At 42.3% G+C, this 1,153,433-nt stretch overlaps 6 protein-coding genes and 2 long non-coding RNA genes across 34 annotated transcripts; 3 read left to right on the top strand and 5 right to left on the bottom strand.

Annotated features, from left to right (window-relative positions):
- Positions 1-42,642: 42,642 nt before the first annotated feature.
- On the bottom strand, positions 42,643-122,715 carry EPSTI1 (epithelial stromal interaction 1). Its single transcript, XM_084625872.1, has 12 exons — positions 122,450-122,715; positions 112,780-112,838; positions 109,190-109,273; positions 102,541-102,614; positions 100,738-100,821; positions 88,671-88,744; positions 71,814-71,907; positions 67,300-67,383; positions 57,796-57,869; positions 53,078-53,183; positions 45,347-45,390; positions 42,643-43,179 (listed from the first exon to the last, which is right to left on the bottom strand). Exons 1-11 carry the CDS (start codon positions 122,638-122,640, stop codon positions 45,370-45,372), a joined length of 945 nt encoding a protein of 314 aa, XP_084481998.1. The 5' UTR covers positions 122,641-122,715; the 3' UTR covers positions 42,643-43,179; positions 45,347-45,369.
- A 28,041-nt stretch (positions 122,716-150,756) lies between these two features.
- DNAJC15 (DnaJ heat shock protein family (Hsp40) member C15) lies at positions 150,757-197,725 on the top strand. 5 transcript variants are annotated; one of them, XM_084639477.1, is made up of 6 exons: positions 150,757-150,958; positions 161,336-161,387; positions 165,869-165,942; positions 184,603-184,679; positions 191,707-191,777; positions 197,486-197,725. In XM_084639477.1, the coding sequence occupies exons 1-6, from the start codon at positions 150,857-150,859 to the stop codon at positions 197,554-197,556; spliced, it is 447 nt and encodes a 148-aa protein (XP_084495603.1). In that variant the 5' UTR covers positions 150,757-150,856; the 3' UTR covers positions 197,557-197,725. The 5 variants fall into 5 exon arrangements, with proteins under 5 accessions (XP_084495603.1, XP_084495604.1, XP_084495605.1 ...); XM_084639478.1 differs by lacking the exon at positions 197,486-197,725 and adding an exon at positions 195,037-196,733; XM_084639479.1 differs by having other exon boundaries at positions 150,832-150,932.
- A 48,634-nt stretch (positions 197,726-246,359) lies between these two features.
- Positions 246,360-756,081, bottom strand: ENOX1 (ecto-NOX disulfide-thiol exchanger 1). Of its 15 annotated transcripts, XM_084617816.1 has the most exons (18): positions 755,062-755,271; positions 668,184-668,257; positions 665,728-665,794; positions 610,690-610,767; positions 436,186-436,326; positions 435,559-435,696; positions 387,527-387,700; positions 385,142-385,348; positions 376,860-377,093; positions 361,409-361,621; positions 338,063-338,169; positions 333,234-333,351; positions 295,460-295,644; positions 282,357-282,464; positions 277,930-277,986; positions 256,204-256,306; positions 253,415-253,500; positions 246,361-247,200 (listed from the first exon to the last, which is right to left on the bottom strand). In XM_084617816.1, exons 5-18 carry the CDS (start codon positions 436,193-436,195, stop codon positions 247,069-247,071), a joined length of 1,872 nt encoding a protein of 623 aa, XP_084473942.1. In that variant the 5' UTR covers positions 436,196-436,326; positions 610,690-610,767; positions 665,728-665,794; positions 668,184-668,257; positions 755,062-755,271; the 3' UTR covers positions 246,361-247,068. The 15 variants fall into 15 exon arrangements, with proteins under 15 accessions (XP_084473937.1, XP_084473936.1, XP_084473938.1 ...); XM_084617811.1 differs by lacking the exon at positions 436,186-436,326 and having other exon boundaries at positions 246,360-247,200; positions 755,062-755,272; XM_084617817.1 differs by lacking the exons at positions 665,728-665,794; positions 755,062-755,271 and adding an exon at positions 755,838-755,854.
- A 34,419-nt stretch (positions 756,082-790,500) lies between these two features.
- On the bottom strand, positions 790,501-801,740 carry CCDC122 (coiled-coil domain containing 122; the record flags this gene model as incomplete). The annotated part of the gene is made up of 4 exons (XM_084621801.1): positions 790,501-790,650; positions 792,589-792,705; positions 795,973-796,371; positions 801,627-801,740. The coding sequence occupies 4 exons, from the start codon at positions 801,738-801,740 to the stop codon at positions 790,501-790,503; spliced, it is 780 nt and encodes a 259-aa protein (XP_084477927.1).
- A 3,884-nt stretch (positions 801,741-805,624) lies between these two features.
- LACC1 (laccase domain containing 1) lies at positions 805,625-860,665 on the top strand. 8 transcript variants are annotated; one of them, XM_084617831.1, is made up of 8 exons: positions 810,388-810,775; positions 814,090-814,714; positions 817,271-817,452; positions 818,032-818,197; positions 820,464-820,689; positions 821,339-821,514; positions 822,432-822,473; positions 824,563-827,898. In XM_084617831.1, the coding sequence occupies exons 2-6, from the start codon at positions 814,141-814,143 to the stop codon at positions 821,511-821,513; spliced, it is 1,323 nt and encodes a 440-aa protein (XP_084473957.1). In that variant the 5' UTR covers positions 810,388-810,775; positions 814,090-814,140; the 3' UTR covers position 821,514; positions 822,432-822,473; positions 824,563-827,898. The 8 variants fall into 8 exon arrangements, with proteins under 8 accessions (XP_084473953.1, XP_084473954.1, XP_084473955.1 ...); XM_084617827.1 differs by lacking the exons at positions 810,388-810,775; positions 822,432-822,473; positions 824,563-827,898 and adding exons at positions 805,625-805,797; positions 808,515-808,621 and having other exon boundaries at positions 821,339-822,155; XM_084617832.1 differs by lacking the exons at positions 822,432-822,473; positions 824,563-827,898 and adding an exon at positions 860,203-860,665.
- Positions 852,906-859,641, bottom strand: LOC311515018. 2 transcript variants are annotated; one of them, XR_014710022.1, is made up of 3 exons: positions 859,357-859,641; positions 858,882-859,011; positions 852,906-853,308 (listed from the first exon to the last, which is right to left on the bottom strand). It is a non-coding gene; the product is annotated as an uncharacterized lncRNA (long non-coding RNA). The 2 variants fall into 2 exon arrangements; XR_014710023.1 differs by lacking the exon at positions 852,906-853,308 and adding an exon at positions 856,428-856,815.
- Positions 860,666-873,880: 13,215 nt separating the features above from the next.
- On the bottom strand, positions 873,881-879,924 carry LOC311514498. Its single transcript, XR_014709889.1, has 3 exons — positions 879,787-879,924; positions 874,776-875,607; positions 873,881-874,477 (listed from the first exon to the last, which is right to left on the bottom strand). It is a non-coding gene; the product is annotated as an uncharacterized lncRNA (long non-coding RNA).
- A 242,535-nt stretch (positions 879,925-1,122,459) lies between these two features.
- Positions 1,122,460-1,135,411, top strand: SERP2 (stress associated endoplasmic reticulum protein family member 2). Its single transcript, XM_084617614.1, has 3 exons — positions 1,122,460-1,122,934; positions 1,127,214-1,127,286; positions 1,135,055-1,135,411. Exons 1-3 carry the CDS (start codon positions 1,122,851-1,122,853, stop codon positions 1,135,093-1,135,095), a joined length of 198 nt encoding a protein of 65 aa, XP_084473740.1. The 5' UTR covers positions 1,122,460-1,122,850; the 3' UTR covers positions 1,135,096-1,135,411.
- Positions 1,135,412-1,153,433: the final 18,022 nt, after the last annotated feature.

The raw sequence follows: 1,153,433 nt of genomic DNA, 5'->3' as shown, positions 1-1,153,433 counted from the left end.
TTTGGATTTATTTCTTAATATGCTACAGCCAGTAAATCCAAATGAGAGAGACTGCAATGGGGCAACAGTTTAGTTTTCATAGTGGAGACCATTCGTAGAAGCTGGGGATTTCTGTGATCCCTGAAGCATTTCCCTGAAGTGGAGACATCCCTTACCTGTGCATCTTGGCTCCAGTGCTTAGATTGCTTTTAGCCCTAACAACATTAAAATTAGATGTCAGAACCTGAAATCAAACTTTTGTTTTTATTGAAGTTGTACATTTTTAAACACTTACCTAAGGACTTATTTTAAGAGGTCTGTGGTTGAAAACCCAGCAGAAACACTTAACAAAACAGCAAACCAGCTTTATTTATTCATAGGGAAGATCTTTACTGTACCAAAGCAACTTCAGCAAGTAAATTTAAATGCTCAAAGATACAGTGCCACCTGTTGGACAAACTAGTGACCTGCTAGGTCAGGCATAAAGTTACAGACAGTATAACTAATAACCGGTTTCAGAGTAGCAGCCGTGTTAGTCTGTATCCACAAAAAGAAAAGGAGGACTTGTGGCACCTTAGAGACCAACCAATTTATTTGAGCATAAGCTTTCGTGAGCTACAGCTCACTTCATCTGTAGCTCACGAAAGCTCATGCTCAAATAAATTGGTTGGTCTCTAAGGTGCCACAAGTCCTCCTTTTCTTATAACTAAATAGCAACTGGGATTAGCAATGTAGCCAGTCTCCCTAGCAATCATAGAATCATAGAAGATTAGGGTTGGAAGAGACCTCAGGTGGTCATCTAGTCCAACCCCCTGCTCAATGATCAGCTGAAAGTGTGCAGAAGAAATGTGCGTCTTCATGAATATCTAATTAATTTATCTCAAGTCTATTTTGAAAGGCATCTGTAAATATGTAAGATCAATTAAATCTTTAACTGAAAAAGAAGTGTGCAGCAGCTTTATAGTCCTGTGTTGTAGAAGTGGACACAGGAGGAAGGGCCTTGTCTACTGTAAGTTTAGATAAGTATCAACAATTTCTCCAGTGACTACACATCTACAGTACACGTTCTTTGTAATTTAAAGAAGAGGATTCAAATAAATATCCATGCTATAGTGTATATCCAAAGGGACCATCCATCCAATCTTCAAAATTTAGAAGGCTGACAGCACAGAAATGATGTGTAGTCCAGTAGAGGGATTGTTTAAATAATGTATCACTCAGCTCCAGTTAACTGTAAAGTCTGCATACTACATTGAGTGGTCAAAGCAGTAGCTAACAAGACAGTAGCTAACCATATGAACAGGTTCTCTGTATATCCCAGAAATCATGCTTCTTCCATGCTATTGTCATACTTTATACCTAGTAGGAAATCTCCAGAAATAAACTGTAAGATCAAGATCAGAAATAAGGATATTAGAAACTGAGCCCAGCAACCAACCACTTTCATTAGCATGTATTCAGTTTTGATGACTTTCATAGTACAGATATATTATTAGAGTGGAAGATCAAGGAATTCTGAAGAGTGTGTACCAAGTAATGCTGCTACACAGCTGGTGATCACTTGGGCACCAAAAAACTTCAGCTGCCTGGTAGTTCCCAGTGATGAACATAAAGTGAATATACAGCTAGACCACCTTATGCACTTTGCCAGAGATGGATCCAGCTGGTGGTTGATTTGCAAGGAGGCCATATCCCTTGGGGATTTGCCATGATGATGAAGGATAAACTGTTTTTTGGAGAAACTCGAAGGACAACCTATAATAATGGACCCTACACAGAGGCACAGGGAGGGATCCAAAGGGTCAAATTCATCCCTAATGAAAGTCCACAGGCTTACCCCAGAGATGAATCTGACCCAAGGAGTCCAGACTTAGTCACATCCTTGCAGTTTCTTCTCCCTGCACCATCACAACAGAGCAACTGCAGTCATTTTTTGGCACTGTACAGAGAGAAGAACTCATTTGAACTGCCAGTGGTCTGTCACACAATAACATCTAACATCAGATCAATTAATGGGGTGTCACTGTGCTTTCCTACCACCCCAGCAGCAATGAAATGTGCTACTCAGGGTAGTATATTTTGCTGTTCCTAGCACAATTTTTCCTGCCAGGGCTGAAACAATTAAGCAACTGAGACAAAATGTAGAATTAACACATTTTTTCCCTCCCTCACAATTTTCAGTTTTTGAAACAAATGTCTCCCCAGGTGAAGGCCCTGAGCATCTCCAGCTCAGAGGAGAACTGGTCCTCCTCCATCAGCCTTCTTAGACTCTAGTTAACACAGACTCTATTCAGAGATTGGAGCTTGATTATTCCTCTTATTTGGCCAGAAGAATTATTGTTGGGTTACTTGTGATTCTGGGGCCTACCAGGGATTAAATGGGAGTCTCTACCATGACAGTGTAGAGAGAAAATGTAGTACCTTTAAAAAGGGGTTGGGACAAGAAGATCTGAGGAATTATATACCAATAAGCCTATCTCGGATTCCTGGAAAGATACGGGAACAAATTATTAAACAAACAATTTGTAAGCACCTAGAGTATATAATATGACTATTAGTAGCAGCCAGCATGAATTTGTCAAGAACAAATCATGCCAGACCAACCTAATTTCCTTCTTTGATAGAGTTACATGTATAAGGGGGAACAGGGAGATATGATTTATTTGATTTTTAATAAGGCTTTTGACACAGTCACACATGACTTTCTCATAAGCAAATGAGGGAAATGTGGTCTAGAGGAAATTATTATAAAGTGGGTGACCAACTGGTTGAAAAACCATATTCAAAGAGTAGTTATTTAGGTACACTGTCAAACTGTAAGGACAAATCAAGTGGTGTCCCACAGCAGTTAGTCCTGTGTCCTGTACTACTCAATAATTTCATTAATGACTTGGATAATGGAGTGGAGTGTATGCTTCTAAAATTTACGGATGACAGCAAGTTGGAAAGGTTTACAAGCACTTTTGGAGGAGAGGAGGGCAATTCAAAAGCACCTTGATAAATTGGAGAACTGGTCTGAAATCAACACGATGAAATTCTATAAGACAAGTGCAAAGTGCTACTCTTAGGAAGGAAAAATCAAGTGCACAAATAAAAAATGCATTATAACTGGGTAGGTGGTAGAACTGCAGAAAGAGATTTGGGGGTTATAGTGGATCTCAAATTGAATAGGAGACAACAATGTGATGCAATTGGAAAAAAGGCTAATATTATTCCATGGTCTATTAAAAGGAGTGTTGTATGTAAGACACAGGAGGAAACTGTCCCACTCTACTTGGCACGGATGAGGCCTCTGCTGGAGTCCTGGGTCTAATTCTAGGTGCCACAGTTTAGGAAAGATGTGGATAAATTGGAGAGAGTCCAGAAGAGAGCAACAAAAATGATAAAAAGGTTTAGAAAACCTGACTTATGAGGAAAGGTTAACAAACTATATATTTTTAATCTTGAGAAGAGAAGACTTAGGGGGGACCTGATAACAGTCTTCAAATATGTTACAGGCTGTTATAATGGACTGTGATCAGTTGTTCTACAAGACAAGAAGCAATTGGATTAATCTGCAGTAAGGAGGATTAAGGTTAGATATTAGGGGAAACTTTCTAACTGTACGGATAGTTGAGCATTGGAATAGGCTTCCAAGGGAGGGTGTAGAATAGCCATCAATAGCGGTTTTTAAGATCATGTTGGACAAGCCTGTCAGGGCTGGTCTAAGTTTAGCTGGTCCTGCCTCAAGGCGGGGGGCTGGACTTGTGGCCCTCTCAAGGTCCCTTTCAGCCTAACATTTCTGATTCTATTAGAGCTCTGGAATTGGCTTCCAAGAGAGGTTGTGGAATCCCTGTCTTGGAAGTTTTTAAGACTAGGCTAGACAAAAATCTGTCAGTGATTGTCTAGATATGCTTGGTCCTGCCTCAGCATGGGGAGCTGGACTAGATGACTGCTCGAGATCCCTTCCAGTCCTTCATTTCTATGATTATATGATGATGATCATCATTATTAGGCCACTGGGCCGGCCAGCCCAACATATTCTTCTTCTTCCCTCTCACAATTTTCATTACAGATCTATCCTCCATTTGGGAAGGTAGGGTTAGACAGCATACAGAATACACAGACTTTACTCCCTAATAAGCCAGAATGGCCTTTAAGATCATTCTTCCGACAACTTACCTGAGCTAACTCTGCTATCTTCTCAGCACCATTGTATTTGCCAGCCTCAAGGGATCTGTAAAGCAAACTATTTCTCCCACCCCTTTGCAAAACAGAGTGGTTGAAATAAAGGTCAACATCCCCAGGTTCAAAGATGTTAAACTAAGGAAGTATTTTGTGGCGATGTGTCAAAAAACACCAAACCTGAGAAAGAGACTGATATCCTTATGGAACACAGCATCTGTGAGTCCACTTTGTCCACAAATCACTTTTGTGTGTGCCTCCATCCTCATCTCTTTTTGCCACAGGCACGTGCCCGCAGTTTGCAAGCCATCATTTATGGTCTCCTTTCTTTATACTTGTCTCTCTTGTTCCACATTGCAATGCATTGTGTTGCAATTTAATATAACATGCCGTATTGCTGGGATGTAATGCAACATGACAGGCCAGTTGAAATGGAAGAGAAATAATATGCTATATAATATTGAGTATACACTGTAGCTGTCAACATTCTGTTTGAAAAAGATGGGTGGGGAGTGTTAGGAGCATGAATAATTCCATTACACCAGCTTTATGCAGGCTTCACTGAAGTTGGAGTTATGTTAGTATAAACCCAGTGTAGTAGAGTGGAGAATTAGGCCCATTATCTTCCTTGGTATGTGTAATCAAATTTCTAGTGTGAATAGAAGCAGGTTCTACTTTTACCTTTCCAGGGTATTCAAATTTGGTAGAATATGGAAGCAATTTTAAAAAATGTAATAAAAAGGAAAAAGGGAATCAGCACTGCTCAAAGTGGGCAGGCTTGCAAGGTGTCACAAACCTGGCAAAATATATTTGATTGAGCCAGATGGCTGACGTGTGCACTTTAATCACTGTCTTGCCAAGTGCATGAACGTTTATTCTGGCTGGGATTAAGCTATGACATCCCCCCCTGCTTTTTTTTCCAGACCCTTTTGAGAACTAGGGATTGGCAATCCTCTGAGCTGAAGGGGAAATGGCAGACATTTCAGAACTGCGGTTTCTTAGGTTGAAAGAGACCAAAGGCAAGACAAAGCAAGAGAGGCTGCTATACTGGAATAAAGCTCCTTTGGACTGATCCCTGCGTTCACATCAGAAGTTGTACTGGTATAATTATTTTGGTAAAAAGCCATCATATTACCATGGTTGTACTGGTTCAAAACCTGCATACACCTGGCTTTTATAAATGGGGTTTTAGTTTTTTTTATCCTTGCAACTGAACCCACTTTTTAAGACCTCTTTGCACTGTCATGGCAACGTAAAATGACCTTATTGTAAATTAAAATCAGGCCCATTGAGACAAATTTAGTCCTGGTGTAAGTGAGTGACATTTCTTTGATGTTAATGGATCTGTACTCACTTGTATCAGGGCTGAATTTGACCTGTTCTTTGTGATTTTAATTCTGTATATTTTTATGATTCCACAATACAACAGATTTCACAGAGTCTCTTTACCAACAAAGTCCACTAGATAACATTTAGAAAAATGCTTTGAAGGTTGTTGTAAAACTCATGGAAGCAGACTGCTAAAATCTCCCTTTCTTGTCCTTTATGGTCAATTTGTTTAAATACTAGGAAATGACTGGATGGGGGCAGTGGTAGCAACAGCTCAGCATTGAACACCCTCAGCCAAAATTTCATAAAGGGCAACCTGAGGTCTGCGTGCTTTGTGCATGTGCAAAGGCATCAATTTTATGCGTAAGTTTGTTGCACGCAAAAGACATGTTTACACTTGGCAGTGACCCAGGTTTAGCAATCAGTGGCCAACACTTGATACAGGTGTATCTTTGGAAGTGAATTAAATTAAACTGAATTAACAATGTTTTTATTCTGAATAGGAGTGTCTAGCCAGGGTTTAATACACTTTAACTAAATCAAATTTAAAAGTTAATTCAGATTAACTTTCCTGAACGTCCCCATGTGGGCAAGCCCTGAGAGTTTGCGGTCAGCTGCTGAATTGGGGCTATTCCCTGGGTGAAGACAAGTCTTGAGGCACTTCAATGCCCATTAACATATACAAATACTTACTTTGTATGCACAATTGTGGTATTTGTGTATGCAAATGTAGGCATGAACATTTACATGGCTCTTGGTCCTCTCTTTGGCCCAATCCTTTGAGCCTTAAGTGGGAGATTTGCCTGCATACATGAGTCAATAGAAGTTCTACATGCAATAGGCTGACTAGAGAGAGTCCTTTATGAAAATCTAGCTCAAGATACTCAGAATAGCCTAGATCTGATGCACCACCAGAATTGAAGTTATTAGATGCAGGAGGTGATTTCCCCATCTAAATCTCTTCTGTATTATTTTACAATTCCTCTGCAGATTTCGAGGGTGGAAGTCTTGAGAATAAGTGTGTTCATGGTATTATGCAGTATTTATGAGGCAAAAGAGACTGTATTTTGGCAATGCCCAGGTCTTCTATAATTGGGAAGACTGCAAAAGTACATACTTGAGTGAACTCCTGAGTAGCACACAGTCAATGAGTGAGCAGCAGATGGGGCTTGAGATTCAAAAATGGAGAGCACAGGATGACTTCATCTCCTAAATCCATTATTGATTAAACCATGAGCAGTCACGACTCTCATTTTATTGATATTTAGTACAGCTGCAGAGCTTAAGGAGGGCACAGCCTAGAAGGAATTAGAGAAGGGGCTGGATAACAGAGTTTATGCAGGTGAATAGTAATCAGATCTTATTGTTATTAATGATCATTTCTTCATTGCTGAATCTGCTCCTACCAGATTACAACCAGAGATGGAGAAGAAATCTTTCGCTGTACATCGGGGCAGTAAAGAATGACTAATTGGGGTTGGCACATTTGCAAAACATTTATGAGAACAGAATATGTGAATTCCCATTTCTAACAGCAGCCTGCTTTGCTCCCCATTAATACTTTCTCTTCCGTATCTCTTTCCAGTCCCTGTCTATAGTCCATATATCTAAACATAACTATCAGTAATCCAGTCTCTAGAGAAAACTACTCTTGCTCTCAATCCCCTTCTCGCTCTTAGCACGTGGTTTTGTCTTCTAGATTTTGCTCCCTACATTGCTGCTTTGACTCTGGTGCTTTCCCTACATCTGCCTCTTTCTTAAATACCCTCGCCTTGATCCTGAGTCTCTTCAAGACTCCATCTTTGTCCTTCCTGGTCTCAACTATGCAGTCAGTGACATAGTATTCGCTCCTTTCTCCAGCCACTCCAACCAACAAAATCTTTGACCGTTTTCCAACTTAGTTTTGTTCTGGCAATAGTACAGAAACCACTTGTCTCCATATAGTTATCAGCCTCTTTCTTTTGGTCCTTTTACAGTATGGACCACTTCAGTCCTCCTGGAATGCCTCCATTCCCTACAATCATCTTTGATTCCTTCTGTCCCTGTTTGTGCCAGCCACTCAATGTTTACAGACAGTATGTCAGTGCTGTAATTCTCATTCTTCCTAACGTCCTGTTTATATCAGCCCAATGGCCCATGAGCATTCCCTACACTTTCTCCACCCCTTCCCTCATGACTATTAGTAATATCTAGTAGATATTTGAATTACAAAATGTACAGCCCAGTCTGGGCTGCCTCTGGGCAAGAGCTGCTGCTACCTAGAATCCCTATAGCATTACATGCAATAGGCCTAGCCCTAACACACCCCCTAGACCAGGGATTGTGAGGGAGCCTGTGCAGGGCAGCCGATGGTTGTCTTATGCAATGCTTGGGCCACAGGAATTTTATCCTGGCTGGCGAGAAGACATTTATGGCCCCTCTACATGAACATGAAGGACTCATAGAAGGGTGAAAATTTCACCTGCTGTGGTCAGAGCTAGGAGAAAAAAATATGTGTGCGTGAAATCATGTTGCCACCCAGTGGCTGACTCCTTCGGAGGTCTGACAACTCATGCGCTTAAAGCTACACACAGGCTTCAGTACTTTGCTGGATCAGGACTTCAGGGCATTCTCTTTTAACTCAAGTAGGAGAGGCTGGTGCTTAGAACTGCTGGACCACAGTCCTTGTCCCAGACTCCCAGGGCGTGTGTTTGTTTTATCTAGTAACTGCATCTGCTGGCTGTAGCACATGGATTCATTACAGCTGACTCTCTCCAAGCTTTTAATGTTGTGATTTTAAGGGGATGGTTATGGCCCTTCTGACCATCGAACAGCATTTACCCCCCATACAGCATGACCTGATAAGCCTACTAACTGCTGTATTCATACTTTGTGTTCAGCTAAGTCTCAGGGGGGGCTGCATCCTGTTTCCTGCTAGATACACCTACCCACATTTGATTCTGTTCCAGTTCTTAAGAAGTCAGATCTTTAGGGGAGTAACGAGATTTGCTGGCAGTGGCAGGTAATTTGGAGAATTGTTCTATATCCTGTAGGCTTAGGATCCCATGCACTTGTCCAGAAACTCCTGGGATGGATAACTGAGTTAGCTTGGTTTTTGTTCTTGGCTCCTTTTTCCCCTAAGTTTATTAACATGATTTTCAATTATTTTTAAGAACCCTGCGAGCAATTTAGTTTTAATGATCTACACTGTGTAGCTGTAAGTTATTAAATACGCAGGTCAATTTAAGGTCTCCCTCTGACAATGGGTTATGCAGCCATGAAAATGTTTCCATCCTGTTCTATCATAGTTAATACTTATAATTAAAATAATACTTAGTACTTATCTAGCAAATTCATGTCCAAACAATAACCGATTAATTTTCACACCATCACTTGTAAGGTGGGTAGGAAATTACATTTATCTTCAGTGCAATAGTCTATATCCTAGGGCAGTGGTTCCCAAACTTGTTCTGCCGCTTGTGCAGGGAAAGCCCCTGGCGGGCCGGGCCGGTTTATTTACCTGCCGTGTCTGCAGGTTCGGCCAATCGCAGCTCCCAGTGACCGCGGTTTGCTGCTCCAGGCCAATGGGAGCTGCTGGAAGCGGCACGGGCCGAGGGACGTACTGGCTGCTGCTTCCCACAGCTCCCATTGGCCTGGAGCAGTGAACCGGGGCCACTTGGAGTCACAATCAGCCGAACCTGCGGATGCGGCAGGGGCTTTCCCTGCACAAACAGCGGAACAAGTTTGGGAACCACTGCCCTGGGGTGAGAAGACGAAAAAGGCATATAATACTGCATGAGTGAGTGTTATGAGTAGCATGGTTTTACTACAATGGCATTAGTTTTCTCAGGTAGCTACAATGACATAACAGATACTGGGGTGTGGTCCTTTAAGGATGTCCCAGCAGGCTCTAGGAAGGAAAATCTCAGCAGCAGCAGCTGCCGCCACCACCACCACCCCAGGGAGGGGCCTACCCAAATCCTCCTTGTTCCTTTCCTTAAGGGAGCCAGGACTGTGGGGACACATGGAACCTCCCCCCCCACCCCCACACACACACTCCCTCAGAATACCATATGGACTGGAGCCTTCAACAGAATTTCCCATAGGAGGTGACTGTTTAAGTTATATAAACCCTCATGGTTCCAGACCTAAGGCAGTCACTAACTGACAGGGATTAGGAAGAAAGTTCCTTATGGACAGATTTACTCCATAATTGCTCATTATGGTTTTATTGCATCTTCTACCAACTACAGTCAGTCAGGATGCTGGAATAGATGCACCACTGGCCTGATCTGGTACAGTAGACACTTGTTTGCAACCACAGGCGCCGACTTCATGGGTACTCTGTAGCTGGAGCACCCACATGGAAAAATTAGTGGGTGCTCTGCACCCACTGGCAGCCAAGCTCTCACACAGGTACGTTAGTGCAATCTCTTTATCATGAAAGTGCAACTTATAGATGTACATTTTTTTTGTTACATAACTGCATTCAAAAACAAAACAGTGTAAAACTTTAGAGCCTACAAATCCACTCAGTCCTAATTCTTGTTCAGCCAATCGCTAAGACAAACAAGTTTGTTTACAATTACGGGAGATAATGTTGCTTGCTTCTTGTTTACAAAGTCACCAGAAAGCGAGAACAGGCATTCACATCGGACTTTTGTAGCCAGCATTACAAGGTATTTACGTGCCAGATATGCTAAACATTCATATGCCCCTTCATGCTTCGGCCACCTTTCCAGAGGACATGCTTCCATGCTAATGATGCTCGTTTAAAAAAACAAAGTGTTAATTAAATTTGTGACTGAACTCGTTGGGAGAGAACTGAATGTCTCCAGCTCTATTTTACCTGCATTCTGCCATATATTTCATGTTATAGCAGTCTCGGATGACTCAGCACATGTTGTTCATTTTAAGAACATTTTCGCTGCAGATTTGACAAAAGGTAAAGAGGTACCAGAGTGAAATTTCTAAAGATAACTACAGCACTCGACCCAAGATTTAAGAATATGAAGTGGCTTCCAAAATCTGATCAGGACAGGATGTGGAGCATGCTTTCAGAAGTCTTAAAAGAGCAAAACTCTGATGCAAAAACTACAGAACCCGAACTACCAAAAAAGAAAATCAACCTTCTGCTGGTGGCATCTGACTCAGATTATGAAAATGAGCATGTGTCGGTCCGTTTTGCTTTGGATTGTTATCGAGCAGAACCCGTCATTAGCATGGACGCATCTCCTCTGGAATGGTGGCTGAAGCATGAAAGGACATACAATTCTTTAGGGAATCTGGCATGTAAATATCTTGCGATTCCGGCTACAACACCTGTTCTCACTTTCAGATGACATTGTAAACAAGAAGTGGGCAGCATTATTACCTGCAAATGTAAACAAACTTGTTTGAGCAATTGGCAGAACAAGAAATAGGACTAAGGGGACTTGTAGGCTCTAAACTTTTACATTGTTTTATTTTTGAATGCATTTATTTTTTGTACATAATTCTACATTTGAAAGTTCAATTTCATGATAAAGAGATTGCACTACAGTACAGTATGTCTAGTTGGCAGCCAGTATCAAGTGGATTGCCCCAAGGGTCGGTCCTGGGGCTGGTTTTGTTCAATATCTTCATTAATGATCTGGAGGATGGCATGGACTGCACCCTCAGCAAGTTTGCAGATGACACTAAACTGGGAGGAGTGGTAGATACGCTGGAGGGTAGGGATAGGATACAGAGGGACTTATACAAATTAGAGGATTGGGCCAAAAGAAATCTGATGAGGTTCAATAAGGACAAGTGCAGAGTTCTGCACTTAGGACGGAAGAACCCTATGCACTGCTACAGACTAGGGACCAAATGGCTAGACAGCAGTTCTGCAGAAAAGGACTTAGGGGTTACAGTGGACAAGAAGCTGGATATGAGTCAACAGTGTGCCCTTGTTGCCAAGAAGGCTAACGGCATTTTGGGCTGTATAAGTAGGGGCATTGCCAGCATATGGAGGGATGTGATCGTTCCCCTCTATTCGATATTGGTGAGACCTCATCTGGAGTACTGTGTCCAGTTTTGGGCCCCACACTACAAGAAGGATGTGGAAAAATTGGAAAGAGTCCAGCGGAGGGCAACAAAAATGATTAGGGGGCTGGAGCACATGACTTACCAGGAGAGGCTGAGGGAACTGGGATTGTTTAGTCTGCAGAAGAGAAGAATGAGGGGGGGATTTGATAGCTGCTTTCAACTACCTGAAAGGGGGTTCCAAAGAGGATGAATCTAGACTGTTCTCAGTAGTGGCAGATGACAGAACAAGGAGTAATGGTCTCAAGTTGCAGTGGGGGAGGTTTAGGTTGGATGTTAGGAAAAACTTTTTCACTAGGAGGGTGGTGAAGCACTGGAATGGGTTACCTAGGGAGGTGGTGGAATCCCTTTCCTTAGAGGTTTTCAAGGTCCAGCTTGACAAAGCCCTGGCTGGGCTGATTTAGTTGGGAATTGGTCCTGCTTTGAGCAGGGGGTTGGACTAGATGACCTCCTGAGGTTCCTTCCAACCCTGATATTCTATGATTTTATGATACTTGTATGAGGTGAATTGAAAAATACTATTTCTTTTTTTTTTTACCGTGCAAATATTTGTAATAAAAATAAATATAAAGTGAGCACTGTATACTTTGTATTCTATGTTGTAATTGAAATCAATATATTTGAAAATGTAGTAAACATCCAAAAATATTGAAATAAATGGTATTATTGTTTAACAATGTGATTAATTATTTTTAATCGCTTGACAATGCTAGTTGCTACTAACAAGTGTCTACTACTGTATAGTAGTTCTAGTGTTCCTGTGCAGTTACATATTCCTATGTAAAGTGGGTGTTAAATGCTGCTATTCTGATTTTGTGCAAGACCTTCTACACTTTCCACAGTATGCATCCGATGAAGTGAGCTGTAGCTCACGAAAGCTTATGCTCAAATAAATTGGTTAAACTCTGGAGAATGAGGCTCACAGTACAGACACCAGGCTATCTGGGCTGGTTGAGACAATTCTGCCACAGATAGAGTCTGATTCTGGAAGACTCCTGGTGAAACTATCTCCTGGAGGCTACTGAAGCCAAACTGGGAGATTTTAGGCTGCTGAAAGTCCGGTAGTGCAGCAGGACTAAGGGAGGCTCCCTACCTGCACTGGCCCTGCACCACTCCCAGAAGTGGCCGGTGTGTCCAGTCCCTGGGGGGAGAGGGATCAGGATGGCTCCACTTGCTGCCCCTGCCCCAAGCACTGTGCAGGAGCCTGCCTTAGCCCACTGAACCACTGATCGAGAGCTGCCCGAGTAAGTGCCACCCAGCCAGAGCCCACATCCTTCACCCCCTCCCGCACCCCAATCCCCTGCCTCAGCCCAGAGCCCCCTCCTGCACCCCGCACTCCCTCCCACACCTCAACCCCCAGCCCGGTAAAAGTGAGTGAGGGTTGGGAAGAGCGAATGATGGTGGGAGGAGGGGATGGAGTGAGTGGTGCAGGTCCTTGGAGAAGGGGCGGGGCCTCAGGGAAGGGGCAGGGCGAGGTTGTTTGGGTTTGTATGATTAGACAGTTGGTAACCCTAACCATAGCCACCCAGCAGTGCAGGTAACCCAAGCAAGTGTCATGTTTACTGCTCATACTCCAGTGCCATACAGCAAGAAGTACGATCCACTGGCAGAGTTCCCAAGTGTTAATCTCGGCCTCTGGGGAACCAGCATGACTTCTATTTGATCACAGTCCTGGCTTGAATACAATGTAGATTCCCATGCTTCCTATTTAACAGAAGGCCTCCAACAACTACCCTCTAACTCCACACACACACAGTTTCTGAACACATTAGTTTTCCCCCTTCCTCTATATTTCCCATGAAACTGAACATCCCGGCATGAATGGCCTATGCTTTTGCAGTTAGGTGATAGTGAAAGCCACACACTGAATCTTCAAAAAGAAAAGGAGTACTTGTGGCACCTTAGAGACTATCAAATTTATTTGAGCATAAGCTTTTGTGAGCTACAGCTCACTTCATTGGATGCATGCAGTGGAAAATACAGTGGGGAGATTTTATATACACAGAGAACATGAAACAATGGGTGTTACCATACACACTGTAATGAGAGTGATCAGGTAAGGTGAGTTATTACCTACATGCCTCCAGCTTTCATCCAGACTACACCACACGATCCATTGTCTACAGCCAAGCTCTGCGATACAACCACATTGTCTCTGTCTGAGGGGTTGGAGCAAAACACCTACAAGATCTCTATCAAGCATTCTTACAACTACAGTACCCAGCTGCTGAAGTGAAGAAACAGATTGACAGAGCCAGAAGAGTAGCCAGAAGTCACCTACTACAGGACGGGCCCCAACAAAGAAAATAACAGAACGCCACTAGCCGTCACCTTCAGCCCCCAACTAAAACCTCTCCAGCACATCATCAAGGATCTACAACCTATTGTGAAAGATGACCCATCACTCTCCCAGATCTTGGGAGACAGGCCAGTCCTTGCTTACGGACAGCCCCCCAACCTGAAGCAAATACTCACCAGCAACCACACAACAAAAAACACTAACCCAGGAACCTATCCTTGCAACAAAGCCCGTTGCCAACTGTGTCCACATATCTATTGAGGGGACACCATCATAAGGCCTAATCACATCAGCCACACTAGCAGAGGCTCGTTCACCTGCACATCTACCAATGTGATATATGCCATCATGTGCCAGCAATGCCCCTCTGCCAGGTACATTGGCCAAACCGGACAGTCTCTACGTAAAAGAATAAATGGACACAAATCAGATGTCAAGAGTTATAACATTCAAAAACCAGTCGGAGAACACTTCAATCTCTCTGGTCACTCAATTACAGACCTAAAAGTCGCAATATTACAACAAAAAAATTCAAAAACAGACTCCAGCGAGAGACTGCTGAATTGGTGTCCACTTTGCAAATTAATTCCATTAAATTAGGCTTGAATAAAGACTGGGAGTAGATGCGTCATTACACAAAGTAAAACTATTTCCCCATGTTTATTTCCCCCCCCTACTGTTCCTCAGATGTTCTTGTCAACTGCTGGAAATGGCCCACCTTGATCATCACTACAAAAGGTTTTTTTTCCTCTCCTTCTGGTAATAGCTCACCTTACCTGATCACTCTCGTTACAGTGTGCATGGTATCATAGAATCATAGAATATCAGGGTTGGAAGGGACCTCAGGAGGTCATCTAGTCCAACCCCCTGCTCAAAGCAGGACCAATCCCCAATTAAATCATCCCAGCCATTGTTAACATTGGTAACACCCATTGTTTCATGTTTTCTGTGTATAGAAAATCTCCCTACTGTATTTTCCACTGCATGCATCCGATGAAGTGAGCTGTAGCTCACAAAAGCTTATGCTCAAATAAATTTGTTAGTCTCTAAGGTGCCACAAGTATTCCTTTTCTTTTTGTGGATACAGACTAACATGGCGGCTACTTTGAAACACTGAATCTTGAAGACACTGGCCACAAAGGTGTCAATTTGCAGAGGCTCCTTGATTATCCTGAGACAGCCCACATAACAGACAGAATGATAGCCTTCCACTCCCCCTCCCATGAAAATGGTGCTGTAGAGAAGATCTAATAGAGTGTTATTGTTGCCACTGAAGAGAGAGCATGATGCCCCAATGCTATTAGCCTTCATTGCTACAGAGCACAAAAGACCTGTATAGCCCCACTGGGCTAGCGGCCATAGAAACTAGAGTCTGCTGGGGAAAAAAAGACTATTGTGTTTTTTATTTTTTAAGAATAGATTTGTTTGCCAAATATGCCAGTCCTACTATATCCTCCATGCAAGGTTTAACACACAGCTAAACCACCACATTATCTCTCATCAAAACCACAGGCTCCCGTCGCAGGCTCAGTGTATGCCCAGCCTGTGTTAGTGGTCCTGATTTCCATTTTACTCACAGTTTAGCAAAATCAGTGTGACATGGGAAAAAAAGAATGCTTGATAGTTTCCTGTCTAGTGAATAACTGAACCCTGAAACTTAATACTTCAATCTCATAGAAAAATCTTAGAAATTGTCCTCCTCTTTGTGAACTGCAGAAACAGGCTTGCCCACCAGTGTATTTGCAGACAAATAGTCATGACAATAGCTCAGTATAACTATCAGTTTATCATGCAGCTTGGACTGAAGGAGTCACTTGATTGGCTAACAATGCTTCCATCATATCAGTACCACAAAAATCAATACAAAACAGCAACAATAATTACACCATTTAAAGCAAACAATGGACTAAGTTTACACAAGATGTCATAGGGAGGCATATAACATTTCCTGCACTAGCTGATTCATCTCATTCCAGGTCAAAAATATTGAAAGTTTTTCAGGAAATTAAAAGGCTAATTTTTCAACTAAAAAAAAATACCGCAAAAAATTTGATCACCACTTGTGAAGAGCAAGAATGTTAAAGAAATCACCTTAAAGACCACTGGTGGTTAGCATTTAATAAAATCTGACGTTTTCCCCCATAGGCAGGTTCCCACCCTCCAGCAGTGCTGTTGACTTCATTAGATGAATGAACATCAGGACATCTTATTTAGGCTCCAAGTCAATATTCATGGAAGATAACGGACAGATTCCTAATGACTTCAGTGGTCATTTGACCTGGCCCCCAAACAGGATATCTAGCAACAGGCCAGAAACTTTATGACTTTTTCTCCTTTAGTAGGTCTATTTATGGGGGAGAGAATACTGAAATACCTGCTAGTGATCCATATGTTCACACTGAGCCTTACTATGTAAAGTGGAGACATTTACTATTTCACCTTTAAGACCCAATGTATAATACAATTCTTTAAACATGGCAGCTGTGCACCATATCTAAATTTACAGCTAAATGTAAGGGAACCCCTGCTGCCATCCCAGTGGCCATGAAAAGAAAATGTTCTCTCTCAGTACGGAAAAAGCAAAGGTGAATGTAAAAGAATAAATGAACTGCTGATCAAACTGCATTTTATATTTTGTGGAGTATTTTAAGTAATTTATTTTCTTTCTGCAGTCTAATTGGTTGCTCTGGTACCAAATGGGAAAATTAAGAAAAAGAAATTAAGTGGTGGTTATAGAATAGATTTTATATTTCATTGGAGGGTCCTGCTGAGGTTAGTTAGCCACCTGCTAAAACTGCATTAAGGGCCGAACACTTCAAAGAGCCTCACATGGAAGGAGAGCCTTCAATACCAGTTTTTAAGTGATATGGTTACACATTGTTGGCCATTTGAAATTCAGACAGTCCTGAGAGGAAAGATAAGAGGGACACGTTGTAGACAGCTGTCATCTATGTAACAAAAGACACACTGAAGCTGTTCAAGCAGCCAGGGGCCAGGTCTTCGTAACATTTCAGTGAAATTTTTTTTAAAATGAAAACCATGAAATAGCAAGGCTGCATGAGGACTGCCATATGTGACATTTCATTTCATTTCAGGATACCTGGGGAGATGAATGTACTAGACCCTTGCCTGTGCATTTCTGTTCCCATTTATCCAAAATGGAAGCGTCATGTACAGCAACTTATTCTTTATGGCTTAATTTCCTTGTGTCCAACCAGCCAATCAGAATCGTAAAAAAAGAACAAGGGTTGTTCTAGAACCACACTATACTTGTATTATATGACACTCATATTATTCTGAACTTTTGCCCTATTTTTGACTGAAGATCAATGAATACTTGAAACAAAGTACTTCTTTGGCTTCTTAAGTAAACATGATCACCTGATCGAATAGTAAAAATTGATAGGAAAGTTCCTGTGAATATGGTACACTGTATTACTGCAACTGTGTAAGTAATAAACATCTCAAGATAAACCTTTTACAGCCTAAAACAACTGATGTTACAACCCATTTTGGCATTTTTGCAATACAACAGTGCAATATTGTTTATCTCATAGAATAAAAGAATTGTATAACTGAAGCTACATTTAAACACTATTCTTTGAGCAACACATGAAGGTCATAGTTACTTGCATTTTCCAAAGAGCAAATGAGAGCCTTTTGTAACTCCAGAAAGACTTGGACAGGGGACTCCTTATAAATACAGTAGAACCCTTTTTTCTCCAAAGGCCTTGAGTGATACTCAAAAGCTTCAGCTCATCAGTGTAACTAGCAAATGGCCAATTGCCATAATTTTATAAGATACTGACCAGCTGAAAGAGGATATTTTCCAATAACCCCATAAAGCTAGATAGTCTGAAAGCTGAATAAATGGCATGTGTTTTCACTCTGCAGCAGGAACCTGGAGTGAAATCTTGACCCTCTTGAAGTCAGTAGGAATCTTGCTACTGACTTCCATGGGCTAGGACTTTATCCCTGGAGTGCAGCCTGCTTCTGTAGTTCTGTTGGGCCTTGGGGAAGCTTACGGACACCATCCTGTTGAGTAGGTTGCCAAAGAAAGTCTCCTCACTGTTCTCTGCATTTGGGAACCCAGCGCGGAGCAAAGAGGAAAGCCCAGCTCATAAGGATATAATTTACGTATGTCGCTCTGAAACTGTGATGCATTTTGTTGACTGGATGTTTCACCAGTAATTTTCTGAGAACTCTCCCTAAGTGCAGTTTTCTGCAGCCATTTTGTTCTCAGGGACTGTAGCATGTTACAAACGAACATTCACACAAACACACTGTGCTCTCTTCTGGGGAGTTTGCTTTCCTTGTTTTTTGTTGCTTCTTTAGCCTGAAAAGGAATTTTTGACTGAAAGTACATTCTCCTGTGTGTTTATAGAGAGTTTCAGTTGGATGGGGTTCACTATAGGATTATACTATACATTAAAAAAATCAAGAGGAGACACAGCTGTAATATGAAAGTAAATTGATTTTCAAGAACAGAAAAGTATACTAAGGATATTTTAAGCCACCTCCAGGTAGTGCTTTAATGGAGTGTCCCATATATTCTCAGTAAAGTTTAAGTAGCAAGTAGCTTGGAGAAAAGGCACTTTTGCTAATATCACAAGCACGTACCCAGAGACTGTTCAGGCTGTGGGAACCAGCTAGCCCATACTAGGCTTAACACAAATGAGCATAGTCACTTGTGCCATGCTAACATTCCATCATCTGAGTTGCATAATCACTCATATACTACCCTATTGTCCCTACATGTCCCTGTTCTTTCTAGCTACTTGAATTCTTTTATGACAACACCAACCTTTGATATATAACAGACTATACAAGTGGTGAATAGATTCTGTGTAGTTCTCAAAGTGTATATCAGCCCTGGATGTATCTGTCTGGTTTTCTCAGGACACCACTCACAGAATACAACTCACTCCGGGCTGATTATGTTGCAGCTTTAGACAGTTGCTACTTGGACTCAATGACATTTACAGTGCCCATGTCTGTAATGACTCTGCGCTAGGTGCCTTGATGTTGCAGGTGTCTGCAATGATCCCACTGGCACTGATGCAGATCCAGGCACCCTCCCATCTGTTCATTGAGAAAGCAAGCTTTCACCTTTTTCTCCTGCATTAACAAGTGTCTGGGATGTCATGGGTATTTCAAGTAAATCTCGGTGATTTTTCAAGTACCTTAGACTGTACATTTCCTTTATATGATTGTGGCCCTGATGTATCGCAAACAACATTTTCTGGCTCTCAGCTGATATCCCTGCTTCTTAGATGGACTGGTTGCCTGTCAATCTGGAGAGTCGTTATATTTGTCTCCCACAGTAGAATATTTAATTTTCATTTCCTCCCCTTCCCACCTCCCCCAAAAGAGTGGCATTTTCTAAAGTTTAAATAGCTAGGATCTTGGGGGAAGATCTTGAAATGTTTCAAATGTGAGGAAACTGAATGTCTCACATTTCCTTACAAAAAATCCAGTTGAAGTCTGTGTTAATTGCATCAGATCTGGAAATGAATTAATTATAATATTTAGCCGTTATACAGTGCTTTACCACTTCAGAGCATTGCACAAACATTAATGAATTAAGGCCAGTTTGCAACTAATTTAGAGCAGGTGAATAAAGAGCCCGGGTAAGGATTGCGTGTCTATAACTTTGCCTGCCCTATACACGGTCTCATTTTGTAGTTCTCGTCCACAGTGGGTGCAGCAACACTGGTGCAGACAATAGCTTATCACCTCGCATGATTAGGGCACTATCTTCTTTAGGACCATGTCAAGAACATTTGCTCTGAGCAGGTTTCCTTGACATCATGCTGAATAAAATTGAGCCCCCATCTCTGCTATTAGTTCAGCAAATGTCTCCACTGGTTCAGTTACACCCACTTATGAAGAAAACAAACAAGCCCACACAACCAAAGAATAGGTGCAGAATATACCAGTGTAGACAAGGGTAATTTAGAAGTTAAATGTATTCAGCCTTAAGCAATGGTTCACAGCCAGTGAGATAAACTACCTTCTTCCTTGGTGAGGGTTTTTTATTTGATGGCAAGGTTACAGTGAAACACAGAAATCCAATAGCCTTTCTATAAAACACAGGAGGAAAAATATTATATGGACAAAAATTATGACTTAATATCAAATTTGGGGTGTCCTTTGCTGGAATTGGTGGGCTATGTTTCAGTGCTTCATAATTGATATTGTTCATAAACACAAGGGAAAAAGAGGAAGAGGGCAGGCTATAAAGTGAAAAATCAGAGCTGCAAGACAAGCATATTGAAAAGTGACAGTAGGGAGTCAGGTGATTAAAGGGATCACTAGATGGCAGCTCTACTGCATGGACAACACAGGAGGGAAGGGAGACAGGACAGAAAAACAACAAGGAGGAAAGCAGGCGCAATGTCATGAAAGATTGATATTTTTTTTAATCAAATTGTATTCACCTTACTTACTCTAGCAATCCAAGTACAGACAATTTAGTCATGTTTAACCCAAGGCAAGAATGTGTATCATTGGGGTTACTCGTGTAGGTAAAGCTGGTACAATTGGTCCCCTAGTGTGCAAATTAAAGAAAAAAAGGAACAGAAGAATTAAGCTAAAAATGTCATAGGGTAATTGTCCTGCCAAGAATTTCAGCGTCACACTGTAGTGGTCCATAACCCAGTGGCTAGGGTACTCCCCTGCAATGTGGGACACTGCCTTCAAATCCCTTCATCACATTAGGTAGAGGGTAGGATTGAACTCATGGGTCTGACATCCTAGGTATATGCCCTAACCACTGGCTACAAGTTAGAAGGATTTTGTCAATCTAGCCCTTGACAAAATACCCCGAACAGATTTTTTCAATTAATTTTTTTTTCAATTTCCAGTTTGTTTGATCTGACTAGAATTTTTTTCTCCAATTTTTCAAAACAACTAGTGAACTAAAACAAAAAACAACAACAGTTATTCGACCAGCTCTAATACTAACACATTTTAAAGAGACAGTCCCTGTCCCAAAGAGTTTACTATTTAAATGTCTTTGCCTTTTTATGATATTTGGCATTGTGACATTTCTTGATTAAACTGTTAATTGTTGTCTCTGAGCTCATTATTTTAACAGGACATATATGCGCTATTTAAACTCCAACTCACAGTAACCATTAATGAAACATTTCACTGTCAGTGAAGATTAATTTGAGTGTACTAAGTTATATGGTTTCCATTAAATGTTCCTAAAATGGCACACTTGCACATAAGGAATAAAATCAATTTTGTGACCTCTCTTAGCTCTGGTCCAGTCCCATTAGCCATTATTTCCCCTCACCAATTAATATCTAATTTCATTGTCAGTTCAGAGCAGACAGTACTGAAACATTCATTTTAAATTACAGCACAATAAAAAGTCCCTATGTGATATTTACCAGTGAAATACTTGAGGTATTTTAAATATATTCTGTGTATAGCACGCTGCTTTCCCAACAGCAGAAGATTTAAGCTGTTCATGTATCTTGTACATTTACCACCTTTTTAACACTTAACACAGAGTGGAATTTATGCCCTTTGATGACTCACCAGTCCCCACTGCCCAGCTGTAATCATCACTCAGAGAGGAATGGAAGAACTGAGAGAACACAACTAATGCTGCCGTGCAAATCTGACAGGCAGAACAGAGCAAAGTGGGTTAAACAAGTCAATATGCTGTAGTCTTGTAGAAAGGTGTGGGCATCACACATCACATCGGATCTGATCCTTCAACATGCAAGGTCAAATAATATAAAATTGAAATTCACTGCTGTGCAGAAGCCTGTTTTGAAGTCTTATGCTGGCCCTCTGCATAGAGGTGAATCTCACCCGAGTGAATAAGTTGTTTACCATATGAAAGGGGAGCGTGGAAATTGGTGAACAAAAAATTCACATCATTTTGACAATTTAATACACTGGGCCATATTTTGCTCTCAGCTATAGTCATGTGACCCCATTGACTTCAGACATAGCTAAGAGCAGAGGCTGGCCCAGTGTTTGTACTAGTGTATATTTGTACCATTGTAGGATATTCATATTACATTTTGAAGTGCCAAAATTCACTGGAGCAATGCCAATTTAGGCTAGCTGATGATCTGTCCCTATATATTTATATCTCATTTAAAGGTAGCTTAGACCCCTGCAAGGTCTATATTCCCTCTCTGTATAAAACTATGTATCATGTGCCATTAATTACATACTACATGGAATGGTTACTATTATCACCTGCTCCAAAACAGGGCCGGCTCTAGGTTTTTTGCTGCCCTAAGATCCGAGCGCGCAACTGCCCAAGCCAAAAAAAAAAAAAAGGAGGGCCGGAATGCCCCCTTGAAATGTGCCGCCCCAAGCACATGCTTGGTTTGCTGGTGCCTAGAGCCAGCCCTGCTCCAGATAATGTCTGGTAAATGCAAACAGTATCAAACATGATCACCCAAAGGATAAGAAGAATTCCTAGGTAAATCATATCAAATTTTCATGATGGCCTCCGTCCTGCTCTGAGATCCGATAGCATGGACCTCCACTCCAATGTGGAATCCTGTTGATGGTAGAAGCAGACTCAGCAGGCGCAGCATTTGCAGGGTGGTGAGGGAGGGGACAGGGGAAGAAAGAAGTGGCCTAGTTTGAGGCTACCCCTCCCACCTAGCATAGCGAGAGCCAGAACTGTGCAGGGGTGGTTCTCCCCTTGTCCTTCCACATGGTGGTATTAGGACTCATGAGGAGCTTCTTCTTCCCCAAGCCATGTGGGCTTGATGAAGAGGGATTCCAAGGAGAAGCCAGCTTCCTGGGGCCAGAAAAATTCTCAGGGCACTGGAGTAGGGAAGAAGCGACCTTGCCTGGTTTTGCAGCAGGCAGTGATGGGAACTGCCATCAGACTGTCTTCAAACCGTTTTCATTCCAGACATTCTCTCTCCTGTACTGACTGGCTGTCTGTTCCAACCCCCTCCTTCACATCAACCTCCAGGCTCCCCTCTTCTGCCTCACTCTATTCCCCCCTTCCCTCCTTTCTGGAGCCCTTACAGATGACGACACAACTGATTTGCCACATTTACAATGTTTACTATGAATAATCACTTATAGGTTCTTTCCCAAAACAGGCTACATATGATTTTTCTTTAGAAACTCCTCTCTAGGATTGACATGACTCATGGTATAACAACATAGATTTAACTATAACCTTACAAAGAAACCAAATAGTTGTACTACCTATAATAATTAAACAGCATAAACCTATCCAAACAGTACAAACCCTGTGCACCCAATAGGGCCATGATAATAAATGCATTCCATACTTGTACTCTAAAAGATAAGGAAAATACAGGGATGAAAAATAAGCAAGTGGAGAGCCTCAGAAGGTCTTGGATCCAGTTGATACCAGTTCAGAGCCCGAGAGAACCTGAGAAAAGGGACTAGACATGGTGTCTTATACCCCACATGACACAGCAGTCATTGATATATTTCCATATTTGTTCTGGTATCCCAGTTATCACAAGGCCAAGGCTTGCCCTTATTCCATCTGTAGCATTCTGGGTTCCATATTTAACCATAATCATTAATAATAACCATTTGCATCAATCCTTTCCTAATAATTTCTAAGCATTAATACAGTCTGACTACATACCCATTCCCTAGCAACCTAACTATAAACCACCCGAGCCCACATTTGCTCATTAACCCCGTGTTGTCCAGTATGGGGTTTGTACCCCATCACAAAATGTAACTGCAGCTGGTTGCGGGTCAGCGAGTGGTTGTATTAGCAGACCCCAATTCAGGATTAAGGCCCATATTTTAAAATTTGATACATATTTTCCTTTTTAAAAATGATTTGTGAATTAAATCCAGCAGTTCTAAAGAAAACGCAGTATGGACCAAATGTGTGCAGCACATCAAGCTAATGAGCAATTCTGTGCTCATATAAGAAAGTAGTTCAGAAAATTTCTATGTTAAATTTTTCCTGTAAACAACTTGAATTGGCTATAAAAACCACTTTAGAAAGAGTTTACTACAAATACCTTCATTCTTCTTTGTACCTAAGTCACTTGGCACAGACACTCCTGCAAATATAGGATGTCTTGGTTCTTGAGAACATATTCAAGTAACCATATACTAAATGTTTTAGAATATTTTAAAAAAAATTCAGTTTCTGTAAATTAACTATGTTCATTTTCCCCCCCCAAAGACTTTGTTATAAACTGAACAGGTCTGATACATAACCTGTAGTATATGGAGTATGCCTGTGCACCTTATTCAACCCACAATAGCTACAGATATCACTATAGCCTCTGGTTAAACTGAAAAGAGAAAGGGTGGGAAAGATGTCCAATAGAGGCAGTGTATTTTACAAGATATTCCACAAAACTGGTATATATACACGTGTGTGTGTGTGCGCGTGCAAAATAATGGCCAGCATTTTAGAACATAAGAATGGCAATCCTGGATCAGACCAAACGTCCATCTAGCCCACTATTCTGTCTTCCAACCGTGGCCAATGCCAGGGGCTCCAGAGGGAATGAACAGAACAGGCAATCATCAGGTGATCCATCCCCTGTCGCTCATTCCCAGCTTCTGGCAAACAGAGGCTAAGGACACCATCCCTACCCATCCTGGCTAATAGCCACAGATGGATCTATCCTCCATGAATTTATCTAGTTCTTTTTTGAACCCTGTTATAGTCTTGGTCCTCACAACATCCTCTGGCAAAGAGTTCCATAGGCTAACTTTTTATTGTGTGAAAAAACACTTTGTTTGTTTTAAACCTGCTGCCTACTAATTTCATTTGGTGACCCCCTAGTTCTTGTGTTATGAGAAGGAGTAAATAACACTTCCTTATTTACTTTCTCCACATCAGTCATGATTTTATAGACCTCTATCATATCCCCCCTTAGTCATCTCTTTTCCAAGCTGAAAAGTCCTAGTCTTATCAACCTCTCCTCGTATTGCAGTCTTTTCATTCCCCTAATCATTTTGTTGCCTTTTTCTGAACCTTTTCCAATTCCAATATATCTTTTTTTGAGATGGAGCGACCATATCTGCACACAGTATTCAAGACATGGGCATACCATGGATTTTATAGAGGAAAAAGGATATTTTCTGTCTTATTATCTATCCCTTTCTTAATGATTCCCAACATCCTGTTCATTATTTTGACTGCTGATGCACACTGAGTGGATGTTCAGAGAACTATCCATAATGACTCCAAGATCTCTTTGAGTAGTAACAGCTAATTTAGACCGCATCATTTTATATGTATAGTTGGGATTATGTTTTCCGATGTGCATTACTTTGCATTTATCCACATTGAATGTTACCTGCCATTTTGTTGCCTAGTCACCCAGTTTTGTGAGATCCTTTTGTAGCTCTTTGCAGTCTGCTTGGGACTTAACTATCTTGAGTAGTTTTATATCATCTGCAAATTTTGCCACCTCACTGTTCACCCCTTTTTCCAGATCATTTATGAATATACTGAATAGGACTTGTCCCACAACGGACCTCATGGGGACACCACTATTTACCTTTCTCCATTCTGAAAAATCGACCATTTATTCCTACCCTTTGTTTCCTATATTTTAACCAGTTACTGATCCATGAGAGGACTTTCCCTCTTATCCCGTGACAGCTTACTTTGCTTAAGAGCCTTTGGTGAGGGACCTTGTCAAAGGCTTTCTGAAAACCTAAGTACACTGTATCCACCGGATCTGCCTTGTCCACATGCTTGTTGACCCTCTCAAACAATTCTAGTAGAGTGGTGAGCCGTGATTTCTCTTTACAAAAACTATGTTGACTTTTCCCCAACAAATTATTTCATCTATGTGTCTGACAATTTAGTTATTTACTATAGTTTCAACCAGTTTGCCCAGTACTGAAGTCAGGCGTACCAGCCTGTAATTGCTGGGATCACTTCTGGAGCACTTTTCAAAAATTGGCATTAAATTAGCTATCCTCCAGTCATTTGGTACAGAAGCTGATTTAAATGGTGGGTTACAAACTAGAGTTAGTAGTCCTGCAATTTCACATTTGAGTTCCTTCAGAACTCTTGGGTGAATACCATCTGGTCCTGGTGACTTAACACTGTTTAGTTTAACAATTGTTCCAAATCCTCCTCTAATGACACCTCAATCTGGGACAGTTCCTCAGATTTTCCACCTAAAAAGAATGGCAGGTTTGGGAATCCCCTCACATCGTCAACCATGAAGACCGATGTAAAGAATTCATTTAGTTTCTCTGCAATGGACTTATCGTCCTTGAGTGCTCCTTTAGCATCTCAATCATCCAGTGGCCCCATCAGTTATTTAGCAGGTATTCTTAAAAAGTAATAGCTATTTTTTCTTAAAGTCTTTGGCTAGTTGCTCTTCAAGTTCTTTTTTGGCCTTCCTAATTATATTTTTACACTTAATTTGCCAGAGTTTATCCTCCTTTCTATTTTCCTCATTAGGATTTAACTTCCACTTTTTAAAGGATGCCTTTTTGTCTCTCACTGCTTCTTTTACTTTGTTGTTTAGCCACTGTGGCACTTTCTGGGTTCTCTATATTTAATTTGGGATATACATTTAAGTTTGAGCCTCTATTATGGTGTCTTTAAAAAGTTTCCCTGGAGCTTGCAGGGATTTCACTTTTGGCGCTGCACTTTTTAATTTTTGTTTAACTAACTTCCTCATTTTTGTGTAGTCCCCCTTTCTGAAATGAAATGCTACAGTGTTGGGCTGCTGTGGTGTTTTCCCCACCACAGGGATGTTAAATTTAACTATATTATGGTCACTATTACCAACCAGTCCAGTTGTATTCACCTCTTGGACCTGTGCTCCACTTAGGACTAAATCAAGAATTGCCCCTCCTCTTGTGGGTTCCAGGGCTAGCTGCTGCAAGAAGCAGTCATTTAAGGTGTCAAGAAACGCTCTCTCTCTCCATGACATCCTGAGGTGATATGTACCCAGTCAATATGGTGATAGCTGAAATCCCCCATTATTATTGAGTTTTTTATTTTTATAGCCTCTCTAATGTCCCTGAGCATTTCACAGTCACTATCACCATCTTGGTTAGGTGGTCGGTAATGTATCCCTACTGCCATATTCTTATTATTAGAGCATGGAATTGCTATCCATAGAGATGCTATGGTACATTTAAGATTTTTACTTCATTTGATTGTACACTTTTTTTCACATAGAGTGCCACTCCCCCACCAGCACGACCTGTTCTGTTCTTCCAGTATATTTTGTACTCTGGTATTACGGTGTCCCATTGATTATCCTCATTCCACCAAGTTTCTTTGATGCCTATTATATCAATATCCTTGTTTAATATGAGGCACTCTAGTTCACCCATCTTATTATTTAGATTTCTAGTATTGGTATATAAGCACTTTAAAAATTTGTCACTTTTTAGCTGTCTGCCATTACATGATGTAATTGAATGGGACTCTTTCATTTGACTGTTTCTCATCAGATCCTACCCATACTTTGAAAAGCAGTCTCTGGCCCAGTTCATGACAATGTAGGCCTGATTTTCAGCTGAACCAGTGACAACTCCAGCTAAAGTCAATAGGAGCTGTGGTTATAGAGAACCTCTGGAGATCAAGCCCACATTGCTCTTTCTGGGCATCCAAAAGCTGAGGCACCTAAAAGTCAGGGGTCACTTTTGAAAATGTTGGTCTTTATGGTTGTGGCAGGTTAAATGAACTGGAAACTATTTCAATTCCAATCTCTCCACTTGCTTCCTGCCTGGAGACCGTTGCCAAGGCACAAAGAGCATAGGAAACATGTTCTAAGATTAAACACTTAAAACACAATGAATCACTATTTTACACATTCTTTTCTAAAGTGGATCCAGGTGAGGCATTGATTTAAAAAAAGAAAAAAGTATTTGGCATTTGGAGAGTTCTGGTCTCACATACAGAAACATAAAAGTCCAAGAGAACAAAGAATTCATCAGGTTTAAGTCAATGTGACAGGGTACCACAGAATATCTGAAAAGGAAAGTGAAATAAAGGATATACCAAAAATAAAATAAAATAAATCCCTCCTGTCAACCTTTCACTTTTTCTCTGAAGGAACATGGTGGGGAAAATCCCCAAAACCCAAAGCCTTTTGTTTGGCCATCTTGGATGGTGTGAAGAGATGAGTTGGGTCTTGAGTGAAGTTTACCCGAGATACTGCCTCTCTCATGTAGGATAGCTCAGCAGTTATAATCAGCTGAGGCACTTGACCTAACCCCTATTTAACAGCGCAGTCCGATTCCCCATTGAAGTCAGTGGGAGTCTTTCCATTGATATCAATAGAACCAGGTCAGATGTTTCAATACAAATGATGCTACAGAGGATTTCCAGTGAAAGCTTCCAGTACTGAAGACTCTATTCCCTGCCAGAGTCCACAGTTCATGATCTTCAGGATATGCTACAAAATATATTTTCACAGACAGCCCACACAGTAACAAGCAGAATAAAGATGTATGCAAAGAGAAGATGGAGAATGGGGGAAGGTTTTATATTAATGGACATTTTACAACAAGCATGCACTTATAATAATGCACATTACCTAGAGTTTTGATAGCTTATTTCTATTTGATAAAGTGCCTAGCAGACCAAAATAGACTAGGGATAATAAAAATATCAATAATGATGCAGAATAAGAAGAGGTGTTCAATACATATTTCTGTTCTATGTTCAGGAGGAAGATGGATGATATTCACAATTTACAGTAATAATGAACTACTTTTTATTACAAGTCACTAGGCAGGATGCTACAGTTAAACTATATATGAAGTAATAGGATATGGTATTAGTGAAATTTGTTGGGATACGTCACGTGAGTGGAACACTAAAATTGATGGCTAAAACTTGTTCTATAAGGATATAATGGGGAAAAAGAGATGGCGCTTTACATCAAAGACACCATTACCTGTTAGAGTGAGAGACCATTCAGAGTCCCAGGACCTCAAAGGCTTATGGATTAAGGTTTTTACTAATGAAACTAAAGATGGGGAACCGGTGGGCATCAGAAACCACCAAGACTGCTCTGGAAGCATCTGTCCATCAGGCACAGGAGAAAAAAAAACCCCAACAACTTATCATGGATAACTTCAAACTGGGGGACTGTGACAGAGCACTGGGCAACAGCAGCTGTACCAGCACCTGATCAGTGGCTCATCAATTAAAATTGCCCTGGAGTAAACATGAGGGGCAAAGCTATGGCTAATTGATAGTTTGGGAATGGGCTGGAAAGAGCTACAAGGCTAATTAACCAATTATGCCAGAGAATAGACAGACATAATAAGAAAGTGTTCAAGGGGAGGAGAGAGACTGGTAGACTTGACAGTCAGAGCTAGGAGAAGGAGAAAGATACCTCTGTCTCTCCTTTCCTTGGCTGAGTGAGTGTATGCTATTGTAAATATAGAGCTGCACAAGTTCGTAAGGGCAATGGTGGGGAGAGTGCTGTAATAAATTGCACACCGTGTTTGACCAGAAGAACGTCTCTGAGCAGTTTGTGGCTTGACGAGAGGGATGATACCCTGTCAAAGGGACATTTGCTGGATGCTTTCTGTGGCCAGGAACAAAACTTCCTAGAGAAGTTTCTAAAACAAGACGATGACATTGCCCAGTGGGCCCTGCAGGAGAATCAAGCCCCCATTTGTTCTCTGTTGTTGTTCTCGGTCTTCATGGACCTTTTCTCACTCAGTCTACCCAAAGCTACTGATGGAGAATCTCGGTGCTGCACTTGCTGCTATTCCTGAGCTTGGCTCCTTTGCTCACAGGGCAGGCCACAGGCTTCAAGGACTATTGAGGGCTCTACCATGCTGTGCTCTAATTGCCCGAGGTAGGCCCTGCTGGTGCTCTCCAGGAGGTACTGTACCAGAGCAGTTAGAGCACTACATGTTAGAGTGCTCTACAATTCCCATATCCAGCACTTCCCACCCCCTGAAATTGCTGCAGCACACGCCTCACTCAGACCTTATACATCATTGCCGCACATGTGCCACAGGGGCAGTGGAGAAGATGGCCCCCCTGTCTGCTATAGATTTGCTGTGTTCATGTTGGGCTTGTGAGTGATACACACACACACACACTTATGAAATGTGTGCGTGCTTGCTACTTTGGTATGGGGCATTGCCCCAGCATCTATACAAGAGCTGTCAGAGATGTTGCCCCATTTTGACCTGAGCAACTAGTGAAAATCTAGGGGCCTGGGAACCATCCAGTTGGGAGTAGAAATTGACAGAGTCTGGTATTTTCTTTGGTGCAATCTTGTTTATTTACAAGGAATGTACAAAGTCCTGCTTCTCTGACCATAGGAAAAATCAAAAACAGGAATTAGCTTCTTTGTGTAGAGCCTCAAACCTCTCTAGTCAGCACCAGACTCAAAATCCTCCTCTCTAGGCTTCTCCTATGGTCACACCATGCTCACAGGCTGCTGCTTTGCCTCAATTACTCTCAGTTTCTTGTCTGCACCCCAGGTTGTTTTTTCCCACTCCCACAGACCTCCCCCCCACCTGGTAATAGCAATGCCCAGTGGAACACATGGTGCCAGGGTACAGGCAGACTTTGTTTTGCCTTGATTTAGGTCTGGCCCCTTAACTCTTTTTTACGATTATCTTAAGTGGACAGCATGTTCACACATCAGTTTCAAATGAGGTTCTAACTGAACCCAGGAGGTTTATGTCAGCTCACAACAATAATTTTTTTTAAACACAGAAAGTCCTTCATCCGACACATACTTCATCAATAGTACGTCTCATTCTGATGGAGAGAAAAGAGTTAATTGCTGACCTAAAAGTTAGCAGTAGCCTAGGTACCAGTGATCATGATCTGGTTACACCTACTTTGTGCAAACAGAACATGGCTCAAACCAGTATTTAAAAGGGGCATTTTCCTAAAGCTTAAAGCAATTGTTGTTATAACTGACTGGGAACATAAATTTAAGTAGGAAGTGTTAATGAAAACTAGGAGTTGTTCAAGAACATTCAACTGGATGCCTCAACATTCTAAATAGGAAATAAAAAGTGATGCCGGTCAAAAAGCCATCCTGGTTAAAAGGAGATGCAAAAGCAGTGATAAACCAAAACAAAAAAATTAATATATAAAGAATTCAAAAAAGGGGAAGTTAATGACAATGAATACAAGTTATACATTAAAAATGTAGGTGACTGGTAAGGGAAGCTAACGGGATCAATGAATTATCAATGGTCAATAGGGTTAAAGGCAAGAAGGCGGCATTTCTAACATATTAGGAATAAAAGAAGAATCCTAGGTCAGGCATAAGCCCATTGCTAGATGCAGACACTAAAATCATAAATAGGGATGCAGAAAAGAAAGAAGTATTCAATGGTTATTTCCGTTCTATATTTGGAATGAAGCAGGAGGATATATTCATCCCATATGATGATGTGGATGGAGCAGATAATTTATCATCGGTAACAAAGGAGGATGTGAAGCAGCAGCACCTGATAAATTTAAACATTTTCAGATCAGACCTGGACACACTAAAACGTCTTAAAGGAATGACCTGAAGAGCCTTCTGAACTACTAATATTAATTTTTAACAAATCTTGGAAAATTCCAAAGCATTAGAAGACAGTCAATGTAATTCCAATATTTAACAGTAGTAAAAGGGATGACCCAGAAAAATGACTAGTGAGCTTGAAGTCAATACCAGGCAAAATAATGAAATGGCTAATTTGAGATTCTATCAACAAAGAACTAGAGGCTAAAATATAATTAATGCCAGAGAGCATGATTTCCTGGAAAATGGGGATAGTGGGGGAGAGGGGACAGTTTGGGACAAAATTACAGGCCTGGTTGATAAAGACACCTGCACTGATATAATCTACTTGCATTTCTCCAAGCATTTTGACTAGTATCACATATCTTGATTTTAAAAAAAAACACTTGCGTTATATGGAATTAACAGGGCACACATTAGATGGCCTAAAAGCTGGCTCACTGACAGATCTCAAAATTAGTTAATCGGAAGATATCAGTGGGTGGAGGCAGTACCAGCAGCGTCCCTCAGGGATCAATTATTGGGCTAATGGTATTCAATTTTACTGGTCAATGATCTAGACAGCATACATTTTTTACTTATAAGGTTTGAAGAGAACACAAAGATTGATGGGATAGTAAATAATGAAGACAGGTGGCTGTGACGAAGGGCTCTAAATCACTTGGTTCAATTGTCACAATCCAACCAAATGTGTTTTAATGAAGCCATATGCAAGGTAGTACACCTAGGAAAAAAGAATGCAGGCTATACCTACAGAATGGGAGCTCTGTCTTGTAAAGTAGCATCTCAGAAAAGGACTTTGAGGTCATCGTAGATAACCCCCTCAACCTGAGTGCTCTGCAGTGCTGTGGGTAAAAGGGCCAATGTGATCCTTGGATGTATAAAAAGGGGAACCTCAAGTGGAAGTAGGGAAATGATCTTGCCTCTGTAGGCAGCATTGGTAAGACTACCACTAGAATATTGTGCCCAGTGCTGGTGTCCACATTTCAAGAAGGATATGGAAAAGTAGGAGAGAGTTCAAAGAAGAGCTTTGACGCTCTCCTCAGGACACTCAGACCCATAAGCCACTGTGTTACCCCTCTGCCTTAGTAAGAATGAGCTCTGCTGAGGATTAGTGTGTGTGTCAGCTCCCTGCCAAACCAGCCTCTCTTCCTCACCAGCAAACTCCGCGAGACTCTACCAGTCTTTATCTTGCCTCGCAGGTAACACTCAGTAAGCCCCAGTTCCCAAACTCTCCAGAGACATTTATCTACAGTCTCCAGTCCCTCTCACTGGATACTCAAAGAAATTATCAGGTTCGCTGCCTCCAAAGCCACCGGACATGCCATCCTGCTAGGTTAGCTGAGGACTTACTCTATACTTCAGCAGGACAGCACTGAGAGGATATACAGTAAAACTAAGAGCAAGTTTATTAATAAAGAACAGATTTAAATGATGCTAAGCAAGAGTAAAAGACATATGGTTACAAATAATACAAAGATAACATGTTTTCTAGGGACTAAACCCTAAAATGTTAGCAAGTTACAGCCTTTGCCTAAGCATTCTTCTCACTTGCATCAAGTTACCAGCATTGCCAACCATCCAAGCCACAGGATCCAACATTCACAGAATTAGAGGGTGCTGTCCCGCATCTTCCCTAAGTGAGAGATAAATAAAGGGTTCTCTCCCCTTCTTTTTATAGTCCAGTAAACCTTTGAAATATAAACCCAGACACAGTTCCACAGTCCTTGTTGGTGTATAGTTGCTATGCTCTGGTCAATTTGCTTTTTTGATTGTCTTAATCACTTTGTTTTCCTTAGATGTAAATGTACTTCCATTGTCTCTGGCCTCACCTTGCTCAGTTTAAGTTGGAGACATGGGCAAACAGGTGAAACAATATTCCTTTGTCTATGCCAAACCAGTTTATTCACTTTACTCAGATTGGTTGGTCTGAACATATTTCTATCACACCCACAATTCTTTACATGCTAACTATAGTGACAAAGTTCCTCCTCTACCTTGGTAGGTCCTGTGCTTTTTGGCAGATTTGCTCACCTCAGAGGTTCACGGCAGCCCTCAGTTTGGCCGCTTCTGCTAGAGGCTCAAACCTGCCATTTACTCAGCTGGGCAACATGGGGGAAACTGAGAACAATCTCTGCAGTCTCTGTTGTCGCACCTAGTGGGTCGGGGACAGGCCAGATCCCTTTCCAAATTAGACCTTCCCTTCTGGTGTTGCTCACAGACCAGGTCAACTTCTCCTGTGTCCAATCAGGAGTTGCGGGGGGGAAGGGAGGAACCCAGGCCCACCCTCTACACCGGGTTCCAGCCCAGGGCCCTGTGGATAGCTGCTGTCTACAATGTCTCCTGTATCATAGAATATCAGGGTTGGAAGGGTCCTCAGGAGGTCATCTACTCCAACCCCCTGCTCAAAGCAGGACCAATCCCCAACTAAATCATCCCATCCCAGTATAGGTTGCATGACAGCTACAACACTGTGGGCTACTTCCCCATGGCCTCCCCTCAGCACCTTCTTTGTCCTCACTGCAGGATCTTCCTCCTGAAGCCTGATCATGCTTGTATTCCTCAGTCTTCCTCACTCCCTGCTCCTTGCACACCCCCCACTAACTGATGGGAGGTCCTTTTTAAACCAGGTGTCCTGATTAGTCTGCCTGCCATAATTGATTCTAGTATGTTCTTAATTGGCTCCAGAGGTCTTAATTAGCTTGCCTGTCTTAATTGGTTCTAGCAGGTTCATGATTGCTATAGCACAGCCCCTGCTCTGGTCACTCAGGGAACAGAAAACTATTCGTCCAGTGGCCAGTATATTTGATTTCTACCAAACTCCTGTACCCCACTTGTCTGGGTCTATCACACTATACATACATCATGCAATAATATTAGTAACCAGCATGTCACCAGTTTTTAACATGATACCTTACAAAATACTATTTGGCTAAATATTCTGAGAACAGTACATTGGGTGCACCCTTTGCCAATTGTGACTGAATGCACCCCTGTATTCACACCTTACACGCTTTTTTAATAATCTTTGTATAAGGTAGGCCTTGTGAGGTATCATTTGAAAACTCAAAACTTGATCAGTAATAGCATGGTAAAATTCATGTAGCAACATTATGTGTAAATTTATGAATGTAAACTGAAATCATGACTTAAGTGTGTTTCCTAGATAAGTCTGGGGAGTGGCTAATCCAGTTTCTAAAAGACAAAGGGCAAGATGATGCCCAAGGCAGGTGTCAACTAAGCTGATGGGCCATCACAAATCAAGCAGCCATCCTTTGGCAAGAAAGTGGGGCAGGGACAAAGATCTGCATCTTAGCAAAGAAACATCATGAGATCTCCTTACACTCATAGACTCTAGGGTCAGAAGGGACCATCATGCTCACCTAGTCTAACCTCCTGTCTCTTGGTTCTCAGCTAGAAATGTTTTTCAAACAGGGACGGAAACTATAAAAAGGAGGGGAAAACACTCCAAGAGACCTTTCCTCTCTCTCTCTCTCTCTCTCTCTGCCTATCTCATTCTCCACACCTGAGAAGACAAAGGAAACAGCCACTGGACTCTGGGGGAGGGGTCCTGACCTGACAGTTTGGTCAGTGATGCTTTTGGAAGCATGTGGGGAGAAAGTTTGCTTTGAATCTTGTATAGTTGGTTAAGCTAAGCATTAGAAAGCATTTTTTATCTTTATTTTCTTGTAATTCTGACTTTTATGCCTCATTGCTTGTACGCACTTAAAATCTCCCCCTTTTTAGTTGTTAAACTTGTTTTATCTAATCCAGTGAGTTTAACTTTAAAGTATCTGGATAACTATTTAAGATAATAAGCTAGTGTATATTATTCCCTTAAAGGAATGATGGATTTAATATATTTGAACCATCCAGAAGAGGGCTGGACAGTACAGGACATACATTTGGGGTGGGGGTGGGGAAGAATCCAGGACTTGGAGCATGTTGGGGTCACCCTATAGTACTGTATAACCAAGGCTGGTAAAAGCTGGACTGTAACCCACATGTGGCTGGCAGCAGGGGTACTGGGACACGGGGAGTCTGGGGGCCATAGCTATGCCCTCCCACTTTTTACTGGCCATAAGGGCAAGCGACAGGGGGAGGGGGCAGAGAGGAATAGGTGTGGATGGGGTCTCAAGAGGAAGGGATGGCATAAGGGCAGGGGATCAGGTGGCAAGGAGGCGCAAGGGTGGGTGCTGGGGGAGACAGGGGGGCAGGGCCACCGTTTGGGCACCGGTAGCACCCCCACTTTTTAGGAGCTTCCGTCACTCCTGACTGGAAGGTCACAGTCACACACAGACACTCGTGTTGGGACTTGCATTCAGATGGCTGTTTGTGAATGACCTAGGTGGGTGCTACTGTAGCAAGGTATTGTAAGGCACCTAAGGTTGCAGGGGTAACAGCGCCTCATTGGTCTAGACTGAACCTTTGGTATATCACAGACTCTTGGGGCTGCAATAGTGATCCTGAGGTTGGAAAACAAGCCTTACAATGGGAGGCTTAAGTACCTCAGTTTATCGAAGAGAAGGTTGAGAGATTACTCAGTCACTGTGTGCAAGTAAATATTGTCACTGTCTCAGGGTTAACTACACTGTATTCCTTTTCCAGAGCTGCTCAAGGGCACTCACATAAGGTTTCTGGCTACCAACCCTCTCCCCACCCTCTTGACTGGGGATTTAAGGCTGCACAGCTCCCTAACTTACACTGCAATATCCCCAGCAAGCTAGTCTGCCTCAGGGCCAGTGCCTGTATGTTGCTCTCTCTCCAAGGGCTACAAACAGGGTATTGCCAGCAGTTACAAGTTACCACACAGCTCCTTCTTAGCAAGCACTTTTATTCTTAAGGTTCAAGCATTACAGAGAAAATATATAAAAACAAAAGCTTCTATATCTATGCTGAAAGCTTATCAGAAGTTACCCATCAGTCTTTGGTCTACTAGTACCCCAGTCTTTCCAACCCTTCTGCAAGGAAGGGCTGGGTCTATCCTTGGACAGAAGATCATGTCCCTTTTCTGAAAGAAAAAGCCTGAGTCAGTTTAAACACAGCCTTCTTATATGAAAAGCCCTTTCTTTGTGTGATGATCACTGGAGAACCCTGTTTGAACCAATATTGTGAGAGAACTGGATTTGACATAATCCGTAGCCATCTTGTGCACTTAACAGCCCCCGCCCCTGAAGCTGGAAGTGAGGACACCGCAGAGTCAGGAGAAAAAATCTGGCCTTGCTTAGGTAGACAAAAAACAGCTGCAATTTCACTGACTGGGATAGATAAAGTGAAGGACAGATTTATGCGGGGGAGGGGAAGATGTGGAAAACTTACTTTGATTGTGGTTGTTTGTGTTTGTAAGTTTTTTTTGCTGAAGTGGCTTTGCTGATAAGGAGAATAATCAATTGTTATTGGCTGTTGCTAGGGAAATTGTTAGCCTATTAGGGGCTATTAGGAGTTATGTCCTTTGTCCAGAGAAAATCTAGAAAGGGTGCTTTGGAGCAGTCCAAGGAAGTTTTTCTTCAGGCAAGGGGCGGACACCTAAACTCCCCATCAGCCGGACAGAAGGGGTCCCTGAAAGCCTGACTGCTGATCACTTGAAACCCTTTCAAACTTTAGGTAATAGGATTTGAGGTTTTTTGAACCTACTGCTATAGCACATGTGTGTGTGTGTGCTTGAGACCTAATAAAAAAGGTAGTCTTAGTTAAAAGCATTCTGGTTTGTATCAATCATTTAGCAGACAGAGGAACTGTGTCCCCATTGATTTATTCCTGACATCAGCTGGAGAGAAACAGTTAAGTTACCACTACTTTGGATTCTGAAAACCCTGGGTAACATAACTGGCGAGCCAGCCAGGAGTGGTAGAGAAGAGGGGACAATTGGTACAAACCCTGAGTAATAGTATATTCAAGTCTCAGTTGGGATCTGACTCCGGATGTTTCCAACTTGAGTTTTTCACCTTAATCATCCCTTTGTCCCCCACCACTGTTTTTAGTTCCTGGAGGAGCTGTGGCAACCCTTTTCCCCTGCAATTATATACAATACCTGGCCCACAGTGAGACATGAATCATTCACATATTCAACACAATATATTCCCCCAGAGATACTGCACGTGGTTGTAATATCCATCACACATACTTACGAAAACAAGTAGTGTGGGGAGCTTTTCAAACTTGCAGACAAAGGCATGCTTTACTCCACTTTCTGAGAAAAAGTTCTTTTAACATATCCATACAGACATACTCAAATACAATGACAAAGAAAACACGGCAAGAGTATAGACATAATAAACAACACAGTATGAAATAGTCATAAATATTCCTGAGCATTATAAAACAAATAATTCCCTAACTCCTCACTCTCCCCACTCCCTCCTGCACAAATAGAAACATCAGAAGCCCAATATACCTGGAGCTGGTTTGTAATTAGGGCGACCATATTTCCAAAAAGGAAAGCAGGACACTGTGTAGGGCTGGCCTGAGACCTTCCATGAGGTTGTCCTGAGCCCCCGCCATCCCTGCATACACAGGGCTGGCCCAAGCATAGGAGGCGGGTAGGGGAGACTGGGGGTGGCTGCACCTCCTCAAACACCCAGGCATGGCCCCACCCAGACTCCACCCCTAGGGCCCCGCTTTGGGGGTACCACTGGGATCCAGGGGCTGGAGCCACGCTGCCTGCCTTCCTGTGGCTACGGGGACTGCAACAGTGCCACTGTGCACTCTCTATCCCAGTGCACTCCAGGGCTGGGGCGGGGCGGGGGGAGGGAAGCACTGCAGCAGTGTGTGCTCTCCTTCCCGGTGCTCTGGGGGCTGCAGGCCCTAGTTAGCCTGGGCCGGTGGCTGTGATATGGGGACTTTGGGTTCCAGGACCCATGGAAGGGGCAGGGCTGGGGGCTAGCTTCCACCAGACAGCAGTTCAGAAGCCACCCATGGGCCCGAGCCACTCACCCAAGCCCCCCTACCCATGTGAGGGACAGGTGAGCAGTGACGCACATACTAGATAGAGTGACCATATTTCCCAAAGGCTGGGACTGGCATTGCTATTTGCCCAATCCCTGTCTGCCCCCCATTGGAGTTCTGCCAGCTCCCCCAGCTCAGGGATGGCATTTCCACTCGCCCCCATGCACGTTCTGGTGCACCCCAGTTTTTTCTTTTTCTTTTTTAAAAAAAAAAACAAAAATGGACATTTGTCCCATTTGCTCTTGTCAACTCATCAAGTTGGCAAGAGTAAACAGGACAAATACTCACTTTTGCCAAAACAGTCTGGGCAGTGGGGATAAAGCTTAAAAAGGGGGACTGGCCAAAAGGGGATGTATGGTCACACTCTTTCTAATGTTCTCATGAAAGACCAGGTGTCTTCATAGTTAGATCTGGGGCCTCTATAGATTGTTGACAGTTTGTCCAGGAGGGCAGTGTTTGTTAAGTGAGTTAGCCAATCAAAGAATGCGGGGGAGGAGATAGCAGATTTCCATTTTCTTAAAATGACTCATTTGACCATTATAAGTGAGGCAGCAATCCATTTCCTGACATTACTCAAACAGGGTAGAGTTTCTAGAATGCCCAAAACACAGAGGCTCAGGGTAGGAGTTTTTCCTACATCAGTCACCTTAAACAGAGTGCCACACACTTGTTTCCTGGTGTGAATATATTTTGACATTCAAAGACTACATGAGACAGTTTTGCATTAGAGCTGTCACATCAACTTTTAGTATGTGGGGGAAGTCCAGCTTCATGCAATCATGTAGGGGTCCAATAATATCTATTTAGAATTTTGTTCTGAAAAATGCAAAAACAGAGAACTGGATGTTCTGCATATATTATGCCAGATAGTATCACACTTGCCGGAGGAAATGGAGATGTTTAGGTCCTTCTCCCATTTTTCTTTTAGGGTACAGTCATAAGATACATCAAGGCGTTCAGCCATTCGTATGCATAGCTAAAAACATTTGGTCAGTAAACACTTTTTAAGGTGCACTTCCCGTGGAATGTTATTTATGGCCTGCCAGCAATTCCCCAGCTCTTCTATAATCTCAAATGAAAGTTTATTGTAGAAAGGACCTTGCTCTGCTGGTAGCTGGTATTTATCACAAAGATGTGAAGTAGGCTACAGTTGTCCATTCAATAATCTCTTTTATGGTTAACATGCTTTTGCTTAGCCAAATTAATTTGAGTTTTGATCTATTAGCAAATTTAAATTGGGGATTATTCCAGATTGGCATGGAAGGTGAGATTAGAAGAGGTAATGGACTTGATTTTCTGAAGAACACTCCAAGAGGAGATAACTATATTTTGCCTTAAAGATGCAGGCAACAATTTTAAAAATGGAAATGCAGAGAGCCAAAGATGTTAACTACTTTTTCTTCAATCTCTAAGCACAAAGGTTCTTGGGAAGAATTGGTGGGACAGAACCATTTTATTAGAAATTTTAATAAAGCCAGATGATATTAATACAAATCAGATAAGAAATCATGGCCAAAGTGGGGGGCGAGGTTAAGTATTTTATGGGATATCCATAACGTCTTCATATTCCAAAAGAAAAGTTGTGCAACTCTTGTTCTTGTGAAAGTTGAAGCAGGAAATTGAAGGAATTAAGCTAAACCTAATACATTAATCTTGGTCTTAAATTCATTTTTAATAGCTTCTACCTTTCCCCATAAAGATATTGGTGGTGAATGCCACTTCATGTCTTTTATCACTTTGAGTCTGACATCTGTGTTTGCAGACACAATCTTTGATAAATCAGAGCATATCCTGATTCCTAAATAGGTTCTCTCTTTGCATCAATGAAAGGAGAATGATTGTATTTGAGATGGATTTGGTCCACATGAAATATCAATCACTTGGAGACTTATTACAGTTCATCCAAAATCCCAATATATCATGAAAACAGTTTACTGCAGATAGTAGTGGTAGAATTGAAGAGGAGGGATTCTTGAAAGTGAGCAAAATATTATCCATGTACAGACTAAGCTTGTATTCTTTATCTCAGCTTGCAATTCCTTCAATGGAGAATGTCTGATATGTGCTGCTAGAGGTTCCATGGCAATCTCAAATAGTAGAGGTGACAGAGGGCATCCCTGATCCATTCCTTAATTTAACTGAAAAGTAGAGGAGACAACACCATTTGCCAGAACAGAGGCAAGGGATGATTTGTGAATAATATCACTCCAGGTCAGAAATTTAAATCCAAATCTTAATTTTCTCAGGATTGCTTGTAGGTATGGCTATTCCACTCAATTCCACTCAATTGTTTTTCTGGGAGCTCCAGAAGCTGGTAGGTCTGTCTTGTCAGAATGTTTTTCATTGGTCAAAAGCAGAGAGAAATCACCCAAGAGCTTTTGAGTGCCTTTAAGCCAGTGGTGGGCAACCTGCGGGCCATCAGGGTAATCTGATTGCAGGCCGTGAGACATTTTTCTGATGTTGACTGTCTGCAGGTACGGCCCTCCACGGCTCCCAGTGGACGCGGTACGCTGTTCTCAGATAATGGGAGCTGCAGGAAGTGGCAGCCAGCACAACGGAGACAGCATGGCATTCGTATAAGATAAGATATTACATTACAGAAAAACCTGGGTGTCATATACAAGGGACCCATGATCTTGAAATGAAGGGTTGGAGTTTCAGCTCAACTGTGCATCTGTGAAAAGACAGGCACAAGGCATTTTCCCCACATCTTGTATTCCTGCATAGCCAGGCACAACACTGTAGGAGACTTCAGACATTGCTCCTTGGTAATGCCATCACCACAGCTAGTTATATACCCGGTAAAGGTAGTGTGCACAATACAGCCCTTTGAAAATAAGATCTAGCTTGTCACTGCAGGACGAGCTCAGGAAGAAGCTGTAGCTGAGATAGCAAGAATTCCTTCGGGTGATTTTGCTGCATTATGGCCCCTTCTCATCATGTCCGTTGCAGGCCATGACTTAAGTGACAGACTGGCCCTCTGTTTGTATACACCATTTATTTTGTAACTTTTATATTACATATAATCAGAAAGGAAAGAAATAAGTGGGACGATTTAGATGTGCACAGTAATGATTCTGGAAAGGTAGTGCAGAAATCAGTTATCGGTTTCAGAATACTTTCAAAATGAACGAGATTGAGAAAGGGAAGTACTTTGAAGAACAAGTGCCTCTTTCACCACTGAGCAGATCCACCTTCTGGTGGTCAAGATGGTGCACAGTCCTATTGGACTCAGCACTGTTCCGGGATGTAAAAATAGCAACAGTAACTATAGACACATCCTTTCCACTTAGGATGAAGGGACACAGTCGCCTAACTAAGTTGGATTTGGATTTAGACAGGGATCACTGTCTAATTACCTTCAGAATGCCTCTTTCTGCACACCCTGCCACATCAGTCACGCTCAGCAGGAACACTTCAGCTGGCACGTGAGGTATGAATTCATGGGGTTGAGAGGCAGGACATTCCTAGTGAAGGGTCTCACTACACTACTAATAATCCAGGCTGAGTGTGAGACTCACCATGTAGAGAGTATAATGCAAGAGCTAACACAGGCATTTCCTAAATCACCACCACTTTATCACATATCATATGACAACCAAGTGCCAGGATCTGACCACTATAAAAAGAAGGTGGAGAGCGGAGCTCTTCCTTATAGAAGCACTCAGAATACAGTGATGAATGCTTGCATTACAGAGTCATTTTACGGAGATGCAGAGCTCTTTTGCTGAATCTCTTTGATGTCAGATGCTTAATCCCTGCATAGAGATGCAGAGGTATTTACGCTGAGTCACTCTAAGGTTAGGTCGGGGTGTACAATTAACTCCAATCTAGTAGTATATGAGATGGTGAGTGATTCTCTGAAACAGACTTAATTATGGGCATTGCAAAGAGAATCCTGCAGGGCAAAAAATGTTGGTGCATCCAAGCTTTGGAATAAAGCTGTGGCTGAAGCTTATGATCTCTTATATACATTCCATATTATAATGGGGATGCAAAATATCATGGCATATTATGCACTGAGAAAACTGTTTGGGAAACCTTCACCATTACATAAGACACACACCTTTAAATGTGGAATATTTCGTATCTGCATGGTTTACCTACCAGGCACTGTAAGCATCTATTTTACATTAGGCAGAGATTTAGCTTGTGCCTCGGACTTTGTGGAAAGCATTAGCACGTTGTGCCTTACCGAAATAGTGATATTACAACAGGTCAGTTCCATTAGAATGGGAGGGAGAAAGAAAGAAAGAAGTTGGATTGCTTCATTAACTTCTAACATGCAATTTTTTCCCACTGAAGTTAGAGAAAATTGAAGCAAAAAAAAGCACAGTGAAAAGTCAGTGTATTATAGCACAGAAAACTCCCCATAAATTAAAATCACATTGAAAATATTTTTCAAAAGTTTTATTATCATACATTTTATACTCGTTTAAAAACATTTAAAAAGTAAAATATTCAGTTTAGTGCACACAGTAGTATTTCAATTTTTTTTCTTTGAACCTCAGCAGATAAGCACCTAGTAAAAATGAACACAATGCCCCTCTCCTTTCCCCCACCACAAGCCTCTGCAAGCGGTCAGATTTTTTGGCTAATTCTAGAGGAGAGAGCAGGTTATTCCTGCAGTTTCCATAGTCATGGAAGCTATAAGCATGCTGAAAAATAAATTACGAAAAAAATATAATGAAACCTTTCACTGTCATTAAAGATTAAATATGACTTTGATAATCAACTGCTTCAAAGATGCGTGAACAATGACAGAAAGAAACCGGTCACTGAAGATTGCTCACTGAAGTGGGTGTGAAGTTGAAGTCAGGGTGAAATCACAGTGTGGCTCAACAAGATAACATTATGAAAAAAAAGCATCCCTAGAGCTTTTTCAAGGTCAGTCGGTCAAGGCCAGATAAAAGTACATATTCCACAAACATCCTGTAACAAGGGAAAACAGAATACAAGTCATCTTACGCAGCAAAACAAAAATAAAAAACAAATCATACAGCTACAGGATTGAGTCCATTGGAAACCAGTGTTTCCCTTTGCCTCTGACATGTTTTATTTTGTAATTTAAAAGGATTTCATTTTTTTATCTTATTATAAATTTGACTTACAAAATGTTCTAGTTATCTGCAGACACATTAATAGCTCTTTGAACAATATATTAATGTAGCAGTCTGGGACGTGATCTCAGATCAACAGTAAAATAAGCCTTACAAGAGAGTATGCCAGGATCATGGTGATGTACATTATATACCAGATATTGTAGGGATTGTGAAAAAAAGAGAGAGTTACAATTAACTCAGCTCATTTAGCTACATAGTTTTTTTTTTTAAAAAAAACCCTTAAGTATTGTTATCTGAAAAGTGACGGTAAAATGGAACTTTCTTCCATAGACATACTGCAGGTGTCCATTTACCGCCATATATGCCTACTTCAACTTGAGCAAGGTTTTACTGCAATTTACTCCTCTTAGCCAACGCAGAGCCAATACAACAGAGGGAGTCTATTTTAGAGTGGCTCATGTATCAGCGATAGAATTGGCCAAAAGGGTAGACGTGGCAATGTGTGAACCACAAAGAACTCAGGTTGGCTTTCAGATGCCAGGTTATGTTTGCTGAGCTGGCATTTGCCTGCCTCGCCACCCCCGACAGAGAGACACACACACACACACACACACACACGCGCGCGCCTTGTCAGCTGAGCAGACTTGAGCTGGAATTCATTAAAAGATAATATAGAGCACTCTTCAGAATACATCCATGTTAAAAAAAAAATCATTCCAAAGATAACTGTTTAAATTAATGAAAAAATATAAAGAACCACTAGGAGGTTTTGTCCCATAGGGGACACAGGGCAATGAAAGGGAACATTTAAAAACAAAGTAATCCCACAGAATTTAAAACAAAACAGGGTTGGTTTTTTTAAGTCTCTCCACACACATTCTATCACTTGAAGAGATGATATTCTGAGCCCTATTCCAAGGCCAGAGCTATGAAAGACATCAATACTGGGGCATCAGACACCCCAGACCTCATATTTTAAGATTCCAGGAGTCCTAGTTCTGCTAAACTTTCAATTCTCTTCCTTGGGGATTGTGAATTAGCAGGGAAGAAAATCTAAAGAAAATCCTTTCCTTTCTAAAATACGGCAGTTTATTTCTATGTTGCATCCTTCAAACAGTATCACAGAGAGAGGTATAATAGAGACTAACACTTTACAGATTTAAGGATTTGCAGAACGGAGTGTGGCAATTTGTACAGGCAGGGGGAAAAAGCAATAGACTGAGATGAAGAGAAGATAAATGTAGACACAATAAAGAAGAAAATTCCACTTTAAAACAAAGGGCCTGATTCCCACATCACCTCCACCAGTTTTAAGAAAGTGAACTCCACTGACTTCTGTGGTGTCCCTTTTAATTTACACTTGTGTATGTGGAAGGAGGATTAGGGCCACAACATTTTAGAAACTTTATCCATAAATGGAAGAATAGGTAGCATACATTAGATGCACAGCTAGCATTTCATTTATGGTACTCCACCACCCCATGTTCTCAGAAACCTACCCTGGCCAATGTCCATGACTGTGTAACAGAAGACAGGTTTTCCGAAGTGAGAACTGGTCTATATTGGTCAATGGTGTAGTTGCACTGATGTAGCTATACTGATGCTAGTGTAGATGTGATGCTCCAATTTAAACTCTTACTTGCAGTGGTGCAGCTTACCTTGGGTTGAAGTAGTATACATAACACAATGATACAAGTTCTGCAGTCGGTTACAGCCAGCTGGTCTCATATACTTCAGTGGGGTTGTATAGATCGGATTTGGCCCTCAATTATACATGTACAACTCCACTATGAGAATGAGATCACATGGCTATAGCTGAATTGTATGTGTCTTTGTTTTATATACAATATAAATCATAGCTATATTATGTAACTGTGTAGACTAAAGTTAACAATCATTTACATGTTTAACACAAATCACCTCTTGTTGTGACATTTAATTACAAGTGGTAATAATTTAGTTTCCAGTTTAAAAGATAATTAACTTTGACAGCTGCATAACACTTGAAGTCAACTAATATAGTTTATTATTCTTACCTTTTTTTGCTTGTATTATTCTTTTACTCAAAATACCTTGAGCGCTAGACAAGAAGGAAAGGTACCTGTGTTAATACAGTATAAATACATATGCACAGAAATATTTACTAAAGGAAGTATTGTTAAATATATAATTAGGGAGAAAATTTCAAAGGCACATATGAGATTGGGTAATAAAATTACAGTAAAAATATTAAGCAAATATTGACTCTTTAATATGAATAGAAGGATGTATTTACCCACGAGACAAAATATTTTCTGCATGGGTTCACTAAATGAGGTCAACATAGGTATTGTTCTGAATGTTTGAGATATCTGGAACTCTCACCACTACAATGTTGCACTTCAAAAGTGTTTTTTCTTGATGTGATGCTGACAGTCCTGGGGCCAGCTCATGCAAAGGCCCCAAGGCCTTAACTGAACACTGACAAAATGCATAGCTAGAAACTAGTCTGGCTCACCTGTGTGTTGGTATTGTTAAAACAGGTATTGGAGTTATAAAAATGTGTTCAATGCTTAGATTTTATGAAATGCTTGTAGGATGATGCATGCAATAATCTCATTTATAAAATCTGTACTCCACGTTATAAAGTTATATTGAGTGCTTGCATTGTAAGCCTCTGTCATAAATTTAAAGGGAAGGGTAAACACCTTTAAATCCCTCCTGGCCAGGGGAAAAACCCTTTCACCAGTAAAGGGTTAAGAAGCTAAGACAACCTCCCTGGCACCTGACCAAAATGACCAATGAGGAGACAAGATACTTTCAAAGCTGGAGGGGGGGGGGGAACAAAGGGTTCTCTCTGTCTGTGTGTTGTTTTTGCCGGGACCAAAGCAGGAATGCAGGTCAGAACTCCTGTAAAAAGTCAGTAAGCAATCTAGTTAGATATGCGTTAGATTCGGTTTTGTTTAAATGGCTGATAAAAGAAGTTGTGCTGAATGGGATCAATCATAGAATATCAGGGTTGGAAGGGACCCCTGAAGGTCATCTAGTCCAACCCCCTGCTCGAAGCAGGACCAATTCCCAGTTAAATCATCCCAGCCAGGGCTTTGTCAAGCCTGACCTTAAAAACCTCTAAGGAAGAGATTCTACCACCTCCCTAGGTAACGCATTCCAGTGTTTCACCACCCTCTTAGTGAAAAAGTTTTTCCTAATATCCAATCTAAACCTCCCCCACTGCAACTTGAGACCATTACTCCTCGTTCGGTCATCTGCTACCATTGAGAACAGTCTAGAGCCATCCTCTTTGGAACCCCCTTTCAGGTAGTTGAAAGCAGCTATCAAATCCCCCCTCATTCTTCTCTTCTGCAGACTAAACAATCCCAGCTCCCTCAGCCTCTCCTCATAACTCATGTGTTCCAGACCCCTGATCATTTTTGTTGCCCTTCGCTGGACTCTCTCCAATTTATCCACATCCTTCTTGTAGTGTGGGGCCCAAAACTGGACACAGTACTCCAGATGAGGCCTCACCAATGTTGAATAGAGGGGAACGATCACGTCCCTCGATCTGCTCGCTATGCCCCTACTTATACATCCCAAAATGCCATTGGCCTTCTTGGCAACAAGGGCACACTGCTGACTCATATCCAGCTTCTCGTCCACTGTCACCCCAAGGTCCTTTTCTGCAGAACTGCTGCCTAGCCATTCGGTCCCTAGTCTGTAGCGGTGCATTGGATTCTTCCATCCTAAGTGCAGGACCCTGCACTTATCCTTATTGAACCTCATCAGATTTCTTTTGGCCCAATCCTCCAATTTGTCTAGGTCCTTCTGTATCCTATCCCTCCCCTCCAGCGTATCTACCACTCCTCCCAGTTTAGTATCATCCGCAAATTTGCTGAGAGTGCAATCCACACCATCCTCCAGATCATTTATGAAGATATTGAACAAAACCGGCCCCAGGACCGACCCCTCAGGCACTCCACTTGATACCGGCTGCCAACTAGACATGGAGCCATTGATCACTAACAATGATCAATGTTAGTGATGTATATTCCTGTTTTTGTGTCTTTTTGTAACTTAAGGTTTAGCCTAGAGGGATTCTCTAAAGTTTTGAATCTGATTACCCTGTAAGGTATTTACCATCCTGATTTTACAGAGGTGATTCTTTTACTTTTTCTTCTATTAAAATTCTTCTTTTAAGAACCTGATTGCTTTTTCATTGTTCTTAAGATCCAAGAGTTTGGGTCTGTGTTCACCTATGCAAACTGGTGAGGATTTTTATCAAGCTTTCCCCAGGAAAGGGGGTGTCGGGCTTGGGGGGATTTTGTGGGGAAAGACGTTTCCAAATGGGCTCTTTCCTGGTTATATTTATTTGTTAGATGCTTGGTGGTGGCAGCAATAAAGTCCAGGGACAAAAGGTAAAATAGTTCATACCTTGGGGAACTTTTAACCTAAGCTGGTAAAAATAAGCTTAGGGGGTTTTTCATGCAGGTCCCCACATCTGTACCCTAGAGTTCAGAGTGGGGAAGGAACCTTGACAACCTCTATAACTGTAACTCAAAGAGGAAAGATGCATGACCTAATATAAAATGCTGGCTTCCTACCGAAGGTATTAGATCTTGCCCAGGAGATCCTTTGCAACCAGATGAGCCATTGTGAAACAAAGGACAAAGACTTTGTTAATTGTATTCCTATACCCAACCCCACATGAAGAGGAGACCTATGCATGAATTTATCCCATCATCTTGAACTCAGTCTGAGAGGAAGTGAATAAAAATTCTTGACAAGAAGAAACTGGGTCTCTATGCTGCTTGACATTGGAGCGTGAAAGATTTCTAAGCATAAGCAAGGGATCCCCAGCAGCTGGGCTGGTCCTAGTCTGGGCTGGCCCTAGTGGACACAAAGCTTGCATATTACAGCAGCTTCTATTGCCTTTTGGAATCAAAGACTATAACTGTGTGTGTGTGTGGTTACTTGCTTTAACCTTGTAAATAACTCACTTTTTCTTATTTAATAAATCTTTCATTATTTTATTATAGGATTGGCTACAAGTGTTATCTTTCCTGTAAGAGCTAAAGTGCAATTGACCTGGGATAAGTGACCAGTCCTTTGGAATTGGGAGTAGCCAGAATACTGTTGTGATTTTTGGTGTAAGTGACCATCTATCAACAAGGCAAGCTTGCTTGAGTGGCAAGATAGATTGGAGTACCCAAGGGAATGATCTATGGCTCCATGTTAAGGCAGTTGTAGTGCCCAAGGAGTTAACACTTGAGGCTTAGTTGTTGAAATCTAAGTACAGAACTCTTCAACCAATTCTGGGTGTGTGCCCTGCTTAAACAGTCTACCCTGAAGGTGGTACTCATGCCCTTGAACCACTCCAGACAGCATGACACAGGAGCGCCAACTTTTCCCTTTGAAAATAACATTCAAGATAATTTTTTTTACCTCAGATCAGATAGCACATATTTGCATATGCTATTTGATCAGCTCTTCAGATAAATAATCATTAAACTCAGCTGCAACCACTCAGGATGCACTCAATAAGCCCCCTATCTATACCTCTGTTTCTGCTGTAAAAGTGGTTTTAAACATCCATTTCTTTCATAGTTCTTCCTAAAGGGTTCAACATTAAAAACACATCTTAATTAACTAAATTGTGCCCCAACTAATGAATACCAGCCAGGCAAAACCATTAGCAGTAACCAATTTTTTTCAACATACGAATTTCCATACTGGATTGGACTCCTAGTCCTGCCAGTCCAGTATCCGGTCTCCAATCTCCCCTTGGTAGGAAAGCAAAATTGGTTTGGTTTCCCAACAAGGGTGAAACAATAATGTTCATGAGTGTTACATGTGCAATAAAAATGCCAGTGTAAATGTAGCTTTACACATGTGATTAGGCTGTTCAATATTGGACCACAGATTTGTCAGGTGACTCTACATTCCTTAACCAGGACTATATGCAACAATAAGCTTTATGGCATGTTGCATCCCTTGAAAAATTAGCAGGAGAAAACAGCACACAATAAGACTCCAGAAGAATCATTCCAATACAACATGCTACAAAATTACACTGACATTGTCAGTCTCATTCATTTAGAGACAGTTGCTTTTCCAGTAGATTCTTGTTCTACATATTGGAGCAGTACAGAATGTGGTCTATTATCTCAGTGCACCTATGCCTTCAGTGTATTAGCTTTCTGCTCCCTATAAGAATTCATACTTAATTGTGCTTCACCAAAAGGAGCAGAGTCAGCATCCAAAAAGCATTCCTCATTCTTATGCATGACACAGTGTAATGGAGACATGAAATGAGATAGTAATATAACCCAAGTTGCTTTCTAGGTCCCAAGTTTACCATAGCTCTGTAAGGTTTTAACATGACAGCTTATATTTTGTTAAAGAAGACTACATAGATTTCAGCAGTTTACCATGTGTTATCGCTCTATGAATGGGATAAAGGAAAGGCCCATGGAGGGCCCTTGATTTTCACACAAAAATAAGAGCTCCATTAAGGTACTTGCAATGTATTAATACTTGGCCTCTATAAATCCCTCAGTTCTTTAAGTATGGGTAAAAATTCAGCTGAACTGAATATAAAGACGTGCAAAATATTTGAAGTTGTTATTTTCATAAAAAAAGAAGAAAACTGTATTTGAATTAAGCCAGGTATACCATTTAGATCAATTATTAGTGCCAAAATAGTTGAGATAATTTGTCCGCAATTTAAACCTTGGGCTTTAATACTTTGTGAAATTATAAATCATACTGAGCTGACAGCTGTTGCTGTTTTCCAAAAAGAATGGTTTACAATGGTTGTCAATGTATTAACTGGAGCCTTCTTCAAGATCTTCCCTTTTAGCCTGTGATGAACCCTACATCCCAAGGGAGCATCAGCTTGCAGAGAGCAGTGGGGTATTAATTTGTTTTACATTTTTAAAAAATCCACAACATTTGTCTCCCACAACCAAGAAAGGAGGTAAAAGCACTTGGTCAACGAGCTGATACGAAGCTGCATTTTGCTGGAAAGATTTATACTTTGTTCTTTAAAAGTGCACTGAGTTTCCATGATTCCATGATTTTTTTCTTCAAAGAAGCCAAGCAGAAGGTTTCATATTTTAAATTGGATACCCTGTGTCTTTCTTGTCACAATTTTATGGGGAAAAATGAACAGCTGTATCTTTGATGTGCTATTTTTTCCCTTCAAGAATGTATTAAACTGAGTATATGGTTGGCATAACAAAATGTTCAATTTAGATCATTTGAAGATAAGTGGATTATGGTGGATGAAAACCTTAGATGGGGGTATCCTTTGACAGGGATTTTAGTGTTTTTATCTATCTATCTGCTACTTCATGGAATCTGATCTGTTCCAAAAGCAAGTATTTGCTCTCCAGAACTATGCTGAGAACTACATTACTGGCAGGTAGCTGTATCCAGAAAAGGGATGAACTCCCAGATTCAGGAAATCATCCCATCTGTCCCTTCAATTTGATGGTAGAATATCATGGAACATTTGACAGCTCCCTCCTTCTGGAGGAGTCACTGAAGATTTTTTTCTCTATACTTAATTTAAACCAATTTTGAGTTCTAGAGATTTGCATAAACCATGATTTGACCCAATTTGTTTCATTGCTGCTTTGCCTCCCCACATCACATCAAACTCTGAACCAAATAACCTTTAAAATAAAGTGGTCACCCTTTAATACTGGAGTGCAGACTATGTACTCCATTCTCTTCAAAAATGGATAGCAGGATCCAAACCCTCCAATGGAGGAGTTTACAATCTCAGACCCTGATCCTGAAAAGATTTTTGCATGTGCTTGACTGTATGCACTTTATGTAGTAATGCAATTGGCTTTAATGGGACAACTCATATATGCTTAAATTTAAGCACATATTTAAGTCTTTGTAAGATCAGAGTCTAAAGTTTCAATCCTGCAAGTGGAGTCCTCTCCCAATCCTGATTTGTGCTTGTAGGATTCCGGGCTCCCCTCCCTGCTGATTTTTTTTTAAGTGGTCACTTTAAATTCCTTCCCATGATGCATCATTGCATTTTTTACTCATCCTTGTTTTATTTGCTCTTCTCTTCTCTCTAATTTCTAGTTGGAAACAGAAAGCCATTCTTTGTCATTTTTAGACAGTAGAAGGCAGGCTATTGTAGCTTGGGGTTTTATTTACATGATAGCCTCTAAAGTAGTAAGGTTTCAGAGTAGCAGCTGTGTTAGTCTGTATCCGCAAAAAGAAAAAGGAGGACCTGTGGCACCTTAGAGACTAACACATTTATTTGAGCATAAGCTTTTGTGAGCTACAGTATTGTGGCTTTGTTTAGCTGATTCTTATAAAAAGAAGCAAGGATAAACACAATAGCACAGATTGCTGCATACAGCCATAATAGAATATGAAGTGATCTATACGTAGATTCAAACTACTTATGTTTTGTAACAGAAGCATGTATTGTGTAGGGTACTACATTATGGTGGATTGGCTCTGATGGCAAAGTTCTACTCCCACTGAAGTCATTGTCAAAATTTTCAGCAATTGGGCAGACAGACGTTCTTGTAGTTAGGACCCTGGACTAGAAGTCAGAAGACCTGGGTTCAGGTCCTTGCTTGGCCACAGGTTTCCTGTAGCATCTTGAAATATACATTTAGTCTGTGCCTCTGTTCCCCCATCTGCAAAGTGGGGGTTGTAATACTTCCTCTCTCCACCCTTTGTCAATCTTACCTCCTGAGACCCTCCCCAAAGAGCTAAACATCTGTCTCTTTCTATGTCGTTGGTGGGCTCAGTTGGCTTGGGATTTCTTAGCACAACTGTGACATGGATAGTTTCAATGGGGATGGCCCTTATATTGCCAAGGCTTCTATCCATGGTTAACCAGGATTGCTCACATGTATAAATGTTAAACATGTATTCAAGTCTGTAGGATTGGGCTATATGTGCTGGAAACAGACATCAGAAGACAATCACCATGGTTACTCAAAGTTGCTATTTATCATTTAAGCTAGCATCGGTTTTCGCTACATTTGCCAGTTCACTTAACCCTATGTGCCTTTCTGCAATGTTTAATCCCTTTGCAGGATTTCCTTTTCAGCAAATTATCCTTTTAACAATTGCACTGGCCCTTAATGGGCAATTTCTGCTGTGGTTCATTTAAATATAAGGGACTAGTACAAATATTTTTGGACCACTCAGTGATACCATTATGCAGAACTGTAGTCACATTCATTTTTTATTAATGCGTGAATACAGTTTGGTACCTAATATTGAATATTTAATGGATTACAGCAAAATTCCATGATTTTTTTCTTCAAAGAAGCCAAGCAGAAGGTTTCATATTTTAAATTGGATACACTGTCTTTCTTGTCACAATTTTATGGGGAAAAATGAACAGCTGTATCTTTGATGTGCTATTTTTTCCCTTCAAGAATGTATTAAAAATGTTTACAACATTTCCAAACATCTTTCATTTAGAGTCTTTTGAAAATCTCTTTAAACCTTCATTTATTTTGTTCTAAACTTAGGGAAGCAGTGAAAAAGTCTTGCATTCAAGGCAATCTAGTTCTGCAGTAAAGGCAGCTGTCATTTTTTATTTTGATAAGACTGCTTATATCAGGATTTTTTTCTCAAAAGCTATTGTAGAACTTATAGTAATCATCCTGGCAGACTGCCCATCAGACTAAACAGAACACTAAAAGAATAATATCTGGGGAGTAGACAGCTACATTAAAAACAAAACAAAAAACTTTATTGATTTAAACTGTGGGATTTTGAAAGATGCTTTTGCTACTCACCCAGCTGTCACCACCAAAACGATCCATATTTTCAAAATGTCCAGATTGGTGAATGCCGCTTGGTTGACTTTTGCTTTGTAGTCTATCCAGAAAAGCATTATTTACCCTTAAAAACAAGGGGGAAATGAACATTAATAATAGCAGCTTGTTAAGAGGTTGACAGACTTTGAAATTCAATATTATATAAATTCTGTGAATGACTTTTGGTGCTTAAAAGTCATCTGTGAACCCCTTTGCTTAGTTAAAACTAGGACTGCCAATTGCAGTTAACTCATGTGATTAACTAAAAAAAATTAATCGCAATTAAACAAATTAATCACAATCACACTGTTAAACAATAGAATACCAATTGAAATTTTATTAAATATTTTGGATGTTTTTCTACATTTTCAAATATATCGATTTCAGTTACAACACAGAATACAAAGTGTACAGTGCTCACTTTATATTATTTTTGATTACAAATACTTGCACTGTAAAAATAATAAAAAGAAATTGTACTTTTCATTTCACTTCATACAAGTACTGCAGTGCAATCTCTTTGTGATGAAAGTTGTTTTATTTTATACATAATTCTACATTTGTAAGTTCAATGTAAAACTTTAGAAACTACAAGTCCAATCAGTCCTACTTCCTTTTCAGGCAATCGCTCAGACGAACAAGTTTGTTTACATTTGCAGAAGATAAAGCTGCCCACTTCTTGTTCACAATGTCACCTGAAAATGAGAACACGTGTTCTCATGGCACTGTTGTAGCCAGCATCGCAAGATATTTACATGTCAGATGCGCTAAAGATTCATATGTCCCTTCGTGCTTCTAGCACCATTTCAGAGGACATGCGTCCATACTGATGACGGGTTCTGCTCGATAATGGTCCAAGCAGTGCAGTCCGATGCATGTTCATTTTCATCATCTGGTCAGATGCCACCAGCAGAAGGTTGATTTACTTTTTTGGTGGTTCGGGTTCTGTAGTTTCCACATCAGAGCATTGCTCTTTTCAGACTTCTGAAAGCATGTTCCACACCTAATCCCTCTCAGATTTTGGAAGGCACTTCAGATTCTTAAATCTTGGGTCAAGGGACGTATCTATCTTTAGAAATTTCACATTGGTACCTTTGCATTTTGTCAAATCAGCTGTGAAAGTGTTCTTAAAATGAACAACGTGTGCTGGGTCATCGGCCGAGACTGCTATAACATGAAATATATGGCAGAATGCAGGTAAAACCGAGCAGATGTACAATTCTTCCCCAAGTTCAGTCACAAATTTAGTTAACGCGTTCTTTTAACGAGCGTCATCAGCATGGATGCATGTCCTCTGGAATGGTGGTAGAAGCACGAAGGGACATATGAATCTTTAGCGCATCTGACACGTAAATGTCTTGCGATGCCGGCTACAACAGTGTCATCTGAACGCCTGTTCTCACTTTCAAGTGACATTGTAATTAAGAAGTGGGCAGCATTATCTCGTGTAAATGTAAACAAATTTGTTTCTCTTAGTGATTGGCTGAACAAGAAGTAGGACCAAGTGGGCTTGTAGGTTCTAAAGTTTTGCATTGTTTTGGTTTTGAGTGCAGTTCTGTAACAAAAAGGTAAATTTATAACTTGCACTTTCATAATAAAGAGATTGCACTACAGTACTTGTATGAAGTGAATTAAAAATACAATTTCTATCACTTTTACAGTGCAAGTATTTGTAATAAAAAATAAATATAAAGTGAGCACTGTACACTTTGTATTCCGTGTCGTAATTGAAATCAATATATTTGAAAATGTACACACTTCACCAGTCATAAGAATGGCCATACTGGGTCAGACCAAAGATCCATCCAGCCCAGTATCCTGTCTGCAGACAGTGGCCTATGCCAGATGCCCCAGAGGGAGTGAACCTAACAGGAAATGATCAAGTGATCTCTCTCCTGCCATCCATCTCCACCCTCTGACAAACAGGCTAGGGGACACCATGCCTTACGCATCCTGGCTAATAGCCATTAATGGACCTAACCTCCATGAATTTATCTAGTTCTCTTTTAAACCCTGTTATAGTTCTAGCCTTCAAAACCTCCAGATGAAGCCTCACCAATGTCAAATAGAGGGGAACAGTCACATCTCTCGATCTGCTGGCAAAGCCCCTACTTATACATCCCAAAATGCCATTGGCCTTCTTGGCAAAAATGGCACACTGCTGACTCATATCCAGCTTCTCGTCCACTGTCACCCCTAGGTCCTTTTCCGCAGAACTGCTGCCTAGCCATTCGGTCCCTAGTCTGTAGCTGTGCATTGGGTTCTTCCGTCCTAAGTGCAGGACCCTGCACTTATCCTTATTGAACCTCATCAGATTTCTTTTGGCCCAATCCTCCAATTTGTCTAGGTCCCTCTGTATCCTATCCCTGCCCTCCAGTGTATCTACCACTCCTCCTAGTTTAGTATCATCCGCAAATTTGCTGAGAGTGCAATCCACACCATCCTCCAGATCATTTATGAAGATATTGAACAAAACCGGCCCCAGGACCGACCCCTCAGGCACTCCACTTGACACCGGCTGCCAACTAGACATGGAGCCATTGATCACTACCCGTTGAACCTGACAATCTAGCCAGCTTTCTACCCACCTTATAGTCCATTCATCCAGCCCATACTTCTTTAACTTGCTGACAAGAATACTGTGGGAGACCGTGTCAAAAGGTTTGCTAAAGTCAAGAAACAATACATCCACTGCTTTCCCTTCATCCACAGAACCAGTAATCTCATCATAGAAGGCGATTAGATTAGTCAGGCATGACCTTCCCTTGGTGAATCCATGCTGACTGTTCCTGATCACTTTCCTCTCATGTAAGTGCTTCAGCACTGATTCTTTAAGGACCTGCTCCATGATTTTTCCAGGGACTGAGGTGAGGCTGACTGGTAAATAAAAGTAAATAACTTTTCCTTATTCACTTCATCCACACCACTCATGATTTTATATACCTCTATCATATCCCCCACTAGGTCTCCTTTTTTCAAAGCTGAAAAGTCCTAGCTTCTTTAATCTCTCCTTATATGGGACCCGTTCCAAATCCCTAATCATTTTAGTTGCCCTTTTCTGAACCTTTTCTAATGCCAGTATATCTTTTTTGAGATGAGGGGACCACATCTGTATGCAGTATTCAAGATGTGGGCGTACCATAGATTTATATAAGGGCAATAAGATATTCTCCCTCTTATTCTCTATCCCTTTTTTTAATGATTCCTAACATCCTGTTTGCTTTTTTGACTGCCGCTGCACATTGCATGGATGTCTTCAGAGAACTATCCATGATGACTCCAAGATCTCTTTCCTGATTAGTTGTAGATAAATTAGCCCCCCCATCATATTGTCTGTATAGTTGGGGTTATTTTTCCAATGTGCATTACTTTACATTTATCCACATTAAAATTTCATTTGTCATTTTGTTGCCCAATCACTTCGTTTTGTGAGATCTTTTTGAAGTTCTTCACAGTCTGCTTTGGTCTTAACTATCTTGAGCAGTTTAGTATCGTCTGCAAACTTTGCCACCTCACTGGTTTACCCCTTCCTCCAGATCATTTATAAATAAGTTGAATAGGATTGGTCCTAAGACTGACCCTTTGGGAACACTAGTTACTCCTCTCCATTCTGAAAATTTACCATTTATTCCTACCCTTTGTTCCCTGTCTTTTAACCAGTTCTCAATCCATGAAAGGATCTTCTTTCTTATCCCATGACAACTTAATTTACATAAGAGCCTTTGGTGAAGGACCTTGTCAAAGGCTTTCTGGAAATCTAAATACACTATGTCTACTGGTTCCCCCTTGTCCACATGTTTTTGACCCCTTCAAAGAACTCTAATAGATTAGTAAGACATGATTTCCCTTTACAGAAACCATGTTGACTTTTGCCCAACAATTTATGTTCTTCTATGTGTAGGACAATTTTATTCTTTACTATTGTTTCAACTAATTTGCCCGGTACTGACGTTAGACTTACCGGTCTGTAATTGCCGAGATCACCTCTAGAGCCCTTTTTAAATATTGGCGTTACATTAGCTATTTTCCAGTCACTGGGTACAGAAGCTGATTTAAAGGACAAGTTACAAACTACAATTAATAGTTCCGCAATTTCACATTTGGAATTTTTTCAAAACTCTTGTGTGAATGCCATCTGGTCCCGGTGACTTGTTACTGTTAAGTTTATCAATTAATTCCAAAACCTCCTCTAGTGACACTTCAATCTGTGACAATTCCGCAGATTTGTCACCTACAAAGGACGGCTCAGGTTTGGGAATCTCCCTAACAGTCTCAGCCGTGAAGACTGAAGCAAAGAATTCATGCTAAGGCATTTACCATGACTGAGAAGATAAGGTAGGCATAGTGACATGCACAGTTCTCTGAAATTCTGGGCTTTAGGATATAATAATCAGATTGCCCTCCAAATGCATTCCAAAAGATCCATTGTGACTTCACACAAATAGGTAAGTAACAAAACCCATTTTTGAAAAAAAGTTACTGCACTCGTGCACAACTGTGTAGAAATGGATTATAAAGGAGTTGTGACAATGGGTGTCAATGGCTTGTCCGAGTGCAAGGTTGATGCTGAAGATGTTACTTGGAGCAATCTCATTGCAATGGTTCCCTAAAGCACAAGATAGCAGTTTCGTGAAGCCGTCTACACAGGAATTCAATGTAAGCCATTTCTTCTGTTTTTTTTCCCCCATCAATTATACCTCCTCTGTTCATTCTGATGCACTTTTGTTCTTTCTTGCTCTTCTTGCTCTCGTCTCAGTTCCAATAATTCACCCTGGGAACAATAAAAGAGAAACCCAAAAACTATTTTTAAAAAAATTAACAGTTATTCAGAAGATAAACCCAATTAATTACACAATATATTCACCTTAACTAGTGCACTATTTAATTTGCCAAACGTTTACTTAAATTTTAGTTCCTCTGGGAAGTAAGTTTTATTTACAATACCCAATTGCATCCAAAAAAGGTACTACATTTCCTCTTCAGCCTTCCACTGGACAGAAGCGCGTGCACCCTCTTGCAAAAGAAGCTGGGGGTTCTGACAGCTAAACTCAGATCTAGGTGGATCTGCCAGAGGCAGGTGTCATCCAGATGGAAGGTCTTTACCTCCACCCTTTGTGGTGGTTCCAAAGACCACTGCTGCCTCCTGATGCAAGTCTGCAGTGATATGTGACACTATGCCATGAAGGAGGAAACAAGCTTTGGAGGGCCCTGCAGCCCTGCCTCAGCCCCACCCTCTCCCACTGAATGGCTCTGCCTTCCCGCTGACCTACTGTGGAGGAGCTTCCAAATGGTTTATCAGCCATGGGAGGGTGCCATAGAGCATGCTCTCCTCCCTTCTGTCCCTCCCTTTGCCCTGATCCACAGGTTTTGCTTCTCTTCTGCTTGCAGAAGTGGAGGGGAGAACAGGACCCTTTACAACATAGCTCTAAGTTTTGAAACTACCTCTGTCCAGTGTTACTGGGACAGAGTTTGGGGGAATTTTATTTATGTACATTTCTTTGTTACTTAATTGCACACTATTATTTTTGGAGCCACATTTATGCTGTTTTCCATAGAAGTGGCCTTGCTGAGCCTTTCTGAAGTCAGGCCTCTTGTTATTAAGAATACCTGGCTTTAAGAGAATCCATAGTGACTGCTTTACACTATGTAAATATGCTCATTCAGTTTATTTTTATCTTGCTGTATTGTCTGTGGATACTTGTTTATATCAAATTGAATATCGTTCTAGAGCTGGATCCTGCTACCCTTAAAAGTAATCCTAAATTATGCAAACTACTGCCAGTTATGTCATAGGGGCTGTTCCCATGAGTATGGCTTACTCAGAAAAGGGTTGCATAATTGATTTTTTTTTAAATGTAGCATTTAAAGTGTTACTCAAACACATGTGAGGAAATTCCGACCAAGACAGCATTAAATTTATGCAGAACTGGTGATGCAGGATGGTTTGAACAGTCTGAAGATGTTCTGGGAGTTCCAGATCCTTTCAGGACCTATGCGGTCGTATATTTTGGTGCCCACGTAGCTAGAATAGAAAAGGGATGCAGTACAGCCATAGTAAGATGATGTGTAGACTCACTATCTTCCCTTCCAGCATCACACTGTGGTGCTGTACTGGGCCCCAAGGTTTCCTGACAGCTATCCCTATATCTCCTTGTCACCTAAGTATCCCCTTTGGTGTTTATCAGCTCCTGGAACATGGGACTGAGCCTCTGGAGACCTACCATATGGACTAAAACAACAACCACTGCAGAGCCTCCAGATACCACTTCCCAGTCTGCTTAGAGTTCGGAGTGGGGGCGGAATAGACTGGAAATGCCTGCAAATGCCAACTGGGAGCTTCTGACAGGGTGATTTATCGACAGTTTGCTGGGCCAATGAGAAGCCAGGACAGCCCAGTTGCTTCAATTGGAAGGGACAGACTGACTCAGAGACAGACTAGTGTCTCCAGAGGACAAGGAATTTTCACTTTTGGAGCCTTTGAGTTTGGAGCCGAGAGATAAAATAGCCTAGGGAGTCACGGCTCATCTCCCAGTCCCCACAAAGGGAGACATTGAACTTCTGCAGGATCTAACGTGCACTGGGCAGTTCCAACATTGCTGAGGTGAGTGTCCAGGAAGAGAACCAACCCAGCTCCATCTACTAAGAACCATCGAAGACCTCCACAGGATGCTAGCCAGGGGGCCAGCTGAGGACCCTTTCCCAATCAGCAGTGAAAATACTGTAGGAGAACCCCTTTTGTTTTCTTTAAGCTAACCAACATTTGAAGCACTGCTACACCCAGCTCTGGACTCACACTCTTTCCACCTAGCTGGAAAGGTGCCAGGGAAGGAGCTGGGGGTGTGGTACAGTTGTGAATGGTTGTATTAATGTTTTAGCATTTATTGGTTAACCTTATCACTTTCTTTCTTTAGAGCTTCTGTTTCCTGTCCCCAATAAAGCCCCCCTTTATTATACTGTTATTTTGGGATGTAGCATTTCATTTGTTGGCGTTTGTATTATTGTCATTGTTTCTTGTGCACTGGGTCATACTCCTTATTAAGGAGTAGTTGTATTAGTTATTTTCCCAAGGGACAGCACCCTAGTGTCCTGAGCACATAAGAGTCACCTTGGGTGGAGGCACCAGGCATTGCAACAGAGAACCCAGGACCCAACCCATATGACGACTGGGGAGAAGCCACTACGACTAGCTAATACCAGCTGCAGTTGTTGGAAGGAAGCACACAATGGGTGACCATTGTTGTTCCTACTTCCTTGCATTTTACACCTTTTAAGGTTACAATGGTGTGGCCCCATGGTTTTGTTTATAAATCAGCGTAGTGAGCTGGGCCATGCCATGCATGTTTAATCGTTTAGCTCTGATTCATGCAACACCAAGTATCAGCCAGGTGTCCTGGTGATTGCTAATGCTAACCAAAGGAACATCAGTTCCATGTAACTTGTTCTGAAGTGGCTGGGTCAGTACCTTTCCATGTTATGCAACATGCCATCTCTGCCAGCTGAATTACTGATAAGCTAGGGATCTCACGCCATTACAGGTACAGTCAACAGGAACTGAAACTACCAACTTTTGCCACTGAAAGGGGTCCCAAGGGAAAATGGACCTATCCTGCATATTTGCCATAGTAATGGAACACCAATAAAGGTGGAATGTGAATTAAAATGATGAATTTTATAGAAAGGTTCAGTAACTAAAAATGAACTACAGAATTAAATAAATACCAATTTAAGTTGAACATTAATAAAAGCTTTGCAGTAAATATAATCAAATCAATAACTGGATAATGTGTTGTGTATCACTGTTTGTCTAGCCCTAAAAGAAAATCAAGATTAAGAAATAAAAAAGCCAAGCTTCATTTTCACTTTTAAAATAACTGTTCAACCTGAAAATTAAAATCCAGTATCTGATTTTCTAATGTTTGACTTTTAATGGCATTCATTAGATTTCTGCAATAGCTGTACCTTCTGAAATATACTGCAAGTACGTAATACTGTGTTCAAAGTGCCCTAGAAAACATTTTAAATCTAGCAATATATATTAAAACCTATTTCCCCCAAAAAATTAACTGACAAAAACCTATAAATTTAATAGCTATATTGCACTAGAAGGTGCACACAAAAACAGAATTTACAATTACATTAATAAAATATTAGCTTGAAGTGGAAGTGAGTTAACATAAATCTGAGGGACAATTATTAGAGCTTTTAAAATATGTACACTTTAGAGTAGGTTTACAAATACCTACTGGACAGATTAATGTACTAATAGCAGCTATTGAGGCAAGGAGTACTTTGGTACTATGTATTAAAACAAACATTTTGCACTCAGCCCATACTCACTCTCTCTGTGTGTGAGTGTGTGTGAGTGAGAGAGAACAGTAAAAAGCATAAAAATCAGAAATTTAGTTAAAGAGAGATTTACCTTAGATGTGACTGTGGCCCCAACTCTACAATGACCTCCACACCGGGATGCCCTGGGCCAAGCTCTATGAAGGGTTGGGGCCTATGCTAGTTTTAAATGAAAAACTATTTCTTTATGGCACAGTGTACAATGCCATAGTTATTTATAACATACATACACATAGCATTTGAAATTTCATAACGGTTTTATTTAGGAGAAAAAATATTTGTTGGTAACTGGACATAAGAGAAAAGGTGCATGCTATGATGGGAAACAAAAGCTACATACATTTCTTTTATTAAATGAAGGCATATTTCTTGAAGGACCCGTATGTCCAATTACTGTAACAGAAGGAGTGTGTATAAGAGGTAGTGATAGGATTTAATGTTTAGAGAAGAAACTGGAAGTCAGTAGACCAGTGGTTCCCAAACTCGTTCCACGGCTTGTGCAGGGAAAGCCCCTGGCGGGCCGGGCCAGTTTGCTTACCTACTGCGTCCACAGGTTTGGCCGATCACAGCTTCCAGTGGCCGTGGTTCATTGCTCCAGGCCACTGGGAGCTGCTGGAAGTGGCAGCCGCTACGTCCCTCGGCCCGCGCCGCTTCCAGTGGCTCCCATTCTAAGCCTACATTTCCATCATTCTATGATTTTAAGACTTGGTTCTAAACACAACTGAGGGGAGACTGTGTGTGAAGAATTAGTTCTCTATTCAGAATCGCCTTCAGAATGGCCCCATGTTAGTGAGAACTTCTGTGTAAAGGAGAGGGAAAAAAATTATTATAACCTTTCATAACTGTTGTTCCTCGAGATGCGTTGCACATGTCCATTCCAGTCTTGGTGTGCATGCACCCCATTTACACAGTCACCATAAATTCTCCTCTCAGTAGTTCCCGCTGGGGTAGCTTGAGCACCCTCTGCTGCCGCATGCTGGCAGTGCCAATACAAAGGGCCCAATTGACGCCAAGTCCCCTCAGTTCCTTCTTTCCAGAAAGCTCCAATGTACAGGGGTAGGCGGGCGGGTCATGGAATGGACGTGTGCAACACATCTCGAAGAACAACTATTATGGAAGGTTAGTAACCATTTTTTCTTCAAGTGATTGCACATGTGCATTCCACTCGTGGTGACTCCAAGACGGTAATATAGGTGGACGGATCGGCACTCAGATAATGGCCTCATTGAGAGGTAGGACCACTCTGGAAGGACCTACTGGGGTGTATGGATTCTTTTACTTCCTCCACCTGTATGCCCAGGCTTCAGGCAACCCTCTAACATTTCGTGGAGTCATAAGGGAGAGGCAAAACACACAATGCTGAGACTGCCTCATCAGGGGAAGGGGGGTCCTGCTGAGCCAGGTCTTGATATCAGTACCAGAGTCAGAAACCTGTGCTTCCTGGTGGGTAGGTGCTGCACATCTCTCTGAGGCCACTGAATAGGAGTGCCCAGAATATGGGGGAAAACCCCCACTAATTCCAAAAAGGCCACTGCACAGGCATAGGCCCCCAGTGAGCTCCGTGGCCAACCACTTGATGGTACTTCTGTGGTAGGGTAATGGTATCTCGAGGAGGGGTGGCTCCAAGAGCAGATGTAGTAGGACCCAATCTCTGATTTGGAGGAAGTCTACCCTCCTTCCCCTGATCATGGAGGTGCAGTTCCAGACAGTGCCAGTGACCAGTGCAGAGGTGAAGAGTTGTGCAGAGTTGTGCAAAGCATTGCAGGTTTTCCCTTTGATGGTACCAAAGGAAGAGCCATCAGAGGTGCATTTTTAATAAATACTATTTGGAATTGTATGATCATGGGAGACTAGCTTCCCATATATAGATTGGAGAACAAGTGCTACTAAAAATGGTAGGGCCCAGATTTTCCTGGATAACAGATTCCTTCACCAAACAGTCACCAAGAACCAAGAAGAAGTGATGCCATTTTAGATTTAGGATTGGTGAGTAGTGAGGACTTCACATAAGAACTGGTTGTAGGGGACAACCTTGGTTTAAATAATCATAAGCTAACTCAGTTTAAAAAAACAGATCTGCAACTTGATTCCTTGATTTCAAAAGGGAAAACTAAAAAATAGGGAATTAGTTAGGGAAGTGGACTGGACTGAAGAATTCAAGGATCTGAATGTGGAGGCAACTTGGAATTACTTCAAGTCAAAGTTGCAGAAGCTATCTGAACCCTGCATCCCAAACAAGGAGGAAAAATTCATAGGGAAGTGTTGCAGACCAAACTGGATGAACAAGCATCTCAAACAGATTATTAAGAGAAAGCAGAATGCCTACAAGGAATTGAAGATGGGATGGATCAGCAAGGAAAGCTACCTCTTAGCGGTCAGAAAGTGTCGGGATAAAGTGAGAACTGCCAAAAGCCAAGCAGAGCTGGACCTTGCAAAGGAAATTAAAACCCGTAGCAAAAGGTACTGTAGCCATAGATATAAAAAGAAAAGCAGGAAAGAAACAGTTAAGCTAAACACTGAAGATGGGGTAGAGATCAAGGATAATCTAGGCATGGCCCAACACCTAAACAAATACTTTGTTTTTAATAAGGGTAATGAGGAGATTAGGGGAGTGGCAGGGTGGTTAATGGAAATGAGGATATGGAAGTAGGAATTATCATACAGGAGGCAGAAGTCGAACTCCAATAGCTTAATGGTACCAAATTTTATAGGGCCGGATAATCTCCATCCCGGAATATTAAAGGCACTGGCATATGGAATTGCAAGACCAATAGCAAGAATTTTCAATGAACATCTAAACTCTGAGATCATACCCTATGCCTGCAGAATTGCTAATATACTACCTATTTTTAAGAAAAATAAAAAAAAGTGACCCGGGAAACTACAGGCCTGTTAGTTTGACCTCAATTGTATGCAAGGTCTCGGAACAAATTTTGAAAGAGAAAGTAGTTAAGGACAGAGGTAAATGGCAATTGGGACAAAATAGAAAAGTTTTACAAAAGGTAGATCGTGCCAGACCAACCTGATCATTTTTCTTGAGAAGGTAACTGATTTATTAGACAAAGGAAACACAGTAGATCTAATCTACCTGGATTTCAGTAAGGCACTGGATAAAGTTCGAAATGGGAAATTATTAGTTAAAGTGGAAAAGATGGGGATTAATATGAGAATTGAAAGGTGGATAAGGAACTGGTTCAAGAGGAGACTACAACGGGTCATACTGAAAGGTTAACTGTCAGACTGCAGGGAGCTTACTAGTGGAGTTCCTCAGGGACTGGTCCCTCTTGGGACCAATCTTAAATAAGATTTTCAATGACCTTGGCATAAAGTGGGAATGTACTAATAAAATTTGTGGATGACACAAAGTTGGGAGGTATTGCCAATATGGAGGAGGATCAGAATATTATATGAGAAGATTTCAACGACCTCAAAAACTGGAGTAATAAGGAAATGGGATGAAATTTAATAGAGCAAGAATTTTTGCTATGAGGATTTATCAGTTGGAAATGAGAGGAGGAGAAAGACCTGGATGTATTGATTAATCACAAGATGACTATGAGCCACCAATGTGATGTGACTGTGAAAAAGGCTAATGCAGTCCTAGGATGCAGCAGGTGAGGTATTTCCAGGAGAGACAGGGAAGCATTAGTACCATTATACAAGGCACTAGTAAGACCTCATCTGGAATATTGCGTGCAATTCTGGTCTCCCATGTTTAAGAAAGATGAATTCAAACTGGGACAGGTGCAGAGAACAGCTACTAAAACGATCCAAGGAATGAGTCTCCTCTCATAAGGTAGGTTTTCCAAAGAGCTTGGCTTGTTTAGCCCTACCAAACGAAGGCTGAGGGGAGACATGGTTGCTCTCTATAAATACAGCAGAGGGATAAATATCAGGCAGGGAGAGGAGTTATTTAAGTTAAGAGCTAATGTGGACACAAGAACAAATGGATATAAACTGGCCATCAACAAGTTTAGGCTTAAAATTAGACAAAGGTTTCTAACCATCAGAGGAGTGAGGTTCTGGCACAGCCTTCAAAGGGGAGCAGTTGGGGGAAAAAACCTAACTGGCTTCAAGACTGAGCTTAAGTTTATGGAGGGGATGGTATGATAGAAGGCCTACAATGGCATTTGGCCCATGTGAGGCTGCTAGTAGCAAATATCTCCAACAGCAGAAGACGGGACACTAGATCCGAGTTACTTCAGATAATTCTTTTCCAGGTGTCTGGCTGGTGGGTCTTGCCCACATGCTCAGGGTCCAACTGATCGCCATATTTGGAGTCAGGAAGGAGTTTTCCCCTGGGTCACACTGGCAAAGACTCTGGGTCAGGGTGGGAGGTGTTCACTTTTCTCTGCAGCATGGTGCACAGGTCACTTGCAAGTTTAAATTAGAGTAAATGGTGGACTGTCTATAACTTGAAGTCTTTTAACCATGATTTGAGGACTTTAGTAACTCAGCCAGAGGTTAGGGGTCTATTACAGGAGTGGGGGTGGGGGAAGGTATTGTGGCCTGCAACATGCAGAAAGTCAGACTAGATGATCACAATGGTCCCTTCTGGCCTTAAAGTCTATAAGTCTACATGGGACTCGCGCAGTGCTGAGCACTGTGGCGATCCTGCTGGCTCCCCTATGTCTGCGAGCACCGATAGGACTGACTCTTGAAATGCTGGCGATACCGGCTCTGTCAGGGTTAGAAGCTCCCTGACAGCCACAAATGCCTCTGGCATGGTCGGTACCAAGACAGTGTTGGTACAGAGTGGTACCACAGATGTGGAAGGTGCTCCTTCTGGTTCCGGACTTGACAGTTCCAAAGTCTACGGGTCTGGCTTTTGCGGTGCTGAAGCAAAGGAATGCTTGGGCTTAGACCGCACTCGACTCTGATCCACGTGCCTAACAGACTTCGATGCCGAGGAATCACCCCCTTTTAGCTGTCTGCTTCTTATGTTTTTTCTTAGGTACTGGGGATGGTGAGCAGTACAACAGGAGGCACAAAATCCAAATGTAACAGCTCTGAGGCACTTGGTCCGGACTCAGAGTCTGACTGACCTGGCTCAGATGGAAGTCTCAAGGCCACCTCCATGAGTAGAAACTTTAGTCTGGTGATAATCTTTGTGCGTGCAAGGCTTAAGGTCTCTGAAAATTTGGCGATGCTCCCCGTATGAGCTTCCACCAAACACTTTAAGCAACTTGAGAGTGAGTGGCTCAGGGTCATAACCTTATTGCAGGCAATGTATAGCTTGACCAAGGCATCCCTCGGCACCAGGAACTGACCAAAACCCTCAGGTGGGGTGAAACCTACCCGACTGTACTAAAACACTAATAACCAGAATAATGCTAAACTATTTACAATAGAGTACAAAAGTACACAGTCCACTGAGAACACTTTCAAAAGCAAGATGAGCCATTCCAGTGACCATTACGGGCAATAAGAAGAAACTGAGGGGGCTCAGGGTTACCTAGGCCCTTTATACAGCAGCAGAAGGCGCTCAAGCCACCCTAACGGGTACCACTGAGGGGGAAATTTCTAGCAACTGTGTGCACACCAAGAGCGGAATGCAAATTAGGCTCCTTAGAATACTAAACTGGGCACCATCAGCTAAAAGGTGTTATGCAGTTTAAATGCAGGGAAAAAGCTAACTAATAGTTCAGAGCCAACTAGCTGTAAGCTTTGTAGATGCTTCAAACCATATCTGAACTTTGCAGCTTTGCCTATTTGACTGCCTCAAATTGGGCTGAAGTACTTTTCCTGAGGAGAGCCGGTGCTCATATGCCACAGTAATGAGTATGTTTTTTTAAACTGGTTACACAGCACAGTACATAAACATTATACACAAACTGTTAACATATTATAATTACCTTCCTCCGTTGTTCTGCCTTCATTTCCTGTAGTCTTCTGTTTTCATCCTCCTGGAGGCTTTGCTTATAAGTGTGGCTTCTAGTCTATTGCACAACAGAGCATAAAAACAATATATTGACAGAAGATCCCACTCTCAATCTTTATAAAATCAAACATAAAACTAGTTGGAGATTTCTGATTACTTAGGGATAGATTCATCTAAGTTTAAAAACCAGACATGAGGCTCTTTTGTGAAAAATCCACCATTTCCAAGTTAGTTTATATACACCTTTCTTAATACAACTGCTAGGGTGGTTTGTTCTCCAGAGAGACCCTGCCTGCAGTGTTCTATGGTTCAGACACCTCTGGGGGATTTGTTTGAATGGGAAAAGTCTATGAACTAGATCTGAAATCATTAACAAGTGGCCTGATTCTGCAACCCTTACTTATGAGTAAGGATGCATGTTTGCTTGTCATTTGCAGTTATTGGGGGGTGTCAAATATAAAGGGAAGGGAAAACACCTTTAAAAACCTTCCTGGCCAGAGAAAAAACCCTTTCACCTGTAAAGGGTTAAGAAGCTAGGATAACCTCGCTGGCACCTGACCAAAATGACCAATGAGGAGACAAGATACTTTCAAAAGCTGGGGGGGAGGGAGAAACCAAGCCTCTCTCTCTCTGTCTGTGTGATGCTTTTGCCGGGGACAGAACAGGAATGGAGTCTTCGAACTTAGTAAGTAATCTAGCTAGATATGCATTAGATTCTGATTCCTTTAAATGGCTGAGAAAGTAAGCTGTGCTGAATGGAATGTAGATTCCTGGTTTTGTGTCTTTTTGGAACTTAAGGTTTTGCCTAGAGGGATTCTCTATGTTTTGAATCTGATTACCCTGTAAGGTATTTACCATCCTGATTTTACAGAGGTGATTCTTTTTACTTTTTCTTCTATTAAAATTCTTCTTTTAAGAATCTGAATGCTTTTTTCATTGTTCTTAAGATCCAAGGGTTTGGGTCTGTGTTCACCTATGCAAATTGGTGAGGATTTTTATCAAACCTTCCCCAGAAAAGGGGGTGTAACGTTTGGGAGGATTTTGGGGGGAAAAGACATTTCCAAACGGGCTCTTTCCCAATTATATCCCTGTTAGACATTTGGTGGTGGCAGCAAAAGTCCAAGAGCAAAAAGGTAAAATAGTTTGTACCTTGGGGAAGTTTTAACCTAAGCTGGTAAAAGTAAGCTTAGGAGGTTTTCATGCAGGTCCCCACATCTGTACCTGAGAGTTCAGAGTGGAGAAGGAACCTTGATGGGGCAGGATGTACTACTCTTACCTTGAGAAAGGACTGTACCTTCCTTTGTGCGTATATCATACTTAGCACATTAATAACGTTAAAACTCACTCAGTTTAGTACAAAAAGTTGTGGTGGCCATCATGGAACTTTACTTCAATAAAGGCTTTGATATAATTCTACACAAGATTCTTAAAGAAATTTGATAAATGTGAACCAAATGAAGCTACTGAATGATGGGTACATAGTTTGCTATAAAGGCTGAATGGAGACAGCAATTATTAATGGTTCAGTCTCAAGCTGGAGGAGCTGTTAGATGTGTCCAGGGAGATTCATTCTAGGTCCAATATTATTTATTACTTTCAGTAATGACTTGAGCAGTTGTGTGGAGAATATATTAATCAAGTTGGAGAACAATAAAAATCTAGACAGGATTGTTAACACTTTGGAAGACTGGATTAAAATGGATTATGATCTTAATTGATTAAATGTGAGGGGGGAGGAAGAGAAGCCACCAATAAAAAGAGGACAGTCCCTAAAAAGAAACTGAATTTGTCTACTTCCAGTAGGAAGGGATAAATATACACAAATATCACTGGGTACACTAGATAGTAGCACCACAGAAAGGCTCTGGGGAATTTAAACTGTTTTTAGTAAGAACTGCATGTCCTTTGCTAGTACATGCAACCACTGAGAATCTTAACTTAATGTTAAAAATTAGAATTTAGAGTGACAAATTTTACCTAACCCTTTTCCCAGAAAAAAAATATACAAATTTGGCAACATGGAAACATTTGGGGAATTTGTGTCAGTTTTGCTGAATTGTTCTTGTAACAAATTCCAAAAAGGTCAAAATGTTTTGATTCTAAAGGACTTCTTGTTTTGAAATTTTTCAAATTTCATTTAAAAGAATGTTAATCACTCAAAAATTACATCCACATTGAATGAAACATTTCATTTGACCTGAAATGAATATTTTTCATATTTGGAATGGCTAGTGAACTGAAGGTCAGTTATTTTGTCCATTTGTAAAAAACGTGACTTTAATAGATTTCTTATATTTTAGAAGACAGACAGAACCACAATTTTTGGCAGGTGAAACAGACTAGTTCAAAACACCACATCAAATTAGCACAATTCAAGTATAACATTTCCCCTTTGCTATTATCTCTTAGTGCTCAAGTGGTTTTATACCAAGTGATACTCCATTGCTTATGTGTTAGAGCCCCCTTAATGGGACACTACAGGTGCTAGTTTACCTGTAGAGTGGTTCCACTACCCTGAGCAGACCTTTTACAAATACAAGGCCATAGAATCATCCTAGCAAAAATAACATATGCTATACTGGCTTGTGTTAATAAGAGTATCACATGCACAAACAGCAAGGTAATTCATCTTCTTTACTTGGGCACTGATTAAGCCAGAGTTGAGAGGCAACACACACATTTCTTGCACTATATGTTTAAATCCCCCCCCCCCAACAAATTGCAGTGAGTAACAGACATAAAACAGATTGGAATATAAGGCATAAAACTGAAACAGCTTTAGAGTGAGGGGCTCCAGCCATGGATCTGTACCTACTCCACCTCTCCCTAGCCTAGGGCCATCACACTACACTAATGTTTCTGAAATCAGTACCAGTCCTGGGGATGTTTTCAGCTTGAGTACATCCCACTGAAATTTGTAGGACTAGTTCTGCCTCAGATAAATCCACTAGGCCCAGGTCTCATTGTTCAGCTCTCGTGTGGTGACAGGTGGGGAGGCGAGCATGGCTTTACTTCATCTTTCTGCCTCTCATAGTCTTTGCCATTTCAGTGGCCTGCTTGGCCCCTAACGTAAGTTAGGGCAGCCCTGAAGGTGGCCTTCCAAAGGATGCTACATCAGCTGAGAACAGCCAGAGCATACTGTACTCCAGCCACATCCCTCCCTTTACCTGCACACCTTGTGTGTTGGTGGCTGCACAAGGGGCACTAGAAACTCATTCCTCCAGCTCTGTGCCAAGGAGGGAACCTCCCCTACAGCTGAAACCCTAAAGGCTGTTTCCACCCATTCTAAGACTCTTATGCTTATGTTGAAGGTAAAGGAAGCCACTGGAAACTGGTCCCAAAGACTCAAAAAAAAAAAACAAAAAAAACCCCTAAACTAAAAGTAATACACCCACACCACCCTCTCTGTTCATGGCGTTAAGGGACAGGGAAAGAGACTGAAGCAAGGCCTATGAGAAAATGCTGAGGTCTGAACATATTCTCTCTACATCAAGGTTTCTCAACCTGTGAGGCTCCAGTGTATTTCCAGAAAGGCTGAAGCAAGACTAAAGCCAAAAGGGAGAGGAATTCTTTTTTTCTTCTTAGTAGCTGACACTTAAGATTCAGCAGACACTAAAGCCTCTATGGCATATGAGCTAGTCAATAAAGGTTTCCAAGCTTTGCTGACTCCAGGGTATGTAGCAACCAGCTGTAATTTCTTTCTGCACACAGTAGCTGATCTGTTGCTCGTCGCCCCACCTGTAGTCTGGGCATGGCTCTACAACCATTGGCATGACGACTCCCCACAGCACATGCTTCCTGAAGCAGGGCAGCCCAAAGAGCTGAGTACACTTCAGGAATTATTGATTAGACAAACAATGAGGTGGTTTTTCCCTTAAGAATGTAGAAAAAAAAAACAACCCTCAGGAAAGATGTAAAGAGCAGTTATTCTGATTAGTTACTGGTGGCTGATTAGTGTAGTGATATTATGAGATAAGATATCAGATCAGTTCAGAAATGGGACAACCCACCCAAGTTAGTTTTAGAATAATTTTTCTAGGAGATACTGGAGAGTAGACTTTACTCCTATGGCTGGATTTTTAAAATAACTCCGCACCCAGCAGCTTCCATTCATGTATCTAAATGAAATAGCAAGGTTTTCAAAAGGGCTTAGCAACCAGAAGGGTTAGTTGCTCTCAATGGGAACTGCTGGGTGCTGCGCACTTCAGTTAAGGTCAACTTTTTAGGAGATACTGAGCATTTGGGAAAATCTGGCTCTTGAATGATCAGGGATGGATTTATGAATAACGAGGCCAGTCTGCGCAATGCAGGGGAAGGGTTTATGAGGCTGTAGCCATCCTTCCAAAACAAACAATTCCATGATATGCATTGCATTGAGTCTGTGCAGTATGTTAAACTAAATGAAACATTAACATTGTACTGCTGGTAGCACCTCTAGCATTGGTAGAACATTACAGAGGAGGTTTCATATTCCACAGAAGGACTTACCCATGCTGTAGATTCTGGGCTAGGATTAGCCATTTGATAGGAGTTTCTCTTTGGCAAACCCAAGTCCAATCTGTCCAATAGTTCAGTAGTTTTGCTGCAGAGAAACCCAAACAGAATTGTTAGTGCTTTCTTGAAATATAAATAAAGCCTACGATTGCATCCCTAGATTCTAACCTAGATTTATTGTGCAAGAACAGAAAAGCACCATAGCTGGAACAAAAGGTTTGAGAGCTAGAAAGAATGAAGTGGAACGTGAAGTGATATGGTGGATAAAGCATTTGTTGGGAGTGATTTGTTTGAAAGAGAAAAAGGACCTATTTCTGTGTTAAAGGGGCCTCTCTCTCTCTCTACCATTTTCAATTCTTATTCTGATACACATTCTATCAGATTTCACCATCAGCAGCATATATTGCTTACCTGAATCCTTCGTTCTAAACCCTCCCACCAGCATCTTAAATGACAAGATTATTTTAAAGTATTTTTCTTCATGCTTAGTACAATGCACCGTTACATCAGATTCTTTTGTCTCTCTACTGGATTAAATAAAATCCAATTTATTAGAAGTTATTCTGGTCTTGAATTGCAGTAAAGCTGTACATCGTCTCTGTGGATAGGTCCGTTGGTCAAACGGATGAATTTATCAACACACGAACCCTGGACCTGATTTTCAAAACATGTAACTATGTGCTTAATTTCATTCCATTAGGCAAATAGTTGATTCACATGCTCAGTCATGGTAGCCACGCACAGGCAATATAAAAATGAAGCCAGATTTTGCCGAGGAAAGATCTTCATCGAGGCATTTCCAGACCTCCACCACAAGTTGCCTGGCATACCTGTTATTCAAGTCTCTGCATGCAGGTGTGATTGGGTGCTGAGAACATGTGTGATGATTTGTGGCAATCTATTGAGTTTAACCTTGTGCTGCACTATGATTTTTTTCATAGCTGTGCCTAGACACATTTATAAGCGTATTTTTTTAAAAAAAAAAAACCTGAAAAAACAAACAGATATGGATTTGGGATACACTGTGGCAGATTATAGTTTCATAAAGAAATATGTGGCAACTTACAGTACAGCCTGCTCTCATAGGTTTTATAGTGTTTAGAAGGAGACCATATGCAAAAGAAGCCCTTCCTCCCACACACAAATTTAAAGAGATAATATGCACTTCTTAGCTTAACTAAGCTTAGAAATGCATACGAAAACTCCACTGGCATCTGTACATTTTCTGGCTTTTGTGCCCAAACATCTGTGCCCAAACGCAACAGACTAGAAATAGTGTAGCTAATATGCAAGACAACTGCAGCATTTTGTGGCCTATTGCATATGGATTCTGGCAGCTGCATGCTAGATGGACCACTCAGCCACTTTGTTCCTTACAGACTGAGCCACTTACGCGTTTTTTTAAAAAAAAAAATTCAAAGAATAGTGCTTATTACTGAGTCCTGCTAATGATAAACAGCACCAGTCACAGCAGTAAGGTCAGGATCTTGCTCTATACTCGTCTGATTCTTCCCTCCACTCCACCCCCCAGATTTGTTTTTCCATCTTTAAATGCTGCTGATTTTTTTGTATTACTCTGAAGAGCACACTAGCTTATTTTGACACTGTGTTGAATTACTGGTGTAGTCATTTCAAACCCAAGATGAACTTCAAAGTAGTCAAGAGGATTTTAACATAGTAAAGAGGAAAGAGAACCTGGAGAGGCCAAGCAGCATCCAAATAGTGTCATAGCAGGTTTGTTTTTTCTATACTGGTAGTTTCCTATTTTTATTAGTAATTAAAGCTGTGAGCTGAGCTCTCTACTGGTGTAGCTCTTTGGCTTAATTTCAGTTACACCAGCAGAGAATTTGGCCCTGTTTCTCTAGAGTGTTTTACAACTTTAAGAGGGACACTGTAACATCAAAATAATATACACTATTTTAACAAACCCAACCTGTGAGGTTATCTGATTAAATATGACCATGTAGATCATTGTTGCTACCACTGTTATTTAATTGCAAAAAATCTTGTACAAATTATGTCAAGTAAGGTGTCTATGGAAAGGTTATGACTTCCTGAATAGGATTAGGCTATTTGTATGCATGTATCATTTTTGTATTTGAAGTTATGAGTATTGGCTCTGTATCTATATTTCAAATATGTTTGCTCCTGCGGTAACACCCACAAGGTAGTTAGCCTACACAACTTGAATAGCCCCTTCAAGATAAGTGGCCCATCAAGGGACACTTAACTCACAATGGACTATGGAAGACGCCCATCTATGCCTGATGGACTTTCATGTGAACAAGTGGTAATGGCCTCTGGTGACTAAGCGAAATCATGCACGGACATGTGACTTGTCCATGTGACTCCAAACACCTTCTTTCTACTTGTAATTTTCCCACTAGCTGTGCTGAGAGCTTTGTTTGAAACAATAGGTTTCCCTCCACATGGCAGAAGCTATAAAAGGCCCTGAAAACACCTCCATTTTGCCTCTTTCCTGCTCAAACCTCTGGACTATGAACTTACACTAATGGGAGCATTCTAACCAAGGGATCGAAAACCTTCCAATGATTTAGAAGCAACCAGAGACTTGACTTAAACCAGCAGTTTATTCCATCACTGCTACGAGCCTGAACCAACAACTTTGCAATTGTTGTATGCATTTGATTCCTTTAACCAATTTTAACTCTCACCTTTCTTTCTTTTTATAAATAAACCTTTAGATTTTAGATAAAGGATTGGCAACAGCGTGATGCCTGGGTAAGATCTGAGTTGTATATTGGCCTGGGTATGTGGCTAGTCCTTTGGGATCAGAAGAACATTTTATTTGATAAAATTGGTTTTAAATAACCATTCATCTTTAAGTCTAGTGTTTTTGGTGGTTATACAAGGACTGGAATGTCTAGAGGAAACTGCTTTTCTGACTTCTTGTTAGCCAGTGTGATGAAACAGAAGTTTACCTTTGTTGCTGGTTTGGTATATCTTATGGGAGAATAACCACCAGTTTGGGGAGGGGGGTCTGCCCTATTTCTCAGGGGTTTGTCCTGAATTTGATATTCTCAGTTGTGACCCATGGAGGCATGGTGACAACCAACCAACCAAAAAAAATGAAAATTCCCCACAAAATTTTTATATTGTTAACAAGCAACACTTTGAAATCTCTTACATCGAATAATCTATAGACAGCAAGAGTGAATTTGACTTACGAATTTGATTACTTCATTTTTACTTCTCAAGCTGGGAGAAATGCCAAAGCTTATCTGATCAACCTCCCTTCATATTTCTAATCAATTTTACTTTCACGATCCCATGCACTTACAGAACACTGCATTTTGGGGTGTTGCTGATATCACGGGAAGAGTGAGTTGTTTTTTAAAAACTGTTTCCACTGGAATAATTTAAAAATTCCTAGAAACTCTTATTGGTTTCAGTCTTTGAAAAGCTTATTTCTACAAAATCTAATAAGTGCTGGTCCCAAGACAGTCCCTTTGGGTGCAATGAAGGAGCTAATGTCAGCTGAAGGAGAGTGTGTCCAGAGCTCATAGTAAATAGATACAAAAGGAAACCATTGTTTAGAGGCTCCTAGTGGGGGGGAAAACCAAAATTAAAAAGACCCATTAGTACAACAATACAGTTGAGATTTAAAGTCACACAAATGCCATGGCAACTTCAACTGTGTCACAGTAACCTTAGCTGTATGTGCATTACTGTGTGAGCCTATCCTATATGTAGAGTTATGCTACACAATACACAGGGAACCAAGGTGTGCAGAGACCTGAATGGGACCTCCTTTATGCATAGTTCAGCATCTCAGGAGGCATTAATCTCCCTGCAGAAATGGCACAGACCCAGAGCCAGCCTCCCACGCGTGCAACCATTATAGTGGTGGCAGTCCAAGAGCTCCCACTGAGATGGTACACTTCCATACTAGTAGCTTCTAACCCAAGGCTGTGGCTTTAAGCCACAGTCAAGGTCACAATCCTCAGCATAAGTGTATAGAAAATAAAATACCTTTTAAAAGAAACTCAGCTGAGCTGCTTTTAAATAAGTAAGTGTTAGAAAGAAATTCAAGATCACATGCAGCAACACAGAATTCTGTGTAACTGTAAATCAAGTCACAGAAGTGCAATGCCTTTGTATTTGCACAGTATATGCTATCATATTACCCAGTGCTGTGTGCTCAAAATGAAAGTTCCTACTGCAAGACACAACACAAGCATGCATGCTTGCTGCAGGCCCTAACTGTCAGATTCCTCATCTTCAAACTGTACAAAGAGTAATTTTAAATATTCTATGTAATTTTTAAAAACTAATAAAAACCCCTAGATTTCTAGTCAGGGGAGGGATTATAGAAAGCAGCGTAATAAAGTCCATTGAATTTTCAGCATACTATTGGTACTCCCAACAAAATCATGATCTACAAGAGATTTAGGCCCCAGTCTTACAACTGGATCAACACTGGCAGACCTCTAAACTCTGATCTGACTGCAGTATCACCTAAAATTTCTAATAATCATTGTAATGGAATGTTAAACTGTATTACATTGTTCAGACACTGGGTGGTAGTGTGTAAAAATACCTTATTTAAGCTTACCTCAGCCATACCTTGCAGAACATTAAAGGATCTTATGATAAACATATCTGGTGTGTACAAGCAAGCTCTGTAGCCAGTCCATATCTGGTACAGAAGCACATGACATGGTGTCAGGAGTAAACTAAGAACAGAAACAAAAGAAAAATAGCAACAATGCAGAGGTAGCAGAGATGTAGGATCTCATTAACATGCCACTCTTCAGTGCTCCAGACAACTTCAACTTTGACAAACCCCAGAATGGACAGACTGGAAACATTTTTCAAGATTTTACATTGCTACCAAGTCTCACAAAGAAACTAGAAATATACAGATATCTTCTTTAATCTATATTATGGGGAAGCTGGCAGACCAGATCTTTAATTCCTTTGACTTTAATGAAGACCGCCACAAAGATGACTAGGAAAGAGTTCTGGCTATTTCTGGTGCATATTTTATACCTCAGAAATGTGGTTTATGAAGGACCATGTTTTTGCCTCAGAATTCAAGAACCAGGGGGAAATGTTGAATGTTTTATAAGAACTCTGCATACACTGCCTGAAAACTGATTTTGGAAATGCAAACCATGAAAATATAAGACTTGATGGTTACTGGGTTTACAGATAAAAACCTTTCACAACAGCTACAATTGAAGAGAGATACGACCTTACTACCGGCTATACAGATAGCAAAGCACTCAGAATTAATCAAGCAACAGAACAAAAGGCAGGATGCAACTTGAAAAACCTGATACTGACTTAGAAGTTATAAACAGACACTTGCATGTGAAAAGTTACTGTAATAAAACCTCTGAGGCAAGGAGAGAACTCCCAGACTAAGAGGGACAAATTCCAGTCTAAGTGCAAAAGGTATGGAAAAAGTCATATCCCAAAAGAGGACGCATGTCCAACTAGAGGCGCATGATATAATACATGGAAAAAATGTCCATATTTCGTGCCTTTGTTTGCCTCACCATAATGGTCAGGAAGTTGACTCATATTACAAACAATCAAGAGCCACTGTTTCTGGGATCAATCACATATGACGACAGAGCTTGCCTGGAGAGTGAAATTGAATATTCATAGCAAGACTGTTGACTCTAAAAGTGACAGGGGAGCTGGTGTCACAGTCATCTCAGAAGGGACGTACAGTCACTTTCAAGCCCTCCCAGAGCTTCAGTCACATGACAAAGCTCTAGCTGGTCCTGGAGCTATTCCGAACTGCATGGGCCAGTTCACCACAGAAAACTTACAAAAGACAAAAAGCTATGCATTCAGAGTGCATGTAATCAAAGGCCAATAACCGCCTCAGCTGGAGTGTAGCAGCCATGATGAGACTAGTAACAAAGAAGAAAGAACTCTGTGGAGGATTTGATGATACTGGACTTTTGAAAGGAGATCCAATGAAAAATCAACTTAAGTGACAATTCTGGATCAGTCAGTGTACACATACTTCTACCAGAGAGATCTTGGAAGAGACTAAATGCAGATTTATGCAAATTCAAAAGACTGGTTGACCTAGTCATTGCGGACTATTTTTCCAGTTATAAAGAAATGAATGTATTCGAAAGACCGAACAGCTCAGTGTTATTGAGAAACTGCAGTGCACTTTTGCTCACTTCAGTATTCCAGAACAACTCACGATGGACAGACAATGGATCACAATTCACTGTGGCAGAATTTAAGTCATTCTGAATGAAATGTGATTTTATTCATATTACTAACAGTCCACATTGCCCACAAGTGAATGGAGAAGCTGAGAGAGCTTGTATAGACAGCCAAGAAAACCTTGCAGCAGGAAGATCCATTCCTTGCTTTTCTGAATTGCACATCAACACCAATATCAGCTATTGGATACAGTCCAGCACAACTCTCAGTGGGAAGACAATTCAGAACTACTGTTCTTTTCCAAAGCTAGAATCTGTCTCAAAAGGAAAAAAAAGAGTCTATGAACACTTTTACAAGCAAACAGTCAACACTTAAAGAGCGGCCAGGTCTAGAACCTAGTGATCAAGATCACGTCAGGTTGGATGGAGAAATAGGATGGCCAAATCCAGCTGTCGTAAAGAAAAAATAATTCAGCGCCCATATTGTATGAGAATGAGACCGAGTGGAGCAGTCAACAGAAACCACTAACATCTACAGTTTGTTCCTCAGAAAGAACAATCAGAGCAAACCCTACAGACAGCAGATGCAGAACAAGATGATGAAGTCTCAAGGATTCCAAACTGACCTCAGCCAGTCATCGCAACTAATGGACAGCCAGAGGACCAAGTTGTTATGCGTTTGGGTCATGTAATTAGAAAACCAGTAAGATTCAGACACACTTAACAGACTGTTCCATACTGAACTTCAAAGACAACATGATAGTGTAAATGGTAGGAATGTAGAAATTAAAGGGGATGAAATGGAATGCTAAACTATATTATTCAGCCATTAGGTGGTGCTGTGTGTAAAAATACCTTATTTAAAAGAACCACAGCCATACCAGGCAGAGCATTCAAAGATCATATGATGACCACAGCTGGGGCGTGGGTGTGTGCGCACACACACACAAGCTCTATAGCCAGTCAATATCTGGTACAGGAACATGACAATCACAGAGTTCAGTTCTTGCCAATTCCTTTTATTTTATTGTGATTAATCACTTAAATGTCATTGTAGATCCAACAGTTAAAGAGGTGACAACAAAAGACCCAATCTTGAAAAGCCTGTAAGTGCATATTTAACGATTCAGTGTATGAGAAAAGGATGCTGAATTGGGCACCTTGTCTGGTGATAAACTGCCCTGAAAAGCAGTCACAATATTTTTCAGCCTGGGCACAAATTTCCTTACCTGCCCTTTACAAAGATTTTTTTTTTTTTTTAATATATAAAGTGGGATATTTTACATGCCTATGAAAAAACCTCCATGGACAACACTTTCCAGAGCTATGTTAAAATATTAAAAAACAACCACCCTTCTATTCTATTTTTAATTGTTACTTCTGAATGAAACTAATGGCTATTAATATTGTTTCTTTAATCAGTGGAGAGTAAGCTACCACTATTTATTTTTTAAAAGTTGGTATATTTGTTCTCCACAGTACCTTCACATCCATCACAAATCTGATGCTAGGATTTATTTCTCCCTATGATTTTCAGTAATCTCTACCTTCATTTTTTAAAATCATACCTTTTTATTAACAAAATAAAACAACTTCTGAACTCATTGCCTGCTTAGACTGTGGGATCGCCAGCAATGCAGCTTTATTCCATTATTCTAACAGCACCCCATGGTGTGCTAGATATCTCCCAGAACAGATAAAATACATGATCCCTGACCAGAGAAGCCTGCATGCCAATTGGAGACATAAAATAACAATGGGGTACCAAGACAGTAGGAATGTCTGGGGAAGAAGAACAAGGGGAACAGCTATCAGATAACATGCCTGCTCTGTCATTTTACAATGCTCACCCTAATCATTCTACAATTTCTCTTCTGGCCCAACTGGAGAGTAGTTAAAGTCCCCCATGAACAGTGTTCTAGATATTTTTTCCTGGCCTGCATGCACATTTCTTATCTGGCCTTTACCATGTAATAATGGGACTTCTTGTAATCACATATTTACGTTTCATTCCAGATACCACTACTATACTGCTAAATTCATATATATATATATATATATATATATATATACACACACAGTTTCCTGCATTGCCCCATCAGAATCAACATGCTTAGTCTGGTTCCCTTAGAGGCTTTATTCATGGCTGGTGAAACCCAAGTTGTGGTCTCAAGCAACAGAAAACCCACCAGGAATGAGAGCTCAGCCATGGATGCTGCCTGCACATCCTGCCCCAGAGGGGGCAGCTGGAATTAGCTCCTGCTGCAGCCCTGAATGGGGCTGAGCCAAGCCCAGAGAGTAGAACCAGGCCAGATGGGAGTTGTATTGATTCACTGACTCTCCCAGGGAGCCTACTTTAAGAGACATGGGGAAAGAGGCCTCCAATGGAGCCATAGCTCAATTTTAAGGTTGGGGTTTTCATGAATGATCAGAGTTGCTCTAACTCCACTCCAGCTGAAGCCACTGAGTGCTTGAGTAGTTACAAGTTTTTTCAGCTAACCAAGCTTTCTGCCAATTTGTGGCTTTTGAACAGTTTTCTAATTCTTCCTCCCCCTACTTTTCTGTGTAGGTCTCTCACGCAGCAAACTGACTAACTACAATATAGACAAATTGACAGAGGAGAATATTGCCCTCCCCCAATTTCTTTTAATGCCCAGTAATCTTGGATGAAGTAATGAGACCCAGTAGTGTGGTATTAGTTTGGCACGTCCCCTTAGAACGTGTCCCTCAGCAGTGCCACTACAGGAGGCGGGACTGCGATATCCATCTTCTCCCACCATGGGAGGCAGGAGACTACCATCACTGCCTTCCATGGCAGTGGATCTGCCCTCAGGTGAAGCTGCTCCTATAGGCCCAGAACATGCAGTTGCGTCCCCTACACTCTACTCCTGCTACAAAAGTGAATTTATCCCATAGACTTTGTGCTGGTTTTAACAACAAATTGGGAATGCTGCAAGCATGCTGTTATGACCTGATGCATGTGCCTGCAATCATCTTTTGTTGGAAAGCTATTAGGTGAAGTGGACATGACCAAAACACCCACTCAGTCCTGCAAGGTGCTGAAAGTACTCTCTGTGCCCTTTAATGGAAGGAGAGGGTGCTCACCACCTCACTGAAAAATCTTGTCACCAACCCCTTTTTCCAATAACTGCATGCCAAAAATCTGACCCCAAATTCACAACGCTCCCATTGACTTCTTTGGCAATTATACAGACATCTAAAGGCAAAATAGGGCCTGTTACTGTAATCTGAACAGCAGAATTGAGGTATCTTCAGATGGAATAATATTCCTAAATGTAGCCATTGTACATTGACAGTTTAAATTCTAAACACCACGTCTATCAACAATATGGTACTCTCACTTTTAGCGTCAGGCTAGCAAAGTATAGAATTAAAAAGGTAAATATAATAAAATAGCACCCCCCCCGCCAATTCTCTTTTCCACCAACTTATTTTTTTTAAAATAGTCAACCCTTGAATTAATGTAATGGTTTAGCGTCCATTCGCCACAGTGGGCTGAAATGGAGGGAGAAGGGAAGGGGGCAGCAAAACTAATATAGGGAAAGTTATTTCCAGATATGAAGTTTCATTTATTATTTGTAAGAGTCACCATAAATCCAATTTTCAAGGAAAGGACAATTTGGAAAAGTTTATTGCCAAGGTCTTTCCATACAAACCATTGCGTGTGATCCATCTGCACATACAATCTGCTTCTATATTTTCAGCCAGCTTGCACGGGCAGATTAATGTGTACAATTAGAAAGCAACCTCACAGGCGTTCAATAAACCGCCTTCATTATTACACTCAGGAGAGTCCCTTTGGATGTCTATAAAAGCCTAGTTTTCTGCCTGTTAGCTAAATAATTGACAATGATTAAAATAATCAGGAGCAAATGAACAAAGTGGAGAAGACTGGTGAAAGAGAGCAAACAAAAGATTCTCAAGGCTGAAAGCAGTTTTGGAGTGCTTGTGACTCTCTCTTTAGCAGTCTTTATTTACAGTCTGGTCAAGTTTGGGTTTGCACTTGTGAGGAAAATTTGTTACTGGCCTGCTGTTTGAATTACATATCACAGAGCCCTGAGAACCGGCAAGGACACTAGGAGTGGTCTTGTACAATAAAATAAATAAATCCTATTTGGGTTCATATTTTATTTTCTTTGTTTTATGACTTTTGAATAGACCGTTTTGGCAGGCTAGTGAATAGAGCTTCTGTTGGTGAAATTCAGGCACTATATTTGGAATATTCACCTTATGGTATTCGGACAAACTCTGCATTTGAAGCTCTAAATTCTTAATACAATACTGTATCTTGGGCGTACATGTATGCCACGGTTATACTGTGGCATCTATAAATAAGAAAAGCCTTCAAAATAATCTACATTTCCTTCACCAGTTTTTTCAAGCTCTGTATTATTGAGTAGTTATTGGATGTGTACCTGGCTATGTAAGAGAGCTGCTCTCTTTCGGTCTGTTTTATATTTCTGCCTATTTATACTCAGATCAGCCTATCCATCCACTTTCCAAAGCACCCAACACTGAGGTATCAGGAAACCATACAAAAGAGTGAATGAAAACAAGACATTGTCAGAGAGAAGACTTGGGCTTAATTTTGTGAGAAGGTGGTATTACATTGTACCATATTATTCAGGCTCAGATATATCCAGAGTGACCTTGAAGATTGCACCTGGCATTGCAAGTCACCATGGGAGGCAGCCTCTAAGGTGATTGTCACCCATTATGAATTGAAGGATATTCTTGTAGTCCGGAAATGGGGCTTTAATTCCTGGCTCTGCCATAAACTCCTTGTGTGACCCTGGGCACTTCACTTTGAAGATCTTGACCTAAGATATTTAGGTTCCAAACTTCCATTGAAATGAATGGAAGTTAGGAGCATAAATACCCTTGAGGATCTGGACCTTACTCTCTACTTCTTACAATTATAGAGTTAGAAGGGACCACAAGGGTCATTTAGTCCAGAGGTGGGCAAACCACAGCCCACGGGCAGTATTATCACGGGCAAAAAACGTGATATCACGGGCAAAAAACCTAAATGGCTTTTTTGCCGTGATTATCACGGGCAAAAAATCTAAATGGCTTCAAGATTGAGCTTGATAAATTTATGGAGTGGATGGTATGATGAAATTGCCTACAATGGCAGGTGGCCCATCGGCAAGTGCCAGTAGCAAAAATCTCCAGTGGTTGGAGATGGGACACTAGATGTGATGGGCTCTGAGTTACTACAGAGAATTGTTTCCCAGGTATCTGCCTTGTGGATCTTGCCCACATGCTCAGGGTCTAACTGATCATCATATTTGGGGTAGGGAAGTAATTTTGCCCCTGGTCAGATTGGCAGAGACCCTGGGGGATTTTTGCCTTCTTCTACGGCACAGGTCACTTGCAGGTTTAAACTACTGTAAATGGTAACTTGAAGTTTTTAAACCATGATTTGAGGACTTCAGTAACTCAGCCAGAGGTTAGGGGTCTATTTCAGGAGTGGGTGGTTGAGTTCTGTGGCCTTTAATGTGCAGGAGGTCAGACTAGATGATTATGATGGTCCCTTCTGACCTTAAAGTCTATGCGTCTATGAGTACATGGTGATGGATGATAAACTATTGTAACCTCATGGTTAGCAGCAAATAAGGTGTTAACATTCTGACCTCCCATTTTGTATAAAAATATAGGCAGGATCAGGCCCAAGAATTATAATATTCTGTACTTTATATGTAGCACTTCCTCCAAGCCTATCTCAAATGGGTTTACAAAAGGTGATACAGTAACCTGAGTTAATGTCATAACAAGATGAGATGTCACACGTATCTTCACATTACTCAGTAAAGTTAATGTGCAATACAGCACAGCACAAAAAGTATCCTGAAAGCATTGTCACTACATTATTCAATGATTCATTTATTATTTTCCCAGGTTCCTTATATTCTGTATGGTAGAAGATTCTTTTAACTAGTACCGTATATATTTGTTCATAAGCCAAATTTTTTTTAGTAAAAAAGGGAAGTATCAGAGAAGGGGGTCAGCTTATGAACAGGTATAGAGAGGGGAGAGGTGGGACACAGCCTCGCCCCCAACAGAGGGGGCAAGGAGAGGCAGCACAGCCAGCAAAGCCAGAAGAGTAAAGGCAGGGCCAGAGTCTCTCAGCTTCTGGCCACATCGCAGCTCTGGGGCTGGCAGGCTGCCGCCGCGCCACGCCGCACCACCCAGCCCCGCCTGCCAGAGTGCGCTGCAGCCATGCCGCCCAGGCTGCCAGAGAGGCTCCGGCCAGGTCAGAGACATCCTCTCCTAGCCTGCCCTAGCTAAGGTGGAAAGGGATAGAATGGGAAGTGGGGGGGGGTCACTTCCCTGACCCCCAGCATCTCCCCCCCACAAAAAAAATTCCCCACCAGGTGCTGTCCCGGCCCATCAGTATAAGCAGCTGGTGGGCCAGGACACTTCGTTTACTTAGGTTTACCTCCGTGCCTGCAGACACTAGAGATACACAAACCATCTCGGCCTGCCAGCAGCATATCCTGATGGGCTGGAAGTCAAAGTTTGCTGACCCTGGAATTATAGGGTTGGCTTATGAATTTTCCTTATTTATTCATTCATCTGGGGGGGGGGGGTCAGCTTATAAACTAACCAGCTTATAATCGAGTATATACGTATGTGTTTGGGAAGACACCATTGTCTCACACGATGCAATAAATTTTGCTTAAGTATGTAGAATCCTATTAATTTAATTTTCTGTCCAACTTTCCCCAGGTTTGACATTCAGTAGAACTTCACAGTATATACTTAGTTTATTCTCTGCACTACCTTCTACCAGGTTCATTCTTTTGACAGTTACATGCAGTCTCTGCTGAAACAGAGCTTGACAGTGTCTGAAAGTTAGTCTTTAACTTCAGTTACATCCAAGTTGGTTCAGTTTATTAAGGAGATAGCTGAAAGCATTCAACTATGTCTGAGTCAGAGGGACCAACATGCACATTGAATCTACTTTTCAGCAGACAGCAAGGGCTCAATTAAGGCCCTGGCAGTACATAGTGAGTTGCTGTGCCGGAGTTGGGACAAATAGCTGTTACACCTGTATAAAAGACTAGAGCAGACCTACTGCATCCAGGAGTGCTGGAGAGAACAATAAGAAAAGGAGTACTTGTGGCACCTTAGAGACTAACCAATTTATTTGAGCATGAGCTTTCGTGAGCTACAGCTCACTTCATCGGATGCATGCCGTGGAAACTGTAGCAGACTTTATATACACACAGAGAATATGAAAAAATACCTCCTCCCACCCCACTGTCCAGCTGGTAATAGCTTATCTAAAGTGATCATCAGGTGGGCCATTTCCAGCACAAATCCAGGTTTTCTCACCCTCCACCCCCCCACACAAATTCACTCTCCTGCTGGTGGAGGGTGAGAAAACCTGGATTTGTGCTGGAAATGGCCCACCTGATGATCACTTTAGATAAGCTACTACCAGCTGGACAGTGGGGTGGGAGGAGGTATTTTTTCATATTCTCTGTGTATATATAAAGTCTGCTACAGTTTCCACGGCATGCATCCGATGAAGTGAGCTGTAGCTCACGAAAGCTCATGCTCAAATAAATTGGTTAGTCTCTAAGGTGCCACAAGTACTCCTTTTCTTTTTGCGAATACAGACTAACACGGCTGTTACTCTGAAACCGGAGAGAACAATGTTACTAGAAGTTTTTGCTTCATCTTTAGCAAAAGGTGCTAAACCTCCACTGGATGACAGATTCCCTTTCCCTAGAAGTTTCCAGGATCTGTGGGACTGGGTGGCCATATTCCTCTTTCCTCAGTGGCTCCTTCACACTTCCCTTAGAAAAGTATTTGAAGTAAACTCCAACTTTACTGTGTTTCTTATACCCATCCCAGGGCTATTTCTATGAGAGTGCAATATCTGGCCCTGTATCTGAAAACAGAAATATATTCATACAAGACAAGTTACTATTTAGGAATACCTTTGCACCAAGTATGAAATCTTAAAACAAACCCATTAGCTGCCCAAAGAGGTGATACTGGGATTTTTAAAGCTTCTCTCCCATTTCTGCATAATAAAGAATAGTTGGAATTTGTTCAAACTTTCAGAAACACACACTAAGCAGTTTTGGGTTGCAACCCAACTTGAGAAATGTCTGACAAAAGAGGCTTTGAGAAAGTCGTAAGCAAGTGAGAATTAGGGTTCAGAGTAAAATTTAACTTGTAACTATGTTTTTACTGCTGCACTGCTATACCAGTACATTTTCCATTTAACAATAAGGATATGGAGGCAGATATTACCATGTCTGAGGTAGAAGTGAAACTTGAACAGCTTAATGGGACTAAATCAGGGGGCCCAGATAATCTTCATCCAAGAATATTAAAGGAATTGGCACATGAAGTTGCAAGCCCATTAGCAAGAATTTTTAATGAATCTGTAAACTCAGAGGTTGTACCGTATGATTGGAGAATTGCTAACATAGTTCCTATTTTTAGAAAGAAAAAAGTGACCTGGGTAACTACAGGCCTGTTAGTTTGACATCTATAATATGCAAGGTCTTGGAAAAAAATGTGAAGGAGAAAGTAGTTAAGGACATTGAGGTCAATGGTAAATGGGACAAAATACAACATGGTTTTACAAAAGATAGATCTTGCCAAACCAACCTGATCTCCTCCTTTGAGAAAAATAACAGATTTTTTAGACAAAGGAAATGCAGTGGATCTAATTTACCCGATTTCAGTAAGGCGTTCGATACCGTGCCACATGGGGAATTATTAGTTAAATTGGAAAATATGGGGATGAATATGAAAATTGAAAGGTGGGTAAGGAATTGGTTAACAGTGGATCCTACTGAAAGGTGAACTGTCAGGCTGGAGGGAGGTTGCCAGTGGAGTTCCTCAGGAATCAGTTTTGGGACCAATCGTTTTATTACTGACCTCGGCACCAAAAGTGGGAGTGTGCTAATAAAGTTTGCGGATGATACAAAGCTGGGAGGTATTGCCAATTTAGAGAGAGACTGGGATATCATACAGGAAGATTTGGATGACCTTGTAAACTGGAGTAATAGTAATAGGATGAAATTTAATAGTGAGAAGTGTAAGGTTATGCATTTAGGGATTAACAAGAATTTTAGTTATAAGCTGAGGACGCATCAATTAGAAGTAATGGAGGAGGAAAAGGACCTTGGAGTCTTGGTTGATCATAGGATGACTATGAGCCGCCAATGTCATATAGCCGTGAAAAAAGCTAATGTGGTCTTGGGATGCATCAGGCGAGATATTTCCAGTAGAGAAAAGGAGGTTTTAGTACCATTATACAAGGCACTGGTGAGACCTCACCTGGAATACTGTGTGCAGTTCTGATCTCCCATGTTTAAGAAGGATGAATTCAAACTGGAACAGGTACAGAGAAGGGCTACTAGGATGATCTGAGAAATGGAAAACCTGTCTTATGAAAGGATACTCAAGGAGCTTGGCTTGTTTAGCCTAACTAAAAGAAGGCTGAGGAGAGATATGATTGCTCTCTACAAATATATCAGAGGGATAAATACCGGAGAGGGAGAGGAATTATTTAAGCTCAGTACCAATATGGACACAAGAACAAATGGATATAAACTAGTCATTGGGAAGTTTAGACTTGAAATTAGACTAAGGTTTCTAACCATCAGAGGAGTGCTGTTTTGGAATAGCCTTCCAAGGGAAGCTGTGGGGCAAAAGATCTATCTGGCTTTAAGATTAGACTCGATAAGTTTATGGAGGAGATGGTATGATGGGATAACATGATTTTGGCAATTAATTGATCTTTAAATATTCATGGTAAATAGGCCCAATAGCCCATGATGGGATGCTAGATGGGGTGGGATCTGAGTTACTACAGAGAATTCTTTCCTGGGTATCTGGCTGGTGAATCTTGCCCACATGCTCAGGGTTCAGCTGATTGCCATATTTGGGGTCGGGAAGGAATTTTCCTCCAGGGCAGATTGGAAGAGGCCCTGGAGGTTTTTCGCCTTCCTCTGTAGCATGGGGCACGGGACACTTGCTGGAGGATTCTCTGCTCCTTGAAGTCTTTAAACCACGATTTGAGGACTTCAATAGCTCAGACATAGGTGAGAGGTTTTTCGCAGGAGTGGGTGGGTGAGATTCTGTGGCCTGCGTTGTGCAGGGAGTCAAACTAGATGATCATAATGGTCCTTTCTGACCTTAATATCAATATCTCTGAATGCATTTGTAAAAGCACCCATTACCATGGTATCTCGGTACTTTTTCAGTAGATTTTATTCACAGCAACAATTAGGTTACAGATCCTCTTTCACTGAATTACCCAACAGCCTTTTTTTCTTGGATTTTTTAAGATAAATATTCTGTACTGACAATGATCTAAGAAAAACAAATCTCTAGCTTAGGAATACTCTATGCAAAAACCATTCTCCAACGGTTCAAACACTGGAAATTCTGGAGAATACAGATAAACCAGAGGAACACATTTGAGGAAGAAAAGGACATATCCTAGCCACTGAAGCCTAGCCACAGGACAGGCAGACAGACAGTCAGCTTCAGAACAGCCTGGATCCCAGAGGCCAGATGCCATGGCTGGAAGAATTACTTCATCTGCTTGTCATCTGGAATCTGTTTACCAGCTATGCCTACAAAGTGACTGTGACCTCTTTCAGATTTAGGTAGTCAGATTTAACATTTTACTTACAGATAGTGATCTTCGTTAAACATTTCTCTTCTTTGCTTTTCTTGTTGCCTTCTTTTTTCTTCCAGTTTATCAGCCTGCAAAATTGAAGGAGATTAAGAATTAAGTGAGAAATGAATGATTTCACTACTTTTTTGTTTCAATAGCCCATTAGATTTCACACCCAAGCATACAACAGCCCAAAACACAGGGAAACTATTTTAAAGAGGCTTCAGCCTAGACTGTACTCTTAAAAACAGACCAGTAGTCAAATACCTCCTGGCAGCAGGGTCAAAAGACTAATTTAACATGTACAAAAAAATTCAGTATAATAGACCAGATTTCCTCCTGGCAAAGATTTGCTTGTTGTGGGAGTGAAGCCATCATCAGAGACCCAGTTACACTTCCTAATTCTCCAGCCACTAAATCAGGTTACCACTACAATAAATTAATTGGTGTAGGTTTCCTTGCGGCTGCTTTGAGAACGTGCTCCATCCTTCGAGATGTGGGGGTGGTGGTTGATTTAGGTACATATATGCCCCCCTTTCCATATGGTTTATCCTCAACATCACTGAAGTATGGAAGTGCTAATATCCCTATGATATGGATGGGGAATAGAGACAGAGAGACTAAGTGTCTTGCACAAGATCCCAGAGGAAGCATGTAGCAAGGCATTGAACCAGGGCCCTCTGAGTCTAGTTCCCTAATCCCTGGACTATCCTTCCTCTCTAGGAACTAGCACTGCTGGCTTATAGCAGCTGACAATGCATGCCAACCAGAGGAATTCTCAGCTGACAGCTGCAGCTAGATTCTGGCAGTGCAAATGAGTCACAGCCAACAAATCTGGCCCAAATGGCCTAATTAATCCCTGGTGTTCAGAAAGCACATCAGAAACTGTGTGTGCAAGTTATCACCCAAGTACACAAGCATTTGCTGGTACAAAACCAATTTCAATGCAAATCACTGCAAAAGTGAGTTCATAGAAGATCTGAAATGCAAATTTTTGCACATACATATAGATATCAGATTTTTGGCTTTTTAAGGCCAAATTCTGGCTGAAGTTGAACCTACGCAGATAATGGGGTGGGGGAAAGACATGTGCACACACACACACACTCACTCTTACTGCAACACTGAGGACTCACCTACATGGGGAAATGGACTGGAATAGCGATTGCTGAATAAGCTATTCCATAATAGCTCCCCAGGTTAGCAGCATTCTTGAATTAAAAACTTTATTTTATTCCAGAATAATTACTCTGCTTTGGAATTGCATTAATTGTTCCCAAAAAAAACCCCAAAAAAAACCAACTTATTCCAGAATAGAAGCATCCCCATAGGGAGTGGCTCTGCAACAGTTTATTCTGCGATAGCTACTCTAGTCAATTTCCTCATATAGACAAATCCTTAAACACTATGCCCAATGAGAGAGTCAACTGAAATGCTGACGCCAAGAAAATCCATAGTACATTCAGTACCGCAAATACTACAATATAAGATCTCCAATCTAAAACCGCATAGAACATTTAGAAGTCAGTACCATAAAGCTGGTCTGTGGAGGGCTTTAAAAGTAAGCAATATAAAATTTTGAAGTAAAAACTAATAGAGAACTTTGCAGCAGCACAGAGGAAATAGAGAGTTTAAATTAATTCCAGTGAAAAAGGTAAGTAGCCAAGTTTTGTGCATCACGTGGCCTCTGGATGACCAGTTAAGACACTTCACTATATTTCAAGCACAAATCAAGAGTTCCAAATCTTCATTTCAATCCTGCTATATTTTTAAATTCTAAAATGCCTGTTTGGTGAAACATTAAGTTTTCACACCACAGGCACGGATGTTACAGCATACCAGACAACTATCCCTAATTTTTAAAATGATGGAAAAAGTATTGGACAAACAGGTACTGAGATCTGATCAGACAGTTAATTACTTTGCCTTAGCTGAATTCAGGTCCCTCCCCTTCCCCTTCTTTAATAGATATGGCTAATGAAAGACTGGAGGAGGAGGCTTGTGAAACAAATCACTACAGTAGGTAAATCAGTCTTCAGCTTGCACTGAGTAAAGCCATATCATGTCTTGCACCATATTTTGTAAGTGGCTCAATAATTAAACGAGTAAGTACAACAGTGATGTGGGCATAACTCGGGGACTGATTCTGAAGGGGAAAAAAATCAAATCCTCTTTCAATAGGCTACCCCTTAGCTCATATAAACATATCAGAATGAGACACTATAAAGGAGAAGTACTGAAATACTGGCACATACAGAATTAAAGAATGCAAAGCAATTAAAATAAATATCTTGATACAGGTTTCAAAAGCAAACAAGAAGCCAGAGTCTACATTGACATTTACAAAAATGCAGCCACCCAATGCTCCGATGGGGAAAAGGGTATGTACAGCTTTAGGTTGTGGTTTGTGAAATGTGTTTATAAAACTTGTATCCACCTCTGCAACTCAAAACAGCTTCCCTCAACAGGCCTCAGTCAGCATGGGCTCTCTCCCCCTACAAAAGCCAAGACACCAAACAGATCTTGTTGCAAGACCTGTAGGTCAGTAAACGTGGGCTCTGAAGAATTCTACTGACGGGGAAGTTAGATGCACAGTTGAGGATACCCTAAAAACATCTTGTGTTTCCAGCACCTCATGATTAAAATCAAGAGACTGAGCTCTGGTGTCTCTGTTAATAACAGCAGTATGACAGTGAACCTGAGGTGGTCTATGAAGTAAAGCCAAGACTCAATATATTTAAGGTTTTTATGGTAGGTTAAAACCAATACCCATTCATTTTTGGGTGCATTTAAAAGAAGCCTGTGCAAATTGCTTGGCACAGAAGTAATGTGCTCCATGTAAGCAGAGCCCCTTACGCAGGCAGATACATTTTGCGCAACCTAGAACTTTTTTTTTTTAAATCCCTGCAGGAATCCACAGTTGTATCTCAATATCAAATGTATCAGAGCAGCTGACAGATGTAGAAAAATCAGCAGGGACACACACCTTTTATCCCTCATCAACAAAGTATCCGTACTTAAAACGAGACTGATCAATGTCAGAGGAAATCTGAGCACACCAGCTATTGCCAGAGTGGCTTCAAACACCACCTTCCTCAAGGGTGACAATTAGGGGGATTTTTAGTATTACAGGCAGGCTTCCATGAATAAGGACATAATGCTTCTTAAAGGGAAGTTGGCACACTGACCTCCCAAAGGGACACATGGACAGTTCACTTCAACACATCCACTGTCTCAAGAATTTAACCACCAGATGGTCGTGAATCCATCTTACTGGTGGTGCTGGAAGTCTCCCCAGCATGATGGAAAACTCCTTAACATTGCAGGACTCAAGAGGGTACTATTGGCTGTAACACCAGCCACATTTGTCTCCTCCAGACACATTTTTGTTCATACAGAAAAGCAGGGATTTGTCACATGAGAGTGATTTAGTGTATGAAATACAAACTGTAGGAAATATCGGACTACAATGGATAAAGGCAGCAAGGATTCACCAATAACAACCATGCAGAATAGGGCTTGAACTAATTGGCCACTGGCTACTGCACTAGCCTTTCACCTATCAGTTTAGCTTGAAATCCTTGCTTAGGTCATAAAAGAAAGTGTGATCTCAAACATCATAAAAGCACTTCACAACTGGCACTCTCTCTTCAAAGAGGGCCAGGGCTGGAACAGCTGTCCTGCAGAAGTAAAGAAACAGATTGATAGAGCCAGAAGAGTTCCCAGAAGTTACCTACTACAGGACAGGCCTAACAAAGAAAATAACAGAACGCCACTAGCCGTCACCTTCAGCCCCCAACTAAAACCCCTCCAATGCATTATTAAGGATCTACAACCTATCCTAAAGGATGACCCAACACTCTCACAAATCTTGGGAGACAGGCCAGTCCTTGCCTACAGACAGCCCCGCAACCTGAAGCAAATACTCACCAACAACCACATACCACACAACAGAACCACTAACCCAGGAACTTATCCTTGCAACAAAGCCCGTTGCCAATTGTGCCCACATATCTATTCAGGGGACACCATCACAGGGCCTAATAACATCAGCCACACTATCAGAGGCTCGTTCACCTGCACATCCACCAATGTGATATGTGCCAGCAATGCCCCTCTGCCATGTACATTGGTCAAACTGGACAGTCTCTACGTAAAAGAATAAATGGACACAAATCAGATGTCAAGAATTATAACATTCATAAACCAGTCGGAGAACACTTCAATCTCTCTGGTCACACAATCACAGACATGAAGGTCGCTATCTTAAAACAAAAAAACTTCAAATCCAGACTCCAGCGAGAAACTGCTGAATTGGAATTCATTTGCAAATTGGATACTATTAATTTAGGCTTAAATAGAGACTTGGAGTGGCTAAGTCATTATGCAAGGTAGCCTGTTTCCTCTTGTTTTTTCCTACCCCTTCCCCCAGATGTTCTGGTTTAACTTGGATTTAAACTTGAAGAGTGGTCAGTTTGGATGAGCTATTACCAGCAGGAGAGTGAGTTTGTGTGTGTATGGGGGTGGGGGGGATGTGAGAGAACCTGGATTTGTGCAGGAAATAGCCCAACTTGATTGTCATGCACATTGTGTAAAGAGTTGTCACTTTGGATGGGCTATCACCAGCAGGAGAGTGAATTTGTGTGGGGGGGTGGAGGGTGAGAAAACCTGGATTTGTGCTGGAAATGGCCCACCTGATGATCACTTTAGATAAGCTATTACCAGCAGGAGAGTGGGGTGGGAGGAGGTATTGGTTCATATTCTCTGTGTATATATAAAGTCTGCTGCAGTTTCCACGATATGCATCTGATGAAGTGAGCTGTAGCTCACGAAAGCTTATGCTCTAATAAATTGGTTAGTCTCCAAGGTGCCACAAGTACTCCTTTTCTTTTTGCGAATACAGACTAACACGGCTGTTACTCTGAAATCTGCTAGTACAGTTACTCGTTACCAAAATACAGAGCACATTGATAAGACAAGATTTATTCCATATTGTTTTCTTTATTTTAAACGGAGAGAACTGCCATTTATGAAGACCCTGAGAGAGATACACAGCAGCAAAAAGTTAGTTACATGCAATAGCATTCTCACTTTAGTTAATTTAACACCATTTAACTATGTAACTTTAGAATATATGTGCAGGAAATGCTAATGGAATAACAAGCTTATAGACCAGAACATGCCAGACAGAGAAAACAGATCTGACTCAATCATATGGTGTTTGATCTCAGGAAATTGCTGTTGCAGAAATAGATGCTTTCAGAAGTTTTTGAGCTATGCGTGGGGATATCTTGTTCAGGGTTTTACACCTGTACCATTTACACTGAAGGCATGAGTTCAACTTTATCTACCTCTCCCCATCCCCAGATGCTTTTGCAGGATTTTCATTCTAAAGACACTACAATAAAGTTCAAGTTAACTTAAGGTTCTATCAGGAGGACATTCTCATTCTGGGTGGGCTTCTGAGACTTCAAGTCTATAAAGCTCAGCATTATCTGGGATTGTAAGAGAGTCTCCTTAAAAGGTACCAGGAATGCTGCCTCTGGTCATCTGTTCCCTCCATTCTTACAGATTAGGTACATCCACATCTATCCCAATGCCATACTGGAAAATGGACATCTTCTTTAGTGGTCTCCACTAAAGTTTCTCAGCGAGTGCTCCAGCATCATCACCTAGATGATTTGGGGGGCAGAGACGGGATGAGGGGAAATTGAGGAGAAGGGCTTGTGGGATTTACATAGCTCAGTGGTACTTGATCAACAGTCTTGAAGATTCCAAATAGAATCTCAGTGAGTCTGCAGAGCTGATCTATGCTCCTCACATTAGCCTGGATTACAGGTACAACGAGCGAGATTGATGATCATTCTTAGCCGAGGCTGATAGACACAAGACAACAAGGAGAACACCAGGCAAACAAATCAATTCTGTTGAAAACATGGAGATCCACCCTTCTCCTATCCACCCTATTGTGCCTCCCAGTAGCAAGGATAAGAGAATGTATGATTCTATTTTTCCCTCCCCAGAACAAGAATTATTCTTCACAGCAGGAGAAGGTAGGCGATGACATTGAGCAATATCACATACAGAGGTTGTATCTATACGTAGTAGCATTGACTTATGATGCAACATCCTTACACAAACGCCTCTATTATTTGAGGATCTCAGCACAATATCTAACCATCACACATTTTGTAGCTCTTTCCCAACAAACATGAATGTCAAAGTAGTTCTCCAGCTGTGAAAGTTCCAATGCTCCTGCTGACATAGCTAGCTAGCCAGCCATGATCATCTTTCAAAACAGTCATGCAATTTATTTTTTATTAAATGAATAGTGGCTTTCCCTGAGAAATCACAAACCCTCCCCCTGCTTCATATCCTACAGAAGTCCTCCTTTTGATCAAAGACATGAATGTCGTTGATGCTCTGCAGGTGCAGCTAGCAATTCTTCTAGTTTTCAGATAGATTAGTTATTATTTGCAAAAGCAAACCAAACCAAACCGTTCCATGGATAACCAGGGCCAAACACTGTCTTATTCAGCAGGGCCAAAGTTCTGCAGAATTGGGAAGCTTATTCCCTCCATTTTTACTCTCTTGCCTTCCCACTCCCCATTTCTTCTTCATATCATAAGTGATGTGTCTGCAACCGAGCTGAGATTGTTGAGGGCAAAAGCCAAATCAGCACCCTTTGGTGGCTTTTTAGTGCACTGCAGATCTTTTCTACGAAACAGGGTGGATTATTCGGCATGTTAATATATTTCAGTCAAAAACCCCACCAGTCCCCAGGTTGCTACAAAAAACATCTTCAGACTAGTTGATTTTTAAAGTTCCCTTTGATACCTATTTATTTATTTGGTTTGCAAGATTCCCCAACTTGCTTTAAAAATATTAATTTAATTCTAGGAAATAAACAGTTTGTATGGTAGAGGTATTTGCTATGATATTGCACTTTTAAACGAAATCACTATTTAGAATTTTACTACCTACAAGACCTATAAACATTTTACATTCTGTGGATGTGAATGCCAGGAAACTGTAAAAGTAGGAAAACAAAACTGCTACATCAATACTTTTTCCAGGTATAACTGTAGTTACAGCAGACTTGAAACTTGTCCAGTTGTCATGGGCAATAAATCAATATATAAAATGGATGAATAAAGTTTGTTTCCCTTTCCCCCTCCCTCGTCATAAATGCTCATAGAAAAGCCTGGAGAAGGGGGATTTTTGTGCATGGGTTTGTAAATATTCATGACAGCTTTACAAGGTTCCAGGAGTAGCCATTTAACGCCCCGAAACTGCAAGTTAACGGTGTGTGGGTAAACCACAGGAAGCCCCATTAGTCTCAATGGCCATTCTGTGCAGGGGGGAGCCTGCAAGAGTAAGTGCATGATCAAAATACAATATAGGAACAAATTATCAAACTATCAATTTGTAAACACCTGGAGAATAACAGAGTTCAGGAATAGCCAGCGTGGATTTGTCAAGAACAAATCATGCCAAACCAACCTAATTTCCTGCTTTGATGAGGTTACTAGCCTAAGGCATGGAGGGTGGGGGAGGGGAGAAGGGAGCTGCAGGCATGACATATCTTGATTTTAGTAAGGCTTTTGACAACTCCACATGACATTCTCATAAGCAAACTAGGGAAATGAGGTTGAGACAAAATTACTCAAGGTGGATTCATAACTGGCTGAAAGACCACCCTCAAACACAGTAGTTATTAATAGTTCACTGTCAAACACAAGAACATAAGAACGACCATACTGGGTCAGACCAAAGATGCATCCAGCCCAGTATCCTGTCTGCTGACAGCGGCCAATGCCAGCTGACCCAGAGGGAGTGAACCTAACAGGTAATGATCAAGTGATCTCTCTCCTGCCATCCATCTTCACCCTCTGACAAATAGAGGCTAGGGACACCATTCCTTACCCATCCTGGCTAATAGCCATTAATGAACTTAACCTCCATGAATTTATCCACTTCTCTTTTAAACACTGTTATAGTCCTAGCCTTCATAACCTCCTCAGACAAGGAGTTCCACAGGTTGACTGTGCGCTGAGTGAAGAAGAACTTCCTTTTAAACCTGCTGCCCATTAATTTCATTTGGTGGCCCCTAATTCTTATATTATGGGAACAAGTAAATAACTTTTCCTTATTCACTTTCTCCACACCACTCATGATTTTATATACCTCTATCATATCCCCCCTTAGTGTTCTCTTTTCCAAGCTGAAAAGTCTTAGTCTCTTTAATCTCTCTTCATATGGGAGCCATTCCAAAACCCTAATCATTTTAGTTGCCCTTTTCTGAACCTTTTCAAATGCCAGTATATCTCTTGAGATGAGGGGACCACATCTGTATGCAGTATTCAAGATGTGAGCGTACCATGGGTTTATATAAGGGCAATAAGATATTCTCCCTCTTATTCTCTGTCCCTTTAATGGTTCCTAACATCCGGTTTGCTTTTTTGACTGCTGCTGCGCACTGCATGGATGTCTTCAGAGAACTATCCGTGAGGACTCCAAGATCTTTCTCCTGATTAGTTGTAGCTAAATTAGCCCCCCCCCATCATATTGTCTGTATAGTTGGGGTTATTTTTTTCCAATGTGCATTACTTTACATTTATCCACATTAAAATTTCATTTGCCATTTTGTTGCCCAATCACTTAGTTTTGTGAGATCTTTTTGAAGTTCTTCACAGTCTGCTTTGGTCTTAACTATCTTGAGCAGTTTAGTATCGTCTGCAAACTTTGCTACCTCACGGTTTACCCCTTTCTCCAGATCATTTATAAATAAGTTGAATAGGATTGGTCCTAGGACTGACCCTGGGGAACACCATTTATTACTGTTCATTCCTACTCTGTTTCCAGTCTTTTAACCAGTTCTCAATCCATGAAAGGATCTTCCCTCTTATCCCATGACAACTTACATATGAGCCTTTGGTGAGGGACCTTGTCAAAGGCTTTCTGGAAATCTAAGTACACACTGGTTCCCCCTTGTCCACATGTTTTTGACCCCTTCAGAAAACTCTAATAGATTAGAAAGACATAATTTCCCTTTACAGAAACTATGATGACAATTTATGTTCTTCTATGTGTCTGACAATTTTATTCTTTACTATTGTTTCAACCAATTTGCCTGGTACCGACATTAGACTTACCGGACTGTAACTGCTGGGATCATCTCTAGAGCCATTTTAAAATATTGGTGTTACATGAGCTATCTTCCAGTCCAAATTCTGGCCTCCTCCTCTGACCACTTTACATAGCTCCAGAAGACTAAGGAGGCATTCCTCCTGCACAGGGGCAGTGTATAAACTGCCCCCCCACCATCACAGTCCCTAGTACAGGAGTGAGAGCATGTTGCAATCTGGAAATTTTTCCTGGGGCTCAGCTGGGAGAGTTTTGGGGGAGAGGGCTGTTATAACTTATGCTAAAGGCCACATTAGCCCCCAGAGGGACCTAAACTCTTGGAAGTGCAGCATAGAATCTGCCCCAGGACTTTGAAGGTCCAACAGCCAAGAGATCACTACTATGTGACAAAGTAAGCCATGCAATTATTTTAGACTGAAAGTTGGGGGGGATAGCTTGAAGGGATGGTTTTGTTTCCCCCAAACAGGTCCATTTAATCTTTTACAATGTTTTTATTATGTATTGGCTTCTGTAAACTGTCAATACATACCAATTTGGGGTTCTAAATTGAAGTCTCCTGTAATCTGCATTATAGTGGTTCTAGTTAGTCTCCCAAGGGTTTCTTACAGACACCGTATCCCTGTCCTCTGGGGAGAAGCAGAGACCGTGGGTTGGGGCTGTGAAGTTCTGTCAGCATACAGAACATTCTCTGTCCCAAACAGCATCAGGAATGGGGAAAAAAATTAAGCAATTACTGCTTTCTTAAAGATTGGGTCCAATGTCTTGGGGGTTGTTGGGGACCCTTATACCCCATAACAAATGATGTCCCTGGCAGAGAGAGGCAAAGGTTGAAGCCTACATAGTGGAAAAGGGAATGTGAGAAAGCTGCAGTCTGCCTTCCAGAGCAGAGCCACAGAAGAACCTATGGAGATCATTATGGGCACAAGGCAATCTCACAGGCAGCCTTTGGAATCCCTAATGTATCCAGAAGGATGGAGGTTGGTGTCATTGAGTAGATAGACAACTTCACATCCCCACACAACGGGGATTTGGGGTGGAGGCAAACAGCGGCCCAGAGAATGTTTTCCCAGAAAATGTTTCCAATTTTTGATGAAAAACAATGCCACATGGTTTAATCCAGCCATGTTGGAAAATCTAATTATATCTTGGGCCATTTCCCGTATGTTTACAGTGTCTTGAAAAAACATTTTGGTCCAAGGCTCATATACAGATGGGACATTCAAGCTGGTCAGCCAGCACAACTTGGTAAGGTGATGGACAAATAGGAACTCTGATACTGCAGTGATGGCATTATCACTGATGCAGGACTGCAGACAGAAAGAGAGCAATAGGAGGTAAGGCCTAGTGCATGTCAGTGAGCATTACCAGGCACACTATCAGTGACAGTCTGGCTGATAGGTCAGTTATGTGCAGACGGGGTGCCACAATACATGGGCTCTTAGAGACTGTGACCACATAGCATTAAGAACTGGACTCTCAGGCTTCAATAGGGCCTGGGATTTCATCCTGAGCTTCCACAACTTCTTTTGAAGTGCACCTGAGACTGGGGTAAATACCTCCCAGCAAAATCATGTCTGCACTTGCATTTTAGAAGAATGGACAGGCTTAACGGTTTGCAGTTTCACCATGACCTCAGTGTATGAAGGCATTTCCATCTGAATTTGCAGATTTAGATCTGAAAGTGCAGCATTAGAGAAGTTCACCATAGACATTACCGATTCTCAAACTGTGGGTTGGGACCCCAAAGTGGGTCACAACCCCATTTTAATGGGGTCACTAGGGCTGACTTAGACTTACTGGGGCCCGGGGCCAAAGCCTGAGCTCCACCGCTTAAGGGCTTCATCCCTGGGTGCAGGTTACAGGCCCCCTGTCTGGGTCTGAAGCCCTTGGGCTTTGGCCCTCTGCCCAGGGTGGAGGGGCTGGGGCAGGCTCAGGCTTTGGTCCTGTCTTGGGGCCATGTAATAATTTTTGCTGTCAGAAGGGGGTCGTGGTGCAAGAAAGTTTGAGAACCCCTGCATTAGAGCATTGTTCTGTGGCTTCTTACCCTTAATTCTGTTCTTACAGTGGACACTGAAGACATTATGGCTTCATCTACATCAATGGGACAACCCTTTTCAACATCAGTTGAGGAGGGTCTAGGGTAGCCATCTTCATTTCATAAATTCAGACATTACATCATGCTACACAGGTAAAACAGGGTATTTCTGTACAGCTGCCAATGCAGAGCTTTCTATTTAATATATAGAACATCTGTCCATCGGCCTTTCAAACTTTTGACGAGATGGTGTAATTCTCTAGATACATTCCCTGAATCAGAGCAGAGTTATCCTTACTGTTCTCAACCCAAACAAAAATCAGCCAAAACAAAAGACTATTACAGTGCACCCTCCACCTCCAGAACTGGTTTGTTTACATTTTGGGCCTCCAATATACCTTGTTTTAAAGCTAGCATGATGGAGTATACTCCCAGGCCAGTAGGTGATCAATGGTCCTATAGGCACATCACTCTGGTCTGGTGACTGTCAGTCATAACGTACTTCTGGCAGATTTAACAGGTTCCTCTCTTAGAGAGATGAGCCACAGGGGTTCCAGCTCTGCACATCTTCTTGGAGGAACAGTTATTTCTAATCATTAGGTATAGAACTCAAATAACCTAGAAGTTAAAGCTGCAGGAACAACTTATATGGCACCCAGAACAACCTTCTTCCCTACTAGAGCCACAGAAATCAAAGTGAGTTTGTGAGCACAGCACAACGTCAGCTCAGATTTCATCTAAGGGGATATGCAAAATTTCAGATGAAGGACCAGCTCCTCAGCTGGTGTAAATCAGTATAGCCAATTTACATGAGCCAAGGATCCATCCCATAGGATTCATCCAGATAAAGCACTGCTCCAGTGAGATATTCTGGCCATTGCAGACTCAAACAAGTCTTACCTTTTCTCTTTGAATCATTTTCATTGTCAGGATTTCAGCTTCTTCAGCCTCCTTCTTGATTCTTGCATATTCTTCTCTCTTTAGCTATATGGTATTGGGGGAAGAACACATACACAGACAATGCAGTTTGGCTTTTGTATTGCACCTCTTCCAACCCTAAATTTTTATTCTGATGAAGTTACAAAGAAAAAGGAAAAAAATCAAACATGTGTGCCCCCTCACTGTAATTAGAGAACAAAGACATGAACTGTACAATAGCTCCTCCATGATGTTAGTTTTGAACAATCTGTTATCAGTAGGTAGTTATGCAAGCATCCATACTGGGTCCCCAGGGGTCTGTACTGGGTCCAGTCCTATTCAACATATTCATAAATGATCTGGAAAAAGAGGTAAATAGTGAGGTGGCAAAATTTGCAGATGACACAAAACTACTCAAGATAGTTAAGTCCCAGGCAGACTGCGAAGAGCTACAAAAGGATCTCAGAACTGGGTGACTGGGCAACAAAATGTTAGATGAAATTCAATGTTGATAAATGCAAAGTAATGCACATTGGAAAACAATCCCAGCTATACATATAAAATGATGGGGTCTAAATTAGCTGAGACTACTCAAGAAAGATCTTGGAATCATCGTGGATAGTTCTCTGAAGACGTCCACGCAGTGTGCAGCGGCAGTCAAAAAAGCAAACAGGATGTTAGGAATCATTAAAAAGGGGATAGAGAATAAGAGGGAGAATATCTTATTGCCCTTATATAAATCCATGGTATGTTCACATCTTGAATACTGCATGCAGATGTGGTCACCCCATCTCAAAAAAAGATATATTGGAATTGGAAAAGGTTCAAGAAAGGGCAACAAAAATGATTAGGGGTATGGAACAGCTTCCGTAGGAAGAAAGACTGGGACTTTTCAGCTTGGAAAAGAGATGACTAAGGGGGATAGGATAGAGGTCTATAAAGTCATGGTTGGTGTGGAGAGAGTAAACAAGGAAGTGTTATTTACTCCTCATAACACAAGAAGTAGGGGCCACCAAATGAAATAGGCAGCAGGTTTAAAATAAACAAGTATTTTTTCATACAACGTACAGTCAACCTTTGGAACTCCTTGCCAGAGGATGTTGTGAGGGCCAAGACTATAACAGGGTTCAAAAAAGAACTAGATAAATTCATGGAGGATAGGTCCATCGATGGCTATTATCCAAGATGGGCAGGGAGGGTGTGTTGAGCCTCTGTTTGCCAGAAGCTGGGAACGTGTGACAGCGGATGGATCACTTGATGATGATGTGTTCTGTTCATTCCCTCTGGGGCATCTGGAATTGGCCACTGTCAGAAGACAGGATACTTGGTGAGATGGACCTTTGGTCTGACCCAGTATTGCCGTCCTTATGACTGACCTTTACAAGCGTGTATGCTCTTAATAATGAGGATAATACTTACAGCCCTCAGAGGTGGGTTGGTGTGTTGATTGACTAGTTACTGTTTATGTAGCATGTTGAAAATATGAAGGGCAACTTCGGTGGCATTATCATTAACTTCATTATTTTAAAGGTGATCTGCAACATTGTTTACACACACTTATATAGCAGTCTTCTCATTTCCTACATTACAGAGAAGTCTTTCAACTCCACCTTTTCTTTGTCTCTTTTGAAGTCTCATGACTTCTATTTCTTTTGTCAAATAACTGGGAGTTCATTTTACAGCCACATGGAATGGTGGGCCTCAGAGGGGGAAAAGAAAAAAAAAAAACAACAAAAACAGTATTTCGTAAATTAAACTAAAAAAATCACATGTATTCCTCCTGACCTTTTGCTGATATTTAGATTGCAAGAGTCTGATGTGTTGTCTTTGCCTAGCTTCAGCCTCGGATTCTGTTCCACCTAGAAAATACAAATTGCATTCTGCATGTTAGAAAATGTTATGCCCAAGTTGTCAGCAACAAGAGATACTAATATAATAAATACATTAGGCATACATGAGAATATTTTCATAATCATGCTGATAAAAATGAGAGATTGAAGAGGCCTATTTTAACTTTTTGCCCATCTCTTTTTCTAATATCAGTTTTTCTCCAGCACAGGATTGTTATTTGCAGAATATTCTTCATTGTATTGTCCTTTTTACTGGTAAATGACTGAAGTTACGAGGGTTCATCATTTTACTTGAGAGACTATTTCATGGTTTAACAGTGTCTTACTTTCTAGATTAATTTCCTGATGGTCATCCTAAATTTTCTTTTGCTCAGTTTATTCAAAAAATTGTATGTTGGTGCTAGATTTGGTCCAAAAAAAAAAAAGTATTTCACAAAAATACTTTTCCAAAATTGATAGAAAATTTTATTGAGGTTTCTAATTGGATGGCCCCTAACCATCAAAGCACCTAACATCAGTGAAAACACAGAATTTGCTCTTTATTAGCAAGGGGGAAAACAACACTCAATTTTTAAAGCAATCAAAAACCTGATTGAAAACACAAGCCTCACCTGCATCTTAGCCTTACAAACCAAGGTTCAAATAGTAGGAAGTATAGTTTTCCGAGGCATGGGTCCTCCATTGAGAGCACCCAGCCTCTAGCCATGAATCTGTAAACTCTAGAACAGGACAGCAAGAGGGACCCAATAGATCTTCACTCTCATGGCAGGGCATGGAGAAAGAAGTGAATTGATTTAAATCTCATTATTCTCAGTTCTTGTGCTAGGCTACTCTGAACAATTCCTCTTTTCCATGATGTTCCCTCCATTTATAGAAGGCAATCGGGTCTCCCTTTGTTGTTTGGACAAGCTAATTCCTTTAATTGCAGCTCCATAATTATTTCTGACAGGTTTCAGAGTAGCAGCCGTGTTAGTCTGTATTCGCAAAAAGAAAAGGAGGACTAGTGGCACCTTAGAGACTAACACATTTATTTGAGCATAAGCTTTTGTGAGCTACAGCTCACTTCATCGGATGCACTCCCCATTGTATTTTCCACTGAATGCATCCGATGAAGTGAGCTGTAGCTCACAAAAGCTTATGCTCAAATAAATGTGTTACTCTCTAAGGTGCCACAAGTCTTCCTTTTTGCATAATTATTTCTATTTTTCTTCTCTGCATTCCTTCCTGTTGGTCAACATCTTTGTCATTACAGAGGTACCCAAAACTACAAAAGCTAGTTGCATGAGTGCTACATACAGAACTATTACCTTCCTAGTCTGTGCGGACACCCTGAGGCTTAACTTTACACACCTGTGTAGTCCCCCTAGGAATCAATGGGACTATGTAGTATGCAAGACAATATACCTACTATTGGCACTATAATCAGCACACAGTCGGTACTATAAATAATTTTTCCAGGTTGAGCATTTTTGTGTTACTTCCTGAACCCTTTTCTAGCCTCTCTGGAGCCCTGTGTATTATTTCCCCCCCCCCTCCCTGGTATTGCCAACACTTTGCCTTTTAGTGTCATCTGCAAATTTAACATCAGCTCCAGCTCCTGATGTTAATTAAATCCATGTGCATAATCAATCTCCAACGGAGGCACACCACTGGACATCAGCCACTACTCAATATATTGCAGTTCATCATTACCCTTTGCTTACAGCCTGCCAGCCAGTTTTCAATCCATTCAACAGGGCTCATATCCAAGACAACTTTAATTAATTTTTTAAATAAGATTTTTTGAAGCAGTATATCAAATGTTTTAGTCAAATCAAAAATGTGTTACATTTTATATTCACTTTATATATATATAAAAAAACAACAATGACGGTTGTCAGGCAGGATTTGTTCTTTATAAACTTACGCTAATTTATTGCTTAGAGTTCTATTATCTCAGGGAAAGTATGGAACTCAAGTTTATTTGTTTGTTCTCTATGGTACCTGAAATTATGTAGTCCCAGAAAGGCTGGATGTCTGCCAGTCACAGAAATAGTGCAGATTTGGAATTCTTACAGTATTTAATCAAGGTAGCCAAGCAATTGTAGAACTTCAGTTTGAGGAAATCTGAGGATTTGGACACTAAAAATACAGTCTCTCTAAAAAGAGTCACTCTCAGAGAAGAGGCATTAAAAGAATTTGCGATCTAATAAGCCTATTTAATTGTACCATTAAAAATGCCATTGGGAATCTTTCTTCAAGCCTCTGCTGGCCCTCTTAAGCCCACATGAGCCAGTATAGAGCTAAAGTTCTTAATGCCAGATATTGAATATAGTGGACATTTCTCACCGGTCATCCATATGTATTTGCTTCAATTTGGAAAGTACCAGCACTAACTGTTGATGTAGCCTCCTCAAATGCTGAAGTTTCTACATGTCAGAAGCCTGTTATTTCTTTTCACTGTAGATACATATCAGATGTGAAGTCCCCAATGAAGTGAATCTGCCTTTTAATCTGTGTTAATTACTGTGCATTTCCCACAATTCTGATTCCTCTGACGGAAGCTCTGAGGCTCCCTCTTAGTCATTCCACTCACTTTATGGAGTTGAGAACACACACCAACAGCTCTTTAGTTTCATTCACATTAGTGATCAATGGCTCCAGGTCTAGTTGGCAGCTGGTATCAAGCAGAATACCCCAGGGGTCGGTCCTCAGGCGGTTTTGTTCAATATCTTCATTAATGATCTGGAGGATGGTGTGGATTGCACCCTCAGCAAGTTTGCAAATGACACTAAACTGGGAGGAGAGGTAGATACGCTGGAGGGTAGGGATAGGATACAGAGGGACCTAGACAAATTAGAGGGTTGGGCCAAAAGAAATCTGATGAGGTTCAACAAGGACAAGTGCAGAGGCCTGCACTTAGGACGGAAGAATCCCATGCACCACTACAGACTAGGGACTGAATGGCTAGGCAGCAGTTCTGCAGAAAAGGACCTAGGGGTGACAGTGGACAAGAAGCTGGAGATGAGTCAACAGTGTGCCATTTTTGCCAAGAAGACCAATGGCATTTTGGGATGTATAAGTAGGGGCTTTGCCAGCAGATCGAGAGATGTGACTGTTCCCCTCTATTTGACATTGGTGAGGCCTCATCTGGAGTACTGTGTCCAGTTTTGGGCCCCACACTACAAGAAGAATGTGGAAAAAATTGGAAAATGTCCAGCGGAGGGCAACAAAAATGATTAGGGGACTGGAACACATGACTTATGAGGAGAGGCTGAGGGAACTGGGATTGTTTAGTCTGCAGAAGAGAAGAATGAGGGGGGATTTGATAGCTGCTTTCAACCACCTGAAAGGGGGTTCCAAAGAAGATGGATCTAGACTGTTCAGTGGTAGCAGATGACAGAACGAGGAGTAATGGTCTCAAGTTGCAGTGGGGGAGGTTTAGGTTGGATATTAGGAAAAACTTTTTCACTAGGAGGGTGGTGAAACACTGGAATGTGTTACCTAGGGAGGTGGTAGAATCTTCTTCCTTAGACGTTTTTAAGGTCAGGCTTGACAAAGCCCTGGCTGGGATGATTTAATTGGGGATTGGTCCTGCTTTGAGCAAGGGGTTGGACTAGATGACCTCCTGAGGTCTCTTCCAACCGTGATATTCTAGGATTCCTTTTTCTCCTGCCGTAAGCTCTGAAGTTCTTGCTCTTTTCCAAGGGTGTAACTTGAGCCATTTCAAGAAAATGCACATGAAGGCAACATTAGTATTAACAGATGTGAGCTAATAAGGGGGCAGAATGCAAAGTTCACCAGAACTTGAAGGAAAAAAAAACAAAAACAATTTGCCTCCTAACCACTGGGAAGTTTTCCATGGCAGAGATATGCATCTCAGGAGGATTAAGTCATCTATTTCTGTAGAACTGTCACCATATACCCTTTGAACCAAGTTCTTATCCGTGGTCATTAGGTATCTCCATGCACAAGGAAGCACATAGCCCTGACTAAAACGTGCCTTGATTAAAAGGACCCCCGAGTCCATGTCCTTCTGGATGATAAAGAAGGTGGAGGCTTCCCCAGTCAGAATTAACACCTTGCTAGCCTTGTCTACACTACCAAAGTTGCCCACTGGCAATAGGAGCTGCTGAAACAGGGAGGAACATGGTTTGACAGGAATTATCAACAAGGACAAGCCACATTCAGAATCATTTCAGATAGGCTAGTGAAAGCCTGTTGCTGATTGTTTATCCAGAGGGGAGGAGGACTCTCCCACACAGATGTTAGGAGAGAGGCAGAGTGGAGGAGAACTCTCTCTGTTCAGCAGCTAGGATGCAGACAGTGAACCCTTCCCCCACAACACACCAAGCCAGGACAAGAGAGCGACAGTTCCTTTTCCTTTCCAGCAGCTGGGAAATGCACTTTCAAAGTTAAACACCCACTAGCTAGTGGTTGATATGGAAGCGGGTGCCTTAGGACAGGAAGCCCAGCACCTTCCTCCCCAGAAGATGGGGGAGGGGTGGGCTTTTCACTTCTGCAACATTCCACCGCCACTCTTCCATCGAAAGCAGAGGAGGGCAAACTACAGCCCGCAGGCCACATCTGGTCCATGGGACCCTCCTGCCCAGCCCCTGAGCTCCCGGCCCAGGAGGCTAGTCCCCAGACTCTTCCCCCCCGCAGCCTCAGCGCGCTGCCGGCGCAACGCTCTGGGCAGCCGGGTAGCACAGTTGCAGAGCTGCAGCCTGACCCGGTGCTCTGGGCAGTGCAGTAAGGGGGCAGGGAGCAGGAGGGGTTGGATAGAGGGCAGAGGAGTTGGGGGTGGTGGTCAGAGGGCAGGGATGTGGATAGGGGCAGGGCAGTCAGGAAGGAGGAGGTGGGGTTAGATGGGGCGGCAGGGGACAGGGGGTGGTGGATGGGGTAGGAGTCCCGGGGGTGCTGTCGTCAGATAGGAGGCAGGGGCCAGGCCACGCCTGGCTGTTTGGGGAGACACAGCCTCCCCTTAACTGGCCCTCCATACAATTTGGAAACACATGTGGCCCTCAGGCCAAAAAGTTTGCCCGCCCCTGATCTAAAGCATTCATTCAGTCTTGAGCTAACAAGTTTAGACCTTCAGTTCCTAAATATCTTGTAAGTTTTTCAAACCCTGCAGTTCACTTTTGCCTTCCATATACCTCCTTAGCCCTGTATTCTACCCCTTTCAAGATTGCTTGAAAGAAAGATTTCACTCCAGTTGCATGTACTGTTTTTCAGTTATACTGTTCTTATTTAAAAACAAAGCACAACTACAAAGGCTGGTTTGTGAATGAGGTTTCAACTTCATCAATACAGTCTGTCTATGCATGAGGGTAGGCAAAAAGCCACCTTAACTCTTTGCCTACCTTCGTACATAGACAGCAAAATTGCAGCAACGTGGATCCCAAATTTTATAGAAATGTAGAACTGGAAGGAACCTCAAGCAATGATCAAGTCCAGCCCCCTGTGCTGAGGTAGGACCAAGTAAACCTACACCATGTCTGACAGGTTTTTGTCAAACTAGTTCTTAAGAACTTCCAAGGATGGGGATTCCCTTGGAAACTTATTCCAGAGCTTAACTACCCTTATTGTTAGAATGTTTCCTGTAATTCCTTTGGAAAGTACCAAAGTACTTACCAAAGTACCAAAGAAATTCCAAACCTTCAGAGGCCTTCAGAGGACAACAAGAACAATTGATCATCATCCTTTTTATATCTAACGTATCTGAAGACTTATCAGGTCCCCTCCTGCCCAGTCTTCTCTTCAAGACTAAACACGCCCAGTTTCTTTAACATTTCCTCATAGGTCACTTTTCCTAAACCTTTTGATCATCTTTCACAAAAATGTGGCTGCTCTGAATGATTTTTGGTAGCCAAAATGAATCATTTACAAAATACTTTATGTTCCTTCCTTGAGCAAAAGTTGATATGATCTGCAGTTTAGAAATTACAACCCACACTCACAGTTTGATTCATTGACCTATTGGCCATCCGCCCCGAAACTTGAAAAAAGTGATCTCCCACTTTAGTTTCATTGTAAACACCAGTGATTAGGGCACCACATAATGTACTTTAGGAAGAGGATGCAAGTAGTTTCATGCCCTCTTCTGAAAGTCCAGTCTGGGGTGCAACCAGCTGAGTAGAGCCAGAAGAGTTTAGAAAAACAGCAAGTCAGACATACTGGTTAACCATTTCCCCCATCCCCTTATTGTTAGAATTCACCTTAAAAAAAGGAAGCCATTTTTAAATTCCGGCCTAATGCTGCACTTACTTTTATATTTGTGTCTATTTTTGTGGTTATAATTTTCATGTTACAGTTTCCAGTGCTCTCAGCCAAGTCACTCACTGTGTTTTCTTCAAGTTGTTCTTCCATTGCCTAAATAACTATTCAAAATATGTAAGTGATAATGTTTTACAGGGTTTTCTGCACCAGTCAGATGAAATTTCATGAAGGCGAAAGCTATGTATTTATGTTTTAGGAACTTCTTCATAGTCAAGTTCATTAAAATCCCACCAAGAGTAGCTATTATCGCTAACATTTTAACCATTATTTGGTTTTTGTTTTTTTTTTTTATAATCCACCGAGTCAGCTCACTTCTATTTCCTTACCCAGTTTCTGTGGTTTCAGGTTAATTGGTCCCGGCCGGTGCTGTTCCTTCCACCTCTCCAAGTTCTCCAGTTCTTTGTTGGCAACTAAATCAAAAAGAAAACAATCAGCATACAGAAATAAGAGCCACTACTGTAAGGAACTTATACTACTGTTAAATTACATCACATTAAAAACTATGTGCACTCAGGGGCAGGTCGACTCTATTCTCCACAAACATAGTTCAAGCTACACTAATGGCTGGTCCATATGAAAGATTAATGAGCCTATGGCGCCAGCTACTAGCTAGGGGACTGCTTTCATCTCTGAAAGCCTTGAGTTCAAATCCTATTATTGTTGTCTTAAGCAGGGCTGGCTACTATAGATATATAGACTATAGTCATGGTAGTTCCTGGCTGGTAGCTCTCCCCGATAATACCAGCAAGTTACCTATTTAAAATTATATAAATAAATGCATAGAACTCCCAAGACACGTGCCAACTGTTACTGCTCACTCATGCTGCTTTTTGTTCTTTCCCTTCCCTGCATTCATCTCTTCTCTATGGATATTATAGGCTGTGGGACCATCAAGAAAGTTAATCTCTTCGCTGCAGCCATTTTTGGTCTATGGAAACTAGCTGCACTGCCCTCCTATTAGTTCCCCAGCCCAGCAGACCTTCCTGTGACGTGCAGAGTTATGGCACCCCTACCGAGCAGGGCAGGGCAGGAGCAGGCTAGAGAAGATGGGGTGGGGATTGTGGCAGTTCTGCATCTTGGCAATTCTCCTCTGCATGGGGACTATGGCAACAGGGGACACAATCTAGGGTGGTACTTGGGCTGTTCTAACCTGCTCCAGGGGCCAGTCTGACTCTTGCCAGCTTTAGTAAAGGGAAAATAAAACCTCCACTCTCAGACTGCCTACACAGTAGGGTGAAATGTGTTCTGCTGAACATATGTTCAGACCTACCTTCTTCTCTAGTGACAACAAGGCCTTAGTCACCCATGCCACTCTCCACTAGCACTGGGAAGAATTCCCCCGCTTGTCATTTTCCTTGTCTGTAAACCATCTTGGCCCCAATCCAGCAAGGCGCTTGCAGAGCTTTAAGCATGTGCATTGCACTCAAAAGTTTTCTGCTGGACTGGGGCCCTAGCGTTTTGTTGTCACAACACAAACACAACTACCACCATGACAGCAGCATTGTGTCTGCCTGGGCTGATTCTCGCTCCTCTGAATTGTTTCCCTCCTGGACCTAAGGATGGTAATGGAACAGATGCCAGGATTCACTTTCTTTCTAGAGGAGAACACCACAGGCCCACACCAGCTTACTCCAGGAGTGAGGTAAAGTGAGCCCTGGATCAACCACAGAGTCTTAAATTTAAGAAATTAAAATTAACCACTCTCCAAAGGGTTTCAAACCACACAGTGCTGACCCACTGCTCCTACCCGGCCCTGGTAGTTGTCTGACATTATGAAAGATATTGGTGAAGAGTTACAGTGCAGAGTTACTCCCAAATATAAGAACAAAAATTATGAAAAATCTTCCAGTTCCTGCCAAATAAAACTCCTTAATTTACTCCTAATCTTTTCTGTCCAGAATGCGTATTCATTATTTACTAGCAGTGGCTAAACAAAAATATTTAAGCCAGCCAATATGAACTTTTACAATGAAAGAATACTTTAGATTGCCATCTAAAAGAATGTTTACTGTATACCCTGTAAACATTTTGAGGCTTGTGTGCATTTATAAAATTATGTAAATCACTTGCATCTCTGAGCTTGTTACCAAGGAATTTATGTACACAGTTCTTTTGATTCCTGGATTTTGTGGTGTTCTCTTTTTTTTAAAATGTATATGATTTTATTTTATATGCCAAATTTTCAGTAAAATGGGCTACTGCAATTTTTTTAAGGGCTTGGTGCATTTCACTGCATCCTTCAACATGGAGGGAAACTTTAGATATTAGACCTGATTTGGGGAGGCAGCAAATGTCTACAAGAACCTATTGAAGCTCAAGGGGTTTAGTATCTGTTAGTAAATATTAAACCTTTTAGTTCTTTCTGTATATTTGAGTCATTTATATATTAACTATTCCTTAGAATCTATATTCAACAAAGAGAATGTCTGAATCTAAGGCCAAGAACACTGGTCCTTCACCGATAAGGAACGCTAATCGGGAATTGTGTGTGTTAGGCTGTATTTAGTAATTTGTAGTGCCTTCATGTCTATAAAACTCCAGATATTCTTGGAAACCCCCTCTTTAATATACACATATTTATAAACTTATGCACATATAGCTTACATAAGCACATATAAGCTTGGGAAACTAGTGAGGGATGATTGTTACTGTAGATCTTCCCTGTTGATTCCCCAACAGAAAACAACGATTGTGGGGTCAGAAGGACTCACTGAAAGACATTATCTTGAAGAATTATTGCTCCTTTCAGCTGTAAATAATCATGCCTTCACACATAAGTCAGGTAAACTGAGAATGCATAGCAGTGATATCAGAACATCTGTTTATTTTGGCAAAGAGGGTTTCTTTGCCTAAAACCCTATATGACAACACTGGTAAGGGAACATAGTTGGGGAATGAGAACTGCACCTCTCTCCAGATACAGTAAAGGAGAGACACAGAGCCACTTCTTGGTCTGACAACACAGGCGTGGTAATGTATCTATTTCTTTCTGCATAATGTTGTACTAATCTCTCATTAAATAATTCCAATTGAGCCGGTTGTTCTCCAATTGTTGCATGTCTGAGTTAGAGTTGAGATTGTTGATGTAGATATTCTGTGCTGTTCAAATATCAAGCCATTGGAGGTAAGATGCCTTGCATTGTGTAGTTGTACTTAGAGAATTTGTTAAGCACATTCTATAAATGGACATTTTCTCCCTGAAAAACAGTACACGTGACCAGTTTAACCATATAAACATGCAATAGGTATACTATGCCAATATTGGCATTAGAGAAAGATTAACTTGACCATGGATAGCTAAACAATACTCAAAATTTGATCTTCAAACCTAAACTCGACACCTGGGGGTGGGGGGAAGGGAAAAGAGGAGGAGGGTTATGAACTTTAGGAGGGGCATCAAGTTAATTCTGAATGTGTCTTGTAGAACTTTGTTTGAACGGCTATGACACCACCTTTCTAATGGGAACATTTTTTACAGATATCCCATCTTTCTATGGTTGAACTATTAGTTTCCTAATTTGGCTTTTCTACCCATGCAAAATATTTTAGAACAGATACAAGAAGAGTCTGCATGGTGATGGAGTTCACCTTTACTAGGTGATCACAATCGGTGCTTAATTTTTGCTGGGTCTTGCCAGGGCTGAGCCCCGGCACCTCTAGGTTTGCCATATCAGTTATGAAAGTAAAAGAACTGTTTGGTCCTAGCACCTCATTACAAATTAAGCACGGATCACAATGATCCATTCTGGCCGTGGAGTCTATGTTGTGGTAGCTTTATTATCACAGCTGCACACATAAAACCAATGTAAAGGCGGAGATAAAACTGCAAGGGTCATAAAGCACAAACACAAAAGCTGCATTTTGTAAAAACAAAAACACAAAAATTCATCTTGAGAGTGTTAGAGAATGCACTTACTTTTCTGTATCTTGTTCCTTCTGGTTTCATTTGGAGGTATCAAGACATATGCGCTTGTACTGGAACGGAAAGAACGTTGTTAATTACTGTCATATGAGCCGATGAATTCATTACTATCCTCTATTTCAGTGTTTCCCCAAACTTGGGACGCCACTTGTTCAGGGAAAGCCCCTGGCGGGCCAGGCTGGTTTGTTTACCTGCTGCGTCCGCAGGCTCGCCGCTGCAGGCCAATGGGGGCTGCACTGGCCATGGTTCACCGCGGCAGGCCAGTGGGGGCTGCAGGAAGCAGTGCAGGCCGAGGGATGTACCAGCCACCACTTCCCGCAGCCCCCATTGGCCTGGAGTGGCAAACCGTGGCCAGTGGGAGCCACAATCAGCCGAACCTGTGGACGCGACAGGTAAACAAACTGGCCGAGCCTGCCAGGGGCTTTCCCTGAACAAGCGGCGTCCCAAGCGTGGGAGACACTGCTCTACTTCAATATGGACCTTTAGAATTTCTGTAAGAATAGCTACAAGGTTTAGAACAAAACTGGATGTATGATTTCTGCAGTAGGTATATACACAGGGATGTTTTCAATCACAAGCCATGCTGTATGTCATGTGTGTCAAGAATAAGATTTTCAGAAATATGCAGCATTGGACCAACTCTGCTTACGAAAGTCCCACCCTTACTGCTGATATAACGTCTCCTTCATTTCAAGATGTAGGAGACTATGTCCATAGATTTGCTACAAAATGCTATACAGTACATTCTGTCCATGAACATCAGTCAAACGTTTGTCTAATGGGGAAGGCGGGGGAAGTAGCAATTCTGGGTTCTATTCCTCTTCCCAGGCTCCATCCTACAAGGTGCCTAGTGCTCTCAAGCACCTATTGATGTCCATCTTTGGCCCGTGCCTCAGTTTCTTCATCTATAAAATGGGGATAGTACATCACTGTGGTGTCATGAAGCTTAATGCTTATGAAGGACTTTAAATTTTCTGGGCATATTTATTACTTTGCAGTAGTGCCTGAACCCCCCCCCCCCCCCGCAATCCAGAATGGGTCCCAGTTGTGCTAGGGGATTAAAGAGACATTAAAGGAATGGGGTGAGGACAGAGGAGCACTGAGGGCAAGAAGGGCAAGAAGAACAAGGCTGGCAGTAGGAGAACTATGAAGGAGAGAGGCAAGAGGTGCTTAAGGAAAGCAACTGAAAAGGGGACAGGGGAAAAAAAAAAATCACACAGAGCTTCGACTGCAAAAAGCAGCCTGCTGCTATATCACTGAGATCCAGGGCTGGGAAGGAAAGTATTTATATCTGTTTAATTACTGATTTCTCTTTGAACGCTTATTCTAGGAAGTGGATTCATTTAAAAAAATTAAACTATGGAGCTGCTTCCATTAATGGAGCCAGCTAATACAATCCTTTCTTATCTTATTATTGTGATAGCCACTGAACATTTTCCATGCAGCCAAATATCCTTAACAACTGGAGTGCTGCAAACTCAGTGGAAGCAGTATGTACTGCACCATCACAAATCTGTCTAACATGATGTGTTATAAGGTTGTGCAGACAAAAGTTCACACCACAAGGGTTCAAAAAAAGAACTAAAGTTCATGGAAGATAGGTTCATCAATGGTTATTAGCCAGGATGGGCAGGGACAGTGTCCCTAGCCTCTGTTTGCCAGAAGCTGGGAATGGGCAACAGAGGATGGATCATTTGATGATCTCCTGTTCTGTTCATTCCCTCTGGGGCACCTGGCATTGGCCATTGTCAGAAGACAGGATACTGGGCTAGATGGACCTTTGATCTGACCCAGTATGGCCGTTATGTTCAAGTATTGCACTTAAGTTAATGATCAATTTAAGGCAAGTTAACAAAGCTTATCCTTGTTTATTTAACACAACAACTTGTTATTCTTGATCATATTACTGTATGCTTCTCCCTTATTTGGCTGGATTAAAAAATGTTTAGACTTCCTACCCCCAACTAAGCTTGAATGTCATCTGCTCTTTGACTTTTTTTTTTACTAGCCAGATTTCAGACTACTTCTTCTCTTGAGATGTTATTCATGAGTTTGTCAACTTCTTCAGCAGTCTTCTTGTTTCCTGTATTGTCTCTCCAAACTTTGCCAAAGAAAATTATGTATAGTTTTGTTTTTCAGAAAGAAAGGGACTATGGTGATGAGCCCTATAAAAGGTTACGGATACAGATAGAGATAGGAATTAGCCTTTAAATGTACTCTCATATGGTAAGGCTCTGAAATTTCACAGTATTATGGTTCATCTCCTTTAGATCCCCAGTTTTTTTTTTAAACCTATATTAAAAAGTATCTATGGAAAGAATGGTCAACAAATCCAAAACATACATAATCTCCATAAAGATGATCATTTCCTTAGTCTGACATTCCTACTGGCTCAAATATATGTATCAGCAACAAATGCATCAGGGCAAGGTAAAAGAAGTAAACAGCACCATAAAAGCCTGTGCAGTTAAAAAGGAGACTGTTAAAAGCTGAATGGGTTTTCATATCATTGAAGTTTATTTGGAAACCAGATGAAAGCTTCAAAATAAGGAGAAGAGAGGCAGACGCAGAGCAGGAAAGGGACAAAACCAGCTTTGGTTTCCTTCAAGTCTATCATATAGTGCTTTGATTATTTTAAACTATCAAAATAGGGGGGAGGTAAACACCCTTTTGGTCTCCCTTTACTGAAGTCCCTATGCATGTACCTACTCTACGTATGCAGGCTACATTAGGAGCGTAGGGTTGGAAGGTCATTGATGAGGAAATTCCAGGTGTGCACCATTGCGAGTTGGAAAATGCCTTGTTTAACATTAGAGAAGACCCAGCTGAACAGCCAAAGTGTGGCTTTGGACACCCAAGGCTTACTGGAAATCAGTCAGTGTGGAAACTCAGGACCAAAGACTAAGTCCCCAGTCCTGCAGTTACCACAGGTGTTCTTTAATGAGGTTCTGTACAGGCCCTGCAATCAACTCACAGACTGTAAATTGCAGGATCGGGGCTTAAATCCATACTCTAATTTGTTTTTCCTTTTCCTTGAGACCTTTGCATTAACTGTTACTTTTGCCTCTCTATGAAAGGAATTCTTTCACTCTGTTTGAGCCAGTTTGCAATACCACGTGTCAGACATATCCTCTCACAGACACTCTGATCCTGCAAAGCCTTCAGAACCCTAGTTACAAGAGAGCAATTTAACATTCTAGTCAGTTTTCTGTTTAAGCAGAATCTGAGCTACTGCAGTAACTGCATTTGGAAATGAATTATCCTAATTGCCTTGCTGGAAATTAATGAAATGTCCTAATTTTGAAGATTTCAAATTATCAATAGTGCACACAATGTGAAGTACAAAGAGTATGAAAAAAATGGCATGGAACAAAAAGGAAATATGTTTTCTACTACTCAGGCTCCAAAATAAACAATTAAAAAAAAGTATTTTGTGCTTAATGAAAAATCTATTGTTTTATTTTTTTTTTAAACTTTTCCTTGTAATGTCTCTTTAGAGTTATAGAGGATGTGTTTCTCCTCCACCTCCCCCGATAGAGATCCCATTAATAAGCTCTGAAAATCCTTGATGGATTTTCTGAGATTTTTCCCCACAGAAACAGAGAAAATACATTTTGGCTTACTACTACTTTTGAGCAAACATTGACTTCTTTGATATTGGTCTGAGTATGGTGCCTGAAACCAAAACGCATTTTCTTTTTAAATAAAGAAACAACTTATGAGTTTGTGAAGACAAATTCCACATATTCTGGGGGAGGGGGAGTGGAGTATTTGACTGTGTGGGTGGGAGTGGGGACACTTTCAAATAGAGAAGAAATGAAGTAAAGAAGGAAAACACTAGCAATGTTCGGTTTGATTTGCACCAAGTGTACATACTCTTATGTATGTATTTTATTCATGCAATAGTCCTGATGAAGTTGTACTTTAAATGCTTGCAGGACCTGGACCTTCATAAACTTCACACTGCTTCCTTGTGCATAGTTTTTGATTAAATTACACAACATAAGACTGTTTTGGTTGCACATGTCCTATTTTGCCAGATGACGCCCATTGATAATTTTGCATGTTATTTTTGCCATTTGGCTGGGAAATTCTTACATTACCAGGCAAGAGGCAATGCGAGCAGCAGCATGAGCACTCTGTCGCTACCTTTATGGAGCCATGCTAATGAAATTGGAACTGTTACTTTTGCATCTCTTTAAAATGTTATCAGTTATTTCAAGAGCAAGTATGTCCAGTTCTACAGTATATGCACCAATACAAAATGGCTGCAAGCTAATTATTCCACTCTCTATGGCACTAGATGATCTCATCTGATGTTCAGTTTGCAGTAAGAGATAGAAACATGAGCATCCAAGGGAGAGCATCACAAATGATTAAAGGCCTGGAAAAAGAAGAGGAGATGTGGGCAGGTTCAGTCTACAGAACCTGATTTAATTGGGGACTGGTCCTGATTTAGTTGGGGACTGGTCCTGATTTGAGCAATAACCTCCTGAGGTCCCTTCCAACCCTGATATTCTATGATTCTATCACGGAGACATTATAACCATCAACAGCTATGGAAAAGGAATACTATAAAGAGGACAAGAACGATTTATTCTCATTAGTCAGCGGAAAGAAGCAGAAAAATGGGCTTAAGCTGCAGCAGAGAAAGTTTACATGAAATACTGCATGAAGGAAAACGAAGGCTAGTTGACTTAAAGGATCACACTGTCAAGGAGAGTTGTATCATCAACTTCAAGGATACTCACAGATGGACTTAGCATTCAATTGTCAGGCACTGTTTAAGAATATCCCACTTCCTAAGGCACATATACATGGCTGCATTGGTGGACACCAGCCACACATGAAGCTGTCACCAACCTGCCAAATCAGACATTTTTCCAAAGTGGGTCCATGCTAGCAGTAAACAACTGCCCGGTAGCTGTTTCCCATTAAATGGAGCTAGTTGCAATGGATAACTGAAAATTACAGTGCTAGGTCCAAATCCTTACAACAGATATGTGTACACAGACACACTGATGTTAACAAGGCTCTGTGTGGGTGCAAGTGTCCAGCAGCATAGATCCATTTACAGGTTTGGGTCTCATCAATTTCTCCCGTCATCATTGGACAAATCCTGCAGTCTTAATTTATTTCAATGGGAGTTTTCACTAAGAGGGTTGTTTGCTGAGGCACAGATTTCCCAGCCCCAAAATAAAAAAAAAAGACAGACAGTCACTCACTGTCTCTTCTCCAGGAACCCCTTTATGGGAACATCTAGAGCAGGGGTGGCCAGACTGCGGCTCGTGAGCCACATGCTGCTCTTTTACAGTTAAACTCCCCCCCCGTCCCATTTTCCACCTACCACACTATGTGGGAGCTTGGGTCTTCTACCTTAGCCCCACTGGGGACACCTGCCAGGGCTCAGAACTTCAGCCCCACTGAAGGTGCCTGCTGGAGCTCAGCTGCACTCTTAATGAAGCTCCGAGCCTCAGCAGGAGCCTCGCATGGGGCTGAAGCCCTTAGCCCCACCACCATGCCATAGGGCAGAAGCACTGAGCCCTGGCAGGTGTGCCCAGCTCTTGAACTTCTGAAGATTGTCGTATGTGACTCGGAGGATCAGTAAGTTTGGCCACCCCTGTTCTAGAGTTTCCAAACAGAACAAAACAGCAGTAGCAAAATAAAGGTGGCAACTACAAATAATCTCCACAGTCATACAAACCAGTGGGCAGGGCTCCAACTCACACCCAGCTGTCTCATTAGTCATTAGCTCTTTATATTTCCCCTGCTCCCTCTAGTACGACAGGGTTAATTAGCTCCTGCATGAACTTTTTAGGATTTGGGGTAGGCAGTGCCCTTGTACCAAGTCACTAGGGTGTCTTGCCTGAGTGAGGCCTAAGAAAGAACTACAGGATTCAGCCCTGAGTGGAGAAGCCTTTTACATAGGAAAAGAGATCAGGTGGTGAGGAAACAGAGGAGAGGAGAAAAAAAGCATGAGGGGCAGCAACAAGAGTTGTGGTCTTAACATTGGCACGGAATACACTTTTCAGCTGTATAACTCTCTGACTCACAGCTATGTTCACACTATACAAACAGAGAAGTGAGGTCATCTAAAATACACTTACTGGAAGGTTGCAACTTAACACACAAGAACCAAAGGGGGAGGAATGAACAACGAAGCAAGCTGGATCCTAAGGCAGAGATGCACAACTCCCCAACCTTGCTTTTGGCTGACTCTTTGCACCTTGACTGTAGAAAGACCGAGATTGCATGCTTGCTTACGGAAACCTCTAGCCTGCAAGCAGGGCCAGGAAAAACCCTGAGAATCTAAAGTGATAACTTCTAATTTTAAGACATTTTTCAATACACCACAGTCACTAAAGTTTAGAGGGGAGCTGCCAAATTTGGAGATTATGGTCCAAGCCATAAACCTGGGATCCAGAATTGAACTTTTGGGCGTGTCGAGGGGCGCTTAGATCCCAAGGTTTGGTTCAGGACCATCTTTGGACAAACCATGCTTGGTGGTCCACTGGACCAGTGGTTCTCAAACTAGAGCCGCTGCTTGTTCAGGGAAAGCCCCTGGTGGGCTGGGCTGGTTTGTTTACCTGCTGCGTCCACAGGTTTAGCCAATCGCAGCTCCCACTAGCCGCAGTTCGCCGCTCCAGGCCAATGGGAGCTGTGGGAAGCAGCGTGGGCCAAGGGATGTGCTGGCTGCTGTTCCTGCAGCCCCCATTGGCCTGCAGTGGGGGACCGCGGCCAGTGGGAGCCACAATCGGCCGAACCTGTGGATGCAGCAGGTAAACAAACCAGCCTGACCCACACCCACACAAACTCACTCTCCTGCTGGAGAGAGTGGTCACTTTGGATGGGCTATTACCAGCAGGACAGTGAGTTTGTGTGTGGGGGGGGGGGGGGGGCAGAGGGTGAGAAAACCTGGATTTGTGCTGGAAATGGCCCAACTTGATTATCATATACATTGTAAGGAGAGTGATCACTTTAGATAAGCTATTACCAGCAGGAGAGTGGGGTGGGAGGAGGTATTGTTTCATGGTCTCTGTGTATATAATGTCTTCTGCAGTTTCCACAGTATGCATCCGATGAAGTGAGCTGTAACTCACAAAAGCTTATGCTCAAATAAATTGGTTAGTCTCTAAGGTGCCACAAGTACTCCTTTTCTTCTTGTGAATAGAGTAGAGAATTAGGCCCTAAACAACCTGTGTAATTCAGAGGATTCTGGAACTCACTGAATACCATCTTGCAATTACAGAGGACAGTTGTCTACAGGAATGTTTTGAAGAGCCTCTTGCCTCCAGTTTAATGGACTCATTTTCAGGCCTTTAAAATCTGATTGCACAAAGACTGCAGTTTTATTTTCCATTTGTCTAAGTAGATTTCTATTGGTAACAGATTGTATGGATTTTTTTTTAATTGAGCATAAAGACTGAAAAAAACTAGATTTTTTTAAACTGTAAATGCAAAGTATAAGTGTTCTGTAAACAAGTGTTCCACTGTGTCCTTTCTCTTTTCATCCTGCATGGCAAGGGATGTTTGTTTTCATTTGTACAATGTCATCTCCTTGGATTTTATGATAGCAGGTTTGTTTTTTAGGAAGGTGGATTTTATTGGAAACTATTTTTACACAAGGTCCGATATAAAAAAAAAAAAGAGTCAAGGCTGGTTGCTGAACAAGAGGGGCCATTGCAACCTTTTTCTTTCTTAGTCGCTTGACTACACTTTCATTTTCTACCTTTTGCAGATTTATTTTTTCAGGATAAGCTTTTTTTTCAGGTTTGTTCTGAACACATGCAATTTGGAAATCAACTTTTACAAGTAAATGTAACCTCACAGCATGTTACAGACTTGAAGTCAAGCAACCCAATAAGCACAAACTGACTGTAGCAAGTAGTAGGTGTTTTCAAGCTCTTGTCACCCTGTTGATTAATTGTTTCCCTATTTTGGCTTTCAAAGATATTCTATAGGGTTTTGTCCAGGCATTTGAGTTTCATTTCCAAATTGAATTTGAACAGATGCTATTGCTGGCTAAGTTCCTGACAGATGATTCCCTCTCATTGTCAGGCATCCTGATGGAACAGAAACAGTTTGAAAGAGTTTCAGATTTTACTTTGGTCTGATTGTTCTTCAAATTCCTTAATAGTACAGAGCTAGAAAGACAGTCAGAAGATTTCCCAACGTTCCAGGTGTAAGGAGTGTTCCTGTCATGCAAAGAAAAGGAGGTGGCCAGAATGCCTCTGCATTCTAGCTATTCCCAGCTGCCAGAAAAATCCCCTGAGCTCATAGTTATCTGTGTGTTAATTAGAGCAGCCTTGGGGCTATTCTAATTTATGCTAGAGGCTGAATTGATCCCTGGATAGCCCCAGAATAGAGAGAGAATAAAAAAGGTGGCACAAACTGTCTTTGTCTTGCCTGTTTCTAATTTTGGAAGAGGCAGGAAGTTAATCAGATTCATGACTGCATGATTATCTTCCCAAACAGAAGAAAACTTATGTGAAGTTATCCAGAACTAAATAGCCCATACATACGAAGAGTAGATCATTTTACAACTTGTTAGATGTTCAAGCATTCAACACTAGAGAATTAAATTAATATAAAAAGTGAAACTTCCAACTAGTGTTTATGATCTTTTGTCCCACAGTTGTCCCATGTTAGCTCCACCCTTTTCCCTCCTTGAGTTTCAGTAAAAGAAAGAAAGGAAACTGAAACAGTTTCTAGTGAGCAGGACTAATTTAAACGAGCTGCACTTTGAAAGAAAAGAAAAACAGCAAGATCAACAGAATAGTTAACATTATCATTAACAGTGTTCAGTGTAGAAATAACTTGGAAACAAAAAATAATTAAATTTGGGTGAAAAAAAAGTAAGTAATTAATAGTTTTGCCCAGCTAAGCATACATATAGGAGGTGCATATGCATACACAGAGCATACAGCCTGCAGAATATCTAGTTACAATAACTAAAAGTTAAAATTAGAGATGGCTGGAACCCAGTTAGTTTTAAACTACAGCTCAGGGTTAAGGCTTTGGCTTTACATTTGTCAGGGTTAAGCATTTACAAACTAGTCTTCAATTCCTGCCATCATGGGTTGCATCCAAACTGCATAAGGAAATCAGTTCTAGCTCAGAACCAAAGTTGATTTTTTGGATCTGGCAGTTTTTAATCCATCTCCTGTGATTAAATTTAGGTGAAAAAGATTATCAGAATTGGCTTTGACATTCCGGTTCAAGACCTTCTCTAATTAAGAGTCCATACACGTATTCACAATGTACGTAATACCATCTGCTTAGAAACAGATGGTAATAGAGATACACACCAAATTCTGTAAGCCCACTGCACCTAATGCACGCACACAAAGCCTATGTTTTTTACATGAACATATTAAGTACATGTGCATGGTCACACAGCAATATTATCTCTGAATCATATCTCCAGAGTCTTCATAAGAGCTCAGCTCTCATTTAGGCACAAATAAGTGGTCAGATTCTCAGAAAAAAGTTAAGGGCCAAGCATTTTGAAAGTCTGACCCTAAACTCTTTAAAAAAAATTTTCCTCTGTACTCACATCCTTTATATAAATACACACACTGAGTCTGGTGAAACACTGGCACTTAATACTCACAATATTATTTTGTAAATACATATAAACTTGGCTAGACTGGTTGCTACTTACTGCTGCTCCTGTTGCAAGGTTGGTTTTTGGCACCCCAATTTTTCTGCAGAAGTCAGGTCCCCCCTAGGATTTCCAGCTCCCTCTGTCAGCCCAGAGTTCTCCCACTCCTGATAACCCCTAGAATAGGAGGTGGTGGAGGTAGCAGCCACCCTGTGCCTGCTGTCTTTTTCCAATCTTGTTGCCCCATACATAGTCTCGAAGGGTGTCCTGTCTTGTCAAAGAAGGCTGTAAATCCCGCCTAGCCAGGGACTTTTGACAAGGAACCAGGAAATGAAAGAAAAAACTGCTGAGTTACAGTCAGTTGGTTTCAATTTCTTATAAGACCACCCCAAATCAGCTCCTCCCTGCTCTGACAGGTGCAGGAGCACTTCCCCTTCTCATTCACCCAATCACCTCTACTCCATCTGGAGTTCAAGCTGATCACTTGAGTGACAAGGGCACAAAAGGTAACTGGGAACTGGCGTTTTTTTTTTGAAACAGATAGAAAGCTTTTCTGCTCTCATTCTAATGGCCCAGCTGGGTGACAGTTTGTGCAGCCTCAGCTCTCTTTGAATTAACATATCTGAAATATCTAAAGTAGGGGTTGGGTAAAATCTAGATCCCTTTCACTTGTTGACCCCAATGCCGCAAATTACACTACCTAACTGGAGAACACGTCTAACTTTTCCTACTGCATCAAAAAAACCTGGCCCCTGACAAATTGTGGCTCAACAGTGTTGCAGTACCCGAGATCCAATACCTGGGTCCTGATAGATCCAGCAGATGTTTGGCTCCAACCCTCCTAATTTTACTGCCTGAAGAAAGAACAAATGTAGACACTCTTCTTAAACAAAATAGAAAACAAAACCAATAAAATCTGGATCCTATGCACCTTGCACAACAGCACTTCAAATATTCAGGTCTGGCATCAGAAATGTGCTGGATCCAGAACATTTTGGGAACCTGCTTCACAAATTTCACTGCTTTAGTAGAGAACAAGTTTAGCTGCTCCTATTCTAACAAAAAAATCTGGATTCCAATACATCCCAGTGCAACAGAGCTGGAAAAACCTAGATCCAACACACAAATTCTGCCAGATTCCTGCAAGTTGGAACCAGTCTCCCAAATGCCACTGGCTAAATAAAGAACAAGATAGCTGCTCAGATTGCACCAAAGAAACCTGGATGCTAATTCATTCAATAAAACAGTGTCAAAAAAATCCAGTGCTAACATGTGGATTCTCCTATATTCAGCCAGGTTTTGGTCCTAACAGCCCACATTTTATTGCCTAAACAGAGAACATATTTAGCTGCTACTGCACCTTAAAAATCCAGACCCCAGTGTAATAGTACCACAGAAACTCAGATCCAGCATCTGAATCCTGCTGGATCTTACCAGTTTTGGGTCACAAAACACAGAAATTGTATAACCAAAATAAAAGGAGGAATTGTGGCACCTTAGAGACTAACCAATTTATTAGAGCATAAGCTTTCGTGAGCTCACGAAAGCTTATGCTCTAATAAATTGGTTAGTCTCTAAGGTGCCACAAGTCCTCCTTTTCTTTTTGCGAATACAGACTAACACGGCTGCTACTCTGAAACCTGTCATAACCAAAATAGAGAGCCAGTGTTGCTTCTACTATACTGGGGGAAAAAATTGGGAAAAAAATGTGAACACCATCATATCTGGTACAAAAACCAAACAAACAAAACAAAACAGCCACAAGTCTAATTTGACACCTTTATTCGGATAGATCCCGCAACTATTTTGCTGCAGGCCCATCATTTCTACTATCTATACTTATATACATATTCAGCTTTCTCCTAGCACCCCAGACTAATCGAGATTCCTAACTGGGACACATAGCCATGTAGTAGTAACATGTTGTGGGGAGAGGAGGTTTGTTTGTTTCTGCAGTGTAAAGGGATCCTACAAGGAATACAGAGCAGGACAGAAGGAATATTCTTTCTCGGTTCTTTCTTTCTACCACCCTATGCATCCTGTCTAACAGGAGTTAGTGGCCATATAGGCTCTTATGGACAAACAAACAACAGGGAGTTACTGGGCCTTCAGAAATCCAGCGGCAGTAAGGCACTTTCAGCCTGCTGCAGCATCAGGACCATTTTTACCCTTCCTGGGCAGCAGTAGCAGCAACACCAGCCCGTTATAGGGAAGCAATTACGGGGAATCCTTACGACGCTTTTCAATTGACAGCCTGTTTCGCCCTTAAGATGAAAGCGGGCAGGGAGAACAGCACACATCACATGCTGAGCCACATCAATCACTGATTTCTCTGGTCAAGCTTTCTGATTGGCCGAGCCCGGGGCTGGGAGCCAATCAACAACAAGCGGCAAGGCGCCCCGGCAACAAGCTACCCCGGCTGTGGAAACCAATCAGATAAGCATCTGCGAGGGCCCCAGCCCTCGGGGAAGCCCCAAAAAATTCTGGAAATGGAAAGTCAAAGCATATGTGATTTTATATGTTTATTTGAATGCTATTTACCAAATAAATAAATTGATGTTGCTACATTCGTCATCTATAATTCAGTTAGTACAAAAATCTGGGTTACTGTGGTGAAAATACTGTATCAAGCCTTGGTTCAGGAACCAATCCCCCCCCCTTTATACCATTGATTCCTACTGGAAAAGTGGTTTCGACGTACAACATTTTGATTTACCGTGCAGTTCTGAGGAACGAATTGTGTCGTAAGTCTGAGGATCCCAACATTGTCATTTGAATTTCTGGCAACAGCTTTCTTCTGGTCTGATGACTCCTAGCTGCCTCCAACTGCCACATATTTCTAGAACTGGTGATTCCTTTCCTAGGGGCCTGTGACATTTCTCCCTGATTGCCACATTAGTGTTGACATGGTTCATATGGTGATGGTTCATGTAAGCGCTAAAGACACTGTATCACGGGATATCTCACAGATAATAGATGACTCCAGGGAACTCAGAAGCATGCCGAAAACAAAGAATGTCCAAGCAATGTTCTCTGAGATCCTTCCTGTCCCACGAGGGAAGGATGGCAGAGGGCAGAAGATTCTGGAAGTGAACTGCTGGAAGTGAACCTCCAGGTAAATGACATAGGGTGTAGGGTTTAGGTTTTGTGGAATATTGGTCCACATTCTGTGGGGAGAGCAGGCTTTATAATTTGGATGGCCTCCACCTCATTAGAAGTGGAACCAATATTCTCAGGAACAGGCTTGCTAGAACAGCGAGGAGGGCGTAAAACTAATAGCAATAGGGAAGGGTAAAAAGAGGGAAGAGCTGAACACTTGGCACAAAATCGAGATTTTGAGAACAAAATTAATCGAGGAACCAAACGATGTGCAGAGAAGAAGTGTTATTATACCAGAGGATTTCTATATGATTTTTAATTGTATATAGTTTAAAGATCCCAAACTAATGTTAATTAGAAGGCCAAACTGCTCAGCACATCTGGGACAGAGAGTCTGTTCTCAGAAGAGATAAGACTTTTCAAAAACAACTGTTCCTCAGAACAGCACACAGAGACTCCCACCCTTCTCACGTTCTTTATCCTGCTTGTTATGTATGTTATATGGTAAGGGGGTTAAGCAGTTTCATTACATTCTAGGAGTTGTTAAAGTCAGAAGAGATATATGTTGAAATAAAGCTCGAGAATGCATGTGAATGGATGTTGTGTGAGAAGATGCATGGTTAGGAGTACCAGCCTAAGAGTTACCACTTCAGTATCGATCGGCCGAAGAATGCACTAAGTGGAGATAAGCGGATGGCCCCCGGAGTGCAGACTGGAATCCACACAACAGCCTCAAGAATGGGAGAACCGAATAACAAGATAACATCTGGCAGCACGGAGCCGTCAAGGATGTGCCATGTGCTGACTGATTCAGCAACAGCATGATAAAGCCACCTCCATAGACTGGCATAGGAATAAAACTCCTATAAAAACAGACCCTAAAGACTAAGGACTTTGAGTCTGGCTCTGCAACCACCCTCCAGGAGCATCGGATGCGCATCTGACAAAGACTCAGCTCCACCGTCATGGCCAAGTTACCTGGCCAGTAACTTGGCATGAGCAACCTCTAGGCTGGTAACTATAATAACTTTGCAGAACTTCGCAAAAAGAAAAGGAGTACTTGTGGCACCTTAGAGACTAACCAATTTATTTGAGCATGAGCTTTCGTGAGCTACAGCTCACTTCATCGGATGCATACTGCGGAAACTGCAGAAGACATTATATACACACAGAGACCATGAAACAATACCTCCTCCCACCCCACTTCAGCTCACTTCATCGGTCTGATGAAGGTCCGATGAAGTGAGCTATAGCTCACGAAAGCTCATGCTCAAATAAATTGGTTAGTCTCTAAGTTGCCACAAGTACTCCTTTTCTCTTCACAATGTGTATGATAATCAAGGTGGGCCATTTCCAGCACAAATCCAGGTTCTCTCACTCCCTCACCCCCCTCCAAAAACCACACACACAAACTCACTCTCCTGCTGGTAATAGCTTATCCAAAGTGACCACTCTCCCTACAATGTGCATGATAATCAAGGTGGGCCATTTCCAGCACAAATCCAGGTTTTCTCACCCCCCCTCCCACCCCCATACACACACAAGGAGAGTTAATTTGTGGGGGTGGGAGGGTGAGAAAACTTGGATTTGTGCTGGAAATGGCCCAACTTGATGATCACTTTAGATAAGCTATTACCAGCAGGAGAGTGAGTTTGTGTGTGTATGGGGGTGGGAGGGTGAGAAAACCTGGATTTGTGCTGGAAATGGCCCACCTTGATTATCATGCACATTGTAGGGAGAGTGGTCGCTTTGGATAAGCTATTACCAGCAGGAGAGTGAGTTTGTGTGTGTGGTTTTTGCAGGGGGGTGAGGGAGTGAGAGAACCTGGATTTGTGCTGGAAATGGCCCACCTTGATTATCATACACATTGTGAAGAGAGTGGTCACTTTGGATGGGCTATTACCAGCAGGAGAGTGAGTTTGTGTTGGGGGGGGGGAGGGTGAGAAAACCTGGATTTGTGCTGGAAATGGCCCAACTTGATGATCACTTTAGATAAACTATTACCAGCAGGACAGTGGGGTGGGAGGAGGTATTGTTTCATGGTCTCTGTGTATATAATGTCTTCTGCAGTTTCCACAGTATGCATCCGATGAAGTGAGCTGTAGCTCACGAAAGCTCATGCTCAAATAAATTGGTTAGTCTCTAAGGTGCCACAAGTACTCCTTTTCTTTTTGCGAAGACAGACTAACACGGCTGTTACTCTGAAATTTGCAGAACTTGTATGTGTATGCGTGTGGGAATGAATGGGATGTAGTAAATATGACTGTTTACTTGGTTTGCCTCTTTTGGTATTTTGTGTGAGTACATGGGATAGAATGTTTATGATTACTTGTTTACTGTGCCTCATTTTGTATTCACAATAAACACGGCATTTTGTCTTACCCCCTTTTATAAGATCCTGTTGGGTTTTATTTTATTGGTATAACAGAAGTTCTTTAATTGCCTATACACCAATGCTAGGACCCTGGGTAACAAACAAGAGCAATTGGAATTGCTCATTTATGAGCAGAAATTTGATCTCGTTGGTATTATTGAATCCTGGTAGGATTAATCACATGATATGAATATTAAAACCAATGGTTATACCTTATTTAGGAAGAATGGAGATGGCAAAAGGGGAGGGGAAATGGCACTTTATGTCAAAAATGACATTACCTGTTGCCAAATCACTGAGAACTCAGAAAAAAAAATCTCAAATGCTTATGCATCAATGTTCTAACAGATAAAGCACAAGATGGGATATTAATTGGTGTCTGCTACAGATCACCAAATCACATTAGGGAATAGGATGACCAGCTCCCTACACACCTATCTATAATGTATAGAAAAAAAAGCTGCACAATCATGGGGACCTCAGTTTGAATGACGTATGCTGGGAGTCTTATGCTGTCATTACTAAAACTTCCTTGGAATTTCTAAGTATGATAGATGCCAATTTCCTAACCCAAAAAGTGTTGCAGCCAACATGGGGGAATTCTATATTAGGCTGCATCTTGACAAATAAAGAGGAACTGATCAAAGAACTAAAAATTAAGAGTCATTAGGTACAAGTGATCATTACTTGATCCCATTTATTATGTGAAAACAATAAAATCCAGATATAGATCTATCTATCTATCTACCTATCTATATTGGTGCTTTACAATCATAGTATCACAAAGCTTAAAACAATTATAAGCCAAATCAGCTGGGAGAAAGAATTTAATCAGAAAAACGTGAATGATATGTATGAATTGTTTAAGAACATTTTATTAGATGCCCTGTAGCAAAGAGGTGTGCCTTCCCTCTGTGATTGACAGCAAGGGAGGTCCAGACACCCACTGGTGGGCAGAACCAGGAAGTCCATGCCCATCACGCCGGAAGTAGAGGGGCGCAACAGGAACTGGAAGTATAAGAGGCGGGCCCTGCAACTCAATTGGGCTGGAGCCACCAAGGGAGACAGATGCATCCAGCCTGCAGCTGGAACCAGAACCCCGCAGGAGACTTCTGTTGTCCCGAGAATGCTCCCAAGCTACCAGAACTGCCAGACACACCTGATGCTGAGGAGCTGCTGGGATTGCCCCTGGCAGTGTACCCTGGGGAGATGGAAGACAAACCTAGGACCCATGTACACCCTAAGCGGAGGGGAGGAAGTAGCCCAGGGCCAGTTGACTACAATCCGGCTGGGTTGCTGGCTGACTCCAAGTCAGTGTGTTGTGGCTGGATCTCCACTCTGCCACTGTTAGGGCCCTGGGCTGGGATGCGGTGGAGTTGGGTGGGTCTGTGTCCCCCTGCCACCCAACTCATGGAGTAGCAGCCTCCTCTCCTTAGTCCAGGAGGCCTGTCTTAATCTACTGTCCTCTGAGATAAGATGCTAGACTGTGTTTGGGGCTCACCACTGCCTAAAGGCCAGGCTCCTAGACTCTTACCTGCTCCACCTGGCTTGAGGGCTGGAGCTCTAGACTGCTTGGTGCCCTGCCCTGCCTAAGGGCCTGGGCCCCTGAACTTTTCCCTGTTTGACCCTGCCTGAGGGAGGGAACCCTAGACTGCTTGGGGCCCTGTCGTGCCTGAGCCTCTGGACTATTCACTACTCTAGCCTGCCTAAGGGTTTGAGCCCTAGAGACTATTAATTTTCCCCCTTTGTTAGACTGCTATTCCAGAGGTGTGACAGCAAAAAGGTGTTGCCTCCCTCAGAGATTGACAGCGAGGGAGGGCCACACCCCCTACATACCTACTGATTGAAAGAGTGGCCTGATTTAGACGGGGAAGTGAAGGCTGCTATAAATAAATAAACAAACAAATAAATATTTAATGGACCAATAGCTTTGTTAGGATTCTTTTTGTTCCTAATATACTTTTATTTTTATTTATTTATTTATAGCTGCCTTCACTTCCCGGTCTAAATCAGGCCACTTTTTAATATTTATTAATTTTTAATATTTATTTATTTATTTACTTACTTATAGCTGCCTTCTCTTCCCTGTCTATATATATATAAATGGAAGAAAAGGGATGTTGATAGTAGTGAATTTAAATTAGAAGCCAGGAATTATAGAAAGTTGATAAGGGAAGCAAACCTATGGCCAGCAGTATAAAAAAACCTCCTTCTTATTCTCCTTAAAAGTATATTAGGAACAAAAAGAATCCTAACAATGCTATTGGTCCATTACTAGATCGAAATGATAGAATTATCAATAATAATGCAGAAAAGGCAGAAGTTTTCAATAAATATTTCTGTTCTGTATTTGGGGGAAAAATCATCATATCATATGATGGTGATAATACTTTTTCCATTCCACTAATATATCAAGGGAATGTTAAACAACAGCTACTAAAGTCAGATGTTTTAAAATCAGCACGTCCAAATAACTTGCACCCAAGTGTTTTCAAAGACTTGACTGAGGAGCTCCCTGGGCCATTAATGTTGATTGTCAATTAGTATTGGAACACTGGAAAAAGTTCAAGAAGACTAGAAGAAAGCTAATGTTGTGCCAGTACCTAAAAAGGGTAAACAGGATGACTCAGGCAATTATAGGCCTGTCAGTCTGACATCAATCCTGGGCAAGATAAGAGAGCAGCTGATACAGAAGTCAATTAATAAAGAATTAAAGGAGGATAATATAATTAATGCCAGCCAACATGGGTTTATGGAATATAGATCCTGTCAAACTACCTGGATTACAAGTTTAGTTGGTAAAGGTAACAGTATTTATGTGATATACTTACACTTCTGCAAGTTGTTTGAATTGGTAACACATGACATTTTGATTAGAAAACTAGAATGATATAAAATTAACATGGGACACAGAGGCGAACTGATAGGTCTCAAAATGTAATTGTAAATGGGGAATCATCATCAAGCAGGTCTGTTTTTAGTGGGGCTTCACAGGAATTGATTCTTTGACTGGCGTTATTTATGATTTTATCAATGGCCTGGAAGAAAACATAAAATCATCACTGATAATATATGCAGATGACACAAAAATTGGGGCAATGGTCAATAATGAAGACAATAGGTTACTGATAAAGACAGGGCCGGCTCCAGGCACCAGCGTTCCAAGCAGGTGCTTGGGGCGGCAGTTAGAAAGGGGTGGGAGTTCCTCCGGCCATGGCGGCAATTCAGCGGCAGCTTCTGCCCTTTGCTGGCCGCAGTGGCAAATCGGCGGCAACTTCTTCCTTTTGCCATCCGCGGTGGCAGTTTTTTTTCACTGCTTGGGGTGGCAAAAACTGTAGAGCCGGCCCTGGATACAGAGTCTTCTCCTTGAGCTGCCACCTTGACATGTTGGAGAAGCTTGTGTATACTTAAGGCCCTACGAGCGATGCCATCTGGAGTCTTGTACTCCTGGTAGGATCACCCATCGAAGTCAAGGTACCACATAAAGTGCAGCCCACCACAGCACAACCTAGTATAAAATCTCAATGGCAGAACAGGCAGATGAAGCAGGACATTTATGGAGGCAGAAGAAGGCTGCAACGGAGCCAGACGAAGGCTGCAACAGAGGAGAAACTCCCGGTCATCTTAGACCTTGCCACCAGACACAGGTGCCTCTTCTGCCAAGATTTGTGTGGCTGCTGGTGTGCATCAGCTCCCCCACATTAAACTACTCACACGCAGGCTTCTTTCAGAGGAAGAACTTTTCCCCCACCGCTACCCATAAAAGTCCTGCGGCAATGGGCGAGTGACTACGGGGATAGGTGAAGTGATCACCAGGAGTCACTAGTCACAGACCCACACACAGGTGGTGATTGCAAGATGGTCGTCATGTGCCCCTGGACTGGGATAGGGGGCATTTTTGGCAGCAGTGGTCATGACTGAGCAGGCCTTTTTAGGAACCCTTCTGCTCACCCCATATGGGAAAGAGGCTATAAAAGGTGCCCCAATCATAGACTATCCGACCATACCTGACTGGATAACCGTGTCCAGAGGGATCACTCCCAATGCAGTCGAAAAACAAAAATGTTTCTTGCAACTTGGAATGTCCATACCCTACTAGACGAATCAAAAAGTGAAAGACTCAAACACAGAATAGCAATTGTTGCCCGAGAACTCTCGAGGTACAACATCAACATCGCTGCTCTCAGCAAAACAAGACATGCAGATGAAGGCCACTTGAGGGAAGAGGAAACCAGCAAGCGATCCACGAATACACCGTGTTGGCTTTGCAATCAAAAACCTCCTAGTCAACCGCCAGACTGAACTCCCCGTTGGCATCAACAAGCGCCGTATGATCCTCCGCATCATATTGGTCAATAAGTCATTTGCCACTATTAGTACATGTGCATATGCACCAACTCTTGATGGTGAAGAAGAACAGAAAGAATCCTTTTACACTGACCTTGATAAAACTTTGCCATCCATTCCAAAAACAGATAAGATAATCCTCCTAGGGGACTTTAACGCAAGAGTTGGCTGAGATTCTAACATATGGAGTAGTGCCATTGCGAAAGAAGGAGTGGGAAAGACCAATTCCAATGGCATCCTTCTACTCAGCAAATGTATGGAGCATGACCTTGTGATCACAAACACAGTCTTCAGACAAAGAAACAAGTACAAAACAACTTGGCAACACCCCCGCTCAAAACAGTGGCACCTCCTAGACTATATCACTGTAAGAACATAGGATCTAAGAGATGTCCAAATCACCCGCATCAGGAGAGAAGCCGATGGTTGCTGGACTGACCACTGTCTGGTGACGTCAGTCATGTCCATCAGGATTACACCAAAACATAAAAAGCAATCCAAATCACACAGACAGCAATACAACGTCCAAAGACTTCAAACCTCAGTGCACTAGGAGAACTTCCAAACACTCCTCAGTGAAAAACTGGCCATGTGCACACCAGAAAATGACAACACAAGTGTCGAAAGACTGGGAAGCCCTAAAACAGACCATCCATGAGGTTTGCAAGGAATCCATTGGCCTTGCTACTCGCTGCCATCAGGACTGGTTTGATGACGACAACGTTGAGATTACATGATGGTGATAACACTTTTCCATCCCACTAATATATCACAGGAAATATCCTTTTGGATCAGAAGAGAAAAGCTTTCTGCGACTCGCAAAACCGACTACTATCCAGTCAGAGGCAGAGCTCTTTCCATCAGCTCAAAGCTGAAGTTCAAAGGAGGATCTGAGAAATCAAAAACAATTGGTAGGAGGACAAAGCAAAAGAAATCCAAACATTCGCTGATAGACATAATATGTGGAGCTTCTTTGTGAGACAAAGACCAAGCTCATGTAGCCTCACACCTCTGAGATCCGAAGATGGTTGTACCCTTCTTAAAGATAACAAATCCATCAAATAGCACTAGAAGGAACACTACAAAAAGCTTCTAAATTGAGAATAGACTGTGATTGATGACACCGTTGACTCCATCCCTCAGCACTCAATCTGGGAAACTCTTGCCAACCCACCAACACCCAAGGAAGTCTGCAAAGCAATTAAACAAATGAAAAACAATAAAGCACCAGGTCCTGATGGCATACCAGCTGAAGTACTGAAAGTGGAGGGATAAACACTGACTACCAAGCTTCACTTGCTGCTCCTCAAAATCTGGCACACCGAAGAAATCACTGCTGATTTACATAATGCTAACATCTTCACCATTTTCAAAAAGGGAGACCGGGCTGACTGTGGCAACTATCGAGGCATTGCCCTCCTCTCCATCACTGGGAAGATTCTTGCTAGAATCTTACTGAATCGCCTACTCCCTCTTGCAGAGGAAGTACTTCCAGGGTCTCAGTGCAGCTTCAGACCATCATGAGGCACAACTGACATGATTTTTGCAGCCAGGCAGATCCAGGAAAAATGCCAAGAACAACACCAGGAGCTGTATGTGGTCTTTATCGATCTGACCAAAGCCTTAGTCTATCAACTATGAGGCTCTGTGGAAAGTTTGGCTGCCCAAGCAAATTTATCCCCATTGTAAGACTCCTCCATGACCAGATGATTGCCTCCATCCTGTGCATACCTCTGAGCCCTTTGTCATCCAAAGTGGCGTAAAACAAGATTGTGTACTGGCACCCACCCTTTTCTCCATTTTCTTAATAGCTATGAAAACGCTAACCCAAGACCGTCTACCATAGGGCATTGGCATCCAGTGCCGGATTGACAACAACCTCTACAATCTTTCTCGTCTCCGTGCCGGAACTAAAGTAATATCTGCAACAATAACTGAACTCCAGTATGCAGATGATTGTGCTGTAGTTGCATACTCAAAGGAGGATCTTCAAACAGCAGTCGATTGCTTCTCTGAAGCTTACAAAAGCCTAGGGCTAGCTCTGAACATTGGCAAAACAAGAGTTCTCCACCAGCCAGTCCCCGGTCAATCATCAGACCCAGCAAGGAAGATCTATATCGACAAAGAAGAACTGGAAAATGTAGAATACTTTGCCTATCTTGGCAGCCATCTCTTACAGAGGGCAGACATAGATGTCGAGATTCAGTACAGAATTTGCTGTCTCGCTGGGTGTTCAAGAATCACAACAAAAACTGAACACATACTAAACTTTTACTTTACAAAGCGGTGGTAATCCCAATTTACTTCTCTATGGCTGTGAGACTTGGGTGACCTACAGAAAACACCTGAAAAACCTGGAACGCCAGCACCAGCACTTTCTTCAGAAGATCCTCAACATAAAGTAGGAGGATCATTGCACTAATGTCAGTGTCCTCAGAGGCCAACATCTTCAGTGTTGAGGCCCTGATTATCCAGCACTAGCTGAGGTGGAGTAGGCACTTGTGCACATGCCTGATGTACGCTTACCAAAACAACTGCTGTACACCTAACTACCAAAGGAGAAAGGAAATGAGGAGGCCAAAAGAAATGTTTTAAAGACACCCTCAAGATAAACCTCAAGAGATGTGGCATCGACACTGCACACCAGGAGACAGCAGCCCAGGATAGGGATAACTGGAGAAGACTTGTCAGAGAGAGAACATCCACTTTTGAGGAAAATCGCCTTGCCCAGGTCGCAGAAAAATGCCAGAAAAGAAAGGAAAGACAACAGTCATGCAGCCATCGCAGCCCATCCCTGTCTTCCAACACCACCTGCAATGTCTGCCAAGGAGCCTGTGGCTTAAGAATCGGACTATTCAGTCACCAAAGGACCCATGAAAAATAATACCTGTGAAAGAGATCATCCTCAACCTCAGGGGATTGCTGACGATACAGAGTGATCTGGATTGCTTGGTAAACTGGATGTAAGCAAACAATATGAATTTTAATATTGCTAAATGTAAATATATACATCTAGGAACAAAAAAAAGTAGGCCATACTTACATGATGGGGAACTCTATTCTGGGACATAAGGACTCTGAAAAGATTTGGGGGGGGGGTGTCATGTGGATAATCAGCTGAACATAAAGTCCCAGTGTAATGCTGTGGCCAAAAGGGCTAATGCAATCCTTGGCTGCATAACCACGGGAATCTCAAGTAGGAGGAGAGAGGCTATGTTATTTCTGTGTTTGGCACTGATATGACTACTGGTGGAATACTGTGTCCAGTTCTGGTGCCCACAATTCAAGAAATGATGATGAAAAATTGGAGATGGTTCAGAGAGGAACCACAAGGATGATTAAAGAATTAGAAAACATGCCTTATAGTGATAGACTCCAAGAGCTCAATCCATTTAGTTTAACAAAGAGAAGGTGAAAGCATGATTTGATTAGCCTATAATTACCTACATAGGGAACAAATATCTAGCAGAGAAAGGTATAATATGATCCAGTGGCTGGAAGGTAGAGAAATTCAGACTAGAAGTAAGGCATTTTTAACAGTGAGAGTAATGAACCATTGGAACAATTTACCAAGGGTTGTGGTGAATTCTCCATCACTGACAATTTTAAAATCAAGATTGGATGTTTTCCTAAAAGAGATGCTCTAGGAATTGTTTTGGGGAAGGTCTATGGTCTGTGTTATATGGGCCGGGCTGGTTTGTTTACCTGCTGCGTCTGCAGATTCGGCCGATCACAGTTCCCACTGGCTGCCGTTCGCTGCTCCAGGCCAATGGGGGCTGCGGGAAGTGGTGGCCAGCACATCCCTTGGCTCACGCCACTTCCTGCAGCCCCCATTGGCCTGGAGCAGTGAACCACGGTCAGTGGGAGCTGCAATCAGCAGAACCTGCAGATGCGGCAGGTAAACAAACTGGCTTGGCCCACCAGGGGGCTTACCAGGTGGGCTGCATGCCAAAGGTTGCCAATCCCTGGACTAGATGATCACAGTGGTCCCTTCTGGCCTTGGAATCTCTGAATCTGTGAATCATCTGAGAGAACATTCTTTCTTTTCCTTGCTCAACAATGTGGTGTCCAGTGCCTTACAAGAAAATGACAGGTAATTTACTACAAAGTGTTTCTCTCTCCTTCCATCTGAAGGCTGAGAGAGGCATTTTTGCATTAGTTATTGGCTGTGGGGTTGAAGTTTTTAAAATTATTTTGGTCTTGTTCTTTATTAGTGTGACAGGCTAAGGCACTGAGGTTAATCTTCCTATATAACTCGAAAACAGTGAGGTCCAAAATTATTTCAATCTCAGAAGGGCCAAGGTTTGGCCACCAAGCAAGTTCTGTTGCTGAATCTCTCAAGTTTTACATGTGTTATGGACATCTGGTCATCCTAATTTCTGCCCGGCTATAGTTTCTATGTGTCACTGCTGGGATACAGGGTGTATCACATATAACATATTCTGTATAGTACACCTCTTATGGTTGCCTCTCAGCTGGGAATAGAAATTAGGTCTGTTGCCCATTAACAACTGAGAGGCACAAATAGGAGAGTACATTTCAGCCATAATCAACGAGGATATTAGGATAAATTGAGGCCCTTCTGCAAGAAGGACCTTCAGGCCAGTCAAGGCACACTGCTGGAAGGACTGGGTGTATTGGAGGGAGGAGAAAAGAGGATTTAAAAAAACTGGGGCAGTAGGATTGAATGGAAGTGCTTGATAGGAAGGGTGTGGAACCAATTCATGCATACTTTTCTGCATCTTGTCACACTGGACAAGGTTGGAGGGGAAGAAAAAAAGAAATAGAGGAAGCAAATGAACAAAGATAAGGAGGACAGATTATACAGACAAAGGAGAGGTGTGACAAATAAGGCAGGGTTTGAAATGGAGCTGGGGAGAGAAAGAACAAAAAAGAAGTGAGTTCTGAGAGAATGGGGTTAAAAATTAACGTAGAACTGAGAGACTGAGAAAATAGAAATGGGGACGTGGAGGAATAAATATACTCGAATCAATGTATCCAGGTTTTATTTTGAAAATATCCTTCCTTACTCATCTGGACCAGAAGCCATGGAGCATGTGATTAGCTACAGCAGCAAGTAAACGATTACATTTAATTCAATGGAGATGTCTGTTCAGGACCTTTTAATTTGGACTGGGTTAAGATAGTGTGTACACTCACTGGTGAATTTGTTTTACAAGTTCCCTTCTGTGCCAATCCACAGAAGATATGAGCTATTACAGACAGCGGGTGCAGAAACTTGGCTCTTTAGCTCAAGCTATTGCAGCTCATGCTTTTAACTCTGAAGGTCTCTGCTTCAAACTCTAACATGTTGGCCAAGATGGCAGGCATCTCGCAAGTAGTAAATTCTTCTTCTTACTTTCTTTGTCCTCCCACGCCCTTGGGTGCATAAGATACCCACCGTTTTCTACAATCTATACTTTTCAACACTGATGGCTTTCCTCTGTCTCATGAAATTCCATCCAGATTTATCTGAGTTGTAAAGTGTTAAAAATCACCATTTTCTTTTCTTACTTGTGTTCCTCAGGAGAATTCTGGCAGGCTGACAAAATAGTGACTGACATGAACATTCTAAGGCTGGGCCCTTGCCACGAAAGCAGTAGCAGCAGCAACAGCATGCCCTAAGTGGAATGCCTGGGAGCTGCCAGAGCAGCTGAAGCAGTGGGCTACAGCGGGGAGGAGGGAAGCTGGGCAAGGCTGGACTGGGCTTCCTTCTCCCCAGCTATCCAGACCCAAAATATACCCCCAGCATCCCATACTGTCCCCACTTCTGGGGACACCACATGGGGAAAGAAGCTTCCACATCTGAGCAGAGGAGGACAGAGAAGACTGCACAACCCATGTTCAAAAGTCATGAATTAGATGCTCCAAAAAATCATGACATTGCTTGCAAATGATGTATTTTTCAAAAGATAACACAATTTTAAAATCTGGTTTCTAAGCCTTTAAGTTTATATTTTCAATTTTTTCCCCCACAACCATAAAGACTAGAAACTTGTTTTTAAATGAAAATCATATTCTCATGTAATCCAGTTGGAAAGATGTACAATTAACCATGAAGTAAAAGCCTGAAATTAAAAAATGCAGAAATATTTAACCATGTTTTTAAAATACTTAATCCAAAGCATACATTATGGCTAGTGCAACATTTAAGCTCACAGAAATCTAATAGACCAATAACACATAACATATTATGACTCAATGCTACATTTGTCTGGTTCTTCTTGTTGTCAACTTTGTGCAGTTCACATAAAATGTTCCATTATGAATTACCAGAATGTTCTGAAGGGTTGATAGCATTAATTTTAAGAGCTTGTGATGCTGAAGAGGAGAAATTTCACTGCTCCCTGGAGAGCTGGTCCTAGAAGAAGGGTGAAATGTTACATTCGGCCAAGATTTATTCTTGTTTAGATTCAGGACAGGAATTTATCAGACTCAGCAGGAAGAATGTCATTAGCTTTGACAAGTGTGTGTGTTTATGGTGGGTAATCTATTTAGGAGATGAGAAATGGTGCACACACTTTCCATTTTGTTACAAAAGCTGAAACTGACAGTATCTGTCAAAAATTATCATCCTACACTCTTTCAAAGAAATTGAACCCTACTTTCTCTGCAATATGCCTCAGTATTACAGCATGGTCTTCTCTGCTTAGCTGTTACATTTCAGTTAAAGGGGCCAGAGATTGAAAATTACATTGTTCTGATGTTCAGGACTTGCTACATTCAGTCCTGAACTAGTTCTGAAAAGCATTGCTATATTCAGGGAGCAATGTATTCTTATGTCTATAAAGTGCCATACATACCCACAGTGCTATATAAATAATAATAATTAATAATATAATAGAACAGGCCTGTTTTTAAAGGTCTATGTTTTGGGAACCATTAGTACTGGAAATGAATGTTTTATGCCATTAGAAAACTCTTGAGAGAGATTTGCTGAGAAAGGCTGTTGCAAAGGTAATTGGCAAACTGTATAAATGCTTTCAAGAGCAATAAACTTATTCCACCACTACTCTTGGAGCAGTGGTCAGAAAGAAAAAGGCCCTGAGGAGGCTGTCAACATTAAAATAATACCTTTCAATAGAAATTTTATTTATCTTTGTTACTAAGAAACTTTGTCTTTTGAAACCAAAGTTTTCACATTGAATTTGTTTTTCTCCAGACTTGGAATGTCTTTTTTCAAGCAGTTTTGATGCTGGAGGAGGTTTGTTTTGTACATGCATTCTGTTATATGCTAAAACAACAAGAAGTCCTTGTGGCACCTTACAGACGAATAACTTTATTTGAGAATAAGCTCTTGTGGGCTATAACCCACTTCATCAGATGCAAGGAGTGAAAAATACAATAGGCAGCTATAAATATACAGCACATGAAAAGATGGGAGTTGCCTTACCGAGTGGCGGGGTCAGTGCTAACAAGACCAATTCAATCAGGGTGAATTGGCCCATTCCCAACAGTTGACAAGAAGGGGTGAGTATCAGCAGAGGGAACATTACTTTTTGGAGTGACCCAGCCTCTCCCAGTCTTTATTCAGGCCTAATTTGATGGTGTCAAGTTTGCAAATTAATTCCAGCTCTGCAGTTTCTCACTGAAGTCTGTTTTTGAACGTTTTTTTGTTAGTGTTAGTGGACACACAACACAACAGAAACACTAACCCAGAAACCAATCCCTGCAATAAACCCCATTGCCAACTCTCCGCATATGTATTCAAGGGACACCATCATAGCACCTAACCACATCAGCTACACCATCAGGGGCTCGTTCACCTGCACATCTACCAATGTGATATATGCCATCATGTGCCAGCCGTGTCCCTCTGCCATGTACATTGGCCAAACTGGACAGTCTCTACGCAAAAGAATAAATGGACACAAATCAGACATCAAGAACTGTAACATTCAAAAACCAGTAGGAGAGCACTTCAGACTCCCTGGACACTCAATAACAAAGTTAAAAGTGGCCATTCTTCAACAAAAAAACTTCAAAAACAGACTACAATGAGAAACTGCAGAGCTGGAATTAATTTGCAAACTTGACACCATCAAATTAGGCCTGAATAAAGACTGGGAGTGGCTGGGTCACCCCAAAAAATAATATTCCCTCTGTTGATGCTCACCCCTTCTTGTCAACTATTGGGAATGGGCCACATCCAACCTGATGGAATTGGTCCTGTTAGCACTGACCCCGCCACTCAGTAAGGCAACTCCCATCTTTTCATGTGCTGTATATTTATACCTGACTACTGTATTTTTCACTCCATGCATCTGATGAAGTGGGTTATAGCCCACTAAAGCTTATGCCCAAATAGATTTGTTAGTCTCTAAGGTGCCACAAAGACTCTTCGTTGTTTTTGCTGATACAGACTAACATGGCTACCCTCTGAAACCTGTTATATGCTAGTTCATTTGCACAAAAAAGGTGATATCTCATGCTTATGCACTTACACACCCTTGTTTCCCCTTCTACTCCTTAAATGAATAAATGGACCACTGTAATTCTTGAGGGCTATGGTTAACTCTGTCTGTCTGTTTTAGGGTTTTGTATAGTGCTCATTGCTGTAGTCTAATCTAATCTATCCAAGGTTTTGGTCATGCCAATGAAGTGAGCTGTAGCCCATGAAAGCTTATGTTCAAATAAATTTGTTAGTCTCTAAGGTGCCACAAGCACTCCTGTTCTTTTTGCAGTTATTAAGGTAAGTATCTAGGACGCACCTTTATGGATTATTTATTGTTATGAAATGTACTAGTTCTTAAATGAATTATTACTGTACACAGGGTCTGAATGAATGCTTCCCTGATAGCTAACTGGGAGGGAAGAGACTATGGGTGTGTTTATGTAAATACAGTTTGCTCTTGCTCTGTTTACATATTTATCATTTACAGCTGTGTCAAAGGATCTACTTTAGCTGGTGTTTGGTACAAATGACCTTAGTACTGAATGCATGGGTAGTGAAATATGGTTACCAATGTTGTAATTATTGTAGGAATACAGGAAAGCAGGACTGTGCTTAACCTGTCCCAACTGAGGGGGAGCACCCCCACCCCCCTTGAAAGAACCTCATTAAGCAAGGGCTCGAAAGTCAGAGCCCTGTGAAAGTAAGGGGGTGGGGACAGGAGTCCTGATCAGGAGGCTGTAAAAAACCCCTGCCCCCGGCCTGGGGTCCTCGCTAGATTGGCTTAACCTGTTCTTCCCCACTGTTCAAAGAATAGAACTAAATAGAAAAGGAGTACTTGTGGCACCTTAGAGACTAACCAATTTATTTGAGCATGAGCTTTTGTGAGCTACAGCTCACTTCATCGGCATCCGATGAAGTGAGCTGTAGCTCACAAAAGCTCATGCTCAAATAAATTGGTTAGTCTCTAAGGTGCCACAAGTCCTCCTTTTCTTTTTGCGAATACAGACTGACACGGCTGTTACTCTGAGAACTAAATAGGCTTCATTAGGAGCCTCTTTTGTTATTTTAATTGCTCAATCAGAGTTGAAACCAATTGTGGTGGGACTGTGTTTCTACACTGCCTGCTAAGAACTAAAATCACTGAGAGCTGAAATCACTTGAGATGGGGCAATGTTTCTTCCCAGCCTGCAAAAGAGCTGAAAATCACAGAGGTCACAGCAGAGAGGCAGAAGGTGACTGACAGGCAGCTGGCGAATGAGTGACCGTCATGGTGGTGGCAAAGAAGCATGATGAGCGGCCAGCACAGTGGCAGCAGAGAGGTGTGATGAGTGGCCAGCAGGGTGGTGACAGAGAGGTGCAATGAGCAGCCAGCGGGGTGGCTGGTGGAGGAACATGGTGAGAGCAGTGAGCAGTTGGCCAGTGAGCGGCCAGCAGAATGAATGAGATGCCTCTTTAAGCCCCCCACTCCCGCACCCAGGGTGGGAGGTGAACTCTGCTGACGCACCTCTGAACTCTGCACTGACCAAGGACAGCAACTGTGAATGGGGTGCAGAGAAGGGTTGAGTATGTGAAAGGGACTTTTGGGTTGCTAGACTTAAGAACCTGAAGGGAAAAGGGCACTGCCCAACCTACTTGGAGGTAGGTCTTTTACTCATGGTTTATGAACCCTGTTTGCAGTGTTCTCCCAAATTATCACCGAGTTATTTCCCTCCTTTTATTAAAAGTTTCTTTTCTACACTTGACTCTGTGCTTGCAAGTGGGGAAATATTGCCTCTCAGAGGCGCCCAGGGTGGTGTGTAATTTTCCCAGGTTACTGGGTGGGGGCTTGAGCCGGTTCTGCATTGTATCGATAGAAAGGAACCCCTAGATATTGAACCTGGCCCTGGTTGCTGCTGGCTCCACCTGGAAGAAGGGTTACATTGCAGTCCAAAGTATATGTTCTTGTGTTTTTTTATCATGGTTCATTTGTATGCATACTACAGATCAGCAAGGCTCAAATTCTGACGGCCAAGTTTACTAAATTGCTTATATTCCCTTTTCTCTCTGATCTCAGAAACTTCAGATTTCCATCATCAAATTCCAGTCACTGACATCTTAGATTCCCCTGCCCTGGTACTATTGTGATGGGTGCTTTAGAAATGATTACTGGCAGATAGCAATTCCCAGTGGCTTTACTCCCTGCCATCAGGTGATTCTCAATTTCCTAAGTCTAGATTCCCCAGCACCTCCCAAATTCCCCTGACATCTAGGCTCTCCTCCTTCCCCATCAGAGCCCTCTTTGAACACAGTTCCCACCTCCATCTTGGAATGCTGTGTACTACTATGTGTATGCAGTGTTGGTCCCAGGATTTTAGAGAGTGAAGGTTGATGAGGTGATATAAATAAAATACATCACCTCACTCACCTCATCTTTGTACTACTCTGTGTATGGCCGATGGTTCATTAAAGTTATGTATGTAACCCTTCTGCCCATCAGAGTTGGCAGCAACAAGGGCCGGGTTCAATATCTAGGGGATCCATTCCAATAACACAATGCAAACCGGCTCGAGCCCCCACCCAGTGACCTGGGACAAATATATACCACCCCCGCTGGGTGCCTCCAAGAGGCAATACTTCCCCTCTCGCAAGCACATAGTCTGAGTGTAGCAAAAGCCTTTTAATAACAGAGAGAAACAATGTGGCATTATGTTGGGGAAACACCACCAACAGGATTCATAACACAACCCATGAGCAAAAAAAACCCACCCCAAGCAAATTGGGGCATGCCCTTTTCCCTTTGGTTCTTGAGTCCAGCAACCCCAAATCACCCAAAGTCCCAAAAGTTCAATGCCCCAAAAAGTCTCTGTCCCTGGTCAGGGCAGCCCCAGAGTTCGAAAGTTTATCTGCGGAGCTTTACCTCCCAACCTGGGTGGAAATGGGACGGGGGTAAGAGGCACCTTACATGATCTGAAGCTGACCGCCCCATAGCGGCGCTCCGCTCTGCCAGCCACCCCACGAACTCCGTCGCTCAGCTGCGCTCCGCTCTGCCAGCTGCCCCACGAACTCCTTCGCTCAGCTCCGCTCCGCCAGCTGCCCCACGAACTCCTTCGCTCAGCTGCGCTCCGCCAGCCGCCCCACGAACTCCTTCGCTCAGCTCCACGGCCCACAAGCAGCTCCTGCCATCCACAAACTGCTCTGCGTCGAACTGCTTCACCAGCCAGTCTGCAGGGCACTCCAGCCGTCCCGCAAACTGCTCCACAATATATCTTCAGACTCCCCCACTACTTAACACAACACTCAGTGATTTCAGCTCTTAGGTAAATTCAGCTTGTAGTAGGGGAGCCCCAGTGCTGGTGCACTGTCAGCCCAAAGTGAGCTCAGCAGCCTATAACTAGACTTCAATGAAATCAAAATTAGCTCTGATATTCCACAGTGGAAAGAGGAGGAAGTGCAATTAGCATGTAAGGCCCACACGAAGGGGCCCATGCCACCAAGTATTAATACTTGTCCCCAGCCTCTCTCTCTTCACACAGTTTTGGAACCCATGACCCTTGCCTAGCGAGTGCTACTTAGTTGATGGTGAATCCCTCCACCATAACAAAAGGCCACGTACAGTTCCAAGCACAGTTCCCATAATCAGGGTAATAACAATTTATTCTTCCTGCCCCAATAACAGAGACACTGGGGATCCCACAGCAGCCAAAGTGACCATTTGGGCAGCTATGGTCTCATTCTAGGCGTGGTGGGTGTGCCTATGCAAATGAGATCGGCCCCTGAAGTTCTTTTCCACAACTTGCCACACCTCACCACCAGGTGTCAGGGTGGAGCTCATCCTGACACTGCTTACATGTATATGAAAAGTACACAGAAAACTGTACTTAATGGACACACTACAGGCAAATTATATCAAGACAAACTGTCAATGAAAATGTCCTGCCTTCTTTAGCTGTTTAGAATTAAATTAAAACATTAAGAGCTAGATTGTGTCTGTGGGCACAGTCCTACATAAGGCTTGGTATGTAGCTGTGGCACCACAAGAGGAGTTTGGGGACAGAACTATATGTCCAAAGAGTCACAGTTCCTTCCATACTTCAGCACCTTTCTCCCAAGAGAAGTAATTTGCTTCTTTCCCTTAACAGTAACAGATATCTTAGCTATGATGGCTGGCAGTCTAGGGAGGAAGATTCGAGGTTCTGGCCATTCTCCATCACTTTTCACCCACTTTCCACCCACCTGCATGGCTAGAGAGGGGAATTAGCAGTGATCTGAAGAGCACACTCAGGGGGATGTGTGTGGGAAATCTTATTCCCCGTTATACATTGGTCTAGCCGTACACAGCCAGGCAAAAGTTTGGTCATATATCTTTCAATATCAGATCCTGCCATCCTTATTCACACTGAATAGTACATTATGCCACAACCAGGCCTGCTGAATCAATGAGGCTATTTACTTCCACCGATTTTGGATCAGGCTCAGTGGGGCACTTCCTCAGCTGGAGTTTCTAACTTTATTGGCTTTAGCTGAGGAGCTAAATGTGAGTAAGTATGTTGGAATCTGGCCCCAAACTATTAAAATGCACATCTTAGAGAGAAGAGGAACTATAATATAAAAAGTTTAAGTCAATAAATATCTACTGGAATATTACAACAATGAAGTGTCTCTGGTAGATGTTTCTCTAGGTGACTCTTAGACTAATGTGTGTGATGGACAATACCCCTTTTCTAGAACCAGATGTTAGATACATATACAGAGGGGCATTTTGCTGTCTCTCACATAGCCTGATGTTGGTTTTTCAAGTGCTGTTTGCAGCCAAATAACTGAAAACATATTTTGAAGTCAAAAGTAAAGACATTCTTATTTGGCTTGGTTTTCCTTTACACAGTCCCAGGCTGCTTCCTTAGCTTCATTTCTCTGTTTTTTGCTTCTTCTGGTAAGACTCTTCAGTCACAATTTGTTGTCTGTAGGCAGTTCTGATATAAACAATAAAGTTAAGCAGGTGGATTTCCAAATTTTCTTAGGACTTCTCAATTTGAAAGCTGTGAAAAAGCACCAGAGAAAAATAGATAAAAACAATCACTGAAAAAATGTAAGAAGGATAAATGTTTTTCCTGTGTGTTGTGCATAAGCTAGCATAAATGTATCTAGTTTAATGAGGAAAAATATACCTACTGTACAGGCAGAAATGAAGACTTTGCTCCTATGAAATAAATAAATTAGTGATAAGCACACCTTAAAGGTTAACCCCCAAAAAACTCCTTGGGTTAGAAATTGGACTGGAAAATCTCACTCTATCATGCTTTCTCACAAGACTTATAATCTTTTAAGGTTTCCTTCAGGACATAAATACTGTGAGAATAGCCTTTTCTTTGGTACTTCTGCTTCCTCTCCTCCCGTCCACCCACGTGTTCTTGTTTGTATGAAGAAAAGGAGTACTTATGGCACCTTAGAGACTAACAAATTTATTAGAGCATGAGCTTTCGTGAGCTACAGCTCACTTCATCGGATGCATACAGTGGTAAATATAGTGGGGAGATTTTATATACATAGAGGACATGAAACAATGTGTGTTACCATACAGACTAACAAGAGTGATCAGGAAAGGTGAGCTATTACCAGCAGGAGAGCAGTGGGGGAGGGGGTGGGGGGGGAACCTTTTGTAGTGATAATCAAGGTGGGCCATTTCCAGCAGTTTACAAGAACAGTAAGAGGGGAAATAAACAAGGGGAAATAGTTTTACTTTGTGTAATGACACATCCACTCCCAGTCTTTATTCAAGCCTAAATTAATTGTATCCAGTTTGCAAATTAATTCCAATTCAGCAGTCTCTGGTTGGAGTCTGTTTCTGAAGTTTTTTTGTTGAAGAATTGCCACTTTTAGGTCTGTAATTGAGTGACCAAAGAGATAGAAGTGTTCTCCGACTGGTTTTTGAATGTTATAATTCTTGACGTCTGATTTGTGTCCATTTATTCTTTTACGTAGAGACTGTCCAGTTTGGCCAATGTACATGGCAGAGGGGCATTGCTGGCACATGATGGCATATATCACATTGGTAGATTTTGTATGAGTGACAGTGTTAACTTCAGTGTCCTGGACAAGCTTAGGTACTTGTTCTGTCTACGTGGACTTTCTCTGCATTTTCAGTGGGAGAAAAATATTTTTCTTCATTTCCAGTCCTAAATTGTTGTAATTTAGCATTACTGAACAGCTGATATACTTTGTTCCAGTGGTGAATGCATTTCAATTGTGGACAAAGAGATTGCTTTGGCTCCTTTATCTAATGTATTTCACAAGTATATTGTAGTGCTTAATTAGATAATGTTTGTAAACTTCTTTTGTATCCCTGAATGCTTGGATGAATCCATATAAATTGCTTTGGTATCTTTGGTGGTGCAGAAGTGCAAAGCATTATTAAAATGTATTATTATTGATGTACTCAGAGCATTGATTTTTGTTTGCTGGGCCTTACTAATACTATAAAGGAATCCAGCTGCTTTTGTTCAGAAGTATCCGCAAAATTTTAAAGTTAGCTTTTTTTTTTTTTAAAGTTTAAGAGAGAAAAAAATCTTTGAACATTAAGAGACCAATTCTATAACCCATCTTTATGCTGAGTAGTACTTACATATATGAATAGTCATACTCAGCTCAGTGGGACTAACTTGTGTGAGTAAATACTTCTAGTGAGCAAAGACTGCAGAATCTGGCCGTAAACTGGAAAAATCAGCCCTCCCCTTCTGTATAGTTCCTCCCATCACTGATTTGAGTCATTTCTTGTACTCCTCCAACCTTGTTAGTTTGTTTTTTTTCACTTCCCCACGATCTCAGTTGTTTCTCGAAAAAGAAATACATACAACCCCATCTTCTCCTACTGTCCCTTCCCTTTTGACAAAGTGTATCAGTAATAGCCTCAATAAATGCTCAAATTTCCTGAACAAGTTGTAGGAAAAGGCAAGAGGTTTAAGTTATTCTACACATTTTTAAAGATCCCAGTACTTCTAGTTTATTTGAGGTTTACTTGTATTTACTAATTGAAAGAATAGGTAAGCAATGTGCCATTCTTCCTTACTTTTACTTAAATCAATGAACAGAGAAAGGATTAGAGTAAGAGTAAGGACACTATTACTGATTTTAAAATAGGTTTTATGATTACAAGAAATGCAGTTCCACTGAAGGTTAAAAATTAATCACATACGTTCAAAGAGAGTAAATTATGACAGTAGCGCAAGTAGAGTAGGGGCATTAGGGGACGAGAGCTGAGGAAGCGTTGTTCTAAGTCAGCCATAAAAATGTTGGCATACTGTGGGGCCATGCAGGTACCCATAGCAGTGCTGCTGATTTGAAGGTACACATTATCCCCAAATGTGAAATAGTTATTGGTGAGGACAAAGTCACAAAGTTCAGCCACCAGGTTTGCCATGACATTAGCGGGGATACTGTTCCTGACTGTTCCATCTTTGTGTGGAATGTTGGTGTACAGGGCTTCTACATCCATAATGGCTAGGATGGTGTTTTCAGGAAGATCACTGGTGGATTGTAGTTTCCTCAGGAAGTCAGTGGTGTCTCATCATGAATAGGTCGGAATATGAACAAGAGGCTGCTAGGCAGCTCTCCATCACCATTTTCTACAAGCCATTACCCTCTGATTCCACTGAGGGTTACCAAAAGAAACTACACCATCTGCTCAAGAAACTCCCTGAAAAAGCACAAGAACAAATCCGCACAGACATACCCCTAGAACTCCAACCAGGAGTATTCTATCTGCTACCCAAGATTCATAAACCTGGAAATCCTGGACGCCCCATCATCTCGGGCATTGGCAACCTGACAGCAGGATTGTCTGGCTATGTAGACTCCCTCCTCAGGCCCTATGCTACCAGCACTCCCAGCTGTCTTAGAGACACCACTGGAAATGGCCCACCTTGATTATCACAAAAGGTCGTGTCGCCCCCCACCGCTCTCCTGCTGGTAATAGCTCACCTTACCTGATCACTCTTCTTACAGTGTGTATGGTAACACCCATTGTTTCATGTTCTCTGTGTATATAAAATCTCCCCACTGTATTTTCCACTATATGCATCCGATGAAGTGAGCTGTAGCTCATGAAACCTTATGCTCAAATAAATTTGTTAGTCTCTAAGGTGCCACAAGTACTCCTTTTCTTTTTGTGGATACAGACTAACATGGCTGCCACTCTGAAACGTCTGAGATGTAATTTATTACACCTTTCTTGGGGGTTATTTTCAGGTTATACAATGGTTTGATTTTATTTTTCATTTAATGCAATAAAATCATAAGCAATAGGCCCTGAGTATATTTCACAGCATTGTAGGTGTTCATTGAACAGGGGCACTTGAGGTGTGAAAAATGTTTCTCTGAAGTCTGGACCTTGACTATATCTTGGCCAAGAAATTTGGACCTTGACAAAAAATAATTAACTAACCCTGGTCTAGATTTACAGGAGACTTGTGAAACTTAAGTATAAAAGTGTGCTAAAATACATCATATTTCACTAACTTGAAAGAAACAGTTATGCATTTTTAGTCTCTTTCATTGTCTATGTTTTCCCCCAGACCAGTTTTTCTTGAATTTTTCATATTTATAAAAGTTTTCTCTTTTTCTTCCTCTGAAATCTTCTATTTAGGCCAAGATTTTTTTTTTTCCTGTTTGGCCTTTCTCTCCATATCTCTTTACTTTCAGTGTTCTCTCTCCTCTTTTTCCCTCTCTGTTCCAGTTTCTACCTACTATTATCTCTCATCCCTTCATTTCTTCCTCTTGATCGCTCCTTCCCCTCAATTGTCTTGGGATTTGGGAAAGTGAGCAGGTGATGTTGTGTGAGTGAATTAAGGAAATTTGAATGTCATCTTCCAAATACAGGTTAAATAGCATAAGAACACAAGAATGGCCATACTGGGTCAGACCAAAAGTCCATCCAGCCCAGTATCCTGTCTACCTCCAGAGGCCAATGCCAGGTGTCCCAGAGGGAGTGAACCTAACAGGTAATGATCTAGTGATCTCTCTCCTGCCATCCATCTCCACCCTCTGACAAACAGAGGCTAGGGACACCATTCCTTGCCCATCCTGGCTAATAGCCATTAATGGACTTAACCTCCATGAATTTATCCAGTTCTCTTTTAAACCCTGTTATAGTCCTAGCCCTCACAACCTCCTCAGGCAAGGAGTTCCACAGGTTGACTGTACGCTGAGTGAAGAATAACTTCCTTTTATTTTTTTTAAACCTGCTACCCATTAATTTAATGTGGTGGCCCCTAGTTCTTATATTATGGGAACAAGTGAATAACTTTTACAAATTGCCATCCAGGACACAAACTGCAAAATCCTCCCTGGCCTCAGGAGGGAATTACACCAAACCCTTAAAATCCACTGAGCGAGTCTTCCTGTCCGCATCCCCCACAAATTAGTGGGGAGTTAGATAAGGGTCTGGTAAAGGGAAGACAGTTCCTAGATTTGTGCACATGGGAACCAGGTGTATTTAGTGGGGGGCCTTTGGCTCAGGAATTTGCTTTCTGCTCTTGTGTGACATATCCTGAACCCGTTGCCCTTCAGGGTGCAATGAGAGGCCTTCTTTTGGGGGTTGAGGGGTGGACAGGTGGTAAGGTGATGCGTTTTATCATGTGGGCATGGGAGTTTTAGTGGTGACAGCACTTCATGATGAGCCATGTGTACTATTTTACATTTTTTTAAACATAATAATGTGAAAGATTGGGGGACAGGGAGATTCTGTAGGGCCAACCAGCTTGGGAGGGGGCAATATCTGACTCTCGAAGGAACTAAATCCCCCAAGGGTCTGTGTTCACAGGCCCTGTCTACACTATCAGCCTTTCTCTGTCTCCACGCCATCCACCACTGATGGGGTCAGCGTGGGTCCTATGAATGCCCCCTTCGGGTGCCCTCCTCCCCCAGCACGTTGTGGTGTGTGGGAAGGGGAGCCAGCGCTGAGAAGCTGCCAGCGTTACTAGCTTGCGAGGCGGAAGGGAGCGGGCTACGCTGAACGCTTTCGGGCACGGCAGCGTTGCGCGGCTAGGACACCCCCGCCCGGCCGGCTCACGCGCACACGACGCTCCAGCCCTCGGACCCCGGCGGGGAGGTGCTGGCACAGGCGGCGGACGCCCGCACTTGGCCCCGCCCCTCACGGGAAGGGCGAGTGGGGGGAGGGGCTGGCAGGGCGCGGATCGCGCTTGTTTAGTTGTCTCCGCCCTCGGCGCTCGCTTGTCCCTAGCGCGGCCCCGTACGGCGCCCTCAACTCTTTCGGCCTGTCATGGAAGGTGCCGGGGCCCCCTCGGAGACCCTGCGCTACGTTGAGTACGCGAGGGTCCCTGGCGGCGGCAGGCAGGGTGAGCCCGACACGGACAGGGGGCTGGTGAGTGCGGGGCAGGGAGCCTGCGGCTGTCGCGCTCCTTCCCCTTCCCGCCCCGCCCCTAGGATGGCGGTTACCCCTCCGCGCCCCCACCCGCGTCTCTGCGTGACGGGGGCGGAGAGCTGCGCGTGAGGGGCCCGCGCTGCGCCCCTCTCGCCTCAGTCCGGCCCTTCGGTGCTCCGCCGCTTTGTCCCCCCCCAGTTACCCGCGGGGAAAGGGGCCCCGAGTGGGACTCGCCGCCCGAGGTCAGACGCGCCTCAGCCGTTAGGGATAAATTCCGGGGGATGGGGGGGGGGAAAGGCTTCTGGAGCCTGCTGGCGAGGAAGGAGCCTGTCTGGTTCCCGGTGCCCGGCACTGGGCACTGCAGGAAATCACGCGTGTGCGTGGCGGGGCAACGCCGGCGCCAGGGGGTGGGAAGGAAACGACACCTGAGAGGGTAAATGGGTTAGTGACCGTCACTCCAGCACGTGTTCTTCTGTGCCACCGCCACGGACAGTTATCCCACCACTGCTAACACACGACAGCGCCACCGGTGGGAGCCAGATCGGGAGCCCTGCCCTAGAAGGCTGCCACCGCCCAGATTTTAAGCGCCATGTTGGTTGAGACCTCAGTGCTGACCTGGCCCTTAAAAGGGGTGACTTGACTTGATTATGGTCTGTGAGTATCTGCAAATATTTAAAGATAGGCCGTTCAGTCTAGCACAAAGTAACACGATCCAACAGCAGGAAGCTGAAGCAAAACAAAGTTAGATTAGAATTAAGGGGTAATTTCTTTGTAACAGTGAGCGTTATTAACCATTGGACCAGTTTATGAAACGTCATGGTGGATTTCCCATCACTGAAAATTTTTAAATCAAGATTGGGTGTTTGTCTAAAAGATCTGCTGTAGAAATTGTTTAGGGGAAGTTCTAGGGCCTCTGTTAGATCAGACTAGATGATCACAACGGTCCCTTCTGGCTTTGGATTCTAGGGGGAAAAAGCTTGTTTCAACAGCATTGTGCCTGTGTACATAGGAGTTCCCCCCCTTCCTATTCCCTAGTACAGACAGGGCCCAGGATTATTTTATTTGCATACCATAAAAAGGCATTATCTGTAAAATTCTCATCTGATTTAGTTCTGTTACTTCTAAATTTAAATTATTTTCTAGGCTCTGAGAGTTACACTTAGGAAATTTTATTCTCATCAGACAGTATAACTGGTGGGAGAGCCAATGAGGCACTGAGTAAATTGTGTAGGTAAAATGCCTGCTGAATTTTAGGTAATATCATGATCTAGTGAAAAGATTTTGTACCTTTATCTGGTGTCTGTTTATGTTTGTTCTGGTGATCAGTTTATGGAACGGTGACAAATAAAATTGAGGCAACTCCACGGATCAGTTCTTAAAACATTGGCCACAGTTGGCATTATTGAAAGTAAACATGCTTCTAGTGCAATGGGGAAACTTTCAGCATTTAAAATCTGCCTTGTGTTATGTTTTGCTTATGTCATTATTTGTGTTGTTGTAGTGCAAAGAATTTTTCTACTATGAAGGGACACTATCAGTTTTTTAAAAATCGCTTCTGTATGAATTTTTCATTCACCGTTGTTACAAGTTAAGATTTCTATAACTTTAGAGCTTTTTTCCCTCCTCTACTCTCTTCATTTCTTCAGTAGATTCATTTTGTGTGCTTTTGACAGCACTTCATGTATAGTTGGTTTCACTGTTTTTTTTAATGACAGGTTTCAGAGTAGCAGCCGTGTTAGTCTGTATTCGCAAAAAGAAAAGGAGTACTTGTGGCACCTTAGAGACTAACCAATTCACTGAATGCATCTGATGAAGTGAGCTGTAGCTCACGAAAGCTTATGCTCAAATAAATTTGTTAGTCTCTAAGAGACATTAACTTTTAATATGGTGCCACAAGTACTCCTTTTCCTTTTACTGTTTTCTTTGTAGTCTATCTTATGGTTTTACAACACTGCCATCCATCATTGTAGTAGCTGAGTGCCTTCCACGTGAAGTGAACATCAATAGTAAAACTCCTCATGGACTTGGGAGTCTCTGGTTCTTTTTCTCTTTTTGGAGAGGAGACCAAACTCCACTTGGGGTATTGTGTGTTGTGCTTGTGTTGGTTGTTTCATTTATTTTATTCTATTGTATTTTATTTTTTTTAGAGAGGAGATATGTTTTTCTTTCTATGGTAAAAAGGGTCAGACTCAGGATTCACCTAATCCCCTTTAGAAGTTCATTTCATAGAGTCTATGCCATAGACGGTTCCCCTCCCTTTTTTCCCACCTCTCATGTACTTCATCCTGGGTTTTGTGATCTGCCTGTCCTTGCACTGCTTTCACAGTGGTTCATAGAAATTCAGTTAACGTAGCTGGGAATGATGCATTAATTGCTTTGAAGGTTAGCATCAGAGCCTTAAAGTGGCACCTGAAGCTGAGTAGGCACGAGTTTGGGGATTTGAATGCAGGCCTTACGGGCTCATGGTGATCCAGAACCTGGACAAAGCGGGCAGCCATTTTTTGTACTATTTGAAGCCAATCCATTGTCTTCACATTCAGCCATAAGTGCTGAAACTAAAAAGAAAAGGAGTACTTGTGGCACCTTAGAGACTAACCAATTTATTTGAGCATAAGCTTTCGTGAGCTACAGCTCACTTCATCGGCTGCATCATGAGCTGTAGCTCACGAAAGCTTATGCTCAAATAAATTGGTTAGTCTCTAAGGTGCCACAAGTACTCCTTTTCTTTTTGCGAATACAGACTAACACGGCTGAATGCTGAATGCTGAAACTAAGAGTGCTAGGGGGTGCTGCTGTACCTCCTGTCTTGAAGTAGTAATAACCGAAATAGAAGGTTTCAGTCTTCAGTATCCACACTATAAAAATTATTCTAGCATCACTGCATTCCGTTTCAGTGAATGGCAGTAATCCAGCCTAGAGATGAAAAATGAATGGATCAATGTGGCCAGGTCCTTGTTGGAAAGGAGGGGTGGAAGTTTCCTAGAATGCCTAGAGTGCTGAAAGAGGTGAAAGAAGGCATTTTTATTCACTGATGATACCTGATCATCTAAGCTTTGTGAGAAGTCAAATTTTAGAAGGAGACTTTGCACTGATTCAATGAATAGGGGTTGTATGCCTTCAATGGATGGTGGCAACTGTACCTCAGCTAGTTCTTCAAAAAGTTTCATCATTTTCAGTCTTGCTTGGCATCACTTTGAGTCAACTACACTTTGTCCAAGAGCTGATGTTCTGTAGGCTTTCTGATATTTTAGTGAGGATGGTTGCATTATCAGTGGTGAAAAATCTTGTAGAGTGTCATCAGTAGGGCCCTACCAAATTCACAGTCCATTTTGGTCAATTTCATGGCCGGGGATTTTAAAATTAGTCATTTTCTGTTTACATTTGAAATTTCACAGTGTTGTAACCATGGGAGTCCAAACCCAAGAGGCCGGTTGGGGGGGAATCACAAGATTATTGTAGGGGGGTAATGGATTGCCAACCTTACTTCTGCCTTTCTGCCTTCAGAGCTGGGCAGCCAGAGAGGAAGGCTGCTGGCTGGGCATCCAACTCTAAAGCCAGTGCCGCCAGCAGCAGCAGCGCAGAAGTGTGGGTCACAGGGTAGGAGGGTGGGTTACCGTATGTCCGGTTTTCCCGGCAGTCTCCCATTCCAGTGTGTCTTGTGGGGTGACAGCTGGAGACACAGCCTCCCCGTGTGGGGAAGAAGGGGAGAGATGACAGCTGGAGATGCGGAGATTCCTGCAGCCAGGGGAGGTTCCCGGTAGTGGGTCTGACCCGCCCTGGGAGCAGCCCCTCCAGGGGAAGAGAAAGTCTTGTCTCTCCTCATCCCCAGCTGGGACTACTAGCGGGAACCCTGCACAGGGTAGGAGCCCCCGACTGGGCACCAGACTTCCTGGAGAAAATCAAATTCATGGTTCATGAGGAATTTTTCACAGCCATTAATTTGGTAGTCATCAGCATATTATTGGCAGCTGAACCCATAGTATGTCACTGTTTCTCCCAGTAATTTCGTATGTATTGAAAAGCAGATGGGGTGATCTGAATCTCTGTGGGATTCAGCAGGTGAGGGCCTATGGAAAGAAGGAGTAATTACACATCACTATTCTGAGGTCTGTTGGAGAGGAATGATTGGAGTGACTAGTGCTGTACCATCTACTCCTGTTATGTCAGGTAGGCAGGTTAGCACTACCTTGTGGTCTGCTGTTTAGCAGAAAACCCCAGCAATATGAACACGGGCAATGTGCTTGTGTACATACTATGCCCATCTTTTAGGGCCACTAGGATTGTTCCTATGCCCTAGTTTGAATCCAGGATTCTGGCTGTCACTTTTATGTAGGAGCTTGATGGTTACTACTTTCTCAATTATTTTGCCCAGGAATGGGATTTTGGAGACAGGATGAGGTCAAGTGTTAACTTCTTGTGGATTGAGCTAACTATTCATTGTTCAAAGAGTTTGACTGATATTGCTTTCTAAAGGAGGTATAAACAGAATACATTGGTCAGCTTTCCCTGTTTCAGCATGAAAGACCCACACAAATGTGTGAGAAATATCTTTCTAAAAATAGGAAAATGTGATTGTAGAATTACAGAAATCAGCATGGGTACCTGAAACTACTTCTCATTCACTTTTTGAAACTGATTAGATTTCAAGTTTTTCTTTTACAGTTAATTCAAAATCAAATTAAGGGACACGCCTAAATCAACTTTGACTTCAAAGGGACTACTTATATATTAAAAGTTAAGCACATGCTTAAGTACCTTGATGAATGGGGTACTAAGTTAATATCAATAGCCAAATCTCATCAGTTCTGTTGAGCTATATAAGTGCTTTCTCTTTCCCTGTCCTCCACAATATACTTTAGCCACTTAAATGCCTAAAAAATATATCTAGGCCTTGCAGTGAGCTATGAAGGCTATAGACATGTAAGCAATGGCATGTTTTCAATTCCATCAGGAAAGTGCTGTCCACATCATGCTAATATAAGGCCATATGAAATCTGTTTTACTATACTGGATTTTTTATATAGTAAATGTTTTACTTTTTCTTTCCTCTAATTCCTTCATTGAATGGAACATCACATAATTATGGAATACAGAAATTTTACATTTTTAGATATTTCTTCAATAGTTCTCCATGTCCACTGAGGGGAGGACAAGAAGTAATCTGTTTTAATATGCATCAAGGGAGATTTAGGTTAGATATTAGATATTCTAATTACAAGGATAGTTAAGTACTGGAATAGGTTACCAAGGGAGGATGTGGAATTCCTGTCATTGGAGGTATAGAAGAACAGGTTTGAGAAACATCTGTCACCGTAAGTGCCGACTCCGTGGGTGCTGCAGGGCTGGACGGGAAAAAAAAGTGGGTGCTCAGCACCCATCGGCAGCTCTGTCAGCGCCTGCCCCCCCCAGCGCCTCCCCCTCACTGGCAGCCCACCGATTAACGCCTCCCCCTGCCTCCTGCCTGCCGTGGATCAGCTGTTCTGTGGTTTGCATGAGGGACTGGGGGAGGGAGATGGAGGAGTGCGGGGAGGGGCGGAAAGAGGGGCTGGGCTGTAGCCACAGGTGGACCTGGGTGGGCCACAGGCTACCCACTTAACATCCAACCATGCCCACCCAAATCTGGGCCAAAGTCCCTCGAATCCACAGGCTGGGACTCCCGACCCTGGCTTGGTGTCTGTTGGCCTGGCTGCGACCCTGTCCTGCTAGTGCCAAGTGCTGCTGCCCTGGTCTCCGGCTCCTGCGTCTGGAGTGTGCCTTGTTGGGGTGGGTCTGGGCGGGGCTAGTGCTGAGAATGGAGCAGAAGCAGCGCATGTCGCCGGAAGGAGAGGGATGTGGCTGGCCAGGCAGATGGACACCAAGCCGGGGTTGGGAGGGGCGGGTGTAGCTTGAGCCCCAGCGGTGCCCCCCTGTGCCCCATGGGCGTGCCCCGCAGCCTGTGTGCCCCTGGCAGCCTCATCTTCGGGTGCCTGCTGAGCAGTAAGGGCTGGTTGGAGGGAAACGGATGCCCCCTCCCTGCTGCCTCCCATCATTGCCCACTCACCCAGTTTTCCTGTCTGAGGTATTCTGGGGCAGGGTAGGGGCTTGAAGGAATGGAGTGGGGGCTGGGCCTGGGCCTGGGGCAGAGCAGGGGTCGAGCACCCCTTGGCAACTAGGTAAGTCAGTGCCTATGTCTGTCACATCTGGTCTAGGTATAGTTGGCCCTGCCTCATACAGTGAGATGGACTTCACTAGATCACCTCTTGACCTCCCTTGCAGCCTTTTGTTTCTGTGATTTGTTAATGCAACACAGTAGATTGAGAATCTGTGGAGAGAGGAATTAAATCATTGCATCTTTTTGTTGTTATGTTATAGAATAAAAGCTGTTGAATAATACATCTTTAAAGGGTCATGAGTTGGCCTCTGTACACTTACAGTATATGAAGTTATTTCAATTTATATAATAGAAATAACATTTATTTGAGGGTAAACATTTTTTTCATCCTTTATTTATCTAACAGTGTGGTCTGTCATGTCTGAAGCAGCCTTTCTAATCTCTCTTCTGCTCTGCATTTCTTAAAAAAAAAAAAAAAAATCTAGCCTTTGCTGATTCAGCAACACTTTCCTTGCTGTTGTCTGAATCCAAAAAGCTTTGTTATTGTAAATTGAACTAAATAGTAAGAATAAAAATACTGAGATCAGCACAATAGGATATACCAATGATTAACCCAGGAGAGCTGATGCACTAAAAAAGAAAAGTGTTTGTGGGTCAGCTGCTTTTGTCTTCTGTTCCATTACAGCTTCATACATCCTTGACATTAATTTGTTTCTTGGCTGTTAAGGGAATACTTTAAATGTAGCTACATCTAAAGCCTGTATTTTACAAATTCCTCAACAGTACACTCTCCAAAATGTAAACCTTAAGTAAGCACACTGTTGAAAGTTAATGGCCCTTTATTCAGTTTCTGCTATGCTGCATGTATAACTTATTTTCAGACAATGAGAGGAAGAAGTAGTTTGGTGGTACTAGTCTCATATAACACAAATCTCTTTGTACCCTCGAGAATGCTAGTAAATTGCCTTTTAACATCAACAAAAAATCTGAGTTTAATTCAAGTTTTGTGCTTTTGACATCAGTAATACTGAGCACGTTACGGTTTCAAAGCAGTGTACAAACTGATTATTCTTTAAAATATCCAGCTGAGATAAGTGGGTACAGATGGGGACACAAACAGAGGGCTAAACGATTTACTCCAGGGCTCTCATTGAGTCATTAGTGGTACTTGGAGTTGCTGTTCATTCTACTGGACCTCATGATCTGTCATTTAGTGACGCAGCATTTTTATGTATTGATTTAAATTAATCTTGGGTCATGTGGAAGAATAGAGAGTATCAATTTAGATTTTTAGTGGATTTCTCTACAATAGAAGCTTCAGTTTAGCACTAAAAATACTGAAATAACAGTTGAATCCTTGATTAGTGTATGGAAGATTTCAATAATATACTTCCATAGTGTGCCTAAACAAATTCAACTGAATGACACTCTAATTTTTATTTACTAAATTATTTAAGAAATCTGTACCCATTTTTATCCAGCAAACAAAAAAATTACACCATGAGCTATTTATCAGATTTTTTTTTCAAGATTCAGTTAACATGGATACTTCTGAACCTCCATTCACAACTTTCTGAAAAATTGCATCAATTGTAACATTCCACATAAGGACTGGTGGTGTTTTATCGGTTATCTGGAAAAGTGAACTGTAAAGTGGCAGTTTTACAGATGAAAAAATATTTTGCTTATTCAAGAATAAATAAAACTGAGAAATTTCAGAAGGACTTAACAAAGTTAGGCCAGTGTCCAGCGCAATGGCAGGTGAAATTTCATTTTGACAAATACAGGATAATAAACATTGGATGGAATAGAGAGAACTACTCTTAACACATTGTTGGGCTCTTAACTTAGAAAAAAGATGTAGCTGTTACTTGGACACGTCAGTGAAAGTCTTTACTTAGTACACACCAAAACAAACCAAACAAAAAGTATAATGAAAATAGCATAATGCAATTATGTATCAATATGATGCCATCCCCTGAAATACTGTGTCAAGTTCTGGTCGCCTATCTCAAAAGAGATAGCAGAAATAGAAGAGGTTCAAAAACAGGCGTCAAATGATTAAAGGCCTGACAAGACTTCCCTGTGACGCAAGGTTGAAAAGATTGTGGCTATTAAATTTAGAGAGGAGATAAATAAGAGGAATGTAAAAATAATAAATGGTATGATGAAGGTAAATTGGGTGCTCCTGTTTACCCTTCTCCATAGTGCAGGAGCAATGGGAAGTTTCATGACACTAAATGGCAACAACTGTAAAGCTGATATAAACTTTTTTTTTTACATAATTAACATGTGAAACTTTATGCTAACATTGAGACCAAGAACCTAGTTACATTCAAAGTAGGATTAGATATTTATATTGATAATGATACTGTTGACAGTTACAGAAAAACTAAATAAAACAGGAAGAAAACCTCTTTTAGGACGGATATAAACCCCATGCTTCAAGCAGAATCCAATGACTAATTGACAGACGTTAGGAAGAAGCCTCCCTTGTTGGCAGTTATTGAATATTTGTCTACTATGAAGTTTAATATACCTTTCTCTGATGCATCCATTACTGGCCATTGTCAAAGACAGGATACTGTAATAGATGGACCACTGATTTGGTATAGGTTTCAGAGTAACAGCCGTGTTAGTCTGTATTCGCAAAAAGAAAAGGAGTACTTGTGGCACCTTAGAGACTAACCAATTTATTAGAGCATAAGCTTTCGTGAGCTACAGCTCACTTCATAGCTCACGAAAGCTTATGCTCTAATAAATTGGTTAGTCTCTAAGGTGCCACAAGTACTCCTTTTCTGATTTGGTATAGCAGTTTCTGTGATTTTCCTTTTTCCCCCGTCCCACCAATTCTGACTTTTCAACAGGGAAAAAAAAATTCCATCTGGCTCCAAAAGTTTCAGATCTCTAATGACTTGCTTGGGGAGTTACAAGGAATGGAATCTCAAGGTATGAAACAAAACAAAGACTGCAGGCTGATGCTTGCTTGGAGGAATAGGAGCCAGAAGGACAAGTCAAGGGCTTCCTTTGAAGAAGGAAAACAAAGGTGGCTGCTTTGGGGAAGAACATCAGAGTTTCAGAAATACACCCCCACCAGCTTCCTCTCAGCTGCTGTGCCCAATGTGGAGGTAGTCAGAAAGCAAGAGGTTCTAGAACTTTTTCTCTTGATGAGGCCTGTCTGAGTTTGAGGGACAGAGGACTTAGAAGGCCCTAAGGCAGTATTATACTCCCAGCTGCATTGTAGATCTCCCAGGCTGGATAGACTGACACAGAGTAGCTCTGTTCAAGCTAGCATGCTAAAATGAGCAGTTTGGATGTGGCGGCATGGGCTAGCCACCAAAGTACAGACAAGGGTGGTTGGACCAGCCTTGTACTTGAGAAGCTAGGTCATGCCATCTCCCATGCTACAACATTCATGTTGCTATTTTGAATCTGCTAGCCGAAGCACAGATAACGTGTTTGTTCAGGCTGGGAGGCTCCCAGCTGCAGTGTAGACTTATCCCTGCAGATCCTATTTTACCCCTGTGACCTCAGCTGTAGCTCATGCTGATTGCATTGGGGAAGGAGTACCAAAGGCTGGGAGTTCTCCCAATTATTACTGTGTAAGTCTAGGGACTGTGCCTGAGTTAATACTCCCTTTTCTAATCCCAGAAATTCTGTCATGATGAGATTGCTGTGCAAAGCCCTAATGAAAACTTTTTTCCATTCATAATCCCAATCCAACCACCTGGATTTTCTAGTTAATATTATGGAGTTTTCTGTTATCTGTGTCCTTTTAAACTAAACTTGAGTTTTACTGTGTGAATTATTTCAAGTAACCCTAGCAGAATGGTTTTGCATGTCATTTTATATGATCTCCTGTGAAAACGTTTTAGCAAATCACATAATTGTGAAACACTAGCAAGAGTCCGTTTCAAACTAAACATGAGGTTTTGTCAGAGGTTAAGTAATGCCACGGAACAAGGAAAGCTATTTAATTTTCCAGTGTTTTCTGAGTTTCTAATTTCATGCATTAAAAGGTATCCAAGAATTTATTCCTTTTTTACACACTGAAAGTATTGGTACATTCCAAAGTTAAAATACACAGAGAAAAGGTTGTAATTTCCTTTTATAAGAAGGAAATAAAATATTAAACCTTATTAGGGGAAGATTCGCTAAAGGGTTTACAGAGGTGGACCATATGGTATCCACATTCAGACTTCAGAAATGCTCACTGTTGCAATAGAATGTCAATTTACTTAAAATCAGAGCTTAAATTTTATACTGACTCAGTTTTTCTGTTATAGGCCAGAACTATGATGGCAGTTGGCCTGGGTGTTGCAGCTGTTGCATTTGCAGGTAACTGACCAGCCATCTGAACATGCGGTCCCAGTGTGATGCTGTGCCCAAAAAGGCTAATGTAATATATAAGCAGGAGCATAAGAAGTTGGAGTAGGGAGGTTCCATTTGTCACTGGTGAGACCATTACTGGAATATTGTGTCCAGTCTTAGTGTCCACCCTTGAAAAGGAATGTTGAAAATTTGGAAAGGTTCCAAAAAAGAGCTACGAGAATGGCTTGATGTCTGGAAAACCTGACCTAATGAAGTTGAATGTGTTTAGCTATCACAGATAATAAGAGGTGACTTCATCACAGTCTACAAGTACCTACACAGAAGGAATCATAGAATCATAGAATATCAGGGTTGGAAGGGACCTCAGGAGGTCATCTAGTCCAACCCCCTGCTCAAAGCAGGACCAATCCCCAATTAAATCATCCCAGCCAGGGTTTTGTCAAGCCTGACCTTAAAAACTTCTAAGGAAAGAGATTCTACCACCTCCCTAGGTAACGCATTCCAGTGTTTCACCACCCTCCTAGTGAAAAAGTTTTTCCTAATATCCAACCTAAACCTCCCCCACTGCAACTTGAGACCATTACTCCTTGTTCTGTCATCTGCCACTACTGAGAACAGTCTAGAACCATCCTCTTTGGAACCACCTCTCAGGTAGTTGAAAGCAGCTATCGAATCCCCCCTCATTCTTCTCTTCAGCAGACTAAACAATCCCAGTTCCCTCAGCCTCTCCTCATAAGTCATGTGTTCCAGACCCCTAATCATTTTTGTTGCCCTTCGCTGGACTCTCTCCAATTTATCCACATCCTTCTTGTAGTGTGGGGCCCAAAACTGGACACAGTACTCGAGATGGGGCCTCACCAATGTCGAATAGAGGGGAATGATCACGTCCCTCGATCTGCTGGCTATGCCCCTACTTATACATCCCAAAATGCCATTGGCCTTCTTGGCAACAAGGGCACACTGTTGACTCATATCCAGCTTCTCGTCCACTGTAACCCCTAGGTCCTTTTCCGCAGAACTGCTGCCTAGCCATTCGGTCCCTAGTCTGTAGCGGTGCATTGGATTCTTCCGTCCTAAGTGCAGGACCCTGCACTTATCCTTGTTGAACCTCATCAGATTTCTTTTGGCCCAATTGTCCAATTTGTCTAGGTCCCTCTGTATCCTATCCCTACCTGCCACCGTATCTACCACTCCTCCTAGTTTAGTATCATCCGCAAATTTGCTGAGAGTGCAATCCACACCATCCTCCAGATCATTTATGAAGATATTGAACAAAACCGGCCCCAGGACCGACCCCTCAGGCACTCCACTTGATACCAGCTGCCAACTAGACATGGAGCCATTGATCACTACCCATTGAGCCTGACAATCTAGCCAACTTTCTACCCACCTTATAGTGCATTCATCCAGCCCATACTTCTTTAACTTGCTGACAAGAATACTGTGGGAGACCGTGTCAAAAGCTTTGCTAAAGTCAAGAAACAATACATCCACTGCTTTCCTTTCATCCACAGAACCAGTAATCTCATCATAGAAGGCAATTAGATTAGTCAGGCATGACCTTCCCTTGGTGAATCCATGCTGACTGTTCCTGATCACTTTCCTCTCGTGTAAGTGCTTCAGGATAGATTCCCTGAGGACCTGCTCCATGATTTTTCCAGGGACTGAGGTGAGGCTGACTGGCCTGTAGTTCCCTGGATCCTCCTTCTTCCCTTTTTTAAAGATTGGCACTACATTAGCCTTTTTCCAGTCATCCGGGACTTCCCCCGTTTGCCACGAGTTTTCAAAGATAATAGCCAATGGCTCTGCAATCACAGCCGCCAATTCCTTTAGCACTCTCGGATGCAACGCATCTGGCCCCATGGACTTGTGCACGTCCAGCTTTTCTAAATAGTCCCTAACCACCTCTTTTTCCACAGGGGGCTGGCCACCTACTCCCCATGCTGGGTTGCCCAGCACAGCAGTCTGTGAGCTGACCTTGTTCGTGAAGACAGAGGCAAAGAAAGCATTGAGTACGTTAGCTTTTTCCACATCCTCTGTCACTAGGTTGCCTCCCTCATTCAGTAAGGGGCCCACACTTTCCTTGGCTTTCTTCTTGTTGCCAACATACCTGATGAAACCCTTCTTGTTACTCTTAATATCTCTTGCTAGCTGCAGCTCCAGGTGTGATTTGGCCCTCCTGATTTCATTCCTACATGCCCGAGCAATATTTTTATACTCTTCCCTGGTCATTTGTCCAATCTTCCACTTCTTGTAAGCTTCTTTTTTATGTTTAAGATCTGCAAGGATTTCACCATTAAGCCAAGCTGGTCGCCTGCCATGTTTACTATTCTTTTGACACATTGGGATGGTTTGTCCCTGTAACTTCAATAGGGATTCCTTGAAATACAGCCAGCTCTCCTGGAAGATATGGGATAATAGAGTACTCTTTAATCTAGTTTACAAGGGCATAAAAAGATGCAGTGGCAGAGAGTTGATGCGCCTTTTTCCCAGTTTGAATTTGTCTAGCAAGTTTTAGCAGTGAAGGTAATTAACCGTAGGAACAACCAGTTCTAATTTTTTATGTCCATGTGCGGAATGAATTTTGTTATGTGCACCAATATGGAGGTGATGTGTGACACATCACCTCCATATTGGTGCACATAACAAAATTAATGTAGTGGGGATGGGGCCGAGGGGTTTGGAGTGCGGGAGGGGGCTCAGGGCTGGAGCAGAAGGTTGGGGTGCAGGGGGGAGTGAGGGCTCTGGCTGGGAGTGTGAGCTCTGGGGTGGAGCGGGGGATGAGGAGTTTGGGGTGTGGGAGGGGGCTCAGGACTGGGGTAGAGGATTGGGTGCAGGGGGTGAGGGCTTCGGCTAGGGTTGAAGGCTCTGGGGGTGGGGCTGGGGAAGGGGGTTGGGGTGTGCGGGCTTTGGGGTGGGGCCAGGGTTGTGGGGTTTGGGGTGCAGGCTGTCCCAGGGCTGCAGTGGGGAGAGAGGACTCCCCCCAGCACTCTTTCACTGCAGCAGCTTGGGGCCGGGGGAGAGGCGTGTCTCCCTGGTCGCGCAGCTCTGGTGGGGCTGGGCTAGGCCTGGGGAGGGGCTGCTCTCCCCCGGCTGCTGCAAGTCCAGGGCAGGTTCGCACTGGAGCCGGCGGGGAGAGGGCTTCTCTCCCCACCGGGGCAGATCCGTATTGGGGGAGACACATCTCTCCCTGTCGCAGCCCTGAGCCCCTGCGCGAGGCTTAAGAGGCAGTGGTGCAGTTTACAGGCAATTTAGGGAACAATTTACCAGGGGAAGTGGTAGATTCTCCATCTCTCTAAATCTTTAAATCAAGATGCAATGTTAATTTGAAAGATAGATTCTCGTTCAACCTTAAATTATTGGGTTTAATTCAGGAATTACAGGTTGAAATTCTATGGCCCATGTTGCATGGGAGGATCAGGGGTTCCTTCTGGCCTTGAAATCTACAAATTGATTTCTGTTCACTTCAGGTAATGAAATCACACCATATTAACTTGATTTCTTCATAAACCTAAGCACACGCTGTCATGATTGAAATGACCTATGTAGACATCTTGATCATTAAGAATGAAAACAAAATGCTATCTGGCTAAAGCATTATCTTATTTTAAAAAATAATTAAAATGGCATAATGGTGACTAAATTTTCTAGTATATAGTAAGCAAAAAACAACCCAACCAAACAAAAAAATGATCATTCCTACGATGGCTCTGATGCAAATTCTGATACTGAACTTGGTAGACCTACTCAATTCTTTCCCAAAATGGTATAGAATTTACTGACTGCTAAATAGAGCTCCATCCAGTCTGTTTTGTATTTAGAGAGGGTCATGGCTAAGTTGGGTCTTTAATGGTGCTGGATCCAAAAAGACTCAGTTTTTCACTAAATAAATAAGAATGCAAAGAATTACTCACTCTGTGTGATATTGGTGCAAAGTTGTATGAACACTAAGGAAATAAATTTGGAAACAACTTTGAGCTGTACTTATTTTGGTGAATTACATTACAAATGCCAGCTATAATTGCTAATTGCAATATTTCCTACAATTTACAAGGCACATATCTCAGTTTATCCTATCCAAACATATTGGAATATATTGGCCTTGGGAACAAACATTGTGAATCTTGCAATTTATTACTTTCTTTTCCAAACTTATTACCAGACTTTTCCCCTCTTCTTAATATAAAGATTGAAAAATGCAACCGATTGCAAACTCATCAGAGAACTGTTCTGGGCCTGACTACAAAACTGACAGCTCAGGGAACATCTTGAAAAGCAGTAAAGTGCAACAGTGCTTGCCAGCAAACAAATTACATGAAGAGATTAAAAATGGAGATGGCTTTGATTTTTAGACCAAAAATCCTACACTGGTATTATACTTGCAAAATAAGTGTTTGCACAGGTAAACCTCTGTAAAGGTTTCTTTTTTAAGTGAAGTTTGATTTTTTTATCATTATTATTATTATTATTATTAAATTGTTTTTCAGGTCGCTATGCTTTCCAGGTCTGGAAACCACTGGAACAAGTATTCACAGAAACAGCAAAGAAGATTTCAACCTCTGTAAGTTTAGAGATTATTTTACCATAAACAATTTAAAATTATATTTAAAATCACAAACATGATTTAAAATTGAAGAGAAACATTTTAGGATATCTAGTTAGGTTTTCCATTGCAAGATTATTCTCAACGCTACATGCTCCAGTGCTTTGTTCGGTGTAGTTTTAAATGCTTTCAGATGAATTTTTCTCAAAAGATGTTGGTGAGATCCAAGGTATGAGTTTAGTTCCCTAATATGACTTTCCTAGTCTCAAAATTGTTTGCCAGAGAGTGTATAAGGAATGTAATCATGGCCCCTTTAGCTATGGCAAACTTCTAGAAGGATCCAAATGACTACCTGTGACCTAAGATATCACTTTAAATGGTGGAAAATAAAAATCTCTAGTCACTTTTCTTTCAGACATGGCTTATAAAAATGTAAACAAATTGCTGAGGAGGTTTGTCGTGGTAACATGAAAAAGAATTGAAGCCTGTCTTCTCTCCGACACATCAGTTGTGCTTTTATCCAGTGTGTTCCAGCTAAGAGGTGCCTGAATTTTTACCCAGATTACCTGTTTGTGGTATCTTTTCCTTCATTCTGTTATGTGCGTCAGTGGAATCTTTGCTGTGCACTCTCCTTAATATCTAATCTTGGCTTCGGTGACTGTGTCCTCTCCTGGAATCTGAGCTAACAAAGGTTTCTCCCATTCCTCTCTGTGGAAGCAAAGTCCCACTAAGGGGGATATTTGTTTGTTTCAATGGATCCCTTCAGAGGCCTCAGGATATGGACACTTCCGTATTCTTCGCAGTCTGGAATGCTCTCTCTGCAGGGGGCATGTTGACGTTTAATATTCAGCGCAAAGCATATTGGATATTCAAGTAAAAGCAAATCTTAGTCAGCACCACTTCCCCTTTGTGATGAGATCAAGGGCAGCAAGGTCTCTTCACCCTCCCATGCAGAGCTGTAGAATTTAAATAAACACAAAAGCAAACAGCAGGTCATAGATTTTTCTCACAGTGCTATAATGGCACTTCTGTACCAATGTGGATGGGGAGCAAAGGTGGGTAAGTCATGGAGCTTAGGAGAAAGAAACAAAATTGTGGAATCTAACTTTTGTGGGTACCATTATAAAATAAATTCTTACTGTTCAGGGACTGGGATTTAGGATGCGCTGCAAGTGTATAAGTTCACATTCACTTACACACATACAAAGGATAGGGCTGACATCAGAATCCATACACTGTCTGAGTCAAGCTGACGGGTGGACTCTTTCTTGCTCTGTAGGTCTAAAAGATGCACTCAAGTCAAAGTCCCCCTCTCCCCGAGCTTAGACTACTCTTCTGCCTAGAATAATGTCCTCTTCTTCTTCGAGTGCTTGTTCACGTTGATTCCAATCAGGCGTGCGTGCACTGCGTGCACAGTTGCTGGAAACTTTTCCGGCAGCTCCCATTGGGTCGGCTGTGGAGCCTCCTGGAGTGATGCCTTCATGGCGCTCAATATATGACCCTGCTGACCTGCCCCCTCTTCAGGTCCATCTTACTGCCTGTGACAGTTGTCGGAAGTGCAAGTGGCTTGCTTGCAAGTTCTCCTCGCTTCCCCTAGCTTTCTAGTATAATTTATCTCAGTAGTTTATAGTTGTTCTAGTTTGATTAGTTAGTAGTAGTTTCCATTGGAAGTGTGGGGGGGATTCCCCCTCCATCCCAACCTTTCCCCCTGGGGACCTCAGGACATGCCTCGATCCCTGGAGTTCAAACCCTTCAACAAGCCTGTGCCAACTGGTGACACTTGTTTAAAGTGTATGGGGGAGGCTCACCAAGCCGATAAGTACAGGATTTGCAAGGGTTTTCGACACAGGACCAAAAAGTAGTGGGATTTCAGGTTGAAGGCGACTCTTAAACTACAGTCCACCTCAGCACAGCAGGACCCGGCATGGAGCTCCTCGGTGCGGAGCACGCCGGCGTCGGTGGCAGAATCGGCACAGTGGAAGATCTCTGAGCACAGAGACTCGCGGCACTGCCGATCCCTCAGGCTTAAGATTGTGGGAACTGCCCAGCACCGGTCCCACTCTCTGGCGCCACAGAAGAGGCACGCCATGCAGGGTAGAGGCGGATCTCCTGTGAGACCCTCCCCGGCAGTCTAGGTCAATGGGGCACATCCCAGAGGGGGAGACCTGGCCCAAAGACCCTTGGAGTTGGCACCGGGAACTTCAGACCCTTGAGCCTGGGGCCATTCGACTCCCCAAACCATATAGTGGAGAAGGTGAGGCTACCATTCACTCCGGACACCTTTGAGGCTGCATAGGACCTCATTGCCATGACTGTACTGCAGTCCCCCAACTCTCCACAGCCAGCCCCCGGGACTGCCAAGGCTGCTACTGTCACATGGTAAGCTAGTAATGATGTGCCTGCCCGTGTTGCCAGGTCATCGATCCCTGGCACTGGAAAGGGGGTGCCGCTCTCGCTCGCGGCACTGGTCAAACTTGCGGCACCAGTCCTTGGATCGTCAGCAGTCCCACTCCCAGCACCAATCATCATCGCGTCCCCGATCCTCTCGGTACAGATGGAGGTCTTGGCACTGCTCCCTTTCCTGGCAGCACCACTAACCCAGCCAGCTCTGATCAGCACCACCATGGCCCTCTAGATCCTGGCCTCCATCCCCCTGGTGGCCAAGGGGGTAGCACACACATACTTTGTTCCCTCCAAGCGTTACAAATATCTATACTTCCACCCTCAGCCCTGCTCCCTGGTGGTGTCTGCCGTTAATGAACTTGAAAGACAAAGGCAGCAGGGACCCACACATAAGTCCAAGGACTCTAAAAAAACTCGACCTTTTTGGTAGAAAGGTCTACTCCACAGGGGGCCTACAGCTCAGGATTGCTAATCAGCTGGTAGTCCTGAGCAGATATAATTTGAACTCATGGAACTCCATGCTCAAATTTAAGGAGCTAATACCATCAGAGTCCAGGAATGAGTTTGGGGCCATTGTGGAGGAGGGCAAGACAGTGGCATGGACCTCTTTACAGGCCTCACTGGACGCTGCTGACTTAGCAGTGCATGCCTTATCCTCTGGCATAGCCCTGAGGAGGACCTCATGGCTTCAAGTTTTGGGCCTACCCCCCACCAGATCCGACAGACTCTGCAGGACCTGCCCTTTGAAGGAACAGGATTATTCGTGGAGCAAACAGACCCCAGGCTACACAGCCTAAAGGATTCAAGGGCGATGATGAAGTTGCTGGAGATGCATACCCCAGCTTCTCAGCGAAAACACTTTAAGCCTCAAACCCCCTCAATATCCTTATCAACCTCACCCTAGGCAAGACTTTTCTAGACGACAAGGTAGGAACAGCAGGCATAAGCCATCTCCGCCCTCGTCATCACAGTGCCAAGCGTGCACCCCCTTGGCCTCCAAGTAGGTCTTTTGAAGATGCACGCGGGGACGACGTGCTAGACTGTATAGCGGATCCTCAACCCTGTTTTCAGAATAGTCTATCCCACTTCTATCCTGCATGGTCCCAAATAACATCGGACCGCTGGATTCCCCACACTATAGAAGTGGGATATTCTGTCCAGTTCTGCTCCTCCTCCCGTCTCATTCCTGTCCCTCTTCAGAGACCCTTCTCACGAGCAACTCCTTATCCAGGAGGTGCAATCGCTTCTTGCCATAGGGGCAGTGGAGGAGATTTCTCAGAAGCTAAAGAGCAAAGGGTTCTACTCCTGCTATTTCCTAATCCCCAAGGCAAAGTGGGGGTCTCAGATCCATTCTAGACCTGCAAGGACTCAACAGGTTCATGGTGAAGTTGAAGTTCCACATGGTCTTCCTCAGCACTATCATCCCTTCCCTGGATCTGGGAGACTGGTATGCTGCCCTTGACATGAAGGACACGAACTTTGATGTAGCTATTCGGCCAGTGCACAGATGATTTCTGTGCTTTGTAGCTAGCTATAAACACTCTCAATTCACGGTCTTCCCCTTCAGTCTGTTGATAGCCCCCTGAATGTTCACCAAGTGTATGTCGGTTGTAGCAGCATTCCTCTGCAGGAGACAGGTGCAGGTGTATTCCTACCTCAATGACTGGCTACTCAGGATGCGTACCAGGGAGCAGGTGGAGTCTCAAGTCCAACTAGTCAGAGCTACTTTTGAGAGGCTGGGACTCCTCAGCGTGAACAAGTCAACTTAGTCACTGACTCAAAGATTAGAATTAATCGGTGCAATGCTGGACTTGGTGCAGGCAAGGGCGGTCCTGCCAGAGACCCAATTTCAGACCATGACAGACATTATCCAAAACCTCAGGAGGTACCCGACCACTACTGCGAGGGGATGCCTGAGTCTCCTCGGCCACATGGCAGCCTGTACTTATGTGGTCTGGCATGCCAAACTGAAGACTCAGACCACTTCAAGCTTGACTCGCGTCTGTATGCCGCCTAGGGCTCGACGGTCTGGCACCATGACCACAGATTCCAGGCTAAGTACTTGAGTCCCTCCAATGAGTCCCCTTCAACAGCCCCCAGCTGCTCTTGTCCCTAGTAATGGACACATCAGTTCTGGGTTGGGGGGCGCATCTGGGAGAGCTCCAGACACAAGGATTATGGTCGCAGGACGTGCTCTCCCTGCATATCAATATCAGAGAGCTCAGAACAGTCTAGCTAGGATGCCAAACTTTGCTATCCCGGCTCTAATTCCAGGGTGTGGCAGTAATGACGGGCAACACCTTGGCCATGTTTTACGTCAACAAGCAAGGTGGAGCCCGCTCTTCCCCCCCCCATGTCAGGAAGCCCTCAGCTATGGGAGTTCTGCATAGAATGCTTCCAGGTGAATGGAGTGGGCTATCTCCCAGATGTGCAGAACAAACTAGCGGACAATCACGAGTGGGCCATGCGTCCGGATGTCATATATTCCATTCCAAAGGTGAGGGTTTCCCCAAATCGATCTGTTTGCTACCAGGAGCAATAGGAGGTGCCCAATGTTTTGTTCCTTTCAGAATCACTGCCTGGGTTTGATCTTGGATGCGTTCTTGCTTCCATGGGGAGACTGTCTCATGTATGCCTTTCCACCATTCTCACTCATGCCCAGAGTACTGCTGAAAATCTGCAGAGACAGAGCTGTAGTAATTCTGCTGGCTCTAGCATGGCCCTGTCAACACTGGTACACCACGCTTCTGGAGCTGTCAGTGGACACTCCTCTCATGTTACTACTCTTCCTCGATCTGATCACGCAGGATCACGGTCACTTTCACCATGCGGACCTTCAGGCCTGCCATCTCATGGCTTGGAAGCTTCATGGCTAAACCCAATGAGCTGTGTTCGGAACCAGTAAGAAAGGTCCTGCTTGGCAGCAGAAAACCATCCACCAGGTGAATCATCCACTTATCTAGCCAAGTGGAAGCGGTTCACTTGCTGGTGTACCCAACATCACACTCCTCCACTCCTGGCATCTATACCACTCATCCTGGAGTACCTTCTGCACCTCAACCAACAAGGCCTGGCAGTGTCATCCATCAAGGTTGCTGCTGTCTCGGCCTTCCATCCAGGCATGTCTGGACATTCCATATTTGCTGACCCTGTGGTACGGTGTTTCCTTAAGGGCCTGGAACGGCTATATTCTCGGGTTAGACAGCCTCTTCTGGCATGGGACCTTAACCTGGTCCTCTCTAGATTAATGGAACCCCCATTCAAACCACTGGCATCTTGCACCCTTCTCTACCTGTCATAGAAGGTAGCCTTCCTGGTCACCATCACATCAGCCAGGAGGGTGTCGGAGTTAAAGGCCCTTGCTTCCGATTCACCCTACCTGGTCTTCCACAAGGACAAGGTGCAACTCAAACCTCACCTGGCTTTTCTCTCTAAGGTAGTGTCACAATTCCATACTAGCCAAGACATTTTTCTACCTGTCTTCAATCCCAAGCCCCACAACAGTACCCAAGAGCAAAGGCTGCACTCATTGGATGTTTGGCAGGTATTAGCATTCTACATCGAGCGCACAAAGCCATTCAGGAGGTCGAACCAGCTGTTCGTGGCAGTGGCAGACCACATGAAAGGACTCCCGGTCTCTTTCAAAGGTTATCTTCCTGGATCCCAGCCTGTATCTGCACACATTATGAGCTGGCCAACGTCCCAGCCCCACCTTAAGGCTGACTCCACAAGGGCAGAGGCTTCGGCAGCTGCATTCCTGGCCCAGGTCCCGATACAAGAAATCTGCAGGAGAGCTGCTTGGTCCTTGGCGCATACGTTCACCTCTGACTGTGCTATCACGCAACACTAAAGATGATGAAGCTTTCAGCAGAGCAATGCTCTAATCTGCGATTCCTTAACTCCGACCCGACCTCTGGGATGGAGCTTGGAAGTCACCCGATTGGAATCGACATGAACAAGCACTTGAAGAAAAAATGGTTACTCACCTTAACTGTTGTTCTTTGAGATGTGGTGTTCACGTCCATTCCAATACCCACCCTCCTACCCCTGTCAGAATAGCCAGCAAGAAGGAACTGGGGAGAGGCCGGGTCAGCAGAGTCATATATTGAGCACCATGAAGGCACCACTCCAGGGGGCTCCACAGCCAACCCGACAGGAGCTGCTGGGGGAAAAATTTTCGACAACTATGCACACGGCGCATGCACACCTGATTGGAATGGACATGAAAGGTTTTTTTTTCCTCCCTTCAAATTCTTTCTTTAAATCTTTCTTTTGGCTAGCTTTGCAAGGATGATCTTCAGTCAGTGCAGTTTCTTTCTTCTGACTTGTCGTCCTCTATTTGCAAACTTAAAAATTTCAAGCATCATACTCAGCATCTCTCACATGTTAAGTGTTTGTTTGTTATAACCTTCATCCCTCTGTTCTTTTTCTTGTTCGCCATTATTTCCTCTGTGTGTCTTATTTAGATTAATTTTGCCAGGGCAGGAACAATAGCTTTTGTTTTTCTCTAAAGTGCGTTATAAATTTATGGTCCAGTGTGTGCATTTAAAAAATGTCTAACAGTCAACCAACATTTTCTGGCATTTCTGTTTTACAAGTATCTTCTTTCTCTTGAGTATCTGTGTTGGGATATGTTTTCCCAGAATGTATCAATTTAATTATTTTCTGCCTGTGACTCAGAAGATGTGGGTAAAGCAGAACAAAACTGATTTTTCCATCTTCCAACTATGAAAGGAGAGAGCATATAGGGTACTTTTTCCCTAGGATCCTGCAGAAGCCCCTGCTGCCCAAATTCCTTTGTGCTCTATCTGTATGGTTTTTGTGAAGAAGGATTCAAAGCTAGAGAACATAATAAGGTAGTTCCTTCTAGTCCCCTCTGCCTACAACATATTGCTTTCTGGACAGTGTTGACTACTGAACTAGTAGCTATCACAGCAATAATTACTGCTGCTCTTGCTGCTGGAGAATACATTTAATAGTTGCATAGTTGTCTATGGTTAACGTTATAGGAGAGACTAGCAGAGCACATGGAAACTTTGGGACCCTTGGGTATGGGCTGTAGTTCCCTGTGGTTCACCTCCGGCTCTGTATAATCAGAGATCTCACCCTAATCCTAATTTTATTTTTGTAACAATTCCCAGTTAATTACATTCACAGATAAGAGTAAACAACATATTGATTTTCTTCCTGTTCACTAACTGAACCCATGCTGAGTGATTATTAAATGGTCATTTAAAATGCCTGTATCTTGCGTCTCTTACCTATTTTTTATGTAAGCAAAAAGCATGTATAGTCAACAATTCTGGTAATCTTTTAATTAAGATTAGTAACTGAAATCTATTGAAATTTACTTTGAATCACTACTTTCCATTTAACTATAACTTACTGCAGTTAAGTATATATACATAAGTAAAAACACTACCGTAGTCCAGCCTTCAAGTTTCTACTGTAATATGTTATTTCAGTGAAAGGATTAGAGGAATTTTGGGGGGAGGGTTGTTAAGTGTTTACCTCACCTACCATCTCCTGTAATGCGGCTTTTCCAGAGAAACACTTTTTTTCCAATTAACTTAGCTTTTCAAAGTGTCATTTGCCACTGATGTCACTAGTGCGGCTTACACTGTTCTGCTAATTCTGTGGTGACATGAGCCTGTTGTCATCAAAAAGAGTGAAACATTAATTAATCATTGGTTTGCATTACTGAGGCAGATATTACCATTATTATAACTTCAGTCACTTTTAAAATAAGACATAGATAAAGAGGTATTTCAATGGCACTACCTTGTTGAATTGTTGATGCATATGAAGACTGAGCTATAACCATATTAATTCTAAGGCAAAATGAATGTCCATGGCCCTCAGTATGCACAGTCATGGAAATTCCCTCTTTCACAATGAATATATCCCCTCTTTAGCAAACATGGAGTACTACAATAATTAGTTTGCAGTTCTCTCCTTTCCGGTCGGAGTTTGGGATTCTGCTCAGTCAGGCTATCATGTGACTGTCAGAGTCTAGGAATGAGATTGGGGGATCACATCTTCTGTGATTCATATAACTCAAGTCAGCTGTTCTAACACAATGTGTAAAGTAAAGATGTTGAAAAGTCTGGGAAGAGGAAATGAATCTTGGGATTTGCAACATATGCAGTATTACAGTGGTAACAGAGTGCCACAATAGGTTGTATCATGACATCTTTTTAAAGGGTGATCTTTCTAAGTTCTCTAAAATTGACTTGCTTAGTTGGATTTCTTTGAAATTTGGCATACTTCAGGAGGATGCATGGTAGAGTTAGTGAGCCAAATTTTGAGTCATTTGAGCATGGGATTTCAGAGAGAGAAGCCCTGAAAAATGCTGAATGTTTGTTTTGTTTTCTCAGCACTAGAGATCAAACTTTTGATGATGTGATGTGGGTCAAAATAGTTTCAAGCTGTCAAGATTTACCAAAGCTAGTGCATGGCACCCACTAAATCATTTTTACACTGTGAATGTGCCAATACAGAAAAACAGCTAGTGGGTTTCCATTCCTGCCATTTTGCCCGCTTTAAAGCTTAATTCTTATAAGTGCTGTGAAGTCTGAACGGTGAATTGGATTGCTTTGAAATTCGGTGTGCCTTGTGAGGGTGCCGGGGTAGGGTTAGTGATCCAAACTTGGAGTCATTTGACCCACAGGTTCCTGAGTTACAGTCCCTGCCAAAAAATAGTTTCCTTCTGCTGCCTTGTTCTGTTTCACTGAAAATTACTGGTGACTAGATGAATCACAGACCTCCTTATGGTTGTGAATTCACCCATCCGTTAATGTAACTAAGGTTAAGTTCCTCATTTCTCTCCCCCTGTTGTCCCACCCCCCTACAGTGACAAAAGGAGTTTTGGACAGAGTGGCTGGAGGTTGGGTACAATTTGAGTCATGGGTAGTAATTTCATTTTGGGGGGTGAGGTGTGTAATCAAAGAATTCAAGGAAAGAAAATTGGATATGTGAATGCTTTCTGGGAGAGGAGGTGCATTGAAGGGTGGAGGAGTGGGGGAATATGATGAGAGGGGTTGGGGCTGCAGTGAAGAGAACAGGGTTATTGGAAGGGGCATGAGTGGGGATGGGTGGTAGAGGAGGGGAAAAGGTTGGGAGCTCAAGTGAGGGAAGTGTGGCGCTCCACAGCTCTGCCAATGCTCCCTCACCCCAGTGCATGCCACAGCTTTGCCATTGCCCCCGAACCACCCTGCACCTCCCAAAGCCTTTGGGGAAAATTTAGAGATGTGAATTCTTCCTGAGAGGGATGGGGTAATTAGGGGGAAGAGAAGTGGGGGAAAGGGGTTTGGAGCTACAATGAGGGGAAGGGAACGGGGGTAGGAGATGAATGGAGGTGGGTGTTAGGGGAGGGAGGCTTGGGGATTAAGGTAGGAGTAGTGGGAAGGGGGACAGTGGGTTGAGAGGCAGGGGGACTGGAGGAGAATAGAGGCAGGGATTCTTCCTTCCCATGTATGTGCCCAGATATGGGGGGGGCTTTTTCCCCTTTAGGGGGTCCTGAGCCTGCCCTCCTCATATGAGCCAGGGTCTAAGGCCTTGTCCCTTTGGGCGTGTCTGAGCCCTTCTGGCTTCCCCAGCCAGGATCTGTGGAGTATGTGCCCATCTACAGGGGTTGGACCCCCTCTTCCCCACCGTTGCCCCCATGTGAGCCAGGATCTGGAGGAGTATTCTCCCTTTGGGTGGGGAGCTGAAAACAGGCATGCTTCATGCATATCAGAGGCTCTCCCATACTCAGGAGGGCGATATAACACCTATTGAGAAGAATGGAGCAATTCACGTGTCTCAGAGCTATTGTTTCAGGTTGTATTAATCTCCATGAGGTGTTCTCATTCAGCTGAAAACACCTTATTGAGATGAATTGGTCACTTCACACATTTCAGAGCCTCCTGTGCTGCAGATGGACGGGCACAGGAGCCTTTTCCGTCCATTGTCCATCCATCTTTCCTGTTTAGAGGAGAATGTTTCTAAGCGCTCTAAAATCTTTGTGCTTGTATGGAAATTTGCTATGCTTTGTGGGTGTGCGGAGTAGGGTTAGTGACACTTCCCCCACCCTTGGGGTGGTTTGAACTGGGGTTCCAGATATATAAGCTCTGAAACAACAACATTGTTTTTCTAATGGCTTCTAATGGGGTTTGCACAGAACTAGTGAGCAATCTATTGCTGTGTCATGGGTCAGATTGATCTCTGTTGGTCAGTTTTACCCAGGTAGTGCATGGCAGCCACTAAGTCTTTGGGAGACCCAAATTGTGAATTTAAGTTCACTTTTTCACTTGCATAGATGGTGGATAGTACTCTGAACACATTTGCACAAAATAGGAAAGGGATAGAAAATATGATAATCCCCCTGTGTAAATCCATGGTACGCCCACACCTTGAATACTGCTTGCAGTTCTGGAAACCTCATCTCAAAAAAAATATATTAGAAGTGGAAAAGGTACAGAGAAGGGCAATGTAAATAATTAGGCTTATGGAACAGCTTTCATATGAGGAGAGATTAAAAAGAGTGGGACTGTTCATCTTGGAAAAGAGATGATGAGTGAGGGGGGGAGATTAGAGGTCCATAAAATCATGAATGGTGTGGGAAAAGTAAATAGAGAAGTGCTATTCTACATAACACGCAACTGGGAGATCGCCCACTGAAATTAATAGCAACAGGTTTAAAACAAACATAAGGAAGTTCTTCACATAATGCAAGTTAACCTGTGGAACTTGTTGCTAGGGAATGATGTAAAGGCCAAAAGTATAAATGAGTTCAATAAAACAGATAAATTGGCTGTGGTTGTGATACGAGGAGATCTGTGTTTTGCACCCTCTGAAACGTGTGAGGAAAGGGAAGACCTGCATGTGTACCTCCAGGATGCATCACTTTTATGTAGAATGGTGTAGGTTATGTCAGTAGCAAGGTATAGGGCTTTTATTAAATGGCAATTGTCAGTAGTGAGGTGGAATAGGAGAGGATTCTAATGCTTTAATGATGGTTACATGAAAGTGTAGGTTGAGATGGTATCCTCTGAGTAAGTGTAAGGGAGTTGTAAAAGGCCGAGAAGTGATTCTTAAATTGTACACATGTGGTATTCTTTCTGGGAAGTTGGCTGTATGAGTGAGTGTACACTAGGATCTGGAACCTCCTGAATGTTATAGTGCCAGGAGCCAGTGTGAGCATGTGCATATGGATACATTGCTTGAAGAGGGCAGGTGGTGCAGGCAACTCCCCCCCCCCATTTCCCCTTATTTTAGCCTTTAATACTGTTAGATGGAATCCTGTGGCTGAGTGTGAATGGGTGGTTAAAAGAAGGTGAAGAGCTTGTATATTTCAGCAACTGTGGGGTTGGCAGAATTAAAGTGTGTGTGCTAATGGAGTGGAGGGTGTTGAGGCATTTCCTGGTTTTCAGAAATGTGAGTTTTGTTCAACTCAGGATACTGCAAGGGGACAGCATACCATCAAGCAACCGTAAATCTGTATTAACATAGTTTTTTCCCCCATTAAATATTCTTAATATCTAGCAGAATATATATAGTGGCTCTTTTATTTTGTGGAGTTATGTATTGTCTCTTCAGTGAGAGATTGTGGTGACTTGGGGATACTGAAACACCTACACATTTTATAAAAACCATAGCTTCTATACAGATGGGGTGTGGTGATTAGTCTAAAACATAAGGACACTGGAATATCTCTTATTGGTGCAGAAATTGTAACAGAAAGGTGGGTTACGCGAGTCGGGGAAGGTCTTTAAAGATGTCACAGCCCAAATAAATTTGGCTTCCCTATCTGACAGCCTTTTTTTGGAGATTGTTGAGGGAAACCATACACTTAGAGTGGGCCTAAAGCTATTTACCATTTTCTTTTCACCTTTTAATAGAGTTCATGCAAGAAACTGAATTAACTCTCATGGGCTGTATAGGGCACAACATGTAAGGAAGACATGCCTAGAAAATTAAATGGTGCCCAGAATATCAGAAGTAATCAGGAAGTGGAGAGCTCACTTGTGTGATCTTTCCAGCCCAGCAAGGATTGCAGATGTGGTAGGCTGATTTTAATATTGTAAGGTGCCTGAAATGTCCTTCCGTTATCACTTTGAGGAGTTTTCCTAACAGGGAAATACCAAAAGTAGCACTGCTTCATGAAAACACTTCACTATTTTAGTCCAAGTAGCACGTGTAAGTGAGATGGGTAGTCAAACCTCTCTCTTCTTTGGTAGCTAGAAAACTGCCTTTCTACCTCTTTTTTAGGAATGTTCTGTCCCCACTTGCCCATGCCTCTAACCTAGACAAAGATGACTTTTAGTCTGATTTCTTTTGCTTTAAAAAGGAAACTTCAAATCTCTTTAGGACTGGGACTTTCATTAAAAAAGGGGCTGTTTGTGCCATAAGCATCCCCTGAGAAGGAAACCATTATCCTTAATGACCTAGCTGTGATTTTAAAGGTCCAAGCCAGCCTGAGTGTCTTCCTCTCAAAAGAACAGGGCAAACACTTGTTTAATGCCTTTTGGAAACTATAAAGATCGGGGCTCCCTGAAGTAAGCAGTCTAAGCAGGGACTGTCTTTTGTGTATAATACCTAGTGCAGTGGGGTCCTGGTCCATGACTAGGGCTCCTAGGCGCGAATAAGAAGAATGTTTACAATTATAAAAAGGAGTTTGTATTTTGTCTTGCAGCCATACTTCTCAGGCCAGTGATGGGCAGCCTGCGGGCCACATGCGGCCCGTTGGGGTAATTCACTGGAGGGCCGCAAGACAGGTTGTTTACAATGACCGTCTGCAGGCACGGCCGTCTGCAGGCACGGCCACCCGCAGCTCCCATTGGCTGGGAATGGCGAACCGCGGCCACTGGGAGCTGCAGGCGGCCGTACCTGCAGACTGTTGATGTAAACGAACGGTCTTGCAGCCCACCAGTGGATTACCCTGATGGGCTGCAGGTTGCCCACCACTGACTTAGGTTGTGATCTCAAGTTAATGAGCACTGGTCAGTACCTCAAATGGAGCCTATTAAAGGCAGGGGTAGGGTTCTGTGGGAGAAGGTGGAGATAATTCGGGACATAGCAGACTTTTCTCCATCAGCACTGAATCAGTATCCCATTGTCACATTAGAGAGCTATGCTAGAGATGATGTGTAACATTTTCAAAAGCACCTAAGTACCAAAGTCTCTTTTGAAAATGGGACTTAGTCTCCTAGATGCTTTGGAAAATAAGTCACTTAAGTCCCTCTTTCAAAGAAGACTTAAGTGCTTTGGAAAATGTTACCTGTGATCTTTTACTACTTCTCCCCCCAGTTATTAGGTATCATTGCCAAGTTTCTCTTTAGATGGTAATGTTCTACTCTCTCTCAGGGTCTGATCCAGTAGTTCTCAACCTGTTTACCATTGTGGGCTGCATATACAGCTCTTTGTGTTATGTGGGCCACATCCACGCAATATATATGCCACCCTACCTGCTGTGGCTGCCCAATTGGGCACATTTTCCTCGACACCTGCTCCCAGACAGTAAGGGGCATAGAATCATAGAATATCAGGGTTGGAAGGGACCCCTGAAGGTCATCTAGTCCAACCCCCTGCTCAAAGCAGGACCTATTCCCAGTTAAATCATCCCAGCCAGGGCTTTGTCAAGCCTGACCTTAAAAACCTCTAAGGAAGGAGATTCTACCACCTCCCTAGGTAACGCATTCCAGTGTTTCACCACCCTCTTAGTGAAAAAGTTTTTCCTAATATCCAATCTAAACCTCCCCCACTGCAACTTGAGACCATTACTCCTCGTTCTGTCATCTGCTACCATTGAGAACAGTCTAGAGCCATCCTCTTTGGAACCCCCTTTCAGATAGTTGAAAGCAGCTATCAAATCCCCCCTCATTCTTCTCTTCTGCAGGCTAAACAATCCCAGCTCCCTCAGCCTCTCCTCATAAGTCATGTGTTCCAGACCCCTAATAATTTTTGTTGCCCTTCGCTGGACTCTCTCCAATTTATCCACATCCTTCTTGTAGTGTGGAGCCCAAAACTGGACACAGTACTCCAGATGAGGCCTCACCAATGTCGAATAGAGGGGAACGATCACGTCCCTCGATCTGCTCGCTATGCCCCTACTTATACATCCCAAAATGCCATTGGCCTTCTTGGCAACAAGGGCACACTGCTGACTCATATCCAGCTTCTCGTCCACTGTCACCCCTAGGTCCTTTTCCGCAGAACTGCTGCCTAGCCATTCGGTCCCTAGTCTGTAGCGGTGCATTGGATTCTTCCATCCTAAGTGCAGGACCCTGCACTTATCCTTATTGAACCTCATCAGATTTCTTTTGGCCCAATCCTCCAATTTGTCTAGGTCCTTCTGTATCCTATCCCTCCCCTCCAGCGTATCTACCACTCCTCCCAGTTTAGTATCATCCGCAAATTTGCTGAGAGTGCAATCCACACCATCCTCCAGATCATTTATGAAGATATTGAACAAAACCGGCCCCAGGACCGACCCTTGGGGCACTCCACTTGATACCGGCTGCCAACTAGACATGGAGCCATTGATCACTATGCAGTGTTAATCCCACCCACCGAGCCATGGGGGATCATAGCTGGAAGCCACAATGGGACAAATTTCCACCCCGCACCAGCTCTCCCACCGGAGACAGGACCTGCAGGGCAGCCTCCAGCTCTGGCTGTGAGCTCTGGGTCTGGACATGGCCAGCAGGGGCTGGGCAGGTGGGCACTGTCTGCTGCAGGCAGTCCAGGGTGCACTGCAGCCTGGAACATGCTCATCCTGCCCCCAGAGGTGACACACAGCTGTGGCTAGTGTGGGGGCACTTGCCACCCCCCCATTTCTATGGATGCCTTTGGCACGGATGCCCAGAAGCGAGGAGACAGCTCTCTCACTGGCAGTGGCGCTCAGTCATCCCCTTTTCTTCTCTCTGCCCCATCCTCGTATCCCCTTCCTCTTCCCACCCCACCCACCTTTCTCTCCCCATTGTCCCTTTCCCCCTGTCCCACTCTCCAATCCCCATCTCTTTCTTTTCCCCTTGCCCCATCCCCTCTCCTTTCCTCTCCCCCCTGTCCCACTCTTCCATCGCCTATCCCCTTCTCTTCCCCCTGCCCCATCTGGCTGTATTTCAAGGAATCCCTGTTGAGGTTACAGGGACAAACCATCCTGATGTGTGGAAAGAATAGTAAATATGGCAGGCGACCAGCTTGGCTTAACGGTGAAATCCTAGCGGATCTTAAAATAAAAAAGCTTACAAGAAGTGGAAGATTGGACATATGACCAGGGAAGAGTATAAAAATATTGCTCGGGCATGTAGGAATGAAATCAGGAGGGCCAAATCGCACCTGGAGCTGCAGCTAGCAAGAGATGTCAAGAGTAACAAGAAGGGTTTCTTCAGGTATGTTGGCAACAAGAAGGAAACCAAGGAAAGTGTGGGCCCCTTAATGAATGAGGGAGGCAACCTAGTGACAGAGGATGTGGGAAAAGCTAATGTACTCAATGCTTTTTTTGCCTCTGTCTTCACGAACAAGGTCAGCTCACAGACTGCTGCGCTGGGCATCACAACATGGGGAATAGATGGCCAGCCCTCTGTGGAGAAAGCGGTGGTTAGGGACTATTTAGAAAAGCTGGACGTGCACAAGTCCATGGGGCTGGACGAGTTGCATCCGAGAGTGCTAAAGGAATTGGTGGCTGTGATTGCAGAGCCATTGGCCATTATCTTTGAAAACTCGTGGCGAACCGGGGAAGTCCCGGATGACTGGAAAAAGGCTAATGTAGTGCCAATCTTTAAAAAAGGGAAGGAGGAGGATCCTGGGAACTACAGGCCAGTCAGCCTCACCTCAGTCCCCGGAAAAATCATGGAGCAGGTCCTCAAAGAATCAATCCTGAAGCACTTAGGTTGGATATTAGGAAAAACTTTTTCACTAGGAGGGTGGTGAAACACTGGAATGCGTTACCTAGGGAGGTGGTAGAATCTCCTTCCTTAGAAGTTTTTAAGGTCAGGCTTGACAAAGCCCTGGCTGGGATGATTTAATTGGGGATTGGTCCTGCTTTGAGCAGGGGGTTGGACTAGATGACCTCCTGAGGTCCCTTCCAACCCTAATATTCTATGATTCTATGATCTCCTTCTTTTCTCCCTGCCCCATCCCCTCTCTCTTCCTCTCCCCACTGTCCCACTCTTCCATCACCTATCCCCTTCTCTTCCCCCTGCCCCATCCCCTTCCTCTTCCCTCCCCATTCTCTTTCCTTTCCCCTCTGTCCCCTGCCCTGTCCCACTCCCCCATCCCTTTCTTTTCCCTCTGCCCCATACTGTCCCCTGCCCCTGTCCCACTCCCTCCTGCCCCATTCCCTTCTCTTCCCCCTGCCCTATCCCATCCTTCTTCCTTCCCCACTACCTTGCCCTGACCCCGCATAGGCACTCACTATTGTACAGAAACGGGACCCGGCACACGTAGAAGAGGACAATGACAGGCACCAGGACGCAGGAGGCAGCATCCCAGAGCTGCCAGCCTCCACCAGGGAGAGGCGCAGAGTGAGCTGGCACAGTGTGGGAAGGACAGAACCTGTGCCTCTTACCGCCCACCCCGACAGGCTGAGCAGAGCAAGTCCTGCTCAGCACCCCCTATTTCTGCGAGAGGTGGTGGGGGCAGTGCCCCCCTAAACTACGCCTATGGCTGGCATGGGATGATGGCCCAGTGCCTTCCCCCACACGTGGTAACTGGGCACCTGGCAACCCTACCATTTGTCCTGGGGAGGGAAGAAGCATCAGGCTGCCACCAGAGCTGCTCCCCTGCCATAGAGAGCTGCTTTGCCTTCCCTGATGGCATTAGCGCTCCAGCAGGGCTCCATGATGCCATCTACCCCTCAGCTGGCCCTGCCCTCTGCTGGGACCGGCAAACTTTGAATTTTTTTTTTACCACACAGCTGGGTCTGGGCTGCAAGTGGCCCGTGAGTTGAGAACCACTGGTCTGATCCAATGGCCGTTGAAGTGATTGGGAGGATTTCCATTGACTACAGTGGGCACTAGCAGGCCCTGTGTGCTCTCTGAAATTTTATTTGATACTAAATTCTCTGCCTTTCTAAAGCCGTAATATTGCAGTGTATTAGCTCAGAGGTGGCTGCTTTTTGGTAATAGGTGAAGCGTCCCTCTTGTGTAAGCAGTATGGTTTGGGAGACTATCTGCTCCTAATCTTAACTATGAAGTTTCCTTAGATACCGTAATAGGTGCCTTATAAGTGCATGTAATTTAAATGAGTGTTTGTAAATTCATTTGGGATGAGGTGCTGTATAAATATGACACATTTTATTATTGGTAATTACTAGGTATATTTAGTAGCTAACTGAAAACGTGTTTCATTAAGTGCCAGGCATATTTTAATTGTGGATAAAAAGCCCAGTTCTGAAGCCAGACTTCACTTTGATGATAAAAGGATGAAACTTACTTTTTGTAAAGCTTACTTGTTGATAAATTTGGCAGTTAACAAAACTTCAGTCTTCTTAACTGACTTCTGGGTTCCAGCGCCCAATAGTCAGGCTGTCTTGGAACTACATCTGTTGTCTCTGAGGCTCGTTTGACTTAAGAGGGTTGCGGCTGTGCAATGCTGGACTAGTCCCTAATTCTTTTTATTTAAAAAAAACAAAACAAAACAAAAAAAACCCACTGATATCTTTAGTTATGCTATGGTATTTCAGTAATTTATTTTAACACACTTACGGTTGATAGGCATCAGTTTTATCCTCACTCCATTCCCTGGACAACTACAGGTTTTGCTTTAAAAAAATTTACCACACCTCACTCTCCAAAACACGTTTTCTCTTTCCGTTGTTTTAAACACTGGTTAAAATCTCAGTTTCTGATCTGGGAAAAAAACAGCAAATAATCCCAAATGGCAGGGGAAGTTAAGCTGGCATGAATTTATGTGCACATGAAGCCCAGGGCTGTGCTCATGTGCAATTTCATTCTACCCAGCATTTAGACAATTAGGGTTCCCCTGCCAAGGGGCAGGGAGACTCTCAACCCTACAAATCAATGGTTGCAACAATTAATGTCTTTCATTATCAGTGGGACACTGTAAAAACACAAACTGTAACTTTTAAGAGGTCAGATTTTCAGTGTTTGACAGAGTTCCTTTTAAACCATATTTGTTTTGCAGTAGTTTCATCACTTGAAGTGAAATCTAATCAAATGCTAATCAACCTTGTTAAGGTAATAGAATAGCATTGAGATCATGACACCTATGTACGTGGAACTAATTATTTTCCTCTCTCTCTTCCCTCCTCCTCCTTCCATTCCCCCATAGAGTTTCTCATCATACTATAAAGGAGGATTTGAACAGAAAATGAGTAGACGAGAAGCTAGTCTTATTTTAGGCATAAGGTAGGTGTGCTGCATTAATACTGTTTTTGTTTTATCACCAAACTGAATGAAGAAATGTAAGGTGAAAGAATAGGGCTATATGGTGCTCACAGTTGTAACTTGTTAACAAAAATTGTGTTCCATATGCCATTCTAAGGTTGTATTTTGGTTGGGAAAAAAAACATACAATAAAATGGGCAGCCACGCAACTTTTGTCATACCTTCAGGCCACTTACAGCAGTAGAGGACAAATGCTGTAAATATAAATCAAAACAACACATACTATGCTGATCAACATGATCATCTACTCTGATCTCACTAAAAATCAAGATTTACAATACTGTGGATTGTATTAATGCATCAGTAATGCAGAAAGCAATTCCATTGAGTCTGTCATTTCAAATGTATGTGTAATCTCTCTTCACATCTTTTTTATTGTGGTTAAAGGAATTGAGGATGCTATACAACGTATTAGGATGAATTTAAGGGTGAGCGTAGGCATGTGTAACTTAAGGATAAAACACATTACAGGGATATTGTGATTATCCCCAATACCAAGCATTACAAACCCAGGCAATTAAGAGTTAAGGTTACACTTAAACATGTTTGGATTTCTTTTAACATATGGAAATGGATAACTGAGGCACCCAAACCACCTTTATTCTTCCCTATAGCAACTCCAGGAAGGCAGGAAAGGGTAGGGCGAGTCCTGAAAGTCTTTAAAAACAGTTTAGCATTTGTGGCCCCAGATAAGATTAGATTAAAATGTTTTAATCATAATTGCATGATTATTGCAGGAAGTCTCTATAGGCCAGAGTTAAGATTGTTTGGTTGCCTTAACTGTGCAGTTCAAACATGTTAACATGTCTGGATTTTTGTTTGTGTAACCTTAACATTAATTAGACTTTAATTACAGGAATGTTGTAACGATGCCATATCTAACCCTTATTAATCCAGGCGATTGAGAGTTAAGGTTACATTTAAAGTTAATTACAACATTCCCGTGTCTTTAACTGATATGTCCCAAAATTATGTCCTCCTTGATATATTTTTTGTCTTGCAATTTCCTTAGGTTTTGAAAATATATATTTCATACATGCACACTAAACAAGAAATCCAAAGAGAATGGTACCACATGGTATTTTGGATAACTTAAAGATATGCGTTAGCAACCTTAAATCACTTATTAAAATTAAACTTATGTGTAGATTCACTGGTACACCAGAGTAGTGCATTGCAGTTAGAGCTTACTGGTCCATTTAGATGGCTTTAAAGTTGGTTTGCTTTGACAGAACAGTTCATAGCAGTCGATGTACTGGTGATTCTGGACCTTAATTCGCAGTTGAATTATTGTTTCAGAGGTCTGTGTTAGAGAACTGGTGCTATGTAAAGGAGGGATGGGAGATCCCAACCCCATAATTCCAATGTCCATGCACTTTAAAGGTATCCCTTATGCTCTGTTTCAGTTTCCCCAGTTAGTACTATCTTAGTGTGCAGTGGAGAAAAGGCAAGAATGCCATCCCGTGGGGAGCCTTTTAAAGTACTGATGCCCCAGCCAGTATGTGGTCAGAGAACCTTTACTTGCCCCAATTGTCACTTTTCTCCTTAATCTGCCGACAAGAATTTTGAATTAAGGCTGTCAATGAATTGCAGTTAATTCTCGCGATTAACTAAAAAAAAATTAATCACAGTTTTAATCGCACTGTTAAACAGTAGAATACCAATTGAAATTTATCACCTTTTTTTATGTTGTTCTACATTTTTAAATATATTGATTTCATTTACAATACAGTATACAAAGTAGACAGTGCTCACTTTATATTTTTTTATCACAAATATTTGGCACTGTAAAAATGGCAAACAAAAGAAATAGTATTTTTCAGTTCACCTCATACAAGTACTGTAGTGCAATCTCTTTATGGTGAATGTGCAACTTACAAATGTAGATATTTTTGTTATGTAACTGCACTCAAAAACAAAACTATGTAAAAGTGATAACAGGCGTTTGCATGGCACTATTGTAGCCAGTATTGCAAGGTGTTTACGTGCAATATGCTAAACATTCATATGTCCCTTCATGCTTCGGCCACCATTCCAGAGGACGTACTTCCATGCTGATGATGCTCATTAAAAAAAGAATGCATGAATTAAATTTGTGGTTGAACTCCTTTGGGGAGAATCATATGTCTCCTACTCTGCGATATATTCCATGTTATAATGGTCTTGGATGATGACCCAGCACATGTTGTTCCTTTTAAGAATACTTTCACTGCAGATTTGACAAAACACAAAGAAGGTACCAATGTGAGATTTCTAAAGATAGCTACGTCACTCGACCCAAGGTATAAGAATCTGAAGTGCATTCCAAAATCTGAGAGGGATGAGGTCTTCAGAAGTCTTAAAAGAGCAACACTCCAATGCAGAAACTACAGAACCTGAACCACCAAAAAGAAAATCAACCTTCTGCTGATGGCATCTAACTCAGATGATGAAAATGAATATGCGTTGGTCCGCACTGCTTTGGATAGTTATTGAGCAGAACCCATCATCAGCATGGATGCATATCCTCTGGAATGGTGGTTGAAGCAAGAAGGGACATATTACTCCTGCGGGAATTCTGCGCCAATTCATATCATCTGCAGATTTCTTTGCTTCCCCACAGATAAATGACTTTCCGACAGGGAAGCTGCAAGAGCAGTCATGCACCACACTCTAGCAGCACAGGTACATTGTTTCAGGCACCCAGAGCAGCCAGCAGAGAGGTTAATCACCACGGGGTTGGGGACACCCCAGCCAGTGGCTCCTACCTGAGCCGGGATCAGCTACTAGTCCTGTCTGGGCGGGAGGCAGGAGAGGATAGGACTTCCTCTTCCCCTGCAAGGAGTGGGTGGGGCTGTGTCAGACCCATGCTCAGAAACCTCACCTAGCTGCATGAAGCTCAGCATCCTCCCCTGCTTCCTACCCTCATCCCTCCCCATACAAGGGGAGGGGTCATTGTACAGGGAGCTGCTCCCCCTATCCACTCAACCCCCGTGCTTCCAGACCTCCTATACCCAGACACCCCCGCTTAGCCTCGCCCTCCATACCCAAAAAACCCATTGAACCTCAACCACTGTACCCGGAGCCCCCCTGCACCCAGACCCCCCGCCTCCAGACCCTCACCCCTGCACCCAGGCCAGTCCCCACTGAGCTCCCTGCACTCAAACCCCCACCTTGATGCATCACCCTGAGCCCCCACATCCAGACCCCCACATCCAGACTGACAGATGCTGAATTTCTTAGAGGCTAATTTTAATGAATTTTTAACTCACACTAATTACTGGACTTGTAAATTCTCAGAAAATCCATTCTGTGCCCCCGAAATAAACAACAATTTTGTGGAGGCTGTGTACATAAAACAGAGGATTAATTTGTACTTTAAATGCAAAATGGAACTCGGCATTAACTATGGAGCAGTAACTGGTGTCTCCATAAGGGAAGAAAAATGGTCTTGTGCTTGGGTCTTGTGATTCCCTATTCTGTGCCATAAAATTCCTGTGGCTTTTGGCAAATTGTTTTAATCGCTGTCCCTCATTTTTGTCATCTGTAAAAAGGAAATCCTTAGTTTGTAACGGTTCTGGGGCTTAATTCAATTTTGAGATTTATGGGGAAGGCATTATAAGTGAAGTATTATGATGTCTGCCTGCTGCAGCCAGTGGAGTTGAGAGCTTTTCAAAGAGAAGTACACAAGAACCTTTTATAACGGAAAATGTTAGGGAATCTAAATATAGGAGATGTTACTAGCTTCCCTGTTTTAAGCAAACATCCTGAACTTTCCAGATTTACAGAATAAGTCCAATGAGAATTGTAAGTTAGCTAGTTCTAGATGAGAGAAACTCAAAATGTACATATTGTTGTCTTAACAGACAGCTTACAAGATAAAATAAAGATTTTTTTTTCCAAAGGAAATCTTTATACTGTTTCAATATATGGTATGTAAGTGGTGGCAAAAGTATTGATATGTTAGCTAGAAAAATTACATAGTGTATAAATCAGAGGTGGGCCACATCCGGCCTGCTGGCCACATCCGGCCTGGCTCCTGGCCCCTCCCCTGCTGTTCCCCCTTCCCCGCAGCCTCAGTTTACTGTGCTGCCGGTGCAATGCTCTGGGTGGTGGGGCTGCAAGCTTCTGGGGCGGCACGGCTGCAGAACCATGGCCTGACCTGGTGCTCTGTGCTGCGTGGCTGCCTGTCTGTCCTGATGCAGCCGTGCCACCAGCCACTGGTGCCCCAGGCAGCGCGGTAAGGGGGCAGGGAGCAGGGTGGGATTGGATAGAGGGCAGGGGAGTTTGGGGGTGGTCGGGGCCAGGGGTGTGGATTGGGTTGGGGCAGTCGGAGGGTGGGGAACAGGGGGATTGAATGGGGGCAGGGGTCCCGGGGGGGGGAGGGCGGGCAGTCAGGAAGGAGAGGAGGGGTTGGATGGGGCAATGGAGGGCAGTTACAGGCGGGGCTTCCAGGGGCAGTCAGGGAGCGGGGGGGGGGCAGTCAGGAGGGAGAGGGAGGTTGGATGGGGGGGGCAGTTAGGGCAGGGGGGTCCAGAGGCGGTCAGGACAGAGAGCAGGGGGGTTGGATGGGGCAGGGGTCCCTGGGGGCCGTCGGGGAACTGGGGGGTTGAATGGGGCAGGAGTCCCGGGGGAACCATCGGGGGCAAGAATCGGGGGAGTCGAATAGGGGGCAGGGGCTGGGCCATGCCTGGCTGTTGCGGGAGGCACAGCAATTTCAGAAACGCGATGCGGCCCTCAGGCCAAACAGTTTGCCCGCCCCTGGTATAAATCAATAAAAATAAGTATGAAATAATAAAAAGATAGCAAGAATATACAATAGAATCTAAGACTGTAGAAAAATCATAAGTTATTGCATTTCAGAAGTAGTACAGTAGATTGTATAATCAATGCATACACACGGGGCAACGTTGAGATCATGTATTCAACCTTAAAGTGTGATTATACTCTGAAAAATGACTGGAGAATAGCATCACGTTACTCCATAGATCTGTTCCTATATATATCCAGAGGCATATGGCTGACCAAATGTACAAAGCCAATCAATTACCCCTGTGTAACCTTCCTGAAGGTAATGAGTAAGGTTGCACTAATGAAACTGAGGCTTGTCAGTGTAACTTGCAATGACTGGTGGTGATTCACCTTTATGACTGGTGATGTTTAAGAAAGTGTTTTGAGTTTGCAGGATTAGTGACATCTGGTAAATTAAGCAAATTTGATGTTACATGCCATTTTATCAGTCATTTTTCAGAGCAGAACTGCACTACTTTACTGCAATTTTGCCATAACCTGACTATTGAGCATTAAAATTTCTAACCTTAACAATACATTAATACTCATTTTTGGATTCTAATAGTACTTTGCACTTAGTGCCCTTTAGCAGTGTAGGTCTGAAATCCCCTGACTAAGGAGGGCAAACATTATTGTCCCTATGAGAACTACGCCTGTGGGGTAACTGAAGTATATAGATTTTCTTGTCCCAGGTCACACAGTGAGTTGCAGAACTGAGAACAGAACTCAGCTAAACTTGGTTCTAATTGTGTGGTCAATCCACTAGATTACAGCAGCCTATTTATTAACAGCTTTATAGGTTGAAATAATGGGAAATTGTGCTCTTTAAGAGTTTGATATAAAAATTATTTGAAATATAAATAATCTTATTTCTCAATTATTATGTAATTTTCAGGGCCTCTGACTGCCTAATTTTTATTCCCATCGCTTTTTCTTCTCTAGTGCAGTTCTGTGCACCACTTCTGCAACATATGTAGGCTTTGATTTTTCCGTGATTGAAGAGTAAAAATTACAATATTTAGGGGAGTCCCCCCACAAGACTATAGTTAGGCTGAGACCTGGCATTCCTGCACAGATAGTGGAGTTAGGTTCTTGGAGCCTTCGGCTAAAAAGGAGGCAATGGGGTGGAAGTATGTATTAGCCTCTGCTCTTGGAGACTTAGGCTAAAAAGAAAAGGCGGGGGCAGTATGTATTTGCCTTCTCTGCTGAAATTTTGTACCACTAAACAGTGTTACCCTATAGCGTTCTTTAGTGGAGTGACAAAAAGCTGCCTTCTTCTGTCTTCTCTTGAAGTGGTAAATGTTGCTGCAAATGGTGGCTACATTTTCCACGTCAACGAATTTTAAAAAAGCTAAACCATACAGCTTCAAATACAAATGTTCCTCTTCAAACCAGAAGGAACTCTGCTACTGTGCTGGCACAATGCTTCCATAAGTGGCTATTTGCTGGTAAGGTACACACTTAATTTAGTTGAAGTACATATTTTATCTTCCTGTCATTGAAAGGAGCAGCTTTATGTAGCATTTGTAAATTGACATGTCCCTGAGTATAACACATTGAACAGCTTTGGAAAAACAAAAAATGCAGAGTTTTTGGATCTCACCAGAATGAGGAATTATTTTAATAATACTCTGTATAGATTCATAGTTACAACAAATATTATATATTTTGTCATTGGTCGTAAATAACCATTTTCCGGGAATCATTTTTCCCTGTTCACTGGTGGAAAACCAGTTAAATGTGTGTAAGGCTTTGTCTATAATGAAAAGTTATATTAGCATAGCTACATCAATTAGAGGTGTGAGGGAAGAGGGCTTCCGTTGACCTAGCTAATGCCATTCGGAGAGGTGATATTCCTACGCTGACAGAAAACCCCTTCTGTCAGGGTAGTGCTGGCATAGCTACGCTGACATAACTGTGCTGATACAGTCTCTGTAGTGTATATGGCAGGAACTGCTGAGTTTTGGAACAGACAAAAACTGTCAGTATTCCTTCACTGTACTGGCTGCGCTTTTTTTTTTTTTTAATACAAAAGAGGTGTACTTCCTTAAATGTCTTAAAAGGCTTATTAAAATGTTACATCCCAAAAGGTGCAATTGTGTGTTGTGTCCACAAGATGGTGAAAACCTCTAGTTTTAAATTGTCTGAAGTCAGTGCAAACTGATCATTTACAATCTGAATTTGACACTATGGTAAGCACTTTAATTTATTTCTACAGTCCATCTGCTGACAAGGCCAAGATTAGAACAGCTCATAGGAGAATCATGATTTTGAATCACCCTGATAAAGGTACACTGTTTTCATTAATATTGGGTGGAAAGAACATACTACGAGCTCCTTTCAGTTTACTTAAACTGGTTGTAGCTAGCCATTTATGTAATTCATGAAATTATGTGCTGTATATTTAGTAGTGAGACTTACAGGTAAGCTTTTATATGTTGTTGTTTTCTCTAATAAATAAAGCAGACCGATATCCAAGCTCCATATGCCATAGTAGCACTAGGTTACTCTGCTGCCTTCTGAGCTCATTTTCTAGTTCAGCACTTCACTAGTTAGTTTTTCAGGAGCTCTGAAGAAGGCAAAACACTAGCCATGAAGTTCCCACTTACATTACACAAAAATGCTTGAACTGGGTTTTTTCTGGCCATAAATATATGAGCACACAAGTCTCTGAGGGACAAGTGCTATAATCATTAAATATATCAGATTCTGGGTTTCTTAAACCCATCCTGGAAAACTGTAAAGCTGGGCACAGTTGCTTTAATTGGCCAGGTTTTTAATGTAAATTTATCTTACAGAAAGGCTTATTATAACTTTAACTACACTACAGCTGCTTGAGAAAGAGAGCGCCCATATGTTCATTCCTGTTTCTACTTTTCAATAACAGATGGTAGAATTGCACTGTATTTCAAAAGTCAAAAGGGGGAAGTGAAGTTTTTTATTTCTTGTTGACAGATTCACAGGATTTTGTTCCTAACAATCATAATAAAAAGATAACTGACCGCTGGCAATATAAGGTGTTGAGTAAGCACTTTTCTTTCAGCTGCCTTATCTCCTTAGATTGCTAACGGCTAAACAGTCTTGCTTAGATGTTGTCTGTCATTCTGCTTTTTAATTTGTTTTTCTGTAAAGTAGGTATACTGAAAATAGGAAAGGAATTCTCTGTTATATTTGTAATATATTATGATGGTCAGAGCTACAGTTTAGAGTACAGTATGTTAAAAGTTTTGATTAATAAACATTATCCTTTGTATTGCAGTGGCACCCAGAGATCCCCATCAGGATCTTGGTTCCTTTGGGCTGGGTGCTGTACCAACATGTTAAGACAATCGCTGTTCTGAAGATGATATACACTAAAGTCTCCCACTCCCACAATTGATAGCATCTGAGCTGACAGTTGCACTTGCCTGGGGCTCTGTAGACTTCAACAGGGCATCGTGTAGACTCAGCAACCCACCTGTGCGCTACCAATTGCAGAATTGGGGCCATAGTTCCTAATCCTGCATCTGCACAGGCAGGCCCATATACCCACTTAGAACTCCTTTGACTTCATTAGTGGCAGGGTTGAAGCCAAAGATAATACACAACTGTAGCAGATAAATGGAGTTAGTGGAAAAGGACAACAATGGAAACTGATTAAAACTACAGTTATATAGGCTAGTTATGAGAGAACTATGGGATCCGAAGACACAATTTTAAATAAATAAATCAAAATCAAATGTTTTTAGAGAAATAATATGCACAGCGAAAGCCACAAAAATTGTTGCACGGAGTATCCAAACTAAAATTACAAATTGAATTGCATGATACAAGTTTCTCTCTCATTGGAAGGCAATGAAATAGGTTGTGCACTTGATGTAAATGTAGCAAAAAAACGCTTTTAGCAAATTTGACTTTATTTTGAGAGAATTCACTTTTGGCATTTAAACAGTGCATAGTTAGTATTTCTCTAGCTTGTATTGCTTTTTGCAGTTATTTTATTTTTCATGCCTCTGCTCTCAAAGGGGAATAGACAAGCTATATTCAGTTCAGTAATCCCCACTCCTTACTGAAACCCAATTTATCAGAAAAACTTTACATATGTATTGGTAAGCATTCTCCCCCCTCTGCCCCTCCCAACCCCCCCCCCCCCCCCAAACACACAAACACAACACAGCACACACTTAAAAAATATGGACTTCACTCAGTTGTTTCTGTATTAAATCTGGGAATAGGGTTGCCAACTGTCTAATCACACAAATCCAAATGCCTTGCTCTGCACCTTCTCCGATGCCCCGCCCTGCTCACTCCATCCTCACTCCCTTCGTCGATCGCTCTCCCCCACCCTCACTCACTTTCAGTGGGCTGGGGCAGCAGGTTGGGGTGCAGGAGGGGGTATGGGCTCTGTGGGGTGGGGCCAAGGGGTTCAGAGTGTGGGAGGGAGCTCTGAGCTGAGCCTGGGGTGGAGGGCTGAGGTAGGGGGTTGGAGTGCAGGAGGTAGTGTGGGGTGTAGGCTCCAGCCGGGAGGCGCTTACCTCGGGCAGCTACCGGTCGGCGGCGCAGCTGGGCTAAGAGGGCCACAGGGACATGTCAGCCACTTTAGGGAGCGTTGCAGTCTTAGCCCCGCTGCCGCCACCAGACTTTCAGCACCTAAAATCTCCCAGTTCGGCTTTGGTAGCCTCCGGGAGATAGGGCATGATTCCGGGAGACTCCCAGTAGTTGGCAACCCTATCTGGGAATGAGTTTGTAGTGGTTTAGACTCCTGATCTAAAAGTCACAGTGAAGTTCTCCAGTCTTCGAAGGCCCACCTCCTTCTGTTGCCAGGCGTCTAGAACTGATACTTGTCCTTTCTGTATCCTTAAATGTTGTTCATAATTTTTCATTCATAAGAACAGATGCTTAGGAAAAGGTTGTTCAGGGCACAGTGATGTTTAAACCACATTTTAGTGTACAAAGATAGAGGTTTCAGAGTAGCAGCCATGTTAGTCTGTATCCACAAAAAGAAAAGGAGGACTTGTGGCACCTTAGAGACTAACCAATTTATTTGAGCATAAGCTTTTGTGAGCTACAGCTCACTTCATCAGATGCATACTGTGGAAAATACAGTGGGGAGATTTATATACACAGAGAACATGAAACAATGGGTGTTACTGTACAGACTGTAACAAGAGTGATCAGGTAAGGTGAGCTATTACCAGCAGGAGAGCGGGGGGGGGAAATCTTTTGTAGTGATAATCAAGGTGGGCGGGCCATTTCCAGCAGTTGACAAAAACGTCTGAGGAACAGTGGGGGGAGAGGGTAGGATAAACATGGGGAAATAGTTTTATTTTGTGTAATGACACATCCACTCCCAGTCTTTATTCAAGTCTAAGTTAATTGTATCCAGTTCGCAAATTAATTCCAATTCAGCAGTCTCTTGTTGGAGTCTGTTTTTGAAGTTTTTTTGTTGAAGAATTGCCACTTTTAGGTCTGTAATCGAGTGATCAAAGAGATTGAAGTGTTCTCCGACTGGTTTTTGAACGTTATAATTCTTAACGTCTGATTTGTGTCCATTTATTCTTTTACGTAGAGACTGTCCAGTTTGGCCAACATACGCCATCCTTGCCACTGTGGATGTAGAAGCCCCCTACACCAACATTCCACACAAAGATGGACTACAAGCCATCAGGAACAGCATCCCCGATAATGTCCCAGCAAACCTTGTGGCTGAACTTCATGACTTTGTCCTCACCCATAACTATTTCACGTTAGGGGACAATGTATACCTTCAAATCAGCGGCATTGCTATGGGTACCCGCATGGCCCCAGAGTATGCCAACATTTTTATGGCTGACTTAGAACAACGCTTCCTCAGCTCTCGTCCCCTAATGCCCCTATTCTACTTGCGCTACATTGATGACATCTTCATCATCTGGACCCATGGAAAAGAAGCCATTGAGGAATTCCAGCATGATTTCAACAATTTCCATCCCACCATCAACCTGAGCCTGGATCAGTCCACACAAGAGATCCACTTCCTGGACACTACAGTGCTAATAAGCGATGGTCACATAAACACCACCCTATACCGGAAACCTACTGACCGCTATGCCTACCTACATGCCTCCAGCTTTCATCCAGACCACACCATACAATCCATTGTCTACAGCCAAGCTCTGCGATACAACCACATTTGCTCCAACCCCTCAGACAGAGACAAACACCTACAAGATCTCTATCAAGCATTCTTACAACTACAGTACCCACCTGCTGAAGTGAAGAAACAGATTGACAGAGCCAGAAGAGTACCCAGAAGTTACCTACTACAGGACAGTCCTAACAAAGAAAATAACAGAACACCACTAGCCATCACCTTCAGCCCCCAGCTAAAACCTCTCCAACGCATCATCAAGGATCTACAACCTATCCTGAAGGACGAGCCATCACTCTCACAGATCTTGGGAGACAGACCAGTCCTTGCTTACAGACGGCCCCCCAACCTGAAGCAAATGCTCACCAGCAGCCACACAACAGAACCACTAACCCAGGAACCTATCCTTGCAACAAAGCCTGTTGCCAACTATGTCCACATATCTATTCAGGGGACACCATTATAGGGCCTAATCACATCAGCCACACTATCAGAGGCTCGTTCACCTGCACATCTACCAATACGATATATGCCATCATGTGCCAGCAATGCCCCTCTGCCATGTACATTGGCCAAACTGGACAGTCTCTACATAAAAGAATAAATGGACACAAATCAGACGTCGAGAATTATAACGTTCAAAAACCAGTCAGAGAACACTTCAATCTCTTTGGTCACTCAATTACAGACCTAAAAGTGGCAATTCTTCAATAAAAAAACTTCAAAACAGACTCCAACAAGAGACTGCTGAATTGGAATTAATTTGCAAACTGGATACAATTAACTTAGGCTTGAATAAAGACTGGGAGTGGATGTGTCATTGCACAAAATAAAACTATTTCCCCATGTTTATCCTACACCCCCCCACCCCCACTGTTCCTCAGACGTTTTTGTTAACTGCTGGAAATGGCCCACCCACCTTGATTATCACTACAAAAGATTTTTTCCCCTCCGCTTTCCTGCTGGTAATAGCTCACCTTACCTGATCACTCTTGTTACAGTCTGTATAGTAACGCCCATTGTTTCATCTTCTCTGTGTATATAAATCTCCCCACTGTATTTTCCACTGCATGCATCCAATGAAGTGAGCTGTAGCTCACAAAAGCTTATGCTCAAATAAATTGGTTAGTCTCTAAGGTGCCACAAGTCCTACTTTTCTTTTTAAAGATAGAGCTGTGTTCTAGTGAGTGATGATACTGATACAGACCTTATAATGTTGTTTTTGGTGACTGTAGGCAGATGGTTGACACTCAAGGGGAGAGTAAAAAAACAAACACAAGGACCACTGAACTGTAATCAGATTGTTAGATGGAGCATAAAGCAATGACACTGTTCAGGACCAGAAGTTAGAAGGAGTACTGTGTTTAAATAGCTTTAATGTGACATCTTTTGGCTGGTATTTCTCTGTCTCTGAATCTAGAATGGAATAGGCTTGGTGTATGTTCTTAATGATTCTATATCAAAAATTGGCTTATAACATTTTTGCCTCTGATGATTTCCTGGGGGGAAAAGATCCTAGCTGTTCTCATTAGATGATCTGTTCAGGGTAGCTGACCTTGCTTAACAGGTGCAGGAACAATGCATTCAGTCTAAATACTAAGATGATTTGAGAGAATAATTTTAGACTGTTCATGACGACTTCACTTTGATAGGAGAGTGCTGCTCTGCATTATTTTTCACAGTGATTAAGATTTTATTGCATGTTTGTTCTGTTTACTTACCCACTAGTTTAATTTATCTCTGACATTTTCACGTAAGCTTATGAATGATTTTTTTGGAGAGGGAGGAAACTAATAAAACACATCACCAATAATTTAAGGGATGCTCTAAGTTAAATGGTTTTTGTATTTCATACTGATATAAATCTATTTTTCTCCCTTTTTTTCAGGTGGATCTCCATACTTAGCAACAAAAATAAATGAAGCAAAAGATTTGTTAGAATCCAGCACCAAAAATTAATGTCCAAGAACTTCTGTGATAGAACTTTTTATATATTCCTTTCTACTGGAAATCCTGTAGATATATTGTGCAATAGCTGCGTGCTGCTCTATATAGTTGCATAACACTGGATCAAATATTCAGTTATCTATCTTCATTATTAAAGATCTAAGACTATTTAAAAAGCAAACTGATACATTTTACAATAAGTCTCATTTCTAGTATTTTTTTCCCCCTCAATCTGTTTTGACTCTTTGGAAGCATTGAAGCTGGTTCTTCATTGACTGTTCTTTAAAAATGGTTTGTTACAGGTTTGTGCAATAGGGCTGGACTTCTGGAACTTATTTTTTTAAAATGGAAACATTTGTCTGTATTATAATATAGGCTTTATTTATATATTTATTTATTGATAATGGTGATACTGTATAGCGCTGTCACTTGAAGTGGCTCTAGAAGGTAAAACTGAAAGGCTTGCCACATGTTGGATTCCTTTCTTTTGATGTGCAGCATAGATGCCATTTCAAAGTTGCTGGTTGGGACGAAATGACTTGAAGATTACGCCAAAATGCTGGTTTCCTTATCTCTGTATTTGAGGGACGTAGAAGTGTAAAGGAGAATATCGGCCTGATTTTTTAAATTTTTTTTTTAAGGTGCTTAGACCTTTTCCATGTTAAGACCGCTTTGAGAAAGATAGCTTTCCTTAAACTCACTGTCTGTTTATGCCTCACTGCACTGCTGGCCTTTGGGAAAACCAGTGCCACAACTCCCTTTGTGAGGACTCGAGATCAGTTTACAAATATATGGGGCAGTGGCATTCAAGATTCATTCATGGTACTAGTGTGACTGTAGGTTCCCCCTCAATCAGCTGCCTGCAACCGAGCTAACTCCTCTGAGTAGCCCGCGTTACCTCTTCCCACAAGGAAGAGCAACAGAATTCCATGAGACGTCATCCTAGAAGATTAAGAACAGGAGATTCCTGTTTTCTAATTCAGCACTGACTAGCATCCCTTTTGTGACCATGGTCAACTTATTTAATTGTTATGCCTTAGTTTCTCTATAAAATACTAGCCAGAGGGAAGAGAGTTGGGACAGTTACTATTGGTAACATGTAATGTGGTAACATTCAGTAGAATACAGAGTGCCTAATGGCCCCTAGGTATCCATCTTACTTGGACAGTTTGTTCCTGGGAGAACTCTTGGTTTTTGTTTTTGTTTTTTTTTTAAATATTGGCAGCTAGCCACAACCCTCCACAGCTGGGCTCCACTTCTGTAACTAGAGGCTCTGGGGTGTCTTGTCTTCCCATTCTTACCTAGATACACACACTTTGTGTTAAAATGTGTCAATTAAGCAGAACACAGCCCCATTATACTAATCTTCCTCAAAATCCTTAGATTAGTCCTCTATGTAGCACAGTGATCATGGTTAATAGGAGTCTGATGATGGGGAAGAGTGTGAAACTGTTTTGCCAGCCCACCCAAAAAAATGCTAAGGCCAGCTTTGAAAGAAACCTTGAAGTTAGGTCATCTAGTCATGCTTCCTGCCAGTCACAGATGCAGGATGTGTACGAGACTGCATGGATTAACTTAGATCAATGTGATGAAAATCATGATTTAAATCACCAAGTCAAAAGCCTCAATTTAAATAATCTATTTTAATAATTTTTCCATTTCTACTTGTTTTCTAAAGAGAGGTGCATTTTTATTGGTTGGTATAACGATTAAAACATGTTGATTTACAAATTAATGGAACCTTTATACTAAATTTGGTGCATCTTCTTCTACGTGCAAACACAGTGTAACAATGTACATTTATTTAAGCAATTATATAGCTTAATATTTGCAGTTTCTTATTAACTTCATTTTTAGTATGTCAGAAAATGGTGAATGATATGATATATTGCTTTTGTACGAGATAATTAACTTTTGGTCATTTTGGGTCGAGCTGAATTAGGACGGTAACTGAAATTTAATTAAACACAAAATAGCTATAACATTTATTTTTATTAAACAAAACAACCTTAAATGTTTTGGCTCCATAAACTTCTCTTATCAAAACATATTTCACATTTACAGCTAAATTATAGTAAGTTTAGGCCCTAACATATTTTGTATTGCATTCAGATTTCATTTTAAACAGGCTTATTTTTTTAAACATTAAATAACTAAAAAATCCAATTAAATCAAAATATTTTTTTTATTTTTATCCACATTTCTGTGAGATTGTGGGTCACATGATACATTTAAAATTAGAATAGATAAAGCACTGAAGATCATATTGAAGGGGAGACTCCTGATCTGGCGTGGACATAGACTATATAACTAATAGGCTTCTGCCATCTAACTGGTTTTCTAATGCAAGATGAAAGCAGACCAGGAAATCTATTACATTTTTAAAGCAACGTGCCTGTACTTCAGTGAGTCCTTAAGTGTCACTTTTGAAAAAGAATAGTAGCAATTTCAAATAGACTTAAGATTAGCTGTACCTTTCACTGATCTAGTGTGCATTAGGAAAAAAAATGGTCAAAGTTTTCTGTCCCTGATTTTTATAGATCGAATCTGTAATTGATCCGGACCATCGCCCAAAAGCAAAACTGCTCTGCATGGTAGACAGCAAAAGTATTCCCTCTAATGATTTTATGAGCTGACTAGCTATTGTTCCCACATGAGAGCTTTTTTTCTTGTTGCTGAGCGAAAATTTTTATAAAAAACTCACATTTTAAAAATATCAATTGAAACAAATATAATAACTGTTAATTTTGCTCTGTTCTTAATTAACTTCTCAGGGCTTTCCAAGAAATAAGTTTTTTTTTTTTTCTCCCAGATTATAGTTGTTTATTTTATTTCAAGTGACTTGAATCTTTCCTACCAGATCCGCTGCCTGTACCAAATTGCTTTCCAGGCAGCATGTGTGTCATGTCATATTGATTTTTTTTTCTCTCCACATTTTCTTCTTCTTAGTTCAGTTGTTCTGTTTTCTTTGAAATAGCTCCCACCTGTCCCATTTGAGACTTGTCTCCCCAACCCATTCAGCCAGGCATAAGTCTGACGGTCACTGGGGTCTCACTGAAATCTGATGGGTCCAATGAAATGTGGGACTTGACAGATATAGAGTAGCATGAGCATCATCATTGTGTGCTCTGGCGCATGTGTAGCAGCACAAGCTGGTCAATAACTCTGCACATGTGGGTGAGCAGTAGAAGAAAACTAGAGCTGATATTTTGTCTATTAAATCATATTTGGAAGTAAAAAAGCAGGGGAGTGAAATGAAATAACAATTGAGTCTGTCAGACTTAGCTCGTGATTTCCTAGCTTTGATCAGTGCATTAAGACATGTAGGTATTTTTTCCTTAAAATTAAACACGTACAAACAAACTTTCAAAAAACGAGTGAAATCATGTAAAATTATCTTGAATTCTAAAGGAACCATCTGGTCTATCAAGCAGATGTTATATATACTGTCTAACCTAACAGTAAGCGCATGGGAAATAGTATTGGCTTAACTTTTCTGTATATGTGTATGTCATCCCAAGTTTTGAGCTCTCTGGGGCCTGGAAGGTCTTTGTAGTGTGCTTGTACAGCTCCTAATATGCTGAAGCTTGTTTGGGGTCCTTAGGCTCTGTTGAAACAGAAATAAGTAGATACATTGTTTTACAATACATGCCCTTCAAATTACTATTTTATAATAGTGGAACTATGTACTCTCAAAGGGCCATATCCTGCCATGAGCAAAACTCACTAGCAAGAAAAATGTATGAAGAGCCTCCTCCATTAAAGCACTGAGCCCCCATTTATTTAATAGAATATGACTTGCCAGTCTCTGCACTTGCTTGTCTGCCTGGTCTTCGCTACAATTCCCAGGACACTCTTCTGGAACTTGGCAATCTTCTTAGCAATTGGTTCTGCTGACTTAGTACATTTCAGGAACGGATTCTGAGTGTCTCCTGGGAGATCCTGAACATTTGCAGGTCTTCCTAAGCTCAGTGGGATTTGAGAATGGTGACCACCTCACACAGTTGGAGTCCTTAGGGAGAAAAAAGTGCGTATCTGAATTGGTTATTTGGTTTGTTTTTGCCTAACTTGGTGTCTTTATGTATATTTGAGGGCAACTAGAGGATTAACAAATCCTCAGTCTCTTAAGTGTTCATCTTTTGATTACCGTAACCAAATTGCTTACGAAGAAGTTTATGATCAAGTGCTTGGTAATAACTTAAACTTCTCATAATTGTATTCATAATACACTCTTTAGGATGATGACCACTTTTATCAGATTTTTTGGTGTGTGCAGTAGCTTTTTTCTCCTTGTGTCTTCAGTATATGCACAAAGGTGTTTTTTTTTCCTCTTTTTGTTGGCAAGCAGCAGAATAGACTGGCACCCGTTTTGCCCACTGCAGCCTCCAGAACTTCCAGTTTGAATAGAGATTAAATTAACATTGCTGTTTTTGGCTTCACAACAAAAGCATTGGCTTGTATAGTGCTGAGATGTCTTTGTTTGTGAATCGGCATAATCAATGATGTCAGTACAACCATGAGACTTGTGTTTTCTTGTTTAACTGTTGCAGTCAACCAACAAAATACATAAGCACATGACTTCTTAGGATCCCATAAAGAGTTTGTTTGGTTTGTAACATTTGTTATATAGTACTGGAATTCATAAAACAAAAACCCAACAGAAATTTAGAATCCAAATAGGCTTTCTAAAGCAGATAATTACAGTTTAAAAGGAAGTAAAACTTCCACTTTGAAATGTGTGCTTGCAGTTTCACAAACACCTCCCCTTGTGCCCTTGCCAAAAAATAAACAAAATCCTAGTTAAAAGTTCCACTTTAATTATTTTCATTTAAACTTAAACTGAGAAGTCATTTGGAGATTACTGGAATTCAATTTTTTTCTTAAATAATTTAATGCTCTTGGACCAATATCTTTAAACCAAGTTACTGTTCAAAACAAATGTTTACAGGATAGTTAAAAGCACACTCTATATTTAAATTGATTAATAAGCATTGCAGTATTACTACTTCCTTCAATTTGGGGCAATACATACCAATGTTTTAGAATGAGAAAATACTGTTTTGATATTAGTATTATCAAATATACTGAGCATTATGTATGGTACAGATAGTAGTTGGTGTATAACCTCCTATGACAGTAAATTATCGTTATTGTACTATTATATTTCCTGATTCCTATTTATACTAATTCATACAAGGAGGGGATTGTGTTTTTTTAAAAATATTGCATGTAAAACTCTTTTAACCGGTGTCAAAGCATCTCTCACAGGATAGTTTTGTGGTGTTAAAATATTGTATAAAGCCTGGCTTTGGAAGTACGGACTTCCACCAGTTCATGGAATTTTATTCATGAGCCTTCAGTGTTATGTATGTATCTGCAATTGTGCAAATAGCAACTTACTGTGAAAAATATGAGTCTACACAGTATTACAATGACTATAATCAGAAATATAAAGGGAAATCCAATGTTAAAAATAGATGGCTGGCATAAAAACAGCAGAACATGCTTTCCTGGGAAAACAATCTGTAGAGTATGTGTGGGGAGGGTGGTTTATTATTATTTATTATTTTAAGTCATACGCTGTAATGTTCAAGGCTACAGTTGAATATGAAATCCTGTTCTAAATAGCCTTGACTATTCAAAGAAAAGCACAGTAGCTAAGATTTGGTGGACTGGTGCAATAATACATTAATGTATTAGAACCAGTGCTCCAGAGGATTCTGAGTCAAGCCTTGGAGTCAGTGGTCAGGTCAATACTTTGTTCTCAGTGTTGAGTCGTGAGGGGTTTTTCTTGGCTCAGGTTGTACCAAGAAGAGGAAAATCTGGCTTGTAAAGCTGCCCTTGACCTAAAATAAACAGAAATCTCTGTTGGAACCATGAGCACCTAGTTAGTGGAGTTCAGCAGCAGGCCAGCCAGTAATTGTTTAGTGCTTCCCTCACTGGCATCAATGAGAATTACTGTAGTATAAATTGCTTTAGGGGACAAATTGATCAACTAAGGGAGGTTTAAAGATTTGAGTGTTTTAGGTTACTGACAGCAATTCAGGTTTCGGAATTAAGTGATTGAATACAATGGTCATAGTTAGATTTTCTTTAGCCACAATAGGGGGAGAAACAATGGGATTTCCCATTTTATCAGGCTTTAAAATGAAAGCTTTCAAGTGTTTGTACTGATCTCAATATATTATTTAACCCCCAATTGACATTGTTCTCCACAGCACATAAATACCATTTCAACAGGGGCCTTAAAAATATGTGAGAGCCCAGTTGCTAAATGCCGGCATAACATCTACACCTTGCTTACGTGCTCAGTTGGACTCTTCGTACATTTATTTTACACAATTAAGTTTTCCCCTGTACAGTAAGTCACTTTAGGTCTTGCACTCCACCTACTTCATTAAGAACACAATCCTGCAGATGTTACTGGGACTCCTGCCTTCACTTCAAGCTATATTCTCACATACAGTATTAATGTGCTTCATGTCCAAGATCTCTCAGTGCAGCTGATATACTTATAATCTTATGAGACACCTTCTGTTTCAGAAAATGCACCAAAATGGTTTTAGCTACCCCAACTTTTTTGGACAGAATAATAAAAATGATTGTTATTGCAACTACAGCAGAAATGGTTGTATGTAGGTCTGTTCATTAATGAAAACTCAAATATAACATTATGAAGTTTTTCACTAAAAGTACACTATTATGTATTAAAGCGTGGTTCTATTTATGAAAAATTACTATGTAAATGAGCATTTGTTATATATTTTTGTTAAGTTTTTCTATTTTATTCCTGTTAACTGTTCGTGCTGCAGATTTAACACTGAATAAGTTGAATTCTCTTCCTTCCCCTATACTGTTGCCTCACCCCATTCCCACCCGCCACTCCTGCCAGGGAGTGGGGTCAAGGTGTGGGGGCTTCCCATGCTCCACCTGCCAAAACCCTGCACCCTGACCCCACTCCTTTGCAGGAGCACTGGGCAGAGCAGGTCAGGGTGCAGGGGCTCCCAATTAGCTGGAGCCCCTGGGCACAGACCCTGTTGGCCAAGTGGCTAATCTGCCATTGATAGTAGGGAGGTTCAGAAGCCAGTAAGTTGAGTGGGGAGCCACCTAAACTAACTAGAGAGAAATGCAAAGAAATGCAAAGAAAAGGGGTGGGATTTGGGCCCAAGTCCTCATTAGTATTTTTGTGCCTGATAGATGGGCCAAAAATAGGTCCCTCCCTACACTCAGGATCCTCAGCAGTGAACCCTCTCCAGATCAACCCTTTTGGGGGTGGATGAGAGGAGGAAAGAGAGAGATGCTTCAGAAAATAGCCAGTAGCACAGTGATTAGGGTTACTCCCCTGAGATGTGGGAGTTCAGGATTCAAATTCTAGCACTACCTGATTTGGAGCAGGAACTTGCACTTGGGTCTCCCACATTCCACATAGGATATTCTGGGGTGGGTATCTCAGTGTCTCATGTTGGAGTTGTTCCACTTTGTATAACTCTTCATTGGGCCAGAGAGAGACCAATTCTCCAACCCAGTGGTGAGGGCACTCACCTGGGATGTAGGAGGGTCAGGTTCAAGTCTCACACTGAATACTTTGGAGCGAAGTGGCACCTAAGTACGTTTTTGGGCCTGCTCTTAAGTTTCTGTTACGGCTATAAAGAAAACCGTTAAAATGTGACACTAGAGAAATCAATGTGGCAGTGGCTGCTGGAGTTGGTAGAGTTTGAGACAATAGCTCAGAGATGTGAAACTCATTATTCAATTCAACGGTTGTTAATTCAGATGATATTTTAAATGTCAGCATTGTTAGCTTTTCTTAACTATTTCTTCAAAGTCTGTAAAAAAGGAGAATAAGTATCATAATATGAAGACATTTTGGTTAGGGTCACTGGGGCAACACTCTACTCTTCGGAAAATGCCATGAGAGACATATAGTGGAGGTTTGTCCCAGGTGGACCTGGCTGAAATTTTAGGAACTCAGAAGTTTGTCTTAGCTCTTGTCTACACTGGAGGTGCGGGGGGAGGGATCTACTCTACATGGTGTCTTCAATACGGTGAGTCGACTGCTGCCACTCCCTGGTTGACTCTGCCTGCACCTCTCACGGCGCTGGAGTACAGGAGTCAACGGGAGAGTGATCGGGGGTTGATTTATCGCATCTAGTCTAGATGTGATAGATTGACCCCCACTGGATTGATTGCCTGCCGATCCGGTGGGTAGTGTAGACATACCCTTAACGCTGGAGAGTTTTAGTGACCCTACAGAATGTAAAATTGGTGTATGCTGCAAAAGTACCTTTATTGGTGGCTGCTTGGTGCCCAACACTTTTGAAAGTCAGGCCACTTGTTTAGGTGATAGATTTAGGAGCCTAACTTTAGGTGCCTCCCCCTTTTTATTTTTTAAAGTCATGGCTTATGTAGGTAGGTTCTTATTTCAAAGACTCATCCACAGTAAATTGCGCAAGACAGCCTCAGAAGAATGGAGGATTGAGCTGACCTTCTGAACTTAGGGATCTGAACTTGTGGTTCCAGGAAGTCTACACAGAGAAACCTGAAGGTTAACTCACTAGCAAGTAGTGTAATGGCTTTGGAATACTGGATACAATAAGAACTGTCTAGTGCACAGCTGCTGTTATCAACAATCCCTAATGCATGACTATTAGCCCTTTTAAATTCTACTTATTTTAAATATGAAACAGAATGATACAAAAGCCACTAATGATAGCAATCGGCAGAGGACCTAGTTGCACAGTAGAGAAGACAAAAATTATAGTTACAGAAGCTATGGTCAGTGTATGCCCAAAAAGAAGGGAGAAGAACAAGATCATTAATTTGCAAAAATACCTTAATTGTTCCCTTGACAAACACATGAAGAAAACTGCTATCAAACCTTATAGTGATCTAGTATAAAGAATAAACAGCAACAGTATGAAGGGGCAAAATGACAGAACAAAAGGAAAAAATAATAATTTAAATTAAAGAACTAGTCTGTACCAGGAGGTGCTAATCTGACTCACATTTTCACCAAATTTATAATCCAGTTTATGTCAGCTTTAGTGGAGGTGGCTAATGATTCTACTCATACATGAACTAATTTTCCTTTAACAAACATAGGTAGATGGAAGAAGCTATAGTCCTATAGTGAATTACCCATCCCTTTGCCCCCGATTTTATAGAGTATTGCTTGTGTCATGAATATAAAGGGAAGGGTAAACACCTTTAAAATCCCTCCTGGCTAGAGGAAAAACCCTTCCTCCTGTAAAGGATTAAGAAGCTAGGATAACCTTGCTGGCACCTGACCAAAATGACCAATGAGGAGACGAGATACTTTCAAAGCTGGAGGGAGGCAGGGGGAGAAACAAAGGTTCTCTCTGTCTGTGTGATGCTTTTGCCGGGAACAGAACACGAATGGAGTCTTAGAACTTACTTAGTAAGTAATCTAGCTAGATATGCGTTAGATTCTGTTTTGTTTAAATGGCTGAGAAAATAAGCTGTGCTGAATGGAATGTAGATTCCTGTTTTTGTGTCTTTTTGTAACTTAAGGTTTTGCCTAGAGGGATTCTCTATGTTTTGAATCTGATTACCCCGTAAGGTATTTACCATCCTGATTTTACAGAGGTGATTCTTTTACTTTTTCTTCAGTTAAAATTCTTGTTTTAAGAACCTGATTGCTTTTTCATTTTTCTTAAGACCCAAGGGTTTGGGTCTGTGTTCACCTATGCAAATTGGTGAGGATTTTTATCAAGCCTTCCCCTGGAAAGGGGGTGTAGGGTTTTGGGAGGATTTTAGGGTGAAAGACATTTCCAAGCAGGCTCTTTCCCTGTTATATATCTGTTAGATGCTTGGTGGTGGCAGCGATAAAGTCCAAGGGAAAAAGGGAAATAGTTTGTACCTTGGGGAAGTTTTAACCTAAGCTGGTAAAAATAAGCTTAGGGGGTTTTCATGCAGGTCCCCACACCTGTACCCTAGAGTTCAGAGTGGGAAGGAACCTTGATATGGTGGCAGAGCGGTGGGATTAACTTGAAATCATTTTGAGATCAATTTGAGATTTTTTTGAACCAGAAGCACAGATTTTAAAAGGAATTTTTTTTTTTCCTTTGGGCTGCTGGAAAGCAGGTTTTTGGCTGATAGCAGTTAGACGTTTTTTTGTCTCTGCTTGGGGGCCAGAGCAGAGACAAAAGGGAATTGTCTTTTCTGAGCTGGAGTTTTCTCTACCTAAAGGCAGGGTAGTTAACCTCCTGCAGGGAAATTCATGCCTTCACAGACCTGAAGAAGTTGTTTTTTTTTCCCTGAGAGGAACTAGAGGGGTTTTCTGTCTATTTGCCTGGGGACAAAGGTGTGAGGGTTTTTTTTTTTTTAAGGATTTTTCTGTAGGCTGATAATCACTATCAGAGAATATAGGTATCATATTACAGCACAGCAAAATTTTACAAGCCAAGTTTTTTGTTTATTTCTAACTCTTGGGTGTAAAGTTAGTTAAAAACAGAGAGGCAAAGATGACAGAAACCAAGACAGAACACATATTGGAGTTAATCAGACTGGAGGCAGCGAAAGAGGCAGAAAAAGCCCTAGAAGCTGCCCACAGGAGAGCTATGGAGGCAAAGGACAAAGAAATGGAGGCAGCGAAAGAGGCAGGAAAAAAACCCAAGAGGCTGCCCACAGGAGAGCTATGGAGGCAAGGGACAAAGAACTGGAGGAGAAGGAAAAAGAGGAAGCATGCACTGGAGATGGAGAAGGCAAAGGCTCAGCAGAATATACCAACAAACCCTAGCAATCCTTCTCCATGTACCACTTCCCATCCCAGAAAGTTCCCCACCTACAAGGCAGGCGATGATACCGAGGCCTTCTTAGAAAACTTTGAAAGGGCCTGCCTTGGGTACAGCATCTCTACAGACCAATACATGGTAAAGCTGAGGCCGCAGCTCAGTGGACCCTTAGCTGAGGTGGCGGCTGTAATGCCTAAAGAACACTTGAACAAGTATGAACTGTTTAAAACCAAGGCAAGAGTCAGAATGGTGCTAACACCCGAGCATTCCCGTCGGCAGTTCAGAGCCCTAAGGTGGAAACCAGACGTGTCATTTACCCGACATGCCTACCACATTGCAAAACATTGGGATGCCTGGATATCGGGAGCAAGTGTTAAATCTCCAGAAGATTTGCCCTTCCTAATGCAAATGGAGCAGTTCTTAGAGGGTGTTCCTGAGGAAATAGAAGGATACATCCTAGATGGGAAGCCCAAAACTGTAATCGAGGTGGGGGAGATTGGAGCCAAATGGGTGGAGGTGGCAGAAAAGAAAAAAACTGGTCGCAGTTGCAGCAGATACCAGAAGGGACAACCTCAGACCACACCCTACTATGGGGGGCAGCCCAAAGCCCCAACTACCCCCCAAGGAACCCTCCAGACATCTTATCGTCCTGCCACTCCATTCTCCAGCAACCCACCTCGCCCCAGTGACCCGTCAGCTGGACAATGTTTTAAATGTAATGAGCCAGGGCATGTAAAGGCCAACTGCCCCAGGAACCCCAACAGATTACAGTTCATTGCACCGGAATCACACCAGAGGTCCGCAGGCCCAGATACCTCCCAGATACCCTCGGAGCGGAGGGAAACTGTGAGTGTGGGCAGGAAGAAGGTCACCACGTGGAGGGACACCAGAGCACAAGTGTCAGCTATCCATGCTTCCTTAGTGGACCCCAATTTAATTGACCCAGAGATTCAAGTGACAATTTAACCCTTCAAGTCCAACTCTTTCAATTTGCCTACAGCCAAGTTGCCTGTCCAGTACAAGGGCTGGTCAGGAACGTGGACTTTTGCAGTCTATGATAATTATCCCATCCCAGTGCTGTTGGGGGAAGACTTGACCAATCATGTGAAGCTAGCAAAGAGGGCGGGAATGGTAACCTGCAGCCAGGCTAAACAAGCTGTCACACCCAGCTCTGTTCTGGAAACTTCTACCGGGACCCAGTCAAAGGTGATGGACCCACACTCCAGGCCAATGTTTGCAACAGCAGTAGTGGATCCAGTCCCAGAGACCCGGACAGAGACAGTCCCTGAACCGGAACTGGCGAAACAACTAGCACCAGACCCATTGCCAGCACTGAATCCAGTACTTGCAACCCCAACACCAGAGGACCCCACCGAACCTGAAATGGCAGCAGCCAATAACCCTACACAAGAGGCTCAGCCGGAACCTGAACCCCAACATAGTGCACCTGTGGAGAGCAGTTCACAGTCAACGGAAACAGCTCCATCCCCTACATTGCTTCCAGAGGGACCAAGCATAGGTCCACAATCCAAGGAGGAACTGATGTCTCCAGCATCAAGGGAACAATTCCAGACCAAACAGGAAGCAGATGAAAGCCTCCAGAGTTTTTGGACGGCGGCACGGAGCAACCCACCGCCTCTCAGCTCTTCTAATCGATCCAGATTTGTTGTAGAAAGAGGACTTTTATACAAGGAAATGCTTTCTAGTGGACACAAGGAAGATTGGCATCCTCAGAGACAGTTGATAGTTCCAACTAAGTACTGGGTCAAGCTCTTGAGCTTAGCCCATGATCATCCTAGTGGCCATGCTGGGGTGAACAGGATCAAAGCCCGTTTGGGGAGGTCATTCCATTGGGAGGGAATGGGCAAGGATGTTTCTACCTATGTCCAGTCTTGTGAGGTATGCCAAAAAGTGGGAAAACCCCAAGACCAGGTCAAAGCCCCTCTCCAGCCACTCCCCATCATTGAAGTTCCATTTCAGCGAGTAGCTGTGGATATTCTGGGTCCTTTTCCGAAAAAGACACCCAGAGGAAAGCAGTACATACTGACTTTAATGGATTTTGCCACCCGATGGCCGGAAGCAGTAGCTCTAAGCAACACCAGGGCTAAAAGTGTGTGCCAGGCACTAGCAGACATTTTTGCCAGGGTAGGTTGGCCCTCCGACATCCTCACAGATGCAAGAACTAATGTCCTGGCAGGAACTATGAAAAACCTTTGGAAAGCTCATGGGGTAAATCACTTGGTTGCCACTCCTTACCACCATCAAACAAATGCATGGTGGAGAAGTTTAATGGAACTTTGGGGGCCATGATACGTAAATTCGTAAATGAGCACTCCAATGATTGGGACCTAGTGTTGCAGCAGTTGCTCTTTGCCTACAGAGCTGTACCACGTCCCAGTTTAGGGTTTTCACCATTTGAACTTGTATATGGCCGTGAGGTTAAGGGGCCATTACAGTTGGTGAAACAGCAATGGGAGGGGTTTACACCTTCTCCAGGAACTAATATTCTGGACTTCGTAACCAACCTACAAAACACCCTCCAAACCTCTTTGGCCCTTGCTAAAGAAAACCTCAAAATGCTCAAAAAGAGCAAAAAGCCTGGTATAATAAACATGCCAGAGAGTGTTCCTTCAAAGTAGGGGACCAGGTCATGGTCTTAAAGGCGCTCCAGGCCCATAAAATGGAAGCGTCGTGGGAAGAGCCATTCACGGTCCAGGAGCACCTGGGAGCTGTTAATTATCTCATAGCATTCTCCACCTCCAGCCGAAAGCCTAAGGTGTACCATATTAATTCTCTAAAGCCCTTTTATTCCAGAGAATTAAAGGTTTGTCAGTTTACAGCCCAGGGAGGAGATGATGCTGAGTGGCCTGAAGGTGTCTACTACAAAGGGAAAAGTGCTGGTGGCGTGGAAGAGGTGAACCTCTCCATGACCCTTGGGCGTATGCAGCGACAGCAGATCAAGGAGCTGTGCACTAGCTATGCGCCTACATCCTCAGCCACCCCGGGACTGACTGAACCGGCATACCACTCCATTGACACAGGTAATGCTCACCCAATTAGAGCCCAATCTTAATGGGTGTCTCCTCAAGCTAAAACTGCTGTAGAGTGGGAGACCCAGGATATGTTACAGATGGGTGTAATCTGCCCCCTGGCACTGCATGGGCATCTCCAGTGATTCTAGTTCCCAAAACAGATAGGGAGATACGTTTTTGTGTGGACTACTGTAAAATAAATGCTGTAACTTGCCCAGACAACTATCCAATGTCATGCACAGATGACCTATTAGAGAAACTGGGATGGGCCCAGTTCGTCTCTACCTTGGACTTAACCAAGAGGTACTGGCAGGTACTGCTAGATGAATCCACCAAGGAAAGCCTTCACCACCCATGTTGGGCTGTATGAATTTAATGTACTCCTTTTCGGGCTGAGGAATGCACCCGCCACCTTCCAAAGACTTGTAGATGGTCTCCTAGCGGGATTAGGAGAATATGCAGTCGCCTACCTTGACGATGGGGCCATATTTTCGGATTCCTGGGCAGAACACCTGGAACATCTACAAAAAGTCTTCGAGTGCATAAGGGAGGCAGGACTAACTGTTAAGACTAAGAAGTGTCAAATAAGCCTAAACAGAGTGACTTACCTTGAACATCAGGTGGGTCAAGGAACTATCAACCCCCTACAAGCCAAAGTGGATGCTATCCAAAAGTGGTCTGTCCCAAAGACAAAGAAACAGGTTCAATCCTTTTTAGGTTTGGCTGTTTATTACAGGCGATTTGTACTGCAATACAGCCAAATCACTGCCCCACTGACAGACCTAACCAAAAAGAAATATCCAAATGCCGTTCAGTGGACTGAAGAGTGCCAGAAGGCCTTTAACCAGCTTAAAGCAACACTCATGTCTGACCCTGTACTAAGGGCCCCAGATTTTGACAAACCATTCCTAGTAACCACAGATGCGTCCAAGTATGGTGTGGGAGCAGTTTTAATACAGAAAGGACTGGATCAAGAATTCCACCCTGTAGTGTTTCTCAGCAAGAAGCTGTCTGAGAGGGAAAGCAACTGGTCAGTCAGTGAAAAAGAATGTTACGCCATTGTCTACGCTCTGGAAAAGCTACGGCCATATATTTGGGGATGGCGTTTCCACCGGCAAACTGACCATGCTGCGATACAATGGCTTCATACTGCCACGGGAAATAACAAACTTATTTGGTGGGGTTTAGCTCTCCAAGATTTTGATTTTGACATACAACACATCTCAGGAGCTTCTAATAAAGTGGCAGATGCACTCTCCCGTGAAAGTTTCCCAGAATCAACTGGTTAAAATCGTCCTTGAGATGTGGAAAATATTGTTGGTCTTTATATACTTGGTAGTATATTTAGAGGTGCATGTGTCTTATTTACTCTGTTTTCTCCTAGAGCTCCAGGAAGAAATCTCAGCCAGCGTTTCACCCTATCTGTGATTTGGGGGGCGGGGGCGTGGGGGGGCGTGCCATAAATGCAAAGGGAAAGGTAAACACCTTTAAAATCCCTCCTGGCTAGAGGAAAAACCCTTTCACCTGTAAAGGGTTAAGAAGCTAGGATAACCTTGCTGGCACCTGACCAAAATGACCAATGAGGAGACGAGATACTTTCAAAGCTGGATGGGGGGGAGAAACAAAGGTTCTCTCTGTCTGTGTGATGCTTTTGCCGGGAACAGAACACGAATGGAGTCTTAGAACTTAGTGAGTAATCTAGCTAAATGTGTGTTAGATTCTGTTTTGTTTAAATGGCTGAGAAAATAAGCTGTGCTTAATGGCATGTAGATTCCTGTTTTTGTGTCTTTTTGTAACTTAAGGTTTTGCCTAGAGGGATTCTCTATGTTTTGAATCTGATTACCCCGTAAGGTATTTACCATCCTGATTTTACAGAGATGATTCTTTTACTTTTTCTTCAGTTAAAATTCTTGTTTTAAGAACCTGATTGCTTTTTCATTGTTCTTAAGATCCAAGGATTTGGGTCTGTGTTCACCTATGCAAATTGGTGAGGATTTTTATCAAGCCTTCCCCTGGAAAGGGGGTGTAGGGTTTGGGAAGGATTTTGGGAGGAAAGACATTTCCAAGCGGGTTCTTTCCCTGTTATATATCTGTTAGACACTTGGTGATGGCAGCAATAAAGTCCAAGGGAAAAAGGAAAATAGTTTGTACCTTGGGGAAGTTTTAACCTAAGCTGGTAAAAATAAGCTTAGGAGGTTTTCATGCAGGTCCCCACACCTGTACCCTAGAGTTCAGAGTGGGGAAGGAACCTTGACAGCTTGCATTCTTGAAGAGGCACTAATAGGCCTAAATACTTATCCACTTCCAGTTCCCTAATAGCTCTGCACAAGAGAAGTCAATTTCTTTTCACTTCTTTATGAAATAGTCTGCTTTCCTTTTTAGTTCTTAAGGGCCATTGAATTACTAGCACCTAGTGACTGGCAGTCAGAATTACCTGATACTAATTGCTGAAGCTCTACTGTCTATGCCAAGACATAAAGAGAATTCTCAGCAGTGTTACTGACAGTAATGGCTTGAATATTGTGTTTTTTTCCCATAGGACTTAGGAAATATATGTTTGTTTTTCTCCTAGCTCTTTTTTTCCCTGTAGAATAATTCACCCTTCTCTGATACAGTGTGACAAGGCGAGAATATTGTTCCAGTTGGTATGTCTATTCTGTTTTTCTTTTTTCATGAGTTTACCACCTGTTCCTTGTCATGCGCCCATACAAAGTTTGGTGAACCTCTGCCTTCAATTAAGTAGGAAAGCAACAGCCAAACACTTCTGACAATTCTAATAACCCACTAAGAATTACATAAGGCAAGATCCTCAACATTTATCTGAAAATTAAAGCTGTGGCATCATTCATATTTTCTATCATTTAAATATAAATAGTGAAAAACTGTAATCATTATTCTCATCTGAATGAGAAGCATGTATATGGAAGCTCTTAAATAAGAAATATATGGCCAAAATTAACTTTGCCATAACTCCTTTGAATTCAGTGAAGTTATAGCAGGGATAAATTTGACACATAATATTTGAAGACTTAAGGGGGAAATGAGTTAGAGCTTTGTACCAGAAATTCCAAATGGCTCTAAAGACAAGAGTTGGGTGAATAAAACAAAAATATTCTGCTACTGGTTTCCCAGTTTTTTAAATGAATGTATTTCATTTACACTTGTTTTCCCCTTTTTATTCATTTTCCATTAACAGCTGAGAGCAAATTTTACTGGTCTGAATGTTCTTGGAAAGTGAATTTTGCAGTCACATTCTTGAGTAGTAGTGGAAACTGTTTTTTTTTTTTTTTTTTTATTCACACGTGAGCATTTGTATCAGATGTGTTTAGGAGTTTGTTAGACAATCCAGGAAGTTTTTGGAAAGTGTAGGGGACAATTTCCTGGTGCAAGTGCTGGAGGAACCAACTAGGGGCAGAGCTCTTCTTGACCTGCTGCTCACAAACCAGAAAGAATTAGTAGGGGAAGCCAAAGTGGGAGGCAGTGACCATGAGATGGTCGAGTTCAGGATCCTGACACAGGGAAGAAAGGAGAGCAGCAGAATACGGACCCTGGACTTCAGAAATGCAGACTTTGACTCCCTCAGGGACCTGATGGGCAGGATCCCCTGGGAGAATAACATGAGGGGGAAAGGAGTCCAGGAGAGCTGGCTGTATTTTAAAGAATCCTTATTGAGGTTACAGGGACAAACCATCCCAGTGTGTAGAAAGAATAGTAAATATGGCAGGCTACCAGCTTGGCTTAACAGTGAAATCCTTGCTGATCTTAAATACAAAAAAGAAGCTTGCAAGAAGAGGAAGATTGGACAACTGACCAGGGAAGAGTATAAAAATATTGTTCAGGCATGCAGGAGTGAAATCAGGAAGGCCAAATCACACCTGGAGTGGCAGCTAGCAAGAGATGTTAAGAGTAACAAGAAGGGTTTCTTCAGGTATGTTAGTAAAAAGAAGAAAGTCAAGGAAAGTGTGGGCCCCTTACTGAATGAGGGAGGCAACCTAGTGACAAAGGATGTGGAAAAAGCTAATGTACTCAATGCTTTTTTTTGCCTCTGTCTTCACGAACAAGGTCAGCTCCCAGACTACTGCACTGGGCAGCACAGCATGGGGAGGAGGTGACCAGCCCTCTGTGGAGAAAGAAGTGGTTCGGGACTATTTAGAAAAGCTGGATGAGCACAAGTCCATGGGGCTGGATGCAGTGCTTCCAAGGGTGCTAAAGGAGTTGGCGGATATGATTGCAGAGCCATTGGCCATTATCTTTGAAAACTCATGGCGATCGGGGGAGGTACCGGAAGACTGGAAAAAGGCTAATGTAGTGCCCATCTTTAAAAGAGGGAAGAAGGAAGATCCAGGGAACTACAGGCCAGTCATCCTCACCTCAGTCCCTGGAAAAATCATGGAGCAGGTCCTCAAGGAATCAATTCTGAAGCACTTAGAGGAGAGGAAAGTGATCAGGAACAGTCAGCATGGATTCACCAATGGCAAGTCATGCCTGACTAATCTAATTGCCTTCTATGATAAGATAACTGGCTCTGTGGATGAGGGGAAAGCAGTGGACGTGTTGATCCTTGACTTTAGCAAAGCTTTTGACATGGTCTCCCACAGTATTCTTGCCAGCAAGTTAAAGAAGTATGGATTGGATGAATGGACTATAAGGTGGATAGAAAGCTGGCTAGATTGTCCAGCTCAATGGGTAGTTGGCTCCATGTCTAGTTGGCTGCCGGTATCAAGTGGAGGGCCCCAAGGGTCAGTCCTGGGGCTGGTTTTGTTCAATATTTTCATTAATGATCTGGAGGATGGTGTGGATTGCACCCTCAGCAACTTTGCAGATGACACTAAACTAGGAGGAGAGGTAGATACGCCGGAGGGTAGGGATAGGATACAGAGGGACCTAGACAAATTAGAGGATCAGGCCAAAAGAAATCTGATGAGGTTCAACAAGGACAAGTGCAGAGTCCTGCACTTAGGACGGAAGAATCCAATGCACCGCTACAGACTAGGGACGGAATGGCTAGGCAGCAGTTCTGCAGAAGAGGATGTAGGGGTTCCAGCTTCTCGTCCATTGTATATGTGTCAACAGTGTGCCCTTGTTGCCAAGAAGGCCAATGGCATTTTGGGCTGTGTAAGTAGGGCCATTGCCAGCAGATCAAGGGACGTGATCGTTCCCCTCTATTCAACATTGATGAGGCCTCATCTGGAGCATTGTGTCCAGTTTTGGGCCCCATACTACAAGAAGGATGTGGAAAAATTGGAAAACGTCTGGCGGAGGACAACAAAAATGATTAGGGGACTGGAACATATGACTTATGAGGAGAGGCTGAGGGAACTGGGATTGTTTAGTCTGCGGAAGAGAAGAATGAGGGGGGATTTGATAGCTGCTTTCAACTGCCTGAAAGGGGGTTCCAAAAAGGATGGATCTAGACTGTTCTCAGTGGTGATAGATGACAGCACAAGGAGTAGTGGTCTCAAGTTGCAGTGGGGGAGGTTTAAGTTGGGTATTAGGAAAAACTTTTTCACTAGGAGGGTGGTGAAGCACTGGAATGCATTACCTAGGGAGGTGGTGGAATCTCCTTCCTTTGAAGTTTTTAAGGTCAGGTTTGACAAAGCCCTGGCTGGGATGATTTAGTTGGGAATTGGTCCTGCTTTGAGCAGGGGGTTGGACTAGATGACCTCCTGAGGTCCCTTCCAACCCTGATTTTCTATGGTTCTATGATTCTATTCATTCAGGGAACACAATACCATATGGATTTTATCTAACCAATCACAGCTAGAGTACAGCTCAAATATCCAGTACTGATTATTTACACATTATCCATTAAATGAATTGAGTAAAATAATAACAATTGAACAACAAATACAGCTGAGGATACTGCAGTCTGCTTGCAGATATATTCTGTGAGCAGGAAAAAAGATTAATATCAGATAAATTATTCATTTGTGAATTATTCATTTAATTCTATTGAACACTTATGCCAAGGCAACATGAAGTATGTATATAATGTGATACAGCACAGATGTGCTTTTATTTGAAGTTTTATGCCAACTGGGCTTGAAGTGTTTTGGAATATCTAACGTTTTGCTAAAGATGTAGATCAATAGTTTTGTGGCCCAGTAGCATAAGGAAGAAATAGGAAACCCTGATGACTGAGCTATTTGTGAGTCGAGTGCAATAAATTATTCATTGAATCAGTTGCAACATCTACAAAGGCACCAAGCCCTAGTTCCTGGCCTGATGCTGTGATAAAACGCAATCTTCTGCATTGTCCGTCTCCTACAGATTCCTTTTTTCATACCCATAATTGAAAAAAAATGACTGAGAATTGCATCAGCATTCTCTTTCTGGGATTGGCTTTTAACCAATCTGTGGAATAATTTACCCTGAAGTGAAGTGAGTGGGTTCTGTAAATACATTTGACCTTTAAGGTGCAATAACTCCATACATAATCGTCAATGCAAATGTTTATACTGGCTAAACAATTTTCCCGTGCAGCGGGCCATTGTTAGCTCTTGGAAAAACTAGAAGTGATAGAAATGGTTGATATGGTTTACAATGGCAATAAATTTCTCAGAACTGGTTGTTACCAAAATAAACTGCCACTCTGTTAAATGTTAAATAAATAACAAGTCATGAACTACTGAAAACAACCAATTTCTTGTGGAATATTGCCTGAATAAATGTCAGTAGGAAGTGCAGATCATTAAGCTCTGAACAAAGATCTGGCCTAATGAAATTACATATATATTTTAAAAAAAGCTTAATCTCCAGTATATGAACCTAACAGTAAGATACATTTTATAAATGTGATTGCGGGGGGTTTATTTATTTAAAGACTGTTGTTTCCCAATACAAGCTACTGTTGCTTTTCCACTATTTCTTCAGCTGTGAAGAAATTTGCAATACTGTTAAATGGACCCATTTGAAAAAAGTGGAAACTAGTCTATCCAGATTCAAAACACACAAATGAAAGACCTTCAATGAAACGTACAAGTCAGTGTCTGCATTAGAATAATTACTATGGCTAATCACAATGGCAAAAATATAGTCAAGCAATTCATGACACAGGCACCATCTTCCCTGTAGTGAGTGACAGAAAACTTCCTCACCATAGCAACCACTGATATCTCCTAAGAATAACATTAGCCTCTGTTACCAGTTTTACATTCTTAACTATAAAAGACAGTTGCAAGGCATTTGCCTTGATTGTATATTTTCACTATTGAAAATGTAGTGAGCACTTACTAACCTAAATAAAACTAAAAGACATTAATAGAATCTGAGGTAATGGAAGATCTAGAAAACACAAGCATTAAAAATCCAGGCCTGGAAGCAGGATCATTAATGGGCAGAAAAAGATCTTTCTTTCTCACGAAAATTAGATATCCCCGCAGAGAGCTCTGTTTAAAGCTACTGCCTTTAAAATGGACCTTTACATTGATTTTTAAAGTCAGTGTATAGAAGGGGGGAAATGTGGCTGTTTCTTCCCCCCTCCCTTTCACCCCATCACCACCATCACAGGCACAAATCTGAAATCCGGGAATTTGCACCAAATATTTAGGGGTTTTAAATTAAAGAATTATGTATTTTTAGACTATTACCGAAGCTTTTCAAGTAAGTGATGATAGAAAAATCTTCATCACAGCCCCATAGGATATGATGATATTCTGAGAGTGTCCTGAAGATGCCATTAAAAGACATTTCATCCTTGCCTTCAAAGACTCTACACTTATCTGTTTTGACTTAAAACGCTTTCCCCCGTCTCTGCAAGAGACGAACATGACACAGAAGTTGTATCGAGTGAACTCAGACCAGGGAAGACAGATTGTACAGATGCTAAATCATGTTCTCTTGCTTGATCTCTTATCAGACAACTTTTATCCAAAAGGGTATTGGGGAAGTTAATTGCAACTGTTAAGATGAATCTTTAGGAAATATCACTCTTGAGAGCTGGGGTTTTTTCTGCTCACTGCATTTTTGTATTGTTTTTTGTTTTTGAGATTCAAGGTGTGAAACACTTATTGCTAGAATTTTAGACTATTGATCCTCTCCCAGAGAATGGAAAGAAAACTACAGCTTCTCATATTAAAGAATTATGAATCTGGAGAACTAGAGGCACTAGTAAAAAGGACAATATGTATGGATAGGCAGATATTTATGATATAAATTACCTGTTACTCAGAGAAATCCCTTGGGATATGATGTAGCATGACTTTCAGAGTTAATCTTGCAGAGATGATTTCATTTTTTGAAAGGAAGTTGAGATAACTAGAATGAGCATGGGGCTGAAAGCTACTAGCTCCAGAGTGCTGGTAATGGCTCTGACAAAGAGACCTTCCATGGCTTTGGGAAAGTCACTTAATGCCTGTATTTGCAATAATACTTAAGAAGGAAGTTTGTGAAAATAAGGTAACGTTTGTTTGTACACAGCTTTGGACAGGTAAAGGGCTAAGAATGACTGTTCTTAAAAGAACACTGGGACACCTGGTGACTCTCTTAAAGTAGGTACTGTACAAACCTTAACATGAAAATATCTACTTTAGCCTTAGCCAGTGGGTATCCACATATCCTCAGGCCATTATACATTACCTATTATTCACTAGTTATTAAGACCACCAGTGTCTGGTGACATCTGAAAGTGTGCAGGCAAAACTGAAATGTATAACTGTTGGTAAAGATCAGGCTGTATCATATTGGAGAGAGACAGTGTAATTCCTAAACTAAAGAGATTCAAGACTGAAATTCCTATGGTATGTGGCCAGCCACATGGGGTTTTCAGTATGAGCTATGGAGCCTATGATAGCTACAGTATCACTGGCTTTGAATGTGACCCAGGTTACTAGAGAAAAGGAAACACATCAATCTGAAGTCTAATCCTTGACCTATTAGCAGTGAATTGACCTTTGTCCAGTTTCTGATGGACAAGTGGCTCCACCACTAAAGACACCACTGTAATTGCAATACCACTTCTGAAATTTTAGGCATTTAAAATCAAGTATATTTGCACCTTGCTGGAAGTTTCAGCAGAGATACAGAATCTGAATTTATTTGTTAGCTTTGTATCCAATTCATTCACTTTTTTGCATTGGCTGAGAAATAGACAAGATAATGGGTTCTTAAACTTGGGATATATAGTTGCGTGGAGAACAGTCATGAACACCCTCTTGTTCTTTATGAATAGATAGGAAAAGTGGAGAGTTGAAGATTTTTCTGTGCTGTAATATGGGTATGGGATGAAAATGTTGAGAAAGGAACACTGGACTAGATGGTCTAATTTTTTTCCCTCCGTCTCTGGTCTCCGACATAACTACATGCCTATAGTTATGCAGATAAACATCACAGTTGGCTATACACAAGCGGTTAACTACCTTTATATCTGTATAAACAAATATGCAATTTCCATGCATAGTTGTGATCATCATGAGCACAAACAATGTAACTGAATTAATTTGTTGTTCAGAAGCACAGATATATTAAGTGACTTGCCAATGGTCACACAGCACAGTAGTGGCTGAATCAGGGTTAGAATGTAGGAAATTCCAGTTTCTTTTCCCATCACCAATCCACTGGACCATGATGCTTCCATTTCCTTTAAGATGTGTCATTTTACTTTGATTATCAATTTTCATTAATCAAAACTTACCCAGCTGATGAGGCATTACACAGAATATTATTTCTACAATGTCACTGGTGTGCATGGCAGTGTTAGACAAGTAAAAAGAGAGGAAGTGCTTGCTTACAATCCAAATAAGAGGGATAACCTTACCAAAAAAACAAACAAACAAAAAAACAGGCTAAGGTGGGTGGGAGGGTAAGGAAATTGAGGGTGTAAAAATAAACAATGGGAAGGGAATAATGTTTGTTAGGGAGTGTATTTTTAAGGGAAGATTTATAAACTTCATTTCACATTGTTCTTGTTTGCTTTTTCTTTTATGGGTGATGTAGAGAATGGCAGAGTAGAGATTAATGATGGAAAGCTAGCCAGAAATAAGTGGGTTTTGATTAAAGGATTCTCCAATACACACTCGGTTTTGTTTGTTCTTAGTCTCAAGAGCTGTTCTAGGACTAGGTTAACGGGTCAGCATAAATCCAGGCTCTGTTTGTTTTGAAAATACTTCTCTGTGTATATATTGTATAATTTTTACTGACAGTTTCTTTACACAATATTAGTAGTTTTGCTTTTATTTTTGATGTACATGTGTAGCTAAGATGAATCCAATATAAACAAAATTACAACCCCCCGCCCCCCCCCAACTCTCACCCATGCTTTTACACAGCTATATTTTCATTTCATTGCTGCTTGAGAGGTTTTTTAAAGTAAAACATGCAGATATGTGCAGTAACAAGATAAAATTTTTCAGCCATCTTTCTGACTATTAACACCTTATGCAGTGCTGGGAAACCATTAAAACTTTGGGTGTTGTGGGAATTGCTTTTACTTCTATTTTCATAAATGAAAAGTAAAACTGTAGCTTTTGTTTCACCTGACCCCAGGGTGTGGCAACAGGACCTTTTACAGTGCTCCTGGACATTTTATACCTTCTTTAAGGCTAATCCTGTCTTTTCAAATATGTACAGGAGCCACCAAGTTTACCATATGGCTTATCTAATTGGAATCTCCCACCCTCAATGTAATATGAATGTTCTCATTATCCCTATTTGAACGTCCAGTGCTAATACTCCACTGAATTTCAGAATGTGGAAAGAGAAGTGTTTTAGCTAGTCCTACCTGCCTCTGGACAGAGGCAGAAAGATGAATATGAGATCTCTGATTAGATCACTTACAATATTAACATTTTGTAAAGCACTCAAGGACCACAGCAATGGGCCCAGCTAAAAAGAAGGCTCTTTGAATAATTATTTGCCAGTTTGTTTTATGACTTTTAATTACTGTCCCTCAGTTACTGATCTTATGACTGAATGTTTTAATTTTTTTTACTGTGCAGTGTCTTTCCACAGCTGTTTTCCTTAAGTTATACCATAGGAAGCCTAGTAATGGTTACTAGTGTGAATTGCTTTGGGATATAGCTAGTAAGGAAAAAACAGTCTCTAGAAATATTCTGTGCATCTTCCTGCAGATGGAGGTGAATGAGTGAGAGGGAAAGTGGGGGCTTTAAGATATTTTATGAACAAAAATGTTTGTAGTCTATGCCATGTGGAGATTGTTTAGTTAAGAGTCACAATTTCCCTCCATGCAATGTTTGATATGCTCTGTCCTGTTGTTGCTTATAACTGTTTGTCTTTTGTTAAAAACATCTCCCTTTAGCTCTCCAAAATAAGGTTTGTATCAGCAGCAACTTCACTATAGCCATGTTATTTACATCTGAATATTTTTAATGATTTTAGCTGATTTTGGGGGGGGGAAGAAGGGGGGAATCTGAAGTTGTAGCTCTTACTCCCGTTAGAGGATGTACAGAAAGGAAGGCAAGGTCAAATGAACTCAGTTAGAAGCAATTGCCGGAGACAGGTATTTTATTCAAATTAACATGTGTCTTGGGTTGGAGAAAGGTGGTGCCATTTTGATGAGAAAGAATGTTCTCATTATGAGTCTAATCATTCAAGACACAGAGTGCCTTCAGCTGCTGTTCATGCCAATAGGGGCTGAGAGTGCTCAAAGCACCTGGCAGGGGCACTTAGCACCTGGTAGGATCGGGCCTGATGTTGGTGCCTACTTTTTTTGTTGTAAGTCACTTCACATAATGGCGAACATGGGTGAAGGCTATGGAACAGGAAACTCAAGAGTTTTCTCTTAAGCCAGTCTGCATATCCCTAGAAAAATCAATGGGCCAGATGTTTTCCATTCCTAGAAAAAAAATCTACGGCGAGAGGGGGATTAAATTCAGGAAACCCTGCTCGATTCTTCCAGTGTTTAATCCCTAGAGTGGGGAGGGCTTGTGGGGCTGAATACCACAATGATCTGTGGCGAAAACAGAGGACAACTGCGTGGTCCAGGGAACTGTGCTAGTTGGTGAAGTTGCCTTCCTTCTTCCATGATAGTGTGACTCCTTAGGGATCCCCTCGAGCTCTGAATAGACCTTTTCACAGGAAGAGGAAGCAAAGCTATAACTACTGTCAACATCTTCATCATATTAATTTTAAAATTCATAAGACCCAGGAAATTCACCTTGTTAGCAATAGACCCGATAATGTTTGATAACTCTTCCTCTCTAGCTAAGGTGTACACGTGCTGATCAGTATAATTCATGAAATGTAAATGGGCTGCTTATGAGGTAGATTATTTTCCAAAAGCACAGGCAAAAAATATTGTAATTACCTTACCTCACGCTACACTATCTATATTCCCAAGAAATTTTAAATCTTCTTACAGACAATACATAAATATTTACTGAAGGGATCAGAACATCTCAGTAAAGCTTCTATTCCATGGAAGCCACATTCCTGCCAAAATAGAAAACGTTCCTCAGCAGCACGAGGTTTTTCATTTAAGGGGGCGTACTTTCTCGGGGGAAAGCTTTTGCAAGGGGATCACTAGATAGTAACCTGCTAGGTTCAGAACCATTCCCTCTTTGATGCACCCTCTAGGGGGGCAGGAATTTTCCTATGCCTTCTTACTTTGGCAATTGAATGCCTGGCCTAATAGTTGACAGGATGATATAATTACAGAAGTATTTCCTAGGAATAATCAATATGGAGCAGGACCCACCTTAATGTAGATAAGTCTGTGATTACTCTTTGTAAAGCCACAGCATTCTTTCCCAAGAAGCCTCCCATACGTACAAACATTTGTTTTATATTTTATGATACACAGAAAACAAATGAAAAGGAGTACTTGTGGCACCTTAGAGACTAACCAATTTATTTGGGCATGAGCTTTCGTGAGCTACAGCTCACTTCATCAGATGCATGCCGTGGAAACTGCAGCAGACTTTATATATACACAGAGAATATGAAAAAATACCTCCTCCCACCCCATTGTCCAGCTGGTAATAGCTTATCTAAAGTGATCATCAGGTGGGCCATTTCCAGCACAAAATGGCCCCCCTGATGATCACTTTAGATAAGCTATTACCAGCTGGACAATGGGGTGGGAGGAGGTATTTTTTCATATTCTCTGTGTATATATAAAGTCTGCTGCAGTTTCCACGGCATGCATCTGATGAAGTGAGCTGTAGCTCACGAAAGCTCATGCCCAAATAAATTGGTTAGTCTCTAAGGTGCCACAAGTACTCCTTTTCTTTTTGCGAATACAGACTAACACGGCTGTTACTCTGAAACCTGTCAGAAAACAAATGGTCACGATTGCCTTTAAAGTAAATCAATTACATCTGCAAGGGTGGTTCAGCTGATCTTCTGGAGTCCGAAATGACCATGCTGTGTAGATCATAGGATAATTATAACACTAAGCATGTTTATAGCATCTCACATCTCAGGATCACTGAGCGCTCTACAAACGAATAATGATTAAGCCTCTCAGCACCCCTGTTATGCAAGTGCTTTTATCCCTGTTTTAATTAACTTTTTATTCAAATATGTAAAATATGTCTATCCCATGCTCTAGCAACAACATTTTATCTATCTTAGGTACCCATACAGCCCCATTACTGCAGTATCTGAGTGCTTCACAATATTTAGTGTATTTGTGCTCACAGCACCCCAGTGAGGGAGGGAAATGCCATTATCCCCATTTTACAGATGGGGAACTGAAGGAGAGAGAGAATATGTGACTTACTCATGGTCACACAGGAAAGTCAGTGAGAGCAGCTGTGAACTGTGAACCCAGTCTCAGACTAGCACCATAGCCACTGGGCCATTCCTCCTTGCCTCCATTTTACAATTCAGGAAAACAAGTTATACTTCATGTAGCAAGCCAAAGGTGGAGCCAGGAATCAAGCTCACCTCCAATTCCCATTTCTGTGCTTTACCCCCAAACTATCTCTCCTTCACCAAAGTGGCCACGTGTGCTGTAACAAAAGACTGGATGCGCAAGAGGGCTTGGGTGTTGGGATGCTGAGCATTGCAATGCCTCCCTTTTAGGCATCTAGATAATCATGGGAACATCGTGATCCACAAAGCCTTAGTTAGATGCTTGTGCTCCCTATATAATGAGTGGGAGGAGATTAGGGCCTTAGAATGCCATCCATGAACGTCAGCATGCTAGGTGGGGACCCACCTGAACTAGCCAGTGAAAATTGCTGACACGAAAATTGTGTCCTAAGCCTCGCCCTGCTCATGGAGCTAGGCACCAAAGTCTGGGCTGCAGGGAGGTGCCTATCTCTGCAAGCAATTCACAAGCAGGAACCCCTCTCCTGGAATCAGGGAGTTTAGGAGCCTAAGTTATTTCTCGTGAGGAATCTTGGGCTGGCCTGACTCCACCAAAAGTGGGGGAAAGAGGTGGAGGGGTGGTGGTGAAGGGAAAACTAAAAACTTTTAGTCCAGGTGAGAGCACTTACCTGGGATGCAGAAGACCCAGCTTCAATTCTTCCCTCTGCTGATGGAGAAAGGATTTGAACAGGAGGTCTCCTACCTCTCAAAGTGCACTAACTGCTGAGCTAGGGATGTTTTGGTGTGAGTTTCCTCAATCCCTCCTGTAGCAGCTGTTCCTTTGTGTATAAATAGTTAGTCACTGAAGCACTGGACCCTGGGTCTCCCATGTGGGTGCCCTAACCACTGGACTATACAGTCTTTCATTCATCCACTCTTTCTCTCCCTTCCTCCCGAAGTGGAACAATAGGAGGGGAGCTCCACATCTGAAGATCCCATAGCTCAGTAGTTAGAGCACTTTCCTGAGAGGTGTGGGAGGATTTGAACAGGGGTCTTTCTCTCAGGCAGAGAAGGTGGGGTCTCACCCTGGGGCTCCCACATCCCAGGTGAGTGCTCTAACCACTTGCCTAAAAGTTATAAGGTAGATGGCAGCACCACCTCCTCCGGTCAGGTTCTGAAAGGGACTCAATCCAGTAGGTGGACACCTAAGGGCAGCAGCGGTGAACATGCCCTCAGGCAGAAACTTTGGCATATAGGGAACTTTTGCGGCAAAAATTGTAGGTGCTGAATGAGTCCAGCTGCCTGCAGAGTAAGACGGAAGCTGAGTGAGTGTTTCATGGATCATGGTGGTGCGTCAAACTGGACTTATGCATCTGTGGATCTGGGACAAAGAGGGTAACACGTGGGTTCTAAGCAGAAAAACAGACACCTGTTCCTTTGACCACTATGCTGCCCAAAATAATCGTTTTGGTGCAGGAGGCAATCACTCCAGTCTAAGGCCTAAATTTAGCAGTGTGTTGTGTGAGGTGGGGTAAGTCATATATCTGTAAATGGACATAAGGAGTTATTTCTTGGTGCATTTTACATAGGACGGGTCCAGAAGACCATCATTCAGCATCATGGCCACTTGCTGAACAGGCTCTTTGGAAAAGCAGCAGCTGGAAGTGCTGATAACAGCATCAGATGTGTGTACCAGCCTTCCCCCCTCTAGCGAGTGGTCTGCTAGTGGATAACAGATGACTACTCTAGTCTGCTGGAAGAGTTATTCTTTAGCTTAAATGAAAAAAAATCTGCGCTGAGAAGCCTGAGGTCTAGCATTTGAGCTCTGTTGGCTACCCAGTGGTCATTACAGTAGCAGCAAGCTACAGTGCTTGAATTCCTGGAAGGATTCAAATGAATCTGCTTATGATACGGCAGGAGTACGACATACTGGTCGCTTTATAATGAATTACACATTATCCTGAACAGAGAGAGAGAGAGAGAGTGTGTGTGAGAAGCATGCGTGTGAGCTCTTTAACATTCATATTATTTGGTGATTTTCACATGATTACGAGAATCTGAGCATTCATTAAAGAAGAGCACATTTCTAGCTCTCGGTTGCAGAGAGAAGCTTGAAAAAGTGACCCAAGTGCACCCTAAAGGCTCAAAAGCCGGAAGACACACAAAAATAATCCTACCATTTATTATTTTTAAAAAAATCTCATGACTTTTTGGCAGCTGGGGGTGGGCACTGGTGATACAAGTTTTATAACCTAGTATGACTGGCACGTATACGGGAGCACATTAATTCTGGCCAATCAAAGGTAGGACCCCCAGAGGAATGACATATCCCGCAGCAATTTAGAGGAAAAGAATAAAGAATAAGACATGGTTAACACTACTGAGTGCTTAATTTGACTGTATTTCCTTCTCCTTTGCAATGTTTCACTAGCTTAATTGTTAAGCTGTCAGAAACTTTATTGGCTTTAATTCACAATATATAGCAGTCAAGTGGACTAATCTCTGTAGTATAATTAACAGTCCATTCCATACTCTACGCCAGCATGTTGCAAAGATCTTCTGTGATGATAGTCAGTTGTGTTAGTCTGGGGGCTAGAAAGCCAGACAGAACTACTAGATACTGTCACTGTCCAATAGCTTCTGTAGATAATTCCCTTCACATTAATTAAAAAGTCCTCTCTCTTCTCTACCATGGTCACTGTCACAGGACTACAGCAAGAATTCAGAGACCAAAAAAAAATACCTGGGAGGACAGATCCTGTCTGTCTGGGTCCTGCCTAGATTAAGAACATGAAATGGACTTAGCAAATCTGTTATCTGTCTTAATTAACATGTTAAACACCACTGAGCTTCTATAGCAGGGGTGGGCAAAATTTTTGACCCAAGGGCCACATCTGGGTATGGAAATTGTATGGCGGGCCATGAATGCTCACGAAATTGGGGGTGCGCAAGCGCGTGAGGGCTCCGGCTGGGGGCTCTGAGGTGGTGTCAGCGTGCGGAGATCCCTGGCTGTCCCTACGTGTAGGAGCTGGAGGAGGGACGTGTCGCTGCTTCCGGGAGTCGTGTAGAGCAAGCCCCTGACCCTGCTCCCAGCAGGAGCTTGAGGCCTGGATTAAAATCTTGAAGTGTAGGATGCAGCCCCCAGGCTGTAGTTTGCCCACCCCTGTTCTACAGAGTAGAGAGAGACTGTTTTTTAAAAAAATGTGTTCGCAGGACATGGGGGGAAGAGAAACCCGGGGTTTGACCAGGACCAGCCAATACATTTTTAAACACCAGTGTACACTAGCTGCTAAGTGTTTAAAATGTATTAATACATGTTTGCTCAACACACCTAATTTCCCTAGCCTAGACAAGGCTAATACAAGGGCTGCATCTAGGGTTCACTTAAGGCCCAACATTCCTTGATATTGTCCCTTTAAAATTATCTTGGGAAGGGAAATTGAATGCGATCCTGTGATCTGAGCTAGGCTCACTCTGACCTTATGGGGCACTATCAAATTATCAGAGATGACTACAGATACTCTTTCCTATTATGGTCTTCCTGAGGCTAGGAACCTGTAGGATTGGCTGTTCAAATGGAATTCTATTTTTAGAATTTTTACTGGCCAGAGAAGAAACTGAAGACTTAGTTCTCAATAATTTTTTATAGAGTATAGCATAGCTTTCATTTTGCCATTCATGATTGGTTTCTATCCTTTTAAGCTTTTGAGCCTCAAATTACTGTTTACAGCAGATATGCAGAAAAATATCATTTTCCATAAGTCAAACTTCTCTTCTCCCAAGCCCTATATAATTGTTTTCCTCTGTTGAAAGGTCTGTGTGTCTGTGAACTAACACATACTGTACATGTGAGATGCTAAATCAGTTCAAGGCATGAGGTCACACACTGCCAGCAGCTCTCTGGAATAATGAAATTAAAGATGAAATGAAATCCTTTAAAGTAAGCATTCAAAATAGCCTGTTTGAGATGCCAAATCATTAAGAAACATATGTCAAATCACATTTACAAACAAATACATTTTAAAGATGGACTGTAAAGCTTTTTATGTGTTGGAACCCAGGATCTTTATATCTGCAGCACAGACCTCCACCAGGTGATTTAAAGAAGCAATTGAAAGCAGTATAAGCCTTGTGGACCAGTCGCTAAAAGGAGATATGACATATTTTTGCTGGTGACTTACACATCTATTTTGCTAGACATCAGAAGAAAATTGGGACTCAGGAATCTTGGACTCCTGGCTCTGCAGGAGGTGTAGGTCGTTACAAACACCATAGCCAGCTGTAGAGATTTAGCACATTGATTCTGAAAGGCAGTGTGACAAAGTGGATGAGACTTGGGTCTGCCATATGCTACTATGGCTATAACAGCATACAGGGACTGTGAACAGGAGATAGTGGATCCTGAGGGCGTTCTCCCAGAACAGGAGCAAGGGAGGGTAGATATATGGCCTTAAACTACACCAGTGTGGCAAAGTGGCAGTTCTGGACTGCAGAGAAGCACATAAAGCACCCAGCTCAGGCTACTTGAATAAGGCTACTCTAATTTAATGTCTCCTTTCTCCCACCTGAAGAGCAGCCCAGAGTCTGGGAGGTGAAAAGGAAGCTTAACCCCCTTTGCCCCATCTCAGTGCCTCCCTGGGGCTGCACCTTTTGTGCTGCATCTCCTGGGAGGAGCAGAATCTTGGCCTGGGTTCCATTCCCAGTTCTTCAGAAGTGGCCTTGTACAGCCTCAGTCACCTCATCTATAAAATGGGGGGAATGACACTTGCCTGTCTCCTCAGGTAGACGTCTGAGGTGTTGTTCAAACATAAAGGCTGCGAAGTACGCAGAATTATTAATTCAGACATCTATAACAACAGTTAGTAGGAGAGCTCAGACTAGCTTGTGGATGGGTTCCTGGCACCCTGCACAACTTCCTTCTCATAGACCAAAGGGGCAGCTGCAGATGCTACTGCAGGGGCCGAATCGTTCCCTCCACCACCCTCTGTCTGGAGCACTAGCACTGTGTCTTTGGAGCAGAAGCATAATCAATGCATTTTTCATGCCGGGAGCTCTGTAGGGCTGAAGGCTGCTCAGTAGTTATGGAATGTTCAGAGATTTTAGCAGCAAGATTATAACCAATTGTAATGGGCATTAGCATATAATGATTTTCAGAGGTTTCCCACACCACCACATCCAGCTGGCTTTTCATGGGGACAACAAAAAGTCTATGGCCGTGACCGTTTTCCAAAGTGATCAGCAACAGAAAACACAGGGGCTTACAAGAAAGTCCTCACTCAACTCTTCCTGTAATTTATAAACTGCTAGGCCCTGAGATAATCCAATGAAGAGGTGGCAGCCAGGTTGTAGTTTCCTGTAGTTGACGGTACATATCTACAATTGATCAATTCACAGCTTGTTTACACTGCTGCAGTGCAGACTATGGGAGTGTGAACTGCAGAGTTTACCAAAGAATTGTGCTTTAACTGCCCCATGTGGACGGTGCTGGCGTGAACTAAAACGGGCCTGTTTGAAAAAGGACTATGTTAATGCAAACGAGATACCTTTTAGTTCACGCCTGCAGCATCTATACAGGGCAGTTAGAGCTTGACTCTGGTGAGCTCTGCAATTCACACTGACATAGTCTGCACTACAGCGCTGTGTAGGCATGGCCTGAGTCTCTAGTCTGTAGTCTGAGTTCTCCTAGATTCCCTGCGGATACTAAATTCTAACACAGAAAACATTTATGGACATAGGCTGCTATGATCTCTGGGTGGATAGGAGATGTTTCATCCTGGCAGATGTTTACCTGGCTTTGGCTATATATGTCTTTGACACGTCTGCTGATATATCTGGTCATGAGGCCATCAGCTCTTAGGAAATTGCAGGAGCCCAGAATGTTATAGCATATCTCCTCAGCAACACAGGCTATTGTGAGCACATCAGAGCTGTCCTCCACTCTCTACCCTGGTTTCCCATAGAATATCCAATCAAGTTCAAGGTATCTGTCCCAGTTGTCAAGACACTCAATGGCCTGGGCCCAGGCTCTGTGAAGACTGCCTAAAGTTCTGGAATGTGGACCTTGGTTGACAACTCTGCTCCTCAGGCACACTGGATCTTTCTACCACAGGGATAAAGCTAGTCTGTACAGGTTATAGCACTGTCTCAGGAGTCAAGAACCACTGCAAACTTCACCACCAAGACACACTTCTTTGACCTTGTTATAGCAGTGCGCACACATTAAAAAAGACAACCCAAAACCAAAACAAAATACTATAATGTGTACACAGTTCTCCCTCTGAAGAGAGGAGGAGAGACCAAACCATGCGACAGAGAGTAGTCACTGTTTAATATGCTACTGGAAGGCAATCAGATGTTATGGTGAAGAGGGCAGTGTAAGACATAGAATAGAATAGAATAGAATAGAATAGAATAGAGGTGCTCATCCTTCATGTGGACGATGAAGAGCAACTTGAGGGAATGGGAAATCCTACCTAGCATCCCAACCTCAAGGGACATGAAGCGCAGCACTAATTTATGTAGTACACAGAGCTCCACATATGCCAGCTTTGCAGTTTTCCAACATAACTCTGTACCCCAGACTCACCTATGCCTATCAGCATCATCTTTCTTGCTTGGGTTCAGCCAGCTGTTCTTCATCCACAAGCTGATCTCATTCAAGCACTGGGCCATCTTGGCATTGCGGTGTGGGTGTATGTGGTGAAGAATAGGTAGAGCTAAGTATCTTCCTCATTTTGCTGGTACTTTCGTCCACGTTGTCTGACCAGTTCACTTAGCGGCTGAAAGTAGATGCTGAATAGGACCGGAGAGAGAATTGAACCTTGTGGAACTTTACAAATGAAGAGTTGAGTGGTGGAGGTGCACTTTTCCTTCTCTAATCTTTGGGTGCATCCTTTTAGGAAGAATTAAAACCATTTCAGCATATTCTCAGCATTTGCACTGAAAGCTCTCCAGCTTTCCATGGTTGCTCTTTAGCCTGCTGTATATACTTGAGCATAAAATCACTCCACTTTTAGATGGGTCATTCATTTAAAAAAAAATTAAATGTAAAGCTGTGGAGAGTTGAGAAGGGCTTGGTTTGTACACATGTGTATATATAATAACTAAATAATTATTTTGTTCTAAAATATATTTATAATGGCAGCATTTACGCATCTATTTCAGTTTAGAATCTAGGACTATAAACAGCTTTAAAAAAGCAGTTCATTTTCAAAAACCCATCAGCTTGCTCTGATTTGTGAGAGACAGGGAATTAAACACTGAGGAAATGATCCTTAATGGTCAGCTGTTTTGTTTTTTTTTTAGTTTATTCCCTATTGTAAAATTCTGGAAACCTCAGAAAAATATTTTTTTCCTCTCCCTCAGATGTCTTTAGATTATATTGACTTATTTGGGAAATTAGATTTGTCAGCTTTATTTCTGGTTGCTGTCTACATTAATTTTATAATTAAAAACCAAAGATGTGTGTCTAATATGTATGAGTCTATGAGAAGCATGAAGAGAACGTATGTTTGAGCTGTACAAAAGAAACAGTTTGATGAGTGTCAGCGTCACATTTCAGTGCAACAGTGGAAATGTATTTGGCAAAGCACTTGGAAAATGTTTAGGCCATCCGAGCATAAGCTCATGAATCTTAAAATTACCCTGAGAAGTTTATGTAGTTGCAATCGTTTTTTCTAAAGCGTTCAAATATAAATCTAAATTACTGTGTCTTAGTCATGTGCCAAAGTGCTTTGCTCATTGTTGCATCTTATATTCAGTGATTTATTTTTATGGCTGGGCAGAAGTCAGGAAAATTCCTGCCCACCTACATCCTGTAATCTATATTTTCCCTGGCTCTTAGTGTTCAATAAATTTCAAGCCAGAGAAAATATGCATTGCACACCCCCTTTCCCTATATTCTACAATGTCTTGCATTACCATTTGCTAAATATATTCCAGCATGCTAGTTCGCTCATCTGCAGCTCCAAGAGTTGTGTGTTTTGCCTCCTCTGGAAGTGTCACAAATAAATCATTGCCTATAGATAAGGCTGCGAGTTTGTCACGGAAGTCATGGATTCCGTGACCTCTGTGACTTCTGCAGCAGCCGGTGCGCCTGGCTCAGGGGCAGCTCAGGCAGCCCTTGTGCCAGCCGCACTGGCTGCTGCTGGGGCAGTCTCGGGCCACCGCACCCTCTCAAACCAGCAGCACCAGAGTTTGGGTGTGGGAGGGGGTTGGGGCATGGGTCGGGGTGAGGTGGGCTCTGGGCAATGCTCACCTGGGGCATTCCCTGGAAATGGCAACATCCCCCTCATTCACCTGCTAGGCAGAGGGATGGCCAGGCAGCTCTGTGCTCTGCCTCCCTGCAGAGCGCCAGCTTCGCAGCTCCCATTGGCCGGGAACCTCAGCGAATGGGAGCTGCGGGGGCAGTGCCTGCAGGCGGATGTCACCACTTCCGGGGAGCACCCCCGGGTAAGCACCACCCAGAGCCTGCCTCACCCCATCCCATGCCCCAACCCCTTCCACACCCAAACTCTGCTGCTGCTGCTGCTGGGTGGGGGGCGGGGAGCGGGGGGCGGGGAGGTGTGGAACCAGGTAGGCAGCCTTCCGGCCCCTCCAACACCCCTTTTCCCCCGTCCCAGGCCTTGCACCACCATCCGCACCCTCCCCAGCACCCACCCAAAGTTTTAGTCACAGGTATTTTTAGTAAAAGTCATGAACAAGTCACAGGCTGCGAATTTTTGTTTACTGCCCCTGACCTGTCCACGACTTTTCCTAAAAATACCCATGACTGAAACATAGCCTTACCTATAGGCCTCAGCTGGGGCACTGTTCGCTGCTGACCACTACCTTTAAGGATCAGGGCTGGTTTTAAGGGCAAGCAGCAGGGAGGAGGTTTGCAGATTTAGGAGGATCCTTGTTACGGGAAAACCTGTTTAAAATGACAACATTTGCCAGATGTTCCCCTGTTTTACCGAATTCAGTCGGAAAGCTGAGGGGATACAGTGTAACACTCCAGTGGGCTGCAACTAAAGGGCTTCCACAAATCCAGGGCCCACTTGAAATAGTGCACAAGGCCTGTAGGTAGTTCAGGCACCTCACAACTGAACACTGGCTTTGATTGGGAGAGTTCAAAACAGAAGGATAAAATAAGCCACTGATATATGTATTGTTCACTCATGCTCCAGAGCTCTCCGTTAGGGATGTCAGATTACAGTCCTCAACAACTGGCTGTTGTGACCGGGCGTTTTCTAGTGGCCACATGTGTGAGAGGCCAAATTCTCTTCTGTTGCTCTGGCTTCACTTCAGTAACTGCCCTGGTGTATATCTGGCCCATGACACCAAAGACAACTGATCCATTCTTCCTGAAGAAAAGTTATGCTCCTGTTTCAGCTTGTCTGAATTCGGAATGAGAACTAGCCCCATATAAAATGCACATGGCAACCATTGTTCAAACAGGAGTAATCTGAACAAAGATTTAAATAGCTGTGAGCCAGTAGACTTTCATCTAGTGGGGCTAAATAACTGAGCAATTAGCCTTTCATCTTTCAGAACTAATTACTGGTGTGCATTTATATAAATCTTTATGGGTTCTCATTGTAATTGCTGGCTTCTTACTTCCTTGTAAACTGGATGGATTGCCATTTATATGTAAATTTTCCCTATGCATGAGACTGTTATGTGGATTGACAGATATTTTTCCTTTGCAATTCCCTCTAAGACTGCCAGTAAAATAAACAGAAATTACATAATGAAAAAAATGAAAGGCACAATGTGTTGATGGGCTGGGCTGGCTCTAGGTTTTTTGCCGCCCCAAGCAAAAAAAAAAATGGGCCAGAGAGCTGCCCCTTGAAAAATGCTACCCCAAGCACGTGCTTGGTTTGCTGGTGCCTAGAGCTGGCTCTGTATGATGGGATAAGAACCCAAAGACCAGCTGGATGGTCTTGTCTGCAAACAAGACTGGATTGAGAGGGCTGGATTAGAAACTCACCTCTAGGGACTGCTTTAAAAGGCTCTAATTAAGCAATATTTTGTTTCGGAGTCTTATGTTTGTGTCACACCAACAGAGCCCGATCGTCAGCAGGCGGGATTGAACCTGGGCCTGCTGGAGCTAAATGTATGAGCCTCTACTGCATGAGCTAAAAGCCATAGGTCTGTTAGCTAAGAGTGTAGAGCAGACTCATTAATCTTGCTCTAAGTGGTCTCGGTGCCACTAGATGGGACAGGACACCACACCCAGGATACATTTGGATGCCTGAAATTCATAGTTCAGTGCTTGAAATGCAAAAAAAAAATACCAGTATTATGAAACTGTAAATTCTTCATTCCCAAGGGCCAAATCCTGACCTCAGCTGCACAAGCGCAAGTCCCATTGACATCAACAGCATAGTATTGAAAAAACTCAATGACATTTTTCATTGATTCGTAACTGAGTAAATAATTCAAAATAAAGCTTTTAATGCAATCCTGAAGTAATAAAATTATGTGATGCAGCACAGTTGCCCAATATGCAGATGGCTAACTGAAACTGAGGGGTTTTAAAATTATTACTACTAATTCCTCTAATTGTAGCTATCGACAAAGTCAAAATAAAGACTTCATGTTCAATTTTGGATGGCGGGAGAATTCCACAATTATGACACTTCCCAATTAATATCTACTCCTCCAAAACCTAATATTATCTTGGTGGAGCAAATGTTACGAATACAGGGGCTGTGGGCCCTATCCTGAAGTGTTTAGTCAGGGCTAAATCTACAAAATCTAGATTTGCTAAGGGTTGCAACATGTAACCTTTAGGTGTCCTGCAGCCAAGTGGAACCCACAGTGGGTGAGTTAGGTGTCCGGGTTCCTCAGTGCATGGGGAGAGTTAGGCACCTGAGAAAGGGAATCACAGAAGCAAACAAGCTGAGCGGGAAGGGGGGGATGTGGCACCTAAAGTAGTCAGTAGAAAATGCCAAATGTAATTAGGCGCCTAACTCTGGGCTGGTGAGATGTGCCTATCTCCACTTGAGATTCACAACTATGACCGCCTCCACCGCGGAGTTAGGCTGCTAAGCCAGGTCAGCCCTTTCTCATGAAAAAACAGAGAAAACAAGAGCACCTCCCCTCCCCCACATGATAGAGGACTTTATCAGCAGAAATGTAGGCAGGATTAGGTAGAAGATGAGCAGGGGTTGTGAGGACCTCTCTGGCACCTAAATATTAGGCTTAAATGCCTAAGTCCCTTTGCAGGTCTACCCTTCAGCCCCTATTCAGATTAAATTCCGGTTATTGGTGGTTTAGGTGAAAGTTTGGCTGAGTAAGGACTTTAGGCTCAGGCATTTAATAGGCTATATGCATCATGCTGCTCCTGATTGGAGCCCTGATTTGTTCCTTTCAGTCACTGGTTCTCTTGCTTTTACACTTTTCTTTTCTCAGACATCAATGTGCTCAAAACTTAGAGGACTGTGGCTTAGACAGACCTGTATGTTGTCATGTAATAAAACTGATTACTAAAGAGTTATTACTAAGGCTAAGATTTCATCATGGATATTTTTAGTAAAAGTCACGGACAGGTGACAGGCACTAAAGAAAAATTCACGGACTTCCATGATCTATCCCTGACTTTTACTAAAAATTGCTGGGACAAACAGGGAAGCTGTGGAATCCCCACACCATGGCAGCTGGGCAGCTGCGCGGGCCCAAGCTCAGAGCTCCTGGGCCCCCATTGCCAGTGGGGGCCTAGAACTCCAGGGTCCCCCATTGCCCGCAGCTCAGAGCTGCAAGGTCCTCCTGTCACCTACGACTTGGAGCTGCGGGATCTCCCTGCAACACAGCAGCTGGGAGCTGTGGAAGGGGCCCATGGTGGCCAGGAGCTGCAGGGTACCCCCACCGCCTGCAGTGGCTTGACGTTCCCAGGGCCCCCAATGCTGTAGACTGAAGTCACGGAGGTCTCTGGAAGTCATAGATTCCAAGACTTCTGCGACCTCCGTGAAAAAATCATAGCCTTAGTTATTACTACTAAATTATTTTCTTCAGACTTGGTACAAAGTAGCAGTTTCCAAACATTCTTAAGAAAAAGGTCTTGGAGCATTGTGCTGGTGTTGGCTCCTGCTTAGCAGCAAGACAGAGTTAGCACATCAACAGTTACTTTCTTTGTTATATAGCTCTTGGCAGTATACCATTTGGCTCGGTTCTTCTGGGCTTTTGTTTCATTTTTTTGACAAACATAGTTAGCAATTCGTATACTGTTTGTTTCCCAATGCATCAAATAAGGAGAGGTAATGAAAACCTTATTTCAAGTTGGTTACACAGAAAAACAGTAGCCTTGATCCTTCCAGTCTCCCAGCAAGGGACTCTTTTGCAACCTTCCAAAAGCTGTGACTTACTTAGAGTCAGGAACTTAATTTTCTTCTGAATAATATGCCCTATGTCCCGTTTAGACTTGGAGACTACAAGAAGCTTGATCCAAAAGGGTAAATGCCTTGATTGTCATTTAGGGTACATCTACACCCCAACAAAAGACCTGTACTGCAACACGCTGGGTCAGCTGACTTGGGCTGGTGGGGCTCAGGTTCCCAGGCCTAAAACGTCCAGTGTAAATGTTCAGATGTGGGCTGGCGTCTGGGCTCTGAAACCCTGTGAGGGGGGGTGGATCTCAGGGCTCCATCCCAAGCCTGAATGTTTATACCACTATTTTTAACCCCAGGAGGCCAACTCAAATGACCTGGGCCCTGAGACTTGGTGCCATGAGTTTTTTTATTGCAGTTTAGTCAAACCCAGAAAGTCAGGTTTAATTATCTATGGAATCGTCAAAAAATATATTTGGTTCTCCAATTACATCTAAAGCTGACTATCAAACTTGTTTTAAAATTTTCAGTAGACAATATTATGAGGTCCAAATTCTCCCCTTAGTAAGGCCTGATCTAAAGTCTATTGAAGTCAATGTGCAAAGCCTTCTACTGGCAATTTAGATAGGCCCTGATTCAAATCCTAGTGAAGCCAATGGAAGGCTTTCTCATCAATTCAATCCTTCTTGATGCCAATGAGGGTTCCACAGGTGTATAACCAAGGGAAAAAATTGGCCCCTATCCAAATGTGTTTGTCCAACTAAATATGACAGTGCGAGTGTGCTATTCATATAAATGATAGTAGGGACCCTCACTTCCTAACAAGCATGGCCAAGAATATTTCAGTGATCATCTGACCAATTGCCATGACACTGTAGTCATGGTTTCCTTTCACAAATGGATCCTAAATAGAGCTGTAGAAAATTTGGCTGTTCCATTTTGCATGAACCATCATCCAGTTCTGGTTCACCTGGGTTGATACTCCTGAGTTTTGCTTTGAATTTTCGATTTAATGGACCCCCAAAACTCAAAGTGCAAGCCAAAAATGCCAAATGGTGCCTAGTCTTTCTTGATATGATGCCAGGCCATGGAGTATGCCTTCCCAAAACTCTAGAGCTTGACTGGCAACTCAAACCAAGTTCTCCAAAAATATTTGCAAATGACTGTGAACCGTAAGTTGATTTTGAAAGAAATTTAAAAAACGTTTATCTCCATGGGGTTTTCACCCTCCCCATACATACATGGGATCACATCCCCATCTTTGCTGTCATGTAGCCAAGTTGTACATATTTAACTTTTTTCTAAGGTCAGTCAAGGGGAAGGAGTGAGCTGCAAGAAAAGACATAATTACAATTTTGGATTGCCCTTCTAGTTCTCTGTGCAAGCTTGTGTTTTAGGAATGCCTCTGAAGGTTGTGAACTAGAGAGGTTTTTCTTTAGACTATAGAAATGCTGTCAAAAATAGTGTTATTGTGGGGAACTCTCTTTTTCCCTTCTTTTAATGGAGTGGGGCTTTTTTTCCCCCAAACAAAATTTCTCCAAAACATTTAAGGTCATTTCTGAGGAGCACCAGTAAATTTGCCTCTTCACCTGGTATTCTTGTGTTTGAACGAAAACCGCTGCTGGATGGCTCAGGAGACTGATAATAGCCTAATGAGTGATACATTTGTAGGTTGCTGGTTCAAATCTAGCCCTGATTGATTGTGACTAAGAGTTATAACTCACAAATGTTATATGGCATCAAAGCAGTGCAAAGTGAATACAAATGGCTCCCTGGTCTGTAATTTGCACAAATTGGGCAAAGATTTAATGGGCCTAGAAAGAAGATGACTGTCTCATCACTACAAGTGATTGCTGCATGTCTTGGATGGGGCAGTGTTAGAATCTTGAACTGCTGTTGCCTACCCTATTTTGTGGGTAAACACTAACTGGGTGGGTAACAGGACCATCAATCCGGCATCTGTCAGAGGCAGTAAATTCACTTTAGAAAAATCCCCGCTGCTGAGCCACCATCTGGCTTCATTTTTATCAGTGTGTTTTACTGTCTTTAATAGACTTTGCTAAATCTCCTCATTAAACAATTCCTGCCTTGTTCTTTGGATAAGCAATTCCGATAAACAATTCAACAGTGGGCAAGTGGGTCTAGGACTACTGATTTGGTACAATAATCCACTAGTCATTTGTCGCCGGAGACCAGAGTTCAAATGCTGATCTGATCACAGATGAGTTTATTGTCTCCACCCAACCACATTTATGTGCATGAGAACATGACCACTTTCAGAGAGTGTGGTTAAGAGAGGCCCAGGAACAGCAACTCATAAAGGATGAGCACTGGAAAAGCTGTGAGATACTTGTACAAGCCCTGACTGAATGTCTGGCTACTAGTCACCTCTTAGGTGAGCAATTTATTCATTTACTAACCTTTGCAAAAGAAATTTTTTTAGTATGTTAACAAAGTATCACTTGAACCTAGCAAAGAACTATAGAATCTTTGGGTTTTCTTACAACAGCAGCTGCCTGCGTATTGGAAGCTATGCAGATCCGTTCATCTCTGGGATGGGGCTAACTCTGGAAAGGTTTTGGAATGTTCACATTTGGGAGGAATCATAGAAAGGCCAGAGGCCCAGACCCTCAGTGGCATTTAGGCAACAAACTCCCATTGATTACAATGGAGTTAGGTGCCTAAATACCGTTGAGGAACTAAGCCAGTTACTGAATTAAACTAAATTTATAAATAGTACCCAGTGCACACATATGGAGAGAAACACACACAAATTCAGTCAATACAGATATACTTTGTAAGAAATGTTATCAAGGGAAAAAGTCTACTCTCCTGGCCCCTTTTAGTTCATTGTAGACTTCAGAGTTGACCTCATTTGGCTGTAGTTTTTGTTTTCTTTTTGGACAGAGTGCCAGGATTTTGACAGATTCCCTCTGGTCTCTATTTTTAATCCCATTTTCTGGTGTTTCACTGCTGTGCTTCCTTTCCTCTTACACCGACTGTTCTACGTTTTCTCTTGTGGCAAGCGAATAGGCTTTTAACATCAGCAATCAGCACTATAGAGTGTAGGAGTTCTCCTTCCTTCGCCCCAAATAGGAAAGAAAATCAAACATACTCACCAGGGAATAAGAAGTAAACCACTCGTGGGACCAATCTGTAAAATCTTCAGCATAAGATTTCTCACACTAGAATGGGTTTTCAGTGGAACAGCCTAGCAGACCTGGCTAACTATATAATGCTCTATCGGATGTGTGTGTGGCTTTGTCCAGACTAGTATTTCAAGGGGTGCTAGCTGAAATTTGTTAGGGTTTGTCTACATGGGGAAACTGACCAGCACAACTATTCCAGAGTAACTATTCTACCATGGACCTTCTGGAAGAGCTCCCCATGCAGACACTCTTATTTTCAGACAGCTATAGTACTTTAAATTCAAACTCTACCCCATTTCAGAATAACTTCCTTTTATAAACAATCTCTTCGCTAACTTGTTCTAAAGAACACATTTTGAAACGCTAATGTAGACAAGGCAGTCTAGACTTTAACACCCTAGGGCTTAACACAATCCACTTAGCATGAGTTAAAGGTAGTGTGCCTTGTTTACATAAGACTTTTAAAAGGCATTAATTGGAATGCATTAGCTGACATGTGCTAACAACAAGCATTTTAATCCTAGCCTAGATAAGGCTTGTGCTATTTCATTCCTAGAAGTACCTGAGATGACCAACTAATATTCTCTGATGCTCAAGATTCAATTACCCCTTTCTTGGCATATGTAACTGAAAATACCATGCCATTATCTAGCCCTTTTAATAGAGTACAAATCCTGAAGGCCATTCTTAGCCCTTACACAGGCAAAACTAACGTTGGCTTCAGGAGAAATTCAGTCTACACATGCATATTGTTCAGGGGAATAATGTATGCTCAGTCAAATACGCGAGATGACCTAATAGCTATTTCTTTGAATTACACTATTGACATTTGTGAAAAGATGCTAGTTTCTTAAGAATAAGAGACAGAAGAGTAGTAGGAGTAAGGAGATGAGTTTTTACCTCTGTAACGCATTGGTGAAATACTGAGTACAGTTCTGGTGTCCATATTTTTAAAATGATGTTGAAAAATTGGAGAGGGGCCAGAAAAGAGCCACAAAAATGATTTGAGGGCTGGAGAAAATGCATTACAGTGAAAGACTGAAAGAGCTCAATTTATTTAATCAAAAAGAAGAGTGAGAGGTGACTTGATTAGAGTGTGTAAGTAAAGGGCTCTTTAATCTAGCAGAGAAAGGCATAAGGGGAACAAGTGGCTGGAAACTGAAGCCAGACAAATTCCAATTAGAAATTAGACATACTTTTTTTACGGTGAGGTTGATTATCTGCTGGAACAGCCTACCAAGGGGAGTGGTGGATTCTCCAGCGTTTGATGGCTTCTGGAATATATGCTTTAGCCAAACTCTCGCCCATCCACCCTGTGAGGAGCTGGCTTTCACTCTCAGGCTGTGGAGAAATTCAGCCCAAATCTACCCACTGTGGTATCTCCATTTCCCCCATCATCACACAGCCATGAATGGATTTAGTCTAGGAGGCAGGGTCAGCATTAGCCCCATTTGGCATGTGGGATCGAGGGCACACAGAGGTGAAGTGACTTTCCCAAGGCTAAGCAGGGAGTCTGTGGCAAAGCAGACAATCAAACCCAGAACACCTGAGCCCGAGGCCTGTGCCTTAACCACTAGGCAACCTTCCCACACAAGGAGGGGGAACCTCCTCTGCCACTTTGAGTGTGTGGGTGGGAGCAGGCACTGGACAGAGCCACCAGGAGATGGGGAGCAGAGAGAGATGGGAAAAAGGACATGGGTGGGAAGCAAGAAGAGGGGAACATCAGGAAGGGGAGCAAGGACTTAGGGAAGAAACAAGAGAAAGGAAAAGGGGCAGGGAGAGCGAAAGGAAGGGAGAGGAGAAAGGGGCAGGGAGAGGGGAAAGATGCTCCACTGCTTGTCCCTCCCATCCACCTTCTTCCCACAGCCATCAGTGGCCCTCAGCTCCCAAACAGGGCCTAAGCAGCTGTGAAGCCCAGAGCAAACATAATGTCTTCAAACTGGGATGTTAGTGAAGACAGCTTGTAGCTGAGTGTAATGATTTTACTATACATTCATGATAATGTAATGATATATTTCATTACTATTTTAATAATGATTACATTGTTACAATGCCAATGATAGACACACATTCAATACCAGAATATGAAAGATGTGTATAAATATGCTGAAAATTGCCAGTTTTGGGGGGAGGCTGAGCTCCCCCCCCAAACACACACACCTCGCCTTCAAGACAGGCGAGGCAGAAAGGAGTGAGCAGTGGGCAGGAGATGCTCAGGGGAAAGGACGTAAGGGGAGGGGGCAGAGCGGGGGCAGGAAGAGGTGGAGTGGGGCAGAGTGAGGGCAGGGCCTTGGGGAAGGGGGCGGAGCCGGGATGGGGCACCCACTGGCAAAAACCAATGTGTGTAGTTGGGATTATTTTTTCTTTGCACTTATCAATGCTGAATTTCATCTGCCATTTTCTTGTCCAGTCACCCAGTTTAGTGAGATGCCTATCTTTGCAGTCAGCTTTGGATTTAACTATTGCATAATTTTGTATCCGCTGCAAACTTTGCCACATTACCTTTCACTCTCTTTGCAGATCATTGCTGAATACACTGAACAGCACAGGTCCCAGTACAGATCTTGTGGGGCCTCTCTCCATTGTGAAAACTGACCATTTATTCCTACCCTTTGGTTCTTATCTTTTAACCAGATATTGATTCAGGCGAGGACCTTATCCCATGACTGCTTACTTTGCTTAAGAGCATTTGGTGAGGGACCGTGTGAAAAATCCAAGTGCACTATGGGTATGACTACAATGCAGCTAAACACCTGCGGCTGGCCCATGCCAGCTGACACAGGCTCACAGGGCTTGGACTCAGGGGCTGTTTAATTGCAGTGTAGACATTCGGGCTCAGGCTGCAGCCTGGGCTTTAGGACCCTGCGAGGTGGGAAGGTCCCAGAGCCCGGGCTGCAGCCCAAGACTGAACATCTACACTGCACTTAAACAGCCCCCTAAGCTTGAGTCCTATAGGCCAATCAGGCAGAGTGGTATTTGAACCTATGTCTCCCACATCCCAGTGAGTACTCAAACTATTAGGTATAAATTGTGTGGGGGAGGAGAGTCACCACCACTGTGACCCAAGTACATCTTAATGCCAACTGGCAAGGGGTTAACAGGAATGGCCTGATTCTGGTATGAATATTCTGGTTGACTAAAGAATATCATGTGAGGTCTTAAATAGAAGCTGGGTGGGGGGTTGTCTCATTGCTAACATTGTGAAATGTATGTACAGATACTATGGAAGGAGTTAGGTGTATATATACTGCAAATATGTTTGAGGGTCTGTATCAAGGCACAGGTGAAAAACAGGTTGCCCTCCGGGAAGGAGATAAGATAGGTATAGCTCTCTGGTGGGATGTAAATGAAGCTTTGCAAGCTAACACAATGGATGTCCATTTACATACAAAGTCAGATGTTAACAAAGAGCTCTGAAATTAACGGGGAAACAGCACATATGGAAAACAAACCATGGAGGTTATCCTGTCTCTGAGTACAGACAACAAACTTCAGGAGTATATGTAGCCAGCCCATCCCGCCGCCCATCCAGCACTTAGGAAGTAGATGGGTAGTGCATTTACATTAATAAAAATGGGCTCTCGGCCAATCTTGATTGAAAATATTGCAATGTTTGGATGAGCTAATCGTCTTTAGGGCATTAACTGGCTTAGTCTCTAGAAAAGTGCGTTATGATGTTTGATATGTAACCATTTGGTTTCAATATCCTTCCTATCTCCTGACTCTCAAGACTTTGATAATAAACTTGTTCTTGTTTGCACTATAACTATATCTCAGTGCTGTGGTGTTAAGCAAAGTGCTAGTCCTGAGCTGAATCTTACAAGCTGGTGTGTATACTGGTCCTTTAGGAACAGGAAGCTTGTTAGTTCTGTCAGCAGCCAAAGCCAGGGGCTGGTTATCACAGGGGAATGCTTCAAAGGGACTCAGGGGTTGGAGGACACCTATTGATAGCCTGCAAGACAAAGTGAGGGTTGGTGAAGCCCAGAAGAGAGTGCTTGAGGTGCTAGCGGGGGGAGAGGGGGGAGGGAGGCGGGTGTCACAGTGTGACTCACAGTTCTGGGTACCACAAGAGACATCACAATCACTTTCCTCCATGCTTTTTTATGAGAAAGGACTGACCTGGCCTAGCTGCCAAAGTCTAGGAGAGCGAGTTCATGGCTGAGAATCCCAAATGGAAGAAGTGCTCCAGCCTGCAGTTAGGCACCCTAACTCCATTTGAGGAACATGGCATTTCCTATTGGCTAGCTTAGATGGCATCCTGCTCAGCTTGCTGGTGTCTGTGAATCCAATTTTTAGGTGCTTAACTCTGCCCATGCATTGTACAGGAGCCTGGCTGCTTAGCTCAGGGCTGTGAATGCCACTATGTGGCAGGGTGCCTAATATTTAGGCATTGCAATGCCAAGGTCCCCTTTGTGAAGCTAGCCTTTGGGGGACAAAATTAGGGCAATATCGGTAGGCATCCCCACACTGTTGTGCACAATGGAAGAGGAAAAAAGCAGATATTATGCCACTGCATAGAAAATAGCTGGTAAAAGCCACATACGCAACAAGCTATCAAACAACTAGATGCATCTGTGACACTCCCATTTCAGGCATGAGAAGGGTAGCATATGATAAATAAGAGCCAGTCATACAGCTGACTAGGGATACTAATGGAAGTGCAAAAAAGATCAGCACAGGACATTTTTTTACTATAGAAATCTTTATGCTCAAAACTATTATTGATTAAAAAGGGGAAAAATTACATGACTACAATTTTGAGTTAGTTAAACAATCTCAAATGCTTTTGCATAAGTGTTTTCAGCTTTAGACTGCATAATATTTACTGTACATGAAAACCAAATGTAGTGTGGCTTTGTATGGGATGTTCACTAAATCTGAGCCTAGCTATTCCTAAGTGAGTATGATGGCATGGGAGTTGAGAACATGAAAGTTAAGTCTGAGATACACATTTCATTAAACAATTGGGTTTCACTATGCAACAGCGCATGAGTTCACATTAGAAAAACACAGTGTGGCAGGGGATAATACAGTTTTCAGTAAACAAGCTCATGCTCAAATAAATTGGTTAGTCTCTAAGGTGCCACAAGTACTCCTTTTCTTTTTTCGAATACAGACTAACACGGCTGTTACTCTGAAACAAATACTTTGTTAGTGTAAAATGCACTTCATTTTCAAGTGGGCACTTTGTACTCTGCCTCAAGCACCAAGGTTGCATCGTAGCTGCACAACAAAACACTGCAAAATGTGAAATGTATGGCTTTGTTTTTGCAAAAAGAACAGGAGGACTTGTGGCACCTTAGAGACTAACCAATTTATTTGAGCATAAGCTTTCGTGAGCTACAGCTCACTTCATCGGATGCATCTGCTGTAGCTCACGAAAGCTTATGCTCAAATAAATTGGTTAGTCGCTAAGGTGCCACAAGTCCTCCTTTTCTTTTTGCGAATACAGACTAACACGGCTGTTATTCTGAAACCTGGCTTTGTTTTTGTTTGTTTAAATACCTTGCTGCTTGGCTAGATATGTTTAAAACAAAATGAAATCTGTTCAGTTTGTAAAAGCACAATCTTCACCTTGGAGCTTCCTTTGGTGCTAATTTTAATTCCTTTGATTTAATCTAATATTACAGTCTCTTCTTTGATTCAGTACTCAACACATTTCATCGGGAGGTTTGCAATAGCTGGCTTTGGTGGAAGGAGGGCAAACAGTGACGGACACCTTTTGGATTTGTAACAATTCAGAAACATCAGAAGAACAACTTGTAAAAATAATCTGGTAGAAGTCAAATTTATTGAAAAAAAATTAATATATTTGCTATAAAATCCTTAACAGTAATGAACTGAATATTTATTTTGATGCATAAACCTGAATGTTACATACCAAATACAATACAGTAACACTGGTTTCTTTTTTATTTACACATTTATGAAAATTGATATGCAACCCATGTTAAAGGAACTTATAATGAGGAATAGTTACATTAGAAAAATAATATTCTTGATAAAGCATTCTCGAGGAGTCCAATCACATTTTCAGGCCTCTTTCAATAAGGCAAAAATCCCTGGAACAGCATAAAACGTAATTTACAAAAGACAATAACTGTTCAGACACATCTTCAAGTTTTCTTTTGGGATAATTTTTCTCACTGTACAATTACTTACTTAATGGAAAGACTTTCAGGAACATAACGTAATGATTTCTGCTATATATTACATATACATTGCTGTAGCTTAGCAACCATAACTAGGCAATCTTTTCCCTTATCCATTTGCTCAGTGAGCTATTCTTAGATGTAGCATGTTAATATCTTGACATCGTTATGACTGTCTTCAGTGGTATCTTCAGTTTTCATAGGTCACATTTTAAAATATTTTATATTTTTATTTTTAGGAACTGGTGCACAACCACATTTCCACTCACAAGAGAACGTCACAAATGTAACTAAAATTAGGCTTGGATAACTCTGAAAATGTACGTCCGTGTGCCAAAACCAAATTTCATACTTTAATACTTTGTAACCCTGCCATGCTTTAGGAATTCTTCTTCTGCATACCTCTTTACTATTCACAGTCAGGTAGTTTTAATTCCTTCAAAGGCACAAAACTTCCACCTCTTTTCCAATGTTGCTCCTACACCAGTGAACTCTTGTTTAAACATGCGTGGCAATCTCATCAAAAGCATTTCTATTTCATTTGCAGAGATCTGTGAAAGAGAGGGAAAAGCAAAAATACAGTGAGAAACAATTGGGTTATATTTAAGAAATAGGAAATTTAGAGAATACACGTAGAAGAAACATTTTCTAGGTCAACTAAAAATCCCAGCATTTCTTTTTGAGAGTTTATAACATTTTATGCCATCTACAGATAGATCCATATTCCCACTATGGTATAGAATCATTGAAATGTAGGGCTGGAAGGGACCTCAGGAGGTCATCAAGTCCAGCTCCCTGCGCTGAGGCAGGACCAAGGAAACCTAGACCATCCCAGAACCTGTTCTTCAACTTCTTATCCAACCTGTTCTTCAACTTCCAGTGAGGGGATTCCAGCAGCCTATTCCAGAGCGTAACTACCCTTGTAGTTAGAAAGTTTTTCCTAATATCCAAATCTCCCTTGCTGCAGATTAAGCCCATTGCTTCTTGTCCTAGTTCAGTGGCCTCCTACTCAGTTTAGACATTTCTCAGAAATTCAGTTCTGGAAGAAATATTACTTGGGGTAGGGTCAGGGAAGGATAGGTTGTGCCTGCCCTTTGTACCATTGGGCCTGGAAGAGGAAGCATGAAGGGGACTTGCATAGTCACCAGAGCTCCTCGAAGAGAATCCCACACAGTACAGACGAGTATAGCAGCTAGCCTGCCCTTAAAGACAATGCAGTCTACTGAACTTCCACCATTGTTCCTCCTCCCATCACATAATCCCTCCTCCTACTCCTAAATGGCCTATCTTCGCCAATGGGGTTCTGGACAGCACCTTGTTCATGGCCACAAGCTAGTAGAAAGCGCATGGAATGCTCCCTATATTGCATGTGGAGAATCGTCCACACCCTCTGGTATTACCCAAAATCTATGCCATGGTAAGCTATGACATCCAGACACTGAATCTGATTCTGAGCTCATTCACCCTATTTATACATCACTATCTGCAGTTATTTCTGATGTGCACAGGTGGAAGTGAGAACAAACTCAACCATATTATCAGCTTGTTTGCAGAAATGCTCTAAGATGCAGTAGATACATGCTAATCAGGCAGCGTTGCCCTCTCTATTATGGGACTGTCCTATAAATAAACCCTGCAGCTTTGTACTAAATTAATGGTATGCTAGTGGTCAGCCCTTTTGTTAACATTAACTCCATACATCTGAATCTCCTGACTCTAACACAAATGTAAATTCCCTGCAGCATGGGTCTTGCTTTTTGTACCTGGACTGGCATTATAAAAGAACAACAATATATAACCGGAAGAGATACCACTGCTAGGCTGTTATCATTGCATAACATTTACTTTAGTCTCTCTAAGAAGTGTATATACTTTAACTGGTCTTGAGGTTCAGCACTCTAATTTTCTTCAAAAAAACATAAAATATTAATTTTACTTTTTGGTTTCCACATTTTTGATTAAATAAGCCTTCCTTGGTAAAGGTTTGGTTGGTCACTTTCAGCTAAGCTAAAATGTAGAAGCAGTATTTAAAATAGTTTACTTCATAAACTATGGTTAAATTTAACAGGTAACCATTAAGGGCCAGATTGCACTGAACCCTGTGTGGGCATGCAAGTGGTGTGCGAGGACAGGGCCACAGTCCTGGTCCCTGAGCTCTCTTGAGCACAAGGACTCTACAGGGCTAATGGTCACAGTGGGCCAGGGCCTTCTCCACACAGAGCTGGTGTGATCCTGTATGATTGAAATATTACCATTTATGTCATTAATATTGCCACTGTTAGACAATTACACCAAACTGTATACAAAGTATGTCATGTAAGGTATCAATGGAAAAGTTACAATTTATCAAATATGATTATCCTGTTTGTATGCATGTATCATCTGTGTGTCTAAAGTTATGAATATTGACTATGTACCAGTATTTCAAATGTGTTTGCTCCTATAGTAACACCGAGAAGGAAGGTTAATCCAGTCTAGCCAGCACATTGTGAATAGCCCATTCAAGTTGATGGCCCATTAAAGAACACGTAACTCTCACAATGGGCCATAGAAGCACCCGGTGAGCCTTCCTGTGGATGCTTTAACCAGAATATGGGTAATGGTTGCTCCTATCAAAGCATGCAAGTGCATGTGACTTGCTCATATGACCCTGGACTCCATCTTGTGCCTGTTATTTTCCACAAACTAAGACTCAGAGCAGTCCCTCCACATGGGAGAGGGTATAAAGGACCCTGAAAGCATCACCATTTTGTCTCTTTCCTGCTCTGATCTTTGGACTATGGATTTACACTAAAAGGAGCATATTGACTATAGACTGAGGACCTTCCAATCTTTTGGAAGTTCCAAGAGACTTTGCAAGCCATAAATCTGTAACATCACTGTTACAAACCTGATCCAAGAACTTTGCAATGATTGTATGTATATGATTTCTTTGACCATTTTAACTCTCTCCTCTTTCTTTTCTCTTATAAATAAGCCATTAGATATTAGATACTAAAGGATTGGCAACAGCATGATTATTGGGTAAGATCTGAGTTATATACTGACCTGGCTATGTGGCTGATCTCTTGGGATTAGAGGACCCTATATGTGATGAAATTGGTTTTCAGTAACCACTCATCATAGAGTCCAGTGTCTGGGTGGTGAAACAAGGGCTGGAATGCCTAAGGAGACTGCATTTCTGACTTCTTGTTAACCAGTGTGGTGAGACAGAAGTTTACTTTTGTTACTGGCTTGGTATAATTTAATAATGGAATAACCACCAGTTTGGGGTGAGTCTGCCCTATTTCTCAGCTGTTTGTCATGAACCTGGCATTCTCAGCTGTGACCCACTGAGGCACAGTGACAGCTGGTCCCCTGCAGGTTAAGAGCTCTATGGTACACTGCCTGAGATTTGGCAGCAGTCCCAGAGCTCTAGGAGGCATTGTTTCTGCCTCCATGTCACTCAAAATCTTTGTACATTTGGTGAGCTATGTGAGCAGGTCACCTCAGTCAAGTTTCTAGTAGGAAAGATGTGCCCATCATCACCCAAAAAACAAAAATCACCACGACAGTGGTTCCCTTACAGAATCAGCGAAGAGGCCAAAAACAGAATGACCATGGAAACTGTTCCATCTTGGTCCTCCAGGTGTCTATTCTGGGTCAGTGGTAAGGCACATGGTATGGGAGAAAATAAAATCTGAATAGACAAGAATAATTAATAAGGTAAAATATGTATTTTAAAAAATGAAAATGGGCAAAAATAAATTAAAATTACATTAGAATAGTGAAGTGCAGTATAAATTCAGCTTCTTTCCCTCAGATACCACCAATAAAATAGACGCCATAAGAACAGCCGTACTGGGTCAGACCAATGGTCCATCTAGCCCAGTATCCTGTCTTCTGACAGTGGCCAATGCCAGGTGCTTCATAGGGAATGAACAGAACATGGCAATTTATTGGGTGATCCATCCCATCGTCCAGTCCCACTTCTGGGCACTCAAAAAACTGGGGCTCTCAAAACCTGCTGTCCCCCCTGATCACTCTGCTTGTATTCTGTCCCACTTCTTCCCACCATTGGTCTTTGTCTTTTTAGACTGTAAACTCCTTGTGTAGAGTGGTTGTGTCTTCCTGTGTGTTTGTACAGCATTTAGCCCAAAGGAGCTTGAATACTGATGGGGGCCTCTGGGCACGATCATAATACAAAAAATAATGGGAAAATGTGTACTGCTGCTGCTTCCTGCGCAATAGATTTGTTATTCACAGCAGTATCCTCCAGTTCTGTGGACAACAGGTTTATTACAAATCTATTTACTAACACTCCTAGCACACGACTATGGGAGTATTGTTCATTTTCAAAGCACTTTACCAACAGGAAGTACACAAATTAAGCCTCACCACACCACCCCAGCAAGATAAGAAAATATTAGCCATAACCCTTTATTTTTCCAAAGGGGAGACTGAGGCAGAGTTTAAGTGATTTGCAGAAAAGTGCCAGAGAGAGTCAGTGTAAGGGCCAATCAATCTACAGCCAAAACGAAATTTGCTACATATTTTTCTTACTTCTCATCAGAGTAATTGATAACAAGTTACTTTTGGGTAACGTGTGAATTGCACAGTGAGGCTGCAGCCAACCTGGGTACTATGACATGATCATTCCTGCTTAGGTTAGTAATGACAAGGTATCCATGGAAAGTAAATGAAATTAATCTTTGAGATTACATCTCAGGATCACGTTATTAAAAAGTAATTGGTTACTACTGTCAGTCACTTCAGAAGTAAGCTCATCCGGCCAAATCCTGCAGTCCACATTTATTATCTAGCACTGATGTAGCCCTGCAAATTTAAACAGCCCTTTACAGAAAGGGAGAGAGATGAAGGTCCATTCCATGAGGAGTTTACAACCTAAGTGTCTGACCCTGCCACCCTTACTCGTGTGAATGCTCCCAGTGAAGTCCATGAGACAATTTGTGTGAGCAAAGGTTGCAGCACTTGGCCTGAATTAAACACAGGAAATGATTCCAACCGGCAAGTGAGAGACGGAAAAGAGGCATAAGGGGTACAACAAATACCAGTCTGAACTGTGGTATGGGGCACACAGAGCCTGTATTTTAAATATTGATAATTAAGCAGGAGTGGCCAACCCTGGGAGAGAACAGCAGTTGAAACCTAATCAAAAGCAGTGGGTATTACAAAGGGATTTGAAAGATGCGTGAGGACGCTCGGCTGACTGGCAGAGCGAGTATGTGCCAGAGATTTGGAACAGCGTGAAAAGAGGCACAAAAGCGTGACTGCGAGAAGATATGGAGCATCCGAGCACAGCATTAGGTGAGGAGTGTGGGGGAGAGAAGGGGCTGAGATCTAAGTGCCTTGGAAGTCAGGACCAGGAATTTGAACTCGATACAGAAAGAAATACGTCATCACTCGGATTTGTACAACCCTGAAATGAAAACACAGCCATCCAGTTACCCAGCCCTACCCTGCACCCATCTCCTTCAGGACAAGAGAAAAATGATGGCCTGTGATGCGCTGACAAACAGGCTGTTATGGCAGGAAGCGAGTTGCAAAGGCTCAGGGCCCTGCCAGCTCCCCCTTCTCTCTCACACTAATGGGGCTCTTGCTAAGGCATCTCCACTACTCTCTACCTTGCACTATTTTGCATGGAGACCACGAAAGGGTTCTAGGGAGGGGTGGCATAGTCAGAGCAGAAGGAAAGGAACGTTAGCTGGGCTACAGTCCGAATGTTAGATAGATTGAAGAGGGGAGAGTCCAGGAGGACAGGAAGTGGGAGGTTATTGCAGTCAGTTGAAGTCAATAGTATAAGGGGTGCAGGATTTGACCCATAGTATGTAACTAGTTACTTGTATCTCAACAACCACATATGCAAATCATTGTTAAGTGCCTAATGTCTGCTTGTATTTTATAGCCACACCATGGCCAGTATTTAACTCCTTACTTCAGAATGAAAGGGTTTATTTAGAACCAAGTTATACTGACCAGAGGAAGAGATAATAGGAATATGAATTTTATTTATGTAATCAGACTTTTGTTGCATTGACACAGGCATCACCACATTTAGCCAGTGAGCAAAGAATATTTTTCATAAGCACAGTGTCGATTATGTGGATAGGATGAAGTGAAAAGAGAGACAGTGTATTATCTATCTTACTGTAGTCTCTTCCCCTGGTCCATCTGCATGCTATAGCCTGAGGTGGTGACCACTTCTGTGGCTCCTCTGATAGGGTCTGCAGCCCTATCAGTCCTTTATACTCCACTCTCCATTTGTACTGCATAATTCATGCTCCAAAGTGCACAGAGGGCTCACTGATCCAAGTATCAAGAGCATTCTCAGCTCTGAGGGGCAGCATCAGGGTAAGGTGAGGGACGCATTGCAGGGTACAAGGCTCTCTAAGAGGCACAGTCCCAAGAAAAGGTCTCTGTCTGGCCATCCTCTCTCCTTTTGGTGGCCAGAGCTAAACCTACATCTTAATTTATTTCCTACATATTACATGAAGTAAATAAGAATCATGTTTCCTAGAATCAGCGTGGTAGTCTTTGCCATTTAATACAACAGCCTTCGTTGCCACAAAAGCACAGCAAAGTAATGAAAGGCAAAAGACCTCAGGTACATGTGTGCAACGTAATTTGCGAATGAATGAAGACTGCGAACCCGCAAGCCCCACATCCCATTACCTCTCTAATGGACACTCACGCCGAGTTTAACATGCAGTAAAGAACAAAACAAAAGTTCTATAAAGAAACCAGACTTTGATTAACATTGTTTACCCTAGAGTCCAGTTGCTGCATGTAAGACCAAAGGTATTCTATATTGGCGCCGAAAGGATGGACATGAAGAAATGTGGATATGATACCTGTATTAAAACAAACACACCAGGTATTGAAATTACCTGAGGCAATATATCGTATGTCTAAACACAGTAGTTCTGAATAAGTCATTGCAAGTTTTCAGTCTGCATTACGATTCTTATATTTCTTACACAGTTCAACAAACAAAAGAGAACAGTACATTTTTAACACAGCCATAGTAACATGATAAACACAATCGCTCATCTTCAGAAATGACAGCAGTTAGCAAGTAAGTGGCCAAGGTAATATACAGATGAATAAAGGGATTTCTAAACAAAGACTTGCTGGAAACATTTCAATTACCTATTTTATGCTTGATTTACCAATATATAATAGTAGATATTGGAATGGAAAAATTATTGCCTTTTCCCTTTCAGTGGAAGCTCTGTTGTGGAAACGTTTCATATAAACTGTGTCAGAAACTGCATTGCCTTGAATTTTTCTAATAATTACGCTGTTGCTAGTTATGATAAGTGTTTAATCCACATTACCCCAAAGTGCTGCTGAGAGAAGAACAAATCCTTCTTGACATATTTACTTATTTTTTTTCCTTAAAAGGGAGCAAGCTCTGTCTTTCTTCATTGCAATTTACAAGATCATGTTAAAAGGTCTGGGAATAAAGGGCTGAGGAGGAGTCAGATTCTAAATCTAGAGTTTTTTTTCCTGCAGTGGAAATCAAGTGTCAGCATAATAGTGACGAATCGAGAAAGCAGGATGTTGGATGTCAGCATTGCTATTAAAAGCATTATCCCATTTCTCCTTCTCTACATGAACAGTGGGTATATGGAATGGTCATCAGCATGCATGTCACTAACTATTTGCTGAGAGTTGAATAGCAAGATTCAAAGATATTTTCAGCTCCCTTTGGTCGAGTTTCTTAACTAATAAACCTTAAGGGGGTGGTTCTTTATTTTTAAGGCATAAACAGAGCAAGATCAAAATGGTTACAAATTACAAAAATGGGTCACTGTGTCTTGTGAACTGCAGGCCACTCTGCTGATACTGACTGAAATAGAATCACCGTTAGGTTTCAGCGTTTCCCAAACACTGGCAACACTAGAAAAAGATAAGTAAAGCTTAACTCATTTTACATCTTTCCTTTTCCTCTTTCAGATTTTCAGTTATGTTTGCAAATTCTAGTCCTGATCCTGCAAAAACTTACTTACATAGTGGGTCATCCCATGGAAATCAATGGAAATAGCCGTCCACAGTGTACAAACATAAGCACACGTGTAAATCTTTGCAGGATCAAGGTCTCTGCCAATAATTGCAGAGATGGGCCCAAACTAAATACCACTAAACTTTGACTGGATCTGTTGGAAATCCAAACCTGTATTCAGTCTTCAATTTGCTAATGTTATAGATTGAACCAAAACTTCATACCCAAACACTTCCGTTTTGGGGCATTCAAAATCCAGATCTGATTTCTGTACCTATGGCCCATTTTTAATTAATGTAAATGAAATAAAAGGCTACTTAAAAATATGCTTGTAATTATTGACTAGAGATGCATGATACCAACTTAGTAACTCAGCTTTTCTTAAGTGAATTTTAGTGCTTGTGAAATATTGACAATTCTAGAGAATGGGCAGATATAGGGCAAAGTCTCCGCCCACCAATCACCAATGTGCCTCATCCCTGATCTTGAAGGGAAAGAGTAATGTTGGGTTTCCGTGCCCATGCAGTCCTTGGCTCCCATTAAGACCACCAGTTCTGCTGATGGTTGTCTGATGTGGACATCTGACCATTAGGACCAGGACTGAGACCACATGCTCACTTCAAATGAGCCATAGGACAGCCATAAAGTGGTAACTACTTTAGATAATTACCAAAGTGGGCTGGATTCAAATAACTGGTCACTTAGCGGTGAAAAGCTCTACATAAAATTCCCAATATACCAAGTCATCTACCTCAATTTATCTATGAATAAATCAAAGGCATTCATTTATAGTTACAGTTAAAAGGAAGCCAAATGCTGGGACCGAAATTATGTATGGAATGTCTGATCCAAAATTAAAAAGAACCCAAACTAACAACCTTATATATCACAATCCATCCCCACTGTATCATGTCATGCCAGTCATAGTTCATTTCCTGGAATGGACCAATGCCCGTTACCTATAATTTCCCTTTAAAGTTTTTCATTAGGTATGCTAAAGTATTAACTGTCCTTGAGGTATTTCCCATACCTATTCTTGTCAGTAAACTGTCACCTAATGTAAAAAAAAAAAAAGGAAACTGTTAAGGGCATCCTTATTTTGTTCAATATTGTTTCTGTTCCTTTCTCTTACACCCATTTTGTTAGTGCAATGGGAAGATCACCATTCACACTGTTCTATTCCATGAGACCCTGGAACAAGTAAATTCAGTCTCTATCTATTGTCACCTTACAAGCATAGAGGCAGATTCTGCAACTTGTCCTGCATAAGAAATGTTTATGTTAAAATTAGTAGGTCTTCATAGGTGAGTAAGGCTTAGTCATGCGAGTGAGCCTTGTCGAACTGGTCCTGTATCCCTTATGATCAAAACGTTTCTATTGATTCCATGTGGCTGTTCTGACTGTAACCCGTGTGAACACATGGGAATGATAAGCAGCACAGTCTTTAGGTTCTAATTCCATTAAGTCAAACGTTCAAGGTTGCTTATTCCACAATAATTTTTTCCTAGTTGTTATATGCAGTGATGAACTGAGTACTGAGTTGTCTTACCTATTAACAGCGCCTCTTTCTCTGATCTTAGACCTTGGCTTCGTTTCTCAGAATTTTTCTCTCTCTCTTGGTTGACCAATGCTACTGTCAACACATTGATTTCCTACGAAGTTTAAAAACAAAACAGGTGTTTATGTAGATTTCATTCATTTCAAGAAAAAACCTGCCTACTGCTTTTTAACTCTCTCTATAAAAGATCATTACTTTAATTTACAGCTAAGGACAAAACAATTATAAATAATTGAGTTGTTTGCAGAATATTAAAGGCCTTTTTGAAGCACTGTTTCCCCAACTGCTGCAAGCAGAGCGATTTCCTGCATATAGTAGGTGCCAACTTTGTCACAGCTGCCTCTTTATTAGGCATGACAGACGGTACACACTAGAGAGGTTTAGAAAATTCCACTTTTACAGCAAGCAGAATGGGGACCTTATAACCTCCTAAGAAAATCTCAGAACAAAGACAACAACTAGGCAATATGGTTGGACTGTTATATTTACATGGCTTTTTGGCACTGAAGGAGGGATTTGACAGGCTGTGAATATTCCACATTTTTTAAATAAAAATCATTGTGACAAACTTTCTGCTCTGGTAATTGACTTACATTTTTAAAATTACCAGCATGACAAAAAGAGTTTGAAATGTGTGTGTGTGTTGGGGGGGCACTGTTGGTTCCAAGAAGCAGCAATTACGGTAAAATCTTGATGGACAGTCACCTAAGTAGCTGTGTTTGGTCCAGCTGCTTCTCGGTAGGGTTGAGCACAAAATTGTTTTCCTGTCCTGTGAAATTTTTTAAAAAATTCCTATCCCAAATTAGGACAGTCACAATTTTAGAAACCTTTGTGTCCCACAAATCCAATATTTTTTTATTTGGGTTAATTGAAAAATTTGGTTTTGATAATTTTGAAGTGATTTGTTTCAATTTTAGTCATTTTTTATTTAAATGTTTTTTACAAATTTTGAAACAAAAAGTGGATTGGAACTAGAAAAAACTGAATTTTTCATTTAGAAAATGACAATTTCAAAATGATGTCTCAACAATTTTCATTTACAAAAAAAATTAGAGTTGAGAAATTCCTGCAAAAAAAATTCTGTTTCAACTAATTGGCATTTTTTCGCAGGATTGTCAACCAGCTCTACTTCTTAGACAAGAAAGTCATCTTGGCATTTACTAACTTGTAGTACTGTCATGCAAATAATAAATGATAACATCATCATCATCATCATCCCTGGGATGGATAACACTAATGACACTGCTCCAGATACAACCCACAGCTGAAGTAAGTACTAATCTGCTGCAGACTTGGGGCAACAAAAAGGAGAGGAGGAAGAATACTAATGAAAGCCTGTAAATGTATCTATCTATGGATTCTGCAGTGGGAGAGAAGGCCCGCTGAGCAGAATAATTGGGCTAGGAGGAAGATGAAGGAGAATACAGCATGAAGCTAGAGCAATGCAAGTCAGTAGAGACCGTATACATTAAGATATAATTTTTGTCTCCAAGGATATAAAAGCATTCTAAAAAGGGTAATTATGGATAGGGAAGAGAGAGACCAACAAGATGGGCACTTGATAAAACAATCCCCCAAAACACCTGACTATCTTTTTTGGAAAGTTAGAAAGTTTTGTAGAGTGGTGATACAGGGAAAGAAACTCTACTCCCTTTGGCATTAGACAGCAGATGGTGTCTCATCTAATGGGCAGGTTTGAGGATGTGCAAAACCCTCAATAGGATTTATGGAGCAGTGTTAATGGAGACTAGAGGAAGTCACAGGAAGTTGTTCTTGCTTGGATGGATGGTGGGGGGAGAAAGCAGGGAAACACTGGTAATCTTGCTAGTGACACAGAGGATGCTTAAAAAGCAGGTTGCACGCACTTGAGCCATTAAGAGTGAATGGGTTTACAGGAAATAAAATTCTTCTGTGCAAGACTTGCTGTCCCAGAGAAGATGATAAAATGGATGAACGGAGCCATTTGTATGCATTTGATGGCCAATATGGCTAAGTCTGGCTTAGGGATTCATGCCATAGCAAAAAGAGGGCAGCTAAGAACTGTCAAAGGAGGCAATAGCAACATTGGTAGGAACCAGGAGTTGAAGGAAAAGGAAATGGCCCTGTTCATATTTTAAAAAATAAATTCACCTACAACTCATCCAACATTTGCACTTGCAATTATAATATGAGTGAAAATCTTACTAATTACGTGTCTAACTACTGTATATGCTTCAGACGCAAATTTGGTAGTTGGGTCTGAAGCCACTAAGATTTGCATCCACACAGGTCACTTGTGGGCAGGAGAAAAAATGGTGCATTTTTTGCAGGGACAAATTGTGTCTGCAAACAGGAAAATTACATGTCAGCCTGGCTGGACATTTACTCGAAGAGTGCTAGACCAGGCTACAACTAACTGGAAGGATCACGGGTTACAGAGTGACGGATGTTTCACCCCTGTGACATAAGCAGCTGCTGCCAGCAACCTGCAGTCTCTGTAGCACTGTTGGAGAAACACTGCACTAGAGTATCTCCATTTTCCAGTACAACTTTGTTCCACCCTTAGTTCAGAGGCCATTTCTACTTGGCAGATGTTAGTTTCTGGGCCTTTATGCAGTCCCCTTTACCAGGTTTCATTATAACAGAAATAGTTTGCAACCATCTGTCTGTTACTGCAATAAAGGTGAAGAGTGTGGCTGAGCATGGAGAAATTAGTATTCATTAGAAGTGAAATGACCTTGGAAGGACTAAATGGAATATGTGGCTGTCATAAGCCAGGTTAAATAGCACTTGGAAGCCATTAGGGACATGGCCCCAGGAGTATTCATGAGTCACAAATTTCATCAGGTAATTGTAGAACATGGATGCATGACTAGAGTGCTACAGTTAAGGACAGACTACACACAAGGCAAACCTTTCTGCTCAGCGTGGATGGAGTCATTCCTTATGGTGCTAGCACAATTACCAAAAAAAGGGGCCTTTTGGTGTAAGTGGGGCCAGAGTATCACTTTAATTTTTTCTCAAGCAGATGATGAAAGGATTTGAATTCCCCTGCCCCACTTTGGTCCAAATGTTGTTAGCGAGCTGGGCCTGGGCTGAGGGGGCACGATTTCTCCGAGTCTGCAGATGCTTCACTTTTGGGGCTCCATGGTTTTGGATCAGATCAGTGGAGAGTCACTCTCGGTTGCAAGTCTGCAGGGATATTTCTAGGTAAAGTAATGCTGACATTCAATCATTATCTCACACAGGGTCCCACTCCACACACACAGGCTTTGGGCCCATCTACAGGCAGAGAACTAATAAGAGCCTGGCTCCTAAGGGAGCTGTGCTGCCAAAGGGAATACAGGGCCACTAAGGAGTAGTGGGGCGATGTTGGGTCTCCATGCAGATTTCTTGTGGGTACCCTGAGAATCACGGGATTTCTCTGCAGCTCATGAAATTTCAGCAGGGTAGATCTCTGTCCCCTGCCCACTCTGTGTGACAAAACTCTCCTTCCCCTCTGCAGCATGATTTTGAAGAAGCTTGTGGAGTTTCCCAATTCTCCCATAGTTTTTTTTTCCCCCCACAGGAAAGCATGACATCACCCTTGGCATTAAATTGCCAGACAGCATATCACTTATATGATCAGACTATGGCCATTCCCTGCACTAATGCAAAGGGGTGAGATGGATGTAAAGAGACTTCCTCCTCACACACACACCAGCGTACCCTCTTCCCTTGGGCTTAGCAAATACAGAAGCCCATGCATTTCCATGCATGCAAGGACATCCCTGTGCATGTTAACCACTCCAAAGAAGTCGGGAGTAGGTAGGGACATGGCACGTGTCCTCCCCTGGTACTCTTCCTTGCACACACTAGTCTACAGAGCTTTCTAAGGCTGGAACAGTAGCTCAGTTCCCCTCTACTTTACCCCTTACTCAGGGCTGTGCTTGACAGATAACATTTGGACCTTAACGTCTGTGACTTCCATATACTGTTTGGAATATGGATTGGTTGTGTGATCAGTCTGCAAAATTCAAATATCCAGAGAGTTTAAAAAGCCTCTGACTTATTTGGGTAATCCAAAGTTTTGAAAATTGTCTGAAAACCTGGGGGGAAACTATTGCTTATGGAGCACCTGGAAAATGCCTGTTCCCTGTGGCGTGGAGTGGGGGGATTCTGCTGGATTTTGTGGGGCATGGAGAATATTACGCTTTGTGAAGCACCCAGTAAAAGGTACACTTTGTGTGAGGTCACAGCACGTTTTGACATTTATACTGATGATACAAAGCCCAATTAACAGCTGTTTTGTGCAATTATGCCAACAGTAGCAGGAGAAGGGGAAGCAGAGAAGGACATTACGAGGTGTCTGGCAGTGCGGGGCACACAGGGAGCAACTGCAGAGGGCTGGCTGTGCATAAGCAGTTGCTACCCTTTCTTACCAGCCCCAAGCTTTCTCTGAAGACAGATGAGGAGGAGGGAAAAAGCTGTGTATCTGAAACAAAAGCAAGAGGCACGCAGGCCATCCAGAGTAGGGTGGAGATATGGTTAGGCATGTGAAGAAAAGGCAATTTATATTTTTGAAGGTGAAAAAAACACAAAGAGCCAAATTCTGCTGTCCTCAGTTGAGCAAAACTGTTACCGATGCCAATAGAAGTTTTGCTTGGTTAAGGACTGCAGAATTCAGCCTCAGATTTTAAACATATGGGTGAAATTCTGCTCATTTATACCCATACAATCCTAGTCATCTCATTGTAACAATGATTAGAATTTGGCCTACAGTGGGAAGATCACCTGTTTTCTACAGTATATTTCTTCTTATGTGGGGAAGAGACCTCAATATTAATGCAGACATAGATTAATATGATTATAACTTAATTTCAAACTTGTTTTCACCTTTCCTAAATATTAAGATATAGCAACAAGAATGTTATAGCCAGGATGCTTGGAAATACAACAATACATATATTTAGCTATTTATGTTACTAAGTGTTAGAGCTAATCAAAGAAATTCCAGAAGGTTTCTGCTTTTATCTCTCAAGGACAAGCCAACATTACAAAGACAGACCATTCATGTTTTAAGTAGAGAAAAAAGGAACGTAGGGTGTGTTATCAGAGCCATAAATATAATTGTAAAGTGAGCCTACACCAACTCCTTCTTTTCTTTTCAAAGGAAAACTTGAGTTTAAACCTACACAAAGAATTCCAGAAATATCCTTATTGAAACTGATTTATTTTGTAAACACCCTAAAGTCTTTTTTCTTTGAACTTGGGGAACATTTATGGTGGGAAATGTTTTGCCGAAGATATTGGTTACTTCCAACTCACGTTTCCACTTATAGATGAAAACCTTTGCTGTTTCTCAAATGTTTAAGATGGCATAAGCTTTCAAAATGTATATTGGCAAATATGTTATATCTAAATGTAAACCTTCATATAATAACTGCCTGACAGCATTGTTGTATGAATAAAAAGATGTTGTATGTATAAATATAGCAAGCTCATTTGATGCAAAACTAATTACTAATGTAAGAGGCCATTTAAGTGCAAAATATTTATATTAATGGAGAATGAATTAGTTACAGGCAGTGCACAAGCAAACCCTCACCAACTCAGGAAGACAAGAAAATTGGTGTTCCAGAAATTGTTCTGCAGAGTCAACAACTATTAAATATTTAAACTAAAGTCTTTGTAAGAGTTATTTAATTTAAAAAGTCTCTTCTGGGAGCTAAAAACTTGTGTATAAAGGACAGGAATGTTTGGACTGTTTGAAAAGAATTTCATTTCCTCTCAAATGCTAATAAAATCAAGTCTCAAAAATGGACTGAATACAAAGAAAGAATTAAAACAAACTTTAAAAGTTATCTGGATCTTTCTTGCTGGGAAAAGAACAAAGGCAATTAAATAAATGTTGCATATTCATTAAACGGACTGCATATTCAGGAGCTGAAAGTGTCAGCTAAGCCAACCCTGAAGGCATGATGCCAATGAAAGTGACAACAACCAACTTGAATTTAAACAAGCCTGAGAGAGGGGTGTTTTCCTATCATTTCATGAAAATAGGAAGGAGAAGAGTATAAAGACTCAGAAGTGAGCATCCTACACACCGCCCCTCTGCTACTCCGCCTAGACAGCAAGCACTCACAGACAGAGAAGACTCAGGAAGAAACCAACCCAAGGAAAACCTCCCCAAGACCTCAACATGGATTGATGAGAGAAAGTTAACTAAGACTGCCAATGGATTAGATTTAAAACTCTTGTAATGATTTATGGGGCTATGCAAATTCTGTTGTAACTTAAATTACTATGTCAGGTTTCAGTGTAGCAGCCGTGTTAGTCTTTAGTTTCAAAAAGAAAAGGAGGACTTGTGGCACCTTAGAGACTAACAAATTTATTTGAGCATAAGCTTTCGTGAAGTGAGCCACAAAAGCTTATGCTCAAATAAATTTGTTAGTCTCTAAGGTGCCACAAGTACTCCTGTTCTTTTTAAATTACTATCAGTTTCTCCTGTTTAATCGCCTGGAGCAGAGATAGGGGCTAGACATTGGTAAACAGCAAAATAGTGGGATAAAGCTGGATTGAAGATTCTTAATATTTGTAATTGGCCTGGCTTAGGACAGATCCTTAAATGGCTTCTTCAAAGTAATTAATTTAAAAATCTTCTTTGAATTTCATAGTTAAGATTGCTTACTTTGTCCAGCTATAAACTGTTTAGGTTATTATTAATAACTAGACAGATTTCATTTGCCCCTAAACAAATTATTTTTATCATACGTAAACAGTTTTAACCATCTAATAAGATACTAAAACTGAATTCACAGTAATTGTGGACAACAATATACTTTGGTCTTCACTTACGAAGAGAAAAGAGCCCCTCAGATGCGGTCCACTCTCAAAGGTGTAATTTCTGTTAAACGCTCTCCGCAGAGAGACATACACAAGAGTTTGTAACAGAAGTAACCAGTTTATTATTTGTGTTTTGTGTAATGTTTCTTTTCCTGTCTTTAATAATAAAATAGCTATGGTTAATAATTGTGCTTATTTTGCTTGATCATGGATGTCCCCTAAAGCATGGAAAAAAGCTGGTGTGACTAAATAATGGGAGACATGTCCCTGAGTTGGCAGTAAGAGAAACAATTAATAGAGCTGGCCTACCATTTCTTATTTCTCTAAACTAACCATTTTTAGAATAAAATTACTTGGGATCCAACAGTTTTAAAACTACCTCTTTCTACACCACACTTACATACAGTTTTTTGTTTTGTTTTTTTAACCCTCGTACAACCTCTTTTGGCTGCCCCAACCTTTAAGTGCTGCAACTCAGTTTTCATTTCTTTCAACAATTGGTTACATATGTCTCCATAGCCACACAGAGTAATAATTTAATCCTGGTGTGCAGCTTCTATTGGGTCTAGTTCAATGTCCACTGAAGTCAGTGGGAGCTTTTCCACTGACTTCAGTGCTCATCGGGTCGGGTCCATTCTTAGCTTTCAGGGGACACACAGATTAAGTTGCAGTCCCAAACAATAGGAAAGAGGATGATATTTACACACCTCTGCTTTTCAACATGTTCTCTCATGATGGCCATCCTGGATTCTTTACCAGTTATTTGATTGAAAGTATTCTGACAATTAGAAAGTCTCTAATATTTGAGTGATATAATTATCTTGCTGTTGAGATGGAATCTAGAAAAACATTGGTTTTGCTTTAGCAGAAGAACTATTAGCAGAGGGCCGCTGCAAGGCACACAATGCTGGTTCACTCCAGTTTAAGGGTCTGTTTACACAAGAGATTTAATGTGAAGGTTTTTGATGAGTATCTGGTAATCTGCAGTATGCAAGTCTCACCAAAAGCATGCACATGGGATGCCTGTCCAATTAGCGTCATGTGAACGCACAGTGGCAGTTTGCTGAGAAGTGAGGGAGTAGCATTCTTGGGGTCTATCCCATGGTTCTTTGCTTCACAGCCAAGCAGTGTGCATTGTGGATTTGTTTTCACTGTGAATTGTAGTATGCAAAGCAGAAGCCAGGCAGGTTGAAATAAAAAATCCCAAAATCATGTTTCCACTGTCTCTGCCCTATTCTTCCTTTCTGGGAGGGCTAGCATCATTTTCAAATTGTTGTCGGCCAGCAAGGACCCAGAAATGCACCATGCTGCTATGGCAGCAAGTGTGAATATGCAGAGGCTGCTGGGGCTGTATTACAGCATTCAAACCCGGGCACATTCTGCATTGGCCTCTGTCCACTGCACCACCGAGCAGATGGTGCAGGTGTGGGTGCAGGAGAATGTTCAGTGGCAGAATCAGTGGCTCCTCCAGGTAGCAGGAGAATACCGTGAAGCTTCTTGCAGCAGGATGAGGATGCTGAGCTGTTGGAACTAGAGGACCACTTCCTGGATCAGCTACACAGCATTCAGTGCCATTTCTGGGACCGGCAAACCAGCATAGATTGATGGGAGAGAATCATTCTGCAGACCTCGGATCACGAGCAGTGGTGCGAGAACTTTGGGATGGGGAGGGCTACCTTGATTGAGATCTGTGCAGAGCTGTAGTGACAGTGTACCAAAATGCAGTGCCCCATACCAGTAGGGAGGCAAGTCATCATTACCATCTGGAAGCTGGCCACCCCAGAGTGTAACTGGTCTGTAGCCAACCAGTTCGGCTTGGAGAGATGAACTGTTGGGACCAGTCTCATGCAGGTCTGCTATGCCATTAAAGTACTAGCTAGCTGGGTTATAATGCTCAGGAGATTAGTGATGGCTTTGCACACATGGGGTTCCCAAACTGTATTAGGACAGCTAATGGAACCAATATGCCTATCATTTGCCCCACTGCCCGGGTGCAGAATTTATAAACAGAAAGGGGTATTTATTCACAGTGGTTGACCACTGCAGCAGGTATACAGACAGAAATGCACGGTGTTCTGAGAGGGTCTAGGATGAGAAGATCTTTCAGAACTCAGTTCTATTTAAATTAAGGGAGAAAGGGGTGTTTGCCCCCAGGACCACTATGGACATTAGTCATGTGGAGACCATTCTCCAGGGAGAGATCTCATCCTCCTGAGATCCCTTCTGCCTCAGCTCTGCTAGCCTTTCCCCTTTGTGTTTCCTTCCTGTGCTTTTTTAACTACCCCTCCCAGCTGACAGGACAATTAGCTCCTTAAGGCTCCCAGGCCCAAGTCTGATTAGGTAAGTACTTCATTCCTCAGTCAATTCTTCTTTAGGGGGAAGTAATCAGAGCTTAAGTGATCGGAGTGTTGGGACAGCTGTTAGCTCTCAGCACTCTGTCACAGAATCATTTGGAAGCAGCAGAAAAAAAATGTCCTGACCATTATAGCTTTGTGCTGTGCTCTGCTCAATATTTGTGAGACTAAAAGGGAAAGCCTCAATGATCGGTGGGAGGCTGAAGTACTGATCTTGCTTGGTGGTTTAAACAGCTAGCACGGCATCCCATAGAGGATGCTAACACCAGGGAGAATATTGTCAGGGATGCCTATTATTCATATTTTGAGTCTTATGGTTGAACATGTGTAGCTGTGCATTCAGCTGCTAATCCATGGGGGGTGAAATAGACTGTGAGCAGTCCAGTATTGCTTGTGGGTGGTAGAAGTGGGACATTGCCTATATACTTTGGTGAAGCCGTATGGATTATTTTAGCTTCATTTAAAGGATTTTGTGTGTTACATGCAGTGATGAGTCATAATGGATCAAAATGGATTTTAAAAGGTTTTTATTATGAAGGAACAGTAACAAGGTCAAAGTTTAATTGAACCGAAGGATAAATAACAATAGTTTTTTATTTGAAAATACATTTACGAGAACAATCTACTCACTGACTAACAAAAAACAAATCTTTAAACAAAGCATCAGTGCAAGCCAAACTGAAAATGCAACAATGCAAACAGTGCAAAACTAACAAGTAGCTTAAAGTTACAGGCACATATAGGTCTTCCTTCTGCCTTTTCTTGTATGTGGGGGTTCTGGGGTTGAGTACCACAGCTCAAAATTTGCAGGTGCATTGCATGGGTCAAAAGTGCTGGGCTTCCAGAAGCCAGTCTTCTTGGTGGGCAGATGATGGATCTGACAGGAGAATGGTCTCTAGGATAAGTGCTGAATGGGTAAAGAGGGGAGGAATTGTTGATGGTCCCAGTAGCCACTATTGTCTAGGGACTGAAGGATGTGGCTAAGTCCTGGTTTACAGGACTGAAGGGACCACTGGCCTGGCAGTAGCATGTTTTGGAGGAGAGCATGCTGGCTCCAGATAGCATCCATAAGTTGCCTTGCAACTCCCTGTCTTTCTCCATGCTGTCCTGGGCCATGGTGATGCTGTCCTTGGCCTCTGTAACACTGTTCTTGGCCACTGCCATGATCTCTTGGGAGAGCTTCATTTCCTTCTCTGTCTGGATCACCATGTACTGCCTGCACTTCTTAGCTAGTGTGGTCTTCCCCTGGGACTCTATCATAAGTTCTGCAAACCTCTTGAGCTGAGTCTTCCTTTCCCATCCCCTCAGGATGGCTTGCCTGTTAGCAGTAGATAAAGGCATGGTCCTTGATGGTTTGGTTGTTGTAAGTGCCATGGAAATATGGGGGGAAAAAATCATTTATTGTTCACATCCCATACAGGCCATGATAGCATTTTTTTAGTATGCATACATAACTTTACCTCCCTTAGGATCTTCCCAGCCTTGGGGGAACCTCAGAGATGGGCTCTGGGGGAGGGAGTGCGGGTGTCTGGGCCACAGGGACCCTGTGCAGCCCCCTGCTGTGCCCCCAAATACCCCCCTCTCAGTACACACACACACACCTCCAGTACCCTCCAAATATCACCTCCAGCACCCCCAAATACCCCCTCAAACACCCTCTAAATACTCCCTCTCGGTACATACACCTACTCCTCCAGCACCCCAAAATATCACCACTGGCACCCCCCAAATACCTCCTCAGAGTACACATACCCACCCCTTCAGCACCCCCACATCTGTACCCACCCACATCAGTTCTCCCTCCCCCCCTTCCTGTGGCAGTACCCTCTATTTGGCAACTTAAAAAATTGTAACCCTATTGGGCAGGGCAAAAAACCAAGAATCCACTAAAAGACTGGAGGGGCAGAGTTTTCCCCCAAGATGTGCCCAACTGGCATGTGTGACACTCCCAGACTGAGGTGGCGACAAAACATAACAGAGAAACAGGAGCTAGGTTGTCGTAGGGGTTTCTTTAACTTTCTACTCCTGGGAGAATCTTTTTTTGTTGTCTGTATTGCTACAGACATAGTTGCTGACAGGTATTTTGAAATAAATTACCAAAATAATTGAAATTGGTGTGATTATATTGTGTTATTTTGACAACTAAAATATGTAGTATTTTGCAGAATTTTAAAATACTGTGCGCAGAATTTTTAGGCGGAGAATTCCTCCGGGAGTATGAATTGCCCAGGCGAAGCATGTTTGGAAACATGTACAGTGGGGCCGAACGGGCAGTGTGAGTTTACAGAGGGAGGCGAGGGCTGGATTCTCAGAACAGCTCCTAGCTCTCATCCGTCTAAAATGGCTGTGACCATGAAGTACCCGGAGCAGAAGACAGAACGGCTGTATAGCACAATAATAATAAATAATAAATTGAAATGATAGGTACTTACAGGACAAAGTTCCCTCCAGGAGTTCTGCCTTTTTCAGTCCTGGTCTGGGTTTCTGGCTAGAACCTGGGATTGGTTGATGCCTGGCAGGAATTGGGGTACATTGCAGCAGGGCGTGACTCCTGCTGGCTTTCCAGCTGGGTGATGTCAGGGTTCTGGGTCTCCAACAGATCCTGGATCTTAGGGGAAAGCTCCTCTCCAGCACCCTCCTGCTCAACCTCCAGTGGGCCTTGCTGGTCATTCTCAGTGTTGGGGGAGAGTGCAGCCAGCCAGTGCCACTATGTTGGCGGGGTCATGCTATATAATAGTGTAGCATTCTGTCCAGTTCACCATAAAAAGGACAGGTCACATATCCCCTGCCAGATTGTCTCCTTTTGTCCCTCATTTCAATGTACTTACTCCTAAGCTGCTTGTTCTTTATCCAGCACTGGTCAGCATCCTTGTCATGACCCCTCTTGGACGTGTGCTTGGGAACATCCACAAACAGGTCTTTATTCTGGTGGCTGGCCACAGGAGCTTCCTGCACCGACACTTCTCCCCACATGACAAGGAGATCCAGCGTCTCAGCACACCTCCAAGCAGCTACACGAGGCATGCTGTAGGGCTTCTGGAGTGCTGTCATGTTGTATTGCAAGAATGCTGGTACACTTAGATCCAGGAGCAAATGGGCAAATTCTGGTTCTGCACCAGTTTTTAAAGGGGGGAGGCGATGCCCTGAGAACTTGACATCAGAGCAAGGAGAGGTGAATAGACAGGTCAGTAATGATTGATTTGCTAAGCACTGTGGGATAGCTGTTGGAAGCATGCAAACAAAAGTGGTGTGCAGCAATTGAATCCACACAAACAGCAGACCCCACTAATTCAATGCACAGCAAACCTGATACACTTGGCAACCAGACTCCAGAGTTCATGGCAAATGTGGAGCTAGTGGCAGTCATGGATTGTGTTGTGTGTACGCAACCATTTTCAAACTTCACTTGGTTTGATCTGCTTTAAAACCCCTGTATAGACAAGCCCAAAGACTTGACCTGCACCACCCACCACCAGAACACTGTTTCAATCCTAGTCCCACAGCATCTCTCTTGATCCATATCCCTCTGCAATCCAGCTAATGGGGTAGGGCTAGCTCGTTACAACATGCTATGCTACTGGTCAATTCTATAACAGGTTTTACTAGTAAGTGGTTTAAGAATTTTATTATTTGAAAATGTCTGAAAATAAATTAGTGTCCTTTTTCACTCAAGTCAGGGATGACCTTTGGGGTTAACCTATCTTTGGTGCCTTGTCCCAACCTAGCACTGAGTTCTTCCGCTACCACACACAATTCTTTTTTAAACTACCCTAATATTAAAAATAACACCATGCGAGTGTAGTTAAGAAGTGTGTTGGCACTAACAAATAAGCAGTTGACAACTCTGAAAAATTAACTGGCATTTAAAGTACATCATCAACAAAGAAGAAGAAAAATTAGAACAACAAATAAAAGATCTTGCAAATGAAACACTATAAAATGCATGTCTATGCAGCTAAGATTAGTCTGTTTGGTTTTATCCTGCATGATAGAAATATTTTCAGGAGTGGAGATTAATTGCATTATAGTGTTTTTGACATACCATTTTTCCAGTCCACTTGCCAGAGAGACACTTTTTATGTTTTGGTATAAAAACATTTACTATTATCACTTTCACCTGGCAAGTTTGGGCAACTAGCAATGATGTCAAAATAGCTGTCTAATCTCAGCTATCTTTTTATACGGCTCTCATTACCATAGTATTTGAACACAAATATTTTATTTGACTATATACTATGCAATGTGTATGTGATGATTAATGTTAAAGTCACTTGATATTTACTTTTAAAAATACATGGGTGGTCAGGTGTGTCATTTCCTTATATTCTGAAAGTATAAAATAGGGCGCAGATTCTTGGTGGCTCACGGAAATATTATTTTTCATGCAGTCTGAAGATAATTTGGTATGGGAAGAGATCATTGTTCTACATGTCTGTACAGTGCCTTGCACACTTTTGACATTATACAAATAATTGCAATAATCATCAGATTTTTCAAACACAGGATTAGACCTACATGGTGATAAAATTTATCCCTCAATTTTCTTGCATATTGTGCCACTGGAACAGCACAAACTGCATGTGTAAATTAAACTTTGCAAGCTGAATGAATACTTGTAGCTCATCGCAGACACACTATATGCTATGCAAACCAGGGGTTGGATCCTGCAACGTATTGACCGGCCTCGACTCCCACTGAAATCAATGTGGATTAAAGATATTCAGCACCCAATAGCACTCATTTGCAGGATCTGGATGTAATAACGTGCTCTCAGAATGTTTCTCCAGCATAAGAACAGTAGAGCATTAAAAAAAATATTGAAATGAGAAAAAAAATTCTGCCCTAGAAATAGATTCTGTGGGTTTGTGAGATGGTCTGATAGGCATCCTTGAATTAACAAGAAGGAATCATAAAAACCCCTTATCCACTCTGAGAGGGTAAATGGATTTTGAGAGATACTCTTAGCCAGCTGTTGGGACTTGAAAACCCTGTGGCCAAGGGCAACCTCTCCATTTACAGGTGCCCAATATAGCACTTATGAGAGATGCTTTTATGAGAGATACTTTTAGTGTGCCTTCCACAAGATATCAGCCATTTTTCCTCCTCCTCCTGTACAGGACCTTGACTAGAATGATGAACACGCCACAAATCAGTGCCTCCTATGAGCAATCAACACAGGTTCCCCCCGCCACCCCAAATATTCTTCACTGCCTGTTCCATTAAGATTGTCAGAAGAGAGGGGAAAGAAGTAGCCTGATTCTCTCTATAGGGCTGTGGGACCAAGTCAACACTCCCACAGCGAGCACTATTAGGCTTACAGCAAAAGCAGAGAGAGACTCCATAATCCTTCGTGCAGTTACTAGGGAGCCCATGTAATGTAAAAGACAAACAGTGTAGTGACAGCAATGAGCCAGATTGCACTGCCAACCCTATGCAAAGTGCAGGGTATCCACACAGGTGCACATATATATAATTAAAAGCGGCTCCATTTCACTGACGGAAGAAGCGATTCCTGTATGTGTGTTTATATATTTTGTACAGCACTTTAGGAAGAAAGGCTGAACAGAACTGTCAGGTATTATTAAAATGTCAGGTGCTATTGGTAGCTGTGGGCATTGCGTGACTGTATCCCCACAGAGCTCATGAAATCCAAAGGCAGAAATGTCTGTGCTTTGCTGAGAGTGGGTGGCTGAATAGGTTTTAACATTGTGTTTCAGACCATTCGCTCCTCTCTTGCTGAGGTTAAATGAACCTACTCAGTCAAAAGCTAAGTCAGTATGCCACTGTTGCACTTCCAGTTAGGAACCAGGGAAGTGGTATGATTTGTTGCTCCATGTTAATGAAGGGGGTATCACTAAAGCCGGGGGCCATTTCAGATAACATATTCATTGTTAGACTGTGCCTCAGCCTACACTGTTACAGCACTTTCCCAAGGGCTGGATCTCTGCAGAGGCACTGCAGTTCAAACCATAGAGACTGTGATTCTGTAAGAACGCAGGTCTAAACACTGCACCATAATGAACTGCGTAATATGTATGTATCACTCTCCTCTAATGTACAGAATCACAAGTGGGAGGGGGGAGTTGTGAATTGTGAGGGTTTTTGATTTTCCAGAATCTGGAAATTTCTGGAAGGTGAACAGGGCATCTGAAACATGGGTCTGTACAAAGCTAGAGCTCGTGTTAGTTTTTCAATCTTCACAGTGCCGAATTCACTGGGTGGTTGTTTCTCATTCTAACTGGTGTAAGGTGTAAATATGAAAGCTGCTGATTAATACTGCAAAAGGATGATCAATCATCACTTTATGACTTTATCTGACTCTACATCCCTAAAGTTGAAGGCAATGGTAGAAAACAGGTGATTCAATGGCCTGCAGCAAAGAAAACATATTGTTGTTCTACAGGAAAATGTATACATTGTCAAGAGTTAAGTTGAAAGACAGCATTTGTGTTCATCTCAAATGGGCAGAAAGATCAGTTTCTTTGGATTCTTCTACATCAAATGTGTCACTGAAAGTAACTTCGTCTATTGAAATGGAAGAGCAGAATACTGAGTCTGATGATCCTGCAAAGAAACAATTTTGATGCCATCATGATCCCTGAAATATAGCTGTTATAATATGTACTTGTTAAGATCTTCCAGCTGATCTTGAAGATCAGCTTCACTTAGGAACTGTCTCTATCTTTGCCATCCCCAAAATAGTAAGGATCATCCAGTGATTACCCTCATAAAAACATCTTAAAGGCAAAGACTTGAACTTGATAAGAGATAACATTACCTTCAGTGTAGCACTAAATGAACAATTTAGTGAAATGGTTGAAATGCTTCACCCTGGTATATTCCTCTGGACAGATTTACACTCAGAGGTTCACTACTAATGCTGGAAGTGCAGAAATAGAAGGAGAAAAATAAAGGAAGAAATAAAGGAATCAACAGTAGTGAACGAAGGTTCATCAAACATGAAAACTCCCCCAATAATGGCTACAAGCATCCAAAGGGAAAAATACATCCCTACTTAATTCCATTGGTTCTCTGTCTGAAGAGAAAACCACAGACTATTGTGTCCAAGTTTCTAGAGATGCTAACCAAAGATACAGAGAAAGCAGAATAAGATAGGCTTTGCTATTTGTTCAGGCAATGAAAATAGAAAAAGAGGATAGAAATTCAGATGTAATCACTCTAACCTTCTGAGATGTCTGTATTTAGCACACTATTTAAACTTTGTTTAGAAAGCAATAACACTTAACAGAGTCCTTAGGTGAAATCCTTGCCCAACTGAGGTCAATGGAAGTGTAAAGGATTATACAACGGGAGGCCAAAACCAAGCTAACCAAAACCACCCAAAGTCCCCTTTTACAAGGCCTCCAAACCAACCTTGGCCAGCAGAGTTTCCCGGTCTCTCATTGCTTTAGGAAGCAGGCAGGCTTTCTCCATTTCCCATAGGTATCAAGTCAGGGGAGGAGCAGCTTAACCAAGTTCAAGTGCCTTGAATCAGAGCAATCAAACTTATAGCCAGAAAACAAAGCCTCTATGAAGCAGATCAGGCTAATGCCCTGGAGCCTGAGGGTCCTGCAACCCATAGCCGCAAGTGTGGCTTCTGGTCCCTTTTCTCTCGCTCAGCTTCTTTTTCCCGCTTATATAGCCCAGTTCCAGGGTGGGGCAGGGCACTCCTTGACTGAACTCAGGTTGCTTGGCTGTAAGTGCTAGACTGTCCCTTAAAGGGGTATTACACCCCACCATAGGGAGTTTTGCCATTGACTTCAATGGGGCTAGAATTTCATCCCTTAAGTACATTGTGGACATTCAAAAATTCTTTAACTAGCGTCAGTCTCACAGTGGTTGTCTGATAGGATTGATGCCCCAGCTTCCCGATGTAATTTAATGGACTGTCCCAGGAAGACTATGTCATTACCTTGACATCCGGTACCCTAAGTATGCTGAGTTTTGCAGTGCACAGAAGGACGATGTTGATCAAAACACAGCACACGTTTTACGCAGCAAGAGACTCTACAGCAAGCCAGATACAATTGAGGAATAAATACTGTACATTGATGTTTCGCATCTCACAGCATGTGTTTTGTGGTTTCTCTTCATAAACCATTTAGTAACCCCTCCGCCCCACTTCAGAAAGAAGAAGTGCTTTTTTCAAGATGAGGCTAGTCTGGTCACGGGAGACCAGGATCATGCTGGACAAAGGATGAAATCTGAAATTATAGTTGTACATTTATTTAGGGTTTTCTCTTCAATTAAGAGGATGATCTGAATTATATATCACTGTGTCCAACGATGATGGGGAAATTAACAAGTTGCTCTATGCACTGAGCAGCATTAAGAACAATGGACAATCACGCCTAAGCCCCCAGAAATGAGTTTTACGTCAGAACACTTCTGTCAGCCCAGAATATGGGAGTGCTGAGGTTACTATTAAGCTTAGGTCTCCCTCAGGGCCAGGACTTTTGCTCCAGGCACAACATGCACTTTATGTCAGGGTTTTCCTGCTACAGAATGCACCACAAGCAAAAATGACACATTCAATGGATTAAAAACCACTTCAAATCATGTGAAATGTGACCAGATGTAACAAACATGTACCTGACAAGCCATTCGTGAAATGGCCTCATGACTGTCTGCAGAGTCCTGCACATGAGTTATTCTTGCACTGCCCTGGAATAATTAATGCAGCTGATGCACACAAAAATCTATTCTTTCTTTTTAGCTTTGCTTGTGAGTTGTAGTAGCAGTGGGTCTAACATTACCCTTGCCCAGCCTTTTAAGTAACTGTGTGGAATGCCTTTGCCAAAAACAAGACACCCCTCTCCCCAAGATCTGCCAATTTTGTGCCTGTCAGGAGTTGGGCACATTTAATCAGCAGTGTGTTTCTATTTTACAACTGGTAGGATGTTCCGACCACCAATAAGTGTGCAGCCCAGCCCAGAATACGGCCACGTATACGCAATACATGTTGTCTATACTCTCTTTGGCTACCAAAAATGTTCTAATTTTTATTTCAAGAAACAATAAGATAATGTAAAATACCTACGATATTATGGCCAACGCCACTAGTGGAAAAGGTTCCTTAGGACACAGGAAAATTATTTTTAAAAACTGTAATAGCAATACAGAGAGGACACTCTTGGAGTACAACACTGCAATATACATGCAGTGATCTTCATAAAATTTGCCACTGTCCTTTTCAAAAATCTGTTTTTTTACTACTACAGTACAAGGTACAGGTAGCCCAAAATATGTTCTAGGGTAAAAGGTCATATATACTATTTGGAACACAGACATTTTCATGTTTGCTTGCCAATACCTTCCAATCTGGTCCTGAATGTCAGGGTATTTCATTTGCTAAATTCAACTTGTCAACTGTATCGAATATGTACTAATCCTATTATATGCATCACAGTCCGCTAATAACCATGTAGGAGCCATTACATCTTTTCCTCTTTGATCAGTCCAGATTTAGATGCTGGCCAAGGGCAAGAACCACAAACTCTATTTGTAATTAGCTTTGGATGCATTTTGGAGGAGAAGCACATTAGTATTAAATATTCAGTGTAAACAACATTAATCATTTTTAGGGATTCTGGTTTGGGGATTTTATTAATTTCATTGTTGAGGGTTTATTTTTAGCAATTTTTGAGTTCTACATAGATGTTAAAAATTGTTTTTTTGGGAACTTTCCTCTGTGCATATACTGTAATGAGGAATGTGTATTATATACATTAGTTGTAAATACAGTTATAAGTAATCTCTCTGTTTCAAATAGTCCTATGTTAAAATGCACTAGGGAATGATTAGTGTGCATGAGCAAGATCTACCTAGACCAATTAATGTGTAACGTGTGCTTTAGAAATCACATCTCATAGCCCGCATTACTGCTCCATGTAGACAAGCCCTTAGGTACAAAAAAAAAAAAAACATTTCCAGGGTTTTCTGATGTTTACTGGACAAACACTGATTTAATTTTTATTTGTGTCAGGGTTGTTTTCTCTATGTTTATTGGTTAAAAGCTAAAATTGGAAGCCTAGTCATATTGTACTCTTTAAAGGGTTCTCAGTTCCTGTCCATCAACCATGTCCATTTCTGCAGCAAATAAATTTTCACTCTTTCTCTATTAGGTATCAAAATAAATTTATCTATTGCCATTTATATTTATGTTCCTGAATCTCTCTCTTATCCTAAGATGGAACAATTTTCTGAATTTGTGGATTGACAAGTGCAGTTGTCTAGTTTCCTTCTCCACCATTATTTTAGGAATGGCAGTGACTTCTTCCCTTAGGCGTTGGATCCTGGGACTGGCTCTGCACAGAGGAGGACCTTTGTGTTCATATAGATCCAACTTCAAGAGGGAGATCCTTGGGATGTAAATATTCACAATGCACCTCTTTACCCATCGATGCCCATTCACTGTCAGGTGCACATGGACATCAAGCAGAGAGAGAGAAGCAGAGCTGGCTGGAAAATGGAATTTCCCTTCTGAGGGGAATGCTGATATTTTGAAATATCCTTTCATCCCAAATCAGAACAAAAAGTCAAAATTTCAAAATTTACTTCGAACAAAAATTCTGAAATTACCTTGTCAACTGGGTGACTTGGGCCCTTTAAGAAGGAACAGGTCCAGTCCACCTGTGTCTCATTAGCAGCCTCTGGATAGGGCCAGATAGTGGGCAGCTGGTCCTGATAAAGAGCCAGAGTGGAACAGGAAACAGAGAGAGGAACCCGTGGCAGAGATTGCAGAGAGCAGGAGGCTCCTGCAAGAGACCTTCCTTGACCACGGGGAAGGGTTTGAGCCTGGAAGCCATAGTCATAGGGCTGAAGACTAAGCAGACTCTAGGGGAGTAGATCAAATCTCCAGGCACGTAGTGCTGAGAATGGCCTGCTAAAGTCGGGAAGAGCTGCAGAGAACAGAATTCAATGGAAATGGCAGGGAGAGAAGCCTGACAACAGAGTTTTGTTTTCAGTTTTATGACAGTAAGTTAGACCCTGGGAGAAGGGACACTGTTGGACCAGAGGTCTGCGTGGAGTTTATTAAGGACGCCTGAAGAGGAGAAACTGAGGCAAAGTGCTGGAGAGGAAGACCAGGCCACAGGGGTGCATGGGAGGTGGCTTCCCTGGTAACAAACCTTATTTAAATGTTTCATTTTGATGTTGTCAATTTGACTTTTGTTATATTATAATTAATATACAAGTCAAAACATTTTGACTATATTATACATAAGCTGACAAAAAACATTTTGATAATTTCCTGTAGAATTAAAATTAAATATATATGTTCCTGTAAAACATTTTGATTTTGTCAAATCAGTTTCCAACAGAAAAGTGTTCCATCAGAAAATTTTTTGACCCGCCCTTGTGTGAAAGCAACAGTGTTCAGGGCAACAGAAGTGACAATTTCAAGATTGTTAGCAAGCTAATGTAGTTCTTCCACATGAAAGCAAATTCTTCCAGGCTGCACAGATGCTGTGTGCAAACAGGAATTTTTGCTTTGTTGGCACACTTGAACAGTACTTAATGGTTTCTGTGCAGTGCTAGATTCTCAGAGCACCTATTGACCTCACTGCAGAATCAGACCATAATGAACAAGGTTCAAAGAACATTAAAAAAAGGAAGAAAAACACTTCTTCATTTAAATGTTATTTACTACATTTAGGGTCCGGGTCAGGTTTAATATAATTTTTAAAAACAAAATAGGTTTCCTACCTGTGCTACTACTCTCGATTATTAACACAAAAATGATTCAAAAAATAAATTACTTTTCAGTATTTAAGCTGTGAGCATTTTGCTCAGCTAGGACAAAGATATTCAGTTTCACCTGTTTCAAGTCTATTAATTTCATTTTCAGATTTTTACACAAAAGCAAATGGTGCAAAGTTTGGATTACAGGCAAGAGATTGGATCCTTCTTTAACCCACCCTACCCCTTGCCATTTTTCTAAGGACCTTTTTCCACTGGAATAATAAAGAGATAATGGAAGCTTTTCTATTGGTCTTGGATTTTATAAAATATGACCTGACAGAATGGCAGGGAGCAAAAGTCTGGTAGGGTTGGGGGAAAGGATTAGATTGGGGGCAAGGAACCTGGCGAGATTGGGACTGGAGGGGGGCACAGGAAGAGAGAAATTGTGATTGGTTGGAAAAAGGGATTGGGACTGGTACCTGGGGTGGGGAGGCTGGGACTGGTTCAGGAAGAATTCTGGGATTGGATGCCTGTGGGAGACTAGTGCTGGGAGCTGGTGAGAAAAATGGGGCGGGGGAGCGGAGAGAAGGGAAGAGCACTGGGCACCAGGACACTAAGGCAAAATATTATTCTTACAAAAATTGCCATGGTACCGTTAACATCCATGGAGAGCAGGCAGAACCTTAGCTGTTAACATTTCATCCAAATAACCCCACAACATACATTTTACAGAACTCAGTTTAACTACCTTGAAATGAAACTTGCTGGGATTTGAACTTGTAGCTGCAGGAAAAGTAGGCATTTTAAACCTGAGCTCTTAAACCAGTAAGCCATTCCATAACCTTTAATAATAGAATGTAAATAGAGCTGTACCTACATTTGCCTGAGATTCGTCATGGCCGTTGATCTCTGCTAACTCCTTGGCACTTTTTAACTGCAAAGTATAAAGAAAGAAACAAAACAAAAAAACAACAAAAACAAAACAAAATTAAAAAACCCAAAACCACACAAAGCACATTACTTGAGTATTTCACACAGTTATCTTTGATTTATTTGAAGTAGCATTTTATAAAGCTTCCAATGAGAAAAACAGATGGAGCATATAATTCTAATGAGTTTTTGCTCAAGCCATTTTGAAACCAACATATTTAAGGCTTGATAAGTTTAGGCAGGGGGGAGTAAGGAAAATAATAAGACTGGATCATTATTTTTTAAATAATAAGATTAGAAAACAGTTTCAAGGCATAAAAAGTGTACAAAATTGGCTCTCAGGAAGAATAAATGATTTCATTTCCCATTCTTGTTGCTATTAATTTAAGCTTTGCAATGTTTGCAAGTTGCCACTAGCTAAATAGTGTTGGCTTATGATTACTTTTGAATGATACATTCTGAGTTGTTTAAAATGTCAGAGTGCTCCTGTATATTGCTTTCTTGAGGAAGTACACAGATAACTGACATGGCTCCTGAGTATGATGGAGGAGGAAGAGATATGGAACTCATTTATTTAGTTATCGGGAGGAAGAACTGGAAAGATACTGCCAATTTCACTACAGGTGATCTGAAGCAAAACTTTTTTTTTCTTAAAGTAAATGAGATTTTTAATGGAAATTCAGGATTACTTCAGGGGAGATTATAAAATAATCACTATCCGAAGATTTAAGAAATTACCTAATGACGTTTTGGGCCAAATTTTCAAAGATATCTGCACATCCAATCTACAGATGAACCCACACAGACAGGTATGTGCCACCGCAACCTTCACATGCTTGCATGAACTGGGGATTTAAGATGAGCATGCAGAACAAAGCGCATTTGCACTTAGGTGTGTATACCTTTAAAAAAAATGTATGCCTTTATTCTAACCTATTCAAAATGAGAGTGGGGGAGTAAACAGCTCTTTCTGCTGTTTCAACCTGTTTTTACTAAGGAAGTAGCAGTTGTTATAAGAGTTATCTTTTCTGCCTAACACAAATGGTTTATTGTGTGAGAACAACCCTATAATTCTCGTAAAAATGGACACCAATATGCTTGAATCAGAACAGCTGCTATTTATAATTAGAGCAGTCCAATGCATTCCATATGAATGCGCCACCACTTCCATGAAATGATAAGCAACCAGGGCCAGTCTTAGGGAAAAACGGCACCCTGGGTGAACTTGCATTTTGGAACACCTTGCCCCCGCTGCCTCCCCATCCATCCTCCACATTGCCCCTGGTCCCCCACAGCTTCCCTGGACTCCCCACCCACCCTGGCCTCTGATGCCTCCGTGGACTCCCCAGCCATCCCCCCCATCACTCCTGGCCCCTGCTGCCTACACCAGAGCCCCCTCATTCCCCCCCATCGCCCTTGGCTCCCTCTGCCTCTCCATCCCCCACACGTGTAAGAGGTCAGAAGAGCAGGCTCTTGTCTGAAAGGGAGCTCAGCATGTTGTTTAAGATAACCTGCTCATTGCTCAAAATAAAAAGGGCAAGGGAGGTTAGCTAATTTCATATGTTTATTTACCTTCACCCCCGCCTTCTTCAGGTTCACCAAGTGCAGCCACCCTACAATCACTGGCTATTACCTGTGTGATGCGCAGCATGTATTCTACTGCTGACTTCAGATTCACCACTGAACCACACTCTCACTCTGCTAGAGATTGGAATCTGTCTCTAGGTAAATATGTATACTAGACTTTTCCCCCAAAAAACTTTCCACCCCATGACCACCATGGGTAAGTTTCATAGATGGTAACTCTAGTGTAGCCACAGCATTGGCAGTTGTGGCCATTTTCACCTCTGTGCCATCTGTTCTGAGCAAGGTTAGACAGCACAGAGGATAAAATGCTGATGCCTTGTCTATACTAGAACTCCCATCATTGCACTGCAGGTAGCGATAGTGGAAAACGTTAAGGAAAAACGCCTAGGTGCAGACACACCAAGAGTAATATCCCTTTTTTCCAATATTGTTTTTTTGTTCAAGATTGAATTATATTCTTATCTTATATCCTAAATGGCATAAAATAGTAACAGAAACCCTGGAAAAACATACAATATTGAAAAAAAAACAGGAGCTGCCCTACCCCAAAGGCAGGCTCTGTTGCTGTTCAATGGCAAATGTGGTTACCAGCAAAGAGCATGCTGATGCACTGCACTGAACTGGAGCCACCAATTGCCAAGGGGCTACCCTTCATGAATCTGAAAGGAAAGCAGAAGGGTTACAACCTTAGCCGTGCACTGACATGTCCATGGGTTTTTTTGGGAGTGGGGCATTTCTTCTACAGGATTATTCACATTCTACAGGTAATCCATGTGTAAAAATATACAGAATCTTTAAGAGTACAATCAAAGCTCAGCTGGATCAAAATTTTGCACTAAGAACCTTGGTTTCTGTGGCACTTCAGTACAACAGGCTGGAAATTCTGCCTCAGCTTTAAATTAACTTTTAAAAATAGCGGGTTTTGCTGAAAGTAATATAAAAATTTATAATACAATACAAGTGCACAGTCAACCTATGGAACTCCTTGCCTGAGGAGGTTGTGAAGGCTAGGACTATAACAGGGTTTAAAAGAAAACTGGGTAAATTCATGGAGGTTAAGTCCATTAATGGCTATTAGCCAGGATGGGTAAAGAATGGTGTCCCTAGCCTCTGTTTGTCAGAGGGTGGAGATGGATGGCAGGAGAGAGATCAGTTGATCATTACCTGTTAGGTTCACTCCCTCTGGGCACCTGGCATTGGCCACTGTCGGTAGACAGGCTACTGGGCTGGATGGACCTTTGGTCTGACCCAGTATGGCCATTCTTATGTTCTTAATCAATCCAGTAGCCCCTGTGCTTTTATTTTGATGTTAAATGTTCACATTTATTTGACTCTGCCCATGATTTTCAATATTCAGCATGTCACAGATATTTGCAATGAAAACACGTAGTTGCACTATGGTGGTTGTCAGATTGTAAGATCTTCCCGTATGTTTTATAACATTTTGAGTGCTATAATAAAAAATTTTTTAAAGAGTATTTTATAACGCTGTTGTTTGAATACTACTAACATATGTTAAAATTGTAGCCCTAAAATACCCTATATTTATGTTTCGTATATACTATATAGATCCTGCATGTCCCTTAGCCCATTTCTCATCTGAAGTTTTAGGTGCCAAAAAAGTTGTAATCAAATCCATTCTTCCTTATACCCTTTTGTCTAAGATGGCATTACATCAGTTCACATTTAGAAAGTTATCTTTGCAACCGTAAGCGCTAGAAATATCTTTTTAAGTGAAAACTTTATTTTGCAGAATCTGGATTGTCAGATTGTAAAGTATATTTGTGCCAAATGCATCTGACGACACACGTCCAATGTGCATAACTATAAAAACATACAAACATTCAAAAATTCAGAAGGATTTTTTAAAATTATGAAAACCATAGACTTTTTGAATCCTTGCCATCTAAACAATTTACATTCTACACTTCTGATTTTTTCCCCTAAGTTACATTAATCAATCAAAAAAGCAATCCACTGCCTACTTCAGCTAAGAACTATGGAGTTGTGACTACTGTCTCCACAATCAAGTTGTCGACACACAACATTTATTTGTATACTCTGTGTGTGTGGACAACACAGTATTTCATCTCCAGTACCACGCATACGGGCACAGATCTTCCCTTTGCTGTAAAACAATCCATCTTACCGTGCGCATTAGACAATATTTTCAAATACACTTATCAATGTCATACAGCACTTCAATATCAATGAAAGCAAAAAATGAAATGATCAGATTTGCAGAGGATATAAAAGGTTTGCTTCTCACCACAGTTAGATAAGTGCACTGATGCACTGGGGATTTTTTTTTTATGTCATCATGATTCAGTCCTTTGTATACATGTGTCTGCATGAATAATACAGGAGATGCTAAACTCATTTCCCCCACTACTAGTCTTAAAAGAAATGGCTGGCTTTTTTTGAAATATGTTTGCTTTGCTGGTATATTGAACTCTCCCAAAATTCATTTGTCTTCAGATAGAAAACATTCACACATCACTGGTATCAGTGTGGAGGAACATAACAGAAAATGTTATACAAAATGTGAGATTAAATATCTGATATTGCAAAACTGACAGGAGTTCAATTTCACTTTCAATTTCAGTTCCCCCAAACAATACTACCAATTAACTTCAACTAACCTTTGTAAATGCTCATTAGATCACACACAGGTCATATATTAATCACATTGACGTCAATGGCCAAACTTTCACTGATTTCAAAGGTGTAGGATCAGGCCCCCTGGTGTAGTCCTAAATAAGGATTATGCTCAATGAAAGCACTCACCTGCTCCTGAAGAACTTTAAGCCTGGCTTGTGTATGTGTTTGTTCTTCTTTTGCTTGCTCCAGTTCGGATTTTTTGTTATTTAATTCTTCCTGTATACTCAGCAATTGCTGGGTAGGTGAAAAGAGTGATTAGCACCATCAGAATCTGAGCAATCTTAAATATTGTAAATCCTCACTGCAAGCAACATTTTTCAAGTTATTTCTATATTTATTATTGTTACTAAGTCTGTTGTGTCTAAGTTGAACAAGATGTAAATTACTTCCATCTGCATTTCCTTCCACAGCAGTACTACACAAGGAATGCATTTGAAAATGTGCGGTTAAAGTATTTGTTACACTAAAGCACAAACACTTGGTAGAGTATATCATCCACAGAAGGACTGTCACATCCATCTGAACAACAACCTTATTTGTAGAAGTATATGCTGTGGTTTTAACAATACTAGGGTAAACACTACAGTGCATGCATAATTCACAAGCACAGCCCTTTACTCTAATTAGTCACTGGCCCAAAGCCATTTCATTCAACACAAAGCAATATTCTGGAAAGCATTTGCACTTAGTTGCCAAAAAGACTAAACATTTATTTTCTTCTCATGCTATGATGGTGATGTGTTATTAGATCAGCAAGACGGATGTCCTACAATCAATGTATCAGCCAAGAAAACTGCTGATATGATCTGTCAAAACACAAAACGATGACCAAAAGATTATTTTTATGCAGAGAATTTCTGAAATGTAGAGACTTTAAGGGCTTGGCTCCCCTCATCTTATCCAGTTATAAGTCATGAACAGCCATTGGGACTTGCCAGGAACTGGTCACTAGATTCAACTAATTCTGAAACTGGTTATGTATTTCGGAAAAGAGAGGACAAGTACTAGACCCTGCTGAAGAGCAGGAAAATACAATCAAGAGATTACAAACTGGTTTAGTATCTCTCCCTTTAGTAATCAAGCAAGGAAAATTTATTTGCTGTGCAAACATGGTACGTTGATTACTATTTTTTAAAAAGGTGGGTAAGTGAACAATTGCATTAGTAGCAAGAAACTTCAGTTATTGGTGTTATACATAGTAAACATTTAAGGCTTAATTTACCCAGGTGCTTAGTACCGATAACTCTTGGACTTCAGCTGATGCTGTGGGTGTTTAGCAGGCCCTTTTAGTGCATAAATTTTATATCATGTAGTTAGCAGTATTAAGCATCAAAGTTTCTTCTTCAATGCTATGTGAAGCCTGCTTTTAGAGATGTGTGGAAATGTCTGAAGCATCAAGGCTTGAGTAGCGATTGATACAGAATTTCTGATGTGGATGACTACCAGCTGGATGGATTAATTCAACGTTTTAAAGGTCTCTAACACTGCCATTACACACACACACACACACACACACACATACACACACACACACCATTTTCCAATTAATTGTGCTCAATTTCCAGGGTGATTCAGAAAATCCAGAGCATCGCATTCCATCAGACAATGTATAGCCACATGAAGCCAAACAAATAATCATTTATGAACTGGAATGTCCCATTTAGTAACATGCTAAATAGCTTACCCGTTTATACAAATTGGGCCACAACACATATCTAAACTGATTGACAAAATGTGCATATCAAGTGGAAGCAAATATCAAAAATGGTTTCAGTCCCACTGGTTCCTGGGCTAGACAGTCTACATAAACTTCTTCCTATGAACACTGCCAGACTTTTTAACCTCCAGTGGCATTGCTGTGTCACCACAGCTAGATGGAAGTAAATTTTAATAAATCACCTTTTTATATTTCAGATTAACAGCCGTGTTAGTCTGTATTCGCAAAAAGAAAAGGAGGACTTGTGGCACCTTAGAGACTAACCAATTTATTTGAGCATAAGCTTTCGTGAGGTGCCACAAGTACTCCTTTTCTTTTTATATTTGTGACTTCAATCCAAACTATAGCTAGGTTGCTTTAGTGCAGTGGTCCCCAAACTGTGGGTCACGTCCCCCTAGTGGGGCATGGAGGAATGTTCAAAGGGACATGGTGGGGCTCAGACCAGCCCCCATGGGTGGTGGTGATGGTGGTGAGGGAGTGCCATCCGGCCCCGCTCTTCCCCCAGCTCAGCTCCAGCCCCATCTCCCAGCCGCAGCTGCTGCCCTGGCTCCAGCTGTGACTCGACGGCCGGCTCCCAGCCCCCACTCTCACCCCTCAGCCCCCGTTTCTGGCCCCTGGCCCAGCCACGACTCCACTCCCGGCCAGGGCGGGATATGGACACATTCCATTACTGGGAAGCAGGGAGCCCGAGAGGAAAAGTTTGGACACCACAGCTTTAGTGGCTTCTCACTCCTAGGTTCTTTTGAAGCCTTGAAGCTATATATGTTTTAAGAATTATGAGCAGAAAATGCAGCTGGATCTGCTGTGTGGTCTGAGGCAGCTAATAAAGGTAGTGTAAACTTGATGCGGTGAGAACATGGAAAAGGTGAGCACCTAGTCAATCTGTACATCACTGTTATTAAATATACACATTCATTACAGCTACTTGGGAATTTTCTGTTGGAACATTTTTCTGTCAGAAAATGCCGATTCATTACAATTGACATGTTCTGCAGGGGCGTGTCAAAATTCCAATGAAAATCTGGCAGGTTTCTGACAGAGCCCTTCCTGCCAGCTTACCCACCCCTCTCGCTCCATCCTGCGAGTTGCTGGGGAGCCAGGACTTCCTGACTTCTCAGTAGCCTGCTTTGTGGACTGAGTGGCACCTGAGAGCCTAGAAGCCTTGGGAGCCCCAGCTTCCAGGCTTCTCGGTAGCTTGGTTCTCTGCCTGGCTGGCTTCCTGGGCTGCTTTCCTGGAAGATTTGTGGGTTGCCATCTTGTGAAGAATTGTCAGATTTCTTTTTCTTTTCTCTACAGAAAAAGAAATGTTCAAAATCTCAGAATTTTTCACAGAAAAATCTCACAAATTTTTCCGCCTGCCTGGGCCTGAGCGCGAAGCTGCTGCCTGCTTCTCAACCCTTCCAGGCTTCCCACGCAAACAGCTGATTTGCTGGAAACTGGGGCGGGGGGGGAGAGGAGAGAAGCAGAGCGGGGCGGCGCGTTCAGGGGAGGGGGCAGAGGTGGAGGGGAGGTGAGCTGGGGCTAAGCGCGGGGCGGGGAGCTGCCGGTGGGTGCTCTGCACCCACCAAATTTTCCCCGTGGGTGCTCCAGCCCCGGAGCACCCACGGAGTTGGTGCCTAAGGTGCCACTTTTGGCCGGCTGTTAAATTTAGAAGCCCTTTTAGAACCAGTTGTCCCTCATGGGACAACCTCGTGGGACAACCAGTTCTTAAAGGGCTTCTAAATTTAACAACTGGTTCCAGTGAACCAGTGCGAACCGGCTCCAGCTCACAACTGGGCACCGGGGTCCAGGAGGGACTCGGGGCCCAGCGGCAAGCGGGACACCAGCCTGTAGAAGGCTGGAAACGCTAATTCCCTGGACGACCATCAGGAGGTGCCGCAGGGGTGAGTCGCACCCCACTACAGAGCCCTTTACTAAATATTTGTTCCCCATGTAGCTGCTCACAGACTATAATCAAGTGCTTTTAGCACAGCCACCAAAGTGCTCGCTCATTTGTTCAACTATCAACTCCCTCCGACCACTTTATCTACAGTGTGAACATTTACTGAAGAGGACCCAGTTTTCCATAACTTTAATACAGCTCCTGCATTCTCTTCAATCAGCAATTCTGCAATTTTTTCAGTGAAAGTGGTCAGCCTTTTACGGACAAGATCTATTTGTTCTAAATCCATGACATGTATTGCTCATGGCTCTGTTATACCTTAGATGTTTGCAGAGGTTTATCCTCTACGAGTCACTGGTTTGAAAGCTGCACAGGTCTATACTGAACAAAAATAATCATCCACAGATGGAGGGGCAGCAATAGCTCAGTGGTTTGAGCATTGGCCTGCTAAACCGAGGGTTGTGAGCTGAATCCTTGAGGGGGCCATTTAGGGATCTGGGGCAAAAATAAGGGACAGTACTTGGTCTGGTCCTGTTTTGAGTAGGGGGTTGGACTAGATGACCTCCTGAGGTCCCTTCCAACCCTGATATTCTATGATTTGGTAATCTATGAAAGATGAACTTCTGGAATAGGTCCAGGTCATCTGAGGAGCTCTTGCCTCCAGCCAGTCTGCTCTCCAGGAGCCAAAGACTAGAGGTCCAGTCTGATACTAACTGTATTGTGTTTTCCCTTTTTAAGCTCCTCCCTCCAAGACTGACCTCTCTCACAGCTGGGGTTGGACGGGGCCAACTGAGCCCACATAAACTCATTAATCCTGTGTGTCCCAATGTGAGATTTGTATACCACCATCACAAGGAGTTTGCTTACATTACCACTGACTCTCCTGTATCTGCTTTATACATAATTAGAAATTTTCAATCTCCAGGGCTATTAATCTCAAATCATTCATGAGGACTAAAATAGCTGTTATCAAAGCAAACAGGCATATTATAAAAGGTAGCTTTTTTTTTTAAAACACATTCCCTATCTCCAATGCAGGCCTACCTCTTGGTGCATATTACTGTACTATATGCTGTCCTGCTGCCACCAGTAAAGTTCAGTATCACCCAGACTGCACAGATCTCAAAAGTGCAGACAGAAAATTACCATCCTAAACCAATCTTCTCTTTTCATGAAACATTAAATATAGAAGGCATTCTAGAAGCCAGCTGAATTACTCAGGCTGTGTGCAATGTGGTGCCAGCCTGGCTGGAAATGCTAACATCCATACAAAACAGAATACCCCCCAAACATATAAAAATCCCCAAAGGAAAAGCAATAGCTTTCTGTTTATGATCATCACATAGCCACTGAATACTTCCCCAAGACCTGCATTTACCAAAAGAAATGCTGTGTGTATAAATTTAATATATATTACATACATGCATATACACATATGTGCATAAGTATACACCCCACCCCCGAAGAACAACGGACAAACCTTCCCTAGTGAACAGCTCCACCATGAAAACATTGTTTATAACCAGCTATCTAAATAGCCCAACAAGCACATTCTAGAAATAGACCATAAGACCTTAGGTCATATTTCAGACTGCAAGGTTTTTAGGATATTAAAAAAGAACCCCAGCAATTCCAATATATTTAGCTGTTATACCATGCTTCTACTGTTGCTCTTTTGGTCACAATTTTGTTTAGTGCTGCTGGAAATGAAGCACAAAATGATCATAATAATTTAACTTTACTAAAAAGTAAAGTACATTACACTTGCTGTAATGAACATCTCTGAGGAAGTAGCCAAGTTTGTTATAACAAGGTATTCATTACAGCATACCTTGTCCACTCAGTTACCTGGAAGGGGATATGAGATCTCCTCCCAGTCTCTGGAATGGCTGTGGCATATCCACTGAGGAGGATTTGCAGCACACCAGTTAAATTAGACTACCAGACATCAGAGGGTGACAGTTTTCAGTCACTAACAACATAGGACCTGATCTAGCAACCTTTGCTCATGCATGAATGGAACTATTTCCCCTGGGGCAGACTTGAATCAGAGACCTAGTGGTGGAAGTCTCCCTATCTCATTATGAATTCCATTAGCCATCCAGGCTAGCAATTCCTTTTTTTAAAAGCAAAACCCAGTCAAGTCAATCAAAACTTTATTCTACACAAATAAAGAGAATTTAAAATCTTCAAAATGGAAAAGGACAAAAATCAGCAAGGGTAAATGTGTTTCAAGCTCCTTTGAGGCTTTTTACAAACAATGGAAGAAAAGAAGAATGTAACCATTTCTTGGCAGAATTCTCGTTAGGTTAAAGAAAAAAATGAAGCAGAATGAAGGAACACACACACACACACACACACTTTGCAGCCATCAAACCCATTAGCTCTATGGATTAGTTACAATATTAAGTTTGTACACTACTAAATCAGGATTTCATATCATAAATGGCCAGTGCACGGCAGCCTTGAACAATGGGAGTGCAACTTCCCAGCTGAGCAAATATGCATTAGTAACAAGACACTGATGAGACCAGACAAATCACCAAGGAAACAAGAAAATGTGAAAGACAAGTCAAAGGAGCTGGCAGCACGTGCTTTAGAAATGAGTTATAAATGAAGCTAGCCACACTGCAGCATTTATATTAACATACGACCAGGCCTAATATGAGACTGGACAAATTAAAAAGGTAATTAATGAATTTTTAAAAATTACAGTGAAGGGAAATGCAGCATATCAGTTAGGCGAAGGGTATGGCACTTACCTCTCTTGTTCCCCAGGCCTGCCCACTTTACAGAATACATTAGGATCTCACTATCTGGGAGGCTGATGGGATTTGTAATGGAAGAAGGATCTAAATCCTGACCTGGCGGACGGGCACTGTGCTGATTAAGAGCCCTGTGCATTTGCTGCTACTGGCTCCAGCTGGCCAGGGCTCCACCCTGAGCAGTGAACCTGGCTGGTCTTGTAACCAGGAACAAAGTGCACACTCACCTGGTAGCAGCATGAATGTTAATCAATTGTTCTTTATTTGGGGTGGGACAAGCATGCCCCCATAGGTAAAGGCATTAGGCAGGCTTACCTCTTGGTGCATATTACTGTACTATATGCCGTCCTGCTGCCACCTTGAGTGTGAAGTCTCAATGCTGCACAGCAGAGGGCAGGGCTGAGCCCAAGACAGGCAGACACATATAGAATGAGACATTCATCAGGCTTCAATTTCATACATTTGTTTTGTACTTAGAAGGGATGACAATTTCATTCTATAAAAGTAGAGCACTGAATGGTACAAGTATGTCTATTTCTCCATGTGACCACAAATTGCATGAAACCACTTCTTCATAACCATAGCATCCTCATATTTAACAAACCCACTTAGATTTTAGATTTTCTTTTTCTTTTTCAAAGAGAAATATTTGATTGATCTTTAAAGCAAAGTTAAAAAAAAAACTTACACATTGAGGCTAGAGAAAGTACATAGATTAGCAGAAAGCCTTGAAGTTGGTCTAGATAAAAATTACTGGTCTACTGTAAAAAGAAAAGGAGTACTTGTGGCACCTTAGAGACTAACAAATTTATTTGAGCATAAGTTTTCAGGAGCTACAGCTCTATCAGGTGCCACAAGTACTCCTTTTCTTTTTGCAGATACAGACTAACACAGCTGCTACTCTGAAAACTGGTCTACTCTACTTTGCAAAGGTTCATGTTTTGAGCTGACTCAAATTTGCCATGAATTTCAATTTTACCATTCATCTTTAAAGAAATAAGTATTCACCACTAAGGCTGGGATTTTCAAAAGTGCTCAGCGCTAGCCTAACTTTGCTTCCGTTGACTTCATGGGAGCAGAATTAGGCCAACATCAAATGCTTTTGAAAATTCCACGCTAAAGCTAAGAGTAATATAACCAGCGGGAGAAGTCTAGTGTTTAAGGATTTCCTGCAAGAGGGCTAGACTATAATCTTCATGTAGACATCAGTCAGTGTGCTTTCTACTAGGATGTCTACCTTAGGCTTTTTTTCCCCTAAAATTTCATACCGCTGCTGTTACCACTTCAGCTCCATCACTGGTGGCAGCTGTCGGGGTACAAAGGCAGTTCAACCATGTATAATCTCAGAACAGATCTAGATGACCTGGTAGTTAAAACCTCAGTGGGGCCTTATTTACACTAAGACTTCCATTGCTGCTACCACTTGTGGAGCTGAACTCGTGATAGCTACGGGAGGAAATTTTAGGGGGAAATGCCCGCAGTAAACAATGCCTTAGGTAGGGGTTGCCACATTTGGAGGAAAACTCCAGTCTCCCATTCTGAGATAAACTAAATCATTGTCATGTAAACCTATTGGTGCACTTTATTAATTATTATTTAAGTATGAACAGCAGCAGGTAGGTATTTGATGGCAAGCCTAATGGGATGTGAAATTCAAAGCGTAAAGGAAAGAGTGCTTAAGCATCCTTTGGCCTGACCTACACCTAAAACTTAGGTTGACCTAGCGATGTCACTCAAGGCTGTGAAAAATTTCACACACTGTGCGATGCAGTTAGGTGGCTCTAACACCCACTGTATATGTAGCTAGGTTGACAGAAGAAATGTTCCATTGACCTAGCGACTTCCTTCTGAGAGGGTGAATTTACTACAGTGACGGAAAAACCCCTTCTGTTGTTGTAGTAAGTACAGTATCTACACTACAGTGGCATAGCTGCAGTGCTGCATCTGTACAGATGTCATGCTTGTAGAACAGACATACTGTTACTGAGCCACTTCCTCCCCCTTCCCAGAAACAGGGCTACTTGTTTTCAGAATTCAAATGTCATTCAGTAATGCCAGGTTCTTGCTACTGCTGTTGCTCTTTGTAAATTTATAGATCAAATTAAGATTCATACTCTGGAAAGCAACAAAAATACTTTCAACTTAATCACTCTAGTATATTTATTCAGCAGGTAAAAAGTGAATATAAGGGTGATATTTTTTCCTCTCATTTACTCTCCTCTCTAATACTGCATTTTCAGAAGAAACAGGTTAATCTTGAGCATGTGTATGCTGGGCGACATGTTGAGTAAATGTTTGGTGAGTACGGAGTGGAAGGATGAAATAGAATAAATAAGCCCTTCTGTAGTTAGGATATACTAATGAATATAACCCACAACGAGCCCCATCCACCTGACTATGCTATGAATCTTAGCATTCATCTGCTGCCGGAACATTCACGCTTAAGGATGAATGGGTTGTTATAGTGGTCATGACAGCCCTGGATTTTGTGATTTTCAGGCTTTTACAAAAGTATCTGTGACTTTTGGCATTTGGGAAAGTTTGCTTGTGAGTGAATGGAATGGATGTGATAGGAAAATCTTCTTTGAGACCTTGAGACCTGTAGCGCTAAACACTGATTGAGGTTCATGGGAGTTTAGACAGTAGATCAGCCACAAGGAAGAAGTAAAGAAAAAGGTCCCACATAGATCCATCCTACAAGTTACTGAACTCCCTGTGAAGAAATATGCTCTCAGCCCTCGCCCACTGAAGTCAATGGGATCATGCTGATACACGATTTGCCCACCACCTCTATGTAAAAGATAATGTTTTTCATTCCAACTATGACAGAGTCTGGCTTACGTAATTTAATTCTCAGAGGGCAACATCTAGCAGAATAGTGAGGACTTTTCAAAAGTGCTCAGCATTGGCCTAACATGGCTCCCATTAAAGTGAATGGTCAAACTCCAATGCACTCCAGCAAAGTTAGGTGAATGCTGAGTGCTTTTGAAAATCTCACCAATGGTTATTACTATTTGCTAAATAATGATGGCATCCTTTATGATATTTGAAATGCAGATAATGACATGGTCCATAATCAACCAATTTACAGAGTAGGGCCTAGTTCCTCTAAAGTATTTAGGTATCTAACTTCCATTGATTTCATATGAATATCTTTGAGGAAGAGCCTGAAACCTGACAAGTGTTGGGCACCTCCAGCTCCCAGTGACTTCAGTGGGAGATGCAGGATGCTCAGCAAAACAACGCAAAGGCCATGACAACTAGAGGACAGTTCTGTCTAAGACCTGGGTTCAAACTGGCCATTTGTTATCACAGAACTTGCACTGTATGAATTGTTTGCATTGTAAATAGCAGAACAAAGGTTCTTTTGCAGGCTAATCCTTTCCCTCTTAATATTTTTAACAATGTTTTTGTGACATTTCCTTTGTTCAGTATGACTTTTCTGTGACTCTTCCTAAAGATGGCCAAGTCAAATCCTCGCTCCTGTTCTTCATAAGTCTCAACTGAAATAATGTTACCAAGGTAGTGTGAGGACACAGCAAAAGGTCCACACAATAGTATAGTCTACAGGCCAATACTGTTAATACTCTGATAAATAATTCTCTAAGGAATTCATAAAGTCACCTGGTATGCATTAAAAATTAATCAAAATGAACTTCAGCATCGCTCAGAATATATGTCATCTATAATCTCTATATGGTAAAAATCCATGTCCTGTTGTCTGGGCATTTTCAGTCATTTCACACTAGGGAGGCAAGATTCAAATATACTTAGCATTGAGTGATTAACATTAGATCCTAAAGTATCTAACCTGTTCCCCCAAAACGACACTGGAATTACATTCTGAAAGCAAAATCTCTCTGATCACAGAGTTTCCTTACATTGATTCCAGCGGTGAGATGCTCAAATACAGAGCAATTTGAAAAGGTATATATTTTGTATGTGTGTCCCCGTATAGCAGTGGTTCCCAAACTTGGAACGCCGCTTGTGCAGGGAAGCCCCTGGTGGGCCCGGCCGGTTTGTTTACCTGCCATGTCTGCAGGTTCAGGCAATCATGGCTCCCACTTCCTGCGGTTTGCTGTGCCAGGCCAATGGGGGCTGCGGGAAGTGGCGCGGGCCGAGGGACATACTGGCCACCAAACAAGCAGTGTCCCAAGTTTGGGAACCACTGCTATATAGAAATACATGGAAGCTAACACCACCTATACAGAAGTGACAAGTTAATTCAATTTCCATCTTCAAATCAGGTACAGTGTACCTCATTTGTTACCATGGATACAAGACATTATTTCCATTTGTTTGAGACCTCATAGTGGGTATGAAATTAAATGGTGACACAAATTCATGGAGGAAGTTAACTCAAAAACACATAACTTCAATGCCTGAGCTGCTATTACACATTTTTCGACAACATAAATTGCTAGATTGCTATGACTGCCTATATGGTATACTTCATGAGCAAATATCTATGTGATTTTGCTGATAATGCTTTTGAGCAACAGAAGTGGTGAGAGAAGAGAAAATAATCACTCATTTCATCAGTCCTGTAAGTGTGCAAAAGAAACCTGAAAAATCACCAGATAATTGGAGTGCATTAAAAATACATCAGTGTTGCATTATTTGCTACTGTTTGGCACCAAGTCTGTGCACAGAAAATTCCTTGACGCTCAAAATGCATCCATTTTCTCAGCCAGACCTGCTCTTCAACTGCAGCTCAAATCAATTATTCTTTAGTTTTCGAAGTGAGAGGGAGGAAGGGGTTTGCGGTTGCAGGGGAGTGGGTGTGAATGGAAAGGAAGGATGAGGAACTGTTTTTTTTAATGTGTAGGTAGGGCTCAGGAACTCGGTGGAAACCAGTTCATCTTGTCTTAAATTAAATATAATATATACACAACAAGATAAAAGGGAATGAGAGAGGTCTTCTTGTTAAACCATTACCAGCCAAGACCTGGATGTGTGTTTAATATTTCATATAGAGCCTGATTTTCATAGGTGCTGTACACATGCTGTGCTGATGGATTTCAATTGAAGCTGTCAATCTTCAGTATTTCCGAAAACCAAACTCAGATTTCATAGGTTCTACCTAAATGAGAGGCCAATTTCTAAATATTCCTGGATGAATCACAGGAAAAGTGTAAATGTCGTGGCGTGTCACAAGTGCTACTAACAACCCAAACACATCTACTCAAACCCATTACAATCATCCGCAAAAGTGACCCAACCCAGCTCCATTCAGCTGTTGAACCTGCTAACAACTTCCCAACAAGACTCCTCATCTCTGCAATCCTCAGCATATCCTCAAATTGGCTTAACTACAGCCCCTTTTCCAACTTCTTGAACCTTTTGTAATCCTCCCCCATAGGAAGTTGGTTGGCTTGATCCCAGATGTCAAACTAGCAAAAATTCAAAAACTCACAGCAAAATGTCAAGGATTTAAAAAACCACGGAGGACGGGAAACTACAGTTGGTGTGACACAGATAGATAGTGGATAATAAACGGTGGGTTTTCTCTTAACACGCTTGGTTAACAATATTGGTATCTGGCTGAAGTTTCAATCCTAATTCAATTAAAATTCCAGGGCCTGATTCTCTTTTGCCCTTGCAACACAGGTGACAATCTAAACCAGTGCCTAGTGAGTGTAAAAACACGACCACTTTGGTTTGGTAGCATTTTATACACATTTGTACTGGTGTGAATGGCTACACAAAGTGCAAGGCAACAGAGGACAGACACTAAGGCTCAGATTTAGCAAAGCATGTGTTCAGGTGCTTAACTTTAATGAAGTCAGCAATACTTAAGCGTGTGCTTAAGTAAGGATGAGATTATTCATATGCTTAAAGCGTGTGCTTAGGTGCTTTGAGGCCTAAGGCACTTTAGCATCATATTTGAAGAGCAACTAATGCCTAATTTGTTAGTTCTCATATATTTTATTAAGAAATTACTCACTTAGGCCACAAATTCTCCCAATGTTGTAAAAGAAAGATGAGGGATCTGGGTGTTCATGTACAGATCTGTACTGAAGCTCACTCCTGGTCAGAAGGCAGAAGTCTGGGACCCCACAATGACTACTAACTGCAATGTCACAGAGAGGGGATTTATGACTTCCAATGATAATAACAGAAGTGGGAGCTGATTAACTGTTTGGAAACAGAAGGATCCTTAGAAATAAAGGGTCAATCTATGGCTTTAAGTCACTGGCCACAGTAGAAGGAAAGTGGAGGTGTACTACACCAGCAGCAGCTTCTGGCGACATTATGTTTGACTCAGTCACAATGGGCCAGGTCCTCAGCTAGTGTAAATCAATCTAGCGCCACTGACTTCAGTGGTGGTATGTCAATTTATACTTGCTGAGGAGATGGACAAGTGTCTTTAGAAGTGTCATGGGAGCACAGGCCACAGCAGCCCTTGCTACAGCCTTTGCAGTGGTACTGTGTGTTCTCTCCCCTCGCGCACTGCACAGCTCTGATGCTGTTTAAGGCTGCTGGCGCTATGACCCATACCTGACCTGCGGCCTTTGGGGCACTGGCCATGCTAGGTTGGAAAAGGCTTCTTAAACCTGCTGTTTTCTTGCAGAGCTAGGCCAACCCACGCTGCAATCGCATGTCAGACTGCAGTGTAGACATCCCCTTTGTCAGCAGGTCTTTAATCCCTGTGGCCTGATGCTGCCGTCTGTATACACCCAAAACAGCCTGCAGAAATCAACAGGCATTTGAGTATGCAAAGAAATCATGGTCAGGCCCCTTACCATCTTAAAAAAACTGATTTTAGCACTGCAGAAATTTGCAGTGATTTTTTTCCTAACAAAAAATACCCCTTTTGCATATACATTATTGGGAAAAGGCATTAAAAATTGACTCATGTTACCTGCTGCATGCCTTGCATAGTCTGCTGCAGAAATTGCAACTGTTGGTCCTTTGTGAGACTTTCTTCTGTCCTAAAGAGTTGTCCTTTCTCTTGTTTTAGAAGCTCCACCTCATTTCTGTAAGCATCCAGCTGCCATCGGAGGCTGTCATTCTCTTCCTTCAGTGCATAAGCTTGGGCTGTTAGAGCTATGAGAAAATGAACATTCAAAAAAAAATCCAATATGATGACTTATTTGCTGGCAGATAACATAGGGCATTGTTCAGACAAAAGGGGATGCAGCATAAATCTATACAAGGTAAACACTCGACTCTTAAGTTTGGTCTAGAGAAATTAAACTGGTGAAAGCCTTAAGAATATTTGTAGAACATTTTGGGTATGTCTACACAGCACACTAAGCCCAAGCTCTGACTCAGGTTCATGCCCAAGCGCCCCTTCCATCCATACAGAAATGAGGCTGACTCGGGTCAGGAAACCCTCTTGACTGGGGCCTACGGACCCTGCAGGGTGGAGGGTCAGAGCCTGAGTCCCTCTGTGATGTGGGTCAGAGCCCAGGCACTTCGTAGTGTGGATGCAGCTCGAGTCTGAGTCGCCACTCTCGGGTCTGAAGAGTCCAGCACACACAAGAACTTCTCAAATGGTCTGCTAATAGTTTACAAAGAGTCTAATAGTTCGTTAGAAATAGCAGGACTAAAACTGTCACAGCTTCATAGGTTCAATTTCAACTGGTTTGGTGCAAGAGTGAACACAGACAAGCTGAAATGGTTCAACTAGTCCTCCCTATTAATGCCCCACAGTACACTAAGGGCTTGTCTACAGGGGGACACTCAGGAAAGTTCATCCAAATTAAAGTGAGTTAGTTAAATTGCATTTAACTCCTGTGTGGAAAACTCTTATTCAGAATCAAAATGTCCTAAATTTGATTTATCTTAATTCACTTTCCTGAGCATTTCTGTTTAGTCAAGCCCTAAGTGGCCTTGTGACATTTTCCAGGATGCACTACTTCTAGGAGCTAGCTGTGAATTGTTAGACAAAAGGAATTGCAAATGAAATTGTTTAGGACAGCACAAGTGTGAATATGGGGCAAAATAAACCAGTTTGGTATGACTAGTGTGGAGACACTTAATTGTTTACACTTAATCTGGTTCAGTAACAAATGGTTCAGTTCTTTAGTGCAGACAAGGCCTTATATAAATATCCTAAAGCAGGATTTCTTGACATGGAGGTAGGGACCCGCATGGGCAATTGCAAATAGGTGTCAGGGGGTCATGACAACCTTGCCTTTCTGATATTGCTAAATGGGAGGACAGATGTGTAATGGCTGGGAGAAGAGTGCTGACGGGAAGGAGAGAAGTTGAGAACCACTGCCCAAGAGAAATGTCCTAAGAGAGACTTCAGAAAATGACCTATTACTGACAACAGATGTCAGCAATAATTCTCTTCCAACCCCACCACCTCAAACTAGTGTTGAAAACGGTTTAGCTGTGAATGAATTTTTGACCCTGATTCTGAAACTGTGCTACAGCCCTGACTTAACACGGAGTCATTCATTTTTTTCTGCAAGGGAGGTATCTACTCTTGACAGTTTCCTACCTGTGTCTCAGCAATGGTGCAGTCATACTGGTACAACTGATAGCATAAGCTGCAGTGGAGCTGAGATGCATGCATTTTGCTACCGAGTCACATATGGAGGTAAAAATGTCTGCTGAGCTCCACTAGAGAATCACCATTTCTGAAAACGGGCACAACATTTCTGAGTGTGGGAGGGCATAATGGTGAAAACAGTTTTGTTCTGTGTACATTAGCAGTTAATCATTTGACAGGGGCATAGTCAACAAGAGGTTATTTCCTAGTGAGATGAGGCCATAAATTGTTTCAATCACTCTTCATAGACTGGCTGCTAAATTTAGACATAGATATCAGTTTCTTCCCTAAAACCTAGTGAAAGGCAAAATTCTTAAGTTCTTCAATTGGCAAAACTCTATTGACTTCACAGCTTTTGCCCAGCAATGTTATAGAAACTGACGTGACTGTTTAATATTTATACTATGGTAGCACCCAGAGGTTCCAGTCAGGATTAAGGCCCTGTTATGCTAGGGAGTTTTGGCTAAGTAAAGCTTTTTGGATTTGGTCCCAAGAGAGAGGAAATGTGGAAACTCCACTCCTGCCTCCCTGAGAATTCCCTGGTTACGAGGAATCATTTAGACAGGGAAATGATGTCATAGAGCAAAATTATATAAAATACAAATGCTAAAAAAACACCCCCCCAAACAACAACCCAAAAAAAACCCCAAACAACAACCAACCTTGGCACTACAAGAACATTACTACATTTGCCGCACTGAAAGATACTGAAGTCATTTCCTTAGGAAGCTCGATTTGGCCCCTTTTCAATTTAGAATGGCATTTTTATTATCATAACTGATAGCAGGTGTTTGTGGAGAAATCGATTAGTATGCAGGGATGGAAATTACATTTGCCAAATGAATTGCACAGTCTGCAATATAAGCCTAAATTTGTATAGCAAAATGTGGAAGGCTATAAAGCATATACCAAGAACACTATTTAAATAAATTATCTGAGCATAAATATACATAAGGAAATGTGACAGCCATTATTTCAGCGATACTATTAACGTCCTGGAGAAGAACTTTACTCTTGGCAGTTCTTATACTTGGCAGCAACAATGGTCATTTGGCTTAGCAAAGTATGATGCAGTACTGTCTTCATTTTTGAACTGTGATATCACTATGCAATAGCTGTAATTAAAAAAAAAACCCTCCAAAATTCTATCTGCATTTTGTAACAGGAGCACAAATCTGATTAAATGATTTCAAGCTTGATATTACAGAATTTTTAATGGCGATCGACAGTAACAATATGGTTACTTTCCAGAGAATAAGAAATGATATATTAACACCACTTAACTTCAGGCCTCTCTTGAACAGACCTTACTGTATAAAGAGTCTCTTGTATCCTGCGTAATCGCACATAACATGAGTCAAAATCTTTGTCAAACTAGTTTGTTGCCTGAACAGGAGATCTCAATACATCATTAGCAATAAAAATACTTTACTTTTGACAGGACAAACCTTTCTTTGACCCAATTAATTTCTATTATTTTTCAAACAATACAAATATCTTATTGCAAATATAGTGTAGTCATTAAAATACACCTATAGGTTCATTGTTGCATCTAATTTGGCTCCTCCACAGCATCTCTCTGGAAGATTTAGCTGCAGCTACAGTATTGTTATATCAAATTAAATTGTTTTGAAAAGCATGTAATCATTCTTCCATGATAAAATTTACCCTCAAGAAATTGTTGTGAGGAGTCTAATGGACAACTAAGAGGATAGAATCTTTTTTCATAACAACCAAATAACTACATCTGAGCAAAACAGGCTAAGCAAACACAAACCTCCAGTCCAATAGAAAGTATTTTTCAAAATTTCCTCCTCTAATTCAGAGGCCTGAACCAAACTTTCAAATGTTGCAGTTTGGGACTTCTTTGCAGTGTACCGAGGCAACTAAATGTATACACTAGTACATTCATGCTGACCAACATACATCACTTTATGGTTAGCTAGAGTCATTACACAGTGCTATGCACCACCACTGCGTTAACCTTGACTTCGACACAGAAGCTTTAACCAGAGGGATAACCTCCTACTCTGTGAGGTACAGAAGGGACACTAATGCAACAGAACCTGGGAAGAATGTGCATCTCCTGTGCATCACCTAACCCAGCTTCAAGAGAAATCCCCAAAAGCTGTTGCAAAGATGGAAGGGACTGAGTTTGTAAATCTGTTGGCTTGTTATCTCGGATGGAGGTCAGGTGCTAGGGCTTCACAGCCTATCCTGGCTGGAATAACAGCTATAGACATTTCCACTGCCAGCGGGTATGTCGATACAGCCAGTGGCAGCAAGCCTCTGAGCCCAGGGCGACAAACTCAGGCTCACACTACTGCGATAAAAATAGCTGTGTAGATATTGCTTTGAAGTTGCAACTCGGGCTGGAGCTCGGACTCTGAAGCCCACTCTCTTCCTAGGCTTTGGAGCCCTAGCTCCAGCCTGAGCCACAAGGTTTACATAGGTTTCAGAGTAACAGCCGTGTTAGTCTGTATTCGCAAAAAGAAAAGGAGTACTTGTGGCACCTTAGAGACTAACCAATTTATTTGAGCATAAGCTTTCGTGAGCTACAGCTCACTTCATCGGATGCATACTGTGGAAAATACAGAAGATGTTTGTTTTTATACACAAAAATCATGAAAAAATGGGTGTTTATCACTACAAAAGGTTTTCTCTCCCCCCACCCCACTCTCCTGCTGGTAATAGCTTATCTAAAGTGATCACTCTCCTTACAATGTGTATGATAATCAAGGTGGGCCATTTCCAGCACAAATCCAGGGTTTAACAAGAACGTCTGAGGAAGGGGGGGGGGGTTTAGGAAAACAAGGGGAAATAGGTTACCTTGCATAATGACTTAGCCACTCCCAGTCTCTATTCAAGCCTAAGTTAATTGTATCCAATTTGCAAATGAATTCCAATTCAGCAGTCTCTCGCTGGAGTCTGGATTTGAAGTTTTTCTGTTGTAATATCGCAACTTTCATGTCTGTAATCGCATGACCAGAGAGATTGAAGTGTTCGCCGACTGGTTTATGAATGTTATAATTGACATCTGATTTGTGTCCATTTATTCTTTTACGTAGAGACTATCCAGTTTGACCAATGTACATGGCAGAGGGGCATTGCTGGCACATGATGGCATATATCACATTGGTAGATGTGCAGGTGAACGAGCCTCTGATAGTGTGGCTGATGTTATTAGGCCCTGTGATGGTGTCCCCTGAATAGATATGTGGGCACAGTTAGCAACGGGCTTTGTTGCAAGGATAGGTTCCTGGGTTAGTGGTTCTGTTGTGTGGTATGTGGTTGCTGGTGAGTATTCGCTTCAGGTTGGGGGGCTGTCTGTAGGCAAGGACTGGCCTGTCTCTCAAGATTTGTGAGAGAGTTGGGTCATCCTTCAGGATAGGTTGTAGATCCTTGATAATGCGTTGGAGGGGTTTTAGTTGGGGGCTGAAGGTGACGGCTAGTGGTGTTCTGTTATTTTCTTTGTTAGGCCTGTCCTATAGTAGGTGACTTCTGGGAACTCTTCTGGCTCTATCAATCTGTTTCTTCACTTCAGCAGGCGGGTACTGTAGTTGTAAGAAAGCTTGACAGAGATCTTGTAGGTGTTTGTCTCTGTCTGAGGGGTTGGAGCAAATGTGGTTGTATCACAGAGCTTGGCTGTAGACAATGGATCGTGTGGTGTGGTCAGGGTGAAAGCTGGAGGCATGCAGGTAGGAATAGTGGTCAGTAGGTTTCTGGTATAGGGTAGTGTTTATGTGACCATCATTTATTAGCACTGTAGTGTCCAGGAAGAGGATCTCTTGTGTGGACTGGACCAGGCTGAGGTTGATGGTGGGATGGAAATTGTTGAAATCATGGTGGAATTCCTCAAGAGCTTCTTTTCCATGGGTCCAGATGATGAAGATGTCATCAATATAGCACAAGTAGAGTAGGGGCGTTAGGGGACGAGAGCTGAGGAAGCGTTGTTCTAAGTCAGCCATAAAAATGTTGGCATACTGTGGGGCCATGCGGGTACCCATAGCAGTGCCACTGATTTGAAGGTATACATTGTTCCCAAATGTAAAATAGTTATGTGTAAGGACAAAGTCACAAAGTTCAGCCACCAGGTTAGCCGTGACATTATCGGGGATAGTGTTCTTGACGGCTTGTAGTCCATCTTTGTGTGGAATGTTGGTGTAGAGGGCTTCTACATCCATAGTGGCCAGGATGGTGTTATCAGGAAGATCACCGATGGATTGTAGTTTCCTCAGGAAGTCAGTGGTGTCTCAAAGGTAGCTGGGAGTGCTGGTAGCGTAGGGCCTGAGGAGGGAGTCTACATAGCCGGACAATCCTGCTGTCAGGGTGCCAATGCCTGAGATGATGGGGCGCCCAGGATTTCCAGGTTTATGGATCTTGGGTAGTAGATAGAATATCCCAGGTCGGGGTTCCAGGGGTGTGTCTGTGCGGATTTCATCTTGTGCTTTTTCAGGGAGTTGTAATGCTGTAGTTTCTTTTAGTAACTCTCAGTGGGATCAGAGGGTAATGGCTTGTGAAAGTGGTGTTGGAGAGCTGCCAAGCAGCCTCTTGTTCATATTCCGACCTATTCATGATGACAACAGCACCTCCTTTGTCAGCCTTTTTGATTATGATGTCAGAGTTGTTTCTGACGCTGTGGATGGCATTGTGTTCTGCACGGCTGAGGTTGTGGGGAAAGTGATGCTGCTTTTCCACAATTTCAGCCCGTGCAAGTCGGCAGAAGATTTACATAGCTACTTTTAGAATGCAGGGTGAGCCTCAAAAGCCCGGGTCTGTTGACCCGGGCCCAGAGGCTCACCGCCATGGCCTGTGTAGACATGTGGCCCTGGTGGAATACTCCTTCCCCTCCTCTCTCCCTGGATATGTTCAGCCCATTTACTGGAGCTGGGTGCCTGGGAGAGGATTTGAGGCTTAGTGTGCAATGCTGCTGACTGCTGTTTGGCAACTCGGCTGAACAAGAACCCATTAGACATTGTAAGAATCACCTGCAAGTGACAAAACTGGTTGCCAGTTCAAGTGACAGGTATAAGCAATGCTACAGAGTATTTGCTATCCTCATCAAAGTTATTAGAAGCTAGTTACAAGGAGGCTTGTGAAGTCTGCATTAATCTTTAGCTACCTGACCCAGACAGCTAACCCTCCATGCCTAAACATTTTATTCTGAGCTGTATATTATCACCTTCAGAGTTTTAAGAATAACTTTTGGGCAACGATCAAGTAACACACACTGTTTGAACAGTTACAAGTGACTCTTTACCACAGGAAACAACATGCTTTCTGTTCTTTCAGAAACATATGAGAGCTTATAATACTTGTGACCATGAACAGTTCTTGTCACTTAGCACAATCTCAATATTCAATCATTATTTGTAATTCAACAGTACTAATAAGTCCCAATCAGAGCTGGTGCCCCATTGTTCTAGGCATTGGACAAATACACAGGAAGCCATGGTCCAGGTCCCAAAGTGCTTGCAAACTAATTGAAGACAAGGCACAACAGATGAATGTTACAGACAATAAGAGGAAATGGGGGAGGGAAGATGAGGGTAACAGTAGTAAGATCATGAATTACACAGGATACCTTGAGGGGTCCAAATCATATTAAAAATTGTAAAGAACACAAGAACATAAGAACAGCCATACTGGGTCAGACCAAAGGTCCATCTAGCCCATCTTCTGACAGTGGCCAATGCCAGGAACCCCAGAGGGAATGAACAGAACAGGTAATCACCAAGTGATCCATTCCAAGCTTCTGGAAAACAGAGCCTAGGGACACCTTCCCAGCTCATCCTGGCTAATAGCCATTGATGGAACTAGCCTCCATGAACTTCTCTAGTTCTTTTTTGAACCCTGTTATAGTCTTGGCCTTCACAATATCCTCTGGCAAGGAGCTCCACAGGTTGACTGTGCGTTGTGTGAAAAAATAATCCTTTTGTTTGTTCTAAACCTGCTGCCTATACATTTCATTTGGTGACCCCTCATTTGTGTGTTATGAGAAGGAATAAATAACATTTCCTTATTTACTTTCTCCATACCAGTCACGATTTTATTGACCTCTATAATGTCCACCCTTAGTCGTTTCTTTTTCCAAGCTGAAAAGTCTCAGTTTTATTAATCTCTCCTCATACGGAAGCCATTCCATACCACTAATAATTTTTATTGCCCTTTTCGGAACCTTTTCCAATTCCAATGTATCTTTTTTGAGATGGGGCGACCACTTCTGCACACAGTATCCAATACGTGAGCATACCATGGATTTATATAGAGGAAATATGATATTTTCTGTCTTATTATCTATCCCTTTCTTAACGATCCCCAACATTTTGTTTGATTTTTTGACTGCCGCTGCACACTGAGTGGATGTTTTCAGAGAACTATCCACAATGACTCCAAGATCTCTTTCTTGAGTGGTAACAGCTAATTTAGACCCCATCATTTTATATGTATAGTTGGGATTATATTTTCCAATGTGCATTACTTTGCATTTATCAATATGGAATTTCATCTGCCACTTTGTTGCTCAGTCACCAAGTTTTGTGAGATCCTTTGGTAGCTCTTCGCAGTGTGCTTGGGACTTAACTATCTTGAGTAGTTTTGTATCATCTGCAAATTTTGCCACCTCACGGTTTACCTCTTTTTCCAGATAATTTATGAATATGTTGATAGGACTGGTCCCAGTGCAGACCCCTGGAGGACACCACTATTTATCTCTCTCCATTCTGAAAACTGATCATTTGTTCTTGCCCTTTGTTTCCTATCTTTTAACCAGTTACCAATCCATGAGAGGACCTTCCCTCTTATCCCATGACAGCTTACTTTGCTTAAGAGCCTTTGGTGAAGGACTTTGTCTTGTTACCCCCAGTGGTCCTTCACCAAGCCATGAATAGTAAATAACTATTTGTAGGCTTCATGCTAGCAGTGAGTCTTGAGGAGGAATCGAACAAGGAGAATGCAGTGGGATGATTATGTAATGGCTAGTGGCCAAGGCAGGGTAGGGGGCAACCGCAGGTAGCTAGGAGGTGAATCACTGTCAGAGGCAATTCAGGGCAATGGTCTGAGTTCTAACAGGCGTCAGTAGCTGGAAGATCCAATCCAAGGGGCCAGGGCAGTAAATTAGGGAGGCGAGGTCAGGCAAGGCAGCAGCGCAGGGCTAGGCAAGGCTGTCTAGGCACCAACCCAGGAAATGGTCTGTTGCTCAGACAGCTTCTTCTGCCTGTCTCTATATAGTCCATGTATCCAATGAGAAGGCTATCTGTCCAACCAATCACGTGCCTGAGGTGTGGCTGCTGTGACTCTGTAGGCCTTTAGCATTAAGGTTGTTGGTCAGGAGTGGTGGTTCAGTGTGTTGCCATGGTGCAGCAGCTAAGAATGTCAGCTAGGATGTCCAATCTATTAGAATTCTTTGAGTGTCAACAAGCATGTGGACAAGCGTGATCCAGTGGACATAATGTACTTGGACTTGCAGAAAGCCTATAACAAGGTCCCTCAATGAAGGCTCTTAAGCAAAGTAAAGAGTAATGGGATAAGAGGAAAGGTCCTCTCATGTCCAATAAGAGAAAGAATAACCCTCTTACCTTTTCGGGGGGATCAGGTCAACTATACTGACATCTATGACATATGTCTCTACTTGTGTGTTTTATGAACAGGTTGTATTAGTTAATTTTTGGTTGTTATTTTAGTTGGTATGCTATTTCTATTACATTTGACTTACCAAAATGTAATAATAGACAATGGAGTCCATGTGTAATGAGCCATACCCTGTGACACCATGTCCACTTTGTATTCATACTGTCTCTTTACTGGTCATTTCCAATCATTAGAGATGGTTGAAAACGATAACAATTTTCTGTGAAAAATTTTGGTTTTTTTTTCCATTGAAAACTGAATTTTTTAAGAACATTGACATTTGGGAAATTTCAACCAACCAACTGTATACTTTGGTCTTACATTGCTCATTCATCAATCATTAATCATCATCATGATGATCAGACAGCTGCAGCAGCACAGGAGCTAGCAAACAGAGCTGTAAACAGGGGAGTTTGAGTGGGAGTTCTGTTGGAGGAGAAGGTATTTGTGTTTGTTTTGGCTCTGTATTGGTAGTATTTGTATGTGTAGAGGCTTGTAGGGGCTTTGTGCTGGGAGAGAAGCTGAGCCCTGATTAGGGGGCGGGGCTTCACTGACTAGGGGTCCTATAAAGGTAGTAGCCAGTCAGGCAGCAGCACAGACAGCTGCAGCAGCACAGGAGCTAGCAAACAGAGCTGTAAACAGGGGAGTTTGAGTGGGAGTTCTGTTGGAGGAGAAGGTATTTGTGTTTGTTTTGGCTCTGTATTGGTAGTATTTGTATGTGTAGAGGCTTGTAGGGGCTTTGTGCTGGGAGAGAAGCTGAGCCCTGATTAGGGGGCGGGGCTTCACTGACTAGGGGTCCTATAAAGGTAGTAGCCAGTCAGGCAGCAGCACAGGAGCTAGCAAACAGAGCTGTAAACAGGGGAGTTTGAGTGGGAGTTTGAAAGCGGAGTTTGTCTTGTGGTGCTTGTGTGGGGTTTGGTTTTGCTGTGGGTGGTGGTGTTTTGGTGTGGTTTGTGTTTCCCAGATTAACAGGATTTAGGTGGGAAGGCTATGACAGATTCAGAGGTGGCAGTGGGAGTGACCCATGTAGCAGATGACACAATGAAGATGACTGGATGTGGAAGCTGTGGTATGTACATGATCCTGGAGGGGGCACCTGGTAAGAGTTTTGTCTGCATGAAATGCCGTCTGATAGAGCTGATGGAGGAAAAGATCAGAGGTTTGGAGATGCAGGTGGAAAGTCTGGTAGAGTTTAGGAAGGGTTTGAGCAGATTATGGAGCAAAGACATGAGGTATCTGAAGGGAAAAGCTCAGACTTGCAGATGGAAGCAGGACTAGGGAATTCTGAGGGGAGACTGGGTGAGGAAAGTGGTCAGTGGAAGCATGTGACTAAAAGAACTAGGCAGAGGAAAAGACGGGCTAGTGAAGGAGAAATAGAGCTTCAGAATAGGTTTGCAGAGTTGGAAAATGAAGAAGGGGCTCAGCAGGTAGTCACTGAAGGTGACAGGGCAAGGGAGAAGAGAAGAGCGGTTAGTCCTATAGGAAAAGGGGAAGAGTTAATGGAGATTACACCAAATATGAGCCCCAGGAGGATACAGGATGGGTTAAAAAGGATTACAAGGGAGAATGGGAATGGAAAAAACTTGCAGCCAGAGGGAACAGGGGATAGACTGGAGAATAGCACCGTCACTAGGAAAAGGCAGGTCTATGTGATTGGGGACTCTTTATTGAGAAGAATAGATAGGCCTGTAACCAGAGCTGATCCAGAAAATAGGAGGGTGTGCTGTCTTCCAGGTGCTAAGATACGGGATGTAGACCTGAGGTTAAAAAGGATTCTAAAGGGAGCGGGAAAGAATCCCCTAATTATCCTTCATGTGGGAACAAATGATACGGCTAGATTCTCACTGGAAAGTATTAAGGGAGACTATGTTAGGCTGGGGAGGACGCTTAAGGAAATTGAGGCTCAGGTGATCTTTAGTGGGATTCTGCCTGTTCCTAGAGAAGGGCAACAAAGGTGTGACAAGATTATGACTATCAATAGATGGCTTAGGCAGTGGTGCTATAAGGAGGGCTTTGGGATGTATGGCCATTGGGAGGCATTCATGGATAGAGGACAGTTCTCTCGGGATGGACTTCATCTGAGTAGGGAAGGAAATAGACTTCTAGGATGGAGGCTGGCACAACTGATTAAGAGAGCTTTAAACTAGGAATTTGGGGGAGATGGTTGGGAGATGTCCAGGTAATCTCCACGCCAGAATTTAGCATAGAGTGGAAAGAAAATGAAGTAAGAGTGGATACAGCTGTAGGTAGGAGGAAGGGCAGTGTAGATACAAGTCTAATAGGTTATACTGGTAGTAAAATAACCGTGCCTAATAGGGTACAGAATGTGAGTGAGGCCAAACAGCAAAAATTAAGATGTTTGTACACTAATGCAAGGAGCCTAGGTAACAAAATGGAGGAACTAGAGTTACTGGTGCAGGAAGTGAAACCAGATATTATAGGTATAACAGAGACCTGGTGGAATAGTAGTCATGACTGGGCTACAGGTATTGAAGGGTATGTGCTGTTTAGGAAAGACCGAAATAAAGGTAAAGGTGGTGGAGTAGCACTGTATATCAATGATGAGATAGAATGTAAAGAAATAAGAAGCGATGAAATGGATATGACTGAGTCTGTCTGGGCAATAATTAAATTGGGGAAGAAAACTATTAGAGCCTCCCCTGGGATAGTGCTTGGGGTGTGCTATAGACCGCCGGGATCTAATTTGGATATGGATAGAGCCCTTTTTAATGTTTTTAATAAAGTAAATACTAATGGAAACTGTGTGATCATGGGAGACTTTAACTTCCCAGATATAGACTGGAGGATGAGTGCTAGTAATAATAATAGGGCTCAGATTTTCCTAGATGCGATAGCTGATGGATTCCTTCAACAAGTAGTTGCTGAACCGACTAGAGGGGATGCCATTTTAGATTTGGTCTTGGCGAGTAATGAGGATCTCATAGAGGAAATGGTTGTAGGGGATAATCTTGGCTCAAGTGATCATGAGCTAATTCAGTTCAAACTGAATGGAAGGATTAACAAAAATAAATCTGCAACTAGGGTTTTTGATTTCAAAAGGGCTGACTTTCAAAAATTAAGGAAATTAGTTAGGGAAGTGGATTGGACTGAAGAATTTATGGGTTTAAAGGTAGAGGAGGCCTGGGATTATTTTAAATTAAAGCTGCAGAAGCTATCGGAAGCCTGCATCCCAAGAAAGGGGAAAAAATTCATAGGCAGGAGTTGTAGACCAAGCTGGATGAGCAAGCATCTTAGAGAGGTAATTAAGAAAAAGCAGAAAGCATATAGGGAGTGGAAGAAGGGAGGGATCAGTAAGGAAAGCTACCTTATTGAGGTCAGAATATGTAGGGATAAAGTGAGACAGGCTAAAAGTCAAGTAGAGTTGGACCTTGCAAAGGGAATTAAAACCAATAGTAAAAGGTTCTATAGTCATATAAATAGGAAGAAAACAAAGAAAGAAGAAGTGGGACCGCTAAAAACTGAGGATGGAGTGGAGGTCAAGGATAATCTAGGCATGGCCCAATATCTAAAATACTTTGCCTCAGTCTTTAATAAGACTAAAGAGGATCTTAGGGATAATGGTAGCATGATAAATGGGAATGAGGATATGGAGGTAGACATCACCATATCTGAGGTAGAAGCGAAACCCAAACAGCTTAATGGGGCTAAATCGGGGGGCCCAGATAATCTTCATCCAAGAATATTAAAAGAATTGGCACAAGAAATTGCAAGCCCATTAGCAAGAATTTTTAATGAATCTGTAAATTCAGGGGTTGTACCATATGATTGGAGAATTGCTAACATAGTTCCTATTTTTAAGAAAGGGAAAAAAAGTGATCCAAGTAATTATAGGCCTGTTAGTTTGACATCTGTAGTATGCAAGATCTTGGAAAAAATTTTGAAGGAGAAGGTAGTTAAGGACATTGAAGTCAATGGTAAATGGGACAAAATACAACATGGTTTTACAAAAGGTAGATCGTGCCAAACCAACCTGATTTCCTTCTTTGAGAGAGTAACAGATTTTTTAGATAAAGGAAACGCAGTGGATCTAATTTATTTAGATTTTAGTAAGGCGTTTGATACTGTGCCACATGGGGAATTATTAGTTAAATTGGATAAGATGGGCATCAATAGGAAAATTGAAAGGTGGATAGGGAATTGGTTAAAGGGGAGACTACAACGGGTCCTACTGAAAGGTGAACTGTCAAGTTGGAGGGAGGTTACCAGTGGAGTTCCTCAAGGATCAGTTTTGGGACCAATCTTATTTAATCTTTTTATTACTGACCTGGGCACAAAAAGTGGGAGTGTGCTAATAAAGTTTGCAGATGATACAAAGCTGGGAGGTATTGCTAATTTAGAGAAGGACAGGGATACCCTACAGGAGGATCTGGATGACCTTGTAAACTGGAGTAATAGGAATAGGATGAAATTTAATAGTGAGAAGTGTAAGGTCATGCATTTAGGGATTAATAACAAGAATTTTAGTTATAAGCTAGGGACGCATCAACTAGAAGTAACGGAGGAGGAAAAGGACCTTGGAGTATTGGTTGATCATAGGTTGACTATGAGCTGCCAATGTGATATGGCTGTGAAAAAAGCTAATGTCGTCTTGGGATGCATCAGGAGAGGTATTTCCAGTAGGGATAAGGAGGTTTTAGTACCGTTATATAAGGCACTGGTGAGACCTCACCTGGAATACTGTGTGCAGTTCTGGTCTCCCATGTTTAAGAAGGATGAATTCAAACTGGAACAGGTACAGAGAAGGGCTACTAGGATGATCCGAGGAATGGAAAACTTGTCTTATGAAAGGAGACTCAGGGAGCTTGGCTTGTTTAGCCTAACTAAAAGAAGGTTGAGGGGAGATATGATTGCTCTCTATAAATATATCAGAGGGATAAATACCAGAGAGGGAGAGGAATTATTTAAACTCAATACCAATGTGGACACAAGAACAAATGGATATAAACTGGCCACTAGGAAATTTAGATTAGAAATTAGACGAAGGTTTCTAACCATCAGAGGAGTGAAGTTTTGGAATAGCCTTCCGAGGGAAGTAGTGGGGGCAAAAGATCTATCTTGCTTTAAGATTAAACTCGATAAGTTTATGGAGGAGATGGTATGATGGGATAACATGGTTTTGGTAATTAAATATTCATGGTAAATAGGCCCAATGGCCTGTGATGGGTTTTTAGATGGGGTAAGATCCAAGTTACCCGGGAAAGAATTTTCTGTAGTATCTGGCTGATGAATCTTGCCCATATGCTCAGGGTTTAGCTGATCGCCATATTTGGGGTCGGGAAGGAATTTTCCTCCAGGGCAGATTGGAAGGCCCTGGAGGTTTTTCGCCTTCCTCTGTAGCATGGGGCACGGGTCACTTGCTGGAGGATTCTCTGCTCCTTGAGGTCTTCAAACTACAATTTGAGGACTTCAATAGCACAGATATAGGTGTGAGGTCTTTTTAGGAGTGGTGGGTGAAATTCTGTGGCCTGCATTGTGCAGGAGGTCAGACTAGATGATCATAATGGTCCCTTCTGACCTAAATATCTATGAATCTATGAATCATCATCATCACTCCCATAACCGCATTGGTCATTGGGGCACCATCACTGATGAGCAATCAACCATTTGTCTCCACCCCTGACGATTGTGCGTCAGTGCTTCAGTCTCCGCGAAGTCCATTCCTATCCACTCTTCTATGTTGTCAATCTATCTCTTCTTCTGTCTACCTCTTCTCTTCTCCTGTACTGTCCCTTGGAGGATGATCTTGGATAGGCCAGATCTTGTTACATAGCCGTACCAGTTCAGCTTGCGCTTTTTCATGGTCGTCAGGAGGTCTTCATATGACCCAGCTCATTGGGTGATGATCTTGCGGACCTCTTCGTTAGTGATGTGGTCAAAGTAGGAGATGCCCAGGATTTTATGGAAGTATCTCATTTTTACTAACTGGATTTTCCATTCAAGTTCTTCCGTAAGGGTCGTATGCATACAGAAAAATGGAGATGACTAATGCATGCAGCAGTTTCAGTTTGGATTCCAGGGAGATGTTCTTATTTCTCCAAATTGGCTTTAGCTTTGCCGCTGCTGCTATTTGTGCAGTTCTTGCCCGAATTTCTGCCTTGGATCCTTCATCAGTGATTGCCCCCAAATACTTGAACTGTTTCCCTGTCTCCAGCTCTTGTCCACTGACAGTGATATGTGAGCTGATCCCATCACGTTTGTTTGTCATCAGCTTGGTTTTCTCTGCACTGTTTTCCATGCCATATTTTGTGGAGGTTTCATCCAATCATTTCACAAGGTTGGCAAGTTCATCTTTGCTGCTTGCCAGGCCATCAATGTCATCAGCAAACCGAAGATTTGAGATTGTTCACCCCGCAATGCTAACATTTTGGCATGCAGTTGTTTAATGGTAAGAATAAGCTTATAACCAACTTCTTCATGCTTGCCCAGAAAGCTTTGTGCAATACTCTGTCAAATGCCTTCTTGAAGTCAACGAAGATGTGGTAGATGTCTCACATAGAACACGAAGATTGAAAATCTGTTCTGTTGTACTTCTTCCAGCACAAAAGCCAGCCTGTTCTTCAGCAACGATATTCTCCACTTATGGCTTCAATCTGTTCAATATGACTTTCAACATCACTTTGCTGGGATGGCTAAGTAAGCTTATAGTCCGGTAATTCTGACACAATTTCAGGTTGCCTGCCTTTGGCAGAGTGAAGATTAGTGATTGTGTCCACGTGGAGGGCCACTCACCAGTCTGCCAGATCTTGTTGCAGATCTTGGTGAGTACATCTATTACTATTTCTCCTCCGAATTTCATCAGTTTGGCTGGGATGTTGTCAATACCTGTAGCCTTTTCATTCTTGAGTGATTTCACAGCTTCTTCACGTAGTATTGGAAATTCATCCTCCTCTGTTGAATCTGGGCTGTCTAAGACACTAGAATCTCTATTTGTCAAGTGGTTGTATAGATCAGAGCAGTAGTTTGTTCACCTTTTGATGATGTCCCTTTCTTCTGTAAGACTGTTCCGTTCTCTGTCTTGAATTGCTTACTGCTACAAGTATCTAGTGTCTGGCTCACTCGTGGCGCTTCCATTTAAAATGAACAGTTAGCAGCTTTTCTTAAGAGTTTGTGGAAACAATATTTTCCTGAGGAAAAAAATGGTTGGGCTTGACAGCTCAGAGTTTCCCTGTGTCTCTCTACAGAGATTTTTCTAAGTGTTTATTGTTTTTAAGTTTTTCTTATAGTATTTGCCTGCTTTGAATCTCAAGCTTATTATGAAGCCAATCCTTACGTGCATACTTGCCTACTTTCAGACACTGCATGAGTCTTACACTTTGGGGGGGATTACGTAAGCCCTCAAGACTTTAGCCAATGTCTCAGATGTAATTGCCACTATTGAGCCACTGGCACTAACCAGAACAGAGTAATAACTAAAGAATTGGTTCTGTCCAGGCAGGATGCCAAAGGGACAGTTCTGGAGCCTTACAGCATCTGGATTCTGCTAACGTCAGTGTCATATCTTTCCAATTTAACAATGTAAGTATTAAAAATTTCATTTCATGCTATTAAAAAACGTAGAGAAATCCCACTGTTGTTATTATTGTTATTTATGTAGTTGGGTATCCTGGAGCACTTACAATGTGCTAGGTGCTGTCCATAGCAACAAGCAGGCACAATCCCTGCCCCGAAGAACTTTCCATCAGAGAAGCAAAGCACACAAAGTTTGGAGATAGAAGTACACAAATATCAGTCATCCCCATCAGGCCCTCTCTCTAGCTAGTGCTGGCAAAACAAAGCAGGCAGCGAGCGATGCAATGAGAGATAAAAGCAGATCAGCAGGGAGGGGCAAACTTGGGGAGGGTCTGGAGAGCAGAAGTCAGATTAGAGAATCCAAGAGGCAGTTCGAAGAAAGGAACTCAAAGCAGTGGTTGCTGTTGGCATGCTCAATGACTTTAGAAGTGGAGGAAGATGAAGTAGTAGACTTTATTCTTTACATCCATCCCAAACTATCACAGCTTGTGGACTTTGAAATTTCATTCAACTCAGAGAAATAGTAGGCAAGGTCTCATGGAAAGACCAATTAGGAAGAAAAGGAGTCGAAGGGGGCTGGCAGTTCCTAAAAGATATAATACTAGAGACTCAACATCAACCTATTCTGATGCAGAGGAAAGGTAAGAAGAGCCACCCTAGGCTTTTTAGCTATCTAAAAAACAAAAGGGATACATCCAGGAAATGGAAGAGGAATATCACCGAAGAAATATACGTGGGAATAGCACAAACATGTAGGGACAAAATCAGGAAAGCCAAGGCAAAGAATGAGTTACAGCTGGCAAGGAATGTTAGAGACAACAAGAAGGGGTTCTACAAATATGTCAGACAAAAAAGAAAGGTCAGGGATGGTATGGGCTACTCAATCGAGAAGGTGAGCTAGTAACGGAAGATGTTAGGAAGGCAGAGTTGCTCAGTGCCTACTTTGCTTCAGTCGTCTCACAAAAAATAACATGTGACTGGATGACTAGTGAAGTTACCATAAACAATAAAGGAGAAGGGATGCAGACCAGGATAAATAAAGAACATGTCAGAGATCTTCTGACCAATTTGAATGAATTCAAATCAGCAGGGCCCGAAGCTAGTCACCTGAGGGTACTGAAAGAATTAGCTGAAGAAATCTCAGAGCCACTGGCAATAATATTTGCAAACTCATGGATGACAGAAGAGGTCCCAGAAGACTAGAGAAGGGCTAATGTAGGGCCCATATTTAAAAAGGGGGAAAAGGAGGAGCCAGGGAACTATAGACCAGTCAGCCTGACTTCAATACCTGGGAATCTACTAAAGCAATGTATAAAACATTCAATTTGCAAATACCTGGAGGATGAACGGGTGATCACTAGCAGCCAGCTTGGATTTACCAAGAACAAATCATGCCAAATTTCCATTTCCATTTTTGACAGGGTAACTGGTTTGGTAGATAGGGGGAAATGCAGTGGACATAATATACCTGGACTTCAGCAAGGTTTTTGACACAGTTCCACATAACATTCTGATAAGTAAGCTGGAAAAATGCCGGCTTGGTGGAACTGCCATTAAGTAGATACATAATTGGTTAAACAACCTCAAATAAAGAGTAACTATTAATCAAATGATGTCAGAATGGACCAAGGTCTCAACTGGGATTCCATAGGGATTTGTTCTTGGTCCAGTGTTATATAACATCTTGATTAATTACCTGGATGTATGAATAGAAAGCATACTGATCAAATTTGCAGATGACACTAAGCAAGCTGGGAGGGTTGCCAAAACTTTGGAGGATAGAGCTAAGATTCAGCAGGATCCTGATAAACTTCAGAACTGGGCTGTCGATAACAAAATGAAATTCAACAGAGACAAAGGTAAGGTGCTACACTTAGGGAAGAAAAACCAAATGAACAAATACAGAATGACAGATACCTGGCTTAGCAGCAGCACTGCTGAAAAGGATCTGGGGGTTGTGGTGGATCACATCCTCAACATGAGTCAGTAATGCAATGCAGTTGCAAAAAAACCCAAAAAATGAAATTTTAGATTGTATTAACAGAGGCAGAGCATGCAAGTCATGGGAGATGATAGTACTGCTCTACTTGGCACTAGTGAGGTCTCAGCTGGAGTACTGTGTGTCGAGAAACTGGAAAGAATCCAGAAGCAAGCAACAAAGATGATCAAAGGGACGGAATGCGAGCCATACAAGCAAAGGCTGAAGGAACTGGGTACGTTTAGTTTGGAAAAGTGGAGATTAAGCGGGGACATGATAGTGGTCTTCAAATACTTTAAAGGCTGGCATAAAAAAAGATGAAGAAAAGTTGTTCTCTCTTGTCATAGAGGACAGGACAAAAGGCAATGGGTTCAAACTACAGCATAGCAGATTTAGATTAAATTCTGGAAAAATTTCCTAACTGTAAGAACAGTAGGACAATGGAACAGACTGCCCAGGGAAGCTGTGGAGTCTTTGCTGGAGGTTTTCAAAAGGAGGCTGGATAGCCATCTGTCTTGGATGGTTTAGACACAACAAATCCTGCATCTTTGCAGGTGGTTAGATTAGATGATCCTTGCGGTCCCTTCTCACCCTATTAGTCTGTAATCTCCACTGGCTGCCAGTTCAGTTCTGAATAAAATTCCAGGTGCTGGTCACCTATCTATACTGCCCAAACAGATCCAGTTATCTCACATACCTTTTCCGATGCCCCACCATGACAACTGTTCTCAGAAAGCAAGTTTCACCTATATATTCCTTGTGTGTAGATCAAGACAGTCAGGGGCAGGCATTGTTGGTGGTGTGCTCATGCTTCCAGTATCTGATCCTACAAGAAATAAATCTGAGTCCCAGCGTAAGGGATGTTTATATACCACAGTGATTATCACCTTATAAATACTTCTGATAATAAATAAATAATAGCAATATGATTACTACATTGAATTCTCTGGTAAATGCCTCTTCCTACTGTTAGGAAACAGAAAGGAAATAGATTGTATCATCCTTTATACTTTAAGAAAATGATCTCGTGGAAGCTTGAAAACTGCAAAATAACTAGCGAAAATATAATTAGCACTCTTGTCAAGGTTCCTCCCCCACTCTGAACTCTAGGGTACAGATGTAGGGACCTGCATGAAAAACCTCCTAAGCTTATCTTTACCAGCTTAGGTCAAAACTTCCCCAAGGTACAAAATATTCCACCCTTTGTCCTTGGATTGGCCGCTACCACCACCAAACTAATACTGGTTACTGGGGAAGAGCTGTTTGGAAGTGTCTTTCCCCCCAAAATACTTCCCAAAACCTTGCACCCCACTTCCTGGACAAGGTTTGGTAAAAAGCCTCACCAATTTGCATAGGTGACCACAGACCCAAACCCTTGGATCTGAGAACAATGAAAAAGCATTCTGTTTTCTTACAAGAAGACTTTTAATAAAAATAGAAGTAGATAGAAATAAAGAAATCTCCCCTGTAAAATCAGGATGGTGGATACCTTACAGGGTAATTAGATTCAAAACATAGAGAACCCCTCTAGGCAAAACCTTAAGTTACAAAAAAGATACACAGACAGAAATAGTTATTCTATTCAGCACAGTTCTTTTCTCAGCCATTTAAAGAAATCATAATCTAACACGTACCTAGCTAGATTACTTACTAAAAGTTCTAAGACTCCATTCCTGGTCTATCCCCGGCCAAGACAGAATATAGACAGACCCACAGACCCTTTGTTTCTCTCCCTCCTCCCAGCTTTTGAAAGTATCTTGTCTCCTCATTGGTCATTTTGGTCAGGTGCCAGCGAGGTTACCTTTAGCTTCTTAACCCTTTACAGGTGAGAGGAGCTTTCCCCTGGCCAGGGGGGATTTCAAAGGGGTTTACCCTTCCCTTTATATTTATGACACAGCGTAAGAGATGTTTATATACCACAGTGATGATCACCTTATAAATACTTCTGATAATAAATAAATAATAGCAATATGATTACTACATTGAATTCTCTGGTAAATGCCTCTTCCTACTGTTAGGAAACAGAAAGGAAATAGATTGTATCGTCCTTTATACTTTAAGAAAATGATCTCGTGGAAGCTTGAAAACTGCAAAATAACTAGCGAAAATATAATTAGCACTATATATGTCTATATAAAGTAAATTCAGGCAATTACCAGCTATTCTAGCACTATGCAAATTTTGATTTTCACCTTCAGACACAATATAACTAAACTATGAAGCAATTTAAACATTTTCTCTAACTTTATGCACGCTTTAGCTAGAGTTCTCAATAGCTGTGAGTTTAAACTCCAAGGGCTCTAATTATCCTTTGTGTAGGTTACTCCCATTAATGTTAGTTGGAGTTAGGCCTGCATAATGGGAAGGAAATTCACTCTATTTCAAAGTCTTGTTTTTACTCAGATGGAGTCACTTTAAAATCCTTTCCACACCATGCTGCCTACAGTCTACACACAGCAGTTCATTACAGTAGTTACATCCATGGTGATAGCAGATGTTCAAAGTAGTTCCTCATGGGAATTATTTTAGGACTTTCTATTCACAGAGGAGTTACAGATTGAACAAGCAACACATAGCAGGCTAACTAGTAATTTTTTTTAAATCCACCCTCCTCTAACATCAGTTTTACCCATCCCATTCCATTATAGGCAGACATAAGGGTTGAGAGACCAAAGCATTAGTCTGAAGAAACATTTTCTTTGCCTATTGAAATTTTTTCTACAGCTACTTAGCAGACTCTAAACAACATTGTTCTGTCTTTTTCTAGACGTACTATAACTGTGATGTACCGGTAATTTCAGTAATTTATTTAGGACTATTTTTTTGAATGAGGAATCCGTTACTGAAATATTTCAAAACTGGATGCAGTTATTTGCAAAGACAGGGAGGGAGTAGAGGAGTAGGGGGCAGAAAAGAGGAAGCATATGGTCCATTCGGGTCTAATAACAAACCCTTGGCAAGAAGCTGTTGGCAAACACTGGCACTGCAGTAGATTCAGAATGAAATGAGTCAGTGTTGCCAACTCTTGAGATTTTATCATGAGACTCATGATATTTGCTGTTTTCTTTAAAGCTCCAGCTCCTGGAGGCAAGTGATTATGTGAGAATCTCAGCTTTATGTTTCAAGACTCCAAGGCTGCAGTGACCCAAGTACTAAATGCTCAAATGCCAGAAGGCAAATAAAAACACCTTTTTGGGGGGTAATTATGATTTTTAAGCCAATTTCGTTATATTTGGGGGGCTCAGATGTGATTTTTGAAGATCTGGGGTTGGCAATACTGAGACAGACTGAGAGGAAAAACCAAAGGAAGAACTGAATTTATGTGCTGCAGATTTTAAATTCCACATATAATGGGAGGCTGGGAGGAATTGATGATAATACCAGGGTCTCTCCCTAGACTTGGTAATAGTCATTACTACCCAGAAGTTTTTTAGTTCTGAGAGGAATTTGACATCCTTCCTTTTTGCTTCTCTTTTCCCCCAGCATTTCTACCATAGACCAAGTGAGTCACAACTACTGTACTTAACTTGGGCTTGCAAGATAGCGTTTATTAATCTCTTTTTTATTCCCACCTCTCCTCAGTTGTTTGTTTTTTGTTTTTCCTACACACTTATTCTGATAACACTCAGCTGTCCGCCACCTTTATTAAGCTTTCTTTGCTCATTCATTCTCTCAGCCTGACTTGATCAGGTAAACTATGGCTTCGTCTTAACCTCCTTCATCCAATTATCTCAAAGGTGGAAGTGCTTCATTCAGACAAAGAGCGCATCCTCATACAACACCTTCTCCAAAATATGTCTCTCGACTCAGATCTCCTCTTTGCTTTACCTTCCATAACCTTGGCGTCAACACTGACTTTTGCTTTCCTTGCCTCCCACGTCTGCAAGTCACCACCGCTACCACATGGTATGTACATACAACTGGCTGCAGTACTGCTCAATCCTCATTCTAGCTACTCTTGTTTAGACTATTGCATCTCCTTCCTTTTAGCCTCTGAGTCCCATCTTTGTGTGCCCAGAGTGTTTTCATCTGCCTTCTTACTCCTATCAAGTGTTACCACATCACCCTATCCTCAAGCATAAGCTCTTGTTCTTTTTTTTAGGATCCATCAGTTCAGAACTGCCCTTCTCATTGCTTCTAACCATCGCTCTGTCCTTCCCTGACACCTAGAACATATTGATTGTATTGTTGCCTCTAAGCTTCTCTCTCCTTGTGTTAATGCCCTGATAACTGAATGCTTTAATTTATTCATACAATCTCTTTGAACCACTATTTCTTTGTAATTTAGACTATCTGTACTCTTTGCTGTCCTGCATTATTTCACTCTTCAAAATGTTTTAGGATAGAGGAGTTTTATCGGGGACACTATGCAACATGTCTGCTCTCTCCTTCCCTTCCTCCTTGCACCTTTTTTCTTCTCATTGTCATCTCCTTTCCTCATTTTGACCCTCTTACTTTTCTCCCCTTTTCCCTATTCACTTTCTCCTTGTTCCTCCAACACTCTTTCATCATTTAGCCATTGCTTTCTGCCCCTCCTTTTCTTCTCCACTCTACTGCCCCTTCTCTGTCCCTCCCTGCCTGCCTCCTTCAGCTCTTGATCCACTGGTCCTATCCCTTTGTTCGTTTGTAAACCCCAGCTCCCCAGTATTTCCAGGTGTTTCCTTCTTCTCCCCTCAGCTGTATCCTTTTAATTGAAGATTCTTCCCATTCCCCTATGTCCCATAAATAATTATTGTCTTGTTGCTTTTTTTTTTTTTCAGCAATATTACATTGAATTTTTAAAATGTACCTTTAGAATTTGGAAGGCACTCACCATCTAGTCATTACAATTTAAAAATAAGTCAAATTTGGGGCCTAAACTACTTGCCACATCTCTTTGGAGCCCTTATACCCTGTAACTTATATCATTTCCAAAAAAATTAATGAAAAAGAGTCCCAGCTCCCGCCCCGCTGCTTGGAATGATTTGTTTTCAGTTTCTGATAAGGTTAAGTCTTCAGATGGCAATGTTTTATTCTTAAAAGTATATGCTTGAAAAACTTCTGCAAGTGCTTAAAGCACCAGTTAAGTGCTATTAATCAAACACTAAATAGCCTTAAACAGTTCTGCCTCTTTTCTAATTGAGAAAGAGCTATTTAGAAAAATTTATGAAGTGACCTTGCTTGAATTAAAGATGCCAGTGATGAAGCAGACTTCTGCCTATATTCAATGTTTTGAAAAAAATCACTATATTCCTCTAATAGTGAAAATTAATAAGAAGCTGTTTGGTCTGAGAAGGGAAGAAGTGAGTTCATTGTAAGACAAGCTCGTGTTACTGGAATCTGTTAAATGGCACTGGTGATTCAGTAGACAACACTCTTTCCTGAGTCAGTATTGAACCAATGTGCCTACGTGGTGTTAGTGGTACTTTGTCAGCGGAAGTGCTGCCTTTTGAAACAGATGTAAAACAAGCGCTCCTGACCACACTAGTGAGCACTGTACAGCCCTTGACATCTCTTGCCCCGTCTCAAAATATACAGTTTAAATAAATGTAGAGGGGCAACAATTGGTAAGACATACCAATAATATAATCTGGTATATTCAAACATTCTGCAGTAGTAAGGGCTGCCATTGGAAACTTCTCAGGAGCTTAAATACTGCTCCTAATTTTAATCGGAGTTAAAGAAATATTCTTATGTACACTTTGTTTTACAAAATAAAAACGACCAGATCCTATTCCTTGGACATGAAATGGGGGCAAGTTCAGATCCATTGAAACACAACATGTGGCTTGGGAGCTGCAGGAGAAGGCGTAAACCCAGGAAGACTGTCACTGTTGCTCTGAAACCAACTTCACGATATCCATCTTTACCTGGCCATACCCCTTAGAGAATGCAGGTTTGGTGTGAGTCTATTGGGTGACTGTAGTGTTTTAACTTGTTCTGATTCATAGTAGAAAAGGTCTGTTCACATAAAGGGAAGCACAAACAGCCTTCTTGCAAAATTCTGGTATATCTCAAATAGCAGGCATTTATATTCATTAACTGAGCTTACTTCACGACCTTGAATTTGACTGGAGTGATATTTAAGTCAATTAATGAAACTGAAATTTGTCCATTCTAGTTTGGATTCAGGTGAAAACGGGTCTATAAAAAACATGAATATTTTTTGTCCTTTTGAAATATTTTGAACAGTTGCTCAAATGCATCTTTCAGTTTCTTGAATTGTTCAGCACAGGGATGATTGTCATGCTCACAAAGTAGTTCTAGAGCTTTTGTTGGTAAATTGAAAAAGTCATTCCAGGGAAGCTGTCCAGGGAAAAGCTTGCTGCTGCAAGCAAAGCCCTCCCCTGCCCCGCACACACTCCAGCGCTCAATTCCATTCCCATTTTTTGCACTTTGAGGGCTTACAAACAAAGATAACCACTCCCCTTCAAAGTTTAAGGGTATCTGAAAAGTCATATTTTGCAAACTATTGAGAAATAAAAAGTGGCTACAAACTTGTAAAGAGTGGAGCCCCAGACAGACTGGAGACCCTTGGAGGGAATGGAGACCTTAGCGAGCCTTTCAAAGAGTAAGAAACCAAGAAGAGTTAACATCAGAACAAGACTTCTATAAGGTTTCCTGCTTGGCTGCTGCTGGAAGCCCAGATCTTCTCAGCCTTTCTGCACATACTCATTATAGTCTTCTCATTCCACATACTCTCACTGGCATTCCCTTCAATACACCGAAGCCAAGGAAAGTTCAGGAACCACAGTCAAGTGCCTTCTACTTCTGGCCTGCATGATATTTAACCTCTCCCGCTTAGTTTTATTAGCCAATTTACCTTAAAATAGTACAACATGCAAATCCAGATTTTGATGCCGAAATACATGCATTCAAGTATGAAAATTGGGCCCTTCAAAATTCACTAGATCCAAACAGAGGAAAAGAATATTGTACTGAGCTCCATATATCAATACAGAGAGCCAAGAAATTCCAGTACATAAAGCCTACCGTTATCCTCCCAAACCCAAAAAGACAATACAAAATACTGAACAGACCCTCCCAAGAACTCAGTCTTGTAGTCATAAGAGTTGTGAGAGAGCAGCGAGTTGTGAGCCACTAGGAGGCTTGTTGAATATGGTGCTTAGTTACGACTGATCCAACAAGCTGAACTAAGAGAAGAGAGGTTTCAGAGTAGCAGCCGTGTTAGTCTGTATTCGCAAAAAGAAAAGGAGTACTTGTGGCACCTTAGAGACTAACACATTTATTTGAGCATAAGCTTTCGTGAGCTACAGCATCCAATGAAGCGAGCTGTAACTCACAAAAGCTTATGCTCAAATAAATGTGTTAGTCTCTAAGGTGCCACAAGTACTTCTTTTCTTTCTTTAAGAGAAGAGAGTGGTGCTGCAGGTTGATGACCCAGCAAAACTATTGTACTCATTATAATCACTAACATGGAGCAGCTGGCTACAAGACAGACCATTTCAGAGGCACGTTGTGAAACTCCTCAGTCAGCTGTCTGGCCCTCCTGACTTTCCCAGCCTCCATTTTTTCCTTAAGTGCAGCCCCTCAGTGCACTTGAGTGAACCAGCTCCTGGCAGGCAGTTGGAATAACTGAAAATCCCAACAATGTTAACCATGCACATAACTTGCATTCCTGGATTACTCTTACATGCCTTCACCCTTACTACATCCCGCCTCCACCCCATCATGCCCACTTTCCCTCTTCCTCACTCTCTGTTCAGCCTGGGTGCAGAGATTTGCTGACTCTGTTGAGCACCAGGCACATTTGTCCACATTGCAGAAGCAACACTGCACATACAGATGTCAAGCAAAAGCTGAGTGCTAGCTCTTTGTTCCTCCATGATTCTTTCAGCAATGCTCAGAAGCTAGCAGGATCAAGCATTACCACAGCATATCTTGAAGCCACTGAATAAAATGTGATGAGAACAATGACTGGCGGATAATATAACAGAATAGAGCATTTAATACCATTTCCCACATTCCCCCTCATCTATTAAGAAGTGGGAGCTCAGAAAAATCACCTCTCAGAGCTCAGAAAAATCCAAGAGGCCAAAGCAGCCATATAGTGAACATAGAAAAAGACCAGTTCAGAAACAGCTGAGCTGAAGTAGCAACTGGCCGAGGCCTGCAAACATGGAGATCTTCAAAAGCCATTGTTTAAGATGGACACTTGGCAACTCTAAAAGCAATGCAAAAATCACAGAGGGGTATACAAGCCACTGAAAGACATGTTAGAAACCACTGCGTATATGACTTAAAAATTGCAATGCACCAAATTTATGGAACACTAAATAAATAAATTAAAAAATAATCAGCTATTCTTTCATGAAAAAGGGAGAATTTTACAGCGGTTCAAAGCCCTAATCTGAACCTCCAGAATGTGTGTTGTCAAAGCTTCCAGCAATACCTTTCTTTTAACAGAGAAAAATCTTAACCTTTTTAGGAATAAGAAAAATACCATAGGAATAGAGTTCTTTGAACCATATGTATAAACTAGTGGGGACGAAGAGTAAAACAGTATGTCCAGTTCCTGAAGTTGTGATTTGACTTCCAACACAGCTTTCCCCTCCTCCTCTTCACTATGTAACTGTAATTTAAAAAACAGTCACTCACCTTGAAGCAGCATTTTACCTCTTTGCTATTTGGCTTTAAAAACCAAATACTTCAATGTATAGGTCCCAGATATGATTTGAAATGTACATGAGGCTTTAGTAGATATGGATTTTTCTTTGGACAGTCTTCAAGCCAACACTAAAGAACTGGGAATCTTGAAACACCTCAGAATCCAAAATATCTGAAGTTCATTTATCAAAACAAACAACAGCATCACTAAGTCTTGGTAGCTTTGGGAATTTCAAATGTCACCCAGTTCTGAATGCTAGCCATGCTTGCTAAATTCTTAACTCTTGGAATTCTAGCATTTCTCAAACTGCAGGCCAGATGAATGTATAGGGAGATGGAATTTGCAGTCTTTGAAGAGATAAGCCTTCAAACACTTTGGAGATCTTAGTCGGCCTTGCATGTCTCATGATCCAACAGTGCCCTTCCCTGGTCTGTAGCTTTGAGTTTAAAATCTGTGCTTGGAGACTTAGAACAATTCCATTTACTTTCCATGCTATGCTACAGATTACCAGGGGTTTCATGGGTGAGAGCTGTATATATTGCAGATTTAAACTTCAGTCAGCTAGCTTCTAAATCTCCACCTTGAGAAGTATTTGTAAGGCTCTCTGACAGCTGCAGATCTTGAGTTAGAAAGGATTCTCAAGCTCAACAAAGCATGCAGTGCAGACTAATAAAGAAGAAAACCAAAGTCCTAGAGCTTAGTTTAAATTAAAAATATTAAAAGAATTGTTAACAAAATAGTAACACAATAATTAGAAAACTGAAAGTCAAATGGAACTACTCCTAAAGATGCCAAAGATGCCTGTGATTTGTGGCATACGCAATTCATAGCCTGTCATAACCATGGGGGTAGCCTAAACTCCTCCTTAACTGTCAGGGGTTAAGAAGCTCAAGTAACCTGGTTGGCATCTGACCAAAGAACCAATGGGGACAAAAGATACTTTCAAATCTGGTGCAGGGGGAGAGATTTTGTTTTGGATTCTTTGTTTCTGTGGTTGTTTGCTTTTGGGACTAAGAGGGACTGGACATCAATCCATGTTCTCCAAATCTTTCTAAACAAGTCTCTCTTATTTCAAACTTGTAAGTAACAGCCAGGCAAGGCGTATTAGTTTATCTTTGACAGGTTTCAGAGTAGCAGCCGTGTTAGTCTGTATTCGCAAAAAGAAAAGGAGTACTTGTGGCACCTTAGAGACTAACCAATTTATTTGAGCATAAGCTTTCGTGAGCTTCATCGGATGCCGATGAAGTGAGCTGTAGTTCACGAAAGCTTATGCTCAAATAAATTGGTTAGTCTCTAAGGTGCCACAAGTACTCCTTTTCTTTTTTAGTTTATCTTTGTTTTCTCAACTTGTGAATTTTCCCTTTGCTAGAGGGAGGTTTATCCCTGTTTTGTTGTAACTTTGAAACTAAGGCTAGAGGGGGTTCCTCTGTGCTCTTTGAATTTTCTGCTACTCTGTAAGGTTAACTACCAACCTAAGTTTACAGAGGTGATTCTTTTTTCCTTTTTCTCTTTAAATAAAATCCTTCTTTTTAAGAACCTGACTGATTTTTCCATTGTTCTAAGACCCAGGGGTTTGGGTCTGTAGTCCCTTTGTAACCAATTGGTGAGGATATATGCTCAAATCTTCCCCAGGAAAGGGGTGTAGGCTTGGGGGAATATTTTGGGGGGAATAGAACTCCAAGTGGTCCTTTCCCTGATTGTTTGTTAAATCACTTGGTGGTGGCAGCGATGCCAAGGCAAAAAAGGAATCTGTGCCTTGGGGAAGTTTTAACCTAAGCTGGTAAGAATAACTGGGGTGGGGGGTCTTTCATGCAGGTCCCCACATCTGTACCCCAGAGTTCAGAGTGGGGAAAGAACCCTGACATGGCCAAAGCCCAACTTTTTTAGTTTTAGAAATAGGTCTTATTCTAGTAAAGTGTAAATGCAGTTAGGGGCCGAGGCACAAAAGCTTTATATTGGACAAAGTGTTCTAACAAAGATCACTTTCCACAGAGGGTGGAGTGTAATTGGGAAAATGATGCTAATAAAGGCTGTATGAGGTTGGGAGGAAGCTGAAAACAGCATATGTTCCACTATTGTCTCTTATTGATTTTGCTGCCAACATCCCACTTCAACAACATTACGGTTGCATTTCAAGATTCTTAATGGAGGGGTATGGAAAAAAATCAATACGCACAGCCTGCTTCGGCTCCCATCAAAGAGAATGGGAGTTTTGTTATTAACTGCAATGAGAGCAGAACACGGCTCATTCTGTGTCTTTCTACTTCCAACAAGGCTACATCTACTGCTTATTTTGTGTTTTCAGAAGGTGAGCTCCTACTGTTTAAATAGGGCATTTCAGTGCCAGACTGTAACTCTATGTATTCAAATATGTTGCCCTGCTATATTAAACCTAATGAAAAATTATGGCTTGTATCCTGAGCTGTGAAAGTTGCAGTAAAAGGTATAGGATTTGAAATAAATTCTGAGAACAAAACCATTTCTTTTTAGAAAATATGTTCATGAAGATATAAAGCAAATAAAAACATTTTAATTTGACATTTACTCTTGTAAAAATGTTCTCTTTTACTTTTAACTTGTACCAACTATAGCTTTACTAATAAATTAACAGAAAAACCTTAAAAGAGAATTCATGAAAAGACATAAATGATTTTCGTTTATTTGGGACACCCACAAAATCTCTTTTCTACTATTTTTGAATGCAATTTTGCAAAAAGTGAAATATCCTAATATTGGCTCAGGAAATTATATTAACTCTTTTCATTCCAGCATTGTGCTGTTAATTTTGCTCCAGCACAATCTGAAAATTTATTTTAACATGCTGTCAAAATTAGACACTAAGGTTGTCAATAAAATGACACTAAAATAAATGTAAATTTGGATTGCTGTCATAAGTGGCTGCTTGGTTTTGTGAAGATGTTAGGTTGCTATAGCATTTTCCAAAGCAATTTTGCATCTTATTACATAAATAATCCCTCAGTGTGCTTAAAGCTTCCTAAACAACAGGATTAAATCTATTCTCATATGTAATGATCCTGCATCAAACCTTATCAGTATGAAATACCCAGAAAACATAATAAAACGTAATCTAGATAATAGCCTTTCTGGCAGTTGAAAGGCATCAAAGCACCACAGACTTTACCACAGTGCAGATTTCAGTTAACTGGTCATTTTCTCCAAATCCTTATTAGGTAAATATTTTTGAAAGTTATGCTTTCTTTTAAAAACAAAAGTATGGCTATTAACCCCTTCATTGATGTGTTGTACTATAGCAGAATGTGGCTCTGGTCCTGGGCTGAGGAAATGTTAATGTTGCAGAGGAACATACCTGATACATGGAACAGGACATTTGTTATGTTTTACCAAAAAACAAACAAAAAACATGCAGGTTTGGCAATCTCCTCTGGCCCTGATGCAGCAAAATACATATGCAGGCCTAACTCTAAGCATGGGAACGGTTCTATTGAAGTTAATGGGACTGCTCACATGCTTCAAGTTAGACGTGTGCTTAGAGACCTTCCTGAGTCAGGACTTGTTTTTGTAAATGCTGTGGAAAAATGCAATATATATCAGTGTACAAAATCCTGTTAGAAAGCCCAGGTTTTGGTCTGCCTGATGAGTGGACCGAGCTCAGCTCCCAACTGGCATGCTGGGAAAAATACATATACAGACTTATTACCTGATAGAGGGAGTGAATATCTTGTCTTGCTCTCTTGTGATCATCTCTGATGGTCCCCTGGAGCACAAAGTCTCTAGTGGAAATTGTGTCCAGACTTTTTCCCCTCAAGAGAAAGCTGTTTTGATATACGCTTTTTGTGGGATAAATCCTCATCTATAATAAAGTACCTTTGTCTTGCTCCAAGAGCATAAAGGGGTATAAATTTCCCTTGTCCCCTATCCCCCGAGAACTTGGGAATTACCCTGATGTGCCTACAATTTAGTCCTTTATATTTCAAATATTGTTTTCTGTGCTGTTGCTTGTCAAAACCCCTTGGTAGAGTGAAAGAGGCAGGGTTTTATTACTAAATTCTATCTTCCTCCTCACATGCATATTAATTTATTATTTAGGGTTGCTTGTAAGTTTGGGTTGTTGATTACATAGAAATTTTATTGATTTATGTGAAGAAAAAAGGGCACTGACCCATTCATCTAAGGGTAATAAATGAGAATATTTACATGGTCTTTGTCAAAAGATATAAAGAAAGAAAAAGATTTTATGAAAACAATACTATTACTCTAACATTTGACCTAACAGTGGAAAGCAAGGAAACCAACAAGCAATAATAAAACAAACAAGTCAAAAATTGATGGTCTCAAGTAAAACCAAAATATCTGATTTACAAGAAAATGAAGGGAGAAACATCCAGTCCTTAGAAGTAGAATGAAGAGGGGAAAAGCAAGAGGTTTTGAGAGGGGGAAGTCGGAAAAATAAAGTAAGAGCAGAAATAAGTTCCAAAATGTCACGCCTAAGAGATTTAGGTCTTGTTAATATTCACAATTGCACCAGTTTATCTACTCAACATTTTGCACCCATTTAACTAAATCAACTTAAAATCAGACCTTTTGTTAAACTTGTGCGACTGTGGATACAGACAAGGCCTGAGAAATGGCAAGAGAAGATTGAATCATGGCAAGAAGAATCAACATCAGCCAGGACACTTCTGCATTTTGGGGGGCTTTCCTTGATGATTTCTCATCCAAGTAGAGATCAGGCCTGAAATTTGTGAGATTTATGGAGAAGCCTAATTTATCCCGGGTGTAGTATTATTTGCATAGGGTGTGATTTTCAAACACTGACTAAGTCACATAGGTGGTTTTGGAAATCCCATCCTAGAGGCCAAAACTGCACTGACTTTGGAAAGTTGTTTCTATATTATGTGCATAAACTATGTACCCCAAACACATAATTACATACACAATTTACAGTTGCTTAATTTGCTGTTGTGCATAAAACTGCCTGTCCTACATGTACAACTATATGTCATGCATATGTCAAGTACAAGGGAGACAGAACTTTTTATTACTTTTATTGCAGTAGTTCCTAGAGGCCCAAGGTCCTTACTGTACATATAAATATAGTCAGAGACAATCCTTACATCAAACAACTTACAATCTAAATGGTGAGACAGACAATGGGTAGACAAAAGGAAGCACTATTACCCCCATTTTAAAGATGGGGCACTGAGACACAGAGTGATAAGTGATTTGTCTGAGATCACACAGGTATTTTGTGGCAGAGCTGGAATATCACCCGGATTTCCTGAGTCCAGGTCAAATGCCCTAACCACAGGACTACGGTTGCCAACTTTCTAATCGCACAAAACCGAACACCCCAGCCCCACCCCTGCCTCACCCCTTCCCTGAGGTCCCGCCCCTGCTCACTACATTCCCCCTCCCTTGGTGGCTTGCTCTCACCCACCCTCACTCACTTTCACAGGGGCTTTGGGTGTGGGAAGGGGTGAGGGCTCTGGGATGGGGCTGGGGCTGGGCATGAGGGTTCTGGGTGTGGGAGGGGGCTCTGGGATGGGGGTGCGGGCTCTGGGCTAGGGCTGGGGATTGACGGGTTTGAGGTGCAGGAGGGGGCTCTAGGTTGGAGGGGGCTCAGGGCTGGCAGTTGGGGTGAGGGGATGTGTAAGGGCTCCGGGATGGGGATGCAGTTCTGGGCTTGGGATGAAGGGTTTGAAGTGCAGGAGGGGGCTCCAGGTTTGGGGGGGCTGAGGGCTGGGACAGGAGGTTGGGGTGTAGGGGGTAAGGGTTCTGGGCTGGGGCCAGGGATGAGGGTTTTGGGGTTAAGGAGGGGGCTCCAGGTTTGGGGGGCTGAGAGTTGGAGCAGGAGGTTGGGGTGTGGCTCCCGGTCAGTGGTGCGGCAGAGGGGGCAAAGGCAGGCTGTCTGCCTATCCTGACACTGCGTTGAGCACACTGGAAGTGGCCAGCAGCTCCAGTGCAGATGCACGGGGGGGGGGGAGAGAGGTTCCACTTGCGCTTCTCTCGCCTGCAGGCACCGCTCCCAGCTCCCACTGGCCAGTGCAGAGCCGGTGCTCAGGATGGGGGCAGCGCATGGAGCCCTCTGCTTAGGAGCCAGACCCACTGGCCACTTCCGGGGCACAGTGCGGTGCCCCAGTACTGGTAGGGACTAGCCTGCCTTAGTGTTGCAGCACCACCAACCGGACCTTTAACAGTCCGGTCGGTGGTGCTGACCGGAGCCACGATGGTCCTTTTTCAACAACCGGACACCTGGTCACCTTACACAGGACCATCCATCCAGTGGCCTTTTGAAGGTAAGTGTCTTTTCACTTTTATGTCTGCCTGAAAAACTCTCTCCCTCATTGGAGTTGCAGTCTGTAGAATTAATAGCACATAATCATGATCTGTTGTCTTTGGAACAGCATAGCACCTGTTTCCCTTAAAGGAAAAGTATTGATATCTCCTAGGGATACAGGAAACTTTTTTGTTATCTCTGCAGGATGCAGCTTCACTTCAATAATTCTTAAAATTACTTCTGAGACTTTTACTTTTGAGTCTCTGCTCCCAATGCCAGCAGGCGGGAGACCAACCATCCATAAATTCCAATTGTTCTAAAATTTTTCCTCTATTCTCTAGCCTTCTGTGCAGGGTGCCATTTTTCTGAATTAATGCTTCAATAACTGCACCTTGACTTTCAAATGTATTAATGAAGTCAGTTGCCAATTTTTTAGCAATCTCTCAGTTTTACCTCAGCAAACTTCTATTTCCCTTCAAGCTCCAAAATACACAATGCAAATAAGTCAATGTTTACATCTAAAGATTGACTTGTGGAAAACAGGGCTCTAAAGAAATGGCTGCAAACTGTGGGTCAGATTCACTGGGTGGTGTCTCTTGGAGTTCACCATCAGTCCCATGCTGTGGGTCCAATCTGAGAGGGATGGAGAATACAACAAGGTGACCAAGACTCTAAACTCTGCCATGGGGCCTGAAGACATCAGGCAGCCCCACAGAGTGGGCATGGCTGGCCAGGAATGAGACAAAACCAAGCCATCTGTGCTAGTTCAATATATCTCCTGCGTAGACTTCAGTGGCAAGTTTCTGATGGAGCCTCAGCAGCAGTTTAAAAATTCCTCTCTGCTGGTGGAAGACAGTACTGCAGTTTGCCCTGTCCCTGGAGGTGTAGGGGATGTAACCTGTATAACCTCATGCTCATGTGAGCAGGGTCTTAATGCCTCAAGCCCATAAAATGCGATGTCTCGGTACAACACTGCTGTGAGTTAGGCTGTGTTTGCTCAGAATGCTGTGTCTCTGCATTGCAGCATGGTCTGGAGAAATGAGTACATGGCTGGGAGTCAGGAGTCCCTGAGTTATAAGCCTGGCTTTGCCACTGATGCACAGTGTAGCCACGGTTTTAAGATAAAGAATTTCTGACATCAATAAATTAGGGAAATGAACAGTGAGAAAATCAATAGGCTTGTGGGTAAAAGAAGTAAATTTAAGTCTAAAATGCAACAATGTACTTTGTACTGAGGCACTATTAAGCTGCACTGTATATCCTTAAGAAACAAACCTGAATCCACCAAAACACGCAGTGATTAGTGCAATTTGTAATTTGCAACAAATTTGTGGCTGGCTTGAAGACCTGACCATGGTTCCCAAAGCAAACACCTCGCTGCCAGACGTTTCACCATCTGCTCCATAGTGCACAAAATCCACAGCCTCCAAGGGCCTGGCATTAGCATAGTGCCACTTTGAAACTTAAACTTGATCAGGCTTCAGACTACACCTGACAGATGAGGACTCTTGCACCTCCCTGTTCTTAACATGGGGCTGGAATTCACCCCTCTTCATCTCAATAGACTTAAGTATTGACATGACACAAACTAATACTTAAGTCTATTTCATCTCAATAAACTTAAGTATTGACATGAAAGATCCCACAAATATAGCCTTTTCATCCTAATCAATCTAGATGTTAGGGACGTATGTGGCACTCATCACCATAGTACCTAAATGCTCGTGGATGCCAAGTTATTTTTGCACAAGGAGAATGATAGTACTTGATTAAGCAGATGAAATGGTTTCAGAGGATTGCTGAAATTGTAACTTTAACTGTAGTAGTGAGAACATTTAGTAAAAAATTCCAGCACCTGAATTCACTGGGAGGCAAGCTTTTTTATATAAGGGCTGACTAGAACCCTTAGTCTATTATTAGTTTTCTTAAAGGTTTATTTGAATACGGTTCTCTTAAATTGAATAGAGATTGAATCATTCATCTTTTGCTCATTCTTGCACTGTCCTACCCTTCATGAAAATTATATACTTTTACTATGCTACTAGTTGGGTCAGGAATGACATATTCAAGCAAAAAAATAAAAAACAAAAACAAAAAACCTGAAATCTACAGCAAAGGAGGGTGAGGATCCTGACTAATAGAAAAGGGTGAACAGTCAACAAGCAGAGTCTGATTCTCCTCTCAGACAAGTTTTATACTAGAGTAAGTTCATTGGTTTTGAATAGTTACTCTTAGTTGACACTAGCATAAGTGAGAGGAGATTCAAAACATTGATTTCAAAGTCTAATCTTGGAAAAAGAAAATGGTAAAATCTAGTTTTGTTATTGGGTGATTCTTCATAGAGAACAGGCTCGATCAACTACATACTGGGTTAAACTGAACCCTGGTGTAACTCTGCTGAAGTCAAGAGAGCTACACTAGTGATGGCTTTGGATGGCCACTGTATTTGATTTATACCACTGAATTTGCACTTTGTATGTAATGTATTAGAAAAACTGTTAATGATATTATGAATGTGAATGATCCGTCCAAGACAATAATAAGAGATCAATTCAAATCAATTAAAATAGCAGGGGAGGGAGAATCACAGAAATCTCTGTTTTTTGTCTAAAAATAAACAAAACAAGCCTACTGAAAAATATATCTTTTCACTACAGGAAAAACCCCACATATTTTCTACTGGTTAATATGATGCACAATGGCTGAACTACCACAACCTAAGCATTTATTTGTTAAAACACAATGAAATATTAAGTATGACTGTTCATAGTATAATTATTTTTCTTGAGTCCAGTGAGTTGGCATTGCTCACCTTTTTTGGTTATTGTTAATTATAATTATTTATCTCCATAAGCCTGGACATGCCAAGGCAAATGATTATATGTTCATAAGAATCTGTGATTGCCAGCAATACTATGCCCACAGAGCCACTGTGTCAGCTCCAATCACTCTACTAATGAATACTAGAAAACTCAATCCCATACAATTATCTTAAGCAGAAATTAAAGCTCCTCACAGGAGGGTTTATTATAGCCATCTATCTTTCTGAAAACCATTTTTTCCTGTAGTAGAAGTGCCCTTTTCCTGTTCATAGTGAAAGTTTCTTTCCAGAATGGTATCCTACTTTTCAGTCTTTATTTCTGGAGATCTTTAACCTCCCATAGCCACTGGCACCTGTGCGGTAACCACTTTTCTCTTGCATATCTGTAAGCACACATATGTGTATACATGCACAGACATAGGACCCCATCCATGATGGGAGAAATGGGGTCAGGTCATAGAATCTGGAACCTGTGTGCAGACGTTTAGGTCAAATGTGTCATTGTTAACATCTTGAGTTTGTACATATAACTTGCCCCATCTTTGCCCATATACCTCATCTCTGTCTGGCAATGAAGCTTCATCTAGGCCTTCTGCAAGGCTTTCCTTCTTGATGCTGACTAACACAGGGCTCAACCCTTGTCAGCCCCTCACAACTCTCTAACCCATTGCTGACATGAAGATCAAGAAATCAAAGAAAGGATTCAAACCAAGGTATTCCCTTCCGTAGTGCATACCAGTTACTCAGAAGTCATTGAGTCAGCCCAATATCCACCTCCTGAATTGTTTATACTGGGATAGCTGAAATATATCAAGTGTACTTGCTCTTCTTTTCATGATAGGCAAGAGTGTCAATTAATGCATATCTAGTGCCACACTTTGAAATGTGTGTCTTTAAGAGTTAATTCCATGGAAAATTCGGATAATATACATGTAAATATATTTGCTGGAAAGAAAAGGTGAGGTTCAAAGAATATTGAATGAAACACAATTTCAGCTGCTTTTATTTAAATATGACATTATTACTATCCTGGAATGAAATACAGTTTTGGAAGATGAGAAGAACCTTATTGAAAGACCCAAAATGGAAGCAACTATGGAAAGAATTGGAGCATTCTGATGAGTATGTTTCTTGGAAGGTGACAGAAGCACTATAGATACAAGTGAGAGTCATACAAAGACAAAATGTGAGGATAATTAAATTAAAAGTAGATATTCTATGTTATATAACTATTTTCTATCACTCATCTTCGTTTTGAAACGAACAGTTTGACATCTGATAGGATATTGTGAAGGGTTTCAACTTTACCTGATTCATCTATTCTCAGCTTTTTGCTGGGATTGTCACCGCTGTCATCATCAGACATTTCCATCTCCTCTTCACGGCGGATCCCCATGAGCTGTTCGCTGTGAGCATTCCGGAGTTCCTAAAACCCAAGATGACCCTGGATCAGTATTGACTTCCATGAACTGATCTCTCTATTTCTAAACAACCAATTTAAATGTTATATTCTGATATTTTAAAAAATACATATAAATAATCCATGAATATTAGTACAGAATCAGCACAAGATTCAGAGTTAGAAGGGCTCAAATTGAAGGGAATGGAGTTCTTTGTGTTAAAATATTTTAAATAACTGAATATGTCAAATATACCATTGGGAAAAAAACAACCGAGAAGATGAGTTCCCCTTGTTAAATTACTACCAGTCCTACCCAGGCAGATATATTTCAGTAATGGCAACACTTAATACTGCATGTAAAATGGATGTATAAAGGTGCTATCAAGTTGGCTAAAAAAATACTAAGCTTTAACTCTCATAAGCCCTAGATTTCTATGCCTGCACCACGGTAAACCCAATTTCCACAAATTTTAAATTCTCAGCATAGAAACATCTTTTTTGGTAACATCTGCATCTTGATATAAAACAAATGACAGCTAACAGCCTATTCTCAAAAAAACCCCTGAAAGGGCAGACAGGCAGGGAGCCTGTATGTATGTAACTAAGTAAGTGATCAGCAAGCATGTGGGCTTTATGAAAGTCCAGAGTATCTTTGTCCTCAAAAGATAAAACAGGACAATATTGGTGTAATGACTGGCTTTTGAATGGTTGCAGCACAGAGAAGACAGAGAATTCTATTTTGTCCTAATAATACTGTCAGGTGTAACACAGGGATGTGGCACGGTGATTAGTGTAGAGCTTTTCAGTCGGCAGACAGCTAATTTTTCTATCGACAAAGAGCCCAATTCCCAAAGAGATGGTTTGAAATCTTTGAAATAAGGAAAAGTCAATGGAAGGAATAAATAGTGCTGAAGGTTCCAACTATTTACCCATGTAATTAACAACAAACTCTCATAGTGGGAGGGAGAAAAAAAAGGAGGGTGTTTCCTTGGGGCTGTGCCTAGAGTTCATCAGTAAATGTCATACACTATAATAAAGGTATATGTATCTGTTAATCACTGCAAAGGCAGAGAGGCTAATTAATGGGTGTTTTACACGGGAATAATTTGAAATTCAGAAAAATGACTAAAATGGTAAATTGAAAACCAGTATTGAATGAATTAATTGCATTTAAGACAGAAATTCATAAAGCACTTTGTAATTCCATATTGAAAAGAGCCACAAACACTCTTTACTGGAGAGTATGCTTTATCTTCTTAGAAACCAAATGATTAATGTATTTTAGACTGTAAATGTCCCAGGAGCATCTATTTCAAAACTGTCTTTAGCAGCCAAACAATAATCTTCTCTGGGAACCTCAAAGAGGTCCCTTTTTTCTTTTTGTTACCAGAAAAGCACACATAGTGAGGAGAGGTGACAAGGGAAATGTAAGCACCTTAGCAAAGGAGGGATAATCAAATAATATGATTTGAATCAAGAGAGCTATTTGTTGACATATGCATAGTATTTTACAACTGAGAAATAGGAGTTGTCCATACACATTGCCCTCAACCAGAGATTTCAGAACCTCTTAAGTTATTTTTGATTGTTTTCTTTCTCCAGAAAGAAAAAAAGAGCAACAACTTTCAAATAAGCAAAGATGTTTTGTGAATTTGTGAATGGAAAGTCCTACTTTTAGGCATTTTACTTTAAATAAATTTAAAAGCCAGCAAATGAATGATATGATGTGTCCCCGCATGAAAAGTTAGTTTAAGAAGGGATCATTTAAATCTGCTTCTGTACCAGATGACTGGAGGATAGTTAAAGTGACACCATTTTTAAAAGAGGGCTCCAGAGGCGATCCAGTAGCAATTACAGGCCAGTAAGCCTAACTTTAGTACCAGGAAAACTAGCTGAAACCATAGGAAAGAACAGAATTACTAGGTACATAGATGAACATGATCTGTTGGGGAGGAGTCAACATGACTTTTGTAATGGAAAATCATGCCTCACCAATCTATTACAATTCTTTGAGGGGGTCAATCAACATGTGGGCAAGGGTGATCCAGTGGATAAAGTGTACCTGCACTTCCAGGAAGCCTTTGACAAGGTCCCTCACCAAAGGTTCTTAAGCAAAGTAAGTAGTCATGGGATAAGAGGGAAGGTCCTCTCGTGGATCAGTAATTGGTTAAAAGAGAGGAAATAAAGGGTAGGAATAAATGGTCAGTTTTCAGAATGGAGAAAGGTAATTAGTGCTGTCCCCCAGGGGTCTGTACTGGGACCAGTACTATTCAACATATTCATAAATGATCTGTAAACAGTGAAGTGGCGAAATTTTCAGACGACATAAAATTATTCAAGCTAGTTAAGTCCAAAATAGACTGTGAAGAATTACAAAGGGATCTCACAAAACTGGGTGTCTGGGCAACAAAATGGCAGATGAACTTCAATGTTGATAAATGCAAAACAATGCACATTGGAAAATCTATCCCAACTATACATACAAGATGGTGGGATTTAAATTAGCTGTTGTCATTCAAGAGAGAGATCTTGGCGTTACTGTGGATAATTCTCTAAAAACCTCTGCTCAATGTGCAGCGGCAGTCAAAAAAACCTAACAGAATGTTAGGAACCATTAAGAAAGGGATAGATAATAAAACAGAAAATGTCATAATGCCACTATATAAATCTATGGTAAGCCCTCATCTTGAATACTGTGTGCAGTTCTGGTCACCCCATATTAAAAAAAGATATATTAGAATTAGAAAAGGTACAGAGAAGGGTAACAAAATGATTAAAGGTATGAAACAGCTTCCATATGAGGAGAGATTAAAAAGACTGGCACTTTTCAACTTGGAAAAGAGATAACTAAGGGGAATATGATAGAGTTCTACAAAATCATGAATGGTGTGGAGAAAGTGGACAATGAAGTGTTATTTACTCCTTCACATAACACAAGAACCAGGGGTAACCCAATGAAATTAATAGGTAGCAGGTTTAAAACAATCAAAAAGAAGTACTTCTCACAATGTACAGTCAACCTGTGGAACAAGTTGCGAGGGGATGTTGTGAAGGTCAAAACCATAACGGAGTTAAAAAAAGGATTAGATAAATTCATGGAGGATAGGTCCATTAATGGGGATTAGCCAGGATGATCACTGATGCAACCCTATACTCTGGGTATCCCTAGCTTCTGACCTCCAGAAGCTGGGAGTGGATGTCAGAGATGGACAATTTGATGATTGCCTCTGAAGCATCTGGTACTGACAGTGTCAGAAGACAGGATACTGGGCTATATGGACCATTGGTCTGACCCAGTATGGCCATTCTTATTTTCTTATTACTTTAACATAGTTGAAATAAACTAACAGAAAACCACTTTTCACATCTCCCTAAAAGACAAGAAAGAAAACACCCACATCCCCAACTTCCAGTTAAACAAAGACTTTATTTGCCACCCACTTGAATTATTTATGAACGAAATGCAAAATACAGCTCTTAACAATAAATTATTCTAACATTTTATTTTAAGTATCCCATTATTGTGAAGTCATTTGGTATTCGCCATAATAGCACTGATAATAAAAATTCATTTGGTATTCATGTGGATGTTACATCTAGTGTCATTGGTATTCAACTGTAATTTAGCATTAGTTAATGGGCACTTAAAACACAACCCAAATGATTTATATCACAGCACTTAAGTGTTTCGCAAACTAAGTGTGCAACACTTATTTTACAAGTGTACTACAAAATAATTAAATAAGTTCATCTTACCTTCTATAGTTTTTGCTTTGAGACAGGAAAATCATTTAGAGGACTGTAATGTTAACAATTAACATACTGTACTATAGGAAATAAGTAACTGTATGTAAATTACTTTTATATAAAAAAGAAAGAAAACAAAGACAGCGGTACTTACTTTTAAATTGCGGGTTCATAGCGTATATACTGAATTAAAATCGAAAGCTGGATGACCAATAACACAAAACAGGACTACTACTTTCTTTGCTGACACTTGTGTAAAGGAAAGTGGAATCCCAGATCTCTTTTCTCATTTTCTTTGCTCATGCTTATGACAGTCACACATGCATGGACTTGGATAGTCACCCTAATGTGTACTGTTATTACATTTATACTGCTGTGTTTGCCAGCCATGAACTTAGAGTCAATACAAGCGATTGATTTGTTTTTTAAAGATGGACATAAAATAGATGGGAAAGAGTACCTCCCGTCTCTGGACTGAATACACTTTACTGATTATTAAGAAAAGAAATCTTTATTTTATTTTCCACAAAGTCATATTACTATGGCCATATAATGATACAACCAGAACAAATATCTATAATATGTATCTGTTTTATTTAACAAATCTCAGTGCCTTCCTAAAAATGTATCGTTTAGTATGAGAAAGACTTCTAAAATGTATTTATTTTAAATATCTTCGCTAATTTCTCCATTTCTTTTAATTATTTCAGAGTGGTAAACATATTCCTCCAATGATTTCCCATTTCTTGTAAAAGAAAAATAAAAACACATTGCTCTCCAACTTAGTGTTATTTAACAACATTTATTGTAATGGGAGCAAAGGGAGCAATACATACTGTAAATGAGATAGTATAATGGCTAGCTGATTAACTGCTAAAACTACAGCTGTAAATATTGCTGAATGCTGTATGTCCAGCTACAGTCACACTTGTTCTGTGTCAATCCAGCTGTGAGATGATGGATAAAAAGTAATAATAAAATCACCAACCTCAGAATGCTTTCGCCAAATGTCTATGTTCTTTCGCTGAGCTTTCGAGAAATGGTCCCAAGCTTTTTGTCTGGTAGAAGCGTTGAAAACGGCCACAATCTGCTCAACTTTGGTGAACAAGGAAGTCAAACAAGACAAGCAATTTATGTTGTGATCACTATAGAGAAGCAAAGCAAAGACACTAGGAGTCTATGGATGATGTCATTACTGAAATAACATCATCAATATCCATCCAATCATGTGTCTTTTGTACTTACATTTTATCAATGTTGGAGATGTCTCCCTTCAAGATGTCTCCATAACTTTAGTCTATACAATCTACAAACATATACTGAAGAATTTGCATGCAGTTGCCTCTTGTGCATAATTTGTGTGCTGTGTGTATGTCCATATAAATGTTGGGGGAGGGGGATTGTGTGGAGGAGGAAGACGTATTAGAGGCAAGGTCTGAGGTGGGCCCCCACTCTAATGACACTATCCCAAAGAGGGCCCGTGAAGCTAGAACTTTGTATTAAACCAGACCAGCTGAGCTGTTGTGCTGGTCTGTCAGTTTAACCTGAATAAGCACCATTTTTGTAGTGAAGTTCTCTATGATTTATCTCTCTGGATTTGTTGGCTAAACTAGCATTATCTGATTTGTAAAGCTACCATGTTCTGTCTTTAAAGCCTACTAGAATCAAGGAAAGGATGGTGGAACTCTGCTCATGTCCCACTTCCTGCGCCGCCTGAGCTGGTAGCTCCATATCTTACCTCACCCACATACTTAGTTGCTGTTTTCCTCTCCCCTGGTGATTCATTTCAAATTGTGGGACTTTAAGGCTATGTCTACACTAGAAACATTACAGTGGCATTGAGGCAGTGCTGCATCTGCAGTGCTGTTGTGGGGACACTTACTACAGCGATGGGAGGGGTTCTTCCGTTGCTGTAGTAAATCCACCTCTCCAAGAGGCGGTAGCTAGGTGGATGGAAGAATTCTTCCATCAACCTGGTGCTGTCTACACTGGGGCTTAGATTGGCTTAATGATGTCTCTTCAGGGGTGTGAATTTTTCACACTCCTCAGCAATGTAGCAGGTTGACCTAACTTTCTAGTGTAAACTAGACCTCAGCCTTGGAGAATACAGTATAGCCAATTCTGCATTGGCTTCCCTAGAATGGGCTAGACAATTTAATAGGTTGTTTTCATTTCTGACTTCTATGATGTCAAACCAATGTATAAGGCCATGGATGTTTCTGCTAAAATGATCAACAGTGAAACAGTTAGCAATATTGGTATTTAAACTTTCATCCTCAGACTCAAGAGTTAATCACACAGACAAACGGCTTGCTTCTCTTTGCACTATTGTTCCAAGCTATTTCCAGATTCAGGAAGACAACACTAGGTTGAGTCACATGAGGAAGCTTTTCTTTAAAACCACCAAGGCTGGTTAATTAACTGCTAAAAGTACAGCAATAAATATGTTTAATGAAATTTTAAACTCTGCTTAAACTAGATAGACTGTTTAAGGAGTACTGGAATGGCATTCTGGTTCAAGTTCTGACTGGAGTCACAATAATTTCAGGTTTCAGAGTAACAGCCGTGTTAGTCTGTATTCGCAAAAAGAAAAGGAGTACTTGTGGCACCTTAGAGACTAACCAATTTATTTGAGCATGAGCTTTCGTGAGCTACAGCTCACTTCATCGGATGCATACCGTGGAAATTGTAGCAGACTTTATATATACACAGAGAATATGAAACAATACCTCCTCCCACCCCACTGTCCTGCTGGTAATAACTTATCTAAAGTGATCATCAGATTGGGCCATTTCCAGCACAAATCCAGGTTTAGTAGTTTAGAAAGTTTAGTGTCCTTTTAGTAGTTTAGAAAGTTTAGTGTCAAACCTGGATTTGTGCTGGAAATGGCCCACCTTGATTATCATGCACATTGTAGGGAGAATGGTCACTTTGGATGAGCTATTACCAGCAGGATAGTGAGTTTGTGTGTGTGGTTTTTGGGAGGGTGGTGAGGGGGTGAGAGAACCTGGATTTGTGCAGGAAATGGCCCAACTTGATTATCATGCACATTGTGTAAAGAGTTGTCACTTTGGATGGGCTATCACCAGCAGGAGAGTGAATTTGTGTGGGGGGGTGGAGGGTGAGAAAACCTGGATTTGTGCTGGAAATGGCCCAACCTGATGATCACTTTAGATAAGCTATTACCAGCAGGACAGTGGGGTGGGAGGAGGTATTGTTTCATATTCTCTGTGTGTATATAAAGTCTGCTGCAGTTTCCACGGTATGCATCCGATGAAGTGAGCTGTAGCTCACGAAAGCTCATGCTCAAATAAATTGGTTAGTCTCTAAGGTGCCACAAGTACTCCTTTTCTTTTTACAATAATTTCAGCATATTAACACTTGCTTGGCTCCAAAGGTAGAGTTATTTAGGAATGGAATTAAAATGTATATATTTATTAAATTAATTTAAAAAGATTAGTGTACCCATGATTATATGTATATAAATGAAGGCTAGAATTTAATGGTTACGCTGCATTAGTGACCCCGGTGCACAAAGAATCTGTGTTTAATTAGCAAATGGAAATTCAAGTAGAAAGGATTCACAAAGATATAAGAAATCCTGGTTTACCATTTTCCACTAAAAGGTATTAATAGGATCATCTGAATTTTGTAGAAACCTTTGAACTTTTAAATGTTTAATTAAAAAGTTCTTTCTACAGGTGCTAACATCTATCAGAAATCTTTATCTGATCATTTCAGAGGCTCTCTTCAGTGAAAACTCAAGGCAGAAAGAGGTCACAGAGATTTCCTATCTTTCTTTTATAGGCAAAGTGAAGAGTGTATGGGAGGCCTTCTTCAATGATCAAAATTCTCAGGTGTTCAAGAAATAAATCAAAAAATAAATGTTAAGTGTGCAATAAACTAAAAAAGTCAAGTGGTTATGCACAATATTTTCCAAGCTACAGCTCTGGATATAAATAAAGGGAAAAAACTAGGAGAGAATGCTAAGTGCCCATTATAATTAACATAACAATTAATAATACTTAGCACTCATAGCGCTTTTCATCCGTAGATGTGACAGGAGGACTTTTGAATTTCCTAACATTTCTATATTAGCTCTTATAATACTTAGTTATTTTCATTTTTTTAAAATAATTGAATATGGATATGTGGAACCCAATCATGCAGTCTTCACTCTGGCAAAAATTCTATTGACTTTATTTGCCTAAGTCAAGTCTCTGGAAATACAGAGAGGCTCCACTGACTTCAATAGAGCAATGACAGTTTGCACCAGTTGAGGGTCTACCCCTTTAAGTTTCTCAGCTTCAGCTTAGAGTAAACCCATACAGGAGATATCAGGTTCAGAGAACCATATTTGTAAAGATATTTATGTGCCTAAAGGTGCAGATAGGTGCTTAGTGGGGTTTCATAAGTGACTAAATACTTAACTCCCATGGCGCCTAAATACCTTTAAAAATCTGGCCCTCTGAGCCTGACTCTTCCCTATATGAATGTATTCTCTGCCATACAGAGACTACTCAGGGGGGCAGAACATCAGCTGGCGCAAATTGTCATGGTTCCATTGTAGACAATTGGGCCAATGGAGTTATGACAATTTGCATCAGCTGAGGATCTGCTCCAGAGTTCTCACTTCCAGTTTACTCATCCTTCCTTCAGGGATGAAGTTTGGCCACAAATATCTAAGGCACTCAACTTTGGTTTGACCCCTGAAGTTCCTGGAGGAACTGTGCCAAGAGGTGCTCCCTATCTAACTACTGACCCTGGCTCAGCCACTGTGTAACATGGCCAAGGTCCCTACCTGTAAAACGGGGTTAATAATTCTTACCCATCTCTGTAAAGTTCCTTCAGTTCTGAGTGTGAACAGCACTGTAGAGTATAAGTGCTTTGTATTATTATTAAGTATCATTAAATATTCACCAACAAACATCTGTATACAATTATATAACAAAAATTTCATTAGCCATATGCAAAATTGCTTCTTGTTGAGAGAGAATATAGGTAACTGGCCAAATTTAATTTTAAGAATATCATTGTTCTGGAAGGATGCAAAAACCCCAATCCTTTTTGTCCTTCAATATAATTCAGATTTGTTTCCAATTTTCCTAAAAACTCACTCTAAGGCTTTGCGATACTTTGTGTGGTGTGTTTCACACAAAGGATTATTATACTATTGTTTTTCTGCTGAGTTTTAAACCCTGAAAACCAGAGTTGATATGTAGGTGTCAGCTAATGGTTCACAACTGCAACATTACTACAAAATAATTTATAATTGGTGGAAACTTATATTAGGCATATTAAAGAGATACTTACATCATCATTGTTCAATATTTGTTGCCATAAACAAAGTGGGCCAAATTATGATATTCCTCTTAAATGTACAGTATATATATATATGAACTATAAATCTAAGGATGTAGGGACAAAGAGGACTGATCTTAGGGAGAAGTGGAATATTTACAGTAGAAAATATGCCATAACATAGCAAGTTTACTGAATGGAGAAAAGATGGGGGTAAAGGTCTATACAGTTCTGTAAATAGGGAGACTATGGGAGAACATTTGTTTTCCACTATGCACATTAAATACATTCTTTCAACCACCTACACAAGTTAAGGCTGAAATTGCATCTTGAAGTTCCACTGACAAGAACAAGCAACTCAAATTGTGCTTTGCTTGATATTTCATTGATTATTATTCATAAATGAAGATCTTATTCCTTTTATGCAATAAAAATGTACATAGGCAACTGAATGTCTCACAGTACTTTACAATAAAAGGAAACAATGAACTAAATAGAATCCAGCTTGGCCTAAACTCAAAACAAAAAATCAGAACTCATATCATGGACAACTAATTCCAAAATTGAGGGATATAGAATGAAATGGTCCAAACATGAAATGATTGTAGGTGGAATAATGGAATATGCAGCAATTTATCTTAGAAAGATTTTAAAATGCATGACAAGTGATACTGAAAATAAAAGAAGGATTTCACCCATAACATTAACGTTGAAAGGAAATTTTACAGTCAACATAAACATGATTTTGGAATAAGGACTCCAAGACAGGAAGAATGTACATAGTTAGCCTGGTCTTAGTCAAAAGCCTGTCTGCTGAGTTCTGAATAAGCTGGAGTCTGCCAATCAATTTGGCAGGGAGCCCAGCAAACAAAGAATTACAGTAGTCAAGGCTTGATGTTATAAATGAATGGCTTAGAGTCTTCAGGTCAGCTGTGGATAGAAAAGGGCGTATTTCTGGCAACTGTCCTGGTATGCATTTGGTGACATATTGACTATGTTCCAGCATTGAGTCCAAGACCAAAATTACCCTCGGCAACTTGACATGTGATGTTGACACAATATTTCAGTTAAGTGGCAAAGGAAAGAAAGATACAGAATTTTATAATTAATCATGTCCAAAGAGAAGCATTTGGGTTTCAATGGTATTTACTTTCAGAAAAGAATTTATCTTCTGCACATTAACAGCCAAAAGACAATAGAGCCCATTCATTGTTACCCAAGATACACTGCCAGAGAGGGAGAAACAGATGTGAATGTCATTAGCAGAATCGAGCAGGTAACCTATAAAAGTTAAAAATACCACCCATGAAATGCAAAGCACAGGACTTAGAGTAGCATGTGTTGGAGTTTGCTAATCAATTAGACATGCTATGACAGACCCCATAATGCATTTGTACAACAGAGACCTACATTGTACTGGCTGTGCAATATACTACATCTACCAAGAGTAACCAAACACCATGGTTTGAAAAGAAAATGAGGGCAAAGAGAGAATGACCGTTTGCTACAACTCAGTCAGAAAATAACAGCTTACCAGGGTAAATATACCTCTGTGTGATTGACTGACAAACTTTCCTTTTCCAGAGTTGCTGCATTTTCTTCAGGTTAGAGCTACTGCATTGTGAAGGGAGGCTGCCACACCTGCCAATCCCATCTCAGAGGAAAATTTATGGGAGAGCCTAAGAGAAGGGAAGTTCTGCAAGGAGCCTCCTGAAAAGCTTCTCCCACATTGTGTTGGTGGGTGGGAGGGTTTGCCACTGGGAAGACTAAAATACCCACCCCAAGTGCCAGGAATCCTAAGGGATTAATGAGAGACCAGGCAGCCATGCAGAAGCTCTGTGTGCCCTGTTGTCTATTGGTTTGCTGGCCACAAGGCTTCAATGGAGGCTTGTTACCAGGAATACCTCCTTGACATGTCTGCCCTCAAGGTCACCCTTAAGAGGAAGATCCTCACCACCCAGTGGGTTCTCTGGGAAAGGATATGCTGCCCCAAGTTGCATAGTGTTTCTTGGGATATCTACATCGTCTCAAGGGGAAAATGATGTGAGTTTCTCTAAACTGCTTCACACCCAATGCAGGGCCACTTCCCACCACCAGCCCAACCAGCCTGTGCCTTTCCCCTGTATGGATCTCAGCTTTGGAGAGATCAATGAGTAGGGGTCTTGGGAAGGGAGATGCTGCCAGATAGGCACTGAACCATCCCTTCTGCATGAGAAGGATAAGAAATGAGCATGAAGGCCCCTCTCTCTGCATGGATCTAATGGGTATGATTCATCCCTCTCTTATTTACATACTCTGTCCTCATGAAATAGCCACAATGCATTTGAGAACAGATAATGTGTCCAGTATTAGGGGGTTTCTGGGTCAGGAACATTGACCCCAACCACAGTGTCCTCCTGGCCAACATTATTATAGTCCTCCTTCCAGTTACTGCTAATTTTTAAATAAAAATCCCCCTTGGCTGGGATATCTAAAGGTCCTCCATAACCACAGAAAGGGAGTAGTGTCTAGGTGTACCATATGTGTGCAGTATAGCTATTTATACAAATACAGATTATACAGAATCATAGATTTGTAGGACTGGAAGGGACCTTGTGAGGTCGTCTAGTCCAATTCCTTGCACTCATGGCAGGACTAAGCATTATCTAGACCATCCCTGACAAGTGTTTGTGTAACCTGCTCTTAAAAATCTCCAATGATGGAGATTCCACAACCTCCCTAGGCAATTTATTCCAGTGCTTAACCACCCTGACTGTTAGGAAGTTTTTCCTAATTTCCAACCTAAACCGCCCTTGCTGCAATTTAAGCCCATTGCTTCTTGTCCTGTCCTCAGAGGTTAGAAGAACAATTTTTCTCTCTCCTCCTTGTAAGAACCTTTTATGTACTTGAAAACTGTTATCATGTCCCCCCACAGTCTTTTCTTCTCCAGACTAAACAAACCCAATTTTTTCAATCTTCCCTCATAGGTCATGTTTTCTAGATCTTTAATCATTTTTGCTACTCTCCTCTGGACTTTCTCCAATGTGTCCACATCTTTCCTGAAATGTGGCACCCAGAACTGGACACAATACTCCAGCTGAGACCTAATCAGTGACACCCCCCACCCCAAATAGTTCAATTTTAAAAAATCAGCCCCTGCAAGCTCCCACCTCACCCCCCATTGATCATATTTGTACAAGTCAATGTTATAATGTTGGTTGTTAAGAAGTTGGGTGACTGGCAGTGATATTACCTGAGTTTTGCATGTTACAATATACAAATTACCTCATATAAGTGGAGGGAAAAAACATTTATAAGTGTTTTTATTCATTCCACCTTGCCTAGCTTTTCCTCTGCAACAGAAATTATAACCCCCCTCCCTTCTCATGATGTCCTTCTAATTCACTGTCATTGGCCTGGGCATAATTTGGGGGCAGCATGGGAGGGCACTGCTCCCACCTCCAAACTGCCTGCCTCAGGCAGGCATGGAATTTGCCTCCCATGCATGGCCCTGTTGGCCTGGGTGGAGCTGCACCCTCAAATACATAAGTCAAACTATGCCTATGATCATTGGTTGCTGTTCTTGGAATGTGCTTTTCTCTTACAAAGAAACAGGATGAGGAAGACCTAAAGAGGGAACATCCTGGGAATACTGAAACTTCCATATGCCTCAGAATCCATAACAAAACATGCACACTCACTTGTTCCAAGCACTTATATTAATAATTAAACAACACTTACTTCTAGAAAAGTAGAAACACTTCTTGTTGTATGTTGAAACAACAGAATGTACTTAAATTAAACAGAGCTCACCATGTCCTACAAGGGATTGCTAGGAAATCTGTCCGAAAAATAAATGTTGAAAATCTTTTAAGATTTGAAATGTGGTTTAATTTACAATGAAGAAACTGGCAGCCCAGTGTAACAAAGGGCTTTGGCATCCTGCCATGCAATAAATCACTTGAACTTAACAAGACCACTACACCTACATGTCATTTCTCAGCAAACTGGAACCTGTCACCATGCCAGTGTGATACAGTAGGGCAGCTAGAGATGCACAGTACCTTCTCTGTTAATGCTGACATTGTGTAGTAAGGAATAAAGCTTGTAGGCTATACTCTGACATCACAGAAACAAATCTAATTCAAAGAAAGAATCTGTGGATGCTACTATCTTGATCACCTTGACTGGATTTTCTGCTATCCCTAATGTACTGTGCAATTAGCGGATCTCCTTGATAATTGGGACTGATGTGGTTTTTGTTGTAGTTGGCAGATAGTTCTGCAGATAGTTGAGACTGTCATAGCTACTTTTGTGTTTTTATCTCATCAGGAAAGAGCTCCAGGAGGAGGTCCTGAGAGGAAGAGGCATCATAAATGTTCCTGGGCTCTGACAGGTTCCCCTCTGGGTAGGGACTCTCCTGAAATAACAACGTACCAGAGCAATAGAACATGACAGCTTTATGAGGCTCCTTTTTCTGAATGAAGACCAGGAGGGTACATTTGTTTCAAGTGTCAGATGATTTCCTTTGCCGAGGGAAAAAGACAGGGCCTCATTTGTCAGCCAAAAAGTCATCTGTCTCATCCAAAAAAAAACCTTTCTAATTTCTAATGCTGGAGAACATTTGCTTCCCCCCATTTTGCTCAAACCCCTCCAAGTCTCCATCTGCACCCTGGGCATACCATATGCACCCTGTGCCTTCCTCCTCTTCTTTGCTGCCTCCATTCTCACTCTCTCCCTTTTGCATCCTTTCTCCCTCTCCCTCTCCATCTCCTGCTTTCCTTTCTCTCCTCCTTTGCTATCACATTTCTTCCCTGCTCACACCACCTCAAAAATCTTTATAATAATAAAAAAACTACAACCTTTGGGCCCAATCCTGTGAACACTTACTACCAGACAGAGCTCTCTAATGTGAGTGTTCCCAGTGAGGGCAGTAATCATGTCAGCCAGTAATATTAGCAGGGTCTGGTCCTTCATTTATAAACAACAAACTGCATCAAGTTTTAAAAGTGCAGCAGTCATGAAGTGTGCCCAACTAACCAAACCATTCACTCTACCTCACTGGTGTAACCCCTGTCCTCTCTTCCCTGCTCCAGTTCCTTATTATCTTCACTCACCACATCATGTCTGCACAGTATTTAGCTTCCACTTCAGCAAAGCATTTAACATCTTCTTAACTCCTTACCTGTTCAGAAAAGCACTTCAGCATGTTCACTGACTTGAGTGGGACTTGAGCCATTGCTTCAGTGCTTTGAGGCTTGATCCTGTTAGGTGCTGAGTGCCCTCAACTCCGATGGAAGTGAACACCTTACAAGATCAAGATGACTAGGGACGGACTGCTGAACTGAAGCCTTAGACTGAAAACTCTTTAGAAGCTAACTCTTTTATTTGATTGTAAAGCACCAAGTGCATTTATAGGCCTATATAAAACAATACATAAAAATAATAGTGAGAAGTCTTATTAGTGAAATCCTGGCTCCACTGAAATCAATAGCAAAACTCCTTTTCGCTTCGACGAGGACTAAAATTACACAGTACTGGAGAAACAAAGGAATCCAAGACGGATGAAACACACTGTGGGAAGTGATTATCTCCTCTATTTGGCACTTGTGAGGCCATATCTGGAGTACTGTGTTCAGTTTTGGGTCCCCCACTACAAAAAGGGTGTGGACAAATTGGAGAGAGTCCAGCAGATGGCAACAAAAATGATTAGGGGGCACATGACTTATGGGGAGAGACTGAGGGAACTGGGGTTATTTAGTCTGCGGAAGAGAAGAGTGAGGGGGGATTTGATAGCAGCCTTCAATCCTGAAGGGGGAGTCCAAAGAGGATGGAGCTCGGCTGTTCTCAATGGTGGCAGATGACAGAACAAGGAGCAATGGTGTCAATTGTGGGGGAGGTTTAGGTTGGATATTAGGAACAACTATTTCACTAGGAGGGTGGTGAAGCACTGGAATGGGTTACCTAGGGAGGTTCACCATCCTGCGAGGTTTTTAAGGCCCGGCTTGACAAAACCCTGGCTGGGGAGATTCAGTTGGTGTTGGTCCTGCTTTGAGCAGGGGGTTGAACTAGATGACCTCCTGAGGTCTTTTTCCAACCCTAATGTTCTATGACTCTATAATTCTATGACAAAGGAATGAGCCATCAGACAACATTAGGGGTGGAGACCATGGTTATACAGTAGATAGAAAAACGTGGCAAGGAACAATAACAACACAGGACACACCTACATCTATTCATCCTACAATAGGTCCTCTGCCATTGCAACAGCATTTTGGACAAAACATTTTAAAAAAATATCTGTATGAAAGAATATAGAGACTCAGTTAAGGCTTACTAAAAAAGTTATCAGAAAAAAACCAAACAAATAAAATGCTGAATTAATATGCCAGCCCAAGGGGCTGAATGGATCATAAAGGTCTTTTACAAATATATCAAAGGAAAAAGAAGTACCAGAGGATAATTATATTAATGATTAATTTTTTTATTTGTATTCCATTAGCACCTAAGGACAAGAGGCCCCATTGTGCTAGGCACTATACAAACAGTTCATATGAGACCATCCCTGCCCTGAAGAGCTTAATGATGGCTTGAAAAATTGCTGAAATAGCTATTTCAATTTTTCAAATTAGTCTTTGGCAAAAGGAATAAAGAAGACAGGGCAATTAAGGAAAACCTTTTTTAAAACAGCTACCAATAGAAAGCAATTAAGGGAATACTAGGAAAGTATGAATACTTAAAAAAAAGATCTGGATGATCTACTTCCTGGATGCTAAGACACTTAACTAGCAAACCTATTGTACCTGTAGTGGAACTGACTGTATTTCTGAAAAGTCATGGAACATACTATCTAGTTAATGGATTGTGGGGAAAAGTAATTGCAGAGCTGATATTAAAAAAAAACCAAAAAAAAACAGGTAAGAAGGTAATGATCCCAGTAACCACCAACACATGAGTCTCACTTCTATCCTGGTAAAATAATGGAGCACATTTTAAAGGTAACCTGAAAATGGGACAAAACAAAAACAGGGCCCATTCCCTTTTTACTATGCATGAAGAAGGCCTGGAAGGATTTTATTTAAGTTTGGTTGGGGTTTTATTGCTTGGTTTTTTACATTAGAAATTCAGGTCCTCTCTAACTGGGAAGACTCTGATGACTTTAGAACTGAAGAAATCATATCACAAGGAAGTTGAGCAATTGAGAGGGGAAAGGAATTTCAGCCAGACTGTTTAGAATGTGTCTTTGTTAACACCGATATTTCCTTGAGAAAGGACATTCAATTCCCCTTCATTAAAATGTGAGAGCACTAACAATATAAATCCTTTGAGATATACAGAAGATCCCAGGGAATGGCCAGGGAAGATCAAAGCTGACATTCATGATATTTCTATGGTAAAAAACTACATGACCCCCGCCCTCACCAACCCCCCCCCACCTTTCAGTCTCTCATTATACATCATAAAGAAACAAATGAGCAAATAGGAAGCTATTGGGAAGTTGAACAGTATCTCAAAAGAAGTGGTGGTACCCCTACAGATTGGACAACAGAGTAGAAAATACATTGTAAGAAATAATCTTGCATTGGCAACAAGATAGAGAGAAAAGGAGTACTTGTGGCACCTTAGAAACTAACAAATTTATTTGAGCATAAGCTTTCGTGAGCTACAGCTCACTTCATCGGATGCATATTTTCCACTGATGCTAGTCTCTATAGTGCCACAAGTCCTCCTTTTCTTTTTGCGGATACAGACTAACATGGCTGCTACTCTGAAACCTGTGAAGATGGAGATAGTGACTCGAAGATTAATAGGTCGTTTCTGCCTCTAGATTATATGGACCATTTCTCCAGATATGATCAAAATGCACAGAACAAAATCAGTGGATGCGATGTAAATGGAGGTTAGTTACTGTAACTGGAAGTTCTTTGAGATGTGTGGGCCCTACTTGTATTCCACACATGGATATGCATGTGCACCATGTGCCAAGTCCAGAGATTTTAACAAGTGGTATCCGCTGGCCCACGCATGCACAGTAGATCTCCTCGGGCTCCTGAGTGAGGCTATAAGAGGCAATTCAAGTTGCTGGCCCCTCAGTTCCACTCCTTACCATGAATCCAACCAGACTGGAAGCAGAGAGGAAAGAGGGTGGGTAATACAGATAGGGATCACACATCCTGAAGAACTTCCAGTTACAGTAAGTAATCTCCATTTCTTCTTTGAGTGCTGGTCTCTTTGTGTATTCCACATGTGGGTGATTGGCAAGTAGTGCTCAGACTGGAGGTGCCTACGAGTAAGCCAGCAACACAGATGCATGCAGCACTGCCAATCCCACCACTGCATCCACAACTGAAGCCTGAACTAACATGAAATGCATAGCGAATATGTGTATGGAGCTCCAGGTGGCAGCTCTGCAAATATCCAGTATTGAGACTTTCTGCAGAGATGCTACCGTGGCAGCCTGTGCTCTCATGGAGTAGGTTGTTATACCATCGGGAGGCGGGATGTGAGCTAGCTTGTATCACTTGATAATGCAGCCAGAAACCCACTTAGAAATCCTTTGTGGGGATATAGCTTGACCATGGGATCTCTCTGCTATCATGATGAAGAATTTTGGAGACTCTGATGGGTTTGGTTCTTTGCAGTTAAAAGGCCAGTGCACACCTGCTGTCAAGAGAGTGAAATCTCTTCTCTTCAGGAGAAGCGTAGGGGTTTGGAAAAAAGACAGGTAAATGAATATACTGGTTAAGGTGAATTTTGGAGGCAACCTTGGGGAGATATTTAGGGTGAAGGTGGAGGGATACTTTGTCCTTTTGAAATACTGTACATGGAGGGTCTACCTGAGGGCTCCCAGTTTACTGACCCTCCTGGCTGACGTGATGGCCACTAGAAATGTCACCTTCATGGATAGGTGGAACATCGAACATCGAACATATCGTTAAGTGTTCAAATAGAGTTAAGTTAAGTGTTAAGAGTTAAGTGTTCAAATAGAGGTCTAGTAAGTTTTGACAGCAGGAATCGTGTTATAGTTGGGTTGGTAAAGACAGAGCACCCATCTACTGGAGGGAGGAAGGCTCTAAGGGCTGCAAGGTGGATTCATAATGTGTTGACTGAAACACCATATTTCTTTACAGACAGGAGCTAATCTAAAACGACCCGGATGCTTGGAGAGACTGCGTAAGACTGATTATGCTGTATCCAGGCAGAGAAGCTTTTCCATTTAGCCAGCTAGTTGGCCCTAGCCAAGTCTTTTCTACTCTAGTGGCTAGTCTACACTAGAAGTGCTACGTTGGTGCAGCTGCACCGATGTAGCTGTGCCACAGTAGCCTGTCTGGTGAAGATGCTCTATGCTGACAGGAGTGAGAAGGACACTGGCTTTGTTGTGATGTCTCTTTCCCAGGACCTGTTGAAGCAGGGAGATGGGAAGAAAGGCATATCTGGAATCGTTTGCCCACAATAATAGGAGAGCACCACCTTACACCTTGAGAGTCGCAGCCAATGGCTCCCCGGAACAATCTAGGAGGAGTTTTTTGTTTGTGATAAAAAGAGGTCCTATAAATTTCTGCTTCACTGTGTGAACATGTCTGTCAGAACAGAGTCATGGATTTCCTACTCATGGTTTGCCAAGAAGTGCCTGCTGAGATTATCTGCTAAGGAGTTGTGAATAGCCAAGAGGTATGCCACCTGGATAGCCATGCTGAGTCAGATACACCAGTTCCAAAGCCTGACTGTCTCCAGACAAAGTGGGAGAGACCTCACTCCTCCCTGTTTGCTTACGTAGACCACAGTGGTGATACTGTCTGACATAACTTGGATGTGGAGGGAGCGAATAAGTGGGAGGAAGGCCTTGCATGCAAGGAGGATTGCTCACAGCTCCAGGATGTTGATATGTAGTCTGGCCTCCTGTGGGGTGCATGTGCCCTGTTCAGTGTGACAGTTCAAGTGGGTACCGCGCCCCAGAAGGGAAGCATCTATTATGATGGTCACACTGGGAGTGGGAGTAGGGAAGGGGACTCCCACTTGTACATTGTCTGCGTTCTATTGCCCCTCAGTGTAATAGGGATTCTGCTTCCTGTTGAAGACTCACCGTGTAAGGGTGGTCCCCAAAGGGAGACCTTGAAGGGGGGTTGTGAGGAGGGAAGGAGAGGAACTCTATGAGGATACCTGATGGATAATCTCCAATCCCCAATTGTCCATCATGATTAGCTCCCAGTTGAGGGAGAAGAGTGTAAGATAGCCCCCAAAGGTGACCAAAGAAGGGGAAAGTGGCATCAGAGATGGTAAGTGGGTCTTGACTAAGATGTCAAAAGTGGCTTCTAGCCAAAAATTCAAGGGGCCGCTGGGCAGTGGAGTTCACAATTGTGACCAGAGTGTTCAGTGTTGGACACTGTGACATCTGTTGGAGGACTGTTAGGGTCAACATAGGTAATGCAGTGTCTACACCTGTGCTGCATCAACCTCTACATCAACCACGGCTCAACGCCACTTGGGGAGGTGACATTGCTATGTTGATGTAAGGGCATTTACTTCAGTGGGAGACAAATTTAAGTGTAGACACATGGTTGACGCAAGGTGGCTTATGTTGACCTAAATTTGTAGTGTAAACCAGGCCCCAGGTGAGACTTGTATTACTGTCCGGTTAGTTCCTGCCATGTACAGAATTGTGATGTTTCCTTAAAAGCAAAATTGGCTTTGGTGTGGGTAAATTTTTCAATGGATGAGGCTTACACAACCCTGACAAACTCTCAACAGTATCTGGAAGGAAGTTAGCCCCCAGCTGGTCTGTCATTTGGGGGCAAGGACTCTGAAAAGATATACTTGGGTAAAGGTGCCACAATCACAATTTATAAATACCAAATTTATGAGCTTTTCAGATGTTCCAAGTTGTTGTTTTATCAATGTTGTAAATATGCCCCATTAATTTCATTAACATGTCTTCTTAAAATTCTCTGCAAACTCTTTATGAACAGATGGACAATGTTTCACTTTTCACATATATATAGTAAGCCAGAGAACGCTAAACAAGGAACTGTGAAACAGGTTTCTCCTTTCAAGGAACTTGCATATCTCACAGTTGATTTAAGGAATATTCTCTGTCTCATTTACATCATTCCCATGCACATAACATTATGTATGTGTGCATACATATCAGTATAACACTCTTTGTAAACAAAAATCTGAAATTAAACTTGATACCATCAAGTAGCATAGCTATCCAGAATAGGTGTGCTATCTAGTAAATTATGTGAAGCCAGTGAGATTCTAAAATACAACAGCTTACACTAGTGTAATACTATAGTGTTATTGTCAATTGATATCAGCATTACAGTACTTGTAAGAAGGATATGCTGAAAAATCTTCCTGAAAGAGAAGTGTAAAGGAAGAACCTGGGAGGTGATTTAAAAGTACCAAAATAGTAAGGAAAAATGAATAGCGCAAGAAGTGGAGAATTGTGTTAAGGAAATGGTGTTTAAGTGCATTTGTCTCAAATATATACAGAGTGCATGTCAGTCTCAATATAAAATACTTTCTTATTGACAAGGACTAGTGCAATCAGAACATTTTAGCTTATGGCCCAGCCACCAAAGAACTACAGGTAATGAAATCCCTGACACAAGCTTCTGACTGCAGGTATTTGAAAGATTAGCAAGAGGATTACACCTAAATGTTTGAGTCAAGTGTTCAATACATACATTAATTGCCTGATCAGATGTTTATGGCAGGGTAATCAGCAAAACAGATTTCAGAGTAACAGCCGTGTTAGTAGTAGTAGTTAGTAGTTAGAGTCTCTAAGGTGCAGCAAAACAGAGTGTTTTATAGCTGTCAAACCACCAATTTACTGGTCATGTTAAAGTTCTACAGATGATCTCAGTCTCTTTATTAGAGAGACAAGGTGGGTGAGGTAATATCTTTTATTGGACCGACTTCTGTTGGTGAGAGACAAGCTTTCAAGATACACAGAGCTCTTATTCAGGACTGGGAAAGGTAATAATAGTGTCACAGCTAAATACAAGGTTGAATAGATAGTTTAGCATAAGTATTTAGCACCTAATGTCAGGGACCATTCAAGATGGAGTGGCCTGTTAACACCTCTGTAGTCACAGGACAAAAATGGGGGTTTAGTGGGTTACAGATTGTTGTAATAAGTTTCAGAGTAACAGCCGTGTTAGTCTGTATTCGCAAAAAGAAAAGGAGGACTTGTGGCACCTTAGAGACTAACCAATTTATTAGAGCATGAGCTTTCGTGAGCTACAGCTCACTTCCTCAGATGCATATCCACGATATGCATCTGAGGAAGTGAGCTGTAGCTCACGAAAGCTCATGCTCTAATAAATTGGTTAGTCTCTAAGGTGCCACAAGTCCTCCTTTTCTTGTTGTAATAAGTGTTAGCAATATGTGTTCTTCATGGGGATTTCTTCTCAGGAAGCATGCTACCTATATGGAGTTTACAACCTCTTGTGTCCACCTACCATGAGGTTGTATATATGCAGCACTCCTTCCTTGACCTTCCACACTCTCACCATTCATCCCTTCCCCAAAGCACACGTTCCCCAAGAGGCCTATACTCCCTCATACTCATTCTAAAGCAATGTTAGCAGTATAGCTCATAGAAAATGGAGGGTTTTTTTTATGTATTCAAAAATTGTGGCTCCAATAAGCTAGGTGACTTTGCTGCCCACACCATAGGCTGCATCTACATATTGTCTTTTTAGATTATAAGCAATTTAGGGTAGGGTACCTCAGTACAATTTTCAGAACTGCGTATGTGACATAATGGCCTAAGTCCCATTTTCAAAATTGACTTAGGGGCCAGATATATAAAGGAATTTAGGCATTTAAAGATGCAGATAGCACTTAATAGATATGCAAAAGTGCCTAAGGAGGTTAGTGCCTAGTTTCTATGATTTTCAGTCGGAGTTAGATGCCCAAAAGGCTTAGGCACTTGTGCAAATCGCAATAGATGCCTATCTGCATCTTTAGGTGCCTGAATACTATTGTAAATCTGGCCTTGAGAGAAACTCTCGTTGACTTGCAACAAATTGTTTTTGAAAATGACCTTAGACTGCTGAGTTGATTAGGTTATGTCTACACTGCAACGTAAGGTCCGGTTAGTGGGACTCAAATCAGCTGACCTGTATTAGGGAACCCTGAGTTTGAGTGTCTACATTGTATTTTAACTCTAGGTTAAGAATTTTCTGAACCTACGGCCCTGGCATCCACACTGCAGGGTGCAGACCCAAGTCAAAGTAATCATATCCCAGAGTTCCTGGTGCCCCCACATACCTGAAATGTTTTTGCTCCAGTCTTAGGAAAGTGGTGCACCGTGGGAAAACTTTACTGCCCACCATGCATGTTACCAGGAAGCAGCTTGCTTTGCAGAAGGCTTGATTGGTTCACTCTCCATTGCAAACCCAGGAGGCTCCCTGATAGTGTGCTTGCCGATTAGTGATCAGAACAGAATGGGTTAACACTGACCTGAGCTGCTACCATTTGCCAAGTCAGGGGAGGGGCGGCTTCCATTTTCAATAGAGTGGACTGCAGATTGTTGGGATAGAGAGGATTAAGGAAGTTGTTCCATGGAATTGTGGGATACATCTGGATGATTCTTGGGACCTAAGTCAAGTGGGGCTGCGGCTACACTGAAAAACAATAGGGCTCGGACAGTGGCTCCCTGTTTGACTTGAGCTTGGACCCTCCAGCCCTGCAGAGTCCTGGGACCCTGGGTCCGAGCTCTGGGTTAGCACAATTGCAATGTAGATGCAAGGGGGCATTAGCCTTGAGCCTGGGCTAAAGCATGGGTTGCATTGCAGTGTAGACATACCCATAGACACTTTTGAAAATTCTACTCCTACTCTTTATACTTGTCTGTAAGGTGCCTAGCATAAGGTTGGTTCTAATTAGCAACAACAATATAATTAGACTATAGTTAATAATAATAACCAAAGGTTTAGGAATATAATATTATTTATAACTCACTGAAAAAGTCTTCACTAGAGCTGGTAAGAAATTTGTACTGAAAAAGGAATTGTGACAATAAATCAAAAGGAAAATGTTTGCCATTTTTATTCCAGTTCCCAGCCTTCTCTAGTGCTCTTGATCAGTGACTGAAAATGTGTATGGCATCTGGGAGCACATTTCTTTTTTTAAATATGTGGCTTCATAGTAGTGGATAAAAAAAACTTTATTTTTAATTCTCTTTCAAAGAATTAAAAGTAACCATGGAATTAACATGTATGTAAATTCATATTTTGTCCTAGACAAATAAATACAGTGCTCATGGGGCTAGATCCTCAGGCTTGATGTGGCCATTTTACATCACCTCAGTAGTGTGCTGTGCCCACAAAACCTGTGTATATGGGCCTAGGAAAATCACCCCAGTGTAAGGTTGATTCTGCAATAGCATATAGTAAGGTGGCCCTCCCAGTTAACAAGATTTTATTGGAACCAGTGAGATTGGTCTGGCACATCCCAGCATTCTGTGCCCCCATACCTAGGAGAGCCAAGAGCGGCTATTTCATCCCAGCAAAGGGAGCCAAATTTCTGTTCTCCCACCTTGCTCCAAACTCTGTGGTGGTACGAAATAGGTCACAGTACCTAAGGACTAGCCCATCAGATTAGAGTTCCAAGAGACTGGACCTCCTGGGGAGAAAGGTCTTCTCTGTGGGATTACAATTCCGCATCACCAATCACCAGGCTCTGCTAGCCATGTCTGACTTCAACAACTACTTCTAGGCTGGCAGCCTTTCAGGTCAAACATTCCCCTGACAACAGACTACAGTTCCTCTCACTTCTAGAAGAGGGCAAGTTATGTATTTCTCACTACAGTGACGAGACCCCTAACTTAACAGGGTGCAGCTAACGACTTTTTATTGATTTATTTGTACTAGAAGTGGTAAGATACAATGAAGAGAGGTAGAGTTGCTATCTGCTTTTCATTGCTCCTGAGAAATCTCGATGAAACTTTCATGGAGGCGCTCTGCAATCTTCTCCCAAAGCTTTCTAGGGACAGAAGTCTTATTTCTTCCTCCACGGTAGGGCACTTTCCCATGCCAGTCAGTGATCACTTCGGCAGGCACCATTGCAGTGCACAGGATAGCAGCATATAGGCCTGGGTGGCTTTGGGATGCCAGCAGCAGCTGTGCGCTCTCTGTGTTACCCTCAGGAGCCATACTCACTGTGGCTGGTGCTGTGAGTGGTGCCGTGCACCAGTAATCCCAAGCAAAAGAGTCACTGAGAATGTGTTGTTGAAAACATTAGGGGAGGAAGGGAAGGGGAGTTCTGAATCTTTTGCTTTCTGTTGTGACTATACAGACAATGGTACCTCTGTGTGTTTTATCTGCAGTTGCTGCCATTGCGACCTTGAGGGGTTCACCCTCCACACATCTAGAACGCCTGAGCTGGACATGGAGGAGAAAGAAGAGGACTCGGGTTGACATGTTCAATGAAATCCTGCAAGCCAGCGCAGCATCAGGCCCTGAACCCAGGGCCTGGAAGGTGAACATTGCAAACAGCCTAGAGAAGGAAAGAGTGAAGAGGAGAAAGGCCCAGGAGTCCTAGCAGGAAAAGGAGAGGGAGATGCACCAGGACGTAATGAGGCTTCTCAGGCAGCAAACACAGATGCTGCAGACTCTTGTGGACCTACAGATTCAACAGTCCTGGGCTTGCCACCCTCTGCAGTCCATGGAGAACTCGAGTGCAGCACTTCCCTATGCCTCCCCCCAGACATTCGTCGTGTCATCCGGGGCTGCTGCACTACCACTACTGCTCCACCTGTGGGGAGATTAAAGACCACCAAAGCTTCACCTACACGGACCTGTGAAAGCCACAGTTGGTGTATGTCGCTAAAATGTACATGAATGCTCTTTCCCCGTGTAAAGTTCTGTTCTATTAATTTATTAAGTTTTCAGTGTATTTACTTTAAAATTGTATGGATTTTTCTTTTCACTGATTTTGTTACAAATAAAATTCTATTGTTTGGAACATAATTCATCTTTATTAGTTCACAACATATGCTGTAGAATGCCTAGCGGTTCTGAGAGCACCCACTTACTGGTTACTGTACTGTGTGACACAACTCATAGGATCCGTAACAAACAAAATGAATAGGTGCATTGACGGTGTTACATTCATAGATGTACACCAAGCACCACACAGTTCCTAACTGGCCAAAAATAGCAGAGCCAGGTAGAGCACAGTACACCACAATGCATTACTGTGGCTCACTGTTAAACTGCTCCTTCAAAGTCTCCCTGAGCCATATAGCTCTGCGTTAAACTCTTTTAATAGCACTTGTATCTGGCTGTTCCAACTCAGCAGACAGCTGCTCCACCTCTGCACTCGACCCCAGTGGAAATGTTTTCTCTCTTTGGTTCGCAGATATTATGCAGGACACAGCAGACAGCTATAACAGTGGGATATTTTTCTCACTGAGATCCAATCTCGTGAGTAAATAACGTCAATGTCCCTTCAATCTGCCAAAAGCACATTCAACTGTCATTCTGCACCTGCTGAGCTGCTAGTTGAATCTCTACTTGGTGCTGCCGAGGTGGCCAGTATATAGCTTCACGGGAACTGAGGGTAGGCTGGGTCCCCCAGGATCACTATTAGTGTTTCAACATCATCAGTGGTAATCCACCAGTCAGCAAAGAAAGTCCCTGCTTGTAGCTTTCTGAACAGCACTGTGTTATGCACCTTCCCTGACCAGCCCACAGTGATGCTTCCCCAGTGATCCACCAATGTTTGCATAACCATACAAAATTAGCCCTTTCTGTTGATGTCACGCTGTGGCATGGTGGTCTACCAAAATAGGGATAGGCAAGGCAACTATTGCTCCAATGCAGTTCAGGAATCATGCTGCTGCAAATCCAGCCACTATGTCCTGCACGTTGCTGAGAGTCACATTCCTGCATAACAAGAGGCAATTAATGGCCCTGCACACTTGATGACAGCTGCCACAGTGAATTTTCCTAAATGATTCCCCGCTGACTGGCAGCAATCTGGCTTTGCAAGTTTCCACAGTGCAATCATGACTCACTTCTCCACTGTCAGTGAAGCTCTCATTTTGTTGTCCCTGAGCTAGAGGGTTGGGGCAAGCTCGGCACACATATCCAGGAATGTGTCCTTGTGCATCTGAAAGTTCTGCAGCCACTGCTCATCATCTCAAGCCTGCTTTACGATGTGATCCCACCAGTCAGTGCTCATTTCTTGGGACCATAAGTGACCCTTCCCCATCTGCAGCTGCTCCACCACCACCAACCTTGAGCTGGTTCTTGTTATGTCCCTCAGCAATCTGTCCTCCAACTACCAGAGGATTGTGTGTTCTGTGCTTGCAACGCTCACAACAATAGTGCAGAGCTGTGCAGGCTCCATGCTTCTGTCAGAGATGGTGGACAGCAAGGAGGGCTGCATGGGTTTGGGGGATTTTGAAAAGAGGCAAAGAAATTATGGGATATAGATGATATTTTGGGATGGAGAGAGTTGCACATTGGGAAGTTGACTCCTTGCTCTCACGACCCGTTTCTGCGCCACAATGCATAGCCAAAACTTCCCTTTGCACACTGGGATACCTAGCTATGGTGCACTGCACTGTGCATTGATATAAGCGCTGCTGGTGAGTACATGCACTGCCAACACAAGGAGCCAAATATGTATGCACACAAGTGATATACTAATTGCGGGGGCTTTATGCCGACGTAATTTTCATCGACCAAAGTTTGTAGTGTAGACATAGCCTGCAACTACAAGGCTCTCAATCTGTCACCAGTGACAGATGTTCCACAATAGTTGGTGATGAACAGGATTATTTAGATGGAATTAACTAAGGTGCAGACTGCTGGCAATAGGTGATTTTTAACCCTGCTGAAGAAGACATTTTTAAATACTATAACCAGCTGTTGTACATGTAAGTTTTGGAAACCTGGTGTGACCAGAACAACATGGCCGTGGCGGTGCCCACTTTCCTTTTCCTCACATATTATTTCTCAGTCACTGAGATGTAACATGATCTGCCTATCCAAACTACCATGGGTATTAACTGATCTTGAAAACTCACCCACTGCACACATGTCCTCAGATAATAACTCCATCTTTTAGCATGATCCCACAGTGTTTATGATACATATAGTTAATGTATATGTAAATACCAAAGACATAATTAAGACACAAAAGTGCAACAAGCATATTGGTCTCAGACTGAAAAAATTTCTTAATTTTTTTTGTCTTGTACGCTTAAGCAGGATGCATCTTTGTGACTATAATTAGATCCATTATTTGAGGAACTTTGGGTAATTGGAATCTAGCCTTTTTCCATGTGGATTGGGTATAGATGGAATGAATCAAAAACAAAGATTATGGGGACGCATTATACATATTAAAATCCTGCATAAATGAAGTACAATTGTTTTAAAGGGCCCTAGGCAATTATCCTGATTATTGTTTTATGAGGGAACCCCATTAAGGTGAGTTGATTGATTATATTTCTGTACAGGGAAAAATCACCAGCACTAAATATTTTAGACACTTTACCTGCCAAATAAATGCTGGCAGAATATCAACGGAGCGGTGCAGAGAGTTCCTTTACTGTGGGGGTGGCCTTGACACACTATTTATAAACCCCCTGAAAGGTGTTCATTTCTATAACTTATTTTTACCTAACCTCAATCTAAAAGTATACTCTGATTGTTCTCTATTCTGTAGGTATCAAAGATAACTAGAATTCCTTATCTCTACAACTCACAGATAAGAGATCATTGCACTCCAGGTAAAGCATGATCTTTCTCTGTTCCAAATTAGGGATACTTTTGTCTGGTCAGTTTCCTGAAACATTATGGATCCTACAGTATGTCTCAATCTATTAATGGAAAAACTTCTGAAACTTTGCTCACCTTGAGAAATAAGCTCTTAGGAATGGTCCTTGTTCCTCCAAATTGCTATAGCGTATGAAATAGGATATGAAGTAGAATGTGACTTTATCATAACTACTTACCCCCGAACACACAAAACACACCACCACTACCACAATCACAACAACAACACTGGACAAAAAAGAGTTACTTACATTGAGTGAGGATCCCTGTTAAGGCATTTTTAAAACTCTCCTTGGCTTGTTCCATTTCTTGCTCATGAGTGGCTTTCTCATTCATAAGTCGGCGAACATGACTATTTGCTGACTGCACCATTGAATAGAATTGATTTGCAGAGCGACGATTCACCTCACCTCGCTCAATCCAGGTAAGCAGCACTGTGATGGCCTCTGAAAATTTGTTGTCATCTAGAACAGTCAAACCACAGGTTTTAAACTACAGATATAAATATCCCAGGAAGGATACAATTTCTGTGCTACGCCACATTAAAATACTCATCAGTTGTGCTTACACTGTATCACATTGGGTTACACTTTTTGGTCTATTGTTCCACCAGATCTGGGGAGCTGATGCTATCATATGAAGCTCCATAAATTGTCATCCAAAGCCTGTCTTCTAGTGATTATAATAGTTCTCTTCCTTGAAAAAAAACCGTGGCCTAATTTTCACATGCACTAAAGAAATGGGAAGGGTGTGTGTGTGAGGAGCTAGATGCATTAAACTCGGGAAGGGATTTAATGTGGGAGGCTATAGCATGATGTTTCAGTTACATCAGGGAATACCTACATTTTGTGGCCATATTGATTGGCCTTTACTATTGTGCATTTAAAGATTTGTACATATTCCCAAAGACCTCGAGCTGGGCAAATAAATAATACATTTGTCTACAATAAAAATTCTGCATTCTGCGGGTCTTGTCAAAACACAGGGCTTAGATCTGCAGATCAATACATCCACTCAGAATCTTCCAGTGACACAGACCCCCCACTACACTTAGTTCCTCTACTTGCACCTATTACTGGATAATGACTGAACTTTATGATCATCAAGAAACAGAGAATGGAGAAGCATTTTATGTACACTAGACATTTAGATCCTCTGATTGTCAGATGCTGAGTCTGGAGGACAGAGGATGGATCACTTGATAGTGGCCCTACTCTTTTCATTCCCTTTGAAGCATCTGGCCCTGGCTACTGTCAGAAGACAGGATACTGGGGTAAATGGACCATTGGTCTGACCCAGTATGGTCATTCTTATGTTTTTGTGAGGTTGTATAAAATAGAACCTCAACCACCAAACCAGACCAACCCAAGTATTATAATGATAAAGGGCCTGAATCTGTCATCATTACTTAAAATGAGTAATTTACTCATGCAAGGCTTCTCAGTGGCTTCAAGGAGACTAGCAAGAGTGCTACTCACCACCAGTAAAAGCAGAAGAATTGGGATGCAAATTAGAGTTGGAAAATATCTACTAGGCCATCTTGCTCGCTAATCCTTCCAGTGCAAAATTTCATCCTACAGTATATTTTCTAGTACTTCATCTAATACTTTTTTTAATGAAGATCTCCTGGGATGATTCTTCCACCTCTTCCTCAAGAGAGTCTTATAGTGAAGTCCAGTAAACTGTGAAATAAAACTTCCTTACAATTCAGCCTACATGCATTTTTTTTTCTGATTTTGTCCATTTACTGAATAATTCATCCTGATGCTTGGTGTTTACTTCTTCATATATTTTAAATTATTAGTATGTCTCCCCTGCTGCATAAATATCTACTGTTCTGGATGGAAGGAAGCAGACATTTTGCCCAATGCCATTTGAAATGAATATGTGAAAATATTAAAACCAGCCAATGACATGGAGAGATCTGGCAATTTTTTAAAATTGTTTTGTAAGGTAACACAATCTATCTGTAAGAAATAATAAAATAAATAATAATAATTATGTTATACAGGACTATTTATTCTAGATCACAAATCACGATAGAAAGAATATAGGGACCTAAGATCCAGAGAGGTACAGTGAGTTGCCTGCAGTCATGCAGCAGGTCGTGGCAGATTTAGAAATAGACCCCAGGTCTCTAGACTCTTAGTTCAGCCCCCCATTCACTGAACCATGCTGTCACCTACAACAGCTGGATTCAACCTCTACCAGCTGGATAGACTTTTTGCATTTGAGAGACTCCCAGAAATCCACAAAATAAAAGCATCACAATGTTTGATATTTGCATTGTGTTGTGTGTGTGTTGTGACTTTGCGTCCACACAGGGCCATACACTCATTCTCTTTCACTTATTTTGTGGCTATTGAGAAGAAAAGAAATGGTGGTCTCCTCTTTCTCTGTCCCACTTTTGCCTGCAGGGGCCACCTACCAGTTCTACCTGTGATACACATACATGTACCTGCCAGCACTTAGTTCACTCTCATGAGTGAAGCTCACCAGACATGTAGACCTTAAAAGAGCTCTTCATAAAATTCTGAGATAGCTTCAATTCAGCTCAGAAACCACTGCGTTGAGGACCTCTGAGCTAGGATGAAATCCTTATCCTATTGAAATCAATGGGAGTTTTGCCGGTGACTTCAACGGAACAATGATTTCTTCCCTACAGCAGAGTGTTTACTGAAATTACAATATAGTCAATAGAGAATAACCTGCAATCATTTCTGTAAATGTTTACATGCATAGTCTTAAAATCCAATTACACAATAAAGGAATATCATGAAGCTACATGATTTTGTGGACAATACTAGCTTGTTAACTCTGGAAATTCAGCTGACGTTGAACATAAGGTATATGGAATTGAATAGATTCTTCTCTTTTTTCCTTGTAGATATCAGCAGATCTTACCCCTCATAATTTAGCATTCAGGTGAGACCCTATATTAAAATAGCATTTACAATAAATTATCTTATCCTAGTTAGGTTAAGAATACAGACAGAAAAATTAAGAGAAATGGTGCACAGAAGCTGCCTAACCCAAGTATGACTTCTGAATAAGCAGTCTGCAGAATTGAACAAAAATATTTAGTTTAGATGCACTTTTTAAAAAGCAGTTTTGCAGAACTATTTTCCCATTTGCTCTTACTTTAATCTCTGCGCAGCATGCCAGTGCACGCCATTTTGCTTTTGAGCCTACAATAAATGAAAATACCCCTCTTTTGTTTTTATTAAGCACAGTTGGGGGCCACAGAAGATGTTCATAAATGTACCCTCTTTTTGTGAAACAGCTTCAATCCATTAACTGCCCTGCTCCCTCACCCGTATATTTACTGAAAACCTGTTTTAACACACCCCGATCTCAATGAGCTGTAGGGGCCTGCAAATTGATGGTTCTTCACAAACAGAAAATATGTTATGTAATAAAATATGTTCAGTATTAAACATCAGAAACTTTACTAGTTGCATAATTAGGAGATATATTTTTCTAATAATTTAATAAACGTTAGAGGGTAGTACATTCACAGCAGAACTACATTAGTTAATAACAGGTTTTCTCTACAGGTTCAAAAATTCCTAATTTCATCTACATTCCTAACTTTTCAAATCCATGATTCCACTACCCAGTTACTGACAAATTGCAACTCTAATTTAATTAATTTTCTTCATCCAGAACACAGTGTAACTCTTTCTGAGCAATTCCCAGTTCACTTGGAGAACCACCTTTCAATACCTGATGTAAATTCTTATTTAGTAGAAAGTTTTCTCCACCAGAGAAAACAAAAACAAGAAAATCTAATTTAAACAGGGTTTGGATTGCAGTCTTTTTAAAGTCATTCGTTTAGACAGAAACTAATTCTGTTCACAAGTATCACCTCAGAGGTACAACAACAAAAATACGGAGCACTGTTTAAATACGTGCTCTTAGGTATGTTTCTTTATATAATCGTTCCATTAAAATATACCATATATTGAAGTATTTTCTTGCACTTAAATGTGGTCTCCAAAGTTAAAGTGCATTTAGACAAATTATGCCTCTGATGACAGTACATCAATTATACAAACCTACAAGGTACTTATGCACAGGCTTTCAGTTGTATTGAAAGTAGTGATGTGTATCTTTTAAATGCCATCAGTCTTCTGATGACAGCTAGCCTGGTGTCAATTGCTAGAAATGTTTAGGTGTCTTTTTCTGGACACACTCATTCAGGTCTCCAGAGATAAGATATTTTAAAATTCTTTGTATGTCAGGTGAAAATAGTTGGCACTTACATCCTAGCTCAAAAGCGAGATGATAGGAAAAATAAAGAAAAGAAAATGATTCCCAGAGCTGACTGAAAATTTCCATAGCAATATTTATATGAAAAATGAGAAACAATTGTTGATGAACATTTTTAAATCTTTCTTCTTGTTTTTGATCAGCTCTAAACATCCCATAAACTTTCACCAGCTACTGCTGGGGTTGCCTCAAAATAGAACATGAGAAGCTGTGATACAGACATCCATTGGCAGTGCGCCCCCTTTCTTTGCAAACAGCTCTCTCCTCAGACTTGACAAACTCACTACATCGAACATGTCTTACAGGATATTTATCCATAAGAGTAACATGTAATGTATCTAAGAAAGCTCATAACTTTGTCAAGACTCATAATCATTGTGAGCTGTAAACATGGACAATATCTACAGAATAACGTATTAAAGTATGCTTTATAGACTTGGAATAGAAATTAGTCACCAGGATGTAACTTTACTTGATGATTAACTATTTAAGCAAAAGGGAGTTGACACCCCTCATTAGTCAGTTGGTGAGGTAATGCAAAAATCAATTGTCTCCCTTGACACATTCCAGAACAGTCAATGGAAAGCCATCAGAGACAAGGACAATTGAAACCACTTAAAGGTAGAAGAGAAGCTCTATAAGAACACAGGGGTTTGTACTGCCTGTGAATAGAAACAAAGGGCTATTTTCAATATAACAGAATGTAAGGAAAGGCACTCTGGATCCATTCACTGAGAAAACCCCCCAGCGTGCTTTCACAAATATTTGGATCCTGTCTCTTGAAAAATAGTCACCTCTGCAACAGACTGAACTTTGGGGGACAGTCTACTTCATTAGCTAGGAAACATAATTATTGATAAGTGTAGGCTCAGGTTCATGTTTTACGATTTTGTTGTGTATTGGAACCACTTGTTTCCACCACTCTTTCTTGTGTCTAGTTAAATCTTCATTATTTCTTAAATAAACTTTCTTTTGTTTTATTGTAAGTGCTCACAAGAGCTGTATGGTTTACAGGAGCAGTGGTTTCAGGTAAAACTGGTAAATTGGGGTATGCTTCACCTTTGGGTGAAGAGGATCTCGAATTTCTGTGAGTGGCCAGTATTAGGAGCTAGATATTACAGGGGAAATGATTCCAAGGGATTCAGGGACTAGAGTGAACCTATTATTAATGTACATGGCGAAGGAAAGGCTGACATAAGCCTAGAGGAGAGTGTTTGAGTGGCTGAAGATCTAGTGGTGCCAGGGAGCTGACACCCAGCTACCACAAGAAAGGCTTCCTCTTGCTGGAGGCAGGCGGATAACAAGGTGCTGGGTACTCTAAGAACCATTGCAGAGACATAAATTAAAAAAAAATCCTACTTTCAGTAAATAGAGTTTCTCCAGTTTACACTGTTGTAGCTGTGGGCAGAATTTGCCCCGGCATAATCTGAAATTTCATGAGTACTCATCTCAGCAAAGTTAAGCCTGTGAATAAGCACTGGCAGGATCTGGGCCATAGTTCTTATAATCTTACCCATTTTATGGTGACAGACTGATACTCTGATCATGCTGGAGAGAGGCTTTCAGACACTCTAATGTTCCTGTCATTTCCTTATTTATAGTACTCTATTCTAGGGTGAGAATCTTTGCTGCACCTCTAACAAGCACACCACTGGACTTGCACCCAGGGGAAAGGGGCTATGGCATCCAGCTTGTTGTCCAGAGTCTGGGCTGCTCTGAGGCTGCCAAAGCCCCAGCCAATAACTTAGACAGCACTGGGGACCTGCCTTAATATGCCAAATGGTCCGGAGGGGGAAGGGAGGTATGCTACCTATTCATTGGCTTGGTTTGCCATTGATGTGTTATGTTATCTTGGTCATTTATCTACCTGTAATTTATATTTCTAAAATGTAATAGTTTGAGCCCATGTAAAAGAAAGTCAAAATACATGATTTATGCAGGTGAGTCAGGCTAGGGTAGAGGTTTAATAACCCTATTCATCAACAGACTCAATCCTCATCCTCCACGCACCAGAAATAATTTACTTCCCATCATACACTGCGTTTGGTACCTGATTTATGCCCCATGTTCCTCTTATCTTAAGCTCCTCTTCTGCAGACAATGTACGCCACTGATCTAGAAACCTAAGTCTTAAGTTTATTAAAATCTTGTTTTTTTCTGCTCATATACTGTATATAACTGTGTCATACTTCAGACATCTGTCTGGCCATTTTGGAATTAAGAGCATTTTAAACCTTATGGCATTGCATAATAAGTTGGCATCAGGGAATCCCAATTCTCAGTGCCAAAGGGTTACTTTAAAGAATGATTAATCATCCATCTTAGCTTTTCTTGAATAATCTTAACTATATATTATATCCAGGAAACTTTTTACATAATAACATATTGTGGCTGAAACTAAAAATTTAAAAATATACTTACTAAAAGATATCCCAAATGTAATCGTTCCAAACTGTCTAATCAATCTCTTCCAAATTCAAATCACAGAGGATCCTTCCGTAGGTGGGTGTTCTGTGCTACATACAGAAATTCATTATCTTGTTCTGCTGATGCTATTATTTCCAATAAAATGTAATTATGAGATTATTGAGTTTCCTCCCTATTTCTCAAAGTCGTACTACAAACTTTTAGATCCGTGAACTGAAGTTTCCTAGTCAGTTATAACTGAGTAATTTGGCAGTGCTGTACATTTAATCAGCTATGTTGCATTAACATTTTTAAATTCCCTTTGATGTAATATGGATCATGTGAGTCAGGACCACACTCAGAACACACTTAATAAATGTAATTTTATTTTAGGCGTACTGAGTATCCAGGGAATTGGGTTACCCAGCCATTGATAGCTGAGTGCACCCTAAATTTCAGTATCAAAAGGCAACATTGCTCTCACAACAGCTCCTGCTGGTCACCCCTAAATCTAGCCAGATATATGTCTCACAACAGATGCCAATGGCATATGGAATAAGGAAGGGAAAAACTCTGAAATAAACACAGGAATGGTGAGTGAACAGATTTGATATAAAAATGCTGAAACCTATTATATTCTTTGTATGGAATATAATAATTAAGAATAGGATGCAAAAATGCCTCACAATTATTTCAGTAGCAACTACATTAGACACTCTGCAGTTTCATTAGAAGGAGCTCGGAACTGACTTCCTTTCTGATGCATTAATTTTGGTCTCTACTACATTAAACTTCATTAGGTTCCCCCTTTGGCTAACTGCACCACTTCTGCAAGGCTTAAAAGTCTAGCTTGAAGTATGGAATTATAATGAAAACAGAGTGGATTTCTTCTCAGTAAAATATCCTATTTTGCAAGCAATTAAATATTTTTTTATATTTCTAACTATGTTCAAAGGCTGAGATTGACAAGCTTGATGTTACCTGAATCTTGCAGTAGATGCGTCCCCAGTTAGTTCATGCTACTATAACTGCCATCTATTTATTTAAATTTCCAATCTGTTCTCTCTTCAGGGGGATAATGCAGTAACTGGCATAGATGCAGCTTCTGAATTTTGCAAAGTATATTTTTTTTAAATGGAAAAGCAGGTGGATTCCTTTGCTGTGCTCAGAATAAGACACTACATTTAAAAGGGAGGTAAATAATAGAATAATGTTCATGTCTTACAGATGTTTATGTTCCCTTTCTATAAAATATTTTAAAGCAGATATTGAGATTTGGTGAGATGCCTTCATTAGACAGTCAGACTGCTTGACTACCTGCAGCAAATAAGACAGACACAGTATTTTAAAATGGCCTATTTGCTATAAGTGTTTTGTGAAGATGATACTATTAGGTACAGATGAACTTGAATTAGGAGTCTCATGGTGTTCAAAGCTCCACTTTGGAACCTAAATGTCATATGCATACAGATTAAAATGATTTGTTCCAATGTACCTGTTAGAGCAGCATCCAAATAAAGAAAGAAGGTCAACATACTGAGCCTATCTTTAGCTGGGACTTCATTGTTGTGGGCACAAAATTGCATGAAGAGTCATACGCATGCATGAAAATTTGGTCCCAAATATCTATCATCATATCTTTTTATGCAGCAACAATACATCTGATTGGGAGGATTGATTATTAATTATTTATTTCTAGTAGCACCTATAATGTGATGAGATCTCAAAATCTAAAAGATATAGACCAGGGAAAAGAGGTACAACAAACAAGTAGTTATGCTAGCCATTTTCATAATACACTATCTGATGACATAATTTTCTGTTGTTCTTGCTAAAATATGTAGTGTATCCCTGTGACAGGGCAGAGTGGCCCCGCACTGGTACCGCAGGGGTTAACCCTTCCTTCCTAGCAGAGGAAGCCACGCCCCAGAAGCTCTGCTGGGCATGCTCCAACTGGAGCATGGTATAAAAGCCTGCAGAGCTGTTCAGTCTGGGCTGACTACTAGAGGGGAAGGAAGCACAATGCCAGCTCCTGAGGAGGGATAGCCGGTGCACCAGGATGTGGAGGCCAGCCAAGCTGGGGTGCACCCTGATACTCTGATGGAGTATGTCACAGGAAGGGAACAGACTGGAGGACCACCCAAAGTGGAGAACCTGGCGTTTATAGTAGGAACTGACCCAGGGGAACTTTAGAGGCAAACAGCATTAGAGCCACACAGATGCTTGGTGTGTTGCAGGTGGATACCTGTCGAGCTGGTGGCAAGGGGAACTTGCCACTACCAGGGCCCTGGGTTGGGACCTGGTGGAGAGGGTGGGCCTGGTTCCCCTCCCATCCCTCCCCCCCGCACCGTGGGAATCCTATGGACTCTGGCTGCTAGGCTGCACTACTCTGCTTGCGAGGGGGATTGTATGAACTCTGGCCATTAGGCTGCATTGTTCCCATGCAAGGAGCTAGTTATGTGGACCCTGGCCATTGGGCCACACTGCCCTGACGCTGGGGGTGAGTTACATGGACTCTGGATGCTAGGCTGCACTACCCTGACCAAGGGGTGATTGTGTGGAGGGAGGCCATTAGGCCGCAACCGGCTGCCCACAGAGAGGCGGGCATGTGATCTTGTGAGTGATGAGGTTCTGACACCCCATCCCACCCCTGCCACAAAGGGGTAGTGTGGTACCAGGCCCACCACAATCCCAAATACCCTCTTATGATAGATTCTGATCTACAGTCACAGTCCAGTGTAGAAATGCATGATTTCCTTAACTATATGCCAACTTGTTACCACATTTTAGCAAAGACATGGACTGCTACCTAGGATGCGTGAGTGTGCCTCAGAAAGGGGGTTGAAAATTTCATCAAACCACCTCAGGTCTGGATATTTTATCATACCTTGGACATATGGATGAGCATACATTCTTCATCCCCTTGTCTATCAATGTCAGCACTTTGACACTCATTTCATTCTAGTAATCCTGCCCCTGCTTTCACTCTTGTTCAAATCTCAGATCTTCTCATGTGTTGGCCCCAGGGAAAAGGGCTACATACATTACACAGGATTCTGACAACCAGATTAAAGTTTGTTTCTTTGTGACAGATATTGCCAACATAATAAATGCCTTAGCAAAGGCTGTTACTGTGGTATATATGGGTTCTATCCATGTTGGCTCAGGCTGTGATCAAGGCTTTAAAAAAAAAAAAGGATGCAAATGAACTTGTCACCAGAGCAAGAAGTATCTCTGTATACTGCCACTATGAGTGTAGAGCAGTGCAGGAAAAGTGTAAGCAACCAATCTTAGTTTTGTGGCAGCAAATTTGACCCCTGAGCTCAGACCCTGGTTTACCAGCCACAAGATGTTAGCAACATGTCAGATGCTAGATGTTACACTTAGACGCCATGGTGAAAACTGACCAGACAGATAGACAGATGAATTGAAGGCAACATTGGCACTTAGAGAGAGGAAACTCTTTGAAATTCCTTCTGATCAAAGCAAGTACTGGTTAACATCAGGCATACTGCAGAAATAAAAATGTCCAGCCTTCATTGCCAGCAGGAAAGTTTTGCAGGGAAAAGAAAGTGGGAAGTGGCATTTTCAGGGCTCTGAGGATCTCTAAAAGAAAAATGTTATTCACTGTCTGTGCTAGCATGCAAATAGAGACAGTGATTGATTGAGCTGGATCATAGTGGTCTCTTTACTGGATCTCTCCCTTGGTAGATGCATGAGTTTCTGCATAATTTAAACTTGAATTTTAAAAATATTTTTCCTAGCCTTTATGTTTATTCCAAAGGGATCTAATTCCAAACATGAACTGATATAGGACTGGAAATGAAGGTCAGACAATGTCCCCTCTCATACCTCTGCTTTTGTGGAACCATATGGGTGCCTGCTCCTTTTCATCAAAATAGGCTAACTCTACAGCCTAAAGATGTCACTTTTATTATCAGGATTGTTAACTACTTCACTGCTTATCAGTTTAGTAGACTCACCCAGTAACTCTAGTGACATGACAGGAGCTTGGGATTATAAACTGTGGACACAGTTTGAGTAGAGTAGTACCACTTTTGCCCCTCAAAATAGGACACAAGGTGGGATATGTCCATCACTCTGGCATTAGTAGATGCCATGAAGGAGCAAGCACAGAAAACCAAAGTGTAGATTCAGCAGCCCTATCTCAAGCCATGCCTGAAGTCTAAAAGCTGGCATTTGATTTGCAGTAGCGCCTCTTAACATTGCTGTGGCAGTGTAAAGGGATTTTGAAGTGGGAATAAATTACACTGATCTTATGGCCCTTTTGCACCGTTAGAGTCATGTGAAGGGGAGGGTAGTGCGGAGAACAATCCGACCATGTATCTTTGAACATGGAACAGTTTACTGTTTTAGATGCTATAGGAGCAGATAAACCAGAGGACAAAAATTTAGTAGTGACAGGACTAGACTACAAATCTGGATATTGTCTTTGAAAGAGTGCATAATGGTAATGGCAAAGTGTTTGCAGCCGTTTTGAACTTCTTATGGCAAGGCAGAGAGGCCCTGATTTTCAACAAAGACCCATACAAGCAAAAAAGAATTGATTACTGCAGCAGTCTTTGAAATCTCTTCACAGCACTAGGGCAAGATAGGGCAAGCTTTCATTGGAATTGCCATATCTTTCAATGAAGGCAGTTTAAATCTTAAAGTGGTGAAACAGTGCTGGTGAAACTAGTATTTGTATTTGAAAACAGCTCAAATTCTCTCTTCTTGATAAACAAAAACAAGGGAGTCAAAGAACTTCTCAGTCATATTCTGAAGGGCACCTTGAGCATTTCTTGGAAGACCTTTTCACATACTGGTCTCTTAAATGGCAATTCTGGCCTCTATTGAAAATGTGGCAAACAAATATTTTGAATACCCTGCATGCCTGCCAAGTAGCATTGCAACAGAAAGCTGTTTTATAGGAGAAAAATGGATTTTTCAGTTACACTAGTTATGTTAAGAAGTAAAAGGAATATAAATTCTCATGTTCCAGAGCATAAACTGATCACAAGCTGGGGTCAGGAAGAAATATCCCCTCATGGTACAGTAATATACCATTTTGTGCATTATGAGGTTTTATGCTTTTTCTCAGAGCATCTGGCATTGGCCACTGTCAGAAACAGGATAGTAGATGAGATGGACCATTGGTCTGTTCCATATGGCAATTCCGATGTTTTAAATGTTTTGCACAGCAGGAGGTGAGGTTGCTCCTCCCATTGCAGGCTAGACCCTTAACATGAGCAGCAGTAATGTGTGTTTATGAGAACATACTTGCCATTGCAAAATTATAATCTCTAGTCTCAGGCCTAGAAAAAGGGAGCACAGAAAGAAAGAGAAAAAAACATTTTTATGTATATTTTCATTTTTTAAAATATTAGATCCATTAAAAAGAATTCTACTCATATTCCTTAGGATGGCTAAGTGTGGTGAATGACTATGTGCTACGGGTACGGAGGTCTCACGAGGCGAAGAGGCTGCTTAAAAAGAGTTGAGTCCTTTAGATCGCTGAGCCTTTTTTTGTGGTTGGCAGAGGAAGACAAGGCATGATATTACCAAGTTTTAGCATAATGAGCATAGGTTGAAAGGTGCAATTTTGTTCCACTGGTTTTGCCTGCAGTTTTCTCTCAGGAATGTGGGCATCAGATGATCGGGATCAGGCTTGTCAGTTCATACTACAAGATCATATACATTGTCTATATGGCTAACAAAGTTCCAAACAACCATGACTGAATAAAGGATGAGGCCTCTGTCTGAAAGCTGTTTGGATGATACTACAAAGCCTGTGCTGGCACAGTTGTCTCCAACTGGGTATTCAGTTCAGCATAAAAAAAGGAGAATCAGGAAGTAGCATTGCCATCATATTTGCATCTGGCCTCAAATGTAGGTGGTCTATCATTCCAAAACTAGTTCCAGTTGACTGTCTCTCTTTTGCATGTGAGTTCCAGGTTGGGATTAAGAGGGGATTTGTACAAAAAACCCTATTGCTCCACCAACCATGATGGTCTCTGATTGAGCTGACTGTGACTCCTGGTAGTGAAAGAGTCACTGATGCTGATTGATGTCCATGCAGATAATTCTTTTGGGTTAGGTCAAGATGTCATAGGGGAATTCTCTTTGTTTTTCTTTAATCATGCATTTCCAGTCCACTGCTGGATCAAGGTCTACCCCACTAAGATCCACTTTACCAGGGGAGTATCCTAGTTAATTTCTGATAACTCTTGCATCTGGCCAACTTTTGGACCTTGTGTTCAAGCAGGGCTTTGAGACTGGGGTGTATGTGGAAGTGGCACCCTTGTCATAGACTGACCATTGCCCCTTCTGATCTGTTTAACAGTCCAGGTTCAGAGGCTAATGGAACTAATGTATTTCAAGATGGCACAGAGACAGAATACTATTTAGCCAAACAGCCTACTCTATCACCTTGCCTGACAAGATTTTACAATGAACGTTTGTCTTCAGCCAATCACGCAGTAACTTCTATAAAACTCTTACCAGACTTCTTCCTCAGTGGTCACTGGTACACCAGAAAAACTGCAACTCGTGAAACAAGTGGGAAGATGTTTGGAATACTGGAGGCAGAGTTTTTGTCAAGTCTGGCAGAGTACAATGATTTGTTGATGTCTTATGCTGTGGTTGTGCATAAGACGAGCAAAGATTTTTGTTACCTCCATCATAGAATCTACAAATACCTAAGCAGCAAAACGAGCTTGGTCTGTGGAAGGCCTGGTGAATCCAGGTTGTCTCCACTTAGTTATCAAGTCAGATTTTTCTTGTCAGGAATTTCCATGGGTACTTTGACAGAAAAATGCTTGGATCCAGACCAAACTGTCTGCCTTTGTAGTTGCAGAGCAGTATCTGAGGGGTGGGGGGGCAGATGTTACATTTCTTTGCTTGAATTTTAGCCAGTATCGTTCAGTGAGGCTCTGGAGCTGATGCAGCAGTTGTAACCCTTGTGTGATAAAGGTTAGTGTAGAAGCACTGGGTTCATTATTGATGGTGTCAGTGCCTTGCTTTGGGAGGGCAGGGTAACAGCTGTCCTTACGAAAGCAATCGTGAGATCTCTGCTCAACAGTCCATCTTTCAAGCAGGACAATCTTCCCTAACAACAGACTCATTCTGAGCTTCCCTTTCAGGGGAAAAATTGTTAAGACCATTGTGGCAAAGCAAATTTGGTAACGTCCCAAGCCTACGATTTCTTTGGTCCCAGTTGACCTTGATTCCAGCCTGGATACCATACAGAAACTGCAGTAGTTATGTTCGTCTAGCTCAGCTTTTGGATCTGGATGAAGATCAAGCATCCAGGCTGATTTTAGTTCTGCCAGCTGCCTTCAATACCATACATAGATTGTTAGGCTCTGGTGGTGCTTCCATGGTCTCTAGCAGGGATAGACGTTTCTCTTGTGTTGCTCCATTCCTCACAGGGTAGTACTAGCCAGTGTATTTGTCCCAGGGGCTCTCTCTCATGTGGGGTACCACAGCATTCTGTTCCTCTGCCCTCTTGTGTACGGTGTCTGAGTCCTTGGGAAGGATTAGTAGTGAGCATGGACGTCAATATCTTCAGTATAATGATGAAACCCAACTCTGTGTGTTTACTTCAGGTGGTGCAGTTCACTACTTGTTCAGCAGAGGAGAGCACCTGCAGGGACACGGAAGGAGGAGAGGCTTGAGAGCTCTCCTCCTCCCCCACTCACACTTGTGCAGGCCACACACCATCTAGCCAATAGGTTGTCATGCTTAACAATGCTGTTGGAATCTTACCATTTACACTGCCTGACTTTGTTTTGTGTGATTTTAATCATGCTGCCTACCATTCTGATTTCCTAGCTATCTGCACTTAATTCCAGACTTGAATTAGATTTGTATCCATGCTCCACCTGTGATACAGATCTTTGTGACTAGCACTATGCTCCCAGAGACAGTAGGGTGCATCTTTGCTACACTCTCCAAAGATGCAGGAGCACACTGTGTGCTATTCTTATCCTGCTTTCCAAATGTGTTTCATAGTTAGCACAGTATGCCAGTGTGTTGACAGCAAGATATTCCAAGTCTAATCTGAATAGTTACAATGGAAGAAGACAGTGGCAAGAATCATATTTTCTTGTGAGCTGGCATACTGCGGAGGTAACATGTTTGGCCTCTGCTCTGGGGAAAGAATGCCAAGCACAGTTGCTAGAAGCCTAATGGAAAAGAAACCGAGAGGAGCCATTTGCTTTTAAATGTTTATATCTTTACGATGATTCACATGTTAACTAATTATTATGGGTCCAAATCTTCAAGTCTGACCTTGACTAGTACTTATTCAGCACAGGTGTGTATGTATGTGCATATATATACACACACAAACAAACAAAAAACCCTACAAAAATAAAAACCCAACTACACAGCACACACTATTCTTCCCCTGGGGAGAAGATGTAAGAATGAACTACATGTGACAGATATTAGTCACAGCACTTAATTAACTACTGACAGGCACTCAGTGATGAGAGCAGTCTAAGAACTTACACTGGCCAGTATACTCAGGTAAGTAGTTCGGTAGTTGAGTTCAGTGTAAGCCCAGTACTACTCAACATGAGTAAGGGCTGTAGAGTTGGTCCCTACATGTGAACAATGTACGTAAGAGATTTTGACATTGAGTGTCTCCTCCAAGATGGATAATTACATCACATGAAAGACTCCCCTTATCCAAGGTGGATCTCATATGTTTAGGTTGGATTCCTTGCTCATGTACTATATACCTTGATGAAAAAAGCAGGAAAAAAACATTCAAAAGACTTCTGAATTTTTAAATTAAATTGTTAAAATAAAAATGGCAGAGGGACACACACTGAAAGGTATGTGCATATTATAATGGTGGCAACACCAGCAGCAGAGGGATGAAGAAAGAGGGCAAATAAGAGTATATGAGAGAGAAATCAGCAGCACTATTATGATGGGATTGGCTTTATCAGTGTTCTTACATCTGGGTGGCTTCTGCTCTTAGAATATAATACAGTGGGGAAAAAAGTCCATTACCTTTCAATTTTTCAGCCAGCAAAGTAGCTTCATGTTCAGAATAATGCATTATTGCCGGAGGAGAGGGAGGTCGTAGTCTGTCTTCTTCCATTTTGCGCCTATGGCGTTCTTCTCTGGCCAGCATTCTTTGTTTGCATTCCCATTCATAAAAGTCATCTCTTGCCTGAGCAAAATCAACATGAAGGCGACCTGAATCCTTTTTGTCTGTGCTAGATCCTAATCTCATGCGGTAACCTGAAAGCAACAAGCAGAACTGTTGCAGTTTTTATTTAATTATACTTTTTAGGCAGTGAGGAAAAAAAATCAAAAGTTTATTTGCTTTTCCCTCGCCACCTTGATCTCCTAACTCCCATCTCATATCAAACTTTTCATTGTCATTTACATATACATCCACCTACACGTCCAGCCTTCTATATTTCTAAAGCATACATCACCACAGTAGCTGAGCTGATGGGATAGACTCACCCAGCAAAATTTGGATCCAGGTTTAGAACCCCCTCAAACTTTGGAGTGTTCCAGTTTGAGGTTCCAAACCTTTATAAGCAAAGAGGTCATTTGCAAAACTGTGCAGCTAGACTGGGTTTGGATTATGAACCCCACCTAACCCTGGGAGTGTTTGGATCAGGCTTAGTTCTGGTTCAGAAGATTTGGACAAAAGATTGAAATCCTTGAAAATCCCTGCCAGAGATAAATGAGCAAATCATGTTATAGAAATTGCCAGCCCCAGGGATAATGCAGCACACTTTGCATTGAAGCTGGACCTCAGGTTTGACCTTTCATAGTCAAAAACACAATATGCTAACAGCATGGGAGCAGATATAAATAGATCAAATTCAGTCTAAGAACTGCATTTATACTCCATATTCTGTCTGAAAATGATTGTAATAAAGTACACTGGTTTATCAGAAGAAGCAATCTTGTTGTAGACAATGTATAAAAGGTGCTTATGTCCCTTCAGTAACGTCTTATGTAGTCATAGATGCGTCAACACTGCACCTGCTAAAACTAACAGATTGTAAGCTCTTTAATATAGTGGCCATGCACAATGGGGCCCTGATTTTCATTGGAACCTCTGGGTGCTAAATGAAGAAAAGTTAATCCGCTGGGACAATACTGCACAACAGCACAAGCTGAGCTGTTAGGACAGGTCCAATTTTGCTAAGAATCCTTGGGATACTGTACAGATGCCTATTGGTGACAATGGGCAAAGGGTTCACTGTTCTTTATAAAGCAGCTCCTGTCTCAGACCTGACAAACTCACTACCCCAACACATCACTTTCATGTTATCTATATATGAAGGATTGCATAGGAGGTCTCTACTGAAAGCTTGTAACTTATCAATATTTGTGATCATTGTGAGAGATGTGTGTACGGGTAATATTTATGGAATAATATGACTTTACTAACAATTATGCCCTTATGGTCTAGTGAAAGTGAGTCACCAGGGGAGCTTATGTCCTGGTAATGGCCCATTCAAGGTGGCTGGGGAGTTGTCACCTCTCCCTGGCTGGCTAATTATGTAATGTATTGTTCAAGTGTCTACCCTCGCCCCATCTCAAAAGTCCATGGAAAACCATCAAAGACAACTTGAAGGTAAAAAGGAACATTGCAATATACAGGGTATCACCCTATCTGTGAATAAAGACAAAAGCCTATTTTGGTATATCCCATCCCAACATGGGGAGTGTGCAGAGACATCTTGTTGAGCAGGGCTGTTTCATGAAAGATTGGACCATGGTTCCTGTGAAGCCAACCAGCTCTGCAGCAGACTGAACTTTGGGGAGAAAATCCACTGTATTAGATAGCAAGGTAAGTATTAATAAGGGTAGGCCCTATTCACATTTTATGATTTTGTTTTGTATTGTTTCCATCACCCTCTCTCGTTTCTAGTGGAACCTGTATTCTTTCTTAAATAAAACTTTCATTTTATTATAAGTGCTCACAAGTGCTGTGCATTCTACAGATGTGGTGAATTCGGGTAAAACTGGTAAACTGGGCCACACTGCTGAATCAAATCCAGACTCCAGCGAGAAACTGCTGAATTGGAATTCATTTGCAAATTGGATACTATTAATTTAGGCTTAAATAGAGACTGGGAGTGGCTAAGTCATTATGCAAGGTAGCCTGTTTCCTCTTGTTTTTTCCTACCCCCCCCCCCCCAGATGTTCTGGTTTAACTTGGATTTAAACTTGAAGAGTGGTCAGTTTGGATGAGCTATTACCAGCAGGAGAGTGAGTTTGTGTGTGTATGGGGGTGGGGGGGGATGCAAGAGAACCTGGATTTGTGCAGGAAATAGCCCAACTTGATTGTCATGCACATTGTGTAAAGAATTGTCACTTTGGATGGGCTATCACCAGCAGGAGAGTGAATTTGTGTGGGGGGGTGGAGGGTGAGAAAACCTGGATTTGTGCTGGAAATGGCCCACCTGATGATCACTTTAGATAAGCTATTACCAGCAGGACAGTGGGGTGGGAGGAGGTATTGTTTCATATTCTCTGTGTATATATAAAATCTGCTGCAGTTTCCACGATGCATCTGATGAAGTGAGCTGTAGCTCACGAAAGCTTATGCTCTAATAAATTGGTTAGTCTCTAAGGTGCCACAAGTACTCCTTTTTTCTTTTTGCGAATACAGACTAACATGGCTGTTACTCTGAAAACTGCTCCTGTGGTGGCAGAGGATCTGGGATTTCTGTGAGCAGCCAGTGGGAGGGGCTGGATATCACGAGGGGACTCGGGAACTGGGCTGCACTTCTTCTCAGGTCTGGTATAGCCCTGAGGGGAATGCTTGAGAGGCTGAAAAGCAGGTGGTGTTATGGAGCTAACACCCAGTCACCACAGGCAAGACTCCCTCTGGCTAAAGGCAGGAGCTAACAAGATGGCTCAAAGCCCTGGATACCCTGAGAAGCATCACAATCCTTTCTCAAGTTGTACATTACCGACTGAAAGAAAATTTTAAAATAATCCTCCTAGTTCTTAACCAGTGCTTCAGGGGTAATTTTAGAGAGTGCAGAAAGCTGTAAACAGTGTGTACAATCACAGGAGACACTGAAAAATAGGTAGAATTTGCACTTTACAGAAGGATTGCATAAATCCCACTAGGCCAACCCTCCCAATAGCTCTGCTCATGGGGATATGAGGGGAACAGCCCAATAGGGGCCTCTGGATCCTTTGCATGCTGGGTAGCTGAGCTCCACGCTGGCTCTGGTTAGGCTGTCCCTAAAGTAAGTCACTCTATTCATCTGTACCGATGCATTTATGAAGACCCAATGACTGGGGACTCCTGTGTAGAGAGCATGAAAAGGCAGAAGCTGTTTTTCTTCCCATAAACTTGAACAGCAGCCACTACCTGCCTGTGCCTTGAGCAGGTTTGTTCCTGTACCTCCTAGATACCACAGGGCTCCAACGCAGCCTTTGGGCTTTGCAAGGGGAAGGGCAAACTTGGGCTTTGAACAGAGAGGGGTGAATGCTGTGACACAGTGAGTGCACTTCTAACTTAGAACATATTATAGTCCTATCTGATTGTTGTTAGGGGGGTCATTGTATAGATAAAAAGGGTTGGTTAAAACAGAGGTGGACTGCACATTTGCAGAAAAGGGGACAATGGCTTCAGATACATAAGAGACAACAAAGGTGATATTTGCTTTGAAGTTTTTCCTCTAACACCCTGTTGAGCTCAACAGTCTAGCCTGGCAAAGGGGAGACGGGTTCCAGCTTTCAACCACAGGAAAACTGGGACAAAGAACAGCCCACAAGGACAGGGAAGAGAGACAGTTTGTTCTCCAACAGACACCCAGAGCCCAGAAGTTAGGAGGCTGTGGTAAAATAGGCCTGCCTAAGCCTTTAGGAAAGATAAACATGTGTACAGATTGTTACTGTTTTAAACTCTTCTCTTATACTTTGCCATTTTCTCACAGTTAAGATTAAACAATACTTTAGTGTAAGAAAGCCATTTGGTGTCACTGTATTCTCCACTGGCCACAAGATATAGAAAGGAAGAACCACAGGTACTGGAACCCACTCAGATCTGTTGGGAGTAAGGACTCCCAGGGTGCTGTAACCAAGGATCTGGTCTGCGAGTGGGAGAATGGTGTGATTTTACTCCAGGGAGGTAAAGGTGTGAGGCCTCCTACCAGCAGGGGGTGCACTCAGAAAGGCAAGAGAAGAGGTCTGCGGTGCAGCTAGCTCTGTAACCGTGACAAATGTCAGACAAATCAATTGACTCCCAACATATATTTATCAACTAACTAATTTTGTAAACTTAAAGAACCTTATCAGTCGTGTCTGAGGGACACTGCCAAAGTGCCCAGGGTCATGAGCCTAAAATTAGATCTCCCAGCTGTGTTATGTTTTGCACTCTATATAACCTTGTGAATGCTCTCCCTCTGCTCTGCTTATCTCCTCTGTTGTTATGAGCAGATAGGGTATTGAAATGTATAAGAGTCTTGCTCTTGGAGCCTTTCAGAGAGTAAGATTCTTACGTATGTCCAAACTCTGCCCACTCACAATGACAAAGGAGCAAAGTGAGAGGGTATAAAGATGGTTGCACCCTAATCCAACGAAAATGTGGAGTGTGCAATAGGGAAGCTGAATTTTATCAGAGCAGCCCTATCTTTTGGGAACAGATAGAGAGAACGGTGCAGAAAAGAAGGTGCAGTTTGAGCACAGCACAGGGAGCCAGGAATATCTGCGTTTCGATCCTAGATTTGATGTCCTTCACAAGAGAATTTTCTAAAGACCTCTTTAGGGCAGCCAGTTTTGAGTGCATCCATGAATGACTAAAAATCAGATTGACTGTTCGGCCGCTCTGGCTGCCACTGGGCAACCAACCAAAAGGTTTTTGTGAGCATCCATGTCATAATGTCAAAACTAGTCCACTGTTTCAAAATGTCACAGCAGCCCTCCTTAGGCACAGTCAATCTAGGCACTTCAGCAGTCCTTAAATAGACTACTGGGACAGTACAATGACCTCAGAACTACCTGGATTGACATAAAAACCTCAGATAGGTGTGTGGCTGGCATGACCATACACTGGGTGGTATGTGTGTGTGTCTGTCAGATTCTGCTTTGTTTACAGAGCCACCGGCAAAGCAGTCAGCATGCCAGCGGTGAGTTGTAGAGAAGTCTGAACGCCTGTTGTCTTCCATTATTTTATGCTCTTAACAGTGTTCAAAGGTATTTGAACAGATAATAGCACCCCCCCACCACCTTTTTCAGACCTCCTCCTGGAAAGGCAATGAATTTCATTCACACAACCTCTTCCCACCTTGGTGCTTGGAATAGCAGCTTGCATTAACTGCATGCAGGATGTGTCATTTTAAATCTCTGTTTCTCACACACAGACAGAGGAAGGGGTTTTGGTCACTCGCCAGGAGCCTAACTTTAAAAGAGCAGCACCAGGAAAAATCAATTACTATGCTGTAAAAATAAAAACCAGCCTTTCCATGTTACACATCTAGTATATGCTCCAAGACTTATCTTTTGTGATTGGGTGTTACTGAGCAGGGAGCTGGCCAGTGAATGCCCTGAATACAGCGAGAGACACACCTGGACTCGGACATCCAAAAGAGAGGGCCTAGGGGCACGAGCACCCAGTGGGAGCTTAAAAATGACATTATACATTGCCTGGATACGCAGCACTGGGCAGAAACTGGAACACATTAGCAGATATAAATCATATTCAAGGTTTTGCCCATAATCTTGAAAGTTCTCCACAGGGCTGGGCCCTGGCAACCTAAGATATTGTCCTGCTCTTTCTGTCCGTGACTGCTTAGAGTTTCACAAGCTATGGAACCATCCCAGTCATGAGGGTGAAACATATGAGGGCAGGAAGCAGAACTTTCTCATCAGCTGGTCATGGCTATTTGGAATTCACTTCCATAACAGATCAGAATGGCAGCGAACTGCTCAACCTTCAGAGCAGAATGTACGCTTCTCCAGCTTAGCCGTCCTGCAATCAAAATGCAACATAATGCCTCTTCCCAACCCCCCATACATCCATTTGGAGTTAGAATGGAAAGAACTAGCGATTAGACTGCTTAATGGATTTTATAATTGCGTAAGGTACTATGGAACTAAGCATGGGATAAATACCTAGATAGATTAGATTGGATAGACAGATAAAACCGATTAGACAGACTAAGTCATCATTATCAAAGGCATGGTTTTCCCTCATATAACAAGTATACTGAAGTTATAATAAATTATACCTTCTATTTGTAGGTCTCTTTTGTATATTATAGGCTTGAGAAATTGCTTTAACTGTATGTTTTTCTTCTACCGTTTGCAAATGCATTATGTTTCAAAACACTATAAAGATTGGTTAGAAAAACACAATCATTCAGTACAATTAAAACCTGCCTCTAGTGCACGATCTTCTCTGCAGTGCTGGAAAACAGTCAAGGCTCCGAGTTTATTGCAGAATTCCATGGAAATCAAGGCTGACAGCACAAGTTAGCTGATTATGGCAGCAATGCTCACCTGTTTCTTTTTCTCTATCCCTCACTCCCAACCCACTGTCCCTTCTTTAATGTGGCTGGAGACACTAGGTAAAAAGTCTCTGCCAGAGGAACAAAAGGAACGAAGAAAGAGGAGGATGAGGAGAGAGAAAAATATGGAGATAGGGAGGATGGGAAAACAGAAGAAAGCAGCAGTGGGAGAGTAAAGAGGAGAGTTGTACAAGCAGCAGTGAAAAGGAAGAGTGAGGAAAGAGGGAGGGGGAAGGATGGAATGAAGAATGAAGGGGAGAGTCAGGAAGAGAAAGTCCCGGGAGCTTGGAAATAAACCTGCACAGAATGAGGAGGGAGGGGAGCAGAAAGGAAGTTTAACCTCCACCGCTGCTCTCTTTCCTGACTGTCCCCTAACTATAGCACATTATCGAAAAGAAACTGGCAAAATAGGAAGTAATACATTGCATACATAATAATCAGCAGATTTCAGTTAAGGCAGTCTCTGACTATTAGGGGTCAGAAGGAAACTTTCTTTGGGGTCAAGTTATCTCACATCTGCCTCCTCAGGATTCCTATAACCATCCTCTGAAGGATCTGGTGTCAGTCACTGTCAGAGACAGGATACTGGATTAGCTGGACTTTGATTCTGATCTAGCATGACAGTTTCTGTTTTTCTATGATCTTCTCTTCCACTCCCCTCACTCTTTGCACTATGCCCTTCATTTTTGGGGGGTTATGTCCAATTTAGGCCCTCATCCTAAAAAACACAAAGCAACCACGACTTGTACTATGAATAGTAGGTGTTCAACACCTCTGTAGATCAGCTGTGCTGAGCTGGGACCTGGGCTTTGTTTCATTTGTCTGTAAAGTGCCACACAAACTATAGTGATGTAGAAATAATAAATGAACACAAAAGTAATAATGAGAGATGGGAAGGAGGAAAGTTGAAACCGGAGTGGGATCGGAAAAGGAGACAGGGATGGGAGTGAAGAAATGGGGTAAAAAAAGGAAGGAGGAAAGGAAAAGATAAAGATTTGGAGAAACTTAAAAAAGTCTTTTAAAATTTCCTTAAAAAAATGATTTCACCTCCCCGAGCTCCAAAGACAGGGAATTGGAATTTTTTTTTTAAAAAGAAAGAGTGGCTGCCCCTTTGTAAAATAAAAGAGTGGGGTTTTTCCAAGTCACAATTTAACATTCACCCAAGTTTAAAGGCATGACACTTGACTTTTGTTTTAAAAAATGGTAGTTGGTGGAGATCTTGAGGAACATCCCGAACACTATATTAGGTCAGATTTTGACACCTTTACTCATGAGGAGTAGTTTTGAACAGATATCCCCATCAAAGTCAATTGGACTTTTTGTGGAGAAAGGTGTTACTCTGTATGAGTATGGGTATCAGAATCACACCTATAATGTGCTTATGAAGGCAGAATACTTTCAGGCCACACGGCAGAATGTATAAAAATATGCCAGTGAAACTGCCAGCACCTGTCACGGAAAATGGCACTGAAGTACTGCAGCAATCCTGGCCCAGGGCCCTCCACTCCCCCCCTTCCCACCCCAACGCATGAATAAAAACCATATAAACCTGCATAAAACCGAAAATAATTGCCAGGGATGGTGGGAAATTATCTGGGGTAGGTAAAATTAACAGAATCACACACTAGTCTTGGTGAGCACAAGAAAATGTGGAATTGCACCATTCCCACTCCTAGCCAAAGCTGCTGAGCTCAAGCAGCACTCGCTGAGATAAAGGCTAGGAAAATAAGCACACATTAGCATCATAAAATACAAATGAGAAGCACAGAAAATCCATTAAAGAATGTAAAGTACCAGAAAGGTAAATGGCTTTATCAACCATGAACTCCTCTGCAAAACGAATGTGACAAAAATTCTTCTTGCTTTTCCGAATAGCTGTAATATCTCCACACTGCTCAAAGACTTCCTGAATAATTTCCTCAGTAGCATTTTCTGGTAAACCTCCAACAAACACAGTCTTACACCCAGGAGGTCTCTCTCTTGTGGAAGGTGGTGGAAGATCTAAGTAAAAACAAAAATCACACTGGAACACAAAGCTTTGTCTTTGTATTCATTCATCCCAATCATCCCCATAATCAATTTTATGCACTAAAAATTATTTTGAATAGCAATTTATTTGGGAGGGGGTTGGGGTTAGGGACAATTAAATATTTTAGGGATTGGCCAAAACTGTATCCCTGAATTGTCACTATTTCCAATTTTGATTGATGGTTTCACAGTCAAATCCCTGCCATTATGATTTGCTGTCCAGGTCAGATCCAAAACCCAAAGGGGTCTATTTTCCTACTTGGATTCAATTGAAATCCCACAAGAAAAGTCTGTGAAATTTTGGACGAGAGGAACCTTAGTGCTGACATGACCTCAGACACAAACCCTGAACTCTAGTGTAAATCTGAGCTGAGTCTGAACTCAGCCACTTTGGCTCATCTCTAATTTTTTTACACAACACCGACTCAAATCGATGGGTGATGAAAATCAGGCCACATTTGTTTAGGTGTCTGCATATGGACATGGGAACCTAACTTCAGGCACTCAGGTTTGAAGATGTTACCCAGTCTTAGCGTAATTTCATTTCTCTTTTGTAATACAGAAGCATAGCAAACAGCAAAACAGAGTGGGAAACACAATGAAATGACAACATGATGAAAACCCTCTGCCAGTTATCTACTTTGTCCTGTTGCCAGATAATAGAACAGAGGCTAGAACAAGGGAAGGATAACCTAACAGCACCCAGAATACTCATTTGGCATTGAAACACCACTGGATGAAGTGACTTTTTTAAAAAAAATTATCATCATTTACGTGTAAATGAGCAAACTTAAATTTTTGGAGGCTGTATAAAAGAGTGTCCATTGTCACAATGTTTCACCTTGTTTATGTGTAGATTACTAGAGCACTTTTCTGGAAAAAAAAACAGTTACAAGCCAACACTGATTAATATGAATTAGTTATTTGGCAATTAAATACGCTGAGTGAGGTTAGTCTTTTAATTGTTTTTGAAACCCAGTCTGTTTGCTTAAACAATGGGCTAGGCACAGTACAAACACAGAGCAAAATTCTGTTTGCTTCGCCTTCCTTTTTCCCCATGGTGCTGGTGAAAGGCGCCAGCTGATGACCCTAGGAACTGAAGTCCTCCGATTTAGTCACAAGATTCTGCCTTGCCCTTATGCAGATGCTCAGTGGGACGAGTTCGTCTTTCATTTGCACAGCCCATGCAAGGGCCAGGAAGAAGGGAGCACAGGGACTGCTTCCCGGGGCAAACATGGTGCTCTAAAAGGGCAGGGAGATGGAACTATAGATTTGCCCTCTCTACATGTCAAGCCCCAGAACTGGCTGTCAGCTTGGGACAACTATGCTGTGTGCCGTAACATTTCTCCTGTATCCTGGGGAGTTCCCAAGTGCTCTCTGCAGGCAGCTCAGCTCATCACCACTTACATCACTTACTACAGCCGGTGGGCAGTCTACCCCAGAAGAGGTACACAGTGGGTGACTGTTGTGCAAGCTTCCCCATATTTCCTTACCGATTCACCTTCCCCATAATGCAGAGGGAGCCCCTCTAGGGGGTGAGGCAATAGGTGAATCTTCATGCTCATTTCCATTGAAATCTTTCTTCTGAGACTGTCAACAACGGTGCCCCATCTGTATGCTGTTTTTGTGATGTGGACACCTGATCATGGGAACTAGACTAAGAGCACCACATTCAGTTCATAAGGGCCAGTGAATAACCATCGAACAGTTACAATTTTCCATCGCTACTGACTTGGGCTGGATTTGAATGAGTGACATAGAAATGAAAAAGAAATACAGAGGGGAATGGCTTATTAAAACTAAGTGAGACGTCCAGTCTCCTTCAGCTTTGTTAAATTAATCCACTTTTTTTTCTTACAAAACGTCTTTCTATGTTTGCCCTTATATTTGTCAAGATGAATGAACATATTCTAATATTCTACCACACTGCAACACATCCATACAATTTGGTTGCAAACATTTTAGTTACCATCGCATATCCAAAATTATTCACTTTATTAAATCAGTTCTATTTCTTGCATACATGCCACTGTGGTTCCTTTTGTATTTATAAAGAAAATGTGCTCAAATATTGTTTGGCACCTAGAAACATTTTATGCAAAATATTAAGAAAACAAGATTGCCAAGCATTCTTTCTTCAGATCCACTTACTTGGGTTTGGAGGGAAGAGTGTACAGCTTTTGCAGTGAATTATTTCTTTGACAACAGGCACATCTGTTGGTGGTGGCGGCGGTACTAACCCCATGCCTGGTATCATCGGGTTAATTGGAGTTATTCCAGTCATCATGCTGAGGCTTGGATCAAAGCCTGGTACACAGATTGAATCTGTAAATACATCACATAAACCCTTGGCTTATAAATCTTGAAACTACTTCTTGTTTCCATTTTCCTGCACAGACAGTTTTGCTCTAGGCTTTTTTTCTAGGTATCATTGGATTAAAAAAGGAAAAAGAAAAAGAAAAAAAAAAAAGCTGCATTTCAGCCAGCCATCCCACTGGAAACAAATTAAAACTATGCATGAAGGAGGAAATGTGATATAATTTAAAATCTTAATATGACGGAGTGCAACACAGCACATTAAAGAGTAAAACCATGCACCATGAAGCTCTGTTATTATCTGGAATGCAATTTTCTGTTTTATAATGCCACTGTGTTGCTTACACTGCCTTCTGACCTAGAATGTGGGAAGAATATCATTTAACACTGATATGCCCTCTATATCCAATTGTCAGTTTTAACAAAACTTAGTCTTCTTGCATAAGTGACCTTGATTTATGAACACCATGGAAAAAGCTCCACTTCTAAGTGTGTTTTATATAAGTCTGGCCTGACAAAAATTCCAAGTGTTTTTTTCTTGGAAACTAAAGTTGTTACTTTACCTAATAAGGTCTTGTTTAAAGCTGAGAATCAATTTTTATTCTCTAGCTGGTATTTAGGTGGTTTAGTAAATTATCTTAAACACACTTATTATTAAATACATATTTATAATCCCCTTAAATAAATTCATATGAAATGCATATTTGGCTTTCATACACCCCTCCCCATATCTCTTTGCCAGCTATTACATACATATTGTTTAAATCTGAAATGTTGTTGGATTTCATAGCACCGGAGCTGTGGCATCCTGAATTAGAATAAGCAGATGTTTTAGATTAACATGAAGTCAATTTTGTAAATTCTCAATAAATAAAACATTTTGAGAGAGCGATCTCTTTGTTGCCACAACACTGCTGCTATTTGATGTCATCAATTATTTAAAAGAAAAGTGAGTTACTTGGGTTGGCCACAGGTTTTCTGCAGAGCTTTCTGGATAGCAACTGCAAAGTATTTAATGATGCATGCAAAGTCAGGAGTTAGTTCAGCAGCATGGGAGTTTGCTTTGACAAAGAGAGAAACTGTCTTTTTTTGAGAGCACAAATTGGCAAATTTGAACTACACCTTGTTATGAGGCAGCATGATGATTGGTCCACACATAGACCCAAGAACCTGGAAATCCTCAATTGTAATCCTCGGTCCGGCACTGATATGTTCTGTGGCCCTGGGCAAGTGTACTAACTGCTCTGCAGCTCAGTCTCTGCATTTGTAAAACAAGTATAATAATACTTACTTACCTGCAAAGATTAACCCAAGCGTGTTTAGCACTTTGTAGGTGTAAAGAATGCTACAAGTGCTAAATATGATCTCTGTATTATGATTTGCTGAAATACCAGTAATCCTCTTTTACCAAATTCACATAACAAAAAAAACCAAAACCAAAATGCTCTGGCTGAGAACCGCTATGCCAGTAGAAATACTCTCTAGTTCCGCTGCACACGCCCGATTGCCCCTACACTGACTATGTTCTGCTTTCAAGCCATTCTGTTTGATAGCAAGTGCACAGCAAGCAAGAATTTGCTCTAGGCTTATTGAAGACTAGTATTAATGAAAGCTCATGATATCACATTACTTTTTTCTAATAACTGGGCTTATGAAAAAGGATTTGCTCTGGGTGTCATTTTATTTTTTTTTAATATAGAGGCATGTGCATTGCTTCCAGATTATGCTTTGAAACTCCACAGCTGTCATTTCTTTCATGGGAGCCAGTAAATGACATATTAAACATTCATGTTTCCGGAGTGCTGTGAGTTAAACTCAGAGGTGAAAGGGCGAGATGCAATTCACAAGAGTCCTTAGGCGATTCTAATTTTCTCACTTGCATTTTTAAAAGTCACGCTGCTGACAGTCACGATGATCTCCCAAAGGCAGCCTGCGGTGGATAGAAGCCCATCCTTACAACTTGCTACCAGAAGTGCCTGGATAGTTCCATCACAAACAAAAAGTAACACTGCATAGTACTGAATGCGATACCTTCTATCACATCATACCCAGATAGGTAACTATATACAGCATCCACAGCAAGGCCACCACATTCTGAAAGATGCAGGGAATCAGGCAAAGCTCTCCATGCTGCTTATGCATCTCTCAGGGGCTTTCTAGAAGCCAATGGAAAACACTACCATCTGGTTGTACTCATGTAGGATGTATAAAGGATGCATAGGACCAATATTTCTGTGATATACTTCAACATGCCCTGGCATCTCTGTCCCCTGATAGGTGCAAGTGATGAGACAGAGGCATAGTCAGGAGCTCCTGAAAACTAATTTCACTTCTCCCAGGGCCTGATCCAAAGCTCAGTGAAATTAATGAAAGACTCATGTTGAACCTCCAAAAGGAAAATAAAATGTTCTACTTTATTTTGCTGGCCAGTACCTCACCAAATCTGTTTAACAGATATACAGTGTCTCTTTCTCACATGGGCTACGGTATCTCTTTGGCCACAGTAACAGGTTTCCCAAACCTTAGGTTTTGCCATTCTCTTTTCAACTAGATTAAGGTCACCCAACCAATCTATCTATTACCAGACAGGAATGTTCTTCTTCTTGTATTTAACATTTTGTTTCACTTCCACCAGAACAGATTACTAAAAATTAGACCTTTTCAAAAAATGGATAATCAAAGACAGTATTATGGAGATAATGAGTTCTTCAAAGCACTTCTATCTTACAGCACCTCCTCAGTCTTTCCTGGATTCAGTTTCAGCCATATGGTCTTCATACAGCTGGTAATCTTGAACCAGGCTCTTGGACAGTTTGGTGGTGTTTGCATCTAATGAGAAGATGATGAGCATCAACTGTGTACTCATAGAATCATAGAATATCAGGGTTGGAAGGGACCCCAGAAGGTCATCTAGTCCAACCCCCTGCTCGAAGCAGGACCAATTCCCAGCTAAATCATCCCAGCCAGGGCTTTGTCAAGCCTGACCTTAAAAACCTCTAAGGAAGGAGATTCTACCACCTCCCTAGGTAACGCATTCCAGTGTTTCACCACCCTCTTAGTGAAAAAGTTTTTCCTAATATCCAATCTAAACCTCCCCCACTGCAACTTGAGACCATTACTCCTCGTTCTGTCATCTGCTACCATTGAGAACAGTCTAGAGCCATCCTCTTTGGAACCCCCTTTCAGGTAGTTGAAAGCAGCTATCAAATCCCCCCTCATTCTTCTCTTCTGCAGGCTAAACAATCCCAGCTCCCTCAGCCTCTCCTCATAACTCATGTGTTCCAGACCCCTAATCATTTTTGTTGCCCTTCGCTGGACTCTCTCCAATTTATCCACATCCTTCTTGAAGTGTGGGGCCCAAAACTGGACACAGTACTCCAGATGAGGCCTCACCAATGTCGATGATCAGTACATCGATGTGTACTGATGACAGCTCCTTGTAAAACTCCACAGGTGAGGGGCCTGAGGGCTGTAAATCAGTGCCCACGTTGATTCTGTGCGTGCAGATTGAAAGGAATGAAGTCATCTAAGCACAGTGTCACTTACTTCTGCCACAGCTCCGATGGGATTCAGCACCATTCCATGTTTAAGCATAGAGGTGTTGCGTAGGAGTCCAGCAATATGAATTTGGATATATAGCCCTTGTCTATGGGCAGGAAATGATCATTCATTAGTGTTGACAGTGTGGTCTGTTTCATATCCTGGCATGATACCTATTTTGGATAGGTCCAGGACACTAGAGTTATCTAGTTATCAAGTTATCTATGGAAATGAACCTTGTTGAGCTTTTCAATTAGCTTGTTCAGTCTTCAGAAACAGACATATTGATAGTACTATATGGTGTGGTAAAGAAAATGAGAAATAACCCAGAACATATATCTGTTGTTGGCAGATATATTTTGATACATAATCATCTAGATATTACAGTTATGGGTATGCTACAAATGCCACACATAGATAAATTATCCATATCACTATATCACACATCTAAAGGGTAAAGATGTTATAGTTTAGCTTTATATTTTTAAAACTATTTTTAAAGGGATATAGATAGCCATACAGAGATACATTTTCTGAACTGTTGAAACTATAATTATCTACATTAACAATGTGATATAAATATGGATTTAACAATGTGGATTACAGAAAAAAGGTGACATATATTAAATACATTCATAAAAATTACTAAATCAAGTTAAGAATGTGCAAACATATAATGCTTAACTTTGAACCCTGTGAACATTGTAGATAAGTGATGAACACTATCACGTATGGGTCCACTTGCACAGTGTTGGTTTAGCAGATGCCCTGAGCGGTAATATTTTCAGGACCATGTTCTGCCTATCTATAACAAAACAAGAGTAACTTCCTGATTCATCTAATAAGTGATCTGCTAGACAGAACAATGGCAACTTTTGAAGAACAAACAAAAGACTTATATTAAAAATGGAGCTTAAAGAGACAGAGAAGAGAAATGTTCTTCCCATACACTTAAAGCAGCTCTGAGAAGCTCACTTTTTCAATAAGGAGATACAGAAACAAAAAAAAAACAACAACTCACATTAAATCTCAGGTTCTGAAAAAAGGAGCAGACAGATAAAATCCTTTTGAAAGAACTCTCTAATATGATGCACAGGAGGGGGGCAACCCCTTTTGCTAATGCAACTGTTGGGGAGTGAGCAATCGAATGTTCCCATTCCATGCTGCTTTCTGTCCTTGCCTGCCAACTCTTGCTGTCCAAGTGGTCTTCAGCTCTGCCAAGTTAAATGGTTGCTTCAATAACAAGTGCTCACAATTCTGCCATCTGTGATTTTGGGGGAAGTGCTCCATCCGCAACATCATGCCACTTCTTTTCTGCCAGTTGTTGCCATGCTGTGCTGTAGCCAGTTACGTATTTGCTCAATAAGGGCATCTTTGCTTCTTAAGGACGTAACTGTGTTCTTCTGCTGCTAATACTTAGCCCCCTGATGTGCCTTTCATTTGGCTTGTTCCTGCCAACTGCCTCTGTGGTGTTATATAACAGCTGCCAAGACATATCTTTGTTTAATTAATAAGGGCACTGATTTGTACCAACACTAATTTGTCCATGTGTACATGCATGCTTGGAAGGGTTCTTACCTTGAGTGTGCTTGTGCCTGAAGTACTTTGATATCTTCTCCTTCCTCCTTATGTGCATGTCAGTGGTGAAAACAGTTAAACAGCCTTTTCTGTTGCCCCCAGAATGATGAGCAACCCAATTAGAAAAGTGGTCACTGGTCACAATGGCAATGGTAATTTTACATCTAAGAAAAATATTCTACCTTTGCTTTAGCAGAAAGACAAAAACAAATATTCAGATCCAGCAATCCAGTTGCCAAACAACATGTACTGTGGTTATTAGCAGGATCTAGGCAGCTGCTAGTACTAAATTCAGTGGGACATGCATTGACTTCACCTCATAGGCTACAATACTGCCACTGCGGAAAGCTTATTATATTCATGCTTTTGCAGTAAAAAAAACAAAACCAAAAAACCAAAAGGGTTGTTACTCATAGAGGGGGAAGTTCTGGAACCAAGAAATCTGATAATACAATGCAGCCACCTTTGTTGATTATTCTGAAAATTAATGTTGAACCAATTTCCGAAAGTGAAAACTGGAGTTACCCTGGAAAAAGGCAAGTAGAATGCTGTGTTTGCTGCTTCTCAAGTAACAACAGATACTGCCAGTGCTATTCATCATGTGATAATGGTGGAGAATCTTAGAGTCACTTCCTTTTAGCACTGAACAAGAAGCCTTATAAGAATAAGTAAAACTGTATTATCCCTAAAACTTCTTTGTGTCTATTTCACTGTAGAGCTTCTACTCAAAACTTTCCCCCAGTCTTTCCTACTGTCTGGCTAGTATGCATACCCTTGTCTCAGTCCCCCTTTTTCTGTATAAGCAAGTAAACATGAAATGTACCACAATTTATAGATCCAGATGAATCGCTGGTTTCTGTGCATCCAGATCTTGCCATCTTTTGGCCTTGAGGAGGGTTTTAATTCCTTGGATTATCAAACCCCATAGGTGCAGTAGTAGGCTTCTGATGAGTATGTTTTGGACTTTTCTCAACAGGACTATCTGCCTTCTCCAATGAAGTGCTATGAGTGCCCTTGAGTCATGTGGTAATTGTTGTCACCAGAACACATAACAGTGGAAGGATCTTGGTGTGCAGCTATGTTCAGATAACAGAGGGCATTTTCCAATACATTTCCTCACCCAGTTTTAAATTGGTATGGGGTATCCTGGTAAACTTCCAGAGGCATTCCAAGTAATAGAGAAAAAAGCCTTAAACCTCTTCAGTTTGGTATCTCTCAGCCTCACATCTTTTAGCAGAGCCTCTCAGGACACAGATTTCTCTCTAAAGCTGGCAGCACAGCTCTGATCGGTCAATGGATAATCAGCTGAACTATGCTTGCTCCAGTGATTGACATGGGACTTGCCCTATACCTGATCATGAGGTCTTTTCTCTGTAGGATTCTCTTAGCAAACTATACTTTCTCCACCAGTCCGTTCCCCAAAGGGAACTGGAAATAAAATGCCTGAAATTATATGGTACCCCTCAAGCTTAGAACTTACTGCTGGCAAGATGCAGCCCATTGAGCTTATTCTCAAATACATTTGTTAGTCTCTAAGGTGCCACAAGTGCTCCTGTTCTTTTAACCCATTGTCAGTGACTACTATTTCTTCCAGTATGCTAAAATGAGAACAAATGTATTTTAACTTTTCTACTAACAGCCAATGGTTACCAGTTGGGTATGCCTTTTCTCCACCCAGCACGAGTGCTAAGGTTATTTAGGTAATGCTGTGGGTATGAGAGATTGTAAGAATTGTCTTTCTGGTTCTGTGTCTTTGCAAGTTCCTCTTCTGTTGATGTTCACAAAATATATCAAGCCCCACAAGCTTGAAACACGCACTCGCCAGAAAAGATAAGGGGAGACTTATCAGTGCATGGCTGATATGTGTATGAGACATTAGATTATATGGTTGTCTTTGTTCATTGTTTTTGTCTACATCTACTCTTGTCACTTGCAAAACACAATTAAAAGTGGCACTACCCTATTTTTTTTAATTTAGCTCTCCGTCTTATATAAACTCCACAACTAAGTGCAACCATCCCAAAGGTTTGGATGCCTCTGACATACATTTCAAAACACAAGAACATCTGTTTTGGAAAGTTAAGATTTTAAACTGTATTAGCAAGACGAGTTTAAACAAGAAATAAGAGTGTGGCTTTCTTTTTTACAATGTATTATTAATGGGGACCACATTGATAAAGCACTTCAGGAAGTGGCTTTGCCCATGTGGCATGCTTTGCACAATGCCTCAGTCTTTCAGTTCATGTGTTTCTGGAAGGTGAATGGCAAGAACGGAACGTGATTGCAACCGCCAAAAATATTGTGGATTTTCTCCTCCAAGGCTTTGAAAATCCTGTTTAGTTAACAGGGGAAAAAAACAGTCTAAAACCCTCAAACCACCCACCTGATCAAGGATGTGTCTATTCAGTGCAACACTTTATTGAATATAAAAAGTTATGCATGAGTTTAACTTAGAAACTACTCCCAGTAGCACAATCAAACTACGCCCACTTCAGTGGAACATAGTTACAGTAGGACTCTACAACAAGTTATATATCTTTAACCCATTTGAGACTGCACGATGTGGCATATCTTTTGCATCAATCTCTTTAAGCCATATGATACCACTTTTGAGGCTTCTTGAACACTCTTTTTTTTTTTTGCAAGAAGAACATGTCAATATTTTAAGTGTATATGAAGCACAAAGATGACAACTTGCCCATAATTTGGACCAGAAAATGTTTGACTGGTTGCAGCGTGATCATTAAGCAGATGATGAAATTTACCAGCTTGTTATACTAATGGAGCCTTGATTCAAGTCTTTCTAGCTTTCATACAGCTTGAGAGAAGATACACATGTAACATGACACAGGAAAGACAGAAAAGCAACTGCCATGGCAAGTTCTTCTTTAGACTCAGCCATGCTACTGGAAGCGGCTGCTCTAATTTCTACTTTCTTGCTCTTGTTAATACTGCCCAGCAGTGGCAACAGCAGCAATTGGTTGCACAACTTGCAAACATTGACTTCTATAGTAAGTGTGCACAAACTGATTCCATGCAAACCTGGCAGCAGGCTGGACAAACCATTCCTTTCATGGTGTATTGCCACCTTGTGTAAAACTCTACTGAAAGCCTCTTCCTGTCCCCTCCATCTGGAAGAAGGTTCAGCCAAAGTAGGTTGCTCTTGTCTGTCTGCCTCCCACTCTGTTTCTTTAAAAAGAGTTAGGCAGGAACAGGCAAAGGAAGCCCACAAAACTCCCTCTTGTGTGATAAACAGAGAACTTCCAAAATGTCTGGTGCTTACTGGGGTTTGCCAACTTTTGCCAAAGATTCAGCAAAGACTTTCTGAATACCACATTTACTTAGACACAGGAAGCCAAATCTGCCTTTGATCTATTAAAAGAAGCATTTACAAGGCACCCTCTGGGTACATCCAGACCTGGCAAAACCCTTAATTGACAAAGCAGATGCCTCTAATTACGCGATGCGAGCAGTATTGTCACAGCAACATAAGCCCCAGAATGTGCTCCACCCTGGAAAATCATGTTGATGGACCAGAACTATGAAACCTGATGCATTGTCCTGCAAGGATGAGTACTTAAGCTTAAGGTCCTCCTGACCTGCCACAGTCTTGAAACTTTGCTATTCCATCAATGTGTTGGTGAACAATGACTTCCTTTTTCTCGTGAAGCCTCTCCTATCCCACAATCCATTTGCATTAAACCTTATGTCAACTGGTATGGAATTAGCTCCAGACTCAAAATTCTGTGTCAAGAATGGGATTCTCATGTTTAAGGACTGGATCTGTGACCCAGATGGGGAACCATGCCTAGCAATACTCTGGCTATGCCATGACTTGCCCCTGACTGGCAAATTCAGCTACTAGAAAACACTGTAGCTGGTCTTTCAATATTTCTGATGGCCAAAACTAAATTTGTCCATTGAGTCCTACATTGGCTCTTGTGAGGTCTAAGCTCAGATGAAGACCCTCTGCACCAAACACTCTGGTGCTCTGATTCCACTGCTTATTCCATCTCAGCCCTTGTTGTCCATCTCCAGGGATTTTATTGTTGACCTCCACAATTCTCAAGGCTGCATGGCAGTGATAGTTGTTGTCGACCTGCTTACAAAAATGTGTCATTTCATGCCATGACTTAAAATTCCTACCACGTAAGTAACAGCCTGTCATAAATATAAAGGGAAGGGTAAACACCTTTAAATCCCTCCTGGCCAGAGGAAAAATCCTTTCATCTGTAAAGGGTTAAGAAGCTAAGACAACCTCGCTGGCACCTGACCAAAATGACCAATGAGGAGACAAGATTCTTTCAAAGCTGGACGGGAGACGACAACAAAGGGTTCTCTCAGTCTGTGTGTTGATTTTGCCAGGACCAGAGCAGGAATGTAGGTCAGAACTCCTGTAAAAAGTCAATAAGCAATCTAGTTAGATATGCGTTAGCTTCTGTTTTGTTTAAATGGCTGATAAAATAAGTTGTGCTGAATGGAATGTATATTCCTGTTTTTGTGTCTTTGGTCTACACTAGGACTTTTGGTCAAATTTAGCAGCATTAAATCAATGTAAACCTGCACCCATCCACACGATGAAGCCCTTTACTTCGACTTAAAATCGATTTCCGTACTCCACCCCTGACAAGTGGATTAGTGCTTAAATCGGCCTTGCCGGGTCAAATTTGGGGTACTGTGGACACAATTTGATGGGATTGCCCTCCGGGAGCTATCCCAGAGTGCTCCATTGTGACTGCTCTGGACAGCACTCTCAACTCAGATGCACTGGCTGGGTAGACAGGAAAAGAACTGCGAACTTTTGAATCTCATTTCCTGTTTGGCCAGTGTGGCAAGCTGCAGGTGACCATGCAGAGCTCATCAGCAGAGGTGACCATGCAGAGCTCATCAGCAGAGGTGACCATGATGGAGTCCCAGAATCGCAAAAGAGCTCCAGCATGGACTGAACGGGAGGTACGGGATCTGATCGCTGTATGGGGAGAGGAATCCGTGCTATCAGAACTCTGTTCCAGTTTTCGAAATGCCAAAACCTTTGTCAAAATCTCCCAGGGCATGAAGGACAGAGGCCATAACAGGGACCCGAAGCAGTGCCGCGTGCAACTTAAGAAGCTGAGGCAAGCCTACCAGAAAACCAGAGAGGCGAACGGCCGCTCCGGGTCAGAGCCCCAAAAATGCCGCTTCTATGATGAGCTGCATGCCATTTTAGGGGGTTCAGCCACCACTACCCCAGCCGTGTTGTTTGACTCCTTCAATGGAGATGGAGGCAACATGGAAGCAGGTTTTGGGGACTAAGAAGATGATGATGATGATGAGGTTGTAGATAGCTCACAGCAAGCAAGCGGAGAAACCAGTTTTCCTGACAGCCAGGAACTGTTTCTCACCCTGGACCTGGAGCCAGTATCCCCCGAACCCACCCAAGGCTGCCTCCTGGACCCGGCAGGCGGAGAAGGGACCTCTGGTGAGTGTACCTTTTAAAATACTATACATGGTTTAAAAGCAAGCATGGTTAATGATTAATTTGCCGTGGCATTCGCGGCTCTCCTGGATGTACTCCCAAAGCCTTTGCAAAAGGTTTCTGGGGAGGGCAGCCTTATTGCGTCCTCCATGGTAGGACACTTTACCACTCCAGGCCAGTAACACGTACTCGGGAATCATTGTACAACAAAGCATTGCAGTGTATGTTTGCTCGCGTTCAAACAACATCCGTTCTTTATCTCTCTGTGTTACGCTCAGGAGAGTGAGATACCATTCATGGTCACCTGATTGAAAGAGGGTGCTTTTCTTCAGGGGACACTCAGAGGTGCCCGTTCCTGCTGGGCTGTTTGCCTGTGGCTGAACAGAAATGTTCCCTGATGTTAGCCACAGGGAGGGAGGACGGTTGAGGGGGTAGCCACACGGTGGGGGGAGGCAAAATGCGACCTTGTAACGAAAGCACATGTGCTATGTATGTAATGTTAACAGCAAGGTTTACCCTAAAAGAGTGTAGCCACTGTTTTACAAAATGTGTCTTTTTAAATACTGCTGTCCTTTTTTTTTCTCCACCAGCTGCATGTGTTTCAATGATCACAGGATCTTCTCCTTCCCAGAGGCTAGTGAAGATTAGAAAGAAAAAAAACGCACTCGTGATGAAATGTTCTCTGAACTCATGCTGTCCTCCCACACTGACAGAGCACAGACGAATGTGTGGAGGCAAATAATGTCAGAGTGCAGGAAAGCACAAAATGACCGGTAGGAGAGATGGCGGGCTGAAGCTCAAATGTGGCAGCAGCGTGATGAGAGGAGGCAGGATTCAATGCTGAGGGTGCTGGAGGATCAAACCAGTATGCTCCAGTGTATGGTTGAGCTGCAGCAAAGGCAGCTGGAGCACAGACTCCCACTACAGCCCCTGTGTAACCAACCGCCCTCCTCCCCAAGTTCCATAGCCTCCACACCCAGACGCCCAAGAACGTGGTCGGGGGGCCTCCGGCCAACCAGCCACTCCACCACAGAGGATTGCCCAAAAAACAGAAGGCTGGCATTCAATAAATTTTAAAGTTGTAAACTTTTAAAGTGCTGTGTGGCATTTTCCTTCCCTCCTCCACCACCCCTCCTGGGCTACCTTGGTAGTCATCCCCCTATTTGTGTGATGAATGAACAAAGAATGCATGAATGTGAAGCAACAATGACTTTATTGCCTCTGCAAGCAATGATCGAAGGGAGAAGGGGAGGGTGGTTAGCTTACAAGGAAGTAGAGTGAACCAAGGGGCGGGGGGTTTCATCAAGGAGAAACAATCAGAACTTTCACACCGTAGCCTGGCCAGTCATGAAACTGGTTTTCAAAGCTTCTCTGATGCGCACCGCGCCCTCCTGTGCTCTTCTAACCGCCCTGGTGTCTGGCTGCACGTAACCAGCAGCCAGGCGATTTGCCTCAACCTCCCACCCCGCCATAAACGTCTCCCCCTTACTCTCACAGATATTGTGGAGCGCACAGCAAGCAGTAATAACAGTGGGAATATTGGTTTCGCTGAGGTCTAAGCGAGTCAGTAAATAGCGCCAGCGCGCCTTTAAACGTCCAAATGCACATTCTACCACCATTCTGCACTTGCTCAGCCTGTAGTTGAACAGCTCCTGACTACTGTCCAGGCTGCCTGTGTATGGCTTCATGAGCCATGGCATTAAGGGGTAGGCTGGGTCCCCAAGGATAACTATAGGCATTTCAACATCCCCAACAGTTATTTTCTGGTCTGGGAATAAAATCCCTTCCTGCAGCTTTTGAAACAGACCAGAGTTCCTGAAGATGCGAGTGTCATGTACCTTTCCCAGCCATCCCAGGTTGATATTGGTGAAACGTCCCTTGTGATCCACCAGAGCTTGCAGCACTATTGAAAAGTACCCCTTGCGGTTTATGTACTCGCCGGCTTGGTGCTCCGGTGCCAAGATAGGGATATGGGTTCCGTCTATGGCCCCACCACAGTTAGGGAATCCCATTGCAGCAAAGCCATCCACTATGACCTGCACATTTCCCAGGGTCAACACCCTGGATATCAGCAGATCTTTGATTGTGTGGGCTACTTGCATCACAGCAGCCCCCACATAGATTTGCCCACTCCAAATTGATTCCCAACTGGCCGGTAGCTGTCTGGCGTTGCAAGCTTCCACAGGGCGATCGCCACTCGCTTCTCAACTGTGAGGGCTGCTCTCATCTTGGTATTCATGCGCTTCAGGGCAGGGGAAAGCAAGTCACAAAGTTCCATGAAAGTGCCCTTATGCATGCGAAAGTTTTGCAGCCACTGGGAATCGTCCCAGACCTGCAACACTATGGGGTCCCATCAGTCTGTGCTTGTTTCCCGAGCCTGGAATCGGCATTCCACAGCATGAACCTGCCCCATTAGTACCATGATGCATGCATTGGCAGGGCCCATGCTTTCAGAGAAATCTCTGTCCATGTCCTGATCACTCACATGACCACGCTGACGTCGCCTCCTCACCCGGTATCGCTCTGCCAGGTTCTGGTGCTGCATATACTGCTGGGTAATGTGTGTGGTGCTTAATGTGCTCCTAATTGCCAAAGTGAGCCGAGCGGCCTCCATGCTTGCCTTGGTATGGCGTCCGCACAGAAAAAAGGCGCGGAACGATTGTCTGCCGTTGCTCTGATGGAGGGAGGGGCCACTGACGACATGGCTTACAGGATTGGCTTACAGGGAATTAAAATCAACAAAGGGGGTGGCTTTACATCAATGAGTATTTCAGGCAGGACTTCACGGCGGGTTCCAATAAGAAATGGTGCACCTAAGTAATTGTTCTTATTGGAACAAGCAGGTTGGTCTGGCCTCTGATTGATACATGGCTAGATTTACCTCGCTGCACCTTCTCTGTGAGTGACTGCAGTGTGACCTAGAGGAATGAGTCCCCTAGACGGGGCGGGGGGAAGCAAATGAGTACAAAACAAATCTGGTCTATTTCTTGTTTTGATCCACTCCATCTATCTTTTACATCTTTAGCTGGCAGCAGACGGTGCAGAAGGACTGCATGCCATCCACATCGCATGGCTGCTCGGCAGAAGATGGTGCAGTAGGACTGCTAGCCATCCTCACCTCTTGTCTGCCTGGCAGAAGATGGTACAGTAGGACTGCTAGCAATCCGTATCGCCTGCCTGCTCACCATAAGATGGTTCAATAGGACTGACTGCAGGACTAAAGAGAATGACCTGGTCAAGTCACTCCAAATTTAGTCCCTGCGCCCATGTCTGCCCAGGCACTCCTGGCCGACGTGGCCAGGAGCACCTTGGACATGACGATGACGGCTACCAGTCCTACTGTACCGTCTGCTGCCACAAGGCAATGGGTTGATGCTGCTGTGTAGCAATGCAGTACCACGTCTGCCAGCACCCAGGAGACATACGGTGACGGTTACCTGAGCGGTCTCTATGCTTGCCGTGGTATGGCGTCTGCACAGGTAACTCAAGAAAAAAGGCGCGAAATGATTGTCTGCTGCTGCTTTCACGGAGGGAGGGAGGGAACGGGGGCCTGACGATATGTACCCAGAACCACCCGCGACAATGTTTTAGCCCCATCAGGCATTGGGATCTCAACCCAGAATTCCAGTGGGCAGCGGAGACTGCGGGAACTGTGGGATAGCTACCCACAGTGCAACACTCCGGAAGTCGATGCTTGCCTTGGTACTGTGGAAGCACTCCGCCAAGTTAATGCACTTAATGCACTTAGAGCATTTTCTGTGGGGATACACACACTCGAATATATAAAAACGATTTCTAAAAAAAGACGTCTATAAATTCAACCTAATTTCGTAGTGTACACATACCCTTAAGGTTTAGTCTAGAGGGATTCTCTATGTTTTGAATCTGATTACCCTGTAAGGTATTTACCATCCTGATTTTACAGAGGTGATACTTTTACTTTTTCTTCTATTAAAATTCTTCTTTTAAGAACTTTTAGATTGCTTTTTCATTGTTCTTAAGATCCAAGGGTTTGGGTCTGTGTTCACCTATGCAAACTGGTGAGGATTTTTATCAAGCCTTCCCCAGGAATGGGGGTGTAGGGCTTGGGGGGATTTTGGGGGGAAAGACGTTTCCAAGTGGGCTCTTTCCCTGTTATATTTGTTGGACGCTTGGTGGTGGCAGCAATAAAGTCCAGGGACAAAAGGTAAAATAGTTTGTACCTTGGGGAACTTTTAACCTAAGATGGTAAAAATAAGCATAGGGGTTTTTTCATGCAGGTCCCCACATCTGTACACTAGAGTTCAGAGTGGGGAAGGAACCTTGACACAGCCCAACTGTTTTTCACCTCTGTCTTCAGACTCCATGGCCTACCATCTAATATTATATCTGACTGAGGATCACAGTTTGTTTCACATTTCTGATAGGAGCTGTTCAAGCTCCTGCATGTTGAACTACATGCTTCCTCAGCTTCTGCCTCCTGACTCATGGACAGGCTGAATGAGTGAAACAGACTCTGGAGAAATACCATCACTGCTTTATTACCTATCAACAGAATGACTGGGTTTCCCTCCTCTTTGCTGAATTTTTATACAATAATTCCGACCACTGAGCAACCTGCCAGAATCCTTTTTATGCCAACTACAGTTCCTACCCTTGGTTTCACCCATCCATGCCACAAGCCTCCTATGTATCTCCAACGTCTGATCTATTCAAACACCTTTGCTGTACCCAGGAAGAATTGAAAACCCACCTAAAATAAGCTACAAGAGATTACAGGTGTTATGCTGACCTTCATTCGAAGGCAACCTCTTGAATCACAGTTGGAGATAAAGTATGGATCTCAGCACAACACCTTGATTCTATCCAGCCTTTAAGGAAGTTGGACACTGACGTCTTGGCGCACTCCAGGTCAACTAGCAGATCAACCCAGTGATCTTCAAACTCCAGCTACCTAGGGTGATGAAAATGCACTTGGTATTCCATGTCTCCCTGCTGAAAAAGGACACTGACAACTCCTTCCCTGGATGAGTACAACAGCCATCTCCACCCATCATGGTCTGGGGCATGAGGAATACCTGGTGAAGCAGATCTTGGACTCCAAAATTCTCAGAGGAAAATTCATGTAACTTGTTGATTGGAAGGGTTATGATTAGATGATACTTTCTGTGAGGTAGCTGAAAACATACATGCTCTCAACCTGCTTTGAGAGTACCATCAGTCACACCCCGATAAGCCTGGTCTAAAGATTCTTGGTAGGTGTCTTTGGGGAGGGAAGGAGGGCATAATAGAAAGCCTCTAAGCCTGAGTCATCCCTGAGCATGCTTATCTGAGGGCTTCACATCAATCAGCCAGGGCTCAGCCAATCCACAGGTGAAGGTCTAATCAGGTGACCCTAAAGACAGGTATATAGGCTCCCACTGAGAGCAGCCACTCCAGTCTGCTTAACATCGCTATCTCCCTAGAAGTGTCAGTGGATGCTTGGCAGTTCTGACAGACTGCTCCTGTTCTGGCCCCAGTCTGTTCCTCTTCCTCTTCCTGCTCCTGTTCCAGCTCCGGCTGTGTTCCAACCCTGTTCTTGATTTCTGCTCTGATGCCTGGTGCTGTCCCCAGCCCGACGATTAGGCCTGACCACTGCTGCTTCAACCACTTGGCCTGACCATCCACTTCTTATTTTCTGACAAAACCTGAACCAAAGATGGAAAACTCAGCACTTGATGAAGAGGGAAATCAGCTACAGTTGTCAGTTTTTCATTGCTGACAGCCCCACATGTAAGAAGTTTGATTCAGACAGAAACTGATTAATTCTAGTCAGTTTTCCTCTGCAATCTGCTGCTCTTCCATGTGCAAATACTTGCTGCTGTGGTTGCTGAAACCTGTAGGGATGAAAACTAGAAGGGAGGGGGGAAAATAGAAAAATAGGACAGAAAAAAGGTGAAAGATAAAGGGGCAATGGAAATGCAGAGAGGACAAAGAAGAAACACAAAAGTGGAGGAGGAAAAGACAACTAGAGAAAGTTAAAAACAGGAGAACCCAGGATCCGGAAAACTTTGTGTTGTTTGTTGCAGTGCATTCTGATGTGTGTGTCTATGTGTGTGTGCTTTACACTTTACAAAAGCAACATGCATCTCCCATCTCCATATGATATACTTATCGGAAGTTACAGAGTTAGCTAAAGATTCAATCTGAAACCAATAATAAAACCACAAAGTACATACATAATCATACATGAATTTTCATTCAAAACTCCAAATCCTATATTTAAAACTATAGAAGTAGAATAAATATAACATTCAACATAATAGAGTGATTATAATATGTAAAATGCATTTATTTCTCTCCTGGCTTTCTAGCAGTCTTTTTGGATTCACTCCACACTACTCCCAGGACAAATATCTATCCACCTTTCTGCCAGCTGATTCAATTTCTCTGCTGTTGGCCTCTTCTCAGTCTCCACCTCCAAACTGACTCCAAATAGGGGCTGTTCTTCCTGCTGGCTCATACACAGTATTTTGCTGTGTCTCAGTCTCCACCTGTCTCAGTCTGTGTCTCAGTCTCTCAGTCTCCATTGTTAGCCACTTCCTCTGTAAATCTTACACATCTTCCTTGCCTCTTTATCTTGCAGATGCTTGTCTCTGTTAAACGTTTTGTGATATTGGGTATTAAGGATGCAACAGAAAAATAAAACCCCTTGGTTTTGTTTGGTTTGACTAAAATAGCAGCAGACGGTTTCTCAACCTTACTGTTACACTAGTATTTTGCATGGGTTTTTCTTTTACAAACAAACAAATGAGAATAAAATCTGAACTGTTCAGCTTCCAGATGTTAGCATTGCATTGATTCATAGCTGTCAGGCATGTGGAATGAATCATTTCCTTGATCTAAGGATATTTATTTTGATGCTTCCTGAACCCACTCACTAATCAAAGTTCCCTGTGCCCTTCCATTGTTAACCAAAACCTCTCCAGATTTTCCACTGCATGAAATTTTTAGATTGCAGTTATTAAGGCCGCCTCAGTTCCAGATAGCCTGTGCTAACTTTTCTTTGAATCTGTGAAACTGATTTTCATTGTATGTCTGGGGTAGGAATAGGAAGAAATTCTCAGGCTTTTAAAGGTCCCATTGTAGGCCGCTATGTTCAGCGGTTAAATGGGGGAGGGAGGGAAAGTACTCTTCCAGGCTCCACGCACAAACTAACCTCCATTCAACCCAGATGCTAAAACTAGAAGCTCCTCAGATTGATCAGATCCTCATAATAATTATTTCTTGCATTCTCTGCATGCAGAGACACCAGCTGATCATGCAAACAGGAACTCTTTGAGGGAAGTTCTATGGCCTGAGTTATAAAGTAGGTCTGACTAGAAGATCACAGTGGTCCCTTCTAACTGTAGAATCTATGAACCTATACCTTCTTCTTTGATCAGCTGTGGAACAGGGTTGACATTGAAATCAGCATTATTAGGCTCCAGAGTGTACACCCAACTGAGATGAATAAAGGCAATTTAGAGTTCCCAGAGTTATTATTTCAGGCTGTCTGCAGCACAGCCAGACATTGCTCCAAAGGTTACATTTGGGCCACAATTTGAAAGTTTTCTGTCACAACCATGAAGATTAGAGAATTAGGACTAGATTTGGTACCTCACCACAAGTCCTTTGGCACAACGTCTGCAGCACAAGATTGGCAGAAAGTTCTTTAGCTACCATCTGGGCATTTTTCCAGTGTGAGGGAGTCCCTGGAAAAACCAGAGTAGCCAGCCATTTTGCCAGCTCCACCCCCAGACTAAGTGTAGGTGGGCATGTGGATGGCATGGTTAGAGCACAACACAAACTGGTAATCCTTGACTGACCTATGTAGTCCATTGGGTAGCCACTAGTGGGTTAAAGCATCTCAAGGGTGTTCCAAGCTATGTTGGACCTGGTTTGGGACAGGCCACAGAACTGGGGAGAAATAACTGGCACTCTGATGCCCTCTCCCCACCAAAAAAACCCCTCACAGTAGGAGAAAATCTAGGCCTTGATTTTTAATAAACAAAAGCTGAGAATTTGGAGCACAAGATGACCCATCAAGGAATAGTAGTGACTTATGGAACTGCCACTTGCCAACCTATCTGGACCGCAGCCTGCAGCCCTTATGTGTGCTAAAAAAACTATGTCAACAACAGGAACTTCAGCAGGAGGACTAGAGATACTACAGAAAATGGTAATTTCAAAGTCAACCAAAAAATATCATCTTAGAATTGTTACAAAAAAGGATTACGCCTCATCAAGTAGTTTATTATGACAGCACACAGTGTTTATTGTACAACAAACACACTCCTCATCTTATTCTTTACAAAGAAGACTAAAAAGCTGATAAATGCTTATAACAGAAAGAAAGGATCTCTTTGAGACTGCTTATGTTTCAGTGTCTCCGAAGATATTTAAAATGAAGGCTCTGCTTTTGGTTACCCTTCAGCAGCAAAAAGGCACATTTTTTTCCTTAAAAATCTTGACATCTTTCTTGCAAAATAATATTTAATTATCCAGCTTAACAGAGGAAAGATGCCTCTTATTTGGAAAGAAATCAGAGACATTTTTAAGTGAACAACATACTTTAGGAAGCAGAGCGAGATCCTGTGTGTTCAAAATCAGTTTAACTTCTCTGTCAATTAGAGCAGAATCAAGGATTTGCTGTTCCTATATTACATATATTTTAATTTAGAGTACATCAATGACTCAGTACAAAATTGGAATCTCAGAATGTTTGCTGCTAGAAAAGTTCATCTGTAAAAGTTCATCATTTTTGGCAACCTGAAGCACAGATCTATTTGTTAATGTTTCAGAGCAGTAAACCAAAGGAATAATAATTTCACACACACACAAAAAAGCTAGTGTCCCCTCCAAAAAACCCAAATCCTACCATTCAAAACTAAATTAGCTTTTCCTGCTGCTTTTAATTTACTATCAGAATGTTTAATATGTGACTCACTTTGACAGTGCTTTCAACAAAGATGAAGATTTATAAACACAGAGAAGCCGTTTATTGCTTTAAGAAGAATCTTTCTTTTGTGACGGGGCAAGGCCAGATGGCCTTAGAAAAGTAGTGGGAGATAGATATATTAGCTCCAGGCTAAACAAATCCCTGGTACCAGGTTAAGTGAAATGGAAGCTGCTCCAGAATTAAGACACCTGGGGCCAATTAAGAACTTTCCAGAAGGCAAGGAGAAGGCTAGGTTGATTGGGACACCTGAAGCCAATCAGGGGCTGGCTGAAACTAGTTAAAAGCCTCCCAGCCAGTCAGGTGGGTGTGCATGTCAGGAGCTGTGGGAGGAAGTTGTGCTGTTGGAGAGGCTGAGTAGTACACACCATATCAGGCATAAGGAAGGAGGCCCTGAGGTAAGGGTGAAGTGGAGCTTGAGGAAGTGAGGGCTGCTGTGGGGGAACTAGCCCAGGGAATTGTACATGTCATGTTTCTAAAAGGTCAGCTACCATAGCTGATACTATTAGGGTTCCTGGGCTGGAGCCCGGAGTAGAGGGTGGGCCCGGGCTCCCCCTCCCCACCTTTGCCCCCTGATTAATCACTGAGACTGGGAGACAACAGAGACTGTGCAAGGAAGGATAACTTCTCCTCACCTCCCTTGCTGGCTTATGATGAAAATGGCTCAGTAGACTGTGACCCTTGTCTCTAGAGAAAGAAGGGTGACATGGAGGGTCGCAGTGAGCCTCTGAGGCTAGCAAAATCCGCCAGGGAACGTGGGACCCACGGAGGCAAGGACAGAGCTTTGTCAGACTTTGCAAATTAAAGATGAAACCAAATGGTGTCAGAAAAACTTCGTTTGAAATTATAATGCATCTTTCAATTTTAAGAGGAAAGTGTGTTTCTTTATGCCATTTTTGGACTCGAAAATGTTATTCACATTAAATTGTTCCTTATTCCTCTCACCAACGTAGAGGTACGTTAATACTGCACTAGTCATGCCAGGACTTCTATTATAAATCTTTTTTGTCAGAGATTTATAACTCAACTGTAAAATGTGTTCCAGATTGAAAATTGGCATAGAGGTCCCAGTTCAATGAGATACAATGGATTTAGTACTTTATCCAATAAGAAAAAAATTAATTTTGCAGTTTTTACATATAGGAGTTTTCTACAAAAAAGAATGGGTCAAATTAATTGGTGACTTTAAAAGAGTAAACAACACATGTGGGGTTTAAATGGTTCAGAAAAATGTGTAAGTAGTATAAACTGTACTGATCTGGGATTCTCTGTGTGTACATATTGAGTATGGTTATTAAGACTTTCAAAAGGCCTTTGACAAAGTCCCTCACAAGAGGCTGCTAAAGAAACTTTGCAGTCATGGTCTGAGAAGAAAAATACTTCCATAACAAACCAGCTAAGAGCAAACAAAGAGCAGGAATAAATGGTCGGATTTTATCCTGGCAAAAGTTTGGCAGTGGGGTGCTACAAGATCTGATGTATTTATTCATCATCAGCATCATGTTCCCATTACACCTCTGGCATTTAGGACAGTGACGAAGCTCCTCCACTCCTGTCTGTTTCTGGCAAGCCTTCCAATGGTTTCCCAGCTGTGCCCCAAGTTAATGTATTTATTAATGATAATGAAAAGAGGGTGAGCAATGTGGTGGCAAAATTTGCAGATGGCACAACGTTATTTAACTGTGAGGCAAATGGGCAACATGATGACTAATAAAATTCTCTGCCATGTGCATTTGTCACCACTGAATAATTTGAACTGCTCATATACTTTACTGAGTTCTAAATTAATGATATCCTCTTATGAGAAGGACCTGAGCATCACTGGGCACAGCTCAAGGAAGACCTCTGCTCTATGTGCAGCACTGGGTGACAAAAAAGCAAATAAGATTCCAAGGCCAAAAGGGACCATTGTGATGATCTACTCTGACCTCCTGTGTAACACAGGCCATAGACCTTCCTCAAAATAATTCCTAGAGCAGATCTTTTAGAAAAAACATCCAATCTTCTTTTAATAATTGCCAGTGCTCCACCATGACCCTTGTTACATTGGTCCAGTGAAGTACCCTCACTGTGAAAAATTTACACTCTATCTCCAGTCTGAATGTGTCTTGCTTCAACTTCCAGCCTTTGGATCATGTTACACCATCTCTGCTAGACTAAGACCATTAACAAATATTTGTTCCCCATGTAGGTACTTGCAGACTATAATCAAGTCACCCCTTAACCTCTCCTTTGTTAAGAACATAAGAACAGCCATACTGGGTCAGACCAAAGGTCCATCCAGCCCAGCATCCTATCCACTGGCAGTGGCCAATGCCATGTGCCCCAGAGGGAGTGAACCTAACAGGTAATGATCTAGTGATCTCTCTCCTGCCATCCATCTTCACCCTCTGACAAACAGAGGCTAGGGATATCATTCCTTACCCATCCTGGCTAATAGCCATTAATGGACTTAACCTCCATGAATTTATCCACTTCTCTTTTAACCCGTTATAGTCCTAGCCTTCACAACCTCCTCAGGCAAGGAGTTCCACAGGTTGACTGTGCACTGAGTGAAGAAGAACTTCCTTTTATTTGTTTTAAATCTACTACCCATTAATTTAATTTGGTGGCCCTTAGTTCTTATGTTATGGGAACAAGTAAATAACTTTTCCTTATTCACTTTCTCCACACCACTCATGATTTTACATACCTCTATCATATCCCCCCTTAGTCTCCTCTTTTCCAAGTTGAAAAGTCCTAGCCTCTTTAATCTCTCCTCATATGGGACCCATTCCAAACCCCTAATCATTTTAGTTGCCCTTCTCTGAAACTTTTCTAATGCCAATATATCTTTTTTTAAATGAGGGGACCACATCTGTACACAGTATTCAAGATGTGGGCATACCATGGATTTATATAAGGGCAATAAGACATTCTCTCTTATTCTCTATCCCTTTTTTAATGATTCCTAACATCCCGTTTGCTTTTTTGACTGCCACTGCACACTGCATGGACGTCTTTAGAGAACTATCCATGATGACTCCAAGATCTTTCTCCTGATTAGTTGTAGCTAAATTAGCCCCCATCATATTGTCTGTATAGTTGGGGTTATTTTTTCCAATGTGCATTATTTTACATTTATCCACATTAAAATTTCATTTGCCATTTTGTTGCCCAATCACTTAGTTTTGTGAGATCTTTTTGAAGTTCTTCAGTCTGCTTTGGTCTTAACTATCTTGAGCAGTTTAGTATCGTCTGCAAACTTTGCCACCGCACTGTTTTCCCCTTTCTCCAGATCATTTATGAATAAGTTGAATAGGATTGGTCCTAGGACTGACCCTGGGGGAACACCACTAGTCACCCCTCTCCATTCTGAAAATTTACCATTTATTCCTACCCTTTGTTCCCTGTCTTTTAACCAGTTCTCAATCCATGAAAGGATCTTCCCTCTTATCCCATGACAACTTAATTTACATAAGAGCCTTTGGTGAGGGACCTTGTCAAAGGTTTTCTGGAAATCTAAGTAACTATGCCCACTAGATCTCCCTTGTCCACATGTTTGTTGACCCCCTCAAAGAACTCTAATAGATTAGTAAGACATGATCTCCCTTTACAGAAACCATGTTGACTTTTGCGCAGCAATTTATGTTCTTCTTTGTGTCTGACAATTTTATTCTTTTCTATTGTTTCAACTTATTTGCCCAATATTGACATTAGACTTACCAGTCTGTAATTGCCAGGATCACCTCTAGAGCCCTTCTTAAATATTGGCGTTACATTAGCTATCTTCCAGTCATTGGGTACAGTAGCTGATTTAAAGGACAGGTTACAAACTATAATTAATAGTTCCGCAATTTCACAACTGAGTTCCTTCAGAATGCTTGGGTGAATGCCATCTGGTCCCGGTGACTTGTTATTGTTAAGTTTCTCAATTAATTCCAAAACGTCCTCTAGTGACACTTCAATCTGTGACAATTCCTCAGATTTGTCACCTACAAAGGACGGGTCAGGTTTGGAAATCTCCCTAACATCCTCAGCCGTGAAGACTGAAGCAAGGAATTCATTTAGTTTCTCTGTGATGACTTTATCATTTTTAAGTGCTCCTTTTGTATCTCGATCGTCCGGGGCCCCACTGGTTGTTTAGCAGGCTTCCTGCTTCTGATGTACTTTAACATTTTGTTGTTACCTTTTAGGTTTTTGGCTAGCTGTTCTTCAAAGTCCTTTTTGGCTTTTCTTATTATATTTTTACATCTAATTTGGCAGTGTTTATGCTCCTTTCTATTTACATCACTAGGATTTGACTTCCACTTTTTAAAAGATGCCTTTTTATCTCTCACGGCTTCTTTTACATGGTGGTTAAGCCATGGTGGCTCTGTTTTAGTTTTTTTACTGTGTTTTTTAATTTGGGGTATACATTTAAGTTGAGCCTCTATCATGGTGTCTTTGAAAAGCGTCCATGCAACTTGCAGGGATTTCACTCTAGTCACTGTACCTTTTAATTTCTGTTTAACTAACCTCCTCATTTTTGCATAGTTCACCTTTCTGAAATTAAATGCCACAGTGTTGGGCTGTTGAGGTGTTCTTCCCACAACAGAAATGTTAAATGTTATTACATTATGGTCACTATTTCCAAGCTAAATAGTGCTATATAGATTGAGTTCCTTGAGTCTATCACTATAAGGTATGTTTTCCAATCCTTTAATCATTCTCATGGCTCTTCTCTGACCCTGCCCCCCTTGCAATCTATCAACATCCTTCTTGAATTGTGGACACCAGAGCTGGAAATAGTATTCCAGCAGTGGTCACACTGGTGTCAAATACAGAAGTAAAATAACCTGTGTACTCCTACTAGAGATTCCTCTGTTTGTACATCCAAGGATGGCTTTAGCCCTTTTGGCCACAGCATCACACTGGGAGCTCGTGTTCAGCTGATTTATCCATGATGACTCCTGAATCTTTTTCAGAATCACTGCTTCCCATGATAAAGTCCCCCATACTGTAAGTATAGCCTACATCCTTTGTTCCTTGATGCATAGATTTACACTTAGCCATATTAAAACATCTGTTTGCTTGATCCCAGCTTACCAAACAATTCAGATCACTCTGAATCAGTGCCCTGTCTTCTTCATTATTTACCACTCCCACAATTTTTGTTTCATCTGCAAACTTTATCAGTGATTTTATGTTTTCTTCCAGGTCATTGATAAAATGTTAAATAGCATAGGGCCAAGAACTGATCCCTGCAGGACCCTTCTAGAGACCACTCACTCAATGATGATTCTCCATTTCCATTTTGAGAGCTATCACTTAGTCAAATTTTAATCCATTTAACAAGATTCTGGCATGCATAAGGAATTGGATGGAGAAAAATACAGTAAATATTACCGGGCTATTATATAAATCAAAGGTATGTCCTCATCAGGAATACTGCATTAGTTCTGGTGACCGTGTCTCTAAAAAGGATACTGCAAAATTACAGGGGGTTCAGAGAGGGGCAATGAAAATGTGCTCCCCCCAACTGTATATGGTGGGTCCTTTGACTGGCTGGCCAGAAGAAAAGGGATTGTTGCCCCATTAAGGGCTTCCTTTGCAATATGTGGCGAAGAGAAAAGGAGGGGAAGGTTTACCGGAGTGGGGCCAGGAGGAAGAGGAAGTGGCTAGATTAGGCGGGTGTGTGTATGTGACCACTGCCTACCAGGTGAGTAGAGAAGGAGGGATATTTATATCCTGGGCAGTTCTGGAGAAGCCCTCTACCACCTGGATCTGGCAGTCGTCAACCACCCTCCCACTCATAGGATCAGAGTAGAACTAGGCTTCTTCATGATCTGTTGGGGGGATTACACTAATCAGCTTCTTCCTTGGGGTCTGGGAAGGAATTTTACCCTTCACCACCAGACTGGCTGAGGTGGGGTGGGTTTTGTCACCTCCCCCCACGATGGCACAGGGAAGCTAGGTTAAAATGTCACACTTGGTAATTGAAAACGTGGTAGATGTCCGGTGCAGGCACTAGTTCTGGAAGGAATACAGCAATCAGATAAAATGGATTGGAAGCAGATTTAGAGGAAAGCATCCCTTAAGGAAGTGAGACAGGATTCCTAACATCTCGTATGGCAGGGAGCCAAATCCCTTTCCTTTTCAGCTCCCTTAACACTTAAATGAGGGGAGGACAGTAGGGCCCCAGTAGGCTGGCTGGGACCAGGTTGGAAATGGGTAGGGCTGATGACAGCCCCCCAAGCAGGAGGAAATGATACTGGTTAATTAACTGTACAATTTACTGCTATTTTAGGTGAATAAAGTTGCAGCCCAATTAAACCCCTTCCAATGCCCCCTGTCTTTCCTCTGGCATGGCTGGACAATGTTTAGAGGCACAGAAAGAAGTTCATATGAAGAGAGACTGAAAAGGCAAAACCTAACAGGGGACATGACAAAATGATACAAAATGATGAATAGCAGAGAGAAGGTAGATGCGAAATTTCTATTCACGTGGTCTCAATACGGAAACTAGGAGTTCTCTGATGAAATAGAAAGGTGGAAAATTCAGATCTGATAACAGGAAATATTTCTTCACACAACTCACAGTTGTTCTGTGGAAAGCCTTGCTACAGAATATCACCGAAGCCAAGAATTCCCTAAAGGATTAAATTAGACCTTCATATAGACAACAAAAATACCCAGAGTTGTGATAATATATTAAAGAATAAACTAGAGTTTTGGTAGGGATGTATACTTTAATGCTTCAGAGCATCAGCCAACCTCTAACTATTGGGATTAGGGCGAAACTTTGACGGGGGGGGGGGCAGGTTACCCCATAGCTGCCTACTGCTGGGTTCCCTCTAATTTCCTCTGAAGTATCTAATACGGGCCACTGTTGGAGACAGGATGCTGAGCTAAAGGGACCACTGGTGTGATCCAGGATGGCAATTCTTATTATCCTGATTTACATGCAAAAGTTGTACAGGAGCCAGAGATCTACCTGAGCTAGACCTTTGTTTTGTTTGATTTCAAAAGGGTTGTAGGAGCTCAGCAGAGCTTTGTTCTGAAAAGTCAACAATCCTTAGCCACTGTAGGAGCCAGGTACGGTCAGTGCAGTGGAAGACTAACTTTTTGATGGTAACCTTGACCCATGTGGTGGTGGTAGCTTTTTGAAACAGGATTGACATGGGCATGGGGTGTTGTACATGGGCATGGGGTGTGTGTGTGATAATTTAGGGTTAAGTTCACTACCATGTTAAACTCATGTCTCTCACATTGTTAAGCTAGCATCACCATATACTGACACAGACTGACTATTCACTACACTGGTCTTGTCCAATAAATATAAAATGGGGGATTGGGCCACAATTTAAAAACTCAAGATTCAAAAAAAGAAAGGAGGGTGAGATTCACTCACCATCCAGGTGTACAACCAGGGAAAGAGATAAACAAGAAGAGAATCTTGATTTCACTAACACAAGATGAGTCTTATGTTCTTGGCCATTAGCATTTGAAAGAATTCATTAGGATTTTTGGGACTTAAAATGTTAAGAGTGGCCTTCTACCCTTTTTTTTGTCTAATAAGTTTCCAGTTTAGCCAGACAGGACAAATCAAACTTTGTGACACTTTGCCAAGACCAGAGTGGCTAAATAAAAACAACATCTGAGCAGCCAGATTCTAGTAAAAGCTTGCTGGGTCTGGAATAGCTAACTAGGTCTTGCTCTATGTGCTGTGACTATGATTTTCCAACAATTGAACACTAAGTGTCAGAGCCAGAAGGTGGATTTTCTTATTGTTTGCTATTCTTTTCTTTCTGACCATGTGTTGGTGAAATATTTTTCACCCAAAATGCACAAGTGGTATATAAAGTTCTGAAAAACTCTCCTTACAATTAGCCACTGTATTTGAATTTGTCCATTGTACAAAGGTTTTACGTGAGACTGAATTTTTCAGAATATACTCACAGCAAGACACTTCATAGTGCGGATCATTTAGTTTACTAAGCGTTGATTTTTCACAACAGCCAAAACTGTTAAAGTCGGTGGGTAGGATCCTCAACTGCGCCAGAGCTGTGCTCTATGAAGCTGAGGCGAGGAGGGTCGCAGTGGCTTTAAATGATCATTGTGCTCACCCAGTTCCCAGGATTGCTGGGGACTGGTCTGATGCCTGGCGTAATTTCAAGCAGCTCCGAGCAGCTGTAAGCTTGTGGCATCTCACTAGGGGCTGTTACACTGTCCATGCCTTCTTCCACCCTCACACTCCACGACGGATGGTTCAGTGTTGGCTAAACCATCTCTGCCAGCCAGCTGAGTCTTCAGCCTGACACGTTAGGGCAGCTTTCGGGCCCCTTTACACCACTGCTGTGGCACAAAAGGGCCAGAATGGGGCCAATTATACATCTAGAGCACATGTTTTAAAACAAATTATAAGTTTGCAGCTTTGGGCTATTTCTGAACAGTTCCTTTGGTCCCTGTGTTACAACACTGATATTACTGCAGTTCACATACTGAACTGTAGTTTTACATATTTAAATCAAGCATGTGTTATTCAAAGCTTCACAGAAAAATATACACTGTAAAATAAAATGATGGCCAGTAGCTTTATGCGTTATTGTCATTTAAGCATTAAATAGCTGTATGCTCAAAAACATTTAGAATGTGGATATTCCTTAGGAGGTGCACACCATTAAATGAGTTATGTTCCTGAGGTACACAAGATAACTATGGTCTTAAGGCCAGTAATTCATGTCTACTAATTTTATACTCACTTTTCTTAGCATTTCAGCCTGGTTACAGATGTACATTATCAAACATAGTCAAAGCCACCATGCCCCAAAAAATTAGAATCAGTGTAATGGATTAAAGAAGAAATGTGGGCCCCCTGTCCCACCCCCACCAAAAGTGGCTCATATAATACAAAACCTTCTTCACTTTAGCTACTTCTGTATACATCTGAATTTACTCTTCTGAAATACTTTCCCCGGGGCTCGTTAAATTCCAATAGAGTTCTCCTTCATGTTTTGAAATGAATATGAAAGAGCACAGCTACCAAAGCTGGTATTCAGCAAAGCTAAACCATACAGTAGTGCTGATTCAAAGGCAAACCTTAGCTTATTAGTACTATTTTCTAATTTAGAGAGAGAGAGAGAGAAATCACCATCCAGATTGAAATAAATAACATCACATAGCTTGGAAAGGGAAAATTCAGGATAACTAGATATGACTGATGCAAGTACTGGCAAAAAACAAACAAACCCCAACACCTTACTTGAGGTTCTTTCTTGGAATACATTCTACTAATGTATTCTAGAGAGCAGAATATTTTAAAATATATACTACAGGCCAAATTTTGCATCAGTTCCTTCCACCACTATAATTCCACTGATATTAATAGTCCTGAGAACAGGATTTATCCCATCTTGTACATGAGCAATAAGGAGAATATATTTACCCACTCAAAGATGTAAGACTCCCATTGTAAGAAAACATTCAATAGTTCTTGTCATTAAGTGCCAAGCAAGCAAGAAAAATGTTCTGAATTATGCTATAACCTTGATTCTCTCAACAGCAGAGTGTGAAGCATTTGGAAAAACTTCAACCCAGTGTTCAATATAATTTATACATGTGCAGAAACAGAAATAATCAAACTTTCTATTAACCTTGTAAATGCCTCAGAAATAGCCAGCTATGGTTTTAAAGGCTGGTTTGTTTGAGAGAGATCCAAAAGTTTGATTTCTGTTTTAAATCCCACAAAAATCTTTGCTAGGGTGAAGGTTTTGTGCACCTAGCAGTGTTAAAGAAACTATCAAAAACAAACAACAAACTTTAGAAGCCAAGGAAATTCAAGAATTAAGGTGGCACTTCCATAATAAGCCATTCAATTTTGAGTTTGCATCAAACACAAATAAAATAAACCACTAAAAACTTAGCCCTGCCCCAGTCCTCCTACAACAATGTGGTATTCTTAGATTGACTGAGAAAGTTTTGCAAGATGTTATTTTTGTAACTTTTTAGTTTATTGTTATGAACATATATGAACTTTCCATACACGTATTAATGAATCTTAGTCATAATCTGTATTTCTCTTTAAAAGACCCATTTGTGTTTGGCCAATCTCTGATCATTATTCATGTATTTACTGTGTTCAGATTCCAAAAATGTAACCATGCATTATAAAATCTACTTGATCCTGACAGAAGGTGCTTTGTCATTTTTTCCACTGAAAAGATTTCTCAGATGTTATATTTACAGTTCATCTTAAGTAAATCTGACTGTATAGATGAACATATTTAAGTGTACATTGGCCATACTGGACAGTCTCTACGTAAAAGAATAAATGGACACAAATCAGACGTCAAGAATTATAACATTCAAAAACCAGTCGGAGAACACTTTAATCTCTCTGGTCACTCGATTACAGACCTAAAAGTTGCAATTCTTCAACAAAAAAACTTCAAAAACAGACTCCAACGAGAGACTGCTGAGTTGGAATTAATTTGTAAACTGGACACCATTAAATTAGGCTTGACCAAAGACTGGGAGTGGATGTGTCATTACACAAAGTAAAACTATTTCCCCATGTTTATTTCCCACCCCTACTGTTCCTCACAAGTTCTTGTCAACTGCTGGAAACGGCCCACCTTGATTATCACTACAAAAGGCTTTTTTTCTCTCCTGCTGGTAATAGCTCACCTTACCTGATCACTCTCATTACAGTGTGTATGGTAACACCCATTGTTTCATGCTCTCTGTGTATATAAAATCCCCCTACTGTATTTTCCACTGCATGCATCCGATGAAGTGGGCTGTAGCTCACAAAAGCTTATGCTCAAATAAATTTGTTAGTCTCTAAGATGCCACAAGTACTCCTTTTCTTTTTGCGGATACAGACTAACACGGCTGCTACTCTGAAATCTCTCTCTCTCTCTCTCTCTCTCTATATATATATATATATTTTTTAAGTGAGTCACCTAAGAGACTGATGATGAAATTGTTGAATTGATACATGGGCCAAGAGTCCAACTCTTGTTTATGAACATCTGGCCAAGGAGGCTATTTGGAAATGTTTTCTGTTGGTAAATGCCAGCCTAACAAATGTTGCAGCCTACAACAGTACACATCTTTAATTTTTAAGCGTAATGAATGGAGCAATGGAGCAATCCATTAAATCTTCGTGCATCACATACCCATGCACTTATGTATGCCAACTGTTAGTTTTTAAATGGTCATTAATGATGTAAAATATCTTAAGAAACTATGTTATTATATGTAATTTGTTAATTAACAATCCACAGTGCTTCCACGTTTGGAACTTTCAACTCCTGAAAAAAGATGAGGGCACATGTTTACTTTAAATTTCAAAGTTGTTTTCCCCAGGAGCCTAGTGGCAGATTGTCTACCAAGCATTTGGATGAGCATTTGGAATGTGACAGGGTGAAGTTTGAAAGTTTATTACAGCTGCACTGCATGGAGCCAAATTCCACATCACAGTTGCACCACAAGTCACTGCACTAGCACTTGTTGGGCAATGGATGGTTATTGTCTCCCACACAATCAGATAAAAGTTTTGGCTTTTGTTATCCCAAACGGGGAAGCAGAGTGAAGGAGGTGGTGGTCAGTGGACTGTGACACTATAGGTCCTTGTGGACATGCAACCTTAGTTCTGGAATTTTCTAGGTTACTCAAAACACTAATATATGCCTATAATCTTAACTTCACTGCAATAAACTTTTTTTTGTCACGGAAATTTCCTTTGTTTGTTTTTTAAAAGAGGTCTTAAGCCCTGCTGACCTAAAACCACATCCCTGAAAACCCCATGAGGTCCACAAGAGGGGAAACAAAAATCCACCAGACCTTTGGAAGTCCAGAGAGGGAAGGGGTAGGAATGCTCACTTGGTTTGGTGGTAAAATCTCCTGCTAGTCATTATCTCTGCACACCATCCTGTGGATAGAAGTGACAATGCTCCAACCCTCCTAAGTTCCACAGACAGGGAGTCCAACTTCTCAGAACCTGTGTAGATTTTTAGGGAGCTGAGCTCCTCTTATACAGAGCTAGGAGGTGCTTAGGTATGTAGCTCCTTTCCTGTCGACTTCCTAATCATCGCTGTGGGACTGGGACTCTCATTTTCAGGTTGAGCTGGGTGGGAAAAGGAGGAATAAATATACCAGCAGGAGAGCTGGGGTCAACAGAACTGGGAAGACAATCTCCCTTTCCTTCTAACTGCTGCTGCCATCTGCCTGTCTCCTGTGCTCCTCAGCCCCAGTAAGGGCGAGCCAAACAGTAAAGTCTCCTTTCCCTGCTCCCTCTGATCCTACCCCCACTATGAGTCTTAGAAGTACCTTCAGCCTCCAACCATCATCTCCTGTAAGCCTCAGGGGACTCATTCGGAACCCCAAGCCTTCTGTGGACTTTAGGAGACTCCTGCAATGAGCTCTAGCAGCTAGTTCTGACCCCATGAGCCTTAGGAATCTCTTTTATGGCTTCCTGAACTTGTAGCCCCATATAAAGGGCTGAATGGCAGCTTAAGGTATAAGGCTTAACAGGAATGTGTGACCCTCAAAATAGCCTCCTGTGGCTCATGAGGAGGGCCACTGAGCCCCGCAAGGCTTGGTGGGGGCTCTCTCCTCCAGCGGACCTCAGGAGGGCCACTAGAAAGGAGGGAAGATTTCACCCACATTATTTCTTCCCCTGCCAAGCCCACTGCTCTTTCCAGTCCCTCAGTGCAGATTCCCAGATCCCTCAAAAACAGGGCTGCCTTCCTATGGATCTCAGGAGTTCAGAGAGACTGAGTGAAAACAGGGAGTTACGGGCGGGGGGCAATACCGTACTTAAGGGGCATTCTCCACCCCCAGTCTTGCTCCCCTGGCTCCAGCAGGAGACTCGGAGAGTGAAAAACCACTCTGGCTCCCCAACTGCCTCCTGCTACTCTCTGGAGTTTCCAATGAGGTAAACATAGCTTGCGAGAGCCAACCGGCCACAATGTTCCCAATTAAAAAGCTGATAACTTATGAAATCTGTTGTACTAGACCAGTCCAGTAAACTAGATTTTCTCTTTCTCCTTTCCTTATTTTGTTGTATGGCTGGGGAGGAGGGAAAGAGGGGGACAGGAGATCTGGTCTCTGAACACCTCAATTTTTAGCACATCATAATTCATGAGCCCATCTCTAATTCACTTCTAGTTACATTAAAATGTTCTACCTTGATCCCAGAGCTGACCTTATTTTGAGGCCTTGATTTAATTTTGTTAATTTTGGGGAGTAAGGGGGAGACACAGAAATTGGGTTTACAGTGGTAGCTCAGTTGTAATCCTAATTGTGCAAAGGCTGCCAGTGCACTGTAATTTAATTACCGATACATTGTTCTTTGATATAACTGGGTGTTTAGGAAAAAGATTTGGAAATTTCATAAAACAAAAAAATATGTTTGGTCTACAATTCAAATTCCAGGGGAAACGCACTGAAGATAGACCAGAGAAATATCACGGAAAGAATAGTTTTATTTAGGCGGGTTATTTCCCCTCCCATGGTATGTACACATAGAATCATAGAATATCAGGGTTGGAAGGGACCTCAGGAGGTCATCTAGTCCAACCCCCTGCTCAAAAGCAGGACCCATCCCCAATTAAATCATCCCAGCCAGGGCTTTGTCAAGCCTGACCTTAAAAACTTCTAAGGAAGGAGATTCCACCACCTCCCTAGGCAACGCAAACACACACCTAATGCCAAGGGTAAAATCTCCAAACATGTCCATTAAATCCCATTAAAAGCCCACTATAAATCACTGAGTTAAAGCTGGTTGTAAGGTAAGACACATAGTGAAAAAAAACCCCTGCCTTAAAGGATGTGGTGGGAAAAGTCCAGTCTGATGAAAGTTAAATGAAGATTTAGGTGATGTGGGGCAGGGAGAGAAAAGTAATGTTCACTTATAAGCAAGAATTCTTTAAAGACATTACAGTTATAAATAAGGAAAATAATAGTGGAAGTGGCATACTTGTTTAGATTTACCAAAATATTTGACGAGGTTCCATATCAGAGATTAGTGACTATGAGTCATCATGAAACAGGAGGTACAGAGTGGCTATGTACAAATGGCACCTTCTTTCTGAAGAGATCTACTCCCTATGTTTCAAATTCTGCCATTAAGACACAGGCCTGCCTCTGGAGCAGTGCAGAGTGGCACTGCCTTAGGACACAATTGCACACATAGATAGAGTGCCTCCACTGAGGAATGAATAGAATGCACTTCCCTGCAGAGAGGGAGAGAGAGAGAGAGAGAGAGAGAGAGAGAGTGTGTGTGAGAGAGAGAGAGAGAGAGAGAGAGAGAGACCTGGCCATGGTCCTGCCCTAAGTTCCCTCTAAGCTGCACGACTGCGCAGCAGGCTATAAAGGGCCATGCAGCCACAGGGGCCTGGAGAGGAGAGAGGTGGGCGGGGACTGGGGAGGGGAGCAAGTTGGGGCCTGTGCCCCGGAGCTCCTGCTGCCAGTGGGGAGAGAGGGGCCCCTCCCCCGGAGCTCCATGCTGCCGGTGGGGAGGGGGGCCCTCCCCGGAACTCGCTGCTGCCGGTGGGGAGAGGGTTGGGGGGAGTCCTGTGGCCTCAGCTCCGGGGCAGCCTGCACCCCAAACTCTGAACCCCTTGGCTCCACCCCTGCCACACATCACCTCAATATTGGTGCACATAATAAAATTAATTCCACACATGGATATAAAAAATTAGAGGAAACATTGCGCCCCATATCTTCCCTCTTTGAGGTAACTGAAGCACCAGAATGAACTATCTGAGGAAGACCCTTAGCTCAAGAGAGTGCAAGGACTGCAAGTGTACCTGTCCCTTACCTGTCCCTTAGGGTGAAGGGGCAACAAAGGATGTGGGGGAAGGTTTCCGTGCAAGGGTGACGCATAATCTGGCAATATGTGTTCAGAATTGTGTCTGTTTACATTGGTAACAAAAGCAAAAGGTTTTACAACATTTTATTCTTAATAGCTCTGTAGAGTTAACACAATTGAGAGAAAGAAAGCTGGATTCTATTCTGGTTTGTGTATCAGCAGAATTGTTAACTCAGTCTCCCTGCTGAATCAAATTTCCCATTTTTTTATTTGCTTGTGAAATCCCAGAGAAGACAAAGCAGAACTTGGCCTGCAGAAATACTTATCACTGTATTTTACTGATGAAGAATAAATGAGAAAGAATACAGGCTACCCTTCAGATCCCATGATGAGTTTGCAGGGTTGGCAGTACTTGTACACTCAGAACATTTTATATGGAGTTGCTGAAACACGATAAACATGGAAGCCCATGATAAAGCTACACTTTACAAGCTGGTGACAAAGGGTAGCCATTTTCCAATTGTAAATGGATTATGAGTGAAGTAAAGTGCTTTAGAGGACTTATTTTGTTTCTAATTTATGGTATACAAATGTGGATGAGGTATTAAAAACAAGATCTCAGAGGTTACAAATGAAACAAAAATTAGAAGTGTAGCAACTAAGAAGCAGCAATGTAATCCGATTCAAAGGGATTTGGATCATTTAGGTGACTGGGATTACAGAAGTCAAATGCAATTCAACGTAAAACAATTTGCCTGGAAACAAGGAACCAGCATATGCTATGTCCGTTAAATCAAACAATCACCTAGGATTCTAATAAGGATTTGGGAAACAATGAAAAAATATATCACTAAAGGCAATAATGCAAAGCCGTGTCGAAGTAAGATGAGGAACAGTAAAGTGTACTAACAGTGAGGTAAAATATAAAATTGAGTGAGTGACAATGTCTCTCTGTGAGACTCAGAGTAGTGAGATGTGTTTGTGCTGCTATTTCACGCAGCTGCAAGTGCACCTTAGAAATACTTGTTGGGTTAGAAAGTAAGACTGTATTCAAACCTGCTTTGTTAATGGGAAACTAGAGGTCAGGGGATTGAGGGAGCAGGGAGGTAGGAATGCAACCTTTAGTTGTTAGCTACAAGAGTTACAGTAAAAAAAGCCCTCTCCTGAGAACAGCCAACCTCCAGCCCCTAGACGAACATTTCAGAGGATGGCAAACTAGAATGTCCCAGCTCAACTGCTGAGGTAAAACATGAAAAGAGAGGCAGTCTCTAAGGTACACAGTGTCGTGCACACAGTCATTAGCTATTATTACTTTGTTTTCTTTGCACAGTGCCTTTGCATTTCTAAGGAGCGTACCTGTCTGCAGGGTCACATGACATCTTGTGAGGCAGAGCTGATGCAGTTTGTTATGGAGGAGACATACTGAGCCCTTTCATGGAGATTTGTGTGGTTTCGCATGGTCCAGTCATGCTGTTATTTGCATGAGTAATCGTTAGTCACATGAGAAATCCATTGCCTCCAATACGACTATTCATGTGAATGAGGATTACTTGTAAGCAAGCTTCTGCAGAATCAGACTCTTGTTTTGTTGTTTCCATCATTCTAAAACAAAATCCATTCTAACTAAAATAAAAACCTGCTGGAATGTTTACTTTTACAAATGGAAAATATAAAACACGGCTCCCAACCGTATTTAGATTTATAGTACAATAGCTTGAATTGCAATCGGAAATGTTCTGAGTCTCAAGACTGAAAGGCCTTAGCTTTGGGAGTCAATAAATCAGTGGTGACATGCCTGAACTAACTAACGGTTGTTATAAAATTAAGCTTGATGGCATACTTGAGGTAATTAGATGGACCAGAACTAAGAGACACAGTGTTAAAAGGCAATACATATAGGAAGAATTTAAGGAGGTATTTTATTTTTCAGGGGGTCGTGAATCACAGGAATGAACTTTCAGTTGAGACTGTTTCATGGTCCGAGTGCTGGGTAACAACATGAGAGGACCCCACCCTAATTAAAATAATCAGTCTATATTAAATCAGCATTTTTCAGAACAGCTCCAACTATATTTTCACATTCCTAGCCATCTCACACAGCACTCGTTCTCCAAACTCCTTCCTCCTGCAGCCCATGGTCCTTCCTCCAGGTTCCATGTAGGTTGCTACACTGCTGAAGTACTGAAGTGCATTTCAGCAAAAAACAGATGAATACATGGAATGTAATACATTAAATGGGCAGTGGTTAGCTTTGTGCTCAGGAATAGATACTCTGAATGTCAAGAGGTTTTAATTTAAACCAGCCATATTTCTCTCTTTTGCCCTCCTAATTTTTTTTTTTTGGTCTTTGTGGGGTTTTTATTTAAATTTTTGATATTGCTCTTCTCTGGTACATTTTTCAAAGTTTAAAAAGTCAAAAAAAAAAAAAAAGGCTTGAGATGGAAGAGTATCACCAACTTTCCTAGACAAGAGAGGCCTAGGGACTCCTTCCATTCCTAGGCTACTATGTAAGGGTCCGATCCTGCAAACACGTATGCATGCCTAAGGTTCGAGGCCTACATTTTAACAGTCCTGAAAGGCATTCATAAAATTGCTAAAAGCATTGCTTGATTAGGGACAATCTAAAGACTAGGTAACAAACATTAAACAGGGAAGTTGGCCATAATAATTTCACCAAAGAGTAAAATAAGGAATAAGTAATTGGGCAAGACAATGATAGCAGAGAGCACAAAATGAGTTTAAGAAACATTTAACATGAACCGTGACTATCCCTGCCTTACCTGTCTCCTATTACGTGGCACTAAGATCTCGACTCCAGCCTTTGTTCCACAAATGATGCCAATTTTGATCACCCATTCAAAAAAGATTTCCAACAAGCACCGTCTGCCAGGAGCACCCTGAAAATGTCAGCAAAGCCACCTCATTGCCTTCCTGCAAATCCCTCCCTAAAACTACCGTGGGAACTAGACAATGGTTAGGCAACTGCTTTAGTGTGACAACTTTTCATCTTGACTAGTGTCATCTCACTCTTTCCTTGTGCTCCCCCATCTATTTGTTTTATCCACTCGTCTACTGTCTTACACTTAGACTGTAATTTGCAGCGGTGTTTTAGCCATTTTGGTGCCAGGATATTAGAGTGACAAGGGGATGAGGTAATATCTTTATTGGACCATCTCCTGTTGGTGAGAGACAAGCTTGTCTCACCTACCTTCTCTCACTTAGACTGTAAGCAATTTGGGGCAGGGACTGACTTTGTTCTATATTTGTACAGTGCCTAGTACAATAGGCCTCTAGATGCTACCCTAATACAAATAAATAAAATAAATTATTATTTTTACTATTAATAATAATAATATTATTTTTGTGGGTATGGCAAGATGAAGATTAATTAACAATGGAAAGCATTTAGAGTCAATACAGCTTTTATTTTTTGGTAAAATTCCTGATGGTGAAGAATCTGAATACGTACATATCAGCAAGGGACTTGCTTGTAATGAGGCTATATCAAATTCTTGAAACCATAGTAAGACAGTAACCCTAATACTTGGGCACAGAACACAGTCTAAATACAGATCAGAAAGTATTTCAACTTATCTGACTGGTTAAATGTCATTGTTTTTTGCTCTTCTGTGTCCACTAAGAGAAGTCTGTAGGTGACCAGCTGCCTCCTGTTCCATAAAATATTATTCTGTGTGATTGCTGGTGATGTCATACCCATATTCACCACCAGTGGAGCATGGAAGATACATGGTCAGGTAAATCTATTATTTAACTGAAACCACACAATGCTATCAAACCATTGGATGAAGCAGTACTTTACCTCACCACAGGCAGACTAAGAAGAAAGGTCATCTTGTGGTAGAAGCATAAGACTGAGAGTCATAAGACCAGTGTTCTATTCCCGACACTGCTATAGACTTCCTGTGTGGCCCTGAGTGAACCACAATCTCACTGTGCCTCAGTTTCCCCATTTGCAAAATGGGGATAATACTTCTCTACCTATGGCACCGGAGTCAGTCTTAGTTTACTAATGTTGAAAAGGGAATTAGAGATCCTTTGACTGGAGGAGTTATACAAATGTCAAGTACTGTTAATAATTTGTGTTCCAGCATGAATGAATGGTGGGAATGAAACTGTCCCACAGAACATGCTGGATTATTTTGTATAGTAGGATGTTGGTGATTGTTTGTGATCTGTTCTTTATTGAGACTTGGGGGGGAAAGAGAAAAAATAATAACTATAAAGGAACATTGCCCTCAAATTAAACTAAAAGGATGAAAAAAAGTTTTATAAAACCTTAACCTGAATAGAATATTTTCTGTGTTTTTAATTTCAGTTAAAACAGGAATTTTTGTTGTTAGAAACAGCAGCTAGAATTTTTAAAAAGTATGAATTATATGGCACCAAAAATGTACCTAGCACTTTATAATAAAAGTTGGCATGTTCCTTCCCTCAAAGGGTCTCAGGCCACAAGCTAGCACAGTACAACAGAAGAGAGGAATATAACGGAATACAAAACCTACAATATACAGCATGAATTTTACATTAAGTGCATTCCTTCAATACACAGATGTGCTAAGATGCCCTGGCTAGCCCCTCTAGTTCTGTTTATTTGGGGGCATTTAGCCCTAATACAAAAGTTACAACTTTTATTTTAAACGTACAACTCATTTCTAAATGCTGAACAAACTTTAACCATTATCTTTGCCCTTGGCTTCAAGTAAGGACCGATACAGAGGACTTGAAATGACCTAAGAGGAATGCTCACACTGAATAGCGTTATCAAAGGCTCTTAGTATCTCAGACACATTTACTCTCCCCTTTAGATGACTCTCCTTTTTTGTAACCTAGTCGTGTCTGTTCCTAGTATATTAGGATTGAAGTCTCCTGGTGTGAAATCTTCTTGTGTAACACTCACATTACAGAAAGTGTGATTAACTCAGCAGGTGCTTTTTGGGTCAATGAAAAAACCAACCTGTTACACTGATACGTGAGATTTCTTTATTGATGTTCCGAGCGGCTCCACATATTTGCATTCTGACATTCCCTCTTCTATTCTTAATGCTTTCTCAAGTCTTGAGAATGTAATAAATTGTTTTAGTAGTGTGGAAGCTTTAGTCTTCTATACCTTTATGGTATACTGGGTGTCCTTTTCCTTTGGTTATCTTGATTGCATATTCAGGGAACTTAAACTCTGTCAGTCTTTGCTCTTCCTCCTCTTCAATAAAACCCAGCATGTCCACAATAATGACTGTGCAAATACAGCACACAAAAAGGAACTAGAATAAAATTAGGGAACTCTGCTTATTTATTTTCTCTAGTGTGCCCCTGATTTTTTCCCCCACTTTGTATTATATGAATGTCTGAAGCCATGATTTTTCCCCTCTTTGTATTATATGAATGATCTGAAGCCATGATTTCTAAAGAAGGATCTTCCTAAGATCCTGTAACCACAAAGCTTTAGGAAAGCCCATTGAAGGTTTTGAAGATTAAGACTTAGACCGTTGAATTTGTTCCAGTGTTAAGTTGCAAGCCAATGTAGAGTCTGGAGCAGCAAGGTAATAAGCTCCCAGTGACCTACATTGCTGTGTCAGTAGACTGCTGTATTTATTCCTAAGTATAGCTCACAGCAACCATTGAAACTGGGGATCAAGAACATGTGGCACATTTTCACCAGTTGTATATCCACCAGGATGGGGCAAAGCCTGCTGGCCAAGTGACCTCCTCTCAGGGTCTTCACTAGCGGTCGCAGTACATCTTCCATCTTTGGGGGAACTGCTAGACATGGCCACTATGTCCTCCGTTCTGTAAGATTTTTTTTTCATTTACTTTACAAAAATTAGTACAAAAAAAACCCCATAAGCAAAACGTTTTAATAAAAATAACAATTAATATTACTGACATCAGGACAAGATGATTTGTGGTCTGGAATAGCTCCCCTAGGCATGCGTCAGCAATTGTTTTGGCGGAAAAGAGATGAGTCAAGGGAGAAGACTAAAGGAATTCTTTAAGCCATAGTCTGTCTGAATCTTTGCATTTTTCCACAAACAGTGCTTGAGTCATCTGTTTTCTGACTTTTTATGATATAAGATTCTAGGAACCATAGTGATCTCAGTTTTCAGGCATACAGGTCAATTAATAGACAGATGGTGTAATTTGCCAGGAATAAATTACTTTATAGATCAAGTGTATAACTCTCTTTGTGAACGTGTGTGTGACACTACGCCCCACATTCTTTATAGTAATATTATTATGATATGAGTATGGCATAATTATGATGTATTTTATGCAAGATGAGTCATATACAATACCATTGGAAAGGTTATGATTTACTGAATATGATTATCCTACTTGTATGCATGTATCATTTTGGTACCTGAAGTTAGGAATATTATTGATGTATATATTACAAATGTGTTTACACCTGGGGAGCCTTCCCGAGTGAGGCTGTTTGTAGCATCGAGTCTTGGCTGCTATGACACTACAGGGGCATGTGACCAGATCACCTGGTACTGGACTCCAACTTGGAATACCAGTGTTTATCCACTGAAAGGAATGGAAACCAAGCTTGGAGACAAAGGGATCCTGCCATATGTAAAAGCTATTTAAGGTAGGGGAGTGATGTCATTGTGGTTCTTCATTGACTCCCTGCCCAAAGAGACTCCTGGAAACACCTGAGGAACAAGGACTAAACTGGGGGAAGTGCTGGACCCAGGCTAGAGGGATTATAAACCTGTGAAAGAAATACCTGGGGTTTAAAGCTGTAAGCAAGTGTGGCTGGCCCCTCAAGAATCTCTGCAGACTGCTTAAATCATCATTTAGGGTAAGAATTTGCTACTCATATCCAATCTCTTTAGTATATTAAGCTTAGTTTGCATGTTTTCTTTGTTTGCTAGGTAATCAGTTTTGATCTGTTTGCTATCCCTTATAATCACTTACAACCTATCTTTTGTAGTTAATAAACTTGTTTTTGTTGTGTTTAAAACCAGTGTGTGGAAATCCTAACTGGGTGCAGAAAGCTCTTGAATATCCTTCTTCACATTGAGGGAGGGGGCGAATTTCATGAGCTTACACTGTACAAATCTCTGTGCAGTGCAAGACAGTATAATTTTGGGTTTACCCTTCAGAGGGGGGTTATGCTCTTGAGCAGCTGAGCAGTTCCTTAGCTGTAGCCTCCCCATGCAGAGCTGATCACAGCAGCCTGTAAGTACTGCAGTTGGGTTGTCCCTACCTGTGTGTAAGCTGGTGAAAGAGCAAGCTTGGACAGCCTTGCAGCTTGTCACAGCAGCATAGTGTGAGAGGGAGCCCAGGCTGGTGGGTCACGGGGGCTCGTATTACCCCAATTCCAGGTGGCACCCCCGGGGGAACCCGTCATAGTCTGGACTTGTGGTTTTTGTTTTATTTATCACACAGCACATGTGTGCACAAAGACATTAAATAAGCTTCTAAGGGTGTCCAGGTGTGTGACTTTCAGGCAACTATACCCATCCTCACTTTTATTTATATTTTCAACATTTTTGCCCATCCACCATCTTAGATTCACAAACTGTGGCAAATTTTTCTTCAACAGTCTCCTAAACTTAAAATTAGTCTCGATGAATAAATACGCAAGCTAATTCACTATATTCACAATGATGGCCTAGAACCAAAAGAACAATCAGAAAGCAATAGGAGAAATAAATCACTCATCTGACAGCATGTTGCCTTTCAGAAAACAGGGTGATCTGATGCAACTTGCTGAGGCAAACACCACCCTAAAATGACAATATTCAGCTAAAATTATTTTGAAAAATTTCCACTGCAAACCAAAATAAGTCTCTCCAATGATCTGTGATCAATAACATTTTTTCAAAAATCACTCTAAATACATTAAATAGTGGGCAGTGGAGTACCAGAATTGCTGTGACTCCCACTGAGTGAATGGGGAGGGCTTCAAATCATACAAAAGATGCAGCACATAGAAGAAACTGACAATATTTCTCAAAGTCTCAAAGTGTGGAAAACACCAGTTTTAGTGCTTGGATAATTTAAACGCTGTTTAACAGATTTGCTCCAACCTTTCCAGAAAACGTTCACCTCTAGGCTGAGACCAAGCATGAGAAATTTCAGCCGCAAAGGTAATTTTTTGGAAAACTTACAACCTACTGAAGAGAGGGGCTTAGAACCCCTATACTTAGAACTATACTGCATCTATCTTTAACAATTAAACTAAATTCATTATTACATAGATATATATATATGACAAAGTTCCTCCTCTACCTTGGTGGATCTTGCGCTTATTGGCGGATTTGCTCACCTTGGAGTTTCACGGTAGCCCTCAGTTTGGCCGTTTTCGTGAACCCACAGTCCAGGTCAACTCCTCCTGTGTCTGACCAGGAGTTGGGAGGTTTGGGGGGGAACCCGGACCCGCCCTCTACTCCAGGTTCCAGCCCAGGACCCTGTGGAATGCAGCTGTCTAGAGTGCCTCCTGGAACAGCTGTGCGACAGCTACAACTCCCTGGGCTACTTCCCCATGGCCTCCTCCCAACATCATCTTTATCCTCACCATAGGACCTTCCTCCTGGTGTCTGATAATGCTTGTACTCCTCAGTCCTCCAACAGTATGTGTTCCCATTCTCAGCTCCTAGCGCCTCGTGCTCCCAGCTCCTTACACGTGCACCACAAACTGAAGTGAGTTCCTTTTTTTAAAACCCAGGTGCCCTGATTAGCCTGCCTTAATTGATTCTAGCAGCTTCTTGATTGGCTGCAGGTGTTCTAATCAGCCTGTCTGTCTTAATTGTCTCCAGAAGGTTCCTGATTGTTCTGGAACTTTCCCTGTTACCTTACTCAGGGAAAAGGGACCTATTTAACCTAGGGCTAATATATCTGCCTTCTATTACCCTTCTGTTGCCATCTGGCCCGACCCTGTCACAATATATATATATATATATATATATATGTAATGTAAAAATACATACATTAAATTATATGTAATGCAGTAGCCAAATATAACCAAAAATGATGAGCCTTCTAAATAACAAGTAGAAGCAAATAATATAGAAACAGAAGAGATGTTATACATGTATTCACAAGAATCCATCTTTCTTACAAATGAAAGGCTCTGACATTTGCCTAGATCAAAAATCAAAATTTACAGCACTAGGAGATAAGGAATGAAATGTGTACAGATAACATCTAAACAGGTATTAAAAGGTTAGCAGTGCTTAAAATTGATTAGTCACCAGGACCACAAAACACACATCCCAGACTTATAGGAAAATTGACCAGATATTGCAGAAGCTTAAGCTGTCATTTTTACAAATTCTCAGTTCAGGAGAGTGTTCTGCAAGCTGCCAAGTGGCCAGCATAATTCTATTACAAGACACAAGTTCTGGGGTACTACAGAGCAACTAAATTAACATCAGCTGAGGAAAGGAACAAAAAGCTTAAAACAGTTTGAGCAGATCAAATGGAGGAAAAGTGGAGGGAAAAGCTCTGCAGCTTAGTAACAGCCAGCATGGCCTTCAGGAAGGGAAAGCCATGCCTGAATATCTTTTGGGGAAACTCAAGGATTGTAGACAAAGTTGATGCACCAGGACACCACAAGTTGTACTGTAGTCAAAATTTCAGACTGTGCTAGCTTAGGTAACATTTCACATGCAAGATAATTCTCAACCTAAACTCAGTCTAAGGTATTTACCGCATTCCTTATTGGCACCAGGCAGGAAAATAAAAAATAGGTCTTTTTAGAGCCAGAAAGAAGTTAGTGCTGGGATTCCATAGGGGTCTCCTCTTTTTTTGTTTGTAGAAATACTGCTGATGAGGTTACTGAAAGCAAAGTGTAAATGCTGAAGAAGTTTAACGTATCACGAGGATTAACATAAATCATGACCACCAGACTCAGGAAGGGTGAAGAACCATTTAAGTACTTGGGCTAAAACAATGGATGGAAAATGTAATTCAGTGCAGATAAATGTGCCATACCAGTAGAGCTATAATTCTTTTCATGGCAAAGTATTGTGAAAATCGTGGTTTTGTCATGGTGAAAAATGTCAAAACTCAAAAGCATGGAGAGGGGTGAGTGAAATGTCAAAGCACCTATTTACTTTGGGAAATACATAATACAGTAGAACTTCAGCGTTATGAACAGCTCGGGAATGGAGGCTGTTCGTAACTCTGAAATATTTGTAAATCTGAACAAAACGTTATAGTTGTTCTTTCAAAAGTTTACAACAGAACATTGACTTAATACAGCTTTGAAATTTTACTATGCACAAGAAAAATTTAAATGGTACAAGCACAGAAACAGTTTCCTTACCTCATCAAATCTTTTTTTAAACTTTCCCTTTATTTTTTTAGTAGTTTACATTTAACACAATACTGTGCTGTAGAATATTTGCTTTTTTTTTTTTTTTTTTGGTCTCTGCTGCCTGATTGCGTACTTCTGGTTCCAAATGAGGTGTGCGGTTGACTGGTCAGTTCGTAACTCTGTTGTTCATAATGCTGAGATTCTACTGTACATAGTTTTATGCATAGGAAAGCAAAAGGCATGAGAGAAGGGGACTCTTCTACTCCTAGCTGGAAATAAGGAGATATTCCACTCTAGCAATTAATACTTATCACTTATGCCACACTTTACACTTTAAAAGTGCTGTACAAATATTAACTGATCCAAGCAGTGCTCCTAATATAGGTGGTAAAAAATAGTTCCAAAAATAAACTAGCAGCAATCAGGGTGACAAACTGAAACCCTTGAGATCCTCACACAAGGAAATAATATGAAGGGAGATATAAAGTCAAAGTTCAGTAAAGCACATCAAAACAGCACTGGGCTAGTTTGTTTCTAGAGGGCACTTATTTATAGGTCAAGCGAAGCAAAGCTCTATACTCAACTCGATGGCATTTCTATCTGCGACACAATAGCTTTCGAACAACACATCTGATCAATTCAAATTTCTTTAGAGACTGTTCTAGGCATCAGCAGGCAGAACCCTATTGCTTTTGGTGAAAATCTGAAAACTGGAAAAGGCTTCATTGGAAAATCAGGCCCATAGGATGCTCATTTGGTACCACAGGTAGAGAAATCTCCACACCACCTACTGCCTATACATAACAGGCAGCAGCTTAATATGTTGCTCTCCCTCATTGGGTGTACAGTTCGGCCTACATAAGCAATGAAGTGTGTGACTCTCTAGTTTACTGCACAACTGAACACCAATGTCCCAAATGGATGAAGAATTTAAGACAACGTACAGCTGTATAGTTGGGAAAACAGTGTATCTAATGGTTATAGCAGGGGACTGGGAATCAACCCAAGATCTACACCAGCTATATTTCCTGCTCTGGACTGACTGGTTGTGTGATCCTGGACTAATAACCTAACTTCTCTGTGTCTTAGTTTACCCATCTATAAGTTGAGTAATTCTGGGCCAGAGCCTCAGCTAGTGTAAATTGGCATAATTCCATTCACTGCCTAATTTCAGAAAGGATAGCCAAAAATTTAACTTCACAAATCCCCTAGGAGGCAAACATAGTTGCAGTAACTAGGGCCCCAAAATTATGAGTTATTACATTTTAAGATTTGCCCAGGCATCAAGGCCCTTTAGAAAAGATAGAATGAAGGCCTACGAGAAGAAAAACCTCAGGTCTAATAGTTGGATTTCTTCAAAGACATTTCTTTTCTAAAAGAGCAAGTGCAGCTAAAGAGACTTCCCTTTTTTCCCTGTCAGTGAATGAATTAAAAAATATCTATTAAATTAATATCAAACACTGATATCTTATGGTGTGCCAGATAGAGTTGTAAAATAGGGAACTTGATGGAATTTAATATTATAATTAAAATGTGTATAAAAGGGAGGTCAACTATAAGTGATACAGCTTTGGGCAAAATATTGTAAATTTCAATGACAGGGTTTACCTCATGGGCAATCCTGTTAGAAAAGAAAGGAGCTGCGTTCATATAGATTTCTTTTAGTTTAAGTGATAAAGCGAAGAAGTAAGGCTAATGTTTGCAACCAAACATGTTTGTGCTATCGAGTTACTGAAATACGCCTATGCTGAAAGAGTCAGTAAATAAAAGGAACTAAAACCAAAATGTGTATTTATAAGGACACCTGACCACACTGCAAAACAAAACAAAACAAACAAACAAGCAAGCAAGCAAACCTGCAGCAGCAAGTCTCAATTGACTCAGGGTTCATGGTATGGGGCTGCAAATAGCAATGTAAACATCTCTGCCTGGGCTGGAGCTCTGACTCTGAACCCTGAGGAGGTCAGGGTGGTGGGGCTGTCAAGTCTGGGCTCCAGCCTGAGTGGAAACGTCCATACTGCTCTTTTTAGCCCTATAGCGCAAGCCCTGCAACCTGGAGACAGTTGACCCGGGCTCTGACACTTGCTGCCGCAGGGTTTTTTTTTTCCTGTATAGACGTGCCCTTAGCCAAAATTAAAAAACAACAACAATACTTTCCCAACATAGTGATTGAGTATATGTGTTATTTTCTATTGTCTTTGTATAATTTGATTCTGAAAACCTACATGGTTATACTGACAAATTTTACTAGTTTATGTTAGCCAAATCATAATCCAATACTTCTTATATTCTGTGCTATTAATTCCTGTTGATAAGGATATTTAATGAAACTCTATAAAACTAAATTCATCTTTCGAGTCCTTTTCTCTAGTTAAGCAATCAAAATTAAAAGAACCATAAGCAAAGCGGTACGAATAATCAGTTAAGCAGTTGCTTACCTAAGGTTGGTTTTATACCCTATCTTTCTTACAGGGTGCTAAGCTGATTTACATCAGCTGTGGATCTGGCCCATTGTATGTACCTCACAAGAGTGTTGTGAAACTTAATTCATTTTGACGCGATCCTCCTCCTACCGAAATCAACTGATTTTAATGGGAGCAGGATTGAACCTTCAATGTTTGTAATGGGCAAAATAATATTTTTATTATTGCTAGAAAGATTAAGTGATCCACTACAGAGCTCTCAGAAGCTGTAAATGAAATGAGAAAGTAAAAGAATAATAGCCCTTGAAAATTAATTATGGTGTTCAAAAAAGTTAGAAGAACGGGATTGCTTCTCTCTTTCAGTTAGCTGATGTTACCAGTGGATATGAATTGCATGTGATTCACATTTTTTCCGAATCTATTTATAGCTACACTTTCTTTTGTCAGCACAACCATCTTCCTCCAGTCAGGAGGTTGCAGCCACTGCCCAAAACCTCAAGGAAAGCTACTGGAATGGAAAATCAGCTCTCTCTCAAAGACTAAGTTTGTCTCTTGATCCCCTCCCTAACCTAGACCCAGCATAGAGCCTGGAGATGAATGGTTTAGAACTCTGATTTCCCCAAAGATTTTGGCTGTTCCACTTGGTTAAAACACGGTATGGATTACATACCCATTATACAAAGAGACTAATACATAGTATGCAATATTAATCACAGAAGCTGTGCACCTACAAAAATTGTTCTGAGACTATAAAAATACACCTGTCTTCAGAAATGATTCCAGATGTTTATAAAAAGATTGAAAAAAATCCATAGACACATGCAACAAATCTCTAACAGAAATCTTACCTGTCACAAGCTGTTGTCCAGCTAATCCTACTGGAACCATCCCGAGGTTATTCATAGCGGTGGCCCAAGCTGTTGGATCAGTGACTGACATATTAAGTTGTGTGGTATCTATAGTTGTACTTCCCAAACCATCAGCGGCTGTGGTAAAAGAAACAAATTCTGAGTTTAAAAGTCAATATGCCACAAATTGTAACAGAAAAAAGGGTGTTTGAGACATAAATAAATCTCATCAAAAATAATCAACTTTTTTATTATTATGATACATCTTTTTGGAGCACCCATAAAATTACTAGGTGCTGTATAGCAGTAAGAGAAGATACGATCCTGCTCAAAAGAGCTTATAATTTAAGACTACCTAATCAATGGCAAATGTTTCTATGGAAATACACAGCATGAAATTTCCACATATTCAAAGAAGGGACACATTTCTCATGACATGTACCGGGTAGTTTATTAAAGAAACATTAAAAGACATTTTTTAGGCAACTGTATGTAAAAAGAGGTCACACCAATTTTACTTATCTTAGGAAAAAGATTATTAAGTTCCATTTGAAAACAAAAGTTACTTATCACTAATCGTTTTAGCAACAATATTTTTGGTGGCCACTGCATAGTGCAGAAGCTTACCAGCAGCCATCGTTTAAACTGGTTCCTTTTGTCGCTGACTGACTTCAAGTAGGAACGTATCCACTACTGTATTAATAACATCTTGCAATGGGAAAATATGTCTGTCACTGAATGCAGACTCCACACACAGTTCATTAGGCGCTGCAAGAAAAAACAAGTAATCAGATATTAAATGCTGATTTTAAAGTCTAATTTCAAAATAGCATGCCCTGACTGAAATCTATACGAAGTTCCTATCTACTCACAGTTGGATCTCCAAATCCAGTTCAATTGTACACCTTCATCAGGTGTTAGTGAAGGAGTTTCAACTAACCTGGATTCTTGCTTACTGAATAAATGGTGCCCATGTATGAACCTATCGGATGTCTTGCCTCTGGCTGAAAAGCCTTCACAAATTAGGTTTTATCAGTACCTGCACAGCCACCTCGGCATGCCGGCATCAATTGAAAGGACATACTTGGGCGCATATGAATTTTTTTAAAAGTTAAAAATTAATTGATGTTGTGAGTTTCGAGGAAACAGTTGCTGTTAAATATGTTTCCAGGCGAAGGAATAACTTTAAGAGTGGAACACTAACCAGGAAGGGCTTGCAATGTTAAGGAAGACATACTTTCTTTAACAAACACAATATCCTGAGCCCACAAAGTGACACCAATGTGAAGGAATGGGGGCACATCCAGCCTCCATCTGAAATGTCTTTGCTTTTGTCAGGTTTCTGTTGCAACATGAAAGGTTGCAATAAAGATAATTTCTTTTGTCTGTGACTCTTATTTGTCTGCGTATTTCTGATAATTAAAAGGATTTGAAGAAAAGGAAAATAAAGCATGTAACCAAACTGAGAGGTGACAACTTTGATTATAACAGCACCTTCAAATTCTTACGGTAGAGAGAGCAATATTTATTTTGCTTGAGATAAGCACATATCTAAGCCTATTTTAGGCCTTTTATGCATTACTTATGTAACAGACTGCAGTGGGTTTTTTGGAGCCTTTACAGTCTGTCATGATTGCTTCACTGCTGTGTAAGAGCACTAAAGGCTTGATCCAAAGCTCATTGAAGTCAATGGAAAAATTCCCATTGATTTAATTGTGCTTGGCTGGTTCAAACCTTAAGTCCCTAGTCTTTCATCACAGAAGTCAGCTGAAGTTTTGGAATTCATTTCACTGGAAGCAAAAGGAGGCTTTAAGGATAAGATTTGCAAAAGAGAATCCAAAAATGCATATAGAGAATTTGAATGTGCAAATCTCACATTTGTTTGGGCTAAAGGCTAACTGCACAGACAAAATGTTTATGTAAACAACCAAACACACATAAGTGTAAATGTGGGTTTGAGAAAAAATTTTAGGTGCCTTTTTGGAAAATAGTTTGGAGCTCATTTTCTTTATGAAAATTACTTAAGAGACATTAAGCGTGTGGTTTCCAGTTTGTTAAGCTCAATATTTCATCTTTAGAAAAGACATAATAAAAGTGATTAGACTATATTTTAGATTAATTCTCCCCACACTTTTATCTTCTAATATTATGTGAATATAATATAAACCAGAAAGGTTAACATGGTTGTACAAATGGCCTCCCTCCCATAAGTAATGCAGAGGCATGGAGCTATAATTACAACTCATGTCATATAAAGGTGATCACCTTAAAAGCCATACAGGTAAAAAAAAAAAAAATCACGTAATGTAATCAGTTAACTCTGCACATTTATAATATGTTGTAACTTACAAATGGGCACTTTTACTAAGTTAAAACATATTTTGTTCTGGGGCACGCTGGGTCTCCTTAAAATCTCAATATTTATCATATTTCACTATTTGACCTTGCTATGTCACGTCTTTATTGTGCTATGATAACACTGACATTTTATGTACAATCACTACTTACCAAAAACACTGGCCAGAGGTCACAGGATTCTCTGAACAGCAGGTGGCTTTCATCAAGCAAGCTACATATTGAGATGTTGAAAAGTGGTTGCCTAAACTGCAGCTTCTTAAATCCATATTTAGCTCCTTCATCTGCCTCAGAGGACAAATTTTTGGCCACTAACATCCATTTCAAAGTTAGAGCTGGTCGAATTATTTGCAGTCAATAAGTTATCTGACATTCAGTACATCCTCTTTCCTTTTTATGAATCATTCACAATTCAATCCTGACTTCTACATGTGTTACTCTTCACAAGTAAATGCTGAACATTTTAAGTAAACAAATTTCTGCCTATTGGCAGCTTGCAAACTATTTGTTTTGACAGTGTCTTTTACCACGTGTTATTGGGATGCACTGCTGGTCAGCTAAATCACTTGAGTATGGCTTCTGCTTCTTGACTGGACAAGAGAAATTTTAAACAGTAGAATGATGAGTGGCAGTAGAAGGATGAGTGGCAAATCACCACTCATGCTAAAATGCCTGAAACTTTGGGGGTTTATGAACATTTTCTTGAATAAACCACGAGTTGCAGAAAATGAATAATATCACTGCACAAATAACAGCAAAGGAAATGCATTGTGTTAATTCATGAAAATATTTGTGATTCGCTTATTGAACAGTATCACTAGTTCTGGTTATGAATCTGGGGAACTCCTGGTTTTAAAGTGCCCATAGCATCTCCCACGTAGCTCAGGGATGCTTTGCTTTCTCCCTGACCAGCTGGACATTAATGACATGCTCCCTGTCAGTACCCGGGCCAGGGAAACTAATGATCCAACCAGCAGACCAAATTCGGTGATGAATCCTGATCACGTGCCACCTGAGGCACTTGCACATACGCTAAGAAGAAGAAAATAGCCGCAGGAAGGGTGAAAGACAAAAAGCCAAAGCCTGAAGCTGAACTGATCTCCTCTAACCAAGAATTGCTGCAGGCTATTTTGTCAGTGAAATAGAGCTGAATAACAAATCTGTGCACCGAAGCTCCTTGTTGAACATTCTGCAAAATGATGTACATTAAACTGGTGACAGATGCAAAAGAGAAGCACAGGACTGGACTCTGGAGTTAGAAACTACTAATTCTAAAAATCCTTAAAGAAACTCCACCCAAAAATTGATATATAATGGCAGCATTGACAAAACTGTAGCTATAGTATTGAGAATAGTGCTGGTACGATACAAGATATTGATCTGTTCTTCTTTCTCAGTACAGAATCTTTATGGGAGAAAAATTCTTACATTGCATTAACATTATGCAAAATGATATTGCATAAAATAATCTTATAGAGACGCTCGACAGTCAGTTTAGACTCAACATTTAGGTTTTGTAAAAAAAATAGTTTTACAAATCATAATAGTAAAAGAAAAGTTTGATTTTTTTAATAAAAGGTTTTGTCTGGCTTTAAATATTTCCCTGCAGTTTTTGCCACACGAACACTGCAGAATTGCTCTGCACCAGAGCTAGAAAGTCATACAAACCAGAAACAAAAGTGAAGCGGACTATTTTATTTTCACTGACCACACTGTATGCAATGCAACAAGCAAACAGATATAAAGGATGAAAACTGTATTCAATTTTCAAAAATTCTCCCCCTTTTAACAATTAAAGGTGATACTCATAAGATAGGGAGGGAAATTTGTTTAAGACTGTTTGGGGACAGATCCTCCCCTGATGTAAACCAGCATAGTTCCATTGAGTTCCTGGGGAGCGAGGCTGTTTTCCCTCAGCAGAGGAGCTGGCCCATGATTTTAAACCAATTGATGATCTTTTAAATATTAGTAACATGAAGGCATTCAAAATAAATGTTCTGATTCTGCAAACACTCATGCGCATGAGTAACTTTATTCAGATCAGTATCTCCACTGAGCTGAATCTAGCCCTAAAAATAATACAGAGGAGAAAATTGGAGAAAGCTTTCTGTATATTTTTTATTTTTATGGAGCTTCCAATTAACACAGTATTAATGCCCAATGCAGTAAACACAAACAGAACTCTAAAAAGACCACAGAATAATTATGGCAATCTCTCTTTTCATAGTCACAAAGCAAATATCCATGCTCCATCCTTACATGGTGGGCTGTGGGAGACTTTTAGACTTTCCTCAGACAGGCTGTCAGGAAGATAAAGTGCCGACAAGTCCATTCCAATGAGAGCTTCTCAGTCATAGCAGATTGTACTTAGTACTCATATTTTATACCAGGCAATTGAATGCAGTTACCCAAGTGAATACAGAACTTGGTTATATATTGTGCATCAATTATCACAGTCAATGAATGCCATGAGACAAAGAGATTAACACAACATAAAACTAATTCAATAACACAACAGATTGCTAAGTTAAAACCCTACCCTTTAGATATCCATAACACCCCAGACAATTGAATTGCAATATGACAAAGCAAATTAAACTCCCTACTGTCAAAACTGCTAGCAGAATGCCCGGGTAAAATGGTCAACCAAATATGCCAGCAATTTCAGAGGCAATGAGGACTGGACCGGGTAGTCGAGAGAAGGATCTATTCCACCCTCTGCCACTGACCTGCTGTGTGACTTCGGGCAAGTCCCTTCACCTCTCTGTAACTTCTGTGATCACTACATGCCTCAAGGAGGGGATTGATGATATCAACTTTCCAAAAATGAGGATTACAAGTTTTCAGATAATAAACATCACTGATGCTGATTAACAGTTCTAAAGACAGTAGCCACTGTAATCAGGTGGATTAAAAGGCAAGAGGGTGGACAGAATGATGTGACTCTTTTCAAGGTCTGATATCTTATGAGCCACCAGATCAAGCTGGATTTCCAACCTTTCCAAAGGTCTATAGCATTTGTTTCCATCCACTGTGATTCATAGGGGTGTATGGGGTGCATGGGAGAGGTAGTACCTTTGAGTGATCCAAATTGCTGGAGTCCTTGAGCGGTTCTTTTCCTCTCTGGTCCTCACTGTACACCCAGCTCTCACCTGTGGCTCCAAGTAGCTGTAAGTATGCGACAGCGGCCACACCCCAGTAAACCACCTTGGCAGGCGGGCTAAACTAGGTGAGGATAACTGGAAATGTGGAAACTGACGGTGATTTAGGGATTCCCCTCCCAAGCATACAAAGACTGTTATGGTAGTTAAGGTGAAAGAGACCATATGTTGGTCCAACGGCTTGAAAAGCAGTGCAGCAACGTATTATGGAAGGCGAAAGGCATGATGGGGCACTACATGGCTATCCACTGCAGCTAAAGAAGCCTCCAGTTATAACAGTCTTTGTGCCACTGGGCCAAGCTTCAGCAGCTGAGAGAATAGGATTGTCCCAGTGCAATGACTCTTTAATGAACTTCACACACACGTCATTCAATGCACATCTCTCTTTAAACGTCCTGTGGCAATGGGGGAGTGGCAAAGCAACAGGTGAAGATGATTACTGGCAGTTGTAGCACCAAGCCTGCATGCAAGCAGCCTGGGACATTGGTTGCCCATTCCTGACCCAGGAAGCTCGGCAACAACCCAGGTAACAAAGCATCCCTTTTTAGGATTGCACTGCTCTCCCTTTGTAAGGGAAGCAGCTGGAAAAGGTGCCTCAAACATTCCCAGCCCAAATTAAATCCGGCCAGCTTACTGCGGCTGGCGGATCATCCTCAAAATGGTCGAAAAGTAAAGATAACTAAAAAAGCACTAAAGATTACTGCTTGGAACATCAGGACTATTATAGACAAAGATGATACCTCTCGATTTGAAAGAAGAACAGCTCTCCTTTCAAAAAAGCTAGTCCGGTATGACATTGACATTGCAGCACTCAGCGAAACTAGATTGGCAGATGAGGGCATTATTACAGAACTGGCTGGGGGTCATACCTTCTATTGGAAGGGACAAGAACCACACAAAGATAGAATCCTTGGAGTGGGAATTGCCATTAAGACCAAAACTCTTGCAATGTCTTGAAGACTTTCCAATAGGCATTAACAAAAGACTCATGAAACTCCGGTTACCACTAAATAAGTCACGATTTGCTACCATCATCAGTGCATATGCTCCCAGCCTGCCTTAACAAGCCCTGACGATGCTAAGGAACGGTTCTAATCTGATCTCGACTTGCTCATCAAGTCAACACCACAAAGTGACAAACTAATCATCCTAGGCGATTTTAATGCAAGAGATTCTCGAAAATTCAAATTCCATAAGCATCGAGGCCATGCTGATAAAAGCCCAATTATGCTGGGTTGGACACATCATTAGGATGCCTGAACATCGACTCCCCAGAAAAATTTTCTATGGAGAACTGGCACAAGGACACCAGAATCAAGACCGCCCCAGAAAGCACTACAAGGACAGCATTGACAACAGCATACACTTTGGTGCAATAAAACCAGATGATCTTGAGAAAGCTGCGTTAAATAGATCAGCCTGGCAGCACACATCACTCAGAGCTTTCCAAGCCTTTGAAGAGGATAGAAATAATCGATTGTCAACTGCAAGGGAAAAGTGTCATACTACTGCTACAGCTACCAAGACGCTCACCAATGACTGTCTCCCAATCTGCTCACGAGCATGTGCGTCACCCTTTGGACTTCAGAGTCACTCCAGAATCCACAAAAAGAGAGAGCATGAAAATGTCATAGCCGAACTGATGGACAACACACAGTGTGATTCATAAGATATTGGACATTAGATCAGTCACTGCACCTCCTGATAAGGCAAAAATACAGGCCATTTACCAAACAGGTCAGGGTGTTTTCAACATACCACACACTTTCAGCTAGTCTCCCTCTGCTGCTGCTTTTATTTACGGATTAGTAGAGCTGCAGATAGGATTGCCAGGTGTCTGGTTTTCGACCGGAACACCCAGTCGAAAAGGGACTTTGGCAGCTCCGGTCAGCTGCTGACTGGGCCATTAAAACTCCAGTTGGCAGCGCTGCCAGTGCAGTGGGGCTGGCAGGCTCCCTACCTGGCTCCGTGTGGCTCCCAGAAGCAGCCAGCATGTCCGTCTCCTAGGCAGAGGGATGACCATGGGATCCCCCATGCTGCCCCCACCCCAATGGGAGCTGTGGAGGTGTTGCCTGTGTGGGGGGGAAGCACGCAGCAGAGCCCTGTGCCGCCCCTTTGCCTAGAAGGCAGAGGGACATGCCAGTCACTTCCGGGAGCCACCAGAGATAAGTGTAGTCCAGCCGGAGCCCGCACCCAAACCCTCTCCCATGCCCTAATCCCCAACCTCCTTCCCCAGCCCTCCCACACCCAAACTCCCTTTTGAAGCCTGCACTCCAACTTCTGCATCCAAATTCCCTCCTGGAGACTGCATCTCCTTCTACACCCCAATGCCCTGCCCCAGGACTTAGCCCCATCCCACACTCCCAGCTGGGGCACTCAACCCTGCCCTGCACCCCAACCCTCTATCCCATCCCAGAGCCTGCACCCCAAGCCAGAGCCCTACATGCCCTTCCACACTCCAACCCCCTGCCGCAGCCCAGAGCCCCCTCCTGTACCCCAAAACTTCATCCCTGGCTCCATCCTTGAGCCCGCACCCCCAGCCAGAGCCCTCACCCCCTCCCAAACCCCTCATCCTCGGCCCCACCCCAGAGCCCACACCCCCAGCCAGAGCCCTCACCCCTTCCTGCATCCAAACCCCCTGCCCCAGCCTGGTGAAAATAAGCAAGTGAGTTAGGGTGGGGGAGAGCAAGCGATGGAGGGAAGCGGGGATGGAGTGAACAGAGGACAGGGCCTCAGAGAAGGGGTGGGGCGGGGCATTGGGGTAGGGGTGGGGTGGGGCAAGGGTGTTTAGTTTTCTGCAATTAGAAAGCTGAAAACCCTCGCTACAGAGTTTGCTTAAAAAAAAAAAAGTTAGACCACACTGCTCACTACATGTGTTAAATATCTACTTGATCATCTTTGGAGGAAGGAACTTGGAGAAAGAGAAAGCATTAGCAGCTGCAGCCAACATCACGACAGAATTTTCTCTCTCCCTATCATCCCAGCCTTCTTGCCTTCAGCACACAGAAGAAACATTTCAGAGATGACTTCTGTACCACTCTGGCTTCTACTCTTAATTTCATGAGTGTAGCATTTCAAGTGAAGGTGCCTTTCTGCATTTTTGTATATTTTGAAAACTCCAAACCCATCTGTGCTCTGAAATTCAAAGGGTTTGAAAATGCCTAAAATGAAATGAACAATATCCTTCTGTGCCAAAAAACTGCTACCACTTTTCCTCCACACTTGGGTACATAAAACATAGGAGGCCCCCAAAATAGTGGCCAGAGCATTTTTGAAAATCTGGCCCTTCTTTAGGCACCAGACAGCAGCTAAACTCTTTTTAAAATTTGGTTGCAGTTATGGATGCTAAGCACTTCAAAATCTGGATCTTACAACAATGTTTGGTTGACCAAAGGGTGCCCATTATGGAAGATCCAGTCTTCAAACCATAAAGCAATAAGGAGATGAACTTTTTTGAGGTTGAGTGCAGCACAATCTGTTATTGCAACTGGCAGGTGTATAAGAATATAAGTCTTCGGGAAACAGGAACTTATATACACAATGAATACTGGAGGTATATTTATAGAATTAAAATGGTGAGAAATGAAATTATTCTTTTGATTTTCAATCATTTGGGATGAATTATGATACCATTACTCACTCCCAACTCGGCCACTGGAAAATTATGTAATCCTATAAACTCACAAAATGAAAGTTATCATATAACAACACTTCACTTTACATCTTGTATGTACAATGTATGTTTCTGTATATGTATATATATATATATATATGTATATATTTGCATACTCACATATGAGCATTTACACCAGTAATGATTGCATTGCAGTCAAACCACAAATCATAATTATGTCAATGGACCTAAGACAACTGAGAGAAAGTCACAACGTATTTTCAGTTTACTCTGAAATCTAGCAAAGCCAATTTTCACACAACATATCATCTGGAAGAATTGCTCCTTCAGGATGCTACGTGTCTAAATGTTTTGGCTCAGCAGTTTTTGAAGATAATATCTGGAACACACAAAGGCCAGATTTCCTCCAGAAAGTAGAACACGGGAAGATTTCAGGAATGTAAAAATAAAACAAAGATCTGTGAGATAAATAGGTGTTCCTTTGTAATGTTGTTTTAAAAGTCACTCAGCAACATTTTTTTAATCCAAGCCAGAACTTCACAGGCAACCAATGTAAGGTCTTAACAGGTTACAAATGTGCTTGTTCTTTTGTGAGAATCCTAGCAGCTGCAGCCTGAATACACTGAAGTCTGTAAATAACAGATTCTGGAGACACAATAAGCAAGACATTATAGAAGTCCAGCTTAGGGATAACAAAAGCATATGCAGGACTAAAATTATCTGGAAAAAAGCAAGTTTGCAAGCTAGCAATGCAGTGAACTAATGATAAAAAGCAAATTTGGATACTGCTCAGATACAAAGTGCCATTGGTGGTCTCTGTTTTTCCACTTTGTCTAGGAGCTGATTTTAAATTGCTGATTGTGTGCCTTCCGTTTCAGAGGAAGAATGCTTACAGAATATATTATACCATTTCACCATTTCCTATTGCAGTTTTTTAAGCCGTACATATGTAAATAAATATATATTTGAGGCTTCTGACATTTTCGAATCAAATTATAATGATCATGTTTTAAAAAATATAATGCTGCTTTTCATCCAAGGTCCTCAAAATGCTTTTTTTTTTTTTACAAATATGACATTCCTCAAATCAATACTTCAAACAATAAAGGGAGCACATACAGCACCCTGTCTTACAGTGGGGAAATAAAATATAGTAACAGAAATGACTGTATTGTGTACGACTGGAGGCTTCTATACCAGAGGCATGTTTGGGGAAAAAATCTTTCTTACTTGAATAGTCTCACTTTCAAATAAGAAAGCAAGTGAGAAAATAGGTATAAAAAACTTAAGAAATATTAAAAAACCATAGAAATATTAAAAAGAAAAGGCCTAGCAGGTCATCTAGTCCAGTCCACTGTCACTTGGCCAGGTTGTTCTCTCAAAGACTGGAGCTTCAAGATGCATCTCTCTCTTTTTCATATGGAAAGACGGCTTAGCTGCCATCACTATACCTTCCTCTGACCGCTTGGCCCTGAGGAGGCCTCTCCACAACCTGATAGAAATTAGTCAGAAAAAAATACAGCCCAGGACTGTATTATCCTTACTGCATAGACCACTGCCTGCAAGGCACAGAAGTAATCTAGGGAACAAGGTGCTCAAGGGGGCGCCCAGGTAGCCTGGTTCCGTTGCTGTGGGAGCAATGGTGGTGGCACCAGCAGTTTGGAGATCCAGGGCCTCCAAATGGATTGCGCTGGCTTCTTGGGAATCTACCACAATTGTAGGAAGAGGTCAATTGTGCTGACTTGGCAGGATAACATAGGGTGGGGGTAGGGAATCTCTATGAAGGGAACCTCACGGAGATTTCCTCACCACAGCCTCTTCTCACAGGGCTTCCTGCTGGAGGGGATGATCTAGGGCAATGTTCCCTATAGCCCAATACATTTCGAGTCTGGCTTGGGATGTCTCAAGCAACATGGCTTTCACCGCTTCCTTTGAAAGACTGAATTATACTGATAAGCTGAGTTTAGACTCTTCACCAATGCCATTTAATACAAAAAAATCAGATATATTCTTTCTCTCTCTATATATATGTAGTTGTGGGGATCCCTATGTAATAAATTGCACTTATCACATGCCTTTGCTCACCATACCACATTCTGTCCATTAATCCATTCTTACCACAGCTATTTCAAAAAAGTTTCAGACTCCGTTTTTTTAAAAACTTGACCTACCACAGAACATTTCTGCTATTCCCACCTTGACACAGTGTGAAATCCTCCCACACCCAACACCTACAAAATTAAACTGGACTGATGTGTAACTGCCCATAGTCACTCCTGCACCTGTGACAAATTTATAATCCAGTATCTCACAACCCATTGGGGCTAGAAACAGGAGTTTTAACATCACTGAAAAGGAGAGATTCCAGCTGTGAACACACAGCACTTGCTTCTCGCCCTGGAAGACTAGGAGATAGCTTAGCTTCACATAGCAACATTATGTATGGAAAAGCTAATTTAAGTAATTTTTAGAGGTTTCTAAAATGTATTCATTATCATTTCTCTCTGCCTCCAAGTCCTGTATAATTGAACTCCTAGATCTAAGGCATCCTGGCTTTACAGACAGAGGGGTTTGAATTAATAAATGACAATTAAATTCTTTAAAAATTTCTAAAATACTTTTTTTCTATAAAATCTGTGGCATACTCAGAAGTACATGGTGGTTTCATGTGATATTATTTTGGTTCTAATTTGGCATAACTCATTTGTGCCTTTGTCACTGTGCCAATACAGCCACCCCAGGTTCATAGCAATCCAAACTTTATGTGACAGCATCACATGTTCTCCGTACAAAGCCTGCTAAGAGAGATGCTGGGAGATAGTTTTTAAGTCAACGTTTCTGGTGATAAAATCCATTAAAAGAAAAGCTCTGAGTCTCTTCCACTCACCTATGCCACACCCTCTTTGAATCCATCCACTGACTCTTGTCACAGCCCATTCAGGATCCTTGTCTTCACCTGTAAGGCCTTACATAACCTCACCAATTTTATATTCCCTACTCCCCATCTCACCCCTTCCCTGCATGCCTCCCATCCCCCTCAATTTATTTTTCCAGTTTTCTTTTTTGTACACTCTTGGCTTCCTGAATTCACATCTGAGGCACTTTCCCTGGCCTGATCTGCCAATAGCCCCTCTCTCATCCAAATATCTCCACCAGAGAGCACACTGGATAAGGAGTCTGATCACAGCTCTAGCACATAGCTGCTGTCCAAACCTGGGCAAGTTACTTCACCTCTGTGTGTCTCTGTCTTCTCTTTGTCCTTTGTCTGTCTCAACGAGTTAGACTTGTTGGGGAAGGATAGCCTCTCACAATGTGTTTGTACAGCACCCAGCACAACAGGTTCTCAGTCTCATTTGGAAGCTTTAGACACTATTGTAATATAAAAAAACATTAGTGATAACCAGCAACACCCTTCCCTTCAAGCAATCCACCCTCCTTCCTTTCACTGATAATCCTCTCCCTTTCCCCAAGTGCTGTCTTGCATGTTTGTTTATCTTATTTGAGTTATAAGTTCTTCAAGGCAGGGAATGTGTCTGTCTCTATTTTAGTAAAGTACAGTGTACATTTACTGCACTATATTCATGTTTTATAATAACACCACAAATTATTTATTTCTTTTCCTGTAATCCAGTATTTCCAGTCTTCACGATACAACCAGAAAAACCTGGAATCAACAGTGAAGCCAAAAACTTCCTAAGAACCATTATTCAGGAAGGGTGAACAGCCAGTCTAGAAGTAACTGTGAGAAACCTTGGTCAATTAGTTACCCATATTCATAAACAGCATTTGGTACGGCAATAAAAATCAATGGAAATCTGCCTGGAAGAAAACAAAGCAGAATGTAACCAGTGTAAACCAGCAGCACACTCTGCTTAACACATGTATTAATGAGGGTCACAAACAGTATATTAGTTACTTTTTAAACAAACATACTGTTAATGATGCCACTACAACATTATGAATAAAGCATTTGGCCTGTAGCTATGAATGTGGTAACTTTCATAGCTTTTGACTTGTTAATTTATATTGTCATCTAATAAACTTCTTTACCAGTGCTCTCCTGGGACCAAATTCTGACTTCAGTCTATGAATATGCATATGACATAAATGATGCAACTAGGAAGGAAACTGTGCGGTGTAGCTGTTTTCCCCAAACTCACCTAGCTCACTGGCCTTCCTCTTGACCTCCAGCAGAGGACTATTCTGAGACAGAGCTTTGGGTCAAGGAAAGTGAAAATGGAATAGCAGCAAGTAGAGTGGTTTGGACAGTCCACATTTATTATTGTGTCAATGTTTCTTGGAGCGGGAAAGACTTGATGACATAATAGGCCTTTGCCGTCACTAAACATCTTCTGTGCTAGCTGGAACTGTAATTTGCATGAAACCAATAATGGACTTCCGTTCTTCTTCACTATGAAGTGGAAGGATGCTCTTGTGGATAAGGCCCTGGACTAAAATCCAGTCCAGAGATTTGGGTTCTATTCCCAGCTCTGCCTTAAAATTCCTGAGTGAACTTGAGCAAGTCATTTAATCTCTGTACTTCAGTTCCCCCATCAGAAAAAATGGGATAATTCTTTCTTTCTCCCACTGTTTGTCAGTCTTTTCTAGAGATTAGGGCTGTCAATTAATCACAGTTAACTCATGTGATTAACTCAAAAAAATGAATCACGATTAAAAAAATGAATCGCGATTAATCGCACTTATAACAATAGAATACCAATTGAAATTTATTAAATATGTTGGGATTTTTTCTACATTTTCAATATTGATTTCAATTACAACACAGAATACAAAGTCCACGGTGCTCACTTTATATTATTATTATTTTTTATTACAAAATATATGCACTGTAAAAATGATAAACAAAAGAAACAGTATTTTTTAATTCACCTCATACAAGTACTGAAGTGCAATCTCTTTACTGTGAAAGTGTAACTTACAAATGCAGAGTTTTTTTGGTTACATAACTGCACTCAAAAACAAAACAGTGTAAAACTTTAGAGCTACAAGTCGACTCAGTCCTACTTCTTATTCTGCCAATCGCTAAAACAAACAATATCACCTGAAAGTGAGAACAGGTGTTCACATGGCACTTTTGTAGCCGGTGTTGCAAGGTATTTACGTGCCAGATATGCTAAACATTTGTATGCCCCTTCATGCTTTCACCACCATTCCAGAGGACATGCTTCCATGCTGATGATGCTCATGAAAAAAAGAATGCGTCAATTAAATTTGTGACTGTACTCCTTGGGGGAAGAATTGTATGTCTCCTACTCTGTTTTACCTGCACTCTGCCTTATATTTCATGTTATAGCAGTCTTGGATGATGACCCCGCAAATGTTCATTTTAAGCACACTTTCACAGCAGATTTGACAAAACACAAAGAAGGTACCAATGTGAGATTTCTAAAAATAGCTACAGCACTTGACTCAAGGTTTAAGAATCTGAAGTGCCGTCCAAAACATCACAGGGACGAGGAGTGAAGCAGCTTTTAGAAGTCTTAAAAGAGCAACACTCTGATGCAGAAACAACAGAACCCAAACCACCAAAAAAGAAAATCAGCCTTCTGCTGGTGGCATCTGACTCAGTTGATGGAAATGAACATGTATCAGTCCACTCTGCTTTGGATCGTTATCAAGCAGATCCCATCATCAGCATGGACCCATGTCCTCTGGAATGGTGATTGAAGCATGAAGGGACATATGAATCTTTAGTGCATCTGGCATGTAAATATCTTGCAATGCTGGCTACAACAGTGCCGTGAGAACACCTGTTCTCACTTTCAGGTGACATTGTAAACAAGAAGCAGGCAGCATTATCTCCTGCGAATTGTAACCAATCTTGTTTGTCTGAGCGATTGGCTGACCAAGAAGTAGGACTGAGTGGACTTGTAGGCTCTAAAGTTTACATTGTTTTATTTTTGAATGCAGGTTTTTTTTGTATGTAATTCTACATTTGTAAGTTCAACTTTCATGATAAAGAGATTGCACTACAGTACTTGTATTAGGTGAATTGAAAAATACTGTTTCTTTTGTTTTTTACAGTGCAAATATTTCTAATAAAAATAAATATTAAGTGAGCACTGTACACTTTGTATCCTGTGTTGTAACTGAAATTAATATATTTGAAAATGTAGTAAACATCCAAAAATATTTAAAATAAATGGTATTCTATTGTTGTTTGGCAGCACAATTAATCACAATTAACGTTTTTAAACTCTTAACAGCCCTACTAGAGATATTATACTAATGTATGTATTATGCCTAACTCCATGGCCCCTGATCTACACCTGTATAACAACCTCCACTGTATTATATTGGGAGACTGTAGTTTTCACTGTAACCAACAACAAAAAAGGCAATTATCATAATTTTTCAAGGAACACTGGGAGAGGTGGGGAAATTGCAAGTTTCCTTTAAAGAGATTTCCAATGAAATTCACACTCTGTCAGCTGTAAATTACAGCTTGTATCTAAAGTTTATTTCTTAGTCATGCATAACAGCACTATGGTAAAGCAGGGTTTTTTTTGGTGTTTAGTTAAATATGGGAACCTAGGATGCAAACGATAAATGAAATAATTTATAAAAGCCTGCATGGGTATTTGTTTGTTTGTTTTTAACTTTTGTATTTCTCTCATTTCTTAATGAAACAACTGATTTCTGGTAAAAATGTGTAACAAAAACAAATGACAAAAATTAGTAAAAATCAAAATAAAAATTTAGAACACCTAATTGCATTGTCTGGGAAACAATAGGTGATCACAAAATTAGACTTCATCTTGATAAATCTGCTCAAGAGGTAGAGTCAGAGATGTGCATTCCACCTTCACTTTTGCAATTCCTGACTTCTGAGTGCTAACTTGGGCAACCTTAACCTTGCACTAATATCATTATTATATTTATTATTGATGCTTATTTATTATAAAACAAAATATTAATTTTTGCAGAAATCTTCATTTTACTTTTTATGTAGATTTGTCGTTTAGATTACAAATTCCTCAGAACAGAGACTGTCCATTTTTCTGTCTTGTATATTACAAAGCACATCTCTGACACACAACAAATCACAATAATAGTTATGGAAGTGGTCACCAGATGGCAATGATACAGTGTCTTGTATTTGTTTTTCCTCAGTGTGCAAACAAGATTTCAGTCATGGTAGAAAGGTAGTGATGGTTTTCGTTTTCTGATGGTGTTTCTTTGGGGGAGCTGTAACTTGGTGCAAGGCAGTTTACTCTCTACCATCATCTGTCTAAGTAGAGTCAATTCTTGGGGCAGAGTTGCTCCCTGGGAACTGGGCACTGGTATTTAGGCTGAGATGCCTGAAAGATGGGGATTGTCTGTGTGCTGTCTGTAGCTTCCTCTGTTCCAGAAACAGGATATAAATACAGTATGAAACAAACCAGTTTAAGTTAGACTATACCAAGATTCTATGTCACTGATTTCCCCTGCAACAAGAATGGTTCTGACATCTGATACTGCTCGATGGAGAGAAAATTAAACAGATAGCACAATTTAAAGGGATTTTCAATAGGAATTTCCCTTATGAGCTTGTTCATTTACTTGTTTAGTGCAACATCGTGTCTGAGCACCATACAAAATTAAGAGATACAGTATACCCATTATGGGATTTCTAATACTGTCTTTTCTGAAGCAACCAAAGACATGATACCAGACCTTTTTTCTGACCAGGTCTGGAAACTACTAACCTAAAAGTGGTCAGTTTCTGGCAACTGGCTTCCAAAAAAATCAATGTCACAGCAACTGTGACTGACTTAATTGAGAACCTCCTGTGTAAACTGGTGAGTCTTTTACTGAGAACGACCTGCTCTCTGCTCTCATTAATTGCAGCATACTTGGAGAGTTGGCTGAAAAAAGATCCAAATTCAAAATGTCTAAAGACAAATCCTTTTATTTTCCCATTCTGTTGTTATAGTATACCTTAGCAACTGCTAACAAAGAGATATTGTTCCTGTTGGAAGAGAATCTGAGGCAGTTTTTTATGAGCGATTAAACATTGAAGAGAATCTTACATATTTGCTCGATACAAGATCTGTTTATAATGTGGCCATGCCTCTGCCTAGCATGTTGTTCCCCTTATATGACAAAATAAAAGAAAACCATAAACAAAAAATATTTTCTTTGCCTCATGATAATTCAGTGCTGCCTTCTCAGTTTTCTACTCATGTCCCTCTAAGATCTTAGGGACATGATCCAAATCCTATTGAAATCAAAGGGAGTCTTTCTGTTGACTTAATGGGAGAGAATAAAATCTTAGGTTATGTCTACACGAGGCACCTTTTAGTGACACAGCTGTGCCACTACAGCCGTGCAGCTAAAAGGGGCCGCAGTGTAGCCGCTGTTTGTCGGCAGGAGAGAGCTCTCCCACTGACAAAAATCTTCCAACCCCAACGAGCAGCAGTAGCTTTGGCGGCAGGAGAGGTCTCCTGCCGACATAGCACCATTCACATCGGCGCTTTTTGTCAGCAAAACTTTTGTTGTTCGGGTGTGTAGGTTTTTTACACTCCTGAAAGACAAAACTTTTGTCATTCCGGTTTCAGGGTAGACAAAGCCTTAGCTGAGCAACAGGCACAGGAGATGGCTAAAGGGAGACTAATTTTTGGAAGGAAGGACCACTATGGAAAAGTAATATGATTGGACACAGTGCCAGTGAAGATTTGGGTGGCATCTGTGAAACAACAACATTTTTTTTTGCGGGGGGGGAGGGCTGTGATTAATTGAAATTCTTTTCTTGTATAGTGTTAAATAAAGCAACCTGAGTCAAGCAGACCAAATCTATGCACAGAGCTCCCATTAATGTCAATAAGATATCTGCACATTGATCTAGGGCAGCATATGACTCTGAACAGTTTCTCATGAGATTATTGCTCATGGTTAGAATAGGAATGACAGGATTGCTTAGATTACTAAAAAAAATATAATCAATGCTAATTTTCTGCCTGAAAAGTAACCATATTAACATTTGTGGTGCAATATGCTTATTTAAAAGGTAATCTTATGCGTTAGGCACTCCTGACTGTCCAATAAAAGTCTTGCTTAGATTCATAAACACTTTTCTGCCGAAAACTATACTTATATGTTAGATTTATAGGCTGGTTTTTAATCTGAGCTGTAACAATTGTGCTATAGTATGTGTCATGTACTCTTTAATACAATTAAACACTTTGAGAATAGAATTATGTAGAATTACATTTAAATTCTCTTTTTAAAAAAATGCAAAGCAAAAACATTCTTTTTATGCATGTCCCCCATTTCCAGTGATTAATTTTATCTCCAGTATTTGATCCAATGATTTAGCTACCTCTCATTGCCTCTCCCATGAATTGTTTATGCAGCAACCTGGCAGAATGATTTGCATATCACAGGAAGGATCCTATTATGTGTTCCCAGAGGTACAGTTTCACCAACTGTATCACTTTCTGCCACGTAGGCATATCCCCAAAGTACTGGGTCTAGCTAATACAAAAAGGCATTTCATGGCTGCCAAAGGCTATTAGGCATTAATGGTGCCGTTACAAAAAGTTCAATAGCTTACAACTTATCTCTCCCTTTGTCTTCCAAAAATTAGACAGACTAATTTCCTCTATCACAGAGAGATCACTGATCATTACATTCAAGTGTATTCTGATCAATTTGTTTTAGGTACAGCCTAAAATATTAAAATCACAGAATCATAGAACTGTAGGGCTGGAAGGGATCTCAAGAGGTCATCAAGTCCAGCCCCCTGGGTTGAGACAAGACCCAATAAACATAGACTGTCCCTGCCAGGTGTTTGTCCAACCTGATCTTAGAAACCCTTCAGTGATGTGGATTCCGCAACCTCCTTTGGAAGCCTATTGCAGAATTTAACTATCCATATAGTTAGGCTATGGCTACGCTACAGTTTACGTGGGCATAAGTTACGTCGCTCAGTGGCCATCCCCGAGTGACATCATTTATGCCACTTTAAGCGGCTGGGTGGACTGAAGTGTCGGTGTGGACAGAAGCTCTCCCACTGACATAGCTACTGCTGCTCGCAGGGGCTGGAGTAATTAGAGAGTTTACAGTGGCATGGCTGCATCAGTGCAACTGCACCGCTGTAAACTCTCTAGTGTAGTCATAGCCTTAGAAAGATTTTCCTAACATGTAACCTAAATCTCCCTTTTCAAGACTAAGCCCATTTCTTCTTGTCCTGCCTTTTGAGGACATGAAGAACAACTGATCCCTGTTCAGCCCTTAACATATTTGAAGACTGGCATAAGGTTCCCCTTTAGTCTTCTTTTCTCAAGACTGAACATGCCCATTTTTAATCTTTCCTCATCTGTCAGGTTTTCTAAACCTTTTATCATTTTTTGTTGTTCGCCTCTGGCCTCTCTCCAATTTATCCACATCTTTGCTAAAATGTGGGACTCAGGAGTGGACAAGGTCCTCTAGCTGAGGCCTCACCCATGCTGAGTAGAGTGGGACAATTACCTCCCGTGTCTTACATACAACACTCCTGTTAATACACCCCACAATGATATTAGGCTCCATCACATTGTTGACTCATATTCAATTAAGCAAGACACAAATGCACTAAGAAACAAAAGTGACTATCAAAGAGGGAACTCATGTTTAGATGCACAATGGTAATTCAGCACACAATGGAAGAGTGGGTGAAGAGGTAGCAATGGAAAATATATGTTGACTTCAGTATCATTATGTAGGGTCTGGGGGTATAACCCCACTGCCACAGTGAAAGATCACATATGTGAGATTTCAGGAGAATTGATTCAGTTTGGGTAAAATTAGGAATGTGGCATCTGAACTGGGTTTATAACTTAAAGATAGCAGCAGATGTCTTTTCAGATAGTACCCCAGAGAAAAGTGGATAATTTACCTCAGCTGCCATTGTACAATAGGTGTCACACCTCTTTCTTTGTCCTCCTGGCTTGTACTAACAAAACCACACAGGATCTGTTTCTTAATATCACAGATGGTTGGAATTGGAAAGGTGGTTGGGATACAGAGTCGCTCATTTCTGGTCACTAGTACAACTTGGTCCAGTGAGCTGTGACTAAAAGTTGTTACCATCTAATGACTGAAGAGTGGATTACACAGTGGCACTAACTGGGACCCCTTTTGGCAGTCTCAGTGGAGCAGTAAAAGAAAGAATGAGTATGGCTGTCTCCTCAGGTCAGAGTTGAGAAATACTGGCAGGGCAGGATGGAAAAGCCTGCATTGTTCCTGCCCATGCTGTCCTTGTTTCATAGAAAGGGCCTATCTCCAGGTCTGTCAGTGTGGTCTCTTTCACCAGCATTAAATTCACAAATACACTGTCCCAAAATTTACAGTTTGTAAAATTAAAAAAGGGTGTGTGGTTATAAAACACAATACGAGTAGAGATGCCCTCAGAATATTTAAGCTTTATTCCCCTACAGCACAGGAAACTCAAAACAAAACATCTTTGTGCTGGTGCATGAGAACCAAAAAAAATGAAATGAACCTGTCTAGTTTCACTGCCCCAGCATGTACTGGCAGGAATCCTGAGGGAATTTCCAAACTTAATACTCACTTAAGAACATTTATCGTTTCTTGAAGTGGATGCCTGTAATAGAATCTGCAAAGCATAAGGGAAGGGCATGGTCCTGAAGCCCACTGGGCCTGGGAAGTAACAAGTTCTGCAAGAACTCAGTGAGTGACTGTTTGCTATTAAGACTGTAGGGTAGAGAAAAAATGTCTCTGAGTTCGTGTACCTAACACTAAAAAGTCTATCTGTTGCTCAGAAGGAAATAAATAGGAGTGAGAAAGGGTGGTAAGCAGTTAACTCACGACTTGCTGGCTAGAATCTAGAAGGCTGGCAATGGAAAGAACAATGTTGAATGATCAGAGGTAGTTTGACTGTTCCTAACATGGGATCTGCTACAGAAGCGTGAGCCTCATACAATGCCAGTTTAACACAAGAGAGACTTTATTGGACACACATTCACACTAAGACAGCACAGACACCAGTTGCCTCAACTGCCCCTCAGAACTTCCTATCACATCCTCGCCACCCACTTGAATACAATAGTCTGAGAGGATCTTCAGACAGTGCAAAAAGCTGTACTCTAATTAGGAGAAAGCAGGAAGAGGGGCTGAATCCCTGGGCTGCATTGAAAGCAGCCAGCTATGTTCTTAATGTGCCGATCATTAGTGTGTCTAGGCACCTTGAATCTCATCCATCTATTCTTCCCCTGGAAAAACGTCACCATTCTGCAGCCACTGTATTAAGGGAAGGTCTTCACTGAAAGATGCATCTCACATTGCATACTAACATCAGGAAATCTCTGGTCACCCTGATCTGTGGTAGTTAAAGATTCCACAAATGCAGGCTTGCTACTGAGAAAGCCCAGTCATCAAGTACTTCACCATTGCTCCATCCGGCGCACTCACAATTGTTCTGGTAGCCTGAGCAGTCTTAGAGAGGTGGTTGCTGAGCTTGCCAGGCTCCAGCCCATTGAGGGTCTATAAAAAATTAGCACTGGACCCTTGATGTAGATCAAGATTTGGTTGGGGAGCAGAGCACAGAAGACCAAGTGGAGATAGGACAGCTGAATTGCTCCAGAGTTGGGAGCAGCTTTGCCGGAGGAGGTGCAGTTGCCAGTTATAACACTGAGCATTATGGGGGAGGAATAACAAAAGTCAGATAAGGAGAGTCTGCTCAACTGTGAGCTTTTAAAGGCCACAGCATGGAAATTTGTCATGAGGAGATTGTCTACATGTGCTATATGCACCATGTCTGTTATCATGACCTGTTGATTGGAAAAAGACAAAGATACTGTTAGAGATTGGGTGTGGCTGGAACCCACTTGCTACTAGCTTCTCAAGTAACTTTGCCCAAAGGAAGGATTTGTGTAAAACTAAATAGTCAAAAAACCCACTACTTTAGAATGATGGCATTTGGGATATTCTGGGAGACACGCATTCAGATTTTGTTCATTGTAGTAGGGGAACAGTGTAATCTACGTGTAATGTTGTATTACATTTGGATACATTTGTTACATATAGAGGATTTATAGCACTAACCAGAGCAATTTCAAATCCCAAAATATTTATTCCAAGCTTGTGAAGTGGCATGATATTTTTCATCCCATCTTGACTGGAAGAAAGAATAGATTCAGGTTATAAATTGTTTTGTATTACTTGTTAATGCTAACAGCTTTTCTATATCTGCTGGTGGTTGAAGGGACAAGAGGGAGATGGATAATGTTTTACATATAAAATCATAGAGTCGAAGAAACATAAAAAGCTTTGTTTTCAACATTGCATTTATGTTTAAGCCATTCAAGTGACAAGAACTGGTTGTCTTGGAAGCAATCTGCAATTGTGTGAAATCCTTCATCTGTCCAATATGTGAAATATTTATTTTCTGCAGCTGATTCACTAAACCCAGGCTAGGAGAGGAAGGTGGGCTATAGTTTGTCATTCTCAAGTCTCAGTTCCAGAGACAACCAGATTAGATTGGGCCATGGGGGAAGGAGAGAAAGCCCAGTTGTGGTACAGGTTGTTAGTAGAAATAAATGAGAGAAGTACCGGATGTAGCTCTAGAGAAGCTTTAGGGGGGATTGTGTAGCAAAGTGATGCTACTCTCATATTGTTTTTAGTGAGGCTGCAAAATTATATAGGTTCCAAAAAGTGAAGGGAACCTCCATCTCTTTCTTAGACAATTACTTCCTTGGGAGATTAATTCTCTGTCATTTATTTCTCCATAAAAATTGCTTATTTTTTTATATAATAGAGGAGGTTTTTGTGGTTGGGAAGGAATTAATTATGGGGGTAACACTTGGAGGTGGTCCAGACAAGATGCTCATTTTGATTATTCTGAAAAATGTTTATATAAAAATGTAATTATGGAATTCCCTATTTATTACATCTCAGTGGTTTCCTCAGAATTTGGTCCTGCAAACAGGAATTTAGCTGCTATGTGAGCCGGACTATAATCCAATCCACTCTCCCATAGTTATTTTGAGGTAAAAAGGAATAAAATGTTATTTTTGTCACCAAAGGAAGCGGATATGATTCTGAGTAGTCATATGAAGTAGTTCTGTTATTTAAGAAAATGCCATTTTTCATTGATTCATAGATTTCATGGCCAGTAGGGGCCCTTGTGATTGTCAGGTGTGACCTCCTATATAACACAGGCCACAGAACTTCCACAAAATAATTCCTAAAGCTTCTCTTTTAGGAAAGCTTCCACCATGATTTCAACAATTTCCATCCCACCATCCATCAAGCCCACACAAGAGATCCACTTCCTGGACACTACGGTCCTAATAAGCGATGGTCACATAAACACCACCCTATACCGGAAACCTGCTGACCGCTATTCCTACCTACATGCCTCCAGCTTTCACCCTGACCACACCACACGATCCATTGTCTACAGTCAAGCTCTACGATACAACCGCATTTGCTCCAACCCCTCAGACAGAGACAAACGCCTACAAGATTTCTATCAAGCATTCTTACAACTACAATACCCACCTGCTGAAGTGAAGAAACAGATTGACAAAGCCAGAAGAGTACCCAGAAGTCACCTACTACAGGACAGGCCCGACAAAGAAAATAACAGAATGCCACTAGCCATCACCTTCAGCCCCCAACTAAAACCTCTCCAATGCATCATCAAGGATCTACAACCTATCCTGAAGGTTTCAGAGTAACAGCAAATCTTGGGAGACAGGCCAGTCCTTGCCTACAGACAGCCCCCCCCCAACCTGAAGCAAATACTCACCAGCAACCACACACCACACAACAGAACCACTAACCCAGGAACCTATCCTTGCAACAAAGCCCGTTGCCAACTGTGTCCACATATCTATTCAGGGGACACCATCATAGGGCCTAATCACATCAGCCACACTATCAGAGGCTCGTTCACCTGCACATCTACCAATGTGATATATGCCATCATATGCCAGCAATGCCCCTCTGCCATGTATATTGGTCAAACTGGACAGTCTCTATGTAAAAGAATAAATGGACACAAATCAGATGTCAAGAATTATAACATTCATAAACCAGTTGGAGAACACTTCAGTCTCTCTAGTCACTCGATTTCTGACCTAAAAGTGGCAATTCTTCAACAAAAAGACTTCAGAAACAGACTCCAATGAGAAACTGCTGAATTGGAATTAATTTGCAAATTGGATACAATTAACTTAGGCTTGAATAGAGACTGGGAGTGGTTGAGTCATTACACAAAGTAAAACTATTTCCCCTTGTTTATTCCCCCCCCCCACACACACACACACACTGTTCCTCAGATGCTCTTGTTAACTGCTGGAAATGGCCCACCTTGATCATCACTACAAAGGGTTTTCTCCCCCCCCCCACTCTCCTGCTGGTAATAGCTCATCTTAAGTGATCACTTTCCTTACAGTGTGCATGATAAACACCCATTTTTTCATGTTCTGTGTGTATATAAATCTCCTCACTGTATTTTCCACTGAATGCATCCGATGAAGTGAGCTGTAGCTCACGAAAGCTTATGCTCAAATAAATTGGTTAGTCTCTAAGGTGCCACAAGTCTTCCTTTTCTTTTTGTGAATACAGACTAACACGGCTGCTACTCTGAAACCTTAATTTAAAAATTATCAGTGATGGAGACTCCACTACAACCCTTGGTAAATTGTTCCAATGGTTAATTACTCTCTGTTAAAAATGTACACATTATTTCCAGTCTGAATTTGTCTAGCTTCAACTTCCAGCCATTGTGTTATACTTTCTCTGTGAGACTGATGAGCCCATTATTACATATTTGTTCCCCACATAGATACTTATAAACTGTAATCAAGTGACCCCTTAATCATCTCTTTGTTCAGCTACCATAATGCATGTTTTCTAATCCTTTAATCTTTTTGTGGCTCTTCTCTAAACCCTCCCAATTTAATAACATCTTTCTTGAATTATGGGAACCAGTATCCCAGCAGCGGAAGCACTGCTGCCTAATATAGAGGTAAAATGCCTCTCTACTCCTACTTGAGATTCACCTGTTTTATGAATCCCTGGATTGCATTAGGTCTTTTGACCACAATGTCACATTGGGAGCTCATGTACAGTTGATTATCCACCATGAACCCCAAATCTTTTTCATAGCCAATACTTCCCAGGATAGAGTTTTGCTCTTCTATAAGTATGGCCTACATTCTTTGTTCTTACATGTATATATTTACATTTAGACGTATTAAAATCCATATTGTTTGCTTATGCCCTATGTTTGTGCCCTAGACTAAATGACCTCTTGTGGTCCCTTCCAGTACTATGATTCTATGATTTACCAAGCGATCCAGATGGCTCTGAGTCAGTGACCTGTTTTATACAAGTACTTTCAGTACAGAGTCATACTTTAAAGAAAATATTATATTTTTACCACCCAGAGAAGTCTTGCATTAGAGGCCCTTGATGCCACTGATATTGTAAGCAGATTGTGGGTTCACATTCAAGAGGCGCTTCAATAGTTGAATTGAATTAAGTCAGGTGGAAGGCAGCAGCCTTCCCAGGGTCAACTTTGTTAAGTGAGAACTCACAACGAATGCCATCAACTTGGCGACCAAACATTGCTCAGCGATCTCCCAGTCATCAGAGCAGCAAATCCTAAAGTTCGTCCTCAGGGCCATACAACATGCCAAATAGGCCCTGGAATAAGAATCCTTCAACTTAATATTGAAGGACTCTCATTAGCAAAATGGGAGTACCTTGGAAACTTGCTGAAGACTTACAACATTGATATCCTCATGTTGCAAGAGACCCATGTTGGCAATGACCAAGAGGCTAGGCACTAAAAATCCAGCCAAACTCAATAGCCTCCAAACTGGTGGAGAACACAAAAGGACCACTTGATAAATACAGAAGAAGAGAAGTGTATCAACAACTTCACTGAACACTTGCATCAATCTCCCAAGGAGAACCTTCCACTGTCAGCACTGAGGAAGTAAAAGAAGGCCTTACCGTAATGAAAAAAGGGAAGGCTGCAGGTCCTGATGGTATTCTGCCAGAATTCCTCCACCATCTCAGCCCTAAAGGATTCCAATGACTAGCAACATTGCACTCCGTTACCTTATGGACAATATGGATCCCTGAAATATGGTGTGTGGCAGTGCTAATTGCCATTCCAAAGCCTGGAAAGTGGGAAGCTATAAGCCAAATTTCTCTTTTATGTACGACCTATAAACTTCTTGAAGGTATCATCCTCTAAAGAATATGCCCTTTTAATGAGCCAGTTATCCCTGTTGAACAGGCAGGCTTCTGGCCAAAACGTAGTTGTTGTGACCAAGTTCTGGCACTCACAACTCACATTGAGTCTGGCTCTCAAAAAAACGTAAATACTGACGTGGTATTTGTTGACCTGTCACCTGCATATGACACTTATTGGATTAAGGGCCTGATGCTGAAACCTGATAAAATTATACCTTGCTACCAAACACTTTGCCTGCTGCAGACCATGCTGAGTAACAGATGCCTGCGGGTGTACCTGGGTAATAAGACCAGCTCATCCCATATCATAAACAGCGGGCTACCACAAGGCTTTGTACTTTTGCCAACCTTTTTTAATATTTATATAAGTGACATGCCTCCAACTAAATCACAAAAATTTAGATATGCAGATGAACTTGCCATGACAATCCAAGCATCAAACCTCCATGACATTGAGAAAGCATTAACTGAGGACCTCCAAAATATGGAACAGTATTTCCAGAAACGGGGGCTCAAACCAAACCCTGGAAAAACAATAGTAAGCACATTTCATCTAGATAATAAGAGTGCCAAACACACATTGAAAGTAGCTTTCTGTGGTAAAACTGTGCAACATGATTATACTCCAACATATCTCAGAGTGAAACTTGACCACACTATCTCCTTCCATGATCATCTTGAGAAGGTAGCTGCAAAGGTAAAAATGAGAGCAAACATAATCCAGAAACTAGCAGGTACAACTTGGGTGCATCAGCATCAGTGTTGCAAACATCTGCAATAGCACTTGCATATTCAGTAGCTGAATGTTGTGCACCAGTATGGAGCAGACGCAGCCACATGTGACTTGTGGATGCAGCCCAGCTGAATACAGTGATGCGTGCATCACAGGAACCCTTAAGTTGACTCCAACACCATGGCTACCTGTCCTAACATCACTCCCCCACCGATACGCAGAACTGCTGCAACATTCCACGAAGCTCAGCGAACCTGTGAAAACAGATGGCTTCTTATTCACCAAGACCTTGACAACGCCCTCCTGCAACGTCTTAAATCTCCCAAGCCTTTCTGGGAATATTCACTTAACCTCATGCAGTCAGGCTATGATCAGGAGGAGGCTTGGTAAGCAGATTGGGCTAAACAAGACTTAAAAAATAAGCACCTTGTGCCAGATCCCACGCAGAAGGTTCCTGAGTTTGACCTTCCATGGTCATCTTGGTCAACTCGGAACCAAATTTGAACCAACCATGGTAGATGTGGACATCTAATGCACAAATGGAAAATCAAGGACTCCTCGGTGTGTGAGTGGTTCCCCACAACAGAGCACTGAACACATCACTACCTACTGCCCAAGTTATAAATACGAAGCAGGCATCACTGCAATAAATTCTGCTACTCCTGATGTAGCCATTTGGCTCGATCAACTTCAAGTGAAATTGTAGTTGCTGCTCTACACCAGCCATACGACAGAAGAAGAGATTAAATTACATTTAGAAAGTATAAGACTTACGGTGTGTGTGGGGTGGGAGATGAAGTCCAATCATTTCTCAATTTAAATTGTACCATAGTTGAGGTACAAATATTCAACTTTCATTTTTTGTGTAACAATTGAGAAGTTTTATACTGTTAATATTCAATAACAAAAATAGAAAAATAATTTCACAAATCTGGTGGCAAGCACACCTTCAGTTCAGGTTACTTTCTGATCATAGTCCACTTTGTAATTCCTGTGATGCCGTAAACCAGTTCTTGCCAAGTCTGTTGGCATCAGCTGAGCACTGACAAATTCATAGCTGGAAACCAGAGCAGCTCATCTATGTAATATTGTTCAAGATAAGCGTTAGACTTGTAGGGATGTGTTTAGTCTCTATAAAATGTTTCCAAGTTGCTGCATGCATCAGTCTTTTCTTGTAATGTCTATATTCCATGCTATAAGGTAAAATATAAGTTCATTTTATAATTGTAAAAATGCCAGCTCTGAACTTGTGAATTCAAATGGGAAGAGCGGCTCCCCCCAGTCATCCAAGAGGGCTATCAAAATTAAATGGACCATTGTCAGAAAAAAGCTTTGATGGTTGCACCATCCATCTATGGAGAAGTACATGCAGAAGGCCTCATTCCATCAGTTAAAATGCTGGAATAAGGTAATAAAGATAGTTGACATGAAAATTTTTCATCTGTTTGTTGTTTGGGCTCTTACAAGGGCTAGAGCTAAGAAGCAAAAAGTAGAGAGCCCCAGGGTCAACCTGGGTTAGGCCTAAAAGACATGCAGTGGACAGATTACTACATCTCTGTCACCTTTTGGAAACATTGACTGAATTCATTTGTGCATATATATTGCTTGCTTTAAGCTGTAAATAACTCCCATTTCTTTTTCCTAGTTATAAATAAATCCTTAATTAGTTTACTATAAGATTGTCTTGTACCACATTGTCTTTAGGGTTGCCAATTTTGGGTTGACGTATTCCTGGAGGTTTCATCACTCGACAAAATATTTAATTAAAGATTAATCTTTAATTCCTGGAGACTCCAGGACAATCCTGGAGGGGTGATAACCCTAGTTGCCCTTGGTGTGAGATCTAAGGTACAAGTTGATCTGGGGTAAGTGACTGGTCTCTTGGGACTGGGAGAAACCTGAATATTTTGTCATTTTTGGTGTAAATGACTATTTATCACTAAGTCTGCCGTGGTGGTAAGATAGACTGGAGAGCCCAATAGGACTGCCTTTGATTTCATGGTAAGACTGTTACAGTGATCCAGACATTCACATTTGCTATGGGGTTGGTGAAATCTAATTACAGAACATACCATCAGCCTGTGGTGTCTGCCCTGCTTTTGACAGTCTGCCTTGAGGTAGGCACTCGTGGTCATGAACCACTCCAAACAGCATGACAGTTCCAAGATTTTAGCAGTAAACATCAGGTCACACACTAACACTTTATATGGCTTGAAAGACCAGACTGCAAGCTCTCAGGTGATGCACAGCATTAGTCCTACCTAAAATGAAGCTGGCATTGAAGGGTCGGGGAGGAGGGAAAGGACAGGGAAGAAGGCAAGATGGTATCAAAATGGTGCCATTACACACAAGGCTCACCCTGGTGAGACACGGATGCTATACACTGTTGGAAAATTAGGATTACTGGCTTCCCACTGATGGGAAACATTTGTCTCTAGGCATAGTTGTTCACAGCTACCCTAAAATGGTAACAGCACCCTGTTCCAGTAGTGCTGCTTTGGCACTGGTCCTGGGACTTATATAGTAAGTCTCTGACTCTTGTGTAATGTTCAGTCCCTGGGATGTGACAGTTAGTTATAAACTTAGGAACGTAGGCTGTTGTAGGCCATGCCTTTGGTTTTATTGCATCTGTATACATTACTTCCTCCAGTTAAAGTGTTACAATAACTTTAGACACTTGCTGTGCATCATGTTTATACTTTCCCAACCAGATCACTTGAGGAGAGGTTGCTGTACTCCAAGTGCAACAAACTGCACTACGTACAAAAAGAGCCTTCTTGCATACCACTCCATATGCTTGGAATGTCTCCCCCCTCCTCCTCCACACACACTAGTGTACATAAAGTACCTTCCCTCTTCCTCAAATACTGAGAAGCCATCTGTGCTGCAAAGCATTCCATCTGTATCGGCAACTGGTCCAGTGATGTGCTGCCAATGTTTCAACAAAGGGCTCCCACAAAAATGTTCCCCTTAGCCTATAATAAACCCCATGTCCCAAGGGAGTGTGTGCTCATAGACTGGGGAAATTATTCATTTGTTTTTTCCATTTCAACAAAACGTTTCGCCAGAACCACGGAAGGAGGCAGCAGTGTTTGGCAAACAAACTTGTGGTATATGCCCTGGAAATATTCACTTTGTTCCTGAAAATAGAGATCAAATCTATTGACAGTACAGAACAATGCTCACTGCGCACACTTAAGAATAGATGAAAACAGTGGGTTGGTATGAGCACCTTTTAGAGAGGCCAGAGGGAGCCTCTCTTGGAAATTTTTAGGAGCTACAGGCATGAGAATTATAAGGAGAGAGTGAGCAAATTATAAGGAGAAAAACATCCCTCCCCTCAACACTGAACTAGTCACTGACCAAGATTTGAAAAAGTAACTAATGGTTTTGGATGCCTCCATTTCTGGGTGCCCAACTTGAGACTAAACAGCAGGTTTTCCAGAGCAAAAGCAGACAAATCCAAAACGTAAAAAAATTTGGTTGTTGTTTTAGTCCAATAAGGATCATAAAATTAACATCAAAAGATTCCTATCAAATTAAATGATTGTATTTATCTATATTATGAAAGTTACTATAACTACGCAGCAGGGAGCAATTTAAATAGTATTTTTAGATTTTTCTTACCTTAACTGCAAGAAGAATAAGGAAAGGTCTGGTCTATCTCCTAGCAATGCAACTAGTGATGGCCCATCTGTTCCACAGAGACTTCTCTTATAGGAAAACTTTGGTAATTTACCTTTATGGGCCCAATTCAGCAAAGCACTGAAGCACATTCTTGAGTCATCCCAATATAGTAAAGCTTCAGCATATGCTAATGTTTAGGCACATATTTAAGTGCTCTGTTGAATAGGCAGGGACTTAAGCATATGTTTAAATGCTTTGCTGAATCAGGGCCTATGTTTCCTACGATTGTACAAAGCACTCTGAACTACTTTGTTAAACAGAGTATTTATTACAGTCTCTTTCTTCAGAGTGAGATAATGGAATGTGCAGCATTCCAACCTCCCACCAACAAGACAGTGCTATGAGTGCTTAAGACTGAATTCTAAAAGGTGCCTACAGGGTTCAGTGCTCAAATCCCAATGCCAGTAGGGACTATTGAAAACCCCATCCCATTCCTGTCCTGCCAAGTAAGGAAAATATTGTGACAAAATGAATCTTAAATGTATGTATTCAGTCCAAATACTAATTTGCCTCTCTAAAATATTTGAAATGGTATCCCTTCACTATTTATTATTAGTTTATTACACTTGCTCCAGGGATGGACATAAACTGACTATACGATCCGACCACCTTAAGCACCTTGCCAGAGATCGAGCTGGGTGGTGCTCAATATGCACGATGGCCTCATTCCTTTGGGATTTGCCATGGCGATGATGAGTTGCTCCTAGAAGCCCCAATGGGGTAGGGGCTATACATACACGTAGTAAAACACCATCCCTGCTCTAAAGAGTCTACGTACATAACATAGGCAAAAAGTGGTAGAAAGTAAATCATATTATTCCCATTTTACAGACAGTGAACTGAGGCAAAGAGAGATTTAAGTGACTTGCTCAGGGCCACAAAGGGGACTTGTAGCGGACACAGGAATGGAACCCAGTTCTCTGAGTCCCAGTGCAGTGCAGTGCCTTAACCACAGGGCCATCCTTCTCCCTATTTACATCATAAACATGCAAAAACTTAATACAGATAAGCATTTTGCAAACATTTGTGAATTAATACTCACAACACAAGAATCATCACCATACTAAACACATTATCATCCTTATTTAACACGAGGATCAAAGAGGTTGTGACTTGTCCAAAATGACACAAGAAGTTAACAAAGCTGGCAACAGAATCCAAGCCCTATTACCTCCTAGTCTTGTGCCTCATCCTCAAGAGTATCCTTAAACACCAGAAGGTGTGAGTTAATTGCTTTCTCACTTTTTCTCCCCTAACACTCCAACAACTTGTCTTATTTTGCCAGAAGACTCCCAATTTCAGCCAGACTATCCAGTGCTCCTGGTCTCTTCAAGAAAACTATTTTCCCCCTGCTGTTACACTCCCAAAGCTATTACATGGATGGCTGGGCTGATACCTAGGGAGGTGGTGGAATCTCCTTCCTTAGAAGTTTTTAAGGTCAGGCTTGACAAAGCCCTGGCTGGGATGATTTAATTGGGGATCGGTCCTGCTTCGAGCAGGGGGTTGGACTAGATGACCTCCTGAGGTCCCTTCCAACCCTGATATTGTATGATTCTAGGATTCATTTTTGTGCCATATTCAAGTTCCTTTGTAATACATGCATCTGACACATTGTGAAGAATGTGGGAGTAAGAATGGAGGAGTCAGGTGACTCCACATATTAACAGTCAGCCCACCTGCCTGCCCACAGCTTCTGGTAAGAAAAGCTCCTCTCCTCACTACTGCAGTAATGAGTTAGCCCTCAGTGCAAATGAAACTGCAAGACAATAACATTGCTCAGGACATTTGAGAGTGGGATGGTTTACTGCAATTTCTGACATGGTTTTGAAATATCTCCTGGTTTCTGCATCTTCACCAGAAATAATCAGTTCAATTTACTAACGATCAATAATAATTCCTTTGTTTATTTAACTAATTAGATTTAAATGCAAAACATGTTTACAATTTTTTTATAAACTCTTTCCCCTTACATTTCCAGCACATTTAAGCTCGTTTTATTTACTAAAATAAATAAACAAAAAATGCTAGTTATTTTTAATTCAATTTGGATTTTTATCCAAACGGAGCTTGACACATCACAAGTAATGTATTAATCTTCATCTACTAAAGGAATGCATCATTCACCATTTTCTAAAACAACAAATGTAAAAAATAAGAATCAGAATAAATGTAAGTAAAGTGACACAATTGGTTAAATAAATAGATATAGTGCATCTTCCTGACTGGCAAAAAGCACCACCAAATTTAGTGTAGAGGCTACATTTAGCTACAAAGCAACATGTTTTCATGTTTACCCACCAATGAGAATCAGCCTTCAGGAAAATACCGAAAAAGTACAAATGCAAAACACAATTTAAATTGATGATTTAAATTGAGGTTTCCAGCTTGCTGATTTAAATCACTTTGACTTCAGTCAATCCATCCTGTGGTCCTTCTCTATAGTAGCCACAACCCTTGGCAGAGACCAAACCTGCCAGCCTAGTAAAGAGGCTCTGCATGGGCCCCACGGACATGTCTCCCTGTCCAAACAATGGCTTTTATAGATTTAGCAGCCTTTTTGTCCCAGCAGTGAAAACTTTCTCCAAATGCACAGACATAAATATCTTGGGTTAAAACCCTTAACAGTGCTTTTAATGGTGCGTACCTTTAAGGTCACCGCAGAGCTGCAATCTGAGAACCTGATCACTGAAGGTAGGATCAGTCAGTATTGCAAGAATTACTGCAGAATGTTAGCTCTGCCAATAAAATAGTGACGGACCTATTACGTGTGTGTATAGATTTCTTTTCCAAAGGACTGTGCACTAAAGGATCTGTGTACTAAAGCTGGACAACAGGGAGTGTGCTAATAAAGTACTAGTCTCTGCACAAGCCCACCTCTGATATATAACTGAAGGACCTATCCCCTTTCTACACTTTGGCAACATTTGTATATCTTGTCATGCCAATAAAGCCTCTTTCAATCGAATATAAAGTTTCTCTTGGTACTTTTTTTTAAACCCATAACTTGCTGTTTAGTTTTTTTCAAATAATACTTTTTCAAAAACCCTATTCACACACACACACACACACACACAGCCTTATAACTTCTTATTTTCTCCCAACCTGTTTTTTATTAGTCAATTTTGTTGCAATCAAGAGCTCAGTTTTCACATTAATTAAGTTAACTAAAAATAGGTATACATCTCTCTGTTACAACTAATAGGCATTTATTAAAGCAGGTCTCAAGTACTGTTAAAAAAAAACCACACCTCTTCCCTGTTAAAAAAGCAATAAAGGCTTTAAGGATAAAATTTAACAAAAAGATAGTGAGGGAAATCCAGAGATATAAAATTCTGTTCTGGCATCTATAAGGCAGTTAGTTGACCACCAAAATAACTCTAACTACATTAGAGTCAAGTAAACAGCATTAAAGAAATGGTTGCAAGTATTCATTCCAATTGAAAAATGAATTTGCTGTGGTTGGGCACAGCCCCCTTTTATGTTTGCTTCCCACAAATGCCTGTGCAAAACAAATCTGAGGAGTGCACGCTCTATGATTCCCTTGTAGAACTGGTGTAACTGATACAGGATTGGCACCGTTTGACACAGCTGGAGGTAACACGGTCCCCAGAATTCTCTGGCAGAGCCACTGCATAAACGTAATTACACCAGTCAAGGATCTGACTTTCTGCACCCTTCTTAGCAAGAACCATGTACACACACACCTAATTACTGTTGGTCAATGACTGAGGTAATGAGAGAAATTTCCCATCAGGAAACTCAAGCAACAAATAAATTGGATAAAATCATTTCTCAAGCAGAACAAGAGGGAGAACTTGTCAAGTAAATTATTCAGTCTGCTTCAATTGCATCACATACAGTGATATTTCAGTGACGAGGTAAAAGGATGCCACCTTCTCCCCATCCAGTGAACCTGCAAGGCAGAGAACAGATGAGCCATCCCTTAGCAGCATTAAAGGAAAGAGACCGACAGAGCTCTTTTTTTATTGAGTTTGGATCAGTCCGTTTTAAATCAGCTGAGACTCTATGCGCTCTTCAAGTGATAGTGGGTAGCATCAACACTGACAACAGAGGTAATTCACTCAGCACAACTAACTATTTACATTTTGCAATCATACTATAAGTCTATTAGTTAACATATAGTTATCTATGGCACCTTAGAGACTAACCAATTTATTTGAGCATAAGCTTTCGTGAGCTACAGCTCACTTCATGCTCACGAAAGCTTATGCTCAAATAAATTGGTTAGTCTCTAAGGTGCCACAAGTACTCCTTTTCTTTTTGCGAATACAGACTAACACGACTGTTACTCTGAAACCTGTCATATAGTTACTGTTCTACTTGAACAATTAAAACACTGTATTTGTGTTAAAACTACACTTTTATGTCCTCTCTTATCATTTATGATATCACAATCATGATCTATAACTCTTCTGCTTTCCTCATCACTGCAAAAGAATCATTTTGCTAGCTAACTGTGAGTTTTGTGATATGGGTTCCATCATTAAAAATCCAGCATCTACCAAAAGTCACCACAGTACAGTATCTGAGACACTGCAGTTAATTCCTGTTCTAAATATAAAGGAACACTGGGATATCTTAATCCTGCAAGTCCTTGTGTGGCACACAGCAAGGTGCACCACCCACAGTACAATCGGAAGCTATATATGGACATATATGAGGTTAAGCTCTGGACATGATCACTGGACATGATCACTTTACACTGATAATAAGCAGGAAGTTTCTTATACACCTGCTCCTTGACTTCCAAGAGTGCAGGGAAAGAAAGAAATATGGTGTGACTAGAGAACGGGCATGTCTGAGGAAACATGGGTTTAAAGTGATGCTGATAACTTTAAATTTAGTCAGTTACAAGTAGTTTAGAAGAGTCAGTAGAAATTAATTGACTATGCAAAAAAGCAACAAATCATACTATATAGAGTGCTATCAGAGGCACAAAATAAAAAAAACAAAAAGGAGAGGAAAATAACTTGTCCAATTTCTTCCAGCTACACTAATCATAGGTGTTTCTTGGAAAATCATTGGTAAAAAAAAATTTAGGCAAGAAGTGAGATTTTTTTTATGTTGACAGTTTCTCTTTACGTGTGCCCATCATTAAAGTAGTGTGGCACCTAGCTATGCATTCCACTCTAGGCCTTACTCCATGTACTTGGGAGGAGTAAATAGATGGTCGTAAAACAGATGTCTTGTCACAGGGTCCCTATACTCCCTGCTCTGCTCATCACTTTTTACCTTACTTCTTGTATAATGCTCTGTATCTGCATTCTGCAGGGTCAGGCTCCGTGTAGTAATTGTTGGCAAATATTGAGTTTCTAAGGATGACCACTGTTAAATATATATATTTAGGAGCACCATACCTATATAGCATAAATACTTTGGTGTATACATTGTACATTTTTTCTTAAAATTAGTATTTGGCGATGTAATAACATGAGAATGGCCATACTGGGCCAGCCCAGTGGTCCATTTTGTGTGCTTAAATCCATTAAGCACTTTTAAAAACCGCCCTCTAGATTTTAATACAGAAAAAGACTCAGATCTTTGATCCCAAATAAACGTATCTCATGAGCTCTCAAGAATGTAGGAATTCTATTAAATTGTTGTCCAGAGACTATAGCAATGGCCACTTTAGCAATTGCTGTAAAAATAAAACAAAATAAATAAAAAACCTTGAATCCGTCAACAAGCATTTTGAAGAGCAATGATATGGAACTGAGTGTAATTTCCAACAGACTTTGCCTAATGTTGTCCTGTATGTTAAGGAAAACTTTCAACGTCTTCCCATGAAAACTCCCTTAAACCACCTTAGAGAGAAAGATATACTGCTGCATTCTTTCCAGAACAAATAGCCTTGATTAGTTTAAAGATAGTTAATTTATACAAAAGGAAGGGGGAAACTACTTTTGCTTAATTTGCATAGGAAGTCAAAGCTTAATTCCCTATTTTATTACATAGCCAACCTGGCTAAGGTTCTGAAAGAAAATAACAATGAAACTTCAATAAGTCTTGCATCTGGTGCACGACTACATTTTTGTCTTATAAAATAATACTACATATCATCTATATTCAGTGATCAACAGCCCTTCTGGTTAAGCAAATAAATTGAGGAACTCCATTTGGTCTTTATAATGCACGTATGTTTTGCAAGAGTACTCAGTTTTTCACAGGGAATTTTCATATCCTTCCCAAAACATCACCCTTCTGGTTAAACAAGACTGGGGCCTATACTGAAGAATGAAATGACTAGTTACGAAGAAACAATTACAACATAATTTGCAGTATGGTGAGTTGGACAGAAATAACCATGGACATGAAATAACCAGAAATAACCATTGTTTACGTTGGAACTGCAATTTCTGCACTTACTTCCACTCTATGCATTATGGAAGTGCACAAGCATATATGCATATGAAACAGAACCTAGTCTAAATGTAGAATTCTTCCTGTCCAATTTTGGTGTGTGACCATTATTTATTTAATAGATCTGTATTTATCAGCTGTACTACAAGCATCTCACTTTCACATAGTGCAACTGCATTTGAATATATTAAATTAAGGAAGCACAGAGGTTTTCTTTACGATAAGCAGGCATGTTTGTCTTCTGTCCATGTTTCTTTTACAAATACAGCTATTGTGAACAATTTAAGAACATGCCACTAAATTCATTTTTCCCATAAGGGGCAGAATGGTTATACACTACAGGATCACTTTCCATTCATCAATGTTTTTGAAGGATTTCCTTCTATGCTCCTATGTTAAAGTCCAGCAGTATCATCAGTTTATCATGGATTCAAGGAGATCCACTAACTAATCTAGTGGATGTATCCCATGTGTCTTCAATATCACATAAGTGTTTTATGAATTAGGAGCCAAATTCTGCCATTAGCTGTGCACTAATTATTCCCAATGGCTCCAACAGGAATAAAGCATAGAAACCAGGGGGAAGGGGTATAAAAAGAATCCCATTCATATTTCAAATACACCTTTTGCTAAATTGTGTGATTTCCTATATACTGAGTAGTACCATGAGCTGGACAGGAAATTGTTTTCCTGTCCTGCAAGATTTTGAGATTTCAAAATGTTTTCCCATCTCAAATTGGGATTGTGATGAACTAGGGGTTCTGTCTGCACCATGTCTGAATTCTGGGTGATTTTATAAAATTGTATCATGAAATTACTGTGTTAAGGAAAGACAATGTGTATGTGAATCTCCCAGAAGTTAGCACAGTGTGTCATGTCTCTGCCAGGCCAGAGATCAGCATTCATTGATCATCTATTCAAAGTAAAACATCTTGGGACAACAGGTTTGCTCTACCTGGGAGAAAACATTTCCTCCTGTTGTCTGAGGAGAATGGGGTTTTGGAGTAATGGAAAATGACCAAAAGTCAGAACAAAAGAAGAGGTGATCTCAGCAGGTAGACCTGCTGGTAGATCCCAGCAGGTTTCCATTTCATTCCATTTATGGACATAAAGGCATTCACGGGGGGAACTGAGGGAAAGAGCCATCTTGCACCAGATTAAGATGAGGAAGTTTGCTACAGGGGCAGGATAGGCAAGGGGTTGGAGGACCCTGCCTGACAGAACACAGATGATCTCCCAAGGGAAGGGTGAGGGACATTGCATTTAGGATATTTTATTGTTTGATGTGATCTGTATTCTCCTGTGCTTTACATAACCATATAGAACATAAAGCTGATAGATTGAACAAAGAGAGTGTGTGTGTTGACTGTTTCACAACTACTTCATGTCCCTGAAACTATAAAGCTTCACACCTTTCGGGTGGAGTTCTGGGACGGGGTATGTTTAAGTATGGGGGAGTCTGAAGGGTCAGTGCTTTGCACACAGTGGCTAGGCAGCTGGACAATGGGCTCCAACACTTGGAAGAGGGGTGCCAGATAGAAGGTATGCACCGTAAGAATGTGCTAGGGACACCGAAATTGGGGACTGTGTCTGGACTCCATTCAGGCTCCAGGAGCTTAGAACACCCTGCAAATCCAGAGCATGGAGGCTTCGATTCTCCTCACAGTAATCTTAGTGGGTGCCTAGGAAGGGGTGCTAGGATCTCTGAAAGGGACAAAAAGAAAAATCTAAAAAAATAAAAATTATGTACTGACAAAAATTTGCATCAGGTCAACCAAAACATGTAAATTTCACAGTATTTCATTTCTGACTTTATTTGTATATGGTTTTTACAATATGTTAAATTTCTAAACAAAAAAGTTGCTTTGAACTAAAAAACAGAATAGAATGTTTCAACAATTTTGACCCTTGCCCCCCTTCCCCAAAGGTTTTTGAAATGGGACATTCATTGTGACCAATCTTTCCCTGTGAACATTTCAGTTTCAAGAGATCAGCATTTTCTGACAAAATAACATTGTGTTGAACAATTCCTGACTATCTCTAATAGTATCTAGGATTTTCTTTGGTTGATGTGTCATGAGCACAGTGCATAGACTAATGTTCAAAAGATCCACTGGAAAGAAGGAATCTGCACATGAAAAACCACCAGCCAGAAGAATCTGCACCAGCCAGAAGAAGCAGTGAAGCTCTTACTTATATCCATATGTGAATAAACACATAACTGTAACTTTAATAACATTTTAGAACATCTCTGATTACTTTGCTCTGAATGCAGACCAGTTCTAGTTTTCCAAAGAATTCTATTCTTTTTGTTTATAGAAGACCAATGCAAATATATTTTATTCATGGACACAGATATCTCAAGCCCCAAAAGCAGTTGTGCATGCAACATGAGCTTTCCATGTGGTACTACTGTAAACACTTAGACTGTGAAAAATGAGCAGTTCCAGAGTTCAGTGTTTGATTTTGCAATTCACAGAATACTTTCCCTAGGCACCTTTCCATTGCTCATTTGTGTAGGGAACTTGGGGACAAGGAAGGAAGGTACTCAAAACATCAAAACATGCCTTATTTTTATACAAATCAGTTTTTTTTTCTACTGGCAACAAATCAGTATTTTTTAAAAGAGGACTATCACAATTTTAAAAAATTCCATAAACATTTAGATCTGTACATATTGTCATTATTATTTGCGTAACACCACCCAGAAACATGCTAGGAATTTTACAGATGAAATTAAAAAGACATAAAACAGTTCCTGCCCCCAAACAGCTTAAAATCTAAGGCACTGGTCCAAAACACAATCAAATCAATCACTGGACTCCTGGTTATAGCTGCACTGCACAGAAAAACCTGCAGCATCAAGTCTCAGGGCCCAGGTCAACTGCCTTGGACTTGTGGGGCTCAGACTGCAGGGCTAAACATAATAGTGCAGATGTTCCCACTTGGGCTGGATTCCGGACTCTGAGACGCTACGCCCCGCCAGATTTCAGAGCCCAGGCACCAGCCTGAGTGGGAACATCTACACTGCTCTTTGTATCCCCACAGTCCAAGTCCCAAAAGCCAGAGTCAGTTGACCCTGGCGCTGAGACTTGATAGTACAGGTTTTTCTTTGCAGTGTAGGTGTTACCCTAGTGATATTACAGGGCTTTGGATCAAACCCTAATTTTAGATATGATATAATGATAGAGAGTAACAAACAGTAACAGTGGATGGAGAAGGACAAGGATTAGAACAGACAGATCATAGAATTACTCAGTTCTGATCTGTGCATTTTGCTTCCCATGAAGTTTTTCATCCACACTCATATCGGATGTCCCTCGAGCAAAAATTACTATAGAAATCTACATATCCTCAGTTTTTCTTGTATCAGGAGCATAAAATACTTCTGTCTTCTGATAAGACTTGTGTTAAAATTGTTGCATTCCCAAGCAAGTATTTTTTTTAATTTGAACTCAGAAATTATACATTATACATATAAATTTTATGGCAGAAAGAAGAATCTCTTGCTTTAGTATGCTAAGTATGTTGTATACATTAAGTATCTTCTTGGTATTGTGTCCAGTGACTCAGATTCAGTGCATACAATTAGTAACTCACAGCTAAAGGAATACTGGAAATTATCTTACTAAAATTGTAAATAAAACTTTAAAAAATGTTTAGCAATATGCTGGCATTCAGCACTTCAACGACTGGAACTGAGCTATGGCTCTCCTTATGCTTTTGATATTAGCTGATTCCCCCTGAGAAAATGGGGGGAGGGAAGCTGTTTACACACGGGAGATCAAGAAAATGATTCCAGTTCTTTTAACAGAAGTGTCAGCACTGGAGAAGCATGCAGCTAATATGATGGTGGCATAGTAACTGATATTCTGTGGCCTTAAGGCAAGATGAGACTTCAACTGATAACCTCATAAGCCCAAGCCCTCCCAAACCCAGTGGAGCTCAGCAAAACAATCATGATCACATTATATTTTGAACATCTTCTACGAGTAGTGAATAATTTTGTGTCCCAACTGCATGCAGCTTGTTTTGTGAGGGGAGCTTGGAAGAATATTGCTACTCCCCTCTATCCCACATTTGACCCCCTTCTTAAAGACCAAACCGGGCAGAAAAAATTTTACAAGTATTTCTTCAGAGGTACTATAGAGCTTTGCCATGAAACACACTAGTATGTTTCATCTCTCTGATTCACTTAAACCAGGAATCACACTTATTAACTGTTAAAAACAACCAACCCTATGGCTCTAATTCATTAATATATCACTTTTAAAAACATTTCTTTATTTAAGTTCAGTATTTCCAAACAGCCAGGCAGCATAGAATATCATAGAATATCAGGGCTGGAAGGGACCTCAGGCGGTCATCCAGTCCAATCACCTGCTCAAAGCAGGACCAATCCCCAATTAAATCATCCCAGCCAGGGCTTTGTCAAGCCTGACCTTAAAAACTTCGAAGGAAGGAGATTCCACCACCTCCCTAGGTAACCCATTCCAGTGTTTCACCACGCTAGTGAAAAAGTTTTTTCTAATATCCAACCTAAACCTCCCCCACTGCAACTTGAGACCATTACTCCTCGTTCTGTCATCTGCTACCACTGAGAACAGTCTAGATCCATCCTCTTTGGAACCCCCTTTCAGGTAGTTGAAAGCCTCATTCTTCTCTTACGCAGACTAAACAATCCCAGTTCCCTCAGCCTCTCCTCATAAGTCATGTGTTCCAGTCCCCCAATCATTTTTGTTGCCCTCCGCTAGATGCTTTCCAATTTTTCCACATCCTTCTTGTAGTTTGGGACCCAAAACTGGACACAGTACTCCAGATGAGCCCTCACCAATGTCGAATAGAGGGGAGCGATCACGTCCCTCCATCTGCTGACAATGCCCCTACTTATACAGCCCAAAATGCCATTGGCCTTCTTGGCAACAAGGGCACACTGTTGATTCATATCCAGCTTCTTGTCCACTGTAACCCCTAGTTCCTTTTCTGCAGAACTGCTGCCAAGCCATTCAGTCCCTAGTCTGTAGCGGTGCATGGGATTCTTCCTTCCTAAGTGCAGGACTCTGCACTTGTCCTTGTTGAACCTCATCAGATTTCTTTTGACCCAATCCTCTAATTTGTCTAGGGCCCTCTGTATCCTATCTTACCCTCCAGCGTATCTACCTCCCCTCACAGTTTAGTGTCATCTGCAAACGTGCTGCGGGTGCAATCTATGCCATCCTCCAAATCATTAATGAAGATATTGAACAAAACCGGCCCCAGGACCGACCCTTGGGGCACTCCACTTGATATCGGCTGCCAACTAGACATGGAGCCATTGATCACTACCTGTTGAGCCCGACAATCTAGCCAGCTTTCTATCCACCTTATAGTCCATTCATCCAGCCCATACTTCTTTAACTTGCTGGCAAGAATACTGTGGGAGACTGTGTCAAAAGCTTTGCTAAAGTCAAGGAACAACACGTCCACTGCTTTCCCCTCATCCACAGAGCCAGTTATCTCGTCATAGAAGGCAATTAGATTAGTCAGGCATGACTTGCCCTTGGTGAATCCATGCTGACTGTTCCCGATCACTTTCCTCTCCTCTAAGTGCTTCAGAATTGATTCCTTGAGGACCTGCTCCATGATTTTTCCAGGCACTGAGGTGAGGCTGACTGGCCTGTAGTTCCCTGGATCCTCCTTCTTCCCTTTTTTAAAGATGGGCACTACATTACCTTTTTCCAGTCATCCGGAACCTCCCCCGATCGCCATGAGTTTTTGAAGTTAATGGCCAATGGCTCTGCAGTCACATCCACCAACTCCTTTAGCACTCTCAGATGCAGCGCATCCAGCCCCTGGACTTGTGCTCATCCAGCTTTTCTAAACAGTCCCGAACCACTTCTTTCTCCACAGAGGGCTGGTCGCCTCCTCCCCATGCTGTGCTGCCCAATGCAGTAGTCTGGGAGCTGACCTTGTTCGTGAAGACAGAGGCAAAAAAAGCATTGAATACATTAGCTTTTTCCACATCCTCTGTCACTAGGTTGCCTCCCTCATTCAGTAAGAGGCCCACACTTTTCTTGACTTTCTTCTTGTTGCTAACATACCTGAAGAAACCCTTCTTGTTACTCTTAACATCTCTTGCTAGCTGCAACTCCAGGTTTGATTTGACCTTCCTGATTTCACTCCTGCATGCCCGAGCAATACTTTTAAACTCTTCCCTGGTCATTTGTCCAATCTTCCACTTCTTGTAAGCTTCTTTTTTGTGTTTAAGATCAGCAAGGGTTTCATTGTTAAGCCAAGCTGGTCACCTGCCTATTTACTATTCTTTCTACACTTCGGGATGGTTTGTCCCTGTAACCTCAATAAGGATTCTTTAAAATACAGCCAGCTCTCCTGGACTCCTTTCTCCTTCATGTTATTCTCCCAGGGGATCCTGCCCATCAGTTCCCTGAGGTTGTCAAAGTCTGCTTTTCTGAAGTCCAGGGTCCGTATTCTGCTGCTCTCCTTTCTTCTTTGTGTCAGGATCCTGAACTCGACCATCTCATGGTCACTGCCTCCCAGCTTCCCATCCACTTTTGCTTCCCCTACTAATTCTTCCTGGTTTGTGAGCAGCAGGTCAAGAAGAGCTCTGCCCCGAGTTGGTTCCTCCAGCACTTGCACCAGGAAATTGTCCCCTACACTTTCCAAAAACTTCCTCGTTTGTCTGTGCACCGCTGTATTGCTCTCCCAGCAGATATCAGGGTGATTGAAGTCTCCCATGAGAACCAGGGCCTGCGATCTAGTAACTTCCGTTAGTTGCCGGAAGAAAGCCTCGTCCACCTCATTCCTCTGGTCCGGTGGTCTATGGCAGACTCCCACCACGACATCACCCTTGTTGCTCACACTTCTAAACTTAATCCAGAGACTCTCAGGTTTTTCTACAGCTTCATACCAGAGCTCTGAGCAGTCAGGCTGCTCTCTTACATACAATGCAACTCCCCCACCTTTTCTGCCCTGCCTGTCCTTCCTGAACAGTTTATATCCATCCATGACAGTACTCCAGTCATGTGAGTTATCCCACCAAGTCTCTGTTGTTCCAATCACATCATAATTCCTTGACTGTGCCAGGACTTCCAATTGTCCCTGCTTGTTTCCCAGGCTTCTTGCATTTGTGTATAGGCACTTGAGATAACTTGCTGTTTGTCCTGCTTTCTTAGTATGAGGCAAGAGCCCTCCCCTCTCCTGCTCGTGCTTCCTCCCGGTAGCCCACTTCCCCACTTACCTCAGGGCTTTGGTCTCCTTCCCCCGGTGAACCTAGTTTAAAGCCCTCCTCACTAGGTTAGCCAGCCTGCTTGTGAAGATGCTCTTCCCTCTCTTCGTTAGGTGGAGCCCGTCTATGCCTAGCACTCCTCCTTCTTGGAACACCATCATTCACTGTGTAATGGTCACCAGCATCATTCACTGTGTAATGGTCATCAGTGGGAAATCCAAGAATATGTAGCAGCATAACAACATCCAGGCTATTATTATATTATTTTTAATATTGAAGTGTCAATGGTACGTTCAATGCTGTACTATGCACAAGACAGTCCCTGCCCTAGATAGATTACAACAGATACAACTGAGACAAGAAATTAGAAAAAGGAAGTTGTTAACTTACAATATTTTTGGTATGATTAGTACTATTCCTCTAGTTTGCCTCTTCTGAAATACTGTGGTGGAAAGCATAATGACAGGTTTCAGAGTCACAGAAGTGTTAGTCTGTATCCGTAAAAAGAAAAGGAGGACTTGTGGCACCTTAGAGACTAACAAATTTATTTGAGCATAAGCTTTTGTGAGCTACAGTCAATTGAGCTGTAGCTCATGAAAGCTTAAGCTCAAATAAATTTGTTAGTCTCTAAGGTGCCACAAGTACTTCTTTTCCTTTTGTGGTGGAAAGAGAATTTGACTGATGTAAGTTTGTACTTGAGGATCTCACAGAAAAAGTGCTCTTTGTGAAAATGCTTTAGAAATGTAGACAGGGAAAGAAGTGGATTAGTGACAAGGGGTAAAGGGCCTGACGCACTGGAAATGAAAAACCTTTCTAGGTAGATGGGAGAAGCATGGAAAAAGGAAAAAAATGATGTGCTAAGTCTTGCGCTGTTGTGTCACATGAAGTGTGAGACATGATTACTAATAAGATTGGAGATGGGCTATAGAACTGAGCAGGGGCCTTGAAAGCAAGTAACAAAAGTTCAAATCTGATATGCTGGGCAAAGGGGAACCAGAGGAAAGACTGAAAGGGGATGGACTCATAAACGTATAATTTTACCAGTTCCATTCTGGACATGATGGAGGAGAGAGATGTTTGGGTGATAGCCTAGGCCTCCTTTAAATCCCTTAATGCCTCACTCAAGCCGTGCAAGGAAGACTTAAGACAGCAGATGACTGTGGGAATTCTGAGCTGACACCAATCCTATAATAGTCCTTCTGCCCTCACCATGGGTAAACAAGGTATTCTGGGGCTGGGGAAGAGAGCATGTCATGTTTAAACTTGAACTGGCATGGGCCAGTCATGATTATTTGTCAGAGACAGAGTCAGAAACATGGGACTGGATGACGGGAGACAAAAAGTGTCAGAGGTAGATTTGTGAGTCAAAGTACAGAGAACAGAGCTATACAAGCAGATGAAGTCACCCAGGCATGAGTTGTAGAAGGTGACCACAGTGCTCAGTCAGACTCCTGCTGAGAGATGGAGTGGGAGGTGCAATCCAAAGGAGATGATGAAAGAGTGATGAAAGAGGGAGGACATGAGTATAAGAACTCAGGAAAGGAGAAAGGGCAATGAGGATGGAATGAAACTGAAGTGAAGTGCACTTGGATATTATTATCACTTATATAAATTACATACATTATTCACTACTTATTTAGCTTCTTGGTAACATATACACTATTCAATTCAATACATAAATATAGTGCCACGGGATCTCTTGATCTGCTACAAAGTTGGACAATGTTTCTGTCCTGCAAAGCTTGCCATCACATGAATTGTGAATATAATATGAAGAAATCACTGCCTTTTAACTGTACATGGTAACTGCTCAAGTCCTAGAGCATGATTCTTCCACCAGATCTGCATTGCATATTTCCAGATTTGGGCTATATACATTTATTAATGGGTTGACAGTAAACTAGGCTTACCTGGTGTCAGTAAAAAAAGCTGTCATTTTTACAGTAACTTGCTAGAGTACAAAAGCTACATAGAGCTGCATGTTTTCAACATCTGGAAGTGGAGAAGGCATACACAAAAAGTAATGTAAAGTGGTCACCATTAAAGAGCAGTCGTACATTTTTTATTTTAAAAAAGGCAGCTTTTTACTTAAACCCGTCTCTCTGTTTTCAATCAACTGCTGACGTTAGGGACTAAAATACATTTTCTGCTTTTTACTCCTATTAGCCCCACAGAACAAATACACATAAAAGGGAGTGGCTAGATTCTACTCTAACTCGTACATAATCAGCAGAATTGTTTACTAAGTCCCAATCAGTAACACCTGTGCAAATCCATTGATGGCCAAGAGGTTATACAGCTGTGTCACTGAGGCATAATGTGAAGACAATGGAATTACTCAGATGTAACTGAGGATCTAATGTACGCTGCATGAATCAGCTATGATGCATGAGAAGTAAAGGATCCAATCTAACTCTCAGAGCCGAGGTTTTGAGTTTGCAGGGTTTAATCATATAAAAAAAATCTGTAAGTTGAAGACATTGGGAGCAGAAATCATTGTGAGACAAACATTGCACCCCAAAACATTTTTACATGCCCACTCTTCAGAGTAAATTCCAGCTGGCATCTTTATAATTTTGCCTTTGGAAGTAATTCATGTTACTGTGATACTCCCTAATCTTAGTATAGGGAATTTCACAAATGTCACAGTAATTTAATTACTCACAAAGGCACGTCTAAGATTTTAATGACATCCATTGTATTTATATGCTATGATCTTAAGTAGGTAGATCTGGAAGGAATAGTTTTATAGTAAGCTAATGCTAACCTCAGCTGCAATAAGCAGTGTTCTTGAATCTCCTCCGATCTGAAAGGAAATGGATGATTTTATACATCTTTCAGCTAAACTACAAATACAGAGATAAAATATAGTACTCAGGACATTGTGTGAATTCGGGACACTCCCTGGATTCTGGATCCAACTAAAACATTACAATGAAATATAAATAGTGTATTTTCGTATGTGACAGATATATTCTCTCTCTGATTGCCTATGGGCATGTCTGTACTGCAATGGGGGGGGAAATGCAGCAAATGCTGACATACCCATGCTAACTTTAATCTAGCTAGATCATGTACTGATAGCAGTGAGGTCATAGCAGCATGTACTTCACCATGGGCTAGCTGCCCAAGCAATTTCCAGGGGTCCCAACTGGGTTTACGCAGCCCATGCCGAAACGTGTGTTGCAGTGCAAGTTAGCTAGATTAAAGCTAGATCAGGTACGGCTGCACTGTAGACATGCCCTATGTTTCTATAAGGAAAACTATCCATTTTCCCTCCAAACGCCACTCCAAAATTTCAAAGGATAAGAAGCATCGGTAAATTCTCTCTCTCACGCACAAATCTCCACTCCCACCTACAGCAGCAATTAATTTGGCAACATATTTTGAAACTTCACAGATACTCAGCAAAATGGTAAGTGTTTGCTGCTAGCTCTTGCAGTAGTACATTGTATTTGAGCAAACACTGCAGGAAAACTGCTCGTACAAAAACATGAGATTGTGTCGCATAAATGTCAGTGTCACAAAAAGCATGCCAGGCACCTGCTTTATGGCTCTGCTAGCCCACAAGTAATCACTGTTGTGAATACAACTGAAGAGACTGTATGTCACATACATATCACTTCCCTGACTTGCGTGCCCAGTAATGCTGCAAGCCCTAATAAATAATGTTCAAATACACAGGATTTGAAAAATTTGCTAGACAACTACTGGCCAGAGAGCACAGGAGCTTTTACCAAGGTGCTGTGCCTAGATGAGAGGTCTATCTTTTGTATGCTTAGTAAAGGCCTGATCAGTTGAAGCCCTCATAGCCCATCTGGCTATTAGGAAAGGAAACGGATTTTCCTTTTTCTCTCCTTTCAACCCCTGCACCTCCTGGATGCTGCAGAGTGGATGGCGGACTCTGTTATTATGGGGGAGGCGGTGGGGAGGAAGGGAAGAGTTTCTGCTTTTCTACCTTGCCCCAGCTTTTATTTGGGACCTCTTCTCCTATGAATACTCCAGTGCCTGCCTGCCTTGACTACTACTCATAGCTTTCCCAAGCTGCAACAAAATGCTAGTGACATAATTCTTGTCATTTTCATTGCTGCCCAAAGCATTCTAAACTGTGGCAGTGATTAATGTCCGGGATAATCAGACACTGAATGATATGAAGCTAAAATAAGACACTATATGACTAAATGGAAAACATCTTGAAGTCAAGCTTCACAGTGGAGCTAGTCACTGAACAACGACTATGTGTTTCCGAAGTGCAGATATGCAAACCAATGCCACAGCCAGATCTATGGGCCACCAGTTGATCTAAGCTATGCAATTTGAGTTACATTAGTAGCATAACTCAAGCTGATGTAGCTTAGATCTACTTACTGCAGGGTCCACACTATGCAATGTCAACGGGAGATGTTGTCCCCTCGATATTGCTTCTGTCTCTCATTGAGGTGGAATGCAGAAATCGATGGGAGAGCGCTCTCTCATCAATTGAGCGTGTCTTCACTCGACCCGCTAAATAGACGCCGCTGCATCGATTGCAGCAGCACCCATTTAGCTCCATTGTGAAGATAAACCTTCTATGTTGAAATTCGCGTGGGAACCAGGGCAGAAAAGTTCTGCTGAGCCAAAAGCATTCAGAGATTCCCCCAAAATGTTTAGTCCTTTTTTGCATTTTCTAAAGGGGAGGATCTGATTATATACAGTATTTATCAGTGAAAAAGCAAACACTTTCCACAGTTAATAGACATAGGTGGCTGTCAAAAGTTAATAGTAGAGCATCATTTCAAATTCAACCACTTTATGTTGATGGTCCTATAGTGCTCTGAAATCTGTTACTTCCTCATGGTGCCATTAATACCAGTCTGAACTCGCAGAGAATAAGCCAAGAAACACTGTGTGGCTCTCCATAGTCCAAAATTAAAGACAGAACTCCCAGCATTTGTGAAAGTGGTCACTAATTATTGTCGGGCTAGTCCCACTCTGAATGCTGCTGCAAGGGCAGCTAAGCGCACACACTGTGGGTATGCCAGGTACTGAGTATTTATATGGCAGCAGCTTTGCATATGGGTAGGCTGCAAAGGATTACATTTTTATCGGTGTCGGTAAATATTGACAACATCGCACACACGCAAACCAACAAAAAGTATTTCCATCAATAATAATTGAAATTTACAGATAGGCAAACTAAGAAAAATACTGCTTGAGAACTGATTAGTGTTTGATTGAAGGATTTTTTACTTTCTCTATTTTGACATGTGATGTTGACAATGTCTGTTTTAATGGTTATAAAGCTTTAACTTTTTAAATCTCAATGTCAAGTGTAATTAAATAATTATTGTCTGACCCCCCCATCCCTGCTTCCCCCTAATTTCACACCCCTAATTTCAGGCAACCTGTGAAAATTTAAATGGACACAAACACAAAAAAAATGTTTAAAAATAAACATCTATGATATCCATTGATATTATAAAAAAAGAAAAATGGATTTCTCCGAAGTCTACACATGAGACAATCTACCATCAGTATATTAGCATCTTTGTTAGGCCTTTGAACACACAGAGAATGAAGCAGATATATTCGAAAGACACAACAGACAGACTGAACTGAGTACTTATGTGGGTAATTAAGTGCTCTGCCTTTCTCTCCCAAGCAACCTAACTCATGGGTCCTTATTAAACACTAGCACATGGCCAGATGAGTTATCCCGTAGACCTATAGTTTTATTCAAAGCAGTGAGAACAAACCCCCCTACACATGTGCAGGCACACAAAGTCTGAGCAAGATGCTATGTACCATTAAAAGATAAGAGACACCTGTAGCTGGGAACTCAATTGAGTAAAAAGAGAACATTTCTTTGTACTGCCTACAATTTTCATACAAGACCAACATATGTACAAATAATAAAAGGACTTTAGTATTATTCAGAGGAATGGTAGTGATACCTATAGTTAAGTGGCATAGCACTGCTTTAATAACGGGCTGAGATTTTTCCAAGTTTGGTCTTTGAGTTAGGCTGATATATATTTCTATTTTTGAAAGTTTCAGAAAAAAAACCCAAACAAAACAAAACAAAAACCGACACTAATCTGCTTAAGAAAAAGACACTGGAGAAGAATCAGTAATTTTGACAATGTTAACAAATATTTTCAACCAATTCTTTGAAGAGCTCTGGTCCCATCATGGTTTGGAGTAGGAACTTGAAATTTGGAATGGGGCTAAACCAGGGGTTCCCAAACTTGGTTCACAGCTTGTTCAGGGTAAGCCCCTGGAGGGCCACGAGACGTTTTGTTTACCTGAGTGTCCACAGGTACAGCCGCTCGCAGCTCCCAGTGGCCGCGGTTCGCTGTTCCCAGCCAATGGGAGCTGCGGGAAGCAGTGGAGATCATGAGTTCCAGTCTTTCACTTATTTGCATAAATAGTTCTGTACACTTCACAGACCATATTATTGAGCAAGATCTTGTTTGGATTAGAAGGCCAACAAATATTAACTCCCTCCTCCGCATTTCATAGATGAGGTACCTGATAGGTACTTCAGGCACATCATAGCCCTGGTCTACATTGGGGGGGCGGGGGGAGGGAAGCGGGAGGGATTGATCTAAGTTACGCAACTTCAGCTATGTGAATAACGTCGCTGAAGTCAATGTATTTAGATCGACTTACCGTGGTGTCTCCACTGTGGTGAGTCGACTGCTGCCACTCCCCCATCGACTCCGCCTGCGCCTCTCACGGCATTGGAGTACAGGAGTTGACAGGAGAGCATTTGGGTATCGATTTATCACGTCTACACTAGATGCGATAGAAACTGATCACTGCCCGCTGATCCGGTGGGTAGTGAAGACATACCAATAGAATCATAGAACTGGAAGGGACTATGGTCATCTAGTGCAGCCCCCTGCACTCGTGGCAGGACTAATTATCTAGACCAAAGGTGGGCAAACTATGGCCCACGGGCCACATCACTCTTCGACACATCTGTCGTGAGGATGCTCCAGCCAGAAGGGTTGAGACAGACCTCTTCAACCACCCAAGAGAGCACTAGTTGTTGAGGTACCCGTTCTGGGCCCACTTGCCCCGATCAGATTTCTCTGTGATGTTGATGTGGCATGAAGAATGGTCTGCAGCTGATGTCAGAAACCAGTCTCTTAGAACTGACCCGACCATGCATTCACCCTGCTTTTATTTGCCACAGCACTCACAGGCCCTTCTGAACCAATTTTGAAGAGGCCAGTGTCAATTGCAGCCAGACTTCACACCTGGGGCCAATGAGAGGCTCTCACATGCAGCTGTGACCAAAGATAGAATGTTTCACATCACTGATGGTTGATGGTGGTCTGATGGCTCTGCACTTTGGTGATGAGGCTGCTGCAAATTGGGTTGGCAAGTTCTGCATCCAGTAAGAAGTTATTATGTGTAAGTCAAGGATTTAGTCAAGTAGAAAATTCAAACAGATATTCATGCTAATAAGACTGCATGTCTTAGTGTCATATGGTATACTATTCTTGCTCCATGAATGCAAGTAATCTGTCTTAAAAATGTACACAATAAACAATATTTGTAATTAATCCAAAAAGCACATAAATATGTTGGAACAATCTGTTCCAGCTCTGGAGATTTGACAGTACTTGCGGGAGATGAATTTATTATAAAATAGATGTTTCCATGAAGATAGTCAATGGTAATACTAATTGAAAGGTAAATCAATACCCATTTACATGAAATACTATAGAGCAAAGAGAATATACACACAAACTGCTTGATCCTACTTTGAACAATGTGTACCTACATTTGTCAATTCATCGCAAAAACTTGTACAATGTGTTTTGTTATTAGGGCTTAACCAAAGTATACTGAAGACAATGAGGAGACAACCACTGACTTAATGGATTTTGGATCAGGTCCCTAATGAGTACATGCAGTTGCTTCAAGGCTCTTTAAGTGAAAGGTCTGTTGTCAATGTGTCGGACATGTAGAAATAGATTGCTTAAAACTCCATCCTTACATTTAGATAGATTTACTGGAAACAAATGAAAAGCATCACACACACAAACAAATGTTGTTTGATTTTAGCCAAACTGTTCTAGTTAAATTGTCTCAACTAGTCTGATTCACCAGCTTTTCTTTAAATGTAGTAATGGGGAAAGAGTCGTTTATATTTTGCTATTCTCAGTTTTGTATTTTCTTGTAACAGTGTTTTGTTTAAATCTGTACACTTAAGCGATTGGTTAATCAATCAGCTGACTGGCTAGCAGTGATTTCAGCAGGGGAAGAGTCTGCACGGATTCCAACTGAAGATTCCTACAAGCAAGTGGAGGAAAGATGTTGTTTTAGACTCAGCAGACTGTATAGATTTGGTGATCGAAGACTCTAACTGAGACTTAGGTGAACCTAACCTAAGCTTTTGGGAACTCCCAGTTTCTTCTCACTGTATTTCTGTGGGGACTGAACTGTGCAGACTGTAATTTGTTTTCTTTATTTATGTTTATGTATAACAGAAGATAATGTCTGTGGATTACAAAATAGCCATTATGATGTAAAAATTAGATTATTGTTTCTTTATTGTAAGATTTTTATAAAGTTATTTAATTACATTCATTTTAGTTCCTTTGGGGATTTGAATGTGGGGAGGTTGACCCTGTGCAATCCTTGCTGAAAATCCTTAGAGACTGAACTCTGGGTTCAGCTACTTTTCAATGGGAGTTGGGTATTTTAGGAATTGGAGAAGGGAAATAAAGGGAATTCTAGCTCACCCAAAGGGTACAGTAGATCTGCAGTGTGGGTCTGGGGTTTTGGTTTGGGCCTGTTTACAACTAAGGGCCAGATAATGACTTCAATGAACCAAGATTTAACTGCAGCTTCTAAAACTTTTGCCCATATTGAGTAGTAACTTCTGTAAGAGTAGTCCTGTTATGATCGATGGCACTTCCTGAGGATCGAACAATATGCTACTCAGTATGAATAAGAGTATTAGGATCTGGCCCTACATGACATATCACAGCTCACACAAATGAGTAAAAGAGCAAGGATTAGAAAACAGAAGTTCCTGGCTCCCAGCCTGATGCTCAAGCTCCTAGACCATTCTCTCTGTTCTCTCCCTCTCCTTGTCATAAGCCAAGCACAGCTATGGAATTTTTGTTAGCTTAGTCCTGCTAGGCCAAACCTGCCAACAGTACCATTCTTTATAACATGGTATACAAACAATAGGACAAGTAAATAACCATCTGCTTTTGAATACATTTTCATACTTTAGTGCTCTTGCTTCCCCTCCTACCCCACCCTTTTGCCATTTTTAGAACTGGGATTGTTGCATGTAATATATTTGTAGAGATGAACTGAAAATCAACTATATTTTCTGCAAATTAAAAAACACCAAGCAAGCCAACAGCACAACAATGTTCTTCTACCCAGATTCTTCCCTTTATTTTCTGCATGACTAGGATTTGCCAACTTTCTAATTTCTGAAACCTGGACCCCCTACCTAGGGTGACCAGATAGCAAGTGTGAAAAATTGGGACGGGGTGGGGGGTAATAAGCACCTATATAAGACAAAGCCCCAAATATTGGGACTGTCCCTATAAAATCTGGACATCTGGTCCCCTGACCCCACCTCTTCTCCCCACCCCTGTGCCGCCTCTTCCCCCAAGGTCCCATCCCCTGCTCGCTCCTTCTCCCCCACGCTCCATCACTCGCTGCTCTCCCCCCACCCCCTTCCTCATCGCTCCATCCTCTCCACCTCCCTTCCCCGAAGCTGGGCTCCATCTGCTCCAGGGCTGGGATGGAGTCTGCTGCCTGCCTGCCATGAGATGCAGCTAGGAGGCAGTCCCAGCTAAGCGGGAACTGGCGCAGGTTGATTACCTGGCACCTCCCTTCCCTCCATCTGCCTGAGGTACATCTGACTGGACACTGCCAAGTCCCCTTTTCAACCAGACTTTCTGGTCAAAAACTGGACACCTGGCAATCCTATGAATAACACCCCTGTTGGCACATTTTGGTACTCACTTTAAGTTAAGCAAACATTTTAAAGTAGCTGAGCCAAGTTCTCTCTCTCAATGAGACAATATGTCAGCACATCCTCTCTGGAAAGGATAAAATATTTATAATGATTAATATAAATGGCATTACAGATAAAGCATTTCATGAACCCCAGAATGGATTAAAGTTTAAAGTAATACCTAATAGGTTTTTCTACTTTGGGGTCTACAGGGCTGCATGAGGTGTCTTGTGTCATCTTAAAAATGAATACTTAAATATATCATAAAATTTGCATTGAGAACTAGCCTGAAGTGGAAGTGAAATGTACACTACATTCAAAATATAAATTTTAAAAAAGTCAGAATTTGCAGGAAAATGTAATGCTGGTCTGATCTCAGCAGAAACTGTTGGGGTAACCTCAGATTCGTATTTTATTTTACGTACAAAAGCAGCAATAACCCATATGGGTTTTATGCCCACTTGTTCTATGTTGTCTGTACATTCCATTGCTGTTTTCTAACAAATTGTGTGTGTGTGTGACAGTTGTATGTGGGGTATTTGGGTTTCTTTGTTTTTGTTTTTTAGACTTCCATTGGGCATGATTAAGGCTACGTTTTAGTCACAGGTATTTTTACTAAAAGTCATAGACAGGTCACAAGCCGTAAACAAAAATTCACAGGCCTGTGAGCTGTCCATGACCTTTAATAAAAATACCTGCTGCGACTAAAGCTTGGGCGGGGGGCTGCGGGTGCTCTGCGGAGGGCAGGGTTGGGGTCCACGGGTGCTCTGAGGGGGTGGGACAGGAGGCTGTGGGTGCTCGGGGGGGGGGGGGGCGGGATGTGGGGACCAAGGGTGCTAGGCGGCCCCCGCTGGTATTGGTGGGGGGAGGGTTGGCAGGGGTTTCCTACCTGGCCCTACGTCCCTGCAGCTCCTAGGTTGCGGAGAGGCCAAGGCAGGGGCTCCACTACTCCTGCAACAAGCGCTGGCTGCTGCAGCTCCCATTGGCTGGGAACCGCAGCCAATGGGAGCTGCGGGGGTGGGGCCTGTGGGGGAACCATGCCAGTGGGAGCTGGGGAGTCCCCCCACACCCTCCCAACCCCCTGTCCTTAGTCCTGAGACCCCTCCCACACACCCAAACTGCTGCTGCTGGCCCAGGGGCTACCCAGCTCGGGCAGCTCGTGAGCTAGCACCAGCCGCTGCAGAAGTCACAGAAAGTCATGTGACCTCCATGACAGATTTGTAGCCTTAGGCATGATTGACACCTTAGAATAGCTAAAAGCCAAAGGACATGGAAAGTTTCACCACTGTCACTGTAAAGTCATGAAATTTGTCATTGAAGCTGAGAGCAATACTAGTTCTTTTCAAGTGTAGCAGAATCAACTTGAATGTGTGAAAACTAGGACTGTCGATTAATTGCAGTTAAGTCAAGCGATTAACTCAAAAAAATTAATCACGATTAATCGCAGTTTTAGTCGCACTGTTAAACAACAGAATACCAATTGAAATTTATTAGCTATTTTGGACGTTTTTCTACATTTTCATATATATTGTATTTTGTGTTGTAATTGAAATCAAAGTGTGTATCATTCTTGATTACACATATTTGCACTGTAAAAGATAAACAAAAGAAATAGTATTTTTCAATTCACCTCATACAATTACTGTAGTGCAATCTCTGTGTGGTGAAAGTGCAACTTATAAATGTAGATTTTTTTTGTTACATAACTGTACTCAAAAATAAAACAATGTAAAACTTCAGAGCGTACAAGTCCACTCAGTCCTACTTCTTGTTCAGCCAATCGCTAAGACAAACAAGTTTATTTACATTTACAGGAGATAATGCTACTCTCTTCTTATTTACAATGTAACCTGAAAGTGAGAACAGGCATTTGCATGGCACTTTTGTGGCCAGCACTGCAAGATATTTACGTACCAGATATGCTAAACATTCGTATTCCCCTTTATGCTTCAGCCACCATTCCAGAGCACATGCTTCCATGCTGATGATGCTCTTTAAAAAAATAATGCGTTCATTAAATTTGTGACTGAACTCCTTGTGGGAAAAACTGTATGTCCTCTGCTCTGTTTTACCCGCATTCTGCCTTATATTTCATGTTATAGCAGTCTCGAATGCTGACCCAGCACTTGTTCCTTTTAAGAACACTTTCACTGCAGATTTGACAAAAAGCAAAGAAAGTACCAATGCGAGATTTCTAAAGATAGCTACAGAACTCAATCCAAGGTTTAAGAATCTAAAGTGCCTTCCAAAATCTGAGGGGGAAGAGGTGTGGAGCATGCTTTCAGAAGTCTTAAAAGAGCAATACTCCAATGAGGAAACTACAGACCCCGAACCACCAAAAAAGAAAACCAACCTTCTGCTAGTGGCATCTGACTCAGATAATGAAAATGAACATGCGTCGGTCCGCACTGCTTTGGATTGAATGGACGCATGTCCCCCGGAATGGTGGTTAAGGCATGAAAGGACATATGAATGGGACATATGAAGGAGCATATGAATCTTTAGCGCATCAGGCACTAATGATCTTGTGATGTCGGTGACAACAGTGCCCTGAGAACACCTGTTCTCATTTTCAGGTGATATTGTAAACAAGAAGTGGGCAGTATTATCTCCTGCAAATGAAAACAAACTTGTTTGTCTGAGTGATTGGCTGAACAAGAAGTAGGACTAATTGGACTTGCAGGCTCTAAAGTTTCAGTTTTATTTTTGAATGCAGTTACTTTTTGTACATAATTCTACGTTTGTAAGTTCAACTTTCATGATAAAGAGATTGCACTACAGTACTTGTATTAGGTGAATTGAAAAATACAATTTCTTCTGTTTTTTTACAGTGCAGGTACTTGTAATCAAAAATAAATATAAAGTGAGCACCGTACACTTTGTATTCTATGTTGTAATTGAAATCAATATATTTGAAAATGTAGAAAACATCAAAAAATATTTAAATAAATGGTATTTTATTATTATTTAACAGTGCGATTAATCATGATTAATTTTTTTAATGGCTTGACAGCCCCAGTGAAAAAAGTGTACTCTATGTTGCTTTAATCTTTTAAGAAGAGAGTTCCACCCATCAGTTTGTTTCTTCCTCAATATTACTAATCTAACAGCTGATGGAAGATCGGACTCATAATGTAGGGCTTTTTGTTTGAATTTAAATAATTTTATATTTTGAGTAATCTTTGACTTCCATTAATCCTAGGACTGACTGTTTTGGCTGAGTTATAACAGCTAGGATGTCTTCGGTATACAAGGCCAGATTGTGTACCATGCAACTCTGAAGGGTGGTAAAGAAGAAGGTCTAAATGATCTCAGAGATTCTGCCTGTCCATTAGCGAAGAAAGACAGACGGCAGAGGATTCTGGAAGCATAGATGTAGAAACTAAGGGTGCAGGGGGTGCCGTAGCATCCCCAGCCCATGCCTGGGGCTCCGCTCCTGGTCCCGTGTTCGAGGCTGCACAGACGTGCTGGCCACTGCTTCCCGCAGCTCCCATTGGCTGGGAACGGCAAACAGTGGCCACTGGGAGCTGCGGGCGGCCATGCCTGTGGAGTAAACAAACTGTCTCGTGGCTTGCCAGTGGATTAACCTGACGGGCTGCAGGTTGTTCAACACTATTCTAGTTCAAACAGGAATAATTCAGGGTACTCCTATGGCCTGTACTATGCAGATTAAACTAAAAAATCACAATGGTCCTTTCAGTCCTCAATCTATGAATATTGAAACCTCTAACTTGTTTGGGGGTTATTATGGTTATGGCTTACTAAATTAAACATATTTCCAGAAATAATGCACAAATGCAAATTCAGAACTTTACACTCCATAGGAGCTTTATTTTCTTAGGTTTATATGATACAATATGCAAAAAACCCCATTTGCAATAACTGTAAATTACAAGCAGTTTTCTGTTTCCATGGGAAGAAATAACACAAGTATTGAAAGGTGTGCTGGAGATTTTTGTGCCTTATAAACCTCAATTGGGTACACCAGACATTGCTGAAATGTTAAAATGACATTAAATGGATAACAGCGATCTCTTACTATTGTTAGCAATGGCCAAAAAACATTTCTGATGGCATGGACAAACCCAGCAGGACCACAAAGAACTGAGTGGCTCAACCTGATCAAAGTAAACCTTATAACAGAGCAAGTCTCAGCAAGAACATCACAGAACTTGGACCAGTTTGAAAAGAAATGGGAAACAGTGAATTATTTCAAAATTAATAATAGACTTATCCCTACCATATGGTTTTGTGTCTGTAACAATACAATGCTACTTAATTAGAGTGATAGGTTATTGAAAACAAAAGGAAAGCATTGTGTAATATTTATAATGAAAATTTAAAAAAATAAACAAATAAAATCACAATTTATGTATAAAAGACTTTTCTTTAGCAGTACTTTTCTTTTTAAAAAAAAAAAAACCACCACTGCTGTAAAAAAACCCTGACCTTTCATACATCTATTGTTTTCATCATTTTATCAAATCAAACAATTTTTGTAATGGTAGATAATACGTTATTCCTCACTGCAGTCTATTTTTGCATAAGCCCCAGTGTCCAAGTAATAGGGGAAAAAACACCTCCTGTTTCTGCTCTTGTTTTGTTTTTTCGGTTTGTGAGGGTTTTGTTTTTTTTAATAGTAGATGAAAATTCAAATAAGCTAGAAATAAATCCTAAAGTAGTGAAAGCTAGAAAGAGATTTTATTTATAATTTTAAACAGAAGGTAAATCTTAAGAACTGGTGCCAAAATAGACACTTCATACAGACATTTTATGGAGTGTAACTTTTTTTAAACATATGTTTATACTATTAAGCAGTAATGTAACACAGTTAAGTAGTGTATATGGTATGTTTGGGGGGGGGGGGTTCCTTCTATATTTTAATATAATGTAGATCATTTGGTTTCTCAGATGAAATGATCCTATTATCTTTTATATCTTAATCATTTAGAAGAGTAGCTTCAGAAATGTTCAAAGACTGTGTTTAGGAAGCATTATTTGCCTACAACAGTCATGGAATACTAAGCAGATTTAAAGCCTTGTACATAAGTTATCCTTGCTAATCTTTATTTAAAAGTAAGTTTGGGCTGTAACAATGGCTCAGCAGCCTTTAATGTTCTATGCAGTTAGATACACACCACCTGTCATTCTCTGGCTCTATCGACTGACATTTCTGCTGTCAGATGATAAATTGTTGGGATCTCAATTCAGCTAGTATTTAGAAAGAAATGGGGGAAGGGAAAGAGGCAGGCAGCCCAAAAGTTTTCAATAGTCCTCTGAAGAGCAATAACACTTCTTGATGCGTAGATGGCTTCTATGCTGAACTGCAACAGAAAAGACCACGTAAAGAGAACCTGAACTGAGAATACTTAACATGGATTTTGTACAGAAATGACTCTCTTGTTGATTGTGGTACATAATGTATGTACTAATGAGTATATTTGCAAAACAACCAGGGAACTACCCTGCTAAATGTGTGAAACTCTTTGAAAATGTATGGATAGCTTATATTTAAACACTTTTTCTGTATTTGCAAAAAGAAAAGGAGTACTTGTGACACCTTAGAGACTAACCTATTTATTTGAGCATAAGCTTTCGTGAGCTACAGCTCACTTCATCGGATGCATACTGTGGAAAATGCAGTGAGGATGTTTTATACACACAGACCATGAAAAAAAATGGGTGTTTATCACTTCAAAAGGTTTTCTCTCCCCCAACCCCACTCTCCTGCTGGTAATAGCTTATCTAAAGTGATCACTCTCTTTACAATGTGTATGATAATCAAGGTGGACCATTTCCAGCACAAATCCAGGGTTTAACAAGAACGTTTGAGGAACGGGGCGGGGGGGGAGGATGGAGGGAAAAACAAGGGGAAATAGGCTTTAATAGAGACTGGGAGTGGCTAAGTCATTATGCAAGGTAACCTAAGTTAATTGTATCCAATTTGCAAATGAATTCAAATTCAGCAGTCTCTCGCTGGAGTCTGGTTTTGAAGTTTTTCTGTTGTAATATCGCAACTTTCATCTCTGTAATCGCGTGACCAGAGAGATTGAAGTGTTCTCCGACTGGTTTATGAACGTTATAATTCTTGACATCTGATTTGTGTCCATTTATTCTTTTACATAGAGACTGTCCAGTTTGACCAATGTACATGGCAGAGGGGCATTGCTGGCACATGATGGCATATATCACATTGGTAGATGTGCAGGTGAACAAGCCTCTGATAGTGTGGCTGATGTTATTAGGCCCTGTGATGGTGTCCCCTGAATAGATATATGGGCACAGTTGGCAACGGGCTTTGTTGCAAGGATAGGTTCCTGGGTTAGTGGTTCTGTTGTGTGGTATGTGGTTGCTGGTGAGTATTTGCTTCAGGTTGGGGGGCTGTCTGTAGGCAAGGACTGGCCTGTCTCCCAAGATTTGTGAGAGTGATGGGTCATCCTTCAGGATAGGTTGTAGATCCTTGATGATGCATTGGAGAGGTTTTAGTTGGGGCTCAAGGTGACGGCTAGTGGCATTCTGTTATTTTCTTTGTTAGGCCTGTCCTGTAGTAGGTGACTTCTGGGTACTCTTCTGGCTCTGTCAATCTGTTTCTTCACTTCAGCAGGCGGGTACTGTAGTTGTAAGAATGCTTGATAGAGATCTTGTAGCTGTTTGTCTCTGTCTGAGGGGTTGGAGCAAATGCGGTTGTATTGTAGAGCTTGGCTGTAGACAATGGACCGTGTGGTGTGGTCTGGGTGAAAGCTGGAGGCATGTAGGTAGGAATAGCAGTCAGTAGGTTTCCAGTATAGGGTGGTGTTTATGTGACCATCGCTTATTAGCACCGTAGTGTCCAGGAAGTGGATCTCTTGTGTGGACTGGTCCAGGCTGAGGTTGATGGTGGGATGGAAATTGTTGAAATCATGGTGGAATTCCTCAAGGGCTTCTTTTCCATGGGTCCAGATGATGAAGATGTCATCAATATAGCACAAGTAGAGTAGGGGCATTAGGGGACGAGACCTGAGGAAGCGTTGTTCTAAGTCAGCCATAAAAATGTTGGCATACTGTGGGGCCATGCGGGTACCCATAGCAGTTCCGCTGATTTGAAGGTATACATTGTCCCCAAATGTGAAATAGTTATGTATTGTTTTTCATCACAATTCCTCTGCACAGGAAGAGTAAATATGAACCAAGTTCTATCTACCTGGCATGAAATGTGCTTCACTAGCACATATAGGTAGGTCTTCCTGCAACAGGAGTGGTATATAAATTATACCATAATCTGCCTATTAGTTCACCACAGATCTGTGTATATATAAGATTAGAGGTAGAGTTTCAAAAATCCACATCTCTACAAAAATGGTCATTATTATACCAGAAGGAAGTGAATGCCCACTATATTCTAGGTGCTTTCTAAATATTTATTTCTCTATCGTATGGGTACCTTCACCAATTCAAAACAGAGCATAATAACAGAGATAAATTTGACCCATTTTGTCTTCTACATACAGGCCCATCATCACATTTCACCACATTTAAAATGTGCTTAAAAAAGGCACCATCTTATTCAATGGACCCGCTCCCTGTACATGTTCAGTCACGTTTCCTGACTTTAGTGTCAAAAGTTTTGCCGGGGGGGGTCCCTGTTTTGTTTTGTTTTTTTAAACTTAATATTTGTGTTGTGTTTCCCCTATTCCCGCTCCCATCCCCACACAAAACCCTCCCACTGGAGTTAAATGATGCCTTCTATCTGAGCTAGCTGCTGGCTAGCTAGCATACTAAAAGCCCAGGTGCTGCTTTCATTTGGACTGGCAACCCCCACGTTGCAATGTGAACACAGGCCAAATCACTCAAGTGCTGACAGCCTTCCAATGATTTCTCACAATTTCACAGTGCCCCCAGGACAGACAAGTTCCCCCACAATTCACTAGGAAAGAATCAGAGCGGCTCAGCTTACTGCAGCATAAAGAAACACAGGATACGCCTCCAGAAGTCCCACAGTGGCTGCTCACACCTGTGTTAGGCTAAGCCAGGTGCTCAGACATCCCTGAGTGAACACTGAAGTGAAGGTATACCTTAATGCTGTGTCTACCTTATGAACTTGGGACCTGATTCCCCTGCTTGCTTACACATACTCGGAGCAGCTTGATGAGATCTACAGCCAGTATAAATAGCACTGTAGCAACAGTTGCACGGGCAGTGGAGGGATGGCTGAGCCATGTCCAGTACATACATATAGGTTTCAGGCGGGTTTGTACGCGGCATGCCTTACCCGTACCTCTGCTGCTGCTGCCCGTGCTACCATGGCTAGACTGCTATTTATACTCATGCTAGCTCATCAAGCTACCAGGAGTATGTAGGAATCACACCTCTAGCTCATAGTATAGTCATAGCCTAAGGGAGTAAGAGTTGCCAATTCTATTCCTTCATGCACAGCAACAAAAAAATATTTAACTAAATTCCAAACAGTTACCTCTTTTCAAATCCATTGAAAGCAATGGAGATTCACAGGTTTCATTGAGGTCATAACTGTAAGACAATGAGGTTGCACAGGTGTAAAGAAGATCTAATTTAGCCTGCACTATCTTTATGACAGGTTTCAGAGTAGCAGCCGTGTTAGTCTGTATTCGCAAAAAGAAAAAAAGAGGGCTTGTGGCACCTTAGAGACTAACAAATATATTTGACCATAAGCTTTTCTGATGAAGTGAGCTTATGCTCGAAAGCTTATGCTCAAATAAATTTGTTAGTCTCTAAGGTGCCACAAGTCCTCCTTTTCTTTTCACTATCTTTATGTTCGTGATAATGGACAAGATGGGAAAAAAAGAGTGTTATCTCTCAGATCCCAAACTGAGTTTGCAGGGCTGGTAGTTAGTATAGAGTGTAACATCTTTTCATTTCTAAACGAAGCATTTGATATGAAAATAATTGAGACATTAAACAGGAAGCTCACAGTGCCATTTTTACAAAGTCACCTTTCAGAACACAACTATGCTTAAAAGAAAGCCCTCCACAACTGGTCATTTATCTTCATTTTAAATAAACTCCTGCTCAAATACAGGAAGAGGAATATTCTCCTCATATTTAGGTAAAAGCCTGAGAAAACAAATGCTCTTTCCACTTGGGTCAACAATCTTGGTCTCTGGCAAGCCAGTGAAACGATGCAATTCTGATACCAAAGGCCCTTTCCACAATAGTATCCTGTCTCCAGCTGCTAGATGTTCAAATCTTAGGTCTGCTAGCACCTCCAGCTGATTCAACAGTTGTGACTGTGCATAGGGAAATAAAGGCCATATCTAAAGTAGCCAGGGCACAAACCATTTAGGCCTTTACAAATCAAACCCCACACTTTGCACTTGAAAACAAAACAAAAGCCAGTATACAGTCTGGAGAACAGATCTAATATGTTCTCTGCGACTGACACTACCTGAAACAACATTCAGCCTAGTCAATGTTAAGAAGATTATCAGTCACATCCATGACTGATGTGAAGAGCAGGCTCCCACTAACTATTCCCTTCAAAAATGTGTTGATTGTTTATTCTGGACAAATACAAGGTATTTCAGGTATCACAAATACTATAGAACAAATATCCTGAACTCTTGGTACAGGATCCTATATAAAATACCATTATAGTTTTTAACACTAGGAACTTGGTCTCTGTATCACACATTCATTTATGTCTCTGATCATGTAAAAGATAGATATTCAGACATCCATCGCTATAAAAGCCAAACGTTTGTCCTGACAACTAGCATTTGATGGACCTCACATAAGGTGAGCCAGAAGAGATAGATACCACTGAGGGAAGAGAAGTCTTGAACTCAGAACCACAGTCCCATTTGGCTCACTCACAAACCACTGACCTATAAATAAATGAGATACTGTGTACAAAATGTGAACAATTGGGTCTGACATACTGTATGTTACCACATGCCAGAGGTGTCTGCATGGTGGAGAAAGAATGACATGAAAAGGAAATTGTGTGTGACATAATTTTCCCTTCATGCCAGGCAAGTGACAGGATGCTATCAGTCTTTTTGCACTGTATCTGAACTATTGGCATTACATCTTGCACTGGATGCTTTGAAACAGCTGTGACTGGCGCCAACTCTGCAAGCACTTGAGTACATGCAAAACTTGACCCATGCAAGCAGTCCAAAGTCATTGGAACTACAGTATATATATATATATGAGTACAGTTACACACAAGCTTATGAGTTTGCAGGATTCTGCAGTCTGTTGTGATGTTTTGTAACGCTGTGTTCAGTTATTCATTCACAAGGGATGTCATAAGGCTTGGATGAACTACTAGAGTTTCAGTGTGTGTTGCTGTATAGTCACAGACATGCATGTACATTTACAGTACCAGTTATTTTCCATTTCACTCCATATCTATGCGGAGTCATGGACATAGATTCTTCCAGGAAATGACTTAGGAGACAGTTGTGGTATAAAATCACTACGGCACGAGCAATGTTCATGTTTGGTCATAAAATGCACACTTCTAAATTAAACCATGCCTTTCTTTTTGCAGAACAAGCACTCTCCGCCTGTAGACCATGGTAACCACAATGCACACAGAAGAATAAAAGCAAATACCGTTTTTAGCATATTTTATTTTCCTTCCTCCCCCAACCTCAGAGGAAGGAGATGCAGTCCTCTTCCTTTCCTGAGAAAGAGCAGTTTTCTTGATGAGAGATGTGTTCCCTTTATCCTAAATCCTGTAGTTTTCTTTCACTCCTCCTCTTGCCGCTCTGAGAGGTCTGCTCTATACTCAGCTTGAGACAATTCCAGGATCCCACAAAAATGCAGCCTTCCAGATACAAATTACCCATCATTTAGTTTTTGCTTTTTAACCAACTCAGTGACTGCTTTTTCCCCTGAGATCCTTTTATTTAGTTCATTTCTTTTGACATTGTTCTGGGTCTTGCTGATTGCACTTTGTGCTTACTACAGTTTTCTTTCATTAAGCACATGTTTAATGAACATTTTAAAATTAACAGAATAAATGTAGTGACATAGCTGAACTACTTGCAACCATTTGCCCTCAATTTACACGGTCACCAAATAGACACTGTGTCACCATTAGCAATACAATGATTGTTGTTCTTTGCTCTTCATCAGCAAAAAATATCATTCACCTGACCCCCTGCCTTATTAAATACGCTGTCTTCTTGTCCAACCATACTAACTACATTGCAAAGGATGAGCTGTCTATGTACTAACTCAAGAAGTCATTTGGTAAAATTAACATTTAGAAGCAGGAACCACTGGTTATTTCACACATTATTAACTTATATTACAATTCAAATAGGCTTACAGCTGGCAAAAAGAAGTCTCTTCTGTAAAGTGATCTCAAACATAATAGGCTTAATCAGAGATAAATTAATTTAGGCAGTCATGCATACTACAGCATATTAGCACTGAGTAGTTATTAAATACGTTTTCTGTTATCAGTTATGTAAGCAATACCCGTAGGCAAACAAACTACACCAGAGACCAGTAAATAAAGTTTATGTTTGGGAGGCTACATGCTTCACATTTCCCATTCTTTTTTCAAAACGTTACAGCATCTTTACTACTAATACTGGCACTAAGTTAAGTCCCAGTAAATGCTTCAACTTCACTCCCAGGCAATTAGCCAAAAGCAAAGCAAAAAGATCTAATGACTACCTACACAGCAGATGTTCAGTGTTGTTGTGTGTTTCTGAAGGGAACTTTTTTAATGGCAATTTTCAAAATAATGAATGAATGAGTCATTACTGGTATACAATTGACAAAGTGTAGGCAAGCAACATTTTTATTTTTTATAAAATTAAGCTATATATTTAGGGCTTTTCAAAGTGTGTATTTTCTCCTAGATGTCTCAGTACAACAGTTTGTAAAATGTCTTTTAGTTATGTGTAAATACAGGGGGGAAAAAATCACAGTTTTCTTTGATTTTTTAAGTCTTACTGCTCATGCTGTGATATGACCCAAGCAGTATCATCTTCATGCTCACCTAAGAACTCTTATGTGAAATAGAATGAGACATGAAATCACTCACACCCGTTTTACAAGAATCGTTTCCTTTGCGATAGGATTCTAGCTCCATACCTTGTTCTTTCATCATTATTTCAAAAAGCTATCAGTACTGTATTCAGTAACTTACTGAGCATGACCCAAAAGTCTTTGGAACACATCTGACATTCTCTTACACTCTAAACATTTAAAATTCAATATAAGGTGACAAGAACATTAAGCTGCCCACCGAGCAAAATATGAAACTAATCAGTATCTGTTCTGAGCCACAGGTACAATAATTGGAAAATTAAAGTGCCTGTGAACTGATAGACTAGCTGCATCAAAGTGCAACACCTTGAAATGATTAATGAAGACAAATGTATGCAACTATTTCTATTGACAAGTATTTCAGACAATTTCAGACTAAAAGACTAACATTATAATTCCCATTTATTTTCCTGTAAAGCTCACACTTTCCAAGATTGCCTATTAGGAAATTTATAATACACACCAGTTAAAAACAATTTAATTGTGGGCTTGTCTTGCTTGATGAAATATAAAAAATTGGTGCCTTTCTACATCAGTTGGTAAACACAGGCTGTACCAAATATAGGGTGTGATAGTTAGGATCAACATCAGGCCCCTCTCTGAAAATGTGAAGGTGACCTGTGAAAGTAAAGTAACCTTACTAATGTGTGGGGAAGGTCCTCAGCAGACTATTGAAGAAATCCATTCAATGCAATATTACTTCAAAGTGTATTTTTCTTCTTTAGTTGTCATATTATGTCCATCACTGAGGTGACCAATTCACTCTCGCTCTGATGTAATATCCTCATAGGACCTGATGCCAGGTCTACACTACAGACCTATATCGATATAACTATGGGCTTGTCTCCACTGGGGGACGATTTAGCGAGGCTAGTGAAGACCCGCTAAATTGGCCATTGATCAGTTGCCCGTCGACTCTAGTACTCCACCAGAACGAGAAACGTAAAGTAAGTCGATGGGAGAGTTTCTCTCATCAACCCAGCGCAGTGTAGACACCACAATAAGTCGACCTAAGGTATGTCAACTCCAACTATGTTATTCACGTAGCAGGAGTTGCATTACATAGGGTGACTTAGCCCCATAGCATAGACCTGACCTATGTCACTCACGGGTGTGAAACATCCCTGAGCAACGTAGTTATACTGACCTAACCCCCCTGTGTAGACAGTGCTATGTCGATGGGAGAGCGTCTCCTGTCGATGTAACTATCACCTCTCGGGGAGGTGGATTAACAACGCCAATGGTGAGCAACCGGCAGTTCCCATTGGATGGGAATGGCGAACTGCGGCCACTGGTAGCTGTGGGGGGCCGTGCCTGCGGATGGTCAATGTTGGCAAAATGTCTTGCGGCCCGCAATCAGATTACCCTGATGGGCTGCATGCAGTCCGTGGGCCACAGGTTGCCCACCACTGAACTATGCTGATAGGAGAAGCTCTCCCATCCGCATAGTAGTTTTCACTAAAGCACTCCTGTAGCACTGTATGTGAAGACAAATCCTGAGATATTGCAGCTACCATAAACCTTGCTAGAGCAAGAAGTCAGCCTCTTATATGGCTTGTCAGTGCTTTTACAAATTATTTCATATCCTTTAGGACACACAAATAATTTGTAAAGTACTAGAAAAGCACCAAACTACATATATTTTTAAAAACAGAACATGCTGTACCTGACTAAATAGCGCTCTGGCTCCCTGTTCCAGTAGGGTTTTCATGATATCTTTTATGTCAAAGCATAGCACATTCTGTAGGTCACACTGGCATGGAAGTTAGGCATATGGGGAATGGTTATCAGTGGGGCTTGAAAAAACTAAAATTTAATTCCACCAGAAAAGCACTATATTAAAGAGAATGTAAAGGCTGCAAGGTAAGTGCTCATGAGCCAGGAAATGTGACTAACCATTGGATTGTCTGTCCAACGCTGTATTGCTCTCCCAGCAGATGGAATTCAAAGCGCTTGACAGCCCTGTTGACAGACTTCCCTTTGTATCCCTTTGTATCTTCCCTTTCCCTATCCCCTTGGATACTCTCCCCACCCTTATTTTTAAGACCAGAGCGTCATATCCCTGCCATTCTAGAGCAGACTCCTCTCCCTTATTGATACTGTAATCCAAACAACCAGATTTCGATTATCCAATTGACTCATCTCCTCTCCCTTCATCCATCCTCACTCAAACATGCTTTTCTCCAGGTCTGTTCTCTGAATGTAACTCTCCCATTATCCACAAGTGTATAATTGATTTCACCTTGCATATCTTCTGTTTCTGTTCTTAGCAAAATCGTAGGGGAAAAAATCTTTACTTCTCTTTCCTCATTTTTTTTCTTTACTCTAGGGTGGCATTTGTTATAATTAACCATGATTTTTTTCCCCTCAATCACCTGAAGTAGTCTTCAGAACCTTGTACTCCTTTCCTTTCCACAGATCTAGCCATTCCTGTTTTATGACTGACACTTGTCAGTTCTAGACCTAGGCATTATAGTATACCCTTGGGTAGAGGTGTGAAGCATTCTGCGAATTTTTCTGTGAACACTGCAGGAAAAAAAAATACTTCACAGACAACAGGCATTGACAGTTTATCAGAACTACAACATTAGTTTTCTGTAACCATAGATAAAAAGGAAAGCAGTTCGACACACATTGGCTATAATGTACATTCAGAATGTTTGTATCACATTTTCACTACCAAAAAAAAAAAACACCCCAACCAAAACCCAACAACCACCAATACGGTTTTAGTGGGGTTTGAAAGAGCAAGAATGTAGAATTAAAAAACTTGTTATAAAAATGAGTAAGCTAGTAAATGAATGCACTGATTATGGATACACTGGAAAGGCTAAGGGTTTATTTACATGAGGAAGATAGTGCACACTAAGCTAGGGTGTGAATTTAAAGTGCACTAGCTACTCCACTTTAACTCTTACTGTGCACTAAAAGTGCCTTCAGGTGGTTTAGCATAGTACTCTTCCAAAGTGTATTAAGCTAATGCGCACAAAGGCACTCTTTAGTCAGCAATAAGGGTATGTCTACACAGCAAAGAAATACCAGCGGCTGGCCCATGCCAGCCAACTCAGGCTTGTGGGGCTGAGGCTGCAGTGTTGTTTAATTGCGGTGTAGGCTTCTGGGCTCAAGCTCTGTGACCCTCCTACCTGAGGGTCCTAGAGTAGAGTTGCCAGTTTTGGTTGGACATATTCCCGGAGGTTTCATCACATGACATAATCTTTAATTAAAGATTAATCTTTAATTCCTGGAGCGTTGGCAACCCTATGCTAGAGCCTGGGCTCCTGCCTGAGCCCAGAAATCTATACAGCAATGAAATAGCCCCCAGTGAGGCCCCTGAGCCCAAGTCGGCTAGCAGAGGCCAGCTGTGAGTTTTTCTTTGCTGTGTACACATACCCAAAGAGTGTACGCACGGGGAGCTAGTGCAGAGTAGCTAGTGCACACCAGCTATTGCAGGCTTTTTTCCTGTGTGGACAACCCCTAAATAGTATGATAGTGCTCAACAACACTGATGTAATCAAGGCTGGATTTTAATCATAAATCTTGTTATTTAGTGGTTTAGAATTTGGCCTTAAACATTCACTACAAACTAACACTTGGCACAGAAGACTTCAGCCTGGGAATACTTTCTTGTCACAGACCAATTAAATCTGGGCCATTTGTATGTGGCTAGGAGTGCAAAAGACATTTTTAATGCTTCTTAGTCGTCTTATAATAGAAAATGGCTTTGATTTAAAAAAATATTAAACTTGGCAAGTGATAAGTCCACAGAACTGCATACTCCAATCACTTCTGGAATTCTGAAGGGGAAAAACAAACATGAATTTGACTTAGCAACTTTATCCCTTTTAAAATACACTTTAATTTCACAACAGTAAATGCAGTCCTTCCTATCCATGAGACTTTCAAAGTTATCAAATTCTCCAATGGAGGTTTAGGACAGAATTTTACACATGGTTTAGCATACTGCATTGATGTGTTCCTGACACACACAGATGAATGGAAGCCATGGTGCCTAAGACTGGTGATCCTGAAAACCTTATACCGCGGTTTCTGCACTCCTAACAGTCAAATCAAGTTGCAACCCATATATAATGGGTTTAAAGAAAAGTTATACTGTGGAATGTCTTTATGTGGTTTCATATTTATTGTCTTTCAATGACTTCATATACAATGTGCTCAGTTTACAAATAAAAAGTTTTTTTTTCTCCTAACTTCCAGCTCTGCAAACTCAAACGTAGATCTGAAAATGAGATGGATTTTTTTCCTCCTTGAGCATTATCATCAGCTACAAGTGTTTTGCAAATCACATCAGGCCATCATTTATACATCTACTATCCCGCTGTCTTCAAGTATACCCTCAGTGACATCTGTGCAGTCCCATTGCCTTCAGTGCGTTTGCCCAGATGTAACTGATTGAAATATAGTAAACTGCTGCTGGTGCATAAGAAGAACATAAGAACATAAAAATATAAGAATGGGTGAGACCAAAGGTCCATATAGCCTAGTATCCTGTCTTCTGGCAGTTGCCAATGCCAGGTGCCCCAGAGGGAATGAACAGAACAGGTAATCATCAAATGATCCATCCCATCGCTCATTTCCAGCTTCTGGCAAACAGGCAACCAGAAACAGAGGTTGTGGTCATTTGGCTTTAAATCACAAGCTAATATGAAGATAAATGGAAACCTTTAAGTTTAAATTATGTTTCTCTTCTCCAGTAACACATTTCTGTCACATATGGGACATGCATTGCTTTATTCTTGGTTATTTTATTTTTTAAAAATAAAGAAACAGATCCTAGCTTCTGTGATTTGTTAAAGAGAGATGGAGCACACACAAGGGAATCAAACTGCAGAACATTCCCTTTCTTCGTAATGAATTTCCAAGTCCTGGCCCATTAAAATTATAGTACCTTCCATAGCAGGAATTCTTGTTATTATTTATTCATTTTATTGTGCACTCTACTTAGCATGACTCCTAAAACGCTTGATAGCACCAGGGCAAAGTAGGCTGGATAGAACGGGTTGGTGAAAAGTCAGCAACTTCTGCTTGGACCAGTATGGTAACTATCTTCACTGCTTCAAGGAGATAAGGGACCTCAAAAATATAAGTTATGAATCATGGTTGATTAAGATGATGAACAGCCCTTGCTTGGATTCTGGGTCCTATTTTCACATCTCTAACTGCAGCGAAAAGAAATTGTATGTGGTATGATAATGGCCTGAACCAGTGGAGCACCTTGCAAAACAAACTCCCTTTAATTTTAAAGCTGTCAATCAATATCCAAACTCAGCATGGCCACCTTAGGTATGTCTATACTGCAATTAGACACCTGCAGCTGGCCCGTGCCAGGTGACTCAGGCTCACAAGGCTCAGGCTAAGGAGCTGTTTAATTGCAGTGTAGACATTCAGACTAGGGCTGCAGCCTGAGCTCTGGAAACCCCCCACCTCACAGGGTCCTAGAGGCCGGGTTCCAGCTTAAGCCCAAATATCTACACTGTAATTAAACAGCCCCTTAGCCAAGCCCCACGAGCCTGAGTCAGCTGGCACGGGTCAGCTGCGGGTTTTTAATTGCAGCGTAGACATCACCCTGGACTTTAAATTCCACAATGTAAAACAAAACTATCTTTTGCGGGCTCAACCAAAAAGTACAGCCAGAGTTAAGCTCCTAACGCAGCAGGCTTTTGGGTTAAAACAGGGGAGATCCTTCCTTCCCTGTTCCAGATTCATCAAGAATCATCTCCTAGAGGAGGCAATCAGCTCTTTTTATGTTGCATGCTGGTCCCTTATTGGCTTCTGTCTGCTCATGGGCTTTCCAGCTGCTAGTGGACCAAATCTTGTTGATTTCACCAACAGCTGGTCCTTAGTGGCCTATCTAGGCAGCTCCTGGAGGACTTGACTCACTGCTCTTTCCCTCCCAAAGGACACTCCCTTCAAATGTGGTGCACCAAAGCACTGGGGCCTCGGGGGAGAGGGGAATCAAACACCTGGTACACCCCATCATAGCTATAAGTAGAGCCGGTAGCGACACTTGTAGTTAAAGGTAAATAACACTTCCCATAATAGTATTCTCTCCCATTGCATTTCCCGTGGGGTCAGAGAAAGGCTATTTTCTGTCCATATGGAAGTCCACCCAATTTTGGCTGCATCATACTCCTCTGAAAATTACTGTTTGCACATGCTCAGCATAGGCTTGTTAGAGTCAAGCAGCAAATATTTCATACGTTACACCTGCTGCAAACATGAGCTATACAGCTCCATCCCAACCACACCAAGCATGCTCCATCTCCACATCATCCAGCCCAGAGCTGAGCAGGACTTCTGCTACAATTGCTCCTTCTAGCTGCTGTGGTGCTGGGCACCTGATCTAAGAGCATGGAGACTATCTATTCTGTGCTTTCAATGACCCCACTGCGGGTGCCCATGCAGCATGCAGGGAAAAAGGAGGAAGCATCCTGACTTGAGAGCCGGGCGGAGGAGCAGGGGAGAAGAGAAGGGAAAATGAGACAGGAGCAGGGTGAATAGGGGATCAAGGAGACAGGCTGGAGAGGGACATGCTAGGGGACAGGGGAAGAAGGCAGTTAGTTGCAGGAGAGAGAGGCAGAAGGGTCTATAACTACTCGAGAACACTCTCCTCCAGAATCTGGAACTGAACCCAGGATTCCTGAATCCTAACGTTCCTCTGTTGCTAGTAAACATCTGTGATACTCTCTGGCAAAATGTGTGTCTTGTCTAGTGCCTGGCCAACAAAGAGGACCAACCACCTACTACTATCGCCAGTTATTCCATTAATTCAAATGGTAGAGGTCTGTGCTCTGGATGTGTGTGTCAGAGCTACTATTAACCTGTGTGTGGGTCCAATATGATTCTACATGGCAGAAACTTTTTTCTTTCCATTAGTTTTTTAAACCTAGCAAATTACATCTTAAAAAACTATATTAAAAGAACATGAAGGTTGCAAAGTCAAGTTCTCAATATTTACAAAATGACAGAATTAAGGTAACCTTAATTAGACCCTCTTGTGCATATGTATTATGATACAATCTTTAATTACATAATCCCAAGATATTTCCCCATCCCCCCCAGGACAACTGGTTCATTCAGTGCACAGGATGGATTGTGCTTACTGAATGGATCTGAGTTACACTGTGAAAGAGGCTGTTATCTGTATCAATGAGGCAAGGGATTGCAGGAAGAGAAGGTATGGGCTCGTGGTTAAGGTTGTTGAATTCCACCCTGGAGAACTGGATTCTGTCGCTGCCTCTAACACAGAGTTTCTTTGAGATTCTATGTAAAAAACATAAAACAAATTTTGTACAGGTGGCCACTGCATGTTCCTCCTTTTCTGGGTGTCCAACTGAACAATCACAGCTGCAATTGAAGTCAACGGGAGCTGTGCTTTAATCATACAAAGTGACACAAAAATACTAAGTACTCTGAAAAATTAGACCCTAGAAGTCTCAAGTTGGACATCCAAAATTAGTAGATACTTCTGACAATTTTGGCCTTAAGCTCTTTGTATCTCAATTCCCATTCTGCAAAGTGGGAATAATATTTCCTTTGTTCCAACCTTTGTCTGCCTTGTCTGTTTATATGGTTAGTGCTTTAGGGCAGGGACTGTCTATTACTATGTGTTTATATGGTGCCTAGCATCATATGTTATGATCTCAGTTGGGGCTTCTAGGCATGACTGTAATAAACAACAACAAGACACTAGGTTTTTCATGTTCTCTATGTATTTAAATCTCCCCACTGTATTTTCCACTGAATTTATCCGATGAAGTGAGCTGTAGCTCACGAAAGCTTATGCTCAAATAAATTTGTTAGTCTCTAAGGTGCCACAAGTACTCCTTTTCTTTTTGCGAATACAGACTAACACGACTGCTACTCTGAAACCTGACACTAGGCTTTAGTATTTCTAAAGTAAAGAGTCCAAATAATTCAAATAATTAAATGGGATTACACTGGGGTACATATGTCACAGTATATTTAGCATTTTCACACTCTTTAAAATTTCCTATTCCTTTTTTTTCCTGTTACACTTATCTTAGACAGATCTAGAACATTGGACATGCACAGATAAGGCCTCCAAGACTACATATTTAGACAGATATACAGATAAGAATGCATTGTTACAGTGATTTAGCAGTGGTGAGGTGTTTAGTTATACTGAGGTGCTCCTAAAGTGCTTTAGCACCACTGAGGCATCTTTAAAGCATTTATAGTTATTTTAAAAAAAGCTAAAAGAAGAAACCCAATATTAATTCAATGTTAAGGACAAAAAAATCAAACACAGAATACCCCAAAAATTCCAAAGTAATAGTTCTTAATACTCAGCTGCATTAAACACACGTACTATTTGCCACTGAATGCACCCAATGAAGAGAGCTGTAGCTCACGAAAGCTTATGCTCAAATAAATTGGTTAGTCTCTAAGGTGCCACAAGTCCTCCTTTTCTTTTTGCGGATTCAGACTAACATGGCTGCTACCCTGAAACCTGTACTATTTTCTCTTTTTTTCTTAATAAATATAAACTTTAATGTTTTACTGTTTATTTTATCTATACCATAAAATATACAGGATATGCAAACTAAGCAAATTAATGTGGTGAAGCCCTTGACTTTTACAATTTCCTGAGTCCTGAGGGCTTGATTCTCACCCAAAACACACTTTCATATGTAAGAACACTCATGTAATCATTTCAACTGTAAAAAAAACAAAAACAAAACAGGACACTGTATTTTGACTCTTAAATGGCAATTAAGTTATCCAGAAAAACATCTGAGTTGGATATTTTAATGTCCTGAAGTAAAATGAAAAAAAAAATCATCTTTCCTTCTTTTTTTCAGATCCAACTATTGTAATGCAGAATACCATTCTACTGAGGTCTTGGGGACACAAACTTTCATAAAATCCAGAGAATGCCAATTTATCCTCTCGGAAAGGAAGCGATCTCTCTTCTTTATTCAGTTGTTGGCCTCTCTGCTAGCAGACGGGTCACTTTGCGCCAAACGTATAAAACAGTTTTTCTTGGAAGCACTAATGCATTCTTTTACTTTTTACTGAGCTTTAAAATTTGACGTATAAAGTACTGAACAATGCAAACATGAAAAGAAACTTTACTTTGATTTCTACATAACCATACCTGCTGGATTTCCTGCCTCTCACACTGCACGAACCCTGCAAATAACTATCACAGAGGATAGTTAGAAAAATGTGTCTGACTCACCCACAGAATGGGTACATTTAATGGGTACCTGGGCAACTGATGGGGATTTTATTTTGGTATCATTTTCTAGTTCCCCTTGCGGTGAAAGCCATTGCCCAGACTAGGAATTAAAGATGTCTAATGAATTGGAGCTAGTCTACAAGTTTTTGTAAAATATGTTGCATTCAGTGACAACAGACAATCACTATGCTCTCGACTGAACCCACACAAGAAAATAATAAAAGACAAGAATACCCAATCACCTGTGGGTGAATACTTTTCACATAGCGATCACTGTATAGCTGACCTATCAGTGCTCATCCTCAAAGAAAATCCTACACAACACTTTCAAAAGATGAGCCTGGGAGCTTAAATTCATAACTCGGCTAGACACTAAGGGTCTGTCTACATAGCAAAGAAAAATCCGCAGCTGGCTTGTGCCAGCCAACTCAGGCTCGTAGGGCTCGAGCTACAGAGCTGTTTCATTGCTGTGTAAACTTCCGAGCTCAGGCTGGAGACTGAGCTCTGGGACCCCCATGGTTCCTGGAAGTGGCAAGCATGTCCAGCTCCTAGGTGCAGGGGCAGCCAGGGGGCTCTACATGATGATCCCCGCCCTGAATACGAACTCTGCAGCTCCCATTGGCCATGGTTCCTGACCAATGGGAGCTGCAGGGGTGGCGCCTGCAGGTGGGGGCAGTGCACAGAGCCACCTGGCCATGCTTCTGCCTAGGAGCTGGAGCAATCTGCCGCCGCTTCTGGAGCTGCCTGAGGTAAGCGCAGCCCAGACCCTGCACTCCTCACCCCTCCTGCACCTCAACCCCCCTGCTGGAGCCTGGAGCCCCCTCCCATGCTCTGAACCCCTCATTTCTGGCCCCACCTCAGAGCCTACACTACCAGCCGGAGCCCTCACCCGCTCCCTCACCTCAGCTCCCTGCCCCAGTCCGGTGAAAATGAACAAGTGAGCTAGGGTAGGGGAGAGCGAGTGATGGAGGGAGGGGGATGGAGTGAGTGGGGGACGGGACCTTGGAGATGGGGTAGCGGGGCAAGGGTGTTTGGTTTTCTGCAATGACAAAGTTGGCAACCTTACTTTGGGTCCTTCCCACCCCACAGGAGCTTAGAGCCAGGGCTTCATCCCAAGCCAAGAAGTCTACACAGGAATGAAACAGCCCCGCAGCTCAGGTTGGTTGGCAGAGGCCAGCCATAGGTTTTTCTTTGCTGTGTGGACACACCCTATTCATGGATTGAAGAGAGACACTAGATTTATGGCTTATTACAATAATCTGTAACCCACTAACTTCCTCATTTTGTCCTGCGCCTGCAGAAGTTTTAACAGAACACTCTACCTTGCATGGTTCCTTACAATACATGCTAACTACTTATGCTAAACAATGTGTTCCACCTTGCATTTTGCTGTAATGCTGGGAGTATGTTTCCCAGAGGAGCTCTGTGTGGCTCAAAAGCATGTCCCTCTCACCAAAAGACGGTGGTCCAATGAAAGATATTACCTCACTCACCTTGTCTGTGAAATATCTTGTATTTTACGAGTGACTTTCAATGCCTCACTCCCTGTTCAGCAGAGCAAAATGAATTGGATGCTGTGCAGCACCAATGCTCCACCACCATAACAAGATCATGAACCTTCCTTCTCCAAAAGAATCAGGCCCAGATTTTTAAAGTTATTAAGGCATTGCTGTAATCAGTGTCGTAACATCTAACTGATTTAGGAACCCAAATTTCATTTTCAATTGGGATTTAGACACTTAGGTACTAAAATCCCATTGACAGTTGATAGGGTTTAGGCCCTACATCCCCAATCCCCTTTGAAAATGATATCTAGGCTCCTAAATCAGTTAGGCATCCCAATGATAAGCATAGCAATGCCTAAATACCTTTAAAAAACTGGGCCTTGGAGTCCAGTGGTCATTTTATAACAAAGCTTTCTTCAGTTTGTTATAATTTCTTTTGGTATAAATTTTTGATCTTTTATTGATGTTGAAGCTGCTATTACTTCTCCATGACACATGGATGCATCTGAAATAGTAATTTATAAAATAATTGTGTGCTATATTGGCATATTTATTTTAAAATGTTGTTACAACTTGTGGGTGTAGAAGTTCTAGTCCAGCCACAGTCAACGTCTTATCTAGAAATGAGTCAACAAGACTATGTAAGAACTTTAGTAATAAAAGATGAAATGCTTCATAAATCCTAAAAGTGCTCCTCCTATGACAGCAAAATAAATCGTACTGAGTATCATAAGGCCTTGTTGTGCTAATTTATGACTATGAAACACATTTTCATCTACATAAAAGACATCCACAAGAGGAAAGGGTGGATCTTCCATCATCCTTGGACACTGCTACAAATGGAGGAAGTGGATATTGCATGTGTCGTAACTATAAGAGTAGCCTAAAATTCCTCCTTACCTGTAAGGGGTTAAGAAGCTCAAATAACCTGGTTGGCACCTGACCAAAGGAACCAATGGGGACAAAAGATACTTTCAAATTGGGAGGGAGGGGGGAAAGGCTTTGTTCTGGGTTCTTTGTTTCTGTGTTCGTTTGCTCTTGGGACTAAGAGAGACCGGACATCAATCCACGTCCTCCAAACCATTCTGAACCAGTCTCTCATATTACAGAAATTGTAAGTACAGCAAGGCAAGGCGTATTAGTTTATCTTTTGTTTTCTCAACTTGTGAATTTTCCCTTTGCTGGAGGGAGGTTTATCCCTGTTTTGTTTGTAACTTTGAAACTAAGGCTAGAGGGGATTCCTCTGTGTTTTGTGCATCTTTTGTTACCCGGTAAAGTTATCTTCGAACCTGATTTTACAGAAGCGATTTTTACCTTTTCTTTTTTTTTTTTTTAAATAAAATTATTCTTTTAAGAACTGATTGATTTTTTTTCAGTGTCCAAAGATCCAGGGATTTGGGTCTGTGTTCACTTTGTAACCAGTTGGTTAGGATATTATTTTCAAGCCTCCCCAGCAAAGGGAGTGTAACGGTTTGGGGGGATATTTTGGGGGAACAGGAACTTCAAGTGGTCCTTTCCCTGATTCTTTGTCTAAATCAATTGGTGATGGCAGCATACTGTTCAAGGACAAGGTGAAATTTGTGCCTTGGGAAAGTTTTTAACCTAAGCTGGTAAAAGTAAGATTAGGGGGTTTTGCATGCGGGTCCCCAAATCTGTACCCCAGAGTTCAAAGGGGGAAGGAACCCTGACAGCATGTATGATCTGTTTATATGGTCTAGATTTCTGTATTTCACTGGGTGAAAATAGTCAAATGAAATAAAATGTGAAAGCAGATAAGTTTATATATTTTTTCCCAGTTCTAATAGTATGCCTATCAGTATACCAGTAGGCATATGAACAATGACATTGCTACACACACATAGAAATGAAGGTGCTACATTCATTGTGTAGCAATGACATTGCTACACACCTCCTTTGAAGGTGGAGTAGTGTTGTTTTTTATTTATCTGGGGAAAGGACCCACGTACACTTAGCTACACTAATGCTCCATTTATGTGCTCTACCACTGCTTCACTGCTGCTCTGCTTTTGAGCTAAAATTTTTTGGGCTAAAGGTTGTTTCCGAAAACACATGGAAATGACGATTACTAGAAACCACCACACTTTTCATGAGATTTGCTAATGAATCTCTAATCAATGAACTGCAATAGTGAAGGAAATAAAAAGCTGCTAAAGTAGCAACTGAAAAAAGGTGAAGACAGGATTTTAAAAGTCAGAAATTCCGGTTCCCCAGCAGAACTAACAGCAAGCAACATGAGTGTTGTGCTATTGTTTGATGAGTTTATTCATAGCAACAATAAAAGAAATAATAAATTATATTAAATACCTCCTTCAGTTTGTGTGACTCTTCCAGATTATTTTCTTGTAACAGAGATGGGGAAACACCAAAAGCATTTTTCTCACTTTTCCATCTAATGAAGATGAAGCCACACAGCTCACACTACATTACTTGCCTGAGATGTCAAGTTCCATCCCCCTTTCCTTTGTCTCCTGCTGTCCTCTCAACTAGTCAATGACTTTCATAGATAGTGCTTGACTTTACGATTACTTCCAACGCATTGTTCACCCAGGTTTTCAAATGTATTCATTGTATGAGTGCCATGTCCTCTAGTAACGTTATTGACTTCTGTCACACACTGCACACGTACACATATTGAAGAGTCGTTTTATATGGAAAAAAGGCTCTGAAAATGCAGCTCCACATTATTATTCTTCATATTACAGTGGTGCCTAGAGGCCTGAGCTGAGATCAGGATACCATTGTGCTTGATTCATTCCTTGCACCAAATAGCGTTCAGTTTAGATAAAGTAAAAATATAGGAGAAAGGAAGTAGTAATCCACTTTTTAGAGATGGGAAACCGAGGCACAGAAAGTTTAAGTGACTTTCTGGTCACACAGAAACTCTATAGCAAAGTTGGGAACTGAACCCAAAGCTAGAATCCCAGTCCAGTGCCTTACCCACTAGGTCATCCTTCCTCCCTTAGAGCAGAGTTATTGGGACTCCAGCTTTCAGGATCAATCTGCACAAGTTTGCAAGTCAAAATATGGCCTAATTACCAGCTGTGAAAACTCAACCTGCACTCTGCAATTCAACCTGTGTTCTTTCCTCTCATACAGCACCACCAGTAACAAAGATGTTACAGGCTAAATTAGGTCCTGGGTTCTAGCTGTGTGATTCTGTTGTCTTCAGATTTTGCCCTCAGCTAACCCCGCACAATCTCATTGCCTTCTAGTCTCTCTTCTGCTACCTCTACAGTACAAGGTGAGTGTGAGATATCCCTGCTCATGTACACATACTCATGCTAGAGTTAGCATGAGCATAAATAGCAGTGTAGTCATGGCAGCATGGGTAGCCCCAACAGAGGCAGGGCTTAGTCACTGGTTCCAGGTGGATTTGTACTAAGCACAGGCTAAGCCATGGCTCTGGTGCCGCTCCCGTGCTACCATAGCTATACCACTGTTTATATTCACACTAGCTCTCATCAATCTAGTGCAAGTATGCACACACAAGCAGGGGAATCACATTCATAGCTCAAAATACAGACACAGCCGCTGTTACATCTGTGCAACTCAAATGCCGCAGTGCACACCACTGAAGTAGAATTTGGCTTTGTAAGTAGACCTTGGATAGCAATTTTATCGACACGTGAGAAGAAACAGAATTCACACCCTTAGCTGTGTTGGTTCTACAGCAATATCAGAAATAAAATGCAGAAAAAAAACCTTATTTTTCTCAGTAGCATTAGAAGATAGGCCTCTGAAAACACACAAGGATTAGATCCATTGAGTAAGATGGTGCCATATTAACAGCCACTTTTCAGAGCAGAACTGCACTTTAAGTGATGCTTAGCAACATGAATCCTACATTCTGCAGCTTTTATTAGTTTTGACACTTTGCACGTTTCCTTTCCTTTTTAAGTGTAAAACACATGAGAGTACAGCTTTATTCATACTCTGAACACCAATGTGTTCAGATGTGTGGCATCAGGCAAAAGACACTTTATCATGGTTGGATCATTAAATTCAGAGAGAACCCAGGTCTCACCATTGCTATCTAAACACTATTTTCCCACCATACAGCTGATGTCAGTAATTTTGACTTCAATCTGCCTCTCAGTTCTATTGATTTTCTTGCAGGCTGTTCAGCAATGGGTGGCTATAAAAGACGACAGGACTGAGGATCAATCTACTGAGACCAGCAGTGATGACAACCTGAGAGGTGCTGAGCACCCACAACTACCACTGACGTCAAAAGAAGTTGTTTCAGAGTAGTAGCCGTGTTAGTCTGTATCCGCAAAAAGAAAAAGAGAACTTGTGGCATCTTAGAGACTAACAAATTTATTTGAGCATAAGCTTTCGTGAGCTACAGCTCACTTCATCGGATGCATGCCGTGGAAAATACAGTAGGGAGATTTATATACACGGAGAACATGAAACAATGGGTGTTACCACACACACTGTAATGAGAGTGATCAGGTAAGGTGAGCTATTACCAGCAGGAGAGTGGGGGGGGGATGACCTTTTGTAGTGATAATCAAGGTGGGCCATTTCCAGCAGTTGACAAGAACGTCTGAGGAACAGTGGGGGGTGGGGGAGGGGAGACAATAAACAAGGGGAAATATTTTACTTTGTGTAATGACTCATCCACTCCCAGTCTCTATTCAAGCCTAAGTTAATTGTATCCAGTTTGCAAATTAATTCCAATTCAGCAGTCTCGCCTTGGAATCTGTTTTTGAAGTTTTTTTTGTTGAAGAATTGCCACTTTTATGTCTGTAATCGAGTGACAAAAGAAGTTGTGGGTATTAAGAACCTTTCAGGATCAAACCCTCATGTTCTATTTCTTTGAACTCAGAAATTTTGGCCAGTAGAAAAGGCATAACTCTGCCAAGTACTGAACAACCTCAGTTACTGGTCCTGGTCCTAGAAATGTCCTCGAAGGGCATGCTCAGAAAAAAGTAGAATTGAGCCATTAATAAGTAATAAACCAAACACCGAGTAATTGGTCTTTATTTTTGAACTATGCAGAGGCTGAGTGAAGTATAAGACTAAATTCTCCTCTCACACTGGTTTTTACAGTAGTCTCAGTCCATTTACTCAATACTTACTCTGATATAGGAGACAGCAGAATTTACTCACCTTGTGCAGTAACATGGTTCTTCGAGATGTGGGTCCCTATGGGTGCTCCACTGTAGGTGTGTCTGTGTCCCTGAGCTGCTGATCAGAGAACTTCAGTGGCCGTGTCTGTTAGGCTCACACATGTGCGGTCTCTCCTGTCACAAGGCTAGTCAGCGCACACGGGCTAAACCTCCTCATTTCCTTCTCAACCACAGAGTCATTGACAAGAACCCCAAAGTAGAGAGGAGGAGGGCGGATTGTGGACCACTGTGAGACCACCTCCTCTGGCTCACTGTCCAACCACACGCTAGACGGTGGAGGGGCATGGCATGATTGTGGGGATATCCCCTGTGGCTGGTAAAGGTTTGGTGCTGCAATGTCAGTGCTGAGAAGCAGCATGGGCAGTGCATGAACTGCCAGTGGAGGCAGGCTAGCCCACAGCCTCTCCCCTTCCAACCAAGGCCCTGCCCCTTCCGCTCTCACCCCCATGGAGCCCAGAGCCCCCCTACTGCAGCCGCTGGCCCCCACCCCAGGCTAGCGCCCCCAGCCCCAGAGTGCTGGGAAGGGTGGGTGGCGTGGCCTCAGCCTCCCAGCCCCGGAGAGCCAGGAGTGCAGGGCGGGGGGGTGGGGGGGAGGGCGTGGCCACAGCCTCCCCAGCCCCAGAGCACCGGGAGGGTAGGTGGTATGGACCCAGCCTGAATCCTAGCTGGGGCCACAGCACAGGGACAGGAGAATTGGCAGGAAGGGGTCTGGGGGCAGAGCATGAGCAGGGCCATGCCTGGCTGTTTGGGGAGGCACAGCCTCCCCCAGCCTATGATACCCACCGCCCATGAGAAGTGGGGTGAATCTGTCATGGTGCATCTGTCATGCAGAGGTCTCTGGTCTGGTGGAACTCTGCTGGTGGTGGCGGTCTGCCCTGGTCTCTCCGGTGCTGGGCAGGCTGCCACCCCTGGCAGTACCAAGGTCAACTTGTGTATCAAGAACATCTTCCTAGGGTGTTTGCCCTTGTCTCTTGGTACCAAAGATTCGGTGCCCATGCCCAAAGGGTCTGTGAGCCTGTCAGTGGTACCGGATATCGGTGGTCACCCTGAGGCACAGGTGCTGAACTGTAGTCTCGGTGCCGAGGATACCGAGTGAGATGGTGATCGCTTGCAGCTACCTCTAGGCTCACTGAAGGGACTTCCCACTCTCTTTTCAGACTTGTGAGAGTAGTCCCCAGCCAGCTTCATTGACCCGCTACCCTTAGAAGTTGAAGGTTGTAAGGAAGACTCACATCTGCCGGAAGGTTGAAGTCAGAGAGCTGCTTCCATGAAGATAATTTTTTGGCGGTGCTCTCTATCCTTGCAGGATCTCAGCGGGAGCTGCTGGCAGAGGGTACATTTTTGTTGGATGAGGCCCTCGCCAAAGCAGCGGATGCACTTGGGACTGGGACTGCCTTGTTGCAGGTGCGGTACTTCTTGAAACCTGGGGATCTGGGCACACCCTGCTGAGGGGAAGGGTACCCGGTGGGGAGAAGAGGCAGGAAGAAAATAAAGGTTTGTGGGGTTTAAAATTATTTTTAAAAGACAGGAAAAAAGAGTTAACTAGAACTATCTAAGTGTTAATGCAAAGAGGAGAACAATTAGTCTTAATGGACTGCTAATGGCTCCGTCTCTAGCCAGGGGCGGCTGAAAGGAACTGAGGAGGGTTAGCCTGTGCGCGCTGACTAGCCTTGTGACACACCATGAGGAGAGACAGCACATGTGTGGGCCTAACAAACCCTGTTACCAAAGTTCTCTGATCAGCAGCTCAGGGACGCAGACACATCTACAGTGGAGCTCCCATAGGGACACTACTTGAAGGAGAAACCATCCCTAGAAGCACAACAGAAAGGAACCAGAGAGAAGATTCGCAAAAAGAAAAGGAGTACTTGTGGCACCTTAGACACTAACCAATTTATTTGAGCATGAGCTTTCGTGAGCTACAGTGGAAACAGTATGCATCCGATGAAGTGAGCTGTAGCGCACGAAAGCTTATGCTCAAATAAATTGGTTAGTCTCTAAGGTGCCACAAGTACTCCTTTTCTTTTTGTGGATACAGACTAACACGGCCGTTACTGTGAAACAGAGAGAAGACTGACCTTTGTTCAGTGGTCAATCTACATGTCTGATGGAAGGATGGTAGAAGTCAACATGGATCTAAACAGCAAAACCAAAGTCCTCTTTCTGAGGCTGAAATCAAATATTTTCATTTTAATTCTTTATTGTATAATAGAGATTTTGGGTTCTGTTAATAAGTTGATTATTTCAAGTTATATTCATTAGAAAGCTTCAAGCATATCAGTCATAAAAACGTGTGTTAGTACAGTTCTCTAATGATAATTGATAAACTAGAGAATTAACTACTTTTGTCAGAACCAACCCATGAAATCAGATTTTTACACACTATTTAACCCTAAACAGAGAATTAATGGAAAATTAGAATTCTGCTGTAGTAATATGTACTGGAAAGGTATGTAGGAAAAAAATCCATATACACGGCTCAGGAAAGTACAATTAACCACTGGGTCCTGTTCTATTCGACTTGACTCCAAACGAACATTGTAGACTTTAACGGTACTTGGCAACCCGCAGACACATCATTTTTTAAACTTAGCTCACATTTGAATTACAGAGCCTGTGACTCACGTTTCCAATGTGACCTTTTCAGGGTTTCATTTGGGAATAAAAAAGGTTTTTGTTACCATATGGAGAAAATATACACCCTCTTTGTTACATTTTACAGAACAAGAGAGATAGCCGATGGTGAAAGTGCTACAATATTATTGTTGCTTTTTTCCTCCAGAATTAGAGAAAAGAATGGGAAAATTTATGTGAGCTGTGTGTCCTTCAGATGAAATAACAGTCTGCCACTTAGCTACATTAAGGGCTAAATTCTAATGTTTTATACTATACTTACAAATGCATATTTATTCCTCCTGGTCTAAGGATTACACAACTCAAGGGGTATGTTTCTGCATAACAGAGAAATATATGTTAAGCAGAGTGGACCTATTTGTGTGCCCAATCCTGTGAAGTGCTCAGCACCTCTCAAAAGTCTTTTTAATGAGATCTGTGGGCATTCAGCACCTCTCAAAAGATGCTCACCACCTTCAAGGTTTGAGTCTTTAGTGACCAAGCAAAATTCCAGCACTTCTGAATGTGGTCTCTAGGTTTTTCTCATGTTTAAGCTGCAAGACATCAGGAGAAAAATCTGTCCTGCAAAATGCATTATCTACATCTGTCACATAGCAAATAACCTATTGGAGGCAGAGAATGTCCTTGCACCTTATTGCCTTTCTCCTCTGGTAAGCTGCATAGACTGGCACTTAAACTGCATAGCTTTGCAAGCTCACATATAAGTTCAAAAATACACATGAACAAGAAACTGCACAATACATTAAAAAAACTGGAAAGGATGAGAGGGCCAGAGACAGCTCTGTATCTTTCATCTACTGCACCCAAAGCCACAAGCCAAAGAGTAAATTAACATGTACAATATGTAATTGCTTTAAATATTTTCTTGCTGCAGCCACTATTTAAAAACAAAGCATAATTATACATCCTGTATTCAATACTATAGACTAGTGTTGGCAATAATTTGGGGTAGGAAGATATAGATCAATTTATGTAATTAGAGCTGGCCAAGATAACTTTAATTTTCACATAGGCATTTGGTAAAAAGAAAAGGAGGACTTGTGGCACCTTAGAGACTAACCAATTTATTTGAGCATAAGCTTTCGTGAGCTACAGGTCACTTGCATCTGATGAAGTAAGCTGTAGCTCACGAAAGCTTATGCTCAAATAAATTGGTTAGTCTCTAAGGTGCCACAAGTCCTCCTTTTCTTTTTGCGGATACAGACTGTCATAAATATAAAGGGAAGGGTAAACCCCTTTGAAATCCCTCCTGGCCAGGGGAAAGCTCCTCTCACCTGTAAAGGGTTAAGAAGCTAAAGGTAACCTCGCTGGCACCTGACCAAAATGACCAATGAGGAGACAAGATACTTTCAAAAGCTGGGAGGAGGGTTCTCTATGTTTTTGAATCTAATTACCCTGTAAGATATCTACCATCCTGATTTTACAGGGCGGATTTCTTTATTTCTATTTACTTCTATTTTTTATTAAAAGTCTTCTTGTAAAACACTGAATGCTTTTTCATTGTTCTCAGATCCAAGGGTTTGGGTCTGTGGTCACCTATGCAAATTGGTGAGGCTTTTTATCCAACATTTCCCAGGAAAGGGGGGGTGCAAGTGTTGGGAGGATTGTTCATTGTTCTTAAGATCCAAGGGTCTGGGTCTGTAGTCACCGAGGCAAATTGGTGAGGCTTTTTACCAAACCTTGTCCAGGAAGTGGGGTGCAAGGTTTTGGGAAGTATTTTGGGGGGAAGGACGCGTCCAAACAGCTCTTCCCCAGTAACCAGTATTAGTTTGGTGGTGGTAGCGGCCAGTCCAAGGATAACGGGTGTAATATTTTGTACCTTGGGGAAGTTTTGACCTAAGCTGGTAAAGATAAGCTTAGGAGGTTTTTCATGCAGGTCCCCACATCTGTACCCTAGAGTTCAGAGTGGGGGAGGAACCTTGACACAGACTAACACAGCTGCTACTCTGAAACCTGGCATTTAGTAATGCGTTTCCAAGATGGAACATAGGTAAAAAATAAACAGTTTTTTTCTTGAGCTACTTGCCTTCTCTTTTTGTCATAATCTGTATGTTTCTGGATCCCATATTTGTAGGCAGTCCACTACCCAAGATGAGTGCAATAATTGAAACTCCAAATTAAAGACATCTCAATAGATTTTTCCCTCCACTTATACTGGTAGAAAGGAGCAAAACTGGATGCAACTGAGCTTGGGAATATGAAAGCGAGATATGCTAGTTCAACAGCATTCATTCTCTCCACTCTCTAGTAATCTTCAAAACTGCTCTGCATGCATACCACAGAGTTGGAGCTCTCTGGGGCCGAAGGTAGTGTGTTGGAGTTTGGGCTGGGTAGCAGCCACTCACCATGGCATGTTTCTTGGGGACTTGGGGGAATCCCAATCAGAAATTCATAAAGGAATTGAAAACGCCCCTCTCAAAGAGGGCCTTTGTGCCATTAGATAGGGAACAGTGTGGAAGAGATGACAATCCTAGTAATGGAACTAGTGATCTGCGGGGTTTGTACACGGCTCCCCCATCCCATTCAACAAGGCTACGGAGCCATCCTTTGGAATGAGAAACAGTTCTAATTTCACAAGGTGTACCTCAGAGTTTCTGGAGTAAATTTCCCATGCTGTGCATTTCTCCATGCTGTGGGGCCAGAGTTATATAATTTACCAAGAGAGATCCACACTACATGACATTCATTTAAACCACAGGGAATTTTCAAGAATAAATACTACCCTATAGTATGTGTTCAAAATGATGCAGAAATTAAGTACAGTTGACGCTGCTTAATAGGGATGCTCTGAAAGATACAGTTTTGTCCCATTTAAGGGATCTCGTTTAAATTATGTGTATTCAAATGTTACTTAAGGTTATTACACCATCTCTGCAATCATTTCCTTCATCTGAATCATGGTAATGTTTTATGTACCTTTTTTAATGCATGAACATGATTAACTTGCAATATACTGATGTAAAATATTAGAACACTGAAATGAACATAAAAAAACCCCAGTACATCACTAGACTTTTCCTAGCAGTCATTGAGTGAGACAGGCAGACAATAAGAGCCACAAGCAAATTATGATCCTTTCCCATAATACTAAAACATGTCTTATTACATTTGACATGGTAATTCAGCCAAGAAATGTCCCAACAAAATGGTACGATCAATTGTGATCATCCCTTTGGAGTAACATAGTAATCATAAGTTAATAGGAAAAAACTGTTTCCTTGAAGATTGCCCCAGTAAAGTGGCTGTCTATCCTGATCATTTATGTCCCACTTATATAACTTATCCTGCATCTGATTTTAGTTGACTATAGTTAGATTAAATGTATATCTAATGTGAGGTACATTCTGTACCATCTCCAGCTGAGAGGTCTGAGCAGCACTATCAGAAATATATCATTTTTTCCCAAAGATGCTGTGCCAAAGCAAACTTCTGATGTTCTAATTCAACTGAAATTTCTCTGCATCGCACAGAGGTAGACAAAATGAATTCTGGTTCGTACATCAAATGGAAAATAAATTGCATAATCACCCTTTCTCTTTCCAACTAAATATTTTCCAAGCACAGTGCTAATAGGAGTTAAACTAATCCTCTTCTGGACCAGAGTAGAGGACTTGTGTTTAAAGAATGGGCGGTATGAAATCCAGTATTCTGCTCCAAACCATTACAGAAAAAGCAAGCTCTTGCAGCAGAGAGTTTGGAAAGGCTTAATTAAGAAAGGAGAGAAAAATGAGACCACATTACAGTGGAAAAGGTCTTGGGAAGAAAATATTGTCACTGGCATAGTCTGGAAAAATGTAATTTTAAGCTCTATGTGTGGATTTGTTTAGTGTTGGTGTCATTAAAGGGTTTGAGACGTGGCTGTTATGGCTAAAACCTGACCTACGTTGATAGCAGTCCCACTTGTAAGGTCTATGAGATACTTTATCTGTTTCTCTAGGAAATTTATATATCCCTCCCATCTCTGAGTGCCTAGAAATTTTTTCTTTTCCTGGCCACGATTGAAGCATTTTACCGGCTTTGCAGTACACCATAAACACACAAATACAAATAAATTGTTCCCTAGCACAATGTATGGTTTTGCCACTTCTAAATGTAGCAAGGATATTTTTGTCTTTTTAATAAAAAAATAAAAGTATATATGGCTGCAGCTCTTGCAGTAGGACTGTTCAGATAGGACCCAATATCAAGATAGGTAAATATTTAGGTTCAATATGGTTGCAGATGACATCAACTGGCATGAAAAAGAATCCCTGAGATTAGGAAAAAATGGGAAGGAAATAAAAGTTGCAAAATCTAAAAACAGGCAACATAGTTTAGGGCATTTTGTATCTTCAGAACAACAAGTTCATGGTCTGTATTGTGCTGATTCACCGATTCTTACTCTCTCCTCTTTCCAGTGCTTTGGGAGGTATCAGACCAGTGGTCTGTATCACTCCATGTCCATTTCAGTGGGAAACCTATCACCAGCAGCAACTGTTAGCAAGTTTCATAACCTCCTTCCAGACTTGGCTTCTAAAACTCCAGATGAACCCAACCAATAGCACTGAGATTTTATCTGGATAAAGCACAGTGACTGTAATACCAGGTGTGCTTTTATCGAGTATTTGCTAATCCAAATGGGGAGTGCAGGCACTAGCTATTGAAAAGGGTTAGAATTAGTGTGTGGGGCCATAGCCCAACCATTCCCTTTGCACCTGCCACAAGAGCCGATGGAGCAGCCAGTGATAAATAGCAGGTGGGGGAACACCCACTGAAAGGGTGGCAGAGTTTCAATTGCAGCACACACACACTGAATTCATCCCACAGGCTCTTGCTGCAGCATGTGCCATCTGCCTCAGCCTTTGGCTTAAAAGTCAGTCAGGCCCAAAACTTGCACATTAGGAGACTATTGTAGGCTGACACACTGCTCTGCACCATCTCTTTTTCTGTGAACTAAAACTTGGACTTATTCCACCCCAACAATAAAATTGTTAAAAAACAACAACACAAAAGCAGTTAATTCTGTGGCTCAAAGTTCATAAAACTGAATAGTTATAAATATGTAACGAGTGCATAGAAATACAACAGTTTAAATTGGAATACAGTGCATAGCTCTGGTGCTCACCAATATCTCCCCATAAATTTTACAAGCAGTCTAACAAGAAGGCTTTATTTTATTAGTAGTTTCTTCCAGAACAATTGTAGAAAAGTTCAGGGCTGTGGTATTAGAAAAAGTAATATTTCCCTTATATAATAAAAAAATCACAGATTTATTAGGGTTTTTTGTGTGTGTTTTCTTTATTTTCTGAACATCTCTGCCATTTTAAGTATTTCCATGAGCAGGTAACTGAAATATTTTTGATACTAAAAACACTGGATTCTAAATTTCAATCTGTATAAAAAAATTTTGAATAAAGTTAAAAGGGGAGACTTCACAGGGTAGGACATAAGTATTCTTGTTATGTCTATTAGGCCTCTTAGGAAACAACATGAAAGAATTCAAACTGTCTAGAATTCCAGTGGTGAAAGTGTGAATGAATGGAGTCACTGATGATTGGATAAAGGAGTGTGGAAAATGGGCAGAATTAACTTGTACTGGATGTTGAAGAAAGAAAAGTGGGTAGAATAGTAGAGAACTTTATTTCCTAGAAACTAGAAATGTCTGGAAGGTGGGAAGGAGCTCTGATATCACTATTCTACATAAATACATAAACTGTTGTGTAATAAACATTATCTGACATGCCTACATTGAAGCAACTAGTTGGAAATTTCTGGCTGAATAGTCTAAAGTAATGAAAACAATTTCCTAAAATAAAATGTAAACATGGTCAAGAGTTCTTAAGCAGAACTCAGATAAAATTAGTTTCCATCTCAAAAGGTGCCGAAAATTGATTTCCTCTGATTCAAGATAAAATGTGCCAGTGAATGAAACTTTGTCCATTGAAATAGAAGAGCACAAATGTTGATGAAATTGATAATTCTGCAAGCGAAACAGGTTTTATGTCATCATCATCATCATCATCATCACCACCACCACCACGTAGCTGAGATAATTTAAATCACTCTTCCAGGCCTCTCAGCGGCAATTAAATGGCAGGTTCATTCAGGGGCAGCATCTCTTTGTCTTCTCCATCCTCTCAAAGGGCAAAGATCAACCAACAACTATGCCGAATTTCCAACTTCTGTGACAAACTAAAAGTTACATCAAGTTCAAGGCTTGGCCTTTCTTTTCTGCTAACAACTTCTCATGCAATGAAACTGAACAATTTAAAGACATGATTGAAGCACTTTACCCTGGATATTGTTCTCCAGACAGGTTTAAACTCACAGGTCCGCTACTAGATGATGAAAGTGAATAAATGGAGGAAAAGTTAAAAGGAAAAACTGTAAGACATTAATGCAAGATGGTTGGTTGCACATGAGAAATGACCCAGTCATGGCCACAAGCATCCATACAGCGAAAAATGCATTCCTACTTAATCCTATTGATTCTGTGTCTGAAAAGAAAACAAGAGACTACTGGCTGTGATCTTTGTGCCACTACAGAGATGCAGTGGATCCAGCTCCCAGAAGATCTCCCCTGAACTGTGGTGGGGGGGCGGTGTCTTTGGGTAGCATAGAGCTATTGTAGCAGCTCCTATGCCAGCCTTCTTCCCAGCTGCTAATGCAGTGGGGCTCCACAGCTGCTGTGACTGGGGCTCCACAGTGACCCTTCAATTCTCAGCTTCTGTAAAGTCTCAGGGAGACCAAAGTTGCTCTCAAACTGCTCTAATTTGAGCTGGGAAACCACGCCAGCACAGAACGGCCCCCGGTCAGGGAAGTGCGAATTGCACCCTGAGGGTCTGAGAATCTGGCCCGTCACATCCAAGCTGCTGAAGATGTCTGCCAAGAATGAAAACTATGACCTGGAGGTCTTTTCCATTTGCAGGCCAACAAAAATAAAATGGCTTGATCTAATTAATAAAATATTGGAATTGCACAAGGACAAACATGATTCACAGAAGCTATGGAGCCCTTCCATCACGTAGCCAATGTGACTGATCATAAAAACAAAGATTAAAGTCTGAGCCCAGAACAAGAAAAATGGGATGGAAATGACTAATTGAATATAATCCAGGAGTTGCTTTCACCTATTCCAGAATTTAAAACTGTGGACTCAGATTTCTAACCTAAACTTATATTTGCCAAGGAAGTAATATCACATTTTACTGCATCAAAACGGTGGGAAATTGTGGATGTGAAATCATAGAAGATTTCTGAATTCATAATTTCATCAGTTTTAAAAATATATACATTGCTACCCAACCAACCTCATCTATCAATTGAATGTAATTTTAACCCATTCAGAATGGTTTGGTCAACACTTTTGGTAGATGATGGAAGAGGAAATATCAGTAAAAATGTATTTGTAATTAATGGCAGAAACAAAAAGTATGGTAGGAATAGCTAGTTAGACAGGGGACTTGCTTATTGTATCCTTATGCTTTTCTTACAGAATTGCAAGCTTTGCATTCTAGACAAAGTGTGTGCTTTTTTGGTATGAGGAATAAATATTCTTATGAAATGAGTTGCTTAAAATTGGTAGCTTTTTTCTTTTTATAAAGACCTTTGGGGAAAGATGGAAAAGTTTCACTATTTTGGGTCCCCTCCAAAAAAAAAGTGTTTTTGGAGAGGGTTAAGGAAATATTACAACCCTGGAAAAGCATTCAGTGATTACCCTAATACAAAAGTATTTAAAAATTATCTATTATTGTAAACTGCTTGTATAGAGCTTTTAATAAAATGTCATCATTTGGCATCAAGGATAGTCTATGATCAAAATCATTTGGTCCCAGCATTTTGCAAACTTCACAATTTTTAACAGAGTCAAAAACACTGCATATGTTAATTGGGTGTCACATTATGATGATTATTGTCCTCATCTGTTTTTCTTTAAATACAGGACAGAGTTTAAATGAGAAGCTCTGAGACTACCACTGTTTGGCTTTGATTCTTTATTGGAGTAGTCATTTATAATCAGATTATTTGTGGACAGATTTACATAAAGAAGTAAATGATGATTGCCCTGATAACAACTCACTTGGCTTCAAATGGCTACTTCCTGCAAAATGTAATATCCAGTTTTCTTTTACCTCTTCCCTCTCCACTTAGCTTTCTAGCCTTATTGAGTCATAATGAATGAGCATTTTACTGAATCATGTGTCTATTACTTCAGCTCCATGTAAACCAAACTCTATTCTGGAAGCAATAACATACCAAATTCCCTTATGTGAACAGACAAATCATAGATTATGTACATAAATGTACATTACTCACTTCAATCTATGAGGCCATCCCACTATGATTTCTACTGTTACAAACTAACCAAGACTAGAGTATTTTTGATGGGAAAAAAAGTAACAACCACCCTTCAGTTTTTGGATTCAAAGCACTTCAAGGAGAAACAAGCAATTTTTTTTAAAAAAAGAAGTACATGAACAGCTCGGGAATGGAGGTTGTTCATAACTCTGGAATGTTTGTAATGCTGAACAAAATGTTATGATTGTTCTTTCAAAAGTTTACAACTGAACACTGACTTAATACAGCTTTGAAACTTTACTATGCAGAAGAAAAATGCTGCTTTTACCCATCTTATTTTGAATGAAACAAACACAGAAACAGTTTCCTTACCTTGTCAAATCTTTTGTTTAAACTTTCCCTCTATTTCTGTAGTTTACATTTAACACAGTACTGTACTTTACAGTATTTGCCTTTTTTGGGGAGGTCTCTGCTGCCTGATTGTGTACTTTCGGTTCCAAATGAAACAGGTCTGAGTATTGGGTCATTTCTCTCTCATACCATCCTTCATAAGTTGCTTATTGTGACACAGAGGCCCACTGGTGCAAGCTGGTGAAGGGTTCACTACTGTGTGTGTGTTCTTCAGAATTCTTGTGTGGCTTTGAAGAAAACTGGCAGGAAAATGGTTTGGTTGGTATGGAAATGCGAGACCAACTTTGGCAGGAAGGCTGGATGGGGGAACCTTGTCCTTGAAAAACACTATGTATGGTGGTGCTGAGGTAAAAAGGGCCTTATTACAAAGACCCTTCTGGCTGAGGTAAATCGCTATCAGGAAGGTGACCTCTCAGGAGAGAAAAAAGCAGAGGGCACGATGCTACCAGCTCAAAGGGAGGGCTCATGAGTTTTGATAGAACCAGGTTTAAATCCCCTGGGGGAATTGGTTCACGAACTGAGGGTAAAGCCTCTCTAATCCTTTATTGCCATCTTGTGAGAGAAAACTGACCTACCATCCACTGGTGGGTTAAAGGCCAAAATTTCTGCTAGGTGCACCTTGACAGATGTGAGGGCCACTATTTTAGATGGAACAGGCAATCCAGAATAGGTGGAAGGGAAGACAGAGTCAGAGAAAGGCTTTGCTGGGATGACCACATCGAGAAATGCTTCCACTTTGCAAGATAGGTAGCACTTGTAGATGGCTTCCTACTTCCCAGCAAGACCTGGTGGACTTGTTCCAAACAGACTTGCTCCTCCAGGTTCAGCCATGGAGCTTCCATACAATCAGGTGAAGGGTCCCAAGGTTTGGGTGGAGTAAACGACTGTGGCCTGTGAGATCAGGTCTGGCCGGAGTGGGAACAATAGCAAGGGTACTACTGATATCAGCGTGCCAAACCAGTGCTGGTGGGGGCATGCCGAGGCTATAAGAATAACTCTCACCTTGTCCTGCTTGATTTTCAGAAGGGCATTGTGAACCAGAGGAACTGGAGGAAATGCGTAGAATAGGAACTTTGTCCATGGAAGCAGGAAGGTGTCTGAAAAGGAGTCCGGGCTGTACCTGCACAGCAAGCAAAACTGATGGCATTTCCTGTTCTGCTTAGTTGTGAATAGGTCTGTCTGGGGAGACCCCCACCATTGGGAGATGAACCTGGTGACCACTGGGGTCCACTTATGGTGAGGAGAAAGATCTGCTGAGGTGATCTGCCAGGATGTTCCAGGCTCCCAGAAGATGGGAAGCCTCGAGGTGGATGGAGTGCTTCACACAGAAGGCCCATAGCTGGATGGCCTCCTGACCCAGGGCTGAGGAGCATGCTCCTCCCTGATTGTTGATATACAACATGGTTGCAGTGTTGTCTGTCGGTACTCGTACTACTTTGCCTGTGATCTGAGGGAGAAACACTTGGCAAGATAAGCAGACTGCTCTGAGCTCCCTGTTTATGTGTAGGGAGGGCTCTTCCTGGGACCACAGGTGATCAAGGTGGGCGCCCCAACCTAGGTCTAAAGCATCTGACACTAGGGAAACTGAGAGCTGTGGGGCAACAAAGGGGATGTCTGTCATTGTCAACGGGGGGGTGGGGGGGAGCCTTTCACCAGCTGAGGGAGGTGTGGACCAGAGTTGGAACCATAAGCACCGAGTCCATGTTGTGTCTGTTCGGTGAGTATACTGAAGCTAACCATATCTGCAGGGGCCTGAGGCGCAGTCTTGTGTGCCATACCACATCAGAGCATGCGGCCATGTGTCTCAGGAGCTTGAGGCAAACCCGGGCTATTGTGACTGGACCATGACCCTGGATATCAGGTCCGGTATTGTCTGGAATCAAGCCTCTGGAAGGAAGGCTCTGGCCTGGATTGAGTTTAGCACTGCCCAGATAAACCACTCGCTGAACTGGAATGAGAGTTGACTTTTTCTCATTTAATCAACAGGCCCAGAGCTCAGAAGATAGTTTGGACCAGGGTGATTCTGGTCTTTACTTGAGCCTCTGAGTGGCCCTTGATCAGCCAATTGTTGAGGTGTGGGTAAATTTGGACCCCTTGCCTTCTGAGGAAGGCTGCTGCCACCACCATGCATTTCATAAAGACCGGGGGAGCTGCAGATAGGCCAAAGGGGAGGACAGTGAATTGGTAATGGGTCTGGAGGAATCTTCTGTAGCCTAGGAAGATGGAAATGTGAAAATAAGCATCCTTCAAGTTGAGGGAAGCGTACCAGTCCCCTGGATCCAGGGAGGGAATGATGGAGGTCAGGAAGACCATGTGGAACCTCAGTTTCTTGAGATAACTGTTGAGGTGGCACAGGTCCAGGAAGGAGTGAAGACTCTGCTTTGACCCTTTGGATTAGGAAATATCAGGAATAAAACCCCTTCCCTCTCAAGTTTTGAGGCACCTCTTCCACAGCCCCCACCCAAAGGATGGTTTGCACCTCCTGAGCTAAGAGTTGTTCATGAGAAGGGTCCCTGAAGAGGGACGGGGACGGGAGAGGGGCTGGATGAAAACTGAAGGGTATAACCATCCACCACTGTATTTAGTACCCAGTGGTCTGATGTAATGAGGGACCCGCCAAGCTGAAGTGGGAAAGTTGGTGCAACTTTTGGTCTCACATTTGGTCCCACATTTGGTCCAACCGTTGGGCGCACCTTCAAAAGGCCTGCTTGGGCCTCCAGAGTAACTATGGGACCCTGGCAGGGAGGTTGAGGTGGATGGAAGTGTTTGACGGTGCTTGTAACCACTGCTCCTTCTCTTGAATAGGTCCTACCTTGGTGGTGGAGCTGAGAAGCGGGCTGGTTGTTGAGGCATGAAGTGCTTCCTCGAAGGGGCCAGAGCATGGAGGCTCAGGGACCTGAGGGTAGCCCTTGAGTCCTTCAGGACATGGAGCTTGGTGTCTGTTTTCTCCAAAAACAATGAGGATCCCTTGAAGGGGAAGTCCCAATCAACTGCTGGATGTCCCTGAAGTAGCCCAGAAGACTACAGCCAAGAGCATCACCTAATGGCCACAGTGCTACATCCAGTAGCAACTGGAGTGAGGCTCTGGCAACATTCTTTTCTTCCACTAAAAGGGCAGAGATTCTTGCCTCGAGTCCTGAGGCAAAAAGTCTTTAAATTTTGGCAGGGAGTCTCACAGGTTGTCATCATATCTCCCCAGAAGGGCTTGCTGGTTTAAGATATGCAGCTGTAGTTCACCCCTCAAATAATTTTTTTCCCCAGACAGATCCAGTTTCTTTGTGTCCTTTGGTTTGGGGGTAGCACTTGCTTGGACATGTCTATCCCTCTCATTGACCGCCAGTACAACTAGGGACCCTGTAGGTGGGTGCAAGTAAAGGTATTCATACCCTTTCGCTCGTACATAGTATTTCTTTTCATCCCTCTTCAAAGTGGGAGGGAGAAAAGATGGAGTCTGCCTGGACCCATTAGAGCCCCATTAATGGATGGGGCCACCTTAGATGGTGCTGCCGCAGCCAGAATGTCAATGAGGCTGTGGGACAATTCCTTGAGCTACTCAACCTCAGGACCCTAAATTTCTAAATTTCTCTTTAGAAACTCCTGGTGGGATAGCTGCTCTATCCCGAGATGTCTTTGTCCGGAGAGGAGGAGGAAGACGACGCCTGTACCAGATGAAAAGCTTCTTCCTCTTCTTCAGTTTCAATCACCTCTGTGGGGACCACATCCTGTGTATTGGTACCGGGTTCAATACTGGAGTCAGGGTCTGGTGCTAAGCGGAGCTGTGTGGGGGCCTGCCTCTTGGAAGTGACTGAGTATTATTGGCAGATGACAGACCCAGTACTGAGGGAAAACCCCATGAATGGCTCCAGAATTGCTATTGCATAGGCCACTGACCACCTGACCAGGTTCTGGCAGAGGGGACCCACACCTGGGCCTGGTGGTACATAAAATGGGTACCAGTGGCAACCCTTGGCATGGGTACAGGGCTGCACCTCAGACTCTGACAAAGAGTCCTCTCAAGGTGACCATGGAGGAGTGGTACCCCTCACTTCTGCCGTTCGGTGCCAAAGGTCCACGGACCAGTGTCAGGCCAGAGACAGCCTAATAGAAGAAAGTAGGGTTGTCTTGCCCCTGGAAGATACTGAGGGACCTGGTGCCGGGAAGGAGCTCAGACCACCATGCTCTCTTCTGCTTGTGCTCATTGGAACCAGCGGTTGTTCCATAGAAGTCAGTGATACTAGGGGCGATAATATGTCCCTGGCAACTGCAAAGGCCTCCACGGTAGAAAGCACTGTGATTCCACAGGCACCGTGACAACTTCCTGGCATCAGTGGAGGGTCCCGCACTGAAATCAATGTCCCTCTGGGCAGAGTCGACAGTGCCACCAAGGAACCGGGGCTGGAAGAATGGCCTGACGCAGGTCGCACTCCACTTCCTTCCCTTTGAATGCCTTTCTTCAGCATCAGAGAGTGCCCTCTCTCCGAGCGCTGCTTTTTATATTTCTTCCTTGACCCCAGAGATGGAGAATGGTGCTGGCAAATATGTGGTGCCAGAGGGGTGCTTCACACTGAGGCTGAAATGCTCAATGCTGAATCCGAGCCTTTTGGCTCCAACACCAGGCTAAGAGCAGCTTCTGAAAAGGCAGCCTTCAGTCTAGACTCTCTGCATTTCTTTGTACAAGGCTAAATGTCCCAACCAATCTGCTAGTGCCTTCTTATGTGATTCTCTCCCAGACACTTCAGACAACTGGAGTGTGGGTCACTCACTGGCACAGGCTTGCCAGAGGAGGCACAAGGTTTGAAGCCTGGGGACCAGAGCAAAGGGAGCCGCTACACAATAAAGGAGGGGGACTAACTATCTACAATAGTACTATTTACAATATTTACACTACAACTATACTAAGACTAATAAACTAAGTTACAGAGAAGAAAGCCACTGAAAAACACTTTGCTGAAGCAAGAGGAGATGTTCCAGCAACCATCCCAGACAGTAACAAGGAACTGAATGGGTGCAGAGCCAGCAGTGCCTTTCATACTGGTGCGTAAGCATGTGGCACCAGAGGGCACTAGAGCCAGCCCGACATATACCATTGAGGGAAAAATCTCTGGCAAGGGTGCACGTGGTATGCACACAGCTAATGTGGAATGGACATGAGCAAGCTCTTGAAGAACAGCAAGTCCTATATTTTATTTGGAAATTAAAAATTGCATCTCAAGGATAATCAAAACTGAGGCATGAAAGAACAAGAACCTTTGAGACCCAGAATTTTGCAGCTCCCCAGCTTTTACTAATCATTAAATTATAGAGAAGTTGTTGATAATATATAGGGGTTCTTAAATATACTTGCTACTTACATTTCATAAAAAATGGATTTGGAGTTTTGTTCACATCAAAGGAATTATAACAAAGAAATAGGAGACTGAATTTGAGATTAAGAAAAGCAGACACGTTCATTTTTCTTTCCAAAGCAAAATACCACAATAGTGCCAGACTAAGGCTGCTAAAGTTATTCAGTAATGAAGAGCAAAGTTTAGATCAGCATGCAAACAAGAAAATGGTTTAACAACATAAAAGATAACCTGAGAACTACAACTATATTTTATGCAGAAACGAGTTATAAAACCCCTTTGGGGATAATTTAAGCAAAATAATTTGAGATATTTACATACCTGACAAACATGAAACAAGAATATGGGAGATTTTCTCATTTCATGTATGCCATAATGCCTTAAAGTGTTACAGCCAACAATGGTAAGGAATAGTTTAGCTGAAGATTTCATATTTTGTCCTCTCCACTTCCCTTCCCTTATTCACCATTAAGAAGGGCAACCTTTATTTTGTCAATAGCCCTTTAAAATAAATCAGGAGCAGGAGTGCATTTATGGCTCATAAGAAGGATCAAGTGCCAGAACGAGAGCACTAAGAAACTGAACTCCTGTTTTTATACCCTGAACAAGTCAGTCCCTAAGTAGCAGCAGCTCAGGCTATTCCACAATGAACTGCTAATGTACTTCCACCCTAACTGTGCCCTGGTCTACACTAGGACTTCAGGTCGAATTTAGCAGCTTTAAATCGATGTAAACCTGCACCCGTCCACATGATAAAGCCCTTTATTTTGACTTAAAGGGCTCTTAAAATCGATTTCCTTACTCCACCCCTGACAAGTGGATTAGCGCTTAAATTGGCCTTGCCGGGTAGAATTTGGGGTACTGTGGACACAATTCGACGGTATTGGTCTCCGGGAGCTACCCCAGAGAGTGCTCCATTGTGACCGCTCTGGACAGCGCTCTCAACTCAGATGCACTGGCCAGGTAGACAGGAAAAGAACTGCGAACTTTTGAATCTCATTTCCTGTTTGGCCAGCGTGGCAAGCTGCAGGTGACCATGCAGAGCTCATCAGCAGAGGTGACCATGATGGAGTCCCAGAATCGCAAAAGAGCTCCAGCATGGACTAAACGGGAGGTACGGGATCTGATCGCTGTATGGGGAGAGGAATCCGTGCTATCAGAACTCTGTTCCAGTTTTCAAAATGCCAAAACCTTTGTCAAAATCTCCCAGGGCATAAAGAACAGAGGCCATAAAACAGGGACCCGAAGCAGTGCCGCGTGAAACTTAAGGAGCTGAGGCAAGCCAACCAGAAAACCAGAGAGGCGAATGGCTGCTCCAGGTCAGAGCCCCAAACATGCCGCTTCTATGATGAGCTTTTGGGGACGAAGAAGATGAGGTTGTAGATAGCTCACAGCAAGCAAGCGGAGAAACTGCTTTTCCCGACAGCCAGGAACTGTTTCTCACCCTGGACCTGGAGCCAGTACCCCCCCGAACCCACCCAAGGCTGCCTCCTGGACCCGGCAGGCGGAGAAGGGACCTCCGGTGAGTGTACCTTTTAAAATACTATACATGGTTTAAAAGCAAGCATGTGAAATGATTACTTTGCCCTGGCATTCGCGGCTCTCCTGGATGTACTCCCAAAGCCTTTGCAAAAGGTTTCTGGGGAGGGCAGCCTTATTGCGTCCTTCATGATAGGACACTTTACCACTCCAGGCCAGAAACACGTACTTGGGAATCATTGTACAACAAAGCATTGCAGTGTATGTTTGCTGGCGTTCAAACAACATCCGTTCTTTATCTCTCTGTGTTACTCTCAGGAAAGTGAGATACCATTCATGGTCACCTGGTTGAAATAGGGTGCTTTTCTTCAGGGGACACTCAGAGGAGCCTGTTCCTGCTGGGCTGTTTGCCTGTGGCTGAACAGAAATGTTCCCTGCTGTTAGCCATGGGGAGGGGGGAGGGTTGAGGGGGTAGCCATGCGATGGGGGGGAGGCGAAATGCGACCTTGTAACGAAAGCACATGTGCTATGTATGTAATGTTAACAGCAAGGTTTACTCTGAAAGAGTGTAGCCACTGTTTTATAAAATGTGTCTTTTTAAATACCGCTGCCCCTTTTTTTTTCCTCCACCAGCTGCATGTGTTTCAATGATCACAGGATCTTCTCCTTCCCAGAGGCTAGTGAAGATTAGAAAGAAAAAAAAAAACACACTCGTGATGAAATGTTCTCTGAGCTCATGCTGTCCTCCCACACTGACAGAGCACAGACGAATGCATGGAGGCAAATAATGTCAGAATGCAGGAAAGCACAAAATGACCGGGAGGAGAGGTGGCGGACTGAAGACAGGGCTGAAGCTCAAGTGTGGTGGCAGCGTGATGAGAGGAGGCAGGATTCAATGCTGGCTGCTGAGGACCAAACCAGTATGCTCCAGTGTATGGTCGAGCTGCAGCAAAGGCAGCTGGAGCACAGACTGCCACTACAGCCCCTGTGTAACCAACTGCCCTCCTCCTCAAGTTCCATAGCCTCCACACCCAGACGCCCAAGAACGCGGTGGGGGGGCCACCAGCCAACCAGCCACTCCACCATAGAGGATTGCCCCAAAAAAAGAAGGATGGCATTCAATAAATTTTAAAGTTGTAAACTTTTAAAGTGCTGTGTGGCATATTCCTTCCCTCCTCTACCACCCCTCCTGGGCTACCTTGGTAGTCATCCCCCTATTTGTGTGATGAATGAATAAGAATGCATGAATGTGAAGCAACAATGACTTTATTGCCTCTGCAAGCAATGATTAAAGGGAGGAGGGGAGGGTGGTTAGCTTGCAGGGAAGTAGAGTGAACCAAGGGGTGGGGGGTTTCGTCAAGGAGAAACAAAAGAGAACTTTCACACCGTAGCCTGGCCAGTCATGAAACTGGCTTTCAAAGCTTCTCTGATGCGTACTGCGCCCTCCTGTGCTCTTCTAACCACCCTGGTGTCTAGCTGCGCGTAACCAGCAGCCAGGCAATTTGCCTCAACCTCTCATCCCGCCATAAATGTCTCCCCCTTACTCTCAAAGACATTGTGGAGCACACAGCAAGCAGTAATAACAGTGGGAATATTGGTTTGGCTGAGGTCTAAGCGAGTCAGTAAACTGCGCCAGCGCGCCTTTAAATGTCCAAATGCACATTCTACCACCATTCTGCACTTGCTCAGCCTGTAGTTGAACAGCTCCTGACTGCTGTCCAGGCTGCCTGTGTACGGCTTCATGAGCCAGGGCATTAAGGGGTAGGCTGGGTCCCCAAGGATAACTATAGGCATTTCAACATCCCCAACAGTTATTTTCTGGTCTGGGAATAAAGTCCCTTCCTGCAGCTTTTGAAACAGACCAGAGTTCCTGAAGATGCGAGCATCATGTACCTTTCCCAGCCATCCCACGTTGATGTTGGTGAAACGTCCCTTGTGATCCACCAGAGCTTGCAGCACTATTGAAAAGTACCCCTTGCGGTTTATGTACTCGCCGGCTTGGTGCTCCGGTGCCAAGATAGGGATATGGGTTCCGTCTATGGCCCCACCACAGTTAGGGAATCCCATTGCAGCAAAGCCATCCACTAATGACCTGCACATTTCCCAGGGTCAACACCCTTGATATCAGCAGATCTTTGATTGCGTGGGCTACTTGCATCACAGCAGCCCCCACAGTAGATTTGCCCACTCCAAATTGATTCCCAACTGACCGGTAGCTGTCTGGCGTTGCAAGCTTCCACAGGGCTATCGCCACTCGCTTCTCAACTGTGAGGGGTGCTCTCATCTTGGTATTCATGCGCTTCAGGGCAGGGGAAAGCAAGTCACAAAGTTCCATGAAAGTGCCCTTATGCATGCGAAAGTTTTGCAGCGACTGGGAATCGTCCCAGACCTGCAACACTATGCGGTCCCACCAGTCTGTGCTTGTTTCCCTGAGCTCAGAATCGGCGTTCCACAGCATGAACCTGCCCCATTAGCACCATGATGCATGCATTGGCAGGGTCTATGCTTTCAGAGAAATCTGTGTCCATGTCCTGATCACTCACGTGACCGCGCTGATGTCGCTTCCTCGCCCGGTATCGCTCTGCCAGGTTCTGGTGCTGCATATACTGCTGGATAATGCGTGTGGTGTTTGATGTGCTCCTAATTGCCAAAGTGAGCTGAGCGGCCTCCATGCTTGCCTTGGTATGGCGCGAAACGATTGCCTGCCCTTGCTTTCACGGAGGGAGGGAGGGAACGGAGGCCTGACGATATGTACCCAGAACCACCCGTGACAATGTTTAACCCCATCAGGCATTGGGATCTCAACCCAGAATTCCAATGGGCAGCGGAGACTGCGGGAACTGTGGGATAGCCACCCACAGTGCAATGCTCCGGAAGTCGACTCTAGCCTCGGTACTGTGGAAGCACTCCGCCAAGTTATTGCACTTAATGCACTTAGAGCATTTTCTGTGGGGACACACACACTCGAATATATAAAATCGATTTCTAAAAAACCGACTTCTATAAATTCGACCTAATTCCATAGTGTAGACATACCCTGTGAAAAAATAAGAGTATTAAAAATAATCAACATTCACCAGTTATCACCACACAATTTTATATCCTGTTCTAAGTAAAGGCAAGAAAAACTATGGTAACATCCTATCCCACAATGTGATAAACTTGTCACAATTGTTAGCTATTTACTTGAGACCACTATGTACCATCACCATATGTTAGTCTCACTACAGAGGTGCCAACAAAATTGGCAGTATCAACTATGTTTTTGTTGTATATGCTGGGGATACATTTCCAAAATAAATGGACAGAGATCACTAACAGTTCACCTAATCTGCCCTTAGAAGGTTAGGACATTTTACCACTGCCAGCCTAGCCAGGCTTTGAACTGGTAGTCTAGGAACTGACAGCTCTGCATCCCATTTCTAACCCCACAAATGGGCCAATCTAGCACTACTTGGAATAAGAAGAGACTTGTGGTTACAACAGTGAGTGCATTTAAAACTCAAGGACAGTTTTAAGAATGGAAATTGTTTAAATCTGAAATGTAATACTATATTGATGAGTTAGTCTATTGGGCAATGATGCAGTAAACAATCTCCTAAAATACTATCCATATTGTGAATATAATTATGACATTTACTATTTATACAAAAAGTCTGGAAACATTCATTAGAAGAATATTTGCTCATATGATTCATCCAACATAAAAATACAGATTTATTTTGAATATTGGGTCAATCAGACATTATGCCACATTTACCCATCAAAATAAATTGTTTTGAAAACCTGACAGAATAGTTTACAGCACTGGCAATTAAACGTATAGTAGAATAAATGAGAATGCAGACTACAGATAGATGAACAGAAACAGGGAGCAACACCAGAGTCAGAAGGAGAATGCTAAGAAAAGCCAGGTTTGTGTTAAAGCTGGTAAAGAAGAAATTTATTGGAAAAGTAACTGAAAATCTCTCTCTGGAGCATAGGGTTGCCAATTTTGGCTGGATGTATTCCTGGAGGTTTCATCACAAGACATAATCTTTAATTAATCTCTAATTCCTGGAGACTCCAGGATAATCCTGGATGCTTGGCAACCCTATGGAGCGTGAAGGTGATTGGGTAGTTTAAGGGTTTGAGAACTGCATACAGAGCCTTTCAGATCTAGGTTTCAGCTCTGAATCCTGCCTAGAACAATTGTTTCTGTCTGACAGGGTTACCTATGCGAGATGACTCAGCGGTCTCAGCACAGTTGCTAGGGAAAAGGTAGCCACATAATATAAGCCAACACCACAGTTGGCACTATTATTTTTGGTAGCATCAGCAAAAAGCCCAGGGACTCCATAAGCCATGGAATCTGAATTTCCTTCTGACCTTTAGTGGTGGTTCCCTCAAGACAGGTTTGAGGCACATTGATTAGGCAGTGAGAGGAAGCTTGTCTGTCCCTACTGGACTTGCTCCGTGACTCAGACGACGATTTTCAAGCATATGTTAAAATTAAAATGTAACAAACGCCACACACAAGCCTACATATTTACTGACTAGTTGTGATGGCTGAGCTACCACTTTTCTGTCATCCAATACTATAGTTAGCTGAACAGCCAAAATTTCCCTTTCCCCCCAGAAATGCTTTTATTCATTTTCATTAATACATAGGCATAAAAAATGGTGCTGGTTATACAAGGTAACTAGTTTAGGAGAAGCAAGGTCCTTACAGTTAGTTGTCCAGGTAACTCACTACTTTTTCCTCATTAAAGGCATCCAAGCAGAACAATCAAATATCCCTCCCTCCTGATGCCCTTAAACTGTGGCAGCAGTTTCAATGCCACAGAATTCAAGACTGTGACACCAGAGGCTTCTATAAAATCAGACTATGAATAAACTACAGCTGACGGAGTCACAGATCATTCTAATTTTAGATCTTAGAGGCAGGGATCATCTTTTTTTGTGTGTGTTTGTAGCACAATGGGACTCTTGCCCACGGCTAGGGCTCCTCCTAGGTACTACCACAATACCCACAAACAAGAATCCAGCGTCACCTCAGTACTGCTGTACTGGGGTTTTTAGACACAAAACTGATTGATATAGAAAATGAATGCAACCATTTGCTGAAGTCTTCTTAGCAGTTTGTTCCCCACAATAACCATAGGCATGTATCTAGGTGGGCACATGCACCAAGCAGGACAGGAAACCGCAGTGGTCTCTATAAGACTGATTTCCTGATACCTAGGCTTGAAGGTTTGCTCAACTTCAGGTTAGAAGAAAATTGATGCAATTATGCAGCTTTACTCTGATAGCAGGGGATGAGCCACTGATTTGGCAGAACCATTGATTGGTTTTGTTTGTTTGTTTTTAATTATCCTCCTTTGGATGCCTGATTGTGATTTAATGTCAAGGTACTCAAGAATTAGTGTGATGATCATGTCTTTCAGTCACTTATATAGCTATCAGCATACAGGATGGATTTAAGCAGGAAAAGGAAGGGAAGGGGAGAGAGGGTACATGTGCATGAGAAACAGGTTAAGGCCCTGTCCATGTCATGAGCTGTGTTCTCTTAACTTCCACAGAAAAAACAGTGGGGATACAAGGAGCTCAACATTTCACAGGATCAGGCCCCAAATGAAAAGTGAAGGACAATTTATTCCATTGCCAGCTCTTTCTGAAAGATCACAAGGGGACATTCCCTTTCGCCTCTCTCAAATTAAACTTCAACAATGTTCTGAAGTCTATTTTAGTCATGAAGTAGTGTAATATCAAACTTGCTACTATAACATTTTTAAAAACTCTAAGATAGCAGAGTAACACAGTGAATGTTAAACCTAGAAACAACTGAGAAATAACCCCCTGAAAACCGGAGTTTATAATGGGAAACATTCACTGACCCTTAGATAAATCAAACTGTAGTTTATACTACCATTTCTCTTTTATGAAGCTTGACAAATTGGAATACAATTGGTAATTACAGGCACTGAACACCTCATGATTATGAATAAAATATTCCAGTTGACTGGAGCATCATTCCAGTAGCATTTGCAGGAAATTAACTAGCATTATTAAAGACACTGAAGGCTATGCCATTTTGTATCATGTTATATTATTCAAATTTCTGAACCAGGCATTCAGAAGTGTTCTTAATCTTTATTTTGCATCATACTGTGTCATGGCCTATAAAAGACACTTGAAGGAAAATAGATAATATTTTAAAAACACACTTAACTACAGTGTGTTAGATTATTAAAACCAAAAGTTTAAAACGTAGTTTTCCCAACCCTATTTATACTGCTACTTTCTTTCTTTCATCTTTTCCCCATGTCTCTTAGTCTGGACAATGAAAACAGGCAAGTCCATTTCACTTTCACATTTTCATGAGTCAGTAGAATACTATAATGTTTGGGCAAACACACATACAATGGACAGTTTTTCACTTTTTTTTATTGAAAAGCATGGGAATGCAGCCTTGACTTGCTTCCTCTCACTAGAACTGCAGAGGGGTTGCTGCAACGTGAGTGCTGGTAACTCCTTTTCCCAGCAGAGTGAGAGAGAGGGATCAGAGATACGCTCAATGCTACTTGTGGTTAGTGGATAGGGAGCTCATTTACATGGAGTTCTCCATCCCCCTGAACAAAACAGATTCAGAGTAACAGCCATGTTAGTCTGTATTCGCAAAAAGAAAAGGAGTACTTGTGGCACCTTAGAGACTAACCAATTTATTTGAGCATAAGCTTTCATGAGCTACAGCTCACTTCATCGGATGCATACTGTGGAAAGTGTAGAAGATCTTTTATACACACAAAGCATGAAAAAATACCTCCCCCCCATCCCACTCTCCTGCTGGCAATAGCTTATCTAAAGTGATCACTCTCCTTAGAATGTGTATGATAATCAAGTTGGGCCATTTCCAGCACAAATCCAGGTTCTCTCACCCCCACCCCCACCCCTCGAGATGATGGGGCGCCCAGGATTTCCAGGTTTACAGCCATGCGGAACACAATGCCATCCACAGCCTCAGAAACAACTCTGACATCATAATCAAAAAGGCTGACAAAGGAGGTGCTGTTGTCATCATGAATAGGTTGGAATACGAACAAGAGGCTGCTCGGCAGCTCTCCAACACCACTTTCTACAAGCCATTACCCTCTGATCCCACTGAGAGTTACCAAAAGAAACTACAGCATTTGCTCAAAAAACTCCCTGAAAAAGCACAAGATCAAATCTGCAAAGACACACCCCTGGAACCCCAACCTGGGATATTCTATCTACTACCCAAGATCCATAAACCTGGAAATCCTGGGCGCCCCATCATCTCAGGCATTGGCACCCTGACAGCAGGATTGTCTGGCTATGTAGACTCCCTCCTCAGGCCCTACACTACCAACACTCCCAGCTACCTTCGAGACACTACTGACTTCCTGAGGAAACTACAATCCATCGGTGATCTTCCTGATAACACCATCCTGGATGTAGAAGCCACTCTACACCAACATTCCACACAAAGATGGACTACAAGCCGTCAAGAACACTATCCCCGATAATGTCACGGCTAACCTGGTGGCTGAACTTTGTGACTTTGTCCTCACACATAACTATTTCACATTTGGGGACAATGTATACCTTCAGATCAGCGGCACTGCTATGGGTACCCGCATGACCCCACAGTATGCCAACATTTTTATGGCTGACTTGGAACAACGTTTCCTCAGCTCTCGTCCCCTAACGCCCCCACTCTACTTGCGCTATATCGATGACATCATCATCTGGACCCATGGAAAAGAAGCCCTTGAGGAATTCCACCATGATTTCAACAATTTCCATCCCACCATCAACCTCAGCCTGGTCCAGTCCACACAAGAGATCCACTTCCTGGACACTACAGTGCTAATAAACGATGGTCACATAAACACCACCCTATACCGGAAACCTACTGATCACTATTCCTACTACATGCCTCCAGCTTTCACCCTGACCACACCACACGATCCATCGTCTACAGCCAAGCTCTGCGATACAACCGCATTTGCTCCAACCCCTCAGACAGAGACAAACAGCTACAAGATCTCTATCAAGCATTCTTACAACTACAGTAACCACCTGCGGAAGTGAAGAAACAGATTGATAGAGCCAGAAGAGTTCCCAGAAGTCACCTACCACAGGACAGGCCTAACAAAGAAAATAGCAGAACGCCACTAGCCGTCACCTTCAGCCCCCAACTAAAACCCCTCTAATGCATTATTAAGGATCTACAACCTATCCTGAAGGATGACCCATCACTCTCACAAATCCTGGGAGACAGGCCAGTCCTTGCCTACAGACAGCTCCCCAATCTGAAGCAAATACTCACCAGCAACCACATACCACACAACAGAACCACTAAACCAGGAACCTATCCTTGCAACAAAGCCCGTTGCCAACTGTGCCCACATATCTATTCAGGGGACACCATCACAGGGCCTAATAACATCAGCCACACTATCAGAGGCTCGTTCACCTGCACATCCACCAATGTGATATATGCCATCATGTGCCAGCAATGCCCCTCTGCCATGTATATTGGTCAAACTGGACAGTCTCTACATAAAAGAATAAATGGACACAAATCAGATGTCAAGAATTATAACATTCATAAACCAGTCGGAGAACACTTCAATCTCTCTGGTCACGCGATTACAGACATGAAAGTTGCAATTCTTCAACAAAAAAAACTTCAAATCCAGACTCCAGAGAGAAACTGTTGAATTGGAATTCATTTGCAAATTGGATACAATTAACTTAGGCTTGAATAGAGACTGGGAGTGGCTAAGTCATTATGCAAGGTAACCTATTTCCCCTTGTTTTTTCCTAACACCCCCCCCCCCCAAGACGTTCTTGTTAAACCCTGGATTTGTGCTGGAAATGGCCCACCTTGATTATCATACACATTGTAAGGAGAGTGGTCACTTTAGATAAGCTATTACCAGCAGGAGAGTGGGGTGGGGGGAGGTATTTTTTCATGCTTTGTGTGTTTAAGAGATCTTCTACACTTTCCACAGTATGCATCCGATGAAGTGAGCTGTAGCTCATGAAAGCTTATGCTCAAATAAATTGGTTAGTCTCTAAGGTGCCACAAGTACTCCTTTTCTTTTTGCGAATACAGATTCAGTTCCCCTCTTCCTCATCTTATATATCGATCCAACCTCTCTGAATAGGTAAGCTCAGTGCAGAAGCCACTTCATGGAAGTGACTGGAGCTTACATTCCCCATACTGCTATGTAAATTCTGGTTAGGACTGGACCCTGCAGTGGGCTCTACAGAACTGAGCAATGGTAAAATTACACTAAAATTGTCCACTGGCTGCCATCACAGCCAAGAGCTTGGGGTGGTACAGGGAATTTGAAATACTGTTAAATTAAAAGCAACTATCTAAAACAATAAACATACTGGATATAAGACTTTATAAGATAAGCAATGTGGCATCATTAAGAAAGAACAGCAGGCAAAAGGTCTTAGACAGGGCCAACGGTGATTCAACTGAAGAACAATTCAGAAAAGGTAGGTTGCTAAACAAAAATATTTTGTTATTACTTTTTAATAGGAAGGGATTATTGAAGTCAATGGCCAAGTGCAGAGAAACTGTAAAATTGCCAGAGGCTGTCTTTCCTACATGAGGTATCTGACTCTCGTGAATGTTGAATTTCCAGTCTTTTCAAAATATCAGTTTCCATATTTCAAGTCTATAATAAATATAGTGAGCCTGCAGTGTCCAAAACCTCTCTTTTAAGATAAGCTGCTATACTATACAAGTGTCATGGTTCCTCCCCCACTCTGAACTCTAGGGTACAGATGTGGGGACCTGCATGAAAACCCCCTAAGCTTACTTTTACCAGCTTAGGTTAAAACTTCCCCAAGGTACAAATTAATTTTATCCTTTGTCCTTGGAATATCCACTGCCACCACCAAACTCTAACTGGGTTTACTGGGAAACGTAGTTTGGACACGTCTTTCCCCTCAAAATCCTCCCAAACCCTTGCACCCCACTTCCTGGGAAAGGTTTGGTAAAAATCCTCACCAATTTGCATAGGTGACCACAGACCCAAACCCTTGGATCTGAGAACAATGAAAAAGCATTCAGTTTTCTTACAAGAAGACTTTTAATAGAAATAGAAGTAAAGGAATCACCCCTGTAAAATCAGGATGGTAGATACCTTACAGGGTAATTAGATTCAAAACAGAGAATCCCTCTAGGCAAAACCTTAAGTTACAAAAAAGACACACAGACAGAAATAGTCATTCTATTCAGCACAATTCTTTTCTCAGCCATTTAAAGAAATCATAATTTAACACATACCTAGCTAGATTACTTACTAAAAGTTCTAAGACTCCATTCCTGGTCTATCCCCGGCAAAAGCAGCATACCAACAGAGACACAGACTCTGTTTTTTTTTCTCCCTCCTCCCAGCTTTTGAAAGTATCTTGTCTCCTCATTGGTCATTTTGGTCAGGTGCCAGCGAGGTTACCTTTAGCTTCTTTACCCTTTATAGGTGAGAGGATTTTTCCTCTGGCCAGGAGGGATTTTAAAGGGGTTTACCCTTCCCTTTATATTTATGACAACAAGCATGAATATTTTAATAAAACATTTTAAACGCGAGACAAGCATGGTCTAGTGGTCAGAGCACCAAGACTGGGAGCTACAAATTTCTCAGTGCTAATTCCAGTTCCTTCACTGGCATTTGTAGCATTGAGCAAGTCACTTACATTCACAGTTCCTCATTTCCTTATCTGAAAAATAGAGAAAAATGATACATACATGGGCACATCACAGGGTTGTTGTAATTAATGTTTGCAAAACACTTTAAATATCAAAAGTGCTTGTGACACTGACAGGCCAGCTCAGGTCAGTGCAATTGGCCAATTCACTTGCATGAATACCAAAGAAATGTTAAGTTATTAATTCACTCGAATGTTAAATTTACTTCAAAGGAAATGTGAATGACATTGTCTTCACTTATCTATAACCTGTTGATTGCGATCCACTACATCAGTGGTGGGTGACCTGCGACCCATCAGGGTAATCCGCTGGCAGGCTGCGAGACAATGTTTACATTGACCATCCACAGGCATGGCGGCCCACAGCTCCCAGTGGCTGCAGTTTGCCGTTCCCAGCCACTGGGAGCTGCGGGTGGTCATGCCTGCAGACAGTCAATGTAAACACGGTCTCAGGGCCTGCCAGTGGATTATCCTGACAGGCTGCATGTGGCCAGCGGGCCACAGGTTGCCCACCACAGAACTACATTATATAGATCCTTGTATTTAATTAATGCTAGATCAAAAGTGTGTGTTAGTATTAAGATGAGAATTTACTTGATGTGTAAACTTTATGAAAACGAATGAAGGATTGTTTCTGGCTATCACATTGTGTTTACTTTACGTTACCCGTCGCACCAGATTGGAGCCACAGAAATGTAAAAGATTGCTAACTGCAAAGCATGGGTCATTGTGTTCAACAATGGAAGTTCAAAGACTCTGTTTACGTTTTATCAACAAAGGAAGAGCCCATGTTGTGAATGAATACACTTGCCAAATTGCCTTCCCTGGAAAGACGCTATAAGAATTGATCCAAGGATCGATCCTGCATCTCTGAACTGTTTTGGATTCTAACAAAGTGAAATACTGAACAAGTGGACAGAGATCCTCAGAATTATTGTGGGTAACTCTGAGAGACTTGTGGAAATTTAGCAGATCACTACATCTCTGCCATCAAACTTTGATTCACCTATTAATATATTTTTCCTGCTTTAACCTCTCAATAACTTATTTCTTTTCTTAGCTATTAAACCTTTAGTTAGTTTACTAGAGAAATTGGCTTCAGCATTGTCTTTGGTGAGATCCAGAGTACCAATTTGACATAGGGTAAGTGACTGGCCTTTTGGGGTTGGGAATGTGGTATTCTAATGAAATGTGGTATTGTAACCAATATGAAAAAGTCCAATTTGTCTGGGTGGCAAGGTAGGCTGGAGAGCCTATAGGGACTGTCTGACTCCATGGTAAAACTAATATGGTAATCCAGGAGTGCACATTTGTTTCTGGCTTGGTGAAATCTAATTATAGAATATACCACCGGTTTGTCTGTCCTGTTTTCTGACAGTCTGACCTGAGGTTGGCACTCACAGTTGTGAGCCACTCCAGACAGCAAGATAGTGCTATAAAAGTGGGTATTACAATTATTATTCTGCCTGATGTGTATGGGCCACCTGAGTAACATTCGTTACTAAGCATATCTATAAACTAGGAGATTAAAAAAAAAAACCACAACATTTACAAATAGAACAGGTAATGATAAGCTGTTCAACACAATCCAATCAGCAAGAACCTTCTAATGAGAAAGGTTGATGTTTTGAGTTCTTATTCAAGATATAACTCAGCACACAGGATAAACTCTCCAGTGGACAGATATTTTACTATTCAGCTAATGCTCTGTGCAGTGGTTGAACTAGTACTGCCTTGAGACAGTTGTAAACTATCCACACAAAATTTTCTTTGCACTGAACATTGGATACAATACTGATCAGCTATAGCTCAAAAACTGTCTGATGTTGTGGAAGCAATGAGGCTAAGACAGACACAGCAGGAGCAAAGCATATATAGAAAGATGACAAAAGATTTTGAGACAGCTAGCAATACTGGAAGGTTTCCAAAATAAACCTTTAAAAATCAAGCACTTAGGCACTGAGTACAATTACTTCAGAATTGTTATTTTTGCACAGGCATCCATCCTGGTGACAATGGCAATACAACCTTTCACTAGGCCGGAAAAAACTCAACACCAGATTTTCACATGGTCAGCATCCACAAGTGAGGCCAGATGTTCAAAAGAATCCAATTTGTGCACATAAGTAAAAGCCAGATTTTCAAAAGAGCTTAGCATACAATCACTCTCAATTTGACACTTAGACCCAGATTTTCAAAAGAACTGAGCACATTCCGGGTTGAACTCTTTTGAAAATACCAGGCCACTTATTTAGACCCTTAAATGGAAGCGGAGCACTTTGGAAAATCAGGCCCTGATTGTGGATGTTGAACAGTTTTTAAACTCTAGCTCTAGGTGTCATATGCATCAGTGGCTTGATCCCACACCGTGGAAGTCAAGGAAAGTTTTGCAATTCATGTCAATGGGAATAAGACAGAGTCTTTAAAGAACATTTCAGAAACTAAAAAAGTTATATTTTTCTCCAAAACAAATTTAGTTTTCATGCTAGACAGCTAACTATAAATCAAAACTTAAAATCCAAATGCAACACCATGTGATAGACTATGTGAATGCCTATCTACTAGTAAAAAGGCATGCAGATGCAAGTGGGAGAAAGGGGTAAGGAGTCTGCAGCAGATCACTGAGCAGAGACGTAGTTGGCGATCAGAGCAGAGATTTAGATTAATATTTAAGAGGAACTATAGATACTGAAAAAAGAAAAGGAGTACTTGTGGCACCTTAGAGACTAACCAATTTATTTGAGCATAAGCTTTCATGAGCTACATGATGAAGTGAGCTGTAGCTCACGAAAGCTTATGCTCAAATAAATTGGTCAGTCTCTAAGGTGCCACAAGTACTCCTTTTCTTTTTGCGAATACAGACTAACACGGCTGTTACTCTGAAACCTATAGATACTGATAAATGTTTGTCCTTTGCATAAGAAGCCTAAAGTACTAAAATAAATTGACTCTGTTATGTAAATGCAATAACTCTGTTCAGCTTATGCACAAAACTAAATCACTGCAAAGCTCAGCCATGCAATGCCACACTGGCAAGTGTTAATGAACAGCCTGGAAAACAACCATGTGAATCTTGTAATCACAGATTCAGGAAGATTCAGTAACTAAGCCCACAGTAAGCTAGCAACTCCCCTGCTTGCACCTTTCACTTCTGTCTTGCCTTAGTAGGAAAGAGAAAATGTAGAGGGGATAAAAGGTTTTTGTTAACATGAAATCTGTAGAATTTGCTTAGTTGAAACTGCATAGATTTTTTTAAATCCCAAAACAAATAAAAAACACACAGCCCCACAGAATTGTCAGCATGATATATAAACATAAGAAAATAAGAAAAAAGCTGTCAGAGCTCATCTTTCATTGTAACTTTTACAAACCCTGAGAAACATTTCATCTGTTTGCATCAGATTCTGCTTTTTATTCTTATTTCCAAATAGATACAACTGTAAAAAGCCTCTCATCCTCCAGGACTGAATTAAGACTAAATCCACTATGTCCCCACTAGAGTTGGTTATGAATTTTCAGGGCCAGAGTCACTAGGGTTTTTTGGGTCCATGGCTGCAGGGTGGCCCTGCCATGTGGACTGCCCTAAGCCTTTGGGCCCCAGCTCTTGCTGGGCCTCTCAAGATCTAAGCTCTCTGTTGCGTGACAGAGAGACTAGAAGCTCTGAGAGACCCCCAGCTTAACCCAGGGCTTCTAGGCTCCCTGTTCTGTGGCAAGGGACTCCCCTGCCACCACAGGAACGGCCCAGAGTCAGGGTAGCCAGTTGCTCTGTTTCATTTTGAAAAAAATGGAACCAAAATGGTTCCGTTTTTCCTAAACAATTTTTTTTTTTCAGAATTTCCCTTGAAATGTCTAGGATTTGTTCCAAATCGGAATGACACTTTTTCAAAATGTCAGAATTTCCCATGGAATGGAAATTCCAAGTTTGAGTCAGCTCTAGTTGATCAGCCTATTCCGAGGAACTATTCATCCTCACCATCTCCCTCCAAACCTCCTTGATCTTGAGCTTTCAGGCTTGCCCCTTGCCCAACCAATAGACTTGTCTTCTCAGTGTGAGTATGCTGCATAGACCTCCTTAGAGCACTGAGTCCAGATCCCTAGGCTCTTCCTTTAAACCACCTTTGTTTGTCAACCACAGAAATTAGAGATATTGGAATGTTTTCTATAGATAATTTGCCCATGCTTCATCCAGTCTGGTTTCAAAGAAGGGAATTCCAACACTTTCCTTGGGAAATTACTCCACAAGCTAACAGATCTCACCATTAAGTTCATCTGCCTCGTTCTATTTTTCCCCACTTTGATTCACTGCATCCTTATTATGTTCCACATACCTCAAGGTTCAGCCTTTTCAATTCCTCTCCTCACGCTATGATTCTCTAATGCACACACCATTGTGGGATGTTCTAGCACTCTTTGTTCTATAACAGGAAATCAGTTTCAAAAGACATTACAATTTGTTACTGCAGAAACAGCTGTTGATTCCACATTCAGCAGAAATATGACCTCAAGTATGAAAAAAGTTGATAGGAGGAAGGTCTGCTTCATGTAAATATCCTTAAGATCAGCAGTTTGAGGACAACAACTTGCAGTATGCTGGACACCGATAGGCACTCAAAGGGTTGATAGAAAAATAAGACTTGAAAGGTAACATTTTAAAATAGATTATGTCTATTTTTCTTTAATCTGAACTAAACCCAGATGATCATTTAAAGTTTATATATAAACATAGAAAAATTAATCGTGGTTTAATTTCCATAATATTGTATCATTTACTAAAGCTAGAAATGATTGGAAAATCAGGTTTGGGGTATGTCCTGAACAAGCCAATTAGTACCCAGAGAAACTCCTGAAATCACTCTCTAGCCAATTGCTTCCCATATTTTTTCATACAAATTGTCTGCACTCATATTTCTTAATGAAGCAGGCAACTAGTTTTGCATATGTAATTTCGTTCTTTTAGCTAGAAAAGTTAAAGCACTTGCATTCATCCAGTCTTTCTGATTTACTTCCATGCAAATCAAAATATAAATTTTATTACACTGTGGCAGGAGAATAGGTAGTTAATATGCATATGGCATTTAGACATTCGTGGGAAGTATATCACTGTTTATAGAACAGTGTCAAAAACACACTAATTTTCAGCTTAAAAACTGTTGTAAAAGCATGATCATTACACTTGTGATCATACTTTTGGACTGGTGTAGATATATTCCCTTTTTGCCTTCAACTACGTAATTAAGGGCCAAATCCTGTAATTCTCACTGAGGGAGAAGACTTCAAAAACTATTTGCACACAATTGTCTGAACGTTAAGCTTCTTTTGTCTGTGTTCACAATCCTTTTGAGTTGGATTTCCCCAAATATTCTAGTAAACAAATTTACTAGCAGAAATGTTGGCCAAAATAGTTAATTCTAAGTGAATATTACACATAATCAGAATTTGCATTCTGAAAAATTTCTGTATTTACACCAGAAACCTGAGTTTCCCCATGTTGTTAGAAGACAGAAGACAACAGCCATATCTCAGACTGTAAACATTGGATATTCAAAGCAATATGTAAGTAAAGCTCATGAGAAACCCATAGGCTGAAACATGTTCACATAAAACATTTGTTGAGTTCTGAAAATCAAACAACTCTGTGGAAATCATGATCTGTTTACAAAACAATTCACAACAGAAAATAGGGGGATCTGATGAATAATGTGTTCACTGCAAATATTTTCTGCACTGGTTCCTCAGTCAAACCTCCCATTTCCTTCAGTTCACGCAGCTGCTGTGGGACTGTTCCCCCGCTCTTAACAGGAGTTTGCTTGACTATGGAGCAAAGAAACTGGTCTCAAAACGGGGGGGAGGAGGGAGTGCTATGCTCTTTACAGAATCCCAAATTCATGTTAATAGACCACAGTATATCATTTTTTCCTTTGCATGGTGAATCTTTAATTTGTGATGTGCCTCATTTAGCAATGTTATTAAAATAGACTTGATGGCTTTTAACAGGGTTCCTTATCAGAACCAGAAAAAGAGTTTATTAAAACTAGGAATGGACTAATTTATTTTGCCTAATTTCATATCTAGTCAAACATCATGGGTTTGAAAGTAAGACTCAGATACCATTTGGGTACCATTCAGCTTAGGCAAGAATGTGGAAGAAAGGGTTGCATAAAAGGAACAGGGAGAGAAAAATCTGAAAATTAAAGTAGTCATTGTACAAAAAAGTCTAAACTGTCTATATCATTTAAATAGGGAGCCAAAGTGTGGCAACCTTTAGTCTATCCTGAACAGTGTCTTATGTTATGTTCACACTGCAGCCAGGAAGTATGACTGCAGCATGTGTAGACTTACCCACTCTAGCTTTGATCAAGGTAGACCAAACTAGTTCAAGTAACCACAGCAGTGAAGCCAGTACAAGTGGTGGCCATTCAAGCATGTATCTAGGGTCTTGGGCAGTCAGGGCTAGTCCATGCTACTGCAGCTTCACAGCTATTGATAAGCAAGCCAGATCAAAGCTAACTTGAGTATGTCTACATGTGCTGCATTGACTCCTCCTGGTTGCAGTACACACATCCCTTGGTGACACTTGCAAACTGGTAGTGGATCATCATGCACTGAAATCACTTTGGAGGTGCTGAGAAGATGCTTGTCCATGACTATCTCTAGGGTTTGTGATCAGGTTAAACTTGTATGAGGCATGTATGGGAAAACAGGGGGAAACAGCTCCAGAAGGAACCACAGAGCCAGAAGGGCTTTTCCACTTTGTGCCTTACTCAATCTCTAAGTGCCTACTGCTAGCTGCTGCTTTGGTGAAAGGGTTCCTGACCTCCTATGGGTTGAACAGTAAGGTCACTATCCACGCAGACTGTAGCAGTTTTGTACAAGGATAGCCCTCCTCCTCTTTGCAATTGTTTCACATTCCCACAGCATTGGAGCTGCATCTGGTCCCACTCCACGTTCTGCTACATAAGCTGGAGAAGAGAGTGTGATGGTGTGTTCTTGGTGGTGGTTGGTGGGTGATGTGCTATCTGTGGTTTTGGGATTGGTTTTTTTTTGTGAAGCAGGAAAAAAACTGTTCCTAACCTTACTGTAACTGGTTTCAGAGTGGTAGCCATGTTTCTGTAACTGTTGTTCTTCGAGATGTGTTGCACATGTCCATTCCACATTAGGTGTGTATGCGCTGAGTGCACAATTGCCGGAAATTTTTCCCTCAGTGGCATCCATCAGGTTGGCTCTAGCATCGTGTGCTGCCATGTGCTCATGCATTGGTATAAGGGTTCTGGCTGACTCCCGCATCCTCTCAGTTCCTTCTTGCCAGCCAGCTCCGACAGAGGATTAGGAGGTGGGTCATGGAATGGACATGTGCAACACATCTCAAAGAACAATAGTTACAGGAAGGTTAGTAACCATTTTTTCTTCAAGTGCTTGCACATGTCCATTTCACATTAGGTGACTCCCAAGCAGTACCATAGGAGGTGGGATCGGAGTTCATGGACACGTTGACTGCAACACAGCTTGACCAAACCTAGCATCATCTTTAGCTTGCTGGGTGATGGCGTAGTGGGATGAAAATGTATGTACCAATGACTAAGTCACCGCTCTGCAGATGTCCTGGATCAATATTTGGGCCAGGAATGCTGCTGAGGAAACCGGTGCCCTCATAGAATGGGCCAGCATTATAGCCAGTTATGGGACACATGCCTGCTTGTAGCTTGTGCGGATGTACAATGTGATCCGGGATGAAATCCTCTGAGCTGAAATAGGAAGGCCCTTCATCTTTTCCACTGCCGCCACAAAGATTTGCATGGATCTATGGAACAGACTTGTCTTCTCAATATAGAAAGCCAGGGTGCATCTAACATCCATTGTGTGGAGATGTTGCTCCTCCCCGCTTGCATGTGGTTTTGAGAAGAGCATTCAACTGTGGCCCTGCAATATCAGGTCTGGGAGGAGAGGGAGAGGAAGCAGCATTGGAGTCGCCACTGAAAGACCTAGCGTTGTGGTGAACCTGTGCTGGTGGAGCCAGGCTAGGATTATAAGAATGACTCATGATCTGTCCTGCTTGATCTTTAGCAGGAACTTGTGCATGAGAGGAATAGGGGGAAAACGTGTAGAATAGTTGCCCCATCCAAGGGAGCAGGAAAGTGTCCATGAGTGAGCCCAGGCTGTGGCCTTGCAGGGAGCAGAACTGGTAAAGTTTCCTATTCTGCCTGGTCACAAACAAGTCTATCTGGGGAGTCCCTCACCACTGGAAAACTACCCTCACTACATCAGAGCGAAGGGACCACTCGTGGTGACCGGAGAAAAGTAACTGCTGAGGTGATCTGCCAGCTTGTTTCAGGCTCCTGGAAGATGAGAAGCTTTGAGATGGATCGAGTGCATTATGCAGAACTCCCACAAGTGGACAGCTTCCTGGAACAGGAAGTAAAGTACTCCTGTTGAAGTAAAATACAGCCAATGTATTTTCTGTGAGCACTGGCATGTTCTTGTTCACGATGTGGGGTAAGAACATCTGAAAGGTCAGGTGGACTGCTCTGAGCTCTCTGAAGTTATATGCATGGAGAGCTCCTCCAGGGACCACAGGCCCTGTGTCCTGAGGTGCCCTAGGTGAGCCCCCCATCCTAGATCTGATCCATCCAAATCTAGGAATAATGAGGGCTGGCGCCTGGTGAAGGGGACTCTTGAGAGGACCAACAGAGGGTTCCTTCACCAGTCAAGGGAGGTGAGGACAAGGGCAGGAAATGTGAGCACCAAAACACCAGATAGTGGTGACTCAGTGAATACACCGAGGCCAGCCAAGCTTCAAGGGGTCTGAGAAATAGCCTTGCATGTTGCACTATGTATGTACTCGCAGCCATGCAGCCTAACAGTCTGAGGCAGAAACTGGCAGTTGTGATTGGGCGGGCCTTGACTTGTGCTATCAATGACCCCATTGTCTGGAAACGAGCTTCTGGGAGGAAAGCCCTGGCCTGAGAGAAATTGAGCACTGCTCCAATAAACTCTATCCTCTGCACCAGGACAAGGGGAGACTTCTGCTCATTTATAACCAGGCCCAGCACCGGAAAGGTTGACTGTATGAAGTCAATACTGATCTCCACTTGTGCCCAGGACTGGCTCTTGACCAGCCAGCTGTTGAGGTGTGGGTAGACTTGTACACCTCTTCTGAGGAAGGCTGCCACTACCACTATGCATTTCGTGAAAACCCACAGGGCTGTTGAAAGGCCAAATGGGAGAACCGTAAATTGGTAGTGTGTCTCGTTTACAATGAATGTGGGGAACCTCCTGTGGCCTTGGAAAAATCAAGACATGGAAATAAGTCAAGGGCAGCCTACCAGTCCTCTGGATCCAGGGATGGGATGATGATAGCCAAGGAGACCATAAGGAACTTCAGCTCTTTGAGGTAGCCATTGAGACAGCATTGGACTAAAATGGGTAGGAGGCCCTTCTTGGCCTTTGGAATTAGGAACGATCAGGAGTATAACACTTTCCCTCTTAAGTCCTGAGGAACTTCCTCCATGGGTCCCACTCGGAGGAGGGCTTGCACCTCCTGGGCCAGAAGTTGCTTGTGAGAAGGGTCCCTGAAGAGGGACCAGGAGGGAGGTATGGCAGGGGGATGGAAGTGAACTGAAGCATAACACCTCTTTCCAGTGTTCAGCACCCAATAGTCCATGGTGATAAGAGACCATGCCAATCTGAAGTGGGATAAGCAGTTCGAAAACAAAGGGGGGACAGGATCCGGTGGCACGGGAATGAGTATAACACCTTTGGGTGTCTTATCCAAAGTTCTGTTTGGCTGTCCCCTAGTATCTGAGAGGGGAAGGACGCTGAGGTGAATGGGGGCAGTTGCCTGCATCTAAACCCCTGGCTTCGTTTCTTTTGCAGGTCCTGATGGGGTGGCGGAGCTGAGAAATGGGTGGAGTGCTGGAGTCTGAAGTACTTCCTTGAAGATGCCAGGGCATAGAGATCCAGGGACATGAGGTGGCTCTGGAGTCTTTCAGGCCATGGAGCTTCACATTCATTTGCTCTGAGAAGAGTGAAGCACCTTCAAATGGAGGGTCCTGGGATAGACTTCTGGAAGAGGAGGCCTGCACCAGCAGGAGGTCCTCCTCCTCCTCTCCTTCTGCACTGACCAGGTCTCACAGGTCAAGGTTCTGAGGATTGGTATGAGGTTTGGTACTGAAGCCCAGGTCTGGTGCTGGCCAAAGGGACTGGGGTGCTCTCCTCTTTGAGACCATTGAGTATGAGTGCCTGGAAAGGGGCCACTGCATCGTGGGAAAACCCCACGGGTTCCAAAATGGGCATTGCATCTGCACAGGCCAGTGCCCACAGTGTCAAATGCTTGGGGATACCCCTGCACCCAGATTCACAACTGGACAGGGCTGACTGCGGCGGAGGGGTATGGATTCTGACAGCCTTACTCAAAGGCTAACCTGTGAGCTCTACAGAATTCTGTGTAATATTTCATAGTCTTCTAGGTTCATGGTGGTGCACAAAAAAGATAAGCTCCACCTGTCTGAAATATTCAGGTTTTGCTGAGGGTTTTTTTTTTGTTTTTAAGTACCAATCTTTGTTTTTCTCCTTCTTGGAAAATGAACCTGCATTAGTGAGATGCAGGCACCTTTATTCAGAAGGTTTGTATAGTAGTATATGGGTTTGCCTATTTTTAAATAGTTTAGAGTCAAGGTGGAGGAGGTAATCTTTTACTGGACCAACACCTTCAAAAGATGAGCTGGGAGCTCAACTTGCTAGATACTAAAGATCATGGACTGAACAGACACACTGGATTTATATCTTTTTACAACAATCTATAATCCATTTAGCTTCCCCCTCCCAACTTTTCTTCCCCTCTGTCTGGTAAGGTGTTAACGGGCCACTTCACCTTGAATGGTCCCTTGAAATTTGTTAACTACTTACGCAAAACAATCTGTGGGACTTTGTATTTAGCTGTGACACTCTCCCACATCTGAAGAACAGCTCTGTGTAAGCTTGAACTTGGTCCAATAAAAGATATTACCTCACCAACCTCATCTCTCTAATATCCTAGGACCAATATGGCTACAAACAACACTACATTTAAACAGTTTAACTTTTCTGTGAGTTCAAATTCCCTTCTTTGAGCTCAATCCTGCAAGGAGCTCACTAAGAGTTGAGGGTGCTAGATAACTTACATCCCATTATTTTTAAGGAAAAAGCGTTTCTAGCTTGAGTAAGAGATCTTTGGTGAGATTCTCACTCCAAATCTTGGCCCATTACGCCAGGTAGAGAGCCTGGAGCAGAGTAAAGGGGCTATGTAATATTGGATCCAGTCAGGGGATGATTTACCCAGAGCAAGAACTGCAGAAAACAGACACACATTGAACTCTACGATTCTTGCTCAGGCTCTGGCATATGGGGCATGTTGGGCATTGCAGAGTTTCTGGGTAGGACAGCACTGCTTCCCAAAAGCAGCTGGGGACATATTGCTTTAATTTAGATGGCCCTAAAGTACATGTAGGCCACTTGGGTCCCAAAGCAACCCAGATTTGGGAGGAGGCAAAGATGACGAAGCCGTATTAGGACCCATTACCTTTCTGGACTGCACAGCACAGAGAGTCTCATGCCCTGTATTTCCATGATAATTTACAGCCAATATGCCAACCTACAATTACTGTATAAGCCATGTTGAGTGATTATCTACTATTTGCTTTTTTCCACTTTCATCTATACAATAAGATTCCAGGATTGTCACACTTAGGGTTGCCAAGTGTCTGGCTTTTGACTAGGAAGTCCAGTCAAAAAGGGGACCTGGCAGCGTGCTGTCAGATGACCAGACACTAAAAGTTCAGTCACTGCCAGTGCGGGGGCGAGGTGGAGGAGTGGCAGCCTGGCGCCTGGCTCTGAAGCAGCTGCTCCCACAGCAGCACATAATCACTGGTTTAAGCAGCCCCTCTGAGGAGCACAGTTTGCAGGGCTGCAGTGGAGGCAACAGAGCATGGGAGCCTATGGTGAGCAGGGGTAAGGGGCTCTGAGCAGACATGGAATGTTCCCCGGTAGGGAAGGAATGCAAGCTGCCCCACCGGTCAGCACTTCCACCGGCCATGGTCCCAAGCAGCTACAGGGCGGGGAGGACTCGAGTGGGTAGGAAAGGGGGCTGCTGGGCAAGCAGCGCAGAGGGAGGCAGGAGGCTGCCATGTAGGAGGGACATGTCCTAGCTCGCCAGTGGGGTTGCCTGGCTGCTCCCATGCAGCCTCAGCTCTCTTGTGACCTGCACTCCCAGGCAGCCTGCTGGAGCTGGAGTTTGCAAGTCCCTTGGAGCTGCTCACCCTGGAGTTGAGGGAGAGAGTAGCAGGGGAGGGGGATAGGGGAGCGAGTGGGGGGGGTAAGGCCTCGAGGGAAGAGGTGGAACAGGGTCAGGGCCTTGGGGAAGAGGCTGAGCAGGGGGAAGAGGCTCAGGGAGGTAAGGGGGTCTAGTTTTCAGAAGGGCTGTTGATTAATTGCAAAATTAATGTTGATTTTTTTTGTTAAATAACTGCACTCAAAACAAAAGTAAAACTTTAGAGCCTACAAGTCCACTCAGTCCTACTTCTTGTTCAACCAATCACTAAGAGAAACAAGTTTATTTACATTTACAGGAGATAATGCTGCCTGCTTCTTATTTACAATGTCCCTTGAAAGTGAGAACAGACGTTTGCATGGCACTTCTGTAGCCGGCATTGCAAGGTATTTATGTACCAGATATGCTAAACGTTCGTATGTCCCTTCATTCTTTGGCCACTATTCCAGAGGACATGCTTCTATGCTGATGGTGCTTGTTTAAAAAATAATGCATTAATTAAATTTGTGACTGAACTCCTTGTGGGAGAATTGTATGCTCTGTGTTTTACCTGCATTCTGCCATGTATTTCATGTTATAGCAGTCTTCATAGAATCATAGAATATCAGGGTTGGAAGGGACCCCAGAAGGTCATCTAGTCCAACCCCCTGCTCAAAGCAGGACCAATTCCCAGTTAAATCATCGGATGATGATTTAGCACATGTTGTTCATTTTAAGAACACTTTCACAGCAGATCTGACAAAACGCAAAGAAAGTACCAATGTGAGATTTCTAAAGATAGCTACAGCACTCGACCCAAGATTTAAGAGTTTGAAGTGCCTTCCAAAATCTGATTGGGATGGTGTGTGGAGTTTTCAGAGGTCTTAAAAGAGCAACACTCCGATGCAGAAACTACAGAACCCAAACCACCAAAAAAGAAAATCAACCTTCTGCTAGTGGCATCTGACTCAAGATAATGAAAACGAACATGCGTTGGTCTGCACTGCTTTGGATCATCATCGAGCCTAACCCATCATCAGCGTGGATGCACATCCTCTGGAATGGTGGTTGAAGCATGAAGGGACATATGAATCTTTAGCGCATCTGGAATGTAAATATCTTGCAACGCCGGCTACAGCAGTGCCATGCAAATGCTTGTTCTCACTTTCAGGTGACATTGCAAACAAGAAGCAGGCAGCATTATCTCCTGCAAATGTAAACAAACTTGTTTGTCTGAGCGATTGGCTGAACAAGAAGTAGGACCGAGTGGACTTGTAAGCTCTAAAGTTTTACATTGTTTTATTTTTGAATGCAGTTATTTACTGCATATAATTCTACATTTGTAAGTTCAGCTTTCATGATAAAGAGATTGCACTACAGTACTTGTATTAATTGAACTGAAAAATATTATTTCTTTTAATTTTACAGTGAAAATATTTATAATAAAAAATATAAAGTGAGCGCTATACACTTTGTATTATGTGTTGTAACTGAAATCAATATATTTGAAAATGTGGAAAACATCCAAAGATATAAATAGTATTCTATTATTGTTTAACAGCACGATTAATCAAAATAAATGTTTTTAATTGTTTGACAGCCCTAGTTTTCAGACATTAGAAAGGTGGCAACCCTAGTGTCACTCTGAAGCCTAAAATGTCAGTCAATTCAGTGTGAAGTGAACGAAGCAGCTACAACCAAGGTTGAGAGCTCTTTATGCTCAGAATGTCCACAAGTTCAGTCATCACTGGGATGTGCAGTTTTTTCCACTGTGTAATGTTTACATTCGCAGCCATTTTGACTTTAAGAATTACATCTGTGCAACAGCAAAACATGTAACTATGCCATGCCAAGAGTTCTAGACCACTGTGATCCCAGAAGTAACTGTCTCCACCAAACACCACCCTTGCTCTACAGCTATTTTGTATGCAACAATTTCATTGGTTGTATGGAAGGGAACTGCACAAGTGGTGGATTAGTTGGCCCAACTACCACAGTTCTTCAAACCACCTGCACAACAAAACAACCAGGTGGTCAGACTAGATGATCATGATGGTCTCTTCTGACCTTAAAGTCTATGAGCTCATGCAATAACCTAAACACTCAGAGCCCCTCACCACTGCAGAAAGCCCCCATACACCACTTGCACAGATAAACAACTCTCCCAGCATGAAACAACCCCCACACAAATCAACACAACACCCCCAGCACAACACACACAGTCACCCACCTTCACTCATACTTATCAAAGCCACGAGTCTATCACTGGTAAGCATTAAAAAAATCAACCAAAAATTTTATAAAATCATTCAAATAAATGTATTGATCAAAAGTAGCATGGCAAAGACACAGCAACATCCAATCCTCAAAATGCATTCATGTGTCTGTATAGACTGAATAGCTAAGTATATGTACGTGTATATTAGTGTAGTTGTACATGAAGCTAAGTGAAATAGCACAAGACAACTCTAGCAGAATGAAATTTAATTTTTTTCTGACATAAATCCACCAGAGTTTTAAAGACAAATAATCCTGGTTGGTGATGTCTGACCCCAATGTTTGGAATGATACATTGCAAATAATTTATCAGACTTGATCCTGAATTCAGTTTTGTTTTTTAAGACTCGGGGCAAAAACAAAAGCTGCTGAGTTTTAGCTTTAAAAAAAATAAACATGTCATTTTTGGGAGTGAAGTCTGAGACTGTTGCCTAAGCTATCATAACTGGAGGGGAAGGAGGAAATTATATATATAGTGTAACCTAAAGGGAAAGCCCTGTAAACCTAGCATTGACAAGCTCCACCAGTTTCTTGACTGGAAGGGGAAAATTCAACCTTTAGATACATATGGCATATCTGTGAGGTTTATACAATGGATATAATGTGAGAATGGATATAAGTGGAAACTGTCTCTCTTCTTAGGAATGGATAGCTCAGGAAGTGATAACTAGTTAGACAACTTGTTGTCCATAGCACAAACACATTCAAAATCAATAGTGATCAAAAGTTATTTGGGGACCTATATCCAGTTCCTACTTGACTAATGTCTACATTACAAAAATATATCATACCAAAATACCATAGCTATAACTGGCAGTCTCAGTAAAAATTACCCTTTAGCCATAGAGGTAATGTCCCTAGGTAAAGCTTTAGTACATTGATGAGGCAGTGATGGGAAGCATGCATTTAGGGTGATCAGATAGCAAGTGTGAAAAATCGGGAGGGGGCTGAGTGGTAATAGTTGCCTATATAGGACAAAGCCCCAAATATCAGGACTGTGCCTATAAAATCAGGATATCTGGTCACCCTACATGCACTGCCTCTGCCCATCACTGTATCTGTTCTTTAAACAGGTAACCAGGACTGCCATTCTTCCAACCTATACACTCATGTGACTTTATTTTATAAAATTGCCTACAAATGGCAGCATGCATGTGTTCTGCTGTTTGGGAAAAGCCATACAAGGTGAGGTCTAAATTGGCAAAGTGAAGACAGTGAAACTTTCTTGTTGGAGGAACTGGCCCAAAACCAAATGATATCTACACTACCACACAGCAGTGCAAATTACCTCTCCCAAATAACCAGCAAATGTTAATAGCATCAAAGCAAGATTAACTTACATTTAAATACCAGAGGTGACATTTTGCACATGGCCTCCTTCCTCGTTCCTGATAGCTTTAAGGCTGGTGGGATGAAAAATTATCAGAATGGGCACTAAAGGACAAGAAACTATATTTAAAGTAGGAGGGTAAATTCAAGGACTTCAAAAACTAATCTACAGTCATTTTAATAAAGAATTTGTAAATGAATAGGTGGATGATTTTCCCTATTAACATTCTCTCTTTTTATTAAGCATCTTGTCTTTTTATCAAGCTGGTTTGAAAATAACCCAATGTTTATATTATATTGGAACAAAAGAACAACTCAAAAAAAGGTCTATCAGGTGACCAGGTTTCATTCCTGCACCACACAGGAAGAAAAAAAAAAAGTTCCCATTGGCCTTTATTTATTTTCTTCAGTAAAACAAGACTTATCCCTAAACAGAGATGGGGGGAAACTATTAAAGATGCATCTTTCCATTCAAAGAAGAGGATATTAAATCCTTTGGACTGGAGTAGTGTGAATCAGAAACCAGATTATGCCAACTAGCAAGAGGCACAGATTTACAGGAATCTCCTGAGTCTGATATGTACATTCTAGTTCACCAGAAAATGTTGTGTGAGGTCTTAAATCAAAACTGGTGCCACACTGGTCATCAATTTCATTGTGAAACGCATGCACAGATGTTGTGTAAGAAATTATGCATATACACTGAAAATTATGTTCTGTATCTAGGGACTGTTCATCAGCAAAGGTGAAAAACAGGTGTGCTGTCAGACAAGCAACATTCATTTGTCTGCCTGTCTACATGTAAATTAAGAACTGTATAGTTCACAATGGGTCACCACTCACCAGTCTGAAACGAATGCTAATGAAGGATTGTGAAAACTACATAGAGAGAAAAGTACCAGGAAGAAGTAAACTGCGGGAGGTTTGGGGGCAGGAAGAACCCTATCTTGAAATGCACATGAAAAGTTTGCTCTAGTATATTTGCGGGACAAAGAAGACACCCGGCATGTTTCACCTAAGAAGTAAATGGATAGTAAATGAAGTTTACTTCATGAAAGAGTATCAGAGGGGTAGCCGTGTTAGTCTGGGTCTGTAAAAGCGGCAAAGAGTCCTGTGGCACCTTATAGACTAACAGACATATTGGAACATAAGCTTCCATGGGTGAATACCCACTTCGTCGGATGCAGCATCCGACGAAGTGGGTATTCACCCACGGAAGCTTATGATCCAATACGTCTCTTAGTCTATAACGTGCCACAGGACTCTTTGCCGCTTTCATGAAAGAGGAGTCTCAGGTAGGCTTGGCTGAAAAATGCTGTCCAGAACTTTGGGTGAGATAAGCTTTAGACAGGAGGATAACCTGTTTAGTCTCTAGAAAGCACGTCATGATTTCATTTAGTATGTAACCATTTGTTTCCAATATTATTACTCACTCTCACTTGAATCCCTCTATTCTTTGATTATAAACTTATTCTTGTGTTCACTATACATATATCTAAGTGATGTGGTGCTAAGCAAAGTGGTGGTCCTGAGCTGAATCTTTCAAGCTGGTGTGTACAACTCCTTTGGGAACAGGAGACCTGGTAATTCTGTGAGTGGTTAGTGCATTAGGGGCTGGGCACTACAGGAATGCTCTGAGAACTTGTGGGTTGGTGCATACCTATTGCTAACCAGTACAGAGAGCGTGAGGCCTGAGGAGGTCTGGAAGGTAGGTCTTGGGTTGCCAGAGGCTGGTGGTTTCAGGGACTCGACCCACAGCAGAAACATACAAGACTTCTTCATGATAAGGGCAGGTGGTAGTAAGGTGCCTGAAAATCTGGGGACATTTAGGGACCATCACAAGTAGCACTTAAAGCTGAATCATGCACACAGTGAAGTCAATTGCAAAACTCCCATTGACTCCAAAGTCAGATGATTTAGCCCCCTAAGCGAAGTCTCCATGATATGAAAGAGCAAGAAATAGGCCTTAGGAAAAAGGGTGTGGGAAACTTTAATGAGGACTGTAATTTGGAAAGAATATTCAGAGCTAAATTAAAGGGTCACTAAAGAAGTGTTTATTGGGAAATGGCAACTATTTCCAACAGTTTTTTTTTTTTTTTCAAACCTACCACCCTTCAGGTCTGTGATTAATTTTCCCACTTTTTTTTTTTGGGGTAATTTCTTTCTCCAGATTCTCTCACACACACACACAGTTTTAACAGATAAAATTTTTCCTTCCCCAGCAAATAAAAACTGATCACAACTTTCCAAGTTTTCTTCGGTATCTCAAGCTGTAAGAATGTAGATATCAGTGAGCTACACTGGATCAAGAAAAAGAAATTGAAAGAACAATTGAGAGAAACCACGAACGAGGCAGAAAAATCTAACAAAATGGTAAAAATGGTAGATTTCAATAACCCTCATACAAACTAGTTAAATGTCCCAAAGGGATAAAGTTTAGAAAAATTATTTTTCAATACTTTAAGTGACTGCTTCTTGGCACAGCTAGCTCTGGAGTACCCCAAAGGAAAGGCTAGTCTAAAGTGACATTAGCTGAGTCACTAAGTAATAGTGACCACAATATAATTAGTTTCAACATCCAAAGGGCAGGTAGCTGTACCAAAAGGTGATAGAGACTGAATTTCAGAAAAAGGAGATTTCAGTATAATGTGTAAGTTGGTCAAAAAAGGAAAGGAAAACCCTTTAAGAAAATGGAGTCTCAGAAGGAATGTGTGCTGACCAAAAAGGGAACCAGGAAGGCAGGGAGTAAATCAATATGGCTACATGGTGGGTTTCGAAAGGCTATTCAAGCTAAACAGAAATCCTTCCAAATATTTGGCAATCTGACCATATTGAAGCCAGTAAAGAAGAGTATAAATTACAGCAAGCAATTTGTAAGTGGGAAATTAGAAGGCCAAAATGGATTTTGAAGAGCAAATACCTAATGGTGTAAAAACAAATATTTTTTTTATCTGTATCAGAAGCAGGGAAAGGAAATGGTAGGTCTGCTGGATCACCAGAAGTTAAAGGGAGCGATTAAGGAAAATAAGGATATGGCTGAGAAGCTATGCAGATTGCTTTATATGAGTCTTCAAGCTTATGTTCAAATAAATTTCTTAGTCTCTAAGGCGCCACAAGTACTCCTGTTCTTTTTACAGTTGTTGGGGAGATTCCTACACTGCTCTTTTCTGGCAATAAAGATGAGGTAAAGATAGAGCCCTTATTAATGTTTTTAATAAAGTAAATACTAATGGAAACTGTGTGATCATGGGAGACTTTAACTTCCCAGATATAGACTGGAGGACGAGTGCTAGTAATAATAATAGGGCTCAGATTTTCCTAGATGCGATAGCTGATGGATTCCTTCATCCAGTAGTTGCTGAACCGACTAGAGGGGATGCCATTTTAAATTTGGTTTTGGTGAGTAATGAGGACCTCATAGAAGAAATGGTTGTAGGGGATAATCTTGTCTCAAGTGATCATGAGCTAATTCAGTTCAAACTGAACGGAAGGATTAACAAAAACAAATCTGCAACTAGGGTTTTTGATTTCAAAAAGGCTGACTTTCAAAAATTAAGGAAATTAGTTAGGCAAGTGGATTGACTGAAGAAGTTATGGATCTAAAAAGGTAGAGGAGGCCTGGGATTATTTTAAAATCAAAGCTGCAGAAGCTATTGGAAGCCTGCATCCCAAGAAAGCTGAAAAAATTCATAGGCAGGAGTTGTAGACCAAGCTGGATGAGCAAGCATCTCAGAGAGGTGATTAAGAAAAAGCAGAAAGCATACAGGGAGTGGAAGAAGGGAGGGATCAGCAAGGAAAGCTACCTTATTGAGGTCAGAACATGTAGGGATAAAGTGAGACAGGCTAAAAGTCAAGTAGAGTTGGACCTTGCAAAGGGAATTAAAACCAATAGTAAAAGGTTCTATAACCATATAAATAAGAAGAAAACAAAGAAAGAAGAAGTGGGACCGCTAAACACTGAGGATGGAGTGGAGGTCAAGGATAATCTAGGCATGGCCCAATATCTAAACAAATACTTTGCCTTAGTCTTTAATCTTATTAAAGAGGATCTTAGGGATAATGGTAGCATGACAAAAGGGAATGAAGATATGGAGGTAGATATTACCATATCTGAGGTAGAAGCGAAACAGCTTAATGGGACTAAATCAGGGAGCCCAGATAATCTTCATCCAAGAATATTAAAGGAATTGGCACATGAAATTGCAAGCCCATTGGCAAGAATTTTTAGTGAATCTGTAAACTCAGGGGTTGTACCGTATGATTGGAGAATTGCTAACATTTTTCCCCTTTCTTAAAAATAGGAACTAAGTGATCTGAGTAACTATAGGTCTGTTAGTTTGACATCTGTAGTATGCAAGGTCTACATGAAGTCAATGGGACAAAATACAACATGGTTTTACAAAAAGGTAGATCGTGCCAAACCAACCTGATCTCCTTTGAGAGAGTAACAGATTTTTTTAGACAAAGGAAACGCAGTGGATCTAATTTACCTAGATTTCAGTAAGGTGTTTGATACCGTGCCACATGGGAAATTATTAGTTAAATTGGATAAGATGGGAATCAATAGGAAAATTGAAAGGTGGGTAAGGAATTGGTTAAAGGGGAGACTACAGCGGGTCCCACTGAAAGGTGAACTGTCAGGCTGGAGGGAGGTTACCAGTGGAGTTCCTCAAGGGTCGGTTTTGGGACCAATCTTTTTATTACTGACCTCTGCACAAAAAGTGGGTGTGTGCTAATAAAGTTTGCGGATGATACAAAGCTGGGAGGTATTGCCAATTTAGAGAAGGACAGGGATATCCTACAGGAGGATCTGGATGACCTTGTAAACTGAAGTAATAGTAATAGGATGAAATTTAATAGTGAGAAGTGTAAGGTCATGCATTTAGGGATTAACAAGAAGAATTTTAGTTATAAGCTGGGGACACATCAATTAGAAGTAACAGAGGAGGAGAAGGACCTTGGAGTATTGGTTGATCATAGGAGGACTATGAGCTGCCAGTGTGATATGGCCATGAAATAAGCTAATGTGGTCTTGGGATGCATCAGGAGAGGTATTTCCAGTAGGGGTAAGGAGGTTTTAGTACCATTATACAAGGCACTGGTGAGACCTCACCTGGAATACTGTGTGCAGTTTTGATCTCCCATGTTTAAGAAGGATGAATTCAAACTGGAACAGGTACAGAGAAGGGCTACTAGGATGATCCGAGGAATGGAAAACTTGTCTTATGAAAGGAGACTCAAGGAACTTGGCTTGTTTAGCCTAACTAATAGAAGGTTGAGGGGAGATATGATTGCTCTCTATAAATATACCAGAGGGATAAATACCAGAGAGGGAGAGGAATTATTTAAGCTCAGTACCAATGTGGACACAAGAACAAATGGATATAAACTGGCCACCAGGAAGTTTAGACTTAAAATTAGACAAAGGTTTCTAACCATCAGAGCAGTGAAGTTTTGGAATAGCCTTCCAAGGAAAGCAGTGGGGGCAAAAGACGTATCTGGCTTTAAGATTAAACTCAGTAAGTTTATGGAGGAGATGGTATGATGGGATAACGTGGTTTTGCAAACCAGGCCCAATGGCCTATGATGGGATATTAGATGGGGTGGGATCTGAGTTACCCAGGAAAGAATTTTCTGTAGTATCTGGCTGGTGAATCTTGCCCATATGCTCAGGGTTTAGCTGATTGGAAGAGGCCCTGGAGGTTTTTTGCCTTCCTCTGTAGCATGGGGCATGGGTCACTTGCTGGAGGATTCTCTGCTCCTTGAAGTCTTTAAACCACAATTTGAGAACTTCAATAGCTCAGACATAGGTAAGAGGTTTTTTGCAGGAGTGGTTGGTGAAATTCTGTGGCCTGTGTTGTACAGGAGGTCAGACTAGATGATCATAATGGTCCCTTCTGACCTAAATATCTATGAATCTATTCTTGGAAGCTGAGGTGACAGAAGACTATGAGCTGGAGAAAAATGGTGGTGAACAGCAGAGAGGCTAACAGAGGGAGTTTGCCTGGGATCTGTCCGAGAGGAGGTACGCTAAGTGCTGCAATGGGGGGCTGTGTTGCTGAGTATCTGAGTGCCTGTTGTGGGGAGAGAGTTTGTCAGTTTGACCGTGTGCTTGATTGTTTGAAAAGTATGAATTGGGAGCGCTTTGTTCCATGTGGGCTTTGAGTGGGCCTGACTGCTATAAAAAGGCAGTCAGCTGCAAACCAGCTGAGCTGTGAACAGCAGAGAGGCTATCAGAGGGAGTTTGCCTGGGGCGAGCCCACTGAGGCTTTCATCTTTCAGGCTTCTCTGAGTAGTTACTGCAACAGCTGAAGAAGCTCTTAGAAGGAAGGTAGTATGGATGGTGAGCAATTAACTGTTGTGACCTGCAGAGGATGTGCCATGTTTGTCTTTCTTCCACAGGACAGAAGTGACTTTGACTGTACAAAGTGCAAGCTGGTCTCCATATTGGAAGAGAAGGTTCAAGGTCTGGAAAAACAAGTATCGACCCTGCATTGCATAAAAGAAAATGAAGATTTCCTGAGAGACGTCAGGATATGCTTCTACGGGCACAGCATTCTGAAGATTCAGAGCAGGCTAAGCAGTGGGGACAGAAGGACGGTGAAGAAAACTGGCAGCATGTGACCTCCAGAAGAAGAAAGAGGAGCACCCATGTACCAGCAATGCAGATACAGGTGAGCAACCATTTTCACGTTCTCGCCACATGTACTAATGCGGAGCGTGGACTAGGTGATACATCTGAGGGAAGAGAGCAGAAGAGTCCACCAATTGGAAGGCATGAGATGCACTGTCCTAGTGATGGGGGTTCCACGACCACCGCTCCCAAGAGAAGCAGGCGGGTGGTGGTGGCCAGGGACTCCTTCCTAAGGGGGACTGAGTCATCTATCTGCCGTCCTGACTGGGAAAGCTGAGAAGTGTGCTGCTTGCCAGGAGCTTGGATTCACAATGTGACGAGAGACTGCCAAGACTCATCAAGCTCTCAGATCGCTACCCCCTTCCCGCTTCTCCCTGTGGGCACCAATGATACTGCAAAGAATGATCCTGAGTGGATCACTGCAGACTACGTGGCTCTAGGAAGAAGGATAAAGGAGTTTGAGGCGCAAGTGATGTTCTCATCCATCTTCCCTGTGGAAGGAAAAGGCCCGGGTAGAGACCGTCGAATTGTGAAAGACAATGAATGGCTATGCAGGTGGTGTCGGAGAGAAGGCTTTGGATTCTTTGACCATGGGATGGTGTTCCAAGAAGAAGGATTGCTAGGCATAGACAGGCTCCACCTAACGAAGAGAGAGAAGAGCATCTTTGCAAGCAGGCTGGCTAACCTAGCGAGGAGGACTTTAAACTAGGTTCACTGGGGGAAGGAGACCAAAGCCCTGAGGTAAGTGGGGAAGTGGGATACTAGGAGGAAGCAAAAGCAGAAGAGCACAAGAGGGGAGGACTCGTGCCTCATACTGAGAAAGCAGGACGATCAATGAGTTATCTTAAGTGCCTATACACAAATGCTAGAAGCCTGGGAAACAAGCAGGAAGATCTAGAAGTCCTGGCACAGTCAAGGAACTATGATGTGATTGGAACAACAGAGACTTGGTGGGATAACTCACATGACTGGAGTACTGTCATGGATGGATATAAACTGTTCAGGAAGGACAGGCAGGGCAGAAAAGGTAGGGGAGTTGCATTGTATGTAAGAGAGCAGTCTGACTGCTCAGAGCTCTGGTATGAAACTGCAGAAAAACCTGAGAGTCTCTGGATTAAATTTAGAAGTGTGAGCAACAAGGGTGATGTCGTGGTGGGAGTCTGCTATAGACCACCAGACCAGGGGGATGAGGTGGACGAGGCTTTCTTCTGGCAACTAACAGAAGTTACTAGATAGCAGGTCCTGGTTCTCATGGGGGATTTCAAATCACTCCAATATCTGCTGGGAGAGCAATACAGCAGTGCACAGACAAACCAGGAAGTTTTTGGAAAGCGTAGGGGACAATTTCCTGGTGCAAGTGCTGGAGGAACCAACTCGGGACAGAGCTCTTCTTGACCTGCTGCTCACAAACCAGGAAGAATTAGTAGGGGAAGCAAAAGTGGATGGGAAGGTAGTGACCATAAGATGGTCGAGTTCAGGATCCTGACACAAAGAAGAAAGGAGAGTAGCAGAATATGGACCCTGGACTTCAGAAAAGCAGACTGACTCCTTCAGGGAATGGATGCGCAGGATTCCCTGGGAGAACAACACGAAGGAGAAAGGAGTCCAGGAGAGCTGGCTGTATTTTAAAGAATCCTTATTGAGGTTGCAGGAACAAACCATTCCGAAGCGTAGAAAGAATAGTAAATATGGCAGGCGACCAGCCTGCCTTCACAGTGAAATCCTTGCTGATCTTAAACACAAAAAAGAAGCTTACAAGAAGTGGAAGATTGGACAAATGACCAGGGAGGAGTATAAAAATATTTCTCAGACATGCAGGAGCGAAATCAGGAAGGCCAAATCACACTTGGAGTTGCAGTTAGAAAATGAATGTTAAGAGTAAAAAGGGTTTCTTCAGGTATGTTAGCAACAAGAAGGTGGTCAAGGAAAAGTGTGGGCCCCTTACTGAATTGAGGAGGCAACCTAGTGACAGAGGATGTGGAAAAAAGCTAATGTACTCAATGCTTTTTTTGCCTTCATGAAGATCAGCTCCCAGACTACCGCACTGGGCAGCACAATATGGGGAGGAAGTGACCAGCCCTCTTTGGAGAAAGAAGTGGTTTGGGACTATTTAGAAAAGCTGGACGAGCACAAGTCCATGGGGCCGGATGCACTGCATCTGAGGGTGCTAAAGGAGTTGGCGGATGTGATTGCAGAGCCATTGCCATTATCTTTGAAAACTCATGGCGACCGGGGGGAGGTCCCAGAAGACTGGAAAAAGGCTAATGTAGTGCCCATCTTTAAAAAAGGGAAGGAGAATCCAGGGAACTACAGGCTGGTCAGCCTCACCTCAGTCCCTGGAAAAGTCATGGAGAAGGTCCTCAAGGAATCAATTCTGAAGCACTTAAAGGAGAGGAAAGTGATCAGGAACAATCAGCATGGATTCACCAAGGGCAAGTCATGCCTGACTAATAGAATTGCCTTCTATGACGAGATAACTGGTTCTGTGGATGAGGGGAAAGCAGTGGACGTGTTATTGCTTGACTTTAGCAAAGCTTTTGACATGGTCTCCCACAGTATTCTTGCCAGCAAATTAAAGAAGTATGGATTGGATGAATGGACTATAAAGGTGGATAGAAAGCTAGCTAGATCATCAGGCTCAACAGGTAGCAATCAATAGCTCCATGTCTAGTTGGCAGCTAGTATCAAGTGGAGTGCCCCAAGGGTCGGTCCTGGGGCTGGTTTTGTTCAATATCTTCATTAATGATCTGGAGGATGGTGTGGATTACACCCTTGCAAGTTTGCAGATGACACAAAACTGGGAGGAGTGGTAAATACGCTGGAGGGTAGGGATAGGATACAGAGGGACCTAGACAAATTAGAGGATTGGGCCAAAACAAATCTGATGAGCTTCAATAAGGACAAGTGCAGAGTCCTGCACTTAGGACAGAAGAATCTAATACACGGCTACAAACTAGGGACTGAGCGGCTAGGCAGCAGTTCTGCAGAAAAGGACCTAGGGGTTACAGTGGATGAGAAGCTGGATATGAGTCAACAGTGTGCCCTTGTTGCCAAGAAGGCCAATGGCATTTTGGGATGTATAAGTAGGGGCATTGCCAGCAGATGGAGGGACGTGATCATTCCCCTCTATTCAACACTGGTGAGGCCTCATCTGGAGTACTGTGTCCAGTTTTGGGCCCCACACTACAAGAAGGATTTGGAAAGAGTCCAGCGGAGGGCAACAAAAATTATTAGGGGACTGGAACACATGACTTAGGAGGAGAGGCTGAGGGAACTGGGATTATTTAGTCTGCAGAAAAGAATAAGGGGGGGAATTTGATAGCTGCTTTCAACTACCTGAAAGGGGATTCCAAAGAGGATGGATCTAGACTGTTCTCGGTGGCAGATGACAGAACAAGGAGTAATGGTCTCAAGTTGCAGTGGGGGAGATTTAGGTTGGATATTAGGAAAATATCCACAAGGAGGGTGGTGAAGCACTGGAATGGGTTACTTAGGGAGGTGGTGGAATCTCCTTCCTTAGAGGTTTTTAAGGTCAGGCTTGACAAAGTCCTGGCTAGGATGATTTAGTTGGGGATTGGTCCTGCTTTGAGCAGGTGGTTGGACTAGATGACCTCCTGAGGTCCCTTCCAACCTTGATATTCTATGATTCAGTCATTATGTCCAGATGGTACATCCAAGAGTTCTGAGGGAACTCAAGTGTGAAGTAGCTGAGCTACTAAAAAAAACTATGCAAACATTTTTCAAGAGTACTAGAGGGTAGCAAACATTGTACCTATAACTGAAAAAGGCTCTAGGGGTGATCTGGGGAACTACAGGCCAGTAAACTTGTACCTTGCAACCTGGTTTAAACAATAAATTAAAAACAGAACAACAAAACACTTTGAAGATTGTGGTATGACAGAGTCTAACCAGCACAGTTTTGGAAATCTGTGTCTCACTAATGCCTTAAAATTCTTTGGGTGTGTTAAAACATAAAAGAGAACCAGCTGGCATAAAAATACTAAGCTTCCAAAAGGCCTTTCACAAGGTTCCACAGAAAAGGCTACTAAGAAAGCTAAGTAGTCACATGGTGAGAGGCAAAGTATTGTCATGGAGCAAATATGGGCTGGGAAACAGAAAACGAAGAGCAGGATTAAATGGTCCATTTTCCTCATGGCAAAAGATTATCTGCAGCATTAAAGCCTCAAGGTTCTGTACTAGTTCCCATGTTTAATGTGTTTATTAATGATCTGGAAAGAGGGGTGAGTACTGAGGTAGCAAAATTTGCCAATGACACAGATATTTAGCACCAGAGAGGACTGTGAGAAACTTCAGAGAAATCTAAACAAGTAAGTGAATGGGCAACTCAACAGTAAATGAAATTCAGTGTTGATAAATCAACATAATGCACATTGCAAAGAACATACACACACGTTGCAGGGTTCAAAATTAACTGTATCAACTCAGGAAAGGGACCTGGCTGTCACTGTACACAGCTCAATGAAAACCTCCATTCAATGTATGTCTATGGTCAAAAAAAAGCAACAAATATATAAGAAATGGAATGGTGAATGATACAATAATATTATCATGTGCAGTCACCTCCTCTCAAAATGCACATCTCTGAATCCCCTTGAGTTCAGCAAAGCATGGATATGGGACTAGATAGACTGCTGAGTGATCCAGTATGGCAATTCCTGTGTTCCTATACAAATAGCTTACTTTTCCAGATTGCGCTGCAAACTACATGGACTGGCAAATAGAATAGTAAGGGAACCAGTAAGATTACATTCCTGCACAGGTTCTCTCAAATATATGGACCGTATTTTAACAGCGATTGTTTCATAGTTTACTTCCCCTCCCATTCACAACCCTTGTGCCCACTCGGAAATTGCTCACACAGAAAACAAACATTAGGAAAGTAATGTATTGCTAGTGGTCCTTTAATGCTATTGAGCAGCTGCAAACAAAGGGACAGACATGTTTGCTTTGCCAGCTCTCCATGCACTGCCAGGAAGTGCTCCATGCACCAATAAAAACCATGTCATTATTGCACATGCAATAGTTAATAGGATTATATAGGGCAACATTGCTGAATATTTGTATTTTACAGCAGTAACACGTTTTAATGACTGTCTAGCCACTATCCACTAACTCACTATCTCTGCAGGCAACTATTCACTGCTATTTTTACAACCTGGCAGGACACCAAAGCAGCACTGATGTTCCATATAGAACCTCCAGGTTGGAAAACTGGTCTCTCTCATATGCAAATTGAAATGGACTTTTCAGATGGGCATGAGATGGGTGACTCAGCTGTGGTCAAACTGGAGTTTGCTCTTACAGATCTGATCAGTTTGCGATGGCTAAATCTGCTGGCTTGTTCAACATAGGTAACACAGATTATTTTTTCCTTTTGGTGATCAGTGTGTTTCTCTAGCATTGCTGACATGGCAACCAGCTCTAGGTCTCCAAAGTCCCTGGGAGGCAGAGGCAGATAAGCAACACAGAAGAGGGTGGGTGTGGCCTCCTACACCATGCCTTGGTTTCCACTTATGGCCACATGCCAGACCGCAACATCTGATCTGTGTGAGTGCTAGAGAATCAGAGAGGCGCATCTGACTCATATGGACCTTCAAAGCTGCTGATACAACTAGGTCAACTATTTACCCTCAAACAAGAATTAAGACCAGTCTTTGTACTATTCTACTGTACTAGTGAATTTCTTCATGCCAACATGGAAAAAATATGGTTAAAATGGCTTGGGAAAGTGAGCCTTATAGCATGTCCATGTGTAGTGGGGTGGCTGCCCTACTCCCAAAGAACAGGGGGTTAAAAGCAGCCCTGGAGAGGGTTGTGGCTGGGGATAAAAGAAGTGAAAGCAGCTGAGGGAGTAGCTGACCACAGCTGTGGCCAGTGCAATCAGGCCATAGCTGGCCCTATAAAGTGGCTGTGAGCCAGGAGCTGAAAAGAGGCTCACTCTAGCCCTAGAGAGGGAAGGACTAGCTGCCTGAGAGGAAGGTACCTGAAGTAGAGCAGTGTTAGGGAAAGGCAAGAGGAGCTGGAGAGAGTTGTAGCAACCAGGCAAGGTACTAACCAACTTCAACAAGACTTTATTTTTAAAGTAGAAACCTCTTTACCAAGCTGCTGCACCCTTTGATGCTCTCACTCTGCCTCCTCAACTTCCCCCTGACCCTTCCTGTTTCCTGTCCTTTCAGACTCCCAACAGCCAGTGCTCCCAGTTCAAATAATTACAAGAAGCATCTAAACACCACAGGGAGCCCCAGCCTGTTAAAACCCCAGGCTGCAGGCCTTGGTGAAGGCCTATGAAGAGATACTGGGGCTACAGAGGTGCAGCCTGGGAATAGGCAGAGGCAGCTGGTCCTAACCCCTTGCCAATGATGAGTGACCATTACAGACTGCAGTCTGTTCCAGTGAAAGGGGGCTAGATGATGACTGGCAGTAGCCGCTGAGGCCAGGTGGGAGTAGAGTGGGGGGTTCCCCTGGGAGGGGAGACCTAGAGTGCAGGGATACTGCTGGGGAAAAACCCTGAGGTAAAGGGCACCGGGGTCCAGGAGGGACACAGGGCCTGAGGCAGGAGAGCCACCAGCAGAAGGGGTGCTCCACATGCTAGAAAGAGCTAATTCCCAGGACGACCAGCTGGAGGAGCTGCGCTGGTGAGTCTTCGCCTTGCTACACCATGGCTTTCTGGTCCTATTTCCATGCCACATATGAAGTTGGTTGATAAGGAAACTGGCAGTAGTCAACTAACTTATGTGTTTATCTTTTTTTAAAATTGCCAATTACAGCTTCATCCTTCTGAAATTCTTTTGTATTACAGGATTTTCCTTTTCTCTACCTAGAAAATAGGATTTGGTGTCTGACACCTGTAATTTTTTTAAGTTTTACCGCAGCTTTCAAAAATTGAGTGAATAACAATTTAAAAAAAATGAAATCAAGAGTTAGAAAAATACCTTTTACAACAGGAAAAAAGGTGCTCCAAAGTTATTTCTGTCCCTTTTAAAGCAGCGGTGGAGATGTTCCTCTTTCCCTACATGATTCTCCTGTGCTGCTGACCCTTAGATGGCATTTACTGTCATTTCTATCCATGAAACTCACCCTCAGAAATACTCTTGTCATATTTTTCCTCACTTTTCCATTCTCATCTACTTTTCCATGAGGCCAGGGGAAGGGACAGAAGACCATTATTGCAATGAGAAAGTGATTGCATCGCTGCTCATGTTGAGGAAACCTGAAGCCCAGTTCCTGTAGACAATAAAGTCCTAAAATGAGATGCAATCTGAGAAAATAAATGTCGCCATCATGATCTGCTGTGCTTCCTTTTCTGAGAGAGGGACTCAAAGTGTGCACCTCAGTCAGTGTTTCCTGGTGGTTGAAAGGATAAAAATTGACAAGAAACTATAGTATTTTAGAATGTAATGTCTATGCTGTGTCAGGGCTTGAAGAGATGCTAGCAATAACAGAGAAATTCATTGTTTTACATCCAAAAGACTTTCAAGAAAGGATACCTCCTCCAACAGAACTAAGTATTTCTTAACTGTTGACATCCATTGACCTCCTCTTTTAGCCAATAAAGCCTGCCAGCTAATCTGACCCAAGGAGATCTTTGATGAAAATACAGTAATTTCAATCAGTCTTATTCCATTTTTTAAATGATCAAGCACGTAGAGAATGCTTATTTGGGTTTGCCTATACATGTAATTAGTAGATCAGGAGCAAAAAAGAATTTCTTTTTGACCTGTGACCAATTCAGGGAGAGGAATACTTGTTTAATCCAAATTAAAATGTTCCTTTCCGTAAGTGATGTTATTCTGTTCATTCTTCCTGCCCAAACATTGACAATGACATGCGACCTCTAAGTGTCAAAGATGAGGTAATTACTTTACTTTGTGAGTTATATCCTCTTCTCCTTGTATGAATCTCAAATTCATTTTTTCTTGAAACAAGGGAAGGAATTTCCACATCAGTAATTAACAAACTTTGTCATGTTAAGAATCTACACCGTACATCTACATGGGTTTTCTTAACTAATCTGAAGGAGAGAGGAGAATTGCTTGGACAGAGATGATTTGGATGGTGATATCCCTTTTGAGAAAACATTAGGTCAATGCACAGAACCCAGTGAATGCAAAGTGGTTTTGAGGGGGAGCTGGACATGGAAAGTTCCATTGCTCTGGCTCCTGGGAATGAAATGAAAAGCAGTATCTTCATGGAATTTTGGGGTAGTAACTGTCCGGTAGCATTTCTTGTAAAAGGGATTGACAACATTGACCTTTAGAAAATCATCACTAGATAGCAGAGAAGACCTTTTTTTCCTGTTTATCCTGGTGGGACTAAAGGAACCACTTACACATAGCATGCCAAAACAAAACAAGAAATCCTCCTGTATTTGAGTGTCTTAGGAAAGCTACAAAATGAGGCTTTTTAGAGATTCATATACAATCATATCTCCTAAAATGTGCATATTAAACAAGCACCAGACCTTCAAGAGGAACCCTACCTGCAAAACGTAATAGAATCCATGCCTCTGTTTACATGTGATTGACAAGCAGACAGACAAGCAAAAGAGAGAAGTATCTATCACCAAAAGAGGTCCCTGCTGCTAGTGCAGATGGGGATCACGGGAGAGACAGCCCCAGAATTAACACACTAACAGAAACCATTATCATCATTCAGCTACGTGGTATAAAAGTAAGTGGTCAGGTGTATGAATTACTGGAGAGATTACATTCATTACTCTCACAAAAACCTATTTACCAGATAGGTTAACAATTCCCTTTTCTGCTACAGCCCTGAAAACTCTGGCTGAAAAGTGAATCAGCCAAAGCTTTGTTATATAATGATAAAGTCTAACCTCAAGAATTTTAGGCATGCAGGACCTTCGTTATCCGAACAGCTGGCCATTGTAGGCAGAGAAGTTAGTAAAAGCCCTCTTATTTCTCTGTTTCATCGTCTTCTTAGGTATCTTCTGAAGAATAAAAGCTCTTCTGAGGTGAGTTACATGTCAGCATCTGCTCTTTAATGAGGCAGGGCAGAAATGAGTTCCTATGTGCATTAGCAGCAGTGATCCCTTGTGGCCAGATTTTTTTTTCTCATTCATAAGTCTACCTGTCAGCCATAAGTTGAGAGGGGACAACTCATCAGTATGGATTACTGAAGCTACTTGCTGCAGCAACCTACAGCAAGATAGATTAAATAATAAAACAGATTCCCCTTGGAATGGGACAATTCCTTAACCCCAGGACTGGAACAAAACATAACCTTGAAATGGAGAAGAGTGAAGTATAAAACCAGCTGCTCAGAGGAAGAACATGAGGAAAAAGTAAATGAGACTCAGCAATGATGCTTGATCCAATCTGGTTCAGAGCAGAGGTTTGCTTTATGGCCCATATTTACGATAACAATGATGAAACTGTACATTTCAAAGTTGTATGTACATTTTAATTTACAGATCCCTAGGTCCAAGGGATTTATAATACCACCATTAAATTGTGGTCAGTATGACCACAGACCAAGGGCAGTTTTCTCCTTACTAGAATAATGAAAAAATGTGATTAGGACATTGGTAAATTATACAACTCTCAAAACACAAAAACAGAAGTTTGTAGTCTCTAATATCTTATAGAATTCAGAACCAGTAGTTCACATGTTTGCTTCTAAAAATCTTTGGTCCATAAAGTGGAGTGGTGCCTGACAATGCTTGGAGATTTTATATATATATATATATATATAGTGACAAAGTTCCTCCTCTGCCTTGGTGGATCCTGCGCTTATTGGCAGATTTGCTCACCTCTGAGTTTCACAGCAGCCCTCAGTTTGGCCACTTTCATGGCTCAAATCTGCTGTTCACTCAGTTAGCCTCATCACTGGCCAGCATGGGGAAAGGAAGAAGAACAATACCTGCAGTCTCTGCTGATCTACCTCGTGGAACAGGCCAGAGACCTTCCCCTCTAGTGAAACCCACAGTCCAGTTCAACTCCTCCGGTATCAAGTAGGGAGTTGAGGGAATAGAGGGACGGGGAAAACCTAGGCCTGCCCTCTACTCCAGGTTCCAGCCCAGGGCCCTGTGGGTTGCAACTGTCTACAGTGGCTCCTGTAACAGCTGTGTAACAGCTACAGCTCCCTGGGCTACTTCCCCATGGCCTCCTCCCAACACCTTCTTTATTCTCACTACAGGACCTTCCTCCTGATGTCTGATAATGCTTGTAGTTCTCAGGCTTCCAGTAGTACACCTTCTCACTCTCAGCCTCTTCCACTTCTTGCTTCCAGCTCCTCAAAAACACATGCCACAAACTGAAGTAAGCTCCTTTTTAAACCCAGGTGCCCTGATTAGTCTGCCTGTCTTAATTGATTCTGGCAGCTTCTTGATTGGCTGCAGGTGTTCTGATTAGGGGATTAGGGGACTGGAACACATGAGTTATGAGGAGAGGCTGAGGGAGCTGGGATTGTTTAGCCTGCAGAAGAGAAGAATGAGGGGGGATTTGATAGCTGCTTTCAACTACCTGAAAGGGGGTTCCAAAGAGGATGGCTCTAGACTGTTCTCAATGGTAGCAGATGACAGAACGAGGAGTAATGGTCTCAAGTTGCAGTGGGGGAGGTTTAGATTGGATATTAGGAAAAACTTTTTCACTAAGAGGGTGGTGAAACACTGGAATGCGTTACCTAGGGAGGTGGTAGAATCTCCTTCCTTAGAGGTTTTTAAGGTCAGGCTCGACAAAGCCCTGGCTGGGATGATTTAACTGGGAATTGGTCCTGCTTTGAGCAGGGGGTTGGACTAGATGACCTTCTGGGGTCCCTTCCAACCCTGATATTCTATGATTCTATGTTCTAATCAGCCTGTCTGCCTTAATTGTTTCCAGAAAGTTCCTGATTGTTCTAGAACCTTCCCTGTTGGTATACACTCCCCATCCGTGGCCCCACAAAATCGCAAGACCTCCTGGTTAACCTCCTCCTAGCCTTGGCTAAAACAGCCATTTATAAAACCAGAGAGGGGAGGTTGGCCCATGAAACGTCCTGCAATTGTAGGGCCTTTTTCCGATCCTTAGTACATTCACGTATCCGGGCGGAGTTCCTCTGGGCGGCGTCCACCGACTCCCTTGAAGCCTTCGAGGAGCGGTGGGCGCTGTCTGGGGTTCTCTGCTCGGTGACCCCGTCCGGTTCCCTCCGTCTGACCCTTTGATTGAGGGGAAGAGCGAGAGACGCCAGCCCCAGCCATTGCCGCTGTGGATACCATCTTTCCTGTCATCTAGGAGGGGTCCTATAATACATGGGTGTCTACCCCCCCCTCCCTAAACCGCCCACCCCGCAGCCGTGCCCATCTTACCGGGCACTCTCAGGAGAGGGAGGATCGGTGACACTGGGCGCGGCACTGGGTAACTCGAGGGGGTGGAAGACCACGAGTGTCGAGGAAGCCCCCCCGCTCTAGGCCACCAGGTAACTCAGGAGGGTGGAAGACCACGAGTGTCGAGGAAGCCCCCCCGCTCTGGGCCCAGGCTAGCCTGAACACTTCTCCCTCCTGAAAGCTGCTGTGTTATACCTTCTGATTGCGTTGTTTTGTTGCATAGTTGTTTTGTTTTCTTTGGTAATTCTGTAAGCGTTACCAATAAACTTTCTTTTTGTTTCAAAAAAAAAAAAAAAAAAAAAAAAACCTTCCCTGTTGGTATACACTCCCCATCCGTGGCCCCACAAAATCGCAAGACCTCCTGGTTAACCTCCTCCTAGCCTTGGCTAAAACAGCCATTTATAAAACCAGAGAGGGGAGGTTGGCCCATGAAACGTCCTGCAATTGTAGGGCCTTTTTCCGATCCTTAGTACATTCACGTATCCGGGCGGAGTTCCTCTGGGCGGCGTCCACCGACTCCCTTGAAGCCTTCAAGGAGCGGTGGGCGCTGTCTGGGGTTCTCTGCTCGGTGACCCCGTCCGGTTCCCTCCGTCTGACCCTTTGATTGAGGGGAAGAGCGAGAGACGCCAGCCCCAGCCGTTGCCGCTGTGGATACCATCATTACTGTCATCTAGGAGGGGTCCTATAATACATGGGTGTCTACCCCCCCCTCCCTAAACTGCCCACCCCGCAGCCGTGCCCATCTTACCGGGCACTCTCAGGAGAGGGAGGATCAGTGACACTGGGCGCGGCACTGGGTAACTCGAGGGGGTGGAAGACCATGAGTGTCGAGGAAGACCCCCCGCTCTAGGCCACCAGGTAACTCAGGAGGGTGGAAGACCACGAGTGTCGAGGAAGCCCCCCGGCTCTGGGCCCAGGCTAGCCTGAACACTTCTCCCTCCTGAAAGCTGCTGTGTTATACCTTCTGTTTGCGTTGTTTTGTTGCATAGTTTGTTTTGTTTCCTTTGGTAATTCTTTGTAAGTGTTACAAATAAAATTCTTTTCTGTTTCAAAAAAACCTTCCCTGTTACCGTCCCCAGGGAAAAGGAACCTACTTAGCCTGCTCTCCTGCTGCTGCCCTCTGGCCTGGGCTTTCCTTGCTTTTTGCCCCTGCTTTCAGCTTCCCCCCCCGACCGGGCCAGACGCTCTCCCCCCCCCTTTCTTTTCTTTTTGTTGTTTTTTTTCTTTCTCTGCTGTTGCTAGAGTGCTGGCCGGCTGCCAGCCAGCTGTTAGCCCCCCCACCCGCACACTGCTGCCACTCCAGCTGAAACCCACCCCCCCCCGAGAGAGGGGGGGGCTGCTGACCCGCTCCCCGGGGTGGGGGGAGTGGAGGGACCCAGCCCCAGCCGCTTGCTGTTTGTTTGGCCGAGAGGAATTTTTATCATCTGCTCCGGCATCCCTGGAATTTTGCAGCTGCGGAGAAAGTCCGCAACAAAGAGAAAGAGAAACAGCCGTCTACCAGAGCTACACCGCCCGGGGAACTTACAAATCGCCATGGAGGGGGACCAAGACTGAGTAACTTTCAAACTGTGCTCTCGTGTGTGGGGAGGCCTTGACTGTGTCGTGACTGTGTTTGTAGGGACACAGGGGGTGTGGCACGGAGCTGGCCCCCGATCCATCTGTGTCCTCCCAACCCCCACACTACCATCTTCACAACTGCCTCCTCCACCGTCATTGCTGGCTGTTTAACATCTGCCTCTGGACTTAGCTGCTCGCCCTGATTCCACCGTGTGGGCCAGAAGCACCAGCCAACAAAACAGGACTCTCTGGACAAGCGTACGGTGGTTCATGTGCCCTCCCTCCCCCGGAACTGCACATCCCACAACCTGTCCCTTTTTACCTGACCCCAACTCCTGTTAACCACCTGCCACCCCCCCGCTGGGGCATCGGCAATGGAGGGCACCAGGGTGACGTCCGCCGCTGCCATGCCCACCGCCTCCCCAGACTCTCGGGGGGCCCCCCCAGCCAGTGGGAAAGGCCAGGGGAAGAAGAAGGGGAAGGGCCCTGCTAAAACCACCAGGCCCTCTGTGGCAGGGGCCACCCCCAATGCTGCGGCCCCACCACCGACTACGGAGTCCCTCCCCCCTGCCCCCTCCACTGCTCTGCGGGTGTCCCTCCCTCACCCCCCAGGATGTATGCCCGGGCAGCAGCAGCCCCCCTGCCTGCCGCCTCGTCATCTCTCCTGCCCACCGCCTCCGCCACCATCAACAGCGGCCGGGGCCCCTTCCCCACCATGACAAGGAAGCACAGTGTCCAATGCCTCCTGGTGCCCGCCTCGCCCCACATGGAGACATACATGCGGGCGTTGGCGAGGGTGGTGGGGCCCTCGGCCATTCTGGTGCCTCCAAAATGTATGGGAAGGTCGTCTTCTTCTTAGCATCGGAGGCTGCCGCCCAGGAGGCGGTGGAGAGGGGCCTGGTGGGGGGGGGTGTTTGTCCCCCTAGAGCCGCTAAAGGACCTGGGCGTCCGCCTGGTCCTGACCTCTGTCCCTACTCAGTCTACACACTCAGGTCTGTGTCTTCTGCCTCCAGGCCCTACAGAGGCTCCCCTATGGTGCAGGCAGTTCGGCGTGGAGCACACTGGCGCACGCCATCCTGCGCCGCATCCGAGGGCTCCGATATGACTGGCAGCTCTTTTATCTCCGTCTGGGAGGTCTTCCGCGAGACCTTTCGGGGCTGCCGGTCTTCTACCAGGACCTCCTCCGGACTTGGAAACTGTTTTTAATGACCAGGTCCGTGGCGGCTACCGAGGGGTTAGATCTCCTCGCGGAGCCCCTGCGATACAACCCCCAGCTCCGTGTGCAGGTGGCGGAGTCCTGCTCGGTGCACCAGAGCTTGATCCTGGCAGAAGTCATGAGAGTCGGAGACCTCCTGGACTACGACCGGGAGGAGAGGTAAATACACTGGAGGGTAGGGATTGGATACAGAGGGACCTAGACAAATTGGAGGACTGGGCCAAAAGAAATCTGATGAGGTTCAACAAGGACAAGTGCAGAGTCCTGCACTTAGGATGGAAGAATTCAATGCACCGCTACAAACTATGGACCGAATGGCTAGGCAGCAGTTCTGCAGAAAAGGACCTAGGGGTTACAGTGGACAAGAAGCTGGATATGAGTCAACAGTGTGCCCTTGTTGCCAAGAAGGCCAATGGCATTTTGGGATGTATAAGTAGGGGCATTGCCAGCAGATGGAGGGATGTAATCGTTCCCCTCTATTCGACACTGGTGAGGCCTCATCTGGAGTACTGTGTCCAGTTTTGGGCCCCACACTACAAGAAGGATGTGGAAAAATTGGAAAGAGTCCAGCAGAGGGCAACAAAAATGATTAGGGGACTGGAACACATGACTTATGAGGAGAGGCTGAGGGAACTGGGGATGTTCAGTCTACAGAAGAGAAGACTGAGGGGGATTTGATAGCTGCTTTCAACTACCTGAAAGGGGGTTCCAAAGAGGATGGATCTAGACTGTTCTCAGTGGTAGCAGATGACAGAACGAGGAGTAATGGTCTCAAGTTGCAGTGGGAGAGATTTAGGTTGGATATTAGGAAAAACTTTTTCACTAGGAGGGTGGTGAAACACTGGAATGCATTACCTAGGGAGGTGGTGGAATCTCCTTCCTTAGAAGTTTTTAAGGTCAGGCTTGACAAAGCCCTGGCTGGGATGATTAAATTGGGGATCGGTCCTGCTTTGAGCACGGGGTTGGACTAGATGACATCCTGAGGTCTCTTCAAACTCTGATATTCTATGGATCCCCTGACGCTCGCCCGGGGAATGGGGCTCTCCAGACCTCTCACCCCCCGGCGCGTACTTCAGGAGGCGAAGGCCGTTTTGCCGCCCGCTGCTCGAGCTTACCTCGACTGGGTCCTGCTCGAGGGCACGCCCCACCCACCCTCTACCCCAGGCCTGCCGGACCTTTTAATTGGACCCCTGTCCCGCAGACCCAATTGACCCCCTCTCCTCTTCATTGCGAGCCGGTACGCTTCCAAACAGCGCCAAGGAAACATCTATACACGCTCATGCTCCACACCCTTCAAGCCCTCAACCTAGTGTCCCTCCCCGACACAAAGTGGTGAGACCTTCTGCCACCTTTGGAGGGTGAGCAGCCCCGGTGGGCCAGCCTACATTCCACCTTGGTTCCGAGGCCCATCGGGGACATCAGTTGGCGGCTCCTTCATGGAGCTGTGAGCACGGGCACGTACTTGGAGCGGTTCACCCCCGTCCCAGATACTTGTCCCTTTTGTGGTGTGAGGGAAACCCTGGCACACGTATATTTGGAGTGCGCCAGGCTGCAGCCCCTGTTCCAGCTCCTCACAAATCTCCTATTACGTTTTTGGTTGCATTTTTCCCGTCACCTTTTTATTTATGCACTCCCCATCCGTGACCTCATAAAGTCACAGGATCTCCTAGTTAATCTCCTCCTGGCCCTGGTTAAAATGGCCATCTATAAAACCAGAGAGAGGAGGTTGGCCGATGGAGTTTCCTGTGACTGTGGGGCCGTTTTCCGATCCTCGGTCCGTGCACGTATCCAGGCGGAGGTCCTCTGGGCGGCGTCTACTGACTCTCTTGATGCTTTTGAGGAGTGGTGGGCGCTGTCCGAGGTTCTCTGCTCGGAGTCCCCGTCCAGGTCCCTTTGTCTGACCCTTTGATTGGGGGAGAGAGTAAGGGACCCCCGTCCCAGCCAATGCTGCTTCGGACACCACCACCTTAGAGGGGTCCTTTCACACGTGGCTGCACGTGCCCCCCCCCCCTCCCCTGGATTGTCCACCCCACAGTCTGCCCCTCTTGTTGGGTGCTTTCAGAGGAGGGAATTGTTGGTGACACTCGGGCGTGGCAGACCATGAGAGTCGATGAAGTCCCCTCACTCTGGGCCACCAGGTAACTCGGAAGAGTGGAAGATCACAAGAGTCAAGGAAGCCCTCCGCTCTGGGCCCAGTCAAGCTTGAACACTTCCCTCCCCTGAAGCTAATGAGAAAACAATTGTGATTGGTTGCTGTGTTACACATTGCATATGCTGCTGTTTTACTTTGTAAGTGTGTTATGCAAATAAAAAACATCTTTTGCTTCAAAAAAAAAAAAATCCCTCTCCTGTAGCCATCTGGCCTGATCCTGTCACTATATATATATATAGTGTGTTACTGACTTGATATTTTATGTACATTTCACAGCATGCAGCTGGAGCACTCCAAAGGGGCAGTCCACCCAGTCCTACTCAACTCGAAGGATGGTGGTTGGTATGAGGAGCACTGAAGGTGGCAGGATTAAGAAGAGGGAGGGATTCCCAAGGAAAAGTAAGTGAAGGGTTGCTTGATGATTATGAAGAATTGGCCAGGTCCACATATAAGTGAACCACCTCTGGGTCGGCCTTCTCTGTCAAGCTCAAGGCACATTAGTAGGGCAGTGGAGGAAAGGTCATAATATTTTGGCCCATATTTTACCAGAGCTGTGGTTTAAAAAGGAATCCAGTTTCCTTGGTGGTGCTGGTAGCAATTTTCAAAAGCACTAATCAAAGAATCAATCCTGAAGCACTTGCATGAGAGGAAAGTGATCAGGAACAGCCAGCATGGATTCACCAAGGGAAGATCATGCCTGACTAATCTAATCGCCTTTTATGATGAGATTACTGGTTCTGTGGATGAAGGGAAAGCAGTGGATGTATTGTTTCTTGACTTTAGCAAAGCTTTTGACACGGTCTCCCACAGTATTCTTGTCAGCAAGTTAAAGAAGTATGGGCTGGATGAATGCACTATAAGGTGGGTAGAAAGCTGGCTAGATTGTCGGGCTCAACGGGTAGTGATCAATGGCTCCATGTCTAGTTGGCAGCCGGTATCAAGTGGAGTGCCCCAAGGGTCGGTCCTGGGGCCGGTTTTGTTCAATATCTTCATAAATGATCTGGAGGATGGTGTGGATTGCACTCTCAGCAAATTTGCGGATGATACTAAACTGGGAGGAGTGGTAGATACGCTGGAGGGGAGGGATAGGATACAGAAGGACCTAGACAAATTGGAGGATTGGGCCAAAAGAAATCTGATGAGGTTCAATAAGGATAAGTGCAGGGTCCTGCACTTAGGATGGAAGAACCCAATGCACCGCTACAGACTAGGGACCGAATGGCTAGGCAGCAGTTCTGCGGAAAAGGACCTAGGGGTGACAGTGGACGAGAAGCTGGATATGAGTCAGCAGTGTGCCCTTGTTGCCAAGAAAGCCAATGGCATTTTGGGATGTATAAGTAGGGGCATAGCGAGCAGATCGAGGGATGTGATCGTTCCCCTCTATTCGACATTGGTGAGGCCTCATCTGGAGTACTGTGTCCAGTTTTGGGCCCCACACTACAAGAAGGATGTGGATAAATTGGAGAGAGTCCAGCGAAGGGCAACAAAAATGATTAGGGGTCTAGAACACATGAGTTATGAGGAGAGGCTGAGGGAGCTGGGATTGTTTAGCCTGCAGAAGAGAAGAATGAGGGGGGATTTGATAGCTGCTTTCAACTACCTGAAAGGGGGTTCCAAAGAGGATGGCTCTAGACTGTTCTCAATGGTAGCAGATGACAGAACGAGGAGTAATGGTCTCAAGTTGCAGTGGGGGAGGTTTAGATTGGATATTAGGAAAAACTTTTTCACTAAGAGGGTAGTGAAACACTGGAATGCGTTACCTAGGGAGGTGGTAGAATCTCCTTCCTTAGAGGTTTTTAAGGTCAGGCTTGACAAAGCCCTGGTTGGGATGATTTAACTGGGAATTGGTCCTGCTTCGAGCAGGGGGTTGGACTAGATGACCTTCTGGGGTCCCTTCCTGATATTCTATGATTCACTAAATACACACAGATAGACAAAAAGGATATTTTAATAAACTAATTGACCAAGATTAATTTTAAACTAATTCTTATCTTAATATATTCAATTGATTTTCAACTTAATAAAAAAAATGAATCTATCCTTTACTCCATTCTGTGGTGACCTTTTTCTTACATGAAGCATGTCAGTTAAGATGGAGTGCCAGCTATTGTAACTCAGCGTAGTTCCGTTGACTTCGATTAATTCCATCAGCTGAGGATCTGGCCCATAACATCAGACAGAATTTCAAATGTTCTGACTTCTTCAGTTTTTGTGATAATGTAAACATAAATGTACAGGTATTGTCATTTCTTTTCATTCTTCTCAGAAGCCATTTTTTCTTTGGACCACAGCACCGTGAATCACGCAAACAACTTGAGATTTCTCAGTTACCCATAAGAAAGGATGCATGGGGACAATCTGAGCTGGGCCACCAGTCCATGTAGCCAAGAGAAGCATTTGGCTTATAGCACTTGTTAAGGACAATTTAATCTACTAATCCTAAAGGCTATGCAATAATGATTTCACCTCTGCTCTACTCAGTAAACTTAAACGTTCATGTTCACTTTGCAAATCAAAGGGTTTTGAAAGTTTCACCTTTAAATAAATAAATACCATAATTTGTATTTCAATAGTGCCTTCCATCCAAGGTTCTCAAAGTGCTTTATAACAATAATGAATTAATGCTTATAACAACCCAGTGAGATCGGTAAATATTATTTATCCTCATTTTACAGATAGGAGGATAGAGATAAAAGGAAATTACTTATTTTAAATAAAAAAGGAGTACTTGTGGCACCTTAGAGATTAACCAATTTATTTGAGCATAAGCTTTCATGAGCTACAGCTCACTTCATCGGATGCATCCAATGAAGTGAGCTATAGCTCACGAAAGCTTATGCTCAAATAAATTGGTTAGTCTCTAAGGTGCCACAAGTACTCCTTTTCTTTTTGCGAATACAGACTAACACGGCTGCTACTCTGAAACCTGTCCTTATTTTAAATGTAACCCTTCTGAAACAATTCAGTTGATGTTATTTCATCATCTTTATTTTAAACTTATTTTAAACTGTTGAGTTTAAATCCATGTCAGGACACAAATAAAACAGCTCTGAAGGAAACGCTTGTGTTACATTTTGATCAAGAATACGTCTCATGAAGAAGTGAACATTTAAGTCTGTGATGACACACCAAAATTCAATAGGATGTTCCTATTTTGAAAATGTTATCCATAATGTACTATGATGCACTTTTATCTATAGTCTTCCTTTCTAACGGATGCAATCTGGCAAAGCTTCCTCATGCAAGCAGCCCAAGGAGATCAGTGGAAAAACTTGTGAGTGTAAGAATTACTCATAAATAGAAAATAGAAGACAGTGCATGTATATATTGTGAATACAGAGCCTTTTTGTGCCTCACTCTCCAGCTTCCATCTGATTTATGTCAACTCTTAACCTAGTTCCTGCCAAACATAGCTGTATAACCAAGCAGAACAAGTCCTGTATTGGCACATCTCCTATCCAGAAATTCTCATTAAGGGACAGATTCCAAAAGCTTTATTCACACTGAATAGCACTTTGCTCCAAGAATAGTCCCATTGAAACACTTGGTGCTACTCAACATGAGTAAGGGTATCAGAATCTGGCTCCAAGTTAGAATGTTCAACACATTAAATGAAAATCACAATATCAGAGTGAGTAATGCACGAGAAGCCATTGCTGATGGTCCACAGGCCAAAACACACTTGTTCCTGCCTAAAAGCCTTCATGACTGCCTGAGGCCATTTAAAAGATGCAAGACAAATAAGCACAACCACCACTTTCTGATTTATAAGAAAAACTAAGTGATTTCTCTAGGTCAACTATGAATGACAAAGAACAATCTAATTTTAGTTAGGTACAAATAGGAGCTTTAGACTTCACCAAGATTTTCTCCTCATTACTAACAGTACGATAGAAAAGGGGTTATTTAATAACTGAAGAGTTAAAATTTGGTGCTTTTTTCTCCATTTTTTCCAGCTACTAGCAGATGTTAGTTAATGGTCTTCAGACATTAGATCATAAACTATACTCACTTCAAACATTGAAACCTCAGTGATTTTCTGTGCATTATTTAAGCAACACACTTATTATAGCCTCAAGATATTTCTCTAGGTTTTGTTTTAAAGGAGAACCTTAGATAATTTTTTAATGTTTAAAAAATTTAAAACATATGCTTAGGCATTTTATTAGTTTCTTTTTCCTCTTCTCAATAAAGCTATATATGACCACAGTATCTTCCCACAGAGTAATATTTCTTAAATCCTCTTCCAGACACAATATTCACATAGAAAGCAGTTGACATTTGTCCATATTAAGACTTCATGATGCAGCAATAAAATTGAGTCATATGGGTTTGCTTATCTTCACAGGATTACATGGCATATTTATCCCCCAGGAAGTGACTGACCTTCTTAAAAAACCAAAGCCATTGCATACAATGAAAGCTTTATATTTTTAAATTAAATTACAATTTAATCAAATTTAGTTTATATATATTTAATAAGGTATGATGATTGCATGTTGTGTATACAAACTAAGATTGCATCTGGTACCATAAACACAGTTAGTTTTACCTTAATATCCTGATGGAAAAATTGTCCATAAAATTGTGCATTGCTAGTTCTCTGATTCAATAGCAATTTTCTCTTTTTGACAGTTACATAATATTTTTAATAAACATCCAGATAGGCATCAGATAGATTAGTTTCATTTAACATATGGTGAATATAAAATAATTCAATTTAAACATAAAATACATACTGTTGCCTCCATCCTCCAAACATACATGAGCAACTTTACACAAGCACTTAGTCCCAATGAGCTCAAAGGGAGCAACCCACGTGTCATATTACTCATGAGCATGTGTGTTTGCAGGGTCAAGTCCTACCAATGTGATTTTGTTGTTCTCAATTATATTATGTCAATTTTGGATCTGCTACTTGATCTTAAAATCTGACAAGGCAGAGTCATTTATGAAACATTGATTTAAATGTTGAGAATTGAATTATTGAGTGCACTCGTCATAAATAACAATACATAGATTATGAATTAGCATTTGGAGAGGATATCATAACTTAAAGAAATAAAATGCAGAAGAATCTATTGACAACCTTGAATATGGGATGATCCAAAACCCACTGGAGTCAATGGGAGTCTATCAATTGACTTCAATGGGTTTTGTATCAGGTGCAATAAGGGGGATACAATATCATAGGTATAGCCAGGCTGGCTATAATGTAAATCATGCAGCATAACAAGTTCTAGATATTTTGAAATTGATATGAGGAAGCCACACAGTTGTAGTCCAGCTTCCATAGTATAAAATCACCCATAAAGCCTCTTTCAAATTCACATCAATATTGCTGTCCTTCCCTTCTATCTATGTCGATGATCATCTTTCCCTATACATCTACTCACTCCCTCTATTCTGCCAAGTCTGCCCTATGTCTACTAAAAATCTTTAGCTGGCCCAAGCCAGATGAGTCGGGTTTGCAGGGCTGAGGCTAAGGGGCTGGTTAATTGTGGTGTAGACATTCAAGCTGAGGGACGCTCACACTTTGCAGGGTCCTAGAGCCCGGGCTCCAGGCCAAGCCCCAACATCTACACCACAGTTAAACAGCCCCTTAGCCCGAGCCCTGTATGGACCAGCCACAGCCTGCGGGTATCTAATTGCAGTGCAGACATGCCCTCACTTTTCTCCCCCTTCCTTCCTCCTGTTAGATACTGTCAGGGTTCCTTCCCCACTTTGAACTCTAGGGTACAGATGTGGGGACCCGCATGAAAAACCCCCTAAACTTATTTCTACCAGCTTAAGTTAAAACTTCCCGAAGGCACAAAGTTTTTGCCCTTGGATTAGGTAAAACGCTGCCACCACCAAGTGATTTAACAAACAATCAGGGAAAGGATCACTTGGAGTTTCTATTTCCCCAAAATATCCTCCCAAGCCCTTACACCCCCTTTCCTGGGGAGGCCTGAGAATAAACAAGATGAGCACAAACCAGCCTTGGATTTTTAAGACCCAAGAAACCCAATTAGATTCTTAAAAAACATAACTTTATTAGAAGAACAACAACAAACAACAACAACAAATAAGAGAACAACTCTGTAAGATCAGAATTGAAGAATATCTTACAGACAGTCAGATTCACAACATAGAGAACCCCTCTAGGCAAAACCTTAAGTTACAAAAAGACACAAAAACAGGAATACACATTTCCTACAGCACAGCGAATTTTACAAGCCAAAACAAAGAAAACCTAACACATTTTCTAGCTAGATTACTTACTAACTTTACAGGAGTTGTAGGGCTTGCATCCTTGATCTGTTCCCGGCAAAGGTATCACACAGACAAACAAAAGTCTTTTCCCCCCCTCCAGATTTGAAAGTATCTTGTCCCCACATTGGTCATTTTGGGTCAGGTGCCAGCCAGGTTACTTGAACTTCTTAACCCTTTACAGGTAAAAGGACTTTGCCTCTGACCAGGAGGGATTTTATAGCACTGTATACAGAAAGGTGGTTACCCTTTCCCTTATATTTATGACAGATGCTGAGACTTTGTTGAGACTTCAACAGTTACTGTACCTGGAAAAGTTAGAACACATCTGTAGCATTCATGCAAGGTTCATGCACTTGGCAACATTCAGGGCACACCTGGAGTGTTGTGAAGGAGAGGTGCACACACGGCTCCTCTCAAGGGCATGAACCTTGGAATCTCGCCCAGATGACATGAACCGTGGGAAGCCTCCCAGGACTGGGCTCAAGGCCCGAGAGCAAGGAATACGGTAGATAGATATTGGTAAATAAGAATATTAAATAAAGCCAGTGTATTCCTTTTATCTGTTGGAGTATGTAATGCGCGGGGGGAGAGAAAGAATAAAAGAGAGGGTGGAAAGCTGACAGGGGACCAGCCGTCGGCAGACCAGCCTGCTTGCTTGCTTAAAGCCTTGTTCTGTCTTGTACTTGGACCGCAACACACATCCAACAGAACAATTTTATATAAAATATTTTCTCATTTCTACTGATTAAAATCCATTTCTGATGCAGGACTAGTAACATAACTCAGGAATAGCCTGAATCACCTCCAGCCCATGGGCCAGATCCTCAGCAGACACAGGTCAGTCCAGCTCTACTAACATCAATGATTAGCTAAGCAGATTTAGACATGCTGAGGATCTGGTCTCACTAGTTCATATCAGTTTTGGGTCAATGGTAACCAAAAGCATCAGATACTTGGTGTCCTATTGTCAAATGAGTTGGTGGTCTCTAATCCCACTCCTAAACATATAATTAAGCACATTAAAAATTACACCATCACAACTAGCGCTAGGAGGCACCTTTGCTGGCAACAGAGCTGTCAGAACAGTGGAAACCATACAATTTGAAGCTTAAAAATATTGACTGAAAGCAAATTTTGAACTGCCTACTCCCAGTAAAAATCATAAACTGGAAAAAATCAACCGCATGTGTCATAAAAATAAAGGGAAGGGTAAACACCTTTAAATCCCTCCTGGCCAGAGGAAAAACCCTTTCACCTGTAAAGGGTTAAGAAGCTAAGACAACCTTGCTGGCACCTGCCCCAAATGACCAATAAGGAGACAAGATACTTTCAAAGCTGGGGTGGAGGAGGCGGGAGAACAAAGGGTTCTCTCTCTCTGCCTGTTTTTTGCCGGGACCAGAGCAGGAATTCAGGTCAGAACTCAGAACTCCTGTAAAGGGCTAATAAGCAATCTAGTTAGATATGCGTTAGATTCTGTTTTGTTTAAATGGCTGATAAAATAAGTTGTGCTGAATGGAATGTATATTCCTGTTTTTGTGTCTTTTTGTAACTTAAGGTTTTGCCTAGAGGGATTCTCTATGTGCTGTATCTGATTACCCTGTAAGGTATTTACCATCCTGATTTTACAGAAGTGATTCTTTTACTTTTTCTTTAATTAAAATTCTTCTTTTAAGAACCTGATTGCTTTTTCATTGTTCTTAAGATCCAAGGGTTTGGGTCTGTGTTCACCTACGCAAATTGGTGAGGATTTTTTATCAAGCCTTCCCCAGGAAAGGGGGTGTAGGGTTTGGGGGGATTTTAGGGAGAAAGACGTTTCCAAGTGGGCTCTTTCCCTGTTATATTTGTTAGACGCTTGGTGGTGGCAGCAATAAAGTCCAGAGACAAAAGATAAAGTAGTTCGTACCTTGGGGAAGTTTTAACTTAAGCTGGTAAAAATAAGCTTAGGGGTTTTTTCATGCAGGTCCCCACATCTATACCCTAGAGTTCAGAGTGGGGAAGGAACCTTGACATGCATGTAACCAACCAAGACAGCACAAAATACCGATATTTGCTATTCACAAATAATAAAAGAATTATTCACTGATCAACCCTACCAATAAGGAATACACTTGAAATTTCATGATTTGTTTGTAGATAGCTAGCAAACAGTAAAAGAATCAGAAAACACTTGTCAAATAAGTTATTCATTGCTTAGCATTTGCTTAGCAGCGGGTGCAAGGACTGAACAATGAGGAGCATTTACTTTCAAGTCAGAGGTAAGGCACAGGGGTGAGGCAGTGGAGCTTCAGTGGCAGCCACCTGTGTTGTCCATGTTCGGTGGGTGAATCATTTCCCTGTCCAGTGCTGTCAATCAGATAGTCTCCACAAATATTATAAAAGGGGAAGGGAGAAATCATGCCATCTGGTTTTTAAATTCAGTGTTAAAAGTGTGTTTATAAACACAAACTTCAACTGGGACAGTAATAATGCTTTACATTTCCACAGAACTTTCCCACTGAGGTTCTCAGATCATTTTAGAATATAGGAACACAGGAACTGCCACCCTGGATCAGACCAGAGGTCCAGCCTGCACCAGATGTTTCAGAGGAAGATTAAAGTATCCTACAGTAGACAGATATAGAATAATCTGTCCCTGATATGCACTAGGTCTTCTCCTAACATTTAATAGTTAAAGATTGGCTAAAACCCTGATGCATGAGACTTAGATCTCTTCTAGTCCTTTTGTTAGCATTAATTATTATAGCTGGATATTCTGGTTATCCATATAAACAACCAATCCCTTTTTGAATCTCGCTAAACTCTCAGCCTGAACAACATCCTGAGGCAATGAGTTCCAAGTCTAATTACACACTGTGGGGGGGGGGGAAATCACATGATTAGTTTTTAAATTTGCCACTTTTTACATTAATTAATAATTAAGCCTCACTATATCCCTGACTGGTAGGTATTAATATGCCAAGTTACAAGAGGTGAAACTGAGGTAAAGAAGAGGTTAAGGCATTATTTTCAAAAAAAGTATCCATCAATATTTTATGTCTTTGGTTTTCAGCATCAAACCTGAGGCACCAGAGACCCGGCTTTCAGAGGTAATGAGCACGTGGAGCTCCCTTTGACTTCGTTTTGGTGAATAAAGTACTGTAGACTGTTGTCCTTTAAAAATAAGCTTTGTTCTGTATTTTTCATGTATTTCTTTCCCCCCCCCCCCTTGCAATAGAGCTGGTTACCATTACCAAAGGAATAATGCACTTTCCAAGCTGAATAGTGAAAACCACAATAGGAATCAGTTCCGACTGATCCTTCACCATCTTTCTATAGACAATAACATTAGAAAGCTTTTTCAAGAGAAGGTGAGGATGCAGGAGAGAGAATACAATTGAAAATATCAATGAAATGTAAGCATAAATGCCATTAATAAATCACAGCTGTAGGGTATAACTCCCCACAAAAGAGAGGCCTAATCAATAGTGTACATATAAAAATTCTGAATTTGCTAAATTTGCTTTTAAACAGTATAGCACTGCTCCCTAATGTCACACACACCACTAGCCAAGGATTCCTTGTGTTATGTAAAGTACACTATTTGGACATGTTGACTTCTCTAATTAATCTATAAATACTTGACTTTTACCCACTGCTTTGGTAAGTGTGATAATTGCTGGGGAAAGGCCAAAGCATTTATGGTCAATCAGATGATGAGCGAAGGAATATGGCCCTTTCAGCTGAGTAAAATGCAAAGCATTATGTGGCAAGGCAGAAGCTATTAGCAGGATCAATATTTCTCCTCGTACCTTAATAAATCATTATATCAAAGAACAGTTGCAGGATGAAGAAAATCTCATTCTACCAAAAAGGATGCTTCCAAATCTGCAAATAAAATTGTAATTTAAATGCTAAGACATAATTGGTGTACAAAGGAAACTACAAGCTCAGAATCCAGCCCTCTGATACCAGACATGTAAGCAGTTTAAATCATTAGTGAAGGAAGAAAAGCAGAAAGAAAAAGAAAGAACAGCTCTGTTCAGAGCTGCACATGCATAATTTGCAAATCGGTAAATATGTATGAACCTGCACCACCGTAGCTAACAGATGACATTGTGTTTAGTATAGATATCATAGGTGGCAGAAGCTGTCAGGGCCTGGTGGTCTCTGGTATCTTAACTGTTATACTGAAAAGAATCCATTTCCAACTAATCACACTTTTTTTTTCTCTTCATCCACGTATATTATCTTTAAATATGTGACATGTTTTTCTGGTAGAGGAGGGAAGGGAAGAAACATTCTGAAGGCTATTTTAGGGACTGTAAAATTTTCAAACACACTTGCCAAATTCAAAATAAACAAAACATCACATGTTCATGGTTTGGATATCCCAATGACTTTTAGCTGTCTTGTTCCCCTGGGCCTAATTCTGCACTCCTTCGGAGGCAAACTCCTGTTAACATTAGTGAGAGTTTTGAATGAGTATAAACTGCAGGATTTTGAGCTATATGTTTAGTACAATAGGTGACTCACTGACAACAGATAGCTAATAGGTGTTGGAGGTAGATATGCCACAACTTATTAAACAACATGGGGTCAAAAGTTTATGTATTGCTATTAACCACAATAGAGTACACATGAAAAACCACAACTGCAACCATGGTTTGGGATTGTATCACATATGTCATTTATCTATTATTGTGTCATATAATTAATCCTTTAGCTATTGGATTAATATCTCAGTCTACTGAGGAAGGGTGAAATAAAACAGGTGCCTTTGTCCCTATTGAACATAAAGGGCATACAGCCAAAATATCACACAGTGTTGCAGCAAATATTCTAATCTATAGCTTTGTTTAGTCAGGCTGAGTTTAGATCTTTTCTTTATTGAAGAGTTGCTGTAAAAGAGTGGATACCACTTAGCTCTTTAAGCTGTTGCTTTTCATCTCTATCACAGCACTGGAAAATTTTTCTTAAAGTTAAGAATTTTGTTATGGAAACCAAAGTGGGTACTTTCTGATTCTTCAATTTGTATTTCATATGGTTGAACTCCATACAGCTGACACCTCATAAAGTCAACAGCCATATGTCTGGAAAGCTGACACCTCTGCCTCAAAAGAAGAGGAGAGTCAGCATCATGTTGCTAGGTGACAGCTCCTCTCCGCCCTCTGAACCTGCAGATATGTACCCCCCACCCCACCTCCCATCTCCCCACCAATTTTCTGGCAATGTAGGCTTTCAGCCATATGGTTGTCAACCTAATGGGGTGTTGACCATGTGGGATTCAACCATAAATCTGGAGCCCTGAGCTATATGCACAGATAAAAATAAATAATTAATCTATGTTGCATACTTTAAATGCTGTCTGTGGATGTATTTTCTTCCAAAAGTATAACGGATCAGCCTGTCCACAAAGCATGTCTAGAATCAGTTTGCTGGCCGATTCTCACGTGGCAGAAAATAGATCAATCCTGCTTTATAGAGCATAAGAGGCCCTCTTTGGTAGTATAAAAGCATTTGTTTATATATTTAATTGTTTGCATGGCTCCTGAACACTCCTCCTTTTCTACTGAGAGGTGTGGCTGTCCTGTCTGTTACATCAGGCCCATTAACACACATCAAAATATCACATCACTATTGCCTCCAATTATATTTTAAAAAGCAACCTAAGGGTACGTCTATTCTGAAAAGAAAAAAACGACAGCACTGAGTCTGAGAGGTTGGGTCAACTGAATCAGGTTTGCAGGGCTTGGTCTGCATGGCTAAAAACTGCAGTGTTGACATTCGGGCTCCGAGACCCTTCATCCTTGCCGAGTTGTAGAGCCTGGACTCCAGTCCACACCCGGACATCTACACTGCCATTTTCTGCTCTGCAGCCTGGGCCTTGCAAATGCAAGTCAATTGACCCGGGCTTTGAGATTCAGTGTCGCAGCTCTTTTAATAGAATCATAGAATATCAGGGTTGGATGGGACCTCAGGAGGTCATCTAGTCCAACCACCTGCTCAAAGCAGGACCAATCCCCAACTAAATCATCTCAGCCAGGGCTTTGTCAAGCCTGACCTTAAAAACCTCTAAGGAAGGAGATTCCACCACCCTAGGTAACCCATTCCAGTACTTCACCACCCTCCTAGTGAAAAGCTTTTTCCTAATACCCATCCTAAACCTCCCCCACTGCAACTTGAGACCATTACTCCTTGTTCTGTCATCTGGTACGACTGAGAACAGCCTAGCTCCATCCTCTTTGGAACCCCTTGTCAGGTAGTTGAAAGCAGCTATCAAATCCCTCCTCATTCTTCTCTTTTGCAGACTAAATAATCCCAGTTCCCACAGCCTCTCCTTGTAAGTCATGTGCTCCAGCCCCCTAATAATTTTTGTTGCCCTCCGCTGGACTCTTTCCAATTTTTCCACATCCTTCTTGTAGTGTGGGGCCCAAAACTGGACACACTACTCCAGATGAGGTCTCACCAATGCCGAATAGAGGGGAATTATCACGTCCCTCGATCTGCTGGCAATGCTCCTAATTATACAGCCCAAAATGCTGTTAGCCTTCTTGGAAACAAGGGCACACTGTTGACTCATATCCAGCTTCTCATTCACTGTAACCCCTATGTAAGCGGGGGAATAGTCCCGCTATTGTGGAGAACTTTCCTGGCTTCTGCACTACCCCGGTGAAGTGGGCTAGCGAAAGGATCTGAGTCCTCTTCTCATCCACTGTCCCACTTCCTTTACCCAGTGGCCTCCTTGCCCTTGAGGACTCCCCTTCCACTCTCCTGTCTGGCAGAGTCCTCGTAACCCCAACAAGGCTGGGCCCAGGATTCCTGGGGGGCTCGACCCCCAACCCTGCTGTGGTCACCTAGGACAGGGGCTAGGGTGTCCCCACTCCGGGGTACTCTCTCTGCACTGGGCGCTTCTCTGACCCACTGACTATTACACACAATTTAAAGCAAATGCAAGTGTCATAAATATAAAGGGAAGGGTAAACCCCTTTGAAATCCCTCCTGGCCAGGGGAAAGCTCCTCTCACCTGTAAAGGGTTAAGAAGCTAAAGGTAACCTCGCTGGCACCTGACCAAAATGACCAATGAGGAGACAAGATACTTTCAAAAGCTGGGAGGAGGGAGAGAAACAAAGGGTCTGTGTCTGTCTGTATGCTGGTTTCTGCCAGGGATAGACCAGGAATGGAGCCTTAGAACTTTTAGTAAGTAATCTAGCTAGGTATGTGTTAGATTATGATTTCTTTAAATGGCTGAGAAAAGAATTGTGCTGAATAGAATAACTATTTCTGTCTGTGTATCTTTTTTGTAACTTAAGGTTTTGCCTAGAGGGGTTCTCTATGTTTTTGAATCTAATTACCCTGTAAGATATCTACCATCCTGATTTTACAGGGGGGATTTCTTTATTTCTATTTACTTCTATTTTTTATTAAAAGTCTTCTTGTAAAACACTGAATGCTTTTTCATTGTTCTCAGATCCAAGGGTTTGGGTCTGTGGTCACCTACGCAAATTGGTGAGGCTTTTTATCCAACATTTCCCAGGAAAGGGGGGGTGCAAGTGTTGGGAGGATTGTTCATTGTTCTTAAGATCCAAGGGTCTGGGTCTGTAGTCACCTAGGCAAATTGGTGAGGCTTTTTACCAAACCTTGTCCAGGAAGTGGGGTGCAAGGTTTTGGGAAGTATTTTGGGGGGAAGGACGCGTCCAAACAGCTCTTCCCCAGTAACCAGTATTAGTTTGGTGGTGGTAGCGGCCAGTCCAAGGATAACGGGTGTAATTTTGTACCTGGGGGAAGTTTTTGACCTAAGCTGGTAAAGATAAGCTTAGGAGGTTTTTTATGCAGGTCCCCACATCTGTACCCTAGAGTTCAGAGTGGGGGAGGAACCTTAACAGCAAGTTATTTAATCAACAATTAATTTTAAAAAGAATAAGGGAAAATGGGAAAGGTTAAAGCAAACACATCAACCCACTCTGTGGCAGGGAACATCACAAATGGTGTCTCTGGAATGTCAGGGCAGTTCACAGTCTGTTCCTTGTAAGTCCCAGGCCTCCTTCTCAGGCCCTGGCTGTGCTGTAGGGATGCTGTGGCTTGGACACTCGCTCTGGTGGTGGCCACACATTCTCAGGCTCGAGGTGGCAGCACCCTTCTTTCCAGCATTGCCCCTGCCCTGTCAGGGTTACCAATCCCCCTCCGAGTCTGGCCTGCAGAGCCTCCTGGCTGAGGCGTCTCCGTGTGCTGGGCCCACTGCCCAGGGTCCCCCCCTTCACTCTCCCCAGCTGCTCACGACACCTGGCTCCGGACTGCTCCAGCTCCACTCTGCCTCAGCATGGCTGCTGCTCTGCCTCCAGCTCCCTGGGCTGCTTCTCTGGCCCCTCTGGCTCTGGTTGCTACAGCTCTGCTCCCAGGACAGGTCTGCTCTGCAGGCTGCTTCTGTGACTCTGCTCTCAGCACTGACCTGCTTCCTGTGCTGCTTTTCTGGCCCCTCTGGCTCTGGTTGCTGCAGCTCTACTCCCAAGGCAAGTCTGCTCTCTCTGGGCTGTGACTCTGGCTTTGAGGCTGCAGCTCTGCTCGCAGGACAGGGTCTGCTCTCTCTGGATCTGGCACAGCTCTGATCCCCCGCTCAGCTTGGGCCCCTGCTTTCTCCTTAGCTCAGCCCCACTCTGTCTGACCCAGGCAATTCCAGCTCACATGGAGGACGAGACCTTGCTGGCCTCCTGACTCCCTGATTAGCCTGCCCGCCCTGTCATTCAGGCTGACCTGGAGAATTGGCCTCTCTGCATTACTCCTAGGGACTGGCAGTCTCAGGGTCCTGATTCCCCATCGACCCCTACCCCTTTTAGTACTGGGAGCTAGCAACTAAAACACCCCCACTGAATGTTAGTAAGGGGGCAACAGTCCCCTTAAACCTAGGTCCTTTTCTGCAGAACTGCTGACTAGCGGCTCGGTCCCTAGTCTGTAGCAGTGCATGGGGTTCTTCCGTCCTAAGTGCAGGACTCTGCACTTGTTCTTGTTGAACCTCATCAGATTTCTTTTGGCCCAATCCTCTAATTTGTCTAGGGCCCTCTGTATCCTATCCCTATCCTCCAGCGTTTCTACCACTCCTCCCAGTTTAGTGTCATCTGCAGACTTGCTGAGGGTGCAATCCATGCCATCCTCCAGATCATTAATCAAGATATTGAACAAAACCGGCTGCAGGTTTGACCCTTGGGGCACTCCACTTGATACCGGCTGCCAACTAGACATGGAGCCATTGATCACTACCCGTTGAGCCTGATGATCTAGCCAGCTTTCTATCCGCCTTATAGTCCATTCATCCAATCCATACTTCTTTTACTTGCTGGCAAGAATACGGGAGCCCACGTGGGAGCCCATATCAAAAGCTTTGCTAAAGTCAAGGAATAACACATCCACAGAGCCAGTTATCTTGTCACAGAAGGCAATTTGATTAGTCAGGCATGACTTGCGCTTGGTGAATCCATGCTGACTGTTCCTGATCACTTTCCTCTCCTCCAAGTGCTTCAGAATTGATTCCTTGAGGACCTGCTCCATGATTTTTCCAGGGACTGAGGTGAGGCTGACTGGCCTGTAGTTCCCAGGATCCTCCTTCTTCCCTTTTTTAAAGATGAGCACTACATTAGCCTTTTTCCAGTCGTCCGGGACTTCCCTGGATCGCCACGAGTTTTCAAAGATAATGGCCAATGGCTCTGCAATCACATCCGCCAACTCATTTAGCACTCTCGGAGGCAGCGCATCCAGCCCCATGGACTTCTGCTTGTCCAGCTTTTCTAAATAGTCCCGAACCACTTCTTTCTCCACAGAGGGCTGGTCGCCTCCTTGCCACGCTGTGCTGCCCATACTTTTACTGCAGTGTAGACATACCCTAGGATACCATGGTTGCCTGGATCCCACAGTACCTTTTTTTCTTGGCAAATGTCTGCCTTGTAGATTATAAACCCTTTGGGGCAGGAACAGTCTTTATTTCTGTGTCTTACACAGCACGAAGCATACTATCAGCACTTGACCTTAATAATCAGCAACAGATGGGAGTGGCCCACTCTGAGCATAATCCAAAACCGATGGATCATGCCCCATGGATCATGCACCAGCGGGGGAGGGGCCACCACAAATGTTCTGCCTAGTAACATGAACCTCATTTTTGCAGTCAGTGAGGTCAGTGGTGCCAGACACTCTTTAAAGAGACACACATACTAACTCTTCACACAAATAATTGGGAAGGTATTAAATGGGCTCAGTGAAGATTAAAGCTTTTCTTATACCAGTCAGTCTGAACGATTAACAGCCTCTATGTTTGTCATTAATTTTGGTTGCCATAGTAGCCCTTTTAAACTTGTCTCTAACAACAAAGGAGGAATTATCTTCTAACCCTAAATCAATCAGAAAGCGAATGATTTTATACTCATTTTTGTTTCATTATTGCAGGTAAAGCATGACGAACCGTTACAACAAGGCTTTCTGAGAGGGATAAGATGTCAATTTAAATACTCAGGTGATTTTTAAAAAGCAGACAAGGAAATTAAAAGGACAGCGTCAATATGATTGAAGTTAGAATTCAGTCCTAAGACAAATTTGAAAGACAACATATTACAAAACCTAAAAGCAACAGAAATATTTCTATGTTTTTTTTTAAATTCCAATTAAAGCAGTTTTTGGCCTGGATTTAAACATTTCCATGCAGTATTTACAATCCGAACATTATAGCCTTGTGCTAGTGCACAACAGCCAAGAAGGGGAGAGGGTCAGTAGAGGTCAGTCTTGCCTATAAACAAGAGAGAAACCGACCAGTGAAGCAGAGGAAGTTTCATCTACTTCATGGACAAGGCTGTTCAGACTGTAATGGGATTGGTGGCCTGCACCATGGGACAAGTGCCAGGGACCAAATGCAGCATCTTCTCTAACTTTCAGCCATTGTCACACACTGAGGTTTTAGATGTGCTTAGGGACCTTCAGGCTGCAACCTGCAAATTGGATCGATGTGTTTCTTGTCTGATAAATTCTAGGAGGGAGATATCAGGTCTGTTATTGGAAAACACTTTCATTGCTTTCTTTCTGGAGGGCATGGTGACAGCACCTCTTAAAGTAATTGTTCAGCTCTTGCTCAAACAGTCATGTCTTGAAACTGAAAATTATTCCAATTATTGTTTTCCCTATAATCTGCCTCATTTTGAGGAGAGGTGAAAGGTGCATTATTGAAAAGGTAGTAACCAAGCAACATCTGACATACTCAGATTTCCTTGACACTTATCAAACTGGCTTTAGTTCTAGGTTCAGTACTTGGACTGGGCTGGTCTCACTGGTCAGCATCCTCTTTCTGGCAACAAAAGATTAAGTAGAATTTTCAAAACTTTAAATGAGAATTGCTCTCCTAAGTCAGATAGGTGCTTTTGAATGTACTACTCTGACTGTCCGTGTAGACGCTCTGCTGTCTTTGACACCACTAACTTCAAGGTACTGTTGACATGGCTGCAGACTGTAGGAGGTATCGACATTGCGATACTCAAATGGTTTTTCTCTTTTTTCTCTGAGAAGACCCAAAGAGTAATATTTGGCATACTATCTGATGGATATCCGATTACCTGTGAGGCACCACAGGTTTCCAGTGTCACCCTCCCGTTCTATGTAAATATGAGTGTGTTAGGGAAATAGTGCAGACTGCTTCTTTCTGCATACAGAACAGATCCAGCTCTATGTCTCTATTTCACTGAACCCAGATAATTCATTTGATTGACTTTCCTCCTGTCTGGTGGAGAGGAAAACTTGATAGCAACTGGTCTGCAGAACCTCACCCAGGATAAGAGATAGATAATGCTGACAGACCATGGAAAACAGCTAGAATAAACAGAGTTTATGTCTGAAACCCTTTCTTGCAAGGTTACTGTAATTCCCCCCAACCCCCGCTCTGCCTCCAAAAAACCCACAAGTGAGCGTGGAGAAGAACACTCCCTCTCCAAAATAAACCCAAACTCATGAAAGGTTTCACAAAATGAAAGAGACAAAATAGTGTAATGCACGTCGTAAGCATATTTATCCCTCAAATATAAAAGGAACACATTTTTCTTCCCAAATTAAAAGGCTGCAATTCTGTAAGTAAAAACACAAGAATACCAATACTCAAGTTTATGAATAAGCAGCCACGTTTCATCTTCTCCCGTCTACTGGATTCAACTTCGGACCTTTGTATTTGGAATCAGTCTCACTAGCTAAGAAATGGAAAGGTTCCATGGCGTCTCAGAATAAATGTGCCTTTGGTTCCAACCTCCAGTTCTTTATTAATTACATCAAGCCAGAGTTCCACGGAGACTGTGACAATAGCGTCAGCCTGTTATCTGTCAGGTCCCTCTGTAATGGCTCTCATAAGTTGAATGCACTTTTGTGCAGTCCTGACTCTGTACATTGTGTGTTGTGTTTCAGTCAAACTTCTTTCCAACTCAGTGCAAAATTTCAACGTCCTGATGGTAGATGGATGCAAATATAGAGACATAATCTTTCTGAGAATTACATCATGTAATCCAGAAACTGGGGTCACCAATTCCCCTTTTTCAGATGACAACCAGGCAGAGGTGGCTGTGGAAGAACTTTTCAAGTTCCATAACATATTTTCAGGGTGTTATATATTATGATTTTCTCAGTGAATTTTTAATAGTGTACTGAACACCCATACAGGTGAATTTTAGGGTGACTGCACATTAGACGTTGTCTCATCTTTTTGATTTTATTTTTGTTGTCTGAGCCAAACTGTCTTGTCCCATTTTTCTCAGTGTTCTTATAAGACATCTTGGACACTATATTCTGTGGTCAGATGTAGAATCAATAGCATTAAGTAGGAACACATTATTCCCTGAATGCTTGGATTGTTTTTCCCATGCAACCAACCATCTTGCATTAAATGCTGACATGGATTCTTTTTAGTTCTGCATTCTTTTTCCCTTCTGCATCTCCAGTTGTAGCTGCTAATAACTGATCTCAGGAATCTATATCTGTCTGGAGCAGTACATCCCAGGAGATGTGCTTCAATTATTTCTTTAAAATGGTTGTTTTGTACGACACTGAAGGAGATGTTGATAACCTAGAAGTAGTTTGCAACTTTCTTATCAAAGTCTGTCTTACGGCTGTTTTATGATATAATCATAGATGGAACTTGGCAGGTTTTCTGAGTGTTGGGGATGAACAGAGATTGCTCCTGAATGAAGCTGATGCCAAAGGGTTGCTGGAACTATCATCACAGCTTAGTTTTGATGATGACAACAGCATTGCAAATGTATTCACTGTAGGATCATCAAACTCAATGTTCTCTTCTTCCATTACAGTAAAGTGGCTTTCAATGGCACATTTAATGTTAAATCTATCATTTTTTTGCACTTTTTTAGATAAATAGCAAAAGAGAAAGGATTTTCACTTTCCAATGTTGGGTTGGATTTTTTGTAGGAAAGGGGAAAAGATTTTTCATAATGCTGCTATCTTTGAAGGAGCTAGACCATCTTTCATTTCTCACATTTGTAACTCACAGGTCTTATTGGAGACACGGCTGCTTTTGGATATTTCAGAGAGTAGCAGTGACCATGAGTGCCTTTTTCTCATCTTCTTGGATGTGAGGTTGCAACCTTTCCTTTCGGATATTGAACTCACCCCAGTAATGCATGCTTTTCTCACATTCATTTTGGATTATTGCAGCATGCTCTAGCTAGAGCTATCTCTGAAAACTTCTGGTTTGGCGCAGAAACTGAATTCACTCAGTTGGCTGATTATCTCCCCCTGACGATGGACGAAGACCAAATTTGAATTCCGGTATTATTAGATCCATCAGTTGTCTTCGATACCATTGATCATGAGGCATTGTTGACTCACCAGAGGACCCTGGAGAGAGTGGACATGGCTGCTTATCAGTGGCTCCATTCTTTTCTCTCAAAGAGAACTGATGTGTAGCTGAGGATAGTTGCTTCACTCCCCAAAAAGCTCTCAAGTGAGTAGAGTGCTGTCCAGTGTCATTCTGTCACCCTTCCTGTTCAAAGCATATACGTGGGACCACTATGAGGCATTAGGTGAGGTGTTTTCAATATGGTAATGACAACCACCTCTATGTCTCTATTTTGACACAATCAGATGATGTGGTTCAACGCCCCAGTTGGAACCTAGCTCAGACTGAAGCCTAGATGAGAATGAGCTGGAAGAAGCTCCATGCTCAGGAAACTGAGATGATGTTCATGGTGGCTTGGAGGAAGCAGTCAGAGATGGCAAAGGCAATATTAGTTCCTTTGGTTGAGGGAGTATTTCAACCATTAGTCACCAGGGTTTTAAACTTGGGGCTGATTCTAGATCCCTGGCTACTACTGCAATCATATTAAAACAGCTTTTCACCATGAGCATCTGGCCAGGAGGCTGTGACATTTTGATTTGAATGTAGACTTTGCTACTCTTTATATAGAGACTTTTGCAATGCACTCTACATATGGTTACACCTTAAAACCATTTGGACATTGAGGCTAGTGTAGAATGCAACTGCTTCCTTTGTAAGCCTATTGAACTCTGGGAGGGAGTTTAAGGTGTTGGTAGTTATCTATAATTCCCTAAATGGCTATGAACCTGCCCACATGAGAGCGCCCTTCTCCTTATGCCATACTACCACAGCTGCAGTCAGCACACATGTTTGAGCTGGACCCCCATCATTATCAAAGATGACTGCTGGCAGGGGGTTCTTTGCAAGGGCTCAGCATCTGCATCAGCAGATATGGAATTTGCTCTCCACCTTCATCCTAACTAAGCTGAATTCGGTGACTGCCTGGGCCATTGCAAAAGTCATCTATGTGATGGGGTTTTGGAAAAGGTTAAGGCTATGAACCTGGAACAATGAAGGGGGTGGGGGAAGGAGCTTTTTTGGTAGGTGGCTGGTTGATCAGGCTCCCGTCTGATTGACTGTTTTAATGCGGCTGAGTTTAAACTATAATTGGCAGGGCACCAGATGCCTTGTTGAAGCATCCTTTTTATTAATGAAATGAAAATAAATGAAATCCTTGTGAAACTTTAGCTGGTGGGAATGCATCTGACTGCTTTCTTACTAGCATTGTTCACAGAGAACACATTATATCTGGGCTACCGAAACTGCACTGGCTTCTATATGCTGACAGGGGTAATTCTCTATCTCGGTTCTTATTTAGGCTCATCAATGTGGTGTGTGAGAACTGATGGCTTTTTGTCCAACTTACTTTAGAGACAGCCTTTCTTCTGCGATACCATGACAGCTGAGATTAGCTAAGGTGTTTGAACTAACAGCCACCTTTGAAATGGGAGGTAACTGATCACCAGGTGTGACCAATGAGGAATCCATTTCTAGAACAATTTGCATCATAGGCCTGATCTATAGCTAAAAATTAGATTGGCCTAGCTATGTCACTTATGGCTGCAAACAATGTCATACCCCGAGCACTGCAGTTGGGACAGCCTAACCCCTGAAGTAGATATGGGTAGGTTGATGGAAGAATTTGAAAATTCTTCCAGTTTCCCTCGATTCCTCTCTGTTTAATGCATTACCTTCCCCTGCTTCATATTTGCAAAGCTACAACATCCTGCATGAGTAGCCATTCCATCATTCCTGCAGCCTCTAGCGGGAGAACTGAGCTGTGAGCAGCCATCCCGAAAATCCCTGCAGCTACCAGTGAAGAAAGAGAGGCTGGTGACCCTGAAGATCTCCGTTTAAAGCTGTGATGTACACAAACCCTGTTTTTAAATGGTATATATTTCCAAATTTATGAGCGCAGAAGGGCATACTAGATATATGCATGGCTCTGGAAGGAAGATTGAAGGTAGTGGGTTGCCATGCTTACATTCACTGTAGGAAAATTGCTCTCTCCAGCCTTTGTGAAATTGGTATTTTCGTGCTTGCATCTCATTATATTAGAGAAGGCCTGCTGCTCCTAAATCCATTCTGAGTTCACCAACAACCGAGTGGCATTCACTAGACTCAGTGTTCTATTTTGAAGCAGGATTACAGTCAATCTCAGCATATTCAGAATGAAAAACTAAGAGAAAGCAATGAGATAAAGGGGGAAAGCTATAGAACAAGAGGAAGTGAGGGAGAGGGAAACACAACTCAGAGATGGGAAAAAGCTCATTAAAAAGATTTTCCTATTCCAGCACAGTAATGAGTTTCCATTCTTTAGTCCGAATTGTTTTCAATGTTTATACTTTTTCTCTCCAAAAATCGAAACATGTTTTGCCATAGAAATATCACGGGTAGAGTTTAGAATGTCCACTGCAGGACTGTTAGGTAGATGTGTCCTCTGCAGATAAACACCGATAGGGGAATTAGGAAATACCAACAGCAAATAAGTAGCAAACTGAAAAGAAAAAAAAATCTAGAAGAGAAAGTGAAAGGCTTAGAGGGAGAATGTGAGAGGCATCACAAGCAGGAAATAAAAATACTGAATGCAAAAAAAAAAAAAACTGTGCAGAAAGAGGGAAGATAATTGTAGGAAAAACAATACAAAAAGTGTGCAATAAAACATAAAAGACATGCTGGATCAGATCAATGGTACATGCAGTGAAGCATCCTCTCTCCCACCACAGGCAGTACCAGAAGGTGGTGTATAACCCCCGTAATGGACAATTATACAACAACATGGATATTACAGAAGCTTCTTCCTGAAATAGGCAGTTGGTGATTGACTTATGTCCTAAAGTATGTAGGTTGATATGCCTTATAAATGTTTAGTGTAGATAATGTAACTGTCGCTGATATTCACATAAATGTCTAAGCCTTTTCAAGATCCTACTAAATACTTTGCCTCAATAATTGTGAACAAATGTACTTCTTTTTTAGTTTAAACATCTTGCCTTTTAATATCATTGGTTGTCCCTTGTTCTTGCACTATAAGAAAGGTGTATATAAGAGTACCCTAACCACTTTCTCTATGCCACTTACGATTTTAATATATGTTTATCATCGCACTTTTTATTTGTCTGCTCTCTAATCTAAATAATCCCAATTTATATGTAAATCATAAACTATTATTTTTCAAGAATCAGACTTCTGAACAATGAACCTAAGAGCTCTTCCCTCCTTAAAATATGTCTTTAAACAAAAGACTAATCTTGCTCCATCTGCACAATAGTCATTGCCTCAATTTGTGTCAAATGTGTCAGATACACAGGTAAAAATACACAATCCCAACTACACTTTGTTAAACAGATTCAGCAATAACTCTTAGACGACGTTAGTGAACCATGACCCGAAGTCACTCCTAGGCAAGTCTGGAATGCCAGCCTTTATAAAAATCACAGTTAATAGTAAAGGATTTACATTCCAAATGCCAACACTAACAGCAAGTTTTCTCCCTTTATACTGAATTCAGTGTCTGAACTTTTTTTCCCTCTCCTCAAAAACAAAAACACAAGTTTTGCCCCAGGGAATATCATGGTCACAGCTTGAAAGAAAGAAGCAAAGAATTTGTAAAGCCTGAAAATGACATGAATCATTGATGGTTATGCAATTTTCTCTAACTCTTGAGTCATCCAAATTCAGAATATGTAGCTTTCCATTACACAATGACATAAAATTAATTGTATCTATTCAGTCTCAAATGGGCCAGATCTTGGATTTTTGTTCATTCCAATATAAATGTAAAAGCTGTGTATGAAGTTCAGATCTGGATCCAAACTGCCTTAGAGGTGGTTCAGATCTGAGGCCCTCTTAAAAAAACACTCAGCTTGAAATGTAGTCAAATTTAAAAAATGAATTAAAAGTAGGTATTACACCTGCCCGAGTTTCAGGTATTACATGTGCCCAAGTCCCCCTGCCAACATTTGTGTTTACAAGCATATTTCCCTCTGTAACTACATAATTATATAAATAGGAAACAGTGAAATTTACTATACAAAGAGTGCTGTCTCAAGCACAAAGTCAGATGTTTAAAGGTATTTAGGCACCTGAATACCTTTCCACATCCATCCCCAAATAAACAAACTCAATACATAGGGCATATTTTGGATGTAAATATTCACTTTAGAAAATGGTTATTAGGTTCAATACAACTTCCATTGAAGTCTATGGTGCTCAGGTACTGTAGGGATGGCAGTCACGTAAGCAGCTTGATAGGTCAGTTGATTTCTATTAACTTCTCCCACCAAATATCTACAGAAAATGTGGCACTGTAAGAATGCCTGCCTATGTTTAAAAATATACTGAGATGCAGTACAGTGTTTTCTATTCTTTAAATCATTTTGGTCTTAGGTTACCATATTTAGTACACTACAGTTATATCTGACAAGAATATATGATCCCTTCACCATCCCTTACCACACTATAACCTCAGGACTCAAACCATTATTATTCTGATAATCCACATGCAACAAGCTGATCTTTTTACAGTTTCTTAAAATATCCAAAACCTTTTTTTAAAAATATAGTGAAACATTCCATGAGCCAGAGCTCATCTTATGGCCCAAAAGCTTAAACAGTTCAACTGACCCTCTGCCAACTCCTGTTCTTCTGTTCCTGGCACCATCTGCAGTGTTAGTTGCAAAACTACTCACAAGTTAACCACATGGATGGCAGGAGCGAGCAATAAACTGCAATGACGTTTAAGATAATGTGGTTTTGCCACATACTGCAAGACACGGTTGTCTGGTCAAGTTACTTAGACACCAAATTCTTTTTTCAAGTACAGAAGTGTAAATCTGGAGTAACTCAATTGAAATGGGAAATGAATGGAGTTACTCCAGATTTACAACAGTGTAACAGAATGGAAATTATGACCTAACGATTTTTCAAGAAATAAAAATAATTCCATCTCTATCTCAAAAACTAGCTCCCCCCCCGAATAAAATTATAACTTTTTAACTTACTTCATATATATCAATGCTCTGAAAGTAATAAACAGACAGTATACTAATCAGTGTAGTAATATATATGCTGGAATAATCAGGAACTCAGTATAAATTACAGACCTTTACAAAAGCAGATTGCTTATCAGCAGCCCCATTAGCGTACTTCTGAAGGAAGGTTAAAGAGTCTCATGGCCAATCCTATAAGATCAGGAAACAAAAGTTAAAAACAATGACCTCCCGTAGAGAAGAGAAAAAATTGTTTCCTCAGGAAAGAAATGCTAAAAAGCTGACTGTAGCATTAATGTAGAGGCTATTAAACATCTGAAACTATGGAAGCAGAAAGATCATTACAATTATTTAAATATTGGAAAGTCCAAGTTCAGAGCTCAGAAGGGTCTATTTACTATAATTCAGAAAAAAGAGAATGCAAAATAACATTAAGTTATTTTTAAAAATGCTATTGAAAACAGTTTTTATAAAATTGCAGTGGATACATACAACTGGATTGTAAAAAATAAGAATGCTGCACTGATTTATATTCTCTTTGAAATGTCTATAATACAGACCTTAAACTGCATTTTCAAACATATAGCATATCAAAGCAGCAGACGTTTATTTCTAGCCTTGGTACTTCCAGGCTTTTAGTTCAATGAAACCAGAAATAGTCTAGTGGAGCTATGCTACATGATAAAGGATGTAGTGATGGGTCCTGCCCTACATCAGTAAACAATTTTTTTTTCCTTTTAACTGACAGAAAGAATTTCAGTGGTAAACAAATGCCTAAGCCTTTTATGAATTCTTCAACACAATCATGGAAAACCTGCCTTTTCATATCTCCAGTGTATGCTATTCAGAGTCAAAATACAAATTCTATTCCCTAAGAAGCATCAGTTGCTATGTTTTCCATTATGGCAACTATGATACACAAGGGTAAATCTAATACTCTATAGCTTTCAGCTACAATTCCTCTGGAATCCACACCCACTGTTGTAAGGATAATTATCTGGGTATCCCCAAGGCCAACTCTTACAATTTTCATATAAAAATCACCTCTTACATAAGACATGAAATTTAAAATCATCTCCTTCACAGATATCACTGAGTCATTCGTTACCTCTGGGACATATATAAATTATACATTCTTTGATTCTCTTTAAAATTTTAGATGCACAGGGGACAAAGAAGCATCTCAATGGTACTAAAAATATAAGGCATTCAAGAAAGAAACAATAACTTGCATGGTATTAACTGCTACAGTGCTCCAAGGCTCCCTGCCTGGTCAAGAAAAGCACATAAAGCACTGAAACATAACAGCAGGCTTGCATGCTAATGACTGCTAGTGACAAGGACTCATTGAATGTCACTGCTTCACATACTGCGTACTGTTCATTTTTCTTATCTGTGTGACCTCTCCTTTGAAATGACTGATGAAACTCATGAGAATTAGCATCTCTGCTTCTGGGCATACCATCTATAGTAAAACACAAAAACAGAAAACAAAACAAAAAGCAGCCTACATGAGCATTGTGAAGGTTCCTTTATCTAGATTATAAAAGGACTGCTTTGTGAAGCTTCATCACTGAGTTAGCTTTTACCTTGATGCCCTTTAAAAGTATTGGTTTGTCACAGTACATGCATTCATATGTCAGATTTGGCTAACATTTTCATAATTGGCGTGAATAAAAAAGGAATAGCTGTTGCTGCAAGAAAAAAGAAATGTCTCTGTTCTAATGCCCTGCTGCTATAATGACCTATTTCACACTAGCATCTGTTCTGTTCTGATGAACCACTCCAGACGAAAGCTGGCAAAATAGTACTGCAAGTATGTTATCCAGACATCCACTGAATGCTGCAGATGCTTCGTTCCATGGTTCACATTTAATATGTGACTGATTAATTTTTTCTTTATTATTTCAACTACTTGGCTTATAGAATTTCCTAGAACTTCTGAAAATGCAGGATTGGCTTCACAGCCAGAAGGATGGCATCCTAAGAAACAGCCTTGGCACTAGCAGATTCATTAATATGTCCAGAAAAACAAGTGCCAAGTCATGTGTGTTTGAATGGCTGAAAGTTGCCAGTTAATTATGAATTCCAGAGGAATGTAAACTTCAGTAACACATTGTATTTATAATATTTGCCTTCAGAATAAATACAACATTCATTTCAGTTTTGAAATTACAGATATTTGCAAATACTCAGCTGTTGAAGAATGGATCGCTATGACCAAAAATGTTATGCCCACTCTCTGCCTCAAGCCCTTGACCTAATGAGGTTAGTGACAGAGATATAAATGACTTGAAGAGAAAATGAAATACAAAAGTAGTTTTATCTTGAAGTGCAATATTTCTTCTGTAACTTAACCAATTTTTTTCATCTCAAAATTACAGGGTACACTACAAATCTTCAAGGCTAGCAGCAGCTATGACACCCTAAGTGCTATTTAAAAACATAATAATTTATGAGTTGGGTTGGTGGAAAAAGCAGAGGTCACATAGGAGAGTCCTCAGGGAGGTGACGATGACAAAGGTTACAAAAATGTCTGAATGAGACAAAACAGGTGTAAATCCACTGACTTCAATAGTGTTTCTCCAGAGTTATGTTACCGTAATTGAAAGTAGAATATGACCCAATCAATTGCTGGCAAGAAATCAAGTATATTATGAAACACAATTTTCTATCTGAATCCAAGAGGAAGTTCTCTCATATACTTCAAATAAATTTTTCACTCTTACCTCCCAACTTGACCACCGATATACAGTGTATCGATCTGCATGGAACCTGGCGGCAAGAGCATAGGTTGCAGAAGGGAAGTGTTTGGAGGAGGAACCAGGAAGTGAATCTATATGTACATAGCTTGAATGGTAGCTGAAGTTGCAGCATCTCTTTAAATAGTTATTTTAATAAATATCTAGCTTAGTTTTAGAAACATGGATTCCTCATGTTATTACCCAACATTTGGTTCATGAAACCTATAGTATGTAGATTTGTACTAGGAAAAAAAGTAGGAAATTAGTAAGAGTTAACAGGAATCCTCAGGGTGGACATCCTTTTAAATAAACGGCACGTATGCATATCTTCTAGTTTTTCTGTCTACTCATTTCCACTTTGCCGGCCATTTTTACACTGTTGTTGTGGGAAGATGTTTGCCTACAGATACTTTGCTGTAAGATGCTACAGCCTAGGCTCAGTCTGACTTCTTGTTGAATGGGATTCTGAATCCAAGCATATGCCACAGAGAAAGGTTTGTCCTTGGTTTTGCAAACTTAACCCATTGATGGTACCTGTTGTTCTAGTTCATGAAGAGAGAGAAAAGTAATCCTTTAGAGAGCCAGGGCCTACATCATTTAGGGCTCAGATGAATGAAACCAGCACTTGGAATTGTATTCATTATTGGACTGGGAGATAATGTATCGAGCAAAGCTTCAGAGGGAAATGTTCCCATTAACTTGTGTTACTTAGGCCTGATCTACACCAGAAAATTAGGTTGGTTTAACTTCATCGGTCGGGGTGTGAAAAATCCAGATGTTTGAGTGGCACAGTTAAGCCAACATAAGGTCAAGTGTAGATAGCGCTAGGTCGATGGAAGAATTCTTTCATTGATGGTCATATAGCTACTGCTTCTCAGAAGAGACAGATGTAAGAATCCCTCCCATCAGTGTAGGTAGCGTCTACGCTGAAGTACTATAGTAGTGCAGCTGTAACATTGTAGTGTTTTAAGTATAGACAACCCCTCAGTAGACAAACTGCTCTGCATTAGATCAATTGAAGCTTCTTCATGGCCTCCACTTTCATTACCAGGTATAGTGTATTGCACTACTTGGGCCTGGAAGGAATACATGTGCAGATCACAGTGAGAGGGTCCATACCCAATAAGCATGTAGCCTCCTGTCCAGCCTGAGATGGAAAAAGGTGTTTCTGGTTCTTTGAAAATGCAGAAGCAGCAAAGACATCAGAAGAATTCTGAGACTTCACACCATCATAAAATAAGAGGGCATATGCCCTCAGTGGAAGGAGAGGTCATTATTGAAACCAAGTTACTATGCTGGCTGGGTCTGCGTGTGTGATACATCCACAGACAGGCCCTGAAAGGAAGGTGCTTCCTGTCTAAGGGAATTTAAAATGTTTTTGGAGTCAGCGGCACCAGGAAGGGAGCTGACTCTGTCCACCCTTCCAGTAATAAATACATATTCTGTTGTTACTGAGCTCATGCCAATGTCATCGCTCCAGGGACTCTGCCTTCTTCCGCTAACCCTCCAAGGAGGAGACTACAAGATCATGCAACATTATTCTTCAGAACACTTCCTTTCCACCTTCACAACTTCCTTCAGTTTAACAAGCTACTCTTTATCCAGGAGTCAGTCTTATGGAGACTTTATGAAATCTCGGTATTATTAGGATCCTAAAACCTTCACTGTTTGATTTCAGATTCATCCCTGCCACGCCACCTCTGCCTTTGGGAACCTGTTGGAAGTTCTTATCACTAGTTTCAGAGAGAAAATGTCAGGTAAAAAAAAATCAAAGAGAGATTTTAGAGCTATATTTTCAAAGCAGCCTTCTAGGGTACATCTACACAGCAATTAAACATACGTGGCTGGCCCCAGTCAGCTAACTTGGGCTTGCAGGGCTTGGGCTGAGGGGCTGTAAAATTGCTGTGTAGAAGAGCTCAGGCAGGAGCCCAAGCTCTTGGACCCTGTGCTGTGAGATCCCAAAACCCAGGTTCCAGCCCGAGCGCAAACATCTTGAGCCCCACGAGCCCAAGTCAGCTGATCTGAGCCAGTCACAGCTGTGCCTCAGGTATTTTATTCCAGTGTAGACATGTGGCTAATGGCTTCCTTTTGTGCAAGTATAATTTTGCCTATACAAATCATGTACATGCACAGTTTTTGTGCAACCACATGCACATACAAAACATTTCTGTTTTTGACTCATGTTCAGTTTGTGAAAGCACTCATTTTTGTGCATGTACATTCTATCATTTGTGTGCAAAAGAACCAGGCCTAAAATTTTTTGCACACAAGTTACTGCACACTCACAAATAAAGGCCATGTTCTGTGCATGTAAATTCCACTTGTGTTTGCGAAGTGACATCTACACACTTTTGTAATGTGTCCATCACTGTGGAATCTAGAGGTACCTCTATGCCAGGGATTCCCAAACTTGGTTCACAGCTTGTTCAGGACCACCACTTCCCGCAGCTCCCATTGGCCAGGAACAACGAACTGTGGCCACTGGGAGCTGCGAGCAGCCCTACCTGCGGACGCTCAGGTAAACAAAGCGTCTTGCAGCCCACTGGGGGCTTACCCTGAACAAGCCACGAACCAAGTTTGGGAACCGCTGCTCTATACTACACACTAGTGTCGGCAGCATGTAAAGTATGTGTAGCTACACATTACAGTGAAAAGCAAGCTGTGTCCACACTACAGTGAGTAGCTGTACATATCAGTGAAAGGCTCTGGCGGGGGAAGCAGTGGGGAAAGTCTCCAGCAGCAAGGAGCTGATGGAGCCTTTCCCTGACGCCTCTCCCCTGCCGGAGCTTTTCCTCCAGTAGGACATTACATAGCTAAAAACAGTAGCGTTGAGAGGGAGGCATGGTTTGGGCAAGTAGAGAGCTGTGTAGGGTGTGTACAAACCCACACCCTTGAGGCATGTGTACTCTACTCACCTAAGCCATGCTTCACCGTCCACACTGCTGTTTATACCAATGCAAGGGGGCTATTTGTGTATGCACGCTACATGTTGCCAAAAAAAGCATGCATACCTTAGGAGCCATGAGCTAATAACCCTCAAAAACTGCATGCACAAGTGATGTATATACACAACGGCTGTATTACCACAAATGGAAGCCACTGTTTGAATATTTGACCAAAAGGTTTCTTGTAGTTTGTTTTAAGTATATTTAAGAGGCAGTTATCCAGAGTGTGAGGCTTCTTTGTACCTCTGAAAAGCTGTGTTGGCAAGGAATTAGAAACACAAGGCATTTTCAAAGACAGTGTTACCCACAAGTGCAGCATCACATGACTAGTTTGTCATCTTACAAAAACTATCAAACATGGTGACATTTCTTGGAAATACATAGCTTATCATCAATTATAAGTTAATCTTTAGACTTATTTAGCTTATAATGATTCTTAATACAAAAATACTATAAAAATTAGAAAATTAGTTTACAGATGTACAGATATCTTTCATACAGGAAGCAAATGGCTGAGCTAAGAGGAAGCATAATAAAAAATTCCTTATACAAACCTTTGAAGATTCTCTTAAAAATAGGCATACTGGAAACACCTGATTACTTGTATCTTTCTCTCTCTCACACACACACACACACACACATTTGCAAAGAAATTAGGATGACCAGATGAAATGAACAAAATATCGGGACACATGGGGGAAGCAAAAAAAAGAGAAAAAAAAGAAACCTCTGGAGCAGCCAAAGCCGCAATATTGGGACAAATGGCGTTCCGACCATGCATCGGTCGGGACACGGGACAAAGAACTAAAAATCGGGACAGTCCCAATTTTATTGGAACATCTGGTCACCCTAAAAGAAATACAAATATAGTCAAAGGTCATTTCAGGAATTGCTTTGAAATTAATGCAGTTTCTATGGATGAAAAGATGTATGGCCAACACTAATTGGGCAAAATGCAAAAAAATCAATGTCCCTGTTCAGATGTGTTTGTTAAAACCATTGGTCACTCTCCACTGATGGTAACTTGCCATATGTGGTGTACTTCAGGAGATGGCATGAAGAAGTCTACAGTAAATCTTGCCTACGTCCACAGTGAAGAGCCCTGTTGGCAGTTTGAGTGTAAGCCAAACTCAGGCTTAAGTCTATACTCCCAGATAGACCAGTTAACTTCAGCTGTAAAGCACCACCACACTTGAGCAAGAAGTTTTTGTGTGTGGACAGGAGTTGGGTTGGGGACAGCACTTGACTCAGAACTTGAGTCACAGCACTTTGCAGTGAACAGTAGGCCTTAAATGCTGCAGCACCTGCAGGAGCTTCTCTCAGCAGAAAAAAAGTTGATTTTAAATTACAGCCTTTAAATCTACCTTACTTATACTCAGATTGTAAGAAGATTTAAGGCTAACATGACAGTTTCTAAATTTACACTCCCAATTTTGAGGACAATTACTTATGGGTACAAATAATAAAATGTGTGTATAAAAGCCCCATCTAACAAACCCTTACACATACAAATAGCCCCATTAACTGCAATACAACTATGTGCATGAGTAACGGCTGCTTGCAACAGTCAGGGTTTGCAGGATTGAGCCTGGACTATTTGACCAGTGGGCATGAGTTTCCACCCATTAATTCAATGCCTAGAAATATACATTCTATTATTCACAACTAAAAGTGACTGTGCACAGAAAAAGAAAAACATGGGCAATTGCAGATACAGATTTGTAGGCCCATGTGAGGAACCCGTTTGAAAACTTGTCTACGTCGGTTTTTGTTTTTTTCTCTTTTCCCCACCAAACTGCTGAGGGAAATTCTTCTTGACAAAGGCCCAGAAGGGGCCAAAAACATTGGTTATTTGTTCTCTTTTGCTCTGTACAAATGGAACAAAATATAGTTAATGCATTATGCATTGAGTAAGCACATTTTTATCTAGCTCTTTTTGGTTTTTTGCATCTTGGGAACTTTATTTTTTCTGTCTAATAATAAAACTGAAATATTAGTGCAGAATATTACCCAGTGTAGAGTACATGGGATTTCCATAAAGCTCCTTTTCATTTTCAGTAAATTGCGCTCCCAAGGTCCCTTTTCCATTCCTGTATCTTATCAATCACTAAACTATTCTCAGCAACCTGGTCTGTTATAATGCTGGAACTGGCCAGTTATTATTAGTCATTTTGTTTCCTATCAAGATTAATTGTTGTTTAACTAATGTGAATAAGGCAGACTTCCCCAGTAATTAGGTGCAGATGCTACACTGTGAATAGTCAGTGCAAACAGTTTTATATGAGGAGGATTATTGTTAGTATAGTGTCTAAAATGGGTAGGTGCTTCACATAAACAAAAGACAGTCTTCATGCCCCAAAGAGTTTACAAGCTAATTTCAGAAGTGATGCAGCAAAAGAGAACAATAAACAGTACGGGAGAGAAAAGGGGAAGGGAGGACAAGGATTGTAATGAGATTACATGGTTAATTAGGTTCATTCTATACACATTTTGCTACTACTTTTTTATTTTATTTTTTTATTTAGTGGCAGCATGTGTTCCAGAGGGAGCAGCAGAATGGAAGGAAGTGAAGAGTGTGGACATGAATGATTGAAGGCCAGGTTTAGATCAGATGTCAATACAGCGAGCATGAGTTAGAGGAAGAAGAGAGGTAAAGGTGAGATGAAGATTTATGAAAGCAGGAGAAAAGGATGAAGACTAAGAAGATTTCCTAGTACTATAAAACCCTCCTAATCTCTGGGAGGGTATTGTTACATTTGGAAATTAAATAAACCCACCACATAAATGCCAGCATTTCCCACAAGTAGGCATCAGCCAGGGCAAGGAGTGATCCTACAGTGCACAGAGGGCAGCTAACATGACCCTCCTTACTGTGCTGCTTTCCAATTCTGATCGTTCCTGATCCTGTTCCCTGACCTGCAACCCAGTCACAGACAGGAAGCAAATAGCATCACATTTACTAACGTACTGGTACAGCAACTTGGAAACAGTGATTGGACGAGGCAGCAGCTAGCATGGGGAAAAAGAGGATGATATTCAAACTCAGTCATCCTTCCTGTGCATGCAGAGCGCTCCCACTGGGCTGCAGGCTAGCCAATGTGGGTTGCGGGGAGGTGGATGGTTAGGCTTTTCTTTTGTTCTCTCTTTTGATCACAATATGTGATATATTTGATAAGGACATTGTGTCTTTTCCCAACTATAGACACAGTTCACACTTTACATGAGGTTCAAACGCACCCCTTCTGGGGTTTAGCTCAGTTAAGAAGCAGATGGGGAACAACAAAGGTAACAGTGATAAGTTCAACCCTTCTCCCCAGGCACTGCCATTCCTAAGGTTCCTCCCTCAGAACTGTCCAGCCCACAACCTAGATTCTTATATCCAGCTATGGCCTCAAACCCGTATTCGTAGCCAATTCTAACATTTTAGGAACAAAGCTGTAAAAGATTTTCTGTAAAAGGTGACATTCACCACCACCACCACCCCACCCCAAAGGGGGAGTGGGTGGTATAGTTTAAAGGTTTCATTGGCATTAACTTTTTAACCATGCCCATTGTACCACTTAACATCCTCTACATTCCACCATTTCTGAGTAATACAGCCATCCTAAATTTATGCCAACAACCCTTTATAATACATTATTTCACCTTGGATTCTCTCTCTCTTTTGCTCATATAATTAAGACACATGGCCTGTTTCTGTTAACTATTCTTTGTGACTGAGTTGGTGACTCATACCACTGGAACTCAGATTTTGCAGCCACCAGAAGTTGTTTTTGCCTGTGGGAACTCAGACTGATTTATACCAGTAGGAACATAAGAACAGCCATACTGTGAAAGACCAAAGTATCCACATCTACCCCAGTATCCTGTCTTCCGACAGTGCTGAATGCCACGTGCCCCAGAGAGAATGAACAGAACAAGTAATCATCAAGTGATCCATCTCCTGTCGCCCATTTCCAGTTCGGGCAAACAGTGGCTCGGGACACCATCCCTGCCCATCCTGGCTAATAGGCATTGATGGACCTATCCTCCATGAATTTATCTAGTACTTTTTGAACCCTGTTATAATCTTGGCCTTCACAACATCCTCTGGCAAAGAGTTCCACAGGTTGACTGTGGTTGTGTGAAGAAATACTTCCTTTTGTTTCTTTTAAACCTGCTGCCGATTAATTTCATTTGGTGACCCCTAGCTCTTGTGTTATACACTTTCTCCACACTAGTCATGATTTTATAGACCTCAATCATATCGCCCCTTAGTCGTCTCTTTTCCAACCTGAAAAGTCCCAGTTTTATTAATCTCTCCTCATACGGAAGCCATTCCATACCCCTAATCATTTTGTTGCCCTTTTCTGAATCTTTTCCAATTCCAATATATCTTTTTTGAGATGGGGCAACCACATCTGCACACACTAGTCAAGATGTGGGCGTACCATGGACTTATATAGAGGCAAAATGATATTTTCTGTCTTATTATCTATCCCTTTCTTAATGATTCCCAACATTCTGTTAGCTTTTTTGACTGCCACTGCACATTGAGTGGATGTTTTCAGAGAACTATTCACAATGACTCCAAGATCTCTTTCTTGAGTGGTAACAGCTAATTTAGACCCCATCATTTTATATGTATAGTTGGGATTATGTTTTCCAATGTGCATTACTTTGCATTTATCAACATTGAATTTCATCTGCCATTTTGTTGCCCAGTTTTGAGAGATCCTTTTCTAGCTCTTCGCAGTCTGCTTGGGACTTAACTATCTTGAGTAGTTTTGTATCAGCTGCAAATTTTGCCACCTCTCTGTTTACCCCTTTGTCCAGACAATTTATGAATAAGTTGAATAGTACTGGTCCCAGTACAGACCCCTGGGAGACACAACAATTTACCTCTCTCCATTCTGAAAATGACCACTTATTCCTATCCATTTTTCATATCTTTTAACCAGTTACCAATACATGAGAGGACCTTCCCTCTTATCCCATGACAGCTTACTTTCCATAAGAGCCTTTGGTGAGGGACCTTGTCAAAGGCTTTCTGAAAATATAAGTACACTATATCCACTGGATCCCCCTTGTCCACATGCTTGTTGACCCCCTCAAAGAATTCTAGTAGATTAGTGAGGAATGATTTCCCTTTACAAAAACCATGTTGATTCTTCCCCAACAAATTATGTTCCTCTATGTATCTGACAATTTTGTTCTTTACTATAGTTTCAACCTGTTTGCCCGGTACTGAAGTCAGGCTTACCGGTCTGTAGTTGCCGGGATCACCTCTGGAGCCCTTTTAAAAATTGGCATCACATTAGCTATCCTCGTCATTCAGTACAGAAGCTGATTTAAATGATAGGTTACAGACTACAGTTAGTAGTTCTGCAATTTCACATTTGAGTTCCATCAAAACTCTTGGGTGAATACCATCTAGTCCTGGTGATTTACTACTGTTTAATTTATCAATTTGTTCCAAAACCTCCTCTAATGACACCTCAGTCTAGGACAGTTCCTCAGATTTGACACCTAAAAAGAATGGCTCAGGTTTGGGAATCTCCCTCGCATCCTCAGCCATGAAGACTGATGCAAAGAATTCATTTAGTTTCTCTGCAATGACCTTATCATCCTTGAGTGCTCCTTTAGCATCTCGCTTGTCCAGTGACCCCACTGGTTGTTTAGCATGCTTCCTGCTTCTGATGTACTTAAAGATGTTTTTGCTATTACTTTTTGAGTCTTTGAGTAGCTGTTCTTTAAATTCTTTTATGGCCTTCTTAATTATATTTTTACATTTGCCAGAGTTTATGCTCCTTTCTATTTTCCTCACTAGGATTTAACTTCCATTTTTTAAAAGATGCCTTTTTGCCTCTCACTCCTTCTTTTACTTAGTTGTTTAGCCACGGTGGCACTTTCTGGGTTCTCCCATTATGTTTTTTTAATTTGGAGTATATATTTAAGTTGAGCCTCTATTATGGTGTCTTTAAAAAGTTTCCATGCAGCTTGCAGAGATTTCACTTTTAGTGCTGTACCTTTTAATTTCTGCTTAAACTAACCTCCTCATTTTTGTGTAGTTCCCCTTTCTGAAATGAAATGCTACAGTGTTGGGCTGCTGTAATGTTTTCCCCACTACAGTGATGTTAAATTTAATTACATTATGGTCACTATTACCAAGCAGTCCAGTTGTATTCACCTCTTGGACCAGATCCTGTGCTCCACTTAGGACTAAATCAAGAATTGCCTCTCCTCTTGCGGGTTCCAGGACTAGCTACTCCAAGAAGCCGTCATTTAAGGTGTCAAGAAACTTTATCTCTGCATCCCATCCTGAGGTGATACGTACGCAGTCAATATGGGGATAGTTGAAATCTCCCATTATTATTGAGTTATTAATTTTAATAGTCTCTCTAATCTCTCCGAGCATTCACAGTCACTATCACCATCCTGGTCAGGTGGTTGATAATATATCCCTACTGCTATATTCTTATTATTCAAGCATGAAATTTCTATCCACAGAGATTCTATCATACAGTTTGGTTCATTTAAGATTTTTACTTTATTTGATTCTATGCTTTCTTTCACAAAAAGTGTCACTCCCCCACCAGCAAGACCTGTTCTGTCCTTCCGATATATTTTGTACCCCGGTATTACTGTGTCCCATTGATTATCCTCATTCCACCAAGTTTCTGTGATGCCTATTATTTCAATATCTTCATTTGATATGAGGCACTCTAGTTCAGCCATCTTATTATTTAGACTTCTAGCATTGGTATATAAGCACTTCAAAAACGTGTCACTTTTTAGCTATCTGCCATTACATGATGTAATTGAATGGAACTTTTTTCATTTGAAAAGTGGTTCACTCCCATAGGAAAGGCACAGATTTTCAAAGCTGTTGTAAGTCTAAACAAATTTCTATAAAAATAATGTAATAGTTGTTTGAATAAGGAAACTTACAATAGTTTTAAGTGTTATTTCCTGCATCTCATCTTGGATCACTAGCTGGTCAAGGCAGCAAATCATTATTTGATTTTTAAGTATTTTTTTAATTATATTGAAAACATGTATGGAGACAAATTCTGGATTGGCCAGGAAGTGGGTACACATTAACACCGCAAAAGAAACATTATTGTACACTTGGATTTTGGCTGGTGCCAGCCCCAACCAATACCCCCACAATCAAAAAAACTGCATACAGCAAGAGCACAAGAGGTCATATCAGGGGTTGTGCAGATTAACATTCATGTGCTATTTCTCCTGAGACTGAGACACTGCTTTGAGAACTCTTCTGAGGAACCATTTTTGCACCACCCACAGAGGTTCCATGGCGCCATCTAACCATGGGTTTGGGAGAATCAGAATCATGTCAGTCACTTTTATCCTGCATCCCCACTCTGGTCTTAACTGTTCTCACACACCTCCATGAGTAAATGCCTGCCAAAATTTTACCCTTTAATTTTAAACAAAAACAATTCACTAACCTTGGTAATTAGGTGTGCTGATTAGAATGTCATTAGTATTCCATTTCAGTTTCCCCATTAAACAATATACCATGGACTAAAAACAGTATCAAAGTTTGTGCTTCACACAGTTTATGGAATGCAGTGTTGATCCCAGGCAGCAGCAGAGCAGGAGGCATCTCCATCCCCTAATCGTTCCACATTCAGAATCATGGCAGCATGAAGGCAACTCAAGCACTCAGCTGGGAAATTCTAATTACTTCCCATCCTTTCTCCAGTCTGCAACTATGTTGGCAGTAGCAGCCGCATCCAGGACAGGAAAGACAGCTGGAAATATCTGTTCCTAACACACATGGTTGGCTGGTAGGTAGATATATTTCAGGTGATTTTACTGTAATTCACAGACCATAAGTTATTTTAACAGAGTGAGTGTAATTAAAATTTCATTGTGGTTGTATGTACGTGTCTTCAAGCCAAGTAAAACCCAACTTAAATATAACTTACTGTATAATCATCTCATTAAAGTAGATTTAAATAGGGTCTGTAAAATGAAAATAAGTCTAAAGCAAACATAGAATCCTCTTAAAATTGGAGTTTTATGCTTGGTTGGAGAATAAAATAAGACAGTTGCCACTTGCTTTTGTCATGTTAACCCTGCAAGTGAGCCCACCCCACTGTACATCTCATAACAGTTTAGTAATATGTAATGCTTTAGTCATACCAACAGCAGCTGAAGGGAACTGCCTCGTCAACCACTGATAGACATAAATAGATGTGCTTCCTTTCTTTACTGAGATCATGCTTATGCCACAACTCTGGGCACTCTGCCTGTTTGTGATAAACCACCAAAAAATAGACCATGAAGTAGTGTAACAGTATTTTATGAGAACCAGATATTTTCTAAATATCCTTCCTTCAGCTGTTCTTGCTCGTCAAGAAATTCCTGAAAGTAGAGTTCTTTAAATTCCTATGCATAAGCATACTATAGCGCCCCTTTTGGGAAGCTAGTTATTGTAACATCATTTTTGTCACATATTTGCGATAGCAAAATTAAACATGAATGTCATAACCAGCTTACATACTCTGTATACATTCTATTTGACCCCTCATAAAGCCTATGTCATCATATATAAAACTTAACACCAACTTTTTAAAAATTAAATAACTCAACTTGCTTGACAACTAGGGTATTTTCCTCTGGATTTGGGAGGGTTGTTTTTTCAAGCCTCAGTATTGTACAAAGCTTTGTGTATGCCTTTGTAGGCCATTTGCTGTTGGAGCGAGCAAAAGCCTGTGATGACAGCAGACACTATCTGGCACTTGGGTTTTTCTTCTTGTGTGGTGTTTTGATAGTCTTTTCCAATATCTATTGGTTGCTTATAGGCCTGTGGTCCTTCCACCTCCTACTGATCAAGACTTGACAGAGTGCATATTTCACCATTCTCCACATCTGTGTTTTTGTCTTGTGTTCATACTGGGTGAATATATTTGCAGTTTTGGTGAAATATATGCCCATCCATTGCTATGTTACGAGAATGATGGTTTATCTGTTCAACACACATAGTTTGCTTTGAAGTACGTGATGTATCCTGAGGAAATAATTTAATCCTGACAGGGTCCCTGGGTTGTAGTTCTGAAAGGTCTTAACTTTTCAGTCATAATAGGCTTTGGCCGCTGTGAGTCTCCTCTTTTTTGCCTATTACTCCTTCCACTGCTGGTTGTAATAAAGCTAGGGCTATAGGGATCAAGGAAAGTGTGCATCTTCACATCAAGTTTGTACCGGGATGCTATTAAACCCTTCTACCTGAAATTTCAGCCTGTATACTTTTCCACGGTATTCTGCTTGTAATTTACATTATCCTAGTGGTAATAAAATTGTGCCATCATATAATTTTAATTAACTTTGCTTGGTTGCAATTTCATTTTCTTCTCCTGAATAATACTGATGAAGTCTTTGTAGCCTAGCACATTCACTGACGGCCCAGTGTTTGTTTGCAATTCAATTTCCTGTTTGTTTGTGTGCTGATGCCTTGTCTTTGCATCTGGGGCTAGTACGAGCTTTTCAAACCATTTACTTTTTCTGTTTTGCACTGCATTAATGACATATGTGCAAAATCTCATCCTCTGAATCACTACTTGCTTCCTCAATACGGTGCCATTTTTGTTTCCTTTGTTTTTCTTGTCTGCAATTTTTAGGCATAATGATACGTCTTGTCACAATTATTGCATATTGTTCAGCATTAAGCCAAAGACCTGTTGTTAAGTAAAGGCCTATTGTTAAGTGAACCAAACCCCTAGCAAGGTTTAAGAATAATTTGTAATAATAATGCAGCGTGATGAAACTAAGATGGTTGACCTTGATTGATAGTCTTAAGAATGAAAAGTTTAGTCACTTACTATAATAGCCTGTTTAACGAAGTAAGTGTTTTTAACTCTAAAATGTATTAATCGCATTAGTACGGAATATCTGGACATCACTATATGTGCTTGGAAATTTGCAACATGTACCAAAGGGGACATGCGTAACTGTCATGTGTAAAAAGAGGGAAGTTGTAAGTGATAAACAGCTAATTTGTAAGTCGTCTTGTTTGGGGAACTGATCTTAAAAACACTTGTATAATCAACTGCAAGTTCCAGTTTCCACAAAGATTAGGTATTGTATTCAAATATTGTTGTGCCCTGTTTCAATAAAGATAAAGGTGCCACTGTCTGCCTCATCAATTAATCACTCATACCTTGCCGCTTAAGGCCAAATCTGTATCCATAAAAAGGTATAAAGAGAACAAAATGACCTCAACATGGTTTTCTCCAGGGCATGAATTGATCAGTTTTGCATTTAGTTTGTCATGTATGCTTCATGTTTAAGCATTCATTTTTGCACAAATTTTGATGCATTTTTCATTGTATTTCATGCTTTCTCTGTGCTATTTCGTGAATGAGCTCTGTCTCTACTCCACATCTGCTCTGAATTTGGATGCAAGCTTGTTCAGTAACTATGCACATGTCTCTACTTCTAGGAAGAGTTAGTGAGCATTCTCATTCTAGCTCCTGAATCTTTCATTCATATTGCTAATTTTCACAAATTAGTCAATCTTTTAAGTTTTGGTAATTGCACAAGTTAGCCATTTTACATAGTTTGAAGATACTCTGGAAGCACTTCTAGGATTTTCAGTGGGTCCCACCAGTCTGCTGCTGACATATTCCAGATGTGTTGGAATATGTGGTGGCCTTTGCCCATTATGGCTAATAGAGTATTTTGTTTTCCTCTTTATCCATCCCTGTTGCAATTTTATAATTTCGCCATTATGATCTAAAGACTGTCCAATTGCCTGAACATGTCCCTTTTCACGTTCATTTGCTTGGGAACAGGATTCTTGTAGGTTGCCAGGATTATTGTTTTCTGTTTGTTTGTTTTTTCCAATATTCCTACTTTCTGATTTCAAGTATCTGAATATCATGTTCAATATTCAACCTTAAAGAGAGAGAGAGCACCAAGACAGCACAACATTCAGGCTTTACTCCTTTCTCTACTGTCATCTCTCATTAATCAGTTCCTTAGACTACTCTAAGTTCCTAAACATAAACATACTATAGTGCCCTCTATTGGGATGCTATAACACAGAGGACCTGCAAGGGCCTATGCACCACATAAATCTCACCTAAGTCGCGTCTTTGGCCTTAAGTGGTGCATAGGCGATGTCAGGTATTTTCCCAAGCATGAATTTAGCCATGAATGCTACAAGCTGTGGAGTAATTTTGAATATTGTCAGGATATTACAGTGAATGAAACACAATTATTCCTCTCTAGCCATTATGAAAAAGCAAACTCAAAGTTTACCATCCTCAGTATTGACAACCTCAGGAGATCAAGAAGCATGAGTCAGATCCCCAATAAATCATGAGATTGGCCCCACAAATCATAAGTTTTTAAAAACAACATCAAACCATGATTTTTAGTCTGCCTTCTGAGTTTTTAACTCCCTCTACTCTTCTGGTTGTGTGTGTGTGTGTGTGTGTGTGTGAGATAATTTTAGGTTGAAAAGTCAATCTCCATTGCACACAAAAAATGTATGCCACTGCCCAGCTGGAGACTCTGCTTAGCCTTTCCTCACCCCTAAGACAGGGCAACTGCCATACATTTCCTACTACTGTCTTGACTCCCACCCAACCCCCATCCTCCATCTTGCTGCCCCCCCTCCCCCCCGGGGCTTCTCCCCTTCCCTGGACCTGTTAGGGAAGATTTTCATAGCCCAGCAAAATGCCTAGGCCACTGCCAATACTGGAATATCGATTATTCTGTTTATTGCCAAAAGCAGCTGTAAGGCCTTTGCAGCAGCCTTAGCATAACTAAGCAGACCAGGAGGGGAGGGGGAGTGACCAGGAGAATTGAGAATGAGCCTGCACCATCCTGTCTTGCTTCTTTCAAACTGCTGAAGTATGTGGTTTTGGAAACTCAGGAAGTCTATCTATATTTGACTTCTGGTGTGTGTGTGTCGGGGCCCCTGAGAGTGTAGACACTCCAAAAACACACCTGCATAACTAACATCTTGAAATTTCTTAACAAACAGCTTGTTCAGTGGTTACTGGTGATTGACAAGCTATGTGACATTTTGAGCATAAAAAGGGAAAGAAATCTGAGTGATATGGATTTGACCTTCTGGACATCTCTTGGAATCCCCAGCAACAGGCAGAGGGCTGGCCACCTGAACCTTGCCGTTCAACACTCAAGACCTCTCCAGATTGTGGGTAACTATAGATTTGGGGACCACTAACCTTTTGCATATCTGTATGTGCTGGAGAGCTAATAAAATAGATCTAAAATAAAATTTTAGATAAAAGCACTTTGGGTGCTTTAAATTTTAATTGGACGGATAGGCCATGTCCGCATTCATTTATTTCCTGAAGCCACCTCACAAACAGTAAAGTTACCAAGAGCTTTGGGTTGAGAGAACCCCAGGTAACAGACCCAGCAACACTGCCTCCCCAGCTTCTCCTCTCTCCTGCCTAGTGGTGTACCTTGCAGGCTTCTCCTCTGCCCAGATCCCAAGTAGAGGAGAAGTTTCAAGGCAGTGAGAGGCAGGAAGTGTTGCTGTTAGGTCCAGGGTCTCCTATTGCCTCAGGACCCTCTCAACACTATAGGACCATACTTTGAAGGCAGCGGAGCTCAGTGCCAGGTCAGGTTTGTGTCCTCAGCCCTAAGGCTCTTACAAAGAGCTCTGTCCAGCCCTCCTCTGCAGGAGCAGACGAACTTCTCACATCATCACAGGAACTCCTTCGACAGTTGCTTCCTCTGGCTGCCTGGAGGGGACTCTCCACCACCACTGCCACCCGGCTGAGGGAGCTTCCATCCAATCCCTCCATCCCCCATCCCACCCCCATCCCTATCCTCTGCACACCCCCAGTCTCCTTCCTCCCTGCAAGTCACCCTGTACCCCCTAAATCTAGCGGTACCCCAGTGTCCTGCCCCCCTTCACTCTCCCTATATTAGCTGTCTTCTGAGTGCCTCACAGTCCTTGTGTCAGCAACTAGACCACGAACCATAGAGGGGCAGCCATAATTTCAATCCCATAGAAAAACAGCGGGAGGAAGCAGCCAACTTTATTAAGGGCAGCCTCACTTCCACATGCAGATTCACTGTAGGGCAATGGTGGCCATCTTGTTGGCTTCAACCGCATTGACAGTAATAGGAGATAGTGGCCATATTGAATAAGGGAAAAATTGAAAGTTTGCAGCCTTTCATCATGTTATCATGACACAGACAAAAGACTACCCCAAAATTGCTAGAGTTGCATAAAATCATAAGAGTTGGCAACACTGCATTCTGGCAGTCTTTATAGTAAAATTTGCAATTGTACTTGGGTATGACAATTGCCAGAGAAGAATCTTGTTTGTTTCCTAACAAAAATGCTGTTTAATGAAGCAACTTACGCAACATACTAGAGATCATTTTCCCTGTCTATCAGCGAGGGTGACATCTGCCTACGTACATTTTCAGAACAATCACGTCAGTTCTATATACAGTATTTCCTTACAAAGCTGGACATACTCTATCCAAAAGTATATGGAAATAATAAAAACCCAACCACTTGTAAAACTGCTTAATATGTCTAGAATCTGGCACTTTTCAACTTTAATATTTGCAATAATTAATATATATAATTTCAATATGTAATTCCCAAGGGACATGAAATGTTGTTAGACATGTAAACCTGTAAGGAGGGGAATTTGAACTAGCCAAAAGCCTGATACAGAACAACTATCTTCCCATTATAATTTATTATTAAGGCTCTATTGCATAACTGACTTGATTCTAAAACACAAATATCCTCATTTTGCCATTAAGTCTATTGCTAATTACTCTCCAACTAAACTACATACTTAGGAAAGGACACATTATAGCAATAATTGATAATTAAAAAAATTAAAATACAGTTTTAAGATAATTTGAAGTAATGCCATAAACAAGAGCTAAACTTTACAACATCTGCAATATGAGGACTTGAAATTTATTTCCTCAAGTTCCTCATATCTTCCTTTCCATTGGAATTCTCCTTAAGTAAACCATAGCTCCCCACATTCAAGGATGTGATAATGAATGAATTGAGAGAGAGAAGGCACATGGATAGTCAGGCTCTGTAGCACTGCAGTGTTTCACAAAAGGAATTTTATGTCTGCCACTAAACAGATGTCAGGAGAAGAACTGAGCACGCCCCCTCCAGATGGGTCCTGACATGCCATCTTGCTGCTGACAAAATATGTTTCCATTAAAATCAGATATAGATTTCTCACATAAATTGTATGACGCCACAGTAAAATTTGAACAAGGTATTTCCCTTAACTATTGTGGGCAGACATGGAAAAGGCTTGCTAGGTGGAAGAGGCCTAATCCATCCCCTCCCAAGAAAGGATTGTTCCCTACAGAATTTTTTCAGCAGTGCTAGCATATAAAGGGACATTTTTCGCAACTGTCTGTTACAATTAATACAACCCTTTCATGGCAAATCATAGAAGAAATATCTATTGTACTGTAACTCTCAGCTATCTTTAGGAAATATACTTCTCCTAACACATTATGCTTTTCTTTAAAAACTTGTACAAATTATTTTTACAGTTGTTTACAGAAGTTCTTATGGATTTAAACTACAACACTTTTTTTTAGGAGCTGCTGGAAAGATGTGATGAATTCAGCAGTTTTGAGGAAAATGGAGCTATACCAATCCATACAATATTCCTGTACCAATCTGTATCATATACTACATTGGATTTATACCAGTCTGTATCAATAGAAGGGAAGAGATGAGGAACAAAGGGAAATAAATTTAAAGTCTTAATAGAGCCAATTTTTCTGCTGGTGTAAATGGGATCAGCTCCACTGATGTCAATGGTCTTTCACACACTTATACCACGAATGAATTTGGCACATAATTTTGATTCTAAATAGCTGAAACATCATTATTATGCTGGTCAGTAGTAGTGGTCTTACAATTTCAGGATAACATGTCTGGTTTGGTATATTATCAGTTATTGTAATATCAGAATTTAACATACTGTAAGGTAAACTGAAAGGTACTATATAATACACGTTTACCTCTCCAGACTACAATCCTGTGTATCACTGTCACTCTCTACTGGCTGCAGTCTACTGAAGATGTGAGATCTACTATTACTCCTATAAATCTAAACATTTCATGAGTAGCTTCTAATTAATAATAATAAAGAAACCATATAATTTTTTTTTAAAGCAGGACACCTGTCAATAGGGTTGCCAGGCCTCTGGTTTTCGACCCTGGTAGCTCCAGTCAGCACCACTGACCGGCCTGTTAGAAGTCCGGTCGGCGGCGCAGTAGGGCTAAGGCAGACTCCCTGCATGCCCTGACTCTGTGCGGCTCCCAGAAGTGTCCAGCATGTCCCTGCGGCCCCTAGGCACAGGGGCAATCAGGGAAGCCCCACGCACTGCCCCTGCCCCGAGCGCAGTCTCCACAGCTCCTATTGGCTGGGAACTATGGCAATGGGAGCTGCAGTGGGAGGCGCCTGAGGGTACAGGCGGCGCCTGAGGGTGCAGGTAGCAGACACCACGCAGAGCTGCCGAACCGCCACTGTGCCTCAGAGCCAGAAATGCTGGCAACTTCCGGAAGCCACGTGGAGCCAGCGCAGGCAGGGAGCCTGTCTTAGCCCTGCTGCGCCACTGACCCAGACCGTCTGAGATAAGTGCCTCCTGGCTGGATCCCGCACCCCATACCTCCTCCCACACCTCAACCCCCTTCCCAGCCATTAGCCCCTTCCCACACCCAAAATCCCTCCCGGAGCCCGCACCCTCTCCCACATGGTAACCCCAACCCCAGCCCCAAGCCCCCTCCAGCACCCAAACTCCCTCCTGGAGCCCACACTCCCTCCCGCACCCCAACCACCTGCCCCAGCCCTGAGTCCTCTCCTGCAGTCCAAACCCCTCGGCTCCAGCCTGGAGACCCTTCCTGTACCCAAAACCCCTCATCCCTGGCCCCACTCCAGAGCCCGCACCACCAGCTGGAGCCCTCACCCCCTCCCACACCTCAGCCCTCTGCCCCAGCCCAGTGAAAGTGAGTGAGGGTGGGGGACAGCGAGTGATGGAGGGAGCAAGGATGGAGAGAGTGGGGGGGTGGGGCCTTGGAGTAGGGGCGGGGCGTCATCAAATGGGAGAGGCCTCGGGGAAGGAGCGGGGAAGAGGGCGGGACAAGGGTGTTCAGTTTTGTGCAATTAGAAAGTTGGAAACCTTACCTGTCAACCCACAGACAGAAATACCTGTGCTTATGCTATAGGTAATCATTAGCGTCTCTCAACGTCCCTACTTCAGAACAGGGATTGAAAAGAGAGATTTAAATTGCTTTGAAATCCCAAATTAATTCTGAAGAAAAACCTCTACTCAGGTTGCATCGTTTAGAAAATCTTGAGTCTTAAATAAAACCAACTTACTTCTTGCTTTAGTGCATCAGGACCACAAACTTTTGAGTCTAACAAGATTATACTGGACTAATTAAAAACTACTGCTTCTTTTTCTCTAGTTCTCTTAAGGGCAAATTCATATTCCAGCAGATAAAGGCAACTGTCATAAAAAGCTATAAAAATTTCTTGCAATAAGCATTGAATTATACCTTTGCCTGATACATGATACAAATATCCAGAAAATTGTGATCAACTTTTACTTCATGTAATACATCTGGCTTCATAATCTGCTAGCTAGGTCTTTGATGTTCTGAAAAACACCAGTAACGGTCATAATTAAATCCTCAAGTTATTCAGCTGCATAGCTCAACTAATATTCCACACAATACCAGTAGAATGGAAGCCTGCTAATTCACATGCCTGCTAGTGTAATTGGATTAAAATTTCTAGTAATTATTACTTTTGAAGGGAACTACTGCTTGAAGTTTGGTACCGTGTGGGTGCCACCACTATCCTTTTCCCTCTTGCCCGTGCAAATAACCCAGATGTACAAGTGTGAAGGTCGCTTTCTCTTTCTCTCAAAAAAAAAAATTGCATGCACATTATAGACTACTTTAATTCTTCACAGTAATTCATTTGGATAGAGAGAAACCATAAAGTAATATTGAGAAACAGATCTACTAGGGATCTACCTCTGTGTGCATGCACAAATGCACATTTGGTGGTTGTTGGGTTTTGTTTTTTCTTTTAGAGCAGCACAAATGACTTTGGTGTTACTTTTTTCATGACCTCAAAGGGTGTTCTGAGGGTGTTATTAAGCCAGCACATTTGTGTGTGTACACCGGAAGCCATGTGTTCTCAAAAGCCACGGCTTCACATCTGCTGTTTTTCATTTCTGTGGTTTCCATTCCCAGGGCTACTTTTTGGCTCTGGAGCATTTTACCCCCAAAAAAGATACATTCATGTGCAAATCCATTTAAATTTAGCTCTAACTCTAACATTTGGATAGTTCTTTGAGATCCTCATATGAAAAGCATTACAGACAGCACAAAGTATTATTAGAAAAGATAGTTTGTTTTTTTTAAATGACATTATGCTGAACTTTAGAGTATAGTTTTCATAAATATCCTGGCTATTACTGCTTGATATTTAAGTACTGCCCAAGAGTATGCCAGGCACTCTACTGGTATGAAATAAGTTGCTCCTGCCCTTAACAGCTTACAGTCTAAATAAAGAAAAGGAGTACTTGTGGCATCTTAGAGACTAACCAATTTATTTGAGCATGAGCTTTCGTGAGCTACAGCTCACTTCATCGGATGCATGCCGTGGAAACTGTAGCAGACTTTATATATACACAGAGAATATGAAAAAATACCTCCTCCCACCCCACTGTCCAGCTGGTAATAGCTTATCTAAAGTGATCACCAGGTGGGCCATTTCCAGCACAAATCCAGGTTTTCTCACCCTCCACCCCCCCACACACAGATTCACTCTCCTGCTGGTGATAGCCCATCCAAAGTGACAACTCTTTACACAATGTGCATGATAATAAAGTTGGGCCATTTCCTGCACAAATCCAGGTTCTCTCACCCCCTCACTCCCCTCCCAAAAACCACACACACAAACTCACTATCCTGTTGGTAATAGCTCATCCAAAGTGACCATTCTCCCTACAATGTGCATAATTAAGGTGGGCCATTTCCAGCACAAATCCAGGTTTTCTCACATCCCCCCCAACCCCATACACACACAAACTCACTCTCCTGCTGGTAAAACCCCTTCAAAACTGACCACTCTCCAAGTTTAAATCCAAGTTAAACCAGAACATCTCGGGGGGGGGTAGGAAAAAACAAGAGGAAATAGGCTACCTTGCATAATGACTTAGCCACTCCCAGTCTCTATTTAAGCCTAAATTAATAGTATCCAATTTGCAAATGAATTCCAATTCAGCAGTTTCTCGCTGGAGTCTGGATTTGAAGTTTTTTTGTTTTAAGATAGCGACCTTCATGTCTGTGATTGCGTGACCAGAGAGATTGAAGTGTTCTCCGACTGGTTTATGAATGTTATAATTCTTGACATCTGATTTGTGTCCATTTATTCTTTTACGTAGAGACTGTCCAGTTTGACCAATGTACATGGCAGAGGGGCATTGCTGGCACATGATGGCATATATCACATTGGTGGATGTGCAGGTATACGAGCCTCTGATAGTGTGGCTGATGTTATTAGGCCCTGTGATGGTGTCCCCTGAATAGATATGTGGGCACAATTGGCAACGGGCTTTGTTGCAAGGATAAGTTCCTGGGTTAGTGGTTCTGTTGTGTGGTATGTGGTTGTTGGTGAGTATTTGCTTCAGGTTGCGGGGCTGTCTGTAGGCAAGGACTGGCCTGTCTCCCAAGATTTGTGAGAGTGTTGGGTCATCCTTTAGGATAGGTTGTAGATCCTTAATAATGCGTTGGAGGGGTTTTAGTTGGGGGCTGAAGGTGACGGCTAGTGGCGTTCTGTTATTTTCTTTGTTAGGCCTGTCCTGTAGTAGGTAACTTCTGGGAACTCTTCTGGCTCTATCAATCTGTTTCTTTACTTCTGCAGGTGGGTACTGTAGTTGTAAGAAAGCTTGACAGAGATCTTGTAGGTGTTTGTCTCTGTCTGAGGGGTTGGAGCAAATGCGGTTGTATCACAGAGCTTGGCTGTAGACGATGGATCGTGTGGTGTGGTCAGGGTGAAAGCTGGAGGCATGCAGGTAGGAATAGCGGTCAGTAGGTTTCCGGTATAGGGTGGTGTTTATGTGACCAAATGAGTTTGTGTGTGTATGGGGGTGGGAGGGATGTGAGAAAACCTGGATTTGTGCTGGAAATGGCCCACCTTAATTATGCACATTGTAGGGAGAATGGTCACTTTGGATGAGCTATTACCAACAGGATAGTGAGTTTGTGTGTGTGGTTTTTGGGAGGGGAGTGAGGGGGTGAGAGAACCTGGATTTGTGCAGGAAATGGCCCAACTTTATTATCATGCACATTGAGTAAAGATTTGTCACTTTGGATGGGCTATCACCAGCAGGAGAGTGAATCTGTGTGGGGGGGTGGAGGGTGAGAAAACCTGGATTTGTGCTGGAAATGGCCCACCTGGTAATCACTTTAGATAAGCTATTACCAGCTGGACAGTTGGGGGGGAGGAGGTATTTTTTCATATTCTCTGTGTATATATAAAGTCTGCTACAGTTTCCACGGCATGCATCCGATGAAGTGAGCTGTAGCTCACGAAAGCTCATGCTCAAATAAATTGGTTAGTCTCTAAGGTGCCACAAGTCCTCCTTTTCTTTTTGCGAATACAGACTAACACGGCTGTTACTCTGAAACCAGTCTAAATAAACAATACAGATACACAAATGTGTGGGAGAAATAATCAACATGAAATTAAAATCATTTAGAAGAAAGAAAAAGTATATATTACATCACTGTCCATTTATATCTTTGGGTCATGCTAATGCAGTACATACCACATACTATATCATCATCTTGAGGTATTTCAAGTGCTTTACTGTCACAACAATGAATATAGAATGTCTCAAATTATCCTATTCCCCAAATCATTTCTGAGGAAATACCAGAATCCTTTCTTCTACTATCCATAACCATCGGATAAGCTGTGCTTAAAAAGCACAATCACAGTTACAGCACACAGTGAGTAAATCACTGGAAAACCTGTCTCACTGTTGTGTTTTTTTTTTATTTTATTCCCAGGTCAGGCCATCTGAATGAAGCCTCCCCAACATCTGCATTGTTTCAACCAGACCCAGCTTTGGAATGTGTGTGTCTTTGCCATTTAATACAGCAGTTATTTCAAAATTATTTATTTTTAAATGCTTTACTGAAGTCCCTTATGGGGTAACATGAAGTTTGCTGAAGAACTGTTAAGAATTAACAATGGCACAGCTTAGAGGACTGCACCAAACTCCAGTCTAATTTATATGTCCACACTTGGTAATGTTACAGGTGAAAACTATAAATGATCATTATTCCATCTAAGTTAAGTGAGGGAAAGGGCTTATGAAAATGTGGCTTCTCATTTTGCCCATGTTAACTGGGTAGCTAGCTGCCCACAACTGTTCCCAGTTAGCTAAACAAAGGTGTAATATTTGTACACCTACACACATTTGAAACTGGACTGATGCCAGGCTGAGTTTCTGGTCCAGCAAGTCTTCACTGCTGCACCTTTTCTTAGGGGGTTCTTATCTCCTGGCAGGAGAAGAGAAAAGTAGCCGCAGCGTGTCTTAAGACAGCATCTGACTGGTTTTTACAGCTTTTACTCTGGGCGTTCTCTCTGCCGTGCTGATTGTTCCAACTCCCTCCCGCCCCTTTCCTCACAGTCATTTCACTTCCACCTCACTCCATCTGTTCTCCACGCTTCCTTTCCTCCCCCATTTTTCCCTTACGTCTCCCCTCAGGGTCCTCTCTACCTTCCTTTGTCTCTCTGTTTAGGTAATCTCCACTCTAAATATTTAAAAAAAAAAATTGTGGCACTAAGTCGACATTTGCAAACCATCCCATTTTTCACTCTGCTCACGTTACATCCTTTCCCCCGAGCACTTTGTCTGTCTTGTCTATTTAGACTGTAAGCACATCAGGGCAGGAATTGTCTCTTATTCTATGTTGTACAATGTGGTCCCAATCTTGGTCTGCATCCGTAGATGCTATCATAATACACATAAATAATAATATCAGCGAGACCAGGGCAATGCAGTCCAATCCAAATACAAGAAAAGGAAAGTAAATGTTTTCAGATTCTTCAACAATGATGCAATAGAGGGGTCATTTTCAGTTCTAAAAAAAAAAAGTCCAGAGGAAAAATGTGCCTAATACACAAAACTGGGCCAAATTCTACCCTCAGATACAATTCCCACTAAGATCAGTGGAGTCCTAGCATATGCATGAGGGCATAATTTGGCTCAAATTTTAACACTACATAAAATTCTACAAGGGAAAATCTAATGATGACTAATTAGGATACTTTGCCTGATGTGCTCTTCCCAGAGGAAAACCCACAGCAGAGGGGGAAATAACTACATGAGGTGTGTGGTTGACCGGTGAGTTCATAACTTTGAGATTTTGCTGTGACACCTGGGGCAGGGCTGCCCCTGCACACTAACTCATGATAGCAAGGATCTAGAAGCTAAGTTATTGGTGAAGTTTACTCAAAACTGGTTTATTCTTGTATGTTTTTGGAGCAGTTCCTTAGCCACTGGGCATGGCTACTACATACTCTATTACACGTTTCCTTTACTTTTTCCGAGTAAATGTGTTTATCATTACTCACAGAAGAGAAATCTTGGCTCAAGGCTCCTGCTTGGTTCTTTCAGAAAACCACTGTAAGAGGTTAGAGAACAACATGCCTTTCTGAAACATCCTTGAGGAGTCTCCTCCATTAGAGTTTGAATTCTCTCACATCCCGGTCATAGCATCCCAAAGTACTGATAAATTGTTGGACATTGTTCCAAACCTGTGATCCCTCCCTCCCACAAGCCCACCCCCAATCTCTCTTCAATTCTCCTATGCTTTAAAGAAAACCATATTTTCATACACATTTCCCTTTTGGACTGAAGCTTGGACTCTTCTTTTTGGCATATGGAAAATAGAGAAGTTGCCCTTTGAGCAACTGCAAGACTTCGTGCCAGAACACCAACAGCAGAGGGTGTTGAGGTAGCAGCTTTTCAAACAATATAAGTTACATTAGCAGGAACAGACCGTTGAGGTAATTCTCTAGAGTGATGTTATGAAGCCAAACTGTTCTCGGCTCTTATGTACTGTTTAAAGATTTTTTTCTTTTGGTTGATGAATATTACACTCTCCATACAAGGCTCTGCAGGATTACAAACAGCAGATACCGAGACACTTCTGTTTTCATTCAACATCAAAATGTAGCATCCCTTAAGGTAAATTATTACACACCGCTTTTATAAATCTTCTTGTTAACCTCAGTGGGAATGAATATCTTCTTAATGTTCTTAATGTTTCCCTAGACCTAAGTTTCAAATATATACACAGCTACACATATATACACAGCTACATGTCTGGCCAAGTCTCTCCATACTGTTACGACAAAGTATTCTTGGATTTGTTTAGGATGCATGTCACACACCCACAAAGAAGCCCTCTCTTCTGAGGTTCTTTCCCCCACTCCTCATTTCTTTACTTGTGAAGTCCGTATTTTTGACAATCTTTGCAGAACAATGTTACAGCACTTACGCTACTATACAAAGGACTTTTCATGTTTTAAAAAGTCATTTCTAATGTATTTCATTTGGAGATTTTTTTAAACCATTTTCTAAAATAGTGTCATCACCACACAATATGGTTTAACAATGAGTCACCATTCCATTTCCAAAGCAAGCAAGTCTCCAGCAGCATGAAGCTTGGCTCAGTGTCTTGGAGGCTCAACCTCTGGGACTGTAATCATCTGCTCTCTCTCTCTTAAGCTGGAATAATGTTATACATCTTTCTAGCTCATTAATATATTTTGCCCATCGTAATGCAGGCCTTTTAAAAACATTTAAACATGATTTTCATATTGAATTTTTTATTACAGTGATCCACATTCACAATGCCTTATTGCCCCAGATTTTGTAAGAGGGGATCTTACTCTGAAACCTGGCTCGCTTTGTACAAATGATTGAAAAAAGATTAGATGAATTTGGGGAGGAATTTCAACGAGACTCATAAGTACTGTGAAATACAGCACTAGTTCAAAAAAAAAAATGGGTCCTGGATCCAAACCAGCCAAAGAGCACCCAAACAAAGAAAGCTCCCCTTGTCCAACCCAAAAAGTGCTCATTGCACTCCTGTCTCCATGCTGTGCCAGTGATATTCCTGCTCCCTAGTTCTAAAGACTCCAGTGTCCTCTTCTGATGCCCTCCCACACTCCTCTTGAACCCAGGCTTTCTGGTTCCTGGGGCCCCCAAGGAGCCAGATCCTGCTTTAATCCACCTGTGTTCACTCTCTTAGAAGTATCTAGGGTGACCAGATGTCCTGATTTTATAGGGACAATCCTGATATTTGGGGCTTTGTTTTATAATAGATGCCTATTACCCCCCGCCCTCTGTCCCAATTTTTCACCCTTGCTATCTGGTCACCCTAGAAATATCATCAATGTTAATACAGCAATTGACATATGTGGAAGATCCATCTACCTTCAGAAATGGCAAGCAAAATGATAGAGACTTAATATTATACAAAGCTGAGTATAAGACTTGGACCAATTTTCTTGTAATCAATCAATTAGTATTCAGAAAATAATTTCTGGGCAACAATTATTCCAAAGAGTGAGCCAAAAACCTAGAGTAAATTGAATGTACACAGTCATTGGACCCATTTTATGTTAGTGTATACTGTATTATAAATTATTTCTTTAGCTGTATATGTATTTTCTTTATTGGTCACACCACTAGAAAAATAATATTACACTCTGGGATAAAATAAAAGCACTTATTGAAAAGAAACTTCTTCTGCAGCTTGCCAAAAAGCTACCAGCCTTTCAAGCAGCAGAGGCAACATACAGTAGGGTTGCTATACAACCTAATCAGTGGGACTCTGAGAATTGCTTTGTCATTTCCAAATATATAGTGATTATTCTGAATTGATTGTGTTTGGAATGAGGATGCTTTGAAGGGAAGCAGGTGGCCAATGATGACAGCAAACACAGGGTCACCATTAGAAGGAGGTCAGGACAAGGGCAAGCTGCTGATCACAGAGCATTTCATTTCCTCATGACCATTTTAGAAAAAAGACTTAAGACACAGAGACAGGAAAGATAGAATAATGTTGTGGTCACAACAAAGCTACTGAAATTTTATGTTCCAATTTTTTTTGCCTCTTAGTAACACAGTAATAGCTATCTAGCCAGGATAGATTTGTTTCCCTGATGATTTCATTGTAATAAAGTTTCAAATAGAGCAGTGGCATGCTAGAAAGGTCATTCAGAGCTGTGACGATTTGGGGAATCTGCATGTAAAACTGGAAATGCTGGGTGATGCTATGAAGTTGTTCTAATTGTATTGCTATATTTTTGAATACCTCTATGCCTATGTGGATTCCACCCTTGCTATCAAACACCAGACCACATACAGTGGTGGGTCCTCAGAATTCAACAAATGCCCATTTTTCTCTACCTCTCTGCAGGGGGCTACTGAATGGGAGAAAGTGGAAAATCCCCAAATGCAGAACAAAGCCAAGAAGGTGTTGATGATGTTAGCCTTCAAAAACCACAGAGACTAGCTGTGTCAGAGAGAAGACTCACAGACCTAGTCAAGAAATTTTGGGCAGGAGAGAAGAGATGCCAATGCTTTTGTAGCAGGGTGAGCAGATTAGCTGCAGAACCAACCACGATCAGTAAAAGCAAGCAGACATGGGGAGAGAGGGGACTGCTCCAAGGCTGAGAAAATAAGCCATGTGCTGTATCAGAAGGATCAAGGACATTTCCAGCAGACTCTGATCCCAGCCCAAAGAGTGTGTCAGAGTGGTGAGGAAACTGAGGCAGGGAAATGCACATAAGGCTTATTATATTTGTCTAGATGTGTGGGTTTTTTGTGCTATTAGTAAAGAGCAATGATGATTTATAATCCTGTGCAAAGTCTGACTGTGAGATATGTTACACCTATCTTTTGCCCTCAAAGAGCTAACCTGAGGATCCAGAACACTACACAGCTGGAGTTCTGGGCGAGGGTGTGCTCAAGCTATGGAGGAACCTGAGAATTCATGGTAAATAGGCTCAATGTCCTGTGATGGGATATTAGATGGGGTGGGATCTGAGTTACTACAGAGAATTCTTTCCTGGGTATCTGGCTGGTGAATCTTGCCCACGTGCTCAGGGTTCAGCTGATCGCCATATTTGGGCTCGGGAAGGAATTTTCCTCCCGGGCAGTTTGGAAGAAGCCCTGGGGGTTTTTCGCCTTCCTCTGTAGCATGGGGCATGAGTCGCTTGCTGGAGGATTCTCTGCACCTTGAAGTCTTTAAACCATGATTTGAGGACTTCAATAGCTCAGACATAGGTGAGAGGTTTACTGCAGAAGTGGGTGGGTGAGATTCTGTGGCCTGCATTGTGCAGGAGGTCAGACTAGATGACCATAATGGTCCCTTCTGACCTTAATATCTATGAGACTATAACTCCCAGGGGCTGGGCAGTTGGATGCGGAGGTCTCAACTTTCAGGAGCAGTGCTAGGCAGAAAATCTGCATCTCAAAAGTGTACCTAGAGACCGCAAGCCAGGGGCAGGGCCTGGACTCTGTTCAGACACCTGAGATTTAAAGCACATGAGGGATTCAGCATTTGGATCTCTAAAGAGCAGTCTGGTGATGCCCAAGAGGGGGCATTTGACTAGATCTGTGACAGGGACCTTGCAGGAAATTCAGGGGGAACAGCAAAGAGTGGTTTGAGATGATTTCCCTGTCACTGATGGACTATAATCATAATTAAGATGCTATTAAAAACTACACCTACTGGAGATGACTCACCCTTAAGGCTCATCACAATATTCTGAAGAGCAATTTCTTCATGTTAGCAATGGACCAGATTCCAACTGTCACATGGTTTCCCAAAAGATGATGACCCCTTCACAAAAATGCCTTTGCCTCCTTCATTCCCATTTCAGACTATCCAGGTTGAACATGTATTGTAACAGATTGCCAGTGCTGGCTCAGTGAGTGAGCATATCATGGCACAAACCCTAACAGCTCCCCAGACAGCATGGTTCCTCCTATATGGGAAGGTCCTCAGGCTCAGGAAATAATGCAGAAAGGAAGTTGGGGTGTCAGCCACACCACTGGCAGGAGATGAGCTCTTCCAGCAATAGACACAGGTTGTTCTTTGTTTAATTAACTAGTGATTTCTGTAATTTTTCTGGAGAATGTGCCCATTTGTGCTAACCACCAACAAAAAAACAGCAAGGTCACAGAATAATATAAACATTTCCAGCAAAGTGCATTTAACAGAAGTTTGTTTGCTAAGTAGAACTACCTCTGTTCTTATGATCCAGAGAAAAATCCTTTTATTTAAATTTGAAAATATATTAATAGTTTCCCCATTCCCTCCCTTCTGTAAGCTAATGCAGCCCACGCACACAAGTTTCTAAGAAAGAGACTAAGGAAGTTCTGGGGAGAGTACCTTGTTAAACGATTGGCTGTATATCACTAACATAGATACTAATGTCCTGGAGATACTTATCATCATAAGCAGTGTGGGGAAGTTCACATTTCCAAAACCATTTTTTCAGGCAGCTCTTACAAACAATATTTTCTTTTGGGCAGAAGATCATCACAAACCTAATAATTTAAGAACTCTACAAGGCCGTAGTACTGTTACTTCCATTTCATTAGAGCGAGAAGCAAAAAACAAGGTGTACCAAAACTCTAGCTGAGAGCATCGAACTTGAGATGGGCTCAGTTCCTGAAAGGTGCTGAGTGCCCTCAACTTCCATGGATTTTAATGGGAGTTGAGGGTGTTTCTGCCTTTGTAGGATCATGCTCTAAAAAGGAGCTCATTTGAGGAGCGTGGAGCAGTCCATTGACACCCACTGTAAGGATCCTACAGAACCATGCAGGATTGTGCCCTAAGGGGAAAAAGAAAAATCACACTTTATAATAATACTAAATTTACAAATAATAATTGTAATCATCATTATCAGTATAATTATTCCCACTTTACAGATATGGAAACCGGGACACACACACACACACGACTTGTAGAAGGGCACCCGGTGATGCAGTGGCAGAGTAACGAAGAGAACCCAGAACTTCTGATTTCTGTGTTCTAGTCACTAGACTATGCTCGCTCCAGCTTAAACAAGACACAGTAATCCTTTTTGGGGGTTCACTCATGGTTATCCTTTACGTGGATAGTCATATCACAATACATAGGAAAGGAAGAGATAAGAAATAATTGAGTGTAGAATCATCCCACATGAAAAAGCTGGCCTGTCAGATCAAAGTCGATGTATGGGAATTTAACTTTCCTGTATTTTAAAGACCACAACATTGTATTATATAGCAAGTTTTAGCAAGCATATGGCAATAACTGTAATAAGTACAGTATGACCAGTAATGGTGTAAGTGTTCCTAATTATTTCATCTTACACACAAATATTATAATACTGTTAATTTTTGTTTTGTTCATTTTGCATTTTTCAAACTGATTGCTGTTATTTGTTTTGTTTTTTGAGATGCATACTCCTGTCCTGCATACCATGTATGGCTCATTTATGCACCAAGGGGGAAAAGACTGATGAATCTAAAATAAGTCATTAAAATGGAAAATACAAGTTCTGCATACTTCATGTTAAACAGAGAGAAATTGTTGTTGTCTGATGCAAAATAAAACAGGCCCTTGAACTTTAAAGTCAATGACAAAAGAAATTAAGAAATGACTCGAGTACTAAAGAGTTATTGTTGAGTCAGTAATTTTTCAGACGGATTAATAGAGCATATGCAATATTACCCTTAATTAGTTAGGAAAAGTATGAAAAGCAGAATAATTTGCATGCTATTTAGATTCAACAGATGGTTGGCTACACTGTTGATATCTAATGTGGCACACTCATGACAGTGAAAGGAGAGGACGTGTATACCCTTTGAAAATTAATACAGTTAGAAAAAGAAAAGTTAAACATTACAGTCCTTTATGTAGTCAATGATGTCTAACCTATACTAGATGGCCCCTTGGAAGCCTTATTTTCCTTTTTATCACCAGGTTATAGAAGCTCTGCTGGAAAAGGCATCAAGTTAACTTTTTTGAGTCTAGACCTATCTACTGAATTGATTCAGCCAAGGATTTAATGCCAAAAAGGAAATAGTGGGTAAGCATGAAAGCCAAAGTAATATATCACTGCTATCTTTTCAACAGATAAGCATTTCTTTGTTTGAACAAATACACATTATAGTACATGAAGCCAAAAATGTTTTTTTTGTTTTTTTAACAGCACATCTTCTGAGGGACTTCCGTGTAACCAGACTTCAGAAAACACTCCGTTATAAATGTTTAGGTGCACATAGTGTAGTATTAAATTTGCTACAAACTGACAAATGGATAAATAAGAGTGTGTTCAACATAATTTTCAAGCTGTACTTTAAACACAGAAGTACAATTCAGGTTCATATTTCTCCAATAACTCAGAAACGTGAGGAGACACCTTTAAATTATTACATTTCTCTCTATATAAAAGAGTGAAACACAATTCAACTAGGAATAATTTCACTTGTAAACTAAACAATATGATTTTTTCTGAACTCCCAGCCCCACTAATTCTATGCTGGCCTGAGAGTCAAGCTGAGTTCCTTCCATCTTTTGCATCATTGCCAGTAATGAGAACTCCTCAGGCCTACAGCAATACCTCTGAAACCCCACAGTGTTGGCGTTTGTGCTCTCAGAGGTACCTGTGTAACCCTTTTGCTCTTTAATAGTATTATAGGATTAGGTGATTGCAATTTAGGAAACAATCCTGTTGGTGATGCATAATAAACCAACAGCAGAAAGATGGAGTGGAATCTTGTATCTCACTCCACATTAGCTTTGTTAGTTCAGCAGCATTAACAGAAAGAAAAAGCAATAAAATCCCCTCTCCCACCACCAAGGGAAAAAAAATTAAGATACAAGTGAACTGTAAAAATCAAGATTTCCCAGGTATATGGCTGCCAAGAACAACAAACACAGGGAAGCTACTCATATGGTTCAGACAGGCAGTACAAATATAAAGAGAGACAGTTGTAAAATAAAAGAAGTACTTGTGGCACCTTAGAGACTAACAAATTTATTTGAGCATAAGCTTTCGTGAGCTACAGCTCTCTTCATCGGATGCGTTCAGTGGAAAATATGCATCCAATGAAGTGAGCTGTAGCTCACGAAAGCTTATGCTCAAATAAATTTGTTAGTCTCTAAGGTGCCACAAGTACTCCTTTTCTTTTTGCAAATACAGACTAACACGGCTGCTACTCTGAAAGTTGTAAAATACACACTGACGGTTTACAAAAAGGTGAATAAGTCAAAGCAGATGGCAATCTATAAAGTCTTAATATGGGCAAAGTTAGTGGAATATGTTTTTTTCCACCCAGCTTCTTCTTCAGCATGAATAATTAAAGGGAGCCATGTATGAATCATAATTTGACAATAATCTCAGCAGATCTGACTCCTTGATATACACAAGTGTCAGTTCTGCTACGTCCCATTTTTACTTTTTCAATTAGAGCTGCTGTTGTGTGCAGTGTTGTAGCTGTGCTGGCCCCAAAACATTAGAGAGACAAGGTGGGTGAGGTCATATCTTTTATTGGACCAACTTCTGCTGGTGAGAGAGAAAAGCTTTGGAGCTTATAAAGAGCTCTTCTTCCGGTCTTCAGTAGGTCTGAAGAAAAGCTCTGTGTAGCTGCAAAAGCTTGTCTTTCTCACCAACAGAAGCTGGTCCAATAAAATATATGACCTCATCCACCTTGTCTCTCAAACTGCAGTCTATGGCAGTTTGTGCCTGTATCTAAATTCATCTTGAACTATCTTGACTTATAATGTTTTCTAGTCAGTTAAGAAATGGATTTGCCTGATCAGTTCATTTTTGTCTATTCTCCTGCACCTGATGGCCATTCAAAGGTAATATGGGGTTTAATTAAGAGGGGAGGGAACGTGAAAAGGAACTTCCAGAGGCTGAGAAGTCATCAGGGAAAGGAGAAAAACCAATAGAGAGGATCCAGGAGAGCTGATGAAGGGGTAGGGAATTATTTTTCAGGGAAGAGAAGGAATTTACAGAAGGAGCTGGAAAGGCTCCGGAATAGAACATGGTGCCACTGGAAAAGGAAAGAAATTTGCAATGGGAAGAGAGAAAGCTCCAGGATAGCTCAGGTCAAAGGAAGGAAGCCAGCCATAGAGGAAGCAGTGAGGGTGCTAGGACAGCCCCCAGGGAAGGGCACATTGCATAAAATGAACAAAGTGACTTTCCCTTCAGTTTCAACGATAGTACAAGCCACAAGGAAAGTCCATTTGGTTTAAAAAGTGTCTTGTTCAGGCTATCTAGCAATTTATCTCTGGTTGACGTGGCATTGTCTATGCTAACATTTATTTTGTCATTGCATAAGTTACAATTACACAATAAGCAGAGGAGTTCAAGCTCTGGAATATGCCTCTTAGCTGCTGATCACCCTTATTTTGCCTTTAAAATTCTTAACAGCTTCATGAATATTTACCTTTAGCTTATTGGATAAAGATCAGCCAATACTCAAGTTTCACTGTTAGATACTAACCCAGGGGCTGGGGACTGTCATATGCTTGTTGGGTCGCTCACACTGTCTGGTGTGGCTCATGACTATGAGTGTCAACCTCAGGGGCAGGGGTGCTGGAACAATTTGTATAGTGGGGATGCTGGGAGTCATTGAACCAAACCGTAAATCCTGTTGTCATAAATAGAAAGGGAAGGGTAACCACCTTTCTGTATACAGAACTATAAAATCCCTCCTGGTCAGAGGCAAAACCTTTTCACCTGTAAAGGGTTAAGAAGCTAAGATAACCTCGCTGGCACCTGACCAAAATGACCAATGAGGAGACAAGATACTTTCAAAGCTGGAGTGGGGGGTGGGGGGCGGAAACAAAGGCTTTGTCTGTCTGTGTGATGCTTTTGCAGGAACAGATCAGGAATGCTCTTCAGAACTCCTGTAAAAAGTTAGTAAGCAATCTAGCTAGAAATGCATTAGATTTCCTTTTGTTTAATGGCTGGTAAAATAGCTGTGCTGAATGGAATGTATATTCCTATTTTTGTGTCTTTTTGTAACTTAAGGTTTTGCCTAGAGGGATTCTCCATGTTTTGAATCTGATTACCCTGTAAGGTATTTACCATCCTGATTTTACAGAGGTGATTCTTTTACTTTTTCTTTAATTAAAATTCTTCTTTTAAGAACCTGATTGCTTTTCATTGTTCTTAAGATCCAAGGGGTTGGGTCTGTGTTCACCAATGCAAATTGTTGAGGATTTTTATCAAGCCTTCCCCAGGAAAGGGGGTGTAGGGCTTGGGGGGGATATTTTGGGGGGAAGACATCTCCAAGTGGGCTCTTTCCCTGTTCTTTGTTTAACACGCTTGGTGGTGGCAGCATAGGGTTCAAGGACAAGGCAAAGTTTGTACCTTGGGGAAGTTTTTAACCTAAGCTGGTAAGAATAAGCTTAGGGGATCTTTCATGCAGGTCCCCACATCTGTACCCTAGAGTTCAGAGTGGGGAAGGAACCTTGACACCTGTATATAATGGAAACCATTTCAAGCCAGGGGTGCGGCAGCACCCTCAGTACCACTAGTTCCAGCACCTTTGCTCAGGGGAGACTGTCGAGGAGCAGGGCAGAGACCCCAAACTGGTTGTCTATTCTATCACTAGATTTTACCAACCCAGTAACAAATGTGAACTCCTGAAGCACTATAATAGTCTTACTGTGGATTTACAGACAGTCCCCTTGGGCACTTCAGTGTGTCTTGCCACCTACGCAAGCTCAACTTAGTGCTAGATGGTTGCTATACACCAAAGGTCACAAAATATTCAGGTTGCTCCCAGTCCCAAGAGACCAGTCATTTACCCCAGGTCAATTTGTACCTTAGATCTCTCACCAAAGACAATACTTGTAATCAGTTCTGTAATAAACTAACTAAAGGTTTATTAACTAGGAAAAAGAAATGAAAGAGCTATTACAAGGTTAAAGCAGGAAAGCATACATAAACAAGTGAGTTACAGTTTATGGTTTTAAAAGGTAACAGCGTTGTAGTAATATGTCAGCTCTGAATGTCCTTAGGGCTAACCTAGGTTAATCCATGGGGATCTCCACTTCTGTTCTGTAGCTCCAACCCCATGAGAGTCCAAACAGCAGAAGAGAGAGAAAAAATTTTCTTGACAACTATCTTTGTTTCCTTCTTCCAGAATTCAAGTTGATGGGACGAGCCCTTTTGCATGTGGCCTCTTCATAGGTGTGAAAGGACAATTAAAAAGTCTTTATATTGAGATGTCCCACAATGGCCCATTTAGTTTTGATAGGCCTTTTTTGATGGTTAGGAGACAATCCCTTCTGACTGGGTTCTCAGTTTCAGAGCAAATACTTTTTACTGTCATAATGCAACAATTAAATATTATCTTATAGCGTTTGATAAAGAAATTATAATTCACAGTCATGAAGTCTAAACGCATTGTTATAAGTCCAATACCCATTTTAACCATACTAACACAGGTGAGGTGAGGTAGCAAAATTTGCAGATGATACAAAACTACTCAAGATAGTTAAGTCCAAGGCACACTGCAAAGAGCTTCCAAAGGATCTCACAAAACTGCGTGACTGGGCAACAAAATGGCAGATGAAATTCAATGTTGATTAATTACAAAGTAATGTACATTGGAAAAAAACATAATCCCAACTATACATATAAAATGACGGGGTCTAAATTAGCTGTTACTACTCAAGAGAGAGATCTTGGAGTCATTGTGCATAGTTATCTGAAAACATCCAATGTGCAGCGGCAGTCAAAAAATCAAACAGAATGTTGGGAATCATTAAGAAAGGGACAGATAATAAGACAGAAAATATCATTTTGCCTCTATATAAATCCATGGTACGCCCACATCTTGACTACTGCGTGCAGATGTGGTCACCCCATCTCAAAAAAGATATATTGGAATTGGAAAAGATTCAGAAAAGGGCAACAAAAATGATTAGGGGTATGGAACGGCTTCTGTGTGACGACAGATTAATAAAACTGGGACTTTTCAGGTTGGAAAAGAGATGACTAATGGGAGATATGATAGAGGTCTATAAAATCATGACTGGTGTGGAGAAAGTAAATAAGGAAGTGTTATTTACTCCTTATAACACAAGAAGTAGGGGTCACCAAATGAAAGTAATAGGCAGCAGGTTTAAAACAAAAAAAAGAAGTATTTCTTCACACAACGCACAGTCAACCTGTGGAACTCTTTGCCAGAGGATGTTGTGAAAGCCAAGACTATAACAGGGTTCAAAAAAGAACTAGACAAATTCATGGAGGATAGATCCATCAATGGCTATTAGCCAGGATGGGCCGGGATTGTGTCCCTAGCCTCTGTTTGCCAGAACCTGGGAATGAGCGACAGGGGATGGATCACTTGATGATTACCTGTCCTGTTCATTCTCTCTGGGGCATGTGGCATTGGCCACTGTTGGAAGACAGGATCCTGGGCTAAATGGACCTTTGGTATGACCCAGCATGGCCATTCTTATGTTCTTATGTGAAACAGACTGGTTTCTAGCAATTAATCTATTAGTGCTCAGCTAAGGCCTACAGCCTTGGCAAAAGCTGGCACCTGGTCTGCCAGTGTCACAGGATCATTCACTGGCAACAGGTCTGACAAAATATCTCTGGCTTGATAATCCCCACTGCATCTTGGTAAAGTCAATAGGGAGATTGGTTTGGCTAAAAGAGTCACAGCCCTGCAAACCTGAAGAGAAGCAGGCTAAGAATGACAGATGGTAAATACCCAGCTGGGCAACATCCACTAATAAAAGGAAGAAGCTCTCCATTCACTTTTAATCCTTCTTTATTTCCTTCAGATTTTGATGAGTATAATGCAAATTAATGTCTACAGGAAGTGATGCAAATAAGAGAGTTACAAACTGTAATTTAAAAGGACAAACAGTGGTATGCCTAATGTCCATAGCATAAAAAAGGTACATAATCTATTTTATCTATTGCTTGCTTTAAAACAAAGACATTTTGTTCCTACTGGGAGAATTTATTGCTGCAGGTTCCCTACCAATTTAGGACTGTAGTGTTTACCTTTCCCTGTGAGCAGGCAGAGAAACAATGGTATATTGTGTAAATACAGTGGGGACATGGATTAATTTCAAACCCATCACGTAATCTTATGAGATTTCCCACGAGATCTCCTAACAGGTTGCAGCACTGTGAGCCATTATTTCCATATTTATTGGAAATAACGTCTGAGCTAAGGCAATGCACAATATTCCCAGTGCAAGCACTCATGATGAGAATGAAATTAACTCTTATTGCTGTAAGTGCTGAAGGGTTTTGGGTTTTTTTGGAATCCTGAAACATTTACCCCAAATAACTACATATTCCCTTAAAGCTGTTGTGATACAGTATATCGTGTAACAGTGTAATTTGGGGCTTTTTGAAAAGATGACTTTTGATCTGAAAATCCCCACTGAAATGACTGGGCTTGATTCTGATCTCTCTTGTACTATAAAACTGGCTCATCTCCACTAATTTTAATTGAGTTATTCCAGATTGATGCTAGGGTGAGGTCAGAACCAGATCCATTTTATGGTACTAATTGTGCAAGGACCTTTCAAGATGCAAATATTGACACGATAAACCTTAATTAAAATAACTGCATTCTACAGTGCTGTATGCTACAGAATAAACTAAAAAAGCTTTATTATATATTAAATATTGCAGAACCCAGAGGCCCCACTGTACTAGCTACTGTACAAATACAAAGAAATACAGTGTCCCTGTGCCAAAGAGTTTACAAGCCTACTGCTGCATTATTTGGTGGAATGTGGGTCAGGAAATACACTGCCACCCTCAGTTTCTTGCAGTTAAATTCATTGGGCCAGATCCTCAGCTGGTGAAATTTGTTGTAGCTCCACTGAAGATGAAGAACTAGTCCGGACTATTTATTTGTTTAGTTTCTTGCAAAGTACCCCCAGTTCCAGATACACGCAGATACTTCTGTACTTAGATAACATGGGGATACTGGGGGCACCTTGGAAGCACATAAAACTCTAGGTGCATTATCATGTTTCATTAAGGCTCTGGGCCACAAGCCTACAAATGTTTTCCCTTCAATACTGATTCCTTTGTGAAAGTAGACAGTTTCTCCTTTTTTCATCAACCTCCTGCTCTTACCTGATTCATCCACTGATGCCTTAACATGCTGCTTGTAGTACTGCAATTTGTCATCAAGGAAACAATTGTTAGGTCATAATCTACAGTTTGTGTCACTGAATGAATTGGGTAAGAGAGTCAGGGCAATTATAAGAACAATCTTCACTTATTCACAAGTATGTTATTAATTATGTACAATGGGGAAAAATATAAAGAGTATGCTGCAGTGGAATTTTGGTTTCAAAAACTGCATTTCTTTTAAATGTTTGCCTGTGGGTGGCAGCAACTGGGGGAAATCCAATGAAATTGGTTTTAGAAGTCATATCCGAAGATCATGCACATAGCCACTCTGTAAGATGAGATTGCTATGGCATCAGACCCACAGCTGCCAAAATTTTCATGGGAAGCTGAGCTACTGGTTGCCTTCTCCCTGAGGGCCTGCTGAGGTTTGACTTGTCCACTTAATTAACCACTTAACCATACTGTCCAAAAAGGCTGAACATGCAGCTGTCTGCAAATAGTTTAACATTGCCCAGTAGGGTTTTTTTTTTTTTTTTTTAACAGAGTATCCATTTTCCTGCCTGAAATAGCCTTAGGCCAGAAATCTCTTCAGCTAGACTGGTGCTCCATCTATCCCTGCTCATGCTACAGCTGTGTCTGTCTTGCAAGTCAAGGGGGATTCTTACCCAGGATTCTACAAAGCTTTAAAAAAAAACCTGTGTGGGCTAAAGCTAGCTACTATTTAACATCCCAGTCCATTCTTTTTGAAAGTAAAGATACCTACAATTGTTGATCATTATAATTATAAAATAATCTGAGTTTTTACAAACCAGTGTCACTTGACATATTAAAAACATTTCAATATTCTACAGTTTAAATTAATTTACTAATATAAATATTTTATTTCCATTATTGGCGGAGGCTACTGGCTGCACGTAGTTAATATTGACTCCAAACCTAAAAAGAATAATCATATTAATAGCCAAACTCTTTTAAGATACATTTTTGTCAATATGTTTTCCTAAGAGTTCATTCTTACATAAAATAATAGACCCTCATTTGGAAACTCAGCCCTCAGCTTCAGTACAATAGTCTCTTTTTTGCCCCCAAACCTATTCAGCTGTTGTTTAACAGAATCAGTTTCTTCCAGGTCTCTTAGGGATTTAAGTTTAGAAAACAGGCTGGCAAAAATACAGTGGCTCTTTTATAGTCTTACTAATTAAATGTAATTAAATTAATGGTAACCTGAAATTGAATGTATTAAAAACATCCAAAAGCATTTTGCTTTACATGTATAAGCACTACAGTAATCATTTCCTTTTCGGGAAAATGCCAGGGTAATAATGGAGATGACAGTGAAGTTCTTCACAATGGGCCGATTTAGACTATCAGATTCATTAGCATGTGTGTGACTAGTAAATAATTGCATTAATTTTAAGCTGAGTAACATATTTAGAAAACAGGAAAGAACCTTATTTTGTTAATTTAATCACCCTTTGCTCTTCCCCAGGTAGGTCAGAACATATCTGCAATATTAAGCTTGAACTTATTCTTTACCAGACTCGTAATAAGAGACCAGTGATTTTCAAACTTTAGAACACTTCAGATGGTTTGTAAACATAAACACTTCAAAATAAAAAATGAAAACTTTCTCTTAATATAACAGTAATTATGGAGATAAGTAATCTTTCCAAAATTGAAGCTATAACCAGCATTACCTTGTAAGCCCACTTTTCATCCCTCTCTATTTCCAAGAATAAAAATATTCCATTTCTCAAAACTCTACAGATAGAGAATTTCTCAAGAAAGTGGTTCCATTCTGAAATGTTCTTAATTGTCTAATTTTTCTTTGCCTCCAGGTAGTGGCCTAATTAAATCACATTACAATAAACAAATCACATCATATTTACATTTTCAACTTAGCTTCTGCAAGAGGCAGTTTTCAAGGGCAGAAAGAGTAACCTTTTCAAAAAGTTGACATTAGCCATGGTTCGTCATCATCAAAGTGACTTTTACTGCCAGTGACCAATTTATGGCACCCTATGGTTAGTAACATGTCTTCACACAAAACAATGTGTTACTCATGTCCTATGTTAACCACAGTGGCTAGAATAATATGGATCCAATCATAACATAATGAATAAAATATCAACATATATCACTGTGATACATTGGGGCCAGAATATATAAAGAGTGTAAGATCAATATCTATATAGAAAGTATGTAGAGTATGAGTATGTATACTTACACTCTATTTTAAGAGACAGCCCCAAAAATCCCCAAAAACGCAGAGTACAAAGGTGCAATAGAATTAGCAGACAATCACACCTGTTAAGCGACTACTTTGAATCAGTTCCTTGAATTGTCATGTAAGAAGCCTTTCATTATCTATATTAAGTGTGTAAATATATTGCATTACATGCACCACCGTGCATGCATGTATGCATGACACACAGTAACTGTTTACAGGATGAGAGATTGTCATTGAGAAACATTTATGATTGGTGAAGTTACATAATAATCCAGTTATCTGGATTTTACTAGGTGATCCAAATTCATTTGCACCACGATGGTACTGTACATTTACAATATACACGCACCTTAATAATCAAGTTACAGAAGTAGAAGGACTATGCTCATTTTCCTTTACTTTTTTAGTTCAAAATGAAATCTGTGTTTGGTTTCACTAGAACTATAAATGGTAAGAAATATTAACCAAGACAATTTCAAAGTTCCTATTTAGTGCTCTAATTTAAAGTCTGACAGTTGTGTAATGCAGTACTGACATCTTCAATTTATAGTATAGTACGTTACTTGATAAAATATGGCGTATTTCACACTGTGACTCTCCCACAATTGTTCCTGTGAATCATAGGGAAGAATTGCTTCAGACTTGAATTACTAAACAAAGCATTGCAGCTTGTAATCATCCACTCTAAACACACTTTCTAGCATTGCTAACAGAGACAAATATTTGCAATACCTAATCCAAAAAGTACAACATAAGATAAATAAAATTGTCAACAGGTAATATTTTTGCACAACTTTGTTAAATATAGGGTACATCACAGCAGAAATATACTCTCTGATAGAAAATAAAGAACTGTTACCTATTTTAGAAAACAAAAGGTAAATTACAAATCATGGGAAAACTGCAGAAACTGATGCTTTATCTAAACAAACTTTCAAAACTACTACTGCCCATTGGCATTACTAAAATACAGTATTGCCTCAATCCCCAGGAGCCTTGTTCAAAGCCCACTGAAGTGAAAGGGAGTTGTTTGGATCAGGACTCAAGATAAGAGCTTGGTACATCTGGATAGGAGGGAACAAAGAAGCTGTTTTCAGCTTCCCTATTATTGGGCTGGCTGGGGTCTGTTTCAGCCCCTGTTGTAGACTACAGCAGCCTCAAGTTTGTTCTAAACAATATCTGGTTGGACATGGCCCCAATCAGCTAGTGCACAAACTATGGTACTACGTTTTGGCCATCTCTCATTCTCCCCACCCCCAGGACTGCCTTACTCCAGAGGCCAAGAAGGGGCTGGAAGTGGTGTAGGAATCAGCTACGCAGATTTTATATATGCTACCCAGGAAGATCTGCCATTTTTCTGACCAGCATGCCCCACTGGAGAGTGCAAAATGGCCAGAGCAGGGCTCAGGATTCAGCCTTGTGACGACAGGTTAGACTTCACTCAGAAAACTGAGGACAGATTACAAAAAATTACGAAGTAGCAAGTAGTCTCACTCAGCTGAGGACATTAATATGCTCTTTGAAAAGCTGCCTAAACCTACACTTCATCTGAGTCCCTGAGCCAACCAAATGTCAGTCCTAAGCTTAAATTTCCTCGCTTCTGTCAATTGGTCACAATTTAACACCAGTTTTGTGTTTAATATTTCAGATTTAGGTACAGTATAAGAGCCAAATTTTCAACTCTTCTGATGTTTTGCACAAGCTTCCATAGATGAAACACAGATTTCCCCCCTAAAAATGACCAGATTCTTCATTTAATAATTTTTAGCAATTTAACACTGCAAGTGCCCACTAAGGCTGACAACACACTTTCCTTGGTAACGAGTGCATCTATGAACAAACGAGGCATTTCCTGGTCTATATTTGATTTAAACAAACAAGTGTTCCATGCATTAAACTTCAGTCTCTTGCTAGCTAATTTCAAAATACAACAGACCAAGTACACCGTCTTATGCCAGCTAAGTCTTCCATGGCCAATGAGAAGGGAAGGCATCATCACCCTGTATTCAATTTCCAACAAGTGGGGATGCTTTTATTTCTGCCAGAACTCTGCCAATAGGAACCTCTGAGGGAAACTGCTGAATTGGGGCATTCCCTGACTAAACTGGCTATGCCCCTTTTCAAAAAGTCTGAGCTGGCAATTTAGAACTGAATTGGCTGATCACACCCACCCTCCTCTATCAACTAGAAGTTGCAGCCACTCCCTGCCACCATAACCTGAACCCTTGCAAAAGACACATTTCCTCAGATGTTCTTGTCAACTGCTGGAAATGGCCCACCTTGATTATCACTACAGAAGGTTTCCCCTCCTCCCCACCCCCGCTCTCCTGCTGGTAATAGTTCACCTTACCTGATCACTCTCCTTACAGTCTGTATGGTAACAGCCATTGTTTCATGCTCTCTGTGTATATAAATCTCCCCACTGTATTTTCCACAGTATGCATCCGATGAAGTGAGCTGTAGCTCACGAAAGCTTATGCTCAAATAAATTTGTTAGTCTCTAAGGTGCCACAAGTACTTCTTTTCTCCTTGCAAAAGAGTTTGCCATCAGGGCACTCCACCAAGACTCTGCTGACATAAACTGAGGTCAATTTGACACAATATCTTTTACTTTTTCTTTCATGTTCCTGACAAACGTATGTGCCATAAACACTAAAGTGCATCCCATTCACTTTTAAAGTACTTCAGACAAAGAGTCAGATGGGAATGCACTTTTGCACAACCCGTTAGTTTAAAAAAAACAAAATCATACAAATCCATTTTTCCATTGGAGGTTATGTTTACAAATACTCTATGCCTGGTAGATTGTCAAAGAATGTGTGCAGATATGTAATCATTCCTTCCTGGAATCTTGGGCAAAATGACAGGATCCAGAGAATTTGGCTGCCTCATCAGTGCTTGGCATCCCATACACTATAGCCTGAATGCTGATGGCTTTATAGGGCTTGCTATTTGTGAAGAATCGTTTTGTCACTGGGTGGTGCCCAAACAGCTGTGTGCATGCAGTCAGTAGTTCCCAGGAGCAATGGGAAATTAACTAAGCCAAAGAAGTCATACACTGCCTAGTGCTTTACTTCTGGCACATTGTATCTCTGTAAAACTTAACAAAGCATAATTTGCAGTAACTGAGTAACGCACAGCACAGTAAGAAAAGGAGAGCAACTCACCTCATTTTGGGAAAGGGCATTGGTGGGTGAAACGAAGACAGGAAAAGGCCATTTTGCCCCCACAGATGAACCCCAGCTGCCTGTTCCCCTACTAACAACTGGAACTTCTAGGTCAGAGCTACTAATACTGCTCCAGGAGTTCTGCTACAGCCCCAGCACAGACACAGACACACAAGGCAAAACAAAACATAGTCCAGACAAAGTAGCAGCCCCCATTAGCATGTTTCTGCTTGTACATACCTAAGTACGGTTCACATTAGAGACAACGCTAGGATCACTGTATAGAATTTAAATTCCTCTAAGGAAGGAGAATTTGGGTCATATAATAAAGGTTTAAGTTCTATTTAGGAATAGGATAAGGTTCAAGTTTGTTCTTATTCCAGTTAGGTTTAGACATAAACTGCAAAGCAGGTGTCCCTAAGGCACCAAGTCAAAGGGGACACCCAACAGAGCTGAATGCAAAGGGAAACTTACAAGAATGCCTGCAAGTTTCCTTTTAGAGCAGGCTCCATGAAGAGCAGATATTAAAAAGGAAATTGGGTCTAGTGAATTTCCATCTGTAACCCGCAACCCCTCCCATGTATAACACACTATTCCTGCTGACACCCCCCCCCCCCCCGAGACCCAAAATGAATTAAAAAGGCAAGGAAAACACTAAAGATGTGAAAAGGCAAAATAAACAGGGAAGAAAAACAAATTATAGAACAAAAGCACAAAATGAAATGAAGATGGAACGGATCAAAAGGAGAGAAATAAGGATAGGAAAGAAGCGAAAAGAGGCTGGAAGTATGAGGGAGACACAATCAGAAAAATTGGCATTTCAGGATCTCTTGTACCAGCTGCATTACAGCTAGAATTCTGGCAGCAAAGGACTGAGAGTCTTTTGCTGGCTCTGAAATTGTCTCGCTGTATCACCCTGGACAAGACACTTGACCTCTCTCTCTCTGAGGTTCCCCCTTCATCAGGGTGTATGAATTAAAATCAAACAGATTTAAATCACCAACTTTAATCATGCTTTAAATCAGCAAACAGAAAACCTTGATTTAAATCATCGATTTTACTCATGATCTGTATTTGTACTTTTTGTTTTTTTCCTAAAGAAAGGTTGATTCTCATTAGTTGGTAAGCATTAAAACACATTGATGTGCAACCAAATAAACTTTTTACACTAAATATGGTGCTTCTTTTTGCAAACCAAAAGGGTACACTATATCTATTCTATGGCAAAAAACTATGCTAATGCAGACTTAAGGTGCTTCGTGGTATGTCATACCTTTGCAGAACACTGAGTTGAGCAAAACAAGCTTCTGAAAACCAGCAAATGTGCAGTTAAAGTTGTCCATGCAACCTTAACTCTGTCCTCTTTCAGCAACGCCCCATTAACCCCCATTCACACACATACCTTTCATAGAATCATAGAATATTAGGGTTGGAAGAGACCTCAGGAGGTCATCTTGTCCAATCCCCTGCTCAAAGCAGGACCAACCCCAGCTAAATCATCCCAGCTAAGCTTTGTCAAGCTGGGCCTTAAAAACCTCTAAGGATAGAGATTCCACCACCTCCCTAGGTAACCCATTCCAGTGCTTCACCACCCTCCTAATAAAATAGTGCTTCCTAATATCCAACCTAGACCTCCCCCACTGCAACTTGAAATCATTGCTTCTTGTTCTGTCATCTGCCACCACTGAGAACAGCCGAGCTCCATCCTCTTTGGAACCCCCCTTCAGGGAGTTGAAGGCTGCTACCAAATTCCCCCTCACTCTTCTCTTCTGCAGACTAAATAACCCCAGTTCCCTCAGCCTCTCCTTGTAAGTCATGTGCCCCGGGCCCTAATCATTTTCATTGCCCTCCGCTGGACTCTCTCCAATTTGTCCACATCCCTTCTGTAGTCGGGGGACCAAAACTGGATGCAATACTCCACGTGTGGCCTCACCAGTGCCGAATAGAGGGGAATAATCACTTCCCTCGATCTGCTGGCAATGCTCCTAGTAATATAGCCCAATATGCTGTTAGCCTTCTTGGCAACGAGGGCACACTGCAGACTCATATCCAGCTTCTTATCCACTGTAATCCCCAGGGCCTTTTCTGCAGAACTGCTGCTTAGCCAGTCAGTCCCCAACCTGCAGCAGTGCATGGGATTCTTCCTTCCTAAGTGCAGGACTTTCCTTTGTCAACCCCACAGTTGCTGAAATGTACAGGCTCTCTACCTCCTTTTACCCCTGACCCCACTGCATTCACTCTCACCCAGAGGATTCCGTCTAACACTAAAAGGACAAAAAGGAAAAAAAAAAGGAATCAATTGCCCACATCATCTTCCCTCTGTCCTCCTGCAACTGGCAGTAACCAATGGGAATTATTTATATACACTCCAGGTGCAGTCAGTGTATTAGGTGTACTTACACTAAATAGTGAAGGCAGGAGTTGGGCCTGCGACATGCATGGATTACTTGGAGGTGTGTGACAGAGCCATGATTACAGGAGGAGATGTATGTTTGCAGATTCTGATGTGTGTGAGTAAGGGGAAGAGCCGCACGTGTACCTCCAGAATGCAATACAATCCAGGGATTGTGTGTAATTCCCTGCGGGAGGGTGGTAACCACAGCCTCTCCAGGGTCTAAGAACGAGGGGGTGGGGGTTGGGGTGGAGTGGCTTGGCTTAGGCAAATTCACTCAGGTTGTAAAACCTCCAAAGAGGTATCACCTCCTTGGCAAGCTTCAAACTATCCTGTTTCAAATTTCTTGTATCAACCAGGCAAGGTACTAATAAGCTTCAACAGGACTTCATTTTCAAAGTGGAAACCTCTTTACCAAGCTGCTGCTGCACCCTCTGTAGCTTTCTCCCTGCCTCTCAACTCCTCCCCCCTACTTCCTGTTTCCTGTCCTTTCAGACTCCCAACAGCCAGTGCTCCCAATTCTAATAATTACAAGCAACATCTAAACACCACATTCCCTCCTCTCTTAAGAAACTCTCCCAATTAAAATAAACATTCTTGTTCTAACCACAGGAACAAATATGAAACAAGACACTATACAGTTGGCAGAAATATTACACTGAAAACACTGTAGATACTACATAAGATAGTCTCTAGTCCAGACAGGTGGTCGTCTGGGTCTGACAGGCCGTCCCTCAAACCCCGGTTCCAGTGCAATGTCTTGTTGTGTTGGTCCTACAGTAAAGTCATCCAATGCAGACTGGGTGTTGGCATAATCTCCTCTTGGTGCATAGGCAGGTGCAAGATAAGAAGCATTCCATACCTGCCCATCAGAAAGTCGATAGGTGTAAGGTCCCTTCTTCTCTATGATTTTAAGAGGAGCTGTGAATTTATGGTCCCCTTTGCATAAAATTCTAGGATTTCATATTCTAACGAAGGAATCACACTCAAACTCTGGTTCCTTAGCACCCCACTGCTTATCTGTGAAAGCCTTAGACTTTGCTTGGTTCTGTTCAGCAGTTTTTCTCACATCATCCTCGTTCGGGGCATCAGGTCGTGCCTTTAACAATCCAGCAATGTTCAGTTTAGTATTCATCTGTTTCCCATGCAGTAACTCTGCAGGTGATCTTTGCGTTGTGGCATGTCATGTAGCCCGGTATGCTTGCAAGAAATCAGTAGTGAAGGGTATCCACAATCGCCCGTCTAGTTTAGCCGTTTGCAAACTCTCTTTCAAACTTCTGTTAAACCATTCTATTTCCCCATTGGCTTGAGGGTAATATAGGGATGACATTCCGTGTAAAATGTTCCTCTGTGCTAGAAAAGTTTCAAACTCTAGGGAAGTAAATTGACTACCATTATCTGAAACCAGTTATTTGGGGTTACCTTCCCTGCTAAAAACTGAAGAGAGGAACTTAATTACTGTAGCAGAAGAGATTTGCGATGTAAATGCTACCTCAGGCCATTTACTGAAATAGTCTATTAAAGTAATGGCATAACGTCAGTCAATTGGAGCAGTATCAAAGGGTCCTACAATGTCAGTCACCACTTTTCCCCATGCAGATTCAGGAAGATGAACAGGCTGTAACGGAGGGGTACATGTCACTGCTGTCTTATCATGCATTTGGCAAGTGACACAGGATTTTATCAGTGCTTCAGTTTGAGAGTCCATCCCTGGCCACCAGTACAGATCCCGTAGTCGTTGTTTGGTTCGGACAATTCCTTGATGAGTATCGTGTGCCAGGTGTATGAGTTTTGACTGTCATTCTTCTGGCACAAGGAGCCGGTGTGTACCTCATAGCACACAGCCATCAAACAAAGAAAGTTCATCCTGAACTCTAAAATAAGGCAGCAAAACTGGGTCAAGGTTTTCAGCTGACTGGGCCATCTCTTTGGCAGAAATTTTGTAGTTTTTGTTGAATTGGACACCCTGAACAAGCAGCCTGAAATTGTTCTATTGTAACTGCAGTGAGAGTGCTTGTAATAAGCGCAGCCACTACATCCTCAATCTCCGGTGGACCATCTGGTGAAGGCAAAGGCAGGCGAGAAAGGCAATCAGCGACCACATTTTGGTTTTCAGGCTTATATTCCAGTTCATAATTGAAAGAGAGTAGTCTTGCAGACCATCGAGCAATACGGTATCCTGCTCTTCCCAGTCCTTTCGTTGCGAGCAACATCGTCAAAGGGTTGCGGTCTGGCACAACTTGAACATGCGGCCCCACAGGTAAGTTCTCCATTTTTCAGTAGCCCAGACACAAGCAAGTGCTTCTTTTTCAACTGTAGAATATTTTCTCTCAGCATTACTTAGTGTCCTTGAAGCAAATGCAACAGTCCTCTCTGTGTTGTCCTCATGCAGTTGTGTGAGAACAGCCCCAAATCCATAATCAGAAGCATCAGTAGTTACAATTGTGGGCAATGCAGGACTGAATAGTGCAAGTACTGGACTATGTACAATCCAGTCTTTCACCGTTTCCAAACTAGCTTGTGCATCTATTGTCCATGCTAAGGTAGAACTTCTCGGTAGTAACCCGTAATGGTTCAATGACAGAAGCCTAATTGGGAATGAATTTTGCATACCAGGAGGTAAGACCCAAGAAGGAACGTAAGGTTTGAAAATCTGTTGGAGGAGGAGCATTTGAAATTGCCAGGATATGATCTGGATCAGGTTTTAGTCCAGACTGTGAAATTGTATGCCCCAGAAAGGAGAGTTCAGTTTGTCTAAATTTGCATTTGGACCTATTGAGCCGGAGGCCTGCTGTGCTGATGCAGTTTAGTACAGACTGCAGGTTATTGTCATGCTCCTCAGAAGTATTTCCAAACATGATAATATCATCCAGATAGCACTGAACTCCATGTTGAATCTTCAGAATCAATTACATCATTTTTTGAAAGGCACTTGGGGCAGATGCGAGACCGTATGGAACACGTTTAAAATGAAATAGTCTCTCATGTGTAATAAATGCTGTGAGGTCTCTATCATCTTCATGCAACATAACCTGGTGGTATGCATTCTGCAAATCGAGAATAGAAGACATCTTTGCTCCGTGGAGTTCTGCAAATACTTCTTCTATGTGAGGAAGAAGATGGCTGTCAATCACAATAGCTTTATTTGGCTCCCTTAAGTCCACACAAAAGCGAATGCCTCCACCCTTCTTCTGTGACATTACTATAGGTGAAACCCATTCCGAGGAGTCGATCTCTTTAATAATGTCCTTTTGAACAAGTTTTCTAAGTTCCTCTGAAATAGCTTCCCTGATTGAAAATGGTAAGCGCCGTAACTTCTGTCGTACAGGCACCACATTATTCCGCATTTTAACTTTATGCAGAAACCCATAAGCACAACCGAGTTTCTCCTCAACTTGGTGTTGGGTCCCAGCTGAAACTGGTGTGTGTACCACAAGAGTGCTTTGCTGAGGAAGATCAATTCGTCCATTAACTACCCTGAGATTTAAAGCAGCCAATAAATCTCTGCCAAGGATAGGAGTGCCGTTGTGGACAATGCAGAACTCTGCAGTTACACAGCAATCACCAAAAGTAACTATTACTGGCAGGCAGCCATGTGTACTGGAATATGGTTTTTCAAATAGCACACCAAGTGAAGTTTGGGTTCAGTAAGAGGCACATCTTTAAAGTAATGCAGATAGATGGAATCAGGTAGTATAGATACTGCTGAGCCAGTGTCCAACATTAGCTGAATAGAGTGTGGTTTGCCTGAGGGTATGGCAGAAATGTTTACAGTGCACTTTATCTGTTCTGGAATATGTGCAGTAGTGATTTTGTCCACACTCAGCACAGTAACATCTGGTATTGTAACTGCATGCACCTGTTGATTGAACTGGCTACTGCGACATACTTTAGCAAAACGTCCAATCTTTTTGCAATGATTGCACTGAGCTACTTTTGCTGGACATCCTGTGTAGCTTGCAAGGTGTTGTGGGGATCCACAGCGAAAACATGCTTTTACTGTATTTTGAATTTGCTGATTCAGTGGTTTTTCATTAGTTTTCCTTTTGCAATTGTGAGTCTGCAGTGGTAGTGAACTTTTCTGCAAAGGAGTCACAGCCTGGTCTGTGCCTCCTGTATCCATGCTCATTATTTTGGCTTCAGCTCTAGCTGACTCAATCTGAGTAGCAATGGTTATTGCTTTTTTCTAGTGTAAGTTGTGGTTCTAGAAGTAAGCATTCTCTTACATGAAGCATGGTTGTTTTCTCGATGAACTGGTCTCTAATCATCTCATGTGCCATATTCCCAAAGTCACAAATTACAATCAGACTCCTCAGGGAAGCAATATACTGCATATAGTTTCCCCTGGTTTCTGCTCACGCTGGCGAAATCTGTAGCGATTTGCTACTACATTCACTTTTGGCACAAAAAAATTCTTTAATGCAGTGAGTGCAGTCTCATAAATATCATCTGCAAGGGGAAAAGTGTAAAATATATGCTGCTCTTCTGCTCCAAGGCAGTGGATTAGCAGAGCATGCTTTCTTACTTCAGAAATCTCTGTAGCACTGATTGCAGGCAGATAAGTCTCAAACATATGGATCCAGGTAGTAAAAGCAATTGGAGGCTCACCTGGGCTTTGCAAAAAGGGTGCAGATGGGTTCAGAGGCAGAAGATCCATCCTCATCGCCAAAATGTTGTATCAACCAGGCAAGGTACTAACAAGCTTCAACAGGACTCTATTTTCAAAGTGGAAACCTCTTTACCAAGCTGCTGCTGCACCTTCTGTAGCTTTCTCCCTGCCTCTCAACTCCTCCCCCTACTTCCTGTTTCCTGTCCTTTCAGACTCCTAACAGCCAGTGCTCCCAATTCTAATAATTACAAGCAACATCTAAACACCACAAAACTGGATTCTCCAAAGACCAACAGACACAGAAAGGACTTTTGGATAAATAGCCAGAGTTTAAACTGACTCTGGGCCTTCATTCTGATCCAGCAAATGGAAAGGACTTTCTGTCCAAAGGGCAGGCACCAATCCTTAAGGAAGGACTGACACCTACCAAAGCCCTTGTGGAGAGAGATGGTGGATGATCTCTGGTAAAATTAACATGCCTGTAGGTTCTTTTATTGTTTTAACATATTTTCTCTGTAAAGCTTGTCCCTTAAGAATAAATGTGCTTGCTTAGAAAAAGCTGAGTGGTAACCTTAATCCATGGGCAATGACACTACTTATAGCATCTGAGAAGAAAGGAAAGCAGGCCTACTTAGGCAGTCTGACTTGCTGGGGAATTCACAGCGTAGGCAGAGAATTGTGAAGCCTGGAAATACCCTGGTCAGGAGGGAGAGGCTCATTTCTCTGCACAAGAGTGGGTGCCCTCGCTGGACCAGGGAGGGGGAAGGAAAGTGCAGTGGCCCTGAACTGTGACACCATGAACCCTCAAATTTCCCCAAAAATGTTCTTCCAGAACTTATTAATAGCTTTCATATTGTCACTGAGGTAATTATGTAGATGCTCAGACAAGTCAGAGAAAGCCATCACTGCTCTTGGACACAAATCTCTGATGCAGTCCAAATATGCTCTCAGACATAGTTTGACGTGTACACCAGGAATAAGTCCCAGATCATTTCTGCCCAAGTGAATCACACAATGTCCAGTAGATCACAACTTCCTATGGCACCACGTAAATGCTGCAGAGTGGGTAAAATATGATGCCATCGCAGGCAACCTCTCTCTTCCCAAATCAGCCTGCAGTTAGCAGTCCCCATGGAACGCTGTACCCATTGTTCTCCTGCAAACATTTGCAACCTCATGATCTGGGAATCACCCCGTATCCACATGTTGGAAATATGGCAGTGTCTTTGAAAACACCACATTAACCTACCCTGAGTTCGGCAAGTAGCCACTCCCTCCCTTCCCATCTCCTCAGGGGCTTACAATACAGATATTTCCTCTAACAACCAGTCCAAAGCTTGCCTACCACCCATCTTCATTGTCCAACCCCTCTGCAGCCACAACCTCGCTCCCTGTCCTTGTTCTGCCACCCTTCACCCCCACACACACACCAAGTGCTGTCTTTGGCTCCTCCCCACCTGATATAACAAAAATATTCTGCTGTGTTCACAGCAAACCTCCCCATAAAATGAAAACACATTATAACAGAGACAACTTTCGGCAAGCAATATGAATTATTAAATCTTTATTGCACAGTTGTACAGATTAGAAATGTCAATGGTGGGATGTTCACCAGAGGCAGTAGCGTTAGCACATTCCCTCAAAGTAACCAGGCAAGTATAAAGTGACTGCATAGAAATCCTCTCACGTTTTTTTTTTCTTTACTGGTGCATGCACAATACAATCCTTCTGGACTACCCATCTATGCAAGCAAAGAAGCAAACATGTTCTTGCATACCATGCTCAGATTGGGGCCCCCAAAGCTTTAGTGGATGTCATACACTACCTTGGGTAAAACTTCAGAGACTGCGATGATTTTGACCTGCATCACATCAACAGTTTTATCTCTAGCTCTGCAAAAAAAAATTTTTTTTCAAAAACAACTCTTTTTTTCAGGGTTTATATCTCCGCAACCTCTACTTCAAATGATCCCAAATTTCAATCACTATCCCTATACCGCACCCTTCTTATGAGCACCAAATTTCAAAGGACTCTGACAATGGGACTTAGAAAGGTCTAGATTTAAATAAAAGTTGTTATGGAACCTTAACGATAGTGGCACTACTGCACCACTATAATACACGTTTATTTAAGGAATTAGATAGCTGAACTTGCATTTATTCAGATTCTTATTTTTTTACATTTTTTATTATGTTAGAAAATGGTGAATGTTGCATATTTTATGTACTAGATGATTATTTTTTACTTACAATTTGTGTCAAGCTCTCTTTAGACAGAAATTCACATTCAATTAAAGATGCACAAAAATAGCATTTTAATTATTTTTTAAATTAAATAAAGTACCTTTAGTGTGCAGGATACATAAGAAAAAAAGGTTTATCAAAACATGATATGCATTTAAAACTAACTTAGTTATTAAACCATTTATCTATCTATCTAAACCATTATTCTGTGCTTAGCAAATTGAATTGATTTTTTCTGGTCACCATATGCCTCAAGATTTTAGAATTAGTAGATCTCATCTTCTCACACCTACATTTTATCTGCAGATTGGAAGAAGAAAAACAAGCTTTCCTGCTTTTGTCCAAGTCCCTACTGGTTTCTTAACTTTGAATAAACTAATCACTGAACAAAATCAGTTGAATACACTGTAATGCACAAACTATTCTCTCTGTACCTGCAGAAGAGGTTACTGCTGTCAAAAGCTGGTTTAGCACTTCAGCAAACTCTGATTTCAAGTGACTTCCACCAGTTCAGTGGTGTTTCTTTAGAATTTGGCACCAAATATGTACTGCTTAATATTATTTTTGTGTTTAATTTAAATAATTTAAATAGATTATAGTAAGTTTAGGCCTTAACATAAATTGTAAATTTCCAATTTAATTGTAAATATTTTTATAAACAAACATATTTAATTTAAATAAAAAATCCAATTTAAATTAAAAAAATCTTCTTTTTAATTTAAAACATAATATTTTTTCTCCAGTAAATAGAGATAATGGTACTTCTCCAGCTTTTAAAAATACACTAAAATCTACAGATGAAACTATACATTTCATCAAACATTTTGGGATGGGCTTGGACTGCCGAAACCAATCACTGTACAGCACGCCCTGTCCATGTGCGACTTACTCTTTACCTCACCTTACATTCCAGGCTTATTTTACCCATTCTTATCTTGTCTGTTGTAAATCATTCCCTGGATGTTCCCCTTATTTTAGCTAGTACAGACATTCTGTTTTCAGCCTGCTAATCCATTTACATCCCTAATCCTGCCCCCCAAGAAATAAGGACTCACCTATGTTCAATTACTCATGTGAAGACAGGCCTAATAAGGAATAACCAGGTTACTGCCAAATCCCATCTTTGCCTGGGGGACTACTACACCCTGGACCTGACCCTAGTTTTTATTTCATAGGAACAATTCATCCTTTCCCCCTCTAAATCTTTTAAGCTCCTCATACAGGATCAAATAAAGTTTGTTTGTCAAATCCGTATCTTTGAAAAACCCTGCTCCTCTTCAGATATAAAATAGAAAGATTATCTAGTTCTGTAAATCCTTTTGGATGAATAAACTGTTCTAAATCTTCTCATTTCACATTCTTCATCTCCAGGAGCACAACAACATTTTCAAGAGTCACAAGGTGTGACCCAACTTTTGAGACCTAATTGAGTAACTCCAAATCATCTAATAATTACTTAGTTATATGAATGTACATATTTTTGAAACTACCTGTGCAGTTCCCACAGGCATTCTGAGGGAAATCCTGGCCCCACTGAAATCAGTGGGAGATTTGTCATTAACTTCAGTCGGGCCACGATTTCACCGTCTACAGCCCTGATTCAACAAACATTTACTCATATGTTTAATGTTTCTACCTTGAATAATTCCAGTTGGAATCAACGAGACTACTTACAGTAGAAAAGTTAAGTCAGTGTTTGGAGGATTGAGGCCCAAACGCAAGGCTGTATATTAACTCCACTGCCAAGATGCTCATATACACCCACAATTGTGCCCACTTTGAAATTAAACTATCTATTTAGTTCTATGCCGTTCTCTCTAAACAATCGTGTGCATCATGCATTTCTTTATTTTCCCATACAAAGACTACACACCTTACTGAAAATGTAGCATACGAAGATCTACCACATTACTCCACTAATGACAACTGAGATTTTTCAGAGGATTTAAGAATTGCAATATTACAACTAACAGTCATAAAAACTTAGTTCAATAACCAAATAATGTAAGACCAACTCTGGAGTTATCCTATACAGTACCTGTTTGTAGTATATCTTCACCAGGTTTGTAGAAGCATGTATCCAAAGATTGCTTCACCTTCAGTGACCAAGATCTGCAAAGGAAAACCACAGACATTAAAAATATGTCACTGAAAGTAAATAGTTTGGGCATAAAAGCAGAGCAAAATCATTCCGCTAAACTTCCATTTGGAAATAAATTTAAAATATTATCCTTTACAGTATGTGTAGAGCAATGCATATTGTGTGAGAAAAGAATGACGACAAGTAGGATAATCTATTAAATATTACATTTAAGACATATACAGTATCATAAAGCTTTTAAGTAAGCTTGCTTATGGGAATTCAAAAATAGTACAGGATAGTTCCTGCAAACATCAAGTTTCAGAATAGTAATTTTACTACAACTATCAGTAATGATAGACTAAAACCAACACATTCAATATGTATAATGGCTAGTGGTATGGCAGAAAATAAAAAATCTATTAAAAAAACTACAAACAGACATACATTTGAGCCACATTCTGCCTTTGATTTGCAGCAGAGCAACAGCATGAATTAGAGAACCATGCATCAATAAAGAAAGGTTAAAAATGACAATTCTACTACGGATTCCAAAATCTGGCTCTATATATTTCTGTCCCTAAAGCAGACACATGTTCAGGCATGTGCATGTGCATAGCACTTACCCACAATTAGTAGCTAGAGTCTCTATAAATTCTCCTGGTGATTCTGACACAGTGATACAGATATCAGCACTGTGCAGTGTATAATCCATTTGACAAAACAAATTAGTTTTACTATACAGTTACTAAAGAAAGAAGAAAAAGAAAAGACTGAACAGCTAAAACTGTAAGATGTGGCAGAAGAGGGAAACAAACAAAAAAAGACTTAACTGACATGGAAAGGGATAGAAAAAGAAAGCAAGCAGAAAAGACAACAGTTCAAGTGCCAGACTGAGGTGGGAATGGTCCTTATTTGGTACCAACACTTATCTGGTGGCTCCATCAGTTTGTCTACCACACTATCTTGAGGATTTCTAAGGGTATGTCTACACTGCAGAGTGTATGTGTGTCCTGGCTGATACGTATATGCACATGTGCTTGCCAAGCCTCCGCCAAATGTCCACACTACAGAGCTGCACATGCCCCATACCAATCTAGTTGCATCAACATTGACACTGGAGTTACATATGTTTTGGGGGGGTAATCCAGTGTTTTTAGTGCCTTACTAAATTGAGCCACCCTAGGAATTGGTTGGTGTATTGTGGAAGAACTTGCCTATCCCTCCTGGGCCTTTGTGCAGATGTGTTCTTAGCTAGCCAGCACAATTAGCAAAATGCAGTGTAGCTGTAGCTGTCAATCCCAGGCTATTAGAAAGACAGGTGGGTGAGGTAATAACTTTTATTAAACCAACTTCTGTTGGTGAGAGAGAGAGAGAGAAGCTTTTGAGCTACACAGAGATCTTCCTCAGGTCTGGGGAAGGTAGTCCGAGTGTCACAGCTAAACATAAGTTCGAACAGATAGTTTATCATAAGTAAGGCTATGATTTAGTCATGGGTATTTTTAGTGAGTCATGGACAGGTCATGGGCAGTAAACAAAAATTCATAGCCCATGACCTGCCCATGACTTTTACTAAGAATACCGGTGACTAAAACTTGGGCGGGGGCCGTCGGTGCTCTGGGGGGGGGCAGTCCAGAAGCGCCATGGGTGCTGAGGCCGGTGGCCTGGGACCCCACTGGTGCTGGGGGGGGGGAGGGCTGGCAAGGGCTCCCTACCCAGGTCCGCGTCCCTGCAGCTCCTCGGCAGTGGAGGGGCACAAGCCAATGGCAGCTGCGGGCACAGGTAGCATGTGGCGCAGAGCCTTTCGCCCCCCCCCGGCCCCTCCACCGCCTAGGACCTGCAGGGCCATGCCAGTGGGAGCCCCCCACCCTGAGGCAAGCACCCACCCGCAGCCCCCAACCCCCTGCCCCTAGCCCTGAGCCCGGGCAGCCCCTGAGTCAGAACCAGCCACTGCAAAAGTCACAGAGGTCATGGAAAGTCACGGAATCTGTGATTTCTGTGACCTCTGTAACAGACTCGCAGCCTTAAATCATCAGTAGTTAACACATATTCTAAGGCACTATTCAAGGTGAAGTGGCCCGTTAACATCCCTGTAGTCACAGGACCAAAAACAGGGGTTACTGGGCTACAGATTGTCGTAATAAGGCATAAATCCAGTGTCTTTTTGAAGATCATGCAAAACAACTTCAAAAACAGACTCCAAGGAGAGACTGCTGAATTGGAATTAATTTGCAAACTGGACACCATTACATTAGGCTTGAGTAAAGACTGGGAGTGGATGTGTCATTACACAAAGTAAAACTATTTCCCCATGTTTATCCCCCCTCCCCCCCGCACTGTTCCTCACACGTTCTTGTCAACTGCTGGAAATGGCCCATCTTGATTATCACTACAAAAGGGTCTTTTTTCTCTTCTGCAGGTAATAGCTCATCTTACCTGATCACTCTTGTTACAGTGTGCATGGTAACACCCGTTGTTTCATGTTCTCTGTGTATATAAAATTGCCTTACTGTATTTTCCACTGCATGCATCCAATGTAGTGAGCTGTAGCTCACGAAAGCTTATTCTCAAATAAATTTGTTAGTCACTAAGGTGCCACAAGTACTCCTGTTCTTTTTGCGGATACAGACTAACATGGCTGCTACTCTGAAACCTATGATTTTTAGTGTCTAGCAAAGTTATGAATTTAAGCTCCTAGGCTCATCTTTTGAAAGTGTTGTGCAGTTTCCTTTGAGGATGAAGCCTGATAGGTCAGATACAGAGGGATCACTTTGTGAAAGGCAAAAATAATGAGGAGTCCTTGTGGCACCTTAGAGACTAACAAATTTATTTGGGCATAAACTCTGAAACCTTTGTGAAATCTGTTCACCCACAGGTAAAAGGGTGTTTTTGTCTTCTATCATTTTCCTGTGTGAGTTTGTTCAAGAGCGTAGTGATTGTCTGATTTCACCCCCATAGCTGTTATCGGGGCATTCTGTGCACTGGATGAGGTACAATACATGTTGTGATAGGCATGTGTAGGACCCCTGGATCTTGAAAGGCATGTGGTAGACGGTGTAACATTTAGCAGAGGCACTTCCAGCTCTGTCTGTTCCAGCTGGTGCCAGGCCATGGATCCAGAACTACTGGATGAGCTGTTTCTACTTGTGGCTGAACTGTTATTCCAACAGGATACAGACAGAGGATCTAGAAGATGGTGAGTGTCATTTCAGAAGCATTTCCTTCTGAATGGAAGGTGGTGACAAGACTCAGAGGAGAGCTCATTCACAGCAGACAGGAGATATCTGTTGCATGCTGCAACTGTGGTTTCCTATACAGACTAGTGCTTTTGACACAGGACAACTAGCACGGCGTAGTGGGAATCACATTGTCAGGCAAACCTGGAATTACTAGCAGTAGCTACAGAATTTTCGCAAGATAAAGACCGCCTTCCTGGATCTGTACAAGGAGCTTGCCCCGAATGACCCTCCAGTGCCAGGACTGCAAATGAGGGAGGCCACACCAGTCCGGAAGCACGTTGTTATTGCCACCTTGAAGCTGGCTACCCCTAACTACTACAGGCGGGTGGATAATCAGTTTACTATTGGCAAGTCAACTGTCGATGATATGGTCGTGGTAGCTTGTGAAACCATTAATACTGTGGTTTTGCCACAAGTGGTAGACATTGCTACTATGCCTGAAATAATAACTGGCTTTCGGAGAATGGGGTCTCCAAACTGCGCTGGGGCCACTGACAACACTCAAGTGCCCATAATTTGCCAACCACAAGGACCACATGAATATGTCAACTGCAAAGAATACTACCCTATTGTTCTGCAGGCCTTGGTCAATCACAAAGGCAGGTTCATGAACACCAATGTGGGATGTACAGGAAACGTGCATGACACCAGGGTACTGAGGAGATTTGATGTTTACCTATTTGGACAAGCAGAGACCTTATTCCCTCCAAATAGCATTATCATCAATGGGGTATTTGTGCCCAATTATTTTAGGAGATCTCATTTACCCCCTACTACCATGGCTTATGAAACCATACCCTCACCACAGAGCACCTGGCAGAAGAAGGATTAATTACACACTTAGCAGTTGCAGATGGTGATGGAACATGCTTTTGGAAGGCTGAAAGCAAGCTGGTGCTGCCTACAAATCTGTTTGGATACCAGTGCAGCCAGTTCCATCTGTGCTGTGGCCTGCACAACATCCATGAGGATGAGGGCTAGAATTTTCCCACGGAGTTAACTCAAGATGCTGCTGGTTTGCAGACTCTGTACAAACAATCAAAAGGTGTGCCTGCCATTACTGGGGCTGGGTCCAGAGAAGCAAGAGAAATAAGGGATGCCTTGTGCACCTACATCCCTCCATTGGTCTTAAAAAATACGAAAACAAAAAAATTAAACCTGCCATGCTTAGCAGCATGTTATGCAGTACTGAAGGCTCCCATGCTCAGGGTAGCGGTAAATATGTGGTTGAATACACTGTGGTAAGGGCACGCAGGCAGATTGTTGCCAGACTTGCCATCCTTAACCTTGTGGTAGATAATCTTTAGGCTCCCCACATTGAACACAGCAGATAGCTTCCAGTGCACAGGAGATGAGTGGGAAGTGAGTAGGTAGATGGGACATAACACACAGGCCCCAAGAGCTGTGGGATGGCACTGGAGCTCACGAGCTCAACAACATGTGCGTTAGCGGCATCTTTACTGCGAGATGGAAAGGTAGGAGAACACCTTACAGCAAAACTCACGCTTTAACCTATACTTCCAGCTGTGTGCATGAACATATGTTCAAAGGGCACAGAGGCTCATATTTGATGTTCTGTGGGGGAGGAGGAGACGGATGGGGATCGGGGGTTGGGCTAAAATGTGCATAAACACGCAGGCAAGAACAACAATAACAACCCCCCACTACTCTGCTCTATGTATTCAAGAAATCTTTATAAATATTACAATTTCCAGGATTATTCACTCTATATACTTGTTTGCCATTGTTACCGTTTATGTCAAATGCAGCCAAGACAGACTTGAAGTTTAGAATCCACAATAAAGGAGCATGAACAATAGAACTACATCTCTGCATCCTCTATTTGATCTCAAAAATTGTCAGTGCTTCAGAGATGAGAAATATAGGAATGACAAAGAAAAATCCCACTAAAGCTACTGTGAAAAATCAGCAAAATATCACCTGCAAAATGGCATAAGCTACTTAGTACATGTACCATGACAAGCAACTGAAGACCTCCTGGATGACCAAAAAGGTAACCTTTACTTTACCATCAGTCTGTAGTCTTCCCTTTCCCCTCTTGTCTCTGTCTCATCTCTTACCCTTCTTGGTGTCCATATCTTTCCTCTTTATTCCCAGTCTCCTACCATAGTGTTTACACCACATGATTAAGTGCACACATGGGTTGATCTGGGATGACTCTGTGAGCCAGTACTTTTCCTAGAGGTCAGGATTTATTTTTAAAAATTAATTATCTGGACCTTATAGTTGTGAAAATTGCCTTCAAAATGTGAACTGCGTGTAAAACACCACAATAAAGTTCAAATGAATCTGCAGACAGCCTGAAACAATAGCTCTGAGGGAGGTGAACTGTTCCCATTCATCTCAAATGGGTATTAACTTTGAAGCTCCATTACGACAATTTAACCATCAACATTATGAACTATTTCATTGCTGAAATAGTTGCACTACTGAAAGCGTGCAATAAACAAAAGGGACAATCATCTTATGCACAGCACACTATGAGAGGCATCTTATTATTCAGGTATCACAAGTAGATGGAACTTGGTTTGCAAGCACAATTTGGGAAAATGTCACATTTTCCCTCCCAGATAATCAGCCAACCTGCAGATGGCTGCTCCTTCCTAGTACTCTACTGCAAAAATGACAGAAAACAACAACAACATTCCATTGTTTAGCTGTAGAGAACCGCACAAGGAAACAACCTCATCTCTCACCACCAGTCCAATTCTGGATCCTGGTACTGAGTAGCATTTATTTTTGACGTGTTTATTCAGTAGGCTATCCTGAAAAGCATATACAGATATAAAACAAGCTGTGAAAAGTATTTATTTGTAGTGCTCTTCTTTCTTTACTGTCAGTGACTGCCATTTTCACAAACAAATCATGCCTTCCACTGTTGTCCTTTATTCTGTGAACACCAAAAACCCTCCCACAGCTGTTAACATTTGTTTCATTTATTGACAAACTAAAGGACAAAGGCATGATTTAACAGATTGCTCTGTGTAAAGACACAATACAGTGCACACACACAAAAAATCATCAAATGCCCCTGTCAGTAAGTCTTACAAAGTACAGCTTAATGAATGTATGCAAATTGCTGTAATATACAAAATGTCTGGTACTACTTCAACAAGTAATGCGCTTATGAAGAAATCTATAGAGAATGGTAAGATACATCAATCTAATTTGTCTTTGAAATAAAGGGATTTGGTTTCCTCAAGATAATTTCAATTTTTTTTTTTTTAATGCCTGGTGGAGTGACAGTAAAACATTACATACAATGAACCACCACTTTAGACCCTGGAAGACAGGATTATTAAATTGAAAAAATTCAGCAACAGATAAACTGGAAGTGCATTGTTACATGCTGGTATACTTCAATCTTTTCCGTAGTTGTTTTGACATCTTGGCATTTTTAAAAATCATTACTTCCAAGTCTGCTAAATTAAACATACCCTATTTTTCACAGTTGCCCTAAGTAAGCTTTACCACCATTGAAGTCAGAATTTAAAGTAAGGCTCAGTTTCGTGCTGTCTGGGGGTTCTTAACATTTACACTGACAAAATTATCAGAAGCCCAATTTGCAACTGCCTTTCTTTTTAAACAGTAGGTATTAGAGTTTGTTAATACCTTCCCCCCCCCCGCCCCCCCCCCCAAAAACAAACCAGTTCTTTCGGTGAAAAATAGCTTTTCAGTCAACATTTTCCAGATTTTCATAATTAACAAACAAAACCTGAAAAAAAATAGTACAATTTCTTAATTTTTGAAATATGAACATTTTTACTAAAAATTCTTTTTAGAAACCATGATGTTTTGGTTTTCAGTGTTTTTTGTACAAAAGATTGACAAACACAAACAAAATGTTGGCAAATGCAGCTGGGGGGGGGATTAATTTTTTGGTTTTAATTTCCAGTGACAAATAATTGATATTTTTCAACCAGTCCTGCCATCTATGTGACAGAATGTTTATACCATTTTCCTTACGCTAGTATCTGAATGTCAGCAACAGTGACATATTTGAGACATATGTCTAGAGACCCCAGCATGTCTCCATGAGCTATGGTAGCCACCATGAGCACTGTATGTTGGAACCTGTAGTCTCTCCAGGCCACATCTCTATAAAGAAGAGAAGGAGAGCCTGGGCCACAAGGTAGAACTCTGTGGACTGCAGTTGGCCAATAGGCTACACTTGGAATTAAAGCCTAGGCTAGGAGGTTTCCACTCATAGTTTACAATGGGAGTTCTCAGAAGAAAGTGTATCATATTTTTGGGACAGCAGATTGTGACAAAGCTACTCCAGCAGCAACTGAAAGCTACAGATTTCCTGGATCCTGATCTTTCTGGTTTTAGGTCTGTGTATATGAGACAGAAACAGCACTTTCTGTTGATGATCTCACAGTGATGGAGAAGCCCCAAAGATGTCTGTGCCAATTCTTTTAGATGCCACATATCAGGGCTGGAAAAATCCACTCACCTTGACAGAGGTTATCAAACTCTGCAGGATCAAGGCTTTCATATGAAAGAGAAAAGTTTCTAGTGCTAGGATTGTGAAGAAAAATACCCACTAATAAACAATTGTAAGGATCTTAATATATGCGTCAAGAGCAGTCCATTATTTGAGTATAGCATGGATGCTCGTTGATAATCTTAAAAATTTAAACAAACACATTTTGTCTGATAAGTGTCCTCACCTAACAAGTATCAGATCATCCTTTACCCATGTCATACTACTGTAGAACTATTTACCATAATTAACAAACAGACGCAGGTTTTACTCATCTCATTAGGCAAAATGACTAAATTGGACAGTGTTCCATATAAAACTTTTGCATCTCTGAATCAGAGGATCTGGATCAACAGCAGAAATGAACTAAACTCTTCATAACAGAAAGCTCAGGTTGAAATACATCATCAAAAAATCACTACAAACACCTCATTTTCCCAATAATTTGTATAACTCTTGCACTTCTGTTACACTGAATATTCAATAGTCTGACAGTTCTAATAGTAGAAAATGGCTCTTATGTCTCTACAAGTGAACACATAATAGAATGCCTTTTTTGTAGCATTATTCTAAACTTTTATTTTATTATTTACACCATTGAAATCTCAGCTGACAATCAAATGTTAACTGCATAAATAATCTTACACCCATTTAAGATGTACCAGTATTTAACAAGGATGCCCGTTATAATACTTAGGCCTAATTTTGCCTTTAAATATGCATGTTGGTGGCTCCCCTTGGCTTCAGAGAGTCCCATGAACATATAGCCAAAGACTGAAATATGAAAAATAAATGAATATGCCAAGTATCGCTGTACTACACATCATAATACACCTCATTTTTCAGATTTCCCCTACCATTGTCATCATTATCATTCATATTTTCAGTCTCTTTTTAACATCAGCCTGAAAGTACAGCAAAATTTCCCTTCTTTTACTCTACCCTTCGTCTACATCAAGAGGAACAGTTTATGCTTGACGTAGTTAATAAAGGCAAATTAAGGAAACTCATTCTCTCCCACCTCCTCTCTTATCCCCTGAACCCAGATGAAATTATACTAATTAACATAAATTAAATGAAACATTCTAACTTCCCTGGAAGGGGGAGGAAAAGATAACCTCTGGGAATCCGTCTTCTTAAAGCTCTCCTAAGATGCAATGTCTAATAGACTTTAGAAAAGTCTGTATAGACGACTTCAGCTTCAGTATATCAAAATAGCTTCAATAAAATATATTAGCATGTGCATCACTGGCAAAATAACCTTTACACATTGTGCAATGGAGTGTGCTGCAGGTAATGAAATAAGACTTTTTAAACTCATTAATTCATTATCTTCACCCAGGGGCACCAATTTGTAAAGTCTGGGTGAACCTCCTCAAGCAGATGAACAAGGATCAGAGCCAATCACCAACTAGACAGTTTTGACCAGCCTGTTTATTAACCAGAGCCAATTTTAGATGTCATATGTAAGGTGATGTAAATTAGACCTCCTTACACTAAGAGAGACTCTCACAGACCTGCTTAAAGAAGGAACCATACAAATACAGTTACAAGATGACTTCCGTTATACCTCTGGTATTTTTGGGAGGATTGTCTGGAAGACAACCTCTCTTCAGAAACATTGCTTAGAGATTGATCTGAACAGTCACTGAAAGAATATCTGTTCTTGAGGACAGGGTGTAAAAATGTAAAGCGTGGCTTAGAGAAATCATCATTCCATGTTCTTAGCCACTGTGTTGTAATGCATGCAAACTGAAACTCTTAGTTAGCACACCCTCTTCTGCAGTCAGGCTATAAAAGGAATGTGTCTTTCAAACTGGATTGGGATTTACTGGGGGGATGATGGATTCAGTGGCTGGGTTGAAACGCATTCTGAGAAAGCCACAGAAATAGTTAGGGAGTGCAAACATTTCTTTGAAAGTTCATTCTATCTTCTTGTCTACAGTATTCCTGGGGATACATTGCCATCCAGCGAGGTGTCACCTGTGGTAGGACCAGAGACTGCTGAAGGACTCTGCTCAGGTGGTCTGTTTCTTTTTCGTAAGACAACATAGCTTATGGGAGTTATGGAGACCAAAAATTTATGATCGGGGTGCTCCAGACAGAAGATTGAGAATTTACCAAACAGTGGACAGCAGGATACTTTCGCTTATATCTTCCAAGGGCAACAATGATCCTTAACGGGCTTGGAAGGACAATCATGTCTTGCTCAGTAAGTTAAGTAAGGTATTCTTGTCCTCTAGTTTATATTCCTTAGCAACTTTTCAACTTTCGATACCACTGCAAGGTTTCTGCGAGATCAAACTCATTCTCTACATAGGCAGCAGCGACAAATTCAGAATAATGCTTCATCTCTCCAGATCAGCTTGCTGGAACTATCTTTGTTAAACTGACCCCTTCCTCAAATGAGCTATCCTCACAAAACTGGATGGAAGACTCACTAATCCCATGATCTGTCTCTAGATCTGCTCTATTTTTAGTGGGAAAGAAGAGATGAAGCATACCTGACCGTGCCTTCTATTCCCTGCATGCACAGTTTTAAATGGTGGGCAGGCCAGCTTACAGTATAGCAACCTCAGTTGCTGGCTTACCCTGGAGTTTCACAGTTTCTCATCCTCTGGCAGGCTAATCTTCTCTTCTTCAGCAAAAGGGGGTGGAAAAATGAGCGGGTGGTTTGGGTTGGCTTTGCTCCAGATGCGGCCACTAGTGAGAGTCTAACTGGGGACCTCACAATGGGGCAAGGAGGCTGAGGGAGAAACTAAAGGATCACCAATTCCCCCTCCTTTGTGGCAAATGACCCCTATGATGGTGGAAACTTATGATGGTGTTTTTGCACTCCTGTTCTTATGTACCACTATTACCTATGTTTCTAAAGAGATACGAGATACTACTTCCCTGTCACAAGACACACTGATTGCACTCTGCTGTCATAAGAACAGAAGTGCAAAAACATATATTTATTGTTCCTTCCTCCCTAACCTCCCTCCAACTACTCAACAAAGTAATATTACAAGAAAAAAATCGACCTTGTGTTGTATTGATCTTGATTTTTGCTGTTGCAGCTACTCATAATTGGTTTAAGCTTTGCCGTTGTAAGGTGCCAATTGCTGTCAAGCAATACACACAAACAAAACATCTGTTAGGTACATCTCTCCACTTAACCAAGCTACATGTTGAATGGGAAAAAATAGAATATGTTCATAAAATAATTGTATTAATTTTTCATCCTATATGAAAGCTCAAATAAATTCTGAAGAGGTTTGTAGATTAATTTTAGTTTAAAAATAAACCTGAGGGAGCCACAGACTTAATGTACTTACTGCTGTTGGCCTGTAACACTGCAACAGCAAATTGGAGGAGTCTTCATAAAGAATCACCATTCCATTCAAAGGAACACGATTTCCCTTAGCAGGAAACATTAGATGTTCTCAAAAACTCACACATACAAATATTGAGGAATGTGCTTTCAAGTGTAACAGTAGCCTCCTACCAATCCTCTGTAACCCTACTTTTCCCATAACACTCTGACTTTTTAATGCAGAATAAGTTTCTTCCCTAAGATGGACAGGGCTGCATTTTCAAAGAATCCATTTAAGATGCAATAGCAAGAGACATATTTTCATTGAAGCAATATAAGAAATGCAGCTAAAGAATAGAACGTATCTGTATGCTGTTTTGTGCCTGAAGTGCTCAATTAACATAAAACAGAATATGCAGAATTTCTGATTTTCAAAACATTAATGGAAATCTATGCCTGCACAGCTGGACACTGATCGATGCCTCCTTGATCCTGTCCCCTCGTGTTTGTTCCAGTTTTGTGTGATGCAAATAGATTGTGCCAGATCCTTTCCCTCCCCGCACTCCTCTTCAGCCACTGGATTTTGATAACCAAAACTAAAGTAATTTACAGCAGGCTACAACTACCCGCACACACACACACTGTTACTAAGACAAAAATGTTAAATTAAAATTTTATTTTAATAGAATTTTATCCTTTAGAGTCACCTTTAATGTTTATCCCCAAGACAACTGACAGGAAGAAAAAGGAAAAACACTAAAGGTAAGCCCATGTTCAGTTCCTATGCTGGTCCACAAAGGGCATGAGGTTCAAGGCAACAACACAAGAAAGCTTCCTTACCTTGTGCGCACACACACTGGAACTATGCAAAATGTTTGTCTCTAGCCCATACTGATGCCCAGATACTACGCTGATCGCTGTCAACAGAAGAAGTTAGACAGCTGGATAGATAGGAGTGAGGTCAGTGCCACTGCTGATAGGAGCTTGTCTAAAGTGAGTGGACATGAGCAGAGCAGGCCAGACCCAATAGAAAGTAGATGTTGCACCCTCTTCTGAAGTGACAGAGTGGCTGCGTGCGCACTCTGTGATCCCCAAAGTGTACCTCTACAGTGCCCCTAACAAACGGCTGTGCCTTAAAGACAACAGAGACTCTACCACTTCATCTCTGCCAGATTAGCAGGGTAAAACACTCTCTCATCTCTCCCCTTTATTTCACTGCTTACAGTAACGTATGAGATCATTGGGACAATGGAACTCTCTTCAGTAAGGGTAAAGCTCATCTGTGAGGGAGAACTTCCCTGGGGGCTGATCAAAGACCATGGAAGGTAAAGCTCATCTGTGAGGGAGAACTTCCCTGGGGGCTGATCAAAGACCATGGAATGAACTCCCTCAGGAACTAAGAACCATCACAAACCTCATCATCTTCCACGCTAAGTGCAAGTTGCCTATCTTTGACCTGACTCCTCTAACACATGGGAACATATATATAAAAACACAAAAACAAAATAAAACCGACAAAACACACTCAACCAAACCAAAACACTTCACTATGCACACTTCTCCCCCAGGGGTCAGGATGAAAGAACAAACGACATGTGACAGATGTTAGTCATGTCACCTAAGGCACTACTGCAAGGTGCTAAGATACTATGGTGATGAACGCAGTGTAAGCACCCATGCAAAACAGAATAGAGGTTGTATCTTTTTCATATGTCCTTGAACTGTGAGTATATTTGATGCTCCCTCTTTAACAGCATTGTTATCTGTGGATTGGACACTGCTGAAGTATGTTCTTTTTCATTTTATATGTAGGACCAAATTCTACAGTCTTTATTCTGGCAAAACCTTAATTAAAACGTCAGTAGGAAATCTGTTTTAATTAAGGGACTACAGAAAGGGCCATAGGATTCGACCCACAGTATTCTGTCACAGGTTTTTTTTTCCAGTTTCCTTTTTAACTATCTGAGTTTTTATATAAAATAGTTTTGCTCTTTCCAATCTATTTCCAATAGACAAATCTACTAAACTGGAAATTACAATTCCCATCAACCATTTCTCCACTGATTTAGGGCCCTCTGGAGGTGAATATGTAGACACATCCATTTCCCCTAGCCAGTAGGGCAGAATTGCAATGAAACACCCTGACCCAGGAAGTATCCTGGATTTTGGAGAAGCAACAGCTGCTGGCAAGCCAGGAGCAGCTGAATGCAGGGAAATTTCCAGGGAACTGTGTGCAGAGAAGGCTGCAACAGCAGCCAGGGAACCATGTGTGAAACAGGACGTGATAATTGGACACTGCAGGAAGGTTCAGGTCTGTGTGGAACTTGTGAGGAAGCAGCAGACACTGGGCAGGGAGCCAGTGCAAAGGCACCCCCACATGACACACAACTGCCTGAGCCTGACCTGGAAATCTGCAAGCTCTTATTTGCTTTTAATAAAGAACTGGACTAGGCTTCCCCCCAAGGGCCAAACAGGAACTACTATTGTTTTACTTTGAGCTGTACCTGTTTAAGATAGTCTATTTATGGCATTTTCAGCTTTCCCTTTCTTGCCAGCCCTAGTAAAATACTCCACTCGAGATACATGTCTGGGGGGACCCACCAGGACTAGTACCTATAAGGGTCGAGCAGCTGAAGAACCTCCCGCACTGGCCTCTGAGCTGTGGGACACCTAATACACTACTAGTACCTTAAAGGCTTGGTATACCACAGCACTGCACAGTTGTAGCAATTAGTTTGGTGGGTTTTTTTTTAAACTTAAATCCTTTAAAAAAATGATCTCAAAATCAAATACATCCCTCAGTAGTCTGACCTGAAGAAATGCAGACTAATGCATTACAAATGCAGTTTTGAAATGCATCATAACTACACATGAAAATAGAGGAAGTTTGCATGTATTAATTGGTGCTTAAATGTTAAAGTGTCTGCAAGTGCAATTGTGTACCCAAATAAGCCCACCACTGCCAATTTTATTCATGCAATACAGGCACATCCTATTTTAAAATTATCCCCATCTGTTAGATAATACTCTCTCCTGCATAGCATGCCACTCAACATATTTTAAGGGAAGCAAATCTTCCCAGCTTTCCACCAGACCCCAGGTGGTTTGGATTTTTCAGTTTAAGCCTTCCTAAGACACAGAGGGCTAGATATTGAAAGCATTATGCAGAACTTGTATATTAGAAAATGGATTTTTAGAGGTACAGATCTCGCAACTTTCCCAAGAGCAAAGGATTAGATAGGCAAAAAAAACAAACAAACCACCCAGCAAACTCTCCAACCACCACATTGCATTCCCTGGGGGTTAATTTACTGTACTCAGAAGAGCTGTAAGAGACTGGTCATTCTGTGTCAAGAGCCACACAAGTTAAATATCTGCCCAGGCACATCTCCCCTTTAGCAGTATCTGCATGGCTAATCAAAACTTACTCCTGAAGTCTTAATAGTCTATATTAAAAAGCATGAATGACAAAGCAATTATCCTCCATTTATTAAGCTGACCCCAAGCAGCTACCCAGATTTCTAGCACTAGTTGTAACAATGGCTGTTCTGGGAACAGTGATATCTGTTTTCAGGAGAAACTATTGTCTCAGATTGTCATTTCTTAAATTCACTGAATTGTGTTTTCAAAGATGGAGATTTGGGTAAACAGACCAGTGCCACTCCTTATCTCCTAAGCCAGGACCTACAAGAAGACTAGGGACTGAATGGCTTGGCAGCAGTTCTGCAGAAAAGGACCTAGGGGTTACAGTGGACGAGAAGCTGGATATGAGTCAACAGTGTGCCCTTGTTGCCAAGAAGGCCAATGGCATTTTGGGATGTATATGTAGGGGCATTGCCAGCAGATCAAGGGACGTGATCGTTCCCCTCTATTCGACATTGGTGAGGCCTCATCTGGAGTACTGTGTCCAGTTTTGGGCCCCACACTACAAGAAGGATGTGGGACAATTGGAAAGAGTCCAGCGGAGGGCAACAAAAATGATTAGGGGACTGGAACACATGACTTATGAGGAGAGGGTGAGGGAACTGGGATTGTTTAGTCTGCGGAAGAGAAGAATGAGGGGGGATTTGATAGCTGCTTTCAACTACCTGAAAGGGGGTTCCAAAGAGGATGGATCTAGACTGTTCTCAGTGGTAGCTGATGACAGAACAAGGAGTAATGGTCTCAAGTTGCAGTGGGGGAGGTTTAGGTTGGATATTAGGAAAAACTTTTTCACTAGGAGGGTGGTGAAACACTGGAATGTGTTACCTAGGGAGGTGGTGGAATCTCCTTCCTTAGAAGTTTTAAGGTCAGGCTTTACAAAGTCCTGGCTGGGATGATTTAGTTGGGGATTGGTCCTGCTTTGAGCAGGGGGTTGGACTGTATGACCTCCTGAGGTCCCTTCCAACCCTGATATTCTATGATTCTATGAATATTTACGGCCCTACTCTACCACTTTTGTTCTGGATGAGTAGTAAGATCTGTGACAGTGGCAAATTGGGTTGCCAACTTTGGTTGGACAAATTCCTGGAGATTTCATTACATAATATAATCTTTAATTAAAGATTAATCTTTAATTCCTGGAAACTCCAGGACAATCCTAGAGGGCTGGCAACCCTAGTGGCAGACCAGGTGCCTGCTCATGCCAAGGCCTCTAGGCCTCAACTGAATGCTGACCAATACAAAGCTGAAAACCAGGATGGTTTTCAAAATATTTAAAATAGATGTTAAGTTGGTGTTTAGTATTTAGGCTTTATTAAATGCTTATAGGATGCTGCATGCATTAACCTCATTTGTAATATCGGTATCCCATTTTCATGCTGTCTGGAGTGGCTCACAACTGTGCCTCTCTCAGGGCAGACTGTCAGAAAACAAGAACAGACACCCCAAACTGGTGGTATATTTTATAATCAGATTCACTAAGCCAGTAACAAATGTGAACTCCTGAATCACTATACCAGACTTACCATGGAGTCACAGAGAGTCCCCTTAGACTCTCCAGGCTTTCTTGCCAACCAGACAAATGGAACTTTGTGATAAAAGATTACTTAAACCTAAATCACACCACATCAAGTTTCTCCCAGTCCCAAAAGATCAATCACTTACCCCAGATCAATTGGTTCTCTGGATCTTACACCAAAGACAATGCTGGCAGCCAATTCTATATTAAACTAACTAAAGGTTTATCAGGTAAGAAAAGGAAATGAGAGTTATTGAGAGGTTAAAGCAGGTAAAACGTATGTACAGGTGAGGCACAATCTATAATTCCAAATGGTAGCACAGATATAGTCATCTGCCAGTTTCCCAAAAGTCTCTCGGGACTACACAGAATAACTCTGGAGAGCTCCATCTTCTTGTTCAGTAATTCTGCCCTGTTAGTATTCAAACAATCCAGAGACAAAAGCTCTTTCTTTCAGCCCATATTTGTAGTATATTCACACACAAAGCTGCTGACAGTGTCTCTACCCATGTGGGCTTTTCCTTTGATGCCAATGAGTGAGAAATGCACTTAATTTTTTGACCTCTGGTCATCACCAATATGGCCATTTGCTTTGGAATTAGCACCTTTTCTGATAAAGTCCTTCATTAGCATTCCTAAAGGCTGCTTTGGTGTCTGATGTATTATTTAATTATAGGGGTATTCACCATGTAAATGTTTGCTATTATATTATGCCAGGAACAGATAAGCAAAAACAATACAAGTAACATTCTGTTAGTTTTCATGAAGTTTGAACATCTGAATATGTTACAAGATAATATTTAAGTGTTTGCTCTGTCTGTAAAACCACCAGTCAGGAGAGCAGGATTACCAAGTGTGAAATTCTAGTTTAGCACAGGAAGTGTTATCTCCTGCCTGAGAAAAGAAGGCCCACAGACACCAGACAAACCATTGTGGAACATCAGAAGACAAAATATTTCCCTGATTGTGCCCCATACCCATGAAGAGGAGATGTGCATGGGGACTCGTCCCATCAGCTTGAACCTTGGGGGAAGGGAATAAAAATCCCTGACAGGAAAAAACTGTATCTCTACTCTGCTTGGACTTTGGAGGACAATATTTCTAAGTATAAGGAAGGGATCCCCAGCTGCTTAGCCGGGGTTAGCCCTAGAGGACATATAGAGATTGCATATTTGAGCAGCCCCCTGTTACCTTTTGGAACATAAGACTGTAACTCCTTTGTGTGTGTCGGTTTATCTGCTTTAACCACATAAATCACTCAGTTATTTTTCTTAGTTAATAAATGGTTAGTTTATTATTGGATTGACACAAGTTATCACTGGTGCAAGATCTAAAGTGCAATTGATCTGGGGTAAGTGACTGGTCCTTTAGGACTGGGAGTAACCTGAACAGTACTGTGATTTTTGGTGTAAGGGACCATCTATTACAAAGGCAAGCTTACCTGGATGGCAAGATAGATCGGAGTGCCCAAGGGGACTGTCTGTGACTCCATGTTAAGGCTGCTGTAGTCCTGGAGGAGTTCACACTTGATATTTAGTCGGTGAAATCTATGTATAAAACTCACCAATTTAGGGTGTGTGCCCTGCTTCTTAACAGTCTGCTCTAAGGTTCGTACTCATGCGTTTGAGTCATTCCAAACAGCTTGACAGCACCTTCCTCTTCATTTAGTACAACCAAAATCCAAAGCCTAGCATTTGGGACTGTGCACCAGAAATAAATGGGGCTACTCACAAAGTAAAGCTACTTCTTGAGCAAAGGTGGCAGAATTGAGCTCTTGGAAAGTTAAACCATTGTAAGAGATTCTATAGGCATTACCCATATTGGTTTAGCGTTACTGGGGATATTCTGAAGAAAACTATTTAATATGCTTGATTTCTCATATAAGGATAGCAATAACACCAACCAATAGATACCTTCTATAGCATGTCACAATTCCCAGCTGCCTTGGGAGCTACCAGATGCACACACAACTTGCTCCTTAGACATTCATAGTGAAATGAGAACGATTGAGATTGGCGTGCAATGTCAAGTGTTAGGTCCTGGATGTGGCAGACAAGCACCCAAGATCATGTCATGCAGCACATACATGAAACAGCAATCAGCCCTCTATTCGTTCTTTGAGTCAGAAAGTTCACGCAGGTGGCTAATTGAGAATACTGTATCTCACTGCCATCTCTACTTTAACAGCTTGACTGTAAGACTTCGGGTGAGGACACAAAACTTTAGTTATCATGCTCCCTGAGATGGTGTCACTCTGAAGTCTTGGCTTACAACTAATTCTCTTTCTAAATCCCCACATAGTTCTTATCTATATCAGTTATAGAGTAGGTATTTGTCACTCTAAAATTGTGATTCAGATGGTAGTATAGAACTGGCTGGTACGTTATTCTGTAATCCGAGATACTCCCTGAAAAAGCACAAGAACAAATCCGTACAGACACACCCCTAGAACCCCGAGCAGGGGCATTCTATCTGCTACCCAAGATCCATAAACCTGGAAATCCTGGACACCCCATCATCTCAGGCATTGGCACCCTGACAGCAGCATTGTCTGGCTATGTAAACTCCCTCCTCAGGCCCTATGCTACCAGCAATCCCAGCTATCTTCAAGACACCACTCACTTCCTGAGGAAACTACAGTCCATTGGTGATCTTCCTGAAAACACCATCCTAGCCACTATGGATGTAGAAGCCCTCTACACCAACATTCCACACAAAGATGGACTACAAGCCATCAGGAACAGTATCCCCGATAATGTCCCAGCAAACCTGGTGGCTGAACTTTGTGACTTTGTCCTCACACATAACTATTTCACATTTGGGGACAATGTATACCTTCAAATCAGCGGCACTGCTATGGGTACCTGCATGGCCCCACAGTATGCCAACATTTTTATGGCTGACTTAGAACAACGCTTCCTCAGCTCTCGTCCCCTAACGCCCCTACTCTACTTGCGCTACATTGATGACATCTTCATCATCTGGACCCATGGAAAAGAAGCCCTTGAGGAATTCCACCATGATTTCAGCAATTTCTATCCCACCATCAACCTCAGCCTTGGCCAGTCCACACAAGAGATCCACTTCCTGGACACTACAGTGCTAATAAGTGATGGTCACATAAACACCACCCTATACTGGAAACCTACTGACCGCTGTACTTACCTACATGCGTCCAGCTTTCATCCAGACCACACCGCACGATCCATTGTCTACAGCCAAGCTCTATGATACAACCACATTTGCTCCAATCCCTCAGACAGAGACAAACACCTGCAAGATCTCTATCAAGCATTCTTACAACTACAATACCCACCTGCTGAAGTGAAGAACAGATTGACAGAGCCGGAAGAGTACCCGGAAGTTACCTACTACAGGACAGGCCCAACAAAGAAAATAACAGAATGCCACTAGCCATCACCTTCAGCCCCCAACTAAAACCTCTCCAGTGCATCATCAAGGATCTACAACCTATGCTGAAGGACGACCCATCACTCTCACAGATCTTGGGAGACAGGCCAGTCCTTGCTTACAGACAGCCCCACAACCTGAAGCAAATACTCACCAGCAACCACATACCACACAACAAAAACACTAACCCAGGAACCTATCTTTGCAACAAAGCCCGTTGCCAACTGTGTCCACATATCTATTTAGGGGACACCATCATAGGGCCTAATCACATCAGCCACACTATCAGAGGCTCGTTCACCTGCACATCTACCAATGTGATATATGCCGTCGTGTGCCAGCAATGCCCCTCTGCCATGTACATTGACCAAACTGGACAGTCTCTACATAAAAGAATAAATGGACACAATCAGACGTCAAGAATTATAACGTTCAAAAAAAAGTGTCGGAGAACACTTCAATCTCTCTGGTCACTCGATTACAGACCTAAAAGTCGCAATTCTTCAACAAAAATACTTCAAAAACAGACTCCAACGAGAGACTGCTGAATAGGAATTAATTTGCAAACTGGACACCATTACGTTAGGCTTGAATAAAGACTGGGATGTGTCATTACACAAAGTAAAACTATTTCCCCATGTTTATTCTCCCCTCTCCCCCTACTGTTCCTCACACGTTCTTGTCAACTGCTTGAAATGGCCCACCTTGATTATCACTACAAAAGTTTCCCCCGTGCTTCCCCCCTTCCTGCTGGTAATAGCTCACCTTACCTGATCACTCTCGTTACAGTGTGTATGGTAACAGCCATTGTTTCATGTTCTCTGTGTATATAAAATCTCCCCACTGTATTTTCCACTGCATGCGTCCGATGAAGTGAGCTGTAGCTCAAAAAGCTTATGCTCAAATAAATTAGAGAGAGCGTCTCCCGCCGACATAGCGCTGTCCACAGTGGTGCTTTTATTTGTGAAACTTTTGTCAGTCGGGGCTGTGTTTTCACACCCCTGACCAACAAAAGTTTTACCAAGAAAAGTGCTAGTGTAGACATAGCCTAAATAGGAGGAGGTGTAAGAACCTGCTAAATCACATTTAGGAATATTAACTGAAGCAAAGGAAATGAAGGAAAAGAAGCAAAGGAAAAGAAATAATTAACGGCACTCAGTTTTGCAGGTAGGTTCTTATCACAATGTTTACTCAGCAGCATGAATATGGATTTTATTTAGTTACAACACCAGGCCATAGGGATGCCAGATCAGACAACAAAACAAAAGCCATAAAACACAAGCACGTACTAGGGATCATATTTATTGACACAACCACTCAGCCATCTTACTCTCAGTACAAGAACTAAAGTAAACAGAATAAACCCAACTGAAACTCTGATTTCACCACAAGTTCTGCAGCATCTCAGTGTTTTCCTTGTGTCCCTAAATCCTAGTACCATGGGCTCTACATACAAACTTAGCATGCCAGAGTAACAGGGTCTCCATCATTTACTCATATGTCCACAAAACTAATGCCAATGGTCAGGAAATGGGAAGTGATAAGGTGGACGAGTGACTGAATCCAGTCACTCAGATTTTAAATCTCATTTATCATTTTTAGTAAGCTTGTACTTTTTTCAGGATATTTTCCTTTTACTATGCCCATAACCCTGTAGATGCCGCTCAATAAATCTCTACATGACCCCTTTTAATTGTTGGGGTCTGTATCCTCACTACCTTATACTGAGAGACTACTTCACACTTCCCCATACGTACGAATTGTGATTCTTTCCATTGTATGTGTGTACATTTTTTCCAAACCCTGGGACTGTCTGCTCCTTCAAGGTCTCTCAGCTGAGAAAATTCACTGACTTCAAAGTTCTTCATCTACACCTGTGGGGCTGTGAGCCTCCATGTGTGTGGAAGCCCCTTCCAAGCTCCCCTGAGAAACTAAATTCAGAACTGAAGGGTTGCCTTCCTCCAAACAGTGTAAAGCATCAGCTCTATATTCTGTTTTTTCACTCTTTTGGTTCCTAAGAGGATATTTCTGAGGATTCTTTTAAGAAAAGAAGAAGAAAACTAAATAAATAAATGGCCCATCTTCCCCGTGACCTTTAGCCCTAGCGACTATAAACAAATCGGCATATTTGGAATATTTTCTACTAGAAACTGATCCTGAGCCAGAAAATTTGGATCCAGATTTTGAAATCCTTCCCTTCCCTCAAAGCTGATATTTTGTTTATAGAATCATAGAATATCAAGGTTGGAAGGGACCTCAGGAGGTCATCTAGTCCAACCCCTGCTCAAAGCAGGACCAATCCCCAATTTTTGCCCCAGATCCCTAAATGGCCCCCTCAAGGATTGAACTCACAACCCTGGGTTTAGCAGGCCAATGCTCAAACCACTGAGCTATCCCTCCCCCCCTTATACCCATCTTTGCTTTCACTGACAGTTTCTCAACATTTCCCTGTAAATTGACTTCAAAGAAGTGCATATGGATCTTAAAATAGAGCCTTTATTATCTGAATGTAGTAGAGAAATGCTGATGTCAAAAACTGGCAGTCTACAGCTTTCTATAGGAAGGCATCTCTCTGGGTTGTCAAGCTTGGAACTTAGAATAACTCTCTGCCTGTTTACTTCGATGATCTCTTGAGTTTAGACACTTTCCCCCTCAACTGTCTCTGTGAATCCTGCTACATCATCCTGATTTCCAAAGATCCCTATTGTTAATGTTTGTGGGAAATATTTTATCCATTATTTTGTGCCAAAGAGCTGGATTTTCAAATGGGGCCTCCTGATCAAACAGTTTCACTGCCTCCTCCACCAGTAACGCCCTCCTTCTTGGGAGAAGTTTGATTACATTGATTATTGGTACTTTCCTTTGGTAAATGAGTTTGTTTTCTCCTAGCCTTCCTAGGTTATATAGTGAAAAGGTCCTATAAGAGGTGAAGTTTTGTATGTGCTAATGAAAGGCTGAGTAGGTACTGACTGCTAATGGAACAGGTGCTGCAGTAATTCCTGTGACAATCAAGTCAAAACAGGTGTGCACAGGTAGTGACTGTACCGCTAGAAGGTACTTGTGCGCCTTGCTTTTACTGTTTTCACAAAAGAAAAAAAAAAGCAGAGAAATGAGTCAGTGTGCTCGGCAAATTCATATCCTTAAATATGAGAAAGAGCTTCTAGTGGAACAAGAGAGAAACACATACACCGGAGAACGTTAAATGAAGATGTTTCATTAGCAAAGAGTAAACAGGTGCGGCTTTCCAATAGCAATGATGGGATGTCTCTTTCCTTTGTGATTGACAATTATCCTGTAAGTGAAAAGACCTCTCATTTTTGAATGGAGTAAAACTTGGATTCTGACATCACCTCCCAGCTATTCTATTCTTTGGATGGGGGGCTATTCTTTGGTTAAGAGGGGCTCTGTCAGAAATAACAGAGAGAAAGAGTGACTCAGAGATGTCTCAACTTCTCTCTTAGCTATGTGTAGACACAGCAGGAGCAGGCAGAGAATAAGGGAAATCCATGTAGATTTATACTCTACACAACATTGTAAGGAATGTGTGGCCAACTGGGAACTGCTTCATTTGGCCTAGGGCCTAGCTGTGGCCATTGTGTCTTTCTTCCCAGGAGAACAGCACATTTTGTTCTAGTTGAATATTAGTTTAACTCTGAATATTTATGGAGCCATTATTTATAGAGATACATTAGAGCTATTTGAAGAGCTTGCGAGTTTTGCACTCAATGCAACTCTCCATTTCTTTTGGGGATCCTCAATCCCTGGGTTTTATCCCATGCATATTTGTCCCTACTTGGGATCGTCCCCATATTTCTTTTCTTTTTTTTTTTTTAAAGAAGAGAGGGTCTCCCTTGACAAAAATATATGTGAACAGCACCCTAAGGTCTCAATCACCAGAGAAGAAAATTATGCTTGTGTTTTACATGCACGTCTATGAGGGCAACACAGACTGGTGACTTAGCTTGCTTCCCTATTTCATGTGCATGCATAGCTTAGGGTGACCAGGTGTCCAGTTTTGGATCAGAACACCCAGTCAAAAAGGGATCCTGGTGGCTCCAGTCAGTACCACCAACCAGACTGTTAAAAGTCCAGTCAGCGGTGCTAAGGCAGACTAGCCCCTACCTATCCAGGCACCGCACTGTGCCCCGGAAGCAGTCAGCAGGTCCAGCTCTCAGGCGGCAGGGGACAGGGCTCTGCACGCTGCCCGAGCGCTGGCTCCACACTCTCATTGGCCAGGATCTGAGAACAGCGCGCGGAGCCTCCTGGCCCCCCAGCCTAGGCGATGGACCTGCTGGCTGCTTCCAGGGTGCAGCGCAGTGACAGGGCAGGCAGGCAGCCTGCCCTATCCCCGCTGCGCTGCTGACCGGGAGCTGCCTGGGGTAAGCCCATGCCCCAACCCTGAGCCCCAACCTGCTGCCCCAGCCCTGAGCCCCCCACAAACCTGGAGCCCTCTTCTAAACCCCAAACCCTTCATCCCCGGCCCCACCCCAGAGTCTGCACCCCCAGCCAGAGCCCTCACCACCACCCCCACACCCCAACCCCCTGCGGGGCCTTGGGGAAGAGGCGGGGAAGGGGGTGGGGTCTTGGGGAAGGGGCTGGGCGGGGCTCGAGTGTTCAGTTTTGTGCGATTAGAAAGTTGGCAACCCTAGCACAGCTGGAAACAGACAGACACATAGGCTTCAGCCTTCCAGAGCACATCTACAAGTAAATGACAAAAATATCTATGCAGTTAAGATCGCCAGAAATCCACAGGCTAATTGCCTGTGGCTTGAATAGTTGCCATTTTTATCCTGTCATCTACATTTGCACCCATTAGTTGGTTCATTTTATACACAGTGAAGGCGGGGGGGGGGGGGGAGGGTGTGGACTATGTACCAAACTTCCAATCTGGAATCAACAAAACATGGTACACTAAAGCAGCCTACAGATGGCTCATGTTTTCTTCCATGTCCCAGGCCTACTTCTTGCTAGCCTTCCTTCAAATTCTTCTCTCTCCCTCTCCAGCATTTTTATCTGCTATTTGTCTCAGAAACCAAGGCAGTAAGTCTAGAGGAGTGCTCTTTGCTCCAACACTTCTGCACAGTGAATTACCAGGCACAGCAGCTTACAAGAGCAAACAGGTTTACTTTCTGGCTTCCCATCTCCACTTACTTTCTTTATGACAAACTAGTGCTGTCCACAAACAGAAAATTCAGCACATCTCAACCAAGAGCAAAAGGAATAGCAATATAAGAAAATGAAGCACTTTCTGGCATATTGTCTGTGAAAGAGAACTGGCTGTTCTTTTTGTTGTTGTTGTTTATTTTTCCAGTAAATCCACGTGTGTGTGTGTGTGTGGTAACTTAACTGTACAAATCACACAGGAACTCTCTGCCATCCACTTGCAAACTTTCTACTAATTACAAAAGTGACTCAGATCAGTGATGTACTTCTAATTAGCACAAATAATCAGATCTCTTTCTTGGGGGAAATGAGTCCAGAATAACTGATGACAATAAAAATAAAGACAAACACAAAGGGTATGTCTACACTACGGAATAAGGTCGAATTTATAGAAGTCGGTGTTTTAGAAATCGGTTTTATATATTCGAGTGTGTGTGTCCCCACAGAAAATGCTCTAAGTGCATTAAGTGCATTAACTCGGCAGAGTGCTTCCACAGTACCGAGGCTAGAGTCGACTTCCGGAGTGTTGCACTGTGGGTAGCTATCCCACAGTTCCCGCAGTCTCCGCTGCCCATTGGAATTCTGGGTTGAGATCCCAATGCCTGATGGGGCTAAAACATTGTCGCGGGTGGTTCTGGGTACATATCGTCAGGCCCCCGTTCCCTCCCTCCCTCCCTCCGTGAAAGCAAGGGCAGACAATCGTTTCGCGCCTTTTTTCCTGAGTTACCTGCGCAGACGCCATACCACGGCAAGCATGGAGCCCGCTCAGGTAACCGTCACCGTATGTCCCCTGGGTGCTGGCAGACGTGGTACTGCATTGCTACACAGTAGCAGCAACTCATTGCCTTCTGGCAGCAGACGGTACAATACGACTGGTAGCCGTCATCGTCATGTCCGAGACGCTCCTGGCCACGTCGGCTGGGAGCGCCTGGGCAGACATGGGCGCAGGGACTAAATTTGGAGTGACTTGACCAGGTCATTCTCTTTAGTCCTGCAGTCAGTCCTATTGAGCCGTCTTATGGTGAGCGGGCAGGCGATACGGATTGCTAGCAGTCCTATTGCATCATCTTCTGCCGGGCAGGCAAGAGATGAGGATGGCATGCAGTCCCTCTGCACTGTCTGCTGCCAGCCAAAGATGTAAAAGATAGATGGAGTGGATCAAAACAAGAAATAGACCAGATTTGTTTTGTACTCATTTGCCTCCTCCCCCGTCTAGGGGACTCATTCCTCTAGGTCACACTGCAGTCACTCACAGAGAAGGTGCAGCGAGGTAAATCTAGCCATGTATCAATCAGAGGCCAGGCTAACCTCCTTGTTCCAAAAAGAACAATAACTTAGGTGCACCATTTCTTATTGGAACCCTCGGTGAAGTCCTGCCTGAAATACTCCTTCATGTAAAGCCACCCCCTTTGTTGATTTTAGCCCCCCGAAGCCAACCCTGTAAGCCGTGTCGTCAGTCGCCCCTCCCTCCATCAGAGCAACGGCAGACAATCGTTCCGCGTCTTTTTTCTGTGCGGACACCATACCAAGGCAAGCATGGAGGCCGCTCAGCTCACTTTGGCAATTAGGAGCACATTAAACACCACACGCATTATCCAGCAGTATATGCAGCACCAGAACCTGGCAAAGCGATATCGGGCGAGGAGGCGACGTCAGCGCAGTCACGTGAGTGATCAGGACATGGACAGAGATTTCTCTGAAAGCATGGGCCCTGCCAATGCATGCATCATGGTGCTAATGGGGCAGGTTCATGCTGTGGAACGCCGATTCTGGGCTCGGGAAACAAGCACAGACTGGTGGGACCGCATAGTGTTGCAGGTCTGGGACGATTCCCAGTGGCTGCAAAACTTTCGCATGCATAAGGGCACTTTCATGGAACTTTGTGACTTGCTTTCCCCTGCCCTGAAGCGCATGAATACCAAGATGAGAGCATCCCTCACAGTCGAGAAGCGAGTGGCGATAGCCCTGTGGAAGCTTGCAACGCCAGACAGCTACCGGTCAGTTGGGAATCAATTTGGAGTGGGCAAATCTACTGTTGGGGCTGCTGTGATGCAAGTAGCCCACGCAATCAAAGATCTGCTGATATCAAGAGTGATGACCCTGGGAAATGTGCAGGTCATAGTGGATGGCTTTGCTGCAATGGGATTCCCTAACTGTGGTGGGGCCATAGACGAAACCCATATCCCTATCTTGGCACCAGAGCACCAAGCCGGCGAGTACATAAACCGCAAGGGGTACTTTTCAATAGTGCTGCAAGCTCTGGTGGATCACAAGGGACGTTTCACCAACATCAACGTGGGATGGCTGGGAAAGGTAAATGACGCTCGCATCTTCAGGAACTTTGGTCTGTTTCAAAAGCTGCAGGAAGGGACTTTATTCCCAGACCAGAAAATAACTGTTGGGGATGTTGAAATGCCTATAGTTATCCTTGGGGACCCAGCCTACCCCTTAATGCCATGGCTCATGAAGCCATACACAGGCAGCCTGGACAGCAGTCAGAAGCTGTTCAACTACAGGCTGAGCAAGTGCAGAATGGTGGTAGAATGTGCATTTGGACGTTTAAAGGCGCGCTGGCGCAGTTGACTGACTCGCTTAGACCTCAGCAAAACCAATATTCCCACTGTTATTACTGCTTGCTGTGCGCTCCACAGTATCTGTGAGAGTAAGGGGGAGTCATTTATGGCGGGGTGGGAGGTTGAGGCAAATCGCCTGGCTGCTGGTTACGCGCAGCCAGACACCAGGGTGGTTAGAAGAGCACAGGAGGGAGCGGTACACATCAGAGAAGCTTTGAAAACCAGTTTCATGACTGGCCAGGCTACGGTGTGAAAGTTCTCTTTGTTTCTCCTTGATGAAACCCCCTGCCCCTTGGTTCACTCTACTTCCCTGTAATCTAACCACCTTCCCCTCCTCCCTTCGATCACCGCTTGCAGAGGCAATAAAGTCATTGTTGCATCACATTCATGCATTCTTTATTCATTCATCACACAAACAGGGGGATGACTACCAAGGTAGCCCAGGAGGAGTGGTAGAGGAGGGAAGGAAAATGCCACACAGCACTTTAAAAGTTTACAACTTTAAAATTTATTGAATGCCAGCCTTCTGTTTTTTGGGCAATCCTCTGTGGCGGAGTGGCTGGTTGGCCAGTGGCCCCCCACCGCATTCTTGGGCGTCTGGGTGTGGAGGCTATGGAACTTGGGAAGGAGAGCGGTTGGTTACACAGGGGCTGTAGTGGCAGTCTGTGCTCCAGCCGCCTTTACTGCAGCTCAACCATACACTGGAGCATACTGGTTTGGTCCTCAGCAGCCTCAGCATTGAATCCTGCCTCCTCTCATCATACTGCCGCCACATTTGAGCTTCAGCCCTGTCTTCAGCCCGCCACCTCTCCTCCCGGTCATTTTGTGCTTTCCTGCACTCTGACATTATTTGCCTCCACGCATTCGTCTGTGTTCTGTCAGTGTGGGAGGACAGCATGAGCTCGGAGAACATTTCATCGCGAGTGCTTTTTTTTTTTCTTTCTAATCTTCACTAGCCTCTGGGAAGGAGAAGATCCTGTGATCATTGAAACACATGCAGCTGGTGGAGAAAAAAAAAGGGACAGCGGTATTTAAAAAGACACATTTTATAAAACAGTGGCTACACTCTTTCAGGGTAAACCTTGCTGTTAACATTACATACATAGCACATGTGCTTTCGTTACAAGGTCGCATTTTGCCTCCCCCTACCGTGTGGCTACCCCCCCAACCCTCCTCCATCCCTGTGGCTAACAGCGGGGAACATTTCTGTTTAGCCACAGGCAAACAGCCCAGCAGGAATGGGCTCCTCTGAGTGTCCCCTGAAGAAAAGCACTATTTCAACCAGGTGACCATGAATTATATCTCACTCTCCTGAGGATAACACAGAAAGATAAAGAACAGATGTTGTTTGAACGCCAGCAAACATACACTGCAATGCTTTGTTGTACAATGATTCCCGAGTACGTGTTACTGGCCTGGAGTGGTAAAGTGTCCTACCATGAAGGACGCAATAAGGCTGCCCTCCCCAGAAACCTTTTGCAAAGGCTTTGGGAGTATATCCAGGAGAGCCGCGAATGCCAGGGCAAAGTAATCCTTTCACATGCTTGCTTTTAAACCATGTATAGTATTTTAAAAGGTACACTCACTGGAGGTCCCTTCTCCACCTGCTGGGTCCAGGAGGCAGCCTTGGGTGGGTTTGGGGGGTACTGGCTCCAGGTCCAGGGTGAGAAACAGTTCCTGGCTGTCGGGAAAACCGGTTTCTCTGCTTGCTTGCTGTGAGCTATCTACAACCTCCTCCTCCTCATCATCATCATCTTCTTCGTCCCCAAAACCTGCTTCCGTATTGCATCCATCTCCATTGAAGGAGTCAAACAACACGGCTGGGGTAGTGGTGGCTGAACCCCCTAAAATGGCATGCAGCTCATCATAGAAGCGGCATGTTTGGGGCTCTGACCCGGAGCGGCCGTTCGCCTCTCTGGTTTTCTGGTTGGCTTGCCTCAGCTCCTTCAGTTTCACGCGGCACTGCTTCGGGTCCCTGTTATGGCCTCTGTCCTTCATGCCCTGGGAGATTTTGACAAAGGTTTTGGCATTTCAAAAACTGGAACGGAGTTCTGATAGCATGGATTCCTCTCCCCATACAGCGATCAGATCGCGTACCTCCCGTTCAGTCCATGCTGGAGCTCTTTTGCGATTCTGTGACTCCATCATGGTCACCTCTGCTGATGAGCTCTGCATGGTCACCTGTAGCTTGCCAAACACGAAATGAGATTCAAAAGTTCGCAGTTCTTTTTCTGTCTACCTGGCCAGTGCATCTGAGTTGAGAGTGCTGTCCAGAGCGGTCAAAATGGAGCACTCTGGGATAGCTCCCGGAGGCCAATACCGTCGAATTGTGTCCACAGTACCCCAAATTCGAGCCGGCAAGGCCGATTTAAGCACTAATCCACTTGTCAGGGGTGGAGTAAGAAAATTGATTTTAAGAGCCCTTTAAGACGAAATAAAGGGCTTTATCGTGTGGACGGGTGCAGGTTTACATCGATTTAATACTGCTAAATTCGACCTAAAGTCCTAGTGTAGACCAGGGCTGAGACACTTTTGCTTTGGATTCTTTCATCAGTTTGTATTAGTTCCAACAAGTCTTTATTATTGTCACTTTTATAGGGCCATCATTATCCAAAGTCTGTTTACTTCAAATATCACTATCTGCAGTGTATAATATAGAAATTTAGTTGCTATTACAAATAATATATGAAGTAGAAAGTCTACAAGTTGTTTTTATAGGCCAGGTCACATTTGTAGTGTGGACTGCAAGCACAGTAACAGAACATATTAATGAGTTTAAAAATAAGCAAACTCTCGTAAAGAGAATATGCATAGCGATATTTTTAGAAAGTATCTGAAAAACTGAGATCATGTTGTCAAATTGCAACTGTTGATAAACATGTAGAAATTACTCTTTCAACCAATGTTTATTAGCTATAGGAAAAAGCTACAGAGAGTCACTCTGGGACAATAAAACTAAAACATTATTTATAGTGACCTTTCCAGTTTACACTACAGCTACTGATCAAACGTACAGTCATCTCATGGACCTGCACAATCAACTTTATTTCCTATTCTACTTGAGGAATGGAGCTGCTCATGTCAAGAAACATTAAAAGGAAGCTGCTCTACTGATTTTGCTCGGCATATATATCTGAAAGTTTTCCTGAGGAGAAACACTATTCACTATGGACAAATTAACATTTGAAAATAAAATTGTGTGATCAACATTGGTAATTCCAAAGCATACTGCTGATGATCATAGTCCTGCTTACAGTAACTGTTGTATAGATACTAGTTCATATATGAAAATAATTAAATCTGTACCTCAAAAATATTTCATTTTCACAGGGCCTTCTATCACAAATATCTGTAGTCTCAAAAAATTTTACTCTCCTCCCACCCATGTACATGCACAATGGAAGCTTCTTGTAACCAACTCTGATACAAAGAATCAGAGTCTCAATTTCAGAGCTTTGCACTAATAACTTGTTATTTGCATATTATTCAATTTAAAAAAAGTCTTCATTATACAAAGACTAACTCCTATACAAAGGAATCATTACCTAACCTATCTGCGGTACATATATGCCCCCCCAGTACCACGGTACCTGAGCACCCTACAGTCTTTAATGCATTTATCCTTAAAATACCCTGGTAAGGTAGGGCCATACAAGTGGGAAACCGAGAGAGACTGATTTGTCCGAGGTCACACAGAAGTCTGTGGCAGAACAGGTCCCAGGTTAATGCCCTAACCACTGGACCAGGTTCATTTCATCCATCACTGAAATGTAGCGACCTCTGAAACAAATGTGGCTGCTGTTTAACAGTACAAAGCAACAATGAACAACTTTTAAGGAGAGCAAGAAGGATACAGTATCCAATTGAAATAGCACAGGAAATGCTGGAATCCAAAATGTGCCAGCAAGTACCCAAATGGGCATCCGGCCACAGCACTGGGGATAATATTACTTCGGTTGTGAAAAGTACCAGGGGAACTCTAACAACCATAAGTAATCAGAACCGAATATGTATAGATCAAACAAAAGATAAGAGAGTCTGATCCTTATCTCATAAGTTTTACACTGATGTAACTTAATTTACTTCTATGAAGTTACTAATAATTTGCCCTAATGTGAGATCAGAATCAGGTCCATCACCTTCAACAGCAGGGGCCTTAATACATCACTAACTTAAAGGAAGTACTATCTATTGAATCACCAACACCAGTAAAACAAAACTTCTCCAGTTTATACACAGTAACTGCCAATTTAGGAATTTCAATTGCTGGTTTTATGCTTTGCATTTCCACTCTATGGAAAAAGTCTCTTTGGAGTTGGGGCAGTTCCCAAAACACATAATAGTTAGGAGATACTCTCACACTATTGAAACCCTTGCATGAATACTGAAGAATCTTACACAGACATCATGAATTTTTAGAAAACTAGTTTTGAAAGATAAGATATTAAACAATTTCTATGGGGAATAAGAACACTGGAGATTATTTACTTTGCTTTAATTACTTTGGCACATTGCTAGATTACTTTTTGTATGATACTAGAGCACACAAATCTTTTCATACCAAGATTTTTACAAATGCAAAGAAGCGAGTTCCTATTTTGAATATTTAAGGTTTGCCATGTTCTGTATTATGTTGTCTTGAGCTGGATTTTCTGCCAATCTAATAAGAAATCAGATTATATTTCCACTCATTTTTTAATTATAGTTGTGCAAACTCTAACTTCAATTTCTACCTAGGTTTTTTCTTGCTTCCCTTGCATTTGCTTAGATGTGTATTGCCAAGGGTCCATTGATATACCAATTTTAAAGGCAAGATCAGAATCAGACTACACACCAGGTTTTCACTGAGACTTTCATTCTAGGTCATGTTAGATCATCCTTTCTACTCTTCTGCAACATTTTACCTTGACAGGAAACTAATGATAACCCAATTTCTAATGGATTCTAAATTATAAACACAAACTAACATTTGTTAAAGGTTTCCCTGAAGGCTTTATGAAGTGTTTAATAGATCCTAATGTTTATGAATCATGTTAATGCACAACATTAATAAATCCGCAGTTTTAGATTTCTCATTAAACAAAGCATAAAAAAACCGAGTGCTATTTAAAGGCAAATTCATCTGCTATTTTGATACTAATGAGAGATGTGCAAGAAACAGGGCAAAAGACTTAACTGAATTGCAACATTTACAGTCTTCTCCTGGACACTCGCTTCTGCAGTCTATTTCAAGAGATGTAATTTAAAAGAGGGGATTAGAAACTCTACTTCCTTCAGGAAATTTGGATATGTACTGAGCGAGTGCAAACAACATTTATGCATCCAGGAAAGGAAGCTCCAGCTGGCAATGGGATAAAGACCCAAAAGCTCCCAAAACTAACTTGTTGCATTTCCCTCCACACAACCTATGGCCAACCCTACTACTGTTATGAAGTGTTTGGGGCTTAGATTGTAAGCCCTGACTGCCATTTTGTTTGGTGGTTGTACACCATCCAGCAAAATGGGGTCCAAAATGGGGTCCATGACTAAGACTCCTAGGCACTATAGTAATATAAATAAATAAATTCCTACAGAACAGTAAAAAAAAAATAACAATCGATATTAAAAATAAAAAAGTGTATTGTACCACAAATTGTTTTGAAGAATTCCAATAGAAAACAGAAATACAGAGTTAATTAATAGCCAATGAAAAACTAAAATGTGCTGGCAAAGGAGACATTATAAGTGTTCCAGCTGGGCTCAGAGTAGTCTGAGGCACAGCAGCGGAAGGGAATGCAGACGCTGCTTTGGACACCAACAGCAGTTCTAACCACAGCCTTTCCTGCTGCTCTCCTGTGCTGAGGCAGGAGTAGGCCCGGTTCCAAGCAGCAGAGGGGAGTGCAGAGCACTTTGGAAGATGCTGCCTCCTAATATTGGTAACTCTTTGCTGCTTCTTGAATTTCTTCCTTTGCAATAGTCATACTTAAAACAGCCCCAGAACATGCAGCCCGATTGACTCTGAGAGTGACTTGCTTCCTTCGGTCCACTGTTAATTTTGTACCTGCTGCATTCAAATGGCTGGCTGACTCCCAAAGCATCCTTTCACAACACCAAGCAGCTGCACAATGGTGTGGCAGGAGAGAAAGAAGAGCAGTCCTAGACAAGTGGAATAGCAAAGGGAAGAGAGTTACAGTTATCTGAAGCAAGGGGAGATGGATGAATGGATGTGGATTTCAACACAGAGGCACTGGTGTAATGAGTAATGTTGTGAAGGTGGCAATAGTTAGGCCTTGTCTACACTATGGGTGTAAGTTGACCTAAGCTCTAGGTTTTTTGCCGCCCCAAGCTCAGGTGGGGCTGGGGCTCGCAGACGGCGCTGGAAGCGGAGGGAGTGATGTCACCTTCTCCCAGCGCCTGCAGGGGCTTTACCCCCTCCCCTGCCCGGCCACGCAGAGAAGCCCCAATATATGGGGTGGCACAAGGCAGGGCAGCAGCCAGTGCGCAGATGAGGCGGCACAGTCCCCGGCAGGACTCGCCCTCTCCTCCCCAGGTAGCGGCTGGGCCCTGGCAGTTCAGCATCCCCGGGGCTGGGGCTTCCCCTTCCCGCTGCGGCAGGGTGCGTAGCAACGTCGCCCCGTCTAAATGGCGCAGCTCCAAGAGTGCAACTGTCCCGAAAGAAGAGAATGGCCAGAATGCCGCCCCTGGAAACGTGCCGCCCCAAGCACGTGCTTGCTTTGCTGGTGCCTAGAGCCGGTCCTGGATGGAGTCAACGTAGCTTAGGTTAACTTAATGCGGCGTCTACACCATGCTGTGTCAATGGGAGAGCGCTCTGCGGTCATTTAGCAAATCTAGACCCACTAAATCGACCCCCACTGCATCAATCGCAGCAGCATCGATCCCCGGTAGACATGGCCTTAGAAGCACTAATGAGACATATCAAATGAGACAGAGTTCACTGTCAAGGTAGAGACAGACAGGAGAAGCAGATGAAGCTCTGCGTCAAGAAAGGGAATTAAAGAGGTGTTTGAGGGTGTTCTTGCTCAGCAATGCACTTGGAGGCATTAAACAGACAACAGATGAAGCAAATGCATAAATTTAGATGGCCAAGCAAGCAGAGTGGAAAAGCAAGAGTTAGTAAAGATGTCAAGATATATAGGTGTATGTCTAAGTATCAGTGTGAAAGCAATGATTAAGGTTAAAGGTAACAAATATTACTATGATGATGATGTTTGAATGTAATAACACAAAGAAAATAGTAGACAACTTTCTTCTTTGTTTAGGTGGTGTGTGGGTTGCAATTTTAGTTGGAGGTGGATTGAAATCATGCTTTCACAGATAATGGGAGTAGTCCAAAATTTTCAGATTTAGATATTTCAAAGTTAAGCAAGGTGACAGGGAGAAAGAGCCAGGAAAGGGTTAAGGATTCAGCAGGGTTTGGAGTCCTTGTCTAGCAGGCACTAGATGGTGGGGAGCACCCAGCACCACATCTCAGTATAAAGCTCCTTCCCAGAAAGAACAACTATTTGGCAGTCTAGCAGCAGGGCGTAGTGATAAAATGAACAATTGAGGCCTTGAGCTATTATCTGCTTGGGGCACCTGTTACTCTGTTGATTGACCATGGCCCTCTGAAATGTCTGCAATCTGTGAAGGAGACCAACCCCAGGCTGGTATCCGGCTCTGCATCCCTATGCTTTCACGGTGCAACACAGATCTGGTGCTTCCCATGTGAATGCAGATTTCCCAGGAAGGGAGAGTCTCAAGGGGGAGTGGGGTGACAGAGAGAAAAAGCAAAGAAATGGGTAAGGGCTACCTGTCACAGGATTCATCAAGGACTGAAGGAAAGGGTGTGTCCTCTTTGCAGGGATGAGAGAAGCAAAGGGAAAGGCCTCTGGGGACTGCAACAGCTTTGGTCAGGGGAACCACTTTGTTTAATTTTACTTCATGAGTTTTTTGTGTTTGAACAATAAATTGTCCCAAAGGCAAGGGCCAAAACAGACTTTGGCACATCACTGCTTCTTTCCTGGGCTGGTAAGGTGGTGGGCTATCCTACAGGCACCTATATAACAGTGACCTAAACTTTTAGGGTTGCTGAGTAGCTGTAGCTCCATTGACTTCAAAGTTGTGAGTACCTAGGCACCTGTGAAACTTGGATTTTTTTAATAACGCATATAAAAGATTGTCATGTAGTGTACATATGTCTAAGAAAAAATAAACATGCAAACATTTTGTTGGAGAAGAATAACGGTAGAGGGCTGCATGTTTCTGCATTCTATTCTGTAGAATAATACCTCCTACTTCTTATATTGCTTTGCATCAGTAGATCTGAAAGTGCTATATGAAGGTCAGTATCATTCGCCTCATTTTACAGAGGGGGAAACTGAGGCACAGAGAGGTAAAGTCACTTGCCCAAGGTCACCAGCAGGCCATTGGAGTCAGGCACAGAACCCAGGTCTTCTGAGTCCCAGTCAAGTGTTGAGAAACGACTTTCTGGGATATCTCCTCACACCACTGCAATATCTTTATATTCAAAATCGCAATATACTATTTGTAATACATATCTGCTCCAAATGTAATAGAAACGTATCTGCATTGCATAAATCATACATGACAGCACATTAGGTCTTTTAAATAACATTGTGAACACCAGGAAATGATGCAAAGAACCCATTTTTCATGTAGTTATTAATACGATCCAAGTTACAGTACTTATCCTCCTACTGATTCCATTTGATTAGACGAATCATTAACATATGTAAGATCTTTCAGCCATGAAGGGTAGCACATTTCTTAAGCAATGGGAAAGATCCACTACTCAGATCTTTTGCTGGCATTGGTGAGTTATGCAGACCAAAGTGAAGGAAAGACCGTACAATAGTTCACTTCTATTTTATGGAGATTTCTTACAACATCCTTCATCCACAGTAGCTAAGCACTTTATGGGCAAGAGCCCAGAAAAGGATCTAATCTTTGGTATTTCTCTTACCCTTTGACTAGGAGGTTTATAAGCAAGGCCCTGTGTGCTCCACCCTGTTCATGTCAATGAGAGGGTAAATCTGTAAAGGTGACAAGTTAAAATGTCAACATAGTTAACTAATTTATTGGTGTTCATTATAGCTAGTGTGCTTATCCTGCAATCCCAACTGCCTCCCACATCTCCCCTGGGGCAAAAAAGCCTCAAAATTCTTCCAGCTTAACTACCAAAACCACCAGCTTCACCCCCTCCAATGTAGGATGCATTATCAACTCCAAAAATCGTTGGCATATCCCAACTGGGAGGACAATGTAAAATAAACTAAATGTACTATGAAAGTAAACACCACAGAAATTAGTGTATTGACTGTATTATTACATATTATATTTAAATTACAACCCTGTATTTCTAAATATACATTCGGCAGAATTTCCTGCCTGCCACAACAGAGTGGTGCAGAATCCAGGAATTGTGATGCACAGTGACGAAACAGCTTGCTGCTGAGCCTTCGTTAGGAATTACAAGGGCTTTTATTTGCTCTGTCATAAATGCTGGGTGGGGTGAAATTGCGTGCTGCCGAATGGAACTGAGTGGTCAAAGAAATGAGTCTTTCTTGTGGGCCTGAAAGTGGTCATTCCGGCATCCTGTGGGAGCAAGTTCTATATGCACATGCCAGCAGCCAGGAAAGCCCTGTCTCCAACAATCACAAGTTTCATCCTCGAGGCAGATAATTTCATTGTTCCTGAGGAGCACAGATGTTGAAGGATAAGGTCTGGAGGGTTGCTTCATCTTACTAGGCATTTCCCTTAACTTGAGTTTTCTCATTTCTTGGGGAGTGAGAGGGGACGCAATTATGGTCACAGCATCAAGTCCCATATGGAAGGAGTCTAACTTTTTGTTTTTCTAGGCATTTACTGCATCTGATCCTGAAAGATGTGGAACACCCGCTGCGCCAACTGAAGTCAATGGAGCCACATGTGCTCTTGGGCACCTCACAGGACCAGGCACATTTCAGCAGGAGGTGAGGATGCTCATATCAGGATCATTCAGAATCAGGTCTATAAGGCACAACTTCTTGGTATATTTTTTCCTTTTGGAGTGAAGAGCCAACTTGTGGCCCAGTTAATGTAGCGTCACCAGAGGGGCGGGAAGTGGGGCGGGAAGAAAAAGGGCATACGCCTTCTGAACCTTATGTCCCTGTGCTGGGCACGGGCACCACAGTTGGGGGTTCAGGGAATCAGCTTCCACAGGACTGCTATATGCTGACCTCGTACAGGTGAGAGGAACAGGGAAGCAACTGGTCAGAGCTTTGGTCACAGCTCACCGCCCCTTACTCTGAGCTCATGGCAAACTCATAACTAGGGCCCTACCAAACTCATTGTCTATTTTGGTCAATTTCACGGTCAAAGGATTTTAAAAATTGTAAATTTCATTAATTCAGCTATTTAAATCTGAAATTTCAGAGTGTTGTAACTGGAGGGGTTCTGACCCAAAAAGGAGTTGCCGGGGGGGGAAGGGAAAGCCACGGTACTGCAACTCTTACTTCTGTACTGCTGCTGGCGGCAGCGGCGCCTTCAGAGCTGGGCAGCTGGAGAGTGGCGGCTGTTGGCTGGGAGACCCGGCCAATAGCCGCCGCTCTCCAGCTGCTCAGTTCTGAAGGCAGCGCAGAAGTAAAAGTGGCAATACCACAACCCCCCCAAAATAATCTTGTGACCCCTCTGCAAATCCCTTTTGGGTCAGGACCCCCAGTTTGAAAAACACTGGTCTCCCCTATGAAATCTCTATAGTATAGGGTAAAAGCACACAAAAGACCAGATTTCACGGGGGGAGACACGTCATGGTCCTTGACATGTTTTTCATCGCCAGGAATTTGGTTGGCCCTACTCATAACTGAACCAATAATAATAGGGGGGAAAAGAGATTTTGACTTCAGGGGAGTTAAGCCAATGGAGAATCTGACCCTTAATTTTCTAATGTAGAAATTAGGGCTGTCAATTAATCACAGTTAATTCGTGCGATTAACTCAAAAAATTAATTGCGATTAATTGCACTTATAACAATAGAATACCAATACCAATTGGAAATTATTAAATATTTTTATGGTTTTTCTACATTTTCAATATTGATTTCAATTACAACACAGAATACAAAGTGCACAGTGCTCACTTTATATTATTATTTTTTATTACAAATCTGTGCAATGTAAAAATGATAAACAAAAGAAATATTATTTTTCAATTCACCTCATACAAGTACTGAAGTGCAATCTCTTTATTGTGAAAGTGTAATTTACAAATGCAGATTTTTTTTGGTTACATAATGGCACTCAAAAACAAAACAGTGTAAAACTTTAGAGCCTACAAGTCCACTTAGTCCTACTTCTTGTTCAGCCAATCGCTAAGACAAACACGTTTGTTTACATTGACGGGAGATAATGCTGCCTGCTTCTTGTTTACAATGTCACCTGAAAGTGAGAACAGGTGTTCTCACGGCACTGTTGTAGCCGGCATTGCAAGATATTTACGTACCAGATATGCTAAACATTCATATGCCCCTTCATGCTTCAATCACCATTCCAGAGGACATGCTTTCATGCTGATGATGGGTTCTGCCTGATAATGATCCAAAGCAGTATGGACTAACGCATGTTCATTTTCATCATCTGAGTCAGATGCCACCAGCAGAAGGTTGATTTTCTTTTTTGGTGTTCGGGTTCTGTAGTTTCCGCATCAGAGTGTTGCTTTTTTAAGACTTCTAAAAGCATGCTCCACACCTCGTCCCTCTCAGATTTTGGACGGCACTTCAGATTCGTAAACCTTGGGTCGAGCGCTGTAGCTGTTTTTTAGAAATCTCACATTGTCACCTTCTTTGCGTTTTGTCAAATCTGCTGTGAAAGTGTTCTTAAAATGAACATAGGCTGGGTCATCATCTGAGACTGCTATAACATGAAATGAATGCAGGTAAAAGAGAGTAGAAGACATACAATTCTCCCGCCAAGGAGTACAGTCACAAATTTAATTGACACATTTTTTTTAGAAGCATCATCAGCATGGAAGCATGTCCTCTGGAATGGTGGCCAAAGCATGAAGGGGCATATGAATGTTTTGCATATCTGGTATGTAAATATCTTGCAACGCCAACTACAAACGTGCCATGCAAACACCTGTTCTCACTTTCAGGTGACATTGTAAATAAGAATCAGGCAGCACTATATCCCATCAATGTAAAGAAACTTGTTCGTCTTAGCGACTGGTAAAATAAGAAGTAGGACTGAGTGCACTTGTAGGCTTTAAAGTTTTACATTGTTTTATTTTTGAATGCAGTTTTTTTGTACATAATTCTACATTTGTAAGTTCAACTATCATGGTAAAGAGATTGCACTACAGTACTTGTATGAGGTGAATTGAAAATTTTTTGTTTTATTTTTTACAGTGCAAATATTTGTAATCAAAAATATAAAGTGAGCACTGTACACTTTGTATTCTGTATCGTAACTGAAATTAATATATTTGTAAATGTAGTAAACATACACAAATATTTAAAATAAATAGTGTTCTATTGTTGTTTAACAGCGTGATTAATCGTGATTAATTTTTTCAATCACTTGACAGCCCTAGCAGAGATCCATTCAGTTTTCAGGGTTCGTTTCAAGACATATTTATTTAGAAGGAACAATGAGAAAGAACAACAGTGTATCTACAATTCAAACATTACACAATTATTATTTATACAATATTTCTTTTTTTCCCCACTGTTAAAATCTGTGGTTATTACAGGCAACCATGTGAATCTATTTACATATAGCATGTATATATAAAAAGAAAAGGAGGACTTGTGGCACCTTAGAGACTAACAAATTTATTTGAGCATAAGCTTTCGTGAGCTATAGCTCACTTCATTGGATGCATACCGTGGAAAATACAGTGGGGAGATTTATATACATAGAGAACATGAAACAATGGGTGTTACCATTCTCGTTACAGTGTGTATGGTAACACCTATTGTTTCATGTTCTGTATGTATATAAATCTCCCCACTGTATTAAGTGATCACTCTCGTTACAGTGTGTATGGTAACACGCATTGTTTCATGTTCTCTGTGTATATAAATCTCCCCACTGTATTTTCCACTGAATGCATCCGATGAAGTGAGCTGTAGCGCACAAAAGCTTATGCTCAAATAAATTGGTTAGTCTCTAAGGTGCCACGAGTCCTCCTTTTCTTTTTGCGAATACAGACTAACACGGCTGCTATTCTGAAACATGTATATATCGTCACTCTTTAGCATAATCAGCACACAAAATGCAATGTTAGGATTCAAACGTTTTACAAGCACAGAAGTCAGAAAATTCCTCCACTTTTCTCGCAGCAACCACAACTCACCCTCTGACACACACAATAGAAGCTATGAAAAGTAAAAGAAAAATTGTCAACTGTTTCCACTTTTACTAAATATAATTTCCAAAGTTGTCTACCATTCCAAGTATGGAAAAAATATCCCACAGGTGTTGGTAAGTGCTAATTTTTTTATGGCAACCACCATATGTGGTTTTAATTTTGCTGAAAGAGTCCAAGCTCCGCTTGCATGGCCTGTAAAAATTTCAAAAGGGTACCAGATCCCACTGGCCGTCATCGCTGCATGTATCAAATACTGATCCTGAAGTGAATCTGTGGAACAAACTGACAGATGCTGAATAGATGAGGATGCAAATGTCACCATTAAAGTTTAATCCAGTGCCTAATGGCCAAGGACAGCACCATGGCAGGACTGCACAGCTTTAATGATGTCTGAAACAGATGTCACATTTTTCACAGATTGCCTCCCAACAAACCTTTCCCAAAAATCTCACCTGCTCTTAATAAATCATTTTGGAAAAATTTAGTCCAAGCTTTTTGAAAGAATCTTTGGAAAAATCAGTTAAAGCTTTCTTTACATGGTGAAGAAAGATGACTGTCTGGCTAGAGAGTTTCATCAAAAAGATTCTTGTAGTAATAGGATCGATACTTCACAGAGCTGTTTATAAAATTCCACAGGGGACTGATTTATCCATATTTTTACCTGGTTTAAAGTTTTAATGGCCTGCAGGATTTACATCTCAAATTGGCAAATAACTTCTTTGTCATCCTTATTTAGTCTCAATTATTCACCCCACTTCAAATAGTCCAGGATAATCTTTCTAGATTTATAAAATAATTTATATGAATCTGTTTAAAGATACTGAAATGCCTCTAACTCTTTTCCCTCCCCAGGAACAGTCTCTCTGGCAGCTGTATGTATTGTGGAGACTGTATTTTCAGCTTTCTTAGAGGGAATGGAGTTAACTAACTGAATCAACATCTTCTACATAGTTTAAATTAACCCCCACACAGGGCCCTACATGCCACGTAAGCCCTACTTAAGCCTTTACCGTGCAATTTAAGTGGTGCTAAGGGCCTTGGAGGAGCCCTCTGCATTCAGCTGAACTTCATCTTATTAACATAGCAACAAGGCCTGACTCTGTACATAAGAAGTGTTGTGTCAATAGCAATTAACTCTCAAGTACTTTCTCTTTCCTGTTCCACTACAATTTTTTTCACTTAGGAAATATTGTCCTGGAATAGTTTGTGAATCCCTTTCAACTTGTTAATTTTTCCTGCAATTCTCTGTATTTTCTTCTTTCTCCCTTTTATATTTTTAGCTACCTTGTGTAATTTGTCAACTAACCTCTTCATGTAGGGTTAAATAATCCTAGCTCTGTTGCAGCAGAGTTCAGTGCAGCTGAGTGGAGGGAAGAGACAAAGGTGGTTCTAAATGACCTTTCCATTCCCACTACCCAATCCTGAGGCTGATCCAGCCTCTAGTGCAAGCTGGACTGGCCTAAGGGCTACTCTAACTAGTGCCATCTTGTAATAGGCCTTAAGGGCCATTACATGCTAGCGAGGATCACCATTGCTGTGTGTGCTCCAGCTTTACCACATTCTATTCTGTGTAGGTTTTTGTACCACACTCATCACTGTAGTATCTGACCACCTTCCAGTAGCACATTAACCAATGTGACTGATGTATGTCATGTATTTGTTTTCTAATCCTCTCTCCAGGAGAAGAAGCATGTTTTGTCTAGTAGAGATTTTTTAAAAATATACATAGAGCCCATTATGCTGGTGGAGGAGTATGGGAGGAACAGAATGGGAGAGGAGAGGCTGGCATACAGCCAATATCGCCAGCTGATGATTCCCCCACACTGTGGAAATCTTCAGCTCCCTATTCATAGCTCGTTATAAGAGATCCTTTTGCATTGCTCCTGTAGCACAAAATGGACCTTAATGTGGCTCAGAACCTGGCTCATCACCTTTACAACAACATCCCCTACCAATCCCAAGGATCAAGAAGACAATAGAGTAGGCTCTATAAGTGACAGAAGAACCTTGTTAATTCCACTTTACATAAAATGCAATTATTCTCTCACGCATCCATAGAATACTCCAGCATCTTCCCTCACTTTTCATCAGAGATTTAACAATAGCAAGGTCCCCTATTACTATTTTGCTTACAAATTATACAACAGTACATTACTAGTATAGTATGAAGTACGCTAAATTAAAACTGACACTTGTCAAAATAAATGAAGGGCGCTATGATGCAGTATGCCAGGGGTTCTCAAACTGGGGGTTGGGAGGCTATTACATGGGGAGGTCGCGACCTGTCAACCTCCACCCCAAACCCCGCTTTGCCTCCAGCATTTATAATGGTGTTAAATTAAAAACACTCTTTTATATATTTATAAGGGGGGGGGATCGCACTCAGAGGCTTGGTACATGAAAGGGGTCACCAGTAAAAAGTTTGAGAACCACTGCAGTATGCTTAATTTTCTCTTTTAAATATGGGGCTTATCCCTCATCATTAACTCTCAAAGTTATGCCATCAGCAGTGACCTACTAATGTTTAAGTTGAATTTGACTTTGAAATATTTTTCTTCATTAATTTGTAGCCAAAAGTCCTAATTGGGAATGACTTCATTTGAAACATTAGCTAGGTATTTATAAACATACTAGAACTAGTAGAGTGAGAGTCTTGTATCAGACATGACATACTGCCTTCATCTTTACCAGTCCAGATCTATGATTATATTATGATGTGTCAAATAAAATAACTCAGGGATAATCTTGCACCAAGATTCCTCCACATTTATTTAATTTCAAGATTACAACTCTCTATTTGACACAATTAGTTTCCTAGAATCAAATTGGTCCCCCCATAACAGAAAGTCTCCTCAAGGTTTGTAAGTGTATCTAATACCATGTGTTTTATATAAATTCTGATCTGAACACTCAATTCTCTTGTAGACATAGAGCCAGCTTTGTGTAAACTGGCACAGCTATTGACTTCAGTGGAGCAATCCTAATTTACATCAAGGGAGGATCTAGAACCTATCACTAGGGCTGCAGGTTTGTCGCAGTGGGAAAAATGGCATGGATAACTTGATTTTCCCATGTGTCTGTGACTTTGGCTTTTTGTCCTTTTCCACTCCAGGAGTTACCACCTGGCACATGGGGTCACAGTGCCACTCAGTTTTCGCAGCACTGCGACCCCATGCACAGGATCTCAATGTTGCCAAACCAGGCAATGCTGCAAACCCATGTGCCAGGTCCCAAATCCATGAACGGGGCCCAGCCCCGCGGTACAGGAGCCGAGGAACCACCACTGTGTTGTGAGTGTGGGGTGGGGCTCACCCTCTAGCCTCTCCTCCAGGGCCCCTCCTCCTCATTTGCCATTTTTATAAAAATCCAATTCATGAAACCTGTGACCTTTACTAAATTTACCATGACTGCTCTGTGATTTTTTTATTTTAAAAAATGCTGAGACAAATCTGTAGTCCTACCTATAACTGAGTGAAATCCATACATCCTCTCTTTCTTTCCCGAGCACCCCTTGAAGTCCCAAGGGACCCCATTTTTCCATCTCCCTGCTTCCTAAATCCTTAAAGCTTGCATAGCAGCCATCACCATTCAAGTCAAGGAAGAACAAGTGCCACTCCCTACGAGGTCCATCAACTCTGCTTCCAAAGTGGACTGATAATATAAAGGCTGAATGATGCAAGGGGCTTCTTCCTGCTGCTGTAGTATTTGCCTCCCCTATAAACTCACCTGCATGAATGCTTTCTTGATTTCTTTCCCTCAAATCCAGATGCAAGAACAAAATAAAGAGCTACTCACATAATATCCCATTCTTATACTCCTCTTGTGCCTTTAGCTTAATTTGTGCCATATGAAATGTTAGATCCTGCAGCTTTCGTCATTAAGACAAAGATCAGACAGGTTCTAGCTTAGTGTTATGCTGCAGAGAAACTTTTAATCCACTCTCACACAAATCAAATACTTTTCCTACCCATTCCATTTTCTACTGGACTTGTATGGTATGTTTGAACCCCTCCATTGATGCAGATGATCTGATTAGTTTGCTTAAAGTTAACTCTCAATAAACGTTAAATCAGCTCTTCCCAGTATCATTGTACTTTGGGAATATAAAATTAGCACTGTAGTAACCTCTACTAGCTCAACCATAAAGTAGGAACATTTTTGTAAAGGTCACTGGAATACATATTTACTAGCCTACTAATATGCTCTGCACATTTTAAATTCCAATACAAGGTTATTTCAAGTGCATGCTTAACTTGTAGGGTGGGCTGCAGCTAACTCCCTCAAGTTGTTTTTCTATTTGGCTTCAATAAAGATATAACTCACCCTTGTGAAAACAGTATTCCCCAGGCAGCATGTAGTTCTCTGATAGGGCCACCTTCTTCTTGACAGTGCTCATGCTACTTAGGACGGAAGAATCCAATGCACCACTACAGACTACGGACCAAATGGCTCGGCAGCAGTTCTCTAGAAAAGGACCTAGGGGTTACAGTGGACGAGAAGCTGGATATGAGTCAACAGTGTGCCCTTGTTGCCAAGAAGGCCAATGGCATTTTGGGATGTATAAGTAGGGGCATTGCCAGCAGATCGAGGGACGTGATCATTCCCCTCTATTCGACATTGGTGAGGCCTCATCTGGAGTACTGTGTCCAGTTTTGGGCCCCACACTACAAGAAGGATGTGGAACAATTGGAAAGAGTCCAGCGGAGGGCAACAAAAATGATTAGGGGACTGGAACACATGACTTAGGAGGAGAGGCTGAGGGAACTGGGGATGTTTAGTCTACGGAAGAGAAGAATGAAGGGGGATTTGATAGCTGCTTTCAACTACCTGAAAGGGGGTTCCAAAGAGGATGGATCTAGACTGTTCTCAGTGGTAGCTGATGACAGAACAAGGAGTAATGGTCTCAAGTTGCAGTGGGGGAGGTTTAGTTTGGATATTAGGAAAAACTTTTTCACTAGGAGGGTGGTGAAGCACTGGAATGCGTTACCTAGGGAGGTGGTGGAATCTCCTTCCTTAGAAATTTTTTAAGGTCAGGCTTTACAAAGCCCTGACTGGGATGATTTAGTTGGGGATCAGCCATGCTTTGAGCAGGGGGTTGGACTAGATGACCTCCTGAGGTCCCTTCCAACCCTGATATTCTATGATTCTATGATTCTACTGCTATTAGTCAACTCCTAGAAGGACTTTCAAAACTAGCTACAGACTAATGGCTTCAGCCATCAGTTCTGCTGTTCTTTAAGGCAATCTCCAAGTACAGTATGTGTCCTAAGCTTCTACAATGCTGATAATACGTTTCTTCATTTATGTTCTCTCAGACAAGCCTTTGTTGAGGTTGCTTCTGAATTAGACCAATACCATAGTGATGAGAGTGGCATACATGGCTAGATAGATTAGATAGCATTGGCCAGCATAAACAACTCATACATCAGAGAGGTCTGCAGCACCTTCCAAAATGGAAAGCAAACATAGCATGAAGACAACAGTTAAGTCGCTAAGAAATAATCATGAGATGATGGTAGCAAATTGAGAGAATGTCTTCTAGTGTTGCTATTGTTGGGTTTTGTTTTTCGTTTTTTGTGGTTTTTTTATGCCAACTGACAAAGTACAGTTAGTGTTTTTGGTTTATAAATCTGAGTGCACCACAGACATTCAGATGTATCTTTTACATATTTATACAAGGATGAGGTAGGCATATAGTACATGTACCTCATAACATAATGGATTTCAATACATACTGCATACACACACACACACACACCCCAAAAATATTCTCTGCAAAACCATGTTTAACACTATGAAAATCTACTACTTCTGCATTACATCTGTGCACATCCCTTTAAAAGATGCCAAACACATTCTCAAATCTCAGAAAATAGGTGTGAAATAGAAAATGAGCCCCCTACTTTTAATACCATTTCAAATAAATTCACCTCCAAGTAACTGACAGATTCCCAACTATTAAAAACACTTAAAAGCTAATAGAAGCAGCAAAGAGACAAGAAAATCCAGTGTCTACAATTTCATACACTATTAATTTAAAAAATTCTCACCCAGATTAATTCTCATTAGTTGCCAGCTTGGCAGGTCCTTCTGACACCAAGCAGTTTAATATCTGTTCAAGGACTTTGCAAGAACAAGCATATATCTTAAGATTGGATTTTTTTTTGCCTGCAGTTAAAGAGCAGACAGTATAGTCTTTAACTTTACCTTGCTATTCCAGTTTTAATAATCCAGCCTTATGTACGTGTATATGTAGGTCTTCTTCTTTCACTGTCACAGTGTATTGAATATGTCACAGCTTGAGCCCAGGTCATTATGCAGGGACAGCATACATTACTAACATAAATTACATTTTACTGCACAAGGGCATGCATGCAGAGTAAGAGACAGCACACTCTTAATTGGCTCTGTAAGTCTATGGAAGTCTTTCAGTTTAACTCTTTGCCTCATGAAATATATTCTCTCTAGTACAAACACTGAAGGCTTCCCGGCTTTCCAGTCAGTCTGATGTTTTTTCCTTCTCATTGACTTTTCTATATATTAATAGCAAGGGTTAAAATGACAAGGGTCTAAATGAAGTAAAGACATAAGGGTGGAGCAACAATTCATATCCAAGTAATAAGAACAGCAACAAAAAGATTACAGGTTTCTACTCTCTCCAGATTATAGTAGAAAACCAAAATATCTAGCACAGAACACAAGCATTTGAAACAATAAACTCTACACTGAAGTCAATTGGGTTACCAGGGGTATAAGTCACTGTCTAATTTAGCCTGCCTCTAACAAAGATCACACTCATACAATGTGTCATTCTGAAACATTCACAGTACAATTAATTTCAAATGAACAATGCATAAGCACTACACTCAAGTGCCTTGGGTTGCACATGCGTATCACTAGCATTTATAAACAAACTAAAACGAGGAAGAGACTGTTTAGTCTCCCTCCATTTGTTTGGAAGCTACAGATATAATCTTAAGGCAAATTTCTCTTGAACACAACAGTGTTTCCCTCTGGGAAATTATCTTCATTCCATTAAGCACTGGCTTTAGGTGTAAAATATGTAAGCCAATTTAATAACAGAAAACAAATGGAAATCAAAGGTATAGGCTCTCAAAACTGGCTAATATTTTTGCAGTAGAAAGATGTGGGAGAAAGAACAGAAACTGATACTCATTTTCATGAACTGAAGTCCTTTGGCAATTTTTGAAATACATTTAGCAAACTGCTATACTACACAAGATAAATCAAGCTAGGCAGTGGTTAAACATATTGGCAAGCATATTGTCTAGGAAAAAGAGGACCACTTTTACAGTAGTTATATGGATAAGAACATAAGAATGGCCTTATGGGTCAGACCAAATCCATCCAGCCCCATATCCTGTCTGCCAACAGTGGCCAATGCCAGATGCCCCAGAGAGAGTGAACCTAACACGTAATGATCTAGTGATCTCTCTCCTGCAATCCATCTCCACCCTCTGACAAACAGAGGCTAAGGACACCATTCCTTACCCATCCTGGCTAATAGCCATTAATTACCCAGAAGATAGATTTACTGACCAGCCCAAAATACTTTTGTCATACATAAGAAAACATGACAGAGTAATAATGTAATCAATTAAACACACTGCAGTGTTTGCAAAAGTGAAATGAACACAAATTTATACTATTTTAACAGGGCGTTTTCTTTAAAATAAAGAAGGAAAACAGGAGACAAACTGTTTAATGGCAGAATTCTACACTATTGAAATTGAAGAGGGGGGAAAAAAGCATGCTGAGACATTTAAAAAAGCAGTAAACCAGAAAAAAACCTATATCCAAGTATTAATAGTCTGACATAAGTCCACAACAGCAAGCAAATTCAGAGTTAAGGATGAAAATTATGTCTGACACTCTGTCCTTAACTCACCCTGTTGTGCCTAAGGACTACAGCATGCATAATATGCAAGAACACCCATTATTCTTTTTGGACACCAATGTAATATCCAAAAACAAGATGAGCTGAGGGCTGATTATCAGACCTAATTTTCAACTGTAACTTCTGGGTCTAAGCAAGACTGTGAATGTTAACTTTAATTACTTTTTGTGGCTACTTTTTTTCCTAACTCCTCATAAGAGAAGGTTTGAGTTTTTTATTTACTTGGTCTTTCAGTAAAAAAAAATTATAGTCCACTGATACTACGGTTTATTTTCTATCTACTGCTACCACCAGTTTGATTATGAGGACCCTGGAAGGGAAATGAGGTGCCTTTTGGAAGGTAGAAAATATCATGAGCTATCCATTTAGTCACTTGCTCATAGATTATTCGCTCCTTTCCGATTTACTGTTTTGATTATATTAAGAGACATTCTGGGTTTCTTTCTTGATGATACTCAGGAAATATTGCACTACAAGTGAAATTATTTCCTTCTATTCCTGCTGCAAGCTGCGGACAAGAGAAACTTTATGGTAACAAAGTGCAGCTGGAAAACCTAAAAAGTTCTGCAATCTTCGAGGGGAAGTAATTTCTCCTGGGTTTTCATTTCTGACTTTTTAGATGCCAACTCTAATAGATCACTGTCCTCAAGAAAAGATGAGAACTTTAAATTAGAAAAAGTGGAGGAGTCTACTGCATTCTAATGCCTACTGCATTTATTTTACTCTTTCCTGGTAGCCTCTTTTTTTTAAAAAAAAAAAAAAGTCATCCTAAATTTCTAGGGGTTTCTCTTTAGGTATGGCCCCTGCAAGGGTTTGCTTCATTGAACAGATTTAATTCATTATGGCTCAAGAACTCTCTCCTGGTTCATGTCTCTCCGTTCCTTTACTATCCCACTGCCTTGCAAAACTATGAAAGTGAACATATCACAGCTCTCTCTTTCTCTCTCACTCACACACACTCACAGAGCAGAGGCAGGATCGGAGAGTGTGCATTAGTGTGAACAGGCTGAGTAAAAAAAAAAAAAAGTAGTGTTTGTATTTTGCTGTAAATTCACCATAATTCATTTCATCCTTGTCTGTTCCGTCTTTTCTGGATGGGAGTTTCAGATTCCTGGTTTAGTTTCCAAGAAAGCCCTAACACCTGCACATACAAATTTTACAGCTGACGGTAAAAGCATGACAGTTCCACTTTTCCAGTGAAATATAGCTGTTATGGGAAGTCAGGATCAGTGAGACCCTAGCTCCAGAGACGAAGAAAGAATCAGAAAAAAATCCTAGGCAAAACATATTTTGGAAGAGTGAAAAAAAGCAAAATAGGATTAAAAAAAAATGAAGATTACAATCTCATTCCAACATGTGAAAAATTATGCTTCCATTGGTATTTCTCGGAGCTCTGTACACTAATCCCTGCATATCACAGAGCAGGCCACTTTATTTTTCCCCTTCCTTTTCTTATTTCATTGTCCTCTTCCTTTCTGGTCCACATCTCCACATTTCCCCCCTTATCTCCATGTTCTATGGTAATCTATGAAACCATCAGCTTTGTTTCTAGCTTTCCTATTTCTTTTTTCCCCTCTACCCTCAACCTTTTTTAAAAAAAAATGCTACCAGAACACCCAAACCTGCAACCAAGAGGATTTCTGGTCCAGTGTGAAAAATGGAAGCATTGGTAGTAGCAACTCTCTGTTAAAGTTAAAAGCACTTTCCTGGGGGCAGGTGAGGGAAAATCACCTTTTTAGAAGTAAATATGCAGCAATTAATAAGAAGATTTAATGGGCAATACCATAATATAATAGTTACAAAAGACAGCTGTTAAAATAGAGTATCACATATTAAATCCTCTTATTCACCACTGCAAATTTACTAACCAAAACACTGATTGTTAAGTAGTGCCAGCATATTTAAGCTGTGAGTTTTTGCTGCTGTCACACTACTCCATCACCTAAAAATGCATGAATAAATGTGAGTATATGCTGTAAAAGGACTGTGTGTGGTATCTCTCATATGATCAATTTCATGCCTTCAATAGACCTTGGTTCTTTTCCAGTCTCTTCTTCTAGGTCTGTTAGAAGAAAGCATACTCCCAGTTCAGGAAGGTATCCTTTAGATATACTACAACTCTAAATTTTTACTTCATGTAAGGTATTGAATGCTCATAATTAAGGCCCCAAACCTGCAAGGGCTTATGCACATGCTTTATTTTAAGCTTGGGAGCAGTCTGACTTCAGAGGAACTACTTCCATGTTTAAAGTTAAGCACATCTGTAAGTAATTGCAAGATTGGGACCTAAGTAGGGTTGCTAACCCTCCAGGATTTTCCTGGAGTCTCCATGAATTAAAGATTAATCTTTAATTAAAGATTATGTAATGTGATGAAACCTCCAGGAATATGTTTTACCAAAATTGGCAACCCTATACCTAAGGCATCATTTCCAGGATGATCTTAGATGATTAGGTTTGGACCACAGGAAGTATTTTTATGTTTATTTTAAGGTCATATATCCTTGAAAAAAAGGTTTTAAAATAAAATGATACAGAGCCCAACAGCAAAAGCAAATACACCACTATAAAATGATTAAAACCTAAGGAAATATAATACAGCAAGTGCATAAAAAGAATGAAGGGGGAAAAATCCTGCAGGAAAAGAAGTTATTTTAATTACTGTTTATTTCTATCCCCTCCTGCTGCATATACATGGTAATGAAAATAGACTGCAAATTGCCTACTAAAGAAAGATGTATCAAAAGATGTTTACCACCCTGTTTAATGACCCATACTCAATGACATGTATAGCAAAGTAATGTTTTCATTAACTCATTTACAAATAGCTTAATAATAATAATAATCCTTTAATTCCATTTCATCTGAGAGTTTTGAGAAATATAAAGTAGGTGAGCATCATATGGGCCAACCAAGATGACAAACTGTACACATGCAAGAGAATTAACTTCTTAAAAGGTCCTCTGCTTAAGTTACTTTTATTTATTTATTTTTCAGGATTCAAAATGTTCATTATGGGCTGAATCCAAAGTCTACTGAGGCCAATTGGAGTATTTCTACCTGCGCTTTGAATTAGACTCTATACGCATTTTCAGATTCAGACACATCTCTATGGTTGGACACCTTAGTTGCAACAGTGGCCAGAAATAGCCTTCCCCCCCCAGCTCCATAAGACAGGATTTCACCTGCTTCCCTCAGAGGCAGATCCTGACCACAGCGATCCGTTCCTTTGTCACTTCTACAAAGAGGTGCTGCAATGTTCCCTATTTATAGCTTTCTACATACAGTGGAAGTTGCAACTTATAAAACATGCAGCCATATGTCTCCAAAGTGGACCCATCAGTTGAGGGGTAGAGGAGGGAAAATAATCATAGTAGTGCTGTGTGCATTAAACCAGCTCCCAGTCTAGAACTGGATGAAATTTGAGGTCTATGGTCTAACTAATGAAAAAAAACCCTATTCTCTTTATACTACTTTAAGAATCCCATTATCAACAGAGATAATGCAGTTTGAAGAACACAGGCTCAAGTTGGCTAGATGTGCACTCGTACCGCAGAAGGTCAGAAGGGATGAGTGCATATATTCCCTTCTTTAAGAGACAATGCAACAAATCCGTTTACAGAGGCCTTATCTATCTCTATCTCCCCCCAAGCACTGGACAGTTACCATCTGGAGCTAATGAAAAGGTGGCAGACTGGCACATCATCAGCATACCAATAGCACCATAGCCCCAAACCATGATTTGCTCCAGCTCCCTTACAGGGGCATTAAGCATCAGTGGTGACAGAACAGAACCTAACTAGCAGAACTGCTCAAGATAAAAATATCTTAGTGTGAATAATTATTCTACTTCACCTTCTGGGATCTCTCTGAAAGGAAGGAACAGAGACACTCAAAAATAATCCTTTCCACCCATGTCAGGATCAGCAATCAGTTCAACAAAGAGCACTGTAAAAGGCATTGTGTATGTATCAACAGCTTTTGAGTAAACATGGACAATTGACCTTTATCCATTTCTAGGAGGGGTCATCAGCCAACAAGAGCAATGCTATCTGTATGTCATACACAGACCTGAGCCAGGTCAACAGGGAATAAAGAAATCTGAGATCCTAGATACTGCCAGTTGACTCTGTGTCACTTTCTCAATATCCTTGTCCAAAGAGGGCAGGTTAGAGCCAGGGAACATTTTGATTCTGACATTTGATGCCTTACATGTTTGTTTATTAAGGAACACTAACAAGGAGTAAAAAAACCCAACAAGAAACCCCCCACCCCCCCCAAAAAAAAAGATTTGCAGAAGTGTCTCTGAAGCTCCTACTAGCCCAAAGATGGGGTCTGTTGCACTTAGTTTCACTCCTTATTTAAACCATCTCAGACTAACTCTGCAGATCTTAGTTAATAGCAAGACATGGCTAAGGCCACCTGAAATAAATGTGAAGTCTGAGAACTTCTTTGATTGCAAGAAACAGAGAAAAAACTTGAATGCTATGTAACTGTAATACCCAGTGACCGAAGCTGGAAGGAGGCAGTCCAGAGCTGTGGTCAAGAGGACAGAGGCCCTGGACAGGAAGGTGGAATGCTGGATAAAACCTTTTTTGAGATCCTGGTGGATATAATTCTGAAGAGCAGCTAATCTGGACTCTGACACAGAGTCTATTCAGCCAAACAGAATCTTGCTCCAGATTGTAAGTCAACCAGATGGTCATATTGCTGGTGAGGGGGCAATGTGTCTGTGCTTTGTTTTCTGAAGACATGTGAACATTCCTGGTACTTCGCGGGGAGAGTGATGGCTGACCCTCACAGCAGAGAAGCCCGCTCTGTTGCCTGACCATCTCTCTCTGTTTCTGGAGCCCAGGCAAGGTGTCTCACCTGAGATTCCAAGGGGTCAAGTTTGGAAGTCAGGAGGCAGTTGTCCCAGTAGAATTCAGAGTTAAATGTCATGGTGGGCTGTCACCAGGAGATATGTGGGTCGTTTTGCCAACCAGAGGATTTCAAGTATCAAAGGGAAATGTGGGGACCAGATCAGCCTGAACTGGAGGAGCTTATGGTGCTCCTCAATCATCACAATGGGACCACAGGCAAGCAGCGATCAATCAACTGTCTTGACTAGATCAGGGCGGCCTTAGGTATGGGCAGGCCAAGTACTTGAGCCACAGTAGCATCCACAAAGCTATCGCCTGCTCCAGTGTCCATAGGCTTTTTTTAGGGGAAGTACCTGTCCAGAAACCCAAAGGCAGAATTGCAGCTGGAATTGTAGATGCAAGGACAACTTCAAGGTGCTGGGCCAGGTGCACGGCATGGGTTGATGGAAGGGCCTTCATGGGATTTTCCCAGTATTCCCCAGGCTCAACCCCCTTATTGAGGCTGGGCACTATCATTTTTTTGGAGCTGGCTGCTCGGGGACTTGATAAGACAGAAGGACACCATATGGCTGGTGCCACCACAGTAAAAGCACAAATTTTCTCACTATCGGCATCCCTGTTTACATGGGTCCAGTAGGACCCATGCTGAATCCACTTGCATGGGCTCAGGTGAGGGGACCTTCACAGGGTTTGCAGACAGTGTTTGGATGCAGGGTAGAATCCCTCTTTCGTTAGGTCAACGCTGCTTAAGTCGTGTGTTGATTTCGATGCAAAGCTCAATAAATGCATTTAAGCTCATCTTTTATTTTCTCACGGAGACCAAGACCAAATTGGTGCAGCTGGGCCAGTCCATTCCAAGCAATATCTGCCACTAGGCATTGGAAATGGGCTGGATACAATGCAGATCACCATAAGGCCTGACAGAGTCTTTGTAAGGCCACCTCCACAGTGCAAACCTGGTGAAAGTCATCAAAAATTGTCTCAAAGGTCCTCAGAAATATGTGCCAGCTGGCCCGTACAGGATGATCCTGCTCTAGCAGAGGGAACACCCAGTCCAGAGCCTCTCCTGTTCAAAAGGCTGATGACCAGTCTCACCTTTGCTTGGTCTGTCTTTTAGGCTGGGAGCTGTAGCAGGAAATAGAGCCTGCACTGGTTCATGAAACCTCAAAACTTGCTACTGGTCCCATCATAGCTTTCTGATAAAGGCACAGTGGGCTTGGGTTCAGAAGGTGATGTGAGATGCTGGGTCAGGAAAGGAGTCACCGCTTGCAGTTTTTTGATCTGTTCCCAAAGGATGCAATTTTCGACCTAAAGCTGGTCCAGCATAGCCTGCAAAGCTTAGTTTTTCGTATGTACATGGGCTAGCTACTCCTGGGGGCTCAGCATCCCCTGAGACGCTGCTGATGCCAGGCCTCTGGGTTCTGTAGCCTTTTGGGGTAGCATAAACCTAGGAGGACTGAAGCAGGTCTGAGCAAACTGTCATGACCAGCGGCTGAAGCAGGGTAGGGGCAGTCCAGAGCTGTGGGCAAATGGTACATGGTGGGGCTGGGAGGTCAATCAATATTAGAGGCAGACCAGGGCAATTGTCAGAGTTCTAGCAGGGGTCAGTAGCTGGAAGATCCAATCCAAAGCAGCTGTGTTGACAGGATAGAGAGGCGGGGTGGCAAGGCACAGTCAGGCAAGACAGCAGGGCAGCAAGGCAATGCAGTTTAGGCAGCATCCAGTGGGCAATGGCCTGTTTCTCAGACAGCTTCCTCTTCCTGTTGGGGTCTTTATACAGTCCAGGTATCCAGTGGGAATGCTGTTTGCGCAGCCAATCAGGGACTTGGGGCATGGCTGCTGTGGCACTGTAGACCTTTAGCATTAAGGCCACTGGTCAGGGGCAGTAATTCAGCATTACTGCCATGGCAGGGAGACTAGGGATGCCATCTACAAACCTGGCATGATGGGATCAATACCAGGGTCTGATCAGTAACAGCCTATGGGTGGGACACTAATTTAACAGAAAATTTCATAAATTACAAGGCATTATCTATTATTTGTCTCTAAAGTGCCATACATTCTTATGGCACCATATACATAAGTAGGAAGGCCTCGAAAATAATCTCATTTTAAAAAAAAATCAGATTAGCATAACAGGAGTGGGGAAAAAAGTGTTGCAGAGGCACTCAGGAGCAATGTAAAAGAGCACCTAAGCCCCTCCAGCCCACACAGGAGCATGGCTGATTAGCTCCGAAGAGTGCCCTCAGCCAGGAGCTATGTTATAACAACAGATATTGTGGGCTCAGGGCCGAGGTGAGATGTTTATGTCCTCAGAGGCATGGAAGACCAGTATGTGTGTGTGTGTGTGTGTGTGTATATATATATAAAAGGGGCAAAATATTAAAAGTTTTCGAAGCTCCATACTGTTTGGTTCAAGATGCAGGTGTCTTAACTTCAAAGACCGAAACATGCAGCTCATTTACCATTATTAAGTTAAAATAGACTCACAGGTACTAAGACCAGAACCAACAGTGCAAGTACGCCCGTACACTCCGGCCCGCTGTACCAGCAAGCGATTTACAGCCGGTACAGCCGACCGGAAAGACCCAGCAGCAGCCCCGCCCGAGAAGAGGGCTGGGGGGCGGGGTTGGGGTTTCTGCTCCTGTCCCCGCTGGGAGAGGCAGCGGCGGCGAAAGGAGCAGGTTGCCTGCCCCGCCTCCGGCAGCTGCACGGCCCCCAGCCCTGTTCTCCTGCGGCTGCTGTAGTAGGAGCTGGAGACGCAGCTCCGTGGGAGGGGTTGGGGGTTTCTGGTCCTTTTCCCGCGGCAGTTCCCGGGAACCGCAGCGGGGAAAGGAGCAGAAAGGCCGGCAGCTCCTCTGGCACGGGACCACCCCCAGCCCCACCCCCGGCGCGGCTGCTGTACAGATGGAGAAGACGCAGCTGCATGGAAGGGCAGGGGGGCCAGGGCGGACTGGGGGCAGGGCAGGGAGGAGTCACATGGAGGGTCATGTGGGGAGGTCTCCTGTCGCCCCGGTCCTGCTAAGAAATGGATTTTACTTGCTCCACTCACCAGAACTAATCATATAGTCTGATTTCCTGCACATAGCAGGCCACAGAACCTCAACCACCCACTCCTGTAATAGACCCCTAACCTCTGGCTGAGTTACTGAAGTCCTCAAATCATGATTTAAAGACTTCATGTTACAGAGAATCCTCTATTTAGACTAGTTTAAACCCGCAAGTGATACATGTCCCAGGCTGAAGAGGAAGGTGAAAAACCCACAGGGTCTCTGCCAATCTGACCGTGGGGAAAATTCTTTCCTGACCTCAAATATGGTGAGCAGTTGAACCTGGAGCATGTGGGCAAGACCCATCAGCCAGACACCTGGAAAAGAATTCTCTGTAATAATTCAAAGCCCTCCCATCTAGTGTTCCATCATCGGCCATTGGAGATATTTGCTTCTAGCAATCGCAGATCAGCTACATGCCACTGTAGGCAGTCTCATCATATCATCCCCTCCATAAATTTATCAAGATAAGTGTTAAAACCAGTTAGGTCTTTTGCTCCCACTGCTACCCTTACAGGGTTGCTCCAGAACTTCACTCCTTGATGGTTAGTAACTTTCACCTAATTTGAAGCCTAAACTTGTTGATGGCCAGTTTATAGCCATTTGTTCTTGCATCCACATTGGCACTTAAGTAACTTCTTTCCAACCCTGGTACTTATCCCTCTGTGATCAATCAGTACACCCAGGTCTTTCTCTCCTCTGTCACTTCCAACTGTTACATCTCCAGCTTATAGGAAAAAATCTTGTGGTAGTCACTAAGTGCATGACCTTGCACTCTGCACTTTTAAATTTCATCCCATTTCTATTCCTCCAGTTTTCAAGGGTGTCCAACTCTTCTTGTAGGATATTCTGATCCTCCTCCGTATTGGCAATACTTCCCAACTTTGTGTCATCTGCAAATTTTATTAGCACAGTCCCATTTTTGGTGCCAAGGTCATTAATGAAAATGTTAATGAAGATTGGTCCCAAAACCAATCCCTGAGGAACTCCACTAGTAACCTCCCCCCAGCCTGACAGTTCCCCTTTCAGTAAGACCTGTTGTAGTCTTCCTTTTAACCAATTCCTTTTCCACTTTTCAATTCTCATATTAATTTCCATCCTTTCCAATTTAACTAATAATTTCCCATGTGGAACTATATCAAATGCCTTACTGAAATCCAAGTAGATAAAACTGACTGAATTTCCTTTGTCTAAAGAGCCAGTTATCTTCTCAGAGATCAGGTTGGTCTGGCACAATCTTCCTTTTACAAAACCATGTTGTATTTTACCTCAATTACCATTTACCTGTATTTCCTTAACTACTTTATCTTTCAAAATTTGTTCCAAGATATTACATACAATTGAGGTTAAACTAAGGGGCCTGTAGTTTCTTGGATCACTTTTTCCCCTTTCTTAAAAATAGAAACTGTATTAGCAATCCTCCAGTCACAGGGTAAGATCCCCAAGTTTACAGATTCATTAAAAATCCCTGCTATTGATCTTGCAATTTTATTTAATATTCTTGGATGGAGCTTATCCGGGCCTCCTGATTTGGTCCCAGTAAGCGGTTTGACTTGGACTTCCACCTCAGATGTGGTAACTTCTACTTCCATAGCCTTATTTCTATTAACGACCCTGGCACTACCCCTAATATACTCATTACCCTTATTAAAAACTGATGCATAGTATTCATTTAGGTGTTGGCCATGCCTAGATTATCTTTAATCTCCACCCCATCTTCAATGCATAGCAGTCACACTTCTTCTTTCCTTGTTTTCTTTTTATTTATATGGCTATAGAACCATTTACTATTGGTTATAATTTCCTTTGAAAGGTCCAACTCTGCTTGACTTTTTGACAGTTCACATGTTTTCCCTACAATTTCTGACCTCCAAGAGGTAACTTTCCTTGATGATTCATCCCATCTTCCATTCCGTGTAGGCTTTCTGGTTTCTCTTAATTACCTGTTTGCTCATTCAGTTTGGTCTGCAATCCTTCCCTATGAATTTTTTCCCCTTGCTTGGGATACGGGCTTCAGATAGCTTTGGCAACTTTGACTTAAAGTAATTCCAAGCCTCCTCCATATTCAGATACTTACGTTCTTCAGTCCAGTCCACTTCCCTAAGTGATTAGCTTAATTTTTTTAAGTTTGCTCTTTTGAAACCTAGTTGTAGATCTATTTTTGTTTATTATTCCATTTACTTTCTACTGAATTAGCTCATGATCAGCCAAACCAAGGTTGTCCCCTACAACCAGTTTTTCTATGAGGTCCTCACTACCCACCAATACTAAATCTAAAATGGCATCATCTGTTGTTGATTCAGTGACTACTTGGTGAAGGAATCTGTCAGCTATCACATCAAGGACAATCTGGGGCCTACCATTGTTAGTAGCACTTGTCCTCCAATCTATATCTCCTGTAATCATACAATTACCAGCAGTATTTATTTCATTAAAAATATTAAAGAGGTCTCTATCCATCTCCAAATCAGACCATGGGGGTCCGTAGCACACTCCAAGCACTATTATACAGTATTCTGCTTTCACCCATTGTGGAACAATCAACTCTTGCCAACAATATGAGACAGAGACCTAAACAAGATACATTTAGCACTGACCTTGAACCCAAACTAAAGCATGTAACTACTCTCCTTGGTGCTTAACTGCCTAAGGAATGTGAAGGGGTCAAAGTTTGCAATATAAATCATAGCTAAACAGCATATTAGCATTTATGAATGATCAACAAAATTACAAGCTAGCCAGGGAGAAGGCAGTGTTCTCCTAAGGAATTCAGAGAAAAAAACATGAGAAAGCTCACTCACAAATTAGTTTTGTGTTGATGTTAGGTTTAATATTTAAACTTTTTTGGGCTAAAGTTTTAAAAAAGTCTTCCAAATTAGCACCCTCAAAGGATCACAAGAATTGCCATACTCAGTGAGACCAGTGGTTCACCTAGTCCAGCGTTTTGTCTCCAGCAGTGGCAGGAGGCAGTCATGGGAATAGCCTGTCTCTTAAGTTTCCTCCAAACCCTCAATAATTAGAAGTCGGTTTAGGCCCTCAAACACAAGTGTTACTAAATTGTTAATCTTTACTATAACAACCCTAGATATTCTTGTTGTCCATATTAACGTCTCCACACTTTCTGAAGCCTGCTAGGCTCTTGGCCTAGAACCCTGTCACAAGGAGCTCCACTGGTTAATTGTTTGGGAGAAAAATTCCTTTTGTTAGTTTTGAATTTGCTACCTTCCAGTTTCATTGAATGGTATCTCTCGTTCTTGTGTTACAAGACAGGGTGACTAGAAAGAAGTTCTTGATCTGCCTTCTCTATTCATTACTTTGTATACTTTTATTATGTCCATGCTTATTTATCTCTTTTCTAAGGTAAACATTTCCAGTCTTCTCAATCAATCTTCATCTGAGAGTTTTTCCATGCCCTTACTCATTCTCTGCTCATCTCCAAACCTCTCCAATTGTGCAGTATGTCCATAATCAATGTGAAGGGGGAAATTGTTTAAAGAAAAAAATGCAGGTGTTAAGTAAAGGCATTTAGATATTTAACTATCTGATGGCACCTACGAACAGATAAGACATGGACAGTTGTCTATTTCTTTTGAAGGCTGGGATGGAGCAGGCAAACAGTTGGCAAACAATTCTAAACTAATAAGGAGTAATTAAAGTTTGGGACAGGAAGGAGGGGATTTTGAGGGAGTCTGCCTGGAAGGTGGTTTTTTATCCCCTCCACAGTTTGAGGAGCTGTGCTGTCTCCTATTCCCCCACCAACATCAAAGAAATGAACAGTATATAGCAAACATTACTGTATAAGTCATGCAGTCTGTTGGCCATATTAGAATTGGACACCTAAACCAGCCTTTTTAATGAGACGTGGGATTATGATGGCCTCTGACATATACATACACAGGCTTTCACCAAGAGCATTGGCTGTCTTTGCTACTGTTTGTGATTCCAAGAAGTGACAGTCCAGATTTTTATCCCCTGTTGGCTCTTCTGCATAGTGAAGCTACACAAGCAACTGATTAATGGATTCTGCAGTATGGAAGCCCTAGTTACTGTCAAATGCACACTTGCTAAGGGATTTCAGATCTCACAGATACAGCAGGAACTAACAAGGTCTACAGGGCATTAATTTCAGATTCATATTTAGTACTAGGGATGTAAACACCCTTTACAAAGTTAACCGTTTAAATGATTTAAAAATAGTTCATTTAAACGATTAACTGTGGCTGTGGCATGGGGCTGCTGGGGTCAGTGGGCCAGCAGCCGTGGGGCCGCTAGGACCAGCCGGCCAGCCGGCCCAATGGTTAAGGTGGTTAACTGGTAAGACTAATGCTTACCAGTTAACCGGTTAACATTTTACATCCCCATTTAGTACCTGACAAGTACAAATAGCTATCATTTGGTGTTTGGTGAAAAAGTAAAAGAATAGACTCACCCTTTATTATAAATAAAGTATTTATTCTAATTCCTGGTGATCCAGGTGTTTGGAATAGTTGAAAGCACAAATCAAAAATCAATACCATGAATCAATGTCCATTAAAAATAATCCTTAAGATAAATGTCTTCCATTTGCTTAAGGAAATGGATTTCAATCAGATATTGTATTTTTGCTCCAGTTTCCAAATCTCCTTTTACTTCTTTCCAAATGAGCTTCTGAAATAAACAAATGACAAATCACTCATTGGCAGTCATATCAAGCACGTGTATAACATGCTTGATATGTGTTCTAAAAGCAAAAGCATCTCTTAACCAGTAAGGGACTCTTTATTCTTCAGACTCTGATTTTTCCCACAGGTGAATAGAGATGAATATCTATTGAATGCATTACAGCAGAGTAAAGTAGCCATAGAAATACCCTGCTGGGTTAAATAGTAATAGTAATACAGTAAGTATGTTAACAGAGTAGCCGAAGGAGAATCCACCTGCTTCCCAGGAGGAAAACCAGATTCTCTCCTTACCTGATAATCAATGTGTTTTAATCTAATTTAAAAAATAACCAGAGAGATTATTTCCTTAATCTATCAAAGAAACAGTAAGCCAAATTCTGCCTTCAGTTTCACCAGGCAACTCCAATGGGATTATACAGATATAACTATGTGAAAAATGTGGCCTAGTACATACCAAATACTTGATTCTTTATATTTCTTATTTCAAATTGATGTAAGATTTTTCTGAAAATCTGTCTGGGGGCATGATAATGCATATTTTGTAGTCTGTCAGTCATACATTTAAAAAAAACAAAACACCACAGACACACATGGGCATGCAGGTGGGATGTGTACCCATATGTAAACAATCAGGAATTTCAAACAAAGTCAGAGTGATTTTTTTCACGGCAATACACATCATAGCTGAAAACTCAAACAAACCACACTTTTTGGAGCTCATCTGAAAAAAACTTGGAAGAAGGAATACCATCATTCTGCTCTTTTACAGTGAGCTCCTTAATACATGTTGATGTTGACAGCTCATGATTCTTTATCAAAAAAACACTGATCAACCCCAAATGAAAATATTTGGACTCCAGTCTCTGAGCAGTGTTGAGGGGCTCTTAAAAGTACTATCCAACCTTTCTCAGCCAAAGGAGAGTCACCATGAACTGTTATCTTAAAAGAAATTCCGGTTTAGGGGGAGCTGGAGGGAGCAGCAATCTGGGGAAAATTTAAAATAAAAGACTTTCTTCATCCTCCCTCTCCTCTCAAAATATAGTAAAAGCTGTGTTGTCACTTTACCAACCAGAAAGCTCTAGAAACTGGCAGTTCTGATATCTCCCAAAAGTCCGGTTGGTGTGAGACTGGCAGGCTCCCTACCTGGCTCTGCGTGGCTCCCCGGAAAAGGCAATATGTCCCTGCTGCTTCTTGATGGAGGAACGGCCACGGGGACTCTGTGCACTGCACCCACCCTGCCCTGAGTGCTGGCTCTGCAGCTCCCATTGGCCAGGAACTGCAGCCAATGGGAGCTGCAGGGGTGGCACCTGCGGGTGGAGGCAACGTGCAGAGCAGCCTGGCCGCAGCGCCTCCTCCTAGGAGGAGCAGGGACATGTTGCCACTTCCAGGGAGCTGCCCGAGGTGAGTGCTGCCTAGATCCGGCGTCCCAAAACCCCTCCTGTGCCCCAACCCCAGGCCCCAAGCCCCCTCCCGCACCCAAACTCCCTCCCAGAGCCAGTGCCCTGCACCCCCAGCCCTGAGCCCCCTCCCACATCCAAACTCCCTCCCTTCAGTGGTAAGTATAACTCTTAGTTAACTGGAATTTTTGACTAACCCAGCACCCCCCATTCCCGCAACATGCCAGATAACAAAGCTTTTACTGTATACTAAAAAAGCAGCACTATTTCAGACAATAGTTTTCTACTGTGCATATTTTTTGATGCCCCTTGCACACAGATCTGTGGAAAATGAACATGCAGAGACATATCTGAAGACATCTTCTCTGAAATGTTAAGCCACAATTATCAGTGACCTTTCTAGAGGTAAAGATCAAAACTTATATCCCCTAGGATAATTGTCCCATTCATATTATTTATGGAAGTAGAACAACATGCACAAACAATAAAAATGAAGTTGCACCATTAGTCTCTTTTCTGCCACAGTAACGACCTCCCAGACTAACGTGTTGATCTGGTTAACATACTGATCCTGATCATGTTGTCCTTGAAATGCAAGTTGAAACACGAAGAACCAAGCCCATCATTTTCAAACTCAGCAGGGGGCCTACAAATTTATCCAAATTGTGATCTCAACTGAAAAAGTATGTAAAAGTTTACAAGATGTTACAATAACCTATAATAACAAAATGATGATGAGAAAAGCTATGAAAGGAACACAGAATAATTGAATTAATCTAAACAAAAAGGCCAACTTGAGATGATTCAAAAACTGTGTTGAAATTATACTAGTTAAAAAACAGGAGATATGGAGCTGGAAGTTAATGAGCCAAAATCACCATGTCAGATATTAAGCCTAATTGATGGACAAAATAATAAGGGGATGGGCTATTCCACCTATCACTCCCTTTTGCGGTCCTTAAAAGAAAGGGATTTTGTGGGGAAAGTATGAAAGAACAAAAAGAAAAACCAGGAAGAACAGACAAAGATGACTGAAGCAAGCTTCAGCATCACGGTTGCCACCCCCACCATTTCCTGGGACCCTGGGCCTTCATCATCCTGATCTGGACTGGGCCAGAGAGAGAGAGGGACCAAGGTGACATCCCCACCCTTACTGACTCCAGCTTAATCCCAAACACCACATGGGATGACACTTATTACCATCTAAGAGACTGTCAAACAAGGCGGGTAGAGGGAGTTACTTCTAAGACTGGACTTTAACAGCAACTGCAGCAATGACATCTCCAGCTCATCTCAACTAAATTCTTCTCTTCTCCCCAAAAAGGACCATTATTACCACTCAAGAGATGTCAAACAGGGAGAAATGGGGGGTTCCTTCTAAAAACTGTCTACAGCTAAAGGGTAAGGGAACAAGGGATGTAGTTAAAATGAAAGCCTTACTTAATACTTCACATTTCAAAATGCTTTAGCTGTTTTTTTCTTCTTTTCTGTATCTTTAAAAAGAAGTTAAAAAGGATTTTTAATGGTGTGTTTGCCATGGTAATAAGCAGGCTTAGGTCTCTATATACCAAACCCTTGGCCTTATTTAACATAGTTTTATGTTGGACAGTGCTTGGGTTATCTTAACACCTTTGGCCTATTTATTTCATTGAAATTAATACACCAGGAACCACATTTTTCCGTATTCCAGTTTTGTAGCGATCTTTATTTTAGCCCCATGACACAAGCCAAAATTTTTTTTCAAAAAATCAGAAACATCAAACAAGATTTCACTAACTACAAATAATAAATGAATAAAGCAAAGGAAGCTTTATTATTCCCATGAAAATTTATTCTAGATTCGGAGATCTTACTCTGAATCATTTAGAGAAACAAGGTGAGTGAGGCAATATGTTTTATTGGGCCAACTTCTGTTGAGAGAGAGAGACAAGCTTTCAAGAGACACAGAGCTCTTCTTCAGGTCTAGGAGAGGTACTCAAAGTGTCACAGATAAATATAAGGTTGAACAGATAGTTTAGTATAAGTAGTTTCTCATTTAGAGAAAGGCACAGAAGAAACATCTGTCTGAGATGAGACTAAATTAGACCTATCTGGAAGATCATAAGTCTGTTCTATTAGATAAATATGAAGTTCTTGGATCTCTTATTTGGGAATATTGAGCTCAATCCGTGGTTTGGCTGAGCTCCACCCAAGACAGAAACTAGAGAAGGGGAGCCCCTAAGTCCCATCTTTTTGCTGCCCCTAATCGAGGGACTGCACAGGGACCAATTCAAACCCTGGGTAATTTAGAACAGCCTCAACACTACTCTAACTTTCACAAGCTGGTAACAGCTCCCAAGAAGCCATTATGTTAGCCAGAGACTGCCCAAGTGCAGCAGTGTTCTGACCACATTACATATATATATCCATCTATTATTTTGTGCTTAAACATTATGAAGTTTTAAAATCTTGTGTATCAAAGATACCAATTCAAGACTGTACTCAAAACTTTTCTTGTAAATGCTGTATAGATATATTACAGATAGAACAGAAGGGTTCCTGGCATACATTGGAGAAGAGATGTGCATGAACGGATACTGCTGTGGTCACCTGAGAGTCATGTCTCTGCTGGGAGAATTACAGACCCAACATAAAATTACTTGCCTTCTTATGAGGTGGGAGAAATATGTATGCACACCTCACTCCCCATGTCCCTATCCCTCTTCTCTCAGACTATTGCCTGGCAGTGTGTTTATGGATGTAGCATATAGCTGAGTGATGTTGAGTCTTCCAAAAGTTTTTCAGTATTGGAGAGTAAGTTAGGTATTTTTTATATACTGTGAGAGATGAAGCAATGAGCTTTTATATATCAAAAGATAAATAATAAGTTGGAGCAAGGTATTATGACAAATATAAGTTTTAAAAGGTGGAATAGTTGTTCTTCTAGCAGAACATTTCAGAATTTTACTGTTCCTCCCACCCAGAATATGTAAAATGCTAACACTCAGTACACCTCCAATACAAATGGAAAACAGGCTGTTTTTTTTTTTTTACAAAAAGGTGAAACCTTTATGAGTATATTCCATTTCTTGTCTCTTTCTCATACTACTATTCATGACTGTTTTTTCCCCCAATGTTCCATTTGAGCTGGAATACATTAATATTTGTTGACTTTGTGACATGCTGGAAAGACCATCCGTCTGAACAATCATTGCTGGAGAACTGAGGCAACAGAGGGTGGAATTTGTATGATGAAAAGTGCAATGGGGGGTTTAAGCCATATTGGTTACATGACTGATGACCAAATGACATGTAGTAGGAAGTACTGTTGCTGCTTTGGTCCATTTTTAATTTCTGTATGTTTATTTATGTTCTTGTGTTTTTAAAATATATGTCAAGGACACTCAGAAATTTGGATGGGTCCTCTTTTGAGTGGTGGGGGACCACAGTTCATACAGGACTGAGATCTAATTTTTTTTAAAATAAAATTGAATATGATATTAAAAAAAATCTCTCCTTGTTGTGAAAAAAAATGTACATGATTTAATCATAGGATTCCAAAGATTTATAGATCATATAGAAATGCAAAATATTATTGGCCCAAATTCTCAAATAAGTCTGCACATGGCTTTGTTCATGCCTGATTTATGTGTGGAAATCCCCAATGCATACATCTGCAATTTGTGTGCAGACACCTATTCCTGCATACACAATCTTAAACTGTGCAAACCCACACTGTGCCTAGATCAGACATGTCCTAGAATGCATATGCTTGAAAACCCATTATTACTAAAACAGTGACATGCAATAGTTGTAATAGATTTTTGGAAAGAGCTTTTACCAAAGTGTTAATTTGTTCGTGATGAGGGCTGTTTATTTTAGTTTATGGAGACTCTGCAGGTCAAAGCTTTTCCACAAGCCCAAGTAGTATGCTGCAAAAAGTAAAATTATTTATAAGTATTCAGGCAAATCAGATATCAAACTGGAAGAGAAGTCTCCCAAGAAACACCTATAAACAAGCTCCGCCAACATAAGCTGTAAAATGAGACAACATGCAAGTAGATTGTTTAGCACTTCCTCGCATGACTGTCCCTCCCATGTCTCCCACACTTTGACAAGCAGTGTAATAGTTAAACATTTACCTTTGTTTTCACATCATTGTGGTTTGGAATTAATGCCCCATTGAAATTTATAGATCCAGTTTACGCCTCTCAAAGCCATTTCTTCAGTCCCTCTTCAGACTTTGGCAGACACTGCTTTGGAAGGTCAGTTGAAAGACTCCCACCATTGACTTCAGTGGGCTTTGAATCATGCCCTATGGTCCAAATCCACCAAAGGACTTAGGCACCTAATTCCCCATCTTAGGTGTCTAAATCCAAAATGTAGGCACCATTGAGATCCTCAAATCTCCCTGCTTGGCTGCCACATAACCCTGTTGGCACTTATAACCCCTCAGCACCTAAAATTTTCACTGTAAAGGAGCCTCAGTTTCTGCCACTGAGCAGTGCACAATGCCTCACTCTAGGCATCCAGAAACAGATCTCATGCCTAAGCCCCAATGGGATCCTCAAACCAGATGCAGATAGGTGTTCTCCCTCTCCTATCTCACCCGAGGGGCCCAATTCAGTAAACTTGCTCTAAGCACACCTTCCAGATCAGAAACCATTTAAAATCTGGCCAGAGGAATTTCTGGTAGAGATAATTGCATACCCTGTTTTACATAGAAGGGATTTGTGTTATTAAAACAGACAAAGTCTGTGGACGTAGTTTGCACAATTAAATAAATTGTAACCATGTACATTATATAACAGCTCTGTGTTGTGACTTAAAAGTGCCTAAAAATGGGGGAAATGTTTTTATATTCTAGAACTCAAAATTGTTTTCCCAATTTAAGTCTCTTGTAGGATTCATACGAGGTTCATGCACTTGGCAACATTCAGGGCACACCCGGAGTGTTGTGTAGGAGCAGTGCACACACGGCTCCTCTCAAGGGCACGAACCTTGGAATCTCGCCCAGATGTCATGAACCGTGGGAAGCCTCCCAGGACTGGGCTCAAGGCCCGAGAGCAAGGAATGCGGTAGATAGATATTGGTAAATAAGAATATTAAACAAAGCCAGTGTATTCCTTTTATCTGTTGGACTATGTAATGCGCAGGAGGAGGGAGAGAAATAATAGAGAGGGTGGAAAGCTGACAGGCAGACCAGCCCGTCGGCAGACCAGCCTGCTTGCTTGCTTAAAGCTTGTTCTGTCTTGTATTTGGACCGCAACAGTTTCTCTTTTTTTTTTTTAGTGAAGGAAAAATTTGCCTAACTGAAAAGACTGTCAAGCTTCTGCCTGGTGCCATCCAAGTACCCTCATAAACACGATTTATAATGGAAACACCAACGGGCACCCTCAACTACAGCAGCATTACCAGGAGCCACCATAATTGGGCTAGAAACATTCTGTTTTGAGTCATGAATAGAATGCACTTAGTCCTATTTGTTATACCGGACCACACCATCCAAGTGCAGGCAGCAACATTTACTGCAAAATCCTCAGAAAGATAACAGGTGATTTAAAAGGGAATCATGTAAGTCTAATTAAAGAGCAACTTTAGAAGATTATTTTCAATTACTGAGATAACATCATGGCTTTTCTCAGGAAAAAATGGAAGGCTTGTTCTATACAGCACATACAGTATATAAAAGATTTAAGAATCAACCTACTACTAATACTTCTCAACTCTACTTTTCCCCTCCCTTGAGTCATTTTGCCAATTATTTTCACCATTTTCTTTGACCAATGAATAAAAAGCAGTTTTCCACTGGAGATAACAGGTTATTGAATGCCCTTCTCAGACGTTTAACCTGCTCTCAGGAATACCAGCTGATGATCTTCTTTCATCAAATCTACAGGGCCACAGCCTAGCATTAACTTTTCGCATAGAACTCCTCAGCAATTTCAGAGAGCAGGATACAACCACAAAGTTTGGATCCTCTTAAACTAGTGTTAGGACCTGCAAGTAATAAATCAGAGTCTCTTGTAATTTAGGATGATCAGATGTCCCGTTTTTAAAGGGACAGTCCTGTTCTTTGGGACTTTTTCTTATATAGGCACCTATTACCCCCCACCGTCTGTCCCGTTTTTTCACAGCTGCTATCTGGTCACCCTAAGTAAAGGAACCCGTTTCACCACCTCATCTGGGAATGCTGCCAACCCAGACTGAAGTCCTACCTCTGACTTCTCGCTACAAATTAATTTATTAATTAACCTATGTGCCCGCTTTTTTAATAACACTTGCAGCATCCTCTGCTGGCATAGGTGTGTACACAAGCATCAGTATACCATGTATGGTGTACAATGTACACCTGAATCCTGATGGTCCCTGTCTTTCAGTCTTCCTGCCTCACATCATTACTTACTTCTCTGTGTCCAAGAGGAAGAAATACACATGTGGGTTATGTGTTCAGCCTCCCTTGGTCAGTAGAAAACCTATGGAGTTAAAGGGCAATACATACATACATAAATTTGAGATTCATTTTCTTCTGTGTCGCCAACAGGAGACATGTCATAAACATGCATTAGTCCCCTTAAGGTGACTACTAGAGATACTGATGGAGTTAACAGTGCAATCTTGTAACACTCCAATTGAGTCACCATCAGACTTAATGTTGATGCTATTCAGGGCTGCAGCTTTCCAGTATTTTAGCTGAACTAATACTCTCCACTTGTCTTTTCTGGTGGGTTCCATTGTTGCAAAAATCACAAAAATAATCTACATTCCCAATGGCACGGTCACTGAGAAGAAAGATCTACTGGAGGTAAAATAGGTAAACAGAAATGGCATGGCAGTATAATCAATCCCTTAGCAGAATGAAAAAAAATCTTGAGAGAGAAAAAGACTTCTACTGTCCCTACATTTAAGATCAAATTAACTGTGTAGCTGAAAATTAACACAACATTATTGGCTCATCACCTGCTTTAGTGCATGTGTGTCAGATGTGCAGTTTGTAGAACACAATTTGTTCACTCGTTGTCAAAATGAATGTCTATCTTTAAAAAAAAAATCAATCCATTGAAAATAACTCCCTAATCTACCATCCTTTCAATAGAATTGAAGTGCACTTCACAAACACTGTACACAAGCATCTTGAATGATCAGGAAACTATTTTTAAAACACATGAAGGATAAGATATGAAATTAGTTTCATGGGGAATGAGAACCTTGAAGATTATTTACTTTCCCTTAATTACATTGACTCACCACTAATTTAGCTTTTCTAAGGTATTATATATTTCACACTAGGATTCTGAAACTGAAGACAGGAGTACCATTTTTGAACATTTAGGATTAGTGACATTATGAACACATAAGAACATTTCTCCTATTGACTTACCACAATGATAAAGGATAGCAATACTCTACTATACCAATAATTTCCTCTGTTTAGCTATCACCTAAAAGTTAGGATCCCGATTCTAGGCAGTTTTCTTTGAGCAAACTGTATCAAAATTCTGTGAATTACCCAATGCTACTGTACAAGTGCATACAGCTGCTCACATGGTAGGACAAGAAGGAATGACTGAAGTTTAAGGAAGGAAAAGTTTAGAATATGAGAAAAGTATTCTTGATAGTAAGAGTAATCAAGCAATGGAATAGTCTTTGAGAGAAGTACTTAAGGTACTGCATCTAATGATAAATACAAGAATAGGTTAAATATGGACATTAGTGGAAATAAACACAATTATCAGTCTTGATCACACATGACATGAGCATACCTAGTGGTCTGCCACCAGCATGCAATACCACAATGGGCTACAGGCACAGATGAAGAAGCATCCCATAGCAAGAACACTTCACACATGGAGCTTGCTTTGATAAAAAATAAGAAAAAAATCTTGCACCCTACCCAGTTTACCTCTGCAGAAGTAAAATAACTAGGATGCTACTCAGAAAGACTCTGCAAGACAGGAGAGGGGACAAGCAGATTTAAAAAAAAAAAGAGTGAGCAGGAGGAAACAATTAGTAAAAAGAGAATGGAGCAGAAACAGGAAGGATAAATTTATACAGAAGAAAAAGTGGAACAAGAAAATATGAGAATGAAAGGAGGAAAGTTAGAAGAGCCAGAAGAAAATGGGACGCATACTAAAGAGAGACCAACAAAAAGAAAGACAGGCTAATCCAGAAACAAAGAAAGGAGGAGAATTAAACAGAAATAAAGATGAACAAGGTCAGAGACAAAGAAGAAAGGATGGAGAGGAAGAGAAAACAGAAAAAAGATAAAATAGTGAATATCTAACACTGTTACTCCATCTTTCCCCCTGAAAATGACAAAGGAAACCGTTTAAAGGGGAGCTAATAAAGCGTGAATTTCTTTGAGCCACTGAAGCTTCCACTCAAGATCTACACTCATGGCTTCCTGTCCAGCAGTGGGACTTCATGCCAGACCTTTTCAACTCCCATTGTAATTGCACTGAGTAAAGAGGCAACTCATGACTGATTTCCCCACTTCTTGAATGCCTGATGCCATGTATAGCATAAGATGAGCTCCGCACCTTTGATGATGACCAACCTTCAATAGACAAGATAATAAAAGATGCACAGTCTGCCAAAATATTCCACACACCAACACAATTACAACTGTGCACTTGTAATTAGGAGGCCTGTCATTAAGTAGAGTTATCAAACCACTTATTATAGTGTGCAGTACTAATAAATCCTTCTATCACCTGTCAATGGCCAATTTATCAGAACAGGTTATGGACTGTTAAGCCAATTAGCCAAGCAATCTCTATGAAATAGCTTTACTGAAGGTTTTCAAGGGAGTTTTTGACAGGGTAGAATGCTCTGATTTGGGACACACCAGTGAACATTTTATCATTCCAATTAAGTGGCTGTTACAATTTAAAAGAGAGAGAGAGAGAGAACTTCCTTCAAAAAACTCTGAAGAGGCTTATAAGAAAATAAAGACTGTAATCAATAAATATTTAAAAATATCTTAACAAAGTTTGTCTTCTTAGCTAAAAAAAAAACCCAAGCATTAGCTGGAAAGTTCCAATCTAAAGTGCCACTTCGCCAAAAAATTAACGAAAGGATTGCATGAAAATGCACAGCTCTCATTAAAGCAGGACTGTGCCAAGTGCCTGCAAAGACACAGAGTAAGAAACAGTCCGTGCTCCAAGTAATATTATAAGGTAAGTGATTAAGATTTTTGTGGCCCCTAATAAGATGAAATTGCATGATGGATATGATGGTCTCTGTTTCTCTTTGCTCTTGGGGTATAGGGGCAGTCAAGGTAGACTTATAGATGTAACACTTAGTGCCTGTGCAGTGCAGGTTGAAGTCCATAATTGGGATGTCTGTCAGGGAACTGACTTGGTCTAATAATTGTGAGTGATGGCTATTTTAGTGAAACAACTTTGACAAAATTTGTGCACAACGGTAGACACATTTGACCAGTTCTATGCAATTGGTGACCTTTACAATTAACTATGTATTTGTAACCGTGGCCACTGGGAGCTGCGAGCGGCCGTACCTGCAGACGCTCAGATAAACAAAACATCTCGCGGCCCACCAGGGGCTTACCCTGAACAAGCTGCAAACCAAGTTTGGGAACCCTTGCTTTAGACACTGCAAGGTGCTCTGACTGACTTTTCAAAGTACACAGGGATAAAATCTATTCTTTTACAGACAGCCTTCTGCCTCCACATCTGGCTTCCTGTGTCACATTTCCCATGCGGCTTTTCCTCTAGTGCTTCCTGCAGGCCAGACCCACCAATCTTAGGCTATGTCTACACTACAAGCTAGGGGTGTGATTTTCCCTATTTGCATACACATACACTAGCATGAGTACAAAATGGCATTGTAACCCCAGTAGCATGGGTACCGGCAGCAGAAGCATAGCTTAGCCATGCGGAGTACAAACCCGCCTGAAACAAGTAGGTACATATTTGACATAGCTAAACTCTGCCTCCACTGACATTATCCATACCAATGCAGCTACACTGCTATTTATACTCATGTTAGCTCAGTGAGTGCTAGCACGAGTATGTCTACACAAGCAGGGGAAGGAAAAAAAATCACACCCTTCGTTTGTAATATAGACATAGCCTTAAGGCTCTACATAATCTTTCCTACTCTGTAGCTCCCAGACAGTCACTCTTCCCTCTCCTCATAAGGGCCTTTGGGATCTGAACCACACACACTTTTGAAAAGGCATGTGTTTAATTGGCGCATGTAATGTAATACACCCATTGAAATTACATATGTACATAATGTATGGGTATATATTTTAATTGTAGGGGCTTCTCTATTTTAGTATTTACATAATATCTTTAAATATCTAAATCATGGTGACCTGAACTTCAAGTCCACTTTTAAATCACTTCTAGTCCTTAGACTATAATGAAAAAGTAAAGTTTGAAAATTTATCTATTTCGGAAATAATATGGGGTCAAAACAGTGTGAGGAAAGCCTTTGAAAAGTGAATGACAGGTATGTTTTTTAAAACTCCTACCTTTCTGAAACTCCTTCCTTGACTTGACCCATACTTTTCAGAAAAAAAGCTCGTCTTCTCTGAAGGCTTACCATGCCCCAGTTAAAATGAAGTATACTGTACTGTAGACATCAAGGACTTCGCATTTCTGTTGTGAAGAATTAACAATACAAAGCTACTATATCTCTCATTCTACACACCCTAGAGGCAAGAAGAGTGTATACAAAACTTAATTTTACTTTAATTTTTCAAACAAATGTATTCTTTTATCTGAAGATTGTAAAAGAAATAAATTGCATCGGGAACATCAGTTTATTCTTCTTAACGTACATGCAATGTGCCTCAAGTGGCATGTGACCAGGATTCATCACCAAATTTGGTCTGCTGGTTGGATCATTAGTTTTCCCAACCTGGGCCAGGTACTCACAGGGAGCACAACACAAGCGATGATCCATGTAATGGATACCGTGTGTGTGACAACAGATTTCATACTGTTTGATGTGGATAACAGTTTTTACTAAAATATCTGCACAGAAAGGTGCTCAAGAAACACAGGAATCCACCCAATTTTATCCTGTTACTCTTTCCATCCTTCAGAATACTAAAAATAAAGAAATAATAATAACTGAAACAATAATTATCTGTTAATATTTACATGGCACTAGTAAGTTAGATGCTTTAGAGACATTTTATTGACAACTGTTGTGAATTTTGATATTAACTTCAGTATTATCCCCCTCAGTCACCAGGTCTCTGTTCTCATAACTGTACGTCACCCTGGTTCTTCTACGAGGCTCAATAAGCATAGAGGTTATATGAGCTAATTGCATACTTACTGCAAAATAATGTGCTTTATTTCATTACAACAATAGGGTTTCTCTCAACTGAAAATAACAGTAGTTACATTGTAACTCAAGGTAATGATAGCACTATATATCTGGATAATTATACAATTAGTTAAGGCCACCACTGTGCATTAGTTGTGTGGTATTCACACACACACAAATCCAAGCTAACCAACCTCACTTCAGAATGAATACAACATTGAATTAAGTAACTAACTGACCAGAGATTTAGAAAATGTATAGTTGAATATCCTTTTATGACCGATTGCTCTGATGTAAATCAAGAAAGACTCCATTGTAGTCTGTGAAGTTACTCCAGATTTAAGCCAGCATGGATAAGAATCTGGCTTTATAGATTTTAATTCTAACTGAACACTTGACCGATACATACCTAAAAGGAGGCAATCTCCATCAATGTGTCAGGAACGAATTTGTTTCACACGACAGTCCAGAAAACATTGCAAAAGGAGTCTTTTTGCCCTGATGCTCCTAATATCGTCTGCTATTTTTATTAATCTAAATGCTACTTTCTTCACAAATGATGTGGATGTTACTGTGCATTTTAAGTTGGTAGAAAATGGGGTCCATTATCCACCCCCTTCTGCAAAAAACAACTCTCTCCCTTCCCACAAGTACACAGTCAGAGAGAAAACAACACCCTAAAAAAAGCCTATAAAGATTTTATTAAACACAAAATACGTTATCCAATTCACTTTGTAAACATGATTATCCCTCAGACATGAAAATGCTCACTCACTGTCCAAAATAAAAAGCTTGCAACTCTATAAGTAAATACAAGAATACAACAGCTGAGACATGAGTTTATCATCAAGTCAGGCCTCTCACTCTTTTGTATCTACCCTTATATACAGATACACTTTTAAAAACTTGCTCACCTTCCCAGCATCCCAGCCCAATGCAATGTTTCAACCAAATCAGAACAAATGTGCTAATAAAATGCACAATTAAGGAGTTGGCTGGACAGGAGAGCAGGTCTTTTCAAAACTGAGATATCCGAAGTCACTTGTCTTGTCTTCCTTGATTTTACTTCCATAAATTTCCATTATTTGATGCAATGAATTATGACCTTCCCTCAAACATAGATTTAGGGTGGAAATCTAGATATTCAATTTTAAGTGACAGAAAGGAATTTTGCCCAAATCATCTGTATTTCAGGTTTACTTCTTGTATTCAACCTTTGACCTTTATATTTAGGATCCAATCTCGCAATTAAGCTACTACAGCTTCTCTGAATAATTTTTCAATTTTGTCCTTGTGTGGCTCCAATTCTTTGGTTACTAACTAAATCAAGATAGATTTCCACTGAGACTGAGATGTCATCAGCCTGTAATCTGCCAAAGTCTTTCTCAAAATTTAGGAAAGCAACTGAAGATGATTTTGGATTCTCTGTAAAATCCCTTGTTCTATAAGATGCATACAATGTTTTGACCAGAGTCCTCCAAGAATCATGCTCTATGCAAATTTATATGCACTTATGGTATAGCTAGATCAAATATAGAGACCAACTTCCTGAGGGTTCCAACAAGTGTCATTGGGAAGCTAGGGCATAAATCGTCCTTTTTCCATCCACCAATGAAGATGATGGTGGTTGTGGAAGAATTACTGAAATACACAATGTGCTTTAGGACTGTTGTTCTATGAGATTTAAACAATGTCCTGAACACCCAAGCGTGAGAAGTTTAAGAAGATTGCACTTGAAGAGATCTCCATTTCTTTTTCTTTTTTGGGAGAAGGGGAGCAGTTCTCTAAGTATTTGAAGAACACCTCATGTTTTTCTCAGCGTTCTTGGTTGACCTATTCAAAAACTTGGACACAATATTTTGTGGTTTTCTTTTCAGGAGATACAATCAATAGCATTAAATAGGAATGCATTTTTCCTGGTATGGAGGCTTGTCGCCACTGTCAGGTCATTTTTCATGTTCAGCCAGCCACCTTGCATTAATGTCAATATTGATTCTTTTCGTTCTTCTTTCAACATTCCCTCTGTTTCTTCACTTGCAGCATCTAGTAGTGGACCTGAAAGCTTAAATCTGCCTAAAGGATTTTTCAGTTTTCAAATTTTAACAAATCAAACCCATTCTAACAGTTGACAACTCCACTCTCTACTTTCTAAGCAATATCAGGGATATGGAACAGCTTCCATATGAGGAGAGATTAATAAAACTGGGATTTTCAGCTTGGAAAAGAGATGACTAAGGGCCGGGGGGCTATGATAGAGGTCTATAAAATCAGGACTGGTGTGAAGGAAGTGAATAAGGAAGGGATATTTATCCCTTCACATAACACAAAGAACCAGGGTCACCCAATGAAATTAATATGCAACACGTTTATAACAAACAAAGGGAAGTACAACTTTACACAAAGCTCAGTTAACCTATGGAACTCATTGGCAGGGGACGTTGTGAAGGCCAAAATTAAAACTGGGTTAAAAAAAGAATTAGATACATTCATTGAGAATAGGTCCATCAATGGCTATTAGCCAAGATGGTCAGGGCAAATGACCATATCCCAAAAAAACATATCATCACTCCTGGTACTGCCTCACACCTTTAATGTATGTGCATTTTCTGATTATCTAAATCGGCAAAATGTTCTTTCATTTTCAAGAAGAAATCTGCCAGAGGAGCACTTATTTTTAAGAAACTAAAGAAACATCTGAAATTAGAATTTATTTCCATCTTTTTTGTACTTAACCATTTCCAGTTTTTAAAACTGTCATTAAAACTGCTGACCACCCTTTTGTTTACATTGTCACTATGTAGACTGCAAAAGACATCTGTGTAGAAGGGAGGCATGAATAAGCATGAACATGCTGCATCTCTGCACCGAGTTAATGTGTCAAGAGAGTTTATGTATATGTGCCTGTCATCCTCATCCAGCAGCACAGGATTGTAAAAGTTTTTTGTATGTGTTTATAACTATTCCATCTAAGTCTGTGACCTGATAAGGTCTCACAGCTAAGTTTGGTCACACTTCCAAGGAAAACCCTCATGAACTAAGTGGGTTACTTACTCAGTAAGTGTAACTCTTTCCTCTGAGTCAGTCTTGAAATAATGTTACAACCTCCACCTTACGTCATCAGCAGAGATTAAAATCAAGGACTTCTGGCACCAAAGCACAGGCCTCTACCACTTGAGGGTAACTCCGTTAACTGGTAACAGTAGTAAGCTCTTATTTTGTATGCAGACCAACCAGTACAATAGGACAGCAGCCTTCACCATCCTGTTACACCAGCATAATATTAAGAGACATTCTGCTACTTTCAGATAAAAGATAGAACTGTCTGACATCATTAAAGATCCCACAACATTTTCATAAGAACTAGTGTGTTAGCATGATTGTTGTGAGCAATCTAATTTAAATAATGACATTGTATCCTCCTAAATTCAGCTAGCAATTTTAGTTGGATAATACATAGTTTCATTTCTTCCTCACTTCCCACAACAGAGTTTTTCTATACAACACTGATAGGTGCATTAGAAATGTCTAAATAGATTTGCAGTATGCTGTTAAACCTGTCATGGTTCCACTCCAAAGGTGGCTGCCCTTCAACTGTATATGAACCATTCCTGTACAACATGTAAAGCACTTTAGCATCTTACAGGATATAAGACTATAGAAATGTAAGATTTTTATTGAAATCATAACACGCATGGTTGTGTGTGTGTTTTCTTGAACTTTTTAAAAATGATCAGATAATGAGGATTAAGACTGGAAGAAGTTGACTCTACTCGCACATTCCCCTTGGAATCTTTGGTTTCTTAAAAGGGCATTAATACCGATATCCCGGCCAAATTCCAACTCTAATAATTACATTCTGCCTATCTAAATTTCTCCCGCTGTTTGTTGGGACTTATGAGCTGAGCTCCCCTTTAAAATTTACATAAAAATTTAGGTTTCAGAGTAACAGCCGTGTTAGTCTGTATTCGCAAAAAGAAAAGGAGTACTTGTGGCACCTTAGAGACTAACCAATTTATTAGAGCATAAGCTTTCGTGAGCTACAGCTCACTTCCTCAGATGCATTTATAAAAAATTAGGCAACCAAATATTTTTATTTGACAATTTGGCTTTTTTAAAATCATACTGAGCAGGGACAAATATTTAACAAGAACACGTTTCTTGTTGTCTATTGATGAGATCAAGTATACCTAAAGCCTAATCTGCTGTGCGCTAAAGCAATATTACAAGTATCTGTAGGCCATGCTAAAGTACTATTAATTAAAAAAGAATCATTTATGTTAAAAGTAAAAATAAAGACACAAAAACAACATAAATATTAACAAACTGAAGCTAAGGTTGTTGATGGCATCATTTCTCTTTGGAAGAGTGGCAGACAGAATAATAATAATCTTATTCTGTCATTCTAAAGGGTCCCAATATGTAAGCCCAGATCCTACAAACATTTGTGTGTGACAGTAACTTTAACACATACAAGTAGTCCTCTTAAAGCCCATACATTCTCTGCCATCTCCTTCAATGATCTGTTTTCACCAATCTGTACTCTGTTTCCCATTCAATCATTCTCAGTCTGCCCCAACTTCACTCTCTGCAATTCTCTGTGACCCAAACCCAACCATTCCATGTCTCATACTCAGTCCACTCATTGCCCCACAGGCATCCCCCAATCAACCAACTGATTCTCTACCTTCAGCAATGCATTGCCAATCCCAGTCATTTCATCCTTAGCCCCTGCAACAACCCCAGCTACCCAATCTCCCACCTCCCTCAGCTCAGTGGAATTGGCTTGCACGTAGGCCTGCTGATTCTTGGCCTCCATCTTCTGCGTTGGTAACCCCAAGAATGTAAAAATCATGAGTTGGAGCCTAGCACAGCCTGAGATTGATTTAGGAGTCATGGGGTTTGTTTCTAGGTGGCAAGCTCCTGGTTAATTTTATCAGCCTGTGGGGTTCCAAGTCATGGCATGCTTGCAGGTCACACTGCAGTCCTTTGTCTGAAAACGTGACAGCTAGAAACGCTTGTTTTTTAAATGAACCAAGAGATTCTCTGGTAATAACATGATTTCAGGGGGCTGGGCTTCAAGACCAACACCAAATATGGTGAGAGCTAGCACCACAGCTTCTCAGCTGCAGGCTTCTGTCCAGGTTCTCCTCCTTCTCCTCCTCCTACCCTAGGCTGCGTGAGAAGGGGAGCTGAGTTAGATGCTCTCTTCATTGGGGCTCAAGCAAGGCCAATCCAGAGCATACCCTGTTCTCTGAGGTTTTCTCTCCTCCCCTCCACTAGTGTGGCAGGCAGCCAGAGGGGCACTAATGAGCAGCTGTCCAGAGTCCACCCAGATCACATGAGACAGCTACTGTGAGCTCAGAGGCGGGAATAGGGAGGCAACAGCCCCAAATGCCACCTCGCTGAGAAATAAAACCAGCCCCAGTGCTACTAAGAGATGGATGCTCTAGCAGCACAATGTCCCTTACCCATACAGGTTGCTGATTGAGTGGAAAAGTCAATAGCATTTCCTATGCCATCTGCTGGAGGTGATTCTTGCATGTCCCCTATTAAAGTTCTAACTCAGTCTGACCCTATGACTTAGGATAGGATCACAATACATGTTTACAAAGCTCAAAACAATTCTTCTTACTCTAGAAATTACTTTGCCATAATATAAATATTGTAGGCAGAGAGAGCCCGTGTCAAGGATGCGCAAAATGTGTCCTAATTTCCAAACCCGCACCCCCCGCTCCTTAAATTACAACAGTGAAATTTACACATGGAAAAGATCTATTAAATCATCCACTCCATCACCTGGAAAATACAGGATTATTCTCTACAGAACATTTATTTGTGATTAGCCCCATCTAGTTTTAAATGTCCCAGTCAATGGGGCTTTCACTATTCCCTTAACTATTCTACCGCCTAGTACAACTTATCGTCAAGCGGTTTTTCCTGATATTCAGCCAAAGATACCCTTTTCTTAATTTCATCCCATTACTCCCAGGAATTCTCCCATGTACCACGTTAAATAATTATTTTTATTCTTTACATCAACACTCTTGAAATAGCTGTACACTCTTAACCTTATTTATTGCCAAGCTCCCTCGCTCTCTCTATTTATATGTATCTGTTAACTTTTCCTCATAAGCCAAAGCCTTCAGGCCCGAGTATTTTTGTTGCTCTTCTCTGAGCTCCATCCAATTTGTCAACAGCTTTCTGGTAATAATGTGTCCAGAAATTCCAGGTGTGCTCACAGCAGCATCTAACAGAAAGGGATTACGACCTCCTTGCTCTATGACACAATGCCCTTGCATATTCAGCTCAAAGGTGAACTGGCTTTTTCTATAACCATGTCGCACACATGCATAATTTGCTGTCTGATATCACTCCTAGCTCTCTTCCACAATTATTGCTTCCCAAGTTTCTCCCTCCCATCAAGTGTGTATGTTTCAGGTACTTTCCCCACACGAAACTTGTACTTTTCCCCAATTTTGTTGTCTCATTATTTGTGTTCTTCTTACTCCCCCTCCTAGATCATTAATGAAAATATTGTTAGTTTGAAAGGTTATGTTTTTCCCAAAATACAAATGCTTCCAGCCCAAATTCAACAAAGCATTTCATTGCATGCCAAACTTAAAACTAGTCTTTGAAGGGTTAGATTATCAGGAACTGTCTGTAAATGTCAATTTCACCAAACATACAAAAAACAATGAAAAAAATGTCCATTGATGATAATGAAAATGTACAGATAGGCAAAGTAAGAAAAAAAATGCTGCTTGAGAACTTCTTAGAGATTGATTTAAGGATATTTACTTCCTATATTTTGATATGTGATGCTGATATTTGTGTTTTAATAGTTATAAATCTTTCCTTTTTTGAATCTCAACATCTATTGTCATTAAACTATTATGGTCTGACCCCCTCCCCCACCACCCATTGTGGGACCCTCCCCATAATTTCCCACAACTGTGGGAATGTAAATACATAGAAGTTGGGGGGGAAGTTCAAAACCCATAATTTTGTGCAACTGAAAATTTAAATTGATACTGTCATAAACATACAGCTATGAGTAGCATAAAATCCCTCCTTTACCTGTAAGGGGTTAAGAACCTCAAATAACCTGGTTGGCACCTGACCAAAAGGACCAATAAGGGAAGAAGATCCTTTCAAATCTGTGGGGGGAGGTTTTGTTTGTGATCTCTTTGTGTTCTCTCTTGGACAGAGAGGGACCAGGGTAGGAAAAACCATCTCCTAAAACCCTACCTGAAATAAGCATCCAAGATTACAAAAATTGTAAGTAATAGCAAGGAAATGCGTTAGCTTATCTTTTTTTTTAGCTTGTGAATTTTCCCTATGCTAAGAGAGAGGTTTATTCCTGTGTTTTGTAACTTTGAATTTTAGCCTAGAGGGGAATCCTCTGTGTTTTAAATCTTATTACCCTGTAAAATTATCTCGCATCCTGATTTTACAGAGGATGTCTGGGAGGTCACTAACTGGAGAAGGTAGTCTATATTCAGTCTTTTCAGTTTATAACTGCTTGGCTGGGGGCAGGGGGTTGTTGTTTTGGGGTTTTTTGGTATTTGGTGTGCAGTGGCTGCTAAGCTTTTTGCTATTGTAGGATTTACTTTTTAAAGTTAGTGAACATTTCCTAGATCTCAGGATAGGGACTCCACTCCCTCTTTTTTTCTTTTATTTATTTTTTAAAATGAATTGAAAAATTTGCAACAATCATTAAGATTTTAGATTTAAGTTTCCAATAAATTATTATGAACAGTGATCATCTCTTAAAGAAAAATGTGTTAATGAAAATCACAAATCAAGGTTACAGCACACTAATCTCAGATAAAGCCTGGAATGAACACATTGCTAGTTCACTAGTGTGACAAAGTAGGATTTTTTCATAATATTTTGTATGAATATTGTGTGTGCCTCAGTTTCTCTATGTGCTGCGTGTTTAACTAGGTGGTGGGAATAAGGTGGTTAATTCTTTGTAGTGATCCAGGTGTGACTGTTGTCTAGCTGCCTAGGATCAGACAATGGCCCAGACATTTCGTAACCCAGCAACTGTCAACCCTGGGACACATCCTCTTCAGGAAGCACACCAATTTTGGCCAGTAGGAGAACAAAATGCTAAGGGGAATGACCATGTGACTGTCATTGCCCAGGAAGAACAACAAAGAACTGAGGGCCATGGAGGATAGTACAGTGTAGGCTGCTGAAGCAGGTCACACGCTTCGGGGCAAGGACACAGAAGAGGACAGAAAGGAGAGACTCTGGGCTCAGTACCCACCCAGATGGACTTTGCTGTTTCTTTTCCATTCTCTATGCTGACCTAAGAAATTTCTACACTGTGTTCCAGACAGTTAAAAATCCCTTCTGCTTTTACAACGTTGCCTCGAGAGTCACTCCAGTCAAAGGAAGTCGGGGTGCATTGCTCCCTTTGGTCATGCAAGCCTTCCCCGGTGCCCAGTTCGAATGGACTCTCTGAGGGGAGCTCATGGCATGATGCAGGGGCGCTGAAGGCTTTGAGGTTCGGTCCCAGGAGACAGTGAAGCCAAGGGACTTACCTCCGATAGAGAGTGCAACCCTCAAGGAGGGCTGTTCCAGAGCTCCAGACCTGTGAAACCGTGACAACTAGTCAGGCCCATCATTTCACAGACAGAAAAGGGGCCACTGGGGAACAAAAATGTCAAATTCTTAATTAATGCATGCTGAACACTTTTATATGAAGTGGGCCAGACTGAGTGTTAGGGAGACCAGACATCCCAATATTATCAGGACCATCCTGATGTTAGGAGCTTTGTCTTACATAGGCACCTATTACCCTCCCCCATTGCCTCTCCCCCCCTTCTGATTTTTCACACTTGCTATCTGGTCATTCTGTTGAGTGTTACCCCTTGAATGGGATGGAATTCAGGAGGGAGAAAGGGCAGCACACTTTGGACGTAAAAGGGATGGTGCAGCAAAGAGTAAAACCCTAACAACACAGCAGTTTTAATCCAAGAGTTTACATTCACCACTAGTAAAAACCACAGCAGTTGTCATGACAGGAGTTTCATGGACAGTATTTAAAAATCACTTCTAAATGCCTTAGGTTTATGTGCAGAACTGATGAGTTATTCTCTTCCCCTGTTTTTGCTTTTCTTTCTCCCCCTTTTTCGATTTTCTAACACATTTCTCTTTTCTTTTTTCTTCATCTACTTTCTGTAAACTTGCAGGGGGTAGAAAAGGGAGGGGACGTGGGATTGTTGTCACTATTCTAAGACATGGTGAGACTAGTCTGTCAACCACCTGGTTGTAAGGTTCTAGATTCAGGAGTGCCACTTTAGAAAAATACTGAAGAAATTATTATTTGCTACAGAATCATGCAGGCTACCAAAACCAGATTAATCTGCTATACACCAAATTGTGCACACCTGCTACACTACTAAAATGTGCATTTTGAAATGTATATATGAAAACAGCTACTCACTGGTACTTGACAGATTTAGAATATTCTCTCACCACTCAACTTCAATCATTTTTATTCAAATTGTGTGTGTGTATTTTACAGTCTTAAATGAGCTAGGAACACACCTGTATGTGATATCAATCAATCATATATGACAGCATATTGGATCCTTTAGAAAACATTGTGAACCCCCAGAAGGCTCTCAGGGTATCCAGTTCCCATACCAAACACAAAATGTTGCTGTTTAATAATGCATATGTGATCAAAGTTTGATGCTCTCCCAAGTATCAAATCTTCCTTGTGATTTTATAGATTGCAAATACAAGATGTTTTAACTCTCTTGAATGTAGTAAGTACTTCTATTTCACTTGATTCAAATCTGAAACCAGTTTGGGAGTGAATAAGACAATTAACCACTTCACAACATAGTCTATTTATATTACAGAAGACCGATACGTAAAGCTATATGAAGAACTTTCTGTAAATTTAACAGGGTGTCTTGTCCCTTATGAGCTAGAGGCCTGGGGCCAGCCAACCAGGAGGCACAATTGAGAAGGAATAACCTGATTACCCTATAAGAGCAGCAGGAAGAAGCCCAGCTGCTGGCCCTGCAGAGAGAGATCTCAGGGAGAACAGAGTAAAATATAGGATATGTCTACACTGTATCTGGGACTGAGTCTCCCAGCCAAGTTGTCAGACTCATGCTAGTGTGCCTAAAATAACTGTGTAGACATTGGAACTTGAGCTGGGCTGGAGCTTGGGCTAGCATAAGCCCCAAGTCTGTAGAGCTGGGCTGGGAGGCTCACTCCCAGAAGCAGAAAAGATATATCTATATAGGCTGCTGGAAATGAGTAGGCTCCAGCAGAAAAAAACGATACTTGGGGAGTGAGATAACTGGGAAGGCCTGTGAGAATGGATGAACAAACACTCAAAAGAAAGCAGGAGCACACAACTGGGAGAGGGGAAGGCTGAGAATAGCCTTGTAAAGCAGGGAAGATGCTGAGGCAGCAGAGAACTTGGGAGCTGTGCCCAGTTTAAGGCTGGAGGGAGACTTCTGAGTTTATTTTTTGAACATTTCAAACTGAACCCTAAGGAGAGCAGTTATTGGATTTGTAAAAACTATTTGGAGGGGTTATTGAGGAACTAAGAGGGGAAACTGAAGTGAGGGGCTGCTTGCAGGATGGTCTTGAGGCCACAAGGGGGCACCCAGGAAGAGGCCACTCAGAGTAACATTCTACTACAGGGGGACAGGAGCAAGAAGTATAATGCACAAACTCCTCATCACATTAAACTATACAACTCCCTTTGTTACCATAGTTCAATATCACCACCAGAATTTTGAGCACTAAGGCTTATTAAAAAGTTGTAAACTGATAGGCAAGCAGCACAGATACTGGGTTAGATTTACAACATGCAATAATGGATTTTTTCAGGTAGACGGCAATGCACGTAGTGCATTTAAGATTAAAATATGGCCCCGTGTCAAGATTTCATTTCAGTGTTTATAGTCTTAAATTAGGGGTATTATTGCATTATCAAAATAACTTTTATAAGAATAATAGTTTAGCACCCACTGTGGCAGTTTATCCATTGATTTCAATGGGCCAAAAGACCTTGAGGCAACACAGGTTTTACTTACTAGACTTTCTGTCACTTAAAGAAATGTTAAATTGTAATAAATACAGTGGACAGAGCACATGCTATACTTCTTTTTCATTCCTATAATATCCAACAAATATTGCACAGTAGTTACAGTGGGTAATAAATAGATTTAAGTCAGATTTTTACAGGTCTAGTAATATTTTATTATAAAAACCAGCGATAAAAATATTTTAAAAACTATTTAGAATTGTTATTTGCAAAAACTCCAGTTATTACCAGTCTTCTGTCCTTTTATTCTAACATGCAGAACTGTCAAGCTACAAGCATTTGAGTGAAATTTTAATTGTTTAATTGCAAAACAAAGTAAATCCCTTTTTTGCTAAAGTGGAATATTTAAAAAGCAGCTTAAAAGAAAATGAACAGGAGCAAGTCTCACTTGTAGTTCTGCACCTGCTTTAGGGTTTCGATCGATGACTATCATGATTTGGAAGCATCCACCATCGTTTTGTTTTCTTTTCACAGTAGGTGGTTGCTAGGGAACAAAATACTATTGTCTGATTTCATGATCTATTGCCCAGTTTGCCTGGCAATAATGCTTTCTAAAATTTAACAGAGGTCACTTATTAATTTATTATGTATAAGAAAAATAAAGACTAAGAGAAATATGGAGAGAGAGAGAGAATATAAGAATCTCTTGAAGCCTTTTTAAAACTTATTAAAGAAAAAAGATTCAAACATCCCTGGACAATGAAAACAGGCTAATTTAAGTACTCGACTAAAATACACACACAAACACAATCATTTTTTGCAATCATATCTATATTTTTTCATAACTTGTCAAAGAATATCATATATCATTTTCCAAGTGGAACAAAACTCTAAAGCAGAAAGGGGAGGCATTATTGTACACTGTAAAGTTCTGCATACATTACACATAATAGAATGTGGGAACAAGAGAGGAACACAGTTTATAATTCGGATTGGAGGGAATTTTGCTATTCAGATCGTACTCATGTTGGGGTTTCCGTTTATCTATGTAACAATTATTGCTTAGCGTGATACATAGAAGTCTAAGTAAGGTTGCTCCTGTGTCCAGTATAACAAAAGATAATGCAGGATACTGTATCTAAAATTGCAAACAACAATTCTAACAGTAAAAATGTCACATATTTTTACACTATCAAAGCTTCCTAAACAAGGAATTAAAAAGATTGTTACTGCCAGACAATGTTGGTGCCTGTGATGGCATCATCAGAACATGATGGATTCAGAGCCTATCATACTTAGAAATAAAGTGACAGATGAATATATGTATGCACAGATATAGCCTCAAAGAAAGATTTTAAATAAAACCTATGGAGTAGCTGTACCTCTATCATGCACACCTGAAATTTCACATCCTACACAACACATAGTATTTCGAAGGCCTTTCCATTTTTTTTAATTTATCCGTACATATTACCTTTTTGTTGCATTAAAATTTGAGAGAAAATGAACGAGGTATGTTCCAAAATACATCAAAGCTTTGACATAGTACAATGGAACTTCTGATATTAAAAGTAATACAGCATATAAAATACACAAATCATAGGGATGATCTCAGAGATCCTTCTCTCCTCAGCCCAGAGTTGAATTTATTCTAATGTCTACCCTCTCCTTAAAGAACCCGACAGTCATTACCAATGTACATTTAAAATTAAGAATAAGAGTGACATGCAAGACAGCTCTCTCCATATCACACAACAATAAACTAACCCTCGCAACAGGAACAGAGAAATTAGAGACGGACAAGACCTAGCTCACCAAATCCATCCCCTTGCCAAGAGGCAGAATACTCTACCACAAGCGATATTGTTTAAGAGCTACCTAAGGGTCTCTCTGCCCCTGACTGGCCGCACACCCATGTCGTGTCATTTCCAACTTCAGCAAAACCTGTCTTAAGTAGAAAGAAAAGGAGGACTTGTGGCACCTTAGAGACTAACAAATTTATCTGAGTATAAGCTTTCCTGCTCAAATAAATTTATTAGTCTCTAAGGTGCCACAAGTCCTCCTCTTCTTTTTGAGGATACAGACTAACGCGGCTGCTACTCTGAAACCTGTCTTAAGTAATCACCCAAGGGACCAAGAAAAAAAAAGAAAACCAGTCACCTAGTACAGTTGCTCTTTAGTTACAACCAAACTGTCCTGGAAACTGCAGAGAGAGACTTTCCAGGGATGGCTTCACCCAGGGTCCAGTGATGCTGCTCCTCAGCGCAGGCTCCCCAGGCTGGAGGGCTGGGAAGAGTTTGCCCCTCCAGCCAATCAGCAAGAGGGAGCCCCGGGGGCCCGACCTACAGGGTGGGTGGGCAGGAGGCGTGGGGCCGCAGGGGCCCTGCGCGCTGTCGGCACCACGCGTGCGAGGTGGGGATGCCCAGACAGGTTGGGTGGGGTGGGGTGGGGTGGGGAGGGGAGGAGGAATGAGCCCGGCCCGGGAGTTGGGGGGGAGGGGGTCGCAGCTCCCCCACCCCCACTCCCGGTGCCAGCAGCAGCCTGGGAGGCACCAGCCCGGCCCTGCGGCTGCCAAAAGAAAAATGCTTCCCCCGGAGAGGCGAACAAACTTTCTGACTCCCCGGGGACCAGCGGCTGGGCTTGCCGAGGGGGAGGGGAGGCGGCGGCGGCCAGGGCGCTGCTGAGGAAGGGACACGCACCCAGAGGGATGCCGGCGTGGAGGCTGCCGGGGGTGGTAGGAGGCAGAGCCGGCAGCAGCTGCGGATGGGCGCTGGAAAGCGGGGGAGCGGCGAGCCCCTCTGCCCGGCCCCCGCGCCCGCCCCCGCACGGCAGCGCTTCCCCCCCGCCAGGCGGGGGGACCAGGCAGCCGCGGGAAGCGGCACAGCCCGGGGGATGCTGCTCCCGCCGCCGCCGCCGCCCGCCCCTACGCTCCCTACCTGCTGGCCGTGCGGAGCTGCCGGGGCGCGGCGCGGCCCCTTCCCCCTCGGCCGGCGCCGCGCAGCCCCCACCCCTGTCCCGGGCAGAGCGCGAGCCCGGCCGCCGGAGCCTGCAGCGCTGCGGGCGGAGGACGCCCCGTGGCGGCGGGAAGCCCCGGCGAGCGGCGGCGGCGGCGCGGGGCAGCGGCAGCGAGCGGAGCCGGCTTAGGGGCGCTGGAGAAACAGCCGCCTCTGATCCAAAACGTGTGTGTGTGTGTGTGTGTCAGTGCCGGGCTGGGGGTGCGCGCGAGTGTGAGGGATGCGGCAAGGGAGTGAGGGAAAATTCCCCCGCTTAGGAAAACCGTAGACAACGGGGAAAGCAGGTGTGCTGGGGAGGGGGGGAGAGTTGGCGGCTGGTGCGGGGGCAGGGAGCGCACAGATCCGCCTGGGCAGCAGCAGCAGCAGGCAGCTGCCGCCGTGCCAGGGCCGCGCACGGGGATGCAGCAGGCTAGGGGCAGCGGCTGCAGCTCCTCGGGGCAGCAAGTGGTGAATCTGTCACCTACAGACGCCACTGCGACCTTGAAAGGAGCCGTGGCAAACTGGCAGCCAGTGAATAGGAGGGGATGCTTGTAGGGGGTGGGGACACAAAGGGACTTAGCCCTCAGCCAAGAGCTCTGGGGGAGAAGGACAGAAGGGACAAGAGTGCTTTAAATAAAGAGACCTAGGCTCATTCCTAGCTGATGCCCAGAGCCTCCCTGTGCGCCCTATTGTGTTGAATGCTGGGCAGCAGGTTGCCACTTTAGTTTACTCTTGTGAGGAGGGGGGATGTTGATTAAACTATATCCACCCCATTTCACTCCCTGAAAGGTTCTGTTGCATTAGCTTCCAGGAAAGGGGGCACTGAATTCTGTTTGCTGAGTTACAGGGTCAATTATACAGTGAATTATAGAGCAGCAGATGTAGGAGGTTCCCCACACTGCTACCTTCAACAGGGAGGAAGGGGTGAGGGGGACAAGTCAGCTGTCAAAGCAAAAATATAACCCTTATTTCTGCTCATTTTATCGGGCATCCTAGGGCCTCGGGAGTTTACACACAAGCCAGTGCTAAAGAACACTTGTGAACGGTTTACATCTGCAACCACTTTATTGTCCTGTTCAGTTTCCCAAATTTATGCCCAGTTTGACTGGGTCAGTAATTCTTTAGGAATCTTCCAAGGAGAATAGGGGTGCTACAGGAAGTAATGTTAGAGGCACTCTGACCCCTTGAGTTAGTATGGAGTCTAAATCAATATCCTTAACATAATCTCTCTGCTCCTGTTGGACATGTATTTTACCTCTGTATTTGGCCCACAATTCAAGAAGGATGTTGATACATTGGAGAGGGTTCAGAGGCGAGCACTGAGAATGATTTAAAAAGTGCCTTATAGTGATAGACTCAAAGGGTATGTCTGCACTGCAGTAAAACACTGGTGGCTGGCCCGTGCCAGCTGACTTGCACTCTCAGGACTTGGGCTGCAGGGCTATAAAATTGCAGTGTAGGCATTGGGCTAGAGCCTGGTCTCAAGCTTAGGCTTGGGGACGTTCATCACAGGGGCCCAGGCTCCAGCCCAATCTTGAATGTTTCACTTCAGATTTTTAGGCCTTTAGCCCTAGGCCAAGTCAGCTGACACAAGCCAGCTGCACGTATTTTATTGCAGTGTAGACGTACACAAAGAGCTTAATCTATTTAGCTTAACAAGGTTAAGGGGAGACTTGATCACAGTCTGTAACAGGAGTTCTCAAACTTGTTTTGTGGCTTGTTCAGGGTAAGCCCCTGGCGGGCCGCTGAAAGTCTGCAGGTACAGCCCCTCGCAGCTCCCAGTGGCCATGGTTCGCCGTTCCCACCAATGGGAGTTGTGAGTGGCTGTACCTGTGGACGCTCTGGTAAACAAAGCATCTGCCAGTGGCTTAACCTGAACAAGCCGCGAACCAAGTTTGGGACCCCCTGGTCTATAAGTATCTCCCTAGGGAGCAAACATTCAATAATACACTTTTCAGTCTATCAGAGAACGGTATAACAATCCAATGGCTGGAAGTTGAAGCTAGACAAATTCAGACTGGAATTAAGGTGTCCATTTTTGACAGTGAGAGTAATTAACCATTGGAACAGTTTACCGCGGGTCATGGTGGATTCTCCATCACTGACCATTTTTAAATCAAGACTGGATGTTTTTCTAAAAGAGATGCTGTAGGTATTATTATGGGAAAATTCTACAGCTTGTGTTACACAGGAAATCAGACTAGGTGATCACAATAGTCCCTTCTAGCCTTAGAATCTATCAATCATGATATTAGGGCACTGCTGCTGGAGATGCTTTTTTCCAATGAGACAAACCTACAGTAGGTCTTGATTGCTTATGGCAGTATTATCCAGCAGACAGAGCGTCAGAAAACCTTGGGTCGTGTTCCTAACATTACCTGTTATGATTTTGCACAAGTCACATCACCTCTCTGTGCTTCCTTTATCCTATCTATACAAATGTACATATGTAGTGAACTTTAGTAAACTAGGCTCAGACGCTCAAAGATATAATATCTTTGAGGATCTGAGTTCTAGAGAAGAAAAGTGAACTCTGTATGAACTAAGTACTATTATTAACAATTAGATGGCACACCTAGTATGAGCAGAAGTGTTAATACAGTTTTTGTGGACGGATTTAAGCTCATGCAGAATGTGTTTGCTAATCTAAATTCATCCTGCAATTTCAATTGGAAAAGTGAATTCTTCAAACCCTTTCCTAAGTGGTGGTGCAGAGTTGTGATGTGCTGCAAACAGCTGAGGTGTCTGCATTTTAGTGCTGGATAAAGTGATGCCTTTGTTGAACAGTTTACAGTGTGCTTCAGAATACTTCAGGTTGATAATTACTTTGGTATATATAAAGTAATCATATCAAACATGAATATTAAAGTAGCATATTAAACATTTCATATAGATTGGATACATCCTAAATTTCTAGTGCTAGAAAGCTGTTGGATTGTTGTTTTATATTTTCTTTCATTTCTGAAGGTCTTCTTTTGTTAAAGCATCACTACAATATATCCAAAGGTGTTGTGCTAATTTTGTATTTACATTACCAAATCATTTTGTGTTTACCAGTAAATATACTTTATACAACAAAAGTCATTTCCACCCCACTAGGCTTGCCTGATTTAAACTGGTACTGGCTTGCGTTGCCTTTGTGTGTGGCTTTTTTCCCTGGCTGGCAGGGTTAGTGTCACAGCTTCAGTTTGAGTAATGACAACAAGCAATACAAGGACATCCATGTAGAGGACACAGCATAGAAACTAATTCACTGCTTTAGGTAAGTGCTAACAACTTACACTCTAAAAAAACAAACAATAATCACACACCAATGCAAAGATGGGAATGACTGCCCTGTATTTTCTCACTGTAGTTCATTTTTCGCCTTTGTTTTGGATAGGACAATGACACAGATAACTGTATAAAAGAATAGCTGCTGGAGGCATTTCTATCAGATGCAATCCTGGTGAAAGCAAGTCATAATTTGAACGCTCACTCCTATATTATTTACACTGGAACAAACCTACTGAATTATGTTACAGAATGTATAGATCCCAATACTGCAAGTACTTACACACTTGCTTAACTTTATATACATGGGTACTCCCACTGAAGTACATTGCCGCAAACAGGACTATTCATGCATAAAATTAAGCATGTGTTTGCAGAATCAGGGCATAATTAACAAATAGGTCCTAAACCCCAGTCTCTGAAAGTAACTCTCCACTTGTCTCTGTTTACTGTTGTTTATTTTGCTTCTTCATCTTCCTGCATATTTGGTTTGAAAATAAAAACAAAAAGACTCCACCCAGTATAAACAAGCTCTATTTGACAGTTATGTAAGTGAAAAGTGATATAAAACAGAGCTAATATAAAATCTCACCAATGACACTGGAATTGTTTAATATATCTGACTACAGGGATGACATTTTTAAAGGATTATTTTTTCTTGGCAATTAAGTGTTGTCCCTTTAATTGTCTTATACTCTCTCAACTGTACTCACAGAACACTTTTTGCATGTGTATACATCCTGAGAAGCAGAAAGGACTTTATCTGTTATGAATTTCACTAGAACTAGTCCATTTGAGCATTTTGCTATTTGTACTTCCGTAGCTCTTACGGGCCCTGATAAGGAGCAAGGCCCCACTGCGCTAGACACTGTACATACACAGGAAGACATGTCCCCTGCCCAGAAGACATCATAATCTTTTTTTTAATAACTGAAGTTTTTAAAAATGGAAACAGTTTATTTTTGATGGCATCTTTGTAGTCAGAAAGATGAATTCCCCTAGGCATGGTCTGGGGTTTTGTTTTTAGCAGAAAATGTGACTGATAGTATAAACAAAACCAAAAACCCCACCAGACCTCATTTCAGCCCTCATAAATGCATGCGCTACATCACCTGATTTCAATAGGAATTGCACAGACACAGCTAAGGGCACAGTTAGGCCCTCTGGACTTTTAAAGCTTCAAAAATAGTCATATGTAATTCCTTCTTCTTTGGATACTGCAAGCTTTAAGAGATTTTTTGAAAGCTGTAAATTCCTATTTATCCACTAAGAGGCTCATAGGCAATCTTCCCCTAATGGAAATGGAACTGTAAAGCTGAAACATTAATATACACAATATGATACATTACACTGGAATGGAACTGTCTCAACCAATCAGAAGGCAGGGATGCTATACACTTACAGAGGCATAACCAAGCTGTTTTCTTCCACTTAGATCCCTGCACTCTGGTTCTTGGTATCTGATTTATACTATTACTGTTTGGTTAGCTCTCAAGAGCCATATGCTATTTGAATCCCTGAACTCTGATTGGCTAATAATGACTAACAGCCAATCAGATTGCAGGGCATTGTATGATTATTGTACAGTGATTTTTCCAATAACTGTATTGTGAATATGCAGATATCACTATTCCACCTACTATAATCCTTCTGCTCTGATTGGCTTATGTGCTTTGATTATTCAGATTACTAACCAGCAACCAAAAAACAGCCCCCTCATGTGCTCACTCTGTTACGATGATGCATAAAACTTCCAAATGTACATGAAAGAGATTAAGAAAAATAACAAACACAAAAGAAAATGGGGCATGAAATTCATCAAAAACACTTCTCACTCCTTTCTTTCTTTCTGGCCTGACTCTGCTCCCATGGGAGTTTTGCCAGTGACTTAAATAGCATCAGATTTGTGTGTTTCTTCTCATCCCTTTCTCACGCTTTCCTCTGTACAAATCATTGGGGTCCTTATTCCTATAACAACTGCCATATATTTGCATTTATATTGCTTATCCACGCTAAAAGAAATCCACCCTCTTCCTCCAAATTCATCCTAGAAACAAAATATTAAGAAAAAAGTATAAGCTCTTCTCATGGGGAAAAGAGTTTTCCTGGCCCACAGAGAGAGAAGGATGGATGTTGGAAAGGGATAGTATGGAGGGTGGATGGGTCAATGTACTTTTCAGCCAGTTCACTTCAACCACTGCAAAAACCACCAGTGAAACCAGCACCACATTGGCATTCTATTCAGAGAAGCCCAAGACTGAATAAGTATTGAAGACCAAACCACCTGAGGACTTTTGTGTAGCAGAACTCAAGCACATTGGTAGAACTCTGTGGGAAACCTTGCACTAAACTAGTTGCATTGCATGAAATCAGTAGAGGACTCCATTTTTCATTAGAGTTGGGCACTTCATTAGGCACTTCCTAAGCACACAAGAATAAACTGTGTTCTCACTTGCGCTGTGTAAATGTGGAGTTACTTGGGATTTACACCCTAATGCAAAGCAGAATTAGGATGGGAACTAGCTAGTCAACAAGCAGAGCTATCGTTCTGTTATTTACTTTTTACTTCATTTTGTAAATTTCACATTACTACTGCAGTACAACTTTTCTGAAATATAGCCCCCGGGCAGTAGCATACTCAAGGTTGTGCAGGTGCTGCTGGATCCGCAGATGATGCCCTTTCTCCCTATGTAATGAAGTGGCAGCTGAGATCAGCTGAGGTGCTCAAGATAATAACTGTTCCTAGATTAAATATCTGTCCCCAGTGAAATCCCATCCCCAGTGAAGTTAATGGGAGTTTTGTCAGTGACATTAATAGGGTCAGGATTTCATCCTGGGATAGTGATAGCAGAATGCATTAACTAGACAGCTGTTGACTGGAATTTACCTTTCCCATACTAGACCAACAGGGCTGGACTCCTGACATTTAGAATGTGATGTCAGGTCCATCTCTTTTCTCAGACATACAACTGAGCTGGAGCTGGATACAGCATATTTAGATGCCTTGGGGGGTGGGGTAGGTAGATTGCTTTTGTTGACCTTAGTTATCAGAGATGTATTTCTTTTTAATATTGCACATGTATCCCAAGAGGCTATAATTCAAACTGATAAATAAAGGAGAGCTATTCGCCTTCTCCAGTGAAGAAACCTGCAGAAAGAGGACTGACTGGTGCAGGAGGGGAGTAGCTAACTGCAAGGCTGAGCTTCCAGGAAACTGCTCCCTGCATGGAAGGGAAAATCTGGGGGGGAGCTCAGAGTGGGCAGAGGCCATGGCTTCCTGTTCCCTGTGCCAATCTATGAAGAAAAGAGCCCTCTATTGTAAAGAGGTAAAAGGTAGCTCCATGAAGAGGCTGCCCTTCCATGTTGCTGCTCTTACTCTTATCTTACTTCAAATACTATGCTGATGGCCTTGATTAAAAAACAAAAAAACAGATGGAATAGAATAGAAACGGCATAGTTCTGTCAAGAGTCATGCTGCTTTTCCCATGGAGCACCCATTCCAGAAGGGACTCCACAGGAACTAATGCTACTTTAAACTTTAACTATCAGTGAGGTACTTTTTTATTCAATTTTTCAATGATCCTTTTGAAAAATGTAGAATGCGCTCACTTGTCCCATTTGTCAGATGGTGCCAGTGTCTCTTTAAAATACATATTAGACATCTTATTTAATAAATAATTAAATAAACAATAATGCTAATTCATAATTAACCCTGAAATGTGTTCGCCCTTCTCGTGCTCTGAAAATACTATAGCAGCCGGAGCTACACAAACATCCCACCAGATAATTGGCACAACAGCTGAGCCAGCGCAGCGCTAGCTCTCTGTTTTAAACTTCCTCAAATCATCTAGGTTCAGAAACCATGTAACTTAATTGGATTGCTACAGAGCTGACAGTTCTCCATGTACTGTGTGCTAAGAATTGCATCGTTGCTGTAAGACTGGATACAAAAGCTAATGCTGTCGGTTCTGAGGACTGTTCTGCATTGTGACTAGCCTCACATCTGGTGTTTAATCTTCCAGTCACCATTAGAAAGGAAAAACAACAAGTTTTGTTCTCCTTCCTTCCCACCTTTGAAGACTTACACTTGGAAAAAACAGAAAACATTTGACAGGATTTGGGCCTAATCCTGAAAGCCCTTATTCACATGGGTAATTCTCACACATGCAAGTAGTTCCATTGGAGTCCTGATGATTTCAAGTAGGCTCATCACAAGAGTAAAGATTACTCAGGTGAGTCAGGTGCTGCATCAAGCTATATGTTTTGGTATTAAGAGACGCTATTCAGTATTTCCCAAGGACAAAATACAAAAGCAATCTATGAGGAAATAGTAAGTAAACTAAATACAGAAAGAAAGCCAATGCAGATAATAACAACATTAATATTTTTTGCAATGTGCTGCTTAGCTATTTTACCATATCAATATACCTTCTGTTAACTGATGTCCTCTACTTGACTAGGTGATAAATTTTCCAAAGCACGAATGACAATTAGGTGCCTAACTCTCATTGAAATGTACTGGGAATTAGGTACCTAACTGCCATTTGTACCTTGCAAAATCTTCTCCTCATTGTGTAGTAAGAGCTCTTTTGAAAGAGAAGATTGCTGTTTTGACCTTTGTGCTGTCTCTTTTCTGCTGATCCCTGAATTCCGGTTGTATTTTATTATCTCTGCCAATTTTGTAATATGGATTTTATTTCATTTATAATTCACTCAGAGCAGGATTCTGGAAGGGAATGAATAATCCTCTTTATCATTACATATAGTTCTAGGCATCCCTCACTGTACTATCTGGTAACAGAGGTAATATTAAAGGGTGGGGTTTTCAAAAGCCTCTCTCACTTTGAAGTCAATGGAAGCAGAGTTAACCCAATGCTGAGTGTTTTGTAAGCAGAGTTGTATAAATGCTGAATGCTTCTGAAAATACCCCTCTCCAGCTACCTCTAACCTTTTTAAAAATAAACATAGACCAAACTAGGTATCTGGAGGTAATACAATTGTATAGAGTCAGGATTTGACCTTTTATACATTTTTATTTTTTAGGCCAGTAGGAATCCATAAAAACATGGGGCAGGAATCTAAAGGAATCCAGTCTCCTCTTGGGGACTATTAGTTGGGCATAACATTCTCTACCCAATGGAATCCTTCCATTTCTAGCCATTGCAGTCAGGGAGCACTGCCACAGTATTTTGCAACCCATCAATCAGAAGACCTTTCTCCTTCCTTCTTCAGGTGATTACCCACCCCTTTCACAGACCTACAGGGAAGATTGTCAAGTGTAGCCCACTGTAGGGTTATTACTGTCTCCAAGTCAAAGATTTCTCCTGGCCTACCTTGCATGTGAAGATCTTTCTGAGTAGTCCACAAGAATATTCACTGTTATGCTGGTTTTTGCAGTGACATCACTGCAATACAATGGTCCTGCAAGCCATAACAGTATGTAAAATTGAAACAAAATACAATGTTATTATTTCTTTTAAAACAACAAACCTTCAGTTCACGTGATTTCTGCCTGGGACACATGGCATCCTTACGATTTGCAAATAGGCAGGAATTCTATTTGAGCAGGGTGGATCATATTGTCCTGTGCTCCATCATCTAAAACTGAAACCATAATTGATTTCCACTATCTTTTATAGGGGGGGTCTTGTCTGCCAAGTCAAACTCCTTTTTAACCCTGCTTGTAGCATAGCTACAAACAAAACAAAAACAAACAACAATAATCACCAACCAAAACAAAAAATTCGCAGCCCACCAAAACAGGTAGGCAAGATTGATAATTAGCTCCCTTGTTTGATGTCAGGGACAAATAATATGTTGTGGTTCTACAGTTCCTTTCATCCAAGGATCTCACAACACATAGCAAACATTTGCTAATGTAAGTGGGGGAATAGTCCTGCTATTGTGGGGAACTTTCCTGGCTTCTGCACTACCCTTGTGAAGTGGGCTAGCGAAAGGATCTGAGTTCTCGCTCCTACTTCCTTTACCCAGTGGTGTCCCTGCCCTTGAGGACTCCCCTTCCACTCTCCTGTCTGGCAGAGTCCTCGTAACCCCAACAAGGCTGGGCCCAGGATTCCTGGGGGGCTCGACCCCAACCCTGCTGTGGTCACCTAGCACAGGAACTAGGGTGTCCCCACTCCGGAATACTCTCTCTGCACTGGGCACTTCTCTGACCCACTGACCATTACATACAAGTTAAAGCAAATGCAAGTTATATAATCAACAATTAATTTTAAAAAGCATAAGGAAAAATGGGAAAGGTTAAAGGAAACACATCAACCCGCTCTGTGGCAGGGAACATCACAAACAGTGTCTCTGGAATGCCAGGGCAGTTCACAGTCTGTTCCTTGTAAGTCCCAGGCCGCCTTCTCAGGCCCAGGCTGTGCTGCAGGGATGCTGGGGGTTGGACACTTGCTCTGGTGGTGGCCACACGCTCTCAGGCTCTAAGTGGTAGGGCCCTTCTTCCCAGTGTCACCCCTGCCCTGTCGGGGCTACGATCCAAGCCTGGCCTGCAGAGCCTCTTGCCTGAGGTATCTCCCTGTGCTGGGCCTGCTGCCCAGGGTCCCCCTCGCACTCCCCAGCTGCTCACTGCACCCAGCTCCAGACTGCTCCCGCCCCAGCTCCACCCCTCTGTCTCAGTACTGCTGCTCTGCCTCCAGCTCCCTGGGCTGCTTCTCTGGCCCTTCTGGCTCTGGTTGCTACAGCTTTCTTCCTGGGGCAAGTCTGCTCTCTCTAGGCTGTGCCTCTGGCTTTGGGGCTGCAGCTCTGCTCCCAGGACAGGGTCTGCTCCCTCTGGATCTGGCCCAGCTCTGCTCCCCAGCTCAGCTTGGGCCCCTGCTTTCTCCTTAGCTCAGCCCCACTGTGTCTGACCCAGGCAAGTCCAGCTCACAAGGAGGCCGGGACCTCCCTGGCCTCCTGACTCCCTGATCAGCCTGCCCGCCCTGTCATTCAGGCTGACCTGGAGCATTGGCCTCTTCCCATTGTTCCTGGGGGCTGTCAGTCTCAGGGTCTTGATTCCCCATCGACCCTTCCCCCTTCTTAGTACTGGGAGCTAGCACTTAAAACACTGAATGTTAGTAAGGGGGCAACAGTCCCCTTACACTAAGTAATTTCTCTGGAATTTATAGAGATCAGTTCTCAAACCACTAAAATGCAGCCATCTCTGGGTTGGAAAGCAGCTCTTTAACAATGCAGAGCAACTCCATACAATACATTAGGGAAGGAAATGAAGTACTGAGATGAAACTGAAGGCATAATTTATGTAGGCAGATCATAAGTACCTGAGTTGGAATTATGTCAGGACACTGGGGTTAACATCACTACTCTTACAACACTTCTATTTAAGTGGAATATAGGGATGAAGTAACAACAGGAATTCTGAATTAAACTGGTGTGAACTGAACTGCTGAAGATTTCTGTCCAATTAAAATTGACAGCCTAGTGAAGTAGATACACATAGCACACAGATAAATATAGAAAATACAAGGTGTTTTTTTGTAATCTATCTTCTCCACTCAGTATTTCTTCCTCTGGATATTTCAGTTCATTTTCTTAATCTTTTGATGCCAGCAAACTATCACTGACTGGAAACACTTACTAGCTTTTTCAGACAGTTTTCATAACTTAAAATAAAGATGGAAAACTGTATCATGCTAAATGTTTCAGCAAGGCATTTCTCTCCTCTTCTGAGGCTTGCAGTATTAAAGTTGCAGTGGCTGTGGAGTAGAAGATTAGAGAGAGCAACAGCTTTTAACCTTAAATAGTAAATTATGCTGAAGCCACTAAGTCTGCCTTTTAAGCAGACATAGTACAAACATTACAGATTTGAAGCTAAAAGACAGATATCCTGAACCGCTGACAAATATTTTGCAGGGATTAATTTCTAGAAGGTGAACACAACAAACTTCCTCCTTTTTCCCTCCCAGAAGAAATATGCCTGAAATAGCAGAAAACATATTACAGTATTTACTTCTGATCCTGCAATCCTTACCCACAAAAGTAACCCTTACTCATACAAGCAGAACCATTGACACCCCAATGAGGTCAAGAGGATTACTGGAGTGTTAGCATTCCCAGGCTCACAGAGGTGTTGTTTAATTAAGTAATTAATTTGTCCTGGGTAAAAGCTGCTGTTTATTATAAGTGTATATTATTATTTATTATTATAGAATGGCTACAACAGTGTTTATAACTGACCATTGCCTGAACCTTTTCTAAGTTATGTTGGTCGAGTAGGGAGATGTCCCTTGAAGCAGTTCTATTATTTAACAGAGGAATGAAAAGAAGCAACCTGGTATTTTTAAGAGCAGAGCAGAAGAAAACTCCCCTGGGCAGTGTCCTATTGCCCTCTAGATCCATTATTGTTTCTAAAATGTTTTTTTCCATTTAAGGAATCACCACCAAATCTTCCAGAGGAAGCACTGAAAAGGGACATAAAGTTAGGGCTATATTGAGCTTATAAGTAACATCTCTTAAAATGGAGGTTTGATTTATGTTATACTAACAACCAGGTTTTAGGGGTGGGGGCCTCGAGCTTGTAGTTATGAATCTTTTATAACATAATACATTGTGCCATCTACTGGTTGTTTTTTGCTTTGGCTCAACATCAGGTTTTTGATTATATGGTATTGCTACTGCAAGTACCATTAAAACACAAAAACAAAAAAATCACACTATTATTTTGTATTGTGTGTTTCATACGCATTGCCTCTCCAAATGCTTTACAGCAGCTTCTGTAAAGCAAACAATTCCAAAGTTAAATAATACATACTAACAGGAAGAGAGAGAAATTACAAGGTGTCTAGTTGAAATGTCTGTAGCTGACAACTGAAATTGGATGAAGGCTTGATGAGGAAGAGGGATGTAATTAAGCTGATCCAGATGGCAGGAACGGCACAGGGGAAGGCTGTTGCCCCAGCAGTGATGAGATCGTACAGAGGAGGCGGTCCAGACTTTCCTAATTTATGTCCATGTTTAAAAATCTCAGTAAAAATATTTTGTTATAGACTGATGCTGTTTGTTTTATTCTCTGCCCCAGCTGCTTTTTTAAAACAAAGCAGCACTCACAGAGACAGAGTAGATAGATATGGAAATTATAAGCCTGTTTCTGCTCCCAGATCTCAGTGCAGTTATTTCTGGAATACAGCAGTGTGAATGGGAACATAAGTGGCTCTGTGAATGTGTCTCAAATGCTGGGCCATATTCTAATTTCAGTTACAATCCCATTGATTCTCAGGAGGCTGTGCTGGCGTAACTGAGAGCTGAATTTGGCAAAAATCTTCTTGTTTGTTTTTTTTTCCCCAATATCTTTGGATAGTACTTGTTAGCCCCCTGAAAAATCTATAATAATATGCAAATCCATTTTTGTAATGGTGGTTGTAATCTGTCGTGAAGCAGTTTATCAGAGGACTTGTGGGAGAGGTCAGGAGTCCTGGGATTTATTGCTCCCTGTGCCGGTGACCTGCGATGTGCTAGTGGACAAGTTATAACTTTTAGTTTCTCAGATTCACATCTGCAAAATGAAGATCACACTTATGTGCCTCATAGATTCATCTGAGATCCTTAGAAGTGCAAGGTACGATCATGGAGTTGCTGGGTGAGACTCCATAGTTAAAGATGCATTATAAATGTCCGTTTAATAGGAGCTTTAACCCTTTATTTTGTCATTAGGTTTAGATGTTTTCTTTCAGCTCAGAGCATGTATACTCTCTGAAGGAGGTTGGTTCCCATTATTTTCTTTGAAACAACCAGAATAGTGACTGTGACCATAAGAGCATCCCTATGCCAGAAGGCAAGAGGCTCCCTGGTATCTGGCAGTGAGTTTCAGCAGCCTTGACTCACTCAGTGTACCCCAATTCACTGTGGTTATAATCTGTATCTAAAAGGTGTCATGCGATAGATCATTGGAAAGCTAGTCACTCACTTATCAATATTCTTGCGTGATGTATCTGTGGTGTCATGCTGGCTGGAGTGGGCTCACAACTGTGAGTGCCGACCTCAGGGCAGTCTATCAAAAAGCAGGGCAGACACCCCAAGCTGGTTGTATGTTCTATAATTAACTGGCTCTGTGGATATGGGGAAAGCAGTGGATGCGATATACCTTGACGTTAGCAAAGCTTTTGATATGGTCTCTCACACTATTCTTGCCAACAAGTTAAAAAAGTATGGATTAGATGAGTGGACTAAAAGGTGGATAGAAAGCTGGCTAGATCACCAGGCTTAACAGGTAGTGATCAACAGCTCGATGTCTAGTTGGCAGCCGGTATCAAGCAGAGTGCCCCAGTTTTGTTTAACATCTTCATTAATGATCTGGATGATGGGATGGATTGCACCCTCAGCAAATTTGCAGATAACACTAAGCTGGGGGGAGAGGTAGATACGCTGGAGGATAGGGATAGGATCCAGAGTAATGTAGACAAATTGGAGGATTGGGCCAAAAGAAACCTGATGGAGGTTTAACAAGGACAAGTGCAGAGTGAAAAATCCCATGCACGGCTACAGGCTGGGCACTGACTGGCTAAGTGGAAGTTCTGCAGAAAAGGGATTACAGTGGACGAGAAGCTGGGTATGAGTCAACAGTGTTGCCTTGTTGCTAAGAAGGCTAACAGCATATTGAGCTATATTAGTAGGAGCATTTCCAGCAGATCGAGGCAAGTGATTATTCCCCTCTATTCGGCACTGGTGAGGCCACATCTGGAGTACTGCGTCCAGTTTTGGGCTCCCCACTACAGAAAGGATGTGGACAAATTGGAGAGAGTCCAGCGGAGGGCAACGAAAATGATTAGGGAGCTGGGTCACATGACTTATGAGGAGAGGCTGGGGGAACTGGGCTTATTTAATCGCAGAAGAGAAGAGTGAGGGGGCATTTGATAGCAGCCTTCAACTACCTGAAGGGGGGGTTTCAAAGAGGATGGAGCTAGGCTATTCTCAGTGGTGGCAGATGACAGAACAAGAAGCAATGGTTTCAAGTTGCAGTGGGGGAGGTCTAGGTTGGATATTAGGAAAAACTATTTCACTAGGAGGGTAGTGAAGCACTGGAATGGGTTACTTAGGGAGGTGGTGGAATCTCCATCCTTAGAGATTTTTAAGGCCCAGCTTGACAAAGCCTTGGCTGGGATGATTTAGTTGGGGTTGGTCCTGCTTTGAGCAGGGGGTTGAACCATGACCTCCTGAGGTCTCTTCCAACCCTAATCTTCTGTGATTCTATAACTTCCAAAGAGGTGTAGCAAAGGGCTAAGATTCATTGTAGTCACTTTGTGCCATGTGTTCAAAGCACTGCATGGGTATGCCCATAGAAAATGAATAAGCACTGTGTGATTTCCTTAGTACAGTTAATTGTTTTGGTTTTGTTTTCCTATCAATAGAAAGAGAATACAGAAGGTGTCATTCTTTTTTCCCCCTCATATCACCAGATTTACCCAGTGCTGAATTTTGTCAGTGCCCAGATACTGCACTGGCTAGAGCTTTATAAAGGTAACCCTTCTGCCTGTCAGAGTTGGCAGCAGCAAGGGCCAGGTTCAATACCTAGGGGTTCCATTCCAATAACACAATGCAAACCGGCTCGAGCCCCTACCCAGTGACCTGGGACAAATATATACCACCCCCGCTGGGCTCCTCCAAGAGGCAATACTTCCCCTCTCGCAAGCACATAGTCTGAGTGTAGCAAAAAGCCTTTTAATAACAGAGAGAAACAATGTGGCATTATGTTGGGGAAACACCACCAACAGGATTCATAACACAACCCATGAGCAAAAAACCCACCCCAAGCAAACTGGGGCGTGTCTTTTCCCTTTGGTTCTTGAGTCCAGCAACCCAAAATCACCCAAAGTCCCAAAAGTCCAACAACCCAAATGTCTCTGTCCCTGGTCAGGGCAGCCCCAGAGTTCGAAAGTTTATCTGCAGAGTTTTACCTCCCAACCTGGGTGGAGATGGGGGGGTGTTAAGGGGCACCTTACATGGTCCAAAGCTGATGGCCCCACCTCTCCATGGGGCTCCGCTCTGCCAGCCACCCCATGAGCTGCTCTAGGCATCCAACAAACTGCTCTGCTCTGCTCCGCTCTGCTCCACAAGCTGCTCTGCTCGCCGTCCCACAAACTGCAATGCTCTGCTCTGCCAGCCATCTCGCAAACTGCTCTGCTCTACAAGCCACTCTGCTCACTGTCCCGCAAACTGCTCCACCATATATCTTCAGGCTCCCCCACTACTTAACACAACACTCAGTGATTCCAGCTCTTAGTAAGTTTAGCGCTTTTGTGATTTCAGCTTATAGTAGGGGAGCCTCAGTGCTGGTGCACCATGCGCCCAAAGTGAATTCAGCTCAGCAGCCTGTAACTAGACTCCTAATAGAATCAAAATTAGCTCTGATATTCTACCATGGAGAGAGGATGAAGTGCAATTAGCATGTAAGGCCCTCACCAGGGAGCCCATACCACCAAGTATTAATACTTGTCCCCAGCCTCTCTCAATTCACAGAGTTTTGGAACCCATGTCCCTTGCCTAGCGAGTGCTACTTAGTTGATGGCGAGTCCCTCCATCATAACAAAAGGCCAAGTACAGTTCCACTGTCCTTGATTCCCATAATCAGGGTAATAACAATTTATTCTTCCTGCCCCAATAACAGAGACACTGGGGATCCCACAGCAGCCAAAGTGACCATTTGGGCAGCTATGGCCTCATTTTAGGCGGGGTGGGTGAGCCTATGCAAATGAGATCGGCCCCTGAAGTTCTTTTCCACAACTTGCCACACCTCACCACCAGATGTCAGGGTGGAGCTCATCCTGACTCTGCTTACATAAATAAGATAAGTAGATAAAGCCTTCCAATTGGGCTTACACAGCTTCTCTCTTCCTTCTGCTTCCATCATTATGTCCCTAGGTTCATTCTTTATCATTCGCAGATGCTTTTGTCACCTGGGGAAGAGAACTCCCTATATGTCCACTGCTTCCACAGGATCACGATTCTAGAAGTAGCCGGAGGCATGAAGATTAATTCACTTCTGTACAGAGGGCCAGCACAAGTCCTCAAAATAAGTCTTAGATGGGTCTTAAGTGATGTGCAGTCTTTGCATTGGCTCTCTCCACAGGATGAATTTTCTCTAAAATAAGAAACCTAAATGCAGGAGCAAACACAAGGTTAGGCAGTAGACTGTTAGGGATTATAGGTCTTGTATGCAGGTCTCCAGGCAGTCCTTACACTGCAGCTAGCAGCTTGCAAGAATGTGGACCCTAGCTCACCCTACGCACCGCCCATGAAGCTCCAATTGGAGATGTCCAGCGTCTCTGATTGGCTCAGACTCCCTATTTAAGCCAGAAGGAGGCACTGGAAGTTATCTGAGCAACTAGGTGGATCCCTGTCTGACTGCAATATTGGAGTCTGGATGAGTTTTAGAGGGCCTGCCCTGGCCTTACCTTTTGCCTTGTTCCAGATCCCTGCGTCTACACCCAGCTCCTGGTTACTGATGCCAGCTCTGACCCTTGGCTTGTTTTCCGACTTTGTCCTCTGCTTCCTGGCTCTTGCGCTAATCACTAGCCCTGACCACCACTGCTTTGACCACTAGGTATGACTGCCCACTTCCTGGTCTATGACACAGACAGGGACACTGCTAAGAGGTCTTTTTTTATGCCTGGTCCTTGATGAACAGAGACCTCATATTCCCCACTCTGCCATATCAGAGAGCTATAGATAGTTGAAACAAAGGAAAATAAAACAGGAGAGTGTAGTGCTAAAAAGCATTTTTTAAAATCTTTCACTGTACAAAACACATGTGCTGTGTGGCATCTTGCTCTCAGACATGCTTTTAACAGATCAAATGCAGTGATTTCTCTCTCTATATATTATTTCAAGTGAAAGAGGTATTAAGTATGTATTACTGTCACAGATTAATGTTCACCTCTTTTAAAAATCATGGTAGCCATTATTACAACTGAAGGGTTTCTGAATGGTCTGAAACCCATGAAAACCATCATGAGGCTGTTCTAACTTACACTGTGGGATTGGCATTCAGCATTAATTTGCATTTCCCCCTGCTCCTGAGCTATGTGGAGCAATCCTTGCCCACAGGATATGAGTCTCTGCAGCTGAGGATCTCAGTCTTGGAGTGTAATCTCTTTGAGGTGTCTTTCTCTTCTGCAAAGCTACTATTGTAATGCCTGGGAAGAGGAACCAAATCCGAGAACTCAGTTCTATAAGCCTTTCCCTCTGAAGCATGGTTACTAATTTTGGTCTGGGGTTTTTATTTGGTTTGGGTTTTTTTTTTTTTTTGGTTTTTAAGGGCAAGACTGGAGTGTTTCCATCTTAATTAAACTTAAAAAATACCTCTATTACAGACTACTCACTCACTATTCAAAGAAATACATAAAAAAGTTACAGAGATGCAAAATATCATCTTAAACCACTAACGTCTAAAATGAAGAGATTATACTCAAAAACGGCTCCATGGATTTGTTTAATTATCTAAAATGAAGGTCACGCTCAGTCTGGGATCTGGCAGGTCAAGTTCCACATTTTTCTTTTTTATGAGGGAGCTCTATAGTTCGAAAAATAGGAGTTCACGATGTGAAATGCTGGGAGAGCCATCAATCCAGTACATCAACGCAAATGGCAATGCTGCAATAAATCAAAGACAAAAGCTTTTCTGCCTGGGCTCTCCAGAATGCCACCATTTCCATCTCAACAAAATTCAAGAAGAAAGATTATTCCTAGTGGTATTTTAACAGGAAGTGCCATAAGGATGTTATTCACTAGAACAAATCCTAGAATTATCCAGGGCCAGATTGTGGTACTTTTATTCATGAATCGGGCCTTGTACAATACTGTACACAATACAGTACCACTGGAGTCAATGGGAATACTAGTGGAGGAAGGAACTACACATTGAGAATCTGGGGGTCACATCTAGCACTTAAATTGGAACCTATGAAGATGAAGTTTAGCTTGCTGAGCATGCTCTGGATAGGAAACAACTGGAAACAAAGCGAGCTGAAAAATATTGTAATGATATATCTGTTGTCTTCTCTCTCATGCCCCTTATGGATCTCTTACCCACACAACAGACATTTTAAATATTTTTTTCCGTTTGTTCTGCATGCGGAATTCTGTATGGGAGCTTATGGAACGAGAATAGAATCTCCAGTAAGCACAGAAGCCAGAGCCCAGCCCCTCCCCTGAGTAGTCAGGCTGGATGCTGAACAAATATGTGTGTTGGAGGCAGAGATGGAGGAAGAATCTGTGCCGTGGAGCAGCGACAGAACTGGTCTGTGGTTTAAGTAGCCTGTGCAGGGGCCTATCTGTCCTCCTTACTCCCCTGTTCGTCAGGAGACAGAAGAATTCTCACAGCTCTGCTCTTGTCCCAATTTGCACTGCCCAGGCGCGTTGCTGGGCTCTGAGCACATAAGGGGTTTACACAGAAGTGATTTCCTGCACATCCTGTCCTTATACTTGCCTAATGGAACAGCATCAGTTTCACTGCCAAAGGGTTGTCTGCAGCTATGCAGGGAGGGAAGAAGAGCCCCAAGGAGAGAGGGGGAGAATTTTGCCTAAAGAAAAATCCTTTGGAATTCGTGAGTAGAACTATGCAAAATCTTCATTTATCTAGCTAATAATGTACATCACACCCAACATGACATCATTAGGCACACTGACAAAAGTGTAAAACAAATGGCCATAGCACAGACCATTCCCTTTCATCACCACTTACTCCCCAATGAAAAGAAATACCCACCTTGCTATTGACTCAAAGCAACAGGGTCATTTTATACAAATGTCTGCTACTGTCAAGGTTCCTTCCCCACTCTGAACTCTAGGGTACAGATGTGGGGACCTGCATGAAAGACCCCCCTAAGCTTATTCTTACCAGCTTAGGTTAAAAGCTGCCACCACCAAAGTGTTACACAAAGGACGGGGAAGTGCCCACTTGGAAACGTCTCCCCCACCCCCAAAATATCCCCCCCAAGCACTACACCCCCTTTCCTGCGGAAAGCTTGATAAAAATCCTCACCAATTTGCATAGGTGAACACAAACCCAAACCCTTGGATCTTAAGAACAATGAAAAAGCAATCAGGTTCTTAAAAGAAGAATTTTAATTAAAGAAAAAGTAAAAGAATCACCTCTGTAAAATCAGGATGGTAAATACCTTACAGGGTAATCAGATTCAAAACATAGAGAATCCCTCTAGGCAAAAACATTAAGTTACAAAAAGACACAAAAACAGGAATATACATCCCATTCAGCACAACTTATTTTATCAGCCATTTAAACAAAACAGAATCTAACGCATATCTAACTAGATTGCTTACTAACTCTTTACAGGAGTTCTGACCTGCATTCCTGCTCTGGTCCAGGCAAAAGCATCCTACAGACAAAACAGACCCTTTGTCCCACCCAGCTTTGAAAGTATCTTGTCTCCTCATTGGTCATTTTGGTCAGGTGCCAGTGAGGTTATCTTAGCTTCTTAACCCTTTACAGGTGAAAGGGTTTTTCCTCTGGCCAGGAGGGATTTAAAGGTGATTAGCCTTCCCTTTATATTTATGACAGATACTATACCTTATAGGCTGCCACTCTTGAAAAACCTCTTTCAGATCAGACATTTCATCAGGATTTTCTGTTTTAGTTGTGCACATCTCTGAACTTCTCATTTTAGTATATTCTCTTATCTTTTCTTTTCATTTATTTCTGCGTGGGTAATTAAATTTGTTACCATCACAATATGTCTGCTTTTTATGTGTCCCATGGCTGTTAAAACAATGTTGCCAGGACTGTTTTTCCTTATCAGCTGCTCTTTATTATGTTTTCATATGACAGCTTGATTATTTGTTTGTTTCCTAATGTACATTATTTTCCATCCTTATGTACTAAGAGCAAACATAATTATACTAAATGGTGTCAGAAAATTAAAACATCTGGGAAATATCCTAATGAAAGCTCAAAACTCCCTTTGTACAAAGAAATTAGCAATCTTGAAGGTTTAATAAGCATGGTTAAGGATGTCTCTGATGCCAACAACCTCAAAAGTAGTTAAAATCCCCTGTGCCATCAGCTAATAAAATAATGCAATTCCTAGGGGGGGGAAGTAGCAAATGTACAGGCTCTTCACAAGACCATTAAAATGAAAAGGACGCCATCTTCAACTCAACAGGCAGTATGAGGGCAAAGAGAGTTAGACAAAATGTAAAAAGTGTTGACTGTATCCTCTACAGGTCACATAAATAAAGGCATATTGCTTGACTTTAGTTTTATGCTGATGAAATCAATGGAGTTTGACTGTATAAAACTGGAGTAACCCAGTGATGAATCTGTTAGCTTCTGTCTTTCAGTATCATAATGGGGACCTCTTAAAGGGTTAAAAGATACACTTTTGAATACATAACAAGTATGCACCATAGCTTCTTGTTAAATATTATTTTTAATAACTAAAGAATTCAGAAACACCAAAATATTATGGTCGCTGCTATAAGAACTCAAGTTCCATTAGGAGGTTTGCAATGAGTTGACTTTGATGTCATACTTTGATCCCTCTTCCTGTGTTATACAGAAACTCTGAGTTGTGATGAGTTTCCTTGTTGTCTTCTGGGTGCTAATTGCCCCTGTGTTGTGTTAGATGATTGTTATGCTGGTTTCCTTGAACAGCAGGGGGGATAATTGAACAATTATAAACGAGGTGTTAATTAAAAATGGATGTAGGTATAAAAGGGAAATTTTCCAGCAACTGAGAGACCCTTTGGTTGTGTATGCTCACACAAACACACTGAACAGAAAATTTTTCTTAGCTGTAAAATGATGTTTTTCTGATGGACAAAGTCAGTTTCAGAACTAGGACAAGAAATGACATTTCTTCCAGTGGTATGGATCTTTTCTGTACACGACTGGCCCTACGCATTATAAGCAACCCTGATGCTATTTACTGCTCTGCCACAAACTTCGTATGTGACCTTGAGCAAGTCACTGAAACTCTCAGTGCTTCAGTTCCCCATTTGAACAATAGCGATAATAATACTTCCCTACTTGACATATGTAAGGACGAATTCATTAATGTTTATGAGGTGCTCAAATACTACAATGATGAACATCAAAGAAAGGCAAGTGAAATACACAAATACACTTTCTGACCCATTTGGCTAACACACACTTGTGGGCTTAGTCATTAGTGCCCATTCATTCAACATAAATTATAAAACTCTCATCAGCTTAGGCTACATCTACATTACAAGCTAGGGGTGTGATTTCCCTGCTCGTGTCTACATACTTGTGGTAGCTGTCATCAAGCTAGCGTGAATATAAATAGCAGGTTAACTATGGTAGCATGGGTAGAGGCAGCAAAGGCATGGCTTAGCCATGCTGAGTACAAACCCTCCTGAAATGGGAGCGCGAGACTGCATTGCACTCATCCTGCAATAATGGCGTGGCTGCCCCGTGGGGCCTGGGCCTGGCTCCCTGCTCTGGGCATTGTTACCTGGTGTGCAGGTTTGGCCTGGCTGCCCCTCCATGACAGATGTGCTGCTGGGCCAAATTTCTGTGAGTGGCATTGCAACCAGACATGCTGGTTTATAGTGCCACTCAGGTGTGGCCTACCCACTCCTCCATCCTGACAGAGGGGCTGCTGGGCCAAATTTCAGGAAGTGGTGTTGGGACCCCGCATAGTAGCTCACAACGCTGCTTGGTTTGGGGGTCCAAGGCAGACTTCCCCTTTTGCCTCCCCTTCCTCTGAGCAACCTTGCTTACTTTGGTTCTTCTTACTGCAAACATGTGGGCTTCCCGAGGAGCATGTGGAAATGGATTCTCATGTGGAAAATTGCCCAGGAAAAAGTCAGAGTTATTGCTGGGGTATACAGTAAGACCCAGAATACAGAATGTAACTGATGTCTAGGATACAGCAGACTGCATCTCCCAGAGGGAACATTTTAGGATACTAGTCACTAAGATGGAATTACTGAGACTCTCTGCTTCTGTTCTTCAGTTGCCCTGATCTTTACAAAGACCTTGGAAGAGAGTCAGCCCATCTCCCAGCTGCAGAAGATAATGTAGGTGCTGGGGGTGATTAGTACTTGAATATGTGTAGTTTTATGAATTGCAGATAATCCCTTGTTACAACAAGAATGGCCAACTGGACTAACTCCATTTGGGCAGTGTGTGGCAGCAGTTTAAACACATCAGGATGGGATGATCCACCTCTTGATTATAAAATTAATTAAGACCCAAAGATCATTAGACTGAGGGGGATGCCAGCACCACAGTGTAGCAACTGAGAACAGCAACTGCAGGGAAAGTACTGCTTAGGCCTGTAGCTGTGGGCTGGATGATGCTCAGTGCAGATGGAATCTTCAGGAAATTTAGCTGCCAAACTCCAGCAAGTCTCTACTGAGCATCTGTGAACTGAATTTTTTCTCAAGTTGATCATATTTGGCCAGTTTTTCATGGTGAGATCAAAAGCACAACTCTGACAGAAAGGCCAACTATCTGTCAAATTTCAAGTCTGTGCTTCAAATCATGGAGATGCTAGAGCTTCTCAGTGAAATGGAAGTAAGAATGTTTTTTACATGGAAAAAACAAAGCATTTATCTCTTAATCTTGCTCTTGGAAATGGCTGAACCATTTGTGTTGAAACTTTTCCAGAATAATTCAGCCTGAGATACGCAGCCAACATGGAAAATTTCTGTCCAAACGGTTAAAGTCTGGCAAAGTTATAAACAACTAAAAAAAATTCTTATACTGGAAAATACCTTAAACCTCGAACTAATGGAGGCACTACCAGTTTTAATCAGTTGGGTTTCTTTTAGCCAGCTTTTAATCTGTTTAAAACACAGTACATTTTTCAAAACAGCTAATAGTTCTAAGACCAGCAGTCAGGGTCGGCCCTAAATCAAATGGCGCCCCAGGCAAGGAGCGTCTTCAGCGCCCCCCACCTCCATTTGTTACATTTTTGAATACCTTATTTTTATTTGATGAACAATTTGCATGCATGATTTATCCCTGTCAAATAAGACAATAAATGTGCATGCTAGGAAGTGCAAATCTGTATTTATTCATGCCATATATAAGCAAATATACCCAGGAGGGCCTGCCTGACAACATTCTAGGAGGTTGGAGGAAAATGTAATCCTCGGAAAGTTTGGAACGTTCCACGAGATTCTACAAAGGTCCAAAACATTCTAGGAGGTCAGTGAAAAATGAATCCACCACAGATACCTGAAACATTTTACTTCAGACATTCTATTTTCCCTTTTGTTGCTAACAACAAAAACAGCAGCCCACACCCGGCACCCCCAAGCTCAGCACCCCAAGCGGTGGCCTGGGTTGCCTGCCTCTAAATCAGGTCCTGCCAATAGTAACTACTAAGACAAGTAATTTGAACCCAGGTTTGTGATGGTTTCACGCTTAGCTCAAGAAAACACTTTTTAAAAGTTGTTAGGAAAAAAGAAACCTTTCTATATTATTCACAGTGGAGTTTAAGTCATTACGTTGTAGAAGACAGTGTTGCCTGATGGCTAGACTCTGGCCTAGGACTCAGAAAACAAAGCTTTTATTCTCGGCTTTACCACTAGCCTGATGGGTGACATTGGGCAACTCGCAGCATTGTGCTGTGCCTCAATTTACCCTTCTGTAAAATTAGGGTAATGATACTAACTTCCTTTGTAAAGCACTTTGAGCTTTACTGATGAAAAGCATTATATAAGAGGTAACTAGTCATAATAGAAGAGAAAATTTGGGGGGAACTTTTCAAATGTTTTTTTCTCTTCCATTACTTAGAATTGTTTTAAATGGAAGATTCTGCATCTTGGATGGAATCTGTTGCTTAATTTTAAAACAAGTAGACTAACTAAGAAGGAAAAAAAAATCCAACCCTCATGCCATTGTCTCATAGTTGTAAGAATTGGGACTTTGCTTGGAACAATCACATGGCTCCTTCAGATTCTTCCACTTTACTATATAAAAGAACATATGCAGAAGAATAGTTTACAGTACGTAACACACTGCTTTAAAAGTACTAACACGCTCTCATAAACCTCAAATAAAAGCATTTCATGCTACCATGCGTAAAGACAACATTTGACCACTAGAGGGAACCATTAGACTGATTTTGGACAAAAATGGCAGAAATTCTGAATGAAAGCACTCATAAGGCCAAACAAATTCAAAGAACACATTTCAAGTAAATAGTGCTATTTTCACATAAGGAGATCATTTGTAACTTAGCTGAAAATAATTCAAGTCATACATTAAATTTAGCAGTGTTTTTTAATCAGAACATGAGAGCTTTTGTGTTAACACTTAATCAGCAAATATTGGAGTATGGTGGGATTTACATAAAATTAGAGATTTTTTTTAAAATAAGATTATTTAGCTTGGTAAGGAGGAAAATTAGAAGGGATTAAATGAAGTATGTAAGACTAGAAAGGGTTCTGTGAAAAATGTTCTCGAAAGTAAAGGGCCACGCATTTAAATTAATGACATGTAAAAGTTTTCTATTTTATTTTATGTCTTATACCATGCTCATCACTGTAATATCTGTGTACCTTCCAGCAGAACATTAAGCAATGCACCTAAATCAGTCATGTGTTGTTTGTTCTCGTATTCTCTCCCTAGGGGAGAAGTCTGTGCAGTGGTTGGTAGGGTGTTTGTGCAGTGGTTGGTAGGGTTGTTTTGTTTTGGGAGAGTTTTGTTTGTTTTTTAAGTATACATGTTACTATTCGTTTATATAAGAGAATGCAGGACAGAGAAATGTGTCTTGCACTTGGAGTTGAAGGTGGTGACATTTGTGCTGACCCTTAGTTTCTAGAGGAGGCCAAGACTGTGGAACTAACTTAAGTTAGTTAGTTAAGAAAGCCCTGGAGAAAGTTCTGGCTCCCGCACAGTAGAACAAATAGAAGAAAATTATTTCTACAGACTGCTTGAAATTCCTCTTCTGAAATTCTCTGCCTCAAGGGGACTCAGAATTAAATACTGTAGCTGGATTTTGTAAAAGGGCTGGATCACTGTATTTGCTGACATTAGTAGCAGCTGAAAAGAGCAATGTAGTCAATTCTCATGTGACAGGGAGTAAACTGACTAACAAAGGGATCAAGAAGGATTTTTTTCCCAAACAGCAGCATTGCACAATTGACCAGATGCATGATGCTGTTTTTTTTTTTAAACAGCTTCTTCTGCATCACATATGGTCTATGGCAAGATACCATACTTGACTGACCAGTGATATCATGCCGTATGGCAGATCCTGTGGGCAAGATCCTGTCTCATGCTCCAATATTTTGGTACTACTCTAGTGGTCAAGAAGCTAGGGGCAGCTCTGGATCCCCCCAGGAGTCCTAGGGCTATACCACCACACAGTGTCATAGGGATTATGCTGTAAAATATTGGGGAAGAGAAGTAGCAGGTCCCTTGGGAGCCACTAGAAGCCCATGTAAATTAGAGCAGCCCTGAAGTTGCTCTAATTTATTCTGGGGACAAACCAAACCCTGACTGCTGTAGAACCTGTAATAAGAATAGATCCAAGAACTGGAAAATCATTGCAACCTCAGTGAGAGAGAGGCTCAGACATTTATTTATAGGGCTAATAGGGAACAGAAGAGGCCATGTGATGTCAGGATACTGTCACATATTGAACATCTGTGAGTGTGAGGACATGTACATTTTAGATGTTCTGAGTTACCAGCTGATTAATTTCTTGACATCATTCCTCTGGACACTATATTAGAAAGATAATGGAGAGTAGGGCCCCCATTTGTGTCAGAGTTCATTGCAAAGGCAATCTCCTTGTGCCTGCTCAGTTCATTAATACTTTATGCACAAACGAGCCAAAATAAACAAAATAAAACAGTCTTGAAGACTGTTGATTCGCTATGAGTCCTACAAGGCAGCTTCCGCCATTGAAGACTGTTGATTCGCTATGAGTCCTACAAGGCAGCTTCCACCATTGAAGACTGTTGATTCGCTATGAGTCCTACAAGGCAGCTTCCGCCATTGAAGACTGTTGATTCGTTATGAGTCCTACAAGGCAGCTTCCGCCATTGAAGACTGTTGATTCGTTACTGTACATCTTGATTATCTCATACAATATCCCAGCAAAAGAAAACGAAACAAAAGCCCCACTCTTTACTTGTTACGCTAGTGTGAACCTTACTATCAGCTTCTGACCCTACAACGTACTCTGCGTGTGAGTAACTGTAGGAATATAGGGCCACATTAGATTTGGGTGAACTATTGTAATATGGGATATTAGCAAGAGCAATAGGCCCAAACCATGTCACCGAAAAGGAAGAGAGCATGAGAAAGAAGAGTTGTGTTAAACTTGTAGTAACTCTTCAAAATACTAATGTTATCTTATTTACGGTTTGAGCTAAAGTAATGGAAATAAAACACAGTTAATTGGGTACCAGGTGCAGTAAATAATTGGCTATATAAGGAACTCCTTCACCTGCCCCTAGATAAGGTCCTACAATTGTCAATGACATCTGTCACGGTTCCTCCCCCACTCTGAACTCTAGGGTACAGATGTGGGGACCTGCATGAAAAACCTCCTAAGCTTATCTTTACCAGCTTAGGTCAAAACTTCCCCAAGGTACAAAATATTACCCCCATTATCCTTGGACTGGCCGCTACCACCACCAAACTAATACTGGTTACTGGGGAAGAGCTGTTTGGACGCGTCCTTCCCCCCAAAATACTTCCCAAAACCTTGCACCCCACTTCCTGGACAAGGTTTGGTAAAAAGCCTCACCAATTTGCCTAGGTGACTACAGACCCAGACCCTTGGATCTTAAGAACAATGAACAATCCTCCCAACACTTGCACCCCCCCTTTCCTGGGAAATGTTGGATAAAAAGCCTCACCAATTTGCATAGGTGACCACAGACCCAAACCCTTGGATCTGAGAACAATGAAAAAGCATTCAGTGTTTTACAAGAAGACTTTTAATAAAAAATAGAAGTAAATAGAAATAAAGAAATCCCCCCTGTAAAATCAGGATGGTAGATATCTTACAGGGTAATTAGCTGCAAAAACATAGAGAACCCCTCTAGGCAAAACCTTAAGTTACAAAAAAGATACACAGACAGAAATAGTTATTCTATTCAGCACAATTCTTTTCTCAGCCATTTAAAGAAATCATAATCTAACACATACCTAGCTAGATTACTTACTAAAAGTTCTAAGACTCCATTCCTGTTCTGTCCCTGGCCAAGACGACTACAGACAGACACAGACCCTTTGTTTCTCTCCCTCCTCCCAGCTTTTGAAAGTATCTTGTCTCCTCATTGGTCATTTTGGTCAGGTGCCAGCGAGGTTACCTTTAGCTTCTTAACCCTTTACAGGTGAGAGGAGCTTTCCCCTGGCCAGGAGGGATTTCAAAGGGGTTTACCCTTCCCTTTATATTTATGACAACATCACTTGTTTGCTAAAGGGTACAGAAAAATAAACTCTTGGAGGATGCATTGCTAATATCTGGCTGACCAATATGGGTCTAAACACCACTGTTCAGTCCATTTGTAAGTAACTTGATCAAATACTTATAAATGTACCAATGTGATACATGCCATCATGTGCCAGCAATGCCCCTCTGCCATGTACATTGGCCAGACTGGACAGTCTCTACATAAAAGAATAAATGGACACAAATCAGACGTCAAGAATTATAACATTCAAAAACCAGTCGGAGAACACTTCAATCTCTTTGGTCACTCGATTACAGACCTAAAAGTGGTAATTCTTCAACAAAAAAACTTCAGAAACAGACTCCAGCGAGACTGCTGAATTTGGAATTAATCTGCAAACTGGACACAATTAACTTAGGCTTGAATAAAGACTGGGAGTGGATGTGTCATTACACAAAGTAAAACTATTTCCCCATGTTTATTTCCCCCCCCCTACTGTTCCTCAGATGTTCTTGTCAACTGCTGGAAATGGCCCACCTTGATCATCACTACAAAAGGTCATCCCATCCCCCGTCCTCCTGCTGGTAATAGCTCACCTTACCTGATCACTCTTGTTACAGTGTGCATGGTAACACCCATTGTTTCAAGTTCTCTGTGTATATAAAATCTCCCCACTGTATTTTCCACTGCATGCATCCAATGAAGTGAGCTGTAGCTCACAAAAGCTTACGCTCAAATAAATTTGTTAGTCTCTAAGGTGCCACAAGTCCTCCTTTTCTTTTTGCGGATACAGACTAACACAGCTGCTATTCTGAAACTTATAAATGTTGTGTTACTGTTTGGATGTAATAAATTGCTTATCATTGATGATAGTTAGGCATGTTTATAGCAATTGTATAAATTCCATTCAGCCTTTGAATTTAAGAAGGGAAATTATTGTTGAATTAGTGATGTGGTAATACCCTGCATAAAGAATAATTCCAACAATAATCCTGGCAAAATGTCATAATCAATGGGGCTCAAAGCTGGTGCTCCGGCTACCTCCCCAAACACCTTGTCAAGGTGACTTGGGAGGACAATGTGATGGGATATGATGTCTAGGAGCTATGGATGTGTGAGGTTAAAAGATAAGTCCTATTAGGCTAGCAGCATAGCAAGTTCATGTATATATGTATTCTTTATTCAGTGCAGCATGTATCAAGTATAAAGGGATGCAAACTCGGCTGCCTAGCAATAGTGCAGTGCACTGCAGTCAAAGAGACTTCGGTTTGTTTCCTGGTTTGGCCTTTTGCTCCTTCAGCCAGCTGGAGTTGTAGAGGCAGTTCAGTGAGAGAGGTTAGGAGAGAAGCAATGCTTCCCGTATCTCAATCGTAACAGTTTTTTGGTCTAATGAGAAGATGCAGAGTTTATGCTGTGTGTTGTGAATGGAAAACTATTCATTCTTCCCCAATAGTGCAGGACTAATCACCCATTCAGCAAAGCACTTAATTGTGTGCTTAACTTTATGCAATAGCCAGAGTAATGTTAGAAAGGCTTTGATGGACAGACAAGGTAGATGAAGCAACATCTTCTATTGGACCAACTTCTGTTGGTGAAAGAGACACGCTTTTGAGCTACACAGAGATCTTCAGGTCACCTCTATAATCTGGAAAGCTTGTCTCTTTCACCAATAGTTGGTCCAGTAAAAGATGTTACCTCACCCACCTTGTCCCTCTAATATCCTGGGACTAGCATGGCTACAACAACACTACAATCAACTTTGGTAGCCAAAGTAATATTAATTATATTTTAATTTTAAACACATGCTTAAGTACTTTGCTGAATTGGGGCATAAGGTAGGATCAGTGGAACAGATAATCTCAATCCACTATGCTCAGAAAATGTGCCCAAGACTTGGAACACTGAAGTTTAGCACAGGAAGACAAGAAATCCTGGGAAATACGCAAAAGTGGTTTTTCCAGTAACCCTTTTTCGCTGATTGGTGTCACAAACTGGGACTTGTGTGTTGGGCCTGGTGGTTGGAGCCGGAGTCGGGAGTCAGGAGCCAGAGTCAAGGGTCAGGACCCAGAGTCAGGAAGCCAGTAGGGAAGCAGGGCTAGAGAATGGCGTGATCGCAATTGCAGGCATGTACGTTGAGCAGCCAGCAATCAGTTGGTGCTGTTGGGTGTAAGAGCCACCCTGCTCACCTTCTTGGCCAGCCAGGAGGAATGCTCACTGAGGTGGCTCAGCTGTACTCATAGGTCACCCGGAGACTGACCAGATGCAGATGCAAGTGCTCATTGCTGACAATTGGGACCCTATTTAATTTATCTCTGTTCCTTAGCCTCAAGACAAGTCCTTTAGGGCGGGAGGCTTAAATTGGGAGGTTCTTCAGGGGAGATGGGGGGGTGGGGGGAAATGAATACAAATGGTCAGAGTTTCAAGATAAGTTGACCTGTATTTCTCCCTCCAAGATCTTTCAAGGGCACCCACTTACAGGTTTCCAGCTCCCAGCTGTCACCTCTCCTGGGCAGAGCCTGGTGTCTTACTTCCTTCTGACCAGGGTTTTAAAGCCGCACAGCTGCTCCTTGATCTATGCTAAGTCAGTCTGCCTAAGAGACTAGCATCTGCACTTTTCTCTCTCTGAGGGCTCTGGCCTGTGTATTGTCAGCAGTTAGTTTCCACACAGCTCCTTTTAAGCAAGCAGCTTTATTCCAACTTATAGAGAGAACATATTGTTATGATCAAAGAACCTACATGCATGCTAAAAAGCTATCACCAACTCCAACGCAGGGCTCTGGGAGGTGTCAGACCTTCAAATCCCACAACTGGGTTTTCCCCATGGTGACACACACATATCAGTCTTTAGATCAGTAACCAGGATAAATGCCCTGAGTCAGCTGAAGCTCTAGCTATTTATGCAACAGTCCTTCCTTTGTCTGTTGGTCTCTAGGGAATCCAGTTTGAACCAACACAAATCTTCCCAGGAGATGGTGCTTCCCTGGAGGTGTTATAACCTGAGTCATTTGCCTTGATCATTCCCTACAGTTTTCATTTCCTGGTGGAGCTGTGGTAACCTTCCTGCGCCACCCCTTGGAGTGCATACAATCCTGGCCCACAACAATATGTAGACCATTCATACACTTAATACCATATGGTCTCCCAAAGATATTGCAAGAACTTGCCTTATTTGTCACACATGCTACATAAAACTAATGCCTACCGTATATTCCCACATTATGCATCCGATGAAGTGAGCTGTAGCTCACGAAAGCTTATGCTCAAATAAGTTGGTTAGTCTCTTAGGTGCCATAAGTACTCCTTTTCTTTCTGCGAATACAGACTAACACGGCTGTTACTCTGAAACCTACCGTATATGAGTAATTGTTAAAAGGTACAATGGCTAGAAAGAGGGAAAGCTTTGCAGTATGTTCACATGTAAAGAATAGAATGTAAAAATGGGCTTGTATATGCACTGGATTATTTCTGTTTATTAGACGTCATTCCCAGTTGTATGTGACTGCTTGCTGAAGGAAAGAATGCCCCTGGGGAAAACGATTACTGTTGAATACTACACCAAGAATTAACTGCCTCATCAGCCCATTAAGATTTGTCAGCATTCTAAAAGCAGCATAAAACACATCTCAAACATTTTGAAAGCATTGTCTTGCAAAGAATGCTGCTAGGCCCATGTGCAGGCAATGATATACATTCCTTTTTTGCAAACTACACCCTCTCCTGCTACACTGGAATTCATTACTGCAAGTTTTTACTCCTGTTTTCTTGTGTGCACTGTTTCTTAAATATTAAACTCCTGAAGCTGGGATGCTGTGAATTTCCACATACGATAAAAATATTAAATATTGTGTAAAACAGAATTACACTTAATAAGAAGTTAATTCTTGGTCTCTGCAAGGTGGGCCTATTCCTCCATAGAACTGAACACCTGCTCTGAAGTCCTGAGGTCCTTAAACTCCTGTTGAACACAAATTTCAATGGACTCATTATATCTTCAATGCACAGACAGCACTGTAAGGAAATGGAATGAAATCAATGGGGCCACTCACAGTAGGAAAGTTAAGCACACACTTAACTGTTTGCAAGATCTGAGCCTACAATTGCAGCGTTTAGTGGGGGCTGTAAAGAGTAATCACAATAACTGAGAATTTTATTGTCTGTACCATATGATAAAGGGTGTCTGTACCATATGATGCGTAGCTGTAATATACTTAGGTTTGGGAAGATGTTTGACTTAGTACTGTACAACATTCTGATTAAAAAATCAGCACTATGCAATATGGATAAAGCATTAAATAGACTGAGACCTGGCTAACTGTGGAAAGTGATGCTCAGATAGAGGGTTTTCTAGTGGCGTTCAACAGGGATCAGTACTAGGCCCAATGTGATTTAACGTTTTTATCAATGACCTGGATATCAATACGAAATCGCTGCTCCTAACATCTGTGATGACACACAGATTGATGGAGTGGTAAATAATGACGAAGCCAAAGCAGCCATACAGAGTGATTTGGATTGCTTGATAAGCTGGGCCCACTCAAACAAAAATGTATTTTAATACTGCCAATTTGAAGGTCATACATCTAGGTACAAAGAATGCAAGGGGATTGTATTCTGGAAACAATTTAAAGAGAGTGATCACTTTGGATGGGCTATTACCAGCAGGAAAGTGAGTTTGTGTAGGGGGAGGCGGAGGGTGATAAAACCTGGATTTGTGCTGGAAATGGCCCAACTTGATTATCATACACATTGTAAGGAGAGTGATCACTTTAGATAAGCTATTACCAGCAGGAGAGTGGGGTGGGAGGAGGTATTGTTTCATGGTCTCTGTGTATATAATGTCTTCTGCAGTTTCCACAATACGCATCCGATGAAGTGAGCTGTAGCTCACGAAAGCTTATGCTCAAATAAATTGGTTAGTCTCTAAGGTGCCACAAGTACTCCTTTTCTTTTTGCGAATACAGACTAACACAGCTGTTACTCTGAAACCTGTGTTAAAAATGTGCCTTAGGTGGATTACTGCATGGGGAATTTACCTTTATCTAAGGCAGGCAAATGTTGGGGATTAAACAAGTGACAATGACCCTTTGAGATTCATTGTGATGGGCACAAATCAGTTTATATGAAGGAAAACACATACTCTTCAAAGTACATAGATGTTTATATGAACTTTCTTACTAAGAATAAAATAGTAATTAAAACAGTCATGATGCATTTAATTTTAGCTTCCTAAAACTGACAGTATCTAGACAGTTTAATAAGAAAAAACTAAGTAAAACATAAATATTCAACTTGCTCAAATACATGCACATACTCAAAGGCAAATGTAAATTACATAAACCAATACCTCATCAAACACAATATTAAATACTTTCTGGAATAAATATGAATATTATTGATTGGCTCAAGAGTGAATTGTCATCTAAACTATAAGAATAAACAATGAATACAAATTCCAGAAATGCAAAGTACAAAACAATACAAATCATGCAGAGAAAAATTATTATGCAGAGAAACTGGTTATTCACTAACTTTCTGACATGAAGTTTTAAATAAATGGTGATTTGGTGTTCATTTTTCTTTTCCAAAAGTCTTGGGGAAATGCATGACTTAAGTCTTGTAATTACGATGCTCTGTGTGCTCCTCTGAAGCTTTGACTTTGAGCACAGAAAGTTAATTGAAGAAGTACAAGACAAACAAGTGATCAGTTCTGTGAAAACAAAACCTCAGTACAGACAAGAAAAAAGTGAATTGACAGAACTTGGTAATGTTGTGCTGAACTTCCACATTTTCTATTGTCCAGAGCAGTAAAAAAGTCTGCACAAAGCTGGTTTTTAAAAAATTACAGTTTAAATAATGTTTGGGTTGGTTGGTTGGTTTGTTTGTTGGCCAGGGAAAAGGCCATCATACCATGTTGTCTCCCTCTTCTTTCACTGTGACATAGATTAACAGTGTACAACAAAGGTCTGATCCTAGTCCATCTGAATCCAAGAAGAGTTTTGATATTGGTACCAATAGGAATAGTCTCAGGTCCTAACAGAGGAACTGGTTCGGAAGGATGGAGGAATCTGCAGCACCATGTCATTCTAAACTGCCATTTTACTCTTTACGTTCCTTTCATCCCCCAACCCCAGAAAACATACATCTGTGTGTTTCAAACAAAACTGGTCTCTAGAAAGTGATCTTTATTTACTAGAATTAATTTTACCCATACTGTAGCCTCTATAGAGTTAGACTGTGGCATTTAGCCACAACGCTGAGGAAGGGGTAGTGTAGTGCTACACAGCCTTACCGGGAGCTCTGGAAGCGATTGTGTTTTAGGAGGCGCCATTCTTAACCTGTGATTGACCCTGGCCCTTTCGTGGTAAGCAAGCAGGAAAGACTGTGTATGCCTTCTTTCTCTTCCACACACTTGTGCTAGGGTGAGGGGAATCCTGGCACACGGCGAGCGGGAATGCTATAGTATCTTGTACAGCTGACTCTTCCACATGGCAAAATACTACCAGAGAGCTCAGAGTTACTTAGTACACTGCACTGATTAGAGCTGTGCTTGAAAGAGCTGAAGCTTTTGTAGCTCATTAAATGCAATTATCCACCTCATATGAATTTCCCAGAGTGAAAAACAATGCAGAACTTGATCTAAAAAAAACCTCCAACCAAACGAAAAGGAACTTTCCAAATTTATATGGTCTTAAGGGATTTGCAAATGTTGGTAGATGCTTTTGAAGGCAGTCTGGGAATTGTAATAAATTCCTTCCTGAGCAGTCACTTGCCCCATGAACAAAAGAAAACATTGCTTTAGGCCATTAAAGGTTGGCACAGAACACAAAGTATTTTAGGGCACAGAGTAGGAGGGGGGAAAAATCACTCATCCTTAGTCCAAAGTTCAAGGGATTATTTCCAACAACCACCTGTTATATATAAAGGATGGCATATGTTATAAATTGCTGAGCATTGTATTATACTGTCTTATATGTCACTCTATTGCTCCAACACTCTTTCTTAGTTCAGCTGCCTTTTTTTCCATCTGTTGAATGTTCCAGTGCCACTGTCTTCTGTGCGACTGGAGTTTGTTCAGTTGACAATGCAAACGTTTTAGAATAGCATCACATCTTTTATTCTGTACCTAATAAAATAGAATAAAATACATCTGAGGACTGTTTGCAGGTAACACAAAGATTCAGACTAATGTAGCTGGCAGGGCTCTATGGTCAGGAAAGCTGCACTGCTCTGGCCAATGTTGATTTGTACAGAAAAGAGTATAGACAATACAAAGAGTAGAGGGGTGAAGATACTGTTTCATTCCTCAAAAACTGGATTTGACTGTAACTTAGGTTACTAGAGAATAAGTTCGATCAGCAGTTCTCAAACTGTGGGTCAGGTCCCCAAAGTAGGTCATGGCCCAATTTTAATGTGGTCACCAGGGCCAGCATTAGACTTGCAGGGACCCAGGGCTGAAGCTGAAGGTCTAGCTCCAGTGCCACCTGGGGCAGCAGGGCTCAAGCTGGGGTTCCCTTTCCACCCCACCCAGGGCAGCAGGGCTCAGGCTGCGGCCCCATCCCAGGGTTATGTAGTAACTTTGTTGTCAGAAGGGGGTCATGGTGCAATGAAGTTTGGGAACGCCTGAGTTAGATGATCTCTTTATAGTCTCCAATATTCATATTATAAAATCAACCAAATGCTTCGCAGACTTTGGCCTAGGAGTTCTCCATCCAAACACCTCATAGACCAAGGCATTTGCCTTGTGGAACCTTCTAGGATTTTAACAAAAAAAAAGGATAGTCTCAAAGGGGAGTGTATGTGCGCGCGCCCTTTGTGTTTTCGGTTGGGGTTTGTTTTTTTTTCAGATTCCCCTTTCCTCTGAGATCTACAGAGCTCACAGTCTAAATAACTTAAAGAAAATGGAAAGTAACCCCAGGATCAGAGTTAATTTTCAGCGTGCAACAGTCATAAAGTAGATAGTAACTGACTGGAGTATAAAGGGCACTAATTACATTTATTCTGATAACCTAATGTTTTACAAAGTGCTTTCAGATGACCTAAAACTCCTCCTCTATCTTTCTCGGATGGATTTTGTCATGATAAAAAGGTCCGTTTTCAGATGCCGAAGAACAGACAGTTGACCTAGGATCTTAAAATGGTTGTGTTTTAGTTTTCAGTTTAAGAATTTTCTCCTGTTCCTTGTAATCTGAAAAAAATCCCCTCTCTCCCTTCCATATTGTAGTGCTCTACTGAGCTAGTCTCAAATCTGTTCAAAACCTTTGTATTATCAGACTTTGAATCAGATCATTACATTTTATGACATTTAATTTGCCTAACAAGACAAAGGGTATGTACGTCTGAGACTCAACGCCTCTCAGATGTACTTTTGAATATCACTCAACTATTTAAACAATAACTTCATAACAATTAATATTTGGGCAGATAGCAAATTAGGAGGAGTTGTGCTTTCTCTACTTTACAGACAGCTCAAATTTTGAAGGTGCTCAGGAAGGCCATTTTCTTCATGCAATTGATTCTTCCATTGGTTAGATATCAGGTACCATAGGGCAAGCAATGAACAGTCAAGACAGAAACAAGTAGTAAACCGTTTTAGGTAAATTCTACATACTATCCCATTGCAGACTCTTTTTTAAAATTCCCAATATTACCTCCTTTCCCCAAACATCTTAAACTTGCCACCTATAAAGAGCAACTTCAAGAAACAACAAGTATTACAAGTTCAGCAATCTCTTCATTCGCTTTCAGAAGAAGGCAAAGGAGAAGTGATTGACAGTATTCTAAGATCTCGTGGCTGTATTTCTTCCTAAGCTGTTGCGGTGGAAAATGCTGATGACTAAAATTTTTCCCATGCTCTCAAAAATTCAAGCTCTCAAGGTTAGATGAGTTTTACCAATATTAAGTATTCTTCAGGATTTGAGTTTAATGGCGTTATCATTGGTTAATGTATATGCTTGGATATGTAGCAACCTGTTTAGTAAAATATTTTAGAACTTCAACTACAATATGTATGTTCTGTCATATGACTGTAATTATATTCTAGTCGAATAACTCTAAACCTTACCTCAATCTCTTTTCTAAGCTTAGCGTGCACTTTTTTCTCTTCTTCAAGCAATTTTTTCTTTTCATCGATAGACTCTTTTACCATAGTAACTTCCTTTATTAAATGTGTAATTTCTTCCTGAAGATACACGTGGGAATTAAAAACAAAAAGACCCCAAGCCCCATTTGTAAAACAGAAATAACTCTAGTATAATTGTTTACCTTCTATAATTTCATTTTAACAATCTGTTTGCATAAACATTGACTTTAGCTAAAGAAATAAGTTCAACAATTTAAAAGTTTGACTTAAATAAACTTCCTGCCTACCTAGCAAATTATATGTATTGATATATTTACAAAAACTACACAGTAATATTGCTGTGGACATGGCTACAGCTACAGGGCTGTAACAATTTGAATTTATCTAGCACACTATTGCACACACAACTTTTTTTAAAAAAAAGTTTTTAGAAGTGTGCATATATACCAGTACTGGTATATATATATACCAGTAGTCAACTTTAAAAATTCAATCAACTGATTATGTAATAATGTGCATAATATGTGAATTACATTCTCCTCCCATGTGAAATCTAATGCTAATGGAATTTTGGCTATTGTGTTTATCAAAGTGTAAGCAGGGAATGAATTCTCCCCTGACATCTAGTGATGAGCTGGGGGGTGGGGGAAGACTTGAGGACCCAACTGTATTTACATGAACACACCTACTCTGCCTCAGACAAATTGTGCTGACAAAGCGATCAATTTTGGGTGGTGTTGGGTTACAAATCACTTTAGCATTGAGTGCAGGGGTAAAGAAATGTTATCCTTATTGTAAAGGGAAGCAGAACTGTGCTTAGCATGTGCTGATTGAGGGGGTCACCATCAACTGAACTGCACTCGCTAAGCTGGGGACAGAGATGCCAAATCTCAATGAAAGGGGAGAGAGAGTGGGGACAGGGGTGGTGTGGGGTCTTTCTAAGTGTCTTAGATGCTATTTGACATTCCCTCCACACATGCGCACTCTCTCTCTCTCTTTCTCTCTGTCTCTTTCTCAACTGAATGTAATCAGTTCTGTCTTTAAAAAGTAAGAGAGAGAGAGAGTGTTTTGATTTTTTAAGCGATCACTACAGCTGAAGTCTCTGAGACCCAGTTCTAAATGCTAATCCTTAGGCCAGGTCTTCACAATGGTGGCACAGTTGTGCCCATGCAGCATTTTAAGTATAGACCTGCTCTTAGACCTGCTGTGGGGCAGCATTTCAGCAAAACAGCCTGTACTAGCAGTGAGATTCCCCATGAATTTCTGAAATCACTGAGAACTGGGTTAGGAGGTGGGACCTCAAGACATGGTGTCACAGAGATTACAGCAGAGCTGCAGGTGGCAGCAGAGAAAGCGAGGGTGTAGAGGCCAATGGGAGCAGAGCGAACTGTGGCGCAGTGACGGCAGCGGGCAGAGATGCAGAGGGAATGGTGGCAACTGCGAGCCAATTGCAGCGTCTATGGCAGCAGCAGCTGAGGCATTGCTTGATTCCCCGCCACCCCGTGAGTGGGAGGTGAACTCACATGAACGCACCTCTGAACCCTAGGTCTTTGCTGAGCAAGGACAGCAACTGTGAGTGGGGTGCAGTGGAGGGAGAGGGGAGTGGCTTGTTAAAGGAACACTTGTTCGTGGGACTTCCACACTGCCAGCATATTCTGGGGTGGGATGATCACATGATCACATGCTTTTGAATATGGTTGTGATGTTTTCCCAAACTAATGCTTGGTTCCTTTTCCCTTTTAATAAAAGTTCTTGTTTGTTATACATAGATTCAGTGCTTGCGAGTGCGGACGTATTGCCTCTTAAAGGCGCCTGGAGGTGGTGTTCAGTTTTCCCAGATTACTGGGTGGGGGCTCAAGCCCGTTCTGTTTTATAGTGTTAAGATAAACCCCTAAACAGTGAACCTGGCCCTTGTTGCTGCCGACTCCACGTGGCAGAAGGGCCACATTTATAAATGGATTTACATGTAATAAATCATTTCTCATCTATTGTAATTTTCTCTGATTATGCTCAAATAGCAATGTCGCCTACATAACTAAATGATTTATAATAAAAAAGCTGGTTTCTCTATAGAGTTCATTCTCAGAGAAGAAAGAGGGGATTACAAGATAAAACCTTCATTCTACATAGGCTTTTTTATGGTAGAAAAGCCACATGGAATTTAAAGTATATGCAATCACAAGCCACAGAAAGAAAGCACAACAATTTATAGAGTTTATAGGCAGCAAAAAGAGAGCATATCTTCCATGTTCCTCTTTATAGCACCAGATGTGAATATAGATGAATGTATACATTTACATAAACCCTAAATTCGAAGCTTTAGTGCATATAATCACTTGATCACCTATGTAATATACACTTTTGCCACTATAGATCTGCGGGGGAGGATACAGATTATGGCATATCTGAACAATTGTAAAAGTTTAATGCCATTTATGTAAGAAAGAGACACTAAAACCTGAACAAACTTAGCCCTTGCAGAAGCAGGTGCAACCCCCATTCTAGTCCGTATGAGACATAACCTTCCTATGTCAAGCCTTAATTTTGTCCATTAATTTTGTTGCAAGACTTGGTTTATTGTGATAATTTGTTTTTGTTTTTTTAGTCTGGGAGCTGTAGGTTTAATCTAATCTCACATTACTGTTATAATAGTGTAACTCCAGTGGAGTTACTTCTGATTTATACCAGTGTAAGTTACATCAGAATTAGACTCTGTGATTCTAAGACAATTTCAAATATGCAGTTACTTAGTTTTCCTCTATAGTTGTACATTTTTGCAGCTCAGACTGCTTTAACTTTTACAAATTTAATAAAGCATTAAAATTACACACACACACACGATTGCTAGAGATTAGACATAATAAAATTGATGTTTTTTCTCCTTCTCCCTTCCTATGTCATCTTTTCTCACCCCCTCCACCTTCTGTTCACACATAGCTCAAGTACAATTTGTTACCAACTAAACAATGTGCTGTTAGCTGACAGTGGTAATGTAACATTTACAGGGATATACAGTGTGTGTTCTGAAAAGTGTATATGTAGGTTTATCCAAGACCCTGCAGTATCCTACAAATAACAGTGGATGAATTTTAACTGACAGCACTGTAGTTTCTTCACAGCCAAGTTAATGTTGTTATATCAGGTGAACCTAGCTTTTGGAATCAAACATCAAGAATAGTGGCTGGTACCATTTTTGCTGTAAGCTAAGATCACCATTTACTCAATCTAGCTTGGGCAATGAACCCAGATATTCCACATATCCGCACACCATAGCAAGCACTGCAAAACTAGACCAGATTATAATTTTAAATTGTAAAATATTTTTGTACACAATAGGAAAGGTATGTAGAAACAGAAACATCTGACCTGCACTTGTTTTATAACTTGTCCTTCAGGATTCTGGAGATCATTCATTAATTCTTCTTTCTTTGTCTTTAGCTCTTTAACCATGTCTCGTTTTTTAGCAAGTTCGAGCATAACTGGCATTTTGCTTTCTGCTTCCCAATAACGCTCTTTATGAGCCATTATTTTCTCATGATATGCACTATTTCTTGCAAGCATCATCTCAAATTCTTCTTGCGCTGCTTCTGTGTCAAGTTTCAGCCTTATCTTTTCAGCATACAGGGATCTGACTTGGGACTCCAGACTTTCACAGTGATATTTTGTAGTTTCTATGTCATCATCTTGCTGATAAATTTGCCTTTCTGTTGCCTTTGTTTCTAATAAAGCAGACTCCATTTGTTTTTCAAGTTCTTGAAGCTCAGCCTGTAAAATGTTATAATATTCTCCTTTCAGTGGAAAGCCAATGTTTGGGAATATAGCAGTAGGCTATTTAAACAATATCATTTACATTTAGTTAACAGAATTCTTTCTTTTCATTTTATACAGAACACACAATAAAGAAAGATATACAACTTAAAAAAATAGTTTGAATAGAAGAGATCACTAGAGTTCCATTTCCTAAAATCATCACCAAGAGATATGATAGGTGACAATATCTGAGGCTTTATCCCAGGGGTAGGCAACCTATGGCACATGTGCCAAAGGCAGCAAGCAAGCTGATTTTCAGTGGTGCTCACACTGCCTGGGTCCTGGCCACCAGTCCGGGGGGCTCTGCATTTTCATTTAATTTTAAATGAAGTTTCTTAAACATTTTAAAAACCTTATTTACTTTACATCCAACAATAGTTTAGTTACATATTATAGACTTATAGAGAGAGACCTTCTAAAAACGTTAAAATGTAGTACTGGCCCGCAAAACCTTAAATTAGAGTGAATAAATGAAAACTCGGCACACCACTTCTGAAAGATTGCCGACCCCTGCTTTATCCTATTGGTCTTAAAGGTAAGTGTACATGAAATTTGTTATCTTTCAAATGGGTTCAGCTTCCTCATAGTCAGATGATGTATAGTGGGATGTGTCAGAGACCCTAACTATATCAGTCTCCCTAATGTTTTATCTAAACTAGGAGTTTAGGCCAAACTAAACTCAACTGCTTTTCCTATTGCAGATGCAGGGTAAAATCCGGAGGCAACAGGCTAAAACCAAGGTAAAGGTGTCACCCTGCTTCTATATTAGGAAATGTGGTTGAGTTAATTGGGTTTAGCTAACTCAATTCGATCTAGGTTCTTACACTGCTCTCATCACCATAATATCTGAGTGCCTTCCAATCATGCATTAAGTGACATGAGTAACATCCATCAGGTGTAGTTTGTTCTCTCTTTCTCTTGCTCTCCCAAGGGGGAGAATTGCATGTGCAGTGTAGGGTTTTGTGTTTAGGTATGGAGTTTTGTAAAAATGTATGTGCTGCTATGTGTTTTAGGTCAAGGAAGTGTGCCTTTTTAGGTCAAGGAAGTGTGTCTTTCACTTGCAGTGAGAGGTAGTGATGGTCCTTAGTTCCTGTTAACTCAGATCTTCTTAGCATCAATCACTTTTTCCCAGTCTAGATAAACCTAAATCTTGTGATCTCCAGGACTTTTAGAAGGCATTTGACTTAGTACCACCTGACATTCTGAGAAAAAAAATAGCAATATACAAAATCATTGGGGCACATATTAATTGATTAAAAACTGGCTAAGTGATTCATCTAAAAAGTAATTGTAAATGGTGAATTGTCATCCAATGATGGCTTATGATGGGATATGGTAATTAAATATTCATGGTAAATAGGCCCAATGGCCTGTGATGGGATATTAGATGGGGTGGGATCCGAGTTACCCAGGAAAGAATTTTCTGTAGTATCTGGCTGATGAATCTTGCCCATATGCTCAGAGTTTAACTGATCGCCATATTTGGGGTCAGGAAGGAATTTTCCTCCAGGGCAGATTAGAAGAGGCCCTGGAGCTTTTTCGCCTTCCTCTGTAGCATGGGGCACGGGTCACTTGCTGGAGGATTCTCTGCTCCTTGAAGTCTTTAAACTACGATTTGAGGACTTCAATAGCACAGATATAGGTGTGAGGTTTTTTGCAGGAGTGGTGGGTGAAATTCTGTGGCCTGCGTTACGCAGGAGGTCAGACTAGATGATCATAATGGTCCCTTCTGACCTAAATATCTATGCATCTATGACTCATTTCTAATGAGATATAACAAGGGTCTGCTCTGGGCCCAATGCTATTCAATCTCTTTATCGGTAATCTGGAAGAAAATATAAAAGCATCACTGCTAAAGTTTGTTGATGACACAATAATTGGTGGAGAGGTAAATGATGATAAAGACAGATTTCTGTCGCGGGATCTCTACAAAGAGATCTCAATTTTGTAGTAAACTGGGCTTACTTGATCAAAATGTTTTAATACAGCTAAATGCATGGTCATACATTTAGGAACCAAGAATGTAGGGCACGTTAATAGGACTATGGACTGTATTTTGGAAGGCTCAGAAATGGATTTAGGGGTCATGAGGACAACCCGCTAAACACTAACTCACCTTGTAATGCAGATGCTAAGAGAGCAAATATGATTCTTAGAAGTATAGGCAGGGGAATATCAAGTAGGAGTAGGGTATTAACAGCATACACAACATTAGAGAGACTATTACTGGAATACTGTGTCCAGTTCTGGTGTCCACATTTTTAAAAGGATGTTGAAAAATAGTAAAGAGTTCAGAAAAGATCTATGAGAATGATTCAAGGACTGGAAAATCTGCCTAACACTGAGAGTCTAAAGAAGTGAGATCTGTTTAGTTAATCCAAGAGAAGGTTAAGAGGTGACTTGATTAAGGTCTGTAAGTACCTAGATGGGGAAAAGATTTCTGACAATAGAGAGCTCTTTAATTTAGCAGGCAAAGGCATAATGAGATTTGATGGCTGGAAGCTGAAACTAGGCAAATGCACACTAGAAATAATTCAGAAATATTTAACAGTGAGGGTAATTGTCTATTGGAACAACTTATCCGGGGCTGTGGTGGATTTTCCATCACTTTAAATCAAGCCGTAGCTCAGACAGATTTATGGGTTTGATGTGGGAATCAGTTGATGAAATTCTATGGCCTTTGTTAAAGTAAATCAGCCTAGCTGATGATAATGGTGCCTTCTGGTCTTAATATCTATGAATAAAACTAGACTGGACTCAGCATCTCACAATATAAAACAATAATGAAATAGTAGTGATTGGCAAAATAACCTACTATATCTTTTCCATCTCCGTTTTCTATGATGGTATCAGTAGGAGAGTGCATACCTACTCAAAGAGACATTGACAAGTGAAAATGTAGGAGGGATATCTGTTTGGCTGCAAGCACTAATGGTCTAAATTAAGTCACATTGCTGTAAAGTTACTGAATCCACTTACAGTACTGAAGTCTCTAAAGTAAACCACTTTGACAACTGAACTCTGACAAACTAAACCAAAAAGAATTAACTTAACAATATGTCCAGAAATTGAAGAGCTAATCATGAACACTATCATAAACAATTTAGAGTGCAGGCATGCTGTTAGGCAGGACTGTTACATGGAGGACCTGGATAACGGTATGAGGAGGGACATCATCTATGAAGCTGAATTCCTTGACAGGATTAAGGAGAATGACCCTATATTGTTTATATAGAACTTTTTTCAAATCTTAGATAACAAGAGAGAAACTTTCAGTAGAACTGGCATCATCTCTGATCTACCAGCCATCTAGGATAGACAAGTGAAAGGTCCGAACGGCAAAGATCTTGAATTTTGGAAAAGAAACAACTGTTTTATGTGCTTTCTGTGAAATACACATAAGGAAGTAGAGTTAGAGATGTAAATACAATCTTAATTTTGGTATTTTCTGACTTTTGAGTTCATAACTATTCAATCTTAACATTAATGCTAGCTTTTGTATGGAATGTTCTAGGTTAAAAAAAGGAAGAAACTAAAAGAAAATGAGTGAGTGTAATTGTCCAGGACTTTGAAGCTCCGTGGGCTTCCCAAAAGTTGCATATAACCTGTGTAAATATTATAATCTAGAAATATTTGCTGCAACAATATCTCAATATTCTGCTGCATGCCCCTTAGGAAGCACCTCTCCTGCAGGTGATAAAAGCTTTCAAGGCATGCCAGACCAAGGTTCCCTCTGGTGAGCCATAAAAATTGTCTGCAGAAAGGAATCCCTGTGCCATGTGCCCAAGAAGGTCTAAAGAAGGAAGCCACTGTTCAACAGACCTTAGAAGATCCAAAGGTGGGGATTCCTCTCCTGTGCAACTTTAGAGCTCCCAAATTGGGGAGCTGGTAGATAGATGCAGGGGAGCTGGTAGATAGTAGATTGATAAGGTAATAAAGCGGCCCCTAACTTGTGGACCTTAAAAAGACCACAGGAGCCCATCACTCAGTGGTGATTCTCCTTCTGCTACTGATTTCAGCAGTATGGATGACTTGCCGTTGATTGTGAAACTATCTTCCTTAGGTGCACATTGAGCTCAGAAAAAACAATCTACTCAATATGCATACTCAATATGTGATTTCCCAATACACATAACTTGATCAAATCAAAACAGATTTTGTCAGGAGGAAGAGTGTACACTGCTCTCAAATAGGAATTACTTTTCATGCAAAATCTCAAACCTTGACTGTTTCAGATGTAAGACTATTCCAAAAAGTGGTCAAAAGAATATTTTTAGCTCAGGAATAATGTATTTCCTTTTTATTCTCCCCATATTAAAAATATAGCTTTCAGATAGAAATCAAGACTGAATAATTCAGTCCAAAAGGTGAGAGTTTCAGAAAATCAAGGGAGTTTTTGCAAGGATCAGAACAGAAACCATTAAGCAATCTTAGCCATAGCTATATATATCCAGTATATAATATATTATATTATCAAACAAAACCTACACACACGGCAGTGAGGGCTGAGATAGGACACACCCCATCCAGCCAAAATCCACATGTCCTAAAGGATTTTAGGTTTCTTGAAAAAGGATACCAAAATGTGAAACACTCCAGTGGAAAACTGTTATGGTGATTTTTAAACTCTTATTATCCTCTCTCTATCAAACCCTTCATTTTTTTTACTCAGTCCACCATGAAAAATGGTCTAAGCTTATATTTCATGTTTTGGGTTTTGCCATTTCAATTAAATTTTTGTAAAATAAAAGATTAAAACTTCTGTTAAAACTGCACCGTAATGACATAGGCATATACTGTTTTTGGCAAAACCTAAGTACATCAAGGTAAATTAAGAATGGACTAAGTATCAGAGGAGTAGCTGTGTTAGTCGGTATCCACAAAAACAATGAGGAGTCCAGTGGCACCGTAAAGACTAACATTTATTTGGGCATAAGCTTTCATGAGTAAAAAACCCACTTCTTCAGATGCATGGAGACTTGCATCTGAAGAAAAGGGTTTTTTACCCACAAAAGCTTACGCCCAAATAAATCTGTTAGTCTTTAAGGTGCCACCGGACTCCTCATTGTTTTTAAGAATGGACTAACTGCCTTAACTTTGAATTAAGATACCCCAGGAAAATAGAGAAATATCAGCTTCCCTTATTCATAGTAATACTTTCTTGTCTATTGTACTACATTGTAAATCCAACATTCTAAATTAGATCTTACCTGTAACTGAGAAAGAACTATTTTGCTTTTTTCTATTTCTGATGCTTGTGAATGTTGCTGTTCTGCTACTTGTTTTACAACTTCAACTAATGATGGAGAATTTTGCTTAGCCATTTCTAGACAAAAGGGTAGTATTGTAAGAGCACAGAATAAAAATATATTGTTTTCACATAGTCTATTTTGATTCCCATGTTAAACAGTTGATAAAGACAAAGGACAATACTTTCAAAATATTCTTGGACTTACTCTTCATATAAGAACCCAGATCAATAAATTATTCATCATGGCCCATTTTTGATCATCAAGGAAACATAATTAATGGATTGAAACTCAAAGGAAATGATGATAGAGGATTCAAAATCTACACCACGGTGTTTCTTCTGTAAAACTACATTTTTTCCTTTGTTGAGTGTTATAAATGTTCTTCCTGCTGGTTCATGGGGCAGATCCTCAGCTGGTATGAACAGTCATAGCTGCATATGGTCACAACATGTGCTGAGGATTTTGCTTGCAGTTCTAATGTAATTTCTAACATTGCAACAGCAATATATGATTGAGGCAATTTAATCATAAACGCCTATTATATTTAGGGCTGTCAAGCGATTAAAAATTTATCGTGATTCAGCGTGTGATTAAAAACATTAATCGTGTGATTAATCATGCTGTTAAACAATAATAGAATACCATTTATATCAATATTTTTGGATGTTTTCCACATTTTCAAATATATTGATTTCAATTATAACACAAAACAAAGTGTACTATGCTCTCTTTATATTTATTTTTATTTTAAATATTTGCACTGTAGAAATAAAAGAAATAGTATTTTTCAATTAACTTTATACAAGTACTGTAGTGCAATCTTTTTATCATGAAAGTTGAACTTATAAAGGTAGAATTATGTACAAAAAATAACTGCATTCAAAAATAAAACAATTTAAAACTTTAGCACCTACAAGTCCACTCAGTCCAACTTCTTGTTCAGCGAGTCGCTCAGACAAACAAATTTGTTTACATTTGCAGGAGATAATGCTGCCAGCTTCTTGTTTACAGTGTCACCTGAAAGTGAGAACAGGCATTCCTATGGCACTGTTGTAGCTGGCATTGCAAGATACTTACATGCCAGATGCGCTGAAGATTCATGTGTCCCTTCATGCTTCAATCACCTTTCCAGAGGACGTGTGCCCATGCTGATGATGGATTCTTCTCGATAACGATCCAAAGCAGTGCAGATCAATGCATGTTCATTTTCATCATCTGAGTCAGATGCCACCAGCAGAAGGTGGGTTTTTTTGTGATTCAAGTTCTGCAGTTTCCACATTGAAGTGTTGCTCTTCTTCTGAAATCATGCTCCACACCCCGTCCCAATCCAACTTTGGAAGGCACTTCAGATTCTTAAAATTTGGGTCGAGTGCTGTAGCTATCTTTAGAAATTATCTTTAGAAATCTCATTTTGGTACCTTCTTTGCATTTTGTCAAATCTGCAGTGAAAGTGTTCTTAAAAGGAACAACATGCTAAGTCATCATCCGAGACAGCTATAACATGAAATATATGACAGAATGCGAGTAAAACACAGAGTAGGAGACATACAATTCTCCCCCAAGAAGTTCAGTCACAAACTTAATTAACACATTATTTTTTTAACGAGCATCATCAGCATGGAAGCATGTCCTTTGGAATGGTGGCCAAAGGATCAAGGGGCATATGAATGTTTAGCATATCCAGCACAAAAATACCGTGTAATGCCGGCTACAAAAGTGCCATGTGAACATCTGTTCTCACTTTCAGATGCCATTGTAAACAAGAAGCGGGCAGCATTATCTCCCGTAAATGTAAACAAACTTATTTCTCTTAGCAATTAGCTGCACAAGAAGTAGGACTGAGTAGACTTGTAGGCTCTAAAGTTTTACATTGTTTTGTTTTTGAGTGCAGTTATGTAACAACAACAAAAATCTACATTTGTAAGGTGCACTTTCACAATAAAGAGATTGCACTACAGTACTTGTATGTGGTAAATTTAAAAATACTATTTGTTTATCATTTTTACAGTGCAAATATTTATAATAAAAATAATATAAAGTGAGCACTGTACACTTGTACACTTTGTATTCTGTGTTGTAATTGAAATCAATATATTTTAAAATGTAGAAAAACATCCCAAATATTTAATAAATTTCAGTTGGTATTCTATTGTTTAACAGTGTGATTAAAACTGTGATTAATTGCAATTAATTTTTTGAGTTAATTGCGTAAGTTAACTGTGATTAAGTGACAGCCCTAATTATATTGCTTATTTACCCCTTTATCCCTTCTTCAGGTAAAACAAAAAATAGAAAAAACTGAAAAAAAGACACAGTAGTAAAACAATCATAGAGAACACAATGTGTTTGTCAGATTGACTTCATTTACAACCATTTATCTGAAGCCTATTGATATTGTTTGTATCACTTCACATAAAGGTTAATTAAAGACAGAAAATCACTGTACAGTCAAGTAAACTGGCTAAATGCTAAATGCTCTGGAAAAAATGTGCATGAAAGGGGCACATATTAAGGATATCTTCAGTACTAAATTGCAGTCACCAGCACATAATTTAGCCATGAACTGGGTCTGTGGGGAGTACTGGACATGAGCAGCTGCTTTTCCCCCATACAGTTTTGGCCTCATTGCTGTGTATGGACCACGTCGCCATAGCTATATTAGGAGAGCCACTGAGGAGTATTCCATTTTCCAGCATTTTTGTCCACAATAGGAAAATGTAGAGATTTTCCTCTCAGATGATTTCTCTATATCATTTTGAGACATGGGAAGGGCAAGGCTAATGATCAAATACATTTCAATTTATTTTAAATCAGGAAAACAACTATGCCCGCTTCTTTAGGTGAAACTGAATAATAGTGGGACTCCTGAACTCTTGGCCTGTCTACACTCTTAATTCACCCTCTATTCTATTCAACATTACTTTGGCAGCTGCAATTTCTGTGGATAACGTTATCTGTGGCATAAATAAATAGCCTTGAGATTATGGGAGAAGTCCAAATATTATCACACAGGATGGTATTATGAGTCACGATGATATTTTGTGTTTTGCTTAAACCCCAAGCTTCTGAAGTCAGAATCTCAGTGTGTCAGAATCTCAGTTATCATTTTTTAAAGAGTAAGTTTCTGCCCCTGGTGCTTGCAGAGAAAACAAGATCCTTAAAGCCTCAAGAATCAGAAGGCAAATAAAAAGACCCCCAAATGTATTATTTTTGAAAGAAAAGCTCATGATATTTAAGCCAATCACTTAATTTTTTGAGGCCTGATTCATTTAAAAAAAATTTTTTTAATGCTTAGGGTTGGCTGTTCTGCAGCCCTGAGAAATTCCCCTGACTGAGGTTAAACAGATCTGCTCCATAGTGTGTGGGAGTCACATTCCCTCTGTGTGACCTTTGCTCCCTGGTGGCTATGTGCAGTGAAAATGTGATGTGTGTTTTGAGCCTTTTACAGCCGGGGGCTGCCCATGGGGTTTGACTCAGGATTAATTCTAATATAGAAATCATCCAGTAAGTGACTAGCATCACTTAGTATCGCCCTCAGAGGCAGTGCTCGCCCACTAAGGGGCCCTGAGCAGGAATATTTCCCCGCTCCCCCCGCATCCTAATAATTAATAGGGGGCCCTCTTGAGCTGCTTGGGGCCTTAGGCAATTGCTCAGTCTGTTTATGCCTAGCGCTGGCCCTGATGGCCCTGGAGAAAGGTTTTGTGTGAGCCCTTCTGAAGGGAGGAGCGTGACAGGAAAGTGGGGCGTGGTGTACAAATTAAAGCCAATGGGCGTGCCCCCCCTTTCCACCAGGCAGTGGGGAGGAGCTAGAGGTTGTGGCATTAAAAATAAACCTGCAAACAAAGAAAAGGGAGGGGGGAGGTCACCTGCAGTGCCCCAACCAACCCCTGTGCACCTTTGGGTGAGGGAGGGGGAAGCAAAGGAAACTGCTGTGGCGGGCTCCCCCTCAGCGTCACACAGCCCCAGAGCAGGGCCTGCTGCCACCTGCTCCCTCAGGGCAGGAAGCCTGTGGTGGCCGGCCCCTGCCATGGCTAGGGAGTGTCTCTAAAGAGGAGCGAAATGAGAGAGAAGAATCGACACAGCTGAAGGGAGCGTCTAAGCAGGAGAGAGCCGACAGGGAGACAAGGAGGTAAAGGGGACATGCAGTATTGCCAACTTCAAGAGATCACAAATTGTGAGTCGGACCCTCCAAAATCTTGGGATTGGCTCAAAAAATCATGGGTTTCAGAGTAGCCGCCGTGTTAGTCTGTATCCGTAAAAAGAAAAGGAGGACTTGTGGCACCTTAGAGACTAACAAATTTATTAGAGCATAAGCTTTCATGAGCTACAGCTCACTTCATTGGATGCATACAGTGGAAAATATAGTGGGGAGATTTATATACACAGAGAGCATGAAACAATGGGTGTTACCATACAGACTGTAACAAGAGTGATCAGGAAAGGTGAGCTATTACAAGCAGGAGAGCCGAGGGTGGGTTGGGGGGGAACCTTTTGTAGTGATAATCAAGGTGGGCCATTTCCAGCAGCTGACAAGAATGTCTGAGGAACAGCGGGGGGGGGGGGGGAGAGGGGGAGGAATAAACAAGGGGAAATAGTTTTACTTTGTGTAATGACCCATCCACTCCCAGTCTTTATTCAAGCTTAAGTTAATTGTATCCAGTTTGCAAATTAATTCCAATTCAGCAGTCTCTCCTTGGAATCTGTTTTTGAAGTTTTTTTGTTGAAGAATAGCCACTTTTAGGTTTGTAATCGAGTGACCAAAGAGATTGAAGTGTTCTCCGACTGGTTTTTGAATGTTATAATTTTTGACGTCTGATTTGTGTCCATTTATTCTTTGATGTAGAGACTGTCCAGTTTGGCCAATGTACATGGCAGAGGGGCATTGCTTGCACATGATCACATATATCACATTGGCGGATGTGCAGGTAAACAAGCCTCTGATAGTGTGACTGATGTGATTAGGCCCTATGATGGTGTCCCCTGAATAGATATGTGGACACAGTTGGCAACGGGCTTTGTTGCAAAGATAGGTTCCTGGGTTAGTATTTTTGTTGTGTGGTGTGTGGTTGCTGGTGAGTATTTGCTTCAGGTTGGGGGGCTGTCTGTAAGCAAGGACTGGCCTGTCTCCCAAGATCTGTGAGAGTGATGGCTGAGGTTGATGGTGGGATGGAAATTGTTGAAATCATGGTGGAATTCCTCAAGGGCTTCTTTTCCTCAAGGGTCCAGATGATGAAGATGTCATCAATGTAGCGCAAGTAGAGTAGGGACATTAGGGGATGAGAGCTGAGGAAGTGTTGTTCTAAGTCAGCCATAAAAATGTTGGCATACTGTGGGGCCATGCGAGTACCCATAGCAGTGCCACTGATTTGAAGGTATACATTGTCCCCAAATGTGAAATAGTTATGGGTGAGGACAAAGTCACAAAGTACAGCCACCAGGTTTGCCATGACATTATCGGGGACACTGTTCCTGACAGTTTGTAGTCCATCTTTGTGTGGAATGTAGGTTATTTCCCCTCCCACTGTTCTTGTAAAGTGCTGGAAATGGCCCACCTTGATTATCACTACATAAGTTCCCGCCCCCCCCCCCCCCCGCCCCCACTCTCCTGCTGGTAATAGCTCACCTTTCCTGATCACTCTTGTTACAGTCTGTATGGTAACACCCATTGTTTCATGGGTGTATATAAAATCTCTCCACTATATTTTCCACTGTATGCATCCGATGGAGTGAGCTGTAGCTCATGAAAGCTTATGCTCTGATAAATTTGTTAGTCTCTAAGGTGCCACAAGTACTCCAAAAAATCATGACATTTTTAAAAAAGATGATATTGTGTTTTTTAGGCCAGTCTCTTGATTTTTGGGGAAAAAAACAACAAAAAACACCTGGCTCGTCCCCAGGGTTTGTGCCTGTGACAGTTTTGCCTACTCTTCCACATATACCAGATAAGGTCATTTTGGCCCATGCTGCAGGTGCTCTCACCCCCACATCTGCCCGTCTCTTGCCCAGTAATTAATCCTGTCCTCCAGATGCCCATCAGTTCAGTCCCCCAGTCCCCATCATCACCACCCTATCAGTTCAACCCCCCTACTCTATCGACCCCACTGACTCAGTTCACCCTCCCAGAACTCACCCCATCTGCTCAGAACCCACCATCAATACAGCCCCTCCACCCCATCAGTCCCCACCCCTCCTCACTTAAGCCCCCTCAGGAAATCCCCAGGCCATAGTTCAACCCTCCCAGCCTCATCTCTGCTCTTCTTAGGGTTCTTCACCCCCCCCAAGGCCTGGGGGGCTACAGTAAGGTCCCCTCTCCCACTTCCCTGGCTTACAATGGGGAGCCCCAGCCACCCGGGGCTTACAGCAATTTCTAAGTAAAATTAAGCCTTATTCATGATCTATTGAGAGAACTCTCAAATATCAGAATTTGGGGAAAAAATCCTGACATTTGAGAGTTCTATCGTGAGATCATGAGTGGGGCTTAATTTTACTTAGAAAGCGCATCTCTCATGATAAATTCGCGAGAGACGGCGTGTCTGGATGTGCTGGCAAACAAAGAAGGAAAGTGGAAGGGAAAACCAAATAGAAGTATCTGCAAATGACGAAAAGGGTTGTGTAAGAATTAAAACAAAAGGGAGTGTGGGGGTGGAGGAGAGAGGACAAAATAAAGGGAGTAAGCAACTTATTAAGGCAGAAGATATGAACAGCTACAGGACTCCTTTGCAAGCCCTAATTTAGGGGTGGGGCTGAGATTCCTGGCTGTGCAGTCAGGCCCATCAGGAGCTATGTGCGGCCCAGTACATCTTGTTCACTGGGGCCCCACCCTCTCCCTTTCCCCTCTATTTACAGATGTGTTGGGGGCCACCCTGAGCTCAGGGCCCTGCTACAATTGTCTCCCTCTCATCTCACCAGCACTGCTCAGTGACCTGTGCCTTAGGAGACTGCTGCAACTTAGGGTACGTCTGCACTGTGAGCTGGATGTATAAATTCCAATCACTGCTTGCGCAGTAAAAACAAAAGGGTAGCTGCAGCAGCAGAAGGGTCTAGACACCCCAGGTGTGCATGAGTATCTTGGATGGGATTGTACCCAGGGTTGGGTAGCCTCTGCTCCTTTATTAGACTCTTTTAGTCTAATTTTAGTACTCTAGCTCTATCAGAGGTAGTGAGGGCATGTTTCCTTAAGCTGGACATTACATTTTCAGCTCAAAGTATAGCCATACCCTTAGAAAAATTAGGTCAGGGCTTTCTAAGTTACCCAATGGGCTTCTCCAACCCCCAAAACACCCCAGGCTCAGCTGGGCATAAAGGTGTATTAAAACCACCTTAGCTCACCCCACCTGCTACCCCACCCCATGGGCTGTCAGTCTTGTGCTACATTTCCTAGCCTGCATCCTCACTGTAAAAAGGACAAGTTACCTGTCTGAGTGAAAGCAGCACCTGGGCCTTGGCCTAAACCCCCAGCTGTGCCAGCTAGCCCAGGTTTAAAGCACCATTAAACTTGTGTGAGGGGATTTTGTGTGTGGATGGGAGTGGGATTAGGGGCAACATGTAAGAGTCCAAGTTAACTCGGCAGCGAAGACATACATAGAGGGACAGCACAGACTCTCACCCTGATTTTCTAGAAACTTGTGTAAAATGTGGGTTTAGGGGAATGTTTTTGTTTATGTTTTCTAACATGAAGGTGTATCTGTTCCTAATTTTAACTGTCTTATTAATTAGGCTTTCACATTTCCAGTAATAAGCAAGGTAGTTTGTTTGCAATGCAAAAAATGCTTTTGTCATTGCAACCCTCAAATGTGAAGGTTTATATCCCTACAATTTTTATCCTACTTAATTTAACTGATGGTATCATTATCTGTATAAATGTCTATTTTTTTAAAATCATGCTAAGCTCTTTGGTTCCATGTTGCCTTGTGGTAACAAGTTCCTTAGCTTAACTAATTCATTGTGTTAAAATGTGAGTATTTTTAAAATCAGTTTTAAAATTTGATGGCATTCATTGTAAATTGCTGAGAACATCAGCTTCATTGGCTTCTCCTTGTTCTTCAGTTATGAAAAAGGATAAATAGGAGGACCTGATTTTCCTTCCCAACACCATGCATCATTTTATACAATAATACCATGTTCCCTGTTACTCTTCTCCTCTTCAGACTGAACACAATATTTCAGGTGGTGAAGTAATATCAATTAATATCATGTCACTATAATATTTTTGGTATTATTTTGTATTCCATTATTTTTATTTCTTAACATCTTTTTTGCCTCTTTTGCTGCACTCTCACCAGCTGTTCCCATGGTGTTTTCTACTTTTATCATAGTTTTATTTTCTGTACTTTTCTTCAGATACCATACACAATCTGATTGTTGGCTGCAGATCGCTGGAAATGGTTTATTCTTGTGGCCATGCTAATGTACCAGTGAAGTTAAAAATTTCTGAAGGGCTCACAGGAATAATTGGCTCTCATGAAAATGAAAAAGCACTTCCTGTTTTTAGTGACGCCTTTTAAAAATATTGCATGTTTTGCAGTGCCTCTAAGCTTCCTTAGCTCTGTTCCTGTGGCCCCTTTTCTCTTTCAGTAATTTTGAGTTAACTTTCTGTGGCTGTTCCCTTCTTGATTTACTGCCAAACCTCTCCGTCGAGCAGGGAGTTATACTATAGCAGAGAGGAATTCTTTATCTTCTGTGCTGCCTTTCTCTCCACTCCATGTATTTATTTTCTTATTTGGGGGTCCAGCCATTTCTGAGGCTATGTGAAGCTTCATATACATGAACAGAACCCTCGCAGAGGCACATATCATTACAACGAGTTGCTGCCTAGAACTGGTATGGCAGGGTTAACACTGCTTCCTGGTTTTGTATTACCCTAGGAATTAATCATGTTAGTGCCTTTGAGTACCCTTTGGGATTTCCTGTGTACAGTGACAGTAGCAACTCAGGGCCTCAGGCAGAGAAAAGGTGGGTTTCCCCCACTCAGGTCTCACCTAGAAGGGGATTTCCATCTTGCACAAATCTACTGCACGACTTGCAATTATGCAGATATATAAGGCTCATAACAGTATGTGGGTATTTTGTGTGATCTCTCGGGAGCTGCAAAAGGATTGTCCACCTCTGTAAGTAAATAGCTGTACTTACGTCTTTGAGCTTATATTTATTTATGGAAACTCTATGTACTTTGTATTTTGTAACTGTAAATGCTAATTTCTGGCTCTTTTACACACATAAATATTCCTAAATGAAGAGTGGTTTCTACATTTCGATGGCATTCTGCTTGTTGATCTATAGTGATTTATTAAAAGTGTTGTGTGGAACTTTCAACACCCTCCGTATTTTTTCTGGAGTTGATGCATGTCTTCACTTATTAGTAATCTCACATAAGATGTTAAATACTTTCTGGCTTTTTTATCTCTTTTCAAAACTGCACATATCTCTTTACATCTCAAAAAAGAAAATAAGAGAGATAGATAAGATCCAAAGGAGGTCAATGTGGGGAAAGTGGCAGTCTTTGCTAGTCCAAAACTGGGAATATATTCAGTTTATTTTCATTTTCAGATTTCAGTTTAATTTTCTGGTAAATTTTCTTCATGATATTTTTCTATTCTGACCTGGCTTTTTTTTCATTTTATGTTTCTTTTCTCTCTTTTCCTTTTCCTGTCAGTTCCCACCATTCTTTATCATTTTATCCTTCCTTTCTTTTCTTTGGATGGGGTCTGTAGCATGGGTTCTGCTTATCATCCAGCTTTGTGTACTGAGTGTTTCAGAGGGTGTACAGAAGAGAGTGAATTTGCAGGTTTGGTCTTCAAACCTGCATGAATTTTCAGACTTTAACCGTGCACTGTAATGAACTGCTCTCTAATAAATATTTTCTGATGAAGGAATTGGCAGTTGCATATTCTGAGGAGCGTTGGGATTTTCAAGCTAAGATATTTCAGACTTCAACAACCATGATACATTATAGAGAACCCAACATACTGCTTTGCTTGGCACACAATGTGCTGTATAGCAGTACCCAGTGTTTTGTGAATATCTCAAGAAGCAGTCATCAAATTCCACTCTAATGTAAACAAAATGTTGTATTTGCAATAAAAATAATGCCAGTGCAACACCATTGATTCTGATGGAGATATAAGATGCAAAACTGGCTAAATGCACTAGTGAATCAGCCTCATTATGTCCATTTGTGCACAGCCTCATAATTGCCCTAATGGATTTCTTTCTGTATACGCACATCTTAATGATTGTGCTGGTAGATATTTCTTCTTCAACAGGCATCCTCCCTCCCTCATTTTACAGGTGGTGTTTTCTTTAGGAAGGAGGGAAGATGTGGGAGTCAGTGACCCCTGCTCGCCCTCCCCTACTCATATATATGAGGTAAGAGGGAGTTGCAGTTTTCTGTCTTGTCCCAGAGAAGTTTCCTTTTGTGGGGTATGATGTTGCCTGTAATTCAACTGGGATCTTCTGATGGCAGACAAGCAAGGCACTCTCCATTGGGAGCCAGCAGGGCAAGGAAGATGCCTGCTGCAACTGCCACCTCATTATTGCTGCTTGTAACTTAAGCTACCGTTCTGAGTTCTCTGGTGACAGCTGTTGGGTCTGTGGTCTTGACCTGTCTCACGCAGTTTCATCAGCAAGCAGATTTCCCTAGTAGGTGTCATCAGTTGTATGTAATAATAGTCCTAGGGAGATTGAGAGTCATAAATCCCTTGACAGACACTGTCACCGGCTGTCAGATTTTGATCATGAGTCCTAGCTTATTTCAAGTAGACCAGTCAAGTCCTCTGCATCTGATAGCAAGAATGAAATCTTTTATGTATTCTGTACACAAAGAGAAAACAGGCACTTTTAATCAGGATGACTTTAAATTCCGTTTGAGGGAAACAAAAATAAAGAAGGAACAAAATGGAAGTCCCCATGAGAGACAGAATGAGTACAGGATGTTTCTCCGTAACACCTTGTGACGATTTGGGGAATCTGTCTACATACAATTTATGAATCCTGTTTGAGATTATGAACTCTGTATGTATCTTTAGCAAACTGCACACTTCATTTTGATTGTAAGGCTAGTCTGGCTTCTCTGGGGTTTTTTACTTCCATTTTGGGATGAAATTCCAAGAGGTGATAACCCAGGGCTAGCAATGGAAGGTTAGTCTTCTATTCAAATGGGAAAACCCTGGAAAAAAGAAGGTGGCAAAACCAAGAAAACCTGGTTCTGCCAGGAAGCCTAGTATTCAGGCAACAGATCACCTGGTGGTGGACTTTGAACATCTGACAAGGTCACATGACAGAGGAAACTGCAACTTTATAAAAAGAGGACTCTCAGTAGCCATTTTAGAAAGAGGGGGAAGAGACCAGAAGCAGAAAGCAATGCTCTGCAGAAACAGAAGGGTGAGGATCCTGGATACCCTAGAGCAGCTTTAGCAACCTGAGGACCCCAATTTTGATTTTTAAAATGTTGCGGACCCCCAAGCTCCACCCTGCCCCACCTCTTCCTGCCTCAGCTCCACCCCTGCCCCAAGGGAAGCTTTAGAGTACACAAATCCAGCATGGTGGGATCCAAACACAGCAACCTGGTGAGTGTTCAGCAGGGGGAGTTCCGCTAGGACTATGACACACCAGCTTTGAAAAAGGTGACAATGAAAACCAGGAATGTTCTTCATTTGTCATGTGGATTTGGAGCCAGGTTTCAGTGTCCTCCAGAGCAGGAGTTCTCAACCTTTTTCTTTCTGAGCCCCTCCCCCGAACATGCTATAAAAACTCCATGGCCCGCCTGTGTCACAGTAACTAGTTTTTTGCATATAAAAGCCAGGGCTGGTGTTCGGTGGTAGCAAACAGGGCAATTGCCTGGGGTCCCGTGCTACAGGGGCCTCTGCAAAGCTACATTGCTCAGGCTTCAGCCCCATATGGCAGGGCTCAGGGTCCTGGGCCTCAGCCACATGTGGTGGGGCTTCAGCTTTCTGCCCTGGGCCCCAGCGAGTCTAATGCTGGCCCTGCTTGATGGACCCCTGAAACCTGCTCGTGGGCCCTCAAACCGCTGGTTGAGAACCACTGCTCCAGAGGATGCAATTAACAGAGAGGCACCAACTGCTTCACGGAGCTGTACCTCAAGTTCACCTTAGAAGCTGTATTTGGGAGGAAAGGAATCCAGGTCATTAAAATGCATTTGTGAAAGCCAGATTATATTGTGTGCCATACTTTTAACATCTCAGATCTGGAGAAACACAAAAAGAATGCAGAAGGGAGATTTAAACAAAAGCAGAACAATTCCCATCTCTTTTAGTTCCCTTTTGCTCTTCACACTGGATGCAATGGAAAATATATTTGAAATTACATTACTTTTCAGTATGTTAATTCCTCTAACCACTAAACAACAAATAATAAGTTGTAACTTTGCTTATTTAGACTTATAATGTTCTCTTTTTCTTTGAAGGTGTTTTATTCAATATCTGGTACCTTTAGGACTCCTTAAATCATCTGGAAGATGGCAGAAGCAGTAGTGATTGATCTGTTCAGTCTACAAATGAACTCACAAAATAATGGCGTTCAGAAGTTATTATGTAGCACACTAGAAAGGATTGAAAAACACTTCTCTGCCAGTGCTCCATTTGTTTACATAATGTGCTACCAAACTCCGAGAAGCGAAAGGAGCAGTGAACAAGATTCGTTACTTAAAGTAATCAGCGGTTTTCAGATTCTGAAGAAAGGAATTGAGGTTGTGTGCATGACAAGTACAGCTGCTGCCTTGTACACCATTAAACAAAAACTAGATGAAAAGGATTTAAGCATCATTAAAATCATTTTACCAGTACAAAGGAAAGCTTTAATGGAAGTGTTTATAGACCACCTATTCACTGCTGTTTACCAGTTCCAGTTTGAGGATTTTGGGGTGGATTGTGAAGGAAACAATCTCCAACAAATAGCTGAACCTCAGAGTGACATACAAACACTTTCTGCCCCTGAGATGGAACTCGTCAGGCGTGAGATTCAGACATTCTTGGAAAGTCTGCCAGCCCTGAAAGGGAAGCTTACCATTCTAAAATCTTCCTTGATCCCAGGTAAACTGGAAAACAGATTTTATGGATTTTTTAAACCTATTTCATTCAGTTTTCAGTTTACGGATTCTTCTACTTCAGGGGTTAGTAACATGAAGTCCTAGGCATGAAATTTTCACCCCCAAAATGTCTCTCTGCTGCTGTGATATCCCTATAGCCAGCCAGGGGAGAAGTCCCCAGTGCAGACATCAGATAAGATAGCCATAGATTGTCCTATGCAGCCCCCCCTTGTAAGTCCAGGCACAGGGGGCATAGAAGGGGCCTAAAGAGGTAGGCCTGTAGCACTCTGCAGATTCTCAGTGGCACTGCTGAATAACTTAGATCAGTCCCACAGGATGCCTAAATCACACTGGAGCAGTCCAGAATTGGGAAGGAGCAAATGTGGCTTAAAGAATGGCACAACATAGGTTACGATTCTGTGTGTTCAGTGTTAGTGCTGACGCAGAAAACAGAGACACCATCTCAGCTGATGGGGTCAGTAGCAGTGATTCTTATGGGGAAGAAACAAAAAGCAAACACCTCTCTGAGTGGAGCCATAGAGCACAATGCTCCCCTTAATCTAACTGCTCTCCATCCCAGTGCTTGTGGGCTCTAAGCAGCCAAATGAGGGCTGTGTCTTGTGTTGAAGTTCTGGGTGGGAAGGGTGGGCAATGGGTTCCCTTTACCCTGCTCTGCCAGCACTCACACCTTTCATTTAATTAAATCTTTGGATATTGTTTTTTCCTGCACTATTGGAGGGGGGCATCTCATGGTTTAGATAAAAACAACCTTCTTACTTCATATTCCGACTACTTGAAATGACACTCCCCAAGTCAAAGAACTGAATTGTTGGAAGATCTCTATCTGGCTATATCCTGTATCTGTTTGGATGTTAAGATAACAAATATCTTCAGAAACACACCCACTATATGCCTTAGCCAGTGAGAAAATCAGTTATGCCTTACAGTAATGGTTCAAAGACTTACTACCTCATTTTTCTGTATGTACATTATTCCCAGCTTGAGAAGAGGGATTTTTCAACCTGAATTTTCCTTGAATTCTTCCATCGGGCCGACAGGAGATTATAGCACAGCATCCCTTGTGGCAGAGGAGTTAGAGGTTGTAGAGAATGCACTGGGAATTCTTTATTCAGGGTGCCTGGTCTCTCACTCTCTCAGTCACATGTACAGACACTTTGTAATTCTCCTTATCTATCTGGGTCACAGATACAAGCCTGGTCTTCACCTAAAACTTAGGCCGACCTAGCTATATCACTCATGGGTGTGAAAAATTCACTCCTGTGGGGGATGTAAGTAAGCCAACCTAAGCCCTGATATAGGCACTTCTAGGTTGATGGAAGAATTCTTCTTGTGACCTAGCTAGCACATCTTGAGGGGGTGGATTAACTACAACGATGGAAACACTCCTTGTGTCACCATAGCACATCTGCAGCACCATAGATGTGTCGCTGTGGCATCTGTAGTGTAGGCATACCCACAGTCCAGTGACATAGATAGGAGTGGAAATTTGGGTGGGCCCCAACTTTCTGGTGGACGGGCAATGACAGACTGCTAGCTCAACTTCTCCCCCAATGCTACACCCTATTCCTAGCCCTGGTGCCCCAGACATAGGACTTCACCTGCCAAGCTGGGCACGTATATGGGGCGGCTCAGAAAATGTCAAGGCAGAGCTGCCAGAGTGTAACTTTCTGAAGGGTGGGCGCATAGCTCCATCCCGGATTTCAGGTGCCTGAGTGACTTTCTGGGCTGCTGTGGCAGCACTATACCCCTGCTCAAATTTGGGTGAACCTGGATGCTAAGTGTGTGGGCCGTGGCCCACCCAGGCCACCCATGGCCATGCTCCTGCCACTGCCTTTTCTGCACATTGTCACCACACATATCCATCTAAGTCTTGGCTTGGGTGAAGCAACCATGGAATGGATTTTTATTACAGAACAAGGAGTGGGTCTCCCTGCACATATCCACCTAGCAGAAGATTGATTCTCCCTAAACCTGCAGTTCCTTAGAGATCTCTAGTGGAGGGAAGCACCATTTGCCCAAAGATCGCTTGACACTGCCCTGGTGCTCAGCTCCCCACCCAGGTTTCTGTGGTTCCTGGACAGTATTCCACCTCTTGGAGCTGTGTGCCAGGAACCCCTCCACAGCAGGTGCTCCCAGAAGTCTCTTCAGAGGAGGAGTTGCTAGAGACTTGGACAGCAGTAATTTGCTTGGGTTTACCCTGGAAGTTGGGAGAGGGTGATATTAGATCTAGCAGAGAGCCTGCTGCCTCACATCCCTTGACCTGGAGCTCTGTGGAGTCCAGGGGTAATGTGGTCACAGGGAACATGATCTTGTCCTGGCTCTTATTCACTCCATGCTTTATCCTGGCAAGAGTCACAGTCTTTCTCACTTGTTCTCACAGAAGGAGAAGGGAGCATGGGATCCTTGTTTTTAAATGTCATCATTAAATAAGAATCAGCCATCCAACAATCTGACTGGCTCATACCAATTCCATTTGGCAGAACCTGGTATAATTTTCAGGTTTCTCGTTTGTTTCCAACAAATTCTCTCTCTTCACCAGGTCACATCTTCCTACATGGGTTCACCACGAGGACAGGTGGAATCTCTTATATACCAACACTCAGCTCCTTCAACCTCTTCAGCAGTTCCAAGCGGAGAGATCCAAAGGCTGTGGTTAAAGAAAATCTACGTAGGTTAGCTAATGCTGCAGGTTTTGACCCAGAGACATTTCACAGTGTGAAGGTATGTTATCAGATACCAATGGACTCCTATATTAACTAATCAGAGCTTGCTTTGTGTAGCAGTGAATGTTTTGTTTTTTTAACTATGCATTAATCTTCTCTTTCCTAGCAAGAGATTATAAGTGGTAGGACAACTTTTTAAGACAGTTATTGTGACAGTTTATCATGATGAAACTGTCATCATAGTTGTCAACACACTTGGTACTATATAGAGAGGAAGACCCAGTCCCTCTCCCAAGAAGTTTGTTCTAATAGATCATACAGTTAGTTCAGTGATATAATACAATATATGACCAGATAAAGATCCAAAATCAAAGCGGTGCAGATATCTTTTTATTTAAAAAATTCATTTCTTTCTTAGGCGGATGGGTTGCTCACTAGAGGTGTGTTTTAAGAAGGGATCTCAATGCAAAGACAATAGTTGTTTGTTGAACAAGAAGAGGGATGGAGTTCTAAACATAAGGGTTGGCCTGACGAGGGTGTGAACAAGAGAGTTGGAGAAAAGGCATTGAGCAAAGTATGAATTAATTTTTTTTTTCACTGCCTTATGACTGTGCTTCATCTGTCTTTGTACTGACAGGTCAATCATGCCAGTGATGTTTGGATTATGGGAAAGCCCCAGCCTGACAACTATGATGGAATAGTAACGAATCAGCAAGATGTTACGATCGCAGCTCCCGGGGCTGACTGCATACCTGTGCTTTTTGCTGATCCTGTCAAAAAAGCATGTGGAGCTGCTCATTCTGGTAAGGGCATCTAGTATTCAGTTCTCATAAGCAAAGTAATATAATACTAGGAGAGTACTGGGAATGGATCCCTTGTGTAGTAAACGGGATTAATAATCAAGTAGTAAGTGAGTGAAGGATTCCAAACTGAATCCCTTAACTCTTCCTTTCCAGGCTTCCTAATATACTTCTTTTTCAAAGATGTAGAATTCTTCCAAAGAGCATGTAATAGTTTGGGAGTTAGCCGAACTCCAGTCAAACACACTTGCAACTTTAACTGTTTCTAATGAGGTTTGTGTTTGTGAATTGCCCACTTTTTGATGTGAGCATCAAACATTTCAATCAGATTGTGCTGGAGATCCATGGATCAAATAGCTCTTAGAAGGCCCATCAGAGTGTAGCTCCCCTCTGCAGGCTTTATACATACAGAAAGAGTGTATGTGTGTAGGGAGCAATACCGGGTGTGTGTGGGTGGGTGTTATATGTGTGGGGGAAATGAGTGGTGACGGAAACGAAGCGGGGATAAAAGGGAAGCTTTTATTCACATTGAAAATTTTAAGAGGTTGAAGTTTTATATCTAGAAATGTTAGGTGTTAAAAATTTAACGTGGATAAGAGTTTGTGCATTGCTCTGTCCCTTTCTATGTTGCCCCTCAGTTACCTGCTTCCCGCTTCCTGACTCCCAAGCTGCTCTACCCTGTCCATTCTCTGCCAGTCTCCTGTGCCCTCTCCATCCACCCCCTCCATCTGCTTCACCCTCCCATTCCAAGACCAGGTAATGAATGTGTCACCCAATCCCTTCTCCAATCCACATGCCTTGTATTATATCATATCCCTCACCAGTCACATATTCTTTCCCCCTCTCCATCCTCCTTGCACTCCCCAAATCCATGCCTGAAGTCAGTAGCAGGTCAAATTATTTTCATAAACATTTACAAACAGCTTTAAACCTTGCTCTGTATACCCTTAAATACCATTCTGTGGCCCAGACTGTAGCCAGGGGTCACAGAAAAGAAGGGGAGAAAAAGAAACAAAATACCTTAGTCTCTACTCAGGACCGTCCCTAGACATTTTGGTGCCCTACACAGCCTCCTACCCTCCCCCCCGTGGAGGCCTGGGGCCACACACACACCCCGCAGGCTGGCTCCAGGCCTCCGTGGACGGGGGGGCAGGAGTAGGCTTGTGGGGCAGAGGGGAAACCACCCCCCAGTACGAGCTGGCAGAGTGGAGCAGGTTGGGGTTGGGTCGATCCACTTCTTGCCACCCAGTGAGTGCAGGGCAGGCCCAACCCCGCACTCATGGGGCAGCAGGAGGTACAGTGACCCGGCCCCAGCGCGCTCCACTCTGCTCCCCTGGCTCCCAGCCTTGGGACTTGGGGGGCAGGGGGGAAATGCTCCCCAGCACTTGCTGACAGTGTGGAGTGGGCTTGGGCCAGTTCTCTCCACTTCCCGCCACCCGGTGAGTGCAGGGTGCGCCCGACCCCTGCTGGAGTCCCCCGGGTCGTTGCTCAGGGGAAGAGGCAGGGCTGGGCGGAGCAGGGGCGGGGGCCATGAGGCAGGGGCAGCTTTTCTGGGCGGCTCATCTGGTAGCAGGATCAGGCTGGCCACCGGAGCAGCACGCAGCTGTGTAGGGCACCAGGAAATCTGGGGCAATTTGGCGAACTTTACATATGGGTAAGGATGGCCCTGCCTCTACTTTAAGGCACACTCGGCTCTGTACAAAGCCTGTCTTGAGCTCTGTGTAAGGAACAGGGAGTCAGAGCTGGGCTTTCTTTCTTGCAGCCCAAACAATCCTGGCATGCAGCACAGTTTACACTTGCTTCAGCCAAGTAGTACAGATAAGGAGATTTTTTTAATATAAAATGTTTTTTCCCTTCTATTTAAATAATATTTTTCCACGGTGCTGTCATGTGAGATTGTAAAGAAACCTTGACAGTGTTTAACCCATGAGATATTGCAGCACAGAGGAACAGTGAGGTGTAATTGAATGGTCTAAAATCAGGGCTGGGAGCAAAGCATTCCTGAGTTCTAAGCCCACTTGTAATGTTGACTTCCTCTGCCCTTGGGCAGTTTAAAGCTCCTTTCTTCTTCAGTTTCCCCATCTCTAAAATGGTAATGCGGCTACTTCAGAAGAATGCTCTGAGGACTGTTAATGTTTGCTAAAAGCTAATTATTCCTCCATGTATTTGGCTTTTAGATCCTTAATAATAATTAATAATAATAATTTTCTGTAAGCATTCAATTCAAAAATAATTTTACAGGATTTTTTCCCCTTATGTTTTTTCTTAGGATGGCAAGGCACTTTGTTAGGAGTTGCTATGGCTACAGTAAATGCTATGATAAAAGAATATGGCTGTAACGTTAAGGATATACTTGTGGTGCTGGGCCCATCTGTTGGACCATGCTGTTTTACACTTCGTCGGGAATCAGCAAAGGAATTTTACAGTCTTGATCCAAAATGTGTCAGACAGTTTGACTCTCCAACTCCCTATATTGATATTAGAAGGGCAACACGGTAAGTCTCATGTGTGTTTTTCTACGCTATAGTTTGTTGTGCTAAGTAGCCTAGGGATGAGGACAAAAGACTGAGTCAAAAGAAATTTAGGTTCTAGTTCCAGTTAGTCACTGATATGGAGTGTGGTCCTACTGGGTAGGAGTTGAGGGCCCTCAGAATTTCATGGGAGCATTGCAGTATCAAGCCCTTAATGAATGAACCTAAGGACGATATTTGCTCACCTTGTGTACTGTTGAATTCCACTTGAAAAACTGGGTGGGGCGGACAAAAGAAATCCCCACTGTCTCCAAGAACACCATGTACTGAACTGAGCTTTTCTGGATAACAACATTACAAGCAAAGTTTTGTTATGTGTTGCCAAAGTATCGAGTTTCCTCTAGCAGCAAGTCAGGACAGAACCAAGTCTTCTAGTTTGAAATATGGCTATATTTCAGCTATTTTATGCCTTAAGAGTAGCTTCTTTGTTCTGTATACATGTTCAAGCTTCAGTATGTGTCCTAAAGAATGAGCAAAACCACTTATTTTAATCTAAGGAAAAATGGTATTAGCACAGTTTATCTTACACTATTGCAATAGCAGTAACACACTGGCTTAAGGAATGTGCCATTTGATAAAATGTTCATCTTTTCTTTTTCTTCCGTTCTTTAAGAATTCTTCTAGAGACTGGAGGGATTCTGCCTCAGAACATACAGGATGATTCTGTCACTGACCACAACCAAAGTCTCACTTTCTGCACAGCATGCCACCCTGATACATTTTACTCTCATGTTCGTGATGGCACTAACTTTGGCACACAGATTGGCTTCATATCGATCAGAGACTGAGGTAACGTCCCTTATCCTTGGGTAGTAACCAGGCAATAACTGTTAGCATTACTTGACATCTTACTCTCCTGATAGTAGGCCTCTCCCCTTTCCTTCAACTGATAAGCGCTGAGGAAGAAGTGGATTTATCATAAAGGATTTGTACCTGTTGGGATGCCTTATTCCTCTGTGGGAGGCGAGACCAGCAGCAGAATTAAAGACCCAAAGACAGGGTTGCATGGGGAAGTTCTCATGGAAAGTGGAGATATGTGGGAACTAGGCCATCCATGCACAACAGCCCCAAACCTTTCTGAATTATACCTGCTGTGATGTTGCACCCCATAAGTCTTTATGGAAATATGCTTATGAATGTATATATGACATAACTGGAATATGTTTTATGGTATATATGCCATGTAACATATCTCTGTAAAGGTTATGATCTACTGAATCTATTCATCCTATTTGTATGCATGTATCATTTTTGTATTCAAAGTTAAGACACAGAATCAGAGGGACATATTGGAGAGGAGATGTTTCTTTTCTATTTTGTATATTTCTTGGCTCTCAGCTCCCCCTGCCTGTATGCTGGGTGGACTGAAATGTTTGAGCTCACTATGAAAGTTGCAAAGGGATCATTAGTAAAACATAACCAAAGTTTCATGATTTGGTTTCTGCTTATTTTTTCCCAATGGATTTTAATTTAAGATGATTAAAGTTCCTAAGCTAGCTTCACTGGACACCAAGTCCTTTCTTAGTGAACAAGGTCAGTTTCAGGCCTGAATAATCAGTGGAATGCAAATTTATACAATTCCAAGTGAGCTTGATGGCGCCTCTCAGCATCTCTGTCTCACTATATCTCATACAATCTGACCAGCAGGAATCCTGAGTTTCCATACATGCATCTAAAATCTCCATTAACTTTCTTTCCCCGGTTAGGCCTTTACAGTTCAAGCGAGGTTCAAAGCTGAAGAAGGTCAGGTGAGAACTCCTCTTGTGATATGGCAATGGATAGATCTCTGTTATAGGCCTGGATAGGTCTATTATTATATTAAACCACCAACTGCTTTCGGCAGCAGTCCCGGAGGTAGATAAAATCTGCAACCATAGCTCCAGTAAACATAGAACATAGTTCTGTTGTTGTTGGGGATGTGGCCAGGTAACCCTCAATAAAGCTCAGAAACTTTCTTATTCTCCCACACTGCTTGTTCTTAGTAACCAATGCTTTCTTACCAGCTTGAGCTTACTCTAGACACTTCTCTGCTTGATCTAAACTCAAGAAAAAAAAGAAACCTGTTTTAACCCCATTATCTGTTCTGCTAGTAAAATCTAAATATGCACCCTTCTTATGCTCCTACTGAAAATGTATCTCTGGACACTATGGTTTCACAATAGACATTGGTCATCATATATGAATGAAAAGAGCCTCCCAGTACTGTAGTCATTTATCTGCCAGGTCCATTACTAGTAGGGTGGCCAGATATCCTGATTTTATAGGGACAGTCATGATTTTGGGGTCTTTTTCTTATATAGGCTCCTATTACCCCCTACCCCCGTCCCGATTTTTCACATTTGCTGCCTGGTCACCCTAATTACTAGGATGATTATAACCTGCAGAGTTCTCTGGCTTACGTCTTGGGGGAAATGTCTGGAAAATCTTTTCTATTTTTCAACCAGTCCCTTGCACGGGCCAGGATAAGTGTTGCCCACTAGGGGGTCAGGGCTCACTCACTCACTCTTTAGCCAGGATAACGCTTTGTTGGAGCAGATCTGTGAAACTGCAGTTTGGTGTTCCAAAGCTACTTTTATAAGACACTGTAAAGTAGACACTTATTATGACTTTGCCAATAGGTCTTCAGCTAAATCATTCCGGCATCTGTGCTTGAAAAGTAATCTGTTCTTTTTGAGGGGCTGCTATTTAGATCCTGGCAAATTAGAGACTTTGCTTGTCCATTTGGAGATAAATTTTTTTTTTTAAATCTGATTCTTATTTGTAAATGGACTTTATGGACAAGGTCAGAATCCACTGACACTATTCTTTAGCTATAATCTACCGGTGGTTTTATTTTGTATGTTTTTCACTTCCTATTTCTCATTCGGACAATCGTTTTCCCTTGCACTGCAGTCTTTCTGGAGAAAGTTCTTTCACTTTTAGTTATCGTTCTCTGTTTTATTTCCCTTAAGGTACCTCTCCCCTCCCCTCTCAGCTTCTGTCTGTAGCTTTAGTACTGTAGCATTTGCAGTTGGGATGTGATTGGCGGTTTAAGATCATTCTGCAGTTCCACCAGGTCACTCATGGCTGCTCAAGCGTGATGTTAGAGACTTACGTTGTCGGAAAAATGACCATTTATAAGTAAGAAAAGTATCCAAGTCACAGAACAAGTGCAAAATGAATAGTTCTGCTGAAAATGTGCTCACACTGAGCCTCACAAGCCATTTTTACCATTGTTGTTCATTATTTCTATTACACTACATTACTTAGACTATATTTTAGAGCAGGGGCCAGCTTTTTTGTGTGTTTGTACAGCACCTAGCTTGATGTTCTGCCACCACACAATAAATAAATAATAATTAAGAGATCCCAGCCAAGTCAGCGCCCCATTGCACTAGGCTCTACGTAACAAATATATTTACATATAATCAAATAAAAGGTGCAGGTAGGATTGGATAACAATAGTCTGAGCATGTTCTTTCACAGCTGTGTGTATAGTTTGTAAGCGTAGAGTTTTTTCTGCTGTTTGTATTAATAAGCAGATCAGTAGTAGCAGCCGAGCCTCACCACCTCTAGGGGAACTTTTAACATGTTTCATAAATTATTCTGACATACTTGTTTAATAATCCTTCTCACCCATTAACTTCTAGTGTGAATTTATAACATTTCTCTGAGCTATTATCAAGTTAGTAAATGGTATTATTAATTATTACTGGGATGTGCTGTGAGGAGAGTGTGAGGATATTATCATACTGAACACTGTCTTCTGTAAATATACAGTATAATTAACATTCAATGCAGCTGTAAATTCTGGACAGAGATTTTCATTTGCATTGATATATTCCAATTATTGAACAGGCTTTGAGAAATGAATGATCAAGTATTATATTAGAACAGCACTGCTTCAGCATTGGACGGTAACCTTCAGGTCTCTGAGGTAGGTGTGTAGATTTTCCTGTGTGGTCTTCTGGTCAGAGCTTGAGAGCTGTAATAGGCTCCAGTCCTCTGTGGATTGAGCAGAGAGTAGCACATGTAATATACACTGACTGATGTAACACACACTGACATATGCACCACAAATTACAACCACTAACATGCCGGAAGGGTTTCACCTTTCCCAGACAGAACTGTATTTCTCACAATGGGTCTTTTCTCCCTTTAATGTTTTTTCCTTCTCGTGCTTATCTTCTGCTATCTTTTTGTATGGTGAAATTCACAAATGCCACACAAAACCCCTATAAACGGAATAAGAGAGCTTCATATGACTGTCCGGAGCAGGTGTTTAAGGAGACAGAATCTACCCTGTGGGGATGCAGTACAGGCTTTGCACAGTCTGTCTTTCTATGCAGCAGCTATTAGACAGGAACCATGTGAGGAGCTATTTGTGCTCTCTCTGACATAGCCCCAGCAGTCCCCTCTAAAACAGCACAGAGCCAGCGTGGAGCCTACCTCCTAAGCACAGGATCTTTGTAAGGGTCCACCAAGCCATACCCCACAGGATGGTTTCACAATGGTCCCCCATTATCAGCCTCAATAGCAAACAAGTCAACGTTCCTAGATTCAGCCTGTGCTGTCCTCATTTCACTTCATGGATCAGTTGCTTTTGAGTAATGCAATGAGAGAGATGAACTGCATTCGCTTATCCTGAGGCTGCGTGCATTAGCATCATGTGTGCCCTGATTTTGTCCTTTGAGTCCCATAGTCCTTCATGAACATGGATCTCGTGTGTGACAACATAACAGTACACTACATGGGCATGCTAAATTCTCCATGTGACAGGAAAAATAATGTCTTGCTTTGCTGGAAGGGACATGTGCCTCCAAAGAATCCTGGCAACCCAAGTGTAATACAGTTTAACTGACTTGTGCTTTCCATTTCCAGCAGACATTTACCAGAGTTTTCCAATGAGTGAATAATTTAGGCATTCATTTGAAGTATTTAATTTAAGAATGATTTTAGGCATGTGTATCAAATGCACTCAGGATGTTATAAATTATTATACAGTACTGCACATTTTTGTAACATTAGAAGGTTTCACTTGCTTGTTTTCCCTTTAATATGCAATATACAGTTCTTGGTGCTGGTAGAAAGCATAATTATGTGTTTCCTAATGTCACTCTGAGAAGAATAGGGAGTTAGCCTTTAAAGTAATCTCTCTGATCTTTCATTACAAAATGTTTAATTTACAGTAGCATCACGTGTTACAGGTATTTTGCTGAATCTATTTGTGTGAGTTTTCTCCTTGTAATCCATTCAAAAGAGACCCCAAGAAGAATTTCAGAGGCTTGAGCTATCATGAGCAATGTGGCTGAAATATCTATATTCCACTTTAACAAATGTGACATCATATCTCTAAGGCAACCTGTATTCTGGCAAACATGGGAACAAGGACACTGCATGGATTTCCATTTGGTTCCTGCAACATAAAAGAGATCTGAGACAAAATCAATATGGACTGTGCTAAACTATTAGGATTCATTTTCACAATTAATTATACCTAAGGGAGTGTTTCCTTTATTCTACTGCAAATGTAATTCAGAACTAGTAAATGTTGAATGAGATTGTTTTTCTAGCAGTGTCATCTCTACATTTAGCATAGGATTGCATGACTGTAATGGCTTATAATATAGTAATTTGACATCCTTTATTTTGAAAGTAGGGAACCTAACATAGTACTTGAACATGTCTCTTTTATAATGTGGGCTCTAAGAACTCTTTACATTTAAATATGCATAATTTATTTTTTCTCACCTGATATAATGGCTTTAGGCAGCGTTGTGAAATTTTGCTTTGGCATTTAGTTAAAACAAATGTAATATGTCATTGCCAATGGTACTATAGAAACCTGAGATACGTGCTTCAGTGCTTTCCTCAAAGGCATCTTAAAGGGACTCTCATAGATGTTGTCATAATGAAAACATTTTGTTGATTTTGTCTGAAAGACCCTGGGCCTGATTCCCCTAAACTGATGTAAATCACAAGTTACTCAATTAAAGTCAACATTGTAAAACCCAGTGTGATGAGAGAATCAGGCCCAATGAATGTTTTCAGTTACAGTTCTTTTCTCAACGCTTTATATAATCTGTATTAAAAAGATGATTATACAGATAATTGTGTCTCAGTTCCTTCTCTAGGAAATTGTGGTAGAAATCTTTACGAGAGTTTCAGGAGTTCACCTGAGTTAGGCAAGCCACTTTAGGCTCATGGATGTTTCTTACCAAATCTTCATTTATATCTTGTGCAATCCCCTTGGCTGGTACTACACTGAGAGATTTCTCAAATTTTCCCTCCATTGCACTATTGTAACTGCAACTACATCCGTGCTAGCCATGGTGGGAACGCTAACATAGACTGACTATTGGTGTTTATATTGTCAAACCCAGCTTAGAACAAGCATAAATGAGACAAATGTCAAAATACCAGGGTATTTTGGGTAGGAGGGTTTTCAAGAAATGCTCACTATAGACAAGGCCACTGAATTGAGAGCAGAGCATATAAATCAGTAATGAATGTATCTCTTGTTTTTCACAAAATCTAATTGCTAAAAGATAGAAGCAATCTGTTAGGGTATGCAGTCCACCTCCCTGCCAATGCCACATGGTTTGTGGTCTCGTATCTTGTCCATTTGAAGGCCATGTCTACCCTCGCACTCATGTCAGCAAAACTTCTGTTGCTCAAGGGTGTGAAAAAAACCCACCCCGAGTGATGTAAGTTTTTCCGGCATAAGTACTCGTGTGCACAGCGCTATGTCGGCAGGAGATGCTTTCCTGCTGACATAGCTACCACCACTCATTGAGCTGGTTTTATTATGTTGACAGGCGAGCTCTCTCCCATTAGCATAACGCGGCTACACGAGCGCTCTTACAGCTGTGTCACTGTAAGCTTTTAAGTGTAGACATGGCCTAACTTTATATGTTCTGAAATGCAGGACTGTCATCTGTTCCTCTTGGGAAGCCATTCCACACTATTAATACAGCACTCTGTCAAACTGTGACATTCAACTAAAGTTTCTTTTTTACTTTCTATTGTTTCTAGAGCTGGCAAAATAGCTGAGAGAACAGGTTTCCGTTGTAAAATGAAGTGCAGTTGAATTAGAAATGCTGAATGAAATCATGTCAATGTTGTCATAATTTTGTTTTGGAGAAAAAAAGAGTGTGTGGTGGGGAGAACTCTGACAATGTCAAAATGTCCCATTTCAAGGTTTTTTTAAATAAAAAGTTTCAGATTTTCCTTTTGAAACAACTTTTTGTTTAGAATTTATTTTGTATTGTATTATGTATTATAATATAACCTAAAACAAAGTTGGAATCATGGAGAATTTCAAAACTTTGGGGTTTCATTCTGAATTGTAATGGAATTTTGTTGGAATCATGGAGAATTTCAAAACTTTGGGGTTTCATTCTGAATTGTAATGGCATTTGTTTTCAAAAATCTCAAGGCCCTTTGCAAAACGGAACTTCTGTTCTTCGCATAGCTCGAATTATTTCTTATGCACACCACTCTGAAAGATCCAGAATAACCCCTCTTCTTCCTTGGTGATTACACCCTTCACATATTATAGGCAGTTATCATATTCCTCCTTGTCATCATTTAACCTATTTACAATAGTTAGCTCCTTGAATCTTTCCTCATAAATCAACCCCTCCAGTCCTCTGCTCTTCTCTGAGCTCTGCCCAGTTTATCAACAGCTTTTGGGTAAGGGTGAGAATTGAACTGATGCATTATTCCAAGTGCAGTCATCCCAAAGCAGCATAGAGGCTCTTTTGTCTTCTGTGTAAAACTGCACTGGCCTTTTTCCTTTAGACGGCAAATTCACACCTAATTTTCAGCATGGAACTACCAAACTCTGGAGTGGTGAGCCACATTAGCCACCTTTGGTTTCTTCTTCTTTTGCAAAGGACTCATAGCCTGCTGTGCTTTAATAATGATTTATTTTAGCCTCCCCAGCCATAATTCATAATCCATAGTATTCTTCGAGGAGCAACCTGCATGAGTGGGGGGAGGACAGGCCTTACTCAGCTGAACTATTGGTATTCCTGATGCTGTGGCATCTGAGATGTGAGGGCTCTTTAGTTCATTTGACAACGACATAATAAAATCCAGTGGCTGGAAGTTGACAATAGAAAAATCCATTCTGGAAATAAGTTGCAAATTTTTAGCAGTGAAGGAAATTAATACACTGGAATAGTTTACCTAAGGCTGAGGCATATCCTCAGTCACTTGAAGTCTTTACCTCAAGATTAGATGTCTTTTAACAAGATGTACTGTAATTTAACCACAAGTTATTGGGCTGAAATTGGAGTTGGATTCGATGTTCACAACGGCCTTGGAATCTATGACTCTAAGAAGGGCAGTTGATCTACGTCCTGTGCTGCCCGCCAGTCGCAGTGCACGCTTTCGGCAGATAGTCTCCGGGTTGCTCACCATAGAGAGGCTCACCTGCCAATCTGAGGGTGAGCTACCTCCTTCCAGCAGAATAACTGCTGCTGAAAAAAAGTGATACATATTTGTCACTTTGTGGCTCTGGAGACATGGCAAGGAACGTTCTTGTAAATGGACAGGAGTGAGGAAACCAGTCTGCCTTGGGATGCTGTCAGAGGATAATAAACATTAATGGTTAGAGATTGTGGAGAAAAACAAGAGGTGGAAAGAGACGGTGTCATGAGGATGAAGTCATTTCTATGACAGCACGTTGAGGAGGTAGTTCAAGAACAGTTCATCTGTGTGAAAATGTGACCCCCGTAATTGTCACCAGGCTGATTGAATAATACTACCAAAAGTGTTCCTCTGTGAAGTTATTGGCCACAAATGCTAATGATGCTTAAGGCTACTTTGAATTAGGTAGTCAATTTTTTCTGAGTTTGTTAAAAGTATGGGACACATATCACCCATTGGCTTGTCTCAGTTCTTTCCTTTTTACTTTTACCTCCTCTTCCCCTTTTGGATTTGCAATGCCTGCACAATCTACTCGGATGCACCTGGCAAATGTCCTGAGAGGAACACCTAATTGTGGGCAGCACCAAACTAGCATTGCATTGCTCAAACAGGAGGTATTCATTTTGACACCATTTATTTTGCATGAAACTCTGAGATGGAGAGGAAAAGGTTAGATTACCATCAGCTGGGAAACAAGATATGTGCCTGAAGGCTCAAGGGTTAGAAAGGCTCCAGGAACCAGAGTTGGCAGTTGAAGTTCATACCCACTTGCACAGGATTAAATCAATCTCCAAATCTAGTGTGAGAAGGGTTTCTTTCCCCACTACCATCCCCCGAAGGGGTGTGCATCAGCAGGGAAGGATACAGTGGTTTTTATCCTGCTAGGAACCACTGAGACCCCAGTCCAGCAATGCATTTATGCAATCCTGGCATAAGGCTAAGCATCTGCTTAAGTGATTTGCTGGAGCCTGAGATGATTGGCAATAATTTCCTAGGACAACAGGGGAAGCAGTGAATGGTAAGCCTCTGTCCTTCCCATATCTTTCTGTGTTTCTGGGCTGAAAATACTAAAAAGAAACTTCTCTCAGTTTTGTTCAGCTTGGCTAACCTCCCTATTGTGCAGATGTGGAAGAATTTCTACCACAATATTTCTCTGCAGCCAGCTGTAACAGCAAGTGGCATTAGGTGTGTTTGGCTCAAGAGCTGAGAGCTTAGAATTGCTCAGGAGTCTACTCTTGTTTGCTGTGGACCAAATCCGGAGCTTCTAATTCAGGGCCTTATGCTCCCTACTGCTTCGGGGAGCCAGATTCTGCCACTTTCTGACTCATACTGAGAAGTACCTTATTCTGCAAGTAATGACATTGGAAACAAGAGGCTCATTGGTGGGGTAAGATAAAACACCAGGTAAGAAGGTTGGCAGAAACCAGTCCTTTCTGAGCAGAGCAAGGCCATTACCTAGCAGATCCTGCCAGTACCTAGGGGGTGCAGAAAAAGGGGGCACGACCTCCTCACTAAGCCACGGAAGCCTCTGGGCAGGGCTCCAGCCCTGGTGCTAGGGAGAGGGTGGAAAGGAATGGATTGGTTCTGTTGGGTTCTGCTGGCTTTTCACCTGCAATTCATGGGCTAGCTAGACCCAATCAAGTTCCTGCACTCACTCTCCTGTAACTTCTCTGTGTTCCACTCTGCGACCTCCCACAACTTAAGGGGTTCTACTGGAGTGTCAGTAATTGGAGAGGGCCCTCGCAACCTTTATATCAAAGGATTGTCAGGAGAGATGAGAGGGAGAGGGTTGTACAGAAAAGTCTCAGCATCATCCCTCAAAAGCTGGGTTTGGTGGTTGTGTACCTTGCCCTCCCTACAGGGAGGGGTGGTTCAAACTCCACCTTGCTCCTGAGAGAATCGGGGGAAACTTCCAGAGAGTGTGAATCCAAGGAGTTTCCACTCCCGTGTGGGTAAATTTGTAACCAAAGAGCAGCACCTGCACACCACAGCCAGCAGGCTGGTGGTCTGGGGACATGACCATATTCTCTACGGAGAAGACCATGGGTTTGTGGAGCAATGCCAAGTGCAGGAGCAACATCCCTATGCATGCTCTGTGGAACATTAAGTGGGTAACTCTGCCCTGCTGCAGCAGAACCCATTGTTGGCAAAGTGGCTCACAAGCCCTCTTCCCCAGGAGGAGACAGGATTTGATCCTTGACATGCAAGACTCACAGAGGGAGGACTACGCTGAAGGAGCTCTAATATGTAATAACAGGGCAGAGCAAGGCTCACCTAGAGCACTCTTAGTGCTGTCAACTTGACTGAGCAATCAAACTGTTGTAATGAGGCTGTTCATGTGTTGTACGCTTCTTAGAAAAGGGAGTGTCAAAATGGATTTTTATCTGAGGAGGAAATAGCTTATAAAAACATTTCTTATGCAAGCAATGGAGATTCCCACCCATAGTTAAGGGGCTTTCCTTTCAGTAGTAATTAGTGTTGTGTTAATAACATAGTAGTTTCAGTGAGAGAGAGTTTCACAGATCATCTAGTATAATGAACACAATAAAAACAGCGTTGTCCATTTTGTTGTTAATAATATTATGTGTAAAGAGAATTCAAGCCTCAGCATTTGGATCTGGGTCCAGGTTTTGAAGTCAAATTTGAGGATGTTTGGGCCTTGTCTTTTGGTTTGCCTAGTTATAAGTGTCTGTTTTTAAGTTTTGATGTGTTTGAATCTAGGAGTTTGGTTTAGGCTTAACTCTATTAATAACTAACCTTGATTATCACTACAAAAGGGTTTTTTTGGTTTTTTTCCCCTCTCTTGCTGGTAATAGCTCACCTTACCTGATCACTCTCATTACAGTGTGTATCGTAACACCCATTGTTTCATGTTCTCTGTGTATATAAACTCTCCCCACTGTATTTTCCACTGTAGCTCACGAAAGCTTATTCTCAAATAAATTTGTTAGTCTCTAAGGTGCCACAAGTCCTCCTTTTCTTTTTGTGGATACAGACTAACACGGCTGCTACTCTGAAAAATGTAAGGATTGACTCCTGAAGCCCTGATACGTTTACATGGGGCATTAACTCAGACAGAAAACAAACATCAGATAACAGTGAAGTTCAGGAGATATACTAGTGACATGACCGGCATATTAAAGTTTCATATAAGAAATATTTTGAAGGAGGGATTTAAAGGAAGAGAGAAAAAATGCTTAGGGGACAAGAACTGTAAATTAAATATTCCAGAGGCTGATAATTTCTGTGTCTTCCGGTTCTAATTTTTAATGATTCTTCTTCATCTTCCGTCATTCTAAGACATCCTAGGTTCTACATTAATTCTTAACAGTATAACTCTGTATTGTTTGGTTTCAGAGTAACAGCCGTGTTAGTCTGTATTCGCAAAAAGAAAAGGAGTACTTGTGGCACCTTAGAGACTAACCAATTTATTTGAGCATAAGCTTTCGTGAGCTAAATTGGTTAGTCTCTAAGGTGCCACAAGTACTCCTTTTCTTTCTGTATTGTTTGGCTACACTTCATCAATTCTGTACTAACAAAGGGGGTGAGATTTTCAAATATAGCTCCAAAGGCCTCAATCCTGCAAAGACTAAAACAAATATGTAACTTTATGCACTGTGAATTCTCCTACTGAAGTTAAGCATGTGTGCAAGTTTGTGCAGGATCAGGGCCTAAATTTTGCCAGCCACTAAACCAAAGGTCTTCAGCACCTCATTTTGCATTTGGGAATATGTAAACAGGGAACTGTGCACACAAAACTCTCATTTGCAATTAAAAATAGATCCTGGAGTGTACAAATGGGTACAGTCTCTGAGCACACAGGTACTAATCAGATCAAATTCATAGATGATATATGCATACCCATTCTGCATGCATGCAAATGCACATTTTGCTGCCATAACGCATGCATCAGTGTTTAAAAATGTATACAAGAGCATTGTAACTCTTTGAGGGTTTTTCTTTTCTTTTCTATATTTTAGGCCTGCAGTCAAACAATAGTTCTCTGGCTGGTCCATTCTCATATGTTGCATTTACATATTTATGCAACCATAGTCTTGTTCTCACAGTTATCAAACTGTAGTTCCGATATGTGTTTTGCCTGGCCTTTCCCAGCGAGACAAACCACTGATTTCCTGAGTTAGCACTGAACTCTGGTCACAGCTGTTTTGCAACTCTGAACTCTCGTAAATGTGAAATCATTCAACCCTACTTCACTTCTGCAAAAGCCTGAATGGCTTGAGAAGAAAAATTGAAATTCTACTTAGATTAGATCTAAATCAACTTAATCCATGACAATAGCCTTCTCAAATTTAAATGATTCCATATTTAGTCTAAGTACCTAACACAGGTTATTGTTACATTTCAGTTTTAAATCATGAGCTGGAAATAGCAATTATAGGAGGTGTTTTTGTTTGTTTTTATTTTGTTGCTTTTCCCACCTTCTTGGCCTTTAACAAATATGTCAAAATGACAAGAAGAAGAAGAAGAAAGATAGAACCAATCAAAATGAATCACAACTTAAAAACCCATTAAGATGCATATGTTACTCACTAAACAACCACACAGCCTTGCTGTTGTAACCCTTGTTCTTCTTGCTCCCTCTTGCCCTTTTGTTCCTCTTAATCCATGTGTTGTGTCATGCTTTTCTGTAGATTGCAAGCTCAACGAGGCTGGGCTGGAAACTGTAGTTTGGCAATGCCTCTTTGCACGGTACCACCAAGTTCTCTCCGTAAACCCAGTTCAGTTGGCCATGGAGGGTTCACTTCAGAATAGGAGGATCCTCTCGTGCTATGGATCTTCCTACACCAAATTTACCTTCCTTGTTATGAACATGGTAAGGGGGAAAGGGGCATGGCTGGGATTTCCTTACATCCCTCCAATCCCCTACTTTCATTGCTAGGGATGCTGTTTAAGTGCTCTGGGTCTTTTGGTGACTGGCATAACTCAGATCAGCCTTTATGCCTGGAGACCAGCACAATACACAATCAGCCCATGATCAAGGGAGGGCAAAGATGAGCTTTATGACACCTTTATAACACCCTCCCTGGACCTGTGTCATGTGTAGTTCATCCAGATCCCAGGATCTGGCCCCATATCTTCTGCTAAGTGTTTGGCATATTTTAGGATGCTGTAAATAAATAAGTAAATAAATAAATAAAATTATTATTATAATACCAATACTTTTTTGCCTGCAATGTTGTTGTAGCCATCTCAGTCCCAGGAGATTAGAGACAAGGTGGGTTAGGTAATGTCTTTTACTGGACTGACTTCTGTTGAGAGAGAGACAAGCTTTTAAACTTACACAGAGCTCTTAAATGCACTAAGAGCAAGTTTGCACTATAAAATTAGGTCGACCTAAATTATGTCAACGTACAGCCACCTCTGTAATTAAATAATTTTTGCATATCCACACTGCGCTTCTCTACTGTGTGAGCTAAAAGCCACATGGCTGTAACAGACTCATCAATCTCTAGCTGGGCTAGGTGCCACTAGAGGGCGACAGAGTGCCACACCAAGCAGGCATGGGTTACATATGCACTATGTCTCTCTTGGAGGTGGAGTTATTAAATCGGCAAGGCGGGTGAGTTATTATTGGCAGGAATGACATTTTAGTATGGACACTCACAGAGTTAGGTTGTAAGCTACTTTGCATTGACGTAACTCTGTAGTGTAGACCAAGCATCAGAGTGTCACAGCTAAACACAAGTTGGAACAGATTGTTTAGCATAAGTAGTTAACACATGTTTCAAGGGACAATTTCAGGTGAAGTTATTGCTTTGTGAAAAGTGTCCACCCACAGGTGATATGGTGTTTTTGTTTCTTTTATTGTTTTCCTTTGTGAGTTCATTCAAGAGTGATCCCACTGTCTCTGACCTATCAGTCCTCATTCTAAAGGAAATCTGCACAACACTTTCAAAATATGAGCCTGAGAGCTTAAATTCATAACTTTGCTAGACACTAGAAATCATGGATTGAATAGAGATACTGGATTTATGGCTTTTGACAACAATCTATAACCCACTAACAACCGCCTCCAAGCTGCCTTTCCCTGCCCTTCCTTTCCCCCTTATGACTGGAGGGGTGTTAATGGGCCACTTAACCTTGAATGGTCCCTTGATATATGCGATAACTACTTATGTACTCTAAATTTCAGTACAAAGGGGCTCTCTGGAGTGTAGAGCCCTTCAAAACTGTTGCTGGGTTGAACAGAGAGCTCATCATGGAGGGACACAAAGCCCATCCTACCTACTGAGCAGAAGTGGAGACCTTGTGGTCACCACAGCTGATTGTGTACCTTGAACTCCATTCCCCTCCTGGCATTATGCTGTGCCATCACTACTCATCTGCACCTCCAGACTGACTCTTATTTTCATCAATTGTTGAGAATTTTTCATACCTGATAGAGCTCAAGAATTTTGTTACAGATACTGTAGCTCACGAAAGCTTATGCTCAAATACATTTGTTAGTCTCTAAGGTGCCACAAGTACTCCTCTTCTTTTTGTGAATACAGACTAACACGGCTACTACTCTGAACACTACAGACCTGATTCAGCAGAGCACTTACGTACCTATGTGCTTATCTTTGAGCATGGGAGTAGGCCCACTCCAGTGGTCTACTGCTTCAGGGCCTATACAGGGTTCAGATAAATCAGATGCTTGTTTCAAAAAAGTTACTTAAGATGTTTTGCATGCGACCTAGTATAGCTTGTACTCTGATTGGGCAGGAAGGATTAAGCCGATTAAGTGTGATCTCCTCTTACCTGAAAACAATGGGGACAGAAGGTTGAAAAACGGTTTCCTGAGGCTGTTGTTTTGATCCAATATAGAGATGAAAAACCATAAAAATATTAACATTGCCACCAGGCCCTAGAAAAAGAGAAACAGGAAAATTAGAAAGACTTTCAGCACAGCTTCATTTTTGAGCATGGCATGGAATCTGTGATATAACTATATTTTCAGTATTGTGCAAAGAATAATATTGCACAAATATCTTTATCTATCATTACATTCTGAATATGTGACCCTTTATATGTATCCATTACCTATCACATAAGGTCAGTGGGCTTTGTCAATCAGTGAACAAACTGAGATCAGGTGACCTTATTTCATACATTCTTTGGCAAACTGAACAAACTGACCCTGAGTATTCAACATGATAATAAGAACTACTGATTTTTCAGTAGGTGGCAATAGTGTTGAGCGTTGGGGCTTTGCTTTAATGCTGGGTGTCTCTCCACTTTGCCCCTTTTCCTCCTCCCTCTAATGCCACCTTTTCTGGGAGGGAATTGAGTCCCTCACATTGGTACGTATTCAGTCCTAACTAAGGCACTGATTTTGCTACAGTCTCACTGGACCATCACAACCATAATAGATTTTGCCGTCTGTTCTTATGATGACTAGAAGATTCATGAACACGGCAACCTCCCATTGAGATTAATGGGATTTCTGTGTAGTTAAACTCCAGAGCTTCAAAGATCTCAACCTACATCTTAATGCCACCTAGCACAAGGAAGCCCTGGGTCCTGACTGGGGTCTCTTGGCATTCCCATAATACAAATCACTTCTAATGGTAATAGCACCTCTCACTGATCTCAAAGTGCTTTACCATCATGAATTGTAATAATAGCTCGGTGGTGGACACACTTTAACATACTAATCAGAAAATGGAGGCAATGAGAGGTTAATTGACTTGCCCAAAGTAACAAAGCAAGTCATGGGTAGAGATGGGAATAGAACCTAGGAGTTCTTCCTCCCCATCTCCTGATCTAGCTACAATGAAATCTGGAGCTATTATGATCTGGACTGAATTTCTGAATGGCGCATAGAATATTAGGGGATACAGTGATTTGTTTGGTGAGGATCCCAGAGAAGTGGAGAAACTATACATAGGAAATCCATGTCATTTTTCATTAGTGTATGAGTTACTATTCACTCGGGGTTGTATCAGTAACATCTCCTCCTGTCTGAATGTCTGTCTGTTGATTTTTTGAGGATGTATATTTGATGTGATAGAATTGTCTTTGGGAGTCATACCCCACACTGGTGTAGTTGTCATCCACTATGCTACCTGAGTGGAGAGGGCACAAGCACGTGAAGAAAGGTGGAGCCTAAACAGGAAGCATGGGCTCCACCTAAACCAAAATGGAACCAGATTGCTGGCACTTCAAATTAAAAAGGTCATAGAGCAGTTTTTTAAACTAAGGGCTGGGGAAAGCCAATGGGTGCGGAAGAGCATGTGGTTCTGACAGAGACACCCCTAAGGGGAGGATCTATTAATGGAGATTCTGTATGTCCTAGTAAAGAGGAGAGGATGGAAAATGATAAAATATAGGTAGGATCTGATCAGAAACTGTCAAATGAAAAAGAGTCCCATTCAATTGCATCATGTAATGGCAGACAGCTAAAAAGTTACAAGTTTTTAAAGGGCTTATATACCAATGCTAGAAATCTAAATAATAAGGTGGGTGAACTAGAGTGCCTCGTATTAAATGAGGATATTGATATAATAGGCATTACAGAAACTTGGTGGAATAAGGATAATCAATGGGACACAGTAATACCAGGGTACAAAATATATCAGAAGGACAGAACAGGTCTTGCTGGTGGGGGAGTGGCACTATGTGTGAAAGAAAGCGTAGAATCAAATGAAGTTAAAACCTTAAATGAATCGAACTGTACCACAGAATTACTATGGATAGTAATTCCATGCTCTAAAAATAAGAATATGGCAATAGGGATATATTACCAACCACCTGACCAGAATGGTGGTAGTAACTGTGAAATGTTCAGGGAGATTAGAGAGGCTATTAAAATAAAAAACTCAGTGATAATGGGGGATTTCAACTATTCTCATATTGACTGGGTACATGTCACCTCAGGACAGGATGCAGAGATAAAGTTTCTTGACACCTTAAATGACTGCTTCTTGGAGCAACTAGTCCTGGAACCTGCAAGAGGAGAGGCAATTCTTTATATAGTCCTAAGTGGAGCACAGGATCTGGTCCAAGAGGTGAATATAGCTGGACCACTTGGTAATAATGACCATAATATAATTAAATTTAACATTCCTGTGGCGGGAAAAAACACCACAGCAACCCAACACTGTAGTATTTAATTTCAGAAAGGGGAACTACACAAAAATGAGGAGGTTAGTTTAAACAGAAATTAAAAGGTACAGTGCCAAAAGTGAAATCTCTGCAAGCTGTATGGAAACCTTTTAAAGAAACCATAATAGAGGCTCAACTTAAATGTATACCCCAAATTAAAAAAACATAATAAGAGAACCCAAAAAGTGCCACGGTGGCTGAACAACAAAGTAAAAGAAGCAGTGAGAGACAAAAAGGCATCCTTTTAAAAGTGGAAGTTAAATCCTAGTGAGGAAAATAGAAAGGAGCATAAAGTCTGGCGAATGAAGTGTAAAAATATCATTAGGACGGCCAAAAAAGAATTTGAATAACAGCTAGCCAAAGACTCAAAAAGTAATAGCAAAAAAAAAAAAAATTGAAGTACATCAGAAGCAGGAAGCCTGCTAAACAACAAGTGGGGCCACTGGACAATCTAGATGCTAAAGGAGCATTCAAGAATGATAAAGCCATTGCGGAGAAACTAAATGAATTCTTTGCATCAGTCTTCACAGTGGAGAATGTGAGATTCCCAAACCTGAGCCATTCTTTTTAGGTGACAAATCTGAGGAACTGTCCCAGATTGAGGTGTCATTAGAGGAGGTTTTGGAACAAACTGATAAATAATAAGTCATAAGTAATAAGTCACCAGGACCAGATGATATTCACCCAAGAGTTCTGATGGAACTCAAATGTGAAATTGCAGACCTACTAACTATAGTCTGTAACTTATCATTTAAATCAGCTTCTGTACTGAATGACTGGAGGATAGCTAATGTGACGCCAATTTTTTAAAAGGTCTCCAGAGGTGATCCCAGCAATTACAGGCCAGTAAACCTGACTTCAGTACCTGGCAAACTGGTTGAAACTATAGTAAAGAAAAGGAGGACTTGTGGCACCTTAGAGACTAACCAATTTATTAGAGCATAAGCTTTCGTGAGCTACAGCTCACTTCCTCAGATGCATATCGTGGAAACTGCAGCAGGCTTTATATATACACAGAGAATATGAAACAATACCTATTCCCACCCCACTGTCCTGCTGGTAATAGCTTATCTAAAGTGATAGGTATTGTTTCATATTCTCTGTGTATATATAAAGCCTGCTGCAGTTTCCACGATATGCATCTGAGGAAGTGAGCTGTAGCTCACGAAAGCTTATGCTCTAATAAATTGGTTAGTCTCTAAGGTGCCACAAGTCCTCCTTTTCTTTTTGCGAATACAGACTAACACGGCTGCTACTCTGAAACCTATAGTAAAGAACAATATCATCAGACATATAGATGAACATAATTTGTTGGGAAAGAGTCAATGTGGTTTTTGTAAAGGGAAATCACGATTCACCAATCTACTAGAATTCTTTGAGGGGGTCAACAGGCATGTGGACAAGGGGAATCCACTGGATATAGTGTACTTAGATTTTCAGAAAGCCTTTGACAAGGTCCCTCACCAAAGGCTCTTAAGCAAAGTAAGGTGTCATGGGATAAGAGGGAAGGTCCTCTCATGGATTGGTAACTGGTTAAAAGATAGAAAACAAAAGGTTGGTATACATGGTCGGTTTTCAGAATGGAGAGAGGTAAATAGTGGTATCCCCCAGGGGTCTGTACTGGGACCAGTCCTATTCAACATATTTATAAATGATCTGGAAAAAGGGGTAAACAGTAAGGTGGCAAAATTTGCAGCTGATACAAAACTACTCAAGATAGTTAAGTCCCAGGCAGACTGCAAAGAGCTACAAAAGGATCTCTCAAAACTGGGTGACTGGGCAACAAAATGGCAGATGAAATTAAATGTTGATAAATGCAAAGTAATGCACATGGGAAAACATAATCCCAACTATACATATAAAATGATGGGGCCTAAATTAGCTGTTACCACTCAAGAGAGAGATCTTGGAGCCATTGAGGATAGTTCTCTGAAAACATCCACTCAATGTGCAGTGGCAGTCAAAAAAGTGAACAGAATGTTGGGAATCATTAAGAAAGGGATAGATAATAAGACAGAAAATATCATATTGCCTCTATATAAATCCATGGTACGGCCACATCTTGAATATTGCATGCAGTTGTGGTCAACCCCATCTCAAAAAAGATATATTGGAATTGGAAAGAGTTCAGAAAAGGACAACAAAAATGATTATGAGTATGGAACAGCTTCCGTACGAGGAGAGATTAATAAGACTGGGACTTTTCATTTTGGAAAAGAGCCAATTAAGCCGGGATATGCTAGAGGTCTATAAAACCATGACTGGTATGGAGAAAGTAAATAAGGAAATGCTACTTACTCCTTCTCATAACACAAGAACTAGGAGTCACCAAATGAAATTAATAGGCAGCAAGTTTAAAGCAAACAAAAGGAAGTATTTTTTCACACAACGCAAAGTCAACCTGTGGAACTCTTTGCCAGAGGATGTTGTGAAGGCCAATACTATAACAGGGTTCAAAAAAGAACTAGATAAATTCATGGAGGATAGGGCCATCAATGGCTATTTGCCAGGATGGGCCGGGACGGTGTTCCTAGCCTCTGTTTGCCAGAAGCTGGGAATGAGTGACAGGGGATGGATCACTTGATGATTGCCTGTTCTGTTCATTCCTTCTGGGGCACCTAGCATTGGTCACTGTCGGCAGACAGGATACTGGGCTAGATGGACCAGCATGGCCGTTCTTATGTTCTTAAACCACTGAAAAGCAATTTTTATGTGAGAGAAACACAATGAACCCCTACCTTCATACCCAGCTCAAAACATTCAATATTTATAGCAAAGTACAGTGTGTAAAACAGACCCAGGCACTGTAACCTATCACAAAAGGTAGTGTACAAGTGGCCTTATTTTGGAAAGGAATTCTCCACTTCTGAGCAAGCAACTTCGTTCCCATACACACACAGACACACACTTTTTGTGCATCAGTTGTACATACAAGTTATGCAACTTGTGTGAGCAGGTAATAGCACCGAACAGGAGGCCAATTCTGAAACGCTTCCTCCTGCTGGCTGGTTCATTCTCATGCCAGTAGTCTCAATGTGCATGCACAGAGTTGTGTTTCTCAAAGCACAGTGAGCTATCCTCTATTAGAGAATATAAACTACTTTTAAATGTATGGCAGATGGCAGAATTTGATGGCATAGATAAACCATGCACTGGCATGAAAGGAATTAAGGAACTGCTTTGGGCTGGAGTAGACCTGCCCCTCTGCACCTGTGGATCGTGCCAGGACTGGAGGAAGAATTAAAATGAGGGAACTCCACTCAGCTGGGGCAACCCAGGGAAGGGAGCAGGCTGTTGAACTTCTCCAGCCCCTAAGAAAGGGCTGACAGCCTGCAGAGCCCCTACCCTTGTGGGACGTGGCTGAGATTTGCACTGGAGCCCAGTGAACTCTGAAGTGGACAGTGATGCTCCCAGGGCCCTTAGTAGCAAGAGAGGCCCCTATCCTGGAGGGAGCTGCTTACAGGTTTCTCTTTTCATTTCTTTTGTTTAACCTCATTTGCTGTGTGTGTCCTGTTTTGTTGTTTCACCTGAGACCCCCAAAAGGATATGAAACAGCCAAGAGGCCTTGGCCAGAGGGTTGATTGCTGGCCAGTTAGAAAGACACACCATGCAGCATCCACTGGGGTGGGATTAATTGGACTCACACATGTGTGCTTCCGATGTAGCTCCTAAAGCAGGTGGTCTACCACAGACAGATGTGTGATACAGCATTGTGATTTTCACAGCGAATGCCAAATTCAGCCCTCAAATGCAACCCACTGAGTCAATGGGTGTAATGAGAGCAGAATGTGGCCCTGTACTTGTGCAAATGCCATAGAAAATAGTTAAATTGTGTGAGTGTAAATAAGGTAGAATTTGTTCCAAGGTTTAGAAAACAGACTAGCCTTTGCCAGAAAAAAATAAAGGAGAAGGAGGGGGGTTGGGGAGAATACTGTTACATTGAAAACTAGTCAATTTCAAAAAATGATTTAAAGGTAGCCTCATGTTCTAGACCTGCCTATGAATTTGCGTGGTTTTGCAGTCACATGTTGCTAGTTTTGACTGTTTTCCTCTCCTCTGTGTCTGTGCAAAAGATATACTCTATATCAAGAAAAAAGATGTACTGTTCATGCATGCATGCATATGCCTGAGAGTGCACTAGAGAGAGAGAGCTATATCTACAGTATCTGTGTTTGTCTAGCTAGCATTCGCTGTGTGTATGTAGCTGGATAAACACACATACAGGAGGTAGCCTGATTTTCATATATTAACATCTCCACTGTGGACAGTTTTCATTCTTTGTGTGGGTGGCTCTCACTCACATCCAGCTCTGCTCTGTTATGTAAACCCAGGCATGCATGATCTAATAACTAGAGACAACTGCAGGGAAGGAGAATTCAGTTAAGAAGAGTCAGTTGGGGACAGAGAACACTGTCTTTTTGTTAACTGATGTAACAGAAAAAAACAGAAAACTTTACTTGGACTGCATTCCAAAAGCTCTCCTGCTTTTTAAACCAGTTATCGCAAACTGCATCAGGGAAACCTGCTGGAGCAATGGCAAATGCTACAGGAAAAAGGCTTGGCTGAAATTTTGATCCCCTTGCAAATCCTCAATCAACGCTCTTTGCATGAGGCAGTAATGTAGGTGTTGCAGGGGAAACGGAATCCTCCCCATGGCATGTAAAAAGGGTGCCAACAACCCGCATGATGGCATGGGAATAAGTTTTAGAATCAGGTTTCTGGTGCAGATAATCAGATTCTGAATGCTTACTTTTTGTGAACATTTTCAACAAATTCTGTGTGTTTTGGTGAGGAAATCAGAGCAGGGCTATGTATCCCCTTTTTATTTCCTCTGATTGATATGATGATTGCATTGACATATACATTCACTGCAGTCTTTGTTTGCCAGTGATCTTTCACGGCACGGCAGCCAAGAGAGTGGGATGAATTTATTTCCAGAATCCGTGCTGAAATAGCATGACAGGTAAGAAAGAGACATGCCACGTGCCACATCTCTGTTGCACTGTTCGTGCAGAGACCTCAGATTCAGGAGCGACCTCAGCATTCTGGCTACGCTGCTCCTGCAGAAGAAATAAATCATGGAGGCCATGAAAGGCCCTGACTGCTCCGCTCTTGCCAAAGCCAGGCTGAGATCTGCACCTGGAAAGAAAGATGGTGCCTACGGCTGGTAGAAGAGAGGCGGGAACATTTGTTGAGTTCCTCAGAAAAAATGGGGAGGCTTCCCAGATTAAAAGCACGACAGTGTTAGAACTAGATACTGAAAACACTCCTGGGCATACCAGGAAGAGTCCCATTGAATTCCATGGGATTACTTATGGTGGTAATCAGTATGCCTTGATAGTGAGTGTTTGCAGAATCGGGGCCTTACACAGGAATGATCCAAAATATTGGTGGTCTCAGTTGCACTGGTATAGCTCTATCTAGGTCAGTGGACTTACTCCTGATTTACATTGGTGTACATGACAGCAGAATCAGGTCTGCTCTCTCGAATTATTACTTCAAGTTTTCTGTGTCTTTTTGTAGGATATTTCAAGAAGCTGCAGGATAATATTTAGTCCTCTAAAAGGGACACAAGCAGCTAAGAGAGAAGGAAAAACCTGAGCGAATGCCAAAAGAATGGCTGGTGAAATTCCACTGAACTCCATACTAATGAGTTTCATTTTCTGTGATGAAGAGACCTCTGAAGAATGGGTAGCATGTGTGGAATCTGCATTGTATTGTGACAGTAGATCCACTCTCCACAGAGTGCACAGTTAAGTTGCAGTTAAACGCCTCTGGGCTTCACTTCAGTCACTTTTAAAGGAGAGGGAGGGGCAGGTGGGCACTGGAACAGCTAATACAATGATCGCACAGTATTAATTTGTAGATTCAGGGGTTGACTGTAGAAAAATGAGTGCCGCTTATTCCACAATGACTGGAGCCCTTGGCAAAGCCCTGGCAGGGATGATTTAGTTGGGGATTGGTCCTGCTTTGAGCAGGGGTTTGGACTAGATGACCTCCTGAGGTCCCTTCCAACCCTGATATTTTATGATTCTATGATTCTAATGGATGGTGTTCTCTGATATGTCGAGTAGCCTGAGAATCATCCTCTCTGGGCTCTCCCTGGAGACTCTCTCTTTGCTGGAGTGGAGGAAAGCTTCTTGTTTCATTCCCTTTGCCACTGCGATATAGGTGAATGTTTATCCTGCACCCTGCATTTGTTGTAGCTTTTTCACGTTATATTTACGATCTGCTACTAATACTCTTGTATTATGGTAGAAATCTCAACCAAGCCTGGTGCCGCATTGTGCTAGGTGTTATACAAAAACGTAGCCAGAGACAGCCCCTGCCCTGAAGAGCTAACACTATATATAGACAAGAGAGAAAATGGTGGAGGAAACCAAGGCACAAGGAAGTGAAGTGACTTGCCCAGGGTCCCCCAGGTCAGTAACACAGCTGGGAACAGAACCCTGGTTTCCTGACCCTTAATACTGTGCCCTGGTGACTAGGACCTCACTGCCTCCTCAGCCTGCCTATTTGTGTCAGTTTTAGTATAATGTGGTGTCTGCTTGTCCCTAATTTATGAAGCAGAAGTTCCTACAAACAGCAGAATCCAAACTTCTTATCATATCCCCTAGTAGGTAAAAAGGGAATAATCTCCCTTCATTTCCATCGGTCTTCTAAGGAAAACAAGTCTGTCTAGGACCAGACTAATGACACAGCCTAAAAGAGTCCTTAGGCATCCCATCCACACCTAAACAGGCACAATCCATTTCCATCTATTAATTGCCATGGTCAAGTGGCAAAGGAAACAGCATTCCACTGGCTCAGCCCTCACAGGCTCTGTATGGGCCAAAACACTGGAGCTATTTGACCTCTTGATAATGTATTTTATGAGTGTATAAAATTCAGTTCTCAATGGCAGGCAATCCACATATAGGAGCTGAGCATCTGAGAGTCTCACTGCTCTCACCTCCTGTTAACTTGCAGGAGGCATTGGGCACCTCTCAGGAGGGGGCCCATTAGCATTCCTATGCATTACCATCCTTGTAGGCATCAAGCAGATTGTGAACCCCAGAGTCATTGACCCACTTTTCATTCCTGAAAGTGGGATGGCGTTTGAAGCACCCCTTGATTTGTGCAGCAGCCAATTAAAAAAGTCCAGCCAGACTTCTTAGTGCCCCAGGATTGTTGTCTTGTCCAGCAATAGGGCCCAATCCTGCGAGGGGCTGGGCTTCTCCTGCAAAGTGCTTGGTCCTCTCCAGTCCTGGCAGAGCTTAGCACCTGGTATGATCAGGCCCAAACACAAGACTTGATTGTGTATGCACTAGGATCAAAATGCAGAGACATGATCATTTCACATTACAGCATTGCACTGGTCCCTTTGTTTTTAGCTGCTGACACTGGTAATGGTATTTACACAGCAGATCTTGCAACGCCCAGCATGATCCACTGAGTGGCACTGTCTGTCCAGGAATGCTTAACAGATACTGCAAAATAATCTGTGCCATCACAGGAGTTTCACCTGCACTCTGACGGTATTTCAGAATGCATTAATTCCTCTCCTGGTATTTTTTATTATGTTTTACCTTAGGGAAACACTATAAGAGCATTACATTTATCTTAGGCTATTTCCACTGAAAGCTTCTCAAACAGCGCTGGGGAAGTCTTTAGACAGAGAAAGAATACCACTTTCAGAGTGGGCCCTAGAAGCGTAGAAGATTCTGGGTGTAACTTACAATATAGCAGTGTATAAGGTCTGAGGATGATTTTACAGCATTTGAGGATCTGAGTCAAAAAGTGTTGGACGGAGAACAACTTCTTTTAAAATGGGAACTTTGTGACTCCATCTTCCATAATGATCAGATTCGGAGCTGGTTGAAATTTTCCCCACTTCCTCCCTCCCCCCCATAAAAATGACCTCTTTTTTCCAAAAATAAAACTTGTCATGAAATTTATCATCATTATTAAAATTTTTTTTTTTTGCAAAATTTTCCACAATATTTTTCATTGACTGTTTTTTTATCAAAATCAATTTTGAAATCGTTAGTTAAATGGTCATTCACTGCAAATGTTGTGGGTTTCTATAACTGAACAGAAGGTGTTTGATAAACAACCATTTTTTTGAAAGAGATGTTTGTATAAAATTTACTAAAATTTATCTTATGAAAAATGGGAAATTTCAACCCCAAGAAACCGAAACAATGCCAATTTTTTAAATTCATGTTCCCATCTCTTTGGGCCAATTCTAGTCCAAATGGTCTGCTTGGTAATGCATTAGATGTTACTATTTATATTTGGAGAGTCTCTATCTTTTTCTTCCCCACCTCTCCCTGCTTTCTCCTTTCAGCCCTTAGAGAGTCAGGCAAAACTGACATGTTTAGCTTTGCTAATTTTCTTGTGTGCCAAATGGATATTTTGGAGAAGTCAGCCAAGAGATGACTAAACATTTTTTTGCTGCAAAAACCGTTGACATTACAGCTTTACACAAAACATGTGTAAAACAAGAGGGTTTTGTCAATCTCACATATGAAACTGTTGTTTAGCTTTTCATATATTTAGTAGGAGCCTCAGGATGTGGATTCCTTCCCCACCAAATGACTTGATGCGTGACCCTAGTTAAGCAATTAATGGCAATTACTGATGTGAGTGTGGTTGACTGGGATTTAAGTCACAGCCTCACGCTGGCTGTGGAGCGGAGGTGCAGTGCTACAATGCGTGCTCTGGGAGACACTGGGTCTCAGGCAGGTGCAATGCCTTTGGGGAGCGTGCTGTTGGGCCTTCATCTAAAACCAGGTAGGCTGATTTTCCATGCGCTATGTGCTTTGAGAGCAAAGTGGGCCTGGCCTTCTCTCTCCTTTCTACCTCTGCAAATCAGAACAAAGTCATTACTGGTGGCGCAGTTCTTGGAGGGACACCATGGGTGAAATCATGTGCCCTTCTTTACTCTGGAAAAGCTCATTAATTTCAGTGAACTGAACAAAGACTGCTCGATCTGGGTAGATTTCATATTGATGGGATGAAATCTCTTTGGTTATAAGCCATTCATTCATGAGGAAAAAGGCAGAGCAATTCTGATGCAACAGTTTTTTTGGGGGGGACAAAAAGCTGGATGCACCCCTTTGTTCCCCACCCCCCATTCCACAATATCAGGGACCCTGTATTGTCCCTTCAGCCATTCACTGCTCCACATTGAGGGTTTTGTATCAGCCACCCCTGGCATCTCTCATGCCAGGTGCTCTTTGTAATCTCCACTTCAGCCTCCCCCAGGGCATCTGTTTCCGGTCCCCATTATCTTCCCCCCATACCAAGGGCTTTTCCCCAACTGAAAATTGTGGAGGGAAATGTCCTGTCTGTCTTCCTCCCTGTTCCTGAAAATGTGCCTCTGAGCGTAGGAGCCCTTTGTCCATGTTTTCATTATTTCACATTTATGTTGCTGTAATGCCGAGAGGCCCCAAGCAGATCATGGCCCTGCTGTGCTAGGCACTACCCAGAGCATAAGACAGTTCCTCCCCAAGTTGCTGACAAACTAAAATAGACAAGAGACACAAATAGATGTATGAGCGCAGAGGGCAAGAGTCAACACCAAGAATTTTAATATGCTTTTTGGCAGAGGGTTATTGAAAATAACTGACTCTTGGTTTATCTACCTCCAATTCCCACTCAATCTAGTCATCCTTAACTGGCTCTTTTCTTAGAGGCATCATGACAGAGGTCCTTTCCGAAGAAGGATGAGACACAAATTTTTAACAGTGAGGGTGATTAAGCACGGGAACAAACTACGAAGGGAGTTGGTGGATTCCTCATCTCTTGAAGTCTTCAGACCAGGATTGGTTGTCCATTTGAAAGATCAGCTGTGTTCAAACACAAGTTGTTAGACTCACTAGGGAAGTAAATGGACGAAATTTGGTCAGCTGTGTTACACAGGTCAAACAAGATGATCAAATGGTCCTTGGCCTTGAAATCTACGAACAATGAGAACCACACTAATGTTGGGGAGGACCCATTTCAAATTAATTTTGCAAATTAGCGTTTAAGCAATTAAACATTATATAAAAGCAAGAATAAATCATGACCAAACACATTTTTTTAATGTACTTTGAAAATTATCATAATTTGCCTTTAATTACTTATGATATGTCATAGTATACTAGAAAAGGCCTTATGCACATCGAGTAGCACTTACTCACAGGAGTAAGTCCATGAATAAGTCCATGATTGTGAATGAGGGTAGAAGAATTCAGGCCCTAAATAGTCTGTATTTTGTAAAAATAGCAAAGGCAGAGTGATGGGCAACTCATTATGGGCCTAATGCAAAGCATATTGAAATCCACTGGCTTCTATTTTGCTGAGAGGTGAGGAGCGAGGGTTAGATTTTTAGCATGGAGTTTGAAGTGAAAGGACTGGTGAGTGCATAGGAGGAAGGCTGTATGGTATATATTCTGTATAACCCTCTCTCAGTTTCATTCTAACTAATGTAAATATTTGTTTGCAGTAAAAACAGGATACATACTGTGAAACCACAGAATGCAAAATATATTCAAATCCTGGAAGAGCAACAGGGCTCTTTCTCAGCTCATGGTCTCCTATCGTGCTGCTTAGATGTTCCTTGGAGATGTTTCCCAGCATGTACCTTCTTTGTATTCTAACCCTGAAGATCAAACGATTGTTGATCCCAAGATGTCGCTGTTGAATCATCAAAGTAATAATAACTGGGGACCAGGAGCAAATGGAGGTTTGTAAGTAGAGGTGTGTCTGGGAAAGCTACTTTAATGGGAGCTGTCAGAAAACATACACGTGATATCCCATCAGAAGTTCAAAGGGAAACATTTTTACTTCCCAGAAGTTGGTTGAACCCTTAAAAAAAAAGCTCTCTGCAAACTATTCGAGATGGGATTTGGCAGCATTTGGGGATTTGGCATTTTGGCTATAGTTATTCTTCACTTCCACGAGAGGAAGGATGACTCAGTGCTTAGTGTGCTAACCTGGAACTTGGGAGACCTGGATTGAATTCCCTTCTTTGCCATAGACTTCCTGTATAAGTCTTTTAGTCTCTCTGTGCCTCAGTTTCCTATCTCTAAAATGGGAATAATAGCGCGGCCCTACATCACACAGGTGTTGTGAGGCACTCAAATACCACAGTAATGGGGGCAATATAAGTACCTTAGATATCTAGATTTGGGTAAAAATGCCTGTGGACCTGAGAATCCCTGGCCATTTTCACACATTTTAGTGTATTCTCTTTGCTAGGGACAGCCCTGAGTTGCTAGTCTTCCTCCAGTTAAGAATGCTAGCAAAGTCACCCTTTAGAACCAGCCAGTTTCACTCCTAGAGAAAAACAGGACTTTCCCTGTCACTCACTGTCCCACTTCCTCACCCTTATAAACTACCACTGCCCTATCACTTTTGTAAAAGTAGCATTTTGGCCCAGGACAGTGGAATACTGTAATAATTTTCCTCATGAGCTTGAAGTCCTGGTTGTGCAGTATTCCCATCTACCATCAGGAATCTAAATCCTTAATTTGCAACTGAGTTTCCCATATGGCTGCTGTAGTGCAACCCCCCAGGCCATGGGTTTGGCTTTTGATCAGAAGGGGAGTGTCCTGGTGAAACAATTATCCAGGAAGAGATGGGCTCTACTATCTAAACCAACAGTCTCCTGTAGGAAATTAATTGATGACACTAAAGTCCCCGAAATTGTATATTGCTATAGCCATTACATACACAACCACTGTGTGATCTGAGAGTCAGAACAAGGGACTGAGGGGCAGAACTCCTGGTTTCTATTCCTGGCTGTGTCAAGGACTTCCTGTGTGACTCGGTCAGATTTTTTGCCTGTTTGCACCCTGGTTTCTCCACCTCTGCAATGGGGATACCACTAACCTGTCTCCCGGGGTGGAGTTTTTGTTTCACTAATTGTTTGTGATCTTTTCAGGAAGGCTCACAAAAGTGTAAAGCACTGAAAAATGTGAAGGAGACATTTTACTCTCCTCGTGGCTATGGAAGGGATACTATGAGAACGGTGTGGAAAATATTCTGCAGACCTTGTAGGCAAACTAGAAATGCTATGGGTGTGTCTTCCCCATGTTGTTCTCTTTGAGCGTGGAACATAAGAACGGCCATGCTGGGTCAGACCAAAGGTCCATCGAGCCCAGTATCCTGTCTTCTGACAGAGGCCAATGCCAGATGCCCTAGAGGGAATGAACAGAACAGGCAATCCATCAGGTGATCCATCCCCTGTCACTCATTCCCAGCTTCTGGCAAGCAGAGGCTAGGGACAACATCCTGCCCATCCTGGCTAATAACCATTGATGGATCTATCCTCCATGAACTTACCTAGTTCTGTTTTGAACACTGTTATAGTCTTGGCCTTCACAACATCCTCTGGCAATTGCCTGTCTGTGGGTATTCAGCTAGTGGTCCCACTTCTTACCCATCAGGCAGCTTCATGCCAGTTTTGATGCTGAATCTTCCATCCCAGAAGGATGGCCTCCATTTCAGCATCAACTAATTGGCTTATCTGGTCTCGAGGCCTTTCTGTACTCATGTCATAGCCAAAGTTAAAAACCATTCTAAAGCACAATTTATACCAGGCTGTAGCCAAACTGGGTGCTCACATGATTTGACTGGGGAGGCAATGTGTCTGGGTAAAATCCTTTTGTTAGAATAGGGTTCAAAACCGATTCTCCTAGGTCTAATCCTAGTATGAGTTTTTGTGCTATAAAAAGAAACCAAATTAACAAGGCATTATAAAGCATTTTTATACTCAGTCATTACTACAGTGTACACAGATTCCCTGTCTTTGCCCTTGCAACAAGGAATTGCAACATCCAGAACTGATAATATAGTAAAAAGAACAGGAGTACTTGTGGCACCTTAGAGACTAACAAATAGTCTCTAAGGTGCCGCAAGTCCTCCTTTTCTTTTTGCGGATACAGACCAACACGGCTGCTACTCTGAAACCTGATAATATAGTGAAGAAGATAATCTGGGAGTTCTCTATCTATGGACAGACCCATACAAATCCTTATAGCAAACAGTTAGTGTAGTCTGAGCTGCAAATATGATTTCCATCTTGCATTGCTCATTTTCACTTCTAGTCAGCAAAATAATTCACTGTGTCAATAATACACTGAGGCCACTGATGCTAATTTACATTCCTTTGTAAAGAATTTCAGATGAGTACACTTCACTTGCAGCCAATACTATGCTAATGAGAATTTTGCAATTCCAGAACACAGCCCAGCTTGAATGTTCATGGACTCTGTACTACAGTAAATGACCTGTGGCATAGTTTTAATTAAGGAAGCCAGCTCATAATTAAAACAACAACAGCTTACTATCAATTTCTGTAGCAAGTCTCAGCCGCCGGGTAATGTGTGTGTTTGTGTATACAGTCTATCTGTGGGTGGATTACTACATGAAAGGCCCAAAATGGAAAGAGTGTGTCATTTCTAAATGGATATAACATGAAATACTGCCTTGTTGGTTCCCTGAAGCAGCAGCTGCGGCTTATTGTTAGAAAAGAAACAGAAACCAGGGTTACACAAAACACACCTAGGCAGCGATTGGAGTGGAACTGATCCTCCTCCGGGTTCTCTTTTTGCACAGGTGTAAGAAAAGGCCGGGCGTATGTAGTAGGATAACACGTTAGAAACTGACATCTCTCCTGGGAGTTGGCGGAGCCAGGGCTGTCACTTGTAAAAATATCCTCAGTGGACATGCCTTTTTCAGTCACCCTTCTCTACAGTGACAGAAGCTCCCTTGGACTTTGCAGGCTCAATGTTCAGACAGAAAGCATGGGAATCCCTGTGTGAACCGATAATTGCCTACACACCTGGTTCACCCACCATATACACAGAAAGCTGTACTTTCCAGATATGGCCCTGGACCAAAAATCAGATCCAAACAACCCCAAACTCTGGAGAAATTCAGATCTGGATCCAAATTGTACAACTTGAGCCAATCCCTGATCACTACTTTGTGCATTTGTATTTTGTAGGTGCCAATTAATTTTTTTTAAATATTGCCATTGGGGCGAAATTCTGCCCTCACTTACCTGCGTAGTGCCACTTACATAAATGGGGCTGCATGGTGCAAATGAAGCAGGATTTGGTCCTAAGTATGAATTCTGGCTGAGTTACCTTACTCTAGGGCAGGGATGGCTAAACTGTGGCTTGTGAGCTGCATGCAGCTCTTTTCCAGTTAAAAAGTGTGTCTCAAGGAGCCCCCACACCTTCCTGCTATTCTCCATGTACCAGATTTGGCGGGGGGGAGGAGGGAGGTTGGGGGGGAAGAGCTTGCGGCTTCTGCCCTGTGGTGGGATGGTGGGGCTAAGGGCTTCTGCCCGGCGCACCACCCCACATGGCAGGTTGTGCACGTCTTATGGCTCTTGAACTTCGGAAGATTATCATATGCAGCTCAGAGGGTCAGTAAATTTGGCCACCCTGCTATAGGGCCCATGCACATTGCAAAATAACCACTTAAGGAACCTGATTACATGGCTGGGGGCCCATTTACACTACAAGACCAATTGGTGTTCTACCCAGGTTCGGGGACAACTGATCTGTGTCTATAAAATAAGCAGTTGTGTGGTTTTTTTCTGTGTAAGACCAACCCTTAGTTTTCACTAGTACCACCTGCTCATCCATCCTGAACAACACACAATCAGTTAATCGATTTATTATTCACTGATCACACAGATGTTGCCGTAGACTGAAAAAAAAATGTGTAGCCATCACTGGCTGCAGTGCAGCAGAGGTGAGGGATGTAGTGTAACAGGCTCGGTTAGGTGTTGCGTAACGTCGATTGCTATGTAGAGATGTCTGCAGCCTGCTGTTTCCATGGTCGCTGAAAATTGAGTGGACATTTCTTCTCTCTCTGCCTCGACGGAAGCTGCACGGCCATGAAGGAAATGCTGCAAGTTCATCACTCCCAGTTGTGCAGTTGTTTGTGTGCTTCACGTAGTTTCAAAACAGACCACTCCTTGCTGTGTCTATTACTTGGGTGTGTTTGCCTGGATGTCTCTGCGCTTCTCTTCCCCGTTTGGGACTCCCCGTCTTTCTCCTTTATTTCCTCCTCCTTTAAGGACCAAACACAGGGGCAACCTGTCATACCAGCTGAGACAGATGGAACACAGCTTCTCCCTGAAGCCATCAGCTGTACTTGTGGGTAGGCTGGGATGGTAGCTTGTTAGTCATTGGACTAATCCCTCTGCCTTCTAGAGCCGAGCATGCAATCTCTGCAGTACTCCCACCTATTGACATGGGAGCAAGGGGCTGCATATGAGATCTACATTTGGATACCCTTTGCAAAAACATTGTGCTTTCATCAGGCCACCAGGATAGCCCCTCTAGTGCTAACGTTTGGTTCAGGTGGATCTACTTCCAGGGATCAACAAAAGGTGATAGCTTATGAAAAGAGCTTTCTAATAAAGACAGAACAGAGTTATACTTCTCCCTTGGTAGCTTCTTAATACAGAAGGTTCCCTCTTACGGGTGACTAATTGGTGTTTTACCTTCAGAGGCTTACAAAACGGTTGCTAAAATCGCAGTGACTAAAGCATGAATTTTACAGTGATCAAACCCAAACCGGGGCAGACGTTCCTGCATCTGCCACTGCTGTCAGAGGTAATGAGATACCTGTGCACCTTGGGTCTCTCTCTACCTAAGCTGAAGCATTTTCCCATCACAGATGAGAGATATAATCAAACAAGTTAATGTGGGGTTTGAAATGAGGCCCTTAGATATTTTTTGTTAATAATGGAGACTTCTGAAGCCCATCAGAGGGACGTGCACTCATACAATGCCTAATGTTGTGCAACAGCCTGAGTATTCATGTTATTTGGAGGTTGGTTGAAAATGAGGGTCTAACATGACTCTTCTCTCATTAATTTTACACTGAACTGTTACAAGTATTGTGCTCACTAATGGATTCCCCCTCCCCCCCACAAACACACTTAGAATTCTGCCTGAGTGAGAGATTCATTCCCTCCATCTTCAAATTCTCACTTTAAATTTTCCTTGCAAGTATGTCAAGAACCCAGGGCTGGCTCCCTTCAGACCTCTACATGCAAACAGCAGCCACTGAAGGCTGTAGAACATGTTTCCCCACCCTGATGACTCATTCAGCCACAAGCAAGCTGGCGTAGGGACTCCTGTTTTGCTCATTTCCTCAGGGGCCTCCTGTGGATAAACAAAAGGGGGGGTGTCGATTCCACTAAGCTACCCCTACCTAGCTCTAGGTGGCAATGTATCATTGTAAAAATAGGTCAATAACATCTCCTTCAAAGCGACTCACAATGAAGAATGATGATGTGGCATTGTCTCAGGACAGGAATGCCATGTGCTTGTGCATTTGAGGTCTGGGACAGCGTTTGTTTAAATACGTGCATATTGTAAACGTTACCTAAGATGGTGGGAACCATAGGGCTTGATTTCCCAGTGCTAGCTGGGTGTAAAAGGTTAGTGAATGAGAGTGGTGGCATTTTATACTCACTGTGTGCCAATATAAATGACTGGACAAGAGGCTGGTCAGTAGAGAGAAAGACCCTGTTGTGGAGGGTTGTTGTTTTTCTTTAATTTGCTTGAATAAAAAAAATCCAGTTTAATTCTACTGACTGTTTATTTATCTCAGCCAAAGAGCCTACACAAAGTGACTGACTATGGTGTACTCCTGATGATCCAACACCCTATTACCTGAACATGAAGGGATTTGGTACTGCGGAGGTTTGGATACCAGAGCAGAGACCCCTGGTCATGGGGGCGGGCGCACTGCTGCTGAATGGCTTCTGCGGCAGCTCAGGGAGCTGCAGTCCAGCTGCCACGGGGGGGGGAGGGGGCGGGCAGTGGGGGGGCAGGCATGACGGTGGAGCTGCAGAGCGCCCTTGTGTTGCTGCTCCTTCCCTCTTGATAATCAAACTCCCAATTAGCCATATAAAATCCATATCCCCCATGCTATTCGGATAACTGGGAGTATATAAACTGACTGATGTGCCACTCCTAATTATGATGAAGCATCTCTGTTGAAGATGAAAACCGTTTGGGCTTAATATAGCAAAGATGTGGGGGGATGTTTCTTCCGAGCAAGCAGGACTACAGTAATAAAAAGCAAAGACTTTATTATGTCTGCTTGTATCAAACATCACTCAGCTAGCACTGTTAATGCAAAAGCCAGGGAACTCAAAGCCAAGGCTACCTCCAATTTAGAATTCCTGGGCCTAGTTCTCCTCTAAGGGACTGTCTACGCTCAGAAATTGTGTCACTTAACTATACTGAAATAACGAAGGCAATACAACTCCCAAGGTGGATGCAATTATATCAGTAAAAGGGTGCTTATACTCAGATAGCGTATACTGTACGGAAAGGGGAGTAAGTAGCAGTGCAAGTAGGGCGGTACGGTCTGGTACGCTGTACCAGCAAGATATTTATAGCTGGTATGGTGTACAAGAAAGACACAGGAGGAGTAGAACGTGGGGCCACTTGGTGGCCCCACGCCAGCAGCTCCTCCTGCGCAGCTGTACCGCCCCCAGCCCTTCCATGCAGGATCTCCTCCGTCTGTACAGCCTGGGGGCAGGGCTGTGTGGCACTGCAGCCTTGCACTAGTATTTCTGCAGTATAAGAAATTTCATTGACTCCTTGGAGTTCCCCTTCACGGACACTTCCTATAAGTAAGAGGAAAATAAAGGTCTCTGGTTCTGTTCTTTTATAAAACCCAGACCCCTGAGATCATATTAACAGATTTCTGTGTGTATGTTTTCTTTCTGATGTTCCTATAACAGACAAGCAGAATGGAGAATAATAAGAAGAAATCTACATTCTTCAGGGACTACTGAAAACTTGATATGATCAGCCTTAATTGGTCCCTGTGGAGTTTGACATCTGCCTCCATCCTGTATCTCCGACTGTTCTACCATTGCCTGAGGAGACCATTTCAACCAGCCAACAGTGGTGCACTGGCAGAGGGAACGGTTGTTAGGCTTTGTCTCCACAGCAGTATCTCAGAAAATAAGACCTTTCCCACTCAAGAACATGACTCCATCTCTCAAGGTCATTCAGTTCCCAACCCTAGAGCAGGGGTTCAGGGCTGAAAGATTCTGAGACATGGAATCATGTATAGACCAAATGAAGTCTTGGATCCAGCCAAAACCCTTCTGTCTCTCGTGACTACTGTTATTCTATCATTGGAACAGGCACTGACATAACTGATAACGAGGTCACGCACACTGGGAGATAGGGAGGAAGGAAATGTTTGGTAATTTCAACTGCTGCCATCAGGCTTGATTCTCTGTTTTCCCAGCACCTTGTCATTTACAGCAATGCAAAGTGAGTGGAAAATGCTATCTAATCAGAATGATAGTGGTTTACATCTACTTTGCATGGGCATAAATGATTTGGGAAAGAACATAACAATGAATTGGGGCTGTTAGTTTTTATTTGTATGATTTGTCTCGCCCACTTTGCAAACATGTCCATTCAGAACAATTGTTCTGCCTCTCAATATGGCTGCAGTGCCGGTGGAACTGGCTTTCAGTTCAGCCTGCTGCTGACATTCCTTCTTCCTTGGAATAGGAACCAGTGCCAAGAGCATCTGTTTAAAGAACAAAGGGCAGGACAAGAAGCAATTTATGTTATGAGAACTTTACAATGCTCTTCTCTTCCCAGTTCCTGACATGCCCACATGAGTCACTACATTCTCCTGCTGCAAGTGCTACAGATCCTAAGTCTCAAACGAAACTCAGGGAAACACCACACAGCAAGAGGGATTTTCTGTTTGATTTTCAGCTCTTCTCTTTGTTATGAAGTGCACCTTTAGCTTGATTTTGTTAAAAGGCCAGCTGGCTTTACTGGTAAAACTGCATTTTATTTATAAGCAAAGCCACTTTTTCAAAAAATGAATCATGGAAGTTTAGAGGTTAAAAAGACACATTAGTTTACCTAGTTCATTCCCTTGCCACTGCAGGCTTGTGCACTATGGTATATGTTTCTGTGGTTTGTCCAGGCTTGTAAATATTTCAAGCAATATAATGCCCAATATTTCTTTGGGAGACTTTTACTGCCAAAATGAGTTATTAGGAGATAACGCCATTGTTAAGACCTGTAGAGCTTTCCCCCCTTCTCTTAATTTTGTCGCATTCCTTCTAAAGCTTGATCCTGTATTCTTTGTGTATGCAAAACTCCCCTTAAAATCAATGGGAGTTCGATGTCCATAAGGAAGGGAGGATCAGAAATACTATATTATGTGTATGACATTGTTGAAAAGACATTTCCCAGTTTTGCTTTACACTTAAGACCTTTTCATGCAACTCTTCCATCTACAGCATCTGCTGCCCTGGGACTGGTAGCTTGTTAAAATTAAATTACGATTTCCTTATTCATTCCTGTGGTCTGTGGTGTGTTTTTCCCCCCTTTTAAATCAAATCTTACAGAAAACTCATGTAACTGGCACACAGATCACTAGGGAATCAAGTGCCTCTCTTTTAAAAGAGGCTGTCAGTTTCTATGCAGTAACATCGATGAGAGGTTGAATTCCTTTGTGTCTTGCTTTCCTATTAATGCACCTGATAAAATCTCTTTCAATATAGTTGATTTAAACTGCACTTTTTTCATAGTCTGATGTAATGAGGGCCTGTTAAAATGGTTTTACACTCTCTTTTCCTATATGCTTTGTTTTCTGATGTTGGCTATTGATATAAAACAGCTTTGTTTTGTTTTTTCCTGTGTAGAGTTCTTGGCTATTTTGTTACAGTGACAGCTTCAATTTATTTTGCCTGGTGTAATTCAGTGGTTCTAAAGTGATTTTTGTTTTCTTTTTAACTGGCCATCTTAAGCTAGCTCCTTTGCCAAAGATTTACTTTCCACCTCCTTATTTTTTAAATCAGGAGGGGATGTTCTTCTAAAAGGAATTACCTTGGGAAAGTTCTATGGTCTTTGTTATACAGGAGGTCAGACTGGATGATCACAGTGGTTCCTTCTGGCCCTGCAATCTATGAGTCGATTAATCCTCCTATTTCATTACATATAATGTAAATTGGAGTTAAGCATATTGCTTAGTATTGTGCTAATGCACAGAATAGTGCACATATTCTGAAGGTTCCAGTTGTCTGTCATTGCTGTAGAACTTGATTCAGGAAAGCACTTAAGCCCACGCTTAATTTTAAGTACATGTGCGCCCAGGGGTTGTGTGTAATTTCCCCTTGTTACTGGGCTCGAGCTGGCTCTGTGTTGTATTACTGAAAAGGAACCTCTAGATATTGAACCCAGCCCGGGTTGCTGCTGGCAGAAGGGTTACACTTATGTGCAAGTGAAGTCAATGGGGCTTAAACACATGCTTAAAGAAGGGAAGCATCTGCTCAAGTACATGGCTGATTTGAGGCTCTATTAGTGGTTCTCAACCTATTTACCAGTGTGGGCCACATATGCAGCTCTCACATGTGTTAACATATGTGTTATGTGGGCCGCATCCACACAATATATAGATACTACCTGTACAATCTACAAAAAATAAGGTTTAGCATTTGTTATCTGACAGCAATGTGATTCAAATCGATATTGTACCTTTCATATCAACAGGGGAAAATGTCTACCAAGAGAATTTTAATTTATCAAAATAAGTCAAAACATTAACTGTTAAAATTAATTTGGACTAACACTTACATTGGGCGGATCTGGCAACTTCCTTTGTTCAAAGCCAACACATTACGTCATTGCTCGAGTGCAGATTTTTTTATCCTTCTTATGATTTTGATATAAGAAACCAAAACATTAAAGAGCGAGTCCGCAGATTCTAAAAAAAAAAAAACCCATTATTTTAATAGCTCCCCATCACTAAATGGCTTTCTATGTTTGGCACGCATCCAAGAAATTTTGTAAAATGCAAGTGTCACAGCGTCAGCTCCTGTAAACATGGCATGCAACACTTTCTGCTCATTGTTTTAGCGATTTCTCAAGATGACTAATTTTCAGCTCTCTATCTTCAGATTTTTCTGGCTATTTAGTTTGAAAGTCTTGATGTTTTGTCTCAGAGTGTCTTTTTACATTGTACGTTTTGCACACAGAGAGGGCTGTACAAATAAAATGGCTTCCCATCTCTTTCTATAACTGCAAACATTTCTGTCCAGTCATCTTGTACCTTTCTGCCTCCTGCTGCCATACTGCAATGCTTCTTTTGTTCATGTTCCTTTTTTTTTTTCATCGGTTTCTGAAGCTACCAGTGTTTTTTTCTTTCTGCGAATAACAAACCGATCCATTTTCTCTTGTGTGCCCTCCTCAGCTGCTGACACAACACAGACACGACACTCAGCTATGCTCGATTGCTCAAATGCATCACTCAACAAACCGCGCAGCACTCTTTAAATTTTTTTTAACAGGGTGTCACATGGGCCGCAGTGGTGTGCTGATTGGGTGGCAAGCAAACCGTGGGCCTCCGGTTGAGAACCATTGCTCTAGTTGTAGCAGCAAAGAATTGTAAACACGTTAGGAACACCAGTCCTGTTCTCATTGTAATTAATTCCCAAACTCCCTTGGACTTTAATGGGAGCAGGACCAGGTCCCCACCTACTAAAATATGATAAGTTTCATAAAGTTCAACAGCAGGTTCAGGGCAATGAAAACAACTTTTTAATATATAGAAGGGGCCTTGTGAAATGCATACATTGTCATTTTGTTCTGATGAGGCTTGGACCCTGTTAGGTCCTTACAGGATAGTAGCACTGCTGGATTGTTTTAAGCTGTTTATAAAGTCATAAATCTACTGCACAGGGTCATAGAAATGTATACATCATGAGTGCAACAATTCACCAGTTTAAAATGAGATTTTTTTCAATGTTTCCTGTCAAATGTATCATTATTTTACTTTCACGTTTTGTATCTATTTTGTGTTCATAAAATTAGGGGTGAACAACAATGGCTTAAGCAATGCACTGACCAAGCTTCTTCCAAGTTCTCTCTGTCAATTTTCCTTCTTTTGGATTTGCAGAATTCCTGCCATTCTGGTCACAGCCTCTCCTGAGCAGAAAATGCAAAGAATTTCAAATTGTGAAGTGGTTTAGTACGGCTGATCAGTTTCCAGAAGGGTTTCAGATCTCCAAAGCCAACTGTCATGAAAATAAAGGGAAGGGTAAACACCTTTAAATCCCTCCTGGCCAGAGGAAAAACCCTTTCACCTGTAAAGGGTTAAGAAGCTAAGACAACCTTGCTGGCACCTGACCAAAATGACCAATGAGGAGACAAGATACTTTCAAAGCTGGAGTGGGGGGAAACAAAGGGTTCTCTCGGTCTGTGTTGTTTTTTGCTGGGACCAGAGCAGGAATGCAGGTCAGAACTCCTGTAAAGAGTTAATAAGCAATCTAGTTAGATATGCGTTAGATTCTGTTTTGTTTAAATGGCTGATAAAATAAGTTGTGCTGAATGGAATGTATATTCCTGTTTTTGTGTCTTTTTGTAACTTAAGGTTTTGCCTAGAGGGATTCTCTATGTTTTCAATCCGATTACCCTGTAAGGTATTTACCATCCTGATTTTACAGAGGTGATTCTTTTACTTCAATTAAAATTCTTCTTTTAAGAACCTGATTGCTTTTTCCTCGTTCTTAAGATCCAAGGGTTTGGGTCTGTGTTCACCTATGCAAATTGGTGAGGATTTTTATCAAGCCTTCCCCAGGAAAGGGGGTGCAGAGCTTGGGGGGATTTTGGAGGGAAAGACGTTTCCAAGTAGGCTCTTTCCTGGTTATATTTGTTAGATGCTTGGTGGTGGCAGCAATAAAGTCCAGGGACAAAAGGTAAAATAGTTTGTACCTTGGGGAAGTTTTAACCTAAGCTGGTAAAAATAAGCTTAGGGTTTTTTTTCATGCAGATCCCCACATCTGTACCCTAGAGTTCAGAATGGGGAAGGAACCTTGACACCAACAACAGCCCCAGTTGAACAAAAGTACTGAAGCATTTGTGTAACTTTTAAGTGTGTGAGTAGTTCAATGATATGTGCTTCATACTTAGGGTAACTGGGACCTCAATCAGGATTCAAACCTGTGACTAAATTCTGCTCTTTTAGGGCTTATCTGCACTCAAAAATTGTTCTGCTTAAACTATAATAGTATAGTTATAGTGTTACAACCCCAGAGCATGGACATAGTTATATTAATACAAAGATGCTTTATACCAGTATAGCTATTCCTATATGGGAAGGGGACTAAGCTATACCAGTATAAGGCACCATTATGCCAATACAACTGTATCCATAATAGGGGTGGCACATGCACAACTCTTGCCATAAAAAGTCACACCCCTAACTAACATAGTTATACCAGTACAAAATGTGTGTGTAGAACAGGCCTTCCGTTAGTATAAATCAATGACCTGAAATCTCTGAAGTTACTTTAATTGACACCACTCTGACTGACAGATGAATTAGGACCACTGGGTTTCTAGAGAAGTAGAACTATCTCCATATCATACCTCGGCATAAGTTTTTTGCCAGGTTTCCATGCCCTCCCATGGCGATACTGTGCCAATTTAGATTGCATGCCCGGCCTTCTGTCTCATCCCATTTTTGACCAATGAGTTGGTCTTAAGGTTTTGTAAGTCCTTCCTACCCTTTCTGCCCTCTCCAGGACCCTTAGGTATTGTTTTTGGACATGGCTATTTTGAAAAACAAATGTATGTTTGTTTTTTATTTTAATCAATTTATCCTTACTGGAAGCATTTAAAAATAAACAAATAAAGGATTTCATGCCTTTTCCTCATTTTAAGATGGAAATATGCCTTTTATGTAGTTAGTATAATTATAAATAAAGTCTCTTCAATTATATAAAGTCTTAATGTCAGAGAAAAAGCGTGTTACTACACAGATATATAATCATGCCTTTTCCTCCTTTTTAGAAAAAATATTTGATTGACCTAGTAGAATTCTAAATAAAATTGATTAAACAATTGCACAAAGGTGGCAAAGTATTAGAGAAAGAGAGGAAAAATATCCCCATGTCCTGTTTTTTCATGTTATACTTGTAAAAGTTTAGGATAGTTTATTTTTTAAAACTTTAATTGATGCCATTTTTTCATTTCTTCAGACCTTTGATTAAAAAGAGTACATTTAGCAAAAGGAGCTAGAGAAGAGGGCAGTTTTAGATACCAGCTAAAAGAGTCAGGAAAAGAGAGGAGATGGGGGTTGGGGCATATGGTTTTATAAGATAAGAGCAAAAAACTTAGGAAAAGAGGAGGGATGGGTGGAGATATCAGATGCTGTCTCTATCTCTGTTCCTCAAGCAGTAAGAAAGCTATGAGTTTTCAAACTTTATTTTTAATGTCAAATGCGGGGAGTTATATTGTACTCTGGAATCTGAAACGTCCTTCACAATTTACAAATGATGAGCCTGCTATATGGTGTGGCCAGGCACCTTCTCGGTCTCACCAGTCTCAGCTGTTTTTTTGCCTCAGTGAGATGGGCTTGGGGTAAAACAGTCCCTCTTGGCTGCACAGGGGCAGTCTGTCCTTCTCTCAGCCAGTGTTTTGGGCTTGTTTTTCTCCCTTATAGGAGGGAATGCAGCCTCCCCTCCTGGAGAGGCTTGCTCCCTTGCTGCTACTCGCCTATTGGTCACTTAGCTCGCTTCTTTCTTTCTTTCTTTCTTTCTTTCTTTCTTTCTTTCTTTCTCTCCCTCCCCTCCCCTTCTCCCAACCGGGGAGGGTTAAAAAAGGTCTCAGGCAGCCCTTAGTTGGAATCAGCTGATGCTAATTGACCTCAGGTAACTCCCTCTCAACTGATCCTAACTGATCTTGGGTAACCCCTTCTCAGCTGAACCTGATTGACCTGTAATCCCCCCCTCCTCAGTTGATAGGGAGGAGGGCCTTTTAACCTTCTGGGACTGTTTTCTATCTCTCTCCCCACCCTCCCCCCAAGCCAGCCCTTGCAGCCATCTGTCCTGAGTTTATCACAATGGATAAACGGCATTTGGAGTTTTGTTTGAATGGGGATTTTTGCATGCTATGCTATGCAATTTATTTAGGTCAAACTTTAAAAATAAACAGCTGGGATATTTTTAAAAGGCTGGGATAATCTCTCTTTCCAACAGTATATTGTCAGTTTTATTTCACTTGATCTCTTCTTCTTTGCTTAAGACTAAGTCAAACTGGTTGAGGGGTGAAATGAAGGGTGAGCGTGCTCGAGGTTACAGTATGTGTAAAAAGACATTATAAAATGTAAAGTTTTACATGAGTGTAGGGAAATTTAATTCTTTGGGGCCACTTCAATGTGATGGAAAATAAAATGGGGGGGGGGGAGGAAATGTTTAGCAGCTAAGTCTATACAACATCAATCCAAATGTAAAGATATTGATGCATCCTGATTATATCACAGGGATTTTATCAGTCACAAAATGTCTGGGCTTGGAGTTTTGCACCAGTGTGGCTGCCCTGTGCTGCCAATGGTTTTGCCCCCTTCTCTCATTCTTTTTAGAGTCTACTATATGTCACTGGGTATTAAAGAAAAAAAAAGAAAGGTGTTGCTTTGGAAGTACTTCTATAAAATGTCATTAAACAGGTAAAGACAAAAGTTCTGTTACGTTACAGTGGTTTTCATCCCAGCCAGAAATGACCAGTCTTGCCCCAGTATGTATACCCCATCTTTCGGGCTCCATTGTAAGTTTTATTTATTTACTATTTCTGGTCCTTTGTTAAAAAGTGATTAGAAAACTTGGAAAACCAGAGGGAGGAATTTAATGCCTCCTGACTTTGGAGAGCGTTTCTGTATGACACACATTTACCTAGGCTAAAGCATGTCAACGACCAAAGAATGAATATAAAATTGGTTCACTTAAAAAAAACTGAAAGAGAGAGATTACAGATACTTAAAGTTTCCCCCCAAATCCAGGATTTCTACATCATCTCCTTGCCCGACTTTTCCATGTTATCTTTAAAAGACTGGGTTTCTCTTGCTCTCTCTAATGGTTTCATGATTTTCAATATCTTTTTATATTGTGCTAAATATGGCAAATAAGTTGTTAATGCAAAATATTTACTGCTAAAGCAACTAAGATATACTGAATCTTAAGGAGACTATTTTGTTTGTATAGACTACCTCCCAAATACTGAAATATAGGTTTTCCTAATACTCCACTGCTCTTTTTATTTTATTTATTAAATCTATGTTCCATATGGGTCTCATAAATTCTGAAAAAGTTCCAGGTTTACCTTAACAACAATAAAAAAGCATAGTTTGTGGAAAAAGAAGTGCAAAGTGTTATTATTTTACTTAGAAAAATTGTAAGTAGGCATACATTTTGTTTCATTGGTGTACTAACCAATTAACAGTTAGACTTCCTTTAAATTTGGCTGTGTGTGTGTTTTGTATAAAATAATGCTGAAAAACAAGTATGAATATGTGTGGGGGTGACATCTATAAAATAGAATAAAACTAATTTGAATCTACACTTATGGTAGTATGCCTATAAAACAGGAGCCAATTAGGTTTGAATGTTAATTGTTTTGGGAAGGCAGAGGGAGGCATAGAGGTTGATGCTGTGTGTGTGGGGGGGAATGGGGGAAGTTTGCTATTCATATGTTGGAAAGTAATTAAACTTTTTCTCTGTATTGCATACAAATTAGATATCTGTGTTACAGGGCGCTACAGTTGATGAAAAGTTCAAAACTCCCCCCCCCGCATTTTTTCCTCCTGAAACTTTTCTTATGAATATGGGACAATTTAAACAAGGGATCTCTGCAATTCTGTGTTAATTTGTCAGCGAGTGGCCACAACTGAGTGCCTTTTGTATGTGTGGGGGGTTGGTGGGAAGGGACTTCTCTATAAAATGATATTAAACCAATTTAAATGTGTGCCTGAGGCGGTTTATCTATAAAATAGTATACAAGTTAGCTTGAACGTATATTTAATTGTTTGGGGAAGGAGGAGTGAGTGGCTTGGTGCTGTGTGTGTGGTATGTTTGCTAAAATATTGTTTTAATTTATCTGTCTCTCAAAAACTTAACTAAAATCAAGAGACCTCTAATATAGTTTAAGCCAGTAAGTTTTAATTTCTAATGACTAAAAAAACTATAAAGAAATAAAAGAGGAAATGAAATAAGGAAAATTGGAACAAAGTTTAGGTATGATTCAATTAGGGTTTCTTGACCCGCTTTTAAAGACAAATGCTGAAGTTACTGTGGAGGAAGAGGACATTTTATTCATGGTCCAGAACCAAAAAACAAATAAGGTTAATTGTTAAATTCACATAGATTTTGTAAAAAGTTTGAAGAAATCTACATGCATGCTCCTTTTGAATGGCATTTTAGGTTTGATTTACATTTTAATATGTTACGGTGAATAATTCCATAAAAGGCCATGAGGTTCGACTAGCCTTCAGACTGGCTCAGGAAAAATCTGATGCAATTTAATAATCTATGCTGTCTGAATTTGCAAAAGGTTGCAGGATTAAAGAATACCTTCTAATTGGCTTGGCTTGTCAGGCATGGTTTGTCATCAACTTCCTGAACAGGGGATTTTGACATTTGGCTGAGGTCACTTTGTGGGGTGACCTGCTTTGCTCCTCTCTCTAACTTTCCTTTCTATGCTTCTTTAAAACTTTTTTTGACCACTGTGAAAGGTGTCTGAAATTGTGCCCTGCACACATGGAACTATTGTGTCTTCTCTCTCTGTCACTAATACTTTGTGCCTTTTTGCAATTATTTAATCAACTTTATTTAGAATCATACTAATTATACAAAAAAAATTTCCCTCTCAAAATGGGGAAAAGGTATAAAAGCTCTATTTATTCATTTATTTGTCATGCTTCCAGGATGGATAAATTAAATAAAAATGAAAACATTTTTTTCCAAGATGGCCGATGATGCCAAAAATACATGAGCCCCAAAATGATACATAGGGGGCTTGGAAAGGTTAGGAGGGACTTCCAAAACCGTAAGGCAGTGGTCTCCAAACTTTATACCTTGTGCCCCTCCTACCCCTATCTGCCCCCCCGCCCCCCAGGCTGGGGCTAGGAGTGGGGCTGTGGCTCCAGGAGGAAGGGATGCGGATATGGGTAAAGGGGCTGAGTCCGGAACCACAGCTGGGGGCGGGGGCAGGAGTGGGAGTAGAGCCGAGGCCGAGGGCTGACACCAGCAGCTGGGGTCCTGGGTGCAGGGTTGGTAGCGGAACCCATGGCACGGGGCCGGGGCCAGGAGCAGAACTGGGTGGTTCTCCCTCGCCACCCTCTGAGGGGGTAGGCCTGCACCCCAGCTGCGCTCCACCCCCCCCCGCACCCCCCCGAACGTTTCTCGCCCCACAGTTTGGGGACCTCTGCCTTAAGGCCAACTCCTCGGACGTCCAGGGGGTACAACAAAAGGCAGGGTGTGCAATCCAATAATGGGGCCTAATCTGCAGAATATCACAGCGGTGGGTCTGGAAACCTTTCCAAAAATGCATGCTAAGAAAAGGTATAGAGTTATTGCTGTTTAGAGATGTTATCACTAGTCACTGCAAGGACTCGGTGTGGCTATGACTACAAGCAGCAACAGCTACCTTAACAGGAGTGAGGAGGGACGAGTGGTGAGACCATAGTCCCATATTGTGACTGCCAGTCATTCACCTAACGGAGTGTAACAGCAGCCATACTCTTCCTGTGCATCAGGGAACTCCAGGAGGCAAGGTGCATGAGGTGCTTTTAAACATTTAATGGTGGCCACTGTTTTGGCATGGCTCTCAAACACTGTGCTGAACTGAGAGCAGTGTGGAGAGATCCCTATTCAAGACAGTGCATTAAAAAACTTGTGCAGTGTTTGCCATTAGATTATTATTAATTAGATGGCTTGTTTATGATCTTCCAAAGCCCTAAATAATAGAACCTAAAATTGACATCTTTACAAAATTAACATTGCCATAGTAAAAAGAAAAGGAGTACTTGTGGCACCTTAGAGACTAACCAGTTTATTTGAGCATAAGCTTTCGTGAGCTACAGCTCACTTCATCGGATGCATTCAGTGGGGGAAAAAAAAGCGCTTTTTTTTTTTTTTCCACTGAATGCATCCGATGAAGTGAGCTTTTTTTTCCCACTGAATGCATCCGATGAAGTGAGCTGTAGCTCACGAAAGCTTATGCTCAAATAAACTGGTTAGTCTCTAAGGTGCCACGAGTCCTCCTTTTCTTTTTGCGAATACAGACTAACACGGCTGCTACTCTGAAAATTGCCATAGTAGTTACTGTCTTCCCTCCAACACCACATCTGCTGCTAGCAATCTCAAAACAGGGAAGATTTCAAGGTGAGCACTGTACCCTCCTATCTTGCATGCTTTGCAAGGAAAAGGCACTGAAGAGAGACTGTCACACATGGACTTGAATGTTAGTGCTGTAAATTAACATTAAAGCTGAATTTCCAGGAGTCAGTTCCAAACAGAACCCTGATCCAAAGCCCGTTGCACTTTTGAAACGATCCCCCGCCCTAAAGATTTCAGGGTCTGACCCATCTCTGTCATATAGCACTTACAGGCAGCAAGTCAGACTGCAAAATATTTCTAACCTTATACAAGTGCATAACCAGGACAGACTTGTGACAGTATTAAAAAAAGGGGAAAGACAGATCCAGTACACTGTGAATATGCTGCCACAATTCTTGATTGAATCCAGACTCTGTTGTGTTTCTCCCTGCATTGAGGCATGACAATATATTGAATTCCTTTCATTGTAAACTACAATATCAACTTGCAAAAAGAAAAGGAGGACTTGTGGCACCTTAGAGACTAACCAATTTATTTGAGCATGAGCTTTTGTGAGCTGCAGCTCACTTCATCGGATGCACCGATGCACTTCATCATCTGATGAAGTGAGCTGTAGCTCACGAAAGCTTATGCTCAAATAAATTGGTTAGTCTCTAAGGTGCCACAAGTCCTCCATTTCTTTTTGCAAAGACAGACTAACACGGCTGTTACTCTGAAATATCAACTTGAAATATAACTGATCTAAAAAAAGGCTTGTGTGGCTTTTATGGCAAAGTCAGCTCCCATAGAACATCTGCGTTGCTATATAGTGTGTGCGCCGCTATTTGATCCCTCTCATTGAGCACCGTTTTCTAGATGGTACTGGCAGTGTTTGCTATAAAGGTGCCTGGAGGGTTACTTTCATTTTATTCATTAGAATTTCTCATTAGCTGTGCTGGTTCAGGCTACAAGAGTGCAAACCAAAACCGGTTTTATCCTGAACAAACTGTGGAGGTGACACTCCTCAGGAGAAACATGAATGTATTCTAACGCTCTGAAAAAATAAACATAATGCTCGAAATCAGATATTTTTAAGAATCAAGGAAGAATGTTGCATTTCCTTTGGTGTTATCTTAAAATGGAACAGTCGAAGAGCAATTAGTTCCACAGCATGAGGCACCCTGTGTGTGCACATGTATAAGGTTAGAAATGTTCCGCAGCCTGACTAGCTGCCTGCCTGTGCTTTATAACAGAGATGGGTCAGCCCATGAAATGTTGGGGAATGTTCCTAAAGTGCAAGGGGTGTCAGATCAAGGTTCTGGTTTGAGCCGACTCATGTGGAAATCCACGTGTATTTCATGTGCGTAGATAATGTCATTTATTTTCATCTGGCACATATGTGTGTGGACAGTACTGAATGGAAGGAGCCATTTCCAAACTAGTTCATATACTGCATGAGTCAATATATGAGATCATATCCGCCCTATAGACATACGTCCCATAGCACATAAACCATGTCATATTTATACCCATCTGAAACTATGTGTGTATAATATATTTGTTTCAAATGGGCAGGTCTATATTTATTTGTTTTCCAGTATGTGATCTCATCCTGCCAGGGTACTACCACATATGTCATGAGTAAATGGTTTTCTTCAAATCCTATTTCTCCTGGGCTTTTTGCATTTACAGATCCTCTCTCCTGAGTGGTTGTGCGGTGTGTGTAGCAGGATTACATTACTTAGGTAATGGCTGTAAAACTGGGACAAGAAAGGGGTGGAATTAAAAAAAAATCCAGTCATTTAGTAGTAAATGGGCAAAACACACATTTTTTCACGCAGAAATTATTAAAGAAAACAAAACAATATCTTAGCAAACCAAGTATCCTGCAAACTCTTCCTTATTTGGGGTCAGGTTAGGGCCCACCCTGCACACTGGCATAGTGGGGTGGAGGACATATAACACAACCCCTTACCCCGGAGCTCTACACCACCACTTCCAGCTTGCAAAGGAAAGCAAAACCTCTACCTCACACAGGTGGGTGGGAAGAAGTGGGAGAGGACAGGCCCTAGGCTGTGCATCCCCCAGGAGCCTGGCAGGATGGACGCTAAGCTGTCCACCCGCCATGAGTCTGGCAGTGTAGTTACACCAGTGTGTCTTAGGGGGCATACTCTGTGGAAGGAGATGGTGGTGGTTCCCAAGATGCTTTAGGAGTGGCGCAGCAGTACGCTGCCCCTTGCTATGGACTAGAATTCAAATGGACGATCTAGCCCTTGGCTAGAGCCCTTCACTTCAGCGGAGCTACTTATGTGAGTAACCACAGCTCAAGCGAGAGAGGGTTTGGAGGTTCCCGACCAAAAAGGCACAATAGCTTATATGAGCTAAGTGTAAAATAATGTGCGCCTTACTGATCTATTCCCTTAGATCGTTTAATGTTTGTCTTTTACCGCCTTCTTTTCCCCCAGCTCGGCCGACTCTTTTGTTATTTGTTTTGTTAACCCTGATCGGCTTTCACAGATGATTACTCTCAATGATGTCAGTTGATCCTACGGTGAGTCAGGCAAGAAGGATCTGATCCTTAGACTGTAAGCTCCTTGGGTCAAGGACTATATCTTTTCAGTTAGTGTGGGCCCAGTGTAGCCCGTAGACATGAGGTGCAGCTCCCCCTGAAGTCAGTAAGAGTTGTGACTATGCTTAAATTGAGAATTGGGCTTAAAGGTCCAGATTCACAGTCATGCTGGAAGGGCATAATGAGTCGGGTCCCACAGGGATCAGGTCTGAGTCCGGTTCTGTTCAATATCTTCATCAATTATTTCGATAATGGCATAGAGAGTACACTTATAAAGTTTGCAGATGATACCAAGCTAGGAGGGGTTGCAAGTGCTTTGGAGGATAGGATTACAATTCAAAATGATCTGGACAAACTGGAGAAATGGTCTGAAGTAAATAGAAAGCATTTGTCCATATTGAATTTCAAAGTACTCCACTTAGAAAGGAACGATCAGTTACACACATACAAAATGGGAAATGACTGCCTAGGAAGGAGTACTGCAGAAAGAGATCTGGGGGTCATAGTGGACCACAAGCTAAATATGAGTCAACAGTGTAACGCTGTTGCAAAAAAAGTGAACATCATTCTGGGGTGTATTAGCAGGAGTGTTATAAACAAGACCTGAGAAGTAATTCTTCCGCTCTACTCCACACTGATTAGGCCTCAACTGGTGTATTGTGTCCTGTTCTGGGCGCCACATTTCAGGAAGGATGTAGACAACCTGGAGAGTCCAGAGAAGAGCAACAAAAATGATTAAAGGTCTAGAAAACATGACCTATGAGGGAAGATTGAAAAAATGGGGTTTGATTAGTCTGGAGAAGAGAAGACTGAGAGGAGACATGATAACAATTTTCAAGTACATAAAAGGTTGTTACAAGGAGAAGGGAGAAAAAAAAATTTTCTTAACCTCTGACCGTAGGACAAGAAGCAATGGGCTTAAATTGCAGCAAGGGAGGTTTAGGTTCGACATCAGAAAAATCTTCCTGTCAGGGTGGTTAAGCACTGGAATAAATTGCCTAGGGAGGTTGTGAAATCTCCATAATTGGAGATTTTTAAGAGCAGGTTAGACAAACACCTGTCAGGGATGGTCTAGGTAATACTTAGTCCTGCCATAAGTGCAGGGGACTGGACTAGATGACCTCTCAAGGTCTCTTCCAGTCCTATGATTCTGTGAATAGCAATAGTTTATACATTACTTCAGACCCCCTTTACAGAATTAAAATCCTGGCTGCAGGAGACAAGATCAACTATAGTCTTCATTTTTAAAATGGGGTTGATGGCATGAAAGAAATTCTAACTTAGAGATGCTGCTGGTGAGTCATACGATTTCTTTCCCGACCATGAGGAACTAGGATGTGATGTTCAGGGAAGGGACACACATTTTAAAGCTGTGCTGTTAATCTTCCAGTTTTAATTGCCCAACCAGTACTTAATCTTTTGGCTCCATGTTGCCAAAAAAAAAAAAAAAAAAGGGTTGGGGTGCTAACTCAGTACTAAAAGCATTAGATTTGGCTAAGCTCCATTTAGATTCTGGACAAGTATTAGAATATTGGAAACAGAATCTGGCTGATTTAATAATTCAGGACAAGCAGATTACTCCTGCAAAAAACTACACTGTGGGGTAAACTAAAGGGTATATTTATAAAATATAGGCAAAGGAAAGGAAGCCAGTCAGATGAGTTTATCAAACACCTTAACATAAATCAAAGCAAGTCTTGGAAGACAAGAAGGATTAGTGGTGGATCTGAAACTTCAGCAGTTGGTGAGATATTTTTTAAAATCTTAATTATGGACATTCTGTATAGGATAGATGGGACCTAATCCAAAGACCACTGATGCCAATGGAAAGACTTTCATTGATTTTTAATGAACTTTGGATCAGGTCTATTATAAGTAGCTATGGGCCAGAACCCAAACTCAGATCAACCATCATTAAAGGTGGTATAAAATACATTGGGCTAAATAGCTAACTAGAGCTGGACAGTCCCAGGGCAGTTCAGATTTGGACCCAGATCTGAACTTCACAACAGGGCTTTCTAATTTAAACTGAATTTCATTTAGTTCAATGTACTTTAGTCAGAGAAACATAATGTGAGATATATTTAAGTAGTATCTGGGTTTTACAAAGTCCAAGTTTCCAAGGAAGACAAGAATACACAAAGGAATGGCTATACAACAGCTTTCTAAGGAATACTGCACACATCACTGTATGCTAATAACTTCATTTTCAGTGCATAACATTCCATGAATCTTCTTTGCCTTCTTGATGACCTTGTATTTGGGGAAATGGAAAGGGAAGCTCTAGGGTAGCTTGAGCCAGCTCTTTCCTGACTACAGGCTGAATAACCCCACTCCCTCCAAAGCCATTTTTTAAAAACTGGGCAATAGCAAATGGAATAAGAAAGGATCCCTATGAAAGAACAACTCAAGACGAGCTCAGCTGAGGGATTGCTTAATTGTTGTTCCAACTTTGCACGTAGACTTTTGACATGTGTAACACTAATATTGTAGAACAGGACAGTGGCAGAGAGGAAGGACTGTCCAGGCCATTTTTGAGAAACAGATGGAGGACCGGACAGGTCAGATAGCCCTTGATAAATTGTACCGAACTCTACTTAACATTCTGTGTATGGCTTCCATTAGCCTTGATAGGCCTTTCACGCCAACAGATGATTATTCCATGGGTAGACTCACTGTATTGCTCTCATATATGTGTTCCTAAGGTGTGGAAAGACACAAGAATAACTGTTTTGGCAGCGAAATCCTGATCACAGCAAACTGGTCTATTCCATTTGCTACTGTACATACAGAAGGCTTCCATACATACATGAACGATTCTTGTTGATGTAAGTCAGAGAGTGGATGCTTCATTTTGCTCACACAGAAATGACTGGAGCACTTCAGTCAGTATGTTTTACCTCTACTGTGCACCAGAGCCAGAAAGCTATTTGGTGTGCTTATGGAGTCTGATAATATCTTTCATCATTATAATAGCAGATGAAGTCAGACTTGATGTTTTGAACTAGTCAGGTGGTTCTTATTAATTATTATTTGTGTTACAGTAGCACATAGAGGCCCAAATGACATCAGAGCCCCTTGTACAAGGCACAGTAACTGCAACAGTAGGAGACAGCTTCTGCCCTGGAGAACTTACAATATGAATTTCAGTCAAAGGGTGGGTGAAACAAAGTCGTATTATCCTCCAGTTGGGGAACAAAGGCACAGAGAGATTAAGTGACTTGCCCAAGGCCCCACAGGAAGTCTGAAGCAGGGTCAGGAATCAAATCTAAACCTCCATATGTTGACAGCTTCAGCACCACTGAAATCCTACTTAACTTTCACTGGACCTATGCACATGGGGCGAATTTAATCCTTTATAATTAAAAATATGTTCAGAATACTGCGTGTCTGTCCACTCAGAACACTCACTTAGAAATATACCTGCTATCCACAGCATATCTGTAGTACAGTCAATTCATGGTATTCTGTTCAGGTTCTTATACCACACCCATCACCATGGTATCTGAACTCCTAGAGTGATATTAATTGGTGTGGCAATCTGCCAGTGATGCCAAGGTTGCATTTTTCTGCCAGTCTTTGGATTCCTTAAGTGTAGCCCTGAGCACAACGGAGAGAATTAACATAAGACCTCAGAGAAGAACTAAGAATGTGGAGGCTAAGGATAGACTGTAGAAGTGGAAACAGAGCAGGAGTTGTCAGGTAGGTAAGAAATTCATTCTTGCTATAAGCCCCCTGAAGTCAATAGTTACTCCAGGGATGAGTTTGGCTCATTGACAGTTAAAGTCTGCTATGTCTTTAACTAAGTTACTGGAGAAATAAACAAACGAAAAATGCTCAGAAATGAGTGTTGCCTTCTCTCTGCCACTTCTGATCCTGTTATACAAACTGACAGAGTGAAAGCCTGATGTGTGGCATGCCTGTAAATGGAATATACATAAATAAATTAATTCCCTGCAGTGCAGTTAAGAACAAATACTTGTGCCATATCCACCACTCTAGCTGTGAAGAGATATATCTAGTTACTCCAGTCAACACAGGGCTCCCAAAACTCAACGTTGTTGCGTTATTTGTGAGTCTGGTTGGACAGGCCAATTTAATGGAAGGAGAAATTAAAATTGATTAAAATTGGTGTAGATTGAGGCATAGAGGAAGAAGAGAACTGCTTTGATTGCTTATAGCATAGGATGCAGAGCAGGTAGGAACATCGTGGACTGATTCCAGATATATCACATAGCAGCTTCCAAAGATATTAACATTAAAGGGCCCTTTAATTTTCATAGCCATGCATCAGTAAAAATAAGAAGTTATCCAATGGCTGGAAGCCAAAATGCCCAAACTCTCTGATTTTTTCAGACTGATGTTTACTGTCCCTAGCATCACAAAAGCTGCCTGGAGAGCAGCTGGGCTGGGGAGTCTGGAGCAAGACACACTTTCTACGACTTTGCTTTCCCACAATGTCTCATATTTCATGATTGCTGGTGGGCAAGAGGCTGATGAAATGCACAGTTGATCTGAAACATAAAAAGGCAAAGGCAGAATTAAAAATTATACCAATCAGAGTTAGCTCTGTGGAAAAAACTAAACTACCATGATAATTGTGCAATGGTGACAATAAATACACAACCCTTTCAACCAGCTGGCATCCTGTCTGTGATGTGGATTATGGGTGGGAAATTTACACCTCACCAGGAGCAGGGTTATAAATGTATTGTTTTTTTAAACCACATCTAAAGTTGGATGGTTCCAGAATCATTTTTTAAACTACATTTTTTTTTAAATCACATTTAAATTCTTTTTATTTTTATATACCTGGCAAGAGAGCGTTTGGAAAATGGCTCACGCTTTAAATCAGAAATTGGATGAAGTGCTATACTCTCTGCTGTGAGCTCATGGAAACGGAGACTTCTGCCTCCTTATAGGTGGTCCCCTTTCCGTTCAGATGGAGGCCCGCTGCGAGGACAGTATGGGGGAAGCCAGCACTTCCAACACCCCGCTGTACTTTTCCTGTGGAGAAATACAAGCTTTGAGTCTCCAGAGCTGTGGATCTGGCATCTTCCATGGGAACTAGATTCACTACAAACAATACAATGAAATCCTGTGAGTCACTTCTTATTGCTCCTGGTTAAGATTTGTTACAGGAAGAGTGTGGTGGCAGCATAACTTGTGCTCACAAACCCCTACCCTCTTGCCAGGGCTGGAGATCTTCACAAACGCATGGAGCTGTGGAATCTTCCCCCAGGCCACAGAATAGCTTTGTAGCTACAAATCCAGCCCCATGGCGATGCAGCCCTTTCACCATCTCCCTCTGGCTCTTCTTCCCTATGGGGGTTGTGCATAGTGGCAGATTTTTAGACCTCCATCCTGAAATCCACTTACATGACAGCAAGCAGAGACCTTCTCTGGGTTTGAGCTCTGGGCTTTACAGAAGGTGTGTATTCAGTGAACTCCTAACTCCTCGTCACCCCATTCGGGGAAACGACACTGGGCTAGCTGCATGTTCGGTCCCGTGCACATGAAGAGGCGAAGGCAGAAATTGCCCCATGATGAACATGTTTTGCTTCTCCTTCCATCCAAAGCATTCTAGTTATGCTGGCAGGAGCTTCCTGAATGTCCTTATGCTCCACGAGAGGAAATTGGTACCCTAAGAAACAATTTCAAAATGAGTATCTTGTGTTAAAGCTAATGCCTTTCTCTCTCATTTTCATCTGCGACGTATAGGGTATGCTAGTAAAACTGACACTAAAGTCTTAGGTCTGATTCTCATTTACACGGGGGCCACGTTATACTGCTCTTATAGCGGAGGTGAATTACAGTTATGTCCAATCGAAGGCCCCTTTCAACTGCCAGCATGTCGGAAAGTGGAGTTAGTGTAAATGAGAATCAGGCCCTTAAAGGTAATGCCACAAAACCACCCAGAAACATTGACAGAGATACCAGCTTTATATCTGAGGGAAATCAGAGGTACTCCAGCAGCATGGTTCTAACTTCCGTAGGTGGCAATTGACATAAGGTGACAGAAGAACTACTGGGAGCTGAGTTCCTCTGCACTGATAAACAGAAGCAACAGATGGAATCCAAACAAATATTTATTTCAATGTTAGTTGAGGTAGCCTGTAAAAATGACTCATGACCAATATGTTTATCTACCAAGAACTTCTTTTTAATGAGTAACGCCCACATTCCACTTGCTAAGCTCCCTGGGGGGGGTGATTCTCATGTATGCTAAGGACCCTTCACAGCCCCTACTCCACCAGCCTGGTATAAAGGGGGTCTTCATGTAAAGGTGAACCCCGGTGACTATTTTTATCTCTGACCTCGCCCTAGTATTTTCCATATAAAGAGGTGGCAGGATACTACTTGGCAGCCATCCCTGCTTCAGACAGAGTGAAAATACAGCTCAGTTCAATGGGCCAGCTCCCTGGGAGGCACACAGTCCCAAAGTTTCCCGCTTTCCAGTCAAGCAGCCAAAAGAACAGCATTGTGCCATGTCAGGTCTGTGTGTTGTTGAACTGGGAGATCTTCCCAATGGGAGGGCAATGGGTGCAGAATAGGCCATAAACCTAGAACTGTGACTCAACAAGTTAGGGGATAAGTGTCTCATTTTTCCAGCCCACCTCTTAATGGTGAGATTATTTTGTGCACAGTCATCCCCTCCCCCCCCCAAGTTCACAATTGTCTGGCATCCCGCTACCCCTCTTCACTCCCATTGGTGATCACATAAATATCCCTGAGCAAATGCAACATTTGTTTACATGGAAAAGTGATATTAGGGAAATAGTTATGTCATTTTGCTGTCTTTAGTGCATTGAATACAGTTGATCACACAATCTACTTTCACTCTTCATTTCATTTCCCCTTCCCCCATCTGGGAAAAAAGAAGAGACCATACCATATGCCTGTCCAGCTCCCTTCCACCCATCAATAGTCCCCAGACCAGTTAGGGAATATCTACTCTTGTCTATAGACTTCAGTTTCATGCTTTAAAGCCTCTATGTATTGCTGTCACTTGAGTTACAGGTTAAATGATGTGTCTTTCCATTTATGCCACTATAAAGAAAATGATTCCAAAGACTCTCTCATTTTGGCAGTAAACCTCCTCCTCCTCCTCTGCTCCTTCCCTGTGCTCTGGCTGAAGCATCACTCGCAGGTAGCAGCAGCCATTTGTGAAAGAGCTGGGCTACAGGCCCATTTCCATCTGGTTCATGGCTGCCTGAGTGATGCATAAAACAGGAACTATGCTGTCCACTGCCAACTGCTTTGTGGATTAGAAACATAGGAATTGCCATAGCTGAACAGAGCAATGGTCCATCTAGTGGCTAATGCAGGATGCTTTGGAGAAAGGCATAAAATACCCATAATGAATCTAATTATGCAATATTATACCAGTAGGGGAAATTTCTAGTTGACCTCATCTGGTAATCAGATTATGCCCTGAAGCATGAGGATTGATAGCTTTTGTAATTTCAGCCTATCTAGACTAACTGTGTATGCTCTATTTATTTATATTAATGTACAGGGAAAAGTTCACCCTCGGTACAAGAAGGTGGAACTGCATTAGCTTCAGTGGTGTTACAGGAGTGATGAATGTGGTCCATTATATTTGTTAAATAATTTTCTTTGGCCATCGCAGAAAATTTTTTACAGTTGGATTTTTTCTTGCCACAGTTGAGCAAACATGGACCCCTTCCTACACAAGAGAACATGCCTCAGAGTGTAATATTCCTCCTGGGTTTCCAGCAAGGGAACAGCATTTATTTAAAAAAATAAATAAACAGCTGGCAGTTACTGGGGTAGACTTTATTTGGGCACACGATCAGTCTTGGGAAAATAAACCTCAAGTGCCTACTATAATATAGATATATACTTTAGAAGTATATGTTTATTTATATGTTTTAACAAAAAAAGCACTTGTCTAGAAACATCATGTGGCCCTTCAAAGAGTAGCTGTGGTATTTTCTAATAAACACACCAGACTCTGGAAGGTGAGTAGAATGGCAATCAAAGCAGACATGAATTGTCAACAGAAATTGCAATATTCACTATGAATATGATGTTTATCTGGAACACGTGTGTGTGTGTGTGTGTGTGTGTGTGTGTGTGTGTGTGTGTGTGTGTGTGTGTGTGTGTGTGTGTGTGTGTGAGAGAGAGAGAGAGAGAGAGAGAGAGAGAGAGAGACCAGAACCAGGCTGCAATGTTGTTTACGACTAGAGGTTGATGAGAGCTATATACAGGGTACAGTTTTGCTGAGGAATTTAGCCTGTCCTTTTTGCATTTTTCTCTATTATTTGCCAAGTGGTTTGTGCAAACATGTTTTATCGTGTGGATTTCTTGCCAGTTATTTGCTATGATTATTGCTTTGCGTACTCATTGTTTGTAATTTGCTATTCATGCCATGTTATTGGCCTCTTAAATCACATGGTGTTGTTTTCACTCCCTGACTGAGAGACCCGCAAGCCACCAGAGAGCTTTCAAGGAGGTGTGCACGCTGCCAGCACTGATATTTTTGCGGCTATATACAGTAATGAGCTGCCAAAATCTTAACAACCGATTCCCTATAAAAAGTTCTGATTTAAGGGATGTGCCAAGAGGTGGAGGGGGCGGGGGTGTAGTGGCAGGGAAGAGATTGCACAGAGGCCAAAGGGGCACGTTGCAGGAGGTGCAGTGGCAGGGAGGGAGTGGCACAAGGGAGAAGTGGGCAGGAGGGGATTGTTGCAAGGGGCTGGCAGGCAGAGGGGTGTATGTGCCCAGGGTTGTTGCAGGGGGGTGAAGGTGGCAGGGAGGGGTTTGCACAAGGGAGGAGTGGGCAGGAGGGAGACGGCAGGCAGGATGGGGATCCCGAGGTTGGTGCAGGGGTGAAGGTGACCGTGGCTGGCGGGGGGTGGGCGGGGGAGGGGGTTGCTGGGTGGAGGTTGCCAAGAGGCAACAGTGGCAGGATAGGGTGGGTTGTTGGGGCAGGGGGTGCACAGGGGAGAAGGTAGCTGGTTGGTGGGTGTTGGAGGGGGTGGCACTGGCTGGGGGCGGGGTGCCCGGGTTGCTCCCACATATACCATTTCCCAGGCCAGGGACTGGACCTGCCCATCCTCTGGCGCTCCGCGGGCCCCTGCGGCTCCCTGCAGCCTGGCTAGGTTCCTTGCAGGCGGAGTAGACACCCAGCTTCTCCGCACGAAGAGCAGAGCGCAGCTGCGCCGTCTTCCCCGCGCCACAGGGCAAGCCGGGCTCCCCGCGGTGGTGCAGGCAGCCAGCCCCACTGCACCCGAACTGGGCTCCCTGCTGCCCCCGGGGCTCTCAACGGCCGTGCAGCCATCCAGCCCCACTGTGCCCGAAACGAGCTCCCCACCGCCCCGGGGGCTCTCAGTGGCGGTGGCGGCAGCCGCTGCTGAGAGCCCCAGGGGCAGCGGGGAGCTCGACTCGGCCCAAGGTGCGGGGAAGAAGGCACAGCTGCCATTACCTGACCCTCCCCTTCCCCACTCCACCACCGGCTGCTCCCTTGGGGGGAGGGACTGGCCACGCCGCAGGCGGCCCCTCTGGAGCCGGGAGGCTGGGAGCAGCAGCAGCCTTGTGCTCTGCTGTTTAAAAAAAATGGGGGGGGCACCGCTTTTTGGCACCTCCAAGCACTTGGTGCCCTAGGTGGCCACCTAGTCCGCCTAGTTGTTGCACCGGCCCTGCCCGACAGACCCCCCGCCCCCCGGAACTCCCACGCCTACCCAACCTCTCCCCCCCGTTCCCTGTCCCGTGACCGCCCCCCAGAACCTCCGCCCCCTCCAACCGCTCTCTGCCCCTTATCCAACCCCTCCTCCCAGCGCCGGCCCGGCCCCCTTACCATGCCGCTCAGGGCAGCATGTATGGATGCCGCGCGGCCCGCTGGAGCTCGCAGCCCCACCCCCTGACCATGCCGCTCAAAGCGGCAGGCGCTGCAGAGCTGCCCAGGAGCGGTCCAGAACGCTGGTGCCAGCAGCACGGCGCGCTGAGGCTCTGCGAGAGGGGGGGAGGCAGGGGAGGGGCCGGCCGGGAGCTCAGGGAGCCGTAACAACTTTTAACAACCGGTTGTAAAACTGGGTCAAAATTTAACAATCGGTTCGTGCGAACCGGCTCCAGCTCACCACTGGCTATATATTGACAAAAGTATTTGTGTTGCATGGACCTACCTCTCATTCGGCACATTCATTTTATGAAGCTAGAGAGAGGACATAGGAGAAAGGCTGCATGAGAGATGAAAGGTTTGCTACGCAAACCACCACACATACTTTTAATAGTCAGACATTTCCATGTTTTGTAAGCACCCCCAAAACACTACTCAAGTATTATATTTAATGTTAGGGTTCTCTAGTGCCATTAAATAATCATGTCTGAGTGATTGATTATAAGCTGGTAAACTTGAAAATAAAATAGAACATGCTGATTGAAAGGTTTCCTAAACTTGCCTGATTTGCCATTTGTCCTCTTTTAATGTCATTTCCTGATATGCAACTGCAGTTGCCATGCTCTCCTGAATCTGATGCCTTCGCCTTTCATTCAGGGTGAGCGTACCATTTCTATACTGCTTCTAATTGGCATATCCGGCCCTTGGAAGCTCAGGTACAGGGGAGGATTGTGCCTCGTGTGATAAAGGAAGCAAAATCATTGAATCATATTTTGCTCTCAGTACAGTGCAAAACACTCATGCATGTAATCCAGGCACTGCAGCTAAGGGGGGACTTTTGGGGTAAGAGCCTTTGATGCAAAGGCACAAAGCAGCCAGAGCATAGTGATGAATCTGCCCCAATGGAGTTACTCACAATTTGTATCTGTGTAACTGGGAGCAGAATCTGACTCAACAGTAGACCAGTTAGTGATACCACATGAGATGTCATCTCATGAACCTTGAGCCTGTGCACCATGGCCATGATCTACATTGCAAATGGCATCCCCAATCCAGAATGCACCTTCACTATAACAGAAAATACAACTGGGAGCCAGAGAACCTGCTTCACCATTTACTTTGCACATTGTGTAAGTCATTTACACCTATGCAAAGATGGTGCAAAATGCGACCATGGATGTGCGTAGAGAATTTTGACAAGGTTTTAGCACAATGCCTATTATTATTATTTATTTGTATTACAGTAGTGCTTGGGAGCACTAGTCATGGATGAGGACTCCATTGTGCTCAGGGCTGTACAAACACAGAACAAAAAGATGGTCCCTCACCCAAGCAGCTTACACAAAGGAAAAATCAGTCCCACAATCTTTAAACACTAGGCAGGCTGTGGTAGCACCATGGCTTCAGGGTTCTAAATATTCTGCATTAATTTATCAAGATCTGCCCACATGTCTCTCTCTTATGCACAGCTAGGACAGCTGTAGGCATCTGGAATGCACGTCTAGCTCTTGACCCAGCTGCTCTGGATCCACTTGCCTCTAAAACTTGGTAATTTATCAAAATGTTCTTCCAATTTAAAAAAAAAAAGACCTTCCTCACTGATCTTAATATATTCTTAAATATATTAAAATAAGACAAATCTGAGGGCTGAGCCTCAGGTTCTGGTTTACTTAGCCTGCCCCTACAATTTAGATTCATTTAGAGGACAAACTGCAGCAAATACATTCCTGATATAACTTCACTAAAGTTAACAGAGTTACACGAGGGATTAATTTGACCCGTTGTGTCTACTTTGATTCTTGCCTATTTGCACTGGATTTGGCTGAAGAAACCCTTGGCCCGATTATGTCTAAGTTCAGTTTATTTGACTTGTTCAGATCCTGCAGGGCTCCTAAGAATCGCAGGCACCAGACAGCTGTGCTTAGCCTTGTCGGCTACAGTAACGTCAAGGAAACCTATCAGAACTGGCAAAGCTTCAGAACACTGGAGTGCGCCTGGGTTACAATAGGCAAAACCATTCCAACGAAAATAAACTGTTCCTGGACGAAAGAGCTACCTCCATCTCCCATTTCTTTTTAAAAACCAGGGGATATGCTTTGATCAGACTTCAAGGTGAGAGCTGATATTCTGGAAGTTATCTTCTCACCAACAAAACAGCAGTAAGCAAGAGAGAAAATGGAGCAAAGCTACAGCACATTTGTAACAAGGCAAAAATCTGGCCATTGTATTTATCTTGCAAATTTGTATCTCTTGCAATTTTGATTGTGAGCAAGGACATCAGCAAAAGAACCCACGTGAACCTTAGCCTTAGGCTTTCCACTGTTGCAGCTTTACCCTATTTGCCGGAGTTCTGGATCCTATGGAAACATCTCTCTCAGAGGAGATCAAGAGCAATGATGAACACACTCCCCCTGCCTAGTGTTTTCTTTGTGAATATAGATTTTTTTTGACTGTGAAAATCAAATGCAAAAACGGTTTACAGTAACTGACCACTTTACCCACAGCCCCAGCACAGAAGGCAAAGCCAGACGTTTCAAAGGCTTGGGCAGGTGCAAATAATTTTTTGACCCCTCTGTGGGCTCAAATGGTAGTTGAATGCCGTGGGGATTTTCCAAGCTGGCAAATGGTCACACCCAAGTTGTCTGAGCACCCAGTGGCTTGAGTATTCCAAGGGAACGTCTTACATAGGTATAAAAGGCTACCCAAAGGGAACACAACTGTGGAATTAGGTCCACGGGGTCAAATCCTGCTCTCAGTTATGCTAGTGTAAATCATCAGTTAGTCCATTTGGCTAGATTCAGTGGTATGCCCTGGCTGCCTGTAATGTAAAATACCTGAAAATTCAGCTTAGCTGTCCAGTTGAGCTTAGTTCATAGCTGTTTTGTGCTGCTGCAATGGTTTAAAGCAGCTGGAGCACACCGGTGAAAATGGCGTGTCAATTTTCATGGAGTTACTCCAGATTTACAATGCACTGAGAGCAAAATTTGCAGCAAAAGAACCTGATCCTGCACAACTGAAGTCAGTGAGAAGGTTGTCATTAATTTCAATAGGAACAGGGCCTAACCTACCCTCTGACCCCTAGAGATGGTCTTTTCAAGGCAGGGCTGAGGTACACTGGCAGAGCAAAGTGAAGGAAGCTTTTCACTGCCCCATCCAGACTGTACCCATTCTGTAGATGAATAGAGGACTTTACTTTATATTCCTATCAACTGGGGCCCTTTCACCAGCACCAAATTCTATATTTAGAATGAAGAAGCAGCCAAAGAAAACAAACAGGATTTCCATTTGTGTTTATGGTTATCTTGTTTGTTTGGATTCTTAGTTGAAAAGAAAACTGCTTGACAGGATATTCAGAGGAAGGCAAATACAAACCATCCTCCTCCCGGTCTTTCCTTTATGAGGACAGGTTTTGAATGTGAAAATCAAGGGCAGCTAAAGCCCCCACAGACAGCAGGTCACAAGCGGCCATCACTATACAACAGCTCAAAGGCACTAAACTATTCATTAACAAGAACTGTTGCTTAACAAATGATTGCATAGTACAGTTTTGCTTAACAATCTTGACTCTCGGTGCCCATACTACAGTTGATAGGTTGGATTAAATAATACCAGGATGAACAATACTAAGAATAAACAGTTAAGTGAGTTAAGGAGTTGGCAAGGTCAAATGACCTCTTTGGACTGCTGATGGAGACACTTAGCATAATTGGGGTCTAATATAGCGTATTCAGCTTCAAAAACGAAGAGAACATAGGATTTGCCATACCAGCTCAGAACCCTGGTCCATTCTAGTCTAGTATGTTCCTGTCTAGTAGCAGATAATAACTGACATATCCCTTGCTGGTCACTACAGTATGCCCTGAAGAATGTGATTTCTTTGCTAGCTGAGCCTGCATGCTGTTTGCGTTCAGAAAATTACCCATCCCTTTTCAAATCTTGCCACAGCAGATGTTCTGATGACCACCTGCAGCAGTGAATTTCAATGCTGATGACATGTTGCAGACCACAATTTCCTTTTTTTGTCCTAAATGTGCTGTCCTTTACTTTCAAGCACACTTTTATTCTTCCTCTGTTATGGCAGAGGATTTTTAAAAATGAGGGAACCAATCAATTTTCATGACACTCTTCATAACTTTTGAATCCTGCGCATGTGATCCCCCTGTTACTCTTCCGCTGTCTGGTAGCAGGAAGTAAACCAAAAGAAGTACCACATCCACCTCCCTCATTGTCCCCACCAAGCATCTGGAAACCCCTCTGTGAGTGCTGGGAGGGACCTGGGCTCTGCCACATTAGAGGTGATGGATGGAGGGCAGGAGGAGAGATGAGCCACCGTCCATGACATGGTGATCCCAACACCAGAATAGCTCTATCACTCCTCATCACAGCATCAGTGCAAGGGCATGTGTCGTTGGGACAGGAGGAGGCATAAAGTGCGCTGTACTCTAGCTAGTCCCAGGTAGTAGCTGTTGCAGGCAGCCCTAAGTTAGAGTATCTATGGGGTTCCTATAGCTTATGCCATGAACCAGGCCAGGCCCCTGCTGCCGTCAGAATCCAATGAGCTATGAAGTGACATACATCTTGGTTTCTTTCCCCACTAAAGCTGTGCTGAGCTCAGCTTGGTCACAGCTCAGAATCAGGGCCCTAAGTCTTCCTGTCAGTTGCTAGCTGCACCACCCTTCAGCACCTCTTCGGGCCAGGAGCCAGCCAGTCTGTCTCTAGCTGGGCAACTAGGCAACTGGGTTCAGTTAGAACCTTCTAGCCAGGCTCCCGTGCTGTGTATCCACTTTCTCCCCTTTCCTGTCTTGTTTGCTGTTCACTGAACTATCATCCTGCTATTAAAACAGGCCCTGAGTTGGCTTCAGTCTTCCAACCAGAGCGCTCAGTGAGATTTACACACCTCTGAGTGAACCTTCCCGATGCGTGTGGTTGGCACACCCCATGAGATTTATTTTGAGCTTCAGGCTTATGTAGACCCACACAATGGTCGACTTCAGCAAATGTGTGATAGTGGTAAGTTTATTCAGTTTTTTTTTCTTGTTAGGGTTTGATATTTATCGAGGTACTTAGAAGTTCCTAATCACTGCTTAACTTTGGCTAACATTGTCATAACTCTGCTTTCTGCTGGCTTTGGCCCCAAGAGATTTATTCATATTATTTATATTACAATAGTGCTTACAGGCCTCAGCCAAGATTGTGGCCCCATTGTGATAGATATGTGTACAAACACATAGTAAGAGACAAAACAAAGGTGGAGGGGGAAACTGAGGCATGGTGCTGTGAAGTGACCTGCCCAAGGGCCACACAAGTAGATCAGGGGGCAGAGCTGGCTATAGAATCCAGGTCTCCTGAGTCCCAGTTCAGTGCCCTGTCCCAGCAACAGGTTTACAAAAAACAAACATCGTCCAGTTTTACCAGCAGGTCTGAAATCTGGTGAGTTTCACTTGGGTTCACAATTAGTTGCAAAAAATTCACACAGCTTTACTTTTAGGCTCAAATGCCCTAGAATGGTCCATTACACTATTTTATACCCTGGCTTTCAGAAGTGCTGTACACTTTACATCCCAAATCAAACACAGATTGCAAAAGCTTTTACTCAGGTAGCTTGCTTGCTTCCTGTTTTTATTTAACAACAATATCCCTAGTTGTGAGAGGGTTGCAATTTTTTTGCAGTCTTTCCTACTGAAAAGCCCAAATACCCCAGAGACATCAAACCAATCTGTTGAAACCATGCAGTTCCCTCTCCCTTCCCTTTCCCTCGCAGGAGTGACGAACTGGCTTGTTTTTGAACTGCAATCTGAAAACATCCAAATTATTACTTTAGTTAAAAAGGGATACCAGAAATCAGGCTGCTGCAGCGGCAGCAACTTGCTGTACAATAACTGAGGCTCTTCATTCAGCTACAGTGTGTTGGACTGGGGAACTTTTAGTTAAATATAAAAGAAAAAAAAACATATTTCATTAACCATTGACTTGATCTCTGGAACTATCACATTTGTCACTAGTGTATAGAGCAGGAGAAATTTCACATACACCCTGTCACGCTGCCTGGAGTAGCTCAAGACCGTGACTGCCAACTTCAGGGCAGACTGTTACAAACCAGGGCACAAACCCCAAGCTGGTTGTATGTTCTATAATTAAATTTCAACAACCAAGTATCCAGTGTGAACTCCTCAAGCACTAGAACAGCCTTATCATGGAGTGACAGACAGTCTCTTTGGGTACTCCAGTCTATCTTGTCATCCAGGAAGGCCTACCTTTCTGATAGATGGTCCCTTACACCAAAAATCACAACAATGTTCAGGTTACTCCCAGTCCCAAAGGATCAATCACTTACCCCAGTCAATTTATCTTAGGTCTCTCACCAAAGACAATGCTTGAAGCCAATCCTGTAATAAACTAACTAAAGGTTTACTAATTAGGAAAAAGGAATGAGAGTTATTTATAAGATTAAAGCAGGTAAACATACACCTGCAAATTAGTTAGTCTTAGGTTCCAAAAGACAATAGAAGCTGCTGTAATATGCAAGCTCTAGAAGTCCTTTAGGGTTAGCATAAGCTAAGCAGCTTGTGGATCCCTTGCTTATGCTCAGAAATATTCCCCTCTCCAAATTCCAAGCAGCATAGCAATACACATCCATCAGGGATTTCTATTGCTGTCCCCCAAAGTTCAACCTATGAGGGGATGAGGATTTGTGCACCCCCTCTCCGTGGTTTTTTGAGGGAGAAATCAACAAAGCCTTTTGTCCACTGATATTCCACAGTGGTTCATCTGGGGTCTGTATGCCTTCTTTTCTTGGGCAGGGAATGACATCTCTTTTGGTGAACTCCTATTTCACGCTTAGTAATGCTTCCCTCCTGGCTGTGGGGGTTTCCAGTTTCAGAGCAACCACTTCTACAGTTACAGAGCAAATACTTAAATACGACCTTATAACATGGAATACAGATACTGTAAGTGAGATTAAGGCAGGCAGCAACTCACAAGCATTTCACAAAGTCCACACACTAAACACATCTCTCTCAATCTAATACCTGTTTTAATAATACTAACACACAGGTGAGCCAGACTGGTTTCCAGCTATGCATTTGGCAGTATTCAGTGAGGCCTAGGGGCCTTTGCATGAGCGTCACACGTGCCCTCCCACCCCTATGTCATTCCCTGTCAACCAACAGGCATCACTCTGAGACCTGTAACTATCTCCTTGTTCTCAGTGTTGGGGTGGAGGGGAGTGGGTCACAGTGCAGAGGGAACAAACCATATTCTCCTTTCCCAAACTATTTGACAAGACTAACAAGTTTCCGCCCCCTGCCTGTTTAACTTACAGCGAGTTAATGCCTAGTCATGCTCTGGAGCGTGCCATGGAGCCTCAGCTCTGGCCTTTCACAGTGTGTGTCTATATAACAGCATGTAACAATGTAAATGATTGCACTGGCATTAGCCCAGCTAGAATAGAAAGTACCCAGGGAAATGCTGCTGAGAGATACTATAGTCTTATGGTGTGCCCTGTCAGACATAATGTGCTGAGTCTCAAGAGTCTGCCAGATTGATGAGCTCCATCGGCTCGCCTGCAAACCAACAAACAACGCCGGCTGAGTCAGCAAAGTGTCCAGGCAGCTCATCTCCTGCAATTGTTTTTATTTCAGATGTCAGGAAAAGGAACACTGATACTCTATAACCAGAGCATGTTCCCCTTGTTAGTTCTGATTTCTCTGAGAAACTAAAGTGGTTTTTCCAGGTGCCATTTTCATTACCGTCTCTGTGAAGAAAAGCAAAAGCTGCATAATTAGGTAACTGTGCCAATTGATTTTATCCCCTTCTTTCTAGGAACTAATCTGATGCACTAAATACACTGTATAATCACGTCTTTTTTCCTAAAGATTATCTTAGTTATATTTACCCATGAGGTGTCTCTTATTGTTTCCATTTGTAACTATACAACTGCAGTACTACGTTATTATTTTTTATTTTACAGGCATTGAAAGGGATTGTATCTGTTGTGATCGGTACCTCCCAGCAGGGCCAGATTTTGAGCTCAGTTACCCTGGTGTCAATGTGGAGTTACCCCATTGATTTCAATCTGGCCATTCTGTTTGTACACCAGCTGCTGGCAGCACTGGAGAACAGGCTGGACCTTCTTTTGGAGACAATCAGTGCCTCACTTGAAGTGGCCACTGGCAAAATTCTCAAGGTGTCCCTTACATAGGAAGCTCCCTTGTTCTAGTTTCCTTTTGGTTTTCAATTATTTGCAATGGGAATGCAGAATTATGAACAGACTATTTTATTTATTGCAATGGAGAACAACATACTGTGTCATGCCCATCTGCTACTCTGGGTGCCTTTGATGTTATTTAAAAAACAATATTACCCAGCAATAAACTCCCAGGAAGAGCTCCAGCAAAATTCCACTCCCAACACAGTGCAATGGGGAAGACCTCCGTCCCCATAAATAACCTCCCACATCAGGCACCAACTGGTCCAGCAGCCCAGACAAGAAGATGCATCTGGTAGGGTGCTCCAAAAGACAACAATCCTGGGCTATTGCAGCCCAAGGACAGCAGTTTCTTTCACACCTGAGGGCTCCTTGCAGGGATAATGATTTATAATGAAGTTGCTAATGCACATAATCCAGCACGTGGTCTTTTGTCCCCAGTCTCCATTTGAGTTTTGATGAGTTCAGAGGTATGGACAAAAATATCACTGTTGACTCATGCTAGCCAGTCCTTTGTTCTTGAATCGGAAAGCTCTGATCAGCCCACGAAGCAGCAGAATGAGATTAGGAGATGACTCCTGAGCTCCCAGATGCCTGTGGGAAATACTAAGACTTGAGGTTCACTTTTTCAAAAAAACCCCAACACTGTGCTCAGCACACCTGCTATCCCAGGCATGGGGTTTTCTTGACAATCAGGCCATATCATGTAGTACAACTCAGAGTTCTGTGATGTGGCAAATATGGCAGGACTACGATGAGACCAACAAGCTCAGTTTCATGCATGTATTATTTTAACACAGGCTTTGAACTCAGATCTCTTCGAGACACAAGGCATGTGCTTTATACAAACTTTAGCCCAGTAGCTATGGTCTCTCTGACTATTCCCCAACTGATGAATACACACGCTGTGATGTGTTGTTGCTTAGATGTCAGACACTGTTATATGTTACTGCTTCAATAATTACTGGTTTGTATGCACTTCACATGAATTTGAATTGACACAAGTGCAACAGTGTCAACAGGGTGAAGCAGCGCATCCTTGCCCTTCTCCATGAACAGAATGGATTCTCATGCATAACTGCTTCAGATGTGACCTGCTCACAGTAGCAGCCACATGCCCGTTCAGCAGGGGACCTGCTGATGACCACAGTTGGATGGATGTCCAGGTATGTTACCATCTGCTATAGCTGGACTTGGTCCTAAAGATGTGTTAAAATTCAGAAGACCTCTTGAAAATATTGAACCTCTAACATTTCACATGTCCAGCAGTGCGGGCATATTAGCAATTATCTAACAAGGTGTGCGGAGGACTGTGTGGCCAAAGGGAATTATACTCTAGAGTATTTCAGAATCATTGAGAGACATGAGCTGGCTTTAGGCCTGAATGTGGGGTAGAAACCATACCATTTGCTTTAGTCAATGATATTCTCCTGTCTGCAGATGATGACAGAATGACAGTGCTGATTTCATTTCGATCTGTCAGCAGCCATTCATACGCTTGACCAGGAGCACGTGAAAACATCTGCAGGCCCTAGCAGACTTCTGATATATAGGTGCTGATTCCATTTGTTCTGAGAGGACCCAGAGAGGAGCAGTGGGAAAGTGCTCTTCTGTCCTGAGACCTCTCTCATGAAGGATGCACGCACAGAGGTCTACTTTGTCACCTGTTGTTAGGGTGACCAGATAGCAAATGTAAAAAATCGGGAGAGCGGGTTGGGGGGCACCCCCACCTATTTTTTAATAGGTGCCTATATAAGAAAAAGCCCCCAAAATCGGGACTGTCCCTATAAAATCGGGACATTTGGTCACCCTACCCATTATTCAATGTGTACATGAGACTGCTGTGATGGAGGGGACGGGGGTGCTAGTGAAGAGATGTGCAATGTATTCAGCCTGCTGATGACACCCAGGTCCAAGTCTCTTTCACTTCTGATCTGGCTGGTGCAGTGGAAGGAATATTTCAGTGTCTTCATGAGCTTAGGGCTTGGGTGAGGGCTGGCTGACAGCGACTCTGACCAGGGAGGAAAGAAAGCTGGTTGGGGGTTGTAACCAGAAATTATGCCACTGCCCCCAGCTGAAGGCCTGTGATTGCTGAAAGACTGTGATTGTAATACAGGAGTGCACACTCGGTGCGTTATTAGATTCTGGTCTTCTGAATGCTCAGGGAATGACAGTGGCCAATGGCACTTTTTTCCTCTCTGCCTTAGACGAGTGCAGATTAATATAATGTGCTCTGTCTGGGGCTGCACACTGAGACCACTGGCAAACTGAAGCAGTGCAGAATGCTCCAACCAGACTGTTAAGTGCAGTTTCACTCTGGAAGCAAATTACCTCAGTGATCTAGAATCTGCAGTGGGCTCCCAGGCAATTCCTGAGAGAAATCCAAGGTGTTTGCCTTCCCTGTGCAGCCCTCAATGATTTGAGAAGTAGCAACCAGGAAGACAACCCCCTGTCTCCCCCAGTACTATACTGCAGCAGCTATGCTCAACTGAGGTATGGGAGCTGGATCTTTGCCTTTGGGATTCACTCTACACCTTGCTCTACCAGAGCCTGGATCTGTTAACAATCTGGGCACTCATCTTTTCTCCTAGGTATGTAAAGAGTGGGGAGGGTTGAACAGGTTCTCAGGTCTGTTTAACCTGCTGGTTATGTAAATATTATGTCTGAAAGAGCAAGGCAATGTAATTTTTTTTTGGGGGGGTGACTGTTCTGAGCTTCGAGTGGGCACTTGTTTATGCTTCTCTAAATCAGAAAATAATTTTAAAAAATGCTTGCTAACCCACTTGAGATCATAAGATGAACTGCAGTATAGAAATATTATTATTATTTATTATTATTAGTGGCTTATGTGAAATGGGCCAGAGGGTTCAGGATATTTCTATTGTGATATGTGTCCTGCAGATTTCCTTTCTTTGTTATCAAAATTAAACAGAAAACAAGTCCATATTGGAAAAATTGTTGTGATGAAACCAGAGCCTTGTTAAATAAAATCCAGTTCCAAAAAGAAAATACTTTTCAACCAGAGCTGGAAAATACTTGATTACACATAAAGCTTTTAGGTCTCAGGTTCACAACTTTTGCAAATCACCTTGAATTAGTTTGAGCAGGATATCATGAATTGATCTGAACACACTCTACTTTAAAACAAATTTTAAAACTTCATTGTGAAAAACTTATTCCCAGGCATGTTGTAAAGCCATTTCTACTTTTCAGATGCCCAGCCAGACAGTGTGCACTGTTTGTATAGTATCTAGCACAATGGGGCCTGAGCCATTATTACAGTTCCTAGGTATTATCACAATACCAATGAATAATAATAATAATAATAATTAATTAATACCAACCATGGGCTCACAAAGTGAGGAGGCAGCATGCGGGAAGGCTTGTCATCATTAGGAATTAGTCAAAAATTATTAAAATATAATGCGGCTATTTATAAGCTACATTTTCATTGGAAGATGCAATGGGTGCACATGCAGAAAACTCATATTTGCGAATGCCGACTGTAGCTGCTGGAGCTTACAGAGCCTCACCTTGAACACAGAAATGCTCATCTGCGTAGTCAAGTGCAGGCTTGCTGCAGGCAGAGTACATTTGCCACAATTAATATGATGATCCTTTGTGTGTTAATCTCTTAGGGCTAGATAGCCCAAGCACTCAAAAAATCAGTCAGTCAAAGCAACATGAGATAGTCTTAAAAAGCATGAGGGTTTGGGAGGAAGGGAGGGGATTAAAGAAGTTTTAAGTTCTTCTTATTTCCCTTTTGGTTTTGGAGATCTGAGGTTATATTTTCTCCCTTTTCACCTCAATTATGATGGCTGGAAACTTCCATATTTTAAAAAAAGAAAAGTCAAGATTCTCAAATCATCACTTGCCTTCAGGAGCTGGGCCTTTGAGTAAAATATTGTGACACTCATGATAAAAATGCAACAGTTGGCAACAGTGTAATAATAAGGAGCTTCCTTGCCTTGCTCAGGGGAGCACAGGACCTGTGTGTACTTCCTTGGCATACTAAAAGGGCTGGAGACGTAGGAGAGAGGCAGGACTGTCCTTTCTCCCACCAATACTCTTGGCAGCAGAGCTGGCTAGCCATTTGTCTGCAGGGTGGGTCATAGCAAGCTGGGTGTCTGCCAAGGAGCCATTCTGCAGTCTGTCTTCCAGTGTTCCACTTGGAGCATTGCAACTGCACACCACCCCTTTAATATAGGCTGTGCCTTAGGAAGCCCTTAATAAATAAAATGATTGTCTTACCTTTCTGTCTTCCAGTACTGAATTCCACACCCTATACATGCCCCACCCCACAGACTCTCCAAGGAGCTGCAATTAGCAAATGTAAAATATATCAATGATGGCCCGAAGACTAAAATGCATTGATTGGATGGATCCCTCTTTTCTTTGACAGAGACTGGAACAATGGAAAGCTTTGTTCCTTTTCGATGACATCACTGGCTACTGTGGCAGGCAACTAGCAGAGATTTTTTTCCTACCAATCAGGTACATTCAAAAGGCCTTGACAGAGCAGATATGAAGAGTTAATATTTGGTTTGACAGTGCCCACCATTGTTTTATGAAAAACGGTCACACTTCAGTAGCAAGTTCAAGCAATCGGTAAAGAACATTCTTGCGAAAGTGCCATCGGTGGCTTTGGCAATATTAGCACCATTGTTAGAAAAATGAAACCCACTAAAAACATGTTTGGTCCTTGTGAGCACAGCCACTCAAATATCTGCCCTTAAGGGCTCTCCAGCCAGTGGTCAACAGTGCAGCTCTTGACAAGTTTCCATACAAAGGCACAACCATAGGCATCACATTGTCTTCTTCGTACTACTGCCCCGAGCAGTGAGACGTTTTGCCTTTTGGAAAGGTAGTGACCTTTCCAGGAAACAAAAGAACAAGAAATATGATTATTTCTGTTTGGTGCTCCAAAGTAACGATCACATGGTTAATACAGACACAATCCCCAGTAACTCTTGAGGTGGGCATCTATGATGCAGACAAACAAAAAAAGAAAGAAAAGAATTAGGTATTGCCCCCAGAAGAAGTCTAGTTCTAGTGCACATCAGACACAGACACCCCAACCCCATCCTTCAGATTTCCCAGTGCCTGTGCAAGATGAGCCCCTCGGTGAAGAGCAGCTGATTGGGACCCAAATCTAGGCGAACTAGATTTCTAGAGGAAATGCTGGTGGAAAGACGAAAGATGGTCTTGTGGTTAAATCACTGGATTGAGTCTAAATCAAGGCAAAGCAAATGTGAGTTTTGTTGTGTAAAGTATTGCGCTCACTTAGCCCTAATCCTGAAAGGTGCTGAGTGCCTCTGAGAGGTGCTGTATTGCTTTAACTCCTGGGAAGCACTTAACCTCTTGCAGAATTGGATCTCTACAGCACCATCCACAAAGTTGTCACATCTTGTCTTAATCTAGGGTCAGATCTTGCAACTGTATTCATGTGGATGGACCAGCTATGCCCAGCACTATAGGGCTGTGAAGCTGATTGGTGTCTCAGAGCTAAGGCAATACAAATAATCAATAACCACAACTATTTCTAAAAAGCGGCTAGTGATTTTTGTTGCCATTGGGTGCCCAATGTGAGAAACCCTAAGGGCCTTATTTTGAGAAAGTGCTGAGCACTTCCATTTGAGATCAGGAAGTTCTTGCAGGCCTCAAGAACTCAGAATTGACGCATTCAGAGAGTTATGTCTGAAACCCTTGGTCAATCAGTATAATAAGAAAAAGATACTGAAGTCAAACGTCTAGTGATATTACGAGTGGCCAAAAGTCTCCAACTAATTTTTTTTGATGGAGAATTGGGTTTTCAGCTAAATGAAAGTTTTCTCTGAATGTGTCTCCTTTCCTCAAAAATTGTTAATTTTTAGTTAGACGACCAACATGCCAAGGCCCTTTCTTTGAAAATTGTCAACTTTTAGTTAAAAAATCTAAAACCTGAAAACCAAACCTGTTTGGCCAAATGTTCAGTTTTTTAATTTTTTTGACAAAAAGTCAACATTTTCCATAGGGAAAAGACTCGACGTTTTGCAACCAGCTCTAGTTACGATGCGCTTGACCATATCATGAAATGTCTCCTACTATAATAAAATGCAATCAAATCCCATCTTGGGAAGGGAACCATATGGCAACTCCCACCAGAGTTACTCTTAATAAACAAGTTGCAGTAGCTCTGGAATGTTAGCAGAAATGCCTGAGCTCATAGGTGAAGTATCTTTAACAATAAACACTTTCATACCTGCCAAGTCTACTGGTTTTCCCCATACACTGCTGCTTTGGGGTCCTGTGTTTTTCTAATGGTGGGCTACAAGTTTTATGTGTGGGGATTTCACATTAAACCACTATGTTGTTTGGATGTGCTAACGGTGAGCTTCAAAATGAAAAATAAATATATCTGCCCCTTTTTGCTACTTTTGGGTTTTTTAAGAGAATTTGACAGGCTTGTTGAGCAGTTTCTTTGAGAAAGCGCCATTTTCTTCTGTTTTTCTATTTTAGAAATATAAATATCAAGACTTTTTTTCACTGACAGTCTGGAGAGGAAATTTTCCCAGCCCTCAGTTGAAGGCTGGTGTGCTTGGCTACTGCGGCTAGTTAAGTATTAACAGGGGGTTTGTTAGGTGGAGTGCTAACACCAGGCTGTATGCTCTCCTGCCAGCTGTCAGCTGGGCTCTTGCCCTGAATAGCGTCTTCACAAAGAGAACTTTTCCCTCTAGTGTTCATCAGAAGTTTGAGCTAAATCAGTGTTAACGCCCTCCACCCCCTCTACCCCTCTCCAATAAACAGAGTTGGATCCTTGGCCCTGCTGTTTCTCCTTTGCACTGCTCAAGTGGCTAAGCTAGTCTGTCTTCCCCTTCACATAGCTGAATGCCAGAACTGGCTTTATGGTTTTGCCATATGTAGTGACAGAACAGGACTCCCTGTTGTGCAACTGAAGTGGGGGAACCAGAATTAGCTCAAAAGGTTTAAAACAAAGATGGATCAAAGCCATAAATGTCAAATGTAGATCCAGATCCAAACCTTCCCAAAGTTCAGGGAGATTTGGATCAAGACTTCTGGTCTGGCCCAAGACAGAAGCAGGGACCAAAAGCAAAGTCATTCACCAGATCAGAACTTCCTCAAAGTTTGGGGATGGTTGGATTTGTGGTTTTGATTCAGTTCCTTCTCTAGTTTAATAATAACTTTCTGTTTCCTTGACTTCTCTCATAATTCAGGGGAAGCTAAATCCAGATACCTAACGGTCTCTGGCAAGACATAATTGTAAGCAAATCTTTCACCGGATTGATTTTTTTATTTGTTTAACCTCCATCATTCTCAAGTAGATTTCCCATTTCATCTCTGTCAGATTGGAAACATCCATTGAGGAAGCTTCTCAGGGGCTATATTGGGATTGGTCATGTTGCTGTCTGGAACTGTGATCAAACTGTTTTTTGGCGGGGGACAGAAGTGGGGAGGTATACTAGAAGAAAAAGCTAGAGTTCCAAAGATTGCATTTCCAATGTATAAACTTAAGGGGATCTTCTGAGCTCCCAGGGACACAGTGGTTGAAAATGGATTGACATTTCTGCACTTCCTTTTGACATCGGTGGGGCTGAATAAATGGTAGTTAGCCTAGAAGCTCTGCTAACTGACACTGCTTCCACACCCTCCTTTACTGCTTCCAGATTTGTCTTCATAGAATAGAGTGGATGGAAGCAGTACTGGAAATGCATGCCGTTTTGGCACAGTTCAGTTTAGGAGCACATGCTTTTAATGATTTGTGGTTGAATTGATACAAATCAAATTCCCAGACTGATTTGTGGGGTAGGATGTGTTAAAGGAACTTGGCAGAAAACACTTTGTTAGCAAGTGCGAGGTAACCCAGGTTTGATCTCTGGCCTGCATCTAGGGCACATGGTGTGACAAAGTGGGAATTTTCTGCAATATTTCTGTAAATTCTAGGCATGCCTCAGTTTCCCTCTGTATGTTGCATTGTTATCGAGTGGGTGCAAAGGGGTTAACACTGCTCCTGGAACAGTGCAGGAGATAGGAAGAGTGTGTGTGTGTACACGCGCGCACGCTGTCTGGGGAGAATTAATAGAGTCATTAAAGAACTGGCTCAAGCTGACCCGAATCAACAGAAGGGCCAGCAAGACAAAGAGATGCCCCAAGGACTGAACAATCAACACCTAGCAGTAGGAAATGCCAGCAGGTGAGACTTGGGAACTGAGCTGGAGGGAGCCTAGACCAAGGAAGACAAAGGATGAGCAAGAGAACCAGAGATGAAGTCCATCACAGCTTGGCTGGTCCACCAGGGCACTTATTTGATGAGGGTGGACTATGGCTTAATTTCTGCCTCTCTGTGCTAAGCCAAGAACTTTCAGATTCATTATGGCAGGTTAATAATAAATGGCTAAGTTGTTTTGAAAAGGCTGCTTGTGTCTCTGTGAATACTCACTGAGAGGAGTACAGTACAAACTTCCTATATGAGTTTGGCTTGGCTGGATTCACTGCAGGGAGCCACAGAAAGAGACAGGGACTGCTGGTGCCAACAGCCCAGTCTGGGAGTCTTGGAGGCAACAGGCCTGCCTCTGTGGAAATGTGTGAGTCCGCTAAAGAGGTCACTCCCAGAAGACTGGTGATAGGCTGGGGCATAGACCAGCACTTGTGACTCCATGCAACATGGATGTTACCCACCCATAATACAAAAAGAAAATTGGAATTCTCAGTGACTGATCTTTCTCTTTAGAAGGGTGGCTGTGGGAGATCATAGTGGTGACTCTGTCAAGCATTTTCCAGAGTAACTCCAGTTTTAAACTGCATGTCTTTAAGTTTCCTTTTATGTATTTCTACTAGGCACCAACTCTGCACCTGCCAAAGTGAGTCCATATGGGTCTTCCCTGATATTTTTACAGCCTACACAATTCAGCTTCCTGATCTAAGACAGCCTTTTGTGGTAACACTCTTGGCTTTTTATGACTAATGAACTGGAGGAACTTTTTCTGGTAGAATAGCACAGTTGGAATTTGGTTTTCACTGGAATAATGCTCTTTCTATAATCCCTGTGCTAAGGAATAATCTTTAGCTTTACATCAGTTGGTGTCAAGAATAGAGTTTGTTGCTGTGAAAACAGCAAACTGAGTATGTCCCCAAATGAGTAAAGTTCCTTTGCTTGAATTGAATTCAGTGAATGTTTTCTTAAGTGTGGATGTTGGTGGGTTCATTTAGATGTGGTAGCCCCGTGAAATCTGTTGCATATTTAGAACATTTACATGTGGTGATTTTTCCCAGTCGGATCAGCTACTCCATTGTGATTGTCACTTTGCAATAGAAATAAACAGGCTGGCCTATTTCAAGAGCACCAAGTCAGAATCACAAGTTGAAAAAACATTTTAATGTTAATGGGCGGGATTCACAAAGATACTTAAGTGTGTAACTCCCACTGATTTTGGAGTAAGGTGCCTAAGTACCTTTGTGAATCCCACCCAACATGTTTATAAGGACCATTGCCTATTCCATAATTAGAGAGAAGGTTATTTTAGCTCATGATGCCTGTCAGCGAGAATTACAGCAACAGTAGCCTGAGAGCAGCATCTCAGATGGAAGGCAAGTCTTGTGGGTCAGACGAGAGGACTTAGGCCTTGTCAGCACTGACCCTTAAGCTGCGAGAATGGGTGATAAAAATGGCCTATCCTCCAGGATGTTGTTGTCTGCAAGTACTGGCAGCTCCAGATTCATCTGTGACTGGCCCTGTTCCATATAACTGTACAACACCTCTACTGCCCTACACTGAAGGTTTACTCTGACCAGATTTAGGTATTGCACGTGCTTCATGTACAACAGGTTAAGTTGTCTTTCGCATTAGAGTGGCTACACTTCATTAAAATGAATCTATTGTTTCCATGGCAGAACAAAATGTCCAAGTATGTGGCTAGTTATGGGAAGAGAGAAGATAACATGGTCAGACATTTTGAGTACTAGCATCCACTCCATCATGAAGAACTCAGAGTGAAGAACTGCTGGGTGAGGAAAGTGGTCATTTGAAGCATGTGACTACAAGAACCAGGTAGAGGAAAAGACCAGCTAATGAAGAAGAAATATAGTTCAGGAACAGGTTTGCTGAGTGGCACAGAAGGCAGTAACAGAAGGTGGGAGGACAAGGAAGAAGAGAGGAGCAGCTACTCCTGTAAGAAGAGGGGGGAAAGTCAATGGAGAGAGCCAGAGTTCAAAGCTCCAGGAGGCTACAGGGTGACTCACATAAGATTACAAGGGAGAATAAAAGACAAGAGGACTTGCAGCCAGAAAGAACAGGAGGAAGGCCAGAGAATAACACATCCCCAGGAAGAGGCAGGTCTACGTTGATGACTCCCTACTAAGAAGAATGGTCAAGCCTATTACCAGAGCTGATCTAAGGAACAGAAGGGTGTGCCATCTGCCAGGAGCTAAGATACGGGATGTGGACCTGAGGCCGAAGAGAATCCTAATGGGAGCAGGAAAGAATCCACTGATTATCCTTCACGTGGGCACAAATGATACAGCTAGAGACTCGCTGGAATGTATCAAGGCACACTATGCCAAGGGACACTGGGGAAGAAGCTTAAGGAAATGGAGGCTCAGGTGACCTTCAGTGGGATTCTACCTGTCCCTAGAGGAAGAGAACAAAGGCAAGACAAGATTATGATGACCAACAGAGAGCTCAGGCTGTGGTGCTATAAGGAAGGCTTTGGGATGTTTGGCCACTGGGAGGCATTTATGGACAGAGAACTGTTATCATGGGATGATCTCCACTTGAGTAGGGAGGGAAATAGATTTCTGGGATGGAGGCTGGCACAACTGATTAAAAGAGCTTTAAACTAGGAACTTGGGGGAAATGGTTGGGAGATGCGCATGTCATCTCCTTGCCCGAGTCTAATGTTGGGCAGGAGGAAAATCAAGTAAGAAAGGACACAGCAATGGAGAATGGAACAGCAGGGGGTAGGAGAATGGACATTAAGAGGAAAAATAGTGCAGATACCAATGAAGCAAACAGTCAGGTAGGTGATACTGGCAGTAGAATGACTGTATCCAATTGGGTGAGGAATGTGGCCAAAGCCAAGCAGAAATAACTAAGATGTTTGTACACCAATGCTAGGAGCTTGGGTATCAACATGAAGGAACTGATGCAGGAAGTGAAACCTGATATTATACGGATAGCAGAAACATGGTGGAATAGTAGTTATGACAGGAGTACAGGTATTGAAGGGTATGTGCTGTTGAGGAAAGACAGAAATAAAGGCAAAGGTGGTGGAGTAGCATAATATCTTAAAGATGAAGTAGACTATAAAGAATTTAGAAGTGATGGAATGGATTAAACAGTCTGTCTGAGTCAAAATCACTTTGGGAAAGAAAGTTACTAGAGGTTCCCTGATATAGTGGTGGGGGTCTGCTACAGACCACCAGGATTCAATTTGGATATGGATAGAGAGCTCTTTAATGTTTTAATGAAATAAACACTACTGGGAATTGTTTGATTATGGGAGACTGTAACTTTAACAGATACAGATTGGAGGACAAGTGCTACTAATAATAGTGGGGCCCAGATTTTCCTGGATGGGATAGCTGACAGAGTTCTTCACCAAATAGGCTCTGACCCAACAAGAGGTAATGTCATTGTAGATTTGGTACTGGGTGAGTAGTGAGGACCTCATAGAAGAACAGGTTGTAGGAGACAACCTTGGTTTGAGTGATCATGAGCTAAATCAGTTTAAATTAAATGGAAGGATAAACAAAAATAGATCTGCAACTATGGTCTTTGATTTCAAAAGGGATAACTTTAAAAAATTAAGGGAATTAGTTAGGGAAGTGGACTGGACTGAAGAACTCAATGATCTGAATGTGAAGGAGGCTTGGAATTAAGTCAAAGTTGCAGAAGTTATCAGAAACCTGCATCCCAAGCAAGGGGGAAAAATTGTAGGGAAGGGTTGCAGACCAAGCTGAATGAGCTAGCATCTCAAACAGGTGATTAGGAAAAAGCAGAAAGCCAACAAAGAATGGAAGATGGGAGGGATCAGCAAGGAAGGTCTCTCTTGGAGATCAGAAAGTGGAGGGATAAAGTGAGAAGTGCCCAAAGCCAAGCAGAGTTGGACCTTCCAAAGGAAATTAAAAGCAATAGCAAAAGGTTCTATAGCCATATAGAAGAAAACAAGGAAAGAAGTGGGACCGCTAAACACTGAGGATGGGGTGGAGATTAAGGATATTCTAGGTGTGGCCCAATGCCTAAACAAATACTTTGCCTCAGTTTTTAATAAGACTAATGAAGAGTTTAGGTGTAGCGACAGGGTGGCTAATGGGAACATGGATATGGAAGTAGAAATTACTACATCCAAGATAGAAGTCAGACTCAGACAACTTAATGGGACTAAATTGGGGGCCCAGATAATCTCCATGTAAGAATATCAAAGGAACTGGCACATGAAATTGCAAGACCAATAGCAAGGAGGGATAAATACCAGGGAGGGAGAGGAGTTATTTAAATTAAGCCCCAGTGGGGACACAAGAACAAATGGAGATAAACTGGCCATCAACAAATTTAGTCTTGAAATTAGGTGAAGCTTTCTGACCATCAGAGGAGTGAAGTTCTGGAACAGCCTTCCAAGTGGAGTAGTGGGGGCAAAAAAACCTAACTGGCTTCAAGACTGAACTTGATAAGTTTATGGAGGGGATGGTATGATGAAACTGCCTACAATGGCATGTAGCTGATCTGTGATTACTAGCAGCAAATATCTCCAGTGTTCCAGTGATGGGACATTAGATGGAGAGAGTCCTGGGTTACTACAGAGAATTCGTTCTCAGGTGTCTGGCTGGTGGATCTTTCTGACATGCGCAGAGTCTAACTGATAGTCATATTTGCGGTTGGGAAGGAATTTTCCCCTGGTTATATTGGCAGAGACCCTGGGTGTTTTTGCTTTCCTCTGCAGTATATGGAGGATTCTCTGTAACTTGAAGTCTTTAAATCATGATTTGAGGACTTCAGTAATTCAGCCAGAGGTTATGGGTCTATTACAGGAGTGGGTGGGTGAGTTCTGTGCTGCAGGAAGTCAGACACGAAGGTTCCTTCTGGCCTTAAAATCTATGAGCCTATGTTATCCATGCTGAAAACAAGCCAGGATTTTCTTATTTATTCAGAGCTAAAAGCTAAGGCTCTTAACCAGTTCTTTCCCAAGCAAACTCTTGTCAACAGTACTAGGTTGACATCGTAAGGTCCAAACTCCGTTTTCATTTCTGGTCTTAGACAGACGCCTATGGGAATATTTAACATTGTTAATGTTTATGTAACTTTGGGAAAGTAAGCATCTGTGAAAAGCAAACAGTGAAGGGTATGCGCCTGGCCAAAGAGAAACTGAATGAATAGTTGTGGGAAATGCTTGTGGTATTCACCCAGCTCTTTTAGAAAACACCCAGTAAATGAAGTTCTCTTGGTGGATTTCTATTTTATTCTACATAGGTTCTTATGCCCGCTCATCACTGAGCACCTTCCGGCAGTGCTTTAAGCAATGTGACTACACATCTGTCATGAGTGATTTGTTCTCTCATCCCCTCCCCAGGCAGTGAAGTGAAGTGAAGTGTTTGTTTTTGGTAGGTTGTTTTTTTTTTTTGAGGGAGGGGGCAGTTTACAATATCTGTACATGGTGTTTTCTGTTTCTGTTAGAGAAGGCAAGGTTAAGGAAGTCCATCTTGCACTAGGAGGGAAGAAAGATGGGGAGGTTTGTGATGGTCCTGAGTTCCTGGGGAAGTTCTGAGGGGGGATTTGATAGCAGCCTTCACCTATCTGAAGGGGGGTTCCAAAGAGGATGGAGCTCGGCTGTTCTCAGTGGTGGCAGATGACAGAACAAGGAGCAATGGCCTCAAGTTGCAGTGTGGGAGGTCTAGGTTGGATATTAGGAAAAGCTATTTCACTAGGAGGGTGGTGAAGCACTGGAATGGGTCACCTATGGAGGTGGTGGAATCTCCATCCTTAGAGGTTTTTAAGGCCCGGCTTGACAAAGCCCTGGCTGGGATGATTTAGCTGGGGTTGGTCCTGCTTTGAGCAGGGGGTTGGACTAGATGACCTCCTGAGGTTTCTTCCAACCCTAATCTTCTATGATTCTATGATTCCACTGTCTCAGGCTGATCCCCGAGCAAGCTCTGTGTCCTGTGCCGACAAACTTAGCCTTGAAGTCTGGATACAAAAGCCAGCATTCACTCGAAGGCAAATGGTTGGGATTTTCTAAAGGCTGAAATTTAATTTCAGTGGGAGTAATGTGGCTACAATTATTTTTCCAAATCTCAGCCAACCAAAGAGGAAAGGATAATCAACCAAACACATCTCTGCCCCTCCCGTCTTTCAGGACATATATTTCATTGGAGCTCTTGGGCATGTAGGAGGCATTCTAAACGGAAATGCAGGATTCAGGTCATCTGTTGTTCATGCTGCACATTTAGGATATATGTTCACTTCTGTTGCCCATCAGGATCAGCACCAGCCTTCAGCTGCTCAGTGTTCAGCGCCTGCTGAATCCACCTGCTTTTGGCTACATGGAGTCTTCAGTAAAAATACTTGTCAGCATGAGTATAAGAGTAACAGAGTGCTTTCCCCTTCTCAGCTAACTATAGATCAGTGTTTTATACTGAGGCCCTGGAATTGGAGAGGATTTGATTTTCTCCTGCGTGCGCAAGACAGGAGGGTGAAATTTGCACAGCCTTTGGCACTGATAGGGACAGCTGTGACAGAGGGGATCTCACATACTTTAGCATAAATCGGAAGTAACTCTGCTAAACTCAGTGGCGTCACACTGATGGAAGGGGAATCAGAATCAATCCTTATATCTTTCCCTCACTTCATATGACAGAACCATTATTATTTTGTGAGCGGATGAGGGGGGATGGATCACTTGACGATTGCTCTGTTCTGTTCATTCCTGCTGAAGCACCTGGCACTGGCCACTGTCAGAAGACAGGATATTGGGCTAGATGGACCTTTGGTCTGACCCAGTATCGCCGTTCTTATGTATTTCTACAGTATACTTGCCTTAGAGCTTGTCTACACAGCACTGCAGTATTATCTACAGAGGTGTGAATTGTAAGAGCACTCTAATGTGTTGTACTCTAACTGCTCCTGTGTAAACCCTAAGAGGTACCTCATTTGTGCTGATGTAGTTCCATTTCAAACAAGACTATTTTTAATCCCAAAACAGGTACATTTTAGTTCATGCCAGTTGCATTTACACAGGGCAATCAGCGCACAGTACATTAGAGCACTCTACCATTCACACCCTGTAGAGTACACTGCAGCTCCATGTAGACAAGTCCTGAGTCAGCTCCTTGATCTGGTGGTGAGCCAAAGCTAGTAGTGTCATCAATATACAGCTTCAAGTTGAGACCTACTAATATGTAACATTTCACATGAGCAGCTACAGCTAGAGCCTGATTCTTTGCTGCCTTGAAGCTTATTCTGTCAAATATACCTATTTAAAGTGAGTGCAGAGAGGAAGGATGGTCTTGTACTTAAGGCTGTGGACCCAGGACATCTGGTTTTCTTTCTGTCACATAGTTTGTGTGTGACCTTGGGCAAAGTCTCATACCTCAGTTCTTTACCTGGCAACTTGGGATAATAGTATTGCCTTCCTCCCACTCATTATCTGTCTTGTCTATATAGCTTGTAAACTCTTTGGGACAGGGATTGTCTCTCACTATGGTTACACATACACCTAGTACAATGAGGTCCTGGCTTTGGGGTTCCTGTAGTATAAATAATAAAAAGATAAAATTCTGATTTGATTGTGCTTTACATTAACTTTGCACAGGTCTAAATGACTAAACACGGACTAAGGCAGTGGAGAATCAGGCTCTCAGTGCTCAGTAATTGACTCAAGAGCTGGCAGAAGCATAGTCTACAGGAGTCAAATGAATACTGTCACGGTGTGCTGAACAGAAAGCTTTTGATTTAAACTGGTGACTCAGACATTATTTCCCATGCCTGACTCTAGTAATGCTCTGCATAGGGGCACTGCTTTCCCAATCGTACAAAGTCGGTTTTATTGCTACCATATGCTGGGAAACATTTTAGATCATGTCCATGCAGAATGTGATTAGATCTGTTAAAAATTAATTCGCTCCTTTCATCTGAAAACTTGTTGAGAATACCAGTGCTAGCAGTTTGTTTACCAGGGTACAGGATAATGGAGCTTTTTCCCTGTGGGCCTGATTCTCCGTTGCCTTGCACCTTGTGCAGTTATTTACAGCAGGGCAAAGTAGTTGCAGAATGCTATCCTTCTGATTTAGTAGCATTTTACAACCACTTTGCACTGCACAGGGCATAGGACAATGGCAAATCAGACCCATGGTTATTTGCTGATAAATGATTAGGGATGGAATACTGCCCAACACACCTCTGCCCCAGCTTATGTCTCTGGTTTTGTTGCTCTCACCCACAGCTCCACTAATGAACTATATCTCCTCCTTGCATTTACTTCTCCCTCTCCTCCCCATGCTACCCCGTACATCTGGAATGCCCTCTTTACCGCATCCAGGCACCCACACGCTCCTCACTTAGATTCCTTCTGAAAACTCACTGCGTCTACAAGCTTTCCAAATGCTAATGCATGTCAATCGGGATGTCACTACAATATAAAAAGCAAACAAAACCCTCTCCTGAACTAGTACCTTCCAGATCTCCCCCCTGAGTTCTTGTCCATTGGTTTGTATTATAGGCTCCTTTGGGTAGGGACTCTTACTTTAGGTCTTTTATATAACCAAGTGTTACATTAACACTAGTGATTCTTGTAAGAAAGAACAATTAATGGGAGAATCTGAAACATTTTGTTTTACAAAGAACCCAAGAGTTTGAATGCAGAAGCTGATGTGGAAATTTTGACATTAATTTTGTCCTCCTCTCAGTCTTCTCCAATTCTCACCTCCCTTATTTTTCCCCTTTTCCCAATGCATTTAGTTCCCTAGTCACTGGTGAGTGTACATTACAGATCCCCCTCTGTAGCTATTATTTGTTACAGTCCCAAGTTGTGGAATTATGGCCCCTTACCTCAAGCTATAGCAGCTCATGTTTTTAGCTCTGGAGGTCCCTGGTTCAATCTCCAGTGTGGTGGCCAAAAGGGCGGCCATCACACAAACACTTCTTACTTGGCTTAGTGCTTATGGCTGTGTGCGGTTCCACTGGTGTCAACAGGACTACTAATGGTAGTGAGTATCCTTACCTAGCAGTAACAAGATTGGGGAGCAAGAAGGGGAAAAAAGGCGAATGGTGGAGATTCCAAAACAAGAGTGAGATCATTCCCCACCTTCTGCCACAAAAGATCACGCATAATGTAGGATGCTTCTATTATCCTTATCGGACTGCAGTGACAGCAGAGATGATAGGGAAATGACAGCATTTCTATTTCATTCCCCATTGCTTTTGAATTGCTCAGTGCAAAGATAGCTATTATAAAAGTGTATTGTAAAGAATACACAAAACGGGTGTTGGTTGATGCTGCTTTTATACACACTGGCTCACGACTGGGAGAGGCAGGACTAACTAGTTCACTTGAGGCTTCTCCCCAAGTGAGCTATAATTTAAATGACCAGATTTTCAAAAACGGAGACAAGTATTTGGCAACATTTTATAGAGCCAGGAGACAGTACCACGCAACTGACGAACTGATAGATCTCAGAATGTAACTGTAAACGGGGACTCATCATCGAGTGGGTCTGTTTCCAGTGGGGTCCTACGGGGATTGGTTCTTGGCCGTATGCTATTTAACATTTTTGTTAATGACCTGGAAGAAAACAAAATCATCACTGATGAAGTTTGCACGTGACACAAAAATTGAGGGAGTGGTAAATAGGGAAGAGGACAGGTCACTGATACAGTGGTAAGCTGGGTGCAAGCAAGCAATATGCATTTTAATACAGCCAAATGTAAATGTAGATAAAGAATGCAGGCCATATTTACAAAATGGGGGATTCTATCCTGGGAAGCAATGCCTCTTATGGTGGATAATCAGCTGAACATAAGCTACCAGTGTGACACTGTGGCCAAAAGAGCTAATGCACTCCTGGGGCACTGAAACAGAGGAATCTTGAGAAAGAGTCGAGAGGTTATTTTACTTCTGGATTTGGCACTGGTGCAACCGATCCTGGAATACTCTGTCCAGTTCTGGTGCCTACAATTCAAGAAGGATGTTGATGTATTGGAGAGAGTCCAGAGAAGACCCATGAGAACCATTAAAGATTTAGAAAACCTGCCTTATAGTGATAGACTAAGGAGCTCAATCTATTCATCTTAACAGAGAAGGTTAAGGGGTGACCTGATCACCATTTATAAGTATCTACCTGGGGAACAAATATATCATAATGGGCTGTTCAATCTAGCAGAAAATAGTACTATCCAATAGCTGGAAGTTGAAGCTAGACAAATTCAGACTGGAAATAAGGCATAATATTGTAACAGTGAGAGTAATAAACCATTGAATCAATTTACCAAGGGTTGTGGTGGATTCTCCATCACTGACAATATTTAAATCAAGATTGGATGTTTTTCTAAAATATACACTCGGGGAACTATTTTGGGGAAGTCCTATGGTGGTACACAGGAGGTCAGATTAGATCATCACAATGGTCCATTCTGGCCTTAGACTCTATGGGTATGTCTACACTGCAATCAAATACCTGTGGCTGGCCCGTGTCAGCTGACTCGGGCTCACAGGGTGTGGGCTATGGGCTGTTTAATTGTGGTGTAGACATTTAGATTTGGGTTGGAGCCTGGCTCTGGATTCTCAGGGCTCCAGACCAACCCCAAATGTCTAACACTGCAATTAAACAGCCCCATAGCCTGCGCCCTGCGAGCCCGAGTCAGCTGACATGAGCCAGCCATAGGTGTTTAATTGCAGTGTAGACATAGCCTATGAATCTTTTATCTGAAAAACCATGTTGTTGCTTCTCCTGCCAGTCTCTGACTCAGCAGCAACTGGACATATTTCTGAGAATGGAGGAGTTTTTCCAGTAATAGATCTTGAGATTGTCACATAACCTCAGGGTGTTACTGAACCATCCAGCTTCCATGGAATATTAACGGAATCTGGACATGTAACTCCCCTACAGCTTTTTGGAAAATCCCAGACTGTGTGCCCTGAATAAGTTTAGCATGAAACACTGAACAACTGTTCTTAACATTCACTTTGAACAAAAGAGCTGGGAATAGGATCTAATCTCATTTGACCTTTCTCTTCCCAGACAGTGAACACTCATTCCACTGAACGGGGCTTTCCTGGTAAACACTCACTAAACTCTACACCTTTACAACAAAAAGAAAAGGAGTACTTGTGGCACCTTAGAGACTAACCAATTTATTTGAGCATAAGCTTTTGTGAGCTACAGCTCACTTTTACAATGTATTTCAAAAAGTGATGATCTTGACTGATGCAATGAAAAGCCAGGCCATTTCAGGAGTCTCAAAATATCTTGGAATACCAGCACATGATATGAAAAACTGCGACTATCTTAGTAAAGCCAAGATATGTGGTCTCATGATCCCTCCCTTTGTTGCAGCCCAAGGAAGATAAAAGTAGCATCCCACACTGTACATAGTTTTGTATGGGTTTTGGGATGGGGGGGGCAGCAGAATGATTTCACTCCTTCAAGTGCCTTTGGAAGCCCCAGGAATCTCCACAACTTTCCTGTCTTCCTTTTTACCCCTATGTTGACCAAACCAGCCTTCCATTCAAGGAGCACTGGATGTACTTCTTTATTGAACGTGTGAAGACATTCCTGAGCTACCCTGTGTGGTATTTAGAAAACACCACAAGGACCTCCCTTTCCCAGGGGCTGAATATACTTCCCATGCATTTGCCAGCTCAGGAGCAAGGGACTAAACAGGAACCTTATAGTCAGATCTGTGTACACTCTGCATATAAATATGTAGTTCACAGGAGTGTAGCATTGGTACATATAAAACTCCAATGCATTTCCCACAACAGTGGGGAAGATATACCGAGTTAAATAATAGCATGCAAGAATAGGTCTATTTTCTTGTATAATTATCTCTTTCAGCCTCATCTCATTGCAATCACCATTGCTATATCTAAATATTAAGCGTTGAAGGTGCCAACATTTCACAGATTCACTTGCCCACTTCCAGCTACAGAACGTTAAACCTGCAGCCACTTGTCAAAAAAAAACAACAACTGGGCATGACTCAGCCAGGTCCTGAATGTGTACTACAAACTTTTGTAATATGGCTTCTCTTAAGGAAAAGAAACTATCCCAAGAACAAAGAGCTCCAGTGTTAGTTTATGCTCAGACGCAGCACAGAACACATCACTATGTTGCTTCTAACCATCAGCAGAGGGTAGAAAATAAAAAAAAATCCCCCAAATTTCCTGAGTTTTATTAGCAAATACATATTACATGTCAAATGACGAGACTCAGATGTGGTAAATAAACTCTGCGTCATTGCTGGAGGAAGTGGGGGACTGGCTGGTTTTGCCTCTGTACAGCAAATTTACAGAAACTACATCTGAGTGATGCAATTTTTGTAGCTCATAAACATTAAGCGCAACATCGGCTGCCTACAGTCAGATCCTGCATTTGTAGGGAGGCTCCTAAATAAAACAAGACGCATTTTCAGTCATGCTAGACACCTGCAGCTCTCACTGAAGCACCTCTGAATATCAGACCCAGATCTCAAAGACTTATCTTGTCTATACTGTGCACACACACATATTACGGAGAGAGAGGGAGATCCTGACTTACTGGACCATCTCTGTTCAAACTCCAGATTTAGCCAAGTTCCGTAATGTCTCTCAGGTTTGCACTTAGCCTTTCCACTGCTAGCCATCTATGCAGACGAACCAGGTTTACAGGGGCCAAGCTAAAGCCAGTTGATATCTTTTTAAACCATGGGAGCTGACTGTGCATTCTTTGAAGTCCACACATGAGGACTGAGAGGTCACAGGGGGAAAGGGTTAACAAAAGAATCACTCCAAGTGAATTAAACCATCTACTGCAGACTCCAGTAAACTAATAGGGACACCTATTGCAGACACTAAAAGTTAGCTGAAATTCTATCCTTGTAGTCAGTATATTTTGGATCTCTGTATTTTTGCCCATGGCAAAATACATACATAAGGATACAGTAGTATTCATTTTTACCCTGGTGCAAGGATAGCTACATAAATCAAACTTTTGTTCTCTGAAGTATTTAGCACAATGTTCGCTGAAACCATAACCCCTGTTTGTCAGTTCATTGTTGGCTTTGAAGCTGCTTCTTTAAGCAGAAGAGTTGTCCTGTGGTTAAGGCATGTGACTTGGAGTCAGGGAGATCTGGCTTCTCTTCCCAGCTTTGCCACAGACTTGTTATGTGATCCTGAGGGGTTATGTGACTGTCTCTGTGACTCAGTTTCCTCATTTGTCAAATGAGGATGAGACTAGTTCCCCTTGCTATTTCAGAAGGGTGCTGTGGGAATTAACGAATGCTTGCAAAGTGCTTTGAGAAGCTCACATATAAGATACTATAAAGCACGAGGTATTGTTGGACATTAAAACATTTGCTCAGTGCAATGAATGACATTACACTTTGGGGAATGAAGCATCTGTATAGCATGCCTGTTCCAGGCTCTGTGCACCACGTAAGCCCCACACTAAAGGCTTAACTCACATCTGTGACAGAGGAATACAACCCAGCCTTCTGACTCCCAGCCCCCTGCTCCAACTACTAACCCATGTCCCAGGAATTACTGTTTAATCAATGCACCTCCATGTTCTTCAAATGTAACCAATTGGAACCCCTCCTCTCTGTGAGACCCTAGGGCCTAAGGTGTCTGGCTCAACTCTCAAAATGAGTGGGGTAGGTTACAGAGGGGCAAGGTTAAGCTATATGGAGATCTGCTCAGTCAGCAGCTGTGCTGACGGGTCTCCCATGTCAGAACCCCTGGTGGTGAATCTTTCCTCCCCTAGCACAGCTGTCCCCATGGACACAATAGGATGCAAATTGCCTTCCCAGTGGTGAATCTAGCTCCTGAACTTTTCGAAGTGGGCAGCAGGTATCAAAGGCCAGGGGAGGCTAAGCCTCCCTTAACCCAGGCTGTGGCCCCACCCACGCTCTGTCCTGAGGCCCCACCCTTGTTTCCCCTCTCCCCTGAAGCTGGCAGGGACTCAGCTCCAGTGAGCAGCCTGAGGCTCGGGGCTCGTGCTGGCAGCCAGGGGCCGGGGTAGTCGGGGCGGCTTGAGCCAGCCGACAACCAAGTGCTTGGGCCAGCCAGTGGCCCGGGGGTTGGGCCAGCCCATGCAGCTGGGGTGGGCTGGCAAGTGACTTGGGACAGTTGGGGCAGGCAGACAGGGCTCCTCCAGCCGTGGGGGGTGGGGCCCAGGCCTCCGGCGGGGAGCAGGAGTGGGGCCTTGGGCTGAAGAGGTGGGGCTGAGGGCTAGCCTCCCCCAAGGGGGGCTTCACCCACTGCCCATGGTGCTTATCCAAAGATCTAAATCTTTTGAGGTTTGCCAACAGCTAATTTATATAGGATTAATTGTAGAGGTCCCCAGAATGAAACCCTGAATCCAAACACCACAGATCTTTGGGGAGGAGGTTTGTATTCCACTTGAAACTTTGTAACTGGCTCCTATATCTGTAAAAGGAAAACTGAAACTCAGCTGCTTTGGGAAAGCGCAGCACTGGGTTCAAACTTGGTGGCATGGTCTTATCTCTAGTTATTTTACAGTAAGTCATTTGAACTTGTGCATGTACTTGTATATTAGTAACTAAGAGAGCGTGAGACTGTCTGACTCTTCTAGGCACCTGTTGGTTGTAATGCCCTGTGTCGTAACCAGACCAGGTTTAATAAAAGACGTTATATAGCCCGTTTATTTTGGACAAGAGTTTTTTGCAATGCAGTTTGATTTGCCTGTGCACGATAGATTACACTGGACAGTTCCCTATTCAGCTCCAATGTTTTAACATCATAGATCACAACCTTGTTTGTTTCAGAATGAAGCAGAACAACCCCTCACCCGCCCACCTTCAGCGAATACAGTTGCTTTATTGTTAGATAATTAACCTTTTCTTCCCCCAGCAGTAAATGAAGTGCAGAGCTTCGTAATTGGTGCTTCTGCTGTCTTTGACTTCTTATGCACCCCTGAGGGGGCATTCAATCATTATTAGGGCTGGATTCTCAATGTGACACATAGCTCTTTATCCCTTACTATTTATCCTGAATAGAGATGCAGCAGAAATCAATAAAATGAAGGATTATTACCCAGAACTGAATAGAATTTGGATGCCAAAGGACACGTGGCTATGAAGTGTTAAAAAGACAGAGGTCACTGATTGGGCCACAGAGTTTAGTGAGAAAACATAGTTCTCATTATGGGGTGAGTACTTGAATCTCAATGAAGCTTCAGTGCCTGGTAAGGAGGAAAGTGGGAGCAATTCTACTGACTAATGAACAGTCCCAGGGTGTTGGGCAAAGTGGCAACCAATTTTGGAAAGAAAAGTCAGGCCTTAAAGTGTAACCACAGGGATATGAAGCTATCCTAGAGGGGCTTGATGCCACAAGTCTTCCTCATGTTAGCAGTCCCAGAGACAGCAATGGAAATGCATTTTCGCGAGTAAAGACTGCTCACATGAATACAGGCTGGCAGAGTTGGGCTCTTGGTGTGAAGACAAGTTATATGGACCACCTGCCAGGGCACGGGGGCATTTAGGCGTTAGGCCATAAAAGGGCTGTGGTTCCTTGAGAACTGGATGTTATCCATTAACAGACATCACCATTTGCTAGCGATTAAAAATACTGTGAGCAGGAACAGCTTCCCTGCTTCCCAGCAGCTGAGCAAACTGGATTGTGTAATACCAATCCTGCTCGCATTCTGGCACTGGAGCGTAACACAATATGAGGTGTAGTTCCCATAAGAGTTGCTGCTGCTTATGTACCTTCATTAGATTTAAGCTACATTTTGGTTTTCAGTTAAGTGTCACAACAATACGAACGCAACAGAATGGATTAAAAAAACCCAACAACATTTAGCTTCCAAAATTATAGGAAGAGGGAAAAGAGGGATTTTACAGGCTTTCCTAAACTTCCTTTTCGACCCATCCTCTTCCTTAATTCTATAGACAAATTCTGAACAATAATCAGAATAATCAGGCATGCTATTGGTTCACAATCACAATTTACTGAGGAACAAAGACAGTGCTGTGGTTCAGGCCCTCCACGCAGAAGACCTCCATTCAGTTCCCAGCACTGCCACAGGCTTGGGCATTGATCCACCACCTACTGGAGTAAATGAAAAGGCCCCCCACAAGCATTGGACTGGACCCTAAAACCATATACAAACCAAAGACCTGTACTGAACTCTCAACAAGCCCACATGCTTAATGGAGTCACTGCATTTTGCTGTTGCCTCTATAAACCTTAATTGAAACCATGTGTGTCTAGAAGATGTCACACTAGGTCCAGCATATCAGTGCCTGTTTATATTTAATGTTCTGTTCTTTTTTACTAGCGCAGAGGAGATGTTCAACAGGAAACTGTGGCTCAGTCCTGCCCCCTCCCCAATGAATTTCCTATTGAGCAACGGGAGCAGGACCCAGCCTTTGGGAAGTCAAAACTAACTCGGCTATTGGTATGTTACCCAGTTGTAGCCAGATTCTGCGTGCAGGGGCATGCAAAAAGCTTTCCTTCATGCAACCGCTGCTCAATGGCAGCACACAACAGCACTCCGCACTCTGGGGACTGCACCCTTCCACTTGTCCATGGGGCTCAAGGCAGCTAGAAGCGATGGGTTGGAGCAGGGCCAAGCCTTCCCCTTCTGCAATGGGCCACGGAGCAGGGTCAGCATGGCAAGGGGAACATTCGGTGCCAGGCTAATGACCGGTGCGAAATGCATGTCCTGCTCAGAGAGCAGCACTTGTGGATTTGTGTCTTCCTGAATTACAATCTTCCCATTTCTCCTCCAGGTGGGTGTACTCTGTACCCCCCGCCCACCCCGGTATACTCTGTACCCCCCACCCCCACCCTGGTGTACTCTGTACCGCCCCTTAGAGTTGGTGGCACAAACAGTCAAGCCCTTTGTTATTAGTATGAGTACAAAGGTAGGATCCTGCACATCCTTCCACGTGTGAGCAGATAGTGGGGCTGCTTACAGGATGGCGGCATTGCAGGCTCAGGCCCACCATCTCTGGAGTGGTCCCATTTCTGTTTTGTTAGGTTATTTTTTGTACGGCCCTGCAATCAGGAAACCATCCAGGGAAGGCAATAAGATATGTCAGGTTTTATTATCACCCTGCAGTCTGAGAGAAGAGCAAGGATTAAACAGGCACGTTCTCACAGTTTTCGGCTTTCATCTCCTTTTGTGCAGGGAGCAGCATTTCAAATGTCACCACTTTCTCCTGCATACCAGGGGAGGCTGGGCCTCAAGTAGAAGGTATAAAGTATTTTGTTTATTCAGGAAAAAGATAACAATCATGCAGTTAGGCTGGATTTGAAAGCCTGAGGTTTCATTAGGGAAACTGACTTCAGTTTATGAAGAAAAAAAGAAATTTCAGACACAACTGTTCCAAGACCTCTCATTCATGAGTTTAACTTTTGCCAATTGTGCTTAAACAATTTCCCATTAACATTCCTTATTCAGTCCTGTAAGTGGAGAAAGCAAATAAACACCGGGTCAGTGCCTGATGTGTTAGCCAGTGATGCTGTACTTGATTTTTAAAATGCTGTCAGCCTGGAGGGAGGTGTCAACTACATTGGGGATAATAGTAGGGACAGATCCTTTGGTTGTGTCTCCACAGAGCCCAGGGTAGGGGCATGTCATAAATATAAAGGGAAGGGTAAACCCCTTTGAAATCCCTCCTGGCCAGGGGAAAGCTCCTCTCACCTGTAAAGGGTTAAGAAGCTAAAGGTAACCTCGCTGGCACCTGACCAAAATGACCAATGAGGAGACAAGATACTTTCAAAAGCTGGGAGGAGGGAGAGAAACAAAGGGGTTTGTGTGTCTGTCTGTAGTCGTCTTGGCCGGGGACAGAACAGGAATGGAGTCTTAGAACTTTTAGTAAGTAATCTAGCTAGGTATGTGTTAGATTATGATTTCTTTAAATGGCTGAGAAAAGAATTGTGCTGAATAGAATAACTATTTCTGTCTGTGTATCTTTTTTGTAACTTAAGGTTTTGCCTAGAGGGGTTCTCTATGTTTTTGAATCTAATTACCCTGTAAGATATATACCATCCTGATTTTACAGGGGGGATTTCTTTATTTCTATTTACTTCTATTTTTTATTAAAAGTCTTCTTGTAAAACACTGAATGCTTTTTCATTGTTCTCAGATCCAAGGGTTTGGGTTTGTGGTCACCTATGCAAATTGGTGAGGCTTTTTACCAAACCTTGTCCAGGAAGTGGGGTGCAAGGTTTTGGGAAGTATTTTGGGGGGAAGGACGCGTCCAAACAGCTCTTCCCCAGTAACCAGTATTAGTTTGGTGGTGGTAGCGGCCATTCCAAGGATAACGGGGGTAATATTTGTTACCTTGGGGAAGTTTTGACCTAAGCTGGTAAAGATAAGCTTAGGAGGTTTTTCATGCAGGTCCCCACATCTGTACCCTAGAGTTCAGAGTGGGGGAGGAACCTTGACATGGTGGCACAGTGGTGGGATTAACCTGAAATCATTTTGAGATCCAGTTGAGATTTTTTGAACTAGAAATACAGATTTTAAAAAGGAATTTTTAGGAAGTCCAGAAGGCAGCTTTGAAACTGAAAGCAGCTTGGTTTCTCTCTGCTTTGTGGCCAAGCAGAGACAAAAGGGGATTATCTTGTGAATTGCAGGTTTTTTTTTGCCTGGAGGCAGGGTACTTAACTTCTGCAGGGAAATTCACAGTCTTCCAACCCAGAGGTTTTTTTTTTTCTTTTCTTCCTAAAAGTAAATAGGGGGTGTGTGCTCTACCCATTTGCCTGGAGACAAAAGTGGCAGGGTTTTTTTTTAGGATTTTGATTTTTTTTTGTTTTACAAGGAGCACAGGTTTGAAAAGAAATTTTTTTTTTCTTTGGGCTGGGTAAGCGGGTTTCCATATAGTTGGAGGTTTTTTGCTTTAATTTGGGCCCAGAGCAGAGACAAGGGAATTGTCTTTTTCTGTAGGCTGACAATCACTATCAGAGAATAGGTATTCTATTCCAGCACAGCAAAATTTTACAGCCAAGTTTTGTTTGTTTATTTCTAAACCTCGGGTGTAAAGTTAGTTAAAAACAGAGAGGTTAGAATGGCCAAATCCTCGGCTCGACTACAGCTGGAATTAGCCAAATTTCAGGCTAAGGAAAAACAAAGGGAACATGAAAGACAGATAGAACTCATGCGGCTGGAGAAGGAGGTACAGGAGGCTGCCCACAAGAGGGAAATGGAGGCAAGGAAGCATGTGGAGGAGATGGAGAGGATAAAGGCCCAGCAGAATATACCAACAAACCCTAGCAATCCTTCTCCAGGTACCACTTCCCATCCCAGAAAGTTCCCCACCTACAAGGCAGGTGATGATACTGAGGCCTTCTTAGAAAACTTCGAAAGGGCCTGCCTTGGGTACAACATCTCTACTGACCAATACATGGTAGAGCTGAGGCCGCAGCTCAGTGGACCCTTAGCTGAGGTGGCAGCTGAAATGCCTAAAGAACACATGAACAAGTATGAACTGTTTAAATCCAAGGCGAGAGTCAGAATGGGGATAACACCCGAGCAGTCTCGTCGGAGGTTCAGAGCCCTAAGGTGGAAACCAGACATGTCATTTACCCGACATGCCTACCACATTGTAAAACATTGGGATGCCTGGATATCAGGAGCAAGTGTTGAATCTCCAGTAAATTTGCCCTTCCTAATGCAAATGGAACAATTCTTAGAGGGTGTTCCTGAGGAAATAGAAAGATACATCCTAGATGGGAAACCCAAAACTGTAATTGAGGCAGGAGAGATTGGAGCCAGATGGGTGGAGGTGGCAGAGAAGAAGAAAACTGGTCGCAGTTGGAGCGGAGACCAGAAGGGACCACCCCAGACCACACCCTATTACCGGGGGCCGCCCAAAGCCCCACCTACCTCCCAAAGAACCCTCCAGACCCCTTATCGTCCCGCCACCCCGTTCTCCAGCAACCCTCCTCGCCCCGGTGACCCGTCAGCTGGACGATGTTTTAAATGTAACGAGCTGGGGCATGTAAAGGCCAACTGCCCCAAGAACCCCAACAGATTACAGTTCATTGCACCGGAATCACACCAGAGGTCCACAGGCCCAGATACCTCCCAGATACCCTTGGAGCGGAGGGAAACTGTGAGTGTGGGTGGGAAGAAGGTCACCGCGTGGAGGGACACCGGAGCACAAGTGTCAGCTATCCATGCTTCCTTAGTGGACCCCAATTTAATCAACCCAGAGATCCAAGTGACGATTCAACCCTTCAAGTCCAACTCTTTCAATTTGCCTACAGCCAAGTTGCCTGTCCAGTACAAGGGCTGGTCAGGAATGTGGACTTTTGCAGTCTATGATGATTATCCCATCCCCATGCTGTTGGGGGAAGACTTGGCCAATCATGTGAAGCAGGCCAAGAGGGTGGGAATGGTCACCCGCAACCAGGCTAAACAAGCCGTGAGGCCTAGCTCTGTTCCGGAAACTTCTATCAGGACCCAGTCAGAGGTGATGGACCTGGACCCCAGGCCAATGTCTGCAACAGCAGTAGTGGATCCAGTCCCAGAGACCCAGACGGAACCAGTCCCAGAACCGGAACCAGCCAAACAACCAACACCAGACCCCGTGCCAGCACTGAATCCAGTACTTGCAACCTCAACACCAGAGGGCCCCACCGAACCTGAACTGGCAGCAGCCAATAACCCTACACAAGAGGCTCAGCCGGAGCCTGAATCCCAACATAGTGCACCAGCGGAGAGCGGTTCACAGTCAACAGAAACAGCTCCATCCCCTATATCGCTTCCAGAGGGACCAAGCCTATGTCCCCAATCCAATGAGGAACTGATGTCTCCAGCATCAAGGGAACAGTTCCAGACCGAACAGGAAGCAGATGAAAGCCTCCAGAGAGCTTGGACGGCGGCACGGAGCAACCCACCGCCTCTCAGCTCTTCTAATCGATCCAGGTTTGTTGTAGAAAGAGGACTTTTATACAAGGAAACTCTTTCTGGGGGACACCAGGAAGACTGGCATCCTCAGAGACAGTTGGTAGTTCCAACTAAATACCGGGCCAAGCTCTTGAGCTTAGCCCATGATCACCCTAGTGGCCATGCTGGGGTGAACAGGACCAAAGACCGTTTGGGGGGGTCATTCCACTGGGAGGGAATGGGCAAGGATGTTTCTACCTATGTCCAGTCTTGTGAGGTGTGCCAAAGAGTGGGAAAACCCCAAGACCAGGTCAAAGCTCCTCTCCAGCCACTCCCCATCATTGAAGTTCCATTTCAGCGAGTAGCTGTGGATATTCTGGGTCCTTTTCCGAAAAAGACACCCAGAGGAAAGCAGTACATACTGACTTTCATGGATTTTGCCACCCGATGGCCGGAAGCAGTAGCTCTAAGCAACACCAGGGCTAAAAGTGTGTGCCAGGCACTAGCAGACATTTTTGCCAGGGTAGGTTGGCCCTCCGACATCCTCACAGATGCAGGGACTAATTTCCTGGCAGGAACTATGAAAAACCTTTGGGAAGCTCATGGGGTAAATCACTTGGTTGCCACTCCTTACCATCATCAAACAAATGGCATGGTGGAGAAGTTTAATGGAACTTTGGGGGCCATGATACGTAAATTCGTAAATGAGCACTCCAATGATTGGGACCTAGTATTGCAGCAGTTGCTCTTTGCCTACAGAGCTGTACCACATCCCAGTTTAGGGTTTTCCCCATTTGAACTTGTATATGGCCGTGAGGTTAAGGGGCCATTGCAGTTGGTGAAGCAGCAATGGGAGGGATTTACACCTTCTCCAGGAACTAACATTCTGGACTTTGTAACCAACCTACAAAACACCCTCCGAACCTCTTTAGCCCTTGCTAGAGAAAACTTACAGGATGCTCAAAAAGAGCAAAAAGCCTGGTATGATAAACATGCCAGAGAGCGTTCCTTCAAAGTAGGAGACCAGGTCATGGTCTTAAAGGCGCTCCAGACCCATAAAATGGAAGCATCGTGGGAAGGGCCATTCGTGGTCCAGGAGCGCCTGGGAGCTGTTAATTATCTCATAGCATTCCCCACCTCCAACCGAAAGCCTAAGGTGTATCATATTAATTCTCTAAAGCCCTTTTATTCCAGAGAATTAAAGGTTTGTCAGTTTACAGCCCAGGGAGGAGACGATGCTGAGTGGCCTGAAGGTGTCTACTACGAAGGGAAATGTGCTGGTGGTGTGGAAGAGGTGAACCTCTCCATGACCCTTGGGCGTATGCAGCGACAGCAGATCCAGGAGCTGTGCACTAGCTACGCGCCAACGTTCTCAGCCACCCCAGGACTGACTGAACGGGCATACCACTCCATTGACACAGGTAATGCTCACCCAATTAGGGTCCAACCTTACCGGGTGTCTCCTCAAGCTAAAACTGCTATAGAACGGGAGATCCAGGATATGTTACAGATGGGGGTAATCCGCCCCTCTGAAAGTGCATGGGCATCTCCAGTGGTTCTAGTTCCCAAACCAGATGGGGAAATACGTTTTTGCGTGGACTACCGTAAGCTAAATGCTGTAACTCGCCCAGACAACTATCCCATGCCACGCACAGATGAACTATTAGAGAAACTGGGAAGGGCCCAGTTCATCTCTACCTTGGACTTAACCAAGGGGTACTGGCAGGTACCGCTAGATGAATCTGCCAAGGAAAGGTCAGCCTTCATCACACATCTCGGGCTGTATGAATTTAATGTACTCCCTTTCGGGCTGCGAAATGCACCCGCCACTTTCCAAAGACTTGTAGATGGTCTCCTAGCGGGATTAGGAGAATATGCAGTCGCCTACCTTGACGATGTGGCCATATTTTCGGATTCCTGGGCAGACCACCTGGAACATCTACAAAAAGTCCTTGAGCGCATAAGGGAGGCAGGACTAACTGTTAAGGCTAAGAAGTGTCAAATAGGCCTAAACAGAGTGACTTACCTTGGACACCAGGTGGGTCAAGGAACTTTCAGCCCCCTACAGGCCAAAGTGGATGCTATCCAAAAGTGGCCTGTCCCAAAGTCAAAGAAACAGGTTCAATCCTTCTTAGGCTTGGCCGGTTATTACAGACGATTTGTACCGCACTACAGCCAAATCGCTGCCCCACTGACAGACCTAACCAAAAAGAAACAGCCAAATGCTGTTCAGTGGACCGGAAAGTGTCAGAAGGCCTTTAACAAGCTTAAAGCGACACTCATGTCTGACCCTGTACTAAGGGCCCCAGACTTTGACAAACCGTTCCTAGTAACCACAGATGCATCCGAGCGTGGTGTGGGAGCAGTTTTAATGCAGAAAGCACCTGATCAAGAATTCCACCCTGTAGTGTTTCTCAGCAAAAAACTGTCTGAGAGGGAAAGCAACTGGTCAGTCACTGAAAAAGAATGTTATGCCATTGTCTACGCTCTGGAAAAGCTACGCCCATATGTTTGGGGACGGCGTTTCCACCTGCAAACCGACCATGCTGCACTAAAGTGGCTTCACACCGTCAAAGAAACTAACAGAAAACTTCTTCGGTGGAGTTTAGCTCTCCAAGATTTTGATTTCGACATCCAACACATCTCAGGAGCTTCTAATAAAGTAGCTGATGCACTCTCCCGTGAAAATTTCCCAGAATCAACTGGTTAAAATCGTCCTTGAGATGTGGAAAATATTGTTAGTCTTTATGTACTTGGTAGTATATTTAGAGATGCATGTGTCTTATTAACTCTGTTTTCCTAGAGCTCCAGGAAGAAATCCCAGCCAGTGTTTCACCCTAGCTGAGATTTGGGGGGCGTGTCATAAATATAAAGGGAAGGGTAAACCCCTTTGAAATCCCTCCTGGCCAGGGGAAAGCTCCTCTCACCTGTAAAGGGTTAAGAAGCTAAAGGTAACCTCGCTGGCACCTGACCAAAATGACCAATGAGGAGACAAGATACTTTCAAAAGCTGGGAGGAGGGAGAGAAACAAAGGGGTTTGTGTGTCTGTCTGTAGTCGTCTTGGCCGGGGACAGAACAGGAATGGAGTCTTAGAACTTTTAGTAAGTAATCTAGCTAGGTATGTGTTAGATTATGATTTCTTTAAATGGCTGAGAAAAGAATTGTGCTGAATAGAATAACTATTTCTGTCTGTGTATCTTTTTTGTAACTTAAGGTTTTGCCTAGAGGGGTTCTCTATGTTTTTGAATCTAATTACCCTGTAAGATATATACCATCCTGATTTTACAGGGGGGATTTCTTTATTTCTATTTACTTCTATTTTTTATTAAAAGTCTTCTTGTAAAACACTGAATGCTTTTTCATTGTTCTCAGATCCAAGGGTTTGGGTTTGTGGTCACCTATGCAAATTGGTGAGGCTTTTTACCAAACCTTGTCCAGGAAGTGGGGTGCAAGGTTTTGGGAAGTATTTTGGGGGGAAGGACGCGTCCAAACAGCTCTTCCCCAGTAACCAGTATTAGTTTGGTGGTGGTAGCGGCCATTCCAAGGATAACGGGGGTAATATTTGTTACCTTGGGGAAGTTTTGACCTAAGCTGGTAAAGATAAGCTTAGGAGGTTTTTCATGCAGGTCCCCACATCTGTACCCTAGAGTTCAGAGTGGGGGAGGAACCTTGACAGGGCAGCAAAGAGGGCTTTATGCCACTTTTGAGCTATCCAGACTCTGGCCTGATGTGACCCCTCCCTCTCCCACTCTAAGTCAGAGCAACCTCAGGAGCTGCTCTAACCTGGGGCTGCCTTTCCTTTGCCTGCAGGCTGCACTGCAGTCTAAAATCTTTGGGGCAGTGAGTGCTATAGCTCTTCATCTTCCCATCTCTGGCACGCTCATTTCTGCCAGGGCTGGTGGGATGATGGGGAGCATAGGGCCACTAACATTAGCCCTGTGCTGTAGGAATTCTCACCCCACCCCTCATGGCTCACTTACAGCCTCTATGTATTGCGAGCATGGCATGTTGCTGCTGAGGCAAAGGCTAGAATCAGACCTGTACTTGGTCAGTCCAATATGCTGTAGAGTTTGCACAGGAGCAGATTGGGAACTGCATTGTGGCCTTGGCACACTACTGGGGTCGCAGGGGGAGAAACCTTTTGCAAAAGTGCCACTAGATCTCTTCTGCAAGAAAGCACCGCAGGACCCGGAGTCCATGCAGTCCAGCACATGTTTCTGCAATACTTGGTGTTCAGTCAATGCTTCCTCTCCATGTGCTGACCAGTAATTTATTGCCAATATTTGAATAATGGGCTTCTGCAGAATGCTCCCTCTTCACGTGTAATGAAACGCCTTGTACCTTGTTCAGGGCTGTGCAGATGCAACCCTGTGGGGTGTGCATGTTACAAGTCCCCCCCCGCTGAGCTGATCCCCAGAGGATACCATTTGTTACAAGCAGCAGCTAAGACGGCTTGGTTCTCTAGCTATAGCACCTCACATTTTAGTTCTGGAGGGGCCTTAGTTCAGTCCCCAGTGTGCCAGCCAAGACAGTGGCCATCATCCAACGAAGCGTAAGGAACAGGGGGAGCTATTCATTTGGTTTTTTTATCACCATAAATGAAGAAGGCAATCGCACTTGGCAAACAAACTTATATCAAGTGCATTTGCTGGAAATGTTTATGCTTTGTTCCTGAATTATGTACTGAGTATACATGTATAACTTAGCAAAGTCTGCAGCTTGGGTCATTTGAACTGTGGGGAGGGAGAAGGGGAAGGAGAGATGGGGGATGGTAAGGAGAGAAGGAACTGAAAGTGACTATCTTGTAAGGGTCCAGGGAAACTTTTGGAAAATATCTGCTACTAGGACAATCTAGACCACAGGAGGGCAAACTGCGGCCCGCAGGCCACATCTGGCCCATGATGCCCGGCCCTTGAGCTCCCGGCCAGGGATGCTAGCCCCCAGCCCCTTCCCTGCTGTCCCTCCTCCCCTGCAGCCTCAGCTTGCCATGCCACCAGTGCTATTGGTGGCGGGGCTGCGAGCTCCTGCTGGGCAGCGCAGCTGCGAGAGCTGCCGGCCTGCCCTGGTGCTCTAGACTGCGCGGTGGTGTAGCTGGCTCCGGCTGGGCGGCAAGGCTACCAGTCCTGGTGCTCTGAGCGGCATGGTAAGGGGCCAGGGAGCGGGGGTGGGGGGTTGAATAAGGGGCAGGAGGTCCCGGGGGGCAGTCAGGGGACAGGGAGCAGAGGGCAGTTGGATGGGGAGGAGGTTCGGGGTGGGGGAGGTCAGGGGGACGGGGAACAGGGGGGGGTGGATAGGTGTGGGAGTCCCAGGGGGCCTGTCAGGGGAATGGAGTAGGGGCAGTCAGGGGACAGGGGAGGTTGGATGGGTTGGGAGTTCTGAGGGGGTGGAAAGTGGGAGGGGGCGGATAGGAGGTGGGGGCCAGGCTGTTTGGGGAGGCCCAGCCTTCCCTACCCAGCCCTCCATACAGTTTCGGAACTCCGATGCGGCCCTCAGGCCAAAAACTTTGCCCACTCCGATCTAGACCATCCTAAAGACACAAAAACTGCTTTCCAGAAGAAATTTGTATGCGCCTCAGGGATAGGCCATTTCTAGCAGTCATTTCAGCAGTATTCAGAGAGGGAACATATTGCCTAAGAGGCAGAGAAATCACCCCAACCTTCCTTTCAGTGTAGCTGTAGAATTTTAGCCAAAGGCTCCCAGGGATGTCAAAGAGTGCCCTTTCACCACATCACTACTGCTGACCTGTCATGAGCCTGATTAGGTTGTCAAAGCAGAGAGGTTTACTGCACAAAGTGGGTCTTCAGCTGAGAACTCTATTAAGGGGCTAGAGAGGGAAAAATTGGGTGATCAAGGATATGCAGCACTGCTTAAAGAAATAACAATGGGGTTAAGAGGATAGGATTGTTGCCAAGAGTGCTCTAGCTTATTTAGAGACAAGTTGTCTAGCTGTTTCACATCCTGTTAGACTCTCTGTTCAACAAAAGGTGAATTTAGTTACCATGGTTTTCCTTGCAACATGCAAACAAACAATATTGTACACACACCCTTTTACCTCGCACTAAGTCCTCGCTGTATTGATTTTTTTTATCTGCAGACACCTTTATTTCATCTCTGTGGTATGCATAACCCTGAACACAAATTGGGCCTGACTGGCTAATGGTGAATCACAGCAATGCATCAATACTGCAATTGCATATCATAAACATAATTGTCAAAACACAACTTTGAAAGCATCGTAAAAGAGTCTTTGTATTTATTATACCTTCCATTACTGGAAAGATCCTTTCTATAATAGCATTCAGGCACGCCCTGCTCAGACGGCACTGCTGGGCCCTACTCACACTTCTCAGGTAGCTGAAGGGAATGCCATACCTTCAATCTGATCCCGCAAGTCATGCCCACAGAGGGTACAATAGGGAGGGCCAGATTTAGGGGCAGCTGACCCAGACAACTGCCTGCAGTGCTGGAGTTGGAAGGCGCCGAGCTCAGGGTGCTGTTTTTGTTATTAGTGATCAAAGAGAAAATAGAACGTTTGAAGTAAAATGTTTCAGGTATTCTGTATGTGGAATTTTTTCACTGACCTCCTAAAATGTTCTGGACCTTTGTAGAATCTCATGGAAACTTCCAGACTTTCTGAGAACTACATTTTCCTTGAACCTCCTAGAATGTTGTCAGCCATGCCCTCATGGGTACATAAGGGGTGAGGTATGTAAGTCAGTGAGATATAAGAACGAAGTGAAGTGAAGTGAGAGCCCAGCTGTGATATTGTGAACCTTATTTTATTGTGTAATTGTGGAAGTGTACTTGTATTTTAAGACTTGAAGAGTGTAAGTAGCAACTTATAAAGGACATATTTAATGAGATGCCGGAGATATCTATTGAACCCCTATCTGCGCAACAATATAAAAGAAATACTGTTACTTCTTTTGCCATGCTTAACACATACTGTTTGATGACTTTCTATGACTTTTGCTCTCCCTAATACTGTCTGGTTTTCACCCATAGAAAATAAAAGATGCCCCTGAAGAAGCCTTCAGGAGCTGAGTTTAGGAAGTGAAAAGCTCAATTGCAATCTATTTTGCAACAAGATGCAAATTTGATGGGAAAATATCTGAAACAGAACAACATAGACTGGACTTTAGGCAGTGTTTAGACTTTAGACTTTAGCGATCGTCCCAGTGCAGAAGAAATTGAGGAGTGACATGTAAATGATGGAAGTCCTATTATTAAGGAATTGGCAAATTTCCTTCAAGATAAGGAATGGAACTGTCAGGAAAGTGATGGAGAATCATCCAGTTTTCCTGGTGGTGTAAAGGATAGTGATGATAAAGAATAATGTGGCTCACATGAAAAGGAAAAGTTATTATAAAGAAAAATCTGGTTTACGTGAAAAGGAGAGAAACAATAAAGAAGAATCAGCCTTGCATAATAACAGAAACAGCAGTGAGAAAAATTGCACACCAGAAATCGATACATCAGATCCTACTTTATGGCCAGTGATCCTAAACTCTGCTGATATTGATTGTACAATTTTGAACAGGCCTGGGAAAATCAAGGATATGACATTTCCAGTAAATGAGCAGAAGTGACATTTCTCAAAGTCACACTGTGAAAGAGTGCTCGAGAATGGTAAGAAACTGAATCGGTGTTGTCTAGTTAACTCAAAATCAACTGACAAAGTGTTCTGTTTTTGTTGCAAACACTTTTGACAATATTTGACAAGAACGCCAAATCATTGCTTGTGCTTTCCAGGTACAATTCCTGGCATAACTTAGTTGATGCTCTGAAGCAACATGAAAAGTCATTCAGACATTTTATGACCTACTCCAAATGGATGGAGCTTGAGTCCACGCTCAAGCTGAATAAATGCACAGATGCAGAAAAACAGTGCTTTATTAATGTAGAAACCCAGCACTGGAGGAATGTGCTGAAGCATCAGATCTCAATTTCCCTCTTCCTTGCAAAGGATAATTCGGCTTTCTGGGGCTCATCAGATAAGTTGCTCATTGAACATAATGGTAATTTCCTTGTGTAAGCACAGTCTGAATGAGCTTTCCCCTGACATCTAGTGGTGAGCTGTGGGAAAGGACTTCAGGAGCTGATCTCGTTTACGTGGGCACACCCACCCTGCCTAGGTGCTCTGCACAATGGGATTGTTTCCCCAAATGATCACTTTTGGCTGGTGTCGGATCCCCAGTCTTCTTCTTATTGGGGCTGGAGTAATAAAGGGTTTTATCCTTGTTGTGTAAATCCAGGACAACAGAACTGTACCTGACATACCCCGATGGAGGGACTCACCCTCAACTAAATGGCACTTGCTAGGCAGGGGACATGGTTTCCAAAGCCCAGTGAGTTGAAAGAGGGTGGAGACACGTACTTGTACCTGGTATTGCAGGCCTTGCTTGAGGCTCCTAGACACCATTTGACTCTTTCTTTCTCCACTGTGTAATAAAAGAGCTAATTTAGACTCAACTGAGAGTCTTGTTACACACAGCAGAGCTGAAATCACTAATACCTAGGTCTAAACATTAAACCTACTTTGGGGCAGTGTTTCTGATGCAAGAGATTGCCCAGTGTGCACCAGCAGTGAGGCTCCCACACTGAGAGCTGAAATCACTGAGAGCTGTGTTAAGTGGTGGGCCCTAAAGACACCTTAGTGAGCGGCCAGCAGGGCAGCTGGTGGAGAGGCGTGGACAGCAGGGTGGCTGGTGGAGAGGCGTGGCCAGTGGAGAGACGTGGGCAGCTGGTGGAAAGGTGCAGCCAGTGGCCAGCATGGCAGCTGGTGGAGAGGCACGGCCAGCAGGGTGGCTGGTGGAGAGGCATGGACAGCAGGGTGGCTAGTGGAGAGGTGTGGCCAGCAGGGCGGCTGGCGGAAAGGCGCGGCCAGTGGCCAGCAGGGTGGGGCTGGTGGAGAGGCGCAGCAAGCGGCCAGCAGGGCCGCTGATGGAAAGGTGTGCCTAGTAGAGCAGCTGGCAAAGAGGCGTGGCCAGCAGGGCTGGCAGAGGGGGCCAGAGCAGAGCCCCGCAGAAAGGCGTGGCAATCGGCCAGAGGGGTGGCAAGTGAGCATCTGAGCAGCAGAGCGTGTAAGGTGCCCCCTTACACTCCCGCTTCCACCCAAGGTGGGAGGTGAACGCCGCAGATGAACCTCTGAACTCTGGGGCTGCACTGACCAAGAGTAGCAACTGTGAGTGGGGTGCAGCGAAGGGACGGACACATTAAAGGGACTTTTGGGTTGCTGGACTTAAGACCCTGAGGGGAAAAGGACACTGTCCAACTTACTTGGGGGTGGGTCTTTTGCTCATGGTTTATGTTTATGAACCCTTGTTGTGGCGTTCTCCCAAATTATTGCTGAGTTACTTCCCTCCTTTTATTAAAAGTTTTTTGCTACACTCAAACTCTGTGCTTTCAAGTGGGGAAATTTTGCCTCTTAGAGGCACACAGGGGGTGGTGTGTAATTGTCCCAAGTCACTGGGTGGGGAATCGAGCCGGTTTTGTGTTGTATTGTTGAAAAGGAATCCCCAGATATTGAACTTGGCCCTGGTTGCTGCCAACTCTGACTAGCAAAAGGGTTACATTTGGTTTGATGGAACTCCTTGGGAAATATGACAATGTCATGTGTGAGCACCTATGTTGAGTAGTTTGTAAAGAAGCAATGGACAATTACTGCACCAAAACAATTCAGAATGAATTGATTGACCTTATGGTAGGGAAGGTGCTTGATAACATATTGATGTGGCTTGGCAAAGTGAAGTACTACACCATAATAAGGGACTGCACTCCCAACATTAGTCACAGTGAAAAGATGTCATTTACAGGAAGATTTGTTGACAACGAAGATGGCTGTATCCAAGCAAAGGAACACTTTATTTTGTTTCCTGTCTGTGACAACACTGCTGGAAAAGGCCAAACAGAACTGTTTATGAATGTTTTGATTAAAATAAAACAAAGCTTCAGGACTGCCGTGACCAAGGCTATGACAATGGCATGAACATAAAGGGAAGAAACAGTGGCATCCTGGCAAGGATCCTTGCGCTGAATCGCAGGGCTTTCTTCGTGCCTTGTGGCTGCCATTCCCTCAACCTGGGTTGTGTCACATGCAGCGTCATCCTCTTTAGATTCAGTATCTTTCTTTGGAGTACTGCAAAGGAGATACATCCTGTTTTCAGCATCAACTATCAGGTGAAAGATCCTCACGGACAATGTTACAAATCTGACTGTGAAGCCGCTAAGTGACACTCGCTGAGAAAACCACATTGACAGCGTAAGGCCACTGAGGTACCAAGTGACTTAGGTTTACGATGCCCTAATCGAACTGGCAGCCAAGTAAAGCCGAGGCTGGAATCGGACACAAGGCACAAAGCCTGGCAAACCAGATCACTGACTTCAAATTTCTGGTCTCAGTTGTGGTTTGACAAAATATCCTGTTCCAAGTAAACACTGTAAGCAAGACATTACAAACTCAGTTGATGAATATCACGACTGCTACTACTTTGCAGTCTACTTTGCTACTACTTTGATGAGAAGCTGCCTTGATTTAGTTGTGGCCTACGGAAATAACGGATTTGAAGATGCCATCACTGCTGCCAAAGAAATGGAGGAAAAATGAGGAGTTGAGCCTGTCTTCAAGGAAACTCATATTCATCGGAAGACGAGACAGTTTGGTTACCAGGCAGAGATGAGTTGATGGGAAGCTCGGAATTAAAATTCAAGAGGGAGGTTTTTTTACTCGCTTGTTGACACTGCTTGAGTGTCCATCGAAGAAAGGTTTGGCCAAATGAAGCACCACAAAAATACATGGGGTGTTTTGTATGACCTTAGTAAGCTGCTGGCAGACAGGAAAATACTCTTGAACAATTGTATGGACCTTCACCGGATGCTGACACCTGGGGAATGTTTGGACATCAATGATAAAGACCTCTATGTTGAATTGGATAACATCCATCACATTTTGCAGCCTGGAAAGCACTCTCCACACCAAGTTCTCGAATTCATTCATGATGCAGAGCTGAAGGTCACTATCCCTAATGTGTGGATAGCTTTGAGGATTCTGCTCACGCTACCAGTCATAGTCACGAGTGGTGAGTGCAGCTTTTTGAAGCTCAGGCTCATTCAAACATATCTTTGATCAATGATGGCTGATGAGAGACTGACATCGTTTGCTGTTTTATCACTTGAAATTGCCATTGGCCAGTCTTCGGATCTCTCTGATGCTGTGCTTCAGTTTGTGAGGGCAAAGGTGAGAAAAGTGACCTTTTAAACTAAAGGACTAAAGTTACCATTCTAAGGCTGTCACCTATTGTAACACTATTTAATACTGATCCACCCAATTGCTGGTTCACAGTTCAATTTCTTGATGTTAATACATTTCAATTATTCTTAAAATTGAAAAGTTTCTATAAGCTGAGAGGAAACAATTTTTTTATTTGCTTATATATGGCATGAATAAATACAGATTTACAGATCCTAGCATTCACATTTATCACATTTATTTATGACAGGCATAAATCATGCATGCAAATTGTGCATCAAATTCATGAACTGGGCTACAAATACAGTAAAATATAAGGTATTCAAAAGTTTAACAAATGGCGGGGTGTTGGGGGGGGATAGAGAAAGCACACCAAAGATGCTCCTTGACTGGTGCGCCATTTGGTCTAAGGCCAGCCCTGACAATAGGAGTTGAACCCTGCTGCACCTGACTGTTCTGTTCCAAACTGCTTAGGTTTCATGTGACATGCAAACAGCACAGTTGTATGGGAAGCTTGGCTAACACCTAACTACCTAGAGAGGATGGATGGTTTTGTGCTTACAGCACTGAACTGGGGTTCTTGAGATCTGTCTAAAATTCCTGGCTCTGCCATAGACTTCTTATATGACCTTGGGCAAGTAACTAAGACCATATTTTTAAAGGTATGTAGGTGTTGTTCCATTTAGCATTGCAATGCCTGATTGACTTAGGAGCCTAAGGGCTTGTCTACACAGGAAGTTAGCATACAAAAAGATAGGCTGTGAATTTGCAGCGTACCAGATACTCCACGCTAACTCTCTGTGGGGACACTGTCACAGAACACTACAAGTGCCCTCAAGCAATTCAGCATAATGCACTTTAATATGCCAGTATAGTGAAAGTGGTACAGATAACCCTTCAGTGTGGATGCAGTCATAGGAGTATGAAGGTGCTTAAACTGGTATAGCTATTCCTGTACAGGAAGGGAAATAAAATCCACTGGTATAAAGGTACCTTTTATATTGACATAACAGCATCCACACTAGGGGTCATACAAGCATAACTATTCTGATAAAAAAATTATTTTCTCTGAGCTGTGGGGAACTGTCCTTTACGAGACAATGGCAGGAGCCAATTGGAACCAGTTGCTATGATGGCTTATGTTATGCAATGCTGATCAGTGAGAGCTCAGACACTGAATAGAGAAGAACCCTGTTAGGCTCCTGGGCGTTGAGTGACGACTGAACACCACACCACCATTTGTCTGCCTGTGAGACCTTAAGGGTGGGGAATAATTCTTACTATTTGTAGGTACAGTACCTAGCTCACTAGGGCCCTGATCTCAGTTGGGGCCTCTAAGTATTACTGTAATCCAATACTACTACTATGACTAACAAGAATAGTAGATAGGCATGTGTGCTTTGCACTCCTCCCTGCCACCTCCAGCATATGCTGTCTGACATGGACAGGACGGAAACCCAAGAATATCGCAGAAGGATCATGCCACAAGCTGGCGACGTAGGATGTCTCCCACCTCTGAACAACTCTCAGAATCTTCTCCACGTCACAAAAAGGAACATGCTAATAACGGGAGCAACCAAAGAGTAGAGGGAAAAACCGTCTATGTTACAACTGTGGATTTCAGAGTAGCAGCCATGTTAGTCTGTATCCCCAAAAAGAACAGGAGGACTTGTGGCACCTTAGAGGCTAACAAATTTATGAGAGCATAAGCTTTCGTGGGCTACAGCCCACTTCATCGGATGCATAGAATGGAACATATAGTAAGATATATAAGGTAAGGTACCACAAGTACTCCTGTTCTAATTGTGGATTTGTTAATGCTGCTGTGTGTGGCACTAACCAGCCCAGCCTGCTCTGCGACTCCTACCAGAAGAGTCATGTAGTGTTGTCTGCAGCCACTGGCAACCACCATGTCCACCAGCCATTACTGAGGTGGCTGGAATGGAGTGTGGAGGAGGAGGCACTGAATGCACCTGCTGCAGAGCCACTAGCTTGGATATTCCTTGCAGCTCATGGATACATATGAATTTTTCCAACCCTGCATCCTGCCTATGCCACAGTTTTCAGGAGTGGGGGGAAACATGGGACCCAATGGCCACATGTCAAAACCTGCAGGGGGTAGGATTTACTACCTTGTTCCCCTCTAAATGGTTTTTGTGGAAAAACTGGGGCCTTAATAAACAGCTTAAGTGGTTTATTATTGAGTTTAACTTCAAGACAATTTGTGCAGCACTACTGAGGAATACAAGCCATCCCCCTCCTTCTGGGAATGAACACTCTGGCTTCACATTTCACACAGCCAGAGAGACTAAATTTTATTTAGACCAATGTAAAGGCAGAGTAAATCCACCAAAAGTGTTGGAATCAAACCCAGACAGGCAGAAGTGTAGCACAGAGCACTGACCACAAAACCACAAGCGCATCAGGCTGCAGGCATAGTTTTTCAATGAGTTCCCTTTCCTCATTAGCTGACTGATCCAAAGACAATTGAGAGTCTGTCCAACGTCTTGAATGGGCCCTGGATCAGGCCCTACCAGTGTGGCCTGAGGCTGCATAACACCACAGCAAACAAAAAAAGTTAATTGGTCTCCATTTAAAAAATGTTCAGTAATGTTAACGGCCTGAAATGTGGGTTTGCTTTTCTAGTGATGTGAAATAAATCATGTTGATGCATGCAAGCAACTGATACATGGTGTGGTTTAAATGCAGAAGTTTACACTCAGAGTGAAAGGTTAAGAGTTGAAGACCTCACTCCATGTCCAACAGCAGCAATAAACATCAGCAAGTAGCCACGCATCAGACAGTGGCTCTGATGACAAGTGCACTGATGGCTCAGACAGAATCAACTTGTTCCTGTCACTGAGCTTTGCAGAGCTCTCTGGCAGGCTGCTTTGAACCAGGCTCTGCTGAACCATCTGCTTTGCAGTGTCTTTATTTTCATCAGGGCTTAACTCACCACATTGTCATATCCTCAGGTAAAGGCTTTTGAACTCTGCTGTAGCGTGTGCAGCTAGAGAGAAGTGTTTCCCCTATCAGTCCAGAGAACCACTTTGCACAAAGCCTGAGGGTCCAAACTGCCAAGACCTTCACATTGGGATTGGTTTACTAATTATTGACTTCAATTTCATGCTCCATTTGTATTAACTTGACTTCTAAAGGAAGAGTTCCATGCTGTATTTCAGCAAAAAATTCCAATTCACATTCATCAGCTCTTTAAATCTCATTTGCCATGAGAGGAGAGACTTAACTCACAATCACAGGGCTGCCGAGCAAAATGGCTCACTCCATCTCTTCAACACCAAGTTTTTACATTTTCTCTGATTTATTCATAATAATAATTATGATGGGAACTATACCCCACCCAGGCAGCTGAAAGGGTTAATGTGGGCCTGAGCAGCCAAGTCTGCTACCTGACTGCACCTGACGGGAGAGCCAGCTTAATTGGAGATGAAGCCCAGCTGGGATGGGGCTGGGTGGTGATTATGAAGGTAGGAAGCTTAAAGAAGAAAGGGGTTGGAGGGAGAGCACCCCCCTTCAATCTCTGGGATTAGAGATTAGGGGGAAGAGTAAAACCAGCAATCCTCACCTATGTAGAAGAGGCTGGCAAGAAGCCAGGAGAGACATAAAACAGCCATGAGAGTGGAAGAGGCTCTGCTGGGATGCCCTGATAAAAGGACAGAAAGTGAACTTCCAGGGAGAGAAGTCTGAGAGCTGTCTAATTGAGAGGGAGGTAAATAGGGTTGCCAACTTTCTAATTGCATAAAACTGAACACCCTTTCCCCACCCCCTGCCCCGACTCTTCTCTGAGGCCTGGCCCTGCCCCCCACTCACTCCAGCCCCCCTCCCTCCATTGCTTGCTCTCACATAGCTTCACTCAATTTCACCAGGCTGGGGTAAGGGGTTGGGGTGCAGGCTCTGGGTTGGGGCCAGAAATGAAGGGTTCAGGGTGCAGGAGGGGGCTCTGGGCTGGGACAGAGGGTTGGGGTGCAGGAGGGGGTACAGGCTTCAGCAGGGGGTGTAAGCTCTGGGGTGGGGCTGTGGATGAGAGCTTTGGGTGCATTAGGGGGCTCTGGGGTGGGGCTGTGGAAGGGGGTTGGGGTGTGGACTCTGGGGTGGGGCCAGGGATGAGAGGCTTGGGGCTGGAGCCGAGGGGTTTAGAGCGCAGGAGGAAGCTCAGGGATAGGGCAGGGGTTTGGATGCGGGAGAGGGTGTGGGCTCCAGGAGGGAGTTGAGGGGTTAGGGTCCAGGCAGCGCTTACCTCAGGTGACTCCTGGAAGCCTAGGGGCCGTAGGGACATGCTGGTCACTTCCAGGAGCTGCAGGGAGCCTGCCTTAGCCCCACTGTGCCACCAACTGGACTTTTAAGTGGTGTTGACCAAAGCTAACAGGGTCCCTTTTCGACTGGGCATTCTGGTTGAAAACTAGACTCCTGGCATCCCTAGAAATAAAGTCAAGTGGGTTTTGTTTATATATTTTGATTTGGCATTTTGCTGGGGAATTCCAGTGGAGGGTCCTGAGAGTCTTGGCCCTGAACAAAGGGTGAACCTGGAGATCTTGTGGGGAAGAAGGCCTGAGGGAGACTGGATAAGAAACAGTGAGGAGTTGAACTGAGCCGACCTTGGCTGCTGGTTATATGGCCCAGTAGTGGGAGGGCCCAGGTTTCCCTCGCAGCATTGGCAAGGCGGCTTGAGTCCAGAGACAGCGGGGATAGGGATTATAGAGAGCCTGGAGAGAAGGGTATGAAGGCCATAGGGCCTGGAGTTGGGGCTGAAGACTTTTTGGATGTTTGGACTGTTTATTTGTTTGGACTCTTTGTTACCGCAGAAGGGGTGGTGTAAATAGTGACCTAGCCAGGGCCAAATTATGGGAAGCAGTCACAGCAGCACTGGAGTGACTGTCAGCAGGGGGCATTGGAGAGGGAGAGAACCATTATGCCACGCCTGACCATGAGGAGGTGTGGTGAGTGAACTCCCTCACAACAATAAAAAATAATAATTAGCACCTTTCCTATTCAAAGCTTTAAAAATACTAGTTACTTAATCATTAAACCTCCAACAGTAAGTAGGGATTAATCCTGTTTTATGGAGGGGGCCCTGAGAGAGATTAAGTGACCCAAGACCACAAAGTGAGTTAGTATCATAGCCAGGATTAGACGTTAGGAACCTCCTTGTCCAGACTTGCATGCAGACAACAAGAGCATATGGTATGTTTTCATTAGACATTGCTTAATTAAAGAAAACACTGACAGGGCCATACATATGATAGGAGAGACTGCATCAATCATCGGTCATTTTAGTCGAAACATCCACACTATTGTCGTGCTTCCTTAATACTCCCGTGGAAGGGAATAGGTTTCACAGGACAGTCATAGGTACAGTCCTACCAGTGAAGGAAGAAGTGTTTCATTTGCACCTGTGTTTGCCATTCTCCGCAATATACTGATTATTCCCCCATTTTGCACCTAGATATGCTTAAGAATTCCCAGACAGTACCAACTGAGCTTGGGCTGACAAAAGAGAAGCCAGCAGCCTTCACCACACTGTCCTATTGTGGTGCTGAGTGCATAAATGAACCCAAATATGTCCTTTTTCTTTGCAATCTGTGTTCCTGCTGTAACCCCTCTAATGTTGTTTTCTCCTTCCTCTCTATGATACTAAACTGGGAGGAGTGGTTGATACGCTGGAGGGCAGGGATAGGATACAGAGGGACCTAGACAAATTGGAGGATTGGGCCAAAAGAAATCTGATGAGGTTCAATAAGGATAAGTGCAGGGTCCTGCACTTAGGACGGAAGAACCCAATGCACAGCTACAGACTAGGGACTGAATGGCTGGCAGCAGTTCTGCGGAAAAGGACCTAGGGGTGACAGTGGACGAGAAGCTGGATATGAGTCAGCAGTGTGCCCTTGTTGCCAAGAAGGCCAATGGCATTTTGGGATGTATAAGTAGGGGCATAGCGAGCAGATCGAGGGACGTGATCGTTCCCCTCTATTCGACATTGGTGAGGCCTCATCTGGAGTACTGTGTCCAGTTTTGGGCCCCACACTACAAGGAGGATGTGGATAAATTGGAGAGAGTCCAGCGAAGGGCAACTATTAGGGGTCTGGAACACATGACTTATGAGGAGAGGCTGAGGGAACTGGGATTGTTTAGTCTGCAGAAGAGAAGAATGAGAGGGGATTTGATAGCTGCTTTCAACTACCTGAGAGTGGTTCCAGAGAGGATGGTTCTAGACTATTCTCAGTGGTAGCAGATGACAGAACGAGGAGTAATGGTCTCAAGTTGCAGTGGGGGAGGTTTAGGTTGGATATTAGGAAAAACTTCTCCACTAGGAGGGTGGTGAAACACTGGAATGCGTTGCCTAGGGAGGTGGTGGAATCTCCTTCCTTAGAAGTTTTTACGGTCAGGCTTGACAAAGCCCTGGCTGGGATGATTTAATTGGGGATTGGTCCTGCTTTGAGCAGGGGGTTGGACTAGATGACCTCCTGAGGTCCCTTCCAACCCTGATATTCTATGAGCACTCCAGACAGCTATGCAGATAAAGGTCTTGTCAGCAATAGACAAGGGGGGAAGGGGGGGGAAGCATTCTAAACTGCTCAATGGAAGACCTTGATCTTTCAGTCCCTGGCTATCCCCGCTTTTTTTCAAGCACTGGTTATTCTGGCTGGAATCAGGTCTGACTGAACCAGTCCAGTTTGTGTTGTCCTCTCAGCGAGGACAGAAAGGCACAAGAGTCAGAGCTGCTGTGTTTCAGCTGCTCCTCCAAACTTCCGTGCTTCATGTTTGGGAATGGACGTTTTGAGTCATTTCCAATCAGAGCAATCACTACTGTGGGAGAAGGTGCGTCAGGATTCCTAGAATGCACTGGTACAGCTGCGGTTCTAAGGTGTGCAGAGAGTCTCTGTGTGGAGTTCACCCTAACGGGAGTTCTGACTGAGTAACAACTGAGGAAAAGACCGAGTATTCGGCCATGTTATCCCATGCTGCTATGTACCTGCAGGTAAGGGAGTGGGGGGCACTTGTTGGGTGCTGGAGGATTGTTTGTGGAGGGTCAAGATCTCCCTGGGTTCCATCTGCTTAACTGTGTAGGCAAACAACTTAAGAGTTTGTCAAGCTCCAACTCAAAAATAGTTAACAGGATTATATGTTGGGGTTGCCCTCGATGGCAGGGGATCCAATTCTGTGACCTGAAAGCTCCCTTCCAGTCTGAAGTTCCAAACTGAACTCCAGGCCCATTGACTAAATGAGATATTTCTATTAAAATCACCTAATTCTACATATATTACATAGGTCATTTCAAACCAAGCTTGAAAGCACTAAGACTATTTGAAGGACTAAATGCTCCAAACTGTAATTCAGGTTTTCATAAAATACAGTCAGTTTTGGCCTAGAAGTTGGCAAAATTGCATCAGAGCTCTAAAGAACTGGATAAACTTTGCCAGGCTCTGATGTAACCCATCTGAATTTTTTCAATATCCTGAGAAAAGGAGTCTTAGTAAAAAATATGTCTAGACCACTGACCAGAGTGACAATCTGGAGCTGTTCAAAGCAATTAAGTTATTACACCTAAGAAGTGTTACACATTACATGGAGGTGCTTAGCCAGACTTCTTAGAATGCCCCAGAACCATCCTAGGGAATTGTTCCCTCCCACCCTCCACCAAGGTGGCACCTAATGGCAACAATTGGAGGTTGAGGGTAGGAGGAAATACACTTTTAAACTGTGAGAGGAAACCGGTATTCGGGTGGTGGAAAGATTAAAATATGAAGGGCTTAATTTGCTCTCACTTACCAGTTTAAACCTATAGTCAAGCCACTCTAGTCAGTGGAGCTACAGAGATTTGAAACCAGTGTCAAGGAGAGCAGAATCAAACCCACAGTTTCTTGAAACTGAAAGTGTGGCTTCTGTACTCTAACTCCTCTTTTCTGAGAAAAGAAAGATTTGAGTCTTTAGCAATAACAAAACAGGGTTAGTTTTGCCATCTGTGACTGCTAGATATAGCTAAGTAAGGAAGGCAGGTTCACTGGCAAGCATGCTATTCAAAGGTGATATAAACTATTGATTTCTCTCCAAGGTACCTTAATTACATAGTTCAGAGTACTGAAAACAAGAACATCCTTTGTTACCAACAACCCAAGATCATTGGCTGGATAAAAAAGAAACCATCAGCAGGTTAGAGTTGTTTGAATACAGTTCCTGATGGGTTCCTCAGAAAACAGACAAAATCATTGCCAGCAACGCTCTCTTAATCTAATTGGCTGAAGTGATACACAAACACCTACTTTTCGTGTTGTTTTTCTCATACTATTTCATGCCTCATGTGCCAGCGTGGATAACCTGCCCGTAAAGGGACTTTAACTCATAGCATCTTAAAAATTTCTGAGAGATGCCAATCTAATTAGGCTGAAACAAGGCAAATCTCTGATGTATCATTCTGTTCCGATTAACAATAAAGCTGCCTCATGTTGTTGCCTGACTTTTTAATACTAAGGTGTCTTTGTCAGAGTTATAAGTACCTGAATGTGCTGCAGTTTCTCTCTAGTCTTTGGGTGTACAGTAGTAAATATGCAGTTGGATCTCTCTTCCTCCCCCACCTGATTACTTAGAAAAATTATCAGAAAACAGCAACTTGCGTATTTTCAGAAATATACTGTTAAGGTATGTAGGCTCAGCTGAGGTGAATCAGCAGAGCTCCTCTGTTTTGTTGTTTATAACAAAGAAAATGCATTTCATTTTTTTCCCCTTGCAATTTTTCAAAATTGCGTTTTTCTATTTTCTAGAGTGTCAGATCAGCATGTCGTGTGTGGAATCTCACACTTCTGGCAGAAGTGACCCTGCAGACAGGGAGCGTGGCTTTGTGGTTACCACAGACATCAAGGTCTTGCAAGACACGAGTTCTATTCCTGCCACAAACTTTCTGCATGAGCTTATGCAAGACACTTAAACTCCACATGCCTCAGCTTCCTTACTTAGCTAGAAAATGCAGCTAACACTTACCTAATAAAGAGCCTTCAGTCTAAATGAATATCTGAAAATCAGTGTTACCCTCCAATAGAAGGAGCTATGTACGTGCAAAGATTGTACTCTGCTGCCTTTCTGTACAACATTCCATGCTGTGTGAGGGGCCCCTCTGCAAGGGTGCATTTTTACCTTCCCAGCTAAGAATTACAAAGCACTTTACAAATCTTAATGGATTAAACCTCACAGCAGCCCTGCAAGGTAGAAAAGAACCATTATCCTTCTCTTACAGTCAGGAGACTCTCAGGGTAATGTCTACACCACAGCTAGGAGGTGGGAATCCCAGCACAGGTAGACAGAGATGTGTTAGCTCTGCTGGAGCCATTGTACTGAAAATAGCAGTGTGGCCACAGTGGTGCAAGCAGTGGCTCAAACTAGCCACCCAAGTACAGTCCCGCCTGAATATGTACTCTGGCAATTAGCCCAAGCAGCCCTGGCCACACTGCTATTTTTAGAGCACTAGCTCAAGCAGAGCTAGCGTGTGTCTACTCGCACTGGGACACACATCTGGTAGGTGCTGTGTAGACATACCCTCAACCAGCGAGGTTATGTACATTTGTCCAAGTTCATTCAGGAAAGCTGTTGCAGAACAAGTAATAGAATCCAGATTTCCTGAGTTCCCAACCTGTGCTTTAACCATAAGACCCTCCTCCTCCTCCTAGGAAGTGGCACGTGCAAAGTATGTACCTTTGAAAATAGAAAACTGACCCAAACGCATCAGAAAAATATTAGCTATTGCTACTATTTTCACTGTCACTAACCTCAAAGAGTTGACATTCCCCAGGAGTTAGGTTTCAGAGTAACAGCCGTGTTAGTCTGTATTCGCAAAAAGAAAAGGAGTACTTGTGGCACCTTAGGGACTAACCAATTTATTTGAGCATAAACTTTCGTGAGCTACTGTAGCTCACGAAAGCTTATGCTCAAATAAATTGGTTAGTCCCTAAGGTGCCACAAGTCCTCCTTTTCTTTTTCCTAGGAATTAGCTGGATTATGTGTTGTTCCCCACCTCCCCCAGTGCTAAAGCTTGAGAAGGGAGGAGCAGAATTGTTTCAATAAACTTTCATTTTGGTCAGTAGCCTGGTTTGACTTAAGGCACCAGGGACATAACGTCACTATCTCACTATAAAGCTCTGTTGTATTAAAGATTAATGTACCTGCCACGCTGCAGAGGAAATCACGCTCTAATTAAGTGCTGTGTGCAAAACAGGCATGCTATGCAAGATCTCCCTTTTAAAAGAGCTATAAACTTTAATGACCTGTGTATCTTATATGTCTGCTTATGTGTCTATTGATTTATCTATCTATCCATCCACCAAAAAATTAAGCAGCAGCTAGAGTGTGCTCAGAAGCATGAGCAGTAATTCTGTGTCCCTTGGCTCTGATTCTCCCAAAGACCATTATCCTGGCATTCCACACAATTCTGTGACAGCTTCTGTAAAATGAAGAACCTAACTGTACAGAACAGTTAGATGATTTAGAGTGGGGGGGGGGATGAGTGATGCCCACTACTTATACAGGTGACAGAAACGACTTCATCAGCAATGAATAATGACAACTTGCTTTTTAGGGAAAGCTTTCAGATAAACTCCTGGGAAGTTTCTCATTCAGTTTCACTAATCTGAGGCCAGAATTGGCTGCATTTTCAATGTAGGGAACTCACAATTACAGGTGCAGTTGCACAGCAACCTAATGTAGGTGCATAGTGACTGTAACTGTGCAAGCAAATCATGTAGGAGAGAGGAAGGATGGCCCAACAGGTCGGGGACTAGCCGGAGACTTGGGTTTAAGTGTTTGTTCTGATAGAAACTTACTGCATGACCCTGGGCAAATCACTTAGGACCAGACTTTTAATGGTCTGTAGGTACATATAGATGCAGATTGGTGCTAAGGGGATTTTAAGACTTCAAACTCCAGTTGCAGTCAATGGGAAATAGGTGCCTATCCTCATTAGGCACTTTTGAAAATCTCCTGAGGCAACTAAATACCTTTCAAAATTTGGCCCTGGTCTCTCTCTGCCTCATTTCTCTTTTGTAAAATGGGAAGGAGCGGGGCAAGGGGGTAACAGCATTTATCTATCTCACAGGGGCGTTGTGAGGACACATACATTAAAGAGTGTGAGGTGTTCAGATACTCTAGTAATGGAGGGCCATACTTAAGATAGAGATATACCAATGTGATAATTTGAGAGGGCTTATCGTGGATTTTCTGGGCCATTCGAACTCGTGTGTGTGTGTGCGCCTTTGCAATAAAGCAAACATTTACATATTCTTTGTTCTTAATATTTTGGAATTTCAACTTTATTAAATCAAGGGGGGAAACATACTGGGACTGATTTTTCAAAACAACATGCTTACTGTTGCAAATAAACACACAGCTATAAGCCTTATTGGTGTGTTCCATTATTTTGATTGTGTATCTAAATCAGGTGTAGGCTTATGCAAATTGCTTGGCTGTAGATTCCTGTTATACACAGAGAGCTGTGTCAAAATGAGGGGAGTTAATAGTAGAATTTTGGCACCTTCTCAAGATATTGATGCAAAGGCTGCCTCTCTTTCCCCTCTGCCCTGCCCTGCGCTGGTCTGAGGAAGAAGGGGTGGTTTATGGCTTTAAACATGAAAGTGCAGGGCAAGGTTTGACCAGGAAAAAGTACCTGCTCGGGGAAGTGCCCCACTTGAGGATTTTGAAGCTTTCTGGGGTGCCAAGCAGGGTGCTGGAACAATTTGAATAGTGGGGGTGCTGTGAGCCATTGAAGCAGACTTAGATTTCCTTGGCTTTCTGACGCCATTACTCTTATTTCAAAGGCTGTCTGAGTGGAATTTCTATTTTTCCCTCCCTTGCTCTTTACAGCCTCTAGAGTTTAGCTTATGAGCACAGCTATCTGTAGGTGTTTCTTATCTGGGTTTCTTAATTGAAATTTCTCTCTCCTGTCTCTTTCACACATACACTTGAGCAAACATGCTGAAAAATGAACAAGACAAAATGTAAAAGAGAGGGAAATCTGTGTTACATAATAGGCTGGCTAGACCAAAATGATCTGCTCATTCATGTTAGGTCTTTATAAAGCATTAATCATAGTCATTTGTAGGGAGAGAGTATGGGTATTGTTTTATTTTTCAAATGCTAATGAATAAGCCTCTGTAATATGGACCAAGTTTTCAGCCTCTGGTGAAGCAGGTGAGCTCATTACATATTTCTCCCACACCTACACCCCCGGATTTTCTTTCTGTAACCCCACACTTGCACACACAAGTTGGGTGATTTCATGTACCAGTCAGTAATTAGGCACACAACTGCCTGAAATTTGCACTTCGGTTGAGGCCATGGTTGCACTCATAGCTGAAAATGTAGTCCTGATGCTCATCCTTTGCTGATTTTCAAAGTTTAATAATTAGTTCTAGTGATAATTACTGGATTTCTACATTTTTTTTTTAAAACTGGCTCTTCATAAATACAGGACATTGCTCTTAGCTAAATATCTGGTGATTTTATGGAAATTTAGGAATCATTACTGGAACTCTTGGTTAATATTTTTTAAAAAAAATTAAACAGTGAATAAGAGGCACTGTCTACTTGTAAACACTCAGACAGTGGCACTTCCAGACTGCTAGACAAATGAATGCATGGAATGCAAGAGATGTCTGTCATCTCCAAAGAGTTAAAATAAAATAAAATTCCCAAGGATTTGGTCTTGTATATTTTTGGTTGAACTTTAAATTCACAGCATCCTAAAGGAGACAGGATGAGTTTTCTGAAGTCTAAGTGTTTGAGCCTGAATTCCTTGTACATTCAAACCTTTCAATAATAATTCAATAATAGTTTTCAGAGCAAAGCTGTTACACAATCATGCCCTAAATAGCTAGAGTTGGTTTGTTGAAATCTACCCATCTATCAATGAGGGTTTTTTCCAAATCACTCATTTTGTGGACCTTCAAAATAGAGGGTCACATTGTTAGCTGGTCTAAATCAGCAGAGTGGGGATCTGGCCCATTATTTCCATTCTTCTAAGAGGGTATTACTTACAATAAAGATTTGAAAAATAAGATTATATAGACTCACTTAACCATCTCTAAAGATTTTGAGCAAGAACTAGACCTGAAAAGTCACTTTACAATTGCCTCACTTTGTCCACGACAAAAGTTACTTCTGCTGCGATACCATCAACTGATGTTTTTATTGGCACACAGCCACAGACATGCTGAAAGGTAGACAGACAGATGGGTCTTTTATTACCTGCATCAGAGATGGGCAGCTTTAAGGTAGTAGAGCACCACAAAATCCACGAAAACTCTTTGGCAAGCCATACATTGGAGGGGTCAGGTTCTACTCCTGGGCGGGGGGTGACACCAGGAGGGTCTGGTTCTGCACAGGTGTGACATGGGGGAGGAGAGTGAGCTAGTCCACTGACTCTCACAGTGAAGATTAGAAAGAGCCCACCATAATGTCGCATGACATGCATCCGTGTTCAGGTGGGGTTCTTTGCCTACGATGTCCTGCTCCCTTCTTGGCCCTGGCACCAGGGCCGGCTCTAGGCTTTTTGCCGCCCCAAGCTCCGAGAGTGCAATTGCCAACATGCTTGGTTTGCTGGTGCCTAGAGCCGGTCCTGCCTGGTACCAGCTGATGCAGGGTTTCACCTGCCAACCTGGCTGTGGCAGGTCAAATAAAACAATCTGGTGGAGCAGAGTCCTGGGCTGCCAGCTGCCTATTCCTGATCTACATCACGTGTTAAGCCAGCTTTACTATTTGCAAATGATGCCCTCTGGCCTTCAGAGCTTTGACCCTTTAAACTCTAATTAATGAAGGTGTAGATAGATTTAGCCCACAAATCAATCCCTTTCTGAAACAAAACAGTTCCTTTATTTAAAGGCTTTCTAAGGGGAACACTTAGTGTATCACGTAATGGTAAAATCCTTTTACTTAGCAAATAACTACACATTTCCAGAACTGGTCCAAGCTCAGATTTTATTGACAATGTGTATATACTGTATAGGCAACATATATATCTTTGCTTACTTTTTAAAATTAGATGAAAAAGTAATGGAAAGCTGTTTGGTGAAAAGAAATCTCTCTTTAAAATGTTTCATGCTTTATTGGTGAAATAGAGTTTTTATGGGGGTGTGGATTTCTTTATAGGTATATTGATATATTGGTTCATGGATGTGACAGGTACAGCAATATGGACCTTCAGTGCATGTTCTCTCAGGCACAGTGCTCAGAGCCTGAGGAGGTGAGAATATTCCATAGCTATACTGCCTTTTGGAGAAGTAAGGAATGAGTCCCCTAGGCCAAACAGGGGTCACAGGTTCTTTTCTCAGGAGTGTCAATGAGGCTGTGGAATTTAGGTAGAAGCTGAGTTTAAATTTAAACGAGGAGATTGACCTTTAGAAGCGAGATGCAATTAGATTGTATAAGATTAACTCTAATAGGACTGTGTATGCACATATAGGGCCAAACTGGGGCTGACTTGTGTGGGTGCTTACAGGGTGCTTCTCCCCCACTACTGCAGCCACACAGGAAGCAGCCCTAAAGTGGTGCTAATGCAGGAGAGGTTGGGGCAAGTGATGCTGCCGTTTGCATGGAACACCTCAAGGAGAACCTATCTGGGTTGGTCCTGCCCCAGCTGGGCAGCAGCTAGTGCCAGGAAGGAATGCCCACCACACTCGGACACTTGGTTAAATTTAAAAAAAAAAAAAAGAAAAGTGAATAAGGGGCACTGTCCACTTGTAAGCTAGTCTCACAGAATTCGTGGTTGGGACAGGACATTGAAATCCCAGCAATCTTATGGAAAAGTGGGTTTTTATGAGATTTTGATCATTCAGGAGGTTTGGAGCCAATATTTTGGATTTTTATCCACAGCCAAACTTTGATGATCAAAAATTCCTGTTTACAAAAATCCTGGGTGGTGAGCTGAAAGCAAAACAACAAATCCAGAATGCTGGATGTTTCATGCTCCAGGAAACAAGCCTTGCCAAGCCAACCTGCCCTCACCCCGCCTTCAGGAACCCACAGGGGATTGAAAGCTAATCATATTTAGTATACTAGTGTCTAATGGCCAACCAAGAGTGCAGCCGCATTGTGCTAGGCACTGTACAAACACAGAGTAGTAGATGGCCCCTGCCCCCAAAGAGTTTACAATCTAAGTAGACAAGACAGCCACAGAATGGGGGAAAGGCTATCACACACAAGCAGAGTGTACAATGTGATGGAAGTGCTGCTCTCTGGAGCCATTCAATGGGAATTCTTGTTCAAATTTATACATTCCACAGTCTTAAGGGACCATTGTGATCATCTAGTCTGACTTCCTTCATAACACAGCCCATAGACCTTCCCCAAAATAATTCCTGTTTGAACTGGTGCATAAACCATCCCATCTTGATTTTAAAATGAACACAGTCTTAGCTGCATAGCAAAAAAGCAGGCTAGAAGAAAGAAGGAACAGTGTAGCAAGCATGCCTGTGCTCACCACACGTCCATGACCACCTTCACGAGGTTTGTTGTAATTAGATTGCTCAACTGAGATTAAGACAGTTGTAGTTCTTGATTTAAAGGCCATATTTTCCTATAGGAGGTGAACCTGGAATAACATTGATGATTGAGGGCTGGAGTGGAGTTGGGTTTTACCTGGACAATGTCTCTTTAACCAAAGCACTTGTAATACAGTAAAACCCAAGAGTTCCTTGTATCCTCCAATGTCTCAACTGAAATTTCATAAGAAGAAATCCATCATTCCATGAAATTTATAGATGCATTATAAAAAGAACCATATTGCAGGTTACTTGATTTATTGTTGATTCTTTGGGCAGCACTTAACAGAGTAATGGAGGAATGTGATTTGGAAATACACTGGAGGGGGATTCAGCAGAGTTCTGGCAGCATCAAGTTTCATCCAGTTTGAAGGTATTTTCACTCTTTTTGGACACTGTAACTAGCTGGGATTATCATCAAATTTCATTTTGCTGAATCTCTGCAAAGCTGAGAACTAGTGAAAATAAATTCAACGGCAGTGACTTTTGCTTCATTTCCACTCACATAAAGCTTTCAGTTATTTCAGTATAATTTGTTTCTTTCTTTCCCTGGGATCCCTTTCTGTTTGCAGGATTACATATAAAGACTGAAGCTTTGGGGATATGGGAACATATTGCAACAGCAAGGCATGCAACAGTGATCAGAAGGGAGCCATTATCTAATTCACCAGAAAAAGGTCTTTTCTTATCTATGGCAGATCTAACATATTGGCTGTGTCATATGTAATGTTGGCCTGAAGAGAGCCTGCCACTCTATCCAAGAAGTGTAGATCTTCTTTACTTTGAGTAGCTGAGGTCTGGATTTTTGGAACTCAGTTCCCCATGTGTTTATTGTAGCCTGGAGTTGCTAGAGCTGAGGCCAACAGCAGTTCAAATTCCAGAAACTACCCCACTTATGTGACAACTGCCACTTCGGTCAACACAGTAGAACCACATTGCTAAATGCATGAGCTGCTACAATTTGAGCTAAAGCTTTCTATGTGGGGCTGCAACCAACTCATGTCCTCTGTGGATTGGACACAGAGGGGGTGGGGAGACCTGTAGCACACATTCACCCTGTACTGGGTTGTATAATGCGAACTGGACCATGTTCCTGGCTGGTATAAATTGGCATTGAAATCGGTGGAGCGACCCCAGTGTACACCAACTGGGAACCAGGCTCAGTTGTATCTGTATTCCACAGATTGCTTCATTATCTAGGGGAAGGAATGTGTTTCCTTTCATAGGAGGTGCCTTTTGCTGTAGAGGTGTGAAGAATACGGTTGACAAATGTCCCTAAATACTGGAAATGTCCCAGCATCCCCATCAATTACACAAATGTGAAGGTATTGTCCCAGGCTTCATAAACTGAGCTAACGAAAGGCCCACTGAATGCATGTATATTTCAAGGAGCTCTCCCCTAACAGGCCCAGCAACGTGAGACCCCTGTCCTTTGCTCTCCAGGTCATGTAGTGAGCACACCCTTTACAAGCCCTTTAACCAGAAGCCCTTCACATACCCAGATCCATGGGTGGGCAGGGAAAGGCATTAACTGACACAGGAGATCTGGGAACTTTGGCAGTCTCCTGTGCAAACCTTCTTGCCACTCATCCTTCTTCTCCATGCTGTCCCTCCCCAATCCTGTGTCAGCTGGCCTGGGTTTTGCCCCGGGGATGTCATGTTCTCCACTAGTAAGGAATGACCCCCAACAGCAGGAGAAACACAGAACTCTGATCTCAGGTCTTAGAAGATAAAAAGCCTTTCGGCGTCATATTGTGTCAGCTGGAAGTGTTTGGTACGATTCAAGTCCTTCAGTGTATGGCCTAGGAATGTGACAAATGAATTCCTTGCCTGCAGCTGTGGGGGGCCCTGTAACACAGTGAAAGTGGGATTCCACTGCACCTAGGGCTAGGGGACCAATGACAGGAGCCCATAGGGTGACCAGCCAGCAAGTGTGAAAAATTGGGATGGGGGTGGGAGGTTATAGGCGCCTATATAAGACAAAGTCCAGGATATCAGGACTATCCCTATAAAATTGGGACATCTGGTCACCTTAGCCCATGCTTTGGAGCCCAGTGCCACAAAGCGTCCTGAGAAAGACACACAGACTGGCTCTTTGGAAGCAAGATGAACAAGGGGCCAGGGCACAGGATGCATCATTAACTGGAGCCATTCATCCTCCCCCACCACTCAATGGGGAATGCCATTGCTACAGAATCTACTGTTCTGCCCCTACAAAGTTGCCCATCAACCATCTGAGTTACCTGGGCTGGGTGCTGGGAAGAGAATTTGCAGCTTGCTGACTGTTCATTAAATTATCCTTTGCAAGCATGGTGGAATTAAAGATGAACCTTGTATTTTTAATGTATCCGTCTATTAACTGAATGCAGCATGCCAGCCTCACTTCGCATTGAAAGAGCAAGTAATTAGCTATGGAGTAGCAGCAAGCGCGTAGTGGAAGAGTGCTGGAAAGGCTGTTAAATATGATGAGACCATGAAAACTATCAAATGCTGGGTCACACAGCGCTGAAGAAGCATCAGTCCACTAATTGAATGCAGCAGGACCCACCCAACTTAGCCTTTAAAAAGTGTAAGAAGGTGAGACGTGAACTACAGTCTGCAGAAAAATATCTGAGATAGTGATAAATAGAAGCTTTAAAATTCTTTGAGTTGGTAAGTGTTTAACTTGCAAGTCCTGGCTTAACTCAGTGTTGTTTAGGTTTATTTATCCAGCCCTTAAACAAACTTGGGAAAAATTCTTTATCGGACTTAAATAAATTGTTAATTACAAAAGAAGACCTGAAAGAGCACCTGGCCTACCTAAAACTGAAACTGACTGGTGTGCTTCTCTGCCTTCCCCTTATGAAATGAGGCAATGTTTTTTGGTGGTTTATGAAAATTCTCTAGGCAGAGATCAGATTAACCTTGGGCTTGCAACTGGATTTGAAAATCATCTTTAAGACTCAATTACTGCCTAGCACAGCTGTCCACATGGATGCAAACTGTTATGACCAGGATCTTGAACTATAGTGTAACCAGAGTTGGGCTGAGGAGGGACTGTTCAGCTCCAGACCTACTTTAATTTTAGGTTAGGGTTCTGAATTAAGGTTCAAGGCCAAACCTGCCTTTATGGAACATTTCTCTGGGAAATCTGGGGAATATCTAGAGATCAGTATTATTGAATTCCATAGCAGGGCTATAATTCTCCTTTCAGTTTGATAGGTTGTTTAGAGTAATGTCTACAGAATCTTTTGGTTTCATCCCCATTCTATTTGATAGGCTTTAACCATCTGGCCAGGGCTAGCATTTGAGTAGGATAGCAGCAAAATCTTGCAGGATTACAGAGTGGCATTCAAACTAAATCTAGAAAATAGGCCTCACACCACAACCAAAACTAAAGGGGCAGGTTCAGAGCCAAAGATTTGAATCCCAACTGCACCCGGCCCTGAAAATTAGGGGGGCTCCGATTTTAAGTTTCAGCTCAAGTCCATGTGTTATAACACGGTTCACATAGAACCATTACTATGGATGTTGCTCTGGAACAGCTATGTTTCATGAAAACACCATCCCCCAGATAGGGCAAGAGACACAGATCTCAACCTAGACAAAGGTAGATTTCCAGCCGCTTCCATTTCTGCAATCTGCTTTAACTAAAACTTGCTAGTTTTTTATATATATAAAAGTCACTGTGCAATAATAAAGGCTGACGTGCTATTTTTAGGCAGTGGCACCAGGAATTTCTACTCTATGTGTTTAATATAGAAGCAATAGATCCCTTAAAAGCCAGTGCCCGGTTTTGCAATTTTACTCCCCATCCACGCCTTGCTGCACAATTTTTTAAAGTCCCGATTTAATCCTTTCTTGTTACCATGGTAATGGTAACACAAACACCTCCAAAGGATGAGCCGAGACAGTGCTCCTGCTCCTGGAAGAAGAATGTCCTTACTGTATACACAAGAACTGAAAAAATATTGAATGTAATTTTCCTCACCTGGTAATCTAGTTTAGTAAGTCATAAAGCAGAAACCAGCATCTGGGGCCAGGGAACATTTTACTTTGTTCCCCAACCACTGCAATGACCACATTTTGTCTTTTATCCAATCCAGCTCAGTGATATCAAGTAGGCTGAGCATTCTGCATCCTAGATGACCATTTAGAGCTTAGATAAATGGACCATTTCTTTCCAAAAAGTTTCTCCCAGATTCAAAGCCAAACAGCACTGGTATTTTCAGCAAAATATTCTAAAGTTTGCCCTCCTCTTCAAAGTGTTTTTCCAAACATGGAAAGACAAATGAACCCTCTTCATCTCCCTGTGGGGTTGGTACCGGTTAGTAAGTATCATTATCCTATCGTGTGGGTGAGGTTGTTTAAATAACTTACCGGAGGGAGTCAGTGACCGAGCCAAGGCTAAAGCACATAAATTTCTGGCTCTCGGCCCTGTGGTCACACCATCGGACCACACCTCTCTTTGGTAATTAATGTGTAATTTGAAATGTTGGTCTCACAAGACTGCATTAGCCTGGTCACAATGATCTCTTCTCAGTACTGGGTGTAAGCTGCATGCCAAAACCTTACGACAGTTACCACTGCTCAGGATCTTCATAGAGGGGAAAAATCCACCACTCATGTTGCCAAGTTTTCCGTGCCTTTTGATTTACTTTCAACTGGCACAAAATCACTGGGTTGTAGGGAGACCTGAAAGAAGTTATATATTTTGTGAATGAAGGTTCTGCCTGGCACCAAGAGGAAAATCTCCGCAAGAAGGTAAAATAAAAATGTTCTCTTATGAAAAAATATGGAACCCCCACTCCTTTGTAATTCACATTCCCATTGAATTCTCTCATTCAGATGGGAAAGAGTTCCATCAAAATGCTTTGAATCCCACTCTAGTTATGGATCTGCTGAGTTCATAAAATTGCTGGTCTCAACTCTGCTTCATCTGCACTCTCCAAACAGCAGATATTCCACCCCTCAGAGCAGCAATGGAGGACACACAAAGCTAATACAAAGTACAATATTATTAAGTTGAAAAATGCATGAACAGGGATTCACTTGAATAACATAGAAGAAAGACACTGTTGACTGTGCCTTCTCTGTATGTTCCTCACCATCTTGAGATCTCCAGACTGCCCTTCAGCACATGTCCATTGCCCTTTGCATGTGCAGGAGTGCATGTGCATGACATGGCATTTGCTAAATTAAAGAACTGCTCCCTCCAGGAACATTTTGAGAAGTATCTCCATTACATATACATCCCCCCTTTGGTTTTAGTGAAGTCATTGGAAGTATTAAAGAATTTAGTTCGCCCTACAGCCAGCGGAGGAGTAACTCATTTTCATTTAGCAGCGCAATTCTGTAATTTTTTTTCCCACAGCCAAATGGAACACCTGGTCTGAAATTTCCCTGAAATAAAGAAACTGGGATACACCAGCACCTGAGTATAATATTTTTTTTAAAAAAATCTTACTTTGTGGTAGATCTGTGATGTGAAAAGGAGAGTGTGGGGTAAAGCAAAGTGATTGCAAACTCTATAGTGCAAAACAGATTTCAAAGTAATCCTAAAGGTAGCTCCAGAAAGGTTTCAGAATTTGGCACTGAAGTGCCTGTAAATTTCCTGGGGTAATTGTTAATATAGCAGTTATAAGGTGGCTTTTTTTTAAAACTTACTTGGCAAGAGTTTTAATAGCAACAGCTGTCCAAACATGACACAAGACCCCTCTATAGAATTTAGCTGAAAAGTACAAAATCTACTGAATTTTTGGACTGGTGTATTATTTACAAGCAAATCAAGTTTCTCCTGCACTTCATGGATGATTGGATTTTTTTGTTTTAAAAATCTTGAAGAATTTCCGACTTAGAAAGAGAGACAACACAGGAAATACAAAAGCACAAGGGTAGAGTACAGATAGGTCAAATGACCACTGTTTACAGAGTAGACATTATTGCTACTACAAGTTAACTTTTTTTAAAAAATATATTGGCTATCCTGTTGAAGTATGTGGCATTTGGTGACATATACAAGCTGTAAGTCCTTTACCTTTTTGCACTTTTATTGTTTGTTTCTTTATGAAAATTAATTAAAAAGTATTCAGAAAAAGATACTCTAGAAAAATAGCCCATTAGATAAACTATATTATACCAGGTATTATTATATTATATTAACTATATTATACTGGGTATTCCTTGAGAATTAGGGTCTATTTTGAAAGAGGCTTCAAGACAGACTCTCTTTGTGTATGTACAAACATCTTTTAGCTTTTTTTCAGCAATCACAGCATTGAGTAGACTGGTGGCCACCTGTGGAGACAATGCTGGCAAACATATCCACTTCTGTTGTTACCGTGTGCCCCATCATTTTGTCTGTTTATCCATCTGTTGCATTGTATGATCATCCTAGTAAACAACCTTCCAAGGGAAGCAGTGGGGGCAAAAATCCTAACTGGCTTCAAGACAGAGCTTGATAAGCCTATGGAGGGGGTGGTATGATGAGACTGCCTATAATGGCAGGTGGCTGATCGGCGACTACTAGTAGCAAAAATTCCCAGTGGCTGGAGATGGGACACTAGATGGGGAGGGCTCTGAGTTACTACAGAGAGTTCTTTCCCAGATATCTGGCTGGTGGGTCTTGCCCACATGTTCAGGGTCCATCTGATCACCATGTTTGGGGTCGGGAAGGAATTTTCCCCTAGTCAGATTGGCAGAGACCTTGGAGGTTTTTTGCCTTCCTCTGCAGCCTTGGGCACAGGTCACTCGCAGGTTTAAAGCAGCGTACGTGTCAGATTCTCTGGAACTTGAAGTCTTTAAATCATGATTCGAGGACTTCATTAACTCAGCCGGAGGTTAGGGGTCTATTACTGGAGTGAGTGGGTGAGGTTCTGTGGCCTGCAATGTGCAGGTCTGACTAGATGATCACAACGGTCCCTTCTGGGCTTAAAGTCTATGAGTCTAAACAGTGAGCTTTCCGGATGGCGGGTGGGGGTGTGCCTTTGTTTTACTCCTGTGACCTGTACTAGATGGGACCCTGGTCCCTAGTTGAGGGGATAGCTCAATAATTGTTATTGATACTAATACCTCCATGCACAGCTGGTAGAGTGTGCATGCACAAGCCCCTTAATCATGATTTAAAAGCACACATGAAATTGTTGGTGTGCACATCAGAGGCCAGACTGAGTCCTCTTTCATAATCAAGCTCTGTGCATTCTGTGTCATAGCATCATGCACTGTCTATGCATAAAGCAATGACTAAGCCACTTAGAGCATGTCTCTGCTACAAAATTAAGTCGACCTAACTTAGGTCAGCATTCAACCGCCGCAGTAATTACATGGCTTGTGTGTCACTACATTTTGCTCCTTGTGTCGGCAACGCTTGTCCTCACAAGGAGTGCTTGCACCGACTGAACTATCAGCGTGGGGCATTGTAGGATGGCTTCTGAAAGCCAGCAACAGTCGATGTAAGGAACATAGTGTCTACACTGACTCTACGTTGACCTAACTACATCAAACTCTACGCCTCTCATGGGAGTGCTGTTATTAAATCAGCATAGCAGGCGAGTTACGTCAGCAGGAGCGAAATTTTAGAGTAGACACTTACAGAGTTAGGTCAATGTAAACTACCTTGCTTCAACCTAACTCTGTAGTGTAGACTAGTGCTTAGAAATAACACCGTCCTGTATTAGTGCTTTTATTTCTTAATACAAATTCTGGAACTGATAGGATTTAACTTGGACATTTTAATTCACATCATGTTACTATTTAGCAATTAGCGGTGACCATTTTTCATGTGCAGAATGAATTTAGTGCTAAGTGACTAGCAAGGCCAACTAGAGCCAGGCATACTATAGGCAGGCACTGTGCAAACTTCCCTACAATGCTCTGCCAGTGCCACTCACTCCTGCCATACAATGTCCTTGCTATTCCAGTCCTGGACCTCTCTTGAAAAAAGCCTGCCAACTGCAGAGAATTGTACAGTGACTTTGTTGTAATGTAATATCTGCTAAGATATTTTTGTAGCATTCTCTTTTGCACATAGTCAGCTTTGCTGGAGTAAGGACTGGGTAAAAACCCAGGGTCAGAGTTTGCCTATTGGGGGGGTCAGGGGACTCATACCCTGGGTGATCAGGCTTCACAACCTGGTGGATACTCTGGTATCTGGGTGGCTCTCAGGGTTCTATAGGAAGGAAAGAGGCAACCAGGAGGAGAAACTGCATCCCCACAGCATTGCTGAGGACTCTTGTGGTTTTCCTCCAGCCCTCTGGCAGCATGGATCCAATGATTTTCCCCATGTGTGACAACCCCAGGAGTCCCTTGATAGGAAATGCAGGCAGTGCATTTCTCCTGTGTCTTCTTCCTTCTTATCACAGTCCCATATGTACAGATCCTTGGAACTATGGAGATCCCATTCCAAATCTAGCAAGAGTAAGAGGGTGGTGCTGAGGCAGCTTCCAACCGCACCCCATCTATGCAGATGGACAGATTCATACAAACAGATCTGTGGGGCTTGATCTGGCTTAGAAAAAGGACTTAGGTGCTAGTACAAGCCCAAATAGCAAAACAGTAACCCATCCTACCTGTTTGGGAGAAATTTTGAATGCACCATCCCTCTGCTCAATTAGCTAGGATTTTCAGTCATTAAAAAACAATTATTAAAAATATGTTTGCATTAGGAATAAAAAAAACCCTGAAAATAACATAAAAGCATAAGGGGGAAAAAAACAGTAAGAGAAGAAACGATTCCTAAAAAGAGAAAAGGAAACTAATGAGCTATTTTCAGACAAAACCACAATATTAGTCACCCACTGGCTGGGAGAGCACCACAGAGCATGGTTCGGTGATAGCCCCAACTAAACACAGGCAGACGTTACACTAAAAGAGTTTAGGAGAAATATAAAAAATAGCTTTGGCATAAGAGTTAAAAATTTAAAAACAGCTATGGTTTAAGAGTAGATGTTTCAGATTCAATTCACATAATTTAATTTTGGATTTAGTCCTGAGGACTAATTCTGCCCTCATTTACACCCATGCAACCCACCGTTATCACTGTTTCATAGTGTAAAGCAGGGCATTATTTGGCCCCAGGTCAGGTCGCTGGCATATCAGGGCAAATTAAGTGAGTGTGCGTGTGTCTGTGTAATTTATTGATCCAGGCAGTTCATTTCAAATGCAACATCTGGAGTCTAGACTGAGCATTTTTTAGGTAAGAAAGAGGATTATAGATTAAACATCTGTATGTCAGCACATGTTGTAATTATTTGCATACCCCTGCATTCTATCTTGACCATCTTGTAGATCAGAGAGACAAGGTGGGTGAGATAACATCTTTTATTGGGTCAACTTCTGTTGGTGAGAGAGACAAGCTTTTGAGTTTACATGGAGCTCCTCTCACCTAAAGAAGAACTTTGTGTACATGCAAAAACTTGATTCTCTCACCAACAGAAGTTGGTCCAATAAAATATGTTACCTTACCCACCTTGTCTCTCTAATATCTTGGGACCAACATGCTTATAACAACACGGCATGCATCTTGTAGATCAGACACCTCTGATAATGGTGTCTAGGTAACTATGGTGATGCGTGCCTTAAAATGGTTTTAATCATAATCATTGAAAATAATAAACTCCTGTATAGGTCTGACCTAATCCAAATCAAATCATCCCAAATCTGGCATTTTAAAAATGCAAAAAAATTAGCAGAAAAAACCTCTACCTATTTACGTTTGTTTTGCTTTAAACAGAGTAAAATGTAGGTCTTATTTAATAGGCTTGTCTCTGAATCTTAACTTCAGCTTTTCTGAGAGACATGGCCATCGTGCCACAAGTTCATTGCTATATTTTTAGATGCTAAAAGGTGGGGCCCAAAGCCAAGACTCATTGTGCTTTTGCAGTAAACAGGAAGCAAATGATACCTTACTGAGGTCTGGCTCAATTCTGATTCTCAGAGAATTTATTTTTTTTGAAAACATTATAGTTTTCTAGTTATGGATACTTTTTAATGGCTCTTCATGTGGCTATTTTGATACATATGGCGTGGAGGTTTTTAAAAGTTTTAAGTGACCTACCTGGCACCTGGAAGAGCACCAGATTTGGGTTAGATAACCACTCTGCTATTTTTACATAACTCTTCTTTTATTCCAGACTTGTTATGCCTTTGTGAAAGGAAATCTCAATATTAACTGCCATGTTCTGTGTTTGAAAGAGATAATTACGGGGCGGTCACCAGCTTTTGTCAATAAGTCACATCCGTAAGGCAGTGATGCAAGAAAGAAAAATTAAGGGCCAGATCCTGAGGTTAATATGCAGGACTGCATGCTCCTTCCATATACACTGAGTGGAGCCTGCATCACTGCCAGGCTCTGAGGGGCAACTCTGGTGACATTTTTGCAGATGTGATTATGGGAAGTGACCATGCTTCCTCCGATACAGCCTTTCCTCACCCCCGCCCAATAAGAATAACACTTCCATCCCAGGAATTTATGGTGCTTTCACCTGCCTTTGAGGTAGGTCAGCATTATCATTCACATTTTACAGATGGGCAAACTGAGGCACAAAGAGATGACATGTCATTCCCAAGGTCATACGGCTGATCAGTGGCAGAGCTGGGAATGGAACCTAGAAGTCTGATTCCTAAGCTTGTGCATTAGCTACGAGACCATCCTTCCCCTGTTTTTATCTGCTGTGTTTACTTTCCTTGCAATCTCTCTTCCAGTTCATTTCTTCACCATTGTCTCTCTCTTTGCTACCACCCTACACTTTTCCACTGGCCCTCTCACCACAGTGATCTGGCTTCCCCTTCTCGGTCCATAATCTCACTACATTTCCTTTTATTCCCTCAGGTCCTGTATCTCCCATGTCACTGCTGCCTACTGGGGGTGGAACATGCTGCTCCTAAGGGTCAGGAAGCAGCAGTACTGGCCATTCCTTCCCCATTGTGTTGCACTGAAAGGCACAGTGGGAGCCAGAACAGAGAGCAGTGGGAAGTGGGGGAGGAAACCTTGGCTGCCTGATCAGAAGCCAGGGAGTAGCCAAAAAGAGGAGCTGAAAGGGAAACCTGTCATTGCAGATGTGTGGCATTTGTTAGGATGAGACTGCACCTGTGTAAGGGGGAGTCCCACTTCCTCCTCTGGCCACAGGAAAGGCTGCAATTTCTGCTTTGAAATTGGACAGCAGAGCGATCTGTGCAGCGTTGGGAATGTGTGCTGTACGGAGCATGCATTACGTTTCAGACTGCTGCATGGAGCTTGTTTACTGACATTTTATCTGCTCGTTTCCTGAACTTTCATATTTCTGGTGGAGGTGTTACATACAAGTTAGCACCAATGTTAGATTTTTAAAAAATATTTAAAATAACCAAGTCAAGGAGCATTTGATGCAGGCAGCTGGGAAAGGCAAACATTTACTTAAGGAAGCGATTACAAATATATACAATTTTAAACTTAATTAATTTTATCATTTAAAAAAAATTTGAATATAGCTGTCTCCCTCTCACCCCACCCCAATCCCTTTCATATTTTGCTCATTCTTCTAGCTTGCAAGCCCAAAGTCACTCTTTGTGATAGGAAATCTCAATACTACTTGCCACATTCTGTGTCTGAAAGAAATACTTACGCAGCTGGCAGCAGATTTTAAGAACAAGCCGACCCCCAAAGGCACTGGGAGTAGGGGCCGTGTCTACCTTGGTGTTTGTACAGCATATAGCATAATGAGGCTGTGATCCTGGTTGGAACTTCTGGCTACTACCATAACATAAATTATTAATACTAACAGTTCTTTCTGCACAGCCATTCAGACATTAGCCTCTCTCCTGAGGCTGTTGACAAAGAATCCAATTGCAGAGGGATGTAGGGATGGATGGAACATGGGCCATTAGGCACTGGGCCAAGACCACCAACTCATTGCTGCCTTTTGCACAAAACAAAACAACAAAACCCACCCGACAGGAAAAAGGAAGAAGTGCGCAGTACTTTCAAAATTGCCACTGACATGGCAGCTTGAGGCTAACAGTGCAGTAACATTTCATTACAACATATTGGTATTCTGTTGTTCCACCATATATGACAACATATTTGCCCCTAGAGACATTTTTAAAAGGTGCAAAAGTTCACTCACTGCCTGATAATTCTCTGTACAGCCGTGCTGTGAACAGTTAATGAAATCTTCTTGTGGCAGCTGCTATGGTTACTGCCGCATCACACATGGGCTTGTTTTCTGCTGAGTATAAACTGTGAGAGGAAATCCCTAATGGTTTGTTACTGTAACTGAAATCCCAAAGTGGATTTACAGTCTTACACGTGCACTTGCTTCTGGTGCATTTTACTCAGGGATGGGTCTATTCGTTTTGCCTAATTTAGAACCCATTTAAACACCAGGTTTTGAAAAGCTTACGTCAGAGTTGAACATCACTGGGTTTGCATTACACTTGGCAGGGAATGTGGAGAAAAGAACACAGAAGGCAAAGGGAAAAATTCTAATGAAAAAAATAAATAGAGCATGTAGGTAGTAGCAGTGGAGAACACCCAGTCCACAGACCAGATCTAGCCTGTTTAACATACTCAGATTCTGCAGAGTCTAAAAGAATTAAAAAGAAATATCTAGCCTGCATGGTGTGAAAAAACCTTCCAAATGTAAATCAAATGTAACCAAGTATTGATGCCTGCCTGAGTCTGCAGAGAGCCTGAAACAATAACTCAGAGGGATGTGAACTTTCCACTTCCATTCATCTCACCAGATACTAACTAACACCTAGTGATGACACTTTAAAATGGCAGAGTTAACTATTTCCATGGTGATTATTTTACAGATTGGGGGAAGGGGGAGTTAAGCCTGTAGGGGTGAGATGTGGAATTATTTTGAAGAGAGAAAAGCAGAGGTGACAAAGAGAGGGAAGAGGAAGAGAAACAGAGAAAAGAGAAATGAAGAGGCCATCAATGGCAGTGATCTTACAGCTGGAACATGTGTTCCAGAGGGGGCAACTGGGGGGACTAGGGTGAGGTTTGGCAGCAAGGGACAATCAGGATGCAGGTATCACTGGAAGGATTCAGAAGAGAGTGGGGAAGGTTGGGTAGGATGATGGGTGGTGCAGAGGCAAAGCAGAAAGAAGAATATGAAGGGGAGAGGAGACCTAGTTGAGTGAGAGGGAGAAAGGATAGTGAGGGGCTGGCCAGAAGAGTAGAGTAGGATAAAAGAGAGAGGGAAATGGAGAAGGGTGTTAAGAATGGTTAAGGAGTGAGGTGATAGATAGAGGTGGATGAATGGAGTCCATGATTAGAATACATGTCAGTGACTGTAGAAGCCAGGGAGGTAGGTGGTGGATTACCAAGGCAATTAATAACCAATGAATCAATAAAATAAGAGCCAGACAATCAATACATTGAGCAATTAATTAGAGCAGAACAGTTGGGCAAGATGATTAAATGTAGTGACAATTAACAAAAATCGGTTGAGAAGAAAGAATCATTTGATTAAGAGCAGGTCGGCTAGGCAGTGATCAATCAGGCAATTAACAAGGCCCCAATCAGCATAGCCGATAGACTGAGATAATTATTACTAAACAACTAATTCAGATTATGCTGCCCTTGCTTGTGCTGAGTAATACTTTACTCTGTGAGTAGCTCCAGTTAAATCAATGGGATAAATTGGGGAGTAGACAACTCACCCTGAGGAGGGGTTTGAAAATCTGGCCCTAAGCATCATGCTGAGCAGACAATAGAAGAGAAATGACTGAAAGTTATCAGATGAAGTTCCAGAATTAGTCAGCAGACAGTGGAGAAAGTTTGTCTTTTCCTCTGTTGCTACATCTATGGACCCTGCCCTGCATAAAAACAGGGCTATTAAAAATGGGACCATCTTCCAGCCTGGCTCTGGGGACAAATACCCCCACCCTTTCCTCTGCTGATATTGTAATATCCTTGAGTTCACCAGCCTCCAGTGACCCAAGTGAATCTAGATGTCGAGTCTTTCCCTCGGAAGAATGACTGAGATTTGGACTGATCCAGTTTTTAATGAATATTAGGAAAAAACATGTTACCCTTTTTATTTTACAGATTCCTGCTTCTTTTAAAAATCACCAAACCCTACCATTGTCAAGTGATTCCTGATCATAATTGCACTGAGTGTTAACATAGCGAGAGAACAGCCTGCAGTTCTTTAGAACTGAATCACTGCTACTCCCATGCAGTATGATCCATTTATTAAGCAGATCTCTACTTATTATTTGCAGAGTGCTTGATTCTGTATCCATATAGCTCAAAGTAGAGGGCCCTGGATGCAGTATATCTGCACTGAGCAGGTTGTGTTGGGGTGAACTGAACCCAGATTATTTCAATAATGTGACAGTCAGGGTTCAGACATCCCAGGGGATAGGCATTTCATCAACTGATTGCGTACAATATTATTGTACTATAAAAGTGTTATCGAGTAAGGCATCATATAAAAACTGGTGACACGCTGGTCATGAATATCATTATGATGCATGGATGGACGGTGTGTAAAGGATTACATAGGTGTGCTGGAAACATGTTCCTAAAATATGTTTTGGAAGCAAACTTGATAAAGAAGTTTGTCCCCATGGAAGGAATGTTGTTTTGCCCGTGTCTCCAATGTAAACTGAGCAAGGTGATGCCAGAGGCAATGGAAGTTACATTTACATATGAGAGTCAACACGGGGATGGGAACTCAACAGGAAGAGACAAACAGCAGGGGAGAAGAACTTCGTGCGGGGATACACTTCAAAAGAATACGCTACGTTTCAAAGGTTGACTGGACTATAAAGAGAAGGGGAGAGGATAACTCCTTAGTTATCCCTCAATTTGGGGACAATAGGAATGGCACCATCTGATTCTGCGAAACCCTCCTACCTGACGGGCTGGAGTTGCTGATAGCTTGTTGTATCTTTGGGGACAGCGGACTTGGTTAATTTCTGTGAGTGTCCAGCGGGAGGGCCTGGGTAATGCACAAAGACACCTTTGGGGAATTCAGGACCTGGGGTTCACTGGACGGTACCTGCAAGGTGTGATTTAGATGAGCAGTCTTGAGGAGATTACTGGAAAGGCAGGCAGCTGGGTGGGGCAGGGAGCTGTCACACAGTTTAAGCTCCAGGAAAGCTCTCCCTTGCTAACACAGAGAGGTAACACAGTGGCTTACAGTTCTGGGCTCCCTGAGGAGAGCATCACAACCTACGAGGATTGATTCACCCTTGCTGGAGGGAACTGCATCTCCCTGGGCCAGCAGAGGCTGCTGTGTTCCTGGGTGAGTTCATCCCTGTTGAGGGCTGGCTGTGTTTGCATGCTTCTCTCCCAGGGCATGCTGCGGAGAATGGGCATCCACCCCCGGCACCCTAGCTGCTACTATTCTCTGGCCTGCACCTCCTACTTTTGTGCCTATATCAGTGGGCTACCATAGGAGAAGTGAGGCTGAGCCCCTGGCATTTCAGGATGAGAATGGACTCTCAGGCCTCTGAGTGTGAGAGCAGGAGGAAGGAGCTGAAGAACACTGAAGCAAAGCAGAGGGTTCCATCTTACATAGAAAATGGCCACCTGTCTCCTCAAGGGCTAATAAACTCCTCTCTCCTGTTCTGTGGTCCTTTGGCTTCTTGTGGAGTGGGGGAAGGGGGGCGGGGCGGGGGTGATTGCTGCGGCAACTTCTTCCCGGTGGACATTCCACAAATGGAAACTCTTTTCCCTGGATTATGCTGCTACAAGCCAACCATGAACAGGGGCTGGGTGAAATCTCTTCTATTGGTTTCATAGACATCCTCCTTTTCTAGCTGTTGCATTTCAAAGTCAAGAATCTACAGATATTAAAACACTGCCATGACCCTAGACTTTTTTCAATCTGCGTTTTGTCCCATGTCTGAGATATACCAAGACAAATTAGTTTGGAGCATTCAATTTCCAAGACATGTAGGCACTTTTCTCTGTGAAATATCTCCGGTCTGTCAGTTCTGATTGCTGCTCTTCTTATCCTCCCCCTACTCCCTGCACACGTGCACGTGTGCTGGTAGCCACCCATCCTTCCTTCTCTGTTGGCTGATCTCTACAGCTTCCTTGGGGGGCTGTGCCAGCAAGGCAGTTTAGAATGGAAAATGGCAAAGCAGGAGAGCCTGCAAATTGCATCAAAGCAACATTGTAGGCTTTCATAGCACTCCCCCTTTGATAACCGGTTGTTTGTAATGAATGGCTTTTAGCCCATTTAGCATGCGAGTTCATTTGTGTGGATACTAGGCCGTTTGTAAGATCTCCAAAACCATGCTTCTTTCCTGCTTTACCACCCAACTATTTTATAAGCTCTTTGATGTGCCCAAAACACCACTAACTGAAACATTTATCTGACTGAGGGCACTGACCCTGATTGCTTTCTGTCTTCTTTTGTGTCACTTGTATTTCAAGGTGGCTGAGAAGAGGCAAGATCCTTAAGAGTCTGTTGACTTTAACAATCCCCACAATAATGTGCTGCTGGGCCTGAACCTGCATTCATGCTGTAGCCAAAACTCACATCCGCCAAAGCCAAGAGCACTGTGAGAAGATTTTGAGGATCCCTGGCCAGCTTCACTTTCAGGGACACTTCTATCTTGAGGGTCTGTTGAACCACTGGTTCATTTGCACCCTCAGACAACTTGTACATGAGTTACTAGGGGGCACATTCTTCCCCTCCATATCACCAAGTTATACAGGGGCTCTGAAGGCAGACTGTGATTCTGCTGCATGGCAGATGGAGGAAGGCTTCTCATCCCATGCACACGATGGAAATGTGTCTCATGGTTGCTATGGAAAGGGACTTCAAAGTGGGGCAAGTAAGCTGTGGGAGGCATAGGGGCTGGGATGGTGAATCGGTGGCTTCATGAATCAACCAGCCTGTTCACTGCCATCTTTCTGGCCCCACCCTCATTCACATCCCTGGTATGCATGGAGAGGCAGAGAAGGGGACCTCTGCATTTTATGTGGGTCTCCTATGCAAGTTTAAGTGGGACGGGGAGATAACTGGTTTCTACATGCTGGTTTGCATGCAGTCTCTGCAGTTGCCAGCCCAGCAGCGGTATATTGACTTCCTTTATGAGGGCATGTCTCTGCAAATAATGCCACATCATGAAAGGTAGCTACCAAGTGTGAGGATTTGGACAACTTTCTGTTTGCTTTCTAAGAAGCTGGTCTTTTTTCATACTCATTTTCTAGAGCTCTTGAGGAGAACTTTTGAAAACTGCCCAAAGGTTGCTGGATATTTGGAAGAGATGTCACACTCCAGAGAAATCAACGTTCTCCTGAAAGCAATTGTGATTTGCGTTGTTTGGCTTATGTTTCCTTTCCCCACTCGCCAAAAAATCACATGACATTCTCAGAAATGTTCTTCCCTGGTACCAAGATAGTCTTGTGGTTAAGACACAGGAGTGAGACTCAGGAGACCAATGTTTAATACCTGTTTTTTCCACAAACATCCTCTGTGGCCTGGGCAAGTCACTTAATCTTCCTATGCTTCGGTTCCCTATCTGTAACATGGAGACAATAATGCTTTCTTCCACCTAGCCGTTTGTCTTTCTTGTCTATTTAGCTTGTGAGCTCTTCAGAGCAGGCACCATCTCTTACGATGTGTTTGCATAGTGCTGAGCACAATGGGGCCTCTAAGGCCTGGTCTACACTGGGGGGAGGGGGAGATCGATCTAAGTTATGCAACTTTAGCTACGTGAATAACGTAGCTGAAATGGACATACTTAGATCTACTCACTGCAGTAGGTTGTCTGCTGACACTTGCCCGTCGACTCCGCCGATGTGTCTCGCTCTGGTGGAGTACTGGAGTCGATGGGAGAGCGCTCGGCGGTCAATTTATTGCGTCTTCACTGGACATGCTATATTGACCCCCGCTGGATCAGTCGCTCCGGAGGTAAGTGTAGACATGCCCTAGGTGTTACTATAATATATACAACAACAGAGCTATAGCTGTCTATGTAATATGTCTGACATTAACTAAACAGACTGGTAATCAAGAGCTAGATCCTGTCTTCCCTTGAGACATTCAGATTAATAGTACAATAGGAGTTTTTCCTTTCTGCCTTGTCTTAAATGAAAATATCAAAAGTAGAATACAGAATTTGTTTCTTTTGAAGTATGTGCACATAAAGCAGAGGCGCCTCCAATAAATCTCCACATTTCCTGCAAACAATGACCACTTTGGTTGCAATGTCACCTTGCAAGACAAGGTAGGTGAGGTAATATCTTTTATTGGGCCCACCTTGTCTCTCTAATATCCTGGGACCAACACGGCTACAACTACACTTCACCTAAAAACATAGGCATGAAAGGGTAGTTGTTAGGATGAAGTCTCCTGATGCCCAAAGTCAAAACAAAATAATGTAGTAAAAGTTGTCTAATACAGGGTGGGGGGTTGTATTGTCATCATATTTGGATTTGATAGTTCACAGACATCACTTGGAAATGGCACTGCTCTTACATAACCCACAATTTTCTGGCTAAATATTTCTAAATACATACCGTAAAACCACAATGTGATTTTTCCCCAAGCTTAATCAAAGAAGGGGGGGGAAGTCAGAACAGTAATTTCACATCAAAGGTAAATCACTTAGCAGTCAGTCAATCTACTTGAGGAGAAAGGAAATTATTACATTGACCTGGCTAAGTACTGTCATACCTTCCACTGGAATAATTTTTGTAGGCAGAGACCCACAGTCCTACAATACTAAGGGATAGAGCAAGAGACCACCGTGTGCGCTGGAATGATTACAGTCCGGTGCTTTGTAGGATTGAGACACTTTGCCAATCCATATAAAGTTACAGCACCTCCTTATCCCATTTACTGTGACTAAGAGTTATTAAGGCTAACTAAACCAAACACCAGTGGGTGTGACACTTATGTGGCAAAGGCCTGAGTCAGAAGTATACCACAAAATTCAAGTTTCTTATAAATTAAACTCCACAGTAGAGACAACAAACAAGATGGTAATATATGCTCAGAGAAGGGGGCTGAGTGTCGGGGCTACTAAATTCTATTCCTGACTAGGGTGCCAATGAATCACTGTTTGTCTAATCTCTCAGTGCCTTAGTTTTCCCATCCATAAAAATGAGGAAAATACTTTCCCTTTTTTTTTTTTGGGCTTAATTGATGTTTGTAAAATGTAAGTATAACAGTGTAAAAGGAAAAATTCCCATGGACTTCAGTTGGACCAGGGTTTGGCTAAACAGATCTTAATCTCGTGTTACTGTTTAGACTGAGGGCAGGTCTTCACTATGGGGGTAAATCGATCTAAGTTACGCTACTCCAGCTACGTGAATAACGCAGCTGGAGTTGATGTAACTTAGGTCAACTTATCCCAATGTCTTCACTGCCCTGCGTCGATGGGAGGCACTCTCCAGTGGACTTCCCTTACTCTTCTCGGAGAGCTGGAGTACCAGAGTTGACCAGAGAGCGCTCTACTGTTGATTGATGTTGGGTAAATCTGCTAAAGAACAGCTATGATCCTGTAAAACATTTGGAGGACTAGGGCATAATTTTTGATTGCATATATGTAGCCTCCCACTCCTTAACATGAAGCCAATGATCCCTCCTTTTCTTTACCTGTGGCACACAATAGCTTAGGGCACGTCTACACTGGTGTAGCTGCATCCATGTAGTGCATCTAGTGAGACACACTGTGCCAATGGGAGAGCATTTTCTCATCTGCATAATTACTCCATTACATTATCATCAAGACTCTAGTTTATTATAGGTTTCAGAGTAACAGCCGTGTTAGTCTGTCTTTGCAAAAAGAAAAGGAGTACTTGTGGCATCACATCACTTATTATACTTTATTAATTAATTCTGCTTAATGATTTAACTGTTTTCCTTAATGACTTTAAAAATGTTTTTCAAATCCTGAGATTTTCAGAGATTACAAATGCTTTGGGACAGGACCAGTCTTTTCATTATATGTGGGTGTAAAGTTCCTTGCAATATGAGGGTCTCTGATCTCTGATTGTAGTTTTACAAATAATGGCAGTGTGTGAATGGCTGTCAGACTCCCTCATTCACTTTTTTGTGATGTGCAGTATTGCAGGCTGAGATTTCCAAACCTGTGGCAGTACAGGAGAAATGTACTAATATGAAATGTTTTTATTTGCAATTTATTATGTGTTGAATAAAACATACTGGGCCAAATTTTGCTCTCAGTTATGGTGCCTGGGCACAATTGCCATTGAAGTGGCTACACTTCATTATGCACTTTATGGAAATCTGATGTAAACTTACAACTTGAATTCTGATATGTACCTTGATTTCAGTGGGATGTAAAAACCAGGACAAAATATGGGCCATAACGAATAAATGCAAATCCTTAGATGGGTATTCACAACAGTTACTGATCAGCCGTATAATTAATTGAAATCAATGGGTAACTATCTTTCAATGAGTAATTAAGAAGAGTATTTGGCCCCTTGTTTGTGGCTTGGTTTGTCTTTCTGTGTTGTGATTGTTGATGCCTTTTTTGTTTGTTTTGTTTTGTTATTTTGTTTTCCAAACTTCAGCTAAAACAAGTCTCAATCTGGCAGCTCTTTACTCCTTCTTCTACTTTAGCACCTTTTAGCAACTTGGAAATTGAAAGTATTTTCAATGTCTCTGATTATTTTTTTTAAAAAGGCAAATGTACATGTGCTATAGATGTCATTTTTGCTATCTGTTTTATTCATTGCCATTGTTACCAATATGTGAGATAATACTGAGCCAGTTAAGATGTCACTGATGAAGAGAATCTGTTCTGAAACCATTAAAAATTGTAGATCCCTTTACAATCTTATTGCCATATGCGTACATGAAGAGGACCTGGAGATTGTGCCATCATACACCTCAGTTACACAAGAAAATGATTTCAAGGCACGTCCATAGAGATCACATCATTATAAAATTAAAGGGAAACCAAACCAGTGTTTATGATCAGTTATACTGCCATTAAAAATCTAAACTCAAACACCGATTTCATCTTTCAACAAAATAGTGACACAAGCTTCCAGCAGCTAGAGCTTTGGCATGTAAATTGTTGTATAATGCTTAACTCAGCCTCTGTTGTACTTACCACTTGTCACACATCTCGGTCCAGATTCTCAGCCCTGCACACATGCAATGCCAGCTACATGTGCACAATAAGGACTGCCCCCCCCCCAATGCCTCAGCTAATCCCGCTTCTATCCACACCAATCCCACTATTCTGTGCTGCCCCCTATCCCCCAGTCCTCTAACCCCATCCCATGTCCCAGCTTGATGAAGGGGGAGTTAGGGATGTTGCCCCAACTCCTGCTGACACCACCAAGGACCCTTCTGCACTGCAAACATCCACTCCAGATGCCTCCACCGCACTACAACCATCCCGCTTTCCCCACTCTCCCCTTTCCTGATGGAGCTCCTCCACAAACAACCCTGCTGCCCTGGAGACCACACACAGACCCAGGGGAGCTTCTACGATGGGGTCTCCAGGAATCCTTGTTGCCTTTATCAGATAAATGGTGCCTGGCTCCAGCACATACTGAAACACATGCACATTCCAAATCACTGTGACACCAAACCTCTACTCCAGCCTCATATGCCCTCCACAAACCAGCTCCACGTCACCCTAGAACTTGGCCCCCATATGCCTACCACTACATCATGCTTATATTGCTACAGTCAGAGTTCAGGTTTTTTGTTACAGCAGGAGTGAGAAGAATGCAGGGTCTGTGTTGTGCTTCCGGAGGCAGAAATGATCAGTCGGTGGAGGGGCGGTGTCTGCCTTTGACAATGGTAAACATGATGTGTGGGTGAGAAGGATTACTGAACATTTTTACCTTAACCTGAGGAAGAGCACAGTGTCAGCCTGAAAGCGTGTCTCCCTCACCAACAGAAGTTGGTCCAATAAAAGATATTACCTCACCTACCTTGTCCCTTTACTTGACCCTGTCATTCTATGAAAGATTGCGGAGTGTTCTTGGCAAGATTAATCAATATGACATAGTTAACCTCATGGGAGATCTAAATGCACAGACTGGCAATGATAATACTGTATATGAACACATTATGGGAAGACATGTGCACCCTAGCAGAGACTGACAAGGGAAAATGTCTTCTTGAACTCTGTTGCCTATGCAGTCTTTGCACCGGTGGTACACTAGTTCCACAGAGGGAAAGACACAAATTGACTTGGATATCAAATGATGACTTCACCCAGAAACAGCTTGATCATGTTGCTACTAGTAGGCACGGGAGAAGACCACAGTTGGACCCCAGGGTGTGTAAGACTGCTGATGCCGGAAGTGACCACCATCTTGTTATTGGGACAATCAAAACAAAACTAAACAAAAGTTACATCATGCAAGGTAGAGGGTACGTATGGTACTAGAAAAATGCCAGATCCAGCAGTGAAGGTGCATTTCAAGCTGCAACTTAGCAATACATTTGAAAAGTTAAAGACACTAATGGATGACATAGAAGAATTACAGCAATTTTTCAAAGAAGCAAGTGTGGATGCCTCCAGGAGTACAGTGGGGGGTGAGAAGATCTAAGAAGAGTGGCTCCTACCACACACATGGAAGTCTGTTGAAGAGAGGAAACAACAAAAGAAGAGAATTTAACAAAAATGAGACAACAGTAAACAACCTATTCCACAATAACGAAATATGCGGACAAAACCAAGGAAGTTAAAAGATCAGCCAGAACAGATAAGAGAGAATGACTGGAAAATGACGTAAGAAAAGCTGAGGAGGCTTACAAGAGAGGGGGTTTCTAAAGAGCTTTTTCTAGTATCTAAACAACTGACATCAGAATTTTTGAATCACTGTGGCATTGTGAAGGCTGAATATGGTACACTTTTAACCACAGAGGAAGGGCAGAGAGTCAGTTGGATGGAACATTTCCAGGCTGTGCTCAACCAGCCAGGACCACAAACACACTCTGAGGGACATGAAGAAACAACAGACTTATCTAGATCACTAGAAGTAATCGCATTTGAAGAAGTAACTAGGTCAATACACCAGTGGAAGAGTGATAAAGAACCATGCTATGATTAGATGCTGAAATGTGCAGGTTGTACAGAACGCTTTTGGGAAAAGGAGATCTGTCCTAAAGATTGGAGAAGAAATGTTATTTGCAAAATCCCTAAAACCAGCTTATTTGTGATACCTGTAGAGGGATAACACTCCAATCTGTACTGGAAAAGTGTTTTGCATTACCATTTTGAATAGGATGAAAACTACTATTCATAAAGTACTCAGGGAAGAATAGGCTGGATTTGTATCTGGTAGGCTGTGCTCAGACCAGATTTTCAACTTCAGAAGACTTATTGAGGAAGGCTTAGAAGACCAGCAGATGTTTTTTTAAAACTTCCTTGATTTTATGAAAGCATTTGATAGCGTCCATAGAGAAGCCTTTTGTAAGATCTTGAGACACTATAGAATTCCAGCAAAGATTGTTAATTTGATAAAAGCTTTGTATGAAAAAGCTGCATGCTGCATCAGGACAGAGAGTGGAGACACAGAATGGTTTAAGATTCTAACTGTCATAAGGCAAGGTTGCATACTATTTCCACTTCTCTTCTGCACTGCCATAGGCTTTGTAATGGGAAGAGCAATGGCTGCAGCCAAGGCCACTGGTACTGTTTGGAAGACTTAGATTTTGCAGATAATATCGTCAGACTGGATAACAGCTTGGGTGTAATGAAAAAACTCATTATGAGCATAAAAGCAGAAGCTGCTAAAGTTGGCTTTGTATGAATACGCAGAAGACCAAGACCATGGAGATAGGAGAGAATGCTATCAAGACTGGAAGATGCGTGATTGATGGAGAAGCATACAAAAGAGTTGGTAGTACAATATGTGCTAATGATCAGCTCACTAAAGAAGTGATGGTATGAATCACTAGAGCCAGTGGATCATTTTCCCATTGTCAAGCATCTGGAAGAGTAAGAAGATACATCTACACACTAAAATGAGATTGTACGCTATTCTCCTCCCAACAGTACTGTCTGCCTCTGAAAAGTGGTAGAGGTATAGATGGTAGAAGTATACAACAGAATGCTGAATGTATTCCACCAACATTGTTAAAGAAGAATCTTGGGAATTCATTGAAAAGACCATGTAACCAATGTGGAGGTGTTGCGCCACATGGGTCAGCAGACAGCTGACATAATAATTAGACAGAGACTGCTATGGTGGTTTTGCCATGCCATCGGGCTACCCCACGGCAGAAGCACAAGGTATATCTTAGATTGGATTCCACCTGGAGGGAAGAGAAGACATGGAGGATAAAAAATGACCTATCACAGGATGATCAAAAATAATGCTGCTGTCCTGGAGACAGCTTATGATGGAGTCAAAGTTCTTGCTCTGGAGAGATTGCAGTGGGAAAAACTGGTTGCCTCAACAAGAGAGTCTAAGTCAAACTAAATGATTGCTGTGACCTGCATATGGATAGTTTTCTCCAAGCCAGCTTCATAACCCATTTCTGCCCTCACTGGCAATACACATAACTGGTTAAAAGAAAAGGAGGACTTGTGGCACCTTAGAGACTAACAAATTTATTTGAGGATAAGCTTTCGTGAGCTACAGCTCACTTCATCGGTTGAGTCTCATGGCCACCATTCAGCTCTCTTCCATCTTCTCGCTGGATTTGCTATTCTCACTAATCAGTGACTATCCTGGCTGCTGAGCTGCTTGGCCATGTCATTTTTAGTACTGATTGTAACAGCTCTGCCCTCTTTTCCACTCCTTCACATGGCCGTCATATACACCCATACCTTCCAAGTGGCAACAGATGAAGATATTATATTTTCAGATTTCAGAAGCATCATTTTGACAATCAGGGAAACATGACCTTGCTTCCTCTTTAGGAAAGCTGCAGCTTATACTTTCCCAGTGTAGTCCTCCACCCCCAAACTACCAAGGCTCACACCAGCCAGTGTCACTGAGAGCTACTGGCCGAACTAGTGCTCACCCCACCTCTCTGTGAGCTACTTTGTAGTTGTCGTCTGTGGAGTAGATGGAAGGAGGAGTTCCTGACACTTCCTCTCCACGCTTACACCCCAGAGCACTTGCACAGAGACAGCTGTAATTTGCTCCTATATTTGGAGTGCAGACTGATCTGGACAGTTTCTGCTGCCCATAAATAAATCTCTCCCTCATTCAACCCACCTCCCTCATTGTGCACTCTCTCACTCCTTATTTACTGAGCAGGGCAATTTAAAGTCTTTCTAGCTTCCATCCTACAATTCATTACCAAGTAAATGGAGACTAAATGTCATCTTGCATTGACTCCAGCTAGTAGGAGGGCAATGTTATTTTCACAAACGTCTAGGAAATCCACAGCAGTTCAGCTGAACCAAGTCACTTAGCCAGTAGCACTCAACAAAGCCTGCAATACACTCTGTATTTAAACAAATATGGAATTAGAGCTTTCTGCTTACAGTTGCTCATTAATGCTTTCTGCAACAGGTAAAATGGACAGTAAAATATAGACCTGTATTATCACACTGGAAAAAAGAACGCATTAACAGGATTTGACATCTTCCTATAATGCCAGTGTTTCTAGAACAAACCATTAGTAATTTTAGACAATCCCAACCCCATAGATGCAATAGGCACTATACCTAGAAACTAATTTGGGAGGAAAGAAACTCTAGTCCAGGATTGGCAAAGGTGAAAAGGGTTAGCTGATGCATGGTCCATGGTTCATCATTCAGTCAATTGCAATATTTTACAATGGGAAAAAATATTAAAACACGGATTTTTAAACCAGATCGCAAGTGAGATAGATTGCCCTGAGACCACAGTGTGAACACACTATTGCTTCACAAAGGAAACCATTATTCATTTGTACATGTTGTGTGTGCAAATGTGTTGTTCATATGTACGTACCATACTGACTCGGTTCTCTCTCTCACACCCACAGCAACGTGCATCAACACCTGATCCAAAAGGACCACTTTTAGGGGGAGAGAGCATAATTAATTATACCCATTCAGTTTCTTCTGTGGGGTTGTCTAGAAGGATGCTAACTCATGCCAATAACAATGTGGATATAACCTGTCTACTGGGACTTAGAATCACACCACCAAAACGTGGTCCAGAGAGGCGACCAAACAGCCATTAGATGGTAACGTTCTTCAGTCAATATGGACTTGGACTGGGTTTTAACTAGTAATCCAGATCAATATAATGCCACCTGAACATCACTATGTTTGACATTTGAACAGCAAAGTGGTGGGATCTGAGCAGGGCTTCTCCATCTATGCACCGATGAATCTATGTTAAAAGGTCTGTCCCCTCTCCAGTATAGTATCTATTGATTTATAGTTCTTCAAAATAACACTTTAATCAATAGCAATTTTCTCTCAATAGACCTAGGATAAGATTTCCAAAGCCACCTAGAGGATTTAGATACATATCTTTTATTCATTTTAATCTAAATCCCCTAGACAGCTTTAAAAATCACAACCCTGATTTTAAGAAGAAATAGTTTCTCATGCCAAACAGCCTTTACTACATATTCTTTTAACACCATTATGGCACTCAATATACTGTGAGATTTGGAAACTGTCTACCAGCAGGACTAGAGACAATTCTGGAAAGGTCAGTGACTCATTCACGTTGTTGTTGTGGTTAATTTTCATGGAAAAGTACAATATTACAACAATCTCTTGTTTTTCAACTCTTAGATTTCATTTCCATTTATCTGTTTGTTTTTACTAGTAAACCTCAATTCGGCATTAAGATATTAAGTGATGGGCCCCCAAAAGAGGAAAAAGAAAAGGAGTAATTGTGGCACCTTAGAGACTAACAAATATATGTGAGCATAAGCTTTCGTGAGCTACAGCTCACTTCATCGGAAAAGCTTATGCTCAAATAAATTTGTTAGCCACAATTACTCCTTTTCTTTTTGCGAATACAGACTAACACGGCTGCTACTCTGAAACCTGTCAAAAGAGGAAAGGAGTTTTAGAAAATGTCAGTATTTTGAAAAATACAAAAATAGCAAAATTCAGTGTTTGCAGTTTCATTTTTTACTCTTTTTTTTTAACTTTGCATTTTTGTGCTTTTTGATGGTAGCCAACAAACCTCTCTGAAATATCAACATTCCAAAATGATGTTTCAAGGTTCTGTAAAGGTTGCTGCTGTGATCTACCCTGTTTGATTGGGGAAAAGCCCTGCTTTTGAAACCAAATATCCCATACTTAACATGCTGCACTTTGTTTCTTTTTAATGGAACTAGAAGGGGTACAACATGTGTAGGTTAAGGTTTTAAACTATGTCCTATCTTTACGGGAATTGTGATAACGATGGCCAATTATTTGGCAGGGAGTAAAGACAGAGAAGGCAGAGAATTGTTAAGAACATGTGAGAACACAGTAGAACCTCAGAGTTATGAACAGCTCGGGAATGGAGGTTGTTCATAACTCTGAAATGTTTGTAACGCTGAACAAAACGTTATGATTATTCTTTCAAAAGTTTACAACCGAACATTGACTTAAAGCTTTGAAACTTTACTATGCAGAAGAAAAATGCTTCTTTCCCTTTTTTTTTTTAGTAGTTTACATTTAACACAGCACTGTGTTTGGTTTTTGGGTTTCTTTTGTTTTTTGTTTTTGTTTTTTTGCCTCTGCTGCTGCCTGATTGCGTGCTTCTGGTTCCAACTGAGGTCAGTTTGTAACTGTGATGTTAGTAACTCTGAGGTTTTACTGTAATGACGTGGAGTCACAGGATCAATTTGAGCAAAGAAAATCAGAACTTAAAATCAAAGAACAGTGAGGTCTGTAAGGCGGCAGAACATCATCCTGGGGCAATGGTGGCAGTTCCACAGAGTGAGCAGTTAAAATGGGATTGGACAAAGCACGGGAAGATATACTGTCTGCAGGGAACCATCCGGCTTTGTGATGGAGGTGAATTAGGTAGCCAAAGAGTCCAAAATGTCCCTACCAACGTCAACTTCTCCCCGTCCACTCTAATCATCTCTTGGCCCCAGGAAGTATAAGAAGCCTCATCCCTTTGTGCCTGTCTGCTCTCTTGGGTCAGGCACAATAAGGATCCCTGTGCTTAGGGAGTGGGAGAATTCTGCAGGACAATGAGCACTAGTCTCTGCAAAGAGGGCAGTGTGGGGCAAGGAGGAGGAGTGGACCTTGCCCCTGTTAAGTTAAGTTAAAACCATAAAGATCATGGTCATCTGTCTGGTCTCCAGGAACCAGAAGCCCAGTAAGGGGTACTTTAACAAAGACATCAGAGGTTTGTCTCCCAGAAGCAATGTGCCTGTGTCCGATCATTCTTCACTTTCACAGCAGCATTCTATAGGGTTGCCAACCCTCCTGCTTTCGCCAGGAGTCTCCTGGAATCGTGCTCTATCTCCCGGAGGCTACTGAAACCAAACTGGGAGATTTTCTGCCTGCCCTGGCCCCCATTCTGCTCCGGGAAGCAGTCAGCACGCCTCTGTGGCCCCTGGGGGGGCAAGGGGCCTCTGTGCGCTGCCCCTGCCTGCGAGCACTGCCTCTGCAGTTCCCATTGGCCTCAGGGACATGGCTGCTGCTTCCACAAGTGGTGCAGGGCCAGGGCAGGCAGGGAGCCTACCTTAGCCCTGCTGCGCTGCCGACCAGGAGCTGCCCAAGGTAAGCATCGCCTGGCCAGAGCCTGCACCCCGCACCCCTTCCTCCACCCCAACCCCAGCCCGGAGTCCCCGCCTACACCCAAACTCCCTCCCAGAGCCCACACCCCCTGCCCCAGCCCAGAGCCCCCTCCTGCACCCAAACTCCCTCCCAGAGCTTGCACCCCACACCCCCTCCTGTACCCCAGCCCTCTGTCCCAGGCTCAGCCCAGAGCCCCCTCCCACAAGCCGAACCCCTCGGCCCCAGCCCAGAGTCTGCACCCCCTCCCGCAGCCCAACCCCCTGCCCTAGCCCGGTGAAACTGAGTGAGGGTCAGGGAGAGCGAGCGATGGAAGGAGGGGGATGGAGTGAGCGGGGCGGGACCTCAGAGAAGGGACAGGGCAGAGGTGTTTGGGTTTGTGTGGTTAGACAATTGGCAACCCTACTTGTGAAGGGTGGTACAGTGTCTGCACTATCTGGAAGCTCCTGGAGGCATTGGAACTCCAGCTGTGGTGATTCAGCTCAGCACAGCTCCTAATTCAGGGCTTGACATTCCCACCAGTGTTCTGTCCTTTTTCTCTTTGGTCCACTCCTGACACCATGATTTCTTCCATGCCACCTCTTAGGGCTTGTCTACACTTAAAACACTGCAGGGGCGCAGCTGCACCGCTACAGCAGTGCCACTGTAACATTTCAGTGAAGAGGTTAGCTACTCTGATGGGAGGGATTCTTCTCTCATCATAGGTAATTCACCTCTAGGAGAGGCAGTAGCTAGTTCAGTGGGAGAATTTCCCCATCTACCTAAAGCTATTAGGTTGGTTTAGTTGCATCGCTCAGGGGTGTGAATTTTTCACACTCCTGAGCAACGTAGTTATACTGACCTAATTTCCTAGTGTAGTCCAGGCCTTATACTCAGAGCAGGCTCCCCTTTAAAGTTCAGAAAACATCCTGCCTCAGAAAACTACTCAAGACACACGGATTCTGTGAAGCTTTCCAGCTACAATGGCCATACCCTGCTCTGTGTTTGCTCTGTATTGTATTGCACCCATTTGAATCTTTCAGGCAAGGACTTTTCTTTTTGCCACACTTTGCCCATTAGATCGTGGCATGGATAAGTATGATGCCATATACAAAATAACATATCTTTTTTCTCTCTAAAGTTTAGGGGCCAGATCATCCCCTTCCATGGAAAAACCCAGAGAGAAGTGGGGAAGTTTATGCCTAAAAGTTTTTTGAATTACAGTGCAGAAATGGCAGCTCATCCTGTCTGGGAGGTAGAGTGATTGGGGCTGAGTGGAGGAAGCAGGAGTGTAACATTCTAATCACACAGAACAGGGTATCCTTGCCCCAAGTCAGTGTGCTTTCCAGATGGGGTGCACAATTCTGCAGTTCTTACAGTCCAAATTCCCACTAACATTAGTAGCAGTTCTGCCTCAGTGAGGAATACACAGTTAGACCTTACAAAAGAAGTTTGCTGTTACTGTTGCCTCCTTGATGAAGTAATAGCTGAAATTCAGGGCCTGGCAGTTCACTTTCCCACTTGGAGCAGAAATTGGTGGCACAAAGTCAGGTATTTTCTGAATGTAATTTGTTTGTTTCATAGCGTACCTGAATCCTGTATCTGTGAACAGCTGCAGGAACACACTGCATGCAGGCAGCTCCCTTTTCCCAGGTAAGGAACCACTGCCTGGTCCCAAGCAGCAGCTACGGAGCCTCCCTCTCTCCAAGACCTCCCACAGAGTCCCAGCCAAACGCAGTCTGCTTCTTTCCACATTAAACTCAATCTCCCAACTGCTTAAGGCACCATTTTCTTCCTGCCTGAAAGCTAGGAAACCCTGTTACCTTCACCTCTCCCTCTGGGCCACGTGGTCTCACCAAGTGGCTCCAGGCATTAGCCCCCTGCTTTGTGCACTGTTGCTCTGCACTAGAAGAAGAACCTCCATTGCTTGGTACAAAAGAGAATGCGGTGATTGCCTTTGCATCTAACACCCCCAAGGGCAGGCCGTTAACACCTCTTTCATAACAGTACATTATAATAACCGCCCTTAGTTTACTCAGACATTTATGTAAGATTCAGCCCTGGGTAGCGCCTGCCTCTGCTAGTGAACTGCCCTTTGTGGTAGAAGTCTGCTGGGGAAAGGTTACTGTAGCACCAAGTGGCCACAAGTGGGCAATAGCCATTTGGCACAATACAAAAAGTGAATGGTACTGGCTGGGGAGATAGTGTGGCAGTGGGTTGATAACCTGAATCACTGCATCCCTGGGCAGCTCCTATGAAGCCCTAACAGCAGTTAAAGGCTGCCCTTTTCTAGCAGAAATTCCAAAGGAGGGTGTCTGAGCAAACATTGCCTGTTCTCCAGTGTGGGTGAATTCCACCTAAGGGGGAGGGACCCCCAACTGACTCAGGAAGGTGGCCTATCTGTATTTTCATTCCATGTGCCTCCCTTTCTTGCTATACAGTGTAAACACTGGGCATCTTGTTTGGACATACTTATACAATAGGGTAGATCTGACACACATTAAAACAAATTCAAATCTTTCATATCAGAGAACAGTTCCATGTACAAACATCACTTAACCAAGAACATGCTTCATTCTTCTTGGGCAGATCATTCTCACGCCTGCAATCAGAGGTATCTTGGAAGCAATATTTAGTATTTACATACCTATTATTAATTTGTATTTATTGAGTGCTGACAGACAGCTTTGGCACTTTATGGTCATACAAGGGAACACTTGTTACTGACCCAAGTAGTTTATACTCTAATTCAGCCAGACATTACAGCTCAGAAAGAGGAGGTCCTAGAATCATACCCCTGCAGACTGAAAATTTGTTAACAGGCCTGGGTTTGGGGCCCATGAAGTAGAATCTCAGCTTTCACTTAAAACAAACCCAATAGATCTCTAGCTCTTTTCCTTGGGACAATATAACTGATAATTGGATTGCTATAGAGGGAAAGTACAAACAGTTGGGAGCTCCCCTTTGCAGCACGAGGTTAGAGGGGTGAGGTCTACTGGTCCCACACATAAATATACTTTTTATATCCAATGAGTCAGTTATAGGTGGGATGCATCATCTTATTAACTCTTCCCAAATCATGAGGCTTTCTGGTGTGACGACGATGATGAATAATTTGTTATGTTTGGGGTTGGAAGACAGCAAAACATTGGGTTTTTTTTCTCCTGTAGTTTGGATTACACTATAAAGAAAGAATTTCCTAAAAGGTTGATAATGGTGTAACCATTGAGAAATAATTAACAGATGTCAGACATTACACAAGGCATCAAACTGTAACCTGAGAGGCTACACAATAACTTTCCTTGTTAAAGTAAAGGATGTTTGTTTAGGAACTAGCCAGAGCTTCTGACTGAATAATTACTCACATGTGAAATAGCTCTGCATAGCTCACGGTGTTTTGTTTTGTTTTTAAAAAGTGAGGAATACTTGACCACTAGTGCTGGATAAAACTGGAAAAAAGTTTTTAGAATCATAGGGATCGAAGGGACCACCAGGGTCATCTAGTCTACCCCCCTGCTATGATACAGGATTTGTTGTGTCTAAATCATTCAAGACTCAGCCTCCTTTTGAAAGCCTCCAGCAAAGATTCCACAGCTTCCCTGGGCAGTCTGTTCCATTGTCCTACTGTTCTTACAGTTAGGAAGTTTTTCCTGAGATTTAATCTAAATCTGCTCTGCTGTAGTTTGAACCCATTGCCTCTTGTCCTGCCCTCTATGACAAGATAGAACAACTTTTCTCCATCTTTTTATGGCAGCTTTTTAAGTATTTGAAGACCGCTATCATGTCCCCCCTTAATCTCCTCTTTTCCAAACTAAACATACCCAGTTCCTTCAGCCTTTGCTCATATGGCTTGCATTCCATCCCTTTGAACATCTTGGTCTTATGCCTTTGGATCCTTTCCAGTTTCTCTACATTCTTTCTATATATTGGTGACCAAAATTGGACACAGTACTCCAGCAGAGGCCTCACCAGAGCCAAGTAGAGCAGTACTATCACCTCCCATGACTTGCATGCTATGCTTTTGTTAATGCAACCTAAAATTGTATTTGCTTTTTTTGCAACAGCATTGCATTGCTGATTCATGTTGAGGTTGTGATCCACCACAACTCCCAGATCCTTCTCAGCAGTGCTGCTGCCAAGACAGTTATCCCCCATTCTGTATTTGTTCATTTGTTCATCCCTAAGTGTAGCACTTACATTTGTCTTTGTTGAATTTCATTTTATTGTCCATAGCCCAGTTCTCCAATTTATCAAGATCCCTCTGAATTTTAGCTCTATCATCCAAAATGTTGGCAACCCCCCACCCCAGGTTTGTGTCATCTACAAATTTGATCAGTATGCCCTCTATCCCTACATCCAGGTCATTAATAAAGATGTTAAACAACACCAGACCCAGAAAAGATCCCTGTGGAACCCCACTTGAGACATCCCTACAATCAGACATAATTCCATTAATAGTTATTCTTTGTTTGTGGTTGTTTAACGAATTATATATCCACTTAAGGGTAGTTCTGCCATGCCCATATTTCTCGAGCTTATCTATCAGAATGTCATGTGGGACTGTGTCAAAAACCTTGCTGAAGTCCAAATATATTATGTCCACCGCATTCCCCCTATCCACCAAACCAGTTACCCTGTCAAGGAAGGAAATCAAGCTGGTTTGGCATGATTTGTTCTTGGTAAATCCATGCTGGCTGCTAGTGATCCTCCAGGTGTAAATTGAATGTTTTATACATTGCTTTAATAGCTTCCCAGGTATTGAAGTCAGGCTGACTGGTCTATAGTTCCCCAGCTCCTTCTTTTTCCCCTTTTTTAAAAATGGACACTACATTAGCCCTTCTCCAGTTTTCTGGGACCTCTCCTGTAATCCATGACTTTGCAAATATTATTGCCAGTGGCTCTGAGATTTCTTCAGCTAATTCCTTCAGTATCCTCAGGTGAATAGCATCTGGGCCCTCTGATTTGAATTCATTCAAATTGATCAGAAGATTCCTGGCATATCTTTATATATCCTGATCTGCATCCTTTCCCCTTTTCTGTCAGTGGTAACTTCACCAGTCATCTGGTCAAATTTTATTTTTTGTGAGAAGACTGAAGCAAAGTAGGCATTGAGCAAAATTTAGTGCCATTTTTTTGCCAATTCATTTTGCATGTTTCTATGTTTTTACACATTTTGTGAAATTTCAAAAAGGATCAGAAATTTTTCAGATTACCTTGAAAATCCATTTCTAGTTTGACATTTCCCACTTTAGATATGATGTACATTTCAGATGGTATGCCAAGCTACCATGGCAGCCATAGTGCAAAGGAATATGTTGTCCTCTGATTAGCTTACACATCACAAACAATAATACCTTACATTTACATTAATAGCTTTCATCTGAGGATCTCAGAGCACTTGACAAAAGGAGAACACTTCAGCACTTCTAAGTATCTTTCCTTAGGTACCAGAAGTGATGCACCCAAATTGGAAAATGTGGGGCTAGGTGATTTGTCTGTGATTCACTGTGTAGTTATGGGGAAAAGAATCTAGATCTCCTAACTGCTGGTTCCTTGCTTGAACACCCTTTCTCCCCGCTATTCATGTTAGCATTACTCTCATAAGCAGAGATCCCTCTTAAATATGTACTTCCCATGAGTGTTGATTAACAGATTTGGGCAGACTGTCGACATAGAATCAGAAGTTTCAGAGTAACAGCCGTGTTAGTCTGTATTCGCAAAAAGAAAAGGATTACTTGTGGCACCTTAGAGACTAACCAATTTATTTGAGCATAAGCTTTCGTGAGCTACAGCTATGCTCAAATAAAATAGAATCAGAAGAATGTTGAGTTGAAAGGGGCTTTGAGAAGTCATCTAGTTCAGTGTTTCACAATCTTTTTAATACCAGGGACCGGCTTGCTGCTTTCCTAAACTGTGTTAGGAGATCTCAGGGATTGGCACCAGTCCACAGACTGGTAGTTGAGAAATACTGATCTAGTTCATCCCCTGCACTGAGGCAGGACCAAGTATACTTAGATCATCCATGACAGATGTTTGTCTAACCTGTTCTTAAAAACTTCCAGCGATGGTGATTTCACAACCTCCCTTGGTAACCTATTCCTGTACTTAATTATCCTTACAGTTTGAAAGTTTTTCCTAATATTTAACCTAAATCTTCCTTGTTGCAAATTAAGCCACTTACTTCTTGTTCTACTCTCGATGGACATGGAGAAGTGACACTGTCCTCTTCAGAAACAATTTGAAAATTGTTACCATGTCTTCTCTCAGCCTTCCCTTCTCTACATTAAACATGCCCCATTCTTTCAACCTTTCTTCATAAATCATATTTTCTAAACCTCTTATTTTGTTGCTCTCCTCTGGACTCTTTTCAGTTTGTTCCCATCTTTCTTACAATGTGGTGCCCAAAACTCAACACAGTACTCCAGATGAGCCATCACACAATTGGGTGGGACAATTACCTCCTGTGTCTTGCTTATGACACTCCTGTTAATATATCACAGACTGATATTTGTCTCTTTTGCAACAGCAGCACACTGTTGACTCATTCAATGTGTGATACACTATAACCCTCAGATCCTTTTCTGCAGTACTACCGCCTAGCCAGTTAGTCCTCATTTTGTAGTTGTGCATTTGGTTTTTCTTTCCTTAAGTGTAGTACTCTGCACTTGCCTTTGCTGAATTTCATCTCATTGATTTCAGACCAATTCTCTAATTTGTCAAGGTTGTTTTGAATTCTGATTCTATCCTCAAAGTGCTTGCAACCCTTCCCAGCTTGGTGTCATCTGCCAATTTTATAAGCATAGTTTCCATTCCATCATCCAAGTTATTAAGGAAAATAATGAACAATATGAACTTAAAAGAGATTCCTGCAAGCCCCCCCAGATATGCCCTCCTAGTTTGAGAGCGAGCCATTGGTAACTGCTCTTTAATATGGTCTTTCAAACCAGCTCTGTACCCACTTTTCAGTAATTCTATCTAGACCATATTTCCTTAGGTTGCTTATGAGAATGTTGTGTGGGACTGTGTCAAAAGCCTTGCTAAAGTCCAGATATAACACATCAGCCACTTCCCCCCATCTACTAGGTTGGTTACTCTGTAATAATATGATACTATCTAAATGTTACAATCCTACTGATGAGTGTACGGGGGTGGACAAGGCTACCTGGAGCCCTTCCTCTCCCCAATTGCTCATGCATAGGAGGCAGCTATGGTTTGGCTGTCTGTACTCCCTTAGCATGGAAAGAGGTTGCTGCTAGCCTGAGCCTGAGCCTGCTCAGCACCCCAAGGGTGGCCTGGCTGGGCAGGGTGGAAGGATAAATCCGGCCTTGATTCCCAGGGTCATACAATAGCACCATGGGGATTTACAGATTACATCTTTCCAAAGTTGCAACAAATTGAACCCCTTCTGCCCCCCAGCATTTCTGAAGCTGGAGCCATATGCCCAATCCTATCCTGCACCAGTATAATGGCTCCAGCAGCACATTATCATAGTGCAACTCCTTCCCCACTATCTCCTTTTCCGCACTCAAGTATAGCTTTGGCTCTGGAGCCCTTATTTGCCTAAAATGGTCTGTCCCTCTTCATTTGGATATAAACAGGGACCTGGCCATCACAGAACTGGAAAACAAGCTTCTGGAGCTGGTCCTTTCATTTGCAAAACACTCACAATTAATTGGAAGATCACGAAAGACAAGTGTGCGATGCCGTGGTTGTCCTAGCAAACTGTTAATACGAAGGGAGGAGCTGGAGGGTTTACAATCTTTCTCTATAGCTGAAAGGAAGCCTGGACTAATACTTGTAATTGACTGGAGCAGCTCTTACCATTTCCCAGAAGGTTACTTAAGCACTTGAAACCACTCCAACTGCAACCTCTGTTACTGTGTTGTTTTCTTGCCCCCGATGATGAACACTGCAGTCTGAGCCTACCCAGGTCTTACATAAAAATGAGAAAATTGAAGTTAATATATGAAAGTGAAAGGCAATAATGACACAGATGGCCTCTCTAGTGACAGAATAAGCCTGGCTTTGAGACTGCCAAGATGGTGTTTATTAAGACTTTTGTTGTTTGCACCCTTTTTTTTTTTTTTTAAACAAGGTCAGTTTTATTCCTGCTTTAATAGTTTTCATGCAAGTTGGCCTTAGAAAGCTTCCTCATGTGGTAGTAAGAGAAGGCGGCTTGTGGTTCAGACACTGGACTGAGCTTTTAATTTCTTCTCTTGCTATGCACATTAGGACCTTGGGCAAGTCACTTAATCTCTTTCTGCGCCCCAACTGTGAAATGAGGATGATAATACTTTTGTCTATTTAGTCAGTATGTTGTCAATGAAGAGACTGTTGTCTATGTACAGTGCCTAGCAACAGGCCCTAATCTTGCTTTGAGCCTCTAGGGACAAATATAATAATGATAGCAACTCCTGGAATGCTAAAGCCTTGCTGTTTTGTTGTTGTCACAGCCATGCTGACTGACTTTGCCCACTGAGCTGTATATGTAGTGTTATCTACTTGGATAAGGTATTGTGGTTTGAGTTTTCTCAATATTTGCATTAGAAAGGCCAATTTTCAAGACTTACGTAGTTTCATTTTTTATTAAACCTGCAAGCGGGCGGAGCCTATTCTCTTCTCAGTCCGTAGTAGTTCCTCGTAACAAGAGTAAGAGCTTCTTGTGTGCGTTAAAAGGAAAAGTTGGAACACTATCACAGCACCAACATCCTCACACAGCTCCACCAGCTCCCCATTTATTTCAAGATACAGCTGGAAATTTTCATCTGGCTTCACAGAAACTGCTTCAGCTGACTTCACAGACCGGGTGGGAGGGAAATGGGAAAATAAGTGCACTTGCTGCAATCTGGTCCATTATGAAGCCAAGTAATTTGCTCTCCAGTTTTGTGATCTCCTGCCATAGATTAACTGTGCCAGGAGTGATTTAGCAGCATGAAGAGAGCAAGTGAACTCAAGAAGTAAGTCACACAGACCCTCCTCCCTTTACTTGGTGACAAAATGTGAAGAAGGGTTATCTGTGAAGATTCCAAGAGCCCCCTCCAGCACAACACTGCCCTTCTTCTGGCCTGTACCTCCTAGTTTCTCTTTCATTCTGCTGTGCCATTTCCTATTTAACACTGTGTTTGCTCTATTTAACTCACTACAGACTTTCAAATGGCATGAAAGACGTAGCCTTCTGTGCTGCAAACAAGACCTTTAGTGCAGAGGAGGTCATCTTCAGAGTAGAGTCAAGAAAATACATAAGTGTTTTTTGCTGTTTCTGTTGCTGTTTCCCTGGCTTCTGGACAAGAAGACTCAGTGAGTTACTGTTGAGTGAGAAGTCCAAGTCCCTGAGGCCCAGATCCATTGAAATGAAGTTAGGACCCTTTGTGGATCTGGGCCTGAGTCTCTAGCTGTGCAAGCACATGTACAACTTTTAGTGGTCCCCATGGTAACTTGTAGGCACTTTAAGTGAGAATCTAATCTGAACAGTGACCGCAAAAGTCAGCATTGTGGGGTTTCATGTGTCACACTGTATTTGTGGCTTGTGTGCTGTAGGTCATAGACTGTAGGGGAAATAAGGAGAATATGTCTATTAAAGGTGTAGAAAATAAGTGGTTTGTAATTTAGGATACTAAGAAGTATATTAATTTTAAATTATAAAATTCAAATAGCAGATTCATCAGAAATAAATGTCCCTTAACAAATCCCTTAATTAAAGGCAGGCAGGCCCTTAATTGCAACCTAAAACTAGACCTGGCTCCAAAGTTAAACTGAACTCTGAGGCTGTAGTGAGCTTCTGAGCTAAAAACCTCCAAGCTAGACCGTGTTTCTGAGTTCTAACACATTCCCAATCTGAAGTAGGCTCCTGAGTTATATTAAACTCCCATGCTGACATAACCTCCTCAGAGCTGTAGCATGGCTCTAAATAAACTGATCTACTTAACTGGAATCAATGCCACAGAGTCAGAACAAGCTTCTAACAAGTCTAAGCTTCCAAAATGGCGTGAAACCCTAGCAGCTGGTCTGGAGTAGGCCTCTGCCTAGTTAAGCTCCCATATTGACATCAGCTCCTCAACACAGAGTAGAATTCTTACTAAAATCAACTTCCAGACTGCAATGAGTCCCTACTGCTTGAAGCAGACTTTATAGCTTCTTCAACCCACCCCTAACAGATTCTGGCCAATCAGCATCCTCCACTTGATTCAAAATGGAGTCTCACAGGTTTAAGAGAGCACCACCAACAAATCTCCCCTATGGAAAAGTATTTAAGTCTCTTTTACAGGATAAGGGAAATTAACAGAAGAAAAGGAGAAACCCACCCTGTAGTTGGTGTCTGTTTTCTCATTTTTCCATAGAGGATTCTTATGTAAGTAGCTAGACTTGGTTGCAAAAAAAAAAAAAAATTCACAAACACTTGAAAAGAAAATGAGTATTTTGGTTTGTTTGACTGGATTGGAAAACTTGTTTCATTCAGGCAAAATAAAAAAATCTTAGGTTTTTGGGATACTACTTTTCTTACTCTTTATTCTCTTCTTTGGTCCTACGGTTAGTATGGTGTTTTGTTTTTAAGGGAAGGGGGAAGAAAGGACGGGAGCCGCCCCAGGTAAGCACCACCGGGACTACCCACCTTGCCCCCCGGCAAGTCCCTCTGGCTCTTACGGTGGGGGGGGCTCTGGCAGCTTCTATTGGCACTTTTCCCGGCCAATGGGAGCCACAGAGCTTGCACTTGTGGTGGGTGCAGCATGTGGAGAGTCTGGAGACCCCCCTTGCCGCTCTCACCGTAGGAGCCAGAGACCTCCTAGCAGGGCTGGTGAGTGCGGCCAGGGAAGGGGGCTGGGTGTGATGGTGAGTATCTAGGAGTTGGGGGGGGGGGTGCTGGGCTGTGAGGGTGTGGAGGGCGCTGGGCAGTGAGGGAGGTTTGTGTGTTTTGGGGTGCTAGACAGTGGGGCCCTGTTGGGGCGTGCTGGGGAGTGGGGGAGATTTGTGTGTGTCAGGGCACTGGGTAGTGGGAGTCTGTGTGGGGCATTGTGTAGTTGTGGTGGTGGGGCTGTGGGGAAGGCCACTGGGAGGAAGGATGGGAGGGAGGGGAAATCTGTGTGTATTGGGAAACTAGTGAGTGGGGGGTTCTGTGTGGGGTGCTGGACAGCTGTGGTGGGGCTGTGGGCAGGGGGCACTGGGCAGGGTGTGTGTGTGCACAGCACTGTGCATTTGTGGTAGAAGGGTTGTAGGGGGGCTCTGGGCATAGTGGATCCAGGGGCTGCTGGGCAGGGGAGCTGTGTGGCGCAGCATGGGCCCACCTCCAACAGGAAGGGGCATGCTGGTAGCACAGGGCCAGGCGGACCAGTGTGCCTCTGGCTCCGGTCAGGGCTGTGCACCTGTGTCTGTCTCTTCTCCCCGCCCCGCTCGCCCAATGTGTCCTAATATTTCGCTCTTACAATCTGGTCACCCTAACCCTGACTCTGATCTCTGCCTCTGGTTCTGACCTGGACTCTGGTTCCAGGCTCCTGGTCCTACACCCACTCACTGCTAGTTGTCCAAGGTGTGTTCATGTGAGTTCACCTCCCAACTCTGAAGGGGGGGAAGGGGGTGTGGTTGAGCCATGCCTCTGGTCCTGCTGCTCACCACTATCGTTGTCTTTGCTGCTGCATAATGCTCATGGCTGCTGCTGTGATCCCATGTTCTGAGATTCTGCCACTTAGCCCTCTTCTAAGGGATTGCACCAGGTAATGGGGAAACCCACTGCTGCTATAGCCTCTGGGTTATCTTTCACTGCAACACTATTCTGGTTCAAGCACTGCAATTACTGAATAGAAACAAGGATACTCAACTGAACCTGAGCAGCTCTGTCTTTAAACACTAGACAGGTCAAATTATGTCTAGTACCCTTTCAACAGAATCCACACCCCTTCTGATTTTCAGTCAGATTTGGTATCACTATCTCCTTCTTAGCAAGTGAGGTTAAAGTTAGGGTGACCCCCTCGATTAGGACATATTAAATACAGTTCAGCTGTTTAGTCATACAGTAAAAATAACATTTCATTGCCCGTGTTCAAGACTAAAGTGAATTTTAACCCAAAGCAGGCAAAATTGATCACTTTGGCAAAGCAGGTCTATCCCCTGATCACCTAAGCAAAGTAGGTGTGTTGCTGCAGATACAGTCTGCTCCTGAAGTCCGGTTCATTGTCCCAGTTCGTCAGTGGAAGGCAGGGGAGAGCTCATTCACATCCTGGCTTACATCTGGCTCAGACAGCTACATGTGAGCAGGATGAAATGAAGTCTGTAAACGTCAAGAAAATTATAGTGTCATTTAACTTTCAGCAGAAGGCTTATTTATTTCTAAAGAGATTACATAAACTGTTCCCATCAAGAACAGAGCTTTGTTATGTGTGTAAAATTGTTGGAAGGAAACTTTTTATTCATGCTAGGGGATTGTCATGGCATTGAAAACTTCTGGCATGAAATTATAGATTCCATTCATAAGACGGTATGTCTGATGTTTCCAGTTTACATACACCAGTGGTTTGCTCGTGGAATAATTTGGAGAGTATATGTTTAAAGAAGCATCAAAAGAAACCGATGGAAGGATGCAGGTTCAATCTCAGTAGTAGACTGTCAGGGCTTAAGGCAAAGGACTGGGATAGTGTGCTGGCATAGGAGTCAGTAAAGCAGTTCTACATCACCCAGGGATTCCCCTACAGGATACAGGTGGCGGAGTCTTTCACGTCTCAGTTAAGATGGATTTACAGATGTTTACATCACAAATGCAGGACAAAGAAGCCAGAGTAAGGACTAGGATCTGGCCACTTATAAGTAATCTTCCTCTATCGTAGACTACTGATGTCTCCCTGGCCTTGGCCCTAGATAGCAGAAGGTTCCAAGGTGGGGTGATGATGAGCTATAGAAAGCTACCCTAGACATATAGGGTCTGATTTTCAGTCCTGCTTAGGCCCATTTACATCAGTGTAGCAGCATAAAGGGGCTTTTCAATGGGCAGAAATGACCCCCTAGGAATACCCTCGCACAGAGGGCTTCCCTAGCTGATGCGGAGCTGGGGTAAAAAGCTGTACAGTGGCCCTGTTCCCAGACCCAGGCATAGGGCTGGAGTGAGGGTGTGATAAATTAAGGGAGTGGGAGCTACCTTTTATGGACACCCAGCCAGCCAGTTAGCTAAAAAGTCCCTCTTGATGGCTGCTTGTTTTACCTGTAAAGGGTTAAAAAGTCCCCCAGGTAAAGAAAAGGGAGTGGGCACCTGACCAAAAGAGCCTATGGGAGGGCTAGAACTTTTTTAAATGGGGAAAAAAGCTTTCCCTTTGTCTCTCTGTTCTTCTCTCTGGGCTGAAGAGACGGGGGCAGCTGGAATGTGGTGTAAAGTTTGGACCAGATATGAAAATTCATCATCCATACCTAGAAGGATTCATTGGGACAGGGAATGTTTAGAGAGACTCAATTAGGTTTATTTCTTTTATTTTCTGTAAGGCTTGTGGACTCTTCTGTACTAACCCTAGATGCTTTTGTTTTGCTTGTAACCTTTAAGCTGAACATCAAGAGAGCTATCTTGATGCTTAATTTTTGTAATTGTTTCTTTTAAGATCTAGCAAAAAGCCTTAGTTCCAAATGTATTTCCTTTCTTTTGGGGTTTAATAAAATTTACCTTTTTAAGAACAGAATTGGGTTCTTGTGTTCCTAAGAGGTTTGTGTACATGTTGTTTAATTAGCTGGTGGCAACAGCTGATTTCCTTTGCTTTTTTCTCAGCTCTTCCCTGGAGGGGGTGTGAAAGGGCTTGAGGGTACCCCACAGGAAGAAATTCCCAAGTGTTCCTTCCTGGGTTCTCAAAAAGGGGGGTGGGGGAGTTTGCACTTGGGCGGTGTCAGCATCTACCAATCCAAGGTCAGAGAGAAGCTGTGGCCTTGGGAGCTTAATACCAGCCTGGAGTGGCCAGTATTAACTTTTAAAATCCTTGCGGGCCGCCACCTTCTGCACTCGAAGTGCCAGAATGGGGAATCAGCCTTGACAGAGGACATGTGTAGGACTTGACTGGAGTGTATTACACTGTGGCTCTTCTGTTTCCTAGGGCTCATGTTTGGCCATGGGAAGCAAAGCATCCGTTAAACCATTCCTGACAGTGTGCTAACGCTGGGTGTTGGCAGCCCTCTCCATGGCCACAGAACAAAGGAAGTGCAAAGGTGGCTTAAAGGCATCCCTGCCCCCAAGCACAGGCGTGTAGTAACTGACCTTCAGCCAGGAGACTGCAGGACTCTCCTGAGCTATTCCCTAATATGACTCTAACTTCATGGAGCAGCAGAAAGTGCCATGGTGAGGGAGTGGGAATGCTCAATGTAAAAAGGCTCCCCTTACAGCCTGTCTAACTCTCTGGGATCACAAGGTACTGTAGGATCCTAGACCGTGGCAGCAGCTGAGGGAGTTATTAAAAAAAAAGGCCATTAAAATTTACAGATGCAATACAAGCCCAATGGGAGTGTAACAGGGAGGCAGATTCTAGGATCCTGAATGAAGATGCATGACTTTTCTGTTGTCATCTTGATGTCAGAGGTGCTTGAACTATACATAGAGATGCAGAGGTATTTCTGTTGAGTCACTCTGCGGTTAGACTAGATCCATTTTAGAAGTATAAGAGGGAGTTGGAGGTAAAGAGAACTAGGGGCAGATACTATGAGGTCCTACAGGGGAAACCTTAGGAAAGCTTATGGTTTTGTGGTGATTTAAGGTCATAAGAAAGACAAACTGCAGCAAGGGACAGATTTAGTTTACATTCATTATGTATCTGTGCTGTTCAGAAGGGGTTAGCATGTGCATACTGGGACTTGTGCAGGTGTATGTAAGAACAGAATTTAACCCTGTGAATATATTATTCCGTATCTGTATTACAATAGATCTTAGAGGCCCCAGCTGATATTGAAACTCTACCATGTGAGGAGCTGTACACATGCCTAGTCCATGCCCTGAAGATTTTATGCTCTAAAGAGACAAGACAAATAAAAAGTAGGAGGTAAAACAAAGGCACAGAATGGTTTAGCGATTTACCTAAGGTCAGTGACAAACCAGGGCTAGCACCTGGATCTCCTAACTCCTAGCCTCATGCCTGTTCCACTAGCCCACACTTCCTCCAAAGCTGTAATATGTGTTAAAAGGTAATGTATAAAACATCTCAATTAAGATATAAAAATTTCTGGTGTCACAATCCCATGTAAATACCTCCAGATACTTTTAATATCTGTTTGTTGGAAAGAAAAAAAATCAGGTAATTAAACAAAAATAATTTAGTCATTTAAACTCTGCGAATATGATTAATCTACCTGGCATGTCTGGGTATCCATCGTTATAGGAGCTGAGCACCTCAGAAATGCTAATGACTGTATCCTCCCAATGCCCCCAGAAGCAGAAGATTACTAGAGGTACTGGAAGGGAAAGTAATTTGTCCACATTCACAAAGGAGCTGGGAATTTAGCCTAAGTTTCTACATCCCAGTTCAGTTCCCCAAACGCAAGTCCCTCCTTAGTCTCTTGATTTAATGCTGGTATCTCCTTTCATATGCTTTGCTTTCATGTGTTTATTTTAAATACTGGGCAAAACCAAGCTCTTTTTGTCCCAGCGAAGATCCCAGATTAGACACCCAGAGCTCGGTGTTGCTCTTGCTTATACAGTTGCAACCCCAGTGAAGTCAGAGAATTGAATTTGGCCTTGGCACTGCAGCAACCTGCTCCTTTGTGCAAAGCGGGTATCATGTAATGCAAGCTTCCCTCACTGTTCAGTGAGGGATTAGGCCTGGATTGGCCTGGACTAACCATCCTTTAGCACAGGGAGAAAAATACTGTAGGCTCTCTTAATTACTAACTCTGCCTTTGTTCCAGTGTGTCACATTCGGGCGATGTGGCCAAATATATCTTCCTCAGAGGATGGACGAGACTGCCGTCTGCATTTGGCACTGCTTACAGCATTTCAGCCGTGTAGTTTTCCAGGCTACCCACTCAATGCTAGATTGAGACTACAGACCCAGACTACAGATGGACTGGCAATGCAATATCCACTTTACCCATCCAGTCCCAAGGGCACTGTTCCCTCCACAACTCGCCAATAATCGATTTATCTCATTCTACTTTGATCTTTTAAACTTAATCCTTTCTAGCCACTAAAATGGAAAAAAAAATCCATGCTGAACATCCCTTGGATCTTCTTAGGTTAGGGCCATATCATACTCCCTTGCACTGATGCACTGTACCAACACTTCCCATGTACAAGGAGAAATAGGCTCCACAGAGCTGGTTGGTCATCCCCCCTCCTTGTGTAGATAGCCAGGAAGAGGTGGGAGGACACTGAAGTGTCTTTAGCACTACCTTTCCCTATCCCCAGTTTGTCCTGGCAATGTAGTTACGCCTGGCAATGTAGCAGCGTGGGCCACAGGGATGTGCGGGCCACAGGGACGTGCTGGCTGCCGCTTCCCGCAGCTCTCATTGGCCGGGAATGGCAAACCGTGGCCACTGGGAGCTGCAGGTGGCCGAGACTGCGGACGGTCAATGTAAACAAACTGTCTCGCGGCCCACCAGCAGATTACCCTAACGGGCCACGTGCGGCCTGCAGACCACAGGTTGCCCACCACTGATCTAAAGAATGGAACAGTGAGAAAGAGAAACAGCATGATAGAAATTTTCTAACGTTGTGGGTCAAATTCTGCTCTCAGGTGCTTGTGAGTGGTTCTCTTTACAGGGGGTTGGGGAAGTGTGTACTTTCTAAGGGACTACTTGGCCCTGTAAATGTCAAAGAGTGGAGGGGGATTGGTTGTGGAATAAGGTACTACTCAGCACTGATACCCATGGCAAAAACTGGTCCTGAATAAGAAACTGAAATTACTTGTAGATTTCAGTCATTGGCTCTCACCTGAGGTATCGAAGTTGCAGTTTGCAAAATAAATAATAGATATAGTTTTAAAAAAAGTCAGTGTGCTTGAAGATACTCCATTCACTCCTATATAGTTTTTATTAAGAATTATAGAAGGCTTACTGGGTATTGAGGCCCACATTTTCAAACACAAATGTTTCTAGTACCGGATGGTGTGTAATAACATGTGGACTTCATATTTCTAAAACAAAACTGGCTCTTTTTTAAGAGAACTATTTGCTTTTTGTTCTACATTTGTACAGCACCTAGCACAGAGGGGAGTAATACAAATATATAACATAGAGATTAAAATAAGAATGGCCATACTGGGTCAGACCAGTGGTCCATCTAGCCCAGTATTCTGTCTTCCAAAAGTGGCCACGCCAGGTGCTTCAGAGGGAATGAACAGAACAGGCAATCATTGAGTGATCCATCCCCTGTCATGCACTCCCAGCTTCTGGCAATCAGGGGCTAGGGACACCCTGAGTATGGGGTTGCATCCATCACCATTTTGGCTAATAGCCATGGATAGACCTGTCTTCCATGATCTTATCTAATTCCTTTTTGAACCCTGTTATTGTTTTGGCCTTTCCAACATCCTCTGGCAAAGAGTTCCACAGGTTGACTGTGCGTTATGTGAAGAGATAAGGCAACCAGAACTACACTCAGTATTCAAGCTGTGGGTGTACCATGGATTTATACAGTGGCATTATGATATTTTCTCTCTTATCTATCTCTTTCATAATGGTTTTAACATTCTGTTATCTGCTCAATGGACAGCAGCAGTGAATAAAGCTGTTTTCAGAGAACAGTCCACAATGACTCCAAGATCACTTTCTTGAGTGGTAACAGTTAATTTAGATCATAGATTTTTAAGGCCAGAAGGGACCATTGTGATCATCTAGTCTGACTTGCACATTGCAGGCCACAGAACGTCAACCACCCACTCCTGTAATAGATCTCTAACCTCAGGCTGAGTTACTGAACTCCTCAAATCATGGTTTAAAGACTTCATGTTACAGATAATTCACCGTTTACACTCATTTAAACTGTAAGTGATCTGTGCTCCATGATGCAGAGGAAGGCAAAAAAAACCCAGGATCTCGCCAATCTTGCCCAGGGGAAAAGTCCTTCCCAACCCCAAATATGGTGATCAGTTAGATCCTGAGCATGTACTCAAGAACCATTAGGCAGACACCTGAGAAAGAATTCTCTGTAGTAACGCATAACCCGCCCCATCTACGGCCCTGTCTCCAGCCATTGGGGATTTTTGCTATGAGCAAAACCCATTATAGGCAGTGCCACCCTACCATCCCCTCCATAAACTTATCCAGTTCAGTCTGGAAGCCAGTTAGGATTTTTGCCCCCACTGCTCCCCTTGGAAGGCTGTTCCAGAACTTCACTCCTCTGACGGTTAGAAACCTTCACCTAATTTGAAGCCTAAATTTGTTGATGGCCATTTATAGCCATTTGTTCTTGAGTCCATACTGGTGCTTAATTTAAATAACTCCCCTCCCTCCCTGGTATTTACCTGTTTCGCGCGCGGCAAGCCTGGGAGGGAGTGGGGAGAAGTGGAGTGGCGGCAGCACGCTCAAGGGAGCAGATGGAACGGAGGCAATCTGGGGCGGCGGGGGGCACATTTCTAGGGGCGGCATGGCCAGCGCCGGAACGCCGCCCCTAGAAATGTGCTGCCCCAAACACCTGCTTGTTTTGCTGGTGCCTAGAGCCAGCCCTGCTCCTCAGCCTTCTTTTGGTTAGGCTAAACAAGTCAAGCTCTTTGCGTCCCCTCTCATGAGGTAGATTTTCCATTCCTCAGATCATTTTAGTAGCCCTTCTCTGCACCTGTTATACTTTGAATTAATCTTTCTTAAACATGGGAGACCAGAACTGCACGCAGTATTCCAGGTGAGGTCTCACCAGTGCCTTGTATAATGGTACTAACACTTCCCTGTCTCGACTGGAAATACCTCGCCTGAGGTATCCTAGGGCTGTATTAGCCTTTTTCATGGACGCATCACATTGACAGCTCATAGTTTTCCTGTGATCAGCCACTACTCCCAGGTCTTTCTCCTCCTCTGTTGCTTCCAACTGATAAGTGCCCAGCTTATAGCAAAAATTCTTGTTGTTAGTCCCTGAATGCATGACCTTACACGTTGCACTATTAAATTTCATCCCATTTCTATTACTCCAGTTTACAAGGTCATGCAGATCTTCTTGTATGATATTCCGGTCCTCCTCCGTATGTATACCTGGAATTATGTTTTCCAATGTGCATTACTTTGCATTTATCAACATTGAATTGCATCTGTCATTTTTGTTGCCCAGTCACCCAGTTTTGTGAGATGCCTTTGTAACTCTTTGCAGTCTGCTTTGGACTTAACTATCTTGGGTAATTTTGTATTGTCTGCAAATTTTGGCACCTCACTGTTTACCCCTCTTTTCAGATCATTTATGAATATGTTGAACAGCACTGGTCCCAGTACAGATCCCTGGAGGACATCACTATTTACCTCTCTCCATTCGGAAAACTGACTGTGCATTTCTACCTTTTGTTTTCTTTTTTTTAACGAATTACTGATCCATGAGAGGACCCTCCCTCTTATCCCATGACTGCTTACTTTGCTTAAGAGCTTTTGCTGAGGGACTTTGTCAAAGGCTTTCTGAAAGTCCATATATACTATATCCACTGGATCTCCATTGTCCAGATGTTTGTGGATCGCTTCAAAGGATTCTAATAGATTGGTGAGGCATGATTTCCCTTTACAAAAGCTGTGTTGACTCTTCTCCCAACAAATTGGGTTCAGCTATGTGTCTGATAATTCTGTTCTTTACTATAGTTTCAACCAATTTGCCTAGCACTGAAGTTAAGTTTACCAGCCTGTAATTGCCAGGATCGTCTCCAGAGCCTTTCTAAAAAAATGGTGTCACATTAGCCATCCTCCAGTCGTCTGGTACAGAAAGTGATTTAAGCAATCTGTTACATACAGCACTTAGTAGTCCTGCAATTTCATATTTGAGTTCTTTCAGAATACTTGGGTGAATATGCTACAATTCAGCTACATGCCCACAGACTTTCTGGTGTTTTCTCCAAACTCTTCCCTCTTGCAACCTTTGTCTCTCCCTCCAAGTTCCAGGTAGGTTGCTGCATACAATTTGGGTTCTAAATCCATTTTTATCCATTTTAAGTAGTCTGCTTTTCAGAAGCAGCGAGCACTTACAAATATCATAGAATCATAGAATATCAGGGTTGGAAGGGACCTCAGGAGGTCATCTAATCCAACCCCCTGCTCAAAGCAGGACCAATCCATACTAAATCATCCCAGCCAGGGCTTTGTCAAGCCTGACCTTAAAAACTTCTAAGGAAGGAGATTCCACCACCTCCCTAGGTAACGCATTCCAGTGTTTCACCACCCTCCTAGTGAAAAAGTTTTTCCTAATATCCAACCTAAACCTCCCCCACTGCAACTTGAGACCATTACGCCTTGTTCTGTCATCTGCTACCACTGAGAACAGTCTAGATCCATCCTCTTTGGAACCCCTTTCAGGTAGTTGAAAGCAGCTATCAAATCCCCTCTCATTCTTCTTTTCCGCAGACTAAACAATCCCAGTTCCCTCAGCCTCTCCTCATAAGTCATGTGTTCCAGTCCCCTAATCATTTTTGTTGCCCTCCGCTGGACATTTTCCAATTGTTCCACATCCTTCTTGTAGTGTGGGGCCCAAAACTGGACACAGTACTCCAGATGAGGCCTCACCAATGTCGAATAGAGGGGAACGATCATGTCTCTCGATCTGCTGGCAATGCCCCTACTTATACATCCCAAAATGCCATTGGCCTTCTTGGCAACAAGGGCACACTGTTGACTCATATCCAGCTTCTCATCCACTGTAATCCCTAGGTCCTTTTCTACAGAGCTGCTGCCTAGTCATTCGGTCCCTAGTCCGCAGCAGTGCAAGGAATTCTTCCATCCCAAGTGCAGGACTCTGCCACTTGTCCTTGTTGAACCTCATCAGATTTCTTTTGGCCCAATCCTCTAATTTGTCTAGGTCCCTCTGTATCCTATCCCTCCCCTCCAGCGTATCTACCTCTCCTCCCAGTTTAGTGTCATCTGCAAACTTGCTGAGGGTGCAATCCACACCATCCTCCAGATCATATCATTGTCAATGGGAGCTGTAGCTATTCAGCACTTCTGAAAATCACATTAACTGCACGTAAATAATTACAATACGGTTTTAGAAGCCTAATGTTAGGTATCCAGGTTAGCAAATTTGCCCTAAGTCAATAATTGCCTTCATTAGCAAAAACAAAAACACAAACAAACCAAAAAGGTATGTTGATGGTCTGGCACCACAGAAGTTAACTGGAAGCAGAGCTCAATTGCCTTAAGAAATCTTTGGTCATGCAGAACACCATTACATACCATACGCCAAAAAGAGATGACTTCATGGCTCAATCCCCCTTGGAGATTGGATTCCCCAAAGCACTGGGTGGGGAGTTGTAGTTACTGGGCACATACTACGTATCATTAGTGACTGGTGTGGAAAAAGTGCAGGTTGCTGCCTCCACACCACATTAATGCATCTTTGTTTTTAAGAACTATATCTCTCCCTCCCCCCCATCCCCCCCCCCAAAAAAAAACCACTTCACAAATTCATGGTTGTTTTCACAAGGGACACTTGAGTGGTCCTTACCTCAACAAAGATTATTGCTTCCTTCATAGTTAAATATTCCTGCTACCTAACACTGGCTGAGAATTGAAGTACATTGCATTCTCTGAAGTTATCATGCCATTCAAAGCACTTCCACATGACACCATAATACAGTAGGTTACTGTAAGTATCCTGCATGCTGTGCCTTCAAATGTACCCGTTAATTACTGAGCCCTGTAAACTTGCTAACAAGACGATCCTTGTTCTTCCAGTCTATTGCTTTTTGCCAACAAAAAAAAAAGAAGGCAGTCTGTTGGGCAAACAAATCTTTCCAGAGAAAACAGATCTGTTTCCAAATCAGTCAACTGTGCTGAGCTGGAAAGGAAGAAATTTTATTTTTTCAGGATGAAAGCAAAACAAGATCCTTCCCTGTTTACCCTGTCTCACCCATTTCTAAAGAAGGTCAGTTTAATTCCTTCATTATTTTTTTCTAAAGTCTTATTTATCTTGAAGTCATTTAGTCCCTTTCAGTTCTATTAGCGAAGCTCTGCCTGGTTAGTCAAACATAGAAGCACTGTGCTTGGCCCATCACAAACATGTGCAGATGCTGAATTACCCATGGCACTGAATAATCAACCGGGGGGCGGGCGGGGGTCTATCCTCTTCATTCTGGAACCCCAGTTCTCTTAGGATCTGAAAAGCTCCATATCAAGAGCTCATCTCTTGATTTGGCTTTCTTTTACTGTACTGTTGGTTAAAAATATCTTTAAAGCTATTTAAAAAATGATGATTTCATATTTACCCAAAACCTCTGCGTTGTGTTAGAATCAGAGTTTACGTTTCATCCTATCAGCACATTTTAATACTTGCACCTGACACCAAATTCACAGGTGGTGAAAGGCTGTGTAACTACACTGTGAGTTCTCCAAGTCAGGGACTGTCTTCATAGTATTTGTTTGTACACTACCTAGTACAATTGGGAGCTGATCTCTGGTTGAGGTATTTAGGTGCTACCATGATAGAAATAATTAATAGTAGAGTCCCTTAAATTTGATCAGGCTTCCTTAGTACACCAATCCTGTCTCGCAGCAGGAGGCTTCTGGGTACATGTCTGGCTCTGTTGATCTGTTTCCTTATTTCCTCATGCAGGTATTGTAGTTTTGAGAATGCTTGGTGAAGATCTTGTAGGTGTTGGTCTCTACAAGAGACACCTACAAGATCTTCACCAAGCATTCTCAAAACTACGATAACCCACATGAGGAAATAAGGAAACAGATCTACAGAGCCAGATGTGTACCCAGAAGCCTCCTGCTGCGAGACAAGCACAAGAAAGAAACCAACAGAACTCCACTGGCCATCACATACAGTCCTCAGCTAAAACCTCTCCAACACATCATCAGTGATCTACAACCCATCCTGGAAAACGATCCCTCACTTTCACAGGCCTTGGGAGGCAGGCCAGTCCTCGCGCACAGACAACCTGCCAACCTGAAGCATATTCTCACCAGCAACTACACACCGCACCATAGTAACTCTAACTCAGGAACCAATCCCTGCAACAAACTTCGATGCCAACTCTGCCCACATATCTACACCAGCGACACCATCACAGGACCTAACCAGATCAGCCACACCATCACTGGTTCATTCATCTGTACGTCCACCCATGTAATATATGCCATCATGTGCCAGCAATGCCCCTCTGCTATGTACATTGGCCAAACTGGACAGTCCCTACGTAAAAGGATAAATGGACACAAATCAGATATTAGGAATGGCAATATACAAAAGTCTTCTGTAGGAGAACACTTCAACCTCCCTGGACACACAATAGCAGATTTAAAGGTAGCCATCCTGCAGCAAAAAACTTCAGGAGCAGACTTCAAAGAGAAACTGCTGAGCTTCAGTTCATTTGCAAAATTGACACCATCAGCTGAGGATTAAACAAAGACTGTGAATGGCTAGCCAACTACAAGAGCAGTTTCTCTTCCCTTTGTGTTCACACCTTATCTGCTGGAAGAGGGCCTCATCCTCCTTGATTGAACTGACCTCGTTATCCCTAGCCTGATTCTTGCTTGCATATTTATACCTGCCTCTGGAAATTTCCACTACATGCATCTGACGAAGTGGGTATTCACCCTCAAAAGCTTATATTCCAAGATGTCTGTTAGTCTATAAAGTGCCATAGGACTCTTTGCTGCTATTAGGAGTTTTGCCATTAGTTTGAATGGAAGCAGATGGCATCTATATTTCTATTCTAAACATTTTTATTCATTCACTCTAGATACTACTAAACTCTTTACCCTGTCATCCGAACCCAACGTAGATCTAGTCTAGCCTGTGTGAAAGCAACATTTGCCAGGTGGGCTGCCAAGAAATTACACTGTGCAAATAATTGCCCTGGAGGAGGATAGCTCGACAGCAGCCAAATAAGAGCTGGAGAAATGGAAGTAGTCAAAAGGCAAGGTTTCAAGGAGCTCTGCCATAAGTGTCTGATGAAACATATTAAGGAGACATTTAGCAAATGTGACTATGAACACTGATTCGCTGCCAGCTGGCAGGTTTGAAATTACAGCCATAACAATTAGCTGTGATTACTTCCTGATGTTGCTGAGCACAGTGCAAAGATCACCAGCTGAAGTAGCTGCATTCTGTGATATTTGTGGGTGGGCGGCACAAAGAAAGAGTATCCGATCATGGTGTGAACACTAGACACATGTGTTAGGGATAGACAGGTGTGTGTATGGTATGGCAGAGGGAGGAACATTTGTTTACTTCAGTTTATCAAGCCTCTCTCTAGAGATCTAGCTGCAGTACATAATTAAAATACAACTATTATAAACTAAATAAAAACTAAAAGCAAAACAGCTAAACTTCCCAACCTGGACCATACTGGCTACAATAGTTAACCCATGATAACAACAACTCTAGTCAATTACCATCCACCCTCAACCAACCAGCCTTTACCCCACTCTGCTGACCAAAAACAGAGAGAAAGGCTGGGCTTTGTAACATGTCCAAAAGGCTAATAAATCTGGAGTCCGATCCAGCATGCATCACTGTCCTTGGAAAGACTCCCAGCTACATCAGTGGGTGCTGGATCAGGCTCCTCGACTCTTGTGGATGGAGGCGTGAGAAAATTTCAGAGTCAAAGACCCTTCCCAGAGAATGCTTTGATGCCAGCTCCTCACATTTAAAGTGAACGGGGCTCCATCTGAATTCTCCTCCTGATACCAGCTGCAGTAGAATTGCATAGGGACAGAGGCAGTCTCTAGCTAGCTTGGAATGCCTGCTACCAGCTTCTATTCATAGTTACCTATGAGGCTAACCCATTAATTTCCCCTCTAGAATTCAGAACACAGGATGAATCCCTGAAGATCTTTGTAACATGAGAAGAGCTCTGCAAATTATTCTGAGCTCCAGACCCACTAAAACTTAGTTCTGGGGTTGAAGTCGAACTTTGGCTTTTACTCACAATGTTCAGTGAACATGGGCTGTGGATATTTGTACTGAAGAGCTTGACGATTCCCCTCCCCACAGCCAGTCTTTCTCTATTTACTCAACTTCCCGCCTTCCTCAACAAACCCCAAGACCTTCCTGAAGACACTGGATCTGGGAAGTGGAGGGAAAGGATAGTCTGGAAGCCCAGCCTGGGAGATCTTTTTTGACTTTGTTGACCTCAATTCCCAAACCAAGCTTGATTGGTTTACTTTGAATTCTTGTGACTCAAATCATGCATGGATTCCAAAGTGTCAAGGTGAGACATTTCAATGTGGCATTTGTGGTCAGCACATGTAACTGCTTTGAGACAAATCATTAGTTTTTAGAGCTGAGTAAATAATTTGTAAAGTTTCATTCAATTAACTATCTTTGTATTCATGTAATAGCCACAATCTGACTGCAGTCTCTTCCAGTTTATTTGCAATTCATCATTTCCTCTGTCCCGGCATTGGAAATCTCTAAACCAAGTGGTGTTTGCTTAGTTGTGATTAGTCATGTAAGTCACATGATATTGTTTCTGTTCCTTGACAAAATGAATGTAACTCTTATGACCAGGTTTCTGGTGTGAATTCTCATGAAAAGCCTTTTACTAGATCACATGGATGCTCATGAAAAGCAACCATGGTCAAAGTGAATTTATTGAAACATTTCAACCAATATTTACTGAACCACTGCAATAGTTGCTCAGCAATAATTCTTTCATAAACCCTGCAGCACATCAGTTTCTCTGTAATTGTATGATTAAAAGAGGGACCATTGCCTACAGATCTACATCCAAACCATATTAATTGCAGTTCATACAGTCCATTTGGTACAAAGTTTCATTTGCCTGCTTGACAAATCTATGTATTATCATCACATGTTAAAAGGTGTCTCTGGCTGGCATTTGATGATTTAGAAATGTTAAGAAATTGACAAAAGCTAAACACAGGACTGGTGGGGGGTAATCTGATAGTATGCTATCATTAAATCGAAGTGCTTTCTCCAAGTAACACCACCTCATGCTTAGGATACCAAGAAGATAAGAACATTTTCAAGAGGAGATACTTTGTTGTGCAGTTAGTAGAATAAAGGCTTCTCTAATGCCTGTATCAACTGTGATATATAACACGTGGCACTACTTAAGTTCTTTATGGTAATATATACTGATAAAGGAATTATTGTTTCTTGGATTGTTGATTGCAGCTGTATGGTAATATAATGTGGGTTTAGTTAGCACCCAATGTTCCGTGGAAGTGTTCTATCTCCTCTATAAAAGGATAGAAATCAGCAGGCTAACGATCGTAATTGCAGTTCATAGTTCCATAGGTTAAAACCTAGTTGCACAGATTTAAAAAAAAAAAAAAAAGTTAGTTAACTATGTGATGAACTGAATTCTGCTCTCAGTTACACTGAAGTCAAAAACAGTTGTACCAGTGGGTCAGATTGTTCCCCGACACGATAACACCCAGGAAGGGTGAAGATAACTCTGCATGCGTCCCTGTAGTGGGTACCCTACTCCTGAGAGAAAAGGCTAGGCTGATTGGGGAAGCAGCCACAGCTGGGGCCAGGCCCCAATCAGGCCACACCTGGTCCTGTTATAAGGGCTCAGGGAGGAGCTGGGTCAGTCTCTCTCTAGCCTTGCTAAAGGCCAAAACAGGTACTGGAGTTGCAAAGGTGCAGCCCGGGGATAGACAAAGGTGGCAGGGCCTAACCCCTTGCCGATGATGAGTGGCCCTTACAGACTGCAGTCTGCCCCAGTGAGCAGGGGCTAGATGACGACTGGCAGTAGCCACTAAGGCAAGGTGGGTTTAAAGAGTTAGGGGTTTCCCTGGAAGGAGATACCCAGAGTGTGGTGATACAGTTGGGGCAGAAACCTGAGGTAAAGGGCACTAAGGTCCCGGGAGGGACACAGGGCCTGAGGCAAGTGAGACAACAACCAGCGGAGGGCGCTCCGGAGCGGGTCGTGAGCTAATTCCCTGGATGACCAGGAGGAGGCACCGCACCGGTGAGCCTTACCTCACTACCGTCCCTCAGCAAAGTTTTCTTTGTGTTATCTCACTGAGGGGAGAACAGATCATGGGCTTTGCCCTACCCATGGAAGAACATAAAGGTCTGGCCTATAAATCTTGTGGCTGTATGTGGACGCACAGGACTCAGTATCACAGGGACTTAGTATCATGCATGGGCTCTTGACCTTCTGTGGCTTTCCCAAGGGCCACCTCTGGGCACAGCAGCCCCTAGAACTCTCAAGAATCTGTGAGAAGGCACTGAAAAGTAATGAGGTGCTCATCTCTGGGTGCCCAGTTCACCCATCCTCCAGCCCACTCCTCCACATAGATCCCTGGATCTGCTAAGAGCTTTCTCTAGTGCTCAGGAGAAGGGAAAAAAAGCTGATCCACTTGTGGGGAGGCCTTTTTGTCCATCCCAGGAGCACAATTAGGTCCGGTGAGCACAATTTGACCCAGTATCTATAAAATCAGTCATGCTAAGAAAGGGTTACCCACTTGAATGGCCACATTTGCTATTCAAAGAAAAGAAGACAGGAAACTAAAAGGATCTATTTGGTACTGCTTAAAAAAAGGAGAGAGAGATGAGGAGGATTGTCAGTTAGATGTGTTCAATGTCCCAGGAAAAACGGAGCAAACTGAACAGTTAGTCAGAACTGGGAGTAATTCTTGGTCAGTGTCACAGTCCAACAATAAAGACCACATTTTTTCCATGCTGCTTAAGTCCATCCTGGCTTCTATCAGTGACTCTCTCTAAACCTGCCCTCCCAGTGCCAGTGTCGACCTTCAAGCAGACATCACCTTCTGAACAACCATCTTTTGTACAGGCTGCAGTACCTTGGTGCACAATCTATCTTGTACAGTAGATGAATTGGGAAGTCACGGGGATTGGGGGATTCCTACGAATATAGACTAGGTGAAGTCAGAATGATTTGATTAGTCAGTTATCAAAAGGAAGAAGGCTAGGGAGTCAGGAAGTGGGCATTAGGATCCTGGATCTGCACAGATTTCTTGTGAGCTTAGCTAAATTGCTTAGATCAAACTTTCGTGCTTAAAGTTAGACGCACATTCATATTTAGGCACCCAAAAAAAAGTGGTTTGACTTTTTAGGGTTGAGCATGCACTACTCCCATTGTCTTTAATGGAGCTACCATAAGAAAGTAAGGATTAATCCTGCAGATCCAGCATTGGATATTAGGTCTGTACAAAAATACAAAGAGAATAAAGCTTCCCTGCTCTGTGTTTTCAGGGTAACACCTCAGGTTCCCTGCTATCTCTGTTCTAAATAGAGAATAATGACAGTACTCTCTCCAGCTTGGTTTGGTCACTACTGTAAAAGCTGACCATGGTACAGAAGAACTTCATAATGAATAGAAGACCTTCATTAAGTAAAGCTATACATTTTATGACCAGCCAGTAGTGTACATAGATAGACTGTATGAGGAAAAAAATATATTTGTCCAAGCCCTGTATTTCAGGTTTGGAATTTCCATCTCTTTTCATCGGTCAGCAAAACAGGCTAAACAGAAACAGAAGCCTATGGCATCGTTGTACAGCTGTCGGTTTGGTTTGGAACACCCAACATCGAGATGTGTAATCCAATCTTGGGAGTGAACTCCTCTGCAGTGCAAACGGAGCCCATTCTGCATTTTAATATTTAATGTAATGTTTGGACCACAATCATTTTGGCAGTGCTTAGATTATAGAGGTCAGATTTAATACAATTATTTAATATAAAATGATTACTAAACTATATAAACAGCTTTAAAAACTCCTTATGTACTAAACCTAAAAATATCCATTCACTAACCTTTTGGGGAGACAGCCTGGCCCACTTGACGGAGTACTGACCCGATAATCTCTTTCAAGTTCTGTCACTGGAAAGTACTTTGGCTAGAGCTCCATCACAACTTAATTCTAGCAATGAAGGACATCCACCTTAATATCTATGGATCACATAGACCCCTCAAGTTAAACAGATTGAGTCTTCCAAAGAGAGGGTCAATCGAAGGACACTGTCTCCTCCATGGAATCATTTCTCCCCTTCCAGATTGGGCTTTATGCTGTTGGAAAGGGTGAGCTAGGAGGAGTCTGGGCCAAGGAATGGTTGCTCTTTAAGGCATCATTTTCTTCCCAACTCCATGGCCCTTTAGAGTGGAAGTAAATGCCTAACTATCACCATTAATTTACCCAACTTTCCCCTCCATGATGGAGAGTCCTTGGCAAAAGGACTCCTGCAGGAGCCAAAAGGCACACAGTGGAAGCACACGACTTCTACACTTATGGTGCTTTGCCTTCCAGAGTCCCACATTCTACATGGGGGAGAAGGGGAGGGACAGGAGAAAACTTCCTGCTACTTACTTGGGAGCAAACCAGAGCTACATGTGGACAGTGCAGTGAATGTGTTTGGTTTCCACACATTGGAGAGAAGACTGACTGGAATATCTGTCCGTGTCGATTCATCTAATCTGAAAGCTCTTCAATTCTCTTCTCTCCTCCCCATCCCACTTCCCTGCCACACTCCAACAGAAAAATGAGTCCCTTGTGGAATTTCCTGTCCACTGTGCAAAAAGTTTTGCCACTGACTTATATAAGGAGCAAGATCAGACCTTGGGTAAGAAATAAAATATGACTTAAAACTATTAATTATAGCTGGATGCAATGAAAGCCTGATTTCCTACAATCACTTTAGAGGCCTACACAGAGTTTCTCAGACCTGGAAAACCGAATATATCAGGGATTACACTGCCTGACATAAGACAGCCAAATGGGACAAAGGAGTCATTTACCATGCACATCAAAACTTTAGTGTGCATACCTGACATTTTCTATTTAATTAGAAGAGCATTTCTGAACCCAGAGTAGAGAGTTCAGACTTAGAGGAATACAAGCAACTTTGTCCACCTAATTTACGTCTCCACCAATGGGAGCTGTCATTTTTAGCGTCATTCACTGCAGCCCCCCAAATCTTGTCCCCACTTCCCACAGCTGCAGAGAAGCTACTCTGGGTTGTAACAGTACGTGCCACTGACCTGGTCACACTCTGAAGGTATTCCTGGAAGCACTACCTCTGGAGGCCTAACAGAAAGATATCTGCTGCCCACCTCTTCATAAGGTAAGAATTTAGTGATGCAGAGGGGTTCTTGCGCTGAGGATGGAATATATTTCCAGACCTTACCCATCTCTACCATTGGTGCATCTGAAATACTGACCCCACTGTACACAATACTCTGCTCCAGTGAGTAATCATTTCTCTGACAGCTCCTATTCTGCAAGCCCAAGAAATTGTGTGTAGTCAGAGAGAGGAAAGAAAGTCATTTGCATACCGATCATACACTTTGTAATTGCCTGCTGTTCATCCTAATGAGATTTTGCCAAACTCATTAGAATAATTCCATGCCTCTTAATACCCAGTGGGATTGCTTTATTATTTGATAAAGCCCAACAGTTGGCATGTAGCACTGCGTCATTTTGTTCAGCTCCTTCAAATCTCTGAAAGCTGCCAAACAAAGGCTGTGAACAACCACGTTTGTCTCCCCCTTTCTCTTGGGATGTCTAATACTGACAGTGACTCGCAGTTGTCACAGTCAAATAGATCTCTTTATCAGCCACACTTTCACTAGTTTCTTAAAGCTGCAGGTATTCGTTCATTCAGGGCTGCCTCGTCTGTGTGTGGCTGAAAGTTAGAAACTCCTGCACCCAGCATGTACCTAGTCCCTGTCAAAGGTCTATGAGCTGCCACCTCCCATGAAGGGTAAAGAGCAGAAGCATTTCCATACAATGCAATATTTCTATTGGTAATATTCATTTATGCCTTCCTGCCTTGTGTTTTGTTCCCCTTTCATCAAATCATGCCTGAAATCAGGCCCAATTTTGTAATGAACTCTGCATAGGCAGATACTGGTTCCCACACAGAGCTCTTTGCAGGATCAAGACCTAAGATAATATGCCGTTCAAGCAAGCACTGTGTATATTGTACTGATTTAAAAAAAAAAATCACATGTTCAAATGTATTTATGTTTTACTTGCCCTTCTTGCTGTCTGAAAGAGACACACAGACAACAGGAAAGTTTACTTACTAACTGACCATATAGAGAAAAACATTGAAACTGACGAAAAACTGGTCCACTGTTTGAAATTTCAATGAAAGGGGATGACAAATTTTGGCAAAATGTTACACAGTGTTCTTGCAGTTTTTCTGTCTCATCTACATTCTGGAGGCAGAGTGCTGTCAATTGCACTAATTAAACAAATTTGGAAAAAAATACAGAAATATGTTTCTCTAGTCTTTTAGCTATAATAATTGTATGTGTTACAAAGGTAATACAAGACTATAATAGACTTAGGTGTTTTCTGTAGCAACATGAGGTAAAAGACCCAGCAAGAAGTGTGATTTTTAATTTGACAGGGTCCCTTTAAAGCAAATCCAGCCTGGATGACATTTGCTTTGGGACTCTGCTCTTACAAATGGACCCTGTAAGTGATCAAAGTAAACACCCACTTTAATCTCAGATCAATCTCCATTTCCTCCTACTTCCTGTCCCTTCCCTTCCAAGACAACACTATTATAGACAATTTAAATCACACACACACACAGGGCAATGGCAAAGGCAATAAACCCAGCATAGGAATTATTCTCACATCACACTAGCATTTACAAAAACAAAGAAAGAACAATGAACACTCCTAGCCTGACACTGGTCATTTAATTTTCTCATGCTATGTAATGTTAAACTGGCTAATGCTACCATGGGAATCACTAGCAACAATTAAGCATTTATATGAGGAAGTCGGCATCAGTGCTTCAGCATGATCATTAGCATCAGGGTAACTCACTGTTCATGCTGATGGTGATAACTAAGTGCAATAGAAGTGGTGCAACTGAAGACAGATTAAACACAGGTATGTGTTGACTATTGTAGATTGTTTCTCAGCTGATCTTATTCCTCCCTGAGATCTGGTTGCAGGAGACATGCAGCTTATTGAGGGCTCATGGAAAGCCAACTTGTTGGTCAATGGTAGGAATTATGAAAGAGTAGAGGAGATGTACTGCTTGGTGTTAATGTAACTAAAAATAACTTTTTATTTCCCTGCTTTTGTGTCAGGTGTCAACCTTAACAATTTCACAAAAAGCTCTTTTTTGGCTGCATAACATCAGATGCAGAAGAGACCTTGGTTTTGTACTATATATGTGTTCATCACTACATGAGTCCACATCTGGCTTCAGTATCTGATAAATTCACATTGTTCCCTGCTGTAACGTCTCTTTTTAGTAGTCAGGGGCAAATCATTATCAAAACCTTGTCCAAATTAACTGAGGATCTGTGTTCCCTCCCCCCATCTTACATTGGGGATTGTTTTGTTTCAGATAGAACTCCACCTCAAACTTTTGCCCACCTATGGAGGCAAACTCAACACGAGCTTTTAGAGAGAGACTGAAATGTCTGGCTAAGGTTTACTTTTTACTTCCATTTCCTGACTGGGACCTCTGAAGTAACAAAGTCAGTGGTATTTCTGGCCACCCTCAGACTGATATGGGAAAAGGGGGCCTGCAGTGTCCACTGGAGACAGAGAGAGACAAAGACCGATAGAAGGAGACTAGTGGCCACTTAGGAAAAATACCAGAAAGGCAGTGAATCCACTTAGTCAGAAATGTTAGGATAGCAGGTCAGCAGGCCTCCCCTTCAAGAGGGCATCCTTAGGTAAAGGGAATCTGATAGGAACAGATCTAGTAGAGGTGAGAGGGAGGTGCAAGCAGGAAAGGTCATTGACATTCAGGCACCAAAATTCCATTCTCTTCCCATCACCCCTATAGATATCCATAGTTCTCCGGTGGCCTAGGACTAGATAAGAAAACTTAAGTGTTAATGGCAGAAAACATGGGCAGATATCAACAAATTCCTGCACAGGGAATTCTTTCTTTCTGCCTGTGGAAAAAGCAAAATGATCCACCTCTGTCCAACCATAGCATCTGCTAAATAATGTCCCACTGAACTATTCGGGCTGTGAATGGTCTTTTTAGCCCAGAATGCTTCCACTCAACTCCATAAACCAGCACCTCTCACAGTGAAACACTATTGTCAACCTGCTTCTCAGAGAAAATCACTTGCATTCAAGGCCCAGTATTTCAAATACCTCCTCATTCTGAATTCAGCCCCTTCACATAACAAGAGGTCCTAGAAACACTGCAGGAAAGCCAAGCCACCTCCTGCAGCTCTGAACCATTCCTTTCATGACTAGAGAAAGAGTCCAGAGTATCTGAGATGCCTACAAATGAGATTTTCAACACCTTTAAGAAATCTATGATCTATCCAAGCTTGTTGTTATTTAGAAACCATCACCTGATTCAAGCAACCTCCCCAAATATGGCTCAGCATCTAAATTTCCCAAAACTAAGTAAGCTAAGTGAACTTTCACAAGGGTTACCTCCATCTTGATACTGCCATCCTTTACTCCTTCCAATTAGGCATCCAATCGGGGCATGGAATGGAATTGGCACTGACATCAATGGGTAGTATCTTCTTGGCTGTGGGTCGTATTCATATGGCTGGATGTCTCCATGACATTTGTTAGAGCAGACTGTGAAATCATGTTATCCCACCTTAGAGACAGTTGGTATGTGTTAGTGGACTTGTGCTGAGATTATTTCACTTACAGATAGCTAGAATAGGGGCCCTCACCAATATTCCAAATTTCTATACATCCAGACTTTGAATCCTCTCATAGTCATTGTATTCCACTTGTTTTCACTGAGACTGTCACTCTAGCTCTGATCAGCAGCATCAGATGCAAATGGTTCTTGGAGAGAAAAATGGTGCATTACACTTATACTAGCACACAGTATACTGAAGAAAGTTCACTCGTGAGATGTATCCAGTGTTACCTAATTATCATACTCAGAGATGTTGTGGAATTATTTAGCCTCAATTAATGATTAAAAATACATGATACTTTTGGTAGCTACAGTACAACTCAGTTGTTATATAGCTGAAATTATATGAGCTATTAAAGGGTAATTATAATCAGCAAGAGAGTGAGTTGTGGAAAAGGAAATGTGAAAAGGCAGCAACGCTGTTGACAATACATTGTATCTGTCTCAATAGTCTCAATAGGCCTTTTAGCTAGAGATAAGTAGAATTAAAATGCAGCTTTCATTCCCTGTAAAGACCAAACACCGGACTCCCCAACCACTGTGTACTTGTGGGGGGGCAAAGCAGGGCAGTGCTCTGGGATTTCTAGGTGAGAGGGGGCAAGGAGTACTCAAAGCACTTAGAGCTTGGGCTGGGAGGGGAGGGGAGAGGAAATGCAGAAAGTCTTCAGAACCTAATTGTCTTTGATCTACTTTTCACTCATTTCTAACCCACTTTCTCTCTCTAGTCACTGCATGTTGGTGAAAGGGGAATTTTATAACCAGAGGTGTTCATAACATCCCCAAAGGCTGAGACTGTACTTGTAAGAGGATCTAATTTCTGTCACACTGAGTGTTTATCCCCTGGCAGCTGTATTAACATGGGGGGCAGGGGGGAAGAAAAACAAAACCCCTTTCATGACTGTATAAAAGGGAAGATTTTTATCTGTGTGTCATCACTTGCATTTTGGAGCCCTGGAAAGTTTCCTGTGCCACATAAAAGGGAACTTATTTTTTCGCCGCATGTGAATCTGCTTCTCCACTCTTCATGCTGTTTGTTCACTGATGCGGTCAGTAATACATGTCCAGCCTCCAGAGGGAGAGAGGCAGGCTCAAACCCAACCTCATGTTAAGACATTATCTAGCATGAAAGGTTTTAATAATTGAAAATTCTTGTGTACACTTTCTCCTCAGAAACAGAGGAGGCAAGACAAGCCCTTCGACAGGTACTGAGTGGTCAGCATGAGAGAGGGACAGGAGGAGTGTGCTGTTATGAGGTTTGTATTTATTATGGCTTATTTTCCCCATGTACTGTACCTTTCAGGCTATAGGAACGGATGGCTTATAGCTGCAGGCAGCCATTTTAAGAAGCAGAGTTCAATGAAGACAGCTACAGGAGAAAGACTCCCTCTCTCTCATGGAGATATTGCTTCTGGTTTGGTTTTGTTCTCAGTCCAAAATAAAGACCGTGCTCACACAGTATTTGCTCTGTTTCAGAGTAGCAGCCGTGTTAGTCTGTATTCGCAAAAAGAAAAGGAGGACTTGTGGCACCTTAGAGACTAACAAATTTATTTGAGCATAAGCTTTTGTGGAATGGAAATACTCCTGATTCTTCTATTAACACAGGATGAGTTCCCTTCCTATTATGCCCAGGCCCTTCTCCATTCAGCAGATAAAGCATGACAAACTTCCTGCAAAATCCATTTTATAAAATCCTGTATTCATGTCTTTTAGTTACATTCAGAAGGAACAAGCTAAGGCTGAACACAGCCCAGATTGACCGTAAATGTGAGCTTCAAACCCACATGTTTATGGTGGGGCCTATTGGTGTTACAAAATGTGAGGGCTCCTTTCAGGCTGGGTTGAACCATACCTCTCTGTTTTGAGGTAATCCTCCATTGAAACCCTAGTTAAGTTTACTGGGAACATAGAATCATAGAATCATAGAATATCAGGATTGGAAGGGACCTCAGGAGGTCATCTAGTCCATGTACCTCCCCAGTCACAATCAGTATAAACCTTTCATTTTTTCCTTGCCATTTTCAATGATGAGGTAACAACCTGTTTCACTGCCCCTAGCAGTGGTTAACTGGTATTGTCTTTTATTTCTGTGGATAGGCAGAAAGCATGTTTGAAGGAAACTTGTTTACTGGGATTAGGTAACAAAAACACACTGGGCAAGCAGGGAGGCTCTCTGAGCAAGGCTCCTCCAGGCAGATTCTGCCAGTGAGTGCAATATTTCACAATTATGTTGCTGCGAACTTACAGTTTTCCCAAGCTGCTCTGCAAGATGTGTGCTGCTGCGTGTGATAGAGTGCCCACAGGGTAAGCAACGTAGAAGTAATATTCTTCTTCCGCATCCTTGATCATTCTTTAGGGCTCAGTTTTGACTAGCTGCCTGTGGGTGTGCAGGGAACAGATGCATTTCACACACCTATGCAAGGGGCAGCCACCATCTCAATCCTTCCTCTCTCTGCATATGTCCCTAATACTGACAGCAACCCTATACTCTTTCTATAGCACATGATGGAATAGGGCTACACAAGGGGCAGTACACCACTCCCTCTCCAATTGCATCAAAAGGCTTCTGGCTGACTCAGCTAGAGCACTCCTGGGGTCTATCACTCAGACAGAGCACCTCTACGGTCTCTCTCTCCCAAGGATGGATCTGGTTTACAAAGCCCAGACGGTGTCCTTCATCTACATGCCTCAGGAAGAGGGAATTCTAAAAAATCCACACACAATTGCAGCCAGGATAGCAGCTCTCTCCCAGTTCAGCTTTCCCAAACACTGCTCAGGGAGCAGACAATAACAAGCAGCATTGATTTATTGGTGCAGATGAGGTGGAGAAATAGGAATGTAATAAATGTCGAGAAGACAAGAAATGCACCCATGCCCTCACCCCCTACATACACTTAGCTCAGAAAGGGAGAGGAGATTATCTGCCATGAAACAGCACATTGCTGAAATTCTAATGAACACAAAAAACTAGAGCCAAGTCAAGTAGGTGGTGTTAGAAATGCAAAGTCTGATGTGCATTTATCACATTAAAATGTCAAGCGCAAGCCAGCAAGGAATGTCAGGGGAAGGGCAACCTACGTTTTGTAAGATGTATGGTAGGAAAGTTAGAAATTGACTTTTGGTGTGATATGATTACAATAGATGTGTATTACACACACACACAAAATATATTAAAAGAACACTACAGTTGCAAAGTTAGGCTCTCAAAAATTAGGTAAAAGCCAGAATTAAGGTTAGCGATGGGGCCTTAATTCACCCCCTCCCCTTGTGCATGTACATTATGACATGATCTTAAATTACACCATCACAAGCTTGACCCCTTTTGCCCCATCTCCTCCGACTTGACTCTGTCCCAGTCCTGTCTCTTCCCTCTGCCCGACTCTTTGTCCAAGACCCATTCTCCTCATTTATCGAGACTCACTCTCCACTCCCCAGACTTCTCATCCCAGCTCCAGTGTCTTTGCCCAGCCAGTCCCAGTTCTGCCTTTATCAGCTCCTTGTCCAATCCCTCTCTTCTTCCCACACTGGCTCCCAGTACCAGTTTACTTCCAGTACCATGGGCTCCTCAGACAATCTCAGTGTGCTAACCAGCCTGACCACTCCTTCGCTCCTTGTCCCAGGCTCTTCCCCAACCAGTCTCAGTTCTCCCCCTAGACTCTGACTCCACGTCAGATCTGTTTTCTCTTCCCCCCACACTGGTTTCCAGTCTTACTTTCCCTTCAGCCTCCCCACTGCCAACTGGCTCCCAATCCCCCGCCCACATCTGGTACAATCCAAGCATGTGCAAACTAAGATTTTTCCAAAGGCTCATAGCTTGGCCAGATTTGAGCAGATTTTTATGGGCTGTGCATCTGCTCACGGTAGTGTTAGACTCCATCCTTGTACTTAACCCATTATTTTGTAGAAAGTAACACAATAATTCTATAGTGTAATGTTGGGTACAAGAGTAAATCCAAGAAATAAACACAGAGATTTATAGCTTCATTTTCTTGGAACACATCATTATATACAATGCTATTGAGTCACAGAAACATGATCTGGCCAGAGCTAAATGGCTTTGCTCAGGTCAGCTTGAAAATTTGATTTGGGTTGTATAGGTGTTGAATACAGACTAATGCATGTGCTGGAAAAACAACAAATCATAATTCTGTTGCAGAACAGGAAACCTTTTAGTTACACAATAAAATAACACAATGTAATGCATGCAGTATTTCTCTACTAACCTTTATACATGTTCCCCAATGCTTTATACAAACAACTTTCATACTGTACCATCAAATCCAGTTTAAAGAAAAGAAAGTCACTTTTAAAATAAGCTTTCAAATTACTTCTAAACAAAGCATTCATTGGCAAAGAGTTCCATTAACAGTTTGGAATTAATGTTATAAGAGTATGGAATACTGGTAGGAATCTAAATCCATGCGATTTACTGGTGCATTTATTGGTTAACTCATTATATTCTCTGTAAGGCACCATTAATGTTCTATAGCAAATCTGAAAGCTCTCTGGCAGAGGAGTTAATTATACTTGACTTAAAACTCACACACACACCAGTACAATCCTGGCATTTGAAAAGCAGGGGTCAAATTGGTGGTGGTGTGGGAGCAAGGCGAATGTATAGTAATCTCAAACCACAATCCCAGCATTCCTCACTCATCACTCCCAGCATGCTAGCATTCCCTACTTACCACTCCCACATAATTAGGACCACCCCTTTTTCTTACTTAACGGCAGGTCATCTAAGATTGTATTGGGGTGCAAGCGGGCATTACAGCTTTTATTCAGATTGTGTTTGAGTATTTGCAATTCCACTTACCTTTTTCTAGGACACTATTAGTGCCTGTTTGGCCATTTATGAGACCAAAATGACAAAATTTTGCCTCTTCAGCATGTTCCTGGATGGTGGAAATACCATGAACAAAAAACAAAACAAAATCTCACAAAAGCTGGCGAAAAACATACAAACACTAAGATACTTGAGGATATTCAGGTTTACCTGTGTACACAGCCCTAAATTCCAATTCAGAAATAACGTGTCAAGAATTTTTAAATATTTTGAAACATTTCTAATTGTTTGATCCATTTTTCAGTAATACTGTCATTTACAAGTTTACTTCAGATCATTATTTTAAAATTGATACAATAGCTACTTCTTCCAATGTTAGTTTGCTTTATATGTATAAAATACTGGATTCCCCTTTTAAAAATCAATTAAACACTCTGCTTTGTCTGTCTGTGCCTAGTTCCCCCTATATTGTGACTATATACCCAATCCTGCAAAGATTTATGTACATGCTTCATTTTAAACACTGAGTAGCCCCATTGACTTCAAAGTGGCTTGGTTTCAATGCGGTTATTTACACTGTGTAAAGTCAAGCATGTGCTTACGTCACTGCAGTGGCCTACACACTCACATACTGTGAGACCAGACTCCCCACTGCCTTCATGCAAGCTGCCCTTTCCCCAGGATGTCTGCTGGAGACATCCTTCATAGTATCACTTTGCTTATCTCTGTATTTTGTCTTCTTCCTTCTTTTCTGTCATGTTTTTATTCTCCTGCCCTTTGCTGCCTCTTTTCTTTACTGCCTTTTCCTCAGAATCTTCTCTCTCTCTCTAACATTTGCCTCCTTTCCTGTTCACTGGCCTCCTTCCTGCCTCTTCAGCATCCGGGTACTTCCCTTTCCTACTCCCACAGCCCTAAGTAATTTCTTTCCCAGCCTCCCCTGCTGCTGCTCTGCCCTGCCATGCACTGCTCCAGTCCTGAGCTGAACAGAGTGGTGGAGGCATCCCGGGTTTGTTAACTGGATCCCAAACCCCCAGGCACATACGCCAGAGAACATGGCTTGCCTCCCACCAGGGCCAGACCCCTTGGTCGCCTTCCACAATTTTGGGGGAAGCAGGAATCAACCTCAGAAAAAATGCTGCACTCGGCTATGACCCCACACTTTTCTGGGCAGCAACAAAACTTGACAATCATAGAATCATAGAATCATAGAATATCAGGGTTGGAAGGGACCTCAGGAGGTCATCTAGTCCAACCCCCTGCTCAAAGCAGGACCAATTCCCAGTTAAATCATCCCAGCCAGGGCTTTGTCAAGCCTGACCTTAAAAACCTCTAAGGAAGGAGATTCTACCACCTCCCTAGGTAACGCATTCCAGTGTTTCACCACCCTCTTAGTGAAAAAGTTTTTCCTAATATCCAATCTAAACCTCCCCCACTGCAACTTGAGACCATTACTCCTCGTTCTGTCATCTGCTACCATTGAGAACAGTCTAGAGCCATCCTCTTTGGAACCCCCTTTCAGGTAGTTGAAAGCAGCTATCAAATCCCCCCTCATTCTTCTCTTCTGCAGGCTAAACAATCCCAGCTCCCTCAGCCTCTCCTCATAACTCATGTGTTCCAGTCCCCTAATCATTTTTGTTGCCCTTCGCTGGACTCTCTCCAATTTATCCACATCCTTCTTGAAGTGTGGGGCCCAAAACTGGACACAGTACTCCAGATGAGGCCTCACCAATGTCGAATAGAGGGGAACGATCACGTCCCTCGATCTGCTCGCTATGCCCCTACTTATACATCCCAAAATGCCATTGGCCTTCTTGGCAACAAGGGCACACTGCTGACTCATATCCAGCTTCTCGTCCACTGTCACCCCTAGGTCCTTTTCCGCAGAACTGCTGCCTAGCCATTCGGTCCCTAGTCTGTAGCTGTGCATTGGGTTCTTCCGTCCTAAGTGCAGGACCCTGCACTTATCCTTATTGAACCTCATCAGATTCCTTTTGGCCCAATCTTCCAATTGGTCTAGGTCCTTCTGTATCCTATCCCTCCCCTCCAGCGTATCTACCACTCCTCCCAGTTTAGTATCATCCGCAAATTTGCTGAGAGTGCAATCCACACCATCCTCCAGATCATTTATGAAGATATTGAATAAAACCGGCCCCAGGACCGACCCTTGGGGCACTCCACTTGATACCGGCTGCCAACTAGACATGGAGCCATTGATCACTACCCGTTGAGCCCGACAATCTAGCCAGCTTTCTACCCACCTTATAGTGCATTCATCCAGCCCATACTTCCTTAACTTGCTGACAAGAATACTATGGGAGACCGTGTCAAAAGCTTTGCTAAAGTCAAGAAACAATACATCCACTGCTTTCCCTTCATCCACAGAACCAGTAATCTCATCATAAAAGGCGATTAGATTAGTCAGGCATGACCTTCCCTTGGTGAATCCATGCTGGCTGTTCCTGATCACTTTCCTCTCATGCAAGTGCTTCAGGATTGATTCTTTGAGGACCTGCTTCATGATTTTTCCAGGGACTGAGGTGAGGCTGACTGGCCTGTAGTTCCCAGGATCTTCCTTCTTCCCTTTTTTAAAGATTGGCACTACATTAGCCTTTTTCCAGTCATCCGGGACTTCCCTGGTTCGCCACGAGTTTTCAAAGATAATGGCCAGTGGCTCTGCAATCACAGCCGCCAATTCCTTCAGCACTCTCGGATGCAACTCGTCCGGCCCCATGGACTTGTGCACGTCCAGCTTTTCTAAATAGTCCCTAACCACCTCTATCTCCACAGAGGGCTGGCCATCTCTTCCGCATTTTGTGATGCCCAGCGCAGCAGTCTGGGAGCTGACCTTGTTAGTGAAAACAGAGGCAAAAAAAGCATTGAGTACATTAGCTTTTTCCACATCCTCTGTCACTAGGTTGCCTCCCTCATTCAGTAAGGGGCCCACACATTCCTTGGCTTTCTTCTTGTTGCCAACATACCTGAAGAAACCCTTCTTGTTACTCTTGACATCTCTGGCTAGCTGCAGCTCCAGGTGCGATTTGGCCCTCCTGATAACATTCCTACATGCCCGAGCAATATTTTTATACTCTTCCCTGGTCATATGTCCAACCTTCCACTTCTTGTAAGCTTCTTTTTTATGTTTAAGATCCGCTAGGATTTCACCATTAAGCCAAGCTGGTCGCCTGCCATATTTACTATTCTTTCGACTCATCGGGACAAGTAAAAGGGACTGATGAGGGTCCTACAGGGACTCACATATACACTCCCTTTCTCCCCCCACAAGTAATAGTACAATATACTGAGTCCCCAACACCTAGGCATACAGGTTAACCCTCACTAACCCAAGTAAGAGTCTGAATTGACCCATCCCAGATGCCCCAGTCTCTTAGTGCCAAAACAGGGTAACTTCAGCCCCTTGCCATTTCTTGCACAGTGTGAAGAGGGGTAACTTCTGGTCCCTGCTGTGTTGTTGGGTGTCCTTCCCCATGGTCGCAGTGCTGGTCAGGCCTCTTCTCTGGATCTGGATCTGTCCCCCAGCCTAGCTGTAAGCATGCCCCAGACTACTCTAAGCTGCTCCGCTAACCTAAGAACATAAGAACGGCCATACTGGGTCAGACCAAAGGTCCATCCAGCCCAGCATCCTGTCTACCGACAGTGGCCAATGCCAGGTGCCCCAGAGGGAGTGAACCCAACAGGTAATGATCTAGTGATCTCTCTCCTGCCATCCATCTCCACCCTCTGACAAACAGAGGCTAGGGACACCATTCCTTACCCATCCTGGCTAATAGCCATTAATGGACTTAACCTCCATGAATTTATCCAGTTCTCTTTTAAATCCTGTTATAGTCCTAGCCTTCACAACCTCCTCAGGCCAGGAGTTCCACAGGTTGACTGTGCGCTGAGTGACAAAGAGCTTCCTTTTATTTGTTTTAAATCTGCTACCCATTAATTTCATTTGGTGGCCCCTAGTTCTTATATTATGGAAACAAATAAACAACTTTTCCTTATTCACTTTCTCCACACCACTCATGATTTTATATACACCTCTATCATATCCCCCCTTAGTCTCCTCTTTTCCAAGCTGAAAAGTTCTAGCCTCTTTAATCTCTCCTCATATGGGACCCATTCCAAACCCCTAATCATTTTAGTTGCCCTTCTCTGAACCTTTTCCAATGCCAATATATTTTTTTTTAGATGAGGGGACGACATCTGTATGTAGTATTCAAGATGTGGGCGTACCATGGATTTATAGAAGGGCAATAAGATATTCTCCGTCTTATTCTCTATCCCTTTTTTAATGATTCCTAACATCCCGTTTGCTTTTTTGACTGCCGCTGCACACTGTGTGGACATCTTCAGAGAACTATCCATGAGGACTCCAAGATCTTTCTCCTGATTAGTTGTCGCTAAATTAGCCCTCATCATATTGTATGTATAGTTGGGGTTATTTTTTCCAATGTGCATTACTTTACATTTATCCACATTAAAATTTTATTTGCCATTTTGTTGCCCAATCACTTAGTTTTGTGAGATCTTTTTGAAGTTCTTCACAGTCTGCTTTGGTCTTAACTATCTTGAGCAGTTTAGTATCGTCTGCAAACTTTGCCACCTCACTGGTTTACCCCCTCCTCCAGATCATTTATAAATAAGTTGAATAGGATTGGTCCTAGGACTGATCCTTGAGGAACACCACTAGTCACCCCTCTCCATTCTGAAAATTTGCCATTTTTTCCTACCCTTTGTTCCCTATCTTTTAACCATTTCTCAATCCATAAAAGGCTCTTCCCTCTTATCCCATGACAATTTAATTTATGTAAGAGCCTTTTGTGCAGGACCTTGTCAAAGGCTTTCTGGAAATCTAAGTACACTATGTCCACTGGATCCCCCTTGTCCACATGTTTGTTGACCCCCCCAAAGAACTCTAATAGATTAGTAAGACATTATTTCCCTTTACAGAAACCATGCTGACTTTTGCGCAACAATTTATGTTCTTCTATGTGTCTGACAATTTTATTCTTTACTATTGTTTCAACTAATTTGCCCAGTACTGACGTTAGACCCAGTCTGTGGTTAGGCCTCCTTCTGCTGCCAGTAGCAACACCACATGTTCTCACCTCATTTGTGTGGCTCTTCTCTCCAGCTCCACCCCATGTCACCCAGTTCCCTGTCCGTGGTTGGACAGGGCTGGGCTCCGGCTGTAAATGGAATTCCTCTCCCCCAGTAAGAGGTGGGCTGACAGGAGGAAGTCAGGGGTGGGATTTCATCCCAGTTCTCTCACCAACCAGGGCACTGGGGTCAGTTCCCCTTTCTGCCTGCACCCTAATAAAGCAGGGTATGTGGGAATGAGGGCGGCCCTTTCACATTGCAGCCAAGTTAGTGTGGAGTGGGGGGCTATATAACAGAATAGCTAAAGGAATGTGACCAATGCTCTCTAGTTGGTTAATTACACTCCCTAATCCCCACACAGCATCTCCCCTGCTGCATCAAGCTGCTGATTGAGCTGGAGGAGTGGGACTGGAAACAGTATATTGAGAAGTCAAGGGAGTGTAATTAACCAGCTAGGAAGGGCTGACATGCTTCACAGCTGGTTAATCTCAGTTATTCCACTCAGATCTGGAGTAGAGCAGCGTGTAGCACTGAGGGCAAGAGGAAGAGCAGGTCAAAGAGAATGCTAACATGTCAGATCCACACAAACCAGCTCCAGCATACAAGTCTGGGAAGAGCAGAACCAAGAGGCCCATGAAGAGTATGGCATTGCTGTAATCTAGTCTGGTAACCATCCCTTAAAACCTCAAAGTCCTCTGTGGATAGGGGAGGTTTCTGTTTGATTATGGATGATAAAAGCCATAAAAGGGATAAATGGTCACTGCTCCAATCCAATACAGCGTGTAATTGAGGAACAATGACCCAGGTACGAAATGTCTTTCCTTGGCAGAAAGGAGTTTTTTTGTTGGTGGGTTTTCTCCACCCCTGGTTCCCCCTCCTGATTCTTTGGTTTGGTGGGGCTCTCTCTGCACTCCCATGTGGTAAAGCCAAGGGTGGGGGGAAGAGAGAATAGTCTCCCATTGCTACAGAGGGAAGCTGGGACAGCTGATAGATTTTCTATCTTTTCCATTCCCCTCCACGCATAGGCGGAGTCCAGTGGCTGGAACACTTTTGGATTTATTGGCAGAACAGGGATCATGCAAAGTGATGTTTCACGAGCTACATCAGGTCTAAGATGAGTGCAGCAGACTTTGTAGTATGCCTTAGCTCCTTGAAGACTTTTTATAGGACAGGAGCCAAAGGAGCATATCATGCTGTTTATATACTTGTGTGCTCCTTATCAGCACCAGCATCCCATTGATAGCACTGTCACAGTTAGGAAACAGGGTGGACAGTTCAGTTTTCCGACAGTGCACCATGCTCCTAGGGCTAGCATGTCAACGTTGGGAGGGGGGGTACTAGGTATTAAGCACTCTGACATAGGGATACTTTGACTCAGGTCTGTGTGCTGGAGTGTAGACGTCAGAGCCTAGGTTCCAGTGTAACCCACGCACCTCCTGGGTGTGGTGTTCTATCCCATCTAGTGGCATCGAGACCACTTAAAGAGAGAGAGCTAAATGAGTCTGCTCTTCTGCCTTAGCTACCAGGCAGTTGGCTTTTAGCTTATGCTGAAGAGGCTCATGCACGAAGCTCCAGAGGTCCCCGGTTCGATCCTGCCTGTCGACGACCAGGGGAGTCTGTCAGTGTTACACCAGCACAGGTCAGAAAATCCTCAATATAGGGTTAAAATGTAGTGTAGATGCTCAAGCCCAAGGTTCCCTGATATGTGACAGCTGACTCATGTCCCACTGACCTTAGGCTTACATTGCTGTACAGACAATATAAGAGGAAATAAGGATTGTTTTTTTTATATAAATGTTGTCTCAGCTATGGGCCTAAAATTCACTTTCCATCAGTATTAATAGATTTTAAGGCTAGAAGGGACCATTATGGTCATCTAGCCAGACATCCTGCATAGCACAGACCAGAGAATTCCACCTAGTAATTCCTGCATCCAGCCCAAATATTGTGTTTGAGGTAGAGTGTAATTTTTAGATAGACATCAAATTTTGATTTGAAGTGGTGGAGAATCTACCACATCCCTTGGGGAGTTGTGCCAATGATTAATTATCTTCACAGTTAAATATTTTATTTACTCCTTATTTCTAGCTTGAATTTAGCTAGCTTCCATTTCTAGCCATGGGATTTTGTTATGCCTTTACCAGATAGATTGAAGCGCACTCTACTATTGATTCTTGGGGAAAATTTTTTACTTGTTACAGAATAAAAATTGGGGCAAACCTGGTCAAATTGCAGGTTTGTAGGTCACTGAAAGGTTTGCAGACCTCTCACTTGTTGCCTAAATCTAATGCTAGCACAAATAGGTACATTTACAACAGAATAATATTAGTTCTTCCTGGTAGTTATGCAAGCTTGAAGGGCCTGCATATGACTACAGTTTCTGCAGAGCAGTATTCCTTGAATGTTGAGGCTGGGCTTCCTGTGCTTTATTTTTGCTCACTGATTCTTCTGGGTTTCTTATCTCCTTTGCTAGGGGAGTAATTTCCAACCAAGCTGTAACAACTGCAATCAGGCCCAAAGAAAATAAACAAAAAGGATAAATTCCTTCCCCAATCCTACAATGAATAGTTTTCACTTAGAACTCAAAATATCAGAATGCATCTTAAATCCTGTGGGCTGGGTCCTGGATGTTTGTTAGTTCTGCTCTTGGTGAGTCCTTGATATTATGTAGCAAGGTATGAAAAACCCCAAGTCTCCTGACCTTGAGTTTAAAGCAGTTCTTCAAAATGTGTTGGAAAAAACAGCCCATGGATCAAATTTAGTGCAATATTAATCTCTGATATGGAGTTATGGCCACTAGTATCAAGATGTAGAATGCCTGCTCTGTCCTCTGTAGGGCTCAGTTCTGTTCCACTATGGCCCCTTTATGCCAATGCAGTGCAAAAGGCACAGTGAACTCCCAAGGGGAATTCTTGGGCCGAGGGGGCTTTCCCACTGGCATGGGGTTGACTCGCTAAGCCATGCACAACAATGTAAATGTATGTTTGGGTGCTGGGAGAGGGTGGGGCCAGAATATTATGTGCTGTAACTGTCCTGAGGTACAGACTGTGCCAAAGGTGGAGTAATTCAGAGAAACTTCTGGAGCTCCTCCTCGTTGTGTCGGGTGCTGGGGAGGCTCCTGGCCCATGCCAGATGATGTAGGGTGGAAAGATGGCATGAAACATCTTGCCCATGCTCCATTTCCTGGCTGGCTGTATTTTATGGATCAAATCACTATATTAAAAGGAAACGCAGATGCAATCTGTTCCATTTAATGCAAATTAGGTGTAGCCCCTTGCTTTTCTAGGCTCTGACACGGCAAAGCCAACCATATTGGTGAACTCCTGTGTCTGGTCAGGGCCCCAGTGAAGCCAACAGGATTCCATGCAGAAGTCTGTGCGCGTCTAATTGCAGGATTGGGGCCCTACTGAGCAAAAAGCACTCATCTGGATAGGATGGGCACCCTTGGAATATATCCACTCATCAGAGTCTAGATGAGTCTAGACTATTGCAAACAATGCATATTTACAAAGACCGACCCCAAGTGAAACTCGCTGTCCACACAAGTCATCTACATGGGAAGGTACTTTGAAATGCATGTTTTTGAAAGGAAAAACATTTAACAAGTTTATTTTTGTTTGACTTCAGTGCTGACCCACCAGGCTAACAGTCTGAACTCTAAATTGAATCTTAAGAAAGTTTCCAAGATTACTCTTTCTTTATTGCTCGTCTCTGAATTTCCTCCACTTTGCTGATGTTTCTCTTGTATCAAGGTGCACGTCATTTTTGAATTTGCCCCATTTGCCAAAACTACAATTTAAAACAACAAAAATCCATAACACAATGTACAATGTGAAGATTAGTTACCTCACAGCCTTAAACAATATAAGTCTCCCACATTTTCCCAACATTTTGCCCAATGCCCCTTTCTTGTGCTATGCTGTGATTTATATATCTTAGACTATAAGATGCTCAGGGCAGGGGCCATGACTTTTACTTGCACCATCCACAACCATAGTCTATATACATAAGACATAATAGTATAGGCACAGAGAGAAAGGATGATCCAGTGGTCAGGGCACTAGCTTGAGACTTGGGTTCAGTTCCCTGCTCTGCTATAGATTCCCTGTGTGACGGGCAAGTCATTTACACCTGAATGCACAAAGGATTTAGGTGCCTAAGTCCCAGTTTCAGAACTGCTGCAAGGCATAAAACTCCTGCTGAAACCCTGTAGGCACCTATGGTTTTGGAGGGTTTTTTGGCAGTAAAATTCCCTAACCGCCTATGTTTCCACTTCTGAGCATGTGCATTGCTGCCTCTCTGGGAGCATCCACATGCGTATCTCCCCACCGAAGCCCCAGAGTGATTCACAAACAAGCATTCCGCTGCCTAAGTCAGAGAGCCTACCCTGATGGCGTGCTTTCAGAGACCATCTAGCAGCTCAGGCTCTGCAGGTGCGTTCACACAAAACAGCCGAGGGAGGACAACCTTTCTCATGACTCCTAGCTTAGTGGTTAGGGTATTCATGTGGGAGACCCTGGGTTCAAGTCCCTCCTCCACCAGAGGGGGAGAAGAAGCTGATCTCTGTTCAATTCAATACCTAACTCCTTTTGTGCGTTCAGGCCTTAGTCCCTCTGTGCCTCAATTCCTCCTCTGTAAAACAGTGGTAATAGTACTTCCCTACCTCACAGGAATGTAGTGAAGAGAAGTATATTACTGATTGTGAGGTGCTCGGATACTATGGTAAGGGGGGGCAGGTAAGTACAATACAGAGATCTGTTGGGTCAGACAGTCTATCCCTCTACCACTGCCAGATTGTTCCCTTCATTGTATATTGCCTTTTTTAGGGGATATAACCTAATTAATATGGAAAACAGCTTTTACCGCTACACTTGAGTGAAATGGTGTTTGTACAGGAGTGGATACTCAGAAAGAACTGACACAAATGCCTGTGAGATGACATCGTGAGTGGCATGAGTGTGTCAGTCAGGCTGGAGTTCCACAGCATTAAGGACAAGACAGCACACAATGGAACTCTAAAGACCACAAAGCTGTTTGCGCTGGACATCTGACTTTCCCATTCTTCCATGAGGAATTCATCTGCCAGTAAATAATGAATTTCATATGTTGGACCCCTGTATTCATTCCCCAGTTCAGGAGAACAGATGACTTGGTAGCCTTTATTTTTAAAGTGAGCTGCTATTTAAAGGAACTTACACATGCTTAGTTTGGATACGAAATACAGATGAGCCTCTTTAATAGGTTCAGTATTTAGGCTCAGATCACATAATCTCTCCAAAACCTGGATGCTTATCTGAAGCCAATTCATAGTCTCTGAACCTCTTGTGAAACAGAGGCTTTAGGGAATAGGATCTCACCAGAGATTTTGAGTGCTTCTATTTTCTGGTCAGACTAGAAGACCCCAGGATCAGCACTTCTTGCAGTGTAGCTGCATTTCCAGTCCCTGCTGGAACCTGGATATAAAGACATGCGGCATATGGAGGAGGGAAAGTGAATCAAAGGCTTTTCTAAACTTTGATAAAGTTCAGGTTCAGTTCAAGTTTTAGGTGAAGAATCACAGGCAGGAAGATGAGCTGTCTTATCCAAACTAGTTGTCCCATCCCTAGCTTGTAGTTTGAAGTGCGGCCACAAAGGCATTTACTATAGGTATAAAGAAAAGGAGGACTTGTGGCACCTTAGAGACTAACCAATTGATCTGAGCATAAGCTTTTGTGAGCTACAGCTCACTTCATCGGATGCATGCTGTGGAAAATACAGAAGACGTTTTTATACACACAAACCATGAAAAAATGGGTGATTATCACTACAAAAGGTTTTCTCTCCCCCCCCCCCCGCCCCACTCTCCTGCTGATAATAGCTTATCTAAAGTGATCACTGTCCTTACAATGTGTATGATAATCAAGTTGGGCCATTTCCAGCACAAATCCAGGTTTTCTCCCCCCCCTCTTCCCCGCCCACAAACCAACAGGAGAGTGGGTTTGTGTGTGTGGAAAAAAAAAAGGGGGGGGGGGGAGAGAAAATCAAGGTGGGCCATTTCCAACACAAATCCAGGTTTTCTCCCCCCCCCTTTTTTTTCCCACACACACAAACCCAATCTGTTGGTTTGGGGGGGGGGACGGCCCACCTTGATTATCATACACATTGTAAGGAGAGTGATCACTTTAGATGAGCTATTACCAACCGGAGAGTGGGGTGGGGGGAGAGAAAACCTTTTGTAGTGATAATCACCCATTTTTTCATGGTTTGTGTGTATAAAAACGTCTTCTGTACTTTCCACAGTATGCATCCGATGAAGTGAGCTGTAGCTCACGAAAGCTTATGCTCAAATAAATTGGTTAGTCTCTAAGGTGCCGCAAGTACTCCTTTTCTTTTTGCGAATACAGACTAACACGGCTGCTACTCTGAAACCTGTTACTACAGGTATGTAGACAAGCAGAGTATAGTGCCTGGGCCACTTCAAACAGCTCAGGCCTCAGTAGGAAGGGTAATGGAGAGAGAAGACTTAGTAAATGGAAGAAAGAAAGAACTTCTCTAGAGGGAAGAGTAGGTGCTCAGGTACCTTGGTGGTGGAATGATATAGGATAGAATAATTATTCTACAGAGAGAAGACAGTTTGAGACTATTCATTTCATATATTGGTTACTTAAGGTTTTAATCCTGTTTGTTTTAAAAGGTTTATGTCCCTCACACTTTTCACCACCTTTTGCCAGAGCTGTGACAGCATCATTGCACCCCTCCTTGCAAACAATATGGGATTGTGGTGCAATAATTCTTTCCTTTCTGACTTTAGTCTGCTTTGGCTTTCAGAAATGTGTCAACACTTGTGTTAAGTAGGATTTAGTTAGATGCCTATTACAAAAAAAAAATCATTCAATGGTGTTGTTTCAGAACAGAACCTGTAATTTGGAAATGGTTCTAGAAACAGGGTATACATTTCCTACTCTTGCCTGCATCCATGTCAGTCAAACAAAGCTCTTGTCTCCTTGACAACGAGGACACAAACAATAAGCCTTACCTGGTTCATCTTTGCCATTTGTGTCTCAGTTAGCTGTAGATTTATAGGCGCCAGGCAGAAGCATTCCTATCCCCCGAACATTATATATCTCTTTAATTCTCCCTCTGACAGGCAAGAGACTTTTTAAAGAAAAGATACTGAAACAATCAAGCCACTTGCTAGTGTTGTCCATGCCAGAGTAAACTTGTGCTTTCTGGCTGAAACATCTGTCAGATGACTGATTACGTTTTCTATTTATAGGACTCCGAGATAAAGCTACTCCTGGTGTAGGTGGAGTTATTATATGCCATTTCTTGTATGCTACAAATGCTCCACCCATGTGCTTTAAGAGGGATACTGGATACCTTGTTCATTTGTCACATCAAACATCATCCTATACATTTGGCAAAGGTCTAATCTGGAGGTGTGTATTTGTCCATCTAAGGCATAAGCCAATCCAGGCGGTGTAGGTGGCAGCCATCACTTAAAACATCTGAGTACCCCAGGTAAGTGGTGAATTTAAGAATTCTCTAGTCCCAGCCTGCTGAAATACTAGAAAAACATACCCATGTCTGAAGCAATCAGTGCTGGATGCTATGAAAAGCTATCGCCTCACCTGGTGATACAGATATCAGAATCACTACTGACAGCACAGAAAGCTAATTATCTGCTTTCTTGATTGGACATAAGATACTACGGTCCCAGAATGAGAGGACAAATCAGGTTGAAAGAAAGTGTTTAAATTCTTATTTCTACAGTACCCTTCTCCTTCTTTGCATGTGATGCACCCATATGGGCATCTAGCCATGTGGGTGTAAGTATAGCTGGGAGAGTGTACGTGCCAGGCATGACAGAATATCTTTGGAAATAAGAACATTCCACTCTTCCGTACAATATTTTAGCCAATGCTTTATAGGGTCTGGTTTAAAAATAGCCCAAGCAATAGGGCATCTCTGGGAATATCTCCTATGGTCTAAGAGGTCTCGTAGATTTTTCTTGATATTCATCTTGCATTTTTCTTTGTTCTATTTAATCACTCTTAGCCATATCTCTTTCAACCACACTAAACAATTCCTCTTCCTTGCTGGATTTTATATCTATCAAATCCTTGTGGATACATTTTCTTTATTTGTTGTTTAGTCAAAAAGTACATATTTAGGATTAGATTATCCTTGGGTTAGGTAGCCTCTGCTGGTGGAACCGTGGGCACATGAGCCCTAGTAGCGGACAACTGGCATAGTGGAGGAATACAGAGGGGGTTACATCAGCACAAGGCCTTTATGAGCTTCCTTAACCAGGTGATCTGCAGCTGGCCAACAGAGCCCCCAGTTGCGGGGGTGGGGTTGCTGGTGGAGCACTGGGGTGTTAAAAGCGGCTAGGGGATGCTTTGATTCAGGACTTCCCCAGGCTGCTCTCTCTAGGACAGGGGGGCTCTTATGGAGGCCTAACCATAGTTTAAAGCTGCCCTCCCCAGGCAAACCTTGTAAAAGAGAACAGCAACAGAAATGCTACCTGCCGTCCTTTGTGGGTGACTCTCCCCTGGGAGGAAAGCAGCTTCACTGGCTCAGAGGGTGGAATTTGAAGCATCAGGCAAAGGCCATTGCTAGTGTTGATCACAGAGCTGAAAGGAGAAAGTACACTCTGTATTCACTTGCATGTGTTCAAATAACATCTTACCCTGTTAATTTCCCGCCTACCTTTATAACAAAAAGGGAGCACAATTAGTTTGATCTCTATTCACAATGGTATTGACAACTTGTCCCAAATCAGTCCCACTCGTGCCTAACATGTCCAGCCCCTCACTGGAGTAGTGCAAAGCCGTACCACAGTGACAGAAGCTACTGGAGCCAGGACGACTGCTGGAGCTTCCCAGCTTGCAGGGGTACATATCCACTGAAACGCTCATGGCGTGTAAGCACATGCTCCTCGCCATAATAGGACACCTTGCTGACGAGTATGGAGCAGGAATCAGGGCAGTCCTTCCTCCTCCAATTCAATAAGGCAGGAATAACATCAATTTCTGTTGCACACCATTGGGGATGGGGCTGCATTGCCCCTAATCCCTACCCTTTGCTTATGGTGCTTCAGCTAGTTTTCAGCCAAGAGACAACTGTACCCAGTGGTGCAAGTATGGTGGTACGGTACTGTATGCTGTACCAGTAAGATATTTATGGCTGGTATTGTGTAACGGAAAGACACAGGAGGAGCCCACCCCCAGCCCTTCCACACAGCTGCGTCTCCTGAGTCCTCCTGCCTGGGGTCTGTACAGCAGAGGTGTCCAGCGCAGTGGGAGGAGGACAGAGACTCCTCCCTCCCCCTGATAATGGGGGTGGATGTGGACCACGGGGAGGGGATGGGGAGAGCGCAGGGGCCTGGGCTGGGGACAGGGTGGGGAAGAATCATGTGGAGGGGTCACGTGCCCCCTCCCCCCGTGTCCCTCCATGAGTGCAGCATACCAGCAAGAAATTATTTCTACTTGCACCACTGACTGTACCCAATCCAATGTAGATGCATTGTTCCAAGTAAAGTGTTGATACATACTCTATCAAATGTTTCTCTAAAACGTAGGGTGGAATTCTAGCTCCACTGAAGTCAGCAAAGGCTTTGCCATTGACTGCAGCGGGGCCAGGATTTTACTCCAGATAGCATGCTAGAGCAGCAGTTCTCAAACTGGGGGTTGGGACTCCTCAGGGGGTCGTGAGGTTATTACATAGGGGGTCGCGAGCTGTCAGCCTTAACCCCAGGCCCCGCTTTGCATCCAGAACTTATAATGGTGTTAAATGTATTTAAAAGTGTTTTTAATTTATAAGGGGGGTTGCACTCAGAGGCTTGCTATCTGAAAGGGGTGACCAGTACAAAAGTTTGAGAAACACTGTGCTAGAGCATCTAGCCCAATCCTGTACTGGCACAAAGATGCCCAAAAGCCAGCTTAGCTGGACAGTAAAGGATTCTCTAAGCATATGGGAGCTTTTCCACTAGCTCTGCACCAGACCACCCCCCATAAACACACTGGCTGCTGATATAAGGGCAGGGCCAAAGGTAATGGGGCATGGTCAAAGCTCCTTCACACCCAGCTAACAGCCAATATAAAGTACAGCAGCCCCAGTTTCAGGGAAGCACCAAAGTGGCTTAAACTATGCTGAGTGCTCTTGAGAAACAGCTTGGGATCTGGCCCATCACATCTACAGCATTCCTTTCCTCCACTAATTCCGTAATTCCTTCCAAAAAACCAATCCTGTTTGTCTGGCATGTTTTATCCTTATAAACCCAAACTGTTTATTGCACGACTCTTTTTGTCTAAGTGCTTACAGACTTCCCCGCCCAAACACATATTCCCCCTTAATACTTTCTCCAAACATTTCCAGTCCTGTAGTTCTTTCAGTATTACTGCATTAGGAAGGAGGGTTGGAGAGCAATAGTTTCATGTGCCTGTAGATGAGCCAACTTATCCAGAACTAATTTGTGTAGCAATCTGCCAACAAGGGTGTCCACCCCAATGCTTTGTGTGCTGTCTGCTGACTTTTCCTAACAGTGTCACTTTTCTGGGCTGTGTGTTGGATGCACACTGTCTGCCCGGAAAGCATGTTCAAGATCTGAAGCTTGGGGGCTGGAACATAACACCATTTCATTCCTACTCTTTGTATATTACTAACCTTCCAGCCAAAGTGAATTCTTTTTTTTTTTTTTAAATTCAAGCAAATGTTCCCTGAAACTTTTGAGGCATTCAGTTAGCTTATAAGCATGTTATATGCATTGAAGAGTTCTTAACATAAATCCATTATGCTTAAATGATTAAAACAGAAAAGAACATTAAAGACATAAGTAAAACGAGACTGAATCATAGTATATTACCATTTAGTTCTTTACATAGCACTTTGGATCCAAAGGCCCTAGTGAATCATAGATGTTAGAAACAAAATAGACCTAGTAGTAGGGTTGCCAACTTTCTAATTCCAGAAAACTGAACACCCTTGCCCAGCCCATTGCCCCACCTCCCGCTCACTCCATCCCCTCTCCCTCCGTCGCTTGCTCTCCCCTATCCTCTCTCATGTGCTCATTTTCACTGCAAGGCCCAAACAGGCATATGTATTGTTTTGACAGATATATTCTTATGGTGTTGGTCCTGCTTTGAGCAGGGGGTTGGACTAGATGACCTCCTGAGGTCTCTTCCAACCCTAATCGTCTATGATTATGCTAAATTCAGGTTTTATTTGTTACAGGACACTAGAGCTGGCAGCAAAATAGTCAAAAAGGGTAATTTTTAAAAAAAATTAAATTTCACAAAGATTTTCATGATTCTTTCCCTCCCCTCTTCCCATTTTTCATAACCAGCTCCATGTTTTTTGTTTACTAAAGTTATTGTAATTTTATGTGTGGAATTAGCACCACACATTATCACAGCTGCAATGGGTCCATTAAAGGCCCACTCCCAAAGCCCAAATACAAATCCATAGAGCACAACCACAGAAATGCACACCTGTCCAGATACCTATAAAAATAAATCTGCAGAAACTGACTCCCACACCTACATGCAGATACACATGTGTATTCATGTGTACATATCTAGCATGCATTAAGACACATACTTCTACACTATTTATTATTACAATTGTTGTTTAGTGTCTAGAGACCCCAACTAAGATCAGGGCTCCAGGGTGGTAGGTGCTGGATACACACATAAAAAGAGAGAGTCTGCAACAAAGAGTTTATAATGTAACTAGACAAAGGTGGGGAGAAATGTATGATACATTGGCTCTTTTCCAATTACTAGTCAACAACATTCAGCTTTTAAGAAATAATACATTTCTTTTAGAGTTCTTCTCTTTTAAAAACTTGTTATGAAATGAATACACACATTTTATGTCGTCATTTTTTTTTTCGTGCACAAGCCAGCAAAAGGAATAAAAGTCAAAAAGTCAGGCTGCAAATTTTATTCTCACAGGTATACACACATGCGGCAATACACACACCTCCCTACACAAAGACTCACAGTCTCTTACACACATACAATGCACACACTTGCCTACACAGAGACACTTTTTCAAACACTTTTCCAGGGGCTGCCTAAATCACCCAGCCGGGAAGGGAAGAGGGTGGGCTGGAGGGGAAAAGATGGGTGGGGGTGGAGGAGAGAGGATGGGGAGGGAAAGAGGCCAAGGATGAGAGCAAGATGGGGGTGAGAGGGGGCAGTGAAGGAGAGAGGAGGGGGTATGTGGGGTGGATGGGGATGCAGGGAGAGGCAGAAAGCTACAAGTGCATGAGGACGTGAGGGGCACAGGGGTGTATAGGGACATAATGGGAATGCAGCAGTGTGTGGAGGTGAATGGGGTGCAGGGCTGTGGGGGGTGAGGGACATGGGGGGTGGTGGCTCTGGGAGGTGGAGGGCTGGAATGAGTACACGTTGGGGGCAGGATGGGATGGGGAGGGATGCAGTGATGAGCGGATGGGGGGGTGGGATGCAGTGAGGGGGATGGGAATGCAGGGGGCTGGAACAGGGAGGGATGCAGTGACGGGAGGATGGGAGTGCAGCAGGGTTGAGATGGGGAGGGATGCAGTGAGGGGGATTGGGGTGCAGCATTCCCAGCACTCGAAGATGGGGATACACATACCTCCAACTCCTGGGTGCCGGTGATGGGGCGATAGACTGCGGTTCACAGCAGGGCACGCGCCGCAGCTCAAGCCCAGCCAGAGGAGGAGTGTGAGGAGAAGAGGTCCGGGCAGCAGTGGGAGAAGTGCATGCCATGCAACCCCTCAACAGCTGCCTGGTGATGGCTCATGAGTGGCAATAGTTCCTCCCCTGCCCTGACCCAGCCAATGGGAGCTGTGCCTGCAGGAGGGGGACAGAGCAGCACGTGGAGTGCCCTTGGCAGCCCCTAAGGCTAGGAGCCAGAAATACTGGCTCCTTCTGGACCAGGGAGCTGCGCACAGCACTAGCAGGGAGCCTGCCATCCCCGCTGCAGCACCACGAACCGGACATTCAACATCCTGGTCAGCACAGCCGACAGGATTCCTTTTCGACTGGGTATTTCAGTCCAAAACCAGATACCTAGTCACCCTATCTAGTAGGCCATCCCCTCCATCTCCATACAAATGCAGGGTAGAAGCAAAAAAGGAAAATAGAGCTGGATTTTTTCAGAGGTGCCAGGCACCCACAACTACAACTGAAGCCGCTGGGAATTGTAAGCATTCAACAACTTTAAAAATTAGGCCCAAAGTGTACAGAAGAGACTGCTAGGGAAATGGGGGGTGCTGAAGGGATGCCAAAGAAGATCCATCTGAATCAAACTAGCCCATTTATATATAACAACACCTCTTCAAGCCCGAGGAACTGAACCAATTAAAAGCACAATATCCTTAATACAATTAAAATACAAATAACTCTCTCTACCTGGCTCAAATAATATATTACAGCCAATGTAAAATAATAAACTCATAATGTGATACATTTTAGTGGGTAACATTCATAATGTTAAAATATTGCTCAAGCATGCAAGGTTGTAATCAGGAAGGCCAAAGCACAATTGGATTTGCAGCTAGCAAGGAATGTGAAGGGTAATGAGAAGGGTTTCTACAGGTATGTTAGCAACAAGAAGGTGGTCAGGGAAAGTGTGGGACCCTTACTGAATGGGGGAAGCAACCTAGTGACAGATAATGTGGAAAAAGCTGAAGTACTCAATACTTTTTTTGCCTTGGCCTTCACGGACAAGGTCAGCTCCCAGACTGCTGCGCTGGGCAGCACAGTATAGGGAGGAGGTGAGCAGCCCTCAGTGGTGAAAGAACAGCTTAAGGACTATTTAGAAAAGCTGGACATGCACAAATCCATGGATCCAAATCTAATGCATCCGAGGGCACTGAGGGGAGTTGGCTGATGTGATTGCAGGGCCATTGGCCATTATCTTCAAAAACTCATGGCAATCAGGGGAGGTGGATGATTGGAAAAAGGCAAATATAGTGCCCATCTTTAAAAAAGGGAAGAAGGAGAATCAGGGAACCTACAAACCATGAGGACTCACCTCAGTCCCTGGAAAATCATGAAGCAGGTCCTCAAGGAATCCATTTTGAAGCACTTGGAGGAGAGGAAGGTGATCAGGAACAGTCAACATGGATTCTCCAAGGGAAGTCATGTCTGACCAACCTGATTGCCTTCTATGATGAGATAACTGGCTCTGTGGATATGGGGAAAGCAGTGGACATGATATATCTTGACTTAGCAAAGCTTTAGATATGGTCTCCCACAGTATTCTTGCCAGCAAGTTAAAAAAGTATGGATTGGATGAATGAACTGTAAGGTGGATAGAAAGCTGGCTAGATCGTCAGGCTCAGTTGGTAGTGATCAATGGCTCGATGTCTAGTTGGCAGCCGGTATCAAGCGCAGTGCCCCAGGGGTTGGTTCTGAGGCCGGTTTTGTTCAACATCTTCATTAATGATCTGGATGATGGGATGGATTGCACCCTCAGCAAGTTTGCAGATGACACTACACTCGGGGGAGAGGTAGATATGCTGGAGGGTCCATAGGGATAGGGTCTAGAGAGACCTAGACAAATTGGAGGATTGGGCCAAAATAAATCTGATGAGGTTCAACAAGGACAAGTGCAGAGTCCTGCACTTAGGACAGAAGAATCCCATGCACTGCTACAGGCTGGGGACCGACTGGCTAAGAGACAGTTCTGCAGAAAAGGACCTGGGGATTACAGTGGACGAGAAGCTGGATATGAGTCAGCAGTGTTCCCTTGTGCCAAGAAGGCTAACGGCATATTGGGCTGCCAGCAGATCGAGGGAAGTGATTATTTCCCTCTATTCGGCACTGGGGAGGCCACATGTGGAGTATTGCATCCAGTTTTGGGCCCCCACTACAGAAAGGATGTGGAAAAATTGGAGAGAGTCCAGCGGAGGGCAACAAAAATTATCAGGGGGCTGAGGCACATGACTTATGAGGAGAGGCTGAGGGAAGTGGGCTTGTTTATTCTGCAGAAGGGAAGAGTGAGGGGGGATTTGATAGCAGCTTTCAACTACCTGAACAGGAGTTCCAAAGAGGATGGAGCTTGGCTGTTCTCAGTGGTGGCAGATGACAGAACAAGGAGCAATGGTCTCACGTTGCAGTGTGGGAGGTCTACTTTGGATATTAGGAAACACTACTTCACTAGGAGGGTGGTGAAGCACTGGAATGGGTTACCTAGGGAGATGGTGTAACCTCCATCCGTAGACGTTTTTAAGGCCTGGCTTGACAAAGCCCTGGTTGGGATGATTTAGTTGGGGCTGGTCCTGCTTTGAGCAGGGGGTTGGACTAGATGACCTTGTGAGGTCTCTTCCAACCCTAATCTTCTATGATCATATGAGCATGTATAAAATATATTTACATATAATCTTATTTGTATTAAAGTAGCATCTAGGAATCCTAACCAAAATTCCACAAGGCCCCATTGCATTAGGCCCTTTACAAACACATAGCCCTGGTCTACACTAGGACTTTAGGTCGAATTTAGCAGCATTAAATCGATGTAAACCTGCACCCGTCCACATGATGAAGCCCTTTATTTCGACTTAAAGGGCTCTTAAAATCGATTTCCTTACTCCACCCCTGACAAGTGGATTAGCGCTTAAATTGGCCTTGCTGGGTCGAATTTGGGGTACTGTGGACACAATTCGACGGTATTGGCCTCCGGGAGCTATCCCAGAGTGCTCCATTGTGACTGCTCTGGACAGCACTCTCAACTCAGATGCACTGGCCAGGTAGACAGGAAAAGAACTGCGAACTTTTGAATCTCATTTCCTGTTTGGCCAGCGTGGCAAGCTGCAGGTGACCATGCAGAGCTCATCAGCAGAGGTGACCATGATGGAGTCCCAGAATCGCAAAAGAGCTCCAGCATGGACTGAACGGGAGGTACGGGATCTGATCGCTGTATGGGGAGAGGAATCCATGCTATCAGAACTCCGTGCCAGTTTTCGAAATGCCAAAAAAAACCTTTGTCAAAATCTCCCATGGCATGAAGGACAGAGGCCATAACAGGGACCTGAAGCAGTGCCGCGTGAAACTTAAGGATCTGAGGCAAGCCTACCAGAAAACCAGAGGGGCGAAAGGCCGCTCCGGGTCAGAGCCTCAAACATGCCGCTTCTATGATGAACTGCATGCCATTTTTGGGGGTTCAGCCACCACTACCCCAGCCGTGTTGTTTGACTCCTTCAATGGAGATGGAGGCAACACAGAAGCAGGTTTTGGGGACGAAGAAGAAGATGATGATGATGAGGCTGTAGATAGCTCACAGCAAGCAAGCAGAGAAATCGGTTTTCCTGACAGCCAGGAACTGTTTCTCACCCTGGACCTGGAGCCAGTACTCCCCGAACCCACCCAAGGCTGCCTCCTGGACCCGGCAGGCGGAGAAGGGACCTCTGGTGACTGTACCTTTTAAAATACTATACATGGTTTAAAAGCAAGCATGTGAAAGGATTAATTTGCCCTGGCATTCGCGGCTCTCCTGGATGTACTCCCAAAGCCTTTGCAAAAGGTTTCTGGGGAGGGCAGCCTTATTGCGTCCTTCATGGTAGGACACTTTACCACTCCAGGCCAGTAACACGTACTTGGGAATCATTGTACAACAAAGCATTGCAGTGTATGTTTGCTGGAGTTCAAACAACATCCGTTCTTTATCTCTCTGTGTTATCCTCAGGAGAGTGAGATATCATTCATGGTCTCCTGGTTGAAATAGGGTGCTTTTCTTCAGGGGACATTCAGAGGAGCCCGCTCCTGCTGAGCTGTTTGCCTGTGGCTGAACAGAAATGTTCCCCGCTGTTAGCCATGGGGAGGGTTGAGGGGGTAGCCATGCGGTGGGGGGAGGCAAAATGCGACCTTGTAACGAAAGCACATGTGCTATGTATGTAATGTTAACAGCAAGGTTTACCCTGAAAGACTGTATCCACTGTTTTATAAAATGTGTCTTTTTAAGTACCGCTGCCCCTTTTTTTTTCTCCACCAGCTGCATGTGTTTCAATGATCACAGGATCTTTTCCTTCCCAGAGGCTAGTGAAGATTAGAAAGAAAAAAAAAACGCACTCGTGATGAAATGTTCTCTGAGCTCATGCTGTCCTCCCACACTGACAGAGCACAAACGAATGCGTGGAGGCAAATAATGTCAGAGTGCAGGAAAGCACAAAATGACCGGGAGGAGAGGTGGTGGGCTGAAGACAGGGCTGAAGCTCAAATGCGGTGTCAGCGTGATGAGAGGAGGCAGGATTCAATGCTGAGGCTGCTGGAGGACCAAACCAGTATGCTCCAGTGTATGGTTGAGCTGCAGCAAAGGCAGCTGGAGCACAGACTGCCACTACAGCCCCTGTGTAACCAACCGCCCTCTTCCCCAAGTTCCATAGCCTCCACACCCAGGCGCCCAAGAACGCGGTGGGGGGCCACCGGCCAACCAGCCACTCTGCCACAGAGGATTGCCCCAAAAAAAGAAGGCTGGCATTCAATAAATTTTAAAGTTGTAAACTTTTAAAGTGCTGTGTGGCATTTTCCTTCCCTCCTCCACCTGGGCTACCTTGGTAGCCGTCCCCCTATTTGTGTGATCAATGAATAAAGAATGCATGAATGTGAAGCAACAATGACTTTATTGCCTCTGCAAGCAATGATTAAAGGGAGGAGGGGAGGGTGGTTAGCTTGCAGGGAAGTAGAGTGAACCAAGGGGTGGGGGGTTTCATCAAGGAGAAACAAAGAGAACTTTCACACTGTAGCCTGGCCAGTCATGAAACTGGTTTTCAAAGCTTCTCTGATGCGTACCGCGCCCTCCTGTGCTCTTCTAACCGCCCTGGTGTCTGGCTGCGCGTAACCAGCAGCCAGGCGATTTGCCTCAACCTCCCACCCCGCCATAAACGTCTCCCCCTTACTCTCACAGATATTGTGGAGCACACAGCAAGCAGTAATAACAGTGGGAATATTGGTTTGGCTGAGGTCTAAGCGAGTCAGTAAACTGCGCCAGCGTGCCTTTAAACGTCCAAATGCACATTCTACCACCATTCTGCACTTGCTCAGCCTGTAGTTCAACAGCTCCTGACAACTGTCCAGGCTGCCTGTGTACGGCTTCATGAGCCAGGGCATTAAGGGGTAGGCTGGGTCCCCAAGGATACATATAGGCATTTCAACATCCCCAACAGTTATTTTCTGGTCTGGGAATAAAGTCCCTTCCTGCAGCTTTTGAAACAGACCAGAGTTCCTGAAGATGCGAGCGTCATGTACCTTTCCCGGCCATTCCACGTTGATGTTGGTGAAACGTCCCTTGTGATCCACCAGAGCTTGCAGCACTATTGAAAATTACCCCTTGCGGTTTATGTACTCGCCGGCTTGGTGCTCTGGTGCCAAGATAGGGATATGGGTTCCGTCTATGGCCCCACCACAGTTAGGGAATCCCATTGCAGCAAAGCCATCCACTATGACCTGCACATTTCCCAGGGTCACTACCCTTGATATCAGCAGATCTTTGATTGCGTGGGCTACTTGCATCACAGCAGCCCCCACAGTAGATTTGCCCACTCCAAATTGATTCCCAACTGACCGGTAGCTGTCTGGGGTTGCAAGCTTTCACAGGGCTATCACCACTCGCTTCTCAACTGTGAGGGCTGCTCTCATCTTGGTATTCATGTGCTTCAGGGCAGGGGAAAGCAAGTCACAAAGTTCCATGAAAGTGCCCTTACGCATGCGAAAGTTTCGCAGCCACTGGGAATCGTCCCAGACCTGCAACACTATGCGGTCCCACCAGTCTGTGCTTGTTTCCCGAGCCCAGCATGAACCTGCCCCATTAGCACTATGATGCATTCACTGGCAGGGCCCATGCTTTCAGAGAAATCTGTGTCCATGTCCTAATCACTCACGTGACCGCGCTGACGTCGCCTCCTCGCCCAGTATCGCTCTGCCAGGTTCTGGTGCTGCATATACTGCTGGATAATGCGTGTGGTGTTTAATGTGCTCTTAATTACCAAAGTGAGCTGAGCGGCCTCCATGCTTGCCTTGGTATGGCGTCCGCACAGAAAAAAGGCACGGAACGATTGTCTGCCGTTGCTCTGATGGAGGGAGGGGTGACTGACGACATGGCTTACAGGGTTGGCTTCAGGGAGCTAAAATCAACAAAGGGGGTGGCTTTACATCAAGGAGTATTTCAGGCAGGACTTCATGGAGGGTTCCAATAAGAAATGGTGCACCTAAGTTATTGTTCTTATTGGAACAAGGAGGTTAATCTGGCCTCTGATTGATACATGGCTAGATTTACCTCGCTGCACCTTCTCTATGAGTGACTGCAGTATGACCTAGAGGAATGAATCCCCTAGACAGGGGAGGGGGGGGAAGCAAATGAGTACAAAACAAATCCAGTCTATTTCTTGTTTTGATCCACTCCATCTATCTTTTACATCTTTGTCTGGCAGCAGACAGTGCAGAAGGACTGCAAGCCATCCACATCTCATGGCTGCTCGGCAGAAGATGGTGCAATACGACTGCTAGCCCTCCTCATCTCTTGCCTGCCCAGCAGAAGATGGTGCAATATGACTGCTATCCATCCTCATCTCTTGCCTGCCCGGCAGAAGATGGTACAGTACAACTGCTAGCAATCCGTATCGCCTGCCTGCTCACCATAAGACGGTTCAATAGGACTGACTGCAGGTCTAAAGAGAATGACCTGGTCAAGTCACTCCAAATTTAGTCCCTGCACCCATGTCTGCCCAGGCGCTCCTGCCCGATGTGGCAAGGAGCAACTCGGACATGACGATGACAGCTACCAGTCGTATTGCACCGTCTGCTGCCAGAAGGCAATGGGTTGCTGCTACTGTGTAGCAATGCAGTACCGCGTCTGCCAGCACCCAGGAGACATACGGTGACGGTTACCTGAGCGGGCTCCATGCTTGCCGTGGTATGGCGTCTGCACAGGTAACTCAGGAAAAAAGGCGCGAAACGATTGTCTGCCCTTGCTTTCACGGAGGGAGGGAGGGAACGGGGGCCTGACGACACGTACCCAGAACCACCCGTGACAATGTTTTAGCCCCATCAGGGATCTCAACCCAGAATTCCAATGGGCAGCGGAGACTGCGGGAACTGTGGGATAGCTACCCACAGTGCAACACTCTGGAAGTCGACGCTTGCCTCAATACTATGGAAGCACTCCGCCGAGTTAATGCACTTAGAGCATTTTCTGTGGGGACACACACACTCGAATATATAAAACCGATTTCTAAAAAACCGACTTCTAAAATTCGACCTAATTCCGTAGTGTAGACATACCCATAGTAAACAAACATCTGCCCTGAAGAGCTTATCCTCTAAATAGCCAAGACAGACAAAGGGAAATAGGGGCACAGAGAAATGAAGGGACTTGCCCAACGCAGAACTGGGAATAGAACTTGGGTTTCCCTTTATTGTAGTTTGATGCTCTATAGACTCCTCCCTTAAGACTGCACACCACTGCTCCAGTCCCACAGTTCATTCGTCCCAGGGAAAGAAGTGTCTTACTGCAGATCCTGGAGGTGACCAGTGTCTTTCTCCTTGGGATCCAAGGGAGAAGTAAATTGCGAAGGCCTGACTATAAACCTCTCCCCTTATTGACGATGGGATTCTTAGCTCAAATGCCTCCTTTTTTATCACAAATGCTGTGGTATCACCTGAGAAGTGAGACAATCCCAGGGGTCACAGCCATTTAAAATGTGTATTCATCTTATTTTTAGAGTGTCAGCTCACCAGAGAGCAATGGGCAGATCAGTTCTGGTGGGCTTGAGAAAGTTCAGATGACACTGAAAGACCAGGGTTAAGATAAAGCTTTTATGATCACTGGCAAAAATCAGTTATCAGCCTACATAGGCATGAGCCCAAAAGATTATATTAGTTTTGATCCATTCAGCTGGCTTCCCCAAACCCTGCAGAGATCACATTCCATTGGTTTTCCATTGTCAGATATGTGGAAGGGGATCCTGGGGTGGGGCTTCAGATCAAAGAGGTATAATGGACACATTTTAATGTGCTCTCTTCCTGACGCTGTTGTCCAGTTCCTCTCACAGTTTACTCCTACCGCTTCCAGAAGTAACCCACACTGGGTATAGAACTGATCAGGGGCACTACACTTTAACTTGCAACCATGTAATCATTTCACAGCAAACAGGTCTGCATTTGGCCCAATTAAGGTGTTGAATCCAGTAAATGGTCAGGCAGCTACCTGTAGAGTGCAAATCTGAGGAGTACTGTACCAATCAAATATGTTTTCCTTAGCGACAGCCATCTTGCCTCACCAGTGACTCATTTTGTTAATGTATAGTGGTGTTCTCATGGAATCTCCTGCACTAAGTCTGCCTTAATAGCAGTACAATATGTATTTATTAGCACTGGTTGGAAGAAGAAGAAATAGAAAAATATTTCACAAAACATTTCAAAGGGGTTTCTTTTTTGCAGGGTTCTAAATGGACTCAATTTCCATGAAATCCTTACTGAAATTGCTTTGACATTTTTCATTTACCATAAGCCTGGTTTTCTATAAGAAAATGCAGTTTTTGGTGAATGACAACTTTAATGTTTCATTTTTGAAAGAGACCATTTTATGCCGAACAAAACTTTGTTTGCAGAAAGTTTCCAACAGCTCTAGTATTTATTCATTTAAAACAGTCAGCCATAGATCATAACCAGCATTATCTTCAGGCTCTGGTTCATGCTCAGCTACTGTCCTGGTCCTCTCTGGTTTCACCAGGTGAGCCTTTGTTAAGTATTACGTATTCCTGTGCTAAGGGGACATTCTATTTATCTGTCCATCAGGTTCTAATAATGTTTCCATCACTAGGGTATCTAAGGGCTCAAGGAGAAGTTCCCATTAGATATCATCATTAGGTATCATTACAGTGCAGCGCATTCTACATGTAGTGTATGTTGAATGATGCTTGTTACAATAAATAGCTCCCCAATAGGGGGCATTATAGTCTGATGCTTATGTATAGAGTAAGGTCTAGAAACTTGGAGAACTTACAGGAAGTGCTTGATAAGAGGCATCTGGATATGTGGAGGAAAGAAGAAAGCCTGAATGTTGTGCTGTTTTGGCTCTCTTCATATGCTTGAACACTGAACAATGATTGCTTAGCTAGCTATATTTTACATATGCTGAAGCTGTCCAAGTGCATATTGCTGCTGATTATATGACTTCAGATCCTATACAGTGTAGACTGTTCTGTATTTGATTCCAGGAAGGACAAGGAGGTTACAGACATCCTGAAGGATACACTATTATTTCCAACAGTGAAATAATGCACACCCTTGGGATTACGACAAACATTTTGTGGAAGTAACACTACTGGATCATTGACTGGTTGAGCACACTGGCTGAAACTTGCTCAATTGCACACAGTAGATTCACAGTATGAAGCCTTCATGTGAGATTCTTGATTAATTTTTGGCAGAGAGCTTATCACCAACCGTTGCAGCTGCATTTGCCTCCCCACGTTACTCTCTCGTATATAAATGTATAGTAAACAGTCCCAGTTTTTAATCCCAACTTTACCAGAGTCTGTTGTAATCAAATTATCTATCACTCTGTACTCAGACATACATTTCCTACAACGTACATGTGTGTGTAGGAAAAAAAACTTCAAAGGGCTCATAATGGTTCTATTTACAAAATAATCAAAATATCCCAGTTTCTCTCTCTACCCATCAGATTCTCACATTGGCATCCAGCATGCATTATCTCAGTGACTAACTTTCATCCTAAAGTTATTGGGCCAAATCTTGAAGTCTTCATTCAGGTAAAACTTCCATTAACTTCAGCAGGAGTTCTGATTTGAATGAAGACTTAGGTTTGGAGCCCAAGTTTTCCACATATGCTAACATTACGCAGCTCAATCTATACTTAAACACCTTCTTCTGCCAGAAGCTGGGAATGGGTGACAGAGGATGGATCACCTGATGATTACCTGTTCTGTTCATTCCCTCTGGGGCACTTGGCATTGGCCACTGTTGGAAGACAGGATATTGAGCTAGATGGATCTTTGGTCTGACCTAGTATGGCCGTTCTTATGTTCTTATGTTTATTGTTCTAATAAATGATCTGTATATTAGCAGTGGTGAGCACCTCCCGCGCTTGTCAAGTAACTTTCAGTACACAGATTTTAAAATGTTGGTCTTGGTCCAATTTAAACCATATTTGCCAACAATCCCACTTGTATCCTACCTTCCCGTAAGCAACCATCTTCTGATTTTGACTTATTGTAAACAGACTTCTGTTGAAACTAAGTGCTAAGTGTTAACAAAAGCAAAGGTTTGTCAGGTCTTAGACTTACGGAGTAACACGAACATGATCAGGTACCCCTGAACTCCTTACCCTGAAGGCCTGGACTCTGGGACACCAGGCCGCCATCTCTCTCCTACTCCAACCCTTACTTCCTCCACCCCCAGGAACATGTGAACCAGGAGCTCCCACCACCACCTCTTGGAGGCTGACCTGAAAAGGCCCTGGCGAGGAACTTGCCCAGGACAGCAGTTGGATCATGGTCAAGAGGGAAGAGAGCATCAGTGCCATATAAACCCAGACAGTAGAAACCTAGCTGTCCTGTGGCCTCCTATCCCTTCCATGAGGCAGAAAAATCCACCAGCACTTTCCAGGGACTGCCATAGGAAAGGCCTCTCTCGTTCCAGGAGGAAATTACTGAAAACTACATAAGTAGGTCCAGGAGCAGGGAGAGGGAATGGACTAAGCAAAGTAACCTTAGTCCATTCCCAAAGTCATGGGATAAGAGGGAAGGTCCTCTTATGGATTGGTAACTGGTTAAAAGATAGAAAACAAAAGGTAAAAAGGTATAAATGATTAGTTTTCAGAATGGAAAGAGGTAAACAGTGGTGTCCCCCAGGGGTCTGTACTGGAACCAGTCCTATTCAACATATTCATAAATGATCTGGAGAAGGGAGTAAAATTTGCAGACGATACAAAACTACTCAAAATAGTTACGTCCCAGGCAGACGGCGAAGAGCTACAAAAGGATCTCTCAAAACTGGGTGACTGGGCAACAAAATGGCAGATGAAATTTAATTTTTATAAATGCAAGTAATGCATGTTGGAAAACATAATCCCAACTATACATATAAAATGATGGGGTCTAAATTAGCTGTTACCACTCAAGAAAGAGATCTTGGAGCCATCGTGGATAGTTCTCTGAAAACATCCACTCAATGTGCAATGGCAGTCAAAAAAAGTGAACAGAATGTTGGGAATCATTAAGAAAGGGATAGATAATAGGACAGAAAATATCATATTGCCTCTATATAAATCCATGGTATGCCCACATCTTGAATACTGTGCGCAGATGTGGCCGCCCCATCTCAAAAAAGATATATTGGAATTGGGCAGGGTTCAGAAAGGGCAACAAAAATGATTAGGGGTATGGAACGGCTTCCGTATGAGGAGAGATTAATAAGACTGGGAGTTTTCAGCTTGGAAAAGAGACGACTAAGGGGGGATATGATAGAGGTCTATAAAATCATGGCTGTGTAGAGAAAATAAATAAGGAAGTGCTATTTACTCCTTCTCATAACACAAGAACTAGAGGTCACCAAATGAAATTAATAGGCATCAAACAAAACAAACAAACAAAAGGAAGTATTCTTCACACAACGCACAGTCAACCTGTGGAACTCTTTGCCAGAGGATGTTGTGAAGGCCAAGACTATAACAGGATTCAAAAAAACTAGATAAATTCATGGAGGATATTTCCATCAGTGGCTATTAGCCAGGGCGGGCAAGGACGGTGTCCCTAGCCTCTGTTTGCCAGAAGCTTGGAATGTATCACTTGATGATCGCCTGTTCTGTTCATTCCCTCTGGGGCACCGGGCATTGGCCACTGTTGGAAGACAGGATACTGGGCTAGATGGACCTTTGGTCTGACCCAGTATGGCCATTCTTATGTTCTTATGACTAGCTGGACTCTCCTCACCATTCAAGCCAGGATCTGGGGAACCAGTTCCCCTACCCCGCTATGGATAAGAGGGGTGGGAGACTCCATGCCTGCAGCTCCCCAATGCCTCTCCATCTGAGGCAGTGACGCAGGACAGCACAGAAACAGGATTGGTGGTAGGATCAGAAGCACCTCCCCACTGCCTCATGGGAGTCTGCTTCCATGCTTTGACTTCCACAGAGCTATCTCAGCAAACTCCCATTTCTGCAGGGAGGAGATTGCTTCTGTGAAGCAACAGGAAACACGTAGCTCATTCAGGGAGATGCCTGGCATGAGATCAGTGCTAAGTAAATAAGCTGAAAGAACAACAAAATGAATGAGTAAGGCACATGAATGACAGGTTTCAGAGTAGCAAGGCACAGAACGTAGGTGGGAGCAGAGATAGTGTGAGTCACAAGAGAAAGGGAAGGGGTTAAGGAGCTGGGGCCCTGATTAACTTCAGTGGGACTGCTCAGATGCATAATGGTAAACAGGTGCCTAGGCACCCGGCTGAATGTGGAACTGGAAGAGTACAGCAGATCAGGACACAGAGAAAATCCTGCCCTGGGAGAGGATAGGAGATGAACTAATGGTCTGTTTTATCTGTAAATTCTATGAGCAATACAGAGTGTGTGGGGGTGAGCGAGGAGAATAGAGCTGACCAAACCACAATGGGATGGTGGAGAGTAACAAGAAGGATGAGTAATAATGAGGTGCTAGACATTCCAGATAACATGAATCATCAGTTGTCTAAGCTGTCTTTTTGCGGATACAGACTAACACGGCTGCTACTCTGAAACCTGTCATTATGCAAGGCACTGAATTTAGCCATATGGAATGGAAATCCATCAACTTAATGGAAAAAACCCATACAGATATAGACAGACATCATCTTCCTTTCCAAATGCAAACAGATGGACATCATACCAAAAGGACTGAAGGTAAAAAATCCATTACAATCTACATATCACACAGACTATGCTGAGAGATTAGCCACACACTCTCAAAGAAACTGTGAAACCACCTGATCAACATCCTATACAGCAAACAGGGAAAGATTAAGAATGAGCTCTCAAAACTGGATACTCATAAAAAACCAACCTTCCACACAAACTTCCTCATGGATAGATTTTACAAAAACTAGACAAGCCATTTACAACACAAACTTTGCTTCTCTACAACAGAAAAAGGACACTAAACTATCTAAACTGCTACATGCCACAAGGAGCCACAACAGTAGTTCCCTTAACCCACCCAATAATATTGTTAATCTTTCCAGCTATACTCTTAGCCCAGCGGAAGAGTCTGTCCTATCTCGGGGCCTCTCCTTTTGTCCCTCCAGGCCCACGAACATGATACGGTTCTGTGGTGACCTAGAATCCTACTTTCCACATCTCTGACTCAAAGAATATTTCCAACGCACCTCTGAACAACATACTAAGCCACAGAATCCTTCCTACCAACACTACAAAAAGAAGAATTCTGAGTGGACTCCTCCTGAAGGTCGAAACAACAGACTGGACTTCTACATAGATTGCTTCTGTCAACGTACACGGGCTGAAATTGTGGAAAAACAGCATCACTTGCCCCATAACCTCAGCCATGCTGAACACAACGCCATCAACAGCCTCAGGAACAACTCTGATATCATAATCAAAAAGGCTGACAAAGGAGGTGCTGTCGTCATCATGAATAAGTTGGAATATGAACAACAGGCTGCTAGGCAGCTCTCTAACTCCACATTCCACAGGCCATTATCCTCTGATCCCACTGAGGGTTACCAAAAGAAACTACACCATCTGCTCAAGAAACTCACTGAAAAAGCACAGGAACAGATCTGTGCAGACACATGCCTAGAACCCCAACCAGGGGTTATCCTACCCCTTTCCCCCCCCTTTCCCTCCCCCTGTTCCTCAGACGTTCTTGTTAAACCCCTGGATTTGTGCTGGAAATGGCCCACCTTGATTATCATACACATTGTAAGGAGAGTGATCACTTTAGATAAGCTATTACCAGCAGGAGAGTGGGGTGGGGGGAGAAAACCTTTTGAAGTGATAAACACCCATTTTTTCATGGTCTGTGTGTATAAAAACATCCTCACTGCATTTTCCACTTTTATGCATCCGATGAAGTGAGCTGTAGCTCACGAAAGCTTATGCTCAAATAAATTGGTTAGTCTCTAAGGTGCCACAAGTACTCCTTTTCTTTTTGCGAATACAGACTAACACGGCTGCTACTGTGAAACCAATATTTACAGTGAAGATCACCAACCATCCAGTTTGCCAGTTCCTTTTTTGACTGGCAGCCAAAGTCTCTCTTCTTGCTCAATCAAGCATGAAAGCTCCAAACTAACTCAGAAGAAACCAAACAACAAAAACAGGTGAGCAATTATACAGTTGATATTTGTTTTGACCTTTGTATGGGACTTTGGAACAAGTTTCATAGATAAAGGACATGAAATTGAAATTTCTTGAAGTGTCTGAACTACAGGTGACAAAAGATAATCCCTGCTAAGATGTCAGAATAGTCACGGAACTGCAGGAGCCAACCACTGAAGTAATGGATACCCTTCTCAGACTCAAGTGTGAAATAAAAGAGCTGAAGATCCGAAGGGCAGACATAATTCACAGTGAGAGTGTCAAGTTCAAAGGTGGTCAATATTTGAAAATACATTAAAAATTAATTTTTAAAAAGTGATCCAATCTGTTCTTCATGGACATTAATGATGGCATGGCATTTTTCATAAGAATAATAGTATATCTTTCTGCCCTTGACCAACATTGTTATTTGTATTACTGGAGAGACCATGCGCTACTTCCAAAATCAAGACCCCATTGCACTTGGTGCTCTACACATGTAGTAAGGAGACAGTCCTGGCTCTCCCCTTATCCCTTACACATGAATGTACCAAAGCCCTTATATCTGGCACAGGTACTGGAATTAGGTGCTGCTGCAGCCCCTGGCTGGAAGTGGTTACCATTATATACAAGGTTAACAGTTTGGTTCAATGGCTCTCAGCAGCACCCCCACTATACAAATTGTTCCAGCACCTCAGTATCTGGTGTAAATAGGCCTCAGCAGCTGAAACTCTATGCCCACATATGGAGTCAATTCTAAATTCAGGGCTTAACTAAATAGGACAGTTAAAGGGTGGGGAAAGAATGTTTATAGGTGTGTAACTGAAGCACAGTGAGCTTGACATCATACAGGAAGTGTGTAACAGAACCAGAAATCGAACCTAGGTCTCAAGGCTCCAAGTGTCCCAAGTCCCAGTCCATTCCCTTAGCCCCAAAATCATCAATGTTCTCTGCTACACACACGTCATTCTGTGTGCCAGCTGGCTGCAATCTTCTCTGTATGATTGTGTTTTAGCAACATTGTCTGTATCAGACCTATGCAAAAATAAGGAATGTTTTTCATTTGACAGATTGTACGGTTCCATGCCAAGTGATCTTGCAATTCCAAATTTCACTTTTAAATCACATTTCAGCACAAGAGACACTTTACTGTGTGGAGGGAGGAGTTGTGGAGTTTTGCAGGGGGTTGGGGTTTTGCACTGAATCACAGAAAAACAAGGCCACTTTTTACACAAAACGTTGTGCTCACAAAATTTTGAACAGGAGATCTGAGATAGTGGACATCTCTGAAATTTGTCTTCATGAAGGAGGAGATAGGGTAGAAGAATCAGTGACAATTATGCATATTTGTAGCCCGTTACATTCACGGTGGCTGCCAGCAGCCCTGAGAAACTATTATGGCTAAACATTAACAAGCCACAAATGATGCCCTAGCCACATGCACTAATCTGCAGCCATTCCTCCGTATCAGCCAACACACCACCTAAGGATTTCCCTACAGTAGAATAATCCTGCAGTGAATGGCTAAGCTGGCTTTGAGGCAGCTTTGTGCAAAGCTTCCTAATGTAGAAGAGAATCAGGCCCTTTACATTAAGTGTATGAATAGCTCTTGGTGAAGGATAAAACTTGTGCTAATTTTCAAGACAATAGGTTGATAAAGACGTAATAAACCCTAGAAAACAGTCTGCTGTCCATTCATTTGTTAGTGAAATAAGGCTGTAGTGAGTGCTGTCTTTCAGCTTTTGCACATGTGTATTTGGAAAGGGGCAGCGTTAAAACTACATGACAAGAAGTGGGAATCTCATAGCAAGGAACACATAAAACAGGACTGGAAAAACACATTGTCAGGGAGAATCCTGTCTTGGCAGGGTGATGGATTAGGGGACCTCAGAGGTCTTTTCCATCTATGATTCTCTCATGTAATTCTATGTAATCACAGAAAAGTGGATGCCTAACATAGATCAGATCATTAGCTACTATCAGAACAGAACGAGCAGCTCATGAGAGTGCCTTTTGGCTGAGCTGCACCAAAGTGCCCTTCAGGCTGGAAGTGGTGCTTTAATGCCCTCCCCTCAGCTGTCAGCCTTTCTCGGCTCTGAGTGCAAGGGCTGAGTTCTCATTTGGTCCTGCATATCTGCATCTTTACAAGAGTCAGAAGAATCAATCTCTCTCTCTCCATTCTCTGCCAATGCTCATTTATCTCTTCCTCTGCTTTCAGTGCTAAATAAGTAAGTTATAATATCTTTGTATCCATATAGCAGCCCTCCGCTGAAGATCTCAAAGCATATTATAAAAATAATTTTCCCTGCTCCTCTGTCTCTACTGCTCTGCACCCACTGTGGCCATTTGAACCTGTGCCAAGTGATCTGGTAGCATTTAAATCCTGTCTTGCAGAAGACTAATTGGTTCCACTAGGTACAGAGCAGTGGAGAATTGGGCCCTGAGCTGGAAAGGCAGCCAGCTTCCTGTGAATCACAGAGAGGTCACTCATGCAAGAAAACCCTCGTCCTTTGCGATAGAATTAGTGTCCTGCAAAGCCTAAACCAAAACAAAGCTAGACACAGCAGTCCAGACTCCCTGATTCCAGTGGAGTTACATCAGGGATGGCATTGGCCCCTGTGTGTTTCTGCTTAACAGAGAACAGAAAATGTAAAGGGCAGGAGAAATCAGAACAGTATGCTATACAGCCAGCAGTTAATAATTTACCACTGCCCGAGTGACCTTTTCATTGATGGCAACAGGTATAATTAAATAGCATATTAGATAGTGAGGGTGTTGTATTGAGGGTGAGAGTGAGGGTGTTGTTAGATAGTGAGGGTGTTGTATTGTATTCTCAGGGATTTACTAATTTGCCTTTGTTCTGACTAGTCAAGCGAAAATGCGTGTTTGTCAAACTGTGGCATGCTCGGGTATAAGCATGCCAGGGGATCTCTGATTCCTGACTCCTCTGATGCACACACCCAATGTCCTGAGTTTGTTTGCATATCTGATTTCTTCAGCATGATATAAACACATTTGAACTGGTAAATTCCTAACAATGACATGTGACTCCAGATCTTGAGGGCCACATCCTGGTACTTGTATATCCCATGGACTAAGGTGAGCTGGATTTGCCCTTTTATAGATTTTGCATTAAGACGACAGACTGTGCTGCTGGTATAGACAGAAAGTTGTCACTCTTTATTTAGCCAGTACTGCCTAAATATTACCAGCTGCCTGTGTCAAGTTGTTTGAGATGGTATTCCAGCACCATTATTAAGGGGGAACTGTAGTGTTATTTTACTTTTAAGGCTCTTTATGTAGAGTGCTTTATTTAATATTCCCAGACACAAAATTGGATCAGATGTGATTTCAAGCCATTGGACACACTAAATAGAGGTTAAAAGTCAGAGGGTACAGCTAGCATTTATTCAACAGCCAGGATCATAGTGCCTACCTGGTTGTGCATAGATAGTTAGCTCTCACAGCCACATCACTGGGGACAAGGGCAATTTATACTCTGTATGCAGAGTGTGGTGGAATAGTGATGAGTATTGGAAGATAGCTCGTAGACAATGAGATGTCAAAATGTCACTTGAATATAGTGGGAAAGTGAGTCAGAGGTCTTTGATTTGTATCTGCCAAGTAAAATGGGGGTGGGCTAGATGACCCTTGAAGTCCCTTCTAACTCTATGGTTCAATGATTCTATACAAATGTAAGATTATTTTAGCTGACTTATTGCGGGAGGGTGAATTCAAAGTCTGTAAGGGTAGGTGGCTCCAATGTACCGAGAGGGTACTTTGTACATTATTAGGTGTTATATGGACTGGTCTAAGCAGGGGTATGTAGTTTCCATTTGAAATGCATGAAAACTGTATCTTAATGAAGCTTTGTTTGTGCTTTGTCCTCAGTTTAAGAAGTTATGTCAAAGCCTTGTCATGTGAAAAATTGATGTAGATTATTTCTTCGGAGATCAAGAATATATTTTTTCCTGCAATTACAGATTTAGTGTAAAAAAATGTATGTGGTTCAGTGAAACAGAAAACTCAAATAATGTGCTCCTGGAGTACGTGATCTCCTCAATTCTCTGTAGCTTGTTTGGCTGAAGTTTACAGACTCTGCCAGCACAGCTGTACACCAACAGAGTTTATAAGCACCACGGAGTTGATAGTCTTTTGCTGAAGCTGAATGTGTCTGTAACATGCAGAGTTTATAAACATCAGACCAGTGCCTTATGTACACTGTAGTAAGGAATACTTCAGGGATGCAAAGGCTACAAATGTTCATGTAATACTGTACTTGAAGTCCAACTCCGGCTCCAGACACTCCATGTCCTCCCTGAGGCAGGACACATGATGGTGAAATTCACCCCTGTACAGAGGGACAGCACAAGTTCTTCTGTCCCTTTTGAATCCCATTTAACCCTGTAAGTGGAATTTAAGTGGTGCAGAGATGAGAGCTCAGTAAATAATTTATTTTTTTGTTTGTTTGCGTGGTGACTGAACCAGAAAAATCTAGAAAAAAAATTATTTTGGGTTAAAAGAAATGTTTCCTTTGACCTGAAAATAAACCGTTTTAGTATTTCATTTATTTATATTTCCAGGTGGTATTTTTACCCTTGAAAAGCCCCTCAAAAATCTAGCTAAATTTCAAACAAAACAGTGACAGGTTTCAGAATGTTTCAAAACAAAAAATCACAATTTTTCAGTTTGAAAATGTCAAAACAAACAGTTTTCACTTTTTAAAAAAAAAAAAAAAATCTTAATTTCATTTGGCCAAAACTATTCAACCTGTGTTCCCAAATAGTTCTCATTTTCCCCAAACTGCACTTTTTGGTGAAAAAATTATTCAGTTGAAAAATTTTGCCCAACTCTAGCAGAGATCTTGTGCTGGCTCCTTGCACAAGGGTGAATTTCATTCAGAGAGTTCTTAGAACAAAGGTAAGGCTCAGCTCTGTACTTTGCACTATGAAAAGTCCATCAAGGCCAATATATCTTCTGACAAAGTTCTTCATGTACGCAGCTGAAGAAAATCTCCATCAGGTCACCAGCAAAGATTTAAACAAATCTCCAGGGTTCAGATTTGAGGAGAGGTCGGGGGTGGGGACACGACCAATAACTATAATCACTTAAATCTCGTCTCTTTATGAATAAACTTATTCTTAGTTTTACTCTAAACCATCTCCTTGCTGTTATATTAAAGTAAAGTGAGCATCCTCAGCTGATCCAGCAGGTTGGCATTTATTCTGTCTCTTTGGAAACAGTGGACTAGGTTCATTTCTGTGTGTCCAGTGACAGGGATTGGACACTGCAAAGAGAGACCTCTGGGGAACTCAGGACCAGAAGTTCACAGATGGTTACCTGCAAGTCAAAGCTTAGACTGACAGAGTATGTTGGTGAGGAGTTTGTTGGGGAGGTGGACAGACTGGCGTGGCAGTCACACAGTTTAAGTTCCAGCAAAGCACTCTCTTGCTGAGGCAGAGAGCTAGCACCTTGACTCACGGGTCTGAACTCCCTGAGGAGAGCATCATGGACGTTTTGAGAAACAGCCTCACCTCAGCTTTAAACAGTGCACAGCTTGATTTGTAAACCAGGCCAAACAAATTGCTGATTGGGTCATGTTCCGTATACTGAAGTACGGGGCATTTGTTATAAAAAAGGGAAGTGCTGAAGAACGAACAACATTAATTTGGTATTTCTACCAAAGAAGAACAGAACTACCTGACATCTTCAAACCCCCACTCAAAAAAATGGCATTTAGTCAAAACATTTTTAAAAATTTGCAGGAAAATGTTTTAAATGAAATTGGTGGGCAATTGCAACATAAAAAGATTTTTATTTTATTTTTTAATTGAAGTTTTCTGTTTGGTTTTGTGTCTTTTTTTTTTTAATCAAATTTTGTTTTCCTTTTTGCCACTGAATCCAACAAAATTAATTGATGTCTAGGGAGGTGTCCACCCACCCACTTTTTTCGTTTCCCACTTTAACTTTTCCATAGTTGAAAAAAACAAAAGGGAAGATATAAGAACCCCCACCCCACACACACACATCCCACACACTAAACGTCATTCATTCCACTGCATTCCATGGCAAAATGTGGAAAAGGAGGAAACAAACTCTTTTGTTGTTGTTGAAAAGCAAAAGGAAAATTTCATTTTGAAACCAAGTTTTCCATTTTGGAGCCTGATGAATTTCATTTTGTTCTTCCTTCCAGGGCAAATAAAATGAAGACAGTTGTAAAAGTTTTTGAAGTCCTGTTGCAATCAGTGAACTAACTACAGAGTAAGTTTCTACTCATTGGGAATATGTCTGATAGAATCTGGCACTTATGAAAAATATCTAATAGAGATTTTGTTGTGCCGTTCTACAGCAAACTTTCAAGTCTAGGTGTGAAGTAGGGAGTATGGGTCATGTTCTGCCCAGACTTACTTCCTGTGCCATCCACTGAAACCACTGGAGTGACTCCCAAGTTTTCTTTGATATAACAGAGAAGAATCAGGCCTAATATCTCTTCCCCAACTGAAAAAAAAAAATCCATGTTCACCTACTGACTGAAGGAACCACTGGCAAAGTTTACCAATTTCAAGGTATTATGGATTACACACCACTACAGACATAAAACAAAGGCTTGGAGATAGACAAGAGGGTTTAAAATACTGTATTCATCCACAGCACACCAATGTGATAATACACTAGGTATTTTAGAATACGATATTTGCATGCACTTATGGTGTAAGAGCATGCAAATAAGACCAGTGTCTATGTAAGCACTAGCCTGTTAAAGAACAGTTTAGAACTGTCCATAGGTAAAAAGAGAGGCCCTTGCATACAAATTAGTGTATGGCCTGAACATTAGAGTCAGCTTGCTTCAGAAATCTGCTCTTTTCTGCACAAAGGCATAGCAAAATGATAACAGCTAGAAACTTCCCTCTGGACACAGGCGGAAAGTTTGAGTTTTCTTCAAATGTTTACTAGGAAAATATGCTAGGAATTTACTAAGAAAAATGCTTTATGTTTTCTGCACAGTGAACTTGGGCTGCTGGAAAAAAAGACTTAGGCACTCTCTTAAAGGCCAAAAGAGGAGCTTGGTTTCTCCTGCTTGGTTTCTGAAAAACTGACATGATGGGCAGATTCTCAAACAGTCACAATTAACAAACAACTATCAGTGAAGAGAAACCTAGGAAGGAAGTGAGTATCTTCTGCGGCACATGGGCCAAGTTCCATGGGTGCATCTAAGGAGAGATTTGGGTCCATTAATAAATAAATCTGAAGAACATACCTATTTGTAGCGTATGTAGCTATTAAGCCTTTGTGGTGCATTGCACCTTTAAATATCTAAAAGCTCTCATGTCTAAAGACACAGTGAGGCATTTTGTTCTCAGTGATGCTTCAGTCTATAATGGAGGATACACACACAGTGCTCTTATGGTGACTTTCCTTTCCTTCTAAAAAGAGTAATTTGAGATAAAAGAGAACTGCAAGAAAGAAAGTACATGCTTTGCTCTTTGTATATTGACAAATGTAACACGAATAAAAATATTGTTAACCTCTGAGGATAGGACAAGAAGCAATGGACTTAAATTGCAGCAAGGGAAGTTTAGGTTGTACATTAGGAAAAACTTCCTAGCTGTCAGGGTAGTTAAGCACTGGAATAAATTGCCTAGGGAGGTTGTGGAATCTCCATCATGGGAGGTTTATAAGAACAGGTTGGACAAACACCTGTCAAGAATGGTCTTGCCTTGTGCACAGGGGACTGGACTAAATAACCTATTGAGGTCCCTTCCAGTCCTACTCTTCTATGATTCCTCTATGCACCAGCAGCTATGCATTTCTGTCATTGGAAATTATTGTAAATATTTCAGTGACTCATTTGCATCCAAACCAATGGAAAGATTGAAGACCAGGGCCAATGCTGTTTTACTGAAAATGTAAAGATTAGAGGCAATAAGCAAATTCCATCAACAGAACTGCCCTAGACTTGGCTATTTCAATAAAATGGGGAAGGAAGGGGAAGAGACTTCAGCTCACTGTGTTACTTTCATGATCAGCATTGTCTGATCACTGCTAACAATGGGTGACTGTAAGCGGTTCACCTCCCACAGCATAGAGACATGGCTCATGCCTCTGTTCCCCTCTCGACAGAGACTGGTAGTGGGAGTTCAGAGCTCTGGACCTCTGGCCTAAGCAAAAGGTTTCCCCTTTATAGGGGGAAACAAAAGGCCAACTAAACAAAACATTTTTTCTAGGGCTGTCAGTTAATCACAGTTAATGCACACGATTAACTTAAAAATATTAATCGTGATTAAAAATTGAATCACAATTAATCGCAGTTTTAATCGCACTGCTAAACAGTAGAATACCAATTGAAATTTATTAAATATTTTGGGTGTTTTCTACATTTTGATATATATTGTATTCTGTGTTGTAGTTGAAATCAAAGATTATATTATTTTTATTACAAATATTTACACTGTAAAAATAACAAAAGAAATAGTATTTTTCAATTTACCACATACAAGTACTGTAGTGCTATCTCTTTACCGTGAAAGTGCAACTTACAAATGTAGATTTATTTTGTTACATAACTGCACTGAAAATCAAAACAATATAAAACTTCAGAGCCTACAAATCCACTCAGTCCTACTTCTTGTTCAGCCAAATCGCGAAGACAAACAACTTTGTTTACACTTATGCTGCCCTCTTCTCACTTTCTGGTGCCATGTATATAAGAACAGGCATTTGTGTGGCACTTTTGTAGCTGGCATTGCAAAGTACTTACATACCAGATATGCTAAACATTCGTATGCCCCTTCATGCTTGGGCCATCATTCCAGAGGATGTGCTTCCATGCTGATGATGCTCGTTAAAAAAATAATGTGATAATTAAATTTGTGACTGAACTACTTGGGAAGAATTGAATGTCTCCTGTTCTGTTTTATCCACATTCTGCCATATAATTCATGTTATGGTAGTCTCAAATGATGACCCAACACTTCTTGTTCCTTTTCAGAACACTTTCACTGCAGATTTGACAAAACAAAGAAGGTACCAATGTGAGATTTCTAAAGATAGCTACAGCACTGAACCCAAGGTTTAAGAATATGACATGCCTTCCAAAATCTGATCAGGACGGGATGTGGAGCATGCATTCAGAAGTCTTAAAAGAGCAACACTCTGATGCAGAAACTACGGAAACCGAACCACCAAAAAAGAAAATCAACCTTCTGCTGGTGGCATCTGACTCAGATGATGAAAATGAACATGCATCTGTCCGCACTAATTGGATTGTTATCAAGCAGAACCCGTCATCAGCATGGACGCATATCCCCTGGAATGGTGGTTGAAACATGAAGGGACATATGAATCTTTAGCATATCTGGCACATAAATATCTTGCGATGCCGGCTACAACAGGGTCATGAGAACATCTGTTCTCATTTTCAGGTAACATTGTAAACAAGAAGCCGACAGCATTGTCTCCTGCAAATGTAAACAAACTTGTTTGTCTAAGTGATTGGCTGAACAAGAAGTAGGACTGAGTGGACTTGCAGGCTCTTAAATTTTACATTGTTTTATTTTTGAATGCAGTTTTTTTGTATATAATTCTACATTTGTAAGTTCAACTTTCATGAGAAAGAGATTGCTTACTTGTATGAGGTGAACTGAAAAATACTATTTTGTTTTTTTACAGTGCAAATATTGTAAACAAAAATAAATATAAAGTGAGCACTGTACACTTTGTATTCTGTGTTGTAATTGAAATCAATATATTGAAAATGTAGAAAACATCCAAAATTATTTAAAAAAATGGTATTCTATTATTAACAGTGTGATTAATAGCATGATTAATCGGGATTACTTTTTTTAATCACGCGACAGCCCTAATGTTTTTCTGCTCCCTTCTGAGCTCTGTAGGACAGTGTGGCCCTTTCCAGGCTCTCAGGTGATTTCCTGGCTTTTTCCTGGCTGTGTCCCACCAGCCCTCTATACATTTTCTTTCCCCCTTGCATTCCCACACATCCTCTGTGCATGGCACTATGGGGGCATTGGGGAGGGGGGGAAATGGGATGCGTGCCCTCCCTCTATTACAGCACACCAGTAGTAAACTTTCAATTCTCAGACTCAAAGCTGCCCTGTTTCTCTATTTCCCAGGGCCATTTCATAACTTCAGTGCCACCTCTCTGGCTCCCCCAGTACACAAACCTCTCCCATAGGTCCTGCTGTAGCCCTTCTGTAGGCCTCTTTTTTAGCCCATTCCTAGCTCCTTCACAAGTCCCTAGCTGGGAAGGAGTCACCATTAGTCCTTCCCCTGAGCCTGGTTTATAGAGAGCAGCATAGCGTTCCTCCTGCCAGCTATCCCCCTTGCAGTGAGCACAAGTTGCCCCTTATATCTCCTAACAGGCTTAGCCCTAATTCCCTTGATCTGGAAAATAAACCAGGCACAGGAGAGGTTGGACCCAAGGTCCCACAGCTCATGCTGTGACGGTGACCCTCAAAAGATTTGGAAGTTTGGTATGGAAACCCCCCTCAACATTTAGAAGCTCATCCACGATATCCATAGACCTGTCCTCTTTCCCACCTGTTGGCTTCATAGACTTAGGGCTAGATCCTACCATTTGCAAGCAAAAATCATATTATTGGGCGACACTCTACCTAGCTAGAATTCCTCACGTGAATATAAAGCTGAGCTCTGCCATCCCAGGAGAGGGTACAGCATGTGCACCCACTCTGCTCCTGGAGAGTTTTAGGAGCTGATGCATGGCAGAGAGTGGGGCTGTGTGGGCATGCCCACTTTCCGACCGCTAACACCAATGGGATACCAGCAGGGAGCAGGACCTGTGCCTCCCAGCAACAGTGTGAAATAAAACAAGTGTTTCACAATGTAAAAGTGAAGAATAACTACTGTAATAAATCAGTTGAAATTGCAAGGGAATATAGGTCAACAGAATATAACCCGGCTTGACATTTGGCCTGGAAACAGGCACTTGAAGCTCTAGCAAACAGGCTATGGGTTCTTAATGATCATGAGGGAGTAGAACGTTATTTTTATCACATCCAAAATGATAGAAGCCCTGCAGCTGCTGCCTGGAGCTAACAAGCAAGGACAGCAGCTGATCCACTTACTGTATCATCCAGGATTTAAAAAAAGATGAATACTTGACGTGAGCTGTAGCTCACGAAAGCTTATGCTCAAATAAATTGGTTAGTCTCTAAGGTGCCACAAGTACTCCTGTTCTTTTTGTGGATACAGACTAACATGGCTGCTACTCTGAAAACTTTATTTTCTGTAATTCACTGTCACTGGCATCAGATGATGAGCTGCCCCTTTCTTCCATTAGCCTGCTGTGGAGGCAGCTGTATTACATGACATGCACAAATCTTTCACTATCAGTGCTATCAACAGGGATTAAGAAACATGAAAAATGGGAATAATTTACCACGTGATGTGGTGGATTCTCCGTCCCTGGAAGAGTTTAAATTAAAATGAGGTGTCTTTCTATGTATGCTCTAGTTTAACCATATTTTATCGGCTCGAAACTGGAATTACTGGGTTAAATTCTATGATCTGTGTTATGCAGCAGCTCAGACTAGACACTGTTCCCTTTTCACTTTAAAAATCTAGGAATACATCAGTAGTTCGCTTCAGTGAAAAGTCAGTATCTGACCTTCTGCCACTGAGGGTTGGTAAAAGAAGCATCACTGATTTCAGAAGCATACAGAATCATAGAAATGTAGAGCTGGATGGGACCTCAAGAGGTCATCTAGTCCATCTCCCCGTGCTGAGGCAGGACCAAGTATAACTGGATAAGCTCTGACAGATGTTTGTCTAACCTGTGCTTAAAAACCTTCAGGATTCCACCCTCTCACTTGGTAACCTATGCCACTTCTTAACGTTCTTTATAGTTAGGAAGTTTTTCCTAATAGCGAACCTAAATCTCCCTTGCTACAGACTAAGTGCATTACTTCTTCTACCTTCAGCGGACATGGAGAACAAATGATCATCATCCTCTTTCTAACAGCCCTTAAAATATTTAAAGAGTGTTTTCAGGTCCCATCCTGAGTCTTCTTTTCTCGAGACTAAACATACCCAGGTTTTTTAAACCTTTCCTCTGAGGCCAGGTTTTCTAACCCTTTTATCATTTTTGTTGCTCTCCTCTGGACTCTCTCAAGTTTGTCCACATCTTTCTTAAAGTGTGACACCCAAAACTGGACACAGCGCTCCAAATGCAACCTCACCAATGTCGAATACAGCAGAACAGTTACTGTCAATGTCTTACATACAACACTCAAATTAATATATCCCAGAATATTAGCTTTTTGCAACTGTACTACATTGTTGGCTCATTTGTGATCCACTATTACCCCCGGATTCTTTTCAACAGTACTATAGCCTCACCAGTTATTCCTTATTTTGTATCTGTGCATTTGATTTTTCCTTCCTAAGTACTTTGTAGTTGTCTGTACTGAATTTTGTGTTGTTGATTTCAGACCAATTCTCCAATTTGTCAAAGTAGTTTTGAATTCTAATCCTATCCCCAAAGTGCTTGCAACCCCTCCAAGCTTGGTGTCCTCTTCAAATGTTATAAACACACTCTCCACTCCATTATCCAAGTCATTAATGAAACTATTGACTAGTATCATACCCAGGACTGACCCCTGCAGGACCCCGCTAGATACATGCTCCCAATTTTACAGCAAATAAATACTCTGAGTATGGTTTTCCAACCAGCTGTGCTCCCATCTAATAGTAATTTCATCTAGACCACATTACCCTAGTTTGCTTATAAGAAGGTCATGTGGGGCTTTGTCAAAAACCTTACTAAAATCAAGATATGCCACATTTACTGCTTCTTCCCCATCCGCTAGGCCAGTAACCTTGTCAAAGAAGGAAATTAGGTTGGTTTGGCATGATTTATTCTTGACAAATCCATGCTGGCTATTATTTATCACCCTATTATCCTCTAAGTGCTTACAGACTGATTTTTTGATAATTTGTTCCAGTATCTTTCCAGGAATTGAATTTAGGCTCACTGGTTTATAATTCCTCAGGTCCTCTTTGTTCCCCGTTTAAAGATAGGCCAATATAGTACTTTCTCCATTTCTCTGGCACCTCACCTGTCTTCCATGAGTACTCACAGATAATCACTAATGGTTCCAAGATTGCTTCAGCTAGTTCCTTAAGTACGCTAGGGTGAAATTCATCAGGGACTAGAATACATCGAACTTCCAAGTATTCTTTAAACTGTTCTTTCCCTATTCTGGCTTGTGTTCCTTCCCCCTTGTTGTTAATATAAATTGTGTTCAGCATCTGGTCACAATTAATCTTTTTAGTGAATAGAATGTTATGATATGATATGATTGATAGAAGAGAATGTTGAATAGACTTAAGGCTTGATTCACTAATGTAACTCTGTTAAAACCATCATTTCATACACCTCCAAAATTCAGCTACCTCTGGGCAGGGAATGGGGGAAACAGTTGTGTCACAGCCATCTCTATCCTCACCTGGCCTGATTCTGAATTTATACTATTTTCTGAGGGCATCACAGCACTGGGTGGGTGGGTGGGGGAGTGAGTGAGTGAGAAATTGCCAGCTGTCCATATGGTTTTTTAAAATAATAAAACACATAATAGATTGGGGGTATTAAAGTGACACAGGAAAAGGTGTCAACATTTGTAAACATTCCTCTACCATAATTTTAGCTCCAGACAGTTTTGAACGATCATCTTCTTTCTTTCCCTTATCAACACCATTACAGCTGGTTGAATAGTAAAAATTAAGAGGATGAAAATAGATTCATAAACATTTTTTGCAAATAAAAGCACCAAATAAGCTTGGTTGGCTATAATTTCTGGAGACATGTTTTACTAGTGAATATTCAGACAGCCAATGAGCATAAGTGAAAATGATCACAAACTCTAAAAGAGTGGTGAATGATTACTTGTTTGAAAAGTGCCTAAAGGAGCTGCATTATCCTCTAGTCTATGTTAATTATTCTCTTGTTTAAAACATTTAATTTATGTATTCAGGGAGCAGAAACAATACCATGAGATTTAGGAGACCAACGGCACATCCCAAGTAACCATCAGTGGAGAGCCATAGCAAATAGTTCTGAGTTGTGAGATACAGTATAAATGTGACAATGATTAATCCAAACTGTTTGAAGAATAACGAATATGTTTGAAAAAAAATCAAGACCAGTTCTTGAACAGTTTACTGGCCAAAACCAAGACTAAATTCACAATGAATAGTTCGACCAGTTCTGATCAACACTATAGAGGGATACAGGAACGCACCGTTCTCTTATTGCTCACCCCTGCTGGAGGGGTCATGTCGGGGGAGAGTAGAATTTCCTTCCTATTAGCATTTGATGCAGTGGTGTGAATTTACAGTGAGAACCTAAGTATCTTAGTGCTACTGGTTGAATCTGCCAGTAATGCATAAGGTGATGCACTCTGAAGCAGGCTGCTGGAGCTCTGCCAACAAAATAATGCTGGATCTGTTCCTTCATGTGTGTGGACTCACTTCCTTTACTACAGAACATTAGGTAACTCCTTTGCATGCTAGACACACCCTGTATGTTTTCCACACTGCTACTCTCTCTCACTCTCTACCAGTACATTTGCTGTACCCTCTCTTATACACTCTACTCAGACCTTTGCAGACAGGTGGACAACCCCAGTCTCAGCAACAGCAAAATTGACAAAATTTCAGCAAAATCAAAAGTAAATCAAATGACGTGCGCTTGGAGAAAATGGCCAACAGCAGGTGACACATCACCGCAATAGCTTGTGGGGCGGAGGGGGAGGGTTCACATTAATCATTAAAGACCTAAGCATGTTACAGAATTTAAATACTCTCTAATAATACTGGGCTCTTCCTAGTACTTTCCAGCTGAGATGCTCAGACAACAATGAAGTCAGCCTCACAAAACTTCAATGACGTAAGCAACTCTTATTATCCCTGTTCTACTGATGGGGAAGCTGAAGCACAGAGAGGTGACCTACATTTGCCAGTCACACAAGAAGACAATTGCAGATCCACAAATGAGACTTTTGTTCCTGACTCCTCGCACTGTGCCTTAACAAGGGGACTATCCTAGTTAAGGATAGATTTATCTAAGAACCCTGCTCCTATAGTGCATCCTAATGTGCACTTCAGATATAATAATGCCTAGCTCTGACATAGTGCTTTTCATCAGTAGATCTCAAAGAATTTCATCATCTTAAATATATTTATCATCATAACACCCCTGAAAGGTAAGGAAGTACTATTATTCCCATTTTACAGACGGGGAACCAAAAGGCTGTCACACAAGAAGCACATGATAGAGCCGGGAATTGAACTGGGACCAACTCCTAGGTTGGTGCCCTAACCACTGGACCATGCTTCTTCACAAGAAAGCTTACTTTAGTTCCTGTTTCCAAACTGGGGCACATATATATAGCCAATTAGTTCACATTTTGATTGTTAGAGTAGTCTATATCCATTTAAATCATTCCCGTTTTAAAAAAACAACACTTTTTTTAAAAATAAAAGCTTTTACAATTCTTATACCAAAATCAGCATGAAGTGAGCTGGTTTGGAGTGATTTGACTGGAAGTTGCATGTGGTTATGCAGGACTCAGTTTGATTCCTGTGTCATTGCCCAGTGGGAAGAACCATATTGTCTAAAGTATCACGTTAATTGACATCGAAATACTCAGGAGTAGCAGGTCATGCACATTGGGGGGGATGAGGGAGGAGAGAAATAAAGAAAGAATGAAAACTGATGACACCAGAGGGAAGTTTTTCTGGTGCTTGGCATGAATCTAAAGCAGTAGTGGGCAACCTGCAACCTGTCAGGGTAATCTGCTGGCAGGCTGCCAGTTTGTTTACACTTGCAAGGCTGCCTGCAGCTCCCAGTGGCCACAGTTCACTGTTCCCAGACAACGGGAGCTGCGGGAAGCGGTGGCCAGCACGTCCCTGCGGCCCCGCACTGCTTTCCACAACTCCCAATTGCCACAGACTGACCACCACTGATCTAAAGCAACATGTCAGTCTGAGGCTACGAATATTCATGTCTTTATTCATAATTGTATTATTATTATCCTAGTAATCGGGCTATTCCCTGAGCCTAAGGCTATGGTTACACTACAGCACCTGCAACTGCACCACTGTAACGCTTCTGGTGAAAACACTCTAAGCCGACAGGAGAGAGCTCTCCCATTGGCTTAATAATGCCTACCTCCGGGAGAGGTGGTGGCTATGTTGGAAGGAGAAGCTCTCGCCCCGACATAGCGCTGTCCACGCCGGCGCTTAGGTCGGCATAATTTACGTCGCTCTGGGGTGTGGATTATTCACATCCCTGAGCAACATAAATCATGACGAAGTAATTTGTAATGTAGAATCATAGAATCATAGAATATCAGGGTTGGAAGGGACCTCAGGAAGTCATCTAGTCCAACCCTCTGCTCAAAGCAGGACCAATCCCCAACTAAATCATCCCAGCCAGGACTTTGTCAAGCCTGACCTTAAAAACTTCTAAGGAAGGAGATTCCACCACCTCCCTAGGTAACGCATTCCAGTGTTTCACCACCCTCCTAGTGAAAAAGTTTTTCCTAATATCCAACCTAAACCTCCCCCACTGACACTTGAGACCATTACTCCTTGTTCTGTCATCAGCTACCACTGAGAACAGTCTAGATCCATCCTCTTTGGAACCCCCTTTCAGGTAGTTGAAAGCAGCTATGAAATCCACCCTCATTCTTCTCTTCCACAGACTAAACAATCCCAGTTCCCAGTTTTATGTACACAAAGCCTAATTCTTTAATGAAAACCATGATGTACCTTTTACTTGCATTTTGCAGTGCTGAAAGGCCTATTGATGAGTAATGTACTGGGTGGATTTTAGTTGTTGTCTGTTGCTTTAATATTTATATATGTTTCATCAGCTTCCGTTTCTCCAGTGCACAAGAGATAACTTTCCCATTCCATCTGGCCTGGCTGTGCTTGCTGTTGGCACTATCTCCTAACAGCAGTTCTGAACTCAAACCGTTTACAGCTATTCCTGATGTTACCAAGCTGTGATATTGCAGCATAAAGCTCTATGTTGACACCAACTCTACAGGAAGGGCAGAGCTGCAAAGTCTGAATGTGGCACTGGCTCCAAACATGCCCAGTATTCAGGAGAACTTGGGGAAGGTGACTGGGTTCAAATACAGGACCATCAGATTACACTATCATAGAATCATAGAATATCAGGGTTGGAAGGGACCCCAGAAGGTCATCTAGTCCAACCCCCTGCTCGAAGCAGGACCAATTCCCAGTTAAATCATCCCAGCCAGGGCTTTGTCAAGCCTGACCTTAAAAACCTCTAAGGAAGGAGATTCTACCACCTCCCTAGGTAACGCATTCCAGTGTTTCACCACCCTCCTAGTGAAAAAGTTTTTCCTAATATCCAATCTAAACCTCCCCCACTGCAACTTGAGACCATTACTCCTCGTTCTGTCATCTGCTACCATTGAGAACAGTCTAGAGCCATCCTCTTTGGAACTCCCTTTCAGGTAGTTGAAAGCAGCTATCAAATCCCCCCTCATTCTTCTCTTCTGCACTAATATCATTGCCAAGTAGAGCTAGACAGGAACTGGTTTCTCTATCCCATGAAAATTGTCAGGATTATGAAAAGAATTTTGCCCTGACTTGGAATGAAAAGTTTCAACCTTAAAAATGTTCACAACCAAACAGTCGGCAGGGCTGAGGAGAGGAGATAAACAAATCAGGTTGGGTCAATTCAGATGTTTCATTTCAATAATCTTGAAGTGTTTGGTTTTGATTTTGACCATTTTTTACGCTAATTAGCTTAAATTTCTAAATCAGGGGTTGGCAACCTTTCAGACGTGGTGTGCCGAGTTTTCATTTATTCATTCCAATTTAAGGTTTGGTGTGCCAGGAATACATTTTAATGTTTTTAGAAGGTCTCTTTCTATAAGTCTATAATATGTAACTAAACTATTGTTGGATGTAAAGTAAATAAGGTTTTTAAAATGTTTCAGAAGCTTCATTTAAAATTAAATGAAAATGCAGAGCCCCCCAGACCGGTGGCCAGGACCTGGGCAGTGTGAGCGCCACTGAAAATCAGCTCGCCTGCCGCCTTTGGCAACGCATGCCACAGGTTGCCTACCTCTGTTCTAAATGAAGTCATTTTGAAATGAAAAACCCAACTTTTTTTTGTTTAGAAAATGTCCCATTTTGAAACTTTTCCCTGCCAAACATGGATCAAGTTGAGAAATTCCTCAAAACCATGAAAAGTTGTGGTTTCAATGAATCACCATTTTCGATGAAAACCATTTCAAAGAATTCCCAATCAGCTCTACTGATGATGCAACGCCAGTGAAATCAATGGAATTACAGAGTCACGCAGCTGGAATAATAGAATGGTGAATCAGTCCTCCATGATCCCAGCTTGCAGCCTGCTCTACTACAAATATATTTTAGTTTCAACAAAAAGTGACAGATCAGTGTCACCTACTGTAGCAGCGGGGAAAAATGGATCAAAGGTGTCCTCCTAATCTTTTTTGATCTGTGCTCACATATCTCAGTTCACATGGCATGCTTCACATGCATGGCTGGAGGGAGCTGTCCACTTAATTGTGCTTATATTGTTCAGGATACTTAGTCTCATGAGAGTCTCTAGCATGAGTTTCATTCACAATGCATTTTACCATACACTATGCTTCATATATGGCTATAGGATAATTTTGCTACATATAACAAAAGGGTTAGGGATAGGGTCCAGAGTGACCTAGACAAATTGGAAGATTGGGCCAAAGAAATCTTCAACAAGAACAAGTGCAGAATCCTGCACTTAGGATGGAAGAATCCCATGCACTGCTACAGGCTGGGAACCGACTGGCTAAGCAGCAGTTCTGCAGAAAAGGACCTGGGGATTACAGTGGATGAGAAGCTGGATATGAGTCAGCAGTGTGCCCTTGTTGCCAAGAAGGCTAACAGCATATTGGGCTGCATTAGTAGGAACATTGCCAGCAGATCGAGGGAAGTGATTATTCCCCTCTATTCAGCGCTGATGAGGCCATATCTGGAGTATTGCATCCAGTTTTGGGCCCCCCACTACAGAAAGGATGTGGAAAAATTGGAGAGAGTCCAGCAGAGAGCAACAAAAATGATCAGGGGGCTGGGGCACATGACTTAGGAGGAGAGGCTGAGGGAACTGGGCTTGTTTAGTCTGCAGAAGAGAAGAATGAGGGGTGATTTGATAGCAGCTTTCAACTACCTGAAGGGGGGTTCCAAAGAGGATGGAGCTCGGCTCTTCTCAGTGGTGGCAGAGGACAGAACAAGGAGTAATGGTCTCAAGTTGCAGTGGGGGAGGTCTAGGTTGGATATTAGGAAAAACTATTTCACTAGGAGTATGGTGAAGCACTGGAATGGGTTACCTAGGGAGGTGGTGGAATCTCCATCCTTAGAGGTTATTAAGGCCCAGCTTGACAAATCCCTGGCTGGGATGATTTAGTTGGTGTTGGTCCTGCTTTGAGTAGGCGGTTGGACTAAATGACCTCCTGAGGTCTCTTCCAACTCTAATCTTCTATGATTCTATGATTTAGCCATCATTTGAAACAAGACAGAATAGTAAGTGTAGTAAGTAATAAGAAGAGAGTGGGAAAGAAGCTAAAAGCGATGCAGTTATACAAGTTAGTTATATATACAGCTTGATGACTCTGAATGTTTTAGATTTTTTTAAACCTAAAAATTGATAATATCCAGTACTTTCCCCTTCACCCGATGAATGTTCAGATTCTCAATTACTTACATGACTCGAGGAGCTGGGGCATCAAGAAACAACACCAATAAGCCACTAGACTTGGCAATACTGAAGATCAATTATCTCCAACTGTGGTTCAATCTTGCCAACCGCTTGGTGATTTCTTGTAGCCATCACAGAGGCAGTGGATCTTGAGGGGAATAAGGCAGTAGTACCTTTCAGATTAGGGAGGGTTTTCCATGCATGAGGCACAGCATCAGAGAGAACACAAAGGGATCTGTGAGAGAAGAGGACAAATGGGTATTTGAGATTGTTGCAACTGGAGGAATGGACAAAGAGAGAGACATTGAAGCATTAGACACAAATGAGGGACAATCAAATTATGAAGCTCCATGCAATCTGCAAAGAGGGGCTTTGCATTTTGGTTTTCAGATTTGTGTGGGGGAAAGTGTTCAAATACAGTGCTGCAAATTCACTTGAGCATATAATAGGAGGTGCAAACAGCGCAGAAAAGATCTGATACTGTGTCTGTCTAATAGTCTTTCTTAAAGTGCCGCTATATCAAAACCTAAGGAAATTAAAGAGAAAATTCCAAATAATATTTGACAAACTGGCCATCAGCAAATATTCAGAGTTAAATAAACTTCACATTCTTCTCTCTCTCACTCACTCCTTTCCGGCCACTGTTTGTAGGGGTCTCCGAAGAGTGCCAGATGTTATATATCATGTGTGCTTCAATGCCTAGGAACAATTGGGTCAGCTAAGAATGAAGTGAAAGCCTCAGCTCTGACATGTACATTTTTAAAGGGTTGCCCAGAGACTCCCTTAATGTCAAAGCCACTTGCTCAGTAAAACCCCGTGCAATGCTTTGAAAATGAGTGGGTCAATGTTTGTACTGTACATATTGTACAAAATAGTGCGGCTGACCTGGCAGTCCTGATACAAGCAAAAAAACTGCTCTCTGGCAACTGCACACTTGTCTGCAATTTGGAAAGTTTTAGCACAAGCCCAGTATCTTATCATCACTTTACTTTGGCAGTCTCTTTGCTGCAGTCAGAAGTGCCCACTCCTGCAAGGCTTTAGTAGTGTGAAGTCAATGGTAACAATATCAAGCCCTTGGTAATGGGATATCATTCTCACCTTGTCTCAGAAATGAAGGCCCAATAATACGAGGTGCTCAGCACCTTCGACCCGAGTTGACATCAGTGGAAGATGAAGGTGCTTAGCTCCCTGCTGGATCAGCCCTCCCTTGGCGAGGCTCAGGTCTACTCAATGTAAAAATCTCACTTCTGACTCAATCATGAACATCTTACATCTCTCGTTTGTGTTAATCCTAGCAATTTAATTACTGTGGTGCATCTGCCCAAAAAGTAGCTGTCCCAGATTTACCAACAAGCCTAGCTACAGTGCTAGAAAAGAACACTGGCAGATGGCTATAGTGGCCCCTGGCTGCACCATTTCTTCCTTTTTCAAAGAATTATAGTCATGTGTACTCTACGGGTAAGTCCTATGGCCGTGGCCATGCTTTTGGGCCCAGTCCTGCAGAGTGAGAGATGCCTTCCAATCCCATTCATGTCAATAGGAGGGAAGGTGCTCAACGGCTTGCATAGTTGAGTCTTCCTTGGGGATGTTAGGATATAGATATTCAGGCCTGTCTGTAAAGGCCTATACTCTAAGAATTTAGGTGTATTCTTATCACTTAGCTAGTTCTAGAGGTATAAAAGAGAGAATCAAAATCACTGTCTGACTGTATAAGGCCTTTTCTCAGTGTGACAGTCTGAGGCCCTGTTCTTGGGCTAAGCTGCAGAGGCAGCCATAAACTGGGAAGCGACCGGTTACATCTTTACATTCCAAACTAGTCTCATTGAAATAAGGTGCTATTGAGCTGTTAGGAATACAGTCCTGTCCTGATAATAATGCCTATCACCTCCAGAGAAAGGGAAGTGCCTAGAAAATGTAAAATGTAGTATGACAGCATCCTGTCTGGCAAGAACTCACTTATCAATAGCTGGGATGTGAAATCTTCATTTCTGTGTTGTTCTATCATTGTAGTCTCCATTTCCCTATTGTTTGTCTGTATAATCTCTGTCTGGTTCTGTGATTGTTTCTGTCTGCTGTACAATTAATTTTGCTGAGTGTAAACTAATTAAGGTGGTGGGATATAATGGGTTAAATAATCATGTTACAGTATGTTAGGATTGGTTAGTTAAATTTCAGTAAAATGATTGGTTAAGGTATAGCTAAGCAGAACTCAAGTTTTACTATACAGTCTGCAGTCAATCAGGAAGTAAGGTGGGGGATGGGGGGAAATTGGAATCATGTTTTGCTAAGGGGGGGGATGGGAACAGGGACACAGGTAATGCTCTGTGGTGTCTGAGCTGGGAAGGGGAACACTAAGGAAGGAAACTGGAATCATGCTTGCTGGAAGTTCACCCCAATAAACATCGAATTGTTTGCACCTTTGGACTTCGGGTATTGTTGCTCTCTGTTCATGTGAGAAGGACCAGGGAAGTAAGCGGGTGAAGGAATAAGCCCCTAACAGGGGAAAAGTGTTTTTCCCTTTAAATATGCACATCGCAGGATACTTCCGGTTGTGTTACATCACACTATGCTGCAGGGCGCTAGTACTTAATGTACAGTAGTGAAATCCACAGGCACCCAATAGGGGTGAATCTGGATTCAGCATGTTTATAAGAAGCTTTTGTCTGTCCAGATATTATGTAGATTATATAACCTGCACAGAAGTATTAGACTAATAAAAATGTTAATGCACAATAGCTAGTAGCCCAGCACTAGCACCTGCTGCAGCCGTGGTGCATCAACCTTGGATGCTGTCCCTGGGGAGAGAGAGAGCCAAGAAAAGGGCCACTCAAGCTGAGGAGGGGGCTCAGAATCCACGCAAAAGCCAGAGCTGGGCAAGAGAAGGTGGTCTGGATGCTGAGCTAGCAGATGAGCTGGGGTAGAAGATGAGGTGATAAAATAAAAAATGAACAGGAGGATAAAAGTAGGGGACTGGGAAGTGAGAAGGAGGAAAAATAGGAAAGGTTTCAGGATCATGAGAAGCAGGGGGAAAAAAAAAAACGGACCTGGCTCTGTGAGCAGACACTGTTAGAGAAGAGAAGTAAGATCTACAGACATATCAGATTTCAGAGTAACAGCCGTGTTAGTCTGTATTCGCAAAAAGAAAAGGAGTACTTGTGGCACCTTAGAGACTAACCAATTTATTTGAGCATGAGCTTTCGTGAGCTACAGCTCACTTCATCGGATGTATAGAGAGAGTATCAAGGCAAAAAAGTGAAAGGAAATAGAACTGGTGAAATAGGGAACTGATCAGAAATCTGTGTGAGATGAAAACAATAAACAAGAGGCTCACCCTCAAAGGACCGACAGGATACAAACAGCAAGACTGACTGTGTGAACATCTATTGACAGAACACAGGTAAAAGGTGCCTAGCTCACAAGTGAGGACCCCGCTTGTGGATGAACTTGGTGAAAAGAGGTATAGCCACAGGAACATTGAATCTAAAGGAGCACTTCAAGCCAGAGGAGCAAAGAACAGGACAGCAAGAATGGGATTGGATTTACAGCCCAGGATAGGAAAAGCTGATTCTTCTCTGAAGTGACACGGTATATTGTTGAGTAATCTTTTGTTCTTGTTAGTAACAATACATTTGGTATTAACTGCACAGAGTGAGGAAGAGTAATGTGTACAAAGCTCGCGAAGATAAATGTGCCAGTAACCTATAGTTTATTATTGTAAGTAGTAAGTACTTGACAATGTTCTATGTTATTTATGCTCCTGGTACAATATTTGGGTTTTCCCTTGTAAAGTTCTCAACATTTAAAATAATCACTTTTGTCTTAGTTTGTCTCTGCCTCTCCTCACAGTTAGGCTAGCCTGGTCACTGCATAGCGACCAAGTGCATGTGGGAGCCAAGTGATGTACAGAGAGAGCCTTTTCCCGTGGCAATTAGCTCTGCATTGTTCAGATTTGTTACCCAGTTTGGAGTCTTGACATCCCAATGTATCTTCCCACATACAAACATCTTAAGCAAATTCATCAAACAATCCCTGGAGACGCTTGGAAAAAACAACTCCAATATGTGGCAACAGCTGATACATAAACGTTCATATCCATCCACACGTATTCCTGACCCATTGCCACTGTAGTAGGCACAGTATTTCCTCAAAATCCCCCTTTCCCCCGACGATGAAAGACCATGAGGAACTGAATCCAGGAATGGAGGCTCCAAACACTTCACTTTAGGCTACGCACAGCTCTCAGTGCAGAACAGTAAAAGCCCCTATCTTTGGCTTTGGGGAGCTGCAAATGATGGGCCTTGACATTCCTGTGCAGACACTAAATTCAATGATTGGATTTTAAAAGAGGGAGGAGATGAACATGAAGGCAGAGTCTGAAACAGACATGGTGAAATATACTGTACTAACATGCCGAGCTGCCTCATATAATTAACATCAGTATAAACCGTATCTTCCAGCTCAGCTTCAATTCATATGGTGTTTGTTCAGGAGCCTTCTTGTTACAGTGTGGCATTCCTGGCAGCATCCCAAGCCTGGCTAACCTGTCGGTCTCACCTCCTGCACCATTTAACTGTCAGTTATGTTTTTGTGGTTGACTGGTCAGTGAAATGACGAATGAATAAATGTTTGTGCTAACTGATCTACTGGCAGATGCCTCATTAAGCAGAAATGGACAGTGGATGATATGCTGTTCATGTGGTTTTGTTTAACTTCAGCAAATGCCGGCTGGGGTGAGGGAACATATTTTATATCAGACATGTTTGGAAAATAAAATACTAAATTTATCCCTCAGTCTGTTCCCCACGCCCCCTCCCCTCCTCTCTACCCCTCCTCCCAGCCTGTTAAAAGCCTGTTGAAATAAGGAACTCCTAACTGAGCCCAGCTTTATGTTCTGTTTAAAAATATACAGACTTCCTGGGCAGCTCTTACTTTTCCAAAAGGCCTGGCTCACGCTGAAAGCCAGGACTGCACTCCTGCAAAACATGTTCCTTCATCCCACTGAGTTTCAATGGAAGTTTGGTACCTAACACACTTATTTAGAGTTAAATAAGCACTAAAAAGGCATCGATCCAAGGCTCTAAGTGCACTAATAAACCATTAGCTGTATGATTCAATCTCAGCAGCATTAAAATAATCATTTCAGCAGGAGCTCAGCCACCAACAGGAAACTCCTTTCTGCCCCTTTATCATAATACCCTCAGTCTTCTCCAACCCCACTGTCAAACACTTGGTTTTTGCAGCACACCCAGAAGGTCACCAAATTTGAGCTCTCTCAGCACAAGGTGGGGAGCACATTCTCGAGTCCTGGAACCCACACAGAGAAAGAAAATCCCACCCTCAGTCAGGCACAATGCTGCTAACTTCCATGAGAGTTTCAAGCAAGTCAGGAATGAGAAGAGACTTCAGGAAATGGTTAATGGTTTCTAAGGCTTTCCGTGTTCAATTTTACAGACTTCAGGTTTCCTGCAGGGAGGCAGTCCTCTTTAAATGTGATCTAGCCTTAGGTCCCGATTCTGCAAACACTTTAGCAGGTTATTTTTACAGTTGTTTATTATCTGTTAAGGACTAAATTGTGGCTTTAGGCACAGCCCTGAATAAAGGATTGCCCCAAGAGGCTTGTGGCCCTGACATGCCCCCCTAAGTTACAGTTCCCTCCCTGCCTCCTCTTTGCTCCATGATGGCAAGTCATTGGTGTTAATAAGGACCAACGGCAAAACTGCAACACCAGTTAGCTAGCACATGAGCGGCGGGGGCAGAGCTAAGGGTGTGTCTGCCCTTCTAACTGGCGGCGTGGCTGCAGCATGGGCAGATGTACCTGAGGTAGCTTTGATCTAGCTAACCCAAATAACAATCGCAGTGAAGCTGTGGTAGCACAGGGGGCAGCATGGGTCGTACAAGCCCCCCAGGCCTCTCGGTATGTACTCAAGTGGCTAGGCCATGCTGCTGCCCATACTGCCATGGCTTCATCCAAGCTAGCTCAGGTATACCTAATGTGCTACAATCACACTCTTGAATGCAGCCTGGACACACCCGAAGACTGTCCATTTGCTGAATCTCCTTACCTTCTACTGTGTGGGGTGAATAAGTAGGTGCTTCCTCCTGCATAACTGCACCCAAGGTCTGGGTGACCTGCGCAGAGATGTAAGAGGGGCTGTTATCTGCCCTCTCCAGGCATGTGTTCCAAATCACAACATAGCCCTAAGTGAAAAGAATCAACGTGTTTACAGCCCAAGGACCCGAGAAGCTGTCCTCAAGCCAATAGTGCCATTCACATCAATAGGAGATGTGGGTCCTCGGCATCTCTGATAATCAGGCACCAGGGGTCTCAGGATGGGTACCCTAGAATTAAGGCAGAGATATGAGTACAGACAGTACTCCTGAAAATTTGGCTGCATAGGTTTGCAGGTGAAAGTATCATTTCTTTGTAATGAAACTGGAAACTCTTTTCAAACACCAGCATTTGGTAACCTTCTCTATGAGAAAGAAACCTGAAAACCAGTTAAGCTGATGAGCTTCAATAGTCAGTTGATGGGTGACCAGGAGAAATGGAAATATTCTCTTCATTTCTAACATTCCTCCCACTGGGAAATAACAAGGAAGGTGATTACTACGGTCCCTGAACAACTTTGAATTGATATTACATGCCAAATTCTGCAGGAGATCAATATTCCCTTAACAGCTCTGCTACAGCTGACAGAGCTAGTTAGTACGATGTGGATTGCTAGGGAGGTTGGAAATCCTGTTTTACTTTGCTGGCTGAAGGGTCCAGACTTTATAAGGTCTCTTACAATCTTACACTTACTTGAAGACTAAGGGCCAAAGCCTGCAGTCCATGCTGAGTCCTTCCTCAGGTAAAACTCCCTTGATTAAAATGGGACCACAAGAGCTGGCTGTTATTATGTACTGTATTTCCAAACTGAGTGAAAAGGCACAAAACAGCAAGCCTACCAGAGAGAAGCGATGAAGAGGTTGCTATTTTGGGGCCTGATCCTGTATTCTTTGATTATCCCAAACTCCCATTGTCTTTGTAACCAAAAAAGAAAGTGAAAAATATCATTTTAGTCTTAGTCCTTTGGTATTTTTTTCACTTGAACTATTTGTTGTGTTTCCATTGCACAGACTCCCCCTTGTAACTGCAGGTGTGTACCACCTTGTTTCACAGAATATGTCCACTTTGCAATGCAAAGGATGATTGCACTATGAACAGACATATCTATACAAGCATGGCTAAAAATAGCAGTATAGATGTGATGGCACAGGAGAGCCACCACGTAGGTCCCCAGCATACTCGTAGAGCCTGCACTGAAGTCCCTGACTTTGCATCTGCACTCCTATTTTTAGCTAGTGTGAGCAAAGTGAGCACAAATATGTCTACTCATGCTGCAATCACATCTCAGATTGCAGTGCAGACATACCCATGAATCACTTGGGTCCTTTGTTCAATCCTCAAGAGAAAAATATTGTTTAGAAACAATTTTTGGTTTGGGTGGGGACAGGGCTGGATTAAGGCAGGGGCTTTCGGGGCTGAAGCCCAGGGCCCCAGCTCAAGGGGGCCCTGCAAAAATAAATCACAGGTAGTGATCTCCAACCTTGGGCCACTAAAAGTCCTGCAGCACAGAGGGACACTCAGGCAGGCTGCCTGCATCCATGGCCCCACGCCGCTTCTGGAAGTGGCTGGCTGCTAGCACGTCCCTGCGGCCCCATCCCCAGCACCGTCCTCACAGCTCCCATTGGCTGGTTTCCCAGGGGCCGCAAAGACATGGTAGGAGCTAGCCATTTCTGGGAGCGGCGTGGGGCTATGGCAGGCAGGCCGGCAGCCTGCCTGAGCCCTGTTGCACTGCTGGCCGGGAGCCGCCTGTGGTAAGCACCTCCCGGCTGGAGCCTGCACCTCGCACCCCCTCCTCCACCACAACCCCCTGCCCCAGATCAGAATCCCCTTCCTGCACCCAGACCCCTCCTGTACCAAATTCCCTCCCAGGAAAAAGACTTGTACACAGGAGCCCCACAAAACCTAATAGCCACGGGCCCACAGGAGAGTTAATCCGGCCCTAGATGGGGATAAGAGTCTTCTAAAATCTGGTAGTAAAATATACTTTTCCCTTTGCTACAATGCTCAGCAGCCCTTTGGCATCAAGATTTGACCAGGCTTCAAGAGGAATGAACATGACAATAAAGTAGATAGTTGTTGCACTAATGATTCAGTGCTAGTCTGTTTATTTCAGACAGCTACCCTACCTGGGTCCAGTCCTGTGTGGTGCTGAATGCCTTCAACTTTCATTAAAGTCAATAAGAGGATCAGAGCCTTGACAAACTGGATGAGACTAGGAATGGTTCTTTCTTCCTCTTAGTCCAGAATCCTCATTCCTAATGTTGGTGCACATACGCAGTATATCATAGGAGCCCTGTCCTGCCTGTGAGATCACCCACTGCTGCAATGTGGTGCAATGGCAGTTGTAGCCACTGTCTTGACCCAGAATATAACGGACAAAGGGTTATGTACCAGAACCTGCTTTGACAGGTTTTAAAAAGGCAGCTTCATAATGTTAGTTATAGCTATTTCTTAGCTAATCTGCCTCTACTGAAAGCACTACTTAATTCTATTGTAACACTGCAAAACACTGCAATGGTGTTTGGAGTTATTATTGCAGAATACTGTCATTTTCATTGGGCTGGGAGCATTTTTTATTATAATAGGACTGACTGCTCTGATGTTCGGAGGAGGAGTCCTTCCCCATAACCCTTGTGCTGGTGGTCTATGCAAAGCCCATTCATTTGGGCTTTGCACAATGGAGCAGGACTTCCCCCTTAATATAATGTTCTGTGTAAATGACTGATTGCTGCTCTCTTTCCTGCATGACAGAGCATACAGACCTTTGGGGTATTTGAATGCAAAATAACCACAATTAATTTCCACAGACAGCTACAGCGCGTACACACACACTTTTCAAGTCTCTAACAAAAATCAGTTTGAATGCGATGATTGTGACACAAAATCTCTGCTAAATAAAATCAAATTGATTTGGTTTATTACTTATTTCTATGACATGTTTACAAAGAACAAGGCAGCACTCCAATTCCAGGGAGAACCCTCTGGATAAATCCATCTTCACTTTTAACCAGAACAATCCATAACATTCATATTAGATTAATATCATAATATAGTACAATAAGCAAAAATCTCAAAACAACAAACAAAAGTTTCATACTAAAAGGGATGCTTTAGTTACAGAAGGCAGGAGGCAACCTGAAATTCTGACTGCTCTGTGTTTTCTGCCGCTTTAAATGAAAGGAAACACGCAAGGTTAGAAATCAGCGGGGAGATCTTCAAAAGTACATATGGCAGTTCGGTGCCTACCTGCCATTTATGCCTGTGAAAAAAAATCTGCTCACAAATTAATTTTTTTAAAATCCTTCTGAATACTATGAATAATCCTGCAGATCATTAAAACTGAGCTGCTTGTTTACTTTTCTCTCAATTTGGACAATAAAACCAGACTAATGAATTTCACTTTTATTTCTAATCCACATGTGGGATTTTCAAATATGACAAAATAATGTAAGAATATAAATTCTGTTGAAAGTGAATGGGACTTGTTCTCCTAAATCCCTTTGGAAATTTTGAACCTCTCTCCCAGTAACTAATCAATTTCACATTCTGGTTTTCACAAACCTGCAATGTTTGGGTTGCAAATACTATAGGAGAACATTTATTGGTTTATAAAAATGTTTACATTGGATTTTTATATAATATGTCATAGAAACATATCTAAGGTTTTGAAGAAACTTGTTTTTAGAAGACTTACATTTAGGGGCAAATTTCACCTGACAATGTGTCTTTAAGTGTATCATACTACAGTATTTGAAAGGTAGTCACCTATGATATTGTAATACTGGATACCTAAGATGTGCATTTGATGAAGTTGTTCCAAGGAGCAAAATATTAAATAAACAAACACGTTAATACGTCAATGGAATTATTGTGGGCCAGACCCTCAGCTGGTATAAATTGGTGTTGTTTCATTGCCTTCAAGAGAACCATGCCAATTTTCACCATCTGAAAATATTATGGCCCATTGTATATCGTTTCAGCTGGTTTCTGGAGAAACTGAACTAATCCAAACCAAAAGCTACCTTGGTTTTTTTCCAGGCTATATTAACATCATCAAAGAATAGTAATAAATTTTGACATAACCCTTTGTAGGAAATCCTTTGCAGGAAACAGAAATCCAATGAAGGAGAACCATATTTACCCCTCCACCAAAAAAAATAAAGGAAAATGCTTCAGAAATTAGTTTCATTTCCAAAGTTGTGAAAAAGGAATGAGTGGCCTTTTGCTATTTTTTTCCACATTCGTTACCTTAATTAAAGTTGTCATGAGTCATGTTTATAACACTTGACATGTGTTGGGCCAATAAGAAAGACAGACATTCAGCCACTGCCTTGTTTGTCTAAATTCACCAGGGATTTGTGCCGCTATCGTCATTATACTTCCTGTACGTGGAAAATGAAAAGGCCAAATTTAGAAATGGATCACAAGTCTCAGGTCAGTTTGTTTCCGAGAAGCCTGATGAAGTCTGCTTTCTTATTTAACCTAAACCTGCCTTCCCAAGTCTTATCTTCCTTGAGACTTTCAGACCTGTTTCCATCCTTTAAGCTGTTAACTCCTGCCACATTAGAACGATAAGATATGACTAACCTGGCTCTGAAGCCAGCCGGAGGAGGCCGGTTGTAATTGCCATTTTAAAACAAGAGACAGCTCTCATTGAAGTCACCAGAGCTTCTACTGTATAGTTACACACACAGAAAAACTACAAAGAGAGGTTATGATTGTTGTAGTGACACTAACTAAGGTTGAGCGAGCCACCTTATTTTCAACCTCTGCTTTCTATAAGTCGTAACTTTCTCAGTCATTGACCTTTGGAACTGAAGTTATTTATGGAGAAGTAAATTATTTGTAAACATTTGATCAAAACCCCATTCAGCTGACTTTGAACTGGTGACCATGAAATAACTATATGCTGTAAACTTCGAGGACTAGTTAGTGGAGCCTTTGTTTTCAGAACTTTAAAGATTTTGCATGTGATGAATACAATCTGTGCTATGTGTGGAAAAAGCTGGTAAAAATTGACTGAAGGTGACATTCTGAGCCTGTGCTCAGAGTCACTGTTGTTATTTATGAAACTCTGGCAATGTTCTTTTCATGCACAAACTACAAATTAAAGACTGTCCCTGTCCTCAAGGGCTTACAGCCTGCAGGCCAGGCAAAGAGAAAATCAGATACATTAGCACACACAGAGGAGAGAATATTAATTATTATATTTATTACTATTATTAATTATTATTATTATTATTATTATTATTAAACTTGGAGGGTTGTTTGTTCTTCTGGTGTTTTAAGTGTTATTATTAATAGTTCACTTCTTGTGGGAAAAAGTGAGCCTCCACATGCCCAGCGTCATTTCCCTAGGCAAAATAACTCTGTGCAGCATTCACAAGAGACTCAATCAGTGATTCAACATTCAGCTAAAGCCACTCACTCTGAGTGCCGAAAGGCACACCTGCTGGATTCTGGGGCCACTTCCTGGGCTTTTATAGGAATCTGAAGATTCCAACACTTTTGGTGGCTTTCCAGGCATGACCAGAGATAGTCTCAATTGTAAACAGTGGTTAGTACGCATAGCTCTTGGGCCAGGGCACTTCTTCCCCCATCGCAATAGCCAATAAATAATCTCATTTTACTTAGGTCCTTAGGTCAGACTGCTACCCCTGTTTGTGAGCTGACAAGGCCAGTATTTAATCCACTTAGCCTGCCAGCACCCCCCACCTCCTTCATGCAGACACAGTAAAAGCACAGATCTCCTGTGTGTCGTGTATAGCCCTCCCCCCAACCCATTCTGCCCTCTTGGGAACATGCATTTGTAAAGAGATGGATTAGGAAAATTACAAGGTGGGTCACAGAATGTCAAACTGTTTTCAAGGCTTAAATCCTTGGATCACTCAAGAGGCAACCCCCTTGGTTCTTGCCAGGGACAGTTCAAGTGACTCTGCTTTCTGACTTTACAATGCCACTTACAATTGACCCTGAGGTATATTAATAGTGCTGCTTGATGACAGAGGATTCAGGTCCACTGCTATGGTAAACAACTAAAGGATCATGAATTCCAGAAATAGGTTTACATTCATTTGCTAATTATTCACTGTGAAAATATCTATTTAAATCCAATGGTCCAGATCCTCCGCTGAAGTAAATCCACTTTGCTCAAGGCATTTCGGTGGATCTGACCCAATAATCCTTCTCCCTGAGCTAGCCAGTTCTCAGACCAATCATTTTTATTGTCATTTGATACAAAGAAAGAAATGAAGCATTGCAGAACGACTGCTGGAGAGCTTAAATGTACACCTCCAGGATGACGAGTGACTATCTCTGTGGCTACGTCTCACTTGTTTCTGTCTGTTCCAGAATATGGGATAAGAAATTCGGAATTCTCCATCAGTTATTACTATTATTTGTATTATAGCAGTGCATCAAGTCCTGAAGCAAGATCAGGGCTCCATTGTGCAAGGCACTGTACACAAATAATACAAAGACTGTCCCTTCCCGCAAAGAGCTTATAGTCTATTACAAAGTGGGTCAGATTCTGTCCTCAGTTTCACCAGTAAAACCTGCTTGGCTTCAGTGAGGCTGCACCACTGAACTGGAAGTAGAATTTGATCCAATGTTAGACTCAATTCTGCCCCTTCAGAGTAGTTACAGAATTCTGCAAGAGGACATTACTGAGAATTTTGTCGTCATATTGAAGTACAATGCCATCAGCGTCTCAGTCTATCACATCAATCTGATTAAAATATAATTGAAAGACATAACGTAGCACACTATGCTCTCATGATATATGGAATTGAATTAACATTGCAGCATGTCATTTGATCATAAAGCCACGCATGCTTTTGACCTGGTACCACATTGCACACTTGGCATGTACTTTACAAATGACTCAGTGTACTCTGGAATTTTTTTTTAAATTGTATTTACCAGAGCCGCACGCAATACATTCCACATCTGTCATACCACTAAACTGTAGAGGCCCAATTCTGCTGTCATTTACACCAGTCCAACCCCATTCAGCTTCACATGAGTATTGTGCACGTACAAATCTGGATACTTCACATTCACAATTAGAGATGGGTTTAAATCTTCCAAGGGAACATTTTTCCATTAGAAAATGCTGATTAGACAGGACTGAATCTATCAGTACTTTCAAAGGAAATCTGGCAACCAGCCTGGTTTCCTGCCAGCCTGGGCTCCCTGACTCCCTGGGCAGCTGCCTCCAGGGGCTGCCTGACTCCCCACACCTCCAGCTCACCAGGGAATTGGGCAGCCAGGCACAAGCTGAAAAATTTATTTTTAGTTCTCACAAAATGGAATTTTTCAGAATTTTTCCTTCCACAAAAAAATTCATTTTTTTTGCTTTTCATCCCAATTTAGGACAATTCTCCTCCCCAGCCCCCATCAGTGTTTTTCATGGGAGGGAAATTCCATTTTCTGGCTAGCTCTATTCACAATCCTGCAGACCTCTTTTCCTCCCATGTACAATGGCATAACAGCCCTGTGACAACTACAGCAATTGCCTACATAGAAAGTAATTAATACACGGCTAGATTTTTTTAGGGCAGTTTAGTGGTTGGAAAAAATCAGAGGAGGAGGCAGGATGTGACAAATCAGCTCTCTACCAACCACCACCAGTGGTCCATGGACAAAAGGGCTGAGCACCACTGGTATATATTCACTCAAAGGAGCCCACAACCTGAAAGAGCACTGATCTGAAGAAAGTTAAATGTCTTTAGGCTACAGCAAGATATCTGGGTGCTCTATGGAACAACATGGGATTTGGTGTCGAGGATTTCCCCTGTGTATATTTCAAGCATGACTCAGCAGATGTTGATCTCTGATTGATATTTGATAAAAGAAAATATTTGCTTTATACAAACACACATGTAAGCAGGATTAGGTGAGAGAAGAACAACCCACACTAACAGATCCACTAAACTATGAGGACACTCGCACTCTTTCCATATATAAAAATAGAAAGTTTCCACAACAGGGAAACAGCATCTGGCCCAAATTTCATATTTTTCCAGGTCTCTCTTAATCTGCCTTCCCACTTTTGTTTACTGCTTTTCTCAATCCCCTCCTTCTCCAGAAACAGATCTACACATCAAACTAATTTATACTCTGTTTCCATTTCCCAATAATGTATTCCTTATCTTTATTAACCCTTGTAAAGAGAGAGGCTTGGTCTAGTGACTTGAGACTGGGACTGTGTGCAAGGAACAGCTGAGTTCTAATGGTGACTTTGGTCAAGTCACTTAACCTCCCTGCCTCAGTTTCCCATATGGAAAACTTCTATAGAACTGAATAGGGAATGAGACATTTTCCATCTAACTTTAAACCAACAGAAAGAATTCAATAGCAGGGATGTAATTCTCTGTTACAAATTCTACAGGTTGATCTAAAAGTTATATAGAAAAGATCACAAAAATGCTATCTAAGTAAAAAGTAGAATTAATAATTCTACCCATGTTCCCCATTTGAAATTTGCTATCATTTTTTATTTATTTGAAGTTTCTTATTTCTTTTCAATTAAGTCCCCTAATTCTGGAATCTATATCACTGTGTAACATATTCCTTTGTAACCTTTGTCAATCCCTTTTGTAACTTTAATACCTTCTAGCAGGTGACCTCACAAATACAGAGACTATGGGGCAGATTCTTTACTCGTGTAAACTGTCATAGCTCCAACTGAATCTGCTGCAGTGATTTTTGTATCAAGAAAAGCATCAGGAAGGTATGTTTTTATTTTACCAAGGGTTTTCGCAAACTCATTGAGGCTTACATTTCTTTTATAAGCAAGGGAGGGTCCATGAAACACATCACGGAGGAGGCAGCATTAGACTATTACCATAGCAGCTATATTTGAAAACCCCACTCCTTAGAGTGGTTTAGAAGGTTCTAAAGGAACCTCCTTTAGAAGGTTCGTCTGAAATACAATTGCAGTAGCCACAGCATGGAAACAGAGGAGCGGATTGTCTGACTGCATTGTGCCTTACACACCAAGCAATCCCAAAGTGCTTACACCCCTGTACAGAAGGCCAGAGTGCGGCCTAAGCACCACTCTACTCCTACTTATGCAGCTAGGCTGGCTGTGTGCCATTTGGGGATTCCCCTGTGGCAGAGAATCCCCAGCTGCCCTCATAGGGCACACTAAAGTCCCATCTGTGTCACTGGGGGTAGCTCAGGAGTGATTTAGCAAGCTCAAGGTCCTTCCAACCATCTTAAATCAGGGGTGCTGGAAGTAGGGCTGCTAGGGGTGCAGTAGCAACCCTTGGCTTGAAGTGGTTTCCATTATACACAGGGTTTGAAGTTTTGTTCAATGGTTCCCAGCACCCCCACTATACAAATTGTTCCAATACCCCTGGCTTAAATCTGCCCCCGATGTGCTCTTTCATCACATGGTCACACTGCTGTAATACTAAATGCTACATATACACACTATTTTAAAAGAATTGTGTATTCAGAGGTCAGTGGAACCAATGGCAAAAATCTTAAACCTTTCCTCTCCGGAAATCTGTACTTAAATTAGGGATAAGTGAATCAATCTGCCCCAACTTTAGCTAGCCATGAATTGAACCAACTTGCAACCTTTTTTAACTGCAGCTCAGTTCACATAACTGAGCTTTCAGACTCCCATCTTGTGACTCCCAGTACAGCAGGGGTTCCCCACCCTCCACATAACCAGCCAATCCAGCTAGGATGGCCAGATGTCCCGATTTTGGGGGCTTTTTCTTATATAGGCGCCTATTACCCCCCACCCCATCCCAATTTTTTACACTTGCTGTCTGGTCACCCCAAATCCAGCTACACTTCCAACTGTTAAATTTCCCTTGCTATTTCCATGAATGCTAAACTGTGCTCTAGACTGTGTGTCCCCTTCTCCCCAGCACAGGAAACACAGTCTGTGGATACAGATACATAGGGGTAAGCGGAAAGGCATGGGTGGTGGATATAATAGGCAAGGGGAGGCCTCCCCTAGCACAACTGTCCTTGCCACCCGACACCTGGGCTGTGGTGCCCCCCTCCCTCCCGCCTCTTCCCCTCCCTACTCTGACCCTTCCCAGAGGCTCCCACAGCTTGCTGCAGCTACCTGGGGTGAATCTTTCTCCTTTCCTCTCCTCCTCCCCATTCCCTCCCCACCCCCCCCGGTCCCCACAGCTGCCAGCCCATCTCTCCTCATCCCCCTCCAGGGTGTGTGTGTGTGTGTGTGTGTGTGTGAGAGAGAGAGAGACAGAGAGAGCGCAAGCGCGAATGTGAGCAGGGAGTCAGTGGGGGGGGGGGGCGGAAGAAGAGGTGAGGGGAGAGGGTCCCTGAGTAACTTTACACAGTGAAAAAGCCTCCTAGTAGCAGAGATCATTGAAACTGTTAAAGAGCCGTTAAAGTGGTCATGAAGCCATTTAACAGGCATTTGCCAACGCCCAGGAAGCCTTTGGCCACATTCAGCTGGCTTTTACATTGTAGGAAAATGTGTTATTGGGGTTAAAAACCGTTTCAAATGAGGAGCCTTCAGTTATTCTCTGTACCCAGAAGAAGTAACTGCTAACCTGGCTCAAGGAAGAGATGAAAGCCAGTGAGTGTATTTCTTGATCTAGTCGTTTTATTCAATCCCAGTTTAAGGAAACGAGTCTGGCAGGGAATTCTGGGTAAGAAAGGTGATTAAACTACTGCCTTAATGCAGGCTGCAAATGGCAAGCAGTTTTTCAAAAGGAGAGATTAAGCTTCAGGCTGGCGCAGGTAGCCTGGCTTTTCCCCTCTCTCTATACAGCACACACCAAACTTCCTGCCACGCAGAGGAGAATCCATCTGGCAACTGAGCTATACCTAAAAAGGAAAGGAGTACTTGTGGCACCTTAGAGAGTAACCAATTTATTTGAGCATGAGCTTTCGTGAGCTAGTGAGCTGTAGCTCACGAAAGCTCATGCTCAAATAAATTGGTTAGTCTCTAAGGGGCCACAAGTACTCCTTTTCTTTTTGCGAATACAGACTAACACGGCTGTTACTCTGAAACCTGAGCTATACCTGTTGCCTGCTCAGCTCCCTTGGGGAATGTTATTAGTGCTTTAAGGTGAAAAGGGGAGGGGGTGTCCTGGGGGTGGGGCAGGGGGGCAGCAGCAGGGTGAGTGACTATAACAGGGTTCAAAAGAGAACTAGAGAAGTTCATGGAGGATAGGGCCATCAATGGCTATGAGCCAGGATGGGCAGGGATGGTGTCCCTAGGCTCTGTTTGCCAGAAGCTGGGAATGGGTGACAGGGGATGGATCACTGGAGGATGGCCTGTTCTGTTCATTCCCTCTGGGGCATCTGGCATTGGCCACTGTCAGAAGACAGGATACTGGGCTAGATGGACCTTTGGTCTGACCCAGTATGGCCGTTCTTATGTGAGGAGGCGGGCGGCGAGCCAGCTGCACAGCTGAGGCGGCCTGGCTGTCTCGTGGCAGGTAGGAAAAGGGTCTGGTGGGGGGGGTGAGGAGGCGAGCAGCAGGTGGGCGAGCGGCAGGCAGGGGAGGAGGTGATATGCGGGGGAAGGGTGTGAAGAGGTGAGTGGCAAGTCAGCAGTGGGTGGGGGTGGGGCCTGAGGCAGAGCAGGGGTGGAGTCTGGGCGGGGCTGTGGGCAGAAGAGGTAGGAAAAGGAGCTCGTCTCCCCCAGGGGAAGTCTCACCCACTGCCCATGCGGAAAGAGACAGAGCTTTGGCTTTGCCCTCCCAATGTGCCAGCCAGCACAGCTGAACTGACGTAAGGTGGAGGTAGTAATTGCTGCTAGCATAGAGCAGCAGCAGATTACTGTCCTCCTGAGCCATTATTGCTTCCCTGGGGCAATGCTGCAATGTGGCACCCATTACTATGGGCTGCATCCTTATAGCCCCCTTACTATAGCCTTGTAGCCTTTCATGTCTGGGTAACTGACTTTTTCCTTATGGACTTGTATTTGGTCAAATTTGCCTTAATCTTTGAGCAGTTTTATTTCATTTGACCCCTAACCTCACCCTATGATCTCATTTCTCTGCCTCCTCTTTATGAATTCTCTGTGTCTTACAGTGAATGCCTCTTTCTTATCCTTGATTGTTTTTGCAGGTCCATATTTGCCTTTGTTTATTCCCTTTGGACCCCGTTCTGCAACCCTTACTCATGCTGGCCAATAGTACCTTACTAAACAAGTAGTCTCCTTGAAAGCAAATGGCCCACTTGCATAGCAAGTTACTACTCAGTATAAACAGTATTGGCGGAATTAGGCACTTTGTGTTTACTACTAGATAGCACTCGCAGCCGCTTGGCTTTTTAGCCATCTATCTTTGAACATCTGCTATTTCTCCACAGTAGATTTCCTTTTGTCTACTTTTTCTTTCCCCTCGTGCGTCTCACATTCTCTCAAAATCAGTTAGGCAGAAATCCAAATATATGCAACATCTTAACACAGTTGACAAATGGGAAGCATTGGCATGATCCACCTTTTGGTCTTCCAATAAACTGCAGCACACAGAAAGAATGATACAGGTCCTTTAAATGGAGAGCAAGAAGTTGTCTGGAATATTAGTTCATGTTTTCCTAAAATAACCTCAACACCTGAGGCAAAGTGGGAGTTGCTATTTAACACTGCACAGCTTCCAAAACAGCCCTCACCTCCTGTGTGATTCAAGCCAGAAGTACAGAACTGTTGGCAGCATTTTAAGGATGACTAATGCAGCACTGCTAAAAACAACTTGAAGGGGTTTTCCATGAGCAAGCCTCATTACAGGTACAGTATTGCCTTTTCATCTGCTAAATACAAGAACTTCACTGTAATGTACACACTGCTGGGCTTTTTATCAGCACATACCACAGCTAGTAAAATGAACCCTGGCACTTTCATAAACAATGGCAGCACCTGATCCTTGTTAACACCACTTCACATAGGCATAGGACTACGGGAATGGAGCTTGAAGCATGTGGAGTAGGCACAAAAGAGGAATAAGAGTAGAGTGTAATAAATCTCCATAGAACACATCACCAGGCATCAGCAATACCGGGAGGGATGAGCTGGAGTGCCAATGAGAAGCACAGTGGGGAAAGTAACTGAAATACTTTTCTCCTGGATTGTATTTTCTAAATGGACAACCTGCCTTAAATTCTCAATTATTGAGGGACAATCTTCACTCACAGCTATATTTGCCTTCCACAACCAACTCTCTGTATAACTTTTCATGAATGATGTACCCGAATACTTGGATGCTAATATCTAAACTGTATTCTTAAATTTATTCACCTAAATTTGTGTTATTGCTGATTATGCACTACAGTAGATGTATTTTATGACTTTAAAAACAGACTTTGTATTTGTGGATAATGTAAGCCAGTGCTGGGCAATCTGTGGCCCAAATGCGGCCCATCAGGGTAATCCACTGGCAGGCCATAAAATAGTTTGTTTACATTGACCTTCCGCAGGCGTGGCCGTCTGCAGCTCCCAGTGGCCATGCCAATGGGAGTTGCGGGAAGCAGCGCAGGCTGGCCGCAGGTTGCCCACCACTAATCTAAGCACTATACCCAGATGTACAGACACTCTTTTCTTAACATGTGTACTATATAACTTTTTAAAAATTAGCTTTAATAAAAATTTTAAATATGTATTGCATAAATGGATAGAAACATATAAAGGCTCAAGGCAAAACATAGAAAATAAGTCAGAGTTGGTTGGAGAAATTTCCAGGGAGCCCTATTCTGTCCGAACACGCAGTTCCATCAGCATCAAAATGCTTTGCAAAATCAGGTTGTTTTCACTGGAATTTCATTCTGAAAGAAAACCCAGGGGAGAAACTTCTGACAATCCCATTTTGACTTTCTGAATGAAACATTTTGTTTTGAAAAAAAGTTGATATTGAAACAAAATCTTCCAACTGACCTGAAACAAAAACAAAATATGGAATTTTCCTTCATGAAGAATTTTGAAAATTTCAGGTTTTGTTCTGATTCAGAACAAAGCCTAAGTTAGAAATCTCAAAATCCTTTGCACAACAGAATTTATCCTCCACACAGCTCTACGTACCAGTAGCAGAAGCATACTGTGAGTATGTGAATATCCAGTCTTGTTCAATGAATGTTTTGTATACACAGACTTCAGACTTACAGACTCCTAATGAACTGTTCACTGAGATTATTCCTTTGAGTAGTTGATGTTCAGAGATCAATGTTCAAACTGCGTGATTCATCACATGGCACTGTTTGTGCACCCTGACTTGGTGACCCAACATTTATAAATTACATCTGCTTTCACGTTAAATTAATTTGATTTTGTTATTTAAATTTATTTTGGTTTGGGATTACCCAAATCAAAGCCACTTCCCAATAACACTCATAAAAACAAAACATTGCTTTGCATAAATGATGATGAAAAACAAATAAAGAGGTGTGTATCTTTGACTGAAATGAAATTCTACTCAAATTCTACTCAGAAGTTACCAAAATGCCTGTGGATGACCTTTCACTACGAGACAAGCTCTACCAGCAGCTGAAGTTAATGAGAGCCACATGTGGGACTGGAATTTGACCCAAAATATCTTTCTATTTCTGTCTTTCTATCTTAACGTTTTCTACAGTGCCCATTACCACAGTATCTAAGCATTGCCCATGTAAATTAGATCAAGGTTCCCATCATGGAGTCTTCCGCTTTTCTCCCTTTCCTGATTATAGGAGGCTTTGCTTGAGTTATGTTGGTGGGCCATGGAGGAGGTCGTGGCCATTAATAATTTTGCAGAGGAGGAACAAGGCCCTGAACTGGCAATGGAAGAAAACTTGCAGCCGGGGCAGAGAGTGGAGCAGAGGGTTTCACTGTAAATGGCAGCTGAGGTGGCCAAATTCTGAACAAACTGGAGCATTTGAATTGCCTCCATAGTCAGCAAATTGCAGTGAACCGGTCTGAAGGGGATGAATGCACTGTAGCTAAATCCTAGTCTGGAAAGAAGGGGAAACCAAGTCTATTAAAATGATTAAAGTGGACAACTTTAATAAACCGGCACTACGGAACAAGATGTAGAGATGCAATTTCTCACCAACTTACATGATTGCTTCACAGAACAGCTAGTTATAGAGAACACAGGAGAAGAGACTATGATCAACTTATTCCTAAGTAATGGTTCAAAGAGTAACTAGCTGACCCACTCAATAATAGTGCTCACTACATGTGGTAATTAAGCCTGACCTCTTCATGGGAAAAATCTAGCACCGTAATACTAAGCTTCAGAAAGGCCAGTTTGAAAAAAAGAAGCTAATTGAAAAACCCCTAATGTCAAAAGTAAGGAAATTAAAATCTGCAGACTGAACATAAGGCTACTTAAGCACAGCATAACAGCATCAGTGCAAATGAAAAGTGATAAAAGGAAATCATTTTAAAAAACACATTACATAGCCAGCCTCTGGACTTCCTTGCTATTGGATGTTGCTGAGGCCAAGAACCTGGTGGGACTCAAGAAAGGAATACACATTATATTAGACAATGAGAACATTGATAATTATATTAGATAGGATAAGACAACTTCTTTTTTTTAAAGAAAAAAATTATAAACTCCCAGCCTTCGCGATAAGCCAACCTTTAAATAAAGGAGGTTATGCAGAAATTTTCCCAATTAACAAATTAACAGCTTATTGCATAATTGCTCACTACGGGATTACTTGCACCTGCCTCTGAAGCATCTGGTTCTGGCGATATCACCACTCGTTTGATCTGGCAAGTCCCAAGTTCTTATGCAAAAGGTAGCAACTTGCCTTTTGCCAGGTGCCCCGCTATGGCTAGAGGTGTTTCCACAGGTCCCTCCTTCTGCTCCCTCTCTTCAGGGACTTTTGGGAGTGCTGGATAGGTTTTCTCGGGGCTATCACCAAGATCGGCTCTAGGCACCAGCAAAGCAAGCACGTGCTTGGGGCGGCACAATTCCAGGGGCGGCGTTCCGGCCCCCCCCCTTTTTTTTTTTTTCGCTTGGGCGATTGCGCTCTCGGAACTTGGGGCGACAAAAAACCTACCACCAGCCCTTCCCTGAAATGGGGTTAGTAGCCCAAAGTAATTCAAACTAGTCCTCAATGTCCCAAACACAAGGTCTATCATAGTCACCCCATAGTTCAAACCCATCTCCAAAGCTCCTGTCATCCATGGAGACCTTGTTCTGCTCAGCAGAAGCCTCACCTTTCAGCTCTGCCTTCCTTCCTCTGTCCACATGCTGAAGCCGGCATACATACTACCCTCCTTCTGAAAGCTTCTCCAGATTGAGGGGGGAAGCACTGCTTCACCCTACCCCACAGGGCTCCTGATCCCAGATTCTTAAAGTGACAGTATCCTGGGATCTTCCCATCCCATTGCTAACTCTCCAGGACCACCGCCTCTCTTCCAGCTTCAGCTGGTTTCTGATACTGTGTGACACCAATATCCTTGAAAGGGGGTCTTCTGGACCCTCTTGTGCTTGAAGGGCCAGTACCCTCTGTCACACAAAACCAAGTTATGACCCACTAAATGACCTGGAACTAAAAGCAAATATTATTTTTGCAGTTTTACATAACATTTTCCCCAGTTATCACACAACACTATTAACATCTAATTTGTTTCTGATCCCAGGCTGAGGGAAAGCCATTCCTTGGGTAGTTTGATTGTGTCAGGGTTCTTCGAATATGTAAATAAAGATACTGAGATAAGAGCTATTCAACAACAGAGGCTTTTTACATTCTATATTTATCAGACTCTTCAAGCTAAATAAAAACACCCTGTACATTTGATCAGTTTAAGAACATGCCCAACAAGCGATCATCAAAATTCCTTTACTCCACCAATTCTTCCCAAACAGCTCCATGTTATGTAAAGGCTGCTCAAGAAGAGCATCTAAGAGGATCTAAGGTAAAATTTTCAAAAAGCACCTCAGTGACGTAGGAACCTAAAACCCATTTTCAAAAAAGACTTAGCCAGTGAGAAGTGGGATTTTCAATGACACATAGGGTCAGAAGTGCCTAAAAGCCAGTTGTTTAAAAGGTATTTAGGTATTTAAAGATGCAGAGAGGTGCTGACTGGCATTTTCAAAACTGTCTCTACTCTGGCTTTAAATCATTTTTGAAACTGTGACCTACACTCCTAAGTCAGTTTGGTGTTTTTGAAAATTGTACCCTGAGGCTGAAGGAAAGAGCTCTTATCCCCTCGGGGCCTCCTTCAGGCTACCGGGCTGGGTGCAGTTTGTCTACAGGTCAGCTTGTTTAGCAGGATTCCATGACTGGATGCAACCTAAATGCAGGCAAAGTAGAAGCTGGCTCCTCTGTTGCCTGCTTGCAGGTTTTATTTCAGCTAAGTCTCTTAGACACAAAACCTGGGAGCGTTTAAAGTGCCCTGCTGTGGCACTTCAGCAAGTCAAATGATGGAAATTGATGCAGAGCTTTGCAAACTAAAGTCTGACATGAAGGTGCCCCTGTATGAAGTGTCACCAGATCATATGGAAGATGGTGTTGGCCATTTCTATCTTCATCTTTTTCATGATCTGCAGGCAGCACCAGGTGCAACAGCCCCTTCCCTTTGAGCTCCATTTAAAACAGAGGTGATGTAAGAACCACTGAACACAAACCAGTAGTTACATTCATTTTATTTGGACCAATGTTTAAATGATTACCACCAATTTTTCAAGGTTTTTATGCAAGGTCACATGTGGGATGCTGAGAATCTCTAACTAAATGTCTAGGTACATTGAAATAATGGAACAGAAAGAAATCCAGGAGAGAAAAAACAGTCCATAATCAGCAATTACATGGACAAATGATCTTTCACTGAAATCCGACCCATTGGTGTTTCAAAATTAACATGTCTGAATTAAATCCGGCCTTCAGAAAGGCAATGAGCTATCTGCTATTGACAGTACAATATGAAACTGCTGGCCTGCTTGCTTTTAGCATTGAAATGGGAATGCATTTGGTTTGAACAACAGACGGTTATTTGCCCAGTTGATTATTTATTAAGCGTTTCCTTTGAATGTGTTTTTATTCTATTATTTTAATAAACCTAAAAGTAGGTGTCAGCTTCATAATTGTGACCTCGCCTCAGAGCCCAGAGGCACTGATGGCTGAACATTGCAGATATAAAACAAACAGAACAATACCCACTGATAGTTGAAAAGCACCTCTAGTAAGGTTCCCAGACCGATATACATTTCACCTAACCGGCCAGGGCTAGATCCTGTGGGGAGTGACTGTTGAGAGGGTCTCTGTCTGCACAGGCAGGAAGGCTCTGGGAGCCAGGGTGCAGCACACTCCAGAACAGGGGTGGCCAACCTATGGCTCAGAAGCCACATGCGGCTCTTCAGAAGTTAATATGCGGCTCCTTGTGTAGGCACCGACTCCGGGGCTGGAGCTACAGACGCCAACTTTCCAGTGTGCCCTTGCCACAGGCCCTGCCCCCGCTCCACCCCTTCCCACCCCCTCCCCTGCTGTGCCCTCTCTCCTCTCCCTCCCCCCTCCCAGAGCCTCCTGCACGCCATGAAACAGCTGATCGGGAGGTGCGGGGAGGGAGGGGGAGGCGCTGATCGGCAGGGCTGCCGGTGAGCAGGAGGCGCTGGGAGGGGAAGCTGATGAGGGGCTTGCTGACATATTACTGTGGCTCTTTGGCAATGTACATTGGTAAATTCTGGCTCCTTCTCAGGCTCAGGTTGGTCACCCCTGCTCCAGAACATTCCTTTCCACGTCTTCAAACAGTCGCAGCGTGCATCCTCTCCCCCAGCACCTCTTGCTGAAGGCACCATAAATGCAGGGGAGCCAGGTGCCTGGACACACCCCAAACCAGTTGGCCAATCCCTAATGGAGCATCACTGGATTCCCTGCCTGGTAATCAAAAGCACTAGGCCCATATTATGCTCTACTTGCGACCTGTGCTTGGAAAGGAAAGGGGGAAAGAGGAAGCTCTCTGTATGTCCTAATGCACTCCAGGCAAGACATGTGAGAATGTTTCCCACAGTATACACTGCACCCGGGCAAAGCCAGGCTCAGAAAGGAGGAGCTGTGTCACACACAAATTTGGACCTTTCCTCATATTCTTTCCTGGGGAGATGATGGTGGCTCAAGGGAATTCCAGACCAAGTTTTTGGGGGGAGAAGGGAGCCCTCATGACCACTTTCATGTCACCAGCCCCACTTGGCTGCCCCTCCACACACCATACCACAGCCAGGAGGGAAAAGCACAGCAGCCAGTGTCTGAGCATCTCCTGTTGGCACACTGCCCTGGAAAGGCTGCGTCAGCCAGCAGAGATCTGGTGGAGCATGAGCTGCAGTTTATCTGCATATTTCTTAAGCAACCAAACACGTCTGATAATATCTATCAGGACAAAAGTACTGGACATTGAGTACAATTTAGCTATGTCCATGAACTCAAGCAATTTGGGTTGTTTTTTTAACTTTTGACTATAAACATTCTTTTAAAAAAACCACCACTAGGAAAATTTATCCAAGTGGAACTAATATTAAATTATACGTAGCAACAACCCAGCTCTCCACCAGCATGAACGCAGCAATCATAAATCTCTATTAGCTGTAATTTTTCACATATTTGGAATCTACCATCATGCAAATTAGTCCCATTTGTACAACCAATGTTGATGCCATTAAAATCAATCTCATTTGCCAAAGCATATGAGCACAACAGTTCCTGGACTTGATAATTTTTCAGTTCAAAAATCACCTTGGACTAGGTTCTTAACCTGAGTTTTACAGCAAGAAATCAGATTGCATTTGGCAACAGTACCCTTATAATTAAAAATTGACAACAGACCTACCATTCGTTTTTATTGGCACTTCCTGGTGCTTTAACTCCTTTATTTACTTTTGTTCTGGGGCTGCCAGATGTTCCACCCAACTCCAACTTGACCTTTTTCTTCCCTGTCCCTGCCTATTGTTGCCACAAGAATTTCAGTGTAGTCAGAAAGAGAGAACACAGACTTCTCAGAGCCTTCCACCAGAACTGGTCAAAAACTTTTCATGACAAGTTTTTGCAACCATTTTTCAAAATTTTAAAACCTTTGAGAGTGGTTGAATCTTTTTGAAAATTTGAAATTTCAACAACAAATTCATGAAAAAATTCCCCCATCCCTCAAAAATCACTATTTTTTCTGCCTTTTCAGCCCTTTCTCAGTGTCTGTTCTTCACTCTGCATGATGCTGTGTGGCCTCAGTTAACAATGAACCCTGAACATTGGACTCTTACCTTCCTCAAATAGCTTAAAAACTGTCTCATCTATTTCCATCCCTGTCATCCTATGGCTCCCATCACTGCAGTATCTGGGTACCTCACAATCATGAAGGAATTTGTCCTCTCAGCACTCCTGTGTAAGCTAGGAGAGTATTATTAGAGACGAGCGACTGACGCAGAGACAGAGTAAGTGACTTGCCCAAGGTCACCTAGGACAGTGTTTTTCACGACCCAGTACTGGGTTGAGGAATATAAGGCATTGGGTCACTCTAGTCACCACCGCCGACTGGGACGTTAAAAGTCCCGTCGGTGATGCTGCCCGGCTAAGGCAGGTTAGTGCCTACCTGTTCCGACACCACTCTGCACCCCAAAAGTGGCTAGCAGCAGGTCCACCTCCTAGGCAGGAGGGCCACGGGGCTCCATGCGCTGCCCCTGCCCGAGCACCGGCTCCGCACTCCCATTGGCCAGGAACCAGCCAATGAGAGCTGGGGAGGGAGGCGGTGCCTGCTGGCGAGAGCCACGTGGAGCCACTTGTGCACCTCCACCTAGGAGCTGGACCTGCTGGTGGCTGCTTCAGGAGCCGTCAGAAGTAAGTCCATGCCCCAACCCCCTTCCCTAGCCCTGAGCCCCCCCAAACCCAGAACCCATTTCTGCACCCCAAACCCTTCATCCCCAGTCCCATCCCAGATCCTGTACCCCCAGCCCAGAGCCCTGACCCCCTCCTGCACCCCAACTACCTGCCCCAGCCCTGAGCCCCCACAAACCCGGAGCCCCTCCCACATCCCAAACCCCACATCCCCAGCTCCATTGGGTCGCGGGCATCAACAATTTTCTTCATCTGGGTCCGAAGAAAAAGAAAGGTTTGAAAACCATTGACCTAGGAAGTTTGTAGCTGAGCCCACATCTCCAGAGAGTCTCAGTCCAGCACTTAGCCACAAAGTCATCCTCCCTTCCCTAGCACACGTTCATGGATTCCAAGGTCAGAAGGGACCATTGTGATCATCTAGTCTGACCTCCTGTGTAACACAGCCCATAGACCTTCCCCGGGATAATTCCTAGTGCACATCTTCTAGGAAAAACATCCAATCTTGAAACACTTGGGCGTTATATGAACACACATATATATACACATACAGTTGCTTCTCATGCTCCCCGAAGGCAGCGGGAGCTTATGGCGAAAGAGAACCTAGCCCCTGCTGGTTCTTCTCTCTGATCAGGTGAGGCACCCAGTGCTACTCCCACTTCCTGCCAGCCAGCTGCCTGCTAGAGCAGAGGAATCAGCAGAAGCCAAGGAAGGAAGGGAAAGGAAAGGGTCTGTGATGTGGGTGGCCCGCCTCACCACATCAGTCATGTAACCAATGTGTGACACCCCCTCCTCGATAATGGGGAGAGGGTGGCAGGCAGCAGAGCAGACTAGGGGCTGCACATGACTAATTCAGAAACGTCGTCTACAGTGTGAACCAGCCAACACTAGGTTGAGCAGTGGGGCAAGGCTGGCAGATGCAAACAAGTGTATAAAATTGTCCTGTGGTGCTAGTGAGCTAAGGAGCACAGAGATGAGGCCAGCCCTGTCTGACCCTGAGGATGTGTACAAAAAGGACATCCAGGGGCTGGCTGGAACTGGTCTGCTTGAGCTGGAGGAATGTCCCTGCCTGTCTGGGCTGGGGAGGAATCCATCATCAGAGTAGAGGGGAGCTGCTGAGATGGGAGGGATGAAGGAAAAGTTTGTTGGTGGAACCAGCTGAGATGAAGAATGTGTCGGGGGGAGCCTGAAATTTTCAGTGGATATTGGCCCCTGGTTGGCAGCACAACCAGATCATTCCTAGGCAGTCCACTGAACACGGTTCCACCAGAGGGACACCTCAGTGCTGCTGGGGACATACCTGTAGATCCATTCCACACTCCAATGACTCTGTTTACTAGTGGCTGCACAGCTCTATCCATCTGCCAGGTCTCACTGCTATCTCAAGATAGTGAGGGCACTAATTATTTGTGGTATTATTCAGTGATTTCTCATAGTTACTGCTTGGGAGTCAGATCCACAGCAAAACACACTATCTACCACCTTCCTAATCTGATGAGCTATTCAGAACCCTCTGATCAATAGCTTTTGATCCCTTTGATAACAAATTGACAGTCTGCCCTGGATGTGGCTTTCCATCCCCCATTTTTGCTGCCCTGGCTGTCTGGCGTGTGGCATCATCTCTCCACTGACATCAGGGCTGCAGTCCAAGGACAGTCTCTTTGCTAGATATTTTTGCATCAGTAAAACAACATTTTCATGGGAATATGCTCTTAATAGTAAATGAAGAGGGCTGTTAAAAGCCACAGCAAACCCGATTTGGCAGCAGACATTTCTAGTTTCCATATGCATCACACGTGCCTCACAGCTGAGAAGCTGACCGAAATTTTAAAAGTTGAGACGCCTGAAAGCATCTGCTAACCATTTTGGGTCATCTGTGAAGGCCAGTCTGAGTACTTAATTCTTCTTTTACCTCAACCAGAAAGACTGCCCAGTGGATGAGTTTTGTGTGCGTTTCTTTATCTTTTCCACACTCATGTAATGATTACCATTTTTAGGGGCAGGCTGTGTGTGAGTGCACAAGTGAGGGGGAGGGCACAAAGAGCTCTCTGCCCCTTTCTTTGTGGCTGGGCTCTGTGAAGGGGCACAATCACAGTCTTTGAGCTGTGGAGTTAGGACTCCTCCAGGCTCACACTAGGATCAGGGAGCAGTATACTAAGGGAAGGGCCGTGGTACCAGTCCACCCTCTGCATTGGCCAGTGCTGCTGGGTGAATGACATGTGGTGGACTTTCTACTCCAATGTGCACTCCCAGAACAGATTGGACTGATTTACATTTTAATCATGATTTAAAACAGCAAGCAATGAACTTAGATTTAAAGAATACATTTTCATCGTGTTTCCATTTGTACTTTGTAGTCATTTTCCCAAAGAAAGGTTAATTCTCATTGGTAATCATTAAACCAACTAAATGTAGCTTTCACACTAAGCTTGGTGCTTCTTTATGCTAGCCAGAAGGTCACACTACATTTATTTAACCACTTAGCTGAACTTACATAATAAAAATTCAGTGTCTGAATAAATGTATGAAAATGGTCAATGATGCATTTCTTATGTACTAGATGACTACTTTTAAACTTGCAATTTGTGTAAAGCTCTATTGGGATGGAAATGAAAATCAAATAAAAAATGCTCAGAAACAGTATTTAGTTCCTAAAAATGAGACAAAGCTATATTAAATGTGCTGAATACATAAGAAAAAAAATCAGCGTTCCTCATAACATCTTTTGCATTAAAACTAATTGATTCATTAAACAAGTATTATCTGTATTAGTGAATTGAACTGATAGTTTCTGGCTAAGAAAGGGTGTTCACCCCACATTAGCCTGGAAAGGATTTGTGAGGCTGAGAAGAGGCCAGTTACCTGGAAAGGTCATAGCTGGGGGGGAATTAGGTGGCTGAAGTAACCCCTGAATGATGATGGAAGCCAGCTGAGAAGGAACAGACAGGACTAGTATAAAGCCAGGAAGCTGGCAGCAGAAGGGAACAGCGAGGGAGCCTGTGGCTACGCTCTGGATGTTACAGATGCAAACAAACCCAGGGGGAGAGTAGAAACCCCAGGGAATCCAGGGCCTGAAGGAAGGATTTATCCAAAAGGGTGGTGGGGCAAAAGCCTGAGAGAGGTGGAGTAGGAAAAGGCTCAGGGAAATGGCAGCAAGGTGGGACATTGCAGATCTTAGCTGCTGATTAGAAGGTCCTTGGGCTGGAACCTACAGTAAAGGGCAGGTCTGGTTTCCCCTATTAGCCACGGAGGAGAAGGCTGCTATTTTGCATGGAGAGACTTTGCTAACCCCCCAGAAAGGGAAAACCACACAGTGACCTGGCCAGAGAGTCACGTGGGAGAGAGCACTCTGAGTCGCAATGAGAGAAAGGGAGGATGGCAGGGTGCACGAACAAGTGACAGAAGGGGGTGTTCGACCCGGAAGGAGCTAATCAACAGTGTAAAATGCACGGACCGCCTGTGACACTGGTCACCATTAGTTCAAGATTTAACCCTAGCACATTTCCTCCTCACACCTCATTTTAATTCATAGATTGAAAGAGGAAAACAAGCTTCCGTGCTTTTTCAACTTCCAGTTGGTTTCTCAACTTTGAACGAACTGGTCATTGACCTGAACTAGCTGAATGAAATGAAAACATTCTCTCTGCACTTGCAGAAGAGGTTACTGCTGTCGAAAGCTGGTTTAGCCCTTCAACAAACTATGGTTCCACATGTTTAGCCAGTGACTTCCACCCGTTCAGTGCTTCGACTTTCTTTAAAACTTGGCAGCAAATATGTACTGTTTGGTTTTTTTAATTTAGTTTAATTTAATCTAAGGGCAGGTCTTCACTACCTGCCGGATCGGAGGGTAGTGATCGATCTATCGGGGATTGATTTATCGTGTCTCGTCTAGACGCGATAAAAATTGATCCCCGAACGCGCTCCCCGTTGACTCCGGAACTCCAGCTGGCGAGAGGTGGAAGCGGAGTCAATGGGGGAGTGGCAGCGGTTGACTCGCTGCAGTCCTCACGGCCAGGTAAGTCGACCTAAGATACACCAACTTCAGCTACGCTATTCACATAGTTGAAGTTGGGTATCTTGGGTCGACCCCCCCCTCCCCCAGTGTAGACCAGGGCTCAGTGATGTAAATAGACGGTCATAATTTCAAATTTAATTTTAAAAAGGTTTAAAACCCAGAGCCACCAAAAGAATGCTGGTTGCATCACATGGAATAATGCCGGGGGGTGGGGATGGGGACGGAGGTTGCCTTCCTCTGTACCATGGGGCATTTTCTGGTTTGAATTAAAAGGAGTGGTGGATTCTCTGTAACTTGAAGTCTCTAAATCAAGATTTGAGGACTGCAGTAACTCAGCCAGAGGCTCTGGGCTTACAATAGGAGTGGGTGGGTGAGATTCTGTGGCCTGCAATGTGCAGGAGGTCAGACTAGATGATCATGATTGTTCCTTCTGGCCTCAAAGTCTGAGACCTCCAAGGACACCCACTGTTGTACAGCTCTCCTACAGGACAGACAGTGGTTCAAAGCCCAAATCCATCCTGTAATAGGTATTTTAGGTACCACACATACCCACAAACAGCCCTAACATTAAATCATAAACAGCAATGTTCACTCCACATTAGGTTTGTGAGCAGATATGCTCATTTGAATTCTCCATTTCCCTGCTACTGGACTGATCTGAGTAAACAACACCCCCGCCCCGCAACATTTCACACGCCACTTAGAAATGTTTTAGCAGAAAATAAATAAGTGAGAACGTTCAGTGAAAACCTTCCATTCAGCCCTGCCTGCTGCACCTGTCAATGTGACCTATAGAGATACCAAGGTTACATTCCTTGAGTGAAAAGCTGCAAGCCAGCCAACAGTGCTTTTAGGAGTGTACAAAGACCAGGACAGATCTTCATCCCTCATCCTTTGCTATTTGTACATTAGCAAAGAGAAGCCTACATTACCACCTTTCTCCTTGACCAGCCAGTCCCATTTACCCCTCCTTGTTCCTCAGCCAATCGGTCTCTTCTCCACGCCTCCTTCCTTCCACCCCATTGTTTCGCCATCCCAGTCTCCTTCCCCAGCCAGTCCCAGTCTTCCCCCCACCTCGACTCCCAGTTCCACTTCTTCCCTTCACCTGCCAGCCTCCAAACCTAGCCTCCTCTCCCTGGGCTCCTTCTAAAATGTACTCCCCCTACCTCCTCCCAGTGGTTGCAGAGGGGCATTGAGATCGTAGGAAAAACAGTCTCCCTGCTCTCACTTCTGGTGCCTATCCCGGGCCCCAACCTAAAACACACCAATTGCAGGAAAAGTTCTGTTCAGCCTTTGACTGAATCATGCTTAGTGCATATGGAAACTTGGGGGAATTTACCTATGAATCTCTAGCAAGTCTTCAGTGAGCATGTGCAAACTGTGATTTTTCAAAAGCTTATAATTTAGCCAAATCTGGGTGTATTTTCACAGAGACAGCAAAAGGTACATTCCTGACACAAAGGCCATCTCCTGACAAGCCTCTTGCCAAATTTCAAGTCCCTGCTCTGAAGTATTGTGCTAGATGCTGTATAAACACATAGTAAGAAACAACCCCTGCCTGCAAAGGGCTTACAATCTAATTAGTCAAGACAGACAAAGCATGAGAGAAAGGCAGAGCTATTATCCACATTTTACAAACAAGAAACTGAGACACAGAGATTAAGTGACTTGCCAGAAGTCACACAGGAAGTCTGTGGCAGAACTGGAATTGAACTCAGTTCTGAGTTCTCAGATTTCCTGAGTCCCTGTCCCATTCCTAATTTATTTAGGTCTGGTGCATACCATGGCACTCTTCCTCTAGCTGTATAAGCAGCTGCCTAAATTCACTTGTCTATGGAGGATGACTGAATGCATTTGCTTTTTAGTGCATTTTCAGAGGCTAACTCTCCTTTCATTGCACATCAGGCTTACTGTGTTTAAGACTGCCAAACAGGCCAGCTCTGCTTGTTCAAATTTTTGGCCCTCCCTGAGTTCACCCACTACAGCAATCACAGTAGCTGCTGCAAACAGAACTCTTTACTTGAGTCCCGCACAAGTGCTTTCAGATCTGCAAGGGAGACAGGTCATGCTCACTATGAAGTCTATGCAACTCCTGCATCTCTACCAGCCCAAAAGGAGCAGCGGAGAAAGGACCAAACTACTGCTGCACTGTATGAGAGTCTGCTAGGCTCTGGAATTTGCCTCTCTCCCTGCCCATGTCTGCCAGCTCACAGTTCCTCATGCATCAATACAGGGAAATCTGCTCCACCATGCCCAACCACTGACCATCAGCAGTCAAGGGAGAACTCCCTACCTCAAAAACCAATGAAGACCTATTCTCACACAGGACAGTAGGAGGTCTTGCCTGGCACCAGTCTTCCCAGCAGAGGTTGAAAAGAAACCCATCTGCTACCACTGTGAGGGACAGATGCCCAGGTGAGGGTCTGTGGTGTGATACAGAGTTCCTTGTCCAACTCCTCCACTGTTACCAGAGAGGACCAGGATGTGTTGCAGCTGGAAGCCTAATAAAGATAGGGACTTCCTGGCTGGGGAGTTCTCTAGTTGCTGCTTAAAGCAGGGCTCTTTGTTCATGTCCTCACACCATGTGGTGTCAGAAAGGAGTGAATCCCTCTATAAAGAAGGAGTAAAGGAAAGAGAAGAGACCCCCTCCCCCCCCCCCGACTGCCAGAGCAATGAGTGAGTGGAGAAAGTGGAAAATCAGGGAGGAAATCGAGGAGCCCATAGTGCAAGTGGCTGTGCTAGAGAAGTCTGATTTTGGCAACTCAGGCAGCTGGTCTTGCTGGCTCCGTAGATTTGAATGATTCCAAATGGCTTCTGGTTTAACAGAGAAAGCACAAGAATACCAGATAAATTCTCTGATGCCATGGGTGATGCAAGGGGACCCATAAACGCCATGGGTGATGCAGCTGATGTGTGCCCTTCCCCTCTCTGCTGAGGAAAAGTAAGAATGCTTCAAAGAGAAAGAGGTGTTTGATGCCCATTTCACAGGCAGACAACATATTACATATGAAAGGACTAATCTTAATAGGAGCTGCCAGGAACCAGGGGAAACAGAGAAGCCTTTTGTTATTGCAGTTCATAGTGTTACTAAACATTGCAAATATGGAACGTTAAAAGAAGAACTAATAACAGACAGGATAGTTGCTGGCATAAGAGACACCAATTCACCAGCACAACTTCAGTCAGACCCAGCTCTTACACAAGCAAAAGCTATAGCAAAAAGTGAGAAAGCAAGAAACCCTAAAGAAACAGCAGTGTGACTTACATGCGAGCAGCATCTGGAAGACTGCATCAGCCAATACTGACACAGTGAAGAGCAAATACAAATATGACAGGAGCAGTCAGACCAAATTTACCACAAGAACAGTGCACAATTAGAGAGGGAGAGACCAAGGAACCATAATAAGAGGGAAGCTTGGAAAAGCTGTGGCACATGTGGCAAGACCCCAAGCCACAGCTGGCAACAATGTCCAGTAAAAGGAGAAGAATGTAGGAGATGCTACAAAATGGGACATTTTGCAGAAGCACTCAGGACACTAAGTGTAGCGGAAACAATCCAAGAGGGAGCGTGATCATCAGAGGACAATGAGGCCATACTTCTAGGGGCTATATTCCTCAATAGGAGAGACAGCTCCTTGGTACACAAGCATGAACTGAAATGTCCTTAAACCTTAAATTTAAAACGGATACTGGGGCAGTCGGCACTGCAATTCCAATAAAAGATATAATTGATCCTCAGAGGGAGATCCGCAAAGACCAAATAAAATTTTATGTGGGGCTAGTAACACTACATTGGATGTTTGTGGCCAGTTCCTTGAGAAATTGGGGAAAGGATGGAATGTTCTTCATCAAATAATATATGTAATTCAAGGACAGACAACTCTCCTACTAGGGTTGCTACCATACAAGGTCTACACCTAGTAGAGAAACTGGAATGGCAAAAAGCAAACTATATGGGAGATGTGTCCACATGTCTTCACAGGGCTTTGTAGGGGGAGTACAAAAGAGAATCGGTGCCATCGGTACTTCCTTTGCTCTGACAGCCTCATGCCACATGCTTGCTAGGAAAAAGTCAAAGAAGAATTAAAGGAAATGGAAGATATAGGGGCTATTTCCCAGACAGAAGAAACCACTGACTAGTGTGCAGGCATGGTTGTAGTATCAAAGGCCAATGGCAAAATCCAGATTTGTTTGGGCCGTAATAAAAACATGTGCAGAGAAAGACACACACTTCCTGCAGTTGACCAGACGTTAGCTCAGTTATCAGAAGCCAATGTCTTCTCAAAGTTAGATGCTATAGCCCACTTCTAGCAAATCCCCCTTGCTAAAAATCCATCCCATTAACTACATGTCACCTCATTTGGAAAGTCCTGGGTTTTTTGTGCGTGTTCTAGTCAGTATATCTTCCACACCAAAAGACTTCCAAAAGAGAATCTCTCACCTCGTGTCAGGTTTGCCAGGTATTCTTTGCCATGCAGATGATGTGTCAGTATATGGTAGAGATAAAAATGAACATGATGAGCAACTACATGCAGATCTGAGAAGCTTCCAACAAACTGGTGTCACTCTGAAATGTGAATTTGGAAAGGAGCAGCGAAAATTTGTCCGACACAATTATCCAACAGGGAATTCAGCTGGATTCAGACAAACTGAAGACATTACTTGCCTTACCCAAACCCAAAGTTGTTTCTGCTATAAGAAGATTCCTAGGCATGACAAATCATTTTGGGAAATTCTTACCAAGTTTAGTTCATCCAACACAACCCTCAAGAGATCCCCTGGATGATTACAGTATGTAGATCTGGGGTAGCCACAACAAAATACATTTAATAAAATAAAAGAATTACCGAAATCTCCACCTGTTTTGGCACAATATTTGGTAAGCTATCCAACAATAGTAGCAGTAGATGCATCACATAAAGACAGCCAGAAGGAGACCGGAGACCTGCTGCATTTGTACCAAGAAGCCTCACAGAAACCAAACAGTGGCATGCTCAAGTGGAAAAGGAAGCTTTATTAGTCACTTGGGCCTATGAATAGTTCAATACATATGTGTTTGGCTTGGATTTCAACACAGAAACAAATTAAAAGCCCCTAGTGGTGTTATTGGGTTCAAAACCACTGAATGACTTTCCACCTAGGATTCAAAGATTTCTATGAGGGCTAATGCAATTCTCTTTCAACATAGAACACATACCAGGGAAAACACTCAGAGCAGCAGACACTCTTCTAGAGCCCCAATTGAACGGCCACCAATAGAAGAAGAAAAGTCTTTAGAGGCAGATGTCAAAATCTACATTGACCTTGCTTGCATTGGCCTATCTTCAGCAGAAGTTCTGATGAGAAGATGAATAAGGACGCCTTTATCTGTGGCACGAATACAGCTTAAGCATAAGTGGCTTGAACTGAAAACATTTGAGAATGGGATGTTGAAACAAAAATTCAGCAGCCACAAGACTTCAAGTGTTGGCACAGAACAAAAGCACTATCTGAACTGAGACCAGAGAACAAAGTGTAAAGCCGCTGGCAGTGACTCACGTGCATCATTACCATCCTCAGGGCTGACTGTTAGGAAACATGGCACAACCCCAAATTGGTTGTGAGCTCTATACTTAGATTTCACCAACCAATCATCAAGTATAAAATGCTCAGGCACTATAATAGCCTTCACATGGAGTCACAGACAGTCGCCTTGGAAACTCTGATCAGTCTTGCCACCCAGGTGAGCATGCCTTTGTGACAGATGGCCCCTTATACCAAGATTCACAGCAATATTCAGGTCACTCCCAGTCACAAAGGACCAGTCACTTACCCCAGATTAATTGCACATTAGATCTTACATCAAAGACAAAGCTTGCAGCAAATCCTATAATAAACTATCTAAATATTTATTAACTAGGAAAAGGAAATGGGAGTTATATACAAGGTTAAAGCAGGTAAACATATATACACAAATGAGTTGCAATCATAAGTTTCGAAAGTAATAGAAGCTTCTATCATAAGCAATCCCTATACGATCTCTAGGGCTAACCCAGGCTAAGCACAGAGAATCTCTTGCTTATGCCTAGTAAACCTTGCCCCCCAGAGTCCAAGCAGCATAGAAATCCCGTTCCTTCTTGTTAGAGCTTTTTTACCCCTCTCCTCCATTGTGCTCTGAGCTGCAAGCTCAGCTGACGGGAGGAATCCACTTGTATGACTCATCTTCACAGGGGGAGGGCAAAACAACAAATGTCTTTTGTCCTCTTTATCATCCCACAATAGTTCCTCTAGTGTCGATGGACCTTTCCTGTTGCAGATCAGCACTTCACACTAGTTTATGTCTCTCTCCATCTGGTGACTTACATAGTCAGAGAGGCGTACAATCCAACTGCTCAAATAGTACCTTGCAATATGGGCTACAAATGTTATAAGTAAGATTAATGCATTCAGAAACTCACAAGCATTTGATAAAGTCTAAACACTAAACACATTATTATAACACTATACCTATTTTAACACTACTAACACACAGGTGAGCCAGACTGATTCCAGCTATGTATTTGTCAGGGTTCCCTTGATGCATGGGGACTTTGGCATGATCTGGCCAGTATCACACACAGTTTGGCTCAAAAGCTCCCAAACATTTGGAACTGTTCAGAACTTATCAGAAACTCCAAGATCCTACCTAGTGGAGCCACCGAAAGGACTTATCTGGAGGAATCAGGTTCATCTTCAACATTTCCAAACACAACGGAGAGAGGATCTGGGACCTACAGTACACTGTCAGGAAGTGAGTCCCCTCCACAGGGAACTCCACACACAAACTCAACAAATGTGAGAACATGAATGGAAGACTGATCAGACCCCCTCAAAGGCTTGTTTTTTAGATTATTGCTCAGGATTATTTAAATACAATTGATAAGGGGACATAGCTTTACAGATTTATAGATTCCTAGGCCAAAATGGACCACTGTGACCAATTATTCTGACCTCCTGTATAATACCGCCCATAGAACTTCCCAAAAATAATTCCTAGAGCATATCTTTTATTTTAAGGAATCTGAAGTTTATTTTGTCTCATTGTATATGTGTGTGTGTGTGTGTGTGTGTTTGTTTATAATTTAAGTTTTGACCTTTTATTATAAAATAAGGGAGTCATGGAGAGTTTACAAAGTTCCTGGTCCTCCACATTACCAGATAGGACCAGGATGTGTTGCAGCAGGTAGCTTAATAAAGGTAGGAACTTCTGGGCTGAGGAGATCAATAGTTTCTGCTAAAAGTATCGCTCTTTGTGTATATGTTCTCACTCTACCAAGGACCACCCAAAGAAGATACTCAGTGAGATACTAGAGAGAGAGAGAGAGAGAGAGAGAGATGGTCATTCTAGAGGCTCTCAGCCAGGGTGCAGGGTAATAAGATGTAATATAGTTCTCTTAAAAACAGTTTGTTTCCTTTATTAAAATGCTACATTGTGGCATAAACCTGATGGTTTAACTGTATTTAATTAAATACCACCCTTTTATAGGGAAAGTCAGACAGAATTTATTCTAAAATCCATTAGAACTTAATACAGAGTGTCCTTTCGCGAGGTTTTTGGACTCATCCTTCAGAATTCTATGGCAGGGACGCAATTCTCTATTAAATGCTATAAGACGGGTAAAGAAACTATTGAACTGTGATCATTTTCTATTAAACTCTATAGGACTTTTTCCACAAATGCAGTTTTAAATCATTCGTCTTTTAAATTCTGAATTCATTGTTAGTTTTGTTATAGCATTTTAAACAGTGGTTTAGACTCACTTGAACGATGCTTATTGGTCATACGTGTCCGCCACAAATAACATCAGTAGCACAGAGGAGCCAATCTGAATTCTGCACTAACTGGAGAATGGAGCTTTGCATGTGCTAGACTAAGTGGTTCACTTTCAAAGTGCTATTATCATTGCTGTAGACTGCATTTGGTTGCTTAGTAACCATCCTTATCGATGATGCAAGTTTTCTCCAGTTAACGTTGTAAATGGAGCGCACGTTTATTTTTCTTTCGGCAGTTGTATCAGGGGAAATTATTTTATAAAATCACTCCAAAAGGAAACATCTTTCTTTGTCTAGGCAATAGTTTTATTGGAGTGCTAGCTGAGGCACATATGCAAATACTTCTGAAAAATCTGATTTTAGAAAGCATTACTGAGCGGTACAATATTCATAGCCCTATTGTTTGGCTGGTATTCATTGGAAGAAGAAAAATGAATTTCTATGCAACTGGGAAAGCATATCTGTTAAAGAGCTAACAAGCAACAAATGGTAAAAAGAAGGTCTCTGTAATGTTTCATTAAAACCACAGACATTACCATGTGGACAGTAGGCTGCAACTCATTAGTAAATGGATTCTATCTGTGACAGCCTTCCAACCCCAGACTTTGCTGATTACATTTGGCTTTTAGGCAGTAATCCCAATGGAAAGTGATTTATTTCAGTACTCGATGAGTTACTCCATAGATGGTAGTGATGAAGACATTATATTGACATGGGTTAGTAGTTGTAGGCATTATGGAAGAAGTGAGTTTTCAAGGGGGATTTAAATGAAGACAGGATGGGAGCCAAACACATTGGGATGATGCTTAAAGCTTACAAAGCATGTCCCATCCATAATACTAAAGCATTTTACAAAGCTGGATAAGAATTATTATACACCAGTTACAGATAGGAAAACTGAGGAACATGTAGGTCATATGATTTTCCCAAGGGCACGCAGTGAGTCAGTGGTAGATTGACTAGTCCTGTACCCTATCCACCATCCCATGCAACCTCCCGTGGATAGGGAGATCATTCAGGAATAAGAAGGAGCATGGAAAAGAAATGTAGATGAGAGAAGGAGAAGGAAATGAAGGTGGGGTTGGCAACACTGGGGGTGGGGGGGTGGGAATGTAACGTGATAAGAAATGGGAGCAGAGATGTAGTCAGTGGTGGAGATGAGGAAAGCCTTAAATTCCAGGACTGAGGGGACTAAAGAACAAGAGTATGAGCACTAATATGTACAAATAAATTCAGGCTAATGTATCGTCATTGCCAAGAAATGTCAGGCAATGTAGCTATGACGATCCAGAAAATGAATGTATTTCTTAACTTCCATTCAAGAAATACCCAATCTTAATGGTAAAAAAGAAACCACACCGGTCCTTTAAGATATTTCTGACATCTGTACCTCAGCCGTGGTCCTCTTGCTAGACTTAGGTCCCGATTCTACAGCCTGATCCAGGAATGGATCCTTGCACACTGAAATCCATAGGCATCCACACAGGTGCAAGGGCCTTCTTTGTCAGTGTTGAACTTTCACCTCTGTAGGTGGGCAATCACTTTTACATTCTGATATTAATTCCAAAAATGCAAAGTTTCCCCATCACAGTTCCCCTCAATAACACCAATTAATTACTTCTCATACACGCAGTTTCCTGGTGGTCCCTACCTTACAAAGTAAAGCAGATTGCCTTAACCTATTCGAGCCAAAAGCTGTTTTTAATGACATTCAGATCAGCACTTAAAGTATCACACAGGACAATCATAACTGGAAAACTCATTTCAGGCTTCTCCCCATTATCCTCCCGCTTCGCCATTCTTGGGGCGCAAGTATCTAGGGCCCCAATCGAACTCTCACTGAAATCAATTAATGCCTCTCCGTTGACTTCAATGGGAACCAGCTCCAAATTAGTATCAAATCTTTGCTCTGTAGGTCTGGTAGCATTTAACAATGAACTTCAATTTCAGAGGTAGAGCCAACCTTCCATGGAGCAGGAATTACAGGGATTTCAGAAAGCTGCCTTGTGAAAACTCCCACAGGAAACTCCCTCCCTAGCCCAGACCTTGAAACAGGTTCCAGTGGCTAAGTCTGCTGGCAGTTTCTCTCCATGACATTCCATTTGCGGAACTGTAAAACTCATGACACATGATAAATCAACAGACAGAAAAATACTCTCATAAGCCTAAAACCAACCACATCGAAACCAAATCCCAAAGGCCACACTACCTCATCCTCTTCCTCCTCAAAATTCCTCTGGCACTTACCCTTCCAAGAATACTAAGGTAAGGAATGCAGATTGAGCTGAAGTGGCGGCAACTCACAGTTGGAGCCACGGAGAGGTGGATCTTAAAGGGCTTCTCCACCCAAAAATAATATTGGGACCACAAGAGCCACATCTGGAGATTAGACAGCAGTAGGGAATAAGAGGAGGTGTTGGACGCCAGATCTGTCCCCAGAAACAACAACATGGGTCGGAAGCAGGGGCTGCTGATGGAGCAATTGTCCAAAGCTCCTCATTTAGTATCAATGTAGTTCTTGCTCTGAGTAGAAGAGGAGAAATCAAACCGTGGTCCAGTGAGAATAAGTAACCTTCTAACAAGTCTAAATCATATATACAAACATTTTCCCTGCAGTCAAGTAGGCTTGGTACATCCAGCAGTCACATGCAACCGGTGTTGCAAAATGTACAGTGAGCCAGCCGTGACCTTCTATTGATTTCAGTGGACCAGCCATTTAAAATGGCAGCACGAGGCCCTGCCAGGGAGGTTACGTTCACAACTTTTCTACATGAAAACAGTAGGCTATAGATTCTACCATACATCTATAAATTAAATACAGCAAAAACTCACTCTGTGGTTGCGGAACTGCAAGTCTCATGCAAACTCAGGAGAATATTTGATGTCTATAGAAAGTGTTGAGTCCATTTTCATTGAGAATAAGAGTATGTCTACAAAGCAGTTAAAATGGTGCTTCCCAGCATGGGTAAACAGAGATGTGTTACCTCTGCTCACGCTAGTGTGCTAAAAATAGCAGCGTGACCACAGCAGCATGGGCGGTGGCTCAGGCTAGTCACACAAGCACAACCCCACCCGACCCCTGGGTATGTCCTTGGGTGCCTAGCCCAAGCTGTGCCCGGGCTGCTGCGGCCACAATGCCATTTGTTAGTGCACCAGCTGAAACAGAGCTAGTGCGTGACCATCTACCTGCACTGGGAAGCGCCGTCCCAGCTCTGGTGTGACATACCCAAAGTTTCTCTACCCCTTATTTAAGGCTCTGGAATACAGCAGATGTTCATGTACGTACAGCATGATAATGAGACAATATCAATATGCTTGTAATAGTGAAAGCAAAAGGGCTTATTTCAGTTACTAGCTAATCATAGCAGAGATCTGTAACTAATTGCAAGAATAAGTGCTACTAAACCTCCAAGAACTAGTGCTATCATTTATTATTTTCAGTTCCAGTCTCCTGTTTGGAGCATGAAAGTTCAGCCGCTATAAATCAGAAACGTGATATGATTGCTGCCAACTCGGTTGACAGTATTTGCTCAGTGATAATGCCCTTTGATACACAAAGCGGCATTGTAGCTGCAGCTTTTGCAACTGTGCCTGCCAACTTGAGGATTTTTTGTCACTGAATGACAGATGAGAAGTTACCAGAGCTTGGAGAAGAGTGTCTGCTATTGATCTCATTTATTCATGGAAAGAGGGGCAGTATGTTATATTATTACATGATCATTATGGGAAATATTAAACAGAACGTAAATGTTAACTGTTGTAGTGGCACCCAGAGCAAAAGGAGGGGCTTCTCTTGATTGAATGATTAAAATTTTACAAATCTAAATGAATAAATAGGTCAGAGTAGAAGAAAAAAAGATGAATTCTGGAGATACTGGAAAGGGAAAAGTGACCTTCCTCTTAAGCACCTGGTACTAGCCACTCTCAGAGACAAGCTATTGAATAAGATGGACCACAGCTCAGATCTGGCATATTCCCATGTAATCCCCAAATTCTCACATAAATTATTTGGGGAAACTTTTTATTTTCCAGTTTTTGATGTGCATACTTGAAGTGACTTAAAGCACTGTGTAAACCTAGAATGCGAAACAATGATGATGATAATACATCTGAAAAATATAAATATAATAAAATTCATCTTCATAGATACTGGTGGATTTGAAAATAAAATAGCCCAAAGTTGGTAGCAATTCTGTACTGCTGGGTTATTTCAAATACCCACTTTGCATTGGTGATAATTCTTTGAATATTCAATTCTCATTTTATAGCACTCAGCAATGATCTGCATGCTTCCTAGAAGATAATTAAAGGCACAGATCCAGATTCTGAACTGCCATAAAGTGGTTTATCCCCATTGACTTTAATGGAGCTATTTTGATTTACACGAGCTCTGACTCTAGCCCATAGTATCTGCCTGTAAGGTAGTGTACTTACCATCCATAGCACCCCCTTATGTCAGGGTGAGATGCTGCTAGGGGTTCTCATCTCTCGTGTCTCCTAATGTCCATCTGCCTCTCACCAGGGCTTCTGTGGCTCAGTCCTCCAGCCAAATCACATCCAGTTCAGGCTCCTTCCAGGGTAACAAAAAGGTCCAATTGAAAATCCAAGCTAAACATTCAAATAATAATTATACTGTTTTCGGGCTCTATGGAAGTGCTTTTACTCACCCCACCTCAGAGCCTCCCCCGCAGGAGCCTAACTTGCTCCTGCAGCATTCTTCCTTTGTTGCTTCTTGTCTTTTCCCTCACTGCCTCCCTTCTGCAGGGACTCTGGCAGCTTCCCATGGGATCTCCCTGCCCTTTGTCAGCCCTACCTCAGGACTTCCCCCACAAGAGCCTGTGCTGCTCCCTGTGGGGCCTCTTACATGACTTCCTGACCGTTTAAGCCCTATCTCAGGGCTCCCACACACAGGAGTCTGACCCTGCTCCCTGTGGGTTCTTCAGACTCCCCCCCCTCCCCAACTGAGTTCACCACTTTGTTTGTATAGTTTTTTCCTAACCCTTTCACAGCTTGGATCCCTGGGAGCTAGCTGCTAGGTCACAGACTGAGCTGAGCCTGATTTGCCTCCAAGGGCAGCCAGCCTGTGACACGCCCCAAAGAGGTGACAATCTAAATGTTTCATATGACCCTAGAAGCGTTGGTATCACAGCACATACAAACACATGGTTACTCAGGTTAGCCAAAGTCTCCCCTTAGTTATACTGATGCATTCCCATTGAAAGTAACATAGATGTCTCAGCGCAACTAAGAGAAGAATTTGTCCTATAACATTAAATGTGCTAAGTATCAGAGGGGTAGCCGTGTTTGCCACTTTTACAGATCCAGACTAAGAGTCCTGTGGCACCTTATAGACTAACAGACGTATTGGAGCATCAGCTTTCGTGGGTGAATACCCACTTCGTCGGACACATGTAGTGGAAATTTCCAGAGGCAGGTATAAATATGCAAGCATGAATCAGGCTAGGGATAACGAGGTCAGTTCAACCAGGGAGGATGAGGCCCTCTTCTAGCAGATAAGGTGTGAACACCAAGGGAGGAGAAACTCCTTTTGTCGTTGGCTAGCCATTCACAGTCTTTGTTTAATCCTCAGCTGATGGTGTCAAATTTGCAAATGAACTGAAGCTCAGCAGTTTCTCTTTGAAGTCTGCTCCTGAAGTTTTTTTGCTGCAGGATGGCGACCTTTAAATCTGCTATTGTGTGTCTAGGGAGGTTGAAGTGTTCTCCTACAGGTTTTTGTATATTGCCATTCCTAATATCTGATTTGTGTCCATTTATCCTTTTACGTAGGGACTGTCCAGTTTGGCCAACGTACATAGCAGAGGGGCATTGCTGGCATATATTACATTGGTGGACATACAGATGAATGAACCAGTGATGGTGTGGCTGATCTGGTTAGGTCCTGTGATGGTGTCGCTGGTGTAGATATGTGGGCAGAGTTGGCATCGAAGTTTGTTGCAGGGATTGGTTCCTGAGTTAGAGTTACTATGGTGCAGTGTGTAGTTGCTGGTGAGAATATGCTTCAGGTTGGTGGGTTGTCTGTGGGCGAGGACTGGCCTGCCTCCCAAGGCCTGTGAAAGTGAGGGATCATTGTCCAGGATGGGTTGTAGTTCACTGATGATGCATTGGAGAGGTTTTAGCTGAGGACTGTATGTGATGGCCAGTGGCGTTCTGTTGGTTTCTTTCTTGTGCTAGTCTCGCAGCAGGAGGCTTCTGGGTACACATCTGGCTCTGTTGATCTGTTTCCTTATTTCCTCATGTGGGTATTGTAGTTTTGAGAATGCTTGGTGAAGATCTTGTAGGGTTGGTCTCTGTCTGAGGGATTGGAGCAAATGCGGTTGTACCTCAGCACTTGGCCGTAGACAGTGGATCGTGTGGTGTGTCCAGGATGGAAGCTGGAGGCATGAAGGTAGGCATAGCGGTTAGTGGGGTTTTGGTATAGGGTGGTGTTAATGTGACCGTCACTTATTTGCACCGTGGTGTCTAGGAAGTGGACCTCCTGTGTAGATTGGTCCAGGCTGAGGTTGATGGTGGGGTGGAAGCTATTGAAATCGTGGTGGAATTCTTCCAGGGTTTCCTTCCCATGGGTCCAGATGATGAAGATGTCATCAATGTAGCGTAGGTAGAGAAGGGGCATGAGTGGATGAGAGCTGAGGAAGCGTTGTTCTAAGTCATCCATAAAAATGTTGGCATATTGTGGGGCCATGCGGGTGCCCATAGTGGTGCCACTGGTCTGGAGGTCTACGTTGTCACCAAATTTGAAATAATCGTGCGTGAGGATAAAGTCACAGAGCTCAGTAACCAGTTGTGCTGTGGCATCATCAGGGATACTGTTCCTGACCTCTTGTATTCAATCAGATATTAGGAATGGCAACATACAAAAACCTGTAAGAGAACACTCCCTGGACACACAATAGCAGATTTAAAGGTAGCCATCCTGCAGCAAAAAAACTTCAGGACCAGACTTCAATGAGAAACTGCTGAGCTTCAGTTCATTTGCAAATTTGACACCATCAGCTGAGGATTAAACAAAGACCGTGAATGGCTAGCCAACGACAAGAGCAGTTTCTCCTCCCTTGGTGTTCACCACCAAGCTGCTAGAAGAGGGCCTCATCCTCCCTGATTGAACTAATCTCGTTATCCCTAGCCTGATTCATGCTTGCATATTTATACCTGCCTCTGGAAATTTCCACTATATGCATCTGACGAAGTGGGTATTCACCCACGAAAGCTTATGCTCCAATACGTCTGTTAGTCTATCAGGTGCCACAGGACTCTTTGCCATTAAACGTGTTGACTTTGCAGTTTGTGGAGACTGGTGTCAGATGATGCTTAACAGTGTAGAAATCCCACTCTTGCAGAACTTTTGAAAAGACTGAACTACAGCTACAGCAGAGTTATACTTTCAGTACCAGCCGCAATGGACAGCACAAAGCAAAGCAAACTCAAGCCTTGCAGATGAGTTCTTAGTACCATAGTACCAAACCAACACATCAGCCATTTTGATACTGGACATTTGCTCCAAAAATGAATGGCTTACATAAGAATATAAGAATGGCCATACTGGATCAGACCAAAGGTCCATCTAGCCCAGCATCCTGTTTGCCGACAGCGGCCAATGCCCCAGGGGGAAAGAACAGAACAGGTAATCATCAAGTGATCCATCCCCTGTCGCCCATTCCCAGCTTCTGGCAAACAGAGGCTAGGGACACCATCCCTGCCCAACTTGGCTAATAGCCACTGATGGTCCTATCCTCCATGAATTTATCTAGTTCTTTTTTCAACCATGTTATAGTCTTGGCCTTCACAACATCCTCTGGCAACAAGTTACACAGGTTGACTGTGCATTGTGTGAAGAAATACTTCATTTTGTTTGTTTTAAACCTGCTGCCTATTAATTTCATGTGGTGACCCCCAAGTTCTTGTGCTATGAGGAGTTATGAGCAAATTAGTTGAAACAGTAGTAAAGAATAAAATTGTCAGAGACATAGAAGAACATAAATTGTTGTGCAAAAGTCAGCATGGTTTCTGTAAAGGGAGATCATGTCTTACTAATCTATTAGAGTTCTTTGGGGGGGTCAACAAACTTGTGGACAAGGGGGATCCAGTGGACATAGTGTACTTAGATTTCCAGAAAGCCTTTGACAAGGTCCCTCACCAAAGACTCTTATGTAAATTAAGTTGTCATGGGATAAGAAGGAAGATCCTTTCATGGACTGAGAACTGGTTAAAAGACAGGGAACAATAGGAATAGGAATAAATGGTAAATTTTCAGAATGGAGAGGGGTGACTAGTGGTGTTCCCCAAGGGTCAGTCCTAGGACCAATCCTATTCAACTTATTCATAAATGTTCTGGAGAAAGGGGTAAATAGTGAGGTGGCAAAGTTTGCAGATGATACTAAACTGCTCAAGATAGTTAAGACCAAAGCAGACTGTGAAGAACTTCAAAAAGATCTCACAAAACTAAGTGATTGGGCAACAAAATGGCAAATGAAATTTAATGTGGATAAATGTAAAATAATGCACTTTGGAAAAAATAACCCCAAATATACATACAATATGATGGGGGCCAATTTAGCTACAACCAATCAGGAGAAAGATCTTGGAGTCATCATGGATAGTTCTCTGAAGACGTCCACACAGTGTGCAGCGGCAGTCAAAAAAGCAAACGGGATGTTAGGAATCATTTAAAAGGGGATAGAGAATAAGACGAGGAATATCTTATTGTCCTTATAGAAATCCATGGTACGTCCACATCTTGAATACTGTGTATAGATGTGGTCCCCTCATCTCAAAAAAGATATACTGGCATTAGGAAAGGTTCAGAAAAGGGTAACTAAAATGATTAGGGGGTTGGAAGGGGTCCCATATGAGGAGAGATTAAAGAGGCTAGAACTTTTCAGCTTGGAAAAGAGGAGACTAAGGGGGGATATGAGAGAGGTGTATATAAAATCATGAGTGGTGTGGAGAAAGTGAATAAGGAAAAGTTATTTACTTGTTCCCATAATATAAGAACTAGGGGACACCAAATGAAATTAATGGGTAGCAGGTTTAAAACAAATAAAAGGAAGTTCTTCTTCATTCAGTGCACAGTGAACTGTGGAACTCCTTGCCTGAGAAGGTTGTGAAGGCTAGGACTATAACAGTGTTTAAAAGAGAACTGGATAAATTCATTGAGGTTAAGTCCATTAATGGTGATTAGCCAGGATGGGTAAGGAATGATATCCCTAGCCTCTGTTTGTCAGAGGGTGGAGATGGATGGAAATCACTAGATCATTACCTGTTAGGTTCACTCCCTCTGGGGCACCTGGCATTGGCCACTGTCGGTAGACAGGATACTGGGCTGGATGGACCCTTGGTCTGACCCAGTCTGTCCTTTCTTATGTTCTTAAATAATACTTTCTTATTTATTTTCTCCAAAGCACTCATGATTTTATAGACCTCTATCATCCCCCCTTAGTCGTCTCTTTTCCAAGCTGAAAAGTCCCAGTTTTATTAATCTCTCCTCATACGGAAGCCGTTCCATACTCCTGTGTATTTTTGTTGCCCTTTGCTGTACCTTTTCCAGTTCCAATACATCTTCTTTGAGATGGGGTGACCAAATCTGCACACAGTATTCAAGATGTGGGCATACCATGGATTCATATAGAGGCAACATGATATTTTGTTTGCTTGTTGATACCTTTAGTGATTCCGCCTGTTCTTTAGGCATCAGTTCCTTCCTGTTACTGTTTTAAAAGGAGGAGTCAATTTTGGGAGCGAGAGTTAGTTATTTATACTGCCATCATCAGCGGATATTGGTCCTTAGGCTGATATACCCAGACAAGGAAGAATCCCCCACAGCAGAGGATGGGGGGAGCAGAATCGTCCTTCTCCCTCTCCCCGATTTGCTGCTTGGGTTGTACTGAACATGCTCAGTATCACTGCTGAAGCGAGTTGCCCTCACTCTGACCCTCCCACACTATCGGCAGGCATGGGTCACCTCTGCCCCCCTGCATAGGGGGATCCTCCCATAGCAGCTCTTACACCATCCCCTTTGTGGCTACTGTGGTAGGGTTATACCCTGTGCTTCCTGGCAATCTTCTGATTGCCAGCTGAAATATTGGCCCCCGTCACAGCTCTTGGCAGATGGCAAAAGATAGAGCAGCCCCAAAGAAATCAGAGCAGTGCACAGCCAGCCCAGGATGGAAAAAGGACAAAGGAATCTTAGTGCCACCTTTGTACCTCCTAAATTGTGCTGTACTAGTGGCTGTTGCCAAAGATCTGGTCTTATATCTTTATACAAGAATACCCTGTATGGAGATTTGGAGGACACCATATTTGTCATGCTCTGACTCTTGAAGAGCTTTGCAAAGCAACAAGTGAAATCTCATTGGACCTTATTTTGCCACAGTTACGCTGAGTTGTGCCTTTCTCCATGAGTAGTCCCACTGGTTTCAACAGAACTACTCACAGAGTAAGATACTACACAGCATGAGTAAGAGTGGCGGGAAAAATGAACCAGTCATCCTACGTACACTGCAACATCACACCACCAGCTTGCATGTAATTCGTCTATGGTTGTTCCCCTTTGTCATAAATATAAAGGGAAGGGTAAACACCTATAAATCCCTCCTGGCCAGAAGAAAAACCCTTTCACCTGTAAAGGGTTAAGAAGCTAAGATAACCTCACTGGCACCTGACCAAAATGACCAATGAGGAGACAAGATACTTTCAAAGCTGGAGGGGGGAAAACACAAAGCCTCTCTTTCGGTCTGGGTGATGCTTTTGCCGGGACCAGAGCAGGAATGCAGGTCAGAACTCCTGTAAAGGGTTAATAAGCAATCTAATTAGATGTGTGTTAGATCCTGTTTTGTTTAAATGGCTGATAAAATAAGTTGTGCTGAATGGAATGTATATTTCTGTTTTTGTGTCTTTTTGTAACTTAAGGTTTTGCCTAGAGGGATTCTCTATGTTTTGAATCTGATTACCCTGTAAGGTATTTACCATCCTGATTTTACAGAGGTGATTCTTTTTCTTTTTCTTTAATTAAAATTCTTCTTTTAAGAACCTGATTGTTTTTTCATTGTTTTTAAGATCCAAGGGTTTGGGTCTGTGTTCACCTATGCAAATTGGTGAGGATTTTTATCAAGCCTTCCCCAGGAAAGGGGATGTAGGGCTTGGGGGCCTGGGGGGAGGGAAGACGTTTCCAAGTGGGCTATTTTTGATAGACGCTTGGTGGTGGCAGCAATAAGGTCGAGGGGCAAAAGTTAAAATAGTTTGTACCTTGGGGAAGTTTTAACCTAAGCTGGTAAAAATAAGCTTAGGGGGGTTTTCATGCAGGTCCCCACATCTGTACCCTCGAGTTCACAGTGGGGAAGGAACCTTGACACCCTTCCTCTAACCTTTGTCTTGTTTGTCTGTCCTTAGATTCTGAGGTCCTTGGAGCATGAACTGCCTTCCTTGAAAGCTCCTAGCACATAGCAGCCACTACCATTGCTAATCTTGGATCGAACAGGAAGCAAGTTCTGGAGCAGAGGAGCCCTGCTGACAGTCTTTTTAAACTAGGGGGCTGTCCGCTTGAACATCTCTGCTGATCACAATTACCCTCAAGTCACAGTGGTCGAGAGACATGATGAGCTCTTATGAAGCCAGAACCCAAACCATTTGTGGCTTTTATAAGTTAATAATACCACCTTAAATTGTGCCCCAGAATCAATTGGCAGCTAGTCCAGATCATGAAGCACTGCTGTGATATGCTGCCCATATGAAATGTTGCTTAATAAGTGGGCCACAGAGCTCTGCACTTACTGCAATTTGCCACATGTTTATAGGCAGAATCGCCACATAGAATACACTGTAATAATCCAGTCTTATGGGGAGATCAGCATGGGTAACTGCAGCAAGGTCCCCATCCATAGGACAAGGCTATAATCTTCTCCCCAAGCATAAATGATATAAAGTGCTCTTGGCAACCGCGGCTCCCCCTGGGTCCAGAAGTAGCTGGGGTCGCACCAAGCCCCGCAGATTTTGAGCCTAAGCAAGCTAGAGATTTCTCCCCCACCCAGCTTTTGTGACTATTTACATGGGATGGAACACTCATCCGCTAGTCAGAATCACTGTTATTTTTAATTCACCCATTGTATGATCATTAATTACACCAATACCATGGGGATAGGTATATAAACCTGAATAGAACAGAACGGAGATTCTGCAAAAAATACACACAGGTTATCTGCATAACCCTGCACAAGTCTGAAGACGCTGGGGGTGAAATCCTGCCTCTGCTGAAGCCAGTGACTTTAAGGGGACCAGGATTTCATCCCAGATTTTTTTTGTGAATGAGCTTTGTTAAAAATGTGGGGGGAGGAGTGTATTTTTAAGCACAGGAAAAGCCTAGCCGTGTTTGTTTATTTGTACTTATGCACTGAACAGTGACCACGTTAACTCAGTGGGCCACAACAGGGAGCATGTTCTGTTGGCTGTGCACATTCACAAAGCAAGGCTGCGGAGTGGGGCCATAGGAAGCTCCACATCCAGGTAGCTGTGAGGCCATGCAGATGGGCTGTGTGCCTGAGTATGCCGTGCAACCTAGCTCAGGGGCAGCCTTCCCAGCATGGCTGCAGAGGCCACAAGCTACACATCAGGGCTATGCAGAGATTGCACAGGTGTCCTGTGCCCAGCCCCCCACATTGCAGGAGGATTTCATCCCTCCCAGTCTCCTGCCTAGTGCTCCCCTATGGACAGGCAATTTACTTGGCCTATTCACATGGCCAGATAAATTGTACTGCCCTTGTGCTACTTGGTCATCACTAGAAATGAGACTCAATCAACGGAATTCCCAGAAGAGCACAACGTGGCCCAAAGAACGTACTAACAGTAAGGCAACAGTGGACAAACACATCCTGTTCACTTGACTAGCAAACCAGAAAGCCACAAGCAGCAGGTGGCTTAATATATTTGCCTTCCCTCTTTATGATCCCAGCACTTGTATTATTTCCCCACCACATAAATAACCTTTATTTACATGCCTGTCTTTGCAGCGTATGCAAATGCTAGATGCAGACAGAAAACTGTACACATCTGAGTCTCTTTTCCTGTGACATCAAGTACATTTGCTCAAGGCAGTTTCCTAGAATAAGAGATCTGCATCAACCCTTCTTATGCCAGCTAAAGAAAATGTTGAAATACGTTTCTGAGAAGAAATTCTGATTAAGCTAAGCTGATCTAAATCAATAAATTATGCCAAGGTAGTCAACTCCTGATTATCCAAATTGTAAGGGTGATCTCTGTATTAATTTATTATTAATCAGGAACATGCTTACAGTTTACAATACCAAACATAATCAGACAATCAGTAGGAAGGCAGTCAGCGGAACAGGGGAAAAGGCTGGCAGTTTGTTCAACAGGGAGGTTCAGAGCATGGGGATTCTACTGTATTTAGAGGTTTTGAGTGATGTATCAAATGAGATAAGAACCTGAACAAGGATACATTTGATATACTTTTTCAAGCTTTCAAAGATTCATAGATTCCAAGGCCAGAAGGGACCATTGTGATCATATAGTCTGACCTCCTGTATAACACAGGCCATAGAATTTCCCCAAAATATGTCCTTTTGAACTAGAGCATATACTTAAAAAACAAACAAAGCCCACATCTAATCTTGATATAAAAATTGCCAGTGATGGAGAATCCACCACAACCCTTGGTAAATTGTTCCAATGGTTAGTTAATCTCACTGTTACAAATTTATGCTTCATTTCCAGTCTGAATTTGTCTAGCTTCAAATTCCAGCCATTGGATCGTGTTATACCTTTGTCTGCTAGACTGAACAGCCCATTATTAAATATTTGTTCCCCTTTTATATAATTATAGACTGCAAGCAAGTCATCTCTTAACCTTCTCTTTCTTAAACTAAATAGATTGAGCGCCTTAAATCTATCACCATAAAGCAGATTTTCTAATCTTTAAATCATTCTCATGTCTCCTCTCTGAACCCTCTCCAATTTATCAACATCCTTCTTGAATTGTGGAAACCACTACAGGGCACACTATTCAGCAGTACCAGTGCCAAATACAGAGGTAAAATAACCTGTCTACTCCTACTCAAGATTCCTCTGTTTATGCATCCAAGGATCTCACTAGCTCTTTTGGCCACAACATCACAGTGGGAACTCGTGTTCAGCTGATTATCCACCATGACCGCCAACTCTTTTTTGGAGTCGCTGCTTCCCAGGATAGAGTCCCCCTTTTCGTAAGTATGGCCTGCATTCTTTGTTCTTAGAGGTACACATTTTCACTTAGCCCTATTAAAGCTTGCAGCTGAGCATCTCAGAAACGTTTTGATTTTTAAAACACATGGCATTTGTTTGACAGCATTTAAGCAATGATTTTCTCTTGTTTTCTTCTTTTACAGGAAACAGAGCATCCTGGATCAGCAGAATATATGGCGGAATGGGGAGGAAACTGCAGAGCAAAGACCACCACATGATTAAACGCGCTCAGTCATCGATGGAACTAAGTGTTGTGGCAATAAATTATTTTCCGTTCTGACCGTGCAAGAAAGGCAAACTTTGCTGGAGAGAGCTCATAAGGGGTGGGTCAGATGACAGAGGAGAAGGCAAGGAGGACAAGAAGGAGAGCATTCAAGTCACTTTTTTTAAGCTGTCACATGAAAGCAGAGCCTACAATAACAACTAGACAATTAGAATTGGTGCACATTTGCAGCTGGCAAAACTAACAACCCTTCCTCTCCCCTCCCCCACCCCCTGCACACAAACACACACACACAGAAAGAGAGAGAAGAGGGAAATGGAAGAAATAAATTACTAAACCAAATGATAAAGGGATTGTTACCATTCTTGCCTTACCCTTCATGAGCTGCACTCTTCCAGCATGCCTTACCACATTGCTGTACCATACACCATCAGGACTCCTCAGGGGCTCCCCAGTCTTCTCGTGGGCAATTTAGGGTGGGTGCAAGTTACACTTCTTGAGTGCCTAGTGACAGCCAGCGCAGGGTCTGAACCTGATAACATCAGTATCAATGGTAGTTTCAGCCCTGATTTGGCAAAGCACTGAAACACATGCTTACCTTCTAACTCCATCCCTAATCAGCAAAGTGCTATTTACTTCAATGGAATTTATGCACATGCTTAAAGTTAAGCATGCACTGAAGTTTGCCAAGTGGGGTCCTCTCTCATTAACTTTAATAGGAACTGCATTTAGACCCTTGGAAGAGCAATACAGAGATGTTACTGGTGTTGATACTTGTGTAACTTCAGATGGGGAACTGAACGTGGCATTTCCAAATTTGTAGGCCAGTCACAATTAACTGCCTAGTTATACTACAGCCAGCTGTGAGGGGAAGCTCTCAGAACTTCTGTATCTCACACAGGCTTTAGCAGCTCAGGTTTTTTGCTGTTAACTCATTAGCTAATGAAAAACAAGGCAAAATTGAGAAAGGATGGCTTAGCGTTTAGGATACTAGGCTGGGATTTGGGAGACCTGAATTAAATTCTCTGCTCTGCCATAGACTTCTTGGGGAAACTGGGGTACATGGGCGACAGGTATCGCAGGCCAGACAGCCAGGCACGGTACTGCCCATGCTCCACCCAGAGGCCCCCTCTTGCTTCCCGCTCTTCCCCCCTGGCCCCAGCCCAGGATGCTCCTCTTCCCACCCTTGCTTAGCCTCTCCCCCAAAGCGAACAGGGGCTGGGGCTAAGGTGAGCCAGCCAGCAGCTGGGACTCAGGACAGCTGGGGCCGGTGCTCGGGCCAGCTGGTTGGGGCTGGAGCTGCCTGGCACTGGGGCCACCCAGCACTCTGGGGCTGGGACCATCCGGTACTCAGGCCGCCTGGCACTCCAGGGCTGGGCCGCCTAGGACTCAGGCCGGCTGGGGCGGGACTCCTCCTGCCACGGTGGGGGATCGGGGCTACAGGGGAGGGGCCTTGGGCAGGAGGGGTGGGGCCAGGGTCTAGCCTCCCCAAAGTGGGGCTTCACACACCACCCATGCTTGAGTAAGTCACTTAGGCCCAGATCCACAAAGGTCTTTAGGATTCTAACTTCCATTGATTTCAGCAGAAATTAAGGGCCTAAATACCTTTGAATCTGGGCCTTAGTCTCTCTAGGCCTCAATTCCCCAGGAATGCACTTCTCTACCTCACATGGGTGTTGTGAAGATAAATACATTAAAGATTGTGAGGCACTCACATACTATGGTAATGGGAACTATATAAGTACCTAGACAGACAGTGCTATATTGACTTTGTGACTGAAATTCTGGGGAAATATTATCAGTTAATAGATTTGTCAGCTTAGGGTAGATTTCTTTTAACAATGCACTTCTTACTTTTTCTTAACTATATATATTATGGCAGGAGTCACCTGTTACATGTAATCTTACAACTTATTTTTCTTATTACACGAGTAGCATGCTGTCTTTGAAGGAACACTGTATTACTCTTTCTTTGATGATGTCACTTTTCCTGGGAAGCTGTTGAAAGCAGCAAGAGTTTGCTCTTTTCTTTAATTGCTCTAGCTTGAGTCAATTCCTGCAGAGCTGCTTCCTGGGAACTGGGCATTGCTTTTTGGGCTGAGATCCCTGAAGGAGCTTGGGTGCTGTTTATAACCTCTCTGTTCAAGGATTGGTATATATAGTGTAAATAAACAAGTTACCCTAAGGCCTTGTCTACATTACAAAATTAAGTCGTCCTAAGTTTGCTCAAAATATAGCCACCACAGTAAATACTGCAGTTTTTCATGTCCACACTACCTTCTTTCTCACAATGGCGTGTTTCCTCACCAGGAGCACTTACACCTGTGCCAGGCTCACAGCTGGAGCCCCTCTGCCCCAAGCTGTCAGTCCTTCAAAACTGGGTGACTGGGCAACAAAAATGGCAGATTAAATTCAATGTTGATAAATGCAAAATAATGCAAATTGGAAATTCTAATCCCAACTATACATATAAAATGATGGGGCCTAAATTAGCTGTTACCACTCAAGAAAGAGAATCGTTAGGAAAGGGGTAGATAATAAGACAGAAAATACCATGTTGCATCTATATAAATCCATGTTACGCCCACATCTTGAATACTGTGTGCAGATCTGGTTGCCCCATCTCAAAAAAGATATATTGGAATTGGAAAAGGCTCAGAGAGCAACAAAAATGATTAGGGGTATGGAACATCTTCCATATGAAGAGAAAGTAATAACACTGGGACTTTTCAGCTTTGAAAAGAGACGACTAAGGGCGGGATATGATAAAGGTCTATAAAATAATGACTGGTGTGGAGAAAGTAAATAAGGAAGTATTACTTACTCCTCATACCACAAGAACTAGGGCACACAAAATGAAATAAATAGGCAGCAGGTTTAAAACAAACAAAAGGAAGTATTTCTTCACACAACGCACAGTCAACCTGGGGAACTCTTTGTCAGAGGATGTTGTGAAAGCCAAAACTATAATTGTGTTAAAAAAAGAACTAGATACATTCATGAAGGATGGGTCCATCAATGGCTTTTAGCCAGATTGGGCAGGGATGCGAAACCAAAACAATGGAACCCCCTACCCCCAAGATGACAGGTTGGGGCAGGGGGGTTCCAACTGTGAGCCTTGCGCAGGGCTGACAGGCAACAGGCGATGTAAGTGACACAGTGACTACATGGACACTGCATCACCCTAACTACATCCACCTAAGCGCTATGCATCTGTCAGAGGTGGCATTATTAGGCTGAAAGAAAAGGAGGACTTGTGGCACCTTACAGACTAACCAATTTATTTGAGCATAAGCTTTCATGAGATACAGCTCACTTCATCGGAATAAACTGGTTAGTCTCTAAGGTACCACAAGTCCTCCTTTTCTTTTTGAGAATACAGACTAACACAGCTGCTACTCTGAAACCTGTTATTAGGCTGGTGTAGTGGGCAACTTACATAGCGGGAGCAATGCTGTAGTGTAGATGTTCACAGAGTTAGGTTGACATAAGCTGCCTATGTCACCCTAGCTCTGTAGCGTACACCAGGCCTAAGAAAGTACCCACACTCCACATCACTTATCTCTCCTCCAACAGAAAGCCAATCTGCAAGGGCTTAAAATCTCCTATCACTCCACAGAGGGCCAAAAATATGTAGATTAACAGGAAATGTTTATTTGATATACTGGGAAAATTAAGCAGGTTTGTGACCTTGCATTTGAGACTGTCTCATTAATGTGTAGAGAATCTTTGTGTTGCTTTTTCAGAAAGAGATTTGTGCTGCATTTACATTTGGAGAGCATAGATTTTTCCCAGCTGCTGCCTCTGTGGTGCTGTCTGTCTGATACAGGAGCTGCTCCACACAAGCTCCCAAAATGGCAAAGCACCTTTTACCAATTATTATTACATTATTATCTATATTACAGTAGTGCCTAGAATTTCCAATCAGGAATCAGCTCCCCTCCCCATTGTGCTAGGTGCTGTACAAAGAGAAAGGCAGAAGGATACAGCAAAGACACAAGGAAGTGGGAGGACAAGGTAACAGTGAAATGATCAGAGTTAGTAAAATAAGCTGTGGATGGAGGGGATGAGCCAGGGCTTGGTAGGGCAGACCTTACAATGAGAGGGTCAAAGGAGTCAAGAGAAGTATAGAATAAGACCATAAGAATGGCCATACTGGGTCAGACCAATGGTCCACCTAACCCAGTATCCTGGCTTCCAACAGTGGCCAATACCAGATGCTTCAAAGATAATGAACAGAATGGGGCACTGTATCAGGTGATCCATCCCCTGGCATCCAATCCCAGCATCTGGCAGTCAGAGGCTTAGGGATACCCAGAGCATGGGTGACCGATCACTTTGGCTAATAGCCATTAATGGATCTATCCTCCATGAATTTATCTAATTCTTTTTTGAACCCAGTTATAGTTTTGGCCTTCACAACATGCCCTGACTACAAGTTCCACAGGTTGATTGTAGAGTCAATGACTGAGACAATTGAGGCGAGAGAGCAGAGAGAAAGGAATTTAGAGCACAGGAGTAATCAAGGCATTCTCTAGGAATTATTTTGGGGAAGTTCTATGGCCTATTTTTTGCAGGAGCTCAGATTAGATTATCATAATGGTCCCTTCTGGCCTAATAATCTCTGAATCTGTGGATATTGATGGGATGGCAGTCAAGAAAAGGCTGGCTAGTTGGGGAAGGAGAAGGAGGCAGATGAACAATGCTGAAGGGGACACAGGGATAGTCAGGCAGGTAATTCAGCAATGGAGAGTGAGAGAGAGAGCTGATCCAGGACTGCAGGCTAAATGGGGAGAGGAGGGCAAGGAGACAAGATGCCAGAGGTGCCAATGGGAACTTTATATACACACTATTTTGAGTTATACACATTTACCTCCTGTTCTAAGAGCCTTGATAAAAAAAATCTTCATTTTTGCCTCCTTGAATGGAAAGTTTGTGTCAGCCAGGAGCTACTGTACGGAGAGAAGCAGGGCACACATACCAATAAGGGCCTGATCCCTGATCCCTGTTTTTACAAAGCACAAGAAATATAGATCTGTACACAACTCAGAAATGTACTTAAGGGTTGGTTGGTTTGTTTTCTTCTGTGATCAGAGGATCTCTGTGTGTGTCAATAGCTACTGATATAGCAACTATTATGATAGAGAGATGGACCCCACCACCACTTCCACCACACACACATAGTTACACCTCTAGTGCAGTGGTTCTCAACCAGGGTAGGCCATGAGCAGGCTTCAGGGGGGCCACCAAGGAGGGCCAGTGTTAGACTCACTAGGGCCCAGAGCGGAAGGCCGAAGCCCCACAACATGGGTCTGAAGCCTGGAGCCCCATCACCATGGGTTGAAGTCAAAGCCTGAACAATGTAGCTTCGTGGGGGCCCCCTGTGGTGTGGAGCCCAAGGCCATCACCCTGTTTGCTACCCTCTAATGCCGGCCCTGGCTTTTATATGCAGAAAAAACAGCTGTTGTGGCACACGTGGGCCATGGAGTTTTAGAGCATGTTGAGGGGGCCTCAGGAAGGAAAAGGTTGAGAACTCCTGCTCTAGTGGACAGACGTTTGTATCTTTTCTGACAGAGAAGAGACAGCATATCTCAGTATTGGCTAGATATTATATACACCACAGCCCTGAGTCGTGGGCATGTGTAGGAGGAAATAGGGCAAAATAGGAGGAGAGGTGCTTGTGAGTACAAGACCCATTTTTCCCCATTCCCCTCTCCCCCAGATTTTTGCCCCCTCTGGGCCTATCTCCATACTTTTGACTTTGCTGCACTTCCCTTCCCCCATGGTGTCCCTAGCCCGTTTGCCAAAAGCCGGGAATGTGTGACAAGGGATGGATCATGTGATGATCTCCTGTTCTGTTCATTCCCTCTGGGGCACCTGGCATTGGCCACTGTCAGAAGACAGGATACGAGGCTAGATATACCTTTGGTCTGACCCAGTATGGTCAATCTTACATTATATTCATGTTTCCATCTTGGTCCCCTTATTTCCCCCCTCCGCCGCAATTTTTTATCCCAGTGTTGGCCAGGGAGCAAATTCTGAGGGCAAGTGAAGGCCGAATTAGGGCACCACCTACAAGGGTGTGACTGGCGTAGCTGCAGGCGACGACTCACCAGCCCCGCCGGTGCGCCCCACGCCCGGAGCCCAGAACACGCCCACGCTGGGCAACGCGCGTTAGAACGCTCGCTCCACCCGTCCCTCTCAAACCACCAATCAGCGCCTGGCAGCCGCCTCCCGCAGAACCTTGTCTCCTGCAGCGTTCCATCCACGGAACGCTGAGAGAGAACCTTTGGCGGATGCGCCACTCGAGCTCTGGCAGCTCCCTGCTCCGCACAGTGCAAGCGGGATGCGCGCTCGCAGCCAGGGGAACGCGGAGGCTGCAGGCAGCCCTGGCAGGTGCCGTTTGTGTTTAGGCAGCAGGGGGACCGGAAGGGTAGGAGGAAGCAGGAGAGGGTTTCCTGAGATGAGAGATTACTTCCGTCCATCCATCCTGCCAGCCCCCCTCTCCTCAGTCTGCAGCCAGCTGGGGGTACTGAGGAACCAGCGCTGGGTCTCAGGGCAGTAGCAGCCACGGTTACTCCCGTCACGGGGGTGGGGGGTGTTCTGTTGGCTCGTCACAAACCAGACCCAGAAGCCAGGTGGCCTCCGGCATTTCTGAGCTCTCTAAATCTCCACCCCAGAGCGATGGTGGCCAAACAGCGGATCCGGATGGCTAACGAAAAGCACAGCAAAAACATCACACAGAGAGGGAACGTAGCCAAAACCCTGGTAAGGTGACATGGGAAGAGGGGGCAGAGGGGATTGCGAGGAGGCAGGGCTTCTCTCTGCCCATTCCTCGGCTCAACACGTGGGAAGGTGTGGGAATCGTGAGCTAAAGGGTTAACAAGCTACAGGAGCCCCAGGGGAAGCAGAGGATGATCCTTCTTGTGCTGCTGACGGGAGTAAATGCTCCAGCCAAGCTAGGGGTGTGGAACAACGGGATAGTAAAATCAGGGGCTCCTGTCCCAAGCTGCGGCAGAATGGAGGAAATGTCACACCACGATGACTGAAGGTGTCAGTGTCTCCTGGAAAATACACAGCAAAAGTGTTCACTAGGAGAGGAAGAGATTGACTCTCACACACCTTCCACCTAAACACTCAGAAGGGGTAGAGTCTGTAACACAAAGAAAAATATACACACACCCCAGCCACTTGAGAAGAGAGAATGCAGCACACGCAACACATCCATCCCTGTCTAGGGGGACATGTATCAGTATCCACCAGGGCTGGCTGCTGCAACATTACAGCTGTTGGAAGTGCACAGGCATGGAGGTGTACTCTCAAAGGGTTCTATCTTGCGAACAGGGATAGCACTAAGGGGAGTTATTGTGGTTTATTTCCTGTGGCCTCTGGTTTTTAAGAGATTCAAACATAACAGTTTATTTGACTTTACTAATTGTAAAATGGGTTTTTGTAGATGAAAGTCTTTTAGGCCTCTGAATCTCTTTTTTCTTGGCTATTTTATTTGAATGAGCTGTTTAGCTAGTTGGTCTTTATGGCTTTGTCTTGATGAGGAAAAGTAATTGAGTTTAGACCAGTTTAGTACAAGTTAGCTGAGTGCAACCTGAACTTGACCACTTTTCCTAGTCAATACAAAGCCTATGTCAATAGAAAAGAAGTAACTCGGCTGTGATCCCATTTAGTCTTTTAGGGCTCACTTCCACCCTCAGGTACAGTGGGACTAAAATGGAGCCCTTACTGAGTTGGCAGGTCAGCTGGGACAACAGCCCTCACACCTGATGAGGCAATAGCCTTCCAGCTAACGACATCTTGCTTATTACTTTAAATAAAGGTCGCACTTATGCTCCAGTTGTATACGCTGAGATAGAAAATTGAAGAGTTTAACTGTGCTCAGATTCATGCATTTTGGTATTAGCAATGGACTCGGCTGAGCCACTGACATTTCAGCTGCTTAAATTCAGAGTGTTCAAAAGGGCTCTTAGAAAGCTGGTTAATGGGAAAGATTTTCGTCTGAGCTCTAGCTCCCCTTTTCTCAAAGTTGTTTAGAGCTCTTGCTATTCTAATTCCACCCACAAAACCTTGAGTGTTTATTAATAGCTCACTATTCTTTCAGAGCTCCCCCCACCCCAAGAGTAACTGTTTCAAAGAGAACCCTGTTACTATAATGTCAGGGAGCTGCTGGAAATTCATAGTTGGGATTTTTGCTTTGCCAAGAAGCTCTTGCCACTTAGGGCTTGTCTACACCTGTAAATGTAAGCTGTAAGGCAGCAACAGCACCACTGTGGGGTTTAGTGAAGATGCTACCTATGCCGACGGGAGAGCTTCTCCCATTGGCATAGATACTCCACCTCCCTGAGAGGCGGTAGCTAGGTCAGTGGCAACATAGCGCTCACTGTCTACACCAGGGGTTAGGTTGGTATAACTCTGTTGCTCAGAGGTGTGCATTTTCTACACCTTTGAGCGATGTAGTTGTACTGAAATAAATTGTGATTTAGGCTTGATCTACACTAATCTCTTAACTCCCCCATCCTAGAATCCTGAGTGACTGAGCTAGCCCAGAAAATGGGATTTCTGTTCAATGAGATTTGGCTGTAATCTAGTGTTAACCTGGGTGAATCACACTATCACCTTAAAGGTGACCTGAAATGCTCTTTTTAAAATACATTAAAACTGCTAAAGTTTTCAAATCCTTAACACAATAGGATGAGTTATTTAAAAATAAATAAATAAATGCATTTTAAATTAAAATGTTTCAAGGTTGATTTAAAAATGCCAGGCTGTGGGACAGTGCCCTGCCAATGGCCAAAAGTAAGGGACATACCTTTGTTTTTTATTTACCACAAGTCACGTGACTGTTTTTCTCTGTTGTTCCTACCACTCGCTGATGCATGAAGCAGCTTGTCTGGAGGAAGTGTCTGTGACTAACAACAGATCTTATCTCTGGTGAAACAAATTGTCTGTGACTTTTTTATTATTTCGAGGCCTCTCCTGTTTCTGATAATACTGAGCACTTAGGGTTTGATCCTGCACCCCATTCAAGTCAATGGAAAAAATCATACTGATGAATGGAGAATTAAGCCCTTATGTAGCACTTTTCACCCAGAGATCTTGAAGTGCTTTAAAAAGCATTATTAACACTGTTTAAATAGATGGGGGAAATGGAGACACGGAGAGGTTGTATGACACACCCACATTAAGAGGGCAGGTCGGTAGAAGAACCAGGGATAGAACCCGAGTCTTCTGATGTGTAGTCTGGTGCCCTATCCACTGGATAATTCTACCCTCCTCTTTACTGTCATCCCTTTGGTTTTTCTCCTCTCACTCTTCTTTGTTTCTGACCTTTTTGCTATCCTTTCCCTTCCTTCTCTCTTTTTTCACTTCTCCCTCCTCCCTTCCAGTCTGCTTACTAGCTTCTCTCCTCTCACCCCATCTTTTGCCATTCTCCTTCCCTTGGCCACTTTTCTGCCTTTAGCCTCCACTCACTTGGCACTTCTTCCATGCAGCGCTTCTAGAATTAGATAGTAGCAGAAGCTCTAGCTTTCTAAAAATCAAGCTGGTTTGGATCAGGACTGCAGATCCATTATTATTCATATTTGTAACATAGTACCCCCTAGAGGCCTCAACCAAGACCAGGGTCCCTTTGAGCTAGGCACTGTAGAAACACGCAGTAATAGACAGTCTTTGTGCCAAAATGCTTACAGTCTAAACAGACAACAGTTGGGAGAAAGCAAATATTATGGTTGCCATTTTGCAGATGGAGAACTAAGGCACAGTGAAATGAAGTGACTTACCCAAAGTCACACAAGATGTCTGTGTCAGAGCTTGGAATTGAACCAGATCTCCAGAGACCGCAAGCATCACAAAACCATCCTTCCTCTAGGCACAATTCCACAACTTGAACCCAGATATGACTTTCAATTCCTTCTTTACTTGCCTGCCCAGTCCTGATCTTCGTGCTGTGTGAATCCTCTGCTTCCATTGATTATGTCCATAGTATCTCATGTCATCATATAACCCTCCGCTCATGTCTTGGTTGGTAAGAAGCTTCTAAGTCCACCTGTCCACCTCTTCCCTCTGTGTGGTCCTTGAAATCTTACAGTTAAGATGTTTGTATTTATGCTTAGTTATAAAAGCCTCTATCTAGTGCTCTAGGCTCCAAACAATAATCATACATCAAAACAAAAGTCAGCAGTTCAAACTGGCCATAGAAGACCATCAACTTCTTCCTTCCTTCCTCTCCCCTTCCAAGTGACCTGTTAGAACATTCAGTCATGCGTCCTTAAAATAAACTGACTAGAGTTGTGACTGTTTATCAAATTTATATTTAACTTAAGGATATTTTTGGCACATGCTGACCAAAATAAAATAAAAAATGAGTGTCCTTTGATATTGTTTTTCACAATTTCCTCTCCCAGTGGATGGGAATTGGCTGTAGGATATATATGTTTAGTTCTAAAGTGACAACCCAGTCAGGGAACATAGTTATTTTTCAAGCATCCCACATCTATTAGGTATCTCAGAAAACACCTAAGAACATATTTTCTGTCTCAAAGAACTTAAAATATAGATAGAACAAGGGAGACTAGTAAACAGCCCAACTGTGGGAGGGGAGAGGACAGAAATAGATAAGCAAACATTGAGGAATAAAACTCACTTTACCTTTCCCTAGAGAAATTCAAGTCGACTGATCTGCAGAGAATCTGTGAGAGTCATTATTCTATTTAAAGGGGGGGAAATGGGAGATTTCAATATTGTTGAATTAAGCTGTCTGATCTACTATAAATACAATTATCCTCTATTACTCTTCTGTTAGCGTATTGTGCTTCAGCTTTTCCTTTCAGCTTCTTAGCATTCCTGTGAAGCAGTTATGACAATAGAGTAAACTGTTTTACGTTAGACCTTTTGAGTATGTTCACTGTTTGAGGTTTGAAGCTGAAACCCCACCAGTTCTTTATCTTGATTTTTTGCATCTATTTTTAAATGAGCTACCACGACAATTGGTTAAACTGGTAACAAACTGAAATCTTCTTTTCCCCCCACATTTTAGAGGCCCCAAGAGGAGAAATATCCTGTAGGACCATGGCTACTGGCACTGTTTGTTTTTGTTGTCTGTGGATCAGGTATGAACACACCACTGAGAATAGATAAAGAAGGGGTGTGGGAGGGAGTTGAGCAGACAGTAGAAAAGCATTTAAGAGCCTGATCCAGCTCCCACTGAAGTCAGTGGCATGGTTCCCATTTACTTCAGTGGGAGTGAGATCAGACCCTAAAAGTTTGTGGACAAAATTCGGACCCAGGATGCATGCACACAACTTCCACTGCAGCCAATGGGAACCTCTGTGTGTGTATTTATGAATCGAATTTGATGCTTGGCATACATTGTGGCTCTGGATCTGTCCCAGAGAAATCTACATGAGCATTTAGGAAAAGTTTCTGGAGATTGCAAGTGGTTTAATTTATTTTTCCTCTCAACTCTTTATCATTCGTTACTTATTATATAGTCTTGCTTAGTGCAAATGCATCCTAAGAGGAAAGCTTTTTACGCTTTCAGTCTAAAACTGGAGTTTCATTTCTAAGTGGGACCGGATGGCTCAAGTTTCCATGTCCTCTTAATTTTTCTTTCACCTCTAGGCTGTAGGTTTGAACCTGGGCTGGGATGGTAATAGCGTTACCATGTGATGAATGTGAAATATATTCAATGGCCCAAACAAAATGAGTTCTTTGTAGTAGTCCAGTTCCTAGCAGACAGGTGTCCAAATCACAAAATCTGCATTACAGTTTGGCTGCAGGTGGCACATCTATTGGCAGAGTCAGAAAAGAGGCCACTGAATGGGAGGGATTTAACTACCTTCCAGAGCCGAGTTAAGACTAAGTAGTGTGCAGGAGCATATGATTCCACTTCCTTTGCTGCGCTCCTTTTGTACCCAGAGGAGTTTCTTTCCCCAGGTTGTCAATCTAAGATCTTTCACAAGACGCGTGTTTTATAGTAATTTTTTTTAAGAGCCCCAAGATGGAGCGGGTCATAGACAGACCCACCCTGGAATAAGGATTAGTCCATTGGTATTGCTCTGTTCATAGAGCTACCCATTGGTATTGCATTGCTTTCAGAAATGGAATGCAGTGACCTTTGTGTTGATGTCTGACTTACTAAATGCCATTTTTGAGAATTTTCTGGGCCTATTTTTCACCTAATCTTAAAGCAGAATTTCAACTCCCCCCAAAAACAGATTGTAGTTTGATAAATCCACCACGGCCCATTGCAGCTAGATGTGTTCTTCTAAACGGTGCTAATGTAAGGCCTGATGCCTCATTCCTTATGCACCCAAATCTCTCCCTCCCACCAAAGTCAGTGGGAGTTTTTGGTGAATTTGGGTTGTCCCTGTAGTTATGGATTGCTAAAGCTAACAATCATGTAGAGCATAACATTAGACTGCTGCAAACCCTCCGGCTTCAGCTAGCCTGCAGCTCCAAAGACATGTAATGGAGTTGGGTGTCCTGTGAACTTTCATGTTTATTTATTCCCTTACATGGCCTCTAACTAACAATAAAGATGGTGATGCTTTTTAGACACATCAGTTGTGATGTCAGTGTCTCAAGAAATAATAGTTCCTTCCCATGACAAGATATCATGTGGTTTCAAACATGCTTTGGCAGAAAGAAAGAAAGAGCAGGGTCAAAGTGCAGTTCCCTATGTAGTTATTAGTTCTGTTGGGGGGGGGGGCACCGAAGAATCCCAATCAGGGCTCCACTTTACTGGGCAGTGATGACCAAACAACATACATGCAACCCTGCCCCAGAGCTCACAACAACAAAAACGCTAAGAAAAGTGACAAAAAACGAGTGATTTTTTAAAAAATGAAATTGAAAATAAGTCAATAAAACAAAGTCAAAATGTTACTTATTTTTAGAAAATAAAACTAGGTTAAATAGCTGAACATAGGAGATACAAAGAAGATAAATAAATATGCTGGTGATAAATGACAGAGTACATCCAATTGATTGCCAAGCAAGAACATTTTGTGGTATTGAATTCAACCCTGCATTCTTTACTCATGCTAACTAATCACTGACTGAAATGGGAGTTTTGCCTGGTGAGAACCATTGAATTGGTTTCATTATCTGAAGAGACATCATAATAATGTGGCTCAGATGTTTATCTTTGTCATTTTTAGAGCTCTATCAAACGTCAGTATTTGCTATGGCTATGTTTGTTCTTTCAGTAGTGAATCCATTAGACAAATGCCTCATTTTTCCACAAACATTTTCAGGGCTGTTCTTCTGAGCCATTGCAATCACACATGGCTTTCACTGTAGTCCTTTTAATTATTCTTGACATTGGGCCCCATCCCCAAGGTGCCAGGCACTGTACAACCATGTAACAACCAACATGGAACCTGCCCCTGTTGCACATCTCTTTGCACCATGCAAATCAAAGGCCAGATTGTGCCACTGGACGAAGTACGCGGACCGCTACCATTCCATTTGCAATGTGGACCTCAGTTTTGAGATGGTGCCATTTTGGAAAAGGTATATTGGGGTATTGCTGCACAAGGAAGGGAATTCCTAGCTTCTGTAGCTCAGATTTACAGATGTTAAAGCCAGAGAAGACCACTTGGATCATGTAGTGTGATTCCTACATTTTGCAGGACTAGTCTCCACTTAATTCCTGCAAATGTCTTATCCACTATCCGGTCACCTCCATTGGTAGCCTCCACCCAAAGGCTGTTACTGTTGAGAACTTTTGCTTAATGTCTAACCTGAACTTTTTTCCTTCCTTAGCTTCAGGCCATTGCTCCTTATCTACCATCTTCTGAGAATGGAATAATTCCCTTTCTTCATTTCTGTTATTACCTTGAAGGTATTTATAAACTGTGATCATGTTTTCTCCCAGCCCTCCCCTAGTCTTCTCTTTTCTAGAACATGCCCATTTAGTTCCCTCCCCCAGTAGGTTATAGACCCGATCCTTGTGTCCTTTGTGTTGTGTCTGTATATACTTCCTAAATGCTGAGGACTGGAAAGAAACACAATATTTCAGGTCTGCTACGTAGTCTGGCCCCCTTACCTTTCTAGTTTATACATGTGAAGCCTATTTACGTATCTGAGACCAGCAATGGTTTCTGTTCCATTTGCTTGTTTTGCAGTGGTGTTGCACTTGAACCGAATATTTCGCTTGCTATCTTACTATCACCCCTTGGTCTTGGCAGACATCCTGTTTCCCAGATAGCTGTCCTCCAGTTTGTATCAGTGCTGCTTACTTCCTCTTCCTAGGTGTATGGCTTTCGTATTTGATTTCATCTCATTGCATGTAACCCACTCTGCAAAATGATTCTTATCCTTCTGTGTAACTGGCTCATCCTACAAGGTTGAGATTGTCAGCAGTTTGAGCATGGTTGAATTTACATCTTCCTTTAGATTACTAATTAATGTATTAAATAATCTGGGGCCTAGTATGTGCCAGTGACACCACATATAGAGAACTTGCCATTTACAATATCTCTGTTCCTCAGATGGTCAGTCAATTTCTAATCCACAATTTGGAATTTGTATCTTGGTATGAGTCACTATAATAGAATTAAAATATGCTGGTATAAGAAAAATCTTATTACGATGAAGGTCCCAGACACCCGAAAGCTGAGGTACTATTTTTCAGCTCTGCCACTGATTCACTGTCTGAACTTGGGCAACTCACTTAACCTTACTGTGCCTATGTTCACTTATCTCTATAAAGGGATATAATGCTCACCACTTCGAGGCGATGTGAAGTAACATTAATTAAGGATTGCAAAGTGCTTTGAGACCCTAGAATGAAAGTAACCATGTGAGCATGAAGTATTATTGTTGTGAAAGCTGGCTGGTTTGCAAGGCCAGGTGAGATTCTAATCTAGTGATACAGGATCTGTACAACACTGGGGGACGCAGGTGAATTTACCTGAACTGGAGTTGTTTGGTAAATCCATCCATTTATTTACTAAATCAGTAAAGAGGACAAAGAAAGGTAATTGTGTGAAGTGATCTATTTTAACAAACACGTTGGTGTAGAGATGTCTTTCTCCCAAATGTTTACATTGACTATTATTTTGTATGTTCAGAGAGTTTGCCTAGAACTACTGTCAAGCTAATTGGCCAGTGCATGTTCTTCTTGTTACTTCCTACTCCCTTTGCCCTTTTTACAAGCACCTCTGCTGACCTACAGCATTTACTGAAGAGACTGAGCTTCCAAGATTTCCTTTGCAACTTCTTTTAGGATCTTCAGGGGCATTGCATCCACAGTTATAGATACTTTGCTCCATCCGGCACTCTAGCACCAACTCTTTGTTACTCTCTGCTCCTGGCATCTCCAGCAATTGTCTCTAATAATTTCCCAGAATCCTAAAGGAGGTTGTCCCATTATCATTATAACGAGTTGAAAACTGAGCACCAATAGTTATTTTTTCCAATACAAGATAAATGAAGCTTTCCAGCTAGGTTAGAGAGCTGACTTGTTTGCACTGGTCCTTCTCCCCTCTCCTTTTGACCCTTCACTTTTCTGATTGTATTTCTAGATTCTTTATTCCTTGCGACAAATTCTCTTCCTCCCTAGATCTTACACAATTTCATTTTGCTGGTTTGCTCCTTTTATGCTCCTCTGTGGCGAGCTTGGACCTACTCAATTCACCCTCCTCTTCATTTCCTATACACACTTCCTTCAGTTTCAAGTCTTCCTGTATCCAGCTCTTCAGCCTAGATGGGTTTTTACATGCATCTTTCCTCTACCCTGCTGCCTGGTCCAACTGCAACTCATTTTATTCCGCCAGTTTGCTTATTTCTGCAAGGTTTGCAGCATGAACACGTAGTGGAAGGTTTCTGCCTTTTAGAGTTGGGGGTTGAATCCAGGAAGGTGCTGAGGATCCTCAAATCCTTTCAAAGCCCCGTGACTAGTCACACAATTATAAATGCCACCCTTGGTCTCCCCACACAAAGCAATCATGCTGTCCGAGCACCCAGGACACCAGGACCATTTTAACGCCCCTGCTTCATGCCTGCTAAGCCATCCTTGTATTTTTAATACTTGAGATGCTGCTATGCAACCAATAGAACTTACTCTGCTTATTAATAATCCTTTGGATCGGTTAGTTACTAACAGGCCTCCTTTCAGGGTTCTAATGTCCATGTTGAATATTGTCCCCTTTTAGTGCCTCCCTTTCTGTCTCCCCCGTTTCTCTTAGTCAGCCATATACTCACTGGCACTGTTATTCTCTCAGCTCTGCTCTCCCACCATTAAGTTATTAACTTCTCAGAGTCTAGACTCCCCACTTCCTTTCTCTCTCTCTCTCTGAACTTCCTCAGCAACTCCACTATTTTCCTGTTCCTTGCTGCACTTTGGAGTCAGATGCTATTAAACAGATTCACTCACTGGTTTACAGGCAGAGCTGGGTGCTCCGTGGAATTTGGGTTTTATAAAACCTCTTGCAAAAATAGTAGCTTTCTACAGTACAGTGGGTCAGGCAAACTGGGCCCGGCCAGGTGACAGAAGCAGGTGATTTTCACTAGTTTTGCTGCTCCATAGCCTAATCGACTTATGATTCAATTTAGTATAATATTGCAAGAGGCTTAACTGAATGGACTGCAGGGAAAATCCCATTTGATTGAGGAATCCTGTTTATTTAAGCAAGAAAAATAAATCTCAGAGAAGTGAATTATAAAAGCACTTACAGAACAAAATACAAAACCAAACAAAATCGTGTATTAAAAACATCTACAAAATCAAAACCACAAACCCTACCCCAAGCGGAGTTTCCACACAAAAGAACTGCCAGAGGCGCTGTGAAATCCACTGTGGACTTTGCTATTGCTATGGATTTCCACAGAAGGTGCTCAGATAACCCAGTGATGAGTGGCAGTAAAAAACTCTGTGATAGACAGATCAGATAGTTCCAGGGCCAGATCCTCAGCTGCTGGAATTCGGCATCACTTCCTTGACTTACATACACCAGCAGAACATCTGTCCCCTGAAGTTGGCCGTTATTTTAAGTATTACCTTAAATAAATGGGTTTGGCGTTTAGTGTCCAAAATGAAGGCCTGACTCTGCAAACCCTTGTAGAGGGAGTCCTTAACCAAGCAGCAAGTCTGTACGCCCGCTGGAAACCTGCGTCCTAGGGTGGGTAGATAGACACCTGCTAGGCAGCTCAAGCTAGCATGCTAAAAATAACAGTGTGGCTGCAGTGGCAGCTTGGGCTACTTGCCCAACCCCTTGGGTACTTACATGGGTGGCTAGCCTGGGCCACCCACTGTGGCCACACTGCTACGTAGAGCGTACTAGCTGAAGCAGAGTAGTGTGTCGCTGGGAAGCACCGTCCCAGCTACTATGTAGCCGCGCCCTCCTTGACTTCAGTGGAGCTTCTCAAGTGTCTGCAGGATGAGGGCAGAGACTCAGCGTAAATTACTGCAGCTCAGCAATCAAAGTCACCCTTCCCGATCTTACGCATTTTACTGTCTCGGTTTAAGAGGAAGCGCGTTTTTCTCAGTTTTTCTTAAGTTTTACAGACACACACCTCAAAACTCTAAAAGGGCAACGGACGAGGGAGCTCTGTGAAAATACGCTTGCAGGGCCCGGGTCTTTTCACGGGACACGCTCAGCCCCTGCAGCTGCGTCAGCACAGACCGACTCGTGTGCTTGCACTCCCTGGTTCCAGCAGATGGATGCCATTCCAGAGCGGAGGGATTAGGAGGCAGCGATGGTACAGATAAAGAGAACTTACATCATGTTTGTATAATTAAGAACCACGGCTCGATCCTGCAGCCTTTCAACGTCCCTTGAAGTCAGTGGGAGTTTTGCTCGCATGAGGTCTGCAGAATCAAGTCCTTAGTAATTAGTGTATTAACTATACTAAAGGACAGGAAATACAGTTACTCAATGCTCTGGTCCTTTTCTCTGTGGAGGTATAGGACCAGTTTGTGCCATCAACTTTGATACCAATAGAGATTTCTGTTTCAACTGTGATGGCACAATCTGCCTCATAAGAACGACCATGCTGGGTCAGACCAAAGGTCCATCTAGCCCAGTATCCTGTCTTCTGACAAAGGCCAATGCCAGGTGCCTCATTTCCATTTAACCAGTTCTGGGGAACTGTCCCATCTTCTGATCTGAAATTTGCATCCCACACGGCTAGTAAACAGTAGTAAACACTGCTCTTGTTTGTGGGCTGCAAACATAGGCCCCAGTCTTGAGAGTCTTCGTGGGCAGACACACGTACAGTGGGGCTCTGCATGGGTCCACTGGAACGGATCTGTTTGCAGGATTGAGATGACAGTGCCCCATCCGGCAAAACCTTGCTTCCCAAAATCATCTTCCATGCAGCTCCTCACATGAGTGCATTTTTGCAGGATTGAGCCCACGGTATGGAATAATACAGGAGTTTAGATGGCCCAACCCCCACAAATCAGCTGCAGCAATAATTAAAGTAGGCTAGATTTGTGAGAGGTTGTATTCCTGTTACTGGTCTACCTACTTATAAGGAGCCGTTTTATAAACGGCCCTGTAACAAGAAGTGATTGTTCCCAAGAAAGAGACCCACCAACTGGTTAAGTGTACGCAGCTGTGCCTGGCAGCGGTGCTGCACACACTCTAGTTGAAGGGGTCTAATCCCTCGTCAGCGCCGGAGGATTTACGCATGGTACTTCCATTAGTGTTCTAGACAGTACCTGGGTAATCCTTTTTGCATCAATGGGGGGAGTAGGCCCCTACTCAAAAGAAGTCCACTGATCGAAGCACTTGCAAGATAACATCTAATCATGCATGTGAGAACACGAGCCATTCAGCTGTTTAAAGCCGCAGTATCGGAGTACAGGATTGAATTTCAGGAACGTTAACCAGCACCTCAACAGCCTCTCTTTTTGCCTTGTTGCAGCTATCTTTCAGATCATTCAGAGTATAAGGATGGGCATGTGAGGAGCTGCGTAGATTCGACATTGCCTTATCATCCAACATGGTGGACCAGATACAATTTTAGCCTGACTTAAATGTGAAGAGCTCTTATTTGAGAGTACCTGTGCGTTTCCTCTTGAATGGGGCAGACCAAATTACCTGCTGACCTGTCGTATCGGTTGTGCATGTGTTTTAACTGCCACAGCAGAAAAGGACATTTTGCTTTTCTATTGACTTAATGAGTTAACCACATTGGTTAGCTGTCAGTGCTGTTCAGTTGATTTATTTCTTTTTACCTAATGTATTTGTGTGTGATCATGTGAGTGCCTGTTTATCTACTCTGTACATTCTAATTGTTTTATGCTGAAATTTGTTTTTATTACAAATAAATATTCATGTTCAACTTGACTACATTTGTTCCATTTTTCCAAATGTATGGCTGTATAAACCGCCTCCCCTCCCTCCCCCTTAAAACACACACTAATGGCCAAATCTTGAGTTCCTTACTCAGGCAAATCTCTCAGTAGATCTGATTTGCCCTCACACAGGTGTAAATCAAGAGTGGCTAGAGTTAAATTCTTTGGAGTTACAAGAATTTTACATTGGTGTGAGATGAGAAATCAGGCCCACTGGAAGGTTTGTCCGAGTAAGAACTAATTAAAAACTCACTTAGGACATTGGGAATAGTTGTCATGATATAGCCATTTAGGAATGATGTTTTCATAGCAGGATGGTTTCAGGATTTTCCTTTGACTAGAAATCCTCTGAAAGTTGTTTGCAAAAGAAAAGCCTTCCCTTCCCAAAGCAATGGGAGTGACTCAAGAGGAGATTAGATGAAAAGGTTGGCGTCCTGAGGTTCTTTCACATCCCTTTATTTCGGAAAGTCCTTTCTGAATCCCTAAACAGGTTTAATAAAGTGGTCATTGTTCTGTAGCTGCTAAATGTCCACCCTAATGAAACTTCTTCCTAGGGTTGCACGCCAGGACCAGGAAAAATCATTTCCCAACACAGTGCGGGAGAGGGAGGATTTGCATATGCACAAGTGGCAGTTAGGTGACTAACCACAACTGACTCAGGCCGTTAACTACCATTTGTGCCTTTGAAAATCCTCCTCCCACCCAATAAATGCTAAGCTGGGATTTCAAAGAAGCCTAAAGTAGGTAGCATCCAACTGCCTTAAACCTCTTTTCAAATCTGAGCCCCTAATTATAGCCTCAAAATGTAATTTTTAAGAGAGGACATAGGAGAGAAAAGCCAAGACCCTTCTCAACGTTGATCAAGGGCCTGAACCATCACGGTGCTCCTCTTTTTATTACAGTTTCAAACACTGTTGGAGACTACAAGTAAATTATCTTTGCATGGATGAGTGGGAATAATATTAGGAGCATACTTCCTTTTGCTATCTCTCCCAGCCCCTCTTTATAATCCTACCCACAACGGAGCAGCTAGTCACTACCTGCACTCCAGGTAAGCAGTCTCCACAATGGCAATGCTGGTCTGTAATTAGCTACTTTCAATTGCTACAGGCAGAATACATTTCTTCTCCCTTCCCCCACAGACTGAATATCGCTCCCAGCCCCAACTAACATGAAGCACTGTGGGGTCTCACCTAAAACACGGTGGCTTGTTGCGTCAGTGCATAGAGTTATCCATTAAGGGACAGATTTGCAAAGGGACAAAGGAGAGTTAAGCATCCAACTCTCACAGAAAGTCAGTGAGTACCTTTGAAACATCTGCCCCCAAGATATCAAAAAAACCCACCACTCCAGTTATTTTAAAAGGTAAGGGACAATTGTCAGCTCCTAACTCCATTTTTAGGCACTAAATAGAAGTGGCCTGATTTTCAAAGTTGCTGAGCACATCATGTTGTAATTACTTGCATTACACAGAGTAGCACCGAGAGATCACGGCCCCTTTGTGCACTGTGCTGTACAAACATACTGGAAGAGAGAGTACCTGCCAAGACGAGGTTACAATCTAAATAAGCAAGATAGATAATCAGAGGAAGGAGAAACAGAGGTACAGAAAAGTGAAGATGACTTTCCCAGGGTCACACAGCTGATTATTCCTGGCTCTGCCATTAATAATAGAATATAGCACCAAGTTCTTACATAACATGTGTCATCTGTAGATTCCAAAGCACTTTACAAAGGAGGTCACAGTATCATCTTTTACAGCTGGGGAAACTGAGGCACAGAGAGGCAAAGTGACTTACCCAAGATCTCCCAGCAGGGCAGTGGCAGAGCCCAGGTCTCCCACATCCCAGTCCAGGACCCTCTCCACTCAACTATACTATAGCTCCACTTGACTTCCATGCGATTTGTGGGTACTTAGCTCTTCTGAATGTTAAGTCATTTGTAGCCAGCTGCCTAAAAATGGATGATAAAAATGAAACTTTAGGCACCCATGTTTGAAAGTTTTGTCCTAGTTTTCTGCCTCACAAAGTTTTTCTTCAAGGCATTTTCAAATCAGTGTTTCCTGTCCTGGTAAAAGAGCAAAAGACCCTCCCTCTTACCCCCTCCCCTTCCCCTTGTCCCATTCCTAAATAAATCTATTCCTCTACGTTTTATAGGATTAGCTGGTCAAGATTTGAATGATATGTGCATGTATGTTTTTGCCCTATTAGCTCTAATGCAAACTTCACACACACAGTAAAACTTTCAGCTGCATGACAACACAAACAGAGCAATTATCATAGGCAGAGAACAATGTGTGCCGAGCAGCTCGCCCAATTTGGGTTCAGCGATGCTGCACAAAAGGCGGTGGGTGCCCTCACTAAGCACATGGAGGCAGCTAGAGCTGTCAGTTACTGGTACAAGGATGTTTACAAGGCCCACACATCTACTTCTTGTTCCAGAATGTTCTGCCTCTGCAGGCAGCGCACCCAACTCTCACCTCTCCAAATTTTCTTCTTTTTTCTGATTCTGAACTATCCCCTTTTTACCTGATTTTGCTTTGCTGTCCTTTCCCGCACGTGGCACAGTGCTTTGACTTTACCTGAGCACTGCAAGCCAGGTAGCCATGCTCAGTATCATGGAGTAGAAGAAACAAAAGGCCTGTTCCTGTTCCTAAGGCAAGGCTCCTGGATAGAAAGGAGGAATCACCATTTCTAGTCCCAAGGAAGAACAGCTAAGGCAGGAAAGATGATGAATTATCTATGATAGCCACAGCATCCGGGTAGGAGAATGTTTCCGCTCCAGCCTGTTCAGAGCTTGTAGGCTCCAGCTCTGTACAGATACTAAATGAAAGCTTTCAGAAAGTACCAAGAAACTTGGAGGCACTAAAAGATTAACGTGTGCTGCCTGGTGCCTGATTCTGGCCTTGCAGTCACTTGCCAAGAGTCCATTTGACTTGCTCTCACGGTAGTTGTGATCTAGGAGAAGGGGCATGGCGGGACTCCGAGTTACTGTCAGTTGAGGATCAATAATGCACCCATCCAAAGAGACAGTGGTTCTTGGCTTGCTGATTACATTGTAATTTGAGTTTGCAGAGATCTCAGGGCACAAGACTCACATCAAACTGGCCAAAGTGACAACAAGAGAAAGAAAATGGTGGCACAGTCTTGGGGCTAGTCTGTGCTGAGGGTGTTTGCACCAATATAGCTTCACCCCAGCGCAAACCCCCACTGCAATGGTTTAGCTCAGCCTGATTTCAAACCACATTAGTGCAAGCCCATGGTACTGCACCTGTAGGCTGGAGCGTGTCAGTTTTGGTACTCATTCACCCGTATAAACAGGTTCCCAGTGTCATGCAAGATCTAGTTGAAAGAGTAGGAATCTTACCAGAAGACCAACTTGCTATTTGTAGCCAGGATATCTAAAGAAGAAACCCCGCAGACATCGTAGCATGGTAGATAAAAACAAAAGTACTTAATGACGCCTACAAAAAAAAAAACACTTTGTACCCCTCCAAGGAACCACGCGTGAACTCAATAAGATCTGTTGTTATTTTGCGGGTGGCAAAGTTCTCAGCCTCAGATTCCAAGATTGACAAAGCTGCCACCAGACTCAGTGTTTCTATGCTTTCACAAAGCCTTTTAAACTGGACCCATCAGCATCCATGTGCAACAGCATCCTTATGCAATAGGCACTCTGCACTGAGGTAACCTCAGAATTCCAGTCTTCCCAGTTCTCTCTCTTCTGACACTTCCCAGCCTAACTCTTCACTTAACTGCTGACTGCTTCCCATCTGTTAAGAATGATTGGACCCAGATGCAAGAAAGAGGTCACTTATACCTGTCAATGTCTTTTCTCTAAGACTTTGGGACAGCTGATCCTTTTGCACCTACAGGAATGACTTTCCAGTCTGCGTGTCATTGTGGACCATTGTCTGCTTAAGAGAGGATTTAGTCTGTGGTGAGCTTGTGCTTTTTATCCAGAATATGGAACATTTAGGAATTTGAAGAGACAGCCAAGTTTATTCCAGATAAGTCATTTCAGCCAATGTAATAAATATTTTAATAGATGCTAAGTCATCACTGAGTGAGGATATCAAAATGTGCAGTGATTTAGACCCGGATTTTTTAACAGGTTCAGAAGTGCATTAATTTTAGGACTGTTCAAAAGTTTTGCATCAAAACTTTTCTAAATGGAAAATTGGGTTTTCAATTAATTTTTTGAAAAGTGAAACGAACAATGTCTGCTTTCTGCAGAAAATTTCAAATATTTATTAAAAAAACAAAATATTTCATTTTGGCGATGCTGCCGTATGCCTGATGGGAGTTGTAGTTCAGGTGCCTTATTCCCCCAATGTAATTTGTACCTGGGAAGCGTTGCCCAGACTGCCTCTCTCTCTTTCCATGCACTGCCTCCTCTCACCAAGGTGGGAGACCATGGTGCACCATGGGAGATGTAGTCCAACCAGCAAGTCTGGCCTATAAAGAGGAGAAAGGGAGTATGAAGCACCTCAAGAGCATTTCTAAATCAAAATACACACTGCTATTTATATTTGAGCTAGCATGAGTATGTGCGCACAAGCAGGTGAATCACACCCCTCACTGGTAGTGTAGACAGAAGCCAAAGACAGAAAATTATCTCAATGTTGCAGATCCCTTCTTTAATTAGCCAGCTGGGATCTCTAACACTCCATGTCAAATGCTTTAATCCTCCCTCTTTAGGCACAGTTTAGTGCTACTAATAAATACAGTATACTGCATTTTGTAGTTGTAGTGAGGACGCACACTGGGCCCCTGTGGTTTCGGCCCCTGTTGCCCTCTCCAATCAGGAATGCCTCAGCTCGATGCAACACCAGTGTTCTTTATTTCCCCGCCTCCACTTTCCACCTATATACAGATTTTGCAGCCAACTTTGCCAAGCACAGGCCTGGCCAGCAACAGACCCGAAGGCTGTCCACTCTCCCCCTCCCTCTGAGCCTGACCTTTCTCTTCCTCCCTTCTCTCTGGCTTCCTCCAGCCTTTATAGCCCTGGCTAATGAGGCTGGCAGGGGCTGCCCCATTAGCAGACAGCCACAGGGCTATCCCACCAGTCCCAATCCATTCCCCTTGATTGGGGCTGAGTGGCAGGGGCTGATTAGGTGCTTCTCACTCAGCACCCTGTCACAGTAGTTAGTGTAGTACAGGGGCGGCCAACCTGAGCCTGAGAAGAAGCCAGATTTACCACTGTACATTGCCAAAGAGCCACAGTAATACCGTCAGCAGCCTCTCATTAGCTCCTCCCTCGCCCCTGCCCAGCCCGCTCCCAGCGCCTCCCACCCTCCGGCAGCGATCAGCACCTCCCTCTCCCTCCGGGATGGAGTGCGGGGGGAGCAAGGGTGCAGCAGGCTCAGGGGAGGGGGCAGGAAGGGGCAGGGGCCTTGGGGTAAGGGGTGGAGTGGGGGCAAGGCCTGGGGCTGAGCAGTGGAAAGTTGGCACCTGTGGCTCCAGCCCCGGAGCCAGCACCTAGGCAAGGAGCCGCCTATTAACTTCTGAAGAGCCGCACGTGGCTCCAGAGCCACAGGTTGGCCACCCCCGGTGTAGTATCAGTATCCGATACAGTTGCCTCATCTGTAGATACCTATCTTACAGGGGCATTGGGTGGCATTTAGTGCATTGAACGAAGCCCTTTCAGTGCATTGAACGAAAAACATCATGCAAGTGCGAAGTATTATATGCGAACATTTAACATGGCAAATGGAGCTCTTGGTATCTCTTTCTGAGATACATTTTCATAAGACACTCATTCCTTTCCCTCCTCTAAAGGCTGTTTTTCAAAAAGGATGATGTGAGACTTCACATTTATATAGCACTTTCCTTCTTCAAAGAGCCTTACCAACTAACTAATTACTGTCAAGTGTTCATCCATCACAGAAAAGCTCTTTATTTTAGCATTGCTTGTATACATCTGCCCTGGCACCAACGTATGTTCTGTATTTCCATTTTCATGGTTTACGGAAACAGGAGGCTTCCAGGACAATGCTCCAGCTGGACTAGTCCCACATAAATAAAAATCTTAGTCTGAAGTTACCAAGCCTCTGTGCTCCTAGAAAAATGCCTACACTTAAATGCATTTAACCCAAATGGCCATCATCTCACAAATCCAGCATTTCGATTTGATCTGTTTGGTAATTTTTCTGATGGTAAAATGTGCTAGTCTGTTGAATAATTACCCATCACTTGCAACATTTAAAATCAAGCTGAACACACTAGAAAACACACTGTAGGGAACAGCCATGTAATGGCAGGGAGAGGGACTGGGTGACCTAATTAATCTTACTCATTTCCAACTTCTATGTTTTCTTTAGAGGATAATCTTTGCTACTGATTTTCTACAGACTTGTTTAGTTCTGCAAGGACTTAAAACACACTTTAAAGGCTGTTCAACTATATGGTCACTATTGTGGACAGTGTTTGCTTTTTTGTTTTTGTAAAGGTTGCTGCTATTTTCAAATCTGCTTGATCTAACATGGTTTGGGAGAACAAAATATTCAATGCTTCTTGACCCTTTATTGCAAAAGACAATCTGGAATTTAGAAAGCTCGTTTACAGAAATTTCTCACAAGTTGGCTCTGCCCTCAGCTGCTGATGAGACTGTGAGAAAGTAGCAAGGATTGTAAGAATACTGTTCCTTTAGTCACAGAATAATACCTGGTCTTACAGCTTATTACTTTCCTAGTAAAAGGGCTTTTACAGTACTACCTATATAATACAGAGCAGTAGCTGCCAGACAATGGCTGGTTGTAGACAATATAATAAAAGCCCTGCAGTGAGTCTTTTGTGGTGAAAGAGTAAATGCCACTGCCTCTAAAATGAAAGCAAAGTCTAATCTTATTGAGGTTATATTCAGTTACCGTACTGTGGGACACCAATTAGGAAAGCTACAGCCCCTTTACCTGTTTGCAAAGCTAAAGGTAAGTGATCCTTTGTCTTTTAGTTACTTCAAAAATCGCGGTGCTCTTTCTTGGCCCTTAACAAACCGACTGAATTATTGACACAGGTAGTTTGTACAAAGTGGAAAATCGAAAGGATTCTTTAATGAGATTGCTTTTTCAAATGTGGAGCTTGATGCTTTTGTTATGATTTAACCTGCCACAGGACAGGAAGAACTTTCACATCCCCCTTACGAACTTGGGACTAGATCCTGTATTTCTTTTTCATCCAAACTCCTCTTTACTTCAGTGCAGGATCAGGGCATCAAAGCAACAAAGGCAGCGAATGCTGCTGCAGGAGGATCCACTTACACAACACAATCACTACGTTGGAGGGGGTGGGGTAGAGAAGGAGGGAGGTGGGCCTGTTACAATATAGCTCCCCTATCACCAACCCCAAGCCTCTGAGAAACTCCTAAGATTTTGAAGAATAAATACACTTGGGGTTCTTTATTTGCCTTTTGGTTTCTGACTCTTCAGGTTACATTCAGTTCAGGTTTTCAAGCTTCTTTCCACAACCATGAGGGCTAGAAACTTACTCTTCTTTTCAATGAGAGCTCAGATTCTCATGAAACAACAGGACACCAAGAGCTCAGACTTTGAGAAAACCACCAATCAGCATAAGAGTTGTGGCAAAATTACAAGAGCTGGCAATTCTGCAGTTATAGCTATAAACAGTGTCTCATCTTATGGTGTAGATTGGACCTACCTGTACTTTAGTAGTGTCCTTGGAACACAGATGATAGTTGTTTCATATCTGTACACAAGCATCCAGTGTCCCAACCTGTAACTAACAGCAGCATGTTTTCAAAAGGTGACATTGTCTGGTAGTTTAGAGCAAAAATGTAAACATTGGTTTCTTTTTCTTTTTTTTTTAATCTAACCTACATTGTGTTTTAAATGTAAACATGGTTTGTTTGAGTTGAAACATCCCCCAGGTGTCTGCAATCCAACCATTCTGCGTTGTGTTACCATAGGAGAATCAGAAAGTGAAACTTAATCAAAACAGAAATGAAACTGTCAAGATGATTTGCAATGTCTAAACTGAATTAAATGCAAACGATACAAATGGTGACAAGCAATTTAGATTTTTTCAAAACTCTTTGAGTTTAAATAAATTGTAGGTGTTGTTAGGAACACAGGCAAGGACACTATATATTAACCTGCCAGTGTTCCTTTAAAATAAATATACCAGTATAAAGGTGCTTATATTGATATAAATTAACATATACTGATATAATCACCTTTATACTGCTAAAAGTGCATTGACATGAACTACATCAGTTCCTCAATTGATTGACTTAAAACAGATAAAAAATGTGTGCGAACCAACCCTTCAGAATGGTTTGGTTTTTATCAATATTCACGTCCTTGGTGACGTTTACAAAGGGACACAGGTTCAGAAAACAATGCTCCGGCATTGCTGAACCAGTGTCATGATGTATTATTGTGTCTCTGGCACTTTACTATGCATTATGTATTCAAGTGGTGGCACTTGCTGCTCAAGAACACACCGTATTATGTAACGGCTGGAACTCTGTCTGGTTTATGTATATCTATGTGCTGCTATATTTGAAGACTCCCCCCCCCCCCCCCTCCACCCCCTTACGGTGCTGAATCTGGGCAAGGTTTTAATAAGCAGAGCCACCAGAAATCCACATGTGGAATCTGCATCCTCTCTGAGCCCCTCAGTTCTCCTGCAGATCTTTAGCATTCCTCCTCCTTACCACATAATTTAAACGTTCATTAAAAAAGAATGCGTCTAACTTTTCTGGTTGGGAGGATAAGCGGTGGAATGGAAACAGATACATTGATACCTGAAGGCTTTTCTACACTGAACTTTTTATTTCAAGCTAACTGACAACCCAAGGCTTTATCATCACTGAAAACAAAAACACAAGATGTGTTTTAACATCAAGCTTGTTATCGGGAAGCAAAACAGATAGTTTTGACTTTGATGTACCTGGTCAAGGTCAGCACTGTACCACACAGATGGGATTGAGCTAGACTAGCTACACTGAGAAAAACTGACAGATCTGGTCTCCGCTAGGATTTTCCAGTGAGTTAGCTGTAAACATTTTATTTTTGGCAGAGAAGCCAAAGATAAACACAAAACATCAGCATCCTTGAAACAAAATTAAATTTTGGGGTTTTGATTTTCTTTTTTTTAAGGGGGCGGGGGAGGAGTGTCCAGACCAGCCTTTAGAAACCTGTGAACCACCTGGAGCTCAATGGCTAATCAGCTAACTCAAAATAAGACACTCTAGTGTAATCAAGCCCTAAAACAATAGCACTGCAGTGTGAACTGCTCTCATCCATCTCAATAGGGTGTCAACCCAGAAGCCTAATTATGGCAATTTAAACATTAACCTATAAAGTGGATCATTGATGCATGGAAAGGCTTTAGTCAGGTTTAAGCCAATTCTTTTTTAAAAATCAGGAACAACCAGCTAACCTGCTCATCTAGCAAAGATCTGTTGCCATTCATTTTAAAGGGTATTCAACAGGACTAAAGGACAGGAGACCCTCCCTCAATCCACTTCAGCCCTAGATCTCATTCTCAAGGTTGCAGACCAAGGTCAACCATGCAGGCTGGCACTGTTGTTATTCCTCCTGGTAGCATTCCCATGCTGTTGCTCATGAGGTTCTGCTGAAGCACGGGGATGAGCTGGAGCGGATGCTGGAGGGGTTTGCTTAGAGCAAGCTGCCTGTGTGGATGACCCCTTTTGTAAAGGGACCACTCAGGTGAACTAAAACAAACGCTCTACTCCCAGAAAAGCTGGCTGGGAGCTTGGCGCTTTATTCAACCGCATGATCTGCATCACAGACTGGAGGGGAAACTCACAGTACAGAAAGGGGAACTTGGGGTGGAGCCTGGCTCCATCCCATAATACTCTGGATAACCCAGTTAACCCTATCATGGCCACTTTACTACAACCCCTTCATGTCCTTTTCCCATGCTCAACTCTGTGCCTGCTTTCATGCTGGCCCATATCCCTACAATCCCCTTCCTGATCCTGTGTACCATGCCACCTCCTTTTCCTCCATGTCTGTTTTCCAATCTTACATCTTCCAGGAGAATTATAAACCATAGGACTTTCACACAGTGAAAAAAGCAACAAATACAATATATTGTAAACATTCACCACTGCTTTGATACTCTCTCAACATTGCATTTGCCTCTCCAGAGACCATGTTATTGTATTGTCCTCTGCTGTATCCTTTCCTCCTCTTAGGCTTTCCTGCATGGTCAGCTCCTACCTCATTTTCATCTTAATGAAGACTGTCAGCACCTCAGCATTTCAACATACAGACATTGGAAATACAGAAATTATTCCATGCCTCGCGAACACAAACTAGGAATTGAACTAGAGAACCTCCAGAACTGACAATGTAAGTCAATCCAGCTTAAACTAAATGTGCCAGGCTCCACAGGTAGAGACTGTAAGAGATGCATATCCTTTGTGGATCAGGCAGAGAGAGGGATTCATAACACACATTGAGCAGTGGGTTACACTAGCATCACACACTCTCTCTCTCTCTCACACACAGACCTCAGAGTTTGAACGACAGCTGCTGCTCCTTACTAAGGGCTTGTCTACGTTACCCGCTGGATCGACGGGCAGTGATCGATCCAGTGGGGGTCGATTTATCGCGTCTAGTCTAGATGCGATGGATCGACCACTGAGCGCTCTCCTGTCGACTCTGGTACTCCGCCAGGGCAAGAGGCACAGGCGAAGTCTTCGGGAGAGCATCAGCTGTCGACTTACCGCAGTGAAGACACCGCGGTAAGTAGATCTAAGTATGTAGACTTCAGCTACGTTATTCACGTAGCTGAAATTGCATAACTTAGATCAATCCCCCCCTCCTGGTGTAGACCAGGGGTAAGAACCCTCCCAAGGACTCTCTCTCAGGACTTAGTCCCATCATCTCACTAAATCAGTGTATAGTAGATGCGAGACCACTCGGGGAGACTGATGTGCTGCACCCCCAATATGGAGCTGACACCCAGCTTTAGAACTACTCTCAAGGGTACATGTACATAGCAGCTAGGAGGGTGCTGCCTTTCTTTATCAGTTCTGAACATGGCTGCCTGGGAGCAGGAGACATCTGACGATGCCACAAACGGAACTAACTTTAAATATAGTCTCTTGCTTTCTTTTGTTTTGACACTCTGGTTTGTTTTTTTTCAAACCTCCCCTCCACTAGCTTTCATTTGTGGTTGGGTCTTGGGTGAGCTTTAATAGCCAGCTCTAAAAGAATAGTTCAGACTGAACTTTAAAGAAAGAAATGTAAGTCAGTTAAGAATGTTATACACAAGTCTTTAGTACGTCTTGGGTCTGGATGGTGCAAGGGACCGGTACTGGGAAGTCTTTTACTGCTACATCACGACTTTCTGTGTGGTTTAGGGAGGTCATTACTGTCTGTTACCATCTGATGCTGATCTGAAATGAGTTTGGTGGCTTAGTCCCGTTCCTAGGGTTGCTGCCAGCTCACAAGACCACCACAGTTGAGACTGTAACCCTTGCAAGGAGACTAACAATTGCACGAGCAGGAAAACGGGAACACCCCTCTCCTTTCCAGAAGTTCTTCCTGCCAGTGACGGTGGAGGCACGTTGGTGGGACAGCATGAGGAGAGACTGCGCAGTCACCGATGGGCAATTTGGATAAACAGGCAACTCCAGTCTCTAGTGCCACCAGTGCAGCCTCTTCCGCTACCAGTAAGGAGACTGCAAAAAAGTTAACACAAATCTTTGCTGCTGCACAACCATTATATCATTGCGTCAGTTTCAACATTCATATCCACACCTAGAAAGAAGAAAGGTCAAATTACTTACTGCCATTAAGAGTCAGGACATGCCCTGTCCTCTTCTGAAGCATGAGGATTCTGGACGGGATGGCCCAACGGTCTGAGGCAGTACTGCAAACCATGTTCCTAGACAGCACTTTTGTGTAGCTCGTCCATTTCTGCCCCACAAGACAAAAGCCTCGATTTTACATTAGGACGTGTCCTAATTTCAGCCACTAGCAGCCAGTCACTGCTGCAGCTGCACAAAGGCAAACCCAAAGCAAGGAAAGCTGTGATCTGCTCTGGAGGAATTCACCCATGTTTCAAGCAGGAATAAGCTGCACTGATCCAAGTTTCATCTTTCATTTTCTGTACTAGAGGACTGCACTGGTGCAGCTATACTGAACGCTAGCCACCAAAGACTGAAACTGGGGCAAACCCTTGATGCAGGGGACAGAATTCTTGCAGGGACTGACTTTGCTTCATAAAAGTCTCGCCAAAGTTAGAAAATACGTTGAGATCTTAGATTTGACAAGACACCTGATCAAATTGCAGCTGTCCTTTCTGATGGATGTTGAGCTGCAATCAGAGCACCAGCAGAAAGGCAAACTTGTTTTTCCTTAGTGATAAAACTAATGGGAGGGAGAACAAACACTGTTTACTATGGGATCCACAGTGAGTGTGCTCAAGGAGGTTAAATTTAAAAACAGGAGTTTATGAAGACATCAAGGGTACGTCTACACTGTATTGTAAAGCCGGGTATTAATGGGTTCATCTACACTGAAAAATCCTGAACCAAACCAAACCAAAACATGGTAGAGTCTCAACAGACTCAGGCTCCTGGGGCTCATGCTTTGGCTCTAAAAATAGCAGTGCAGGCATTCCCACTTAGTCTGAAGCTCAGGGCATGAGACGCACCCACCATGCCAGGTTTCAGAGCCCGAGCAGGACAACAGAGGTTTATAATGAGATGCTCAGCACACAGTAACTAGAGAATGCAAATTGGCCTGCTTACTTATGCATTACCAGCCTAGGCTCAAGAACAGTTTTAAACAACTATTAAAAAAGCCTGTTTTGACTTATCTTCAAGTGTAGCATTGTCAAGATTGATTTGGAAAAGCTGTAGTGTAACTAGGGCCATCCACAACGTCTCTCCCCCCCCCCTTCCTCACAAAATTCAGAGAAGGCAGTGGGACAATGCAATGCAACAAATGGGGTATTTGTGCTTCACTGTAGCCAAGCGACTCTTCGTTGACTTTGGCTTTTTAATGATTCCCCTTTTTCTATGTATTTACATTGTAAGAAAATGTGCTTATTGGCGTTTTTGTTTTTATCGTCATTGTTGATTTTAGCCTCCCCCCTGACAGGAATTAGACCCTACTCCGGCAGACACTGACCAGAAATGATGCAAACTCTCTGGGGTGGAATTTTCAAAAGCACCCAGTGCTGACCTCACTTTGCGCTTTTTGAAGTCAAGGGTAAAATGTCCCATTGATTTTTATGGAGGGGAGGGTCGGGCCAATGCAGAGTGCTTTCAAACTCCCTCTTTTAGCACAGAAAAAAGGAAAACAGCAACTTGCTTTAGGCAAACAAGGGTAAGGTCCCCCGACGCACATCATAACTTTCCTTGTTTATGTCAGGGGTTTGCATCAGTGCAGCTATGCTCATTACTGGCTGCCAGGGACTTGAGTTGGGTTAATTTTCAATATAGAGAAGGCCTTAGATTTACAAGTTGCTAAAAGTCTGCTCTACCAGAATGTATTCAAAGAGAATGTGGTAAAATGTATAATTCTAAGAAAATTCTTCCCCCTTTTTAACATTATTATTTGGAAGTCAACTAGTTGCTGATAAAATGTCATGTGTTTTTTTAAAAACTATGAAAAAAATCCTAACTGGCAGTTTTGGAAAGTGTTAAAAGTAAAATAATTTACCCTCACTGTCCTCAGCTAGCTTTGCACACTCCTATGTTCCCTTTATAAAGGAGGAGGGGTATACAATTCCCTTTGTATACATCTGAATTTGTTTACTATGGGCATAAATGATTTCCACTGTGAACTTCCCTAGTAGCCACTTACAACTTCACTAGCCATTTTTCCCCATTGAGGCATACAGGGTTTCCTTTCAGACTATACAATTACTCCATATAGAATTAAGGAGAGGCACTTATATACAAGATATTGCAATGCCTCCCACCGTTGTTTAGAAAATATGGTCAGGTACAGATTGTGTGATCTTTAAATACCATGTTAGGTAAGTGTAACTTCTATCTAGGTTATTTATAATGCACCCACAATGGTGGCACATGAGAACATATGAACTTGTCCTTACTTTAAAAAGCATGTAGACATTTACAGGAAAAAGAAAAGGGGGAGGGGAACAGGATATGAAGCTACTTGTCTATATGGCTCAATTTTTCTATCCATACCACCACACCTCATCACTCTGCATATTTGCTTTATTTTAAACCGCAATTAAATTCCAGTGGGAAGGTAAAATGACAAACTAAGGGCTTATCTACATAATGCCAAAGCCTGGACTACTGGGGTATGAATAAAAGAGTGCTTTAATGTCAACACTAACTGCCCCATGAAGATCCTGCTGGCGTGAACTAAAAGGTACCATGTTAGCATTGTCGCCGTTTCAAACAGGACTCTCTTAATGCAACTTAGCTACCTTTCAGTTTGCACCAGCAGGGTCTATACAGGACAGCTAAAGCGCTCCACACCCCTGTAGACCTGATTACAGCACTGTGTAGACAAGGATTTCATAGCTAAAAGCTATACAGAGAACGGAAATTCTATTTCATTAAGGATTTTGAGATCCCAAAATATAGCTTAGCTCGGAAGAGGAGTAAAAACGGAAAATGTCAGTTATCCGCACAGGAAAATGAAAAAACAAAAACAAAACTGTTTTGAGTGGTTTGAAAATATTTATCTTGATTTTGACTTCTATTTTGTAGTACAGTAGCTAATATGAACAAATTCAAAACAGTTGTTTCAAAACAAAAAATTGGAATGTTTCATCACCAAAATGTCAAAACAGGCCCTTTTCTAGATTGTTGGAATTTTTTTTCATTTTTCTTCCAATGAAATTCTGGTGAATTTTTCAGTGACTTCCAGAAGCAGTTTGATTTCAATGGAACAACATATTCCCAGGGAATATGGTTCTATCAAAGTTTGTCCAGGCAGTTCTAATACCTAATAGGAGGATTCAAAAAGACAGACTGCAGTGTTGAATAAACAGCTCTTCACAGATAGGCAAGTCCAACGCTTCATTTATTCTAATGTTCAACTGTACATTATGCCAAATAAATTCTGGAGTCCTCACCTTAAACTAAAATCTTCAGTCTTTTTAGGTTTCAGAGTAACAGCCGTGTTAGTCTGTATTCGCAAAAAGAAAAGGAGGACTTGTGGCACCTTAGAGACTAACCAATTTATTTGAGCATGAGCTTTCGTGAGCTACAGCTCACTTCATCGGATGCATCCGATGAAGTGAGCTGTAGCTCACGAAAGCTCATGCTCAAATAAATTGGTTAGTCTCTAAGGTGCCACAAGTACTCCTAGTCTTCTTTTAGGCACTATGCTGCTGGGCACAGTGTAAAATCCTAAACAGAAAGTATGGTTTGGTGGCTCACTAACATAGGTAAAAGGTATAAAACTAATGTTCAAACATGGTCTCAACATTCTCCAGTTTGCACAGAAGTGGGATCTTTAGACAAGTCAAATATGTTGAAAACATGTATTAAAATTAGACGTGTATAACAGCCTGGCCTGACTGTTCTAGAGAGCACTAAAATTGGGAGAAAAACAATGGGACACTATTAGGTAAGTTTTTAAAAATCACTAAAATCAGCATTCCTTTTATTAGAACCCAGATAAATCAACTGAAATTAGTTATTTCTAATTTTGAATTTTCGTCAATTTAGTCTTAACAAAAAAGCATCTAGTATCTTCAATCTGGCTGTATTTTTAAAAATGCACATTGTTCAAATGAGCCCACTTCATTATACAGTTGGTTTTTTTTTTAAAGTATACATTCAATAAAATATTGAGATCCCAGAATCAAACTACAAATCAAGGCCCTGACCCTGCAAAAGATTTACTGATGCGCTTAGCTTACCACACTGTGATCAATCTTATGGAAGACAATGGGACTATTCAATGTGTAAAGTTAAACACATACCTAAGTCTTTGCAGGATAAGGCCCTAAATGTGTAAGAATTCAATTACAAATCAACATTGTAGAACAAAACTGTTTTCTGTAACCAGGCCTTCATGTTCTACTTTCCCCTGCTGCAGCTGCTTGCTCACTAAAATCTAAAGCACTGTAAGAAATGCCACTCCTGATTTTATGGATATCTTGGTTTTGTGTTTCTTCTGCAACTACTGATATGAACACCATAAAATATATATGAAAAACACCCAAACACAAGATCCTGAAAGGAAAAAAAAAAGCTTTCCACTCTTCTTTTAAGAGTTGTGTATTAGTTACTGGATCCAAATTTTTAGTGCATCTAACTTAAAGTGATGACCTTATAACACCAATTTAAATATTCTACTATTAAAGACTTGACCACTTTATCTTTAATTCTTGGCTCAAAACTGTAAATATGTAGGACTTCCTTCCTTAGTTCATTATGGTCCTAACCAGTAAATGGCACTCTGATTATGGAGTAGCAAATTCTTCAGCATCTCCCAATTCCAGGCATCATCATCTAGTATATGCATTTTGTAACACTGGACTTATTTCCAAGTTTACACCATTTTATCAATCAACAGTAGTGCTGAACAGTGAGCAAGTAGATTCTGTGCCTGGGCTGATAATTTTTCCATGACAATTTTACAAGGCTGAATTGATGCTGTGTTCCAAGTTTGCATCATCCCATTTCACAAATAGAAACCAATTCACTTCCCACTCTGCTGATGAGGATGAGTGAGGAATTCTTGGACACCCACTTTACAGCACATTCTAAATCACTCAAAGCTCTAGCTAGTATGTAGAGTTAAGAGTGATGTAATCAGGAAGCTACAGTAGCTACTTGATTTACCACATGGACTTGGATGGTTCTGAGCTGCTGCCTAGCATGGGAATGCCTAGTTCCACATGAGGAGGTGCAGTTTGTTGCTAAGGAACCATTGTTCTCTGAGGTTTACAGGTTCATTGCTGTTCATGGGGCAGATGTCCATACCGCTGCACCAATTACTACAGAGGGAGCAGAAGGCACACAGCACTTCCCAAGAGCTGGTCAGCATCTCACAGGATTGGACCAAAAGAGGGAGCATTTGTCTGATACTCAGGCCCCCTCCTTTACACACGCTTTAGGATTCCCTTCCTCCCCTCTCTTCCCCCCCAAAATAGTATTTTTTCCTACCTCTTTAAAGTCAGTTTATATGGCAACTGTATTTTTAATTTTCACTTTTAAAAACTGGTATTATAAAGTTTTTAAAAAACCACAAACAGAATTTAGTACAGAAATCTTTGTCCAAAAACAACTTAATCAGGTTACACTGGAAAGTTGCACTGAAGTTTGTTGAAATTATTATGGTTAACCTTACAATATAGAAGTCGTTATTTATCAACATCTTATGCTTTATTGAAGGTTGACAAGTGCAACAGTTAAATACATTGACGTGTTACAACTGTTTAGATAACATGCACAAAAACATATGCATACTACTATACAGATCATATGCAAAAATCCATACTGGGAAACCCATTTTGTTTTATTCTTTTGCTAGCAGGAATTTATAATTTTTGAAGTTTTTTTTTCTTAAACCAAACTACAGTGAACAAAGATTTACTTCAAATATTCAGCAGCCAGGGAAATTCAAAAATTACACAAACAGCATAAATATGCCAAATTCTGATCAGCTGCGTAGGTACATTCTTATTTATGTAGCATTAAAAAAAAACAAACTATCCAAACTTCATCAGATCAGCCAATGAAACAACTAAATTTCAATCTGTACAACCTAAATAGTAGTTACAGTTTTCTATTTTACAAAGTAATTACATTAAATACACAAATATACATTAGGCAAATAACCTTCATTGTAATTATCCTACATCCCAACTCTGTCACCTACCTTCTCTCTCTAATACAGCTTTATGCACCTGTCCACGGCTTCAAGAAACAGTGCAAACATATTTGCACTTAAGGTTTCAGGTGACAGTTTAGTGTTGAACACTGAATTTACCTTTCCCCCTTTTC

Source organism: Lepidochelys olivacea (genome assembly GCF_965140295.1).
Source record: "Lepidochelys olivacea isolate rLepOli2 genome assembly, chromosome: 1".
Classification (NCBI taxonomy): Eukaryota; Metazoa; Chordata; order Testudines; family Cheloniidae; genus Lepidochelys; species Lepidochelys olivacea.
The sequence above is the reverse complement of the archived record's forward strand: the minus strand, read 5'-3'. Positions and strand labels throughout refer to the sequence as shown.

Excerpts from the sequence above, each read along its gene's own strand:
- DNAJC15 (XM_084639477.1), top strand. The coding sequence starts at position 150,857 with ATGGAAGGTGCCGGGGCCCCCTCGGAGACCCTGCGCTACGTTGAGTAC. Across the intron at positions 150,959-161,335 it reads CCGACACGGACAGGGGGCTG|GCCAGAACTATGATGGCAGT; the intron begins GTGAGTGCGGGG and ends TTTCTGTTATAG. Across the intron at positions 191,778-197,485 it reads TTTGAATCACCCTGATAAAG|GTGGATCTCCATACTTAGCA; the intron begins GTACACTGTTTT and ends CCTTTTTTTCAG.
- LACC1 (XM_084617832.1), top strand. The coding sequence starts at position 814,141 with ATGGCAGAAGCAGTAGTGATTGATCTGTTCAGTCTACAAATGAACTCA. Across the intron at positions 818,198-820,463 it reads ATGTGGAGCTGCTCATTCTG|GATGGCAAGGCACTTTGTTA; the intron begins GTAAGGGCATCT and ends GTTTTTTCTTAG. Across the intron at positions 820,690-821,338 it reads GATATTAGAAGGGCAACACG|AATTCTTCTAGAGACTGGAG; the intron begins GTAAGTCTCATG and ends CCGTTCTTTAAG.
- EPSTI1 (XM_084625872.1), bottom strand. The coding sequence starts at position 122,640 with ATGTATGGGGCAACAAGATTGGAAAAAGACAGCAGGCACAGGGTGGCT. Across the intron at positions 112,839-122,449 it reads ACCTTGCAACAGGAGCAGCA|TACAAGCGCATATGTCTTGA; the intron begins GTAAGTAGCAAC and ends TTTCCGTTCCAG. Across the intron at positions 67,384-71,813 it reads GCCCAGAATCTACAGCATGG|ACTAGAAGCCACACTTATAA; the intron begins GTAAGTCCTTCT and ends GTTGTGCAATAG.
- ENOX1 (XM_084617817.1), bottom strand. Across the intron at positions 295,645-333,233 it reads GCTGAGAATAGATGAATCAG|CTCTAACAGCCCAAGCTTAT; the intron begins GTAAAGTTGAAA and ends ATTTTCTCATAG. Across the intron at positions 247,201-253,414 it reads TGCAGCAACTGGACTCTAGG|ATCTCTGCAAATGAAATAGA; the intron begins GTAAACAATGTT and ends TCTCTTTCACAG.
- SERP2 (XM_084617614.1), top strand. The coding sequence starts at position 1,122,851 with ATGGTGGCCAAACAGCGGATCCGGATGGCTAACGAAAAGCACAGCAAA. Across the intron at positions 1,122,935-1,127,213 it reads GGAACGTAGCCAAAACCCTG|AGGCCCCAAGAGGAGAAATA; the intron begins GTAAGGTGACAT and ends CCCACATTTTAG. Across the intron at positions 1,127,287-1,135,054 it reads TTTTGTTGTCTGTGGATCAG|CTATCTTTCAGATCATTCAG; the intron begins GTATGAACACAC and ends GCCTTGTTGCAG.